The sequence below is a fragment of the Osmia lignaria genome, chromosome 16, assembly GCF_051020975.1.
Source record: "Osmia lignaria lignaria isolate PbOS001 chromosome 16, iyOsmLign1, whole genome shotgun sequence".
NCBI classification, from domain to species: Eukaryota; Metazoa; Arthropoda; class Insecta; order Hymenoptera; family Megachilidae; genus Osmia; species Osmia lignaria.
Window position 1 is genome coordinate 2,193,436 of NC_135047.1, and position 1,122,251 is coordinate 3,315,686.

General features: G+C 38.9%; 53 protein-coding genes across 135 annotated transcripts; 21 read left to right on the top strand and 32 right to left on the bottom strand.

The window, feature by feature from the left end:
- Window positions 1–1,079: 1,079 nt before the first annotated feature.
- LOC117600636 (uncharacterized) lies at window positions 1,080–46,662 on the top strand. 2 transcript variants are annotated; one of them, XM_034316309.2, is made up of 11 exons: window positions 1,080–1,723; window positions 36,588–36,633; window positions 36,698–36,865; window positions 38,761–38,980; window positions 41,335–41,418; window positions 42,858–42,991; window positions 43,552–43,688; window positions 43,870–44,024; window positions 44,286–44,527; window positions 44,600–44,786; window positions 45,020–46,662. In XM_034316309.2, exons 1-11 carry the CDS (start codon window positions 1,689–1,691, stop codon window positions 45,214–45,216), a joined length of 1,605 nt encoding a protein of 534 aa, XP_034172200.1. In that variant the 5' UTR covers window positions 1,080–1,688; the 3' UTR covers window positions 45,217–46,662. The 2 variants fall into 2 exon arrangements, with proteins under 2 accessions (XP_034172200.1, XP_034172201.1); XM_034316310.2 differs by lacking the exon at window positions 1,080–1,723 and adding an exon at window positions 33,732–33,893.
- A 5,872-nt stretch (window positions 46,663–52,534) lies between these two features.
- Window positions 52,535–108,233, top strand: LOC117600635 (uncharacterized). Of its 2 annotated transcripts, XR_013063563.1 has the most exons (3): window positions 52,535–55,056; window positions 100,382–100,469; window positions 106,415–106,545. XR_013063563.1 is itself a non-coding variant. In XM_076692801.1 (2 exons), the coding sequence occupies exons 1-2, from the start codon at window positions 53,670–53,672 to the stop codon at window positions 106,765–106,767; spliced, it is 1,740 nt and encodes a 579-aa protein (XP_076548916.1). In that variant the 5' UTR covers window positions 52,537–53,669; the 3' UTR covers window positions 106,768–108,233. The 2 variants fall into 2 exon arrangements, 1 of the variants encoding a protein (XP_076548916.1); XM_076692801.1 differs by lacking the exon at window positions 100,382–100,469 and having other exon boundaries at window positions 52,537–55,056; window positions 106,415–108,233.
- A 23,233-nt stretch (window positions 108,234–131,466) lies between these two features.
- LOC117600638 (segmentation polarity homeobox protein engrailed) lies at window positions 131,467–135,067 on the bottom strand. Its single transcript, XM_034316315.2, has 2 exons — window positions 133,858–135,067; window positions 131,467–132,592 (listed from the first exon to the last, which is right to left on the bottom strand). The coding sequence occupies exons 1-2, from the start codon at window positions 134,546–134,548 to the stop codon at window positions 132,240–132,242; spliced, it is 1,044 nt and encodes a 347-aa protein (XP_034172206.1). The 5' UTR covers window positions 134,549–135,067; the 3' UTR covers window positions 131,467–132,239.
- Window positions 135,068–170,251: 35,184 nt separating this feature from the next.
- On the bottom strand, window positions 170,252–173,452 carry LOC117600637 (uncharacterized). Of its 3 annotated transcripts, none has more exons than XM_034316311.2 (9): window positions 173,290–173,452; window positions 172,450–172,641; window positions 172,111–172,362; window positions 171,762–172,016; window positions 171,534–171,700; window positions 171,307–171,464; window positions 171,102–171,247; window positions 170,541–170,935; window positions 170,252–170,468 (listed from the first exon to the last, which is right to left on the bottom strand). In XM_034316311.2, exons 2-8 carry the CDS (start codon window positions 172,450–172,452, stop codon window positions 170,792–170,794), a joined length of 1,125 nt encoding a protein of 374 aa, XP_034172202.1. In that variant the 5' UTR covers window positions 172,453–172,641; window positions 173,290–173,452; the 3' UTR covers window positions 170,252–170,468; window positions 170,541–170,791. The 3 variants fall into 3 exon arrangements, with proteins under 3 accessions (XP_034172202.1, XP_034172204.1, XP_034172205.1); XM_034316313.2 differs by having other exon boundaries at window positions 170,252–170,484; XM_034316314.2 differs by having other exon boundaries at window positions 171,307–171,422; window positions 173,290–173,448.
- Window positions 173,453–203,115: 29,663 nt separating this feature from the next.
- Nacalpha (nascent polypeptide associated complex protein alpha subunit) lies at window positions 203,116–205,466 on the bottom strand. 3 transcript variants are annotated; one of them, XM_034316447.1, is made up of 6 exons: window positions 205,316–205,466; window positions 204,293–204,557; window positions 204,097–204,216; window positions 203,799–203,894; window positions 203,565–203,723; window positions 203,116–203,368 (listed from the first exon to the last, which is right to left on the bottom strand). In XM_034316447.1, the coding sequence occupies exons 2-6, from the start codon at window positions 204,545–204,547 to the stop codon at window positions 203,354–203,356; spliced, it is 645 nt and encodes a 214-aa protein (XP_034172338.1). In that variant the 5' UTR covers window positions 204,548–204,557; window positions 205,316–205,466; the 3' UTR covers window positions 203,116–203,353. The 3 variants fall into 3 exon arrangements, with proteins under 3 accessions (XP_034172338.1, XP_034172339.1, XP_034172337.1); XM_034316448.2 differs by lacking the exon at window positions 205,316–205,466 and adding an exon at window positions 205,009–205,214; XM_034316446.1 differs by lacking the exon at window positions 205,316–205,466 and adding an exon at window positions 205,001–205,026.
- Window positions 205,467–205,602: 136 nt separating this feature from the next.
- On the bottom strand, window positions 205,603–209,779 carry Lnpk (zinc-ribbon metal-binding protein lunapark). Its single transcript, XM_034316444.2, has 10 exons — window positions 209,374–209,779; window positions 209,246–209,307; window positions 208,671–208,712; window positions 208,406–208,593; window positions 208,136–208,322; window positions 207,610–207,865; window positions 207,324–207,485; window positions 207,059–207,238; window positions 206,909–206,992; window positions 205,603–206,836 (listed from the first exon to the last, which is right to left on the bottom strand). The coding sequence occupies exons 2-10, from the start codon at window positions 209,270–209,272 to the stop codon at window positions 206,745–206,747; spliced, it is 1,218 nt and encodes a 405-aa protein (XP_034172335.1). The 5' UTR covers window positions 209,273–209,307; window positions 209,374–209,779; the 3' UTR covers window positions 205,603–206,744.
- On the bottom strand, window positions 209,487–211,545 carry LOC117600700 (malate dehydrogenase, mitochondrial). Its single transcript, XM_034316445.2, has 3 exons — window positions 211,126–211,545; window positions 210,639–211,025; window positions 209,487–210,556 (listed from the first exon to the last, which is right to left on the bottom strand). Exons 1-3 carry the CDS (start codon window positions 211,543–211,545, stop codon window positions 210,182–210,184), a joined length of 1,182 nt encoding a protein of 393 aa, XP_034172336.2. The 3' UTR covers window positions 209,487–210,181.
- A 577-nt stretch (window positions 211,546–212,122) lies between these two features.
- LOC117600698 (condensin complex subunit 2) lies at window positions 212,123–214,141 on the bottom strand. Its single transcript, XM_034316441.2, has one exon. The coding sequence runs from the start codon at window positions 214,139–214,141 to the stop codon at window positions 212,123–212,125; it is 2,019 nt and encodes a 672-aa protein (XP_034172332.1).
- A 4,229-nt stretch (window positions 214,142–218,370) lies between these two features.
- Window positions 218,371–220,141, top strand: LOC117600829 (exosome complex component RRP43). The gene is made up of 7 exons (XM_034316754.2): window positions 218,371–218,632; window positions 218,900–218,936; window positions 219,001–219,138; window positions 219,250–219,544; window positions 219,631–219,751; window positions 219,830–219,933; window positions 220,012–220,141. The coding sequence occupies exons 1-7, from the start codon at window positions 218,616–218,618 to the stop codon at window positions 220,134–220,136; spliced, it is 837 nt and encodes a 278-aa protein (XP_034172645.2). The 5' UTR covers window positions 218,371–218,615; the 3' UTR covers window positions 220,137–220,141.
- A 91-nt stretch (window positions 220,142–220,232) lies between these two features.
- LOC117600830 (uncharacterized) lies at window positions 220,233–221,297 on the bottom strand. Its single transcript, XM_034316755.2, has 2 exons — window positions 221,001–221,297; window positions 220,233–220,925 (listed from the first exon to the last, which is right to left on the bottom strand). Exons 1-2 carry the CDS (start codon window positions 221,001–221,003, stop codon window positions 220,425–220,427), a joined length of 504 nt encoding a protein of 167 aa, XP_034172646.1. The 5' UTR covers window positions 221,004–221,297; the 3' UTR covers window positions 220,233–220,424.
- A 435-nt stretch (window positions 221,298–221,732) lies between these two features.
- Window positions 221,733–224,808, top strand: Pgm2a (phosphoglucomutase 2). Its single transcript, XM_034317655.2, has 10 exons — window positions 221,733–222,070; window positions 222,140–222,255; window positions 222,322–222,572; window positions 222,670–223,132; window positions 223,235–223,422; window positions 223,487–223,664; window positions 223,737–223,960; window positions 224,067–224,172; window positions 224,247–224,473; window positions 224,552–224,808. Exons 2-10 carry the CDS (start codon window positions 222,169–222,171, stop codon window positions 224,652–224,654), a joined length of 1,827 nt encoding a protein of 608 aa, XP_034173546.2. The 5' UTR covers window positions 221,733–222,070; window positions 222,140–222,168; the 3' UTR covers window positions 224,655–224,808.
- A 162-nt stretch (window positions 224,809–224,970) lies between these two features.
- Window positions 224,971–231,249, bottom strand: LOC117601195 (uncharacterized). Its single transcript, XM_034317650.2, has 11 exons — window positions 230,834–231,249; window positions 230,482–230,695; window positions 229,865–230,118; window positions 229,107–229,654; window positions 228,820–229,033; window positions 228,547–228,737; window positions 228,376–228,480; window positions 225,866–228,301; window positions 225,558–225,793; window positions 225,229–225,481; window positions 224,971–225,156 (listed from the first exon to the last, which is right to left on the bottom strand). The coding sequence occupies exons 4-11, from the start codon at window positions 229,641–229,643 to the stop codon at window positions 225,109–225,111; spliced, it is 4,020 nt and encodes a 1,339-aa protein (XP_034173541.2). The 5' UTR covers window positions 229,644–229,654; window positions 229,865–230,118; window positions 230,482–230,695; window positions 230,834–231,249; the 3' UTR covers window positions 224,971–225,108.
- Window positions 231,250–231,280: 31 nt separating this feature from the next.
- On the bottom strand, window positions 231,281–235,130 carry LOC117601199 (uncharacterized). Of its 3 annotated transcripts, none has more exons than XM_034317666.2 (11): window positions 234,685–235,130; window positions 234,413–234,557; window positions 234,170–234,331; window positions 233,925–234,106; window positions 233,690–233,837; window positions 233,562–233,606; window positions 233,324–233,477; window positions 232,889–233,220; window positions 232,494–232,774; window positions 232,275–232,382; window positions 231,281–231,567 (listed from the first exon to the last, which is right to left on the bottom strand). In XM_034317666.2, exons 2-11 carry the CDS (start codon window positions 234,431–234,433, stop codon window positions 231,468–231,470), a joined length of 1,533 nt encoding a protein of 510 aa, XP_034173557.2. In that variant the 5' UTR covers window positions 234,434–234,557; window positions 234,685–235,130; the 3' UTR covers window positions 231,281–231,467. The 3 variants fall into 3 exon arrangements, with proteins under 3 accessions (XP_034173557.2, XP_034173558.2, XP_076549126.1); XM_034317667.2 differs by having other exon boundaries at window positions 234,170–234,342; window positions 234,685–235,123; XM_076693011.1 differs by lacking the exons at window positions 233,690–233,837; window positions 233,925–234,106 and having other exon boundaries at window positions 234,170–234,342; window positions 234,685–235,127.
- A 1,296-nt stretch (window positions 235,131–236,426) lies between these two features.
- MsrA (methionine sulfoxide reductase A) lies at window positions 236,427–237,075 on the bottom strand. Its single transcript, XM_076692944.1, has 2 exons — window positions 236,942–237,075; window positions 236,427–236,664 (listed from the first exon to the last, which is right to left on the bottom strand). The coding sequence occupies exons 1-2, from the start codon at window positions 237,073–237,075 to the stop codon at window positions 236,427–236,429; spliced, it is 372 nt and encodes a 123-aa protein (XP_076549059.1).
- Window positions 237,076–237,197: 122 nt separating this feature from the next.
- MYPT-75D (Myosin phosphatase targeting subunit 75D) lies at window positions 237,198–249,601 on the bottom strand. Of its 9 annotated transcripts, none has more exons than XR_013063630.1 (10): window positions 247,200–247,441; window positions 246,788–247,051; window positions 246,411–246,728; window positions 246,197–246,339; window positions 245,975–246,100; window positions 245,817–245,892; window positions 245,518–245,735; window positions 245,251–245,422; window positions 237,524–237,690; window positions 237,198–237,318 (listed from the first exon to the last, which is right to left on the bottom strand). XR_013063630.1 is itself a non-coding variant. In XM_034317662.2 (10 exons), exons 2-10 carry the CDS (start codon window positions 249,155–249,157, stop codon window positions 241,876–241,878), a joined length of 1,635 nt encoding a protein of 544 aa, XP_034173553.1. In that variant the 5' UTR covers window positions 249,158–249,325; window positions 249,478–249,601; the 3' UTR covers window positions 241,140–241,875. The 9 variants fall into 9 exon arrangements, 8 of the variants coding, with proteins under 8 accessions (XP_034173550.1, XP_034173549.1, XP_034173551.1 ...); XM_034317662.2 differs by lacking the exons at window positions 237,198–237,318; window positions 237,524–237,690; window positions 247,200–247,441 and adding exons at window positions 241,140–242,183; window positions 249,148–249,325; window positions 249,478–249,601; XM_034317659.2 differs by lacking the exons at window positions 237,198–237,318; window positions 237,524–237,690 and adding an exon at window positions 240,688–242,177 and having other exon boundaries at window positions 247,200–247,450.
- Window positions 248,278–250,003, top strand: LOC117601203 (uncharacterized). 2 transcript variants are annotated; one of them, XM_076693014.1, is made up of 5 exons: window positions 248,280–248,380; window positions 248,955–249,132; window positions 249,261–249,453; window positions 249,560–249,706; window positions 249,784–250,003. In XM_076693014.1, the coding sequence occupies exons 3-5, from the start codon at window positions 249,271–249,273 to the stop codon at window positions 249,922–249,924; spliced, it is 471 nt and encodes a 156-aa protein (XP_076549129.1). In that variant the 5' UTR covers window positions 248,280–248,380; window positions 248,955–249,132; window positions 249,261–249,270; the 3' UTR covers window positions 249,925–250,003. The 2 variants fall into 2 exon arrangements, with proteins under 2 accessions (XP_034173568.1, XP_076549129.1); XM_034317677.2 differs by lacking the exon at window positions 248,955–249,132 and having other exon boundaries at window positions 248,278–248,380.
- Window positions 250,004–250,720: 717 nt separating this feature from the next.
- Window positions 250,721–260,582, top strand: LOC117601200 (uncharacterized). 5 transcript variants are annotated; one of them, XM_076693013.1, is made up of 9 exons: window positions 250,721–251,140; window positions 251,388–251,435; window positions 253,475–253,851; window positions 255,462–255,578; window positions 255,647–255,771; window positions 255,858–256,029; window positions 256,114–256,292; window positions 256,389–256,589; window positions 256,680–260,582. In XM_076693013.1, exons 3-9 carry the CDS (start codon window positions 253,831–253,833, stop codon window positions 256,915–256,917), a joined length of 1,053 nt encoding a protein of 350 aa, XP_076549128.1. In that variant the 5' UTR covers window positions 250,721–251,140; window positions 251,388–251,435; window positions 253,475–253,830; the 3' UTR covers window positions 256,918–260,582. The 5 variants fall into 5 exon arrangements, with proteins under 5 accessions (XP_076549128.1, XP_034173560.1, XP_034173561.1 ...); XM_034317669.2 differs by lacking the exons at window positions 250,721–251,140; window positions 251,388–251,435 and adding an exon at window positions 251,482–252,223; XM_034317670.2 differs by lacking the exons at window positions 250,721–251,140; window positions 251,388–251,435 and adding an exon at window positions 251,482–251,806.
- Window positions 260,583–271,185: 10,603 nt separating this feature from the next.
- On the bottom strand, window positions 271,186–284,789 carry rno (PHD finger protein rhinoceros). Of its 4 annotated transcripts, none has more exons than XR_004580482.2 (11): window positions 284,012–284,562; window positions 282,871–282,920; window positions 282,278–282,792; window positions 281,931–282,087; window positions 281,648–281,800; window positions 281,172–281,459; window positions 280,862–281,035; window positions 280,613–280,785; window positions 280,393–280,516; window positions 272,990–280,308; window positions 271,186–272,460 (listed from the first exon to the last, which is right to left on the bottom strand). XR_004580482.2 is itself a non-coding variant. In XM_034316204.2 (11 exons), exons 4-11 carry the CDS (start codon window positions 282,733–282,735, stop codon window positions 273,172–273,174), a joined length of 8,664 nt encoding a protein of 2,887 aa, XP_034172095.1. In that variant the 5' UTR covers window positions 282,736–282,792; window positions 282,871–282,920; window positions 284,012–284,506; window positions 284,569–284,789; the 3' UTR covers window positions 271,186–273,171. The 4 variants fall into 4 exon arrangements, 3 of the variants coding, with proteins under 3 accessions (XP_034172095.1, XP_034172096.1, XP_034172097.1); XM_034316204.2 differs by adding an exon at window positions 284,569–284,789 and having other exon boundaries at window positions 271,186–280,308; window positions 284,012–284,506; XM_034316205.2 differs by lacking the exon at window positions 284,012–284,562 and adding an exon at window positions 284,569–284,789 and having other exon boundaries at window positions 271,186–280,308.
- A 990-nt stretch (window positions 284,790–285,779) lies between these two features.
- Window positions 285,780–288,282, top strand: hook (hook microtubule tethering protein). The gene has a single exon (XM_034316424.2). It carries the CDS (start codon window positions 286,088–286,090, stop codon window positions 288,203–288,205), a length of 2,118 nt encoding a protein of 705 aa, XP_034172315.1. The 5' UTR covers window positions 285,780–286,087; the 3' UTR covers window positions 288,206–288,282.
- Window positions 288,283–288,499: 217 nt separating this feature from the next.
- On the bottom strand, window positions 288,500–290,309 carry Dhdds (Dehydrodolichyl diphosphate synthase subunit). 2 transcript variants are annotated; one of them, XM_034316422.2, is made up of 6 exons: window positions 290,129–290,309; window positions 289,691–289,789; window positions 289,440–289,601; window positions 289,222–289,370; window positions 288,915–289,099; window positions 288,500–288,854 (listed from the first exon to the last, which is right to left on the bottom strand). In XM_034316422.2, the coding sequence occupies exons 2-6, from the start codon at window positions 289,753–289,755 to the stop codon at window positions 288,624–288,626; spliced, it is 792 nt and encodes a 263-aa protein (XP_034172313.2). In that variant the 5' UTR covers window positions 289,756–289,789; window positions 290,129–290,309; the 3' UTR covers window positions 288,500–288,623. The 2 variants fall into 2 exon arrangements, with proteins under 2 accessions (XP_034172313.2, XP_034172312.2); XM_034316421.2 differs by lacking the exon at window positions 290,129–290,309 and having other exon boundaries at window positions 288,501–288,854; window positions 289,691–290,028.
- Window positions 290,310–290,413: 104 nt separating this feature from the next.
- BRWD3 (bromodomain and WD repeat-containing protein) lies at window positions 290,414–301,346 on the top strand. 2 transcript variants are annotated; one of them, XM_034316419.2, is made up of 23 exons: window positions 290,414–290,499; window positions 291,182–291,515; window positions 291,602–291,660; window positions 291,730–291,759; window positions 291,969–292,028; window positions 292,614–292,764; window positions 292,841–292,939; window positions 293,034–293,371; window positions 293,545–293,699; window positions 293,772–294,089; window positions 294,182–294,599; window positions 294,682–294,907; window positions 294,984–295,308; window positions 295,424–295,619; window positions 295,701–295,949; window positions 296,017–296,238; window positions 296,313–296,691; window positions 296,770–297,169; window positions 297,257–297,487; window positions 297,584–297,764; window positions 297,839–298,004; window positions 298,083–298,190; window positions 298,300–301,346. In XM_034316419.2, the coding sequence occupies exons 2-23, from the start codon at window positions 291,452–291,454 to the stop codon at window positions 299,265–299,267; spliced, it is 5,343 nt and encodes a 1,780-aa protein (XP_034172310.2). In that variant the 5' UTR covers window positions 290,414–290,499; window positions 291,182–291,451; the 3' UTR covers window positions 299,268–301,346. The 2 variants fall into 2 exon arrangements, with proteins under 2 accessions (XP_034172310.2, XP_034172311.2); XM_034316420.2 differs by having other exon boundaries at window positions 290,415–290,499; window positions 291,730–291,869.
- Window positions 301,347–301,613: 267 nt separating this feature from the next.
- On the top strand, window positions 301,614–303,339 carry RpL13A (ribosomal protein L13A). Its single transcript, XM_034316465.2, has 6 exons — window positions 301,614–301,751; window positions 302,152–302,282; window positions 302,383–302,492; window positions 302,664–302,809; window positions 303,008–303,130; window positions 303,202–303,339. The coding sequence occupies exons 1-6, from the start codon at window positions 301,731–301,733 to the stop codon at window positions 303,283–303,285; spliced, it is 615 nt and encodes a 204-aa protein (XP_034172356.2). The 5' UTR covers window positions 301,614–301,730; the 3' UTR covers window positions 303,286–303,339.
- Window positions 303,340–303,687: 348 nt separating this feature from the next.
- Polr2M (RNA polymerase II subunit M) lies at window positions 303,688–305,547 on the bottom strand. 2 transcript variants are annotated; one of them, XM_034316464.2, is made up of 5 exons: window positions 305,409–305,547; window positions 304,914–305,119; window positions 304,594–304,849; window positions 304,149–304,517; window positions 303,688–303,994 (listed from the first exon to the last, which is right to left on the bottom strand). In XM_034316464.2, exons 2-5 carry the CDS (start codon window positions 305,063–305,065, stop codon window positions 303,788–303,790), a joined length of 984 nt encoding a protein of 327 aa, XP_034172355.2. In that variant the 5' UTR covers window positions 305,066–305,119; window positions 305,409–305,547; the 3' UTR covers window positions 303,688–303,787. The 2 variants fall into 2 exon arrangements, with proteins under 2 accessions (XP_034172355.2, XP_076548934.1); XM_076692819.1 differs by having other exon boundaries at window positions 303,689–303,994; window positions 305,257–305,447.
- A 171-nt stretch (window positions 305,548–305,718) lies between these two features.
- On the top strand, window positions 305,719–311,063 carry SIDL (SIDL trafficking protein particle complex subunit 10). Of its 4 annotated transcripts, none has more exons than XM_034316458.2 (12): window positions 305,719–305,861; window positions 306,437–306,671; window positions 306,855–307,055; window positions 307,140–307,335; window positions 307,425–307,536; window positions 307,610–307,797; window positions 307,882–308,100; window positions 308,203–308,966; window positions 309,066–309,732; window positions 309,800–310,258; window positions 310,459–310,780; window positions 310,924–311,063. In XM_034316458.2, the coding sequence occupies exons 1-12, from the start codon at window positions 305,783–305,785 to the stop codon at window positions 311,049–311,051; spliced, it is 3,570 nt and encodes a 1,189-aa protein (XP_034172349.1). In that variant the 5' UTR covers window positions 305,719–305,782; the 3' UTR covers window positions 311,052–311,063. The 4 variants fall into 4 exon arrangements, with proteins under 4 accessions (XP_034172349.1, XP_034172350.1, XP_034172351.1 ...); XM_034316459.2 differs by having other exon boundaries at window positions 306,437–306,654; window positions 306,862–307,055; XM_034316460.2 differs by lacking the exon at window positions 305,719–305,861 and having other exon boundaries at window positions 306,511–306,671; window positions 306,862–307,055.
- Window positions 311,064–312,984: 1,921 nt separating this feature from the next.
- Nop10 (Nop10 ribonucleoprotein) lies at window positions 312,985–313,593 on the bottom strand. Its single transcript, XM_034316207.2, has 3 exons — window positions 313,430–313,593; window positions 313,229–313,271; window positions 312,985–313,161 (listed from the first exon to the last, which is right to left on the bottom strand). Exons 1-3 carry the CDS (start codon window positions 313,481–313,483, stop codon window positions 313,064–313,066), a joined length of 195 nt encoding a protein of 64 aa, XP_034172098.1. The 5' UTR covers window positions 313,484–313,593; the 3' UTR covers window positions 312,985–313,063.
- Window positions 313,594–323,308: 9,715 nt separating this feature from the next.
- LOC117600812 (dystrophin, isoforms A/C/F/G/H) lies at window positions 323,309–670,258 on the top strand. 3 transcript variants are annotated; one of them, XM_034316725.2, is made up of 51 exons: window positions 323,309–323,427; window positions 323,505–323,530; window positions 324,644–324,734; window positions 334,721–334,782; window positions 334,881–334,973; window positions 335,691–335,768; window positions 335,843–335,935; window positions 336,043–336,132; window positions 336,207–336,405; window positions 336,680–336,828; window positions 336,895–337,290; window positions 337,518–340,076; window positions 340,149–340,301; window positions 340,678–340,839; window positions 341,136–341,438; window positions 341,513–341,656; window positions 341,739–341,909; window positions 341,986–342,168; window positions 342,229–342,345; window positions 342,417–342,536; window positions 343,426–344,871; window positions 345,065–345,292; window positions 345,368–345,883; window positions 345,956–346,593; window positions 346,950–347,097; window positions 347,464–347,577; window positions 347,667–347,843; window positions 347,915–348,022; window positions 348,377–348,488; window positions 394,266–394,471; window positions 402,239–402,337; window positions 415,849–415,954; window positions 446,734–446,945; window positions 448,177–448,331; window positions 448,928–449,117; window positions 513,223–513,267; window positions 595,129–595,301; window positions 612,173–612,317; window positions 616,864–616,987; window positions 622,649–622,815; window positions 662,523–662,782; window positions 663,924–664,082; window positions 664,808–664,944; window positions 665,884–666,088; window positions 666,286–666,371; window positions 666,448–666,775; window positions 666,873–666,984; window positions 667,062–667,700; window positions 667,778–667,892; window positions 668,283–668,390; window positions 668,979–670,258. In XM_034316725.2, coding segments are annotated over exons 1-51 (12,549 nt in total). In that variant the 5' UTR covers window positions 323,309–323,426; the 3' UTR covers window positions 669,080–670,258. The 3 variants fall into 3 exon arrangements, with proteins under 3 accessions (XP_034172616.2, XP_034172620.2, XP_076548994.1); XM_034316729.2 differs by lacking the exon at window positions 340,678–340,839; XM_076692879.1 differs by lacking the exon at window positions 513,223–513,267 and having other exon boundaries at window positions 323,310–323,427; window positions 668,979–670,257.
- Window positions 352,538–354,414, bottom strand: LOC117600816 (PRELI domain-containing protein 1, mitochondrial-like). 2 transcript variants are annotated; one of them, XM_076692880.1, is made up of 5 exons: window positions 354,274–354,414; window positions 353,919–354,111; window positions 353,406–353,636; window positions 353,088–353,339; window positions 352,538–352,675 (listed from the first exon to the last, which is right to left on the bottom strand). In XM_076692880.1, exons 2-5 carry the CDS (start codon window positions 353,928–353,930, stop codon window positions 352,607–352,609), a joined length of 564 nt encoding a protein of 187 aa, XP_076548995.1. In that variant the 5' UTR covers window positions 353,931–354,111; window positions 354,274–354,414; the 3' UTR covers window positions 352,538–352,606. The 2 variants fall into 2 exon arrangements, with proteins under 2 accessions (XP_076548995.1, XP_034172627.1); XM_034316736.2 differs by lacking the exon at window positions 353,919–354,111.
- A 3,510-nt stretch (window positions 670,259–673,768) lies between the features above and the next one.
- Window positions 673,769–686,907, top strand: Chd64 (transgelin calponin-3). The gene is made up of 5 exons (XM_034316734.2): window positions 673,769–673,989; window positions 674,058–674,145; window positions 685,286–685,422; window positions 685,507–685,711; window positions 686,033–686,907. Exons 2-5 carry the CDS (start codon window positions 674,092–674,094, stop codon window positions 686,201–686,203), a joined length of 567 nt encoding a protein of 188 aa, XP_034172625.1. The 5' UTR covers window positions 673,769–673,989; window positions 674,058–674,091; the 3' UTR covers window positions 686,204–686,907.
- Window positions 686,908–688,420: 1,513 nt separating this feature from the next.
- On the bottom strand, window positions 688,421–689,512 carry mRpS6 (mitochondrial ribosomal protein S6). Of its 2 annotated transcripts, none has more exons than XM_034316832.2 (4): window positions 689,353–689,507; window positions 688,955–689,269; window positions 688,711–688,872; window positions 688,421–688,633 (listed from the first exon to the last, which is right to left on the bottom strand). In XM_034316832.2, exons 2-4 carry the CDS (start codon window positions 689,116–689,118, stop codon window positions 688,531–688,533), a joined length of 429 nt encoding a protein of 142 aa, XP_034172723.1. In that variant the 5' UTR covers window positions 689,119–689,269; window positions 689,353–689,507; the 3' UTR covers window positions 688,421–688,530. The 2 variants fall into 2 exon arrangements, with proteins under 2 accessions (XP_034172723.1, XP_034172721.1); XM_034316830.2 differs by having other exon boundaries at window positions 688,428–688,633; window positions 688,955–689,094; window positions 689,353–689,512.
- An 8,231-nt stretch (window positions 689,513–697,743) lies between these two features.
- Window positions 697,744–807,843, bottom strand: sm (heterogeneous nuclear ribonucleoprotein L). 3 transcript variants are annotated; one of them, XM_034316785.2, is made up of 11 exons: window positions 807,597–807,839; window positions 793,520–793,563; window positions 791,204–791,273; window positions 765,961–766,046; window positions 765,069–765,165; window positions 735,786–735,849; window positions 710,543–710,635; window positions 709,276–709,574; window positions 708,693–708,916; window positions 706,972–707,231; window positions 697,744–705,547 (listed from the first exon to the last, which is right to left on the bottom strand). In XM_034316785.2, the coding sequence occupies exons 1-11, from the start codon at window positions 807,657–807,659 to the stop codon at window positions 705,408–705,410; spliced, it is 1,440 nt and encodes a 479-aa protein (XP_034172676.1). In that variant the 5' UTR covers window positions 807,660–807,839; the 3' UTR covers window positions 697,744–705,407. The 3 variants fall into 3 exon arrangements, with proteins under 3 accessions (XP_034172676.1, XP_034172677.1, XP_034172679.1); XM_034316786.2 differs by lacking the exon at window positions 807,597–807,839 and adding an exon at window positions 806,742–807,323; XM_034316788.2 differs by lacking the exon at window positions 710,543–710,635 and having other exon boundaries at window positions 807,597–807,843.
- A 289-nt stretch (window positions 807,844–808,132) lies between these two features.
- On the top strand, window positions 808,133–825,810 carry LOC117600845 (uncharacterized). Of its 2 annotated transcripts, none has more exons than XM_076692883.1 (3): window positions 808,133–808,281; window positions 821,973–824,923; window positions 825,160–825,810. In XM_076692883.1, exons 2-3 carry the CDS (start codon window positions 822,105–822,107, stop codon window positions 825,323–825,325), a joined length of 2,985 nt encoding a protein of 994 aa, XP_076548998.1. In that variant the 5' UTR covers window positions 808,133–808,281; window positions 821,973–822,104; the 3' UTR covers window positions 825,326–825,810. The 2 variants fall into 2 exon arrangements, with proteins under 2 accessions (XP_076548998.1, XP_034172674.2); XM_034316783.2 differs by lacking the exon at window positions 808,133–808,281 and adding an exon at window positions 819,712–821,145.
- Window positions 808,275–810,396, bottom strand: LOC117600847 (methyltransferase-like protein 25B). The gene is made up of 8 exons (XM_034316784.2): window positions 810,276–810,396; window positions 809,990–810,099; window positions 809,658–809,916; window positions 809,446–809,594; window positions 809,083–809,385; window positions 808,861–809,014; window positions 808,687–808,796; window positions 808,275–808,606 (listed from the first exon to the last, which is right to left on the bottom strand). Exons 1-8 carry the CDS (start codon window positions 810,393–810,395, stop codon window positions 808,333–808,335), a joined length of 1,479 nt encoding a protein of 492 aa, XP_034172675.2. The 5' UTR covers window position 810,396; the 3' UTR covers window positions 808,275–808,332.
- Window positions 825,811–825,892: 82 nt separating the features above from the next.
- On the top strand, window positions 825,893–827,656 carry LOC117600849 (uncharacterized). Of its 2 annotated transcripts, XM_034316789.2 has the most exons (3): window positions 825,893–826,041; window positions 826,143–827,314; window positions 827,394–827,656. In XM_034316789.2, the coding sequence occupies exon 2, from the start codon at window positions 826,235–826,237 to the stop codon at window positions 827,312–827,314; it is 1,080 nt and encodes a 359-aa protein (XP_034172680.1). In that variant the 5' UTR covers window positions 825,893–826,041; window positions 826,143–826,234; the 3' UTR covers window positions 827,394–827,656. The 2 variants fall into 2 exon arrangements, with proteins under 2 accessions (XP_034172680.1, XP_034172681.1); XM_034316790.2 differs by having other exon boundaries at window positions 825,926–826,041; window positions 826,138–827,656.
- Window positions 827,657–828,550: 894 nt separating this feature from the next.
- On the bottom strand, window positions 828,551–853,668 carry sev (receptor protein-tyrosine kinase sevenless). Of its 7 annotated transcripts, none has more exons than XM_034316776.2 (21): window positions 852,880–853,668; window positions 846,073–846,132; window positions 840,798–840,857; window positions 840,593–840,683; window positions 838,926–839,158; window positions 838,661–838,771; window positions 837,405–837,570; window positions 836,771–837,264; window positions 836,406–836,695; window positions 835,753–836,109; window positions 835,382–835,685; window positions 834,976–835,299; window positions 834,291–834,892; window positions 833,589–834,227; window positions 831,903–833,305; window positions 831,408–831,830; window positions 831,079–831,302; window positions 830,547–831,017; window positions 830,119–830,482; window positions 829,737–829,790; window positions 828,551–829,624 (listed from the first exon to the last, which is right to left on the bottom strand). In XM_034316776.2, the coding sequence occupies exons 1-21, from the start codon at window positions 853,030–853,032 to the stop codon at window positions 828,762–828,764; spliced, it is 7,686 nt and encodes a 2,561-aa protein (XP_034172667.2). In that variant the 5' UTR covers window positions 853,033–853,668; the 3' UTR covers window positions 828,551–828,761. The 7 variants fall into 7 exon arrangements, with proteins under 7 accessions (XP_034172667.2, XP_034172666.2, XP_034172663.2 ...); XM_034316775.2 differs by having other exon boundaries at window positions 838,655–838,771; XM_034316772.2 differs by having other exon boundaries at window positions 831,079–831,299; window positions 838,532–838,771.
- On the top strand, window positions 839,230–840,599 carry LOC117600850 (cAMP-dependent protein kinase catalytic subunit 1). The gene has a single exon (XM_034316791.2). The coding sequence runs from the start codon at window positions 839,351–839,353 to the stop codon at window positions 840,392–840,394; it is 1,044 nt and encodes a 347-aa protein (XP_034172682.1). The 5' UTR covers window positions 839,230–839,350; the 3' UTR covers window positions 840,395–840,599.
- Window positions 853,669–857,165: 3,497 nt separating the features above from the next.
- On the bottom strand, window positions 857,166–877,192 carry stum (mechanosensory transduction mediator stumble). Of its 5 annotated transcripts, none has more exons than XM_034316780.2 (9): window positions 873,175–873,699; window positions 871,357–871,418; window positions 870,719–871,082; window positions 868,879–870,583; window positions 859,965–860,225; window positions 859,303–859,519; window positions 859,054–859,180; window positions 858,726–858,920; window positions 857,166–858,594 (listed from the first exon to the last, which is right to left on the bottom strand). In XM_034316780.2, the coding sequence occupies exons 1-9, from the start codon at window positions 873,281–873,283 to the stop codon at window positions 858,467–858,469; spliced, it is 3,168 nt and encodes a 1,055-aa protein (XP_034172671.1). In that variant the 5' UTR covers window positions 873,284–873,699; the 3' UTR covers window positions 857,166–858,466. The 5 variants fall into 5 exon arrangements, 4 of the variants coding, with proteins under 4 accessions (XP_034172671.1, XP_034172670.1, XP_034172672.1 ...); XM_034316779.2 differs by having other exon boundaries at window positions 857,200–858,594; window positions 870,701–871,082; window positions 873,175–873,697; XM_034316781.2 differs by having other exon boundaries at window positions 857,201–858,594; window positions 870,701–871,082; window positions 873,225–873,696.
- Window positions 877,193–878,471: 1,279 nt separating this feature from the next.
- LOC117600763 (uncharacterized) lies at window positions 878,472–884,250 on the bottom strand. 2 transcript variants are annotated; one of them, XM_034316625.2, is made up of 5 exons: window positions 884,197–884,243; window positions 883,941–884,130; window positions 883,290–883,685; window positions 883,135–883,218; window positions 878,472–883,050 (listed from the first exon to the last, which is right to left on the bottom strand). In XM_034316625.2, exons 2-5 carry the CDS (start codon window positions 883,959–883,961, stop codon window positions 880,969–880,971), a joined length of 2,583 nt encoding a protein of 860 aa, XP_034172516.2. In that variant the 5' UTR covers window positions 883,962–884,130; window positions 884,197–884,243; the 3' UTR covers window positions 878,472–880,968. The 2 variants fall into 2 exon arrangements, with proteins under 2 accessions (XP_034172516.2, XP_034172515.2); XM_034316624.2 differs by having other exon boundaries at window positions 883,941–884,250.
- Window positions 884,251–898,110: 13,860 nt separating this feature from the next.
- Window positions 898,111–905,912, bottom strand: LOC117600711 (uncharacterized). Of its 7 annotated transcripts, XR_013063567.1 has the most exons (4): window positions 905,499–905,912; window positions 905,178–905,434; window positions 903,122–905,096; window positions 902,414–902,627 (listed from the first exon to the last, which is right to left on the bottom strand). XR_013063567.1 is itself a non-coding variant. In XM_076692808.1 (3 exons), exon 3 carries the CDS (start codon window positions 902,357–902,359, stop codon window positions 901,472–901,474), a length of 888 nt encoding a protein of 295 aa, XP_076548923.1. In that variant the 5' UTR covers window positions 902,360–902,366; window positions 902,447–902,627; window positions 903,122–903,365; the 3' UTR covers window positions 898,111–901,471. The 7 variants fall into 7 exon arrangements, 6 of the variants coding, with proteins under 6 accessions (XP_076548923.1, XP_076548924.1, XP_076548919.1 ...); XM_076692808.1 differs by lacking the exons at window positions 905,178–905,434; window positions 905,499–905,912 and adding an exon at window positions 898,111–902,366 and having other exon boundaries at window positions 902,447–902,627; window positions 903,122–903,365; XM_076692809.1 differs by lacking the exons at window positions 905,178–905,434; window positions 905,499–905,912 and adding an exon at window positions 898,111–901,825 and having other exon boundaries at window positions 901,919–902,627; window positions 903,122–903,353.
- Window positions 903,897–904,708, top strand: Ak6 (adenylate kinase isoenzyme 6). Its single transcript, XM_034316472.2, has 3 exons — window positions 903,897–904,036; window positions 904,146–904,297; window positions 904,367–904,708. Exons 1-3 carry the CDS (start codon window positions 903,994–903,996, stop codon window positions 904,706–904,708), a joined length of 537 nt encoding a protein of 178 aa, XP_034172363.1. The 5' UTR covers window positions 903,897–903,993.
- Window positions 905,913–906,867: 955 nt separating the features above from the next.
- Window positions 906,868–910,193, top strand: LOC117600757 (START domain-containing protein 10). The gene is made up of 8 exons (XM_034316589.2): window positions 906,868–907,096; window positions 907,288–907,586; window positions 907,675–907,886; window positions 907,986–908,133; window positions 908,264–908,416; window positions 908,514–908,638; window positions 908,711–908,833; window positions 908,950–910,193. Exons 3-8 carry the CDS (start codon window positions 907,731–907,733, stop codon window positions 909,037–909,039), a joined length of 795 nt encoding a protein of 264 aa, XP_034172480.1. The 5' UTR covers window positions 906,868–907,096; window positions 907,288–907,586; window positions 907,675–907,730; the 3' UTR covers window positions 909,040–910,193.
- Window positions 910,194–910,392: 199 nt separating this feature from the next.
- Window positions 910,393–915,217, bottom strand: Hira (histone cell cycle regulator-like protein). 2 transcript variants are annotated; one of them, XM_034316588.2, is made up of 12 exons: window positions 914,948–915,217; window positions 914,217–914,379; window positions 914,086–914,148; window positions 913,866–913,976; window positions 913,188–913,786; window positions 912,826–913,107; window positions 912,498–912,763; window positions 911,880–912,423; window positions 911,621–911,810; window positions 911,252–911,539; window positions 911,081–911,175; window positions 910,393–910,970 (listed from the first exon to the last, which is right to left on the bottom strand). In XM_034316588.2, the coding sequence occupies exons 2-12, from the start codon at window positions 914,251–914,253 to the stop codon at window positions 910,848–910,850; spliced, it is 2,598 nt and encodes an 865-aa protein (XP_034172479.1). In that variant the 5' UTR covers window positions 914,254–914,379; window positions 914,948–915,217; the 3' UTR covers window positions 910,393–910,847. The 2 variants fall into 2 exon arrangements, with proteins under 2 accessions (XP_034172479.1, XP_034172478.1); XM_034316587.2 differs by having other exon boundaries at window positions 914,217–914,695.
- A 438-nt stretch (window positions 915,218–915,655) lies between these two features.
- LOC117600840 (uncharacterized) lies at window positions 915,656–918,556 on the bottom strand. Of its 3 annotated transcripts, none has more exons than XM_034316767.2 (8): window positions 918,179–918,556; window positions 917,701–918,076; window positions 917,464–917,617; window positions 917,240–917,382; window positions 916,975–917,171; window positions 916,519–916,906; window positions 916,217–916,462; window positions 915,656–916,144 (listed from the first exon to the last, which is right to left on the bottom strand). In XM_034316767.2, exons 1-8 carry the CDS (start codon window positions 918,266–918,268, stop codon window positions 915,717–915,719), a joined length of 2,022 nt encoding a protein of 673 aa, XP_034172658.1. In that variant the 5' UTR covers window positions 918,269–918,556; the 3' UTR covers window positions 915,656–915,716. The 3 variants fall into 3 exon arrangements, with proteins under 3 accessions (XP_034172658.1, XP_034172657.1, XP_034172659.1); XM_034316766.2 differs by having other exon boundaries at window positions 915,656–916,147; XM_034316768.2 differs by having other exon boundaries at window positions 915,656–916,147; window positions 917,779–918,076; window positions 918,179–918,552.
- Window positions 918,557–919,087: 531 nt separating this feature from the next.
- Window positions 919,088–927,444, bottom strand: emb (exportin-1 emb). Of its 4 annotated transcripts, none has more exons than XM_076692957.1 (14): window positions 927,277–927,444; window positions 926,007–926,237; window positions 925,739–925,933; window positions 925,325–925,675; window positions 924,535–925,248; window positions 924,225–924,459; window positions 923,976–924,139; window positions 923,759–923,893; window positions 923,541–923,684; window positions 923,319–923,465; window positions 922,991–923,239; window positions 922,666–922,915; window positions 922,353–922,603; window positions 919,088–922,283 (listed from the first exon to the last, which is right to left on the bottom strand). In XM_076692957.1, exons 2-14 carry the CDS (start codon window positions 926,202–926,204, stop codon window positions 922,137–922,139), a joined length of 3,180 nt encoding a protein of 1,059 aa, XP_076549072.1. In that variant the 5' UTR covers window positions 926,205–926,237; window positions 927,277–927,444; the 3' UTR covers window positions 919,088–922,136. The 4 variants fall into 4 exon arrangements, with proteins under 4 accessions (XP_076549072.1, XP_076549073.1, XP_034172935.1 ...); XM_076692958.1 differs by having other exon boundaries at window positions 927,163–927,444; XM_034317044.2 differs by lacking the exon at window positions 927,277–927,444 and adding an exon at window positions 926,990–927,156 and having other exon boundaries at window positions 926,007–926,233.
- Window positions 927,445–927,589: 145 nt separating this feature from the next.
- Rab3-GAP (Rab3 GTPase activating protein) lies at window positions 927,590–933,505 on the top strand. Of its 2 annotated transcripts, XM_034317042.2 has the most exons (18): window positions 927,590–928,043; window positions 928,111–928,218; window positions 928,334–928,415; window positions 928,514–928,640; window positions 928,717–928,918; window positions 928,997–929,324; window positions 929,400–930,223; window positions 930,295–930,678; window positions 930,754–930,954; window positions 931,028–931,415; window positions 931,481–931,575; window positions 931,640–931,885; window positions 931,957–932,130; window positions 932,211–932,392; window positions 932,471–932,692; window positions 932,770–933,057; window positions 933,130–933,282; window positions 933,353–933,505. In XM_034317042.2, exons 1-18 carry the CDS (start codon window positions 927,959–927,961, stop codon window positions 933,503–933,505), a joined length of 4,242 nt encoding a protein of 1,413 aa, XP_034172933.2. In that variant the 5' UTR covers window positions 927,590–927,958. The 2 variants fall into 2 exon arrangements, with proteins under 2 accessions (XP_034172933.2, XP_034172934.2); XM_034317043.2 differs by lacking the exon at window positions 927,590–928,043 and having other exon boundaries at window positions 928,168–928,218; window positions 928,504–928,640.
- A 164-nt stretch (window positions 933,506–933,669) lies between these two features.
- LOC117600939 (acylphosphatase-2) lies at window positions 933,670–936,929 on the bottom strand. Its single transcript, XM_034317048.2, has 3 exons — window positions 936,658–936,929; window positions 936,195–936,321; window positions 933,670–933,999 (listed from the first exon to the last, which is right to left on the bottom strand). Exons 1-3 carry the CDS (start codon window positions 936,728–936,730, stop codon window positions 933,885–933,887), a joined length of 315 nt encoding a protein of 104 aa, XP_034172939.1. The 5' UTR covers window positions 936,731–936,929; the 3' UTR covers window positions 933,670–933,884.
- Window positions 936,930–937,276: 347 nt separating this feature from the next.
- LOC117600938 (uncharacterized) lies at window positions 937,277–949,509 on the bottom strand. 4 transcript variants are annotated; one of them, XR_004580559.2, is made up of 8 exons: window positions 949,089–949,509; window positions 948,796–949,013; window positions 948,335–948,565; window positions 947,582–947,720; window positions 942,400–942,552; window positions 939,231–939,581; window positions 938,768–939,112; window positions 937,277–937,807 (listed from the first exon to the last, which is right to left on the bottom strand). XR_004580559.2 is itself a non-coding variant. In XM_034317046.2 (8 exons), exons 1-8 carry the CDS (start codon window positions 949,389–949,391, stop codon window positions 938,948–938,950), a joined length of 1,476 nt encoding a protein of 491 aa, XP_034172937.2. In that variant the 5' UTR covers window positions 949,392–949,509; the 3' UTR covers window positions 937,277–938,947. The 4 variants fall into 4 exon arrangements, 3 of the variants coding, with proteins under 3 accessions (XP_034172937.2, XP_034172936.2, XP_034172938.2); XM_034317046.2 differs by having other exon boundaries at window positions 937,277–939,112; window positions 949,089–949,276; window positions 949,361–949,509; XM_034317045.2 differs by having other exon boundaries at window positions 937,277–939,112.
- A 2,064-nt stretch (window positions 949,510–951,573) lies between these two features.
- Window positions 951,574–977,115, bottom strand: LOC143306162 (muscle-specific protein 300 kDa-like). 2 transcript variants are annotated; one of them, XM_076692954.1, is made up of 14 exons: window positions 976,436–977,115; window positions 970,056–975,790; window positions 969,060–969,756; window positions 968,482–968,784; window positions 967,373–968,329; window positions 962,345–962,647; window positions 959,363–959,620; window positions 955,208–957,931; window positions 954,945–955,129; window positions 954,826–954,864; window positions 954,077–954,583; window positions 953,685–953,928; window positions 953,214–953,269; window positions 951,574–952,924 (listed from the first exon to the last, which is right to left on the bottom strand). In XM_076692954.1, the coding sequence occupies exons 1-14, from the start codon at window positions 976,439–976,441 to the stop codon at window positions 952,690–952,692; spliced, it is 12,249 nt and encodes a 4,082-aa protein (XP_076549069.1). In that variant the 5' UTR covers window positions 976,442–977,115; the 3' UTR covers window positions 951,574–952,689. The 2 variants fall into 2 exon arrangements, with proteins under 2 accessions (XP_076549069.1, XP_076549070.1); XM_076692955.1 differs by having other exon boundaries at window positions 976,393–977,115.
- A 149-nt stretch (window positions 977,116–977,264) lies between these two features.
- Msp300 (Muscle-specific protein 300 kDa) lies at window positions 977,265–1,040,179 on the bottom strand. 4 transcript variants are annotated; one of them, XM_076692952.1, is made up of 41 exons: window positions 1,039,105–1,040,172; window positions 1,028,498–1,028,559; window positions 1,028,050–1,028,145; window positions 1,027,886–1,027,969; window positions 1,027,708–1,027,800; window positions 1,027,166–1,027,189; window positions 1,026,758–1,026,936; window positions 1,026,251–1,026,647; window positions 1,026,027–1,026,173; window positions 1,025,394–1,025,934; window positions 1,023,628–1,025,311; window positions 1,023,446–1,023,554; window positions 1,023,287–1,023,301; window positions 1,022,149–1,023,193; window positions 1,016,547–1,022,087; window positions 1,016,183–1,016,471; window positions 1,015,592–1,016,111; window positions 1,015,004–1,015,452; window positions 1,014,734–1,014,929; window positions 1,014,283–1,014,357; window positions 1,013,551–1,013,703; window positions 1,011,210–1,013,457; window positions 1,009,854–1,011,147; window positions 1,009,417–1,009,780; window positions 1,008,709–1,009,317; window positions 1,007,859–1,008,644; window positions 1,005,804–1,007,744; window positions 1,005,024–1,005,674; window positions 1,004,335–1,004,936; window positions 1,003,617–1,004,259; window positions 1,003,121–1,003,459; window positions 1,002,736–1,003,041; window positions 1,002,408–1,002,559; window positions 995,951–996,761; window positions 995,338–995,496; window positions 994,897–995,259; window positions 994,382–994,492; window positions 980,094–991,538; window positions 978,907–979,011; window positions 978,472–978,777; window positions 977,265–978,141 (listed from the first exon to the last, which is right to left on the bottom strand). In XM_076692952.1, the coding sequence occupies exons 1-41, from the start codon at window positions 1,039,778–1,039,780 to the stop codon at window positions 977,947–977,949; spliced, it is 35,805 nt and encodes an 11,934-aa protein (XP_076549067.1). In that variant the 5' UTR covers window positions 1,039,781–1,040,172; the 3' UTR covers window positions 977,265–977,946. The 4 variants fall into 4 exon arrangements, 3 of the variants coding, with proteins under 3 accessions (XP_076549067.1, XP_076549066.1, XP_076549068.1); XM_076692951.1 differs by having other exon boundaries at window positions 977,265–978,150; XM_076692953.1 differs by lacking the exons at window positions 977,265–978,141; window positions 978,472–978,777; window positions 978,907–979,011; window positions 980,094–991,538 and adding an exon at window positions 991,702–992,259.
- An 18,691-nt stretch (window positions 1,040,180–1,058,870) lies between these two features.
- Hmgcr (HMG coenzyme A reductase) lies at window positions 1,058,871–1,069,319 on the top strand. 10 transcript variants are annotated; one of them, XM_076693002.1, is made up of 15 exons: window positions 1,058,871–1,059,060; window positions 1,059,155–1,059,229; window positions 1,060,891–1,061,109; window positions 1,061,210–1,061,499; window positions 1,061,609–1,061,839; window positions 1,061,969–1,062,101; window positions 1,062,188–1,062,727; window positions 1,065,107–1,065,318; window positions 1,065,395–1,065,506; window positions 1,065,907–1,065,994; window positions 1,066,062–1,066,359; window positions 1,066,439–1,066,590; window positions 1,067,171–1,067,735; window positions 1,067,800–1,069,040; window positions 1,069,121–1,069,319. In XM_076693002.1, the coding sequence occupies exons 8-15, from the start codon at window positions 1,065,139–1,065,141 to the stop codon at window positions 1,069,242–1,069,244; spliced, it is 2,760 nt and encodes a 919-aa protein (XP_076549117.1). In that variant the 5' UTR covers window positions 1,058,871–1,059,060; window positions 1,059,155–1,059,229; window positions 1,060,891–1,061,109; window positions 1,061,210–1,061,499; window positions 1,061,609–1,061,839; window positions 1,061,969–1,062,101; window positions 1,062,188–1,062,727; window positions 1,065,107–1,065,138; the 3' UTR covers window positions 1,069,245–1,069,319. The 10 variants fall into 10 exon arrangements, with proteins under 10 accessions (XP_076549117.1, XP_076549118.1, XP_034172377.1 ...); XM_034316486.2 differs by lacking the exons at window positions 1,058,871–1,059,060; window positions 1,059,155–1,059,229 and adding exons at window positions 1,059,762–1,060,246; window positions 1,060,649–1,060,755; XM_034316488.2 differs by lacking the exons at window positions 1,058,871–1,059,060; window positions 1,059,155–1,059,229 and adding an exon at window positions 1,059,762–1,060,246 and having other exon boundaries at window positions 1,062,188–1,062,358; window positions 1,062,644–1,062,727.
- Window positions 1,059,175–1,059,766, top strand: LOC117600719 (BLOC-1-related complex subunit 8 homolog). Its single transcript, XM_076692945.1, has 3 exons — window positions 1,059,175–1,059,229; window positions 1,059,309–1,059,481; window positions 1,059,569–1,059,766. The coding sequence occupies exons 1-3, from the start codon at window positions 1,059,175–1,059,177 to the stop codon at window positions 1,059,764–1,059,766; spliced, it is 426 nt and encodes a 141-aa protein (XP_076549060.1).
- Window positions 1,069,320–1,069,462: 143 nt separating the features above from the next.
- Xpac (DNA repair protein complementing XP-A cells homolog Xpac) lies at window positions 1,069,463–1,071,708 on the bottom strand. Of its 2 annotated transcripts, XM_034316294.2 has the most exons (6): window positions 1,071,577–1,071,708; window positions 1,071,158–1,071,334; window positions 1,070,970–1,071,081; window positions 1,070,777–1,070,901; window positions 1,070,431–1,070,707; window positions 1,069,463–1,070,325 (listed from the first exon to the last, which is right to left on the bottom strand). In XM_034316294.2, the coding sequence occupies exons 2-6, from the start codon at window positions 1,071,304–1,071,306 to the stop codon at window positions 1,070,164–1,070,166; spliced, it is 825 nt and encodes a 274-aa protein (XP_034172185.1). In that variant the 5' UTR covers window positions 1,071,307–1,071,334; window positions 1,071,577–1,071,708; the 3' UTR covers window positions 1,069,463–1,070,163. The 2 variants fall into 2 exon arrangements, with proteins under 2 accessions (XP_034172185.1, XP_034172186.1); XM_034316295.2 differs by lacking the exon at window positions 1,071,577–1,071,708 and having other exon boundaries at window positions 1,071,158–1,071,395.
- Window positions 1,071,709–1,072,505: 797 nt separating this feature from the next.
- On the bottom strand, window positions 1,072,506–1,079,754 carry LOC117600630 (NBAS subunit of NRZ tethering complex). 2 transcript variants are annotated; one of them, XM_034316289.2, is made up of 18 exons: window positions 1,079,621–1,079,754; window positions 1,079,302–1,079,536; window positions 1,078,792–1,079,210; window positions 1,078,335–1,078,718; window positions 1,078,046–1,078,256; window positions 1,077,741–1,077,961; window positions 1,077,350–1,077,682; window positions 1,077,061–1,077,266; window positions 1,076,684–1,076,980; window positions 1,076,271–1,076,607; window positions 1,075,790–1,076,202; window positions 1,075,411–1,075,710; window positions 1,075,055–1,075,343; window positions 1,074,674–1,074,982; window positions 1,074,184–1,074,595; window positions 1,073,218–1,074,098; window positions 1,073,010–1,073,132; window positions 1,072,506–1,072,929 (listed from the first exon to the last, which is right to left on the bottom strand). In XM_034316289.2, exons 1-18 carry the CDS (start codon window positions 1,079,705–1,079,707, stop codon window positions 1,072,654–1,072,656), a joined length of 5,733 nt encoding a protein of 1,910 aa, XP_034172180.2. In that variant the 5' UTR covers window positions 1,079,708–1,079,754; the 3' UTR covers window positions 1,072,506–1,072,653. The 2 variants fall into 2 exon arrangements, with proteins under 2 accessions (XP_034172180.2, XP_034172179.2); XM_034316288.2 differs by having other exon boundaries at window positions 1,077,741–1,077,964.
- A 263-nt stretch (window positions 1,079,755–1,080,017) lies between these two features.
- Window positions 1,080,018–1,099,214, top strand: alien (COP9 signalosome complex subunit 2 alien). 3 transcript variants are annotated; one of them, XM_034316291.2, is made up of 9 exons: window positions 1,080,018–1,080,158; window positions 1,080,479–1,080,673; window positions 1,080,734–1,080,859; window positions 1,080,904–1,081,098; window positions 1,081,178–1,081,352; window positions 1,081,445–1,081,583; window positions 1,081,678–1,081,894; window positions 1,081,964–1,082,104; window positions 1,082,186–1,099,214. In XM_034316291.2, exons 1-9 carry the CDS (start codon window positions 1,080,105–1,080,107, stop codon window positions 1,082,303–1,082,305), a joined length of 1,362 nt encoding a protein of 453 aa, XP_034172182.1. In that variant the 5' UTR covers window positions 1,080,018–1,080,104; the 3' UTR covers window positions 1,082,306–1,099,214. The 3 variants fall into 3 exon arrangements, with proteins under 3 accessions (XP_034172182.1, XP_034172184.1, XP_034172183.1); XM_034316293.2 differs by having other exon boundaries at window positions 1,081,825–1,081,894; XM_034316292.2 differs by having other exon boundaries at window positions 1,080,931–1,081,098.
- The last annotated feature ends 23,037 nt before the right edge of the window (window positions 1,099,215–1,122,251 follow it).

Genomic DNA, 1,122,251 nt, shown 5'->3' on the forward strand with positions numbered 1-1,122,251 from the left:
TATTCTAATTAACACGAGCAAGATCGTAAACGTGTATTTCCTCTGGCGTTGCTGTCCAAATAAATTATCCACCCAATCATAGCCCACTTAGGTGATTCTATCTCCTAATGAGATTATTACATGCACAAGCAACAGATTGAGAAATAAAAGTTGCCTCGTAATCGTGCAACACGTCGGTATCAATTATATCCTTTCGTTTCCTCGTGCTGCGCGAAACTAATGACGCGTAGGTCCTCGGTAACGTAACCAGTGCAATTAACAGGATCCTTTGGCAAGGGGAAAATCATCATCGCCGAAAGAACCTATCTCGAAATTATCCTTCTTTTATATCGCGCTTATTCTTTTTCTTTCTTACGCTTGTTCAACGCCAGTTCGACGATTTCCCTGCAGAGGATGCATTGGGTGCCGTTAGACGAGTGCGAAACGGAATCTTCGCGGAAACGCTCCTCGAAGCGACATTAGTTCCTCACGAACAATGACCCTTTTCGCTATTCCTGGAAACGCGCACCAAGTTTCCATGATTTGCCTCGAGTGTCAGAGTAGGAAATCCAAAATTCTAATTATCCAAATAAAATTCTCTGCAATATAATTCGAGTCCTATCTTCAACTCAGATATCTCGGGGAGGATGGAAAAGTGAATCGAAATAATTCCGAAATCTAATAAAAATCGGCGCTCTGGAATGTTGCGCTCCGATTGGCCGTCGAAGCAGAGGGCTCTCGGATTGGCCCTGGACACGTTTCCCCACCTTCGCCTGGAAATTCACTTTTTACAGGCGTTATTACAAAACTGACTGGCATCTCCTAGACCATGTCATTACGGCTTAGTACTCCACACGGCGAGGATCCTCTCACGAGTACCCACCTCCACCACCATCACCACCTCCACCTCCACCACCACCATCACCATCATCATCTCCACCACCGTCGTCACCGCTTCTACCAAGCACCAACTCTTCCTCCACAAGCACCACCACCACCTTGGTAACCTCTTCTATTTCTACTACTCTTCGTCGTCGTCCTCCTCCTCCTCAACTTCCCACCTTTCGCAGCCGTGGAAGACGAGCAGCCACGCGCGGATATCCTGGCAGAGTGTTACGGAGAACGGAGAACAGTGGCACAGAAGGCAGGTTGCTCCATTTTCGTGTATCGCGTGCAAAGGAAAGCCGTCTCGTTCTCTCTTCTCTTCCATTCTCGATCGGCCCTACAGTCAGTCAACTTCGATCTGACTTTCGATTAAGCCGATCGGGACGTAGATCAATCGGAAGTTGAATAAGAAGGATAAAGGGAAGATAATAACGATAGAAGAAGGAAGAAACGTTCGTCGCGGTCGAGGTGTCTGTCGTTTCTTCTTCCTAAGTGGAAGTGGATCCCGGTCGTGTGACGAGATCAGACAGTGGAAACGGACCGTTCTTAACACGGACCAACAGAAAACCGGTGGTGAACGGGTTTCACGCGGACGACGCGGCTATTTTGTATCGGGATAACGACCGACGAGACGTCCTATTACGTAGAAACGCTTTCGTTTTCGATAAAGAGAAACAAAGAGAGATATATATATATATAAAGAACAGTGAACACTGGTGTAATTCGTGAGAGACACTGTCCCAGTGAGTTTCCAGGCACTGGTTGCGGAAGGGTTCGAGGGCGAACGAGGGTCGTGCAGGGTCCGTGGAACCGAGCTGCGCGTCATGGCTGCCACGAGGATTGACTGGAAGATTAGATTGTAAGTGATTACTTTTTATTACTTCGCTCTAGTTGCTTTAGGGGACGGTCGCGGAGCGTCATCAACGGTGCACCCGCTAACTTTCTGCAGAAACTTCGAATAATAATAATTTGAAAACAACTTGCATCAAATTATATTATTTTCAACACTGAGAGCCAACGATATAAATTAATCACAATCGGGTAATTAAAAAAGAAAAGAAGCAGTTTGAAAAAAAAACCTGAGTAATTACAGCGAGCATTTTATTGAAGATCGTTTCTTCCGCTAGCAAGGGGATTTCAATGAAAGTAACGCGCGACTGCACGATGAGATCGCAGAAAGACATCGTTCAAGCAAGGTTGAAAGCGCCTTAAAAGCCCAGAACCGGTGACTTGAATTGAATCTCATAACGGGAAGATACTATCTTCAGCGTTATTGTATTCGAAAGAAAGCACCAATTATTATTTACACCGACACGAAAACTACTCGGTCTCTTGGAAGATCCGAGTCCTATGGAAACAGATAGAGACAAGATACACGATGTTTCGCAGTGCTTCACGGTCGATGATTCCGTCTCTAATCGATTATGTATTTTTCATCCTTTCCGCGTGATCGAACTGTTTCGTACCGGTTGAGCAGATCGTGAAGATCGAACGAAAGCATTCGAATAGACGATATATATATTTTTTTCTGATAAATAAATAGCAATCAACTGCAAACACTTTCCTAGTCAATGTATAATAGTATGCAACTATTACGACATCGTTCATTTTTCAAATTTAACACCAAGCCTAAGCATCAATTTTCAACTGATTTACTTCATCCAAGATAAATGATGACATTATTCACGGAATGATTCAGTATTTCATGAAACATCAAACTCTATTAGATGCACTGTGTGCCCTCCGTAGAATGACACGTACACACGTCATTTTCCCTCATTATACAAAAAAAGGGGTCTTCATCCACCGGTACATAATGAATGCATAAATAATCGGGGAAGGGAACACGCTAGAAAAACACGCATAAATCTTTGATTATATTCGCGAGCAACCGCTTCGATTGGATAATAATTAGGTAATTATTATCGGTGAACGCTAGATGGTGTAATAAGTGGATCACGGAAACGATCGTTATCGAAAGGCAAGGGAAAAACGATCGATCGTAGCGCTGGCCTTGATCCGTTGATCGATCGTCGCCGATCGAAGCGTCGACCAATCAAACGGGACATTAACCACAACGCTGTGGAAGATCGAACCCTGGTTTGCATGGTATCGCGATCGGAAACGATCACTGATAGATCCAGCCGATCTAGCGGTGCGTGTGTCTACCTATAAATTATATCTACTTGGAGGGAAGCTGCGTGCTGCCCTGTAAGCCGGGTAATTAAAACGAACCTACGTGCATGTACGAAAGTGTGATACGCCTTGGGAAATTGAATCGTTAGTGTCTTGTAATCGCGCCTGATACTCTATGAGACTTGATTGAAATCCTTGTTTCTACGTTGGTTAACCGTGCGATTAGATGTTGATTGATTTGTTAATTGAAAATTAACACGTCGACTGCCACGGTACTTTTCAGGATTTCGGTGTAAAAAGTTAATTTAATTTAATCATATTATATTATTAAAAACTCCTATACAGAATGTGTTTTATTAAAAAAAAAAACAGATTTTCTGTTCATTTATTAACCCTTTCGCTGCCACGCGAATTTTTAAAGTTGCACCAGTGGTCCATAATACAAATTTTATATTAAAAATTTTATAATGGCAAATAACTGCGAAATATATTAAAATATATTCATGGCCCAAATGAAAACACAAGCACCGGTCCCATGGGACCACCGTGGCAGCGAAAGGGTTAATAAATTTTCTGTTCATGTAAGCCAATAATGATTTTTTCTTCTCTTTCCTGAAGCTATCTATTCATATTTACACTGATAGACTACGAATTTCCTCGTAGCTGCACAAATATGGCAAGTAAACAAATTACGAGATAACTGGTAGTTGGCAGTCAACGTGTTAACAGGTTTCATAATTTGGCAATTTCAACGACTGCATCGCAAATGATACAATTTTCTAATCGTAGTACCTTCGATCAACACATCGTCCATTAGAAATTACAAATCATACTTCAGTGTAATTGAGCGTGCATGCAAATCTCTCGGCTACCTGTTACCGCAACATTGCATACGTTAAAAAGGGAAATCTCTTCCACGAACGCGTAGATGCATAGATGTGCATGATGCATGCACAGGTTATCTGAAATCATAATGCACCCTAGCACGATCGACACGCGAGCACTATCGAAGGGACAGAGATCCTTCCAGCGGCGATTCCAGTACCCGCCTAAACTTTCAAATGGTCAAGTACTCGAATATAACCCAGGAAGTTTCCACCTTGGGAATCATCGTTCGTCACGCGAATATTAAACTGCAAAAAGAGGAATCTTAAAGATCATCAGAAACTTTAATATATTTTTCACGATTAAACAAGTTTTCATCGTTCATCGGATGAGTACGAAGTGGAAAAAAAGAAAACGTCTATCTGATCCTTCAAATCAACCAACAGCTCGATATAACCCAGGAAATTTGCCGATTACGCGTTACTGGAACGTTGTATACGTCGTGTTGAGAATCTTCGTCATTCATCTTGCTTGTATGGAAGTTATCTCGAATCGTGATGCACCGTAGTACGGTCGTGTACTTACGCAGCCCGATACGCGAGCTCTATCGTACGTATAACGTAACATGCGCAGAGATAGGAAGACGAAGCGACGAATACACTAGGTCCGTGGTGTGTGGTTAATTTACAGCTAGTTCTTCAGCTTGTATCCTCCTAGTATCTCGATCCCAGTATCTCTGTCTATGACGTGCCTGTCAACCGGCGCGGGATCGTAATCCCGGAAGCGTAGCCGAGGATCGGTTCACGATCACAAGTTACAATCGATCCGCTCTTCCGCTCGTTAATTGATCTCGCTAAAATTCCTTCGTCTCGTCAGGATTCTCTTTATTTCAATTTCAATCAAACGGATTTACAATTGAAGGAAAAAAAAAGAATCTTCCATTCCACGTTGATGTAATTTCCTCGAGTTTTATGAGATTCGAAATGAGAACACGTATTGAATTCGTTAGAAATAAGAAAATTTTTCGAATCCTTCGACTAGTCGGACACGGAAGCATCGAGTGTGCATCGTGGAATGCTGCCGTGGCTTTTACGAGCTACCTGTTCGATAAATATCGACGGCCGATAGTCATCTGGTGTAAACTCTAATTTCTACGGCGTTGCATCGTGTCCTCCGGACGAAGACATTCGAGTTTCGCTCGTGCACTGATGAAATAATCAGCACCTGTCGTAAATTGATGAGAAACCAGTTGACGTTTTATTCATTCTCTTGTTATAATTTACGTCTGTTTATTTATTTTCTTATCGAGAAACGCGTCTCGGGTATCGAATTAAACTTGATTTATATCTTGAAACATCGAGGGTCTATATTTATCCTGTTCATTTTTTCATTTCCTCGTCTATTCAATGATTTCTATAGTTTCCAAGGTGATATTCTTACCGGAGTTTCAGTGAAAATATTTTTTGGAACTATTCATTATTTCCGGCACGACGATTTTCACCCTCCTTTCTGTGGCTTTTGTTCCCATCGACACGATTTCTGTGTTCCGGACGATTAGTTTGTCGTTCGATAGCGCTCCTTGTTCAGATATTTACGAGGGAGGGAAAAAAAAGCAGAGCAAAAAGATGGGAGAACGAAAGGATGAGATTTCGATCGGCTTCCATCTCGATTGGCACCCACCGCAACGATAACTTGCTTGTATTTCTTTCGTCTGGTCGTGACACGCCGTTTGTGCGTTTTGTCATGCCACGATAAAATCGTTCCTTAAAATAGCCGATCAGTAATTGAAATTGACTTTCTCACGGTTACAGGTGATAGGCGTGAAAAGTGACATTAATTCACTGGGTAAATAAGAGATACGTTTAATTACAAGGATTATTATTAATCCGAGGATGTTAATTTAATTTCCTCGTCCAGGAGAAATTTTACATCGTCTAGCATTGCCATTGTTTCTGGAAGAACAGTTTCTTCAGGGTTTCCGGCTCCTCTCTCTCTCGATGCTAAATGGACAAGGCCAAGAATCAGAGAGAAAGAGGAAAACTAGCTAGGAATCTTAAGTGGCAGTTGAAACGTGTATTTATAGGTCGGTTTTGCCTTGCAATTCCGCCGGCAAAATGTGCAAATCTTGACCGATCACCGTTTTACGTTATTCCCATCGGCTGCATCCGTACAAACACCGCTACCATCTTCCTCGTCTGTTGCCTGCCAGCTTAAGAAACAGCTCGGTCGCTTCTCTTCCAAAGAATTAAGATATCTTCTGGAAAACAATAGTAATCAGCTGGCTTGTCGTGCAATCAGTGCATTCCACGGTCAGACTCTTCGGGTTTTATGCAATCGCCGAGTTGAAGAATCTTTTCGCAAGGAGATTTTGCGGATGAATAGCGTAAAATTGAAATCAATTAACAAATGGCAAGAATTCTTCGATCTGAATATAAAGAGGATAATTTCTAAGTGCCGTGCGTCGCCGACTTTCCGGACGGATCCTTGATTATCTACACGAGTTAGGCGAAATAATTTCCAATTCCTATAATCTAATTGCAAGTCAATTTTCAGTATGACAGTAAACGCGTTAAATTTCCGCGTGGCGAATAACGCATCCACTTTGGATCGTGTTCGTGTTGGCAATTTAAAGATATTGCCACTTGGCTCGATGTCTCGAATGCAGCAGGTCTATCTGGCCATGAAGAATGGCTGGACGATGCACTTCCCGTAATATCGAATATCGGGATAAGCAGCGTATCGGTGCCCGGGACAAATGTGTATCCCGGCCCACGCTGGAATCACCGGCGACCACTCCTTCGCCGTTGGATCGTTTCGAGAGGCGAAGATCGTAATAAATCGACAGCAATGGATCTTGGCGCACAGGTGGACGTAAATTGATATGCATAACGGGGTAACGATCGCCGAACGTGACCGGACATCGGCGTATTACGAGTTCCACCTTATGACCCTCGGGAGGCGGGTGCAGTGGTCCAGTGAAATTGACGTCGGAGATCGTGACTCCTCGTCGGCGTGATTGTCAACTAATTTATTGGGTTCAAGATGATTCATTGCGCTTGTTACCAGCCTCTCCGCCCTTACAATTGATCGGTGACCTTTGATTTTTCAATGTGCATAAAAATAAAAAATGAATTCCTAATATCTTTCACTGTACTAGATACGGTTTATTTCACCGGCGCGTTACCGGAGGATTAAGCAGTTGTTTTCCATGAAACTAGCGGTACAATCGTTGCAACTATTACAGAATGATCAAGTGAATCATTAATCCTTCGAACGCCCGGCAATTGCTCGGTAAATAAGCTTGGGGATCAGAAGGAATTGCTCGGCTCCGAGTCCTCCGGGGAATAAAACGCGTTATTGTCACGCATGATCGTCGGATAGGTACGCGTGGTACATTAGGAAAAAATGGCGCGAATCGCTCGAGGTTTATCCTAAGGGCATCCACGTACCGTATCGCCTGGATACTAGATCGTTTCCGGTAATGATTCCGCCGTAGGAGGATTCCAGCACGACGCGACGCGCAGCATCGGTTGAGCGTGGAAAACGCGGTTAATTTGCTTCGTTGCATCCCGGCCGAGGATCGATCGCGTTCCCGACGTGCTTGTCGATTTCGTCGAGCCGATCGTCCGTTTATTGGGATCCTTTCGGCTGCTATTCGTAGCCGAGATAGATTGCCACTGTGGAAGAGAAATTCTGGAACGACGTAAACCGACGTACCGAGCGTTGAACCGGGAAAATCGCGGCTAATTTCCTTCGCTTCATCGATCGAATTCTTTCGATTGATCTTTGAATTTCATCGAGCACCGTTTGATTAGCGGAACGGTTTAGACGCAGAGAAAGGTGCATTCTTTGATGGATATTTCAGTGAGATAAGGAACAGACGTTCAGCGAAGTGTGTAATTTATTTTAAGAAGCTTGGATTACCGTAACGCGTTCTTTTGTTAATTATTCCGGATCATCGAGAGCACAGAATGAGAGAAGAATCTCTGATTGAGAGCAGGGTGACACGTTTCGTCGTCTGTCATCCGTGAATGAGAGTGAAAAGTACCGTAAGACTGGCTTTCGACTAGACACGAAATTTCACGTGCTTCTATTATGGTACTCAACTAGCCGAGACCCTGGCTGTGCCGTTAAATTCTACCAGGGCGACAAAATTCACTATGGCCACTGCGATCACGATTAGATAAGACCCATTGGCTTGTTAAACCGGCCAGACAATGTTCTCCAACGAGATCGCGTGTAATTAGTGAACTCTCTCTTATTGTTGGGGAAATTGAACACAGGCGAAATATCGGTTAAACGCTATAATTTAACGTTGTTAACATGTTTATAAAAATTACCTCAGAATGTGAAAATTAATTTCAAAAAATGGCACTGTTCTCCAACGAGATCGCGTGTAATTAATGAACTCTCTTTTATTGTGGGGGAAATTGAACAGAGGCGAAATATCGGTTAAACGTTATTATAAAAATTACTTTAGAATGTGAAAATTAATTTCAAAAAATGGCACTAGGTTGAAAATTCTTGCGCCTTGATTTTGTAGAAAATGAAAGGAAAGAAAGAGTTAACAGTAAAACTAAAGTTTCTGTTTCCCTCATAGCCGAAACTGTCGCTTGAACCATTTGCGAGCTGTTACGATAAAATGCATCCGATTATGTCACGCCTACGTAACGCACGAGTTCGGTGTAAACGAACGAAACTTCTTAATTAACACATAACCGCTCGTAACCACGATGCTCGCCACGTGCACCTTGTAAATGAAGATAATGACGAGCGTTCCCGCCAATCTGATAAGCGTTTAATTACGCAAACAAGTCATCATCTCATCCCTGTTTCCTTTTTTTATTATTATTCTCTCTCCTCAATTCATTTGTCATTCTCTTCCCTCTGTTTTCCTTTCAATGCTTCGCACTTTGAAATTGCCACGTGAATGACACTTCGCGTAATTGCTTAGAACGGTGAATTTATCTTGATGCGAATATAGGGTAGAAAAACCGACAGAGGAATGTAATCTACTTTGCATAGAATAAAACGTACTTTTCATTTCTTTTATTACTGCTTATTCACTGTCTTGCTAATAAAATCGAACGAAGTGAGAGAGCATTTTCATGTTCGCCATTTAATGATTCTTCTTTCAAGATTATCTCAGTTGATGATTCAAAAATGCTTTGCAATTAATACCTTTATGAAAGAATAATAATAACCAAACTAATGGAAAATACCAAAGATATTCATTCGTAATCCCTGTTATGAAATGTTAATTACTTTGAAATTAATCTTTAGGGGCTAATAAAATTTTACGATCGGAAATAAATTTTTCCAATACCTTTAATCTACTCTGTTTCTAAGCTCAATTTCGAAAGTAACCCATAACAATAACACTTCACTAGCCCTATTAGAAACCCAGCAGGCTTCTTCGAGTAACGAACGATTACGTTCCTTTAACCCTTTCTTGCAATCAGGAAGATGTTACCTCGCAGTCGAACTTGTGGCTCATCCTCGTCGTTCGGTATGGAAAAATCGTTCAAAGACTCCGCTACGATAATCATCGGCGATTCTAGTCGGTGTGGTAATTTCGAAATGGCCGAGAGAAAGAGTATGCAACCGAACAAAAGGGGAAAAATAGGAGAAGAACGCGCGTGCAGGGAAAAATTGTAAGAGAAGAAGAAAGATAACACGGAAGCAGAGATAGAGAGTAAAGGAGCAACCGAGGGCTGCTTCCTGGACTGATTCCAGGTAGCCTGGAATACCTGGAAACCGGTGGTTGGATAATAGGAAAACAGCCTTCGTCTTTTTCTCTCTTTCGTTTTGCCTTACGAAAGCAAGACACTTTCGTACGCATAAAACCAGCCTGCTTCTTCCTACAGGATTATAAGCGATCCTTTGCAGCCTCCAGTTTCCGCTTCCTGCGATGATCCGACTCTATTTACCATTTCGTGATTTTCCTTATTTCTTGCACCCCTCGACCTGATCTCCGCGCCGACATCGACCAGATGATCTTGCACGAGCTCTCCGTGTCGAAGATCGGCCGATCAGATTAAGGGAATCGATCTCGAATTCCATGGAAACACGAAGCACGTGAAGGCTCAGGTATTTCTACAGGACACAGAGGATCTCGATACATTTGAACGCGATTACAGGCAATTTAGAGTTGCAGGGATAATTAAAATTACTCTGACGCTTTCGCTGAGCTTCTTCAGTTACGAATGCCATTTTGCTTTCCTTCCAAGCGTCGATAACACGTGTAATCGTTACACAGCAACTTTGAGGACGATGACTATCGAGTCAGTTAGGGTTACACGGTACTTGTTAGAAGCGATCACTGAAGGAAAATGAGGTATTAAAAATTAGGGATTGTTGAGTAGTCGAGTTTACATTGGAAAATGGAACAATTAAATTATTAGAGCCACTCGCATAAATTGATGATTTTATATAAAACCGATTAATTCTTAAATGAAAATCTAGTTAAATGGAGTTTCTATTATTTTTTAATGATGTATTGATGCTTGTTAAGTTGAAAAAAGTGAAAATTCTTGACTGGCCTTTCAGAAATTTTAATTACTTATAACTTCTAATTTTCTAATTCTAATTTCTAATTTTCAGCATACACATAACTTATTTGAATCTACGAAAGACATATTTTAAATTTTCATTATAGGCTCATATAAAAAAGTTGAAAAATTACCCTTCACTAATAGTTCTAATAATTTAATCACCCACTGTACTTTGGAAATTCCTATCTTTCTAAAGGAATGATTACTTCTGCTCATTAGATGGAATAACAGAGTTTTATGAGAAGCTTTTCTAAAATACCGGAAGACTTCTTCCTGGGTTCATCCCTTCGAGCCGTCTTCGATCGTCCTTTTCGTTCATCCGAAGAACTTACGATACCAACGCCGCGAAGGAACATCTTTTACGAGGGTCGACCTCCTCGATTCGTTCGCTTTCGCTTCTTGGCAGGAGGTTAGACATTTCCCCCTGGAAAACCGCTCGTTAAAAGGCAAACGATCGGCCATCGTTCTCACTGTTATTTTCCACCGAGTAATCCGCGTCCCGCCGCCTCGATCATCACGAATAAACCGTTCACCACCCCCGGTCGCTTCTATTCCTTCAAATTTTACGACCACTCTTTCGCTCATTCCTATATTGTTTTTCCCCCGTTGTAAACGAGCCCCTTCGACTTCCTGATTGCACGTGTGCGAGTTACGACCAGGTTGGTGGAATAATTGAAAGAAGAAAGGACGAGGAAGCGGTCTGGTATTTTACTTGAAACGATCGAGGGGTTAGTTATGGAACTTTCGAATATTGCTTATAAACATTGGCTGTTGAAAGGCGCCATGCTGGGTGAATTAAGACCCATATCCATGAAATACACCTAAGAATTCATATCCCAGCGATTAAGGGTTGATGGATTCTATCGATGGAAAATAGAACGAGGGGAAAGAATCGAGAGAAACGCGATGGGAATCTAGTTTCACGGTTTCCACTCTTACTCGATAAGAATCGACGAATTTTCCGCCGGATATGAAACACAACACGTTCCCGTTACGGATTTACTACAAGCTCGCACGCCCCCGCGTACCCTAACGAACCATCGATCCTTTGTTCGACGGGAAAAATGTTTAATTTATGAAATTTCACGGTCGCACGAGCGCATCCCAACCCTGTTAACATCCGTGCATCAGTCTCTATTGAATTTTCCCTTACGGAACGCGAGTACCGCTTTGACACGCGGCATAAAAGAGAACGGTGAAACGTAACGGGACGATATATGAATCTATAATAGATTCCAGTGATTGTAAATTTTTTAGGCCACGCATGAAAAGGCAGCAACCACATGGGATATATTTTAAAACAAATCCCATTCTGTTTCAATGGAAATTCCATGGATGAGAAAAGTGGCTGATTGATAAAGATATCGCAGGGAGGAAAATACTCTCTTTTTCTTTTCACTGCGTTCGTGTACCGATTTTCTTTTTCATGATAAATTTCTGTAAATAGAACATTAAGAGTCGAGATAAAAGTAAATGGGACTCTATCGAGTGTATCGCAACTGATAAGCATAATACTAGGAAGAGGGATAGTTTATGAATAGCAATTTACTATACATTGTAAGTATTACCTAGTATTACTGCTATTACGGTAAAGAAGCGAAATAACATAGAACGAGTTTATTCTGTGATTCACGCACCGTAGGATCGGGGTCTGCTTGCTCGTAAAGAACAATGCTGGAATCTTAATAGAGACATTCTCCGGTTCGAAAAGCTTGCTGGTGCCATCGTAGCTCGTTAAGAGACGACGATCAACACGAGATTCAGAATTATTTCAGGAGATTTCTATGGTCGAGAAAAGTTAACCGATCGAACATGAAAATTTATTCGAGCATGGAATAACGTATAAGGATGTATCGTAATGTTAATCCCGAACGAGCCACAATTTCTTCTTCAATGAGATTAGAGAGACGCTTCGAAGGGTTTCTTTCGACGAAATGGAAATTTCTTGTAATACCAGTAGTCGGGGCTTAAATTTAACGCGTTCCGAAAGATTAAACTCGCGTGGATCGATTCGTCGCGACCGGCATTCGTTTCGGTTATTACGGAAACTCTGCGTGAATCTCGCCTCGGGTTATTCTCGCCTTCTTCCGGATATTTTCATCTTCTTAACCATACGTCTCGACACGAGATGGGAAACTCGAGAGGCGAGATTCTTCGAAAATTTCCATCGCGATCGCTATGAAACCAAAGATGCTGAAAATTTTGTCAAAACGTGGTCTTTGTTTTAATTTTTGTCTTATCACTTAATGACTTATCAACGCGTTATCGTTTCTATCTGCCTTCCGCATCGACGTTCGAGACAAGCGATAATGCACTTCCTCGGCGCACCTTTCGCAAATAATTAAGATTTTTGTGCGGCGAAACGGCGATAAATCGCGCTCGATACTCACAACGCGTCTCGCTCCTATCAATTATCGGACTCACGGCGCGAGATACGGGCAATCGCGTTTATCTTCCGGAGGAAATCATTCGAGCGTAATTAAGACCTTTGTTCCCGGCGAGGAAGTGCATCAAGAAAAATAGAGATCCGTGGAAGGATAAATATTTCAAGTTCAAAAATTCTATCTTATATGCACCAGGGTTCTTAATAATTATTTTTGTCAAACTTTGTATCAAAGGGTTAATCCCGTTTAGTAAATAAATAAATAAATAAATTTCAAATATCCAAGAAGTGTCAGCTTTAGAAAGCTTCCCATGGATCGATGTTTCTCGCGTGTTTAGCCTCGCTTGAGAACCGAAATTCCGTTAAACTCTGGTGCATTATTCAAATTTCCTTGAAACCCTTCGAACAACAACTGGGAAGGTACAAGCATGGATAACGTCGATTCGTCTTGGGGCAACGTGACACGGAAATCGTCGAGCGCGTCTTAAAGAAGAGGAATAATAAGGATCACGAGGATCCTGGTGGCAGGGAAGGATGGATCGTGGGTAGAACGGGACGAAGGTGGAAAAACCGTCGCTCGGCATGCAAATACGAAAGTGAGAGGGCCCGAACTGCATAAAACGAGCCGGGCGAGAGTGTTTCCTGTTCGCGGCCACCGAGAGAAACGGTGGGTGGCGAGGCCTGTCCTGAACCGTTAAGGTCAACGTACAAACACAAATTCCATCATCTTTATAAATAATATCGAATTTTTAACATTTCTTCAAGACCTTTTAGTGTTAACCTTAGTGTTTCTCGTATCCGCGTTCATTTTTAAGAAAAAGTCAGCCTTATCGTTGAGTTGTATCACTGAAAAAAGCACGAGATTCTTACAGAAGTTTTGCTATTCGAGTTCCCTCGTGACGCATTCGCAATGTCAAGGTTGGCCGGTTCACTTCCAAGGGGAAAAGACGTGGACCGTTCACTTCGATCCGCGGCCGTCATCGGCCAGCAGCTGGTGTTTCACGTCGAGGCGCAAGGTCGTTCCGTTACCTCGCGAGATTTCGAGGTCGTCCACGTCCTCGTCCCAGAAAGCAGCAGGGATGAGGATACAGCCGCGCGCGACCGTTTATCTCGACGAGGATGAACCTGCTCCTCTGGTAACATCATTCGCCTGATACCACCTGACAAGTTTACCGCGGTTCGTTTCGCGGTAAATCATGCAGCCAGCTGAACTTAGATACCGGTCTTTCTTCGTGAAACCTACATTTCAACTCTTCCTAGTTCAATACACTCCCCACTGAGAGTTCAACAGATTATTTTCGTGCCTTTCGACGATGTCTAACGACTAATAGGACCGTGTCTTTGATCCTCCAAGAGATCTTTTCTAACGACAGTCCGTCTCTCTAGCCAATTTCTCGAGTCCCAGAAGTGCAAGCTCGTTATTTGCCAGCCACACCTGGCGAAACCAACCAGTCAGCCATCAGCGTTGATCGAGAAAGTCGGCTATCTTGGAAAAGAATTCGTTAACAATGGCGGTGGGCAAGGTCGATCCGTTAGTGGCTGGATGCAAGGTCAGTCGTGACTCGATGCTGGGAGGAACGCGTCGTTAACGCGGAGGTTCGCTGTTAACGGGCAAAACCGAGAGGCTAACAGTATCCCTGCTATCGGGATCGCGGTTAATTTCACCTGGCGATTCGATTGATAGGGTGGCCCTCCGGCTAGCTAGGCCAATCTATCCCGTACAAATAACACCTACAGCACCGGTCAAAAGCAGGTGTGTACACCTTGCAATCCCGACATTCGTCCCGTGTTCGATATGCACGGAAGGAAATAAATAGAGTGCAGAGGAGAGAAACGTGTTCTCAAGGTTGTACACTTCAACTAAATGAATATCCTGTCGATCAATCGTCGAATTATCAATAAATGGTACATGCTGGACTCTGTCTATTTATCCTCCGACCTTCGTCATTGCTTCCAACCATTTTACTTAGCATCGTATCATCTAAGATTTCCAGTCCCATGGATTCCATAAGATTCCATGGGATTTTTAAAGGTGGACTTAACTGATAAGGATTATAATTTGCAATTTAGGATTCCAGAGCCTCCAAAGGTATTTCATACGATTTCTACTGATGGTGATGATCGATAATGAAATTCAGAAGATGCTCAGCCACTTTTTAGCCCGACTGTAGATAGAGAGTGGAATTGTTTGAGCGAGTGGTGGCAGGCCGTGGGCGATGCATTCATTAGCTCGGTTTACGGGCCAATAACAGAGAGCGAGCTGAGACGGCACGGTAACAACGTGTCAGTCGTTCTAACGGGTTTCCTTCTTTTACTTCTTCTTTGGCTTCCACTTCTTCTTCCTTCCCAGCGTCCTCCGCTTCTTCTTCATCTTTTTCCCTGCTACTCCTCCCCTTAAACTGTTACAGCTAACCGACATTTTCGCTATTTCGTTCGCGATACGCGTCCGGGAAGCGGCACACTGACTCGGTTCCCGGTACCGATTTTTCGGTGAACCCATTAGAAGACGCTACAGCGTCGTTCAACGACGTCTTCATTAAGCTTCGTCGACTTTAATTGATAACGGAGTTGAACGATGATATTAATAAATAAGATACACCGCGATGGATAGTGGCTATTCGATCTACGGGCGAATAGAAAATATCAACCGCGACGAATCGTCAAGTGTATCGAACAATGGAGTCACGGTTCGTGACGCGATTACGAAGCGTGATTAACGACGAGCTAGCACGTTAAACAGAATCTTATCCCCTCGCTACGATGATGCAGCGAATCTCTTTCACCATTGTCCAGGGTCAGTGATCTTGACCTCACGGTTGACAAGTGATCCGACGCAACTGGTCGATACGTTAGACAAACGTTCCTTTACAAATGCGTTTCGTTGCAAGAGAGATCTATCGCTCGATGACTCGAACTTTGCAAATAGGAATCGTACGTCTCGAACTCGAACGTTCCAAGATCCTTTTAAAGAAAAAAGTAGACGATGACTTTGTGGAAGTTTCCCGAACCGAATTAAAAGGTGCTTAACAAATGAACATTTGGAACATCGTTCTAATAACGTCCTCAATTTTTTTCCTGCAACGTTCAACAAAGTACTCGGTTTCTGCTAGCTCGTTGCCTTTGCAACCGGCAATTTCCAGGCAGAACCGGCGCTGACCACCGCGTTAATTGTCTCTTGGAACTAAATACACTCTCTTCTCTTAATAAATTGAATTACCCTGTTTTGACATCAAATTCCAGGGAAGAATTGAATTGTACATCATCGTATTATATCTTGCTCTCTTGGTTGAAATTTTTGGAACAGCCGTATAGTACATTGGGTTCCGGGTAAAAAAAAAAAGAGGATGGTGGAGTTGAATTGATCAACGTTACTCGTCCCACAATTCCGAATAACGAACAATCGCGTAAGCCGGTGCGTGAGAATGAAACTCGCATTGTTTTATCGCGCCTTTTCCGTTGCCCGCCGCCGCTGAATGTCATCGACCATGAGAAACGACGACGCGTTTCTGTTTTCCGCTCTGAATCGCGCGCCTCGCTCGCTGTCGCGACAACGAGGAAACGTTCGATGAAATATTAGTTTGACGAGCCCCGAACGCATTATTGAATCAATGCCGTGGGCGTCATCGCAGTCACGCTACAACTGATTATTTATATAAAACATGAAATCATTAAAGTGTTAATAACTCTTATCAATGTGTGTCATAGCATACATTGAGATATCTCCTGTGACACTTAACGCATTCCTGAGATTTTCAAAGAAATTAAGGCTTTTTGGTTTTGGAATTTCAAGAGATACCGATGGACTAAATAGAAGGTGTTCCTGGCCAATAGAGTGGAAAGATTTCTAAGATAAACAAGCTGTTGCACGTTTTGTTCGTTTAAACGATTTCCCAGGTAAAACGGGATCCATGCGAAATGATAGAGATGCACCACTAATTGGTGATTATTTCATTCATTAGTTCCTTGCTAATTACCACCGCGGTATAATTAATCTTTCAGACAGACTGTGACCAAAAAAATATCCATATTGTAAGATGATCCAGATCTACGTTACCTGATTTACTGTCCCGGTATAGATAAAATAATTTCAGTCGCATTTACTATAATTTATAATTGTAACGATTTCAATGAACCGTACCGGTATCGAATAACCCCTGATAACTCGAGTAAAGAGGTAAGAATCGTGCAATTACGACAGGTGTAACGTGTTATTGTACCGTTTTGAACACCTGTGATTTCCAGGAGGTAATCATCTATCCAGTTCATCACCGAGGATTACGATTAAGATTAAGATATTAGAAGTTTTAATGATCTGTAATAAAAGTTGATCATTTTACTCGTCCAATTGAAATGAAATCAGTGTCGAAGGGTTAAACCACGGTGCATACAAAATCTCGTAATTATCACGTGTCACTAAAAAGAATACTAACGAGCATCCTCCGATACCCCGTTACTTTTACCAACCAGTCCCCATCAATCCTATTGAATTCCCCGTTTAATTGCACGTTCCCTCGATGAGAATGTTTTGCATACTGCACGAAAGAACAGCGACATCACGTTAACATGCCGGGCGCCGTGGCAGTCGCGTGTTTTGTTCGTCGCAAAAGCGATTCGCGTTCTCCGGTTGATCTCCGGGTGAACAGTATCCCGGGCTTTTTCTCGGCGAACACAGCCCGCGGCCGTGTAGTACAAATTATTCGATATCGAAGCTGTCAAGAGACGAGTAGTGTGTGGACAAGAAAGAAAAAGGATCCCGAGAGCGGTTCGACCGGCCCGGAGACGGCTAAGAAACACGCTCATGAGACGTTCATGAGAGTGCGAACGATTTTTTTCCAGCGAATCACCGGTGTTCGCATACGTGAGCTGATTTCTCGCGCGTGCTTCTCGTCCAGGACCATTACGGAATATAAGTTTAAGTTATGATTACGATTTCAACGTAATCGCAAAAGTAATTGAACCTTCTTATACAAACGCGTTTGAGAAACAAGACGGATCGAAGGCAATTTAGAAAATATCCCCGGTAAATCCGATTTCTGGGTGGTACCGCGTTCCAACAGAGTCACGATTCTCGATCCAACGAAACACGAACAATGAGAAGACAGCTGGAGAAGCCGGCGAATATTATCGACTGGTAATTGCACGCTCCTTGGAATAATGCTTGCAAGGCGAGCCTCTGATAGCCTGCTTATCGTGATTTACTATCTCTCCTTCGATGCCATATTTCGTCTTAAAAGGGGGTTCATGTTCCTTATTCGAACACACGGATAATGAAATTTTATCGAAATTAAGGTGAATAATTTGGACTTGGTGAAAATTCATATTTTAATCAATTTAAGAGAGATGAATAGATCAAAATTTTAATTTTTGTATTGATTTGCAACGCGTGCCACTTGCGCGATACATTATTCAAATATGCGGTGCCATTTTCAATATTTCCTCGATATATCATTGGGACACGTACTAAGATCGCAGCCTGTCATCGGACACGGTCAATTAAATTTGCCGAAGGTCGTGGCGATCGAACCAGTCGTTCCACCGGGAAATAATAAACGTTGGTAACGCCTAACAGCTGGTGTCCTCCTAACGGTCAATGACAATTAGAAGAATTTCAAAGAATTAAACGATCATTGCAAAAAACGCGATTCGTACAAAGTTGTTTCTTATAAAATGACAGAAAATTCGAATTTCCTTTTACCTAGCATCGTACGAGGAGCCAAAGGCAAAAAGGAAGAAACAGGAGAAGAAGGAGAGTGACGGCGTGCCGCGGAGCAAGGATAACGGTCCGTTCCATGTGGCGCCCCGAGTAAATGTCCTCGGTTATTCTCTCATTATACCTGGTGGCTGTACATTGCGTCGATCTGACAGTGATTATTCGCCAGCTAAGAACCGTGGCGATCGTAAAAATGAAGATCTCTCTTCGAAACCCATCGATCTTCCATACAATCTCTGAATAAACAGTCGGCGATGCTTCAATGCCGATTTTGAATCACAAAGATAACGGAACGAAGCGACTGTCCTCGTTGACAAAGATTTATGAATATTATCCTATGAAAATTCGAGCGACATAGAGTAATATAGAGTGAAAAATATTGAAGAAATTGAAAATTGATAAATCCCGTCGCGTTGGATAGCGCCATTTTCACGGTGCCAACGAACGCGTTAACATTTTCAATCGACTTTACCGTTACTCTCAAATGTCAGCGAGCCCCGGCTTCGAAACCAGAATTTATCAAATCATTTTCAAAGTATGCATATCGACAAGCTGTTTCATTTCACGCTCGCGTAGATCTAACAACACCGAGGAAGGTAACAAGTCTGCGACGAATGAAACTCATCGCGTAACCATGATAACATCCTTTAATTAACCATCATCAATTCTGTTTGCGCCTCGTAGCGCCTTCTAATACGAACGTTTACAAGCGATTCGACCATTTTCACCCCGTCTAACAGGGTGTACAGGCCGGTTTTACGAGCTCGTTGCTCGTCACTGTAACCAGGGGGATGATTTACGAACACCCGGTGTGCAAAGCAACGAGAAACGCTCGGGAGTGAAAGAAGACGTAGCGAAATACCCTTCGCTATTACCTTTCATTAAAGTAAATAAATAAATAATAATAACGAAGCGATAAATAACGAGCTCGCATGAAAGCGCGAGCATACGTGATAAAACTCTACGTTATGGACGATTATAGTTGTTAATAGAAATTTTATAATAGTAATTAAACAACTTGAAGAGTGATTATCTCTACTGTGGCTTATTTACAGATTCATACTTGAGGGAAAAAATCCTGAATAAATCATCTCTGCTTATCTACAGATTTATCTAAGGATCTTGAGAAAAATCCTGAATGTCGAAGTTAAAATTGGTTCGGTGTCGAATGTGATTGACGGCGAATGTGAAACGAGCGAAGGTGCTCGCACGTGTCCGTTACGTCACGCGTGTAACATCGATTGCTTTCTTCGTCGATGCTTTTCCAGTCGATGCCGAGGAAGCCATCGACGTTTCCTCGATGGAATTCCAGAGCGTGTGCAAGCACGACAGCGTGGAGGACGAGGTGGAGGACTAGTCGAAGACGAGGCCATTGTTCTTCCGCGTCGCCTCGTTTCCTCGTCGTTGCGGTCGATCGCTCGGGATTAAATTTCTTGGCCGGTCATGCGACCAAGTAAATATGCATTTCTTCTTATGTCCTCTTCTTCCTCTTCTTTTTACCCTTTCTCCACACACTTCTCCTTCTTCGTTAACTTCATCATAAGCTGTATCTTTAATCGACGCATGAATCTGACGAACGAGAAATGGTCTCAATTTCAGATCGGTTAAATGAGCCTGATAAACTATGCATCCCAGAGACTTTTTCTTCGTCTTCCCTGCATATCACGAGTTTCTGCTTTTTCATCCCGTCGTCGAGCGGTATTCTGGCAGCGGAACGGAATTCCGTACGAAGATCGGTGATCAAAGAAGAAGGACAAGGTTGATACACAGCCTTGAGGATTTTTATCGTCGAGATGTTTAAACCGGTAGAAGGAGTACAATCCGTAACTTAGCAATTTTATGGATTTGCATTTCCCTGATCAAGCGTCAGCTCTTCAAGCTATTCAAATAAGGATAATAAAGTCGTTCTTCCGGCAACAGTTCCGTGATATTCTCCATAAAATAACAGTTTCTTTATCGTAGTAGAACATGAATAAATTCGATACGGGGCGTTCAATATAATGCGGAAATATCTTGCGAATACAGCGATTCCTTAATTTATCTCGTAAAGTAACATTTCCATGAAGTCTCGTAGAAGAAGCAGATTGCTACTATTCCTCGGAAACTGGTCGTCAAGCTCGACAAGGCACATCCAGCTATTACCGTAACACCGTGTCTTCCCGTTGATAACTCGCCAAGGCGGAGGTTCGATCTATCGATCGTCGCGATAAGGGATCCGGTCCTTTTCCTATCGATTCACAGCCGATTTGCGGAACCCCGATCGACGGTCATTTGCCGGCATACACATTGGGCAAGAATGTTGCTTGCCGACACATCTTGCCGCGAGGTCCTTGCTAACTTGCGATAACGGTTCGTTAACCCTTTCGCTCTATACGAAGTATACATACAAGAAAATGGTGAAAAGAGAAGAGAAGCCACAGGCACGATAAGGTTGTGAAGAGACCACCTAGGAAGCTCGCTGGGTGCCGAGTCTTATCAGACTGGAAAATATGACAGAAATGAACTCGTCTCTGTAACGAGGGAAAACAGCTCTAACGATGGAAGAAAATTCGTCCCGACGTGGCGCGGAGATTAATTTTCCTCGTGCTCGTCACGGGGAAAAAGTGGACTGTGTCGTGGAAAGCGAGATATCAGATGAGAAAGTTACCGATGAACATCAGTCAAAAACTGTTTCAAGAAACACTACCCTCCGACTACTGCGATTTCTAGGCCTCTGATTTCGAAGTCACGTTTGACTGACACCGATATTTCACTAATACATATTAGTGTACCGATCTGTACCAAACAAACAATCGCCCGAGGTCGAGAATTTCATCGATATAATATTACAAAATGATTAATTTTAGATTACGTTAGGATTTTCGTTGTGGATCACGGGAAAATGAAAATCTATCTCGTTACGGAACTGAGAAGTTTGCGTCATTTGCTTCTGCATTGTATGTTTCAGTTTTGTGGAGATATTCGTCGCCGATCATCAGTTCACGATGGGTTAAATCGATCACCGCCAAGTATCGAATCCCATGAAAAGATGATAATGATCCTACTAACCAGATCGATATTGTTTCATTGAAATCTATTACAGGATGCTCGATTATTTACGTTCCCTTCGAATCGCATTTAAATAGAATCGTCTGGCCTGGCAAAGGCCGTTCCAGAAGCCGTCGTACTTGACGAAAGACTCCGACGAGGATTAAAACGAACAGGACGAGTCGGTCGAGTGACTAAGCCGACGACTCGCTGCTAATTACTATAGGATACTGTTTATCGAGTTAATTAACGAAAATAGGTGGCGATATCCGAGTGGTTTTCCCGTGAATGGCGAGCCGAGGAATTCGCAGGACGCGCCCTGACTTTGTCCCGCTATAACAGCCGGTAGTTAGGTGACGCGTGTATCCTGAATACTCGGTGAAGGTTTCAGGATGCATATAGAAGGCAATAGGAGAGGACGAAACGCGTTTAGCGGCTGCTGTTGCTGCTACCCGTTACCTAGTTATCCTAGCCCGCGGTTACGAGGATCGCGTTACGACCAGTCCCGTGTCTCATCAGACATCCTGCTGGTTGCTCTCGATCCGAGGATCCACCGATCAAAAATACGACCACATCGGATGGATGGAAAAATTCACCGACTCAACGGCTACACCTGACGGTTTCTACATGAAATTACGGCATTACGCAACGCGTCGGAACGTTTGTTCCTGCCTTACGGAATTTAGCCAGGGATCAATGGAGCTTTGAAATTTGCGTTATTTCAGAAATTTATAACTGGAATACGCGGTTTTTCTCTCGGACCTCTCCGTTGTTTACGATCCTTTGGTTTATCAGTTAATTTAGATTCCCGAGATTCTACTTTTTACTTTGGAAACTTCTGCTATTTCAGAAATTTAATCAACTGGAATATGGAATTTTTCTTTACAATCCGATATACGATGACACATGATTTTTTGTTTCATCAATTTACACATCCTTGGACTTGAAAATTTACTGTCTTTAGCTTACTGTTTAGATGCTTGAGATTCTTTTCCTTGTTTCTAATTTTGCAAACATTCTGGAATTGAAGTTGCAGGACTATGAATATCATGAAAAGTTTCACTTTGAGTACTCGACCACTTTTCTCGGCTGCGATAATTTATCATCGTTTGCCCGCGGGCCGATAATCTTAAGGGTATCGACGTTTGCTCTTAGAAGCATATAATTTTCAGGCGAACTCTTACGGAAGCAAATTCCCCGGCGTAGCGGTATAATTTTGCCACCGGATGAATAATCGACAATTAGATCGCTTAATCCACGCAATCCATAAAAAGTTTTCACCTTCTTTCGATACCGATATCAATATAAATCAATGTTTATTTATACATCTTCCTGAATTTAATTCGATAAAAGGAAAAGGATGTTCGACGCAGCAAATCAAACAAGGTTTAACGAGACCCGACTGGTGTACACCAATTTAATCCGAATCGATAATCCCCGGGGAATCTTCAGATTATTCACGAGAATCTCATAAATCTCCTTTGCTTATCGATTAATCGTACCAGCCTGATTGCCGGTAATTAGAATTTAGTTACGATCCTTATCCAAGCCGCCGACTTAATTGATCTGTCTTTGCATTTTAGATTCGCCGCGAGTTATTCGTTCGCTAATTAATTTCGATCGATGTGTGGGTAAGGGTACGGTGATTGTTCGCCGAAGGAATTTCACAAAGCTCACCGACTTCGATATTCAACGCGAGAGGACACGATGGGTATCGAGAGATCCGTGGTATTTTATAGACCATCGCGAATAAATGTTTCGTTACGTTCAACAGAGCAAACAAGTAGCCGGAGGAATTCTATCTGGCGGGAAACAATGCGACTTTCAACGATTCGGCGAACGAAAATCGTGCCAATTCCAAATTATTCTGTTAGATAACTGTTCGTTGCATTCCGAGGACATTATTTAACCTTCCTCCAATTGTAATGGATATTAGGCATAAATTAAATTAAATTTTATGTGGAATTTTTCAATAAATCAAAGTCCTAATTTCTTAGTGCTCGATTTATTCTACAAAACCCAGCTATCGTTCAATTCTCAGTCGATCTAGATCGCCAGCAGCGCGATAGCCTGACTGCTGAAAAACGACTGGTTCGAGGGGAATCGAGTGTCGTCCACGTTTCGATTAATCGCACGGATCTCGCTCGAGGGAGCAGTCAGAGTTGGCAAAGAACGAAAGCACACGGTCATCGAGGGAATCGATTTCAAGAGGATCGCGCTTCGAGTAACGGCCAACAATTTGCCAATTGATTAACCGCGTTTCTTCCCAACTTCTTTCAATCGGAATTTCGAGCCCCGAGGTGATTCTGTTCGCTCTACATTTTCTGGCAAGTCTCACGACACGCTCCGGCAATTTGCCGAAGAATCGAGCCGATTATCGTGTACCTTTGTTCCAAAGGTAAATCCCCTAGTCTTATATACAAGCGTGAGAAACAATTTTATCTGTGACTTTTCTTTCCATACTTTTCATTGATCAGGAATGAAAGATGATATCGCGTTCGAACACGGCTCGAATATCGCAGAAGACGTTCCAGTTGATGGACGTTTATTAATCAACGCGATAAATGATTAAGCGCGATTCAATTTCTACGCGATTTCCTTATTTCGTCGAGCTACCCTCTTGAAACTTTTTCCTCTTTTCATTACCCTTTAGCCACCTCGTCTATTAATCAATTTTCTGATTAATTAACAACCGGTGCCTGTCTCTGTTGAGACTCCTTGTTCCATCCATGCCGTTCTATCAATTATTTTTCGTCCTTGACCAACGCCGTGAGAAAACCTGCACCCTCTTTGCACCCATCCCGAGTTCAATGCACCTTGTTTATGATTGATTCAAGAAGATCGAATGGTGTTCGACGCAAAATGAATCGTCTATCCGATGATTTCATTTACGTCTCGTCATAGTTAACCATCGTACAACGATGAAATATACAGAAAATTTATTTATCTCTTCTCTGTATTCTACGATGACTCACACTGTATTTGATCATTTAGGCCTGCGTTCTCGACATCGTTACACCAATTTCACGTAATATTCCAGCAAGTAGTATTTTCTAAGAGCAGCTGATTTGGTGTTACGCTAAAGATCGCAAAGCGTACCGATCCGGTCGGTCAGATCGTAAAGCGGCCCGTAAGTCTGTGCCTTCACGGATCCGAGAAGATGGTTTTACACGAATCGACGGCAATCGAGAGACGGGGAAAATACTCGCCGAGAATTGCTACAATTCCCTTCTTGCAACTATCAATTTCCCTGCAAACGGGCATCGGTGCGTTTCGTTTTGTTCGCGGACCGGAGGGAAGCGCATCCAAGCCGTGCGAATCGATCAGGCGTCTTCGTACCGTTAGAAGCGTGCCTTTTCCTCCTCGCCGATGCACCTGCGTCGATCGTTAAACGCAAAATCGCATCTATAACGTTTGAATCCCGATCTGAGATCGCGTTGCGAACGTCTTCTTAATCGACCGTTTACCGTTGCCAGAGGAAAACCTTGTGGCTTCAACTTTTCCACATCACTTTCTGCGCAATCTCATCTCGCCAATAGACTGATACGATTAAAATTACTAATGGATTTTCCAAATTGGGAATTTAAAAAGAAAATTATAAATCTTCCTTTGAGCGACTTGAAACGTGGTCAGAAATATGGTGCTCTGGGAAAACGGTTGAATAGCATTGTTCGTAATTTATTGCCTCGTGATAAATTATTCCCCATGGCACGTGGATCGCTCGTTACCGTTTCAACCACGTATGGTAAACGCTCATTAGTCTGAAAGTAACGCGTGCGCGCCTGCATCGAGCCGCGTTTTCCGTTAACGACCACCTCGGCTCGGTTCTTTGTAATCCTCTCGACCGACCGGAAACGCGGCAACGCGAAAATGAAGGTTCTAAGGTGCGGCGATAGCCGGTTGTTTCGTTAAACGAGTAACTCCTTTTGTTCCATCGAAAATCCTGTAATTAGTTTTATCTGGGATGCTCGCTGCGGTCTCTAGGTCAAATTGAATCTTCAATTATACTCCCTGCGATCGTTGGATAATTTAAATTTCATTTTAGATCATCTCTCGTTTCGGTGTTAACTGATTTTACCCTGGATGTTGCAAACCAATTGATTTCCCGATTAGAACAAACGAATTTCGAAATGATCGACAATGAAATTCGGTATCTGGTTTACGAAATACAGTCGCGGGAGAAGATAAACGGCTACCGTGCAAGCCCCGAAATCATCCAACTGAGATTCGTTATTAATGGTCATTTCGCTCGGTAGATCATTGGCTGATCTCGCGATCGCACAGTAGATAGAGCCGTGCATTGTTCAGACGGTCGGTTTCCTGCGTAACAAGGCACGAACGAAAGTACGGCAAATTACGTTCACCACACGGCAACAAAGAGAAGAAGAAGAAGTAGAGGTGGTGGATGAGAAAGGAGATCGAGAAGAACGAACGATGCTACGAAACGTCCAGGCTAGATTTATCGTTGCGTAGATGCCGATGATGTAGATTAAAATAAACAGTTATAATATCCCGATCCCTGGCGTAACTCGTGGAAAACCGAGAGGCAGTGCGAGGAGGAAGGGTTAAAAAAAATGCGAGCAGATAGATACAACGCGAAATGAGATAACCGAGCGATCTAACGTGGCTCTGACCTATTTCCCAGCTGATCTTAACCCAGGCCAAGATCGTTCCTTTATCACGCTGAATTCAATGGAGAACGAATTTTCTCCTGGCACTTAATCGCGAGATCCTCGCGGCTACGCGCCGTCACAAGACGATCAACGATCATCATGATACTTTCCTTCGTGATTCTAATTACCTTACATTACCTCCCATGGGGGTTAGCTGTACTAACTTGAAATTTCTAATCAAAGTGCTTCTATGGAAACGTGGGGAGGGTACTTACGTGGATTAAAAAGTGAAATTATATAGTTGCACTCAATTTCCATACTTGATAAAACAGCGTCAATGTTAAACTTGTTATATAGTGACTTACGAAATTGATCAAATACTCTTTATTTAATCAAAATGTAGTGACTAATTATAGATAAATAATTTAAATTGTTATCTTAATAAAAAAAATTTTTAAGAAAACTAGGAACATTGTTACTATGTGATAAATTTCGTGAGTCACTGTATATTATAGATACTTTGACAAGTTTAACCCTTTGACTGCTGAGTGTACGAAATAAGAATCAAGACAATAACACTTATTACTTCTCTTTTTATTCCATTTCATTTCTTTTTCAGTGTTTTGTCATATAATGTGACGACATATGGTGTGTCGAATTAGTAATACGCGTTGATAACTTTTATTTAACACGTTGAATGCCATGGGTGTCACCGGTGACCGTCATCGCCAATTACATGAACTGTAATAATTAAGAAAACGATAGAATAATAATGTAAGGTACCAAATTAATAACTTGACATTTGAAATTTGAAAATTAATAATTTCTATTCATAATAATTTAAGAAATGCCCATTTTCACTGCGGCAGTCAACGTGGTAATTATGATTAGTATATACAAGAAATAATCTATGAACGCATGTGTGCGTCCACAGCAGTCAAAGGATTAATATATCAGATATCACTGAACTAATCGAACGTAACACAATAATTATCATGAATTACCATAAAGTGGCAATGGCTCAATCTAACAACGAGGCAAATTAAAATGTCCACCGAGTGACACCTGTGCCTATTACTCCACCTTTCTACAACACTATGAAAAGCATCATTCACCATCGTTCCAATCATGCTACTTTTGATACGCATGCTCGAGCGTACAAAATTGACTAGCCTCGCACCGCTACATCAAGCCGGAATATATTTCCCTGCGATTTTTCGCGATTCGTTAGATAAACAACGTTGAAAAGCGGTCGTATCAATTAGCCTGCAGGCTGTGAGATCCTCAGAGGTGACGGAGCGTTTTATCTAATAAAAGGTAGCTCGGTTAAATTTATGACTGGTGCAACGTATACGGCCGAACATCCAAGCAATCGCTGGTTTAATTAGTAAAAATTTGACGCGTCGAAGCAACACCTGCTTAAGTGGCGCCATTTATCTCCAGCTGGCTATCGGAGCGGTTTTACGCGCATACCAGCCTCCGGACTAAATTAGAGGAATCTCCCGTTAAGTATCAACACCAGGTACATTGGTTTAATGCGTACAGAAAAGAGGAAGAAACTTTATAGTAACAGAGATAAAATTTCGAGAATTTTATTCTAATGTTTACAAATGAAATTTACGCGAAGCTGATCATCCGAAGGCTGACGTTCGCGTAATAGAGTCTGATAATTGAATTCGTGGACGCGAAGGAATTTATTTAAAAAAAGGGAGAGAAGAACCGGAAAGGAAGAACGATCGAGGCACTTTGTGAGAAACCGAGAAACGTCATTTACGATTTCAGAAGAAGCTATTATATCGCCCGAGTTGACAAGAAATCCACGATCGAAAGAAACTCACGGCTCGCGAGCTGTGCAACAAAAAACTTTAGATTTCATCGCACGTGACTGTATAATAATCACGACGTCTGTGCGAGAAGAAATTAATGAACCGATAATCATCGCGATACGTGTGCGTCTGATCGTTTCCCCTCAGCTGATTGATCAAATAAATTTCCACGAACGCGTACTAGATAATTTCTTGCGCTATTTTTCTTTCTATTCCGCCTCGAAACGCTCATTTACCGGGAATGCACGCCGATTCTTGGAACGATGAACTTGTCTATCAGAGATTTTAGACTGATTTCAAGCGTGCAAATTTTATGAAATTGTTTGGAAAGATTGATAATTGAATGGTCAGGTCAAAATTGTCCAAATTGCTCCTGAGTCAATTGCAAAAATGTCTCAATTACTGTTTTCAAATATTCTTATGATTCATGAGGATAGATTGATTGTATAATACCTACAGAACGAAGATATTCTGTTAACAGTTATCTCGAGAGCAAGTAATTATTCAAGATCATCCTTGGTTAGGTATACAAATTGCTTAGCGATAAAGCGTTAAGCATTAACACGTTCGCTATTACAGGGAAAATATCTACGTTTAGTACGGCGCATTATGTTAATGATTACAAATGTTATCGTCGTTTGATTTTCCAATTTAATCCTTCAGTTCCTCATTGTAATTTATAGGGGCGATATTAACGTCCCACTGTCATAAAGTACTTTTTTTTTAAATAAGGAAATATAAATGGGACGTTGGTTTCGAATGTATCGATAATGAAAACTTTCATTTCCTTTTTAATGACTCGGTTATACTAAATTGGCAGTGCTGGTCGCTAATCACCTCATTGACTGAAATATTCCTGTCGTTTATCGCGCCTCTTGTAAATTATCGTCTACCTCGACTTAGATCAAGTGCAGTACCACTGAGAAAATGAATGAATTTTTCCAGTTAATGTTTCAATTTGCTATCTAGAATTGCCACTCCAACTCGAATGGCTCCCATATCTCTTTTCCTGTTTTCCTTTCTTTTAATTGCTTGATTAAACCGAGTGTAACCCAGATCTAAACCAGTCTATAAACACAAGATGTAATGTCTCAACCGATGCACTGAATCAACCGACCAATTCACCACGTTATTGTAAGATAACGAGTATCACCGCGGACTCGAGAGGATAACAGTTCCTCCCGCGGTGCACGCTCTAATCCCGCGTAATTTATGTAACATGTAAATCGAAGGTTTAATGCCGATTCAAGGCAAGGCAACCGTTTCCACGCGAGTCTAAGCAACTTTAAAGGTCCGCAACCACGCGTGACCAAACATTCTCTTCCGCGCTCGTCTCCGGCTCCGCATGAATTTATCGAAGCCCGGAATTCATTCTAGAAGCCGTTGTTAGCCAATAAAATCGCTCGGTTATCGAAGAATTCATCGAACGATCGATAACCGCGATCGCGGTGCTAATCGTCCGTGATCCACTTTTCAACGCTTTCGATGTCTGCTCGAATTTATCTTTCTCTACTCAGTCGGATATCGATTAGAATTCTAAAAAGAACGTAAAATTCCGAAAGTCATGGATTTTTCCTGCGACTCAGAACAAGTAGTCGTTTCTTTTTGAAATAACAGTAATAGAAAGTCTACCGAGTGGCAACGAGATTTACATTCTTACAAATTCCACTAAGGAATCGTAATGGCTACTTAGAAGAAGGAATTGCAAAAACTTTCTGCCCGCCTTTGAAGATCCACAAAAAAGTAGCTATATTCAATGAAAAAAAGGAAAGGAACCTGGCAATTACTAGACACGGCATTCCATCAGAACTTCCAACAGATTTCCGCGAATCGTTCCGACCAATTGCCCGAAGATCCATCGTTGAACATGTAGAGCAACGTTTACGTGGCCAAGGAAACCCGGGTAACACGACGATTCTTACAATAGAAGGCGAAGAAGGCGCACGCCTTGTGTGCCGCACGAGCAGGAAGACGTTGATTTGCCTTTTCTTTGCAAAACGAGTAGAAATCGAGTGACACGGGAAGTCCATGCATCCGGCAGCTATATAAATGTAATATGGTAGTCGTTATCGGCAACCCTATGAATCTTCTGCTTCTAGTTTCTTACTCATCCTTATTTTATTAATCGCGGAAGAGCTTTTAAGAAACGGTTGATAATTAACGAGGTAAGCTTCGGATGATCTTCCGGTGCAAAACGTTCAGGAAGAGTCAAGAAAGGATATTTAATAAAGACCCACCTCAGCATCATATGATTACCGTTGGTTAATAATACGCTCTTATTTTAATTTATCACAAAAACCAGAAAATACAGGAAGAGGATTCAACATCAGTTTGTATTTCAACAAACATGCTGCTCTGAAATCTCGAATGAAAGTTGATTCGTGTAAGAAATTAAGCAGAACACGGGTTACTTAATCGATTAAGTTGCTAGTTAAGCTAGTTTAATCAAAGACAGACGTATCAAGCACATAAATCTTAACGATACCTCGTACCACGAGAATTGCGATCGAGTTGCGAACAAGTTTTTGCTACCTCCTCATTAATATCTCATCCTTACCGATTTCGATACCTCTTTGCCATGTTATATTGACTCTTGTCATCGGTCATTGATAACGATTACGTCACGCGTCTCAATTTTGCCTAATGAATTACTTATCAATTTTCTACTAATTTTAGAACGATAGCTTCGAACACCTCGTATATTACCCCTTATTTCTTTTTCCTGGATCGTCGATGTTGCAGCGTAATAATTATCGCGAACGGTGCATTAGGTTAATCTCGTTTCGCATCGAACCGAGTTAAAAGCAACGGTAACGGGTCTCGTGTATCATTCGTCCCTCTTCACCCCATGTTCAACATTTTCCCTCGTTACTATCTGAATCACGCTCAGATATTTTTTCGTCTGTCGATCCTCGTTCGCGTTTTATTTCATTCTTTCGTCGTAAGAACACCAGTGATAAAGGAGCAACAAGTAGTTTCTCGTTTTAATAAACAAGACACACCGGGTAAGAGGAAAATTGAATTCCACCGGGTTTCGATCATCATCATCCCCTTCATCCTGTCTTGATCGATAAAATCGCCGGGAAAATTACCGCGTGAAATCACGTTCGCAAGAAATATGAACTTTGTGCGCTCGTATAACTTGTTCACGGTCCGTTGACCAGCCGAACTCGTCTTCCGTAAACGAGGTCAGCGTCGTTTCGCGACCATCTTTAAACGCGAATGCAGATGATAAGTTCGCGTAATCGTTACTCCGTACCTCCTTGTAAATCCTTCGAATTTATGCGAGTAATCGTCGAATTCTACTTAGGCGTAGCCAGCGTTTAATCTCGAAAGAAGAATGCAACAGAAATGATCTCAGATCTTAAGATCTTCTGAACAGTTACAGTGGTCCCTCGGTATATGGAAACGGCATAAATTTTTTCTGTGAATTTTGAGTCATTTCTAATTAATTATCACAGAGGAAAAATTAAATTAATAATCAATTAGATGTAAAGATATCATATAACAAAATATAACCGCAAAACAGGAGGCAATAAAGTTTATTCCATTTGGTTTGTTAATTTAGAATCTATAATTAGGTTTCATTTATGTTAAATAAACTAGTGAATATTTTTTATAAACTTCTAGGAAATCGTTTAAATGCTGTTCATGACATAAACAGTGTTTAAATTATTTTACAACCTCATTAATGTAGGTATAATAACTTTGCTATTTTATTAACCCTTCGAGGATGATAAGTTAGATTATATCTGATCTTAAAATTGAAAAATACCAGTTTGTCCCCCGGTTAACCCGAGGAGTATAATCGCTAATTCAATTTGATGACGAATAAGATTAAGGTCATCGTGATCGGCGAACGGTAGCCTCAAAGGTCGCAAGTTAATCCTAGATCGCTATTAACTTGTAATGATGCAACTACCTGTGTTGTACCGTCAACGACCCCGGTAAACGCTTCGAAATAGCGGCACCGCGTCGATCTACGTACAGATGAATACGTGTTGCCGATCGACGGATCGATGACCTTGAGCGATCGCACCTTGGATCGATCCTCGAAGAAAGTGCCGTTGCTCGACGCTTTCGTCCTCGATATTCATGTTGTATGCAAGAATTCGCGATACACGCCATCGTTTATTTATTCGATTGATTCTGGAAGGTAAAACTTGCACCAACTGCATTCCTGTTTTCGAAAAAGGAAATATTCCGAAGCGAAGGCAAGTGCATTTCGCGAAACGCAATGATGAACTATAAAAGTGAACGGTATCAAAGGTTCCTGGAAGAACACCTCTTATCGTCATTATGGTACTTGCTGCAATATCATCGATATCGCAATCGATATCGTAAAACTTTGTACTTCCAGGTAATAATTACCGATATTACAGCCTTGTTTCTCCCACAGTAAACTCTCGAATATGGTGAATGATCGGTGATGTATCGGACAGGTACAAGTGCAAGTATAATTTCTCTCTAACATCCTGATCGAGTACAATGCAGAAAAAGAAGGTCGATCCATTAAGTAATATCAATAACACGTCAGGAAAGAATCATCATCGTGTACGCTCCATTTATCCCAGCGCACATAGTGTCGATCAGATGCATCCTCGGTGCATCCTCGGTGCATTAGCTGCAATCCAGCTAACGACTCGCTAAATCGTCAATAACGCCTGGAACATCCTGTCGACGCGTTCGATATATCGTACGATGTCTATCTCCTCGTAGATGGATCGAACTTGATCCACGCCGCGTATACCCGTCCGGAGTTAACATTCGAGGCAACGATGAATCAATCACCCGTTCATCGCCATCCGTTCACCCGGTTTCCGACTCGGGACGAGGCTCGGAAAACGCGAAAAATCCCATTACACGAGCCGCTCTTCCATTTAATTAATACGCCGCGCCGAGTACGGTGCCTGTTGCGTTGCGGGATGTTACCTAGTCGAGTGCATCTTCATTAAGCGATCCCCATCGCGTATGAATCACGATAATCGCGGGATAGACTGCACCCTGCACCATATTCGTCGGTTCTCTTCTATCTTTATTCCTTTCCCGGATCCTACGAATTTGCATCTAACTGCAATTAAGTACCGCGCGCTCGCCCCCCGTGGACTCGAGAGATAAACGTTCTATCTCGTGAGAGAAATCCTGGATGCTGTTTTCTCTAGGATTTTAAAGTTATTTTATTTGCATTTAGGTTCTTTAGATTTGCGTTGCAAGGATAAAGCAGGAATTTTTGAAGAAAATTAACAGGTTCGATAATAGAGACGAGCGAGAAAGCAAATTGAACTGAACGATCATCGCGTTTCTGGTTAGTGGTATTTCTAACAGTACTTAAGACCTCGATTCCACCGACCGTAATTAAATCAGAGTACGAAAAATGTTGAATCCATAGTAATCTATCGAGACAGGAAGGCCAAATGGAACAGCATCGCGTTGAACGCGAAATAGCGATGCACGCGAAAAGATTGAAAAGCGGAAGGGGTGATCTATCGATCCAACCGGTGTATTAAACGACCCGAACGCGAATCGTTTAAATATTCTACCGTGCGAAATCCGGTAACCCATAAAAAGTTCATGTATCGTGATTAATCATTCATTTAATTAGCAAGATGAACGAGACGTTAGATTTGCCTGGTACGCTATGAATAATTCTATAAATCGCGTGCGATATGAAACATTAAAGTCACACCAGGGCCAAACACGGCCTTATTTAATCACAATATCGTGATTTAATGCCTCGAACAGCATTTATTAACGAGTTCCTTTTTATATTCTTCAAACTTTGAAAACCGACTGTGTACGATTTGTATCTTACACGATTTCTTAGACGAACCATTACATTTTCGAATAAACGAACACCAATATTTTATAAAGTACACGGATTTTACTGGTGTGGAAGATAGTGGTATGCAAATAAATGGGACGAGTAAACAGATAAATAAAAAGAGACCTTGCAAGGTACGTGCTTTGCTTAATCAAATGTCACGGAGTTGGACGAAAACGTGGATCGTCACTTTGGTGCATGATCCAAGTTTTCTAACGACTCGGTGATTGGCTGGTAGCCGGTGTCGCAGCAAGAGCAGACGATTCTCAGCGGACGGTGGTTAACCGCAAATCACGGATTGTTGGCCAGAGAGCACGTACCTTATAGCTACGTATTACCGTGCATAAACGCTGGGAAATATGAATTTATGTCGTCGGTTCGAGCTCGACTAGTTTTTTCCGTTCTACAGCTGACCGGCAAGAAATTTATGTAATCGCTCGTTTCCCCTCGGGATCGCGCGGGTGGATTTATCGCGATAGTTACCTAGATTCAAAGGTTGAATTCCATTTTCTTTCTACCTCATCAAAGATCGTTCTTGTTTGTTAAATTCTTCATTCTCCCAGAGAAGTTGGAACGCTGAGAATCGAGGTGGGAATTGATTAAGAACGGTAAAAGAGCCTCGCTTCCCGTTCGCAGCCGAGTAATTAACATCCGCAAGAAAGTGTGCAATTTTTCGGTCGACCGACTCGCGATAAAAATTTCGAATGTCATTCGGGAATGGGTTTTCAAACGGTTTATGGACTAACTTTTCCGAGTTTCCTGAGAATCTATAGAAATGATTTGAACCGACAGCTCGTTTCATACGTCAATCAATATCCAGCGTGAGAGATTAATAGGTCGAGCAATGTTTTAAACAAATTGACGTCAGTTGTCAATAGGAAAAAAGCTGTCAGATGAGTTTGTAAAAAGTAAATAATCTTATCCAACAGGAAAAACAAAATCGCTCATTAGTATATAAGAAGCAGCAAGTAATTTGCACAAAAACTTGATAAGCAAGCGTCGTCGCAATCTGACTTTCAAATTGCTAACTGTACGATATCTGAACTTTAGTTTCCTTGAAACGAAGCGGATCGCTCGCGGTTAGGTTCGGCCGTGCAATTACGAACGTTTGTCCCGCGACGCGGATTCACGGATGTTCCTAGATTTTCCGGCGTGCCTGAGGCGACTGAAAACCTTCCAAGTCACCCGCTACCTGACGCCAACTAACGGAATTGAAAGACGATCGTCCCTCGATCTACCTTCCCAGCCACCTTCCTCCTCCACCTCGTCCTAGCCACTCTTTTGCTTCATTTCGCTCCGCAACGACGTAATTTCCGAGGGAAGAAGAAATTACCGGTCGAGGTGAACTCGGTCGAGACTCGAAGAGGAACGCGGTTTCTCCGGGAGCGAGATTTTCAGACTATCAGATGCAAAGTGGAGAAAATTACGTTCAGACTCCAATGTACATTTTTGAGGATTAAAACACACGTTGCTGGAATGATTATAGTGCTCTAACAGCCTTGTTTTATTACCAGCTAATGCTTCGTATATTTTATAGTAAATATACACATTTGCTGGGCAATGTATGCAGATGCTAATTTGATAAGTAAATGTATTCACCAGCAATGAAATTACAGATTTATCAGTAAAAGTAGACGTTTATATTGTTCCGTAATATATACGAGTTGGATAAACGATTAACGCGATTCAATCTGCCTACGCATCGACGAAGAGCTAGAAGTCCGTACGAGTTTGACTCGCATGTTGCCCGCTCGACCCGGTGCGATGATTAACGGCCATCCTGATCCGCGAGCTCGTCCCACGCCTAACACCTTCCGTTCCATTTAGCCAGACCGGCAACCGACGAACAATAATTAACCGGAGCGAACGGGACGATTTGTTGGCGTAACGCAAACAAGATAACCGTACGAAATCATTTTAACGAGATCTGAACGCGTCTTTTATCCACCTTCGTTCCTGCGATTGAAAGGATTAAAGAAAATTTCGAGTCAACCCGGAGTGGACTTTCCTTCCTCCGGCAGAAAAATCAGCTAACTTTTCTTCGGTGAAAATCGTGCAACTAACCCGGTCTCGCGGACGATCTATCGCGTGAGACGGAGGAACCGCAAAGGGTTAAAGCGGACGAGATCGATGTCAAAGAAACAGGACCCGTTACAGCGTAGAAAGGAAGTCGATGAAGTGCGACCGATGGAAGAAGGGCGGGGAGACAGCGGCTGTTAAAAGAAGAAGGAGGAGGAAGTCGAGAAAGGTGGAAGAACGAATTCATCGGTTCTATGAGAACAGAACTGACACGGATCGCAACGCGTTAAGTCTACTAGCTTGATGCCTCGAGATCGAGCCTGATCTTCTAGATCCTGCAGCATCTCGCAGGAGCGTGACTCATCTCGAATCTTCTTCTTGGTTTATACGCGTGGAAAGATCCCACGGGAACTTGTAAACACGGCGAACATTGTTCCTTTTCGGTCTAAAGAGTCTCCGCTTACGAGCGGTTTCGTATGCGGGCCGCGCGGTCCGCGCTGACGCATCGACGAGCATTCCCTCGATGCAACGCCGCGATTAGGCCAAGTCACGCGTGGCAATGATCCGATTATGGTTTCCCGCGATTCTATCCGGCCCGTTGTCCTTCGTTATTATCACGAATCCGAGGCCTGTTACCGCGCGAACGGACGTGGACGCCGCGAGTCTGCACGTTTCTTCTCGGGACACTCGAGGAATCACGTAGGGACCGGGTCCTTTGGGAAACGCGCGCGATGCATGGAATAACTTACAACGTCTCTCTCACGCTCTTGCGACATCTTTGTAATAATAATTTCCCTCCTATGTTGCAGATACGCGATCGTCTGGTTGCTGACGATGACCACTCTTCGATGTCAGGTAAACGCAATTAGGAAACATTAATTATCCATCGAACTGGATATTCACCGTAGAAATTTTCAAGGCGACGAATCACGAGAATGCGGATGGCGATGGAAACGCGGATGACTCGGTGTTGGACGAGACGACCGAGGATTACTGGGCCGGAAGCGGATCCGGACCAGAAGAAGACGATGGTCTTCATAACGAGACCAGAGAAGCGTTAACCCACGAAGCTAGCGATCACGATGCCGTGAGTATAATTTTAACGAAAATTAATCGATGAATGATAGAATTATTCGGTTGTAATAATTGAAGACAATCAGGTCCAGTTTCGATGGTTGGACAGGTGTAGGCGAGGGATGAGAGGAACGGAGGCGGGATAGGTACATTCACCTAGGCCATCTGACCGATCATAGCTAGTCTAATGACTTTCGACACTCTAACCACGCGACCGTTAATCATCGCATGAGTGCTCGTATCACGAGGAGACTGGAGACGGGAATCGTCGGCTTGAAAGGAACGCGCCGCGCCGTCCGCGGACGTCGAGTCGCGTTTACGATGACACGCACTGCATTTAGAAACGGATTTAACTGGTACGCTGATTACCAACATTACGAGTCAAATTGGAGGAAAAGAAGAGGAATCTAGAGCGATTATGCTGTTGCGTTTGTGGAAGGAAATGAGATGTTGCAACAGCTTCTAAGAGCAGAGTAGGTCTGGGGTTCTATATATTGCAATATCTTGATAATTTATAGAGTATAACAGTTTATCCGGGCTTGTAGAGCATGCGACGGGGAAATCCTGTAGTTAAAACGTCAAAGTATCAAAAAGGAGGAATCAAAAATCTCATCTGCGAGCAACGCTACATTTTACAAACGTTTCTCCAAAGGATATCTTTCGAAGAACCTCTAAGAGCATCCTTCGTTTCTCTATAAAGCCAAGGAAACGATCCTCTAACTACTCTAGTAGCCCGTAAACGCTCGCTGCAGCCCTTTAACCGAGTTCCAGCTGCTAGAAATGGCTGAAAGGTGGAATCCGTGAAAAGCAATAATTCCCGAACACGTTCGGTGCAAATAAAACGCGAGAGTCGGCGAACGTTACGTGTCAGAGACGAGGAGGACAAGCTGGGAAGAGGATCCGTTCGAAGGCTGGCAAGAAGAAGCTATGTAAGAGCCGAGTTACAGGAAGAAAGGAAGCAAAAAGAGGCGAGAAACGAACGGACGAACGAAGAGGAGCATGTAACGACACGATTGTTTCCACTTGTACCGCGGCATATGGAGGCTGTTTGCTAGCTTTTTTGCTCTGACTAGCGTTTACCACCAACCACGTGCCTTCTCTATTGCCTGACCCACCGGAGTGGCTGACCACCTATCAGGGTACAGTGGCAGAAAATCGCGAGAGCAACCAACTTGTTTTTCTCTCTTACACTTGTTCGTCTCTATTATCCTTGCGGTAATTGCGGATGATGAATGAACATTGTTGATCTTCGTTTTCGTTTGATGAGATCGGACGGGGATGAGATAGAGACGTCTTTAAGAGCGGGATCGAAGAATTTCTTGTCGTGGTATCATTGCTTCGAGGGACGCGTAGTTATTGGTCATTCGATGAAATAAAAGTATCGGAGAAATTACACTCATGGCATGTCAATTTGAAGCTGAAAGTTTGATGAAAATATATAAACACAAGATGATTGGTTATTCGATGCAGAATATAATTATTCATCTCAATGCAAACAAGCTTGCTTTTAAAAACTTGATCGGCTGCGATCGAAGATGGAACGCGTTCTAAAGTAAGTGCTCGTGCATCGAGAGAAATCGAAGCAAGAAGATTCCTCCGGCGAGTTGCATCGGTACGACATGCGAAACCGTGTATTATCCCGACACGAGTGCACCGGCTGCACTTTCGAGCAGAAACGAGCTCGTAAAGCGTTAGTCACGCGCCCGATCGTGGCGTCCTTTTTTCACCTTTCTTTCGCCGCTTCGTCCTTTTCCCTTTGAAATCACCCATTTCCGCGAGCTGTCTCGCAAACAATTCCTCTCCTTCCGAGTTATATTGCCAATAATTTCTTCCTTTGAAAAAGTACAGCTTATTAACGAAGCTTAAATTTGTAATTTTAATTAATAATTCTGTTTGCTTTCTGCAAAGGTGGTGTACGTAGGGGACGGTGCTGCCTACGTTCCAGTTCCTTCGTTGAAAGGACGACCCTTGAGCCCGAATTTGCAAGCTCTTCAGACTCTTCAGGGTCTGCAAGGACTGGCCGGAGGCGGTGGTACGGGGGTGGTCGGCGATGACGATTGGAAGAGACATCCGGAAACTTGGGATCGCGAGCATAGGAGGTACAGGCCAAACACCACTCGAGTTCAACGTAAGTAAATAGCTTTTTTAATGATGTTCGGGCCGAGTCGAGCGCTTGAACATTGCCGAATTAATCGAAATCGACGAACTGTTTGAAACAAAAGCGAGCTACTCGAATATTTTCAGCTCGAATATTCGAGTAGCTCGCTTTTGTTTCAAACAGTTCGTCGACTTCGAGTAATTCGGCAATATTCAAACGCTCCAATCCTTCATCTAATCTTCTCAGCTGTCTTCGTTTGAACGAACAGAAACAAAAGCGTTCGGATAAATATTGTTTCGCCAGCAGTCACAATAAAAGATTATCGATATCCAAGTTCCCCGGTTCAGTTATCGTTGCAACAAGAAAGCGAACGCTTTCACCCTCGAACACCGTTACCAGCGTTATTATCTCCGCGGCCCGCAACGGGCAGGAAACGTTCGAGTCTCGTTGATCGATTGATCCAAAGGCTGGACCAACAAGTCCCGACACTCTGCCATTGAGGACGCGATGGATGGCGAATGGCTACCGTTAGAGTGGACGCAATTAAAACGGTGTTGGAAAGTCGTGTGGCGTACTCAACAGTATACCTTCAACGCCTCTCGATCACCACTATCCGTGTCAGAATCTCTCTGTTCGACTCTCTTCTGGAACGTAGTTCCTCCCTCGAGCAATCGATGACCCGTGTCGACCGTAATTTTCCAAATTGCACAGCTGCGAAATGTTTTCCCGAATAAATCGAACCTCCGAGCTCTGCGATCGAACAACTGAGCTGCGTTGATTGTAAATGTATAATAAGAAATCAAGGGCAGGGGGCAGCAGGAACGAGTTAACTCAAAGACTAGACAATTTATACGAAAGTGTACGAGGAGCATTCGTGTTTGTCGATGATGAATTCAACGCGTTCTCGAGAGACGAGGTTCTGTACGTTCAATGAAGTCGTAAAGTCCTTCTCTGCGGGGTATAGAAGGCCACCCGCGGTATCGTCAATTACGCGAAAGAAGGCCCATTAGGTTTAATGTACCCTCCTCTGCACGCTCGATTCTACGACCTCGGGCCTCCGCTTCGTTTCATTTCTTTTTCGCCTTCTTCTTCTCTTCGTCATCATTTCCCTCCTCTTCCGTCAGCTTTCTTCTTTATTCCCGTTTATTTATTCGTTCGGATAAGTAAAATTATTTAAAAAATAACGCGTACGAATTTCATGTACCTGATATTCAATTAGTAAACTATACATATAAGACGAAGAGGAAATTACGAACGAATTAAAGGGTTCGCGGATCGACCGATCGTGATCGTGATTTCACGTCAAAAGAAACAAGATCACGCGGGTAATTAGAGAAATGATTCTTGACGGTGAGCAATCGTCTTCATGGAATAATCGCAAGAAGAAGAAGAAGCTTGATACTCGAACGGCTATTCCTATAATCGACTCTTAACCATCGGCCATCAGTTATCGTTTCTTTGTTCCGTTCTGTTCGCTATAATCCACCATCCTGCGCGTTTCCATGTAATGAGATTTAAATGGAAGTTGTTTGAGCTTTGACTAATCTTCCCTGTTTCGCTGATATACTTAAGCCTCGGCACGCTTTGTTTGCCACGAAGTTGTTATTACAATTGTACGAAATGATTTGGGATTAACTGTGAGAAAATCGCTTTTCGAATCTTGCAAATTATTTAGCGCAGGCGTTAATGGGAAGAAAAATCGCGGACGAAAAGGCGAGTGAAAAATTCAGCTGGAGTACTCGAGCGAGTATCGGTCGTTGCGCAACCGGCTCCATTGTCTACGCTCGGACGTTTTACCGGCCGATGAACACAAAGCACGTATCCGCAATTGTAATAAGAGTGCGTGCATACCTCTAAAATACGCGTGCAACGCGTGTGTGCATCAGCACGCGCTAAACAGAAAGAGTAACGAAGAGAGAGAAGAGAGGAGCGTAGTGCAACGAAATGTTGTATCATCGAGACTTACCCGAAGTGTGACTATCGCCAGTCTCCATCAAACGCCGTACATCTTCCACACTCCCGCTGGATTACGTCGTTTACGATAGAAACGGCTCCTTACCACGAAGAGCGCCTATAAGGGGACTCGGCTCGCTGCTTTACTTTCACTCGTCATCGGCGACCGGTTTTCCGCTGCTTTCCACCCGCCGGATGCCCGATTTTCCGACAATTTCGACACCGAAACGTCGCGGTTCGATCCTGAAATCAGCAAAATATCAAGTTGATTAGCAACGTTTTACTTTCAAAAGATCCCTGCTTAATTAACTCTCGCACGACGGACCATGAAGAGAGGCTGAATTTCAGTCTAATTTCGCAATTAATTTAAAAATCATACAGACTCCATTGAAGTATTCGGTAAAAATGAAACAATTGTAATCATGTTACAGATATCGAAGCGGAGTGCCAGGACGATTATATGAAGATCAGGATCGGTTTCAACGGCTCCTTCGCGGGGCTACTTTACTCGGCAGGTAAGAACCGCGAATCCTTCAGAAATTAACATCACGGACGAGCAAGGTGTACGTGATCCAGCATTCGTATTAAAAAGTACGTGCTATCACGTCTGCGACCTCGCGATTCTAGAGCTCGCAATCATCTCGTCGTACACGACGGTCGAACTGTTACACGCTGACGAGCTAATAGTAGAAATTATCGCGAGATGATCTTTCCAAGCCCACCGACAAAGAATTTTCCTTTTTCCATGACGAGATCTCTTGCCGGTCTCCAGCATGGTCAAACTGTGTGCTTCCGTTATTTTGAAACAGGCACAACGCGTTGCTTCTCTCTGCACGCGATGCACCTGGAAATAGCTCGTTCTTCTTCACCATCGTTGTGATTTCAAACTATTCTCCTCTACGGATGCATCTCCGAGGAACAAACGATCGTTGTTCTTGATGCTCCTCTTCGAGTTCCTTCAAGAGCAACCATATATACACTGCCGTCCATAAGTCACCGGACACAATTTAAAATCAGAATACTCTTTTTAAAATTGAACCAAATGACTTGAGGTTTCTCGAGAAGCTATACAAATTAATTTACTAATACGGAGAACTACCCAAGTGTTACACTCACTTATTAATTAAACTTTGCCAGCTTGTAGAGCTCGTCGAGCTGAACACTATTCAAAATAGAATATAGAATTTTAGTATAGAATTATATAGAATTTTAATTATTCAAAAAGAGACAAATTATCATTAAAAAAAAAAAAAAAAAAAATATATGGAAACCGAGGATTTGAACCGAGGACCTTTAGATTGCAAGTCATGTGTTTAACCACGGAGGGGATCCATGACTCGCAATCCGAAGGTCCTCGGTTCAAATCCTTGGTACCCAATAATTTTTTTTTTTTTTTTTATGATAATTTTTATGTAATAGTTATTCAAAAAGAGACAAATTATCATTAAAAAAAAAAAAAAATGTTGGGAACCAAGGATTTGAACCGTGGATCTGTAGATTGCGAGTTGTATGTGTGAGTTTGTCATACTTCAGAATGTAAGGAGTAACTAACTGTAATTGTTAATATCTTTTAAACAATTAATATGTAAGTGTAACACTTGGGTAGTTCTCCGTATTAGTAAATTAATTTGTACAGCTTCTCGAAAAACCTCAAGTCACTTAGTCCAATTATAAAAAGAATATTCTGTTTTAAAGAGTGATTTATAGACGGCAGTGTATATAGACACATTGTTCAGATAGAACATAGCAGAGCTCAATTTGCTACCATGATATAGACTATTCTTGACAAGTATCCTTTTGTCACTTTTATCAGAGCTCTACAAGAATGAAAGATCATTGTTTCAATGAACCTCTTCGACTAGATAATTACCGAGCATTTTCCTCAAATGATAATCATAAGTAAGCTTTCATAGCTGAATGATCGTTGATAAAGCACGATCAATTTTAATTGCAGGCTACTCTTACGATCCCGACTGCATGTACGTTAACGGAACCGGCCGCGATTACTACGAGTTCTACATTCAGTTGAATCGGTGCGGCACCCTTGGCGAGAACACTCATCATCAGGACAGCAGAAAGAATCCTACGGTAGGTAAAACGACCAGCTTCCGACCGAATAATCCGGCCTTGTTCGTTACCAACTCAGCGTGAGTACCGGCTTCGTTTGACAAGGAATAATAATGATTAACATCCATGATAAAAAATCTGTCTATCCCACGTATGGCCTTTAGAGATCGTCCACCTTCCCACTGGACGTTTAACGATAGACCGTGTCTCGCGACTCGACGTATTAATACGCGCCGGATCGTCAAGGCACCGCCGATGCTAATAATTCTGTTACCTGAACCTTATGATTTATTAAACGCTAGTGAACGTTCCGTGATTTATATCGGTATTCAGAAACCCACCCCAGTACGTCTCAACTGCAATCAGTCGAGATTGAGGGAAGATGAAGCCCTTCGTTGATACATTTCAGATGAAATATTTTTTAACCCTTTGAAGATCTCTCATCCGACATCCTATCATTCTAATAATACGTTAAATTGAGTCGACGCGTTATGAAGAGGTCAAAGATATTTCAAAAGCTTCGTGGGAAGAGCTAGCATAGAATAGATATTTATAAATTTCATCTTTTTTTCTCATTCCAGAAAAACCTAATGTGGAACACCGTCACGGTGCAATACAACCCGTTGATCGAAGAAGAATTCGATGAACATTTCAAGGTGACTTGCGAGTATGGTTACGATTTCTGGAAGACCGTCACCTTTCCGTTCCTGGACGTCGAGTAAGTGAAACGAAAGCAAAGTGAAAATAGAGAATCTACTTTGAGCTTTGTTCAGCATCGCTCGAGATCTCGATGTAGATGAGAACGGTATCATAATGTTGATCATGAATATCGTCGTTCCGCTACCAGATAACGGGTAGCTGGTTCTTCCAGAAGCCTTAACGCGGATATCTTCTTCCAGAGTGGCGACGGGAAATCCCGTAGTGTTCACCCTGCAGCCACCGGAGTGCTACATGGAAATCAGATACGGTTACGGGACCACTGGAACTAGAGTGGCTGGACCAGTTCGCGTCGGCGATCCTCTGACTCTCATTATCTACATGCGCAGCAAATACGGTACGCGGACGTAGCTGCACGCATTTTCGCTTCACGCTCGTACACTTCTCGTCTCCCAAGAGTCCCGAGGCCTAATCGCATGGCGCTTAACGTAACATCTGCCCGGCGTTATTCGAAGGAATAACGGGACGAATAGAGTTACTCTTCTACGTACGAGTTCTCTTTTAGAGAAACCAAAATTAATCCACCAGAGAGTTTCTTCTGGTGCTTTTAACCCAAGCTTTACCTTTAGAAAAGTTAGATTCATTTCTTGCCCATCAGATGGTTTCGACATCGTCGTCAACGACTGCTACGCGCACAACGGCGGAAACAAACGGATCCAGCTGATCGATCAATACGGATGTCCAGTGGACGACAAACTGATCAGCAGATTCCGTGGATCCTGGTCGGAAAGCGGACTCTTCGAGACCCAAGTGTTCGCTTATATGAAGACGTTCAGGTTCACCGGTTCGCCGGCTCTCTACATCGAGTGTGACGTTAGAATGTGTCACGGTAGATGTCCGGTGAGTAAAATAATTGTAACGATCACTCTTTCAAAGACGGTTAACCGACATGATTATTATATGTAATTGCAGAGTCAACCATGCCACTGGAGGAACGCCAAAAACGTGGCGAAACGTTCGTTGCCAGAAATCGGTGGTCCCTCCACACCTGCTACCAGTTTATCAGAGAACGTGAATCTCTTCCAATCGCTGCGCGTGCTTCAGGAAGGCGAAGCGGATACTGAGTTCTTCCAAAATTCCACCACTGCTTATCGAAGCGGTAAATTTATATCTTTTTCACCTGCTGAGCTCGATAAACCCTTCATTTATTAGCCAATCCGATTCTAAGATTGAAAATCTTAATAAGAGTGCTATAGCATTTAGTGGATCAAAAGCTCAACGAATTGCCGAACAATTTTTTTTTTTTGCCACTGACTCGCTCTGACTCGCTCTAGTTCACTTTAGCTTCTTTTTTTTTCTATATTTTTCATTTCGATCGCTATTATTTTATAGGTCCCAGCGAACCTTCGGGCGACAGAGTATGCCTAAGATCAACGGTCCTCAGCACGATCATAGGAATCGGATGCGGCTTCCTTTGCATCATGGCAGGCACGATATTGGCCATGTGTTCGCGGATGCGACGACAGGCCAGGGAGAAGCTCTTATCCGACAGTATAAGTTACATGACCCACAAGGGTAGAATCAATTAAACGCAGCCTCCCCGAACGTACAAGCGAGTTTCTCTGTTTTCTTCTTCTGCCCGATGCTTCCGCCGGTACCAGAGTATCCGGGGAATCACCCGAAGACATTTTCTCTGTCGATAAATGCGATACGACGCGGACTCCATCGATACTTTTTAAAATCGATTGATCGGATGATCTTCAAAATTAACGCGTTCGAAGTTTAATTTTAAAAACAGACTATGGAGACAGGATTGTACCGATCGTACGATCGATGAATAATTATGGTTTTCGCGTGAATGATTCACCGTCGAGGAAGTAGGAATCTTTGAAGATCGAACTCTCGACAACGCTACTCGCTATCCTCTTTCCTTTTCCTCTCGGCGCGGATAAACCTCGTTTATCGTACGCACAGAGTTGCTGCCCGTCGATAATAATGATTCAAACGCGAATTTAGAAGTCGAGGATTTTGCCACGGTCTCGGTGTCGGGTGCACGATCGAGGAAAAAGCGTAATTCGAAAAATACGATAGCAGGTAAAGTTCGAATTCTTTGATTTTTCGTTCGTGCAAACGCTGCTACGCCGGATCGAAACGAATAGATACATAGGCCACTGATGAGATTCAGAGTACATTTAAGTATGGCTAATAACGTTACTCGCCATATTCAGGAACGAAAAAATTAACATTGCCTCGAGTTGCAGCTGAGCAAACAATCAACCGTATTTAATTTGCAAACTGATAAAACTTTCGAGCAACGTTTACAAATCTTCACCTTCTTACATCTCTAATGTCGAATCATAAACGACAACATTTATTTTCGGTATTTCGAAAGGTTTGCAGCTGCATTCTCGAGAAACAATTGAACCTCGATCGACTGACACGTTTTTTTTACCTTAAGTTTCTGAATGTTTGCGAATAATGCATTATCGTATGATATAGATATCGCTATTATAATAAACAGCTCTACAGTATCTAGGTTTATACTCATATGCATATGGTATATAACGCAGCGTCCAAATGTGTCTTCTAACGTTTAATTCTTTTTTTTTTTTAATTTGTTTCGAGAAGCAGGAGTATCGCAGGAATTGCCACGAGCGCGAACGGCCAGTGAGGATTAAATAATATTTTGCGAGATCACCCCGTGCGTATCGGGGGAGCCAAAGAAACGTAGCTCAGCTCTCGTCTTAATATTTAACGACGGAATTTCGCGGTTCCCGCGCGAACGTCCTTTCGCCAACCAGTGAAATATTAATTTCCCCTCCTGGTCGTTCCGAAATTATTTCTACGTTCTCGTCAAGATCGAACGCCGTAGACATTTTCGTTATTCTATTTGTTTTTTTTTTTCCAAATACTTCGCTCTCAAACGACAGATAGCAACAACATCCACCTGCTCGATCGAATTACTTGTAAATATAGTACGATACATGATATTTATAATTAAGCTCGAGTGTATCAAGGTTTCCAATAAACATTAGAAAGAGAATTAGAAATCTGTTATTTCCCTTTTTGTACGTGTAACAATAAATGAACGAAGAGAAATCGATTTTATTTTATTCGACCTCCACCTTTCCCATTGATCGTTCACGGGAAGTGAAAAACTAGCGTGACGAAAGGGGAGCCTACCTGGTCGATTTTGAAAAATTCGACGGGTCCTGGGACCACAATGGTCGAGGCACGGAACGAATCGTGTTTTCCAAACAACGCATCCTTCACCGATGTTTCGACGTCGTTCTCAAAGATCGCCGCAAATGGCTAGGCTACGGTGAAAAGTGAAAATCTACGCAATATCTCATCCGCAAAATGGACCCGGAGACCGACATTTATTCATCGATCCTTTCTGGATAACGAAAGAAAAATGCGATAGATCGTCCACCTCTTCGAAGACCTCCAAAAGATTTTTAAAAAAATAAATTGAACGTAACGTTTTTAACGAATTATGAAACGGGGCAATTAAATTCTACGTTGGTGATAAAAATAATTAAAGGTATCTTTGGTGGACTTTTATCAGAAAAGGGTCAAAGCGGAACTGGAGTTTCCAGCCAGATAAAAGGCAGCTCGAGCACAGTAACGAACTGTCTTTCGACGGCGAGCACGCGGCAATTAATCAAGCCGCAATAAATTAATTGCCGGCTGGGCAGGAATTAATTGCCACCCGGGCAATAATTATGGCTAACGCAGAAATAATTATCGTCCGCTATGGCAACGCGTCGATCTTCAGCCTCAACATTTATGTTAGGAACCTGCATTTATATAAAACTACAAAATTAATCGGTTATTTGTCAATATGACTTAAGTACTTCTCGATATTCAATTATTTCGCGGAGTCCATAGCAGTGATTCAACAATTATCAATCATTCTCTCAGCAGGAATCGTTAAGTTACGAATCGAATTATTAAAATATATTTTATTTTCATATGAAACCCCTGGAAATTCTATATTTTTCATTTTATATTAGTGCGCGCTTCGGAAACAGTACTCCTTTCGCTATCTGGTGATAAGCGACGAAAGTAGTTCAAATTCCCTTTCATTAATTCCCGCCATCCACTGCTAGATGGCTGTACCATTTCAATTCCCGCAAAAAGCATATTTTTTTATTTTTCATTTTAACGCATTAGTAGATCTATTTATTTATAAAATATATCGTAAGCCTCAGTAGAATAACAGAATTGCAGATTCTATCAAAAACCACAATTTTCTATTTCATTGTTTTCGTTACACATTGCCAGATAGCGCTAGTAGTGTGATTTTGAAACGCTCATTAATATAAAATTAAAAAAACATAAAAATAAGATTCAAACAGAAATTATATTGAAACACACAAGAACTAAAAGTACATTATTCAAAAATAATTCTCCACAGTTTCACTGCCTGTCGTTGCACGAAATTAATTTAAGAATATTTGTTCAATCTTATTCTCCACGGTATTAAAATTAATTCGAACGAAATCAAGGAAGGTTTACGCTGAATTCTTTTGCATCTCGAACCGTTTACGTCAAATATTAAATATGAATTTTATAAAAGAAGAAACTTGCCTGGAAGAATTTTTATATCTCCTCGGTTCGAGCAAAATTCAACCAAAAATGCACCTTTTGCCAGATAAATGGCGACTTTGAATACCCTGGAGCAACGCCTCAATATTTCAATCCTTCATGGTATCTCGCCGCGTATTCAAGCGTGTACTCCTCGACGTGGAACTTCCGGTCGGAGAAACGCATCGTCGAGGGCGTAGCAAGGGAAAGCCGAAGAGATATCAAAATGAAATCTGCCGAGCTAATAAATATTCGGTTATCATGGTTAATCGAGTTATCGTGCGATGCGAAGCGGCCAGGCGGTTTTGCCAGCTACCGAACGACTGAACCAAGAAAATCCAAGTAAAAGAATCGAATATTCTCTATAAATTAAAATTTTTTAAACGCAAATCGACGCGAAAGTGTCCAAAGAATTGGCACTTTTGTTTATTTATTTATTTCCTTTTTTATACGGGAAAAAACTTATAATAATGCGTCACTAGATTTCCAGATTTGATAATATGCTAATTGTGTTCAAGTAGATTAACAAGCTGAATTTTAAATAAAATGATCCGGAGAAGAAATCAATACATTGACAATAATGATTCGCTAGATGACATATGCAGTTAACAGGATCAGAGAAAATTAAATTGGTGTTATAATAACACGGGTAAAACAGAGGAATCGTTGAGTTACGAATCGAATTATTAAAATATATTTTCTTTTAATTTGAAACCCCTGGAAATTCTATATTTTTCATTTTACATTACTGCGCGCTTTGTGATACGAGACGTCCTGTTTGGACCGTTAGTGCCGTTAATTAACTTATAAATATAGAGATATTTCTATATTTATATTGAATCTTCGTAGCATCTTCACCAACATGAACAAATAACTTCGCGAATATCCGAACGGGTAATCGAGCTTCTAAAATTTCTAGCTTCCTCGAGTGCGCTTCCTAATCCTATTACAAAACGAGACACAGGATTACGATGCATTATTTCACGAACATCTCTGTACTGGTTCTGAAACGCAGTTGGATATCATCGTATATCGAATATCTGCATTGGTGCAGCAAAGTGTGCGTGCACGCGTGTGCACTTAATAAAGTAGAGGTGTGGAGTTCCGCGATAGCGGCTCGCGGAAGTTATGTCCGACCGGAATCGCTGTTAGGTTTCTGTGCGGCAACGTTTGCTGAATTATCGTTGGCTAAAGGCAGCAAATAACCTCGCGACGCGGCCCGTGTGCTTCCCTAACCGTTCGCGATTTCAACCCACGATTATCTACGATTTTTATCAATTCTTTCCATCGAATTAGAAAAATTCAGCATCGTTTTTTCGATTAAATCGTTTCATTAAGCCGACAAGTTTCCAGTTTCTGATCTATGATCTAAAGGAGGAAGGTGGTTAGATAAAGTCTGATAGATGCTCCGGGCCAATTTCTTCCGTGACTTATCTGCGAATATAACTCAAGGACTCTCGCGTGATTTCGCATGATTACCGGTGCACGATAATGAGAACGTCTTGGAGAAAAATACGCCCGAGGATTCGAGTGATTCTCCTTTAATATTTCACCTAGAAGAACTAATCGCGATAGTTAACGATATTTCGCTGAGAAACATCGATTTCCAAAACTAGATCATCCGGTGTTAACTCCAATTTTCCATTACACCACGAATTAATCCAGCCGTTGGTTCCGCACGAAAATCATTATCGCAAATCAACTGGAAATGCAAATATTTGATCCTCTAAACGAGCACACGGTACGACACGAAATCGTACTCCGTTCTCGTTCAAACACGGGATATAATTAAAATTCAGCCAGATCAACCTAACCGATTCGACATAGGATCGAGGGTATCGGGTCGATGAATGAGAATGGCCGCTTACGAATTGCAGAGGTGCATCGGAGGTTCAAGTTGTCGGGTGCAACTAAGCGGAACCATCCTCTTCGAGGATACTAACGAGCGTGTGGACGCTCGTTAAGGCGAGAATGCGAGGTAGCGCTAACGAAATTTACGAAGCCGACTGGCGGGTAACGAGTTCGGGCTTCTTGGCCGCGTTTCGCCAACCTGCGACCAACGAGACTCTTAATCCCGCCATCTCAGGATTCGCGGGGAGGAAAGAGGACGAGGAATGCAGCATTTGCCCCCGATGAAAGATTTACTTCCACCAGAGGCTCTAAAATCAACACCACCGAAAGCTTTCAAAGATTCATTTCAGAGAATTTATAATAATTTCCACTTGGAATTAGAATTCTTTGAAAAAGTGCTTTCAGTAAGAATGAAAAAGAGGATTTATCGTTTCAACGAACGGTGCGAATGGATTCTCCGAGCGTGATCGCCATCGGTCGAAGTCACCCCCACCGTTTAATTCCCATAAACGACAATTGCCATCGAAGGAAGCCGTAAAAGCTTTTGCGCTCGCGTTCGCCGGCAAGCTGGACAGATACTATCCCGCTAGGATTCGATCGGATTAGCATAGGTTTCCGCGTTCTCTCGTGGAAAAGTCCCTTCGCGAAGCCGGAATTACTCGACGATAAATTCTGTACCGGCGATTGAACGGCGAGAATCAACGATTAATTTCCTAAACAACTAAGCCAGAAGATGTCCTCGATAACGATGCAGAAGTTCGTTAGATAATCATTTCGTTGCTGATGAAAGGCATTTAATTATCGTCGACGTCGAAAATTAGCCGCGTCACGAATCTTTCACAATTATTCCAGTTATTGAAGGAACGATAGGCAGTCGAGTGAAAGCCGGCCATCAAATTGGATCTGTATCGATCAAGATCTTTCGATGCGAACGAGACAAGGAAGTTAATGTTTACGTGTCACGGATCGATGTTGACGCACTTTTAACTTGAGCCAACGTACGATTTACGAGCTGACATATCCTTTTTCCTTTTTTCCTCTCCCGACCGGCCGTCCTATCCGTTGAAAGATCGGCCCATAATGAGGCTTAACGATCGCCTGAGAGCACGTTGACGCGCTCCCGAGGCTTCTCTCACGAACCCGACGAAAAATGAATACGTGATTCACGGCGCGCATGCACGCCACGCTTTTCGAGGGAGAAAAACCGGTGTGCAAGAGAATCGATATTCTCGCAGCCAAAGTACACCTCTCCTTGTACACGTCGAACGTCTGCATCCCGCCTTTTCTTTGCTTTTCCTATTTCTCTTCGGCTTCCTTCGGCTAAAAATACCACGACGCGATTCGAAACTTCACCAACGAGCAAATATCGCATCGTCCGGATAAATATGCGTGAGAATAACCATCAGAGAAATTGCCAAGAAAAAATTGGCCCCCGATCGCGGCACGATTAACGAATACCGAGGGAAATTATTCAAAGTATTACCCCTTCCCTCTTCCTGCCCGGTAATTCCGCGGCAACGATGAAATTAGATAGATAAGCCTGCGCTATGTCCCGAATGGCTATTGTTACAACGGCGTATTACCGTAATAGCTGCGATCATAGCATCGTTGGCTCGCGCAATTGATTTATCCACCGACCGCGAAACGATCGCAAAGCGGCCACGGAACGCACCGTTCCAAGGGAGGAACGACAAGAAGTAAACGCGTCGCGCGGCGATGAGCATGGAACGAGGGATGAACGCGAAAGAGAAAGAGGGTAGATCGAATTGGCCGAGACAAACCGCTCGCTCGCGGGAGAACGCGGGAGGAAAGCGGCGGAGTTTCGGGGCGAAGAAAAATAGACGAAACGAAGAAGGTACCTGGATGGAAGAGAAGCTAAAGGTGGTAGGAGCTAACACAGCCGGATCGCCTAAGAGCAGATAGAGGAATCAGAAAGAACAGGCGGAACGTGCTGGGGACGAGAAACCGAGTGGTCTTGGTTAGAGAGACAAGGAGAATCTCGAAAGGCAACGCGATAAAAGACTGGGTGGGGATAAATCGAGTAGCGAGCAGGAAGAAGACGAACAGCGTCTGACTAAAAAGGACAAGCGTACAAGGGGGCAGCGTACTGGATCACCGGCGAGCAGATAGAGGAGCCCAGAGGTAAAACGGAGAACGTTTCGTCCAGGTGGAAGGAAGAGGAGGTGGTAAGCCAAAGAGAGAGGGTTACCCCGTAGGTATAAACACGAAGAGACTGGAGGTTCCGTGGTTCCGACAAAGTGGGGATGAACGATGAAACGGCGTACGTTGAAGAGAGACGAGAGGACAGGGTGTTGGAGGCAAAAAGAGGAAGGAGAAGGTGGGTAACGAAGGGGGAAAAGCAGGTTCTGGGTTACCTATCAGCAGTTCACGTTCCACCAAGTGGTGGAAGGTTGGGCGTTACGGGTTCCCTTGGTTCTGGCAACAGCCGGCAGATGTCGAGTAGTCTCGTCCCTAGACAGGGTCTTCACCCCTGAAAAGGTCAACTCAGGGGCGTAGCGGTGGTAGAATCGACGCCCAGTAACGCCCATCGTCGACCCTCCCGCCGCTTCCTCGCCGCAGACGGTTCGCGGCAACCAACTGGACAACCAGCCCCGGACTGGATCCACAGCGTCGCACAACGGTTCCGTTGAAACCCGCGTCTAGCAGCGCCGTGCAGCACTCCACCGTTCCACCGATCGTCGTCTGGGACATCGTGTCTTCGTCTATCCCTTCGGTATCTCCGCCATTCCGACTCCTTGGCCTCGGTTTTCGCCTCGGTTTTCCTGGCCGTTGGCCGAGTTTCGTGCGCGTTCCCCGTTTGCCCATCGGATCGACAACCGTGGCGCACCACCCGGTTTCTCCCTTGCCTCCCGTTTCTATCGACTTAACCAGGGCAACAGCAACGCGACAAAGTGAGAGTGCGATGGATTATGGACGTCTCCGGAAGATTTCCAGCAAGTACGACGGATCGGTGATGCCCAGAATCCTTCATTCGAAGGACACGGTTCGTTATCGGTTCCACTGTCTGTTGGAGCAATGAACCGGTGGATCGGGGTGCATTGATTCTTAGTGTATTTTCATGTAAAAGACTGTTCAACGGGAGAAATGGAAGATAAACTGGAGAATTATCGTGGTACACCGTTATGAACAGGACTGAACAGTGTCCGTCGGAAAGAGACTGGGGAAAGAGTACCTAGTGCTCGAGGAGTAGAAGAATACCGAAGACGTGTGTAATCATTTCGGAGTTTTCTATCGAGAGAAGTGCGTTCCATCGGCTAATTTATGACACTATGCAACTAAAATGTCAGAGGTATCTCGTGAACGTTTCAACGTTGGTTAACGATCGGGCAGGTATCCTGCTCGAAGATGATGTTCCCTCCAGGCAACTTTAAACGGACGGAATCCGTCAGGTAGGTGGCTCCGAGCGATCTCAAAGTCGTCGAATCAACGAGTAGATTAAAAAAGGAACAACAAATTCGAGAGTCCTTTGCTGTCGCCATGGGAAGGTTAAAGTCGGACAAGGCCTAACCTCTTCGCGGGAGATACTCGACAGACCCGAGGTGTACTTCCACCAGGAAAAGAAAGAGAAGTTAAAAGAAAGATGTCAAACACTCCACCGACGTCGTCCATCGGTTTAGACTCGTCCGATCTCCACGAGATCAGACAGAATCACCTGGCGAGCCGGTTAGAGATCGACGAGTCCGAGAAACAGGACCAGGTGCGAGGGAATGACGGCAACGAGCCCGACAGCGATTGCGAAAGCGACACCAGCGAGGTGTTGAGCGTCGGTAGCGAACCGACGCCCACCAGCGTCGTTGGTATACGTGGTTGCGGTTCGGTCAGGTACGACCAGGAATCGGCGAGCAGTCGGTGCGACTTTCGCGACGAAGAGAACACCAGGATATCGGCGACACCATCGCCTTCTAGCTCAACGAGCTGCAACGATGCGTTTTATCAACGTACGAGTAATCATATATCAGCACCCAGTCCACCGGCGTACAGTCAACCACCATCCTCGCCCACGGCATCCTCGGTCAGATCGCCGGCTTCCTCTTCGGCCACCGCCTCGTCCCCGGGTCGTCCAGAGGCTATCCCGGACGTCATAGTGCCCAGGTATCAGTCCAGTCATCCTCAGCACTTGTTACCACGATACTCGTCCAGGGAATCCGACATTTCCGACTACCCGACGCGAGTTCAACACGCTCTCGGTCACGAAATCGTGTACCCGACCGTCGAGAGGTTGCACCGTACCCCGATCAGCGTTCCCCTGGTCACGAGACTGTCCTTGTCACCACCGTCGGCCATGACGGTGACCGGTCTGCAAGCGACCACCCCTGTCCTTCACCCAACGGCCTGCAGAGATCCTCGAGAAACAGCCTCGTTGATGCCTCACCCTGGTCAACACCTGCACCACGTAAACAGCCACGTTCATCTGCACCAAACCTCCCAGGTGCAACACATACCCGCGAATTCGGTGCACCAGCATCGTCTCTCGGTTAACAAAATCCTTCAAAGGGAACCCGGTAGCCCCGCTTCACCCGGGGCGAGGGAGGAAAACGGAAGAACCATACCAGCGGCCAATGGCGTGCAAAACAACGGCATCAACAATACCAATCATCACAACAACCATAATAATAACAATAACAATAATCTGCAACATCAGGCTAGTCTGAAGTTCAGTATAGATAATATTCTGAAGGCAGACTTCGGCAGAAGGATCACGGATCCTATTTCTTTGAAGAAATCCAGACCGAAGAAGGTTGCCTCGAGACCGATCGACCTGACGAAAGACTTTTTAGAATCGTCCTCGGAAACGTCGGAGAAGAGCAGCTCGGAGACGACATCGACGACTAACGCGTCGCCTGGAGCCGTGTCCAGCGGGAATCCTACATCGAACGCAACCGGACCACCTGTGACCGATCCTGGCAAGCAGTTACCCTGGCCTGCCTGGGTCTACTGCACCAGGTACTCGGACCGGCCCTCCTCTGGTGAGTTTTCTCCAGTCTGAACTTTCGTTTTGAATATTTCCGAATTTCTATTTACCGGACGAAAATATAAAGAATTCATTTTTCACAAATGAAAGTTGAAATAATTCTACGATTTTTATAAAACGATATCGGCTGGCAAGTATCACAGATAAATTTCCACCGAATGGGAAATAATTGTTGCTCAAATCAAAAGGTCAGTTAATATAATCAACGGTATATGTTTCCTCTGCTCGCTCGTGATTCTCGTTCAATTTATATTCCCATGAAAGTTTACGAAGTACACCCAATGTTCGATCGATTTTTTTCCCCGACAATATAAACTGTTAGATACGTTAATAGGCGATTGTCTAATAAGCTGGTTCCCTATTAGAACAGCTTAACGGACGTTCATCGACTTATAAATATCTGTACCCCGAAAGAATGATATTTCACGCCTCGAAAGAAATAGCTTCACCGGTTATTATGTAAGTAAAAGGCTCTCGCTCTGTCACGATTCCGACAATTTTATTCGGATTATCGGCTGCTTATAATTTTTTACGAGGAACGGTTCGCTAATTATCCCACGGTTCCTAGCAAAAATCCTCTCGTGATCATATTGTTCCCATAAATAAAACCAGTTGGAACGTTGCACGATTTCGATTCCCCTTTCAGACGAACTGTCGATTTTAATCAGGATATTAATAATTCATCGAACGTATAAAAAGCGTGGAAAATGAAATCGACACGAGTGGGATAATTCGTGGCTCTTTTATGAAGACGTTATTGTGTCGCTTCTTTTTACAAAATAAGTATACTATATTACTTATTAGATGACGTCGAGTAAAAACTGATGTTTCACTAACTCAATCAAATTCTTACGTAATCAAGAAAAGTTACAAGTGTCCCTCCGCTCGTGGACGATTCTTGCATGAATATTCATCGAGCTTTTAGCGGCATTTCTATCAACCGTGAAATCGATAACCCCGTTCGAACTTCCTTCCTCGACACGGTTGATTAAAGATTTATTTTGTCTCCCGGGAACGTCTTATTGGTATTGTTTCCTCGGTTTCGTGCGGACGGACGATCCTTTGAAACGACATAGGAAAACGTGTAATTACTTTACCTAGCCGACCGAGTGCCAGCTTGATGAATGGTAGAAAACGTTCCTTCGTGTTACTCATATCTGATATACGCTCATTGTCAGGAAACAATTGTTAAGCACTCGGAGGAATAAGCTGCACTCTGCCCCATAAATCAACCGCGATACGCAACCAACTATATATTTTCGCGGCTTTTGTATGCGAACGACAATTTCCTATAGGTCATTCAGTTGTCGTATTCTTATGCAAACCGTCGGTAAATAATCGTACCCTATTAGATCTCGCTTTTCTCTGTTTTCGAGCATGTCCCACCGTCTACGTACGCAGGTAACCGGTAGGTGTGCAACTTTTACGATTAGGCCTCCACGTGTTCGTTGAAAAATTATTACCGGCTGCATATACGATCGCGTTAGAAAAAAATTCTGTATAACACGAGCGTTGCTTTAAGCGTCCTCTTACAAGCCTATTGTATTTTAATGGTTTCATGTAGCAGAGGAAAAGCCGTAATGGGAATGCCACGAATTTCTCACGGATCATTTTTTCTCCTTCTCCCGGACAAACGCGCTTTCGCTCGATCGTCGTTGGAAAACGATTTACGCCTCCGTATCGATGGATCTTCCGGGTGATGGTACTTTAATTTCTAGACAAACGGGACCCTCGTCAAAGTATTTCGTCGTCCCGGTCTTGTTTCGATCTCTCCGGGCGAAATGAAGTCGTACGCTCGGCGGTGGAACACATAAAAGTGCTAAATTCCCGATTAATAACCGGTAGTCTTTTTCTTTTTAAACGGGGCCGGTTCCAGCCACCGAGTCCAGCCGCGAACAAACGACAATATTGGATCGCGTTCCTATTATGTCTTTACAGCGCGTAATTTCGCGGTCGACAGATAAATAGTCCGTTGAAACGGCCACGATAAAGCTTAATCACTGTTATTGCACCGGTCGTGCGGCTCGTGATATCGCATGGCCGAGACCGGACCCGGTCGCGTACTCTTTTTGCGGGGAACTCGCGTGCGCTAATATCCGGCCAGCGGGCATCATTGTCAGCCGTTCATTTCCGAGGAAACGGGAAACACCTGCGACATGGCCCAACGAATTTCCCTCGCTTTTGCGAAGGAAAATCGTTGTAAAACTTTCGACGATTTGTGGTCTTGTTGAATTAATGAATGGAAATAATCGACGCGGTGTTAATGACACTTTATCGGCGTTCGCGCAACAGAAACCGCCTCTTATCACCGGGATAATTCGTTATTAATCTCCGAAGGAAATTTCAGAGCAACGCCAAGGGGTTGCAACGAGCGAGCTCGAATTTTAGCCGGACCGTTCATTTCGAGCGCAATTACGAGGGCCGTTTCTCGTGACCACCGCGAGAATTATGCAACTCTTGCGTGGTCATACAAATTGTTTCGCGTACGCGTGCCTAGGAAGAACTGGCACGATCGCTCGAGACTCGATTATCGTTAATGCTTACTGGCTGGATCGCGTGCCGGGGCGTTTCAGCCTTCGAATACCTCTGCGACGAATCGCGGCGACAGAAATTCAGTCGTTAACCCCTTCGTTGTGATTTTCATAAAATTGAAATATTTTAAACGAGGACGCGTATTTTTCTTTTCTAACTGGAACACTTAATATTTCTGATTATTTTTCTGACCGTTTTGAAACTGACACGGTGTTCAAAGGGTTATTAAAAGCCTCGCTAATGGTCTTGTCCCGTAGGAATATATTCGTTACCACCTTGGACGCAGCCGGCAATAAAACGAGGGTATCGCGCGTTACATCCATTTACGGAAAGTTATGGTTAATTAGCTTTCCGGGCTGAGTATGTGTAACGCGTACGGATATTTCCATTGGCAAAAAAAAAGTCGAGCGCGAAACTGTTGCTCGAAATGCATTCGCCAGCGAGAAAAACACGGCAAATTCGTTCGTGGCAGCCATGACTCGCGATAAATGGCCGATATTAGTAACGAACGCGACAACCGGGAAACCGTTGCGCCGTTCGACGGTTTCTTAACGAGGAGAAAGGACTTCCACAGGCTGCCTTTGATTAGAACGGAAACTGTAACGCGTGAAGATCTTAATTGGACGCAAATATCTGAGATATGAGAAAGGAATCACGACTGCTCTTCATCGAGAAAGCGAAGCTCTTTAAAAAGAATATCGTTAATTCCGAGTCTGATTCGTCATTTACGTTTATCGATCTCCAAGGAATTTCCATCGATTTATAGGCGTATTATTTTTCTAATCACTAGGCTATAATTATTTATCTGATGTTTTAATGACATTACCATTTATACGACTCAATAAAATCAATATATTATTTTCTATGATAGGAGGTTTAATTTCTCGACTGTTTTGAACAATTTTAGATACAGTATTCAACTGTTCGGTTGACAGTTGAAAGAAGAAGGTTTCCGAAGAAAGGAAACGAGATCACGTTATTATTAGCTTGGTGCTCGCGAATAGGATCCATACGGTATTGCATAATTAAAGGAGCGATCGAAGCCGCGGGCGATCGTCCGATAAAAAGGCAGCACGAGCTATATGGTGATAAATCAAGCTTTAACGAAATGTTCGCAACGAAATAAAGAGACATTAATTTGCAGCCTTGTTTCTCAGTCGTCGCTCTCCCCTACTAGCTTCTCTTTCCCTTGTTCCGCTGATTGAACAAGACAAGCGTACGCGCACCGTCACTCGAAGATCGACTGTAGTTTTCGAATTCATCTTTTAACCCGTTAAATGAAAACGACAGGTCGTATGAATTTTCTGGGTCAAACTTGACATTGACGAACTAGAACCACCATTTATTCTTAACTACGCGTCTAAAACCTTAGCCATTTGCAAAGATATCTAATCTAATCTGGGATCACGAATTTAATTTATCAGATATAATTAATCTATAATGTTAGATCTTTAATTTATGAATAGAATAGAAGATAAAGAAAATAAAATGCAGTCCTTGAAAACGTATTCCTAATTGAATCTCTGCGTTTCTGAATCACCCTGTATCCGATGGGTAATTTATTTAATTTATCAGATATAATTAATCTATAATTTTAGATCTCTAATTTATGAATAGAAGAGAAGATAAAGAAAATAAAATTCGATCTTTGAAAACGTATTCCCAATTGCATCTCTGCGTTTCTGAATCTCCCAGTATCCGATGGATACTTTATTTAATTTATCAAATATAATTAATCTATAATTTTAGATCTCTAATTTATGAATAGAAGAGAAGACAAAGAAAATAAAATTCGGTCCTTGAAAACTTATTCCTAAATGAATCTCTGCGTTTCTGAATCACCCAGTGTCCGATGGGTACGTGTGTGTATAAGCGAGCACCATATCGGGTAGCCTCGTGGGATCCATCGATCTTATTAAGGTTAAATCGAAGGTGCCTCCCGTTCTCCGCGGCTGAACACGATAACAAACCCTGCTAGAGGCACGCACCATCCGTGTATAATAGCGGTTGCTCGTATCCCTGTGTGGCCTAGAGGCGGCTACAGAAACCTATGAATGGCTTCCGTTCGTTCCAGATATCGTAAAGTGTATTTTCAGATCCAAGAATCGCCTGGAACGATCGTTTTCGTCTCGCGTCCTGCTACAAATGGCGGCATTGTATCGCCGGCACGTTCGCGGCACGCAGATTTGTTAAGACCGGTGAAACTCGTGGCTGACACGCGACAAGAAATCTCCGAGTGATAAATACCAGCAAGATTTATCGAGCCCGTTCGACAGTGTTTCGAGAAGTAACTGGTAGACCGCTAATGGTGGGCTTGTTTCTTTCAACGATCGTTCGTGATCGTAAAATTGCGTTATTACATATTTCCCCTGGATCGATTTCCAGTACAGGATCGATCAGGTTCATTCGATATCTATCCCTTATTTTCATTTTCTTTTACCACTGCTTCGAGACGGTGTACAAAAACATACTTCATTTCCGACTTTTATCACTGTTATTAGACTTTGTTTTTATCAAATTATTGAATTTTCTTTTTTCTTTTTTCAAATAATATTTGCGTTTAATCGTAGCAGTTAAGGGTTAATAAGCTTCCTTGAAAATCAATTCTTACGTCTTTATCGCGACCACGTTAAAACGATCTTTTAATAGACTGTCTATTGCGACAGGCGTCATTCGATGACGTTAACGACGCTAATTATCCAACTGTCAGAAATTCCTATCGATGTTGAACAACGAAGGAAACGGCTTTTCCGACAACTTGGATTCTCCATCCTCTCCGTGTAGTCGTTAAAATAAAATCACTTCTAACGACGTATTAACGACTCCTGTAATTATCGTTCTTGTCTGATCGCCAGCGTATCATCACGCGTGCCTCGAGCTCCATCTCTTTCCCTCTTTCCACCGATAGTTAAGCGTGGAAAATCGTTTCTACGATTCGACGCGAGACACGAAACAATCGAAACGAGCGGTTCCGGTTGTAGATTAACACCGTCCACCGCCCATCAACCAGAGAAACATCGTCGACGACAAACGGAAGCGTAACGACGCGACAAGTGTCTACACGAGCGAATAATTAAGCAGCTGCGACTCTATGACCGCGCCACGGACAACTCTATTGTCAACGGCAATTAGGTACGCGGACAATAGTTCACGAAACATCAACGGGTGTTTGTCAAAGTGGCAAAATAGGGACTTTGAAATTTTTCGCCTCAGATACCGAGAATCCATCCGGAAGGTTTCATTTGTCTCGACCCCCATTTTAATTCAGGTTGACCTCGTTAAATCGAGTCGTCAAACTCATTACGTAGCTGTCATAATAGCCACTAAAATGTCGTTACGTTAATCCGAAGATACGAGCGATTATCGCGAAAGAAATCGGGTACAGAACGATCTCGAGGTGGCTTTTCTTCGAGGAACGTTTTCGAGGCTGAACCAAGGTGAAACGGTCGCGTTCATTGGGCGATTAACAAGCCGGTGGATCGCACTGCGGGGGATCCACTTGCTGGTCCCAGAACGTTGCTTCACCTTTCAAATATCCCCTGACTTATGGGCGTAACGCGCCACGGAGGAAACTTTTACACGGTCGGTACACCGATAACCACCGGCGCATTCCCTTCTCTCATTCTCTCGCGTTCGACGCGAATAATACGCCCGCAGATTATCTGCCATTCCGCTTGATTGCAAAATAAGGATTTAACCCTTTCGTTACGGGGCAGCTGATATCTGAAGTATTATTTTCTAATGGACGAAGATATGGAAAGCTTTCGCGCTTCGTCGGGAGGAAGGATGGGACTTTGATGAATCAGGTTGCTGCTTTCTTTGACGATAATTTGAACGTAACAGCGTGAAAGATGCGAGCGTAATATTGCGTAATTAATAACGCCACGTTTCGAGCGTCGAGTTCCGAAGCGATTAACTTTTAAATTAATTGCTAGCGCGTACAGTGTTCCAGGAGTATAGGTATATACGGTGCTTGTTACTCGCGCGCTTTTCCACAGTTAATAAACGACGGTATAAACTTGGCGATGCCGCTAATGAGAATCAACCATGACGGACAGACAGTTTGTAGGCAGAACGCAACGTCCTCCTGTACACCTGTGTTCGATCGACCGTTTAGAAATTGAATTCGTTGCCGATCGTCCGTCCTGCGAAGGTAACGGAGGAACCCCATTAGTGAAAGGAAGTCGTGGCTCGAGTCGATTCTCGGTCTGCGAAGAAAACAGCATCAGAATGTCTACGACACACGGAGGGATTACTTCACGTTGAAATAATATGGCGGTGGACGATTATCCCGGCTCGATTTTCTGCCATTAAATCAATTAAGTTCCTTTAACGAGCTACCGTTTTCTTTCGCCACGCTTTTCTTTGCCTCTTCGCGCAACCTCGAACCTTCTCGCGCCAGGTATTAGCAATCTCGACGATATTTACTTCGACGTACCATTCTCTCTCGAAGAATTTCAGATTGATCGTTTGTAAACGAAATCATTTGAAACAATCAAATTGCGAGGGATAAACAGACTGGAAAGGTATCATAATCTGTCTCTGTAGGACATTCATCATAGGGTCGATTGAGTTCGCAGAAACGGATCATGCGATAGATAATTATTTCCCGAGAAATTTCACCGATCGTTTCACGGTTAATAACGTTTCAACGCTGGACAACGAATCGAGAGAAGCGTAGGTGGCCCCCGGAAGGAAGTTGATCGTCATTCGTCTTTACGAGCATACGATTAAGCGTTAGCCGGGTACATCAATCTCTTCAGGGTCGAATGACCCAAAGCTCGGGCAGTTTGATTACCTCTGTGGTCTGAACCAGACGTTAACAAACACGCTGAGAAAATTATTTTTTAATGAAAACTCGTTCCATAAACGTTAAAGATGAAACAAGCTTTTCTGTACCGATCGAAAATCGATGAAAATTATTAGGAAAAGTACAATGTTCTCGAGTATAATATTCGTAGTATAGAGTGGCCCCTCGTGGTCACTGAAACGAATAAATCACAGCACGAGGAAGCGTTTAAGCGACGAATGCAGGCCGGAAGTGGACCTGTCGTCGACGGGAACGACACGATGAACGCCTCTTCTCGTCTGCTTCGAGCGTTTACTTGGGTGACGGGTGTAGGTGTATTATATGATCCCCGTTGAAAAGAGGGAAGAAGGGGAGGGCATGGGGAGCTTACAAGCATGTACGTGGGTGGGCCGCCTCGTGTCTCGGATTCTTCTGGCACGAGGGTACTCCCTTAAAGCGGCCGAGACACGTGGCACCGTTCAGAGATTCGGTAAATTGTTAACGAGATTTTCTGTCCGGCCGACCCCATTTTTCGGCTGACGTCTGTATTATCGAGAATCCTCTAGAAACACGCTTTCACGTTTCAGGAAACTAACGGACATTTGTTAACAAACCTACAGTGGGTGATCAGATTATTAGAGCCACTGATGATTTTACATAAATATCATTAATTCTTAAATGAAACCCGAGTTAAACCGAGTTTCAGTTATTTTTTTTAAAAAAAGTGAAAGTTTTTAATTGGTCTAGAAATTCTTCAGACCTCAACCCAATCGAAAATTTATGGAAATATTTATTATTAGTCAAGTATGGGCTAAAAATAAAGCAATCAAAATGAATTGCTTAAAATGCAGTAATTGCAGCAAAAGGTGGGGTTACAAAATATTAACATACATGTGTAAATATAATCTTTTAATAAGTATTTTTTTGTATTTTAATAGTGGAGAATTATTGATTAAAAGTTACAGAATATAAAAACCTTAAAATTGTGGCTCTATTTCTACAGAAACACGAAAAAGCCATTTTTCATACCACGGCTCTAATAATTTAATCACCCACTGTAAACCACCTAAGATATACTAATCCAACTCGTTATTTTTATTTCGTTTAATTCTTCACGGCCATCGAGCCGCTAATTGTACCCTCGTTGGCGACGTCTATATTATTATTGACAATATAATAAAGAAGTCAGTCATCGATAACGAACGACACCATTACGAGGAAGATCAGAATATTTATCGAAGGAAGAGAACAACCGGTCTGACGACTTTCACGGAGTAGACGAGCAAAATCAAAAATGTAAGGTATAGCCGAAGGTCCTGTAGTTTCGTTACGTGAACGCTACAACCACGAAGACGAGGTGCACGTGTTGCGTGCGTATTGTTAACGAGATTGAGGAAATTGTTACATGGAAAAAGCAGCCGAAGATGATACAGAGACTCGATGCTGAGCGTTGTTCGCTGCACGCGACCGTGTATAACAATAAAATGTAATAACGAAGAGGAACATGTAATTCGATTCTATAGAAGCTATCAAAAGGAAACAAGTATGTCTTTGAAACATTTCAATGCAAAATTTAACCTCGGAATACGAAATGAAGATAAAAAATTTTGAAAAAGAAGAGTCTTTGAAAAGATTCGCAATACGAAATCTTTAAACGAGCGCTGAAATCGATTTAGACGATGTTTTCCCTGGTGAAAATTAATTTCGAACGAGGATGATCCGATCGCGAGGAAATCGTCGAGCAAATGACGGATGATACGTGTCGCGGCGAACGAAAGGAACACTTTAATCGAAAGGAAAGCTGCAACCGGTCAGGTGAGTTCGCGGAAGGTGAGACAAAAAGTCACTACGATCAAAAATATCCGTTCACGGTGATCGTTAGCCGGTAGTCGGGTGGAAATTTGTTACGAGAAAATATAGTGAGCGATTCGCGCAACCGCAAGTACCCCGGCCAATATCGGTGCATCTCGTGCACGCGCATTATGCACCGACCTCGACGCGCATCTTTCTGCTACTCGATGATACCTGATTAGTTATGGTGTTTGTAGAATCAATCATTCCTATATCTTTTATTTGATAATTAGAAATTGTGCAGACTACGCTGAATCACTATATAATAATTTCTGTATTAATACAGTGGAATTAATTCTGGACACTTTTAAATGTTTACTTAAATTTCGCATTTATTCAAATGATATTTTATATTCTAATCATTGTTTTCTAATTTTAGACCGTCGCTTATATAAAAAAATTACAATTTCAACATATCAAAGGAGGTAGATAAAAATTAATATTTCATTGGATACCCTTTCATCCTGTGATTAGCTATTTCACATCCTGGCGCAAAAACAAAAGTAACAACACAGTTCAGATTATTTTAAATTAAAATTTTAAAACATTTACAAACCATGTGAAAATATTACGGTATCAATTTAACATAACAGAATATTCATTTTCTGCGGAAATATGAAATAAAGAATATTTTTATTATTCAAAGCGTCCTGAATTAATTCCACCAGTGTATATTCAACCTCGGCAAAGAGGTCAGGTGTTATTGCTCGTTTAGCTTGTTTTACAAAGTCTTAATGCAATAACGCATACGTTATCGCTGAATTAAGAAACATCTTTAGAAGTCGGTTAATTTAGCGTGAACTGTTGCGCACGTATCAGAAAATTAGGATCAGATGATTATGCATGTAACTTCATGAAAGTAGGTATACCGTCTACCTCGTTGACTTGTATGAAAAAAACATGAATGAAAGTGTACATAAACACGCGAATATTAATATTAACATTGGATTTCCTCCAAAATGACTGTTCAAGAAGGATACCGATGATGAGCGATCGACCTCATCCGCTATTTCCAGCGATTAGCACCGGATCGCCTTTGCTTTCTTTATTCATTCGACACGTATCCTGGTTGTTACCTCGTTCACATACTTTATTATTTCCTTCTCTTTCCTAAACCCTTTTTCTACTTCCCCACCAGGGTAAAAGGCTACAAGCTCGTTCAATTTCTCAACTTCATTCGTTCCGGGAACGAATATTTGCCATTACGAGAGCGCAAATTAAGCCGAAGGATTCTTGTCGAACGAACCGTATGCCCCATTGTTCTCACCGGTGCAACGAGTTGTCTATTGTACACGGACAATTCGCTAAAAGAAAAAAGAAAAAAGAACGGAGCCCGAAAGAAAGCAAGGGAACGTGGATCGCGATAAAGAAGACACGGATGCGTTTTAATGCGCTCGTTTAACGTACACCTGTCCCCGTGTGTCCCGACAATCGGATAAAAGAACCGCACACCGTTTGCGAACGTGATAATTAATTTTGACGATCGTCTTTCTTATACTATAATTTAACCACACGATCATCGTCGTGGAAGGTTAATTGTTAAACCCATTAACCGAGTAACATTTAAAAACTCCTGGCAATTAACCCTAGAAAGGCTGAGTCGAATACAACGGTCATAAAATATTGAAAATATGTTATTCTTCTAATTCAGAGAATTTTCAAAAATTTCTTTTTTATCAAATTGCTACGTACAAGATTCTTAATACTTATGATCTTTGCTCGGCGTAGATAATCGTTCGTATATACGCAGCTATTATCTGATTAAAGGTACTACGTAAAGTTAATTACTTTATCAAACTGTTAAGTAGAATCACGTTGTTCGAAGTCATTGCTGGCGTATCCATCTCTCTCTCTCTTTCGTTCGCGGATCGACAAAGCCGTGTTTCAATTACCGTCTTTTGCCTACCGTGCATTGAGATATTAAATGAAATCCATAAATTCATAGACACGTCTCGATTAATCACGCTGGCCACACGAGACCGTGGAAAGTTAATTACACCGGCGGCCAAACGAGCGAACCAGCCAACGAGCGAGCACGAAGCGACGCATAAGTGCACGATTATTTCGCGATTATCTAATACGAATTATCTGTTGTACGATGATAATTATTATGTTCGTCTCGGTGAGCCGATCAACGTCCATGAAGCTCGTTAGCCTTTAAGGAACTACGAGCAGGCGATAAGAGAAATTTGTGAAAAATTCTTAAACGCTAAACAACCTCTGCTCATTCGCCGTTTTATAAGAAGCTCGTCGAATTGGTCGTTGAATTTTTACGGTAATCCGCAAACGCGTGGACATATTTCGCGAAGGGATAATAAAATAATACGCGCGGTTCGCGGCCGCGTTAACTTAGTCGGGGAAAATTTATTCGCTGTACCAAGGCGGAATCCTTCCTGCGATCGCGTAATTTATTTTATGACGCTTAATCACATGGCTAGCGCCGTTAATAAAACACTCGAACGGATAACTATGTTGAGCATCGAACTTACAGTTTCCTTGCGCGCAAAGAGTCATTAAATTACCAATGCTGATCGCTTCGAATCACAAAGGGTCAAGAACATTTTCACGCTATTCCTGGAATCTGTCTTTCAACCGCGAACGAAAGGAAATGCAATAAAGAGAAACGTTTGAGTGGAAAATAGAAGCACCCTAGAGAAAACACCCTATTAACGTCATCGAAAGGGGCGCATCCGGATGGATCCACCCTGACGGTTTATTCGCCAAAGCCCTTCGACCCACCCTCGATATTAATTACCAATTCATCCCAGTTAACCCTCGAAATAACGTCAGTGCTTAGGGCGACTACTAATCGCTCGAAGGAGAGAGTGGACGCTAAAGTTCGAGCTGGGAACGTTTAACGGATATCTGACGAGTTCATTAATAATCGCCGGTAGATAGGTGGATAGATATAGCTCTTCAGGTATTCATGTGCTTAATTGATTCTCTTATGTAATTACAAGGATCCCTTTCCTCGTCTTGCTGTGCTATACACTGTATTCCAAGACTTTTTCCAAGATTTAATATTGCAAATGGCCAAAATTCTTATTCTTCGATAAAATATTATCATTATCTCCATTTTTATAAACAAGGTTGGAATCATATTTTGAATAGAAATAAATTCGATGAGTGAAACGATAATTTTGGAGTTTGACACTTCAAGTTGACACGAATTTCGTTTATTATTTCTAAATTGTATCGGCAAATACAGCCATCATTCACGTTTAACAGGATACGACTGTTTCGCGCGACGATACATATGTTTTCTCGTTGAAAATGTAATATTTTAGTTGGCAGAGAATATGATAAACGTGTGTCGGTAAACAGATAATATTGATGAAGGTTAACTTGTTAACTGCCGCAGTGGAAACAGCCGTGTGTATTAAGACACGCTATAATTACAGTTATTCAGAATACGATTGTTTCATTTTCCAATTTAACACGTTGAATGCCAGTGTGAAAATGGACGTGTGTAATAAGACACATCATAATAACTGTTATTAACAATTCAATTTGTTTGTTTACGTTATTAGCGTAATTGTAATGACAGTTCTCTATTTTTCTTAATTACTTACCGCGTTAACTATTATAATATTTAGCTGGAAATTTTAATTCAATTCTTTTTCTACCAATTGCTATCGCGATTGTAAAACAATCCGTAGTTGTTGTCGGGGGTCACGCGTTTCTACCTCGACGACAGCTAAGACGACTGAAAGATGAGACAGCCGAATGCAAATATCGTGGCTGGTGGCATGCAACCCCTATGTAAACCCGAGCGATTCGACTGGCGAGGAAAAAAACGGGCAACACCCTCCGCCTGGCTCGGGTATGTTTGGAATTCGATTGACATTGTGCAGCGCGACACCGGCGAAGGGTTGTTTTAATGAATTTATACGATCGAAGGGGAAACTCACCCTGGGGCAGTCGAAAAACCGACCAGCCAACCCGGTTGACAGGTCAGAAGATCAGAGAACTTGAAATTCTATCGGCACACGTTGCTTCAAGTGTCGAAAGAATTCTCGACCGAGACTTATCAACCCCCTTGTTTCATAATATCAAATCGCGCTCCAAGTCCTCCATTATTTAACTTCTTTATTATAAGTCAGTCGAGGATGACACGATAAAAAGCAGTCGGTCGTAGAGAGGTATAAAGAAGTTATTGGAACAATAAAGTAAAAGTGACGAAATATACGAACGGTGGGGAAAATAAAAAATTGATCAGCACTATAACCGGGTTAGGCGGCCTGGAATAAGGTGCAGGTCGATGATCGACCTTTCGACGAACCAGTGGAATACTCGTATCGTGATACCCGCTTACGGGCATAAATATCCGGTTGTCTTTACGTAACCCTGAGACGTTCGCGTGATTATTTGGAGAGGATAAAATTGACGAGCGTTCGCTAAGAGTCTGCTACTCGAACGTAAATTAATCCCGTTTATATCCGAGACGAATGTTAAGAAAATTTGTTGGGTTGATTTCGAAGAATCCGAGTGTCGGGCATTGAACGAGCTAGGAATAATTTCTCGCATCGACACCTCGAGGATCCTCGATCACGTCAGCCTGCTAATAAAGCAAACTCTTGCCGCCAATTAAATTTTTCCAACGAAGAAACGAAATTTCATTATTCATAATCAGTTGCTTACAGCTCTCTTAAATACAGCTAGAAGGTAGTTAATTACGCCCGGAGTGAAAACCCTACTATTATCGCCACTCATGCACCGGTCTATTACATTTTTCCCCGTAAGAATAAGTGGAGCGAAACCGAGCTAATTTGTCCCGAGTGAAGAACAACGATTTTCTCACGTTTTACGACAATCTCGCGATGATTAACGGTCGACCAAACGAATGGACCAGCCGTGTTTTTGCCAGACAACACGCTACGATTGTTTCTACTTTGTTAACTCAATTGTCTATGTTCGCAATGATAAAGTGTTCGAAGAGTAAAGGGTTCGTTCCGCTTGCTCGGAAGCTACCGAAAATTAATATCCTCGAATCATCCGAGTTACGATGATCGGCATCAGTCAGTTGCACGGATTATCGAGTTTAAACGGAGAGGAAGAGAATGGTGGGGATGCATATATCCGGTTGGCGGAGTAGAGAGATTAGTAAATCCACATTATTAGCTTTAATGAGCCGAGACGCCGACCGCCTTCTTGCCTACGGCGAGATGCCGGCAAGGTGTGTGGCGAAAGTCGGCTGCAGGGTGGCCTCTTCCAACTCCCAATCCGTCCCCCAATGCTATTCATCGATTTGACCATCGATTGATCGCCAATTTTCCTCTCCCCGTTACACAAGTTAACACTGTTCTAGACTACCGAGTGTAAACCATCCGCGGTATCTCCTTGCCTTCCTCTTTCACATTCAGAAAATTTGATACTTTTGCAACTTTGTTAACCTCCCCCATAAATATACGGTTCGCGGAAGGAGTTAATTTTTCAAATATTCCCAGACCGTCCAGACTTTATCCCGACGTTCTCCTGTTACAAACGAAACGATGGGAGATCTAAAGTTGTTTGCAAGGCAAGCATGACCGAGTCTCGTTAATTACGTCTACCCGATGATGGACAGCGTATCTCGTTCGTTGGATTTGAAAAGAAAACGAGACGATTCGTTCGGATAGCTGCGAGCACCGAAAAACTGTTCGACTACTGCGTGGGTGGAATATGCAATTCAGAGTCGGGTTGCAATAAAGTAATGAGCCTCTATAAATAGCGGCACGAAGCCGCACGAAGGGAACCAACCATACAGGGAACCGTGGAAGCATGGATGAAGCAGCTTGACCGCGAAAGTCAAGAACATAATCATAGACCACGATCAGCCGAGTTCCCTCCACGTTTCCTCGGCCTTCCTTCGCCTTCTTCCACCACTTGCTTTTCTGTCATTCCTTTTACGGTACTGTTGATTGTTCGTTGAATTAATTTGATGCATCGCGCGCACGTTGAATCGAACGTGTCGACAGTTTGCTTCGTGTTCCACCATCGATGATCGTGTGCATACGCGAATCGAGGGACTTAAACACTTGAAATACCACGGTAGAAAAAGACGTATGCGATCAGACGCGAATGCAATTATTCAGATTTTCTAATTTAAATATTCCACTCCCTTAGAATCTTCGATAATTTTCTTTTTTCTCTTTTCTAATGCTGGACATCAATGACCTCACAGTCTTCGACGGTTTAAAACGAACGTTTATCGAAGACAAGCTATAAAGTTCGAGCGAATGCTAATGAGTCAAGCATTAAGGCTCTAGGCGAACAATAAAACGTCGTTCAAGTTTCACAATTAGCGACGTCGGAAGACAGGTGAAACGAGAAGCAACGCCTCTTCGATGTACGCGTGAACCAGGCTTAATGTTTCTCCTCCTCGCTCGCAACCATTATCGGTCGATCATCCTGTATACGGATCTCGAGTCTTCATCGGCAAGAAACGTTCCGCGCATCCACTCGTTTGTATCACTTACACGGACTGTCGCCTCTTCGAAATGAACTTCAGCCCGCGACAAATTCTCGCGTATGATTTATATATCCTCAAAGATTTATTTCAGAAGAGAGCAGCGAACCATTCTGCTCCTTTATTTTTCTTTGTTCGAAATCAATTTGGTTCCCTAATAAAGACCGAGCTCGGAGACGTTTTTCTTCCATTCTTGTTGCTTCAACAACTATGTAATTTTATGTAATTTAACCTTCTTAAACAGCTACCATTTCAACGATATTTTCAACATTCTGTACGAGCCAGTTGCGGTCTGTTTTCACTGACGAGCCGTTTAGAGGGAACATCGTAATCCTGGACTCGCGGCGAAACGATAAAAAGCTGTCGGTTCCAGGAGGACCCAGGTTCGATAGGCCGGTCGTAGCGATAATTGTCGGAGCCAAAACTGACAAGTAAACCGCTTCTCGAAACAACCGAGCACTGGTTTGGGTCGTTTTAAAAAAGCATTCGATACCCGAAGGGATGCCCGTAAGCAGGTTCAAGGAAGTCTCCAATGACAAAGGCCACTTTACGGCCGGCTCTTTTCCACTCTCTGTAACGTAACGAGTCTTTTCTCTTCAAGTACGCTCTTCGTGTTCCTCTTCGTGGTCGGGGGCTGCTCTCTCTAACGACCAGGTACACCAAGATATCGTGCTCGATAATGGTTACTTTGGACCCCGACCTTATATAACCTGTTGTCCCAGCTGAGACTCCGCCACGACGCACGCGTATCCAACCTACAACGGCGCTTTTTATCCACCGCCTATCCCTCTGTCACTCCCGCTTTCGATCCCTCTACCTTCGATCCACGATGAAACGGGTTTCCTGTCTGCATCAGGAAAATCCAGACGCGATCACCGATCGGTCCCAGGGTTCTAATCCTCCCCCGTGGCACGCGCAAGTCATCCTCAAAGTTTTGACAATCCCAAAGTCGCGGCACATTTTCAACCCTGACTTATTTATACTCAGAATTTTTCCCAGACGATTTACGATCCGATACCTTATATTATCCATGATTAACAGGTAAATTACACGTTCGGAAAAGTCGAGAGTTTCACCGTAAATACAAGATTCCCTTCGTGTCGGGGATTTAAAAGGCTGTGCGTTGATGGGATGGAGCAGAGGAAGCGTTTAATTGAAATAAAATGAAAGGAAGGTTAATTCCAAGGTACTTTTAGATTCCTTTTGGGACGTCGTTGAATCCACATTCCGCGTGTCTTAGCGGCGAGCTGATAGAGCGATTTTGTCCGGTGCTCGGTTCAAGTATAGGCTGTCCGTCGAGACTTAACCGAATGAAACCAGTCCACCGGCTGACAGTGCAAACAGACCCACAATTTTCTCAATGACCCTGGTACTTAACCAAAGTAACCGTTGGCAATAAAGGACCGCGAGCTGGCGATTAAGTCAAGTATCACCCCCGGGGGTCTCCTACGTAGTCACCCGTAGTACGGAAAGTGTAGTGAACCGGGTGCGTTCGATCGTCGACAGGGAAACGACGAAACGAGAATTCTTGTTCGATAAACAATCTTGATCCCCTATTAAACGAACCTTATCGTGCTTTTTACGTCGGATTAATGCCGTCGTTTGTGTACCACCTTCTCCTCTGGTGCCTTAACAAATTTTCGTGTTATTTTCTACTTGGATCTTTTCGATATCGGAAAGTTTCTTGAATAAATTCTTACAGGATTTTGTTATAATAGAGGCTCGTTAATTTCCCACGTAAAACTATCGAAAACACTTTGACCCGTCTTTGATCGGGCGGGTAATTTAAACGAACCGGTTCTATCGGAGAAAGAGAAAGCGACCGTTAGGCGAAGGAAACAATCTTTATGAAAAAGAATCCCGCCCCGTACGATATCGATAACGTCCGATATCGATTTATGAATGATCCAACCGGTTTATCGGGATCGATGCGCGGGATACAGAGAGAGGTGATAAATTTTCTACGATCCTACACGACTTTTCCACGGATCCTCGGCTGTGTCATTATCGTAACGCCCGCGCTATTAATAAAACGCGCATAAATAGCCCGGATTTATACACAAAATAACTGGTTTAATGTCATTGTATCTGGCATAAATTATTAGCGGCGTGGAAACAGGTTCCGAGCCCCGACGACTCCGTTCGTTCGAGATGAAACATCGACGTTGAAGCAAATCGTTTCCTGCTAATATGACAGACGAGTCAATCGCGGCCAATGAGAGCGAAAATACGACCGGCGAGCGAGCGATTCGCCAGCTGAACGCGCGTGGGTTCCGTAAAACGCGGCGAGCTAAACTAAACGCAAGCCTGGCTTATCGATACATTTAATACGTTTACACTCGACGACATTCCGTCGTTATTTCTGGCCGATTTGCACCCGTACTCTTAACGCGATGTAGAAAGGAAAATGATTCGGGAAAATTTTCCAGGGAAAAATTATAGAAAAGAGCTTAAAAAATTATAATTCTGCCAAATTATGGAGTTCCCGATGATTGCACAATTGCTCCCTTTGCAAAATTTGATTACAGATCTCAGCTTTGCCTATTCGTGGCATTAATCGCGCGATAAACATAGTCTCGAATGAAAGAAACGCTAAAAAGGCTGGCCAACATTAGTAATGAAAACATTAGCTTAATTAAACGTGATTACTATTGTTGGCAGTCACGGAAACACGGATTAGCTTAGCTAATCCGTTGATCTCGTTTCTGCGGCCAGTTCCTTTCATTACGCGCGCGGTTTTGATCTTGTCATTGATATACAGGGTGTTCTTTAGTAGATGAGATCTGCTTTCTGCTCTGGCTTAGTGTATAAAGTGTTTGCATACACGAGAGACACGAAAATAACGATAATAAAGTCTGTAAACATATGTTCAATATAAACTATGATATATCTGCTTGCTTAATTCGTAACATATAATTTGAAAATTGATTACTTTTCCTCTTCGTTAATGAAAATCAAACTCTCTATAGGTAAGTTTCTTTGAAACTTTGTCCTTTCAAAGGCTTAATGTGTAAAATATTTGCATTAATGGGAGACACGAAAATAACGATACTAAAGTCTGTAAATATATGTTCAATATGAACTATGATATATTTACGTATAATTTGAAAATCAATTACTTTCTTTCTTCGTTAATGAAAATCAAACTCTCTATAGGTAAATTTCTTTGAAACTTTGTCCTTTCAAAGGCTTAATGTATAAAATATTTGCATACACAAGAGACACGAAAATAACGATCCTAAAGTTAATTAAACATATGTTCAATATGAACTATGATATACCTACTTGCTTAATTGGTAACATTTAATTTGAAAATCGATTACTTTTCTTCATCAATGAAAATCAAACTCTCTATAGGTAAGTTTCTTTAAAACTCCTTTGAAAAGAACCCTACTGGCAAACGAATCGCGATACAACGAAACAAGCCGTCCCGTTTAATTACTCCGAAACACGCGACGTATTTAAAGTGAACGTACCGATCGGTCAATCAATTCCTTCGTGGACAAAGAGAGGGAGAAGTAGAAGGAAAATTCAAGCGTGTACACGTGGGTGTGCTCACGCACGTGTACACTGTCAACTCGATTAGGCAGATTCGCCAAACTCTCGGCTGACTAATAGCGAGAGTCATTAGATCGCGACGAAGCTTGGCATTCCTGACTCCGCGGCGCGTAATAAAGCGGCATGTCTACCACACGCACACGGCACTGTATCAGTGCATCCAAGCTCTGTGTGTATGCAAGCACACGCGCGCGGGCGATGTGACGAAGCGTTTAATCAGTGAGTTCCTTCGAAATTCTCGCGAACAGCTGCGAAATCTTGCGCGAACCACGCCTCGAATCTCGTAATCTTTCAATTTTACACGATACAGGTGTTTTCCTTTATTTATCAACACCTTACGATTGTAATTATTCAAGGAATTTTAAATGAAATTAACAATCTCGGATTGAGGTACGTATATCCTTGCGAAGGATACGTTGCCAGTCTCGTTAGTTTATGATGGATAATAGAGGAAAGCTAATGATGTTACATCAGTGGCTAAGAAAGCTGGCAACACCTGCGCAAGATCGTCGATCGCGTTTCAAACGAAAGCGTTTCTAATCAATTAAACGGAGGACAACTGGAGCGAGGGAGAAAAAGCTATAGCCCCGTCACGAGAAATTACGCGATACCCTGTGATTAATGAGGCCAAAGAATCGATGATATCCGATGCGGGCTTAGAGGGTGGTCCCTGATCAGACATGGTCGGTCGAGTCGAGTCGATCGTCAAAAAATAATCGCAACTCTTTGAAAATTTATTTATTCGAGTGGTATTTAAAACGAAATGGTAGCTAGACACGGTGATCGACCTCCAGCGAAGCGGACCGTCCGAAAATTTATTCGAACGCGGACACGAATAACGTTAAAACGCTACTCGGCTCGTGTTTAGAGAGTAGTCCTCGACGTCGGTAAGTACCGGCCGGAATTCAGCCGGCTAGATTGAGAGATATTCCGGCCATCCACACAGAGGTGATGGTCAGTGCGTACGTATATAAGGGACCGGTTGTATGGTGTGCGACGGCTGCCGAGCGCGAGAGAACGAGAGGGAACGAGAGAATACGCGAGGGAAATAAGATAGAGGGAGACAGGAAGAGAGAAGTTTTTCTGGTGGGGATAGGCCTCTGCGTGCGGTCCCTTCTTCGACGGACCACCCAAGTAGACCGGCTTACGCCGACCATACACACACCTCCGTCCCTCTCTGTTCACCTACACCTCTTCATCTACGTGGCCAGCCTACACCTACACACCTGCCAACAACACACGACCGCCAGCTCACGTGCACACGCGTCTACGACTCGATACAACGGACCGACACTAGCACGGAAACGATCCGCTGCCATTTATGAATGAACCGATACATCCGATCGTCTGGCTTCGTGATCCTTCCGCCGGATAATCGCGGTGAAAAAGGGGTCTTTCTAAGAGAAATTTTGAACGAACTCTTGAAAAGCAACGAGAGAAAGAATTTTAGATCCACGATTGATCCGCTCACGGTCCACTCGCGTTTAAATTAAACGGAATATTTGATCGTATCTAAAGCGTAACGCGAATGGATTTTTTAAATAATGTTTGTAAACTCCGAGTCATTAAAATCGGTGATATGGAAGTAGATAAATACGAAACGAATGGATCTCTTCGTACCACTAGCGAACCACGTGACGAACATCATTCGCGTTACAACGTACAGATTTCTACGGTGGAAAGTCATTTTCGGAGTACAACGACCGCTTTCTTGGAAGTAAACCGAGCAGCAGACGGTAAATCATTAGCGGTCAAATGAAAATTTCGTGCCGTCTCACGTGGGACTGGTCTTAACAGGTGTTACGCGACTTTATAACGTTCGAGAAACTGCATACCCTGCCGGTAGTAACGTACGGGTTTTACACAAGTGACCCCATGGACCTCAACGCCGGAGGTCGTTGATGGGCGAACGTCGTCTACGAACGTCTCTTCGAGAAAACCAATCGTCTTTTACAGGACGCAAAGTCATGTTGGATGTCTTTCTTACATTCAAGAACTTCATCTAATCCGAAATCTATTATCCTACCTAATCGTTTTATTCGTATTTCGCTTGCTTTCTTACGTCATAATCTCACCAAAACTACGTAGTAAGAATAATATCACAAATCAATTTGACTCACCAAAAATTTGTCCTCTCCACCTCGCCCGGCGTCGTAGCTTCATCGTGTCACCTTTTATTTCACTCACTGACTCAAAATAAAGTTAAAAATTTTATAATAATACCGGTGCTCCGACACGCGACAATGACCGCGTATAGACAAAAAACAACATGGCGGAAATGGCGGGAAAGGAGGGAAACTGCGTCTTTTTTCCGTAAATTGCAGCGCTACCTAAGCGCTACCTGGTGGCCTAATCTGTAAAAAAACCACATCTTCGCGCCAAAAAGTTGGCAATTGTCGTGACGTCACGTGGTAGTCGCGAAAAATTGAGTACGCGAAAAGTTTCGTGTCGTACTGTGATTTATAACGGGAATAATATCGCGAGAGTGTTATCGGAACGACGCGAAGTGTTATACTGACCTATCCTTGTTATTCGAATCTCCGAGAGCTGAAGCCATCGCGAGAATCAAAACAAGTTCTTATAATATCGTGCGCGGAACCACGTTGCTCGTCCCATATAAACTATAATGACGAATAAATCGTTCTCGCGAAGTGTCGTAGTGAAAATTTTTGCTGTACCGACTGCAGACGCATAATTATGAGACTGAGGGTCATCAATCGAAAGGTAAGGAAACGTATTAATTAATCTGTGATTAACCCTCTGATTACGGAACATGTATATGTATATATACGCCTCGTGTTACTATTGCAACAAAATGGCGGCGTACGAGAAGAAGACGATATTGCGTATTATATTATTGGAGTTACTATACATTATGCTTACTGTCAGTTTGTTAATACTTATTTTGATATCGTTTATTTTAAAAATTTATGTCGAAATAGAGGTTTCCCTTCCCGTACATCACATTTTCCATAGAATCTAAGGAAAATCTAGCATGCTATGTATCGAACGATTCGTTAGAATCCATTATTGTCTTACAACATTCGATAACCTATAATGGCGGCTTCTGCCGACAAAGAGTATCGGGTTAACGCAATCTCACGAGGGTTTCTCTGCAACTGTTTAACGAATTCTCGTGCTCGAGTTAATTACACCGGTGAATTTGGTTGGTCCCGCGAAACGGCTGTCTCGCAAACCGAGGGGCGGGGACGAGGCGAGAACGTCGTCACGATAATGAGCCATTAAATGATTGTCGTAGCGAGGGAACGGTTTTATTATCTCGCGGTCGGCAAGATAAGCGGCTACCGACAAAGAGGCCGCGAATATCCTGCGACGAACACTTCATTACGAACGTTCGATTGCCCGAAAACGCCTCGAAGGCAATTAAAACCGGTCTTAATTTTAACCCGAGAAACGTTACTCCGCTTAATGACCGTCGTATTCAGGAACCGATGTTATCCAAACCGATTCAATTTTCATTCGACGCTGCGATCGCGAAACTGCCGTCAAAACTATGAAACTTTTAAATTTTCTTAATTGTATCATTAATTAGTTAATTTTCATTAGATACTTAAATTATTGATTACAATTTTGATTGATAGCAAACGAGTTTCTGTTATACGTATTTATGAAGACAGATTATCATATACTATCAATTAGTGGAGGGATAGCAGTCACTTTTATGATCATTATCATCTATCATTAATGATTACTGTCGTCATTAATTTCTGAAGGATTACGTTCAATTACGTTTCAATATTAATAAATTTTTATTGTATTTAATGATATATCACAAATCAGCCTTGAATAATACGTAATATGTAGAAAAGCACAGATCTCAGGGAAAGTTTCTCTCATTACGACGCCGTCAGTCAGAAAGTTGCAAACTAAACCGGAAAATGAAAGGGTTGTAACGCGTGTCGTCAGCGAAACTCGCCCTTTCGTCGTCGTGGGAGTTCGTTGTTCGACAACAGCATCGTCTCTATGCCCTTTAAACCGGCTTTCAACGGTGTTTAGAGGCACTCCGAATTTCTCTCGTCTCTTCCACGGATCCGTCCGCATGAATAATTAAGAGCCGGGAGGTTGCTTGACACGCACGTTCCCCGGTAACTGTATAAATCCGGTTCGCCGGTTAAAAAGCAACAGTCTGCCACGAATGAGAAACGCGTTTACCGCGATATGACAAAGTATCCCGGTGTTTTCGCGTTTCGAGCTCCTCGAAATCCCGCGTTTCCCGATCAAACTTTTGATATACAGAGAATTTCACGAAACGTCGAACGCATCCGTCGACCTGTCCCTTGCGTAACGCGTCGGACGATTTATCGTTCAGCTGAAATCAAGTTGTTTCGATCCCCAGGGAGACAAGGTTCGCAATAATTAACGCTCGGATATATTGATGAAGAATCGTACAATTTGTTATAAAGTGCCGGTAGACACAGGTAGCAGCAAGGTGTTTGGTACACCTTGAGAAGTAGGATAGAGACGAGGTACGGTATGTTTTCTCAAGACGTTTTGTAATTTACCAATGATTTCTCGAGGATGGAATTCCAGGTACGAGGCTTTGAATAAATTTGTCAAGTTTGCCGGTGAGTTACGGTTCTGACCGAAGGTGTCGTTCTGTTCCGTCATCGTTTAAACATTGCCGGATATCGAGGAGGAATCTTAACGGGGTACTTGCAGCTCAAGGCGAGCCTCCTTCACCGGTAGCCTCTTTAAATAATTATCGTTAATCTACCAATATTTGCATTCCGTAATTCTTACGCAAATTCTTTGCGTGGAATAAATTATACTTCTCCGTGGCGGTTAACGAAATTGAAAAGTGGAATAATTGCAATTATATCGTGTCTGACCGCACACGATCCTTTTCCGCTGCACCGTTCAACGTGCATTAATTTCTATCGCATCGAATTCATGCTCGAACAAGTAGATGATTTACAAAAGGGAGTCGGAGCGAATTCGAGGGAAAAACGCGAGGACTTCAAAAGAGTCGCGCGATGGTCCAAGATACGCGCCCGCCTTTGCCATTCGTCCGATCGTCCCGTTAATATCGCGAAATTAAAAGCCCATAATTTATGGGCCGTTTGAGGACCTGGTGCTATCCCCTGAATTATGGCTCCCTTAACTAGACTTGAGTTACGACGAGCCACACCGAGACCCGTCCTCCTTCGACTCTTCTGCTCTTTGACTCGTCCTTCTCTTCTTCTTTCACCCTTCTCCTCACAGCCTCTTCTTGCTTCGTTGGCCCTCTCTTTCGAGTTCGAAGTGCGCTCATCTCTCGTGGTTCTCGATTTTCACCCACCTATTTCCGTCGTGCAGCACCTTCGAAACCGGCGCGCCGCGGTTGCCTTTAAATCTCCGCTCGGTTTCTTCCTTTCTTTCACCCCTTTTTTCCTCGCTCCCGTCGCTCCTTTTATCGTTCGAAGAAGTAAGCCAGCCTGATTTCTAAAGGTGGATTTACGAGCTTTGCGAGCTGCATCGAATCCACCTCGAGCCCTTCAAAACGCGACACCCTGACGGATATTTTCGTTAATGAACGATCCTTAAACCATTTCGTTACGGCTGTCCCGGAGAGAAAATCCTTCCAAGTCCTAATTTTTGATTCGTTAATCAATCACGATACTCGGGATTAATTACACTCAGACTTCTTTCCTTTCCGGCTACCGGAAGATCGTAAATTTCCAACCTTCCACGTGCGACCACTCCCACGGTCCGTGCACCATGATGCACCTGATTCGTGAAGAAGGCACCGGACAGACTGCCTCCCTTTTCCACTTGCCTCTGCGTGAAAGCTTAGGTAGATTTATGGATTCACCGTACGAATGACGTCTAATTATCGTACACGGTTAATCATACACCCTAGTAATTCGAAGGGAAAATTGATTCCCGGTGCATACTTCTTCAGAGTTGAACTTTCCTCTAAATGATCCTCGTACATTCTTCTCTATCGTTCTTCAAATTTATAAACGCGCGACTTGTTTGAAAGAAAGGACAGCACCTGTTTCGAGGAAACGTTCCATTCTCTCTACTTAAATGGTTATCGATATTAGCCGGCCTGTAGATCGATTTTTAACTACTATACTTAAACAAATGATTAGCCGATCAGTGGTTAGATGAAAAAGGAACACGTTTCCATATGTCAACAGTTTTACGAGAACCAGTTTATTTACCAGATGACCGGAAATAATACTGTACCGTTTTTATATTTTCTTATTAAAAGAAAGCATGGTACCGCGAAAAATACCATTGCTTTTCTTAGAAAAATTTCTTTTTTTCCAACGATTCTGCCTCGGGACGATACTTTTCGTTTGATAGTCGCAGGAGAAAGTTCTGAAGCAGACGGTTTCACTTCGATAATATTCCTAAGACTTCGCGAGGAGTTACGGCAATCGATCGATGATTACCGATATGGCCGGCTCTCGTGAATCAAGCACCTGTAGGTCAGACCCATTTATGACCGATTTACACAACGCGGAATACGCGGTTCGTTCGTTACAGTCCGTCTGCTAAACTGTGCCACGCTTTACTATTATATGAACCCGCCACCGGTTGAAACCCATATTCGAACGGAGAACTTTTCCAATTATTTTGTTGCAACTTTTTTTAACGACAAAGTTAAATCATCGAGACGATAAAGCCGTCAACTAGGAGCATTGGTCTTTCAACTCCACTGTACTTTCACTGTGCTAGTCAAAATTCATTATAAGAACACGCTAATCAGCTCGGAGCATTCGAGTGGATAAGAAATAGAATCGTAAAGTGTGGTAATACAGGGGTACAATTTTTCCTCCTCTCCTCGTGTAATAACGATCGAAACGGTATCGAATGGCTATCGATGATCGAAGCCTATTTGACCGGTTCTCACGAACCCGGCACGTGTACTAGCTAACCATTTATGCTCCTTTCTACACGATGTACAGCTGTAGACACGCGTGTCTTACGTGCAGCCACGAAGAGGAACGAGAAAGAGGGAGAAAGATGGAGGAGAGTGTACGTGCTCGGTCTGTCATACATTAGAGTTAATTAAGTGTGTTTAATTAAACTCGTTGCTCCCCTTTCGTAACCCACCTCTTGTCACCGACGAGAGGTACCCCGCGCTTCCTCAACAACCACCTTCCTACTTACGGTTCCTTCCACGTATCTCCCATTTTCTCTCCTTGCACTCCGATCAGTTTAGAAGTGTTAATGATTCCAGATACTACTGGAATTTCTCCCGATCGTTTCACCATTACCGGTAGGGCATGCTCGTTTTCGGAACGAGACATCTAGGAAGCAAAGAAACGCGATATCTCATTCCCGTAGAGAGAACTATCGTCGAAGGGGTTATTCTAGGTGTAGGAAGTAAAAAGAAATTTATCGATGGCAAAATTGAATTTTTACTCAAATTAGTAAATCCTCCTCGTAATTAACGATTATACGATTTTCTCGAGTTTGCGAGACGTTTATTAAGCGTTGCTGAGTTTCGAGCAGTAGCTTATTTCATAATTATCCCCGTGAAATGGTCGTTTGCCGGAGAAGAGCTGAAAGGTGGTGGACGCGTGGAAGGCGTACGAGAAGCGTGCACCGGGCGAAGTTATGCGAGTCCCCGGCTATGTCGGACCATAAGCGAAGAGAGGCAATTGCCTTTTACACATCCTCGTTCCCATTTTTCCTTTCCCTCCCCGCGATAGTGGAACGGGTGCCATTACGTCTCCTAAGAATCGCTTTTCGCTCTTCTGTCCGCTCCTCTGTTCCACTCGGCCGATTGTTAACGTACTGTACGTGCCAGCGTTTCAGCTTCGCGGCTATCGATCGACAGTGCAATACCGCTTCTTCAGGAATGCCGTGCACAACCGAACGAGAAAAACGGCTAACTGTTAATCGCGATGCGCTACCGAGTGACAATATAATTCAATTCCAAGAAGCGCAGTCGACTCGATTTAACAGGAATCCTTACTTCCAATCGTTCGTTTCCTTTTACATTCGTCTACCACCGCGGTGGTAACTATCTGTAATTTCGTTCCCCTTCGATCGTTTGTTTACTTTTCACAACGCATACATTTGGGATAATGTAATATAATTTTTCTACGTTGACTAATTGCTTTGGTAATTAGATACGAAGGATGTTGTATAATTTATAGGAACAATGTTGCAAGATCGAGTTTCCAGACAGTTGATTACTATATAGGGAGTGAAACGATATCGCTTCGAGGAAAATTCATTTAAGGCGGCAGACATTTCTATTTAATATTCTAGTCGTTAGCATAGACTCGTGTTAGGCTATTTCTCGCCGACATGTTACACGGTAATTTCTTGTATATTATGCATAGTAAAAGTATATCTACCGTGTTAAATTCTGTGTTAGAACTTTTTATGCGGTGAAAGTATCATAATTTTCTGAGCTTCATTCTTTCACTTTAATATCCTTTTGAATTAGTAGGAATTAGTAACGCTGATAATTTCGTTAATACGGTATAATAATTTAAATCAGTGTCTATGTAACTAATCGTATATGTTCAAAACAAGTTAACTTCCGGTTGCTGCTCTTAATCATTTTAATCGGTTACCATGAAATCTGCTTTGCTACTACAGCAATTACCGTTTCGTTTCGCAAAAAGTTGGGTAAAAACTTGTTGAAAGGTTTCGATATTTATTCCATAAGAAATGTGGTTGTAAAGATGAAAACTGTGGCAAAAAATTATGTATTTATTAAAATAATTCCAACTTCCAATTACGACAATGTTACACATCGTTAAGCCAGTTGCATTCGGTTTTGCGCGCGATCGTGTCTCCTCTTTCTTAATTACGCTTGTTTAATTATACCAGCGTCTTTATAAAGTTGCAACACAGGTAGTCGTTAATAAGAAATAAAATAATCCTCCGGTGTTCCGTTTACTATCCGCGAAGCATCGCCAAGTAAATGGCATTTAACAAGAAACAAATTGTTTCGCGTTTCTTATTCCAAGGCGATTATTGCTCGTAATTATTGTTTGTTCGAGTCGATTTCGCAAGCGAAGGCACGCAAACGTTTAAGGGATCGAATGTACTATATATCTGATTAAAAGAAGAAGGGAGAGGGCTCGTTAAAAGGTCTCTGAAAATATTTATCAGCGGGAGGAAACGTTAGCGAGATTTAGTGTGTCCTTGCGAAAGGCTGAAAGGGCGAACCGCGACCGATGGCCAGGTTAATCATCATTAAGGCGGAAACCTGGTGCTGGTACCGGCCACCCTCGGGATCCTGAGTAACGATCGCACCACTACGCGTCGCATTAGGCCTCCTGTAAATACGCGAACTCCTCCAACACCATACTTAATTCCCTTTCTGATTGCGAAATATCGTTTCTTCTGCTTTATCTACGAAATCAAGTATCCTTTTCCATTCAGAATACATTACGGTTCGTTTAAAAAATATCTTGAATTTTATTGAATAATTTTGAAGAAAAAGAATACGAATATAAAAGCCGACAGGCAAGAAATCAAGACGTTAAAAACCGAGACAGAAAGAGAGTCGAAATTTATTCATCCCTACGTCGCGTCGATCATCTGTTGAAAAAAGGAACAGGTCGAAAGATCTATCCAAGAAAAATATATATAATCTTGCCCGATACTCGATTCGTACGGGTCCCGTCAGTGTCGGGCCACCTCGTAGAAGTATCCCGGCACCCTCGTGATTTCATCGACGCCAGTTAAAAAAGTGGCATCGACTCTGACGAGTCAATTCATCTCGTTCTACTGACCTGAAACGTGGATGACGTCAGTTTGTATCCGTGCGAGGGCCAGCCTGTTTCCGATCTATTCGAGGCAACGATCATGGATCGTGAGTCACGTAGCTGGACCTAAACACTTCCAGCAACGAGACCCATCATTTTCATACCAGCTGGATAATTCATTGCCCCGATAATATTTTGACGGGCCACGAACAAGAAGAATCGTATCAACGTTAACGCTACTCGATCCTTAGAACTATGCCAGAGGCTGTTGACGAAACGCTTTCTAAAGAAATTTACTTTCTACTTTTAAAGAATACGAAAAATTTCCATAACTCCGAAATCCTTGAGTTAAAGCAAAGTTTAACGAAGCCGTTTGACCCGTTTGATGGCGGAGTTCAGACGCCGGTGGACAAGCAGGAAGAGGAAAATCAGGCACAGAGCGTGTCAGGAGAAAGAAGAAAAGGAGAAGAATAGCGGTGGTGCCCGGCAGTTGCTCTCGCGGCGTCCGTATCGAATGCTAATTAAACGGGTGTCGACTGTATCAAAATACCTAACGGCTGGGCGAGCGTTGGAGGGCTAGAGAGGAAGGATCGGTAGAGAAGGGCCACGGTATAGTTTTCGGGGAGCCGTGGAGCCTAATGTATGCCAGTGGGCTAGCACGGTGGTCTCGCGGCACCGTGTGGGTGGTCCACGTTCTCTTGCCAAGGCACTCCCCTATGCTACGGGCACTGCTATGTGCACTATATACCCTTTCTCTCTTCCTCTTTCAATTTCTATCGTCTTTCCCCTCTATTCGTCTTTCGAATTTCTTCAAATTTTCCGTTCGCCTCATCTGCGATGGAATAACCCATTCAACGTGTATCTAATGCAAGAAGCACTGTGTAGCATAAAAATGATATACCAGTTTTCTGTTAACTTATGTATACACCTGAATTAAGTAAGCGAGCGAGCGAGCGTTAAACGTGATCCTTTACTTACCGCCGGTGTAGGACACGCTTACTCGCCTACCGTGTACCCATCGAGCGAAGCGTACAGGAAGAGAAAGAAGCACTGGAAGAAGGGTTGCCGAAGACGAAGGTGGAGGCGCACGTGTGGTCGGCGACGTATCGCTCAATTGAGCGAACGGTCGGAAACCGGTCGCCGGGTTTCGGTCCGGCAAGACGACAGCCGAGTGTCACGCTGTTGCCGCGGCTGCTGCTTTGACTAATTTGCTCGGCCCTTTCGAATCCTCGATATTTCGTCCGATTCTACCTTCACCCTTTTTCCATTCGATCATTTATGAAAGGATTTACACCGCGAAAGAAAACGTTCGATGAATTACATCCCTGTTCGGGGTGTTAATGGAAAATCCAAGAATAACCGTCGCTCGCGAGTGGCGTGGAAAGAAAAATTAGCAACGAAAGGGAGAAAGACGAAGCGCGAAACGGCAAGAATAGTTTCGCGTGCGTAGGTCGTGGCAGGAAAGAAAGAAGCGACGCGAGGGAGGTGGAGAACGACGGAGATAACTGGGCTGGGTTTTATTAATACGCTTGAGGACAAATTAGCCAGTTGATTGCACGATTTAATTATAACCGTCTCCCTCGGTCTCTCGGGCCGCCTCGAAACCGACTCTGAACGATGAACAGAGCGAGCCGGTGGGAATGAGCGAGATGGAAGAGCGAGCGTTCGCCGTGGCCCTGTCGAGCTACGGTATTAAAACGTCCACTTCTTTATTAACGGAACGAAGGAACGCGTTCCTTCTTCGTTCTTTTCCACCGTGCACGCGTGAACGAAAGTACCGATGCCGCGTTATCGGGTTATCTCCTCGAGTCGACCGAGGACCTCCAACGACGACGATCTAATTTTCAGATCGAGATAACCGTGAACCGCGACTCTTTTACGGACGTTCGAATCTTCCTTTCCTTTTCTGCTCGCCGACCAAAATGGCAAACGCGATTTTCTGCCGCTGATAAAACCCAGGGTACCGCTAGATCCAAGATAACCCGTACGTTTGAATTTTCCAAATAAAAATATGGACAGGGTCTTGTTTCATGGGAAACGAAAATTGTTGGACAAAGTCTGTTCAGCTACCGGGATGTTTAAATAATAATTGCGATGTAGTCAGCAGTTTTATTCCCCCGAGGGTAGAAATAGACACGAAAACAGGCGATCCGCGTGCAGTCTGTTTGCCGAGCGAAGAAAACACGGTGGAGGGCACTCGATGCTAAAGGTCCCACTAGAAACCTTTCGTGGAGAACAAGTTCGTCCGTCCGTGTCTCGTGTTATTCCTTTTTCACGACTATACATAGTCGCTATTCATCGTTCGTATAACCCAGGGACCTACACGATGGGAGCCGTGCCTCGTAATGAAGACGTTTCTCTAGGTTAGGGGAAGTTTGACGTTTTTATGGGTCAGCCTTGGCTCTTCTTTTTTCCGGTCCCCCCCGTCCTCTCCGTATCTTTCTTTCTACGCCACTCCCGCTTCAGCCTATTCCTCATCATCGTTCCCTGGATCCTTTCCTCTTCTCTGGATCTCTCGCGTTCCTCGAAAGACCGGCCCCGAGAGACTCGGACCAGCTCCGTTATTCACGGCTCTATCATCTCACTAATTCCGTAATAGGAGGATTTTCGGCTTCGGACTCGGACCCGGAGCCTGGCAAGTTAACGACCCGGGCAGAGGGGCCACGGTGCAACGACCTTGCACCGCTGATGCATCCTCCGGATACGCGACAGGGACAAATCGCGTCTTCTTCGCTGTCTCACGAAGTAAGCGAGCGTGATTTGCACGACTGCTGTGGGCCCCGTCTTGTTCTTTCTTACTGCCGAACAACTTTTATGGAATCGTTACTCGACGATTTTACGAGGCACCGCTGTCGAATATGCGCAACAATGAAAGTATACGACTTTGCATTTTGAATGATGCGTTTCGATACGCTTCGTCTAGCGATACCACCGAATACGGAGAATTCGTTTCGAGAACACGTTCGTCTAAAATGTTGCAGTTCCTCGTTTAAACTCTCTAGCTGTCCAACCGAAGGTGGATAATGTCGCCTCGTTTCAGAGAATGCCTCGTTTCAGCCGCAAATCGCGATTTCGCGCGCATCAACGGCTCGCTTCTTGCGCCGATGAAAAACCAACATGGGCGTGGATCGGTTTAATCGATGCTAGCAGGCCATCTCCGCGAATCTCCCTTTCTCTAACGAGATCGTTCCAAGATCCTCGAGGAAACTGTTCATCGTCGGATCGTCGACCGATCCTTTAACGAGCAGACGCTAATGGGCCGTTAATGTACGCTGAAATAAACTCTGTTCGTATTTTTGTTTCACCCTCACCGATCCGGTTGGATTTACTTCGTACGGAATTCCCTCGGTTCCGCCTCGGAATCCTCGGTAATTGATACGTTAAACGCATTAATACGATAGTATTGCGGATGATGCAGGTAATTGCTGGTAGCGTAGGTACCTAGGAAGAAGCGTTCCCCGTGTAAAACGCGTTCGCAACGTCGGAACGTAGCGCAATTAAACGGCGATGCTCGTAGATCATAAAGGTTGCATCAGTGGGTGAACTTGCGCGATGATTAATGCGATCTATTATGAATCGAGCGTTTTATTCACGGTTCGGTCGCGTCCCGTTACCGGGAATAATGATAGGAGCCACGCAGGCACGCTAATAGAACGATGATTATTGACAATCATGGGAACGAGGATAATTAACGCTCTGATCTCTGCCGAGCGATAATGAAACGGCGCGTAATAAAGTAGACGTGTAAGGTGACTGATACCGGAATTGCTCGGAGATAAACAGATTCAAATTGATTCATGGAATTAGCGATAACTAGATTTCATCACCGATCCAAGCGAATCGCTATGATTTACGCTGAAGCGATTACACGCTTTTGATTTTGATCTTTATTCAAGAGAATCGTTATAATTTGCGAAAGATTCCAAGCTGGATCGTTCTTTTGCAAACTGATTCACTATCGTCTCAGTATACTTGGACCACAACAAAAGGGTTAATTTCACCCTAACCAGCCATCGAGAAACAAAGAACCGTTGCGAAGGTGTTGAAACCGCGAAAATCGAGAACGTCCTTGATCCTGAAATAAAACGATCCACTTGGAGCGATGATGGTGGTCCTTGAGGTATAAAGGCAGCTCGTTTGAAAGGACGCTCATTTTATTGGTGTCGCTCGATCGAACGGGCCCTTAAAGTACTTGGTTGCTTTGTTCGTTAGCGCGACGCCCACAGAGGAACGGAAGAGGATCGAAGAGGTTTCGAAAGCGTGCTGCTTATGGGAAGAAGAAGCTCGCGATTTCATTCGCGTGTCCCGGTGATCGCGTGTCAATCGAATTTCCTTGTTCCTCTCGTTATTTCCAAGGGGAAATAATGTGACGCAACGGGTCGTTTATGTACCCAGATTGCGTAGCGGAGGTCGGCTACCGGCGATACACGCAAATCGTGAGATCGCTGTCGCGAAACAGCAGCTCCTCGTATCCACGGTTACATCGTATATCCCGTGGAGATGGGATTTTTCCGAGCGTAAAGCCGCGCGTACCAGCCCCATAAACCGAAAGATAAAGAGGAAGATAAATAGAGGGGGCGAAGTTAGGTGGACCTAACTCAAAATTTTGCGCGCAGCCTCGCAGCGGAAGCAGTTTTATGGAGATTGCATTCCTCCTCTGCTGAAAGATATTATTAAGAGGTCGAGAGTTGCCTCTAAGAGCACGCTCCTCTTCGTTGTTCACCGACATTTAAGTCAAGCTCGGAGGGAATGAGTAAGAGAGAGATAGAGGAAGGCGAAGGCAGTTCCAAGAGTTCGAACAGGCCGAGAAGAAAGTTATTCGTCTGGTGAACCGACGTTCCCTTTCCCTTCGACGACAGCTCTTTTTTCCCTCGTTTCAGCCTGCGTTACGAGGTACTTTGCGTATCAAGAGAACCTACTTGCCGGGACCTGGAGAGCCGGGATCTACGAGCCGCGCCACGACCCTGGGTCAGCTGTTCGTGAATCCGGCGGACGTCTGGTCAGCCTGGAAAAGAATTTATTTCGTCGAGGTCGCAGCGGCCTGTCAAACGACGACCCCGAGGACGTCTTAACTTCGACGCCCGTCGTTCGACCGCGTCCACCTCTGTTTGTTCTCGTCGATGAGTTAAGAGGCGAAGGCTACCGTTCGCGGCTACTGTCGCCATGAATTTACGTTGCACTCGACGAGCACCGGGTTTGTAAGATGAGAAACGTGTTCCACCGGGCAGACCAAACACACGCACACCCACCCACGCGACCTCGATTTGTCCGCGTTATTTCGAAGATTCTCCTCTGTTTTCGCGCAAACGAGCGATCCCTGCAACGAGATCCCGCGTGATTCTTGGAAGATACGAAATCTTTAATGGATTCGGTGCACCCTAACGCGGCCGTAAAAGTCCCTTTAACGCGTTCACTGTAGGAAATTCTTCGAGGCGTCCCCGAAATTCCACGGGAATTCCTGCGACGACCGGTCACCTAATACTCGGCTAATCCTCCTGCTTTCGTACCGCGATCGACGAAAGAAGATTATCCTGCACAGCTTCGAATTTGTAGCTACCGAGCATTCAATATTGTTGCTACGTGCGATCTCGAATTATCCTGCTATGGCTCGACGAAAGCTCAGAGGCAGAAAGTGTAACCAGTCGGATCAGAGCTTCTCTGGTTACAGGAGTTCATCCTAACCGAACCCTTTTTATCTCTTCTTAATACTCGAAGGAATTAGGGAATGCTTTCGAAGAAGACGGGGAGAAGTTGGTACGTTCCTCTGTGCATTATGCGTGGAAATCGCGCCGTTGAAAACGCATCTGCCTGGCGGCAGCATGCGTGTGGTACCAAGCGGCGTGTGGCGCCGTGCGTTTGTGCGTTCATGCGTGTCTCTGCTCGTAACCGAGGCTGCTCCAATTTGAGAGCCGTACACACTGCGCTTCCGTCGACACGCGACACAATGTTAACCGGCATGCAAAGTCAACGTAACGCGCGATATTCCCTGGCCTGCTGTGCCTCTATCAGCATGCGATACTTTCGTTTCGACCATTTAACCGTCATATACAACGATGATTATCTCCGTTTTCTTCAACTCTTGCGTCGATAATTACGTGATAATTATTGCGAAGCAATCGTCCTTGTTTGGAACTCCTCAGAAGGTTACTTTATATCCAATATTCGCTATTTCGCCAGGGAAATGTCGTCAGGCTCGGTGGTGCTCGAGAATAATTCTGCAAATGTTCCCGATAAATCTTGGAAGGTGGCGTCTGTCTTTCTGCTCCATATCGTTTCTCTCTTTCCCCGTTCCATCCTCCACGGCGAGGATCCGCGTATATTAAATTCACCGTGGCCTCATATGAGCCACGAAATGAAGCGATTTCGCGGGACCACGTGGAGCGGTAACGCGCTTCAATTAAGCGAGCACCGTCAGCGTTATTAATCCCGAATTAATTCGCCGCGACATCGTATAACATTTTCGCTCTGCTCCTCGTGCGTTCCATTCGGAGAAAGGAAGACGCAATGTCTTTCTATTTAAACGCGGTCTGATGCTGGAAATTGCTACAACTTGTAACTATTCGCGTAAGACTCTTTTTAGAGATTTGTCTTTAATTAATGGCTCGTGAAAGTTAATACGAGTGGTAGAATATATAAGAACGAATTTCGTAGGAATTTATAAAATGGAACTTTTTGGTTCTCGTGTAAATGTTCGTCTTCCCCGAACCGAATATCGCGATCGTCGCAATTAATTCTCGCGCCACTGCGCGAGAGATCGAACATTACGATCACAATATATTTCGTTGTTCGAGGCAAAGGGTAGCGAGGGATAGGTCGGTTCGTTGCAAAGTTAGTAGGAAATGAAGATGCTCGAGCTGGGACCAACTCTCCCGCAAAAAAGGTCTCGGCCGATGCAAGTGTGCCGTGTAACAGGAATAAAGATGATATAGAGGCAAGCGTTATTGCTTTTCTTTTTATTCGAGGGACCGACAGTAGCCTGACTGTCAGATGCTGTGGCCCTCGTTGCAGGGGACATTATTTGATAGCGGATCCATGGGACGGCGGTGTTGGTGGTCCACCATGGCGACTCGAAACAATGAATTTACTTCATAAATCTCAATTCAGCCGGCTCCACCGGCCAATTAAACTTAATCTCACCGACCACCGTCGTGGGGCCATTTGCCTAAGACGTATCGACGTCGGAGCTCGGCGGAGAGCATGTCTCGATACGACTTTATAATTGCTCTTTCCTACAAATGGCTGACAACGACGAATGTTTCGTCATTCCGTGTCTCTCGGAATAACAGCCTCTGAACGAAATTGCGCTGAATTTTGAAAGAAACCTTCGGTGGATAGGGTGCGTTGACCTAAGTTACCCGAGCGTACAAGACTCTTTCAGCGATCCGTAAGACAATTGACGATCCTCTGACGGTCCCTCGGACACGTAACTCTCTCTTTCGATATTGTGCAACGTTTCTCCATCGAGTAGAGCAAAAAAGACGCATAATGGACGCAGGTACAGGGACATACGTCGACCCAGTTTACGAGTACATCGACGTTACGTGGCTAATTAACTCGCCTGAATTTGCTCGGAAGGACGCGCTCTCGGTGGACGTTGATCACCGTGTTGGGGCAAGCTTTACAGATGTAAACCGACTCGTTGGCGAAACGTTTCGAAATTGGTGGCTCGGTTTCGGAAGATTCGGAGACCCGGTGGCGAAAAGTCGTTTCTAGGAAACCGTGTTCCGTGATTCGCTCTCATGGAAGCCGCCCTCGCGAATCGTGGGATAATTCGTCAGCAACTTCTTCGACACGGAAATAAGAAACATGCTGATGACACGTGTTGCTCGAACCCGCCTTCTGCTGGAATTTCAACGAAAACACGCAACAAAGTTTACCGAATCGTGCGACTTTTATTCAGAGTATTGAGAATAAGAACTGCATATATTTTTAATGATAGGAAAATTTGCGTCTCGATTCTTTGTCTGAATTTCTAGTAGTTCGCAGCAAACTTTCAAGCTAAGAACAGCATTTCTGTTCGTTTTGTAAAAATATATACTTAGGTCAAACTCTGTTCTAAATATTCAACACAAGGACTATACGAAAATTATGCAAAAATTATGCAGGATGGTATGCATTTCCGGAATGCACTGGAAATACACGGGGATACGTAGGCGAGGTTTGAAACGTAATGAAAGAAGAATCGTTTGAATGGTGTATGTAATTCGTGTGACGAGGATTCATGAGGGAAAAGCGCGACAGTAGCCCGCGGCGGGTGACGATAATTAATAGCTTAATTTCAACCTATCAGGAAGTCATTTCTCACGCGACCGCCGGCGACGCGCGTTTCAACCTCGCGGGAGCTGTCTTCTTCGCGATGCTTCGCTCGACCCTGAGGATACTCCTTTCCAAAAGCAGTCATTACTTTTCTCTCGAAATTCAGGAACGCTTTGAAATTCCTAACAAACTCTTATCTATAATGATAACATTTTCGTAATTTATTTAATATTTTACACGATTCGTTGAATTCCAGTTTCTGTATTCGAAGGGACCAGGCACGGGACGCTTAATATAGACATCGTTCCCTGGAGGTTGGAGGTAAAAAATCGATCGTGACGCGAATTGGCTGGCAGGTAGGCGATTATCAAGGTGGAAGAGGTTTCCTCGGGTTATCTAATCGCGTAATACGTTAAACGAAATTCTTCCGCGAAACTGAACGGCACCGGTCGCGGTGCTTTTGGCAGGCTACGAAATTAAGATGTATCGTCGGAATCTGGTGCGGGTTAATTTGCATCCGTCGCGACGCCCACGCTACCTTCCGCCTCCGCGTTCGGAGCCCACCCGTCTGCGACCCAAGCACACCCATTCCTAGTCTATTCGATTGTTCAGGAAACTCTTTAAAACTTCGACGAGCCTCGAACGATCGTGCACGATCGTGTCGTTGTTTTTCGCCTACTAAATTATTTCCTGTCAGCTTTTCTTCCGTCGGTTACAGCCTCGTGCCCAAAGTACACGTTGTCCTCGGAGTCATTAAACAACCATCCATTGAAGAATGATTTAAAGCTCGGCAAAGATGTTTGCAGCAACGGAAAGCTGCGAGTGAGTCGCGTTAAAAGCGGACGGACTGTTCTCGCTTAAAAATAAACGCGCAGGACAGCGCGAATCCGTTCGGTAACAACCGGAAACTTCAACACGAGAAGTGTACGTGTCAACGTTCAATTCGTGGCCGTGATTTTTGTCCGCGTAGAAGAGTGTCCGCGACACGGACGATCACGATTAATAGGACTATCAATGTGATGATTCGTGACGGATTTAAGAGAGGACGAATTTAAAGCGTGTACGCTGTCCAACGACACACGGCAGCCCGCGACAGAATTTTATTTCTCGTTTTTCATCTCCCGTGACCAATCGTCGCGTGACGATGTCCACGTGGTTCGCTGTATTACAAAGAAACCATAAATAACGCGATGAATTTCAAAGGATTAGAGTTTCATCTTAATTATTTAATTACACACAGGTTGGATCAATTTAACGCGTTAACTGCCACGGAAATGTATCCAGGAAAATATTAGATTTTGATGGGTACAATTATTCTCGTGGATCAACGATTGATTGATTATCGTTAAGGCAATCGGATTAGCCACGTTGCGTTTCAATCGCGCATTAGTTTGATGCGAGACGGAGGAAAGGCAAACATCGAACGAGATGTGCAATTAGAATTCAATCTGTTCGAGTGGCTACGACTGCCGTGGAATTTTCTTATTAGCGACGCAACGATTTGTTTATCCGTCTCATTAACGCGATTTTTAGATTAACGATGATGAGCCGGTTGTACGCCCGAAGCGATATTCCAAACGTGCGGACAGCAAGCTTAATTGAAACCTGACGCTTCTTTCATTCGAACTTCGTTTAATAACGACGATTACACGTCCGCGTACGTGTTCAGAATCCGAACGAATAAAATTCCATGAAACCGAACTGTCCGCTCGTTCGAATGACTCTCCGTTGCATCAGCAGAATAATTTCGCGGAATGATGATTGATGCGCCGGGTTAATCTGTTCCACGACGGTGCGAAAGATCAATCTTGATAGTGATTTCGTGTAAATGCGATTCGTGCAAATTGCTCGGAACAACTCGTCGACTGTCTCGAAGGAGAACTCATGGATTTTTGTCAAACCATGTTAAATGATTCCCACCTATGTGGGTGAATGATTTTATAAATATCATTATCATCCTCCTGTCAAACCATGTATTATAGCCATTGTAATTGAAAATTTCAAGAAATTCACCGTGACACCGAACCCCTCTAATTGTGTCTTTGCTGTCCAAGGGACGATTAACCCCCATGAATGCAATGTTCGCGATGGCAATTCGCGATCGAATGGTGGCAAGGATCGGGTGGGTTGATTTTATGGCGACCAATACACACGGGTGCGTGTACATGGACTACGTAGGCGAGGATACGCGGCCGGCAATCCCCCCATACGTTATATTAACACATTAGGTCCGCTCGCGTGCCGAAACCCCGTAAGCCGTAAGTAACAATAAGTAAGAGCCATGACTCCCCTCTCGATGCTCGCGAGATGAGAATCAGAGAAGGGATTTTCATGGAGGGTTGTTTCGTTGTTTCATGTACACGTGTCGTACCGCGTAATCAGCTACTCATTGTCAGTACGATTCGAAGTATTTCCAAAGAAATAAAATGATTGAAAATTTATTTTCAAGCCGGGATACGTGGCTACAATTGTTTCGTTTCGCGCGAGTAAACGTGTCTCGGAGCAAAAGGCTGGAGAATTATTGTGTCGTGTTTTGAAATATACACTCGTCGTTGCATTTACTCGATGCAGCCGGCTAGCGCACCTGCCAACGATCTTGAGAGTCATTCAACTCCTTTTGCAACTCCTTTTAAACCGTACATCCTTTACGTGTAACTTTTATTAACGAAATCTTAAAACATCGTAAAGTTCCTCTCGAATTATTCATTAAAATGTTCCAGTACTTTATGATTGGATCGAATTGATTTATATTGGTCGCACGGAGACTTTCTATCGATGAAAGAGAAAACGAAAGAAAGGTTGAGAACCACTTTGACCACACGCACACTGCTCGGTGGCTCCAATTAAGCGGGCAACATTAATTTCAACCACCCGGTCCGACCCCGCGGTTATCTCCTTCTCTCATGCACCCGTCGTTTAGTCGACCCTCTCTTCGTCTCCTCTCTTTCTCTGTTCGTCTTTGCTATGCTTTCTCGTTCGCTCCGTTGCCCTCTGTGCTGGCCGTTTCAACTCTCGTTTTTCCGCACGCAAACACACGCGATCGACACCGGCGTGCCTGCATTTTTATCTTCGGCTAATAAGTGGACGCTAATAGTTGGCTGCAATTATCGTTAGGTAATCTCTTTTACATTGTAACTTGGTTCAGTGACGATCAGCAGCCTTGTTTCTTTATAAGATCAACAGATTTTTTACGGGTTACAGGGATTTTGAAATTTCTATTAAAAAGTTCATATTCGCAAGTGGATGGTTAACGGTAATTAATAGGTTAACTGTAATTTTGTTACGTAAATTATTCTTTAAATTACTATCCGTACCTGGTACACTCTGTCTACCTACTCAACACCATTAATCCTTAGGTGAAATCTGAAAGATAAAAAAATGTGTAGCTCCGCTGGTCGCGGTTTACCATCGCGTTTCATTTTATTTCATTGTAAGTCATTTGTAACGAGAGAGTTCAAGCATCAAACCGTGTTCAGTTCTACTTCTACCGTAGTCGAGCTCGACCAGTTACCTTTTTCTCGCCCCGTTTCCTGACGACTCTTTTCCCAGCCCTCGTAAGTAAGCGGAATCGTTTGAATGGTGCTCTTAATAAGCGCAAAAAAGGCAAACGCGGTCTTTTATGTCAATTTGTTCGTACGTTTTCTCACTTGCCGTAGCAGGACCGTTCGCGGGAAACGGATCGTAAGAACGGCAAATTGTTCCAGCTAGGAAAAACGCTTTTCGCGATACGCCTTTTGCAGGTGTCCGTTCTTTTTCCCTCGGCTCGTACGACTCGCGAGAATCGTTTGTTGTTCCAACGAAACTTCTATATTTATCCATCGGTAAAACGAAAGCCTCGTATTTGTTTCCATTCCCGTATTCTACTCGTCCTCTCGTCTCGTTTCACCTTCTTTTTCTCGTCTCCTCCTCGTTCCCGGTACCCCTCTTCTTCGCTCTTATCGTTGATTTTCACTCGCGAACCTAACAGCCCAAGCTCGCTCGCTAATTCGTCTCGGTCTCGCGGGAGCTTCTGTACACAAGCATCAGAAGTGGTTTACTTTGCCACGGGATCGACTTCCTTGCCACACGCTTCGGTGTCTGCTGGCTGGAAAGAAGGGAAAACGAGGGGGTACGAGAGTGTACCAGAAGGGCGGTGGTATTTTTGAGATCGTCGCACGGGAGGTAAAAAGGAAGATCGCGACATCGTTTGTCGCGGGAGTTCTAATTCAAAATAGCAAACTGAAATGTCTAATTCCTCTAAAATTATTCCGATGATTTGAAATAGCAAACTGAGGCGTATCAGACATGTCTGTATCTACTGTTACACTATGCGTCGTCCTATTAATAATCGCGTTTCAAATAATAATTATCCATGGATTTAGACTGGCTAACGTTAATCCGTCAAGGATGCTCGATCGATAGGTCTCCCAGTCTTTTCTATATTTCAGTATATGCATTTTCGTCTGATATATCGTAACCGTTTCACTTTCCCTTTAGTCAGATGCTGGCTTATCTGATCCTGCGTCAGGTCGATAGTATGGGAATGCGGTGCAATTAGTATCTCATTAGACAGTGCGACTGTTCTAATTCCTCAGTTTCGCATTAGAAACGTCATCCTGTCGTGGAACGTAACGTGACATTCCCCCTTTGACTTCTCGTCCCCTCTTTATCTCCTTCGCCCTTCCGAATTTCGCAAGCATTCGCCGAGGAACTCGGTGACTACCAAATTACTGCTTCTGACGTTCTACGAGCGGAATGACGGTCCGATCGAATGCCAACAATTAACGCGATACATTGTTAGAGAAATTTTGATAATGAAATTTTGATCGTTCGATTGAGTTACGTTCTAATCATCGACAGATTTCTCAGATGTGACGTCTAAATGGCCGCTGTCCAAAGTGTTCATTGAAGTCCCTCTCGTAGGTGGCAGTCATTTTCTAATATTACGATTGAAAAGACTACTCGAACGTCTCAATTGATGGAGCAGTTCTCTGTGTTACGTTTCTATTTCTGCGGCTTAGCAAACCATTATGATGTTACACTTTCCTTGCTCTCTCTACGGTAGCTAAGAAACACGGATTCATAGATAGCGAACGGACGATAGTCGGCTCCGACGCCTACCAGCTAGTAATTTGTAATTGCAAGCTTAAATGGCCGAACGACACGTGTAAACGTCACGTACGAACGTTATGTTCGAGGGAATGACGAGGGAAATCTTTAATTGATTTGTCCGATTAACGTCGAGCCGTGGAATTTGATCGTTCTTGCATTTAATTTCGATTTATCCCGTGATTCCACGCGTGTCGATTACCATAATAATCGCTTCTGCAGGCTACCGTGTCCGGCGACTATTTTAAATCTCCTTCGCAAATGAATTAATCATTAGCGATGATTATCGAGGTTCGTTCGAATGAAATTAAAGTTTCAGCATTGTCTGCCACATTCTTGACCCTGTCAAATTTCCATCGAACCGAATCGTTACGAAAGTCTAATTGGAAACAGCGAACACGTGTCGGAGTTACGAAACTTTCTAATTCTTTCTAGCCATTGTCTCGTTATTGGAGGTTGAATCGGCTTTTTCATAAGCGAATACCAGGCTTAAAGTTCGAGATTGTTGGAAACGACGTTTATACCGTCGTGGGAACAACTATCGGTCGACATTGAATGAACAGTTATTCATCGTTCCTGGAGAACAGTAATCGCTATCGATGATGGTTATTAATATCTGGCTAGATAAATCCATGATCGACGATACAGACGCGGTACGCATTATGAGTTATTGTTGGAAAGCCATGGCCATGAATTACACTTACCATTAAGTTGAAGGGATTGGTCGTGTTAAACAATAACAGTTTATCAAGTCGAAAACAGTCATTTACTGGAACGTGTCTTGATGGTTGGTGCAATTTTTCCATTGAGAAAATTTTCATCGATAAAAGTCAAAAGCGCGTTAATAATTTCCGTAACTTAAAATCATTCCGTTCCATCGTTTCTACACAGATCCTACAACCAGGAAAGCATTAGAACTTCGTAATACCGTCTCGATACAAGAAACAAGCCACGAATGGCAATATTTTAGTGGTTTACCGAGACGTAACGACTAGCTCGCGTTAGAAACACGAGTTCCTTTATCCACCATCTTCCAGCTGAGAGATCAGACGATTGGATAAGGTTGAACGAGATCGATATTGGTACGATCGATGATCTGACCGATAAGCGTCGCAATTTAATGTAATAATTAATAAGAACGGTGAACGGAACGTAGGAACAAGTCGGCGACGGGATCGAAACAATATGTAACATCGAGTATGCAACCCGGTGAATTACGTTTCGCCATAGGTGCAGATACGACCCCGGTCGTCTCGCTTATCGCGTATCTTTGTTATCTCGCCGCGGGAACGATGAATATCGTTGCATGGCGACGAAAGATCAACGATCTGAATGCACGACCGCGGGCCCAATCAATTGCAATGATAGCATCTATTTTTAACGCTCCGTATGCACGAGCAATGCACGATCCGTGTTTCAAAGACGACGAACAGTGATAAGGGTGATCGTTCGCGCTCGTTTATTAACCTTACGATTCATGCGGTGTGCCCCCACGTAATGAGCGGTGTTGAAACAACCATTCAGATTTGCTGGAGGATACTGATTTACCTCCGCTGGGTTACAGAACCGTGTTCTCTCTGTTCAGTTTCACATGAAACCACCGTGGAACTTCGTTTATTTGCACACTCTTTAAATTAATAAATCAATCGATCGCTCGATTACTCCTTGAAATCGTTTCTTTAGTTGGGGAATTTGAAGTTGGATTAAAATTCGGTTCGGAGAGAATTAGTCGCGCGCTTTTTTCTCCTGATTGGTTCGTGCCAGAATCGGAGCAGAACGCGACTTTCCCACGATTGACGAACGACTTCGAACGGAATCGTTTAAAAATTCCTTTGTACTTTCAATTCTCCAGCGACACCGTTCAAAATTGATATCAATTGATATCCGTTCAATCGTCATCGCACGAGCTGAGATAATGAGAGAGGGTTGTCTGAAGAAAGCGTAAAAACCGGCTTCAGAATGAAGTCATTAATCGTCCTCTCGAGCAATATATTATTTGCGAATTTCCATTTCTCATTATCCGCGAACGAGCGCCACCTCGCCGGACATCTGGCCGCGTTAAAGAGCGAAATCGTTTGCACGATTCGAATCGTCATTTCCGCTGTTCGCGCCAACGAATCGTTCGTCCCGCGACCAAATTGGCAGGCTGCGATTGCAGGGATGTAATTACGCTACCTCTCGATCGTTCCGCGACCACGCTTCCGAAGGAATTTTATTACATCGCGTGCGGAATGACGATTCAAGCCGGTGAATTACAGCAGCAGTTACAAATTGGAAGATTCGAGCATGAACGTATGTTTCATCGAATCTGTTCCGAGTGACTTTGTCTACCGATAGACAGTAACGAAGAGAAGGATGAATAGAGAAAGAGAAGGAAAACCGCGCCTTAATGGAAACGAGCTAACGACCCGTGGAAACGTAAACGCAGTCACGTACTCGCGGGTAACGATCGACGAGCGGGGCCAATCAATGGTCATTATTTATGGTTATGGGTACGGCTACGGACCATGGCTACTTTTCGTACGCTTCCATGGGTCCGGCGGACACCTTAACGAGTGCTCGTGGAAAAATGCGAGCGGCCGCTTGTAATCAGGAGAACGCTTTAAGATCGAATGAAATCGCAGGATCGATTCTCTGGATCAATAAAGTCCAGTCTCTCCTCGTCCCACGGTTCGCTCGATCCGCTCGAACGCTTCATTATTGTCGTTCACCCGCCCGGATTCGGCACGCACCGCCTTTTTCCTCGAGAATTTCGATGGAGTACTCGCATGCCACGAATACCTTGTTTCCGCTAAGAAACTTCGCTCACTTCGAGAATTATAGCCACTTACGATTCGAGAAGGTGATATTTTATTTTCCAATTCGAATGGAAGTAAAGCAAAGCGTTCGTACCATGGGAAGTGTGAACGAAGGCGGACGAAGCGAGCAAAATCGTAAATCATAATCGTCGCTGCGCGTTAATTGACGTTGGGGATGATAGGGTGGTCGCGATAAGAGTAACCTTTTTTCTTCTCCTTACCACGCGAGAACGGATAATTGATTATTATTAATGAAATGCTTGTCAACGATCATGCTTTTTTAACCGGTGTGTTTTTTCTTTTTTTGTTCTCAGGACGAAGTAAGTAACGAGCCACGACAGTTAGAAGGCCTTACGCTCGACAGCTAGGGCGACACTAATGACGAAAACGGCATCGGAGAACGTGAGCTTTTTCGAAGCCATTACATATCATACATGTATTTTACACCCTTCGAGTGTGCAAATAATCGCATACCTCCAACTGCTATCGATCCTTTGATCGATCGCGTTTCAACGTCCTTTCGTCTCGTTTTCAGCTAATTCTAAAATTCATATACAAGGTGTTTCTGGTAATAATTTTCCAACGATCTTATAAAACATCAGCACTCGATTGGCGATAAATTGTAATATTAAAATTCGGAAAAATTGAATTTTCTCGAGATCGGCTTCTCGTTAGCTATCGGCGCGAATGAAGCAGTCGAGTCTTGTCGAAGCCTTCGCGGAAACGAACGGGAAACACGACCATCTAAAGAGTGAAATGTCATTCGAGGAATAAAGACTTCTTCGTTCCCATTCACGGCTTTCCGTTCTGTTTTTACCGAGCGTTCAGAATGTCGTCGGAAAACAGGCGCAGAACCGTTGATTGCGTCCCCTGGATCCACCCTTGTTACATTACATTTTATTATATTTATAAATAAACGAAAGATGGACCGAAATGAGCGGGGACTCTGTTGTCGCCGATAACGAGAATCGATTCGACGCGACTCGAAATTGTCGATCGAACGATCGAACCGCGATAACTCGATGAGAAAGAGAGCTCGTAATTCTGGGGAATCGAGGATCGAGAACGACCGCGAAGAGAAGTCGGGAAGGCCGGTTGGTCGGCCGTGTCGACGCGTTTAGCCTCGTTTGTCCCCGAGTAATGGCCGTAGTCATAACTCAAACGACTCGGAGACGACTCAGTGTCGTTTCTACTCGCTTACAGAAGAGCGAGAGAACGAGCCTAGCTAGCCGGATAGATCGAATTCACGGAAACGACAGGTCGATCGAGTCTTCACTCGAACGATCGCGCAACCATCCGAGAAGAGACGATATCCGTTCCGATCGTTCGGAGCAGCTTCGATGAGAACGCGTCTTTCGAGTGCATCGTTCAGACACGCGTTATAACGAGTACCTGGATCTTACGCGACCCCTTTGTTACGCGATACATACGTGAGTTTGTAATTTTACTTATTCACAACCAAACGGATAGGTGCATTCAGCTTTTGTAACGGATGACAGTTCAATCGTCAAGTTTTTCCACGGTATTTATCGATTCTTTTGTTTGTAATTGGTAAGGCGACGTGTAAATCACATAGACACCCGGGATAATTTTTTTTTTTTAAATTTTATTTAGGGATTTTTGTCACATCAACTACAAGGAGTAGGTAAAACTTACATTATCTGTTCTATCAGTTTGGTATCTTTAATAAATTTAAGTAAGTCCTGGATTTTACTGTTTTTTATGTTATCCTTGAGTGAAGATTCTAGTTTATGTTTGTTGCGGAGGAAATCATATTTAGTACAGTGGAGGATTAAATGGTCTATGGTTATTGCGGTGTCACATACTTCACATTGGGGAGCTGGAGTTTTTGATAATCTGTAGGAGTGAATAATTCTAGAATGGCAACTTGTTCTCTTCTGAGCAGAGTGGGGGTCGTTTTCAGGTCCTCGAAAAAGTTGTCGGTTGTATTTTTAATATGGTTAGGTGCCTTTTATTCCCATTTCTCTTCCCACTGGGAGTTCAGTTTATTTTTTATTTCCCTTGTCAGATCTTCTAAGTGTAATTTGTCTTGATTTGCTGATTTTTTGGATAATTGTCTAATCGTAACAGTCACCTATTTTTAATAACAAATTTCGAGAAGGGAAAATCTTGCGCACAACCCAATACGTCGTTCCAAGGCAACTATGTTTATAGAATCCATCGACTTCCATCTTGGATAAAATCGAGCCATTCTCCGTTCGCTAGGGGCATTAGCCTTCGTTTCTAATGCCGTACCGACAGAACAAACATCGGACCTCTTAAACACCTGCGTGCCGTTGCAAAAATACGCGTCTGTCTGCCTTTTAGATCGACTCCGCGACTCGAAGCTGTTCAGCTCGCGGGTTTTCTCGAGTATGATCCACCACCTGTCCCAGTTCGCTTGGACAGCTCCAGTTGCTTGTTCCCGGGTATCGTTAATGAATTCTTAAGCTCGCGCCCCCCTCACGTCGCGGCTCCTCTGCTCGTTTCACGTTCGTCGATGTTTGCTGGCAGACGTAATTAAAAGGAACGTGACGGGCAAGTTTAGTGGCGCTTTAAGAACAGGCCGGATCGTTGCACGTACGTGGCACGACGCAATTCATAGTCGTACGACTTACTTCGCGCGACACGAAACGATCTTTCCTCGATCGTCAGGGATTATCGACGATCTAACTATCGGTTATCGCGAAATCGCGTTCGCGCGATTGTAATTATCGTGAAACGCGAACGCATCGGTGGAATATTAAAATATGCATTTCTTCCATGGAAATTGCTCTCTAGATAAAACAACAGGAAGTATTTAAACGTAATCGTGTAACTTACTTTGAGCCATGCAAGTGAATCTCAAGGGACCGTCGACGATCCTATAATTGGTCGCAAAATCGTGTTCACGCGACTGCAATTATCGAGCAGGCGATAAATTTCTTCCTATGGGAATTGGGAAAAATAGAAGCATCGAAGAATAATGTTTAATATGCAAAACGACTCATTTCACGCGATACCCGTCTATCTTTCATCGCTAATTCATCGCGTAATCGTCGTAATTAATATTTGTTTAACGTATTCAGTATGAACAGGTGATAATCTTGAGAAACACTTTTCATTTACCTTGAGAAGGGGAAAAAAAAATTCTGAAACGTCCGAATGATTCGTGCCACTCGCTACGGCTGAGTTTTGCAAGAACGATCGGTAAATTTATGAGGACTTGATACCGGCGTGCCTCTTACTCTCGCTTCGAGGAATCTATTGAAAACGCTCTCCTTCCTTGGCAAACCTTTCGTGGACTGTCAAACGTGTCCAACAATTTTCTCAGTGTGTCCGATTGTGTCACGCGAACTGAACCGCACGAAAAAGGAGAGAAAGAAAAATCGATCGGAGTGGATGAAAAGAATTATTCAGAAATCTACATGCACTAGTGGAATTCATTCTGGACACTTAAATTTCGTATTTATTCAAATCAAAAATATTACAGCCATACTTTCAATATGGAATAAAAATGACAATTTCAACATATCAAAGGAGGTAGAAAAAAAAATTAATATTTCCTTGAATACCCTTTCATCCTGTGATTACCTATTTCGTGATGATAAAAGAATCACTCCGTGCATAAATTTTCTCGTAATTTTCTGGAAGAAAAATTTCTCTTCTGATCGGCTCAGAAGAAGTGTCAAACATTTGTTTCGCATTCTTAACATATTATGCAACATCCGTCAAGTTGATCGTTCTGCTGTTGGTGCAAGACAGACTCAAGTGTTTTTTTTTTTTCATAGGAATTCCCTGCCAATCCAGTGATTGTAACCATTTCTAACCGTATAGTCTCTCTCGTCGTTGGCTGGCATGCGAACGGTATCGGTGCAATTAAAAGCAACGTGACGCGCGAGTCAAGCAGAGAAATTGAAAGACATCGATCGTTCGATTTCCACGATTCATTGCGCAAATTCTACGCGTTTGAAAAAGTACGGCAAGAAGAAGATCGGTCGGTGGAGGCTATTGTTGCTAATCTCGAAGACGGAAAGGGAGGAAGCGATGGTTCGTACGAAACAACGCGTCCTTCGGGGATAAAATGCTTTCCGGCGTATCGCCGGGATGACAGGACAATGATGAAGCGGTTCGATTGTCCTCGATCCGACGAGTTTTTCCGTCCGTCCAGTTACAACTGTTAAATTCTCGGCAAGAAACAAATAGCAATCGCTCCAAGTGTGTTTCTGCAAAACCGGAACAGACGTTCTTTCGCGAGGGTGAAAGAAACCGTGTTGAGGCGCGAATATCTCGTAGGGTATTTTTAAAGAAAGCTTCGAATTTTTATTAATATTTCTAAATTTAGATTCTTCATTTTTGTGCGCGCAAATGAATTGGTAGGAATAGCGAAGACAGGTGACGAAGGCATTAAGCTGAACATTAATCAAGTGCCGTAAGCCGATGAGGAAAGGACAGAGGAAACGTAACCAGCCACTGTCTGACGTCTAACTCAAGGATAGGTTGAGAGGAAATTAGTGTTCGTTCGTGGCCGCGCGTCCTCGGTATGCCTGGTACTTTCGGCGATGTACTTGGCGGAGGTGAGAGAGGGCTGGGCGTCTTAGCGTTATTGGTTTTACCCTCGAGACGCGCAGAGAGGGGTTGCTCCTTAAATGGAAGCCGTGGAACGACAAGAGAGAAACTGGAAGGGTCGAGAAGTGGGTTTCTGAATGCCTCTTTCCTGCCACCGACAACCAGACTACTTCGCTTAAGTAATTAGACTGCCGACCGTTCGTTACCTCAGTCATTTCAGAACGTTAGAACGAGAAACTTCCCCCGCGCCATGGCGGGTCCACGGGTTTCTTAGTCTTCCAGATATTTTTCTGGAGGCTATAAATTTCAATATCAACGCTCAAATCCTACGTGTAAAGGGTTCTTCGATCGCGTTAGTCGTACATCGTACAGTCACCAGGAATATCAAGCAACGCTAATACCAAGCATATTTCGCGAGGTTTGCGGCTCGAGTTCGCGCGAGTGTTAAGTCGGCGAATAAAGGTTTTAACCGCGTATGATGAAGGACGGTGTTAACTGGCCGGACTCGAGGTTTTCGCGTAATATCCAGCCGGTCAGATCAGTGTGCCCGATAACACCGTTGTTGATCGTTACGATTTGATTTATTTGCAATTACGTCCGCGTTGCGAGCGACCCTCGCGGCATCGCGTTTATCCGGTGAATTATTAGCGTGCTCGAGCGACCGGCAGAGGAAAATCCGGGATCGTTCAGTTTCGTTTCGTTTCCGACTGAAACTATTGGAATTTATAAACAACCATTCGATTTTATAGCTTATAGATACCAATAATCCGTCCGGAATGTCGGCGACGCACGGTACTTTTCTATTTTATATTCCATCTTGTTTCAAACTCTTGCACAATTTCGCCAACAAAGAAAACTGTTGAATTATAAAAATTCTCATCAGACAAGTTAATTCAGTAACCGTTAGTAGTCTCACAAAAATGACTAATAATCTCTTTGCCGGTTTCACCCACGTTCTGCAAAGCTTGTACAGCTGAAGTAGCGAACAATAACGCGTTTGATTTACGATAAAGACGTGTACGTTAAGACCGCGTATCGGTGTCTGAAGGACTCCTATCAGCTTCGAGGATAAATGAAAGAAGGATCCATGAACTATCTTTCGTTCTGGTCAGACGTTTATATCGTTTGAAGCGAGAGAACTCCTCCCAGCTCGAGAGCTCCCTTGTTATTGAGAAGCGTATTCCTGCGTAGAACGCGTCTACGCGTAGTGACCGGTGAAGAGAGAAAAAGAAACACTTAAAAGACCGGCTAGACAATAAAATTTGTCGTAAAGTTTGTCACTGCGCACACGATGCCGGTGGTTCGTTAATTTCTCAGATTTATCGGCGCGTAAACTTGCTGAATCAATGTCTCCCCCGCGGGCCACCGTTGAACATTATGAATCGTTACGTAAGGCTAATCTTCGTTGCTTCACGTATCTCCTTCGGGAAGTACGAGGGAACAATTTAGAAAGATGTCGGCTGGAATGGAAGTGCGTCCGTTCTGTATTTTATTGTTCCCTCGAGAAAAATCTTTGATCGGCATGCAATTCTCGCTGTATCCTTCCGTTTCTCAACCATTCGCGTATACTTTGTGTTCTATCGTCTTAGAATTTATACACCGTATTATATTTTAAAGATAAATTATTATTCTCCAATTTGAGCTGATTTTCATTGAATAAACCGAGACGAAATGGCGTACACCACCCTTGCACCTCTTTATGGCTTGTAGATCGACGAATCCTTTCGCACGCAAATGACGAAATTTTAATGAAAACTTTGGCAGATAGCAGCTAATGTTAGGATCCCACCGTGTTGCAGGTCCACGTACGAGAAGGGTGAAGAGATCGGACAATCGGGGCAGCAGCGGCACCCCCGAAGAGAAACGTCCGAGAACAGCGTTCAGTGGCGAACAACTGGCCAGGTTGAAGAGGGAATTCGCGGAGAATCGGTATTTAACCGAACGAAGAAGACAACAGCTCTCGAGGGATCTGGGACTGAACGAGGCCCAGATCAAGATCTGGTTTCAGAACAAGAGAGCGAAAATCAAGAAGGCAAGCGGCCAAAAGAATCCGCTCGCTCTTCAACTGATGGCACAGGGACTTTACAATCATTCGACGGTACCATTGACGAAGGAGGAGGAGGAACAGGCGGCGGAACTTCAAGCGAAATGATGACAGTCAAATGGTTAAGCTTTAATTCAGTTAACGAAATCATTTATACTTTAAGCTCTTGAAAATTTGAAGGAGAAATTTTCATTTTTAATCTGATAATTTCATTTTCGACGGGATTAATTGATCGATGTTTCTCCTTCAAAGTAATCAAGATCATTATTGCATTTTCAAAGTCTTCGTCGTTTCATTTTCGTCGGGATACTATAAAATCTTACGGAAATTCCTAGTCACTCGTTTGTATTTCAATCGAAAGACTGGGACGTATATTTGAATAAGTATCTAGTGCCACCGATTGGACGTTTAACGACGGTTTAGTCGTCACAGAGCTTCCCCGTTCTATCCGGACGAAATAGACTCGCGGTTTGGAAGAAAGTTGTTTAAAAAGTGGAAAATTCTCGCGGGTTAGCCGAGTCAAGAAAGGCGAATGATAGCGATCGTGCACGCGGTGATCGCACCACGATAACTATCATTCCTCGGTCGTCGTTTATGAGAAAAGACTTGTTTGTTAGCACGCGCGTTCCTAGCGATGAATAATCTCGTATTTAACCGAGGATAAGAAGGAAAGAACCGTTTCGATCGTACGTCACGATAACACCGTGATAATTCGTGTGAGTCAGGACGGAATGGGTTTGTACAGTGCCATTTTGTACAGTTTTCTTGCGATCATTTGAATCGAAAAACACACAGTCGTTCTCTAAAGGAACCAGTATTCAGAACAGAGAGAAAGAGAGAGAAATTTCACCAAGAAAGTGTGAGATGAGAGAGAGAGAAAATGTGAGATGAGAGAAAGAAAGGGAAAGAATGAAAATCTAGTTCTGTTTCTTTAATTTATTGTAAAAATGTAAGATATCGTACAATTGCGATGTGCAATAGAACCTATACATATATGTATGAAGAGAATAGAAAAGCTATGTATAGGTATACAGATATATATATATATATATATAAATATAAAAGAAGAAGATCATCGTGTAAATAAAGCGCAACTTTAGCGAGAACGTCGTCTCGATAGACTGTTTAAAAGTAACTTAGTTATTTATTTACCTATGCTAATAAGGAAGGCTCGATACAGTATCGAGCGGTCCGTACGTTGTAAGAATTATTTAAAAATCGAAATTAAATATTCCCACTATCACGAGCCACGTATCGACACGCTTTATTTTTCTCATCGACATCCATCCTCCTCAGCCAATGCTCCACACTGAATATATTGGAAACTCTCCTTGCCTTTCTTGTTCCGACCCTGGTACATAAAGACACCGACGACACGGTCCTTCAGATAAACAGCCGATTAAATAATTACCGGCGGACCGAATTATCCAGGTAATTAACGGGGCAGTCCTGTTCAGTGCAAACCAGATATACAATTTTTCTGCTTGCATCGTAGACTTTGCAATTGAAGATAACGAATCAACTTAGCAATAAATTTTCATGATTTATAATTTCTTTGCTTATCAAGAGGCACAATGAAAATTCGAACCCTTTGAAAATTCTAATCTTCCTAATTGGAATTTACACTGTTTGGAAAGTGAAGGGTCGAAGAGTGGAAATTCGAGATAATCTTAACGGCAAGTTAAACAGTACGAAATTAGAATAAAATTGAAGAGAGATTCGATGAGAAAAGAGAAGAAAGAGGAGAAGGTGATCGGGATCTCGGGAGACGTTAACGCGGTCGACCAATGGGTGCTGTGAAAGCGGTACTAGACGCGTGCTAATTAACACCGGGGGAAGGAAATCAATCGAGCCAGATGTTTATCGAAATACATCGTCGACAAGAGAGAAGGATCGAACGGAGTTGAGCGGAATGAGGAGAGAGAAAGATGGTGGAGGCGATCGTTGTCCGGATAAAAGGTTCGGGGCGGGTCGATTGCCATTCAGCATTTGGCGCATGCTTCCACCCCCGAGCCGTATTTCAGGCTCGTGCAAACCCCATGAAAAGCCCCTCCTGCTGGCGCGATATCGATTGATTTACAGTCGAAAGGTGGCCATCGTTGATATCAAACCAGCCACGCCTACGTTATACCGTAAACGCGATGCGTGTGTTGCACGGTGAGCGGTGTCGGTTAACGCACTTTATACATCATTTAACCTTCGCCAGTGCCGTTTCACCGACCCTCCCGTCTCTCCCACGAACCTTTGCTAAATTCCTCCTGTAAAATCCTGTCTCTCGCTGATACAAGATAGCCCGACGCCCAGAGAAGCTTCTCATTCAGAAAAATAGAATCGAAAGGACAAAATTTGCGTAAATATTTCATCTGAAGCCTAAAGGTGGCGAGGGCGATCAGCTACAAAAATTCAGAATTGAAACTTTCCTGATATACATTCCTGAAAAGCTAAAATCCTGTCGAGTTTAAAGATCGACGGCAGATGTGATTGACAGAGATAAATAATTTCCTCCCGTACCCCGATTTTTCTTTTTCGAGAACGAAACGGTCGGACGCTGTCGTTGACCAGAGATCGTCCAGGGATGTCGAAGGTTCACCGTACCTCTGGTAAGTGATAGGCCGCATTAACGTACAAGACACACCGGCCAAAGAAACGAACACCGTGAATAATCAGCGACAATTATTTTTTACAAGAACTTCCGTCGAGGGACGGACAGAAGTTGGTTACCTGAACGATCCTACGATATTTCATCGGCTCTGTAGAAATAAAATGCAACGTTCGTCAACGAAGAATTCAGACAGGAAATAAATGAGAACCTCGTTCGGACATGAGCTTCCTTTTTACCTTAATCGATGGATGAGGTAGTTCAGTTAGGAAAAATCATTAAGGATCTTAACCTCTGATTCTCTGCTCCTATTTTTTCGCTCTGCCCGTTACCTATTCGCTTTTCAAATCCCGAAGTGTCGCTGTCCGGGTCCTTGAATGTTAAAACGTTTCGTATCAGATCCCACGGGGCCAGGTTGGATCAGATTCCACGACCCCAGTGAATCGTGGCATCGATCGATGCCGAGCTAAGTGTAAACACACTACCGATCAGAGATGCAATGAAATTTATCTCGGAGTTCAGCGAAACAGCAGCTTGACGTACGATCGGGATAACAGAAAGGAAGAATAAAATGATCGTGTTAATGTTATTCGTCGAGTCTCCGATCCGCATGGAAATCCTCGATCCTCGTTGCCTGGGTAATGCCCAGTACAACTCGTATTCCCGATTACTTACGGGTCCGAGAGTAACCCAACGGCCGATACGTCCCTGTCCAGATTAGAATCGCGCCGACTTGACAGACTCGCGCTTCTGTCTGTCCGTCGAGGCTCGTGGAGGCTCGGCTCGGGTCAAGCACAGCAGATCCATAAAGACGATTCTCCCGCCTCCTTTGTCCCGGAATCTTAACAAATGAGATACAAGCGGAGAGAAAAGTCGGAAGGGGGCACGCGAAGAGTCAGCCCAGGCCAGACATTAACCCTGTGACCGACCCGTTCGACATTCCTGAGCAACCGTGCGTCTACTGTGACGCGAGACGGGGACCCGGGGCCAACCTGGAATTATGCATCCGTTCGTTCGACGGACGTTCCGGCAACCTGGAAACCCTCGGATAAAACGGATTCGGGACAGATGTTGGACTCAGATACGATTCCGTGTCATCGATTGAAACGTCGATGACACGCGGTAAATAAATGCGGGTCAGATCGCTGCCACTTCGTTTCCGTTTCATTCCAAACGTAATCTGATGATACCAGAATCTGGATGTACGCTTTCAGAAAACTCTGAGGGTTCTTATTAACATAGTAGATCAGTTGAATGAAACGGACAGTCTAGGTCCAGTGAACCGGTATCGCTCTATCTCGCGCCATAAATCGCGGCGCTCAATAAAGTAACGCGGAAGGGAATTATTGAGAGTCTGGTAATCAGTCGTAAATAACGTCGTAGAATTCGAGCGAGATAAGCGTGATGGAAAAAGGCGAAAATGGTTTATAGATAAGGAGACGCGTTATCAATCGACGTTGCACTTACTAATGGTTGCATTCCTCTCGTCGCGTTCCTGGCGTACCATCGGTACACGCGTGTATCCGGTATCCGTACTTACCCTTTAACTTTCTCCTTACTCTTAGCTGAACGTTCATTTCCTATTTCCAATTCCGGTTTCTCCCTTTCGTTTCGGTGTTCCCCTTTTGTCCCTGGATTTCGTCCACGGCAGACGGGATTAAGAGAAGGATAATAACTGGTGGCGGCCGTGAGAGATCGGTAGACTGAGATCTTCAAGGATGATGGTGGTTAGTGAACGGGGCATTAGTCGTACGGTAGCCGATGCGGATGGATACGCTGGACGTCAGTGGGGAGCCAACGTGGAAAGCAGAGTCGGGAGATCTGATGGTGACGGGTATTAAAATTAATGGTCAGCCGTGTACGCTGACGTGTCACCTTATACCTCCATGCGTCATTTTGATTGACCAATAAATTATCCGGTGGAAGGTCTCGCGCGTGGTCGGGGCATCGGTGTTTCTCGCGGTTCTTTGCGAGTTCGGGGTAAAAGTCTGGTTGGTCGTGCAATTTGTTGGTCGCATCTCGCCGCGAAACGAAGGCATATTTCTACGAGACGGGGAACACGATAACAATCTCGCCGGTGATTTTCAGGCAACGCGCTCGTAGATGGCCGTTGCAATGGACGGCGTTTATTCCGCAGTTAATAAAACGAAAGAAAGTTAAAGGAACCGAGACCAACGTGGATCCCGGAATCTGAAAATCGAGCAAGGACGACGATCCGCTGGCTGAACAGCCCGGTGGACCTGGTACGCGTAAATTGTACCCTATAACGTAACCGAAACGCGAACGCTTTGAATACCAAATCGGAACATAAGAGCGCGAGGGCCGTGTAGATTCAGGCGATAAAACAGGGCCATCCGCTTATTCCCCGTGGATTAAAGTTTGCTCCAAGCTTCTGGCTAAGTTGGAAGGAACAATAACGAACTGGCTGTCTCGCGGATTTCCACGAAACGGCTCGAAGCTGGCTTTAATGGCTCAATCCGTATGTTCCGGCAACTCGATGTGTGGGCCAGCGGGTCGATGGTCCCCTCCTGAAATTTTCTTCTGCTCCCGATCCCCATGGAAGGCGCGTTACCGGCCACCGATGGAACAAAACTCGGCCTCTGCCTTGTTTTTAGTCGTAACAGAGGCCAAATGACCGGGACACGGCACTCTCATGCATGAATGCAACGTCAGCTGCCATCCCAGGATATGGCGAACTCTTCATTAACCGTGCAAAGGGTTACTGCTTGGCCCCGTCGAATCCTTTCTGACTGTCGATGGTCACCCCGGTCGGTAATAAAATTAAACCCGTAGTAAAGTTAAAATAGGTACGTAGAGAATCGTTTAGAAAATTAGATTCTGAATCAAATACCAGCGCATGCAGGCTGCTCGTTAAATCGAACGTAAAATTTGATGGGACGCGAAAATACGTGAAAATTTATGTTTCCTTGAGCTAGTTTCTGCGAGCTTAAAATCATGACCTAGATGATTGCAAATATTTCAACCAATCATTACACTCGATTATAAAATCAGAAATAACTAAATGGAAGATAAATCATCCGAAATTTCATGGGGGATTCATCGGAAACTTGAATGGTAACCTTAGTGATCTCCAGTGTGAATAGAGATCGATATGGGTAAGACGATCCTCGAACGTCGATGATCCGATCCCCGATTCGGTGACTTTAACGAAAATTAAGTGAGATAGGTCCGGACGAGCCGATGCTTTTTGACAGCGTCTTCGGCTCGACGAGAATCGTAGGATCGGTATTTAGTTTCCTAGTGTCATGTCTACCTTTACGCGTCCTCGCCTTCGGACAAGTCCGAACTCCAAACATGTCTGCCCGTGGACACATCTCGCGCCTCACAGCTCTATTCGATGATCGGAACCAGTTTTCAAACCTTAGGCCAAGTCGAGTCACTCTTTACCATTTTCGGAGAAGAATTGACTGAAAAGATTCGATTTCTGAAACCCTTGGAAATTTGATAAAACCTTGAGTGAACCGTAATCCTTCAAGGTCTCGGTAAATCTTAAGATTCAAATAAAATTGATCAGGAATCTACGAATTGCTACCGTTGGAACCGTTCTTCTTCGAAATCACCAAAGAGGATTCCTTCTATTAACCATAAACCGGTACACTGGTGAACGTTTCAATGGCAATTACCGTAGGATCGGCATATGGTATTCGTGATCTCGATACAAATCTGGATGCCCTGGAAAAAATTCGCGTCTGATGGAGAAACGAGGAGGATCGAGGAGGAATTCCCGAATCCGTGGTAGCCGATAGGTGGATGAGTCACCCAGCTTCTTGGATCGAGCGAAGAAGGTAAAGAGCCGCGCAACGCGCAACCGAGGGGCAAACGAGAGAAAAACGATGACGAGAGAAGCTGAAGAGAACCTCCAAGTGGTGGGGACATGATGGTAGAGTGGTGGTACCGGGTGGACAGAGTAGTAAGGGAGAGGTGGGATTCGAACCCCGGGACCACACACGACGCTCCACGCGTCTGCGACTCGGTTACATTGCTTAATTGTAAACGGCCCAGTGGTTCTCATGCTCCAGCTCATTTCCACGGTTAAACCGAGCATATTTTCCAATTGACTAGGAAGATTGAAATTTTTAAGTAATTAATGTGAGTATAAAAAGTGGAGCTTGTTTAAAACAGAATACCTTATTTAAAATTGGACCAAATGACTTGAGGTTTTTTGTGAAGTTATACAAATTAATTTACTAAGATATATGCCTTTGTCGTTTTGAAAAATTAAAATTTGCTGAAATCAAGAAAGAAATAGTAAAAGGCAATTTTTTAACTTTTTTATGTGAGCCTATAACGAAAATTTAAAATATGTCTTTCGTAAATTTCATCAAGATCGGTCGATGCACTTAGAAGTTACAAGTAATTAAAATTTCCGAAAATCGCGACTTTTCATCTAAGAATGTGAATAGTTATGTTTGGACCAATTTTAAATGAGGTATTCTGTTTTACACGATGTCCAAACACTTTTTACACTCACTGTGTGAATATTGCAAATATTCTCTAACAGCATTCAATTTGGAAATCTATCATAGACCCTTTTTTTATAAAATAATACAAAATAAATTGAAGACATCATGTATGTCTAGCGTCGGTAGCAAATGTGTCAAGGTGATAGATAAGTAAGAGGAGAAATTAAATGAAAAACACTGAACGAAAGGATTTTGATTTATTCAGAAAGTAATCAACGTGTTAAATTACTTAAACGAACATCGAGCAGATGTTTAACGAAGATTTTAATCATAACCGATGACGATGACGGTGAAAGAATTCGGGGGATTGATAGGGGTCGAACGGAAGCACTCGGGATGATTACGAACAAGAGTTTAGAAGGCTGATTTCTTATCTGCGACATCATTAATGCCATCGATTGTTCCCCACGACGCGGCGGTTCCAACTAATTAAAACCAGAATCTCATCGAGCTACTTCGTTCCTCTCTTTTACATCCTCGCTTCCGCCGCTCGTGTTGACCTCACCCTTTCTTCTGCTTTTCGGCATTCCTCAAACGCTGTAACCGTCCCTCATTCCCCTATGTCTACTGTCCAACTTAATAGGCTTACATAACGCTACCGAAAAACAAGCCAACAACACAGATTTTACTTTAATACGTTACCAAAGACAATTGTTGGAACCTTCCTTTAAACTACTTTATCGAAATTTACGTGCCTTTTGTCATTCTATAGTGATAGGCAAAAATAAGTGACTACTGTTTAAAATAGAATACCTCGGTTAAAATTGGACTAAATAACTTGAGATTTTTTGAAGAGGTATAAAAATTAATTCACTAAAATATGTATTTTTATCGGCTTAAAAAATTACAATTTGTTGAAATTGTGAAAAAAAATAGTGAATGGTAATTTTTCAACTTCTTTATGTGAGTCTATAATGAAAATTTAAAATATGAGATCGGTCAACGCATTTAAAAGTTATAAGTAATTAAAATTTCCGAAAATTGCGATTTTTCATCTAAGAACGTGAATTAATTTTTATAGCTTTCCCAAAAACCTAAAGTTATTTAGTCCAATTTTAACCGAGGTATTTATTTTGAATAGTAGTCACTTGTTTCTGCCTATCATTGTATAATTAAAATAATTCAAGTATTTCATACTTTGCCCAAAAACATCAGGCATTCTATACAATGCTTGATTTCCATACGTAACCATCAACATTTATATTCCCGATCTCAGTTCTGTTTATATTTCGCGCCCGCAGGTTTCCAATAATCCGCGGATGTACATAAGAACCCCCCGCGTCCATGCGTATCCTCAACAGTCGTCGCTGATACCGTGTTGTCGTGACAAGTGCTCTTCGTAAACGCATATTAATTTTAATCGTTCGTTCAACAAGTTTCTGCCATCTTGAACAATTAATTAGTAACTATCGGTATTAACGTGCTCGTTAAGCACTCGCGTAATTAAGAAGTTTCGCAAATCGGATCTCGACGCTTATTCTAATAACCCAACCCTAACCTAACTTTCCGCGTAATGTACCGCGTAATTAGTGTTTCATAGTGCAAAATCGGAAATACATTCTAGTGATATAATATTAGAAACATTGTCTGATTCGATGAATATTTATTGAACTTTGGCGACATCAAACAGGGGACGATAAAACGTGAAAGTGCAAGGATGGAGCAGCCTGGCTTTGAATCGAGGAAAACTACGATGCTGTCTGTGTCTGATGCAACCCATAGATTACGGATTCGACACGCGAGCTTCGGTGAGTACTCTTTACAACCTTCTGTTTACTGTTTACTGTATGCGCTCCGCCAAAGGGCATTACCAAGATGGTAAACATGGCCGCTCGTACATTTTCACGTGCTTATCGCACCATCTCGCTTTCCTTCTTAACTATTTTAAGGCATTTAAAAAGAAAGGGGTGAAATTCGTGTTGCTTTTAACACGTTGAACGCCATGGGCGCCACCGGTGACCGGCTCCGCAATTTACACACGCCTGAGTAATTAAAAGAAAACAATAGATAAATATTATTTTAAGTAATATTGCAGTAATATTAAGATAGAAAGCTTGAAATTTGAAAATTATTTATTTATTTATTTATTCGTTATTAAACGGGATTAACCCTTTAATACAAAGTAACAAATATAATATTGAGAACCTTCGTGCATATAAGATACAACTGGTGTAAATACAACATGGTACTAGCAGCATTCAGCATATTACATCAGTAGATGTTAAAATCATCTGGGTATCTGACAAAAATAAAATTTTATTTTTATATTTAATTATAGGATTTTTAGTTAAATTACCTATATTTATAATTCATGGATGATTATTAAAAGCTCGTGTAGAAGCTCCTGTTTTTGGATCAACAATTTTAGCTGCAGTTTTATTATAGTTAGGATCATATGAATTTTTTAGAAATAAGAAAATATTTTATTGAAATTGGATTATTAGGAAGTATTATTTTAAGCATAAGTTGTTTGCGACAAATTGATATACAAATTTTAGTAGCAATATCTTCTGTTTTATTACTATTCTTATGAATTATTACCATTCTTAATAATTAGCTTTAAACGTCCCACAAAAAATGCCCAATCTCACTGTGGCATTCATCGTGTTAAAAATAATCTTTCATCTGCGTTTGAAAAATATTATATTATACTACACCTTAATGTTACAACCATTGCGAATATAATAAGTCCCTTAATTCGTGCACTGTGGCGTTGATTATTCCTAACGAAATTAATGGTTGATGAAGAGAAAACGGGAAGGCGCCGGCGCCGGCGCCTAATCGTCGGGTTCCGTCGACGCAGATTCGTCGGCGGCATAAACGGGCGTATCAAGAGGCTCGCGTTTTGATATCAGCCAGGGCGAATGCGTTCGGGGTGGTTAGTAGACCGCGTGTGACCGGAGGGCCACCCATGTAGCCGTTGTTCGCTCGCATCTATCATGGAGCCACCTTCTTTTCTCGGCAGCTTAAGCCCCAATAAAAGCCCCCGGTTCGGGCTGTGTCTCCGGATCGAGCAAAAAATCGGCCATTACCTCGCGAGTCTCTCGAGCGGAGCCCGATGGATCCCAGTTACTCGGACACCTATCCGTTGCGTTCGTTCCTTCTCCAAATACATGCCATCATTTTTATCCGACGTCGGTGTTTAGAAAATTGATGCCGCTTTTGCGTGTCTCGTTTCGAAAATTGAATTATAATACGGTTTGAAAGTATTCGCTCGTAAAAAGATGATGATGTGTCAATAAGACACCGTCCAGGTAAAGGTCATTGACGTAGTAAAACTAGAATAGCCGAATGAAAGATACATAATAAAAAGAAAGGATATCTTTGAAATATTTCCATAGCGATTAATAATCAATGAGGGGATAAGAATTCAAGGCTCCCAACAACGTTAAATTTCACGGTGAACGGCACCGTATAAATCTACCTTATCATTTCACGCCTTATCTTAATGTCATCCAACGTTCGAGTCACACGAGACTCTCGTTCGCAGCGCGAATCGTTTAAACCTAGAAGATTCATAATTACTCGCGTTGAGTACAGACAAGGTTGGCCGCGTTTCGATTCAATCTAAAAGTAGCAACTCGAGAACGCGACTCTTTCGATGGAAATTAACGATGCACGCTAATCGTTAGCAGGTGTTTCTAGCATCGAGGTTTACTAGCTCGTTGCATACCGCTTCGAAAAAGGAATCGTCGCGCTTTTTGCCACCACCCTCCCGCGGTGATCGTTACACTCGCGATATCGTTTCCGTTGGTGTCGAGATCGAATGGTAGCATCGGGGTTAATTAGCGCTCTGCTCGACACACAGACACACGTGCCACGAAGAGAACGCTCGTTAACCCAGATTTTCTCGATACACTATATATAGAGTGTCCCCGTGAAACGATCATTTCGATCGCGATTTCGCACCGAACGCGACGAGCCGATTTCTTCTTTCCGAACATCGACGGTCCGCGAATCGATACGATTTCTTCGCTCACATCGCGACGGTTTGTTGCTCTTAAATCGCACCGCGTCGTTTGCTTACTTAGAATCGTGATTCTTCGGGGCGATTCAGCGCGAGTTGCTTAATTCGGAGTGAAATTAAACGCCGCTCTGACGTCCGATGCAATTATCTGCTGGCCTTCTTCTGCTCAATTCGTCCCAGGCCAAATGCGACTCTTCACATGCGATACCGGTGTTTATCGTTTGTTCGGATTGAGTCATAAATGATGAAAAATTGTGGGTAACCGATGGTCCTTCTAATTGCATCAATCGCAGATCGTCTGAAAAATTTTATAGATTGACTCTTACGAAATTCTCCCGTCGTTCAATCCAATTGCGAATTCTAATTTCAGTCTGTTTCACAACAGCATCTTGTGATGGTCGGTTTCTCAATATCGCGATCTATCGATAATCGTAATCGATCCCACGGTATCTTTAGCTAGTGGCGCGTTGGCTCGTCCTATCGTCTGCTCGTCCGTTCATCGCTTAATTATTACGGGCGTGCACATAGTACGCGTTGCGATATCGCATAACCAGCGATTTGCGCCGACGGAATTTATCACCTCCGTAATTGGCAATCGTTTATCCGCGCAGAACCAGTACCACCGGCGTTGGTATCCGCGGATTATCATCCGACGCCGTGTCCGTCGATCCGATCGCCCGCCCTCTCCGGATACCTTCAATTCGGATCGTTAATTTGCCCGGCATTTACATTTTCAATTACCCGTCTCGGGCGGCGTGTTCGCGTGCGGGATCCGCTCCGTCGAAAACCATCACCGTCCCTCTCCACGACCTTTTCAACATGAAACTATGGAAAAACGAGGGAAAAGAGCCTCTATAATCGTCCGTATCGATCCATCGATTCTTATTTTTCAATACTTATAACTTTTCATTATCTTGTCGACGTTTCGTAAACACTGCGGGTTCGCTTCCTCGGTGCTCGTCAGATTTTCGAAAAGAAATCCGCACGTCCGATCGGTATTGAATCGTTTAGCAAGATAGGTTACGACCACCCGAATACGCGTTTAGAAGAGCATCCTTCTTCCCACGGTGCATTTTATGATGCTCGATCTGACCGGCCGACATTCATGAGAATTTATTAACGTCCATTTTCTGTTTAATTACCGGCGTGCGGCATGCACTGGCGAGGCGTTCCTCGGAGGCCAAACGCGTTCCCCTCTTCGGCATCGTCCAAGTTATCGAGTCTGAAACCGCCCGCAGACAGGATCCGTGTTTGACACGGAAACGTCTTATTCCCATGTCCTCGTCGATTATCGATCCCCAATTGCGAAGGAAATCACGAAGATCTTGTTAGATCTATCGTGAAATCACTTTGTAACTTCATCAAACTTTTGTCAAAGGACTGAAGTTACGTCGTGAACAATTACTTCCCATTTATTTATGCATTCGGTTAGTTGTTACACAACGATTATGCCATCCGAATCTAATCGTAATGTATTCAGATCGACTAGGCGCATCTGTAAGTCAAATAAAAGGGTCTAGGCTGCGTTTCCAGACGCATTCGCGTTCAAGATCGCCGGTAGATCTTCGTGAATTTCCCAACGACTAGAATCCTGCATGAATTTCTAAAGAAATCTCCGCGAGATTAAGCCGTTAAGATGATAGTACACGTGTAGCATGGCGTGTTTCAATAAAAACGCAAGATCCTTTGCGCTCGCTAAGGGCGAGGTTCGTTTCAAGGATCGTTCCTGTGGATAACGCGCGAGTTTAAGGAGTCGCGGAATTTTCTCGTTGCGAGTCGCGTCGGTGGCCAGGGACGACGAAAGAAGACGCAAAAGAACAAGGAAGATGAACATCCCGATAAGTTTCTTTTCGGGGTCCGAGCCGTCCGGCATTCCAGAGACCGTGGCCGGACACTTTCTTAATCGTGGCCCGTCCGTTTGCATGGAAACAATTCGGCTACCGACTTAGCTGACTCCAGTGACATTCCCAGCAGCTAGGAAGGAAGAAAAGAGAAGCGGCAGTGATCCATGGGACCCCATGGGTTCCACAGGGTTACGAACGGCCCCGTTCAACGTACACATACGAGCGTATGCGGGCCTTGGCACGGGGCCCAGTTGGGTGGTCCCATTCCGCTGACGCGTTCACAACACCCATCTCTCGCTATTATACCCCTTGGTGGCTCCCTTACTAAGGACCTTATTAAATATTGCTACACGCGAAATCTCATTCCATTACCTTCCCAAACCCAACCCCCTCTGTTCCCTCTTCTTCAACGACGGTATTCGCGGTCAGATTTAAAAGCCGGAATGCGTCGCCCTTTCGTGCAACTCGTTAGATACGCGTGAGAATTTTTCGCCTCCTTCGATCTCCTTCTTTCACCTCGTCTTATAAGCTTTCTTATTCGTCTCTTGGATATCGTCGATCATTTCATAAGAAACCGTGATGTGAAAAGGTGATTCACCAGGGCTAAGAAGTAGAATATCGATATTAATTTTTTATCGAGTAGAATTGTATAGCTCTAACGATTAAAATTCTCTTTCAACGATCGCGAAAAAATGATTGCAACCTTGTCCGGTGGAGACGTCGCTGAATGATCGCCATGTTAGCCGGCGACCGTCACGAATTAGGGGGTTGGCATTTCTTTCAAGGCGCCGCACGTTATCGCGCACGTGAACGAGCCTTAAGTACTACCGATTACAGGTAATAAAAGCGTTCGAGTGTCATCCGGAGAACGTACGGGCTGTTCCCGGACGCGGAACGATCGCAAGAAAACTCGGTGCGCTCGTCTCTTCTGCTCGTTTGATTGTCGCGGCGCTGCGCGGCGTGGCGTCGCGTACACGCACCCTGCATCACACGGCCACTGCTTCTTTTAGCTGTTCAAAGGGTCAGACATGGAACGATGCGGTTCGTTTCACGGTGGCCCCGATCCGCCTTCCGCGAAGCCATTTTCATGCTCGAATGACGCGCACGTGTTTTCGTATTTTACAACGGGCTCACCGGGATGGCATCTCCGGATCTCTTGCCAACATGCTTTTTCGGATTTTCGCGTTTCTTTCTCACACGGCCTCCGGTTCGATCCGTTTCGCTACCGATTCTCTCATTCATCGGTTCTTCTCCTGGAATTCGGGCCACTTCTTTCTTCTCCTTGGAAATGATTCAAAGAACAGGCTGAATTAGAAAATTTTATCTGTTTAGTTGTAGAATGAAATATTCTCAAAGAGAAGCATCTAAATTTGAACACCCTATCGATGCAGATAACAACGTGGAGCTTTTAAAGTTGAAACTCATTCACCGTCAGAAAGTACAATATTCTTACTGATTAATGACAAAGTTCAGAGCGTATACGACTGTTCCTTCCCTGATAAGAAGCACCCCCGAGACTATGTATTTGAGGTCGTGTCCCGGCATCGGTGACTCTGTAATGGGGTTAGATACGGTGGCCGCGTTGGCTAGGTTTCGCGCTCCACGCTATCGTGACCCAGCAACCATCGTGATAGATCATCCCGTCGGTTCCATAAACAATAACTTACACTTCACCGACCTGTAAAACGTGGACAGACCCCGTTCTCCCTATTCCGAGCCACCCCCCGTCGTAATACGTAACGCAATATCTGTAGAAATTGATATCGAACGAAGGAAAACTATTTTATTTTTATTACTGTAGAAAGAGAATTAATTTGCAATATTGTTTTCTCTTAGAGAGGAGAGAAAACAGTGATAAGTGACTGACTTTCTGCATCTCGAAGGATCACTATGTATTACGTCTTCTATGATCATTTGTTCGGGAAGCTCCGTAGGCACTCTCCCTGGTCCGCGTATGATTTATCTATCAAAGAAATTGATTTTCTCTGCTCGCTGCGCTTTTTTCTTCGCGATTTATCGCGCCGCCGCGAGAAGAATGGACCGGTCCGTATGATTTCTCGATGAAAATTCGAAGTACTCGCGGCCGCGGGTATCTATCATCGAGCGGGCTTGATAAATGATCGGCCAAACTGCGTATGCGCGATTATCGCATCGCCTTCCACGAAACGATGATTCCAGTTCCTTCGAGTACTCGCGGAAAATCTCGCGAGTCGAACGGAAAAATCTTTCAGATAAAATTAATGAAATTATTTGTGCGTCTTAAGTGGAGGGTCGCTTCGGAACGATGCGACGTGTTACGAGAGTCCCTTATTTCACAGACGTCCGTCCGTGTACACGGCGGCTACTTTGCACCAGCGAATCCTCGCGATCCGTTACTAATTATAAGCACGACAGTGCAATCAGGAACAAAGAGTTTCTTGCCCGTGCCTCCCCGTGGAAGTCTCGTTTCTTCCCCTGTTGCTCCGCGTCGCCCGCCTGTATCCGTACGAGCAGCTTGTACACACGTACACGCGGAATGACTTACGAGCCTTAGACTCGGTTCCTATACCGCCTTATAACTCAGAAACCGGCGATAAATCTGATTCACCGGGGTCCTTTTTACTTCCCCTTTCGTTTTCTCCATCTCTGTCTTTCGCTGTGGAGCGCGCGAAAATAATAATCGCCATAAATTATCGACGGAAATCGCGCTGGTTTTGCACGATCTCTACTCGATGCATCGCTAACGTTACCAGACGATGCTTTTCGACGTATTAAAACCCATACCCCGTGCACCGTCAACCGAACGAGCTTTAATGCTTTCGCTACAACGTTCCCTTTGAGGACGCGTTGATTGTTGCACGCTCCGCGATCGCCACGACACGCATCGCCGGCAACGATTTATTGTCTCGCAACGTTCGGTAAATATAAACGTTTTGCACCGTTGATACGTTTTAGTTGGCTTCGGTGAAAATAACGTCGCGACAAATAATTTTCGCCTGATAGAATATAAAGGGATAATTTTGGAACATGATTGGAACGAGGAACGTTTCATGTATACTGCACTTTAAATCATTCCTTTCTTCGATTTTGTTCTATCCAAACAATGATTAATCGAGATGAAAAAGAATCGTGTTAAATTGAAATTATCCTCGTCTCAACTGTTCACCATACGAGGGTTAAGTCGTGACGATTATGGATAGGTATCAAGATTTTTACGAGGTATAAATCGGAGGTCACGACGAATAAATGTTTGACAGTTATTAGGGGACAGTGAAAATTTGTAATTCCTACCGGATTATCATAAATTACGCTCGATTTAATTGGCTCATCGCGTCGCATCCTTTCACGGTGCTCCGTGAGATTATTGCACCGTGGACGCGGGTCTTGTTATTAATTAATATTTATGAGCCCGCTTAATGATGGTCAACGAACGATTCAACGAGCCGGCAAGACTCTTCCTGGTATCCTCGAGACTCAGCCCTGTTCAAGTTCAACATCAAATTGTTAATTGTGCTGAGGGAGCTGTGGATACTTTTAAGAATCATCGGCTATATAAAACTCTTATTCACGATTGACTCTATCATTGTCGTTAATCAAATCACCGAATGCAGAATCGTTCGGATAAACGAATAAATCCACTTTGCGGTTCGCGATCGTTTTCACGATGCGTAAGCAGTAGGCAGGGAGAGAGAATAACCCTCGAGGGGTGGCATATTGTTCGGTAACCTCAAGATGAATCCACGGTGAACCCCACGGGCCGAACAAATCCCGACAAATGGCCGGAAAAGTAAGCGTTGTATCGTGATCCAACGTTATCGGACCGGCCCCGTTACGCTGGCAACAGTCGGCTTGCGGGGGTGCGAATTACCGATGGAAAGGTCGGATTCTGCGGACGAAAATGGTTTCTATCCCTTCCGATTCTTCGCGGGGGATGAAAAGGGTCGCACCCTCCGCTGTTAACAGCCACGCGGGAGAAATGTTTGATTAAATAACCGCGTCGATGAATTGAAACGAGCGATGAAGTGCATGACTTCGCCCTTTCGAGGGGGTGCATCGCAATGAGAAATGTTCGAGGGACATTTTCTTACCGACTTGTCGATTCTTTTATTTTAATTCATCCCGTTTTACGAGCTCTTCGAATAAGAGCAGCAGAATCAACGAAGTATCATTTTCATCGAACTTCGAACAGGGGTTCGGGACAGTTCGGGTAACGGGAAAATTTTCCTATCATGACGTTGATTACTTTTCGAGGCTCCTCTTTGGCATCTTCCCTCGGTTAAGAAGATGATTCGACTTTGCCGCTTTTTAATTAACTGCCTCGAAGAACCCCTTGACGCGAGACGAGGGTAACGTTTCGGGACTTGAAGACGGAAGCTTGTTTCCTCGCTCTTTCGAGGGAACATTCGAAACAATTTTCATTATACCCAACCGTGAGAAATGCGCGAAACAGCGCTGTATGAAAATTATTCTTTACAATGACGTTTATACCCTGTGACACGGTTAACAGGTGCTGTCAGAGAGATGAAAGAAAAAAAAACAAAATGATCGGATGAAAGCGTGAAAATCACGCGTAACGAGTCGCATAAGACGTAGAGAAACTTTAATTATCAAGGATTCGTTTAGAGTAACCACGTTAATTCGCATTCATGAAGAAGCATGGGACACGGAGTTAGCGAGAAAGTACCGCAAAATAAAATTGCACGCCACCCTTCGGACAGCGGGTCGTCGCATTTAACTTTAGCAACTCGCGGGAAACACTTTTTACGAGCGGTACGTGTCTATTAGTCTCATTACCAACCGAGCGGCGAGGGTGGCTGGTACGAGGAACGGTGTTGGGGTGGAAAACGACGCCACCCGTTATATTACCGGGTGTTACGCTCCACCCTCGACACCGAGCACGAATAAGTGAGTCGAAGGAGCAGCTTCTTTCTACCCCCATCCTCTTCTCCCCCTTCTTCGCCTTCTTCTTATTTTTCCTTTCTCCTGTAGCTTCCCCTTTTTTCTTCTCGTTCGCGATACCCGAGCAGCGAGAGGCTTTATTCTCGCAAGCCATTAGTTTCATGATTAATTAACGGATCAGGTAAATCAATTTTCCTGTACAGACGTACGTCTTAGTCTTGCCGTTCTCGACCGGGCTCTTATTATCTTTCTTGGACTTTTAATTTTACTCGATGCGTTGTTTCGTTCGATTTTTCCTCCGATGGATGGCGTAAAAAGCTTCTTAGATTACAGCAGCGTTTTTCACCTGCTTAGAGTGAAAAAGTAATTGCATTGTCATCGGTTATTGTAAAAAATTTCTTAGATTACAAGCATCTCGGTAGGAGGAAAGATTTGTCAGCCGTTTTAAATCGTGTCGACGGGGCCGCGTGAACGAACGCGCGGAATTTCGAACGGGAGGGGTTGTCAACCCCCGTTTTTCGGCCTCCAACGGCGGGGTGAGAACGCGTCGGAACGCTCGCTGGATGTTTATTTAACTCGAAGTAATTTGATCAAAAATTTAATCAAGTCGGATTTTTGAGCGGCACCTGAAAGCGTGACGAATCGGTCACGCCGTGGCAATAAAACTCGAAAGAATCCTCTCTTCGTCTTTCTCTTTTCGCGTTCGATCGTATCCTTCCCTCCGCTATCCTCCTCCTTCGTGAAATACTTTCGTCGTTTCTCCCCGGTAGAAACTTGCGCCGTTCGAGGTCAGAAAAAATTGTTTGACTTTCCAACGAGGGGGAACGGGAATCGGGCGAATTTATACGCGTTTAATTGTTGCGGCGCGTTGCGTGCAAAGCACCGTTCCATCATAATGGCCCTCGATTATCCGCGCGTATGCGTTTCATTTCGCATATCGAACCCGCGGAAATTTCTCTTCGAACGTCGCATGACCGAGCATCGAGGAAAAATTGAACGAATTAAAAAGCGTCGCGTAAGGGAGGCGAGCGGTGAATCGAAAGAAACCATAAAAACTTTTTATCGTAAATCGAGCATTCGTACGAGCAGAAGGAAGGCTCTGCTTTTCGCGCGTTAAGGCGAAAAGATAATGATTTTTTTCTCTCGCGCCATTGGTCAGACTGATAGCTAGGGGTTCGTTTGATAAGGGTGCGAAACACCGGTCCTGCTGTGATAATTGCCCCGAACTATTTCAATCGACCTTCGCCCTCGCCCCGTAAAAACGTCACTGTTTTAAGAGGAAAGTCGAATCGGCCGGTGGCTAGGGGATGAAAAAGAATATTAGCATGCTGCTCGGAAACAGGGCTTTCCACGAAGCCGTTCCTCGTGCCGGACAGTTTTTCGCGAGAAGCTAGCGAACGGGGATGGTAACGAGGAAGGAAGAAATTAAGCGAGGGGGAGCGTAAAAGTTGAAAGGACGCGGGTGAGAAAAGGGAGAGAAAGAAAGAAAAAGTCGGCGAAGGATTCGGCTCGATTACGGGCCGTATTCTTTTAATTACCAGAGTCCTTTGGGGCAACGAAACGAAACGAAACATTTCCCTTTTAATTGCACGCTCTCCGGCCTGTACATTCCACGATCGTTCTCTCAAAGAATTTAATTACCAGCGCGTATGGCAGCCAGGTATCCGCGCCCCGTCGCACACTCGGCCAGAATCCCAAGAAACGAGGGAAACATTCAGTGTGCCATCTTTTTTTACTCAAAATCACAAATAATATATTTCATATTCGTGGAATAATTCTATACAGTTACACGTGAAACGAATGCAAGACGGAAGTTTGTTTAGGAACCGACCTAGTATCATTACCGTTGTTTTTCATTTTCCTCTCTTTGCCGCGGTTTTTTCTCACCCCCTCCTCGCGAGTGCACGCGTCCTCCAGCAGATCCACCTGTTTACCTGTTCGCCGAGCGTGTCTCGTTCCAGCCCCGGTTACACAGTAACAATGCGTGCCGTTACGATCCCGAACAGCACCTGTTCCGCGTAAGAATTCCGCGCCCCATTCGAGCCGTGCGAACCCGCATAAGATTTTCTATCCCGCTCGAACAGCACGATCAGGCTGGCGGGTGAAACCAGCTCGAGAAAAAGTTAATTGTTCCGGTAAAAGGTAAATTATCGCGGATCTACGACGAAATCCACTTACGGCTTTCAATTGAATCCGCGCGGGATACAAGTTTTTTCATCGAGTCGCGTCGACGCGCGAAACTCAAGAAAGTTGTCAGGAAGCGTGCAACAGAGCACGTTCGAACCGCTTGGTGTCTATGTAGAAAGAAGGAGAAAGATTCTTCATCACTCTAAGATACTTTAGTAAACCGATAATTAAGAATTATCAGAATTAAGCGCTCATCTTGAAAAAATTCTTATTTATTTCTTCAGCTACAGAAACTTTAGGTAAACAAGTATCTGGAAAGGATGTATACGTTTAGATCATCATAATCTTCCTCTCATTAGTTATCAACAATCGCAGATATCGCGAACAGGCTCTTGTGTTACAGACTGTACCAGTTGGAGCGGTCCACTTTGCGGCCGCGTAGCTGCAGAGGGGCGAGCAGGGATGGCAATCGGTCACTGATTTGGTCAGATCCATAAGGAGCGTGCATAGCGAGGAGCATTAATGACCCGACAAGCATTCCTTGCCCAGATGCCCGATCCCCTCTCGTTTCGTCCCTTAGCAATCTTCGTCTCTCTCCGACCAGCTGATCACCTTCTCTTTTTCTCGTCTCGTTTCTTCTTCGTTTATCTCCCCTTGTAACGCGTTCCATCTCTTTCTTCCACGTCGATTCCTCCAGCTCTCTTCATCTTTCTCTCCTTCCGTCCCGCTTCACAAGTCTCGCGCGATCGCGTTGGGTGGTCTCTCTACTCTTACCGACTCTCGGTCCCATATAGCCGAGAGACGTGCGCACGTTCTACCATGTTCGGGACCTTCACGACAGACGAACCGAAAGCGAACCTTTATGCCCTTATACCTTAAACGCGAGACACTCACGCACCGTAGCTAGCGACGAAATCGCGAGAGGAGACACGCGTGGGAGGGCGAAGCGACCAGACGATTCTTTTCCGTTTTTCATCGAAATTCCATGATGACTCGAATTAGATATTTTGTAACCAGGAAGTAGAGACTTTTGGCGTTTGACCATCTTTTGACTTCATACACCCGTGCTGAAATCAATTTTCTCACTTAAAGTACAGCCTCGTTAGAGCCTCTTGTTTGCATCGCGACGAAGCAGCTTTTGTTCGGAAGAAAAATCGCTTTATTGACGTACGCGGAGATCGCGGAGCCAACAGGAATGTCTTTGTCCGTAAAATGTCACTTGCATCAGTTTAACGCTGCACCCTTCGGCTCGTACCCCCTTCGGTTATCCGTACACCGGAACCAATCGCTTCGTCAAGGTGATCTTCGACAATGCATTACGCACTTTTCTCGCCTGTGACATTTATCGATACGAGGCCTCGCGTAAACCATCCCCGAGACCTTTGCGCCTTGGTACTTAAGAACGACCATTTTTACTTGGGGTATGCGAAAGTTACCATCTTCCATGTTTAAGTATTAACGCGAAGCATTTTATCGTTTTAAAATAGAAATTGATTATGGAGTATTAATAAAGAAAATTGCGGTTATAAACGATGAAATCGCTTCGCTTAAAAATATTCTACAAAGTAGAGCGACGTTAAATTGCAGAAAACGAAGTAAAATGGAAAGGAACATTCATCGCTTACGAGATCGGTTAGATTAATCGCGTGGTATCTTCTTTTTGACTGCTCTAAATCTTTCTCTGCCGGGGGAAAAATAGAGCAAACATGCCGGATTGCTCGGTTGCTTCACTACTGTGTGCAGGCGAATTTTCATCGAGCCACTCTTCTCGAGAGTCGGCCGCTATTTCAGCTCGTTAGGATAACGAGGATCTAATGTCGCGTTCACAGCCCGGCCAATTACGCGTTACGGGCCGAGGAGCACATCTTTCGGCGGATCCTCATTGCGACCAGCTTGTCCGGAAACCAAGATAACCACCGACGGTCTAACTTTGTAATTAATTGAGAATTTTACTCGGTTTTTTCTGTTGTTCGAGGATTTCAATTCTCCAATTATTTTTATTCTAGCACGTGCGTTTCAATTAAAATAAAAAATTCTTAACTCTTCAACAAAATAAATAAATGTCAACGACGAATGGAAATGCAAAACCGAAAAGAAACTCGAGCTAGCTATTTACATTTTATCTAACTGCAATGCAAATGAACGCGTTATCGTATCGCTTAGTAAAGATATGATAGTTTAATTTTACAATTTGACACCTCGCGTTATTAGCGCAATATTAACATTTATTCGAGACTGTTCCTTCTGTTTCTAATTATTCGGATGCAATGAATCTTGACCGTTCTCATACGGATCGAAGAATCTGAATGTTAGCGAGAGAAAAAGGTGGTGCCTTTACGATATAACTCATACGCGAGCTCTTTCACGTCGGTCGGTAGGTGCCGCGATGAGAGACACGCGTTCACAAAGCCTCTTTCTCTGCTCGTACGAGGTGATCTATTGGCGGGACATCTGCCGTCGTGTCGTCATAGAGACGACGCATTTACGGGCAGCTAAGTGGCCTTTACCCGCGGGTTCCCGAAAGCGACGCGATAAATTTCGCTTCGCCTTCTCGGCTTTCGCGGACCGCCTTTAATTTGACGGGCTGGCATGGCGCTCGTTACACTCGTTAGCACCGAGAACCAGAGTAAACGCCGCGATCCCAAAGCTGTACACCCTAGAGTTCTCCCCGAGAGCAACCAGGAATCCGTTTTCGACGATCCATCAAATGGCCAGGTAGTGACAAATATTTCTTTGTCCTATGCGTTCGAACGGAGGAACAAAGACAACGGGGTATAAAGATAGCATCTCTCAATTTCATTCGTTAATCGGCACAGAATAAGTCGTCAATAACGTGTCGTTTATTCAATTCGTCGGCTCGTTAGCCTCAATCAATTAATATCACTCGCACTGTCGACGCCCATAAACGCTGGTTCACGTGGCTCCGGCATCGGTACCAGTTTCACCGGAAGTTGCTCGAACTTTTCCATAGTGATATTGTAATAAACAAGCGGCAAAGGCGGCCATTAATCGCGGAGGATCGCAAGGTGGTCCCGAAGCGGGCAAGAAGGTGAAATTTAGTGAGCCACTGGCGGAAACGTAGAGACCCCTAATGGCCATTCCGATGACTATGCTCCTCGACCACACTGTTAACTCCCTTCTACCATCCCTCTTGTCTTCTCTCCTGCTTGTTGCACCCTCTCCTCCCTCCCGCCCCCCTTTTTACCCTCCGCCCCGCTTCTAACTCGTTTTCTCCACCCTGCCCGTGCTCTTGCCGTATATGCAACGGCGTTCCAGCAATTACGCATCGCCGCAGTTAAATACAATGGCCAGGACAACGACTCTGTAATTTATCCCCGGTTTTCGCCCACCATCCGTGCGTTTGTTTCCAACGTTGCAAGAGAACAACGCTTTTCCCTTCCTCCCTTTCTCTCGCTCACTTCGCCCGTAACCGCCACGTTTTCCCGCGCGAACAACCCCCCTGGCCAGCTTCGTCCACCGTTTAAATTAATGATAATTAATAATGGAGAATTGTATGGACCCTGTTCGTCAACGGTGAGTTACGAAGTTTCTGCGGGAAAGCTCTGAAGATTTATTAGGAATATTAGAATTAAGGGTGGTTTTAAAGGGGACAGGTAGATTGGTATTTTCTGTGGCGAATGTCATTTGATAAAATTACTAATTAGGAGTGGGTGAGGGAGGATGGTTAATTAGATACTAATTGAGAAGTTAAATGGAATTGAAAATAGAGGAATAATAAAACGGACGTTTCAAGCAGGAAATATTGAATTCGCAGTACGAGGGTGCATCGTCCTTTCCGTTCAATAAAGAGTGCACGTTCGTGAAATCGAATTTACCTTCGCCCGGCGAAAATACCGTTGCGCGCAATTACGAGGGACAATGCAACGGACCCCCCGATAGAATTACCAATTAGGGATCGCCACGTTTAAATACAATGACCAGCAACAACGACTCTGTAATTTATCTGCCGGTTTCGGCTACCGTTTGCCTGTAGCGCATCCTCGCAACCCCTGGATGCTGAAAGCTCGTTGCGGTCTTCGCGTTCAAATTAACGGCAATTAATAACGTTTCACGCGTCCTGTTTATTCGACAACAACCGTCGAATGTATAAATTCCAGAGTGTTGAATTTCGGAGGCAAAGAAACAGCGAGTCTATCGAGTGACCGTAGAAATATTTCTTTCAATGATTGCAAAGTTATTTATCGCGCGAGGCGTTAATCACGGGCTCGCAATTACCATTTCCTGGCAGAACAAATGATTTTCATTTGAAACGCGGCGTGACTAAAAGGGTAAACGGAACAAATTTCAACGCGCCGAGGGAAAAGGCCAGTTTCGTAAATCTGTTGGCGAACAGACACGTATGGCGACGTCTAACAGGTGCAGATATCTTTTATCTAATGCCGATCGCTACCGCCATGTGAGCGAACGCGTTTAACCTAGTCGAGCACTGTCATTCTCGCCACGTTCCATTTGTCGGTCGCGCTCGAGATACCCGGTGTCTCGTTAATTTCGGATCAATTAGCGCGTCACGGTGTGTCACCGCGAACGAGGCGTGCCGTACATCTGTGCCGTCCCTCTCCTCTGTTCTTCAGCCATTGAAATTTTATTAATCACCTTGCTCGGCTTTCGAAACCATTCGGCTCGTTCCCTCTTACAACTCCACCGAACGTTGTTAAGATGAAATTTGTTGAAACAAAGTGACTCGCCGCAATACGGCGTTGAATTACCAAGAGAAATCTTGCCTGTTTATATTCGAATCGAAATTTATGATCTCGGTAATTGTGGATTTCTATTAGCCCGAGTAAGCGATTTCTTCTTTCTTTATATTCTCTATTATCGATACTCGTACTCGTAGAAGAAACTGTGCAAGGAATCCGAGGACAGGAACAGAAGACATAAAGAGGGAACGTTTATTTTTCATTCGATTTAATCGGTGGCAACATGTAAGCAGGTTACATAGATTATATCGACCACATATTGTGAGACACTGGTATATACGGCATGCTGTCCAAGTCTGTCTACGTAATATACATGTATGTATAATACTCGTACAATAATTAGGAATATACAGTGTGAGATCGTTTCGTATTCACACGCGACGGTGCGCACTCCTACCTACACAAATAATAGAATCTTCGCGCGGCGATTAAACATTATCTCGTATCATACATATACACATTTACGACCAGTCGTATTTACAATTATGTACAGAGGAAATAAATTAATTTAAGCATCTAAATCGATAAGAATCGTACCCAGTTCGGCTACCACAGTTGGATCTACGTAGATATACATAAAGGATCAGTCTGCGATTCGCGTACGATCGTACAGCTTTTTTATCTAGCCAGTTACGATTTAGGATCTAAACTAGGTAGAAAATTATTTGGTAATCGCTGAACGCAATTAGAGCGTTCGCGAACGATGAATATTGTCGTACAGCGTTTCAAATTGCTTCAAGAGCAAGTAGTTTCTGTTAATCACTTCTGATCGCTGAGATCGCGACATCAGACAACGGAAAGACAAAGGAAATTTCAAGTTACCTTGACGATATTTTAATTATTTCCAATAACAGCTTTGCTATCTAGCAATTACGGGTTTCTTCGAGCGCTAATTAAAGTCGATGAAAGGATGTTGATTTCAAGGTAACCTGAAATGTCTCAATACTCGTTTGTCTTTCATGGTTAATGCGAAGGATTTCCGGTATCAACTTCCTCTCCGTCCTCGTCCACCGGTACCGTCGAGTGATTGTACAGGCCCTCTGCCATTAGCTGAAGAGCGAGCGGATTTTTCTGTCCGCTGGCCTTCTTGATTTTCGCTCGTTTGTTCTGGAACCAGATCTTGATCTGTGCCTCGTTCAGACCCAAGTCTCTGGACAGCTGTTGTCTTCTTCTCTCGGTGAGGTATCGATTTTCCGCGAATTCCCTCTTGAGTCGCGCCAGTTGCTCGGCGCTGAACGCGGTTCGAGGTCTCTTCTCTTCCGGTGTGCCACTCTTGCTTCCGCTCTGCGAGCGTTTCACTCTCCTCGTTCGCGGACCTGTAACAGGAACATCAGTTTCTTGTTAATTTAACTTTTTCACTCGGATTCTCCATTAAGCGAAAGAGAGTTAAGTTTCTTTGAAGCAGAATTCCGCTATCTTTGTATCGGCTTATCCGCAATTGGTGCATTAAACACCGTGCCGCGTTTATCTGTCGCGACAATCGCGTTCCAATCGAGGCTCGCATTATTACACCGCCAAATTTGGCGCTCGCCATGAGCGGAAAACTCTCGCCCGGTGCGCGTTCTCCGCGATGAATATTCATAAAGCAACGAAACATCGAATCGTGGTATCGCGGAGCGACAAGGGATCGATTCGGTTCCCCTAACCGGTCGCGAGACGAATGGTGAAAACGATCGGCCGCGGGAACGAGATACGCACGAAAACACGGGTACATTTTTGAAACGGTCTCGTTCGGTGTCTAATGAATTGCCACCGAAATTCCTCGATCGAAATCACCGGTCTCCTCAAAGTGGATGGAACTAGAGATCAATCGAGCCGAGAAATTCCATCCGCAGGATACTTGACCTAAAATTCCTTGATTAAGATCCTATCATCCGCCATCGATTCTCGAATACTGTTTAATTAACGGGAAGTCTACTGGTGAGAAGCGAAGGTTCGAATCAGGATTCGTCGTAATTAGTAACACGATCATCCACGGCTACCTTAGGCCACGGGTATCTGGGTTACGATGATTGCAGAGGGTAGATGGTGGACGTAGGTTTAACGGAACGAAGTTCTGCGAACGGGTGCAGGTGGTATCCAACCGTTCGTACGTACGATTATACATAAACGCTCGGCGGATCGGTTGTTGTAATAGTTAAGATCGCAGAACAGAGGACGTTAAATCGGGAACTGGAACGACGCTACGGGAAACTGGTTGTTTCTTTATGGAATCTGATGCCGGAACGCAGGTACTCGGTGGCTGTAATTGGGTGAGCTTTATGCGGCCGGACGATTTTTCGATACCGTCTCGCGGTTGATTTACATAGAAACTGGTTTCCAGATGTAACGGTCGCCAAAGTTAATTGATTAAGCGGATACAGAGAAATAGTGGTACGAGAATCGCGAGCTATGGCTACCTGCTCGCGCAGCTCGACTTCCTTGATAACGCGATTAACTAAGATATATCTGTCCGCGTGATTCAGTTCCAGCGTACACGGTTGCGAATTAATTCTTACGTCCGCGAGCCTGTTCCCGTAAATTGGCGTTATTATTTCTTTCTCCTATGGTAATTGAATGACAGACGGATTGAAATACCTACCGGAAGACGGTCTGTCCGAGTATCTGGTGCAATAAACCCAAGCTGGCCAAGGGCTCTGTCCGTTGATCGCTGATTGGTTCGTAGTGGAATTGCTTGCACTTCCGGAGTTGCTGTCCCCGCTCAAGGAGTCAGTGCCGATGGTGGAGGACGCGGAACCCAAAGAAGGCGCTCCAGTAACGGAGCTTCCGGTTACGGAGCTCCTATTGCTGGCTAGACTCTCGAGGCTTCCGCTTCTGCTCAGGCCACTGTTCCTCTGAAGCGGCGATGTCAGTCCGCAATGAGTGGAAAACAGTTCTCTTTCTCTGTGCACCGAGAAACTGCTCGGTTGAGGTCTCGTTGGGGATAATCTATTCGAGGATAGACTTAAATCCCGCGGAAGTGAGAGAGGACTGTGCCGTGGAATCGGAACTGGGATCGTCGTTGAGTGTCCTGTCACCAAGCTCGTCTGTTTCGGGGCTTTCGTACTGAGAATCGCCTCCCTGCCAAAATCTGGCCTCAGAATGTTCACGACACTGAATCTCAACGGTGTCTCGATGTCCTCCTTACGATCTTGGGGTTGTTCTTGACGGGGCACCACGTGACTCTCTGGAGAACGCACTCGGTGATGATGATGGTGGTGGTGGTGATGGTGGCTGCCAATCCCCAATCGAAGACCGTATGCAGAATCCATCGTCACAAGTGCTACGCTCATTTTCCGATATTCTAAATACTGTTTCGTGCAATTCAATTGTCTGTCTCGATTGTTGAATAATGTAGTCTGATCTAGGAGGTCCTTAACCTTCTGTCATCATATTTCCACGATAACACGAGGTCACACCTGTCACTTGAGTCATTAATCAGACAAAGATCACTGGCCAAAACACTGTTCAATAATGATCGCACGTGTGGCACTATACTTTCTTCACTGTATCGTCCATAAACACGAACGGTTTCTTAGCTTCGTGTGTCATCGAATTTTGATGGTTCCTTTCCCGCGCGATACTGTTTGGTACCGTTCACGTGGTAGCTGGGTGAAATGGTGAAACGGCCCCTGTTGCCAAAACGGTTCGGCTCTGGATCAGCTCCAAGAGCGGGAAGTCTCCTTAGTATTGGCTTTTCTCGAGGTTTCCGAGGACTCGTGCGAGTGCTGTGACGGGTCTGACTGGCTGTCCATCCGTCGCTCAGTGATGTCTAAACTAGGGGACCTGTGGTCCCTACTTACCGCTTTCCCCTCCGCTCCCCTCGCCCCTTCACTCCTCCTACGCCCCAGCCTGGAGTGCAGTGCACTAGACACCCTCGATTGTATCTCTATTAACTCTTCAGTCACAGGCTCCGCCCACTGGCGTAAGGTTCACCCTACTCCCTTCTTCTGGATCGTCCCCACCATCGGCGCCACCGATAGTAGGGGGCTGGGGCTCGAGTTTACTACGATCGATGCCGTTGCATCGTTCCAGTCTCGTTTCGACAGTGCTCAGATTTTTGTCTTATTCGTATTCTCTCCTTCTTTGAAAATTTCTCCTTCGTAGAGGTACTTTTGCGAAATAAAATTAGGGAGGTTTCAAGAAGTCTATCTATATTATTTGGTTACTTTGGATAATACTTCATTTTCAAATAGCTTTAATATTTTTGAAGAATATAATGTCAAATTTGAATAAACTAAAAAACTTAAGTGATATTTTTACGTAACTTGAAGGTTTCAATCGAAAAAACATAAGTATCTGCCCCACTGCGAACGTCAGTGGAAGCATTAGCTTCTCCCCGCCCTGTTTCGCTCCCCCACCATAAGTTCGCCCGACGATCGCGCCCACATTCTTGCCCCTCCCCGCCAGACACCGCCCACTTTACCATCCCTCCCACTTTCCGATGCCCACTACTCCATACTTCTGTTCCTCCCCACTCTGATTACCATCCAGAGGCAGCTAATTCATTTCTTCGAGTCGACGAGCGGTGTCTCGTCGATGCGGCGCGGATTTTATCGTTCGACGTCGAAATCGCTTTATAGAAGAATTTACTCCGGCCATCCGGATCTACCGTCTCACCTTCCATCACCTCCCCCTTTTTGGGTGGGGCTACGCGACAGTTAACGAACAAATGTATTATCCGTACTGCAGCAGATGCTAGTTCACAGCCTCCCTTCGGCATCCGTTCTCTCCCTTCTACCCCTGTTTCTCTACTTCCTTCCTCGTTCATCACGTGACACGATTTACGATCGTTCAATCGTTGCCTCCTTCTGTGTTTGTTCGAAGCTGAACGCGCGTTGGTCGTTGTTTCGCTGAAGGGTTGAACCCTTGTTGCTCGTCGTGGAATATAGTTACTTTACAACTTACTTCCACGAACGCGATCATGTAAAAGTTAACGAAGGTTGTTATACTTTTAATTCCCTCGGAGTCTAACTGGGTAGTTACCTACTCTTGATGCTGGTAAGTGAACCGTGTCATTGAGGAAAGCTTGAATTGCTATGATTTTGTTTTGTGTTCATGGGCAGTCCGACGGTGCAATTAACGTCATTAGAAGCGACGACGACACACTCGGTCATTAACCACTGAAGAGAGAAAATTACAGCTATTAACCCTTTTAACGTCTAATCGCCAGAGATTCTCTTCTTTGGTGGAAACGTTATTTGCTCACGACATGAAAGGAACAAACCTATGCATTAGGAGCACGCGAGATTTACAAGGAGCCGTCGTTAAAATCGTGGCAATTAAAGCTGGTAATAGAAGCGATCAACCGGCAAAGAGGTCACACGCAATGCGCTACGTGTCGAATTGCAATTAAAGAGGATCTCGCGTTTAAGCGCGAATCGAACCGCGAACGTTTGCCGATTAATTAGCGTTCGTTGAACTTAAAAATAAATGCTCGCTTTATATTTCTCGCGTGTACGTTCGATATTCGTACTTCTTCAAATTAGAGTATTCGTTTCGTGCAATGAACAAGTTAGTAAAAGCTATTTTCACTTTATCATATTCGCAACAATGTACAGGATAATGATAGGTAATCACCGTTGAGATAATCATCGTAATCGTCGAAGCAAAGAAGTGTATCGTGAAAAGTTGATCGTTACAATGTTTCTGCAACATTTTCTTCTATTCGCGAACCACCTGCTTCTTGGCGAACGCGTTCGAGCACGACACATTCGCAGCGACAGGTTTCAAAATTTCATTGCTAACCACGCACGACCAGATTGGCCGAGCATCGAACAGAAGGCGATTCTTTTGTTCCGCCAACGTAAGGACGGCAAAAGAAACGCGTGAGATCGTTGTTACGGTCTACGGTTTTATTAATGACCACACCTATGGGATACCAGCTGCCAGGGTGAACCACAAAGCGAGTCGTTAGTCGCTGGCTGGATTCGTGCAAGAACAATAATAGAGATAGCCACTATAAATAACCATAACGTGTCTATCCATCAATAGAGGCCCCGTCTGAAAGCGTAGCCGCATTCTATGCCACTTTCCAGCTACACCGGCATCGACAGGAGGGGATAGAGATCCTCTGGACTAGTTTTCAACACGGTCTTCCTTGCCTTCTAAAAACACGTATGGTAATGCACTGTTATTTGTCAGATAGAGATTGATCGTGATAAATCGATATAATAATCGGTCTAGGGTTTTCGCCGTGGGGGAAATTAAATTACACGCTGGAAATTGGTGTTCGTTTAAGGCAGCCAATTGGATTTACGCAATCAGTTACTGAAAGTCTGTGAAAATACGTTGATAAATTATGTTTTGTTTATGCGAAAGATATCGATATTGCAATAATTTTTATTCGGATACATTTCGAGCTGGCTTTTCATTTCCATTCGAAGAAACGTAATAACAAATATGGAAACACTTGAAAAAAGTTGATAGTTGTTTCTTGCTACCTTGCAACGTTACCTCCAACAGATTTCCAGATTAATTACCAGAAAAACAAATCCGCTCGTTAATTCATTCGAACCGTGGCCATAATCTTATGCAAGAACGATACGTTGACACTGTCATTCATCTCTCTACCGATGGTCCTTCGAATGTATTCCAACAAGAATGACTCATCGTAGAGCGAACGCAGGTAATTCGTTCGTTAGGATAAGTAACCCCGAAGGAATCGCAGTCGAAAAGGGAGAACGCCTAGAGCGAGACCAATCGCGAGTCTTGTACGTCGGGGATTGATTGGGTTTTTCGTTGGGCATGAAAAAGGAAGAGCAGGACGCTGGATCTTGCCGCGACGATCATTATTCTCCGAACGCGATTTGTAAACGGGTTCTATTTATGGCACTGCAAACTCTATAATCAGCCGCCGCAGGGGCGACGACTTATTTAGAATAATTAATGCAGGTACGACCTCGCGAACCGGTTGTCAGCCAATCGGACGCCGCGCCAACTCCCACCACCAGCTTGACAGAGGGGAAGCGACGGGCGTGGCCGGGACTTACCACGCCCCTAGGGCTCGATCCACATGCAACCTCGCGTGCAAACTCTTCACTTTCCCCTCTGTTTCCTCCCCCCTCTCTACCCACACTTTTTCAAGAGCCCCGCGATATTTTCTGGAGCAGAAGCCTGCGCGTAGCCATGCGCAACCGGGCGAGATATCGTGTTATCTTTTTCGTGATCTCCCTGGAACCCCGTGGTAGTTGTCGGGTTAAATTTTCAAATCACAGGGAGGATGATGTCGTGCTTTTCGTTGATACAGTGCGATGAAACTGATTATGATTAGCTTTAAATCGCAGTGACACGTCATCGTGGTGTGGTGTTGGAATTTTAAGTACACATCATTCGTTTCACCAGATATCATTTATGCTTCCTGTTCAAAGAATTTGAAATTTCTATTCGTATCCACGCTTCTTTTTATTTCTGCTACAGTCTTCGAGATACTCGATACTCGTTCTCTCTTTACGACACCTATCATTTGAAAAAAGAGAGACGTAGATCAATTCGAGCCGAAAGTCGTATGCATAATCCAATTGGCGAACGTGTCTGCCAGTCTGGCAAACAATGTAGCGGGAATACAAAGGGAGAAGGGCGTCGATAATAAATGCGGCCGACGGGACGCGTGAATCCAGATAACTACACGATCAATCGGTTTGATTGCAAAGTATCCGACGGCCAGGGTTATACATCGACGAAAGTGCACCTCCCTCTCTTTCCCTAGTCTCCGGACACACCCCTGTGCTACGCGAGACACCATCGATGATTCCCCTAATCCCGTTTATAAACACTCGACGACCACTCCCACTACCCCTGCCGCGGAGGGATGATGCGGCTGGCAGCCCTCGGCAACAACAACATTGCCGCTCGTTTTCACGGCCTGTTACGCGTCCCGTGATCACCGGACTATATTTATACGCCGGCTGAGATAATGTACACCCGGTACATGCGAAGATAACCGCACCCTGGGGGATGCGGTATGCTGCTTATGAACCGTTCTAACACGATGGGGAACCGCAAAGTGTGCTGATTTATCGGCGGGCATGTGATAAACGAGAGGAGCATGTTCCTCGTCCTTCGGGATCCTCTAACCCTCTAGAAGGGATGTTGCCCCCCGTAGAAATTGGCTCTTTCAGAACAGGAATTTATTTAGAAAATTTATATTTCAATTTCGATTCGATGTAACAATTAGGTAACAGAGTTTTCCAGAGTATAAGTACAACAGTACAGCCGATATAAGAAACATAAACGCTCATCCTCATTGGTACCACTTTGTTTCACAATTTTCTTTGCAAGAACTGTCCAATAATAAGACCATTCGAATGCGTACTCGGTCGGATTTTTTTTACCCCCCTTCATATACGTACGTTGAATTTTTCTCGTTCCAAAGAAGAGGAAAGCAAGTAGAATCGCCTCGTCAGAGACGGTTTTTACCCATCCACCCCTATCCAACATTCTACCGTCTTGTCCCGAAAGCAAAAAGGGAAGAATAAGAGCGTGGCGCGAGCGAGCGAGCAGAGCGGAGGCTAACCCAACAGGAGAACCAATTACCGGGCAAACTTTTTACTCGGTGCCCGTTAATCACATTAATCCATTTAAGAGCGAGCGAACGGCCCGTGTATACATCGGAGCAGCGAGCTAAAAACGCACGAATACGCTCGGCACCGGGTGGCTCGCGGTGCCCGGACGGGGCCGATGTAAAATTGCTACGTGTTCTGCGTAATCCAGCACCTCGGACCGTCCGAATATGGCGTTAGCAGGGCCGGCTGGCATAAGAGAAACCACGATGCCTTCTATTCTAATGGTCTTGCTTTGTAACGAGCTCCGCTACGTTCGACCAGAAACGCTCGCCACAAGTTAAGTAGACGAGAGAAGCGTGCTGTGCTCGTTCGCTTCTGATTCCGATTGCGACCGATCGGTTCCTCGCGAACACCACACCTGGCCGATCGCCTCGATATTCGCAATTGCACGGTCGTACATTTTAGAAAAAGATGTGACAGAAAAGAAAATTAGCCGATGAGGTTCGCCGAGTGTTGGCGCGGACCATGGCAACCCGGAGAACAGGTTTCCCGTGTAACTCTGGAAGCATTAAGCCCGGAAAGAAGTTCACGGTTATGGTAAGCCGAGACAAGGGAAGTTTCTCTCATACTCTCTTGAGAGAGATTCGAAGACTCGATTAATTCGCGATGGAAAAATCGGCCTCTTCGTTTTATATTAATTATCAAGCAGCCCTATTTTCACGTTCGATTATCGCACCGATGTTAGAGGATTTTTTTAATTGATCCTCGTTTGATGGACGAACCATCTGGCGACTGTAGGTATGTACTGTTAACGTTCATCAAACGTGCATTTCAAGCTAACATAAAAAGCACGTTAGGACGTAGGACGTCCGAGGCGAATAATGTTCAGGGGGGAAAGAAAGGAGACGAGTCAGAGTCTGGAGACTCGCAATCCCTCGGATTAGTTTCGGTTGAAAACGAGGCGCAGGTGTCGTCGCGGTTCGAACAATCGCGAAAAGGCGTCCATGTTTCGAAAACACAATTCGTTCCATCCGGATTGTTATCACCGGAAAAGGCAAGGTTCATACCTGGAAAGCCCATCGATTTCGTCACGGTGACCCGGTGTCGTTGAGCCTAGTCATTTTTCCAGAAGACACGATTTTCTTCGCGTCTGCCCTTCGCCCTTAATTTCCACCGTGGAAAATACACTTTCACCCTTAACGAGATATTTCTCTGATCCAAATGATAATCGATCACATTCCATTGAATAACGTTGCATATTTATGTTTTCTTCTAAGGGGACGTTTGACTTTTCTCCCTTTTCCTTTGGTTTTTGGTCCAAAGATGACCGACGTCTTTACAAAGGGAATCTATGTCGTATTGTGCATTGCGGTGAGAATTCCTACGGTTCAACGATCGAGAAAAGGTAGTCGAAAGAAGGGTTTGTTTATACTGGGACCTTACAGGGGGTCTCATTGTTCCCTGTGACCAATTGCGCACCAGGAGGTCCTCGACTTAGGGAGCGCTCTTCTTTTTCATTCTGAATTGAAAATATTTCGAAGGTGGCACAGAGAAATAGTGGGATATCCGTCACTTTGTCTTTTGAATAAATTTTCTATCAGGCACATTCCAGACTTATATGATTGAGTATCATTTCATTCACCTTTCAAGGCTGATCTCCGCTTCGTCTAAATTCGTATCTTTCCGGTTATTGACGAAGGCGAAACACGTTCGACCAACTGACTTTTCTTGCATCGAAAGTGCCATTTAGGATTTCTCTGGTCCAACAGGAAGGACGTGGCGCGCACTTAGAGTGGAAAATACTTTCAGGTAGCCGTTACAGGTAGGCTAGCTGTGGCTATCCTGGACGAGGGGGGTCCGTTATCCTGCCGAGATAATCTGATTTCCCGTGACTGAGATGTCAAAACTGTGTCGTCCTTGACAACTTGGTCCAACTATCCCTCGTCTCAAATTTCGGGGAAACATGATTTGCTTCGCTACCAAAGAAGTCGAGAATATTGCCTTACCAACGATCCTTTGTTCAATGACGAAGAATTCTTTATTTCTTTGAATTTTTCTTACGTTATATTTACCATTGCCCCTATAAGGGTTAATTAAATTGTTCATCAAAGGCTTTAAAATGAAAAATCCGAAAGTACAAGGAAAACAGACAGTTGTATCTTAAAATCTACCTGTGATTCACGTTAATCCTCGGTTCCTGCTTTCCACCATCTCCGTGTTTATCCATCTTCGGATAATCCGGCTTAAAAAGTCACAAGTCGTGTTTACGTTTACCCGGTACCGATGGAAAAGCCGATGTTAGAAACTGACTTTCCGACAGATCTTAAAAATAACACTCGATTTACCTGCCATTTGCATCAACAAAGTCTTCTTCGAAGAGAACCGTTATTATATTCCATAGAAACTCTGCTTTTTCCAAAAGATCGCAAATCTTTCCATGAAATTTTCCCGCAAGAATCGTGGAGGATCTGTAAATGGATCTGTTTTGACGTTGGGGTCGTAAAGGGTGACGAGGCGTGTTCGGAAAAACAGCGATCGCGCGTTTAGAAGGCGAGCAGGGACGAGCGTGTCGAAAGCGGGCGAACCCCGAGCAAACAGGATTTGCCGATTAACTTTCGAGGTAAGGATGAACCTCCGGTGATCCCGAACAACGCGGCACAGTAGGTCAGGGTCGACATTTTGACTCCTGGACGCGGAGGAAATGTCGACCTCGTCTGGAACGAATCTCGCGGACAAACGTACACCTTGCAGAACGTTTCTGAAATCCGTGAAAAAGGATCGTTCACGGTGGTTTCCTACGCAAGGATGTTTTACAACGCTCGTTTACAACGGTCGGCCTTGTTCCGCGGCGTCGAAACATCCGCTTTGCGGTTCTGAACTTTTTAACCGGTCTCCTTTTCCGCGGCTCGGTAGGTTCAGTAATCTGAAAAGTGAAAATTACAAGCTGGCGATTAATGATCGATGCTGATGGCGAACTCGAGCAAACGAGCAAAGGAATATTTCATCGTAGCAGGCTGATGTTAAATGTAAAGCTCGGCCGAACGAGCGAAGGAGGCGCGATCAAGAGGAGCAAAAGTCTCGGCTCGCGTGTCGAGCAATATTCATCGTCGGTCACGATACAGCGGGCGGCCTGGCGATGCCATAATGCTGCATATACGAATAAACGGGGCCGCTTAATTGAAATAGCGAGCACCATTCGCGAGGAAGAGCGCTCGAAGAAATCGTAATTTCTGCCGTGTACGGCGTAAAACGAAGCAGCCCGGAATACCGAGGCCGTGATTCAGGCATTGAAACGAGAAAAGAGAGAAAGAAGGAAGACGTATTACGCTGCGAGACGCTCGACAAGAAGAAATTGCCAAGTCTCGACAAACAGAAAAAAGAAAAACCAGAGCAAAAGGTACGGGAGAAGAGAGAAGAAGACACGTAAGAAACGGGATGATAAATCGAATCTTTCCATGTGAACAGCCGTCTACATGGTAGTTCTGGTTTCAAAGTTTTCCAAGAATTAAAGTTTCATCAAATTTTGAAATATTTAGTTGCGCTTGGTAATTCGGTGAAATGGCACCAGGTTACCATTTATGGAACTGAATTTGGAAATCTAAAGAAGAAATCCAATGATGAATTTAGAGTAGCTACACAGTTTTGGAAGTTCGTTAACGGAAGAATGTGAGAAAGAAACTGGTTGCGTGGATCCTGGGAATAACGAGTCGAAGAGAGGATTGCATCGGTAACAATGGCTCGCGGCCATCGGCACAGGTGACGACGCGTTAATGTCACTTCGCGATCCTGCTTCGTGTTCTGCAAACACACTGATGCTTGTTGAATACATTATTCCTCGCGAACGTAGGCGTTCTGTCGGAACGTTCAACGAATGGCACCTATTGATTGTAGTACGTTTATGGTACGGTGCTTTGGAGTAGAACCGAGGAAACTTTTCAGCGCAAGTTTTCAATTTGAAAAGAAAATTACATTCAGACAAATTTTACTTAACGAATGTCCCTTGTAGTTTCAATGGTCATTGATCAATTTAATAGCCGGTACATAAATTTCTGTGACAAAATGAAAAATAAGGCTGTAATCATGTAAATAACTGTTCTTGTATTTCCTGTTAGTCCATCTATGACACCAATGAAAAATAAGACAATTGTAATGGAATTTTTAACAGTGTAATAAATCCTCTGCAATCTCCTTACCAATCGTAATGGAATAGGAAGAGAAATAGAGGAATTATTCTGGATTTCTATCTTCTGGATTAAAATTCTAAATTTCGAGTCATGAAATATGGCATCAACAATTTTTCATTGACCAGCGAAACCGGTGTCTCAAATTATCGTGGTACATATTAATTTAATTCGTAACCGTGCCGCGAAAAATGGTACCCTTAACAAACAAGGTGAAATTCGTGACACTTTAATGTCGCCTTGTTTGGCCATAATTCAAAAGGAAATCTCGAATGATCGCAAACGTGTTATTAAATTGACGTCGATTTCATACTTTCGCCAAAATTCTCAATAATTGGCCATTAATAATTGTTGCCTTTCGAAAAGTGTCTCCGAGACGCACCTGCAGTTACCTCGTTACGCAGTTTGAAATATTGTCAAGCAGTTTCTGTTCACCGTCGTTTTCGCTATCAAAATATTCGTCCAGCGTGCACGTAGCTCGTTGTAACGAAGGTTGATGTAATCAATCGTAATCGCGTGTTACACGGTTCGAAAATAGCCTGGGGAACGTGTTGGATCAGGGCTATTGTGCGTGTCGTCTAGTTCCGGCCGCGGGACCACCGATGAAACCCGTCATTACGCGTGCACTTTGAGATTTCATCCGGCAAACGAAAGGGATTGGCGAAATTGCCGGTGGCGGGCTCGAGACGGCCAAGATCGTCCGGGAAACGATGCGGGACGAAGGCTGCTCGTTGAGGTTTCAACTGTCACGACATCGAAATATTGCTTTCTGTCCGCGACCAGCAGCGCAATCGTGTGCCCGCTGGTGCACGCATAAATTGTAATCCGATCAGTCGAATACCTCCGTGCTATTTATCCTTTCTCAGATTTTCGATATACTTTCAATATTTGCATACCGTTGCAATTTCGCAAGAACATTTCACGTATGTCAGGAAAATTTGGTTCATTCTCACATTTTCAAATGGACTATGTGAACTTCTGAACGTATATCCGTCACGATCCTCTCCTTGTACAGCAAGACACTAGCTGTGTAGCTGTAACAAGGTGCAAAAAACAGGAACAACTCGTTTAGATTACTTTGAGGGGACTTGGATGTAAAAGATCCTCTGGCAAATTCTGGAAAGAAATTGAAGAAGACTCTGTTATTAAGTTCTGACGACCGAAAAGCTCCCTGGTACCTTAACGAGACTTTAGAATCAATTTCGGCAAACCTTCTCCTCTAATGTCCAAAGGGTTGGATAAGTTTGGATCCTTCAGTTGAGAGCCACTCGTCGACGTGTGTGGTCCGTTCTGGCGGCGAGGTGCCGACACTCGAAGCTTCTCCCTCTCGTTGCTGGTCTTCTTCTTCTTCTTCTTCTTTCTTCCTCGTCGCGTTTTTTCTTCTTTTCTCTCCTCTGCCCTTCATTGTTAGCCTCTCGCTGCGGCAGGGTCTCTCGGTTGCTCGCGAAGAAGGTTCGCCGGGTCGGTGGAGGAGAAACGATCCTCTTCGTTCGCTCCTCTTCGAGCCTCGTCCAGCTTCCTTTCCCTCCGTTCCTCGTCCTTCCTGTTCATCGGCTTTGTTCCTCCTCGTCTGGCTCGCGCGAGCGCGTCATTATACACCGGCACGACGCTCGGCACGAATCTACTTTAGGATGCCTCCTCGTGTCCTCCTTCGACTTGTCCCGTAGGACATGCTACCCTCCTCGGACCTCCTCGCTGACTCGGCTTATTACCGGCTATTCCCTTAATCCTGTCCTTGTTCCACTCGTCAGGATCTCGCTGAGACGTCGGTACGCTCAGGTGCGCTCTCGTATCTCGACGAGTTCGAAGCAACGGCTCCTGGATCCAGCTAATCCAGCTACGAAAATCGCTGGCAAAACAAGACGGAAAGGATCATTTCGCTTAACGACGAAACCGTGCGCCGTTATTCGGCTCCGAAATCAAATCTCCTCGGCTCGAATCGGATGATACGAGTCTCCCAGAGGTCTAGTTCCGAATCAGTCCCGCGGATCTTGGAACGAAAGACAGCGGATTCTAGCCACTCCCGAGGGGGACGAGCTCGCGCAGAGGGATTGGAAAAAGCGGGAGACAGGGACCGGGATCCATATCTTCTTCGGCTTTGGTCTCTTCCCTTTTGTCGCGGTTCTTTGTGAGCTTGTCCAGCCGTCGTTACGTCACGCCGCTACGACGTCCCTCTAACAAGGCGCAGTTTTTACGGGCTCGCAACATAATTGGCCGTTCATTTGCATAGATTCGCGAAGGCGCACGAGGGTACGCGCTCTATGAGGAATCTGCATTGTCAGCTTCGTTAACGCGTTGACAGTGGACACGCTATGTCAGGCGAATTTAGTATTTCGAATCGCCGGTTTGAAAATTAATAATTTCAATTTCTAAACTTTCACGGCAGTGAATGGTGTTGGATAAACGCGTACCTTAGATGCAAAGAAGGCAATGGAATTCGATAGGAGGATCAAAGGGATCGACGTCGATAACCAAGGGGCTGTCTTTCTCGGTGCGAAAGGCGACGTCGAACGTTCGCCAGTTTTCTCTCAACGAGCTACGAATCGAGTTAATATTTTCCGGGGATGCTGGATAAGGGTCGGCGGGGGGGAAGGGAAAACAAATCACGGCGCGTGTCTGGCATACCGGACCCTTCCTACGTCGCACCCTTATGTAAAATGCCTAAGTGGCTCTCCCGTCGACACGCAGCCGACGAAAATATTTGTCGTCGAATCATCCCGAGGTCAAATTGAATTCGTGTCTCCCCCTCCGATCGAGAAACATCCTGTCACTTTACGATCATAATTACATAATCGCACGTGGAAATCCGTTGAACAAAAGAAGATCCATCCCGCCATTTGCAATGGAAAAATTCTAACTGATCTCGCTACTTCGCAAATGGATTCACAGAAAATTTTTCAAGCCAAATCGACGTTGCTATCCTTTTTCCACTCTTTCCTCTCTAAACATATTCCTCCTGTCTGGAGGTTCTCTCTGCCACTTGTTCGAAACGGACGCGTCCATAGATCCACTTCAAAATGAAAAATTCGTGTCTGCGTATCGATCGATGGTCAACCGCTGACCAGCGGCTTCGTTTAGAAAAAATGTTGCCTGTCAGAGAGACTTTTCGAAACTTCGGGCGGTCCTGTTCGGTTGGAAAAGAAGGAAGGGGTTCCGTTGGCGCTCAGGTGTTCGGAGGCTCATTATATTCGTAATAAACGCACGGCAGGCGTCGTGGCCCGCAGCAACGGCAATTATCCAGATCGACGTAATGCCAGTGATTAAAAGAACCTAATGAGCTACCATTAGAATAGGCAGCCGGCTCGCGTTTTCTTGCTCGACAGCCTCGAAACTCCGGTAGCAGTAACACGCTGTTCAAGACGAGATATGCGGACGAACGAGTCCGCATAATTAACTTGAATCGTTCAGGTAGACTGATGTGGAACCATGTTGGTTTGTGTTCGGAGTTTCGGCGAGGAAAGGGTTCTCGAAAAATTAGAGAATAGGAATTAATATTGTATCGTTAATTTGAGGAATTTTTGCAAGTAACAATTCCGTCGGAGGACGAAATCGTCTTGCTCGGTTGCTTCGTACTCGAGAACCAAGGGGGTTGAATATTCGTTATGGGTCGCGTGACGGGTCAGGACACGGCTTACAGAGATAAGCCGTGTCGTCGGGGAGATTATGGTTTTCACACGACCCACCCTCTTTTCGGGGTTTGGACAGGATTCGCAAAATATACTCTGTCCCAAACGATCCTTCTTCGAATATTAGAAATAATAGAGTCGACGGAAATACTAATTAAATTATTTTGAATGAACTAGAAATTTTTTTAAATTTCTTTTAACGCAATTGCCAGGGGCGTGGAAGGTTGAACATAGTAATTTGAGAGTGGTAGAATTTCTTCTCTCTAAGAGTGGCCCGATGCTTTCCCTCGTCCCGTGTAGTCGTAAAAAGCGAAACGAAAGAATCTACTCGGCGAGAGGTGGTGCTGCCGGGTGGTGCAGGTCGAGCTGCGCGAAATGGGCTCCACGAGTTCCTCCTGGCAGTGACGGCCTGACAAATCAAGCTGAAAATTGAATTCTGGGGGCGGCCGTGGCCTTGTGCTTGCCCTTATCCACCGTGTGGGTGTCTCCTCGTGTACGTGCAGACTACATTTACACAGCTCCTCGTCGGGTGCGAGTGGGCGCCCCTTTACGATTGTTTCTACCACCGCGGTATTCTTGCTCTCCTTTCGTTTCGCCGCTCCCTTCTTTCGACCATTAAATAATAAAATTCCCGTTGCTCGTCCCTCGTTCGCTTCTCTTTCTTCTTCTTGCTCCGTGTCTTCGCGGTTGAACTCGACTTTATTCTGTTGGAAGAAACAATGTTGGAAAGTTTTCAAATTAAAGCTGTAAAATTTCGGGATATTAAAATCAAGCTCCAACACTTTGCAAATACCAAATTCTCCAATTAGAAATAAATCCACACACTTTACAGATCGCTAAGGTTTCGCTAACTGGAAGAGGGTGGAGGGTTAATCGCGCGTCAAGCCGTGCATTTTCGCGGCGCTATTTTCACAGAGGCGGTAGGCAAGCGGACACGTTACTGCACTCTTGACCACGAGGTTACGACCGAGCGGGTCGTTTGCTCGTTATTTCGTTCCGTGTGCAAGCGAATAAGGAACGTGATTTCGTAGCGGAGTAAAGAGCGGAGTGGCGTGAAACAGCGGGATAGACGAAGAAAGAACGATAGACGGAATCTCGTGTGTAAGAAGGAGGAGAAGAGAGTCGGGGGAGTCACGCGAACGATCACACGTGAGGCGTGCAGAAAAGCGTTTGCAGAAAACGTAGTCCGTGGGAGGAAATCGTAAAAGGGCCTCACAGACGGCACGAGTTAACTCGACAGTAGCGGATTAATGGCTAGAAAGATCCGAGACTCCCATTAGACGGTGAACACAATGCGGTTAACATTTTTGGACGGACCTCAAAGAGGTACCCTTATGGATATTCGATATAAACAGGAAACTGGAGGTATTCGGACTATCTAAGATGTTTTTCGATTAGCAGAATAATATGACCACTTAAGCATGATTAAAAAATAGTATTTTTCAATAACAAAGACACATTTTTACCCTGCGCGCAGAGAAGAATACATAGAAAGCAACAAATCTGAAAATATTCAGTAGTACAAGTCAATAGATACTGGGACGAATAATCATTTCGCATTCCATTCGGCGCGAAACATTTCCTCCGTCATTTTATTTATAATTCTAATTGTACCAATTAAGCAAACACGATTCGTGCTTCATCTGCTTCCTCGATTTGAACTGCACAGAGGCAGGCAAATAATCACGGTTCGTTACGTTGTTTTTTCCTCGAGTTTCGCTAGCTACCTCTAGCTAGTTTAATTAACTTATTCATTCCGGCGCGTTACCCCTAATTAAACGTGAACTGTAACACCTCGGTGTGGCCTGGCAAAAGCCTTCATTGCGGTAAGTGAGATCCGATAAGACCGTGGAAGCGGGCTTTTAATGAATGGAGAACGCGTCTCACCTTTCGGCCCGGATCGAACCGAAGGAAAGCATATTCTCTCCTCGTATCGGACCAGCCCATCTCACGGGGATCGTTGCAACGGTCATGGATTTTTTTGCACGAATGGATTTCAGTCTGCCCCCCGACCAGATGGAACGGTTTTCACGTTGCTCCTGTTTTCTGTCTCATTATCCGTTTACCCCTGTTTGCCAACTGGGAACAATGAATTCTTGGGAATCAGTTGATTTCCAGACGTAGAAATATTTTTATATTTATTCCAAGTTGAAAAATCTCTAAATTGTCTTAATTAATTTACCCATGTGAAGGGGGTGATTATTAATACATAGGTGATTAATATTTTCACTCGTAGCCTCTGACTAATTTGCAAACGTTTCAATTTGTTTCAGAAGATTCACGGGTTGAAAAGAGATTGCAACCCCCTTGAAGACAGTTGGCTGGTCTTGGAGAAGCGGCGGAGAGTCGGCCATGAAGGTGTCGAACTTCTCCACCTCGTTGTCGAGAAAGGGGGAAAGCTCGTTTGGCTCGTTCGACTTGGGCATGGAAGAAAGGTAAGAGGAAACAGTGTGGTTTGAAAAGGCGTGGAGAGAGGTGGTGGAAGGTAGAAGGGGCTTGCGAGGGAGCAAAAGAGGGGCTAAGAGAGGGTCAAAGGAAGAAAGACGGGTGTAAAAGGTACGACGAAGAGGCGGACAGGGTATAGGCTTATTGATTCGGCAGGGTTCGACTACCTTCTCTCTTTCACTTATTCTCATCACCCTCTTTGTTCTCTCTTCTTCGCTTTCACTGTCTTCCTTCAGCCTCTGTTCGGCCTGAGCGTATGTTTATGCACGTTCGAGGAACACGTGTCAGAGGTTACGCAAACAGAATGATTGATACATTACCCGGCCGCTTGCCCTCTCGCCTTATCTTTTATTCCGTCCGGTGAATTGATTTCTTTCGAGGGGTAAGAGGACAACGAGGGTGGCTGCCGCGTGTAATGAATCTTTTCTTCCCCTTTCGCGACGATGAGCCTACGCGAATTGATTGCATTGATAATCAGCCACCGGTATTCCAGTCTGACAGAAAGCACGAGTAATTTGTTTAAAATAAATCAGAGAGATTCTAGATTTTTAGCTGATCGATCTTGTTTTTCGGAAAATTCGTATGGATACGCGTTTCACCTTCGATCGCCATTTGATCGGTCGCCGATAGAACGGATTGAATTACTCTTGATATTGCTATTCGACAGAGAATCGCAAAAAGAGAAAATCCAAAAAATCTGGATCCTCTGGCGACATTTGTTGGAACCGTTTGACCCTCTCGACAATCGATATCGGTTCCCATGGTGATACCCCGCTCGCGTACTTGTTACTCACATTGACCTTATATCACACCCTGCTTTGCACTATCATTCGATAAACGACCGTCTAGTGGTCAAACTTTGCAAAAATTCATGCGTATTTTATAAAATTCTGAGCGAAGAAGATAAAAGTATACCTTCTCCTGTACTTAACGCATGAAAGCATGTGCGTGGAGTTGAAGAGAATCTCCATTCCTATGGAATCTCCGCAAGAATGCTTTAGTTCCTTCACGTACTCCCCTATCTAGACAACGTTTCGAGGGTTTCGAAACAAGAGGAACTCGCCTCTCCTCGTGTAAGCGTTAGCTCGCGATGTGACAGTCGGACGGACGGACGTGCAGCGTTTTGTTATTCAAATCGAGGCAAAGGGAAGCACGCGCGATATCTTTTCTCGATATCGGCTCGTCCCATCTAGTCCACGGTTTATTTTTGCCAAGCCGACCGATCGAAAGCCAAAGTAGCTACCGGTAGATCCTATTAAGAAGACAAGAAAAACGACGAACCAGAAACCCTTGGTTAAGTAGATTTCTCAAATTTCTCGCGTAACCGCAGGGCTCATTAACTCGCTGCCGCTTTTCGAACATCGATGGACAGTAGCTGGACAGTCGGATCCAGGCGAGCACGTGCGCTCCCACTTAGCCCTGTAAACATCGTCCGAAACAAGATCGCGGAATGTTCAAGTAACGTAGAACGAGCAGGTTCCCCGTTCGTCTATGCTACTTTCGCCTGTCCTGTTCCCGGTGCTGTTCTCTTGCCGTGAATTTTTCTCCTCGGCACAGGTTAGAAGAGGTGCACACAGAGGAACCGTGTGTCGAGCTGGTCGTAGCCGACGACAGTGATGGACGCCCGTGCGGTTTGCTTCTCTATCACCGTGCTCTCGACGATGGCCGCTGAACACAAAGAAGAAGACGAGCACGACAACGGACGAGCAAGACGATCAGCAGCTCGACGGAAGGAGGAGGAGTTGGACTCGCGGTACGACGAACCAGATTGTGTGCACGAGGTACACGTCAGTCGTACTAACGACTACTTGCTCGCGAAAGAAAAAGAGGGAAACGGAGAGAGAGAGAGTAGAGGCGAGTGATGTTTTATTTAGTACTCGAATTCTTAAAAATACCGAACGCACCTTCGCCTCGCCATCTCCCGCTTAGGTAGACGATCTTTTCGATCAGCGCTCTTCGAGGAAATTCAACATGTACTTTCCCTCCCTCCACGTTTTATTCCATTTCTTTCCCCGTGTTGTTGTTCGTCACCACGGTTAATTGAATCGCGTGGAGAGAGAATAAAACGGAATCCTTCGAGAAACTTGACACCTACATTTATTTATTTAATATCAGCTATTTTCTTCTCGTAAAATATTTCATAATAAAACTGCATCGACGGTGCGATGTCTGTTAGTTTTCGCGAAGGCTGAGGACGATCGGAAGTCTGCCGATTCCTGTCGCGGTTTACCGATACAAGGTTCCCTGTTTCTGTTTCACACGATTCGATAGCAGCTGCGTCTGGTAACGACAGGTACGCCCACGGGTCGTTTCTTCCGCGGCGAATAAACACGTCCCGGTACAAAGTGGCCGGCGCGGCACGGCGTCTCTCACCAGGTTGGAAACGGTATCGCTTACGAGTCCGCCGAGGCGTGTATCGCGCCCGCGCCCGTTGAAAATGCAAATTTCGATGGAAAAGGAGAGGACGTTTGCCGATGGAGAGTGGCCGTCGGCGAGCGGCAAGAGGCATCACCGTCGGTTGATCGAACGTGCCACGGCATTTGTTGTCCCCGCTTAAACGGACGGATAAAATCTTTCCGCTACCCCTGTGCGCGCCACGGTGTCCCATAATCTCCCATAAACGAGCCTGGTTCGCCGTGACAGGCACCCTTTACCGGGCTGCTTCGGAGCCGGCATAAAATCCTAATCAACGACACCGAGAAAAAGACACACCGTTCCTCTTCGTCGCTCTTTCTCTTCGTCTTCTCTCATCTCGTCTCGTCTCCGCCCGAGACTCATCTCTCCTCTTTCCGTCGTGCATTGTGCGTCTCCCCCGTTCTTTCACGGTGTGTCTCTCACCCTGGCGAAGGACGAGTCCCGCGGAGACGAACGAATAATGCCCGGGACCACCCATGCCTCGTTGACCGGGTACACGGCAAAAAATACCGCGATGGAAATGCGGGGGAATTTGTCAGACGCGTGGAAAGCCGCGTGAAGCCGGGCTCGCATCTTGAATAATAACCCTTTCGATGAAACACGAGAGAATTGGTGTGAGTATTTAATCGTTTTATTGAAATTCCACGATTCAATGGAAGGTGGCGATGTTCACGCATTTCCCTCTACGAAACGATCCTGCCACTGCTCTTTGATTTTCTTCGCGTGATCTCGAACGATTTACCGGATCGTCTACCGAGAAACCTGTACGCTTCCCTCTACGTCCCCTGTACAACAAAGTTCAAGTAGCAGCAAGTGTAATTTAGCTGTAGTTAGCATATCGAGCAACGTCCCCCGGAGGGAATAGCACGGAATTAAGATAAACGTCGGGAACAGAGGGACAGGAGAAATGATTAACGAGTGGAGCTGACCGTTTTTACCTTGCTTTCGTTTACCTCCTTCTTGTCTCTTCTTTCAACACCTGCGGGCAAGAAAAGCGGCCAGCTCGGGAGAACGGTTCGTTTAACATCGCCGCGAAATCCGACTGAAACCGCCACCACCTCGCCTCGTCGGTCCCGTAGCCGCCGCTTTTTACCGCTATTAATTCAGATTGCGGTTCGTAAATTGCCGCGGACGATGGCGCAATACGGTTTCGCGGCGAGTCGAAGGGGTTTCTTCCACGAGGAGGAACGTGGAGTTTCTCGCGCTCCGAACCCGCCGCATTCCGTGTCACGTTGGCGACATAAACGCGCCGCTCGAGCGACAGAAAATTAGTGTCGCGGTCTGGAAAGCGCGATCTAATGAAATTAAACGAGTGGCGATTCCGCGAACGAGAAATATTTCAATCGGTCCACGGTAAGGGAGAGAAGGGTAGGACCGGTCTCATCGTAATTCCCACGTGTTTCCGATTCCACGGAGTCATCGTCAGGACCCGCCACTAATTCCAGAAGCCTCGAAAAAGCTGACTCGGATACGGTCACGGATCCACCATTGCGAACGTACAACAGCTGCCACCTTTCTAGATTGAGATCATTTGCCGCAATTATGCGTCGGACGCGAGCTACCGCAAAAACCGTCCGCCCTGTTAATTACGTTTTCGAGGTGAAACGGTTCGTTCTGCTCGTCAAGTACAAACACCGAGAATATTGAATCGACGGTGTCAATTTTTCCTGGGAACGAAGAAGGATCATCCGGGTTCCTCGTTTTTAGAATCAATTTTCAAACTAATTAATTCGACTTATTCGAAAGATAAATGATCACGACTACGGTAATAAAGGTTGCCATTCTCACGTGTACGAGAAAAATCATTGCAATCACCTGGAATATGGACCATCCCGTGTCAGTGCTACCGACGACGGTACACTCAGCGTGGACTAATTAGCACGCCGGTGCATTAACGTCCGAATGAGTAATCATCGCGAGGCGAACCAGGCACAAACATCGGTCCGATCCTGTCGTAGATTGGACGAATACCAACCGTGGCTTGCATCTTTATTAATAACCCGCAACGACATTGACCGATCTGAAGAGCTCGCGTAATTACCATACGAGTTCTATCGTTCTTCATCGACGAACAGAAACCTCCGCGAATTCGATTCTATCATTTATTCGTGAATTTTTCAAATTTTCCATCATGAGAAAATTGCTCCCAACGTGTAAAGATAATGGTATTAATATTTTGTATTCACCTAGACTTCCTGCGAAACACCTGGTACCAGTACAATGTATAATTAGTTAATGGCTTCGTATTCTTTACAATACGTTCCGTAATGCACAAGGTAAATTAAATTACCCAGGTGTAATTAGAGCAATACATTGAACGTTATCCTACACGATCATAATGAAAAATTGAAACATCACGTTTAAGGTATACCTACGAAGTCTCTCAATCGACGCAACAACGACGCGATGCAATTACCTGCAATTAATCGGTGCACGGAATTCCGTAGCCACTTATTAACATCTCTGTTGCGAGATTTATACAGGTATCAAGGATTATTATTATTATAATCAAGGTTGGATCGCGATGGGAACTGTGGACGCGTCTTTAATCGAGGGATAATTAAAACAGCAATTAAATTGCTTGTTACGTTCCATTGTTCTATTTGTATGCAATGTGTCGTGCAGTAATTATAATTTGAAAATTGCTACTCTTACGAATAGGCTCATTTTAAATATTAAATTGGAAAGGTTATAGGTGTCTTGATACAGATACCCTATCAAAGTATTAAAATCTTTTTTCTATATGGTTTACCAGGGAGGAGGGAGAATTTATTAATTATCCCGCAGACCATACACCTGTCACAATGCTCACGATTGAATGTTCCTCGAATGTTAAGTGGAATGTATCGAGTTGTTCAATACCTTGGAAGAGAAGCATTGCTCAACCATTCATCTTGTAGGTTTCTGTTATTTTAGCCGACAGCCAGTGACGGGCATTTAATTCATTTCACTTCTCGACTTGTCTGTAGCGTTGTGTCAGTGAAACTCGAGAAACGTTTGAAGATGAATCTTTTTCGATACATTCAAAAGAGGTTAAAGTCCGGGTTACTCTGAAAGTTTTGAGAATCGCAGCCGATACGAATTTATACTCATGATTCAAAGGTTAAAGTTTTACGAAACTGACTATCTACCTGTAAACGAATCCAAAACAGCGGAGAACCGAACAGACTATCGTCGTTCCTCATTTAATCTCTCTTTTTCTCTTTGTACTCGTGTTTCATGCATCGAGCAAGAGTCAAAGGTGAACTGTTTACAGATCCACTAGCGATAGGCCGAGTCACGCGAGCTATGCAAACTGTACGCTAATGTCAATTAATATAATTGCATTCTTCGTAATAATCGAATTAACTGGAACCGTTTCTTTCGCCTCCTTCTCGTCGGTCACCATTGTTCCCGAATCTCGTTAACGTCGCTGAGATAACAATGATACAACGTACTCTAAATATGGTGACTCGTTAGCCAAACTATCGTTGATGAGGATTTCCCACGGTCCAAAGAAACACCCAAATCGAACAGTTTGAACGATGAAACGAAAAGGTATTCTGGTGGATTCAAAATTCACAGCCACGAGCGTGACGATCGTACCGGTAATAATTATTCACCCGATGGGGGAGATATGTACGATTTGGGATGAGCTGTGCAAATACTGCGTGGGAGATAACAGGCGCGTCGAGAGCTACTCGCCTAAATTAACCCTCTATTAATCCGACAAATGGGGATGGGGATCACTCGGTACATCGTAAATTATCAGCCACGACGAGCCACGGTTTTACTTCTGATACTCGGTACACGTGACTCGTCGACTTCCATTTTTATGCCGTTTAATTGAATCCATTGTTTGTACAATGACCTTCGATCTAGCCTTCGTCTTTTATACTATTCTTCTCCAAGAGAAACTTTTACTGGTTGTAAATTAGATAATTCTGAAAATGTCTTTCAAACATCTGCCTTTAACTTCTAGAACACCATTTGTGTATCTTGTTTGTAACACAAATGATCGTGTATGAAAAATGAAAGAAAAAATACACTCTTCTTATCTTTGACTATGGGACCTGGAGACTGTAACACGTGCAAGGAACCAGTATTAGGGGGTGGTTCTCTAATTACGGGAATACAAATGAGCACGGCAGGCAGTCTGGTCGAATCGGAGGTAACGACCAGGGTATACACTAACGTCCAGAAGTATTCGCCCAGTCACGAAACTATCCTCTCCTTTCAAAATCTTCCAAGAAAAGAAAGGAACTGTTATAAAAGTGGGCTGGAGTTGAAGAAAGTTTGCAAAGTAACATTGAAATTCGCGCGAAGCAGCATCATTGTGTCTATGCAGCATGGATCTGGGAATTAATTGCCCGGTTTAAAGGTCCGTGGATGAAAACGGGAACGCGTGGAAACGGCAAAGGTGGGCAAATACTTATGGTCGATAGTGTAGCTTCAGGAGTGGCTCGCGGCCTGGCGCGGCTTCCGTCGTGGTGGGGATTACAAGACCCAAAGAGGAGGGGGCGCTGTTGGGTGCCCGGAGTAGGGTGCCGAGCGAAGTGGGGCGAGAGAAGAGGGCCCAACCGAGAGAGAGAGAGGAAAGGTCCGAAAGAGAGACGATCGGACGAGGTGGCGGGGAACCGACAGGGCCTGCTGCTGCCGATCCTGGACCACCCAAGTCGAAATTCACTATAGTTTGTTCGTCGCGGTTACGATGCTCGTTTTCAGTCTACCCTTGAGCTACCCTTCCTCTTCCTTCCATCCGAGCCGGCTCGATGATGTCTCTCCCTCCTCGTCTGTGGCCCGTTTCTCGCTGTTTCTTCTCTCGTCTCCAATCTCTCTCTGGCTGGTCGCAACCTTTTTCTTTTTCATCGTTTTCTCTTTCGCGCGTTCGTTCGCCAAACGAATCGACCCCGCCGCGCCAGCCGTGACATCCGACCGGCACCCGACGCCACGGCGCTCCGGAGAACGGGAAAAAGTCCGAGGGATTCGACACGCTCGTTTCGGATAGCGGCCCTTTGCCTCGCTGTGATAACGATTCCACCGAGGATACCGATCGACGATCGAACCTCGCCTCTGCAACTTGCCTCGGCACGACTTTTTATGGCACCCGACGATACTCCAGGCATCTGAGATATTGGGAAGAAGAATTCGACGGGGAACCGGGCGCGACTCGCGGTTCATATCCTTGCCAGAGTTGAATCGAAGCGATTCACTCTTACTACCTTGATTACAACGGAGTTAATTCGATAATTATGAAACGAGAGTGGAGAATCCTGATCTCGTGCCAAGTATTCTGAATAACGAGTCGAGGCGTTAGGAATATTAAGTGACCGTACGAATTTTGTTTAATTAAATAATTAGAGAACGAAGGGGGAAAGTTCTGAAGGCTGCTAACGTTACAGCAAGTATTCAATGTATTTATTAATTAGAATCACGATTGATATTGCTAAGATCGAGATCTCCGGCTTACACGAAAGAAAGACAGAAACTGGCTTTCGGATTGGCTCGATGGACAGCAATGATAATCCGTAGCTGGTCCAGGACCCCCGCAGCCATACGAAGCGTAACGCGGCAAGCAAAGTCACGGGATAAATCGGAGAAGTCACGGTGCAAGGGACTGTTTAACAAAAATCCTCGGCCGAAGCAACGAGTAATTACCCGTGGAAGGAGCAGAGATTCTGTGGCGTCGTTCGAAGCTCACGTACTTCTTTCTCTCTCTTGCGTGCGCTGAAATACGGTTATGGACGAATCGCGTGATTAATACGTACGGGTCGACACAGGTACGTACACACGTAAACGTGAAGGGTGCGTGCATGCACAGGGTGTCCCTTTCTATTTGACTTTTGCAAGTTCTCTGATTACCATTCTAGGAAATGTTTGAATCTTCTTCCATTGTATTACACGAATTTTACATCCTGTTTTGCTAAGCAAATTTGAAACTATAGATGGAGAATTGAAGTGTAATTTGAATACGATGGTACCATACTTTTGATGCCTACGGTTTTTGAATATCGAAGGGTGTCCCTTTCTATTTGACTTTTGCAAGTTTTGTGATTATCATTTTAGGAAATGTTTAACATTTTTTTCCATTATATTACACATGGATTTTACATCCTGTTTTGCTAAGCAAATTTGAAACTATAGATGGAGAATTATATCTATTTTAATTATCTTGTGTGACTTTTAATTTGAATGGTATCATTCTTTCAATGCCTCCGGTTCTTGAATATCGAATCAATTCTTGAAATAGATCTCATTTATTATGGGACACCGTGTATAGGAGCGACGAAACGAGAATCCTCCTACCGGTGGGCAGCATTCGCGAGAGAGATATTTCATTCCTTGGCCTGGCGGTGTCTCTGTTTCGCCTGCCGTTCGCCAGGCCGCTTATCTTCGCGTCGTCGTCAGGCTGGTTGTCAGCCTTCGAGCTGGGCCCCGAATAGAGTGTCACCGGTAATCAACGGGCCCCGGGATCCGTGTAACCGAATACGGCCATTTCAGCCGGTATTCGCGAGTGCATGCAAATTGAACGGGACGGACGAGTCCCGGGAGGCGTTCGTTGCATCTCTCCGGAGACTATCAATTCAATTTCATTCCAACTTTTTTCTTCGGTCAAGTGGATTTCAATTGATAAATGGTACCTTGAAACGGAACGATTTAAAGAATGGGGCCCTGTTTGTGATAAAATTGGACTGATATCTAGATGAATAATAAGTGTAGATAATGACAGGATTAGATAATTTTAGAAAATAAAATTCAACATCACCAATGACCCTATTAAACAATCGCTTAGATCTTCTTACAAATCACATCTTTCGCATCACTCTCGTTTCGTCTGAAACTAAATCACGAGGAGATTACATCAATCAAATTCGCCGAGTATATAGCTGGATTACCTTGAACAAGTTACTCGAATAGCATGCAGGTAGCAAAGGCCGAGAGTGCCCATCGCTAGATCTCTTGATATTCCCGTGGGTCGCCGCGCAGGCTGCCGATGGTTGGCCGATCTCTTTCTCGTCCTCCTCGTCCCTCCTCTTTCTTTCTGGCATGTCTCGGCCGGACTCGAGGAGAGGAGAAAGGAACAGACCGAAATGGTAGGGGAAAAGGCCCAAGGGATCTAGAAGGCCCAGCCTCGCTCGCCAGTTCTCGGGCCTAGATCCTGGCCCCGTCACATCCAAAGCGCCGCCCATTTTTTTATTCCACCCCGTAGAAGAAGCTCAGCCCGTTGCGAACAGCGCGGAATTCGCGGACCCTACGATCCTGTCCCAACCCGAGATTCTACCGGTGGACATCTTTGGAATGCACGGACAGGGTACACCTTGTGGCCGGATTTTTCAACCGGACACGATAACCAACGGTTAAAAAGTAACAAAAGCGATTAGCAGGCGAATTGAAATCGTTCGATTCACCGGGACAGGCCTGACGTGGCCGGGTTCGAGCTTTCCTGCTTTTTGCGGCTGCCAGCTTGATTGAATTCGTGAAAGGGTTGCAGGGATAGGCTGGGATGATTTCGATTTGGACCTTGCATCGTAATGATTCTAGAGAAGGTCGAAGAAGGAAAATTAAGGGAATGCCGTTGGATCTTTCAAGAATAATGCATGGAAGGTAATTCCTATGGAGACCATGAATTTTTCTTTCCTCATTGAGATACAGAAGTGTATCGTTGTAACAAAGAATGGTAAAATAGAATCGTCAATGGCGATAAAGTAAACGTCAAAAGGACAATGCAAACAATACTCTAAAGGAGCGGAGAAACTTGATTCCATATACGGGATTGATTTAACGAGTAATTAATTTCCGACCGTTCGAACACAGACAGCAAACCGGGACACCCTGCTGACCGTTAATAATCGTTGCCTACCAAAATTGTCTGAATACGTGCGTTTATCTATCTATCGGCAGGAAAGCTAATTATTTTCTTTTGTGTCTGGCTGGAATATACATGGGACTGCATGCGGAGAAGGGACGAGCCCCGGTATCATTTCCTCCTTCCTAAATTGGAAGGAACAAAATGGTCCCCGCTCTTCGATGCTGAGTTTTAACCTGCGCCCAAACGTGTTCCCCTCTTCTTCTTCTTTTTTAATTAACTGTATCTTTTTAAGGATACACCAGTGTCACACTGTACGTATGTTAATGATAAAGGTTCGTTTAAAAGAGTATCGTTAAAGTCGTTAAGAAAAGAAGTCGAAGGACCGAGGCAGGCGAATAATCTTTCTTATGGTTACCATTAAACGTGAATTATCTTTAATTTATTGCCAAGCTGAAAATCCTTATCCGTATGCTTTTCGAGGGGGCTGAAATTTTATTACTTTAGGCGATTAGAGGAATCAGAGGTGATTCGGATCTGCTACGTCATTCGATAACCATCGTGATCTATTACTTAGCAAGGTTGAACAGTTTTAGGGTTAATTACCTTTAACCAGGGGCGACGTGTCTCGTCATTGACTCATTAAGCCTCGCGTCATTTCTAATCTTCCACATTTTAAAACTAGAATGAGTAATCGATAGGAGAAGGTTCTCAAAGAACGTTTACACGAGATCGGCCATTCACCATAGAAAATAAGAAAGGGCGGCTCTGTTGAAACATCCCTCGTAAATCGGTTCCTCGTATACATCCGGCGGAATGCTTGCGCGTATAGAAAAGAAAAAAAAGAAATCAACTGACATATCTATGAGTGTCATTTGAGCGTTCGACAATGCTTGCCTTATGGTAAACACACCGATGCGAAGAAGAGGGTCCTCTTTGCTTCGCGATGAGTCCATAAAACAGAGAAAGCTGGCGAACGAAGCAAAAGGGCATGGTAAAAGATAGAGAAGGGAGAGGCAAAGGGAGACCACGGGTGTACAGCACATCTGCTGTTTGCCATACGGCGATACCAGAAAACCCTCTTGGCTCTCTCTCTCTCTCTCCCTCTTCTCAATGGCGGACTATAGATCGATCCTGCCCCATAGGAAACAAGAACGCCTTCCGCTGCGTTTGCCGCAGTGCAATTCGTGCTGAGAAACAGCCACTGCCCGGCGCAGAATTTATATTCGAATAGGGGATAGCAATTTTGTCCTTTACAGCGATGAACGACCCCGAGAACGTCGAACGAGGAACACAATATCACCTGGAGGAACCTGGATTTTAAGTAAATTCAATTTAATCAATTCAAATTCAATCCTCGAGTATCCGAGAACACCATCGTTCAATTTTCTCAAGAAGGAATGTTACACTTCCTGGTTGCGACCATAGTAAAGAAATTATTTCGCTGTAGAGCTCGGAAATTCTTCGTAAAACTTTCATCCCCATATTTGTAAAAATAAACAGTCTGGTTGACTGGCAAGAAGGAGTAAGAAAATTGTTCATGGACGATTACGAACGACTCTATTGTCGTGGATGTAACGGTGAATCGGAAAGAATCACGGACCACGATGGAATACAAATCGCTGACAATAACAATATAATTGTTGCCCGACCACGTGCTGAAAATGCCCGGATCCGAGTGTCCCACATGCTTGCACGTTCGTGAGAAATTATTGTGTCGCGCGTGACTGGAGATTCTATCCGTGTCTGTTGAAAAGCCAGCAAGAAAGCTCGAACACCATAAACCTCCCATCGTACGTCATCCGAGAGGAATCAATCGTTGAATACAGATTTTTGAATGGTACGTTTCTTGCTACCTGTACGTGTGAATATCAATTTTGATTGGAAAAATCGAAGCTGCTTTTAGAATTCGCAAAATTTCTCAGCTTTTGAAAAAGCATCGACAGGATGGAAAATGAAGTCGAACAATTAAAGTTCAATAACTCGAGGACGTAATAAACAACCAGTGTTTGTATTCTCGCATTTCAATGACTTTCAACGATCAAACGAACCATAGAGCCGGTCGTTAAAAGGAGAGTAAGAAGGTTGGCGAACATTAACGGAACGAATCGACGCCGACGCTTCGAGGCGTTCTAGACGCCTCGTCCAGGTGCTGGATAGTCCGACAAACAAACCGTTAAACGGTTAAGCAGCCACTTAGATAAGCGACGTGGCGCGGAAATATTCGTCTCCTCCTCTCGCTGTCTCTCGTTCGGATAAATTACCTGTCAACTTTTCTCCACTCTGTCCGCGAATTCCCCCGGTTGTGTTCGTCCATTGGCACGTGTGTCAGCGGTAAAGCGTGCGGATTTAACCTGGCCACGATTACGCAACCAACCGAGTGTCAGCCGGGTTCGTCGAGGTTCGTTAACTCTCAATTTTGCGGCAGCCCGCACGAGTCGAATAATCGCTTCACGCGCGCTTTCCGCGCCTTATTGCCCACGGCACCCCATAGCCCCTGCCTGCTAATGTTTGCTCTCTCGAGGGAAGAAAAAAAGGGACTAGTTTATTTTCGGTCCGATTCGAAGACTACTATTGATCATTGTTTCGCAAATAATCAGGTGGTTTCGGTTCTTATTAATTTTTCATCGCGAACGAGGAAATTCGCCTCGTTAAATTTGCCTTACCGACAGCAAATTTATCTTCGTTTCTCGCTGTTCGCGATGAATCCAGGCGCTGACAATGACGACGCCCGAAGATCGATTCGAATCTCGATTTCCCTGCTGCACCTGCAAGGTTCGAGCAAAGAACCTTGCCGTGGACAAACATGTGCGATCTCGCGATGGAAATCACGCGGATCCATCGTGGATCGTTAATGTCCGTCTGTCAAGCTGTCGCGCGAGTACGTCTTCCTTTGAAAAACGAAACGTCCGGTATCCGGACGATTGTTCTGTCGAAATTTGAATCTCTGGATTGCGTGAAGGTAAAAGAAGGATATAAAAACGAATCACTCCAAATAATTTATTTTATTATTTTAAAAAAATTGAAACAGGTTTATCTCATCTGGTTCGAACACCTCGGAACGAGGAGGAGGGAGTAATTAATGCGCTGCACCGATGTGAGATGATATCGGAGGTGTTTAATTAGTCCCAAAGCGCCTGTTTCGAGTAATTTAAGAAATTTGAATGACAGGTGACGATTGACGGTCATTTGTAGTCCCGGGGCTCGTTATACGTGTCCAGAAACGACGAAAGAGCCGAAGAGAAATCGTTCTTATGCAGAGGTCCGAAGGTATGGAGCTGGTACCGCGGCCATTTTCGGTCGTTTCGTTAATTAATCCCGAGTGCCTAGCGTGAAAGCCATTACTTTTTGTCTTGGACCGAACGGACACGGCTAATTTCATCGCAAACTGGACTCCCTGAAAGCATGCCGGTCATCTACACGCGAACCCTTTTATCTCTCTTCCTCTCCTCTCCTCCCTTATCTACGCGCCTCTCCTCCTCCGCCATAGCGCACAACACAGTTTTTGTACCCTGAATTCCTCGTCCAGGTGAAAAAGGGAATCCTAACCGAATTTTTCAGAACGCCCATCCCGATCCCGAGCCCTCATCCGATTGGCCGTTAAACAAATGGCCAACCTTTGCTCTCGCGGTCTCGAAATATTAATTTTTTTGTCGTATTCTCGTTAGTCGTTCAAATTGTCGACGGTCGAACGAGTTCGGGCAAGAAACGGAAACCTTTTTTGCCGATTGCCTTGCTGGTATATATCGCCGGATGGCAAGGTGCGCATCGTTTTCCTGGCAACAAGGTTGAAAAATGGTTTGTTTAACCCTTTAGCTACTTCAGTCGTCCAACGTGAAACAGTTGGCATGTAATGGAAATTTTCATATGACTATTGGAAACAGAAGTGTACTTACAGTTTCCGGCCGAAGCGACCGCAGTAAAAGGGTTAAAGGAAGTGCACGGCAATGATACCGGTGTGTTTATTTCCTGTCTTAGTTATTGCATACTATTTACCGAGGAATGATTGATCGTTAGTGTAATCAGTGTACAAATGTTGAATACAAATGGAACTTCACTTTTCGAAGATCTTCGAGATAACAATGAAGTATCTCCACTAGGAGCCTCTTAATCTGATTTTAACGCTTCCTTAAGTAAATTGCCTTACATATTCATCGCTGGAAAACCATTAATACGTATCTTAACGCAGCCCGTTTCTCATGATAGATCTGCATTGTTCATCGTTAGGTACAGACATCAGTCATAAGAATTTCCATAATTACCGCTAGGATCTAGGGTAAAATGTTACCAAATAGGTGAACAATCAGCATGAGGCTGAAGTACAGGCGTTAGAATATTAATCATTCGCTGCGTTTCCTAATTAAGGATTTAATTAATCCTCGTTATTATCCAGAGATATCTCTGAATTTTTATACTTCATTCCTCTAGATCGATCCCTATTTCTTTTTAATTTCAATTATGCGATGATCGACAGCGCAAAGTACGTGCAAAAAACGACGCGTTCGCAGAGGAGAGCTCTGGCCCGCATCCGGATGATGAAACGGTGCGCGCCGGGGCAATTTGACTTACGACATTTTGAAAGCGAGCCGACCGATCGTGGGCGTGTGTTGAAACGTTGCGATGTCGGACGGGTTTTGCGTGGGCCCGCGGCGCATTACATCTGGCCAGGTACGCTGCTTATGATGGACGAGACAGGTGATTATGCGTGTGGAAACCACCATGCGAACTGGCTCTCGCCTCGCGCCTCGGTGTGGGTGCCGCTCACCAGCACGTGTGGGTGCCAGTTACACGTGTGTGGGTTAGAGTCGCTCCGCGCATCGTATAACCTCGTAATTTTCGATTCTTTGTTTTTTTTTTTACGTCCTCGTGACACACGTGGAATGTCCCAGGAAACCGATTCCTGCCAGCCGTTTCCGTCTCTCCGATCAAACGATTAGACTAAGGATGTTTATACCAACACGTTAGACATTTCCGCTAACAGGATGGCACAATGTATCATTTCATCTTTGCAGAATTTTATTTATTACTTTACGAAGTTAGTACATATTTCGAGCATTTCAGTACGTCGTCGAGAAGTGTACAAATAATTTTTGGAGACTTTAATGGTAATCCTTTTAGAGTTATAGCGTACTTCAGGAAGCTTCGCGATTTTTGGCAGTCAGTTATTTAATTATTTATCGAGCAAACAGTCGAAGTATCCTTTTCCGGGTGATTATACAACAGGAAACCGTGTTCTGTCTTTCACAGAAAATTTATAGTGATTGCAGTGTTTACGTTTCTAGGTTGCGCGATTAAATCACGCGGTAAGACCATTTTCGCTGGTCATTCCCTTTCATTCTCATGTTAGCCGTGTCCCGTTACTCGTTTGCCAAGGAATTTCGATGAATTTGTTGCGATTCGACTTGGTCGAACGTAGCCGCGACTTTGATGGCGTTTCCAGACGCTTAAAACACAGGTTTATGGGATGTTAGTTGGACACGCTGGGTGTCCGAACGATTGTGTCGATTACTGTACACCGTACGTCTCGTTAACGGAAACGTAAGACTTGCCACGATAATTAAAGTTAATTAAAATTTCAAACCCGCGACGTTTCTCACTCGTTTTTACGTCGATTGAAATTTCCTGATGCGCAATCGACGGTCGAGTTATGCGGATTTAATCAATCGCCTTACGGAAAATAGGAAATCGAACAGGATTTCCACGCGTTTCCCATAAGGAAGGAATTCAATTAGAAAGTGTACTTTTTTTCTTTTTTTTTTTAAATGCACCAGACACGATTTCGACATTCTACCGTACGATGAGAAAAGTGAATCGAAAAACATATTTCGTAAGGAATTATCGAGCAGGTATCGATAAGAAGCTTACGCAACGTTAAACACACCGCTTCCGAAAGTCGAGTCGTTGGTGGTCAACGATGAGTAACGATCCATGACCAATTCGATGGTCAGAGCCTCGGTTTAGCTTCCATTAACCGGAACGTCGCGACGCTTCATTTGCATAAGACGTACAGACGAAAGGGGGGGCGAAACAACAAGGGAAAAGCGTGAAAATTGCGGAACTTCGGTGTTAAAAGGCGGCGGGTGGTCGTTCCCCTTTCTCAGCGGGTTTCTTTCATTCGATACGTTTCACCTTCCATTGTTTCGCGACTTATCGCGCCACGCTTTCAGTGGCAGAGGGTTGTAAACCGCGCGGATGAAAACACCACGACCGTAATTTGTCGATGTCCGGTAACAATGCTGTAACCTCTTGCACCCTTAACGTTCGAATGACCAATGGGGTGTTAATAAGCATTCGTAAAACTTGGGTGACAAATTGATTTTTATTCGTGGACGACAGTTTTAAGATACAATGATTATACTAATAAAAATTAATTAATATTTTTCAGAGTGTCGGTGAATAATCAGCATCATCGATGTCCAATATCTTCGTCACAAAATCAGGACCGTGCAAGAGGGAAGTTGGAGAGACAGCTCGGTCGTTACGGTGAGTACAATTGCCATAAACGAAAAGGTATAATTCGGGGTCGCGGGTCGTTTTTAACCCCGCGCCACGCGTCACGCCCATATCCGGCCGCGCATTTCCGGCCCGCGAAAATCACCGGATTCGACGTGGTCGTGGTACCAGCTGGAGAGAAAAAGAGAGGAGACACACGGACGTGTGTTGTACCGAAACGCCACTCCGTTGGATCTGCACGGGCAAACAGGCGTGGACACGCCCGTCGCAATTACACGAGTGCCTGCAAGTATAATGAGCCATGCGTTTCATTGTGATTTATGCCGCGACCGGCTTGCCCCGTGTCAAGAAACCGCCTCTCTTGTCCTCCTCGTTGTAGATTCCCCCCCGAGTACAAGAATTGTTCCGAGGAACTAACAAAATTTGATAGATTTAAATCGCGTCTAGACTTCCCTGCTGATACGAAAGTTCCGTCCGGATGGTCGGCGACGCACGGTAATTGATCTCTCGAACTTTAGAAATTCTTTCGTTCAATCGCGTTTGCCGTCCGAGAGTTAATCATCGTTGCCGGAGAGAGGTTTACACGCTTGATCCCGGTTCGATAAATCAGCCTTGCCTAAAGAACTCGTCAAAATCGTGACGTGTGACCCGCGCGACATGACAGGCGTCATGGACATCGCGTGCCATGTCGTTCTAATACTATTCGGCTCCATGTATTATTCAATCGGCCAATAAAGAAAACACGCAATTCGTGCGGCATGTGCGCGCACGGTTCGTGTATCGGCGGAGGGTGCTCGTAAATGAACTTGCAATCGTGGAAAATTGTCCTCGACGGGGACCTGTCGAAGGTTAATCACGAGGATTGAGCGGTTACGCTTGACAGCCTTGCCTTGGCGAAAGAAACACGCGAGACGACGGGACGAACCGGCGAGAGGATCTTGTTGTAGATGCGTACCTCTTTTTCGTTTCCCTTTTTTTACCGGCTCAGTCAGCTGCTGACATTTCATCGATGTCCTTTATTCATTTTAATAAGCATCGAACATAAGCGGAGAGAGGCTACCGAGGTTTCACTGGTAAATCTTATCGCGAATGTTAAATAGTCGAATTTAACTAATGTTTTAGAACACTTGTAGATGCAAATGAACCGTTAAGTATACAAGGTACAAGAAAGTCTTAATAAGCAGACATCAGAAAATGAACAGTTCCATAATCATTCACTTACCAATGCAAATTAGTTATTGGCGTTAATCAAAAGCAATTTGCATTATCTCTGAAAGCGATATCGATATGTATTTAATACCGTGAAGCAATCTTGAATGTTTTAAACTTCCTGGACATTCTGACCTCTCTATTACCAGCTTCCATTTTAGCATAAATAATCGATTCAAGAGAATATTCGTCCGGGTTCCATTTGTCCAAAGTTCTCGGAAAAAAGTTGAGAGGAGGTGAGTAATGGCGGCGAGGAGGTAAAAGAAAAAAGGAACGATAAGGTCGTTAGCGGGACAGCTAATCCGGCTGGGTGACTGGGATCGGCCATTACGAGCTGGTTCCATCGTTAAAAGGAAGTTGGATCGTGAATGGGTCAACCGTAATAACGAGCTCCTTACATCCAGATTACACGCGCGCCGCAGAACGGAGTTGCTCGTCACGGCCAGCTTACAAGCGGCTATAAAGCAATAAAAGTCGATTTGCCTGGTGAATACCGACCGGTGATATATCGCTGCTTAGCGCCCACGTAACTAAAGGAGCCCGTCCACCGCCAAACGATCTCCATCGGGGTTATTCCCTTTATTTATCCCGCGAATACCCGCAGAATTATCGAATCATCGGCTCTCGATCGACGCCTAAGGTACAACATTATCTTTACGCGTCGATCTAACCGAGTTTCAAGGGTGCCATCGATCCTCTGCGCTCCAGCTTCCATAACCCTTTCAAATTAAAATTTTGTAATTCCAATTTTTCACACCCTCAAGCTTTAATTATCAATTTTCCAATTATTAGCTATCAAAACTACTCCTCAATCTAACCGACTTTCAAAGGTGCCATCGACCCTCTGCCCTCCCAACTTCCATAACCCTTTCTATTAAAATTTTGTAACTCCAATTTTTCACACCCTCAAGCTTTAATTATCAATTTTCCAATTATTAGCTATCAAAATTACTCCTCAATCTAACCGACTTTCAAAGGTGCCATCGACCCTCTGCCCTCCCAACTTCCATAACCCTTTCTATTAAAATTTTGTAACTCCAATTTTTCACACCCTCAAGCTTTAATTATCAATTTTCCAATTATTAGCTATCAAAACTACTCCTCAATCTAACCGACTTTCAAAGGTGCCATCGACCCTCTGCCCTCCCAACTTCCATAACCCTTTCTATTAAAATTTTGTAACTCCAATTTTTCACACCCTCAAGCTTTAATTATCAATTTTCCAATTATTAGCTATCAAAACTACTCCTCAATCTAACCGACTTTCAAAGGTGCCATCAACCCTCTGCCCTCTCAACTTCCATAACCCTTTTTTTATTGAAATTTTACAATTCCAATTTTTCACACCCGGCTTTAATTATCAATTTTCCGATTATTAGCTATCAGAATCAACCTCTTTTTTCACAGGGTGGTTAGATTTATAAACTCGTGTTTGATCACCTTCCATTTTATTATCACAAGAGATTACAGATTGAATTGAAATGAAATGGACAAAATTGAATTGTAAATTATGAATATTGAAAACGTGGTACTTCGTCAGCTAATGTTAGGTACTTCTTTACATGCTCGTTTCTTCATCCACGCTGGTCTCTGTCGATTTTTCTTTCACCACCATGAGATCGTTGTTCTTTGTACCAACACGAGACGATTTCGAATGGCAGATCGTGTAAGATGTATCCTCCTTGTCCCTTGTGATCTTGTCTCTCAGCTTGTAAAACGTGCTGAACAACATGTTGGGTTTTGCACATTCACTCGCGCCGCAGTCCAATACTGTGCTCTTGCATTTTCGGGTGTCGCACTTGAATCCTGCCGCTCTTTTCACGCTGAAGTTATCGTACATCTTTTTGATCCTCTTTACAGACATCTTGGTCCTTTTCTGTAAAGGTATTAAATATCAAATCAACTAATCAAGAATCGTTATCTCGTCTTACCTTCACTTGATTAGAAATTTGCTGAAGCTTCTTCTTGCTTCTTTTTATCCTGTATCCTAATTTATCATTTTTCTTTGGCGAACACATCGTCTTCTTACAACTAAAACATTAATTAACATAATCAATGATTAATCGAATTGATTTATCAATCGAAAAACGAATGTATCAAACAACCTTTGGTTGTTTACATCCTTTTTATACCCAGTGCAGTGCCTCGAGCAACCACTTCTAGTAGGTTTTATCCTTTTTTCCTTCAAATTCTTCACGCATGATTTTGTACAGTATTTCGTCGCATCTTTAGATTCATAAATAGAAGTTGGTTCATCAGGGGACATCGATTGACGGTTATGTTGATCGAAATTTGCAGCTTCCGTTTGCGACGACTGCCATCTCTTTGATACTCCCATGTCGCCATTTCTTCCTTCGTTGTACCTTGCCTCTCCGCTCATCCCCTAATTCTAATGTCTTCTACAGTTTCTTCAGTATATAAATGCTGGTGCGAGTCGAACTTGTGCTTTGAAGCGAAGTAGAACTTGAAAGCGGCGATCGAAGTATCCCGTGCTGTCGACATATCAGTATCGTTTTGGTGCCCATTTTAAAATTCTCGTCGTTTGAAGTCGCTGGACACCTTGCCACGATGATGGTTCGGTCCATAAAAGATTCCTTGAAACATAGAAACCTAAATTTATCTATAAAATCTAAGGATCCAAAGTTCTCAAGCAATCTTAATCTAACCTGTTCCCTTTTACACGTTCTTATTCTTCTCCATATCTTCTTCAAAGCTCGAAAGCCTTTCGTAAGTGTCCAACGTAAATTATCCAATTATTCTCTCGAATAGAAACGATAGCATGTTGCAAGGAAAGGAATATAAAATTAATGATCGACTAAAATTTCTCCTGTCAAGACAAAACGAACGTGTCACTTCCGATTAAAAGGATGGCGCCATTGAAACACGCGTTTCCCTTTTGTTTCTCGACTTTTTACTTTTATTCCTTCCCGCTGTTTCTGCTCCTGCTCTTGGATCTCGATCCTCCATGGGAGATTTTATTCTGATTCTGATCCAAGAAACTTCCATCCGCCAACGATTTAAAGCTCTGCGCCGAAACGGCGATGTTTTTATACGGTGTCTCCTGAATATAGATCACACGTTTCAAGCTTGTTAATTGAAATTCAATATGATCTAATTATTCGAAATTTTATAAACACTATAATTATGATATAGAATAGATCATTTATAGACGCTAGCTTGCTAAAAGCCTGCCTGAATGCCGTTCAATAATCCATTTATGATAATACCGTAATTAGATCCGTGGAGGTGCTGATATCAGCAGCAATAATCTTTCTTCTCGCTGTGTTTTCACTACCGAACGTGTAACTGGGCCTTGGTCTCTGTCCAAAACCTATCGCGCTTTTCGTTTGCCACATCTGTTTTGGTAATTGATCTGAAACAAAATTTTCAATCATAACATTTTTAATTATTCAAGTTTCTATTAGTATTTACTGATTCTGCGCTCTGCTCGTTCCAGCGTTTCATTCCTTGGCGATTCTTTAGAGGTTCCAGGATGAGTTTGAGAATAATTTCGAGGATAAGTTTGAGGAGAATTTGGAGTTTGTTGCCTGCAAGATACAGGACAGTCTTTTAAACAAGAATCGATGGTCCTGAAGGAAAATAAACTCGTAGAAAATTATATAATTTTAATCCTGTTGATTGAATTCTCTCTCACTCACTTCTGATCAACTTGAAAACTTGTGCGAGGACTCATTTTGCTTAAGTTTCTCGCAGTATCTGTATCCTGTTCTTTGTATTCTTTTCCCTCGTCAAATTGCATTTCAGGGCCCTGATTTTCCAAGGATCTTGATTTTATTGGGGTTGACGTTACAAATTCTTTATCCACCTGAAATCGATACGTACATCTTTAATATTCTATATTTTCTTTATTAATTATTTATTCATACGTCGAGTGTTTCTTCGAGCATTTTCAAGGTGACCATCGTCCCATCCAGAAAACCATGAAGATGAGGTAGTTTCTGTTCACAGCAGTTGAACTCCCGTTTCCTGAATATCTTCCACCAACAATTTTCATCTTCCAAAAATCTTTTTAACTTCATCATTTCTGCTATACAATTGTTCACTATCTGTCGAGCGTTGTTCAACTCTGATGTGGCTGGATCTTCGGTTTGACTGGGGACATCTTTATATCCAGAATTTCTCTGTTGAATTTGTATTTGAAAATTAGATACAATTAACAGTGTATCCCTTTACGATTCTTTTAAATTTCTTTTTAATTAATATCGAATGCTTTACATAAACTTTGATGTTTTGCTGAGCAGATTCCAGATCTTGAATACTTTTCTTCAGATGCTGGATCTTGTTGAGCAGTCTCTGAGTGGTACAAATATCATTCTCCACCTGGGATTTAGCGTACTTGCATTTTGTTAGATCACAAAACTCGACCGGCTTTCTGTTCGACGATTGATAACGATTGTCCTGCGGTTGATTACCGGTGCTAGCAGAAATCGGGGAGAAACCACAGGGGCAGCGTAGTCGTTGCGGTTCCTGACAGGGAACAGTCGCAAATACTGATGATCGTGTTACCTCTTTCGAGGAAAAGGGAAATCGTGTAGTGTTAATTAGGTTACGTGCCATTCACGTTGATGTTTTCCTTCTTCCTGTCCAGCAAACTCTACTAACTAATTGCTTGGATGGAGCGGGTTTTCATGGTTTCCAACGAAGTACCTATGGTTTTGTTCGTGTTGTAACATTTTGATTGATATTTGTAAAAATTTTCATGGTTCTGGTGTCGGAGATTCCATCGTCGATGAACGACAGCGTCATCTGTTTTTTATTTTATTTGCAAATTAAATATTAACAGGTTGGATATTATAATCACTTATAATACTTCTACAATAGAAATGGATGTCTTCTATTAAAATCTAATGAAAAACTGATAGGTAACGTTTTGAAATTATCGCTCAACCGAGATGTTTTACAGAAAGGCACCCTTTCACGTGTGATTTCCGAAACACAAAAACCCAGCGTGTTTTCTTACGCCAGGATGAATCGATCGAATCGCAAGGAGAAACGACTTTTAAACGGCCCGTTTAGCATAACGAGCCCTAGCTCTTACGAAACGTCTCGTAGACCCGCATAATTGTATTGTGAACGGGAGCTTAAGGGTCCCCGAGTCACGAGCGTCTTACAAAAAGTCAACGAGATTGTCGCCGCGGAAAATCCGTGTTCCCAAGTCACAGCGTTCCTTTATCCATTCATTTGCAAAGGAGATGAGAATATTGTTCGCCACAATAGCAGGTTTCGGATCGCTTTCTTGCGAACACGCCGTAATATCAGACCTCGGAATTGGGTCATTCAAGTGCAAAGCAGAACCATTCTTCCATAATTTGAACGCTTTTTACAGATTTTTACGAATCGTCGCGCTTTGATTATACAGGAGTGTTGCAAGAAATTCGGATAGAAATCAACTACTTCGTGGCTAGTTTTCAGTCGTAAATCTTCATCGAATCGATTGTCCCGAAATTGGATCATTCAATTGCAAAGCAGGCAGTCGAGGCGGGTACCAGGTCGATTTTTCAGCGTCGTCGTCGGTACGCCTCGTTTTTCCAACCCAGCTACGGGATTTCGGTCGCGTGAAAACCGTGAAAATCGACTCGGTATCAGCTTCACGAATTTCCATTTGAAACGACCCTTTGGCTCGCCAGTTTCACGTTAAACGCTGACACAAATTCGACGCGGAAATTTCGACCGGTTCATTCGTTCCATTCAAACGCGACGTGCCACTCAAAGAATCGAGTCAAATTACAAACACGTACCTTTCATACAGATAAAAAAAAAAATTCCATTTTTATCCTTTCATCCTCATCGTATTAATAACCATCGCGATATTCGATTGCTCTGGAAAATGCAACAAACCCGTTGCATCGTAAATCTCGAAACGGATTGTTCGCAAAGGTTGCGCGATCCGAAGCGGAGGAAGCGGAGATTCCAAGGGGTTTTCGAATATAACTCTAGATGACTGGAGTTCTAGCTGGCTAGGTAGAATTCGAGCATAGAATTCGGCACGACTGTAAAGAGGCAGGCGTCTAAGACCATTTGTCGCGATACGGGAGATCCTGGTCTTCCGGCGCGCGGTTGACAGGTAGGAAACAGGTAAACGCGCCGCAGGATCCCCTTTTTTTTCACGTCCGACATGGTTCACCGAGGGACAAAGGGGTACGGGACGACTGAAAGATCCAAAAGCCAGCCGCAAAGTCAAAATAAAGTAATTGTTGCCCCTTTGTCCCTGTCCTCTTACATCCACCCACTACTATGTATTTCCTTACTTCTTTTCTTTTTTTTTTTTTACTGGAGGATATTCTAGTGAAACAGGGAAAGTCTTTCTTTCGCTAAAACAGTCGTTTTTTTATTTTAATTTCAAATCGATCACAAGAAGATTCCTTCGCAATTTAAAAATGCTCCTTCCGCGGGACAAATAAAGGCGGCGAATTTTTTCTCCCTCTTTTCGTGCAAGATACATGCTACGTGGCATGGCCGATTCCTCTGGATCAGCACGACTTGATCACCATTTATGGCTTTCCCAGGACAAGATCCTGAGGACCGCTGTGAATCGAAATGGAGGACCTCCTACGGTTACATCCGACAGTCTCACCACCGACTGTCTCTCCCTGTCTTTCTCGATCGTTCCTTCTCCTCGCCGCTCGTATATCGATCGCTCGAAGATTGTCAACGCGATTCGTGACACGTGAAAACCTTGAGAAACGTCGAACCTCGAGGTGTACCTCACTCCCGACACCGTGGCGAACGCGTTGGGTGGTCGCGACGAAGAACACCGCGTTAAAGTGAATAGATAAAAGTGTAATTCTACGCGAACGTTTCTGTTACACGTGAATGTATTCGAAAGGTATCTCAAGAAGGAACAGTCACTTTGTAGAGTAACTGGTATAAACGTGTCGTTTCAGAGAAATTTACTGTTCGTTAAGTTGGCTCTTTCATATTCCTCCTATCACTGTTACCTTGTATCTTCACTCCAACAGAGCCATTCTTCTTTATACGATGGCAGTAAAAATGTTGAGGCAAGGAATGTGCTGGACCTTCTGTATAAGGATGGGAGATACCTTCTGGTTGAGAGGTTAAAAAGTTACTCCAATTTCTTTTCTTCCCAAAGCGAACTCTTTATTCTGCACCGCGCCGGTGGTATTAATTCGATTAATTAGCTTCCATGGATAATTTATGACACGGTCATGCTTGACGATCATATAGAATCATCAATAGAAGTGATTCGTTACTAGTAATCAAACCGGACGTGTTATACCGCTGACAGAAAGGGATTCGAGAAACGCATGCTGGGTGGTCGTGTGCCATAAAACGTGTTACGTTCTTAATATTATGCAGTCCACGCAAGTGTGCGGATGTATATATAAAGCGGTCCGAATTGTCCGGCAGCTTAGCGAAAGAAAAAAGGGCCGCGTCGAGGAAAAATCGTGGCCGGTGCACCGAAACCGAAAAAGGAAGAACGGAATGCAACGCGAACGAGCATCTCCTTTTCTGAGCTGCGCGTCCTCCTTACATACGCTCGTTCTTACCGATTTCACCGTGGATCGAATAATCTCGTCTACATGAACGCCGGCCACGCTTGCCTAATTGGCGATCACATTCATCCGCGGCGGCTTATTTGAACGAATTTAATAGCTTACTTTACCAACGGGCTTGGGACACGATCTCAAGACCGTTCCCTTGAGAAATCGAAGAATTGAGCGGTTGGAATTGTAAACGATCCGAATGATACAAGTAAAATTTCGTTCCTTTATTTTCCCATTTACATCGTTTCTTACTTGAACGTTATTCGAACTTGCAACATTTATCGCTTTTACAAATTTATCGAATTTATCAAAGTTCAAAAATCAATATTGTAGAAGAGATCTGATACAATTGCAACATTGGTTCCCCTGGTAGGATTTAATCCGGTGTGTCGCATGTAAGAGGAGATTAACTGCACCCATCGATTCCAGGGAAGCTGAAAAGTGGCTACTTTTCCACGTCCTTGGTTGTCGCGCGACATCCTACCGTTATTGTGGAGTCCAGGGCCACCCTGAATGCCGAAAGCTCGTCGACTTTCGCGTTTCGGCTCGTTTCATCCCGGTAAGGCGAGTGCATAGATCACCAGGTGTCGCTCTGTTTATACCACAAACGTCCAAACAAGTCGCCGAGTCCCTGGGGTCTATTAAGTGCGGACCTTTCAAAAGATCTATTCGACTAGGAAGGGAAAAAAAGAGAGGTATAGGGATCATTGTATACCTGGATCCAAAGATCTGTCCATTGATCTGACCGCTATACCAGCGTGTAAATATCGTGAATAAACCTTAACTTTTCGATCTATCCAATTTTCTAACCGATTAAGAATTAAACGAGTCGAATGGAAATCTTTTTGGTGTCGATGCGGGCTTTGTTTCGAGTCAGCCATCACCGTTTGACAGTTATCGGTGGTACACGGTTATGTCGTTTCCCTTCTACTTTCCTCGTTCAGCTAGGTCCTATCGATTCTTATCTGGCGATACCCTGACATCCTTTCCTTGATCCGCCGACACCGACCGTCGACGATATCCCGGATGCTTCGACGACGTCCATTCTTCAACAGAATTCTTCTTACCCACCATTAAAATATCGCTTTTTCTCCAGCGAATAGATCTTGTTACTCCTTTCCTTTCCATTTCATTTTTTATTCATTCGCATTATAATCCAAATTCATATCGCGTTGCAGGTTTCTACAAAAATTGACAATTTCTTGGAGCTAAATAAAAAAGAAAGATGAACTTCGATCTCAGCAAATAGATCACGCGTAAAATCTTTCAGTTGGTTCTTCCTAGTCGTCGAAGATCCTATTGGAACCTATGTATTCATTATCTCTCGCGTGTAAGAGTATACGCTTCTAATGATCGAAAGGATCGTTCGGTTACGCCCTGGTAAGCAGCGCGAGTGTTTCAAGAGGGATTAGCATCGAGCACAGGAGGCTTTGCAAGTGTGATTAGGAAAGTCGACACACCGTGGACCCGGTGGTCGACGAGGCGACGAGGCCAGCGCACGAACCTCTTGGAAAGACCGGTAGCTCGATGGTTCTTTTACTTTTCTTTTCCTGCATACGGGATCGAGCCTCAATATGGAGGTGATTAAACCGCGAGGCGTTTGATAGCGAGCCTTTACGTTTCCGTGACTTCGTAATTACGCGGTACTGACCGTTGTAATGGTCGAGCTGGGCCGGTCGTTAAGGGAAATTAAGGAGCTGCTTTCGTTCGTTCGAATGTTTACTGCCAACCGCTTGCCAATCGTAAATATTCGGCTACGTTTCTCTGTGCTCGTAATTAGCCTGAGAACAGAGGATTTCTAAAGAGCACCGTACCCAGCTTCGTTATCTAGACGCTTCTGTCGGAATATCAAGTTCGAAGCTGCGCAACGCCTTCATCAATTTTAGGATACATTCTAATGCGATTTGATGACTGAAAAGTATTATAAAATAACACTCACGATATGTCAATTTGAAGCTTGGAGTTTTATTAAATTATTACATAAACATTTCATTTGGTAAATCGAAGACGATTGTTAGATTCTGGAAGAACTCTCGAGGTTCTTCATGCAGGCGCCTCCGAGTAGAGGGCAGCATCAACAAGAGTGAAGAAATTGCAGGGCACAAAGGAAGCAGTGAGAAATAGTCAGCTGTGTCCCTTCTCCCTTTTCTCTATCATTCAGGGAGGTAACAGGAAAAATACCCTTCAATTTATTTTTATTCCTAGCATACCTTCGTTTAGTCTCTCTGTATATAAATAAGGACAGATATTTTTCTAAATAACTCTTTATTTCACTCTCTCGATTGAATGTCAATTTATTTCATATAGGATTCTAACGAAAATCCATTAGGCAAAGATCGTTTATTCCATGGTAATAGGAGGACGAGGCTAAGAACCCGCTAGGCGACCCTAAAATTACCAAATAGATAAAAAAGGAAGAAAGCTAATCCCCTCGTCGGTGTTGTGCGGCGGATATTAAGAGATGGCCATCGTAGCGGTTCACCCCGTATAATTTTCATGGGGTTCCCCGGCCGAACCGCCTGCCAAACGCGATGTTTGTCGGTAGTTTACAGATTCGTAAGATCATCTGTTGTTCAGTTCTCGTGGAATCAGAGGGTGGAGCGTTTCGACGGAGGGGGCGTTTCGAAAGAGCGTTTTCACCTGGAACTCTATGGAGGTTCCATGCTTGAAAATACTGTGCGAAAGGAATTTTCCCATGACAAGAGGATTTTCCAACAGGAAACATTAAATTATTGCAATCTCCGAACAAAAAATCATTAAATTTCTTTTTATAACACTGTCATCGTGGCCGATTCATTTCGAAGAAAAGAATTTCATCGAAGTGGCAATTAAAATATGCAAATTCTATGTCATATAACCGAAACAGGATCGAAAGGCTGTTAACGATACGATACGTTGACTGACGTCGATTCACTTTTCTGCTTAATTTCTTCGCGTATAATTTTATTACCAACGCGTCTCGCCTGCTCTCAGACTTTATTTCACTGCTCGCGATTGGAAGATCGCAATCTTTTGTGTAATTAATTGGAAATACCGAGATGGCGATAAGCGGCTGATTTATCTCATCGCGCCTGCGGAATTGAATTCTCTTGGCGACCGTGCTGCATTAATATTAATTAGCGACTAGCACGGTGCCATCTGAAACTGTAACGCCAACGGTAACGCTTTAATTTGCGGCTTAACTTAATCGCTCGATTTACATCCCTCGGGACTCTTTACTCGCATTCTTTATCCCGCGTAACCCCGTAAGCAATTCGTAAATTCGAGTACCTAATTCCCTCGCAAATCAAATAATCCGAGCTCTTGATCTCTCGATTTGCATTCTTAAAAGATTTTATTCATTTGCAAGGACAGAAACGAAAGAAAGAGCTGCATCCGGAGGATCTATAGCTGGTAACAGTTGGGAAAAATGATTGTTCGGTATTGTACAAAGTAGAGGCTTCCGGAGGTGTAATTGTTTCGTAGGATGGTTCAGAGTGCAGGATGGTTTGCTGGAACACGGCCACCTAGGTCGCTCGGGTTGGTCGGGTAGCACTCAAAGCGCCTTTGGGCTCGGTGCCGGTATAATGGCGCCCGTTTGTCAAAACACGTCAAAACACAATCCTGGCCACGAAATCCTCTTTGGCCGGCCAGTCACGCCCCACGATGCATCACCTTCCCCTCTTGGCTCGTTTAGAAGCTTCAGGTAGAGAGAGCAGCTCGTGCTCTCGTTCTTGCCGAGTCACCCATCCGACATTACTCTCTTTCGAATTTGGAAAGCAGACATCGATTCTTTACCTTCTTCTCTTTTTTTTTTATTCACGCCAGACGAGTACGCTTTCAACCGGGGGGGGAAAAAAGGAAGAGGAAAAATTCACTTTGTGATACGGTGTTGCCGGAAATCCGGTAGCCCTTTTTTCATTGCTGTTTGTCAGTTATGATGGAGTAGAATCATGGTGGTTGAAGAAAATTTAACGTAGAAATAGAATGGGAGAATCTATCGAACGATTCGTAACGATAGCTATTCTTTATCTTGTATCTACTGTCGTTTAAATGCTTATTATGTACCTTGAACGATACTCAACTGAGCGAGCGTGCACTGATTATCTCTCAATTGTCCAATTTTCATAAAAGCCCCATAAAAAAGCTGGCTGCGTAGAACGTGTTTATCGTCGCGACTGATTTACGAGTACAATTTACATATCAGCTTTTCAACGAACCGAGCAGGAAGGCAGGGCACTCGTCGAGGCTATCACTTAAAAAATATTTATATTTCCTATATAAAGAATTTTCGAAAAATTATCATTCTCATTTATATTTGCAAAATTTGAAAGAAAACTTTTCAGAACGAATGGTTACGTACGAGAATCCGTCTCGGGGGTTAATTACGAGCCGTTTATCGGTTGTTCTGCGCGTAAGTTTAGGTGGAAGACAAGGTGTCTGCGTGTTTGAACTGCTTCGCAGATCTTGGCTTTATTTATGCAACGACACTCGCGTGTCCTCTTATCAGCCGATTAGGAGGAGCGTTATTAGGTGACAGAGGGATCGCGTGGTTGAACGACGCGACGCGGCGGGAAGCCGAGAACAGGGTAATGGGGTACGGTCACGTAATCCGAGGAAACTCGAAGAAAGCCAAACCACTCTGCGGAAGAAGACTTGCAAGGGGAATCGTTATGTGGAAAGGGGCGTTCAGAAGAAAAAAGGGTAAAAGGAACAAGGTGGTTTCTGAATTATTAGGTAGAGAAGATGTTTCTTTGTACGATAGGTTGCAAATTGATCGTTAATACTTTATACATAATTTATTGCCTGTTATCTTGTTACTTTGAAGAAAAATTCCGACTCCACGTTTACTTGAATACGTAATTCGCAACGAGGGGGTTTACATATTTTAGTATCCTTTTTATTTCATAGTTCCGATCCTACAATGTTTAATCTATCCATTCTACCATGTATAATAATTCATTGCAACCCTAGAATTTTAATCTCAACTTTAAAATAGAATTTGAAAATCTTTCCAATATCTCATCGACACCGAGAGTCTATAAATCCAATGGAAACATTATCATCTACCTAATCTCTCCGTCCCACTTTCGAGTTCTCTGTTCAATAACCATCGACGTTCTCGATTTCCCGTGCTCGTGCAAATCACGATCGAGCATGTAGAACTCGGAGCATTTCATCGGGAACCGCTTGTCGTTGCGAAGCGTGTCCGATAAAATCCACGGTGGATCGTAATCAGCGAAGAAAGAGGCGTAAGAAAGGTTGGCCGAAGGTGCCAGCAGCGTAATCGATAAGCCTGCTCGCTGCTGCTCGTTGCACCGATGCACCCGGCCTTGCATCTAATCGTGCACGTGCGTACAATCGTTTAGCATGTGTGCGCACCGTGCACGCTAATGCACCACTCGCAATCTCGACTGCGTTTTTATCGCCGGATCGTTCTGCAGGCTGGCTATTTCGCGTAATAACACGGCTCACAATCAACAACCGCCGCTTGATTAGAGGTGGCGGAAGTGCGTGAAGGAGCTCCTTAAATCGTCGATGGAACGAACCGGTCGGTTCATTTTATTTTATGCGATAAAATTCGAACGACATCGTGCGATCATTCTCGCGAAACGGTGACTAATAATAAAAAGAAAGAAGCGTTTAATTATTCGGGGCCTTTCCTGATTACCAAAACTGAACGTTAACATCGTTCTGAACATAAGAAGGCGAAAGTTGTCGACGGTTAATCGTGAACTGTGAACCGGTTCGTGAACAAGAAGTTCGGGGAAGCCGTAAGGATCTGTTGCTTCCTGTTTTCCCACAGCTAGGTTTTCTCGTAACGAGGATCACGCCACGACGATGCAACGATCCGGCGTGATTGCGATCCTAAAAACGGTATCCTGTTCTACTCCAACGATTTTACGATTGCCAGCGCCGGCTAGCTTCAATTAAGAACCACCTGGCGGCTCGAAGGATTCCATGGAAACGATTTTAGAAACGGCCAGATACGCTCGCTTCTTCGTGACGTTGCTTGGCCAGATTTTAGATCAACTAAAAGCAAACTTACTAACGATATCCTTTCAGATATTCGTGAATTGTTTAAGCGAAACTGGCGATAAACCGCGATTAATAAACCGCGAATCGAATAAAATGATCACGTACGTAGACGGCAGAAAAGGAATGGATCGCGAGGCGTGTAGAGGCGAGAAAAAAGGATTCACGCGTGTCCGTCAGAAGGAATAAGTCCGTTTAAGGGTTAATCTCCGAACCGATCGGAGGAATTACGTCGCTGGCTGTCCAACCAACGGCTGGCCACACGGTATTGAAGAAAAAGCTCTAAGTGAATCGTAGGACCGTGATTTACGATCGGCCCGATCGGTTCATCTGCTCCATCCTGTCCTCCATTAGTTGATTTACATTTTACCGCCCGACGACGAAGCTGTCGACGTTCCTCCGCTCGCGAACCATCAGAATTCGCCCAACGATCGAGGGACATCTGCCAATGGAGGCCGATTCGTGACGCTGGATCGTTTGCCACCCATCTGCCGAAAGACTAGATGACGAATGTCCCTCCACCGACACCGTGCAAATTGTACAGAATCCTACAAAAGAATTCGCGTAAACAGGACGTCATTATCGTTATAAAGAAAAATGGCATCCATCGTATGGAATTCGTAATTAAAAGAAAAATAATTCAATTTCGAACATCCTCATTTTTTTCATGAATACTAACATCAAAATATCATGGATTCAATGTCACAATTTTGATTGTACAGCTCTGTAAACGTCATAAATTACATGATTATTGTGACCATTCGGAGGGATAATTTATAGTTCGCCTTCAGAGACGGCAAGAAAGATTTGTTCGAAGGATTGGAAAATCTGTTGGGGTAGCCATGAAAAGGGAGTAGATGCTGCTAACGCGTGTGTACACAGACCGAAATTTGATTTTGTTGTCGCCTTACAATACTCAATTATCCCCTTGGTGGCAGGGTTGGAACATCTGTCGTGACACACCCCTCGGCTACACCATGGCTAACTTGTTTCCCCATTAGACGAACGTACGCGAATTCATGAACGTTAGACGCGGTGGGACGAACCAAAGTTAGGGTGGAGGCTGATAATATCGCTTATCGACTGCCAGTTCTTCATATTAGCTTCAGGGGAGACTTCGATGCTCCCGTAATGGAGACAGATGATAAAAATTGGAACTTTTTGCAAGGGGAATTCTGAGCTTAAATTAACTTCGACGAGTTTGGTCCACCGTGACGCAAAGAGGGTCTAAAGTCTCGAAACAAAAGGATCCTTCGAGAAGAGAAACTTGAAGGTTAACCGCCATAGAAAGGAATAGGACGAACAAAGATGCCACTCTCGGTGTTGGAAATGGCACGTCCATGGTACGATTATATGCGAACGATGGTTAGCCTTCGAACGTATGCCTAACGCGGCGTGCCGCGATGAAAGTGTTGATCCCATAACAAACCCGATCCAACGGGCTCCGTAAAAGCTTCATTTACTCGTGGCATTGCCAAGTCAGTGGATAACGTTATGGTATCCTCGGTGTTGGTTACCCATACACTTACCTCGCCTCGAGGATCTTCACCGTCCATGTGATCAGATTTGATGGACCGATCGTTATGGGTTATAATTAACTGGCGAGCCGAACCAGTTCTTCCCATACACACGCTCGTTGGCAACGTGTGCTTTAGACTTTGTGTGCACGAGTACGTGTCAATTTATAGGAATATATCCGCGAGCGTATTTATGCACACGCGAGTACGCGTGATTACGGCCGCGCCGGTATTTGCTCGAGGAAAAATTAAATACGTTAATTTACGCGCGATGATGATTTCGAGCGTGGGATGTTTAATTGCTCGAGTTGTTCTTGTTTTTCCCTCTGCAACTTAGTGTTCGTGAAATAAACCCGGATTCTTATGGTGTTTGGAAATGGAACATCCGACAAAATTGCAACGAATGCACTTGTTAAAAATACTGCAGAAAATTGCATGATTCATCGATGCGGTAATACGATTCGAATTAAGCACGCACAAAATGTTTCTCTCCTTCGGTATCGCCATGCTCATCTCCGCATACCATTATTTACGGTGTTTACATTCGCAGCCTCGGTGGATCTACCGTGTCTGGTGGCTGATAATTAATATAAAAATCAATACAGGCATAAGCGTAAATTTACGCGCGTGCTGGATCGTCCGCGGGGAGAACGCGTGCACGCCGAGCGTGCCTATCGATGCTCAATAATTAATGCTAAGACAGTCACACATATATTTCTTACACGGGCACGAATTTAAGTACGCGTACGAGTGCATCGATGGCTGACCGTGTTATGCACTAAAGTGCAGAACTTTGAACACGGATGTGTATGCTAATGAGGAAATTTGCATCTGTAATTTCGCAATCGCGATTCGTGTGTTTTGCTTAGCTTATGGAATTCCAGAGTCGTCTTTTTTTTTAGCAATTCATTTTATTTCTTTCACCTTAGCATTAACATTGAATATATTTATTTATTAAAAAAATGAAATTTAATTTAATTAAATTCAATGATAATAGACGAAAGGGAAAATGTCCTAATAGAAGCTTCAAAAAAACTTGATGTTCAGTGTATGTAGACACAGCTAGCAACGATAGGTTGCCTGGAGGGACCCAAGGGACCTAACAGGCCCTACTCGCCTCCACCCTTTCTTAGCCCCCACTTTCCTGCTGGTCGACCTCACGTACACCTTCTGCTCCCCTTCCGCCGTCCTCTTTTTATCCGGTCGCCCGGTATACGTGGGGAAACATGGCCGCATGCCTCCTCACATGGGCCAAACAATGGCGGATACACGCGGGGCCCAGCCTGTTGTTTGCCCGCTCGTGTTTCGATGAAGCAGGGGCCCCGACCACATAATACCAGGGATCTTTTTCTGGTCCCCTTTTTTTTTTTTTGCTTCCTCTGGTCTCTATATTTTTGGCGTCTCTCTTACTCGTGACACTGCCCACGGTTTCTTCGTCCCTTTTTCGAAGCAACTGGCCCTGAAGAGGTGTTCCTGGTATACTTTGAGCCATTTGTGTTACTACTTTGATCGTATCGTTAATTTTGAAATTTTCTTTCAGAATTTCGATAATAAAAGTTCACCGGTTGAGTGAAAATTTCATTCAAATAAATGGAGTTTTAGTATAATTTGTATTCAGCTTCCGACACGTTTTATTCCTTCGCATTCTATCCGTTACATTGTTTCCTCCAGCTCTCTGTTCCGTCTTTTTCACCGTTTCTCTTCTTTCTTCTCCATTTTTTCTTCCAACTTTCGCACCACCCATTCGAGCCGTCTTTTTACGCTCCATTCTACTCTCGCTCATTCGTACGCTGAACGTATTCTTTCTTCTCGAACGCTTCTGTTTTGCCGTAGCACCCTTTCCTCCCGGCCACTCCGCACAGGTGCCCGCCGCTCACCTTTGTTCCTTTCGTTTCTCCTGCGGTATGGTTATTTCGCGAGCAACGAGGGGGAAGGCAAAGACGAACGAACGATTTTTAGCGAAGCTGAACGAACAGCTCCGTGATCTGGTTATCTTTGCGCGATCTTCATCGACGTGCCACGCATTTCGCCTCGCGCGTTCCTCTCGTATTATATTTTTTCTTGCAACAATTAGGCTACTATAATTGCAACCCTTAGAAATAGATAAATATTCATGCGCGATAGAAAAGTTCGCAAGATATTTGAAATTACCGAGTTCCAACGATTGAAGGCGGCATTTCGCTGCAAATTCGCGCATGGTCACCATGCCTCCTCACGTATGGATCAGATAATGGCGGACACGCAGGCCTGGTCAGTGTCTACCAGTTCGTGTTCAGATGAAGTAGAACTCGGGTCGCATACGGGGAACCTACCTTCCGATTCTCTTTTTCTTTTATTCCCCTCCTCATTTCTGGTTTCGCTCGACCAGGTTCGATTAAGTGAGACGTGGTCTAACGAGAGACAAGCCTCGACCAACAAGCTTGTAGAAATTGCACGCTTTAAAGGAGTTCATGGGTAAAAGCGTGTTTTATACCGATCGCGTAGGATCGTTCATGATTTCAAAGCACGAAACCCTCGACTCGACTCTGTAATGTTCCATTCCACGTCCCTACTGATGATTTGCGTAATTACAACGCTCGTTTGATGTTCGTTGGTATCTGATCAATGATTGAACACCTTAAACTGATAAATGCATGGAAGAAGATAAGGTTTGATGTAAGGCTTCTTGAAACCCTCTTCGAATTTGTTTCGCCGAGGAAATAAAAGATCCACGAGTCTTCTTTTGACATTAAATTGATTAATATATTTTTATGAATTCGATGGTCGATGGTGGAATCCCAGAATCTTGGTACATTCTTTCGTGATCTTTCACGAAAATCGGCAACAATTCAGCTCGCTAACTCGAACCTATTGGCGACCGATATAGAGAGCGATACGCAGTGATCCGAGAGCAATCGGAATTTCGTGGCTGACGAAGGTAACGAGGCGACGTAGCACCGCCTGGTAACGAGATAATGACAGGTGCAACATTTATACTTCATTCGTGGCGGATAAGATCGAGCCGCAACACTTGTCTGTGTCACGCGACAATGCACAAGTGTGTTAGTTACACGATCACGGTGTAATTTAGATGAGGATCTGGCGACAAAATGAGCTTCATTTAACCCCGCCATTTTTCGTTCGCGCACCACCATCGCGTTTCTTGCTCAACGACCATACTTTGACGCTTTCAATTAACTCCTTGCTTTATAACGGGAAGTTACACTCACGGCGCGATCTTACTCTTATCGTGGAAATATATGAAGCTAATTTTCGAAACTGGAAGCGTTAAAAATATTCTCAAATTACTAATTGCAGAAAATTGAGAAGAATTATAAAATCGTCTTGTTCGTACTTGAAATTATAATAGAATCATGATTGATGAAAAACAAAAAATAGCTGTCTCTGCATGATTCAAGAAAAAGAAAATTGATTCTCTATATTTCGATTGAAATTGAAATGGAGACACCCAAGTCAAGGTATCCCGTGGCGAATAAATATTTTCGCCGTTTATCATCCGTTCAGGACAAAAGGGTGTTTCTTACGATTCCAATAGGCTTACTAGCTAGACGAAATATTTTATCAAAAGCGAGTGGAACCGTTGAAGATTATAAATCCTCCGCGATGGTGGTTCTCGATATGAATATTGTCTCGTTCCAAGGCACAAACCGTTGATGATATTTATAGAAGCTCGTCGCACCTCCGAGTTTCTTTCTCGATATTAAGCGTAAATCGTGACACCTAGAGTTTTATAATATATACAACGAACACCATGGAGCGGCCATTTTATTGGACGACTTCAAGAAGGGGAACATGAATTTTTCTGGCCGTGGAACGGCCCCCTCGTGAGAGCCCTCATCAAGCTTTAGTTCCTACTTAACTCCGGTTATATATGTAAACGCGACCAAATCCTTAACCATCTTACCTGCATTTCCTACGGCCCACGGACCCGAAGAAACTCAAGTCCATGGAATGTGGCCGTATCGTAGTTAATAGTCTGTGAAGATCATAACTCTCGACGGCCGTCTCACTTGTACCGCTGCGCCTGTTCCTTGAAACTGTGTCGACGGAATTAGCCAACGGATCTATTGACGGACTATCGCCCTTTCAGGTAGCCAGCTTATCCAGATTGCCGGTGTTTCAAACAAAATACCTTAAGTGAAAGCGGCCGGAGAAAGGAGTGTGAAAATTTACCTTCTACCTTTTCGGGTAAGGGTTGAAACTTTTCCCCTTCGATGATGTAACATCGAAAAATTAATTTCAGAATTTTTATATTCGTATCCATGATTCTGTCTGACCAATCATTTTCATCGCGCAAGTCTTAACGTCTCTATCAAAATGGCTGCCACAACCATGAAGGAAACGAAAGTAAAACAGCGATGACGTAAGAGGTATCGGTCAATTTAAAATTCGACGAGGGTTGCGAAAGACTTGGCAAAGTCTTCCTGAGGTCAGGAGTTTACCCTCGTCGAAGCGAGAGGGGATTAAAAAGAAAAAAGAAAAAAGGAAAGAACAGCCGGTGCGCGTTGCGCCAGGGAATTGGACCAATCAGGAGCACCGGTTCCAGCCGTGGCACACTATTAATCCCATGGGGATTTGCCATGGGGTTTTTGCGTTCGTGATCGAAGCTCGGGGTGGCGGTTGCGGTCGGTGCTGCGGTTTGATTTATCTCGAACCACTTCTCACGCAACCGCGATAACTCACCGGCCCTTAATTTCTATTTTTCACCCCCTCTGGCCCAGCCCATTTCACCTACTCAGCCGTGGGACACGCTCTCTCTCGCCCACGTGAACGCGATCGAGAGTTATCGGCGACGATACGATCGAGACGATCTGCTTTTTCATTACTTCCGCGTCCCTAAGGAACGATCGACGAATTAATCGCCGGTTCGATAGCGGTTTTGCGGTTCTTCCTCCATCCTTCCTCCCCGTTCGATTGAGACAATCACGTTTATGCGATCTACCAAGCGGATCTCTCGAATCCTCTCCCGGATATTTATTAGAGTACAGATGTAAAAGAAAATTCTCCAGCAAATCAAGGAAAGGCATTCCCTAAAATTCGTTAAATCGAATGCCATAATGATGAATAGATCGATGACACGCGATACATATCACCTTTCTTTGATTCGAAAATGAAGTTGGTCACAGGAGAATTTTATATTCACCATAATGTCTAGTGTAACATCGATTTAGACAGCACATTAAATGCGGGTATTGAACGCTTGATTGCCGCACGATACATCATGCAGTCGCTGTTCCATGGACCTGTTACGGTTGCAGTGAACGCGATCGTTTGTCAGAACGACATGGTAATATGATCGATCGAACATCGCTCTATTAGAAACGGTAGAAGAGATCTTGCTCTTCTCGAAGCTGCAACTATTAACGACCTCGAATACATCATTCCCGGCGAGGATGATTTTGCTACGGGAATTACCTTGTTTACACTGTTAACAGTCATTCGTGAATTGTAAAAATCTTATTTGTTATTCAATTTCAATCCTTTCATTGGGAGTTTGAAAAGGAACTTCGTCTACCGAACAATGGTAGAATCTTTTCCATTTTGATCCGAGGAACCATTTTTCCTGGAAAATGAGAAAGTAATGGAAGAACGGGGGTGGAGACGAATGGGAGCGAAAAGCTGGCGAGTTAACGCGAGGAAAAAGCGAACGAGATCTGGCAAATGACGATACGATGACGATGCGCGGGCTGTCGGTCTGTAAGGGAAATGAATAACGATCAGCATCGTGGCCATTCGAGGTCGTTTCTACAGCCAGCAGGGTATTATCGATTATGATAGCCTCTCGTCATGATCGATCAAGGAATCTGGAACTCGCGTCGATCATTTGTCTTTCGCTTTGTCGATATTGCTTGTAACATACGATTCTCTTGTTTAATTGTGTTTTCAAGAATTCTTCAAATTTTCATTCGATCAACTCGTGAAAGTAGTTCGTTACTATCGTGGTTGCAGAGTGTCGTTCGAACGATCAATCAATCAATCCTCAGGAAAAGAAGGAACAGAACGAACGAGCCGTTCCATAGAACAATGGGTCGTCAATTTTTATTTCCTGATGAAAATAAAGAATTCGCGGAGTGTACGAGGAGAAAGACGATTTCGAACAGCTGTTCCCGTGATCGATGGGACGACCTGAAAACGAAGGAATGATTAATGAAAAGGAGCGATACCGAGGAACGTTCTTACGGCAGCTCGATTAATGGTTAGCCGAGATCAATTAAGGTGGGCCACGTAATAGGTGTGGCGTTGTGTCAATATTGTTTATACGAAATGAAGTCTGAATTACCGTGACCGAGTCTCGTTCGACTCGTTTTTTCCATATTTGTACAGTTGCCAGACAATGAGAAATTGTTTCACCTTTTTGTCGAAGAAAAATTTTCAAAGCCTCCACGCTCGTTTCGTACGATCATAATTTCTGTAACATCGTTCGTGAAAGAATATCGCGCTATCAATCTTCGCTCATCCTGACAACGAGAGGAGAAGAAACACTTGAATCCACAGTTCCCTATCGTCGTTACCTGAGCTTCTTCCTTTGTTCGTGGCTAACGATTTCACCCTTTCGTCCGCGATAGTCGTCCGTCAACTTTCCGACCCGTTGATATCGTTGCCCCGCAGGTGATTATTATCTAATTAGAAGATCCTCCATGCTGTTCCATAACAGTTCAAAGCTAATAATCATCAGCTTACGGAGACACTAAATAATCGTTTCGAAATCGTACCAGCTGCGCCATGCTGATTTCCTCTTCGCTCGACTTTAATTACTGTTTGCACGTGATTAAAAATCCTTTCCGGCCTCGTGTCTAATCGATTATCGCGTCAAATGCAATCCCGCCATGAAAATCCTCTGTCGAGCGTGACAATCGTTTCTTCCTCTTTTCACCAAGTCGATCCATTAATCAAGCCATTAGTCCAAGCAACGCGACCAGTTGAATTTTCGATGCTTCTGTCCGCTTTCTCGCGAGATGCATAATTAAGTCTGATACAGATTTTTCTTGAAGTTTTTAAGATGGAAATATAAAATACCCGAAATTTCTCCCCTCCAAAGTATAAAATACTCTTAAACACAATTTTACAATAAGAAGCAACAAATTTTTTTATCGAAGCCTTGAATAGAATGAATGAGATTAAATGGCGAAGGAGGACTTTATAACGATAGACCTTTCGGTAGGTGGAGCCTGACCAGCCAGGGTGTGGCCCCTGAGGAAACCAGGGGTAGTTAGTGCACGCAGGCAGCACCGGTAGAGGGGCTGAAAATGATTTAGGTTCTTTATAGAAGGATGGAGGGGAGGACAGTGGTCGACGACGATAGGGGGTTGGTTTCAATATGAACCAGCTGGCGCCTCGCACGGGGATCATCGCTGATACCTATGTTCCATTTCGATGGAAGCCGGCTTTACGTTCCTCGTTTCCCGTACGTATACGTTGAAAAAAAAAAACAATGGCCCCGCGAATGGCACCAGATTTCTCGCGACAAAGAAGCAATCTAGAGATCCATAACGCATCCGGGGGTGACTTTATGGCATAGTTGGAAGATTTCTGGTTTATTTCTGGTAAAGGAAAAATGTTTGAAAAGTGTGATTAACAATCGAAATCGTTTCAAGGTATCGTTTCAAACGCACGCGACCACGAAACCAGCGACTACTTAAACATGAAAGGGAAGCAACGAAGATTCACCGGGTGATTTTGTCTGTGAAGAAAAAAAGAAATCCTTCGACTGGTTGGACGCGAAGATGAATGGCGGGACGCACGTGTCCTGCCAGCAGGACGCGGACCTCGGTGAAGGAATCGAGAGGATGTTGCGCCCTTGGAGCGAGAATGAAAGGAAGGGACAACCGAAAACACGGCTACCGCCCACTCGATCGTTTGTAACGTGGCATTGTCGTTGCTGTTGTTGTTTCTACCGCTGTTGGTGCATCCACTGTCGACGTTACCGCAACGCACAATGCGTGCCAAGCGGTCACCGACAAAAGGGACAGATTTGTCCTGCCGACCACCCTTAGATCGTCACAATGGCAGAGGCGTCCCAAAAGTCCACGTGTGTCGTACGCTATTCAATTCACAGCCTGCCTCTCGTTCTTTTGAATCTTCCTTCGTTTTTTTATTATTTATCACTTGAATCTTTATCCTTTTCATTTTTTGCACCAGACAAATTTCGTGATATTTTTTAATTTGAAAAATACCCTATTATACTTCTGGGTACAAAATATTCAAATGTCTAAAAGTTCGAAGAGAACATCCCATCCCTCAGCGTTGATCTCTTTTGTTCCCTGTCTACGGTGATCCACGGAAGGAGTCGAAGACATCCTTATCGTTTTCGTTTCGAAACTTTCGGACCCTCGTTAGGTGTTTCTTTCACCTAACCCACGTCGTACAGCTCGTGGCTTTCGTAACACGCGAGAAGTCGACACGAGGCGTCTCAAAAGTTGCCGACACAATGAGCCATCGTACGAGCCACCTTTCCAGCACCTGGTCGCCCCGGAGCGTTCCGTCTTAGAAATCGGAAATACAAATTGTCGGTGGAACGTCGCGTGGTCGCCGGGGAAAAGCCACAAATCACCTGCTTCTCCCTTCTCGTTTCTATTCTTCGATCTATCCTCCAACCACGATGCGATCTAAAATGACGCTAACGAGCCTCTTCCTCGACCGCGAAGAGCTGAACTGGCTTTGCATACGCGTTGCACGCGTCTCGGTTACGCCTCGTTGAATCGACAAGTAGATACCTCTTCTATCGGACACTCCGGTAAATGAGACTGGTGCGAATTGACGTTTGAAAATCAATCTAGAGAACTTAATTAATATATCAGCGATGTAACGTGGAAGGAGAGGAATATTCAAAACGATATTAAATCCTCTCATTTCTTTATTTCCAAGCCGCCAGCGACGGTCGGCGAAAAAGTCTCTCTCGAACAGTAGTTTCACCTGGAAAAAGGAACACCATCGACGAGGAATATCCTCTTACACGGCCGCCTTTCCCGATATCAGGAACTCGGGGAAGTATAAAAAAAAAAATGAAAATGGCAGACTATCGGGAAGTCTTCTCGCGGCTGTGGTAGCGGTTGTCGGGTCGAGCACGTACGAGAGAGCCGATTAGCCCGGAGATCGTGTTATATTCCCGTGGGCGAGGGCGGTCGCGGGCGAAACGGACGATCCTGGTCTCGAGGACATAATTTACGCTGGGAAAGGGCGAGTAGCGACAGCATTAGTAGCTAAGTGGGGTCCTACGTTATCCTATATCCCGGCGTGGATTGCACCTCTACGTATACAGAGAACCTGGCACACGGGGACCACGATACGCTCCCCAGGCGATTCCTATCTGCCGCTGGCACCCGCCACGCCGCGCCGCGCCGGCTAAGAACACCGAGAGGCCCATTCAGATTACCATCTTCCTTCCTAAGCGACGCGGCCGTGCCGAGGCAACCGTTTAAGGCCGACCTGAAACAACGAACCGACTATACTGTAACCCGTGCTTATTGTTGTATATACTTACATCGAGCATTCGCGATCGTCTAGCGACACCTCTGCCGGGTTATTACCATTTTGCGACCGAATATCCCTTTGTTCGGCGAACGACGATGCGGATTCTGGATAATGGTAGACGGAGGATAATACCTAACGCGAACACCTTCGAATCGCTGATCTTATTAAAACTTAGAAATTTGAAAATGTTGATGTTTCTCGGAGATCGAAAGCGCGAGAAGAAGAGTGAAAGAGGCACGAAAGCATCACCTGGACGACAAGCGTCTGGCTGGGAACAAGGGTCGGTGACACGGACCGGCACAGAACGTGGCGTCTTTCTTCGACGCGAATTTACATTTACGGTCGGTTGATCGGACGCGACGCTGCATTGAATCGTCAGTCAATGCGAAATTTAAACGCGAACCCGTTCCCTCGGGACCGAGAGGCATCCGAGAGAAAGAGATACATAGGTATCCGAATACATTAAGCCGGGAAACAGGCATCGGTTCGGTCCAACGGGTTTTTGGTGGCCGACTCCGAGTGCCGTCAATTAATTAGAGGCAAAATGGCCACCAGAGACGGTGGACCACCATTTTATCTGTTCCGCGCACAGCACCGGCCGGATTCGACGTTAAGCGTCGAAGCTGGTCAAGTCGTAAAGTAGAGATAAGTCGCCGCCTACCAGAAAGGATAGCCGAAACGGCAGCAGCTGCGCCCGCAGATATTATGGCGCCGAAAGGAGGCCGAGGAGGATAAATCCCGGGTAGATTAGATCGTGGGCCCTGCTCTCCAGTTTCCCAGCCTCGTGAAACTTTCGGCCTTAAACTACCACCATCCTCGCCACCCTCGTCCTCCCCGATGACGATGACCATATGGACATTCTTCCTTTCCATTTTGTAATTTTACAAAAGTCTATTATCGCGCATTATTTGCTAACCGTAGACCAAACGAATCGTCGTTGTGTTTATTCAGAGCTGCTTCTCGAACCGCTCGGTTCGACTTCGTTGAGCGCAAACGCTATGTTAATGCCGGCCAGCGTGAACGCAGTTTCGTCCATTAAAGGCATGCATCGCTCGATGCAAAAGGAATTGTGACGTATTTTCTATGACGAGAAAATAGGGCTCGCCATATTCGAAGCAGCGCTGTTTACCAAAACGAAACGTGCCGAGAAGAAGTCGAAGTCAATTAAACGCAAGCGAACTGAGAAGCACAATTTTTCATACATACTTCCTGAAGACTAATTGCTACGTGTCTAATTAAAAATGTAACAGGCGTGACGAACTTCTCTGAAAAATTTCAACAGCGTGCAGCTAATGTCTTCAGGATGAAGAACCTTTATTTACAAGCATCGTTTACGTGTAATGTATTATGGAATATCGTATGGTTGTTAGAACAATTTTTCCGTCAACGCCATCCTGAGAGACGCACGATTACGATAATTCGAGTGCTCGTTGAAGGATCGTGTCGCCGGTCGATCGTTAGCGTGATCGAGTTCGGTAAATATGCGAGGGGGGAAAAAGGAAAGCGTCGTCGATGAAAATGACGCGAGTTACGAAAGGGAACCATGAGAATCCAGGGAGAAAAGGAAGACGAAGATGGATGAAAATAAGAAGTGAAAACGACACGCATACTGGCTCGACTAAAAAGCGACAAAATAATTACCGACTTAAAGTGGCGCGATGGCTTGCATAATTTCTCACGAAACCGTCGATACCACTCGCTTTAAGATCGTGAGGGCGAAGAGGGTGAGCGGGGAAATGGAAGAAAGTGCTCGCATGTAAGTTTAATTGCTCTACGTAATATACAGAATCGAATGATAATGATAATGATAACCGATTCAGAATTATCATCGTATCCATCTAAACGAGAATATAATTGGTCAGGGTGCTTCTTGAAATTCTCATTCCTCGGCTATCCTTTTGCTAGCTTTCCAGGCACTTTAAATTTTATTTAAATTAATTTGAAACTTACGTTCAAAGCGAATCAAAGCGATTTAAAAGCAATTCGTAGTCCATTACTACCTTGCATACCCTGGATAAAAATACATTTTTAATGTTTCTCATCCTTCCATCGTCGTCTGTTTCGTAATTACTCACGAATATGAGGATGCTCGAAATCGACTATTAAACGAAGGAAAAAAGAATCTGAAGAGTAGAAGAAGGAAGAAAGATGGTACACGGTCGGTTTTGCGTTAAAGACACCACGAGGCAATTTGTCCGCTAAAAGGGAGATCATAATAATGCAATTATGCGAGAGGTGCATGTTCGGTCGGCGCGATTCTTATTAGCAGGCAATATTTTAATCCCAAATTGGATCTAATGATCCCGTAATTCGGGCCGCGTTATTGCTACCCCGACCATCGACCATCGAGATCCCGTTCGCTTTTTCTTCCGTCGATCCGAAACGATCTCGGTAAATAAAAAGTAGCAAACGTTATTGCAATTATTGCGCCACGTAGGTTCACGATTATTTTAATATCAAACCGAGATGAATTTGAAAAATCGTCCATGAAAATGACCTTCCGTCAAACGATTCGGAGAGCCGGAAAATAAGAACTATCCAGGGAGGAAAAATTCAGAAAATCTTGGAATATTTTCTATGCATGAGGAATCCGTCCGGTTGGAAACGGAGCCGAGCTACGGATTCGGTTCCCTTTGGTACGCGTTCATTTCGGTGAGATCTCGAGGGCGTGACGAGAGATGCGAAGAGCCGAGGTAAGTGGGAAGGGGGGGAAAAACTGATTGCAGGTACCCACGAGCAGCACTCAATTCAGATAATGGAATGACTTGATCGTAGCCACCACCTTCGTCTTCGCGCTTCGTCCGCAGGCGAGCGAGAGGAACCTTTTACCGCGCCGGAATAAATTGGCCGCGCGGGCTGCGTCACTTCGAACGCCTACCAAACATGCTCCGCGAATAAATTTGTATCCTCGGCTTCCTCTCTCATCGTTTTATCGAACACGCTTACGTTCATCCCGCAACGCCCGAACGATATTAACATCGATTTCAACCGCCCCGCTTCCGTTGGCACCGATCCTTTTCACAAATATCAATGGATTTTTCATCAACGGTGAAAACTCGGACTAATTAACTTCCGCTCGATGAATGCCGTACGATTTCGACGATCAATTTCTCGAGATCGAGAACAACGAGCTGCTTCGGTAATAATAAATCCAGCTCCATCCTTTATCAAAGTATTCGATGTATCGGTTTTCGCGAGAGCCTTAGCAGTCGATGATGATTAATCGTCCGAACGTTTAATCTCGCGTCGAGTTTTAAGAGATATTACGTTTAACCAGCCGGCCTTGAATTATTGCCTTGCAAATGATCACCCTCTATTATTCTACTGGCAGAGAATCGGAGTTTCGTGTCGAACCGTATGCTTTTCGCGTGACTTATCTGCCTTAGCGAAACGATTCCCTTCCAGTTCCTTTTTTCCTCGTTTCAACATGAAAATTATTGTTCGAAGAGAATTCTTTACGTGAATCTCGACTATTCTTTATCATCCCGATTGTAGTATGAATAAAACATTATTTTATTCCTTTCTGAAATACTAGAATCAGTTGTTACTTCAGCAAAGCGTCCATCGGTAAGTGGCTTTATCGTGATCTCCATCTAAATTGCCTAAAAATGTTTAATAGAGTCATTGAAAGAGCAAAAAGGTATAAATATCATCCTCTTCTCCTCTTTGAGCGAGTAAAAACAGGGTAATACAGGGTAAAGGAGGTCATTGTAATGAATAGAAGAAAGGATATTTTATATCTAACATGATTGATTCGGATAGATTCATTGAATGTATAGGAAGGCGGTGGAGAGAATGGAGGCAAGTGAAATGGCAGCAAATTGCTCGGCAATTCGATTCGTCAGCCTCGTTTTCTTCGCGTTGCTGCCAGAGTAAACACGAGACCGCAGTTGGCATTCGATTATCCATGCCGCGAGAGGCAGTTGATAGCTCGTTATCGTTTCTAACCGAGGGTTCGATTGAAACAGCTCGTTTATGAAACTTTGTTAATTCGATTTTGGTGATATAGATAGAGACGCGATAAATTGGTAATTAATCAAATCAATTTATAATTAGTATTTAATTTTTTTAAATATTTTTGAAATGATTTCGAGGAATTATATTTATCCTGCGATTGAGATCGAATAGCAGGCGCAAGAAAGGGCAAATAAATGGCAATAAAAGGGAAATACAAGCAACGAAAGAGAAGCCGGGTAGATAGAAGAAGGCATAATCGGATAGGTCAAAGAAAAGGGTAGGGCTACGGGATGGTGAAGGAGGAGAGAAACGAGAGGCCGCGGGCTCTGCTCACGAGGAACGTAAAAGAAAGATGTACTTATGTAGTTAAGCCGGGGTTACATCGTTTCGTCCGCCATCGCCGTGCCGCGCTTTTTAAGCTCTACGATTACTTATCTTCCCTCGTTCCCTTCCATTCTGTTCCGCCGTGATGAATCGGGACTATCCTTCATGCCCCGTACCCGCCTTGCGATTTAACTCTCTAAGAATAGTTAAAAATATTGCCTAGAAAAATTCTTGCTACATTGTGGATCCCTTCTGGCGCACCAATCTTCCTTTCCAATTGTTCTCCAATGTTGCTCCTTGATACACGATTTATAGAGGATGTACCGATACGCTATTAAAAGTATCAATATTTTTAATTATGTTCACTATAATCTTCAATTTTTCATATTTATTAATGATCTCGAATTGATATTTATATTAGATAAGATAAAGATGCACCTCCTTTGTTTTCCAATTGTTACCCCATATTTCCTCGCGTATCTTCCAGGAAAATATATATATTTTCATCGACCATGTTCTCTCTGTTATCGGCATCTCGCTTTTCCAAGGTGGCGCCTCGCCACCCTCTTCAATTCTTCTCTTCCACTCTATTACCCTCGGAACAGGCGTTTCTTCTTTCACCACGGGTTTTCTTCAATTTCTAAATCCCTCGTTCCGTAGCTACTCGGAGTACTCTCGTTTCTCTCCTTCCTCCGGGGGAACCTTCGAAAGTTCTCTCCAACCTTCGGTTTCGCTTCATCACCTCCTTCACCCCCTTCTTCGGCATCCTCTTTCCTCTTCCATCCGATTCTCTCCACCTCGATCCGATCTCGTTCTCTCCTGTTTCCAACAGCCTCTTCGTCCTCCGTCTCTTTCTCATCGTTGCTCCTCTTCAGCTTCTCTCTATTCTCCGTTCGCGCCGCCTTTCTGCGTTACGGTACGATCCGGCAGAGCCGCGCCGCTGGCGGCACGGAAAAAAGGCGGCCCTAAAAGAACTTCATATTTTTTATGCTCTGACAGCGACTTGGGTGGTCCAAAATGGCCGCCAATGATGTAATATAGTGCTCTCGCGCCGGCTATCCCACCACGGACACGTCACGGCAGCCTATATAGAGGTAAAGCACTGCTCACCTCCGCCTCACCCTCCCCTTCGAGAACCTCCGTCCGGCACACCTAAAACCTTTAAACCACCTACTTCCAACCGCGGTCGCGGTAATCCGCTCGTTCCTTCGGGATCCCCCATTGCCGACCCCTCGAGTAATTACTCGACAGAAGATGTCTTTCGGTCCCTTTTATTCCTCCGAGGTATTATATACTGAAAAATAAAAATGTTAATATTCGAATGTTTTTTGAATTCAAAAAGATGCACAATGACTTATGAAAACCTTATGTTCATCAAAGGATACAACTGCGGTTCCCTGGTCCCAAAGAAAATCTTGCGAACCGCCCTCAAAATAAACAGGTACCTGCGATCCAAACATCCCTACGCGGAAAATGTCAGATATTTAACAGAGAAAACGTGAAATCGTGAATGCTATGCTTCAGCGATTGGTCACGCGAACGCTGAAAGGCGCCGCGCGTTTCTCAGGTAACATCCTGAAAAGTTGTTGGGGAAAATGATCCTCGTTTCGCGATCGGTTCGCAGCCTTAAATATTGTGACTTTTACGTTGGTCACGGTTTCGACGCAAAATTGAACCGACCCTGGTAGTTTAGTTTCCAAAGGAGCCGAAATTTTGAAGGGAAACCGACTGGGCGTGACGAATTCTTTTCTGTTGGCATTGAATAGATTTTTAATACGAAGTGTATAATGCAATTAAAATTTTATCAGGAGCAATTAATTTGCAGAAGAAAACTTAAATGCAAATCATTTTGTGGCAAGTTGAGCGGAAAGAAAATAATGACGATCGTTTTCTTCGTTTCTAGATCATCGATCATCCGGTTCGTATCCGACGCTGAAAAAGAAGAAATCCTCGATCGTCGGGAAGAGCGTTAATATCTGGAAGAGCGACGGAAGCGGAGGTAACCCTGTTGGCTAAGAGTTTCAGCTTCTTGCTCGTCGCTTCGTCTAGGTTTCTAAGACGATCTAAAGAAGTGAATCCACCGATCGTGAGACTTAAAGTACTAATTTCACGTTTACTCAGAATTCAAGGAACAATGTAACTAATTATAGTTTATATACTTGCATATCGTTTCATGCAAAATGGAACAAATCGCTACCTTGAAACGCAACTTATACTTCCGTCGAAATAAACAACCAAGTAGCAGCCATTTGTGAGAAACCTTAGCGATGCTCTTACCTCTCTGTCCTCGATTCCGCAGAGAACTTTATCCAATAACGCGATTAATTGAATTAAGCATGATCGAAACTGCAATTTTATTTCGAAGAACCATTAGAAGAGACATACCTTGTAAAAAAGCAACACATTAATCCTCTCTTTTGTTCCTCTTTCTCCTCCAGCAGGATCATATTAATATTTATCAAGCATGTTTCCAAGGCGCAGTAAATATTCACGGTGGAGAGCGTACGATAATTTCATTGCTTAATTCGCCGGTACGAGAATCATGGCCCAGAGGGTGAGAAAAGGCAGCGCGGCCTCGCGCGTGTCCTCCGCAAAATCACGCTGCGAGCTCCGATCATCGAGGGTTAAACGTTCCATCGGTTTCGGCCGGCAGAAAAATATTACGTCTTCATGGACAACACCGTGGCCGAGTTGCCGGTATAATTTCGTCGTTAAACCTCGCCAATCTCACTGTCCCTCGTTCCCTGTAATCGTTTCATCCCTGCGCGCATACTGGGCCACTTATCGAGCATCACAACGACGAGGAGGAAAAAGGAAGAAGAGGATGAAGGCCGTCGATCGATCGATGATAATGATCCCGTTGATGATAGCTCGCTCGTTATTATACGCATCGCACGGTGGAAAGGAGAGGAGAAGAGGATTGATAGCGAGAGGGAAAGAGGTGAGATATACGTAAGGGAGAGGGATAAGAGGTGCGTTCGTGTTTTAAGACCTGGAAGCGATTGGTCGACGCCATTACTCACACCGTTTGCGCCTGCCACATGGCTCGATGGATCCTTTATTCTCTTCTTCTTTCTTCTCTTCCCCTTCATCTTTCTTCTGTATTTTCGACACGGTTTCAAGAAACAATTTTTAAATAACATTAGGTACGTTTAACGCGAAAATCAAGCCATCTTACGATCGTTAATTAACGTTTTATTATCTCTGACTAAGTACTTCCGCGTTCACCGCGGCAGACAACGTGTTAATTGCCTCCTGATCGGTCAAGTGGTTACAAGCGGAAGTTCGAAACGGATGCTCGTGAATCAAGAGACCGATCACGAACGGAAGAATGAACAAAAAAAAAAAGAATGGAAAAAAATAGTAAAGAATGAAGAGGCTGACAGGAGGAGAAAGAGGAGGGAGAGAGGTCCATGGCAGCCGATCCGTCTCTGGCGTGTCTGATTGTTCCTTTAACGATCGGCTGACAGCGAAGACGTATGTCGGTGCCATCAGATAATGTGGGTCGGCGTCGATGTGTACGCGGACCGTGATACGCGTAAGCGTTTTGTAAACGCTTCGCACGTCCTCGTGGTCGGCGTTCGTTCGATGCGACATCTTCATAAACTCGTGCACAAAGAGACTGTCATCTCGCATCATGGCTCGGACCAGGGCCAAATAGGAACCTCTCCGCTACCCCTAGACTTTTATCAACGCAAGTTGATGAGAGACTGTTTTTTACATAAGGGATGAATAAAATTGCAAGTAAGTATATTTTATTTATTTAATCTTCTATTACAGTAGAATGGTACACTTGAACTAAATAATGGCCCCCGGAAACTACCATAGCTTCTATAAAATATCCTCCAGAATTCTAAGAATGAATGGACAATTACGTTACCAACAGAAGTTGCCGAGTTTACACAAATTACTTGTTCCTTAAGTGACTTAATTAATCTAGGTGCTTAATTTTCCAACGCTTGAGTGCGTCAAAATGAAAACGGAAGTGAGCCTCGTAAACTGGAGGTTCATTAACGTTAATGGAACACTTGTTAGTCTTCTAAACACTTATTGCGATTCTTTTTTTTTTTTTTTTTTTTTCTTAACACGTTTTATTGTTAAGTGTCGTTTTCACTGTGACGTAGCGAATGGAAATTCGATTACTAGAGTTCAGCAGGTGTTTCCTTCCCGGTGCTCCTTTTATTACGTGACAATATTGCGAACACGCTTCTTTGTTGGCAATAAAGCGCCTTAAGATCCTTGCCAGATGTCACACGTAGGTAGCGTCATATACGAGACCGAAATCTCAAATATTAGCGGATTCTCGGTTGGATAGAGAGGATGGCACGTCCACGCTCTAATATCACGCTTTTTTCCACCCCCGCCTTTTGCTACTGTACGCCGTGACACGTGCGCGAAACGGCTTATAAAAGTTTCTGTAATACTTCCGCACTGACGGAAGTTGAATTGAAATAATAGATGAAAAGCTAGATCTTTAAAACAGTGAAAGAGTATAGACGACTTTAAAGTAATTAAAATTACCACTATTTCGGGAACATAACTTTTGCTTCCAAAGCTATCATTTGTAATTAAAATATAACACCAGTTTAATTTGTATAGCAGTAAAAGAAAATGTAAAATTACATTAAAGTAATTAATTTAATAAGCTGAAAATATTGTACAAATCTTCTTTTTATGTTTTTTTTTTTTATTTTATATCTTCGCACAATTTAAAAACAGTCCCACTTATGCTATATAGCAATGAGTGGCGAAGATAGGAAAATCAAAAATTTCTTTTTATCGAATGATAAACGATTTTAACAAGTTAATATCGCTTGTAAAAGATTCGATGAGTGCAATAGAATCCTAATAATGATACCGCATTCAATTTGAAAGGTTTCAATTTTCCTATAAAAAGTATAAGTCGCACATCTTAGCTTCGGGGTCCCTAACACCCCAAGATGATATTAGGTCGGTGCGCAGGAGTCGCCGGGGTCCCTGACACCCCACAATGATATCACGTCGGTATCAACCCCCTGTGGCTCGGGGGGAGTAGAATACGGCCACGGTATCCCCTGCCTGTCGTAAGAGGCGACTAAAAGGGGGATGTAAAGGAGATTCTACGAAAACTGTATTGCGAATAAGAGCGAGACACAAAAGTATAGCATAGTGGACAGGATAAGAGACTCAAAAGTATAGGAAGGCAAAACAGGTTAAAGTTAAGATTAAAATTGCGCGTATAAAGTGTATAAAGTCCCTAAAGTACGGCACTCTCGCGAGAAATCAAATCATGTCATGTTAGGTCGGTATTTAGAGGGCGTCATTGGTGCAGCGGGGTCCCTGATACCCCTGGATGCAATTAGGTCCGTATGAAAAAGGCACAACTAGAATAATAATCGTCCTCTAATTTCTTTTCGGAGTTTATTTAATTTGCTTTACTTATTTTCTTTGCTTATTAAATAAGCTCATCGAAGGGAAATAACATTTATGATTGTATCCCTGTTCTGGGCCTCAGCCGAGAACCCCTTTTATTTCACTTGTTCCAGTTATTTATATAATTTTATCTCTCTTTATAGGCCAAGGCCACCCCTTTCAGTTATTAATTATTTTATCCTTCTTTATGGGCCAAGACCCACGCTCCCTAACTATTTATTATCCTACTCCTCTTTATAGAGCAAGGCCTCCCTTAGCAGATATTTATTTCTTCATTCTTTTTATAGTCCCCTCGCGGGGACTACCACTAAAATCGCTGTATCTCCGTATCCCTTGTTCATTTATAATGTTGAAATCAAAATTTTTAAATATGTCATTTGATGGCATTAAAAATGATCTGCCATCTAACAACTGAAAAGAGAATTTCGACTCCGTTTGATTCTATTTGTAAAAATCATTCAAAATCAACAAAAGACCGCAAAAGTATTAAACTAATTGTTTAACAAATTTAGATTTTAATAAAGTCCGCCGTAAATTAAATATTTTTAAAATTCGACCCCAGCGCCATCTCTTCAAAAGCGGCTCAAACTACTCGATAAGTTACCACCGATTTTCCGATACAGGATAACACAGCGGAAACTACTTATCGACTTACCGACAGCAGTCGGTAAATTATCAAATAGTTTCCGCCACTCTTTAATAGATGGCGCTAGTGCTCCCTTAGTTGTTACGAGACGTTCTCCCGCTCCTGTGAGGTGAAGGAGTGGGGAGATCGACGCAGCACGGCTGCGCTTACGCCGCAGTTCGTTCCCCGACGTCCGTGAGAGAAGGTCGGCGCTCGGCGCGTAGTCCGCAGCGAAGACACGTTCGTTCCTAATAAAGTAAAAGGTTAAATTGTTTTGACTAGGACTTATGGTTGTGTTTAATCTCACCCCCTTGGCTCCCACATAGTTGAATTATGTAATGTTAACGAATCTGATTTTTAATTGGTACGCTTATTAAATAACAAACAACAAACATAGTGTGACCTTAGTGTATTTATTTTGTTTCATGTGAATTATGTATATACATGTGGATTTGTTTGAGACAAGCATCACGGTCTCCGTGCGAACTCTGATCTCCTGGTATTCGAGCTTAACAATTCAATGTAATGAGACAAAAAGAAGGATGATGTTTTCCCTGATGATGCAGATGATAAAATAAATGACCTCACAACGCGAGCTACGACGTAGCGCACCCTATTTCTAAGCAGGTTCATCACATTGTCAATTCCTGAAACATACAGAACAGAGGCGTAAATTCTTGAATTTTACATGAAGCAATAATTTTAGCTATAAAGATAGCTTATCAGTCTGCCAAGGTGTTTTCAACAACATTTTCATTCTGATGATAAATGCGAAACCATTGCATCAATCATCATATCATACTTTCAGAAAGACTTGTTTAAACATTTCGTTTAAAAACTTACCATAATAGCATTGACAATATCATTTTGATTATTTTTGAGAGCTTTAATAGCCTTCCCTCGAGATACATTGGCTTGAGTCATTACTAAGTCAATATCCTTTTCTTCAACACCCGTTTCATCGACCTCTTCCTCCGATTCTTCCTGTATCGGCGCGACGACCTTGAAGATACCAATTTCAGATATTAAAAATTAGAATAAAATTGCCAATTAAAATAATAAAATAAAATATTTTACCGTAGTACTACCGCCAGCTTCAGTTGCTGGAATAACTGGTGGTTCTTTGAATTTCTCAGCTGCTGCTACCTGAGCTTGCTGACTAAGATCTTCAATCTACAAGAAAGAGTTTTATTAGTAATTGAAGATCATAAAATAATACTCTAAAAAATATTACTACTACTAAAAGTATCAGTCTGCCAAGGAATTTTTCTACAAAGTTTCTCAGCTTATATTATGCAAAACTATAAGGATCATCATTTATACAAAATACTAATTTTATTATATACAAATTTAACGTATAATTTAAAAATTTTACCTTTGCCTCACCAAATACTATGTAAGTATCTGATGCTGGATTCTTCAGTACATCTGGTTTGTTAATTACAAAGAGAATATTCTTTGATTTTCGAATAGTTACTCTGTTAACACCTTGAACCTACAAACAACAGAAAATAAATTATATTATACAATTATGTTTTAAACTCCTAATATATTGAATATGTAAAACATACAGGTTTTAATCCTAATTTGCTCATAAGCTTTCTTGCTTTTTTCTCCCCTCGACTTTGTTTTGCCTTAGAAACCATATCAATGGGAAGACCAGTGACAGTTGTCGCTGAGAAACCCACAGTGCCACCGGCACCTCCATCATCCAAATCTGGAAGGGTGTCATCCGAGTCTGAGTCAGTACCAGATCCTGCTGCTGTTGCTTCAACCTTGCTAGGTTCAGAGCTCGCAGCTTTGTCAAGTTCAGTTAATTCAGGCATGTTGATTGATCTACAACAGATGATTAAATCAGGTACTTCTTATATTTTAATATTCTTTATTACATACCACATACAGGTATATCTGATACATACAGAAATTTCCAAAATACAATTAATGCAAATTATTAACATTTAATATTTCCGTTTACATTTAATATATTTTACATTTTTAATTTAACTAAATCAGAACCATTCTACGGCAATTGATCGCACGTGTTTAATACCGGGTTAACAAAGTACGCCCCGCCTTAGAGTTTTGACCACAGTATAATCTAAAATACGCAGTTTAAGAAATATAAATAAAACACTGATAAAATGTATTGATAGGGTGAAAGTTTACTAATGAATATAAAATAATTGGACAGACAGAATAAACACTTATTCCACAATGATTATCACAAGACAAATGGACGTTGTTATGGCGCCCACTAAAGGTAGTCAAAAAATACTTGCGAAAATACCATCAGTAATATTCTTCATTACTTATGCTTAGCGATCACAGCACATTTATGGACTTTCTATTAGATACGAGCAACATGTTCTCTATTTCTCTGTATGCTTTATACGATGTTTTATATTGATATTATGCACAGTGAATTGTGCGAGTAAAAATCGTCGAGGCACAAACATTTCGTATGTTCACCGTTGACAATAGAACATATCACGCAATATGATTTGCACGGGAAATTACATTAGATTCTTCTTTCCCGATATTCGCGCTCTTTTACTATCGTTGCAAAACGATGTCGAAAAAATCGTTAGATTTACCTCAAACGATAATCCGTCGTCGAACGAGCACTATTTTTACCATGTAAACTGAGACCAATTCACACATGTGCCCGAACGAGCATAGGTTCATTACTTTTCCGAACGCAAGGCGCCAGTAAGCGCTTTGTTAAATCAGCACCCGCAATTGGCTACGTAAAGGGAGAAGGAAAGTATCATTGTTTTATGAAACTCATTCTCCTAATAAAAAATTATTTCATTTATTAAAAGTTCTACAATTCTCGCTATAAATTTATTCAATCATGAGACAAAAAAAGTACTAACATGTATCGTCATTAAAAATGTATATTTTCCGTAGTAATCATTAAAATGATTTTTTTTGCATCTCATAAATACAAAATATCAATTTATTTATATTTCGCACGCCATATTAAGTTTTTAAACATAAATAATTTAAAAGAAAATAGAATGTTTTAATTTTAATAGATAGTGAAAAGTAAAAACTAGCCAAAGCTATTGTATTTTTTAATAAACGCCGATTTTTTTTTTTTCTAATACATATATACATTGCTTTCGCTTGTAATAAATATTACTGAAACAGATAATACGTGTTACTATCACAACAATACTTATGTTAGAAAAGATTGCAATAAGAAACAGTTCAACGTACTACTTTCTTCTTTCTTTTTTTTTTCTTTTATACAAATTATGAATATAAAAAGTATTCATACCTTCTATAACGTAACATTAAACCAGTAATCGATCTAATGATATAGTGGAGCACTAAATCTGTGAGTTTACAAGACAACACAAATCTATTAAAAAGGAAAAACGAGAACATAAATTATTCGAGATTTAAATTGGTATAAGAAAAAAAATCAAATATCACGAAAAACAAAAAAAAGAGTAATTTTTTCTAATATAAATATACTAATGTCCACTATTGACGAGATAAGCAGTCTTGATTGAAACGCATTATTGACTACAATTTTCAACGTGGGCATTTTTATAATGCTTCAGATAATTTAAAATTTTTAGAAGAATAAACGATTTCTAAAAATTTGTCAATATATTATGAAATTTCACGATTTTGTAAGTAACGCGTAGATGAAGCAAAAATCTTATGGGAATTAATAAGATATCGTATTGATAATATCTTTTCTAAGTACTTTCGATCATTTTGCTTCATTCTGCAGTTACCCAAAATCCTAACAAGAGTTAGACAAGAACAATTTGGAATGATTTTTCATTCAAATATGAGAATATAGTATTCATATGGTTTCTGCAAATACTATATTACTATCTATTGTCGAGTATCATGTTATTTCCTTTCGCTTCCAAATTCTTGTTTGAGTAATATAGTATTTACGTTTTTGTTAAACATCTATACCTCTACATCTATGTACTACAATTGTAGTACGATTCATAACAAAAGGTTTTCTGTCACAAATTCCTTTGAAATGTGTTTGTGTTAGGAAAACGATTCGTCAACATCCATTTTCTCAACATTTTCTTCGGACTTATCCTCCTCTTTTGCATCAGACTTTGCAGCATCCGGTTCATCTGAGATTATAGTTACATATTACATTAAAACCATGTTATATTATAAACGTGTTTAATGACATCTCTTCTTACCACATTCATTTTCAACTGGTTTTTCAGTATGTTCAGGATCTTCCGGGATTTCGGTAGGTTTCTCAACTACTTCGATATCGGAATCTAAAATTATTTTTGTTAATGTTGATACCTGTTATGCCGTTTTTAATAAGTTAGGTATATCCAAACCTGTATCTGATGGGGTTGATTCAACTTGTGGAAGTTTCGAGTCTTCTGCGTTTGCGGTAGCAGAAATTTGATCAGGAGATGATAAATTATGAGTAAAAGTTACATCATATTCCAATTTTGGTGCAGAAGGTTTCTGTTTTCTTGCTGGATTCCAGAAGTTGCAATAACAACATCTGAATCCTATAACATAAAAGCATATATCTTACGCATTTAATACCTTAATTGAGTTTTATATTTATTTTGATAGATTATGATAAATGTTTACCAAAGTATTCAAACTCTTCTTTTAATGCCATTCCATTGTGCGATTCACAATGTCGGCAGATTAACGCATACCGATTTGATGGACCATCTCCCACTAAATAATCAATGAATCGATCTAAGTAATTCCTTTCACGTGGTAATACTGGACGAGGTAATGGTGATCCTGTTACATAATCAACTTTATAATTTATGTAATTTATCGGCACGCGTATATATCAAATAAAAAAAAGAATAACAAGATGGAATAATAATATTTAAAAAATAATTTTAATCCTAAAAATACTAACGATAACCCATGACCGGGGTATTAACTGGTCTAACACCACTCTGGAAAGGAGTACTTGATGGATTCTGAATGGGAGCCACGCCAATTGGGACAGGGCCAGTGTTAGTGGGCATACCACCTTGCACATTTAGAGGTTGATTTTGATTCGTTACTACTCTTCTTCGTAGTTCCCCAGAAGCAGGTATTGGGGATATTACATTTTGTGACATGCTAAATCGCTGAGGTGTTTCTTGTGATGGTGACACCTTGTAAGTTGGCTAAAATAAAAGTTTCCTTTCATCAAATTTTGCACCAATCTTTTGAAAATTATTTTTAATAACTTATTACACAAAAAGAAATGTTTACACCTGTATACAAATCGTGTTATAAGGGAATTATTTAATGTATATGAAATACAAACCTGTGGAGATAACTGTAAAATAAAGAAAAAAAAAAATTAATAAAAATAGAAAAACATATTGCAATATGAACAAACTTATTAAAGTATATATAATTACTTTTTAAGTCACATTTACTTTTGTACTTACAGGAGTCATTCTTAATTGATCTGGAGCAAACTTCATTAAAATTTCTTTAGCTTTTTTATATGTTTCAGTTTCTGTAACCTCATCTAAGATTTTCCTTTTCTCTGATTGCATGGTACTTAATTTTTCTTGATTTTCAGAAATTTTACGTTTGTAATACCATGTTACCATCTTTTTTGTTAGCAAAATTCTGTGGGAATTATATATTTATTTCATATATAAATAACAAATAATTTTGTTTGAAGCAACAAACAAAATTTATATCGTACTTACAGAATTGGAAAAATTAACAATGGAATGATATAAAATATTTGATCATATAAAGATGCTGGGAAGAAATAAAAGTAAAAAATGAATGCTGTTACAATATAAAGTATAACACTATATAGAATCAATGTTCCAACAATTTTTTTATGTCTCTGTTCTGTAGTTTGCCCATATCTCTCTATTTCTTTAATTTTCTGTTAAAACAAAATTTGCAATGAATTTTGTAAATATTTCTCATAAATATATATTTTTTTAAATATCAATTTCTTACCATATCAAGATTTTCTAATATTTCAATAGTTGTTTTCTTTTTCTGAAATGTAAACAAAATTTTATCTTCATATAATAATAGTAGATATTATATTTTTTTTACATATTTCCAATCTAGACATGAAAGTTTTAAATAGCACTAATGCATAGTCATTGAATGGTAATTATGGAATGTATAATTATACTGTATAAATTATTAGTCAATTTTGATTAATCATTCAATATCAGAAATTTTAATCAGATTAATATAAATTTTGAACTATAAATCAAAGAGCACTGAACTTTACATACGATATGGTGTTCATAAAAAAATTACATACATAGTTTTCACTACCTATACTTTATTTAAAATCTTATTTTCGCGCCTAACCTCGAAAACCTGTCAATTGTGAATATATATGTTTATTTATATTTTATTTTAACATTAAAGAAACATAAGGTACAAGGTATAAATGGATTCTTAAAATAGTATGACATTATTCCTAACTGTATTATAAAAAAAAGTGCAATGTGGTAGAATGCTAACCTCTAAAAGATAAAATATTAATATTCATATAAGTAGCGATGTAAACTTACTCGAAATCTTGACAATATCATTCCCATGTTGCCGTTAAAATTTTAGTATTGGTCTCTGTAAACTGTAAAAATGAATTAAAGAAAATAAAACGGCTCGGACGTAAGGTGTCAAAACAAGAGTTTCGTACAATTTTAAAATAGCTTAGCCGGACGGTGTGTAGACGTAGTCGACCCAAATTTAAATTCTTCTCCGTTTTGTTGCGTTATTTATAGATCAAATCTTCTATAAACACTTTCCGAATTGTAATAACCAGAGATTTGACATCATGTTTGAAAAAAAATTGGTATTTTCTTTCGGCGCGCGGTGGACTTATACATCAGAATACGTCGATGAATCAACAGATGTTGAGGATTCTTTATTTCATTTGTCACTTTTATGTAGACAAACTAATAAAGTGTGTACAGAAATAATCTTGATTTTCACTAAAATCGTGTATTATCGAATTGCAACGATTAACACTTCATACTCGTTCTTACAAAGAATTAACCGGAATTGAAATACCGTTCCGTTTGAACCTGCAAACCGAACTGAGGCACAAGTCACCATTACTCATTATCAGTGACTACAAGTTCTGTAGTCACTGTCACTATGCATACAGCTCACTTTCTGTACATACATACCGATAAGGAAGAAATGCAATTAGCGAAATAAATATTAATTATAAATTTTCTTCAAACTGTTATTACAGCGACGAACATAATATTTATGCAGCTAGGTGTATAACGTTTTAGAAGATACATAAATAGAGCTGACGTGTTCTACTCAATTACCTATAGATCGATATTTTAATATTACTATTTTTATTCCATAGGAAAATATACGGCCTCCAAAACTATATATACATTAAAAAGTTAATTTTTATATTAAAATAATATTGAAATGTATAATTTTATTTGAATAGGTCTTCATGTTAGTCCTACACAAAAGAAATTAATTTATGTATTTTTCATTGTAATATGTCTATTACTTTTAACTGCTTTTATTGCCATTTCGATGCATTCGTTAATCAAAGGAATCGCTTGTTCAACAAGTGATATTTCCGAAGATGATATTTTAGGCAAACCAAAATTTTTCATCACCCCGCTTGTCCCAAACTGCAATTCAGTTGTAAAAAACCGACATACCGGTAATACGTTTGATCGTACATAAGCAGAAGAAATGATATTTTCAAATCCACTAAGTCCACCAGCAAGCATAAGAATTAATTTAGCAGCAGCCACGCCGTTAGACAATGATGGCCCTTTGGATCCATTATTTGCTATTTTTTTGTCAGCATTACGCAAAGACTGCAACAATATCTTTTGCTGTGCCTATAACGCAATGTTTGTCTATTACTATAAGCAGTGTTTGCTTCAGTAGGAAAATTTAATATAGATAATTGTATTTTCATACGATAGGGAATCCATTGATGGGACTAGCTCGTGATAAAAGCGGAACAATGCTATTCGAATCGGCTCCACCGACCATTGGAACCGATAAGAAAGCAGGATTCAAATCTAATAAATTCGCGGTAATCGCTTCCATTCGCATGCGATCGAGAGCAGTCGAACCAATGATCCTGTCTGGATCCCACCATCCAGAATATTTGTAGACCTCTGATACCATGGGAAGTGTAGCTGTAACCGGTTTAGCGAAAACGGCGACCAAAGAATTTGAATTGAATCGTACCATTTTCTCAGCCATTTCATGCACATACAGTGATGCAGCTTCAAACTGAGATATGATATTTAAATCTTTTGTATCTAGATTCGTTTCGTCCATTAATGCGATAATATTTGTCTAGATATTAATCATTTACAATAAAATGATATTAATAAATTTTGTATTTTAATTTCTATAGATGTATGAAATTTCGAAGAAAATCATAGTAATAACATACTTCTTTCAGAGCCTCTTTTAGATTCCTTCTTTTAAAATACTTTATACGAGTTGACGTATCGATATGATTCGCATCTAATACTGCACTCATTAATGAACCTTTTGTATCTACCAGATGTATTTGCTTTATCAAACGAGATTGTTTCAAAAGTACTGCTGCATAAATTGATGCATCACTGCCTCCAATTATAGCAACTTGTACATCACCTTTACGATCTGGCAGAAAATAATCCCAACCATCAAAATCTGGTTTCTTGGTGCTGCAAGCATCAGTTTTCTTTTCTAATTTTTTATCATTATTCTTGTCTTCTGTATTCTCAACTTTTTTATCACCAGTTGATATATTTGAAATGTTCCGGTAAAGGCAGCGCGATATGGATTTCTCGATAGGTTTCAAAAGGCATCGTTGTATTACAATCATACCCGATCATTTGTTGTAACATTCCTGATATTGATAATATAGAAAGAAGATAAATTTTCATAAAAGTTATGAGTTTAAGTTAAAGATATACATATATATATATACATAATCATTAAATATAAAAAACAATTGAATGACTGTATTTTTTTATTCTTCCATCAAAGGATGTAAATAGTCTAAATCTTAACCTTAATCTTAAACATACACCAGTAGGTGCATGTTGTGTTTTAATATCTGTAACAGGAATATAGTTATTTTCAAATAATTACAAAATTAAGTATTTTGTTTATTTTTATGTTGTATTACATACGATAATATTAAAAGTATTAACATAAGCAACAAAGAAATAGGAAATTGAAACATTTTGTGTAATATACATTTTATGTATTTTTAGTATTAATAATATTAATATACAAATGTGAAAAGTAGATTTGCTTATATGTAATTAATAACTCTAATTATTAATTGAACCACCTATTATGAAAATGGGGCAAATTTAATTAAAATAAAAATAATATCAAATTAAATAAATTGCTTCACTTTCATGATAAAAGGTTCGATTATAGTATAGATACATTTAATCCGCTTCTACAATAAGCTCAGACATATCAGGAAGAGATCGTATTTTCAATGTTTTTTCATTTGCTAAATGCAACAAAGAGACAAAGGAAATAGGAAAACTCAGTGCTTCTATATTAGTTTTTGTTAACATATTCGGTAATGTTTTATAAATTTTGATAAAATCTTTGCTCCCGTTCATTTTATCTTCTTCTTCTTCTACTGCATTTTGTGTATTCTTTTCTTGTACTGTTGAATTATCTGTTTTCATTGTTAGACTCTTCCAGATGGACTTTTTCAGTTGTCTCATATCAATTCTTTTTGCTTGGACACTAAATGCAATAGGTATTTTATTTGTTAATTTAGGAACAGCAACTAGATTATTTTCAGTTAGAGCTTGAATTTCTGGTTGCAACCCAGTTTCAATATTGCATTCATTTTCATTAACATTGTCTCCACATGTCTCATAATCGTTATTAGGTACAGAAGGACAATAATTCGATGTATCATTCTCATTATTGTAATCATAATCCTCTATATCAGATATATGAGTAGCATTTAATTCATCGCTTTTTTTTAGACTTAAATCTATCAATTTATGAAGATACAGTTTGTTAGTACATGTAATATCATAATGTGTATCCACTGGCAAAGTAATTCTTTCTTCTAGCCACTCTGTTCTGGCACCTTCTGATTTCATATTAGAACGAGACAGTACAAACATTGTTTCTATAAATTCTTTTGTTTTATCATCATACTTGAGTTCAATTTCTCTTTTCCTTCTAGCTGGTTGTTCATGACATTTCTCAATGATTTTACTACGTTCAACGAGATTTCTAAAATTATTTATTTTCCAATGAGATGGGCCAGCCCAGTGTATATTCATATTTCTATGAAGAAAAGAGTATTCAGACATTTTAGTTACACCACAATTAGACACAACTTTACATAGATCTATAATCTTTGTTTCTGCTCTCTGAGCATCAACACATTGGTCCACAGTTTCTTCTTCATCTTGCATATCTAAATAATTCATATCAGTATGGATTACTTCATCTTCAGATGGTAAACTAGCATCTAAGTTAAACTGAAATTCATTTTCATTATTTTCTTCTGATTGTACACCCTCGTTTTCTTCTACTTCATCGTTACCGGACCAATTAAGAAATTCAAAACTAACCAAAGGTGGACATGTTTGCAATTCAGAAAAGTCTTCCATCTTTGGAATAGATTCTTTTATGCATTCACTGTTCACTTTGTGTTCTATGATATCAACAATAACATCGTTGTATGGATGTAAATAGAATTGAGAATTTGCATGGTTGGGCAACATTACTTGATACAATGCATTTGTAGTTTGCACATCATGATCTTCTCTCATCCATAATGAAGGTTTTATAGTTTCAATTGTTCCTCTTAAATTATTCACTGTTTCAAAGATTTTTTGTTTATTTCTTTTCTTCTTCTTTTTACTTAGTTTATGTAGATTATCTGCTTCGTTTTCTTGTTCACTATTAATCTGCGCTTGTGTATCGTTAACTGGGCCCCCATCTTCATGTCTATCTAATCCGCCAGACATTTTCATTATTTCTGTATGAACACTATCTACACGAAAACCATAAATTTTGGTGCTTACATCTAAAGATGTGCTAGCTACTTGCAGATTAGTCATATTGGCATCTTTCTTGCTTATCATATAGGTCATGAAATCAATCATTTCAAGACTAAATGCATTTTTAGTATTAATCTTATTTTCAGTATTTAATTTTATGCAGTCACTTATATGTTTTGTTATTTCAGGTGCTGACATCTGAGCTAAGAAGCCAAGACCCAAAGATCTACGTTTATTATTTACACTTACATTGCTTATAGGGGAAGAAGTAGCATTCATTTCATGACGTAGAGCTAATCGTTCTGCTTCATCATTGTTCTCTATCAAAATAGGAGTTAATGTATTTTGCAGAAGAACAGATTTTCTTCGTGAAGGTGATGCCAAAGCTCCTAATGGCATGTTTTCTTTACTTTTAAGGTCATTCATTTTTCAAATTTATGTAAGTACTTATATTATTGAACTCTATATCTTTAATGCATGGATTTTTTATCTAAAACAAAGATTCTTAACTTAGGAGTTGAATTACTTTAACAAACTATAATACACAGTTTTATGTTAACTTCCATTAGTTAATAAATTAAATATTTTACCACTTAGCGAACTAAAGTTATTTATTATCTTCTCTAGATCAGTCCTTACAAATCTTAATAACGAATAATATTGTTGTAATTCGTATTGTACTTGACGGAGCACCTTCAATTTTTTTATAAGATCCTAAAAACAACATAACAAAAGTTGGGCGATGCATGAAATCTCAAGAGTACTTTTATTAAAATATATGTAAATTTTATTATATCACACCTGATTTTCCATCTGGTACAAAATTCATAAGAACAAACACATAAAATACGTATGGGTCTTTTAACTTTTGTTTGCTTCAATAGATTTCGTCGAATGCAACAGAAAATGACACAAATTCAAATCATTTTGAACGTGAAAGTGTTCATAAAAGCATTTTATTTGAACAATAATAATTCAACTTCATTTTTAATTAATATATACTTATTATTATGTATACATTTTTATAAATGCTAAGCGCTGTAAAATGCTAACAGCTTAGTGTAAATAAACGAAAGTTTACTTGTATTAATTTTTATAAAAACGAAAATGCATATGATTTTCCATACTATTGGCAGCATTGCTAAATAAGGTGCAGTAACTACAGAAACAAAAAGACTGAACACACCTTTGTACCCGAGGGATTATAACTTTTGGGGTCACAGACACCCCGAAGTGAAATAAAATTCGAATCTGCAGAACACAATTGGTATGATAATCGTGTCTGCTCTACCAGTCTCTGTTTTACTACACCTCCAAATCATTTCTATACTTTTAGAAATTAGTAAAAATCAGTACAAGACCGAAAAATTTATTAGACGCCCGTAATCGCGGTCCGAGGAGAATCGGCACAGGGTGCGACCCCCGGTGTCGGCCACATGCTAGGCACTCGAGATGGGCACCAGTGTGCCAGGCGTGGAGGGCCCCGCAGTACCATACATAAGGTCTCGGTGCCTTCCTCTAGTGCCAGTATCGGTCGCCGTGGGGTTTTAGTCAGTAGGAATCTGACACTCCCCCGCCGACCGCCCCCAGGGGTCGGTGGGCGGTCTTATGCAAGATTTCCCCACGTAATAAAAAAAAATTATTTACAGTCACTGATTCGAGTAAAGCTAAGTACATTGTTGCAAAACGCATAATCCAGGTTTCTCGCTTTGCAACATTACTGCGAAGCCTGCTGGCTGCGGCACCGTTATTAAACGTTCGACTTCGACCGAACTGAAATCCCTTCAGTCCTCTAGCGACCGCCGAGGAGTGCGGATCTACATGCCAAACATACATCAAACATCTTATATTCCTGCATTCCCTATATTTCTATATCTCGTATATTCCAGCATTTCTTATACCAGGGCGTCATTTACATTTTTTCATCCCTTATATCTCTGCATCTCTTACATCTCTACATCCCTTACATTTCTGTATCCCTTACACATCTGCATCCATTACATCACTGCATCCCTTACATCCCTACATTCTTTTCATCTCTACATTCTTTTCATCCCTACATTCTTTTCATCCCTACATTCTCTTCATCCCTACATTCTTTTCATCCCTACATTTCTTTCATCTCTTCATTCTTTTCATCCCAACTTTCCTTTCATCCCTACATTCTTTTCATCTCAACATTCCTTTCATCCCAACATTCCTTTCATCCCTACATTCTTTTCATCTCAACATTCCTTTCATCCCTACATTCTTTTCATCTCTTCATCCCTTACATCTCAACATCCCTTACACCTATGTAGCCCTTACATCGTTGCATCCCTTACATATTTACGTATAAATTTAGTTCCCTTTTTCGCCGCTAGGGGGCGCTGTACCGACCTGAAAAATTTAGTTCACATTTTTACCGCCAGAGGGCCAGAATTCGGGCAAGCTTTAGTTCCTTTTTCCAAAACCAGATGGCGCTGATTCGACATCGAAAATTTAGTTCAAATTTTTGCCGCTAGGGGGCGCTGTTTTTCGAGATTTTCACGAAAAGCTCGGAAAAATAGCGCCCCCTAGCGGCAAAAATTCGAACTAAACTTACGATGTCGAATCAGCGCCATCTGGTTTTGGAAAAAGGAACTAAAGCTTGCCCGAATTTTGGCCCTCTGGCGGCAAAAATGTGAACTAAAATTTCGATGTCGAATCAGCGCCATCTGGTTTTGGAAAAAGGAACTAAAGCTGGCTCGAATTTTGGCCCTCTGGCGGCAAAAATGTGAACTAAAATTTCGATGTCGAATCAGCGCCATCTGGTTTTGGAAAAAGGAACTAAAGCTTGCTCGAATTTTGGACCTCTGGCGGCAAAAATGTGAACTAAAATTTTCAGGTCGGTACAGCGCCCTCTGGCGGCGAAAAATGGAACTAAATTTTGCAAAATTTTTGGCGAAAAACTAACTTACCTTTACTTACCTTTACTCGAAGCAGCGTTTATAATATATTTATTATAATGTTTACAGGGATATAAGGGATGGAGGGATGAAAGGAATGTTGGGATAAAAAGAATGAATGGATGAAAAGAATGAAGGGATGAAAGAAATGTAGGGATGAGAAGACTGTAGAGATGAAAGGAATGTAGGGATGAAAGGAATGTTGGGATAAAAAGAATGAATGGATGAAAAGAATGAAGGGATGAAAGAAATGTAGGGATGAGAAGACTGTAGAGATGAAAGGAATGTAGGGATGAAAGGAATGTTGGAATGAAAGGAATGAATGGATGAAATGAATGAAGGGATTAAACGAATGTAGGGATGAAAGGAATGTAGGGATGAAAGGAATGTAGGGATGAAAGGAATGTAGGGATGAAAAGAATGTAGGGATGAAAAGAATGTAGGGATGAAATGAATGTTGGGATGAAATGAATGTTGGGATGAATAGAATTTTGTTATGCTGGGATATAAGGGCTGCAACAATGGAAGGGTTGTAGGGATGTAAAGTAGGAAGGAATTTTGGTAATGCGGGGATGTAAGGGTTGCAGGAATATGCAGAAGGCAGGGATATAAGAAATCTGAAGTGGCGCCGCATGGAGCCAGGCTGGGGACCTGGTCTCCACTGCACGCGGCCCGAGGAATGCCGGCATCGGGTGTGGCCCCCGATGTCGGCGGAGCTTGGTACATGGGGGAGGGTTAAAGGCCAGACCCTCTCTCGAAATAGGGTCGGGGGGGTCCCGTTGTGTTCGTCAGGGGACCCGGGGCCCTTTCTATAGACCTAGTGCAGGCCACCGTGGTGGTTTTAGTGGGTAAAAATCCCACACTACCTCCGGCCCCTCCCCAGAAGGGGCTGGAGGTGTCTTTCTGAAGATTTCCACCACGTTAAAAAAAAAAAAAAAAAAAAATCATGTAAGAGATGCAGAGATGTGAAGGATGCTGGAATGTGAAAGAATTCGTGATGCAAGGGATGCTGTGATGTATGAAATAGGGAAAGGTAAGGTAGTAATAAAATCAACACTTTAAGATGATAAATACAATAAAATTAACGGAGTATGTTTGAGAGGTAGATCCGCACCCCTCGGCGGTTGCTACAAGACTGAGGTTTCACCTCTCTCTAGGTCGAACGGTTAATAACGTACCGCACTTGGCTACGCAACAATGCTGCCAAGCGAGGAATCTGGATTACATGTTTTACAACAATGTTTACTTACCTGTACTCGAATCGGTTGCTGAAAAAAATTTTTTTTTTTTATTTTTTAACGTGGGGAAATCTTGCATAAGACGCCTCACCGTCCCTTGGGGGAGGGCAGTGATGGAGTGTCAGATTCCTACTGACTAAAACCCCACGGCGACCGTTTGGCATTCGAGGAGAGCAGCGAGACCTTATGTATAGTACTGCGGTGCACTCCACGCCTGGCACACTGGTGCCTATCTCGGGTGCCTAGCATGTGGCCAACACCGGGGGTCGCACCCGGTACCGGCTTCTTTTCGGACCGCGTGCAAAGGCGTCTGGAGTCCCCATTCCCGACACCATTTGCTTTTGATATTGAAAACAACTAAGCATAATTAATTATTTTGACAACCGACTTTGGAATTGAACTTTTTATTCATTTTACTGGTAATTAACGGACCGACTCGCTTTAGCGAGAAAACTTTGTCCAGAATTCTGGTTCCCTTTGATTCTATTGTTTTTAGAAATCTGTCAAAATCAGCACGAAACCGAGAAATTAATAAAATAATTGTTTAACAAGCTTTTATTTTTAAAAAGCCGCCATGAAATGTCGTATCTCCGCTACACCACCGCGCGGTGAGCTAAGGTTACTTGAATAAGATATATTTTTATGGCAGGCTTTTTCCGTAGTGGATGCCGAGCGTGGTCGCGGGTGTACATACATACATAATTTGTATTTGTAGATATAGGAGACATTTAAATTATGGATTCTCAATATAAGTCAGTATTTTTTACTGTAACGTATAAACTACATGATAAATCCTTTTATTAATATAGTAATGCGTGTATTTCATATTACTATAAAATATAAAGTTGAAAGTTAATACCATACCTGCTTTCTGTACTTCAACATAACCTTTTCAGTAATCATTTTAATATGATATTTAACATTAGATGATATTTTATATTTATAAATATAATTGTAAAGCATTTCAATGACCAAGTCTTTAATTTATTATTTATATTTAACTACAAATATAATTATAGGACTATTCATCCTGTAAAGTATTTGCAGGACCACTTGGTAAGTATATATATATTTGTAAATATTACATATTACAATTTGTAAAGTTACTAAAAGTTTCTAGGCACAAAATGTTCGACCAGATGGTAGACAGTTTTTAAGTTTTCGTTCAATTAGTGTTAACATTTCATCAATAACGCATGCTGATAGTTCAGCTATATTCAAAATTGGTAGTACAACAGTTGTATGTGGTATTAAAGCTGTAAGTATTTATTATTTAAAATTTTTGTTTATATTTCACATACTTAGTTAATAATAGGCACAAAAATAAATATGAATGAAAATAATATAATAATAGTTCTTTTTACTTCAGGAATTAGCTACTCCTAGAACAGAATCTCCTGAGTATGGATATATTGTACCAAATGTGGAACTTCATCCATTATGTTCTCCAAAATTTCGACCAGGACCACCAAGTGATCAAGCCCAAATTATTTCAAATTTGATAAATAATATATTAATAAATTCAGCAGCTATTGACTTGAAAGATCTTTGTATTTGTAAAGGTAAACTAGCATGGGTTTTATATTGTGATCTTCTATGTATTAATTATGATGGTTCAGCAATTGATGCTTGTGTAGGAGCTTTGACTGCTGCACTTAATACATGTAAGTTTCATATAATTATATTTTAAACAATATTTAAAAATATTAATATACTATTCAGCTAATGTATGTAATATTTTTATGTATAGTAACTTTACCAGAAGTGAATTACAATATTGAAACTGGAAATATTTCTATAAGTTCTGTGAAAAAAATAAAACTTCCAATAAAAGCATTACCAGTTTCTGTTACTTTTGCAATATTTGATAAGTAAGCCATATTATTTCATTTATGATTAAATATTAAGATAACAAATAGAACAGTATTATAAATAAATTACAACTTTAGTCAGTTACTAATTGCTGATCCTACTGATGAAGAAGAAAGTTTATCTTTGGGAAGATTAACAGTTGTATTGAATAAGGAAAAAATCTGTTGTATACATAAACCTGGTATGTAAAATGTTAGTTAAACTAACATGTTTATAAATTTTAACGAAATTTTAATTAATGCATCATATTTTCATTTAGGAGGAATTCCAATCTCCCAAGATATGTTTCTGAAAAGTTTAACAAAATCTAAAAAAAGAGCAGAGTCGGTAAGATCGTTAATTAATATTGCTATAGTATCAACCGAAGAAGAAATGAAAAAATGAAAAATTGTACCAAATTATAAAATAAGCAATAATAAAATAATGTACAAATATTTTATAATATTTAACGTTATATTTTATTTAATAAATTAAGTATAAAAATAGCTTCTTTTTTATTGCATTAAGTTGTATGGTATAAACCTTTCAAGATTAATTACAGTGAAACAAAATTATAATATAATTATCAGAACAGGAAAGCTTCTGATTGCAAATAATTGAGATTTTTAAGATCTCTGGACGAATTACATGAAGATTAAAAGTAATCATTGCTGAGATAAAAGTCATGGAAAATTAATACAAACTAGTTTTTTTCATAATACGCAAAAACTCTTCTTGAGAAATTTCTCCATCACCATCTTTATCTGCTTCATCAATCATTTCTTGTAATTCTTCATCTGTAAGATTTTCACCTAATTCTCTAGCCACTCTTTTTAAATTTTTAAAAGATATTTTTCCTGTGTTATCATCATCAAATAGACGAAATGCTTTTAAAACTTCTTCCTTTGTATCCTTTTCTAGCATTTTTGTGGACATTAAGTTCAAAAATTCTTCAAATGACAAAGTACCAAGTCCATCTGGATCAACATCTGCTATTAATTTTTTTACTTCTTCTTTCTTTGGTTCAAATCCAAGGGCACGAATGGCCACTTTAAGTTCTTTGGTAGCAATTCTTCCAGTACCATCTGGATCAAATAAATCAAATGCTTCTTTTATATCATTTTTTTGTTCAGCAGTCAATTCCATTTTTGGTACACCCTTCTTTTTAATCAATTGTTTTTTAGAAGTAGAGGCCTAAAACAAGATTATTAATTTAAGTATATATATAATCTAATCAAAGTATTAATAAATACTAAATATAATACATACCATATTTAAAAAGTTTAATTAAATAATATCTACTATATTTTTGAAACTTTATATCTTTTGTTTAATTATAAATTTAAAAAAATATCAATGGTAATATAGCAAGTATGATATTTCATTTATAATCAAATTAATTCGCAATGATTAAGTATTACTGAAGTGGTTGTGACACACTTTATTTCATGCTAAAAAACAATTTAATAAGATGTCAATTGTTATAAGGCATTGTCTGATAGTTTGTTGTTTATGTTTATTTAACATAATCATTAAACTTGAAGTTCAAGCCAGTGTATATGACCACGAGGGCAGAAGCAGATTGTAGAGGGGCATCAGAATCATAGTAGAAATTTCCTAACATATACATCTATGGGTCGTATATATGTACATACATACATCTTAGTTTCGGGGTTCCTAATACCCCAAGATGATATTAGCTCGGTGCGCAGATTCTGCACCATCGATGCATCGGGGTCTTTGATACCCCGATGCCATAATGTCGGTATATAGAGCATCACCGGTGTTTCGGGGTCCCTAACACCCCAAGTCATCATCCATTGCGCCATCTATACAAAAGCGGCGCAAACTATTCGTTAACTTACCGACTGCCGAAGAGCCGATTACCGACTGTCGGAAGTTCAGTCGATAAGTCGGTAATTTGTTGAATAGTTTCCGCCGCTTTTGTATAGATGGCGCAGTGGCCAACTTTAAAGTTTGTTAAATAATTATTCTAATAATTTTTCGGTCTTGTTACAATAATAATTGTTCAGTTTTGTGCTGCTTTTGACTGATTTAAAATAAAAATAGAATCAAAGAGAATGAAAATTGTGTCATTTCAGATGTTAGTTTGAGGTGCGGTAAAAGAGTCACTGGTAAAATAGGCACTATTATTATACTGACTGAGCTCTCTGCATGCATCTATAGTCAGTGACATACTTAGTTTGATTCAATTTGATTATTATGTCGTGTTTATATTAGAAAAATTATATTATTATATATGTTTATTTATCTGAAACTACATTTGGTACATTACACATTAAATTAACATCAATACTGAACTCAATATATGCTGTTAGGTATGTAATATATAATTAATCTCACTAATGTATTAAATATTTTATTTATAATTATTTGTTTTTTATTAGGTTAATTAATTGAAAAAGACATTTTCATCATGAATAGAAAAGTGTCTATTAATACTGGTAATACTGGTAATACTGACTTGGATGATAAAATCAATGAGTGGTTACAGTGGAATAAGGTATTAATTTTTTAATTATATATGAAACGTATCTATAAATTAATGCTAATATTTGATGTATTATAGGGTCAAAATGCTGAACAGGAAATTAAAGAACTTATTCAAAATAGCAATAATGAAGTTTTGTCTAAATTATTTCTAAAAAGACTTGAATTTGGTACTGCTGGACTGAGAGGCCGTATGGGTCCAGGATATAGTCAAATGAATGATTTAGTTATAGTTCAAACTGGTCAAGGTTTATCAAAGTATATACTTGATACTAATGCAACTAAAACGAGTGTCATAATAGGATATGATGGACGTTATTATAGTAAAAGGTTAATAAGAATTTTTAATAACTGTAATGTAGTAATTATAGAATTTGTTCAGGAAATGTATTTATATACTATTAAAATTCCCACAACATCATTGCAGGTTTGCAGAACTAACTGCTGCAATTTTTGTGGCAAAGAATGTGAAAGTATACCTATTTTCAAAAGTTGTGCCAACTCCATTTATACCTTATGGTGTATTAAAATATAAGTGTGCAGCTGGAATAATGATCACAGCTTCTCACAATCCTAAGGATGATAATGGTTACAAAGTTTATTGGGAAAATGGTGCACAAATAATATCACCACACGATAAGAAGATTCAAAAATACATACTTGAAAATCTTGAACCAGCTGAATCCTCTTGGGATGTTATGAAAGTTTACACCAGTGATTTATATATAGATCCATGGAATGATATTATGCAGTCTTACTTTAGTGATCTGAAACAAAGTGTTTTGTATCCTGAAGTAAATAGAAATACAATACTAAAATTTGTTTATACTCCCATGCATGGTGTTGGATATGAATATATGACTGCAGCTTTTAATGCTGCAAATTTAAAGGTATTAGTATAATTTCGTAGTATTTTTATAGTATAGTTAATTATAACTTAAAATTGAACAATGTTCTATGTTAAAATTACAAATTATCTTAATTTATTACAGCCATTTATAGTAGTTGAAGAACAAAAATTACCAGATCCAGAATTTCCAACTGTCAAATTTCCAAATCCTGAAGAGGGGAAAAGTGCTTTAGATCTAAGTATACAAATAGCTAATAAAAATTCCTCCTCTATTATTCTCGCAAATGACCCTGATGCAGATAGATTAGCTTGTGCTATAAAAATGAAAAAGTGTGTATCTAAAATTTGTATTTCCATATATTAAATGTAACATGTTTTCATATTTTCTTTACAGTGGTGAATGGTACATTTTCTCTGGAAACGAATTGGGAGCACTGTTAGGTTGGTGGATGTTGCATAAATATCAAGTGCAACATGTTGATACAGATTTTTCAAATGTTTATATGTTGTCATCAACAGTCTCAAGTAAAATTTTGGTATCAATGGCTAAACAAGAAGGATTTAATTTTGAGGTATGTATGTTTAAAACAAAGTTTAGTTACTTTCATCATTTCTACTATTATATACTTTCTTTGGTTTAAAAGGAAACTTTAACAGGTTTTAAGTGGATGGGTAATAGGACTGTGGAATTGAAAAATGCAGGTAAAGAGGTTTTATTTGCATATGAGGAAGCCATTGGTTTCATGTGTAGTACAAATGTCCTTGATAAAGATGGTATAAGTGCTGGCATGCATTTAGCCGAATTAGCGACTTATCTTGAGACTATGGGATTTACTCTCCATGATAAGTTGAATGAAATATACATTCAGTATGTCTTACAATTTATCTATATTAAATAGAAATAAACTGATAATCCATATTTTTGTTCCTTTTAAGTGTATACTCAAATAAAAAAATGTATACATTTATTTTAGATATGGATACCATATTTCTAAGAATTCATATTGGATCTGTTATGAACCAGATGTAATCAAAAAGATATTTGAAAGATTACGAACATACTCTGGGAAATCAAATACAGTAAGAACTTTGCATATAACAATATGTATTTATAAAGAATTTTCATTACTATTTAAACTTCAACTTTTCTTAAGTATCCAGTAGATATTCTCAAGGGGAAATATACCATAACGGGTGTTCGTGATCTAACAACTGGATATGATAATACACAACCAGAAAAGAAGGCAGTTTTACCAGTTTCAAAATCTAGTCAAATGATAACATTTACATTTAACAATGGTTTAGTAGTAACATTGAGAACTAGTGGTACTGAACCTAAAATTAAGTACTACAGTGAATTATGTACGCGTTCAACAGAAAAGTAAGTATTTTATATTTTTAGTAAAAATAACGTAAATTTGGCTATAAAACATTAGTTATTTTATGTAATTAATTTTAGAGATATCGAAGTACTAAGGAATACACTTGATGAAATGGTATCAGCTATTGTAACAGAATTTCTTCAACCTGAAATAAATTGTCTTTTACCACGTACAAGTTAAATAATATTATTAAATAAATATTCTTGGCTATCTGGAATTATAATAGCAGTCAATAAACAAAAAGTTACTGTTTTAAATTTATTACAATGGAACTGTTAGAATATGTGAACATAGATATTCACCTTTACACTTTTTTATTTTTCCATGTAACATGAGTATAATGAAATAAATATTTAAGAAATAAACTTGTTATCAATAATATGTTGTTTCATCAAACACAGTCAGACAGTTTTCTATAAGATGTCCATTAGTTATGAATAAGGTCTGAGTCCAGAAGTATTTTTTTATTCATTTCATCATAAAAAATCATACACAATATATTAATAGTGTTTATAACATTTGTAATAGTTAAAAGTTATATTTAACTTGATCAATTTCACAATTGTATTTCTTTTTTCCTAAATTTATTAATTTTAACAATATATTAACGTCACTTTTCACATGCATATGGAAATCAGCTTTTTTTAATGTGTTTTGTTTCTTTAAAATAAAACGTGATACACTGAAAGAATTATAATTAAATTACATTAAAATATTTAAGAAATTATATTTTATTTTAAAAAAGAAATATTACCTGCTCATCCAAGAAATCCATGACAGTATTTACTTTACATTTGAAACCTTCTGCTTTCAATAAAGAATGTAAAGATTCTATACACAATGGTTCGTAAGCCAAAATTTTATTATGTAGTTCTTTATCAGTATTAATTAATTGTAAAAGTATGTTTTTAATATTTTTTGTATTATCGACTGAAGTCATAGATTCAAGTTCATCAAATTGTTTTTCTTCATCAATAATAGTAATCGGTGAATGGTTATTTGTAATACTACAAAATTGCGAGATTTATAACTTAAATTTGCAAGGATATAATTTACAGACACAAACGTGGAAAAAGAACATACCTGTCCTGTGATAGTGGTGCTTCGCATTCATTATCGTTAATGCAATTAATATAATTTTTATCATAACTCATTCTTTTCGCTGGTGGTTCTTCATCTTCACTACTTATAGTTGTAAATTCAGATTCTATATTCGAGACTGAATTAATTATAGGATGTAACTCATTATAAATATATGTTAATAATTTCACCGCTCTTTCCCGTTTTTGGATTTTTAATCCATACTTGTCTAATTGCGCCTAGAATGAAATTCTTCCAATATAAATTTAACTAGGTATTATGTTATACAATAATATAAATTAATAACATACATGCAATTCTGGTGTCTTCATGTTGCCATAATCTGGAGGAGGAGTAACATTATCTCTAATAATTACAGGTGACTTAACTGTTCTTAAAATTTGGCTTTGACATTTACATTGAGATTTCTTCGAACTATTATTATTTACAACCCTTTTTTTATTAATATTTATATTTGTTTCAGAAACAGACTTTCTCTGAAATTTTCTATTATTTTGTTTTTTGATTGAAGATTTTTCATTAGATGTAGTCAGTTCAATATTGTCATTACTTGTAACAGATGAAATTTCTTTATTTATATTGCAACTTTGAAGAGAATCGCGTTTATTTAACTGATTTATTTCTTTAATATTAGGTAAAGAAATGCTTATGCTATTATCATCATCATCATTAACATGAACACTTACCAAATGAATATCATTTTCAAAATTATCATTATTAGTAGATTTCTCGGAATTTGAAATGTCTTTATTTTCTTGACATTTATACAAATTTGAAACATCAAAATCTAATCCTGGGCTAGAAGATATTGATATAGGAGACATCAAAGGATTGTTGTTAGTATTTGGCTGTTTTGACGATATCAGCAAATTTTTTCTTATTACTTCCATATCTATATTATTTTCTGATTCACTATTTCTTAGTTTACTTAAGTTACTAGTTCTTTGACTTTTTCTACTACTTATTGGTGATGTAACATTGACAGAACAGTCATTTCTATCTTCATCATCAAAACTAGAATTCAGTTGTGTTTTTTCAGTTTGACTTTCATATTCTTTTACTGGATTTATTTTAATTTCAGAATTCCTATTTATGTTTGAAAGTAAAGCAGTATCATTATCCCTATTATTTGTTTTTTCTAATACGTACTTTTTTATATAATCACGATATTTTAGTATGCTATTATTTCCATGTTCTTCTTTATATTTTGAATACATAGACATTTCATCTTCATTCGTATCAACATCCAAAAGAATGCTATCTCGGCTTTCATTAAATTTTGATATGGAGGATGCTTCTATACTTGTGTTATGTACTTCACTTTGAGTGTCTATTTCTTCACTATTAATATTTTTAATCACTAAGTTATTCTTTGCATTTTTCTCTGTACAATTTTCTACATTGCATTCTACGGATTGTGTGGATTCAAAATCAGAACATATACTAGCATTACTTTTGTTATGCATCATGATTGTATTTAATTTCGGGCTTATATAATTGTCAAATATGTTCAAAACATTTCGTCTTTTTTTTCCTGTTTCTTCAAAAACAGTGTTTCCACAAAATACTGTACACTGAATAGTACTGTCATTATTTCTTACATTAAACGGATTTCTATCTGGTTTAGGATTAATTAATAAATTTGAAGTTTCAGAATCAGAATCAACATCTGAGTTTGCATTTTCTTTTCGAAATTGTTCAATAAATAAACTAAGATTACTTTTAAGAGTTTTTCTTTTTAACTGACTCCAATGTGGTGAATTGGAAACTGAATTTATGGTTTCTTCAATGTTCTTAGAACAGATGGTAGAATCAGCCTTACTGACACTTATTTCATCAACGGAATTAAACGTATTAAATTCTTGACTGTTTTTTGGGTCATCAATGTCCATAATATCATCACTACGCTTTATTTTATTCCGTGATATTGTATCATTAATATCGTCAAACATATCAGGAGACATACTACAATACCTGCTAGTATTTACATTATTTAAATAAACATTTTGAGATAATTTTTCTGGATGTATATTCTCCTTTAATTCGTGTGATGTAAATTCCTGATTTGTATCGGAGATTAAATTTTCTAGACTACTATTACTTAAGTTTAAATTATTTTCTTCACCAGTAGTTTGTTTTTCACATTCAATGTTATTTTCATTGTGTATTTGATTTTTTACTTGTTTACTTTCAGTTTCTTTTATTTCTAAATAATCAAACAATTGTTTTACTTTATACTTTCTTGCTAAATTTCTCAAAGATGAGAAACTTATCAACTCTTCAAAAACATTAAAATACTTTTGAATAATTCCACAGTAAATAAATTCCAAAAATGCTAAAGCAATGTTATAAGGTACATCTACCCAGCTAATTTGTTCTTTAATTTCAGGAAACAATGAAGAATTATTAGGTGTAATATCAAGTAGGATATTTGAACAGTGTACGTAGAAAACTAATTTATGTGCCCAAATATGTTTGTTGCTATTAACAAATATTATTAAATCACTCGCAGAACTATCGTTTAATGCATTCCCCCAATTCATTACTAAAGTATTAACGAATTGTTTATTTTGACATTTTTCACATTTTTCATTTATAAGACATAATTCTCTATGAGATGATTCATCAAACATTTCTTTATTGTTAGAAACATTTATTTTAGATTGATTTAAGTTTGTATCCTCTAAGTTGCATGTATTTACAAATTGTAAAGTAGTTTTATTTTCCTGCAGATACAGTTTAAATAAAATTTACAAACTTTCTAAGAGATTATGTTTATTGTATTTGACATCTTACTTACCATTTCTACTTGGCTTTCTTCTGGAATGATATATTCAGAAAGATTTGACACATAAAAACACTCCTGATTTGATGATAAACTTGCTTTATTCCACAGTTGCTTCTCCTTAAAATAAATAAATTAAAATAATGTCAATGTTTTATAGTAAATAATAATAAACAGTATTCATACCTTGTATAAAAGCTTTTTAAGCAATTGGCTTTTTAAAGTAACTTCTTTCCCAATTTCTGGATTATATATGATTTTTTTATTTTGAGTAACTAGTTCATCTTCCATTAAAATTTCTGAAATTTTTTCTGTTAAGATACGATTTCGCTCTTCTTGAGATCTTGTTTGCAAAAGAGTTGTTTGACTGATTCTCCCTAATGAAAAACGTATTATATTAAAAATACTAATTCAATTTTGATCTAAAATAAGAACATGAACGTTTTTACATGATCATACTTTTTTTACTTTTTACCAGCAATGGAGGTTTACTACTTGCAAATCCAAATCTTTCTAAGGGCTCCTCATAAATTGGTTCAACTGTTCCTGATATAAATTGCTCTGAGGTCTTAGAGAATCCCTCAATTTCCTCAATTTCATTTAATTCCTCTACTTCTTGAAGAGATTTTGACAATGCTAATGCAAGTTGAAGGTCAGAATCTTCATGTGCATTCTGTATAAAAGTATCATTCTTAATTTTAAATTTATAAGATATTAAAATAAAATATTTAATTGGAGAAACATACTACTTTACGTGATACTACTTTCTTTTTTTCTTGTACTGTAGGTGCAGCAAGTAAACCTAATGATTTCCTTTCATTTTCCTGACGTTTTTGGAGTTCTATAGCATCTAATAATTTTTTTGTAGAAATATTATTTTTGTAGGCACAGATTTTCATATGTAATGCTTGAGAGTTAAGATCTTTAAATATTTTAAAACATAATGGACATACAAGCGCTGCTTTCACATTAGTAGTATCACTTTTATTGTCGGAACTATTTTCAGATTTAAAAAATGACGATTCTATCGAAGGCTGGGACTGTTTTAAATTTCCCTTTTTCTCTTTCTCTGAATGTTGTTTAAATTTTGTGTCTTTATGATTTTTCGCAGAGCCCTTAAACTTTACAATGGTAATCTTTTTTCTTACATTATGATCATACAATTCATTTAATCTTGATTTATGACCTTTTGATTCTGGACTTTTAAAATCTAATATACTATCATCTTCAGTTTCAACAAATTTATTACATGAATTTTTATTATTTAAAGGTTCTTTATCCATTTTATCTTTACCTGAAGCATATGTATTAAATTTTTATCTTTTTAAATAAAGATATATAATGTTGCATATAATGTTCTTCAATGAATAACTTTGTTCAATGCATTTAGCATCTCAACAAATTTATTTTATTTAATATTACAATAAATGCTACAAAATAAGAAAATTTATTACATTTTTTTAACTAAAAGTTTTATTATTTATATTATTTTTAATAATCATACCTTTATGTATACAATTACTTTAAATGATAAATGAAATATTTGTTTCAGATATTGTTGGAGATGATACTTAAGAGTTTTCTTTTTCTGCTTCCTTTTGACGTTGTCTATGAAGAACTTCTGAAGCAATAGGCTGAAGGTTTGAACTTAGCCAAGATTGTTTTGCCATCCGTTCTTCAGCAATAAGTTTTTGTGTTTTAACGAAATCAATTTCATTAAGCTCATCAATAAATTTCTTTTTCTTGGAAAGACAGTAGCTGCAATGTAATACATGTTTAGATCAACAAGATTTTTGTATACTTACAGTCAACTTTTTAGACAATTCTTTTAAAAAAACATTAAAAAACCATAAAATTGGTTATTTCATTACATACTATTGATCTTACAACTTTCAACACCTTTTATATGATAACATTAATTTACTAATAACCAATAATTATATACACTACTACATCATATATTTTATTGGGTGTTGTCTGATATGAGTCCCATGCATATTAGGCATGGAACCCATATCAGACAATACCCATTTTATTTATTAAATAGAATATTTCAAATATGTAATGAAACTCTGATATATAAATAATAAACTATTCTGAATATTCCATAGACGTATTTACCCTGCATAAAGTAAAATTCCAAAAGGGATCAGAATTTTTGAAAAGTTTACTATTATGGTAACTGTACCAGCAGGTGTTCCACGAAGACTACGGACTGTTCTTTCTTTAAAAACCAATGGCTCGTACATTATATATATGTAATGTTAATATTATAAAATTTGTATAATAATATACGATATTTTTATTATGCACGCTATTCTTATAACAAACAGTGCTGCCACAATAAAACATAAATGTTACATAATTTAGAATCAAGAATATTTATAATTATTGGTAATTCTTTTTTGGCTTTATTTTTGAGGAATTATTTCATTCCATGATATTGTAATTTAAAAACCAGCGAGAGAATAACCTTGTTTTGCGTAATTCGACAGCCGAGAGAAATTCCTAACCACGGTGATTCCCATCTATAGTCATCTTCTGCCGCCATAGTCACATATACGGTGGGGAAACATGATTGATTGATAAATTTCCCTCTCTTGAGTGCGACATTATCTAGGAGCGAACGGCTCCTTTCTGCCTGCTGAAAAATTATCGTCGCCGCGCGCCTTTTTTAAATCTCATCTCATACATTCGCCATACTTTTGCTTCTGTATCTCATCATCGACGTTACAATCATTTCATTCGCTTACAGGTACTTTTACATCATATTGCCTTGCTCGCTCTATTACGTCCCCCTTTTAGTCGCCTCTTACGACAGGCAGGGGATACCGAGGCTGTATTCTAAGCCCCCCAGCCACAGGGGGTAGTTGGGGGGGGGGGGGGGGGGGGGGGGGGGATGAACGAACAGCGAAAATCGTACAGAAAACCCATTATGATCAAACTTTTTGTTGTATAAAAACGCATACCCGTTTCCATAGATTACATAATATATACACATATAGAACTAAATCAAATAACATGTACAGGAAGATCGAAAACTCGTCATCGAATTACATCAAGGTCTCGTGGAACAGACCATACACATCAATGAATGATGAAAGCTATCATTTGTTCAAATCAGATTTAATCTTACGTAAATACTGTTCTAGATGCTCATACTCTTGGTTCATAGATAATGTAACTTTATCTGACCTCAATATTGGCCTAAAAAAGAAAAAATATATAAATATCAGTATATTATTGTAAAAACTGAATAAATTATATTAACATTATCACATATAAAGTGTCTCATATTTTAATCTCACCATGAAATTATCTCTTGAATCTGAACTATTTATTTTTCACACTAATATTTTACACAGACATTACTCTGTTTCAAAGAGGATATAAATTTTATGTAAGTAAAGGTGCCTCTAAAATTTCATGGTGGCTGTTATGTTTATAGATGTATTCATGGATGTATGTACTTAGTGTATGTATTCTAACGATACTGCCTTTCGTAACGTTTACATACATTCAGAGATTGTAACGCTTACAATAGTAACTGTGAATTCCCGTATCAGTATACGAGTGATAGAAAAACATTGCATTGTACCACAATTTACTGCATCCAGAATATTGAAGTAAACAGTTACATTAAACAAAAGTTCACCCTGAAATCTTGGAGGCACTTTCACATAAAGAAGACTTGTGTCCATAAGGAGATGTCTCCCTTGAAAAAGAGTAAGTTCTGTTTAAAACGTTATTGTGAAAAATGAGTAATTTAGGAAATAATTGGGTCGAAATATTAAAATAAAATATTTTACAAAAAATGTGTATAACATTATTTTTATAACACTATTTTTGTTCCAAAAAAATTTGAATTAAATAAAACTGAAAAAAATATCCTATTAGTAAAAGTAAAAACTTACAAATCGGAGCATAAAGAATTTAAGTCCTCAGGTATAAAATAACGTGTGCGCGAAAACAAACCGACGAATGGATCAGTTTCGTCTTCAAAATTATCAAATCCCTTTAGTCTGTAAGAATAAAATGTAATATAAATAATGATAAATGATTTAGCTTAAATAAATATCGTAATATTTAAAGTTCATTCAAAAATTAAAATTTCCTGTAAAGTTTATACTAACCGTACAATAAAATGCCTGGCCTCTTCTATCACAGATTCTTCGACATTGCGTTTCGCTAAATTAAATATCGTAGGAAAAACTACATCGCGAAAATCACAAATTTCTATAAAATTATATTGTTCCGAATCATTTCTTTTAAATCTTGATGTAATTAGCGATCGCATTCTTGGTGTATCGATCCAAATAATGCAATATTGTTTATGAAGCATTTCAGCAAACCATTCAGAACCACCAATTTCAGCTACGTAATTACATTCTATACCATCATACCAATCATGTACCTGTTCAGTATACAAAAAATACATATATTTGAATTTCATGTATGAAGAAAATAATATTTTCCATGAAATGCTTTCAAACATTTTGTGAAGCTATGTAAAATTTTAGTAACTTACAACACATCCACAAACTTTACGTAGCATTTCACGAAAATCTGTCATTAATGACATAAAAGATTCACAGCCTTTCGAATACAATAAAACAATGCCTGTATTTTCATATTGCATTTCATTCTTGTCGTCATGTACACCCGATTTATGAAAAATATATGTAGAGTATCTGCTTCCACGTTTCTTATAGGTATGTATAATATAAATGATATATACAATTCCACATATTGCAACTAATATAATAGTAACAATATGTAAGAGCAAAGAAGAATGTGTATCAGAATCAATTGAACCGAATTGAAATTCAAACTGGCTGTAATTAGTTATATTTCGGCATTCTGCAAAAAAATTTAAATTACTATTTATGTATTACTAATAAACACGAAAATCACTCTAGTAAAAAATATATATATATCTATTTTCATTTTTTTTTTTACATACGTTGATGCCAATAAGTTTTTTCTACTGGAGGTTTCCAAAGAGTTCCCCCCTTACTTCTTATATCACTATAAATTATATTAAAACAGTAATTTGTATTTTGTATAATTTTTCTACTTTGAAATTTTCCGCTTGCTTCATACATTCCATTTACAGTCTAAAACGTAAGTAGAATTTTTAAAATTATGTGTAATTTGTTATGGTAAAACTCTAATATAAAAGTATTAAATACAGGACTTACTAAAGTTGTAGTGAAGTTAGGGTACTTATTTTTTGTATTATGCTCCTAAAATAATTGGAGAAAGAAAGAATTGGAAATTTCTTATAAGCTTTTATAAAAATAGAAAATTATTGCTAATAAAATAATACCAGAACATGAAACACCTGATTTATATTTGGCTCCTCCCTACCAGAACTACAGCTTTCCTTATCTTCATAACTATCAAGCAACCCCAATTCTACTAGTACATCTTTTACTATTGGTGTAGAAAAATTGACTTCAAAGTTTAATAGTTTACTACAAAATTTAGATAAAATTTTTCAAACATTCCATTGTAAAAAGTGTTAATTATTAAAATTATTTTTTTAATAAATATAAACTCACTTCATTGTATTATCAGATATAATACTGTATGAACATTCAAACATTACAGGGTTACTGATTTCTGTACGACTATAATTAGTTTTTAGAAATGCATTGTGTGCTATAATGTTTCTATTACCAAAGCAAAAATTGATAGAATAACATGCTGTAAATATATATGGAAGAGTTATGTTAACACTACCCTAGAAACAAAATTCATAATGTTATATTAGTTCAAAATATATTGAAAAGAATGAATTGATTACCTGATAATCATCAATTAAGTCAATAAGTATACTGGTTCTAGTATGTATTTCAGCATCATTAAATTTCTCAAAAGTATAATTCATACATTGTTCTTTGTTAACTGACTCATTTGCTAACAAGACTAATCCATACATGCAATTTTTTTGTGGTGTAAAATTGATCTGTAATTTAGCTGCAATACATTTGTATTATTATCTTAGATTAATAATACTTTAGAAAAATTAAGTATATACACTACCTACTTGGATATTTAGAAATGTCATTTCTTTCTTCTACTAATGCAAAACTAATATTAGTGGGAATATCTTCATCTTTACAAAAATTCATAGGTTTAAAAGGATATGACCTTATTGTAGGTGCATTACAACCATCGATATCACAGACAAACTGTAAATGATGAAAGGATATACATATTAATATAGCTTGAAATAAATAAAATTTGTAATATAAAATAAAACATTAAACTGTGGAATCGAAAAATTTACTGTTCCTTTGAGATTTAGTAAATACTTACACCAAAATCATCATGTATCATACATGCATGTATAAACATGGAGTAGTAAAATAGTTGTAATGTAGTAGTAAAATAACCTTTATACATAATGAAATTAGACTTTCACTGGAATTACATTATACTATGAAATGGGTAAAACAAATTTCACATTTTATTCAAATTTCCCATAATTTCATTATGTTTACTAAGAAAAGGAACTACAATTTCTTTTTTTGTAAACATTCAACAGTTTAAAAATGTTTGAATCATTCTATTCGATGTCCACTTTTCGGTGACACATGTGTAACATATTCGATGTGACGTAAAAATGTAGCAGAATAGTCACAACAACTTTAAAAATAATGTAAAACGGATGAATGCCTACGCATCTGAATGTATACCGCAGTTCACCAGAGTCCATATGAGTCCATAACTGCGACGCGCAGGTTGGAAGATGGTGGGGGAACACAGCGAGCTCTCTGCTAATCGCTTTCCACTTCGATTGGGAGTATCGCCAATCAGGGCGAAGATGCGCACTGGAGAAGCGCGAAGAACGAAAACTGGTCTTTTCGCAGTTATGGACTCTGGTGAACTGCGGTATATATATATATATTTATGTGCGTGTCACTGATAAAACGTGTTTTTAAATTTTATCTTTATATAAAGAAGTACTGTATTTTGTATAAAATAAAACTAAAAGCTAAAACTAAAATAAAACGGTTAATATTTTGACAAATGAATAAACCAGTAAGCAACAAAGTATTGCTTCATAACCTATTTGTTTTTGTTAAACTATCTGAAACCTTACCCGAGGCTGCTTTACATTTTCTAATGACAACGCAATTGAAGAACACAAAAAAGGATTTTTAAAATGATTGTATAGGCCCTATCATTTATTTTTATTTTGCTATAATTTATTATATGCATATTGATTTTTTCTTTAATATACACTAATTACGTGCAAGTATTAAAAACAAAAAAACAAAGCATGTAAACAAATTACAAGTATATTTAACGCAAATACTATAAGTGGCCAAATAGTGTATACGCGTGCGCAGTTGTCCCAAATTATATTGTATGTACCTCTTTTTTTATTGTTTATGGCCAATAAAATTGTTAATAATAAATATTCGATGATAATATTTTTTCATAGATAGTAAAAAAAATATATTCTTTGTACTATTAATTTTAGTAGAAGAAGTACGACTTAGAGTGTTTAACAAAAAATCGTGTTTGTCTAATTTGCATGCTTCATATTTTTTAATAATAAACGACATCATGATAACGTTATGAAATCTATAGAATGTACGGAGCGATCAAAGAAATCATTGCAAAAAGAGTTAAGTATATACACATGTATATCTTTCACAGCCTATCTTAATGCAAAACTTCATTTTAATTGTTTTTTCTTTTAAATAAAATATTCGATATTACAGAGGCACAAATAAACGATTGTGTCATGAATTCGTCACCTACCGAAAAACAGCATAATGAATATCCTGTTGGTAAAACTTAAACAGCTACGATAAAAGTAATGCAAAAAGAAGAAATGTAATACTAACGAGATATCTGTCGCACGTAAATTATTATCTAAAATCATGCTGAAGACTTGTTCACGTTGTTCAAATCGTTTAGCCAGTAATTGAATCGTATTAACAAGTCTTTCGTCAGACTTTGACGTTTCTTCTTCACGAAGAAATAGAGCGCATTTCATATTCACTACATACGAACAATTCTCAATTATTCATACGTGATAATATTAGCTAGCAGTATAAACCGCTTCCTTGATTATCAATCACATATTTCTGTAAATACTGTACAGCTTTCTCGCTTAATCCAAGATTCGGTAAATCATTATTAAATTGGTCCAATGTTCCAGCACCAGCTATGTAACCATTTAACTTGGCGGCTAATGGTGAATTTCGAAGAATTTCGTCGCTAGTGAGGCCGGTAGTTTCGAGTAGCCATGGATGATTTCGTAGCCGATATTTTTGATGATAACTGAAAAAAGCAATAATTTGTTAAATAGGAAATGTATCTTATAATTTCTTATTCGTAACTTTAATTTAGCAGAATCAGAAGAAATGTTCCTATCTTTTAGCAATGGCGTTTGGTCTAATAAAAATCAATTTACGATAAGTGATATTAAATCACTAAACTGTCGACGTTTATATAACGAAACGTGAATTAGATATATCACACTAACATTTTTTTTATCAATGTTCAAGCATTTTCTTTTTGTTACTTTAAGTTTGGTTGTTTTATGCGCCATACTTACTCTTCGGCCGGATAAAACTTTTCAAATTTTCGAACTTCCGTGAGAATCATATCTGTACGTTTTCGTTGCTCTTGTTCCCGTGATTTCTCAGCTAATAATCTTTGCTCCTCGTCGTGGTATAAAATCAAAGACATGTACTGAAAATTTATTACACGTAAAAATAAACCAACTGAAGACTGAATATTATCATTCGCAAATCATTAATATATATCTTAACTATTATTGTATAATATACAACTACCTTAACGAGATTTACCTGTCTCTTGATCTTTGTAGTTAGACCATATTCATGGTTCTGCCAAAACAGAGCGAGTAATTGTCCAAAGGATATAACGTTTGGGTCGTACTCGACATCAACGACTTCTGTATGATCTCCGCTGCAATAAAAATAATTAAAATAAATTAATAATAAAACTTAATTTATTTTAACAAAATTTGAAAATTTAATTTCTGAACCCTTTAAAATTTATTATTTGAAAAAATCATTGTTAGAACAAGTTAATTCTTCCTATTCTAACAGTTTAAAAAAAAATGTATATAGAAATTATTAAAATTGAACTGGGAATACAAATAAATAGTTACATGTTCCTATAAGTTGGAGAGTCCTTTTGACCTCCAGCGTAACCTACGCAGGTCCTGATCACGCCAGGTAAAACACCAAATAGAGAATCACCGGCCCAGAAGCATCCCATTCCAAATGTAGCGCGTTTCGCTTGAATTTCTTCCAATTGTCCAGGCATTTTGTTCGACTGTTGTCCATTGTACGAAGATGTGGCATATATAAAATAGAGAAAATATTTGATCGAGTTATTGAGAGAAATCATAGCTGATACTCCGTGGACCAGATAATGAACGTGAGAAACGGATACAAGATCGTACGATCCACGTGCTTATAGAGATAGTATCGATCTTATCCGATAAAGAAGCGCAAAACCTGTTAAGTAACGGTCACATTGAAAATTAGTGGGACACCTGCAGTAGTATAAACTTGTTTTTCTATTATTACTGACAAATTTCTACTGTTTCAAAAATATTTATTTTAAAATATCTATAATAAATGAATTAAACGAGAAGATAATGAATATATTCAACTTTAACATTTGAAGTAAATAAAGCTTGAAAGAATAGAAGATTAATTTAAGCACAAGTGTGTAACGATTTTAAACATTTAATTTTAGGTTTATTATTAATTTTTGGCAGATGTTAGTTTTGGTATTGCACGATATTGCTTAGCGTTTAGAAATTCCAGTTCTTTTATATCACCCGTTGTGCACCCGGTACAGGTGTGATCTGTCTACATAAAAAAGACCGCGACGAAATGTACAGGGTGGACCTGTACAACTTGATCACCTTGATCACTTCCGTTTTTAATGCGCTAATCATATATTTTGTTATTTTAAACAACACTTTATTTCATAACATCAATTTCTTCCCTCTTTTTAATATAAATTTTATCAATTTTATTCTCTTCCTCTATTTTAATATCTTTTATTTATAAATAAAGATTGAATTCATGTTTGTAAGATTTCGTCATTGAAACTAAAGGTGCGAAACCCATGGAAGGTATAATCCTTGAAAAGTTATTGATCAATCTCACGTGGTACTTAAAATGCTGTTCATCGACTCCGATGTACTTGAATAAGGAATGTCTACTTAATTCCTTCGATCACATTACTATCGTCACACGTAATCCAATACAGATTTACTATTTGTTGTTGTAAATAGTTTTCAGTGTTGTTTGAAAATTTTTACCAACTTAGCTTTAAAATCTTATAATTTATAATAATAGAAGCGGGATAGTTATTTAAATAGGTATCCCCAAAAGTATTTCTTTATAATTTGTTTCAATTAAAAAAAAAATAAATGTATAAATCTAACGATTTAATATGATAAGTGATTCGTCTTTTTTGAAGCAAAGGATCAAGTACAAAAAGATTCAGATTATTTTAATATTGACGGAAGTACTGTTAGTTACTAGTTTAGCGCGTTTGAAGAGACGACGGTGCAGTGTATTTCTAACAGATTACTTAATTTTCATTAATAAAAATTGAAATATGTGTAAACTAAAATTAACAGTTACCTAAACTATATAATTAAATTGTTCTTCGAGTCTTCTAATATCAAATTCTTTGCTCAATCAATTTGCTACCATACTATTTATTGATACTAGAGAAATACATAATAATATTAATATAATAAGTTTTTGTAATAGACACCATTTCAATAAATGATTTTAGTTAACTTTGTTGCATTTTCGTTAATTTTGAAAAAATATTTTCTTTTCCTATAATGATAAGAAAATAAATAAATTTGTTCTATTTTGGAAGTTTCTTTAACGAAAAGTTATTAAATCTATAATTATTAAAAATAATGCAGCAAAAAGTTAAATATTACGCTACATAAATCTAAATTACCTGAGTATACAATGATGTAGCAAGAAGATTAGAAAAATAAAAACTGCAATGTGACAAAATGAAATTCACTTTAAAGCCAATCAACGTCCTCTCCGGCCGAAGGAGCACGAGAAACTACCGCGTGTTACCGACAACTCCGGCTATTTATCTCTACAGTGCCCCCTCTCCTTCATTTTCCCCCACCCCAACGGTATTCCCGCTGTGGCGCTAGCACTTCGTCACACATCGTTTACTTCTTTTATTGCCGATACATTTGGATCTTTGCTTTAATTTATCGGTCCTTCTGCTTTAGTATTTCTACTTATACCTTTTATAATCAATCGTCGCTTGTCACTTTGATAGCGTGCTTGCGAAATCATGAGGTATCTTCTATCGGTAAACGTCGTTTGTACTTATCGTGTCGTACGATTCCTTTTGCTAATCAAAATAACTAAATAACTATCTTAAGTAAATGATTTTTATACTTTTAAGTGTGACATGTTTATAAATGTGACTGAATTACCTCTAATGTGAATAACAATATAGTATTTTAATCGATATCAAATCTCATCGCATATATGGGCTATGTTAATTGTCAATTTAAACGGGGTTCGATAAATTCTCCGTGTAAGTTGCATCAGAAAATTGAAGCCACATGTGTTTGTTAAATTAGATAACAATTGCTGGACTGACTGACTGACTGATGTAATCATTCTACCCTGGACGCTAAACTGAATGGCTCATCATTCTTGATTTAAAAAGAGCGGTATACTATCGCGACATCAATCGTACACAGAGGTTACTATCGCATCTTTCGCCGTTAATATCATTAACTTTACATTGCATCATTAATTAAGCTGCAAAATCTCATTAAAATACGACGGTAGCAACAAATTAGAGATTGTGGTTCAAAATGAAATCGATCATGAATGGGATTGCTCAATATTACACAGGAATGAAAATATTAGGTTTAATGACATAATGAGATTAAGCAGCAACAATCATATTCGATATCAATTGTAGAAAAGTGTGAAGTAACGATGACATACCAAACAACGATAATTGATTGTGATTAAACTTCTGCGTAGCAAGAGGGTTAAATTTAGTGTCACCATCTTTGCTTGGAACACTTCCTAATGACAAGTGTTCTGAAAAAAGAACCATTTATTCATCGGCCCCGTAAACTAACAGTAATGAAATTTAAACCATACCTTCATTGTTGTTTCGGAAATGTTTTCAATTTAATATTGCGAATAGACTAATTCAAACATTTAAACAAATTAATTGAAAGAAATGTTTATTTTAATTAGGAATTAAAGAAATTTTTCTGCTTACGTTCCACTGTATTAGTACTTCTTCGAAAATGAACCAATCTTTGACTAGTACGATAACGTGATTACTACGTCATAATAACAGGAAGTGTCTGGGAAATTTTCAAATATTCCCGGGCTTTGAAATGAAGAGCGCCTATAACATTTTTTAAAATATTATAAATTGAAAAATATTTTAATAACGATTTAATGGGAAAATATAACGTATTCCCAAGTAATATACAGAGATATTAACCAAACAATTCTCGCAACGCGTTTAAGTTTGCTTATAGAGAATAAAAATTGTATACAGGATTGAAAAATTATGCACAAAAAATACCGTTGTAAATAGAAGTAAAATAAATAAATTATACAATTTTCTAAATGTACAGAAATATAAGTAATCTCATAGTTATTAATACAATACATTATAATATATATTCCAGAAAGTATGAAATTGAATCTCATTAAAGCATATAAATATGCCAAAATATGTAAAGCATCTCTATAGGATACGAAATTAAATTTGATTAATTACCATATATGTAATTCACGATGTGTTTTAAAGAAAAGAACCTAGAATATATACTATCATAGAACAACGACGTGGATAAAAATTTACAAATAAAAATATTCGTAAAAATAAAGATATCTAAATGAATATAAAAAGACTTCATTTATAACTAATATTCTTATAAAAAAAGTCGAGTACGCTATCATACATAGCTATCCTAATGGCGTATTTCTGTGCAATATACAATTCAATAATTATTGTTCGAAATATACATTATTTTACGCCGTAATAAATAAAATTCTGTACATATTCAAAAGTAAATTCGAATTCGATTAAAATTATCTCTTATATATCGTAGTTCTTACTTAAATATTTGTTTAAGTACAATACACATAATCTCATAGAGAAGTTGCTTGCCTACCATCCAAACAAAATTCACTTGATTTCCTTGGAATTAAACATACACTAGTAGATCGCATAATTAATCAAAAGTTAATATAATATCTCATTAAGATATTATAATATTTTAAAATCAAAATTTGATGATACAGAGAATCTTGCTCATCCTATACAATTATTTATAATCCTTTAGCGAAAGGATACATATAATTATTTTAAGTACATATTGACAAAAGTTCTATGCATAGAACAGAAATGAAAGAAACTGAATGTAATGAAATAAAGAAAGTAGAATGTAATGAGGACTCAGGAATAGAGTCACATAAGGATGCAGCAACTTTTTTCAGAATGATTATCACCGACAATCTCGCTGGTATTTCCAGTGAATCGTTGAAAATCTCCGCCACTGTTGAATTCGGCATTAGAGATAGGTGATACAGGAATGCCATTTCCATTGGCATCTATCGAACCGGTGGATATATGTCGATTCTGTGCCCTTTGTTTCTTCAAATCCGACAATGATTTGACAAATACTACCGAGACGTGTATGTTGATCTTCCCATTGGTGTCACCATCCGGCGTGTAGATTGGCTGCTGATTACCGACTGGTGGGTCGGACCCTGTTACTATCGAGGCAAACATGTAAATCCAACGCTACTTTTCTTCCTGGAAGTTCAAGCGAAATTTGCTCTCCTTCCCTCTCATTCCATTCCATCTCATTCGTCATTTCACCTTGAGTAACCCTCCACCTAATCCCCCTTCTTATACACTGAAATTGTACTTCAAAAGAAACACGACTAGTATGAAACTAGCGGCCATGCGCTAAGCGTAACATGCTTTAGCAATATAAGCATTAAGAAAGTTGCATGATGGAGCACCAGAAACGTGTTTATATGTTCTACGTGTGTCTACACAAACATCTTTACCTCCTACCTTATATTAGCAAATCATCACATTTATTAATATGTTCCCTGGTTTTTGTTTTTTAAAATAAAGAAAATTGTAACAGTTCATTTGTTTTCTTTTTCAATTCATTTTCCTATTTGTTAATCTATTAGACTGTGAACTAAATCTCTATGCTTTTAATTAATCACGCAACAAGTAGTATTTATGAAAACTTGTAGGAGATTCAGTTTACAATCTAATATTTGTAACTGTTATATAAAAATACACCAAGGAAGCTGTAGATTTTCTACGCCAAGATAAATCGACAAGTTCTTTACCATTATGCTATTTAAGACTTCACTTTTGAGATATAAAAGATTAAAAACTGGGTGCTTGACTTTTGAGACACCTCCTTAAATAGATGAGTGAACAGGTGTCAGCACACATTACCAACAGTAAGAGGTCATTCACTATTGGTCCTTGTCGTAGTATAATAAACGATACTGTAAATAATCTTTTACTATTAAATAGTATTTGCTGTGCGTTTGTGTGTGTGCGTATATCTACACGCGTTCATTTCTGAGTATGGATATCTGCTGTTCCCTCAGCTGCCTACGGTTTAACTAGGGCACCCCGGAAATCCAATAGTTGATTTTTAACCACTTTTATTTCGAAACCAAAGTTGCACATTGCATAATGGTAAAGGCCCTTCAATTTGTTTCGGTATAGACAATCTGTAGTTTTCACGGTATACAATCTTTTTGAAACACTCTGTACATACATGTAAAGCATATGTAATAGTTGAATTCTCTGGAACATCGAAATAACTTATGTATTTTATAATTTTTTAACAATATAAATTAATTATATTTATAAACTGTGTCAATGTCCAAACATACTCTCTATTATAATCTCAAGCTGATCATTATTTGAAGTATTTAACTTTAATTTCAACAAATATTAAATACAAGTTTCTTATCAATGATATTAACATTTTTATAGAAAACATAAACCAAATTTCTACACAAAACGCTTATAAATTTCATTCTTTATAACACCAAATTCAAAGACCTTCTGCTATACTAATATATGTATAAAACAAAAGTACTTTAAGATATATATTGTATATATTAATTTTCGATTTTTAAACGATAACGACAATAATTCTCAATACCATTGAATTTCCCTAATACTAGTTTTATCAATATGATCGATTTAATGTGGAATCTGTAATAGAAACCTATTAATGACTGTAAGGTACTAATAACGTGAAACGATTCAATGTCGTGCCACAACTGACCTTGTAACGACTTTATCGTTTAACGATAAAACTAAGAGACAGGAAGACACATTGCGCGAGTACATAATTAACACTGAGTGAATACAGTTCATCATCAGCACAATCAATATGTTAGGTTTGTGAAAAAGTTTTTATTCTTCTTCGTTTAATATTTGTTCACTAATAATTAATAGTTGGTGTATTACCTTTTTTCATTTATTGTGTAGAAAGCAAACATTATTAAAAAATGCAATTGTAATGTTACATCTTATAAGCGTCAAAGGAAAAATTGTGAATAATTTATTAAGAAAAGGAAACTGAACTTTTTTACAGACCTAATATACGTATCAAAGCAAATCGATATGTTCTATGCGCGAAATATATTTTATTTCAACAACATTCTTCTTTATGATATGTAGTAAATATACATAAAAATGCTGAATATTAATTGATGCGAACTAATGCATCACGATACAGATCAATATTTAATCAATTTATTAGTAGAATACCGAATATTGATAATGTTATTATCAAACGTTACTACACCTGCATAGTACATTTACCGTATAAAGGAATGTTGAAAAAGACGTTTAAGGTAGATAGAAGAGTTATTCTGATCCTACTTGTATATATGGAAGATATTGAGTTATTTGTGTAATGGAAATGTGCGTTTAAGCTTAGAGCACTCTAAACTGTATTAAATATAAAATCAATATCAGAACTTCAGTTAAATCAATTGTAGATTAATCCTAATACCGTTCCGCATATAACAGTCAATAAGCTCCGTAAAACACTAACATATGATTTGCAACAAAATCACTAAAAAGAAAGCTAATGCAGTTTAGTCCTTGCCGTAAAACAATTGTTTCGAATAAATGTTTCTATACCAGAAAAATATTTTGAATGAGAAAGATACATGTATGCATAGCACGTATAAAAATTACTCGACGTTACGAGTCAGAATTTTGAAAGATATGGTAATATAAAAAGTTGAAAAATAATAATGCACAGCATCAATAATACGTTTAAAGGAACAGGAAAGTGACATAGAAAACTGACCTCGCAATTATTCAGGAGCACGGCGCAGTAATAACAGAAAAAAGAAAGGGCTGATAAATGATCAATGTTAAACATTTTGTTAACATTTTATATGTAAAAATTATGATAATGATTTTTTCTATACTACCATAGTAACAATCATTGAGTACTTAAATTTTTACATCTTTAGTTGTACAGCTGAAAATGGTTCTCATTAAAATGAGGATAAATCCTTTTTCAGTTAATAGTATTTCTCTGTTATTTTCAAACATAAATGAATATTCTATTTCGGCACAGTAAGCGCATGTTAAATATAAAATTGTAATTGCTATGAAACGTTACCAAGGTCGAGTTATGCGGTACAAACGCACGACTTAAATGGACATGACACGTGAAACGTTCTTCCCACGATTTTATGCACAAAACTACCATTTACCAGAGGATTCTACTTAACCACAACCAGTGTGAGTGTAACATGTTTTGGAATATACCTGAGTCTTTATCGACGTCTTCGTGAAGAAACGATTCATTATCCTTCCCCTCCGGAGCTTTACGTACTGCCGTTGGTGGGGCACCAGAATCTGACTCGTTGTTTGCATTATCTCGAGCACTGATTTCATTTTCAGAAGATGGAACATTTACAGTTGGACCTCCAATATACGTCTAAAATATATCAATTATTATTTTCTATTTTTAATCAGTGAAAAATCAGCCATTTGTAGTATTATATAATCTAGAATGCATTAAAATTTCATTACTTGTTGCGCTTGTAATCTTAGGCGAGCTTCTTCCTGAGCATCCTTTTTCGTAGTTAAAACTTTATCTCTTATTGAAGTTCGTCGTACACTTTGAGTACGCGTATTTATACTTTGAGATCTGCGTACTCGTCTTCCTTGTGCTTCTCGCAATCGCTTACTTTCTTGTTCGGTTTTAAGTTCAACTATCCTTTCTCGAATTTCAGGATCTTCGCAAATATCTATGAAATTAAATTCAACATTTCATCAATACTGATACTGAATAAAAATTTGTATAATTAGTACAATAAAAGTATTTCTACCCGCTGGAGTTTCATCGTGTTTATTCTTTGCATTTAAATCAGCCCCATTTTGTACCAGCAACTCCAGAACTTCTAGCTGAAACGAAACAATAATCATGTCAAGCACAATAAACTTGATTCAAATAACTCAAGAAATATCATGTATATAATGCTCTTACATGTCCCCAACATGCAGCTGCATGAACTGGTTGCCATTTGTCATTATCTTCAACATCAGTTGAAACATGTTGATCTAAAAGAAACTCAACTACCCTTAAGTAACCATTTGCAGCTGCAATGTGAAGCTAAAATTCGAAACGGAAAATCATCACATCTTTCTTGCTATGTGATAAACTAGTAACTGTCATGTAAAAGCAATGAATTTAAGCTAATATACGTACAGGTGTAGCACCTTGATGATCTTTGTACTCAAGATCACCACCTATAGAAGTTATATGTTGTAAGTCTCTTAACATTTGAACTTCTATTGAAGCTCTAGTTTCATCTATTAATTCTTGAGTAACGCCTCTTCTTGCCATTTCTCCTATATTATACAATAAAGTAAAAAGTTATTTACATATAATTTTAAATTATAAATATTAAAATGATTCTTACCCTCAATGCAATCCAACGTTTTTTCATCTTCACAAATATCATAAGGCATATTACCATCAGCATTAACAGCTAATAAATTTGCACCTCTTGCAATGAGGTTCTTAACTAAATGCAAGTGTCCACAGGTAGCAGCAGCATGTAATGGTGTCCATTTTTCACTATCTTCCGCATTAACATTTGCTCCAAATTCAATCAATAATTTCATCATTTCCTCATTATCATCTATGCAACATTGATGTAAAGCAGTCAATCCATCTTCATTCGTTGAATCTGGATTTACCCCTTTCTTTAGAAGACGTCTCACTGAAACATATGTCACTTCTCTATATGTAGTAAACAGTAATGGAATAAATATTTCTATATTTCTGTCATATTACCTTCGTCAATATCATTTCTTGCTGCAGCTTCCAAAAGCATAACACTGTCGCTAAAGTATATATGACGTTTGTTGCTTGTATGTCTGGTTTGATGTCTCATCCATTCTTTCTCACGCTGACGCCATACTTTTAACTGTTGAAGTCTTCTGTGACGAGCCAAATGCAAACGCTCTTGAGTTGTTAGCCTTTCTATATGCACCATCTCTGCCACTAAATCGGAATGTTCCATGGCTATTTGCTTGTAATTTTTACAACTGTATTTACCTGCTCAAAAAAAAATTTTAGTTTATATCTGTGGCTTAGAATCAATGTTTATTAATACTTCTAATATAGTATAAAAATGGTAAGGCAGAAAATATTAGTAGGAGTATATTGGTATTTTAAAGAGGAATTTGGATGTTAACCAGTTTACCTTCACACTTACAAAGCCATGAATGCATTCCAAGGTATTTTAAAATTTTGTGATAAACATTAGACATCATTCTGACATAATATCAAGTTTTGCTCTTTCACATTCAAAAACCTGCATGAAATTAGCCACTTTTTCAATGTATATTTAATGTGAATGATATCATACTTTTATCCAAAACTCTGTCACATTTATCAAGTACTTAGGTAAGTAAACATACATTATTTACACAAATGTTCAAAAATATTCATTTGAATCATCATATAATCACCAACAATAAACTGTTTACAATTTGCTGTAGGAATAAAACATGTTTTAAGCTTTTGGAAAGTTGTTTTCAAAATACACTTGTACTTGATAAAATTGAAAGAGTTGTTCCATGGAAATTTTTACAAATAAGTTCTCTATTTTTTAGAAATTCATGTGTAATAATTAATACATAAATAAAATCGAAAATCAATGTAAAATAACAATATTCTTACACATGGAATTTTTGTGCGATAACAATTAATTTTAAACAAATGTAACTTATATTTAATAAGAAATAATATAACAATACAAAAACATAATGTAATAATACTTATTACAGAATACAAATCTATATTTTAAGTCCCATCCTAGTCTATACATAATGTGATATAACTTTTCCATAACGAGCCATACCATTAAGAGGTTTCAACAGGTAAAAGAAATAACATATGTAAACATACTGTATTGAACGACATTGTTTTCTTATTCTTTATTGTTCGTTTCTTATCTCGGCGTATGGACAAAATAATATACTTCTCGCATAAAGCATGAAAATTAATAGAACAGATAAGGAAATAAAGAGAAATAGAGGAGAAAAAAACGAGGGCTAACAGCGTGTGAAATATCAGTAAAAGCGCCATAGAAACGGAAGTATGAATAACTTTGCCATTTTGCGATCGTAACTCAAGTTAACGCAGGTGAAAGAAATCTGTTCTAGGACTGGGGGGTGTCAAATCGCGGTATCTATATACTCACATTGGCAAGCGATTGCTTGTTCGTTCACTTATTCGTTCGCGATCCAATGGAATGCGGAAGTTTGCTTGTTCGTTCGTACATTCGTTCGCTTTTTTTCTTTTTCGTGGGCTCGGAAAACAGCCGTGTAGCAGGTAGAAAATTTTAATTGTGACGTGCTGAACTAAGCAGAGCTAAAACTCGTGAGTACGACGTAGCGGAGAGAAAGTCACCGTGTTGATCGATGAAAACGTATCATAATTCGCAAGGTTTCTCCGATGCAACTATCTCACTGAATAATATTGAATCAGAGCTAGCTAAACGAACCCCTTGCCTTTAATTTCACAAAAATCACGTCGCTTCTGGTCTCGTCGCGGCGCCGTGCACGCGAGGAAACGCGTACCTGTCAGTCGCCATTTTTAAACTACCTGTAGAAAATCATTCGCGCGTTGCCCTTCACTGCCGCGGTAACTTTGTCTTTTTTCAAATTACTTGACCTGTCTCCACGCGCATACCTCGTGCACAAATTTATCTCGTATCGGGAAGTATTTAATCGGGGATTTACAATGTGTATACAATTTAGGAAACGTAAAATCTGAAGTTTAACACATATATGGAACTTCAAATATCTCCACTAATTTATAACACTAGTATGTTTACTCTTTCAGCTATACCTACTGTAACTATCCATAATTCACTACAATTCAAAAAAATTTCTCTATAAAAAATGAAATACATCTATTTGAATTAAAATTTACTTAATTTTTTACTTTAAAGTGTTCATTGAAAACAAATACAATCATGAAAAACGTAAAATAAATTTAAAGAGAAATGAAATACAGAAGACATAAATAGACAATTTTCATTATATTTACTGCAAACTACTTAAATTAAAATAATTTAAATTATAATGATTATGTTAAAATTCCCGCCATAAAAAGAAACGAAGAACAAGGTATAGAATACTTACTATACTTCATTCATAATATTATTACAGAATTCACTTCTACATCGATAAAGTTGATAGTTGTAGGAAGTTGACAATAAAATTCTTTGTTGTTTCTTTGATGGTTGCAACGATAGGGTCTAAACGATGAAACGTAGATCATCAACAGACTCTTCCTCGTTGTTGGAAGATTCAAAATCCTCTTCAACAACATGTATCATAGAAAAGAAGCAAGAAGGAAAAATTCATTTGGCAATTGTCAGTGGAGTTTTTGCAACTACTGGAAGTTTATTCGGTAAATTTACAAGTAGCGTTGAAATGGATTCTATAGTAAGTTATGTATGATCTTCCTACCTCTAATTGTATAATAACAACATCATGATCGTGTTCTTTATGCAAATTTTTGTACAGTATTAATTGTTTTTCTCCTCATAAGCTTGGATTTCTGCTTAAAGCAGTACTTTTAGTGCTAATGATAACAAGCAATACTGTAGGCTGTACATTTTTCGTGAAAGCACTGAATGCCAGCGGATCTTCTTTACCGTGTACAATTGCCAACGCCGCCACAAGCTACGTTTGCTCGGTAATTTTCTCTTTTATCGATATATCAAAACAAACATGTAATGATAGCTAATTTATGTAATTTATTTTTAATTAAAGGCACTGGTCGGCTCTTTGATCTTTAACGAATCGACATCCCTTCTTTGGTGGTGCGGTATATCTTTCGTTATTCTGGGTTTATTACTCGTTTGTCACGACCCATCCGAAAGCGATTCTGTGAAGAAATCAAAGCAACAATAATTTAAAAATCTTGTCATCTTCCATCACTTATCCATTGTATAGCAGTATTTATATTAATATGTACTTAATTAAATAAATGAATAAACTTTGAGAGTTAACTTTTTATTCATTAAACTATGATATTTCGGTAATCATTAAAATATTGTTTTGAATATAAATTCCCAAATGGAGTGATATGTTAATTAATTGTTATTTTATTCTAGAACCTCAATAATCTTATCTTTTTAAATTCTTATTATTTCTCTCTGTCCCATTCAAGATAAGCAATGAAAGATACGAAAGGAATGACAGAGAAACCAGCAGTAAAAAAAATCTGAAGTAGTACTTGTTTTTAGAGAGTAAAGTGGATCTCCGCGCTTGTAATAGCGCCGGATAAGAAACGCGAAGAAAAAAGAATAAAAGATTCTTCCGCCCTATTTCCTTCTACACATGGACTATACAAATACTTCTTTTTTGACTGGATCGCGTCCAATATCCTCTCAAAGTTTTTCAATAACATTTTCTTTGTGTTTGAACGATTATAATAATTGTTACCCTTCAATAATTAATGAATTCAGGTATTCCTACAAGACAGGTAAACGCGAGCTATAATTTTAATTAATAATGTAAATTTAAGCGCATAAGTACAAGCCTAAACTATAGCCGTAAGTACTTACGCAGAATGAACATACATCCGTTTCTGAAATATTTATTTCATTGTTACCTGAATCTTTATCTAAATCGATAAAAAGCAAACATTCATTTGTTCAAAACTGTACATGCGCTACGTCCGTATGTTAACGTAGGTTAGTAATGAAGGATCTTACTAGTCCAGGGTTGCTAGCACTGTGTTACGTAGATATCGTATCCCAGGTAAAAAGAGTATATGTGTACAAAGAGCTGGCGACGAAGTTTCAGTCAACCAAGTTTTCAGTTTGTGGGGCAGGGTCGTGGTTCATAGGTGTAACATGGAACAGAAAAGGAGGGTGTTAGCGAAGAAGTGAAACAGGAAAGAAGAGCAAGAGGATGGCTTTATCGAGCGGCGACTGCGCCAAAGTGTTATTCTCAACACTGCCGTCTACCGGCTAACACCAGTCATCCTCAAGAGACGATAACATGATACTCTTTCTTACCTATTTTCTCATGTTTCCTTTTCTAATTACTGTTCATCACATTTCTTCCATCGTAATAAACCATTACCCTTAATCTAAATTACACAAACCTACAACTTTCAACGGTAAATCTTGAAAACATTTTGTGATTCAATCATGAGTGTTTAAAAACATTTACAAAGACATTTGATTCATGCAATTATACTTTTCAAGCTATTTACTCACCACTTAAATCATTAACCTGGCACGTTCTAGTTCATTCTTATTGAAACATTGAACTTAGAGTAGTCATTTCAAACGACTAACACTGTACGCTGCGATCATTGATGTTTCCAGTGAGATTATTGAAAAATCGATGGATAATTGTTTCAGGTCAATGAGACGATCTGTTTCGAGCATTTTCATAGACGATTTAACATGGTAATCCTTTTTTGTGATAGATCTTCCGCTATGCAACGAGTTGTACTGTCCGGTGCACGCGCCTTACGCTTTTCCCACCCTGTTATTTTACCCCCTCTTTTTTCGACCACCCCCTCCAGAAACGAGTGCCCCTAGATTCTGGCAATACTTCTCGCAACCGAGACAACGGGACAGTTTTCATACGGCGCACCCTCTTGCCGATTCGGTTCCACATCAAATGATACGGATAGCGAGCCTGTGCTTTTACGCGGTTCGTGTATCCGTTTTACTTTGATCGCTGTCTACTTATTAATCGTTCGCGCGTGCACAAGCGTGTTAATTAGAAAAGGTGCCTTTAACGTGTTAAGTGTTGACAGGTAGAGTGGGATCTTGTACGATCAATCAGTTGTTTTGTTCAACAATCTCCGATTCCATTTACATTTTATTCGATCCGAACAAACAGCCTTTAAAGTAACACGAATACATAACCGTGCGAGTCCGTACAATCAATTCACAGCGAAGCCATAAGTCATAAAATTTGTACGGAGATGTTCGACTAAAGTAAATACCGGTAGTCAATTTTAATTGATCCCGCACCCACGGGACTTATGCGGTATTCTCGTGTTGTTCGAACGAATTCAACTGTGAAATTTATTAACGCACCGACAGGGGAGGAAAAAAGGAAACTCTCGCGCCTCTTTTCGTTACGCACGAAATGTTAAAGTATAATAATCAGAGCGATCGGTATGTTTGCGAATTAAGGGAGTTTTTAAATCGATTGGTATAACAAAGCAATTTATACAAAAAAGGTAGCGACAAAATTGCATATTTACTTCTAGTACACGAATAAATTATTTAATATGTTTCAATTAATTATTATAATATGTAATAAATAATAACTTGAATGACTCGTGAAATTAATTTTCATACCATTCAATTTTCTCTACGAATACGTTATTGTTATTTAATATTATATTTATAAAAAATTGAGGGTAATAGCAATAATGGCTCTTGTTGCAAGACATTTAAATCTAAACGGTAGTCATTTGGGTCAGCAACATGAAAAACTCGCTCGATTCGGTTTCTTCCCGTTTATTTTGTCAAAACTTGTATCCTGATCGTTACTTGAATTATTATCTCGTTGATTTTTGCCAAGATTAATGCACGCAAGAGACGAGCTTCGATTTTCTATTTGGCATCACTCCAACTAATGCTTGCTAGAAAATCAAAGACGTGAAAACTTTTTTAATTTATCGCCGTGGGCAAAGTAACGATTGTACCCTTTAGCCGCATTTCATTCTTTCTATAGAAGCTACCCTTTCTCTGTGTATATATATGCACGGTGCATTTAAATCGTCGGGAGAAAATCAGGCAGAAAATATAGGTTTGTTCCTCTCCAGCTGAAACGAAACAAAAGCTTTCCCTCAAATTGCTCGGCTTTCATTCAGAGTGATAACTTGATCGTTGCGCTGATGAGTTTGCCTGTATTTCCCTATTCTGTTCCACTTGTTCTGTCGTCGCGTTATCAGCACGAATGATCGGAAAAAAGTTTCGTCAATAATTTATTTTTATATCTTTTTTAATTTCTCGTGAATTCACCGTTGATCGCGATGAAAAGAAAAAAGGATTTCCACGAAACCGCGATTGTATAATGTGATCCGTTTCTAACGCATCGTAGTGGAATAAATGTGATGTTGAAGTAAAATGCTTGCATAGATAGGTCCCGGTGGAAAAAAAAGTGTATAGAAACGCACATGCCATGACACACTTGAAAAGAGTTTCGTGACAATCTGTTTAATCTTCGCCAGTAAATGAGATTTATGGCGCAAACAGTCCTCTTTTTTATTTTTCATTATCTTTTCTCTACATAAATCATAAGCGAATGCGGGTAGAGAATAAAAATGATGGAATAACAGATTTCTCGTTACGCGATAGTGTACCCTCAGATATATTTTATTAGTATTTTGTAATTATCTGAAGTTCAACGTGAAATCGAGGAAAGAATAAAGGTAATGTGTCAGTGTTGATGGGAAATATTGCACGTTTTTCTTTCTTCTAAGAGGAATATCGAAGAAACATGTTGGCACGAAGATACTCTATTACGAGACCCACGCACCGCGACTTCGAAGGTTTCAATTAGACGACGTAATCAAGTGAATCAGAACTAGTAATAGCTTTTCGAGAATCTATCTTCAACGATGATGCTGAAGGAGGAACGCGACGGTGGCTACAAAAGAAACTGTTGTCCAACAATAAGATCATCGGGGAGCGAGCTCGAGAGACGAAAGATAAGAAAAGATCGACGAATCGTCTCGAGTGTGACAACCGATTGAACTGATAGTTTCTTCTTTTTTTTATCGTGGATCTACAACGTAGCCTAAAGGGATTCTGGGCTCTGGAATCATAAGCTGGCATCATGGGGAATGGTATGAATAAGGTAAAAAATGAATAATTAAAAATTTCTTTTAGATGAATAAATAGTGAAGGAATAGTAGCATGGAATGTTTATCCTAGTTTAACCCTTTCGTGACAAGTTCATATACACTCCACTTGATATTTTTTGTCCCTGTGGAAATGAAATTCAATTCTTGTGAAATTGTAAATGCGTCACGTGAAAAAGACCTCAAAAACAAAAAACGAAAAAAAAAAATAAATATGAGACAGGATCTCGCTTTAAAAAAATTCATTATGGATAATATTAATATTGATTATTACAGTTTAGAAAAATTAATAAAAATACCTCAATGTCTCACGAACTATCTCACTGTAAAATAAATCATTTATCACATATTTTATAATTATAAAAGAAATTTCAGTCTACTCTTCCTTAAAGAAGCTAATGATGCACGTGCTTGTACATCTTGTTTTGTTAGTTACTATATGTTAAGCTTGTAAGATTACGTCGTGGTTGCTAATTTTATCTGTCCCAGATATTAAAATTCAAAAGATATTTTTAACATTTTCTACTTCTCAGTATATCCTTTTTATATTTGAAAAGCTTGATCATTTAATTTTGAACCACCCTGTACGTCCATTAATTTTCCATTAGATGAACTTGATTTCGAATTGTCACGGAGTAACATGAAATTAGTCGTTCCATTTGTCGGAAACTTTTGTAATTCTCCAATAAATCAATGCTCTAATATACAGTTTTAAGAGGCATCGTACGATGCATAATATCGCAACGATGCACGTTGAGATTTCAATCGATGGTCCCGATGGAAAGTTAAGAGCTGTACCTTTGTTCTATCGTTCCACCAAAGACACCTCATTTAAGAATGCCGCATCGATTAAGCGATTACCACGAGTCTCACCTGGTTGTACAGGTTCGAGTGATCATCCAGAAAGATGAATGATTAACGGTGAAGCACATGCATCAAAAAGCTGCTCCATCGATTTTTTTTTTCTTTTTATTTTTTTTTTTCAATGCTACCTCGACATCCACGTAGCTCAAGTACCGCTCGACTTTTCTCCTCACGCTAATTGCGATAGGAAGCATCAACTCATCTTCACATGAATTTAAGTGTCGCTCTTGTTACGAGTCTGAGCAGCGTTTAGAAAATAAATCCTCCGAGTAATTCGAATAATTAGCGATACATCCGCGATGGAATTAACGAGGGGAGTGAAATCACCCTTCAGAACACTGATTTAACGTCAGAAAGATTAAGGAGATGCTTGAAATCTCTTATTTCTTTTATATAAAAAATATTAAAATATTAGAGATGAATATTTCTAAAATAGAAACGAATAGTTGTCTAGGAGGATAATTTTCTAGGGGTAATAATTCCTAAGCTCCATCTTTCTCTGTAATAACTTCACGGAGCTAATTAGACTTTGTATGCAAATTTCTCCCTCGATTCGGAGAGTTGCGCGCTATGCCTTTACATAATTATTACTTTTGGTATGCTCTATAATTACCCAAAGTTCAAAGGTAAAGTTTCAACCTAATATGACGCGCTCCCATCGTAAGTTGTCCCAATGAAAAAATTAAATTTGCAAATCTTATTAAACTTCACTATTCATCTCTTTCATATTTCACATCTGTAGGTACTTCCTGGCCTCTACGTCGGGAATTATCATGATAGTAAAGATGCTGATCAATTAGAACGATTCGAGATCACCCATATTTTGGCAATTCACGACACTGCTCGTCGATTGCATTCTGTAAGTAGAACTTAAAAGTAGAACGTTAAATAATAGATTGTATAAAATATTCAACGTATTGTTTGTAGGATAAGCATTATTTATGTATACTGGCGTCGGACAGTCCAGATCAGAACTTATCTCAGTATTTCTCCCTGTGTAATGACTTCATTCACGCAGCTCGTCTGCGCGGTGGAAACGTTCTGATACATTGGTACCTGCCATGTTATGATATTAATTTTCCTTTAATCAATACATTTTTATCTGGATCTCAAAGAGATTGATGATATTCGATTTCAGCTTAGCCGGTATGTCAAGGAGCGTGACAGTAGCAGTGGCCTATATTATGAGTACCACCAATCTTTCATGGAAAGAGGCACTCAAAGTGGTCAGAGTAGGTCGTTCCATTGCCAATCCAAACGTCGGTTTTCAGCAACAGCTAAAAGATTTCGAATCTAGCCGATTGCACGAGGTACTGAAATGAATACTTCAACTAAATAAGTGGCTATTTCATCTCAGCCCGCATCGGGGTTAACATTCATCTTGTCTGACACAGGAACGACGTAGGCTGAAGGAGCGATTTCCAAGCTTGGCACTGGCAGAGTCCGATGCAGAAGTGTGTCGTACTACTTTGAGAAATTACGAAACCATGGCATTGGCACGGGAGGTGTGCGAGGGAAAATGTGCCATGGGCCGTCCTTGTCCGACTGGACTATGCAGGCAACCATCCAAAAGGTATGTTAACGTTTTGTACAGCGTTGATTAACACGGCTTCGTTTGGAAGAAGAAATGAAATCGATAAAGTTATTCGATTCGTTCGTGTATTTATAGAAGTCCAAGAAGAAAGCCATCCACGGGTAGTACTAGCAGCTTAACCAGTGGAAGAACTCCGCCACAAACACCACGAATGTTACCGTCTGCACCACCATCACCTGCTATGCAGAGATCAAGTAGCGTACTTTCGGCTGCGAGACCAAGAAGCGGTCCTGCAGGTTTACATTATTACACAGGGGGATCTGCACCTCCATCTAGGTACCATAGACTATCGTATCGTAAAGGAAGTCATGAATAAATTATCAATTCTCTCCTTGAACCTTTAGTACTATCATGTGAAACTTACAGAGCTGTGTCAAGGGTGGATTTGTCCGCGGCTGTGGCGTGCAGCAGTAGCAGTACGAGTTTGTCATCAGTGGGTAGATCCGGTCTATCTAGTAGTAATTGGCGTTTAACAGCTGGATCAGCCCCAAATACACCGAGGCCAACACCACCGGTATCTCCTCAACGTTGGCCAAGGAGAGCTTCCAATCGCCAAACACCTCAGTTGCCAGTCTCATCAGAAACTCCATCTACGACGACGTAGCACTTGAGGAACTTCCGTTCGTTCACGATTTTACCTGAATAATTTCAACGTCGTATCACGTCGACGTAATGTCAGTATTTCGTTGCGATTCTGTTGCTTGATGAGTGAAAGAAAGAATCGTCGAGAAGTATCGAACGACGGAGAACTTTGATAACATGCACTTAAGCTTCCCAGTTTGAAACGATGTTCAATTATGTGCAAAAACTTTTTCAGGAGTCTCTCAGTGAACTGCTTCGATCTGCTTGTGCTAATTCGCGAGATTGTTTGGCAAGACTATAGCACTCAGCACAACGGTGGTTTCTGCTTTTACGGGTCGATAGTTATATTTGTTAATCGCGTAAGAAAAACGACAGACTGTCGTTTGTATTGCTAATAATAATTGCAGACGTCACAGGTGGAACCGCACAAGGCACACATATTTTCTTTTCGCTTCAAGCGAATGCGTAAGGCGGAAATTCAATTGTTCAAAAGGGTCCGCGTTTCAGAAACTCACAAATTGTTCATTGACGCGGTATAATTTTAAACGTGCGTTACAATCATCGACAATCTTACGTATGATTCTAGGATTCTCGTTAATTGACATTCTTTTTTTATAAAAAAAAGAGGTGTACCATGAATATTGTTATTTACGACGAAGCTATGAAAAACTGTCCAAAAAGATCTCTTCGTTTACTCGTGTAAAAGTCCACTCGTAGAGGATTCATTACTATGTATGGAACGTAGAGTTAGAAGTACAGAAAATCATTGCATTCAAGGGAAAGCGCTTATTCTCGTGTTTGTTTATCAATCATCGATTCGCTGTAGTTGTAAACTCGATCATATAATAGCACACGCTTGATCACTTTTCTAAAATCAAAGCTTGATGCCAATATTTGTATTCAAAGAGAAACCAAATTTTAATGGCTATCCTGAGAGATTGAAAAGGAGTATGCCATTGATATCGTTAATAATTGTGAATAGATTATTTGAGTATTAAAAAAAAAAAATCGATGAAACACGAGAAATATGAAAAGATCAAGAGCTGTTGTTCCCTCGAATCGTTCCATTAAGTTTGTTCGCAACCGTCCATTGCAGTTGTTGGATTTTGTAGCGAAACCACGCTGTTTAGCGCAAGTTGTTAATCTAAAAGGAAGCATATTAAAACATATTTGAAGTGTGTGTGATGGAAGCATTTTATGCACACGAAAAATAGATATATATTAATACATTAAGCCTAGGACGATTTTGGTAAAAAATTTGTATGACTATCTTGTTAGCGCTAAAGGTTCACGGCTCACTTCATAGGCGGCCCCTTCCCTACGCTTCCACCCGTGCCGTAGGCGGCCGCGGGAAGAATGACGAGACAGTGAAGGGGCCCCCTATATATAGGTCTGTGGCCGCCCGCCTCACACGCACTTACGCGCGAAAATTTGAATTAATATTTACTTTGTTATTCGTACTGTTCAGTGCTATACTAAATTCTATAATATTTAATAATTAAAAATGATGCTATTTTTGTTCTAAGTCATTTTTAATAATAATATTATTAAAATTAAAATTTTGCGTGTGCAAAAAATACCGCTGGACATCGCACACACTTGTATGCATTTGTAAGCATACGTTGTTGCAAATGGATTTCAGAAGATTTTATAAACTGTTGGCAATGGTGATTATTATGCGACTATGTCGTAGATTAGATAGACACGTTGTTATTTTTTCGTGCACCACAGGTATGTACGATTCACGCACGATGAGTGAGAAAAGAAAGAATCCGAGCGAATCTTGTACCTCATTCCTCTAATCATCGAGGCATATTTCTTAGATTCACACGATAGAAATATTTATTTTTCTAGAATCACTCGACCGTATCATAGATTAAAACGGAATAGTTAGAAAGTAGAGAATAAAGTGCGCAGATAAGAGTATATTAAAAAAATAAGAAAACAAAAAAAAGCATTTCAGTCAACTTTTTAGCGTTATTCAATCCAGAAGGATGATTTTAACAATAACACTGACTAGGTAATTGTAATTGTATTGTTAAAATCACTTTCTTTGTATATGCTGTACTCGTTTGAAGAACTTGATCATTAAGAGTCCAATCGATATGATCGATTACTGGTTTACTTGTTTGTTATTATTTTTAAATATTCAATTAAAGTATAGTGATAATGGAGCAATAATGTGATGTGAAAAACGTTCACGATTCAAAGTTTGATCCAGTGATCAAGATCATTTCCATTGGTCTTTTCAAGATCATTAATGTTCTCAATTAATTCAAAGGGGTACAACTATGATGATGTTAAAAATCCACAAAGTATTTTTTATAAACTTATTGTTTTCAAACGTTTGCTGGATATTGACATATCGCTGTTATAATAATTAAATATATATATATATATACACCGATACACACAACGCTTGACCATTTAAATACGAAAATATATATACGTATATATATTTGTAGAGAAAGAGAGTGTGTGTGAGAGAAAGAGAGAAAACAGTTCTAAATTATACATATATATACGTTCTTTCATCCTATTGTTAGAATTTTCATTTAAATATATTTATATTTATTTAATCATTATATTTTATTTCAATATATTTATAGAATGATCCATATTTTTTATTTGATGCTTATGCTACGTGAATTTAGGTTGTGACTGTGAAAATAAAATAAAATTATGAAAGAAAAGGAATGATAAACGAAATGTCTTTTAAAAATTAAATAATGATTCGTTTTAAGCTTGACAGAATAACTTTCGAAAACACTTTAAGTCGCTGTTTATTTTTTAGAATTCTATTGTTAATGAAATATTAAATTAAGGGGACAAATTGAAAATATACATGCGATTTTCTTCAAAGAAAGTTAGTTTCTCAATGATTTTAAAATATTGTAAAGCGACTTGTATTTTTTAATTAGAATATAGAATTTCCTGATGCGAGCGTCGAGGCCGAACTTCGAATTCCGCGTCGGTAAAACAGTCAACGTTTCATCGAAAATTAGGCCGAACAGAAACTGATTTAAGCGCCACTTCAATTATCGCATGCTATCAACCCTATCAACTAACGGCATGCTATACTACGTCACCTTTCGCGTACACCTAAATGAGTTCCGTAAAATTGTAGTTGCAATGTGATACACTTCAGAATCTGAAAGGCATAGTTCCTGAAAAATATATAACAGAGATTAAATAGAAAAAAAAGGATAAATTTCGCAGCCATTTCTCTCGTATTATTTGCTGCATTATTAATAAATGTACCATAGAAATAATGATACAGTTATTAATTAGTCATCAAATAATAACGATTGCCCAGGTCTTACCACGAGGAGGTTGCTATGGTTTGGAGACCCGTCCTACCTCATCCCATCCACCCTCCATTTATGCAAATTTTTACTTTCATTCAGTAATGACTTCCTCTCGAAAATTGTTATAAGAAAAATATTTGTTAGTCAACGTGGCGAATTTCTAACAAATGAAAAGCAAAAATTATGTGTTCTGTAGACAAGAGCGAGATCTGGCGCCTGACCAAAGTCATGGATAAAGTCATGGCCTCTCCAATGTACAACGTCTCTGCTTGAAATATCTTCGCCAGGGTTGATTTCTTTCTACCATTGCGTATCAAACAACTTCGTTCTTTCTAAATTCCATATTTTGTGATTTTCTTTTGATTTTATTTTTAACCGACTTGGAAAAGAAGGAGGTAATTAGTCATTTGTAATTAATCAGAAATCATACAAGTTCCTTTTTCAGGAACTATAAAATTACTATAGTTATACGTTCTATATGGTAATATTGCAATCCCGAAAATACTTTTCTGAATTTAAACTATTGTTTCCCAATTCAAAAATATATAAATCTTTTTATTGTAGCTCTTAGCTTGATATCGCTTTCTAAAAGTTATCTTTAGAAAACGATATCAATTACCAGGTCACACCACATGGAGGTGGCTACGTTAGTGACCCACCCTAAAATCATAAGAACGTGAAACCATTCAAAACATACAACATAAAATAAAAATTTTAACAATACAATCTTGAAATAGAAAATAAAATTAACATCCTAAAATCAGAAACAATTGAGAAAATAATAATAATTTAACAATAAAATGCTGTAACGGAAAACATAATTATTAGGATTAGATATACAATAACGTGAAACCATTCAAAACAGACAACATAAAATAAAAATTTAAACAATACAATCTTGAATAGAAAATAGAATTAACATCCTAATATCATAAACAATTGAGAAAATAACAATTCAACAATAAAATGCTGAAATAGAAAATATAATTAACATCATAATTTCTGTAACAATTAACAAAATAACAATTCAACAATAAAATGCTGAAATAGAAAATATAATTAACATCATAATTTCAGTAACAATTAAAAAATAATTCAACAATAAAATGCTGAAATAGAAAATATAATTAACATCATAATTTCTGTAACAATTAACAAAATAACAATTCAACAATAAAATGCTGAAATAGAAAATATAATTAACATCATAATTTCAGTAACAATTAAAAAATAATTCAACAATAAAATGCTGAAATAGAAAATATAATTAACATCATAATTTCGATTACAATTGAAATGAAAAATGCCGACAACAGAAAATATAATTACCATTACAATCTCGGAGTATGTTTTAAATAAATAGAACATAATTAAAATAAGAACATGAAATATAATTGATGTGCAAATCAATAAGAAAAGAATAATTTATTTCAATAAAGCAATAAATGAAAAAAAAATAGGGGAAATAAAATCGCGAGTTGACCATTCAACGAGCTGGGTATTGAACTCGTAAAATGTCGAGTTCAATACGTCCTGGACGGTATTATTCATACCGTTCAAGGAAAAACACAAAAAATGAAAAAACAAATTAGCGAGCATAGTGACAGAATGACTGTCCATCCGAAGATGGAGAGACATTAGTAGTTCCCCTCTTCTGGGCAAATTTTGCCGGGGCTCTTCAGCATATAGCCTCTTCTTTCTTCGGCAATAGCCTCACAAAAATCACTCGCGAAAATTTTACGTTTGCTCAGACATTTGTAAAAACGTAACACGTAAACGAGCAACGATCCCTTGAATCGCTACCCGCATACCTGCACAATTTTTGCAAATGTCCAAGCACAAAACACTTTTTAATTTCACTTCACTTCACTTCACTGCACTTTCACTTTAATACTTCATTTTTGTAATCGGGTCTAGTACCACGACTACGACTTACAAACTAATAAGGCTTGGCCTTGAAAAAATCAAGAGAGAATGCTAAATTAATTAATTGATCAACTAATTAATTTGCATTTTCATTTTTCCTCTCGATTTTTTAATTTCCAACCCCAGATACAAGCTTCTCACGTATTAGAGGAGAATACGAAGAGAAACATGAAAGCTTGCTCTGGCCCTGCCTACTTATAAACTAAACTCAAACACACCAGAAGTAAACTACCTGCCTGCCTATCGCTATATTTAAAAAAGGGCAAAAATCATTCTCACAAAAATTCACTCCACGGTTCTCATACAACCACCCGGGTGCAAAAATGCCTACACCTAGAGAGAACGTCCCGGGACGCCTCCGACACCCGAGTTCAATTCAACTTTCACACTCTAATAAAATCATACCTTTTTGCTGAAATCGACTGACAAATAATAGTGAACATTATGCTAAAGTAACACATTTCATTTTCGTATTCTATTGAATTATCTAATGTAAAAATTTGTCAATTTATTCTTGATAAGTATTTTGTAATGTTATAGTAAGTTAAGATTATTAATAAACGATACAAATCCCACATCCTAACCACACACACACATGTGGAACTTCTATCGTGGTTCACTATTGGTTCACTACTTTTGTCAGTCGCCAAAATGTATTACACTTAAAACTAAACCTTGTCCACCGCCCTCCACCCACGCGAGTACATCTAAGTACCCGAATGAGCTTTGGGCATAAAAATGAACAAGGCCAAAGGTATTTTCACCTACCAGTTTTCTTCATGTGTGCTGAAATGCCTAAGCTAAAACGTATCATTAGCAAAAACTAAAGATGATATTCTCACTTTATTAAAAGTAAGAATATCGGCGAAATTTCACGGCTCCGATTTAGTATATGGGCTGGCCCCCCCAGGGGGTTTTATTTTTAACAAAGGTGACTCGACTTTGAAAATATAAAGCTCGAAGAGCAAATACAGAAAAGCAAAATTGAGCAACTATGACATAAAACATGGTGCACTGCTAATATCAGTTGGCAACGGAGGTTCTTAGGCCCCCTGGACTTGCGCCCGACGCTACATACCACCCACCCCGCCTGGACGTCGTAACGCCAGGACAGGATGCACCCCTTCGCTAAGAGCGCTACCCGCCCGTCCAACACGTTGCATCCAACGGTGTCAGATTGACGGACGCCCATAGTATAGACAAAAGGACTACAGTTTAGAATATGGTAACATATTTTCATATGTTCCGTATTCTAAAGCTGCGCCTGCAAAGGCCTAGTAATGCATGGGTTTATCTCCCATGAGATGGTGTTTCACGGTCTTATGCCGCGGAATCCTTGTAACTAATTTGATTGAAGAAATAAAATATTGGATTGAGTTTAAAAACCAAAAGGATTCCCACCAAATACTAGTCAGTGCATTGTCATATTTACTCTCGCGTTGGAAATTTTTCGCAACACTAATTAAAATAGAAAATCCTGATCTAAAAACATGACTAGTACATAAACATCTAACGGGGTAATATTTCACTATGCTGGGGTATGCGGGTGGATAAATGATTATGTGATAGAGTTCGTGATGCTGAAGTGTAAATGATGAGTGTTTAGGGTCGAGAACTGTGAACGTGACAGAATGAATTTGAAGTACGAACGAGAAGCTTTCTACAATGCTTGAAGAGCAAATACTGAAAAGCAAAATAGAGCAACTATGACGCAAAAACGGTGCACTTCTAATATCAGCTGGCAACGGAGGTTCTTAGGCCCCCTGGACGTACGCCCGACGCTACACACCACCCACCCCGCCTAGGAAAGGATGCACCCCTTCGCTAAGAACGCTACCCACCCGTCCAACACGTTGCATCCAACGTGTCAGATTGACGGACGCCCCTAGTATAGGCAAAAGGACTGCAGTTTATTAAATGGAACATATGGATGTGCGCCACATTCTAAACTGCGCCTTGAAAGGCCTAGTAATGCATGGTTTTATCTCCCATGAGATGGTGTTCACGGTCTTATGCCGCGGAATCCTTGTAACTAATTTGATTAATTAAATAAAACATTGAGTTTAAAAACCAAAAGGATTCCCACCGAATACTAGTAAGTGCATCGTCATAATTACTCTCGCGTTATTTTTCGCAACACTAATTAAAATAGAAAATTCTGATCTAGCAACATGACTAAAGGGGAGCTTTAAATTATGCTTGAAGAGCAAATATTGAAAAGCAAAATAGAGCTAATATGACTCAAACATTCGTCCACTGCTAATATCAGCTGGCAACGGAGGTTCTTAGGCCCCCTGGACTTACGCCCGACGCTACATACCACCCACCCCGCCTGTTAAGGCTCTAGGCCCAGGCAGGGTGCACCCCTTCGCTAAGAGCGCTACCCACCCATCGAACACGTTGCATCCAACGTGTCCGAGTGGTGGACGCCCATAGTATAGGCAAAAGGACTTTAAGACAGCTTAGCGTATGGGATGCAACATACTTAAATGTTCCGTACTCTATGGCTGTGCCTGCAAAGGCCTAGTAATGCATGGTTTTATCTCCCATGAGGTGGTGTTCACGGTCTTATGCCGCGGAATCCTTGTAACTAATTTTATCAAATAAAAACCAAAAGGATTCCCACCGAATACTAGTCAGTGTATAGTCATATTTACTCTCACGCCGGAAATTTCTCGCAACACTACTTAAACTTGAAAATTCTAACTGGTTAATATTTACTCTCGCGTTGAAAATTTTTCGCAACACTACTAAAACTTGAAACTCCTTATGGGGTAATATTTACTCTCGCATTGAAAATTTTTCGCAACACTACATAAACTTGAAAATCTTTACGTGGTAATATTTACTCTCGCGTTGAAAATTTTTCGCAACACTACTTTAACTTGAAAATCCTAACGGGGTAATATTTCACTACACAAGGGTATGCGGGTGGATAAATGATTATGTGATAGAGTTCATGAGGCTGAAGTGCGAATGATGAGTGTTTAGGGTCGAGAACCGTGAACGTGACAGAATGAATTTGAAGTATGATCGAAGAGCTTTCTATAATGCTTGAAGAGCAAATACTGAAAAGCAAAATAGAGCAACTATGACGCAAAAATGGTGCACTTCTAATATCAGCTGGCAACGGAGGTTTTCGGGCCTCCTGGACTTTCGCCCGACGCTACATACCACCCACCCCGCCTAGAACAGGGTGCACCCCTTCGCTAAGAGCGCTATCCGCCCGTCCAACACGTTGCATCCAACGTGTCAGATTGGCGGACGCCCATAGTATAGACAAAAGGACTGCAGTTTATTAAATGGAACATATGGATGTGCGCCACATTCTAAACTGCGCCTTGAAAGGCCTAGTAATGCATGGGTATATCTCCCAGAGATGGTGTTCACGGTCTTATGCCGCGGAATCCTTGTAACTAATTTGATTAATTAAATAAAACACTGAGTTTAAAAACCAAAAGGATTCCCACTGAATACTAGTAAGTGCATCGTCATAGTTACTCTCGCGCTGGAAATTTTTCGCCACACTAATTAAAATAGAAAATCCTGATCTAGCAACATGACTAAAGGGGAGCTTTAAATTATGCTTGAAGAGCAAATACTGAAAAACAAAATTGAGAAAATATGACTCAAACATTCGTCCACTGCTAATATCAGCTGGCAACGGAGGTTCTTAGGCCCCCTGGACTTACGCCCGACGCTACATACCACCCACCCCGCCTGTTTAAGGCTCTAGGCCCAGGCAGGGTGCACCCCTTCGCTAAGAGCGCTACCCACCCATCGAACACGTTGCATCCAACGAGTTCGAGTGGTGGACGCCCATAGTATAGGCAAAAGGACTTTAAGACAGCTTAGCGTATGGGTTGCAACATACTTAAATGTTCCGTACTCTATGGCTGTGCCTGCAAAGGCCTAGTAATGCATGGTTTTATCTCCCATGAGCTGGTGTTCACGGTCTTATGCCGCGGAATCCTTGTAACTAATTTTATCAAATAAAAACCAAAAGGATTCCCACCGAATACTAGTCAGTGTATAGTCATATTTACTCTCGCGCCGGAAATTTTTCGCAACACTACTTAAACTTGAAAATGCTAACGGGGTAATATTTACTCTCGCGTTGAAAATTTTTCGCAACACTATTTAAACTTGAAAATCGTAACGGGGTAATATTTACCCTCGCGTTGAAAATTTTTCGCAACACTACTTAAACTTGAAAATCCTAACGGGGTAATATTTCCCTACACAAGAGTATGCGGGCGGATAAATGATTATGTGAGGCTGAAGTGCGAATGATGAGTGTTTAGGGTCGAGAACCGTGAACGTGACAGAATGAATTGCAAGTTCAAAAGGGGAACTTATACAATGTTTGAAGAGCAAATACCGACCCCCTCTGGGGGCCAGCCCATATACTAAACTGATGCCAATTTCACGAGTAAAATCGGAAAAACGTTTCAATTTCAAGAGCGATTTCGTTATCAAAGTAAGTAGTTATAATAATTAATAGTATTCATGCTTATTACTTTGATATTGAAATCCGCTCATCGCGAAATAAATTCTTGTACATATAAAAAAGAAAATGTATTGTGAAGTCGGAGGGTCATCCGACTTCTCTACATTTTTAAACTCGAAATCTATATATGTAAATATGTACAAGAAAACCCTATCCTGAGCTAAGGCATAAAATACACAAAAAAGCAATTTGCACGATTATCATTGTATAAAATGATACAGTGATATTCGTGAGTCACTATGCTCGCTCAAAAAATAAAAATTACAACCAATTCCCGTGTCGCTACGGACCATTCGTCCTACGACATGATGGGAACCGGAGGAACTTTAAAGCATGCGACTCACCGATCGTTGACTTGCACCACTGCACTCGCCACGCATCTTATTAGCTCGTCTGTTGGCTCGTTAAAGAAACGGTATCCCCACTGGCCAAAGCACTCATCTGAAAACATAAAAATCACGATTCTTGAAGGATATATGTTTTCTCTCAATTTGTTGTAGTTAATATGCTAATACATAGGATAATTCAAAAATATGCATGCAAAACTATATGGGAATAACTACACCATAAAACACGGTAAAACACATGCAAATACATCCCAAAACACTTGAAGATCAATACCATAGAACACTATAAAATATTTGCAAAATTATAGTAAAACACATAGGGTACCAATCCATAAAATCTACTAATAAATCCGTATAAATATGCCAAAACACAAAGGGTATTACTCCATAAAACCCACTAATAAATCCGTATAAATATGCCAAAACACATAGGGTACCACTCCATAAAATCTACTAATAAATCCGTAAATATATGCCAAAGCACAAAGGAAACCACACCATAAAACACAATAAAGCACATGCAGGTACATGGGGTACCACACCACAGGGCACACTAATGCACTTGTATAAAAATGTCAGAACACATGGGTGACTACACCATAAATCGCACTAATATATCCGTATAAATATTCCAAAACATGGGAAACACTATAGGAAACACCATAGGCACACACAGTAACACTTGTGGTAACACACTGATAAATCCATGCACGAATATCCATAGTGTCAACCCGTACCGGTATATGTTTGACAGCTCGATCCGTATCCTTCGGCGGTCGCGATAAGACTGATTAGATTTGACCTTTCTCCAGGTCGCGCTTGTACCGGCGCGCGGCGCGCGCAATCAAGCATGACGTTCCGCTTTACCGGTTCCGCAAATTTAACTATTTCTATCTGATATTTGTTAATATTTGTTTAATTATTATTTTATATTTTACAATTGTTTATGAATCAAATTATTGTTATATCTATTTAAATTGTTTATTTCTTTACATTTCCGCGTGGGTATATTGCAAAATTTTGTTTAATTATTATATTAAAAATTATTTAATTATTATTTTTAATTTTACAATTGTTTATTAATCAAACGAACGAACTGCGCCCTACAGAATAAACGAGTAACTAAATTTCTGGTCTGTTTTACCTTGTTGACGTCTTTCGCGAATGAACAGTCAACGAAATCGTAGTTTTCAAATTACTTCTTCCTAGAGACTTGTACATCATCCCTTGGGTGCTCGTTTTGTTCTATCCGACCCAAAGAATGGTAGTCTGGTACCCATTTGGAGAAACTATTGGCAGAAATGTTTATATTACGAATAAACTGATGCAGGTGAGTCCAATCCGCCATTTTCTTGACGGTTGACATACATAAATTCTTTAGGTCCTCCTGGACATGTCCCTCAAATTTTTTTGCATTCTGTTTAGAAATGAGGACGTAATTTGAAAACTCGCGTCTAGGGATTTTTCTAGGGTCTGTCGGTAAAGTTTTCGACGCTTGTTTCATACTGGTGATTATTTTCCTGACTCCGTCTGTCCATAGGCTTCCCCGGAAGCGTTCTTGAAAACAATGACAGTGTGAGAAAGAGGACCTTAGATATAAGGTGCTCAGCTATAAGTAGGCATCCTTTAGGAGGATGTCATTTATAACTTTTATAATATTTAACAATTGAAAATTATATTCCATTTTTCCCTGAGAAAGCCTACTTTGCTGGGTACTATATGTTACAGGTGACTACAGATTTATGTATGCAGTTGGTAAATTATCAAGTAGTTTCCGCTGTTTCCCGAAAGGTAGCGCTGGTATTTCCGTTTTGGATTGGTAAGTTGTTGAGTAGTTTCCGCCGTTTTCGTATAGATGGCGCCAGAGTCGAATTCGAAGTCATGGCGGTTTTTTAAAATACAAATTTGTCAAATAATTATTTCTATAAAGAGAGTCAAAATCTTATCGTTTATAGTTTTAACTTACGTCGGTATTTTAGAATGTGGGAGACGAACTTTCGTAAGATGATATATCTATTCTCAGTTTCTTTCCATTTACTCCTATATTTTTATTCACTATATGATCACAAAGTGAGAGACCTCTTGAATCAGCTGACGATGAGAGGCGCGAAACAAGTAATCGAATAACCGCGTAATCTGAAACTCACAATTTTATGTACTGTTTGATGTTAACACTTATATGCAGTATGAAAAGAATCATATGAAATATAAAAAATAAACCAACTCATCTGTATTATTGCAATGTAGGTGTGGAGGATCGAACACGATGGAATTCAACAATCTTCATCCTTCTTTTTTTTAAAAAACTGTAATTATTATTAATCGTAATAATATGATTATTGACAATGACGCGGCTATGTGCACATTAAAACACCTTAATCCGTATCTTACAAGACCAGCTTTTCTTTTACATTATATACAGTAGCTAAATATTGTATTATTTCACTTTGCAATATAATAAAACTATTTATATATTTATATATTTATATATGCACGTATGTGTCCTGAATCGTTGTAAGCATCCACATCAATTAATTTTTTTTTTTTTATTCTGCAATATGGATACGTACAACGAATTATGAGAAATTCATTGTTATCGGGTTTTCTATGCTTAGCGTAAGTAAGAAACGAGTCGAAATTATAACGATTCCGCTTGGCTCTCCTTCCTCTGTACAACGCAATAGGCTCCGCTTATCGCCGACAAGTATTCTCTCCGGCTTCCAGGGCGTACAATGTTATTCCTCTTCTCAGAAATATACGATTAATAATCAATTAACATTTTCATTTGATCCTAGAACCAGTCGATCTTCATTTATCAAACAATTAAAATTACAATCTGATTTTTGTCTTTTCTTATCCATAGATGATTCTATTATTTACAAGCTCAATAACTGAATATTTTTTTGTAACTTTCATGTAAAATCAATGGTACAAACAACAAAAATATACATGATCAAAAAGAAAAACTTTGAAGCAAACGCGAACGACTTCGAGCGAGACAATCATGTACTTTTACTAGGTCAATCTACATACACATATAATTCCTGTATCTTCAACGCTTTTATACAAAATATAGAATAAAAATGTGTGTTACATTGCAGAGATCCTTGAGCTAAGTGTAAGGTAACTGAAGTGTTTGCACATTCTAAATTATTTAGTGAACAAGATCAGACACTCAAATATTAGTCTATGTATTTTCTAGCGTATTGCACCGTCATCTATAATAATTTATTACAATCCATTAAAAACGCTTTAGATCAAATAAACAGTTTCTCTATATACATTCATTTGCCAGGAGAATCTGCCACTGTTCGAGTCAATTTTGCAACAAATACAGTTTGGAAGAGATGTACAAAACACTCTTAGCGTTTTCATGATCAATTGTGTCGCTATGAAGATTTCATCAAATGAAATCCTATACATAGTAGGTAACAAGATATAAAAGTGACGATTTGATCACTGTTTCAAACGTTAGAACGTTTCTCTCAGATGATTCGCTTGTACAGAATATCGTATCATAAATTCCTCACCGTTGTTCATCAATAATTTAAAACAAAAGAAAAGGCAATCATACTGTTTAGCTCAGGAATCTCTCGCTTGTCGGATACGGTACTTCTAAATAAGGAAACTCTGTAAAAACGTGATACATATATGAAAAAAGAAAATACAGGAAAACTATCTCTAAATCTACAGATGTGTTGCGTACCTCTGAAAGTAGCATACGATACACGACTTAAATACAAGTTAACGTTCAACGCGAACAAATGGCAATTCCTGTCGTATGCGAACAAAATGAAGAATTGACTGGATCTAGGGTCAAAGTTGTATACCGGTCCGCGCAGAGAAATTCCGTACCCCGGATTCCGAGCATAGAAATGTTTCCCTTGGTCGCAACAGCGAAGGAGGAAGCAGAAACAATTATGTTTTCTCCACCAAAAAAAGGAGGAAGATCCTTCCTCTGTCGCTGGCGCCACGACGGAGGGTCCAAACGAGGACAAACATTATTTTTCCAACACACCGCACACTCTAAAATCGAGCATGAACGATATTTACGCTTACTATGTTTCTCAATATAGTCCTTTAACGAACATCCAAAAGGACATTCACCATGTCCATGTTATGCAGTCGTCTTGAATGATACATGTGAATAAGATTACTTTACAAATATCAAAGTAAAAACGTAAAAACTTAAAAAAAAAAAAAAAAAAAAGAGCGAACGAACTACATCTTGTTACAATAAACTATATACTATCGTATAAAAACGTATCTCAATTCTGTATAGAACTTATTTACACTATAGAAAGAATAAATTATTAACATTGTACTTTGTGTAAAATATACTTCATACATATATATATATATAATATATAATATCAAAATGAATGGATAAAAACGATGACAAATGCGTATTGACAGTTTTTACGAATTTCCTTTGATAAAAATAATAATTACACGATCTAAGTAATTCTGTAATTTTGAATACACAAGACGACTGCATAATTATGGACAATTCGAATTATTGCGACAAAGAGACTATAAGATTAATTCGTCTAATTCGTCGAAGAAGCTGTTGCTGAGCAACAGGATTGTCCTCGTATACGATAAATTACATTTTCTTCGGATTTCTCCGCCCGAACGTCTACTACTTTAATTGTTTTCTTTATATACTATTTTCTATTGTAATATTCAACCGACGGCCTCGTTTTAAAGGGGGGAACAGGAAGGGAAAGACTCGAGCAATCCAACGGTTGGGGGATACTGAACGTTTCTGCGCGGCCCAGGATTAATTTGCCTGGAAGATCGGACCGCGTGGTAAAACACAGCCATCACGTAAGCTTCGCACTGATTATAAAATCTTTCACGCTCATTTTCTCCCTTTCTCACCCTTAACATACACGTACATACACACACATACACAACACTCTCGCGTGCGTTCTTTCTCCTCGACTTAAACTAAATACAATCGTAAATTACAAGTATGTACAATTAACTAGTCCTTACTGCGAAATTAATGACGAGGCCGTTTACGAAGTTTATCTCAAGAATTCTTTTCTATCTCGTTCTTTCAGTACGTACATGTTACACGCATGGTGTTGCTGAAAAGAAAAAATAAAGAAGAAGAAGAGGAAACTTTGTAAACGAAAATTAAATTGAAATATTTCATACGATATCAGTTCGATTCTTCGATCTTCGTCAACGGCCTCGACAGTACTCTTCAATCAGATTTTTCTCAAGGAAAAAACAGACATCTCGTCGTCGCCGCCGCGAAATGGCACGCCCGTTCTCGTCTCTCGAGTATTGTTTAGTGTTCTTTTTGTAAGAATAAAACCGAATGTTCTCTCGAGGAGCATAGGTTCTTTCTTCGTTTAACCGTCGGAGAATGTCCTTTGAAGCGAGTCCGAAACGAGTATATCTTAGAAGTTGCTACCACCTTGTTCCCTCTCTTGCCGAAATCATCGTTTCTTATTGTGTTTCTGTTGCCGTAAGAAGGTGAAGTTTATTAAAAGAAATTCATTAATTAATGTGAATAAAGAATAACGAACTTGCTTGTGTATATATATGCATAACATAACGTAATAATAAAAAATAAAAACATAATTTATAAATACTATCAACAGCGCAAGTACTCTTTTCATATATATATATATATATATACAATCTGATAAAATCTTGCTAGGAAATGGTAAAAAAAAAAAAATGCTGTATCAAATGGATTTAGCATATCGTAGGTCTAGTGGGATCAACATATTCTTATCTATCTTATAACTTTAGCAAATCTACCAATTATTGATTTATTTACAAAATAAAATTTCTCATGATCAATGATTTTCATTAATAAAATAAGGAAAAGAATTATTTCAATAAGCCACTCGTTTGATTTAAAACCATGGTGTTTAAAAAAAAAAAAAAAAAGAAATATGATGGTTTAGATTTTGGTCCCAGTAAGCCAACGATACGATTCAACGGATGATATAAAATTGTCTTGTAAGAATAAGGTAGTACCTCGATTATTTTGGGGCCTGTACAAATTGCGGAACGCTTTATCACCTTATCACGGCAACGTGCTTTCACAGCTAGCAACCGGAAACAAGCGTGTATCGAGTCCTTTTCTTTATAGACTGTAAACATCGTACAAGCACCGTGTGTGTCCTCTGCTTCCGTTACTCCACGAGTATCATTAATTATCACCTAACTTGGCATCCTTGTGGTATACTTGTCGCGGCAGGACACGCGGAGGAGTCTCTTTGCACGGAACTATTGTTCTCCTCCTCTTCCTCCTCTTCCTCCTCCCTAGAGGATTCTTCCTCTTGGCTTTTCACCGGTGGATCTCTCGTCTCCTCGTTCGAAACATCGGAACATCGCGGTTTCTCCGTAATTAAAGCGGACTCCTCGCCATGGATCGGCGAGCCCTTCAGCTCGTAGCCCTCCTGACAACGCGTCAATTTTAACCTGATCGGCGTGACCTTGGCCGAACGAACGTTCCTAGGCGCACTGCCGCCAGTGTCCGGATCGGTAGGCTGTTTCTCTTCTATGTTGGCAGCGACTGCCGGGTAGACAGGCTCGTCCTTTGCCGGTTCCGGAGGTGGAGGACCTACTCTACTGTCAGTCGGATGTCGTTCCTCTTCCTCCTCCTCCTCTTCGTCCGAGAGCATGATCGGTAATTCGTCCGGAGAGTCATTGCCTTTGCCCAGCGTTATGATCAATTTCGGTGGGGCAGCACCACCTTCGAGGATACGTACCCTGGCCTCCTTTCTACTCGACTGCCGTTTCTTTCGCTTTCCATTTTTATCCTTCTTACTTTTAGCTCGCAGTTTCTCGTCGTTGTCGAAACCGGCCATGATCATACGTCTGAACTTCATGCTCTCTCTGCGCAGCTCCTCGATGCTAGGCGTGCTGCTAGGAATGCTGCTCAGCCGTTTCTTAGGCGGTCTAATCCTAGTCCTGTCGTCCTGGCCACTCTCCTGACCACCGATTATGCTATTGCCGATTTTGATTTTCAGTTTTGGAGGACCACTGTTGGTGGTAGTGGTCGTGGTGGTCGTTGTCGTTGACCTGCCACCACTGCTCTGCCTTCCTCTCCTACGGTCCGCGTTTCCAACGGCAGCGTTACCGCTGGAACCAGCACCGTTCGCGGCACTGCCCCGTCTCCTTTCGACACCTCCCTCTTCTTCGTTGGCGTCCAAGAAGCCGGCGGGTCTTTCTTTTCTCCTCTTCTTCTCCATGTTCGCATCGACGACCGCTTTGTAGTCCTCCCTGGTAGGTATAGTGGTCATGGAGGCGACGGCTTTAGGTATGGTTATGACTGTGCGATTGATCTGTGGCACGATGATCGGCGCGGACGTCGCGAGATTCCCGCAGCCTGGCTCGTCCATGTTCATATCCTGAGAACAATACTGTCTGAGTAGCTCCTTCTTCCGCATCCGCCTGAGGTTCGAGGTGCCGGAAGCGACGGAAGCACTGGTGGCAGCCGGAGCGATTATCACGGGTGCTTGTTGAGCGAGCGGTGGTACCGACGAGGCAGGAACATAGTTTGCATCGAGGAACGGACCTTTGATCTTCACCTTCAATTGATTTCTAGAATCCGTCAAGGAGACCTTGTTGGCCTCTACGAAACCGGACGACGACGCGTCGATGCTCGCGTCGAAGTTCGGCTTCGAACAGTCTTCTTGACTCTGTTTGCCTATCAGCGCGGATCTTAACTCCTTCTCGAGGTCCTCCTCGATATCCGGAAGAGCAGGGTCGTTCACCGAGACACCCACGAAGGATCCCAGGAAGTGATTCTCGTACGTCGGACCGTGTAGTGTGGAAGAACTTGAAGCGTCGAGGGTAGAGTTGTACGTTCTCATGTCGACGGGACCAGGAATGACCGGTAGGACGGTATCGAAGCTCTGTCCAACGTTTGACTGGCTCTCGACGACGGTGGAGTCATCGTGACCCGGTGAACAAGAGAGTCTCCTGTCATCCAGGTACTTCCTAGTGCCTCCAGGACTGGATAGTCTGGATTGAATACTTTCTCCGGAAGCCATGACAGCGGAATCTCTCCTCTCGATACCTGCTGCCGCGGCGTCCGTCGACTTCTTCCGCTCTCTCATAGTACGTAAGTCGGCGATGTTCGCCTCACTGGTGGAATCTTCGTCGGAGTCAAAGTCATACACTGTACCGACTAGTTTGTTTTGAATGGAGTCATCGTGTTGACTAACGCCCACACCGGAGACCAGTGTTAGTCCCGCGTTCTGACCGCTTCTACCTCGTCCCCTGCCTCGGCCTCGTCCTCGTCCCCTGTAACCCGAGTGTTGGGATGAATTCTTAGCCCCTCTGCCTCGTCCTCGTGCCCCAGGAACGCTCTTCTGGGCCTCCTGCCTCGGAGACTTCCCTGGAGACTTTCCTTGCAGGGACGTAACCCGGGCTGATGTCCTGGTAGGCTTTGAAGGTGACTTCTTTCCGGAATGGTTCTTCCCGTCGGGCAGAACTTCCTGCAGACTCTCGACGACGGTGTCGGCGACGTGGCTCTCTGGCGCTACGGTGTTCAAGAAATTCATAGGCAAGGTAGGTGATTCGGTGACCTGAGTTTCCAATTGTTGCTGTGTCCTCTCGATGGTTTCTGCGGGTGGAGCGGTAACTTGTGGTGGTGGTGGAGGTGGTGGCGGTGGTGGTGTGGCTATTTTGGTAGGCGAGACCATGGCTGCGGTGAGCGCCATGTTGTGCGAGCAAGACGTGAACGCTGCGGTACATGGTGAAGCCTGTAGATTCAACGAGTCCCCCAGTGGTTTCACGTGCGACAACAACGACTGTGCTGCTGGAAAAGCTGCCCCGAATGCCGGTGGAAAAAGGGCTGGCCCGGGTGAGGGATACGGTAACGGCGCCGCGCACGACTGCGGCGGAAACAGACTTACCGGCCCGGTACCGTAGCTCGAGTCCGCTATATACGATGCTTCCATCGAGCACGGTGGAAAAGGAATGCCCGCTACGCTTTTGTACGGTGGAATGGAATGATCCTCTGCGGATGATGCGGAAGTGATCGAAGAAGATGTAGACCTTCGAGACGGTAAAACTTGACTCTCTGCCCATCGGGTATCCGGACGGCCATTCAAATCATTGTAAGGTGAATTATGATCGTATTCCTGCTGCCTGACGACATCTTCCTCTTTCTCGAGTACTCTGTCCATCATTTCAGCAGCCTGGTCGTCCTCCGATGCTGGCAATCCAATCAAATGCCTGTTCACCATCTCCATAGGGTTCTCTTCGGATATCTGTTGATTAAGCATCGTTCTTTCATGAGCTTCCTGTTGACTATGGAGAATCGAGTGCGATTGCTGTAGAAGATATTGTTCCTGTATACTTGGCGCGTTCAAATGAGTACGCGCAAGCGCTTCGGTTTCTTGAATGGATTCATTGGGGAACTGGTGGTTGCCGTATCGATGATTCTGCGTCTCCATTAAAGCATTTAGGTGTTGCACGTCGCTGGGTTCGAAACTGTTTATGCTCGGTGGTACCCATCTCTCGTCGGTCTCCGCTCTATCGAGCTTCGCTCGTTCCACCAGGCTCACTTTATTCGCACCGCGATCCTCTTCGTAGGCCGCGTATCTATCGTTACCACTAGAGTAACACGTCTTTCGTTTCTCTTCCATCGTGTTCTTACAGCTACTGGGATGTGCTTCGTTAGGGATTATCTCTTCTTCAGGAATCTCAACACTGTTCTTCACGTTCATAACTGGTTCTATGGACTCCAGAATCTTCACCTCCTTTTCCTGTTGCTGTTCATGCTGCGGTTGATGCTGTACTTGTAACTGTTGTTGTGGCTGTTGTGGTTGTTGTTCGAAAATCTTCTCAATCGGTGGTTCCTCTTTTTTGATTTCGCCGTCTACAGGTACTGCCTCTAATTCAAACTGACTAGAATTTGATTTCTTCGAAAGTTCCATACGCAATTTCTCCACTAGATGGAGGGTTTCACGAGCGCTGTCTTCCTTCGAATCTTCCTTGAACCACAGCTCGTTGTTGAAGGAGAAACTTAATGGTACACCACGTTCTTCAACGTCCCTGGATATACCGAAACCGTCCTCGTTCACCATCTCTTCTGTTAACATATCCTGATCAAAATCAAACAATTCTGAAACACTCGCATCTTTACCATGCTGCGGGGAGAAGATGGATCGGTTGCCGGATTTCCGTCTCTTTTGATGTTCCTTCTCCAGATTTTCAACCCTCTCTGAAACAGATCTAACATTCTCCTCCTCGTTATTCTCTTTTGGAACATTCTCTTCAACAGGTACATTCTGCAATTCAACATTCTGTGGTTCAACCGCATTCTCCAGATTCCTCTCGCATTTCTTCTTTCCAATGATAGATTTCTCTATCTGTGGTACATCAACTACATCCTTCTTTATTAGCTCCTCCGTATGTTCTTCCGATTTCGTTTTCTCCACAGCAACATCACTTTCGTTAACATGATTTTTATGATCCTCGTTTTTCACAGCGTCTTTCATGTGTTTACTTTCATTCAATGGCTGTTTTTCTTCCTTCTCCTCCTCGCAAACGGTCTTCTCAAGCTTCACCTCAGAATTTTTACTTCTAGACATCTTATCGTGGTGTTCGCGTTTCTCCAAAAGCTTGTCCAAACCTCTCAATGATTTTTTAGGGCTATCCCTTTCTGCTCTACGTTGTTTCATCTCTTCTTCCAAGATATTGATCGCATTCTTGTCACTGAACTTTTTGACTTTCTTCTCTTCCATTTTCGAACAACTTTCTACAGATTCAATAACCTTCGCTTGATCCACGACCGTCTGTTCGTCCTTAGTCTCCCCCTCGTCTCTCTTCTCGCTCTCCTTCACAGACAGCTTGTCGTTCAGCCGCTTTTCCGGTTTTTTAATCGCCTCCTTCCCGCTCTTCTCATCCTTCGCAACGGATTCGTTCGGTTTTCGCTTTCTGCCTTCGGACTTATTTTTCTTCTCTTCCTTTCTCGGCACGGGTTGCTGTTTACCAGCTTGACCCGACTTTTTGGCAGGTCTGGACCCAGAAACACTTCTTGACCCATCATGATCTCCAGGCCCAACGAGCAGATCCTCATCAGCCTCCGTTCCTGTTGCTGGTTGCTTTTTGTTATCTCTTTGATCTTGCTTTTTGACGCTTGCTTCTTGTTGCTGAGATTGTTGTTGTTGCTGCGACTGTTCCTTGGAGATTCGACGAGATTCCTCTCTCTCAGTAGGCGGCTGAAACTCTGGTCCCCGCCGCCCGTCGGAAGTTTTAAGCTTCTTCTCGGGCAGCTTCTTGAGTTTCCGCCCTGTAACCGTCTTCCTCTCAGCCTCTTGTCGTTCCGGCGACGTTTTACTGGCTTGCTGTCTTTTGTTCGCTGCGGTCGGCGTACTCGTGACCGTTTTACTCTTCGCCCTGTTACCTGTGTCGCTCTCGGAAGAAGAACTAGAAGAGGAACCGTCCATGAACTCGTCCGAAAGTTTTCTACGACCTGGATTCTCGGAGTCGCTACTACTCTCTGTGGAACTACTGCAACTATTGCTACTGCTGCTACTATCACTGTTACTCGAAAGTACCGAGGATTTTCGTTCGCTAGGTTTCCTGGGCCTTCTTGAACGATTGTCCTTGGAAAGGATCTCTTCCTTCCTCGAAGAAGAATCGTCCTTTTTCGAGGATAATTCTTCTTTCCTAGAAGCTTCCTCCTTTCTAGAGGACAACGAGGAAGAAGACGACGACGAGGAAGAGGATGAAGAAGACGAAGAAGAAGAGGATGACGACGACGACGATGAGGATGTTTCTTCTTTCCTCGAAGAAAGTTCTTCCTTTCTAGATGGATCATCCTTTCGAAGTTCTTTCTTTTTACCACTCTCCGGGGATTCTTTCTTTGATCTACCATCCAGGGTTTCTGGTTCGACTTGCTGGGTAGGCTTACTGCCCATACCACTTTTTATATGCTCGGCAGCTTTTTTCGCAGCTTGTCTTTGCGGCACATATGCTAAAATTTCTGATCCGTCTCCGAATTCTTTATCAAAATCGTAGACGTCGTTATTCTTAATCTCTTTAGACGGTTTGTTTTCCCTCTGCTTCTTAGGAGGACTTTTGTCTTTTGATTGCTTCGAGGAGGAGCACTTTGAAATCTCCTCAACTGGAGATTTAACTATTTCCGGATTAGAATCAGGCACTGGATTTTCTTTTTTATTTTGTTGTGTGCGCTGCATGATTTCCGAAGCCTTCTTCGCTGCTTGCCTTTGTGGTACGATTAACGCGGATGGTATGTATTCTTTCTTTTTAGTACTAACTTTACTTTGATTCTCTTTATTCTTCATTCCAGTATTGTGATAAGTGGATTCCGAATGCCTGGAGTCTTTGCCGAAAGCTTTCTGAGAATTTTTCGATAGATTCGCCGCGGAGAATTCTTTAACAGCCGCTTTTGTTATTAACACTGCTGAATGAGACGTATGTTCTTGAGAATCCGAGTCTGTGTCCGAGTAAATAGCCGAAGCGACGAGATGCTTCGTCGCTCCAGCGTTTAACGTTAACAATTCGTCGCTTTCACTACCAGAAGCACTTCCTAATTCTTTTTCCATATGTTCGAGCGTGTGTGATCTACTATTCACAAGTTTTTCGTTCTCACTGTTTTCTTTAAGCGTCGAATGTAACTTATCCGTTGAACGAACAGTCTTTTTCGCTTTTCTACGCGATAATTTTTTCGACGGAACACTGGTGGTCTCTTCCTCGGTACTCGAATCACTTTCAAGTTTCAGATTCTTCGACTTGTCGGGTGTTTTCGCTTTAACCGCATCCGTTTCACTACTACTGACAGACGATAAATCACTGCCGTATAGGTTCTTTCTCCGGACGGAGCCGTTGAAATATAATTTTTTACTAGAGGCACCATTGAAGTCCTGTTGTTGTTGCTGTTGTTGCTGCTGTTGTTGTTGCTGCGATTTCCTCTCGTCACTAGTCGGAGAGTCTATGCCAGCGATCCTGGCGACTATCGTGTCGAAGTCGTGAGTGTGATCCTCTGAATCGGGATGCGAGTAGAGCCGGTCGTAAATCGAAGGCCCATGGTTTGCTTCCATTACGGCTGCGGCTGCTGCAGGTGGTAGAGGTGGCCCGGACATTACTAAAGCTTGCTTGTGAAAAGTCTGCTCTCGCAGTCTGAGGAAGGATCGACAGAGTTTTTCTCTTCTGCCAACCATATAGCACAGGTTTCTGACTCTTTCCAAGTCTTGGCGGAGTTGAACGAACGTTCTCATCTTCTCCAGATCGGCTGCTTGGCCCTGATTGCGTGATCCACTACCAGAAAGTTCTCCACAACGAGGTGCCAATAAAGGTTTGTTATGGCCAGCCTGTAACATGACATAATAAATTAAACGTATTTTATTTTTATCGATGCTTTTAATTAATACGTTATTTTTCTTAACGATACTTACCCTTCTTTTGAGCTTCCAATAGTTGTATATGTAAACAATGCTTTCAGGGTCTACATCCAATTGCTGTGAAGCAATATCCTTCAAACTCACGTGTTTGTCGAATTCTGCTTCAATTTCTTGTAATCTAATGATGAGAAAGAAATTTCGTTTAATACAACAAAAATCCTAAATCAAAGAAAAATGACAAAGGAGAATTGTAAGTGATGTAGATTAAACGTACTTTGCAGCACGTGCTTGATTTTTCTCTTCAGAAGTCATATCCTTTCTCTTACGTCTCCTAGATTCTGCATCCTCAGAGTCTGATCCTGCTTTATCAGCTCCACTTCCTATACTGCCTCCAGTGCCCTGAACTTTATCTTTTGTATTTGTTCTACTATGTTTCTGGCAGTAAGACTGTAAACAAAATTTTAATATTAAAAAATGTATAATTTTTTTTATATTTTAATGTAATTCTTGAATCGATTAATACCCTTAATTTTACTCCATCGTCAGCCATTTCATCCTCAATGATTGCCTTCATTTCCAAGCCATATTTGAAGGCACACGTTACGTGATAAGCTGTTTTACACGTCTTTATGCTACACTGGATGCAAGCACCAACCCTTTCTCGACATAATACACATATTAGAGCCCATCGACTTTGCTGTAATTCAAAATTTGCTATATGAATTTGAATTTACAAATCAATTTTCATTTAATAAGCTTATAAGTTTCCTTATTTAACATCAACTCTTATTAGCACCCAATATTTATAAATTACATAAATATATTGCATGTACCGGAATACTGGATATCTTAGTAATAGGTTCCATTCTTTCAACACAGCCAATGCTGACTTCTGGGATCCATAAAGCACAAGAAACATGAGCCCATTTTTGGCCACTACGAGTACACTTCATAGCACCACCTTTATTAGGACAAAGAACACAATCTGGTCGTTGACTTAGAGAACAAGTTCTGCATAACCATGAACCATCTGGTATTGAAGTAATTCCATAACATGCTTGATGCACACATATGTTGCAGCAGTCACAAAATACCATTTCATTTCCTTCCTCAGAGTCAGGCTAACAACAAAATTTTGTTATATGTTAAAACGAAAGAATTTACCTTAACGACTTTTTATAATAACATGATTAATCTATAAAACCAAATTACTAAGGAATATTATAACAGTATGCAATAAATATTTGCTGTAATACTATATTTGAAAGTAAATAATTCTATTTATAAGGTGACTGAAAAAAGCACTTACAGATCTACAAACATCACAGATTACGTTCTCGTCATATTCAATACCAAGACCTTCCTCATTCTTTACGATGGTTTGTATTCTTTCCCAACAACGAACTTCTAATTCCTCTATCACGCGTTCTAATTGTGATTCTGTGATAGGTAACTGACCAGCCTAAAATTACAAAGTATTTTAAAAAATTGCGAAGAAACATTTGTTACAACCCTTCTTCAATTAAAAGCTCCGATTAAATCAACCACAAATTGGTCTTTAACGGTGTTTTTATGATATTTAGTAAATATACCTGCGCACGTTCACCATTTAACACATCCAACCAAGCAATATCAGTATCATCAAGATCATAGGCACAAGCTTTTTCTGCTCGTGCAGGTGTTGTGCTTAAATGATGATCTTCCGGGTTGAAATAATCATCACGAGATATCCTTACGAATTTTTTAGGTCTATAAAAACATTGTTACCAAAGGAAATTACTAAAACAATTTAATGAATTAATCAAATGATACGAGCAACAATTTTAATTTTAAGTCTGTTAATGCAGAATATTTAAGTGTGTTTTCATACAAAGAATTACTTGAAACTTGTTAAGCTTTCTTTAAGCTTTCATTTAATTTACTTGAGAGAAAAACTTACAGTTTGAATTCACTGTGCTGCTTTACAGGTGTTGCTTGAGTGATAGTGACTGTTGGTTCAGGAAGGGAGTCTGGGTTAACAGGTACTTGAACACCTCTCTCCCATTCTTGCTTCCATTGATCAGTAATAACCCAATATTCGTTAGGACTTAATGGTTCACTGTCAGGTAATTTCATTGCGCTGATCAAATCCTTACGAAATAACTCTGCAGGAGCCTCGGCAGAGGAGCGATTGTATATACTAGAGATTTTGATGTCACTAAGAGGTCTGGGGGTCCAGGATGCCCCTCCTTGACTGGACGACGCCATCGTCTCCTCCTCTTCTGAGGGGCCCATGGTAGCTGCCAGCGACGACGAACCCGTCGCTGGACCCAGCCTACATTTGCGCCTTTTGATTGCGCCTGGGCAAGACGCCAAATCATTGTCGTTTCTATTTATTCGTTTGCCTCGCTGTGCCATTCTACTATACCAAGTGAGCTAGCGGTACGTGGCACGTGCAGGTGAGCCGCGCGCACCCTGGAAGATTTTGTTCTTGCAAATTATCCAAATAATTTTGATGAAAATAAAAACAAAAACATTCATTCGATTACTCACTACATAGTCGTCCATGTATTTATTATCTAGAAAGCGGATTCCTCTCGGAGCTGCAACAAGAAAGATACAGTTACTGTACTGTCCAATTTATAAATGAAAAAAGAAGAAAAACTTCAATTAGAAAATTTGTTTGAATAAGTATTAACTTTGTCTTGACACTATAAATGATCCCTTGTGCAAAACTGACAATTCTTTATAAATAAAGAAATATTTGTACAGCATTGTATTGTTTTAATAAAAATGTTACACAAAGTAAAGCTATCATGCTACGGTACAGTATTAGCATATATGAAGTCAAAATGAAAAGAAAACAATGTATAAATTCGATAAATTATGCATTATATCAAATAAGATAAAAATAATGATTGTTTACAAAAAAAAACATGAATAGAAAACAAGTCTAATCAATGAAAGTAGTATGTAAACATAACAGTAATGTATAGTACTAAATGCGTAAAAAAAAACAGGTGGATACAACTATTTAGTCATATATCATGTGATACACGCTATAACAATACTTATAGAACTAACAGGAAATACGATTACAAAAAAGAAAATATGAAATAAACATAAGCAACTAGTGTTCCACAGAGATCACAAGCGTAAGACACAAAGCATCCTTTCGCAAACTGAATTTCTAAAAGTAGCACTTGAGAATGAGAAGTATTCGATAACACAAATTCACAATTCTAACATCTAGCTCACAATAACAACTTCATATAAGAATTGTAACGACGCAAACACGTTTGAGAGCACAAAAATTGGACAAAAGGACTGATGGTATAGACCGATTGTATTGCAGGGGGTCTGCGGCCGTTGATCCTCGATGGCCGCCGCGGAGAGGTTATAAATGGGGCAGTCCAGCAGGAATAGTTATAATTGAAACGAAATCGTTTTCCCGTAACGGTATAGAGCCGTGAGTAGTTGGAAAAGCACAAGGATCTTCGAGAAACTGGTCGCCGTGGCGGGTGGCATGTAAACATTGCGACGGAGTTACTCCGCGGCGACGCTCGAGCGGCGCCGAGGCTCGACCGTGAAGAACCGCCGTACGACTTTCGATGACTCGACACGAGGAAGTCGAGACTCGCGGTCGAGAATAGACGTCTAGAAGAAGATCGGGCGGAGAGTCGAAAATGCTCACGGGTCCATTGGGCTGGTGGTGCTCCTGCTGGCCGACAACATTGACAATACAGATGGCGACAGGCTCGACTCGCACACGAATCTCGACACACACGTATAAACATCGGAACGCACACGCAGCCGTATTCAAATACACATGCAACCGGGTGTAAGTAAATACGCACACGCGACGTGAATGCACAGGTATGCACGAACGTGAATGTAAACGCACACGATATGGATACGAACACGCGAGCACAAGTTCGACACGCACACGCAAACATGAACACGCACGCGCGCACAAGATAGAACAAGAACGAAAGAGAGAGAAAAAGATAGAGATGGTTGGAAGGCAGTAAATGCCTTATTATTGATCTATCGACGGAGAGGGTGATTTCGCGCGCGATGATGCACGTGACGAATAATAGCCGGTACGTCTGATCGTGAAGGATCGAATTATTCTTCGATCGGTAGCTCCGAGATGGCAGTAGTCCGAGTACGCCTCTGTCACGGCAGCCTAACCAAGATGTCCTCATTAGCAATTCGAGTCGCAACCGCGACCAGCTCGATTTTACTCACTTCGTAGGCCGAGGGCTCCTGTCGAGCTTGCTCGACGCCCTCAAATAGCCTCCGTAAGGACACCCGATGGCTTTCTTCCTCGCGCGGTGCACCAAATCGATATTATATTTACATTAATGTGGATACTGCTGTTTGGCGCCATCATGCCTAAAAAAATAACTGTCTGAGCGCGGAGTCACGTGACCCCGCGACACGGTGAGATCTCAAGATTGCTTTTATCCATAGGCCACGAGAGGCTCTGGGAACGGAGCTGAATAAGAACCTGTGGCATCTTCACCACGTGTGTCTTTATAATTAAGTTTCTCTTTTAGCTATCGAAGATACATGAAAGATCAATCCAAGAAATATTATTCTTTTTTAAATATATCAATTCTTTGGTATTTCTTACATATGCCATTCACCCATAGCGTTTACTCTATTCAATCTCCTTGTTCCTTTCACTTCTTTTTTCTCCATAAAGAGATAGATACAGGAAAGACTGTAAAGATAAAAAAAAATTGACATTGATAATTATATAATTTCAGAAAATACATACTGTGCAGTTCACTTAATTCGAACACCTCACTAAGTCTAGGGAGATTCCTAATCATGAGTGTGATGCCCCTTAACAGCTTGCATCTTACTTCATGGTCATATACAGGGTGGACAAAAATATACGAACAAAATAATGATAATGTAAATGTATAGCATCGAGCATAGTAGTCTTCCCAGGGTTCCCGGTTCCTTACGAAAGCTTACTTTTCATCGGGCTTCGGGATTTCCGGTCAATCCGGAGACTTTTTAAGCTCCGCGGTCCTCCCCCTCGAAGTTTTCCCTTCCCAACAAGCACCGAGGTCCTAACATACCCAATCCTCTTCGGTTCCCATCCCTTCGCGAAAGTGGTCCCGAGGGAATGACGAGATAGGAGTGGAGGCGCGATATATATAGATCTGTAGGCCCCCCCACCATTTGCCAATAGGCATTTACGCGGCAAAATTAAATTGAAATTTATGCTATTATTCTTATTTCTTAATTATATACTAAATTTTATAATATTTAGCAATTAAAAATTATGTTGTGTTCTTCTAAATCTCTTTTATTATTAATTTCGTCAAAATTGAGGTTTTAAGAATTTGTTTCCTTTATAACGCCATTTTTCCCAGAGAAGTCTACTCTTCTCGATGCTGTACAACAAGTTACTATACATTTACAGCAAAACTAAATAGCTATATAAAAGAGAAAGTACTTCAAGTTATATAGTCTAAATTCGATCTACTTCTGTTCTTGAAGTAAGTAATGTCAAAGTGGTACCATCGCGTAATTTGTAATACATTTTTGTTAAAGTTAAGTTAACAGAGGATATTAATAAACTGTAAGATCAATGAATTCTGCAGTCCTGAGTTAATTATTTGAAAAGTAAATGATAAATTTTCAAATAAGATTTTTAAAAAAATTGACGTTTGCTGTAAGATTGTTTTACATGGCAGAACACATATAGTATTTTATACGATTTCATTAAGATTTTTAATCAAAACTTACAATGGATGATCAGCAATTAAATAATCTAATTAAATGGCTAGACACATTTGATTTACTAACTCCTCATTTAACAGCAGAAGACATAAGTGATGGTGTAGCCTTAGCAGATGCCTTGGCTCAAATTGCCCCAGAATGGTTTACTGCTGCTTGGAGGGCAAAAATTAAAACTGATGTCAGTTCAAACTGGCGGCTCAAAGTTAGTAACCTTAAAAAAATAGTTGAAGCTGTAATGGAATATTATGTAGAATGTTTAAATCAACCATTATCGGGTTATATTAAACCTGATGCAACTAAAATTGGTGAACACTGTGATAACCATGAACTACGTCGTCTGTTGCAATTAATACTTGGGTGTGCAGTTAATTGCAATCAAAAACAGCAATATATTACAAGAATTATGGGTATGGAAGAGACTGTTCAACAAGCAATTATGCAAAGTATTCAAGAATTGGAGAGTAATATGCATGGACCAAGATTAAGTTTAGGCACTAGTCTTAATTTTGAATCTTTAGATGTTGCTGATGGTACTCAACAAAGACTATTAGCAGAACTTCAATTGAATGTTGATATGAAAGAACAATTGGCACAAAAGTGTCATGAGCTTGATCAACAGCTTTCACTATTACAGGAAGAGAAAGCAGCATTAGTAGCAGAAAATAAGAAACTTCAAGAACGGTTAGATGAATTTGAAAATCCAGAGGAAACTGGTTCCATTTTGAAGTATTCTGGTCTTAGGAAACAAGTAGAAGCATTGAAAGATGAATTATTCAAGGTAGAAACTTCTAGAGATGACTATAGATTAAAGGTGGAATTATTAGAAAAAGAGGTATTAGAATTACAGTCTAGACAAGAAGATTTGCAAAAAGCAGCAGAGGAAGCCAATCATCTAAAAGATGAAATAGATGCATTAAGAGAGACTGCAGATAAGGTAGCCAAGTATGAACTTACAATAGAATCATACAAAAAGAAAATGGAAGACTTGAGCGATTTAAGAAGACAAGTTAAAATATTGGAAGATAAAAATTTAGAATATCTACAATCCAAGATAGATTATGAAGAAGAGTCTAAACGGACTACAATGCTAAGAAATCATTTAGAAGTTTGTAAACAGCAACTTGCTGAAGCACATCATAAGTTAGATGAACAAACTAATAAGTGTGATAAACTTGAATTTGAAGGGAAAAAAATGGAAACTAAATTAAACACTTTACAAAGGGAGAGGGATAGATTGATTGTGGAAAGAGATGCTTTAAAAGAAACAAATGAGGAATTGAAATGTACACAATTACAGGCTGCAGAAAATATGACAAAACCTAGTACTGAGAGTACTGTTACAAATACAGAAATGATACCACTTGAAATTAAAGAAAAGTTATTATTTCTGCAACATGAGAATAAAATGTTGAAGCTTAAGCAGAAGGGTAACGAAGGCGAAGACAAGTTACCAACGGTTCAAGCATTATTAGAAGATTCAGAAGAAAGATTAAATGCACTCAGAGTTCAAAATCGTAAAGCAAATCAAAAAATAATTGAATTAGAAAATCGCTTGGAAGAAGTGTCGGGAAATCATGCAAATGGTGATACTAAAACTGATAACAGTAATTTAGGGCAAAAGATAACAAACTTGCAAGATGAATTAAGAAGGGTACAAGCTGAAAAGGAACGTTTGATTTTACAAGTTGAAGAACGAGAAAACGCGCTACAGGCTCAGAAACAAAAGGCCTTTACTCTTCAAGAAAAATTAACGCGTCGAGAATATGATAATGCGGCGCTTGAAGAACGTTATAAAAAATATGTAGAAAAAGCAAAAAGCGTCATAAAAAGTTTAGATCCTAAACAAAACAATTCATCTCCAAATGAAGTAGCTGTTTTAAGAAATCAAATTTTAGAACAACGTAAAATTATGGAGGATATGGAACGATCTTTTAAGGAATCTAAATTAATTACAGAGATGGAAGAAAAATTAATATTATCTGCTTTTTATCGTTTAGGTTTAACTTGTCATAGAGAAGCAATAGATCAGCGTCTTGCTGCTCTAAGTTCTGGTCAGGGACAGTCTTTTTTAGCAAGACAAAGACAACCGTCCGCTAGACGTCATCCGCCTTATAATTCTAAGTAAGAACTAATAAAAAGATTATATTCGCTGATTTTATTTAAAAATATGATAATTATACTAATAACAATAATTAAAAATATGTTAACATAACAACCTAATTAATTTTTATTTATTTTAAAATGTAATGTATAATTCACGATTCTTTTAATTATTGACGGAATATTTTAATATACAATTTCACAAATGTACATGCAATATTATAAATATAATAATTTAATGTATATACTGTACATGTACATTACTTATTATTATGCTTTTAGCAGATATTAAATATTTGTACATATGTATTGTGTGAACATTAATATGTACTTTTATGTCTCTACTTACTTTAAAGAAATATATTTAAAAAAACATGCTTGTAGTATTTATTTAATATGTACCGTGTATTATTTATTTAAACTGTTTTTAATATATACATTACTTAAATATTTGGTGAATGCATTCTTTCAAGTGCAATTTCTCTTTTATGATGTAACTTATCTATATAATTTGATTGTCTACTATTTTGTATCGTAGACTTCATATTTTGCATTTTCCTTACTTTTTGTATGTCAGAATAACATCTTTGATAATAAAATATTGCATTAAGAAAATCCCATACGTTAAATTCTGGCCATAATATATTGGTAAAATAAATGCATGTACTTGATATCTGAAATGTATTATATCACATCAATTTATAAAAAAAAAGTAGATTAATTTTTAAACTTACTTGCCACATAAGAAAATCACTGAATCTGACTTCTCCCGAAGTACGAATTAATAAATCTGGATTTGGTGAATTATTAGTGTACAAACAATTGGAAATAAGATCTTCATCGATATCTTCTGAAAGAATATCACCAGTTTGGACACCTTCAATTACATCTTTAATAGCACGTGTAATTTCATCTCTTGCTAAAACATTATATGATAAAATTAACTTTATCTTCTGTTATGATAATGCTATAAAACTGAATGTGATATAAGTATGGCTTAAATTTTTAACATACACAAGAGTACCTTATACATATACTTACATGTATAAGCAAATGCAATATTGAGAAATGCTTTATTATGTTCTTTGGTAAAAATCATAGTTTCTGCTATTAATTCTTGTAGTTTTAGAGGTAGTAATGATAAGTTACCAATTATACGAACCCGCAATCCATATTTTCTTATTTTATCCCTAAATTAAAATATTTATTATATCCTACAACTGTAATTTCTTCATAACTCCATATGATTTTCAACATACTTTTCACCTAATAAGCTGTGAAATTTCTCTTCTGCAAGATTTAAAAGCCCTTTTACTTCTTCTTCTTGTCTTTTAAAATTCTCAATGCTAAACGCATAAAATGTTACTTCCTGTACACCAAGATCTTTACACCATTGTAAAGTTTCAGCAAATTTATCAAATCTTGTAATATATAATATTATGTAGTGCAAAACAAAATAATATAAGAATAAAATGTAAAAATTATAATTATTTGTTTTAGTAATACACACCCTTTTGAATGCCCATCTAATTTTTCCATTCCATTCTTACTTGCATAACGTCTATTACCATCCATTATAAATGCTACATGTTTAGGAATATGGCCAGTGCTTAAAATTTTCATAAGCAACAGTTGAAACCAATTTAAAGTACTATCTTTTATCCATGACATTGTTTACAAATAATTAAATACAATGGTTACATATATCAAAATCTTATTTTTTTTCGTAAGGTTTAACAAATAATGTTTAAATTTATTGGCATAATTCTCGTATTCAATTTACATAATGATTTTTATATTAGTTTAAAATTTTTAATATTTATAAATACTTTCGTGTCATTTTATATAATATAATACAATATAAAGTCGGATTTATTATATAATAATATGTATATAAATCCACAGAAGATTATGGTAAAATTGTAATAACACGAATGTTAAATATTACCTTGTTACATATTACAGTTTATGTGAAAAAACGTAAAATCATTATCCTATTGACACGTCGACATTTAACCCTATTACAAATTCCAAACATTTACATATTATCTCTAAAAATTGTAGGAATGTAATAATACATATCGTTCGTTTATATAATGTATATGTTATTATATTTGTTTACAAAAATTGACAATTATTACAGAAATACAAATTCTTGAAAAAAATTATATACGTAGTACTTCATACATACATATATGTATGTATACACATATCGTTACACATCGATATTTCGAGTTTATTCGAGTTACCTAGCGTCCATCTTGAAGTTTAGCTTTTGTGAAAAAATGCATTTTATGTTTTTATTCATCCTAAATATATGTAAGTATTTAAATAGTTGTAATAATAAATAATGGGAATTTAATAATTTGCAGTATTTATTTAAAACGATTATGGATGTAGCTTAATCTTATTATTGATAAAAATTTCTGTATTATATCACGTTACAAAATGGATACAAAATTATCACAATACTGAAACACTTGCACCATTGAAATTGAAACATTAGTATATTTAATTTATGGAATAAAGTGATTTATATAAAAGTTTAATGTAAAATAGATGATTATATAAGAATAATAATGCTTTTTCATTAATTACAATTTTCTTGGTTGTTGACCGTACTTTAATTTAATCGTTTTAGAATCACAAACATTTCTTTTGGGTACAAGTTCCTTTAAATTCAATTAGATGGACTATAATTTAATTATTCATTAATGTTTATCGATGTATAACAATAACAATTATGACAAATTTCATTTTGCTACTCACTTTGCTTCATGCTATTTTTAAAATCAAAATTATATACTTTTTTCATGTTTCTTGTAACAGCGGTTTTCGGTCACTCTATTTTTAATTTCAAATGTACCGCGTGAAATGGTGCAGATACTGTTCACAAATATGTTTTATAGTGATTTAAATTTGTTAACCCATAGTAACCGTAGAATACAACAGTACCATTAAAACTAGTCATCTTATTTTGTTTTCTATTAAATTATTAAAGAAAGGAATAGGGTAGCTCATTGCTTCGAAGACATACATACAAGTTGAAATAAAGTTCCTCAAGGTTCTAAGGAAGCAAGTTACGCTCCTGAATAATACGGTACGTTGTGTCGACAATCGGGTATGGGGGGGACTACTTTCCGTTGAGGAGGTGAGCGTGCGTGTGCGTCTCGCGGTCGAGACCTCGCAAGAGAGAAAATGAAATCTGAAATGGTTACTGCCGCGCTATGACCCTAAAAAGTAAATGTTTCTCTTTGTCTGTGAGTGAATAATGAACGATTGGTCAGGCAAAATGGAGGGCAGCGGGTCCAAAAACGAGACTGCAATTGCACCAGGTAAAGAATGAGAGCGATAAGCGCCTTTACCATCCGCAACGAAGCGAGGCGTGCGGTTCGTTCCTAAGCAACATTATTTCTTACAGAGCTGTACTTCCTAATTGCCAAATTCTTAGCGGCGGGACCTTGTTGTGAAGCCGCTGACGTAAGTATTATCGAATAAAAAGTTGTAAAATTTTGTTGAAATGTATCGTAACGATAAGGTACATTCTAGGTGCTGAAGCGTGAATTGGAGCGAGCTAAGGTAAGACGATTGGTCTGAGTTGACGTTTTGCCGGGGTGACACTATACATACCCATCGGCTCCACATGGTTTGCACGTGGTTTCTGCTTGTCAAAACATTAGAATTTCAAGGTCGGCGACCTTGATATTCGACAAATTCTGCCAATTTTATCTCGAACGTAATTGATCGATCAATCGACTTATTTTTATGATTTTTGATTTTTTTCGTAGGTTTTGCCGCAAAGAATAGATTGGGAAGGGCATGTACATAATCAAACGTTTGAAGAGTTGGTAAGTAAATTAATTGTTTAAAAGAATTTCATTTAGCATATATTGCACATGATATAATAAATAGGCTATTTTTTTGAATAATATCATGGCAAATTTTATCTTGCTGCGTTGTAAAATATTTGACAAATATCAGTCTCTAAGATGTACCCCGAATAGGGTGCTACCCCCTATTCTGTCCCACTCCTCAACCCTTCCCCTCCACTGTGCTTTTATACTGCTGTTGCACAAGTTTCCCCCACTACTTTACTTTCAACCAATCAGCGATAACTTCCGGCCATCTTGGATGAACTGATCAATGAATATATCTTATACTCAGACCTTATTTATAGAAACTAGTGTTGTGCGTGACGGGTGGGCTGTTCAGATTGGTCGTATTTGCTTATTTGCTCTCTGATTGGTTACAAATAGGAACTACTTTAGATCACTTAAATTTGAATGATTGGCGCGAATCGATATTGGAATTTTATATCTTTTTATCAATATTTGTAACAGATACAAGTAACCAAAAATGTTTTTAAATACACACTGATATTATTTATGTACCGAATGAGATGAGGAATAAAAAGTATAATTACAAATTTGCAGGAGAAAAAGTATTCACATATTGGACCAAATCATTTGTTACAAATATGTGCCAGAATTGGTCCAGTATTAGAAAAAGAAGTACCACCATGTATACCAGGGGCAATATCTCTTCTTGGTGTAGGAAGACAATCTTTGTTACGTACATACGAAGGTGAGATTAAATACATAAACTATCCTGAAATATATGCACAAGTGACTTTAAATATTTAATGAAATTATTGTTATAGATGTCCAGCGCCAGGTACATCGAATCATTTCTTATTCTGGCAGGATAGGTGGAAAACCTTTTATGAAATCACCTTATAGTTTATCAGTGCCTAATATAGGTGAATTAAATGTTATATTTTTAAAATTCAATGAACTACGATTTTGAGTACTTTTATTAATGTTACACTATCTTACCTTTGCTTTTTTTTATAGTATATGTGCTTCAAGGACGGGAAAATTCAGGATCTTTGAGTCGGCGGGAAGCAATACCAACAAAATTCTACAACAAAATGCAGTTGTATCGACATACGTTAGGACATTTATCTGCAGTATATTGTGTTCTTTTCGATCGTACTGGAAAATATATAATAACTGGTGCAGATGACTTACTTGTTAAAGTATGGAGTTCCATTGATGGACGATTATTAGCTACTTTCCGAGGAGCATCAGCTGAAATTATGGATATCGCTGTAAATTTTGACAATACTTTACTTGCTGCTGGAAGTTTAGATCGAATATTAAGAGTTTGGTGTTTTCAAACAATGTCTCCTGTAAGAAATTAATGGTTTTCTTTTCATACTTTACACTGGTCGCTTGGTTTACGTGAAATCTACGCGTGGTTTAGAGAATAAAGAATACCCCGTAAAGCGAGAAATCAGCGTAAAGCTAGGAATATAACTTTATATTAACATACATTTTACCTTAAACCTTAATTTCTTCTTAGATTGCAGTACTATCTGGACATTCTGGTATGATTACGTCTGTAAATTTTTGTCCTATATCTTGCAATGGTGTATATTATCTAGTTTCTACAAGTACAGATGGGTCTGTTGCTTTTTGGTCCCATACAAAAAAAGGGAATGAAAGAGCACTCTTTCAGTAAGTTAAAAGTATACAGTTCTAAAACAATCGTAATAATTAAAATACTCAAGATATTTCATTGTTTTATAGACCAAAACCAATTCAGTACCATGAAAAAATGCGACCCGGTCAGGCACAAATGATATGTGCTTCATTTAGCCCCGGTGGTGCATTTATGGCAGCTGGTTCAGCAGACCATCATGTTAGAGTATATGCGATGTTAGGAGATGAAGGTCCACGTAGAGTTTTGGAGGTTGAAGCAAACACTGATACAGTTGATAGTATTCAATGGGCACATAGTGGTTTAAAGTTTATTTCTGGTTCTAAAGATGGTACTGCAAATGTATGGCATTTTGAACAACAGCAGTGGATGTACAAACGTTTATTGATGACCACTAAACTACCTGGGTAATTAAAATATTAAATATATTTATAAAACGATTATTCAATGTTTATTAATATAAATTAATTAATTACCTTTTATTTCTTATTGTGTTTAGAGAAACAGAATCAGAAGATGATTCTAATAAAAAAGCAAAGGTGACTATGGTTAGTTGGGATGTAAGTGATGAATGGGTTATCACAGCTGTAAACGATAGTTCACTCAAAGTATGGAACGCAAAATCAGGTGAACTTGTGAAAGTTTTGCGTGGACATAAAGATGAAGTTTTTGTATTAGAATCTCATCCGATAGATCCCCGTGTTATATTAAGTGCCGGGCATGACGGGCAACTTATAATTTGGGATGTTTTAAACACAGAACCAATAGCTTGTTTTCAAAATTTTATTGAAGGACAAGGTAATGGTGCTGTTTTTGATGCAAAGTGGTCCCCAGATGGAACAATGTTAGCCGCAACAGATTCTCATGGGCACCTTTTAATATATGGATTTGGATCTGGCGTTTCAAAACTTAAGATAGTGAGTTTTCATTGTTAAACGCAGTGTGTACATTTTTTTATCCAATATTTATGAATATATTTTGATATATTTTTTTATTCAGGTACCTAAAGAATTATTTTTCCATACGGATTATAGACCATTAATTCGAGATGCAAATAATTATGTGTTGGATGAACAAACTCAGACTGCACCTCATTTAATGCCTCCGCCATTTTTAGTGGATGTCGATGGAAATCCTTATCCACCGGCATTGCAAAGATTAGTTCCTGGAAGAGAGAACTGTAGAGGAGAACAATTAGTACCTAATATTGCAGTAGGTGCAGGAGGTATGTAAATTACTTTATTATTGTTCATTTTATATGTACAATAGTATATGTATATAAAAATTGATATGTTTAATAGGAATGCAAGAAGTTATAGAAGGTCTTCCATCTCAAGAACCGCGATCTAATATCGACCAATTAATTGAAGCTCTTGCACAGAGGCAAAATATTAATGCTGAAGGAGAAGAAATAGGTAATGATAGGGAAGAAAATTTAGCGGAACAACCAGTTCGTCATATGGCTAGCCCTCGGGGTAGTAGATCTGGCTTGAGAAGAGTTGGAGATGTCGAAGGTGTACGACAAAGTAGCGGTAATTGGCAAAGAGATAATACTACACCTTGGAATAAGCCTATTCTTGCTCGACCAATGAATCCAGCTGTTAGGGAAACACAATTTGAAGCTCTGTACGTTTCAAATAATTTACTATGTTACAAATCACTTCTTCGAATCTGAACCTTATCAGTAGAATTTTGATAAATAGTTTAAGTTATGAAATATATTAATATACAATATTTACAGGGATGCAATGGCAGAGATGGAACTTGATAATTGGAGACGCGAAATGCGAAAGAGACCACAACCAGTATCAGATACTGCCAATACTGAAGGAAATATAAGTAGTCGATTAGCAAATCGAAAACGTAATAGAACTGCTAGACATGGTTATAGAACACGAGCTACGCGTGGCGAAGAACACGAAGACGAAGAATTTGAGGTATTTTAATTATTAAAAGTAACAATACCTAAAGTGTTTACTTAGTGCAGCAAACATGATTACATCTAAGTATATTTACAGAATCCTGACAATGTAGGCACAAGCGGAAGTTCGAGCAGTAGCAATAGTAATGATTCCACTGCTCATGAAGAAGATCTGTGTTCTGACAGTTCAACTTCAGAATCTAGTACTGAATATTCAGATTGGATCGCCGATCATGGTTTAAATCTAGAACCACCAAAACGAAGTAAACGTAAACCTGTCAAAAAGCGATCCCTTACTCCTCCTAGTGAAACAGATAAAAGACGTAGTAGACGTCCTAAAAAAAAGGTAACTAAATGTTCTTTATACTTACATTTTATTTCTTTCTGGTCTGAAACTTTTTTCTTATTCCAAGGATATTCCCGTACCTAATGGTATCGACGATGTCCCAGAAGTTTTTAGACCTTCGGAATGGCTCACTGAAATAATACCAAGGAAAGCTCCGTATTATCCGCAAATGGGCGATGAAATAGTATACTTTCGCCAAGGGCATCAGTTCTATTTAGATGCCGTCAGAAATAAAAAAGTGTACGAGCTTGGTCCACGATGCGAGCCCTGGAATAAAGTTAATATAAGAGTAAGATCCTTATTTCTGAACTGGTTATGATCTTACAATCAGTTCCTTAAATAACAAATTTATTACTTTTATAGGCCCAGGAATTTGTAAAAGTAGTAGGTATTAAGTATGAAATTCGTCCACCTAGACTATGTTGTTTAAAATTGGCATTGATGGATGAAGGTGGCAGATTAAGTGGAGAAAATTTCACTATTAAATATCACGACATGGCTGATGTATTGGACTTTCTGGTTTTACGACAAACTTTCGACACAGCTTTGGCGCGTAGTTGGTCCGAAGGAGATCGATTTCGTTGTATGATCGACGATGGCTGGTGGATGGGTCAAATACAATCGATGGAACCTTTGGATGAAGATTTTCCAGAATCTTTTTTCATGTGTTTCCGTGTGAGATGGGATAACGGCGAATACGAGAGAATGAGTCCCTGGGATCTAGAACCAATTGATGAAAACAGTATGTTTCGAATTTCTAGTAATTGATGGGTTTAAGAGTTTTTTGTAGATATCGTATATTTACATACATTAATTACAGGACTTCCTGCACAACTTGGAGGTGCAGTTCCTGTGCTTCCAGAAGAAATACAAGCGATATTATATCAACCTCACGCGGAAGAATGGCCAATGGGAGACAGGGAAGCCACGTGTCGTAGGATCATACGTGGATTAGACCAAGTGATGACCCTTGCAATTGCGGAACCATTTGTGGCACCTGTTGATCTGAATATATATCCTACATATGCATTTGTCGTGGAGTATCCCATTGATATATCAACCATAAAAGCTCGTTTTGAGAATCACTTTTATCGAAGAATAACATCCGCACAGTTTGATGTGCGATACTTAGCAACGAATGCAGAGCAATTTAACGAGCCACATAGTCAAATAGTAAGGCGTGCAAGAATAGTAACTGACCTATGCCTACGTATTATAAAGTAAGATTTAGTTTACCTGTTTATTTATTTCGCTTTAATTCTATCGGAATGGAATAAATTAAGACAGATTATATATGATTTATACAGAGAAACTACAGAATTGGATGTACCAGCTCTTTATCATCAGTTAGTTGATACATATCATTCTTCAGAATCAGAGGTTGACATGGAAGATGTAAAAGATAAGCCTTCCACTAGTACTCAAAGAGCAACTTCAAGCAGAAATTCGCGTCCACAAGAAGTGTTAGATGATTGGAAAGTAGCATGTCGACAATTATTAGAAACTTTATGGCAGTGTGAAGATTCTATTCCTTTCAGGTAAAACAAGTCACTGTTATTATATTATAAAAGATTACCTTCTGAATATACAAGATGTCTCATTTTAATCTTTTTATCTTTATTATCGTTCTTTAGAGAGCCGGTTGACAGATTGGAACATCCAGATTATCATCAGATTATAGATACACCGATGGATTTACGTACTGTAAAAGAGGATTTATTAGGGGGCAATTACGAAACTCCTGCAGAATTTGCCAAAGATATGAGATTAATATTTTCCAACAGTCGGAATTACAACACTAACAAACGATCGAGGGTAAGTTATATTACATATAAAAAGAATTATATTTCGAAGATCATTTACTTTAATATAATGTAATATTTTTGTAGATATATTCAATGACAATAAGATTATCGGCGATGTTTGAGGAACATATGCGAAAAATTATTTCAAATTGGAAATCTGCCAGAAGACGCAATAACAACAAACCAAATGCCAAAGGGAAAGGGAAAGGGAAAGGTAAAAAGGGCGCAGTTCGATTAACAAATGGCACCGGTACGTTTTAATATCACGCATTTGAATTAGTCAATTACAGATTTATAAGTATTTTAAAATATTGAAACTGTTATATAGGACCTTCGAAATCAAAACCTCGATCGGATGATGAGGAAATGAATAGTGAGGATGACGATGAAGATTTAGATGAAGTAGGAAAGAATAATTCTATTGTGTGCGCACCAGGTATATATCTTAATCTTCTATCAATTAGATATATATATACATAATTACAGAAAACTATCTGTATTATTAATAAACAATGAAATTGATGATAATTTTATTTGTTCAACAGGACCATCACGTTTGACAAATGGTCATACTAAACGTTCTGGCAACACAACACGGCCGACCCTAAAACTTCGAATTCCTAGGGCTGCTGTATCGAAAAAACCAAAAGAAAGTGAGAGTGAAGCTAGTGACTCGGAAGCTTCCGCAGAAAATGAAAGTAGTGGTAGTGTACCTATAAGAAGGACACGCGCAAGGAAAGCAGTACCTAGTGTCAGTGCTGATAGTAGTGATTCCGGAGAAGTATATACACCTAGTGGTCGCGGTAAGCAAACTCGAAAAAATCGTGCGAAAAATAGCAAAAATAGTAAACAAGTAAAAGCAAAACCGAAATTAAAATCCTACGAAGACAACATCAGTGATGTGGTAACTGATGACGATGATGAAGTGTTCACTACAAATGAGTTTTCAGATGAAGAAAGTGAAGAAGTAGTTGTTAATAGAAGTAGAACAAGATCACGGAAATTAGCATCTACGTCTGAGCACGAGGATAACGTTAAAAGCGTAACGAAAAGTGGAAGAAACAACATCGAAAGTCAAAGTGAAGAAGATGAAGAAGAGGAAGAGGAAGAGGAAGAAGAAGAAGAAGAAGATGAAGAAGAGGATGATGAAGAAGAAGAACAGCGTCAAGATAGGACGAATAATCAAGATTCAGATAGCGAAGAATCGGATAAAGTTTTTCGATCAACGAAACCTCAACGAAGAGTTCGTGGATCAAGGGAAACGCAAAGTCAGGAACCTGTACAAAATTCAAGAAGAAGCGGAAAACGTCCTCGTTACAATGAAGAAAGTGATGAAAGCAATACAATGCCAGTTAGGAATCGACGTAAAATTAAACGTCGGTATTATGCGGAAGAAAGTGACGAAAGTCCAGAGCCTGAAAATGTACCAGGCATTAGTATAAGTAGTAGGGGACGTGTGCGTAGAATGACAGAACGTGCACGGGCTTTTCGTGCTCTTTTAGAATCACCCTAACAACATCTTTTACGCTAGAAATAAAATGTAAATTATTAATTAATCTATGAAATAATTCTTACAAACGATTATTTAAGAATATTGTAAAAATTGAAAATGTTATTTGATCATGTTTGTTCTTTGAAACATGCGACTGTATCCATATTGTAGCATTACACTAAATTTGTGTATGCCAGGATATTATTGCCTGAAGATCTTAGACTAAGATTATAGATAGACATACGTATAAACACTTGAGATTGTCATAGCAATTCATGGTAATTACAGCTATAAAGTACTTCCATTATTATAAAGCACATCGATAATATTATTTTTTTATGTTTAAATACAGGATCAGTTAACAATGCATAAGGCAAATTTAATAGCAAGCGGAAACAGTGTAATTTTATAATGTTCTTTGGTTCTATGGGCATACCTTTTGTATAGTTTTGTAAATTTTATCACATCATTACTTATTTTCATATGAAGTATTTATAACATATATACCATTCCCGATATTCAAAATGTAATTACAATTAAATTGTTACATGATTATTTTTACAAGATATTCTGAACTGTTAATAATGTATGATGTTTACAAATACAGATGGAAAAATATTTACAAATTCTGAATTTCTATACAATAACGGTAGCAAAAACGGAATAGTATATAATAGTGTTTGTATTACATTGTTAGAAATATGTTATTGTACCTGGAATGACATGAAAAAATGCCCATCTTATTCAGGGAATATAACGTTAAGCTTAGCTAAAATTTCAAACTTCTGCTTGTTTAAACAATGTTAATTGACAAGTGAAAAGCTACTTTCATGTAAAGATCTTAAAAAGTAGAAAAATGGCATTATCTATTCGAATATGTGATTAATAAAAATGATCAGTATCAGTGCTTCTGTTTGCATCTGATGAAATGATGTAGTTAAAAATACAATGTAAGTCTTTTTAACAACAATGACATTTATTTAATGAATTTAATATTTGTATATTCATCTAAGATAATATTTCATTTATTTTAATAAAAATTGATTTCAAATTCAATGAATTGCATAAGAAAGTAAAATATTAAGATTTTTATTATGATGTATTTTTAATATTCATTAATTATATCAAGTGTTTGTACATTAAAAAAAAAAAAGAAAATTGTACTTATTTTTCATAATTTGGAAATTATGTTAAATGAGGCAGTGCCTTTATAAACCTGATGATTTATTTAAGGAATATGAGTGACATTTATTTTCTATCCATTTCTTGAAAGAGTACTTGAAAATTATAAAGGGATATTCATATTCTTTCAATTTAATTAATTTCGTAATGGCACTGTTTTCGCTTTTTTTACGATTATACTTAAAATATAATGTTATTTGTAAATACAAATGCAATTTAAAGTGATTATAATTTTTTTTTTAAATAACATGTAAAAAAAACGTGCGCTTTATATGATCTGTAGTATGAAGTAGCAACTTTTTACATGTAATTTATATGTCCATTAGAGGATTAAGAACCAATGCTCGTGCGACTAGGAATTTTTCATACATAGAAAATAGACATTTTTCAGATTTATATAGCTTAACAATTAATTCACTTACTGTACAATAGATTACAAGTTTTTCAAGACAGTTATGCAACCAACAAACTAACATAGCATAAGGATATGTGCACAAATATTGGAAGTTTTGACTGTCTCGAGTCATTGTGATACTAGCGTAAGAATATTAAATATATAATGATATAAATATTAATAATTAGGAGTATAATGAATATTTTTTTAATAACGCCTCAAAAAAATAGAATCATATCATGTGGATTCAAGAAGTCAAATATCTCTGATTACACTAATTTAATACAAATATTAATATTGATCATTTAATTAATTACATTATGATTAACATATTTCATATTTTAATCTTCAGAATTAATATAATTTTCTGTATATAAACATTGTTAAGTAACAAAACTTAATTAACGTAATAGTTTCGATTTATGTAAAATTTTAAATTTTAGTTGTGAAACCAATGTGCTCTGTTGCATACTTAGTTTATTAAAACCCACCGTCACCAATAAAAAAAATATTAAATTGTTTCATATTTGTTTTTCATTCAATTGAGGAACCTATAATATACTTTTAAACATTCATTTCTTCCATTAATTTATTATCTTGCATAATTAATTGATTGATTTTATAAAATTTTAAATATAAAGTCTTACCTTACCACCAGATAGCGCTGTTTACATTTTATACTACTTTTTAATATAAGAAAATTAACTTCAATGATTGATACTATAACAATAAATTGTTCCAAATTACTCTTTCTTTACAATATTTATAAAACTATCAACTGAAAGAATTATACGACTTTAGTTAGAAAAAGGAATATTGTTGGATACACTGGTAACTATACCGTACCTTCCGGTAAGAGGTCGCCCACTTCTCTACGTTGATGGATCCTTTTCCGGTAGGGTGACAAAATGACTGGCTTCAGTAATAAGGTTCGTATCATAAGTTTTATTATTGTAAGCTACAAGAAACAATATATGTTATGAAATATATTCGTTTGAATCAATGTAATATAACTAAAAAGTTGATAAGTTCTACTTACATGTATTTAATACGAATTTGAAAAAATTATATGTTGTACCTGCTGTACGATTTTGTATGTCGGACACACGTGTTTGCATGGAACCGCATTCTTTATTTTTATTGTTATTTTATTGTTTTTCAATATTACAGTAGTTTTTATTGACGGTATTTATAAACAAGTGACAATTTTGATGTAATAAATCCATAGAATTGATGGATATTATTTGTTATTGATAATGTTGTGTAAAACTTAATGTCATTATTCTTCTTCATGTAACACTTCTATATAATATAATTATGTTTTTTTAGCCAATACTGATCGATGGCCGTGGCCATCTACTCGGTCGTTTAGCAGCAATTATTGCTAAGACCATCTTACAGGGCAACAAAGTAATTGTTGTTCGGAGTGAACAACTTAATATCTCTGGTAACTTCTTCAGGTCTGTGGAAAGGGGTATATTAGTTTTAATGACCTACTTAAACAAAGCACTATTTGGTTTGCGTTTACTGTATGTTTTTTTACCTATGATTTTCTTTTAGGAACAAGTTGAAATTCATGTCATTCTTGCGTAAAAGATGTAATGTGAATCCAGCTCGTGGACCTTTCCATTTCCGTGCTCCTAGCAAAATATTATGGAAAACAGTTCGTGGTATATTTGAATGTTAATTAATTCTTTATATTATTTCAACTTATGTCAATGATTATTTACCTACATTATTTGATAATTCAGTGATGAAAACTTCTAGTATGAGATGATTTGTTATAAAATTAATAATTTGTGGTATAATTTCCAAAAAATTAAAGACAGTTTAAATTACAGGAATGATTCCACACAAAACTCAAAGAGGAAAAGATGCTCTCAGAAGGTTGAAGATTTATGAAGGCTGTCCTCCACCATATGATCGCAGAAAACGTGTTGTTGTACCAGGGGCTATGAGGGTTATGTGTCTTAAGCCTGGTAGGAAGGTAAGATGCAAAATTCATTTAAAGTATATATACATACATCTCATTTTTATACAATGATGTTATGGTAATTTGCGCCTGAATATAATATGCTTCATATTCTGTGATGTCACACTTGACTGAGTAAATCTAAAAGAAAAAAAATTTACATTAATTAAAGAAATTATGGGAGATTAATATTGTTTTTTTTTTATGTTATAGTACTGTCATGTAGGTAGATTGTCTCATGAAGTTGGGTGGAAATATAAGGCTGTGGTACGCACATTGGAAAATAAGAGGCGCGTCAGATCTATTCTTGAGGTTCAAAAGAGAGATAAACTCAAGGTATATATAAAAAATAATAATCATATAATTATATGTAAGTAATATTACATACTCCGTTTCGTGTGTTTCAGAAACTTACCAAACAAGCTGGGCAAACAGTTGCTAAAGCTACAGCACCATACACATCAATTATTAATAATTTTGGATACAATTAATATAAAAATTGTAAAACTAATAAAATTCCATAAACATTTTATTCTGAGTTATTACGATTTGTATAAAATTATTGCGTATCCATTTTATTCCTATATTTAATCCTTCAAATAATCTCGTATGATCACAAAATTCGTTGCTTTCGAAAGGTTTTACTGGCCGGCTGTAACATATACCGCAGTTCACCAGAGTCCATAACTGCGACGCGCAGGATGGAGGGGGAACGCGGTGAGCTCTCTGCTAATCGCTTTCCACTTCGTTTGGAAGTATCGCCAATCAGGGCGAAGATGCGCACTGGAGAAGCGCGAAGACCGAAAATTGGTCTTCTCGCAGTTATGGACTCTGGTGAACTGCTACAGTTTAGACATCGATGACTTATTTGATTGAACACCAAATTTATTTAAAATATCTTGAGATATCGTCAATTTATTTATAAACTCTTACAAAACATTTGAACACTTATATCTATATCAAAACATATAAACTTATATATTAATAAGGTACTTAAGGCTCAATACTTTCCACTGTGAAAACTACAGTTCCCCTTTTATCATTATCTTCATCATCGTGTACTTCGTGTTCTTCGCTTTCAGAACCAGAATCTTTTTCACTCGGTTCACGATAAGTACCTACATTTTGAGGTAAAGGTCCAATACTGTGTAAACCAAATTGTTCAGCTAATCTCTCTGCTGCATGCTTTGCTTGAATTTCCTAAAAAATAACATAATTATTACTAAATATACTTTATAAAAGTACCTAATACTTTCGTCGTCACATGTATCGTTAGTAATACACCGTATATACCCTGTGGACCACAAAAATATCGCGACGGCGAAAATGTTAAAGTGCAAGAATATTTAATTACTTGAAGTTTTTCACTTTGCTCCTTCTGTAGTCTCAAAGATTCACTTAAATCTATAATTTTTGCTGCATCATGAACTATGAGCGGGGGTGTAGCTGCTGTAACTTCCCAGTACTTATTTTGTTTTCTTTGCTTCTCTTTTTCTGGCTCATGTACACCAGATTTAGTTGTTTTATATGGTTTAAATGGTACCTTTTTATTTTTATCTTCCAAATGGTTTTCCACTTTACTGACAATAAATGAAACATGATCAGCAGGTTCTGTAGATTCTTTTTTAAATGATTCTATTTCTGCCAAATCTTCTGGCTTAATCAAACTTTCTTCTGGTGGTAAATGTATGACTTTCTTCTTATGAACACCAGAGCCTGTAGGCTAATATAGACAAATTGATAAATATTAAAACAATATACATGGAATATAAACTAATTTCTGAGAATATAAAACTAACTTGCGCCAAGATTTTCAAAGGATCATCTTCATCATCGCTATCAAGTTGAACAATTTTCTCTGTATTTTTTGTTTCATTGTATTTGCCTGTCCATTCTAGTTCATTCATGGCCATTTTTCCTTCAGATGCTATATTCAATCCTGACAGAAGATTAGCAGCATTTTCAATATCATTTTTATTTTTTAATTCCTCCACTAATCTATCACGAAATCTCTTAATCTTTTCTCCTTTGTCTGGCAGCTTTGATATAAAGGCTCTAGAACAATAATATTATAAACAATTTACCTAATAGTTCAATACATGCCATAAATCTTACCTACTTATTATTAAGAATTTTATTCTGCCTTTCTAAGATTTCTTCCAACTGAAATTTCTGTAACTTCCCCATATCATCAATATATCCTTGATGTTCTTGTTTTGGGAGAGGTGGTAAATCACCTGGTATTTTATGAAGTACCGTGCTTTTATACATCTTTTTTTATTTGTGGTATATGAACTTTACATTTGAAATGCTTGCAGAAACAACCTGTAAAATCAAGAGTTCAAATATAAATGTATTTCAGAGAAATATTTAATGTTATAGCATTAGAAAATTGTACGTTATACAATAAAAATCATTTAATTATACAAAATATTAAAAACGTAATTAAAGCGATTATTAACCTTTGTGATAATATTACCCTGACAGTCACCAAAATATAATTTATATAAATATACTCTTTACATGCTTCATAAAAATTAATCTCCTGTGCTTCAATACAAATAATAACTATTATTTTTCATCTATGAGATTTGGGCAAACCATGCAAACTTACAACGGTTTCCACTAAACGGAAGTTTGCGAAAACAAATCGTATATATTTTAAAAATACGAGATATCGATACGTTTTGATAGTATCGATGTCGTACGACATGTTAAATAAAGATTCCAATTCCAACCTCAATCAACCTCAATGGAAGTTATCTAAAGGATTGAAATACAATGTTGGATTTATTATATTATGTTGAAGTTTTGTCTGTTTGCGATCAATTAAATCATTGAAGCCAATTTAATTCATAGAGAATGCTTTAGTGTTCAGAATTTTGTTTTCAGATAAATGATAAAGTAATTTTTGTTGAAAGTAACAAAAGTGACGTAAAGTTGTAATGATTGAAAGCAGGTTCGCGAAGCAACTGCCGATCTTTAGAAATGACTTGCAATGGGGGGTCGTCTTTGGATGGTGAACGTAAAACAAATATCTTTATGGATATTAAACCAATTATCACATGTACGTTCATTAATCAAGATTTTAATTCTTTTAACCTCCTTTTAGTGATGACATTATTCTTCACCACTGTTATTTACTGCTTCAATAAACTGTCAATTTCTATGATATTCCTTTCATCTTTATAATTCAGTTACATTTATTTGTAATATGCAGTTATTTATTAAATACTATATAACACATAATAGCAATTGTTGTTAACATTAGAATTTCTTTAATCATTACCATTCATTTTTAATAAACATATGTTATTTTAAATAGGTTAACGTTTTCTTTCTATATAACATTTTTCTTTACTTAAAATAAAATTGTATATATTTACCTTCATTTATTGTAAATGTTTCTAATGTAATTTTATGCATGTATTTCCCTGTAGAAGATTATGAATGTTTCATAATTATAAATTAATATGTTATGTTAATAATAATATGTAAAATTAATGTCAAAAATATAATATAATATTAATTATAAACATCTGATTGTGCCAATTCTTAGTCAATCATCCGTGTATATACAAAATGATATAGTATATACAATTTATAATGTTTCAAACTAATATATTAATTCCTTTAATGTAGATGCTGGAGATGATAAATTATTTTCTACTTTGGAAGGTAGTTTGCTTCAAGCTATACCTGCAGATATGGTGGAATGGCGTAGGTCATTTAGTAGACCAGTCAAACAAGTCAAATTGGGGGCAACTTTTGTGCCATTTTCCAAAGACATTCTTCCAACTGAGAAGAGTGTACACCTAATAAAACAACCAATATTTCATATATATTGGACTGAATGTTCTGTGAGTACATTAATAATGTAGGTATTAGAATGTTAGGTATTATATTATAGGTATTAGTGTAAGTTTCATATTATGAACATCTAATGAATTTGTTTAAATATATAATTTAGTAATATATAAGACAATATTTGGAAGAAATTATGTTATCATTTAATTATATGGTAAATAAATTCTATGTTTTTCTGATCATACATATTGAGATTACAGGATGTAGATACTTACAAGACAAGTATCAGAGAAGACATTGATAATTGGTTGAAAACATTATCACAGTATCATATCCAGGACTGGATGATTGTTTTAGTAGAAACCTATGATATTAAGAAAACTAATAAATTATTACCTAGAACAACAGTTCTGGATAAAATTCGGAGTGATTTTGCTTCTAAGAATGGCGATAGGTGAAGTAATAATTAATTAACGATTGTTTTGTACATATTTATAAATACCTGTTTGTTATATGTTATGTATTGTATATTAAACAGATGTGTTTCTGTAATAAATCCAATCAAATCCGAAATGCGTTCAGCTGAATCGTGGAGGGGTTTAATCAGTCGTATACGCCACTTAATGCTAGTAGCATATGATAAAACATTGTCACGTTTTGAAGATATTATTAGAGAACAAAGAGAAAGTAGAAATCATCCAAATTGGAATTTCTGCCACTATTTTTTGCTACAGGTAAATTAAAACGTTGATTTTTTAACTGTATTCTACAACCTTGTTATGTTGAAAGAACAAAATGTATGTCTTAATTTCAACCTTTTTAGGAAGAACTTGCATTTGTTTTACAAATGTTAGGATTGTATGATGAAGCATTAGTTCAGTATGACGAGTTAGATGCTCTCTTTACACAGTTTGTGCTTAATTCCAATGTAGGAGGTATATCAACCATATTTCATAAAACACTCGTATTCTTTTTAATTTGAAAATTAATCGATTTTAATTTTTGTAGATATTCCAGGATGGTTAAATTTGTTTCAAGCACCATTAAATAATTGGAAAGGCGTCAATTTAAGTAGTGGTACAAATCATCAACTAAGATTTCTTTTGGCCGAGTGTAAGGCATCATTATTAGATCTTAGAAGTTATTTATTTAGTAGACAATGTGCCATGTTACTAGCTCTTAATAAACCATGGGAGGTTTGTATATTACACACAACTGTTTCTCGTTTATAAATCATAGTTGTATCATTAATATGAATGTATACATAAATTTTAATTTAGGTCGCACAAAGGTGCTTATCATTTGTTCATAACACATTAAGCGAATTACGTATCTTAGAAATTCAACGACCCGAAGGATCCATTGAATGTTGGTCTTTCCTTTGTGCACTAGAGGTATTACAAGCTTGTCAATTATCGTCTTACAATAATGATAATAATCAACAGCTAGATCTTTGCTCCTTGCATACAGCTAGTCTGTGGGCACTTGCTAGAGATAAAGTAAGTTATTTAAACTATCTCTCGTTTTTTTTTTTAAGAATATAAGTGAATAAATATTAGAAGAAACAGTTAGCAATTAAATATTATTATAACTTATTCTAGCTAGGAAATTTAGGAAGATTATGTGGTTTAATGCCTGGAAGTGAACCAACTAGCGAACAATTACATACAGTTGTTTACCTTATAGCTGGTATGGGAGATTCTGAATCACAGGTAGAAGGAAAATTAACTCCTACTGATAAGTTGAAGGAAGCGCTTTCATCGAAAGAAGCGTTCAAAAAACAATATCTTGAACATGCAGAATTAGCTATGGGTACTTACAAACACGTAGGCCGTATTCGATCAGCCAGATTGATAGGGAAAGAATTAGCACAATTTTATAGCGAACTCGCAGAGAATCAGAAAGCTGTTGCATTTTTATCTGATGCTTTGAAAACTTATACCGATGAAGGTTGGAATCATTTAGCAGCACAAACTCAATTGGAATTAGCTCAGTGTTACAAAAGAATGGACGATGTAGAAAAATATACGAAAGTTTGTGCAGCTATTTCTAGTTTGGATGTATTACATATTACTGTCCGTAACACATATTTTGAAGAAATGTTTGGATACATGAAATTGATCTCATTACCCCAACCATTACTTGTAGAACTTAGATGTGCTTTTGTAATACTGAGTATGGAAGTTAAAGTGATGGATAAAGTAGTACAAGATTGTGTGGTTCATATTGAGGTCAGTGTACAAAGTTTATTTCCTAGAGAAGTAAAATGCACTAAAGCGTCTGTATCCGTCGAAGAGATTCAAAAACCTCAATTATCTAACAAAAAGAAAGGTTCAAAATTACCAGTTGAACCATCAATACCACTGTACGTAATATATGTGAAATTTAATATTATTAAAATCATAGAAGAAAGAAGTTAAAATTCTTTTGTACTCTTTGGCAATTAAAAAATCATTATTTTCAGATTATCGAAATGTACTCTAGAAGATATGAAACCATTTGATCCGAGTTTACTTCAGTTACAAGTATATTCTTATTTCGATTACAAAGAAGATAAAAGTCTTGGATCTGCTAGTGTTGTACACAAAAATACTAAACCCGTTGTCAGACGTTCTGATAGCACAAAACATAGGAAACCGTCTGTAAACGCAAAAGGTGATTTTAGTAAAGCCCTGTCGTGTAATGAATTTGTAATGAAACCAGGCGTGAACACCTTTACATTAGTAAGGCACGTTGATCAGCCCGGATTTTACAAAATTGGTCAGCTGTCACTAGTTATCGAGGAAAAATTAGAATTCCTATCACCTATTTTAAATCCCCGATTATGTTACGAAGTAGCTAAAACTCAACCAGTAGTATCTTTGAAATGTGGTAGAGATTTACTGGCTGGCCTTATTCAAGATATAGAGTTAACTATTATGAGTGGAAGTATAAAAATAACAAAAGACATGAAACTTAAATTACGTACGTCCAGAGGATTAACGATACAAGTTGATAATTCAAAGGATGCAATGTCTAAAGAATTAGAAGTATCACTGCCAGTTTGTGAACCATTTCAAACAATACGGCTGAAGTTTAAAGCTCTAGCTGAACTACCACCAAAGAAAGATACTTTATCAATGGAGCATAAGGTACTTCTTTTTTTATATATTGCATAATACTTTAATAAATATATTTCTAATTATTATTTTTTGTTAGCTAAATATACAGTGCCCCTGGGATTCAGAAGAAAGTATACCTTTGCATTTTGGCCCTCCACTTATGTCAAATATGAAACTTCACACAGCAAAACAAAGGAAATTCCTTCAAATAATTGTAACAGGGTTAACGAATCAGCTTCTACAACTGATCGAGCCAGAATTGACAACAATAACATCCATAGATGTTAACTTCAAAAGTTTAAATCCGATTGCGGGCCAGAGATTAGTAATAGGAAATGGAATAAACGTATCATTTATGTGGGAACTTGAAATTGGTAAAGATGAAAAGTCTTTGATACCAATAAAGACTGATTTTCGTGTGAAATATGTACCAATCAATGATACGGAAGAATTGAATGATCTACTTACTGATGATCCTCTACAAACACATCATTTGCAAAGAATGGAAAAATCATGCAGTGTTTATAGATGCAACTTCGATATTACAGATTATGTGGTAAGAGTGTAAATTATTTTTTTTTGTTTGATAGTTATGAACTAGTGAAATAAATTTGATTACTCATGTTATAGCCCATTTGATTAATAATTCATTTCTAATTAAATGTAAAACAAACGTGACCTTATATACGTACCTATAAAATATATTTTAATGACATTTCAGAAAGATAAATTTCTAGTTATAATATCATTTTCCAGACCTTGTTTACAGTATCATCAAAAGTTGAGGCAGCTGGAAATGGGGGTGAATTTTGTCGTGCTGGTAGCATGTGCCATCTTTATCTCACAGTAACACGTATGTTACCCACTCCTAATCCAAATCCTACACCTCAGTTAATGTATGAGGTTCTTGCTGATCAAGCTATGTGGGCTGTATGTGGTCGTACTGCTGGTATTGTGTCTTTAGAAGTTCTAGAAAAACAAAGTGTCACATTGGACGTGATGCCATTAACCAGTGGTTATTTACCTTTGCCTGTTGTTAGATTGTCTCGATATATTCCAGCTCCTGAATCAAAAAGTGGTAAGTCCTTTAATATTAATATTAATTATCGAAGCTACATGTGTAGTTTGTTTTTCACTTAACAGTTATATATGTTTTTAATACCAAAACAATTTTTTACCTTTTATGTGTTCGTGCTTGTAACATTTGTTAATTTTTTAAAGATATGATTCGTAAAAACGAAATAAGTTCTAGTTCAAGACTAGAACCATTCAGTCCTGGCCAAGTTTATAATGCTAGTAAAGCACAGCAAGTTCATGTTCTACCAGCAGCACCTTCAGAAGCAAATTGAACATAAAATTATTGATACTGAAACCGCATAGTATATCTGTGGCATTATCAAATGGAAATTGCATATACCGTAATCAAGATCATTTTTATATTGTTTGATATATTTCTGACATGAAATAATATTATCACTTATTATTTAGTCAGTCATTGCTATATTGATTTACTTTTTTATATTATTAATTGAAGTTTGAATTTTGGACAAGTAGAAATTACACATACATTGTTTCATGTTATACCTTTATATATTAGTTCAAAAATCAAATTTCAATTTCTGTTATTGTTTACTTCTAAAAATAGCAGAATAATTACTAATTTAAGTTTTGCCATTAGAGGTGAAGTAAAAATCTGACAATATGAGCTGTAAGTAAAACTATAAGGTTTCATACCTGAAAAACATGAATATAGTTAAAACAAAATTACGATAACATGTTTTCACTCGCGCAGTAATGTAATTTGTATTTTCATGTAATTATTGAACAATATTCATGTTGTACAGTCTACATATAAAATTTGACCAAAACACATGTTTGATTTAATTTGAAAAGAAGTTATAAAAATTCATCGTTTTATTTTGAACTATGTACTTATAATTCTTCCGTTATGTACATACATATAATGATATAGATGATTTCAGTTGTTTCCTATTTTTCAAATATTTAATTTTCATATAATACATTATGTGTTAAGTTTATGATATAGTGTTCGTGATAATTTCAACTAATTTTAACAGATTGTGTCATTTTACTATTACAGTAATTGAATGTTCAATTCCGCTTGTTAGATACAATGCTGTAAAATTTGTACAAATATTTATTAAGAATATACTCATAACATCGAATAAGAATTAAAAATTGTATAGTTTGTATGTAAACATTACAAAAAAATGATAATTAACATCTATCTGAAGGATAAAAATATTGTATTCTGTATTGAATATTTATAAGAAGATGTAAGTATGTTTAGAAAGATCAAGATAAACGTTATTTAAGTTACTTTTATTTCTTATTTTTGATTAGTCAAGTTATAAATATTGCGAAAAGTATGTTTATATTGCCATGTTAATTAGTAAACCATTTTTCAAGGCAAATACTATAATACTCAATGCTTGATATTTTTGTACTAAGAAAATAACATTCGTAATATAAAATACTTTCAACAGAGGGACAGTTTTCTCATATAATTTATTGATTAACCATTAGTTAAATATTTTTCAAATTATTTCTAATTAGAACAATATTTAAATAACATCAAATAAAATCTACAAATACATGTAAATGTTTGCATATATATATATGTAAATATAATTAACTATATCAAATACTGTATATTGTTACTGTCTATATTAAGTTTGATACAGTATAATGTATTTAATAGAAAAGACATTAAAAATGTCATATATCAAACTGATGTACATGTATATTAAACAGAAGTGTTGTCAAATGTTGGTAAATCTTTTCTTTTCAATAATAATTTCGTCATGTATACTCATTCAGAAAATTTTAATTTTATCAGTAATATAAGAAATTTATAAAACTTTAAGATATGTCTAACATAATGTTAAAGTTAAAAAAATTGAAGTTTGTTTTATGTAATTCTATTATTATAATCTTCAGATAAAATTGTATAATATTTAAACTGGTTAGATAATGTATAATACATTGAAATATGTTTTATTTTTTATATATACATGTTAAAATAAAGTGAATTCTGAATAAAAGAACTTTATCTATATAAATATTCAGTCCATTTTAAATGTAATTGAATTTGAAGTACAATATTAAAGTATGTAGGTGGTTGAATCAAAGTGTGAATGTATTAAGCTAATTAAGAATTCTGTTAGATTATCAGAAGAGGAAGCTGTGGGTGTAAAAGATCTGTGTATCTCAACTGATGAGAAACAAAAAAATACACAGATCTACATATACATTTATACGTTTTATAAGTTTTATAACAGTCTATTTAATTACATTTTTGTACAAAATAATTATATCCAATTAAAAATACAAATGAATATCAATAAGTAGGCAATGGTTGTTGAGTAAGCAGTAAGCCATATCTTCTTTTTAGTGTTATTCTTTCTCTTGAATATTTATCTTCCGGCGAAAATCGAGCTGAAATAAAAATTGTAATTGATTTCATCCTTTAAAAATAAATTATAATATTTTAAAAAATATTTACCTGGATGTGCTGATAGTGTGGGTTTTCCATTGGGATCTATTTTCTGTAAAATAACATTACAACAATAAAGATAAGAAAGAAGAGTTACAAACATTAATTTATATGTGCAAATATAAATAAGGAAATCATAAAATGAAACATTAGTATGATACATAAAAATATATTATATAGGACATAATAAAATGATCCATTGTGTGCTACCTTTAACGTATACACACGATCTCCATTTTCATTGAAATAATACATCAAATACATGTTTGCGTTTTAATTTTTGTCAGTGTTTTTTACAAATATAACATAGGTTATGTGATATTTTCACCACGTGATTAGCTACAGTATCCACAGATAGTAGTATACTATCTATAGTTACTTTTAACTATGAATGAGAGGAATAGAGAATGCTCACGCTCAGGGGTTTACTTGCCCTGATGTACTGGTGCTGCACCACGCGACCAACTGTGGCAAAAGAGCAGAAATCTGTAAAACGACATCCAAATTAGCATATACAGGAACCTCAAATCCTGGTATCGCAGATGTCGGTATAACATAATTGAAATTTACGTTAGTTAATAAACTTATGCACTACTAATAATAATACGAAAGTGAGATGAAAGTACATTAAAAGTAATGCAAAAATTAACTAAAAAAAATAGCATAAATAAAATTGAAAAAACAAACCACAAATCTCACAGCCAATTTGCTCGTATTACTTGATACATAATTAATAAATGTACCATAGAAATAATGATACAGTTATTAATTACCCATCAAATAATAACGATTGCCCAGGTCTCACCACGGGGAGGTTGCTGCGGGCGGAGACCCGCCCTACCTCATCCCATCCACCCTCCATTTATGCAAATTTTTATTTTTATTCAATAACATCATCCTCTTGATGCACATTTGCAAAACGTTTTTGACTGTTGTGCAAACGAACAACAAAAGGAGCATTATTTTTATTCACTACCTACCTATCTACTTATCTATACATATATCTGCGTACATTTTTGCTCTTTATTCCTATCGCAACATTTTCTAATTTTGATTTTGATTACAGATCTGTAATTAATAAATATGCAATTGCATATTTGTCCTACATACTTACATTACTAAGAATACCGATCTATACGAGCGCTCGTAATTATATTAAAAATTCGCTTAAATCTAACGCTTCCTAATTAAACACTGCAGTGTTTGACGATTATACTTAATGACCATAAAGTCATTAAGATATAATTATTCTACAAAACCATAAACTTACAACGTGTTTATATAAAAATTTAGAGGGATGTACATAAATAAATGCAATGAATTTCTTGATTTTGTCGTCTTCACCAGAATACTTCCTGAAAGAAACTACAAAAGATTAGATACAATTTTCAAAAATAATAAGGCGCATATTACCTTAATACGCGAATAGTTCCTGAAATATATGGAAAAGGATCAGATACAATTTTCAAAAATAATAAGACTCGTATTACCTTAATACCAGAATACTTCTTGAAATAAACTAAAAAGGATTAATTACCAAAATACGTCCTGAGATATTTCTCTGCAACAGAAACTTATTAATTGAATCCATATCAGGACAAAAAGTTTAATAGCTAAAAAGAAGATGCATTAGTACACACAAAATATCACAAAAATCAGAGTCATTGTTAATGACTCATTTCCAATGAAAAGAAGGAACATCAATTCAATTCTTTATTTCAGTACCAAAATAAAGAAAAAAAAAGATTTAGAAAAATATATCGTCACTCAATAAGTGATTTGATTTAAAAGGATTAATCGTTCATTTGTTAACAAACAAACAGTACACGATATTTTAATTGAAACAATTATCTTTTACTGCAATATACGTACAACTCTACTTGACTTTATTGTATTATATTATTCAATACACCTTTCAATGCAAATTTATTGTAAATGGAAGAACTGAAAAGAAAATCGCGAGTAGACTTTGCTTTTCAGGAAAAGAATTTGAAAATTTATAATAGTAATTTAATTAGCTTCTCCGTAAGCTTGAAAAGAAATATCGCGATCAAAAATTAAAACTGAACAACTCGAACAACAATTATCTACTACTTTTGTTTAAGTAAAGTAAAATAAAAATTTAATAAGCTATCTCGAATGAACAAATATTCCTTGAAATAAATTATCACCAATCATCAAAAAATAAAATGAATTTCCATTTTAAATAAAATTTTGAATAAAGTTCTCTTTAAAACTTTATCGTATCTAATAATATCCTGAAAACATTAAATTCATATATTATTTAACAGTATTTCCAATAACCGAATGCTCAAAATTTTCAAAATTAAAAATGGGAAGAAAAAAGAATGGGGGCCTGGCAGTGGGAGGGAAGGTACAGGGGAACCTGAAAAGAAAAGTTTGACTGCCCATAAGAGCAATCCCTAAGCAAATCCTATAAAACAAACCGAAATCACACGCAACACTAATTTCAAAATTGCAAACATTTCTGAACTATGACAAAACATCGGCTGGCAACGAGGGGTCTCACGCCCCCTAGACTTACGCCAGACGCTACATACCACCCACCCCGCCTGGACGTCGTAACGCCAGGACAGAGTGCACCCCTTCGCTAAGAGCGCTACCCGCCCGTCCAACACGTTGCATCCAACGGTGTCAGATTGACGGACGCCCATAGTATAGACAAAAGGACTACAGTTTAGAATATGGTAACATATTTTCATATGTTCCGTATTCTAAAGCTGCGCCTGCAAAGGCCTAGTAATGCATGGGTATATCTCCCAGAGATGGTGTTCACGGTCTTAGGCCGCGGAATCCTTGACTAGCAATGGATTCCCACCGAATGTGAGTCATAGTTACTTCCACTAATTTAATAACAATCGCGAATTCAGTCGCAACACTAATTTCATTAATTATATAATATGTACAAAAGCGTACGCGTGAAGGCTGCTCCATTATACGCAACACTAAGCTGAAAAAAAGAAAAAAAGAGAAAACGCGAACTGTAACGCAACACTAGTAAAATCTACCGAATTTTGTAAGACGCAACACTAATCTAAAAAAGGGGTACAGCCAATCCAAGGCTGTACCACGGCAGCTGGTCCATAGCTGCCTTATGGACCATGGCAACTCCACTGGATCGTTTTTGGGCATTTCTAATGCAAAACGCGAATATTCATTACCGCAACACTAATTAGCAGGGAACTCTATAAACTAATGCAAAGCAATCGCGTATTTATAAGTCGCAACACTGGGAAACAATCGCGCTAATGTCTATCGCAACACTATCTTTAACAGACATGCAATTAAAATGCAGAAAAGGGGGATTCTCAAACCGTGAATTATTTTACTCGCAACACTAATTTTATTAATTATATAATATATACAAAAGCGTACGCGTGAAGGCTGCTCCATTATACGCAACACTAAGCTGAAAAAAAGAAAAAAAGAGAAAACGCGAACTGTAACGCAACACTATTCAAATCTACCGAATTGTGTAAGACGCAACACTAATCTAAAAAAGGGGTACAGCCAATCCAAGGCTGTATCATGGCAGCTGGTCCATAGCTGCCTTATGGACCATGGCAACTCCACTGGATCGTTTTTGGGCATTTCATCATATATCGCAACTCTAATGCAAAACGCGAATATTCATTACCGCAACACTAATTAGCAGGGAACTCTATAAACTAATGCAAAGCAATCGCGTATTTATAAGTCGCAACACTGGGAAACAATCGCGCTAATATCATTCGCAACGCTATCTTTAACAGACATGCAATTAAAATGCAAAAAAGGGGGATTCTCAAACCGTGAATTTTTTACTCGCAACACTAAAGCAATCAACATTAAAAAGCAAAACTCTCAAAAATCTTAAAGCAATCAACATTGAAAAGTTAAATTCCATTTTAAAGCAATGCAAGAAAGAAACGCGATATTTAAAGTTCGCAACACTAAATGAAAATCGCGATAATCATGCATACGCAACATTAAATTGAACCGTGATCGATATTCATTCGCAACACTAAATTGAACCGTGGTCAATATTCGCAACACTAAATTAAAAACGCGATTTGCCCAAAATCATGGGGGTCACGGGCCCCCTCTTGTCCTGAAATTACAAAACTACAACTACAGGCAAGCACAGTGACAAAGTAGTAACGATAATGATTTCCCATCCTTTTTTGCAAAAGGATGCAAAATCATTAGTAGTTCCCCTCTTGAAAGACAGTTTGTCGGGGCGCTTCGGCATATAGCCTTTTCTTTCTTCGGGCGGTCCACCCACCTGAAACTTATATCTAAAGCTCGAGACTTGCAAATTCGCAAAACCAAAAAAAAAACAATCAACAAAAAAGAAGAATCGCGAAACTCTAATTGACACGTGGACGAAAAAGGACTTTATATAAGTCGTTGTTCGTGCACACGTGCCGTGCTCGAGCAGAACTTGTGCGTTTCGTACCATCGCGATCGCGTATGACGACTTATGAAGTCGCCAAAAATTTGAAAAATTGTACAGACAGAATCGAAAGCGAACGGCATACTCCGTTCGTCGATTGTATCGTCAATTCTTCAAATATATTCCAGGTACAGGTTGATCACGCGAAATCGCGCCTACCCGACCAAGAGACTGTGACAACCTGTCCCGGCCCTACCTACTTACAATCTATCACACACACCAGAAGGTATACTACCTACCTACCTAACGCTATATTTAAAAAAGGCAAAATCACATTCTCACAAAAATTCATTCCACGACCCCCATACACTCCACCCGGGCGCAAGAGCCTAAACTAGGGAGAACGTCCCGGGACGCCTCCGTCACCCGAGTTTCATCTCACATCACACTCTACGGTACGTACCATTTTTCACTGAAATCGTCTGGCAAGGCTAGCAATCATTGCGTATAATGATAATTACAAAATTTAATTAACTACTTTGATATAGAATATTTCATAGTAATGGTAATAATCATGGTAATAATAATGATAACAATAGTATTTGGTTTATACATTCATCGTACATCTTGTTGAATAAAATATTATTTCAAATTAAAAGTAAATGAAAAAGTTATTAAACCGACGCAATCCCACAGCCTAAAAACACACATACCATATGTGGAGATTACGTCGTGCACGATATACTAACACAATGCCAGCCGCTTATTAATTATTATTCTTATGAACTAGGTCATCGTGCCCATTGCCTCTACCCATCCAAGTAGCACCTGGGCACGTGAATGGGCTTTGGCAATAAACACGGAAGGGGTTAAATCTGAAAATCCTGATCTACAAACATGATTAGTACATAAACATCTAACGGGCTAATATTTCACTATTTTAATAAAAGTGACTCGACTTTGTAAATATAAAGCTTTAAGAACAAATACAGAAAAGTAACATTGAGTAACTATGACGCAAACATGGTGCACTGCTAATATCAGCTGGCAACGAGGGGTCTCACGCCCCCTAGACTTACGCCAGACGCTACATACCACCCACCCCGCCTGGACGTCGTAACGCCAGGACAGAGTGCACCCCTTCGCTAAGAGCGCTACCCGCCCGTCCAACACGTTGCATCCAACGGTGTCAGATTGACGGACGCCCATAGTATAGACAAAAGGACTACAGTTTAGAATATGGTAACATATTTTCATATGTTCCGTATTCTAAAGCTGCGCCTGCAAAGGCCTAGTAATGCATGGGTATATCTCCCAGAGATGGTGTTCACGGTCTTATGCCGCGGAATCCTTGTAACTAATTTGATTAATTAAATAATAAAAAGGATTGAGTTTAAAAACCAAAAGGATTCCCACCGAATACTAGTCAGTGCATCGTCATATTTACTCTCGCGCTGGAAATTTTTCGCAACACTAATTTAAGAAATGCAAAATTTTAATAAAAAAGAATTTAATGTCTTTAATTAAGAATTCTTTGCAATGAAACAAGAATTTGTTGTGAAAATTAATAAAACATCCTCGGGCGACTCCTTCCTCAGAGTAAATTTTCAAGAATACGCAAAATGTGTTGAAATAGATCACTCTGAGTTGGAAATCTACCCGTCACGAATTGTCTTCTTGCACATAAATTGTTCATTTTTTCATGAACGTGTAAATAAGTTAAACTTCGTTATTGAATGAAATAAATTTTAAAAAATTCTGAATTTATAGTGTACAAAATATAATTAAATCAATGTAATAGCATCAATTAAGTCAGATAGTATTGGACTTCTCTATTACAGACAAACTAAATAAAATTGTTTCAGTATTAAAATATTCTAATTCCACAGTTAAGAATATTTAAGAGCATTCATATATTTCAAAAATATCTATTAGAATATGTGGAATTGAAATGATATTAAAACGCGGAGTACAAGAAGACCTAGCCTAACTAAATGAAATGAAACAATAAAAATGTTACTACTCATGGGTATGTATAATCATACCCATGGTCACTATGCTTGCCAAGCACGTATACAACTAGTAGCCCGTGTCGATTCGGACCATTCGTCCTACGACATGATTGGGCTACCAGAGGAACCATAAAACATGCGACTCACCGTTCGCAGATATACTCTTCTTCAGGTAGGAGGCTGCCTTGTAGGAGAATACTGAAGTCGTGAAGACATTCATCTGTAACAAAAAAAGAAGAATTACGGTTAATTTTGAAAATTATAAATTTTTATTCTAATAAAATTATATATGAAATTGAATTTTATAAAATATTAGCAATTAAAAAGAAATCTCAATTATCAAGGGTTGAAATTGTAAATTATTCTATTTTAATAAAAAGCAATTAAGTGACGTACCAAGACGGAAGTCGTGAAGAAAGCCATCATCAGGATATCCAGGAACTCGGCAATCAAAAAATTCATCTGTAACAAAACAAAAAAGAATTACGGTTAATTTTGCAAATTATCAATTTTTATTCTAATAAAATTATATATGAAATTGAATTTTATAAAATATTAGCAATAGCAATTAAGAAGAACTCTCAATTATCAAATATTGAAATTGTAAATTATTCTATTTCAAATAAAATTAATTAAATCAAGTAATAAGATACTTACACTCTTTCCTTATGGAGCAACGCCCAAAACTCCTCTTCAGTGGTGCTTTGACTCTAATACCGTTATCGAGCAATTAAAAAAAAAATAAAAAATAAAAATAGTAACGCGACCGTGAATAATTTCCGGCGAACAATTGTAAAGACTCTACTTTCACGATGGAAAAAGAAAAATCAGAGCCGCGATGCTCTAGAAAATATTTTATAACACGCAGCAAACACTGACTCTACTTTCGCGTGATTCCTAACTATACAAACGCAACTCTATTCAGGGCCAGTTCACCCTTGAAAAAATCAAAACATTGGAAATATCTTCGTACAAACACTGACTCTACCGACCGCATTGCGCGCGGCCACAACAATTCCTGAAAGAAAAACTTAGTGAGCAGGGATGGGCTGGGTGGAAATATACAAAACAACACTCTTCTTATTGAGCATTCGTAACGAAAATACTGTTATTAATGGCTTGTAAATGAAAATATCTATGTTCGTGAAATATCTTCAATGAACACAAATATTATTAAAGTTCAATACTGATCCTAGTTAATACCGTAATAATGAAATGTTTTTAATGATCGTTGATAATTATTTCAATGAATATTATATGGATAGGAAATCATTGTTTAATAAATATAATAGTCTCTTTTATTAAAGTAGAGGATTCTTGTTGTTAAGATTGCAATCATACTAAAACTTGTTGGAAATTCTATTACGACGTGATTTATAAATTATCTAAATTCTTTTCGATAAACAACGTCCAATAATTAATCATACATAAACAGTATGTAATTTAATAATGATTCTATTTTAATTAAAATCTGCACCAAAAGCTGTATAATATAATATAATTACTATGATTTAACAAGAATAAATTGTTTAAAATAATTAAAACAAATAAATAATTGCAGAAGAGAAGCAATCATCTGCATTAAAATACAGACTGTTTCAATTATGTTCTAATTTAAAACGCATATATTAAATTATCAGTCAAAATTATTTAATAAAATGAAAAATTAATTATCCTTTTTCTATTAATTAATCAAAGAAACATAATTTCTCTAAGCTTTTCTTCCTTGACCTCAGTACTAATTATTCAAAATGCTTGCAATTAACAACGACTCAGTAAAAAAAAGTGGCAATAAATATTATTAATTGATTACAATAAATCAAAATGTTACCAATTCTTTACCAAATTGTATTGCAAATTAGCATGAAGTGTCGTGGCGTCGTATCTCGTGGCGTCTTTACAATGTCAACAAAATATCTGTAACAAATAAGAAATACAAGATTATGTTAATAAAATTTAACCAACATCAATAAAATTATGACCAAAAAAAGATCAAACTCTATAATTTATGCAAAATATTTCAACAAATACGTGTACCTATGTGCTACATATACGGAGCGACGTCTCAACATGTCTTATCACCTCGACATTCGCGAAACAAATGACGCATCCTTTCTACGACCATTCGGGGTTGTTCGGCTTGATACCGAAGCAGGTAGCCGAACCGATCTTGTGGTATTATGATTCTGAAGGGAGAAGGTTATCGAACTCTCTTACGAAAATCAGTATGTACATCAAAATCAATTTTTTCGCGTTAGCACAATAAATTATGGAAAGAAATACCAAAAAAATGTGAAAATTTAATAACGTTTAGAAAATTATCGATATAAAAGAGAAATAATTAAGATGTTGCTGTTCCAATATCAATTTTAATTCGCAACAAGAGTAAGAAATTTCACCTTACGCATTTCTGATGACAATGTGGAATTGATGTCACAAATCCTGCACGTCGTGGCCTTCTATTCTTCGTACTTCTGACACCTAATACACAATTTAATACAATATTTTAATATGATTTAATATAACTTTGTTATAAACGCGTGCCCTCAGGACGAAGCTCCGAAAGGAAATGACGTAGTAAGTCAGCATGCGCATATCGCCGGTAACGACGATTCTAATTGGTCGACAATCTGATTGCTCGAACTGAGACAGCCAATCACTGTCGTTGATAGAAATTAAGAATTGCGTTCTTCCAGAAAACGATCACATAATAAATTCCAAAGAAAAAATCGAGCATTGTGAATATATATAAAGAGATTTTTATAATAAGAGTAAAAAAAACATGAATACATCAAGGCAAATGCTGATTAAAATAAAAAAATAATATACCCATAATTGCGGGTGGGGATTCACCTCACGAATAGATAACCTCAATTAAGTTGGAAAAAAAAATCATTTTTCAGAGTTTAAAACAATAAATTATGAAAACAAGTAACATGTTGTCGATAAAGAGAAGAAATATCTAAGATAATACTATGTTAATTTAAATCTGAATTCGGGACAGGAGTAAAAAATTTTACCTCACGTATTTCTGAACAATGTAGAATTAGTGTTAGAAATCTTGCACCTGATCTTCTCTTCAACTTTTCTTTTCGTTCTTCGTACTTCTGATACTAAATACTCAATTTAATATAATATTTAAACACAATTTAATATCATTTGTTAAAAACGCGTACACTCAGAACGACGCGACCGTTAGAAGGGTAGTGACGTAGAGAATCGGATTGTTCTGATTGGTCGACATTGGATAGCAACTGCCATTGGTGGAAATGAAAAATTGTATAGTTCAAAATTTTGATAGTCAAATAAACGTACAAATAATAAATAGAAAGGAAAAGCTCAATAATGCTCTTTTTTACAATGCTCATTTTGTTTTAAATTTTAGTTATTTGTAATTACCTGATGAATAAAGAGAAATATTAATTTTTCTGAAATATTAATGAAAGTCCATGGGTTCTTGTATATGCTATTATGGATATCGGATTGTCCTCGTTTATACTAATTTAAATTTCGAATAATTCTTGAATATGTTAATTTGGATGTAATTTACAGGATTCTACTCTGTTTTAAAATTTGGCCACGTGGTGCAGCACTGTACGGAGTGCAAGCAAAACCTCGTGAGTGAGCACTCTTTGTTCCCCTAAAATTTTAATTTCGGCGCATGCGTAACTCCCTACTACATAACGGTCAACTACACAAATCCATTTTGCACAGCTTCAAATTTTAAAAACTATAATCGAAAAGAACAGTTATCGAAGTAAAGAATACATTATGTTACACGAAGAATGCGAATCCGAACAGTAAGAAGTATATTTTTGATAAATAAGGAAGTTAATATCAAACTAAAGCATTCATTTTATATATTAAACACTTACAGTGTATATCGACTACATTTTACTAAAGGTAACAAAAACGTCATGTCTATTTCGTACTATTAACGTAATCATTAATTCGCTTTTTCCGTTATGTTCGAACAGAATATGATACTTTTATAATCATTCAAAATTACAAGTACGATGATTATAATATACACGTCGAAATTATTGGTAAAGCAGTGAATTGTGTTGTTTAGTTAATAACACAGGAGAATTTAAGATTGAATGGTGGTTGTGTTGGAATGTTTCGTTAACGAAAGCTCTGATTGTTCACGCATATGAGTGATAGATTCGTGGGTGTAGAAGTTCTGGCAATTCTTCTTAGCAAAGTCGACATTCAAACACGCATGGTCAATGTAATGAACCATCACATTGTCACAATACAGAGTGTTACTTCCGTCGACGGACAAATTATTGTCAGTGTGGAACGAGTGTTATCCGCGCAGTGAATTCAGTCGTCGATCTATGATCGTCACGTTTACAAACATTCGTATAATGTTTCAGAGAAATAGTTAAGGTAATTGTTTTTTTTTCTTTATTTATATTTATCTAAACGTAATGATAATTAACATTTTACTTTAATACACGATTACTACATATCTAATCACGTTCAACTCCTGATACTAAACACTTGATATCGTAATAATTATATACTGACAGTGACATTACTGGATCATTCAAGAAAATAAGATTAACCAATAAACTAAGATTTTTAAAATAAATAAGCTCTTCGTTAATACTTTTCCTAGATAGGAAATGAATAGTTTACGACTATTAAAATGAGATAACAACATATTTTTATCCCTTTTTTTTTATTTATTTATTTTTTTAAATAAATACGATACAGATTACAAAAACCATAAATTAAAGAAAAAAAATGAATTGATAAAGCGAGCGCAGAGGTTAAAATTATCATGGTGGAAATCCATTTCAACGCATTATCTGTAAACGTTTTATGCGTAAAAAATAATCATGCACCGATACCGATACATCCACTTTAAATCTAGCGTGAACTACTACTAGTATTAGACTGCTGCAGTTTGATGTTTTAGAGAAAATGGTGTGGAACAAATAAAATTGTATTTGTATCTGTCCTTCCTCTTAATCACCCGAAATAACGTTACGATCGTCGATTTTTCAGATGCAAGCAAGGAAAATTCGTTGGATTGTTCAAGTCGAAGGAGATCCATGGAACGGAGAAAGCGTCGAGGAACAAATTTCTTCTATCAAATGTAAGCTTCAGTCATTTATAAATAACACAAAATATTGTCCGTCATTCTCATTGAACTTACGCGTCTGTTAAATTAGATACACATCTACTATACCAGCTTCATTCATTTATAGGAAAACTTGATTAATATTCATAGTATATGTGATTTACGTAATTATAAATAGAAGTGATCCACACGATCACGTTTCATACCACGTTTCACCTTGTCTTGAAGCCTGAAAATATGTTAAATTAACAAAAAGAAAATAGTTTATGCATATAATCGCATATACTACAGTTGCACTTAGATTATTCAAGGTGAAACGAAACTGCTGAATGTCGTTGATGATGTGCTTTATCACATCGAGAAACTTTAAAGTATTGACCTCAAGAATCTCTTTAAAAGTGCTTATAGACTCTATTTCTGAATGTGTAATTCAAGGATTCGTTCATCGAACCTTTCTCACGAACCTAGATTAATTACACCGGAAACCATTCTTTTGGCTCGTGAATATTAAATAGATTAGTATTATATATACGATGTTCCGTTATACCTCGTTAATAGGTGTTCTCTAATAATTATTTAATCCGTCTCTATCGTCATTTAGGAATCAATTTCTTTCAATAAGGAACCTTCCCTTATAAACTGAACATCAGATTGAAACTGAATTCACGTATGCAAATCAAATCATAGAAGTCATTTTTATGTTTTAATTTCAGATTCCCCGCGCTTTAAAAATATTCATTTGGCGCCATCTAGACACGAACGGTAAAACTATTGAACAAGAAAGATGCCCTATAAAATAATTGTTTTTTATATTTCATTGGGATAAGTAGAACGTTCTATAATTACATATATAATAATTCTATAATTACGTGTCTAAAACTGCAATTTTGTATTTTTAACCGACTTCGAAAAAGAAGGAGGTTACCCAATTCGATCATGTTAGTTTCACCAATTGATGCTAGATGACACAAACGGTACTATTTTCAAAGCGCGCAATAATATAAAATTAAGACATAAAAATAATGCTGGCACAATATTCTGAATTTATTAAATTAATTATTTCACAAAAGCATCATTTCCTCTATTTAAATGTGTTTCCAAAAGAAATATTTACTGTTGGTTATAAAATTAACATAAAATGAAATTCCATTATTTATTTTAAAACTAAATGAACTTAATGTGAATTTGAGTGAATCTAGTCCTATTTTAATGATGAAAATTATAAAGGTATGTTTCTTATTTAGAAATTAATTTATAGATGATGATACGCAAATATAAGTTTTGAAGAAAGATTATGCATTGCAAATTAGCTCGATCAATATTGAAACTGAATAAGAATATAGATTATTAACACAAATCTTCAAATACTTAAAAGCATACTTAAACTGTAGGAACATCAAGAGCTTCGACATCTCAATATCTAGCAGTGTGCAAAAGTTCATCGATTAACTCACGCAGCACCGGTGGTCTCCTCCTTATCAGTTACAAATTTTAAGCCTTTGAATACTTTATTATTTTATTTCAATAACTCATATATATATTAAACAGTTATTACATAAAACTAGCTATTTTTATTTCAGAAATAAGAACGTACTGAGTGTGAAAAACATGAGTTAATTAATATATGAATTGCAAGATATGTGATGTGTTCAGGAATTCACATGATAGGCTGTGCATTGAATAAAAAAGTATATATGCATACACGTGCAAAATATTCAGTGATTTTAAATGTGAATATCTAAATAAAAACCAATTATGGATGATGATATTTGTAAGTATACCAAACAATGCAATTGGGCAATTATTTTTTCTAATAGTAAAATCAATCATTTTGAGTATACTTGATAATAATCTTAGATTAGTTGAATGATAGTGTATCTATGCCTGAAATTAATGCAATTAGTTGAAGAATCGGAGTCGTGACGCTGTGGGAGGTCCCTGATAGAACGATGCAGACGCATTTCCAAGAATTGCACTAATCTTACGTTTCGAATGAATTCTGGAAGCGATATACATATAAATGTTACTAGAGTAAGCAACTAAACGTTATGAATAATAGTTGAATTGCTAACATTGGTATATAATCGTAATTTTATTCATATTTAACGTATCACATTTTAGAAATAATCTTCTGATACGTTGTACATTATTACATAATCTCATTTTACATTCTTTTTTAGTTGACGAGTAGGAAAAAGAATTGATCTTTGACCGAGAGTAGAAACTGAAATTTGTATTGTAGAGCCCCACGACCTACCTCTTTCTACCTGCCCAGTTCGAGAGGCTACTTCTTTCGATTTCTGAGATCCTGTTTACCTGTGATGCATTGGGCCTTACGGTCCACAAAGAGGAGCCCGAGGGCCTGTGCTTCGACGCTCGTAGATTGTAATCCTGCTACATATACTTTGAATCTCCAAATTATAATTAAAATTCAATAATACCAGAAAGGAATAGCAAATATGATTCTCATATAAACAATCTATTATTCACTGAATTAAAAAGAAAATAATAACTATAAAATAGCTTACATTTAACAAACATAAAATTCAAATTAATCTTTTACAGGTATAATTACACTTTAATTTACTGTCGAGTGATGTTAACATACATCCAACGGTGCCCCAAAAATTGTAGTACCATTTTTCATTGTTTTCTTACGTGGCTATCGGTAAAGTACCTATAGTAGGGAAAGGGAGAGCCCATTTGAAAAAGGAGAAAGAATGCAAAAGAGTAAATGAGACAGAGATGCAGCGTGTATAGCTAGAAGGCAGATATAGGAGTGAGGGAAGTTGGGCCTTATTCGTTGTAACTCCGAGGTTGCCAGTTCGCTCGAGACTCGGCCGGTGTGTAGTTCGTTCTTTCGTCGATTGACGTTTGCATAAAATTAAGAAGAACGTCTGTCAATTTTTCTTATTCACTTTTTTCTTCAATCTCCGTGTTGTTTCAATCTCAGCGTCATAGAATATTTCTTTTGCAGTGCTCTGATGTGTGTACGCGCGACGAAGAAACGATACCGTAGTTTCACGTCGCCTGAGTTTCGATCGCGACAAAGATCGTAAAGGCTCGAAAGAAACGCCATCGTCGGTGGGAACGAGGCAAACAAGGGAGAGAGAGAGAGTGTACGTGTGGAAAAGAGAGAGAAAGTTTAAAGTGCATATGTGTGAAAGCGACGACGGGTTTGCTCGCATACGGGTGCAGTAGTCTTCTTGACAGTGTGGAATCAACAAGTGTGTACGAAGCGTCATTGTCGCGCCTTGTGCGCGCGCGATTCTAACCTCATCATCGAGATCGGTTCGCCTCGGCTCGGTTGATCGTCCACGATCGTTGCTGTTCTCAGTGTCGAAGTTACGCTCATGCAAGCCGCGACGGCTTGCACGTCGTGGCAATTTTAATTGATGTGATATCGTGATTTTTCTTTAACGCGCCCTTGGATACTCTTACGTCGGCGATCTCTCTGGTGACTGAGGCTCCAACGTCTCAAGATGGAAGTCGTTTACATCGGTACGTCAACCCTGTAATTACAATTTTATTGGGCGGGAAATCTGTCGATTATCGTTACGTTTACTCTGTAATCATTATTTATTTTAGACGAGTTGACATCTCGGTTTTACTTGTTCCTCGTACTCATCTCGTATGTCTTATCACTTGACGTATCTTTATATCACTAGAAGTCGCTCTACGTTAAGAATTTTAATTTATATTTCTTTCTGATTTTACAGATATTTTTTAAGTTAACAAATATTCTATAAACTGATCGTTAAACGATGTAAGCTGATACAGATGTAAGCTTAAACAGACGATGCTACACGTTAAGTGTACATAACTTTCAAAGTACATTTACGTATTAGATCACGGCAGGATTTTTATATACCGTATGCATACGAGCTGAAAGCGTATCGGTACCAAACCAGAACCATGTGATTTTATTACCTACCTGTATATTTTTCTACTCTCACCGTCAGTAGGCAATGAGGTTATCTGTATCCTAAGGCACGTGTTATCTAATCTTCAAAATATTTATTCATCATATACGCGAAACGCGTGTATACGTCAAGAAAATAGGTATGGTACACGTGCACGTCAAGAATGATAACTGGGCTGTGTAAGTGGCGTCATTTAGATTAGAACGCTCGTTTCGCGTACGAAGGTTCACTGAACGTACTATTAGCAAAACGATTTAAAGGAATTTCAATCCAGTCTTGTGTAAATTACTAGTATCTACTAATTATACATCAGATATTTCGTAATTGAAAAAGTTACCATCACGTTTTCATCTACATAGTTCCTTGCTCTCTTTGCAAGCACTAAAAACAGTTCAATTAATATTATGTACATCTATCTCAATTAGTTATCGAAGGAGATAACAGTGAATTATCCTGAAAAAAAAGTTGGAATCTCGTTCATGAAATAATACTTTTATCAATTATATAATGTTTTCCTATAAGCAGTTTCAAAGTATAGATATTTATTCGTCAGATGAGCATAAACAAAAGAAATATTGTTCAGGAATTCTTCAGCAGTATTTTATTATTCACGTGACGCACTTGGTGTGTCATCGTTTAAATACGTTTTAATCCTAAGTAAAACCTTCTCCTTTCAGAGGTTCGTCGTTGTACTCCGAGTAATGATGTATCGATGGCTGAGATTAAGATAGATGCATTTGGTTGCATACTATGACCAGATAGGACGATCCATCCCTATAGATAGAACTGTAAGAAGATAAGGAATGGAGTTTTGCTAGGTTGGCTTTTCTTCCAGCTATTTACTTTATAAATTAAACACCAGAACGGTCGCGTGAACATTATACGGTCCCATCAGTTCGTTTGACCTATGAACTTGGGACGGTGGTACGTTTAGGGCCAACGACACGCGTTCCACTGAACTCGTCAGAGGAGACGCACTCCTCACAGCCGGTAGTCCGCATTGTCATCTCGTTTAAACGATTGTTTGGCACGTTGGCGACCATACGCGGAGGGTCGTCTAGTAAAGTGCACACGGTGCTCCACTTGCATTCATCCTGGCGCCAATGAATGAAAAGGCGACGCATTGAACGACCTGTGCATAATCGTTCTTTTTCCTTGTCGACCTTATTTCGACTGTAGACGGAAAGGTGTATAAGTCTTTTAGGGAAATAGTCGTACACGTGAATCGCCTTGTCGCGTTTTGCACAGTAAATGATAAGACTGCTTTATGGCAAGAATAAGTGGACAAGAATAACTATAAGAAGTGTTATTTTATGTCATCAAATTATGTCAGAGTTTCTATGGTTTAAATCCACATTAACTGTGCCTGCTATAGACAGCATTCGCTTTGGAATATTTATAGACTAATTTCGTCCTCGTGGAAGGATTGAGAATTACCCAGAAATTAATACAGTGTTTACTACGAAATTGAGGTAATTTGTCGTAAAACGACAGCGAACCGCACTTCCACTGTACGACTCGTCTTTATAGCATCTTTCGCGATCTACCTCACCTCATTTTCTCGACATCTGCATCTTTTTAATGAAGAGCCGACGACGAGAGTGGCTCGGAGCCTCTCGATCGGCGGCCTTCTCGATGACGCTTAACGATTGTGGTAAAAACGATGGAGTATGACGAGAAAAAGAGAACCTAATATCAAGATCGTTAATTCGACTTTACGCCTTTCCAGGGAATGGGAACGATAACCACTCCTGTGGCTTAGAATTAATGGCTCGAATCGCATAATTCTCTCGGTAATTCGAATGGGAGGGTAAAGATATTAGATGTGTGTATGTAAAAATAATGGCTCTTTCACAAGTTGGTATTGGTATAAAAGAATCAGTACATTTCTAGTTGATATGCTCTAGATTGTAAAAAATGTACTCTGTTGCATCATTGTATTAAGTTATTGTGTAACATTTTAATTAAGGCATAAGCTTCAAATTAATGTACCACAAATGCTATTCTACGAAACTTTTCTGTCATGAAATCGTGTCAGACTCCACGTGCTCCAAAATCAATCATAGTTTGCAATAGCAGACAATTATTCATTCTGCATTGAAATCTTTAATGAAAGATTTATGTAGTCATTTTTATAAAACCTTAATCTTCAAATTGATGTACTATAAGTGTAATTTTACGGTACTTTTCTGTCATCAAATCAACTAAGACTTTCTGTATTTCGAAATCCACCATTTGATATGTATCAGTCTAATATATTGTGGTCATTCCTGCAATGCATTTTTTCAATTGCAAATCAAAGAGGAAAAATTCATCGTGATACTATTTTAAATCACTGTAGAAACTGTTTTATATTAACCGCAAACGAATGCTTACGTACGTCTAGATGCAAATTAGATTATACTGATAGTAGAATAAGAATGACAGCAGAACAATTGCCTCAAGATATAGTAATACGAGAGCCATTACTTTTGCATATACCAATACATAGATAGAGAGCATTTCTCTGGCGTATGGAAGTTGATTCGTGAAAAATGTTGCGTCCTTGAAGTAACTGATACTCGAGATCATGCTGCGACAGCGATACAGCAAACCTAGTGTGCTATCGATGGCGTAATGCTCTCACTGATCTAGTCAGAGGATTAAGATGATCGTAAACACGAGACACGAGATCGTATTCATTCTAGACACGTGGAATTCGAAAGGAATCCCCGAACAGATCAATAGGGTGACTCTTGTTGAACTCATGGTAGGGTGTAATCAATGTCGATATCAATAAAAGAAAAATAGGAATAGAGGATAGTCTAAAAGAACTTTATTAGGATCAAGTGTCGTTCTAATCTGAAATGTCGATGCATCCATCAAGAAGTAATGTACATTTTTTCTTCGCAACATCATTACTTCAAAATAGAATTATTTTTATCAAATGACTAATTGCTGATGAACTCATTCGTCTCTGAATGATCGTACAGTAGTATTATTTAGCACAAGGATTCTTTGTATTAGTTAAGGCAAGTTTGCACCTGAAATTCTAAATCTGTTAATCTAGACATCAAATGGCAACTGTGTAGCTTAGATTTTTCATTTTCTAATTCTCTTCTCGTTTCATGGAAAATGACTCATAATCGCTTTGGAGGCAACGAGGAACGCAAAGTTTCTTTTTAGAAAGCCACGGTTCGCGAAGTGTCAGTAGAACGGCGGGAAACATTTGTTTCGTTGATTTGCTCTAATGAACGTGCGTATAGTTGTGAAGAAGAGAGCCGCGTGTTAGCGTGCTTTTAGCTAAGTTTAGCGATGGTTTCAGATGGCTGCCACTGTTTTCGCGACGATGTATTATCGGAACGTTAACAGCATTACGCGTTTCGAAGTTGCGGTTCGTTCAACCCTGCCCATTTCGTAGTAGAGGGTGGATGGAATTGGTAGAAAAGCAATCGACCGAGAGTATCGGGACACGAATGCTGCCGTAGCCGGATATCGGTTTGCCGGAAATGAAAAGTGATCGCAGAAACTGGAGATAGCTGTGCTGCGAAATTTTATTTCGTTTTGCCAGGATTTTATATCAGGGTTGTACAGATATATATAATAGCGCCTCCACCCCTGCATTATCATTCTCCTCGGGACCGCGAGAAACCTGGGGAAACCTGGGGGCAGGCTTACATCGAAGGCCAAGAACCCCGGAACCCGGGAAAAGCTAGCCATACTCGGTACTGTACATAGTTATGAAAGCAATCATAAGACAAGGTGTTAATTAGTCTCCTCCGCTGTATATTTCTTACTTAGCCATCACTATTCACGTTGCTCGTCTAGAAAGTGAACTAACGACATATGTTTATACACGTATCAACACTTGTATCCACGTCCAAGTTTGGATTTTAGAAGAAGGTTGAGGGAAATTAGTCACGGATGCTGTGTAGCATATGTGCACAGCTGTTTCGGTTTCCTTTAGGTATAATTTGGTGTATGTCTTTAAAGAGATATTCTCATTTATATACGAGGAAACGTCTTTCCTTAGCTAAGGTTTAAGTATGTAATTTTTATTCATTCAACTTGAAATCGTAACACTGTTCGAATATGTACCTTCATGAAATCTGTGCATTTACAGTAACTCCATGGCCAAATGGTTAAGTTTCTGGGCCAAAGTAATGGACACTTTGCTGGAGAAGTGATGCGAGGCGGTCAACGAGCAAAGAAAACTGGTGATCGTATAGCAGTGTAAAAAAAAACTTGATGCACCATATTCGGAAGCGGCACGGTTTCGTAAGGAAAGCTCCACGTTGGCCGATGCCTGTCCAGGAAAGACTCACGATCTTGCACGCCTATCTTACGGCATACTTTACTTTTGCTACGTGATCCTCATTCGCGATTTCTCTCCCCCTTGGCTCCTCTTCCGGCTGCTATCTTGTACCCCTTCGAACGTAAGATAACGTTCATTCATTCATTGCTGGTCAGTGACGTCTCCGCTTAGGATCGTGTTTCGATTCAGTTCTTCCTTATTGAACCTACTTTCCATCCTTAATAATGCGATTACAATTCATTTCTCCAAGTTTTGGCTGATACAATTAAATCTAGGTAGCTTGGATCTCGAGGGAAAAAATTAATTATTATAGGTACAGAATAGGAAACGCAATTGTTTAGGATTAAAAGAAACATTTGAAAGGCTACAAAACACTGTACCGTTACCACATAAGTCGAGGAAATGCTTCGTAACGCGAAGTAATTCAATTTAAAAAAACAACATTGAAGTAACAGCAACATCGACATCCTCGATGTTTAAATTGCTTGTTGAAATTTCGAACGAAGAACGAAGGGGTTCTCGGATCGTGTACTTCTGATGGCTCGTGATTAATGTTCTGACGATGTTGATGAAGGTAATGAAGTCGATTAGAGTTTAGAGCATTCAATGGATGAGTGGCTAGAACCAAGAAGCGTGATGAATGGTGGTAGTTCAGAGAGAGGATAAATTCATTGGCAGTAGTGGTTATTTCGAGAATTTATAGATATCAGAGTATTCCAATTTCAAAGCGATTTGAATTTCTATTTCTGTTTCGATTTTTCTTTTACCCTGAGTTCCTATGCTTAAAGGGGTAGATCCACGGTCTTCGGTCAGAAAAGACCAAGTGATGGTTTGAACTATTTCTATGATTTTTTTTTAAGCATTAGAAATGAATTGTTACGTCTTTGTAAGGTCGATTTATGGAGTTGTTTTGTATTCCAAGAGACTTTGCTAAGAAGGAGGCCACAATTGGTAGAAGATTGTTCCGGTCAAAGTGCAGTAGGACCTCGGTTATCCGAATGTTTGATTAACTGAACAAATATTCCAAACGTTCATGTACATCTTAAGTTAGAAAGCAGTGACACCTTCTGTAATAACAAATTAATAATTTTTCTTTCTGAAGAAAGCTAACTTCAAAATTTATGTAATTAATTTTTTTTTTTTCTGACAATTGCGGTTTCATGGTACAACTGAATCATTGAGTAGGTAATGCAAAAGGGAAGCAAAGACCTACGATACAAAATATTTGTTATGAGTCTTCAGGTTTTAAATAGACGATTACTCATGTAGGGTCAGTAGACGAGTTTCGTAGCAGGGTCGTCGCTAAAAGGCGAATAGTCTTTTGAAAATCAACTCGTTGACGGGTCGAAAGCGGCCAGGTATTTAAGCACACTGTGCTTTATGACTTTCTGTTGGCCGACCTAAATTTCAAGAGTTTACTGCTGCATCTACCGAGGTCAATGAGTGTCAACGCGATAGATGACGAGCCGTCGTTTGCCACGTCGACAATAATTTCGCGTTCGTGTTGAAATGACAATGAAACCGTTGCTGTTACTGCAAAAATAAGATATATGTACTCTAGATGCCTTTCTTTTCTTCTTATCCGAATGATAATGCCTTGGATGCTTGAGTTTCTTTATTTTCAGATAAACTTCTTTAAGTAACGTGATATTTATTATATAACTTGCAGTGTGATTTCATTAAATAATACGAGACATGTCTGAAGATTGATTATTTTTATATTTAAAAGACGGGTACACAGACAGTTCTTCTTTAATGAATATGATTTTACTTGTATGTTGTAGATGAACGAGAGGATGTACAGAAGAAGACGTTTGCAAAATGGATAAATTCGCAATTACTCAAGGTAAATTAATCGTGAATTTTCCATATGGGAATTTATTAAGGGTGTAAATTAATTTAGTGCCTAGTAAATTAATTAAGTTAATTACCATTTTCATATAGAATCATCACGAACCGATTACCGATTTGTTCGTCGACCTGAGAGATGGCAATCGACTGTTGTCCCTTTTGGAAGTACTCACATCAAAAGTTTACGTAAGTACACAGCTCTTTAGCGAAGGTGTACGATCATAGGCGTAAGTAGGTAGAGGCCCGGATGGGCCTGGTTCCCAAAAAATGCGGCCTGACTATCCCACCTGAAGTTATTGGAATTTATATAATACACCTGAGAAAAACTTTTAATTACGCCAATGTGTACGATTACATAAGCAAACCGATGGGTCACGATAACTTATTATTGACGGACGCAGTCCTTTTTTTTATTCCACATCTGATGTAATCTTACAAGCATTTCGCTGACAGTTGTTCTTTTTTTAAATACACTTTGGTGTAGTGCGTTCCGTGTTTACGATATGAGACTTTGCCAGTAGAATACCAAGCAGGTGTGCGTATCGAGTACTACGAATATTTGCATAAGATTGCCGATTATCTGTGCACAGTAGGCGTAAGAGCATTCCAAGAGAAAAGCGCGCCTTGTTCACAAGTGCCTTTATTTGCTTTTAGGATTTCTGCTTCTTTTATCCTTTCTAGATAAAAAGTAGTTGTACAATTTCATTTTATGAGTAGCATTACTGGCTCTGTCTAGCTCCTTTTGTCTCTCCCTACATGTATATTGCATTTTGTCTATTTTTTTGTTATAAAAATATAAAATAAACAAATAAATCAAATCACTGTCAGCGAAATACTGAAAATAGATTTGCAAAGTTTGTTTGTTAAAGATCAAAATCATCTGATTCGGTTTATATTTTTCAGAAAAGAGAACGTGGTCGAATGAGAGTTCATCATCTAAATAATGTTAATAAAGCTCTGCAAATTCTAGAACAGAATAATGTGAGTTGTTGGTACTAAATCCCCACCAGAATAAATGAAGAGGTGTAAATTAATGTTGGTTTATATAATTTTAGGTGAAACTCGTAAATATTAGCAGTAACGATATCGTTGATGGTAATCCTAAGCTAACACTTGGATTAGTATGGAGTATCATTCTACACTGGCAGGTCAGTTTTACGACTGGCTTAGTTATCTGAAGATGAATGTTTAATTACTCGTTTAATTACTCCTTTCTGTGAAACTCTAATTCATTGTCATTAATATTTTGATTCAGGTACATTACCATCTCAAGGATTTAATGACGGAATTACAGCAGACGAATTTGGAAAAAACTCTTTTAGCATGGTGTCGTCAGAATTCACAGGTAAATACATACTTTACCACTAAAGAACTTTAGTACTTGTTTTCGTGCAATAACATTTCTTCTTTGTCTTCTAGAATTACCCTGGAGTTGATATTAAAAATTTCACCACATCCTGGTCGGATGGTTTGGCATTTAACGCGATTCTCCACAAATGGAAACCACATTTGTTTGATTTTAATAATATAGCGCGTAAACATCCTAATGCTCGACTGGATCACGCATTTCGTATCGCTCAGGAACAGTTGAGTATCGAGCGATTGTTGGATCCAGAAGGTATATCAAAGAAAAAGATTGGGTACATCCTTTGTGGTCCAGTTATTTTGACCTAAGTAATTTAGGCTCTCCTTAGGATCTTATGCTCCTCTTACATTCTTCCTAGATTTTCCCAGGATTTTCACAACATTGAAAGCAAAATTTCTTCCCCTATCTTTTTTTTAACCAAAAGGAGTCTACTTTACACCCCATTGTATGCTTGGACCATAAAGGGATGACGTTATGTCTCTATTTACTATTATCAATTTGACACTTATAAATCAATTTATCATAGACGTGAACACATCGGTGCCAGACAAGAAGTCAATAATGATGTATGTTATGTGTCTCTTCCAATCGTTACCCCATTCCGGAGATGATATAGGCGAGATAGATCTTTCAGTAGCGAGTGACAGTAGTCCGGTTACAACACCCGGAGCTGAGGTATTCAATTTGATCTCATATCCTTTATGCAATTCACGGTGAATATTAAATGTATATTATTTATAGAATCCATTATCATTTACAAATTTTGGAACGCCAACCTCGAGGCCGATGAGTCTAGCAACGAATGTGTCCGTGGAACTCGGTGGCTATCAGGTTGCTCTTGAAGAAGTTCTCACCTGGCTTCTTGAGGCAGAAGATAAATTAAATCACGCTCCAGAACCTGGATCTAGTTTGGAAGTATTAAAGCAACAGTTCCACGAGCATGAAACATTTCTAATGGAGTTATCCGGACACCAGGACGGTGTCGGTGCTGTACTGCAGGAAGGTGCGAGATTATTAGCGGAGGGTGGTTTACACAAGGACGAAGAGCACGAAGTCCGCGTTCAAATGTCACTATTAAATTCTCGATGGGAAGGACTTCGAATGAGCGCGATGGAAAGACAAACTAAAATTCATGAGGTGTGTTTAATGTATACATCTAATTAATCTTATCTAGCTGTTACAGATCAGATAGATAAGCATTACTTATCGCGACCAAATTGTATTACTGCTCTTGAGTTATTATTTAATTATCAATGATCGAAAGCTTATTAATTGATTTCCACTCAATAATTGCTACCATTAAGAAGTCTATTAATAAATTATCTGTTAATGAGGTGTTAGTAATTATGTTTGAATTATTATAGGTACTTATGCAAATGCAACAAGGCCAATTAGATGCATTACGGCAATGGTTAACGAGTACCGAAGATAGAATTTCGCGAATGGCAGCTATTGAATTAAATCAATCTGCTTTAGACGATCAACTGAAACAATTAAATGAACTAGAACAAGATATTGAAGCGCAACAGGGAGTCGTCGATGGTATGAGGAATATGGTAGTTGTTGTAGATGAGGAAAATTCCGAAGCGGTTTATGCTCAAATGGAAGATCAATTATCTGCTCTTGGAGAACGATGGACTCACATTTGCCAGTGGAAAGAAGAGAGAAGGCAACGTTTACAGTCTCTTTCTTCGCTTTGGCAAAACATTAATGACGATTACAAGAGATTAGTATCCTGGTTAAATGAAACTGAAATTACATTAAAACAAATGGAGGCAAACCCGGCATCTGAGATTGGCGAGGTATTGGAAAGGATTAAAAGGTTGCAGATTTTGAAAATGGAAATGGATTCAAATCAAAGAAAATTAACATCTTTGCAAGAATCGGTTCAAGAATTGGAAGGGCAAAGTACTTCGCCAGAATGTGTTACTATATTGGAAAAGTTAGAAAATTTGCAAGATCAATGGGAAGCTATAGGGCAAATAATGGAAGTGCAGACTCAAAGGATTACTAGTTCAGGATTCGAGTTTGACCTAAAATCAGAAAGAGAGACAACCATGATTACAGGTAACGAATGGATGTCTGAGACAGTAACAAGTATTGCTTATAAAGAAGAAATCAGTGCAACGTCAACACCGCATAGTGATTCAAAGAAACGCCGTGTAGATAGCACCGCTAGACATGAATTTGAATCTGCTCTGCATAATCTCTATAAGTGGATCGATTATGTTGATTTAGAAATTGGACGATCCGAGGGAATGTTTGATGAATTAAGTGTTGAAGAAAAGAAAGTAGTATATAATGACACGATAGCTGATATAGAATCCCACAAAGATGAATACAATAGAGTTTTAGAATTGGGGAAACAACTTCTTGATGAATTAAATAATGCAAACGAATCAACCGAAGCGGAGGAATCAAAACTTAAAGACATCCAAAATTGTTGGATGGCAACTAGTAATCGACTCGACGAAATAAAAAGTCGTATAGAACATCTGGAAGAGGTGAAAAAATTTAAAACGGAATTGGCTAGTTTAAATCTAATGTTAGATAGTTATACCAAATGGTTTGATTCAAACAAAAGTAACAATCAGATCGAGCCATTTAGGGTAAAGATGAAATCAATGAAGTCTCACGAGGAACGCATAAAAAAGTTGTTAGAAAAAGCCAAAGAACTGTCAGAAAATCAAACCGGTACCAATGAAAATGTTAATATAAACACAGACGTGCAAACGTTTGTTTCCAGCTGGGAAAAGTTATATAAAATGCTGTCTGAAAGATTGGCTGAATTAAATGATGCTGTTGATAAAACACCACCAAAGAAATATACCGACGCAGTTGCGAATCTTACTTCTTTTATTAATAACGTGGAAAGTACATTACTGTCAGAACATATAGTGATGTCAGATGATAAAACAATGGCAGAACAATTAAGAAAGTTCAGTGATCTACAGGAATCTTTAAAAGAACACCAGGAAGTTTTTAATTATGTAAACAGTGTTGGACATGAATTAATCATGAAAACTAATGGAGACTCTCAGGGACAAAGACTTAAAGAGGCATTACAAGATCTTAATACCAAGTGGAGTGATATACCTATAATACTTGAAGAACGTCAACAGAATTTATTGAAAGATATACAATCATTAAAAACATTCAATGATGAACTTTCTGATCTTGAAAGTTGGCTTGAAAAATCACATCACTACCTAGAAGAATTGTCAAAAGATAACGTGACAAATGATGTTGAATCTATGGAGCTTAGATTAAAGCAAGTTCAATCTTTCTGTGAAGATATAAATCGAACAAAACCAAGGATAGAACAACTTCAAACTTGTACGAACAAATTACTTGAAAATTCTGAGCCAAAATTCGCGAACGTATTAAATAATAAATTGGAAGTTGTATCGCATAAATGGAATGCCGTTGTTGATGGTGCTAAAAGTTTAAATGATAAGTATGAGGACGCTTTGAAGAAAAATGACGAGATTATCAATGGAATAGAAGATTTTACAAAATGGTTATCATCGCTAGAAAAAGAAATACCAACTGAAACAAAAATAACATCATCGGTTGAATTGTTCCAAGTTCGCGGACGATATCAATCTTTAAAGGAAAAGATTGATAAACGAGTAGAAGAGTTCAGAAATCTCAATGAAATGGGCAATGACAAACTGTTAAGTTCAGAAGGATCCTCAGTGCAGGAACTTGGTAGACGTTTTACATTTTTAAATGCTCGATGGACTGATGTTACAGATCGTATTTACGAAAGATATAGACATTTACAAAACGCTAGTCACGAATATGGCGAATTTCGTGCTTTAGTTGCACAAGAAAGCGATTGGTTGGATAAACTAGATAAGAGATTGAAGAAATCAACGGAAAGTGCTGCTGATGCTGAAGAAATATCAGAAGAACTAGATGTAAGTAAAAGTTTTATAACATTAAAAAAGTTTTTTGATATACTTATGCAACTATATCTATGTTTCAAAAAGGATCTAGAAAATTACATACGAAATCATCCAGAATTAAGGCTTGAAAAAATACAAGAAATTGGCAAACAGTTGATTGAAAGCAATATTATGACACAATCTATCCAAGCAGATGTAGAGAACTTAACAAGTCGCTGGGAAACTTTAAATAATCAGGTGCGTAAATGTTGTGTATTTGTTAATATTAACCGATACGTGTATTTATACTCATTATTAAATTTTGTTTATAACATTAAAAATATGTTTATTTTTAACTGCATGCACCGTTGCCAAAGAAATCTTAGATATTTATGTCGAGAAAACTGTTCTTGCTTGTATGATGAATTATTAAATTACTGCATATGTGTTATACTGAAAACGAATATGTTACTTTTCTTTTGAAGCTTTCATAGATTTTCGATACAATAATGTTTGTTCAATTCTTTAAGTATCATAAGTTGTAATACCTAAGAAATATAAAAGAATAATAGTATACATAACAACTGCTATTATAATAAAGTTACATAGAAAATTAGAATTATATTTTGAGTAGGCAGGGCAGCGAGCAAAGCTGCTGGAAGGATCAGTGAAGCAAGCACAACAATTAGAAGGATGCATTCTTGCTCTTCAGCACTCCTTAACCCAAATAGATTCTGTACTAACAGCACGTCTTGACTGCGATCTTACTGCTGACGATTTGCCTCATGATTATCAGGTCTGTTAGTCATATATATATATATTATTTTACTAAATATTTATATAAATAAATAATAAAACTGATGTGTCAATCAAAGCGCAAATTCTTTGCTTTTGTATTAATACAAGTTATGAAGGAGCATGGCAGAGAATGTTTTTATAATTGAAGTTTGTTATATGTATATTTTGTGAATATATTAATTAAAGTGTATAATATATAACACCTATGATTTTTGTAATTATAATTGATATGATATAACAGAAAATAGGCAATAGTAATATTGTGATAATATTAATGAAAGATTTCCAATTCAGAAATTAATGGAAGAAATGGAACATCAACGTTCTACTCTTGAAGAAATGGTGTTGCAAATTGAATCTTACAAAGCTTCTGGAAAACAGGAAGCTGCACTTAGGCTGCAAGAGCAGCTAACTCTTATTGATCAAAAGTTTGCTGAAGTTCAAAAGAAGTTTCAACGTTTCCGGTGCCCGACAAATTTAGAACCGAGATTATCCAGAGCTTTAAGAGAACTTAGAGGAATAGAGGAAGCAACTTGTTTATTGGAATTGTCGTCTGAAGATCCAGAAGCCATTGAAGGACAACTTAAACATTGTCTGGTAACTTATTTAATATACTTCATATTTTATAAAATTATTAATTACGTGACAAATGTATTTGTTAAACTTTATAGCGTTTCTATCAAACGCTGAGCGAGATTAAAGGCGAGATAGAAAATATAATACTGACTGGTAGAAAATTAGTTGAAGAGAAAAGCGTTGTTGAACCAGATAAATTTTCAAGACGAATTGATATGTTAAAGGAATTGTACAATAAGGTAATATGTGTATAATGTATCTGCAATCTCTACTATCATGTATTATTACATGGATGTATATATAATTATTTATGTATTGCAGCTGGGATTACATATAACTGAATCAAAATCATGTTTGGAATCTGCTTTAGATTTATCACGTGACATGTACAAAAATATGTCTTATATTAACATGTCTTTAGATAGCATTAACAAGGAACTAGATACGCAAAAAAATATGCCTGATTTACCAGTTAATGCGATATATGTACGAGTAAGTACATAAGTACTCGTTAAATCGATGTATAATAGGATATTTTTTAATACTAATGCTATTATTTTTTAAATAGGAAACTTTGACAGAAGTGATACCAAGACTAAATGTCGTAAAAGATAAGTTGTTAAACTCTCAGGAAGAATTTTCCAAACTTTGTGATCCTATGTACTTAGAGCAACTTAAAGAAAAGTTGTCGGATGTCGTTACCAGATTAGCAAATACCGAAAAAAGATTAAGACTTTGTAATTCTTCAGAGGTAAATATATGTAATATTTGATAAATCGTAATGATACTTAAAAAATATTAATATTTTCAGGAAGAACCTAATGTTGATGAGATAAATGCATGGCTTCTACAAATGGAAGAAAAACTCAATAAATTAGATGGTGTTCCAGTTGATCAACTGACAGAGAATCACTTTGAACAATGCAAGGTAATTAGTTATTTATGGTTTTAATGTTTTAGTTGTATTTAATACAAAAAAATATTTGTGCTGGGTTTAAGGCTGTTCAAACTGAAATGATTGAAGCAAAACCAAAGGTCAACCAATTGCAACGTTATACATACTATCCAAAGGTTGCAGCAGTCTGCAACAAGTGGGAAGCTGTATCTAGTAGAATACAAGTACGTAATTATATTTGTGTAATTAATTTAAACATCATTCATTGCTTATCTTTTCATGGCTTGTATTGCTTGTTCTTTAACTTAACATCTGGTATATGTAATGCTTGTGCTTTATAGTACCATTACGTATATCTCATTAAAAGAATTGTTCGTAATATAATTTCACATAATTTTTTATATTTTGAAATAATACAACTATTTATCCTTAAAAACTAATGTTTCAATTCTACTAAAATTTACGATTGTTGAAAAATATATTTTTGCATTAGTCTTCTTAAATTCTTTAAGAGCCAAAGGATAATTATGCTAAAGTAACTATGTTTTATACTAATTATTTTATATTGTATAAGTTATGTATGTACATCTATAGAAAAGTTTTGATTATATTTAATTGTATAAGTATAATCACTATTATGTATATAGTTAACACTTCACTATTTAAACAATTAAAATTAAGTATTAGTTACATTACATTATGTAACACTATACACCAGTGCATCTTATAAAACACTTTGACTCTGTCCAAGAGGTGTCTCTAGCTATGTAAATAATACTGTCACTATTAATAAAACACAGATATCAACTTTGGTGGATGGAAAAAAAAAATATTATAGATCAATCGTTTATGACATTGTCTCTCCCCTTGTATAAATTTTCAGAAGTGTGAATCTGATATGCAGAAACAAACAGAATGAGGAATGAATAAAAATGTGCTCCAAGTTTTTGTACTGGTGATGGATACACGCAATGAAAAAGCTTTGTTTGCACAATGAAATGCATTGTCACTTTCATTTTGGCCATGCTTGATATTGTCACACTTATTAACAATGCTCTTTCAATTAACTGTTGCCTGTCCATGAATTTTCTGTTACCTATCATATTTTCACAGGAATGGATCCACAAGATCACAGACAGTTTATTAATAAAGAGTAAGGTGGGAGAAACTAAGGGGAGAGACAATTATGGACGCACTAAATTGTCTAAACAGCCGGAACAAACTTCGGTGCAACTAGTTAAAAAAGAAAATAAATTGATAGACGAGAATGAGGAAATATATGGCATAGGATATCTTAATCCTGCGTTTGACGAAAGTCAATGTAATGTTAGAAACACACCTGAAAGTTCTCCAATCGAAATTGTTCATCGAAGCAGGAAATCTATAAAATCTGAAAAAGTAAAAGCTAAAATCGTAGATGTTAGTAAAACTGTTAGACGGAAATTAGACATGAGTTCTGTCCCTGATGTTGTTCAAACTTCTCAACCACAAGTTGTACACATAGATGACGATCCATCTTCTTCGTCTCCTGATTCAGATGCATACGTGGCTGATGAAGAATTCTTTCTATCAAAAAATAGCTCTTTATTTTCTCAAGTTTCTTCAAACACGTTGGTCACATCAGACTCGAAACCATTCAATATGTACCATACACAAATGAACCCTTTCCATATTGTTGAAGTGAAAGAAATGGAAATAGTAAAGTCAGTTGCATCTCCTGAAGATCATGTAATATTGCCAAGTGCTAATGTCAGTGTAGGATTAATGCCACAAGTTGTTGAAAGAGTAGAAATCGTTGAAGATACAGAGACAGAACCAGAATCGGTAGATACTGATACAGAAGATAAAGAGACTAGGGGTAAGATTTGTAGTACAAGTAGTACTGGAAATCAAATTGTTAACAAAAAAAGGGAGCTTATTCCTATTTTAAAGAAAAAACGTGCAGTAGATCCATATGCTGCAAAAAATGTTAAGAAGTTAACTCTTAAATTAGATGTTGAGAATGTACAATCAGAGCATCAAACTTCGTACAATAAATCAACGAGAGTAGAGGAGAATGTTACACGAATTCACGAGTCTATTTCAATGAATTCACAACAATTATGTAAAATAAGTAGAACTGACACAATTGAGAAAGCTTGTGCATTGAAAGACAAAGATAGCATTGCCGAGTATCTTATACTAGACGATAACGAAACACGTTTAAAATTAAGTTCAAAAACTCATATTTCTCTTTCGCCATCAGTAAGTGATGCGAAAAGAAGAAAAACACATAATGAAAAAGAATCAACTCCGTTAAGGGATACTGATTTCTCTAAATTACGTAATGAAAATCAAAATCTCGATTCGGAGAGGAGCACAAAATCCTTGATGTTTAGACGTGCCAGAAGTATCTCAAAAGATGATACATTAGAAGATTGTGAAAGCTTCTATGGAAGCGATAAAGAAACCGACGATATTTTAATTTTTTCTGATGATACAGAAATTGATGTTGGAAGTTCCAGTTCAGAAGGGGAAGATCCAAATTTAGGAGAACATGTTGAGCACCTCTTGGGCAAGGTAATTTTAATAGCACTTATCTTGCCATGCTAAGTTGCATTGTCCATATAATGTGCTATTAATAATGTAATCATTGTAACAGTAACAGTTATGACTTAAAAGTTTTGTGGATATTTAATAATAGGTGAAGGTTAACATATACATAAATCAGTTTAATACTTTGAAAATTTTTTTATGATTTTGTTCTGTATAGCTACAGGCAGAAAAATTATCGCAGGAACTGCAACAGCATAAAGCAGATGCAAAGGTTTCTGGTGATAAGAGGGTCTTTAAAGCTTCAACAAATTTATCCAGAACGGGTTTAGAGAAAAGTATTTTGGAATTTGAACAAGCTGCTCAACTGATGTTACACAGAATGGATGTTATGTTAATGAGCATCAGTAGCATTAGTAATGAGAAAGATCCTACTAAGCGTTTGGAGGTTCGTATAATTATTGTAACTTCTGGAGAGCAATAAAGTTTATGTATAGTATTTATTGATGTAATTATATTCCAGGTACTAAAGGGCGAAGTTAGTACTCTTGCACCAGATGCAGCAGCTTTAATCAGCAAAGGCGATGGTCTAGTCATGACAGTGCACACATCTGATCCCATTAGAGCTGAGAAGATAAAGAACGAACATCAGGATAAATTGAGAAGTAAATGGCACCAAGTTATGTCTGAGATAGAAACGAGACGTATACAAGCACAGCGAGCAGAAGAAATGTTGCGACAGTACAATAACATAATTGCGGAATTTGAGGATTGGTTTAGGGACGTGCCATTAAAACTTGAACAAGTGAACAATTATGAAGGGCAATTAGAATCATTCACTGAAGAATTTGATGCCAAACAAGAACAAATTCACAAACTAAACGACTTAGCAGTTGAATTGAAACGATTAAACGTTGGATATTCTGAAACTGTACGTTATAGCATTAACAGCAGGTGGCAGGAAGTTAGTTCACAATTTAAAAGATTTAGCGGCAGTAAGGATAAAGATAAGCATGTAACTGATAAGAAAGTTGAAGTGGTATGTAAGCTTATTGAAATTATTTATATCTTCTTGTTATAATTATTTTTATTAAATCTTTTTATATCTTAGGATGTGGGAGGTGTTGATATGCAAGAATTTACCATGAAAGTTAATAAGATTAGAGAAGCTGTTGTGACTGTGACGAGATCTCTAAACTCAGTACCTTTGAATGGCGACGATTATGAAATGTTCTCCAGCCAAGAGGAGTGTCTTAAAAAAATTAGCAACGCTTTGAACATCCTCAAACCGAGTATCGAAGAGATCAATTCTGTTTTCGAAAATGTTGCTTCTCAGTTAAGAAGGGAACAAGCCGAACAGATCAGACGTTTGAGCGACAAATTACGAGACGAATGGATAAATGTCAATCAGAGTTATGTAGAAAGATATAATCGTTGGAATAAATGTTATGAAAAGTGGAAAGAAATTAGCAACACCTGTAGAACATTTTCGGACTGGCTAGATAAAACGGAAGATTCATTGAGAAGATTACACTCCCTTGGTCATTCGAAAGTATCAAAAACAAAAATATTTGAGCTGGAACAGGAGATTTCTAGGATGCAGAGAACTATGAATAATATCAACGTTTCAAGTGCAAGTATTTTCAGCCGTGCTAAGTCAGAAGATATGGTGGAACTGAAAGAAATGGTAGAAACGATAAAGCGTCGCTGGCAAAATATTATAACCGATTTAAATTCAAGGAAAGAGAAGTACGTAGTTATTTAGATTGACTATATTTTATTCAACAAATGTTCATATTTTATTCTTTGAGACCGATAGTTTTTGATACACACGTAATATTGTTAAGCCTCCTTCTCCTATAGAGCTATTTCAGTTGTGATTTGCCTTTGCTGCTGTAGTGATCAACGTAGAATAACCTACAATAAGAAAACATTCCTTGTAATTTAAACTACATTACATTTAACTTTTAACATTTAATAAATATAGAATTTGTGAATAAATTGATACACGGAAATAAATTTTTCAATATTAGTAACGCGTCTATATTAGTCTTTCTTTAGGTGTTTTTTGTTATAGTATATTTAATAACTATGTATTGTTTAAGGTGTTTTGCTATGGAGAAGAAAGTGAACAATGAAAGTAGAATTTTGGAAAGTGCTTATAATATCTTGGAACAAATAAATTCCTTATTGGTATCTGCAGCAAATCCCTCAGACGAGACTTCATTATCAATAAGACTGTCACTCATTAAGGTAAGTTGATAGAATTAGAAAATAGTAATTTTGCAATTTAATTTTGAAGTATAATCACTATTCATGTTTAAATAATGCAGACACTAATTTATTTCATAGTGTAATATATTGTAAATTAAATTTGATATCTTGTTTTTTTGCTATAAATATGATTTAAACATTAATTTCTTGGAAGTAACGTTATCAAACTGAAAGTGAACCTAATAATACTTTCCATCTCATGACTACATAGACTAAAGTGTGCCAAGACATAAATAGCATTGAACTCTTACTTTCTGCTTAGTTTATCATTAAATTTAAATTTTCTTCATATAAAATAAATTGTGTATACATTTTATATACAAAATGATAATTATTATTTTTTAGGCAAGACAGGAAGAACTCTCTTCTCGTAAAAGGGCATTGCAGAACTTAATCAATCAAAATGGTATTCCCTCGGCAGAAGACGAATGTAACAAACTACTTGCTGACATGGATAAGGTAATTAAATTTGAAATTTATTAAGCGAAAATGATGGATAGCGTGTTTGTAGGTCCAGTTTAATTAAATCATTAATATTAATTTTCTAGGCTAATACAAGTCTTTCTAATCATCGTGAATATGTTGAAAATAAACTTGCTTCTCTTAAAAAATATATTTGTACATTGGATGCTGTTATGGCATGGGTTATGGAAACTCGAACAAGAATTAATATATCTCGTGATTTACCTCAGCAAGAGAGAGCTGAAGTTATGAACAATGTTATGGTAAGCATGGAAATATTTATTTATTTAAACAATTAATAAAGAAAAATAATTAACAATATTTTATGCAACAGACTAAAGTTGAAGATCGTGAAATGGAAGTAAAGGATGTACTGGAAAATTACACCAACTTAGAGAAAGAGTGCGAATCTGCGAAGCAACCTATTTCTGTAGAATTACAAGTAAGTATACAAAGAACATCGTTTTCCACTTGATATAAATTATTTTTGTTTTCATACAATCGCGTATTTATTACAAAACATGTTCTGTACAAAAAATGCTATACTAAAATTTTTAAACGTTTGAATTTCGTGGTAAAAAATTCACCAACCAATCAGAAGCTTCCTCCTATTAGCGTCGCGATCCTATTGGTTGGGAATAGGTTAGTATAAAAGGGGGCGCTTCGCGGCGTCATTACTCTTCGAACGATCGAGTGTGCGGGAGGACGTTTGTTCCGAGTTTTGTCAAAATTTGTATTTGTGATTTAGTATTGAATTTTTTCTTAAAATTGGTCGTGTATTGTCTGAATCTAATAGGAGAAGCTAAAGAAATTGAGAGAAGACTGGCAATTCGTGAAAAGCAGTGGAGAATCGCCGAATTATGATGTTAAATCTGCAACAGCGTCGGGGCCGGCGTCGCGGGGTATTGGTAAGTACTTTTCTCTCATATAATTGCATATAATCAGAATATAACTACACAAATACAAGTTTTTCGATGCTTTTAATGATAAGCATCGATTTTTGACGAAATAAGTATACTCAACAAACTAATTTCCACATTTTGTAATACTTCCGGGTTTCGATTGCTATTTCTTGCGCGGGAAATCATTTCCATTCGAAATTTAGTTCCGGCCTTTGCCGCAAGATGGCGACTGTCGCTATTGCGGGAATTTCAAATATTTCCTTACGTATTATAAGTGTTACTATCTAATGCTAACAAAATATTAATATTCAAGAAATTTTATAATTAAATTATTTAAAGTCTCCTTATACACGGCTATATTGCTATTTTATAATTTTAAACAGGTAATTGATAGAAAAATATAGTTGTTGAGTATACTTATTTAAAAATTCATTGAAAGTAGCTCGAATTTTCTTTATACGTATATCTTTGTAATTGCGAGAGAGATTTTCAAAGGAAATTGGTAATGGAACAATAAATAGTACGTTTAGCCGGGTCGGTAAGCGTGGCCACATATCACTTCCACTCCATCTTACGAAACGATATATATCCGCCACGTTAAGTGCACTCTTTTCAGCAAGTGACGGCCCTTTCTTCTACTTTCTCGTCCTCTGATCGATCTGTGTATTCAGAATTGCCGATGGCGATCAATTTCGCTGAGTCGTCGTACTTTTAATCGGAAGTCTTTTTAGTGCCATTCAGAACCGATGGCTTTGATAAAAACCGATTCAAAACTGAGCCGCAAAGACTAGGGAACGTTCAGTTTACTTTGCTTCTTACTTGCAGATTGTTCATAACTTAGAATCAAATTACAATAGGGAAAAGGAATTATTATAGTAATTGTACAGGGTTGAAAATATATAATAATATAGAAAATCTTTTATAAATTTAGTCTAATTAGTTTTGGAAAAGGGCGCGTATAGTGGGCGTTGAACGTGTTAATCGTCAGGTACCGGAAGGAAGGACGCGAGGTTGTTGATCCAAAAGCGGAGAGCTTAACGGAAAGGTCGAGGGTTTGTAGTATAAGCGAGACCGTCGGGCCGCATAATGAGCGGATAAGCCGTCTAATGTAGTCGTGGTGGAACATGGGAGGACCTAAGATAGCCGAGGCTTCGTTGTTCCCCGGTCTTCTGTTTCCAATGCTTCCTTCCTCCATTGTCTTCCATCTCCGGCGGATAGTGCTCCATCAAGATGAAATCAGACTCGTTTGACAAAAGTTCGGTTACCTACAAACGGGATTAATCTCGCGTTCTCAACCATTCTCCTATTTATAACATTATCTTTCCATCGTTTCCACTCTTTTTATTGCCAGAAATTATTAGTCCAAATCCTAAATATTTTTCAAATCATTTTAGAACTCTGCTCGTAGAAATCAGATTCATTTTCAATCAGCGAACGTTCAAGGGTTCATTAGTCCATGCATTAACCGATGTATCATCTACACGCGTACACTGTCGGGCAAACTGTACCCGGGGAAATAAAGCTGATTAGCCGAATGAACTCTCGTAGCTTTCGCGTAACACAATATTTCATCGTTTCGATGGGAAAGCGGATTGGCGGCTGATTCGAGCTGACGCGATTAACGAACGTATATGCATTGTGAGTCACGATCGTGTTAACGGTGAATTACCTTAATCCCAGAAAAGCTGTTTCCAACGAGTCTAACGTACACACGCGGAGGACGAGGAGAACGTATGTTCAACTGAACAAACACGTTGCTCGTTAGCCAGAGAGCTCATTAAGACTTTCGTATTCCTGTGGTCACGTTTTTCTTTTTTCACTGACGTAGTCAGCAGAATGTTTTCTAACATTTATAATAAATGTGAAGAATTAAATTACAGTTAGGGGTTGAAAGGTCATTTAACCTTCTATTAAAAAATCAAAATTTTCTTCTTCGATAAATATCAGAAACAACAAAAATGAAAGAAAAAATGATTGCACCCCTTTAGAGATTTAGTTAATTTTTCTGCTTTATAATATTTGTGGAAAATAAGCTTATTTGATAGGCGCGATAAAAGGGGAGAAAATTTTCGAGCGGTCGATGGACAGGTAGCTGGTGAAATATATCGGATGTTGTGCCGTTGTGCTGACACAGGGATCGCGTTGTATGACGCTGTGCTAATTGCAGCTCGGTGTTGTACGAGAGACAGCTTTTTATGCCGCGACTGGTAATGACATCCGCCCTGCACAGCTGACCCTCTATTATTTCTCGGCGAGCCTCTCTTATCGAACAAAATCCCGTTGCGAATGGGACGCGTATATTTATTCCGGGCCGAATTTCGAATTTTCGCGTATCAAAGCTTTATTTCAAGCTTCTTCCATCGTAAACCCGTCGACTGAATAACGAGTCTCGAGACGAAAACCGTATCTCTCTGTTCCACGAATTATGATGTCCTTTGTGTTTCACCAGCTCTCGGTGTAAATTCACCAGCCGAGAGTACTTTGGCCACGGGTAAAAGGGTAAGATGATTGTTAATCACATTCCGGCCTCGACAATGGAATTGTATTGCTGGGAAATCAAAAGGAAATTAAGGGAAACCGCGATGCTCTTCTGGCAGAATAGAAATTTAGTCCTTTAGGATATTTTAAGGACCAGAGAATGCTTAGGGGCTTTATTCGTGATTTTCTATTCAGAAGTAAAAGGGTTAAATCTTAGATATCTTTTAGAAGTGATCCTTTGAATAGAAATATAGAAGGCATTGGGAATTATTAGTTAAATCATTGTTTTCAATCTCAATTTAATGCACGTGGTACGAGTATTGATGTTCCCTGAGGAAGTGAAAAACGAAGAGGGTTGTCAGGGATTTACGTCGAAAATAAGACGAAGGGACACTTCTTCGGGATCTAATAAGAGCCAGCTTAGCCATGAAATTTTATTGTACCACGAGAAAGCTTCCCAGTGCTGATGGGGTGGTTTCGTTCTGCCATACGTTACTGCTACGCATGAATGCTCGTTGGACACACGTGTGGGTGTAATACACAACACTGGGGATACATACACTAAAGCTCAAAAGTATTTGCCCATTTATTCTTTTTCTTATTTATGGGATATGTGTCTGATCTTCCCCTATCGAGTCTAAATCTTTTAGACAAATACAAATCACAAAACAACCCCATAAAAATTACTGAAATCTTTTCATGTAATTTGCTTAATTAGTAAGAACCTTGAAATTAAATGATTTTCAATAGCATTCAAATTATGTTGATATCTTTTTCAATTTTAATTATGAAAATACATTACTTTATCTATGGATATTCCACCATGAGGTGTTATTTTTTTAAAAACTTTAATTCCTTTTTTTTAAATCATAACAAATGGGCTATTTCCACAATATTTTATCCGCTTAACGATGGACAAATACTTTTGAGCGATATTGTATGTAGCAGAGAACGAATAACGAGGGGTGGACGGATGAGTAAAATAATGGTTTTTTGGGAGGGGTGCATCGGACGCTGAAATATGTAACTTGGTTGTGGCCACGCATTACCTACAATGAGATTCCACATTAACGGGTAATTGGAAATTATTATTTAAATTCTCGTCTCGAATATCAATTTTATACATTAACATGTTTTCCTGGAAATTGTCTCTTTATAAACGAAGTTTATCCAACACGTAGAATTTATTTTCCAGTTGGATTTATTTTTGAATACAGTGTTTTATCCCGTTTCTCAGAGGAGAGATGATTTGAAACGACGTAGAAATAGAATTTCTCGGCTAGAACGAAATGAAATCCATAGATTCTTCCGCCAACCGATTGGTCTTTACTTTCTGTCTTATATCCGCTTTCGTTTCATTCGTTGAAATTTTATTCTGTTCCCTTTTTGAACAGAAAACTCGTATATTTATAAGTTGTTTCAAGATTTCCTTTATTTTTTGTCGTATACACGAAGAAAAATCATATCAAGTTTTTTATACATATAAAAATACAACGTGTACAAGAAAATTGTAGAATTAAGAATCCAAGGTTTTCAGAGTGTACAAAAGTGAATCGGTTTGAAATTTAATCCACCATAAAAAATAATCAAATAAAAACACAAGCAAATGTAATACACCATATATTACATAGAGCCATATGATGAAATTAACTGAACGCGATATCCTGTCCTCTTGGAGTTCTTCCATTGTCTCGAGCTAAAACGTACAAGAATCCCTGAAATTGCAAAGTTACAAATTATAAACATTTCCTTCAGAGAACTTTAGAATTGTTCGTAGCGTTAGCAACTGCAGTTAGAACTTGGGAACCAAGTAAGGCAGGTGTGCAGAATTTTGCCATGCTAATGTTTCGAGGGTTGTATACTTTTATTAAATACATATTTACTAAAACTGCTGCTTGGAAGAAATACTCGAGAAAATAATTTTTAATTTAATTCAGGAGAAAAATAGGAAAAGACCAGCTGTGACTTTTTCCTATTTTTCTTCCAGACTAATTAAAAATTACTTTTTGAAATATCAATTTATTCAGGGTGCTATTTTTAATATTTTTAAAAATATTGTTGTTTCCTAATTTTCTAATTGGATTTTCTCAGGATACAACCGTAAGAATAATCATTTTTCTCTCTCACCTGCACCGCTTGCTTAGCGTTTCTAATCGCGCCAACGTGACAAATTTTTTCGATCATTCGACCCGTGAGACCTTTCAAAGGAGATCGAACAATTGTCCGTCGTGTCATTACAGTTTTATTCGGATCGAAGTAGCTGGGTATATACTCGGTCGTCTCCGATGCGATCACCAGCTTCTTGTGCTCGAGGTTCTTCGTTAACGAGATCAAACGTTTCGCGTAGAGGTCGACGATAGCCTCCTCTAGTATCAGTGCCTGTGTTAATTGAATTTCAATCGAAAAACTTCATTCTCTATCGCGAGTAATTCGTCGATAGAATACCTGAGGTTTCTTCACTAGTTTCTCCAGCCAATTGGGTAACGAAGTAGCGGTAGTCTTGCAGAAGATTCTTCGATTTAAAAATTTCCCATCCTTTATCTCTCGATGCACCGTGTCTTCTGATAGAACGTGAGAAGCGTACGGATTTGGATAGCGTTTGAAAAATGATTTGCAAACGGTTAACCAGCAGTATGGAAGGATAGTTATCTCTGCGCTTTCCTTCATTGACTGGAACTTGAAATTTTTCAAATATTAAAGATTTCTTTTGTATGTTAAATTTTTCAAAATTCTCATTCCTCGAATATTTTTGTATTTATGGGAAAATTAAGCAAAATAGAAATATTTTTATGATCAACGCAAGGGTTAATTACGTGTAAATGTAACGGGGTTAAATAAACTGCGTGAACTTTCCCCATTTCGCAGTTATATTTTCAAAGGCTAGATTCTTCTTGTTGGTCGTTGAAACCTCGAGGAGAGGGAACGTTCACGCGAATCTATTCAATTACTGATGCTTACTCGTTCATTCATACCAGCTAACCCCACACCAGAACTTCTCTCTTTCACCCTCTCTTATTCTAGCAATTCATTAGTGAATCGTCAGGTACTTGGTAAATAATGGAGAGCTTCCCTCATTAACGTAACATCAATGATAATAACGCCTCCACGATTTTAAATACCTTATCGTTCTGTTTGCCATGGACAATGATCGCTGGGATTATGAACGAGCAGAGGATTTCAAGTGTAGAAACTTATTATTTTACAGTGTTGGTTAATCGAATGCGATTTGAAACAATTTTTCTGAAAAATGGTTATCCGAGGAATAACCTAATCCATTTTTATTTTATTTCTAATTATATCAAAATACATATACCTTTCACTTTTCTCCCTCGATCATATGCCGTCTTTAATTGTACGTTAATTTCATCTGGAGGTTTTATTTTTGATACGACATTATTCGTATGGTTGTAAAGATTTATTTACGAGATCCACATTTTGACGTGACATCGTTCTTCCGTTGTCAGAAACAGAAACATCCGTTTCTTTTCCAATATTTTGTTATTCGCGAGTACACTAGCGGAATTAATTCTGGACACTTTAAAATTTTTACTTAAATTTCGCATTTATTCAAATTATTTAATATATAGTCATTTATATTTTATATTGTAATTAGTACTGATACAGCCATACTTTTAATATACAATAAAAATTACAATTTCAACACATTAAAGGAGGTAGAAGAAAATTAATATTTCGTTGGTTACCCTTTCATCCTGTGATTGGCTATTTCACATTATGCAACGTTTCATGTTGCCAGGTGCAAAAACAAAAATAACAACATAGTTTAGATTTTTTTTAATTAAAATTTTAAAACATTTACAAACCAAATCACGTGGAAATATTAAGTATAAACATTATAGATTACAATAAAAATATTACGGTATCAATTTAGCATAGCAGAATATACATTTTCTGAACAAATATGAAATAAAGAATATTTTTATTCAAAGTGTCCGCAATTAATTCGTTAATCCTCAAACGACGGACCACGTAGAGGGTCTCAATTTTAATTCCATTCTGTATTTCGCGTTATTTTAAGTTTGATCTTCGATTGACCCAGTTCTTCGATTATCAAGTACCATTTTACCAAACACCGAATTAATTAAACATAACACTCGATGTCGCGTATCGTGAAAATTACACTTGACATAGATTCTCAACAACCGCGTTGAAAGTTCCCGAAGTAGACACATGGTTCCCTCGAACCTAAGGATGTGCGAATGATGCTCCAACGGAGATTGTCTTCTGTTAATTCGAGCACCATGGCATGGTCTCGGTGCAGCCAGATAACAGAAGCCGATTGCATGGCCGTGGATTCGTGAGAAAGCCGTAACAATTACCGGTGCCGGAGAGAAGAACACAGTTTGGCCTCGAGGTTCGTCTAAGCTGCGTTCTAAGCCGCGTTCATTACCGTACCGGTGATCAAGCTCTGGTCCATGGTCAAGAGGACGGGAAAGGGTGGCTGATGGGCAGACCTTAGGACGGGTAGAGGAAAAGGGTGGTTAAGGGGGTGGTTTAAGCGAGTGTAGCCGCGGTGGTCAGGCTTGTAATCTGACGGTGGTGGGTCGTTCGGTTGGTCAGGGTAAAACGGTCCATTAAGAGCGGGTAGCAGTTAGTGGGCATGCTATAGGAAGCAACCAGCTTACTAATGCCAGCCCATCGGCATCCCCGTAAGGGCCGTTACCGAGGTCAGCATCGAGGGTGGCTGGCTTCGCCTTCGCGAAACTTGGATTTTGTTACGTCCACTCTGTTCACCCTTCGTTTCTGTAAACAGACGAATGTTTCGTGCCAGCCTTCAGCTGTTTGTGATCGATTGTAACGGATCCTCTATTTGTTTCCTACCCAGGGTATGATGTAACTGGAGTTTGCACGGTTTGTTTCCCTTGGGCGATGTGGTTGGAATTATCGTTGTAATTGGAGCAACATAAGAGAAATGAATAATTTCAAGTATTAACAAAGTTTAATCATCCTAGAAACGCATTCTCTAACGACAGATTAATGTCGCGTCCCTTTTACGGGAACCCCATCGCCGCTACTCGAGCCATCATGTAATTTGAACACGCTGGACATCAGAAGTTGACGATGTTATCGGTATGTAGATACTCGAGCAAATTACCGTACGCGCACCTACTGCTCTCGTGTACGGATATCCGAGCTGCTCGGCGAACGCGGCTGGTAGGGTAAGCAGAAGTTACTGATGCGAAGGGAAGAACCCCGTTAAACGCGCGGTCCCACCCCCTTCGTTGGGGTAGCTTTGCCTTCACCAACCAAAGTTTGATTACTGTTTTCACTGCGGAGCCACGATAGAAGTGCAATACCTACCGTTCTAACAAACCCGATACATCCTCGCGTCGTTACTTCGCCGACGTCAGGATTCGGCTGGCTCTTTGCGAACTTGCCTTAGCTTCGGATTGCTAGTGAAATAATTCCAGGTATGCAAGCTTTCGTTCGTTTCTATCTCGGCGGATTCGCGTTTTGTCGATTGTCGTCGCAGATACAGTGGATGATCAAATTGTTAGAGTCATGGTATGAAAAATGGGTTGTTCGTGTTTGCGTAGAAATAGAGCCACGATTTTAAGGTTTTTACATTGTGTAACTTTTAATCAATAATTCTCAACTATTCAATCGATTGATATTTATTACTAATAATAAATCCACAAATTTTTTATGGGTTTGAGATCCGAAGAATTTCTAGTCCAGTCAAGAACTTTCACTTTTTTCAACTGTGTATCATAATTTTACAAGTATCAATACACCATAAAAAAATAAAAATTCCGTTTAACTCGGTTTTCATTTAAGAATTAATGATATTTATATAAAATCATCAGGAAGTCAGTCAAAAAGGAAATGTTATGTTCATTTTGATAGTCTTCTTCTTTTTCAATTTCTTAATACATTATTCACAATTTTAATTCTTCGATTAGAAGTTCCATTTTTCATCTGTATTATTCAAGACTAAAGTAATCATTGGATCTTGTTCGAAATTGATCAATGCCATCAAGAACATTCATTCCTTATCGAAACCGACGAAGTAATTAATTCGTGACACTCATGTCCGTCGAGGGAACTTGGCTCGGGCAAGTTGCGGGGATGGAAAAGGATATTTCCCGAAGAGCAACATCAGGGTTGGAGGGAAACTTTGATTTGACTTGCACGCGACCGCTTTTGCACGAGACCTGCGGTCGCACCGTTTCTACCAAGGGACTCTGTTTCGTCATCGAACGGATTGTATTCGATCGATGGAATTAGAATTCTTGTCTGTGGTTGAGATCAACCTTTGCTTCGCCTTAGAACCACGTAATTGTCGTCCACTCTTGTCGCAAACTGCATCCCTGTAATTTCGGGTTCGTTGGATCTCACGAATTGCGATGCAGTTCGTTCATGTTTCCCAGGGAGTTTTTATTTTTGTCTGCATCAGATTGCACCCTCCTGGTCACGGTAGAAATTAGAATTCTTGTCTTGATCGAGATCAATGTGGATTCCTCGAAACTTTGCATTTTATCATTTTAATTAAACTAATTTGGAATTCTTTAAAGAAATTTTTATTTCCTAGTGGATGTAATCAATTTTCATAGACCGTTCCTCGGAATTTTATTTTTCCCAGTTCTTATTTTCTTTCGAATTTCCATACCGTTAATTTACAGCAGTAAATCCTTTGCAAATCCTCGTATTTGTCGTTCGCACAGTTCGAAACTTGAAATTTTTCGATGACGATTTCGCGTGGGATTTCGCGAGCTTCCCCTGCAGAAGTTGGCGCGATTGTGCTCGAGGTGAGGGCAAGAGAGGACGGCACCAGGGAATAATACGCGAACGTTCAGAATCCGGAGTTTCGCAGGAAGGGAACAATGGACAAGATTAATGGCAAATGGCGTGAGCGTGGAGCCCAGTACCGTGGATCCCTAACACAAGCATAACGAGAGGTCGGTCTTGCATAATCTGTCTTGTGGTGTTGCTGTAAGCATCCCAAGGCCGGATTATTGGAACATTTATGGAGAGAATTTAATATCATTTCAGAATGAAATCACTATGAAAATCCTCTTGTTTTTCTTTATTAGTGTATTTTAATCATTTGCTAATTATTAAGGATACGATTGGTTAATTTCTAAATTTACATTTTTGGATTATTTAATTTGCTTTTCTTTTTTTTTGATTAATTATTCGGCTATACAAAATTCAAAGTGTTAGTCACTCTGAAGGTGTCCATTGTTTCCTTAAAAATATCCTAACTCCAAACTTTTGATCGCCAGTGTATGTTAGGAATTTTTGTATTACGGTGATATTCAATATCGGGGATGCAGAAGATGATTTATGAACACTCGTGATTTAATCGCGCTTTCAAAGCGTCGTTGAAATAAAAGGGCGATTTAATTAAGCGTACAATAGCGCAGATTGTTCGGGCTAGATCGTGCCGTTAATTAATTTAGGAATGCTTTTCACGCAGGACACAAACAAATTTACCGTGTTATAGAATTCATCTGGAACTCAAAGGAAATCGTGTTAATTAGATTATTCTTGTTATTAATTATTATTTCGAAAGACGTGGGAGAGACACTGGGTTACTCTGTGTTTCTTGTACGTATAATAATCCCTGGGGCAATTTAGTCTGGAGCTGCTCAACAATTATGCCTTCCTTGGTTCAAATCATTATTCATATTTCGTGATTCTTTGGCATTTCTCTTTCATTATGAACAGACCGTGGGTTTTATCACACATTTAGAAAATGGATAGTAGGTCATTTTAATTAACTTAATTTATTAGAAGTTGTGTTTTTACTATTTAAAAAAAATTACAATTTATCAGAATTGCAAAGAAAATAATGAAACTTCCATTTTAAATTCTTGTTGAAAATTAAAAAAATACCTTTTGTACATACTTGCAAAAAATCCTAATAGGTCTCTAGAATTGCTAGGTACATTTTTTCCATAAAAATTGTATCCTATGCACAGATTAAAAAGAAACAGGAAAAAGATTGGGAGGAAAATCGAAAAGAATAGAAAAGACGCCTGCTCGTGATTCGCTATGGATATGGTTTATTTCAAAAGGTATTTCGAGGACGACATGGTTTCTGCACTTACGACGAACCAGAGAATAGGATATTGAAAAATCCCCGCCTTACATTGACACGCTATCCCTGCTTTCCTTCGGCTGTTCGCTTTTTCCTCTTGGTTTCGCGCCCGTTGCTAGCCGAGGATGAATGCGTGCGAGGGTGCCACCAATGGTAGCAGGTGCGCCGCGTGAATTTATCGCGACGAAGGAGCTCGACTTATGAGCGCTGCTTGTGATTTGAATCGAGCCGAAAAACTTCACCTCTAGATGATCAATATTCTTTGAAAGAAATGGTGTAGAAATGTTTTTTTGTCCACGGGTAGATCTATTTCTTCAATTGCAAGTTGCACAAATCCAATATTTTAATTCATTGGTTCTTCTACAAAACTGTTCTTTCAATCGCAGAATCATTTCTTTAAAAAAAGGTTGATTAGTTTTCTGGGAAAAAATTCCCAAAGATACCTGTCTATCTTTTTTTACCTCCTAAGTAAGAATCATCCTTTAAAGGGATAATTGTGCCAAGCACCATTGTATCTTTGTAAAGAAATTAAGTGATTTGCCACTAATAAAGTTTGTCGAATTGTATTACACACGATGCATCGAACGTTTTGCTTTTAACAAGATATATTCTTGGCGCAAGAGAGCTTCTCGATATTGGCACGGTCAGAGGAAGAGGAAGGGAGTAAAGGTGAGACGTTGGAAACATTTGAAATCAGTGCGTTCCCTAGGGACACCTCGTAAATCGTGCGCCCTGTTGTTGGCGCCTTTCCACGTGCTCACCCCTTATACCTTTCACCCCTCTGCGTCTTTTCGTTTCCTCCGCGTCTCGCGTCTACCTTTCTTTTTCTCTCGAACGCGCGAAATCCGGGGAAATCCGAGAAAAATCGCGTTATCGCTAACCCGTGAAACAGAAGCCGTAACGGAAAGGACAGAGACTTTGGAACGCTCGGGGGCGAAGCATTTCTCGCGCCGACTATTGCCACTTTTATTCCTTTTCCTTTTTTTTATCTATCGGTCGGTAGATTTTTGCACTGGAGTTTGAAATATAGGATGACGATGGAAGAGTCTCTTTAGAGCTTTTTTAAAAATAAAAATGTCCTCTGTTCTTAAACATCTTGCTTAATCTTCGGACGGCGGACCATGGAGAGAGCCCAAATTTTACCCCGTTATCATTTTTTTAAAAATGATAGAAAACTCTTCAAATATCATGGCACTACAATATAAATTATTTTATTTTAATATTCACTTCTAATAATTCCTTAATTTTATCTTCAAAGATTAAAAACGTTTCTGTAAATTCCTCTTCGCAAATTGCTCGCGTTTCTACATTCCGTTGATTGTTCTCCAGGTTTCTATCAAGAGAGAAAGTTGGTGTCGCGGATTATAATACTCGTTTCACCTTTTCTCCCCTAGTGTTTTAGCTTTTTTCATCAGCTTGTGCAGTTGATTTTTCGAAGGAAAGCAGTCGCAATATTTAGAAAAGCGCGTCGAATAAAAAAGTGCATCGGTCTGCTTGTGTGCGTCTTTTCTCCCAACACGTTTAACGAAACACCGAATATACACGCATGTGGATGTGTGTGCGCGCAGTAATTTCGGTGGCTGTGGTGCGTCTGCTCTCTTTTACAAATATTGATCGTGAAAAAATAGTCCGTGTCTCCAATATGAAGACAGCTTGAACAGAACCACGGAATCGAGTTTCCCATCGAGAATCGAGTAATCTAGGTCGTTCGTGTATCGTTGCTTATAGAGCATTGTTCAATACAAATTCAGGCTATTTCCCGATGTTGTTAAAAAAAGAACGCAAACAATTGTGGAGCTATTGAAAAGAAACTCGATATCTGGCTCTTTTGAAAAGAAAATTGCATATTACTACTGGGCTGATTGGAACAGCTTTTATAAAGGATTATATTAAATTCAAATTTGACTATCAAATTCTAGATTTGATTATTTTCTTAATTAGTTTGAGATTTTTTATTTTCATCATGTGATGTTTTACTTAATTGCACAACATGTTTACCTTTTGTTTATGTTTTCTTCCTACATTATTAGTTAGGTATTGGAACTGTAAATTGAAGAATTTTGTTTCTAATTACTCGAATTGATTAGTTTTAAATATTCTCCTATATATTTAACTATCAAAAAATAAAAGTTTCTAATTTTAAAGATATTTCAATGGTGCATTCCTTATTTGAAAATGTCTATTTGAATTGCAAGTGCAAGAAATTCTATTTCAGTCTACCAGAGTTTCTTGGCCAGCGTTAGAAATTTGAATTGCATTGAATCTGACATGTCCATGATACGTGGATTATATAATCCACATGTATGTTGCATGCATAAACGATGTTGTCGGCGAAGTTAAAACGAATGAGAAATGGTAGGCGATGTCGATTCCGTTAATCGACTGCAAGCATTTCGCTGGGACTGGCATCATTTCCGCTAGAAACGTTTCGCAAATTGAGTTCTCCATGGTCCGACGAATTAATGTCTAATAGTCTGTCCCGAGGACGGAATTAATTACTTCGACTTGGGGCTGCTGATATTAAATGCGCGAATTAACGTTCTGAAATAACGACTGACCGTAGTTACGTTAGTTTCACCTGTTCCACGTTCAAATGGACGGCCACTCGATCATCTGTTCGTGTTACTTGTAATTTACGAGGGATCGTATTTTCAATGCTACGTTCCACTGTAGTTATGTTAATCGAGTAATTGAATAATTAGACGCAGAAATTTTCCGAATAATTTTAAGGTTAAAATATCACGAGGTCAGGTTCATTCATACTTCAATTTTCCAACACTTTGAACACTTTCAATTTTTAGACTCTGTTTTATTAGAAAAACTGTAACAAGAATATTAGATAACACGAAATTAGAGTAGTAAAAGAAGAAACAGTGGTATTCCACAGGGAGTTTGAATTTATATCAGCGAAGAAAGTTGTTACGATTCTGGAAAGGAAAAAAGAACTTGGAGGAATATTATTGATTCGCGGTGGTGCTCGAAGACTCTTATTGTACTTGTTGAAGGGTAGAAGAATACTTTAGAACACTTGTGGAACACTGATTCCAGTTTCACATTTTGTAAGGGGGTACGTTTCATACGAATACAATGGTAATGCTGAATCTTTTCTACTATTTGGACATTATGAGACACTGTTGGGAATTGACCCAGGAATGCACATCTGGGTGCAACATTCCTCTTGCAATTATTTAAGAGGTAGGCCAAGGAGTATTTAGTTTAAGCTCTTCTCAAGCTCTCCCTGAGTTCTCTCAAAACCTTTTGTCAAATATGATTTTGATATTATTAATTTTGATTTTGGAAAATCTAAAGATTACACAATGTTTTAATTCAATCTCTTCTAATTAATCAAACATTGTTTTCTTCAATTTGGTGTAATGGTCATACTTCTATAGTAGAATATTGGAAGGATTATGGATATTGAATGAATTTCCGGTAATGGTTCTCGAAAATGGGCCGGTTCGGCCCGTTTAGCTCTAAAGTGGCTATATCTCCGTGTCAGGAGCCGGAGTCAGGGATGTCGGGTGACATTGACCGCGGGAGCAACCCCCGTAGAGGGTCGACGAGGTTTTCGCTGGCGCGTGGAAACGGCGCTTGCGCATCTCGCGCTCTCGTGCAGCCGGGTTCGCGAAGAAAGGGGCGACGGGGTAAAACAGTACAACCCCGGACGTCCAAGGGGTAACGACATATCAACGGCAAAGCCCGTCTTCCCTTTTATTTGAACGTGTTCCCGCGGATAAGTCGATCACGTTCGTTGCCGGTGAGATCAACGAAATCGTCTCACCCACGATACATATCATTAGCGCAATCATCGCGTTCGTTTTCGCGCGTGGAATATTTCCAAGAGGCATCATCCGTATCGTGATACTTAAGGTCGTACACAGCTACAGAGCTGTTTCCGGTATCATCGGTTTTATTTTTTGGTGAAAGTGATATCACAAGTGTGTGAACTACGTGGAACGTGAGCCGTGTATCTCGTGGGCTCGCATGGCATTGTTATGAAATATTTCATGTAAGTACCAGCCACGTTTAACACGTCCTTTTGTCGAAGCGAAACATGGTCGTAATTAGAAATCCTGTTTACTGAATGGCGAACCGGCACCTCGTGGTAGCCCGGTATTCGATACACTCGCTGTCCATAGATTCAATTAACAATAGAATTCGCTATTTCTGTCTAGATGGATTATTGATATTTAAAGAGAAATGCTTTGTATTAGCTTTTATTGTGTACAGAGCAGACGAATCCTTCTTCATTTTCTTTTTATTACATATGAAAGGGGAAAATAATTTTCTTGTTGAATGATTAGTGTATTAAGGTTTATTTAAAAATTCTGGATAGGAATGATTTTTTACATAAGTATCAGGGTATTAGAAATGAAAAGAAAATTTTGTAGATAAAGGTAGGAATTATTGAGTCCGTACGTTTTATCGAGTAATCCGATCGCATTGCACAGGTGCATGTTAATATCGCATTTGGAGATATAGTTGATTCGCGACGGGTGAATCGGCACGATGCATAGAAGAAAAAAGCAAAACGGATACGTGGCTTCAATGGAGGCAATCTTATCGGTTTAATTCGGTCCGCTAGGCGAGCTTGAATAAGACGTAGACTACTCGTTCTCTTTTTCCTCCGTTTTCACGAACCTTTCACCGACTCTCTGCATATCGAGGCGACTGAATAGAACCCGCGGCTCATATTCGACAATTCGTATGCACGGTTCACCATTCGACCATTCAACCGGTCTCTGGCTCGAAGACAATGGTTAAGCTTCAGTTGCGATTTCGATATGTTTTGTCCGACTTCGATTTTTTCGATTTTTCTTTCAATCATTCGATGCGAAGTCGTTCAAAGATAATTCTGACTGATATTTGACGGGATACAAGTTGTAATTATAAGGGGATGAAATTCTTTAAAATATTGATGTACGAATTATACTTTGAAAATTGATGATTTCATTAGACAAAGTGTTAATTAGAAACCTGTTCTTTCTCAAATTCCCAGTTAGATGACTTACCCAATCATCGCTTTTACCCTGTAATTTTATTTCACGAACGCAAAGAGATTGGTACGCGTCGTCCAACATTTGCATAGGGTAATTGTTCGCGATTAATTGATTCAAATGAAGCTTCTAATTACCGAATAGCAGGCCGGTGGAACGGTGTCACGGGTTTTCACTGAAATTTCAATGCTCGTCGCGTCGTTGTGAACAGGACAAATAAAATGTTTGCGTTCGATCGATTACATTTGAAAATTTTGAGCGGGAACGTGTCGAGTTGCGAATAAAACTCGTTTGATCATCGTTAAACACGATTATATTATTAAAAGACTACATATCTAAATTCTTTCCAAATTAATTTTCCCCAAAATTAATTTCTTTACCAAAATAATTTTTTTTAGCTACATTTACTTACATACACCTCTGACAATTTTTAAAAATAATCTACAATGTATCTTCTTCCTAATGAAAAAAAATCAGACGAATTAGTCGAGTAGTTTTTCTGGAATAAATTCTGAAGAAAATCCATTTTCAATCCAGAAGGTATGTACCCTTTTAACAGGGATTCTAAACTGATATATTATTCAGCCAGACCGTTCGTAATAACTTGAAATTAATTTATTCGACGAGTGACTAGAGATCGATTGTCGAGTAAGCCTGGCGTCGATTAAATTACCATCGAGGAAATTAGGACGTCGTTATTGACGTTTCGTGCGGGCCCCGTTGATCGACTCCTTTTCTACGTTTGCTCCATTTTCGAATGATTTCGATCGGCACACTCTCTCTCTGATATTCCAGCAAACAAAATTCCACCGTTCATCGTGCAGACAGCCGCGTGTTCCACGCAATTAGTTTAACACTTAACGCGCTAAAGCGAATCATGTGCCACGTTAATTCGGATTCGCTGATGTTATCGCAATGCATCAGCTAAGTAAGCGAGTTTCCGTCCTGGATGCATTGTCCTCGATGCAGAAATTTCCAACCCGCTCTCTCTCTCTCGGGTGAAATTTGCGGGCTCGTTTTCTAGTTAACCGCGTTTCCACGATGGAATCCGAGAGATTCGGTATCCTTATAGAGTCATTTTGGTAATCAAACTTCAATTTCTCTTATATTTTTTCAAAATATAAATTTTACAGAAAGTGCTGTTCAATGTTGGCTAGAAATTTTAAGTATTTTTGGCTTTTACAACCTTGTATAACGAGCGCCACCGTATTATAACACAGATGGGTGAACTTGAAACTCTTTTTTTAGTGGCGGGTGTAAAATAAAAAAAAAAAAAAAAGCTCCTCTATGTATCATTCTATCATAGGTATCAGAATTATATTTCTGCGTTGAAAATTTTTCTGTTTACAGTAGCAAAACTTTTTGATGGGATATAAATTTCGGTATTTAAATGTTGAATGCGTACGATTGTGATAAATTTTAATTTATTAGTGGTTTAAAATTTCTTTTATTTGCCCTTTTGTAGCACGTATCAATGAACAATTAACCATATAATCGATGGTTTTAATTAGACGAGAGCTCGTTCAGATTTAATCAGCGGCTCGATAACAGACAGCGTTCATCTTTATTTATACAGACCTTCCGCCGATTCCGTTTCGATCATTCTCTCGTTTTAAAGAAGTCGAACGATATCGCTTTAAAGGCATTCACCTCTGATATTAATTTCGCGACAGGTCTTCCCCTTCATTTCTTTCTTCTTAAATGGCCGACATCCCTTTTCCTTTCCACCTCATTTGTGCAACGTGGTCGCGTTTGTTTCTAGCTCGTCGCTCGAAAATACCAGAGAGGCTTAAATTATTTTCTACAAAAACATGGTCTTAGAGTTTGCCACACGATTCTCGCTAATTAGAATACGTGGCTCTTAAAGGGAAGTGTTCCATCTTTGGGACACTAATTTAAGCATCTAAATTTCTAACTACTTGAATTATTAAATATTTAAAATGTTAAATGTATCAATTTTGGAATATCTAAGTATCAAGGATCTAATTACTCAATTACCTAAATACCGAATTACTTAAATATCCAAATACAAAAATATCCAAGGGGCACCTAGACAATTATTCGAAGCAATTAAAAAATATCTCTAATAAATCAAAACATCATCCTGAATAGCACAAAATCGCAACAGAAGCCGACTATACAAAATCGCGACCAGCTTATCTTGACATGTCCCCTGGCTGTAATTTTCCTAAACACAAACCGTGCACGATGTAAACCCGCCACAAGACGCTCGCTCGCGGCTTTGTTTACGTATTCGCTTTGAAAGGCCGAAAAACCTGGGCTTACCAAAGCAAAATGTTCCATGGGACGGTCGCACATGTCAGGATTCAAAGAAGAGCGTTACTCACAGGGGAGAAATTGTTCGCACGTGGCGAACACGCGACCTCTTCCCTTGGAAACGAACGTGTAAGTTGTTCGATCTTTAACGATACTTTCAATTATCATCACAGAAATTCTTTCACTGCAAATCTCTTCACCTTCCTTCCTGGAATATTTTCAATTTTTCTTAAAATATAAACTCTCTTTATTCAAAAGCTTTTTATACCCATTCAGAAATTTATATTCCACCACTTTACGCGCAGAGATTCAAGTTGTGCTTTAAACCACGTAATATTCAAGGCAGTTCGCAGGATTCTATCGGGTTTTTTTTTTTCAGCAGCCAATCAATACGGTTTATTTCAGATATATGGTAATCTTTATAATACGACCGCCGTCTGGTACTGTTAATTCAGATTGCTCGATCGCGACCATGTAGAAGGGATTACCCGATTTTTTTTAGGGCGCGTCATTAAAGTTTCGCGAAATAAAAAAAAGAAAAAAAGAGGAGGGATCAGCTCGTAAAAGCCGCGGGCGTTCGTTTTAGTAAGCGCGCACGTGAATCAGGCCATCGTACAGTTGGTACGCGAGATGCGGTGGTGGTTGAATTTTATGACGGGTTTTCCATTAATCATCTCATCATTTCGTAGGTCTTATTCAAAGACCGTCCGATTCGAAACGCGGCATCGATTCGTCCTTGCTGAATGCAACAGCCACCGGTCGACCCAGCCATTGTGTTGAATTAAACGTTCGCCCATTCCGCGATGAAGCCTTTATATATCCTAGCACCCTGGATCGGGTTACATTTCGAGAGTTAGCTTGATTGCTCGCCAGAGATTTCAATGCTGGCTTTAATTATTCATATCGTTTTCACAGTTCAAGTTGAATTGGAACCGTTTGAAAAAAAGAGGCATTAAAAGGACAGTGCTAGAAATTGGTCAAAATTGTTGGTTTAGAATTAATTCGGTTGAAAAAAGGAAATCTGAAATATACGAGGGATTAGAAATTTAGTTTGTGAAAAAATAGGAGGTTCTCGTTTATTAATTAGATTGATACATAATGAGATACAAATGACAGGGTGAAGTTTTGTCCGCAAATTAGGGAGGCTAATGGAAGTAAGCAGTTCAGGTTGAAAACAGGCGCAGCGGGTAGACTAGTTTCGCGCTAGTTTGAGGACAATACCCGACAAATCCCCTTTTGCGACCTATCCGCCTTTGGCTAAAACAATGCACGATTCTTCCCTGAAATCACCCAGCCGAGATACGGTATAAACAATGGCCTCACTATTGCAGGGGCGTGCTCCTAGAAAATCAATGAGGTATAGTTGGGATATTCTTTTTACCTAGCTGGATCATTGTCGCGTGACGACGAGGAAGATTGAAAGTTTCATTCGATTTATCACTTAATTTAACTTTTGATCACCGGAGATATTGCTTTCTAGATGACGGATCGATTCGATTAATTAAACTGAAGTTGCATTAAATTGCAATTCGATCAGGTGATTATTTTATAACGGTATTATTATACTAGGTGCAGATTAAATTGTAATGGATTAACAGTATTGACTTGGAACGATTTCAAAATTGATAAGAGTAACGAAATGATTAATGAATTTAAATAGATATACTGAAATAATAATTGCAATTCATGTAATCCTTCTATCGTATTCTCAATTGATAATTAAGAGTAATAAATTGAAGCAAGTGATGATTTTTGTCAACTGAAAAATTAATATCATTTATATTTATTTGATAAATTCACGAACGAATCCTCACTGTATAATATCGCAAAAAGAAATTCGAGAAGCTTAAAGCGTTAATTATTAACCGCAACGAACGATGTCCTATAAACGAGATTACATAGCTCACCGTAGCGAAAACGCAAACGCATCGAACGTATTTTTTCGCCGGAGGGTGCGGGAAATTCGATGCGAACGAGTAACTCGCTGTCAAGACGATTAAAATACCAGCAAATGGGTATCGTTGGAAAATCGCTGCTCGGATCCCAGACGACAGGGATTCGGACTCGTTTAATTACCAAATGCAGTCGTCGTCTGTGATCCGCATACGAACGGCTTTGTGCTCTGTGTGTATCCGTTTTTAGGGGGTTGGATTTGCTCGGCAGAGCACGGATTAATCGAGCGGAGGGGAACGGTGCAGGCGTTATCAGTACGTCCTGCAGATAATGCGTGTCGGGATGCGGCCGCAGATAGATACAAAGATAGACAGATAGAGAGGCGGGGGCGGTTGGAAGGATAGACGAAGAGAGAATTGCGCGTGTCTGTCCATTCGACCCTATCGTGCGAAATAGCCGAGCGTGTTTGCTCCTCGTAAACCACCCCGACACGCGTGCCTTCCGACCACCCTTCCTCTGTCTTACGAACATCAACCCTCCTGGTGCATAGCTATGACGTTGCTTCGCATTGCCGCGACACATTGCCTAACCCTTCTATCGTCTAGATCCTAGAGCAAATAAAACAATCCAGTTCGTTAAATTTCATTCGCAATGAAAAATATCTTACCTACCGCCTTTCTGATTGTCATATGAAAATTTTTATCGCGTGTTTGGTATTTCTGCTAATTTTTGTAATTTTGATAACTGTGCTCGTTTATTCTAAGTTCACCGTGTAACGAAAGGATTAAGAACATAGACTTGTTAGCAATTAAATCGTCGACGATCGAATTCCAATGGAACAACCTGGCCATTCGACGCATACCATCGGGGGTTGTTTGTTCCGCGGGTTTTAGACGATCCTAGAACAATCGGGACGCGGCATTGTCGCGCTTCGATCATTTGTTTACACTGGATATTGCACGAGGATTGAGTTTTAAGCTACGTACAGTTCAAGCTTGACAAAGTTTCGCGATATATGTACCCGTGCGTGCGTGATCGGTTTTTGAACAGCGCCCTGTTGATCCATGGTAGAGGGATGTTCTTTTAGGGTCTAGCTTAGTCGGCACCCAGTTGTTTTTGATTGTAACCTTTAACTGATCCCATGGAAAGGGATCAAAGGAGAGTTTGCGGTTTGGTAGCAAGGTAATCCGGTATTAATATGTGTACAGATGTATATCTGGTTAGGTGAAGGTTAGTATACTTGTCAATTGACGAATTGACCTCACCCTGTCAGTCGTGTGCCAAGTATTTGATTTCACTCGAGGGTTTCATCTATCTGTTTGTCTACCATAATCGTCATTGATAAACACCGAGATAGGTACTTTGATTTTGATCGAATTTGTGCTATAATGTTGCGGTAATAGATTTTACTTAATCATTTTTGATACGCGTTTAATGTAAAATGTTTATTGTGAGAGTAAAATTGAATAGAGTTAGAATTAGATCAGAGTAGAAATACTCATGATTATTCAGACACACAATAACAGAAATTTTCGAAACTTTTAAGAGTAGTAATAAAATGAACAATTATGTCTGTATTTCCCAATACGCATTCCATAACGCACCGTTCATTTATTTAATCAAAATTTCATTATTTCCTTTCACTCTGTTGTTTTCATCCGATCGTCGCCTGTCCTAAGTAATTAAAACAATAATCAATATCTGTTTTATCGTTTTATCTTTTAATGCTTCAATTTGCAGGTATAAAATGAAAAGTACTTTGAAACGTTTCGAAGAAGCTTTCATCATTTTATATATGAAATTTTTGTCGAAAATAAAGCGCGATCGCTGTTCATTAACTCGTTGAAATTCTTGCGAAATCCAATGTCTCAGTGTCGTCACTGTTCGGAGGTATTTCATGCAGACGCTCGGAGAAATTCTGTTAGCCAGAAGTTTAATTTCGAGACACGTCTAATCGATGGTAGACGAGTGTTAACGCGATTAAGCAACGCGTTCCATTCCGATTTCACCGACAGCGTGCAGCGTACGTATAATCTCGGAGCAACCATCGATATTCTCTGTATTCCCTAGCGGATGTCGAGCGGAAATGGTAACTTCACGCTGTTTTGACGCGTATAATAATTTCTCTAGAGACCGTATTCCGCCTAATCCGTGCGTGCGTGTTAACGTGAATACAAGCCGATGAAAAGTATGCTTTCATCGATCTCGGTTACTGGAGTATTAATATCATTGGGTTGTCGATGAATTTCATGACAGAAAAGTATCGTAAAATGACACATACGACACGTCAGTTTAAAGCTTGAACTTTAATCAAAATATCTGTATAAAGGTTTCATTAATATTGTTATTATAAATTGAATTACAAGCAACTGAAACCAGTATATGCCTTCATGGACAGTAGTGAGAATCATTTCTTACTCCACGAGGAGCCAGCCATTTTGTGGTAAGAATATTTTTTAAGCATTTATGTAATTATTTTGCCCAAACTTCAAGCTTTAAATTGACGTGTCACAAGTGCTATTTGATGATACTTTTCTGTTATGAAATTGAATCAGACTGTAAAGAAATCTTGGAAATAAATTTCGCGCTGTTGGGACGACTAGTTTCTGAAATCCATTTCGAAAGTTTTGATATCAGGATTCTTCGAGGAGTTTGATTCTCCCGAGCATTTTATTCCCACAAATCCCTTATGTTTTTTAAGCATCTCGTTTCGTAGCTGTTGTTTCATTTTATTCTGCATGCAAGATGAAGAGTCTCGTGAAAACGTATCTTAGCTACAGGAAACGTCTAGACGTTCTGACAAGCGTCGAATCTTTTTGAAACGCTTAACGATAAATTCGCTTTAAACCTACTTTTATAGGTCGCTATAAAATTTACTGCACATAAATTTATCGTGTCTGGGATACACGGTGATGCATCACCTGCGAAATTTCCGTCTACCGGAACCGCTACTGCTAATCGATAGAGGTATTTCTGTCCTATAAAACGTACCGCCTGTGGAATCAGTCTTTGATGACAAGTCAAACATTTTTTTCGGTTGCATTTCGAATACGTGAAATTCCAGGATTTCTTATTATTAGATTAGAAATTCAAGAACATCAAATGGAGATTTTTAAAAATTTTATCGCCAAAGTTTAACCTTTTATGTTTCTTCAATTTAATTTAATTTCATTAGTAAAACACAGTCGATATAGGAATTTATAGCATAGCGTCCAATTGAAATCACCAAGTTTCATTTCACCCTCTATTCCGGGCAACCCTCCGTTTAACGTATAAATGTCTTTCCAAGCCAGAATTACGTTGTATAAGTAGAAAAAGCTAGATTACTTCTTTTTTTGTCACTGTAAATCTTCGGTGAAACAATGTTGTGCGTCTTAGGTTGTGTACCATCTTCAGCTGGTAGCTCTATTCACCAGTCGTAAATCTCTCGGTTAAAAGAGACGCGTTGCTTAGAGGCGATGGGTAGAGGAATGGAGGTAGGCTGGAGGTTATCTTGATTGGGATATGGTAATGCGACTCGGTGGGTAGTTAAGGGGCAATTTCTATGGACGCTCGAACGCGTAGCGGGTTCCACGTGCGTTGAAGTAAGCGATAGAGGCGGCGAGCCGAATGGAAAAGGGAATAAGAGAGTCGGAGAAAAAAGGTGGATGGCGGTAAACGAGAGGAAGAAAGAGCCGGGGGTGAATCGAAGAGGGAAGAAACACGAACTAGGCGGGTAGCCCGGCATGCTAATATCGGATTTTCCCGTACGTTCGGTCCATCTGCTCGGGAAACGTTTATTCGGCGTTTTATTTCCGTTATGCGGATGAATGCCGACATACGGCCGCTCGATAGCTATACGTCGACAAAATAAAAAAAATAAAAAAACCGTCCAATGCAACGCGAATTATTTCTTTGGAAACTTTTCACGAGGACCGAGAGGAAAACGACGAGAAAACTTGCCCGAACTTGTCGATAATCTGTCGAGATATTGGCAGTGATTTCTTGCATCCTTCTAAGCGCATTTATTTGGCTGTTACTTATCGAACGGTTGACGTTCAAAGTCTATCGCGATTCGATGTTGTGAAATTATTGCAAAACACGGCTGTTCGTATGAAATATTCAGCGCTGATGGTTCTATTCTAGTCGCGAATAAACGAACAGGTAATCCTGTTGAAGTCTTATTTCTCCGGAACTAATGTGTCAGGAATGAACTTCTGGAACTAATTAAAATAACCCTCCTAAATCGGCCGTTGCGCGAGTTCAGCTGGAAGCAATTTTACGACGAAAGTAATCGGTACGATAGTAAGAACTCTTACTAATTTAACTTTTAATGACATTATTATTTCTATAATGAGGTAGACGCGTCCAATATGGTTCACCTGAATTTTGACTTGTAAAATATTTTCCTAAGAAATGACTTTGCACAATCAAATTGAGACTTATTAAAATTATTTTAAAATCCGTAGAAATTTTAACAGTTAATATTCGGACGTCGTTCTATCGAGAAGTTTAATAAATAAAGCAATTGAATTATCCAATCCACACCGCAGTAGCTAACTAATTATGTTATTCATTAGCACTGTTGGTTGATCCAGTTCGATATAACAAACGTGTATCGGTATCTTCAATTACGTGTGATTGCATTCACCGCGGTGATATTCGAAATGTAACCATGCGAATGGTAATAAAGGTACTTTGCGGGCTCAGTTGCTGGATTATTCGTCAAAGGAACGGAACCGTTCGTATAAATCCGGGAGCAGCGTTGGTACTTTCATTAATATTCCAGTTTTTTTTCAGCAAAGGCGGCGTAGAATGATTACAGAGGGACGATGGCCTCCTCGGTTCGTATCGTATGTGGGCCAGTGGAATACACCGCCCTGTTGCTTTTAGTTGATGAACCGTCCCTATTTCCACCAGTTGGCTTCCGCTTGAGCCGCTTCTATCGCGCTGAATTCCGCTTCGCGAAAGCTCGCGATTTCACTAGCCTGTTTGTGCAGAGGATCCTTTTCGATGTTCGTGGTACAGCAAGTTTTGTACGCTTGAAAATCTACCAGCTATGCTTCTCTCTTCAATTGTCCGCGCTAAGTATTTCCGGTTTTGTAACCCTCGTTACGACTTGATCCTTTTGTCAATTGTTAGGATGAAAACATTCTTCTCTGAGGGAAAGTTATTCATAAAAATTGTTCATTATTTATCGTCTAATGTCTTCAAATGTTTTCTTAATAGATTTTTTAGAAACTTTATTAAAGAAAAAATGATCATCTGAGATTTCTAAGGTTAATACTGTGCTGATAAAGTGTTGAATTGAAAAATTAAACAATCATATTTAATGATAATGTACCGTATTATCTACGACCATTTTCACTAATATCTTAAAAGGGTTTTCCTTGGAGAAGTTTCTTGGAGAACTTTAGACCTCTAATGTTAAGACGGATTTTATACAGGTACTAATCTTCATTGTACTCCTGCATTTGCGAAAGAAAGTCGACCGCTAACAATGAGTAACGTTAAAAGTTTAGAGAATTTAACCGTAGAATAAAGCCAGAGTTGGAAAGCCTTGTTGTTATAGTAAAAAGAAAAATTTGAAAATTTATTTTTTAAATGTAACAATGTTTATTTATCCATAGAACAAGCCCTAATAAAATAGTATTTGAAAAGCGTGTATTGGAGTTTCTAAAGGACCCCATCTTGAATCTTTAAGGGCTGATAACCACGAACAAAGGCATCAGAGTAATTTTCCAGGAGAAAAGTTAGCAAACAGCGTAAGAAAGTAAAATGAGACGCAAATAATCCTCGGGCACGTAGGGTTAACTGGATGCAATCTCGTAAGTCGTAGGTCGGGTTAAACAGAGAGGAGGTAGGGAAATAAATGAAGCCTCACTTAGCATGCCATAAATCGCAAGCTCAAAATAAACAAATAGGATCGTACGCCATTTAAGTAAGTCGTTAAGGTGTTCAACCGTGCGCGAGCATTATTCAAGCGCGAACAACGTTCCGTATTCACAGTTCTGTCCGTTTCCTCTGTTTCGAGTAAGTTTTCGACGATGTTGCGTTCAAAGTTGGCTACGTTATCGTAAGTAATGTACTCCATTATCAGTTACGAGGCTCGCTTGAACGAAACTCATCGAAAGCATCCTGCAAGAACTGACGAGTTCGTGGTTGTTGAGAAACTTTCCATTCGTGAGGTATGTTCTGTGTGTTTATGGCTCGTTTTACTTTTAACACTGATACCGTGGAAAATTAGCTGCTACTTATTTGTATCCGAGAGATTAAATTAATTAGAGTTCGAAACAAAAATAGTATTCAAGAAAGAAATGATTTGGATTGAGTGAATAGAAAAGAAAAGAAATTTTTAATATTAAAAATGAGGAATAAGGTTCAAGAAAAATTTTAAGGAAATCTTACTTGACCCATGGTAGTTCTGGTGTTAACAAGATTCGAGCATAGACGTGTTAGCATATTAAACGCGCCACGGTTAGCTATATAATCGTACCGGAAGCACTTTGAATTAAAATCTCAGATTGCATTCCTGTCGACGACATTTTAATTACCGAGCGTGGTCGTCAGGTGAAACCGGCGAGATTTTCGTTAATGAAATCTTAGGCAAACCAGCCGTCGCCAAGAAACGTTCGAATCGACCCTTTTGATAATTCTCCTTCCCACTTGTTCGAACGTTTCTTTCGGTGACGAGCCAACGACCAAAGCGTTACGAATTTCCTAGATTCTCGCGAGCTTCGGCAAACGCGTTAATTGGGTATCAAGGGGTCTTTGATGTTACCCGCGCTGTTTGATTTTCCGTTTCTTCTTATAGCTTCAGGAGGTGTTTAACGTCGTTAACAACCGAACTCAAATACCTTTACTTTTTATCAATCTCCTGCTTTTTCTGGCTCCTATCCTTCGTGCTTCTTCATTTTCCTCGAAATTTTTTCATTTTGTACATCCAGTCAGGCATAATCGTCTGCTAATGCTTTACAAACTATTCTCCATAGAACGTAAAGTATTTTAAGAAAAATAATTTCTAGGCAATTAAAAGAAATAACTCATTAGAATAATATTCCAAATATTTTATTTTCTCATCATTTTTGTACCAATGTTATTTTAATTTTTTATAAAAAAAGTTAACTAAATTTGTGTTTATTCGAGTGATATATAATTTTGGAAGTTCATTGACTGACACAGTGGTCTGACACAAAAGCGCCAGGAGCGTATATATTTGTCGATTGTTCCGTTTCTTGCTCGTTCAACGATGTAACAAACGTAACTCGATCGGTCGTTGTCGTTCCGTAAACCGGACAAAAGCGATTCTAATTGTGTTTGCTACACCAGGGACTTGGTTGTTGCATAAAGGATGCTTGTTGCACGGTTCGAAGCGTCATTTGATCACCTGATTCGTTTAATGATCAATAAGTAAGTTTGGATCGTATCAAGGGAAACAGAGCACCGTAATTACGAGTACGTTTCACAGATTTTTTTATTTGCTTCTAAATTGAAACATTTTTCTAATTTGAGGACTTGAATAGAAGTTTCTTTTCTCTTTAAAGAACTTTAAATATATGTATGCATCATTTTTATTTTGCATACACTGTATAATTCATTCGTTTTGCATACACGTCTATCATATTTATTTCGCAAAATTTGGTAACGTTTATGACATATTCGAACATCCTCGCACGAATAAATTTATTACGAAGGATAATATGTATCTCATAGCAAATATGTTAATTTGGTAAATGCATACATTTACTACATAGACGATGTATGCTCATATTAAGTTAACCCTTTAACGAATAAATATTCATGCAGTCAGTTTCAGTTAAACCTTACATGGAAAAATATTCATTCTGTCAGTTTAAGTTGATGAGTAAATGCATTCACAAGCAATGAAATTAAAAATTTTAGTGATAGAAGCATGTATTAGATATTTTTATATATAAAATAGATTTCAATTTTACACTGTTTTACACCAAATATATTTGTTACGTAGATTAAATCTGCGGAATATTCTACACGAAACAGTATCAGGCAGCAACGTTAAAAAATCACAAGAAAAATTTGAAATTCAAACGTGGGATATTCCATACAAAAATTTGGAATATATATCTCACGAATTGTTGATGTTTCCGCATTGTACCCTAATCGTTTTTCACGTATAGTTCTATTAAAAAAAAAAAAAAAAAAAAAAAAGTAATTGAAAAACCTTGGAATTACCTCCACCTGGAATTATTTATTTATATAATACAAAATGATTAGTTCTCAAATTTCAATTAATATAGAATGCAGTAAAAATCATAGAATCAAACTAGAAAATAAAAACGTGAAAAGTTACAAATATGTAACAGTAACCAAAGGGTTAATCTGTTGTCCCAGTTTGGATTTTATTCGGTTTTGAACGGAGGTGGCTTTACTCGTTCGATTTTTCGTGACTATATCTATTCGATAGGTCGTCGAAAATAGTGAAATCGATTCTTGGCGGGTTGATAGCGATTTGAAGGATTTAGGGGAGATTCAGGGCAACAACTTGCCGGCTGCGTTATGCGTGCAACGATAATGGCTGATGTGGCTTGATCGAACTGGCCACTGATTTACCCTTAATGGTCGCGCGCCGTGTATTGGGATCTGAAGTTTATGTCCTGATGGATGATGTCTCGTTCAATTTCCCTATTGTTTCACGCGTTTAATATGTTTATCGACGTTTGGAAATTGTATCGAATTTCGTGGTTGTTGATAGACGAAACGAAATCCTTTATCGTTACAACGATGACGAGTTTCGTTGAGAACGTTCACGAAAATGCTGGCGCATTCGTCTTTTGTAGAACAATCGGAACATTTTCTCGCGAAATATCGTGGCGGAGGCTTTTATCGTCGCGGTGTCGTAAATGACGGACGAAATGAACGCTTGAGTCCTTTCACAGTGATGCATCAAGAAGCATTTCTTTTCGGTAGTTACAAGAAAAGACGTTCGCTAATGTGGAATGCTTTTCAAAGAATTTCTATGTTACAATTTTGGGTTCTATTTCTAAAATTGATGATTTTTATTTATCGTCATTGCGGATTATCCTTTATCCTGTTCGAACATAAATAATTTTATTCTCCAAATTTTGTGCCTTTTTATTTTGTCATCCGAGTATAGAAAGAAATAGAAGAATATTGGTCAGCACGAAATGGTTGTGTTTAACCAGTTCTGACCAATAAATCTTAACCCCTTTTTGCCGCTAACTGTAATCCTACAGTTAGCTTCGCATATGTTACCCGCTTACGCAAACATCCCGGGAGAGTTAAAGTTTAAAGCCTGTTTGCGCTTCACCGAAACAACCGGGAAGTCCTTTCGTTCCTACACGATATTCATCAGCATTTGATGCATAAAGAACCCGTTTCGTTATAGGATCACTTCTTTGTCACTAAAATTTTCAGTATAGCCACTGTTTCGATAAATAATGTTTTTATATTTTTATGATAATTTTGTAGGGTGGTTTCGAAGTAAAAAAACAAAAAGGTAGGGAATTTAATTACCACCGTAATACATTCGCGAATAAAATTACCCGTATTTCGTTCATTGGCGAGGAAATCATTCGGATACTATTGTCCTCTGTCTTTCGTTGTCAACCGGAATTTCTTGCACGACGAAACAATGGTCAGGCGAGGGGTAGCGAAAGAAGGGGTAGGTTAATTAACTGGAGGAGGGCTATTAACAGTAATTTATCGGAGTGGTATGCGAGAACATGGACGTAGAAAGGAGAACAGGCTACTTGGTGTGCGCAGTCTGAAACGAAGCAATCCGCAATAGCCATGGTAGTCGGGATAAATCCGCGAACAATGGCTGAACTCGAGGAAAAAGGGGCGATGGCCAGAGAAAAAGAGGTAGGGAGGTGTTGAAGGCGGTTACTCAGCCGGATATCCGGGTTACATATATAAAAATCAATGTTAGATCTCGCCTCGGGAACTCGTTATTGCACCGGGCTGTCTTACCTGAAGTATCATCATCGGATTCAAAGCTGGGGAACACTTGGTAGGCGAGTTTCTTGTATTTCGTTGAATTGGGGTAGAATGAAAGAGGGTTTCTCGCTGGGTACAAAAGGGGCGGCAACTGGAAGATGGAAAGTTACGGTTTGATGAACATTGTTCTGATTGTTGGGTCATGGTACGAAGATAACTGAGAGAGGAATGAATATCAGACACAGTGTATTTTTATTTTTAATACACGCTCTTTTGTTGTTTCCTTTTGTTTATTTATTTTTCATATTCATATTTCGTTTGTATATTCCAGGGATAATTAAAAATTGTTCTTTCGGGGTTAATCTAAAGGACTAAGGTTCAATTAACACGGTGCTAATTAATTCCTTTTGAAATAATTTTTAAATTGATGTCCTTAATCTTTTTATAAAATTATACTTTAGTATTTCAAAATAATAGAGAATAATGTTCATTAAATATCTTCTAAAATAATTTTTTGTACTATTTTCAAAGGAAATAATTCACGTATTCCTATCCTTCTGAAAGTGAATATTCGAAATATGTACCTAGATACATATTTATATTTTTCTGTTGGCTCTCCATACGCGTAAATCGATCCTCCTCGCAACGTGACGTTCCCTCTACCGTTTCAGAATTTCATTGAACATTTTGTTACACGTCAGGTATCCGTAAGATTCCAACTCTGAACGTTTCCTGTCCCTTTTTTCCGGCGGGTTGACACGTTCGAGTTTTTACCCTTGGAACTGGCAGTCGAGAACGATGTCACTCGACATTCTCTGTCATCAGGAGATAAAACGGCTTCTAGTCGTGTGCCAGTAGGTAACTGGAGAGAAGTAGCTTAGACTAGAGCACCGGAACAAGACTTTTCCTCTTGGAACGATGTCAGAGACAAATAGTACCAGATGCACTGGCCTCGTTCTTTATCGTCTCCTCTTTGCCATGTCGGCTTCGTCCATGCTGCCACATTAAACTGTCGTTCCCGCGAATCTCTGCAGTTTGATCTACTCTTTCTACACCGCTGGAATTCAGTTTATTGCTTTCTACACTCGTCTCATCATTAGTTCCACTGTTTGCTGGAAAAATAAAATAGAAAACAGAGAGACCAGTTGTAATTTCTCGGGTTTCATCGAGTCGAATTAGAATTCTTTTTTCTTCCATTGATACAACGAATTCAATATCGTAGAAAATCAGAGAAAGTAGAAAGAAATTGCTCGAAATGATAAAATGAAAGCGATCAGAGGGGCGTGTGCACGTGTCAGGCGAGATGGTTGTATCCCGGTTTTCGTATGCCACGGAAGCCAAGTAACTTTACGAGTTCAGGATTCGATTTTTCGATCTCTTCGGGGGTTGTTACGCATGTGATACGAGCCGCATGGGATTATTTTACCGTAGCCCGCAAGGGGATCGTACGAATCGTGCTGTAAAGTCCCTCTCATTCTTGTCTTTCATGGTCGACACCTACACGTGGTTCGTGGCTCGACACTGAGGCTTCTTGACGCCCGTGTACACGTACAACAACCTTGCCGGTATTCGTTCCCCCTCAACGTTAAGGCGACCACCCTTTCCACCCTTTCGCGTAATCCGCAACTTGTGCATCGCTTTGGAATATTTCGAAAGTTTCGAGTTACTGCCGGCAACCCATTCTTGACGTTTGCTAATCGTCACGAAGTAGGTACTTTGAAAGGAAGCAACAGATGATTCTAGGTTTTTTTCTAGGGTAGAGGTTTATAAAAATAATTTGCGATGCAAAACTGATTCCATGAAAAAAATTGCGTTAAGTAGAGCAAATGATGGTAATACGAATTTAATATTATCCTAAATTTCATGTCTTCTTTATATAAGATTATTTTAATTATTAATCCTTGAAGGGTCGAGCTTAATTAATTTATACTCAGATCAACGAAACATATTTAGTAGTATTTTAATTAAAATTATCTATCAATATTTGAGTGTAGAAAAATTCTTAGTTACCATGGAAATTCTGAACTTAAAGTCAGAGCATTCGAGCGACGTGGAAAGGATAGAAGTCTCATAAATAAGGCAAGACCGGTGATACCCGCGTCTTGTCCTGTCTCGTCTTGCGGATTTCCTGAAATATGCATTTTAGGCTTTTGTACGTCTACGCGGCAGCTGCTTTTACCTTGTGTAGATACTTCTCTTTATTCACGTGCCCAGTCTAATGGCGGTAGGTTCCCGGTGTGCATCGGCCCTTAGCAAAGAGCAAATGAAGGGGAAGAGAAAAAACACGGCAAGCCTCGTAAAAAAACTCGCATAAATTTGTTCATCCGGCACATACTTTTACTGGCATTTCAAGACCCGGCTTGTTTCTTCCAACGCTGTTTCTCCAGATTTTATCCTCGTCCAACGGCAATGTTTTTCCCTTCTTTTTTATCCGAAATCCTCTTTGAACGCGAATATACGCTTCTTCCTCGAATGCTTTTACTTCAAGTTAAATCACCTTTATACACGGTGCATTTTTGGTAGTTTATAAAAAAGAATGGTAAAAAAATTTATTGCTATAAAAGGAACCTTTGAAAGTAATTTTTTGCATACAAAAAAGTCAACTTCTGTTTTTTAATCTCCGAGTTCTTAATTATGCATCGCCAGAATTTATGTCACAGACGGTAATTAAATCAGACGAATTCATTACGCTTCGTTCTGACTTCTTTAAAGTTTCCTAAAGCGAAAATTTATTATCCGAATAACTTTGTTATTCGTATTATCTTTTACATATTTTTATTTACGTTTGAGACATTTTTTTTATCAAACCCTGAAAATTCTCTAAAAATTCCTGGCAATCAATTCCCAACGAACCCTGTACGTACTCTTCTTTTCCCTTTTAAACGAGCCATATTCGGTTTTACGAATCCTCCGTAGAGATCCACGATTTGAATGGTTGATGGGCGGATTTCTGGGAACCGATGAATCGATTTGACGACAACTAAGCGCTGTTAATAGGTTCTAGTCGTTGATGAATAAGTCAACTGTCGGAGCTCGATGTTTCAAGTGTTGCCAGTGACAGGTAATCGATTTGATCCGCGCAAAAGCTGGACGATCGGTCTTCGTGGTCCGTTTGATGTTGGTGGTTAAACGAGTTAATGGCTTTGGGAGTCACCGATCCATTTTTTCGTACGTTCGACGCCCATTCGAACTGCATGTATCTCCCGTACTCGAGCAACGGCTGTTGTTCGTGCAACTGACAGGGATTCGTAAGGGGGATGCTCTTCAGCATCGACGAACAAAGACGAATCGAAAAGTTGAAGAATTTCGTACTCGCAGCTTGATTTTGTAGAAATTATTCTAAAATAAATTCGAGATAAATTCAGGAATCTAATAAACCCATGTAAATTTTAAGGGTTAATTGTTATATTTTTGAAGCTCGAATTCTGAAGCCTTCTTCATGATTGTTTTCCAAACTCGTTCGTTTGAAGAGGTTCGTATGCCGTCAGGTTCTGAATGAAAGTAGCAATTCCTCGTATTTACATTGATAATATTGTGCGCGTACGTTCCTCGTCGGATAGACAGGCGTCGCGATGCGAGGCGGAGATCTGAAATCGTCGAAGAGAAGAGAGAAATGCACGGGAATACGACGGAGCGGCCGTCAAGCAAACAGGTATGCTTCAGAATCAATATTTGCTCGATACACGACGGCACTCTGCTCTGAATGCATCCCTCGTCACACAGCCATACACATGAACACACGCGTTACCTCTTACTCTCTGTTCGTTCCTCTCGCTTCCCTTATGTGACACAGCAGCCAGTGGTTACCACGTTTCGTCACGATTCACAGTGGGACAAAATCTCGAGAAATAAGAAAAAAGAAATTCAACGTCCAACTTTTGCACTAAAAATTGGAAATTTTATCAAGGAATCTTCCCGCGTACAACCCTTAAAAGTAGTTTCATCCCTTTTTAAATTACCATGGTGCTAACTGGAATAGTGTTATCTATCCATAGGATATTTTAATTTCCATATTATGATCAGTTTCTTCTCCGCGTATTAAGAATTCAGAATATTGTTAAAAAGGTGTTGGAATAAATTGCGTTCACACCCTGGATTCGCAGATTCCCACTTTCTTCGCAGTTTCGAAGTCTGCTACGGATGGAAGTCGTTAAAAGTTTTTTCGGACTTAAATTGGGCTCGAATCGACAATGTTTCCTTCGGATGTTTTCTACCCTAAACGGTGTTAGTTTTCGTCGCCTCGAGGGTACAAGGGGTTCGATCGATTTTCTCAGCTGAACGAATCGTTTTCTTTTCACGATCATCTGATTATTGTCATTTGGATCGTTTATATTAAAAGTAATTGAGTGCGAAGGATCTCGTTTTTTCTCAAGACAAAGACACCCATATGGGTGATATTAGTCGCTCGTCTAAGCGAATTAACGCGCTGCAGATCGGTTTAATTGCACACCTGGAGTTTCCAGGGCATGTGCCGGTACACGCGTGGTCGGAAATTGCTGTTGGCGGCTGGGAATGCCTAAATGTCGATAATCACTTGAACGACAATATTCCAGACTAGACGGCACATTGCGTATTATTTGCTCGCCTGTACTAAACGCGGCCACCCTTTTCCATGGCTTGCGCTACAAAACATTAATATTCGAACACGTGCACACGTCCCCGTTTATGAGTATTATTAGATTGAGAGCCTACCAGTATTGCGAGGTTTCCTTATCTGCCACTCTTCCGGCCTGATTTTGCGAGCTTTATATACAGGGTGTCATAAGAACCCGACTCTTTATGGTTAATTAAATTTTAATCATTTTTTCCATTTGCTCCTGGTTTCACATTTAAATTTCACTACGTTATTCCAAGTATAGAAGAATATTTTATCAGAATTTCTTCGAAATTTTTCACCTTCAGTATCTTCAGAATTTTCCGAGGCACATACCTTCTCATGTCAGAGAATGTCGATCTTCTTCGAGGTTCATCGATCCGTGGGATATCGAGGGTTCAATGAGTCGCCTTTTTAACTCAGACTTTCACGAGGTGGAAAATCAGTGAAAAAGCAGAGGAAGGGTTAAAGGAACGCAGGAATTTTTTCCCTCGACTTGGAAAGTCTTCGAGTTTTGCATCGAACGCATTTTTCTACGGTGGATAGTTATTCGAGGCGCTGAAACACAAGAGTTTCTGTTCTCTTGGCTCGTGTTTTTCTTTTCTCTCTTTTTTTTTTTCGGGCTCGATTAAATTTATGCAAAACGGGAACGACGTCGACGGAAACCCGAGTGTGATAAGTCATTTTGCGGCGCGAGAAAATGAAATACGGTGGAAAACAAAGACGAAACGAGGGAGGATGGTAGAACACTAAAGAAGAGGTCGTACATAGGTTGGGATTTATCGGAGCTACTGCGCGGATCACCGAGGGAAAATATATCGTTATACCCAGGGCGTTATCGATCTCGACACACACGATAAAGTAGTAACGAGACCCCGTAAACTAAAAGCACCAGCTGCTCGCCTTGGCGTTTCACGAGCAAACGCCAAGTTCTTTGCCGTTCAATATAGGAACGACCTGTATTTGTGCGCTTTTCCTTACGAGCCGATCCAGTAATGTCTGCTTGTCTACGGTTTCATCTCCTTAAAGTGATACTTCTTGATATTAACCCTGATGGGGTCGTGTGGGGCACAGCTGTACCCCACGATATTTTCTTTTAGCATAATTTCATAAATAAATTTATCATCATCGTCTCCTTATTTATAACTATCATTTACACATTTTTAATGAGTCGTTACTTTGTTTCTCTAAAAAAATAGAAATAATTCTGCTCAGAGGTTGAATCCTCTTCATCCACTTCTTCCATTGGCAAGTGTAAATTTTACTTGAATATCATTTTCAATTTGAATAACATATTTTTGTGTCTATTATAAGTAAGAGAACAGCAGAAGAAAGAATTATTTCTATAAATTCAAGAAATTTTTTATATTTCTCTGGTACCTCTTATTTCCTCCAGAGGAATCGAGCATTTCAAATGATACAATATTTTATGTAGCGCCTATTTGTATCGAACTAGAGCATTGCAATACTCGGATACGGATAAAAATCCGTGTTCCTTCGAATCTCGGCGAGCATTATTTCAATCGGAGAAAGAGTCGTATTTCAGATCGAAGAAAGAAGCATTTTCTCTTTGTCCCCGTGCTTATTCCCGGGTAGCGTTGTTCCGTTTCTCCGTAGAAAATCACGCGGCCCGTAGTCCGTGGTGCGTGCGACGAGAGGAGAATTCAGAGACGGTATTTTTAATGAGAACCGACGAGAATCCGCGCGTGTATCTTCGGTCAGGTAACGTCTGCTGACGAAAGACGAAGCTAGGGGGGGAATCCTTCAGTCGAGGAGTGAACACTCGAGCTCCAGCTATACGGTTAATTATTTACTGGAGTGCCGAGGGTGAGTTTCCCTTTCACGCTGTGTTTCAACTCGCGTGTCGTATCTGCGTGTGCGTGATTCGACTTGACGAGGACCGGCGAACGTCTCGCGGTCCCCGAACTTCCCAAATAAATTTCACCATCGTAAACTTCCTCGCTTTCGAGTGACTCGTTAAACGTCCCGTGATAGCAATATCCTCGGAACTCTTCAAAAATTCTTCCTCCCGTAACTTCGTTTCACGGTTTAACAAGATAACATCTTCGATTCAAACTTGCCCGAGGCGAGCAAACAAGTAGAACGAGCATGCAACTGGTCAGACGTATGAAAACACTGATCGTACGCGGCAAGTGGAACGAGTCCGCGTATGGTCAGACGCGTAGAATTATGAAATTTCCCACGATACTCCGGGGTATTTCTTGAGCTTCTAAACTTGCCACGTTGTTTTAAAGTAAGTTTCCAGAGTTTACAATAATTTCGCGAGAGAAATTCAACCTGTTTTCACAGTGCTCGCAAATTCTTTTCAAGATATTTCAGAACACATCCAACGTTACAAATTATTTTTCCTATTCATAAAGGGAATAATATTTAACTCCGTCGTTTTCTCATGTTTCATTTATCTAAAGTACTTATCAGCGAAAGGGTTAAAAACAGCTTCTCATCCAGCCAAGTGGCACTGATCGTTCTAATTTATACACACAACGTTTCGAAACACAATCTAACCCGTTGAAGCATCCTCGTGGCGAATAAACTTTTCTCCCCAACGAGAGGTCGAGATCCTCTGAAGCAGCCTCCGGTCCCCCGGTGCAACACAACAGATTCTTCTGCGGTGTCGGCGTTGGCGAACGGCCAAAAAATCAGCCGAGCGCATTCGAACGAGATGTTGGAAAGCAGAAGGAGCCGGCGTGGTATACGGCACAGCATCCGCGCGGAACATATGCATAACTATCGTGCACCGTTTCCCGCCGTATCGACGACACACGCATTCCTGAATTATGCATACGTCGTCAACCGAGCCTGGTGTTTGCACACCGTACCAACGGAACGTAGCTGCTCGCCCGTGCAAACGTGTGTTGTACCTGGAAGAGGGCGAGTTACACGCGATCGTCGCGTCAAATCCACGCTTCTGTTACGACGGCTGCTTAAGATCACCGCGTTATTCGAGGTTTCAGGTCACCGACAACACCGTAGCATTATGTATACCTACCCCTTTCGTGCGCTTGTAAAAGCACCGCTGATATTATCCTGTTTAAACCCTTGCGCCTTGGCTTCGCGAACGAACTCGTCGAGATCCTTTTTTCGCGTGAATTTTTCTATTTTCTTTCTTTTTCGGGTTTTTCTTTCGGCTTCAGGTCACTTATATTGCCCCCAATTACAGTATTTCTCTTTGCTAGCAAGTCTACGATCCCTTTTGTTTCCGTAAACTAAGAACCGGCGATCCCTCCTCGTGTGTAATTTATTCGTTTCATAAGCGGTACGTTCAGAAACTAAGTGTCAAAGGGATACCTTGATAAATATCTTATGAATATGTTAATTCGCGCGGTCGCTACGGAGAAAAATGAGGAAACTCCTTTGCACCCCGTAATCTTCCTTACAAAAGGAGCACCACCACGGCCTTACTACTTGCTTAAGCATATGATTTATATTCTTCTTCCACGAACGAGATGAAGCAGCTCCAGTTTGCACCTTTTACTCGTATACGTGGCCCGAACAGTTTTCATCTTCTTTTATCGTTTATGGAATATGCTGAAAGATCCATCGTTTCCGCTAACATGTTTCCTAGCGATTTTTGAACTAGCTTTTTCGAAGTTAGATAGATCACGGTGAGATACGTGCATGATTTCTTAATAGTAGAAACAATCGATATTAAATATGACATAGGATTTTCATTTTCAACTTATTGGTGTAATCTTAAAAATATTTCAACTTTTAAAGGATTTTCTTTTCAATATCTTTCGTTAAGTAGATTTTGATCCCTGGAGTTCTTATCCTTAAGAATTAATTAGTTATTAATTAAAAGTTCGTAAGACCTCGAAAACTTCATCATGCACTTTTTGGAATTTTATATTTTTCTCCAAGTTCTGAGGATAAGCCGAGGATTGAGCTGAGGGTTTAGTTGAAGGATTAAACTTTGAATTGATGTGGCATAAGTGCTATTTTAATATACTTACTTTTATTTTATTCTACTTTCGATATCCAAATATTTCAATCTGACAATTTCTTGCTTTTCATTCTTCATTTTGTCGTAATCGTTTCGGTTTCTTCTTCGTCAAACTTTCCACGTCTTTTCGCAGATAGTCGGATTTATTAAGTTCCGATAATTTTGACGTACAGCTGCCATCTTTCAAACTTGCGACGCGATTCGAGACGAGCCACACTTCTGTCGTCGATAAACTATCGTCGTCGCTGCCCGTTGATATTTAGATTCGCCCCGTAATTTTGCAATCTTTGCCCGGGCATTTCCGTCACGTCCTGCCCTAAAAGTAATTTTTCTCCGACCCTTCGTTCCTTCGGCTTTCGTCTTTCGTCTACGTCGTCTTCTCGCGAACAAAGTACCCAGAAGAATGAGATGGGAGTGTCTTGCGCTGATAAACAGAAATCCTTGTTCGGGGACATTGTAATAGAAGCAATCCTATTATCCTAATATGATAAGGTTTAATAGAGTTCGGTCGGCTGGCTTCGCTCATCCTTTCGTCTGTGTTCCAAAAAAGAAATCATCACTTGTGATGGCTTTAGTCGAGGAAGATTTCAGCACCCTGGAAACTTGATCCTCAAATTCCTCGTTAGCATATTAGATCATTTTGTTATGCAAATTAAGTACGAAGATTGTTGTACAATCGCTATGATACCTTTTATCATGAAATCAGAATTGTGCTTTTGTCTTTGGTAACAGTTGTTGGAATATAGATAAATTTTCATGCTACTTTTGTAGGATTTACTTTTGGTAGGAAACCAGGACAACTGGCACAATAGGGTATTGTCTCGTACAAACATCCCTGAAGAGACTGTTCTTCTGTGTTATTATTTTTTTTCAACAAGGATTCATCATGGCAGAAGAGAATTTTTAAATAATAAATTTGAAATTCTATTTAATTGAAAAGATATTACAATTCCACTGGCTTAGCATTCCAATTGATTTTCTTTCTATAAAAGCAGTGATCCTAGCGTCTAGGATGATAGGAGAGGGATGGTGGGAGGCTCACGAAGGGAATTTATTTTCAATCGAGCCTGGGAAGAGTACCAATGGCGTGTGCCGCGATCGAAAACCGAACGGGGTTCTATTACTTTTATTTCTCTCCCTCTCTGTTCACTGGTGGAATCGCTTCCGCGAAAGAGAAGATTAATTTCTCGCGGTAAGAGAGCAGCCCTGAATTCTCGGCCGGAGGGTGAGAAGGGCGGAACAATTGCCTTGGCAAAGACGAGAGATTCAATTACATCGAAAACGTGGGGCAAAAGGGCCGCTAGCTCTGCGTGAAGCCAGATTAATTCGTCCTTTGGCGTGATGCTTCCACCGGGAGAGAAAGCATTCAAACTTTTCCTTTTTCTTTACCCGTGCGTTTTGCTTTCGATGAAACAGTTAACGGGTTTCGTTCGAACGAAAAATATGTAAGCGTCGATTCCCTTCATTTAATTAGCCATTGTCCTTTGCAACATTAATCGCACGTTCTTTGGGATTTATATAACAAAAGCTGCTCGAGCTTTTAATTGGCTGAACGAGATCGATTTAATCTGGATTAAAAATGTGAGTGTGGACGTTTTAAATGAAATGCTGATGTTTGACTTCATCCGTTTGAAATTAGAGCTTTGTTATGGGATAATCCTCTGGAATCGAGAACTTTTTATCCAGTTGTAATTACATTTTTAATTTGCAACATACAGAAAAAGAAATCACAAACATGGGTACGTTTTATTCGTTTTGGAACTACCATGATGAAAATTTGCTGTTACATTTCATTTTATGAAATTCTTTCGTTAGAAAACTACAGTTCTTGATTTTAGTCGAATGATATTGTGTTAGGAATAACAGAAAGTTTGTTCAGAATAAAAAGTCTGTCTAATGAAATTTTCAACGAACGTGCATCCATCATTTGTATTTCGTACGAAACCGGAAGAAAAACGAATTATTCTTCTCAGGGGCAGAAACCACTGCAAGATTTATCCAACGTTCGTAGATAATTTCGCTGAAAATCAAGGAAAGGTAGGTCGAGTATTAACAGCAAGCCAGAGTTTAAAGCTACCGCGAAGTTAGTATTCTTCATAGAAAGCGGACGCTTTATTTTAATTCACCGTCACAAGTTTCAGCACGGTTTGGGTTGCTGAAACGCAGGCAGGAAAGCTTCTGCTCGGATTTATCCGCGGAAATCTTTTAATCCTTTGACCTGTGTCTCATTCGTCAAGATTTTGTCGTTTCATTTACAGTCGTATCGGCGTCGAATATTTATTTGTTTTATCAATACCGATCTGTCTAAGGATACGCATATTTTTCATACCTACATCGATTCTCCTGTTAATTCTACGCCAATTCTCGGGATGTGTATTTGCGGAAACCGTTGTTATTGAAGGGGGTTTTGGAAACTTTAAACCCCTTTTTCTCCCTTACTTTCTTTCTCCTAGCTTTCTCTCTGGGCTCTTTCTTCTTCTCTTTCGACACCCTTTCTTTCTACTTTTTTTTTTTTTTTTTTTTTTTTTTTTTTTTAGCCAGCGGGTGCCCCATGGAGCACCCTCCGTGAGGCCGTATTGAAATGTTGCGCGTGTATGACGGTTTTGCATTATATTTTATTACCGGAATCAAGTGTCTCTAATTACTTGGATTCGTTATTGATTGTCGATTAGTAACGCGAGTATTTTTCATTTTATCCTCGTTTATCGCACATCACGTGTCATTCAATATTGGACGTTCGAAAATTCGAGTAAATATTTCAGCCGTTTTAATTGAACGATCCGTACCAGGTAGAATTACTTTTTGCTCCTGCTCGACAAATGTTTCTTGCTTGTCCGTTTTACCAGGCCATGACGTTCCGTTTGAAATACAGACTTTTGTGACAGGTGTTCCTTGACATACGAAGCGAATTCATACCGATCTGTCGCTGTAAAATATTTTTTTAATCTCACGATTTTCGATCCTTTTCTCTGTGAAATGTACACGACGAACTGATTGTTATCGTTTGGAATGAAACGTGTTAGTCTTGTCACTGAAGCTTCGGTTGACTTCTTCCTTCGGTTATGTTTAGTTTTTGGCAAAAATTTGGCTTGAAGTACAGAAGCTTGGAATATTAAACCTTAGAATACTAAAGCTTGGAGTAATAAAGTTTGGAATAGTAAAGCTTGAAGTACTAGAGCTTAGGACGGACTGTACCGTCCAGTACCATCGGACCACGAAACATAACGACATTATTCCCACGACGAAGGGGTTACCGCTTCATTTCGGTCGCAAGTTCTATCATAGAGAGCCCTTGTAAGGAAACAAACAACACAGGGGAATCAAGGGTGGCCGCGTTTAGCAGAACGGAAGTGTAGATTGTCCAACCATTGGGTTCCGGCTGGCAGAGCACAATGGTCGAGCTGGCCTTTGGTGGAAGAGTGTCAGAGGATGGCGTCGCGCAATCTATCACTCTCATTCACTGTACTATCCCGAGGAGAAGCTCTTTCGTGGCAGGGTGTTGGTTCTACTTCTCGGCGAGCTGCTTCGTTCCCCTAGTTCGTATTGTCGCATCACTTATCCCCCTGGTAGACAGGCGAACAGACGAACGGACGGTCGAGCTAAGCCCGCAGCTCGCAGCTTTCCTATTTTTCACCAGCAAGTGGGCTTCAAGCACCTCGGCCGCTTTCTCTACCACGGCTTCTTTCTCGCGGGGTCCGCCTTGCCGGAATAAAACTGCTGCCAACGAGAATTGATGTTTCTCACTGCAAATTCGTCCTATTTTTCACCGCGAACCAGCCCGCACCACTTGTCTCGACGGACCTACCTACCTGCCGCTAACAAGGGATTTCTCCCTCTTTCTCTAACTTTTCCTAACGCTGTTCCGTCTTTCCGGCTGCGTTGTACCCCGGAATAAATCGCGTCGAGTTCGTTGCACGGAGTTGCTGTTTAATTTTTCTAAACGGCGCGGTGCGCGAAGCTCGCTGTTCCTCGTCGCTGGGTTATTCAATGCTAAGAGTCAGTTTAGTCGAGTTACATGAATTGAAGTAATTTGTAAAATTAAGTTGAAATGCTGGATGATGTTTGATGGAACAAAGTCGAGGAAATGTAAGAAATTGAACAGATTGAAGAGCTTAAGAATCCCATAGGAAAGAATACGGTATCTTTCTCCTTTAATTTGGAATCTGTAACGTAAAGGCTGGAACGCCACCGAAAGTAAGGGTGCTTTCTGAAGAGGACATTCGTAACACTTGTCGCGGCGGCAGCTGCCAAGAGGAAGGGAGTTATTGCTCTCTTGTAACAACGGGAACAGGGGTGGAAGTTTTCCAACGTCAACGGGAATCAGACGGCTGGCCAACGTTGCTCTTTGAAAACGCGTCAACTCTTTATCAAAGCTAACAAGAACCGTCGACTGTCGTCCTCGCTGGTAACCGTGAGTGGCTGTCGCACGAGAAATCCATCCTCCCTGTTCGTAAATAAAAGCGTAAATCTTTCAACTCTGGACAAACCATCGAGGACCAGATGGGAAGTATCAAATTTCTTTGAAGATCCCTGGGAAGCAATTTCAAATTTTAATGAAACTCGGCATACAGATTTGTCTGCTGCTCGACGAGAATTTTCAAGTTTCAATACTTAACTTGGGTAAAATAAATCTAATTAAACTCGTGAAATAAATTTGAAATTTAATCACGAATGTTAATGATAATATTGGGGTAAGGATTCCGTCAGTTGTATTATCAGGAATCTTTATTCTTATCATTCGTCTCAGATCAGTTTCAATTTCTCTAACAGAAAAATATCGAAACATGCGAAACATTCGACTTATTTGAACGAGCCACGATATTTTATCGTACGTGTGAATTTGTACTTTTTATTCATTGCATGTAAAAACTCATTTCTCTATACGGGTCACGTATGAGTGTACGCGTCAGTCGCTAAAGCCCCTCAAAGAACAAAAGGCGAGGAGAATTTTAAACGGTTGTTCGCGGGTTAGCTACGTTTCTTCCCGTTGGCGGGATTTCCTTCTCGATTAGCATAATCTAACGGGATACGGGAGGATGAACGGTTGCACGGCAGGCCTTATGCGAGACCATTGTTATTATGTATTTAGTGTGTACCTCGAGTTACCTGACTAGTTCCGAGACTATCCAACTCCAGAATGGTAGAAGGACTTAGTAGTTCAGCGAACTTATGATAGAACTTTGCCAATGCTTCGAGGTTTGCGCGGGGAGTTCCGCTATGTCTTACCTGCTGCAAACTTTCCTCCCCTATTCGGTACGGTATACAGGTGCGCGAGCCAGAATGCTTCGCGTGGTGTATCATGGAGTTTCCTGTTAGCACATAAATCATTTGACATTGATCCAACGTTAATTTCATTGTTTGACCCTTGAATCAGGAATAAATTTATCTGGAATTGGAACGTGAAATTAGGACTTTTATTCTATGAGTATTATTAGTGGTCAGTGTAGATTGTAGATCCGTTTGTATCTTTTCTTTTCAAATTTAATAGGGTAAAGTATACAATGATTAACACTTTAAATTAAGAAATAAAATTTAATTCAATTTCAATTGATCAATAAATGATTAGGGTTTACTCAATTTATAAGTCTGTTGGTAAAATATTCTTGTATTTTATTAGCAACATTATCGCTGTCTCTGCTTCTTTCTATTCCGCACATTTAACTATTACTCCATGCGCTTTCATTGCCGTCCGTAAGTTTTCCTCGGGTTTAACAGTTCCCGGAAGTATCCTCGAAAGATGTGGCCCGAAGTTTCTCGTAAATTTAAATAAATTACGCGCACGGTACTCGCGGCAAATATTTGACTTTCACGGAGAAATTTCACGGCGTAAGATAAATTCCGTCTTCATTTCTTCGGGAAGTTCGAGGCTGGTTAGTGGGACTATTTTCTTTCTCGATTAACCGGAAGGATTTCTCTCGTTTCAAGGCGAATCCATTAAGAGATATATCGTCGAGAAACATTTCTTGGTCCGGCAAAGTTGCCGCGTTCATGAGTAATTGTACGGGAAAACGAGCTTCTGTCATTCGTCTCGTTTCCTTTTTCTTCGCTCGCCGGCTCGTAGGGTGAGCGTAACGAAATTCAGCAATAAAACGAGCCGGCCCCCGGTTGTTAAGATAATGTCGCGGCCTGGTACCGTCGAGAATAGCGAAAGTCCGGAAATAAAATTATAATGGCTTCCGTAAAACTTGAATTCTCGTCGACTTGGTGCATAAATTACGAGCCCGTCACGCGCACGATTTCTTTATGAAGTGTTTAAACCTTTCGATGCTCGCGATGCTTGAAATATCATGGAGAAATTGTGTAAGGTGTTGATGAACATTCAAGCTTACAGGAATCAAAGAAAATCAAAGAAAATTATTTAAATTATACGATAAAAGGATAAGGGACTGAATTGTAACGAAGGGGTGGACACTTGTGTATGAGATAATTAATGGGCAATCAGGATAATTTTGGTTAATTTAATTTTTTATGAAATTTTAAAGCTTTCTAGCAAATATTTACCCATCCCCTTTGCAAGAAGTGCATTTCTCGAAATGATTCTTTTAATTTTGACCACCTTGCACCTGCAACTTGCACTTGAAGGAGAAAATATTAATCAGATTAATTGACCCGTAAACACGAAATACCGACTTGAGAATTTCTCCAACCGTGAAACAGCAGTAATAAAACGTCACCAAGGGACTGTTTTCCCTTCTGACTTTATTCTTACCCCCCTTTCGGGTTTAATACCATTTTCATCTCGGCCGCAAGAGTTGGTACGTTAGTGAAATTGTTAAGAGGGAAAATTCCATGGAAGACAATAAATCTAGGAAGGGGCGATTCGAAGATCCTTTTAATTGGACGGTCAAATAGGACCCCCGGAGAGTGCAAGGCAAACAGGGAAATATTTTCATCGTTTCAATCATCGGGACAGTAATTTATGGGAGTTTCACGGGCTTTCAAGGTTTCGAGAGGCATTGCAAATCGACCGCCAAGGAAAGGCAGCCTTCTTGCTAAAGTTTTCAATTACATTAGAGACGGCCATATTAAACGCATCTTCGAAGATTCTTCCCAGCCCCTTAGCTCTTCACTCTCTATCTTTATCTCCTCGGCTAACTCGATCCGAACAGAGTTCGGAGGGTAAACTTATAAACTATGAAAGTTACTTTTCTATTCAATGAATTGACCGTGCCTTCGCAGGTACGTGCCTCGAAACCGTTTCGTCTTCGACTTCTTTTCGGCTCCGCTTCCCTTTTTCCCTTCTTATTATCCATTGCCGCGCGTGAGAAAGAATACAATGTTGCCGACCGACCGGAAAATTACAAGTTTACCCGCCATGCTCGCCCCAGTCTCGTTCGTGACTTTTGAAATGGGTTTTGACGTTTTTTAACCCGTCCGACGTATGTAATTTACACATAGGTTTCATATTTTTGGGGTGGTTTGGATGTAGGGTGATATATTAGAGTTGTGAGACAAGATTTGGGTAATATTGGGGTTGCGAGACACGAATCAAGGGTTGCAAACTTTAATTTTCAATCAAAGGATGAAATAAAAAGCACAATTGAAACTATTAATTATTAAATTTGAATTAATTTAATTATTTTGTTTCTTTTTGTTACAGAGGTCGAAAAGAGTGCAGGAGCTGCACCGGGGGCATCGGGTGCAACTGCAGGGGGCCCTCGGGGGTTGACACCGTCCCCTGCCCCCTCAACACCCTCAACCCCCGCAACTACCACTAGCCATTCAGTCTGTACATCTTCATCTTCACCTTCACCTTCTTCCTCCCCTTCAGCTCTCGTAGCGGGTTTCGACAAATCAGTGCTACAGGTAAGATATTCGATTATTCTTTCAAATAATTTTACAATACTACAGTAATTAACGGAGCAGCGTTTATTAAAAAAATCTCTGTATTCGTATCCTGAAAAGTACCCAAGTTATTTAACCGAGGTTCTTTTCGTTTAACCTTCTGTTACGCCCAAGGGGTCCTCTTTCTCAAAATTATCAACATAAAACGATAACCCACCCCTAAATCGCGTCGCGCAACAGGCTGTATCGCGAGAACAAAGGACCGCCGACCACGTCCCGTAGCGATAACGTTGAAAAGAATTATGGTCAGCCATTAATCGACCAATAACCGCGACACCGGTGCCCGATACCATTTGAACCCGCCGAAAGAAACGGATAATCACCGGTCGTTATGGCGTTGCAACGTGGAAAATCCACGTTTAAATCCAATACTCGGCGGTGGGAAGTACGAGATAGAAGTCGCCTTCTGATAACAACGACGATAACGAGCAGCTGGTGGAAGGCTGAGGGTAACGAGGATCGCGTCGCGAGGGTGGGGTTAGTTACGATAATGCAGAAGCGAGTCTGGCCTCGGGCATCTTGGCTAATTAAAGCTCATAAATTACCGGCACGTGGAAAGAGAGTGACGAGAATATGGGCTAACACGTAACGGGTCGGACGTGCCCGAGGCTAACGTTGGTACGCGTGTACGAAAGTTGAACGTGGACGAGAAAAAAAAAAAATGCGTTAAACGGCGTACCGCGTGTGTAAGGGGTTGCTTTTAAATTTCCACTTCTCCCTTCGAGTTCTTTCTACGCTCGTAACGCTATTCCCGGAATTTAATCTTTTTTTCTCTGGCCTTCATTCCCAGGCACCGTGTTGTGACCCACGGGGCTCTGGGATGTTGGGTCTGCTCGCGAGTGATGAGCTCGGGGACAAACGTTAGTTAGAATTGGGAACCGTACTTCTTATCGTGGACGGTTTAAAGGGAAAATTCGGGAGAGGGAGGGGAACGTCGACTCGTTCGAGGACATTTAAATTCACACGCCGTGGCATCGAGCAATCTGCCCCTTCGAAATAAGGGGTAACGCATGAGCGGTTCGTGCTTCTCGAAGTTGAAGGGACCGTCTATAACTGGATTAGCGGCGTCGTGTCGCTGAAATTAATTCCCCTTCGATATTCGGCGCTTTCGGACCTCGATTGATTTCCACTCGGCTGGAAAACGCGTTTCGAGTAAACAAAAATCCTGTTGAAAAGCGTTTTCCGAATGGTTTCCCAGTCGCTTCGAACAGATTCCCCTCTTGAATCGATGCCCAGGGTCGAGTATTTAAACTCCTGTTTAAGTTAAGTATTTCACCCTTCGGGGGTAGATGTTGGTATACTTCCTGCTAGAGTTTTAGTATTCAGAATGATATCAAAGTATTTCCATTAACTTTCAGTACCTTTGAATTTAAATCATTTCAATTTAAACATTTTTTTACCATTCACACTTTCATCAAATGGTTAATCAAACTTTCAATAAAAAAGTCAAGCTTAACAATTTCTGAAGACAGAATTGAATTCGTTCGCATAGGAAGTTCCTTTCTATGAAAATAAAATTTCCCGATTGAGCTAGTAGAAGTAAGAAGCGAACGTAACCGTCTTGAAGAGCAGTCGAAGGTTCATGGAAATTTCTCCGCATGGTAGATCTCGTCTCGAGCAAATCCTGTTCGTTTTCGCAGCATCAGCTGCACCTATTTGTTGCGTCAAGGGTTTTCACCTACGAGCTTTCCCTTCGTCTTATCTGGTGAACCGTGTGCACGTTCTGAAACATGTAGACGCCGGAAAATTCGAAGGAAGAGCACAAGTCTGCCGGAATATTCTGCCATGGTCGGCACCAGTTCGGTTATCAGGAACAGAAATTAGATTTGTGTGACGCTGGACAGCGTAACTCGTGCAGCCGTGTAACTCGGTCAATTTTATCGAGTTAGTTACCGGTTTCTTCGCTTACGCGGTCTGCTGATCTTCATTCGTTCCAAATCTTCTTATCGAAACGGAGAAGTATCGAAACGGAGAAGTATCGAAAATTAATTGGAAATAATTTTTGCAATTTTTATGGGTCACAAAATAAAAATCCAGTAATTTATAGAAATTATACAGCGATCTAATAACCTTAATTCATTTTTCTTTATCCTTTCTGTTCGTCCTTCGACAAAATATCTGCTCGTTCTGCTTTTATGAAATTTTTCCTCGTGTTGATGCTTGTTGCGCGACAGCACACTTCTGCCGGCTTTATTACGCGTTTGTACTACTTGCGCAGTGTCTCCGCTGTATTTACTCGAAGCGTATTCTTCCTCGAGTTGCTTCTGGCTGGTAAACAATCGAGACACTTTGTTAAAATACTGTTTCCTTGTGCCAGGACTGTTTTTAGGAATTATTTTCAAGCGAATGCAGGTTTGAGACTCTTTTATTAATGTCTTGACGATTGGAGTGTTCAATAAACATCTGAACGATTGCTTTTGCCTTTCTGTTTTCTTCGTCTGTCGTTCTTTATGGACTGTCTAGTAACTCAGCAGAAATTATTAACATCTTTCTTGATCTTTTAAAGATTTTTTATTAGATATTTCAAAAGGTACAATTTATATATTTTTCATAATTTCTTTAATTGTTTGATATTTCATTTCAACCATGATGGTAGTTATTAAAATTTTTTATTTGACGAAATAATAAAAAAGCTAAAGATTCCTGAAATGTTAGGTACAGTAGGCGATGATAATTTCAGGTGCAAAGGGTTAACACTGATAACAAGAAGGAACGATTGTCGAGGAAGGAGGTGTTTTAACCCACAAATATACAAACATCCTTTTCGTTTATCTTATTTTCGACGTAATCCCTTCTGTATTATATCCTCCTCGAATGTTCCTTTACAATGTACCTTTGTGCAACCGACCGTGTATCGTTTTATCAAGCCCTTTTAACCCCTTGCACGAGCTATATTGTTCCTGCCTGTTAAGGGTACTTTAAGCACGAAATGTTGCTCTCTGTGTTTGCTTGTTTCAAACCGGTTGTCCCTATGCTTTTACTCTTGTTCGATGTTAATTTCTACTGCTTTGATGCTTCTTTGTCGCGCGGTTTGACTGTGTAATTAAGAAGAAATGATTAAAAATAATATTAGCAGTGACAGTGAAAAATTGCCTAAGCTGTGACGATCTAGAAACCGAGTCGCTGTTTCAGAGTCTAATAAGTCAATGTTAATTCTCGGACAAAATTTACATACCTATCATCAGCTATTCGAATTCAGGTCGGACAAAAATTCATGATTATCTCCTTTGGATAGCCCTTATTGTCATCCTGTCGTCTCTATTGTGTCGATTCTACGCTTTTCCTATTTGCCGAGTCAACAGTCAGACTTCCAGCCCTGTCCGACGTCATAACAGCTATCTCCCTTCTTCCATTTCCGGCTACGCTGTCTCGCTGACAAGTATTGTGCTGTTTGCTTAAAGCAACGAGAGGATTCGAGGTAACGAGACTCGAGCAGAAATACAGTTGCCAATGAAATTCTATTTTGCCTCATGTTAGGCCACGTTCCACGTGTTACTATTACGTGGGGCTGAAAAAGTAATGTTCATAGTCCGCAGAGAGATATCGTTGCGACATTGTGAACATACATTGAGGATCAATCGATACTGATTAATCCTTGGACAATGAATGGCGCGATAGAGAGGTTGCTACCGATAATATTGATACGTTATTAGTAATTTGATATATTGATTACATTGTTAACGCTTTGATAATTGATTTCATGGAATCCTCGATTCTGGCAATTTAATTCATTTCTATATCTAACAATGTTTAAATTGTAGTTATTTAATTTTTTATATTTTCAATGATTAGAGTATACAACAAATTTAGAGCCAGATGATATTTTATGGATTCATTAAATTTCACATAAATAGTATGCTTCATTAAAAATCTATTAAATATCGAACTTCCATTACAAGTTGATTTAACCTGAATAGTGCACGAGGCTTAAGATAAGCCTGTCCGGCTGTTAGATAAAATTCTAAGAAAAGACGAAGAGGAAAGTTTAGAAAAGTGAACCTTGAATGTTTAATCTGGTCCACTTTAAAGCTGCCAATTTATTCGCGTTACGTATCTGCAGCGACGTTTTTAAACCTCCTCTCTCATTTATAATAAAGACGCGCGTATCTTCTTTATTTTTGCTGGAAAAACTCGGCCATTCCTTTCTTCTGTCCATCCGAGGTAATATTTCGAGGCCGAGGCTTGTTCGTGTAACCTGCAGAGCCTCGTTCCATGGCGCACGAAACTATTTTGTACTCCATTTTCCTTTGAGGCAGGCGTGGTATCCGGCTTATTAGATTCCCGTTCCTCGCTAGGACATGTTTTCCTCTTGATACACGCCTGCTATGTTTTGGTGCTAGCAAAATGTCCAACTATCCCAACGTGTCGTCCATATTAAACTCGGTCTGAACGCGTTTCAAAAGTTGACGTTCCAAGGATTCTTCTTTGCGAGCGAAGGATTTAAGGGGAAAGAAAAAACAACAAAGTACATTCCTATTTTTTATTTTTCAAATAGGTTAATATCTTCTATCTCCATATTTCGATGGGAGTTTTATATCGTCTGCCAGATCGATGTTTTTACTGTTATCGCCAGGATTCGACGTCGATTTAAGCTTTCCAGAGGGTGTTTCCTCGCATTTACCCTCAAACGTGCAGATTCTTCAAAACTATTCTTGAATTCTTTCCTTCTACCGCTCAGAAGGCACCGTCGAAACGAATTCTATCTATTTTTCATCATCCTTCGATATTGATTCGACATGGCCGTGTTTGCAGTATGAATTAAGTAACTCGTTCATTTCCAAGCGTCGCGATGAAGTAGAAGAGCCACGATATAGGTCAGACCGAACCTCCTCGATTGTTTGCCTCGCGATATTTTTAATTAAATTGGTAAGATTCGATTGCGACGGCGATACTTGTAATCGACTTCGCGTGAACATTTTCTGGAAATGAATTTTCATCGTCTTACTTACTACAAGAGGGTCGAAGACGTCTCCTTGTGTCGTAATTGCCGGCGAACACGCCGAGTGCTGGCAAGATTATCGGTAATTGGTACTACCAGTTTAATTTATGAAAATAATTAAAGAAAATTCTTTGTGTTATTTGAATTATATTAGTAGGTTGAAATGAGGGAAGTGTTCTCATTATGACTCGGTTCCCAATATGACCCAGTTGGACTACTTTAGAAGTTTTCTGTGGAAATCGGAATGCTTCATTTTATATGCCTGACTATGCGTTGATATTTCTACTGTGACTCTCAATATTACACTCGGCGACCATGGTAGTTTAAATATTTTTATAAAACCCAACTTAATTTTATATTCTTGATTACTGGAAATCTGATTACCTTATTTAACATTTAATTGGAAGTTAATAAAATTAATTTTAATTCAAATTTTCAATCAATCCAAAACATGAACATTTCTTAAGAAGCAAGTTTAAGCTGAAGTTTCATTTATCTTAAACAGTACGCAACTCTATATCTGTTTAGCTTTATGAAAACGTGAAAATGTTTGTCAAACGAGAAAGTCAGCCTGCAGCGAGTCAAATGATAAAGGACTGGGGAAAATGAGCTGTGTGGTAAGGACAAAGGGGTTTTCACTGAAATACTTGCCGACGTGTTTAAATATTTGCCATCATTTCGGTGTCTGGTACGCGTCTACTTTATCTGGCAGCGTCGTAAAATTTTGCGTCACCCTAAAATTTCGTAGCGATAATCATCGTGTCTGCCATTTTTCAGCAGGTCAGATATCAAAGTTACCGTGGCGTAAAGAGTCTCGTGGCATATATACGAGGACTCTCAGGAATATTTTCTTGCTTCGATACCTATATGTATATTAGGTTGCTGCGTAAGTTTTGTCCCATAGAGTATACCTTCTACAAATTTTATTTTTTTTCAAAACAATTATAATTATTTCAAATTATGAATATCGTAATATTTAACATATCCTCTAGTATTGAATATTCGAGGAAATCTATAATTATGTCTACACTAATTACTCGTTATTGAAACCCTCATTAGTCAGTTGATCTAATCGCCATCTAAATTACACCAGTGTCAAATAAAAAATGATGAAAGTTCACCGGACGAAAATAGCAGTGAAACAACATTCTAACGATACATAAATGACAGGGTGTACGAAGTGGCGGACAGAACTTACGCAGCAACCTAATATATATATTTTTCTACCCTCCTTCGCGATATACTCCCTTGGGAATGAGAGGGAGGGAGGGCACGTCTAGGCCTTTCATTTTCATCGGGCTTCTCTCGTCGAGCCTTTTCAACGAAGAAGAAGAAGAAGAAGAAAAAAGCGTCCACCGCGAAGAAAACCACATGAGAGATATGATCGTTCTTCGACAACATGCACTTAATCAGGCCGGCTTTATGTGGAACGGAGGGCTAAAGTGAAAGCCAGAGAGGAAGGACAGTGGCTCAGACACGAAGCTCGAGAGACTTAGGGGATGTCGAGTCGAGCGAGACCTTAATTTCCTGTAGCATTCCGGCTTATCTCTTTCGCGATTTATCGACCTAACCCGAAACTTACACGCTCACCACTCCGAGAAACATTGGTCCTGCTCGTGGAACATCCGTTTCCTACCGTTTCTTCGTATCCGAGTCCGATTATAATTGTTCCGACCACTTTTTATTGAGCTTGTAAATGTTCTTCTAGTTTGTATCCAGAGATACATAGCCTCTTCATCTTACTAAACTATATTTGCTAATTACATTGAATTTTTCCAGGAGAAATGAACATCAATTAAAAAAGAACATTCTGTTTACTTTTGTTATAGGCTCTGTAATTAAAGGGAAATGAAATTCGGGGAATAATAGATGAACCGAAATATCAGACGCGAGAGATAACAAATATACCGTTAATTAATGTCTGTTAATTAATGCAATATTAAAAACGATAGATTCGTTTCGGTATTCAGTTTTTCCAGCGTATCGTAATGCAGTCTAAATATTGAAATGTACCAACCTTTTTATCGGTCGCGTGCAAAGGTAATTAGCTGCTTGTAAACGTGCAGTTTACGAATACAATTTCAGCATCCCTGACAGTCGGAATTGTATGCTGCCGGTGTTGTTGAAGCGCGTTTATTGGCTTCCGATTGTTTGTTCCAATGGGACAGTAATTAAACGGTGTACTCTTGATATTTAATTATATGCGACGATCGTAGCTAAAAACTGTTGTCCCGGAAATACGTGGTTTGCAATTGAATTTAATGTGCGTAGGATAATTTCATTACAGACGATAATAATTTGTAACGAATGGAATAATACACACTGTGATAATCATGCGTCTGTAATGAGTTCTTTCTCCTGTCTCTTGTTTGATATTAGGATACGGAGTTGGCCACTTACGGTCAGACACTCCCAGCTAATTTCCGGCTGTAAATACTCGATTCGTTTCCATCCTGTCCGCGTCCCTTTCCTTCTGATCGATGGCTCTGTTCCGTTTCCATTCCATCATGATGGCTATTTTTATAGAGACTAGAGATTCCTTGATTTGACGTCAAATACAGAGTGAACTTGATTTCATATGCCGATCGAATCGGCGTAAGAATAGAAACGTATTGATCTTAGAAAGGTGGGAAAAGGTGCTTTGGTATTTTTCCTTGATAGACTTTTTCTTGGGAATATTTCTAATAATTAGAAATTGTACTTTGGAATATTCTTCTAATTTCTAATTGGTAGGGATGTGATTACTGATAAGATTTTTTAAAAAGAATTTCATGTCATTTTTGTTACAGATACGTGATTGGCTTACAGGCGAGGAAGAGATGCTGCGAAAACAAGCGGTGGTCGTCGGCGATGTCGGCGAAATTATGGAGGCGCTTGATAAACAAATGGTAAGTAGATTATCGGCTTTAGCACGACAAAGTTATCCATTTTAAAAGCGGTAAGCGTCTTTCCTAGGATACCGCTTTTGAATTTTGCATGATTTCGATTAACTTCAGAATAATTCCGGCCAGTAATTCAATTTCCATCTCTATATAATATTTATTAATAATTAGTTAAAACTAACTTCTCTATCTATAGTGATTTCTTTAAAATAACGAAGAAAATCAATGCAATAATTAAATACATTATTTCTATATAATTAAAAAACGCTTGCAAGCATATAAAATATAATTTTCTTTTAATTGCATATTTTTAAAAATGTTTCATCGAACGAATCAGTTGCCACAAACGTAGGGAACGAAAAATTCTATCGTTGAAAATATCGCGTTCTGTTTTACCCACGAGGGTAGAATTCTCTCTGAATCTTCATCCCTTATCTACATTGGAGGGTGAAGTTTATACGGTAGGTGAAGAGAAACTTTCTGTGTTATCAACGTACAGTTCCCTGTAATTTGTCGACAGAGGGTTACTCGGGGGATGATTCGACGCATCCCTGAAAGTAATCGCGCGATGGCGTTTTTGTTTGGCTCGAGGGTGGGGATTTCTGGGTTACTGACCGGCAAAACCCTGACATTGGCATTGGCATTAAGGGTCCAATGAACGCTGCCACGCCTTCCTCTCTGTGCGTCGACGATACGTTGTTGCTTCACGCGCAATAGTTATACTCGGACTATTGATTGCTCGGGTTCCGATTTTCGGCTTCCATGCAGCGTTCTCCTATCTGACAATTACTTTCTTTATTTTTCTTTTTATTCGATAAAGTTTTTCTTTGATAAGTAGGTATAGTCCTTGTTTGAAATTGAAATATTTTCACATCACTTGACACCACATGATCTTTCAGCTTCGAAACGGTGCATTGTTCGATAAAGCTCGAACGAACGAATTAATTAAGACTTATTGGCAGCCCTTTCGAGACCTCTTCAATAGAGGCTGCTACCTGAACGACCACTTCCCCTGTCCCCTTTTCTTTTCTCTTTTTGTTCTGTTCGAGTCTCGATTCTCAGCCAAGAGACGATCGTCACCGATGATATTTCAAATTTTTCTTTTTCTTTTCTTCCCTCGAAACTAGCCAGAAAGTTGTGCATAGACTGATGGCGGAAATTCAGCTACTTCCCCTGATGGTTTTTACTCGGGAAAAGAACGAATGGCGTGTTCGGTTGATGAATGGAGGTCGATTTCGCAAGATCGCACGACGTTCTTTCTCCTTAAAGCGTCAGTTGGAATCAAGAAAGTTTCTGAAATGCGATTTCACAAAGATATTTGAGAATCAGTTTATCGTAGCAGTGTTTCCAAGTGGTAAGTCAAAAGATACGAAGGGAATTTACAAAATAAAATTAGCTGTTAATGATAATTACAAGTTTTGTAGTTATAATTTTGTAATAATTCACTTGAATTATCTACAAGATTCTCAAGTCTTTTCATAACTGCATTTACCAATCTCCAGACTCAAATGGTGTAATAATACCATAACATTGCCCTATCTTCTCTGCATATTTCTTCCAATAATCCTCGTTTTACCTTCTTACTTGTGTTCGAGTTGAGCGAAACTCCGTTAAAGTGGTAGCACGGATCCAATATCTAATTACGGCAAGTTTTGACGAACTTTCTTCGACCAACTTCCGATTTTCGTAATTAGTGTCTCGCCAGTCAGCACCGTTAAATTGAAATTACTTTCAAATTATTTCGATTCCAGTCAGAAACAAATGCTGTTCCTTCCTGAAATATAAAGAAGAATATCGTGCAATTGACACGTATTTAAAATTAAAATGAAAAATCCTAAATTAGACATATTTCTCGTGCTAGTTCCCATTTCATATTGCTTCATATTTTACCTGAAAATAATGTCTTTTTCATACGAAAATTTTCAAAATATATAAATTTTTGAGGATATGGATATGCAAAAGGAATTTTCCTAATTTTATTATTCATTTATCGATTCTTTAGAAATTTTAGAATACACACTAGTCAGGTTTTATTTGTCTTACGTATCGTATCGATGGATTATGTTTTATTTCCATAAATAAATCTACGGTTTATCTTGGCCTGGTGCAATAAAATTTGCATCCTAGTTGAACGATAAAATCATTCCGAGCGAAACGTCGTTGCAACCATTTTGAGGATAAATCAGCTAGGTTCTCGTTGTAAATCGTGTCACGTTTCTGCTGTTGTTTAATGTTAAAAATTGCGAGCTGTTTTAAAATTGATGCTCAATCCCCTGCATTATTCAACGCATTTAGACTGCTTGTATCTGGCATTCTTTTATTTTCCTGTTTATCCCCGACCCCATGGATCATGGTGAATTAAATTCGGCGATGCTTTGCTGCATAATTTATTTGTTGTTCATAAATTGATACAAGATAAACGTTGATATAAGATTAAACTTTGATACGTTTAGTGTCTTCACGTATCATTCACTGTGCAAGGGTTAATAAATAATTTCATAGAAAGGGAAACGTCGAGGAAACAAAATTAATTATGAAAATTTACGATATTAATTCTTTCCACCGAATATGCAGAGAATTAAGGTAAGGCAATTAATGTAATTACTCGCGAATATATTAGTGAGACAGCTTTGTACGTTTGTAATTGTCAGAGCGATTTTCTTAGGGTGAAAGTGCTCGTCGATCTTAGCATTTGGTAATTAGAGCAGAGGGCTGAATCGCGTGTGCGCAGTGCTCATCTCCTTTGTCGGTCTCTTTGGCCTCCGATTAGATATCGTATCAGTGACAGATTCAAACTTACATCCAACAATTGAACCAAAATTTATAATCAGTATTTTGCAAATTAAAACTTGGTATCAGTGTTTCCATAATTTCAACTTATAATATTTTAAGCAAATTTGTTAACGCATTGTTTAACACGCAACTTAAACTAAATCTAAATTCTATGTTTCGTCGAATTCATGGCTATTGTTTCAAAATAGGAAATCGTGTTAAAAGTTTGAAATTGTTTTCACGTGTGTCGAGGCTGTTTGAAGATGGTTCAAAGCGTTTACTAAACGGCACCCTCTGCTGCGCGAATTCCGTACCCCGTAGGCTTTATACCCCATAGGATAGAGGAGAGATATATATCATACCGTTCCCTAGCTACCGCGATGCCCATGAAGCTGTGAATTTCAGTCAGTTTCTCGACGAGCTTCCGTCGAAATACGCGTGCTTGAAAATCACTCGACGATGTTTTATTAATCAGTCAAATTTTAATTATTCGTTGACCAACCGTACGTTACGATTACCTTTTGCTTCATCCACTTTATCGATGCTTTTATGGTGTGAATTATTTCCCGTGATCCCGGACATCGTTCACGTTTACAACCCACTTATTCTTCAGACAGTGTTGATTCGTTACCAAAAGTAAAAACATTTATTTCTCGACAACAGTGGTTGAACTTTTCCTTATCCGAAAATAATTTTCCTGAAGAATAGTCAGCCACAGGGATTACCTCTGCCGTAAAATTCAACTCTTTATTAGCATCCTATTAAACATTCAGTTCTTTTAAAAAAATAGTCAGCCACTGGGATAGTTTTTGCATAAAGTAGCATTAAATTTGCATTCTATTTAACATTCAGACCCTTTTGAAAAATAGTCAACTACAAAGGGCAGTTTTTGCTTAAAATAAGCACAATGTGAACTACTAAATTAGCATTTTGTTTTAACGATAAGTCATTTTTCAGGATCATTAATCCATTCATTTTCAGAAGTTAAAATTGTATTACTTTCAAGGTAATTTATTTTTATAAAAGGCATAGTAAGTTGTATCGAATGACCAAGTTTCGATGTTAATGGGTTAAAGTAGCACGTCGATTGATTTTTCTTCCACGCACGTTCTCTCTGCAAAATGAACAGTATCCACATGAAAGAAGGAAGCGAAAACAAGAACACCTGTATTCGTGGGGTTCGTTAGGTCCGATTAATGAGAAGTTCGCGTGGCGTGTATGGGAAAGCGAAGTTCGCGTGCTAATTTGGAAATCGCTAACGAATCTGTGCACCTTGGTATATAGCCGCGGCTCACGGGTAAGGGAACAACGGTGAATGGTGTAACTTAGCTATCAAGCCGTAAATTCGATAATGTGATTTTGACGAGAGGGCGCCAATGAAATTTCGCCGGTGAAATAGCAAACGAAACGAAAATCGATACTACCCTGGCTGCTCGCCTTCTATCCTCTTCAGCCTCTTCTGTTCTTCGTTTTCTTCTTTCCTCTTCGGCCCGTTGAAAAGATGGAGTAAAACGAGTCACGCGTCTGGCTATTTGGACGGAATAAAAGGATCGCGGGTTGCCGGTTTGATCGTGTTTGTCCGTGTGTGTAATTGCGAGCTGGGTTGTATAATACCTACTGTTTCTTTTTTAATTGGACGCCTGAATTTGAAGATTAATCGACTCGTATTTAAATGACAAAGTACAGGTTGTTTTTTCGGGGTATTAAAATAAATAAATGATTGTTCGTTGGTTTATTCTGAATAAAACGCTCGAGTAAATATTGGTTTAACGATTGTTTGAATTATTCGTTGCTGCTCCTCGTTTGTATATATTCCTCTCTTTATTATAAAAGATACGTCGGATAAACATGATATTAACATTTTTATTGAAATTATTTAACAGCTCGAAATAAATGCTTCTGATTCCGATACCTTTTAACAAGCATTCGAGCATGAAATAATGATGGAACGATTATGCGAACAATTTCGCTGATATAATTAATCGCGAATAACGTTTAAATATCATTGAATTACATTATTTGATTAATAGGATGTTATTCGCCTGATTAATCCTTGTTCCTTGTTACGATAAAAATGAGTAGATAAATTCTTTATTAATGATCTTAATATAAAGTACCTGCTTATCAGTTACAAACTACATAACTCAATTAAAATAAAAAATACTTTTCCCTGTGTAATATTCAGCTAATGAGTAGGTTCTCTTGAAAGGGTTAATACTTTGCGTTCATTAGAAGTTTATTCTCAGTTATATTGTTACTGGGAGCAGATATCCCTCCAATATCCGGTATTTTGCATCCCTCTACGCTTGTCTTGTCACTGCTCATTTACGAGTTTTGACATTGCGGCGGTTCGCATTATCCGTCACCTCGACCCGTTCTGCGGAGGCCTACACAGTTTGACAGGTTGACAGTCACCGGTTTGACATCTCGTCATTTCCAATTCCCCTCTCGTTAGGGAATTTTTTCTTTGCGTATATTCAGCATTCATCTCTATTTTCCCATAATTTCATTATAATTCCTTAACATTTCTCATTTCTATTATTATTTACTTTATTATACTAGGATAGGAAAACACGTCCATCAATGTACTAAAATTTAATCTGACGTTCCAACATTTCTTCTTGTTTCCTCCGTCTGAGCCTGGTTTACAAGGATAACATTGTGTGTACATTTTACTTTCCACCTGCATCCGCGAATATACGTGAAAGTACGAAACCCACGTCTTCTTGTTAGAAAAGCGAGCGCAAGTTTTGAGTTACGAAGGATGTTACATAAATATCCTTCTTCGGCCATGGACCCGATGTGTAGTGTGCATAGGAAGGAATAGTCGTGCCTTCTATGGTGAACGAGAAACAGGAACGCGTTTAAGTCGCAACAGGGGACTGGAGATTCCGTGTACGATGGATCGAAAGGAACCACAAGCGAGCACCTCCTCGGGGTACACTAGTACATTGCAGCTTCGATTCAACGTAAGTACTCGCGTACGGAAGAAGAGCATCGAAACGGAGCCGCTTTGTAAAAGACCGAGTCGCTACGAAACGAAACCGCGTCGCCTCGTACAGTAATATTTGCTTGCGTTTAACGGGCTTAATGACCCTGCCGGAAACAGGAATTTATTGCTTGCACAGGACTGCTTGCAGCGACAAGCGGGCAAAAAGAAAGGAGAAAATTACGGGGCTTAATATTAACCGGCGACTCGCAAAGCTGCTGTTTTCTACGATTTTCTCTCGCCGCGATACTCCTGCGCGTTTAGCCGAATGAATGTAATTAAATAATCGTAGAAATTGCAACATATTTTGGGACGTTGCTTTCTGAGAGTTGCGATGTTCAATGAGTATGGTTTCATATTGGGTTAAGCAGGGAATGAAGGGGTGTTTTTGGTTACAGAGGATTCTATTTACTGAGGATCTTAATTAATTGAAAGTAATTTTGTTGAATACTTCAATATTTGTCTAATTAATAGTAGACACTAGGTATTGATTTAATAATTTTTATACATCAATTCAAATTTAATTTTCTCACAAAGTAAGCTTCTTATGGGAAAATTTTATTCTATATTTTTGTGTTTAGTAGACTCGAATGAAATTGGCAATAAAAAAACTTCAATTAACAATGTAACTCTATCAGCAGAAAGAAGAATCCCCTGTTCCTGCCAAGATATTAAAGTGAAACTCGAAGATGATACAAGCTGATACGCAATATTGCTGAAGATACCTCCCTCGTACACGTGAAACGTCGAGAAGTCTTTCTCATCATCCCCATAAAACGTTTCCCATGTAAGGTTGTCTCTCCCTTATAGCTTCCCTCATCGTTTCTTGATAACTCGTTCAACCCGGTTGTTCCTAATTTCCCGAAGATCGACTAGACTCTGGTAATCTTTCGTGCTCGAGCGAAGATGGTGTCATTTTAAGACGAATCGAGTCAAAGACCATCAGCAACTTCCCCTTTGATGGTCGCAAAACTAATTTCGTGGGAACGTTGTTGAAGAAGGAACACGTTGCTGGTGTTGGTACTCGTCTTCTTGCGGGATAAATCCCTCGGTTACGATCACGTTGTCCGATAATTTCGTTTTTTTTTTCCTTGGGTTTGTTCGTTTCTTTACCTCAATGTAATAACACCGTTTTCCCGACCGCCCTTCGAACGTTTCTTAGCGACCGTCCATCCCGGCAAATAGAAAAGGAAATTAACGACGTCAGTGGAAATCTTCTTACCAAAAAACCAGCCTGGTTATACCGTTCCACCTTTTTTCTCCACGTGCTAGAACACGTTAGTTCTGGGTTAGGAGAATATCCTTTGTTACGCTGTAATTTCTCTTTCTTCCTACCCTTCCGCGTTCCTTTCTCGTCTTTCCTTTTCTTTGCCTCGCCAGCTCGTTCTTGTCGCTCAGCGTGAAAGCAACACGCTTTGCTTTTTCGCAAGCGCGAATCGCGTGATGCAACTTTCTTATGCCAAGTCTCGAGCCAGTCTCGTTACCCTCGCAACCTTACGATCGTTAGTTCCGCTAGGGAGAAACGGCGATAGAAATGGGCTTAGGAATCGTGCTACCTTTTCTTCAGACCACGTTAATTTTTTCGGCTGGCATTCAATTCGTTTTTAAATATTTTTCATTATAGATCTGTGTTCATTGTTGATGCAATGAGAATATCATTTGAAAAGTTTCTTTATTACTAAAAATTTATATGTTAATTCAAAGATAGATTAATCTAAATCTTCGATGGCAAACAGTATTCGAAATGATAAAGAAATATGAGAGAAAAAATGTAGGAAATATGTTCGATTTGCGTTTTTAACGATCATCTGGATTTCCACGGTACGACCACGTTGGAGTCATAAATAACTTGGAACGCAATGATCATTTATAGCTGGCCAAGACAGTCTTGTGAATTATATTCCTATCCACGAAAATTTGTGATGCGTCATTTTATTTTGTCGACTTTCCATGAGTTATGGCATAGCGACCTCCGTGCTGTGTGTATCGAGTGCTTTTCGTGATCGTTTCGTATGATTTTATTCGAAGAACAGCATAAAATCACTGTAAAGGGATTGTGCGATTTCTTCTTTTATACCTTACAAAATTTTTAATGTCTTTACAGAAGACATAATAGAATTAATTTTATTTTATAAAAAATGTGATATTACGTCCATGGCTGATTGTATCTCGTTCAGATTATTCGATATTAAAAATGATAGTCATACATGATAAATGACTGACGTTACTTGAGAATGATGCTCGTGGAACTCGCATAATTCGTAACAGGAAATGTCCTGTAGACGTCTCTATTTCAATTTTCAGCGACATGGTTACACGCAGCCAGCAGTAATGTCATTTATCAGACTCTGATTCTGGAAACTCTGTTTTGAGCTATGAAGATTCATGAAGTCCTTTGAAAATGACTAACTTGGGGAGTTCAGTCTGTTACAGTCAAAGGCTAATTTATATTCAATAAATTTACATGTGGTATTGATCTACAATCAGTAATTAATTATTCTTCCTCGTATCATGCACCCTTATATGTACCAAGAATCGACGAATGGCATTTAGACTCTCTTCCCTGGATACTTCGTTTGTTGATTACAAGTTTAATTAAAAAATGAATAATTCATAAGATATACATCATTTTAATTGTCCAGTGCGACGTATATTACTGCATATGTTCATTACCACAGTATTCAACATGTTAACAAATTTCTCGTAACGAGACAAGTTTCCATTTTACATTTGTCAGTGGAATTGGCTTTCGTCCAGCGTTATCCTTCATTCAGTGGGACAGCCGTACAATTAAATCGACGCGTCTGCCGTTCATTCAACGCCTCGGTTCATTCTCGGTTTCTCCTTCGATAAGATTCAAGAGTTTCTCTTCCTCGTTATCACTAGTCACGGACAAATGTTGTTCCGTCAAACACTGTCTACCAACATTTTTCACCGTGTAGGAAGAACGTCATCGCGCTCTCAGCACACGGAGCCGGTATAAGAAATCAGGGAACACTGTATGTACGTTTCCAAGAGGGACGTATTGAATAATGCATGAGCTGATCGAGTAAGTTTCCATACTTTGCAACGATTACCCTTTGCCACCCCTCGGTAATGAACGGTATTACGGGGGGGTTAGGGAGGGTAAGACGCGTCGTGTCGCTTATGAGGGAATATTTCATAGTTGGAAAAGTTATTCGTGCCGCGCAACGAGGCTGACTTTAACCGGCAATTTATCTTCCGGTTCGTTCGGAGCGCATTCTTTTGCGAGAAGAAGCAACGTGTACAGTGCTTTCGTGATAACACGGTATACCCTTCTTTCCAATTACCTTTTAATTGAATTCGAGGAGAAGACGCGATTTACCCAACGTGCTTTGGCCAACGCGATTATTCGGGCGGAACTTCAGTTTCCGAGGATCGTTAGTTGATCGTTCCTTCTTCTTAAAGCTCCTTTTATTTATTCTCCTTAATCGGCAAATAACGTCGATCCACTTTGTTTTTAAAGTTGTTCGTTCGAGAGATTTTGTTATCAACGTACTAAAATGATAATAGGTATCATCTCGTACAGGATGTCCCGGATTTTCTCGACAAACTGCCCTGATTTATTCTCTAAATCTAAATAATAATATACCATGGAATTTAATTAAGTCCACGTAAGGTAAAGCGAGCTTACGTTAGCTTGTTCTAACAGAGATTTCGTAATTAGATATTAAGTAGCTACACAGTGTGATAAGCTGAAAACATGCTTCCCGGTGGTTCGTCAAGCGTAATCTTGCGATTGTTTGTGCTTTATCCAGGCATTGAGTCGCATTATCGTTTGAAAACGGAATTTCCTATGATTTACTCGCGGCGCTACCGCGCGTTAATTACTCTCGACTTATCTGAAACAGCATGCACACACATTGCATCCGGGAGGAGTGCAATTACGCGTGCGTCTGAATCTCTGCTGACTTTTCAGAAGGCTAATGGCGCGATAATGCTACAGGGAAGGAGCAAATCGTGTCAAGGATAAACGACGGTTCTTTCATGAAGTCTGAACCGTTGTTGCTTTCAGAGAGAGATTATAAAACAGTCCTTTTTATTTTTACGAATGTCAGTTAAGATTATACTTGTTTTATATTGCTCTCTGTATCAGCTGGAAAACGGAAGTGGACAGAAAAAAAAAAAAAAAATGAGACTGAACAGTGAATATAACGTACGTTGACTGAGCGGATTAAAATGGACGCGACACGAAACGTTCTGGATATCGCTTTTCCAGCGTGAACATTCAGAATGTTCCGGGTATCTATTGAAATTCCCGTGGCTCCTGTTTCACTGGATCTGATCCTACGGGTTTTCCATTGGTTACCGTCGGGAATGCGACAGCCTATTGGCTTCTCCCTTCTGAACGAATTGGAGCGCGGTGTTCGGTTAACGTTTCCTATTCTATGGTTACCCTTTCGATTCAACGGCATCGGGATCTCTTTTGTCCGGAGAAGTATCCAAGGATATGGGGTGTGTGTAAAGAGGATAGAATTGTAACAGGTGTAACAGTTGGTTGACATCTTGATATCTGCTCCTCCTAATTCAGTGTTTGATATTTCTCGATAGCTTTGTTATATTTTTCTTCTTATCATTGAATAATATTAATCATTTTTCTAAATTTCTACCAAATTTTAACGGGCGTGGATGTACTTACGATACGAATAATGAACTTATTAGTAATTAATCATTCATTATGCAATTTTTGCAAATTACTCATTTTGATAAAATATGCAATTACATGGTACAATGAACGTGGAATAATCGGATATTCGAAATCATTATCGAACGTCGCTTGGCAACGAAAACGAGATGGTTTCGCATAAAATCCTGCTCTTTATGTCTCCGGTTGCATAAATCGCGTGCCATTTTCATGGCATTAGCGAGGTTCGTTTCACGCGTGACGAAGCCTTCATTATCTCGTGTCCACGCGGAATGCTCGTCTTCAACTTCGCGTTTGCACAACGACACGATGCATTACCGTACGTTACATTGAACGTCCTGGTCTCCTTGTATTTTCGTGCCTCACCACGTCGAGTTTTCCTGAGCTGGCGTGCATATACTGTCAGTTTTCCAGGCCGTCGGTGACACGGAAGTAACACACGATCGATTATGAGAGAAGCTTATAAATAACTTCGTTTTTATGTATCAGTACGACGCGAGATTGAAAGTGGAAGATCACCGTTAGAATTTCCTTAAAAATATTCGAATTTTCATCGAAACATGGAAAACAGAGGATAAGAGATTACTAGTGATATAAATTTGAATAATGTCAAATCGTAAAAATCACGTCCATGTGTTAAGTATTTAATTACTTTTGAAATTCCTACCATCGGTCACTGATAATTATCGCAGTGATCCATGTAATTTACACTGCGACAATCAACGTGTTAAAGGTGACCAAATTACACCGGATAGGATCTCGCAAGAAAAAGAAGAAAAGTGGATTAACTAGATTAGCGAGAAGTAATCTGGCCAGACTGGATCCCGATCTGGCTAATTCTACGATACTCAAGTACCAAAGGAACGAGTTCTCAGCATCGAACGAAATTGAATGAAGCTGTTCGCTAATAAAAAGCCAGGCCATTATGATGTTCCATGTATCGATCTTGTCGTTTAAACAGTTTCTTCGTTGCTGAAGGAATTAATTGAATTATAAGGTGTATTTTGACGATCGATTCGATAAGAATTTTTTTCCCTCTCAATAGGGTGGTTCACAGTTATTCGGAAGGTAATGGTATTAAAGGAAATCAGTTGGAGGAGAAGGTTTCACGGTTAGTCGACCATAGGGAAATGAATTTGATCGTTAGTTGAGAATGGGATTAGGATTCAGTGGAGAAGAAGCCCACTCGTTCGATGTCCTTTTATCTCGGACCCCTTGCAGATTAGAGAGACTTAACACGGTTATTGTTTTCGTAATCCTCTTGGAATCTCCGGATCGACAAACATTTTCTCAGCTCTGCGATACGAGGAGAATGGGATATGATTTTTATAGGGCACTGAATGTGATCGTTGTGTTTATACGTGGGAGATGAGATCTTTGTTGACGGGATAAAAGAATAGGAAAATGAGTTATTCGAAATTATAGAGACATATTTTGTGAATTAAATTAAATTAACACAATGGATTTGAGAAATTTACTTTGTAATGCTGAAAATGATAATTGCTTCATAGAAACGAATTTCATTTTTATTTTAGACATTTTCATTTTGCTTGAAAATAAATTTGAGAGTTTGGATTTTCATTTAAAAATATCAGTGTCCTCTTACAAAATTCTCTGATGTTTATTGCGACAACTGTGTTAGCGAGTCAGTTTACATTTGTACTTTCTACAAATTATAAAGCGGGAACTTTTAATTAGTCGTCGTTTCGCGCGATTTTATTACGTTTCATAATTATATGCGGGTGACAGTGACGTATAATAATACAGTTTCCGTTCGTAATATGCTAATGAGGTTTTCAAAAAGCAAGCCCAGTATTTGTAACAATGGGCTGCAAAAATGGTAGCTCGGTTTCTGGAATACCTAGCACCGATCGATAGGCCTGTGTACCAGAAAGCAGCTACAACTAGAAGGCCAGAAACAGGTGATCGACCCGAGGCTTTCGTAGAACATTTGATGGAAGCGTTTACGCTACGCAGAGCCTCTTAAATATCTCCCTTTTGTCCTCGAATAAAAGCAAATTGCTTCATTCAAATGAAACTGACAACGATACTGTTCCCTAACTTCATATTTAATTCGCAGAAAATTTTAGTTATTCAAATTCCACTCGAAAATAACGCAATCATTTTTAATAAATAATCTAAATTTTATAAACTAGAATTAGGTACCTTATTATTCACAAGGATTTCATATATAGAAAATTAATAGAATTTAGAATAATTTTATTTAGTGTTTCTAAATTTTGCTTTTATTAAAAACGTTTAAATACTGCTGAATTTCGCGCTTTAGTATTTATTAGTACTCGTTATCCGTCGAGATGTGGCGCTTCAAACACTTCCTTTCCCTTTTGTTGTTTAGTGAGGCGCGACGGTTAGTTAAGTTTGCAAATGGCAGCCGTTGATCATAAACGCGCGAATAAAGCTCTTCCTGTTTTTCTTTAAAGTAAACTGTGTTCAATATTATTTTCCAAATAAGTTATGGGCCCAGTGTTTCTGTTGTTTGAAAAAAGGGTCTTTCGTATACGTGAAGTAACGAAGAGACAGTTTTCAGTTGATGAATTTTCGCCACGTGTTTACCATAACCTTTGTGCGAACGCGTCAAGTTTTTTTGCGTCGTACGCAGTGTGCTGTTGGAGTTTAGAAATGTCAGAAGGTAAAATTAACGCGACATCATCATTAAATTTGATGGTAAAAATTATTATCAATGGAAATTTCAATTGTGCTTCAAGTGCAAAAGACTTGTTTGAAATAACAAAGGGAATAGATTGACATTTAGAAAGCGCTGAATTAGTGGGAGTGTTAAAGTACTGCTGAATTTCGTACTTTAGAATTTATTAGTACTCGTTATGCGTCGAGATCTGACGCTTCAAACTCTTCTTTTCCCTTTTGTTTTTTAGTGAACTGCGATGGTTAGTTAAGCTCGCAAATGGCAGCCGTTGATCATAAACGCGCCAATGAAGCTCTTGTTTTTTTTTCTGTGTTCAATATTATTTTCTAAATAAAAAATATCGCTTCTTCATTAATTTATTTTTCTCTTCGACGTGTATTGATTTTTACCATTACTTTAATCCTTTCAATGTCTGAATTGTACAGGATGTCCTACGAGAGCTGGGACAGAAAAAGCCGCAGTTGGACGAGTTGGTCCACACAGCGGAAGCGCTTCGAGCGGATACGAACAGACAGCAGGTGCACGGTAAAGGTAAGTCTGGTTCATTTTTTCTTGTATAAATATATTTTATGTTCTGTTGCGTTTTATTGCGCAATACGTTCAATTTGAGCAGTATGAAAGAAATAGTACAATATCAAAATAGCATTATATTGTTGTATATCAAATTGCAAATATTGGAACATATAAAGTCTGATATAATTTCATGACAGAAAAGTATTACAAAATAGCACTTACGATATATTAAATTAAAGCTTAAGGCTTAATAAAAAAGACTGCATAAACGTTTCTTTCAAATTTTTAATGTACAGTCGTAGATTCTGAATTGCAACAAACAATAGATCAACTACTCTAATTGAACGATAAATCTGTTCTGATATTTATATTTCACAAAATTTATTGGTATGGTCGAGGAATCTTAGAATCTAATCGAATATTAATTTCGTCATTTAATCAGTTACTAAATTAATGAACGAGTTGTTAGTCATTTTTAAGTAGAAGACACATAGCTATGATATTGAACCGTGAAACGATGGAATTTATAATGAGAAAATAGTCACTGTACTCGATCGATGTTCGTATCGATATTCGACGACCTTAATAACTTTTTGTCGTCGTAATTGATAGCGGTGCACCGCTTCCGCTTGCGAAGCACTTTTCAGGGCTTTGGCAAATTTCAGAAGTTTAATTATCGGCCTTGATTGCTCGACCAAAGCCTGTAATAAATTGAACCATCTGTTCCGTGAGACAGCAACTTATTATACAAAGTATCTTCCTTTAGACTATTCTTTCGAATCGTTTCTTACATTCAAATGAATCGCGTGCAAAAGGATTCACAATGTCACTGGAAGTCTTACTTCTTTGAATCAAAGTGCATGAAACATTAAAAATCCTTTATTTTCAAAAAAATATTTTTTTGTGAAACTCTTTCGAATATTATAAAAAACACATTTATACAATTTAAAAAAACGCGCCAATACAGTTTATATTTTGGTGTCTAAGAGGCAGGTAAAATCAATACTCAACGGCAAGAGAAGAAAGAGTGAAGTTCATTCTTTGATCTTCCGAATATTTCCCAATACTCTTCACTAATTGGCATGCCGGTGGACTAACCCGTTCGAAATTAGTTGAGCTAACGATCGTGGTAATACGATCGATCTGAAAAGTTTTTAAATTCCCGCGAATCTGGTGGAGTTTGACGCAATGGAAGAGGGTCGAGGGAGAGATTAACGGCGGTGCCGTTAATTGTTTCAAGGGCCCTGGAAAGCTCTCTCTCCCTCCGATGTCGCATTGTTCCTTCTATATTAACGTGCCGGTACTTGTCAGTCCCGTCTGCTACTAGGCTCGTGCATTATAGCCAGACGATTCTTTCGGCCATTGTTTTCCACGGCCACCCATGCTGCGTGAAACAGGGGTGAAAGGGTTTCGCGTACAGAGCCTATCAACCAGTTCTGTCCATCTTAATACGCGAAAATTTGCGTTCCATTAATCGAAAAATTCTCATCGACGCTTCGTTCATCAAATTTTCATTGCTATCAAATCCGAAATTTCATCTTCTTTTTTAATTTCCAATCCCATGAAAATATTTTCAAGCTACAGTTCAACGTTCAAAGTTGTCCAGCTTAAATGAAAAAGGAAAACACTTCCCTATCGATTTCGAAATCTCTGCTTGTCACTTTGCACCGAATGGAAAGTCTGTGTTTATTTTTTGGTGTTGGCTAGCGTGCACGTGCCTCTTGAAGATTGAACATAGCTGAAGTGGCTCGGCACGGCAGCTACCCTTCTGTTACCCCCGAAGCCAGCGTTTCGGCCCTTCTATGGAAATTTTTCATAACAGTCGCGTTATCAGACCGTGATAAACGCGCACCTGTCTCAGGTGAAGTGTTACTGCTTTCTCGGAGGCTTTAATTACCTGCACGAAAGGTGTGCAACATGCAGTTGCATCGTTCGAATGCATCCCTTATTTGGTTGGTTCAAATATGTCTGTCGAATATTTGAGTGAATTTCAAAAAGTAACCATCAACAGAAAATAACGAGAAGTAAACATCGAGTTGTTTGTATCCAAGGTACTCAACACGGAGACACTAATGACACTTTAAAGGTCTGCTTGAAATATTCAAGCTTTCCGTCTTTTAGATAAGGATTTTTCTTCTTTTAAACCATTAAATTACCCATCCAGTCGGTATTGAAAAGCACGTACAGGGAGAGTTAATGCTCGAGGGTTGGCTGGCGTCCTTTTACTCCCCACGTAGTCGTTCAGCTTCTCGCATCGGTATCAGTTTATTTCCTAAAGATGTATGTAGATAGATGCAACTAGCTGGCATACACGTTCGCATTGATTCCTTTCCGGCGGATTTCGTATTCGTCGCCGGTACTTCCGTGACTTCTGACGAATAGCTCGGGGGAGGCACGGTGGAAAAGGTGGAAAACTGTCTGGATACGTTACGTGGCTGTCGGGGTGGAACTTTCTTTGAAGGAAATTCCACGCATTGTCTTTGAGCGTGCCACGGGACTGACGTAGCTTAATCGAATACTTTATCTCTTTCGGCATTGTTCCCAAAACTTGTCAAATGAAATTCTTCCCGTGTCGTTAATTAAATTTCTTATTAACTGCTCGATAAGGTGTCGGAATAGGGGATCTTGATATTGGATTAACTCGAGGGGGGTGATTCTTTTCAAAGGGCTGACAAATATACGATTAACCCTTTGAATAGACGATTTACTGAAGCCATTGTTTTATTTAAGTACCATTTCACAGAATTGGCTAGTACTAAGTAATTAATTACAATTCGAAAATTACCAATTTTGTAATCTATGTTGACTAAAATTCTTGAGTATAAGTCAGTTAATAATCTCTTGTTAAGGAACTTAAATTAGTAAATTAAGCAGTGATCATTGATCTGATTAACGAAACGAATAGGATCAATAACGCAGGACATGAATGCTTAATGCAAGTAAGTTTGCTATACTAGATTCGCTCCCGGAATTTAGGCATTCACGTACCAGATTTTACGTGACTGTGGTTCGAACACAAAACACGTACATCCACGAAGCAGATATATTAATAACAATTACGTGCACGTAACAGCTCGTCGTTCCCGGTTTACGATAATACGTAGCGAACGACGAGGCTGGTTCGGAAGCCTCCACCGCATTCCTGTGTGCGGCTTTTGGAACACGTCCGTTGCTTCTGCTGATAGGATGGTTTAGAAAGTACAAGTTCGAAGCTCAGAAGTTTGTTTCGGAGATCTGTAATGAGGCACGGGACAATGTCTCTCGGTTCTGCTTCTGACAGATGTGATTTAGATTGATACGTATTATTAATTAGATAAACCGAGCATTTGTTGTCCATTAAATTCTGGAATTAAAAAGAGATTATATTGCAAAATGATCATACGAAAGGATAGTCTAAAATTTAGAAGAGATGAAAATTAAAAAAATTTCTTATTAAAAAAGATTGTATTACATTTGCAAAAATAATATCCTAGAAATGGTATCCACAGTTCTAGGATCAATGTTATGTCTAATCAATTGTCACTGACATCTGTATTCATTTGAAAAGCAATCTTCTCAATTCTGAACTGTAGCAGCCGAAATTCTATCCGAGGAATTATACCAAAAGCCGCTTTAAAGCTGATAGATGTGTTTATGCGTGTTCGTCACGGTTGTACCATGACAGAGTGCGGATACACGTGTACGCAGCCTCTAGGGATAAACCGTGCCAATAATGCAGCCTATTCTTGTCGCGTTATGCAGTGAATGCATGCTTGCTTGCAGTAGTTTCGAATTTTTAACTTCGCCACGTGAATGAGAATTCCAGATAAAGTTTCCCTAACGTAACCGTCAGAGGAAACGATCAAAGAGAGCTTTGAAATACGATTTTTCGAAATTCTCTTTCAACAGTCGCAGTAGATATCGTTTCTCCACCCTTAAAGCTTTGCTGAATCTTTTCGTTAGTTCCTGACGTTGATGTCACATTTATTTAAATATATAATTTTCTAGAATATTGCAACATTTAAATTTGTAATATATTTTAAGGCTTGCTTATTTTAGGGTCGCTTTCATAATTCAAAGAAGGGTTAATTGAATTTTCGTAGTTGGAAAATTGTATTAAGGGTCATTAAGCTTGGTAAACGTGACCTGTTGCGATAAACTTGGAATTTGGCATTTTCTCATTGTGGATGATGTATTTCATAATGGATTCGATGAACCGGGATGCCTTTTGGATGGAATCCACTCGCTCCGTGTGCCAAGAGTTATTCAATTTGGGCGAGTTGCGGAGTGGAACGCTTCGATCATCTTGAAGTCCTTGGTACTTTCTGTATTGTATCGGAGAACGTCATAAAAGAAATATGTAATACGTCTGTTGATATTAGCATGAGATATTGCTGATGGTTACAATATTTAATTCTTTGAATTTTTCGCTGAAAGTATAAATTAAAATTGATATTAACATCGTGTCTTATATCGACGAGTCACACTCACAATATTAATTACATTCATAGAACAGTAAAATTTTAATTAAAATTCCGAATCCCATTTTTATAATGAAAGATTTTTTGAAATTTATTTTCGAAACTGGAACAATTTTTAAATTATTCATTTTGCTTTTTATATAATTACTTCCGAATTCATAAAGATAATAATACATTGTACACAAGCTACCTTTAGCTAATCAAACCCAACCGCGAAAGCGTATTGATTAAGTAAATACATAATGTGTATAGAATCACTGATTTCGAGCAAATACGTGTATTTACCATGGATGGTCACTCGCGATTATTATTTCACTTGTTCTCTTAATTGAACCAGCCATCTTTATTTCTTCAAACAACGAACAAAAGGCATTTCATAAAAATATTCATCCAACTTGTATGAAACATCAAAGTGTTTCCAGGATTCCAGTTTGGTTCATCTGGAATTTTCCACTTGCCGCTTGCGGTTTATCTTTTCTCGGCGCGAATTCTGTTTTACTTTGCTCATTTCTCGCAGCTTACTTTTCCCGGACAAAACTTATACGGTTTCTCGACCACGGCGATCCTCGTCTCGCCACTTCGCAATTACCTCGAATCTACGGCGACTTAGGAGCGTTACATATCGTCCAAATTGTACGTACTTCGGGTAACTTATTGCGACTTGAGCATCAGGCCGCGCTTTCCGCTCAAGTTCCCTCGTAATTGCTTAATTACGTCAATTAATGGGAGAGTTTGCAGCTGTGTTTCCCTCGCACGAAGAAGAAGCTTGCACCTTGGCTTCTGATATCCTCTCGTTTCAGATTTTCATTTATTTCTATAATTGGTGAAATTACCTTGTTAGTGAAACGTAATGAACTTGATTAATTATCCAACGTCGATTTGTTCTGCTTGCAAATTATCTGAACGTTTAGCGAAAAGTTTGAAGCAGAAAACGGTGAAAGGGAAACGTGTTGAAACGGTAACCATGGGAAGCAGTATGTTTAAATCCAATTAGCTTGTTAATGCCGTGATACAACTTCGACCATGCAGGAAACGACACGACGTCCCAGAGGAAGCGAGTGTTTTCAGACAGAAAAAAAAAGCAATCTCCCCAAACACCAACGTCCCTTAAGCAGCTTCGCTCTCGTCGTGTGTAATGGAGGAAGCATAATGTCTCCATCAACGATTTCCCATTATGCTTGTCGCGGCAGCTTCCTTCCTACCCTCTTTCTTTTCCGCTCGTCTGTCTACCTGATCTCGTAGAACAAAAGCTGGAGGATGCAGTTCTTTGAAGGGCGGATAAGTGTTTTTCTTCCATGTCGAGTATCCTGTCTCGGGGAATGTATGGCCATCCATCGATTCGATGGCGAAAGGAATCAAAGCTGGAAAATTTGAAATTTCTACTTTTTCAATTTTCCAAATTTTCAATTTCCATATTTCCAGTTTTCCAAATTTGTGAGTTCGGAAATTTGATATTTCCCCGCACCTCACTTGTTAGCTCTTCAGGGTTTTTTTTCGCGATATCTGAAAGGAGCCTATACTCTTGCTTTATTCTCGTCACGAGGTGGTTGCATCTGAAGCAATTTTACGGACGCGTCATCCGGCCATTTTCATTTTCGGAGGCCGGTATTCCGGCATAACCGTTTCGTTGGTTGCCCGTGTCATAAATCATGGCTGACGTTTACACATACCCTGTTCCACGGCTCACACACGGCCACTTCTATGGAGCTGGGTATCATCCTCGTGGTCTTGCCTTCTCGGCTACATTGTTCGCGGAATCTCCTTTTCGACGACCAAAGATAAAAGTCGCGTTTCAAGTCTTGGGACCGGAAGAAGAAATCCCTGTCGGTTTAACGAGATAAATACAGCTGGTGGAGGTCGCGGTATTAATTACACGAAACGATGGTGGTAGGCAGTTAGCAGTGGCTTGTGTTGTTCACGAGCAATGAAAGGTGAGAAAAATCATGGTCGAGTGAAAAGACAATTTAGTTTAAAGACTCGGAGTCATTTTTGACTAATGAAACACTTGAAAATATTCCGAAATTAGATTTATTTTTAGGGTTCTATTAAAATGCAAAGTGTACCTGTGTTTTTATTTTAGAATATTTGCAAAATTTCTTTTGCTATGGTACATTTCAAATGAAAATTATTCATTGTGTATTGGATAGAAATAATCAAACTTTGATTTACAAAATTTATATCTACTAAAATTTTTATTACCTTCAAGAAGAAGGGTTAAAATATTTTTTTGTGTGTGTACTTGCATACATGACTTAAGTATTGAAAGGTTTAAAGATTCAGGACTGTCGTTTGCCAGGCCACCATATGAAATTCACCCCCTCTTGGTAGTTCTCTGTGTTTATCGAAGACATAGTCAAATATTTTCATCTAGAATCAACAAAGTTTATTGTTCACGTTTATCGCGGTGGATTCGGGGGTGAGATTTTGTACGTTCACCCATAGATTCGTGTTTAATAATTCAAAACACGCAATCTTCGATACGCCAGTCGAGCAAACACTCCTGGGGAATTTGCTTTCGGTACGCGGGAACGACCGCGTGTCGATATATTTTATTTACTGGCTTCTTTTTCCATCTTTTCCTACTCACAGATGGATCCACGGATTTCCTTCTCGTATTCTTCGACATCTGTTCAACTCTACTCTTGCATGTTTACCTCAGAGGACTAAATCATGTCAACTTAGACATTATTTTATGCTGTTCAATGCGACATTTACCATTCTTTTATTGCTTTCTGTTCCACATTTTGGGATCACTTATTTAAGTCATTTTTATTTCGATTATTTTGTCAAGTTAAAAAAAGGCATCTAATATTTTTTACTGTTATTTAAAACTTATTTTCTTCATTCTCAAACTAGGTATCCAAAAGTATGTAAAATGAGCATAACAGAAAGTTGCTGTTTCTCTAATAAATTGTCGGAATTTTCCTGATGCATAAACAATTCTTCCCACGAATAGCTGTGGTTGTTTGATTTTCGTCTGAAGGATTGTTCGAAAACAAACAGAAATTTCCACCTCGAACGCAATGTTTCCCGCATAGTTGTCTCCCGAGGAAAAATAGGAAACAGGGCGTAAAAATAGTCGACCACGATGTTTGCTTGCTCACCTTGATCCCTTCTTCGACTATCGTGAATCTTTCTTCGTGGCAAGTTTCTCGCTTTCGCAAACTTTTTTAACTTTCCTTCGGGAAGCAATATTTGAGTGGAATACGGAATGTGATACGGCGATACGATGCTTCTTAGCTATAAACCTGATGAAAAGTTGTTATAGGTTTGATGGGCGTGGAGCACGAATGGTAGGAGAGTTTTAATCGTTTTCGTAAACGAGATAACAGGTTCTATAAGATTTTTATGAAAGTTGGGAAGGAAATTAAAAGGTGGTAAAGGAATGAAAGTAAACAAAACCAAATTGAAATGAAAATGGTAATATTGCATTATTTAAATAAGCAAGGTACAGCTTTCATAACACTTTTATGGAAATTAACAAGAAAAATAACAGAAGAGAGAAGTGAAGCAGTGTAGGCAAATTGAGGCGATAATTACGATCCTAAAGTAAAAAGTAACACTGAGTCGTAGGGTGCTTTGAATTATGTAAGTAATTAAGGTAACAGGTTTCATAACACTTTTGTGAAACTGAAGAAGAAAAATAATAGAAGGTAGAAGTAGAGCAACAGTGAAATAAAAATTGTAATGTTAAACCAGAAATCAACATGTGAAATGTTTTGAGTTAATCATATAATCAAGTTAACAAGTTTCATAATAATTATGTAGTAATAACAAGAAAAATAATAAAAAGGTGAAGTGAAATAATGCAGGCAAACTTTAGAACTTTGAGATGTTCAATTTCTAATTTTCCGACTGCCCAATTTTAAAATTTCTATTTTTCTCGTTTCAACTTCGGTCTTCAATTTTCTGGAATGGTATTTATTGAACTGCCAACATCTTGACTTTATTCATTCTCTATTGACTCGATCATTAAAGTCCCTGGGACGCATATTGTCCCTTAGGGTACTACCTTTCATCAAAATTTCTCTTTGTGGCAATTAGTTAATTGCTTCGATAAGAATCTGGTCTCGATAAACAGTGGCGGTGGTGGTTCAAAGACATTGAAGTATCTGATCGCAAAGAACCGTAGGAAAAGAAAGTCATTTTTAAAAAGTTGCTTCTTTTCGTCCACTAGGACTAACGACTAAAGTAGACAAATTCAAAGGAAGATAATTTCTTTTGTCGGGACGACCTCAAAGTTTCTTCGTGACGTTGCCCAGGGGATTCGGAAATGCCTCTGAAATAAACGCGTGTTGATTGGAAAAGACTGGACACGTTTGAATTGACCGTAATGAGTTCCTCCGTGAAATGGACGCAATAAACATAATAGATAGCTGTTCATACGAAATGACACATTTTGGGAAGCGCTGTTAAACTAATTAAATTGATTACTTTGTGCTAAGCTTCGTTTATGCAGCAATTCATTAAAATTTCATTTATTTGACAGCCAAAGGTATGTCATTTTCTAAAGTAATTTGTATGAAACAATTTACAATGTATTTATTAATATTTATAACATTTAAATAACGAATAAGAAATAATGCAGTAACGAATAAAATATTTTGCTGTACGAACTTTATTGCTAAAAAGTTAGTGGATTTGTTGCTTTGTGGAAAAGTTATTGAATTAGCTGCTTGTTTTAAATGCCTTTTCTTTTCTTCTTTTTTTTCCATTATTTTAATCGTTAGATGATCACAGTAATCCGCGTTATTACACTGTAATAGGATTCTATTGATCTGAACATGCCGAAGGATAAGCGGGTTAGAATAATTACCAATTATTTTTTGTTTGAATGATAGAGGATTGGATTTGGATAAGTGGATTCGAGAATAAAATTTCAGAATTCTTATTCAGGTCAGCGAGCCCAGTTAATTGGATGTCAAGCAAACTGTTTCTCGTATAAACGAAGGTTCGCTTTAATTTACCCTGTAATTGCTTATCAAGTATGGAATTTCTCGTTCACCATAGCACTGTATTTATTTATATAATATTTGGTATTCGATACAGTAGTCGAAATTAATATTTTTCAATTCATCAATAACCAAACTTTGATTTCTCAAAATTCTACATTAAAATTTTTTATATATTTAATTTTATCTAAATTAAAAAGTACTTCAAAAAGAGCCAAAACACCAGGTCAAAGACAAATAAGTTTACTTTTCACTTTATCTTCCATTACGTTGTCCGAAAGGACAGTTTCCTTTAATTTTTCAAACCAAAATCTTTAGAAAAGCTGGCAACTTTTTTCACAGCACCGAGTTCCATCAAAAGTCTATAAATACAATAATCCTTTACAAACTATAGTGAAAAGTTTCTTCTTCCTGCATCAAAAGAAGTGGTCCACAAACACTCTAGCTGCAGTGCAACAAGAGTAACAAGAATTACCTTATATCTGCAAGGGAACGTTGTAAGAACAAGGACCTCGGTGCTCACCGAAGCGTGCTTCATTTTCTTTCTCGTGTCTAAAAGCTAAATGCGATTTTGCTCGCTTTGAGTCTCTTCGTTCGCTCGTCGCGCTATTTTCTCAAACTGTTTTTCGCCGCGGAATTGAAACGCAAACGCGTTTACACCGTTTGTTGGCTGACAATCGTGTGAAAAAAAAAAATATATTTCTCCTCGAATCATTCGTTCGACTCGGATTTGTCGTCTCGAAAACGATCTATCGCGGAGACGGTCGCGTTTTGTAATTGCAATTCGCGACCGTCGCGCAGCCGGACGCGAACAATACCATCATCACCGGGACATATCGCGATTCGCACTTCCGGTGAGCGAGAACGTGGCTGAAAACCATGGAAAATCCGATTATTCGTATCACTGCTACGCACGAGAGGAATGGCGAGGGTAGGAGAGGATTTTCAAAGCCGACACCACATTTGCGGTGAAATTACAATATAACGCGAGCGTCACGCGCAAAGCGGAATTTATTACCGCGCGTTTACACGCGTAAAACACCGGTAAACAATCGGTCCTGGAGTCAGCGACGCGTAAAAAGTTTGCCGCTTCTCTTTCGACCGCTGTCTTGTTCCAAGATATATCAATAGATTTTATTTTTATATAATTTCATATTTTTAAATTTCCGAGGAAAATCCGCGGAAAACAAATCTAACAAGTTTACTTATTTCTTTACAACAAATTCGAATTTAATTTATAAAACAAGCAGTTTCATTACTTGTTGAACAAACGACGTACACTTTTGACTCAGCGACTGAGAATTTCAGGATCCACGAAGCGGAGAAATAATTGGATGTTTGGTCTGGTAGGCTTGTTCTCTGGAACTCCATTTATTAGCTTGGCGCATAGGAAACGTCGAATTCATTAGACTGCAATATTATTTGAAAAATAACGAACGTCAGCCTCGAATCCTTCGTTTTCTTAGCAAGACCGTTTGACTAACGTTCGATAAGAAATCGGATTCGAAGAAGTGCTCCTTCGCAGGGACATTACACCGACCAGATGGGGCATTCATTAAAAGGGGAAAAAGAATTTTAAGGAAGGAAGTTATTAAACTTTCCTTGCACGTAGAGGCAGAAATGACTCCACGGGGGAGTGTTAAAGAATGAGAATGTTCTGGTTATGAGTTTTACGAGCGAACGGAAGATCGAACCAGAGGGCACTCTCCCAAAACTCGTTGAAAATTCAAATAATGCTAACGATTTTCTCCTGGACAAATGAGCCACCGGTATGCGCGGTCGGCGTCCCTGTCAGGATACCTTGATCCGGAATCCTCTCTTATCAAATTCCTCTTGGATTCGTGAAAATATATTCTGTGTTAGTGATTATCCATGACACGAGGAACCTCGTTCCTTATCCTGATTACAGAGGTGTTAAAATTGCATTATATCTTATCACTATTCTAGTTATAATCTCCATTTAATATTCTAGATTCGAATATTATAAGAATTATGAGAAATAAACGTGATTTTATATTGGGTTCATATTATTCTGGGGATTCGCTTTAATTTAGACGAAAGGGTGGTTTTTTTTGAAACTCTGATTCATAATTTAAACTACTTGAAATTCTTGCTTAGAATGTAGGTAAACTGATAGGGTGAAAGTAGTGTGAAAATTCACCGAGGAGGTCAAATTACCAAAGGGGTAATACTACCCTTACGCCTATATAAATCACAATGACGCATAGGAAAAATTCGATACGTTCTATTAAAATTCGAATAGGTATTCACGAGTCGAGGAGTATAGTTGCAGTGGACGGTTAGGATTATCCGCGTGCAACGAAACGATTCTCTCAACGATTTACAGGAAAGCCATTTTGCTTGGAATAAGGGTGTTCTCGAATCTGCTGGCGAAGATAAGGGTAGATTACGTATAGGCACGGCGCGCTTAACTTCGTCCGTATAACGTTCCACAGCGGCATGGAACGATCCTCGTTCGTTGAATTTTTATGGTTGTTCGCCGTACCAGCTGTAACGTCCTAGAAAGTACGATAGTATTATTACGGACGGAGATCTTAAAATATTGCCTGGCCGTATATTTCATGTAAGTGGGCGATTTCGTAGCTACGGACAAACGTGGAGAAAAGGAAATAATAGTGAGAGAGAACGACACGATCGAATTTTGCATTTATTAGACCATTTAACTTGTCTTTTAATTCTTTCAGTAGTATAGCCATACGTATGGTCAGACACAGTATTTAACATACATTATTTTCTCAATCACGTCTTAACCTTTGAACTGATTCACTTGAAAATTAACATAAATATAGTATAAATATTGGCTTACAACATAGGCTATTTGTTATTCACAAATAATTTGTTAAAAATTAAGAAAATTATTTTTTGGTATACATGCACCATTTGGCTATACTGTCTAAATATCCATACTGTTATAATTAAAAATTCTTTCTTAGAATAATTAACAAAGTGTTATCACTGCCCATTGTTATAAAATATAAATCTTGTAACAACGATATAAAAAGAATTGCACTTGAATCGTCGAAAAATAAAGTTCGAGCGATCCATACTAGAAAATAACGCGTGTGTCGAGTCTTAGATTCTCTTGGTACGTGATACCACAAATCAAGACAGACAGAACAAGTTGAAAATCTAGAAGTTCTCTATCACTTTGCTAAACTTCACCTTTACTTCGGATCAGCGAAAGGCGAACTAAACTTTACATCAATCTATTTCGCCGAGCTTCGTTTCAATTTCACCGTAGTTCACGTTCCTGTTAGTACCGGCTCGTTTCCGTCTCGGCCTTACAATATCCAATTTTCAGTTTCCGACTTTTATCTTTCGATTTGTAATCAACTTTCGTCGTCAACGAAAATCTGTAGTTCAACAGTTTTTATTAAGTTGATCATCAGATACTTTTGTTTAGGAAAAAATTTAATTAAAATTGAATATCATTGGACTGTGTAAATTTCTTTCAACAATTATTTTTTTTAATTCTTGGCTTTTGGAATTATTAATTTTTCAGTGGCTGTTTTTACTTCTTTCTTTCGAAGATTTTTTAATTCTAAATTAGTACTCGTAATTTTGTTCCAGTTAATAAAACATTGAAAGAATTCTTTTGTTATCTTACTCTTTGATTCGCACTCGAACGAAGTATTTTCTTGCAACTTTGTGAAAAGACATCGAAGGGAAGGCCAGTGTCGTTTTTCCTCTCATCTTCCCTTTACGACTGTCTATCCAGCTCGATGGAAAACACGAAATCGTCGATTGGATCGCGATGTTCCTTCTTCTGTCGGAAATCAGCTTCGACAGCTACAAAATGGCGCTTTTTCACTCTACTATGTGCGTGTTTGAGTCAATCAATAGCCTGCGCGTGCCACTTTATCTTTCTCGTTTTTCTCCATCCTGGTAATCACTACTTCCACTGTGCAACAGTTATTTTTCTGACTTCGATCCACGCGAATTTAATATCCGTCCTGGTTACGACCATTAATCGCGCGTTATTAGTCGCCGATGGAATTAAACTTTGTACTTTACATCAGTGTTATTAAGTTTATAGAAACCCTTATTAGTTCTTAGATCTGCTCTGCTCAAAATTGTTTTCTACCTAATTACTTTCTTAATAGTTTCCAATTTGGAACTAATAATTCATGCTATTATTAGTATTTCTGTTGAATCATCTTCAATTTTTTGCAATTATTAATAAATCTTCAACAACCTCCCTAACTGTGTGATACCTATTCAAACAATGGACAACTGAAATGAAAAATAACAAGAATTATGAAAAATCTTTTATATTTATGTACAAATAAATTCAAAATTCAAGTCTCATAAATTCTACTTCACGATTTACGTCTCGAATATTGAATCTACCGTAGTATTAAAAGGGGTTGTAAAGACGAAGTGACGCATATTTTTCCATGTTATTCGAAATAACGAAAATATTCCAAATGGATAAAATGATTGCCCTACCAATCTTGCCATTTTCCTCGATATTACTTCATCTGCAATTCTTCAGCAGAGGAGTACAATACCGCTTTTCAAAATGCCTGGCCGGTATAAATGGCTGAATCGTTTACGCGTTAGTTGACAATTTTCCCCGGAAGAGTCTGGGAACCGAATCGAGGCAGGGTTTCGATAATTAACGTTCGTCGCAACACGAAATAAAACGTTAGCTCGGAAATATCTCTTGCTCTCCAACGAGCCGTGGAAGCGTGTAATCCTGTCGCGGCGTTTCGTCAATCAACGGGAGGGGTCGGTTTCCGGCGTCGATCCACGGCCGTGTGCTCGGGAAAGCGGAGACATCGTAACTCCCTACGCCGGGGTACTACTTTATAAAGTCCATCGACCCGTGGCAGAGCGAGAAACTAGCGTAGCCAGCCGTTCATTAACATACAACCCCGTCGCGGCTGCAACGAAGCCGACGAGTAATTACGCACGCCTAACGCGCTTGTGTATCGCGCGACGCGAGTACGCTGGCCTAGAGACACGTACACGTATAGGCAGGTAGCTAAGCGAGCGGGTACACGCGAGTTTCGACGCGCCACGAAGAAACGGTGAAGGGAAGTAGAATGAAACGAGGGAGGAGTAGGGGCAGGCTGGAAGGACGAGAAAGAGGGTGGAAAGGTGAAAGAGGGTAGACGCGATATCGGAGTGGTATGACAGAGTTCGAAGGTGGAGGGTGTAGTAGAAGAGGAAGAAGAAGAAGAAGAAGAAGAAGAAGAAGATGAGGAGGAGGGTTGATAGTAGTAGCGTCGTCAGTATCTACCTGCTGCACCGGTAGTCGAGGGGATAGACGAGGGGTTATTCGAGGTACAGAAGAGAAACGGGGTGCCACTGGCTGGCAATGGATAGTGGTTGAAGGGTAGAGAGAGAATCCGCTCTGGGTTGCCGATGGAGGCTGCTGATGGTTGGTTGTAAGGATGGTGGTCGAGGATAGTGGTAGTAACTAGAGGTGGATGGTGGTGGTAGGTAGTGGCGGGTGTAGCGGTGGTGGTGCGGCGGCAACGGTGATGGTAGTGTGCCGGTGGTGAGGGTGGTGGCGATGGTGGCGGTGGTGGTGGAGGAGGAGAGGGTGCGGCATCGTCGATGGTGGTTGTGTTGCCGGTGGTGGAGGAGGCATGGGTTGGTTCCAGTGTTCGCGCGGCCGCTCCCTGTCGCACACGGACGACTCACCCCGACGCTACCGGCGTCGCGACGCTCTCGCAACCGCCGCCAAAAACGTGCACGCGGAAAATACCGATCCCAACTACTCGTATCCGTTCAATCTGGACGTTCGTCTGCTCGGCGTTTGCGATTTTTTTTATCGAATCGGCCTTTCTCGCGCACCGGAATCGGATCGCGACTCGTAAACGCGAAGCTCGACACAACGCAGCCCCAGGTGTAACGTGGAAAACGCGTACCGAGTTTCGCCGGCTGTGTCGCGTTCCGTTGCTTTTTGCCGCTCGACACACGTGGACCTTCTCTGTCGCGAATCGGGTAAAAGTGCGCTCTATTAAAACCGACCCGTCAGTGTTTTCCACCTGTGGATAAGCTTGGATCGTCTGGTCCATTTTAATCGGGATTAGTTCGAAACGTTGTTATTCTACGGCGACATTTCAATTTTCATGGAAGATAGTGAATATTTCGAAGTAGTATCCCTTTAATCTTCTTCAAGTACTACTCCTTATTCTCCTATCCCTCGATCTTGGTGAATAATATCGTGCAAGGTGATCAATTAAAAAACATAAGTTTCTCTTCGAGTACCTCGTTAAAACACATATCAAGGGTGACCGTGATAACGGTGCAAACCAACAAGTGTCTTAAATCAACAAGTCGAAAGTAGCAAGATCTTGGTGAACACAAAAGCTCGCCTGTGCTGAAATTCTTCGTTCTTTAATTAATTGAGATTAATTAAGCGTTAATTCGTTGATAACGACTCGTGCTAATTGTGTAAGACAGAATTTTCAGAGTCCAATCAAATTCATTCGCAGACGTATCGTGCATGGAATAATAAAGAACCATCGTTTGTATCTGCTTTAATTCGAGCTGAAACAATCAAGCTTTGCGAAGCACGCAGACAGAAACCGACACGTGCCGATTCGTTTCTAAAACGCGTGCGCTGTTTTCGTTAATAATTGATGCTTAAAGCGAGCTGCGATCACCGTGAAAAGCGAGAGGAATTTGTTTCACCGTTGCTACGGGATTAAAGGACGATCCCAGCTAACTGATAGAGGGTGCGAAGCCTTTCTTCTTCGCGTCACGTGTTGCCGGTTGTAGTTTTCGGAACCTGAAGACTCAGCCACGTTAAACGTTCTTTTTCTCGGCGTTTTAAAGAACACTCGTCGCGTCGAAGAACTGTGTCGAAAGAAATTTTAACGCGATTTCATGAAGCAAGTGCACGGCTAGCTGATAGCGGAGCAACTTTTTCTCAAGTTTGCTGCCAGGAATATTGATAAGCTTGGTGGCTGGCGAATCATGCCAGTTCACTGAAAAAGAAAGAGCAACAATCGTGATTTACAGTGAACCATTTTGCTCGTACAACGAAGGCAATCGCAGGAGATGCAACGATCGAATACATATCAGAAATATCAATTTTTATCCAACTTTTCTATCACGTCAATGTGAACATCGTAACTCGACTCTTCCATAGAATAAACGCTTCCTGATCAATTTTTCAAGTCCACGAAATTTGTGTCACACAAGGGACCATCGTCCTGAAGACGAACCAAATTTGATCTGAGACGTTTTATTAATCAGAATCTCGACCAATTCCTTCCGATACCTTGAAGAGGGGGACCATTTTATACTATCTCTTCTCCGCATAATTATTCAGCCGTATCGAGCTTCCAAGGACCAATTTATCGCTCGAATGCTAAAATATCACGACCTACCTATTCTGGGACGCGTTGTTGATATCGGACATCGAGAAGAGGAAGAACCGCGAACTCGATCGGCCAATTCGATTGTACAGATGTTGTCCAGGGTGCATTAAGGCTCTCCGAACCGTACAACATCGTCGTTCTCGTTCTGAAGCAAGTCGTCGTCGTCGTCGTCGTCGTCACCGAATTCCAATTATGTCGCAGCACAGGAGAGGATCCATACATGCTGGCAGTCCCGTTCCTGGTCATCCAGCCACGAACGTTGCTGTCCCCTCCTCTCACGAGGTACAAACAAGGGGGATACCTTTGCCCGGAATGGTACCATCGCGCTCTATTCACGGCAATCCTATGCACGGCAATCCGATCCATGGGTTCGTCAACCCCCTCGGACCTGCTGGTATCGTTCATTCCCCGCCTACACACCAGTCGGTCCTCTCTGGAATCCCTCATCATTCGTCGGTCGTTCACCAAGGTACTAGTCGGTCTCTTGGTTCTGAACCAAAGAGGAAGTGGAAGATCATCGGTGAATGGACGCGTTCGTATTCGCGGGTTAAATTCAGTCGATTTAGAGCTGGCTTTTAAAAAATGATCTTCTTTTGGTTTCACTATTTTTCTTCATATTTCAAGTGCTTCTTTTGAAGGAAGTATTATAGTCTGTGTTGACTTTGGTGATTTTAGAGGATTTGATTTAACCGTAGTGTTTGTAAGAAGGATATGGGGAATAAGAAGGGTCGAGGATGGTATTTGGAGGAATGGAAACAATTGGGTTTAGGAAAAGGATCGATTGAGATTTGAGGAAGAACACTGTTCATATGAAATTTAATATTTAAAATCTTGGGTTTTAGAATAAATATGTGTTACAGACAGCTTTCTATCAAATTTTATTCTGAAAAGAATGTTTTGAATGAAATGACTTTATTATTTTCTCGAGAAAGCTCCCAGATAAAAAAATTGTATTCTGTATTTGTTTATTCACTTTATGACGTGAAATCACCCTTTTTTGATTACAGAATATTCTGTGAAAAATGAGAAATCCTGACACCTGTCACGTTGATAGATTTGATCGTTCTAACGTTAATAAATAATTCTATAGAAAAATATGCAGGTAAACGTCGTAAATTTCTTACGAATTTACTATTTATTAAAAGGGGTAGTTTTCCGAATTTTTCTATATAATTGATGCATGAAATTTTTGAAATTCATAAAAAAGAATTTTATCACGTCATTTCTATTCAATTTCACAGTTGCGTTGTTCCTGTTGATATCATGATTTTTACCCTATGTTCGCGTCGGACGCTGTAGAAAAGCAATTCGATTTATTCCATTTTTCCCGTCCATCGTCGAACGTTCGATCGTGCGAGAGTAATTTTCGAAACTAGAGGAAAAAGCTGTTCGATCATTTTTACCATCATCGGATAGATCAAACTTCCCATTGCGCGAGATACCGATGGAATTCGTCATTGGACGTTCATTGATCCCGCGGTTTGATCAACGGGTTTGAATAATTGAACCATGTCGACAGATGAAACAAGATACGTTCGTCGTGTTTCCCGTTAAAATATAATTAAGCAGATCATATAAACCGTATATTTTATTCCTGCAATTACAATTCATCTTTCAATGAATTTTTCAAGAATTAAAGGAGAAATTGTTATCTGGTTACAAAATTCTAAGAAATATTATGGATCATTGTTGCTCCAGGAAAAGTTATATATATTTTTAGTAAAATAATATTTACAACTAGAAAATACAATAAAAAAAGAGAAAGAGAAACACGGTCAGCCAATCTCGAACGAAAGAGATCACCTCAAAAGCTTACTCAGCGTTACATGCGTTTCGGGTCGTTTTCAATTATTCTAAAAGTCAGTGTGCAATACGGTCGACGGGCAAATGAAATTGCAGCTGCTTTTGTTGATATGAAAGCCAGCTTTACAGGCTTGTACATCTACAATAGTATTTGTAGTCACACACGAAATCAAACAAGAGAACTGACGTTTGCAGGCTACACGTTTCTGTTTTAAATCAGTTCAGGAAAGGTACAATTATCAAGTTGATTGTCAGTTTATTACCTGTAGTAAAAATAGATGGTTTATAATAAGGCAGGTTCTTTATTAATACTTTGATGACTTTTATATTTTATCAAATCTAAAATCTAATCATTAAAGTATTAAGGATATTTCATTTTTTAAATTCAAATCTTTATTGATTTTTTTTTACTCTTAATGCTAGAATAATCAGAAAATTAATCAACACGTGTAATAATTTTTCAATCTCCACAAAAATCAATTTACATTCTATCAAAAACACTTTAATAGTTATAAAATCATTTTATTAGGTTTGCCTTTATTACCTTCTCTTGAAGTACCATTTTTTAAAATTATATACATTAAAACCCGGACAAGTTTTCAATATTATCAATGCACTTAAATAAAATCTATCATAGAAAGTGTAATTCCGAATCGTTCCATCCTCGATACGTGTGTTTTCATTAATATAAAAGCCAGCTCGGCACGCAAACTCTCGCTGAAGGTTTTCATATCGTCTGGTTCCGCTTTGAAATCGATCGATTCCTCGAAACACGAACGTTATCGATTCCCCAGCTGGTCTTCCCACTCTGTTCGCGAGCTAAGTCGTCAGCCGTACGGGCAATCCGTCACGCGGATGTTCGCTTGAAGGCACCGAGAAGATACAGCCGCCAGGCTCGCCGTATTCCTCTCACGGTTCTCCGTTGAGAACACCAATGAGTTCCGGTCACGGAACCCCCCAGGATTCACCCCACGTGGCCAGACATCGCAGGGACTCGGAACACTCGTCTGGCGTTGGATCGAGACGAGGCTCGTCGGACGTGGTCTCTCCTCTACCGGAAGGTCCCTCAGGATCACCGGATGCCCGAGTTCGTCGACGTTCCGACTACAGTCCTCATCAGGGTAGGTGGTGTCTGCAACAATCGTGTAACGTACGATGATATTACACGGTAATATCGTTCGTTATTTATTTGGCTATTTAACGAGCCCGATAATCCTAGCTGGCACGGACCGAAAGGATAATTGCAATACGGTTAATTGCATCCGATTGAGTCGTTTTATTCGTTCGGATGATATGCGCGACTGGACTGACCGCAAACAACCGGTTGTCACGTGTATGAATTGTCTGCCTCGATTTGCTGCCCGTTTTGGTCAGGCTTTGATCCCACGATACGTGGGCGGGTAGAAGTGATGGGTGCTTTTGGGAGATGAGGATAGATCGTTGGATCTTTTTTGCTTCTTTCGTAATGTTTCATGGTTGTGATTTAGTATAGGTAGTAAAAGATTGGGAGAACGTTCCAGGGACACTGCTTTAAAAATATTATTTTGAACGTTGAAGAATCTTTTTTCATTTATTATAAAATTGATTTTTGCATAATTTGAAAATACGTGGTTCGAAAATTTTGGGTGGAAAGGAATTAATAACTGAGTTTTTTTTGTAGTTTGATTAAAATTCAAAGGGTTAAAAAGCTGTTTGATGAAATTAACTTGATGTAGTCAGCTCTTTAATAATTTTTATTTTCTGAAGGGTAAAAGAGGTATTTGCAAATAATTCTCGGTTGAAAACTGAAAAAGTAATTTAACCATACGGTATTGTAACGCGGACCGGAAACATGTCGGTAAAGGCTCAGCGAAGGCGGCTGTCAAAGGAAATATTCGCGAGACTTTGAGCGAATCGCGTGTACAATTTAATAGCCCGGCATCTCGGTTGGAATATTCATCGCGTTTCGTGTTTCGAGGCTCCCTTTGAATCCTTAAATAAGACCATGGAAACGATTCTCTATCCTGTTGGAAATCTTTTTTGCGGAAAACCTTCTTTTCCCCATCGACCTCCCGAAAATTGCAGCATAAACGAATAGGAAAAATAGCAGCAAATTTTTTTGCAATTATCTGTGAAATTTGAATTACCAATTTTTGAATTGTTAATGAACGGTAATTTTCAATGGACCACGATGTTTGCAAATAAAAAATGGGATTAAATGAAACGTTAAAAAATTCGTGCTCGTCTAACAACAGACTGTGCGAGTACCTCAAACATAAACGTTGAAAGTTTCGATTGGTTAGTGAATAATTAATAGCACTCTCCGCTCGGAAACTGTTTCAGAGCTTTTTCACTATTTACATCGCCAGAATACGTTAAGATGAAGAAGAACTTTATACCAGGATATAAGGATAAGTTTTCTTCGGTGTTCGAGAGCCAGAGATTTTCATTGATCTGTTTTTAAATAATTAATTATGTTTGGAGTTGTTTAGCAGTTTGATAATTTGTTTGTTGAAGTTGGAAAGTGATATGTACACTACTGATTCTATACTTTCGTATTTCCTACATTTCTGTGCTTTATATTCTGAATTATTTTAAATTATAGTGAGATTATTAACTATAGAAATATTAATAAATTTCACTCATTTCAACTACAAAGATCTACAATCACTTTATACAAAATTGTCTTCACATAATGATTCAAAAACTCTAAAAACAGTGGACTCCTTTTTAGAATCTAAAAAGGGGTAGTCTACGTTGTCTTGGGAAGAATACGGAAAGACAAGCGATTCAAAGGTTTTCACATCGTGGCAGTCACGTATGAGAACAGCGTTTATTCCCGTGTCATTCATACTATTGTTCGTTCCGCAAAAAGTATCTGCGCGAACGCTTCAGAGGGTTGAATGAGGGCCAGAATGGCAGAGGGTAGTGGGTGTCCGTGCGTAGAATCGCGCACAACGGGGTGGCAACTCCCTTGCTACGATTGCGTGCAAAACCATCCCCTCTCTCGTGGCCTTGCTTTCATGGTGGAGTGAGTTTATCACTGTCAGGCATGGTAACGAGATAGTAAACAGTGTCGCTGAGAGTATATCGAACCGTCTACATGTTTTTCTTCCTTATCATGCTAATCTAACTACATAACTGTTATTTGCATCTAGATTAAATCCTTTTTGCATTTCATACCAAACTTGTTGATTAAATTTCAATTTTCCTGCTCATGACATGCTGGAAGTTTGCGGAGCCTGATCAGTCACTGATACGTACTACTGAATTCTTGATAAAGCACGCCCTGGCTGACCAATTATTGACCTGTACTACTGAATTTCTATAATTCGCACAAAATGATGCATTTCCCATATTCGTTGAAATTATTATTTTGATCTACCATACAATTTTTTTAATTTAAAAATGGAAATTTAAAATGAAGTATTAAATTTCGTTTATTCGGAAAGTTAATTAACGTTATTTTTATTCGTCTCGTTGCCAAAAATTCGAGCACGCAGGTGAAACTTGAGCATCGTTGAATAATTAATTATTTTGTCGATTATGAAAATTATTTATTTATTTATTTATTATGAAATACGTATTTCAAATAATTTTCTACCATTTTTGAAGTAGAATTTTCAATTTTACGAACATATTAAATTGAAATGTATGAACAGAAATTTTTTCATTAAATTTCACACGAATAAATTCCTCTTCTGCTGCAATTGCAAAGATTCTCCTAAGTCTGTCGAAATTGGTCAGCAAAACGTGAGGCTTCTTATCTCCTTAATTTTGGGATTCCGTCATAAAGGATCGAGGTAAGGGAAAAGAAAATCGTACGACCTTCGTCGAGAAGGGACGAGAGGTTGTTCACCGAGCAGAGGTTTTCTTTCGACGGACACACGTCGACACATGCCGTTTTCCTGTCACGTTCGGGACGTCTGTCTAAGGGAATGAGATAGGGTGAAAAGTTCGGATAAATTACAACGAAACGAATGAGAGAGTTCTGTGTAGACAGAAGTCATCCGCAATGTTAGGATCATTTACCCTCTTGAAGAAAAAGAATCATCTTCTGGATTCTCTACCTATTCTCTACGATATTATGGCGAAAAAGAGAAGAGAGGAGAGTGGTGAAATGTTAATAAGACAGGTGTCATAAATAATACAGCTAAATTGTATTAACTTTCTGAGCGACACGTTCTTATTAAATCCTTACGTTAGCTAGAGAAGTTCGTGGCATTCAATTTTATAAAACTGCTACAATTTTATTTTACTATCAGGGACAGGTGAATTTTTGTAATATTAAATTTCATTTAATTTACTTTTTATCCAATTATGGGAACGTTCTGGATAAATTGGATAAATTAATTAAATTACCCTCGTTCTTAATTTCGATCTTCCTTTGGATTTTTTCAACTGATATATAGGAAGATTTTACAGTGGATAACAAGGTTGATCATATCATGTGTAGACAAGTGACCTAGAAAATCTGCTTCTTACACTAACACCCCGGAGTACTGCAGTTAAAGCCTCAGTTTATTGTGTAACCTGGTGATAGATCTCGAGAAGTAGGGGACAAACTGTAGCCTGAAGACTAAATAGATTTAAGGTTCTTAGTTTGTAAGCTTCAGACAGTATGTCTTTGGCCAACCTAGGACACGTCTAGCACTGCGTCCTTAGTACCTCTAAACAACTAAGTACAATATCTCTTAAAAGTCATAGGACATTTTTTGAAGCTCCAATTATTAACAGTAGAAATTCGAGTAGAAATTAATTTTCAAGCTTTTTATTTGCTACCTTATCAAAATGATATTTTTCTAGCATTTTCTTTCAATTATTTAAGTGATAATCGATGACGATGAACGTGTTAAGACTGGTAGAGACGGGTTTAAACGTCGTGCGAGTAAAATTAGTTTCGAAAGAAAATGAAACGAGGAAAGAAGGAGCATATATTTTACGATCGCGTGTCGAGCGGCGGTTCCGCTGCGGCCACTTCGATACCCGCTTGCCACCGACGCACCGATTGCACGGTTTGTCTTCTTTATTGTCCGCGTCACCGCGAATTTTCCCGGAAAAATTTCATGGTAACGAGGTCCCCAAGCTTTCCCACCGATTCTCTTCTCTTTCTCCATTCGTTTCCGAGTTCGAATCCAATCGAAGTAGGGGAAGTCGTGCTCTTTTGAGAGGGTGGCTCGTTAACCGCTTTTGAGAAACTTGAAATATTTGGTCGAGTACACTCACCGGTATAATTGAAATAATTGTGAAAAAGAAGATTGCATTTTAAAAGCTATATTAGTTTACCTGATATTACCTTCACAGTGAAGAAAATCTCCAGTAGTTAGAAAATATTACAGATATATTTTCTTCATTTGAATAATTTCCAAAAGATTATTCATTTCCCAGGGTTAATTATTATTCAGGCCAAGTGGTATCTGATAAAATACAAGAATCTCAATTATGCGTATCATATTACAAAATAATCATTCTCCAATTTGTCAGTACAATTACTTTAGCGCTCTTCATTAGCGTCGTATCGTATCGTCTATTGAAATAGCTTCTCGAAGCGCGGCTTATTAGCGAGAAATTGAACGTTTGCCGTCGCGAAATTCAATCGAACCGTTCTGTTTCACGGACCGAGAAAATAAATAGCATAAATTATATCGAAACAACAGACAGATTCAATAATTCAGTTTCACGGTATTTGTGTTTCTCTCTCGTTTTCACCGTGGGCTTACGACGGGGACGGGGGTTATACCTGTCACCGAGACAAGAGAAAAACGGCCCAAAGAGAAGACTAGACGGAATTGGATCGCCATTTTAATTGGCTCTGGCTCGTCCCATGGCACGGTCACGTTCCTTCTGTAGACCGCGTTTCCACCGGGAACGGACACTTTCTATGCAAATCGATGCGAAAGCTAAGGAGCTTCTCGGCTACACGCTTTTCTTGTATGCTCAGCCTGTTGTTCGACACGGGCATCTTAATGCGCCCCGCTGTTGGCGCAAATATTTCGCTGTTGTGCTTACGTTAACGAGGTGTCGGCACGGTTTAACCTTTCAGACGTAGCGTCATGCAAATCGTGTGTAAATAAGGATCGCTCTGAGCTGCTCGGTTGCCTTCATTTTGTCGCGAAAATTGAACGCATTCGTGCCCTTTGTTTCGTCCGCGTTAGATTTCACCTAACTCTCGCATATCGGATGGCTGATCTCGAAACATCAAGCCTGACGTGACTTAGTGACGTAATTGTACTGTTTTTTGTATCTCGAACATTATAAATAATTAGTACCTTAATATACGAGATTAAAAGCTCCAAGAATTCTGGAACGGCGGATGGAGAGGTCCCCAATTCCGCCTCTGTTGTTATTTTCAATGAAATGGAAAAACACTGATTAAATTACTTCTCAAACTCCAACTTCTGTTATTTTGATAATACAATGTGCAGTATTTCTGTCGCTTTTTCTCTATAAATGCAGAGAGTTATTTAATTTTCGAAAATTCTAAAATGGTCAAGGTTCATAAAGAATAAATTCATCCATGCTTCGAAAGGATTATTTATTTCGGTCTTTTGTCTGAACACCGATGGAAGGCGGGGGAGGAGTTGATTCATCTCGTTGCCATTTTACGATCTAATCGTATTAAAACCAACTGAAAGTTCCCAGGGTCTCTTCTCTTTGTCGTTGCTCTGTGAATCGTCTCTGATTCTTGGGAAATCCGTCGGCACACACTGTTTCTACGAATTTACGCGTTCATAGGCTAAATTCATACTCTGTGCAGACTGTGTGCCGAGTTTAACCTCGTTTGAGTTTGTCTTAAGTTCCTTCACACTCGCGTTTGTACACCATCAGGATGGATATTTTCAACACTCTTGGGACATGAATCATCGCTGCTTTAATTCATGCTTTTCGAAGAAGAGAAAACAGCTTTTCTGTGCTGGGACAGCTTTATTCCGATCAGGTTTCATTTCTGGATCTTAATTTTCATTTAGAAGTTAAATAATTCTTGATAGAGTAATTCTGTAATTAAAGAAAGAGCTGACAGAAATAAAAAGAATTCATTCATAAATTATTTAGGAAGCTGTCGGAGGTTATGCAAATTGGATATTTCATTTAAATAAATTCTTGTTAATTGCTCTTCTCAATCGTGGATGGTTAAAATATGCACAAAGCTGGCAATCGAATTCGAGTCGTCGAAAGGGACATCAAATTTGCCTTCGTTTTTTTTCTCTCTCTTTCTCGATTTCCATTCATTTGAATCGAGGTCCCCAAAATCGATCGTAATTTGCAAACAATTTGCACGAATCGCTGGGTAATTTCAGCGAGTTTTACGACGAAGTGGTTTGATCGATCAATCATACTGTGTGAGAGGAAAAAAAGGATCAGCTGCCAATTTTAAACACGAAAGAGATGACATTATTTCCCGAATGCTCGAATTGCAACTATTAGTATCAATTAAAGCAATTGTACGTTTTCAAAAAATTTTTCTCTCCAAATGTTCCTGGGATTTCACACGAATAATTAAGTTAATTTCCACGTCCCATGTGGGATATTGGAAAAATGATTTATATACTGGAAATACGAAACAAAAGATAAAATTGATAAATAGGCTTGAACGAAATTAAATTCGCTTGTAACTCTTAATTGCTTCCAACTATAATCGATGTTAATTAACTTTGCTATTCAAATTTATATTTTGTCAAATTAAGATTTGCCTCTAATTAAAAGTATTGTTCAAAGTACTGTTTAAATTCATTTTCATTTATTGCAAGGAATGAGCAGTCTGAAAATTTAGACCGTGATTTGCAGTTCAGATTATAAAACTCTTTAACTTAATTACGAATGGTATGATAAACGGTGATGTTTAAAAGCGACTGCTTCGACACGCGTAGTAAAACTTGGTCGACGAGCGATTTCCAGCAACAGGGAAACTTTTAATTTCTCTGCAAGCATTGTTGCGCCTCGTTCGAGGTGCATCGTTTCCCTCCGCTTTCCCGTTTTATTCGACGATCCTTTGCGAACCTCTCGGCCTTGTAACGTGCCGCGATAATAAGGTTCGCGTAACGAGTTTCCGAGCGTGTGAGCGTGTTTGCTTAATGAAATTCCGTGTGGAACGTGTGCGGGAGTAGTTCGACGCGTTTGAAACCGCAGGGACCCGCGCGAAACTCGCGACCCACGATCGAACTTGCTCGTTTAACACTCTGTTTACACGATCGTTCGACCTATCGATTGTTGTTCGAAAATCCGCCTCTCTTCCTGTTGCTTCACGCCGTCGATCTTTGTACTCAGGATACGAAACAATTTTCCAATATCAAAAAGAAATATAAATTTTGAAAGATGAAAAGTCTGATTTAAAAGTATAAAAATGAGCATACAGTGATTAAATAATAATTGTTATTATACCGTGGATTAATTAACTTTTCTAATATTCTTCTTCATACGTTCCCCAGTCTATCATACACTTTTTCTTTTAATTTCCATACGATGGTTCCTCGAAAAACTATTTTAAATCTGCTCCGAATGTAAGCTCGTGTTCGCACGTATCTCGCGTGAAGTTTTCACGAGGAGAGGAGCGCAAACGGTCTTGCGAACGAGCAACCCATACTCCGAAGCGCTTTGCGGCCAGGCACACACGTGGGAGTCGTTAATCTCTTTATTATCCGCCTTCCAGGGGCAGATACGAAAGAAAAGTTGGCGTGGAAAGAGAAAGAGAGTGGACGGCTGACGTATGTACCTTTTTGAAACGGTTATGAAGAGGATTCGCGCGCGAGTCGGGTCGAAAATGTCTACCTTTAGCACTCGTATCACGTATCGCGGCTTCACTTCAATGTTTCCTTGTATATTTCTTTGTTCGCTGGTATTTCGTCGAAAGAAAGCTGTGGTCCGGTAATGGAAAGGAGAATCTAGCGGAAGAGCCGTTGTCTTCGAGTCGTCTGGCTGCAAAGTTTATCGGGGATTCCATTTCGTCAGGTGTAAAGTTTCGTTCCTCGAGTTCTCTGCGCTCGTCTCTCTCTCTATTTCGTTTCAACTCTTCTAATGGTCAGAGTTTTGTTTCACAGTCGGACCGGAGTTATTTTTATCGCTTTGGTTGTAAAACAAAAATTCGAGAAGCTAATGAGTTTCGAGTCGAAGTTTCTTCAACACCTGCGGCAATAAACACTTTTTAGTACCTTCAGGTGTCCGAAGAGAGTAACCTTTGTTTAGTGGGATTAAAAGTTTTTTATTACACAAATTTATTCGATTAGATGGTTCAGATTTTATATTAGTCCACGAAGGAATGTACGGAATTCCTAGTATTATTTTTCTTCGTTAACCAGGCTCGCATTTTCCTTCAAGTTTAATTGAAGTTTCTCCCAGGAGGTGGTCGTTCTAAGTTCGCCCAGCGAACGTTAGAATTTTAACCAGTGAACTTCTTCAATTTCTCGATTCCCAGTGGCTCGAAAAACCACTCGAACACTCCGACTGACTCTGTTTACACTCCAGCCAGAGATATCGAACGGACATAGTGGAAAAGAGAAATGACGTCGTCGGGAAAGTCGGAACGCGATTCTGCTATCCTTGATTCGTGGGATGACTTTCTTTATTTGCACGGGTGTTCGGATAGCGGTATCTTTAAATTCGGGAACAACGGCTCGTGTAACTTTCTTCTCTAACTTAGTTCACGTTCGAAGGTAATCCACTTGGCCAAGGGTCTGTGGAAAGCTTTCGACGAGGCTATTTAACGAGATTGAGACCAACTCGAAACATGACTGCCATTTCAAATATACTTGTAACTTGTTTCTCTTTTATAATTGCAATTAGTTAGTTAGTCAATGCATCGATAAAAATTTATCAGGATTTTCATATTAAAAAGCTATTATTTCTTCCATTTGATCATCTTACTCCAAAATGTAACAGTTGCACTTCGAGACACTGTTAAAGAGCATCCATTTGCCTGAGGCTACTGAATACCCTTTCTTTGATTTTTGATTCAGTGAAATGTAATATTGTTCAACATGAAACGCTACGTTCTACGCCCGAAGCAACTATTTCATAGTCTGAATATCGTTCTACCTTGATCCGGAGAGATTTCTACAGAATTTTCGCTCGGGTAGATATACTTCGTACGTACATGGTAGCTCGTTAAATGCTCCGTTGTCCTGGAGGAATATCTTGATCGTTAACTGTGGTTACGCACCACTCCAGAGAATATCTGGTGGTCAATAGTTCGATTGGCACGTGGTGTTAGTTGTATATCTTGATTAAACATCGTTAATGATTTGGTGTCTGTAATTGGGCCATAATTAAACTATGATGATTTCTGTTATAATTACTTAAAAATATAATGAATCTCAAATCCCATGAATCAAGGTGCTCGACTACTCCAACTGATATAATCATCTTACAAATTAAAAAGAAAAATTAATTAATCTTTCTCTTTTGCTGGATGCATCAGCAAAAGTAATTTTCTCGCAGACAGGTGGTAAAGAATAATGATCGCAGTGCATTCGCACGTAATCGGAAGCATATGCTACATCGTCGGACTGATATAATCCGACTAGCCACGCATGGCAGACTAATGTCACGAAGTTAAGAGGGCCACCAGTCGTACGGGACGTAATACTACGTGAGCTCGAATCCCGGGACCGGAAGTAAAGTGGCTTGATCTATCACCCCGAGTCTGTAAAGGGGCACCGAGCGAAAGGCGAGGAGGTTGTCTCCCGCTGGCTGCACTCAATGACTTATTACAAGAGCAATTCGCTCTCATCGACCCCTGCACGAGGGTGTGCCCCTTCTAAGCTCGCGTCAGAAGCGTGACAAGTGTTCGACGGGACATTAAAGATGGCACGTACACTCTTCAAACTCAGTGAAAAATCTTAAGATCGTTGATTAATTCTAATGTGTCCACTTTATATTTCTCTATATCTCAGAAATTGATTTATATTAAAATTTTCAAAACATCGGGGTTGTAAAATTAATATTCATTTTATTATTTTCCCTAAAACAAGCGATTGAATTTATCAAGGGACACGTGTCTATTGAAAATATAGCGAGATAAAGCTTATTCCATGTTGTTTTCGTTCAAACTTCGCTGCTGTTTGCCGACACCCTGTTGCGAAACGGGGATGCACACGCGTGGTATTATCAAAGGTACACGTAACCGAGTTGTACACGCGTGGAAATTTGGTTGTTACACGGATGTTGAAACGTTGCCAGTGCTTTACGCCTGCTTTCCCAGCTGTGCCCTAAGCTGCTCCAGCTTGGACACTTTCCAGCTGATTCCTCGCGCCTGCCGCGAATTTCAACATGGGCTTCCGCTTCTAGAGAAGTGCTTCTTGAAACGGTGAACACGTGCCAGTGGCCCGTTTCTTCCTGTTCGATTAACGAGCTTTCGCAAACGCTTAGTGAACATGTCTCTGCTGCTTGTATCGATGGATTTTATCTGCAGTTATTTCAACAGAAAGAAAGACATCGATCGTGCGATTCATGGTTTTATTTAAAACCTCTTTCATTCTATTTATTCATCGAAAGAGAACAAGGTGATTCTTGTGACTGAAACGATCTATTAATTGGAATGCATTTTAAACAGCTTTACGATACGTTTATTTATTCATACGGATCCTGTTTCAAGTATTGGAAAGATGAAAGAACGAGCTTGGATAGATTTTCAAATAATTTTTTTTTTAATTTGAGAGACAGAATCTTAGGCGATCATCAGCTGTGATTTTACAAGAAATTAGGTTAAACTAATTTTGAGAAAACAAAATTGTAAAAACACGGTTGGATTATCTAGCAAAAATAACAAACATATTAGAACTGAGATTCTTGATAGTGAAAAGAGGAAAATGAAATTATTATCCATAAACATTTATTTCCCCATCAGTTTCACAGTTTATGATTTTTTAACAAGTCAATTTATCGTTACCCATCGATCCTCCCCTGATGCACTCTACTACCCTATAGGGAAACAATAAACAACTGGCTCCTCCGCGTAAGCGCATAAATCATCGGCCGTCATGAAAAACGTCCGCTATCTCTATCACCGATCTTCATCGAAGACAGTACGTTTCAATTCGATTCAGAGACATTAATCAATCTCCAGTTTATCATCGAACACTACTTCACTGTTTTGTATCAGTTCTGACAGCTGATAGGGTGAATAATTACGATCCTGAAATTTTCTGAAAAAATAATCATTGTTTCTGAACCCATAAACTTGCTTTGTCGTTGACTGAAGTGTCATTTTGCGACCCATAATTATGTTGTAAAATGATTTGCTGTTGCAGTTACGAAGCTGAGGGAGCACTGGGACGAGATGAACTCAAAAATGATGCAAAGGAAGACGGAGTTGGACGCGATGCTCGGTGACAGCCAGAGATACGAAGCGAAGAGGAACGAGGTGGAGGTATGGTTGGCGCGAATGGAAACTCGGCTGGAGAAAATGCGGGCCGTGGGCCACACAGCCGACGTTCTCGAAGCTCAGCTACGGGAACAAAAGGTATGCTGGCATTTTTCTCCCTTTCTTCTTCCTGGAACTTTTGCATTAACCCCGCGAACCAAGCTCGGGGCTCGTTCTCTTTATTCGTTTCTCACCCGTCAATGCTTGTATTAAGCGGAAAGTAGGCGATTCTGGTCGAGAGTTAAACCACGTTTCATGAGATTGGAAGTTTGATAAATGATCGGCTGACCCCAGAAATTCCTGTAACCTTTTGCGCTATGAGCATATTTTATTAGATTGTCAGATTTATCTTAAAAAGTTTCAAAGTGGTAGTTTGAAAATTTCTAAATAAAGACATTCCCTTTAAAGAATTTGTAAAAAGCAACATATTTCCGTAATTATTTAATTACAGAAACATTTCCAGCATTCAGATGGTATCTCCGTTTGTTTGCTATTTCCGTGTACTCGAAAACTTCTACCCTTAAAAACACCCCCATAATATAGGCACACACGTGCCGAGGTGTTAAACACTCTAGCGCACGCACTCATTTCCTCGAGTGCTGACTTCCTGCCGCTGAAAAATGCCCCCTCTGTGGTATTAAATATTACCCGCCAATTTTTCCAATAATCTTGTAATCTAATTACACCGTCGGAAAATTACAAATAAAAGCAAATAAAATTTCTCGTAGAATCCAGTCTCCCGTGTAACTGCGAAAATAATAGATATAAAAGAAATATCCACGAGATATAATGTCCGTGGGGAGACTCGAAGTTCGTTATGGCTTCACTCACGATTAAAGAGAAGCAACGGATCGGTATTCATCCAGTAGCTACTAACCTCTTTTTCACCGACTTTTCATCGTCCCTTTGTGTAGTAGAATAACGTGGATCTTTGAGAGAAAAATATTGCCGACCAGGGAGGTAAAAGAAACGAGCAAAGTTCCAATCAACGCTAGATCGTAGTATAGTGTACATTACAGGGTAGGTACTTTGTTTACATTCAAAAGAGACGAACGAGATATTCATGGAATAATTTATTTCGACGAGGTCGGTGTATCTTCAGGATTCAGGCTTTTCTTGCTAGAGTTTCGCATCGATCCTCGTGGTTACTTCGTCAAATGTTGTCTTTTCTCTGTATCGAATTGTAAGGAATTATAGTGAGATTGTTAAGAAAGAAGTTGATTTATTGATCGAAAACGTTTTTCTAGTGATCAGAAAGCTTTTAACTCTTTGAAAATGGTCGAGTTATTTTGACCCATCATTAATGACTTAATTTTAATTATGCTTGCAGTCATTCCATGCTGAACTGCACCAATACAAGCATCAGATCGAACTGTTCAATCAACTGACACAGAAATTAATTGCCATTTACCAAGAGGATGATACAACTCGTGTAAAGAAAATGACTGAAACTATTAATCAGAGATACAACAATTTGAACACCAGGTAAGTCAAACATTAAAAACTTTAATTTTGATTTTCTTTTACTTGTATCAATTCTAAGAAAGTTTAACACGTTGATTATCACATCATTTATATATGAATGGAACCTAAATTTCCATAGGAATCCATCACTCATCTTATTAAAAACATTTTTATTTATCTAATTAGAAATGTTCATATTAGATGCTTGAAATTATGCATAGAAGATATAATTAAACATTGTAACAATAATAGATAACGTTCGTGAAGAATAAAAATAATGCTTTATAAAAACTTTTAAAACAAAAGGATGAATTGATTGCTATATCGTTCATTTAATAGAAAATTAGATGAATTAACACAGTTAATTACATTGTACATTAATTTACTAATAATATTTAATAATAATTGATATCTTTTAAATATTTAAGTCTATCAATTCTTATATTTTTTTATTAAAATTGTACTTCTTTTCAAAATTAGAAACATAAAATAATATAGAAAAGGTTTAACGTAGCAGTCGCAGTCGTGTTAATCGCTTTTTTAGAATTAATTGCAACAATTTAAATGTGTGTGGGTTTCGCGGTTGCGTGACATTATGCCTGTTCGATCGGTCTCAGCATCATCAATCGTGGAAAACTGTTGCATTCCGAGATGAACTCCCTCCACAACTTCGACCGGTCCCTGGACAAGTTCTTGGCTTGGTTGAGCGAAGCTGAGTCCTCGATGGAAGGATTGGAAGCGGAAGCTGATCGACTAGGTGGACGACGGGACCAGGGTGCTCTCAGACGACCGCAACATCAGCTTAAGGTAAGTCTTATTTTTCTTCAAGCAAATCGATCAATCATTTTTATCATTTGTCTCCTTGTGCTTCATTAAGTTCCAATTAATAACAGATCAGGCGAGCACATTTTCAATATCTTATCGAAATTTTGTCTTAACGTAGCTTTCAATTTTTGTTAATATATTTCAAGCGAAATCGTGGGAATTTATATAAATTTAAGAAGCGTAGTTTAAATTCAAAGATTTATCTCTCGTCGCGCGTCTCGTTCCATATTTCTCGAGATATCTCGAGTTTTGCAAAATTTATCATTCGTGTTACGAGTGAAAACGATTCCCCGCGAATCAACACGTCTCGATCGTAAACAAGATGGACACGATTCAAGAGCGACGAGCTCGTAACATTCTTCGAGATGTTATAACGGTTGTGGTCTGGACAGAAAACCAGATCTGTATAGGTCACGTGTTGAGTACGTACGGAAGGTTTTACGGTTTCGATTGATCGCCATAAAAGTGTGTCGATGCTGTTCTTCTATCGGTACATCCATTAAAAGGAAGATGCATTGATACCGTCCATCAGCTTCTATTTCTGTATTATTTCCCATAGGAACCTAAAATCTCATCTATGAAAACCAATAATAATCGAATCGTTTGGTTTTCTTTTTCATCGAACAAAAATATTTTGCAAAGATATTTGCAAGTTTCTCATTAGTTTTTATTCAAATCATTTCATTACATTAATCACGTCTTTATATTTTTTTTCGTATCGTTCTCTATAAAAGATAATTGTAGAGAATAATGATAAAATTTCCATTTGGTGATAATTACGCGACGAGGTTCCGCGAATGATTTTCAACGAATCAGGTTATTTAAATAATCCTCTCGATGATGAGCAGATTAAACGGCTCGCAGTAACGAATTCATGACGATGATCAGGAACGGAATCCGTACGGCCGCGTTTTGTTTACAGTTCCGTGTAACTGATGAACCGGTCGCGGGGTCAAATTGATATTGCAGCAGGACCGTCTATTGCGCCATTTCGATGAAATTAATCCACGACCTGTGTGTCCTTCGTGACCATCCACGATTCTGGGAAATTAGCTTATAATATTGTTTGCCGGTCTGTATATTAGCATAATTAGCTGCTTTTATTCTTTTTCGCGCAGTTTCGCTCAGTGGTGTTGATTCGTTTTCAATTTTCCAAAGGCCATTTATTGGTTATTACAAATTCTTTTGCAAATTTATTGAGAGATCATAAATTTCATAAATAGATGAACCTTCAACACCAAAAACGAGCATTTCTGCGTTACGATAGTAATTAATGAGTGCGCTAGTGTCATTGATTATTCCATAAACAGTAGGATAACTGATTGGAATCAACCGCTCGATAAATCCCAGAATCGAATACGAAAGGTAAAATCGCGACCACCGATTCCACGGTGTCCAACCAATTGTCCAATAATAGCAACCGTTGAGAATCAATGTTATTTGTCCTGTAGCCTGATTATATTTTCATGCTGCAACATGTAATAGTTGACCCAATCACATTTTTCATTTGATTTCTTGATTTCTTCATTTTGAAAATTGCTTTCTCGATTCTAAACATCTCAACATTCAACTCCGTAATATTGTATTCCTTTATCATGAAATGTCCGAGTTACGTTTGTAATTAAGAGTATCGAAAACTTAGTATCGGCAATTTATCGATGATGGTATTAGTATATTTTCAAAGCAATCAGTCGGAATTGAGCATGCTTTGAAGCAGCAAAGTTCGTTAACTCGGTGTACGGTTCAAAATGTTGCGGTTGCAACTGCAGTCGTCGTTATAGTGCAGCACTCATTGCAACAGGAATTAATTCCGAACAATGTTTCGAAGCTTCTTGCAGTTCAGGTTCAAATGCGGTCTCTGTCTCTCCAATCACGAATGAATTGTATATTTAGCGTTAATCGAGCTGTTAATTAAAATAATTAATTATTTTCTCCACTTGGTGGAACGTCAAGCCAGTCAAAGGTTACTTTATATGTAATCCTTTTTCAAAAATCGCTTTTATCAAAACTTTATAAGGGTGTTCAGAAAATTATTTTGGTAGATAGCGTGTGACGTACGCAGCGCATCAGGGTTCTCTCATTTTCACGGCTGCACACAGGTGAAACAGGGCGTGCACCGCAAATTACGGTGACTAATGCCACCTGGACAGCTGCTTCCACTCATTAAACTTCGAGGTGGGAGCCACGTTATCGATTGGCATTCGTAAAAACAACTTGCTTCAGCTTCATCGTTTACCTTAAGTGGAAATGACGAGTTAACACGTTCGATAAAATATAAATTCGCGTACAAAAACAAATATATCTTTTTTTATTTAAAAAATTATTTAGTAATCTAACTGTTCCTAATGTGAAATACCATGTTTCTGATGATTTCCTTTTAATTAATGGAATAAAATTCATTTTAGTGGCAATCAAAGTGTTAACAAGTTAAATCCATTGTTCTTCTCTGGGAGCAGTGAACGGTATCCTTGCATTGATTAAAAATTCCGAATAATTTCACTGGAATCCCATTGGTCAGAAATTGAATTTCCAACGCCGGAGTGTAGAATGGCGATGTTCTGGCACGCCACAAACACGTTCACGCTCGAATTATCGAACTATCGGTATTCTTGAATGCAACGAGCTGGTAATGCTAGCAGCAACGCGATTCTACTAATGACTCATGAACCTAGCTCGTTTGGAACGTAACTTCCGCTTATATTGGCTGTTCCATGGTGAAAGGTCAATATCTTGATGGCTGATATTATCGACACGTTACAAGAAGCAAAGTTCATAGGGTTCCCAATTTTTGGCTGTTAAAAATACAGAGAATTATTGGAGAATAATGGGCTCTTATATTATTAGATTAAATTTTAATTAATAATCGTCCTCTTTTAATATCTTTTCCATTTCCAAATTCTGAATAATATTCATATCGTCTTTAGAAAAATGACACGCTGATTGTCACAATTACCTTGCAGTGTTCTATCTTATCGTTTCTCAAACTGTTGACCTATTTTCCTGAAACACCCAGTGTAGCATCTCCATCTTTCGTGAGGCACATCCGGCGGAATTCGTAATACCTCCATCCGTGACGGTGTACGGTAGTCAGTGTGCATGAATTGCGATTTGTCGGGCTCGAGTTATGGCTCACCGATATTGGATCGTGGCTAGAATTACTTGAAATCGAAATAGGACGAACTGGGCTCGTTTGATGCGTTCCCCACGGGGCTGAGAATAAATACGCCCGCGGAGATTGCGACGCGATTCTTTTACGATATTAATATTTACGTATAGATGTTCTCGACCATATGAGACCGAACTTTGAGTTATTTTATCCTTTCTCATTTAATTCTAATTTTTTTTTCCTAGAGAAATATTTTAATTATTATTTAGAAGGAAATATTTGGATCTGCTTTTTATTAATCGAATTTTGCAAAAATTAGAATTAGAATCAAATATAAATAGTATTAGAATTCATTCTTTTATATCAGATAGTTTGAATCATCAAAGGTTAAATTGAATATTTCCTCAAGCAGTAGAGCGACAAATTTGTTAGGATAGAATATTCCTTGTTAATTATAAATCGCATTTCTCCTCTATAATCCACACCTGTTCCTCTTCGATCCAGCCGGAAGTGGGTCAGAAATTTCCGTGATGAGCAAAGTGTTGTCCAGCTTCTTCATCGTGGCCAAAGTTCGATGCCTTTACAAACCGTTTACACGGAAAGTAGAGTTCATCGATCGGCAAAGCAACGGGAGTTGCTTAGGTGACCTGAACTTTTGTTTCGCCTCTGGTTGAACAAAGAGAAGAGGCGATAGGAGCTGCTGTCCCTAGTCTCATATTCATGGTAAACATAGCGTAGGCCGCTTCGTTAAATCAAGCCTACCGTGGCTAATCCGCTTTAACGCAATTTCACTTGGTTTTTTCAACGAACCCACCGGGAACCTCTGTTCTCGGGGATGCGCCGGCTAGAACGGCACCCTTCCTCACCAAATGGGATGTACAAAATTGCAGCCGACCAGGACAACGAGTTTCGCTTGGCGACACCGTATAACAACGTAACCGGTCTTTTCACACGGTCAATTTCTACCCTTCGTTGCGTTCGATGAAAATTTTTCCTATAGAACAGAGTGGAGATTGAAATTGAAACTGACGGAGAAAAATTGTTTTGTGAAACTGTGAATAGTGGATCAAATACTTTGTTGATATAATATATCATCTAGAATTTCAATTTAATTTACAATTTCTTTGCATTCTCTTAGATATTATTCTGTTCAAAATTTGAATTTTGACGATTATCTGTCTTTTTATTGAAAAATCGCGACCAAGAAAAGTAATTCAGTCGGTTGGAAATAAATTCTGGAAAACGTAGTATTCTCTTGAAGCGATTATGGTGGTCTAATCTCCTAATGGATGCACTTCGCGTGTACTAGCAATCCAATATTTGTTCGCATAATTTATTCGGTTGAAAACCTGGCAAAGTATCTGCGTTATTTTTAAATTAAATGTTTCATGTGATAAAAGTGTTTATCTGAGTTTAGTATTCTTTCGCGTGCAGAAGAGGTTCTCGTTAAGTTGATTGAATCAATATTGTGTGCACCGTGACCTAAACCAGCTCTTATTTTATTCTTACCCAGTGACGTAATTCTTTGAAGCAAACTGATATGATAACAGAAGATTATAATTTGAAATTATAAATAATATTAGCATTGATATTGCGCATTTTATTATGTTATATTTACAGTATAATTTTTGCTTCAAATAAAAATATTGATTCAATCAACGACCAATGTGTAATCAATAATGGGTATCATTCAATTCGTAAAAACAAATAAACGTTTCTATGGATAAACGAGTAGCGAGCAGTAAATAATAGAGGAATTTGAATAACAAATTAATACACAGCAAACAAGGGTAGTTATTTGTTATTTATATTTCAATGAAATCTCAAATAACAGCTAATATTGATCATTCTTCAAAACGAAAAAAAAGAATGTTTTCAAAAATAAAATTAACCTATATTTACACAAAATTTTATTATTTTCATCTTTTTTATTTTTTTTTTTTTTTAATTGAATTAATTGAACCCGTTAGCTGCAGAGCGTTCTGAAAAGAACCCCTATAAAATTAAATGAGCTAATTAAAGATAAAGAGTCAGTTTTAGCCTCGCAATGGTACGTACCCTTTAATTTATAATCTACTCTCGACGCTATCGAAATTTTCCACATCCGTCCGAAAACTTCCATCCGGCCGTCATCGTTCAACGTCAGCCGTGATGAATATGTCCATGTATATTCATCTTGGAAAGTTTCGTCTAAAAAGTTCTGTTTAACCGTGTTGTACAGATGGTGCAAAAGGGAACGGGAAAAGTTGAACTTTTTCGAGGGCCACGGTCACGAAAAGGCGAAAGAATCGGCGAACCGAGTTAGCCACTTTCCCTTTTTCTTCTTCGCCTCCCTTTCTCCCTTTAAATGCCGTCGAACGATCGATAGAGCGCGTTTTCCGCGCGCGGTCGACCGCGCCGACGATAATATTCCTCCGCTCCTAATAGCCGTTATTCCATTATGGCAACGGGTACTTCGCGTACCCGTTGGGAGAGCCTTTCCTACGCTCGTTGAAATTCCGCTTCCCGTGGCCTGAAAAGACAACGCGTAACGGGAATTTATCAGAGAGGATGCAACGCCTACGAAACGTGCTCTTAAATCACCGCCCGGAATTCTTTTCTTTTTTCTCTACTTAGAAATTACTCGTTCCTGGATTTTTTTCAGGAGATATTTGTTTCTTGGAAATCTCTGTTTAATATTTTACAAGTTAGGTTCCTGAGAAAATAAAATTAATCACTTACGAAAGAGATGTTTGCGTCACCGCGAGGAATCCCCGCGCTCAACAGAAAAGCTGCTTAAAAGAAGGAGGGAAAAAATGTCGTGCGTGTCGTTGAACAAGTCCCCTAAGCGGTCATTATCCGCTTGGCGATTACACGACGAGCTGGATTCGAAACATTAATTCAGCCGGTGAACGCGAGCGTCAGCCGATAAACGCACTGGAAACGCCTATCCGCTCGGACACGCCTGGCACCGTCGGGGGTGGCTGGCGACTCGTTAGACGCACTTTGTCGAGCCACGGGCGTTTTTTTTTTTTTAATTGCCAACCGGGCGCTGTTCTTAATGCATTTTCGTTGAGTGGCTAACAAAGTTTGTCGAACGAGCGAAGCGAGACTGAACGTCTGCGAAGCTAAAGGGAAAAAGTGCAGCGACGAAGAGAACTGTATACACATTGCGCGATTATGCAAAACAACTGTAAAGAAATAGCTTGGAATTTTTTTTTCTGCAGAGAGAAATAAGCTTTCTGATATATACCATTTATCTTTGTAAACTTTTGTTTTTATTATTTTATTTTATTTTTGTAATTTTAAATTCATATGATGTAAATTTTATTTTACATCGATTTCATGGGATCGAATGAAATTATTTTAATATGCAATGATTAGATAGTTTCGAACTGGATTCAGAAAAATATCGTCCGAGCTTGTGCGTGGTGAAAATACAATACGGAAGTCGTAAACGTGATGGCGTGCAGGGAAAGGGCGGAAAGAAAGAATGTCGTAAAAAGCGGATATAAAGGCGAGGCTCGCAACGGGGTGGCGGCTGCAGGCAAGTTTCTCCATTAAGGGGTGAAATTCGAGAGGCGGGTGTTCGACACGGGCACATCTTCTGCCCAACCCTTGAAACACCGACGATAAATGGGACGCGGGGAATCGATTCGAGTATCAAGGTGATTTTCTCTACCTTTTTCTTTATTTTTCCCTGTTCGTTCTGCATATGGCACGCTCGTGCCTCTAATATTTCTTGAGTCTTAGGGTGGTTCGGTTTGAAATGGGTTCCGTATCGATGGAGGTTCTTGATTATTTGTGAAGGCTTTTGATATGCATTGTTGTTCAAGGGAATAAATTGTTTGGAACCTCCCTCGTGTATAACGTTGTATAGGGTGATGGGAAATTGGGGTTGGAGTTGCTGGAGGTGATTGGATAGGTAGATGGGGTATAAAAAGGTTTCTGTAAATAAATATAGTTTTCCGGGATCTGTTGTTAAGAAATTGCAGTCAATATTTATTTTTATTTTTTCAAGAATGCACGAACAAATAATAAACAAATTTATATAAATTTTCAGCAATTGCTACTACGAAATTTTTCAATTGAAATGTGGAAATTTAACAGGAGTTTTACTTTATTTCTTATTTAAAAAGAGAATAACATTTTTAAAAATGTTTCTTGGATACATCCCCTTTATTTTCTTCAATAGGCAGTGCACCTCCGTCTACGTACCAACCACTATTTCATACAGTTTTTCCAGCCCCCTTAGGAACTTAGATGGTTCGTATAATGTAACGAGGAAGGGGTTGTTTGCGATCGAAACAGTACGCGCATGCGCTCTCCGCTTCTTCAGAGGGCGGTAGTCTACGATATTCCTAAAATTTCGAGGTCGGTAATGTAGGAGGGATGATTCCCTTCGTAGAGGGTAGTTTTCGAGATCAGGAATTCTTTCTTACCAACAGTGATCCTGTGCAGATATTTACCCTCTGGTTCCTAGATACAAAAGGGTAGCTCTGTATGAAATTTTCATCACCAGTCGATACCGGAAGTGACTGAGGGTATTCTAGTTTCCTGTTACATTCTGATATTTACTCGTTGACCCTATGTTAGTATTGTTAAGAACTTCGTTACCTTTCTGAAGCTAACCAACTGTATTATTATCAGTTGCTTGGTACACAATTTTGATAATTATTTTTGTTACTAAAAAACATTTTAAGACAAAAATTAAAGCTATTACATTCATAGAAAAACTGAATTCTTTTTGTGTTGTAATATTTCCAATTATTATATTTTAATTATCTTTTGTAACATTTGCAATTACTGTGTTTTATCTTCATACTTTATTTTATCATTTCTACCATTTATCTCTATATTTTTCTATGATCCATCATTTTAGAATTTTATTTTACAAAAATTAGCTATATTGTCACAGTTTATCGGTGACTTTTTAAAGACCGCTGGGTAAAAGAATATGTAACGATTTATGGATAATCGAAATTGCATCGTTTCACTGCCACTCTCAATATTGTCGCTGCAGCCACACCCTACCACCTTCATTGTTTCGGAAAACCAATCTCGTAATAATTCCGGAATTCGAAGCGCGCAATAACTTTCCTTGTCAACGATAAATCCTCGATCGTGCGAATCGTTGTCTCGTTCGTTAGTATAGATAGCTGTTCGATAAGTGACGCTTTCTTGTGGAATTTAATTTGTTCGAGATCATAGAAAAATGGACCTCGTTAGAACTTGCTTGCTACTTATTAAACTACATATTGAACCTTATAGTAATCACCATTTATTAAAATTTTATCAGATAATTAAATTTAAGTTTTTACTCTTTTATTGCAATGTCTGTTGTACTATAATCACATTCACCCTTTTTCCTTAGTCCCTATAAAAAAATTATCAAAACCCCTGGAACATTTATTCTCGGATTAGCGATATCATATTTGTAGATCCTTTTTCACGAGTCTCGAATACAAAAGCATTGTTTTCATTAGTGACACTTGTTTCTTTTTGCGGTTCTATTCTTGGATCGCGCAGCTTTAAAATCCCTTTATCTCGGACCCGTAATTTCGCGATTTTATTTCAAACTTAATTCGAAACTCGTTACGCTTGTAATCGAGCTTATTTCACGGTAACTTTGAAAGCGGATACATCGGCGAGATCAGGGCAGGGGTAAATTGATATGAATATTAAACCGTTCCTTGATGAAATAATGAAGTAATAATTCACCGAGAGAGAAGGGAGGGAAAAAATGCATTTTTTAAAGGGTTGGTCGGCAACCTTTTTTCTCCCTGCTGTATAATGAGAGGAGCGTTCGTGAACTCCGAGGTTGGTGTAGGTGTGTGTTTACTGAAATTATACATGAGAAAATTAGTTTCGTCGAATTTACTAAGTGAGCGGTCACGGTTCGTACGGATAATGTTTATTTTCTCTAATTACTTATGTAATCACGTCGTGGAGGAAACGCTTTTAATCAGCACACTTTGTGGTCATGGCGAATTACACCGGTAATTAAACGATCATTTGCAAATTGTTTTCTCATTTTGTGAATTTGATCGATTCATTTTTATTGGTTTAGAATATTCTTGTTAAATAACGTAGAATATCTTTGAAATCAAAATATAAATTAAGAAAATAATTTTAATTTATTTTTAGACGGGGTGTTACAAAATTGTGATTTGATAGTATAACTATGTAAAACATGAGAATAATGAATTAAGAGGAACCTTTGAATTATTCCCTGTAGATCTACATTTAGATTCCTTACCTACGTTAAAATAGCAAACAATGGGTCTTCTGTTTTTACAGCGTTTACATACAATTACACTTCGAAAGCCATAGATGTTAGAACATTTTCATTTCCATATTAAGAGAGCAAAATTTAGCTTCTCGTTTTCATAATATTTATTTAACAGATTATCTATCGCTCGTTAATTATTGCAACCTCGTAGTATGCATTTAATTTTCAAATAAAATGATTTTTCAACAATGTATACAAGACTATCGTGGTGTCTATAAGTGGTCAGGTATAACTGTTTATGCCTATTATAAAATGATAGCTACGTTCTCAATATTTTGTGAAATTCAACATTGTATGCTTTCTATAGAGGTTTCAAGAGGCGGATACGTTTTGGCATTTCCTAGTCGCTTTTATATTTTCTTTCGATACGAAGTAATGCTTTCGGCATTCTCAATATTACATTTCTCCTCTCTGCTGATCCTTAACGGAAGATTTTTCGAATATTGCACTGTCTGCTGTTCGAGAATAATTCAAGGGGTTAAAGGTATACGAATGCTCTTGTATACTTCTTCCTATGCGTTTTCGTCTGTGGAGAGTTGTTTTCCATTCTCCATATTATTCTTTAAACGCTGTTTTAGAATATTACATGATTTTTCAGATTCTTGAAACAGTCTTAAAAGATGAACGTGTCTTTTTTTCTAATCCCCCAATTATTATCATTTCTTAAGAAATATGCATTCAAGAATTAAAAAATAGTTTGCAACGAATTATTAAAAAAAGAAAATAAATTCTTTTCTGTCTAAACAAGCAACGCGAGGTACTTTCACCTCTGTTGGTGCATCGTATTTTTGGTAGCTCTCCAAAAATGTTACCCGAGTAAGAGCATCATCAGCGAGTCAGCTCAAAAAGAATTTTTTTTTTCACCTGCTTGGTGCGAAAGGGGTAAATGAAATTGGACGACAAAGGTGCAGGATCGCATGGGACGCAGTTCTCTAACACGAGAAACAGGTTGTACGCGTTCTTTGAAACGTCAACATTTTCAATTCCTCTGGCGATTCTGGTGGCTCAGAAGATAAGGAATTGCAGAAAAATCGTGGCGAAAAAAAAAACCTCGTCTGAATGTGGACGCTGACGTGTCCCGAAGGATCATCCTTCTTCCCGGTTGTACTTTTCTTTTTCACGTATTTTCAAACGTTGCATATAGATTGGTCTATGTAATTTCCTTGGACGAATAAATATTGCTGGATTTCCTTCTTTATTCTCATCCGTTATTCACCGGGAAAAACGGATTACAGAGGGGCGAAAACGGTTTATAGGGTGGAAAATATTATCATCCGGAATGGTGATTTCAGAATGCCGAGGGAATTACGTGCGAAACGGGGTAAACTTTGTAACGCACTTTCGAAACTTGAACAATTTAAGTAGAGCCAGCTGGCGACGTGTTATTGCTTACAGTCCCTTCATTAAATCACGGCCGACTTGGTTGTTTCGAAATTATTAAGTTTACATTGGATTCACACTTGCACGATGCTACTCTACTGTGTAAGTCGAAAGTTTCAAGTAATTTAGGCAGCTCTTCGACACTTTCAGTTTTGTTTTCCTAAAGGAAATATCGATTCGTGCGGCGTCTTTTTTAATTGGAAATTCCTGTTTCTTGAATTTCAATGCATAATTTTGTGAAAAAAGAACCCGTGGGGCCGGAAATTTAGTTGGCAACCTAATAGGAAGCGATTGGCCCACGAGTTTTCAAACTGTTTTGAATTTAAATGCAAATACCATTTTGCAAATACCATTTCGCTTGCAGATCAATTCGAGCTGACTCGCAATCATTCTTCCTGATCATTCCCATTTCCGTCAATCGTCATTTCGAAATGTCACTCGTTCCTGCACATCACATTTGCACCAACATTTCTTTATAAATTAAAATTGACAAGTGATTGAAATAAAATTAATTCTTTTTTAAAAATATTTTCTTTTCTCAAAATCTTGCAAAAGAAACAACTGAGGAGAATGCAAGTTTAATTAATTCATGTCGAGCCTGAATCTGCTTTTTTTCTTTATTTAAATTCTCTGTTGGAAAATCCCTGTAAGGACAACTACCGCAAGAGAAAGAGTGCAATGTTAGCTATCTATGGCAAGAAAAAGTGTCGCCGTCGTTGGCCAGTTACTGGATCCTGGGAAATAAGGAAGCGTGTAAAGAATAAGTAAAAGGAAGCAGTCTCGTTGAGAATGTGTATTAGCATACTTGCTTTTCCTGCAGAGTTCGCTCGGAAACTTCTTTCCGTTGAATACGTTCTCGGATACCGGAAACTGAATCACCCTGTTTCACGTTACCCTCGATTTCGCATTGATTGAACGTCACTCGGTCTGGATATATTTTCAGTGTTAAAAAAAAAGCAAGATAAAGAACAGGTTGGTTCTTTCTGTTCGCTATTTTGCTTCTCTTACGAGTGCCTCGTAATGGGAGATCGTAAAACTCGACGGAAGTGCACGGGTTCTCTTAGTGGCTCTGCGATTGCAATTTTTTGTTTCAAACACTTTGGGGAGCTAAAAGAATCTCTTCTGTTTTAGTGATTTTGATGAATTTATTAACAAAAATTGGAAATTCATTTGTAGATTTACACTGTTATTGGGGATCGAATCTTTTTTAATAGATTAAATTTGGATATGGAATTCACCATCTAAATCAGTCATTTGAGATAATTTGGAGAGAAATTGGTACCTGGAATTCTATTCAGCAGCGGTCAGTGTCATTATTGTCATAATTCAGAGAAAATCAGGGTCGTAACTTTTGCTATCTCCAAAATCGAGAGTCCGGGCTATGATTCAGGAGACGGCGACACGATAGTATCAAGTCGACATTGCTCCGAGCTCGTAAACATTCACTGGAATGTCTTCATTCTCGGGCTAGTCGCGTCCCGTGATTCCTAGTCTCGACACTATTAGTCATGGGATTCCATCATCGTTGGTATTCCACTGCGTGACTTTGAAATCATTCATTTCGTACACTGGAAAATAATATTCCAAGAAATGGTGAGAAAATGTATAATAGAAAATGAATCATTTGAATTCTTAACTCAGATTTTCTATTTCCTGTTTCGAGTTACTATTCTATTATTAATAATTATTATTCTGAATTTGCAACATTGTCTTTTCTTAAATAATTTTATTCATAATGAAGCATATTTGCAAGTCGATGTAACAAGTTAATTAGAATTGACGAATAGAATTTTATTGTGTTTTCCATAAAAATCAATTATATTTCGTATCTGGGACGGAGATTCATAGAAGAAAAATCGCGTGTATCGATCCGTAATACTCGTAGAAGTTGCTGTTGCTGGCAGCGGAAACGGTGTTCCATTTTATCGGGGAGAAAAAGTTTAGCAAAGCTGGCACTGGTCTTTCTAGCCACACAGGCAAAAAGAACAAGGAAGTAGGGGGTTGTCCCACAGGAGAAACAGTCCCGTACACGTTCGTTCCATATTCTTGTATCAAACGAGCGTCCCGCTTCCTTTTTACGAATAAATTTCAGTCCACTTCTCTGTGACATAGCGTAAGCAATTATATGGCCCGTCCTTTGAAAGGGACAGTTTAGTAACATTTAGTATATCTTTCAATTGGAACAGCATCGAACACGTAACTGGATGTAATAAACCGATAAGATGAATCAAAGAGTAAGGGAAATTGTTTTAAATTGAAAATCTATGGAATTCTAATAATTAAAAGGAGCATGTATAGAGTTGCAGTAATTGAAACGAGAATTTAGAGTCCTAGTAATTAAAATGAGAATTTATGCTGTTCTGATAATTAAAATCAGAGTCTATAGAATTCTGATAATTAAAATGAGAAATATTTTGTATCCTATCGAAGCTTTTACTGTCACGTGAAAATTTATTTTGCACCCCTTCATCGATAGCCTAATTATTTGTAAAATTCAAACAACCTTTCCACGATTCAATTCGCGACACTGTTTCTCACAAATCACCGACGCACGTTTCGCTTGTATATCTAAAGATTCGACGAATTCATGAAGTTCCAGCTGTTAGTTTCAAAGAGAGAATCGAATCGCTGACGGCCCTCTCGAACGAGCGTTTCAATTTCCGTTCTCTTTTATGCGCGTCGAACTGGAATCTTTGTCATCCATCATCCCTTCAACATTGTCGAGGCCTTAAGCAAACGCCTTAAGGATTCTGCGGGTGTACTATGGGACTCTTCCACCTGCCAACTTACCATCAGAATATTAATGTTACTTTTAATATCCGTTTCAAAATATCACGAGATCCTCTTCTTAACTCCCTCTAACGAAACACGTAAATTATTGACTTATAAAATAACTTGGAAAGTTCACTTAAGACATAGCCCGTGATTGTTTTCAGTTATTTTCAATTCTTCTTTCAAATATAAATTATTACACTCGCAGTCTAACTAGTTTCGTGAAACACAGAGTAAAACGAAATGTCTATCATAAAAAGATTGACAGGTTACGAGTTTCAGTTGGTCGATCATTTCTTGATACATAAAAAGAAACATTCTCCAGCTATAACAATAGAGAATGGTTATGGGAGACCATTGAAATGTTTGCCAGGAATGAAGAATGCGAGAAACGCGTGTCTTATTTCGACGAGTCGAGAATAGCAGGTGAATTATTTCGTTGTGGAAATTGTAATTTTAAAGCATTTACTCAGCGCACGCTTTTTACATGCTTTTGAAGCTTGAAGGATACTTCAGAATGTTTTGGGACTGTTTGCGACATTGTTGGAGGTCTGAAATCTCTTGGAACGCTACGTAACATCGTGTAAACACTCGGAAAGCTTGGACACTCTGTGATATTGTACAATATTGTTTGCTCTTCGTGCGACATGATTTTAGCTTTGTTGTAATGTTACCGTAGTAGGTACTCTTAGATATTGGAAAACGATCCGTGAAATTGTTCATGCAAATACCTGTTAGTTTATCAATAATTATAATATCTGAAGTAATGTTGAAAATGTTTTAGAACATTCTAACAATTTTTCAAAATTGCCTCTAGATATTATTGATATTTTAGAAGGATTCTTAATATTTTTATAAATTCAAAATTTACTGTCACACGCACTAATACATTTGATAAATTTGAAATAAAAATAAAATTACAAAGTAATTCGAAGTTCGGTTTATCAAAAAGAATGTACGATAGAAGATCGAAATTACTGAGAACCTATAGAGAAAGGTGTTCGCGTTAAGCACGACGTAGATGAGAGAAAAAAGGGGAACGTCGAAGTTTCAAAGAAAATATTGAAAGCAGTCCCCAGTCGGCGGCTCCAAAGGCTTCGAGGCAGCGAGACGAATAACGAATCTCTGGGCACCATTAGTTTCGTATCGCAGACGATTGTCGATATCGAAGAGCCCGTTCGTTTTACGACGAGAACGAGGTTTGGGACGGGGGTGGGGAAAAAAAAGAGCGAGCGAGAAAGCATTCTGAAGAGGTTCCTACCTGGAAGTGAAGGAAAGAAGAAAAGCGGAGGAGGTATAGTGACGAAGGACACGGCTCAATGATGAACGGTCCAGAAATGGCAGCTTTGATGTCGAAATAATTGAGTTTATTCTTCTCGGTCTGTACAGATAAGACGGACACCCTTTTCTTCTTCTGTGACGAAGTTTTTAATGGTAGCCGTTGTTCGGACTTGTTTTCTGAAACTTTAAAACTTTCCTTGTGGTTTGATTATATTCTTGTAAAATGATGGACGATGGTTTTCATAGAATGAATAAAATAAATTGTAAATGTAAAATGAAATTTTTTAAGAAAATTTATTTTAAAAATAAGAGAACTACTTCTCTTTGAATATTTTGATGACTTTTATTATTTTTCTATGTTCGGGTGTGTTTATTATTATTGCAAGGGTATCCTTCGATGGGTTAATCGTTAGTCTTTCCATGTAGAAGGGATGTTTCGATCAAGTATGATTTGAAAGCGAAACGAGAGAGAAACGTTTTTCACGTACGATATTGCCTCCTTTCCCATCCAGAAACGATCAATGGTATACTGGCAGTCTTGATTCGTGAGCAGGAGTTTCCATCCGCAATTCCTGCCAGTGGGCAGCTTCTAAAAACCGAGGCCACCTGCCGGACAGACTAATTTATCTCTCGCACGAGGTTTAAAGCCTTTCCGTCGTTTATCTTGCCGACGACGACTGCCGTGGATCCACCACTCGCTTTTTCCCTCGTTTACCCGTTATCTCTATCCTCCTCGATCCCCCTGTTCCGTGCTTTTTCTCTCTCGCTTTCCGTCTTGTTCCATTCTGTCGAGCTTTAAATTGAAAAACACTTCCTCTTCGTTGGGATACCTCCCTCGCGAGGTTGCCTCCACCCCGACGAAATATATTCGTCTAGAAACTCTTGTGTTTCATGGATGTTTTGAAAGTTTCCTTTACGCCTGGGACGGCATCGTTATGGTTTACCATGGTCTCAAGTCTTGACATGGATGAAGCAAATCTTTAAACGATGATTGACGGCTTACAATTCTTTGTATGGGAACAGATTTAACTGGCTTTCTTGTTCATGGTGAAAATTTATCGTTTTGTAATAATAAACCGGACTGTGAGTGATAAAAGTAATTATAAATTAAAATTATGTATTTTAGATGGGAGCATTTTACTCTGTAATTTATTGAGATATTCTAAATTGGCGGAAACGTTTAATTTTGTAGAATTATTCTGGGAAAGTTTATTCAGTTTCACGTGGAAACTCTGATTATTCTGACTATTCTAGTATTCAGCTTGATAAACACTCTTCCTGTATAAATTTGTAGGGTGAATCAAATTACTTTCTGTTAACTAATGGCAATTAAATTGGGCTTCAATTGATAGTAATTAAAATTGAATAACACCTTGTCATAATTTTCTTGCTACTTCCTTATTTTGGATAAACTCTGTCAATACTTTATTAATATTTCAGTTTCTATTTCTAATTTCATATGGAATAATTTAATTATTAAAAGAAAAATAGTTACTTAAATTACTCTTCGTCGTCCATACTTGTAAAAAGTCGAGTTATCGTGGAATTGTACGAAACCATCGGGGTCGTTTTTGATTTAATTCACAGGCGACAAAATCAGGTCAGCGGTGATTTAATTGGCCGTTCACGACGGCTTCATTAAAATTCAGAAATACCGTGAATTCGAGTCGCGAACCGATGAATTCCATACCCGTTCAAGAATTGATTACCTCCTGGCTACTAGCGCACCGGTTACATTTTCATTTTCGAACTATCGACATTTCCCCTTGGAACATTGAATCGCGAAAGATATTTCACGTTTTTGCGGGCATTTTTAATTTGTCAGAGAAAATTTATGACATCTCTGTCGTGGACAGAGGTGTCAGCCAATTTCTGTAGCTTCTACAATGCTTCAAATCAAACCTAGAAATTTTTTCAATGACATCTGGGAAATTAATTTGTATCTTCTTCAACCTTTCTTGTCCAAGACAAGAAAGAAAGGAAAAAACCTTAGTCTTTTTTGCGATAATACTACTAAAGCGAGGTTAATTGAATGAACGATGAAGATAAGAATTTTTCATCGCTGGAAAATTGGTTTTCTAGAAGATGGGACTTAGAGATCCCATGGGGCACTTAGCAATTAATTGTGCGACAGTGCTTTGGAGGATTTCGTTTATAAAGAATAAAAGTGCAGTAATTAAAGAAAAATCCTAACAATATAGTTGCCAGACAATGGTAAAAGTTCTGACAAAGGTCTGTTGCCCTGAAAAAAGGAATCGGAACAACGAATCAAGAGGTCAGATGAGCTGTCAAATCAGCGATCCAACGAAACTGTCAGCTGTGAGCGGAACAATCACGCGAATATCGATGAAACGGGCTTAGCTTTGTAACTGCGCTCGCGCAGATAACGCCACGTTCCTTTTTACCTGCCTGGTCTCTTGTTATTTCGGTTTTAGCCGGTGTCCGGTGCGTACCGTTCGCGTACCACACGAAATCCCCGGATTTTTCGCTTGGTTCACCGACGAAACGAAATTCCCTCTCTTTTTGCTCGGTTTTGTTTCCGTTCGACGAAGCTGGTTCGACATGTGTCTTCCTCGTTCCACGGTATTCAATTAAACGACTTCGAAGTATTCGATACCACACGAAATTGGCGTTATTTTCGTCTAGCTGATGTTCGTTAGGTTTTCCAATATTTTGTTAACACTTTCGTTATGCTCACTGTACACGAAAAATTAATTATAAATAATATTTATGAACGTTACTATAACCCTGTAGTTTACTAAAGTTTGGAATATTTGAGCAAAGAATCAATCTATATAAGAAAAATATATAATTGCAGTTAAAAATGCATCCTTGTTGCACTTATGAAAAGTGCATTTTTGTTGCACTTACAAAAAAAGTGAAATCGTAGGAAAATACATCTAATAATTTAGAAATGATAAATTGAATCATTACATGAAAAGATTAATTAGATACTTCAGCATTTAAACGAGTAAAGAATGCTTATTTTAGATTCTAAGTAGTATACTCCGCGCTTGGTCAGACGGCGTAGCGTATATTTCATTCATTTCTACTTGAAACTTCCATTTCTCCCCTTAGTAATGAAACAGATGATTCATTCTCTGTATGGTGCTAATAACCACAGTATAATTAATTAAAATTTTCTTTTGAAAGCAATTTTCCTTTCCACCTCGAACTTGTACATTCACTAAAGCATCATAAAACATATCGGCTGACGTAATTTCGCTAGTTCCCATTTGCGCTTCAAATTAAACGATAGAAGATCCACGAGGGAATTGCAGTCTTCTCCAGTTGTGCGGTAGAAAATCTTATATCTGGAGTTTATGTCGGATACGGATGACATGTTTGTGTGAAACCGATCGCCACGAAGGAAATGAAAAATTCCAAACGAGATTTGTGCCTCGACCAGCGTCCTCCTTATCCGACGTGAATCTACGCCCGGAATTTATGCAGGACCCGAATCCCGACGTAGAAAACTGATAGAAAAATTCGTTTACCGTGCTTCCATGCCGGACCGTCCGACTTGGATAACACTGTGTTTCGACGTGTCTGACCACGAGGCTCGTTCTACTTAAAACGTTTAACCCGCTTCGGACGAACAGACACGTCGGTAACTTCATTGCGGGAATCGAATGGAAGCAGAGATTCAATTGTTCCATGGGGTAAGATAGACGAGTTAACGCGAATAGAATTCTCTACGACTCATTATGCGATCTGGGGTTAAATTGGTATTCATAGGAAAATTACCTCGGTACTGGCTGTATAGTGAAGCTTCTACTCGTAACAGGGTATGTCGATATGGAGAATTATTTCCCTCTGTAAATTGAATCATTGTTTCCTGTATTAGAGATAATTTTTAATTTTAATATTTTTGTGCAGAAAATTTTGTGCAGTCTATTTCGTTTTATATTGTTATTCTTTTATTTGTTCCTCAATGAGATATAACATTAGAAATATCCTATAGGAGAGGAATGTACCCAACGATTCCATAATCTTTTTCTCAAACCATCCACCCTCTCTGTACTTCTTTTTCTCGCGATTTTTGAGGCTGTTACACGCGTTCCGGCTTGGGGTTTCAATGGTCCTCTCCGGGAAAAGGACGGTTGATGAGCGATGGAGAAACTTTACGTAACCTGGAAGTACTTTTCGTTGCGGAGCGAGAGGACGGAAACGCGTAAAACGGAAGAAAGGGTAACGGTGGTGGGTTGTTTTTTTGCCGTCGTTAAAACTCCTGATCCCCGGAACTCTCGAAGATGGAACTCAAACCATTTTCTTTTCACCCTTGCCACGAAACTACAATGTTCGACTAGCGAAACGTTTCCTCAAACGACGTACTGGGTGGTTATAATTAACCCTTCCAATATTGATTAATTATTACAAGCAATCAAGAGTGAAATTTCAGCCCACATGAATTTCTCAATAATGATTGCACTGTTAATTGCAGTAACTGTAATATATGGTTTAGTAGTAAAATAATAATGCAAGATTAAATTGTTTTTTATCATTTTTATTAATTTATAAATAAGGAAAAATTGTTTCAGTAAAATTTCATTTTAATGTAATTTTTGTTATAACCATCTTTTATTTTATTGAAGAATCTTTAACCCCCATGAAACTATAGCGAAAGAATTGTTATACTGATGAAATTCCTCGACCTTAGTCATTTCGGTCTACGAAATAGAACTCGGTAGAGAAAGGAATCGTCGCTAAAGGAATTCACTCGGTGAGTGGACAATTTTTCTTCCCCTTTTCATCCCTCTCTCAACTGTTCGCCAGTGTTTCGTGTTGTAATTGGTTCCAAAGAAATTCGTCCAGCCTCAATGGATCCAAACGCTTTTCGTCGACCGACCAGTCAGGATCGCGCGTTTTACTGGCAGTTTCATTACTGTCCAGTTACGTTCCGTTGGAAAAAATGCGTTAATCGCTCGCTGTCGAAACAGCAACAGCTCGTTTTTGGTTCTTTTCCACGCAGTTCGCCCATTGTCGTCGGGCTTCATGAACTTGGTAGGCTGGATGTGTAGTTTTTGGAAGGGAAAAACGAAACAAGAAAATTGCGACCAGGAGAGAGAAATAGCTTGGCGAAAAAAGTGTTCTCCATGGGCGTGGTACAGGAGAATATATCGGTCTCTTTAATCACGCTCGCATCAGGGACGTCATTAGATTATTGCGTCGCCTAGAGGTATTCAGCTTCGGTTAATCCTGCGACGCGTGACGTGTATTACTAGCAGCGATAACGTTGATATTACATTGTTATTTGCATACGTTGCTAATAGATTCCTGCCACGTTGCTTTCAATGGCTGCCACGAAACGGACAGGTATTTGTTGCTCAGCTGCTGAACAGAAAACCGTGTAGGCTCTTTTCATCACAGGGCTTTTTATTCGTTGGATAATTGGTAACCGTTGGTGGCTAGATTAACAGATTACTGCAAAATGTAATCTGCTGTAATACAAAATAGAGATTACATGCTTTTCGCATATTTAGTTCGTTAAAACGTTTAATCATAGTAGAATCTATAATAATTGTTTAATAACACTAATAAATGCGCAAAGTTTTCGTGCTGTTACAAAAAGGACTTACAAAGGAAGTACACGAACTTCGGAACTTCGTTTCCTTCAAACTTTTCCACAACTATAACGGACTAAAAGTATTAAGTTTGTACATAGTCGAGATAAGGGAAGAATTCATATTTAAAGTTCTTTTAATGTCTACTTAACTAATATACTGAAAGTATACCTAAACTAAGTTGCAATATACAGTTTCCTTTGTCCAAACAAGAATATTAATACTAATCATATAATTCTTATTTTTGTTGCAGGTAGGTGACCAACGATTTGTCACACATTTTTATGGAGATCATCCTCGAGATAAGTAAGTGAAGTTTAATTAATAACTGCTTCATTTCCAATTCGCTTTGAGTAACAAGACTATTCGAATAACGATCGGTGTTAATTCATTCGGAAACGTTGCTTTTGTCGGATGGACGTGCTCTTCAGGCTACTCGAATCGTGGTCCTTCAGGATTTCGAACTTTAGACAGGAAGCGAGGCTTTCTTTTTTCTCGTTTTAAACGACTTCGTTTATCGATCTTTCGCGATTTAAACTGAAACGGGATCGAGTCGCGAAATCTGGCCTCGGAATCGTTAACTTTTACGAGGTAGCCGTGAATTTTAATCGGTTTTATCGGTAATTGAAAGGCAACGGGGTACGTTGGTTTTTGTCTAAAATACGATCATCAGGCCGCGAAAGTCGACTCGGGACACGCGTGTTCGATCGCGGAAACGAGAGGGGTCGGATTCATCCGATCGAAAGAGAATTTCAATTAGCCGTTAATGGACGATATGAGATTTCCGGTGGATTAAACTGGAACGCCCTATCGCTGCCCATACAAATCACTCGGAACGAACAGGCTCCGCTATCGCTTCGTTCTTTTCAAAAAATGCTCTCGAATATGTATCTTCCGGTGGCTTCCCTTTCCGGTCGTATCGCGATATCAAAGGAGCTTCGTGCTTGGATATTTTTGCGTCAAAAGGATGGTCCTATTTGGAAGAACTTGCCAGTCGGCTTTCCTTTTTTTCTTTTTAGAAAAAAAAAAAAAGAAAAAGCGATGAACGAGTAAAATTAATTCGAGTTGAGCTGGTTTCAATGGTTTCGTTCATTTCGCTACTGGATGCATAGACAGAATTTATAATGGTATTATACTTTGTCATAGTTGCCCGTGAGGTGATATTTTATTCTATTTTTCGAAATGGTGGATTTTACGTTGAAAGGTTTAATGAATCTTTGAAATTATTATTGTGGGATCCAATTTATTGCAAGTACTGGGACGCTACTGTTGGATCAGAAAGTAATTGCAGTTCTAATTAAAATTGATTCTAATTACAGTTTTCTTAAGCTCTTTTTTCTGGAAATTCTTAGCAAATTAATCTTTGTTTAAAAATATTATCATTTAAGCTTGACCATAATATTCATCTCCTTAAAATATCAAATTTTAATTTCAATACTTGTACTCATTCTAAAAGAAAAAGAGTTTAAAGTTTGAGAATAGACTTGTTCTCTCAAAAGATTAACGAAGGAAGTTGGAAACAAGTAACGGAACAGCATCGACGAGTAGAATCAAGTCAAAGTGAAACAACACTTTCAACGTCCGGAAACGATTGACCGTTCTATTCGAGTGATCGATCACGGTATTCAACGGTACTCCGGCGGGTCAGGAGGTCGTCCGGTAGCCGAAGGCGTCATATTCTCGAAGTGTTTCGATCGAAAGCCTGAGGGCTCGGTCGCTCGGTTGGCATTCAATGGGAATCGGTACATAGAAGGCGTGATGAAGCTTTCAGGATTCCCATCGAATTGATACTTCGCCTGGTTCGCGTTTTATCGGTTCCGCGGAAACGCCAGAAAGCAAGTGACGAGGCGTGAAAAAGGAAGGAAGGGGGGAAGATCTTTTTTTTTTCTTCTGGAGGGGTGAAATTTAATTGAGGGGGATTTCGCGAAAGAAGCGAGCCCGGATGTATCATTAAAGCGAGCGTCTACGACCCCTGTCCCCTTCGCCCTTAACTCGCTAACCCATATTTCACGGGAGCACTTACTCTCCCGGCCATTCTTCCTTCACAAAGCCACTCGTTCCGCACAAAACTACTCGGCCGAGGTCGCCAGAGCCCAGGGCACTTCTAGCCTCGCGAAGAATCGCAGCAACGTAACCTCGTGCCTAGACTCTTCTTCTTTCTTACTCCTTCCTTCCTCCTTTAGGCTCCGTGGTTTCGGAGATATCGTTAAATATGTATACACGCGAGCCTTTTTCTTACACGTTTATAATTTTGGCAATTTAGTTTATGATCATCGGTCATTAGGAAATTTTATTTTAGTGGATACAAATGGTCTTTACATTGAATTTCAGTAGTAAGTAGTAGAATTAGGCAGACGGTGAAACTCTTCAGAGAAAGTTCAAATGTCTTCAGTACTGTGCCTTTTCTTCATTGGTTTTTTGCTAGCTACTAAACCAGATTCGAAAACGTACATTAGAACTGGATAAAGCGTAATTCCGTGTTGGAGTAGATTAGGAGGTGCGGAAGTGTGACACGGGCGTTCAGTAGTGTGGATCAACGGATTGTCGGCCGTCTAATTTGTTACCGACCTATCTGGCGAATGGTACACATTTCTGTTGATATAAGAAATTATATGAGAATAGGTGACAATATTTATAAATAATATCCATCATATTTGCTTGGTGATTAATTACAAATTCTGAATAATTATTTCATTTTTTAAAGAATACCAAATTAATCTTGGTACACTTAAAATACAATTAAGTGATTTCCAATTATACCTGAAAATTTACATATCAGAAACAAGAGGCAGCTTATATATATGTAATTGAATCCAAAGCTTTACCGTTCTAATAGACAGAGTCTCGTCTAGTATGACGAAAGCACTTTCCTAGGAAGCTTAGATGATGACAATTGCTTGTATAATTCAAAGTCGAGGGAGAAGAGCGAATATAAGGGGCTTCGATGGTTGCTTGTTGTTCGTTCTCCTCGTTCGGTGCTTCCTGTCTGCCATGGTTAGCGTGTACCTGCTAACGAACCCATTGTGGCAACTCGGCCAACGTTTGCTCGACTAATCCCGCGTGTTAGTTGCAGCTTTAATACTCGGCCACACAATGGGGCACATGCAAAATTTCGAGAGTGCGTTCTGTCTTCGGGCTGTCCGCCGGGAGCCCGCCAATTTGTCCCTTTTTGTCGTCGTGGTTTCAATTAGCGTTCGCCGCGTCACAGGACAAAGGAGGATCTCGCTTTTTACTTATAAATTACTGTCCATGAAATCGATCTTACGCCTTGGGCGAATACACAGTTTGGATAGTGTTGCAATGCCCTTTACAGACAATAAGGAAACCGTAATTATACTCTGTTGATCTTCAAAAGCTTGGGATACATTCGAGATAATATCAGGAGAATTAGGTGCTATTTTCTTCAAGTAATTAGTTTGATAAGAATTCTTATTTTAGCAAAATTGCCATCCTTGTTCATTGGGTAATATAGAAATTAAAACAATTGAAAATTGAAGCGTTTCATAATTTTGAGCAGTATGTAACTAAAGAGATTTTCATTTTGTAAAGAATAATTACTTTGGAAATAATTTTCTTTAAAATCAAAAACAAATGTGTTCCTTGCTTTTTCATGCTTTTATTATACCGTTTATGAAGATATTTCTGAAGTACAATATCATTATATATTAATTTCACCTTTCAACGCGTGTAACGCGAGAGAAATGTACAATGGTGGCTCATAGAACACGCGATAATGAATTCGTTGCTACGACGATGCCTTTGGATTTGAATGTACCGCACCGTTGCTGATTCTGCAGTGTAATAAAGTGGTAGTACATCATATTAGTCGACTACAGTCTCCGGTAACCGCAAACCGCAGGTTGGAGGACTTGCTGCTACTTCGAATTGTCTCAATGCAGTACGCCATTATCGTAACTTGTGTCGTAGTTCTTGTTCACCCTTTCGTTTCTTTCCTCTTATTCTCATATGTACTTTCTTATTGTGGAAAGCTGGGATGTGAATCTTAATTTACTGTGATTTAAAATGAATTTACATGAAAGTTGTATTTTTAAAACCAGATTAATTAATAGAATTTTTGAAATAATTGCCCTAGCTAGAATAATGATTATTTTTTCTCTCTCTTTTTTTTTCTTAAATTAGAAATTTCTTAACAAATTCGTCGACTGTCGCATTGAATTTAATTTAAATTCCAGATAGAAATTTTGAAAAATCAGTAAAGTACAGAAATTGAGAAATTTAAAAGCAGCATTTCTCTCGTCGCTCACAATGCGCGTGGATTTCTTTTCGGTAGCTTCTATTTCGAGCATCGTACCCGATGAAATTCTTCATTCCCAAAATAACAGCAAGACAAAGTGTCGCGGAGCGTGTTTGTACGCGGTAGGAGGTGTATCATCGCGCGTGTCTCCGGCGACGGAGATTTCTTTATTCCTCTCGAAATTTGTCGTTTTCACCTTTGCCGTCAGCCAATTCGCTAGAAACACGCTTTTGTTGCTTCTCTTTTGTGTCGCGTGTTACGGTGAAATGATTTATCCGGCGGCAACAAGCGCGCGTCACCGCTGTCTCGTCGGAACTTCCGGTAATTTCGTTCGACTCTAGCTGTCGGATCGAATGAGTTTCCCCGGCTCTATCGTTTCTGTCTATTGCCGAAGTTGCGTCTAACGTCGAACCAGTTTCTCACTCGTTGGAAATTGCTGAGGGAACGCGAAACTCGCGTCTTGCCACGCGATTCGCGGACCGCCGTGTAATGGACTTTGACGCGGAATAGAGCAGCTCTATGAATTTGAAAACGCATTAGGAGACACGATAGAAATAGACTAAATTTATTATAGCGCTTATAAAAGGTTCGCGTTAATAACTCGCGCGGTAGATAAAAATTATTTATCAAAAGAGAAACGAGAATTAAAAGCAGACCAGATGATGGTACGAGCGTCTCTTTTTCGCGGTTGCTGGATGAAGTTCGAGATCAGACCTGGTGTTGACGATCCCTTTACGCGAAAAGTTCGCCAGCGAGTCTGCGAAACTTTTTCTGGATATCGTCCGCAACAGGAATGCATTTCCTGTTCGCCGGATACATTTTACATGGCGGTAGCGACAGAGGTCGGGCGGAGCGACGCGGTTATATTGAAAACGGAGAATGTTACAAGAGTTATGAAATATCGAGAGTTCCTCCGGGCGTCGCGACGACTTCGTTTCGTTCAACTCCTGTTCGCAAAAATCGTCGCGATTTATTTCACCGTATTCCACTGCGTTTCTCAGCGCAGAAAACGGGCCGAAAATCCATTCGAGTTATTTGGTATAATCTCTCGAGCGATTTAACGACGATGTATTTCGTTTCGCGAAGACAAATTATGGCCGAGCAATTAAACGGACTGCCGTTAAAAAAGTCGTAAGGCAACTGGACGGTTAACTTGTTTTCTCGTACTGCGATTTACCGTAGCACGATAAACTGTGAATGTAAATTAAAATTATTAATGGATCTCTTGAATGGAGCGGTGGTTTTATTAAGCAGGGATTTGCGAAATTACGGATCAGTAATATTCGGACGAATTTAAATCCGTTCGAAATCCATATTTATCGCAAAATTAAAAAGACGTGCCATTAAAATTTTGTATACGAAGATGTCCAGGCTTTAAAAAAAAAATAAATTAATCTCCGCTCGTTTTTTCAATTCGTTAAAAGTTTCTCGGTTTCGTCGGAAACGAGCATCCACGTTATCAGCTGTAATCGTGTCGGTATCGTTCCCACGCTCGTTATCATTGATCCGCGAGCTTCTCTAGGCAACATGGTCAGAGCCCCACATACCCAAATCACGAAAAGGGGGTTGACGGTCGACGCATGCTGCTCCTATTACGGCGAACGTTGTGACGAGCGCGAGAGAGAGGAAGAGGGGGGGGATGGATAGATAAATAGAGGGAGAGTATGACGAGACGACGAAAGGGTGAGCAACGAGAGCAGAGACGGGAGGGGGGGTCGAGAATGGATGGCAGAAGGGCAATGTGCCCTGCGTACGGCCTCCGACGAGAGATAGTATCGTTCTCCTCTTTTTTTCGTCCGTTTCTCTCGTCTTTATACCCGCTTTTGCGTTGAAACGCGCTTGTCAGCGCCACGGGGACTCTTTCACCCTGACGTTCCGCTTTCCACTGTTTTCTCGTTTTCTTTTTTCTCCTTTCTTTTTCCCTTTTTACCTTGTCCCGGGGCCCAGAAATAATTATGTGGCGGTGGCAGTGGAAAGCGGGTCAAAAGAAAGCAGCCAAAAACCGAGGACACCAGCGAAAGATCAATGAAAGAAAATTAATGACCAGCTTCTAAATTACGTCTTATCAGAAAAGAAGGGTTCGACCCATGAAAAGGGTATCAGAGTGGAGAACAGAGAAACGAGAAACAGACGTTCCCCGAGTCTGTATGTCCTCGAAGAGAGTCGCGGTTGGACTCGGACTTCTTCTTCGTTTCGTTTTTGCACCCCTTTTCAACAACGCTGATCCGTCAGCCCGGTTTCTCCGCAGCAGAGGAAGCCAAGCGGACTCGGGCTTAGCGGTGAGAAGAAACAAGCGCGCGAGGATCGTGGTGCGTTCTCGTTGACGGTGTGGCAGAGGCTCGCGTAGAACGAGGAACAGGGATGAATTGAGAAGAAAGCTGGAGAGAGGAAGAGAAGAGAGGGAGCGCGAGCTGGACTGGACGAGCCAGGGACGGGGACGTAACGGCAGTGCTGTACCCAATGTTCCTGAGGGAACAGCCAAGCGAGAGGAGAGAAGTGGGAGGGTATGAGGTGGGCCAGACAGAGAGGAACGGAAGTGGAGAAGAGGAGAGAAGGGTGGAGTGAGCGGCGAGGCGCAGGCGTGCGACTAGTCGCGGCTCGAATCCCGCCGTATTCCAAAGAGGAACACGCCACTCCGCCCCCGGCACGGCAGCCACGCGTCAGTCTCACCCGACTGACCTCCTGTCCCTAACTTCCCTCTTCGATTCCTGACCCGCGCACATTGAACTCACGCGGTTCCTACCGGCGAAAGACATCGCGCGGACCGTTCAGTCGCTCTCCGACCGGAAGTGCTGCTGCCTCGTAGCCGAGAAACATGCCGTTGGCGAGGCTCGACCGTCCAGAGCTTCCTCGTTGCATCCACGGTTTCGAGATGAAACAGGATCAACGTTACGCGATCGGTGCTCGGGGACGTTGCTAGATCTACTGTCGAACTGACAGGGACCGGAAGTGCGATACCAAGTTTCCTCGACATGGAAACGAATATCGAGATGGTCGAACGGTGCGACAGGTTGAAGATACGTTCTTTCTTCGGGTAATAACGAGACGGGAAGCGTCCACGTCTACAGGAAAACACTCTTCCGGAACTTGTTTATTGTTCGTGCGTATTCGTCTCCGTGTCCGGGTGGTGGCTGGTGTTTAGTGCGCGCGAAATATTTTCTCCGACGATTCGCGTTCTCCAGTGAAACGAGAGCAGAGTAGCTTCCATTTTGTGTTGTTTTGTAAAACGTGCGTCGATTGATCGTCGATCGATATACTACGGTGCTGTGTACTCGCACGATCGACCCACGTGTTCGGGTAAAATCGAACGAGAACGTTTAGCAAGTTGTTAAAGCATAAATATCATTACTAGTCGAAATATCAGCAATCATTGTAGATCGAAGTTCTATTAAAGCCATTATTAGAGGATTTAGTGATCGTTGTCGTTATAGTGAAAATTTATTAGACGAGAATCTTCGATATTACATAGTTATATATATATATATATATTTGAGAGATTTATGCCGTTGTTCCACGGTCAACGTAAAATCAGTTGACAGAGAAATATATTGAGAAGGAAAGAAGGGGATAGAGGAGCATTGGTAACGGAGAGAAGATTGAATTTCGGACGAAATATCGTTCGGCTAACGAGCCAGCACTCTAAATATAATAATGATCATGAGTTCGCACTTTAATTCGTGCAACAATCGACGAGTAATTAATAACGATCGATTCACGGGAGAATTTCGAGCGTTAAATTAACGTTCGTCGACATACAATTAATCAAGTGTTATTTCGAAATATCGTACGATCGGTTGCGCGACACGAAACAAAAACCCTGACCCGGCCTATCAACTTGTGCAACGAACAAATAAATAACCAGGCTAAATCGCCGATGCAGAAGAATATTTACACAGGGAAAAGTTTGCCTTGGAAACTCGTCGTCGAAGAGAAACAAAGTGAACCATGAAAATGGAGATCCGTCTACTTTGCTACGTCAACGAAGAAGAAGCGAACACTTAAATTACCGCAAGACGAACAGCAGTTTATCGATTTACTCACGCAGGATAACATGTCGCGCGCGAAACGTGCACGAGCTGTTTCGCGTTCTCCTTGGAAATATCATCAGGAGTGGTTTGTTTAAAGTTGAATATCCTTCAGTCGGTTTAGTAGGATTAAAACAATGCGTTATATTGTTGTTGGATTTTTGAGACAATAATAAAAGGAAGGAAAGAAAAAGGATCGTGGTGCTAGTGGATAGCTCGAAGATTGATCGGCTAAGTGATAGAACAATGATCGTGGGGCTGGGCACCTAGTCGGTCGTGTCCTGACGCCGCTAATACCCAAATGGGCGAACCGAAACCAGCTTCGTCTCCGCAGCCCAACGGCGGGGTGAAACAGAAGCCGACCAGCCTGAACCTCGCACCGGGTCCCGGTTTCTATCGCAATGTCAACGGACGCGCGAGCCTGAATGATCGTCATCTACAGCACGTCACCGCTGTCATCGGCGGTGAACGCGCCGCACGCGTCAACAAGTCAGCCGCATCGTCAAATAGTGCCGGCTCAGTCAACAATTCCGAGTCCGCTGGCAATTCAGCAACCGCCGTCCAGCTACCAGCTCTATCAACAGTATCATCACTATCAGCACTATCTTCAGCGTGGTCGTTGTCTGCAGAACTTGAAAATTTGCTGGAACCCCCGCCCCCACCGGCCCCAACACACCCCGCGACCACGCCTCGAACAACCTCCCTCGTCAACGACCAACAGCAACACCAGCACCAACAGCAGCAGCAGCAGCAGCAACAACAACATAACAACGTACAGTCGTCCCCGATCAACCAGCTGTCCTCCCGTAGCCCGAGTCACAATGGTCACGGATTCCCATTGTACACCCCACCAGCCCCGATTCCAGCATCCGGGGCAAATAAAGTTCGCTCTACTCCCAACGGCCTACCCCAACCAACAGCACCGCGGCGTCCTCATAGTATTACCGCTCCACCATACCACCATGTCGCAAATGTCCACCACTCCCTTGGTCAACTCGGTGTTAGAACAAACCCAGCGTCATCAATACCATCATCATCATCATCATCATCAGCAACAACAACCGTATCAACCAGCAGCACACCAGGAGCAACAACACCGTCATCGTGGAGCAGCAGCAACGTTGGCACACCAAACTCAAGCACAGCCAACGTTGTACCAGGGTTGGTACAACGGCGCGCCCATTCGGTCGCCGGTACTCCAGTATCTTTACCCGCCGTCAGCGGTAACAACAATGTCAGCGTCAATGGTATCAACGGGCAACAGGAGCCACGGAGCAACGGTACACCCGTCAACGGTTCAATGGGACCCACGACTCGCAGCGTTATACCACCCCAGTCTCTATGGAACGGGCAGCTTCAACAACCCGTACCTAGGCGGCCTCACAGCATCGCCTCGACACCCGTTACAGCTTCAGCATGCATGCCTGCAACAGCTCCAGCAACATCAGCAACCAGCCTACCATCGTCCGCTCGTACAACAACCGAGCCTATACAATGGGGTTCCTCTGGAATGGTGTTGCACCAACCCATACCTCGCAGGGCGTACGCTTCGACCTTGCCACATCCCCAACCACCCACGCCCACGTCACAAGGGCCCGCTCTGAGCATCCTAACGAATCCTGGTAATTCCAACACCTGGACACCTGGTGCTGCTCTTCGCTCAAGACCGCACAGCATCGCTACGACACCGCAGACGGCACCCATGCCACCTGCATCTCCGTCGGATTCTGGTTATCGATCTCTCCCATCGGCAGCGAGCGACTATCAGATTCTGAAATCGCCATCCAGGTCTCAACAGCAGACCCAACAACAGCAACAACAGAATAGCGCGACTCGTCGATTGTCCTTACCGTCTGCCCAGAGTCTTCTAAGGGCTAACGCACCCAGGCCTAGTCCCACCTTTCACGGTCTACCGTTTCGTCCGTTTAATTGTGGCGTCTCGCCGAATGGCAATCCTATCTTCCTGGGCTGCACCCATCTGCACAATAGCAGCTCGGGAACCGGAAGTTCCGGAACAAGAAGCTCCACACCGGCCACCAGCCCCGCCACGCCACTTACCACGTCTCAGGCCATACAGCAACTGTTGGCCCAACCACGAAACGGATTCAAGATAGTGGACGATAAGGTGTCGCTCTTCATTGAGATCCTCGACACGCAGGAGAGGTTCGCCAAGGTCAGTGGTAATACCGTGGAACGACCCTCTTGCATGCTGGTATTTTTAGGTTCGGTTCAGCTGTTTCTTACGAGCTGTTTTCAATTAAGACTCCGGAGGTTATCGTTTTATTTCGGAACAGAGATGAATGGAGGCGTTTCAGGGATTTAATGGAATGCTATCGAGTAGGAGATTTCATGTTTAATTTGAATATTTTTGTTGAGTCGCTTTTATTTAAGCGATGGATCAAGTTTTCGTCGAAAAATTTATTGGAATTGAATGTTGAAATACTGTGGAGTTTAAATTAGGTTGTACTTCGAAGCGTTTCAGTAATTCTTTTATTAATTCTTTGTACCAGTTCTTCTCAAGTCCCTTCGATATCGTGAACCTTTTGTTTCACAGTTCTCTGTAGATAAAAATCAAGAAGTGTAAAGTCTGGTAATCTCAGGGGAGGATACAACGTTTGCTTATAACGAAACATTTTTACCTCGTCGTGTCGGGAAAAATCTAGGGCACGCTGTAAAATTGGAGACAAAAGGCTTCAAATTAGATTTGGCCGTGCAAGGTTATCTTTTGATATCATTTTCACTCTGCGTCGCTCGTCGTTTATTTTCCTTTGTAATTAATCATCTTATACACCAAACACCGGGTCTGTTTGCACTTTCAAGAGAGGTGTAATAAATCATCCCATCGAAGATGATGTCATAATTAAAGTACCTCGACCCATGTTTATTGGCTTTTGATTATTTAAGAAACAATACTTCCTTCCTCTGTTGGCGATCAATTAATTATAGCTTCTAATTTGGTTGATTAATTCATATGAATTTAAAAAAAAATTAATCATCAAAGATCTTGATTGTTTTAATTGCTTAATGAAATTAGTCGTGAATCGTTAATTATAGTCTAATGGAAATTTTGTGCAACCAGTAATTAAAATTTAATTTTTCCCTGCATTTCTAAAAATGTATCGTGAGTCTCACAAATCTCTTCCGACATTCACCGTGTGAAATATTTCACCGATAATTATCAATAGTTAATTGCATTAAAAATTAACCAACAGTGGATCGTTCCATCGAATTTCGAGCAGGTCTGTTTTCTCGCGTGGTTGACGGAATCAGTCCGATTTCGAAATCGTCTTTCCTCGAATTTCGAAGGGGATTTCGCTTAAATCGATAACGTTCAACGATGAACAGGGATCCCATCTCGGTGCGGTATCCATCGTGGCGATGTCATACATAAATTTCGCCCTTGAAAAATAAATGCGCTCGCCGAGCGTTTTACTGTACGGTGCTTCTTCTTGCATCGATCGGGCCCAGGTGAGGCTGAGAAAACGAACAGGTGTAGCTGAGAGACCGCGATTTCTAGATGAGAGTTGCTCGTTGCCATCTTGCGATATTATTTCAGTGCAACGGCTTACCGCGATACTTGGAACGTATCGCTGCTTTCGGGATCCGATTTACCGCCGCTTCCGAAGCTGCATAATGCAGAAGGAAATTGCGATGTTAACGTGGAAAGTCCATTCGAAGCGAAGGTGAGCGTAAAACTCTCGTTCGATGTTGTTGCGCTGCTGGTTTCCGTTTCAACACCACCGGTGTACATTGTTATAGAATATTAGAAACTCTGCGATTCATGGATTCTGTTGAGAGTTATTTTTATAGGTCATGACAACTTTTCAATGACGAACATCGAGGATTTCTGTGGAAATTCGAGAATGCACCTTGTATGCACTTCCGTTCGAAACCTGCTAAAATTGCATAAGGGGATAAGAAAAGAATTGGAATTATTTAACGTATAAATTTTAGAAGGTAAATCATTTTTGTAAAAGTCGTAAATTGAATTTTTCATGGAAAGGAAGCAGATGAAAATAATATAGAAGAGATATAAATTGAATTTTTCAAGGAAAGTGAAAACTTCCCTTGAAACAAGAAATATTAAATCAAGAAAGCATATTTTACATTCTTCTAAGATTTTCGTTCATCTATTATTATATTCGCGTAGCAAATTGCAATTTTATCTCTCGAATGTCGTTGAATCGTAAAATCACCTCTTTCTTGATCGATCTTTTCAAACTTAATAGTTGTCCATCTTTCTTTTCAATTCGTTCTGTTAGGAAAGAAATGAAATACATAGGCGAAAGTAGGAGACGGGGAGTATCATTAAAACTTCATCGCCCTCGTGATTCTCTTTCAATTGCTTTGCCATCTTACTAGCCGGGAATGTTATATTAAACGGACCGCTCTAACAATAGACGCGGAATAGAAAATGATGCCCCAATTCTGTACATTCCTTTTATCCGTTTAAACGTTCTTAAAAAGTTGCTTTATAAAATAATTGTTTCAGAAGATCACTCTACTTGCTCTTTTCTTATTTTGATTAAACTTAAGGATTTTTACAAAAATTTTATAATGTATTCTCATTTGCAGAATTTTGAGCTCGTTAACTTTTTAGTCTGCAGGATTTCTGGAAAATTTTTAGATTTTTCATTGTGGTGTTATGACTGCAATTATTTCCCTTTCAAAATTTCTTTCGCTATCCAAAGGAACGTCGAATTCAAATGGCGTGTCGCGTTGGATGTCGTCGAATTTCACGAAATCCCTTCAATTTTTCGGCGAATAGTTGGTTGCCGGTGTTTACGAGCGGCGTTCTCTCAAAGGACACATCACGTGGCGCGGCCACAAAGCCGCACGATGCCTGCTTTCCTCTTATATATCAATCTGATGAGACGCTGTTGATCGTGCAGGAAAGAGGAACTCGGCGTGTTCCATCCTCGCCGTTTCTCTCGCGTTTGCAGCCGGTGCGCAAGGCTCTTTGAATCCTTCAAAGTTACCCAATGGCATATTAGTTTCCAAGTCGGGCACGGTCGCGTTTAATTGAAGTCTTAATATCGCGACTCAAAGCATAAATAGTCGAGCAAGTAGATTGAGCACGCAAGAAGCTTGAGTAGAGAGATCCGCGACTGGTTTACGTGCACGCGTTCCATTGCTGTCTTCCTTTATGTGTGGAACCGAGTATGCGTGACCCATTCAACCATTCATAGTGATAAATGTAAACGAGATTTCGGTTGGAGTAGCAATCCGATGAGAAGGTTTTTGCCGGAGAAGCTCTTGTACTGAATTAACGAGGGTGTAATGGATCGTGAGAAGCTTCGATCAAGCGATTTCATTTCATTTGAATCGTGGAGAAAGAAGATTGGTGTCGAGTGAATCTAAGGGTATTTCATTTGTTTCCTTTCCGTAATTGTTGGTTGAAAAGGTACAGGTATTTTCTACCTCGGTAGATATACTTGATATACCACGGGGTTAAATTAAAATTTCTTTTTATAAAATCATATTCGTAACACCGATTTTTACTTTCTCCACGATTAAACGCGAATCGTTGTTCCTACATGGATCAATACTAGTCAGATTCCGTATTCGTAGATTTCTGATTTTTGCATTGCGATAAAGTCTGTTCGCGATCGCTCTTTCACAGGGAAACGGTTGAAACTCGCGCATAGCACGGTTTATGTAAATTTATTGAAAGTGCGGCATACCGTGTCACGCGACACTTTTACACCGAAATGGTTACATTATTGTCCCGTCAGCAGTGCGACAGAAAAGTGCAGTGTCGAGATGTTTAAAATCTTCGAAAACCGTGTCGAGGTGTACACGAGGAATTTTCATAAAACGAGTCCTAAAATGATCGGATATAAATTTAAAAAATTCGAATTGCTAAAATTAGACCACAAAATATCGTGGATGATTTCTGTCTAAAACGCGTTGCGATCGAAAGGGTTAAATATTCACATTGGTGACGAAGTTAATTAATTTATTACTCGAAGGAAATCCATCGTTTGTTAGCTTCGTAAATCTGTTGGTTTGTTCCATGGCATACTTTCGAATTCTGTTTCCAGTTGTTGGCCAGAAGAAAGTTTTCTATAGTAATGGCGAGTCCACGCGAAACAACGCACCTCGAGAATGTTATGCCAAGCACGGAATCAGGTCCACCCGATAATGGAAATTCCTGGCAAATTTCTGTCTAGTCTCTATCGTTAAAATGCTCCGAAAAGACTAAAATGAACTAAGAACGCTCCATAAAATTGCCATCCCCGTTTTGGTTCCTTTAATATTCATTATATTACTTGTTCGGTACAAACTTCGTACTCTTTATAGATTAGTTTAAATTGCCAAGAAATATGTATAAAGTGCGATGATGACAAATTTTCCATCAGCCCAAATTGTATTCTCTACGTATCATGATCTTGTTGCAAGAAATAAGTAGAAGGAGCAAGGACAAATGGATGGAGATAAGAATGAAATAAACGTTGAATAATGGTGCTAATTTCAGATACAGATATATATTTTTGCAAAGAAAAGGAGAAACGTAATGGTAACCTGACGTTTCATAATTTAATTCATTTATTAATATCATTGATTAAATAAAATTTCGAACTCGTTATTTAATCAATCATTAAAAGTAAGTGGATAGTGTGTAATTTTTGGAAATAACAATTAAGCACGTTTGGACCAATTATAGTTAATATTTGATTGAGTCAAATAACCAAAAGAAAAAAACTTCAGTATTATTGGTATTTAGTAAATGAAAAACTTTTAAAAACGAAACGATAAGATCCTCGTTTTTACTATGGCAATTAACGTATTAACAATTAGAGGAAAAATGTGTTCAGGCATTTGAAAACTATTTTGATTAGGTAGAAATTATTTATTAGAATTTTCCTGATAGTTTCATAAGCATCAACTTAAGATCACTGTAATCCCCGATGTTCAAGTTTCCATTATAGTCTCCTAAACTGATCAGAATGAACCAAGGGACCAAAGATATTTAACGAAGGGGTTCTTCCTTTGTCTTAGCACCCATCGAGGGATGTTAATCGCTCGTTTGAAATTCACTCCTTACTTCCCATCGATTAGAGAACACACAGAATCGTTGATCATAGGATTGAAATCCCTTCAACTTGCAAGTTAATGAAGCAGTGTAAGGGGTAGTTTATCAGCTTTTTCTTACAGAAAGTTGGCAAAGTGTTCAATTTCGAAATTACAGACTAACGTTAAAGGGTTGATTGCTAAATAGAAACAATAGTACCTATCGTAAATTATAATATCGAATATGCTAAATACGATACAGAAAATCGATCAAATATTAAGATAAGAGAAATAATTTACTCGAAGAGGATCAAAACGCAGAAAAACGAGCTAAGCATAACTATCTAGAAGAATGAAGAAACGGTGTCTAGCATCGTGCTCATTGTTATGCATTTCCGTTATTAAATATGTATATCCCGGACTATGTTGCCGTGCAGCCGGATGCGTCTGAGTCGCGGTTGGATTAAAGGGGTGTATAAGAGGAGCACGGTTTGCTGGCGGTGTAACGGTAAAAGTTTACAAATAACGTCTGCCTTACCCCATAATTTTCGAGAAATTATATTTCCGTGTCAATGATATTCCAAGTTTTCTTCCTCGCAGATGATCCTCTTTTCAAATGTAAATTATTCGGACACTTTCTCCTCAATTCAATAAACTTTCATCAATCAAATTGATTAATTTGAGGACGATTAGTTATTATAGAAAGCATATTAAATGCTATTTAATGCCCCTCAATTTTTTTAATTACACTTAACTAAAATTTCGACATAGAATAATCATTTTCAAAATGATTTCATTGAGATCAATAGAAGCACGTTACCGCAGTCAGTAGACAGGAAGAAAATTAGCAGTATCGAGCAGTCGATGCAAAGCTGTGCCAGAAATAGGGTCCAACCTTTTGCATGCAAAATTAACGTGATGAAATTTTTAACACTTCTCATGGTTAAAGAATTCTTGTCCCTGTTTCCTGTTTCCATCACGCCAATTTCACTAGGGAATATTTATGGATTCCTTATCTTACGATATTCATTTTTTAAATTTGACAATCTTGAAACGAGGTAGACATAGACAGGTAGTAGCAAGTTTGACGATGATAACAAGGTAACCGGGGATGTTGTTATCGAAACGAAGATGTCCAGGAATATATTTAACCCGTGTATCCAAGCACGTCGCTCGAAAACTAAGCCAATATACTCGGCGAACTCCGACCGGAAGGAACATGCCGACAAAAGCCTATACTCCTTACCCCGTACCGACATCCGCTTCGACTTCATCCGACGGAGCTGGGTAGGTGGCTGGCCGAGGTTCGTCGTACAATGGATCCTATCCTGCCTGAGCGTCGGCCGAGACGACTTCTTAAAGCCGCCCCACTGACGTCCAAACTTCGGACATATTTTACCCACACCCGTCCCATTAACGTGAACTTCTCCGCCGCGACACTATATCATTATGGTGTTAACGGGATCCACGACGGATAGTTTCGGCTTGAACCTCCTCTTTCTCATAAATCTCGATGACGATGACGTGCTTGCCCATCAAATTCCATGACCCATCAGCTGATACCTGGCTTTTTCCCTCGCGGGAGCGATCCAACTGGGGGATCAATTTCACCCCTTGGATAATATTCGAAAATTTACAATTTGCAGAAAGAAATTTTTTCAAATAGCTGTCTTTGAAATTTATATTATAATTCATGCCACGTATAATTCACAGTATATCTCGTTCATCGCTAATGTCAAATACTGTCGATGGAAAGATAACGATCATCGAAGTTTAGTTGAAACTTTGATCTGAAAGGAAAATACACGCGCGTACAGTGATAGCACGTTCGTGCTCATGAATTTTATGCGCTCGTAAAACAATTACACGAGCCTGGTGCTTCGCTTTAATTCCAGTCCATTGTCGTCGCGAGTCGAGCAAAAAAGAAATAGAAGCTTTCCTGTTCGTTGCATTTTATCTTTGTTAACTCGTTACCTGTTCGTTCTCTACTATGCTCGTTCTACGCTCAGGCATCACGGTTTAAAGGCCACGTCGGAAGTCTAAATAGGAATTCTTCCTCTTCGCTCGTTTGACTGGAAATATTTAAACACTGGCACGGTTTCGCGCGTTAGCTTAGCGAGCGAATTACTCGCCGCGTAATCGCGTGTAACTAAGTGTCGCGAGAGAGCTTTTAATTAAAATTATCAGAAACAACTGTGATTAAAATCCACCCCTACAGGATAATTCATGTCTTGAAAGGTTAAAAATAGATGATGATTTAAATAATTTTGGGTTTGTTTATTGCTGTCACTTGGGAGTAAAATAAATTGCAAAATTTAAGAAATATCTGAAATTATATATTTTGTAATCTTTAGTATTTTAATAATTTGAATTATCGTTTGCTCTTTGAATCACATTAATTAACATATTAATATTCTTCCACCTATAATCAAAAATATCCCGAAGAAAATGAACGTATCGGAATCTCCTCGATTCGAAACCCCGAAGCATTACAATTTCCTGTCGAACAAAAACGATCAGCCGATAAATCATAAGGACCGTCCAGGATAATGGTAGAATTTATCGGCGTTGAATCAGGCAGATCGAGCGTGAAATCGGGCAAATCGCGCGCGTAAATTCGCTCGGCTCTCTCGAATAGAGTTTCTAGATACGCGAGTTTAGGGGCGGCGAAAAATCAGCCGGCATTCCCGCGGATTTCGTCGGCTCGTAAAATGATTATGCAAAGCGGACGTCGTCGCCGGCTGTAAGCTCGCCTTCGCGAGGAGGCTGCTTTAATTTGGAGGCATTGTCGGGCCCTAGGAAAATTAAAAGCTTATCTCGCCCGGTCGTTCGTTGCACGCGCAGCCGACTCCGCTTGCAGTCGACGCGACGCCTGAGCTTGGCATTGTCTTGCCGCGGAATTATTATCAACACACCGGCGACGATGTTGCTGGATAGTAATTGTTTGAGCGTTGATTCCGCGCCATTGTTTCCTCGTCAGCCGGCTTCTTCAGCGCTCGCGTTACGCGTCTTTCCTTCGCGTTTCTGTTGCCGGCGAGAAAACGCGTTCTTCAGCGAGATGGTGCTCCTTAATCTTGCAATTGATACGCAAAGAAAGAGGAGAAATAGCAGGCTAAAGCTTCTTTATGGATCGGAGATCTTCGTTGAAATCACTCGTTGAGAGGTCAAGTGGGTTTTATGATGAATGCCGAAGAATTGAAACAGATAGGGTGAATTAAGTGAGCTGCCTCAATAGTTGCTTTCTCGGAGAAATTAGTGAAATTTATTGTTGAAACTTCGCAATATTCTTTAAAAAAATTGTTTTATACCTTCAAAAATATGTTAACAAACTTTAGAAATTAACCCTTGAAACGTGAAACCTGTAGATATAACAGAAATAGTTGTATAGGTATACCCTGGTACTCGCTGTAGTACATGTCTGACCAATAACGAGTTGTACTACTTGCCGCGGTTATTTATGAAGCCACGTCGTATTGAGTAGTGAAAATCTGTAGATAACCAGTGCTTATAGATCCTTATAGTACTCTTGAAACAGAGCATTTAAAATATTTTGGAGTTTGAAAGATTATGTCTGACTAATAACGTGTTTTACTACTTGCTGCGGTTACTTATGAAGCTGCGCATTGAATAGCGAAAATCTGTGGGTAACCACTGGTCTTTCATTGCTTTTAGTCACTAACAGAGTTCTTTAGAAAGAATATTTCAAATATTTTTTTAATACTTTGCCATTTAGAGCCGTCCGTCTGACTAATAACGTTTTATACTACTGAGAAATTTCCTATTAACTTAACGAAGAAACAAGTTCGCGCCCCGACTGACCTCGACCGGTAATGACTAGGGTCATATCACGGTCCCAAGACGGTGGTGCGACTCGATTCATCAACCACCGATTAATTACAAGACCTTAACTACAAGATCATGATCGTGGCAAGCTGGCAACGACAGACGAGGATGCATCGTCAGAAAGCCAGGGACGTTTCCGACGCACGCGTCGTTACGTTCTCGCAAAGGGTCTCGTTTAATATGAATTGCGTATTAATAACGAACTAACTAGGCGCGAGAACGCCGCCACTTATTATTATTTATCAGTGTGATTAATTAAAGCCGGTGTTGCGGTTCGCCGCAGCTGCGCTATCCGCGTCGGCTGGAAAATTGGTTTGCCCGCTTTCCAGTGCACCGGGACTCGAATTCCAATGGACCTTAGCGAGCGAGCGCAGGTGTTCCTTTGTCTAGCTTTTAAAAACTGTTGCACCCGGTTATTCGTCGGTGGACGCAATTGCGAGGTGCGGGATCGGAAAGTGAAATGGAAATGAAAGCTTGTCGTGTCCTTTTATTTTCTCCTCGCACTGATGACACGGTAAATGATGCGGAAAGATGGGGCAAAATAGTCATGGTTGATTAATGTTGAATTTTGCTCGATTCTCACGATTTTCAGTGGATTTTAGAGAAACGAGAAATCAGTATTCTAGAAATTATAATTATATGGTCATTTATTAAATTAGATTTAGACTTAGCTTGCAATTAGATTCAACGTGCCTTTCATTTATTATTAGAACGTGGATTTTCATGCATTCATAACAAATGAAAATATGCAAAATATATGCAAATCTGCTACGTGTAAGGAAACAGTGGAAAATGTTTAGAATATGTAAAATGGGCAAAATATGCGAAATAAACTGGTACTTTTAAGCAGCCTTAAAGAGAAAATATTGTAGAAAAATGTGTATTAGCATAAGCATCTGCAGTCTGTTTATTACTACAGCATCTTGAGAAATTTGTTAAGTCCTTTTTACTGTGTATTCTTTAAATTCTTCATTATTCAGTCTTTGAATACCTTTTTGTAATTATCTGGAGAACAATGTTCTTGTACAACATTAGATGCTCAAATTCCTATAACGTTAGTTGCTCCACGTAAGTTCGATGTTATCTAACAATACGCTTCTGTTCTTGCAAGATGAATTAGAAGCCAAGTTGTTCAACTTCTTGTCAACGACTCTGCATAGAAAGTACCAGTTTTCGTTTAATCATCCAAGTTTCGTCACGATGGTCAGTTTAGTGGTTACCGGGTTAAACTGTTCAGGAATTCTGTGCTGTTGGTACCAGTACTTAAAACTGTAGGTATGGAACCAACAAGTACTATCGTTCAATCGAGAAAATAAAAAGAAATGTACAAAATAATTGAAGGAAATCAATCATTTGCGAATTCAGCTGCATTTTTCTTAAAACGACATTCGTGTCAGAAAATCCTCTGTTCATGATTTATCACCGTTCATATTCCTAGTTACATTACACGACACATTATTGAATATACTTTTCAATCATGCACAGCTGCTGCAAAAGTGCATAAATACTCGAGATTCCTTTGAAATGAAATGTATTGACAAATGTGTTTGAGTGACAGTGACACGCGTTTCTGCGCACAAGAGTAATATTTCTTTATTTGAAATAAATATATACATGGAGTGATAGGATTGATGGATAAATATATTAAAAATTTCAAATTATTTTACCATTTTTATTGTAAAATTTCAAATTTGTAAAATGTACATAGACTTCTGGAACTGATTGTACAGAAGCCACTATATAACACGTATTGAAATCGCATTTACCAGTTGAAAACTACCAAAACCATCGTATCAAAAAGATAGAAAAAAATGTATTTTCATTCGTTCCACTGCAATATAAGCCCCCGGCGTATCGGTGTAAAACATCGAGAGCAGTATTTCATTCGTTAGTCGGAGTCAGCTGGCGCGCACTGGTCGCCCCCTAGTGTTTTCAATTGATTTTTATTACAAACTTTTTCTTCCGTTAAATAAAAACCGCCCTTCGGCGGGAAACTCTCTTAAATAACCGTTATCAGTGGCGTTAATGGTACGGTGCTATCGTTTTTCCGGTGGTCCGATAATGGTGGAGGAAAGCTGTACGCGCCGTTCGAGACCGCAGCGTACCGAAATTATCGATACATCCAGTCGACCGATATAGTTGGACACTTATGAGTTACTGGGGATAAAGCTTGCCTATACCCCTCTTCCCAACCCTCGTTGGGTTTCGGTAGAAAGGAATTTGTGTCGCGGTATCGATGCGTTGTTTGACGGCAACCTGGACGCTCGATAATCCGATTTTCCAACGATATTAAAAGGAAATTCTTGAAATCTCTCGGAAATCCATCGCGAATTTCATTTTTCAAACTGATATCGCACGTGATTTGCAAAACATGGACTGGATTTTCGAATATCAGATTTTCATCGAAGGATTGAAATTTTTTAGTCATGAAACTTTTTCAAGGGTTGAAATTCATCGCAAGATTGGAATAAAAAGGCTTATATTTTATGCAATATTAAAATTTAAGTGTGCAACGAAAGCAAAAAGAAATACAGAATAACGTGAGAAATGGGAAGAGGCAAGTTCATTAAAATAATTTCATAAATTATAAATTAACATAATATATCGTCCACTCCATTCATAAGAGGCAGGTAACATGCTAACTGTATAAAATCAAGCTGATTAAAATGAAATTCAGTTCTGAATAGTCGTTTCGTGTATTTTGTCAGTGTAGTAATTATCGTAGTAAAAATACACGCGGACGATGAGATAATTATCATATATCGGTTCGAGATAATCTCACCGAAAATAACGTACTAATTGGTCGACCGCATGTACGGGGGCCACGTGAAGTCTTCCGGTTCGCAGCCACAAATATCCGTTGCCAACGAGCACACGTAACCACCGCATTCCTCGCTGTTTAATTAATCGCCAATTCGCTGGAATTTCGTTTTTCCTCGCTGAGAAAAGAATTCGCGCCAGCTATTTCTCATCAGCTATTTTTAACATTCAATGTTAACCTTCTTCCTTCTACGTGTTGTTTTTATTTATTTATTATTTTTTAAAGAAAAGAAGAAAATTTTCAAACGTGACAATAATTTAATCATTAGAACAATTATTTGAGATTCCAGATTCCAATTCAATAATTCGGGTGACTTTTCTCTCTGTCCGTTTGTTCGTTTTCCACCCCTCTTTTTCACCCCATCAAAATTCATGGTCTTGTTTCAACGTCGGTGAACCGTTTCGAATTGATTTCGTTTCATCGCGTCGTGAACGTAGGGAAACTTGGCGAATTGAATTTCGCGTGTGCGAAAATTTTCGCCGGTTCGTTGGTCTTCTCGAGGGAGACGCGAGACCGATTTAATTAAACAATTTCCCTGGAATTCGCGGCCCACCTGAACCCCCCCCTTTTCTCGGCCCGCTCCAGTCTCTCGATTAAGACTAAATTATGCCATCCCCTTCAGAAGTAATTCGGAGTTTAGGATGCAACTGTAAAATCGGCTGACGAATCACACCCTAGGGAAATTAGAGGCAATTGCACTGCCGAGACTGCAACGCGTGTTTTAAACGCGTTGACAAATACCAGCTCGTTCGAGCGTCAGATGCCTTTCTCTTTCCCTTTCCTTTTTCACTTATACACGCCTGGGAACATTTTCCTCATGAGAAACACTATTTTTCTCCTGCTCGTTGCTTCATGATTTCTTCTTTGTAATCTTAGCTGGTTTCTGCAAGGAAATTAGTAGATCGTTTCAAGTTTAACACGGTAGTTATTTGAATTGTTGAAGAAGTACATTTGTTTAGTTAATTTTATTTTTTAAAGAGATCCACTTGAAATCATCTCTTTACAATCAATAATTTTCATGATATTCGAGAAAATTTGCAACTTCCATTTCGAGGGCTCTTTTCACCCCTTCAGAGTGGATGATTGCCGGTACAAAAATACTTGTCAAATATTTTTTCGAGTACTGTCGGGTTATTGCATATTAAATGGCCGATTTTAAAACATCAGGAGTGTGATACGATTTGATGACTGCAAAATAACTCTTCTAAAATTCGCTACATCATTAAATCGTAAATTTCTATCGTAATGATAGATATAATAGCCTATGGCTTTATCAGAAACATTGCTACAATTAATTAAAAAATGAATTTCTACAATTTGACATTAAAGTAAAATACAGTAGAATAATTAAGAATTATTTTCTAAAATCATGATCGACGACTTAATTTTTATGTCTGAAAGTATTCAAACTTTCGTTCTTCTAATATCTAACATCTAAGAGAAATTTCTTCCGCTATCACGGGTGGTTGGAATCGCAACCATAATTTAGTCATCCATCAGTCCGGCTTTCAAACTTTTCCCACGAGCTGTATCGCATGTTTTTACCGTGTGTTTTTCAACGAACGTGTAGCGTGGCACGTTATACGCGTCGCGTCGATATATCCTCGATATATCGGAGACGTTTCGCTGACACGTACGCGAAAATGTTGCTTCCCGCGAATGTGTCACGAGCAACTGGGACGAAGAGCAGTCGCGTTTCGTTTCCGTCGTGTTTGCACGAGTTCTCGATGTCTCCTCGACGTGTTATCCCATGACAGTCACCAGTGAAGACGGCAGGGACGAGCGTTGAAACGCTTCCACCAGCAGGAGGCGATATTGTTTCCTAGTTAAATTGCAAATAACGTTAAGTAGTTGACCGTGGTCATGGACGTTGCGGTGGCGTTCCTCGCGACGGAAACGAGCTTTTCCACGCGTTACCGTGAAACTTTCCCTCGCTTCCGGTTCGCTCTGCCTAAAACTTCAGAGCAACCCCTCTGTAACCGCGCGATATTTCACTTTTAACGCGCTGTTAAGGGAACGGTTCCTTGCCTTTCAGCTCGTTTAACGATTTCGCATTGTCACCGGCTAATTCTTAATGAGTTTCTGGCGAGATTTAAAGCGACTGAATTTTGAATTTAATAGCAATGTAATTTGATAAGTAATGGGTGCATTAGAAAATTCGCGTAATTCGCGAAATTATAACGAGTTAATTTGAATTAAACATTCAACAAAAATTCTTTAATCTTGGAAAGGTAATCCATAAAAGGTTTTATGGCACTTCTTAAGCCACGTTCCTGGAACTCGTAACTCGTATTAATTCCTGTTAAAAGCTAAGTAACACCGTTTTCTCGTTCTTCTTTCTCCGTTGAAAACACATGTATTAACGCCATAAACGAACACACGTAGAGCTGACCATTCGCAGTGTGGCCATAAGATGGTCACTAGAGGACCATATAGCTGTACGTTTCTTTCATCTTTTTTCCTAGCCAGTTTCCCCGTTAGAATAACGAACACTTTATTTTCTTATTTCGTTTGCTGGTAGAATGAAAGTGTTGCTTGTTTTTTGGTCTCGTTCGCCGTTAACCGCAACCGGTGTGGTGAAAGAGCCCCGACAATGAAGATAGTTACCATTACACGTACACGTTAAGCTCTTTCCTCCTTTTTCATTTTCTCCGGGCAAATATAACAGGGTAAAGGGAGCGGAGATTTGGTTAATTGCGGGATTCATATATTGCTTGTTGTTTCGTATTACGCCTTTTGTAACGTTGAATTAATTTTATCTTCAAAGAAGAAATATCCGAATATCTAATAATTGAAATAATTTTCCATACGTGAAATCCGTCTTAGATTTCTTTTGAATCGCACCTGTTTCGGTGTAAGGTACCCCAGGATTGGCATATAGCAAGGGGGCCAAGTTAATTCCCGGTCATAGCCCAATCAAGCCTGATAAAGGAGATAAAGGACGAGCCGAGGGAGTTAACTAGGGTGGAACCGCTGCCAGTTACGAACGACGAGCCACGGAGCAAGAGAGTGGCAATGCCGAACTCTAAGTACTTCTGATAGGATTTACCTCTCTCGAAGCGCGTTCGTGGCATCTGCGCCGGGTCCTGGCTGCCTTCTCCAGCCAGGATCGGCTTCTCTCAGGACCTGGAACCTCGTAAATCAGTAATCAGAATTCCCGTGGCACCGTGGGCCGCGACCACAGTACCGCTACCTTTTGGAATACCCTTGTTAAATCGCGATCCCTCCTGTCGCGGTTCTTCTGAAAGTACGTCGAGCCTTTTGCGAGGCTGTCAGGGTGCTCAGAATTTTTAGAAATTTTCTCATTTTTCCAGTCGAATCGCATTAAATATTTTTTTAAGTAACGCAATACCACTTTCCATGGAATACATTCTTTTTAATTTGTCAAATATTGAACATAGAAACGGGGGATGATGGGGAAGCAGCCGTTTCTTGGTTGATTCGCAGCTTCGTAACTTCGACGGTGCTTAATCGCAATCGATCGACTAACGTTGGCCAACTTGGAAGCCATTTCCATAGATTAAAGCCGAGTCACCGCGAGTGAGAGGGTGAGCTCGGTTACAGGTGCATCGTTTCACGGTAAATCTTCCGCGAGAGAGTGTTACAAATATTGCCAGTACTTAACGAGTTCGCCGCCCACTTCCTACGAGGGTGGATTCGAAATTCCCAAAGGGCTGGAACTTGAAGAGCGTGTCGCGAGACTCGCGATCGAACTTCCTACTCTTCGAAACGTTCCTTGAACTACGACTTCCCGCCTCTGGCCAGAGAAATTCGCGAATTAATTTGTCTCCTCTGTTCGAATCGTTTCTTTTTTCACGTTCTGCCAATCGACTTTCTTCTCTCTGCCTTTTCTCATTCGAACGATCTTTCATATTAATTTACGGCAATCAGTGTTTCGCGCCTTTTCTCCCTGCAACTTACAAAGACTCTTTCTTCCATCAAGGAAGATGTCTTTTTCAGGTGAAATTGAGTTTGTTCGTTAAACGCTCTGAAGGAAAGAGCTTTCATCCTTCTTTGCTGCTTTTTCAACCCTCATAAAAGCGTATGGCCGGTGTTTCTGGAGTGAAAATTATTTTAAAAAATATAGATTGTTTATTACATTAGAAAGTTAATATTTCCTTATATTTTTATGAATATTCTACCACTAATTTCTCGAAACATAAACTCTCTAAAAAATAGAATATCTCAAGGATTAACCAGTCAATTTTCATAGCGGGTGTTTGAACGTTACGTTTCATTTCACTCTTCCAACCCAACGACTTCTTAATCGACGATGTACTTTATGTTCCCCTCGATAAAAATTGCTTTTCTTTAACGACCTCCAATGAACGTACACCATATTTTCGCATCGCGACGCTGCGTTAATGGCGCGTTATTAGCGGCGAAGATGGTCGAACGAGGAAACGAATGGTTATGAAGTGAGCTCGTGTTTAAAGGGGAGGCCGATGCATTTCGGTGGAAATAATAGCTGCATAAATCTTGAGCGATTTTCCATGAGTTACCTTGCTCGAAGAGCAACTGGATGTCTGCCAGAACGACATAGACAAGAAGGAATATTTGGCTGGTAACGTTTTCTTGAATGAAGAATGCCACCTAACGGTGCATGTAGATAAAACTTGTGACATTAACACTTCTAATAACTCCACCTTTTCGATTTTGATAAATTCTAGCATTACAGCACTCGACTGATGTTTCACTTCTTACATTTGATCAATTTCTCTATTTCTTAATGGCTCAAATAACCAAATTCCACCTCCTCGATGATTATAAAAATGGCAATTTAATCCATAAACTTCAAAATGAAATTTCTGCTTCAAAATCATGATTCCTTCTTAATCCCTAATCAACACTCTGCTATAGAATCCAGAAGGAACAGCGTTTAGCGGTTTTCCATCTCTCTGTTCTCCCAGCGATAATCCCACTCGTGGAGACCTTCTATCGGGATTGCGTAACCCTAAAGATCCTCGAGTGGAATAGAAAGGGATAGTCAGTCTGTTAGGTAGAGTGCATTAAGAGGGTCCTTAAAGTGTCCTTCGCAGTTAGGCAAGGGTAGCGCGAGGCCACTAAATCGTCGAGTTCTCTTCTAATTACGAACGTCAGAGCTGCGAATGTATTGTCAGGATCGTTGCTTTTCTTGCTCGACGTCTGACGAGACGAGTTCACGTTGAGCAGATACTTTCGGTCCATCCTTGATTTCCTCGGCTCATTGGCCCTCGCAATGTCGGGCGAGCGGACAAAGCGGAAGGAACATTTCTAGGCGCAGTTGGGAAACCGCGTGGTTCATTTAATTAACGGGAGATTAGCTTGGACCCTGTGCAGACGTTCTATGTACCTTCCACGGTAACTTGGACATAGCCGGTTAAATCTGCATTTCCGTCTTCGAAGTTTCGAAGGGAAACCAGACACGGCTGCAACCGGAAAGGGTTGGACAGGGTGAACGCGACAGAAGGGGATCAGGAACGTTAATGCAATCGGGAGACGGTGTTTGCGTAATTCTTGTCGAACAATTGCCATTAATTACGACGTATTCCTCTGTTATTTGATTTATGATAGATACCAGGATATTATCCATTTGTAATAGTAAAACGTAATAATGTTAAAATTAATTTTCATTGAAATTAGAGATAATTAATCCTCGAAATAGATGGCAATATCCTTGGCTATTTTTGTTACATTTTCTAATGTTTTTTATAATTGAATTAAATGAGTAGATTATATTTACACATTCGAACAATTACATAAGTGTTAACCATGTTATCACGAAACAAAGTATTAAGAGCAGCTGGTGCGATTAATTTAATCGTTACTTTATAACTAGCAACTTCCGCCAGACGCGATAATTGTGCTGGAAATTGAGTAAGTACAGGGAAGACTCTTAATAGAATACAAAGGACGGATGATATTAATTGTGTGCGGAATTCAATTTAAATAGGAGGATGTGAGGTGTAGTTGGGACGTGATTGATGATTGTGGGTGACTTTCTGTTTGTATTGCAAGGGAGACTAATGGTCCACGTTAGTTGGTTCGCTTTATAGAGTGTTAAGAAGAGCTTAGGAATTCATTGGAAACGAATCTTTGGTCAATTAATCAGTTCGTAGAAAATCATTTATTGAATTGATTTCAATTTCATTTTCGAACCCCTATTTATATACTTTTAATTTATTTGTCCCTCAATTAAAATACTCGAATTCAGGGATTTTATTTTCGATAAAAATAATACAACTCAGAGGTGTTTCAATTAAGAGAACCCGAATTCTAAATGGCACTTTTATCAGTTGTTTTTAAACCTAGGAAGTCTTATACAACGGAAGTGATATAATAATTAATTCATGGATCAATATCCAATAAGCTGTCAGTTAGCATTCGTGTTACCGTTCCGGGCGATCGATGCTCCCGATCAGGAGTATTTACATGAAAATTAGGGTCAATATTGTGCCACGAGGTTGAAACAAAAAATAGAAGAAAAAAACAGGAAACTGGTGAAACGGTGCTCGATCGTGGCTCGTTCGAAACTTTTCATCGCGCGCGTGTTTGAAGCGATCGCGAGAGGCAAAAGCCACGGAATTCTAATTAACGCGACACTCGTAACGATTTACATTCGTGACATAAATAATCGAATCGATACTGTGTGCTCGTGTCTCGTTTAAATTCACGCGAATTTTCCAAAAGGCTACACCATCGTCATCCTGGCTAATTGGCGCATGCAATCAAACCCGCTTACCGGCTGTAATTTATCCGCATAATAATTACGTCGTGTCGAAGGAGAAAGAGACAGCCGGGCTGGAACGTTAAAGGAATGGAACACGCGTGTTTCAGTTTCGACGTGGCACAAATCGACGTGGCCAGGAGTGGACGTAACCGCAATTGATAAACCGCCAAGCCACGTGCATTATTATGACGATAATGATGACGTTAGTGCGTTCGTTACAAGCTAACCGTCGACGAGTGCATCGTAATAAGCTGTCGATGAATATTCAGTAGCCTAGTCAAACTCTTGAACGAATGTGGTGATAACGTATTAGGCTATACCAGAAATAATATTGTTTTTTCACGGTAATTTCTAGTGCAATAAATGTCACTATCGTGCTTAATTATCAAGCAGGCTTAAATCATAATTATTCGCTTCGTGTTCACCTCGGTAATTTTAAATTTATTAATCCTTGTTCATGAATAATTCAGTACACTCACGGAATATTATTGGTATTTATGGAATTATAAATTTATAATTAGTAGTTCAAGTTGATACTATCACCGTTACATTTAATATACACTTTTTAGTGTTTATACAATTAATTGGAATTTAATTGTGTTTATATCGTGACGTATGTATATAAAATTACGAGTACTGGAACTTCGAAGAGATCGATGAAGCACCCAAAGCGTTTCCATTCGTTTCAAACACGTTTCCAAGCGACTCATAAATATTAATTTATGTATTTGTTATTCTGTTCCCTTTGGGAAACGAGTACTCTAAATCTGTTGCCGAATAATTGCTTATCGTTCGATAGAATCTGCATTCTGCAGGTTCTAAACTCTCGCTTTTACATTCTCGAAATGTTTTCATGAAAATTAATTTCTAAACCCGGAAGAAAATATGTCACGTATAAAATGCAGGAAATCTAGCCGGTGGTTTACGCCAGCTGAGAATTTCGTTTTGAAACTAGTTCCGTTCCGCGGTTGCGAGCATATTCAGCGTTAGTTGTAAAATCCGACGGACAGCAAGCTAGAAAGGAGAGCGGTCTCGTGAAAGCCTTTGCTCCTCTGGCTAAAACATCGTCTCCGCGTTGTACGTCGCGAGATTGCAGCGATCCGTCGCAAACTCAATTTTCGAAACATATCCAGGTGCTCGAAAGGTGATAATTCAGTATTTGGTGTCCACTCACCTGTATGTGAATCCAAGAACACTTCAGAAAATATTAGCTCCAACAAAATGGCAAATTGAATGTTTCAACTTCAAAATTAACCCTTTCCTAATATTTCACTGTGTCCTGTTAATAAACTACAATTTGGATTTTAAACTTTTGAAATCTTTCTAGCTTTTTTTTTTTCTCTCAACAAATAATTATTGTAGATGTATAAAGTAAAGGGAGATACATAGATATAAAGGCAGGTTGGCATTTGTATGTTTGCGCGTGGAGTCAGATAGAAGAGAATGCGGGCGCTAGATGTCAACATAATTGGACACGGAGGGTTGAGCGACGGTGCGAGAGAAAGGGAGATTGCCATTAGTAACGTGTGCACACGTCAGGTAAGGGTAGGAGGGGTGGATTGTCACGTGGTATTACATCCCTCGCGACTAGGCGGCTCTATTTTCAGCAAGGTGGCATCGATCGCCACTAAATTATTTCGAGCAGCCTACCTATACGGCCTGCCCCAAGAAAACTGACCTACATATCTCTTTTCCTTGTCGAAGAGTAGCGTGCTGCCTTTTTTTCACGCTCCTTCCACGACTCCAGTAGAATAGGTCCGGATATGGTCGGACGCGCTGGTAAAAGCTACTTGCCCCGACGCATCGCGTTGGACCCCCCTGTTTCTTTTCAATTCTCATCCTCCCCGAGGAAGCGTATTCCAAAGAACTTCTTCTTTGGATCTTTTCTGTTTCGCCAACTGTGCTATCGATCGACCAGAATTGCTCAATTTTAGCCACTTTCTTTTATGACCTTTCTACTAGGATGTTGCGACGGGAAACTGGTTCAGATTATTATTTTATTAGGAATGTCTTGTCTTCGGTGCGATTCAACAGTGATCTTGATATATTTTTTATTTGAAGGAAGATGATATATTCCTTATTAAAACTGATTTTGCAATGGAAAATGTACTTACAATTGAAAAATTAGTAACATTACAGAGAATTCAAAGTGTAACTTTTTCCAAGCAATCTTTGATATAAAATTACAAAAGCAATTGATTCTATAAAATAAGCAGCCATCAAAAGTTTTAATACTTAGTAATTGAATTCAATTTTTCTACCAGTAGTGTTACGATTCGAAGGATATAGATTGGGAATGCGACGAAGGGGAGGAGCAGGAATTTGTCGGTCACGTTTCAAGTAGGAATCGATCGTGACCGATCAGATGGAATCACGATGGATTTCAGCTGTCTCACGACGATTGACACTATGTATTCGGCCATTGATAGGTTTACAGTAATCGATAATCGCCTAAGGTCAGATCCCTTCGTGTTATCCACGCTTGTTTTATCAACGCGGAGACACACAGTTGCGTGTGACGGGGTTAAAATGCAATCTACATTACGATGCTACATCAACGTTATTTGACGCTTATTTACTTGCGTTCCCTCGCTGTTTGCCGAGTTGCCAGCAAACGTTTTGATATCTGGGTAATATCCGTGAACTCGAATTTAACGGTGTTTGCTGAAAGTAATTCGATGTTGTTGCATTACCTCTAATGTCGACTCTCTATTTATCTTTACATTGCTTGTATGTTGTAATGTTGTTTAAAAAGTATACAGGGAAAGGTTTGATTACTTCTTAAATTAGAAGAAAGTTAGAATTAAATTTTACTTCATTCATTCGACAATATTTAGCGAATAATTAATATTGACTTTGAGAACCTTCTCAGGAAGCAGCATAGTAATAATAAGTCTCACTGTTCACGGTTTAACGACATTCAGAGTGACATGATGAAATTATGCGAGTTGTTGCACCATATGTTCCTGTTGTTTCAGGTAACCTATGCGCTTCGCAAGTTAATCTTGTATGACTAGGGGGTTATAAGATATATATATATATATATATATGGTGAGACCTCAGCTGACGACGTTTGGGTGTTTGAATGGCACAATTGCTGTCTCTGTTGATTATGGTAGGGGCTATTTAGACACAGCTGAATTATTGCTTTAAACTGGGAATGAGTACTTCTAACGTTTCTATTAGACTATTGCATAGTAACTGGCGAATTTTCAGAGTTATGCTAACATTATACTTAGGAAATCTGGTATGATTTAATGAGAGGAAAATGAAATTTATATCGTGTCGATTTGGAATTTAAAATTTCATGAAAATTAGTAAGATGTTGATAAGGAAATTAATTTATTAAGCTGATATCGTGTTAGAAACTGGTAATTAGTTGACATTTTCTGAAAATAATAATTAATGTAATAGCTACCTATTCCATTTCAAATTTGAGGTTTTAGTAGGTAAATAACCTGGTTGAGTAAATTAGTTATCCGGATTCAAGTGTCTGTCAAGTAATCCGTTCAGACGACCGTCTTCTCCCCGTGGACATTAAATTCGCAAGCCTATTCTCCCGAAAATCGTAAATGATAGATTACCTGTCCTAACGGAGCCCAGTTTCTTGATCAGTCCTATTTGAACACGAAGACATGAAAACGTTGAATTATTTGTGTTTCAAAGATGTCATCTAACAATCAAATTCATTAACCAATCGTTATAATTGGAGGGTGAAAATTGATTGTTATTTCCAAGAAAACTACTGTGCAAATACATTTTGCAAAAGTTAGTTTTTAGTATTAACATCTTTTGCAGAATTGAAAAAGAAATTGTTGCAGACAGTTTTACAATTTTGCGTTTAGATACAAGTGGGAGTTTAACGTTGCTAAGAGGATAAAAAAGGAACCGAACACTTGACTTCGACTGGTCCAGTTCCGGCGATGGAATTAAGTGGCGCGATTTTTCAATTCTGAGAGTCTTTCCGTGTATTATTAAAATGCAACGTTGCGGAAGAGTTATGGATGCAATGAATATTCCCCTTATATAATGACTCTGAAAAATACTTCTCCCTGGACGCGTACACATTTTTTATGACCGCAATCTTTCGCCGCGGGTAACTAAATAATGCACCCTCGTAGAGCGCCACCCTCTACCCCTTCGCCCTGCTACATGCTACTCTCTCATCCCTTATCGTATTATCGTTGTCTAGATAATTTTCAGAAACTTTCAATTTCGTCCTCCTCGCTGTATATTTCTGGCGTTTTAATTAACCAGTTCATCATAAAAATGATTAAAATTATATCTTTCGTGGGTTTAATACTAGAACAACGAACAGAGAATGAAATATAGAATCATTTGTTATTTTAATTAAAGTTATCTTAATTAAATTATTTCATTTAAGCATTCAATTTTACGTTTCATATTGGTAATCAAATATTGTCACCATAAAATACTACTCAAAATACAATTACACCAAATGTGTGATTCACCAATGACCCATGTCACCGAAGGTATTAATCCAGCAGAGTTCAGGAATTCCCCGAAACCAATTTACCTTCTTCAATGATCGTGTTGTATCGTCGTTACTTCCTGCTCCCCTCGAGATCCCGTGGCTCCACAATGTCGAGTAACGAACGGCAACGTATCGGGACCGGAAGTACCACGTGTCTGCACGAAAGCTCGTATTCGAGGAGGTACGTTGAAAGGAGCCAGCCCTTTGACCGGACGTCAAAAGATTCGAGGAGATTCGAAAGTTTCCGTGTCGCTCGAATAGATCGATCTCCTTCGTCCTCCCTTGTGTACGTGATTTAATATCGAAAAATTATCCCGTGCCGCGTTGACCTACGTCGAGAACAGCTATCGGAGAAGTCCCGGTTCCAGCAATGGACGGGCTCCCTCGTTGAAGGGGTGGGTTTGCTGAACTTTCGTACCAGGTCGCAGTTTCATCCGATATTAAGAAACTTTCCATCGGTTCTCGTACTTTCGTAACCGTTCGAAATGAAGTCCAGATACGCGCAACAAAGATGGATTCGAGCCGTGAAGGGTGAAACGGGGGTGGGGCGAGAGGGTTTTGGCCTTGTCGAACGGGACGAGAACGAATGAGGATCGTGAGTGGAGCATCATTAGCGTCTAGATTCTAGATAGATGAGAACAAAACAGGGAACTCTTCATATCCAGCTGGGTAGACCCGTATCCCTAAGGGTTGATACGGTTCTTAACCATTTGCTGGTTTGAAATTACAAATGAAATGTTAGGTAGACTGGTTGTTTTGTTAGATATATATTCAAATTGAATTTATTGAGGAACGCAAAATCATAGAATATTCTGAGAATGATTGCTATTGATTCAACGAACTGACGCAGGATTAGCCAATAAGCCTAATGGAAGATGCTCGTTTCCTTCACGAACAACCTTCCCGATATATTCATGATCATGGAATATCAGCTGACGCGAGCACCTTAGAACCATGGGCGAGCAATCGTTTCGAATAGAATTTCTGCCAAGTGAGTCTTGTTTATCTTGTCTGGACCCAGTTGCGTCATTGTTTCATAGCTTTGACTTTCATGTGCAACTCTGTGCTTGTGTTTTTGACGTTGACGAAAACTGAGAAGCGGTAAACTGATGCTGTTGCTAATTGGAAAATTTGCCTAACAATTTCCTCTTGAATTCTATCATAGCAACTGTGCATGAAGTTTGTCTTCGAAATAGAATAGTTCCACTTTGTGGTCCTGAAAATCATCTGTTTATTGACATCAATAGCTAAGAGTTAATGAATTTTATTTATAAATTATCCCCAATTTGTAATTAGAAATTTTCGGAATTTCTTCTTCCTTCTTTTCTAATGACTTAGGTATTCGAAATTCAATGTTAATTTTCGGAATTTTTGAGTTTACAATTATTTTATCGAAAATCATTTGCAACGCGCAGAAAGTCTTGGGAATCGAAGCTTGAGATTAAGTGGCAAGAAAGATGAACGGCGAATAATCGCGAGGAATGAAGAAGGAGGAAAATTAAAAGCATAATTATGCGAGATTCTTATTCATGACCGGAGGTATCCGCCGTCTGATATCTTATTATCCGTAATTCGAGGGGCTTAAGGTAATCCTCTTTCCTTTCAATAAGTTTCGCGAAATTTTCCGATTTCTTTCGTAGTACGGCTGGCAACCTAACGAGGCCGGAGAATTTCGCGTAACTGGAATTATAGCTTGCACAGAGCCCCGAGGAAAGTTATCCGTTGTTCGTGGGGCCGATTTAAAATGTATCCACCAAGCGTAAGTTACGAAGTTAACTGGGACGAGCTCGCGTATAAATTACACCAGCGAATCGAATACTTCGGTTTTCAAAACGCGAACTGAATACAACTAATTCCGCGTCGAACGCTTCTCTAAAACTTTTTCTTCCTCCTGAATGCGATATTGTTCCAGGCTGGCGATTGTTTCGAATTTCTGCTTGTAACTCTTTGATTCTTTTTCTTCTTGCTCGTTTATTTGTTTCTTTCCATCACCTTTCTTGTTTCTTTTTTGTGATAGATTTTTAACACATGATAAAGAGCATAACTTGTGTCAGAAAGTTGAAATTGAAATGGCTCGAAGCATTTGAATTCGCGAAGGATTCGTCATCGTCGAAGAGACGATTTTCTCCATCGCTTAAAACCGGAAGTACAACTTAAGAGGCGACTATTCGCGCCGCAGGAAGTCTGGAAGCAGAAAGTGGCACAGAATTGCTACACCCTTAGGCAACGAAGCGCGAGCAACTTCTTCGGGGTGCAAGTTCCGATTCACGGGCCACGTGTTGCGGATATACGACATCGATCCGACTAGCAGTCCCGAGACAAGTCAAACGTAACTCGAATTCCGTTTTCTCTCTGATCAGAAGTATGATTCGAACTTCCATTCGACACCAACAACGCGATGGAATCCGCTTTTTCACACACGTATCTTCCCGTTGAAGTCGAAATTCGTTGTTGGATCTAACTTTGATAGAAGAAGGAAAGTTTCTTACCACTTGAAATTTGGAAGTTTCTCTGGGATATCAAATATTTAATGATTTTATCCTCATAATGACGTTTAATAAAAGATTGACTTTTCTGTGGCTATTAGAGAGAACCATCAGAAATTTAATTTAATTGAATAATTAATTGTGCCCTTGTGCCCTTTATTCTAAAGTATCCTAAAGGGCTAATTTGTGCCCTTTTTGAATACATTATTTCAGAATTGGAGTAAATCTGGTTGCAACGAAATAAAAATTTCATTCAATTTTTAAATTCACTTGAATTGTATTTCTGGAAAAGAACGAGAATACACAAGTGATGCAGTTTTTCAAAAATCAGTGCATTCTTAATGAAAAATTTATGTGTCCTCCTGGGGAGAAGAAATTCAATAGAATGAAAATCGTAACAATCCTCAATTTGGCGGTCATAAATTATGCATAAGAGGGTAATTCAAAAGTTTCGCGGTACTTTACATAATACAAGGATGATTTTATATCGCGGATCCCTCGAATTCATTGTTCCACGGCAACTAGATGATCTCGCTTCTCGCGAATGCTAATTCAATCCGCAAGCGAGCAACGTTATTCCGTAATATATTCGCGGTGATTCTTGGGCATAAATCCCACGACGCGGAACGAGCTTCCTTCCCCTCGCAGACAAATGTTTTTTTCATTCTTCTGTCGGCTGGTTATCGGCGAACGTGCCGGAAATTTGGCGAATATACGACACGGAACGTTTTCCAGTAACGAGACGAAGCGCGAGGGAAAAGGGTAAAAAGAAAGAAAAAAAACAACAACAAAATTCTGTTCCCCTCATATTGTGCCTTCAGGCTGTCGTGAATATAATAGAGTTTTCTAGGACAGACGGGATGCTGATAGTTCGCGGCATTGTGCACTTTTGCGCGTTACCGAGGACGTTTCACTGCTCGATGTTCAGGAATCGTAACGCTGGAACGGCGCGAGTCGAAGTAGATTTCAACGAGAATTCTCAACGATACAAATTAACGAGCTCGATGATAGTTAAAACGTAGGAAATTGATTGATCAGAGAATGCAAAAACTTCTTTGGAATTGTTTTACAAAAATGTATTGGCAATATCTGATAAAAATTTCAATAACCACCCTGTCGAAAGACACAGAGAGTATCTTGAATAGAATCGGTTAAAAGAAAACACTAAAACTTGAATACAGACAAATATATTTGTTCGCGCTAGTAATAACCGATTCAAATTACGCGCGCTCCGCTTTTAATTGTGGAAGACGCCGCAAGTGGCGCTGGTGTCGCCGATACGACGCGACGAACGCGTGCCGGTTAAATCGGCCATTACGTCTTTGTCTATAAGTGTTGAAGGTTCGTTTTTTGACAACGCCTGTGGTAAGTTGCCTTTTGCTCTTTTCGGGTACATATGTGCCAATTTTCGTTGCTGTACACTACCATTTATATCTTTATGTATCTTTATACTATTTCGTTCGGTAGTGCACAGCGTCTTTCGATTGTCGTTTTTGTCGCGCTTTACCAGATAACCTTATATCATTTCGGTTATATTATTTCGTTTATACTACTTCGTTTATGTCATTTCGTTTATACTATTTCGTTTATGTCATTTCGTTTATATTCTCTCGTTTATATTATTACGGTTAATATTCTTTCGTTATATTCTTTCATATTTCATGATATACGTTGTTCGCGATCTTTACGTATTTTATTATTGTTCTCTATATACGGGGACTAGCCTCCTCTGCCGTCGACGATTAAACAAACATACAAACAAACAAACAAACAAAACAAACAAACAAGCAAACAAACAAATAGACAAATTATTTGCTCTCGGCGCATGCGTAAGCACGGCTCGTCGGCGGTAAAGGAGGTTAGTCTCTTACTTCGCGGGTCTTGTTACTCAAGCTGCGCACTGATTGGTCAATTTTCAACAACGAAATGTGGCTATACTACTGATCCCATCGAAAAATGCTATAGAACTTTTCACTTCGATTTTTCGTGATCTATCCAGCGCTGTAGAGGTCTTCAGGGTATTTTATATGCTATTGCGTTTGATTTCACCATCTTTTTTGCGTTTTAATAAACAGACGATCTCTCTCTTTGACAAATCCAGGTGTATAATTTCGTTTCGCCAACAGCACGAGCTGGCCTTCTTTTTCGCGAAGTGCTCCGGTACAATTCTCCTAATCTTCCCGAAGAATTAGGATCGTACCGTCACAACATTGTTGAATTTTGGTTATTTCAAGGAATTATAATATTTCATCTCATTCCTCGTAATAGAGTACACGAATGAAATTAGTATAAAGGAAATCAATATGAAATTCCAAAATCTATGAATCTTAGGTTTCTATTAACTTAAGTCTTTCTATATTAAATATAACAGAATTCTTCGTTCTTCAACACTATCGTATTCAATCCCTTACACTCGATGTCCTTCGAAAAAAGGAACAGGAAATTCACCAAACGATCAATTGTCGCGCAACGTATCTCAGTCTCTTCTCTCTCCGATTTTCCTCCATAAATCACGTCGGTCCGTCGTCGTGAGAGGGTTCTCCAGAAATCGACGAAATTCCCAAGGAAAAAGTGCATCGAGCCGAGGCGAGGGTCGGAAGAATTCTCTCACGGAGAGAAGCAAGTGCATACGATTCTCTTCGGCCGTTGCTTTTCACACCTTCATTTTTCACCGGTACCCGGTCTGGAATGGTTGATCAATAATACAGAAGGCGCGGCACCTCTAAGAACACGTTCACCAGCTGAAATCCTTGGCTGGATCCTCGTGTCTCCGCTGCTTTCTGTTTCAAGAAAGAGACAAAAGCACTGTTGGCCATGTGCAAATTGATTCCTTGTGTTTGCACTTAAGTGTCTCCTTATCGGTCGGATTTGGAGCACAGCCAATTTCTGTGACGAATGACTCGCAGGCGGAATCGCAAGGACACCAATCGACTATTTTCGATTCTCATCCATCAATTTTTCGACTCAGGAAACTTTCTATATTTAATTTTAATATCGTTATTTTTCACAAAGAATCTCAAGGGACGATTATTGTTTTTCAATATTCCTTCTTTATTCTTCCCTTTTTCAATTATTCATCTATGAACACAAAAGATTCTATTAAACTTCTTAAGCAGGAAATTTGAAAGATCTAGATTGCTAAATAAACTGATCGGTCTTGTCACGATATTCGAAACATGGTGGTGGCTCGTAGATAATAGAATTGTCCCGATCCGACGAGGTAGAAGTTAGTCAGACTAGGCGAAGGAGCCAATATCAATTCCCTCGATCGTGGCATTCCCGATGCCTCGCCGCTGCAGAATGCATGAGACAATCGAACCCACTCTTTGGAGTGGCTCGTCTCTCCAAAACAATATAAGGTGAATTTCGCCTCTAACTTTCCTCCTTCGCGAGGCAAAGCAACCCCAGACAACTCGGTCGAGTGCTATCCTGTTATGGGGTGCTTGTTACCGTTAATATACCGCAAATTCATGGAGGAGTTTTCGAGCCTTTTCCTGCGCGTGTTTCGAGCAAATTTCTCTGCATACACAAAATGTTTTATAGTTAAAAACTCTCTTTTTTTTTTTTACAAACTTTGCGCATAATATCCTTTAACGTTGTTCGCACACACGAGTTACATTATGAAACTTAAAAAAGAATTAATATCTAGAATAGAATCCGCGCTATAGATATTTCGAACAAATTCATAAATTTCAGTTTTTTAAGTCTGAATTTTATTCAATATCAAAATTATGCCAACATTTCAGTTAGCTTTATCAAAGGGTGGTTTGAAAACTCAGCTCGAACAACGAACAGCGCGTTCAAACACTGCTCCTTTTTCCCATGAATCCAGCATTCCTGGTAGCGAGACCTCGATTTCAGCAAACATACCGATCCTACGTATTCTCGTGGCCACTTGGTGCGAGCCACGCGTGAAGTCTCGAGGATCTCTTCGGTTGGAAGGACGTGGATGCGAAGAGTTAGCGCGTTGGTAGTAGAAGTGGGAAAACCGAGGCATAAAATTGCATTTGCTCGCGGTTGAAGGCAGCCGTTTGCATCGTGGCGAACCACTGCACCCCATCAACCCCTTCGTACAGTAGCCACCGCGAGACCTGTCCACCCTTCTGTTTGCTCGTTTAAAGGACTGTCTCCACGGTCGCCGGTTTAATCAAGTTCAACCGTGGAAAAATATTACCCAGGGCTGAGTTTCAATCCGAAGGACGATGAATAGGTCGATGGTGGAGGACCGATTCATTGTGCATTCAGGATGCGTATATCACCGGCCAGAGGGTGCAAACGCGTATACTGCAGTCAGAGGGGAAAAAAGAAGGCAACCTGTAACAATTGAAATCCCAGGGAATTCGTCGCGTTCGTATTCACGGTACGACACGTGTTAGGTTTCCGTAAATATTTGGAGGGTTGTTCGAGGGATGATACAGACGCGATTGAATTGTCTCGGTTATACCGTAATTGTGATGGATTGTTGCTTTATTGCGAGGGTTGCGTGATAGCAATCCACTTGTAAAGGAAATAGATGTGGCTTTATTTTGATTTTCCTTATTTGCTTCGTGTTATAAATCTTTGGAGTAAGATATATTTAACAAAATTTTAAGTAGCATTAATATTATATTCTTATTACAATATTAATTTTGTAAAGCAGCAAATTAGCAAGCTATATTGCGTTGCTTGCAGCGCGCAGTAGTATGCCAGTAGTATTCTCCCTAACAAGTCAGACGCTGCAGTAGAAATATCAATATCTAGTGCACTCTGCTATAACATGAATTATTCAAGGGAGTAAAAATTAATTTTTTAACAGCAGAAGTGCACTACTTGGAAGCATTATACACGCAATTTTTCTAAATATCCTCCAGCATAAAAAGCGACAAAACTTATGAAAGCCACCACGCGATCATCTCGAACACTTTAATCCGTAATCGCGTGGTCCTGTTTCCAGCTCGTTGGTCGGAATTTCGTCGCCGCGTCGTTTCCTGAGCCGTGTACGTTCTATCAGCGGAGTACATCCGGGATTTTTAGCATCTCGAGAGGGCAAGGAAAAGCGGCGGAGCCTTTGAAATGACGGTTTTCTCATCTTAAGTGGCGGGGTGCACCTATCTGCTGCCGCCTGACGTTCAGGGTAGCTTACGTTTAAAGCGTTTCCACCGTCTTCTCTTCTTCTCCTATTCGTTAGCTTCGTTTTCCCGGTTCTCGGTCGTTATTAGACGATTCCACCTCTGCCCGGGAATGTTCGCAATAATGTTACAAGCGTCAGTGCGGGCTGGAACAAAAGGTAGTACCGGCCTTGCAAATGTGCTCGATCTTATTAGCCGGATAGTTCTTTCGAGGCGATGGCAAGGATTTTTATCGCATTACTGGGCCATCGTTGGCGCGACAGACTCGAAGCGAACGCGAGCGTATCAAAGCGAGTCGACTAATCGAATTAAAGAGGACCTCGATATAATTTTAACGGTGATAGGGAAGGAGGAAGGCGCGTTAACGAAATGGAGTTCCTTTTTTCCATTACGCTTTCTTTCTCTACACGAACGTTTCTTTCTACCCGTACATTTTGCACTTGTATCCCGCTGTGTTTCCTCCTTTACTTCTTACCCTCTCCTACTCGTTCCTTTTCGCGAGAGACGCGTCACGTTCCCTGGAATGCCGCAATTAAGATCTTGTGTATTCGAACGTGAGTGTTAGCAGCGAAATCCTCGCTGAAACGAGAGATTCTTGGAGTTTTCTTTCCTCCTAGGATCGCGTTTCAACCGGCAACTTAGAATTCTTTCAACCGTGCTCAAAGGCAACCGTCCTGCGCGTAATAGGAGCATGTTTCATAGGTAATAATCTTCATCATTTCATTTTATTTCAATGTAAATTTTTCAAAAGATTCATTGGTAATTTCATCAGGGATTCGTGTATCAATGTCTACTTTGTTGTCTGATTAATCAATTTAAAGATATCTATCTCTGCTAACGGTTCGATTACGCATGAGCTACGAGTCTCTGTCAACGATTTATCAATCATTAACGGTAATTTGTCGACAGTATGGGGAAATTCGGTGGGCAAAACGGGCGTACGGGGCTAGTTGTCGATGACCGTGAGATTAACTTCCGTCCCTCTAAACATTACGCTCGCAGCCGCACGACGAGGAATCGATGTTGAAATTAATGCTATCGGGAAGCTTTGATAGGGATATTGCTGTGTACCAGTGCACGTGAACAGCAGGGAACAGACACGCTGAACGTTGGACGAATTCCAAGCATCCAGAGAGTCGATGATACCTACCCGTGTTTCCCACTCGTTTCCCATGTAATTGCGGATTAATCTGTACGGTTTGAAACAAAGTTTCGCACAAAGGAAAGAAAAATCTAACGAACGAACGATTGTACAGAATATTTTCACGATTTTTATCAGTATTCAATGGTTAGATCCTTTCATCTTCGTTTATAAAAGGTAGCTAAGTTAAGAACCCTGAAGCAAAACTAAACAATTCATATGTAAATTACTTTTCAAATGTTACGCCAAAATTTTGCAAATTGGGCTATTAAGAGTTACCCCGCCCTCTGGAGAATATAGCAAGAGAACGAATCTATTTTATCATACTCTCTTGAGACCTACCATCTTGAAACCTGAATTCACATTCAGATTTTTAACATTTTACCTCGAAAAAAATATGATTTTCCAGTCTAGAATCTTCTTAAACAATGAAACATCGCAGAGATTGAGAAATCCATAAAAATGGTAGAATTTCACGAAAGCAATCTGCAGCGAAATTCGGTATTCTAGCCACTTTAACCTGACATCATCTTCTGTCCAAGGATCTGGTTCACTATTTTTTTCTCTCGTCCATTGTACGGTGCATCCTAAGCGCAACTGCACTACCCCGAGAGATATAGTAGAGAGTAGAGAGGTTTGATATAGTTGAGAGTAGAGAGAAAGAGGATGATAGCAGAAGGTACGAAGGATAAAAGGAGAGTCACGGGATTTGAGCTTGGAAGTGGTATATGAGTATGATAGTCCGTTGCATATTTCAGGATCCACTTGGCGAACTGGCGTGCTCGTGAGCGGGGCCACGACAGTTTCTCGCACACACACACACATAAGCGATCGGCCACCAACGTGATTGTACTCTCGGTTACTGTAAAAGCTCTCGAAACCACCGTCCGTGACTTAACTCGTCTCTAAACGGTGCTATTGTCAACGTAACCGAAGTGTCACCGTGGCTAACTGATAACGCTACTTTGACCAACCATTTTGGTTGATTTCTGGGTCTTGTGGTGGGCAGACCTGACTTAGAGTTCCTAACTTATTTCTTCATCATTATTTTCACACTTCAAAATATTAAATTGAATTTCCAATCAAATTACAGAATCAAAAATTGATGATTTAATTAATTTTTCGTATGTGATTCATTTAGTTTGCAATAACTGCAAATTTGATATATTTTTTTGAATATACTATTTGGATGCAGAGATTTTTTGGCAAACGTTATACAGCATCGTCTGCAACTCGTGTTAGCTCGCCTTTAATCCGTCTACCTGGCCGAGTTAGGAGACGAATCGTTAGGTTAGTGAACCCGTAGGCATTATTATTGCAACCGGATCCGACGACCATTAAACAACGAGGCAATGACGTGTTGTGTGCGCCGGAACTGTTCACCGTGGATCACGTCCGCTTAGCGAAACAACGATCAACGGTTCTCATTTGCAGCTCGGATTAAGAGCTTTGATTAATTCGCTAGACGACTCACTTGGCAAAAATTACATGTCCCAAATTTTACCTCAAATTCAATTTTATGATATTGGAAAAATTTTCTTCTTTTATTTCAATATGAGTGTTCGCATTTTTTGTATCGTAAATTAAATTTGATTGCATTGAAATACACGGAATTCCTTTCCTTAAAATTGTGAATAAATATTTTTATCGTTATATGAAAGTATTCGAGAAATTTTTATTACATTTTGTAAATATTCGTCTGGTTTCCAAAAATAATTGATATTTTTATCTGATAGAATTCTCCTTGTATTAAATGCTGTTTACGAAACTAATTACTCGAAGCTTCTTAAACTAATCTACTTTTCTTTTGCTGCAGGTACGTAGACCAGGATTCATCCCCCTTTTACCAGCTAAGATACCGGTAAGTCCATTTTTACAATGATGCAGCGTAGTTAATCTAACGAGCCTGCCCATTCTGACCCTTTCAAGCGAAGAGAGGTGCTTAAGGCGTGAGAAACACTCGAGTCGAATCAAATTGAATGGAACTTGAGCGTTTCTATCGTTGATCCGACATTTTATTTCACTCTGTTTTTCATTACACCACTCGTACCTCTTTTAAAAAATAATTAATTAACTCTGATAGCCTCCACAGTATTCAGGGTGTAAAACGAAGAACTTTTCAGTCAAAGCAAGTGGTATAAGTCAAAATCGATCAGACATTCATCTTCCGCGATCCGTGATCGATGGTTTAGGGGGCAGAGTATAAAATAATGTTGCATCGAGTTACGTCGCGACGAGGGTTGATTGTTAAATGCAGCCCAGCCGGCGTGTCGTATCACCTTTTGGCGAAGGGTCGATGATACTCGAACCGACGAGATATCGCACCTTTCGAGCGCCTTCTACCTTCCCTTCGTTCCTTTTTGCCATGCGGCCCTTGCGATTCACCTATCCCCTTGCTTTCCACCCACACCGTCTACCCTGCCACTTCATGACGACAATGCACGTCTCATCCCACTCGGTGTTTTCTACGCTGGAATCCGGAATGTCGTCGATAAAATATTAAGGGCGAACGATATGTAGGCCAGTCGCGTGAGAAGCGTCTTATAAATCGCGAGAAATCGTTCGAACGATTTGGTGTTCAATTTGAATTTTTAGTTGGGTTCAGTGATCATTATACTTTTTTAACATGATTTTTAATTCCTTGATTGAATATTGATTACTTGATTATTTGATTACTTTTTTTTTTTAAACCGTGAGAAGGCTTAATCATTAATTATTGATTAATCCAATCAATATCAATTCATTGAGAGATATTTTTAAATTCATCCACTTTTTTAGAATGAAAATGCAGAAATTCGTAAGAGAACTAAAATGTTGAGTATTGTCAGAAATTCTGACGATGGAAGTATTATATCCAAGAGAAGGTATTCATTTTCAAGAAATTCCTACGAAATGAGCATTCCTTTGAAATGCTTTGCGATTTAATGGACAAATTTTCATTTACCATGGAAGAAATTCCATTCTCTGGTTTCTCCTTTTTATTCTTTAGATTAGCCTCATCGAGACTATCACAGAGAACAAGTACGCAACAAAATAATCGCGCGTTTGGTAACTATGTTATAAAATTTTTGTTGAAGCTGCCGCGTGTTTCGTTATGCGCGTTCTGGACTTTGATTCAGGTATTTAAGCTGCTCGTTCGTGGAATTATTTCAAGTATCTCGCTGATTCGTTCATGAAACAGCTTATTCGTTCTCTGGAAAACTATTTTCAACCGATGAACATTTCTCGTTTGTAAGCAGGCCAAAGGCAGTTGAATATTCTCGCGTTATTTTTTCTACACGCTTCGACGCTTTTTATTCAAAGCATTCCTCTTAAATATAATCAAATATTTTTTACAAATGCATAGAATTAAATTCTTCTATACAAAATTTTAATCTTGAGAATATCAACTTTCAATAGTTTGTATTCATATTTAATAGATTGGTCTTCTAACTCTAATTCTAATTTGATAATTGGAATTCTAATGTTAATTAGAATTGGATGGGTTGAATAAAATTGTAGTAAAAATGTATTATTGTTGCACTGGAAAGATTTGTAGCTGTTGATACACGTGTCTGTACTGGATTAGTTTGTAAATGGGTGGAAACGATTAAATCTAGGAGAGCGTTTTAATTGCAAACGCTCATTCGACCGCGGGAATTGCTCGGTTTACGTCTATCCGAAATTATTTCTCCTCGTAACGGCGACAATAACTTTCATCCATTGCGGCCGTGGAACAGATAAAACTCCTAATAAAGTATTTTGACGATCGTCTCGAGTACCTGCAGTGGAATTCATTTGTCCGATGGTCGTTTTCTTAGCTTCTATCACTACTAATATCACTTGGAAATAAATGAAAATATTGCAATATTTTACAGAAATGTAAGAGGCTCTTATAAGAATGTCATATTTTGATATTTCCTTCTGTAATTGAAATAATTCTATCAGCTTTAATGAATTGATCACTGCTGATAAATGCTATTCTTGGTATTTTGTATCGTGCCAAGATAATGGGTCAAATCAATATTAGGCAGTCCTGGTTTCCTTTGCGATTGGATCAAGGGGTTGGAACTTGGTAACCTGGAAACTGGACAACAGTATTTTCGTTCTCATTTCTTCCAGGGCCATTGCTCTATTTTCTAATTTAAATTTTCCACTTGACGCCTTATAAAATTAATGCAATATTAATACTCCTTAGAATGTTCTTCATTTGTCTAATTAATTACTGAGGTTCGCAAATTCGCACGAAAAAAAAACTTAGATCATAATTAGCTGAGGCAGAGATTTCAATCACGATGAGAATCGAAATTTGAGATGAAAAGGATCTATCGCGTAGGACCACTCATTAATTCGCAAAATTAGACGGATAAATCGAAGATGAAACGAGAGAGATCTTGCGGCTAGGTAATGATGGAATCTAGCAAACAGGGTGAACTATTATTGGTTTGCTTCCGATGAAATGCTGGATCATCGAGCTTTTTGCGGATCCGCTTGAAACACGAGGATCTTATTTTTCTCTCATCTTCTTCGTCATCAGTCGGAGGAGCTTAATGTAATTGAGCAATTAAGGGAACATGTTCTTGAAGATATTAAAGAACGATGATACGATCTTTCTTCTTAGATAAATACTCTGATAAGTATTCTCATTAAGGACTCAATCAAATATTGTAAATATTACAAAATTAAGTAGAGTAATTTAATTAATTACAAATTACTCAAAATGTTCAAATGATTGAATATTAAGTATATAGAAAATTTCAAATTTTACTTTCATTGAATAATTACAAATACTTAAAATTTTGTTGAAATTCTATGACGGGAAGTTACAATAATCCTCGATTAACAAAATTTCAAACAAATTCCTTCTTGCAACCAATCACACTCACAGTAGAATGAAACAACGTGTATTTCCAGGCAGAAAAGTTTTCACGAGAGAAAAACTCGTAGTAGAACAACTCGGCAGCATTCTCGTGAGTGATGCTTTATTGAAATTACAGAATTTTAATTGGCCACTTCAGGGCCAGCTTTGGAGAGCCGCAATCTTTCTCATAATCGACGTATAGTTAACAAACCACTCGTGTTCCGAGTGCTGGAAGCACGTTAGCTCGGACAATAATCGTGATGACTTTTCATAGGAAATTCTTTTTTTCCTGTATAGTCGACGATGAAAACTGGCCATGCGAGCCTCGAATTAACGTTGTTACAAGCTACTCGCTCGTACGAATTACGAGATTCTAATTCGCCTAGCTCTTGCGAACTTTCACAGCCTCGTAACGTTTGCTAGCCAAAGCGAAACCGCTCGTAATTTCGGCTTTACGCGGCTACCAACTGAGTTACACCGGATATCATCCTTTAATACGCTCCGCGTGAAAGCGACTATCGCTATAACCCCGCGCGATCATTCATTTATCTCGCTTCTTTGCTCTGCTGCTTTTACTGCTTCTTCTCGTTATGTGGATACCTTCAGCCGGGAAACGAGAGAATTATGGTCAATCTTCTGATCACTGTTATTTGTAATATAATAAAAAACAAAAAATTAGAAATATGAATCAGGACGATGTGTATGTGGTGCTAATACTAGTAAATTAGAAAGGTCTAAAAATTGTGCTATAATTAAAAAATTTTTTATTAGAGCTTGATTAAATTAATTTTCTAATTGCAGTAAATGAGTAATGATGGTGATTTTAATGTACACCAAAATCCTTAAAATCGCGGAATGAAATTTGTGAATTTTTCACAGAAACCCGAAATATTATTAGTTAACATCCAGTGAGTAATATCGAGCTACCTTCGTGCGTTATTTCGTTACAAAATTGAAAAACAACCGCGAGGAGTTCCGTGCTTTCGCATGAAATTTAATGAAAGCTGCCCTCTGCGTCAGAGTTTTCTGCAATTGTACCCATTAAATATCGTTCGCAACGGACAAGTGTCCGGCTCGGCTTAGCTATAAATTTCTATTTCGGTGACCGGTGTACGAGGAACGCGATGCATGTGTGCGCAGATCAATCGTCGCCGATGTTCAACTCCATTCCTCGGTTCTCCTCTATCGAAATTAATTTACCTGCATTTTATAATGCAATCGCGGCACGGTCGAACGGCCAGTGATTTACAGTGACGATATTTCAGAACGCGAAACTCGTTTCACCGTCACGCCTGTGAGAATCGTTCGACCGAACTCCTCGTTGTTCGCTGGAAACGCGGGAAAAAGTTGGAAAAATTGGTGAGAGTGACGCTTCTTTCTTTTTACAGTACGGTTTCATTGAATTCTTTCGGAGTTTGAATCAGTTTTTATCCAAGGGACCGTTAACGCTATTCGTTTTATGCTTTTTTTAATATTTAGTTCGGTGAAGTGGATTTGAGAGTGATTTTTAGCTGAGAGTATTTAGAAATTTTGTTAATTTTTCATAAATTATTATTGTATATTTTAATTATTCATGAAGTTAGTTATACCATTAATAGAAATATCAAAATTACTTTGAAGAGACATTAATATTTGTAATGGAACTTTCTTTCATACTCTCATGTTTTTAATTACATAATTATAAATTAGATAATGAGATAATTTAACTCCTTCTATTTATCTGAAAATCAAAACCTCAGGCGTTGAAATAACGAAGGATTTTCCAATTTATTATATTTTCCTAATGCATAACCCTTTTTTATACATCCAGGACATTTGATTTAGCGTAGAATGCACATAATTCAGTGGACGCATTTTCTGTCTGACATTTCCAGGACGTATTCTTTCTGATTAGCGTCGACAGCGCGTCGGTTCTCGTTCTGCCCACCTTTCACGTCCGCTGCATCTCTGACCGCCCCAAAAATATAATATTACCAATTTTCGGACATTCAGAGTGGCCATTGTTCGGCGTGAAAATATTGAATCGAGAGTAACGATCCACTTTTCCCTCGACGGTCCTCGCATTTTCACGAATGCGAGTCGTTCAGATAGTTTCGTGTCCTCGTGTCAAAATTGCCATTCATCGAAGTCTTTTTTTTTAATTATCTCTTCGACGAATGGCACCTGAAAATATAATGTTTGAAGTAGAATATTGGAATGATCGATGATGATGGAGGGAGAGTGGTCACTCATAATGTCGGCAAATTAGTGGCACTCGTTGCTGGTTAAATTTACAGAAGCCCTTTGACGACTCCTCTTGCACTGTTACAACAAACCGTGACATGTATCTTGTCCGCAAACAAGCGTTTTGCTCTTTCATTCGCGACAGTGAGTCGGGTCTTTTGGGAATTCATAATGGTAGGGTTGCAGCTTGGTTGCTAGCTTTTTCGAGAAACCTCCAAAGTTTTCAATTTATTTTTAATTCATTATCAAATTTTTCTTTTGGGACATTAAATTTTAATATACTCATTTGTCGTCACCTTGCATTATTGACTCTCTCGTAAATGGCTTTTAGTTAATTAAAACGTATAAAGTGTTTACCTCGATATTATTTCGAGGAACAAGGTAAAGCAATTCGATCGTCGAAGATGCATGTAATAAGATCGACTTTGGTGCACATCACCGGTATTACGTTACCCCTTCTCGATTACAGAGTTACGTAATTGATTGATTAAATCACGGCTACGGTAGCCGTAATTAATGCACCCCTGATCGAGCAGTAATAAGTCCTATTAACGCGCACGATAAAGCTGGAACCGCAATTTTTCTCGATCCTCTCGAGGCGCCTCGTGCCGCGACTGACAAATTATCCGAGCTATTAATTAGAAAAATTACTTTGTCGCGAGAAATAATAATCTTGTCGGTGAAGTTCAGTGTTCCGTTTAGTATTCCATGTACTTAGCTGAATTGAAAAGCGTCTTGAACGATGAAAAGTTGAAAAACCATTAGCAATTAATATTTAAGTGTGCTCCATCATCTGGTATACTTACAACAAATTAGTAATGCAATAATAGAAGTATAATTATTCTATAAACATAGAACGAAAATACACGTGTTTCAGTATGTTTGGAATTTTTTTTTTATTCACAATTGGAAAGTAGAAAGAAGTGTTGGCGATCTCGGTTACCGTTTCCGACAAGTTCGTCGGCTGCTGCAGACGGCCACTTCTGCCTCGGTGAAACAGTTAACTGTAATAAGCATCCTCACCAACGGGCTCGTTTTTAATTGAATTACAACGTCGTTAAAACATTACGCATTATTGATTATTCAAGGACCGTGCTCTCACAATTAAAAATCGGATACCCGTCATTATGAAACTCATCGGGTACCAGGGAAAACTGGGTGATACACCAGACAAGGGGAGAAAACTCGAATTCGTAAGGGAAACTATTGACTATCGCTACTTTTCCTCGTATATGTTCCATTCGAATTGAAACTTTCTTATCTTTGACGGTATGATCATATTTGGAGAGTCTGAAGAGACTCTTCAGCTTCGCGACTGGGAATTCGAGATCTCCGAAGCTCAGATGTTTGAAATTTAAAAATTCCCAAATTTTTAGAACTCTAAATTTCTGCCATCTGGGGATTCTAAAGCTCAAGGGTCGGGAATTTAAAAATTCCCAAATTCAAGACCTATAAAGCTCAGAGGTTAAAAATTTAACAGTGCTTCCCGACTTGTGATTTCTTGTTAACCATTTGAAAAGTTTAGAAATTGACCCAGAATGAAATTTAAAATGAAGCCTTTTATGTTACAAAAGAAAACTTCTACAAATTATTAAAAATTTGTGGAAATAGATTATTTTCAAACCCTCTTAATCAACTATTTCCCGATAGATTATCGAGCAAAACAGAAAAATGTACCTTTATTGTATCCTCTTTATTTCCTTGTTTCTTGCATTGCCTATTGGGAGCTGTTTCTTGCACACGTTCAGTTTTCTTTTAACTCGTTCTCGGTTAGAACACCATCGGGTACGCTAAACGGAACAGAAGTTTTCCGTCGTAAAAACGGAAGTTCGATCCTTCTGTCGTCTCGTTCTTCTATCCAGCTTTTCGTTGACCATCGAGCATGTACCGGTCGGTTTGCGGACCTCTTTTTGCCAACCGTGCACGTTTTACGTGCTGCTCAAAGCGTTTTTTCCTTGCCGTTTTACGCCCGGTTCGAATCTCTTTTTATTCCTTTACCATCCTTCCCTCTTCCGGTACGATTCCGTGTTTGTCCGCGAGTCGAAAGTGAATCGTAAAAACGATTCTTTGCCCGTTGATTTTCTTGTTCCCGCAATTAGCCACAGGTCTTCGAGAGGTGGGATCACTCTCTTCAGGATTTTCCGAGTGTATCGTTTCCCGCAGAAGACCATCGAGAAAGGAAAGAGCCTCTGTTTACCGTCTACCACACTTCTAGCTCTTCCATAAGAGTTTTATTCCCTTCGAAGGCTCTCTTTTTCTGGATATTGTCCGTATCCCTTCGTGCATGATTCAACGCGCCCTTTGGCACCGACGGCAAGGAAGTTTGGAGTGACGAAAAAGGCGGTTTTATAGCTTAGGATATTCAGGGACTGGGCTGAAAGATTGCTTCGGGACGATGCAAAGTTAAAAGCAAATAGGAATTCTTTTAAATAAGAAATTTCTATATTCATTTCATATTATTCATATTAATTTCGACGCTGCAATAATTATTAGCACTCCCAATTTTATTTTAAGGATTCTTCAAAATTATATAGTAAATATTAACTTTCGGGTGTTGGTACTCTGTCAAGTTGCAATATCGATGACAGTCTTTGAATGTCAGATGTTAGTACCGATAAGTTCTCGGATGTAAGTGAAGTTTCAAAGTTCAGGTTCAATATTGGCAATTCTAGGATCAGAGAGACACAATACCGTCGTTCCTGGAATCGTGACACGCAATGCTAACTACCCTCGAGTCATTGAGCCCAATATTTGCGATACTAGAGTCGTAGAATGCAGTAGCAGCAAATAGAGAATCGCAGAGGTATAGCAGCGATGTTTCCCAAGTTGTGGTTCCCAAACTCGCGAACTTCATAATTGCAGATTCTTTTTTGATCATCTGAAATTTCCATCTTCCTTCAGAAGAAATAATGAAGATTATATCGAATATTCTAAATATAAGAATATTTCTAAAAAAATTCGACACAAAAACGTCAATTCGCATTGATCTCCAATAACAAACTGTTAAATATCCAGGACACGGGTGTCGGGATTAATTATCGCCTGGCAATTTATCGTGGATCGTTGTGACGCGTACTCGATAAACAGAAGCGTCGTGGCAAATGGAAAAAATCGACAGCTGGGAAAATCTACATTGGAAACAGTGTGGAAAATTTTTTTTTTTTTTAACTGCAAAATGACGCAACGAAAACATAGCCCCATTAAATTACCTCTGCGAAAATGCATCCCGTGTTTGCTTTTCAATTCGTCGTTGATTCTCGCATTCGCCAATGAAAATGATATTTGAACAGAATAAATTTTCCATGCGAACAATCGTGTGTATTTATTAATAACTTATCGGTGTGGTATAACGTTTGTCAGAAAATCTGGATGGTCGATGCGTCGCCGAGAGAAAAATGTTTTGTCAATTTCTATGGTTGTTATTTTGAATGGAATTGAAAATAAGTATATCGATTATTTCATATTTAAAAAAAGTTTCTTTTACATTTAGGATAGTAATAGATATTAATTTTTTGCCTTGCAATCACCAGGAGTATATAGAATTTTAATTAAATTACAATTAAAAATCAGCAGTTCGTGATTAATAATTTCATCAATAATTCTTTCAGTCATAAGTATTAATCAATAAATATTAATCATTCGTTGAATAGCGAAGAGAAGTTATCAAAATAGAACGAAATCCATTCTGGATCGAAAAGCTGATGAACAATGACTTCTGATCGGTGAAAGCCAAAAAGCTTGATGTTTTCGCGCCCATTATTTTCCAGATCCGTGGTACAACAGATTAAAGCGACCGATTGTTTCAAACCGATGCAGGTGAGGGAGGGTCGAGAGGGGGGAGAGGGAGGGTTGGATAGTGCAATAAAACAGCCGTAGAGGCGGGCAGCTCTGCACCGACAGACGGACAGTGATTTCCAATAACGAACTCTGAAATATCCAGGCTCCGGGCCGATCCTGGAATGCAATCAATCGTTCCAACACCGGATCCTCGGCCTTTGATTACCTTTATATCCGCCGCGTTCCGTGTAACCTGGCCGCCGCTGCGTTTCCGATAAACGCTTCGGGAATGTTAAATCCGCGCGCGCAATAACCTATTCCGAGGGAAGCGTGCAAGCCGGAGCAGAGCGAAGCTGAGTCCGAGCTAGCCGGGCAAGCTAATGCGCATCGACGCGAGCGGAAGTCTGTCTCTAGGTTGGAAAACGAGCGAAACCATGGCCGACCTATGCAAATGAGCACACACGGCTGACGGGGTTGAAGCCAAGGCAATCAAAGGGTCGCGGGAATCCCGTTGGACGAAGCTACACACCACTGACACAGGTCTCGAAAGGGGTGGCTGGTGGAAGTAAAGCCGTGGATAGTTCTGCGGACCTCGAGTCGGCTAGTCCGGTCACGAACTTCGAATTATGATTTCGTTCGTCGAGCTTTTAACCCAGTTGGTACGGGCCTGGTCTCGCTTTTCAGATGGAAACGCCGGCCACGGGGCTGAATGGGGAAACTGGCAGGGATGTAAGGAGTTGAGAGATTCATGAGCTGGGATGTGCTTTTCGTCGTTCGAACGTGGCCCACATCAGAGTTGTTATAATTATTCGAACTATGTGATAATACGGGGTGAAAGAAGGGGCGAGGGTGGTAGTGTTGGGTGAAAGGAAAATTTATATGGAGACTTTTTTTATTTTCAGTTTTTCTTATCGAAGAGATAGCGATATTGTCTGAACAATTTCATCTTAATAAACAGAAATACTTTATTATCCGATCGCTACAATAGAGATCACACGTGTCAATACAAAACTTGATCGTTCGTTTCACGATAAAAGCGACGTAACAAAGGATGTATCACCGTATCAAAAGGATTCGTGAAATGGTGTTGTATCGCGTAAACAGTATTCAAATTTCGAAAAGGAAAAGGTACGCGATACTGCGTCCTCGATCTCATAAATCTCTCTTAACCGTTGCGGCGCCGCGAGAAACCGGGTGAAAATAAACGAACTGACGAGATTTATTCGCGTCAGTGGAAAATGATAACCGTGTTGATCGTCCAGTTTTTATCGGCATCATATTTTCGCGGGGTATCGTCAACACGCATTATCAACCAGGGGTACAAAGTGATCCCGTACAAATTTAACAAGTGCAATTCAATGAATTGTCACGCGAATAACGGGAACAGACGATTACACCGACGAGAGTGGTGTACTTTTAACGCGCGTCGGAACGAGCTTAATTACATTGCGACAATTAACGTGCCAGATCTAAAAGTGAATTATCGAAAATCGGACCCGGGGCGTCGGTCGCTTTTAAAAATTCCCGCCGCTTGCTCTCGCCCTCTCTAATCGATTTGATTTCCGTTAAATTGATTTCACGGGATGAGAGAGAATATCCGCCTCGATGATGCTCCATTCGCGTTGATACATATTGAAAATCGTCGGGGGTTTAATCGATCGTTGAATTGATTCTTAAATAAATGATTCAGGAATTAAAAAAGAGAAGAAATATGTTAGGTATTATAAACTAAAATTATTGAATCACAATTCAGTGTCACTTTGGAATGGATAATTTACAATTTTTCGATTAAATAAAAAGAGGATTAGAATTTTATTTGATTTAAAGCATAAATAATTTAGTTTTCATTTCTTCTATTTTAATTCCATTAGTGAGAATTTCTATCTGCGATATGAATCGAAATAACAATCCACAAGAATATCTCGAAATTCATCGAGCCAAGAAAGCTCTAAAGGCAGTCAGTCTTCCATTACCCTGCCACGATGGATCAATCTCGACCCAGAAACAGCTTCTTAGTTTCTTCTAGATGCAATCTTTCCTCAGTAGTTCATCATCTACGCCATTAACAAGCGCAACATTCAACGAATCCCGCCTCCTTCTCGATTCAAAAAGCTTACCAGGTCAGCTTTGACAGGCGATAACAAAATACTCGAGCGATGGAAAACTAAATTGCTGGCATCATTGGCTTAACGAGAAGTTTCCCGGTGAGATCTCTTCAACATCGAACTTCCTTGAAGTGGCGGAGACGCAGTTAGATGATCTCAATCAGCGTCGTTTCTTCCCGAATTCGTTTACCACTTTTTCTCCTCTCTTGTCCAGGAAACAGAGTTACCATCTGCAACCTGTATCCAGCACCGACTCCCATGAATTTACTATTCGGGAATCGTTTACGAGGTTGCGTGCATCCAGCACCGGTTACGTAAACCGGCCGGTCAAAGGTTCGCCAAACGTGGCCACCGTCAAAGGTTGATTGAATTCCGAACTTCCGTTTGTTGGCCGGCATACTTCCGTGTTTGCCGTGTGTTTGCATCACCGTATCGCCACGGACACGCAACTATCTATTGGCGTAAAGTAGGAAACGTTTGATTTGTGTGATCGAGAAATTATTCCGACAATTTCCTGGTAAAAGATATATTAACATTGTGCTATACAATATAGATCCCTCTAGGCACGAGTTCAATTGACACTTCGCTAATTAGCAAACATATTTCTAATTTCTAATTAATTTGAGCCTTCAAACACGTTGAACGCTATGGGGGTCACCGGTACAGACGCTTGAATAATTAAAAGAAAACAATATAAAAACATTATTTTAATTAATATTGCTATGGTAGAAATAATATGAAATGGCAAATAGAAAGCTTGAAATTTGAAAATTAATTATTATTATTCTTAGTAATTAGAGCTTTAATACGTCCCACAATAAATGCCCAATTTTACTGTGGCATTCAGCGTGTTAATGAACCAAGTGCTTCAATACTGTTTCTCCTTTTATTAAATGTATTTGAAAATAGAGCATAGAATAGAGAAATTATCTGTCTTCGACATTCGTCCCATTCAAAGCAACAAATCGTCCAATGAACCCGACGAGTGACCATTTCGCGTCTATTGTTAGCTTCCTGGGCCACGTAACCAACGGATGTAGCTAAACCGAGTACACAGGTCGATACGATTATTATCAGTTCAATAGCGTACAAAGAACGTCTGGTTCGTTCAAGGAGAAACTAAACTCGGCTCCTAATTGCCTTTGCTCGAGATAAAAATAATCGCCAGCAGCTTGCCAGCTGTTGATGCTGTTCCTTGATTCATTCTAATCAGCAGAAGGCGGCTTTAACGAAGATTTTACGTTCACGAGAATTAATTAAGCCGGTTTCTTAAGTTCACTGGCCGATGGGCGGCTACGTAGTTAGGCCAGGCTTGCAGATTTTGTCGCCAGACACTCGACGGTGGAAAAAAAAAAAGAAAAATACACGAGGAAACGAGAAACACCGAGGGTGGACTTGCCACTGAATATTCATATATTGTAATCAACCCCTTTAGTCTAGGGGTTGGACGCATATAGGCGAGCGAGCTACCTGTTTGGATAGCTGGCCACACTGGACCCGGAAACTTATTAGCAACGAATATCGATGGGAACTTGTTTGTACAGGAGTACGAACGAGTGTTTTCATGTATCTTCGTGGTCTTTCCCTGATTTTTAACCCTTTCGCTATGATAGAATTCGCTTTTGGTATATTTCTACTGTAGGGAACAGTTGGATCGCTGTTAAATTCTTCAGACAACAAGTTTCACTTTTCTTCTTTTAAATTCTTGACTTCTGGATTCAATGAATTCTTCGTTGATTGTTTTCGCTTCTCCCTCTTCTGGACGATTTCTTACTGTTTTAATTTTCTACGGGCGCATGTCTACCGCTTTAACATACAAGTAATCTGTTTTGTGTACCGAGAATTGGTATGCAAAGTGCTTTCTGCGGCTTAAATTGCTTCAAACCAGCTGTTACATATTAATGCAACTCTGTGTATATCCTCAAAGAAGTGCTATTCTCGGATCAATTTCCTTCGTTCCGGCAACTTTAGATCCTCGATTTATTGATTCTCCATTAAACACTCGACGCATCGTTCTGTTTCGCAACACGAAAATGAATATTTTCACGCTGTTCCGTTCGAGTTTCCTTTTAATAATGAAACAGTGTTATCCCCTTTAACGGTAACAAAATATGCTTCCATGAATATTCATCTGTGAAATTAATTAATGGGTAAAAGATAATCCACGAAAATGAACGTTGACGTAATTAGTGTCTGAAACGGCGGTGTTTCAGAAATAATGAAACGCATTTCCCCCGAAACGGTATCTTTTAATTTAACGCCATCTATAATTTCACGTTTGGATCATTATAATTTTTCTTTTATTTATTTTTAATTATACGAAAAACATTTATTTTTTCCACGAGTTTTGCCAACGAAAACGTCCAACGTTTTGCGCATTTCACTTCTGTACCTAAGTTGAAATGACCAGCGCGTCGCGCAAAGGTTAAAGCGTTTTTATGAAAGCTTAAAAAAAGAAAAGTAAACGTAAAGCTGCTGGATTCTGTGAATGAAATCGTTTGAAGAGAGTAACGATCGTTTCTCTAACGATACAATTTGTTCGACACCGAAGTTTGCAGGGATTCGCGTGCCATCGAAAAGGACGGATGGCACTCGTGTATCTCGACGCCGCATCTCGACCCAATTGGAAACTCGATCAGTCATTCACCTTCCCACCGACTGGATCATTATTTCATTTCTAATTAATTACCATCGCACAGTAGGCGATACGCTGGCCCGGCAATTTGTTAAGACTATAGCGGGAAGATGTAGAGTGAGACAAGGTTTCAGGTGGGGGTCCGTCTGTCGCTCCTCGACACTCTTGCGGATTAATTAATGCCTCGAGGTCTCCGGAGATACTCGCCGAATCTACGAGATGGAAAATTGCATAAAACAGAAGCAGAAACGGACTACGAATGGGATAGATGTAAAGAGAAAACGGCGGGTAGGAGGGGAGGGACTACTCTTCTCGTCTCTCTGTGTGGCTGGGAAAGAATAATGAGAGGAAAGGAGAATCGATATTTGTACCGGTGCTTACCTGCGGACAAATTACGCTCGATTCGGAGTAACTACGACCTGGCTCCCCTTTTGTTGGCTGCCTTTTGTGCACCAGCTCCGTCCCCGGTATTCATGAAAAATTTCATCGTCAAATTTGCTGTATCCCTGGCGTTTGTCGTTTTCAGAGCAACTCTATCGGAACCTTTCCTATCCGTCCTTTCTTTCTTTAACCTTTCTGTTTTAAACATTGTTTTGTCGAGGCTTCGTTATTCTTTGGTAGATCGTTAGTCGTTTGCTTTATGAGAAAATTGGACGTTTTTATCGTTCAAGTCTGAACCAACTTTGACACATTAATTAGAATAGAAAAAGACATGTTGGTGCTCGAATAATTAATTAAAAATTTTTTTTTATTCTCTTCTAATTATAACACTACAGAATAAATGCATAAAATTCCAATAATTAATAGAGTGCCAAAATTATTGTAATTTTCTATAGATTTTCAATATGTTCATTCGAAAAATTTATTTTTTTTGCAATTTAGATGAAGATATATCGTTTGAAACTGAGCAATTTTAAGATGATTCTATGGTTACGATACATAGTACGTTCTGCTACTTTGAAAATCGTATGTGATGACTTGGGAATGAAACGAAATATTGAATAAACGCAAAGAAAAGCGTGGTTGGGCTCGTGGGCAAGGAATCGAGGATCGTTACCTTTCGTTACTGGGTCAAGTGGAATCCCGAGTAACGAAGGAGTTCTTTGCAATTCAAGTCAAGTGGTAATGGCTGAGGCTTTTCCTTTTTCCTCGTCGGTTCTCTTTATGTTTTTTTCCGTCTCCTCTTCCTTCTTCTTCTTCTTCCTCCTTTTCACTTCTTCTTTTTTTTCTTCTTTTCATATGGTTTCCCGAGGAAAAAGAGGGAAGTTCGTTGTACAGAGCGGCACGAATTCGCGAAACGCGACGTAACGAGGCGACGTTGCCTTGAAAAATCGTCATCAAGAACAAAGTTGCGCTTGCGATTCTTCAACAGAATGATCCTTAAGCTCGTTGTAAATCGTGCGGTAAATTGTTTGTAAAAATTCTTGGAAAATATGTAGGAAAATTCGGGTAGGTATTTTATTAAATCGACGATGTTCTTTTAAAATAGATATATTTTTTTAAAATAATTTTAATATAATTCTTTACATTTTTTACAATGAAAAACATTTTGAAATTTCATCAAATTCAATCTTTAATTGAATCAATCAAAATGAAATACATGCAATAGTAATTATGAATATTTTTTTATCGTAAAATATTTCAGCAGTAAATTAGTTAATCAGTCCCAGTTTTATCTATGAAAGAATCTTTAAGATCCGGCCTATTTTCCTATCCACGAGCATCTTACCCAGCCACGCTTTTAATCAGAAGCTTTACCTGACCCAGTCCCGTTTCACAGCTTTCTTCGCGGCGCTCGTTCCTGTTCACCGTCGGTGGCATCGCGATTCTTTGTTATATTCGTGAAAATAGCGCGCAAGATGCGAGGAAAGAAAGCTCGGAACGAGAAAAAGCGACGAGCATTGTCCTGCGTCCTGGTCGTCGACTCCGGTGTCCTTAATAAAGTCGAAGTGAATACCTCTTCGAAGAATTCATAGTTTCGGCACGAATCCTCAGTTAAGTCTGTGACTTTTCAAATTTAAGCCACTCTGGGATTCTCTAATCAACATATCTGAATGAAATGAAAAATCAGTGGTGTATTCGTAATATTTGCACTATAATAAATGTAGACATTCAGGAAAGAAATGATTACACATGAAAGTTCATAGTTCTTACTCCTCTAATTTAATAAGGTTTATAATTAGCTTCAGATTACTAAATTAATTTATATTTTGGTTTTATTTATGGACTGATGAATTAGGTAATTTTTACATTCGTTTTTAGTTTCGTAATTATTTAAATATAGGTTTTTTTATATTCAAGCCTTTGCTTCTATATTTCTTCAAATTAATTTCGTGAGAGTCCATCAGTTTCTTTAATTTTGCTTCATTCATTTTGACATGGTCAACGACACTCTCTTTTCAAAGGCAATCTTTCTAGCTGAAGTGTAAAAACGCTTCAATCATAAGTCGAGAATTTAATCGCGCCTGGAGAGAGTGGTCGCGAGTCGGACAATTACGCTCCAGGCGGAGAAACAGTTCCCAAAGATGAAGAAGAAGAAGAAGAAGTAGTAGTAGTGGAAAAGGCAAGGGGTAGAGTAATCGGGCGAAAGAGCCACGAGTAAAACAACAATCGAGCTGGAGTTGACGTTGTAACGTGGATCGATCCACGTTTCAACCGGACCACCGAGGCTTTTCCTCTTGAAAGAAAGTTATCGTAACCTGTTAAGTGGATTACGTCTCGGTCGAAAGCAGTCCTTGTGTAATTGAAAGGCTGTGTCAGTGATCGGTCCTACGTGGGTGCAAAACGAACGATGCCTCTGCCAACCTAATATAATTGCTAGACTTTGTGGCAACGATAGTTGAAAATGTCTAATATTTAACTGAAATTATTTCTCAGCTAGAAATATCACGATTTATTATTCTAAGGCAAAACTCGTTAGTAGTTTGGTTTCTCTGCGACAAAATAATAACAGAGGTTTTTATGAAATTGAAGATGCAAGGAGATTCAGTTAAACGTTTCACGATATTCAAGAAAGTAAAGACTTTGTGGCAACGATAGTTGAAAATGTCTAATATTTAACTGAAATTATTTCTCAGCTAGAAATATCACGATTTATTATTCTAAGGCAAAACTCGTTAGTAGTTTGGTTTCTCTACGACAAAATAATAACAGAGGTTTTTATGAGATTGAAGATGCAAGGAGATTCAGTTAAACGTTTCACGATATTCAAGAAAGTAAAGATAAGGGAAGTTTCTAAAGACGTCTCCCTTCATTATTCCTTTTACACCCCTAGCTTCTCAATTTTTTGCACTCTCCAGGGAAACGTTTCTTTCCTCTTTTTCTTTTTCTCGGTTTCTTGGTTTCGATTCACCAGGGAAGAGGAAAATGAATTTTTCTCTCTCTAAAATTTATTGTTTGCCGAGGTTCAAATAGCTGTGTCCTTTTTTTTAGAATTTGTGAATTGTGGGACAAAGATGCAAATAATTAATTGATAATTATTCAGTGAAACTGATTAGAATAAAAATTCCATGTTCCCTTTATTCTTTACTCGTGATAACGAAGAGTTCATTATGGTACAACTTTTCAACTTACGGATGATAATGATGATCGTTGGTGAAATTAAAGGAGGATGGAAGAAGGGATCAAGTGAAAACGTTGAAGTATGAAAAAGTGACTGAGATACTTGCCAACGGCTGTGAAAGCTCGCGAACTTGCTACGAAACCCGGTAATTTGCAAACAGTGAAAGGGAGTTCGCAGTTTTAAACTCCAATTTGAACCGTGGCTGCTCATCTTGGCCATCTGAAATTCACATCAGCCGGATAACTGACTTTTTCCCTCCTTTGATCCACTTTTCCTGTTGCATTTATTAAATTATGCTCAGCGTTATTTTACGTGTAATCCGTTTATTTCATATTACAAAATTAAAAAGCATGCCATCTTTATTAGTTGAATATTCAAAGATTGTACGAGTGGAGTAATGAATAACAATTATTGGATCTTGATATAAATATTTAATTAGTGCGTTAAAAAAACGATGGAAACTTAAAGGGTATTCGTCTGGGATGGGCACCCTTTGAGAGGACGGTAGCTCGGATGATACTGAACAACTTTCTCATTTACCAAAATGCTCATTAAAGCTTAGTTTTTGAATTATTAATGAAAAGCATCCAGCAATCAGAACGCGACTAGTGCGCAGACTCGGCTGCGAGAGTGTCGGCTACGAGCCGACGCGCTGCCGAGTTAGTTCATTCGCGACCATGATCGAGAGCGTTTCTCATATCTGTAATTCTTGCAGCTGATCCTGCGCTCTTTGATTGGTCGGTGCTTTAATTAATAATTGAATAATTAAGCTATTGTTCAGCATCACCCCAGCTACAACCCTTTCATACGATGCCTACCCTTAGCCGAACAACACCCTGTATGTTATTTACTTTATTAGTCATAATTAATAATTTCGCTTGAAAGTCTTAAAAAGGGAAAAGGTTCCGAATTTTACCACAATTTATTTCAGCACTTTGAAATATTAGATTTAAAAAATTAATTCCTACATTTTTGACAGTCTATATATATGACCTTTCTATTTACGACTATTTTTATTACGATATTAATAAACAAGAAATTATGATACAAGCAAGTGTAGAACGATTCCCTTTTTATATCTAATCAACATAAGGTTTAAGATAAATGGTTATACTCGTCCATAACCATCTTTCAAAGGAAATTCTTCAAATTCTTAAAAGACTTGAAACTCGTTCTACAATTCGTACAATAAATTCTTCAACTTCTATGCGTCTATAAATTGTGGTTAACGTTCGTAGTACACGCATGAATTATAATTAACGATGCTTCGAGGATCAGAAGGTTCACATCTGACGTGTACAATATTTTTACTGTTTCAGGTACGTAAAACTGTGAAACATTTTCTCGAGCACGGCATTAAGTAAGTAATTTATGTGATCATTTTTATTGGCGCTATGCGAATCGCAGAACGAAATAACATTATCATATTTGCCGGACGAGGGGTGCCGTTTTGTTTTTGCCCTCAGGCAATCGTAAATCGGATTACTTAATGCGTACCGTTCGCTGGTGTCTGGTTGTATACAAACATCCTGATTCTAGCCCTACGGTCTAATTGTTTTTGCGAATCAAGGATAATCGCTAGCTTCCTGAACCGTCCAGAGAACGTTCCCAGACCCAAACACAGTTGTGGCTCTTTGTAACGACCTCGATTGTAATCACTTAACACCAGCTAAACCAGCGAAGCTTTTTCGTTTAACTTGCAATTATTTATCGTTCGCTTTCGTGAGATACTTTAACTCGTGATAGATTGCTTTTTTAAATTTATTACATGGTCCTAGTAATTTTTTCAAACCACCACAAAATGTTAGCAATCTTCAACTTTTCTTTATTAACAATAATTTGCTATCATATTCGGGTATAAAATTTCGTTTGATTCGCGATTGAACGTGGTTGTAAAGCGAACGGGTTACGATATTTCGCGTGATGATTTAAGTGGGCAGGAAAATCCAATATTTGTTCGAGCGCAGTTTTGAAGCACCCTCGTCGTATTCGCGCGGCGTTTTGACACTGGCTGTAATTTTATTTTCATTACCGACAGTTCCGCACCCGGTTTCGGAAGTTCCACGTTGCCGTGCAGTTTCATCGTCACGAGGCGAACCGTTCCAAGTTACGGCTGTCCTCCACCGTGTACACAGAAATCCCTGGCCCCCATAAATGTCGTTCGTCCTTTACGACGCTGTTCCGCGAGATATCCGAGTGAACTTTCGGGCCTTAAACTGGTTACGATGTTTCGAGTTGCCTGTACGAAGCAGCTACTCGAAATCGCGACATTCTGCTCGCGTTACTTCTCTATCGTTACCTTCCTTTTGTCCTTTTCCCGCATTGCTTTAGGTGCTTGTGAATTTGAACTATTCCGCTGCGAATAGCTTCGAACGACTTTGCAGCGTGGAACAGTGGCTTCATTGTCATAGAGAGATTCAGAATCGAGTCCTGTTCGTTGCTTTTATTTTTATTTTATTTATTCATGCACTCTGTACAACTCTATGTATCTTAATTAGTGCAGGTCATTTTTTTTTTGGAAAATATTGAAATAAATACTGGGTCATTTCATTTGTAATGTTCCCTCATTTTTTATTTTCTTGTTTATATAGACTTGATATTCAATATTCCAAGCACTCAGATCCATACTCGCTGTGTTAATAAATTTTTAAAAGAGAGTGTAAGAGAAATGCATTTGCAGCATTGTATGCACTTTGAAATTGGAAAAAGTAATACAGCTGCAAATGTCGCTAAAATTATTTGAAGAGAAATTGTTTGTATTGTAAAAATGTCATAAACATCGGGAATTTAATTGAAATTTACGTTTTCTAATTTAGAGAGAAATACATTTCTTCAAAATGAAGGGAACATTCTTATGGAGTGACTCAAATTATTTATCAAATTTTAACGATCAATTTGTGGTTTCTTCACAATAGATACTGTAACGAAAGGATTCAAGTCGACTGTAATCTCATGTTTCAAAGAAAATAATGAACGATGATAGAAGACAGTAGAATAGGGTGAAATAAAGTAGATTGGGATCTTTATTCCAATGAAAAGGTTGATTGTAGATTTAGGTTTGTAATGAGATAAAAGGAATTAGACAAAAATTCTTATTGTTAATATACATCAGTTGTGACAGTCCTGAGAATTTTCATTGGAAAAATTAATATTCAATTCTAAACTTATAATGTCAGGACTGAATTTTTAATTTTTAATTTTATCGGTTAACTCTCAAACATCGAGAGCATGTTTAATTCCTTTTCTACTAGTTATCTTCTATTCTCGAATCGCTGGCACGATTTTTCTGTACCGCAGAAAAATCGTTTGGCTTGAAACGGTTGTTTCAACGATACTCGTTTCGACTCGAGATCAGCAGGAAATCTAAACTGTAACGACAACGTTCGGTGTTAGGATCACGAACGGCGATAAGATTCTGAACGTTCCCTGGCATTTTCATGAAGCCCTTTAACCAAAGACTCGAAAGGAAAACAACAGTCGAGATAATAAAGCAATTACCTGAAATTGCTTATCCTGCAGGAATTAATTTGAACTTGGAGAATTTTTCAGGAATCTTATTTTATCTTATATCATGTAACCTGATCGTTAGTGTTTGATTTATTTCTTATTCGATCACACGGTTGCAGGGATGCGTTTTTTATTTTAGGACGTGTAGGTATAATTTGTGAGATGATGAAAATGTATACCTTTGAGTAATGATACGGTATAGAAGATGATCTATGTACTATTTGCATAATTCACAGCTAACAGGTTCTCTTTAAATTATTCCCTTGTGTATTTTATTGTATTTTATTTTTCAAGCTTATATGATTTTTAGAAGACTATACCTATTTTCTGTTTTATTAGATTAGAAATCAGACAATGTTTATTCACGTTCTTTTTTCCATTTCACAAGAATTTTTGAAGTTCTCAGAAATTTTCAAAATTCCACTTTACTACTTCACTTTATTTTCTAAAAATCCAAATTTTCTGTGTTCAGGAAATTGACAATATGAAAATATTAAAAATGATACCACAATAATTTTCAGTTTCTTACATTTCTGTTTATTAGTAGTTTATTAATTAGTACAAAATTTAACAATTAAATGTAATTCTAAATACAAGTACGCGATACAGAAAATCTGAGAAGTGGAAAGAACAGATATACGAGGGGTTGGGGTTAACAAAGAGGCAGAAGGGAGGGGGTGTCCTTTTCTCCCAATGTTAGGCGGCATGGAAAGAATACATTTTCACGCAGAGGGTAGTTTATTATTTCGGTGGGATCCTGTTCAAGCCCCAAGCGGTGAATCCTTCTTTTGTCTCTGTTCCTTTTGCAAACCGACTTGCTTCCACTTTTGGACAAAGTCCCTTCTTCTCCCTTGACGAACGAGAGAACCTGCAAAAGCGAAACTGTCGCTCCTTTGCGTCGATCTTCGCTCGTCTCGTTATTATCGCGCTTGCATTTGCATCTTTGTAAGACATGGTAAAATCGCTCGCTAACGCTTCGCTTTTACATTAAAATCGTCGAGGATTTTTTGTTCTCCCCTTTGTCTCCGTTTTTTGACCTCGTTTTGTGAACTTTCAGCAGATTTTCACAGGAACACTGGGCTATTGTATGTCAAAGCTTTCCGTGTCATTTGATCATACACAAAAGTGTTATAAAATAACGTTTATGTTATATAAATTTAAAGGTTAAAGTGTGATGAAAATGTGTAATCGTTTGATTATTATTGTTCATGCAAAATGGCTAATTACCAGTTAGGGCAAACAATAGATCCCAGTGAAATTCCTGTATTGTTCCATTAGGGGTTTCAATCAGGATATCCTGTAGCAAAGTCTATTGATAATTTGCTGCTAATCAGCGAACAATACGGCGTTAGTTTGACAGATTTTGATCAGAACGTATAAATCTCCAAAGTGATTGATATGTTCAATTCACATCATCAATTACAATCGATTAATGTTTATAATTTTTAACTATTCGTAGATTTAATTATTAAATATTATGAATTATTTGTTTATATTGCAAAATGTTAGAAAATCAATACTCACAGGAATTTGTCTTCTGAATTTGATGTGATTCGAACAATTCGATTGTATACCAAAACCGAAGCGCCTAACAGATCCGTTTGAACCTGAATGGGCGGTGGTCCCAGATTTAATGGGCTTTAATTCAACGTTACATAATACCTCGATGATCTTCTAATTCCCTGTGTCAGTTAATGCGGCCACGTAATTCGATCAGCGAGTCATTGATCTCGTAAACCGCTTATTGCGTCCACGTTAATTGCAGAAGAACCGTATCGCCGCAGTTCGCGTATAATTGAAAACTGTTCGTCAGAATTACAATCTGAAATTGCAATTCTCTGCCTTGTGTTATCATCCGTTCAATTCGTCGTCCTTACTCCAATCATTTCTCTGTCATACTCAACACTTTCCTATAAATATTTCATTAATATCTTTAACACAAAATGGCTGAATGTTCGAATCAACCAGCTTGCAATTAAGTATTGTCCAATGTTCAATTTTCAATCGCTTATACCACAAAATGGTAATGAAACCTTTCATTTGTTATTCTATAGAGTATTCATAGTTTTTCAAAAAAATTATGGCTAAGCTTTCGAGTTCACTATTCAATATTCAATAATTTAAAGTATATGAACTCCTAACACAGCGCCGAGCATAAATAGAGTTATAAATTCAAGTATCGCGTGCAACATCCCTACAAATCTATCAGGAATAAATTGTCCTTCTTTCTTGGTGCATTTCGAATGCCATAAAGGAACTTTCGAATTAAAATCAGCCATTTGAAAGGTTAGTATTCGAAGAGGAGAATTCAGTCTTGATTTGCAAGATCGCTCGGAGCACGCGAGCCGAGCGTTACTTGCTGCATATCCTGCCACACTCTTACCTTCGTATCTCTTTCTCCTCTCGCATTCCTCTTTTCTCTCTACCGATCCTTCTGTATTCTACCCGCTATTATTATTCTCTTCTCCTTCTCTTCTCTGTTTTCCAACAGATTCTCGCTCGCCTCTTTCACTTTGCCCCCTCGAACCGGCACGACGTACATACGTTCGGCTTATCGCGAATTATCTTAAATATCGCCGACAGAACAATAGCATTTCAATCGCGCGAAACGCGAACTGACGTTTCCCTCGGTTTATTTATCGCGTCACGCCGTTTGACGTAACACAATCGGAAATTCCTTCGTTGAAATAATCCTCCCATTTCATGATTCTTCTTCGATTGCTTTGATCGTCAATTTATTACCCGTAAGCTAAAAGAATTGTAATAGTGACGTGACATGCCTCTTTAACCCTTTTCATTTTCTCATCAATCGCGTTTGTCAGGCTCAAATATTCGATGCCGTAGTATTAAGGTAATTGAAGAAAATTGGAATATTATAAATACACCGCTCACGAAGGTATTTGAATGGGAGGGTTCTAATTTTTGTATTCCTAATTTTCCCAGATAATTTGTCATACATAATTTTACGCCAAATCGAAGCTGGCAATTTTGTGATAATTATTCGAACATTTATTGCTCGTACAATTTTTCTTCTCATCATCACAGATTATAGTATTTGTCTATTTTCCAAACTATAATTTTCCAATGTGTGTGTCGAAAATGAATCGCACAGGCGGTAATTAAAATCCCGGTTAGAAATAAGTGAAATTTAAAACCGTTCAGGTATCATTCACTTCTTTCGATTCAACGGAGCACCATTCAACCGTGATCTGAAATCGTTTATGTTCACCGTACCCCTTTGCTCGCTCTTTCCTCATCATTTATTCACCTCCAGGTAACTCTGTCTCGGTCCCTCCAATTTTCTTCCGCCAATCCCTCGTCGGGTTTCTCTTTCTCGCATAATCTCAGCGGTATTTTCTTTCACTCTCGTTTACCTGTCTTCTCCGGATCTCTCTGTCTCTCATCCTCCAGTTCCTATGTCCTTCCAACTCCCCTGTCTCTCTCTCTTTCTCTCTCTTTCTCTCTCGTCACGAACACAGGAACACGCCTACGTGGCACGTGGGTGTTCAGTCGGTACACGTACGGCCACGTGTGCACGCACACATCGTCGACGGAACAACCGACACGGTGGCTCGAGTGTGGAACCCACGGAGCCGAGGGTACGGACGACAGTGCCGTGTACACACCACAACGTTCCGCACTCATGCCTTGCGTTCTCCCGCGATAGATCGGCCGCCGGCATCTCCGTTCCTCGATAGAGAGCCTGCACGCCGCCTCCGGTTTCTCGTCGCCGAGGAACGAACCTCGATACCGTTCCTTCTTCACCGTCAATTCACCCAAAGAGTACCTCGCAAATTTCCAACGAATCCTTTCCTTTGATCTTTCCGAATCACGCTCGATTTGTTACCCGATCAATCGCGCTTCTTGAATTTTCAACCCGATCAGCTGATCGAAGTGAAATCTCGCGTCGCGTCCCTGGCACGTGTTACGTGTTCGCGAGGGTGCCGAGATCCGAGTGCGTGCTCGCGACGAGGGTGCATCACCAGACGCGGATACCTTTAGGGAGGATTACGAGTGGCTGCGGGGGAGTAGCTTTCTGCTCCGCGGAGAGCTGATTAGGAGACCGACTCTGTTGAAGAGTAAATTGTTTGTTTGATGCTGTCTTCTTGGGAACTTTCAGTGAACAGAGTGTAACGGTGGGAAACGAGATGTACGCGGTAGATATTGTGTTGACGAGGAAAATGGTGTTTCACGTTTACACTCGGTGTGTGTTTCATCGTTTATACTGCATCTCCCGTGCGATATGTGTTTTAACCCTTTGAATGCCATGCTAAATTCTTTGAAAATTCTATTAGCTATAGCAGACTGATACTTATTTTAACGTCTTAGTCATACTTTTAATTGTAGTGTGTAACTTGCTAATTTTGTATTCAGGTCTTGATGTTCCTAAGTTATCTATCTCCTAATTAGGCTAGGTAATCAAGATTCTATTATATCATACTTTCTATGGTACCTAGTTCCTTTCTGTCACCATTAATTATTTGACAATATGACAAGATAAATAAAATTTTTCTTCATCAAATGGATAACAAATGAATAACATGGCAATCAAAGTGTTAATCAGTGCCCGAAACAAATTATCTTCTTACAAAGAAGCTGATATTCCGACCTCGGACAAATTAGTGTTTCTCTCGACAAACTGTCTGAAAATTTAGTGTTCAATTGAAGAAGAAGAATATTCGTATTCTCTTCCATTCGTCGTGACAAAAACGCGGGACGAGTATGCGGAGGGTACAAGGGCGCGCACACTTCCTACAATGTCGAGTACCGGAAGACGCGGACAAAGAGGAAGGGGGGGTCAGGGACGCTAGGTAGACGAGTTCCTCTTGGCTGAACTGTTAGTCGAAATATTCGAGTCGAGGCGAAAAAGCTTGGCGCGAGTTCCGGCTGGATTCGAGCGTCGTTAAAGGGCGAGGCGCACGCGCGACCGCTCGCTAATTACCGCCTAACGAACGTGAACAGTGCGCTCAGTGTCTTCGTGTATCCTTGGTTAATCACCGTTCTTGCTTCTCGCGAAAATGAAATCCATCGGGAGTCGCACAACGACCGGCTTGTCTCGTGCGGTTTCGCGCGAAAACGCTCGCTACCGCCAACTTTCGAACGTCGTTCCACGCGCGTGCGTTCTCGATCCTGTTCATTCATCGATGCCCCGAAGAGTTTCGGTGACCCGGTAATTTTTGGCGGAACCTCGATACGGTGCGAGTGGATTTTATGGTGATTTTAAGTGAATTGTTAAATGGTGCATTCGAGTATTATACGATTTTGATTCTTCTTTGAGTGGTAAAGTATAGGTACGATCAAGATGTGGGTTAATAGTGCTTGATTCATTTGAAAAATTCTTGTTTTTATTTTATTTTTATTGTGATTTTTTTTATACTTTAATTAGAAAAGAATATTAGCTTCGATGTTGTACGGCTTATCTGCTCTAAAATCTTTTTAGTACCGTAAGCGTTCTTGCTTAAACAGGTTGGATTGTTTTAGCTCGTAAATCAGTTTTCTGTTATGGATATGTTTCATTAATCATATCTTATGATTAAGTTAGAGTGACATAGTACGGCAATTCTGATGTCTAATGTCTCGTTTCGGAGTAACATCCAGAAGTAAGTTTAGATTAAGGAGTTTCGAAACGAAGTTCTTAGGCTTTGAGAATGTTCGGTTCACGAGTATTGAATTAATCTTGAAGCTCAACTTTGTTATAACACCGGAAACTATAATCTCGAGCGTATCCATTATCATAGTAGGGGTTGTTTAACTACATAATCTTTGTTTGTTAATTATTCTCACCTAATTTTCCATTCGTTAGAAAAATTTTCAGAAATAAATTCAGATATCATTTTTCCAGTATTCAAAGATTTCTCGTTTAAAACTTTGAGAATCTGGGTTACAGTTGACCCAACTCCATTCAAGAGTTGCCAGTGGTAGATTACATACACTCACACCATACATCATCACCATATAGACACAATGGACCTTCCTTGGTACGATTGAATTCACTCAGTTTCTCATTGTCTTTCAACCTAATCAATCTAACACACCCCGTGTCTCTTGATTAAATTTCTCAATCAAACTAATGAATCTTCTCGAGAATAAATAGAAAGAATCAGAAGGAAGTCGTATCAGTTGGTAGAATGTAAATTTATTGCTTCGATCGGCAAGCTGTTTAACCGATTCAAAGTAATCAAGCCGAGTCGTGGACACCTCATTCTCGATTAATCGAGGAAAATGGAGAACAGAGGCGGAATTAGCGATGGCTCGCGAGCTATTTAATCGGCAGGCAGGTACCTGCATTCAAGAATCTTCCAGATACCGGGAAAGCCATTCGTCTTGGCAGACATCGTGGTCATTAAGTTAACACGGCGTATCGGTCGATCTAAGGTCTGCCATGATTCTCATGAGCGGATTTATATCATTCCAAGCGTCCCTTCTACTTAACTGATCCACCAGATCCGCAATCATTGCACGATTTCCTCTCGAAATTCTCGCGTAATTCCAGTTTGTACCTTCTGCCTTGGTATGCGGTTACCTTCGTTCATGTTTGCAATCAGTTTCTCTGAAATATGATCACTTTAATGGAAGATACTTGCTCTTTTGCACGTTGTAATCTAACGTGTTGATCATTACAGTAGTTGTAATTGTGCATTCACTTTCGCTATCATGCAATAATTATTTTTTAATTTTTATATAATCATCATAAAAATTACTGTAGTTTAATTCATGCTTTATTATACTCATTCATAAATTCGTACTATGTCACGTTTATTCATGAAATCACTCATCTGTGTTCAATGATGAGTATTAATAATTTTTTACTATTTTTGAGTATCGTGGATTCCATCAATTATGGTCATCAGATAATTTATAGAGCATTAATTAATCTTCTGAAGAATGTTTGTATCGTTTAAAATAATAGTTGAAATACTAGTGGATGATAGATTCATGGAATATCGGTGGTTTTGTTCGCGTATATTTCTATTCATGCACACATATGTGCATTCAGGATCAGCACGATGACCGTATGGGGGTTTATTAACCCCGTATCTCGACTATTGGAATCCGTTTCGATCGATACCCTTCGACGGCTCATATCGTTTCCCCCTTTTGTTCGTCGACGTCTAATTTCTCTTAAACCATACTCTTCTTTATATTCCGTACTTCTTCGGTAAAAATGAACGTTCGTTCTCCATTCTTTCGTATGGATGCTTTAAGAGATCACGAGAAGTTGACATAATTCAGGCATACGTAATGAAAATATGTATTAATTGCTTTTTTGCTTTCTTTGCTTCGGTTAATTAATTCAAAAATGTGTCACTTAATTTAAAAAAAATTCATTTTCTTTGAATTAGAAAACTGAACACTGGTATTTTCTTCCTTTTTTCATAGTTTTATTAAATGTAATATTAGTATCATTAGAAGCACCATGGAAATCAGAATATTAATCATTTTAATAATTAATCTTGAAGTGTGTTACTAAGCGTGAAATGCACTTACATCTATCAGAAACAGGAAAGAAAGCAGAAAAGACAAAAAAGAATTATCCATGATCGACAGCCGACAAAATCGTGAACGACGTTCTGGAAACTCGTCGTATTTAATCGAAACCGTAAATCGCGAATCATTTTTCGAACGCATTAGTATCGATGATAGTGATTCGGATTTTTCGCAAGGTTGATCGTACCGCAGGTGCTCGTCTATTCGATTACAAGCCTGAAGTTCGAGCTCGTAATCTTACTGGAGGCGATTAAAGGCAGCCATGCTATCGTCTCTTAAATTACGTAAGAAGTTGACACCGCCGCTACCTGTTTTTGCAACAGAAAAATACCTTGAACGCATTCGCTGCCATCGCTGATTTTATCGTTCCCAGCGCACAAAAATACGTTTAACATGCGGTTCTGTGGCTTCGAACGGTGGTTAATGTTCCGTACTCCTCTCTCCGTGTTTTCTTCGTTGTTCGCCACAGTGTACTTGCATTTTATGTATCAAAAATTCCCTGTCGAACGAGAATTTCATATTTTACTAAAAATGATCCTTGGAACAGGTTTCCAGTTGTCAATACTTTATTCTGTTGATTTTGGTTACATTAGAAGAACGATCATCTAAAATCAGATTTTAAAATGGATTCAGAATTGATTGAATTTTCAGTTCATTACGCGGTGGTTTTAAATTGAATTTATTTACAAAATGGGCTGGCGGAATGAAAAGTTGAAGATTGAAAAATAGTTAAAAGCTTTGAGGGGTTTGTGGAAGCTGATATTGACCAGTTTTACATTGAAACCTTGAGAATATATGTAGTAGCAAGAGAGCAGATGCTTAAAAAAATTGCAAAGAGAAATTCAATTTCAAAGGTGAAACTTGCTGAATAAGAAACTTTTTGAATTTGATTTTCTTTAGGAAAATGATTTATTCAAGAATTTTATTCCTCCCACTTCCTCAAATTCTTATAAAATATTATGGTTCACTTTAATTCTATAATTTTTTAAATTAAGTCGATACTTGATACTTAGCATAAATCTTCGAATTAATCAGCAAGAAATTCAGGTCCCATAAGAATCAGAGGAAGTGTACTCTCGTTCTCATCAAAGGTGTTAATTAAGTGTGAATAAACAATAAGCCTTTCGTCTAATTTTTATTAAAAATTTCACGCGTCTCTAAATTTCCCTTCGCTGACATAAAAGTTGCCGTAACCACTTAGTTTCACCGTGGATTCGTCTTCATTATTACTAATCACCTATTAAAGTTTACGTCCGATGGGCTAGTTAATAGTAAAGAGGATGAGAATGGGGGATAGGTAAGAAGCCGATGAAACTTTCAGGTGGAAAGTTTTCGGCGCACCTAGCTATCTTCTCGTCTCGACTAAACCAACATAGAGAAAGAAAGAGAGCGAACGGTGTGCATTCCGGTTTGCTTCTCGTGCAAATGGAATTTTGCGGCTAAAACGAAATCTCGATGATTAATTCGTGAGATCTCACGCTCGTTACTCGCACCACTTCCTTCTATTTTTTACCTTTTCGTCGTATTTTAATGCGACCAGCAATTTATTACACGCCCTTCTCTATTGTTCGTTTTCTTCCGTCCCACAATCGCGGGGATACGTGGCGCTTCGTTTAAACGTAATAATTTGTGGCGAGCTTTCAGTAACTCAACCTGGTGCTCTGTATTACGAGGATCGTTTAAAGAAGATAGAATAACACGGTGTTTCTGAGATAAATTCTTTGGTAATCCCAGTCACGTACCTGAACATTATTTGTTAGTAAAGAAACAGTAAATTTTGAAAATTCTACAATGCGTTTGCAAATTTGAAGATACAATTGCACGTTAACCAATTCACACTTATTCGATTGTTTGAAAAGTGAACAGATTAACTTCGTTAGCAAGCTGAAAAAAATTGATTGTGAAACAGGAACGCCTTTTATCTACATGGTAATTTGAAAATGGAAATTTCGTTGAAACGTTAGTTAGCTTCTGCGCGACACAATTTGCATTCAATTTAAAATCATTCCGAGCCTTCTACTACAATAAACAGCTCGTTTTACAATTTCGCGTGAAAAGCCGTAATTACGTGACCTACGTTTACAACACCATTTTTTGACACACACTAGCCACGAAACAGAATCATGCCCTATAAACGATGAAAAATCGTGGGGATCTATGTAACAGGGGTTACGTGACTTTGTTCCTAGCTTCAATAAGAAGTTAATTAAAAAAAAAAAAAGACGAATAGAGTAGGTTTATTGAATTGAACGTTGAATGGAAGTACCGGGAAGTTGTTAACAATATGTATTCAGGCACATTACGGTTGATATAATTTACATTCAACTGAAATTACTCCGAATTTCTATGGCGATAAAGAGCCTTCGTTTCACATTCCACCGTGAAAATTATAATTAATGCCACCGCGTTTACAATGTTTCTACCGCGTGCGTGGGTACGTGAAACGAAGCTGGAATACTTCAACGTGATTGTCGCAGTAACTAAATTCCAGTGCTATTTTTATTCGAGTGATATTAGGGGTGAGAAAAAACGCGTTAAAATCCACCAGTCAATTTTAATTACTTCTAACTTGATTGCATTTGGGTTTTACGAAAAGTATTCCAAATTGGAAGAATCATTATTAAAGGAAATAGAAAATTAAGAAGTTAAAATTGGGGCTCTCTTCACGGATGATTGGTCTGTGGGAAAGAATTAATATAATTTGATTAGAATAATATTAGGATAAAATCAATATAGAAAATAAAAATATCTTAATTTAATAATTCATATATTGAAGAAAGATTTCTTTCTGCCTTCGGTTTATCAATGAAGTAAGTCCCACATGTTATGAAATCTGTTCGCATGTACATAAGGAAGGAGCCGCGTTATCGTCGGGCTTTCGTCGTTTCGGTCACGGTGCAGGCTTTAATTAAAGTTTTGCAATCGATTGCGCGGGGAGAGCGCGACGAGAGTAATCAACAGTCGCCCACGCAATCAGTGATCGTCGAAGCCAAACTTCGTCTCCTGGTGGTTACGGCTCGGTACACCGTAATCGAACGGTCTTCGTATCGCCGATATACCAGCTGGACCAACTTTCCTTCGGGGAACGGATTCCTTCACGTTCGTATTTTCCAAATCTTCCGGCAACTGAATCGACGTTTATCTTCGCTACGATTTCGTAGCTCGTTTCTTTCTATCGTAGAATCCTTCTACAGAAAAGCTGTTGAGTTTTCAATGAAAGTTATTACACTGTTACATATCCAATGATGGTTTTTGAATTTGATTTTTAATAAATTTTAGGTGAAGTAGATTTGAAAAATTATAATTATAAAAGGAATAATTATGAAAATTAGAGTTAGTACTTGGAAAATGAATGATTCAAAGTCTAATGGGGTAGAAGATATAATTTTGAAATTACCTTTTCAAACTGAGAGTTGTCGAATAACCGGAATTAGATGTAGTTATTACTAATTACCTGCATTTGAGGAAGAAGAAATAATTTTCAAAATTGAAGTTGTTACTCTGAAAGCAAAAGAGGTGAAGTCTGATGGGGGATGAAAGACAATTTCGAAGGAAACTTTTCGAAATTAAATCTTCAAATAATTGCACTTTGGATATAGTTATGTATTAATTAAATAGAATTTCCAAATTCAGTAAGAAATAGAATTTTTATTATTCTTTCCACAAAATAAAAATACTCAACTTTATTGATTTCTTCTCGGTTCTTAATCGAAAACGCTGGAGCAAGATATTATTTCAAGGGAAGCACTTGACGATATTGTTCTTCTTTCGAAGTCGAAGCGTTGCTGCGATGCACTCAATGAAAGTAACTTGTGTTCGTCGGCTGAATTCTTTGTCGATAAACTCTTTCTTCCGTTTTTGTTTTACGAGCAACCTTACCAGGGATTTTTTCGTAACTCGCTGAAAGACGCCCCAACCCTTCGTCGAACTTCTCGTCGTCCTTCTCTACTCCCCCGGCTTCTTCTATTCACCTCCTTTTCTTTTTTTGTTATGCTCCAAGCAGCCTTGTTAGAAACGGCTTAAAAACTCTTCAGAATGGTGGATCGATAATCCGGAATGCGCTTGAAATCTGGTTTTCAGAGACGTCGGGACCAGCCAGGGGAAACTTTATGACCGAGTCTGCCCGCTTCCTTTAATCGATAATCAGTTTCGACAGGGAAGATTGAACAGGCTAATTCGTTTTTTGGTTAACAATAGAAATGCTATTCGTGGTATGTTACGTAGAGAAAACTTTTCACCCTTTAAATTGTCAAACTGAATTTTACATTCGTTGGATATTTCTTGCGACAATTAATTTCAACATTCTGACATCTATAATTTCTAAAAAATTTTATTCCTCTTTATATTTAATAAAAGAACATTGATCGTATGGAGATATTATTGATTAGTACTACTGATTATTGATTTTCTTCTTACATTTTCATCCCCTATTTAGATCGTGAAATTTACATTTATATTTATGAAAATGTTCAATTTTCCTTTTATTAGTTTCTTTTAATTGGCGCACCATGTGTGCGATTGTTTAATAGAACGTTTTCCGACTGATTCAATTCGATCAGCTTTTTCGTGGAACGAATGAAATTAAACGGTCGAAATCGAACGGCAATTACCTGTATTATGTTCCGTTCGGGGAACGAATGTTAAAGCCGATTGAGCAAATTAACTCGATCGAAATATGGTTGGTCGATCGAAAATTCGCCTCTTCCTGTCCATTCGGCTTTTGAAAACTCCCCCCTGTTCAACCGAGTCGCGATGTTCTCTTCGCGAGCAACGTATATTTCCGCAACATTTTTGCCCGTCGACATGGAGAATTAAACAGCAATCCAGCTTCGTGTAAAATTTAAATAAACCCCGGCTGTGTACATACTGAACCTACGGAATTACACGAAAAATAGTGAACAATCTCTGCTACTCGTACTTCAACTCTCCGACTGTTTAAAATTGGATAACTTTGCTTTTTATAATATGTATTTATCATTCTGTAATTAAAATTTGCATAGTAATATCTGTGCCTCTAGTTAAGGTGCATGGTAATGTGTGGAAATAATGGGATGTGAATCCTTTTCTCTTTTCCATTAAGTAGGAAAGTTATTAGCAGCAGCAGTGTTCAGTTGTATTACCGTAGTACGCAGTTTCGTTTCATTAAGGAATTAGAGGGATAAAAATATTTTTTTAGGATTAAAACTTCTTAAGTAGTTAATTCTAAAAGTGACGAAAGCACTTTGGATTATTTAATGTTTATAAAGTTATCACTTTTGAATTGTTTAATTCCTATCTCGTATACCAAGCATACTTCAATACTTTGATACAAAACAGATGTCTTTTTTCTGAAGTGAAAGTTTCAGATAAGTTGAAAGCTCAAGGGGCAACGTTCTTAGTAGCATTAAAAATAAAGATCTTCGAAGGCAACGTTTCCCTGAAGTATTTTCGTAACAACAAGAAGCCAAGTTCACTGATCCCATAAAGATTCTCCGATTTTTCCAGACGCGATTCGCATTCGACTCGCGTCCGACATCCACCAGGCCTTTTCTACTGACTCTTTAATCTTCTATAAGCTTGAGCATCCTTAGAATAGTGATACGTTTATCCTTGCTTTTTATTGAATAACATTCGTAGACATACAAGTCTGTAACATATGGTACGAGTGGAAAAATATTTTATACTTTTAATCAAATTTCTTGGTACTGAAAAGGTAGACGAAAATGAAGATGGAATTTCCTTTTCAGGAAATAATTTGTTTTTCTAATAGAATTTTTTGATACTGAAAAGGTGGTAGGTAAAGTTACATTTTCAATAGATGGTATTTTGTACAGTATTTTATTTTTTCATATAAAATTGTTTAATACTTTTCACGTAAAATATTTTTCTGGTTGAATCACCATAAAGAAACACCTCGTACTTATCATTATTCATAATTCTGACATAGAAATGTTAACGAATGCAAGCTCCATATTTTGTAAAGTATAAATATCAAGTGATACATTTGTTGTATGACGATGAATTTCTGTTTGAGAGAAAAACTCCTCTGAAACTATGAATATCTAAAACTTGACACTCTTTGGGATGCGAATTCTTTGATTTAAAAATCTGTTCGAATACTTCTTCAAAGAATGGATATTTTCAAAGAAAATCATCCCCCAGACGCGAAGATATTCTCGGTTCTGTCTCTGTGTCATTCGAGATTAATGATACTCCGTCGAAGGACCCTCTTTAACGAAATTAACTCATCCTCGATAATTAATTAGCGACTCAACCGTGGAGATCTGAGTTGCTCTCGCGCGACCGCTTCACGTGGCGTAAATTAGTTTCTTCGAGTGTTGGATCCGTGAAATGATTGCTCTTTAAATGGAAATTATTCTTCCACCAGTGAATGTACCGTGGATGAGATGCCGCATTTAGAACATCATTCGAGTGTCATTAAATCAATTCAAATATAAAAAAGAGGAAAGTGTTCATTTCTTTCAATATTATTTCTGTTTTATCAATCGTTAAAGAAGTTTCCTCTTCGAGTGAAATGTTTGAACACATCTGTTAGCTGCATGTTTGTTTCTTTGTACATTGAAAAATCTCTGTTCGTGTCATATCTGCTGGCTATCTGGTTTCCGTCCAAGTATTTCCAAGGAGAATAATAGCGAAGAATCGAGGAAAGGGTGGAGGGGAGAAGGTAGCCAAGGAATCTTGATTCTCACCAGGAGATACCGGACCCTGGCGACAAGTTTTGCTGCTCTACTTCGTTTCTTCGGTATCAAACGCGATACCATTCCTCAGACCACGGTAACCACGATGTATTCTGACAATAACACACCGAGTGTACCGTAAAATCGTGTCACAATCGAAGAAATTTCCATCGGTTAAGTCGTTCTTTACATGGTCATAGATTGATAAAATCATTTTAACCAGTTATTCAATGATTCATGGTTTGAATTGAAAAACTATTCTCGTATATCCATTATGATATATTTAGCTGATATTCGTAGCTATAGAATGTGATTAAAGTGTGTTCGTGTGTAATTGTTGGAAGCATTGAATGGCGTTTAAACTGGTTCTGATCGGACTACAAGTGGATTATAACTATTATCGTGTTGTATCAATGTCCATGATCGAACTGAGCACTAAAATGCACTCTATCGAGAAGAATTGGTTTATTTTCAGTTGTGTGTGGGAATGAAAGAATTTCCAGTGATCCATTTTATTTAACAAGTTGAATGGTACAGTAGAAATAGCTATGCTTGGTGAAATATCAAAAATTAATTTCTTCATTTAATATTTTAGTTCGCTATTTTCAATTGTAATTTCAGTCTATTTAGGTTTCTAATTATTTGACATAATTAAATTTAAGTTATGTTTATTGAATGACTGATTTTGACATAACAAAAGTCTGTTGTAATTAAATGACATAAAAGTATTGCAAATTAATGAAAGATTTATGCAGATATTTCCATTAAACTATAATTAGTCATTTTTTTAATTAGCCATTTGGTATGCAATGATCTAACATAGCAATGCAGCTGAAGAATTTTCCATTTCATTCAATTATATTAAATTTGCGTTAAAAAAACTCAAGATCACCAACGATTAAAATTCACTCTGTCCAAGTAATTCGCGGTTATTTTTATTAGCCCGTCGAATCGATGGACAGCGAGGGTTGCGTGAATACCAGTTGAAATCCATCGTTTAGGATTTAACCGGTAATCTTCCGTTGGTCGGTCGGTTTTAAAGCTTTTCCTTGATGCACGCCGATCGGAACGTAATTCCACGATAATAGCAACTTCATAAGCCAATTACGCGTCCGCGTTAGCCTGCGTTATTTCGATATTTTCGCGACGATCGGGGGAACTTCATGATCGGACGGCTGGTTATTACCGGTAATCCGACGTGTCAATTAAAGTCGTTGATATAATGTACAAATCCGTCGGATCGAATAGGCCCGTGTTGCGCTCGCAATAACAACACGTGACTGACACTGTTATTGATTGCGTTACATAAAAGGGTTGCACATCGGGCAGGAAGGTGGACGATTAAAAGCGATTTAACAGCGATCGGTAGGTTCGTTTGAGGCGACGATAAAATCACGTCGCGTTATTTCACCGTATATCGATCGTGTTGTCATAAACGTTAATATCTTAATCTTTCGATCGAGCCTGGTCATCCTTCTACCGTCGGTTTATTTATCGGCCTGGTTCACCGTTGATAAAACGCATATTGCAGGAGGTGGCTGGCGCGCAATCAGAGAGCAGCGAGGCATAGTATTCACGGCAATGATGTATTAATACTATTATCGCCTGATGATCACCTGCGGCCCAAACCAACATGACATTCTCGTTATTATATAACGCCACACGATTCCCTTCCATCTGATAACTCGACCCTGACATGCTCGCATTCTATTTTCCTCCATTTCGATCGATTCATCGATGCCTTGAATAGGAAACAAAATGAAATAGAAATTTATCCATTTATTCCTCTGCGTTACAAAATTATTAATTTTGATCATTTTGTAATTACAACACGTATCTCGTATAACTGAATTGATTTTACATGAACAATTATGAGGATTTAGTTACAAGGGTTGGTATAAAAATAATTGCCTTAATTTGATATTCCAATTCATTTATTTTCCATTTAAAAAGAGGACAGAACTTCGCGGTGAATAAAGTCTAAACTCTCCAACTTCTTTCGAAGTAAATTCCAAACGGAATGTCTTCAGAGTATCCTTAATTTGACGGTTTAAAAGCCACCCTTTGCAAACATCCAGCCGCGAGTGTTGAAAAGAAGACAGTTTTCACTTTTCTCGGTAGAAGCGTTCCTCTCAGCCCTCGTCTGCGTGAACTTTCCTTTCCACGGCCGGTTACAATACCAGCCGGATTCAAGTTCATCCGCGTAGTTAGCTTGAAAAGCGAGGACGAGACGACGGTGGTGATCGTTAAGAAATCGTCTGGCTGTCTCTGTAACCGCGTTTCCACCCCGTCCGAATCTCTCGCCCCTTGTCGGCCAGTGTTTTCGTACGGTGGCACCCCTCGACTGGGGTGTCTGTCATTGTGAACGGTGGATAATTACGGCTCATTAACAAATAGCTTTCTTTGATGTGGAAAGCAACCACGTGCTCGTTACACGGGGTGGGTTCACTGGTCGGGGAGGGTGAGAGAAATCCATTCCGGCGGAGGGGTGAACAGGAAGTTGGGGATATAAACGAGAGAGATAGATGCAGAGGGTTGAAGGAAGACAAAGGAAGAGGGAAAGGTAGAGTGTCGACGTTGCGGTCTAAAAAAGAACTCGATCGATATTTCGTGCACCGTGGCAGAATGCAGGCGCAACCCTCCGCGAACGAACGGGGCAGGCTCGCATTCGCGACAAAGCTTTTTGTTGTTTTTTTTTCCTTCTTTTTTTAAAGAGAACGCGCGAGAAAAGAACGAATCCGACGACGAGACACGCGGTGTGCAGCCAGACAAGCCGATGAACGACAAACTACATCCGGGGAGAGAACGTAGTCTTGGTTGGCGATAAAGATTGGAAAGAAAATAGATATTAGATACATATTTATAGAATCGATATAAATGTATCTCGATTTCAACTTCAGAAAACTTCAAACCAGTCACCGGTAACGCTACTTGTTTTTACATAATCACACGTTGCAGACGCGTTTCATAACAGAAAAATACCGACAGTGATATTCATGCAGATAATACCATTATTCTCACGGTCGTTTGACAGGAAAGAATTTCTGCATGCTCATAAATTGCATCGTCATTCTGTATCTCGAGGGATAATTTGCAATCCTGATTATTGCTTCTCGAAGGCTACAATGTTCTGGTAGTAATTAGATTCGTTTCTGAAGTTTACTTTTTCTCAGATCTTTCTCGTAGGAAGAGTTGACACTAATGATTCGAAGTTTTGTTCGTGAATTGTTCGTTTGTACGTGTGTATATCCGTGCACGTTGTAACACCCTTTATAACGTATGGTGGCCATAAATTATTCATCGGTTGTTACGGTCGGCTGTCAATTGCGATGCGTCTAGACGCGGTGCATTTAAGAGTAATAGCTTGTATGCCCTTCGGACCGGATGTTAACGCGTTTGTTTCGACATATGAAACATCAAGCATGGTCTAAAGGATTCAAGAAGGTCGAATTTAATGGCGAACGGGATTTTATTGAAAATTAATTAATTTATTAATTCTTATCTCTTTCAAATAATTTTCTACACTTAGAGGGTGAAAGAAATCGGAAAAGAAATTTTGGATTTCTTTAAATATTTTTTAGAGCCATCTTCGAAGAATCCCTTGAAAATATTCGAGCAGTAGAAATATTCAGATATCCCATAAATCAATCAATCGATGTATTTCCTCCCCTATCAGTTACAAATCCCTGAGATGCCTCGAAAGAAGCTAGCAAAGCAATCGGAAACAGGTAGTGAGAGTTGAAAGGTCGTTGAAACGGGGATGGAAGTAAATCGATTCTTTATTCGAGGTAGAAACGGAGACGATTTCAGTGTCGTTTACGCGCAACGCTTCCTTTTGTACCGACCCTCGTCTTATCGTAGCGCGTTGTTCACCGTCGCAGCAGGAGGGCTCCGCAAGGGCGAAGGGCAAAACGAGTCGCGCTCCGGCGATCCGTGTATCCCTTTTATGCGGAACGAGTAAAGTTGTCCGGTGTCTTTGTCCGCCTACGTCAGCTGTCTGCCGTGTCGTCCGTTTGTTCCGAGATAAATAAAAAGGAGTCTACTTCGCGAAACGTTGAAGCGACGCGCGATGGAAGATGATCGTTTGTCCCCGGCCGACAATGGCGCAGGACCCGTTTCCCGGAAAGGTGAAAAACGACACGGCTAGGTTATTCGCGACCAACACAACGGGTGCACTCTCTGTCTCTTCGTGGCGAAGGCGTGGAGGTCGTTTTGTATGCACTTGATTGGCCGTTATGAGTTTCGTCGTTTTTGGAAATGTGATAGAGAGGCAGGGATGTTTTAACTTGGACTGCTGAAATATTGGGGGATGTTTGCGGGAAATGGGCTTTTCAGATTCATTGGCTGAATTGGGAAATGTAATTCTGCTGATGTATGGAGGTTTTATTTACAGGGGATTTGAAATGAAAAATAAAATTTATATTCGATATAAATATTTGAGATAATAAATTGATGTAATTAACTTGGGATAAAATGTATGAAAAATTCTTATATTAAATTACTCAAAATTCAATTAAATCCTATCGATTTGAAAAATTTATTTTCTCTACAATCTGGCTTATTACACAATTTTACACCATCCCTTGTAAATAAATATATCATCGATAGGGGGAAGAAAATTCAATTAGAAAATCACTTCCAAGGAATCTCACCCCCAGTTTCATATCATAATCCCTTAACACGCGATTCGAAGCTTAACCCCCTGGGTCATAATAACACCCTGATTCTCTAGCATTGTGCTCAAACCATATTCTCAAAATAACATTGCTGTAACAATTACTTCGCTTCTGCTCAAATTTCCTTTCTAACTCGGACATTTTTATAAACCAAAGAATTCTGGAAAACTGGCGGACGGTTTCCACGTAACTTGCAAATAGCACCCATGAAATCGAGACACCCAACACCATCGCAGCGCACACAGACACTCGATACTGCGATACCCTCAGACACTCGAGACTGGTTGAAACACGGCGTAGGGAAAAAAAGAAAAGGTTGTTCGCGAGCCCTTCTTTCCATTTTACGGTATTTCACGTTCGCACGGATATTAATCGCGACCACGAGGCGAATGGAAAGGCGTCTCTTTAACCCCCGAGGATTTTTCTCAATCATGGGGTGGCAAGCGTTTCGCGATAATCGTCTAAGCTTTCGGTTGCTCTTTCAGTTCCCCTATTAATTCGACAAGCAAACCAGTGAAATTCCCTCGTGAACCACACCGTGCTGGCTTGAACTTGATTCGTATCCGGCTACGTCTCCGTTGTGTTAGGTTTCCATAGAGAATCTCGTTGGACGGACAGAGACGAAGAGACGTTGGATACTTGCTCGTCGAGCTTGGCCTCCCATGAGAAATCATTGCTAGCTGCTTGTACGCGGAGCTCGTCAACTCATTGCTCTGCGATCCCTCGATGAATGGCCGTGACAAAACCGTAAACGACCGTAATTGCGTCACGGTGTCCCTTCCTGTCCTGATTCGGGATGATTGGAAAGGAGAGCGCCAAGATCCCGGTGGACTCGCTGATACCTCGTAATCGTCGCCTGATCATCCCTTTGGAATATCGATATTAAAATTAAGGAACTTTCAGCTAAAAATTTTCCCTGATTTCAAACCCTGATAGGAGTTCAAAATTTCATTTAATTACCGTGGATTTTTATTTTGAAATCAAGGAATGTGTCGATAAGTTTCTGATTTAACTCGGATCTTCGTGTATGATGTAAACTGAAACACTTGACGCGAGATCCAACACCGCAAGTTCAAGATCTTGCTTCTTTTGTGATAGTTTTGCGACCGCAAACGCGACAGGTTCTTGTAGCCTGAATCCGGCTAGGGAAACAGCTTGTTGCGAGCCTCTTGGAGAGTTTCCAACCGGAGATCCATTTCTCTGTTGATAAAGACCAGTGGGAATGTGCAAGTATTTTGATCTGTTTGAAACCTGAAATTGTCTGAGTTGGTGCTCGAAGTACCGTGAGAAATTATTTGAAATATTGCACTGTATCAAACACTGTAATAAACTAATTGTGCCTCTCTCCATGGTCCGTCGTCTCCGGCGATTAAAGTACTCGTGCATTCTCGTTTCTTTTTCAATATATTTTCCAAATCTTCCCACTATTTTTATTAAAAAGATAAAGAATAGCGTTCTATCACCACAGTACACTAATTATTTATATATAAAGTCGTCCTGGTATTCATTAGAAAGCAGTCGAACGCAGTTATAAATTAAACGGCTACCGCCGGTGGAGTTCGAGGCGGTGTACAACGAAAAAGGGATCCGCAACAAATTGTAACGCTCGGAAACGTTGGTTCGCTCGCCGCTCGTAGATCTCTCTTTTAAAAGAATCCCGCGTGGGCCGCGATGAATTATGGCAAGCGAAAAATCCAAGTTCCTCCGTCCGCGTGGCGCTCGAATGCGCGAAACAAACGTTCCATTATAACAAAAGCCATTGTACCGGGGCCACCGTACGAGCTATAGTAATCGTTTTACGATAGAGAGACGGTCAGTGTACCGAGGTTGCTTGTCCGGCCGCGAAACTGGCAATATATTCTCCATCCAATAAGCGACCACGTCGGGAAACATAGACAGTCGGGTTGCCAAGTTCCAAGAAAAACCGCGTTACGATGCCTGTTAACCTCTTGCCCCTTCGGTTTCTCCAAACAATCTCTTGAAGCATGCTAATGATACAAATTTATGACACCTTTATGGATATCCACTTTAAAGGTAAAGGGTTAACTGTATAGCGATTGACATTTTGAATTAATGTTCTATTTTAATACGAGTCACCACTTTAAAGGTCACTCTTGAATTTTTATAAGAATTTTCTACAATATTTTTGTCTATCAGAAATAATAGATGAGATTTGTAATTTATTAGAATAATTTATCGCTTAATCGTGACACACGTAATCCGCAAGGTTTTATCAGAGGAACAAGCATGATACGATTATTGGCTCTTCTTTTTCCTCTCGTCTGTCCAGCGATGCATTATGCCGTTCCAAATCACTGCTCGATGGGCGTGTTTCACACTTTTTATCGATCGTAGTCCTGTGGGAATCGACCGATGGTTCGTCACCGTGTCCCTCGATGCGCCCGCAGAGATATTATTGCCAATCGATGAATGGAAGTATGATTGGGGCGAATATAGTTACACGATTGCGATGTACTTACTGGATTTCGTTTGCGACGATTTTCGAGCAAATTGTTTAGTGTTGAATTGATCAATTTCAAATTTCATTATTCGTTTCAAATACAAAATTTCAAGGAAATTAAATCCCAATTTGTTTGTCGATCAGCCTAAGTTATGGAAAAACCTTTGACTGCCCGTGGCTGTTCAAATATGAAATAGCAAATTTTCCCGTTACCTTAAAACTCGAGATTAATTTCCTGGGAAATGAAAGCTTTCGCGGAACACCTGTTACAAAGGATCGCACACATTCGTAATTCACAATTTACAATCATAATGAGCAGCCGAAAAGAGGAACGCGGCAAAGAGCAGGCGGGTATGTGGTCCAACGTCGGTGAAAGGAAAGCCATGGTATTTGTCGAAATTAAATCAATATCCTCCCGCAAGTTTAACGATACGTATGCGGGTAACGAGCGGATTCCCGCGTGAATATCGCGGTGAAAAATCAACGGGCGTTGCTTTAAGCGTGTGTAAACGGGTATAAATCAATGGATGAAAAATCCTCGAGCGTTCCATGTCTGAACGGCCCTTATTTGCATGAAAAATTGATTTAGGCTCGGTCTACATAGAATCCACAAAAAAAAACACACACACGCACGCATAGAGGGAGAAACGAAATATAGCCCCCATGGTGTATTTCAGAATTCGTTACTCGAATTCCTCTTCCCAGATCGATATTCACTTTCGTTTAACAATAGTGTTGTGTGTGCAAACAAATCGTGTGAAAATCCATAATATACGAGTACATAATGCATAGGGAAATATTCCATTGTGATTATTCTCTTTGTATGTGCATTTTTCATTTACCATTTATTTGTTCGTTTGTCTTCTGAAACCCGATCAAACGAGGTCATTGCCACCAAATTAAATATTTGTAATAATTACGATGGGCTAATTAAACACACTTTGTGATGTCCCTATGTATACTCGACGACATGCACGTTGAAATACCCTGCAGTGCATAATTTTGACCGACTGCTACCAATAATAATTATCGTTTGTAAGTTTCCTCCAAAGACAATTTAAAAAAATTTCACAAAAGAAGAAGAAATAACGTAGTTGTTTTTCGGTTGAGAAAATAATGGAAGCGATGGTTCTCCGTATCCGGCGGTAATTACATTTTATTGTCCCGGAAATAGGAAAGAAATGAACAGAATCGTAGAATAACAGGTTGGAAGGTTGGTAAATTATTTGAGGAACAAAGTCTGAATCATTGGTGGGTCGGTTCAGCATTTTCCAACGTTTCTGAATCTCCCGGGATAGAAATTTCTTTCAGCCTTGAAGATGACTAAACACATTCTTCTCTGGTATCTCGCCGACAGAACTCGTTCGTTTTCCCGGGATCTTTTCTCTGCTCTTTCACCGGGCACGTTCCTCAGTGATTCCAGGGACAGCGGGGCCGTAGTAATGCCATCACGGAGGATAGCTCGTGGGAGCGTGTAACAATTTTTCAAAAGGATCGACTTCGCGCTTTAGTTCTGTAATCTTCAAATACATCCTCTGTTTCTCCCATCGGGCCTGAAGAATTCAGCGAAGATGATTTGAACCAGATATACTTGTACATCCACTGCCACGAATATTTAATAATGGAAAATTTAAGATGATTGCAATTGAAAAAAATAATTACACATGATTATTTTATGAATATATATTATTTTTCATAAGTATACAAGTACATCTCAAATAACTAACGTTTACATGAAAATAACTCCTTAAAATGAACGTTTCGCGGAAGAATATTATCGCTCAGAAAGCAACCACGAATAGCGTAAAACGTAGCAGAAAGAAGGGGTTGCACGTCTCTGAAGTGCCGTTAGCAGCGGCGGGAACAACGTTACACATCGACGGGGGATCGTAGGTGGTAGACGTTGAACAGCATCGCCACGCTCCATTTGCTCGGTTAGATAAACTGGTACACGTAACAGAGGATCGGGCCGAGGCTCGTAGCCGGCAGCTGGCGCGGCGAAAACTCGGCTGGTTCCCTTCAAAATACATAAATTCGAGGCACAAAGGAAGATACACGAGCGACGCGTAACTTGTTACCCGTGTTAAGAGAAGGATGGCGAAGGTAGAGGAAGCTTGATGGAAATGCAAAGAGGACGAGCCCGGCTCGCCGAAGAGTGTTTTGAGACCAAATAAAACCGAGAAAATCGTAGCTTCTGCTCGAAAGGGAGAGGTCCGAGTCTCGAGACGACTCCTCGAGACGACCCGTTCCGAACCTTTCCCCGGGACTCGACCGCTTCGAGGATCACCGACTCAGAATTCGATCATCGACGAAGGCAGCGTAATTTGAATGGACGATGTTGTCTGCAACAACTGTTTCGCATATTGGAACAAGGCAAAAGTACGTGAAATGACCCTTCACGCACCAGCTCTCGGAACTTTCCTTTTCCACGTATTCCAACTTGCCAGCCTTGTATGGAGTTTATGGTTGCTCTCCGAGGAGAAAGTTAACGGTGTCTGAAGACCCTGAAGAAAGCCATGAGTTGAAAAGCAAAAATGGTAAAAATGGCAGATAGCCTTCCAACCTTTAAAGGGTTAAATTCTCCGTTAACCGAATAACTAAAAAAGCCACCAGAATACCTCCGTTCCCCAGGAAAATCTCATTTGTCCCTCGTCGAACGCGGTATCGATTCGCTCTCATCCCTTCGCCATCCGCGGCACGCAATTTTACTTACAATTTTCCATGCTGCGCCCAGATTAAACTTGGACAAAAAAAAAAAAAACACATACACACACAGGGAAAAAGGAAAACAAAAAGCGTGCAACGCTAACGTATCACTGCATCCTGCCATCTAGCCGCAGGGCGAGTTCCGATCCGCCCTTGCCTCGTGCATTTTAACGTCATCCCCCCATGGGGGGTGGCGGTGGCGGCGCGCGTCCTGCGGCATAACAAATACGTCGCGTCGTCCCCGCGTCCCGACGCTGTCCATTAGCCGCTGGTAACACGAGCGTGCCGCCTCCAAGTTCCTCGAATGCAGAGCTACGTGACGTAATGAGGTAATACTTAAATTGCGTCCACGTGTTGTGGCAGTATCGACAGACACGCAGAGCCAGGGCCTTTGGCATGGAAAGCCGTCGTCGGATAGGCAGAACTAGGCCGCAAACAATGGACCTACCTCTTGTTAACGACGCCACTGTGGCGTCCGCTGCACCATCATCGAGCACAGTCCGGTCCGAAGCTGCAACGAGCTTCTAGGTGTGCGTGCCACGACTATCGAGTGTCTCCAGTTAGCGATATCGGGAACGAGGCTCGAGCTGGTGCAGTGAAACCATCGGTTGTCCATCCTTCGATGCGTTCGCGCGACCCCCCGGGGCTCGGTTTTCGATGGGTCTAATTGGGTAACGCGAGAACGATTGGGTGATTCGAGCGGAATAATTGTGGGCTGCTGAAGTTTACCGTGGTCGGGTAGTTTGCTGGTGGTTTGGGATGAGATAGAGGGAATTGAAAGGTTACATGGAATTTTTTATTTTTATTTTATAGAACTGTAGGAGATATAGTGTTCGATGAGTGACAGTAGAAATTAGATTGATTTTGGGTGATAGTGGAAGTGATACCGTGAATTGTGAACGAACGTTATCCTCGACAGCTGTTAAAATTGAGAAATGTAATGCGTTATTCAATCCTCGGACGGCGGACCATGGAGAGAGTCGATTTCACTTCGGTATCGGAACTGTCCATTCCAATGACAAAATTATCAGCTCTGACAGTGCTAATAAAACACTTAGGTACCAATCGAAGAAACTTATCAATGAATAATTTATCAGTGACACTTTTTCCGGTTATAATTTCATCAACACTATCCCACCAGTGTTAATTACGGTTCCCGTTGACGTTTCGATGATAACCAAAACGGTGAATAAAAAATGGAGCGATCGAAATAGGAAAGAAAGAAGTTAAGCCGGAGGCTTGAAAAAATTCCGGGCATTAAAGTATCTCGTATCGGACGGCGCACGTTAATCCCCAGGATTTGCGGAGATGAACTCGATGACGGTTTCCCGTGAAAAAAAAAAGGAAAAAATTGTCCCACAGCCAGCTAAGCGTTTTCAACGTTCCACGTAATACTCGAAACGCTTCTACACACTGCGTTCCAACGAACGAAGCGTGCATTTCGACGCGCGACGTCGTCATTTTCCCGTTTAATATGCGATGACGAGCCAGCCTGTAGCTCGTGCCAAGTAGACGCAGCTTCATAACGCGTCAGACCCACGAAACGTTATTATTCCGTGACGTTCGTCTTCCATCGACGTACATGTTCAATTGTTTCCCCCCGAAACGGGTATATTTCTATGTTTAAAACAATACCTTCTCTTCTGATTGTTGAATTCGACAATTACTATTATTTTGAAAATGGAATTCGGACGACAATGTGAAATACCATTCTAAAGTCAAAGCGCTTAATGCACCTTTGTGATTCGAATCGGGGGAATGGAGATGATTAGGAGAGTCATTACGATTCAAGAATTCGTTAGCGATTGTCATTGCTGGTGTTAAGCAGATTTCAGCTTACAATTACTGTATTCTATTTTAAGTACGCCTCTGGTGAAGCTTATCTTTACACTCACACATTCGAAGTCGGAATATTTCGGACAAAGAGGGTTCATCCGTGAAAGGGTGGCTGGTCCATTTTCTCTTATTTTGGCACTGTACTTGGGCTTTAGTAATGAATTACCAAATTCTTTTCTTCTTTGCTAAAAATGGAATATGATTTACTAAAAAATTATTATATTTTTCTATGTCCAAATTTAATCTTCATCCCAACTAGATCATCCAAGAAATGACTAATTCATTGTTTTCGACAATATTATTAATTATCAAATTAGTATAAAAAAAATAGATTCTATTTCTTTCGCAAACAATTAGGAAAAATTCAACCCTCATAGTTAAGGGTACCATTCAAGAGAATCCAACCACCCCCGTCGCCCTTTAATCTCTGCGTTGATAGGGGGTGGACGTCGAGTAGAAAGAAACGGAAAACTGGAGGTAGCGGTTGGCGAGTTCGCCTGGTAGAACTCGAAGCTGCATAATAGAGCTGGCGAGTAATACATCTTGCCGGAGGACTGTCCGTATAATGCGGCGAACTATTAAGGTATTCCAGGCAAGTGCACCGCGTGTTTTAATTAACGACGGTCCATACACGGCCGACGTCTACGTATAATTTCGCTCGCTTTTAGAGAGCTAGCGGGGGCCTCTGTGCCCTGCGGATTACAGGCAACATCGATAGTCGATTAAGTTTAAGTTGTCCCCTCGGTTCACCCCACCCACGCCCTTTCATTCGCCTCGCGGCCGTGTAATTACGCGCCGCGATCCTTAGACGACGCGTGCAACGGCGCAGAATGCCAAGAGAGAGAATAATCGGCGATCCTAGATAAGAAGCCTGTATCGAGCGTTACCGCGACGACGAAGAGGACGCGTGTGACACGAAGGAGAGAGCCGGTCCAGCAAGCTCTACTCGCGACTAATTAGCGGGAATAATTAGAGGCTGATCCGCCGTGGAAAATTTTCCCGTCAGCCTCTGTAATCGCTTTCGTATCGACTCTCGCCACCGCGATATCCGTCTCGAAGCGGGTTTAATTACCGCCGGTCTAATCGCTTTTCACCGAGTTTAAATGTCTGCCGTTTCGTTTTCCTTATCCGAGACATCCGCGTCGGATGTATTTTTTCTCTATCGCGTTTCTTCGTCTCCTACGATTCCATTTCGTTCTTGGGATCGATAGAAGCAATCGGGAATATCCCGGGGACTTCATCAAAATTCCATATTCGTGGGAATCAACCGTACGGCCACCCTGAACAAACGCATACGATCGGGACGAACAGGGAACACCACTTGTGTAGACGGTTTATTTGCACGCCGCACACGGCTACGTTTCTTCGGATTATTTTCTAGCGTGTTGCGGGATTTGCGAGGAGGATAGGGAGATGGAAAAAATGATTCTGGAGGTGAGATTTGATTGCAATACGTTTGGTCTTAGGTGTGGAACTTTTATCCCGTTGAAACTGATTATTTTATTTTTTATGCATTCATTACGGAAGCTCTGATTTATCTTGAAAATAACACAAAACCGAAAGAATAATATTGATAAAAGTGTCTCTTTTTTCATTCTCGTACTTCGAGGTTTATTTAAATTACTCCAAGTTTCTTTCCCTTCGAATTTATACAAATCAAGGGAACTGCAACAGTTTGCAAAGTAGCAAATGCAGACGAACTTAAGAAACAAAGAAGCTGTTCTACGGTAAAATCAGTTTATAAAGAAATTATTTGTTTCTTCAAACTCAGCCAAAGTGAATAATGTCTTGATCTACTTCCCCTGCAAGAGAACCGATACGAAATCAAGAAAGATGTGGTCGTTCGCCAAAAGACGTCGCCAAATATTCACGTAATCGCTTCTTTGTTTCCGCACGAAGGAGAGAGCTCGACGTTTCTGTTTAATGTCCCTAAAACGCTAACCTTAATTCCTTCTGCTGGTGTATTAAGGCTCGAACCAGCCGGCGACATTTCTTCTGGCCCGTTCCTTTTTTTGCGGTCATTGTGCACCGATTTAGAAGGGGTTGAATGGTCGGCGAGCTGACTTTTGTTTTTCCGCTTCCTTTCTCGTTCGTTTCAACGACGTGGACGAAGGTCGGTTTCAACTTAATTAACCGAATATTTCGTCGTTGCTTCCTCTCCAGCTACCCTACCGTTCAAGTCGTTGCACTTTTCCATTAACAACCAACCGATTGCACTTTGTTCCACTTTTATCGTCCACTGTTTGATCACTGAAATTAACTTTCCTTCGACTTTCTTCACGTTTCAGTGGGTGATCAGGTATTAATGATCCTTCTGATAGGAAATAAGAAAGTTCTTACAGATTGCTAACTTTTTATAAAGTCACAAAGAAATTAAATCTAAAAATTTTTCATTTCCAATATTATTTCACGATATTTTCTTCTTTTTATTTTCAGTTACATGGTTGATATTAAATTTTCAATAATAAGATTGCCATGAATTATAACGTTTGAATATATTTTATCTACAAGTTTCCATCTACCTCGAAACTATCGATGAAGGGACAAACAGATCGGTATAATGGCGGGTATAACCATGTTCTCTGGAAACGTTCAGGAAGCCGGTGGCACGAGGTAAGGTACGCCCCGTGCTCGCGAGCAGAATATCAAATAGTCCTCCGATAGCGGAGACAGTCGAGCATGTAAGATAAACGAGCCAATATGGGCCGTGACACTCGCTAACTGCTGGATTTAGTGAGCTCGATAACCGATAACTTTCTTATTAAGTCTCGTCTCGGGCCAAGTTATCGCGGCTCCGTTTCGGGAAGGACCATTGCTCTTCTTGGATTTATGCGGTGTACACCTATCACGTGTGAACCGAACAGATTCTAAGAATATTCTTGCTTGTTCAGTCGTTAAATCAGACAACTTTTCTGTTTATTATTTTTACATTATATAAGGAAATTTCTTTAATTCAGATTCTAGAAACAGTTTAGATTTTCCTCAACCTTATATTAGCCCAGAATTTTGGTAATTTGGCATTTTTAATTTTCGCATCTTATTAATAAAATTCGATCCACGAAGGGAGGGCTCCTCGGTGCAATTATCACCCAACCTCTCACTGGAAAGCGATTTTCCGTACATCCACCTAATGCTTCGCTAAATGAAGCGGTACTCTTCAACCATCTCCCATGGACGATGAAAATTGTGCGAAAAAGCAGGCGGGTTCGCCTTTTAAATCGGCTTCGTATCGACGTCATTTCACATGCATGGAATTTTATTCCACGCCGCGATATAAAATATACCCGTCGAACGAGGCGCGGTAATCGGTGGCTGTAATTTCGATCCTTCCGCATCAATGGCAGGGTACGGAACAATTTTTTTTTTCTTCTCTCGGCTGAAAATTACTAACGCAGACGGGGGATCGGTTGAAAATGGTAGCCGGTAAACAGCGTCTTGGTAACTTTTCTTTCCGTTGGAAAAAGCTCGAGTGGATCGAAAATAAGTTTTCGCAGGGGCGGGAGAGGAGTGGATGGAGCGCCAGGCACCCTCGTAAATGTTTCACGACGAACTTTCTTTTCCCTGGTATTTAGTCACGGCCCTCTAACTTTGCCCGAGGAAGGAAGTTATTAATCTGCGAGCAGTCAATCCTTCTCTCGCCTCTCGTGGCTCACAGTCGGGTCCATTGTGCTCGTGCAATTACGACGGCCCGTTGAATTCGTCCGTGACTTTCGTCCTCTCCAGTCCGGCCCGTGGAAATAGCCATCTGCTGGCCACTTGATTGCGTAATTTGACCCTTCGCGGCTTTTCCCAGCCGATGTCTCGCGAACGACCCCGTTTTTCCACCATCCAACTTCGCCCCATGCTTCTTCAGCCTTTTTCTATTTGAAATACTTGAACTTTCTTCGACAGAAAATTAATGGTACCCTCAGAAATTATATCAGTGATCAACCTTCCATTAATTAAGGGTTGATCACAATTAGGCATTCAAATTTTTAACAATAGATTTTTGCATATTAGGGAGTAATATCTAAGGAGATAGATATATCAAATTTAATTTAATTTTTAATATCTTCGTTAATTATATTGCAAATAGAATTTTTGTAAACATCTAAGTCTTAGAAAAGTAATCTCACCTTCGTTCTAAAATTAAATTATTCACAAAAATACCTTTACCTTCGTTCAACGATTAGATCAGCGATTACCTTACCATTAGCACGATCTCGTATCTCTCGACAGTTTATTTAGGTAGTATCAGATAGGATCGCGAAGATTTGTCGGCGACAATCTTATCACTGGCCATCTCTTCAAAAATAACACTTCCTCGGCAGAGGTTAAAGAGTGCTTCCGAAATATGCTGACACTAAAGTGTTTGTTCGCTAACATCGGGGATCAAGGTATAGAATGGTCGTGGAAGTAGAGGGTGAGAAAAAGAAAAAGGAAATATCGGGCTGACCCCGACCGAACGACGAGGGTGGCTGTTTCTATTTTCGATCGAGATCAAGCTGTCACGTAATCTCAAAGAGTTTCCAACCAGCCGGCGGAAACTCTTCTCCCTTCGATGGAATGATCGATTGCTCGAAGGAAACGACTGTGTTGTTTCCACGTTGTGATTGGCGTTTTCAGTGCAAATAGAATGCCCAGTTGCAGTTCTCGCGCCCCGTTTTCGCGCTGGATATCTATCGAGACCCTTGCCCCATTTTTCCATTTACCCGGCCAGACGTAACATTTGTTTCGATACAACCGTGGAAAGTACTCGTAGAAATCGTTCCGTGGCAAACGAATACCGATAGCTACTCGTTGGATGCTGATTAAACTTATCGCTGCCGCGTTTCAGGCGACGTTCATTGTTCCAATAGTTTCATCTGTTCGATTCGTTGAATTGTAACCGAGCTGTAGTACAGTAAAATGTTCTTTATCTTATTTTTATTCATTTTGTCAGATGGTAATTGCAATTCGCAAATTCTTAAATGTGATTTTAATTAGCACTGATCGCCACTTTAAGATATTTTTGAATTTTCATATTTTGTCTTATTTTTATTTTTAATCCCTCAGAAACTTATGTACTAAATTAATTTCTCAAATATAATTCTATCGATAATCTTCATTAGATATAAAAAGAAATGCACATGCAGGTGTAGTACCATCGGTTTATTAATATTTTCCACTCGATTTCCGTCTACAGTCTCGTAGCTACGATTCGCCGTCTCTTAAGTACTATTCTTGCGTACGATGTCCCTCTAACGACGAACTTAAACCAATTACTACCAATTTCCACCGTGCTAGAGCTCGTATTTCGAGCCTCCATTAACCGGCCGCTAAGTAGCCTTTCCTGGCAACGTAAAATAAATATACCGGTAAGCCCCGTCCTCTCGAGAAGCAATAATTCGAGGATCCAATAACCGGAAACGCCACGATTTATTCGTTGGCCGTTGGTTTTCTAATAAATTGAAAAATGTCGTTCATATTACTCTTCCGAGACGTGTTCTGTTCATCCAGGATAACAGATGTTCCTTGAAATAAAAGCTCAGACAAAATGGTTTGAAATTTCATGATACATCAATATTGATTTTTCTAAAATTCTAATTCTTCAAAATAGGAATTGATGATCACAACCCTTATACAGGGATCCATCACTGAAACGATAAAAATTCTTTGCCATCTTCTGCTATAAATAAATTTTCAAATTTAATATTCCTTTTTTATTAAATCGTCCATGGGCCGCATTTCCCACGGTTCTCCGCTATAAATTCAAGTAGATTCATCCTCAGGTTTCTTCCAAACGGTGTATCATTGTTAACACACGCGAGCTTTAGCAAGAAGAGGGTATCGTCTTGAATGGCGTTGGTTTTTCGCAAGCAATTGGACGAGCAACAGCCGACGGTGATCGAGCAACGTTATCCGTCTTAATCGAACGTCTCGAGCAGCACAAAGGGAATTCTTGGAGCTTCGCGTGGACGATCAGTGGGTTGCAGCAGGAGGCTGCCTTGCTACAACCCCGCGAAAGGCTATCCTTTATCTAGACAAGCTAGGAAGTCGTTCGAATAGCAGAGCAACGAGGAAACTTTATCGCAAGACGCCTCTGGCTCGTATCGATGATTTCAGGTTTGCCAATGGCCCGTGTCTTCCGTACTCGTTCATTGCGTACCCTTCCGTTCGAAGGAACGATCGATCCCGAAGAATCCTTCGCTCGAGTTCTTGCTCGCTGCATCCTCCTCTCTGCTTCGTTTATCTTCCTGCTCCTCGGCTAAACGCTATTCCAGCCGGGAAAATATTAAATAATATTTTTCTTTGGAATGAGAGCAGACGAATCGACGACAAATATTTGCCCAGCGTTTCCTTCGTTAACCGAAAGGTGGATCGATGGATTTCTTCGACTATGACTGTTTGATTTTAATAATAAATTGCGGTTGGTAAAAGGTTTCGATCGTGGTCTTCAAATTTTCACGCGTTCTTCTTTATTTTTTTTTAAATTAATTTTGGTTCAAAAGGGTCGTATCGATTCGCTCGTCGATAAATGTATATCAAGGGAAATATTATCAGAGATTCTTTTATAGGGGAATTTGTTTTAATCCGCCGCGAAATGAAGCGGAACGAAGCGGCGAACCGCGAGGGGTGAATTTTTCAAGCGAACCGATGCACTTTTTCGCTGTCGTCGCGCGCGATTTGCTCCGCGGCGTTGAACCGCAAACACGCTCGGCTTCCACGTTTTTCGCCAAATATATGCGCCAGCGTCAAGTGCGAAACTGTACGGCAAATATTTCCCGCGTTTCCGCGCGTCGCTGTTGAAAAATCTGTTTGCCGTACCATTTGCACTCGGGTTCTGACAAATTCGAAACGAATACGCGATACAGGGATCTTCGATTCTGTTTGCTCGATGAAATTTAATCGATTTGCACCGTGATTGATCCATTTTGATATCTCGTTACCTCGTTAGCGATTATATGAATCAAGATTAAATTTTTCACAACGAAAGGGTTACCAATTTTCAATACCAAAAAGCATTGAACAACATGGTATCGAATTTATCGCGTGGTTTCTTCGAGACTCCAAATAATCAGGATGTTTGCTCGAAACAAACTAGGAATCTCTCGAAGCATCAAGAATCGTTTTTCCATGGCGGACGAGCGATTCTATACGCGTGTAACGCGTTCCGATCAAACAATTTAATCCCGTCCGCGCTGTTTGCGTTCGCGAGAGTAAACGAGTCAACGTTCGCGATAGGAAAAGAGAACATATTAGGCAGAGGGTGGAGGGAGAAAAAGATCGGAATGTTGGAGGGCCAGTGCAACGGAATTGAAAGGTTCAGTGGAATTGTATAGAAGGGAGCTTTGCAATCTTTTGTCGGGGCCAGAATAAAAAAAAAAAAAAAAAGTTTCTGGACAGGAGGAGCTCCTTGTTGCACCGCGCTATTGAAAGGAAATCGAACCGGTTGTTTAGTCATGCAAACGCGATGCTACCGACTGATTTCGTTTGTGTTACGTACGAAATGAAAGTTCACTGACCGGTAACAGTTTCCTGGAATCTACCCGATCGTTTCGATTTACGAGCCGAGTTTAACCCTTTTGCGATTTAAATAGACGACTGAACGCGGTGGATGAAATCGAGAGACGAATTTGGAGCGAAGTTTGATAGGTGTTCGAGAGGAATTTTCTAAAGCTGTTCCTTGTTTCGCTTCGAGTACTTGCTTTCAAATAAAATTAACAACTTCCGTCGATTCGACGTAAAGTTATTATTTATAACGTTTCTCTATTTTTGCCAATCTCTCTGTAATTGACAGCCTTATTTTGTAATAAGGACAGTAATTAATGTGGCGTTTATATAGTCTTTTTTATTAAGCATCAAGCTTTATTGTTATTTTGTTGGACTTTTATGTCATCAATTCTGTCATTTTTCATTTCATATATACAGTAATTCAATATTTAGAGTTGACATCTTTTTTAATCAGTTGTTTATTAAAAATTCATTGTCCTTTAATATAAAAATGAAAAATATTTAATCAAGTAATTATTTCAATAGTTTCATTACTCCAAGCTGTACATTGAATGAAAAATATTTTCATCGTCTGCTAAAAATTTGTTAAAACTGCTAAGCGTTGCGAAAGTATTTGAAGACTGTCTGCGTTCATTTAATTAATTCACGCCCGAAAGTTTCTCCTCTGACTGCTCTTTTTCCTGTTACGTTGATGTTGCCACAGATTTTTCTAGCTTGCTACTTTCTTTTTAAAATAAAACCACCAAAAAGAATGTTGGAAATTAACGTTTAATTATGCAAACCTGCTGCTATCGCGCGTTATATTACCAGATGAAAGTAACAGCGGCCGTTTGCGAAATCCAAACTCGATAACACCAATACCAGCCTCTCTGATTTATGGTTCCACAAATTAAAATCGTATCAGGATTATCAACGCAACGCACTGCCGCCGGTTTGGCCTGGGAATAAAATTTTTCGAAATACGAGCTACACTTTCCTGACCCCCGTTTAATCGATACAGGAATTGGTAATCGATTCGAACACTTTTTTATGAAAGTTACACCGTTATTCATGTTTTTTATTAAAGTAGAAATACTGAAATATGTATTACAAATTTTTTCTACAATTTGCAGTTTTACTTTATTTTCATTTGCTGTTCTCATAATATCTTAATTACAATTCAAAAATTAATCATCTCTAGCTGAGCATAAAAAGAAACTTAAATTCTTTTTCAAATTGCAATATTTATTTTCATAAAATCTTTGCGAGCCAAAAATTGTATTCGTATTTATGTTAATTTAAATATAAATTATCAAAGAAATTTAATTATTACAAAGTACAGTGTGAAGAAGATGAGAAAGAGAACAGTGGATTCAAGAGAAACTGTTAGCTGAAAGTTACAATTGTTCATATATGTAAAATTATGCATTTTACATATGCATAAGAGGTGTAAGAGTGATCATTCGTAAAGTAAAATTAACAAACATTCAAAAGAAGGAAGTAGCATCCAATAGTGTTACAAATGAGAACAAAGCAAATTCAATTACTCGAAGATACCACTCGGAGTCTCTCGTATTCCCAAGAATTTCGCTATCTCGAAAATGTTATTACCTCGCAAGTCAATTCTCGCACTGTTCTCGACTGACTTCTCCTGAAATTTCTTCCAGCCAAGCGAATGTGCGTTTCCTCTGTGTGTTTGACTGAACAGACGTAACTTAAAGCTAACTTGCGAACATCTCAAACGTTTCCACCGAAAGACGAGACTCCGTAAGGAACCGTTCGTTGAAAGTGTTCCTAGTAAGTTTCATCTATTATTTCATACCCCTTTGGATCCATGTAAATTTCCAGTTAAACCAAATATCAATTAATCTTTATATTACAAACGTGGGTAAATTTTCTATAATTAATTTCCAAGGTTTTTATCTATAGAAGAACAAGCACACATGACCCACGTGTAAGAAATAAGGGTTGATATGCAATTTAGATGAGCCTCACCCTGGCATTTTAAAAACTCTTCTATGCGATATGGAAAATTTTGTATTCCATCGATGCTTCCCTTGTTGTAATATCTTTGCGATCGATTAATTCAGCAAATTAGCTCCAGCTGTATAGAATACGACCGATTAAAAGCCATATTGCGCCTACGAACCGTTATTTGTTCACGGGTTTAGTCGGGAAATTTCTCTCTCGGAAAATGTACGCGGTTATTTTCCCCGAAAATTTATGACGGATACAGTGAAGCCATTAACACGACCGGCCGGATCATGGGATCGCGTTAATCCGGATCGAGGCATGGATAGCCGGACCACCCTCTGGTAATCCTTACCCCTCGATACGGTTGACGACTTCGAAGGAGAAAACGTGGGTTTCTTAGCGAAAGTGGAACGTATGAGTGGTTGATTTTCTTTCCAGACGACAGAGAAAACGTATTTTGTTGCCGAGTTTCTGGCTGATATACGAGGCAATAGTTTGGGGGAAAAAGTGGGTCGAACAGAACCCAACCGAGACTTTAGGCTACCTATATTTTTACTCTAACGCGTAAACGTCACGAAATTGCCCAGCTATCTTTTATTTATTCTCCCTTCATCGAGTATCGTAGGCTGGCTTTACTTACCTCTTTTGGATTATATTTTTATTTGCCAAGGACAATTGATATGTGGACTGAATTTCTTTTGGATATTTCTCAGGTATTAACCTAATTAATACATTGAACGCCACAGTGAAGTTAATTACTAAGAATAGTAATAATTAATTTTCAAATTTCAAGCTTTCTATTTGCCATTTCACATTATTACTTAAAATAATGTTTTTCTATTGTTTTCTTTTTTAATTATTCAGGCGTGTATAAGTTGCGAGGCCGGTCACCGGTGACCCCCCTGGGATTCAACGTGTTAATTTCCAAATATTAAATTTTCCACAATCAAAAAGAAATCGGACCTATCGTCATAGGAATAATTACGTTTACATTTTCGTTTCGAGTTAGTTGCCATCAGGGGGACGTTTAACGCCCGCGCCTATAAACTCAGAACTATTCCCGTTGTCGGAACTTTAAACCGTGCACGATTAATCGTTTCGCGCGTAAACGTGCCAACATTAACGCGATCGTAAAAACGTCGATGCGATGAGCCAGGTGGCAGCGTTCAAAAAGAACATCTGGCCCGTTCCAGCCGAGCTCGTATCAATAATTTATCTCGGCCCGTTAACGAGTTCAAGAGCTAATAAAATTAACACGAGAGTCCGCGGCACTGCTTTTCGTTATTTGTATTTGAATATCGCAGGAATAATTGTCTAAAATTTCTTTACATATTTTGGAAGTTAATCTTAGCAGAATTGAAAGTTCCAATACCTACGCTAAAAATTGTTCAGCAACCATGAAGTGTTTAGTTTAGAATTACGATACGCACGATCTTCGAACCCGTTTTGATCGATTAGCAACGGCAGCACGGCCTTAATGCGTTCGCCGGAACGCATCGATTATGACGGTATAGAAAGTTATGGTGGCATTAGCATAGATCCACCGTTTTCCCGCACGTACACACGTGTACAGGTGCGGCAGAGAGCCGGCTCGTGCCTTCGTTATCTATGCTGACCACATGCCGCGTAATCTTCTTCATTATATCTGCTTGCCTGTTTTACATTTGCATTAAACGAAAATGTTTGCGTACGCGCGTCCTGCCGCGCGATAACGTCGAGAACTTGTGCTGACTGTTGCCCCTTTCGCTACCAAGTATCCGGTTAAATCGAGACCGCGAACGAACCAGATCGAGGATCTTCCAGTTTTCTCTCCGTTGTCGCTCGTTTACCCTTCGCTTTGAGGATTTTACTGCGAAACGAATCATTTATTTTCACCCGAGTTACTTGTTGCGGATAGATATCTCTTTACGACCACACAGGGATATAATTTTCCGTTTAGAGGCATTCAATTTTCATGTGATCCGAGTTCAATAGCATTTTATTCGGTTTCGAACCTTTTTTTATTTCGAAATTGTTGAAATAATTATGCACCTTTGTCGAGATGTACATTGGTTGTTATTGGGAGGTAAAAATAGTCGCGTGTACCAATTTATTTATTGATTTTTTTCAATTTATTTCCAATCTGAAACTAGATACCTGGTTCAGAGGTAGTTGTACCCGTACTGGAGAGTTTTAATAATTTTATTTTCAGGGTGCTGGATCGAATTATAACGTATCGAGTTGATTTTAACAGAAATAGTTCTCCTTCAAAAGTTCGAACCCTTTAAACACCCTAACAATTAATCATAAAATCAAGCGTAAACGTTCCTTTCGTTTCTATGTCTTCTCGTCCAATGAAGCTCGCCGGAAATCTCTTTGAACCCGTAGAAACGCGGAAGCTGAGCCACTTTTATCACCTTCTTTGTCTCGAATCGAGAAGAAGCCGGCGCGGCGGTCGGAAGCCGGAAAGGGTTGTGCAATCGAGGAATTTTCGTCGGGTTTGCCGCGAACCGGGAAATTCCAGCAACGGCAATTAACGGGAGCACTTTGGTGTGTACCTCGTGGTCGGAGCCAGACAAAGGGAAGGATTCGTTGATGGAGGCACGCGAGAGCAAGCCTCCGCCTCGATCCTCTCGCCTGGCAAACATTGTTGCTTCCGGATACGGTGCTTCCAAAGGTCCGCGGTCTTGTTCGATGAAAATCTCTGCGAATGATAAGCCGCGCCGTTTTCTTTTCGATCCCTTTACCTTATCCGCCGGAAGCTCTCGATCCAGGGTATTTTTACATCATCAATCTCCGTCTTACGTCCTATCTTTACGTAGACCTAGCCAACAACGATTGATGGACGTTTCAATTTTCCACTAGAGTTTATTCAAGCGATCCAGGGAAAAACTGCTCCGAGGATTTGTTCGGATACATCAACGGTGATCCTTTATCCCGTTCGCGTCTAACCAACGATGATTTCGAGACGCATAGCGGAAAGCATTCTCCCGGACAGAAAGAGAAATATCGAATCGTATCAGCTAAAAGCCGGGATCTCTTTCCGTATTTTAATTTTCCCGCTATATTTTACCAACGAACCGCGTCAGCGTGTCGCCCTTCCAGACATTTTTCCATCTCCCTAAGTACGAAACGATCCCTGAAAGAGAAACGCGACGGTGCTCACCGCTGTTTCCCTTTTTTTACGCGGTCTTTGAGACGTGTTTTTTAACACATTCGCGGTTGGTGATGTATAGGGTGAGGTATACAGTTTCACCCTTTTCTTTGAAAATTAGAAAATATAATATAACTCGTAATTCGGGAGCAAATTAAATTAAAATTGTGGCTCTCTTCGTGGTCCGCCATACGAGGATTAAAAAACGTATTTGAAATCGGAATTTCGTATGGAAATTCTTTAACTTCCTCTCTCCAGCTCTTTCGTTCGAAATTCCGGTGACATTTCCAAAGGCAAGTTGGCTGATTAGCCAACGGCAAACGAAGGGCAACGTTTCCGTTGATCGATGCAACGCACCTGCGTACCCCTGATTTATATCCAGACCACGCGGCTCGTTTTAATCTCCCTTCGTCGACGTAACCACCGTGACATTTGTAATCCGAGACAATCGTCCGCGACGGATCTGCTTGCGGGCTGGACGTTTAACGACGGGAACCGTTCGGTTGATTTGTCAAAGTACCAGCAGCCGGTTGCTTTTCTCCAGCCGTCCTCTTCTACCGGCGGATAATAACGATGAAAAATAACTTGGAAACGGTAATGGTCGTGGTTACGTAACAATTCTTGTTCATAGATCAACGGTGGAAACAACGGCAAGCAATTTCTCTTCGTTCTTGCTTCTTTTCTTTTTTTCGGTCTCGTGTCGGTTTCCAACTGTACGATTGCTGAAAACGTTCGCAATACACGGTGCATCCTGTGCAACTTACGACTGTCTTTCAAAGCACGCTGTCGTGCTTGCGTAACACCATGAATCACCAATGCCGTTCGTGTTTCTTCGAGATGCATACAACGGTTACGTGCTTCCTGACTTCACTCGTTGCGACAGCAAATGTACTTAACGATTAAAGAAAAGTTCTGCTTCCAAGCACGAACTTAATCCGCCATTCGCGTGCACCGTGTGCTCCCTTAGAGTTCAGCCATTATGGAAAATGTTTAGGAAGCTTTGGAATGTGTTTGCGTGAAACAGGGCTACATGTATAATTTCAATTATTTTATTATTCATGGGTAACTTTGAAAATCTTGCAAATGAAAATGATGAATCTTGAGCTTCTTATTAGAATTGAAAGAAACTATCGTAAATATATAATACATCATTTCTTTAATGGATTCTGAAAACTTCTCAAGAGTTCTATTTACTTATCGGAATAGACACCACTCGTAACTCAAACTCCGTAACACCGTAATCATACAATCTACTACGTTCCTCGAGACCAGTCGTTTCACTTGAATTACCCACTATTCTGACTATTTTTCTCTTTAGCTTCCTAGACGATCGTTCCATGAACCGGTGGTAAAACTTCACTCACAGAACAAACCCGTAATAAGTGACTGCTTATGAATTAGAGTCGGTCGCGTTGGTAATCCATCATAGGATTTCCAAGTAACGTTTCCAGGTAATGTTGCTCGACGATCCATCAGTCGACAACGGCAGTTCTTCTATCGGTCTTTCCGAACACCGATTTGCTTTCAAAGGTGCACGCTGTTTATGTTCGGTATGGTTATTAATAATTTACGCGTCGATTCGAGTGCACCTTGCGTGACGACTTGGATATAGCAACTCGTGGGTGTAGATTTATTTGGCAAAATTCAAAGTTGAGTATATCCAAGTAATAGGGCATAACCGTAATAAAATTAATATTAATTATATATCAATGCTGTACATGCATGGTGTTTTTTTAACGAGAAACAATTGTACGAATATTGGGGGTGGATTTATCATTTATTTCTCGGTATTATAATTATCCCATTCTCGAGTTCCTTAATTATCTCACGATCAATTTCTACGTGCTACGCGAATGGTTATAGTATTCGATACGTGTTAAACTGTGCGAATATGTTATACACTGGAGTTATATTACGTTGAGTTATAATTAAACGTAGATTATTTTAATTTCAAAAGAGAAACACGGTATCGTGTGGAAAAGAACAGAATATCGTTCTGTGTGGAACGATATGTCTTTGTAAAATAATAGCTGTATAACAGGAGTTTGTATAGTTGAAGCTCCATTGTAATGCTTATCGAGGTACGGAAGTTTGATTTACATTTCGAAAGTTGGAGAAACGTGGAGAGAAATGGATAAAAATTGATTTATTTTTTATTTATTTTGTAAAGGAGATGAGATTTACAAAATGTAATTAAATATCACGGATAGATTAATGTTTTTTAAAATTCAAAGACTTATTTTACCTCGGTCGAAGTTAGCGTTGTGTCAGTAATCGTACCGTGTTTATTAAAAATTATGTACAAGATACGAGAAGTTTGATGGAAAAATGAAGTACCGTCAAGTTTCGCGGAAACTTTATAGCAGACGGCGGGAATCGGGAAGTTTTAAATAAGGTTCGGCAAGTTTCCGCGATGGTTAAATTGGTGAACGATGGCGTGGGTCGTTTCATCCAGCGACACGCGTCCCTGATTTAGAATTTTAACACGGCCAACCGCGTCACAATTAACGCGATTTACAACGAGTAAATGTTGCGCGTCACACGGTGGATTGTTAGCGACCATAATCCGTACCCGCGTGACACGGTGCGATCGGGTTTTACCGCTCCATAATTCCGTATTAAATCGTGGCGAACGACTGCCTCCATTGGTGACGATGACATAATTCAATTTTCTCGAACGCCAAACTCGTTCTCCACCGAGAGCTTCCAGCTTTCCGGAAGGGTAACATTTTCGAATGGAATCAAAATTGAAAACATCCCTCTTTGTTACCACTTCTATAATTCTATATTCAAAAATTCATTGATTAAATTCTGACAATTAGATTCGAAAAATTTTTGAAAAATCGAAAAGGGAACCCTTTTAGACGTCCCTTGAATTTAACGATGATTTGCGGTATAAAAGTCAAAAGATCAGAATTGCGGTGAACGTAGGTGTGACAGGGTTGACTAACTCGAACCGCGGGTATCAACACCTCTCGGTATCCCCCTGTTGATCGACAGATACGTGGAGCGCGGAGGGTCGCTGGCCAGTTAGTGGATGGCCGCAATGTAATCATTTGCGGTGTCGGAATGGACGCACCCTCTGCTTCTCTCTCACCCTTTCGATGGAGAGTAGCCACCGCCTCTTGGCGTTGCCAAATCCTCCCTCCGGCTCGACTATCCGAAACCGGCTGTTAATAGGGGTTGAGGATCCTCACCGAGCAGCCGCCCGAAGCGCGTGCGGTCGCCTACACTTCGGACCGATACACTTCGATACGGTGCAGTGTCTAGGTTGCAATTGCAATTATGCATCGAGAAATTGTAGGGGGGCGATGAATCTTCGACGATTGACGGATTGCGGAGGTCGGTTTAACCTGTTACCTCGGCATAAGATCGTTTTATTGGCCCATTTGTGAATATTGATTAAATATAATTAACATTTAATTGGATGAATATTGATAATTAACCCACGGACAGTGGAGCATAGAGAGAGCTACAATATTAATTTAATTTTGCATCTCATATTATTTTCTTTTGTGTAAAAATTATATATAACTTTAAGTTAATATCTTTGTATGCACTTTATAAAATTGGTCCAGGCTCCTCTGTTCAAGAGTTAAACAATTTTTTTTCTTCACAATTGATCAAGTTTTTTTTCACAACAAAATTCTCCATATATCGCAGTATAAATCTTTCTGAAACTTTCTTCCTTCACCGAAATAATGGGAGCTCCTGAAGAGACCTTATTCTCGGATTTCCTTGGAAAGATAGATTTCTTAGGAATCTGCAACAAATTACATTCCCCGTAGCCACGGTCACAGATATCAAGGATGATTGATGCTTGGCGAACGAGCGATGCAGAGGCGGTCTGTGTTTGCCTGAAGCCCGTGCGATCGTTTGCACCGCGAGCCGATAGGGCCGTTCGGATCCACCGGTGCAGTCGCAATTATGCGCCGAGGAATTGCACTTGGCCCGAGGCGATGCATCATCGAGATCGGTCCGACGGAAACTACAGCCGGAGAAATGTTGAGATAATAGTATTGATAAATCGAGGATCGATCGAAGGGGTGCTTTATATCGGCTGTAGGACGACGGTGTTCATTATCCGGAACGGAGCCTTGTCGCAATTGATCGCGAGCCACGATTAACGGCCGGCAAAGAACGATATCGTAGCCCTGCATGAATTTTCGTGTCCACTTAACGCGGCTATGAATTTCCCGCGACGTTGACGATCGTTCTCGCCTCTTTTTTCTATGTCTACGTACACGCGTATGAAATTTATTGAAACGCGTACGCTCGTCAAGTACGCCGCTCGCAATTTCGTTTGCGATTTTAACTGCACCGTTTAACAGACACCGTTCATGCCATTATCGTCCACGTGTTGTTGCCGAACGATATCGCGAACGATTAATCAACCGTTTTCCGTTGTGACCATTTGTCCAGAATATTATTCGCATGGAGAGAGTGTTACTGTCTTACAATTTTATGCACGTATAATATTTTTCTCCCCCAAATGAGTGTGGAACTTTGGATAATTACGAAGTTTGCAAAAGTGCTTGAAATCTGGAATTATTAACGCAAGCAGAGTCAGGAAATTGTATAAAATTCGGCAAATTTCGGCTAACGATCCTAGTGATTCCGAAGATCCAAACGGGACGTAGTTTGTCTCGCGGAGTATTAAACTGCGAGCATTAAAAACATGAATATATCGCAAAAAATTTGTTCGAATGGCAGCTATCTATCCTCTAAAAAATAGACAAGAAAGAAACGAGGTATTAGACGTGGAATTTATTGATTGGGGAATTGGAAAGCCACAGTCTGCCGAGTTTATTCGAAGCTTTTAAAGCGGACATGATTTCCTACCGTGTTCGCACGAACAAATAATTTTTCTTTAGAGATTGCACACGCTGTAATGCAGCTCGGTAAATAACGATTTAATTACTAATATTATGTGACAAACAATTACCGCTTTTTACCATTTTATCGATCGACGCTGTGTTGCTACGTTTTATTCGACTCGTGATGCAATCTGGGCAATTAAGGTTTAGTTACATATTGTTTGGAATATTCGTTGCTATTGATTCAAGAGCTTTTGTTTGGTTATTTTGAAAATTTTATCGACAGTTCTGTAGAAACACAGATTGCAGTAATAGCGGTACTGTTCAATAACGTGTTTGATTTTTAAAAGATTCTAAATCTGAATTTTTACTATAAATGTTTAGACCTTTTAGTTTATATTTGTTGCTTTGGAATTTTTTAATTTCAACCAAGTGATTTGATTTCTGATTTTTGTATATCCATCTTGATTCACTTAGTTCGTTCAGATTTGAGATCTTTTACTTTTGAACCTCTAAAGATATGACTGTAATCTTGATTCTTTGAACTTTCACGAACCTAGTTCAAACTCCCTCGAAGTTTTCGTCAAAGATTTTTGATGACGAGGTTCCACCTTTGATCCTTTATAAGGTTGTCCTTAAATTTCTAATCTCAAGATTTTTCAACTGTAAAATGTTTCTATCTTCGCAACCTTTAATCTCTACATCTTTGAATTGCAATACTTTGATATCTGCTCTCGAATTTGTCCTCGTATTTCTAGTCTTTTTATATATTTTACTTCAACACAGAAACCACCTAACGTTCACGAAGAGTACGGTTTTCATTTTGGCGGGAAGCCAGAGATGATCTCTAGCGTTGGCCATCTTCGCTAATAGCCAAAGCTCTTTTCGACCATTCGAACAACTAAACTTTTCCAGGAAATTTTAATTCCATTTCTGTGGTATTCGCTCGGCCACAGATTTATTGCGCTTTTTATGCTCGGTTGGAAGCTTACTCCATCGATATAATCATGATACCACGTTATATTCTGTTCCTTTTATAAGCTGCTACCGCAGTTTATGCCATTCGATTTCCTCCATAAATGCACTCTGTTAATGACAGTATCATAGAAACCTTCCCACAGATATTTATAATATTAATTAAACCTTGCTTTAGGAATAATTTAATTGTATCAAAATAATGTGACCTCTTTTAAACTTTAACCAAACCATCCATAAGAACGATGTGAAAAAATGTCGAAATTACCCAAAATATAAATTACCTTTAAATTGTAGCACGTCAAATATAATAATGCTGATTTATTTGTTTATTTCGCGCCATCCTGTAACCCATGTTTCTGCAGAAATTATACAAATCCCATTTTGATTTATACATCTGCACAAAATGTAACGTCCGGTATTTTCCAGAAACGATAACAAGCTTTCATAATTATTCAGAATCGGAATGAAAATTTGGAAAGCTTGTTGTATTTTCCAAACGCAGCTGCAGACGGTAATGAGCTTCGCCGATAGATATTCAATAAACCGCAGCATCGTCGTCGAATGCTGTATCGTTTTTTAATCCCCGCTCGACGGAAGCCCCTTAACATTTTCCAGTATCAAGATAATTCCTGTCGAGTCGCGTCCCAAATTCCCGTTGCCGAGTATCGGTCCACACAGTGATCAATTTTTTTTTCACTCGCGTGGAAATTTCGCCAACGACCGGTAAGCGGCTCCCGGTGCTTTATCTGGAGCCTGCTGCGTCCAACCCCGGCGATTGTTTCATCGAATTTCCGGCGAAAGTTGGCGCGTGAAATTCGACCCACGGCAGGCGACCAACTGCGAAATTCTCCATATTTTCCAGGCGCAAAATGGACGCTAATTGAAACGTCTGGGCGTCCCTGAACGAGGAGGGAAAATATCCTCGAAGAAGGGACCGGTTGAATCGTGACGGGGGGGGGTTGAAACGAAAAGAGTACGTCGCAAAGGGTGCACGGTAAAGGAATTACAGCGGCTGGCTGGCAATTATAGCGTAATAATGTAACGCAGTTAAACGCGACGAGCTGACAGGAGGAAATTAGAAAATTATAATCTAATACAAGCGCGTCGTCGGGTCAACTTTCGTCTGGCCACTGAAATTGAACATAAATATTTCTATAATTTTCTATCGAATTCCTGGGAATATCTAACCATCTAACGGAAATACGTTTCCTGTGCTATCTAACTGGAGGGGGTGAAAGAGGTGCTCGAAAAAGAAAAAGGAAAGTACTTGTCGCGTAGAGTATACAGTAGAAAAGTTGAACACGCGAGTTTCGTGCTTTTAACCTTTCAGCCTTTTGTGCATTCAAGGTATCGATCTTGTACCTTGAACTCTGCAGCTTTCAACCGGCCAGGATTGTCCCCGATCTTTGTACCCGACACCTTTTCACCCTTAATCTTGAAACTTCTCTTCGCCATCGGCGAGAGATATTTTTTAATTATTCTTCTCGAACAATGAAACGCTCAATCTTCGTAGACATCGATAGTAAACTATATATATATCCGACGACAAGAACAATTCCTCGAGCAGGAAAGTTTGAAAAATCTTCCGGCGAGATATTAAGCAACGTGTAGAAGACACGATACCCTTTTCTTTAAACTTCCCGGACGATGGACGCGGTTTTTCTTTCGCAAGAAACTTTAATGAATTTCCAAGCCGCTCGGGCGTTAATTAAAAGCCCTTTTTTCAGAAATGGATCGCCCCCGTTATCGCGATGAATGATTGTGTACGTTCATTCTTCAACGGGGTGGATCGTGAGAAGGACCGTCTTCGTCACACGGCTAGACGGTAAAAGAGGGCTTCGAGCGGTAATTAATTAAGTGTACGAGACTCCTGTGCTCGAAAATGTTACATCGAGCTCAAAGCTTCACGTTATTGCGCCACAAAATGGATCGGTGGAAAGGTAGCGACGATATGATGGATGGCGATCGGTATCGAAGAGATTCTTCAAACCATCTTTACCTTTTTATCGTTATTTATACTGCTCTTTAATTCTTCTTATTTTCCGCTGGTGCAAAATATAGAAAATACCACTTAATTTATCGAAAGTAACATTGTTCGAAAGTAGTGTAAAATAGAATTCTTTGATGCATAATTGCAACTATGATTTGGTACGCGATATTTTTTTTTTTTTATCAATGGTATAACTTTATCGGGTGATAAATTTACGGAAGAAATTATTTACACGAAAGGACGAGATTAATAACACCAGTTTTTCGTAGGATCAAAATGATTAACGGGATAAAACGTTGCCGTCTGTTGATGGTCGACGGTAGTTGAACGAATAAAAAGCTCGCACGAAGGGATTACGTAAACTCGGTCGCGTTTCTCTAACGCGGGGATCAGAGATTCAATCTTGTCTGCAACTCTGCCACGAGTTCTCCTAGTTATTCTATTTTACTCTCCAAGGATCGGAAGGCGAAACGCCGCTGTAGCTAATTACGAGCGTAATGAAGAGTATGAATACAAATTAAAATTTGCACCAGTGCTTTCCCCTTTATTTTATAAACCGCCGCCTCCGGCACAAGTACGTGCAGGATTATACAAATGTTTCAGAGGTGGCCGGATCGATAGCAGCCACTAAAAAAAGCTTCAGAGTAAATAAATGCGATTAAATATTGCATTGTTGTTGTAGAAGAAGTAATCAGTGAGGCGGCTGACGGCGCGCCTGATCAATGGTTGACTCGTACTACTTGCGCGCCGCGTTGATTGACAGTAGAAACGAACCGTGTTTAGTGTACCTTCTCGTAAATATTATTTCTAGGTTGCGAATGTTTATACAATAGTACGGGGTTGTAAAATATTTTTCACCTTCAGGAGATTTTATTTTTATCACAGAAATATTATTAATTCCAGTGATACTTATTTAAATTGAAAATTGTAATTTATGGGATTTTGACGAATAATTCCATAGAAATTTTGAAATAATTTATTATTAAATCTATTCTGACACAATATAACAAATTTCAAGTGTTATAAAATCAAAGCTTAAATGGGAAGAGCAATAGAATTAATGAAATATTTGGACACAGGGGCTCGGAGAGAAATATCATTGAAAATTTCCTAATAAACCGATCGGAAAACGCTTCACGTCCATTTCACCTCGCCATATGGATGAAATCACGGCCGCAAAGCAACGTAACGATTCAATTAACCGTGGCCAAAGCTATCACGGCTAATTATAATTCCCCGTAATTCGCGTTTGATCGCTCGATTCCGGACGATTTTGCAGCGTTCGCGTATCAGCCCCGCGTTCGTTCACCTCTCCTCGTGTAGGGTGAACGATACCTTTCGAGCACCCTGTACATCTCGTAGGCGGTGTGCCTAGCTGACGAGAAGTGTGCCGTGGCACTGAGTGGCGGCGATAAATATTCATGGCCACCAGTCATGCCTCACCGCTATCTTTCTCCATGCCGCTGAGCTACATCCGAGTTTACTTACTCGGCTCGGTTAGGAACAGGGACAAGGTGGCTGAATACGTGACGAGGAGCCGACACATTTGCAGTTATGGTGGCCATGATGCACCGACTTGCACTCTGCTGATTCGGCAACCATCCTGACAGATGCTAGTCGAGTTTCCGCACGTGATTGCGTGTGGTAGGTCAGGAATTGCAAACGGATCGATGAATCTGTCAGAGTAATTATGAGAAAAATAGTAGTGAAAAATTTTATGAAAATTATTATTCGAAGAAATTATAGAGAAAGATAGAGAAAATTAGATCAATGGAATATTTTCACCGTGCGATTTCACAGTAGAAAAAACTGTGATTCTGGCGAGCCTCTCATCCATCTTTCCAGTAGAAAAAAAGAATGGTGGCAGGAAAATAAACCGCGATGTTCCAGTAGAATCTATAGCTCCGGGGCCGATGCCAAGGGGACAGTCGACTAACGCGTTGGCAGTGTCGTTACGGCTGGAAAGTTCCACTTACGTGCAGCATGGTCGGGCGAAATGAAATTCGCACGAACTTTCTCCCTTCCCCTGTTCCTCTGTATCTCGGTAGAAAATGAAAACGTTCCGGAAAAGTGATAAATCGTGGCGCGAAGTAAGTGGCGTTAAATCTAGCTTGACCAAAAATCTAGGCGAACTTCCACCGCTTCTTTTTCCGTTCCACGAGAACATCGCCGTGATATTGGACCGGCGAGAGGCAAAAATTACCCCCGTGAAACTGCGAGGATTTCGCGAGATCAGCTCGGCGAAATCTTTCGCACTTTGTCGAGAAAAAGATTGCCTAACGAATGCAGATTGTTATTTCTCTATCAAGCGATTTTATAAATATGCAAATTTCAGAAATAGTTGATTTATATTTAGGGTGTTAGAATTTAGAGTATGATAGAAAAAATCTCCATGGATCAAACTGAATTAGGTCTGCAATCTAATCATTGCTTCGATAACGATTGATTGATCATCGAACCATTTAAAGAGGACTCGTCTGGCATCCGGAAAAAAAATGGGGGAGGTGGTAGAACGGAAGAGGCATATTTGATGCGCATTTACAGAGAGCTAGCCTACGCGGAATACGCACAAACACTCGCATAGGCTGGCCAACCATCCCGGGCTTTTAACCCGTTGGTACGTTCAATTGAATTCCCCGCTGCCCTGGTGGCCGGCCATTTTAGCCACTATTTATTCTGTTCGAGTACACGGTAATGCGATCGAGGCCTATTACCGGCGCGGATTTTCATTTATTTGCAAACTGTCCGAGGGAAAAACGGATCGAGGAGCATCTCTCCATGGTCCGTGCGTTTCAGCTGCTCTGAACGACCACCTGAGTTTGAGGGGTTGGGCCACCCCATAGCTCTCAAAATGATAAAAAGATGTTTTTATCATTTATATCTTGTGCCTCATATCCCTTTTTAATTTTCTAGAAAATATAAATCTCAATATTTATTAAAATTATAAATTCATTAGCACAATTAGAAGAAGGGAATGATAAAGCCATCGGGTATAATGTGTATACTTGTTCACTATAGGGTAAATAACAATCTCTTTTAGCTGACCAATACTCTAAAACGCAGGTGTGTTTCACTGCACGGGACTCGTCGAACAAACAGCGTCAGATCGTTGATTCGAGTTAGGTCGTTTCTCTGGAACATCAATGGGGCGTTAATTCGTCGACTGCTCCGTCGTGTACCGGCGTGACGTCGTTAACGTCGACGTACCGTGACGATTGTGCAACGGAACAAGAACACCGTTGGATCACCGACCCGTTAATCGCTGTCAAATTTCAAAATTCCAACGGCGGAAATTCCGTCGCGAGCCTTGACGAGCACAGCTTGCAACTATTGTGACCGAATTCCCTTTTCCAAACGATCGTATCACCAGAACTCCCAGCTTTCGGTAAATCTAATTTACAGAAACAATAGTGGATTAGAGGTACGCCGGATAATTCCAGTTTTCTTTCGGGGAAAAAAGAAGGAAAATGAGATTATCCGTGTTTACGTAAAGAGCGGAATTTAACACCGGCGCTGTTATTAAATCCCACCGAGTTTACGCGCAATATTGAGTTTACTATTTCAACTTAAATATTCTAGAATTTAATGCAAATTTAGAGAGAATATTCACAATAGAAATACACTGTTCTATCGTTTCTAATGGATTATCAAAAGATGAAGAAAATAAAAGGAGCTTCTAATGAGAGAATAGAATGTTTTACAGTTAAGTAATGCAATTACCGTAGAAAATATAAAAAACAAAATAGCAAATGAAATACAGCAGTGGGATTCATAAAAATGCAGAAGGGACAATATGCAGTTGGTTATGAAGAACCGTGTCCCTAAGTTAAAATATTGAACTACCTGCTGGTCCGTCATATTTTACAATTCTTTCCTCGAATGTTTTCATTAAAACGCTTCGCGTATCCTCGCTTTCTGCATATTCAACAGCTCGAATTCCTCTCCACGTAGGAACTGAAAACTGTGCAGGTATCGCGCAACCCGTTAACACCCTGCTCGCAATAAATCCTCGAATTAACGTTTACGACGGGTCGAAAGCTCGAGCAATGATATGCCCGTCGCTACCTGCTAAAATCGCACGCGTTTCGAAACGATCCTAATCGGAAATAGGAAATCGTGACACCTCGGTGGAGGTTCGATTTTCGAGTAAAAGAACATTTTCAGTTTCGTTCTCTTTGACTTATCAACCCTCGGTCCTTTTAATTTCTTCCGAAGATTCAAGTTTCATCGAGCTTTTAATCTGTTATTTTTCCTTAAGAGCTTCTAATTCCCTTCTCGTCGCTTGTACAGCGCTCGACTGCCACAAGCCTTCCAATTTCTTTGCCTCTTCTAATTTCGCTAATGATCTTGGAGCGCCTTTTAATTGTCCCCTTTTTCATTCCCTGACAAAGTATATTCTTTGAAAAATTATTTGTCTTCGTCGTTGGATATGACGTAGTGAAGATTCTGAATTAATAATTAGCCGGATGCTCGTCTAACGCGGCAATTAGTCAGAAAGGTGACTCGATCTTGGATTTCGGTGATAACGAGGGAAACCGTGTGGTCGAATATGTTTTCCCGAGTAGTCGGAAGGAAATTGAGCCGGATTTTCGTCGACTCGCCAGTTTCCTCGAGATTCTCCAATAACATTTGCATACTTTCCGCAGGACCACCTACGTGGCAAGAGTTTGTTAAGCTCGAAGGGGGCTCGTATTTTCGAGACGCGACATTATTAGAGCCAGCCGATGCGAGGGAGAAACGGCTAGGAGGCTCGGCTATCGAGCGGAATCCCTTTCTCGAGGGCTTGTCGTACGCAGCCGCGATTTTTACGAGTGGCTGGATGAGATGGACGTGAGACGTTCCGGAAATTGACGAAATCGTAAAACGAGCTCCCCCGTGGATCGTAAAACTGAAATCCCGACGGAGATCGTTCGCTTGTCGACGAAGAAAGTGTTGAGCGTCGATCACGTTCATGAACCGATCTAATGGCTCTCTAAAATCGTATCGAACAGAAAAAACACTTTCGAACTTTAATGGAAAGTATCTTGAATCCTACTGGTCAATGATACGTAATCCTAGTGCTTCGAACACCACCCCTTTCTCGTTTATTGACCATCAAAATCATGTTACTTTTGTGTCTGTTCTATTGTAACTAATACTGTGCACTTTTCTAATGATTTTGTTCATTGGAATGTTTCACAGATAAATGAATACTAAAACCCTTTAAATTTTCAAGAAGTAGATTCTTTTCTAAATTAATGACTGATTAATAATAAGAATAGGTAACTTTCAAATTAAAACCTTACACAAATTAATTACTTCCAATTAATTATTAATTTTTAATTTCAAGCTTTCAATTTGATATCTTATATGAGTTTCATATTTTTCTATTGTTTTACAAGACTCGAGAGATTTATAAATATTCTGGAAATGTTTCTCTGAACTGTTGTTTGTTTTTTAGTATTTTCTTTTTGTCAAAGCTTCACGTTTCATTGTCGAAGCAAACACGTTCGGTGTACTTTTTCGGTTGGAAACAGGAAATTTGATTTTGAAGGTATGGCCTCGAGTTTCCCGAGTCACTTGATCGGGCTTTAGTCGACATTTCCTCGAGCTTTGTCGACTTTCCTTGGTGAAACTTTTCCAAGGACCTTGGCTACGATTCCGGAGATATCCTGTGCATGCGGTCGGTAGTAGACGGTATCCTGAGTTTCATCTCCTAGAGGAAGTTTCATATCCGATATAGACATGTTTCGTGCTAACGCCTTTCGCAGATTCACCCTTGCACCCCTACGAAAATCGATGTTCTTATAGGGTAGCTGATATATATCATATCAAAGGATGAGCAGAATTTCTCTGAAAATTCGTTTTAAATTTTATACTACTTCTTCAGATATTATTTTTCTCATGCAAGAATTTAACAGCATAATTTCAATTGAAGTATAATTATACTTTCATAGGTTTGTGTCACAATTGACCCCGAAATAAGACCAATAATAAAGAAAATTAGAGTAGAATATCAGTATTTTCATTAAGATTATTATTTTTATCACAGAATTTATTTTAAAAGAAAGTTACTTTGTTCAAAATTATTTCTTCCTAAAACTAAACTTGATTTCCAGGATTTTGTATTTAACCGAACCATGAGATAGTTAGATTTTGATCGCCAATGGGGATGAAGCCTGAACGTAGCGATGACTGCTGCGGTGCTCTCTAATCGTCCGCAAGCCGCTTAACCAAACTCCCCTCTCGTATCACCCTCTTTCAGTAACATTACGACGGTGGTTGGTACACCAATTTCTCCATCAGAGCTTCAACCACTGGCATTAACGACCCCCTTGATTTTCTTAGCAATTAGCAATTAAATTTTCTAAGGAGGAGAAAATTTCATTTTTCTCATCGTGACAGGTGCTTAGGTAACCATGAAATCATTCTCGTTGATAATAAACCTTTTGCAGGAGAAATCTTTCTCCATGAAGAAAGTGATAGCTAGACTCACGATACTTTCGCAATCGTTTCTGGCACTTGTCGCGAAAGTTCAGCCACGTGTTTTCGACAGAAGACAAACGACAGCGCTTCTTCCGGCCGGTGCCGCGTCGACGTACATTTCAAGCGTCGCCCTGACATTTAGATGATATTAAAATGAAATTTTCTCCGCTGCTGTCCCTGCTTACCGTGAGACTCGTTTCAGTTTTTGACGCGCGGCCCGGCTGGCTGCTGGCTGGTTTGCTCGCTGGCCCGAAAGCGCTCGAGACGAGAGGAAATAGTGCCGAACCGGTGGACGCCGTTAATGGGTTCCGTCGACGAGCCGTAGCTTTTCGTTCACGTCGACGGGAAAAAACACAGAACGAACGACGCGCGTCTGACAGTTCTAGGGAAACAACGCGGCCAGAGAATTCGAAGCTGAAATATGTATCAGTGATTTCTAATCTTGATCCATATTTTATTAGCATTTTGAATGACTACAAAAAATGTTAAATGATTATGTAGAATTCGATGAATATTCAATTTTGAAAAAATAATGATGAGAATCTTCATAAATGAGATTTTTTAGGGAAATATATAGAGTGTTCCATGTGATTGTTAGAGCGCAAACAGGGGAGGAATCTGCATCGTTGAGGATTGAACTTAAGTCCCTTCACAAGTTTTCGTTCTCGCCTCGAGAGAAAACTTTCTCCTCGTTGAATCCGTATGGAGAGAAAAAAAAGGAAAAGAGACCCTTCAAACTCGTTTGAAAGTACGACATTCACTTTGCATTTCATTCCGGAAATTGTTATCAATCTAAAGAGGACGCTGTGCCTTATGCTTCTGAAAATTTTCACAAATTTGCTGGAACTTCTTTCGCGGAAATATTCGATTTGCTGGAGAAACGACCTTCTAATTTTGAATCGAGCGATTGTCACAAGTTTTCTCATAAAAAGGTACAATTTAAAAAAATGTGATTATATTTTAGGGGTAAAAGAAATTTTTTAAAAACAGCTGGCACAGGGATGCTATTAAAATTTTACAGTGTAATTCGTTCAGTTTCTTTAAAGATCGTTAAATTAGTTTATTTTTTCATGCATTTCTCTGGTATTTCTACTTTATATCTTTCCCTGATCTCGTAGCACCGCATGGTACTTGGCTTAGCAACACGATAAGCAGGTAGGATTTTAAATTCACGAGAAATGCAAGATACCGTTCATTCTTCGAGCCTCCAATGTTTTATTCAAATTTCATCTCGCTTTTTACTGCCACTAAAACAGTTCCTTTTAACAGTTAACCAAATCCTCTTGCTCCTGATTCATAACTAAGATTTACAACAATACTTGTGCATTCTGTAATAAAAGTGCATATCATAAAAAGAAAATATCAAACTTTGCAAAGCTTCGTATTAAACGAAGATAAATATCAAAATTTAATCAACGAGTACATTATTAATAGCAAAAATAATTTCACAAAATTCTCAAAGTTATTTAGATAATAAAAATTACTTTTCACTTGGAATTACAAAGAAATTTGTAAAATGATAATTACTAGGTTCATGTATCCGTCGTTAACTGATAACAAACAAATAAATCCGTCTACAGTGTGAATTTTCAAGCGAGCAAATATATCCGTCGAGGGTGGTCGAAGGAAATCGAATAATAGAAAACGAGAGGTCCTTTCTCACCTCGGCAGGGGTGAAATTATTTGCGGTTCATCGGGACACGGTGACGTAGTCAGGGTGGTGTTTTACAAATCCGGCTCGTTACTTACCACAAGCTGTTCGTCGTCATGCATTATTCATCCCCGTGGCCCGTTTCCGCGCCTCGTATATTTTATTTCGATCGTCCCACCGAGCTCACTCGCCCCTCCTCCTTTCAATCAGCCCCAAGTCGATGGCTCGGTTTCTAATCCGACAGAATGCGCCTCGATTCCTATCCCGGAGTCACATTTTACCCGGCTCAGAAGAACCAGAGGGTAGACACGCGTCATTGATTTCGTAACAAGATAGAGGACGACCACCCTTCTGACTGCCGTTTGTCCAACCCCTTTGAGGATAAAGGGGATAAATTTTCTTGAAGGTAGCCGGAGCACACGGTAACAATAGGATCCCCGACGTGGTTCTGACATGATGTATTCGATGGAATTTGTACGAAACTAATCGTTTTTCGTTACTGCTTTTTATTAAGAATTCAACCTAATGGACATTATTTGTTAGCTGGTTTTTTTTTTTTTAAGGAGAATTGGTTCGGATAGTATTTGTTGATGCCTCCAGAGGTAAACCTTTCTCTGACAGAACAAATGGAATTTCAAGTTGCTGGCTCGTTCAATCCTTTCGAGGATAAGGGGGTAATTTTTCTTGGAAGAATTGGATCTTCTCTAACAATGAAATCGACGTGCATTTGACGTCGCGGTGCTATCGATAAAACTTGTACAAACCGATCGTTTATCGTCCGATGGAATCGAACGTCACTATTATCGAAATATTTTTTTTAACCTTTCCATTCATAATAGTATTAATTTTCAAACAGAAATTTTACAACTTTTTCCATTCTCCACTCTAAAGTTTCATTCGTACAATTCATTTTCCTAAATTAATTATTCGTTTTATTTAATTTTACCGGAGAACGTGAAATAAAAGACTGTAATCACGAACACAAATCTCCATAAAATTACAAGCTTCATTACCGCGAAATTTCACCAGAGAAGTGACAATCGCGTGGAAATTCGTTGAATGCGAACCCAGCTTTCATTAAACGTGTAAATTTACAGAGTCGGGACGTTTCGTATTATCTCGACTTCACTTTCGTGTAACCTCCTGTAACATCGTTGGGATTAGAATGAAACGGACGCGTAGCTGAGATGGTCGAACTGATTTTTCGTCTGTATATTTCGTCAGGAAATCTGGTTGCACGTGTCGGTTACAGAGAAGAATTACCTCGGGGTCATTCAGACATTCCGTTTCGGTAGTGGCCTCATTAGCGGCAGTGTTTAAAATGCTGTTTGCCGGTTAATCGCGACACGTGTCCCAGCATTTTTCCGCTCGCATCCGTGTCGGTACGAAATCCCAGCACGTGTCAACCGTACAAACAACCGTTTCGTGTACAAGCTCGTTAATGGTGATCGATAATTCGCGGAAGTTTGCATGCAGCTGGTGCGGTGATCGCGTTAAAAACACGGTTAATCGAAGGCCGGTTGCGGCTGAGACCGTAAACGACTATCACGAAGGACAGAAATGTGTGCTGTGGTGATGCGAGAAAACGTGGAAAGAAAAATGAGCGAAGACAGTGGAGGATATTTATACGCGTGTTTGTCGAGCGTCGAAGCGTCGAGGGTGAAAAGGTAAAATTTAAGAAAGCTGGACGAAAGATTGAATCGAGGCTCGAACGGTGGGGTGATGAGGGAACTTCCGTGTACGTAATTACGGTGGATTATCGTGAAAGTGTACGCAAAGGGGGCACTTGGCCCGGGGGGCGTGCCACCCTTCAGGGGAACCCCCCTCGGGGTGCTAGAAACAGACCGGACGATGCAAGATACATCTATATTTCGTACATGCTGCTGGCGGAGCTTCATCTCTTCGAACAGGTAAACCTGTAGCTGATACTTCGTTTCATTTATCAGGGTAATTATGGGGAATAAAGATAATTAGACAATCAAGTAACGTTTAAGATCAATTAGAATCTAATCTAATTTCTATAATTTCTCTTTTTTCCATAAACTGTGTAACCAAGCTCTTAAAAATTTCAAATTTCCTTCTTTCTGATCTGGAAAAATTATTTATACAGTCGTTTCGGTGTTAAGAATAGCTTGAGAAATCTTTAATGCAAATGCGGGTAGAATAGAAAATTACAGAAGGAAGAAGTGCTCCTTGACGCCAATGTAAATGCAACAGCAATTTTTCAGAAGCTTCAAGACTGTTCTTGACAAAGTGTTAAGAACCTCTCCGTTCCAAGTGAATCCCTTTTGGCACGTATTTTCCATAGATCACGTAAATTCGCTGGCTTTGTTCCCGCAGGAGGGAATCCAGCGGATGTCGGCAACGAGTAGAATCGTCGCGAAATCTTCGTATACCAAAGGGTAATCGGTAATTAGAAATTCTCGATGGTATGCGCGTCGTCTACGATCGCGTAAGTGTCAGACATTGATTAAGCTTGACATCGTCGATTAAACGCGTCACGCGGAACAAGCGAGCTCTTCTGAAAGACGGAACCCTTTGAATTATGTTGATCCTTTCTAAAGAGAAGAGATCCTTTCTTAAAATTGTTATTATTTCAAATGAAATTCATCTCAGGAATGGACGACCGAATTGAATTAAAGAAGATACAATAATTCTTGACACTCGTGCCATTTCTTTATATTTATAGGAAGATTTTTCATTAATTTTTAACTTGATTTCCATAGCTCTTCGTATATTAACTTAAAGTTTGAAATATTTGTAAAATTTTCACTCGGGTATCTGGAAAATTATGCGTACGTGACTTGGAATTCATTTAGCAGTGTGGTTTTCGAGTTAAAGAATAATTAAAAACTTTGTTCTGATGAAAATTATTTTAATTGAATAAATATTATAAATTCAAGAGAATTACAGATAACGTTATGCATATTTACATATTATTGTTATTTTCTTGCTTACAAACACGTTTTAATGCCACTTTTGTATATGTTTTCTTACCATCAACCCTTAAACATTCGAAACCAATACAAAGTTGAATTTGTAATTAAGAATGCTATTGTTGTATCTGCAAAAGTTTCCCAAGTGCGATATTAATCCATCAATAATTTAATTAACTAACGAAGTTATGTATCCGTTTCATTTGGGAATAACGAAACTCGTTACGTGTACGCGATGATAAATGAGGGAATATAATTCGCGAGACGCTGGTAACTGGATTTTCCTTTGGCAATTGCGTATACCATGTGTACGGAATATTATTAGGAGCTGGAACGCTGGGTAATAAAGCGGTCTACGCCTAGAAGACGTAATATTACGTCCTTAGCGAGCAGAGCGGCACGAAAACGCGCATTATGCCTCCGGGCAAAGCTGAACTTCGATTTGAATCGGAACACTGCACGAACGCCCGCGGAATTGATTTAATTGACCCTGTTTGCGAGAAACCGTCGGGAATAATCGAATGTGTTATGAATCGACGATACCGAACCGATAATTTGGAATAAAAATAACAGTAAAATTGAAGCGATCAAATCGTCTGATTGAATCGATACGGGCTCTAATATTTTAATTTAAAACCATTTGCTTTATCAATTAATCACACGCAAGCAATTATTTCATTTGAATTCTAAAGGAGACACGCGAATTCTGCGTTACTATGGGAACAAAAGTCTCACGTGATGGGGACCACCCCATCTAGGGGGTGACAGTTCTAACTCCGCAGTTTGTGAAGGACCATCGCGTGCGTAATTTCGTTAAATATCAATCGTAGCAGAATTGCGTATATTAAAGTTTGTTCTTTTTCTTTAAGAAATACAGTGAAGCAATAATGAGAAACAGAAGTGTAAGTTGATTATAATTTTATTTAAAATTTTCCAGTAAAAAGTCATTATTAATTTTGTAACGAAACGAAGCTAATAAGACTAAACAATTTGAAAATATCTTTATTTTTCGCGAAAGCTTATTTTTGTTTCATACACCCTGTACGTGCACCGCGAATAAAATCGTCCGTCGAGATTTAGCAATTCCCAGCAACGATGCTTCCCAATTTTTCTCTAAAATGAAATGAAAAAAGAAAGTGGTATAAAAGGAGGGAAAAAGGCAACGAGTAGCCGATTCGGGACGCAGCATCGATAACGTGCAATTTGCCTAATTGCGCCACGGTCACCGCGATAAGAAGCACGAGCATCGGGGACTAGATAAAAACGCTTCACTTTTTGCTCTTTTTACATCGAATTTCCTCTGAACGCTTCTTTCCCCGTTACTTTGGCTCACCTGCATCACTTCACGGTTACCCATTATCCGGAAAATTTAATCTGCATTGAAAGCAGGCCGTTAAGACCGTGCATCGATCAGTATTCAATAATTTATTGCTTAGATCTGAAAATTTGTTGAAAAGTATTTTTTGATATCTCAATGTTTTTTTAACTTGTCGGGATATCTACGTTGAAAAAGAGACTGTACAACCTTTCTAGAACCGCAGAGATTTGCTTTTTAAATTGTCGCGCTATACTGTTCCAATTAAACGCCACCGATTCGGCTTTTCAACGAGAATTCCGACGGAAAGCGTTTTGATGGATGTACTGAAGCTTTTGAGGCAGGTGTTTTGCATCGTTGCACAACACGCGTCACAATATTTGCCCTCTGTATTTACTACGCTTATACAGGTTAATCCACGAAAAGCGAGGATATTTTTAATAAGTTACACTGTCACTTTTATCTTAAAAAATCTTTATTTACCTTCATATTTTACAAATTATTTAATCTTCATAAAAGAATAATCATACGATACATATCATTGTCTTAGTAATTTTTAAAACTATTATTACAATTCAGATTTCTTTAAATTAAAAAAGAAAAATCTCTTCTTCCAAGTAACAAATCTTCATCTCCATTGAAATATTATTTCCTTTCAAAATTTCATCGAAGTTGTAGTCGACATTTCGTGATTCATCAATCAAGTCTCTATAATCCATCCACAACAACAAGGCGAGCGAACTGTTTACATCCTCGCTCTAATCCTCTAATCTCTTAGGTCGCGTGTTGCAACGATCATTGTCTATACAGGCCTCGAACTGTGAGGATCGTCGACACAGTACAACAAAAATATTTCGTGGTCTCTCAAAATCGTTCTATCGTGTGTGTCAAAAATCGAGCAAGTATAAAACAGTCGTAACCGATGAGAAAGTGGCAGTCGCCATCGGATTAAGGGTGGTGGCCGGTGCAACGAGAAATATGAAGTACACAGGTGAATCTGGTGTATTCAATTCTGGAACGACTTTCAATCCGTGCTTCCGTGAATTATAGAAGTTAACATCCGCGTCGGGGCAAGAAAAGCTGTTGAATTACTATCTGTTTCCGCGGCAGAGAAACTCTATAGCCGAATTGCACGTGCAGTGGTTGTTTTGGGGATAAAAACACAAGCTTCTAGCTTCGGATTGAGATAATGCAAGTACTATTTTACAATTGTTTTATGTTATCAAATCTTGTCAACCTTTATACGTTTGGAAATCGGTTATTGTTTCCTGTAATTAATCAATCATTTTGTATTCATAATTTTAATGAAGTGATTATATGGTCATTTTTAATAGACCTTGTGCTTTAAATTGATATGATATAGTTATTATTTAATAGAACTTTTATATCATCAATTTACACCAAATTTTCTGTCCTTTCAAAATCAGTCGTTGTTTGTTATAATTAGCAATTAACAAATTTATATGAATTATAATAATAGAATGCGTATGTGGTTATTTTCAGTAAACTTTGAACTTTAAATTAATATAACTGAAACCCTATTTCATGATACTTTTATGTCATGAAATCTTGTCAGACTTGTGATGTCTCGAAATGGATAGTGTAAAGCTATCTACCTGTCAGATATGCATTTCCCTGCCACCATAAATGGCTGGGGATTTAAATTCATCATATCCTATGAAACCGGCGTGTATAAACGATTTATTGAGGAGATGTAATACCAGTTTATGTTGATCCGTGGGAATTGAATTTTCGGTAGTTGAACTAGAGGAAAACCGTGGTGAAATGGGAAACGAGCAAGGTAACAGCATGATACACGAAGGCGGCTACGAATATTTCTTAATTCACTTGCATCCTGGTCAATTTATTTTCATTGGACGTCCGACGGCGCACGTCAACACCGGACTCGGCAGGCGCCGATGTACACCGGAAGCGTGCATAAATCACTTCTGCCCAAACGTTCGCCGCAATTCACGTCATCGCGATGACAGAATATTGCGAATGTCTTCTCCGCGTTGAGCGAATATTTTCGTTGAGAAAATTCGCTGAAAATATTGCCGGAATTCTTGAAATTCCACCCCTGCCGTATGGCGCCGTGGGACAACAATGTTTCTCCGCGCAATAACGTCGTCCACTGGTAGCGAAATATTTTTAATGTGTTTTATCCAAGCATCGCGTAGAAATTTCAAATGATTTACCATAACATAACATTGACGGTATATTAATTTGAATATTAAGGTTTGATGAAAATGATCAGTTAAATGCAGATTTTGTAATACCGGAACAATATTTACTTATTAATGCTTGAAATTTCGTATTATCCATACACATTAATTTTCATGCCTGACCGAAAGTTTTAACTTTATGAACGACCGCGATGCAATTAGTGTTTTGCTTTTATCGATAATTCAGATACCATTAATTTAATACATCAAACTTTGTAACGTAATTTTAATAATGTTGTAATAATTTTTTTTTTCGAATCTCAAATTAACATATGTTATTATTTTTGTTGCAGGATCTTCAGTCGGAGATCGAAACACACCGGGACGTTTATGCATCCCTGAATGGTACAGGGCGGAAGTTGTTAAGCTCCCTTGCCAGCCAGGATGATGCTGTTATGCTACAACGACGACTGGATGAAATGAACCAGAGATGGCATCACTTGAAAGCGAAGAGTATGGCAATAAGGTAAGTGAAACTTCTACCCTCATCTCTAAGGGTGTGTATAAAGCCTAAGTTTCTAATATCTAATGATCTAAGTAGGTCAAATACGTTCGGTCTTCCGAGATTATCTCACAGCATAAAAATTTAGAAATTCATGAAATTTTAAGTATTCTGCAAACTATTTCGAAATCACAGAAATCCCAACATTTCTTTGTCGTAAGATACTTTCAAGAATCCAATTTATTTCCAAGAAGAATCCTTAAACCGTCCAGACCCGACATTCTCGGGTTCTCGCCCATCTCTACCCTTTTCCCTCCGTTTTTCTTCGGTAACGGTGCATTTCTCTATCCTCTCTGTTTTTCTATTTTCTTTTTTTTTTTTTTTTTTCGAAAACCCAATTAGTGATCGCGGTGAGAACGACGACAGGTGGAGCGTTGAAGTTTTTCAGCTCCTGTAAGCGGTAACAGGTGCGCCGTTTCGAGGCAGACATTTCATTTTGCGTGCGCGCCAGCGAAAAGTGGCTGCCGAGAATTCAGAAGAATGAATTACGCGAGATAAGTTGAAACGGCGGGGGCAGGGGTGAGAATAGAGGGATGAAAACGGGATAAAAATTGGAAACGGGATTTCGGAGAAATATAATCTTGGGGAAACGAGGAAAAAATGAGGGAGAGAGCGTTAAAGGGAAAAGAAAGTAGGTGGCTAGAAAATAAGGTGTGGAGATGAAAAGAAAAGAAAAGGGGAAGGAAGGGTGGTACGGGTAGAATCTGATGTTGGAAATGAGAGGAGGAGAGGGATGAAATGTGGTAGGAAAGGAAACAGAAGGAAATAACCGCGAACGACTTTGATTTTGAAATATTACCGAGCTTTAGCGATCGCCTGCAGCTATGGAGATTCATGTGTTGTATCGGCTGTGTGAATTCTCTATTTTCAGTCTTTTTTTTTTTATGAATTTTTCTTCATACAGAATAAAATTCTGTAAAATATAAGAACATCATTTATCGTTAGATTTCAGATTTTTTATTTTCTTATTAGTAGAATGCAGAAGGCAGAGAAATTAGTGATTAAAATCTTGTCATGAAAGGTTTTAATGCACCTCTGTTATAAAAATGCTATGAATCGAAAAGTGAGCAAAAGCGAACTTCACTTCACAAAGAATACAACCGCGCTTTATTTTCTCATTTTTTTTTTTCCATTGGAAGCTCGTGAATTTCCGAAAACTTCATTTCGAATTCTATTCCACGCGTTCGGATCGATTTATGAAGCCCTAGCATATTTGAAAAATGCATTAAACTGGTGTCAACTGGAGTGGCGCAAGGATGGTCGGTCGATTTACAAAAATCAGGGGAAAAATGGGAAAACGTGTCGCTATGTTACAGTGACTTTTAACGCGGATGGAATTCGAAATGAAACACGTGGCCGATTTTATTCCCGCGGTGTAAAACAGAGAATTAAAATGATTTAAGTTAATGTAAAAACAAAACTTTAACATCGATGAAACTTTTCCATTCTTTTATTTGTAAGTTTAAATTGGGATCGACTTGGTGTTAAATGCCAATAAAAAAATTCAATTGCAAAAATAATTAACACTCAACTCTAATAAGGAATTACATATATTACAAAATTAAAAATTTACATAGCATATTTGAATCTTTTTATTTTTCTAACATTCAGTCACTAAGTAACTAATTCTGAAAAAATCGAATATAATTTCTAAAAAGGATACTAAATCAAGGGGTTGAAATTCCATTATTGAAACCCAACCAGTAAATACTTCAGCTAAGAAAAAATTAGAAAATGGATATTCGTAAATCCATAAAACAACAAAACCTAAAATTATCCTGGGGGACAACATTGTCGTAACAATGGCTTTTGACGCGCGAACAATTCCAAAGATTTCCAAGCTGGGTGGAGGGTCAGGGGGTGTGCACACGCAGTAGGTTAACTATGAAGCTGGAAATTCTCAACGTGCCATTCTCCTTTGATAACATAGCAGTTATGCGTCGTGGTAATACCCTTCCTAAGCAGAAATTGTCGCCACGAAAGAGGGCGAGACGAAATCTTTGAGTACATTATGGTGGTTTACACGATCTTCCTGTAGACATTTCGCGATCAACCCACCTGGGATTTCCCATGAAACTTTGACTGACAAACTAGGGGGTTGCTTTGATATTAGTGCATCGAAAATCTACCCTTAGATCGCGTGGATTCGGTCGTTGAACCATTAATTCCTCTTGCTACCAACGACGTATATATACGTTCCCCGAAGACGAATAATTATTTACAAAAGACGTATATATACGTTCTCTTGAAATTTATCCACAATTCTTTTTTACTAATTACGAGAATATATTTCATACAAAGTTGCATTGTCCGATGGTTTAAATGCACTTTTCAAAAATATCAACATTACCCATCTTTTTTAAATTAACCCGACATGTTTTTATTACCATAGTATTCCAGTTCGTGAAAAAATAACATATTCTTCTGTTTCTTTGTGTATTACCCGTTCTTCTCTCGCTATATCCAGAAAAAGAGAACGTTCGGTAGTTTGTGAAATACTCTGGTGAAAAATTACCGCGCTGCTTTTTTCCAGCGTTCTGCGTTGAAGAACTCCATTCATCTTTCAATTCCCGAAAGATGGAAAAAGAAGGCTCAGAGTTCCTTGAAATCCGTCGATGAAAAATTACTACGGTGAACTGAAACGCGACGGGGAAACGTTCAGGAAATTCAGAATTCTATGTTCATATATTGTTCTCGCTTAATGCAATCAATTTTCCCTTTCTCCCATTTGTATGTGTCGACTGGTAACGAAATATTTATTAGCCGAAAGTCGAAGAAAAATTGTATTTTGTAACTGGCACGAATATAAATTCAATTTAATGAAAAGAAATTTTCAAAATTTGTTAAGATGACAATGATGATAGATGTATTCACGAACTTTCGTCGTTAATTTCACGTACCGTAACACGCGAATGTATTATGAAACACTATGTATACACTTTATATCGCGTGACTTATGTTTTCGAAAGGGAATCCTTTCTCGAGCAAGTTTCGCCGGCGTTTCCACAGGGCGTGCATAATCGGATTCATCCGGTGCAACTTGAAAGGAAACTTCTCTGTCTGAACAACCGCGCGAATTCTATGTGAAACTACGGTGGAAATTTTCGACGGAAGTTTAAGCGGTTCGACGGTGACCGGTCGAAAGTAAATCCCGATGTACCACCAGAGAGATCATACGTTTTCATCGCGAGTTATTTCCATCCCGGTTTCGCGTTTCAATCTCATCCGCGAGCTTTAATGAAGATCCCGCCTCTGTTTGGACAGAGATAACAGGAACGTCTATTTCGGAGAACTGTTGCTTCATCATAATGTTTTCCGAGTTTACAGACATTTGTATTTTATTAGAAAGCTCTTTGAAATTTCCTATTGAGATCCTCCGGACCGTGTACTCTGGAGAAATAGACGACACAAGGAGAGCACGGGGTTTTAATAATGTTTCGCAAACCGAAGTAAAAGATACCATCTTCCAAGAATTTGTCTCGTAAATAAAACTAGACTGTTCTCTTTAATCCGGCAACTTGAAAGGATTACACAAAGTTCACTCGGAGAAAAGGAAGTTTGCTTCAATTGCAGAATACGATTTTGTTCGGTGAAATAATGATCAGTGTAGTTTCGTTGTTTTATTTTCAAATTATAATTGAAGGACGCCAAGAATTTTCCATTTTTGTGGAAATTGAGAAAATTTGTTTAATTTACAAAATCACAGAGTATCTGATGCTGACTGTTACAGTGTTCGTAAATCCAACGTTTCGTAGCTACAAAAATTTTAGGACAAAAATTACAGTTTTCCACGAACGCGTACTTTTTATTTCCTAAACGAGCACGCTGGTATAAAAGTCTCAGCGTGATCCCGATAACGGGACATCTCTCTCCCGGGGCATTAATTTCAATCCCCGGATTTCAAAGTGTTCGTTGAAAGGGTTGGAATCGTTCTGTGGTTCGTGGAAGGACTCGAAAATTTAAGTAGCACCGATAAAGCGGAGTCAGCAACGGGTTAACCCGGATAGAGCCGAGCAATCAGTCTCCATTAATTAGTCCAAGCGCTGTCTCAAGCTCGTGGAGCTTGATTACCGGAAGAGAGTAGGGGGACACGGAGTAACCGAACGGAAGCGTTCCCTTTTCCTTTTATTCTCGTCATTTCAACTCTTTTTTTGCCCACCACGAGTGCTTCCATCTCTTCAAATGACGGCCATATTTATCAGAGACCATCTTCTTTACTTTTTCGTTGGCCAATTCTGACGATCTTCCGGGCTAGATTGGGCCACAAATACTATCGGAAACGCTGATCCCGATAATTCGAGCAGTGATCGTTTTTGGCACCGATTTTCAGGTCGATTCCGTTATTTCATTGGACAGAAGCTCGGTTGGCATGTATTTTAACCGGATGCTACCCTTTTCACTTTTGTTTAACTCCGAGGATTACCTTTTTAATGGGATGTCACGATGGGTTTGATCACCTAATAGAAAATACGTATCGGTTTTGCCCCTCTCGTTATCTCTTATTAACAGTTTTCTAATTAAGCGAGGATCGTATTGATTTCTGGGGGATGAATTGAGCTGCTCTTCAAAGGGAAGTTAAATGTATAATTTTCAAACGAAAGAGTGTAAAATTTAGGAAAAGAAATAATATAAAATACAAGATTAGAATAAATTAAGTTAATGGTCTAGGAACCGTATTCTTCTTATTTTTTTAACTCTTCGACTTTTTATAGTATGCAAAGGATATAAAAACTTCAGAAATATTTATATGTAAAATGTTGTCTGTCTATTCTGAAGTTGCAGAAGTTGTTAACAGTTCGAATTCTTTCTGTAAAAACTTTTAACTAGATTGCTCTCTGAAACTATCGGAGAATTCTCGAAAATATATTAACTTTCACGTCGAAGTAAAGATTTATCGGTAAACAACGATAGCCTGATTTCCATTTAAAGAATAATTCGGTTTAATTTCCTGGGCATTCAGGCAACAGCTTTCGTTCGCAGATGTCGTAACCTTTTTGCCGGTGCAACAGCTGTCTGCCGCTGTTGTTTGCCGTACGAATTACACAATCCTTTTCCTCTCTTATAGCGAAACTCGCTTGTTTCTAGAGTTTCGAACAAAGTACATTGTTACGAACAAACAAAGAATTGGTTGCTTGCTTTGGTACTTCCTCTCTTTCTCGAGTCGTAAACACCAACTCGTCAGCTAACTATGTTATTTTGTTTCGATCAGTGTCGGCCAGATAATGAATAAATATCAAAGGTAATAAAAGATACAACTTAATCCCATAATAATTTATAAATTCACAACCTTTACATCATTTTTCTATAAATTTTCTATGAAACAATCATTTTCGATCATTCAAATAATTAATCTTTTGTTACATTTAAATTAGCTTCTTCATCCCTTTGACTGGCAAGTTTCGAAAAATGAAATTCAAATTTATCAAACATTAAATAACATTTTTCACAGCACTGCATTTTTCTTTAATATGATCTAGGGGTGAAAACATAGAGGTTCTCTATCATCGTTAAAATATATCGTAGCCGGCTATCAACGGTTCGCTGTCGAATGTATAAAGTTCAACGTCGCGCGAACGGTACAATAAAAATCACAGAAACTTTATTCTTCGCTAGCGTGGACAGAGATTTATAACGAGAGCAGAGGGAACCATGACCGAGATAAAAATCGGCACAACGACTTTCATTGCGACGGATTTTCGCTGCAAACAGGATACCGGTAGCAGGTAAAATCAATAGCTGGAGCAATTAGTTACCGTGGCACGCACGCGAAAAGGGCAGTAGCTGCATCCGGTAGTCGGATACGCCGACCTTTCGGACTTGTTCAACATCCGGCCGCCGCTTTTTTTTTTTCTCTCTCCCAAACCTACTGCACAAGCTATTCGAAACGGAGTGAAAAAAAAAAAAATAAACGTCGGTGAACTCTACGAGAATTTGTACGAGCGAATTGGAAAATGGGGTCGGGGATGATTCAAGGGAGAAAATTTTGTATCGTGCTACTCCGCTGAATTCGGTTCATTAGTTGTTACACCTGTGCTTCTCATTGTTATCTACTTGCAGAAGTAGATAGTAGTGATTTTGGGAGAATATAAAAAAAAAAATAAGAAGAAAGTGTTGAATATAGATCTTTTTTTTAGGGGTAGTTGACACGTTATAATTATGATCGTTTTATCTTCTTAATTAAATTTTCCTCTTGCTATCTTCTGAAATTAGTATATGAATTTTAATGCCACCAGCTTGTCACATTGTTGAAGCTGCTGAAAATTTCATTACGTACCATTTTCTATTTTTCACAAATTTCATTTATTATTTTCATGAAAATTCAATGCTTTCATATTTTTATACGTATCTCATTATCGTAAGCGGTTCCATAACGTATGGCAGACGTATCAGAAAATAAAAAGAGATGATCACGAGAAACAAGAGGAGGCTGAAAGTCGAAGTGTTCGTCGGGCGAAGAGGATGATTTCTTCCGTGAAGACGGCGACGCACGGGTTGCAAAGGCGGTAAGCACGGTTGTTGGTCGGGAGCATGAATCGGGAGGAATAATTAAAGATGCCGCGGCACTCGTCAGCGAGTAGACGGTGCCATTACTCGCGACACGATTAGCGCACTCGCGCGTTCACGTGTCGCAAAGTTGGGCGCGAAGCGTTGCACGTCGAAGCGTAGGAATCATCGAAACTATAAAACACACGCGTTGTAGGTTGGTAGAGGGTCGCGTTTACGACGTACTTCTCTAGCAAAAGACTTCAAAGCTCGTTCCGCCCCGGCTGCGTTTCCTTTAACGTCATCTCCTCCCCGGCTCGTCGTGGAAATTGTTTTCGCGTGAAAGCGTCGCGACTTTTCCGGAAGCGATCGTTCGAAGATTCGTTTCCGCCCTGCTGTTTATAAATGTTTGAATATTTGCAAAGCGTAGGCGTCATCGACTCGAAAAATGCCAATTTCTTTCCCTTTCAATTTCACGATTTTAAGCTATCCACTTTTCGGAAGATTCAGTTTCATCCTGTTACACGGTTCTAACCCTGAAATCTATTCACCGGCAAAGCAGAGCTTCAACCAGAGAAGCTATATTTCTTCATGCAAGTACGTTCTTCACGATGCAATTTTTCATTCGCGTCTCTGCATCTGTCGGCTGCAGAATTCCATTTCTTACGTCGTTTCATTGTTGCATCGTCTTCGATGCAAGCAGTTATAACGCTAGTTGTTGCGATTTCATTGTATCCCAACTATTCCACCATTTATTATCTTTCTTTGAATTTCCTCGGCTTGAATCGCAGCCATTGTTCGCGAACATGAAATGGTGATATTAAAATATTTCAATGCAATTCTCTATTATCTTATTAAATATTTAAACGTCACCCCAGGAAACCATTTGATTTTCTAATTTTTTGAACTCCCTGTAACGTAAATTTTATTAAAGTAAAATAACAGAAAAATGAAACAGTGAATGAATGTCGGAAAAAAGAAAAAAAAATTGTACCGACGATGGCAGAGGGTGGAGATAGTTGATTCGTTGCACACCAGCCGAACCGGAAGTGACAGGTAGATAATCGCGGATCGTGATGAATCACCGTGGGCCCTTATCAGTCGGTTCTGTACATAGTCGTTCTTTTCCCGTCGTTTCGCGAACACACGGAAATCTGTCACGTACACCGCTTTTCCGCCACCGAAACGGTGTATATGTTTCTCTCTTTTCAACGGGCCGAGGAAATCGAAGTTATTTTTACGTGACACGGTGCTGGAAGACACAGAAACGTGGTTGGATACAGGGCACGAGGATGACCATCGTTCTAGCAGAAAATTCGTTGCGACCGTTCGATGGTTTCTCCTTCTAGAATTTCCACTCCGGAGATAATTGACTAAAATTTTTCGATACTCTAAACACGCGACATATTATATTATTTTCTATATTATTAAAATTTTCCTGAAGGGTATCCCCTGATTATAAAAATTCTAATTTTAAAATTAATTCTTGCGACGTCCATCCTTTTAGCGAAATGAAACGTTTCGTTTGTGATTAAGGAATTGTCCTCTCTCAGTCGCGGTAGAATTTTCTCCTTGTTTTGTATTATATCGCAAGCCGGACTGTAACCAGCAATACCAATGCAGTGAAATCAAGCTGTCGCTCAAACCGAAGCTTCCTTCCTTCCTTCCTTCCGGTCTCCGAGCAGTCGTAACTCATTACGTGGCTCCGGCGGTACGTGTTTCCAACGGTGTATCGGATGCACGATACCGGCACGAGCTTAAAGTATGATAAGGTGTGGCTTAACGTTAATCTCCGGAAGAGCTGTCGGTTTTCCAACGTTGGATGGTTGCTTCGTGGCCGCCTAAATGCACCTTGCGCCTTCCCTAACCGTATCCGCGTGTTCGCGACGTCTATATTTTGGGGCTTTACGTCTCGTTCAAGCCAGATGCGACCCGACCGGTTTACTTAGCTATTCTGTATCCTCGAGAATCGCTGGAACCTGGAATACACTCTCTTGTACAACGTCTATCTGGCCTGGAATCAATACACATTTATACGAGCTCGTAAAACGGTGCGGTCGTTTCAACCTGTTAACCCTTAACTGTTTTTGGGGTAGAAAGGTATATTGACAGAGATAATATTGACCCTCTGTAATTTTAATATATGTGTAACATTTTGGATTTATTATCTTTTTTAATTTTTTGTATGAATAGAAAAAGTATAAATTTAATTTTATATAAAATTGAATATGACTCAGCTATGGTAATTAAGGGTTAATTGAAAATGGCGAATTAATTATATTGACAGAGTTAACATTGACCCTCTGTAATTTTAATATATATGTAACATTTTGGAATTATTATTTTTTTATTTTTTGTATGAATAGGAAAAGTATAAATTTCATTTTAATAGAGTTGAATATGATCCTGATATGGTAATTAAGGGTTAACTGAAGATGGTGAATTAATTATATATTATCTAAATAGATACTTCAAACGTAAATGGATTTTCACAGCCTATCTTGTTACATGCACGTATTTCCAGGGATTACACTCGGCGACATTACATTCTCTTAGAATTATGTAGGAGCCACAGTTTACTTAGCCAGTCTAAATCCTGGTGCGCGTGTACACGGCGAGTAAACGAGGGATTTTGTGGACCTGCTGTCGCGTCGATTTATCGTGCACGTTCGACTAGGTGTTCCCTTTAATAAATCTCGTATATTAATTCCGATTTAAAGCACTCGTTATTGCAAACAGAAACGTAACTCATCGCGGTAAGCGTTTAATCGAACTGCCGGCTCGAGTCATTCCGGGGAAAAGCGTTCCGTAGTTCCACCGATGGGTAAGCGTTTAATCTGCATAGATTAATTCGATCTGTAATCAAATCTGACCGCCGATGAATTGGTCGGCCTCTTCTCGAATGACGTTCATTTCAAATTATAGTTAAATCGGCGATGGGTATACAAAATTATATTTGTCAATTTGATTATAATTTCGACCACGTGGGACCTTCTTCAGTTAAGTATTAATTTTCTTTCTGATGATTTCTGATGGTGGAAATTTTCGGCAATTTTAATAAACTGTAGTTTCATCACTGTCCACTGATTTCTTCGAGTATCAAAGAATTTCCAAAGTATTTCTCTCCAAGGATGAGAGAACAATTCAGGATTTCTATATCCTGGCGATCTTTCATCATACTTTCGGGTGGCGAACGGTGCTGATACACCCCAAAAGACGCCATCTCTCGAATCACCGTTTCCTCCCCTATGAATAGTCCTCTCCCAGATGGCTTCTTTTGTTCTCACGGAAACTTCATTCGTCGGATTTTACTTTGAACATCAGAGATTTCAGCCCGAAGGAAAACAGACGACGATGCCCTCTGGTTTTCCTCGCGGGGGTGCGAAGGAACGCCTCGTCTCGTTTCTGACGAGTTCGTTCGTTGACTTTCATCCCCTGGCGAGGCGACGTTCCGGGCATCGGAATTTTCAGACGGTGTCGCCGTTTCTATCCAACCGGAAATTAGAAATTTCGAGCCGTGTCACCGGGTCATCTGGGCCGGCTTCACGCTCCACCTACTATCTTTTGTTCCATCTTCAGGGATCGTTCGTGTGTCGAGGAGATCGATGTCTATCATTCGTTATAAAATTCATTTCAAACGATTACATTTCCTTTGAAAATATTATTTTGAGTACCTCCAATTCGCCTAATTAATTAATCAAAATTTATCGTAAGTTGTTCTTGAATAGCAAGAAACATAGAAGTATAGAAGTTTTACAAATTGTATATATTATTCTATAATATTTCTCGCACTTCAGTCGAGAAATGGAACGAAAGAATCTGGTATCGACATAGAAAATGTCCAAGGAAATGGTATGTCCGTCGTATGCTTCAACCCTTAAGGAAGCACGGCTTCAAAAGGGGAGCACGAGGCGTTGATAAAAAATGAAAGAATGGTTTCATGCCTGGAGGTGAGGTCTCGATGCTTCAAAGGGAGATCTGAAAATGAGTTTCTCTTGGAACAAAAGATCCGTTCACGCCACCAGGGGCAGAGCAACGGTCGGTCACTGGGTCGTCACGATCTTGCGATTTTAATTCAATATTCAAAACGCTCGGTGAAAAGAGGCTTAAGAAAGATTTTTTTTCTCTTTGTTGGTCATCCTCTTATCGTATCTTGAATCGTCTTCGTGAAAGCTGAAATTTTGTCTCATGGTGTTAAACTTTAATTTCCTTCTCTCTATTGTTAATTAAATACGAGGTGATTAAATTTCGTAGCCAATTCTTTAATTTAATTTCGTAGCTGAATTCGTGCAGGATTTACACGTTATTTCGACAGAATTGCTGCTGTTAGCAGGAAGATTTAGATTTTCATTGCTGGTGCAGAGTTTCTGGATACGATCGGAATGAACTGAAAGCTTATTGAATTACACCGAACCTAGAACAAAGTCTGACCAAACGTAGACTGTGCTAATTCCATTGGCTTGTCCGGTGGTGTATGCACAACCGGAGAAACTAGCGGGCGCTGTTTGATGTGAGGTAACAATGGTATTGTTTTTCGTGGTTGAAATAACTTAACCCTTCGTTGGTAGTAGAACCTTCTCTGCAACCTATGCTTCAACATAGTAATCCACAATTTTTTAAACAAAAACACTTCCAGGAACTTGAATAATAAGTGTAGAATCTAGTCTCATTTCAAATAGAAAAAAAAGCATACAAATATTAATTAAAATGCCTAATTATGAGTTGACAAATATTTCAACATTGCTCAGTGGGAAATCCGTGTCATAACTACACCATTAGAATTTTGTACTAACATAATCGATGCTACCCACGTTCGCGTTCCTCGGCTCGCAAAGGGGTGGCGTTAAGCACTTTCGAAATGCCATTTATCGGCACTGCTTAATCCATTTAATTTGCTGCCCGGCTGTAATCGTAAAGGAGGCCAGTTATTAAATTAGAGGCTCGTATAAAGCGAGACTGGATTTCGGAATTTACGAAAGTTTATCGCTCGTATATAACGTCGTACACCATAAAACTTCCCGATTCCGTGCCCGGCTATTATTACAACCAGAGTAACCGACTAAGTAGCGAATGGTTAATTTCGTTTAAACTTCACTCTCTCGACCCGTTAAAGCGGCGCTTTGTTTGCTCTCGAACCCGTTGCCAAAAGAAAGTACTTTGACCGATATACGAATTTATAAAATTAGAAAAATTCGAGAAGAAATTGGTATTACCATTTGTAATATTTAATTTGCTAATCAGAAGGAGAGTTAAATTAGTTCTTTGTAAGAAACGAGGTGAAAACCGACAGACCAGAGTAACTTCAAATAAAAAGGAAAAGAAATAGAAAATAATTTTCCAGAGAAGAGGTTCATTAGATGTTAAGCGTGTCGGACCACGGGCTAAGAATGAGAAGAGCGAGCCCTTTGAAGAAGGGTTGCTCTTAAGGGTACGTGACGGTGTCCAGAGTAACCGATTCTCCACGTTCCACCTAGACTCGCAAGGTGTTAAAGAGAAGGTATCCTTAACAAATTTTTATTAATCCTTACCAAAATTGCAAATGTCAATAATTAATGTCAATAATCAATTCTTCCATTTCTTCTTACACGACTTAACATCATCTTCCATGTCCTGAGATAACGTTTCTTGCATCGTGCGTTTAAACCGTTTCATAGAAGATCCCAAGAGGAAACGGAAGTAGGATCGCTCGGTCACAAATGTTAACGGTGTGCCGGGTTATTGTTGTTTATCGGTCGAGTTTGAATCGGTTTTGTCGTGCGATCCGACCCCTTGTTCGGATTGGAATCGCGTCGGTAAATTGTTCCCCGGAGTTGAATTATAACGGTCCGCCCGTTCGCGGCAATTCCATTTGCCGACTTTATTGCGTTAACCGGTAGAACGAGTACGAAACCACGAGGACGAGTAGTCTCGATGGAAAACGGCGGGCAAGAAGCGGCGACGAGGTGATAGATCAAAAGGCTTTGTCAAGCGGATCTCTCTCCCTGCTTCTTCCGCTTTTCCGCGAGAAGAGTCGATTACTGGCGCGTCTGAACCGCGCTTCTGTCAATGGATTCGGAGGGATCGAGCTGGCAAAACTCGGCACGGGACGCGCGAGTCGATTCGCACGATGAAAATCGAATCGGATCTCTGCGATTTCGATGTAGAAGAGTTTGGTTAAACGTTCGCCGAGAGCCTGATTCTTCGGGGCTGGAAAAATCGGGATTACGAGAGGTGGAAATTTGAAAATCGCGAGGAAAATACGGTTCCTAGTTGAAGATGAAGTTTGAGAGCACTTTTGGGAGTATTCGAGAAATAGAATGGTGAAATATAAAAAATGAAGTTATGGGAGGGGGTTGAGAATAATGGAAAAGAAAGACTGATTGGAAATTGAATGAAAAATCTAAGAATATATCGAGAAATGAAATTATCCTTCGATCGAAAATTGAGATTCTGAAATAGGTTAATTGAGAATTAATCTACAGAAATGCTAAGTGGAATATCTCTCATAATTTTGAAGATTATCGACAAGGAGATAATAATTATATTAGAATTTGAAAAAAGAACTTGACAGATAGTCATTGCGAAGATTTATAATTGCATTAACAAGGGAAGTGAAATGTTGTTTCCATTTTAAATAAATAACACGAGCATTTGCTCAAAGGAAAACGGAAACACGATGGTCTCTTTTAAATGTTTCGTCGCGATCCAAAGCCCTCTTTAAAGCTCGCTGCTGTCAGTCTATCCTGTTTACGAGCTGCTTCAGTCTTTTTGCGAGATTCAATTCTTTTTTTTTTTTTTGTTATTTTTTAAATTCATTACCGCTGTTATCTGAGTGCTCAACTCGCGTTGAAAGCGTGGTTTAAACTGGAAGCGATATAGCGGATAGGAGGCAGTGAAAGAGACCCTTTGTGCGATTATTCCTGGTAAAATCCACGCTAATTCTTAAGCCGCCTTGTAAATTATACTGAAATGTCATTAACGTCCATAGGTGTTTAGAATCATCACAAATTAGTCTACTGTTTTCGTGAAACACCTTTTCATTTCTCTTGCAAAAGGAAAATAAATCTTGGTGGTCATCTCTGACAATAAACCTTCAGATAATAATAAAACATTCATTTACTTTGAAACAAAGATTATAAATTTTCATTGAACGCAATAAGAATCGTCCGCTGTGACAATTCATCGGTAGATTGTTACATTTATAAGAAAAATAACCCATATTGAACCATGCAATATTTTTCTTTATCGGTATTTTCTGCGTTAGAGAGAAAAAAAAATGCCCGTAGCTCATCGCAGTTTCTAAAATGTCGCTGTTCGATCAAAGCCGTGCTGAAAAAATAGACTGCGTATGAAAAATTGCAAAGCTTCTTTGACGTTGCGTCAATTGTCGTTCCATTTTTCATGAATTATCTTTCCATGAAATGATAACGCGGGCGAACGTTGTTTGATTTGAAAAAATATGACAGAAGGATATTTTTTTAAACAGAAATTCGTCAGCGTAGAAGCTTAAACGTGACATTTTCGGACGGTTGGAAAAACGAAAAGGAACGATACGAAAATAAAAATTCGACGAGCCAGATGGAAAGTCGGCTTATTCGATACCGCCACGGTCCGTTACGTTGCCACGCATTCGTTTCGCTGTTTTAATTATTTCGAATCCGGTCTCGTTTCCGGCATCACTCTAATCAAAAGTTTCGTTTCGTGATTCAATCTGCTTCTTCATTCTCTCGCCTCCTCCCGTTTCGAACTTTTGACGTGCGTAATTAGATTTCATTTGACGACATAAAATTGCACTTATGGTGTTTCAATTTGAAACTGAATATCAATATCGTTAAATAATTTATTTATTTATTTTTACACAAATATCAACGTGTACAATAATAAAACAAAAATTTCGTTAAAATTAGTGGACGTCAATTTGAAATCTAACATTAGAAATCTTCGTTCCTATTTAAAACGCTTTAAGATTTATTAGAAAAGATTGTGAAAAGGGTACGAACAACTTGTTGAAAACTGCAAAGCGATTCATTTATCCTACCCGAACGTCATAGAAACTATTTTTCAACAGACCCCTTAAAGGTCTATACTATTGTATTGTCGATACCTTTCCCAGGGATCAATTGGAAACTGAATTATCGCTCACGTACAATAGTTTCTAAAAGAATTTCAGCTAAGTTCCCTAGCCGGTTTCGCAGAGAATTTCTTAGTGATTTATGTTACATTAGGTCGGTAGGTCGGTGGTAAGAGGAGTGTATTCAACGTTTCCGGGGACACGGTTGTTCGGTGGAGAACATCCAATTGAAATGCGATCGCACGAACGTGAAATACCGTTCGTGTTAAAAGTTCCTTCTGTTCGTGGCATTCGCAAAACGAACGGAAACTGTTCTTTCTTTTTTGTGGCTGTAACGTACGAACGCAAACACGGATTACGTTGATGTTCCATTAACCCGAAGGTACGTCCGTTGCTCGGCCCTCTGGTAATCAGGCTGCACCGAACTTGGTGCAATTAATCGTTCGACGACCGCATCGATTAAACAGCCGACATCGTCGCTATCGATCCAGGTCGAGGCTATTTGTTTCCGCCGGAAGGATCTTTCCGCTAGAAAATCAACACCCTCGTTTTTGCGGATCCCCTGATTTCCCGCACCCTTCGCTAACTTTGTTCGATCGATTAAAGCGGTGGAAAAAGAATCTTGAAATTAAGGAACTCAGCGTGATATATAATAATGAAACGAAACTTGTTATTGTAAATTAGATAGAATTGAATTTTGGTGCTGGTTTAACGTTTCGGTATTCATCGGAACGCAAGTTCTGGCTAACAGGTTGATATTTGATTTATCCATGTTAGCAATGTCTAGTTTCATGGATCAAGCAGACACGTTAGTTACGTTTATTAGCCAGGAACCTACAGGTTTAGATACCATCGGCATACAGTGCTTCTAAGCGGTCAGCTTTCGAAGTTTCAGCTCCGCTCAAAGCAGCTTAAATCCTTTGTATCCTGGATATCTGAAATGATTTTGTTCGTTTATCAGTTTCAAGTTGATATCTTGTGTTCTCTACCTCCTCTTCTCCATTAGTTTTTTAATTTTCCAGAGATAAATCTATTTTCTTATTGCAATTTAATGTACTGCTCTATTATAATACTCTACAAATTTGATTCGTTTTTTTTCAAACCCTCGGGGTGCAAGTTCCAATTTATTTACCTACCAGAGAAAAAAAAAGAAATGTCGAAGCATCCATTTCGACGATTTTTAGTACTCGCACAATGATATATCCTGGTCTCCTTATCTCCTGGGAGAAGAAGGCAACTATTCGACTTGTACATATATACGCGCGGATCGCCGGAAGTATACAGCTGGCTCGCGGAATTCCGCAGGACTTTCATCGACGTTACAATAACTGCAATATATCCGGCCGCGGGGCTGTTCCTTCGCGATACCGTAGGACGGGAGCGTGGCTTTCGACGATGAAAAGGAGGGTTGCACGCGAACGGGGATGAGAAGACAGGAGTTTGATGTTAAGGGTGTGAGGTACTGCTCCGTCGACGACGGTACAACAATGGCGGAATATAAATCTAAATCCCGTCCGCCATCCTTCCTGCCCTCCTTACCAACCATCTCTCACGCCTCGATCTTCACTCCTTTCAATCCTTTCTATTTCTTTCTCTTCTTATTCATTCCAGTTGCCTATTTTCCTGCGCCACCCTCGCCCACCGCAACAGTCGCGTCTCTTGTATTCGTATTTACGTCGACGTTCATTTTCTTGTCCTCTTCTTCCTCTCTTTCACAACTTTTCCAATTTGATAAGTTCCTTCGGTCGCTTCTCCCTTGTTAAATCCACCGCTGGAATGTTCCTTATTTTCTATGATTTATTTTACACCCCCGTTCTCTGCCGACCGAAACATCTTCAATTGTGTTTCTCCTTTAATTTACAGGTTCCTTTTTAATGAGATTTCGAGAGATTTTCTATTGTTTCATTTATTATTGTCTACCCTCCTTTTTTTTTTTTCTTTTCACCTTTCTGAAGGTTCTTCCTCCATCAACCTTCAACCCTGTATCTTCTCCCCTTTTCGTACGTACGAATGTTTCTCTTTACTCCATTCATCACCGACCTCTTTCATTTCCTCGCTCTCTTTCAATTTCTCGGGAAAATAAATATTTCTTTGCTCCGACACACGCTCACCCATTCCCTTATCAGTATTTACGGCCTGAGATACAAGTTTCCTGCTATTTTCACGGCTGATATAAGTCCTCTGTGGTTTACATTTCTAATTAATCATTGTCTAATGGACGACGGGTGATATTCTCGAGATTCTTCAAAATTTTATTATTTCTAATTTAGCACTAATAGATTATTTTTTTTTTTGTTTACAGAAATCGGTTGGAGAGCAACACGGAACACTGGAACGCCCTGTTGCTGTCTTTGCGAGAGCTAATTGAATGGGTGATTAGAAAAGATACCGAGCTCACTGGTCTGGGTCCTGTTCGCGGGGATGTGGCTGCGTTGCAAAAACAACAGGTTAGTTTAAAAAAATTGTAGAAAACGTGTAATATTTCTTCAACCCTTTCGCTATTACGAACGAAACTCAATTTAAAACGATCCAAAATATTTCCACTTTAAGATAGCAAAGTTTAATTATTAAAAATATAATCTAGCGAAAGGGTTATTATCGAAAGAAAATTGCCATGGGGTGAAATTTCACCCTGGATAGCCTTTAAGGGGTTCGTACGATTAGAAGATAATCCGACGTCATCTTGAAATCCATCCGTATCTGTGCAATCTTGTCTCCGTCGAATGGCCTCGTGTACCTTGAAGCATCCGCCCGTAACCTACTGGAATGGACTGGATTACGCGAAAATGAGGCAATTAGGGTAGGCGTGTGTGCGTGGGCACATAGATGGTAGAGGGATGAAGCGAGAGCAACCCTCGGCCCAGTTTCCACGCACAAAGACGGACTAGCTCGAACTAATCCAGATTAGAACGTGCATGTTACTCGCCGCACCACGCGATTCTATGCGCCCGCCCCTGTGAGTGGACAGGGATGATAAGGCGCATGTATCGCGAACCTGATCACAAATGTCATCGACAGCCGACACCTGTGCTGCTACTTATCGGAAACTGTCACCCCCCCCAATCGATGCGTATTCATCGAAGGGTAAAAGTTTCGAGGATTTCATGGTGGTTTCAACGTTTCCAATCGGTGACGGGGGAGCTTAACGAGGCCAAACGATTACGAATAAATAAGCGAGACAGTATCGATCTCCCACGAATGTGAAACTGCTAATTACTCGGTACTGGAAAGACGCGATGGATTATTTCAATGGCCAGAGAGGAATTTGAAGTGGTTCGCGAGGATGTTGATGGATGAATGTGATATTTTGAGATTGATAGAGGTGAAGATGAAGTAGGATCGCGTACTGTGGATGGTTACAGATTGGAAATGGTTCTATTCCCTTGATGAATTAGGGTTGGTCATTAGAGTAGTCTTCTGTAGCAGTGTGCTATTTGAAAACTGAAAACCTAAGAGAGCAGTTTAGTTATTTAGGACACTTGATTCCTTTATGATTGAATTCATTTTTATTGAGAATTTATGTAATTGCTGAATTAGTGTCTTAGAAAAAATTCGATGGAGCTTGTGTGTCATAAAGAGACAGGGTTAATCGAGGGACAGGCATCAAAGACATATTATACATTGTGATCCAAAAGAACAAAGGTGGTGTGTTATTTAAGATGCCTTTGTAATATTGTATCATCTACTAGTCTCAAACAACGCATCACCCTTATGTTACAATATATCACTTCTCTGAAAGTATACCCTGATCCTCATCCTCCAATTAAGCGAACATTTTGATCTAGAAGAAGCTTATTTTAACCCTCTAGTTACAAAGTATCTAATCTAAAATTTAGAATTTTCTTCACTGCAAATGATAAAAATCACACTTGAATAAAATAATTCCATGCATAGTAAACCAAAGGTATTCATTGCTCTCCATACAAACAATCTGGTAACACATTGCACCAGTTCATTCAGGTGTACACACGTAGAGCAAATAAAACGAAGTAGAAAAAAAGAAACGATGGTATACAGGTGGTACGAACAACGAGCTATTTTCGGGTGTACACGATGTGCCGATGTCCCATCTGCGATGCATGAAATTCAAATATCCACATTTAAAGCTTACCGTCCTTTTCTTCCGGTTCTTTCGCCCCTTTCAAGTCAGACTTGGCCAACGACGTTTGCGACGTGACAACACGTACTTGGAACACGTGTACTCGGTGAAAACGATGTCGAAGCAGTTGTTGGACAAGAAAAAGAGGAAATCTTGTTCACCCAACACTTCGGATATAATTGTTTACGAGTAGTCGTCTTCCGATCGAATTAATCGTTTAGTTTCGAAGTGGGACGCATCGATTGTGTCGGAAAATTTGCGAATTTTCTAGCTGTAGGAGTATTTCACGGGAACAGACGCATAATTTTAAGTTCCATACTAATGGCACCGCGAGAAAACCCATGGGGGGGTCGCGAATGCAGCCGACTAATGACCGTGCCAGAAGTAAATCCAACAGAACTCCGCAACGGTATAGTAGTTTAACAATATACTGGCCGACGTAATGCCGGAATTTCCGGGAATGGCCCGGCGCGCGTCGTTCTAATTCGCACGCAAATAATTGTGCATAAGCGAGCGATGCGGCGTAATAATTTATGCAAATTATGAGGCGCGACTTGCCGCCAACCACCGTGTCGCTTAAGACTCGACGGAAATGGACGGGTTTTTGCTCGGTTAAATTGCAAAATTACATTCTTCGCGCTTCTAATGGGTTTAATTTGATTTTGAAAATTTTTATCGTTCAGTAGCTTCGAGTTATACAGAATTAAATAAAATAACAAAATAATTCAGAATTCCGGGGTAAGATTATATCTTTTTGCAAGAAGGTACCATGAAGGATGCATTTCACCGTGCACCTTGCACCCTACGCGCTGCATCATGCACCATACACGCATTCTGTATGATGCACCTTGCACCTAGCACTCTGCAACTTGTACTCTGCAACTTGCATCATGCTTTATGAATTATGCATTACGCGTTACGCTTTATCTACTATACATTGTGTACGGTGCACTATTCTCTGTGCACCATAGAGGATACGATAAATAATACGGTACTCTGCCCAGTATACTCTACACGTGTCATAGCACGCTGTTTAACACTTAACAAACCATCAAGCAGTTGATCGTAATTAAACCAAAATTTATAAATTTTGCATTGCAAGAGAACTCATTATTTTTAATTATTTTTTAATGTATCATAAAATTGCATATACATTTCATATACAGAGTGTCGTATAATTAAAAAGAAAGAAAAGTATATGTAATGCTGAAAGGGTTAATTAAGGAGATTCTCCTTCAGGAATGTTCAATAGTATTACTTTGCCATTGAAATTAATTTCATGATCGGGGAAGAACGAATCGATATCTTGGCACAGGGCAGATAGACGGTTCGTTTTATGGCGCCATATTGGTGCGTGAAATCGAAACGGCTTGCACCGGAGTTGCATACGTGAAATGCGCTCTCATCGTAAACGGGCGGGACGATGTGCAACATAACGATGCGACGGGGCTGTAGCCGAACGGCGGCTTAACGCGAAATCGATCGCGCGTACGAACGGCCGGCAAAAAGGAATTGCCAGGACGAGAAATTGCCAACGATCGACAACGATTATCGCGTACAGCAATTGATTTCAACGAGCGTCTCGTTCGTGCGCAACTACGATTCCGTGCTCCACGAGCGTCCCAGGAAATTGGAGTTCCTTTAATTGCCGATATTTCCCGAATCATTGGAAATGCACGGGAAGTATATTGAAAAGATCCTCTTTGTGTTTATAATATCAAGGAGAATAGATTGGAAATAGATTCTTTTTTATTAATTGTAAAGATGGCACTAAGGTCTTGAAGGTTCGTTCGATAGAGGCACACAAGTTTAATATTTATTAAGATTGATCTATTTTCTTTTACTGGTTCTGTGCATGGGAATATTAGGTTACTTAACTATTCTGTAAGTAGATGCTATAAGGGGGATAGAGTTTGACTAGCAGCAACATCCTGAATACGTTATTATGAAGCACGCTCCTTAGTTAACCGACCCGTCATTCCGATAACCAATTTGATAAGGCGATTATCTCGACGTGATCAATTAGAGCGTGTCTGGAACTTCAATTGAATGAATGACACTTTAGTTGCTCTAATTTCCGTTATTAACGGATCATCTTTAATGCACACCGTCAAATTTAGAAAGGGAGACTGTAGAGCGATTAGAAAATATTAGAAATGTGTTATTTCTACCAGCCAGAAAATTTTCCAAAAATCATTTATCGTAGTTTGTGTCTTCAAAATTAGTACTATAGACGTTATTTTATTTAGGAGAAAATTTTATTTACATTACATTTACATACTTTTATAATTTGTTAACTTTGCGAAAAACGTCGAAAAGCTTTCGCGCAGGTAAAAATAATTCCCAACGAAACGAAGCGAGAAAGCTACCGCTAGTAAGACGAGATTTCATTTCCTACACTCAAAATAAAACAGAAGGACCTTCCGGTTGTGGCGACAAGGAAACTGGGTAAATTATTCCGTCCCGTTTCGAAGGATTTCTCGCGACTCGAAAGGTGCCTTCTGCTTAGCCAGGCCTGTCGAAAGGCGCAAGGATACGTAAAAACAAGTAGACGGAAGTGGAAACGCGCCTCAGCTTCCGGTGTCTAAATTCTCGGCGAGCAGAGGAATAATCTCGTTAAGCTGTGTTTTTCAACCACTCTCCGGTTGCACGTTTCGCGACACTCGCCGGCGATGGCTCGTCAAACGAAATTACGGATGCACGCGTTGAGATGAAGACGCGACGTCGATGGCTCTGCACGTCGGTACGTCGTCGACGTTGTCGTTTAAAAGCTCGTAGAATTAGCCTACTTACCCTGTTGGGCGTGTACAAGCCTCGAAAGTCGTTCGCGAACCACGAGTGGCTGCAGGGAATTGGTGTTCCTCTTCTAAGTAAACGCTTTCCTCTGGTTACAGGATGATCATCGCGGCTTCAGAAGGCAGCTCGAGGATAAGCGACCGATCGTGGAGAACAATCTTCTGAGTGGTCGTCAGTACATCGCCAATGAGCCGCCACTGTCTGATACTTCGGATTCTGAAGGTGAGTTTTTGATACTTTTTAATATTTTTCTATTTAATCTTGGATTTTCTGGGTGAGAGTTTCTCAAGTGTAAAATAATTAGCAGTTAGTTTTAGAACTCTGGATAATTCAGTACTCGTTGTTTTTCCTTTTCTATCTGAAAGAATTAAAATGTGTTCCTTCGAATTATAATTGAAAGTAAAAAATGATTGTTGAATCTCCCAAATAAAATTGAATCTCAAAGAAAATACATTTGCCCAACTCACGAGTACTTTGAGAATTAACCATGTTCGAAATTTTCAAAGCTATTTAAAAGCCTGGTAAAGCTTCATAAAGTCGAGCAAAGCTTCGTAAAACTGGATTTAACGAGCTCGGGTGCCGATTTAAGTGGAGCAAATGAAGTTTTAATCATTAAATTAAAACAGTCCTTTCCTTTTACTGTCGGGAATACTTTGAACGTAACGAAACAACATACCACTACAATTGTGGGAAATAATCTGTTCAGATCACGAGTATTTAAAGTGAAACACTAATTAAATTAAAAATTTGAATACAATATCGAACATAGTAGATTTCCCGGGAAAAAAATCGTGATGTCCCCTGAAGATTTCCTCGGATTTCCCAGAATAACAGAGAAAATTGATCGTTCTGTGCCGCGCGACGAAAGTTTCCGTGAAATGGTAAAGAAAGTCGGCCAAGTACATTCGTTAGTTTCCGCGGTGCTGGTTCGCAACGCGCGACTGAATTCGCCAATAGCGCAGGCCTAGTAATTAAGAGGCGCGGTAGAGCTTTCAATTCCAGTAATTCGCGCCATTCTTCTTTCTGCGAATTTTCATACCAATTAGATGCGAGCGAGTGAGAGAGAGAGAGAGAGAAACAGGAAGTGAGATAGAAAAGGGACGAAAATGGGGACCGATCGTCTTGAAGAATCCAAACTTTTCACCCGTAAATTCGTGCAATTCGAATAACAAGGGAAGCAATCATAGGAACAAAGTACCTTTGGAATGTTGAGGAATATTCGTTTCCGGGTACTTTAATTCAAAGTTTTCTTACTCTGATAATTTATAATATAAATTACATTTTTTATTTCGTATTAAATGAAATAAAATGTGTTGCTATAAAACTTTCACAGTGATAGATGTATTTTACGGGATCAATGGATTCTGTAATTTTAGATTTTCTTTTACGGCCCCTTTCGTTCTGATTTTGAGGTCAACATTCAGAATTGAAAGCGGGGTTAAAATTGATTAAAGTTGTAGTTTCAAAGGGTGGCTCCTCGGCCAGAGTTTGTCACGTGGAATGAAGGGGATTGTTAAGTGGACTGATAAAATACGAGAAGTTTTCTCTCTTCGTTTCTTCGGTTTTCTTTTTTTTTTTCTTCCTTCCTTTTACTTAAGCAACGGAACAAGAGAACGGCCCTTGGAAACGAGCTTCATTCGTTCTTGTCACCGCCTTTCACGTACAATAACCGCGGCGAACATGTAACCGTGGACCTCTTGAATATTTCATTTAGATAATTCCACCCTCTCGAAAGCGGGATTATTAAGAAACGTGGGACGCGGAATTTATGATTATTTGACCAAGAAGGATTCAGAAAGTTCTCTTCCACGGAAAATGGGCTCGTCTATTAAGCCACGAAACAAATACCCTTCTAGACGTTTCATCAGACAAAGAACAATGTTGTTTTCATTCGTTTTATAATGATAGAAAAATTATAATTTTCTACTTTTATTATCATACAATCTGTCGTTTCATTATAGATACTTTCAGATTGAAAAAATATTATTCTATGATAATATACTCAAGTATTCTGTTGTGTTCTAATAAATAATTAGACTCCAAATCATTTTGCATATTTTACAAAATTCGAATACCACGTATAGTTTGCATACTTTCAGTTTGAGTGAGAACAGAGAACCAATGTTATTCCTGACTGAATTTCAAGTTGGTTTATCAAAATTTCAAACTATTACCTAGTTAAATACAGCTCGCATCGATCGAGTTATCGCGAAACCTACAGATGAAACGTTGATACAAAGTTATCGAAACGAAGGAAAACGCATCGAACGTTCAAGTGAATAGTATTCAGGGGGTTAAAAGTTCGTCGAAGTTTTTGAGTTTCCGTCGTCCTACGGGACGTCTCTTCTGAAGCTTGCAAGTTTCACCAGTTTCGGTGTACTTCCATACTTGTAACTCGATTGATAACGTCTCTTTGCTCCCAGGAGAGGGTTTCGTTAACATTGACCGCAGAAGTTTTTGTTTGAAACTGCATTATTCATCGTTAAACGATTTGGTTACAAATGATCGTCTCTAAAGAAATTTATGAGGAACTTTTCAACCTCTTGCAGCAAAGACAGATTTCGTGCAAAATTGCAATCTGCAGCAATTATTTATGTTAAAGAAAATTCTTCGCACTGCTATGAATGCACACGATTTTTTTCATTCGAAATTGTTCATTAATTTTTTCTTTCGCGCTATCTGTTAGGAAGCATCCTGCATATTGATACAATTTCATCGGTTAAATCAAAGTAGCCGGTCATAGAACTGGATAGCCAGGACCCGTTGCATGATCTGGACCCCAGGATGTTATATAGGTTGAAATTTATTGACGTTACGACAACGCCCGGGAACTGCTCGATGCCGCGCACGTTTCATCGAACGTGACTCCCTGTCGAGTGACTGAAATCGTGCACCGCACGAACGCCTGGTTGTCTTCGCGCAGGAGGTCCCTGATGTTCAGATTCTGGATCTCTGTCTCATGGTTGTCTCCTCCTCTTGTTAATTGTCTGAAATTGAACACTGTCAAACGTGTTCAGTCATGACTAAATCGAATTTTACACATTTCATTTTAAGATGAAATATTCTTATCAATCACAATAGGATAATTAATATGATTAGAGACAAATTTTTGAGAAACTTGAGCTAAGATTACTTTGAAAATTTTTAAATAATTTCTAAAAATTAAAGATAGATAAATAAAATCCTCCTTCTATTATTAACTTTGGTACTAAAATGTCTTGTATATTATTCTGTTAATTACGATACAAGTGCTCGGAAAGGATAATTGAAATTACATCAATTCTGTTGTAAATCTTCGAAGCGGAAACCGCGCGAACGAGAGGCGGCAAAAAAAAGAAATTGGGGGATGAAAGGCGAAGAAGGGAAACGAGTTTGTAAGAGATAAAAAAAAGAAAAAAAATGAGCGGGAAGGGTGTACGTGACTGGAAATCGAACACGGGCAACTGTTGAATGGATGGCTTACCGATGAAGAACACGACCGCCTAATTCGATTCGGTGAAAATAGTTTTTCGATGTTTCCCTCGTGCAACTGTGATGTCTCTTTAGCGAGCCACGATCGGTCTGATTTATACGAACCCACTACCTGTTTCGACTTCTCGATCGAGTTTCTCCTACTCGATTTCCTATCGAACCATTCACCAAACTCGTGGACTGTCTTTAACATGCTCGAAGAGAATTTCTGAGTAAAGTGTTTGGAGTAATTCCAAGTAACCGTAGCAGACTAATGCGGTGAGCACAGTAGTGAATGCAAACTGAGAAATTAAGAAAATTAGTGTTTCTAATGTTACAGCAATGTTTCACTAATTGTCAAAGTGGATAAGTGCTTTCCATTATTTCGTTTAAGCGACAATTTAGAAAATTGGTGAATTTCTATTGAAACATTGAAACCTTAACAATACAATGGGGGATTATATAAATTTTCAAATAATTGTATAAATATTTATAGAACCCAGAATTTGAAGAAAAATCAAAGGTCCATTTGTAATTATTATTTTTTGAATCTTTATATTCTAAACCGTGATAATTATATTAACAATGTATGGATAAAAATAGAAAACTGTATGGTATGGATCGATGAATTCAGAATCGAGTAGTCGCAGAACCAAGTGATGGAATAATGGGCAACTGGTACCATAAACATAAATCATCATAACACGAGGTAGATAGGAAGGCAGGTGGAGTTTGTAGGTGTTATCAATGCTAAACATGCGCATAAAAAGTATCCGGTATGATACGATTCGTGATTCATAGGACAATTAATTCCTAGCGATAGAGCACTGTATGTATTACAACCCCATAACGTCATTTCTACAATTTGTTACATTTTCTCTCTAAGATAGGAAAGAAATGATTGTATAAAAAACCTTGATACATATAAGGTGTCATATAATTTCTTTATATTTTCAAGTTAGAATTTTCATACATTTTACGGGGGTGGTAACTAGGGGAGGAACATCCTTTGAGGGGATGATAGCTGAGACGATGCTGAACAACTTTTTCCTTTACCAAGATGCTCATTAATGCTTAATTTTTGAATTATTAATGAAAATCACCGACCAATCAGAGCGCGCCTACTGCGCAGACTCGGCTGCTGGAGTGTCGGCTATGAGTCGGCGCGTTGCCGAGTCAGTTTGTTCGCGACCATGGTTGAGTGCGCTTCTCGTATCTGTCATTCGCGCAGCTGAGCCTGCGCTCTACGCGTGTTTTGATTCGTCAGTGTTTTTCATTAATAATTCGATAACTAAGCCTTAACGAGTATTTTAGAAAAGGAGAAAGTTGTTCAGCATCATCCCAGCTATCATAACCTCAGAGGATACTGACCCTTAGCTGAACAACACCCTGTATGTTAATTGTTTTATTTGTTGCAATTAATAATTTTTGCTTGAAAGTCTTAAAAAGGGAGAATTCGCAAAAGGGAAAACCACAATTTATATTAGCACTTTGAAGTATTAGATTTAAGAGGTCTATGTGTCTATAAATTGTGGTTAACATTCATATGTGTATCCGCTTAAATGTTATCTCTTTTACAACATTTATAGAATAAGCTTTCCATCCCCTAAAATTTAAATAAAGTTTCAATACCCAAGTATCCTATATAATAATTATACAAATGTAATTTGAAAATGAGAATATGAGAACCTTATAGAATACAAAGTAAACATCATCCCTCTTGTGACACATCATCACAAAGTCTCGAGAACTGCATACATACATAGCTTTGAATTCATATGGCATCCAGTGACTTTGAGGAATCATTAGTAATGGTATCCTATAACTTCAAAGCTACTGGTATTGAACCTAGTATCTCTGACGCTATTGAAATTAGATTTCAGCGTTCAGAAGTTGTCCAGTTTGAATGTTGTGATAGCCAAAGAGGTTTAGGAAGGGTTTGTCCAGATTTTGAGGTAGTTAGTAGTATTAACAGGATATTTTATCAGAAACCATTTCTCTAGTCTAAGGGTTTAACCAACCCTTTATGGAGAAGGCATTTTAGAGCATGAAAGTTTGAATAGACTAATATCAGTTAAATAGACAATAATAGGATATTATAGATTCTAAGAATTAAAAGATATTAGAGGATCAAATGGTTTTACAATTTAACCCTTAAGTACCATGGAGGGTGAAATATGATTTCTCCTTAAAATTTAAACTTTTAATAAAACAGTTAATGTTTTCTTTAAGAGAATTGATTGACAGTGAGCATATATGTACACCTTTCACAGTCAAAAGATTCATTTAAACTTCCTTGCCTCCCATGGTTAGTTCTGAAGGATGTTCGTACTTGATGTAAATATTCCATGAACCAACTGATCCTCTACCCATTTTTGACTAGTATATTTAGAATGGAAGGATAGTATGTTCACGTTTAACATTCATCTTTAGCCGGAAGAGAATTGGACGGTGATTCGAGAGGGTACAGAAGCGCAGAGGAGCAAGCACGCGAGTTAACGCGCAGCATTCGCCGGGAAGTGAACAAACTTTCAGAGCAGTGGAACGCCCTAATCGAACGTAGCGATGCGTGGAAGCGGAAACTCGACGACACCGCTAACGTGAGTACTTTACCCTCCTTTTACTTACATAGAAAGCCACTTACCTTGCAACCCTGCTACCCGATATGAATACAAATATTTTGATTGCGTCAAAAAGCGATAAGCGAACTCAACCATCGATATCACGATTCGTTTCGCTTTCCTCTTCATAAAATTGTCTCGCGATCTGTGAATCGATCATTTTTTTTTTTTAATTTCTTTTGTAATTGTTACATAACAGAGATATGAAATAGTTACGCTGTATTCACAGTCTCGTCGAATGACCGAAAACGCAAAGTTCTGCTTCTGATTCTCCCTTCGTGCTAATTGGCCTGTCTCCACTTACAGACAATGTGAGAGATATCAGCTGTTACGAGAATTTCCGCTAGAATAATTCACGGTTTTGTCGTTGTACTTAACACGCTACAAAGTTGAACTACTCCTGCGTCTTGAATTTTCATTTAATAGTACTCGCGAGTGGAAAGTTTGAATTGCTCATTTACCAGGCCGTGAATTTATCAGCAGCATAGAATAGAATGTACGATTCTGTATGTTCTAAAATTTCAAACGTAAAATTGATATCAATTCGCGGGGTCGATGAACTAAGTTTTAATGGCGACATATTTAAACTAAAATTGAAATTAAAATATTTAATTAGAGGTTCCGTTAAAAACATATCACAAAACCTATTTGCATCATACTTTAGAAATTTTATTCAATAATGCGATTAAAAGAAAGAAAAATATTTTCCATCAGCAAACCATCGATTCAAAGAAAACAATGGTCGACAGTAATTCTGTAGCATCGTTTGTTCTCGTGAAAATACAATCAGATTAAACGTTACATCTCGGAGGATAAACAAGTGGATGTAACATTCTAAGTTATCGGTGGTATCAAAAGAAGAAAGCCGCAAGTACCTTGTCGCGTGGTTCATTCATCCCCCAAACCCCTGAACCAAGCCCTGTGTCGTATCGTTTTTATTATTGCCGGTACAATTTTCTCTATCGCGCGGACCTTCCATTTGTCGAAACGACTTTGTACCCTGCGGGGCAAACTAGCCAAAGCTCTGGTTGAACGTTCGGTAAAAGACGTCCGAGAAAAAGTGTGTACCAGGGTAGAGGCGATTTTTCGTTTACCAACGAAGCAAGTTTCTGCTTCTATATACCTAACGACGTTGAAATACCACGGTCCGACCCCGTTCTCCTTTCGTGGCGCACCGAATTACCTTCGTTCCCGCGATACGCCTGTAATAACGGCTTGGAAATACGTTATTAGCTTCGTCAGCGATAGTCGGGTGATTATCGACACGTCCAGGATTATTTCAGTAGGATTTTCATGGCTATTCTGAGTGCACCAGGAAAATGGCACCTGGTCTAACCATGTTCCCATGAAACTTTGATCAATTATTTAGTGAGACCAAGGAACTCGTAATAAAGGGATTCGTGTTCAGAGATTTATTAGATTATTTCATAAATAATTGTTTTTAAATGTCAAAGTTTCAATGGGTACCTGGTTATCCATCTGCCTCATCAAAGTGTCCCTTAATAACTAAAAATGTCGTGTGATTCATTTATCAAATTGATAAATATTGTTAGGAAATTTGTACCATTATTACCATGGTAATAAAGCGTGAAACGGAATAAAATCGCGTTTTAAAGGTCGCACGAACGCTTAACCCGGAATTTAACGAATTCGACGAAGAAGGTAATAACTTCTTTTCAACGGTACTTAAAATAACATCGAGCCTGTCGGTCCGCGGAGTCCATCTTAATATAATTCGAGTGGGCCGGCAAGTCTCTGTGCTCCATTGGTCATCTTTTCCTTGCTAACGAAATCCACGAAACTCGTTCTTTGTTGAATAGGTTTCACGTCGAAAGTAGGCTCGCTCGAAATCGTGATCCTTTCTTAATTTGACCCGACCACTCATTTTTTCCTCCGTGAAAGTTCATGCAAATCTTGCATAGTCGATGAACGTGTCTCGGAGTTTTCATCTTAATTGAAACGAAACCGATGTTCCCGGATAATTGAATGCGAAAAGTCTCTTTCCATCGTTCACGATACGTGTGTTCGACGATGGACGATGGTTTTGAGAATCAATTTAATTAAACTTTAGGATAGCAATTAATTCGATGGTTAAAATTTGGAAAAAATACTCGTTTTTATATTTTTAGAATATATTCTTGTTTGGAAGAATACCACAGATTTGCTGTAGCAATTAGATTTCACGATAACAATTAGTTAGACGATTCTTTTAGATAGTCTCTATAATGAAGGTTTCCTGAAGAAGTGTCGAGACGAATGAATCTGGTTCGTTGCTTGCGATTAATTCAAGCGGGTTAAAGCGTCGTTCGAGAAGCAAAGGAAGGAAAGATTGAAAGTTAAATTCGTGGAACGGGGAAACGAGGGAGAAAGTCGCGTCGAAGGAAGCAAGACGGGCGTGCAATTAAAAGTGCATCGAATTAACGATCTTTTTACGATCATTTGACCGATACGATACACCCTGGAGATCAAAGTTTCTTCGCAATCAGCAGACTCGGACCGCGAATGCATGATTCATGAGTGAAACAGAATTTCACTTTTAAATTCCACCTTCTTCGCTGCTCTGTTCCTTAATTATCGGCTACTCGGTAATTACACGCAACACCTATACTGTCCTCTTTAGTTAAAATATCGCATTTATCATTTTTCCATTTTTTAAGAAATTTTTATATATACCTATATATTTTTTTTTTGAGCAAAAATAAAATATCCTGCGTGCTTTATAGAGATTCAGAAGTAATTTTATTTATTTATTCTATAATAATTGCTTCTGGGTCGATTTTATCATTTTTCTTGAACTAAGGAGGAAATGTAATTCGTGAAATTTCCTTAAACTCATTTTATCACAAAATTAATGTAATCTGATAAGAGTGCAGAGAAGGTAATAAATGTTGACACAAGCTGGAACAAGTCAGACAATGTGTAAATAGATATTAGAGATTGAAAAAGGGGCTTGAACTCCAGGGTATGTTACTTGTGTAACTTTTACTATGGAATTTATAGTTATACGAGCTCTGTGTAATTTACCTAAGAAAAGTAAATGAAATGAATAGCAAATATTAGCAGATTTCAAAGAGTAACTGCAATAACACCGTCAAATAATTATGAGATTAAATGATAGAATTCAACAGCACCATTATACTTACTATCTGCAAGCTTAGTTATCAACAGAGTTGTTTGAGATAAAAGTCACTTCCAACACGAGAAAATAGAAGTTTTCTACTTACTCTCTTTTGTAATTGAGCGTTTCATATTGAACACCCGAACAAAGAACGATTTTTCGCAAAATATAGAATTAAAGCCGCAGAAGGGTGCGTCTAATGGTGTTGCTATTTGCCCAACGCTCAACCAGTCAGAGTTTGCTTTAAAAACAAACTTGTATTTTTACAAAGAATCAAGCCCGCGGATTCTCTTTGCCGAGGTCAGTGCCTCCACATTCAGTGAGGTTAAAATATCATCGAAAGAGCTCTCTTTGCCTCTGTGAAACAACGAAACATTCCAGCTGTGGACAACGATTCCAGCATCAACAATCGAAAGGCGCGTAGCTTTTGAATCAAAGCGTTTCTTGCAACGAAAGGGTAAGGAATGTCTTGAGAAAACTAAGGGAAATTCATATTCTGCCAAATATACAAAGTAGTCTAGAAATAAATGAAAAGGTACAAATTCTATATGCAAATATGGTAGAAATTTAATTTGGATATATTTCGAATTTATTCCGGGGAATAATAAAATTAGAAAAATGAAAATGCAAAGGGGCTCAAAATGAAATTTAAATTCTCCAAGGGCCAATATAATTATTAGTAAAATCAGCCTCCATTAGGTGGTATTATCTACTTAGAATGACCCTGTATCGAAGATATAGAAAAATCTGGGTCTCTGTTCGCTGTTTGAAGGTTGAAAAAGTCCAGAGGTAGAATTGCCAGATAACCCGGTTTAAACTGGAAATTAAGCTGAACCAAGCGATCACGGTTGTCTCGTCTGTGGAATTCGCCTCGGTAGTTAGCTATGTAAAGCAGTAGAGGAAGCTTGGCCGGCCCCAATCAGAGGATATAGCCGACAGCAGTTCTATCCAAATACGTGCATAGAGGTAACACACGCGTGTTCCTCGTCGACGTGTGTGTTCCGCGTATTCACATTTGAGATGGAACGAATGAATTCATAGGCGTAACCGGGCCAGCTGGGAAACTCAAACACCATCTTTCAAATTATAACCACCAGCTATCGGATTATCTTTTGAATTATTCCGGATTGCGCGCGCCTTGGCGAAATCGGCGACAGCCGAACAACGTTCCACGTTCGCAATCAGACTAGGAATTTGCTCGAGGAAAATCGATCTTTCCTTCATGGATCACCGCTGTCGATCCGAGCCGAACGAAATGGGACCGGTCGTGAAAATGATAGGAAAATAGCTGGACCCTGATCGATTTACCATTTTTATTCGACCACCTTTTATATTGGAAATAGCATTCTGTCCCGTGTAACGATTCGGCTCGAGATTAGGATGAAATGTTACGTTCCGGTTCGATTGAGCGTATGTTCCATGATTTTTATTTTTTTCACGTTTGAAGGGAACGCAGGGAAATTTTAAAGAAATTTAAACTTTTCATGTGACATGGAATGTATTAGTTATTTCAAAATTGTCGAAGATTTAAATTAATATAATTATTGCGAGTGTTTGTTTTTTTCGTTGACGCGATTCTTGAATCGTCCTGTATGGAATTTCAAGCACGAAAGCATGGAGTAACGACAAGTTTCCGGCGATGTTAATGTACGCGGGCAGCGACCGCATCAGTATCAATCTAGTTCCCGACGAGTGGGTACTTAATCAGTCAATTAGCAATGTTCCGCTAATTGGTTAATTACCAAGCAAATTTGTAGCCAGCATAGTATTGCGCTATTGGGAACGCACGGTTATGCGTGTACATCATGTGTACGGGGGAGGTGAAAGGTACGCGACGACCTCGCTTGTCCAGGCATTAAGACACAAATGTATTTATCTGTGTGATCTATGGCTAACCATGGCATAATGAACCAGTACCTGTATAACTAGATACAACGCTCTAACGAATCGTGCCACCGCGAAGTCTAATTATACGATCTTGATTCAAAGAAAAATCCAATTTTTCATCATTGTTTTTCATTTTATATTGAATTAACACGTTCCTTGCCAACAGCGGTTCTCAATGTTTGTCATAAAGTGTCTGAATTATTTTTAATTCATTTATCCTAACGCTGATTATCAGAATTTTAAAAATTGAATCTAGTAGGATAATGTATCATCTTCTTCGAAAACAAACAAAGCTTTACAATCTTCCGTAGAAATCCATGAAATATTGTTTCCCCGATTTATCCAGAAATACGTAACAGATGATACATGCTTATGAATAATGTACACAGACTGTGCTCAAGTAAATTCATCCGAACCGTCTCCAGTCGTATTACAACAAAGTACTAAAGAAGCTCAGAGAATACTTTAACATAAAACGGAATTCTGATAAACAAATCTTCGAAGCAGTCTTATTTAATAAATAAGACGACACAGAAAAGAAGATGCAGTTGATATGTGTTAGCACAGGGTGGAAAATTTTGAAGCCAGGATTATACAAAAATTTATTCCACATTTTATCCTTCAATTTCCACGCTTCAAGTCACTATAATTTTCTTTGCTTAAACACTCTTATTTTATTTCCAAACGAGACTATCAAATATCTGCTTATCTAAGCACCAAGCATTCGACGTTTCCCAAATTTACGACAGGAAGACAGCTCCACCCGGTTCCTCCCGGTAAGTGAGTTAAAACTACGACCGGAAGTGAACACTTACAGCCTATTATCCTCCCCCAAGTTCAACGACGCGTTAAATTCTCATCGTGGCAGCGTCCAAATATACCTGGCGGCTTGGTCTTTCAAGTTCAACGCACCCTCGCGTCGCGACGTCAATGCCTTCTCACGTTCCCGAGCAAATACTTCCAAGGTGTAATAAACTCTATCCCCGATCTGCGTCGTTGATAACCAGATAAGTGGCATTCCAACACGACCACGTCGTCTAGGAAGCAGCTTCGAGGTACGATTTGAATAAGCGAAAGGCGTGAATGACTGGCTTTTAAACGTTGCAATTAGGGGTTGATTAGTGGCAGGGTGTAGGATTATCTCAATCGTGCTAACTATTCTTCGTGACATCTATCATCGATTGATTTCATCATTTTGATGAAAGATAAAGTATCTTCGTTAACGTAAATTATTTTTTTTCATTTCTGTCATAAGCAAAATGACATCATTTATAATTTATTGATTAGCTTCGATCAGGTTATATTCAGGTCCCAAAGGACCCATCCACTATGAAAGGGTTAATCGATCTTCCTAATTGATCTTGAAAGCTCTCCTGACAGCCACTCATCGAAAATCAGTTTCATTCCGAACCCTTCGATGAAAGATGGAACTTCAACTGAGAATCGATACGTTAAGATTGATCATCTTCGAAAGAATCGTTCATTGTTTTTTTCCTACGTTTCTCATCGAAACTGAGCTTGATAGGAAAGAAGATTAACCGTTCGTCCGGTAACATTGGATCCTGATGAAATCGTTATCAACGAATTCGGGCTTGTCCGACGATGTTTCAGCACTCGGCGAGATTCGATTTAGAGACAGGATGTGACGGTGTCGAACGATCGTTCCAAAACAACGTCGGAAATCACGGAATCGGCCTCGACCGGTATTGTAATATCGCACGCTGACGCCTCCGACTCTTGCATTAAACATGAGTTATATGTCGGCATTGTGCTCTATACAGAGCTATGGCGCTGTTAAATTTACATTATGTTCATGTGACCAATTATTGGACAGGGTACGCGTCGGTGTTGAGGGACAAAGCTTTGACAAAGTTTTCCTTGTTACGATGTTCAACCCTTTGCACTCTTAACGATTCGAACATCCTTTATAGGAGTCGAAATTCGACGTCGTTTCTGTACTCTCAATTTTCAACATCTTCGTCGCGTTTCAAGTATAATTTCTGACACAGATGCGACGTTACATGCGAAACGGGTTAACAGAAGGATCCAATCGTGTATGAATTTCACGTAAAATTACGTGTACGTGAGTTACCGTGGACTCGATACGATGACTCGAGCTGATTCGTTGGCTTGGTTGAAACCTGTTTCTCAAGCAACCGGGAAAAATCCTGAAAAGCATTCGAACACGGTACCCGTGTTCGAGATGGAGCGGAAAAGAAGGTGGAACAGGGTGTATCGTCTTTTATCGAGGACAACGTGGCGCTTATCTCGGTCCACGATTACCTTCAGCCTGGTTGAATAAATAGATCAGCGAGTGCTCTTCGCGCGAATAGACCGAATACTCGTATCCGGTCGCCGGTTACTGGCTTCGGATCGCAATAACTCTGGACGATGTCACGATGCGGGACTCCATAATTCTGCGAACTGAATCCATCTCGCGTTTCGGTTTCTCTGTTACCTTTGGAAATGTGCGGATCCGACTGTTTCCACTGGAACTGACACCGGATGTAACGTTGATAATGATTCACTTTAGTCGGACATTTCGGTGAACGAAAGATTACGTTTTAAAAAAGATAAGGTAGTTTCGTCGGTGATTTTTTGATAAGGTAATCTGATCAAGAATACTAAAGATATTATTGATTATCCTAGGTGTAGTTTACGTCACTTTTAGAAAGCAACGAAGGCGTTTCCATCGAACCGTCTCTTCCCATGCACGCAACTCAGACAATCCTTTCCCTAATTTATTCAAAGTTCGCGTGACACGCAATAAGAAAACCGTGCCTCGCCATAAAGGAGTTAATAATAGCGCTTGCAAGTAAAACCGACGGGAAACGGTGAAAGGCGCGAGCATCTCTGTGTAATCGAATTCAATTAGAATAGCAATCAATGGCGGAACTAGGTTTTTCTCAGCTGGGTCAGAGTATTAGAATCTTAGAATCTCAGTATCTCAGAATCCTAGAATTTTAGAATTTTTGTGATCTTAGAATCTTAGAATCTCAGTATCTCAGAATCTTAGAATTTAAAAATTTTGTGATTTTAGAATCTTAGAATCTCAGTATCTCAGAGTCCTAGAATTTTAGAATTTTGTGATCTTAGAATCTTAGAATATTAAAATCTTAGAATCTTAGAATTTTGTGATCTTAAAACTTTGGAAATTTGGAATTCTGGAGTTGTAAAATTTAAAAGGCTTAAAATCTTAGGAATCTCCAGCCCCTAACTAATTACGCCAACGTGTATGATAGTGCAGGAGCTGCGATAAGTAGTCGCAAATAATAAACGACGAATTAATTTCAGCAATAGATTAACCGTGTCGATGAATCACGCGGTCTTGTGTATAAAATAAACCCGTCCAAGATAAATGTGTACAGTACTGTTAATACTAAACTTTGCTACGCAGCAAGCTGGGAATCGTATTTATAATTGACGAATGAACCATTACTCATCGCCAGGCTCCTGTCGAGCTGCCTCGTATATATCCACGTCCTGCTGTTGTTCGCTACAGACTGCAGATTAATAATACTCTGTTCACTCTCGAAAGAAAAGACAAAGAAGGAACTTTAAAAAAGAATCAGTGTCAGGATATCGGTGAATTTATGTTCGGTGATAGAGCCTCCAGCTATCCCGTAGCTCGATAAAACACAGCTAATTGATTCACCCATGGCCGGTCAATTAATAGTTAATTAAATCCTTATTACTTTGGCTAACCAGTTTACCGTTCGATCGGCTTTTAATTAATTATCGATTGGTCGCGGAACACTCACTTTCTCTCGGGTATGATATCGATGATACGTGATCTCGAGAGGATAAGGCAGACGAAAAATAAGAACCACTTAATGTTCATTCGAAATCAAATGATTCTATTTTATAATGAAGCCATGTAGGTCTAGTTTCGATATCTGATTTTCTTGATAATATAGAACATAGATACACCATAATTTTATAAAATTATTACTTCCGGAGTTCTCTATAATTATGCAATATACCCGGTGTTCCAAAAATCATCCGCTCTCCACAAATGAATCACAATTTTCTTAAAATCTCTTCGAATACCAATAAAACAGCTCTCATCTTCTGCAAATATTAACTTCTTAGTAATATCTAATATACTTCAAAAGCAAAAGAAGATCTATCGAAAATTTAAAAAATCGTAGCACATTTTGGATCCAAATTAGACTTCTGAACCAACGTAAGATCAAAACGATTCCTGTGTTATCCACCACACAGTGGGAAGGAACCGAACAAAGCCGAGAATAACCGAGATCGGTCGAAAGGCCGATGACGGTACACGAGGGGACTCCAGCGAGCTCCATAAGCCGGCTTCCGCTTCGTCCGGCGCGAACGGCGGAGCGTGTTCTTGTCTGTTTTTCTCTTTATATTCGTCCTTCACGCCCATTGCTTTCGTGAAAAAGTTTCTGGCCATCGTCCGTTACGCGGTATCGTTGGAAAAGTGGAAAAAGTGGGTGTAGAGGTGTGCGTACGAAAGAATCGAGCTCGAAAAATGTGACAGCCACGGCCTAAGGGGGAGAAACGCGGCGATTTTAGTCGCAAGCAATCGCGCCTGCGCGTTTTCTTTCTCTTTCCTTCCGTTGTATCATCAATTCCTCTGTGTATGTGTGCGTGTGGGAGGTCATGCGTAAAAAAAGGTTCCCATAGAAGTGCGGGGATTAGTGTCTCACGATACCGTGAGTGTACTTACTGATCGAGTGTCGTTTGTTCGGATTTTGCTGAAGAAAACTGGTAAATCATTTTAAGCAGCTGCTTCTATTTCCTTCTTTTTATTACTTCGACGACGATCGGTTATAAAACTATGACTCGTCGGATGATTATAATAATTGAGCCGAAGGGACGATGAAAGAGCACGATTCAATTAATCATGGATCGTTACAACATGACGGTTCGTTTCTACGGGTAATTATTCTGCACTGCGATTAATGTTCGTCGAGAGGATTCACGTTTCAACAGTTTGTCACGGGTCAAACTCGTCTCACTTTCGATGCGGGAGATCGGATTTAGTGCAGGGGGCCATGTGCATAAATCGATGATTTTATAGTCCTGTGAACGTGGCATTAAAACAAGAGGCAGTTGCGAACAGATATTAGATGAGCCTGTTCGTAAATCTATAACTCGTAGCGTTGTAAGTTAATAAAATCCGCGTGTCACAGCAGGGACTTAATGTTGATCGCGATGGCAGATAACGTACATGGTAATAAATCATGTGGCTTTTGGTTATTCGGTATGCCATCTAACTTTGCTTTTATTTTTATAGTGTATGTGGTTAAAAGAATAGAACAAGACAAAGATAGAGAAGAAAATAGTCGTATTAAAGAAGAATTTAACAAAATAATAGATTATTAGATATCAATGGTTGATTTCGAAGGGTACAAAGTCTGACATTATTTCATCACAAAATAATACTTATGATACATCAATTTAACACTTAATGTTTGATAAAAATCGCTGTGTAAATGCTTCATTAATATTCTTTATACGAACAATGATTAAACAGTGATCTCATTGATTTATTATTTGTTTCAATAAAGCAACATCTATTTTTTATTAAGAACAGTAATCAATCTTAAGCTTCAAATCGATGCGTCATAAGTGTTATTTGGTGATACTTTTATGTTATGAACTCGTGTTGGACTTGACATGTTTCGAAATCGGTCATTGTTTGCTATAACTCACAAGCAACCATTTTATATCAAAGACCTTAGTGTAGGGTTTGTATAGCTATTTTCTTCAAACATTAAACTTCAAATTGATATGCCATAAGTACTATTCTGAGGTACTTTTATGTCATGAAATCGTGTCGGACTTTCTATGTTGCGAAATGGGTCATTTGATATCGCGTTTCAACTATAACACATATATCTACCCAGAAAAAAAGGGAATTCTTCAATTTAAAAACTGTCTAGCCACGATAAAATTTCGTCAAATTAGCAGTATGTAGTTTGTGTTGAAGCATAATTTGGCTCGCGAACGATGGATTAAATAAACCCTCCGAAACGTATCGTGAAAACGACGCGGTATTGCACTCGACGCGTCGCATAGCCGCTAATTAGAGTGACGACCAGAGAACTCCACACTAGCGCATGGACATACGAGAGATACGTGAAATTGCATGACGAAAACGACCGGTTCCGAAACGAAACTGGACTTCCCTTGGTTATACTTGCTCCCCCTTCCTCCTCTGTCCCTTTCCATTCATTGGCCCTTTTCCGTTCAGCACGATTTACATACTATGCGGACGATCAAAAGCCGCCTCTGTTTGGGCTTCGTTTTTAGTAGCCAAAGATAATAATTCAATTACGAATAATCATGCGATCCTGTTCTTCAATTTTATTCCATCATTCCTAAACAACCTTATTAATTTTACATTGTTATTAAAAATATTGGTCCCATTATTTTTCTGAATCAATTAATTCTCGAGTGTAATTAGAATTTTTGTCAGAAAATTATTGAAAATTTCTACTTTTTATGATTTGAAATTTTAACAATTAGGTATTGAAATAGTCTTCAGAAAATATAATTAGATTTATGATGGATAATTTATTATGCCACGTCCGGTACAAACTTTCAAAGAACATTTTTCTTTCCTCTTTCAAGCATCGATGGCGCTTTAAATTTCCATCAAAGGATATCCCCATAGTCTCGAGCGGTTATTCATCAAAGTTGTTCACGATACAAGATTATCCGCAGATGACAGTAATTTAGTTAGACATGTTGCCTAGTCAAAGTCAGCTCGTCGAGCATCAGGGGAGGAGAAAAAAAAAAAAAAGAGAAAAGTAGAAGTTTTCAAGGCTTCCAGCCATCCAGGCTTCGAGTGCTTAAGAGTTTACTCCTCCTTGAGGTTCCTTCTCCTGCTTCAAGGTATTTGTCGACGTTCGAATGCACTCCACGAAATGGATCTCTTTACAGCTCGTAAACGTCCCGGTTGATCCTCGTTTTTTTCCCTCAAGTTTGCCCGTAATACTTGAATTCCGTCTTAATGGCCGACACTTCGGCAATGTGGAGAGCCGATCAATGTAGGATGTCCTGGAACAAAGGTGTTGAATTGCACTTGTTCTTCGATTACCGATCAATCAGAGTTATATGGACAAATTACGCTTCGATAGAAGAGATAAAAGCAGCTGTTAAAATTTTTATCGAAGATGATCTTATTTGAAAAAATGAATTTGTGTTCGGAAAAATTGTGTATCATTATTATTGGGAAAGCTTGTTATAGTTGGACTATGTTGATCCAGACTCGTCTTTAGTTCTGACAATCTCTCGCTTCCAATTAGTCCAGATTAACGAAGTTTCGTCCTCTAAGGTAACGAAGGGTCTTGTTATACAGTAAATATCCTTAGCGGTATTTCCATGGAATTTATAACCGAAGGGAAACAACGATGAACCTGGATTACCGACATCCTGGCTGTCGAACATTAATTGCTTAATTATATTGTGGTACAAAATGTCGTGGCTCATATATAACATTTTCAATGAGAAATTCTTGGAATGAAGTTTTATATAAAATGAAAATTTGAAGAAAATTGAAAGACGTGGATTTATTCCTTTCACCGGTTAAAATATTTTTAGAAAAGATATTATCAGACAGGTAACGTAGAGATGGCTATCAGTTTGCGATGTCACGGTGTCGTTTTACAAGCTTCGAGTAAAAGCTGTCGAAACTTGTTATTCTTTGTTAAAAGCTTGCTAACATCGTGCAACCATGTTCGTAATTGATCCTATACTCGAAAATACACATTTTCCTAATCGACGTTGACGTCTTTCAAAATTAGTGTCATCAGACGATGAACTAAAACCAATTAATAAAATACCTATATACATATAAATTATTTTTCCTTAATATTAGATCGGTTTTCAAAATGATAATCCCAAAAGTGGAATCGTCTAAAGATTCCCCCATCGTTTTTTCCCCTCCAACAGGAGGGAAGCTGAACATTCTTCGACAGAATTGAAAGTAAACGCATTGTACAGAACCTTACACCTTGGCTGACTCGGTTTCGGCTCGGTCAGGTATCTAGTACGTTGAAAACGAGGAAGCGGACGCATTGAATACGTCCCTTCGTTATCCTCTCACTCTCTCTCTCTCTCTCTCTCGTTTCATACAGTAGCAAGCGGACTGACAGTTGAATCGTTTGACCCATTTCTTCGTTACGTCGTTTCGCAATGATCCGCCAGCATAACGGTCTTTTGTACCACGTTGTTACTCCATCGTGTTCCACTTGCCGTGAAGCTGAAATCGTTTGGACACGCTCACGGTTCCTTCCGCTTTCAGCTACAGATTTTCCCTTTCTCTTTTTTTTAAAAACTTCGAAGCCTACTGCTTTCCACAATCGCTAGATTTTGTGCAGTTAGGATTGATTGAATAGAACGCATGCAGTGCATTGCTTATTGCATTCAGTTGCAGTTAGCGTAGGACGCACCGGGTGTGTCACCTGTAACATCCGTCAAATATTCTAATATTATATTTATTGCTGCAGCGATAATTTCATATTTAATAAATACTCTGTGAGACGCATGTGGTGCGTCATCACTTCCATGCAGTAAATTCTATATGACACACATGCTGCGTCGCCGATAATTTTCCATACAGAATGCACAATGTAGGTTATTATTTTGAGTCATTTAATGAGTTGTCCATTCCGAATGAACGTTTCAAACGACCGTCCACCCAAAAGATCTTCCGGCATCGCGTTTAGTTCCTGTTTGATCTCGGAAACGACGCGTGTCCGTCTCGCGGTTGCATCTCGGTTCAAACGCGTCCCGCGAGTTGTTTCGACCCGTGCCATTACGAGCACATCATCTCGTACACTTTTGCCGGCGCTTCGTGCGCATTCTGACCGCTTGAAAGGATTAGAGGAAAGGGGACAGGGGATAGACCGCGTGCTCAGACGAGAAACTCGCTGGCGGGAAAGAAGAGAAAAGAGGAGAACGCGAAAGTGGTAGCGGTGGCCGAAGAAGGGAGAAGTCGACGAGATTTCGTCGATTTTTATTTTTTTTTTATTTTCGAGTTGTAAGTCTTGGTTATTTCTGGCTTTCCGAACTCTCGAGCCTGGTACGCGCTCGCGTTTATGCGAACGGAATTATTCTCATATAAAATGGAGGAGATTTCCTGTTGGACTACTGGAATTATTAACTCGTATGCTCCGTTTATTGATAACAATTGAATTTTTAGAAACATCTTTGGAATTTTTGGTACGGTGCCTCTAGATACCATTAACCCTTCTAACTCGACGCTTTGTATTTTAATAGATTAATTTATGTCCCACCCAATATTTAAATAAGTAGAAATCTATTGGTAGCATAGAGTATGAGGAAGCAGTACCCATTGTGATTGAACTTGTTTTATTTTTATATACTTGTCACCGCACCTTCATAATGATTCAGGATACACTTTCGAGTCATAAGTGATTGTCGTTGACTACGTAATTTCTATTTTACTATTGCCAACAATAGAATCCAGTTAGCATATTTTTATTAGAGAAACGAACGATCACTCGTTCGGCATTCGAATATTTTGAAAGAGCAAGATCTTTTAATTAAATCAGTCTTCATCGCAGTACTATGTTACAAGCTGGTAGTTCAGAAGTGCATAATTATCACTCGAATGGAATGTCGAATGGTCGGGAATAGTTTATGTTACTGCAGAAATGAAGCGCATGAGAATCACGGTAGGAGTCTTGGGAGTATCCGAGCTTCTTGCAGACCTGTTTGTCACATGTGCTCGGATCTCACCAAGGGTTCTTAATATCTCACTCGTCTCGTGCTGACTTGCAGGAATTCCATAGGAGACGAATAAAACTTTCTCCTTCTCACTTATCCTACGTTAGGGCCACGATAAACCATCGAGTTTTCAATCTGATACAAATTTTCAGATAAAAATTTAATTTATTTCATATGACTTTCATTATATTCTTGTAAGCAGTATGGAAAATTCAGCTTGTAAAGGGTTAATTTGTACACATAATGTATTTAGGAAAGAAAGAAGACGACTGCTTCCAATTTTTTCGTTCTTTCACTCTGTCAATAACAAATCAAAGCCACAATAAAACGCAACGTTCCAATCGCGATTCGCTACGGAAAAGAATCAAAGACACCCGGATCGTTGAATCGGTCCATTGTTCGTCGATCAACCACGCGAGGATCCTGCACAATGAATACATTAAACATGGCCCAATTCTTGCGGTTTAATCGACGGCTCGTAATCCATGGCAGCGGTAGCTGTTCTCGTTGAATCGAGAAACAAAGGATACGACTGTGCGCTTTGACGATACCTAACCCTTGTCCCTCGCTTTCCGAGTCGTCGTTGGAATCTTAATTACTTCACAATCCATTCATGGCCGTTCGTTGTCATCGCGGTTGCATCTGATTAAAGAACGCCGGTTTCAAACGTTCTGTATGGAAACTGATAGGCGGCAAGTTTGCCTAGTTTCCCGGTTGGAAAGCACGTGTTTACCTAACCCGGCTAGAAAACGCATAACACGCGAGCAAAAAGAGCGCGCTTTTCATTAGAAAACTCACCTCGGGGCGGATGAAAGAGGCGCGGCGCGTTTGTTCGCGAAAAACCTGGAGAATTTTGTGATCAAAATTTTCCCCTACCAGCTGACATGAATTCTTATATCGATTCTTTTAGAAATTCATCAAATATAACACCGGTTATTTAATGAAACTAGCGGTTAATTTAGCACGACGGTGAAAATTTTAATCCCTCCCTGCAGATATAATCAGGATAGAACTAAAATGAAGTTTTAGTTGTTAAGAAACTTTCATTTAGCATTAAGTGACAAGAGGAAATCTCCCACGGTGGTGTCGTAATAACTGGATATCTTAGAGGAAAGGAACGAAGTTTTGCCTATGTTTCATAATTTCCGTTGATACTTTATCTCCGACCCGGCTCGAAATTGACCCTTAAGTCGCGGAACACGGCTAAGCCTCGCCAGTGTCGCGTTTCTCTCTCGCTGATCTTTTTACGCTGGTGTATTCGTTCTTCCAGATACGTGCACGCTTTCTACTTCGGCTCCGGCTCCCTCGAAACGACTTCCTGTTGAGTTTTGCATATTTATCACTCATGCGGGCCCCGTTGAAGATAAGCGACGCGTGGAAACCCGATCGAAACTTTGTTTCTATTCCATTAGAACGCATTATGCGTCGCCTCCTTTATTCCGAATATTTTTCTCGTTAGACTTTACGGCTGGCGGTTTAGCTTTCCATTAAATTCCGCCCGAGAAAATTCAAATAGCGAATTACGGAAACTCTCGGTTTGCGGATAAAAATGAAAATCGACTCCGCTATTTGTTTCTTCGAGAGAAAGATCGCGTTCTTCGAGGTTCCCGATATCCGATTAAACGTCAGTACTTGTTAAAAGGCAGCAGATATTGCTATCGTTCGGGCCGCTCCGCGTATCTAGGATCGCTACGCGTGCACATAAAAGCAAGGGTGCAGAGAAGGGAAACACGTGTAGAGGAGATTTTCATGAAATCCCGGATAACGGCTCGCGAAATGTCGGGGATTCGAATGGAATTGGTGGAGGAGTCAAATGGTTTTCTACGTGACTGTTACCACGGCCATAATCGGTCCGTGTGCATCCGCGTGTGCGGCTGCTAAGGTCGGGAACACCGTGTAACTCGCTGAATTGCCTTTTTATTGTTTCCGTTTCGCTCGGCATTGAACCGCGTTAGGTGTTACATGCAGATTTTATACTTTGCTTTTATGTTTCTTGCTAAATGGAAGTTACAAATTAACCTGATGGAACTGGCTGGACAGTGATAAAGGGTTGATTAATGATTTCCAGAGAGAATTTTGTATAACTCGACTGATTCACTCACTGACTAAATTAATGATATGTTTCAGAAGTTAATTGAATAACTCTCCCAGTATGTATGAAAATCTTAAAGAAAAATTAATTTTTCATCCCCTATTATTCGTTTGATTTATTTACTCGAAGTGATTTTCCAGCTGGCATGTAATATCTCGGCTGGAACGACACGTGCTTCGTTCCAGGCTAATTAAAAGCAGCCGGACAATCGTGGCCCATTCATCTTATTAGCACGATTCATAACCTAATTGCAGAAGTTGGCGTACTCGGCTGCCAGCCACGTAGCTGGAACCGTAACAAAGCTAACAGCACGAGCCTAGTTTCCCTGGTTTGCTCGTCGGCACGATAGCGTTTCATTTTCGAAATTAGTTACACTCTACTAATCGGCCGACGAGTCAACATGGATCATTGAATCGTGTTCGTTCCGTGATGATATCGACGCATCGCTTCTTCTCTGATTCCCGTCGCGTCCTCCTATTGACCGGTGACCCTAATTCAGGCTCGGTCACTCTTCAATTCCGTGGATCGTCCAGACTCGTTTCGAATTGATCGAATTAAGCTCAACACGGTTAAAGATCATATCGTTTCTGGCTCGTTAGTGGCCGTAAATGGCTCCTTCGTTGGCAGCTTAACGAGAGACTATCCAACTATTCGGAACTAATTCTTTTCTTCTTTTTTATTTCATTTGAGATTGGTCGTTGACCTCTTGCATCCAATGCACTTGCACCCAATGCACTTACACACATTTTTGTTCTTAATTTTTAAATAAAAGAACATTAGGTGCTGTATTAGATTTTTATTACATTCTCCCAAAATCAAAAGGAAACTTTCTATTCTATGTTTTTTTTTTACATTGCACCCATGTGTATATACGGTAGCCCAGGTTAATAAATATTCAAATAATTATGTATAATTAATTTCGAAGCATTCAATTCAACTTTCTCTTACACGTGTATCACTTGTTTCACTCTGACGAGCCGGTGCATCCTCGAAAACACTTTATCGCGATGTAAGGTGCAACGAGCGGTTGTTTTATCGGTTCCTTTTCTCCTTTCCTCTCCTACATTTCTCTCGTTCTTCCAACCTCCTGGTGGATTTTCTGCGAAACGGGGCCCACTCAACGATACGGTTTTACGACGCCGACGAGATATGCTTCCCGCGGCCACGTCGATTTTTATTTTTCCATTTTCCTCCTTCTTCCAGACCATAAATGAAAAGCGCAATTTCCAGCGTTTCAGTTTCACCGTTTCTTCGTGACAACTCAGGGCTTTTACCGTGGATCGTTATTTTCTTGAGGAAAAAATTATAGATCTTTGGGTGCTCGAGTGACGTTAACGTTATACCTAGATATGATTAGTATTGGAAATTTTCTCTATTATTGCTTGATGGTTTCCTGTATCAAGTCGTTAATTTTTAAAGTAAATGAAATAATGAAGGGAACAGGAATAATTAACATTCTTTTATTGAAAGAAAAATTTACAAATTATACATTTAATTAGATGCTACTATAATTGCAATTATTCAAATGCCTCTTTAATTACGTATTCAAAATTTTCTTCGATTATTCTGACAGCAGTCTACGTGTTTATTTACTGAAGATTCCCAGTGTTCTTGCTCGCATAGACTATCAGTCTCGCCGTGTTTATCAAAGCCCGTAATACTGCGTCCTACGATCCGAGACTTTTACGAAGCAAGTCGAGATAAAAGCCATATTGCCGCGTTATCGGCGGGGAAAGTGTTAACGAGAGTTCTGAATCGGTCGTTTCATTAACCAAACGCCAACTTTCTATCGGTATAATACGATTTTTCAAAGCCGTCAGCGTTGTATCTTTAACGGCGCCTTCTAGCGATCCCCCTTCGTTTTATCGCCCGGCCAATTAACATCGAGGCGGAGAGGCGAGGACGTTTTTAAACGAAAACGACCGCGATATCGTGGAAGGAAATTAGTAGGCGTACAGACGAATGTAAAAAGACGAGGAAACGGTGGAGACAACGCGTAGGACAGCTCGTCGAGGGGTCGTCTAACAAGCAAAGAGGCTTCCTATGTAGGGTCTTCTAAGCCCTTTAACGGGAATACTCTCCGGTACTGTAAAAAAAAAAGAAATTTGTCCGAAGAATTTGATATCTGAAACGTTGGAAAAATTTTCAAGCAGAAATTACGATTTCTGAATAATTCTCAAAATTAATCAAAGGGTTAATGAATTATTCTTTTGATCACTTTTGGTCATTTCTACGCGAGATGCAAGTCGGCCTGTTTAAATATGTCAAAGGTGCATCGTGTCAGAGTAGTTGCACGAAGCACAGTGCATTTTCACTTTTCTTGTTAAAAACCAGTTCCTGGCGCGGTTGCAATCAATGGCGAACCCGCTGTGCTCATTCGCTCATTACTCACATCCTTCGTATACTTCTCGTCTGTTCTTGGCTCATTTTTCCTTTCTTTCGCAGCCCGCACACGATTCGCACTCTGTCCGCTCGTTTCAGCACGTTTTTAGCCGCGCTTTGTGTCTGGATCTTTTCAAACTCGTTTCCTGTTATCGTTCACAAAATTCTTCTATCTAACTTTAAACTCGTAGGATCCTGAGTGATTATCGTCAATTCATTTATCAGAGATATTAATTATAATGATATTATACGGCTTGATTTTCGTTTATTTTAATGGTAGTGAATTTGTCAAGAGGAAATGTGTTTATCTGCGGTTTATACCTCTGAAATTTTGAGAATCCTATTTGAAATGATTCATTTTTGTGAGGTCAGCTTCCCACGAACGATTCCAAGAAATTTCGATTGATCGGAAGAACAGCAATCTTTTCGTTGGCAAATTTCGGAGGGAATAACTGCGTGTATATTTAGAGGAAGAATCAATTGCGTAGGAGCTGAATTCCTCGTTTTAACACCTTGAGCTGGAAACAACAATAAACTTTAAAATTCTTGAAATAATTCAGAAATCTTTCCATGTTTTACCCAGATCAAAAATTTTCAATAATAAATCTTCAATTTTATCGAAAATTAATTTATCACGTTCCAAAAGAAAAAAAATTATTTTATTCGCTTTTATATATTAAATTAGACAGTTTATGATCGTTGATCGTAAACGAAAGGGTTAAATTTCGTTAGGAATTTGTCGAGCGGGGCAATATGTCCAAAATAATCGGACCATTCGAACACGAGAAATTCCACAAATAATCCCAGGTCTATTCTGAACGTAACTCGGAGCTTTCACGAGGGGGTCTCGGCTATGCGGAGCTGATCTCTTTTTCGCCGAGGAAACGTCGCGGCTGGTAGGGCTTATCTAGCGTCGGTGTTGGTTGACACTACGAAACCGACACGAGCTGCATTATACGTGCTCTTTCGTCGCTTCGGCTCAGTTCACTCGCGAGCGTGCGGGCTTCACGCGTAGCTCGCCACCGCGCTTTGCTCACGTTTTCATCTTCTTCGTAACATTATCAAGTTAACAGAAATATATCTTTCCTCTAAGAGGATAAATCGAAATCGTTCAGTGCTACGTATGAAAAAGGAAAAAAATTATTCAAAATTGAACGATGACTTTATGCTGCTTATTCGTAACGGATCGAAATATCCATCGGTGCAATTGTGAGATCTATGGATCGAAGATCGATGATTATAATTCAATGAAAGAAACCTTTAATCATCACATGGATATAATAATGTAATACACTGCTCAAGTGAGTAGATTTCAAGCTACGATAGTGAAAGTCAACCAAAAGTGAATCAGCTGTGATAAATTATTATGTAAGCGTGTTAATTAAATCAAGTGCTTCCTTATTTAAAATGCTGTGAATCTGAAGGAGGTAGACGAGTACTGTGTCAAAATGGAGCTGGTAAAGAACAACGCGATTGAGATCCTATCTCGAAGAAGTGTAGTGATAAAGGACTATGACATCGAGAATGGCGAGGAAGAGGAAGAGGAGGAGGATCAAAGGGACGAGAGCGATCGAGCCTCGCTGAAGATCGATCTCTCGATGGCTGAGCAATTCTACTACGAGGTGATCTCCTCGTTCGAGCAGGAGGAGGTATATATATATCTGCAATATATGTTGACACGCCTTTTAATAAACCATTCCATTGCGATTGCTAATCTGACGAGCACATCCGCGGGTGTCATTGTGTCACGAGCGCAGAGAGCGTGTTCCAGACACGTTTTCTCCTCGAGGATTGCCATTGAGGCTGCTTTGACTATCTCCTTCAATTTAATCTTTTTCTTTGTGGGGGATTCTAAGAATTCCATGAACATTTATGTTCTTCTACCAGTTACTGATATTACAAATGTAATTTCTTTAAATAATTAAAAATGTAGAATACACATTTTAATTTTCTGTCGATATTTCGTATTTCGAATCATCGCCGAAGTGTTAATGAACTCCCTCGTTACATTTCGGATCGATTGTTCCAGTTTAGAGACAAGTTCGTTGTTTCGAGTGCTTTTACCAACGATTAGCAATTCGTATCTGGTAGTTTGCGAATCGTCGATGTGTATTCGCGAACGAGGCACGTTCGAAATGAGCGGCTAGATTTCAAGGCGAACCAGTTGGCTGATAAAAGGACGTAATAAATAATGTTAGCAGGAACCCGACTGCTGTAAGGATTATCGCTTTAAATACAAGTACACGAACGCCCACGAGAATCAGTCCAACCGCGAAATGTTAGCTACGCTCGTCTCTACTGCTAACTGTAAAGCATCATTCTAATTTGACTCGTTGAATTATTTATCGTCGTTTCGGTGTGCCACACGACAAAGGGAGCCCCTTGTTCCCTCGTTTTCTGTAACAGACAGTGATTTAATGACGCCAGCTAAGTTTTTGCCTTGCTGAACAGAGCCATGAAAAGCTGAAGATTCACGTTTGAATCGCTCTAATGAGTTTCAAACGTTAAGATGTAAGTCTTAGTACAGCTAAGATGCTTAATTAGGGAATTATTCATTTCTGTCATATTATCAAAATATTTTTTACAATTTTTTCTTGTCGTATAGAGAATGATTTCAAATAATGCACATTGAAACGTTAAGAATTGAAGAGTTATTTTGAAATCATATCTCGAGGGAGAATCGTGATCTGAAATAGCGTTAATTAACCAGAACGGATGAGGAGCTTAAAATGTGTCTTGGCATTTGACAGCGAGGCGGGTTTGGTATGCGTGGAATGTGCAAGGCGACACAAATGGACAGGCTATTCCCTCGTTCGATGCATTATCATGCACTCCCTTCCATCGTACGAGTGGACAGGTTGTGTGTCAATGATTTCTGTGTTACGACGCGCCCATCGAAATCGGCTGTGAGCACGCATCCACGTGTCGACACAACCAGCTTCTATGAAACAATATCCTCCAAGTGTATTTCAATCGCGTTTCATATTCTCGGAAATATTAACAGTTTATCGTCCAGTGGTTTGTGTATTCAGTTATGAAAAGTGGATAACGTTTTTGTTTCGCTTTTCCTCGTTTTGTTAAGCTTCATTTTAATATTATTCGTAGAATTATGCTGGAAATGATGTAGCTTTTAAAAACAGCCAGGAGAGAGATGGTACCTTTATGGTATTATATTGTATTATATTTTCTCCAGGTTGAACTTACCAAATTCTATCATTTCATTCGTTGAATATAAATAGTGTTAACCCTCGGACGGCGGACCACGGAGAGAGCCACAATTTTAGTCTAATTTTCCATTTCATATTATTTTCATTTCCTACATTTTACACTGTTCCTTTAAAAATCTAAAGCTAGAAATTGCAACATTTTCTACGTCCTCGGAAAATAAATTTCCCCTTATTACAAGGCCAGGTTTTTAGTCATCAGACGAAGGGGTAGAAAAGCAGGGTAAACATCCGCGAACTAATGCAAGACATTAGGTCGGACGTTTCGCGTTTTGTATGTATAACCTTAGCCTCTGTCTATGCTGGCAGAGGTTGCAACCATCAACGGTGCAATCGCAGCCTTTCCAGGGGATGCAGCTGCACGGACAACAGATTCTGCTCGAGGCATTCCCTAGGGCGAGCGTTGCCACCGGGAATGCAATTTAACGTCGTAATTGTCCGCGGATAATTGTAATAATTAGTACCCTTGTCGTTCTCGTCGACTCGGCTCCGCAAGTGTAATGCGGTTGTTAATCACGTTGCTGATCCTTTTATCGCTCGTTCCCTTTTGTTTGCCGCCTTTTAACGGTGGCTAAGATGAACCACATTGCATCGTGTTTTCTTTTTTAGAATTTATAGATTATTTGTTTAATTTTTTTTTTAATGTTTGAATCGATTATTTGGAACTGCTGCAAAACTCGTCAGATCCTATATATAACACGAGTATTTTAAAAAAGAAAAATATATTCTTTGAGAACTTTATTAGCACAGTAATCATCCGAAGGCGGCTTCAAAAATAAACGCTTTTTCGTGCAGTCTCGTCACTTATCTTCATGCAAGAAATTGCATAAACGTTCTTGGTGCATCTCCTCTGCCCCGATAATGCACGCATCGCATTATCGTCTTGGGCGAAATTACGCCGATATTTCACGGGACAGGATAAACATCCTGGTAGGTGGTGCGCAAAACTTGGCCGCTTTACATAATGCAACGTTAATATTTCACGCGGCGTGTTAACGCACGAATTTCGTACCCCGGGACGTCGAGGGTCCTCGAAAAAAAACACCACTTCTCTGACGAGTCCCGATAAATTATCCGTAGATAATTATCGAGTGGACGTCGAGAACAGACGATCATATTCCTGCGGGCTCGATTAGTCTTCCACGGACGAAATCCTCCTGATACGTGAAATCGTTTCTGCGCGATCATGTTTCAAAGTGAAGAAAGTTCGGTAGGTTGGTAGGGAACATGTTAGGAACAGGGTAGAATTTTCGACGATACAGGTTGTACTTTGATAGAATTAATAGTTGGTTTCAGTTACAAGGCTGCCGTGATCTGGCTCCTGTTAACCTCTTTGAAATTTCCAGGTGAGGGGGCGTAGAATGAATGACTGGATGGACGGTGACTCGTATGTTGATCATTTAGGAGCTGATATTTTTAATATTTAATAGAATCATCAGAATTGTAATTGAGATTTTTGGATATCCTTCTTTGAACCCTTTCGCTATCGACACTCTTTTGGAAATTCATCTTTCATTTCTCTATCATAAAATGATATAAGATGAAAATTTATCCTTCTTGGTTCCCTTCGTTGAATAACTCGTGTCCTTTCAACGTTACATTGACAAGACGTTGCAAGCAGCTTGCAAAAAGGTGCAACGACCACGTGCGATAATTTACGCCTCCCTTCCGATACGAATGAATTATGGCTTTCGACGATCGAACATCGGCTCCCTCTTATGTCGTACGATGATTTAGGGCGGCCACTCTCAATAGGGAGCTTGTATATTCTTGTTATTTCAGAAAGAAAATTCGTTGACCGTCGGTGATCTGTGAATACGTGATACACGATTTAATGAATATAAAAATCATGAAATTTTTATCGAAATTATTCCAATGGTAAAAATTAAACTTAAATTGAGAAACGGAGACAAGTGATCACCTTATATTAAATAACATTTATTTTTGAACAAATTTATATTTTGGATAAGCGTGTTCGATAATTTATTTTTTATCTAGAGTTAGATTCTAATTGAAATTCCTAGCTTCTTTGGCTGAATAGATTAAGAACGATTGACGTATCTTAACCCTTGGGTTCAGACTACTTATTCTAGAGATTATACTAGTAGCTCCTTCTACTACTGATTGACGTATCGTAACCCTTGGGTCGTACTAATGGAAGGTATTCCTTATTTCTAATTAACTATTCCTTAGCTTTCATTCCACTTCTAAAAGTACCATGAAATTCAGTTTCGTGTCAGCCTTGAAGAAGTAAAGGTGCAGTATTTGTTATCTTGACTGCAGAAATTATCATGGCAGCCTGATAAATAATGACTAATTTCTGATAAGTTGATATCTCTCGTAGTATGAAAAGAATTATTAGAAATTTCAAATAAACTAGAAGTATATGTATTATTCGATTTTATTTAGTAAATATTTCAATTGAAATTTACATCTAGATAAGTTACACAGTATGTATTTTACAGGGAATGTACGGTTACATAAAATATGTAGATGTGAAGAAAGTTAGATAATATTTCAGAGCGAACATTGTAGCACAATTTATGCATTCTATGGAAAATTATGTTGAACTGCAGTTACAGTTGAAGTCAGTCACTTTAATATTAATTTTCCTTTTGGCAGCTTAAAAAAGATTAATTTCTCATTTAAAATAAAAGCATCTTAATGGAAAGAACACCCATCAAGCTTCCATTAAAAATTTTTAATTACTCCATAATTTCATTGCTTTAATTAATCTAACATGAAAAAAGAAATACTTGAAATTTGTTACGTTTCACAAATTTACCCTTATGGAAAAATGTATATCTACTAAAAGAAGACTAAAATGTCTTGGTCTTAAGATCCCTGTCACCAGGGTGCTCACCCTTGTTTAACATCAGAATTAATTACGATGCGGTAATAAGGGCGATGCACACTTTTGCGTGATGCGACGACGATCTTACCAGCCTCTTAAAAGTTTATAAGGTCATCGGCTTCTCCGTTCTTCATGGTGCTTTTTATCCCCAATACGATGTTACACGATGTTACGCGGCGAACAGACGATCTCGTCTTGTAATCAGAATAATGAGCAAAGCTGAGTCTTGCTTCGTCCCGTGTCTCGTGGTAATTAGACGATGGATTTTCTTGCTTCTCTTGTTCGTACCCTCTAGCTCTTCAACAAATCGATTCGACAAAGAGCTTTAATATCAGGGTGTCGTGAAATTTCTCGCTGGAAGATGGACGAAGTTAAATGTGTTACACACTAGAAATATAAGTTTCCATTTGAGGATCGTTGAAGTACGAAGTATCCATAAAGTTTACACTCCTAAGATCTTTTCCCTTCAGAAAAGATCGTAAGTGCATGTGCGTTTATTTTTCATTAAATAAATTTTAACCCTTAAAATAGCGAGAAGTAAAATTTTTTTAATTTATCACTGATATTCGTGCAGATTTTCTAAATCGTTTGCAAATTAATTGTCATTCCCTCGGTATAATTCGGTACGACCCTGCTGTAAAATCCCCGGATCAGAGTTTCGGTAACAAATTCAAACGACCCTCGACGTTATTCATAGTTTCGACGATGAACAGCTGGGAGACAGGTCGAGCGAACGCGAGGAGAGGCTCGCTTCGAAACTGGCCCGATGTAATTGTTCTCTTCGCGATTTTAATGATCCGAGGCGAGAGCAGTCGCGATTACCGTCGATGCATTTACCTTTCGAGCGTTCGCTCGTAAACAATGAATAATTTATTCCGTTCGCAATGGACCAGCCTGCCCCTTTCCCGTTTCGACCCTCGCTTTTTGCCGGCCCGGCCTCGTCTCGCTCCAGCAATTTCGCGTTTCAAACACACGGAAGCGAGAACGAGCCCTCGAAGTCTCGCAATTGACGGGATTAAATACTCCTCTCGGCCATTGTCACCAGAACGAACGTCGTCGATGTTAATATACTTCCTGGCGAACGGGTAAATGGGGTTCGTCGAAGGGGAAAAAATCGAGTGTTTGACGGCTTTAAAAGCTCGAAAATTTGTTCAAGATCGGTTCGATTTGCCTTGAAATTATGGCGCTTCGAGGGTGCTATTTCTTCATGAAGGATGCTCTTTTAAAAATCAATTAATCACCCCTTACATCGCAACCCTTAATTACATACTAATCTAAAAATAGAAATACTGCGATATTTTTTCAAATATTCTAACATTCTATATGACATTTTTCTGTATTCTTATTCAAAGTATCTCTTTCGAAGGGAATCTCTCTATGGAACATAAACGCAGGATCGCGATGCATTTTCAGTCCGAGATTTTCTCAAGAATCTCGGGGACATCGATTCGCGAGCTGGTAAGGTCGGTGTTTAGCATAAACCGTGCGGGAGGAGTATCGGCATCGTTTCGCGGACGTTTTCATGCGGATCCAACGTTTGTTATTATTCCCTTAGAAAGTACTCGGGCGGAAGTAAAACGGAGAACGTTTCAATATCTCGGTGGAATGTTACGCGTTTTATTGCCGTCGTGGAATCTCCGTGGCTCCGGTTAAGTGCTAAAATATTGCGAGTACTTTCTCCCAGCGACGTTTCACAGCGAAATATCAGCATTGTCGTGGCTCGTACATGCAAGTGCAACGACCTGCCATTGCGTATCGCAGCTTTGAAACTTGCCATGACACTTTGGTCCGCTTAAAACTCGAATATCGATGCAGCGAGTTGATGCTCGTAAACAGACGCGTTATTTCGTTCGATTCGCGCCATCTTTATCGATGATCGAAAGGAAGAGAAACGTGTAGGCAAACGGTTTCATCGTGGCAAAATCGACGAGACGAAAAACATCGTTTTTTTATCATTTCTATAGAACTGCGATCAATTGTCACGGTATTAAATTCATTTTACACTGCAACTTTTAGAACTTCAAAAGGTAAAGTTTAATGAAAATGACTATCCGAACTTCTCCTTAATTTTCTTAGTTCTGTGACTGAGATTGGCTGGTTGGTGGATTAAATTGCGGATCGGGCTGAAATTTGTGCATTGTTCCCTTACGGACTTCAATCAGGGCATTTCATAGCGAGGAGCTACTTGTAATTTAATACAACACTTAATTAAACTACGGTTAATGAACATATAACGTGACGTTAGTTTGACAAATTTGACAAAGGTATGAACTTTCAAAATGAACCACATATTCACTTGATACAAACTACTATGATTTAAAATGTAGAACTTGAATAATTTATTTAACAAATATGTATAAATTTTGGGGAAAAATTTTTGCAATTTTCCAGAATGAATTTCAATGAATTATGAAACCTTTCGTATCCAATTTCATATCACAAGTTTATTTGATACGCGATCGTACAGTGTCCATTCGGAGAGCTAGAATCAAATGATCATTAGAGCAATTAATTACTACATTCACAGTTAGCGACTAGCTAAGCGGTCAGTAGTTACACACAGAATCGCGTTAAGAGTGTCCGATTTCAAAAGTCCTTCCAACTTGTATTACAACGAGAGAGGCGAGCGGTTCGTTCCAGATTTACACTGCAAAAATGCTCACGAGCAGATTTTTACCAACGAAGTAGAGCACAAGTGTTGTTGCGCCGCGTTCTAAATATTTATTCTTGGTACTCTTCCAATTTCTCTTTCGTCACTTTAAAAACGTACATTTTATTTTGAAACCCAATAAAAATTTATCAATTGAAAATCAATGGAAACAAATAAAAAAATTCTTAAAAATTAAGGTCACTAATTACAAATTAACAAAGGTGTTATTTTTTAAATCACCAAATCAATTCACGAATTCACTTTAAGTTCACAATTTGAATCATGCAAAGCTCTAATAGCGCGAATCGTTTTGTCGAAGTTTCTGTTAGAAAAACAGTATCAAAACGAGAATTCAAAGTCAATTTCGAGTCTTGTGAGGCATTCACGTGGCTCATCCGAGAGGAAACCGTGGCGTAACGAGAAAACAAGAGGCATAGTCAGAACTGGCGACGAGTCAGAAGGCAGCTGGTCTGTACGGTTCTACGGCGGGGAAGGGAGAGAATTTTAATGGGGCAGCAGGGCTGCTCTTTTCAATGGGAAAATTGTACCGGAAGTCTCCGCGGCGGTGGAGCGAACGCAGGGGTTAAAGACCCATTAAGTACGCCGCAATCTCGTCCTGCGTCGCCCTCTGTTATCTACGCGACGGAAAAGGACGGTGGAAACGGGCGACGGGGTGAAAGGGCACAGGGTTCAAGTGTAAAATGCGCTCGGGTCAGCAAAAATTGCCCGCTGAACTTGCGCACACCTCGCGAAAGTAGGTTCGACCGGTGTAGGTGTCCATTCTTTTTCCATTAACCGTTGCTTTGCGCGCTTTGTTTCTCATTGGCCCTCCTTTCTTTCACCATGTTTGGTTAGACCGTGCTTTCTTTAAATTCTTTGTAATGCGTTGTTTTGCTTTTAAATGATCCCCGAGTTTGGTACTTTTCATGGTAAAATAAGAAAAACTTGACGTGTGTAATCAGACATATTAAAACGTACACCAATTAAGGAAACGATCATTAATTTTCATAATTAAGCATTTCTTCTTCTTTTTTCTATTATGATAATCAAAGTGTTCGATATTTCAATGTTCCATTTAAATATTTTTCACGCGAGATATCGTATCTGGTACAAACGATGTTCCAAAAATATACGATACGGATGGTTTAAAATTTTCATTTGAAAAATAAAAATAAAGTGCTGGGTAAAACTGAACCGCGAAAGTTCGACGTAACCGTGCCGCTTTGTCGAAATCACATGCATGATGCGCTTTTCACGAAGCTGGCCAAAGTTCGACTCTCAGGAAGTCGTCCCAACGCTGTCGTGTAAAACACACATTTCTGGAAACTGAATTTCTCGACGAGAGGTAAACAGTCGAGATCCCATGCGACCCTCTACCGCTCTGTTCGGTAAAAAGTTTCAAACACCAACATGCATTTGCTACGCAATTTAATATAATAACGATGTTGTATACGAGGGAAGAAATTGAAGTGCAGGTTCAGGGTACAAGTGTTTATTCTGGTTACTTTGCTCAATTTCTTAAACGAATTATTGGAAAAATATTGTAGAATATAGGAAACGTGTATGATAAAGAATCTGAAATTAAATTTAAACTTAGTCATATGTTGGGTCGGTGAAAAGCGAATTTGGCTATTGGAAAATTAATCTGGAGGATGCTAATTTTTACCTTGGAAAATATTACCAAGTATATTTAAATTTAAAATAATTCAGAGCTTAGAAAATAATTTGCTATTTTAAGGGTTCACTGTTCAATGATTATTCATTGTCAATTTTGATTTGATTCAGTTTCCCGAAATTATCACTCAAAAAATCGATTAAACAACCTTCCGTAATATTACAAGGGTCGTGTGAAACTAATTTGTATCGTATCTTTAATTAGCGTCATCAATTGCCATGCAACATATATAGATATATGCCCAGAGTAAAATAATTTCTTCCTCTCCAACCCTTTGTTTCCAGTATACATATACCAATTGTACGCTGTTAATTTGTTCGTAAAATTTGACGAGTTTATTTATTTTTTTTTTTTTTTTTTTTTTTCAGTTATTGTGAAACGTGTAGCTCGTTACGGTTTGCTCAATTATTTGTAACGATGTGTGACTCAGCTTGTTGGGGGGAAAATGAAAGAGACAAATTGGATACTTGGTGTGTGTACATTGCTGTTATAGCATAGTGAATTGTAATTATAGCATGTAGAGTTATTTTGTTCAGTCGCTACTTCCTTTAGATAAGGATCTTTCTAACATACATTAATGACTGTGTTTTTTATGAGCGGTAATGGTGCACTAGGCAATCATTTAATGATAATTAAATAGAGCTGCACTTAAGCGTTCTAAATAAAATAGTATTAATGGAAATTCATTACCAGTTTCAATATATTCAATGAATTAAATTTATTGAACTAATTGATAATTAAAAATATTTTTGATTTAATATTCCATTTATCCAATCTTTGAGAATAAATTGTGAATAAATTGAATAAATATTATAAATACAATCTGTGGTTATTTCACCCACAATTTGTTTCCAATTATTAATTAAATAGAATATTAAATCAAGCATACTTTTAATTACCATCCATCAACGTCTCGCCCATTAATTATAAAGTCCGTTCAATCATGAATTATAACTTTCATCAATAAGAAACAATAATCGAAAATTGCAATTCTTATCTTTATTTAAAACGATTCGACGGTTCTTAGATCGTTTTATCGAAGGAAATAATCGCGAAGAACAAATTCTCCTGAAGGTTACTTTATTCCATTCGAACGAAGCGGCGAGGAGGGAAGCTTTAATTATCGCGTGTTGATCAATCAGCTCCCTCGTAGACGCTGAAGCTCGTTACCGATTTTCCGCGTTATTTCACAATTCTGCAAAAATATATTAACGATTAATCGATGTCGCGCAGCTGCGGAACTTTCCGGCCGAGCGGAGGCCGTTCGACGCGGAACCCGTTAACCGTGAAATTAATTTGCCGGACGACGCGAGATTTTAATTACGTTTGGTAATGATCACGCGCGCTCCTCGCCCCGTAACCGCAGAAACGTCGAAGTAATTAAGTTCCGCCCACGCTCCGCTCGTGAAAGACGCGTCTCCGCTCACGAGATTTCTTTATATCCCGACCGTTCTACAACCGCGACGAGCGTCTTTCCCTTTTCTTTTCTTCGTGGCCTGTTCCACATCCATCTTGACCCTTTTCCCGTATCCACAGATCCCGTTTTCTTGAAAAGGAACGAAAGCTCGCGCGTGTAACCGTCTGCTCGAAAATTCATACCCGTACGACAGCTCTTCTATCCTCGTTTATTATCCAATTTTGCTAATAATTAACACAGTGCCAGAACAATAAATTTGGAAGTTCGAGGCTTTAACCCTTCTAAACATCTCTGATGAGCATCCAAACTTCTCTAATTAATTCTATAGACTCGCGTAAGATCTTGGTAGCAATCACGTATCACGGTTAACCACGGTCATCGCGATTGTAAACCAGCCTGAAGGGTGAGCAACAGCGATCCGGCTTGTCCCGTAATCACGGCGTTGCGTTAACAGAGGCGTGATAATTATTGTTACTGTATGCCGGCAGCCTTGTTATAAGCTTCGCCGAGCGTCGGATGCAAGGAACAAGAAGGGGTTTCAGCAGAGCTGCTGATCTCGTAGACAATTGCGCGTAATTAACAGTACGGGCCAAAGCTCGTCGTCGTTGCGGGACGAACGTGGCATATCGGTGGCTGACTGTGTACCGCCGCCTCTCATCCCTAGATACTATCGCGGAAATTGCACTTACCGTTTCTCCGTCTGCTAATCCGATTTCCACAGGCTGAATCCGCGAGCGGAGACGACTCCGCGCCGAGGATCCTAACCGCGTTATACCCTTGCTTGTTATGACGAGCAACCGAGGGAGGTGCAATCGGATAATTTTACTGAAACGTTACTTCGACATCCAATTGCACTTTATAGGTCGCCTGCGAGGTGTGCACGGTACTTTAGGTTCTGGGTGAAAGAAGGAATTGTAATGGATTCTGTCGGGTATTGTGGGAAAGCACATAGTTTTGCTTCGAGGAGATTGTTTGCCGAGTTAAGACTCGCTTCGGTGCAATGTAGGCTTCCTTTAGAGAGGATCTCCCCATCATTTGCCTTTGATTTGGGAATTAACCTAGGTTAGTGCTAGATCTAGGTCCTGTACACTAATTTCTGCACTTCCTCTTTATTAATTAATAATTTAATACTTTCAAATGCAATGTAATATTTGTAAGAATATCTAGTTCACTATTTGTACATAGGAACTAGGAGAAATATGTGAGTTAGGTTCACATAGAGCAGCTGACACCTAGGGACAGATGGTAGGACAATGAAAAAGGGTTGAGTGAGTTTGTATCGCCTAAGCCTTTGAGTTGCCCTCTTGCTGGTGGCTTTGAAGAATGCTTATCCGTGTACAATTTAGTAGGGCGAAGTCTGAAACTGCGAACCTTGCAGGGTTGATTATGAGAGGGGATTGTTGAGAACACCTGTTCAGTGTTTTATGATATCGCTTTATTTTCAAAACAAATAAGTTTCTTCGCAAAGGTTACTTATAAAAATTTACAATAAATTAAAAAAATTTGTAACTAATTCAAAACGTCGACAAATTTTCCCCTTCTCGAACACCATAACGATGATAAAGGTTCTCGCATAAAAAATTGTCTCGTCCGTCCATCAGATATCCTTCAAGATAATTGCATGATACTCCATTCTGTAGACTGACTTCGTCCAAGCTCGGTCATCATTCAAAATGATAGGGGAGTGTACAAAGCGGATAGCACGTGGTAAATTAATTAACTGAAAGCCGCGGAACGTTAAGTTTCGCGCACTTAATCGGACGCGGACGAGTCAGTTTAACAGACAATCGGGCGTAATTAACACCGCGACGTCGTTGGGAAACAAGCCACTACGCGAAGCGTATCAGTATACCCGTGCCCTCCCTCATGTTGGAGAGATACAATCACGGAAATTGCTCTTACCGTCTCGCCGACTGTTAATCCGATTCCCGTGTAGCATTCTCTACCCGTGGCCGCGACTAAGTCCAGATGACTGATTCCAGATAAGAAGTAGATGACCGCTTACAGATAAGGGAACACGATACAACGTTGCTATAGCACGTGAACGTTTGCGGACAATTCTGTCCTCCAAGTTAGCTTGCCTATGATGCTTCATTTTTCATAGTTACCGACAATGGTAACATCTAAATATCCATTTGCAAAATTAACAATTTCCCTTGAAATTTATGGAAAAGAAAATAATTTGAAATTTATCCCGAGGACTTTTTCCATGTCAGGGTGTTAAGATATTAAACCAAAGCATATATAATTTCCATGGCTAGGATATATCAACGTTAATACGCATTTATTGCGTCCAAGGGGTGATATTAAGATCGTCAGCTTGGCGTCGTCAGTGCGGCGTCACCTTTGGACATTAAACGAGAAAACGATCCTCGTAACGTCGATATTGCGGCGGGTCTTCCCATGATATCACCAGGGAATCGTGTTTATCACCAGGGTGTTGGCTGTTTGAGCATCCTCGCCTTTGAGCCTGACCGTATCCTGCCGATTAATTTCATTATCATCCGTTATTCTCGATAATACTTTAGGGTTTCATTTCTAGAGCCATTGTGCTACGAATTTTATGTTCCTCAGGTGTAGATACCTTTGAGGATGAATAATTATTGATAATTTTAGAAATTTTAATCGTGTATTGAAATGTCTTCATCTTTATTATTTGGAGAGATAATTTTCAGGTTCATTGATCGATTTATTCTCCCTGGAGATTCTTATACCGAGGTTGCAGCGCGTCGAACGATAAATCCAATTAAACATTTATTCGCGAATGCTTCTATCAGTTTTGCATTCGGTCTGAAACAGCGAAATATCAGGGTTCCCGATTGCCCCTCGGGCAACGAATAAAAATAGAAGCACGTGGAATAAACGCGTATACGCATTCGTGAGTATCTCATTTTATCGTGTTCATAGCGTAATATAAAGTGTATCAGGTTAAATGTATGCAATATTCAGAAATTTGTATCGCGTTCGGAAAAAAGAACACGCGCGTGATACTCTAATTTCAGTCATTATCGTTCATAATTATATGAACAAGTAAACCCGTGCGCAAATTGAGCTTCCTATTCAATAAATATTTTTAGTATAAAATTAACAGGGGAATTGATCTATGCAGCAAAAAATAAGCGTTCCCATTTCAAAAAACGATGCAATTGTTAATTGCACAGGCAATGTTTGCACTTTAAAAAATTTGAGGGCCTAAATTCCTCCTGTGGCATTTTTTCATGAATGGCACTAATAAGAGAGTTATGACCCTCTGTATCTCCTTTTCTTTTTTATATAAAATTTTTTGTATTCGTGTCCTCTCTATTATTACCTTATTACCTTTTTAATTGTCCGACTAATTTAAATCCACTAATTTCGATTTGTTAACCATCCTTTGGTAACCAAATAATTAATGAAGAAGTTGCCATAGAAACTAGGAATGCTTTTCAATCATAAGGAATTGTGATTTGCAATACTGTTGAATCAGTAGACAGTCTTCAGATTGATAAAAATATTTCGCGGCTCGCAAATGCATTTCCACCGGATATGTATTTTACGCGGGCAGACGAAGCGGAAAGTATTCTTGTCCGTTCTCGCGCGAAATTCCATTGTACCGACAGATGCTCTTAAAGCATGGGATCCGTTTGGAATATGTTTCCCTGAATAGAGTTCGATCGAAGTATCGCCACTTGATATTTCTTCGAGAAATATCCTGGTGAAAAATGCGATACTGTCCGGGAACTTAAAATGATGATGCACTTGCGAACAGACAGCTTTCAAACAACCATATGAAATTTTCAGTATATTGAAACGTGTTTGTTTTATTATAATTTTCGTCGACCTTTCGGACGGACTCTTGATGTCTATAGGAAAGCATTTATTTAGCAACGATCACTGGCCGTCAGTAACCTATGCATTTTTCAATCTTTTTAATCTTCTTTTCATAATAATTTTATATAACGGTGTTCTTCACCAAAGGTTCCTTAAATCCCTGTACCTTCGTGGCACTGTTTATTTATATCGGCTCACCGTTTTCACGGGCAGTGACTTTCTTCGAGACAAGAATCAAATCCTCTTGGCAGCGGATTTTAAGATTCCTCTCACACGCTTTGTACGCTTCGACCAGTCACGCCCGTGCTCGTGAGCTTCGGACTTTGTTCATTCAAGTTCCGCGAACCGGTCGACTTCGAGGTATTTGTTAATGGTGGAAATGAAGAATGGTTCTCGATCAACGATTCGTTTTAAACTGGCGACCCGTTACCGTAATACATGCAAATAATCGTGATAATTCGTGGAACGATTACGCTTACAAATTATCCGTTCGTTTGTTGCTGCGTCGCACCGGTTAATTATACCCTGCAAATTTATCTACGCGAGCAGGTTTAATGAATTTATCCTCTTGTACCGCGACTAAAATATCCCCTTCGTTAATTCTGTTCGGGGAGGATGTTTTCAGGAACCTCTGCATAAAGCACTGCTGAACTGGCTTGATTAATTAGAATGGTAGACACCGTAACAAGCACAATAACTAACTCTTTTTCTAGTCTCTCGATGGTGTATACTGATTCTTTTTGTTCTATCTTTCAACCGGTTAATAGCGTGTTAAAGACCATTGATTATTATGCATTGCCTGTACCGATGCATTATACTCAGGCTTTGCAGACGGCTATATTGCTTAGCATGAGATTCTTCGACACTGATGATTTAAATTTATTCTCTCACAGCATTACACTCTTCTTTTACAAAATTCTAATTCTTCTAATTTTTCAAGTGCATTAGAAAATAATTTGCTACCCGAAATTCAAGGCTCTTGAAAATTTTTCTTCATTTTAAATATCAAGCACTCATTAACATTAATTACTTCAGTTTATTTTCATTTTGTTGTACTTTGTCATCTCGTATTATTCAATCGTTGCATAGTTTCCGGTCATAGGTCACGAGGAATGTCTCTCGGGCTTCTCTCAGCTGAGAAATAAAAGATGAAAGAAAGATTCTTCTTCTTGTTTTATCCAAGCAATCGATGGCACGCGGATCGAAATCACAGGGAAAACGTTAAGGTGAAGGTCTAGGGTAGTTCGGTGAGGCTACGAGGCCAGATTTATAATAGATGCACATGGCGTGCTGCCAACGACGAGGCGCCACAATATTGCCGCTTAGTCACCTCGGTCAGGACTCCGCTTTGTCCCTCTGTTTGGCGACGTAATAAATAACAGAAACGACCAAGAGAAAACTGAATATTTATGAAGGAATTCGGTGGCCGTCTCGGTTATACCTTTCTTCTTTTATCATTTCTTTGATACAAAACCGTCGTATCAACTCAATCATTGTCATTGTATCTATTTCGCAGTTGGAGAACCATCAAAACACCACAGTTATTATTTTTTATTTTCATATAAAAATAAAGTCCGACTGGTGAAAAATTTCTAAATTTATAATTGAATTTTACCAAATCATTTTTAAATTGAAATGTGACCCCTTTTAATTTCGTACTTGATAGTTTCGAATGGAAGACACGATTTTTCAGCGGAATCCCAGCAAGAGAAAATTGCGCTAATTATCGAACGAGTGATGCAACGACAAAGCGAGTATCGGACGGCGCCAGACAATTAGCTTGGTAAATTCCTCGAAGAAGTTCGCCAGGAGGTGGCTTGGGACTTAGGACGGAGAGAGGAGAGAGAAAGCATGGCCGAGTTAACTTTAATTGCCCGGTTGGCTACATAATAAATGACATTGCAGACGGCCAAGCTGGAGGAAAAATTGTTTCGTCGTCCGCCTCCTGGAACTCCTTCTTTTTTCATCCGTCTGTTTGCTGGAACGATATCGTAGCGCTGCTTCGGGAAAAGCAAGACTTATCGATGGCTTTGTAATCTTATTTTCACTTGTACATTCATCTTGAACGCAACATTCGACGTTCCTAACGGAATTTATTGCCGGAATTAGATCTTTCTCTGGTGTCTCTCCCGAGGCGACGATTCTATGTCACACATTCTGTTGCCATAATTTATCCTCGTCGTTTATTTTCTCAGATATACAAAGTTTGAGTTATAGAGGGTTAAATTTCTTAATGTACAAATTTGAGAAAAGGTGCATCTCTGCGGATTATTGTTTAAACCCCTTTAATTAGTTAATTTCTTGATCCTAATTGCATAGCTTAGAAACTTCCTGGAGAGTACCAAGTTTTTACGAAGTAAGATCTTTATCCCTCGAAACAAGCGTTCTCGAGAAGGTGCAGAAAACGTGGACAACAAATAAATTCTATCCGAAAGAAAAGTTAGTATTTCTGGAGTTGGTTTTGTGTTGAAATTGTTTATCCCCATTCTCTCGGTCCCGTTACGACAGTCTTTTGCTTTTCCCTGACACTGTTCCAACCGCAGGTGTCAATAAACTTAATTAGTAGTGCACTTAGCGTCCCCGTAAAGTCGACCACTCACCGCGGTGGTGTGTGCAAATAAAGTCTTGGACAGAATTCGCGTTTCATTTTATAAACTTGATTCATTCTAGGGCAGAATTGTACAATTAAACGAGCAGATAATTTCTTTTTAATTAATTTATTTCATTTTAACTGGTGACATTAGAAATTAAATAATTAAAAAATTTAAATAAAATAGGACTATAATGATAATTTGAAGTAGCAAGGTAATTAATTTTCAAACGTAGTAATAGTGCCTTTTCTTATTTTTCTAATTACTTGTTCACCTATTATTAATTATCTACAGGACAATCAATGTGTTAATGATCAAATGTTCATCAATCGTTTTCCAAGAAAAACTGTTTCAAGCATTGAATTTCCTTCGTCGACCCTCTGACGAGTTCACTTTATGCGTCGTTGATGATTCGAGCGAACTTCCGGGATCGACTTTTCTTCCGCGGCTTTTTCTTCGCTTTTCCGCTTTAAGAACGCGCGCCGGATGCCGAACAAGCACCGCTTAAAGTACTTTCATAGCGGGACGACTAATTAGAGCGATTTAACGTCCATCGTCGACGTTTATTTGGAATGCAAATGCAGACTTCCACCAACCCCTTTACCCTGCTGTTCACCTTTTTCCTTCCTTCTTTTCTCCTTCCACACCAGCCTCTATTTTTTTCTCTCGCTATCCTTCCTCTCTCTATTTTTTCCCTCTACGTTCGCCTCTTTGCTTTCGCCCTCTCCTGCCATTCGTCCTGCCCTATTGTTTCGCGATTCTCTGTTCTACACTCTTCATTTTACTATTCTTCCCTTCTATCGTGCCTTTCTTGCACCCCTCCACCATTCCAACGAGACGGATTATTCGGGAATTTTTCAAGCCACCCCCTCGACGAAGGGTGTTCTTAACCCTAAAACGCGGATTTACGAGTTCTCGTTGATACCTGAAATTTTTCCCTCGTCGAGGAATTTTTGATAAGAGAATAGATGTGCCGAGCTTGCCAGACCCGAGAAAAAGAGCTTTTGATATTTGATAATCGTCAGAAAAGAATGTAACACCTCTAATATTTTAAGACTTAACTTCCCCTTCTTTTATACGATAGTTAAAAATAGAATTTCCATTTTAAGATAAGTACTACACAAATAGATAATCCCGACAAAAATAGGGTGCAAATCCTTGACGATCGTTCTTCCCAATCCATTCCATTCCGTTTCCAACTTACAACCCCTGTTTTCAGTGCCGAGGTTCGACCACGAAGAGGCAGCGACTTAACCAGAAAAGCGAAGAACGCTCGACGAAGAGGGGTTGCGATGGTTGAATGGGGGGTAATCGAATGAATGAAAAGCGCGGCTGAATGCTTTTGGGTCGTCGGAACAGTCTGAAAGGGATGTTAGGTGTTGTTTAAGGGTTATTGTTGCACCCCTTTTGTCCTGCCAGTTCATGATGCAGTCTGTGCCTCACGGTTCCCCTGTTAAATATAATTTATCCGAGTGGAAAAAAAGGGCATCCCGTTATCTTGTCAACCGTTTCTCCTTCTTTTATCATAACTCGTCGAATAAAATCTTTCAACATTGACTTCTTTCTTCTTTTTTTTTTATAAAATATGGAAATGTTATTCGTAAAAATAGCAGAGAGGTAAATCTTCATTTGAAAATAGTTTGAATCCGAAGAGCGAAAGTAACACACGCGTCGAGGGAAATCTGCTTGAGTAACGCGAATGTTTATTTTTTGGATATTTCGGTGGTCATCGTTTTAAAATTTTATGGCTATGGGGAATTCGTCGCGTACCATGAAACTTTTTTTTATGAGCGACACATCCGATAATGGGTGGTAACATTATATCATATATTCACAGGAAATTATGTTTTTTTCAACAAGAAGAAAAATTTCAACAAGATGCAACATTATTTTTCCCTTTACGATTGCATTCTCTTTCTTGCAATCTTCTTCCTTCAATAAATTAATTCCCCTGGAAGGTGGTGCTCGCAGAGATTAAAAGAAAATTTTCTCCGAGCGTGCATCAAGAAAAATGAAAGTAAAAGAAATACAAAAGAAGAAGTTATCGCGCGTATTGTGCGCTTAAGGCATTTAACGTCCTCGTAAAATCGCGTTGCGACGCTTAATGGACAGAACTTTCGCGCGAAGAAACCGCGTAAAGTTTCGACTTTAAGTTTGCTTTAGCAGTACCTTTCTCTCTTCTCTTCTTACGGTTTTATTATGAGAGATAAAACAAGACTAAAGGAGGAATTCAATGGTGTTTTCGTTCGCCTTGCAGAAAATATGTGTCTTCCAAAAGTCGCTGGAGGATCTGTCGTCGCGAATGGCCGCCGCCGAGGCTATCCAAAGCGGCTGGCAAAATCCGAACGACGCGAACGAAGCGACGGAATTGCTGGAACAGTTGCAGAAATTTGGCGAACGATTGGTGCCTATACAGAGGAACATCGAGGACGCGAACGATCAAGCGAGCGTCTTCGCCTCGAGCAGTGTCATCGTTTCTCATGCTTTGCTGGCGAAACTCGAAGATCTCAACACCAGGTACCATTTAATCAATATTTCATTTTAAAATGTCCATATTAGGCTAAAAAATAATATAACAATTGCGGCACACTGTAAGTAGAACAGTCGTTAATTGTAAGATATTCTGCATGGATGCAACTGCACTTGTGCAGAATGCACTTTTGCCAGAATGAAGATATTACTATTGGTCGAACGTCATGGAAAGTTAAATATTAAAAGCGATATCTTCTGCTTGGAAACGATAATAAAACACGATACGATCGACAGTTCGTGGGACTTATAAAGAACATTTTAGTACTCGGTAGAGTGAAGTTGGTTTGTGATAAAATATCTCGCATAATTCTTAACAGAGTGATGCAAATAATGAAGAAAATTTATCTGACATTTTGTACATTCATAGTTTCGTTGAAACGGAAGGTGTGAGTATACTTGAAAAAAAAGAGGAAGTTTATAATTTTTAAGATCATCAAAGTGTTAAATATTAACACTGACATATTCGTGATTTTTATGTAAAAATCTCTATCTTGTTACAGTTTCAATATAAATACAATGTATTTTCTATTTCCAAACTGATTTCGCACACCATAATTTGCACATTCTCTCCGTATAACGCAATCTCTTCTTATGCAACTACTGCACAGCTTATCGCTTTGCTTACCTAAACACCATAACGTTGCTCGACCCGTTTCGTTCCACTTACGGATAAACGCGTTTCGTTCAACAGTTTAGTAAAAAGATGAAAGTTGAAAGCTTGTTCTGGTAGAATTTAATCACTTACCATTAGTTAAAAAAATAGTAATAACAGGAATAAGTACAAGACCTTTGGGTCAAGTAGGTGGATAGATTTCATATCCTGTTATAGCAGTAAATAGTCAGTAAATATTTTATTTCATTTTTAAAAATATTGAGGTATAATATTTAAAAATGGATCTTTGTAAAATTTCACAAACTGTCGATTTTTAATATTTTTGTATGGTAAAAATTTTTCAAAAAATCCTTCGTATTCCCACGGGAGGTCTATAAAATCATCTTGAACAGAATTTACGGTTCAGCAAACAGGGATGTCCTCCCAGAGATACTTTATTTAAGCAGACGTGGGAAGTCGATTATTTGTCGGTTTCCCATCGAGGATACTAAGTTTTTCATGTGTTTCTCGCAGGTGGAAGGTGCTGCAAGTGGCGGTTGACGAGCGTTACAAGTTGCTAAGCGGATTTGGAAAGGATGGCAGCACTCCGGGTAGTCAGGCTTTCCTCGCGAGCAGCGTGGAACCACCATGGGAGAGAGCCCTCACACCCGCCAAAGTGCCTTACTATATCAAGTAATCGATCTTCCTTTACTCTCTAACCCCTGGGTCCTCTTAAATTTACGCTCGAATCACGCCAGCCTGGATACCGTTCCACCCCCGATACGCAAACAAACGAATAATTGATGAGACAATTGCGATCGGTGGCAACAAGAAGCTGGCGGGAATCCGATGCCGCTTCTGGTGTCTGGGATTTCACGTCGCGAACATTTAATCGGACCTTGCTTGCAAATCAATGAAACGATAGAAATTCCGATTTAGATTGAAAGGGGACCGTGGTGTCGTACAAACGGGGTGGAAACGGATTTCATTCTCAACGGGCTGAAATATTGATCGCTTAACCGAGATTGGAAAAAATATACCAATCTGACTGAGACTTTAATTGAATTTAATTAGTAGATCTAAAGTGTTATACAGATTATTAAAAAATTCTCACTGTCTTCTATAATTTTGAAATGCTTTATTATATCGAGTGACAAATAATTTTGTCACTAATTCTTATCTGTTTTAAATGAAAATTAAACTCAGTTTTGACCCAACCTCAAACACGCTAAATCTACGCACTCGTCGACCCGTAATAAAGTTCTTAAAACGCGACCGGAGCCAAGAATCCGGATTTAAGAAAGATTAAACGAACTTCTTGTCTCCGCCAACTTTCTTATCCGGTGCCTCAAATTATCATTTATTTCTTAATCCGTTGGTGGCCGCGGTTTAATCTTCCGAACCTGGAATATTTTCAGCCATCAATCGGAGACCACCCATTGGGATCATCCGAAGATGATAGAGCTGATGTCTTCTCTGGCGGACCTGAACGAGGTACGATTTTCGGCGTACAGAACTGCGATGAAGCTGCGCACCGTTCAGAAACGTTTATGCCGTAAGTACCTCGTTTCAATATGATATTTAATTATGCAAACGAGCGCGCGATCTCATTATAATATTGTAATTTACAAAACGATATCGCGATGATATTACACATCTGTCGCGCGATGATACGGAATTGCAATGAATCAGACCTTGCTGTATTTGTTGATATATTCACGGATCATAATGGATATTAATTATTGCCGATGGATGGTGAATTGTTAATCGAACAAATTCAGAAGTACCCTGAAATGTAGATAGAGAAAAATTGCATCACTCGTCTGCATTGACGATTAGCGTAATAATTCTATTCGTATCATTGATTAGCCAGCCTCGTACTAGTTTATTAATCGTCATAATTTTCTCGATTAATCATGCGCTCGATAGCGATGACGCATTGATTATTACTGATCTATTTGATCGGTTGCACGCTTCTGTTTCGCCTTCAGGGATTTTCATCTTCTAATACTATTAATTAGAGAATGATTTCGATTAAGTTATCACTGATGATATATCAATTTATTCGCAGAAGTATTAAAAATGATGTAATAGGTGTCAATCAAAATGTGTTTTAAAAATCTGTTTCCTTTTCTTGTTATTTGAAGTAAAGATCCATTGTTTATTGTAACTACTAGTCAGATATTTTTGTAACGGCCTGAAAAATAGAGGTGTTTTGTAAAATATTCTTCAAACAAACAATGCGAGTGAATCTATTGTTTATTATAATTAATATGTACATATTGAAGAGTGTTACAAAAAATGTTCAGTCAAATTCATGGATCTGTGTTCAATATATCTCTTGTCAAAATCTGTACCATGTCAAAATCGTTTCTGTGATGTTGATATTTATTATACCATACAATGTACCTTAAATAGAAAAAAAAAAGATCAATGCCACGAAGGATAATAAAATAAAATTTGTAAATTTCCATTTGCAATTCTCTGTTTGCAGTGGATATGTTGAGCCTTTCTACCGCATTAGAGCAGTTCGATTCTCACGGGCTACGAGCACAAAACGACAAGCTGATCGACATTCCCGACATGGTGACAGTGCTGACGTCTCTGTACGAAGTGATAACGGCTGACAATCCAAGCCAGGTGTCTGTGCCGTTGTGCATCGATTTGGCCATCAATTGGCTCCTCAATGTATATGATAGGTGAGTGGCGATCAACGATCCTCGATGATGAAAATAATTCACGCTCTCCCGGTGCTTTGTATCCTCGCGGAATTACTTTGCAGAGATGATTTGTTACCTAATAGAGAAGAAATATAGATCTACCTGATACCAAACTTGTCATCTCTGCGCATCATTGAAAGAACTGAAACTAATCAAAATTGATCTCTCGTTCACAGTCAACGAACCGGTCAGATTCGCGTGCTTTCCTTCAAAGTTGGCCTGGTCCTGTTGTGCAAGGGTCACTTGGAAGAGAAATACCGATGTGAGTTCGAACGATGTTATTTCCATTCCAAAAATAGAGAACCAAGCCTGTCTAACCAGAACACGATTACTTGCAGATCTCTTCCGACTGATCGCTGATCCAAACAGACTGGTCGATCAACGGAAACTGGGTTTGTTATTGCACGACTGCATCCAAGTACCGCGACAGTTGGGCGAAGTGGCGGCGTTCGGTGGATCGAACATCGAGCCAAGTGTTCGCAGTTGCTTCGAGAAGGCTGGAAAGGACAAAAATGAAATCGAAGCGGTGCACTTTTTGAGTTGGTTACAGCAAGAACCGCAGAGCATGGTCTGGCTGCCTGTGCTTCATAGACTCTCCGCTGCGGAGAGCGCTAAGCATCAAGCGAAGTGTAACATATGCAAGGAATATCCCATCACTGGATTCAGGTACCTATTTATTTTCAAATCTCATCTGATTTCGGAAAAATTACCAGCAGCCTTCTTCGAGATCGGCTCTATTTTAATTTCTTTTTTTAAATTCCAGGTACCGTTGCTTGAAATGCTTCAACTTCGACATGTGTCAGAACTGTTTCTTCTCGGGTCGTAAAGCGAAGAATCACAAATTGACGCATCCGATGCAAGAATACTGCACAGCGGTAAGATATACCCTTTATATCCATCCTCAGCCTGATATACCTGATACCAGCAACAGCGATACTCGTTTATTTCTCAGACCACATCTGGCGAGGACGTGCGCGACTTCACGAGAGCTCTTCGAAACAAATTCAAGTCGAAGAGATATTTCAAGAAGCACCCGAGAGTCGGTTATCTGCCGGTGCAGACCGTTTTGGAAGGGGACGCGCTGGAGAGTCCGGCACCCTCGCCGCAGCACAGTTCTCTCAGCCAGGACATGCACTCGCGATTGGAGATGTACGCTTCACGTTTGGCGGAGGTCGAACTGTCGCGTACGAGAAGCAACTCGACGCCGGACAGCGACGACGAGCATCAGCTGATCGCGCATTACTGTCAGAGTTTAAACGGAGGCGACAACGTGAACGTTCCCAGGAGTCCTGTACAGGTGATGGCCGCGATCGACGCTGAACAGAGAGAGGAACTCGAGGCGATGATACGCGAACTGGAGGAAGAGAACGCGACGCTCCAAGCGGAGTACGAACGATTGCGATCGAAACAGACGCCTGGATCGACGCCGGAGGATGGCCACGGTAATAGACAGCCCGACTGCGACATGATAGCCGAAGCGAAATTGTTGAGACAACACAAGGGGAGATTGGAGGCGCGCATGCAGATACTGGAGGACCATAATCGCCAGCTGGAGGCACAGCTGCAGAGACTCAGACAACTTTTGGACGAGGTACTTCTAGATTATTTCATCATTATCTTCGTCGAGTGCAAGAGAGCTTATGGAATTGTTTAATTATTTTTTTACAGCCAAACGCTTCGTCGCCGTCGAAAACAGGCACGCTGCAAACTCGAAGCGTAACAGCATCCCAACTAGCGACCGATTCTCCAGCAAAGATGAACGGACATTATCACGATTCTCCAGGTATGTTAGATCTTCAAACACTATCTTCATAATTAACTCTCAAATAGGACTAACTTTGGGACGATGAGCTACTGAGATAGCGACAGTTTAAATTTCATTTTAGTCCAAATATCCTTGTTTACTTTTCACGTCATCATTTTACTTTTCTTTACGATGTAACCCGTTGTTTAAACGTCCATTTAAAATAGTTGGAACATCCCTCCCACGCTTAGCATACAAGGGATTTGAATAATATTCAATGCGGGTATTCTTGAAATCAAACACATTATTCAAGATAAGTGGGTATTAGGCATTTCTGTTGGCGCTGTACTAACTGCATATTAATGAACGTTTCACAAAAGTATCGAATACATTAGGATAAAGCTTATTGGTATGGGTGTATGGGCGTAGGTGGTGGAGGCTCGAACGAGGGGCGAGTGAGCAGTTTAGAGAGGCCACCACCGCCACCACATTCTCACAGCGTTGCCCACAACGTGGGCAATCTCTTGCACATGGCAGGTTCGTTTCCATTATTCGTGTAATCGATTCGTACGATCATCTTGTGTAGCGTAATTAATTGCTGTGTCGAACGTTCTTATGCACGACTCGTTTCTGCTTAACAATAACAAATGCTTTCCTGTTTTTTTCACGCCACAGGATGGATGTAAGGTGAGACTATCAACGCTTCTTTTCCTGCTGGAGTTTTATTTCTGTTCTGATCGTTCTTTAAACTTTTACGTTTGATCTCGTTTAACAGGCTATCTCTGTTCATAAGAAGGACTTTGTTAATAATCAATTGGATTTTTCTAATAACTCTATTTGAAATTGAAATTATCAAAATTATGAAATTTTCAAATGGAATTCTATTCTAATTATATGTTCTAACACTCGTCTGCTAATCGCTTCTTGCCTCTGCGTGTCTAACAACCATGAATTCTCAACTGAAATATGCCAGGCACTCTTTTTGTCGTTCACGTATGCGTGCATGTGATCGATTGGAAAACCATAAGTCTGAATGTGATTTAAAGAAACATCCTCACCAATCGTGTACAAAGATTACTCTAGGATGAGCAAGAAGGGAGATTGCAATTTGAACTTCTCTTTTAGGAGACTTAGGAAAGGCTGTCGGTGAATTGGTGACGGTAATGACCAGCGAGGACTCGTCGAAGAGCAACGGGCAAAGGGCACCACCACCGGCTTTCAAATAAACCATCCCCCGAATTATTAATTATCACGACTCTGTTCGGGGTGACGATATCCAACGATACGACGAAGAGTAAATCGACTCGGTTCGATCGCGAATTTTAATCTACGAACATTAATCTTTATAATCAATGACCAATAAGAAGTCTGGCTCTAACGCATATCAGAGAGATTGGTATTATATCGCGCAAATGCAGGGTCAGGGGAGCCGTCACAGTGGTTTTGGGTATTTTATAAGTTTTGATATACAACGTTGTATAGCTAAATTATTATTGAATAAGACGATTTATTGGTTTGGCTTTGACGGCCCTCTGAGTGTAACTTTACTACATATTGACACGTCATATCATTTCAAGAAAATAAAGAGAGAAAAGAAAAATGATAAAGCTAATCGTACAGCGATGAAAAACATGATGGAAAATTCATGGAAATGAATCAGTTGTTATAATGCTTTCTAGTTAAAATGAAAATATACGAAGGAGGTGAACGACGAAAAGGAATATAATGATTATAAGAGAATTACGCGAAAGGAAATATCATTAACAATGCATGCAAAAGCAATGTATCAAATCACGTACTCTATTATAGATCGTAGGATATATTTACATACCCATTCTGTTCACTGCCACGGGCTCTTCCTCAACATTATAACATACACGAATGGTACATGTTATGTGATTCTAGAGGACAGGTGAAAGAGTAACAAAGATGATTGATAAATAGAGAGAATATACGGAATGTACGAAAGGAAAATATTCGTAAGAGATAGATGATATCCTTTCCGATATATCTCCGATATAATTCGCATCGAACACCACCCGTACACACGTACATTACATGCATATCATTATACGTTATTATACATACACACGGTTACGTAAAAGGATACACAACGTACACGTACGTACACACATTACTCTCGACTACACACACGCTGACGACATTTTTGTAATCGATAATAAAAGCAAAGCAAAGCAATGTGCATTATTGACTTCTCAAATTTATTTTTTAATCCGGTTAATCGATCGTTTTTTCATATTTTTTAATGGATTTTAGATGGCAATGTCTATTATTTAAGCCTGCCGGATGTTACTTATATTTAAGAGTATATCGATAAGTATCTAATTTACAAGCTGTAGGCTGTATTCTGATATGTAATAAAGTTGTCTAGAAAATAATCATGTACCTTGGAAGGTGTGCTCCTCTATCCTTCTCTCTCAGACGATGGTAATAATACGTTTTATTGTGAGACGATTACGATCGTGATAAGACATAATTAGGAGGATACTTATTTTCTAACGGTGAATTATTGTTCTTAGGTGCTGTTAGGAGATACGTACGAGTATTGAAACCTTTAATTGTTAAATGGTTGAAAGTCCAACATTTCCAAACACCTATTAAAATAAAGTGATCAATTATTGATCATTTGATCGATGAACTCTCAGATCGATCAGAAGAGCATCTGGATCGCAAGGACGCTACCTTGATTGGTTCCCTTCGATCTGGTTTTAATCATCCTTCGATCTGGTTTTAATCATCCTTCGATGGAAACCGTAAGTGAACGAGAAAAGAAAAGGATCTTATGGTCAGGTACAATTTAAAAATAATACAAAAGCACCAGTATCTTGTTATTAAAAGAAATAAAGAAGAGATACGTGCAGTCTAATAAATAAGCCAAGACATTCGAATACTGGTCGAATACCGCAAATGGCATTCCCTTGGCTCGAATTCCACTGACATCGACATTTTTTTAACGACTACACGATATTATTCCAAAGCGACTGCTTATTCGACAAAAATTAAAACCGAGATAAAAATACAAACCGCAATGAAAATGGAGTAGTTGAAACGATGCAGAAAAAATGAAGAATTTATTTAAAATAAAATTAGAAAAACGATGGTCTGAATATCTGCTAATGAAAAACACCTCACTCGCATAACTTCTATAATTACCGACACGTGTACAGACTTTTCCTTCTAAATATACGAGAAGACAAATATGCAAGTATAAAACGGTGCATCGCTGTGAAAATTGCATAGCAAAGGTGGTCTCGTCGAATTATCAGGTATTTCTGAAACACGCGAAGGAAGGTCCTTGCACTTAACACTGGTTTGCGTGCAGCCATCGGGGCTAACGCGTGCTGCACACGTATGCACCGGAGATGCACTCTCAGGTAGTTGCATAGGTGGCCTCGACCTTGGTGCATCGGCCCACGCAGTGGCGTAACGCTCAGCTAAGATTCTAATTTCTTGTTAAACTAACAAGGAAACGTACGTCAATGTTAATCTCTTCAGTTTCAAATTATTATTACTGACCATTTATTTGCATTAAAAATTTCTTTAACATTCTATTTCGATCTTGTTCGTTCTATTAGTAAAAATTCAAGCAGGCAAATCAAATAAAAGCAAAGTATTATCGTTATAGTTCGGTCTCAATGTTATCGTGCTGTTTGAATAGTATCAATACCGAACGCTTTCGGCATGTACGTTTGCCATTCGCGTTTCACGATTTCTAAATATTGAATAATATTTGCTATTTCAGAGGGAACGGTTTAGCGAATCGCTCGATATAGATGCGAATTCCGTTTGTCAGCCACGATTTTGCAAATCATATACACGTTCGTAGAACTTGAGGTACTGTCGATTGAGTCATCGATACGTGACACGTATACGAAAATACGTAAGCAGAAATTTTAGTGTACGGTTGAGATCAGCGAAGGCCGATCGTAATCGTTCCCTGTTACGGCACGTTTCTTCATTGAACGAAAAAGACAGGGTTCTTCGTTTTAACGCTGATAAAACAACCATCACTGGTTGTGTATCCATCTCCAGAGAAATTAATAAAATATAAAATTTTTTGTATTTGGAGCAACATTTTAGAACTTGGACGAGTTCAATTATCATAGTATCGAGCTGCAACTATGAGTTTGTTTCTTTCTATGTTATAGAATATCAGAAAAAGAGGAAACGTTTCATACAGACTCTCTGAAAGCTGTGCACTGCAAGGGGAACTCGTTATTAAAGTGAGTTCCATGCATTCCTCCTGTTACGGCGATGCTTTTCTCACGGGGCATTGAACGTCCTTAGAAATACAGTGCATACTTTTCGATGCACCAACGTGTGCAGAAATTTCAGAGCAAATGTTCTATCGGTTTCGTATACTTCCGCAAGATTGCAATATTATTTTCTGTGTTTCATTTGTTAACACCTTGAAATGACGAACCTTCTAATAATTTCATGAACGACTGTACTATTGCTTCTTTCTCTATGAATCAGTTTTTTTAGAGAAGTGTAAATTGTTGGCAAGTGAATTGAAAATTTTGTGCGGTTTGTTCAGGGGAGATACTATGGATGAAAATGTATACACAGGTAAAAATTTCTTGTCGTTCCATTGGTAGTTCCGTTTCCAGAACGAGTTCTCGTCCTAAAGTAACGGAGGGGCTCGAGAGAGTGGTCAGGATAAAGGTAGAGGAGAGATTCTATAGTTTGTATTCATCGTAGGATTCAAGACTCAACTGATATTCTTTTTCAATCAAAACAGGTGTTCATTTTCAATTGATTTATTATTTTCTTTTATTGTACAATCATCGCTTAAAAATTACTAAATTACATTTAGTTAATTAAATGTAAAATTTATTGCATACATTTAATGATTTCAAGTTTCGAGTAAGAATTGGAATTCTGTAAAGTAGAAATCATTATTTTTATGATGAATTTGTTGATACCGCGATAAGACTATCGTGTCGCGAATCTTTAAGCCTTTCGAAACGTAGCGAGTGCCATTCACAAAGCTCATCAGTCTACATCTGGTGTTGACGTCATCGGTATACACAAATCAAGTTGGTCATATGGTACAAAATTAACAAAGCAGCGATTATAAAAAAACGTAGCTTATTCAGAAGACCGCTTATCGTTACCCGTATATGGCTCGCCCGTATACTCGAATAGAAATTCTTCGCTACTTTCGTTATTTCATTCTTTCTGTCGAACTGTTGTACCCAATACATTTCCTTTATTAACGTCGTTATTAATAATCATGGTCATTTCGAATTCATAGAAACATAGGAAAGCATTGAAATTAAAACAGTAATCGAGGGCCCCCTTGCAGACAAAATCCTCCACTTCAAAAATCCATAGAAATCGTCTAAGTTCTAATACTGATTTTTTCAAATGATTTGCAAAATCTTGTGCCATTTATCGTGGGAATTTAAAATTCATAGAAGCACAGGAAAGTATTGAAATTAAAATAATAATCGAGGGCTCCCTTGGAGACAAAATCCTCCACTTCAAAAATCCATAGAAATCCTCTAAGTTCTAATACTGATTTTTTCAAATGATTTGCAAAATCTTGTGCCATTTATCGTGGGAATTTAAAATTCATAAAAACACAGGAAAGTATTGAAATTAAAATAGTAATTGAGGTCCCTTTGTAGACAAAATCCTCCACTTCAAAAATCCATAGAAATCCTCTAAGTTCTAATACTGATTTTTTCAAATGATTTGCAAAATCTTGTCCCATTTATCGTGGGCATTTAAAGTGGGAAATTAAAATAAAATAGTAATTAAGGGCCCCCTTGGAGACAAAATCCCCCACTTCAAAAATCCATAAATATTGTCTAAGTTCTAATACTGATCGTTTCAAATGATTTGCAAAATCTCTAGCAGATGCGTACCTGGGTCTCACCAGGTAGATAGATGAAGAAACGTTTCGGCAGGAAAGCGGCTCCAGGAATTCGTCAGAGACGACGCCTGACGTCACCCTCGTGCCAGACTGGAGAACGGAGGTCACGTGTCGTGGCGTCGGTCGAAAACTCAATACTCAACCAGTCTCGAGGCGACCAATAAGCGTCGGAAGGATTGTCGCCGATCGGCTCACGGTTCCCGAGCGCGTCAGTCGAGCCGCGACCGTTGAACAGTGAGTATCGTTCGCGTGTTTATCACCTTCGTTCAAGTGATTCCCATCGCAGTAAATTTGTTCGGAAGGTTTTTGCCGGCGAAGACAGTCAAGGATCACACCATGGCTAGTAACAGGGCGACCAAGTCAGGATTCGCAGCGGAGGCACAAAGAAAGGTAAGAAATTCCTTTTATTAATATTTTCTTTTTTTCATTTTAATCGGTTAACACCGTGACCTAGTACGCATCCCTCGAGGAATTCGACCTAGTGAGGGTGGAGACGCATGCGCGCTACATGGGGTTGATTACTTCTGATGCGTTTCATTTTATTTTATTTTTATTATAATTGGAGTATGACTTTGGATTATTGATTAGGAAGGTACAATTAATTTTATTTCTAACTCCTTGCTACGGTCATCTTTGCCAGAAGGTGTACATATACGTTTCTATATAAATAAAATTATTTTATTTTGTTTCTAATTTTTCTTAGGATATAAATATTAATCACTTTCTATCATCGATTATTTAATTTTTTTCTTGTTATTTGGAAACTTCTTGAAATTTAGTTGTTATCTATAATTCGTGATACGTACAATTCACAGAAGGAATCCTTTTTTCTGTTCTGTTTTTATGCAGGGATTTAGAAAGAGGAATGTACACTTTGTAAATGTTGTGACGCTTTATTGTAGCTCGAACACCGAGACAATTCATATGTTTATCTTGGTACCGTGTCTACGTGCCAGTTAAACGCGTCTGTAGATTACGATACCCGCGTCAGAGATATTCCATGACGCTTATCGTCGAGTAATCCCATAAGTAATTAGAATGCAGAGTGTACAGGAACAGGGCTGGACACAGGAAGATCGTGACGTTATATCAGTACCGCGAAAATATTGCGCAATGCTAAAAATGGAGTGTAATTAAATTTGATTTATCAGCCTCGAAGGTGACATCGAAAGTCATTAAAGTTTGTCGATATAAAATATTGCCAAAGATCATAGTGTACGCGACTGTAGATACAATTTGTCATTCCAATGGACTACACTGTATGTTTTCATTTACTTATTGGATTCCTCTGCGATAAGCAAGTCACGGAAATCAGTCAACCGAGAGAGCAAACTCGCAAAATTGTCGGAAGGAATTCCATAGCAGTAATAACTTCTACAATGTTGAAAATATTTTGTAGAAGCTTCCATTTTATTAATTAACGTTCTTCAATTTCACTTTGTAATTTTTGAAGGATTGTATCATTTTTATTTAATTCAGAATTCCTGCCCCAATATTTTCAAAAACTACATCGAAACTTAGTCTTATAATTTTCAAATTTGTCCAAATCGTGCTTGAATTGAATAAAATAAATAAATGACTCTTTCTAAGAAACTCGTAGCCACGTAGATTCGTTCGGGAAACGGTATCAAAGCTAGATAAGGCTTGTGCAAGCAGAGGATTCACGTGAAGATTATCAAAGTTTTCATATGCCAGAGGAGTGTCCCCCTTGGAAACACCTGAGATAGAATCGCGTTTCCGTCGAATTCGCTCGGAAGTCGAGCTGCGTTTTGCTCGCAACAGCTGCCAGGCGATCCTTTCTTTTCGTCAGGGGAATTAAAATGAGACCCAGTTGCCAAAGAAGGGAGCGTCCCTCACGAAACCCGCTGGCCATGGTACACTTCTTCCTTAGGTTACCTCACCTTTATACCTTCCCAATATTTCCACGTTGCCACGCGATGGAATCAAATTTTATTTTTCAAACGATTTTTCTAAAAGTCTAAGCAACAGTACATTATGCAGTACTGTTGATGGTTCATTTGTGATTTCTTGAAGGGATATTCTTGTTATTTGTTGTTGATTATTAAAAATGTTTATATAGCTATTTTAATTGAACCTTAAGCTTTAAATTCATTTGCTACATGTGTTATTTCGAGATACTTTTCTGTCATCAAATTGTGTCAAATTGGCCATTTTGTACTAAGAAATTTAATGAATCATTTATACAATCTTTTTTGTGAAACTTTAAGCTTTAAATTGATATATCATAAGTGCTATTTCGCGATACTTTTATGTCATGAAATCGTCATTTTAGAATTTGAAGTACAATTAGTACAACTAGCCTTTTTGAATTTTTACCAGTGTTTAGATCCACTTAAATTTTCAATCAATTTCATAATAAACTATTTGCAATACATTTTATAAAAGATCCCCTGGAGAAATCACCATGGTCCATTAACAAAAATCAGGTCAATATTTATCAAAATTATGATGTAAAGTATTCGGGTCAGATAATGATGAATAATGCTGTTGGTGATTGAACAGAGTTACAAAAGAAAGAAGGCAGAAGTAATATCAAACAAGGGGGAGAAAAATGGGGCAAAACACAAGAGGCTCGTTGTACAGAGAGACTCGTTTTCTTTTTCTTGCTCGTAAAACAATCGACGAGTACCAAGACCCGAAGGACGCTCGTTATGGCACCGGTCGAGAAACGTATGCTCATTATAAAGATACGCTTATCGTCAGTGGAATGCAACGGTCGCCTTCTGTTGTTGGTATCCAACGATTGGAAATGATTCGTCAGAAAAGAAAATCACTGAGGGAGAAAGAAAATTTTCTTTAAGATCAGCCAAGTCCCTTAACCCTTTACAACCCTTCTGATAAATCAGACCTCTATCTCCTTATACCAATGATTGAATTATCATGAACGAAAGTTTTCTGACCTACTTTTCGTACAGTTAATTAATTATCAATTTTGCATATAATTATCCCGCGCTACGCTGACAATTGCAACGCGACGAAAGGTCAATGATAACATTATCAATCAGTTGTTTTCTGTATCTGTTGGGTCAACGGGTGCAATGATCCTCTTTAGAAAGGAATTTCTCCATTATCGAACGAAAACCAGCTTAATTGCTTGAAAAATAGTTGGATGAATAATCAGTTCTTCTCTTTCCTATGAATCATAGGGTTGTGTTGATAAGTTTGTTCTAGTCATTGTTTGTGGAAGTGCTTTGAATTCATCGTTATCACTTTCTGTTTCAAAATCTCACCGTGAGTTTCGAAGAATTTTAATTATTGACTAATTAATATATCAAGGACTTCTATTTTAATTGACAATTTTAAGATTTATCGTAACGAATTTTATTTCTATTTATATTGAATATTGAATTTTAGACTAGAATTTAATTTTCTGCTAAAATAAGGTTTGAGGAGGGGGAGCAGGATTTATTTTTGGGAGGACCAGACCCACCCTGGCCCCTTCCAAAATTCGGGGCACCCTTCCTCTTGGTACACATATGGCGCTGTTTTCGAAAATTGTTATTCCAATTCGATTCTGTGTATCTTCTCGCACGGTACATCATATGGGAACGATGCTTCGTTGCAAACTAGAAATAACAATTATAGCCACGTGTTTCCGTGAAGATCGCGCGATGAATACATGGTATTATGCTCCGCGTCTAAAAATAGGCGTGCTTCATCCCCATGGAGAGGATATCTGTATTAGCCACCGGAAATACTATAAAGTGGTTTCCGTTTTAGGAACGAATTGCTGAAGAAACTACTCCAGGAACGCAGGCTTCTTACTATTTTCGTTCGTCTACTTAATCACAGATTGACGATTCCTTCGGTTTCTTCCGCTTATTTCCAAGTAATTCCCTTTCCTCCTCGCTTCTTCGAATCTCCGCTAATTCACATAGGAAGATTATAAATTAATCAATTTCAATGATAAGCAAAGAAATTTATAAATTATTAAAATTTGCAAGAATTAATTTTATTCGCCAGTTTGCAAGAATTAATTTTATTCAATTTGAAATAAAAATTTTTCTTATATTTAAAAATTGAAACACTTGAAAAATCCTGAGATTCTTCCTCTTGATTCTTATATTCTTGTAGTCTAGAGTCGCGAAATTCCACGTACGGGTTAGCAACATATAAATTTGTACACAAATCATTAGCTGACGCGCGAGGCCAAGCATGGCAATAGAGGCGAAGGACACCGCGTATGCAATACAAATTCAGTTAAGCAAATCAAGATACAAGTACAGCGTAGTGGAATTCTACATCTACGTTTTACTCGTATTTCTTTGCGCGAAAATGTGCAGAAACATGATTCTCTCAGTAACTCTGATTTCATTATGATAAATTGAAGGAGCCTGACGATGAATTTTTAATAACATGTACTGACAGGAAATCTTGATGTAATCATTGATACATAAATAATCATGAACTTCCTTGTGAAACAGTTCTTCCTTTTATTGGAATTCTTTAATCATACAAGAGGATGCATTTATTTGGTTTAATGGATCGTTGGAAAAATTTATAATTGATCAAATGCAATGCATATAAAGGAATTTATTTTCTCTTTTCGAGCACGTAAATGTAGAATACACCGAGGGTGTTAAATTCTAATTAGTAAATTTTAGTTCTTGACGATTGTCTATCTATTTAGCACAAATTACCTTGGAACCCTTAATTATGAGATCTTAAGATCCTTGGAGTAAAGTAAGGCGAAAAAGTTAAGTACAAGACTGAGGTAACTTTCTCTTAACAGTGAGTCACTGAAGCATAGCTTCTTCCTTATGTCATATCCTCGTCAGCTACGGACATAAGTCGACTTTAATTACCTATCGTTCGTGTCAATGATTTATTACTTAATCAAACGACAAGACTCGCTATGAATTTGTCAGTAATTAAGTAAGAATATAATTTTTTGAGTAAATTGGAAATTATTCCTCTCGTTCGTGAAAGATGACCGAATTGCAAAGTCCTCAAGAAGATCCTCGACATGGTCCTCCCCTTCATGGTCTCGCATTCTTTCAAATTAACAGTCTTGAATTCCCACGAGAACGAATTTCACGGTCGAGAGAAGCAACCATGAACTTCTCTGCCCGTGATCTGAAATATACGTTTATATCGAACGAAATCTTATGTGCTCGTTAAAAGTCGCATGAATATTAATGAACAGATAATCACCTCTTCCCACCGACAATAAAGAAGAAATATCTGTACAGATTTTTTAATTATCCACTTGCATTATAATACAAACGTCTCTCGATCAGTCTTCGAATTGTTTGTAAAGAAAAAAGGAGAACGGAGAAACTTTCCTTGGGAAGGAAATAAAATTTCATAATTAGAAGATCCTGGAAGATATTAATTATCCAAAAATGAACATTTTTATGTTGACCTTGTAAGTGAAATTTGAAGAAATCGAGTAGCTTTCGAGTTATTTATGAAAAATTAATTTTGTAGAATTCATAATCAATTTTTAAATTATTCAAATAGTAAAAAGAAAAAGGATTAAAGAGGCTTTCCTCGGAAATGAAACTCCATGATTCTATGTCCACGCCTCTTTAATTTTATAAATGATACAATTTTGCAATTATAAATTTTCAAATAGAGTTAGTTAATCGAGAAGGTAGTATATTTAAGCATTGATGTTAGAATCGAAAGAAACAAGCACTTGAAGTAACACGGTTCGATAAGCAGAAGTAATACGAGCTAATGGTCGGTTCAACTGGTTTATAAGATCAAACAAAGTGGCAAAGTGAATAAAACCAATGTTTCGCGGCGATTGTATAACCGTGTGACGTGGATGCGAATGACTATGTTCAATTTACGAAGTTCCACGGTGGCTTTTACCTGTTCTGGCTTCATCTCGTTTAGAGATCCTTATATAGTCGACGACGAGCGAGCTACCTTCGAGATATCTCACATTTGAAAACGTTGCTTATTCGTGTGGATAAACCATGCGCGAATCATGCAATTGCGAGGTCTTGCTAAGTGGGTCAACGATTTTTCTTAAATGGTACGTGTTCGCCATTCGTGAAAAATAGATTACGCTTTTCATTGATCAATTCATTAGCCAATTCAATGTCTAACTCGAGATCTTAACACTTGACCGCCACAGTGTAAATGGATATTCGTTGTGAGACGTATTGATCTAATTATTAAGAATAGACATAATTAATTTTCAAATTTCAATCTTTCCATTTATTATTTTACATTATTTTTACAATAGTAGGTTTATGTATTTCTTCTGGATTTCACTAAAAATTATAATTAAACCATATTAAAATAAACAAAAATGGTAATTTTGGAAAATATGATAATGGAATGCTTATAAACTTAAATACAAATTGTCTACTGTACAAGACATCTAAAAGGGTCAAAATGTCTTCTTATCTCGATCTCGTGACATATTGGATCTCCTTCGTAATTGGATTAACAATCGAAGACAAAAAGAATACTAGAGCGAATATTACACAATGCTGGAATGTAGGTCGATCCATTCAACTTAATCCACGATAAGTTTCATTTTTTTGTTAAGATACTTACGTACCTTTTTATGGTGGATCGTTAACGCAAAGCCTTATCCCGAGATCGTTTCAGGAGCAAATCTGTCATCATGTTTCGCACCGATATGGAAACTGGTCAAACGAGGGACGATTTTAAATGCAGTTATCCTTGCACTCGTGATCAAGGTGAATCGATGTAATCGATTTCTCTTTCCTTATTTTCCTTTTGCCATTCCACCATTGGATACGCATTGCATATATCAATTTAAGACGTTTCAATTCATTTTACTAAAACCTTATTCTTCCAAAAAATTACTTATTTTCACTTAAGCACCGAGGAATACTCGATACCAGTTGAACTTTCTAGAAATTGCTATTTAATAAAATTCTAATACTCCTTGTCGTTTAATCGCGATCTTTATAAGTATTAGTTGTTGACAACAATCGCTACTGAACTGTTTTATCTCTGATAAGGAATTATCATTCTAGGGTAAAAGATCACTTGTTTTAATTAACAGGTTCTTGATGATCGAGATCAGACTACTTTTCTATCTCAGCTGTAAATTGAAAAACTTTCCTTATTTTTATAATAGAAATTTTCAATTAAATTTATTTCCACAATGATAAGTTCAGAAGATTCATTTTCGACTTATTGATCTAATTGATCAAATTTTTCAATCCAATTTTACGATCAATAAATTCATGAAACTTCTCTCGGTTTTCATTCTTTTCCGCTAAATAAATTCAAAGATGATCTTCAGCAGCTATTCCGTTCAATCAGATCAGTATCTCCAATCGTAACTTGATTAACAGCGTTAATTCAACGGCCAATAAATTAATTAAACTCGACTCGGTGTAATAAGGAAAACGATTTCACCGGTGGCAGACAGTAACAGCAATTCCTTCAATTTATCCACTGGTTCATTGATGGCCAGCCCTCTGACCCAGTTTTCATGACCGTGAACGAGCGAGCACGCCATTAAAAGCGTCGCTGTCGCAAGTGTTAGTGAAACACGAGGCGATCCTTTAATTGCAAACACTTGCTTCGATAGCTGACACGATCTTCTCCTCTTGGAAAGATCCGCGACTGCTTTAGACAGGATGATTCATAAAATGAGGACAGAGTTTCTTTTTTCGTATGATGCATCGATGTAACTAGGGCCTGGGTGAACTCGCTCTCCCTAAAATATTTAAGACGAAATGCAATGCACCCCCTGTGGCTCGGGGGGATCAGAATACGGCCACGGTAACCCCTGCCTGTCGTAAGAGGCGACTAAAAGGGGGATGCTTTACTTACCTATACTCACCTTTACTTACCGTCTATTAAACCTTGTGAATCGATATTGGTAAAAGTCAGTTGAATTTTTATATAAGAAACTTTATTTCTCTGGAACTGCACTTTTGTCAATAGTGCATCGGTGCAACGATGCAATTTACTTACAGAAAATCTATTAATTCTTTTGAACCGATATCAGTAACAGACAGTTGAATTACTGTGTAAGGAACTTAATTTCTCTGTAACTGCACTTTTGTAATGGTGCAACGATGCACCGATGCACCGATGCACTTTACTTACCGAAAGTCTATTAATCCTTTTAAGCCGATATTGGTAACAGACAGTTGAATTTCTGTATAAGAGACTTTATTTCTTCTTGACTGCACTTTTATAAATAGTGCAACCGATGCAACGATGCACCGATGCACTTTAATTATCGAAAGTCTTTTAACCCAGAATTTTGAAAAATAAAATGAAATATTGTTAATATAATTGATTGTCAATAAAATACAGTTTGAAAAGCTTAATCTTGATATCAAAGTTAGGGAAGATAGTTGAATTTAAACAAGAGGTAAGCATAATTTTTAAAACCATTCACGCTGGCGCAAGAAAAATGATACGGGATAGGGCTCAGCTGTAAACCTGCATAATTTTCAACACAATAGGGTCCACCACACCCTTCGAACTTTAGAAGCCTGCTCGAGAAGAGCTGGATTCAAGTTCGCGTGGTATGCTGTGGAATTTATATAGGTATATAGACGACACACCCTAACGTCCCTAAACTTCTCATTTTACCTTCAACTATATCATAAAACGTAGACTATGGCATTCTTTAAATTTCACTTAACAATAAATCTTAATTTTATGCATTGGATTTATAGAAAATTATCATTTGTTTATGCAAATGTTCTTATGGTTCTACAAACTAAAAGTAATTACCAGTATAATGTTAAGTCAAATTAAGTGATTTGAAGGCTGCTTTCATAAGTGTTTCCTACTACGCTTCGTTCCACATGGTCAGCCAAACCATCGAATATTTTTCGCGAACTGCGTACACCTCGTTAGCACGCGTCACTCTTTTTGCCGTTAATGAAATTATCGTGCGCTTACTTAATACCTAAATATAGAATTCGCATCGTGCTCTACATTGGAAGTTTATATCACAGAGATAGTGAACGCTGTTATCGTTGTACATAAAAAAAAAAAATGAGGAACACTTGCGACAACTTTAATACTCCCGTCTTCGATTTATTATTTAAAGTCTTTCGAGTTAGTATTCTAGGATTAACAATCAAAATTATTTATCCTAGGAGCACGTTGCAATTGCATATGCACATACTTGCTTGGCGAAGGAGGTGCAATTTCAACAGACGCGTTCGGTGAAAGTGAATACCTTTAGCGTGAAACTTCTTTGCCTGCTGTTAGCCATTGTTTCTACGCTTCCTGATTTATATATTAAAAAAGAAACGAAATAAAACTTTTGTACTACAATTTTATTCAGACCTTAAGCTTTTAATTAAAATGCCATAAATGCATTTTCTAATATTTTTGTGTTATCAAATTTTGTTATCCATTTGATGTAATTAAATCTGAGATTGATATTGAGAAGGTTAATTGGTATCAGATGTACACCGATTGGTATAGGAAAAATTCAGAATTCCTGGTCTCTAAATTACCAGACTGACGCCAGATCGCCAGTATATTATTCTAATTGCATCCACACGATCAAGACGCAGCACGTTTTACGAGGGGACACGTGAAGTACATCACGATCAAGGCACCGTATGCCTAACGGAATATGCATATTGCACCGGGATGAACGCGACGGTCCACACTTACGAACCTCTCCTTTTTAGGTAGCCTTTACGTGAATAACTGTGCGCCCATTACGCGTTCTCCACGGCTCTCCATGGACTTTCCAGTACACGAACGTGGAGTTGCTCTTACTGTTACTATAATCGTCCTTTATAACACATTTTGTAACAGGAATAAAAGTCACTTTAACTTAAATATTTAATCCTTACACTTTTAAAAATTTTGCAAATTGGTTAAAGAAATATTTGAAATAATAAAAGTATCTCCTTTATCATCGAAAGCAAAGAGAAACTGCTATATCTTTGGAGACTTTCTCAGCGATAAAACAGTAGGTGGAATGGCGTTGTGGCCTTTTCAGGTTGCCGTGAAACTTTCTCCGAAACGATGCCCACGTTGACGGGGAAGATTTCCGAGGCACCTCGAAGAAACAACGAACGATGTGTGTTCAAACAAGTTGGGTCAGTGACTCCGGCGATGCTCGTGTCACAGACCCTACAGGATGTGTTACTTGGATCACTGGTACATCGTATAATTAATAACAAGCGGTCACTGGTGGCTCGTGCCCCTTCGTGCTTAAAAGATTGACGAGGATCTCGTGAAACCCTTCATCAAAATGCATGCAACATAAAAAAGACATTTCTCGAAGAAGTAGGTTTAACTTTTCTGTATGAGAAACTTTATTCCTCTGGAACTGCACTTTTGTAATGGTGCAACGATGCACCGATGCTTTTTACTTACCGAAAGTCTATTAACCCTTTTAAACCAATGTTGGTATACTTTATATTATTGAGAAACTTTATATACAGTTGAATTTGTATATAAGAAACTTTATTATTCTGTGACTTTTGTAATGGTGCAACGATGCACCGATGCACTTACCGAAAGTCTATTAACTCTTTTAAACCAATGTTGGTATACTGTATATTATTGAGAAACTTTATATACAGTTGAATTTCTATATAAGAAACTTTATTATTCTGTGATTGCACTTCTGTAATAGTGCAACGATGCACCGATGCACTTTACTTACCGACAGTCTATTAACCCTTTTAAACCAATGTTGGTATACTGTATATTATTGAAAATTTTTAGAATTATTGAGAAACTGTATATACAGTTGAATTTCTTTATTATTCTGTGTCTGCACTTTTGTAATGGTGCAACGATGCACCGATGCACTTACCGAAAGTCTATTAACTCTTTTAAACCAATGTTGGTATACTGTATATTATTGAGAAACTTTATATACAGTTGAATTTCTATATAAGAAACTTTATTATTCTGTGACTGCACTTCTGCAATAGTGCAACGATGCACCAATGCACTTTACTTACCGACAGTCTATTAACCCTTTTAAACCAATGTTGGTATACTGTATATTATTGAGAAACTTTATATACAGTTGAATTTCTATATAAGAAACTTTATTATTCTGTGACTGCACTTTTGTAATGGTGCAACGATGCACCGATGCACTTTACTTACCGACAGTCTATTAACCCTTTTAAACCAATGTTGGTATACTGTATATTATTCAGAAACTTTATATACAGTTGAATTTCTATATAAGAAACTTTATTATTCTGTGACTGCACTTTTGTAATGGTGCAACGATGCACCGATGCACTTTACTTACCGACAGTCTATTAACCCTTTTAAACCAATGTTGGTATACTGTATATTATTCAGAATTTTTAGAATTATTGAGAAACTTTATATACAGTTGAATTTCTTTATTATTCTGTGTCTGCACTTTTGTAATGGTGCAACGATGCACCGATGCATCGATGCACTTTACGTAGGTTTAACAGATTTCTCTTAAATCTGAAGATTGAAATAATTTTAGGGGTGTAATACTTGTTTAATAATTTCACGAAGCAGTAATATTATTTCCAAAAAATTTTATGGAACATCTACTAACCGATTGAAAATTCTGTTTCAGATCAACAGTAAATACAGCGAGGAGCTGGCGCAGGAATGTTTGGAATGGATCAAGACGATCACTGGCGAAAATATAAACACCACCGGGGACATGGACAACTTCTATGAAACGTTGAAGGACGGAGTCCTTCTTTGCAAGTAATTAGACACTTCTTAAAAGAACATTCGAGTCGATGAGACATCTCTGTTGTTCGGTTATTAATCGTTGGGTTACTTTTTCAGGCTGGTGAACGATATCAAGGATGGATCAGTGAAGAAAATTAATAAAACCACTCTAGCTTTCAAGTGCATGGAAAATATTAACGCCTTCCTTGAAGCTGCGAGAGCGTTGGGTGTACCTGCCCAGGAAACTTTTCAGACTGTTGATCTATGGGAGAGACAGAATCTTAATTCAGTTGTAATTTGCTTACAGTCTCTTGGTAGAAAGGTATTTATATCTATATAAATTATTTTTTAAAAATATTAGAATCATACTTTTAGGAGATACTCTACTTTGAAGCGTTTAATAATAAACGAAGTTTATTTTTTGTATAGTTAATTATTGAATATAAAGTTTTGATCTTCTCTGAAGATATAGTTGTAACTTTTATCTTTATATTCCAATTTTGATCAAGTAAAAATTTTCTAAGCTGACTAAGTTATTCGCTAATTTCAAAAATAAGAACTCTACAAGAATTCATCTTTATTTATAGAATTTGTATCATAGAAAATCTTACAGTGAAAAATCATAAATTAAATTACTTTTCAGGCGGGTAATTTTGGTAAACCAAGTATCGGACCAAAGGAAGCTGACAAAAATGTCCGCAACTTCACCGACGAACAATTAAGGGCTGGACAGGGTGTGATTAGCCTACAGTATGGTAGCAATAAGGGTGCCAATCAGAGTGGCATTAATTTTGGGAACACTAGACATATGTAAATCCGTTCATCGAATAATTCAGTTTCACTCATTGCTCTTATTTACTTTAATCTTTACGATGAGCTAAACTTATGAAGAAAATTTTGTTGTACAACAATCCTTCTCGTTGTGGTCCAACTTAATTCTAAATGGTGCACAAAACGCATTCTCCGAATTGTTAGAGGATAAACCAGATGACTTTATATTGCATTTAAGATAGAATTAGCACGGTACGTTGTCAAATTTTTATACCTTCTCGGATAAATGAGTAGTTTCACAATTATATTTATGCTCAATAATAAAATTCGAAAGTACACCTTAGACAACAATACGCACGCGGTTGATGTATTGTAAATTGTTAAAAATACCGATCGATACTTTAACAAGAGAACAATTTATTTACAAATATAAAAAAACAAAGGTATATTGTTATGCCAGGTGGCTACGTATTTGTTAAATATTACAAATAGATTATAAAACAGAGTTACTCGTTCGACTTGCTACTCTGTTACTGTTACTATGAAATCCCTTACGAGTTACAGTGTAACCAAATTATACTTTAAAATGAAATTCATGTTGCACGTGAGACGATAATTATTATAATTATTGTATAATGATAAATGATATATAATTACATTAAGTATTTTGTACAAATATTTTTTGATGATTATAAAAAATAATTTTTCATAATGTATTGATAACATGAGTTAATAAACAACCAACAAGTCAAAAATTAAAGGTTTCAATTTTTCTATAGAAAGTCTATAGGTCGTACATTTTAGCGACGGGGTCCCAGACACCCCAGATAATATTTTATCGGCGCGCAGAGAGTCGCCGGGGTTCCTGACACCCCAAGATAATATTGGGTCGTTGCACAGAGAGTCACCGGGGTTCCTGACACCCCAAGATGATATTAGGTCGTTGCGCAGAGAGTCACCGGGGTTTCTGACACCCCAAGATGATATTTTGTAGGTGCGTAGAGAGAGTCATCGGGGTCCCTAACACCCCAGATAATACTTTATCGGCGCGCCGAGTCGCCGGGGTCCGTGATACCCCAAAATGATATCAGGTCGATATTCAAAGAGCGTCACCCATTCATCGGGGTCCCTAATACCCCGGATGCCATAATGTTTTACCATATCGGTCACCCCGATGAATGGGTGACCTAACAAGGTATGCAAACTCAGGTAAGTATCCTACTATATTTTCTTCTAGGTTATCCATTATAGGACTATTATAGGTTATATCCATTACTATCTTGCACTTACTATTTCGCGTTTTGTTCGTTTTTAGGTTTTATATTTCGCTAGATCTGCTCAAACCCATCACTATCCGAACAAGTGAGTTTCACGATTTGTTCGTTTTCCGTTCTTATATTTCGCTAGATCCGCTTAAACCCATCACTATCCGAACAAGTGAGTTTCAAGATTTGTTCGTTTTCCGTTCTTATATTTCGCTAGATCCGCTCAAACCCATCACTATTCCGAACAAGCAAGTTTCTCAATTTGTTTGTTTTCCGTTCTTATATTTCGCTAGATCCGCTTAAATCCATCACTATCCGAACAAGTGAGTTTCAAGATTTGTTCGTTTTCCGTTCTTATATTTCGCTATTTGCTTCGGGGTCCCTGACACCCCGGATGCCATAATGTCGGTATGCAAACAGTATCAACGGTGCTCCGGGGTCCCAGGAACCCCGAATGCCGTAATATCGGTATGCAAAAGCGTCAATAGTGCTTCGGGGTCCTAGAAACCCCGACTGGCGTAATATCCGTATGCAAAAGCGTCAATAGTGCTTCGGGGTCCTAGAAACCCCGACTGTCATGTCGTGGGTATGCAATCAGTGTCTATGGTACTTCGGGGTCCCAGATAGCCCAGGATGGAATCAAGTCGGTACACAGAGATCGCCACCAGTGCTTCGGGGTCCCTGACACCCCAGAATGATATGTTGATATGCAGACAGAATCTACCGCGCAATTTACATCCCCGAATTCTTTGTATCCCTGCATTCTTTTCATCCCTACATTCTTTTAATCTCTTCATCCCTTTCATCCCTTACATCCCTTACATACCGACAAGTGAAATATAAGACCTAAAAATGAACAAATCGGAAACATTTGTTCAAGATAGTGATGGATACGACCGGATTTAGCGAAATATAAGATTGTGGATTCCGCATCGTAAAACTTGGATTTTTAGATTCTATTCGTAAATAAATAAACAATCCTTTCCTGTGACTAATTATTTTTATTTATATTATAAATCAATTAATAACATGTTTACACAGATTTTATTATTTCGAACTGTACATACATTCTGCATTATTTAATAAATAATAATAAACAAATTGCTCATCTCATGAAAGGATAATAGTCCAATCCCGAATTATGTTTAAATTTGTATTTATCATTTTTCTGTTGCTTAGCTATTTCCAACATTTTTTGAACACTAGGTCTGGAACAAGAAGAAACACATGAAATTTTTGTAAGATGAAATTGAATATTCTTTTATAAGAAAAGGTAGGTGATTACCTGTAAGGTGGGGGCAATAATTCTTCAGCAAATGTACATTCTACTTGTTGTGGTTCATTCTGTAAATATACTCTTACTCTTACAATACTCAAATTCCTTTTACATTCATCAACAATTTTATCTATTGCGGCTGGCGGAGCATCAAAGGCAAGGAAGAAATGACTGCAAAATAAAAAATCATAAACATTATAATAATAGTATTACCTTTAATGACAAATTTAAAACAAATTCATGATAAGCTTACCCAGCTTTTTTATGAACTGCACCATGACTTGATGTTTTACATGGTAGTTCCTTATCGCCCCAATTCTCAAGTTTTCTAATGAATCCTCCTGTTTCAAATATCGAATTTGCCACATTCTTTAAAATATTTGCATATTCAGCCTGCAAATAGAATTTGTTGTCCATTTATATACTTTATGGTACAGCAAAACTCTTCTTGTTTTTGAAGAAAGTTACTGAATTAAACAATAAATTAGGGAACATGCCAATTCATCATTAAATAAAATAAAAGGCAGGACTGAATTTTTATTAGACTTTATTATTACTGATGAAATATCTACATTTGGGATAAGAAATAGCAGGTTAAATAGTTTCTAAATAAAACGTATGAAGCACAGTACACTATAATAACAGAATTACCTTCTTTCCGAGCCGTAATAATAATGGCATTTCATAGGTCGGCATATTTATAAATTTTTATTTTAAATAATGAAATAAAATACACTTCAAACGTACTCCTTCCTACCTTCCTACTAAACACAACTTAGTACTATAACCTAAATTACAATCATGGATGGAGTACAATACAGACTAGAAACCCTTTACTTTTAGTTTCTTTAACTATCGGCAGGGGGCAGTGATAAAAGATCGGGGTGATCTCAAAATATCTTCAAGGGATGATAAATTTGTGTCTCGAGAACGACTGTCATCTCCTTTTTCGTAGTATGTAAATAGGAAACACTTCTCAGCAGTGCAATAGACTGGCGTACGTTGACAGTAACAGCAAATTGCTTCAATACCAACAACACATTACTGATTGTCAGAGTATCGAGCACAACGTTATCCTATATCAGCCATATCTCGTTTGATCTAGCCTCCATCGTCCGTGAACAGGTTCGCCCCAGCACCCAATTCATACCCAACGCAAACTGGGTGGAGAAGAGCAGCGAAGACAGGCTGATTTCTCTCTTTTCTTATCATTAGATATAACAGCTTCACCGCCAAATCTGGTGGGGCCGTTAGGGCCGCAGGCGTCTGGAGATGGGGCTCCGGGCGCCCCTTTGCACGCGGTCCGAGGGGCCGGCACCAGGTGCGACCCCTGGTTTCGGCTAGAGGGCAAGCGTCACGGGGAGGTCACAGTTTGGATCTCTCCCATGATGAATATCTTTTTTAGCGCCAGTGCCGGTCGTCGTGGGGTTTTAGTCAGTAGGAATCTGACACTCCCCCGCCGACCACCCCCAGGGGTCGGTGGGGGGTCTTATGTAAGATTTCCCCACGTTAAATACTAAAAAAAAAAAACTTTACAGACACTGATTCGAGTAAACGTAAGTTAACATTAGCCAGCTGGCTGCAGCACAGTTATCAATCAGTCGACCTAGAGCGAAGTGAAATCCTCTCAGTCTAATAGCGGCCGCCGAGAAATGCGGATCTACTTGCGAAAAATAACATCTCTACATTCTTTTCATCCCTACATTCTTTTCATCCCTACATTCTCTTCATCCCTCCATTCTTTTCATCCCTCCATTCGTTTCATCCCTACATCCTTTTCATCCCTACATTCGTTTCATCCCTACATTCTCTTCATCCCTACATTCGTTTCATCCCTACATTCTCTTCATCCCTACATTCGTTTCATCCCTACATTCGTTTCATCCCTACATCCTTTTCATCACTGCATTCCCTTCATCCCTACATCCTTTTCATCCCTACATTCGTTTCATCCCTACATTCGTTCCATCCCTACATTCGTTTCATCACTACATCCTTTTCATCCCTACATTCTCTTCATCCCTACATTCTTCTCATCCCTACATTCGTTTCATCCCTACATCCTTTTCATCCCTACATTCGTTTCATCCCTACATTCGTTCCATCCCTACATTCGTTTCATCACTACATTCCCTGCATTGTTCACATATTTGCGAACATTTTTATGCAAAATCGTGCAAAATTTAGTTCCCCTTTTCGCCACCAGAGGGCGCTGATTCGACATCGAAATTTTAGTTCAAATTTTTGCCGCTAGAGGGCCAAAAATTGAGCATGATTTAGTTCCTTTTTCCAAAACCAGATGGCGCTGATTCGACATCGAAATTTTAGTTCAAATTTTTGCCGCTAGAGGGCCAAAAATTGAGCATGATTTAGTTCCTTTTTCCAAAACCAGATGGCGCTGATTCGACATCGAAATTTTAGTTCAAATTTTTGCCGCTAGGGGGCGCTATTTTTCGAGATTTTCTCGAAAACCTCGAAAAAATAGCGCCCCCTAGCGGCCAAAATTAGAACTAAATTATTCGCGAAAGTGCAGCGCCCCCTAGCGGCCAAATTTGGAACTAAAATTTTCGAAAACTCTCGCAAAAATAGCGCCCCCTAGCGGTAAAAATTTGAACTAAAACTTCGATGTCGAATCAGCGCCATCTGGTTTTGGAAAAAGGAACTAAATCATGCTCAATTTTTGGCCCTCTAGCGGCAAAAATTTGAACTAAAATTTCGAGGTCCGATCAGCGCCCTCTGGCGGCGAAAAAAGGAAGTAAATTTTGCAAAATTTTGCATAAAAATGTTCGCAAATATGTAAACAATGCAGGGAATGTAGTAATGAAACGTATGTAGGGATGAAAAGAATGTAGGGATGAAACGAATGTCGGGATGAAAAGGATGTAGGGATGAAACGAATGTAGGGATAAAGAGGATGTTGGGATGAAACGAATGAAGGGATGAAAAGAATATAGGGATGAAACGAATATAGGGATGAAACGAATGTAGGGATGAAAAGAATGTAGGGATGAAGAGAATGTAGGGATGAAACGAATGTAGGGATGAAAAGAATATAGGGATGCAACGAATGTAGGGATGAAACGAATGTGGGGATGAAACGAATGTGGGGATGAAAAGAATATAGGGATGCAACGAATGTAGGGATGAAAAGAATGTAGGGATGAAACGAATGTGGGGGTGAAACGAATGTAGGGATGAAGCGAATGTAGGGATGAAAAGGATGTAGGGATGAAACGAATGTAGGGATGAAAAGGATGTCGGGATGAAACGAATGTAGGGATGAAACGAATGTAGGGTTGAAACGAATGTACAGATGAAAAGGATGTAGGAATGGAACGAATGTAGGGATGAAAAGAATATAGGGATGAAATGAATGTAGGGATGAAACGAATGTAGGGATGAAAAAAATGTAGGGATTAAGAGAATGTTGGACTGAAGAGAATGTAGGGATGAAAAGAATTTAGGGATGGAAAGAATGTAGGGCTGAAGAGAATGAAGGGATGAAGAGAATTTAGGGATGGAAAGAATGTAGGGCTGAAGAGAATGAAGGGATGAAGAGAATTTAGGGATGAAAAGAATGTAGAGATGTAATTAATGCAGGCATGTAAGGGATGAAGTGATGTAAGGAATGTAGGGATGAAAAGAATGTTGGAATAAAACGAATGTAGAGATGAAAAGAATGCAGGGATATTAGGCATGCAGTGATGTAAGGGATACAGGATGTGGGGATGTAGGGGTTGCAGCGATATAAGGGATGCAGTGATGTAAAGGATGCAGAGATGTAAGGCATGCACGAATGTTAGGGTTGTGCGAATAAAGTGATTTAAGGGTATTCCTCGCTTTGCTCATAAAGGGGAATAAATTAATATATAATGAGGAAGCGTGCGTCTTGACCCATGAAGAAGTATAAAATAATGAATAACTAAAAAATGCATGGTTTGGCTCATAAGTAGAAATAAAATAATAAATAATTGGAACAAGTGAGTCGGGACCTATAAGGAGGGATAAAAGAATAAATAAAAGATATGGCTCTTTGATGAGCTTATTTAATAAACGAAAAAAATGAATAAGTTAACTCAAATAACCTCCGAAAGAAGATTAGAAGAGGATGTGTTTAACAGGTTGATCTGCATCCCCCGGCGGTCGCTGGAAGACTGAGAAGATCGCACCTCATTCAGGGTTATATTTCTCATATTAAGATGTAATTACTGTATTTTAAGTTTGATTTTCATGTACACTATGTTTATAATTTGTTAAAGATAAAAAGTTATTGAATGTTGTATATATATAAATAATTTAGAAACGACGTTAGGTACATTGAATAAATAAAATGAGAGAAGAATTTAATCATCGTCATTAAATAAATTACTCAGAAGGGAAATTGAGGAAATTAAATGAATAACTTGCAAAGAAATTTAGGATATTACATAATAACATTGCTCTTTTAAAATAATTTATTTATCAAGGCGCATGAAGTGAATACAAGTTTGTCAAACAATTATTTTAATAATTTGTCGAGTTTGTGCTGATTTTGACTGGTCTGAAGAAATCGAACCAAAGGGAATCAAAATTGTGGTCTCGGTTGTAGTGCAAGGTATGATAAAAGATGGACTAGTAAAACAGGCACGGCTGTCATGTCGACTATGCACTCCACATGCAGCTTTAATCTCACCTGGGGGTGTTTGTTACCCCCAAAATGATGACCCCTCGGGAACAATGGCATGTCCAGTCTTGTTGGATGTGTAGTCACTGTCAACAGGCAAGAGAAATTCTTATAGTAGATGCTGAAACACATGCGCATACTTACGGTTTGGATCTAGCGAAAATTACTAATAAAAGCTCGTGTGAATCGATTGCATGCTCAAGCAGCTCTATTTTAGGCAGCCATTATCAAGATCCTGATATTACGTTCTATAGAAGGACTCGGCCTCCCATTTGTTTGTGGCGAGCTTGTTATGAAAATGTTTAAAAATTATAAAATTTCTATTATATTAAAAATATGTTAATCCCTGGAAGACGAATGTTTTTTATAAAATCAATATTAATACTTCATAACAAAAAAAAAAGAATGCTTTAAATTCAATTACAGAATTCAACAATCGTGAGGCAACAAATTCTAAAATAGCATTTACTAAAAATGAACAGAACTAAATTTTGTCTTACAATTAGAAAGGAGTCAACCGAATCTCAAAACTAATAAAGATACAAGTAAATTTATCGTGACATTTCCCGCAATGAACATCTAGACTCGTTGTGTATTTGCAGAGAGAAGAATTGCACAAGTTATCTTATCACAGAATTCGAGGTACATAACTGTGTGTTCCATGAAAGTTGAAGTACACTGTTGTTTAAGTAAATTGTTGTCCTTTACCCTAAAATCGTTATGTGAACCAGGTACGATGTATTCCTTTGTCTGCAAACTGGTGGTGATTTTGTGAATAGAAAATCCATTTGGGTGTCGTTTTCTTGAGGTGATGAATAAGTAGTCTCCGAGTATTCCCTTTTGTCTCGTTTCATGTTTTGGAGGTAATATTCGAACCAAAAATCGTGTTAGTATAATACAGAAGGAATAAAATACAAAATAAACGAATAATTCGTAACGATTTACAATTTATATTTAAATTAATTAAAATTAAATGTTCGTGATAAACGATAAAACACTTGAACTTGTTGAAAATTTTATCACGTTCGAATATAACTTATAAATCAATTTTAAAAACAGAAAAATATTTGGAACTTCTTTTTCAATAATATTCTTGAAATTAAATATTCATGGTTCAACAGTACAATAAATTATACAATAATAAAATATGTAGTTAAAGGAGTCAACGTTTATATAGGAGGGAAAAACTAAATAAATATAAAATCGGTGGTGATCGTCGTGAGAAGGGGTGGTAGTTTTTTACTTAGTCATCTTCGATCTTCCAAAGGGAAGAATGTGTCACTGAGAATAGAGGTATACAGGATGTACGTAGTGATACAAACAGATAATTAATGATACGTAAGAAAATAAGTCGGAAATATAATATAAAATTTTGTTGCATAAGTTTTTCTTTTCAAGAATATTGATTTTGAAAATCTACATCTATATAACAAATACATAAAGATAGAGAACAGTAATAAAAATTTGCTTCTCAGCAATATCAAGATTACTATAAACATTGGTACAGCTTATACACACCAGTATGATAATCTGAAGTGGATGTTCTTGAAAAGAGAGTCCAACAAAATTTTATTCTACATTTTCGATCTACATTTTCATGCAAGATCACCAGATATTATGTTTGTACCATCGATTACATATATCCTGTACAGGGTGTCCATATTGCGATAGTTCCATTTTTTCAATAAATATTTAAAATATAAAAGGACTGTTTATATAAAAAAGTTACGTAGTACGAAAGAGAAAATATATTTGTATGAAATAATTTCTATAAAATTTATTATTTTTACAAGTTTAGGTGCTCCACTATTAAAGAACAAATCATGCAGGTTTTCTACTGTGAAGAAAAATTTAATTAATGAACTACTGAAAAAAGAACTTCATAACTCTCTATGAAAAAAAGAAAGAAAACTTGACCTTATACCTACTAACGCAACAATGTAAAAGAAAAATTAATTTCCTTAAATATATCTACCCCTTCATCCCCTATGACTTTTATATAAATAATCTTTTTATATCCAATATTTATAAAAATAACGAGACTATCATAGGTCATGGTGAACACTCTGTATATGCATATGGTATATGGTGTGGGTGTCAATGAATCGAGTCGTTGACGCTGAATATATTGAGTAAGTATATGTTTTAATGATGTGACTCCATTAATATGTCAATATGCACAGGTAAATATTTTCTTGTTATTATATAATAGAAGTGTTACAGTGTGTAATGTGATACGATAATAAATTTAATAGTAACCATATTATAATTAAGAACTTAAAATAACTCTAAAGGGTAAACTACATCACTATCGGCTAGCGACTAATTTAGCGATAATAATAGCCTACCATGTCTTTTACTAGCGGCGCTCAGTGAGTGTGCTCTCTTCAATATTCCTTTCATTATTATTTTTATTTGAAATTTTATTTTCTTTCACTCTCAAGTTTCCACCTAATCTCCTTTCTCTCCCTCTCTCTCATTCTACCTCTCATTCTATCAAACACTTTCACTCCTCTCCTTTCTCTCTCTCTCTCTCTTTTTTCTCTGTGTAATTATTCTTCTGTGCTCGATGTTCTCCTTTAGTAACCCATTGTTCTCCCTATTATTTGTTTCAAATGCTTTCTATCGTGTCCCTTGCAACCTGTCGCTTCTACAAACGTTAACCGATTCATTCGGAACGCTTTTCGCCTCTCTGTTCAACCCTCCGCGAGTTCTACCCCTTCTGAGATCGATCGCCCACTATTTCACCAGGTGAATCATAATCACGAGTACGGATCGTTAGAGTACACGATATTTTATTTCCATTTTTCGTGTTTCCAGAATGTTAATCACTGACGACGTTTCAAAGGAAAGAAACAGAATGGGGTTGATTGCGAAAAAGGGTGGTTTTAGTCGCGTTTGTGCAGCAAGGTTTAACAGTTTCTTTCGTAAAAGAAAAATTAGGGCAAACTTTTCAATCTAACTCCTATTAATTCTACTAATTTATGCTGACTGTTTATATGTCTTTAATTTAGATTGTCAAATTGAGGGTAGTTAAGACAATAAATTCAAAGTAATTTTATTTTATAATAAACAATAATACCAGTCAAATATTTACCCTGGAAAATAAACTTGAATGATTAATAATTTAATTAACAAATTTAATTCTAAAATATATTATTTTAAATTTGATTAATTTTCACCCCATATTCCTACTTCCTCTCGTAGCAAATAAAGATTTATTATTAAACCTTGCTGGCAGCGTGAACAGAGAGCACGAAGCGTGGATCGATTTCTCAAGTGTTCTGAATTATATTTGTTCAATTTAATTCGTTCAACACACGTGTGTACAAGCGTCCCGCATACTTCTGCAACGTTTAATCATGTATGGTGGTACGATGGTCGCACAACAACGAAACAGGTGAGTGTTGTCGGTGATTGATACACATACACACGTATACATAATAATCGTATATAAATATGGATATGCGTGGATCGTGGTGGTTGTGCTGTTGTGTTCAGTGTGTGACGGTCTACGTATATTTTTCATTTAATTGTCTGCCTCTTTGTTGTTTCTGTTAATTAATTTTTCAATCGAGCGAGAAAAAATCGCGAGATCTATCTCGAACTTTCACTATTATTACTTTTGTTTGTTTATTTATTTATTTATTTTTTTTTTTTGGTTCAAAAAATCACGTTGCGCTATGTAACGTTCAACGAACGTTCTTTACAAAGTGGTACCCTGAAAGAGTTGCTCGGTATCGAGCGGAAAAAACGCGTACAAAGTCGTCGAAAAAGTCGCCACTAGAAACGAGCTGTAACACCCTCTCTCACGTGCCTTCTGTTCTCTATTTCCTTTTCCCAGTGATCTCTTTAATCATGACAACCGTTCTAGTGGACCTTCGATCGCAATGATCGTCGTCATAGTCGCGAACGGATGTCGCGCGACTACTAAGAGGGTTGCACGAAACGAAGCGGACGTATCGCGTACGATTAGGCTCAGCTAATTAGCTCGAATAAGCGAATGACGAACGAGTGAATTTTTATCAATCCTCGTATGCGATTCTATCTCTCGCTCTGTCGATCGTTTCGGATCACAGACGACGGGAGAGACGCGATTGGCAACAACACACGATTGCGGAAGGGTAACAATTCCAGAACTGATGGATTTCAATACTTATATTTCATAATCACTTTTTTTTTTTTCTATATATATTTCGTATCTTTTTTTTTTCATATAGAATCTGTAGATATACATTCCTTGGCAAATTCGAAAAAAACTGATTCCAAAATAGGAACAGATCATTGTGCGAACTATGTATACAGGGTGCAAGTTGCTTGTTTTTGTCTTTTTTTTTTAATTCATCTTTCATTTTCATGTGTTTGTTGGTTTGAATTCGTTCTTATTTTTTTTTTGTCGTTCACTTTTCTTTCGCTCTTTTTTATTTTTGTAATATGTTGTTACTGTTGTTTTGTTGTCGGTGAAAAGCACACGAGTGTACCTCGTAACACTGTGTCTGCTCGAAACTACACATCTATATGCTCGTTTCTTCGGCGTATGTATGTATGTGTGTTCGTTCGTATTTATTTTTTGTTTGATGCTGTTGTATATATATATATACATATATATATTTTTTTTTTTTTTTTTGGTTCAATCAGTATCTTTCACTCTGTTATTTTTTTCCCATTATTATTTTTTTAATTTTTCATCTGAACGGTGGTACATTTGATAGGGTGCACAGGGCTGCTAGGCACAGATAATTGACTCGCAAATAACTCTTCAAACAACATTAGAGCGTACGACATACAAGTATTAATATACACATTACATCATTAATTATTATTACTTTTTTTTGTTTTTATCCTTTTGTTATTCGTTTAAAGAGTAATCATATGCTGGATGTGTGTCTGTGTCTCCTGTGTTTATTTTTATCTTTCTTTCTTTTTTTTTTTATCTTTTAAATTTAATCTTGGATGGTTGTGTGTCATCTTCGTCTGTCACCGGTGGTGTGGCCACGATGTGTAAAATGTCTACGATCGCTTCTAACGTGTCGTATCTGAAGCTAGTGTACCGAATGAACGGCCCCTGCGACATCACAGGCTAATTATGGACGGCTAATGCTCGATCGATCATAGAAATTTGCGACTAAAACTTCTTCAAGAAGCACAGAATCTCCCTGGAGTATCCAGGATAAATATTTTAAACTTCGTGGAAATTTATTCTAAGCGATTTCAGACCCCATACAGCATAATTAAATTTTCTTTTTAAATGCATAAAACGATAGTTTTATTATAAATTATTAAAACGAGAAACATCACAGAAATGTTCAAGGCAACAGTGCTAAAATTTCAATTTCAAAAACTTTCAAACTTAAAAAATTATTAATATATTAAAAATCAAAACACCCACTGTGATGCTGAAGGTTTTCTACTCAAAATTTAAAGCACTTAATTAGACAATTTAAAAAATTCCTAATATCTAATATGGATTCCTAAGGAAATCCCACATATGGCAGTCAATATACTAAAATCACCCTTATAACAATCTAAATTTCAAATTCATCTAATGACAAAATCTCGAGGGTTAAAATTCCATCATTCCCAAATGAAAATTTCCATTCTAAAAATCACGAATCTTTGTACCAAAGCGACTCAACCTCCTCACCCTCTGTATCGACCCTAAAATCGCAAGGATCCACGTATCCTCCCTAAATTATTTCAATAATAAAATAATATCTCTTAGGACGATCAGCATTACCGATCCATTTTGGTCTATCTTGACGCAGTGGCTGGAAGATAGTGTCCCTTGTTGTGTGTAAGTGTGTGTCCGTGTGACATCGAGTATTCGTGGGTGTGTGATGTTGCTGATTCGTGTACAATCAATGTATAATAATGTATACAGTCAACAAATCTTATTACATCTAGTTTGTCTTTTGACGCAGCGATGGGAAGACAGAGCATAGAGACCCTTCTGGCTCAGATGTACAATAACGAGGTGGATCATTTTTTTTTTATCGGGACAAGGGATGAACAAGGATCGGGGACAAGGTTGGTACAGCGTAAATTTTCTTGGGATAGAAATCTCACCCCCGATAAGGGGACAAAGGGATTCGGGGAGAAATGATTAAAAGGATACATTAGGGCTAACGCTTAGAAACATTGATATGACGCGTGGGATACGTAAGATTCTGATATGTGGGACAGGTATATGTTGCTCGGTAATACTTAGAGGGGAAGAAGGGTTTCGCTAAAAAGGTTACCGCGCTTTGATTTATTTTGTCATCGCCCTACGTTATCCCGCTTCGCGATGCCTCGCGACACCCGAAGATGTTCCATGAAAAATAAAAATTATTAGGCAGCGATATTCGAAAGCTATACGTACGATAGTATCAACGTAGAACACATAATACTTGAAAAGATATTTCTCTTAGCTTCGGGTTCGCTCGGCACCGGATGCGATTCGGTGCACAAAAATATAATATTCTTTTTTCTTCGTTTAAAGTAATCATTTAACGCGAGATCGCGACGATACTTGTTCGAGACGTCGTTCAGATACTTGTTTAATCTCATACTTTTGGAAAATGTTCAGTATCGCAACGATCTCGCGAATGTTGTAAATTCGAGCCACTTTAGGTACAAAAGAAATCAAAGCGCTCCCGGCAGTAATACCTTTTTTCGTATCATTATTTTTTTTTTTTTCCTCTTCGCAATACTATTAATCGATAACAATATTAACGATATGTACCTACTCTCCGATCTACCTAACATTACCTAACTACAAACATTAAACCTAACGCTTTTAAACGCAATGTCGATCGTCGGTTGTAACATTACTTAATTCGTTGCGATTTTCACAAAATCGGCCAACCATAAATAATAATTAAGAATCAATAATTAATAATAATAGTTAAATCGTCAACATCGTCGTTAAGTCGCGATAATACTAATCAATCATAATTACAGAATCGATCGTCGAGATTTAATTGAAAATGTTTCACATGGGGAAAAAACTGCAAATATATACATACAAGATGGGATATGTATCATCGTGTTTCAAGATTCGAAAAAACGAACTGGTTTCACCTCGTTTCAATTTCTTCATATTTTTTCCTCGATTCGTTTAATTATCAAACTCGCGCTCTCTTTACAACCTCGAGTTTCGTATGCTGACGTAATTATCTCTGTAGTTTTATTATTTTTTTTCATTTTCTTCTTTTTAATAATATGTTTTGCTTATTCGTCGGTGTGTTAACACAGTGCTATTTAGACGCTACCTGGAATACTGTACCGTTACAGACTCTCTACACTCTACAATTACAATTTGATTTTTGTACATATAAGAAGAATCTCTCTCTGTTCCATGCCCATTGTCGGAGGACGATCGCTCGCTCACTCATACACACATTCATACACGTAGGACCCGTGTTCTGGACAACATCGACGTTTTCCTTTGTACACTTTAGTCGTCCATGGAAAAAAAGAAAAAAAAAACAAGGAGAAAAGTAAATGAAACAACGATCATTAGCGTTCCTACGTGTTCGCGTAACGAGTTCATACACCCACACATGCACACATACACGCACAGAGGAGCGAACAAGAAAGCTATGTACATTGGAGGAGGGCCGAAAGAATATATGCGACGCGAACATCTTTGCAAACGATATCAGGGTCGTCCAGAACACTAGGCGACCAAAAAGTCGAGCTTTTTAAAGAAGCTCGTCGTCCTCCGATGGAACAGGCGGTCAGGGATCGTTTATAAATTGTCTGTCTTTAAATTTAACCCTTCCGCCGTCGATCTAGGCGAGAGACAAGCAGCTTAGAAACCGTTATCTACCCCGCGAAGGTGGATCCTCGATCCCCTTCGCGTTGCACGAGGAAATCTCGTCTACTCCCATACGCGCACACGATACGCACGGTTCCTTCTTTTTTTTAAACACGGAGGATCTAGGATCTAGACTCTAGATGAATTTAGGAATCATTCTAATCGATCACGGAACAACTCGCGACGGTGGGGAAGAGCTAAATGTAAAGAATGTAAAACCGTGACACCTCTGTTCGTCGCGAAACATACGAGAGGAGGATCGAGAAGTAACACACATGTGGGTGGTTTTGTCTTTTTGGTGTGACACATAGAAATACACAGAGCACGTGGAAACGTGTGTCCGCGAACGTGTTCGTTGTTAATGTATATATATACACACATATATATATATATATATATACTAGCGTAAGATTTGCCACACGGTCATCATGTTACAGGTAAAGTGTCAGAAAATAAGCGACAGTCTGGCATGCGTGCTTGACCTCTCAATTACAATATTATTTTTTTGTTCTTTTTCATTTTTAATTAAAGTTTCTCCATTCTTTCTTGTATCTATAGTTTGTTCTCCGGTTGGAGGTGTACCTAGGTGATTCTGATCGGGTTGGGAGTCGGATGGAATTCCTCGAGAACGTATCGTCTACCTTCGTCCACCGACTTTTGCCCGCCTTGTCGCTCGTTTCTCATCGTCACCGTGGAATATATCAATTAGGAATGGGCAACGTAACGACTACGAATGCATTATCACAAGGTACGCAGAAGCGTATGAACGTGTGTATGTGTGGAGAGAAAAAAAAAAAGAATAGGGAGAAGAAGATTCGTTCTCGAGGAATCGGATCCTTTGATCGAGACCTAAAATCATCGAAACTCTGCGTTTGATCTTATCATCTAAAAATCGAGCATAAATTCCTTTTTTTCTTTTTCTTCTACCACGCGAATTCGCGAGACGATACACTCTTGGATTTAAATAACGCCGTACTCTCGCGGATCACATGTAATATGTTAATATCTACAAAATTTTATGATATGATTACAAGACTCCTATCTGCTTATTATCTACTTCACGCGTTTCTTTTTTATTTTCATCTCAATTCTTTAGGTCCTGCTCGCTAAATTTAAAACGAAATCCTTCGAGGATAAAAACAGTGACGTATCCTAGTGTGAACTTATTCCCCTCGCACATACATATATATATATATATGTATATGGTTACACATTAGAAACGACGAATAATAGCAATAATAATAATAATAATAATATTAATAAGAATCATTTTAATACAAGAAAAAAAGTACGAGAATGTGATGTAACGATAATTATTCAGTTCTCCCGAACGCGAATATCGAAAGAAAGAAAAATTGAAAGAAATAGAAGAAAGAAAAAGAGTGTAAACGAATTATTATTGATCCGCGGTTTTTCTTAATTCCTTAGCTTAGTACCTTTGTGTTATTCTTGCGTTGATATACACACATATAGATATATATATATATATATATATCACTCTACGATTGATAAGTTTCTGCAAGAAGAAACTTTTTGCTAATTAATCAACGTACAACGTGTATCCTTTCGTTACACGTTGCATGTTGTTCATTTTTTATATTCTCATGTGTGCTATGTCTGTAATCAGCAAGGATCATCGCTTTTTATATACTGAGCCCCTTAAAATGATATACAACTTATGCTCTAGCTGTATTGTAACAAATATTGCCTCAAATATAAACACTTCTTATTTTTTTTCTTTAAATTCCCCTTATTTAAGTTATAATTCTCATTCTTCTTTAGGTCTCTCTCTCTCTCTCTCTCGCTCTCTCTCGCACACAGGCATTTAAGAAAGGGTAACCAACGCGTGTTTTAGACCCTTTTTTTGTTTTGTTTAAATCTTGTTCCTTATTATCTTACGTTACGTATGGCCGAGTAAAGTCTCTCTATTTAATATTATTTATTTTTTAGTAGTTCATTTGGTTCGCTTCGAGAAAAAACAAACACACACAACTCGTTACTTCCTTTATCCTTTTATCGTTATTAATATTATTATTATTATTTTTAGCATATTTTGTCGCTTGTTTCATTTTTTTTTTTTTTCAAATCGGAGATCTAAAACCTTTCGTTATAAAAACGTCCCGCGGCCCGACAAAATATTGCCGAGGGACCACTAATATATTGTGTGTCGTCGATTTTTCATTGTCTTCAATATAAAATTCAATTCACAGTCCGCGATCTGATCAATAGTGTACGGGCGTTTTATTTCGTGGGAATATTAAGCTTTTCCGGTTGCTCGTCCGTTCATCTCTCTTAAAAAAAAAAAAGAAACAAAACAAATAAATAAATAAATTGTACCGAGTCCATCGTCGCAACCTGAACACTACAGCTCTGAGGGAACGTTACCCCCCTCGATCGTTCGTTTCTGTTCCCCTCTCGATGGAGCAGGGGACAATAAACGAATCTCGAATCCACAAACACGCAGCAGGGACCGATTTTCACCCCTCTCTCTTTCTCACTTTCTTTCTTATACGAAAAGAAAACCTAGACTCGCGAGAAGCTTCCTCGTGCGACGCGAAAAGAAGAAGCGACCTTTCGAGACGAATCGCGAGCAGATAATTCGCAAGCGGATAAATCGAAGGATCAGAGATTCGACGCCCGAAAAAAAAACTAACACCCCCATGAACACACACGCGCGCGCGCACACACGATCTCTCACACTTTCTCGGAGCACAATTCCAAGCGTTGTAAAATAAAATCTGAACAACGTGAAAACATAAATAGATATTTGTTCGAAGTGCATGTATAGATATCGATATTATAATATATACACGTACAGAGTATATAAAACAACGGACAGACGATAGAGCTTTCGTCCTCTTTGCCGTAGAGCAAAAGAAAAGATTCTCGCGAGTCGGATTCTCTATTTTCTTTCTTAAACATCACACGATTTTGTTTTTTTGTTTTCGCGTGCACGATTGATTCAGATCCTCTGAACACTCTCGAGATAATTGTATCCGGTGTGTAGCATCTAATGGTCAATGAGGAACCTCCGATTTATTGGATCCCATGATAAAATGGTCAACGAGGAATGCGGGTGCGCATCGGCATCGAGATCGCGTAAGGTGTCTTCTGGCCTCGCCACGAAACGAACCCGAAAATGGCGTGCCACGAAGAACGAACAAACGAGGAGAACGGTTCGTCGCAAACACCGGGACCGTCTTTTGTTTCGCGGTGAAACCATCGGGGGGATGGGACGGTGAAGAGATACGGCCAAGGTAATAATAAGCGAACGCGACGATGGTTACCCGTGAAGCGTACTAGGTATCGTTTTGCCCGGCCCTTGATATGTAAATCCTTGCCAATTAACGGCAGATTCCCATTCAGACGGCGGGCCTCCACCCTCGAACATTATGTACAATCCTCGTGTGTCCGACAGAAGGACAGAACGATGAAGCGAATCCTCTCCGTCTCGCGAGCACAGTCTCTCTCTCTCTGCCGTCTTGGTGTCTGTCGACGAGAAGATCCGCCTCGGCATAATACTGACACTTGTGGCGTACGGCTTCGAACGGGGTAAGCACGTATACCCGGACCTCGCCAAAGTAACACAAGAATAAAAGAAACAACAGACAGAAGAAGATGAAGAATGGGAGGAGGAGGTGGAGGAGGAAGAGGAGAAAAAATGAATAGAACAAAGTGTTGATCGTAAACATCGCTGCTTCTCGGCTGTTCCGTCTGACGATCCTCGATGACCTTCGAACAGTACCTTGATCCGTACCGTGTGCCAACTACGTCATCTTCCGTGATTTCTTGAAACACTGATAATCTCGTTGGTCCTCGACTCTCGAGGCCGTGCTGTCCGGCATTGATCCTCGAGCCAACCGATACACTTCCAGCGACCAGCGTCTGTGATCCTTCGGCCAGTCCACCAGGAGGCGAGGAGTAGATGAATAAAATTGACGACGAGACCATCCCTCTGGGTATTGGCTCGTCCTCCATGTAGGCCTGCTCCTCTCATCAATACGGCCAGAATGTAGGCAACGGAGGCGGTGGCGGCGGTGGCACGGTTGGATATAGTGTCGGCGTGGCGATCAGGACGCAGGTAGGCGGCAATGGAGGCGGCACAGGTGGCGGTAATACCGGGGATAGTGTTATCGCTGCGGCTGGGTGCAGGGCCGTGCCCGTCGGGGCACACAACGGGTGCAGGGCGAGAGAGGGACGCTGGCGCTGACGCTGACGCTGCTGGCCCTGGACCTCGCCGTTCTATTCCGAGTCCTGCTGCATTTTGACGTGCCCATTACCGGCGGAATTGCTCGACGTGCTGCCGCTGCTGGGCGGGAAACTCGTGGGTATGGTGCGCGATGAGGAGAAACACAGCTTCATTATGTACGGGAATTTGCCGTCTGAAACAGAATAAAATGATAATGTTAGAATGGAAAAATTCATTCTTTCTGCCTTTTAAATTGAACATTTTATTTTTACCACTCTTTCCTTCTTATCCAACAAAAAACACCTGGATTCCTGGCCCACCTTGGGTGCAATGTAGGCTTCTTTGACTAAAGGTAAGGGTACAGTGTCTCGCATCATTTACTATCTGGTTTTGGAGAACATAGACTCCAAGACTCCAGAATAACCATAATAACATACTGGGTCAGAATAATACTTGGAGACACAGATCACATTCCAAAGTTTAAGTATCAATAAGATATTTAAGAAGAGATCCTTGAGAAAATAAACTGACACAAGTTGGCACACTATTGTTCAATAATTCTACGCCGACAGGAAATCGTAGAATTCGGAGCAAGTGCTCATACCTATTTACTGATGCAATATATATTTGTGGTTAATGAGACAAATTATGATAAAAATTTAATTTAAGTACATATTTACAGTCCTGAGTTTTGATAAATTCGAAGGAATTTAATTTATTTTAAATAAATATTTTAAAATACTTGAACTTTTCTGAGTTCGTACGAGGTAAAGAGAAACTGAAGTAATTCAATAATTTACACTCTATAATGACATTTATCTTGAGAAGCTTGCCTTTGGTAATAGAAAAACCTTTGAAGTGCTGAAGTTTTACCTCAGAATAAACTTCCTAGTCTGTTGGTGCAAAGTCGACCAGGAATTAAACTAGGGTAGAACGTAGAAGACTGATCGAGAGCTTCTTTCTATTTGTGAACAAGATTTGGCAAAGTTAAGTTTAAAGTAGAAGCGTGGATTGAGTGGCACAGATATCGACGGAAGTTTAGATGAACACGAAGAACTTAGTTACCGTCTTGTAACGATTTGATGGATTGAAATTTTGGTAGAGATCTAGTGTCTTCATCAACTCTGTTAATTCTGCTAACCAGTTCTATGTTTATCATACAGCTAACAGTTTGTATACTCCTATTAACAGCTAACTTATTGAAACTTTGAAGATTAATTTAACCCTTTCATAATATTCAAGCAAAAGGATATAGATTTTTTCTAAAGTTCATCCCACTAATTATTAAAGCATTTAATAAATGAAGTCACGAATCATCTTAACATTTAATTAAAAAAAATTTCAAGAAAATTCCAATTAACATTAATATTATGTATATTAATTTCGAAAGGTAGTCAATGGAAAATGTAAATTAGAAAATTAAACGATAAGCAATTATAACGTGGTTATTAAACCGGTAATTATCTAGGTCAATTACAATAATTATAACGTGTTGCACTACATGCAACAATTAACGTGTTAAAGAATACTGCTATGAAAAGTTGCAGATTATAGCTCTAGTAACGAGAGGATTAAATATAATGTATAGTGTAATGAAAATTTATTAAAGATACTCACTGCTGTTTTCCAGTGCTGTGTGATTGCACTCCATGATGGCAGCTACCGCGATACCGACACTGCTGAATTCGATAAGGCCGGACGACGATCGTTCCGATTTTAAGGGGAACAATTTCACTGTCGTGGGTGCTTCAATTCCACGTTCAACGAACACACGGTGTACGGTTTCTTCGGTTAAATCTGGAGGTGTGTTGAAAAAGTGAACGATCTTCGAGGGTGGTTGTATTCTATTTTTATTGGCCATTGCGGGGTTAAGGAACCTGTAATTAATAATGGTAAACATATTCATCAATTTGGGATTCATATGTTTATAATTTAACAGAGAGAAAATGAAAATATAATCTGTCATTCATTTAAAAAAATTTTCACTAAATTTGCAATACTACCTGTCGATGGTTTTCAACGTTTATTTTATTTTGTAATAAAGATAATCATGAAATGTTTATACAGACATTTTTATGAAACTTCAAGCTTTAATTTGGTGTATCATAAGTATTATTTTATGATACTTTTCTGTCATGAAATTGTGTCAGAATTTATTGTTTGGTACAACTAGCAACCAATCATTTTATATTGAAAATTGATATGCCACAAGGATCATTTTACAATGCTTTTATGTGATCAAATGATCTCAGAATTTCTACGTTTCGAAATTCGTCATACAACAATGCAATACATCAAGTGTAAAGATACGAAGAAAGAAAATTACTGCAGTGGGCCATGAAAATGTATCTTCTCTATCTCCGTAGACGTTTGAAAATTATATTTCCTCAACTTCCTCCAGGCGATAAATTTTTAGCCTTGAAAGGAACTGTACCGCGGAGTACTATGTATCATCGGAAACAGATGAATCAAGCTCTGATTCCCATTGGATTTCAAACGCGTTTCCGACTTTTACCCTCCTCCCACTGCAAGCTTGTAATTAATTTCTCGCGAACGTATATAACGGCGAACGTCAAAAACGGAGACATTTGAAAGGGCCAGCTTGCAATTAACTTTTCATCGAACAAATATTAAATCCGTAGGAAGCTTGCTCCGGAAGGAAAGACGTCATTAATCGCTGCACGTTTCTCTTCCTTTCCATGCTAAACGTTCATCCACCAGTAGCTTCGCTCATTAACGTTCATTCAACGTCCAGGCAGGATTCGAGCCCGATTACGCATTGATCACCTTTCAAATACTTCTAGTACTAATTTCAATATTCTTAAAAACGACCAGACCTTAGAAATTGTTTCGAAGTTTGTAAAATACAATGATAATATAGCGCACTGCAAATAGCTAATTATTGAACAATACGTGCTAATTTGTATATTAACAATGGAAGAATATTTAGAAAAAGAAATTGTCAAGATAATAATTTATCAAAAGAGATCTAGTACTGTAGAGAACTTGATAAGAAAATAGATAACCTTTGATTTCTAACAATTCTCCAGAAAAATTTCTAAAATTCTTCAAGTTTATAGATCAAAAAGAATGAAGACTATCAAAGTTTAGCCACCTATTTTTATACATCTTCTCAAACTTCCAACCCTTTTATATCACAAAGTGAACGACAGAAATTGTATATCACACGCGGGGTTGTTCGAGAAATAGGAATAAAGTCGAGAAGAGTTTGCAACGGGGCAAACATGTAACTAGAACAGAAGGTGATCCGAAAATAGGATCGGGTGTAAGAGGGATGGAAAGTAGAATATTCAACACCTGGGGTTATTTAACTTTACCTGTTATTCTTGCTTCCCGTGAAATCCTTGAAGCTCGCTGTCTTGTCGGGCAAAATGTAGGGGTTGGTGACGTCCGAGAGGAAAGCTTGTTTCGAGAAACCGAGCTGCAACCTGCCGTCCGTCCCGATCGTCACGTTGTTCAGATTCTGTAAACACCGTTCCACGGCTATGCTGTCGCCCATCTGTATCATCGCGCATCCCTCTTTCGTCTTCAAGAACTTCACCTGTCACAGAACCAACGGCAATCCATTAGCAGTTACTTATAATAACATACAACAACGAACGGTGTTTTTATTACCAGTATTAGTACCAGGATGGGCTACCTAATTATCTTTATTATTTTTAGGGATATGAAATAATACTTATTCACAAAAATTATGTAGTATCTAAAAGGCTCCATATTATAGGAGCAGGGGCAAAATTTAACAATTTAAAAAATATTCAAGGTGATAATTTTTACCATACCATCTCCTATAGTAGTGATAATTATTTTTATAGAAAGAGGATCTCAGTTTTGAACACCTTCAGTACGTATGTCGTCATAAGACGCCATGATAGAAGGACGGTGAAAATATCGACGTACCTTCGTTACATTTCCATAGAGGCAGAACAAGTTGAACAGCTTGTCGGTGTTGACTTTATCCGGTTGCAAACCATAAACCATCATCACAGAGCCCTGTGTGCTCGAGGGTGGTGTTTGTCCCAAGGTGGGTACGTAACCAGGCCGAGGTGGTGTGGGATGCAAAGGCTCTCGACCGCTAAAATCACTCTTAATACCGTAACGCTCAACGTACGGCTCCGCATACGTTGCTGGACCATTGAAATTCTCCTCGTAACGATCGTGGCCGGCACCCGGGGGAAAAGTTACCTGTGGCGTGGAACCTGGAAACAAAGAGAAACCAAAGGATATATGGGATGTCCTCTCGCGTCCGGTGGATTTTATTCAGTACCGCTAATTATGGAAATCGAGCGACTGTTGCGCGTACCTATTAATCACCAAGAGAGGAAATATTAATCGGTTAGATCGAATGCTCGTTTACAGTATCGACGATCAAATGAAAGAGAAATTAGGCCATGTATGAAATTTTATGATTTTAATTGCTTTCGAGGAGTAATGTATTTTGTATTCATATTGCAGGGATGATTTCTTGAAAATTTTCCAAATGCAACTCAAATGCAACTGCAATGCAACTGTTCGATATCGATCATCGGTATTGCGACAGACAAGTACAGCGTTCTGGAACTGATATTTTGATTTAGCACAGAATTGATATAATTGTCGTTAGCAACGGGTTAGCCATCGATCAAGAATACTTCGTTATCGAGCTTCTCCTATTGGCTGCTATTCTTTAACAGAACGTCGCGAACTCGGATTGGGTTTCGTCCTATAGTTTTACTTCCGACAGTTCGATCACGACATAACTCCGCTACAATTACGATATCGATTTCCCGTCAAAATTTCTACAGTCTCGTTAGTCTCGTTGCAACTTACGGTAATAACTTCCGAAACGGAAACGTGCCCTTCTGTCACCCCTTAACGAGTTACGTTACCTAACTTACGTTGAATATAATGATTTTTACAACGTGTCGCATCACAGGGACGTTATTCTAGGAGGAAGATAAAAATCAGGGTAATAATCGTCTCATGAATAATTCAGGAAGATAAAAAAGGAAAATCGTTCGAAAACTGCATCGTCCGCTATGCAATTAGACGGACCGAGTTTTTCGCACGGCTCTCAGGAAAAATCTGTAGCCATCTCCATTCGATGGGTCATCCGCTCTCCCAATTCGCTTCGCTTAATTTGACTATCAAAGGGAGAGTCGAGGAGAGAAAATAGGGAGAGACTTACCGTATGGCTGGGGTGCGGCGCCGTATCTGGGCTCTGCCAACAGGGGTGCCGGTCTTCCATTTCCGGTTGCGTCGTTTTTGTGTGCACTCGATCCTGTAACAGCGCGAAGGTACCTCCATCATCACTCGATCCCATTCTGGATGATTTCATATCGAATTGCTACGAATTTTCCTAACAACTCCCTGTTTTTCAAATTTCAATTTCCCAAACCACCCAATTTTTCAATGACATCCTGTTTCAATAAAGAAAAAAAGAAATCAAGAAAATTGTCTTGGCCGTCGGTTCACCGAGTCTCGCGAACAGGACACCCATCGACAACACAGCTTCCGGGTACGCTTGCTTTCAAGATAGAGTTTGCCGTGTGTCAGATGTTTTCCTTCGGCCTGCTGTTGCCTGTCGCCTGGAGATACAATCTCTGCTGCTTCGCCACCGAAACCAACCGTATACAATTGGTCTATATTAAACCGCATTACGTACACGGTTCGCTACGTGGGTGTACGTAACCTTCGAGGTGTGTTAGTGAAGCAACGTCGTTGATACAGCTAGCTGTAACCTATATTGATTTCGAATATTCGATATCGCGTGCCGACACTCGATGCAACGATGCAATCCGTCGGGAACGATGCATCTTCATTCCACGACTGTCGGTGCATCGCTTCTTTGCATTACGCTTGGAGGGAAAAATCGTGAAAGATACGGAGATCCATCCAACCTCGTTAAAAGGATAAGATCCCTGATTTCTGAATGAAATACCTATTTATAATTTCTAGAAATATTCAATTATTTATATTGGCCAAAACTTCATTATTTATGAAAATACGAGAAGGTTGTTTTGAATTAAATGAGAAAAAGTTAAATTTATCGGTAGGGAAGTAATAATCTCAAGTCACCGGAGGTTTCGGTGTATAAACATCGACCGGATGTGGCAGCTTCAACTTTTATAGAGTCCTCGAAAGTTTCTCTTCGGTTTTTTTTTTTCATGGAGGCAGGACGAAAATTCGATGGAAAGGGGAATCAATACTCTGTCGCGCAATTTTGACCGAGCATACTTCTGGTAATAGCGTCCTTAAATCGACAGGGATCTTTATTTAAATTTCCTCGCGGTGCAATATTTCGATCGAGACGGTGCAGGAGGATCGTAAATCACGAACTATCCGCCGGAGAGATTCGTCGGTATTGACGTTGATTTTCCTGCAATCGGGACTCGGTTAAAACTGATTTTCTAGCTCGTTTCCCTCTTCCGGTGTGAATGGATAGTATTTAGGATAATTTATGACTGACGTCATCGCACGATTATTTGCACTGCTGTAATAGTTTGTTTTTTCGGATCGATAATTGCACGATCGTTCGTTTCGAAATTTCTTGGAGATCCGAATTTATTACCAGGGAATTTATGGTCTCTTTGGATTAAGCGATTGAATTCTCTTGGAAATTTTACGTAGAGCAGTTGATAAAAATTTTTCTAATTATTGAATTTTAGGAGAGTCTAGAATAATAATTGAAATAAAATTTCTAATTTTGCAATGGTTAACCGTGTCTATTATAGAAGGAACAAGGAATATTTCACCATTAGACGAAATATTCTAAAAGTGTTGATGTTCAGGAGCAATGGGAACATTTTAATAACAGAGCTACAGAAACATCGAAACAAATTTAAACGTACTCTGGGAAACTGTACACCCGAGTCATATAGAGACCCTTACAAGTCCATGAAACTCGATATTGGCAGTTGTAGGTCTCGCCAAGCACCTTGGAGATTGCGATTTTGGATAACCTGTCCGCCGGACAAACGTTTCGTTATTACCTCTTTTTCTATCTCCAATTCAAAAGCACATCATGCTCGTGCTGACTTTGAACTACATTTTCGAAACAAGCCTTCTTTTATTATCCCTTGAATTTTCTAAAGTTCAGAGAGAAAATATTCAGCACAGTATGCTTTAAAAATTTTTGGATAAATTCTTTTTGTTTGTTAGAAAATGTAATATCTGTTAATTGGTCATAGTGATACGACAATTTAATTTTGATTAATTGCTTCATTACGAAATTTCGAAGCCAAAATGTCAACAGAATGATCTGATGTCAAACCCCACAAACATCAAGGTTTCAGGTGACTTTGCCATCCACCATGAGACTAATGATCCATTACCCTCCATAACGTGGGCTGTAACGTTATAAATTGCCCTACGCAAACCCTTCGGGGACCATTAAAATCGGATATTGGAACCGATGGCTTCTCAGGTAGGCTAACGAAATTCTGACATACGCTGCCAACGACTATATTGGCTGGGCTTAATGAGAAATGGTGGGTCAGAAATGACGAAAAATTGATTGCTTCCTAGGGCGAGGGAAAAACTTACCCCCTTCTATATTAAGTAACTTCATTTACGCGATGCATAAGCTTTCAAGATAATGAAGGAATACTTAGAGAACCTGCCCTTATTCTCAAAATGTAATAATCCATGAAAATAATGAAATTTTTGATAAATTAATAAGATATTATCAATTACCACGAAACGATTTATCAAAGGAAAAATAAAATTACACATGGGAATCGTGTTGGACAATAGCTAGGGTCATGAAAAACTATAATTACACGATCACCAGAACAAAGTGGATCGTATTTTCCAGTAACCTACAGTCGAGGGTCTCGGAGGTCTACCTCGATACGTGGCCGAAAACACCCTTCTAATTGCAGCATCGTTTGACTGGAAAAAGTTGCAAAAACTGGGGCATGTTTTTTTACGCAGCGAGCAACAACCAGAGGGTTTGTCCTCTTTTGTCAAGCACCTCAGAGAAAGACCTCGATGTTGAATTTTTAATCCACGATAAAAAAAGAGAAAAGGGTAGAACAACTGGTTAACTAGTACAACTCAATTAAAATTCCCTTCACTTTTTAAAAACAATTGTTAAATTATTCAATAATATTAAGTTTGTGATTTTGATCAATAATCATCCCTCACAGTAATCAATATGCTAATTTATATTATTACGTGTATTTATTTATACTATTGAAGTTAACATGTTTAGTTTATTTTCGCTAGTGGTTCGCAGCGTGAAATAAAAGATATATTGTTCAATAAAAAGGATAAGCTACGATAAGAGAACAAAATCATGTGATGGCCCTATTTCTGGACTATCGTGGATGTACAGGGGTCGATGGAGGAATAAAAACGCTCGTAAACGTGATAAAAGCAAAATCTAATCAAAAGAAAAACTTCCAAACCCAAATGGTAGAACGCGATCAGAAAAGGATCAGGAGGCAAAGTAAAATTCTCGGTGCTTAAAAAAACAAGCTTAAGCAACGTTCAAACAGAATTCGATTCAATCTATTGTCTAACGATTTGGACATGTAATCACAAATGCATACGTCAGGTTGTTTCGAATCGAAGTGTACACAACGGGACCAATCGCAATCACTATCCTCTCTGTGGTTAATTAATAACGTCACGCGTGCGTATGTACTAACTCATGGCTCGTGATCCTCTGTGAGCTGTGTCCTCTCTGTTTCTGTTTCTGAACAGCCTCGGGTACTTCCGCTTACGGCCTTGCCGCTTTGACAAATTGCCATTGGCTGACCTATTGTATTAATATTCAATGCAACAATTTTCACTAAATAAACGCTGTTAACGAGAAACTGAGTTCTTAATCAAGTACCTTCTATTTTTTATTTTCCACGTTATTGATATTAATTAAAATTTGAAAATTAATAATTTTAAACGAAGCTCTCAAAATTCCATTAATAATCTTAATGAAAAAAGTAAAATTCCAAGAACAGAATGTCTAAATAAATTGATTTACTAAGAATTAATTATCGAGAGTGAGAGAATTAATTATCTCAGTGACTTTCAACAGTTTTCTTCGAGACAATAGAAATCAAATGACCGTAAATCGGGCCGAAGGAAAATCAAGGCAAAAAATTTCATCGAACGTTTTACTTAGACCGTTCCGTCTACTTTTCTTCGACTAGTTACGTTTACCGAGAGCCATCGAACGTTTGAAACAGCAGGGAAAAAGCCATCGTTCGATCGGGTATCTTTAAAAACTTCCGACGTCGGGTTACGAATCGAGTCACGAATCCGTATCAGAACTTTCTTAATCCCGGGAGTTTTTAATCTCCACGCGAACAGCCGTCCATCGTTCTTCCGTAACAAATTGACGTATCATCGATCACCGTTTCCTGATAATACAACCGATAGTAAAAACCGTCCGATCGCTTTCTATCCACGATGCTTATCGAACAGTTGCGCACAAAACCGAACGGACTCTTCTGTCTGTGCCCGTTCGATCGTGCAGTTTATTATTGATTCCCAAACATCCGTGCATAGATTCGGACCACCCCCGCGTCGCCTACCGTGACAACCAGGATACAAGCGTTATACATCGCCATTCCAAAATAAAACACTTTATTTCCCGTCGAGACCCATTGTCCGCCTGGTTAATCCTTTCGAATCGGTGTACGTAAAACGTTAATGCTCTTTCATTCGCGTGAAATATCGTTCGTTCGGTTAATCTCCCTCCACTGACCAACGAAACGAGAAATTTACACTTTCACAAAAAACTTTTACCGCACAAAACAAATCTTGATGTTTCGTAATTAAAAATCGTTTCATAAAATCGTACATTAACCCTTTCGCTGTGGATGCTTGGAATAAAATAATTTTGCAATTCTATTTTCAAATACAAAAGCTCTGTGGCAGCGAAAGGGTTAAGCAGAGGTAAGGGTGGTATTAGCAAAAAAAAAAAAAAAAAAAAACCAAGAGACAAAGTTAAAATTAAAATATCACCTTTTGCGCAAATAGAAAATCCTTTCAGAAAATTTCCTAGATGATATCAATGTTTGATCAAAAAATTATGAAACATATCAGAGAGATAGAGAAAGGAGTAAGAAACAGATTGTCCTGGTAAACTTCGTTAGACACTGTTTCATTTAACGTGTACTGACTTACCGTGATCGACCCCCATGTGTCTCGAGCTGTCGAGATACAGGGACGATTTGGTCCGCGTGTTCACAGACTCGTCGTAATCACTCTCACTCGTCGAAGACAGTAGTAGTAGTAGTAGTAGTAGTAGGGGAGAAGGTGTAAGAGCCGTAGACCTGCCTAAGCCCCAACATTCTCACCGGGCCCTGACTCGGTTCCACCGTGAATCCATCATCACCGTCAAGTGAACAACGAGTAGGCTGCATCTGCACACAGACAAACATTCCAACATAACAACCCCCATGTTCTTGTTTCCACGTTCCATTTTGGACGTTCTCCTCTATTATCGTTATTTGTATTGCCGCTATATTCCTGCGACCCAACATCGTGTCCGGGCCTCTCCGGTCCGTCCCGTATTTTTTTTTTTTTTTTTTTTCCTCTATATATACACCTTTTCGTCGTACATATACGTATATACATACACACATATACATATGTTACTTTTGGTTGATGTTGTGCTTGTTGTTGTTGTTGTTGTTACTGTTTGTTTTTTTGCTGGTGGGAAAGGGGGTACGTAGTACGTACGTCGTATATGTATATATATACATACATGTGTGTCTTTTCCTCTCTTTTATTTTTTATATAGGTTAGTTTTATATAAGTCGATCCCGTTTCTTATATATATATATATTTCTTTTTATTTTTGTAGTGTGCGTACGATAACAAGCGACAATAAGAGGATAGAATATGTACGGGTATATATATATGTGTACAGATAGATAAGAAGTATATATACACAGATGCAAGAAGAGATAGACAGAAAAAAATATATATATATATTTCTTTTTTTATATTTTCAACGGGTAAACGACAAAGGGATGTTGTATTCTGATTTCTCTCGGTGGTGACCGGAGTAGGTGGATCTTTCTTAAATATTCTATACCATTTTTTTTTTATATTTTTTTATATATATTGTTTCTCTTTTTATATATTGATCTTTTTTATTTATAATTTCTGGACGGTAACAGTGGTCGATCGAGAATGTTTGTCTGTGAGTGCACTGGTAGCCTTTGCGAAAACGTTGTGGTGGTGAGCATTTAATATATAAATATATATATATATACTGGAGGGTAGACTCGTATTTTGACAATAATATTTGCTTTGCCGAGGGTTGTGCCACCCCCGACTTCGCTCTATCTATTTATATTGTCTGTTAAACAGTTATCGGGCACATTATACTCGGTGGTGGTTGTGGTGGTAGTGGTGGTGGTATGTAGAAAATTATCTCCCGATGATTGGTGAAGGTACCCTGGCAGATCTACGGCGTATTTTTGTGTGATAGAAAAAATATTCTCATACCGATTACTTTTTTTTTTTTGTGCATGTTGTTCGTCTTGCCTGTTACTGTTTCTGTTATATATTGTTCATGTTGTTGTTGTTGTTGTTGTTGTTGTGATTGTTCATGGATGTTTGTCGTTTTTCTGTGCTCCCATAAGGTTCATCCTAGAACGACTCTCATTTTTGTTCTCTTTCTCTCTCGGTTCTTGGACTCTGTGGATTCTAGCTTATGCTTTTTATTTTTTATCCAAACGGTTTCCTCTCGTGTCGTGTGTACGAAGAATGCGTGAATCTTCCGGTCGTTGATAGCGAAACGATCGTTCTCGATTAACGAGCTGAACGACGGAATATTATAGAGGAGGGGTTACTTTTTCTCGATCCGGAGATAGAAAACGTATCGTGTCCCCCGGTAAGCAGGGTGGCACTCTATCGCGATCGCAGAATCCCGACGTCGATGTTTAGACGATGGAGAACAGAAGGTACGATGGAAAAAAGGATGGCGAAGATAGATAAGGAGAAGAGATATCGGGGGCTGCGAGTTTCAAAGCGTTCACCGCCGATAACGGAATTCATTTCCCGTGTTCGAGAGCTCCGATGGCCTCGAGCGACCCTGGATTTTTCAGGGATCCTTCGTCTTGATTAACTTCGACACTCGACGAACCGCACTCTCTGCGCTCGTATCCTGTCGCGGAGAAAAGATCTCGCCCTGGGTGCGAACGACTACGATACCGGTGTCGACGTCGACCTCTTTGAATTAGTTTGCCTTCCTGGTGGAACTCAACGACACGAGTCTATTCGTCAAATTAATTGGAATCCCGTTCGAATGGAGAAAATACTTTGAATTTTTAATTAAAAATCACTGAATTCATTGGCACAACTATTGAAAAATATCAGGAATATGGATAAAGGATCATTGCAAATAGTTATTGATTTCATTGAAAATTGTTATGATATTTGGCGAAAAGAAATGTGGAGGTTGTGAATTTTTTAAATTGCAAATAAAATTATAAAATTTCCTATCATCCAAAGATAAGATAACTCAAACCCTGATTTCCTAATATTGAAAAGTAATTATTGCACAAAAAATAAAAAAGTTATTGTTCGAATAGAATCGAAGCCCTTCCCAGGGAGTCCGTCAAGGAGTATAGGTAAACGGAAAACGAGACGCCCTATGAATGCTTAGGCTCTACTACTGCTTGCACACTACGCTGCAGGCCGCGTCTTTTCTTTATGTTGCATTCTCGCAGATGCACGCAACTGGCATGATCGAAAGGGATGGAAGAACGCGTGTAAAGCTTTTGCTGTCACAGCCGTGTGTCACCGTCGAGACGAGATTTGTCTAAACGTTTGTACGGTTTCCGTTTGCTTGTTAAAACGCATTGAAACGCGACGGTCAAATCTCATCGGGGAACGAACGAGTTTAGTTCTGATTCGATTTCTCCTCGGCAACTTTCGATATTGCTAAACTAAATTCGATTAGTTTCTGATTTCCTAAACGTACGCGGTAATTTTAAGTTTCGAAGCAATGTGTTTAGTTTATTTTGAACTGAATGGTATATGTTTTGATATAGTGAATGTTTTGTAGAAATTAGTTTGAAAGAAAGGAATTCAGAAAGGTTTAATCAACTTTAACGTAGAAAATTGTTTACTACAAAGGAGCACGATACGATAATTAAATTCTATTCTATTCTACAATTTTGTTTCGGTTTTGCAAGACAGATATTTCAATTTTACAACTAATCAACTAATTTTTAATTGAGATTAATTTCAGAGATTCTATTCGAGCATTCAAAGGATAAACCGCTAATTGTAAAATATTCGCATTCCATTGAAAAATTTTTACAAACAAATGCAAGGGTTAAGGTACCAAAGAACATTCAAAGAAAACAATGAAATCGAATCGAAATAGATGTCTCGCGGGATTAAAACGATCAACGACGTTAAACGCAAACTTCCGGTCTGCTGAAGAAGCCAGCTTTAGTTACGTTCCGGAGATCGCTTCATTCCAGAAGGGAATTCCAACTGGTTCGAATGCAATTCCGGTCGACTCTTTGCAATTAAGGCTGGCGACACCGAGAAAATCTGTTCCTGAGATTTTTAATTATCCCCTACTCTATTCTCTACTTTTCTATAATACAATACAAGGATGAGTCAAGTAATTAAAATGGTTTGTAATTTAAATCTGATTCGAGATAGAAAAGAAAGTTAAAACAAATAATTTTCAAGCAGGATATCAAAGATTACAAGTTCTTTTCGTGTTATCTTTTGAAAATTTTCTCGATACCCTGATACATTATCGATACGTCGATCGACTTCTGATGAAAGTGGTTTTTCAGTGTTGGTGAAAGGTTGAGAAAACTTTCAAATGGTCGAAGAATCCCTGAGAATCTTATACGATCTCACATTTCTTATGAATATGACCGATGATATCTGGAGGATATATCAGGGATTTTCTAGTATCAAAGCAGGCGCTTTCACCGTGATGTTTACTTCTTGTCGTTTTTCAAATTCATAAAAATAGCAAATCTTGCTTTACCGAGAAAAAATTTATCAAGAATTAGTATAATAATATCTAATCATTTCTGTATAGAATATTAATATTTGGAGTGCAAAATTAAATTTGCCTGGTTATTTTCACATTGGAAGTGAATACGTGTTAATGAAGATAATTATTAAACAAAAATTAAATAAAAAATAAAAGTTTAGTCGTCATATTTCTATCCTACACAAAACAATATATTTTCTAGTCTAAGAGAAAACCCAAGTGTTCTAACCGGACACGTTTCACGAGAAGTGGATCAATTAAATCAACTAAAAATATCATTTACAACGAAAAATAAAAAATTTTGCTTTCGCCACGTGAAAACTCGCCGATCGACGTCCGAGCCAGCGGGAAAGTTCCATCATCGTCTTCCAGAAAAAAAGAAAAATCGTAGCCAGCGACAAGCACGTCTCAATGTTTCTAAGAACTGTACACTGCAGAAAGCAATTAAGAAATGTGTCTACATCGTTCTCACAGTTATTGGCGAAAAAAGCTGAAGCTGAACACCACGTGCGCAAGTAGCCACGAATAAAACGAGCGTTATGGTGAAAGGGATGATAAAAAAGAAGAAAGGCTACGGGGTGAAGGACGAAGTATGAATCTTGATGTTGCAAACACGTGGTATCTTAACCGATATGCATAATTAAGCCGGCAGTACATTGATTAACACCAGTGATTGGCATTGATGAGTAGTCAAGTTTCCAATTTGAAAATTTGGATATCTATGTTTCTTAGTTTGGGAATTTGGAGTTTGGAAAATTTGGAATTTCTACATTTCTAAATTTCCTAATTTCCAAATTACCAAATTTCTAAATTTCTAAATTTGAGAATTTTTAAATTTAATATTCTAATTTTCAGAAATTCACGTGTGCACTGCCAGATTAAAGGATTCAGTAACCCATAAAGGTTAACGTATCAAAAACACCATCATACAACACCTTAACGAAGAACCATGAATTTTATTTTGCATCTGCGCGGAAATAAAGTCAACTAAAAAACACGAATAATCTGGATAACACAGACAGTTTTAATCCTCGAAACGGATCGTAAAAAGAACCATAACGGATCGCCCATAAATGGAAATCTTTAGTGTACGTCAAATGCGAATGAAATGTGGACATAAATAAAAAAGGAGACGAGAATCTATTCGATATTTCGTTTAATCGGAAAAGTAGGATAAACTGCTTTCCTCGACGAACTTCTCCATGCACGAACGATACACAGAAAGGGGTTGCCTATTGTATACCCGATCGTATTAAAACGCGATGAATAAATTACGAGAACGAACGATCGTCTCGATGGCTCTTGTCGATCTCGATGAGAACAAATTTTTCTGCTGAGCTTTCGTCGTTTTTTTCCCCTGAAACTATATTAGCAGTCGTGGCGGAAATCGGAACGAGTTTTAACTTCTGAAATGTCTGCTCTTTTTAATACGAAGGCAGGAATGGAATCGAAGAATTTCTGACCCTTTTGTATTTCGTTGACAGTAAAATTTAATTGAAAAGCTCATTTTTCTAACTGGAATATTTGTATTAACGAGTTGAAGAATTTTCAATTTTATCTGTGTAAAATTGTCACGTTTCAAAGTGTTTTTGCACAAAATCGATCGAATATTCATCGGATGCATAAGATGAAAGCAAATAAAAATAAAATACTGGCGGTTTGTGTACAGTCCCACGATTTGATTGCACAAGAAAATTGATTAAACGAAAACAAAGAGGATCCGAAGGAGATGCATCGACAGGAATAAAGATGGGATCTTAAGGAAGCGGAAATGTAGGTCGGCGTTTGCGTTTGTGGCTACCGCGTTCATACCATAAATGTATTATTCGACCGCGAGGAGTTCACTGTTCCGTGAACAATGCACGCGATATTCGCAATATTGGCCTTATTAACGATCACGCGCCACCGCACGCGGCTGACACGTTGAATTTAATCCACGATTCGATCACAGCCGGTGATTTATACGATTATATCGGCATTACTAAAGCGACTTTAATCCTGGATGAGTAACGCATCGAACCATCTCTATCATGATCGAACTCTATCGGCTACTCGATCGCGACTGACGTGGAATGATGAATGAACGTATCATCCCTATTATTGGCTAGAATTTTCAACGAACGAAACGAGGTAACTGATTTCCCCTGTAATCTTATCATCCCCGCCCTAAGTAATGTAATTTATTGTTAAATAATAAAAATATTAATACTGTGAATAGAAAATTGGAAATGTATTTCCAACCCTCGAACAGCGCGGACCATGGAGAGAGCCATAGTTTAATTTTAATTTAATTCTGCATTTTATATTATTTTTATTTTCTAAATTTTACACTGTTCAACCCTGAGCAACCCTTTCGTTTAAAAAATAAGTATCTAACTTTAATCGTTAATACTTTTGTGTAGATTTTGTAAGTTTGAATTATGATTGACCCAAGTTACCCTGTTCAAGGGTTAAATAAAAAACGCTATTAATATTCCACCTAAAATCATAACTATTTGTCTGCTTATACTATCAATTGTATGATATTCTATGTACTCAAAGTGATTTGATTTTCGTTGACTAGCAGAATTAAGGATAATTTCATTTTAAGTAGTATAAACCTTCTATGGTCAGACACAAAGTTTTCTCCTTCCTTGAAACATTTTAATAATTTTCTTGTGTACAACACGGCTGTGCATGAGTTTAAAAAAAATGAAAGGGTGTAAACTAAATAAAGTGGTCCAGTTTGTTTCATAATAATTTCGTTTTTGCTCACAATTTAACGAGTACGGACAAAATGAACGTCGTGTGAGTTCGTGCGGCTGTTACCTGCTGTTATTTTGTGCAGTTCCCGTGTAACGAACGTAATTGTATTTTGTAATTCGTTTAAAGCGTTCCAGTTCTAAATGGGACTGGTGTATAACGAAAAAGTGTAGTGAAAAATTGGGCGATGTTGAAAAGAAAAGAGGGAAGAGGGTATCTGTCATTTGTGCACTTGCTTTGTTACATCAGATTTGAACGTTGTTTTCATTTTATCGAACTTTGATTCGATTTGGAAATAATTGATTAGATTTCATTCGAAAAATCTTTACTTCAGATTATTTCGTTGAGATAAAGTTTAACTTAATTTAGTTCAATTCGAAAGCAGTTCGATTAACTTTGGTGCCGAAAGTTTGGGATTAGTTCGATTTAAAAGCATTCCATTCGGTTAATTTTAATTTCCAAGCTCTTACCTAGGATTAGATAATATTTAACTCGATGTAACGTTTAATTAGAAAGTACTTAACTCGTTTGCTATAACTTCGGACATTTAATGAAGATTCTTGTAATTAGGTTAATACTCGAGTCAATTTAATTCTGTTCTAAAATATTTATTTTGGTTACTTTCAATTCCAAAGTTAATATTATTCATTCATTCAACACTCAATTTGCTAATTTTAATTACCAAATCTACACTTACTATTTTTTCAATTATTAATTTAATTTAGTTTAATCTCAAAATGATCAATTTAAATTCTGGAATTTTTACTTCAAATTTTCTCTATTAAATTACAATTGACTTAATTTACTTCGATTTCACTGAAAGGTCCAATAACTTCACTAAATGCAATGGAAATTACGTTCACTTCGATGCAGTTTAATCCAAAGGTAATTAACATCTACCATGCTAATTTTCGATTCAAAAAACCGTGCTGTCGTTAATAACCATTTAATCCTTTCGTATCAACCGATTTCGACTTTAAAGTCGCTTAGTTCGGCCCGCTTGAGTTTCAAAAGCAGCCGTATCGATTCCCTCTAACACGGAAACGCTCGTTCCAACTTGTTTCCGTTCAAAAACCTCTGACTCGAGCAAGTGCACAAAGGGCGTTCCTAATGTAACCCGTGGAAAACGAAATCCACGATGGAATGTGTGTCCGTAAAAGAGAACGTCGATAGGTTACGTGTCGCTTATGGGGTTTCTTAGTGAACGAGTGTCTCGAAAAGATTACAGGGTGGGTGAAAAGTCACTTTCCCATTTCATAAAGTTCGCTTTCTATCCACCCTGTACACACATATATCTTCTTATACCAGTGCTTTTAATTAAAATTCTCAAATAATTTATTTTCTACTAAAATTTGCCTAGTAATAATAACGTTATTTAATATTAATAAAATTTTGAATTCTTGAAATTGTTCCAATTACGTATTCCGAGTCGTGGTATAAGAAGCACAATATTTGTATGTAATGAAACTCTTTCACGTGTTTGTTGCATTTTGAGAGGAGCACGAATGCAACACGGAACAAAGCAAAAGGGCACCAACTATACAGGAATATGCATGCAAGAGAAACGAAATGAAATTTCATGACCCAGCTACGTTGGGTGTCCCGTTCGATTGTCAATTATTCCATTTCCCGTAATAACGGATGGTTTATTTTCGACGATCGCGCCTCTTTTTTCTTCTAAACGAAACGCGAATCAAATGGCTTTTTCGATAATAACGAAACCTTTTGTGAATTGATCAGGCTGAAATTTAAATTCACTGAAAATTTATTTCGAATCCTTTATCGAGAAACAAACCAATTATCGTATCAATATTTGCGATCCATTCGGTGGGCACTTCGATGAATTTATTAATGAGATAACATTAAATGTCATCGAATGACTACTCGTTTCATATATCAAGGCATCTTTAGCAAGCTTCAACGAACTCTTTGATCAAACATCGTTTCTAACGATCTCAACGGGAAAATTATTCTCTCCGGTGGAATCGTGAACAATTTACTACCTCCTAAAATCCCTTCGCAACTTTTATATCTGCTAGAGAGCCTCAGAATGTCGCGAACCGACGACAAACGTCTGCTAAAACCAGCAATCGACTTCTCTCGTAAATTCTTCAACGTCCAAATAAATATACCGTAAGTGCATCAGAAATGTAACTAAGAATGCATCGTCTGTATTTGGCTCCTTGAGATAACTATTAACACAGACAGTGTTTGTGCCAGAGAATATTCTTGGTTTCCATTGATTATTTTACAAAAAACATGATAGATTTTACAAAATCTTCCAAAGGGTACAAATTGGAATTCGCTATCGTTATTTTCCAAGGAAATTAACCAACAATAGCAACGTTTCGTAACAAATCATTCCAGAATAAGAAAGGATCAATGATGCATCCGCAGCAGAACAATTCACCCCCGATGCATCTCACGATACATTATCTCCGGCTAGATGAAACGTCTTCGAAGCGGAAAGGAACGATCAGTTCCGGGCCAAGTGAAAACTTCCCGAATCGGCAATAACTTTGAAGCCCGGCTCGCTACGATACGAAGAGAAAATCCAAGGTAGGAAAAATAAAAAGTTGCCCGGGCATCGATAAGCGATTTCCTCGGACCAGAGTGATCCCAAGGTTTTCGTTTCGAGGAACACCTTTATCGTCGCTGAAACGCGGCAGAGGGAGGGAGGGGATCAGTCGTGTACATAGTTCACGAACGTGGGAAACACATCAGGGATAGGTGTATCGGGAAATGGGTCGGGAATAATCGTCGTTCGAAAAGATCGATAGGTTCTATAGACGGAAACCACGGCTGGCGACGTGATTGGCGCTTTTCCGCGTTACTAAAAATACCAACGAACTGCTTTCTTCCGCCTTTCACGGAACCATCCCGATGGCTCTTCCGCGAAAAAAATAGTGGACAATTGTATCGGTACGTGTTTCACAAGGAAAATACCGAGACTTTGAAAACCTACTCTTGACACCTCTTTCACTTCGTTGACCCCATTCCTCCTTTTTTTTCCTTCTCGAGCTCTCGTAACTTTCAAACGCAACGTGTGCAAATTATCCGTGACGTACATGTAAAATGCATCGAGAATGACGTGAAAATCAATTTCGTTATATAATTTTAAAGTATCGTTGAAATTCATATGAATGTTTCTAATTAAAAAGGTCATCATTGCTAAAGGAAACTAGTAGACCCATGTATTCCATCATAAGGTTTTCCGTAATCTCGTTCGCAAAAACCTTCTTAATGGCCTTCTTGAATGAAGAAAATAAAATACAGGGAGAAAGTAGGGTACGTATCTGACGAGCAAGCTAGTCGGTAAACAACACCATTAAAATATTACGATAGCAATTTGTCTAGGAGGAAAATTAGGAAAATACTAACGAGAGAAGATGCTCCGAGACGTCGAGTAATTTGGTAAGGACGAAGAATGTTCCTCGTTCGAGGGAAAGAGGAAACGGTTTGTTAAACGAGGATCTCCTAAAATCGCGTAAAAAATGATTTTCCTTCGTTGCTTTAGGGAAGCTACGTCAGAAAGAAGAGAAGGTTGTTCCGGAGAGTACAATGAGGCTTTCAATTACCAGCCTCCGTTCGGTTGCATCAAACGCACGTTTTCGTGGCTGGTTCGAAGACGAGCTCGAGGAAAACGCTTGGCAGATGCCTGTTCCATTTCCCGGCAGCAATTTCCTCGACATCCGTCTGTACTCCCACACGCACGCACCCGGTCTTCCTCTTTCATAGTTCATTTCCAGTGAAATCATCGACCTCGTCGATGCGAGAAACACGTCTGACGATTTGATTTCTCGCCAATTGGACTTCGATTCGCGTTTATCGCGGGATAACCGAGATATAATGCCGGACGAAATCGTCGGGAACGATTCGACGATTATTTCTTTGGCATTTAGAAATCCGGATGTTTGAAATTGAAACAGAATGTTAGAGGAAACTTAAGGCATAGATGCAATTAGAGAATTTTCATGAGAAATTCACACAGATGTCTAAGTAATTATTAGGTGCCTTTTCTATATTTTAATTAAAGATTTATTTTTAAAGAACTATAGTAATTCCAATTATTGAAATAATCTTTATTGTTGTCTTGTCATTTTTCAAATGTTCAAAACCGCGAGAAAATATTCAAATTAAAAATATTAATTAAGAATGCGTAATACTAAAGGCACCGAATTAGTTTGTACATCTAATATTTTGAACTTTGACACTTGCCATCGCTCTAATCAAAATGACAGAAACATCATAGATCCTATGGTCATTTATAATTAAGAAAACGAGTACCAAATTCCCGCGAAACTTCGGATGTCAGCGAAATCTGGTCGGCAGTTCGGCCAAAGAGTTAATAGTCTTCGACATCGGAAAGGAGAGCAGGCAACCGTCGACCGATCAATCACTCAGTGAAAAGTTCAGAACACACAGGAACCATCATCCGCGTTCCGAAACGACAGTTCTTCGTCCGCGGTAAAACGGGCAATGTGTCAACATTATTTACGAGAGTATTCCTCGAGACTGTCCGAAACGTCTTGGGTCGTCTCTGACCGGTGCACCGTCGCTCGAAAATCGCTCACGTCTGTTTTCGGTTGACGATGACTCAGCCGCTGGAACGAAACCGACTAGTGATAAAAATGGTAATCGGGTCAATGCAAACCTTTCATCGACTACAAAGGTCGTTCATTGTAGTCGAAGAAGAAGAGACATCGAATCATCCTCATCCATGAATGATGGAAGTCGAAGTGAGAATATTATTTTTCAAAATCATCGCCTTGAAGAATTTGGCAAGAATAACAATGGAATAAAAAATTAAGCATGAAATCGTTAATCATTTCCTGGCAACTCTCAGTCTACTCAATGAATTTATTACCTGTTCTACTTGGAACACGTGCAGCCAACCACGTGTTAAACCATGAAACTGTACATTCAAACTTCTGAATCTTGATTATAAAATGTTTGAAGGCTACATTTTTTTCCACGATTCAAGTTAAATAGTGGGCGGTTATTTTAACTCGCGGTATATTCGTCCAAAATAAGACTCGTCGATTTTCAGACAAGCCTGTTCGAGGAAGCCTACCATCGGAGCGTAAAGTCTAACGCAGCTGATGCGTCGCACCGGGGCATTAGTAAATAGAATAGAACGAAAACGGAGCGAGACTAAAGCGTTAAGCGAGTAAAAGCGTGGCGTATCTTGGCTTCGCGGAGGACCATCTCGGATCGGTCGGTTTTAATAAATTCGTAACTCACACACGGATCGGCTGCGTCAGCCTTGAATCCCGAAGGAAAGCGCCGTCTCCTGTTAATGACGCTGCTTTACAACTGTCGAGAGTAACGAGCTACACGACCGGGATTCTACGGTTCTAGCCCGAGGAGCACGGCGGATTGTCTTCATGGGATATTTGCGACAGCCTGTTCAGTCACTCATCCCCGCGAACTTCGTTCCACATGGTACGACACGGATAAATAGATTTCATGGACAGAGGAACGGAGGGACGGTGAATTACATCGTGAAAACGATACAACCCGTGTTAATTTCCCTGTTTAACCCTTTACAGACGCGTGTATGTTCTAGGAAAGTGATGGGGTAAGTTATGGGGGGATATACGCCCACCTAACGTCCATAAGTCACCGGACACTTGGACATAGTTGACGACGACTTAACATCGCTATATTTTATAAGAATATTAATTTTTTATATTTCAATCAATTTGTTCATTAATTGTAGTAAGAAATAGAAGGATATTTTTATTTTTATTAAAGAATTTTGCAAATTTTAAAAAGATTACCAATAGAACTTTTAATTATTTAATCTTATGATCTATGGTAACATTTATGGAACAATAAAATTACTTTTCATAATAAAACGAGATTACGTCTAAACAAGCATCCCTAACAAGCCTAAATGCTTGGAAAACATCGTCCAAAGGGTCGAGCTCTTCAAAGTTCCACTTGTCCCCGGTTTTCCACGAGATTTACAATGCACGTCAATGCCACGAGTTTCCAGCTTCCTTAATAAGGGAAAATCTAATGAAGGCCAGCAGAATCGTGGAAAGTTCCGAAACTTTGGTTATTGGACCATCGTGATCTCAGCTGTGCGCTAAGTACTAACAATACTAGGAAAACTTCGGCTCGACGAGGATAAGTTTGAAGATGATAGTGAAAGTGATGCGAACAGAGAACTTGGACAATTGATCGCGAGCTTTATATACTGGATGGCAACGATTCCTTTTGAATCGCTGCCAAATTTAAACTTTCCATCGTTTTCCTGCGACCAACGACATTGTTGAAAGTTTTTCGTTTGACGGAACTTTTCATTTAATCATATAAGAGTATCTTAATTAGAAATCTTGATATATCAAGGAGGGGGTTTTAGACTTGCTTGGAAAAATGTCAAACTATGATGGAAAGTTGAAAATTCCAAGGCATTTTAACTTGACGAAAAGGAAAAGATCGAGCCCTATCTTCCCCTGTTTCCCTTCGACAATCACGAAACTTACCCTTACGCTCCTCCGTCTGCCGTCACCCGTTGCAGCCACCCACGAACTTTCAGACAAATTAGCAATTTGCTAGCATCAGGCTAGCACCCAGAGGCCTCGGATTGGCCGAGAGGTAATGGCTCGACAGCCGAAAATTACGAACCGCCTATTTCGTGTCGTGCACATCAGGATAAACGCATAGTTACACATGTGTTAATTTTAATACGTTTTAAACCCATCAGTGGAAATTTGTATTAATTCTAGAAAAATTATTTAAATATTGTCAGGGGGTCACTGGTAAATATCGCAGATTAATATCCTGCTAATTACATTACACGATATGTTAACATTTCAATTAAGAAATTAAGTAATCACATTTTTGATAATTTAGTGCACTGTTCTACATTTCTCTGGGACAGTTAATATGTTAATTGTGTATACTCTGAGCAAATATCTACTAGTAAGTTTAAACGAGCCATATTTCACGGATTTGAGATACAGAGGAATATATAGTAACTACCCTGCTCCGAATCTTAATTAGAATCCATAACCTTCTACCATCAATTAATATATCATGAAAACCAGACGTATAAAATTCCATCTGAAACCTAATACCAAATAATGGATAATAATCCAGGTAATAAAATGAAGAATTATACTAAACATAAAATTGATCAGTTTGACTCTTGATTTTTACCCTAAATTTCTAACTAAAAGCTCGAACCGTATCATAAACCTTGTTCATCAGGAAACGTCTTATCGTCCAAGATTTACGACACCGTGATCCGCGAAACACAAGATCGCGGTAATAATCCGGAATTTAATTAAACCAACCGCTGGCTGATTGCGCGGAGTAAGCGGTTCGAAACGATACCAGAAGGTAACGATGGAAGTTATGTTTTCCTCTGCTTATCTGGTGTTGCAGGTATCTAGCCGGAAAACGTACGTGAGTGACTGGCTGTGCGAAAGTACTTCCAGCAAACCCCGATATCAACCTCACCAAGACGTCCAGCAGCCAGTAATTGAGCATTAGGGTCGAAGCGGAGGGCGCCTAGGGCGAACTGAACGCGAGACCAGCTGGTAAACGATCCAATTACTGAAAAATGTGTCTGAGATTACTTAACAGGGGTCCAGTTATTACAGATACCTCTCGTCGTAGTTAGGACACCATAATCGCAGAAAGTATCATTGTAAAATATAAAATTATTTGTCCAGCAAGAAACGAAAAATCTCTTTTGTGATATTTGCACAATTTTCAGCTCGTTCGCTCCCGCATTCAGCTTGGCTGGAAAATGCAATATCAAGGGCAGGGTAAAACGAGAAACATTTTGGAGGCGGTTGGGAAGATTTAAAAATTCATTTCGCAGTCTCGTTTCGGGTTCAATCTACGTATGAAGGTATTTCGTTTAGAAAGCTGCCGCACATTTGCGAATTCACGCAGCCTCTGACGTAGACGATCCCGACTGACTGGACAGGCTGCCGCAAATCTTCCGTAAAGTCCACGCTCTACAGTCGAGGAATTCTAATTCGACGCGATGCCACCTCTGGCGAAGTCGCGTAGAGCTTATTGGAACCCTGGCCACAAAGCCGGAAATACCGTTCTCATTGTGCTTCACGCCTACTTTCAATATACGAACCGACTTTATTGTTATCGGACAAGATTCAGAGGATTTTTATAATAAATCGATGATTCCGCATATGAAAATTCTTGTTTCTTTAAATTATTCTAATTATAGAAAATTCTATTAGACACAGTGTAACTAACAAAGCAAACTTGCCAAGCTCGAATGTAAAGACGTCTTGTGAAAGGAGTTACACACTTGAAATTGTTAAGCATCGGCTAAACAATAGCGACAGAAGTGCATTGTGGGTACAAGAATCGGTATTGATAAGAAAACATTCGGTTTCACTTAAGAGAAGAGTCTTCTTTTATCAAGATAACATGGTAAAATGTTTGCTTCGAGTTGGTAACGAAATTTATTTCAAAAGGCGACTAGTCTTTCGACCTGGCCAATATTTCTGTGTACAGTTACTGTAGAATGAGTAATATTTGTAGCGGTTAGTGTGCCAACCGTTAATAGGAAAACGAATGTGTCCTATTATGAATCCTGTGTGAGATTCACCAACCGGTTTTCGAGACGTCGGTCTGAATAGTAAAATGAAATAATTTATTATTGAAAATCAAGTAATTAGATATTTTGTCACAGCGACTTCAAACGATGTGAAAATTACGAAAGGGTTACAAGTTCTCGTGGAGCTTTCGTTTACCCTTGTTCGCGAATCTCCGCAAAGCAATTAAGGGAAACTACCCGATTCACAAGTGACGGAGCTTGAATGCGACGCATCAGAACGCAATAAGACACGGAACACGTGTTGTCACGACTAACTGTCCGTCTGAATATATTTACATGCCAGGTATTCCGAAGTGGGCTCCCCTTAAATTACAAAGCCACGGTATGCGTGTCATCGTACCGGTGACGATTTCTACTTTAGATTAATGAGTTCCCTGATCCCCGAGTGCGTGCTGGATCGAGACGTCCGTGAAACGAGAAGAGAAAAAGCCAGGAATTCACCGCGTAAGCGTTTTCCGAGCGGAAAACGAGCATGTCGCGTGACTATGATAACGAACTCGGCATTCAATTATTCCAAGGTGATATTATTATTAACACCTTACATTGGAATACAAAAAACCTGTGAAACGTGTGTCATGGGTTTGATCCTTTGATTATATATCTATACTTTTTTTTTATCTTATAATTATAATGAAAAATTATAGATAGAACTTGGGTAATTTCATGACTCGTCTAAATGACGATACAAGAAGGTCTGGATTTTGATTTAGTTACAGAAATAAAATATTAAAAATATAGAAGAGTGTTATTTATAAATTTCCATAAGAATTTATTAGGAATTCCTGTATTTATCTCATTAGAAAAATTAATAATTAGGTATTTGAAATTGTGAGAAATATCTACCAAATAGATATTGTAAAAATGATAAATAAAATTAGTGAAAAACGAAAATATGCGTTAAATAATGACATACCTTTCCTATTACTCTAGTTTAAATGATACACGAGGCATCATATCATCATCCATTACAGTTCTTATAATTTCATCAAAATCCCAAACGCACGACACTGTCTGTCAAAATGTTAACCGGCTGCTTATCCCTGACAGAGTTTCCACGAACGTTTCTTGGCGAATATTGAATCCAACAAAGAGAAGAGAAGTTCCGACACCTCAAGGGCAGAATTTCATTTCCCGAATCCCCGATGTCTCCTCGCCGAATCTCAATATTTTATTACACGAAGGATCAACACGGGCAGGGATTCGATCGAATAGAATCTAAAAGATTTCTCGGTGTACCTAGAATCGTCGGTTAAATCCACGATCATCGGGACAAGCTCTGGGAACCTAATCCGAGTAATCGATAATTTATTAACCCTATTCGATTTAACCGGCCGCGGAACCAAGCGAAATAACCCTGCAAGACCTTCCGCGGTGTCTCGTTTCGATTTTTCGCGCCATTTATCCGGAGACTACCAGCCATCAGGATATCCTATAAAGTTTTATGCAAAAGCATTGATCTTTATCGTCGCATTCGTGCCTCGTCTCATAGACCAAGTTTATTCTCGTTTGATCTGGGTCGAGCGAGCTTACGAAACTTAAATCTCTTCTGCCACCGATAGAAGAATTTATACATTTCGAATCGAACCTTCGGCCTCCTTTGTTTCTTACAGAGGATGTTACCAGAAGATTTATACAATTTCGAGTCACTGCATATCGAGAGGCTGATTTTGAAACGCTAACATAAAAGTCCTACGAAATGGCAGCTCTCGAATTTTCAAGGATTCGTCAAAATTGTTTTATACATCAAGCAGCAATAAAAGTGGTAGTAAATAGTTTTATTTGCCTAGCTTTTTGATCCGTAAGTTGGCATTGTCTGTGGTCTGCCATCGCGCGAGGGTAGCCAATGACGCCTCGAATTTTGGTCACCCGTTGCCAAAGCGAAACAACAGATCGGCTACGTGACGACGGAAAATTAGAGCTAACGTGATCGGAAGATTAACTAGTCTCGTTAAAAGCCGCTATTCTTGGAGGGATCGAGCGGGTTACCCGCGTATCGTCGCGGCTATCGTCTCGCAACGACTTTTCGTTAAGTCGTCCCCGGGACACTCTAATGGGACCAATGACGCGAACGGTATGCGGACGAAACGAGAATTCATTTATTCGATTTGAACAGCTGCCATCCCTATTGTCTAGATAATGTTTAACGCATGAAATTTAAGGTTTATGGTGTACCCGAGCGTGCCAGATTCGATTAACTCGGTTCTTAAAAGGTTATTTAAAAAATATAACCAGTGATTGATTAATTATCGAATTTAAATTCTACAAAACTGATACAAAATTAATTCTTCGCTAGTTCGTCCATTTTCGCCAAACACGGTGCGACAAACTTAAATATATTCGAGCACGTGACAAATGGCTCTAAAGTATTCCCTCTATTTATATTCCATGTTTGTCCGCTACACATTCGCACGCGGGTAATCAAATTGTCTGACACGTGTTACGCATCTAAATTCTGCCTCTCTGTCTTCCTGTTTCATTAGGAAATGCTTTAAACTTCTAGGGAGATTTATACCTTATTGGTATCTTAATACCTTTCATATTTTATCAAACACCCTTGCATAGAAATTAAAAAGGAATCACGAGATCAAACTAAAAAGAGAAGTGTATGATTTACAAATTTTTAATTAAAAATACCATAGTCGAAACAGTACTCTACCTCTGAATTCTCATTTCGTTATTCAAACAAGGAGCCGAAAAATCATGAAACTGATAGGAGGGAGCAAACAGAAGGATCGGTATCGTGACCAGTAATTACCGTGAAAAGTAGTCGGAGCACTCGGACGCGTTTCTTTAGCGGAAATGAAGGTGGCTGGAAAGCAAGCGTCTGCATCTAATGAAACTTTCATCACCTCGGCGTGGATACAGGCTGGAAAAGGTTAGAAGTGCAGCAGCCAACCTGACCTATCTTCGGCTTAATTGATGTAGCGATCCACTCGAAAAGGTTACTCGTGAATCGCGACCAGTTACGAGAAATTAGCACCTTTAGGTGTTCTCCAGCCTTGAATTACGAACTGAATCTTTTTACCGTTCGAATTTCATTCGACGATTTCATGGAACGAAGGCCAAGGGTCAACTTTCGAGCACCCATTCAAAACGCGATGGAGTTTTTATCATGAGCTCTCTAGGTGATTTATTTCTGGAAAAAATACTGCTAATTGCAGTGTTCTTTTTCGAAGAAGCGATTGATAAATTGGGAAAAGTTTCTGAAAATTTGTCTTCTTCTCGAAACAAACTTGTCGCCAAGTCGCGACACTAATTACCAGGGAAATTCGTCTTTGAGGCTGCTTCGAGATTTTGCAAATTCGAAGACATCCGTGACGGCTATGAGTGACACGCGGTTCAAGCCGCGTGTAATTGGACCGAATTCCTCGAGTTCTGTGGCCGCTTGTCGTTTACGCGGATTCGCGTCTCGGTTTTGTACCTGGCACGCGATTCGCGAGACCGATACCGGTTCTCTCAACTTCTTGCGGTTATCGCGCGTTCAATTGCTTCGGGTTATTCGAAAAATAAACGAGACATCGTCGATCAATTTGATCGAAACTATCATTACGGGAAAAGCAAACGTACGGCAGAGAGAAATTCTATTTCAACGACTTAGCAAACGTGGAGAGTTGCAACTAAAATCCAGTTGCAAAAGCGGATCTGGTCCCGGCGTGGAACCGAAAGGCAAATTGGGTCAAAGAAGAAAATTCTAGTTCGAAACGTCGAATCGAACAGACCGCTCGTCGCTGGCTTGTAAGCGAGACATCAATTTGTCGCCCGTAGTGGAATAAATTGCCATCGAATAATTGCGATTCAAAATGGAAAAAAATATCGTATCGGTGTCGCTCTAACGAGTGCCTTTATCCTTCTGGATCGCATCGACTGATACGACAGTCGTGTTTTCACAACGAACGTCCCTCGAGTTTTCAAGCTTCGACCGTATACGCTTCGTAACTTTCGCGTCGATCTTTTGTCAAAAACGTGGCACACACGTACACGTGACAAGTATGTGTGACTCTCGTTTGCCATGTACGTCGAATACGCGAGCAATCGATACGAATGAAGAACCGTTCCCATTGGTGACCTCTGCAAATGAATTAAATGGAAGATTCCTGATACAAGACAATCCCTGATAGAATTCTTCTCTGATCATGTATTTCTATTTCAAATTTCAATCAAAATTAAATGAATAATAATTATATTTTCAAAAGAACAATAGAATTTTAAGGAAAGAAGAGTTAGGATGCATAAGTATACGTGTTTGAATTCTTGAATATATAAAACTAAGGGAGAAAAATATATTGACACTGATGATGATGTTTGTAATATTAAAAATATGAACTTTAATATAAGTGATTTTATCAGAGACAATCCAATTATAAAATCACAAACCCTCACGTTCAGAGGTAAAATTCAAGAGTTCATTAAAAAAAAGTGTATCTTTTGTGTGGTGGTTTCACTTGAGACGAAATTTTTGTAAATTAGAATTCCACAATAACACCTACAATTTAATTACACGAAGACTAATTATAGTTAGAAAAACAACTCTATCGTTCAGAAATACAATCGAATGGAATTCTCTCGAGATAAGTGGACGAAAAAAGAGAGAAATATTTGTACGTAGGGAATTCCGTTGGAACGAGCTCGTGTTTTGTACGATTCGCGTGTAGAACTTAAATTGAACCGTGTTCCACTGTTCGAGGCTAATTTCCTCGCGTCCAGCGTTCTTGAATGAACGTTCGATCGACGTTTCCGTGTCCAAGTAGTTCTAGCAAACATATACGCGAACCTAACGAGGAATGCATTTTACGGAAACCCTTCAAGCTCGTACCGGGACTAGGTTTTATCCAATTAGCGTCTCCTACTCGCTGAGCTAAGAACACGAAACAAGAGGAAGCCGTGAGATTCGCGTACGCGAAACAGAGGCGCCCAAAGGGAATGATTCTTCTATTGCGTACGTGAAAAATTTTTCCGGTACACGGGTTCTTACGCGCGACGTCGAAAATGAATTGTGAATAATAAACGAACGCAACGTCGATGAGAAGAATCAAGAATGATAAAATAAATAAGAAACGGAGAGATAGAGAAAGGGTTAGAAATAGTGGAACTCACCCAACGTTGGTGTCGTGTAGTCCCAGCTCTCGGCGTCATTTTTGTAAACGTTCAACTTTGTAGGCTGAAACAAAAAAAATAGACAAAAGTTAGTTTTAAGACTGGAACCAATATTCTATATTTTTGCAAATTCTATACAATCAATCATCCTTATGAAAAAATATTTACTCCAATAAATTCCTAAAATTGCCCATATTTCCTAAGATTTTTAGTACAAAATTGACAATATTTTCTGCAATCAATTCATGTTATTCAGAATAACAATAGAAAAGGATTTATAGAACCTGTGATGCTTTCATAAAAATGATCTATGATCTCAGATTTCTAAACATTCGATGAACAATTTATGGGGTTGTGAAAGGTGGGGAAATCTGATATAGCAGTGAAATGTACAACAATTGATGCTCCACTGTTTCGAGATCATCCCCTGCACGTTAGGCGTCCAGGTAACGTTCATCTAAAGCTAAGCCCTCGTAATTTCAAGCCGGGCAACCGTGGAAATTTAACACATTCCGTGCAGTAGCACTCGACGATCGTGCCCGGAATTATTAATATGGGAATTTAACGTGTAGAGCCTGCACTCGTCGCCCCATAAATCCCCGATTAGTTATGCATGTAACGTTGCAAAATGAATTATACAAATACGCAGGCGGAGCTGGAATAGCGAGAATTATACAAATTCTCAGGAAACGTAGGCATAATAGGGTTATAACGAGGGCCCCTGGAAAATAGGGCCCAGAGCTGTAACTCCCTTTCTGTAGTTTGACGAATAAATTGCCTATAATTAAAAAAATTAAAAACAAGAAAAATTTCAGTGATTCGATTAAACTTTCGCCCACGAGGCATACTACCCTTACATAGATTAAATATAAAAGCGGTGTTAAACTTGTTTATTTAGTCCGCCCGGTGAAACTTGTCTGAAAATCTGTATCGCTTTGCAGCTCAATATTTTGTTAAATTTCAATCAAGCTAACGTTATTACACGTCACTTTTGTACGAAGCTACCTTTGACGCGGGTGTACACTCTGTTCTCCGAGTTTTCAAAGTTTTTTTATTTATATTCCCTCTTTCGATACTCCCACGAGGAAACGTGGAGCAGAGTTTCTCTTTGTTCCCGAAAAAAATTTAATTCTTTGTCGACGTGTCGCGCGGAGCTTCGTCGAATAATCTCCCCGTTTCCCGTGGGAAGAGAGTTCTCTATTTTTTTTTTATTTCTCCTTTCTGCATTCATAACTGTTCCAGTCGACGAGGAAAAATCGAAAATTTACAACCAAGATGAGATTTGATCGATGGCGTTGAATTATTGCTGGAAGAGTAACGTCGATGAAGAAGGATTAGCGACAGATGCTTTATTTTCAAAGGGATTGTTTATGGTTCACTTCCGTAAACTGTGTCGACGTTGTTAACAGAGAGTTTTTGAGATACTTTTTTTTTCTCTGATTCGATGGATGATTTATGTATGTGTAACTTGTGCTCTTTTATGGAATTTGGATGAAGCAGTGTGAAATGCCAATCAAAGGAATTATTTAAAATTAGATTTCATCGAAAAAAATTGGATACAAAAATATTGTATTGGAAAATAAATGAATGAATAAATATACATTCGAACTGGGACTCTATTCACACTGGGCTGTTTTTTAATCTATCCATATTGCTTGAGAAACAAATCGATTGCGGACTGATTGCTTTTTTATACCTCAACACGGTCTTAAAGTACGTCGAGCAATCAATAGGTGAAGGGAAGCTTGTGAAAACAATGGAAAAGCTAGTCCCTGATACGGAAAACTAGAAGTGTTCTCGTAAAGAAAATTAACTTCTAGATCCTCGAGTTCTTAATTACTTAGTCACTTAAAATTTTCCATTACAGTTCTTCCACTATAATGTATTGAAATGTAAACGCCTAGTTAATTAAAGTTTAATGTATTTCTTCAACCTCTTAGACAGTAACTTCCATTATTAATCTCTTCGAATCTGAATTTATAGAGGAAATTATTTGGATCTGCCAAAATTGCGTCCAAAAGCTCATTAATAGCTTGACTTTTTCAACGTATTAATTACATAATACTATTAATCATATATGAGTGACGTGACGGAAAATTTAATGAACACTAATGATGTGTTAAATATTAACTCTTGACGAGGGTTCTCATTAAGGATTAAAATGTTAGAAAAAACATGAAATGATTTTCTGTTGAACTTTGAGTGGAAAGAACCTTTCCCAATTCGCCATAATCCTGTAATTAATTACAACGATCTCATAATAAATTCACTGTTCGGAAAATTCTAAACGAATGAAACAAGTTTCATGCGGTTGCTCCGGTCGCACAAGCGAGTTCGAATTATCCGTTCGTTGTAATTAACTCTGTTCGCTGGTCGATCTATGCATAAAATTTATCGGATTACGTAGCGAGCTTACGCCTGTAGAGCGTGCCGTAAATTTCAGTCTTCTCCGGCGTGCTTTCAGCGATCGTAAAAACGTCCGGCTATGCTCTTCGGTTAACAAATGCTCCAACGTCCCCCTTTCTCATAAGAATAATTCTGGCGATAGGATAGAAAGTAAAGCGCATCCTTCAGAGCGAGAAAGATAAACCGTGTGAGCCGCAGGGATGATCGATACAGATCAATATAAAATATTTTCATCCTTAACCCTTTCACCGTGAATTGTATAAATTTTACAAAAAGGAAAAAGATGAAAATAAAATGGACTGTGACTTTACTATCATTTCACTTTAAGTGCAACGATGCACTTAAATGCAAATGTAGTTTTTTCTAATGGGCTCATTTTTTGAACATTTTACTATAACACTTTTTTAATAGAAAATGTACAAGGGAATTTATATGGGCAAAAAGAAATTTGCAATTCGATTTTTTAGAAAAGTGCATTTCAAAGTGCATCGTTGCACTTTTAATACGGTCGCAGAAAAGTAGACCTCCTGGTTTAAACTGACCGAATGTAACGTATGTTCAGCAACTGGTAGCAGCTGAACGAATGAGAAGCAGGCAAAGGAATGGCGAAGAAAAGAGAAAATGGACGGATTTTCCACGATAAAACATTTCTAAAGGGGAGCAATGAACAGCATTCGCCAGTAGGGAACAAATCTTCTCCAAACCGAACGTTTACTACCAGTCCCGTTCGCGGACTAAACCGGCCCAATAAAGCGTTTGAAAATGCAAGATTAATCGAACGATAAATTCACAGGGAAATAAGCGCCCTTTGACTTGCCAAACCGATGGTATTGTGTGCAAAGTGGCAAAATAAACCGAGGTCAATGAACCTCTTCCTTCTTTAAATCCTACATACATTTCGCTAAAAGTACTTTCAAATAGAGTAATATTTTTCTTTTTCAAATATATTCTTCTTGCTCTGATTAGAATTTTCTTTCAAGCATATTACTTGGCAGTGTTATTTATAATTTGGTATATAAACTTCCAAATTATTGAAATTATAATTGAATTCTAGTCCACTCTGCTCCTAAATACTTGACTGCCTTTTCTATGGTTTAATTAAATATGACTACATATATTAACATTTGAAATTGAAGATTTATGACATTTATGGGTACTAACAATGACACCTTGGCAAACACGATTAGTGGTAATAAAATCCAACAGATGAAAATACATTTCTGTCACTTACAATCAGAAATAAATTTCCTAAATTACACATGATGGTTTTACTCCTTAATGGATCTGGAAGAGTCAAAAGAGCAAACGGAGCAGAAATAATAGAAAATATTTTAAATTTAATGAGGCATCAATTTTAAATCTCTTTCTCGTGCCAAGATTGAATAAAGGAATATGGTCGAATGAGGAAGCGTTGCACTTCGACCGAAGTTACAGTAGGAAATAATGAAAGAACTTTAGCACCTAACGTTTCCACCGTTCTATACGTAACTTTCAATTCGTATGTACGTTGCTCTGAAACAGAACCTATCAGTACTATCCCGGTGATAACGCGGCAATACGTATCGATTCGGCGTCAAATATTTATCCTGATACCGTGGATACCCGTAGATAGCAACGACAATTTGGTCGATAGTAAAATTCCACCAAAAGAGATACAGAGAGAAAATTTCGGCGAGAATTACAGGCTCGTTCCACGCCATCCTTCTTTGTGCAGAAAAATATTTCCAAAACAATATCGCGTGTTGTACGAATGAAAGAACACCTACATATTTATTACAGGTGGACCACAGCGGCCAAATGGTATTCCAATATTCCTTGGATATAAATTATAAGCTGTTTGATTTTCCATGGAAGCAATGCTAGAGAAATAGCTACCAAACGTCGGAGGTTTAATATCTTTTGCAATTTCATTTGCAATTTAACTCGATTCATGTGTGCTATAATTTAGAGTAGCTTGATTACAATTTTTAATTACTATGAGTCATTAAAAATTAAAAGGCTCCGGATGATAATAATATTGCTATATCATATTTAGTACAAAAATAGAATTATAAATAATTATGAAAGAAAAGATTGTCATTTGTTAGGGGTTGAAACCAGAAAAAAGAAAATGAACAAAACTCCCGAAAATTTATGTGGGAAGTCACAGAACCCAGGGCGATATTTCTAAACTGTATTTTTCATGGATCTAAATAGTCAGCATTCATGAACGTCTCAAGAATAAGTAACGTAAGAAAATACATATCTGTTCTCCCCACAGCTGCGACCTACGGGTCGACAATAACCTTAATTGCTCCCCTATCTTTCTCTTTCCGTCGACTTGATACGTCCTGGCTGTGCCATACATTCTCACCGCGATATTTCGTCTGATTTATCGCCGTGCCGGCTGGCGGAGAGAGAAAAAAAGAATGCACTTGCTCTTTTGTCGGGATGCACTTTTTTAGCGGATAAAAATTTCGGGCTGTTGCCGCGGAATGAAGAAAAAAAAAAAGCGAAAATGGTGTAAAACAGAGAAAATATCAAGCGAAAATAGCCGACACGATGCGACGGCGGGGAAACTTTTGGAAAAGATTGCCGGCCACGATCCGCGTTTGAAAGCTTCTATTTTTGTTGAAACTTTCATGCCGGTCGCTCGAAACCGGTGATTTGTGAAGGATCGAGCCAGCCGAGCGTGCTTTCGTATGAATTAAACTGTCTCTTTGCGCGCGAAGGTTCAAAGACCTCGAACAGCGACGCTGAAACACCTTTATCAAATGAAATAATGACTACAATCGCACTTTTCGAAGCCTCTGTTACATTACAAGAAATACTTGGTTGCATTTCTAAATTTAAAACGAGGCACGTGGTAAATTTTATTTCCTGTTAAATAAATGTAGCTACAATAGCAGATAATCCTTTCATCTCCTAAACAAGTTTCACGATTTCCAAAATAAAATTTAATACTTAAATCTCCTTAATTTTTTCAATTTCTAAAAAAAGAAGCTACAGAAACATGACGTTTCAGTAATCTCAGAATAGGAAACGGTAGCGAAGAATTTCCAGAGTAGCAATTGCAAATCGTATCTTCGCGTTGCACTTAAGCAAAGTAGATAATCCTGATCGAGCCGTGTTCATCCTTTCTGCACGGAAAGAAGCTGCAGCTAATCCGTCTCTATAGAATGATCCTGCGCCAAAACGTTTCCCTCTCGTCTTTTCCATCGAGCACAAAAGCGTCTCCTCTCCCTCTCGCGTTAACCGCGAATATACGAAACGTCGTTCCGAAGGAAAAATCGTTATTCTTCCGGTCGTTTCGCGGCCAAAGTGAGTCGCGGAAACGTTTATAAATATCCAAGCGAACCGCCGTAAAATGCGACGATAAACGGTAGCAAGGAACGCAGCGCATCCGAGGTGATTGAAGCACAGGGTGCACGAAATTGCGTTTCGCAATCGAGCCCTCGCAGGAGAAATTATTGAAGCTGCGAGATAAGGCTCGGCCATGATAACGACATGCCACGGGAATTATTCAAGCGGTGGAAAACGCTAATTTCGCGGCAAGAAGGAATGTGCCTTGGAACTGCTCGAGGCGTACCGCCTTGTTTCCTCGCCTACGGGCTACCACCTTATTGGATTTCCCGATGAAAGTTGAATCAAGCAGCCGGGATTCTCTGAACATCGCGATGAAACGTCGCCGACGAAAATGAACAGAAAAATGAAAAATGAAATATGCTGATTTCTAAGTAGAAAAGTTTTGACTCGAAGTCGTCAGAAAAGTTTTTGTCACTTTGGATAATCACAAGGATGCATTACAATTTCTGTGAATTCTCTAAAGAATTATTTTTTAGTGAAAATTTTGCAAATTTTGATTATTTTCACGAAACCCTGTAATTTTTATCTGAGAAACCATTTGACCAACTGTGTCCACTTCTTCCTTATTTTAAACTGAGAATGTTTCTTGTAAAGGAATTAAAGTACTGTACGTATACAATGGTAAAAGAGTAAAGTAAGAGAAATGAAAAGTACAAAGAGTAAATACACTCGGATCTACGTTGCTAAACGATAACAGTTTCCTGTGAAAACTGAGAGAACCTGACACCGACAACGACTCTCGCTTGCTCTCGTTTCGAGATCATTTCACGATATGTTTTCTAACGAAAACCTTTGAAGATGGAACAAGAGAAGGGTAGCCAGGGATGGGAAACAGAGACACGTAGTAACAGAGATGCAAAGAGAAAATGCTAACCCTGCTTTTAGGTCAGCTCGCGTTGCTTCAATTCGAGAAAGCTTTTCCGAGTTCAAGTGAGCGTTATCGAAGGAACGTGAGGGAGAAAAGTTCGGAGTGACGATTCTGAGATTATTGTGACGTTTTAAGATGCAAGAAGAATGTTCGAATCATTGCAAGTGCTTCGACAATTCAATCATATGATCGATCCATTCGGAAAATAAGAAGTAATTTAAAATATTTCCACTTCGATGCTTCTGAAAATATTATAAAATAATTTCTTGAAAAGAGAAATAAATATTTTAATATTAGGTATGTGTGAAAGTAATGACTGTTATTATTTTCTAAAAATTACAGCTCTTGATAATTAAATAGCAATTATTTGGCTTCAAATGTCAAGTTGATTAATTTTGAAGGATTTGGTTTTCTGCATTTACCAATGTCAATGAGATCGAGTTAAATATATTTTTTAAAATGCAAAAAAATAATTATACTAATAAAGAAACTCCTATATAAGAGAGCTGTCCACAAATAATTATAAATAACAGTAATAACTTTCATGGTAAATTTCTTTAGCAGATTGATCGAAAGATACAAAGGCTCGTGTATCAGGTCACCGATCACAATAATCCCTGATTTTTTATTCGACCCGATCGAACTGGAACCATCAGCAGTATCGGTTCGCAATTAATGGAGAAAGAACACCGGGGAAATTAATATGACGACCGAGACCTCGTAATTTCGATGACAGTACCATTGTCCTCCCGCTCGAGCTTCGTTTCATTAATTTTAATTAAACGTCGAACATATTTAATTAATTAAATCTCGTTTCTCGCGTTATCTCCTATGCGCGACAGTTGTCGTCGATCAATAGCGAAATTTCGTATGACAGGAAAAGTTTCACGATAATGATTGTTCAAGTGTTTTTGTGTAATAATGTTATATGGCAGAATCTCGAGTTAGATTAAGATAGAAACAGAAATTTTTGAAAACAAAATTTAAATAAAATTCATCTGAATTCCTTTAATATTTAACAGCTAAAAATATGTTTCTGACCTATTAATTAATTTCTATTTCTAATCTATCTTCTTACAATTAGTGCAACGATGCACCAAAAATGCAACTGCACCTATTATCGCAGTTATCTGAAGCATTGATCACTGAAAGACCATCATATATTTTTAAACTCCACTACTTTCAATATTATGATTAGCTCGTATTAATTACAAATAAAATTTGCTCGGTCTTGCACACAGGTAACAGACGAAGCTGAGTCAACAGTTGTTGATACGATTCGCACGTACCGTGTGATGGTAACTAATATTTGCAAAGCATACAGAAGCGTAGCAGCTAATAGGCAATCGTTGAAACGTAAGATATATATCTCTACGAATCATTTGAAGTTACGAGTTGAATATGTACTACTATTTCGTGTTACCGATATACTCGCGATCTACTCTCCGAATTCTCTATTAAGATTTACTGTAAACTCTGCAACTATGTAGCTTCGAAATTTATGTTCGTTGACACTTTCGACTTCTGGGAAATTCCAGGATTAGTATTCATGATATAAACACACTTTGAGCGCATAGTTGATGTACTTTATGAAATTTTTGGATAAAAAAAAACAGCACGTTGCAATTTTTAATTAAATCGTTGTAAATTCAAATATTTCGTCCTTATAAGTTCTAAATTATTATTGCTTTAGTATTTAAAAGGTATTTTGTGAATTATAGACGGTGGCATGGTGTATGTCTATCTTATATTTACGCGCAAAGTTGCATCGCGTGGATGACGCGAGCTGTTGCATCCAAGATGCACCTGTGCAGCGTATGATACTTTTGCACCGACGAGCCAAAGGCCTTCAGCGATGAATCAGCTGTGAATCAACCGTGGTTGTCGTTACTTCGCGAAAATTAAATTGCCCACGCTTCTATGTCTGCCGATCTGTCGTAATCTTGGGCAGATTTACACTCTGACGTGCAGTTTCGCGCGTTTATTCGATGAATGAAACTGTGCCTCTACTGATTCGTATTAATTGTATCTATGAAAGGCGAAACGCCAATGAATAGAATGAATTTCTGCTCCTTTTTGGGAGCCGTGATATTGATATTTATAGGAAACTGGAATATTCTCACTATTTTAGAGCTGATATTAAATAAATAATGATATTTGTAAATTTGTGAAAGAGATAGAGAGACACTTTTAACACCACAGTAGACATTTTCAAAAATTTCAACACTTCGTTGCAAAAGGGTTGAAATTTTCAATTATTAATTTTGTAGAAATTTACAGCTATACAATAGTCCTTCAGAAATATTTGAGATAACTGATTTGTTGTTTTTTGCAAACAAATTCTGATCTATGGACTGGAATTCTCTTCTTAATTTACCGATATCAGTTCTTACGTAACAAAACAGCCTCTACTCGTCCATGCTGTTAATCTTCATCCATTGAATTACTTTCGTCCGAACAGAAATTCATTAGAGTCTGAAAGCCGGTCTGATTCTCTCAAGCCCGGTGATTTATAACGCGATTCAACGCGTTTCAAAGCGTCGACCACCGTTCGCACAGTTACACACCCGGTTAACCGCTCGAACATTAGCGACCGATGCATTCATTTCTACGATTTCCGGCTGTTTTCCTCTAGCCACGGATACATCCGACGTAACCAGTTACGTCAATATTACGTCAACTCTCTGACGTATTTAAACAAAATCATATCAACTTTGTCATTTCGATTAGTCACTCGATAGAACGATGACGACAGATTTCATTTATCATTTGACCTTTCAATATTTTTTTTTAATTCAGATGACATGCAATAAAAATAAAAAATTAGAAATAAATTATAATTAATTATTAATAACTCATTAATTTTTAATTATTCATTATTTATAATTAATAACAACTTATTAATTATTGAAAATACTAAAAAAATTGTTCTTTAAATCAATTGTACACTCACAATTAAATTAAGCTTCCACAGGAAAGACGGTGATGCCCCGAATTCCCGTCCGTCCATCCCCCTCGGCGTTCCCAAGGAGAATGCCGATGGAGGGGTGAAGGCCCCGCATATATATATCTGTGACCCCCACTACTTGCGTAGAAACGTTTACGTGGGAAATTTGAATATTTACTTTGTTATATACTAAATTTAATAATTAAATATATAACAATTAAAAATTATATTATTGTTCTTCAAAATTACTTTTAATATTAATATTGTTAACATTAAAATTCTGAAATTTCCTGCTTTCTTTATATCGTCATGTTCCCTATGGAGTTCTGATTTGATCGCGACTGTACGTACGATAAAAAGTTTGTCTCCACTTTGTAGGAGAAAAGAAAGGAGTCAGGACAGATTTATCTCCGTTTCCTTCTCTTTTTGCAACCGCTACGTTAAACTTTCTCGCCTTCACAGTCGTTTAAGAAATTCAAACCAGATGTGATGGTTAAGTTTTAAGACTTGCCTCAAACATATGCTTCCAGTGTATCAACACGATACGCTGACAATGTGCCAAATTCGCTGGAGGAGGAGGGCTAACAGTGTCCTCCCTCGTGGAAACGATACAATTTTCTGTACGAACGAATTACCTTTTGGCAAAAAATTCCCAGGGGTGTAGAACTTTAAAATCGTATCATGGCACCGAATTTCCTGGTTTTACGCGAACGTCAGACCTCGCTGTTATAAAATCATTGAGGCCATTTTAAAACCATCAGAGACGCTCCTCTCTATCGTTATAATACGGATTTATGGTCGCACTAACTGCACTGTATCTCTCGTGGGTGCACACCGGCGACAAGAATTTATGTGGCGAAGTGTTTCAACGACATTTACGAGATATAAATGGATTTAAAGTTGTATCGGACCGGCCAGCGGTGTACTTGCTGCGAAATTGCGAATAATCCAATTCATTTTATACCGGATGTCACGCATGCGATGCTACAACCGTTAAGTTAATGATTTTAGGCTCAACGTGTCGAAAACGCGCAGGAAAATGTTGGTAATCAAAATTGAAAACTTTTATCACGAATAATATGGGTTATTAGAATTTAATTAGAATTTTCAACGAGTACTGAAAATGTGTAGCAAACTGTTGTTGCTAGAAATAAAACATTTGCAAAATGAATAATGCGAGTAATGTAATTAAAAAATTCATAAATGTAATGACTCTAACTAAAACCAAGTTTTCAATTATGGAAAACATACCACACATAATACACCATACGTTCAAAATGAAAAATTTCCTTCATAAGTACTGCGGGTAATGTAGTCAAAAAATTCACTTAATCCAAGCCCTTCAACGAGGGAGGGCTAAAATGGGTTAATTAGGAACCAAGGTTCCTATTATAATTCTACTAGCAAAAAAGTGGATAATTCATGTTCTACCATTACGCTTTGAATGAATTCTGAAAATCTTGATAACCCAGCCTTCGAATGAAGAACTAAAATTAAAAATTTCCAACATTTTTCCATTTCCTGATTTAATATTAAATCGTGAATTTTTCCTGGCTTAAAAATCTCCAATATGAGAGTAAAACTTCCAATCAAATTTCCGAAATTTTAAAAGTTACTGAAAAACGTGGGAACAAGGATTCTCAGTGAAAATTGCCACCCACGTTGAAGACGGTCCATTAGAATCTCGTCGCTGTCTCGTTTTTCCTCATTTCGGCGTTCGCAGTTCATAAAGCTGGCGTGTAAACACGTGCCACTAAATGGAAGGACGAAAATAAGGAGGGCGGGAGCAACAAAAGGGCGAGCTCGTTGAATTGCCATGTCGTTAGGTGAAGTTCCTAGTAAAGTGGAAGCATATTTAACTGGCCGCTCTCTCGGTACCACGGTTGCTTCCTGTTTCGTTCAACGTCTAATTTTCGTGGCTCTAGTGGAATAATAAATTAAAGAAGTTTGCGAACATCTACAAACGAACTGACTCTCTGTGAATTAGGTGAAACAACTGAAGCTTTCGGTTTCGAGCCTCAATGATGGTCCTCGTTATAATTTTCAGCGTCGATAAAGGAGTATATTAAATAGTAGGTCAGTGGAAAATAGAAGAATATTCTGATATTCTTGGATCATTTGACAAAATAAATTTCTGACGATCACTGACAAGCGAAATTCTAACCACAGTATCAAGTAAAGTTTCATCAAGATAAATGGATCCTACTTCGCGATCATTTTATATTCTGTTCGTTACCAAGCTGATAAGCCGATGCTTTCGATCAATCAACTTCTATAATCTAATCTTTCATCTTCTATTAAAATCTGTCGAGGATTAAAAATTTCCAACGAAAACAATTGTTCACTGATCTGATCTCAAAGATTTCTATTGTTTTAAAATTTATTGTGAGAAAATTAAATTTATAATCCTTTATTTTTTAAAAAAATGAAATCAGACCTTCAAATAATATTTTCCCTATATCATATATAAATTAATCGAAATTTTATGAGAGTAATTTGAATTATTCCTGTTTCGATACAATTAACCTTCTCCTAAGTTTACCAATTCCCATTTACATATCATTATTATTTGCATCCAGTTAAATTTTATAGCTATCTCATAATAAAGTGTGTACTTCTCATACAACCCACTTTAATATTCATGAACGGTGACCGTCCGACGTCCCATTGTTTTATTAACATCGTATAAAATTACAGTGGGCGAAACGTTTTCACGTGTTTTCGCGCTTCGAAAAACAGGGAACATTTGGTACCATCGAATTTCATTGAATGCAAGTGGCATGGCCGCCGAAAAAACGGACACTCGGGCCACGAGAACGATAAAAACGCGTCGGTAAACATTTTAATGAACTGCACGTTAATCGATTCGGGACCGTCACGCCGCGGGGCCAATTATAAACTCAATCTCTGACTGACGTTGCGAAAATTGGATTCCTGGGCTCGTTTGCAAAATTACGTTTCGCTTCTTATTCAAATTTTTCCCATTTCAAAAAACGACACGAAACACTTTCACCCTATCTACCCATCCTCATCGGAAATCCGTTCCGTTGTGTGTTCAGAGTTAATGGTCTTGTAATGATTGTAAAATTATTCTGGTAGTCTTTTAAAGTCTCGCGAGGCATAAAAATAATGATAAATTAAAAAATTAATTTTCTGCAAAATTAAATCAATAAGGATTATAAATTTCTCCCCTTATTTGATATTTTGGTAAAAGGATTGCACTTCGAATGGCAAGAAATCGCCTGAATTATAATGGGATGGAAAATATGCAAATCGGCTTAAGATACACGAGTCGGGTGGAGTCGAATTACGTAAGAATCGGTGGAAAACAATCTCTTTCCTGAGTTCGATCGATTCTCAGGCATTAGGCGCGCCCATGAATCGAAGTCACCTATCATGATAAGAAATTTCTCAGGATAGAAAGCGACCTCGCCACCAAAGGATACTTTCGCGTGTTTAATCGACCCGATCGGCACACCATGAATTTCCTGCTTTAATCTCCATCTCGTGGTTAAATTTTCATTCCACGCGTTCGACAAAAAAAAATTCGTCAGAAGATAATAATTAGTTTAACAACGCTGCGTGTATGCAAACGAGATCGTTTAACAATTCAAATCGACGGACCATTCGTTTCGTGTTCAGCGTAAAAACTCCATTATCGAAGCCGGTTGACGCATTCGATTAACATTTTCCAGCGAATACGGCTGTGCGACAATTGAAAAGTGAAGCTACTACCTCTTCGCTGCTTTGCTAATGAGATTCTTCCAAGGAAATCGCCAAAGTTTCCCGTTAATCTCAATTTCAAAGTTTTCAGTTTATACAATTAAGTGGCAGATTTCAGATTCGTGTCAGGGATAATTATCACCGCGGTTAAATTAAAAAATTAAACAACAATATACTTGATGCTGATTGCTTTAATTAGATATTAATTATATCAAGTTTTTAATTTGTCATTTGATCACTGGATCATTATTACCAATTCTATTTCCTAAAGTTCAATTATCAAATACCTTTATTAAAAATTGTCAGTATTTAATTTTAATTAAACCATTAAGTACCATCGGTTGAAGGTTAATCCTCGCACGACGGACCATGGAGAGAGTCCCGCTGTTCTAGGGTTAATCAATCATAATAAATGGATAGTGGCTACGTTTATCAGAAATAAAATTTGAAAAATTAAGTTCAGAAATCCTTCGATAATTTTTCTTACATGAAATCTTCGTTATGGCGTAGAAAATCCTTAGATTTACCAAATTAACATAAAAGTCAATGATAAATGATTCAACCAAAGAAACAAAGATTCTCCTGGAATACTTTGAGTACCTAAGACCTTTTAACGGCACACTTATCTTTCTTTCTCCGAAAAGGTAAGACCGTGTTCAGAGAACTAAAGCATCTCACAATTACAACACGAAATACCCCATTTTTCTACATCCTTTAATACCACGCGCTTCGAAGGTAGAACAGTAAATCAATTATCGTCGACTATGAACGAGGTCAGGAACGATTTCTGCAAATCTTCGTTAGTCTCCATTGTTCGTCTGTATGTGGGTTAATCACCGAACTTGGTGGCCATTTGTAAGTGGAAGTGGCCAGTGGAAGTTAGCCCGCCACCAGTTGCTGTTCGAATCGAATTCGAGTCGGACGTCGACTCTCCCGTTCGAGTTGACAGCGATCGAGATCTCGCTTCCTCGTTTCGCCTGTTGTTCCGCCAGATTTCCTTTTTTTTTTTTTCAATCGTGACGAATTCCACGCCCGTCACGAGTCACGTTTTCCCGACTAAGCTCGCTTGCTACCCGGCTCCCAATTGGGACAAGCAATAAAATCGCTTTAATCCACCGAGGGACACGTTTCTGCTCGATTTCCGTGTCGTGTCAGTTCCGTTCCGTTAAATTGACTTTGCGATGCCTCTGGACGCCTTGCATTCGACGCTATCACTTCCTGGGACGTCTGTTTCCAAGAGAATCGGTCATTTACAGAGACCGACGGATGCTCGATACTGTCTTGTATATTTGCAAACGATTGAATCGAATCGCTTGAGGATGGTTGTTTCAGAAACGCTTAGAAATTCGTAAACCCTTTCGTGGTCTGTTCGTTCTATAATTCGAAATAGTTTCGAAATCAAAGTCTCCTATAAATAGACCCTGCACCGCTCGCTTAAGTAAGAAATAATATCGGCACGACCAATTAGAAGGGACAAGATGGTTGTTAAACCAACGACAAAGCATAGGAAGCGTTACTCTGAAGCGATCCTATTATCTATCTCCTTTGATGTCTACCCTTAGAAAACCGAGGCCAGCGTGTTCCGTATCGAGGAAGTGCTCGAATTCGTCTGGCTTTAGGCCAGTCCGAGTGTAGCTGGTACGAACCCACGATGGATCGTGAGGTGTTGGCCGGAGAAAATCGTTCGACCGATATAGGTCATCCTGGAAATAGCGAAATCCCCCTCGATCACCTCCATTGTGTTGCTCGATTAACATGCCGCTGGTCAGCGTTTCCGGACCGTTTCAACCTAACCACCGTATCCAGGACGTTCGTCTTTTCTTCCAGGTTCTTACCTCGAGAAATCACCGCCCGCTTCTTTCAAGATGAAAAAAAGGAACAAAGCGGGGAGGAAAATGAAGAAAACACGGCGCGAGTTTTATCGCTTTCTTTCCGAGAAGAGAGGAAAGTTTTCCAGGATCGAGTCTTGACGAGGAACGACGCGGTTAATTAAAGAGCGAAATCCAGAAACACGGACGAAGATCGCAAAGTCCTCGATGCCATCGGGGATCCCTCTTAACGATTCGCGGTCCCCTGGGTTTACAAAACGATCATCATGATCCGCAGACACTCGGAGATCTTGTTTCTAAAGCTAAACAGAAGTTACCACGCCCGAAGGTAAGAAGAATTCTCGACGGATTGAACGCGGACTGATCCCCGGGTTCGTCTGAAGCTTACACCCGGAACGTCCCGCATAAATATCCCAAATTAATTGGTGGCCAATGCACTGTATAAACAGCAACCAACATGCCCGGCCCCGGCCCTGTCACATCAACGTCACGTTTCTGAAATACTCCGGCTATATCCGTCACCTACCAACACCAGCCTGCCCCGAATCAAGTATGCACAGGCCGGCCTCGCTTTAGCAGCTTATACGTCTTCGCGAGCACGCCCCTGTATTCATCTTAGCTAGCCAGTCGCTGCGCCCTCCTGTACGCCTGACTCCTGCCCCCGACCTAACCAACCACCCCGCTAAAGTTCAAAAGTTTCCGGCCTTTAAATAACACCTCGCGAATCTTTATTAACTGGTTAGAAAGGAAATAAACAGGGCAACCCTGTTGCGATACAAAGAATATAGGCTTTGCATTGCGCCCCGGGGGCAGTTTTTAATTAAATATTAATTAACGTGCCGAGACGATATTTCATTATTTTAGGCATTCCAGGGGTTATAGCTGCTAAGGTTTGTTTCCTTAGAATGATGGAAATGCTGTTCAAGATGAACTTATTGTAGTCAAAGGGTCAAGTGCTTCAATTTCTCAGACTCCAGTCTGCCATTCAATTCTATGACCCAAGAAAGTAGTACAATAGACAGGGAAACTTGGCTATCAGGTGAAGAAAATCGAACTCCCCCCTGCCAGGTGCTATAAATAACGGAATTTCATCTTTGATCATGGCTGCCGGTAGAAAACGGCCCTCTTTTACCTCGAACATGGGTATCTTCGACAAAAAGGACGACACAAAGGAGTGTGGTTTTACGCGAGCTTATAAGAACGCTGTTGGCGAAAAGTGGCAGACGCTGCGAAAAGAATTTACGACCCGCTCGACGGAGGAGCCGTCATGCTAAAGGTAACGATGAAGAACGTCCGATCGATCCCCGAGGGAAAATGTGAGATCGAGTCAAACTTCGTTCCACTGATTGAATTGAGAGACGAATTATGTAACGATAGATTTTGGGGAAAATCTAAGGAAAATTTTGATCCACCTTTAATATTATCGAGAACTAAAATAGTAGAAAAGTACTGGAGTTTGAAAATTTAGTCTCGCGAGGCATAAAAATATTGATAAATTAAAAAATTAATTTTTTGCAAAATTAAATCAATAAGGATTATGAATTTCTCCCCTTATTTTGGTAAAAGGATTGCACTTCGAATGGCAAGAAATCGCCTGAATTATAAATCCAAGAAAAATGGAATGAATTAAATATCTAAAAAATTTTCAAAATGATTCACTATTAATGTCGAAACGATTCATAACTAATCGGAGCGACTGACAATGAGTTATCGGAAAATTTGCAATAATCTAGAATGTCAATCGCTAACCCTGCGTCCAACCGAATCGATATCTCACATATCGATACTACCCGCGGCTATTCGTAAACGTTCGACTGTTTGCAAAGGAATAAACGAGGGAGCCCGAGCCCGGCCACAATAAATAATGGAATTTCATCTAGCGGCTGATCCGATAAATCTGCTTGTTGGTACACTGTTTACAACGAGATACCACGACTGTGGTAGGAAGATAGAACGCCCCGAGATACGATGCGGTGTTTAAGGTGAATGAGGAAGGTTAAAGGGTAAGGTTCAGTCGAAGGTTCCCCTAGAAGAACAGGGTAGAAAGGTTTTGTATCGGAGGCAATTCGTCACTTTGCAGCCGGTATTTTATCAAACCATCCTGTGACATCGTTGATCAAGTAAAAGATTATCGCTGAGCTTCTTTCGTGTCTTAAATCCGCTTTCAGCTACTCGTTGAGGCGAAAAAAACCGAGAGAAGGATTTCTCAAATTTATCCGATTATGCGACACGGAGTTAAGATCTCTTTTCCTTAGAATGATCATCAAAATCTTTCGTTTCTTATGAAATATCATCTGATATTAACCCTTTCGCTACTAACGATGATTAAGTTAGCTATAAAAAGACTGCTGTTACTTGGGATCTGAATACCACGTAACAATTAAAGTGTTAATCAACTCGTTCGATGATCTGCTGACCAGCCTGAAATTCTATCCAATGAATAGAACAGGTCAACAGAGGTAATGGCGAGAATAGCGGAAGGAAGGAAGACGGGAAGGTGGAATGGAGGATTGAGAAAAACGGAGCAAGCAAAACAGGCCGAGTAATACTGACAGAACGAGCACTACGAGTACCCGTTCGTTATTTCAATTGGTTGACGTCACTGCTGTCAAAAGCACGTGCACTTCCGCGGCGGATGCAGCGGTTTCGCCCAGCGATCGGATATAAAACGATCGTGTCCACGTGTTTCTGTGAAAATCTAGCTGACATAGGTATCGACTCATATCCGTGAAACCTCATCGAGGTACGCCGTTCACCGATTAACCCTTTAATCGTTATGATGGTGTTTGCACGTCTAACGAATCAAGTAGTGCAAACATAGCAGATACGATGACACAATTGCTGAATTTAGTTACTGCGAACGTTATTCGTGTCAGTCAATTGTCTAACGCTTGATTCGCGGACAGAAATTAATTTTTGAATTAAGAAGGATTAAATGTGCGAAATAATTATTAGCTACCGAATAATTTAGGAATATTGATAACAAAAAGCATTTCAAGAATTTCAAATCTATAAAATAATTTGTGGGTTAATTAATGTAATAGTAAATAAATGAATATTAGATGATTAAGAAAATGTTGCACGAAGTTAAAGACGATTAATTTTACCTCTTCGCGATACAATTTTTTTTCCTCTCCGCAGACACGCGTGACCCATCAAGTGCATTGCTGTGCATTCCGCCGTTGCACACGCTGAATATAACCGATGCAATGGTGCGTTTATGCGCGTTGGGAAATGTCGGATCGAGATAACGCCGTGAAAGGACGTGATACGTGACACACAGTAGTAGCAGTGTGTATAATCGCGACGTTCCGCGTCCTGGCTGACCACCCTAGGGATTTTTGGTTTATCGCTGGTGCGGTATATACACGCTAGTCTCGATAATGCGGTAATTTATTGCGGGGAAAAGAAAGCAACGTTGAGTCTCTGATTTATTCGTCCAATTCGATCGACTCTGTATCATTTTTATTTCGCACGACCGATCCCATTATCGAATAACGTGAAAATATTATCATGAGACGTTAATTATCGATAATTGAGTTCTCGAGTACTCGCAGACACCGATAGTAACGAAAGGATTAATCGCGGAGCGGAAAGTATGATTCGCCCGCTAGTTCCCAGAAAAACGGGACTCCTCCGCACGTGTGGAAAAACGAAGGCAAGAAAACAAAATGAGCCCGGTAAGATGTTGCAATTAGCATAGAAACGTTCCACGTCGGCACGAGAACAGCGACAACTTGAGCAACGGTAATTGCGTGTAATTTACTGGCATAAATGTCCTCGAGATGTCACGGCACGCGATTTTGAATGAGACCTGAGAAATGAGACACGTGAAACCACTCGCTACGAGCTTCGTTTTCTTTCTACTTCCTGAAATTACAGGGTGTTTTTAGAAAAAAAGAAAATTATTTAAAATTTTATCGATCAGTAGAGGAAGGAGTGGTATTTTATCATGGATAATTTTATTAATTCACCCAAGTATTCGAAATAAAAATTTAATTTATATTATGAATTAGAATTTAAGAAGGAATATAATCTGGAGGTGCATATTACCACCCCCGTCTCTAATTAAGAAGCTGTTCAAATTTCGATGTAGTTACAGTGAAAGGAAAGTTCTATTTCCTAAGAAACGTTTCACGATGAGAAATACCTTTGAAAGGGGTTAATAGCCGTTTGAACGTTCGCACGGTCACCAAACATTTTCGCGTGGAAACACGATTTCCCAATCGCGGTTCTGCCCTCTCTTCTTCCCTTAGTTCGAGCAACGAGAACAAAGGTACACGCGAACGAGCTTTCTCTTTGCATCTTTGCATGCACAAGCGGGATAGAGAAGAAAAAGGACCCAAGCTGCACCGGTTTTCTCCCTCGAGTTCTACCCACCGCTTCAGAATGCTTGACCTCGGTTACACTTCAGACACGACCTATTTACACAACGATCGAACGAGAAGCCAGTAAACCGGAAGCTCGTTAAATTCGATCCTTACTTATTCTTCGTTAAATCCGCGGGATACCGCCTTCCTCTTCCGTCGACATCTTTGAAGTAATCAACAAACGCGTCGACACTCGTTGTCGCATCAGAGAATCAATGCAATTTTTTATTTCCACGATGAGATTATGTCAATTGCTTCAGAAACAATCTTGAAGAATCCTCAGTTTCTGGATTGTACGAATAGAAATAATAGCACTAACATTCAAGATACTGAAATATTTCTATATCAAATCTTTGAGATTTTAATAGAACATGTTTCGTTAGAATTGTAGGTTGCCTTATCAAAAGCCTAATTTGATAACAACTCTCAGCTTTATCAGAAATCTGAAGAACTACTGATCAAACAAGCAAATTCAGCAGTGCAATTGATAATTTCTCGTTTAAAAATCCTTATCTGGAATTTGAAATGCAGGGAATTATCGAAGGATCAAATGAAACGATAGAACGACTCGGATGTTCCTGTTCGCAACTTCCTGCGAACGGGTTGAACACGTTGCCGGGCAACAGGTATTCAAATTAACTGGCTCTTTTCTCGAATTCTACCGGGACAAACGAGGTCAGACCTCGGCTACGAAGGACGTTTCAGGATAGAGAAGCGCACATGTACTTAGATGCTGCTTCTACCGGTCGATAGACCTACGTGATTGGCTTGGTAAAATGTGCAGCAAACGAGAAACTCCGTTCCTCGTCTTGTATTCCACGTGTCCCATCAACGGGATTTAAGTGTGAACCCGTTGGAAAGCTACCTTGAGGAATCGACGAACCATTTACGGAGCGTCTGCTCCACGGGCTTCACTTGAAATCGTGAATTTTATTAGAGAGTTGGCTAAAGGAAGAATTGAATTTAGTACCATTCGAAACTTCGTAGCTTGGTTCTATGCGATGACTAGTTGATTTATAGTCGAGCTTAACGCATCTTGTTAAAGACAGAATCATTGGTATCGATCGCGAAACATAGGTCGAGCGTAGGTAACTTCACAGGTCGCAAGATCAACACAACGTGGAAGAGGGTTGCAATGCTTGTTCAAAGGGGGAAAGTCATTAAAAGAGGGATCGTTCTAAAAATAATGGTCGTCTCAAAGGACCCTACTGTGGACTGAGATGGTGATCAAGGTGTTTGTATATTTGTCTCGGAAATACTGTTAAACCGAGTAAGTACAGTGGCATACTGTTGCTCTTCAACCTACGTCTACTTAATAACTATCTGTAATTAAGTGTCCTCCTGTAAGTCATTATGCGAAACGATCCAACAGATATATAAGACAAGCTTCAAATGCTTATCAAACGAAAGCACTCTAAAATAAATTGAATTAATAAAAGAAATTCTCGATACCTCTGAGGAAAAAGTTTCCAAGTATAAATTCTATCCATCTAATGAAAGTGATTTCACTTTAATCGCTGTAACCAGCTATTATGTATAAAAAGAGGCGTAAATAAAGTTGCAACAAGGAAACAATAAAGTTCGATCGCGAGCCCCGAGGCTATCGTCGTTGACAGATCGTTCTTGATCCCCGATACAAAGATTCTTTGAGCGGAAAAAGTAAATCGGTCGAAAGTAACCGACCCAATGAACAATCCTCGCAAGACCGTTCGATTAAACGACAACCTGGAAGTCAACGGCAGACAAGCCTGAACTCGTTTCCGTTACCTCTTTCACGGTCTTCAACCTTTCCTTCCAGCAGAATCTCATTACTCATTAAAACAACGGATCGACATGACCGCACACGGACCCGTTTATCCGCTGTTGAATCCACCATTACCGGATCTAAACATGGTACACGTTCGCCAAATGTTTGATCAACTTCCTTCTTGGATTGTTAACCCTTTCGCTGCTAAATGAGATTACACTACTAGGTAAATGTTAATTTAGGAAAATTTTATTATTATTTCGATAACAATTAGTACGCCATATTGAGACACTGTAATAGTTACGGAAGGAGTTTGAAATAATAGAAATCTGTGATGGTTGAGAATTTTCATCTCGAATGGTTACGACTCTGGTACAAGTCGTACAGAGTTCCGCGTAGAGCGGTATTAAACGAGTCCCGGTGAACTTTTTACGCGTGAAAGGCGCGCCCTGGACAAATCGGGTGGCTGGCGGGGATTCGAGGAAGGGAACTTGTGGAAAACGAGCTCGTAAAATGTTGCGTGACAGCTGAACGTAAACGTCGTAAATTATTGCACAATCTTGCCGGGGAATGGCTCGAGAGCGATTCCCCTGCAACTTTGTTAACCGATACGGTGGTTTAAAAACGCATTCGCGCATCCAGTTTCCTTGTAACAAGAAACGTTACATGATAATGTCGATAAGATAGTAAAATATAGAATCTTTCCTTTTACAACTATGATATCTTGCTGCAATGTTAAAACAAATAAGGAAAACTGGTTTTCCTGGGTTTAAAAAAATTTGGAAAAATTCTGAGATATTTATTGATGTCTCTAATGTTCAAACCCAATAAAATCTCGCAATAAAAATAAAAATTCGAAGGTAACTTCTGAAAAATAATTAATTCACCTAAAACCCAGTACGTCATGCAAGTAATTAAAATATAATTAAAATTGAATTGAAATTTTATAAAATAAATGGTTAAATATTTCCATAGTTTCTATACGTTTATTTTTTCGATAAATCTTGTAAATGCAATAAAATGGTCTGTGTCAACACACCTTTCGTCCACTGTAAATATTCCATTCGTAATAGGGATCGTTTGCAGCGAGCTTCTCGAGTGAAAACTCGTTAGAAAATCTAAGAAACCACCGACCCACACGATTCTGATCGTCGGTAAAAATGATGGAACCCGAACTTACGTAACGTATTCTGGTTTAATGAAACCTCAACTCGCGTGGCTAATCGTGGCCTGGAATTGACCGTTCACATTTATTATACACAACCGTTCGACACGGCTGAACGAACCCCGATGTACGGACACGAGTTCACGCGTTAATTTCCTGCTTGTGAATCGCGGCATTATTCGGGAAACCACTTGATACCAAAACCGTGTTCGCGTGCATGCAGGTGTATACACTTTCGAGTGGATCGTGTTTACCTGAACAATATCGTAAAATTTGCCGAATTTTCGGTGCAACCGGCGGCATAAAGGCGATTTCCCGTAACGAAGCTCTAAATGGAGCGCTAATTAAACAAGGTGGTTCGATAAACGTTAAATGAATAAGTATAATCTTTCTAATTGTTATGAAAAATTTTCAATCTTTCTTCAGAGAAAAAAAAAAGAAATACAGAAATAGAGTCGGTTGCAATTCTATTTAAAATCAATGCCGGCTATGTAATCTTGCGTGTCAAGACGATTAAAATGGTACAAAGGGACACAGTTTATCCCGCAGATCCGAAACAAGTCGACTTATTCAACGCACCGAACGTCTCCCAAAAATAGATGAAACCCGGCATCCTCTGGAGACCACGTCCGAAAGATACGCGACACAAGAAAAGCATTGGGATCAAGAAAAATTCAAGAGAGAGACCATGTGCAATGGAATATGCGAATAAACTCGGTCGAGCTGTCAATATTATGACACCTTACAGATTATCTATAACCCTTTTACTCAAATAGCGAGAAGAAAAATGGTTCAAGAACTCAAAAAATAGAAAAAGAAAATATGCATCCTCTTTGAAGCAGAAAAGACTGCAGAAATAAAAAAGCAATTCATCTATAATGGGTTAATCCAGGCATGTTAATTTGCATAGCCATCGTGGCGGCTTGAAAATACACCAAAGCCTCCTATTCGAATTGTAAATTAGCCTTTACATAAACTATTTAACCGGAAGCGATACAATGGAGAAACGAACACGGTGAAATGCGAGCGACGTTGAAACATATGAGCGTGAATTGTTAATTAGAGCGAACCGGTTCCTTTAACCCTTTTAGGGCGAGCATCGCCGCAGGGTGTAAAAAATCAAAGAGAAAAGGGAAAGTATTTATGAGAATGAAATCTTAATTAGAATTGTGCATTTTTAAAGAGAATCATCCTCTATGTAATGCAGCTTCGAAATTAAACGGTGTTAATGGAAATGGCAGTAATATTATGTTTCTTGCTTGATTGCAAAGTTCATTTGCATTCTACACAATAGCCTCGTAAATTCCAACGAACATGCAAGTATGCGGTCGTTTAATGTTCTATAAGCGCGAACACTGAATTACAAATTCTAGTAAATGGAAAAATGAGCTAATTCGTAATTTGAATAAATGATGTAGAACCTGGTTTCTTTAGATTATTCATTAAACTTGCTACAAAAATGCAATAATTATCACGAATAACACGTAGTTTCATAATCAGATTCTAAAAACTTTCAACGTGAAGTGTAAAACAAGATTACAAAATATTACAGCTGTTCCTAGGTCTATCAAAAATACATTTCATCGCGTAATGGTCAGGATAACCAGTCGTTCCATGAAAATAATTAGAAAATCGTCGACGAATACGACAATTACACGATATAATTGGCACGAAAATCTGCTGATAAAAGAATCCACGTTTCCTCGGAAAGAAAGTACAAAACGCGGTTGCACAGAAGTCAGCTCGCGAATCTTTTAACACGAATGTCTAATTACAAGACGAAACCATCCAGCTGCCAGTTTGCAACACGTAAGCTTAGAGAAAAGCTTCATCCAGTTGGACGGCGAATCGCTCTTCCATTTGCAATTCAAATCGGTTAAACAGAGGTGAATTCACCGCGAGGGAACAGCACCGGGGTTGACTGGCAGGTGGCAGGAATTTCGGGAATTTCGCGAATTTCGCGAGAACGACTTCAAAGCAACCTATGAAATTCGAAGCATGGTTTTAGCGGAATTTGTAGTCTTTTTCGTTGAAGATTAATTAGCTAGATACGGATTGCGCGACCAGAGGAACTGTTCTACTCGAGAGACTTAGAAGAACTTATGTATTATGGAGCGAGAGAAAAAGTTGCCTCATTTTCTGATGCACGTTCGAGTACTTAGGTTGATTAATGAGTCATTAAGGAAAAACAAGAGTTGATGAATTTTGAGGAAATTCAATTATAAGAGTGTTTAACAGGTTACTTAGCACATTGGAAATATGTTATGTCTAATAAAGTACACGATAATGTAGAATAATGGGAATTATTAAAGATGTTAAAGAATAATTTTCTATAATTTAATGCATCAATTTGATATTTTCAATTATTAGTGTTTCCTGAGATAACACACGATGTTTATGTGTATCATTTAAAAAAGAAATAAAGAATTAATGATTAATTACTTCCAGAAATAATCTTTCAAAAACAATGTAATAAAGGATATCCTGTGCTTGTGAAATAAAAATTAGAGCTAAAATTAGATTTGTTGGAAAGTTCAAGGCTGTCCTCGATTTACCATTTTCTCGATTAATTACCAAAAGAATCGACGCGACTTTACGAGGATATCGTAGATCGGTTTACCAGTTAGTACGCCGACATCGACATAATTAACGGCATTAACGAACTGTGTCGCATAAATTGCATCGTGCGGTATCCAATTAGCGTGCGCGTGCTGCCATGTGCATTTCATGAACAATATTTTCGCTGTTTACGCGATAACGAGTTCAATTAACGTTCGCGTAAAGAAACGTTCGTATTCGCTAAAGGTAAGTAAGAGAAATGGTAAAATGATGTATACCTGGATTGAATCGTTTTATTAGATCCAAATCGGCCATGATTCACTCTGATAATCCGATTAACCGAGCAATGGAGGATCTTGATAGTGTCGTTTCGCGCAATTACGATGCCGCTTAATCGAACGAAACGATGATTCCATTGAGCCAACAGCGTTTCAACAAAGCTACGGTAAATCCGCGATAAAATTAAGAAATAAATAACTGGTGAATTATAAATTTTGCTAATTTTTGAGAATATTAATTTTTTAAATCATTGAAAGAGTGCTGATTAATTTTAATTGACATTTCTTTGTAAAATTACTAATAGTACCAAAAATCTACTTGCACCTTCACCCTCGTTTCACCTCCTACTAAAAGAATAAAAGGACACAGGGTGGAGTGGAACCATGAAAGACAGCGTGTCACCTGGCTGGTTACGGGAAAATCGAGAAAGAAAGAAGGCAGAACTAATGAAACATCGTTACAAGACCGACTACCAAACTAATTTCCTGTTTACTTCGCGCCGTGTCCCTTTTAATCTCCCGACACTCCATCGTACAACGGGAGCCCGGCTCGTATTCAGAATTTTTTTCGCCTGTGAATCCGTGTCCCGTCGCTCCGAAAACGTCACAGATAACAGCGTTCTAATTAACCGGTAATCAAGCTGCGGCACTCTTAATTTTCGTTCGTCGAGCAGCGGGACGCTATCGGACCAGAGTATTCTTCGCTAATGGGTATTCGATGTTCTCTTCATTGCAAATTTCCAGGTTATTTTATATCAACGAAATTTCGTGAAATTCTCATGAAAATTTTCTTCGTCTAAATTTTTCAAATGATTTATCATTCAATCATTGAATCCTAGTGCTACTAAATCGAATAAAAATATGAAAATCGAACCAGCTGGATGGTGAAGATAGGTAAAACGTCGCGATAAAACGATCAACGGGACATAAACGGCCGGTAGAATACGAACGAGACGCTATAAAAGAAGATGAGAGGAAATAATTGCCAGATAGTTCTTCATTGTCACCGGTCGGTTAATGCGAATATTTGGTACAAACTGAAGTATAATTATAGAGGTGGCCGGAGAGCTAGGTAACTCGATCATTAGCTACGTGCTGCCAAAATGGCTTCACCCCTTGGTTAGACGCACAACCGACGGACCAAGAACCAGCTGCGAACCGTTAATGTTCGTAATCAGTTTGTACAACTAGTTGGTAGATTCGTTTGCGATCGATAGACCGAGACCTGCGTGGTTCTTGTACAGATTTTCTGACGGACCTCAAAGAAACACCGCTCCAAGTGCCACCACCGTATAGAAAGAGGTAATAATTATGAAAAACTACAAGTTTAACATTGTCAAATGACTGCCATCGACAATTGAATTTCGTTAGAAAGTTCTGATACCAGTCACTCGAACCGCTAACAAGCAACCCCGTAGTTGCTCGACGTCGTCGAATTCTACGAGCAATCGAGTGGTTCGCTCTACGAAAAATTTCCAGTAATTGCCTTCAGCAAGTTCCAGGTTGTTTCGAGTGCAGTCGTTTTTCACGTTGACGATAACACGGTAATCGAGTCGATCAACGCGATAATTTTTCGGTAAACATTCGTCATTTTTACTGGCCAACTTGGGCAATTACAAATACTATTCTCGAATGCCTGAAAGTGCAAGTAATAAATGGAACTGGGTATCGCGAAAATGATGAATTGTGTTTTTTTTTTTTTCAAATATAAGAATGATAAATCATCTCTGCTAAAAATAAGATCGTGCACCGATGGAACTCGTCTGTTTCGCACGTTTTTCGAACTATTCAAATTGACGTGAATAAAAATGCATTTACACGCGATATGCAGAGTGCACGTGGACACTGTTGCGTTCAGCACGGCAACTCCGTTCGGGAAATATTGCAAGGAACTCTGACAGCTTGACAAAGCATCGAAACGTGGCCGCTTATCGCTTAGCCTCCTCTCCAGCGGAGACGAGCGTGTAAATTTATTGAATGCAAACGATTTCCATCGAGCCTCGTGTATATTTACCCGTTACACGCACGTCATTACCAACGATCGACGTTTCCAGTTCAAAAGAGGAACTGCATTTCGAAGGACACTTGTGTTCGATAAAACTTCTGCAATTTGCATTTCAAGGATCGATATAGAATTTAAAATTCTGCAATTAATTTATTAATAATTTCACGATTTTCTCTTCTAGAATTTTGATAAAATTCCATAAGTATCCTAAATTATATGGAAGAATGCATCGATGTCGAACGGTCTTGTTTTAAATGGAGCCCTGGCCAGTAGCTGAAAGTATTTGCCAAAACGACGCTTCGACTATAATGAAAATAGAGACTAAGCCACTGCCCAAAGTACGAAATTGGATTTCGAGGCGGAGCTTGCGTGGCCAAATAATCCCACCCGTTTTACAACTATTGCCAATGGAAAGATCTGCCAAAACAACGTTTACCGTGCGTTGGCCGAATCGTACCACGCAAACATTTACACGAGAGAAAATAATCGAAATGGAAGTTTTTCGAACCTGAAATTAGTAATAACGAGTTACACTTTCCAATTGACGCTTGAAATCAAAAGCACGCGAAAACGTTGTCGTTCATTGGAAACGTGATGTTCGATCAGTCCACGATTCAACCAACTGAAACAAGATCTCAACTCGTTAGGTGAGAACGACCGGCTTTCACGCGTCTACCTATTCGAATCACCCCTTTTTTTTTTCTCTCTCTTCTTTTTCAAACGACACGAAAGACCTCATTGCCTCAGGCCTAACGTTAACGCGCGTGATTTTCTTTTCACTCCACTTCGAGCGCACGGTTGCTGTTTGCACTGCGATCCTTTTCACGATGCAACAGACGACAGAGGAAAATGAAACGCGGGGGAAAAACGTTCCACGAGGAAAACTGGTAATTATTCTGATAGGAGATAAGTAAAACCCTCGAGGTGTTAAAATGAAATACTTTGATCTTTGATTTTAAACACGTTCAATATCGACTTAATTTTATTTATTTTTCTTTTTAAATTAGCTTTGATTAAACCTAAGGTTGATTCATTAACGAAGGATGAAATGTACAGAGAAGAAAATAAGCCTCTTCAGTTTTCGTTGTTAATATTCATGAGAAAGAATTCAACGGAGAAACGGTTTCTCAAATAATGGAAACGTTCTAAATTCACGTTTCTCTTACGTAATAAGGACCCTGTATCCACGGTATCATAAAACTCGAGGAAATTCGCTGGTTTCATTCATTTTACGTGCTCGTTACATATTCCAATTACCCGCGCACAAGCGGCCGGCTCCACTGACGACATTCTTTTCAATATTTCAACCGGTGTCTAATTAGCAAATTTAACAAATACGACACGAAAGAATGTTCCTTTTTCCCCCGGTTTCAAATGTATTTCTCACGGATGAAACTTCAGAAACCCGTGTGGTTCACTTTAGAATTCCTTTTCTACCCCTTTTATCATGATGTTCTTTTGCGCCCGATATTGCGCGAGGTGTGTAGGTGTAACGGAGGTAAAAGTCCCTCTAAATGAACCGCTCTTTATTTTTAGTATAATTGTTAACTGTTTTCTCGCAGACTAATTAAAAGCATTCAATCAAGATATTCAATTAAAAAAGTAACCTTATCTTTGATACTCTCTATTAATATTTTTCATTCGCACTGGAGAGAAATATTGTAATTTTTATACTGTATAATCAGACAGAAAGAAGGCTACTGCTGTGAAATTGAAACAGTTCACAAAGTGTGTTTGCTCTGAATGTTTCAAAGGATTAATCTTCTGTGGTCGAAATGTGCCTTTCAGCTACAAATTTAATTAAGTACTCTTAACTAGAATGTTTATGAAATTTTTAAAGCTCCATAAAAAAGAGAAACTTAACATGCAACGAATTAGTGCAATGAAAATTAAAAAAGTATGATTAATAAAAGATAGAAATAATTTTTACTGAGTCAAATCTGTCCTTATCATGGAGTTAACAATTATTCTAAATCTAAGATACTGAAGACCGATTGGGCTTCAAAATATTAATAAAAGAAAATTGATTTCAAGTACTCACCTTGGCGAAGTCGATCTTGAGTGTGCAACAACCAGAGTATATGTCTGCTCCGTGAAGTGTCTCCTTCGCCCTGGTTGCCGATTCCACCGAGTCGAACGTGGTTACCGAAGAATTCAGTTAAGAACATATAGAAGTATCTTGCAAGCTATCGATCAACGGAAATCATCTACGAAACGGATACTCGAAGCAAAGAGGATCTCTGTCGTTCGAACGGAAATGGAAATGCTGCTAGATTCTTGGGTGAAGAAATTTTAAATAACACACTTTCGAAGCAACAGGCTGTACAATTCAAGATATTCAAAAATACATAATTTTTTTAAGGGCAATGACCAATATCCTATCCAAAAAAAAATGTATAAAATTTTGTATGTTATTAATAAATCTGAAATTTTGTTAATTAATCAACTGAAATATCCTATCATTATTTTTAAAACATTCTCAACGATTTAAAAAACTAAACTAACTTTAAACATTTCAGGACAACGAACCTATTTAAAGTGCAATATGTAAAACTTTCGCGAGTATCCCGGTAGTTAACCGAAAGAAAAAGGGGGTCATTCATTCGTATGCCAGGAGTTGCTTGGCGATGTTCAACCGGAAGCATCAGGAGGCTTAGGGATAAGGTCGCTGGACCGGAAGATCCTGTAACCGAGTCGTGGCGATCGCAACTTTTGCTTATAAATCTTCATCACATTGTAACGCTGTCACGTGACCGACAAACTTTAGCGATTCCGACAAAAGAAAGAAGGGGAGGAAACGGAAGGGTGTTACGACGGAGATCCTCTTTCGAGCTTAAAAACCCATTTATCGCGGTTCGAGAAGCCCGAAAAAAGCTTGACGGCTCGTAAAACGCGATCCACTTTGAGTGGACAGATTGCATTGCAAAGGATATTCCACCATCGCTTGAACGCCATTCTTCTTGAAGATGACGATACGCTGAACTTGCCCGCTGGGTGCACTGATCGTGTGTAACACTTCCTGCAAACAGAAATATATTTTTAAAAAATTATCGCAAAATTTATTTACATTCTATGCATGCCTGAGTCGAACAATAAATTCGATCTCCACACGAGAGGTATGTAAATCTATCAATAATTATGCATCCGCCCTGCCCTCCAAATATTTATGAATTTTAATAGCCATGGCTGTTCGATGATGGAAAAACTAACAAACAACCGCTTAACCGCCCGATGTACATTGAATAAAAACAATCAATTGCCCAGAATATTACGCGTGTAGCAAATTCTTTTTCATTTTTTCCTCGAGATATTGATCTTCAATAATCTTCCCACTGGTACTTTGTTTGAAAAAGAAAAATTCAGTGTTCAAAGGGGAAAAAAGTGGAAGATAATTTACGACACGGTTGGAAACGTTTCTTTCTGATAAAAACAAAGTCGAAAAATCGAGTCTGAGGAATCGTCGAGTTAACTCGATTAAATTTCGACTGAAGGTACATTTGTTTTTCCTCTCCGTTGTAAACATTCACGATATCACCGGTGAAAATAAGAAACGGAGAATCTAATCCTGTTTCCAAGGAAAGTGGGTCGTTTCTTTCTGTACTTCATCCACTTTTTTACATTCGCTATGAACTGCCAACGAAATATTTTCTACTGTTACCAGTCGGTCCTCGTGTATGGCCGTCGTGTGCGAAAGTAGGGAATAATAGAACGGTTAAATTGGATACGGAAAACTTTACAAAATAGGTAGCGAGGGGTCTCGGGTGAAATTTCACTGGATAGTTTAGTTTGTAAATACTTAAAAAAGAGAAACTAAATAATTTTTAAATAATTACATAGATAACATTATCCAGGGGCTTGACACAAATTAGAAAAGGAATAGATGAATAATTCATTAAATCCTTGAATTTTCATTATTCCCATATGTAGTCGTGTGCAAGGTAGGCTTCCTTTGGTTAAAAATAAATATGGGAAGTCTCTTACTACTTACATTAGACCTGAGTTTGTAAATACTTAAAAAAGAGAAACTAAATAATTTTTAAATAATTACATAGACAACGTTATCCAGGGGCTTGACACAAATTAGAAAAGGAATAGATGAAAAATTCATTAAATCCTTGAATTTTCATTATTCCCATACATAGTCGTGTGCAAGGTAGGCTTCCTTTGGTTAAAAGTAAATATGGGAAGCCTCTTACCACATACATTAGACCTGAGGAAGGAGAAGAGCCTTGGGAGATCCTCAGAAGAACCTAATTTACACACTCCTACATTTCCTCTTAACCAACAGAAGCCTCAGCTGCATATCACTATACATAATTTTCCTTAATAAATGCTATTATATCTTAACAGGTGCAAAAGAAATATAGCACATCCCAGTGTATCTAAGGAATATCCCCTGCAGCTGATCATTAAAACCCACCAAGAGAAAAGAAATAGGGGAGACAGAGGACAAAAGTAACATTTTTCATATTTGGCTTTATTACCAGTGAGTGTTAACAGTGAATTTGAAAAAAGTTATACATGTAGCCCATATATTCCTCTATAAATGCACAATGGTTCAAGTTCCATGTAAGCAATATATTAAGTAGCCATGAACATTGTCCGTAGACATGACAAGTATTACTTTCGTCCTGGTGTCCAGGACAAAAGTAACACTACGAATGACACATGTTATACAAAGTTTTATCTTTATTGCAACAATCAATATAGCCTCTGAATAAATTATACACATAATATTATAGGAATCTTGTTAATTTGTTATCAAAACTTATCCCAAAGACAAGTTTTAACTTTTAACAGCTTACACAAAACACGGTTATAAAGTCTACAAACAACTTATGAAATACCATTATGGCACAGATAAGTCTGCTCACCTTCAATACAGTCTTCATGAGACCAACCCTTACATTTCATGCACTAAAACGTGTTACTTTCGTCCCCAAACACGTTTTTTAAGTTTGAAAATTAATAATTTGGAAAGTATATTGACGGTCTAAATCAAAGATCTGGTTAGGTTAATGTACTATTTAAGAATACATAGACACCTGTTTGCCTCAGAATCTCGGCATTGCCTATCGTTTATTACAAAAAACTTGAAAGAAGAAAAACTTACTTGGTGGTTATCAAATCACAAAGTTAGGTTAACAACAGCAGTTTAGGCGGGAACTCGGCGTCGACTGACTATAAAGGGAGGGGGTATGACGTGCCTCCCACTATAGTGATAAATCTTCCTAGGGACATTACATGTGAACTGGGGGGGGGGGGGGGGGGGGGGGGGCATTGTTACTAGGGGTAGGTCTCCCCTACATAATTATCCTTAATAAATGCTATTATATCTTAACAGGTGCAAAAGAAATATCGCACATCCCAGTGTATCTAAGGAATATTCCCTACAACTGATCATTAAAACCCACCAAGAGAAAAGAAATAATGAAATCATTCCAAAAGTGATCTTCTTTGTGCTCGAACAAAGAAGAACCACGCCAAATGCGTTTCAATCGTAAAATGGAACTGTTAGAATGTATTTTTAAATGTGTTCCAATATAAACGTCCGCGTAAAATGGCTGGTGAACAGCAAACAGTACAATGTTTTGCTCGACGAAAATGCACGCGTCTACGGAATCAGACTTAATTATCCGGCGTTTCCATCTGGAACGAAGAATGCAAGGCTCCTTTGTGCAGCCCGAAACTCGGATAGGGAGATCTTTTGTTGTATCTACGGCGTATATAGCGCGGTGTAAATTCAATACCTTCGTCTTTACCTCCCTTTTTCTCGCCTGTCCCTGTCTCTCGTCGATCTTTAACAAAGGGAGCCCTTTCTCGCTTAAACGACACCGCGAAGAAGCGGCCAGGAATCGTGATAAGAATATAGGTAATCCCTCGACACGTTTCTTTGTTCCGTTAGAAAAGTATTCCCTCACGGAACCCCGTCCGGGGGGTAGAGTGTTAGAAAAGTAATAGATGGAAAATTAATTAAATATCTAAATTTCCATTATTTGTATTTTAGAAAAGATGCACCTTTAGAACTATTTCTACATAATCTTTTCTCATCCCTGGTAGGGGAAAAATTGGAATATTATACTAATAATATAAAGTGAAAAATTTGGAAATTTTTCTATCTTCTAGAATTGAATTGTTCACAATGGTTTACGTGTTAATCATGCAAAATTAATTTGACTTTGAATAAATAACCAACGCTCGTAACAACAATCCTTTCATAAATACTGTACAATTATAATAAATCTCATTATACCGAGTGATTCTCCAATAAGCGTAAAATTAGTTTAATTAGTCAGCACCAAGTATAATGAGAACGAAATGCTGCGTCGAATGCCCGTCGTTTAATATATATGAATGTAAATAAAGTTAGAAAAGTATGTAATAAAATTGTACGAGGAAGAAGAAAGGCTGTAGGAAGGGGTGCATTCAAGGCGACCTAATCAAAAAGATGGCCGATTAGAGTGAAAGACACTGACGAGCAGCAGCAGCCGTCAAAGAAGCGACGGAGGAGACTAATGAAACCTCGAGCTTGTTTGAATAGCGGACGAAATTGAGGAATACATGTTTCGCTTTATTACCATGAAGACAGGGGACTTTGAAGCTACTTTGAAAGGTAAAAATATCCCCTGCAGCCTCGTGACTTAGTCAACGTTCAACACTGATGCACTTAAGTGCCGATGTGCACTTAAGATCAACAATAACCACTTCATAAATTCAAAATTAAATTAAATATTTCCTAACACTATTATTAACAAATTGACTACTATAACGTATACTATAAATTCATGAATAATAAAAATTTTACTCCAAGTGGATAACAATAAAAAATAAAATTTCGAAATTATTCTGAAGGATCCCTTTTCTCAATGACTGATTCAATTCGAGAGATAAATCTCATCCCATGGTACACAGATAGCTGTACTTAACCACCTACTGTGAACAACTGGAATCAAGTTCTCGATGGTAGAAAGTCTCTGTAACCCATCCTCACCATTTCGATGACCTAACAATGGTAAGGTCAGGAGGCAAGAAAATGTCGATTAATAGTTAACAAAGGAACTAATACGTAAAATGGTTACATTGTGTGTTTAGAGAATATTTTACGAGGAATTTTATATCACAGTTAGACCCTGACAGGATACAATGGGTCTCCTAGTCACGAGCTAAAATCCGGGTTCACGATGTACGTGAAAAGATTCGCGAAGAAATAGGGAGCAACGTATACTAGCTGCTTGTGAATTATATATGAACAGATTGTATAGGATGTGGAATTCAGTGGTTGATGCAGCAAAGTTTTCAAAATACATTTCACATCAAAGCTATACAAAAAATGGTTGAATTTTTCTTCTCTAAAAAAGATAGAATCATTTTTATATCCTGCATTTATAATTCAGCAGCATCTTGTATACCAGTTTATTTCGATTCTATCGATCGAACTTTATAAATGCCCGAAGATTAATCACATTAAGCCGTCAATAGCCAGTCTGATGAATTAAATAAGAGACGGGGCTTCTTTTGTAACGATCCACCCTCGACTGATACCCCCTGGCCAGGGCTTTTTTATTATTACGGATCTCGGCTCCTCGAATCTCGTCCCAATCTCATTCACCCGGTTGCAAACGTGTGAAAAAGTGATGAAGCGACACAATTACTGCGTCAATTTACACCGACACTGTTCGAGAAACGTTCTGCCCGTGTCTGAAGACGATGGCAGCAAGAAAGGCAAGTATTTCCCTGGAGAACAATCTCTAAGGTATTCTCGTGTAGGTGTATTCATTGCGAGAAGCCTTCTGCAGTCTAATAAGCATGACACCTGTGTCTATGAAGCATCAAATTGAAGTTTTCTTAATTATTTTTAATATCAATATTTTATTTCGAGAATTTCTGCTTTCCCTATATCGTCATTTTTCTTGTGGAAGTCTATGTTTGGGTGCAAACAAAGAAATTGAAAGGCAAGGTAACCAGGGAGCTTATAAATTCTCTCTTCCTTAATTATGCACGCACGCATGCGGAAACAGAGCAACGAAAGCTATTTAGTTTCGAGAAAAGGATGCAAGAGACGGATTTTTATTCGTCCAGGGAAATTTCATGCAAGGAGATATAAATTGCAAATACACCGAAGACAGTGAATATATTTGAAATTTTCATAATTGATAAACTTGCATATGTAGCTCATATGACATTTGTAAGGAAAGACACAAACTCGGAAGGAAGAACAGAAGAATCAAAGTTCATTTGCTTTCGTTTCATTGGAAATCGTATTTCTGTGGCTGACCTACCTCATCCATGGTGGATTCTCATATTTTTCTTCCACCATTTTTCCCGACCCGGTATAAATATCGACGACAAATTATACTAGTGCCGTATCCTCGACGGACTGGCTACAAAACGAACATCCGGAAGAAAAGCAAACACTCGAACAAGATTCTGCTTTTAACACATGTCAAATTTCCTGGTGATATTTCCTGAAAATCGGGGAGATCGAAAGGAAACTTGAAAATTGATTTTTGAAAAGGAATGGCAATTCTTTAACACTCGAATGTCAATACCTGGGACCGTTTGGAATTAAATACAAAATTTTTATTTACAGAATAATATATGCAAATAGAAATTACAGATAACAATTTTCTTACCATGAAATCAAATTTCTTCGTCTTATAGTAAGTATACGTCTGATCAGCTTCGAAGTCGGACTGAATACTGATGAAAGACACAGTAGCATAGATATCTCTCTAATGTAATCAAAACAAACTACACCGAGCATCGACTCTGGAATGATGAAGACAAACAAACCAGCAGAGTATTAAATGAAAATTTTCCTTCTTTCGAGCTCTTAAAATTGTATTAAGTTGGTTGATTAGACACCAATTTTTTACCATATTTGCAGTGATTTCTAAATTTTCCTATCGTATAATAGTTTCGAAAAATTCTAAAAGGCTTCAGTAAATATTTCTTGATTAACAACAGACAAATCTCTCTATTTTTCAACAGATACGTACGAAAGGTGGAGCTTTTAAAAAAGCTTTTATAATGACCGGTTCGAAGCACACCGGAGACAAGTAATCGTCGTACGAGGGGATCTCTTCGGCATCTCCTATCCTCATTTTTATTCTACACCAGCCGGATCCACGAGTTTGACCTACCTCACGTACCAGTCACCTTCGCCTTCCCTTCATCTTCTTTCCAACCGTGACTGATATAAACGCAACTGGTAGGTTAACTTTAGAGAAGAGCATCAAAGGATACATGTATACACACGTGCACAGCTGTGAAAACCACGACAACTGGATCTCTCGTAATTCCTATGAGCTCTTTAATCATGAAGCATGCCATTCTGAAACTAGGCACGCCGTACATCTTCCCAGTCACATCAATGAAGAAGCTTGGAAAGATTAAAAAGAACACGGACGAGATGCGTTAAGAAACTCCCTGCTAGATTCGAGACTCGAGTTTTCTTATAAAATATTTGTTTTTTTTATGTATTCCTTTCATTTTAGCTTCAAATTAATTCCTCTGCTAACCAAACTTGCGATTTAAAATTAAAATGTAATTTTAAATTCTGATTTTCTAATTTTCATATTAATTCTTTGGGGTGTTATCTACCCACTCCAGATGAGCTCAGTGCTTTATTTTAATGTTAAATAAAGTTTAGTCATATTTGTATACTTCTACAGTGATAAATAAAAAGAAAAAGAAAATGTCCAAGTTTTCTTAATACCTTTAATGGCTTTTAACGTAATTTTCCTCAAGTTCTGCTCAGAATCATATTTAACTACTAATGAAACTGGTCGTGTAAGATAAGCAAAGGCCGTGGACAAAAGAAGGAACATTGAATTCCACCATTGCTTTGTGGTATTGTTTTCAATGCAAATATTGAGCTTTCTGTGGTCGGGTCGAGCTATGCCTTGAGAAAAGTCGAAAATTCTGGGCAAAGACAATGAGGGAAATCGAGGGAAATCCTTGCGGTTTGATATTTTTAACTCGATATTTTCTTATGGAAGCCGGTCGCTTTTAAACTTCTTCCCCATTACCCGGCTACCATGTAAATGCGACCACCGGAGCTAACTTTTGAAAGACCAAGTGTGTTCGCCAAAAGCTGCGGTGACTCCCCCGGTGTTCCTCTAATTCCCACGGGAAACTTCCACCACCGTAGGATTATTCTGCATACGCTCGTGTGTGCACAACGAAATTCCCAAGGGAACACCGGCTTTATTTCGTGGAAAAACGTTGGCTTTCGTAGCTGAACGAAAAGCAAACGGCGAGATAGCAGAATGGTAGAATAATCGGGCCAGAGGTGATTTCTTTTTTTTCCAACAAAAATACTCAGAAAATGAAGAAGCTTTTTCTCGTTTGAAACTAATATGTAACACCCGCCTATGTATAATACCCGGCAGAATTATTTTGACCCAGCTACAAAAATAAAACTGTCCCCTGAAATAATTAAAATGTCTAATGAAATCAAATTTTTGATCTTTCCAAAATGAATATTTTGTGCTGGAAAAATTTTCATAAATAAATTGACGACACTGAAAATTATTGAATTTTTACAAATTAAACAATTTCCATCAAAGGATTATGCCTAATTTAACCTAACTTGAGCGAGGATCATTTGTTCCAAAAATTTCTACGGCTGTTTCTCGTGCAAAGAGAAGAGAATAAAAAGAAAAGCCATGTTCTTTTCCCGGCTCCTCATTACCATTCAAAACGTAGGCTGGCCTCGTTTGACCCGTTCCCGCCAGGAGCATAGAATTTTCCACATTGTCCCAACCGGCTGCGGAATCATGCAAACGTAGCCACCGGGGGCTAAGTTTCCGAGGAACAAGACCTGGCTGCTCGACCACCGTCGAAACCACAATTTTCTACCCCAACTTCTTTCCCCTAATTCCATCGAGACTCCTGCAGGGTGAAGATCGTCCCGCTTACGAGCAAAGACTCGAGTGCGCTCTGACCTTAATCGTCGCCCAGTGTGTACGTATCCAGGGGTTGCTTGTGAAGAAGTCGATTGCCAAGGTGTTAAAGGGAAGAAATACGATTGAGGATCCTCGAGAAAGGATTATACTGGGTGTTGAGAAAAAAAATCTTTCAGTAAAGGATTCCTCGCTGAACTTAAATGAGAAATTAACCCTTCTATGGTAGATTCATTAGATGGCATTAAAATAAAAATTATGTTACTTTTGCAAGGTAGTAAACATTGGATTTTTTTTCCTTGCTGAACTTAAATGAGAAATTAACCCTTCTATGGTGGATTCATTTAGATGATGGCATTAAAATTATGTTACTTTTGCAAGGTAGTGAACATTGGATTTTTTTCTCGGATGAAATATAAGATTTTACAGGAAGAGTTTAGAGTCTTGGAATTTTGGAATCCTGACATTTTTCGCTCCATTTACCAAGAAACGTCTACCTTCTGTGTCGAGAAAGCTTTTCCTAGAACACCTTATAGAAACGTAGAACACGTAACAGCCTCTACAGAGACAGCTGCTTGAGTACAGGTCTCCGGGAAAGCAGATACACGAAATCGAAAGGAAATGTAATCGTAGCGGAGGAAACTCTTAAATCTGTGATGCGAGCACGTGACTCGAATTGACTACGAAGCTGAACGCAAGCATCTTGCTTTGATCACAACGCTCTTGTGTCTGTGGCGACCATTCGTGATCACGTTTCCATTTTATATTGTGTTTCCAGCCCGGAATTCCCGTTATGCTCGAAAGAGCTCGCTGGATTGAATTCTCTAAGAGCGACCAGCAAGTTATACCAGATCATGCTTTTCGATTACCGGTATTTTGATGTTTAACCATTTTCCTATTATAGTCACTGGGTAATCCAACATATTAAGTTAAAAAAAAAAAAATTTTCTGAATTCCTCCCTTCAATCCACACGACCAAAAATTCATATCAAATCCACGAATTATTTTCTAATCTTTCCTAATCCTTTTCTAAATAATCGTCATATTTCTGAGTACATACCTAAATCTCTAAATAGAACACATGACAAAAAAATGATTTAATATTGAGTTCGCTAAGCTTCAGTAAACAAAAGCGCTACTCCACCCACGCACGACCCGTTGTCATTAAATTATCTTACACACACAGACACGACTGTACCCACGTGCATTTGGTATGTACACAGCTGGTGTTTCCAGATGACGTGTTTTAATCGCACCAACTCACTGTTCGTCGCAACAACGAGGAGGAGGACTTAGTTTGCGCCAGTTTTCGCACGAATAAATATTGATTTTTGCTACTTGTTGGACGAGCAACAACACTTTCGACGAATTTTCATTCGCCACCCACGCAACCTCTCTCGAATCGATCAACCGGACGGTTTCGTTATCAGTTATTATCGAATCGATTAAAATTCAAAGGTTAACGTTGCGAGACACGGGTTTTAACGCCACCGAACCAGACGCTATTTGATACTTGAGCTCCGTTCCCGATAAGGTAATGTCTGTTCTGAAATACCTAACTACTTTCAGATAAGCCTGGCTGCTGTATCAAGCTCACAGTATGGTGTATTATCGTTAGATACGGAAACGAAGCCGTTTCAGCAGGCGGCATTGTTAACCGTACCAAGCAGATAGGGTGGAGACGCTTTTCCGTCAAGTATCTGTTACCCTACTTAACTTCCAGATCCTTGAACGTCTTGCCAACTTTCCGTCATCTAGCTGGCAATTCAATAGATTTATTCATTTTCGGGTTACTTCGACAACTTCGCTTTGAATAACAATTCGAGACGGTGCCACTGTGATTTCGGGTAATTAGGGGATTTCTGAAGAACTCTGCACATATTGCAACCACCGCATTATTCGAGGCATTCGGTTCGAGACTGCCCTAAATGGAAAATAACTTTCAATTTGCTTTCATTTTTTTTTTCTAATTAAGCCACTATTGCGCTGAATGCCTCCTTTATTAATGACACCTAAAAGCACCCACTTGTACTCGGAAATTTTTACTAGAACGAAATATCCCCCGAAGAGCGTACTCCGTTTCAGTTTTCGCTTGTTCGAAAGACTTTACGACGCGAACGACAATTAACTGGGACGTTTGAAAAGTTGCCCCGACGGATAAGCAAACAATTCAACCCGACCGACATTGTTCCTCAACAAGTTGCAACCAGCAGTCGTTACGGTGTATAAACTCATCAACGGGTAGTAACGCGGAGAGCCATAAAATGGTGGACGTTGGCAAAATGGAAACTACACAGGTGTAGGTGGATTTAATGTACGTTGATCCGCGACGCGTGGAAAGGCCTATACTAAATCCGGATTTCGAACTCATCCGACCTAATCCTACGACTCGAGTGCTCGATGCAAAGCGCTTAGATGGTTTTCCGACAAATATCGATTGTCACTGAACGCTATCGTCGCCATTACCAGGCATTATTCCGAGTGGGATATACAGGCTAATTCAAAACGATGAAACGAAGTAACAGGAACAAAAATTTCTTTACAATCAACCTGTAAATTTTAATAATCGTTCGCGAGTTCGTCAACCAGCTGCGCATAAAATGTTCCCGTCATTTAAATTAAGGATAAAACTTTCCTTCGTCGTTCATCGACATCAACGCGAAAAACAAAACGTAATTATTCGTCCAGATGGTCGACGTTGTAATCAGCACCGACTCCAGCTGCATTTTCTCGTGGAAATTTCCGCTGAACACTTTACAAATAATTGCCCATTGATAAGGAACGACGTTGTCTCGAAAAGTTTATGAGAAAACTTAAGGGGAGATAAAAAGGAAATTGCAAGAATTGTTCGAGGAAGTGGTATCTGCATCGACTTTGTTAATTTCTTGTGAGAGGAACTTGTTCTTTCATATTTACAACGAAGTAACAATGGAAGTGACGATGATATTTATGACTGTAATTCTTTTTCCAATTTCCTTGAATGACAAGGAAAAAAAAAAATGTATTTAATAAATTAGCAGATTTGTATAAGAATTTGTGCGAAGTTTTTACAAACTTAATTTCTCTCCAAATTTTTCAAAATGATAAATGCTGGAAATTTACAGAGTTCAAGTAACAAATGATGTAAGCACGGAAATGAACGGATCATTTATCACTCCGATTTCTAAATTACAACCGAATTTCTTAGACGCTGCTTGAAACACGCGAAAGCTGTTCTTTATTGCTAAATGTTTCGCGAAAGCATCGAACGTCTTCCGTGAAGTGTAGCTCATAAAATTCCATTAAGAGACCGTAACTTCTCCGGGCTGTTACTTAGAAGAACGTGTCTCGTTCATCGGACGCATATTAACCCGTGAATTAATTTCACGCGAGTTACGAGGCTGCTAGAGCAACAAATATTCGGGACAAATTAAAATTGTGCCAGCCTGGTAAAAGCGACTCCTCGAAGGCATTCTCGATATTAGCTCCGAGGGGTCGGCCGTGTCCGGAATTAATTACACGCTGTTCATAAATCCCAACGGAGAGTGTAATGTATTCATGCTTTTCGTCAACACGAGCCAGAAGTACGAGGCAGAAAAAGTGACTGCAAAAGAGACAAAGAACGGGCTTCCCTTTTCCCTCGAATTACTCGCAAGACTCGCGAAAACTTCTCGACCAACTTTTCCGGCGCCGCGAACCTGTTCGAAAGGGGGTCTTTTTCCGAGTTTGTTTAACGAAAAAAAAAAGGAAGTCTCGCCGGATTGTTTGCCAGGCAAACAAGCTATCCAACTTTCCACGTGTCTTATCCAATGTCTTCGGAAACGAGGAAAGCATGCTTCCGAATAACTACCTGATACTTTTCGAGTCCCTTTCGTGGAACGATTACTAAACATTGAATCGAACTTCAACAGAAGGTAACTTTTCTAAATTGTCAATTCTAAAGACTGGTGTTTGCTGTGGAATAATAGAATGATTATCTGAAGTGGAAGAAGTAGGTATTTTTATACTATGATGGGTGGACATCAATCCATCATTATCTAATTTACCAAAGATTCATCGACTCGAATAGATCTAACGATGACTCGTGTACAAATTATAAGTAATTGAATTTCAAAGGCATGCTACGAGCTCTGCTTATTTTACAATCCGAGCCATCAGCCAATTGCATTCCATGTTATTTTCTTTCATCTTGGATTTAGACGAAGAGATATTTCTCAAGAACAATGGGAATATCTAAGGAACAATAAAGAATCATGCCTGACACTTGGTGCTTATATGTAGTTCTAACGCTGTACATAATCTGCTCGAGGAACTTATTTTGAGTAAAAGAGGAGTAACGTATGGAGCAAATGTATGGTATAAAATCGTACAGAAGATCCATCGTGAATCCATGAATCCACCTGGCGTCAAATATATCCGTGACATCATCGACATCCAACGAGATCAAAAAATAGTTGTGCAGTCAGAATAGAATGATCCCTCGTCGGATCGCGAGATGCACGGGATTGGTGAAAATGTGCAGCATACCAGTTCAAGGATAATCTGAGAAAGCAATCGTCCAATGATATACAGCGTGAATCAATTGGGTCGAGTTATATCTGAAGCTTAGTTGTAGATAGGAAAAAATTGAATTCATGTAGGAATACCTGTTTCCTTATGACTTCACCTTTTTATAAGTGCAACGATGCAACTGCATTTATTAACACCTTGACTGCAACAAGGCATACTACATTCTAATTATTATTGGAATACTTAAGTAAATTTTCAAATTCCAAATTTCAAGCTTCCAATTATCATCTCACTAATTAATATAGATAAATGACACTATTCAAAATAATATTTTTCTACTGCTTTCTTTTAATTATTCGAGTACTGGTGAGCTGAATGAATTTTGTCTGCAATCCTATTTCTAAAAAGAATTATCCGATGTATTAAATATTCAACAAAAGTGGTACTTATCGTGAGTCACTTCGGCCAAATCAATGTTAGAGAGTCTTTGTGTACTCTTCAACGATATTGAACTTTGTTTGAACCCGAAATTTCCTAACGCATATACACGACGGTGTGTCCTCTGGCCGAATTAAAATATTCAAATTGCAGCTGGTTGCTGTATATTCAAAGCATGCTTGAAATGAATTTATCAGGTGTCTCGCGTTGAACGATTAAAGTTTCGTTGCATAGAGGGGGTGCAATAATTAAAGCACAGCTGATAAGCTGCAGCGACAGTAATCGCTTCTTTGCTTAACCCTTTCGCTGCTGACGCTTATTCGAATCTTTTACAAGTACCATTTATGATCATCCGTGGTTAAGTCCCAGCGAGGTTCGAGGATTGCATCATCCTGATGGATACTTTTTCTCGAATCGAAGCCAGATTAACTCGCGCGAAAGAATTCAAGCACGCGAACAGCGCGATGTTCGACGCGCGCTGAATTTATCGCGCGTCTATTTAAGAAGCCGGGCAACGTAATCTCGCGAGAAGAACACGGAGAAGCGAGTAGATGACGCACGAGGAAGGCGCGATCGCGAGGTCGATGCCATCCAAGCGAACCGTATCGCTTGCTAAATGATTCAGCAACGTCGATGATCAGAAGGCTCTCGCCGGTAATGATCTCCGGTAACGCTTCGACAAATAACAGGTCGCGAATAAATCAGTGAAACCCCGAGCCTAGGGGCATTCCCTATTATTAGAAATTCAATTTACCAAAATAAAAAATTTTTCCAATTTCTTATTTTATTGAGAACCTTTCATTTCACCATAGTAGTTATGGATTAACATCGTCACAAGCGGATACAATATCCGTGAAATTTTATACACTGTAAACAATAGAATCTAGTTTCCTCTGGAGAAGCAAACTTTCAAAAAGCTTGTCGAGTAAGGCGATCACTGATACGAGATAAAACAAGAAGCTAATAGAATCTGATACACAAGATCGTTCAATTTCCACAGTGTCAAGCATGAAACACATAGTAGGTTGAAACTTCCTTTGATCGTAAATATAATGGTTGGAAAAGCATCTTGGTATGGACGTTTCATTCGCCACGGGTCGATACAGCGTGCACGTTAATATCAGATAATGGATACGCGATGGGTGAGAATGGGCAGAACGATAAAATTGTGGAAACGACGGGAAGAGTTATAGCGGGTGGAAAATGGAAAGAAAATTATATTTTTCCTTGGAACACTGTCGTATCTTGTGCATCGAAAACGAACAAATGAAATGAAAAAATGAAATTTATGGAAGAGATAAATATAAAAATGATATTTATGATGCATAACGAACCGAAGTCGACATGCAGTTGTAATATTATTTAAAAAAGTACAAATTTATTGTTTGCAACTGAAGAATAATTATGCATTTTTGTAACAGTAAAATGTTTAAAAAATATGCAATGATTAATATATGGTAAAATATTACACTCTGCAGTTGATATCCGAGTGTAGAATATAAATGCAGCAAACTTTCTGACAGTAGTATAGGTCAATCAAATGTGCCAGTGGTATAGGTCAATCGTATATGAACCGTGACTGTTTTATAGCAACGTGACATGCAAACGTGCGTTGTTGCAGCAGTTAAAGAAAATTAATAAGCATTTCTGTCCTATTAATACTTAGCATTACCCAACGTTATCATACAATATATCATAATTAAGTTTTTAATGAAAGAACAGATTAAAATCAAATGAAATAAGACGTTATTATATTTTTACATTAATGTAACAATATAGAATAACAAATTGATAGTTTCAACTGAAACATGTTAATTCGAATGGAATGATACGATCTAAGAGGGAAGTATTTCGCTAAAAGGATTATCAAGTTCCACGTGTCTTTCACTCAAGCGTCATAGTTAACTCGTTTTCCCTGGTTAACACGTTCAGAGACGAATTGCAGGAAGGTAACGAATTAAGGAAAATTAGAAGCACTTTCGCGAGATACGTGCACCCCCATCAATCACGCTTAAACAAACCTCGTAGTTGAGGAAACAGTCATCGACTCTAGAAGCACAGCAAACAAGACGAGTTTCAGTGCCCGCTTCGCACACGGAAACGGACAAGCCTTTATTTAGAAACACTTTTCGTGGCTTGACCAAACGAAGTAAAAACGTTACTTTCGATAACCATGACAATGATGTGTACCGCTACCCTTTTATATTAATAAAATCTTGTTGGAGTACTGTTTCAATTATTCGTATATTGCAATTTTAATTTTAATTTTCGTATCAGGGCCCTAATTAACCCTTTCACTACAGCGAAATTTAATCCAGAATTATTAAATTATAGTTTAGAATTGTTGTTCTATTGAATATTATAATTTAGAATTTAGAATTATAATTTAAAATTGGTATTCCATAGAATAACAATTCTATTGAATAACAATTCTGGGATAATTTAATAATTTTGATAAGTAATTAAGTGAAATTTAACCCAAAATTATTAAATTATAATTTAGAATTTAGAATTATGATTTAATAATTTTGATAGTAATATGATAATTACTATCCCAAATGCAATTTATTATCACTTGAAAATATCCAAATAAGACAGTTTTTCAAAATATAACTAATACTACAAGAAACAGTTCTCGAATCCATTATCACGCTTAAAAGGTCATTAATTGAGACGGGTACGAATACTTTTGCGCCTCACTGTACGTATCTGTTTATATTTAGCGCAATTGCACAGCTCGGACAGCGTTCGTTCGTTTTGCTTATTTGAACGGTCGCGCGAAAACATCTGTTCTATCGAATGCCTGGCCAATCGAGATTTTTCCACGCGCGCGAGTAATTCAAACGGTTATTCGTAATCGGCTGTTTGTACGTACAGGGTAAACGCGTCGGCTGTCACAGAGGTAGAAAAGTGAAAAAAAAAAAAACACCCCGTATCAGGCATGTGTTACGAGGCTGGTGTATCAATTGAATCTGTCCGCGAGGGAATTAATCGAAGGTAAACGGGCGGGCTAGATTCGCCTGATACGGATTTATTGCGGCGGGAAACGCGGTTGTTGCTCTGTCACGCGCGAGGATACAGCCAGCCACACGGTTTCGCGCGCTTGCGAATTCAACGCGAGCAAGAGGCATGTGTTATGCAGTCACGCGATCCGCGTGCATAAGCTTCGACGCGCTCGGGACGCGATCCAGACGCGAATCAGACGTGCGAGCGTGCTTGACGATAAAATTAGAAGCGAAAGGTGCGACGTGATTAACAACCTCGTTTTTTCCATGCTAAGTCGAGCCGTAATGCGTGTAACGAGGAACGCGAGAAAATAATGCCGTGTTTTCTTTTTAAACTGACAACGAAATGGAGTTTTCGAAAAGAAATAAGGGTAGATGAACTTTACACCAGTAAATCAGGTTTAATGGATCGATTTCAGTCTGGAAAAATGTGACGTAAAAGACCTCGCACCTGTGGGACCTGATTTAGTGACCCTCTACCCCTGCAGTCCTATGGGGATGACATCGAACTTGGAGGAGCAAGTTTATAGTTACTTTGGGTTCATCGATCTTGAATAATTTAAAACTTACACGAACCCTTAGGATACAAATATATTCCGGATTCTTATAAGGTGCGAACAATTCTGATCAGAGTAAAGCTGAAAATATAGTGCAACGAAGAATCCTGAGGATTTGAAACATCCTAGGATCCTACATGCTTTACAAGCACGTGAAATCCCATAATACTCGGAACCACTAAGACCCTGAAACCTGGTAGCTCTTCTGATGGGTTCTGGGGATTGCTTGATCCCTTGTATAGTGTACCAGAAATCTAGGATTACGTGTATCTGTCCCAAGAATTTCGACCGTATCATTAACACCGGTAATCTCTGTTTTCCTCTCTGATTCAAAATTTATCCAATAAGATTTAAAGAAAATATATATAACTACTTTAAGTAATCGTTCAAAATTTTAGATGAAACTTTTGAAACAATTTATTACATATTATATCGAAAGCTTTCATCTATATTCATTGAAAGATGCAAAGTGTCTAGAACAGGAATGAATTTACTTCTAGGATAGAAATTACAGTCCACGCGAACCGTAGTTACAATGGTAGTTGTAGGCGGTAATAGGAACTCAAACGGAAGTTCCTAACGAAGAGCAATTTCGTTACAACTGCTGGGAATAGAAACGCGGACTTAACTGCATGTACGAACGCTCGATATAATTCGTGAATTACCGACGCTGAAGGCACTCAGTTTGGTTTGTGTCTTTTATAGACGTCTTTTAAAAGGCTCGAGGAAAAGAAAGCAACCACTTTATCCGAGGACACTTTTCTATAATAACGTTCAAAAACCTATGAGCATCATGAACCCAACGACTCTAATATATAAACCGAGTCTGACAAAGCCGTAATTAATAATACAAAAAATTGTTGATATGAAAATTGTAAAATGGAAACTATATTTTGGCCGAAGTGAAAAATCTTTTGCATTATTAATTTAAGAGATACGATGGTCAAGTTTTGTTTTTTAAATGGAACCATGTATTTTTTTTCAGATCATGTGATTTTAATTAGTTTTCAAGATATAACGTTTACAAATTTCCCGATTTTCAGTAGATACGTCTTGGTTTGAGTCACAAAAGCGGCCCTATTGTCGCGGTTTCTTATTCTTTTGATCCGCCGTTTCTAGAGTAGACTCCCGGTGTAGCACTTATCGCAACAATAGGGCCGCTTTTACTACTTGCTACTCAAACCAAGACGTATCCACTGAAAATCGGGAAATTCGTAAACGTTATATTTTGAAAACTCATTAAAATCGAGTGTATACATTAAAGCTTAATGAATTCGTCTTGAGAAGCACTATGACACGTTTACAATGTAACCAGCTGAACTCAAAGTGATACATGGTGTCGGTCAGCGCTGTCACAACACTGTCTCTTAAATTTCTAATGATTATATAGGGTCGTTCTCAGGCACGTTCAAGAATTTCCCTGCTATATGTCACGAACTTTCCGGTCGGCTATGCGGAAAAATCAATATTTATGGCACGCTGTCAACTGGCTCTACCATCGGGACTCTATTTTGGTGATAGGCCTGATTCTACCTTTACCGCAACCGTGCCTCGACCTCTCGGGAGTTCGAATTTTGACGAGTACAAATACGCTCGACTAGGAAAAAAGACACGGGACTAATCGATCCGAACAGAGGCTGAAAAGCTTCTCGAACGTGAAAGCAAGTTCATCGACATAAATCAAACGACGTCGGTGATAGCATGAGAAAAAGCTGATCCCAGCCAGAAGGAATAAAACGCAGTAGCCGAGAGATCGTGAATCTCTTCGAAACGATTCGTCCACCCACGTATGGGTGACACTGGAAGACAGAAAGACGTCAGCTTGAGAGGGTCGTTTCGATTCGTGAGGAGAAAACCTAGATTTCTCAAGGACATTGATACGTCTACCATTGGTAAAAACACAGTTTCTATTGATTATTTGATATAGATTATTAATTAATCGAGGCTTTGAAAGTTCAACACATTCTATAACCTTAGAATAATAATTTCATTTATGTGTAATATTTCTAATTAAGTTGGGATTCTTAATATAAGCCTGATGAAATCTCAGAGATGACGATAAGTATTTGATTGCTAAGGAAACACTACGGTTCTCAGGGGTGTCGCTTAGGAAACAGATACAAATCGTTGATATTTTGGTGAAAAATATATGTTTGAAAAATAATGGAACGATGGCCCATAGGTGGGCAGCTCGTTCCACACCCATTCGCCTAAAGGTGTAACGAAAGACAGTAGAAGAGAAAAGAGCGTGGGCGAGAGGAAAGGGTGGGTTTTATCGATTATCGACTAGAGCCGGAAAAAGAGCACAGCTTGATGGATTCAAACACGGCCTACCACTTTTCCCGACTACTTCAACCACACCCTACCTCGGTCACTGTTGGAGAGTCGTTAAAATGGAACACTATCGAGTGCGAGCAGAAGAAGCAGGGAAAAATTTCACTGATTCCTGATACGTACGTGTGCCAGAACAAATCGTAACGCAATACCCGTGGACCGAGTGTTCTTATGTTTCACGCCTTTTTTTCAAAATATTTGTAACACTTAACACCATCTGTTATCCATGAAATTTATAATAAACTGTACTTTAATTAAATCCAAGAATTTTTTTATTGGGTTGATAAAATGGCATTTCATTTTTGTCTAAGAATAATTAAATATTCAAAAAATTAAAAAATCAATCATTTGATTAAACATCATCGAATACTATCAATTGTCAATAAACATTGACGTAATTGACAATATTGTATTAACAATGTATATACATATATTATTTAATTTTCACCGAGTAAATTGCAAAATGAATGTAATGAATCAATAGAGTACAAAGTTAATCAGAATAAGTGATTCTACCGCGATGCTCAAACAAGACATCCTCAACAGCAACCCTTAGAAAACTGAAACCGGAGAATGAAACATTGATCGTTTCAAGAAATTGCTGTCTCGCCTGTTCAACGAATTAATCCTCCCTCGACTAATGACGAGAATCTGTTCTAGTTGAATATTATGATACCACTCGAGTAAAATTAATCAAAATACCCGGCGGCTGAAGCGGAGGTAACAATGCAAGGCATCGGAACAGCGAACCGTTTAATAAAATCCTCGATTACCTCGCACGGTTTATTTTTAATCGATTTCACGGACAGCGCCGTAACAATTATTACAGTTCGCAAAAGCCGACGAACGCGTCCTCATTGAGAGCCAATCGGTCCGCGTATCAATTGCATTCGATCAGGAATAATTTATCGTTTCATTTGAATCTGGCACGAGTGGCTCGAAACTGATTCGCGTGACCGATCGCAATTCAGTTTTATCGGCTCCAAGATGAAACCGATTGGTCGTTTAGACGACACGTGTAATTAGGGAACGGCAATGTCCTGTCGATACCGGGGAATCGAACGAGTGCATAAAAATGCATTCGCGTTGCAGCGAACGAATCTCGGGCGATTGAAGACAGACGCGAAAATTCATTAGGATGGGTTATAAATTCGTGCTTCTGACAGGAAGTTAGATGCTTTCCCTTTTGCTTTTCATTATTTCCACGGGTTCTCGTTTATCTCATCCTACCGACGATTTATCGCCATGTTTCGAGTTACGATTGGACGCGTCTAAAATAATGTCAGTTTCTCTAATTATCTTCCTTCCTACGCAAACGTGGCTTGGATTTTCAACGTATATCAAAATGATTTTACAAAGCTTCCGGGAACCTTTGATAACCCACGAAGAAGACGTACTTTGTGCATGGCTGACCTAATCGTCGAAAGTATTTATTATAATACCGAAAGGATTAAATATCATTGTAGTTCACAATAAATTTTATAAAATACCTCGATTACAATTATACTAAATAACTGGAGGTTTTTTGAGAAGCTATAAAAATTAATTCACTAAAATATTTTCATGGTTTTAAAAAATTACAATTTGTTGGTATCGTGAAAAAAAATAGTGAATGGTAATTTTTCAACTTTTTTATGTGAGCCTTTAAAGTTATAAAAAAGTTATAAGTAATTAAAATTCACACGTTCACTGTATATTCTAACAATGTTATAACTCGCCCTGATAGAAAATATTATAAATATACAAATATTTATCACCTAAACGTGAACAATTGAATAGTTGAATCGAATCGATCGTCTTGCCGATTCAAGTGTAACATCGTTCATTTACAGATCCGTCGTACAGCAGCTTTGAACCGTTCGAAATCCTTGAATGAGGAACGGTTGCACGGTCGATTGCAATTTAAAAGGGCGCCACGGTATTGTGGAAAATCGAGAGCATTCTCGTGGACTTTCATAGAATCGAACTTTTGAGGACAGACTCTCGGAGCACTTTAAGAATGTTCGTAGGGGGCAAATAAAAAAGAAAAGAACGGCTTTCCCGATGTTAGGCTCTCTTCTGCTTCCTTTACCTTCCACTTGTTTTCTACTTATAAGCTACTTCCTGAAAGGCGATTCTTTTATCCGTCAAACTTCTAACGCGAACAGTCGGGAAACGGGTTCTACCCGGGAAGAAAGGAAACGGGGGCCGCGTTTTGCTTCGATTTATTCACGGTTACGGCCTCGTTCGCTCGAACGGAACGAATATTTCAAAACTTTCCTACGAGATAATTGGATAAAGGAAACGATATTAATATTTAGAAAGACGGTGCTAAATTCGATTCTAAATTCTTTCTATAAATTTCAAACTCGATCCATCCGTACAACAAATAAACTCGTACGTAAAATTCAATTCATGATCACCGCAAAACATTGAAAAGTAAACCACCCCGGGGCGCATAACGAAACATAGAAATTTATTTTGAAACGCAATATCCAACGGGAAAGCATTTGTTCCCGAGGAACCGAAAATTAATTCGCATTATTCCAGTCCGAATGGTTCATATCCCGCTGAAATTGATCGCGCAGCATCCCGTCCGGGAGCGATAAACCCGACGAAATAAAATTCAAACGAGCGTCGTTAGTCCGGCCTGCCAGGATACGCTTCGACGAGGGACTATTTTTTTTCTAGCCGCTAATAAAACGCGAATTTTTATTCCCTTGTGATAAAAATCGATCCGGAATCGTCGGTCTGATAAAGGCTAGCCAGCTTTTCGAAATTATTTTCATTTGCAACGGCGTTAAAATCCTAGACACCTGCGTATCAATATTAAAATTTCGCGAACGCAAGGATCGAATGATAAACGATCGTGATAAATAGAAAGTAGAGCAATCTTTCCAGTGTGATCCCAGATTTTGCGATAGAAAGTTGCGCAAACTCGGAGCAGAAAAACCGAAGCCGGTGTAGGCGGTTAAACGCAAGTCCAGCTCCCTAACGGTATACAGAGTTAGATTCTCTAAGTTCTAAGTACTCGAGCAACTCTAGAAGAAGCATTGAAACGGGCCGATAAGGTTACACCCGCTGCAGTAACCGGACCTCGATCGTAGATTTCTATTTAAATCGTAGAAAATACCGGTCGGGACAAACTGTCTTCGGCTCTGTTAACTGCTGGATAACGAGAGGGAAAAGGAGGAAAAGCGACGAAATCGCATTCTGCACGAACGAACTTGGTAAACGGAAGAGGTAATCCACTTTGGAAGCAAAGTTCCTATTTCTTCCTCTTATCTACACTTCCGCCCTTATCTTCGAAGCTTACCATATGTCTGATTTTAACGGAGGGGGTGAATTATTTATCGCGGACCTAGGAATCCGTTCTCGTGCAAGGATTTTAAATTAAAAGAAACACGCTAAAAATGTATCCCGAGAAGTTTCTAAGAAACATTCAGTCTTTTGAAAAGATATAGAAAATTAAATTAAAAACTTTTTTATTTAAAAGGTGCGGTTTAATTCTACCCCATCTTTCGGGAAATTCTTTGACCGTGACTTAAAAATTTGTCTCTCCTTTCAACGCCGAATGAAACTCAAAGCTTTTCTCCAAATACAAAGAGGTTTTCACGGATTTGTCGTAGGAAGTTCCGCGTTCGCGTTAGTTGCAAATGGGAAGTGAATGCATAAGAAATGCGAGAGACAACCTTTCTCCCGGTAGACGAGAGAAGTAGGTCGTAGACATTAAACGCATGGAGCTGCTTTATACACCGTGTAACGAAAACCGCGGAAAACATCTTCTTACCGCGTATGGGAATATAATTCTAGCCTAGTGTCCTCCAGACACCAACGAAAGCTTGCAGGCTTTGGTTGCAGCCCGGTTCTAACATGGAACTTCATTTCGTGTCACGAGTTACGAGCGAGTAAATTGAACGTAGAGGAAAATGGATTTAATGACTCGGCTGATGAACCTATAAAACACACTGCCATTTGCTAATTTGAAGCATATTACAATTTTCAAAGGTACATAAATATTTGACTGGAAAAAATATTGAAAATTATACTAATTATAATTCAAAATATTTAGGGTAGAGAAAAGGATATTCAAAAAGATAAAATTCCAAATTTTCGGCTAAAAATGGAAGACCGTGCAAAGTTGTTCGGTGAAATGTGGAGCATGGCCAATTAAAATATTTTCATTGGAAGGGGTGCTATCGGTGACGTGCGGACAGCAAGTAGCGCCATATAAATTCGACGAAACGCCGTCACTTTAAAATAACATCTATCCGGAGCCGAAGTAATATAGCATGGTATTTCAAATAAAAGCACTCCATCGTACCAGAGACACCGCAGAGCCGCTTCCTAAGGTGTTAATCTTAATCCGCTGACTCAAACGGGCGCCCCGTTGATGATTTATTACCGGGATTAAAGCGCGTGAAAATTCATTGCTACCTACAGTTTCCGACTTAACTTAATACACAAGATTGTGTATACACAGAGTACTTTGCAATAGTTGACAATTTTATTTGAAACTTCGTGTAAAACTTTTGATAAATGAAAATTGATTTTAGGCCGATTACCTTGAATTAATGAAAAGTCAAATTACTATGCATGTTTCATATTTCAGAAAGAAATATTGCTCTACACAGAGGGAGAATTATTTCAGGGTATTCCGTTGGAAGGAAGAATTCCAATTCCGAATAACGAAAGGTGAACTTGAAATTTTCCATTTTCTTTTGTACCACCGTGTATGATATATCGAGCCGTTGCACGTTTACATGCGGGGAAAATTCGTATTCGGTTCGCGTAAACCCGCGTGACTGATGGTGGCGTTCTTTTGAGCGATGTCGAAAAGCTGGCACCGGCTTATTCCATACGTGCCTTCAAAATTTGTCACCGGTACTCGAGAACAACCTCTAAAGAGTTACGAACCGTTCGTGCTAAAACACGTACGTGCTTCGGGTTCACTAGTTGCACATCGCGGGAAGTGTGAAACGCTTTTTTTATTTTCAATCGAACCCGAGCCCGTGATTCGAAACTTTACAGAAATACCGTGTAACGCGATGATTTATCAGGTGACTCGTTCTAATTGAGCCGAAAATATCTGAGTAGACAGGGTAAGCCGCGAATATCGCGTCCAAAGAACACACGAGACACGTGTGTGGGTGTGTATTAACCTTAAGGCGAATGCCAGACGTGGGTTACATACGGTATCCGAGAAATTCCTCTGCAACGATGATAAATAGTCCTTTTTACATAGCTTGATCGTTTTTCTATGCACGGTCTGCTGTAAACAAGGCTGGTGATGTACGAGATTGATAGCAATCGCGAGACCGTGTGACAAATGATAGGTACACTCGCGATCAAATGAGACCTACCGTATGAAAAGCTATTTTTCTGAAATTTTCTCGTGATGAAATAACAGAATTACCAGGGAAATGGAAGAAAATTGGTTAAATCTGACAATTTATGGGGATCGCTACAGCGAGCGTTGACGTTTATCGGTTCGTAACACGCGGCTCCGTGAAAGTCCTCGAAATTATTGGAATAATTTGCATATCGTAACGAACGGAAGGGAAGAAATCGGACTGCAACGGGTTACGCGGAACGTTTGTAAAAATATCGATAGGTTATCGCGAGGCAACAGAGTTCCGACGTTAAAAGATCCATCGAAGGAATAGAAGGAACTGTGCTAATAGTGTTTCTTTTCCATATTGCTGACGCGTTACGAACGAAACTTCGAGGAAAGTTTTAATAAACGAACGTGCACGTTTTACCGAGAATACTTCGAACGTCCATCATCGAACGTCTCTCCAATTTTTCCTCGTTCGAATTCAGCCATTGTACGAAGAATGAGCGGCGTGCAAAGAATAACGAACGAGGCTGAACAGCGAAGCACCGTTTCGAATAACACCTATCTATGATTTCTTCGAAAGCAGCTTTCAATCAACGCATCGAACGAGTAATTAAATTCTGCAGAGTAATAACGATATTTTCTAAGCCCAGGTGCATACGAAAAACGAAATGGCAAAGGATAAGTTACGCCTTGCACGATCCGCGTTTAAGTCCTTAAAGAGGCTCTTTAATTAGTTCGTCTGTCCGTCGCAGAGATAACGGCAAGAAGGAAAAAGGAAAAAGGGGGGGGAGAAAAGAACACCAAGCATTGTGACCGGAAAACTATGCGAGAACTCGCGAATGGGAGTGCGAACAATGCCAGATCGCACAAGCATCGACTATTCGAGGGACAGAAACAGCGACAGGGCTCATCTATTATTGGCGCAAAACAGAAATAAAATGCAGTACGACGGCCTGTGAAACATACGATGCTTGCGTTCTGTTGCTAACTTTTCCACCCTTTCCCCTTTTTCCAACATTTTTCTTCTCTGATTTTCTGCATGCGCGCGAATGTACTCGACGATAGTGAATTCAGTCAAATTTCACTGACTGAAACCTGGAACACATTAAGTAGCAGAGAACACTTACCACAGTGATGGGGTAGACCGGGTTGATAATTGTGAAGAGGAGAACGTGATTGGGTTTGTTATTGTCTTCTCTGAAACAGATAAAAGAAATATAATCCAGATTTTCAAAAGTAACTTTATGCAATGTCAGGATTAGATATATTTTTTAATGTTTTATTTAACGATACCTAAGCATCTTACGAACTTATTACTAATTTTAATGCCTCGTAAAATAAAATACCTTCTCCCTTCTTTTCGAAAGCTTTCAGCACCAAGTTTTCATATATACGATTATTTAAAGCAGACTGTAAGTTACACTGGCCGCACAGCGAGAAGTTTCAAATTTACGAGAGAAATTTTCCGCGTCGCATGAAAACTTTCACGAACGCATAAAGGGTCAACGATGTTTGCAATTTTTTCACGGCTGAATTGCCGCCACGTCACCGAACAATTGTAACAATTTAGTCGTTTCAAACGGTAACTCGATGTATCTCCATTATACAACATCGAGCAATTCTTACCGAGATGGAACAGTGAAAAATTCTGCATTTCACCGGTGGATAGGGTAGGAACGAAGAGGGGGGAGAGTGGATGGAGCAGCGTTGAATCGCAGTGAAATTACATCAGCCAGCGCACAGTTGGCGAAATTTTTTATTAAATCAGAGCTGGCGCGAGCGGGTTGAGAAAAGGGTTCGGAGCGAATATTCGATTACTCGAGAGAAACGAAACGAAGAAAAAATTGTCCCGGTAATTTCCTTCCAAGATTCGACGAGGCCGAGACACAACGAATTGGAAGTACCTATCGATACATAGCTGCCTATACATTTTTCATCAACGTATTCTTTCGCTTCCGCTTTGAGGCCAATTGGAAATTCAGCCGCCTACCATTTTTTTCCCCGTGGGAAAAAAAGGGAGACACCCGGGTGCTCTGGTTCTGCAATTCAAAATAGCCAATTCGCCGCGAATCTGTTGCTCCTACTCTGAATGATTAAACATTCTACGATTCGTCGCTGAACAGTAACGAAAAAGAAAATTTGCGCCGTGGTTCATTTATTCTTTATCTCCAAGATTAAAATAATTCAATTAAAACGGTGATAAATGATTGCAATTAATATGACCCAATAAAATTTGCAAGATTAACAAAATATCAGTGGAATTCTGACTACTTTCTCTCTTTTTATTTTGTAATTATCTGAAAATAATTATCGTTCGCTGATGAGTAAACGAGGATCTCAAATTGGATGAACTAAAGTTGAAGAGACGACACCAGCCTCCAAAGTTTGGCCCGCAGAATGATAATTAACATTCACCAATTTAGTAAAATGGCCACAGGAAACCATCTGTCCGAATAAGGGTTGGTAATTGTCCAATTTGATGTATATGTAAAGCCGAATACACTTGTGGTCATTGAACAAGGTTTGCGGATGACAGTGGATTCGCGATCGGTCAATAATGCGTTAAAGGGGGGGAATTGGCCGTTGATAATGTCGCGAGACAGACGCGTACACGTCGAAATTAATTAAAACGTCGCAGCCGGTCCGCAAACTTTCCGACCGATCCCAATGAGTCGGCTCCGGCCAAGTCTAATAATAAGAAGTTAACTCGAGCGTTAAGCGTGATTCAGAGAGACGGGAATTTGATATCGAATGATATCCACCTCCATGGAACTTGACTTCCCTAAGTTTCTGTCGCGAAAACGCGAATCTCGCGACGGAATGAACCGGGGATATGAATTTCTTTGAAGATGCGCTGCGATTCGATGAAAAGTGAAATTATGATCTATGATACTTCGATCCCTTGAGGCATTACAATATTTAAGCCTTACTTAAACAAGGGTGGAATCAGAGGAGATGAAGATGACCACCCTTCCCTAAAGAGATACGCAATCTTGAAAAAATAGTATTTTAATATTTTTTAAATATACTATCAAATATAATTTAACAAGTTTCCTTTAGATACAAAAGGGATCATCAAATTATAAGGGTCATAAAAGCAACGTAAAGCATGGTCATCCCTCGCACAAACTCTATTAACACTTCGCACTCTAATAAAATTTAATTTAGGTATAATTAAGTTATGGTTAACTTGCACGCATTGATTATCGTATTAACAAGTTGACTGCCACGCTGAAGCTGTTAAAGGTTTCATTATGTAGACGAATTTTATCTATTATTTTCATAATATTTTAATTCTATTATCAGAAATTTATAATGTCTAATATGAATATTTTTAATTAAAGAAAAAAAAAGAATTCCTAATAATTCTTATAGAAATTCAACGAATCGTACCTTGTTAATGTAACTATTATAAATAAATGATATTCAAAAATAAAACATACCTTTTACGTCGTGGCTCGTCTCCGTACCCGCCATACTCGTGATTCTGAAACAAAGAAAATTATAATTAGCAAAAAGATTTTAAAAATTACAACATCTATTAATTTCATAAAGTATGTACTCAATTATAGGTATCTGAACAATGGCAAATGTTTGCAATAATAAATATAAAGTTTTAGAAAATGGAAAGGTTGCAAAATGGTACGACGAGGGTGTGTTTTGAAACGGATGAACCGATTTGGTGACTCGAACACGGGATATTGTTTTTCGTGTTGGCTGAAGGTTGCATAAGAGAAATTCGCGTTGCAATTTTGGCTGAACTTCGATGGTACGCGATGTCACCGAGGATGCGTACTCGAGCAATCTATTAATACACGTCCACGCGTCTTTTTACGACAGCACCGAAAGCAGACGGAAATAGTGCAGCGAGACACTTTAGGGGCGGTAAGTGACGAGCCCTAAGTGAATCAATTGTTCTTTATTCTATAAAGAGGAAGATTGTTACCCTTTGTACATGGGATAGATGCAGATTTATGCTATGCAACTGAAGTATCCATTATCTAAAATTAACAAAACTAAATCTGATTTTTATTTTTAATAACCTCGATCACCCAAAAATAACAACAATTAAAAGAATGACTAAACAGAAAAATTTGCACTCTCTTGCCAGGAAGAATTGTTTATTTTTAAGATAGAAAAGAAATCTGAGTCATTCATCATAGCCACGCTTCTAAGGATAGGAATAAACTATGTTTTTTTAAAATTTAAAATGACAAGGACGTTACAAGTATGTCTGACAAAAAAGAATTTGTTCAAGGAGACTTACATCATCAGTTAGAAGTGAAAAAATCCTTACACAAATTCTGGTTATTATCTTAACCATACCTGTATGTTAAGTTTATAATTCTTGACAAATAAATTTTCAGAAATCTGACATTTTTCTTATTTTTACATTTTGGAATCGTGTTTTATGTTTCTGTTTACATGTTACTCTCTGCAGATATTTTTTTCTCTCTTTCTTATAGACGTATGTTTAGAACATTTGTTAAATGAATCGAATGTTTAGATAACCGATGTTTGGATAATCGAGATCCTGCTGTATTTGAACTTTGTACTTTAAACTCGACGAGCCAAAGTATAAGAGAAACAGGGCGATACGTTTAGATAAATCGATTATCACAGCAAATGGCAATCTTCTTCTTTATATGATATACATTTCCATCGAATCATGTTTTCGTATCTCGTCGGAACATGAAATGTCATTGTTATTTTACACGCGAGATAAGATAATAAAAAATGAATTTCACTGAAGCTTTCATTAGGTCACGATAATAAAGAAATGTATAAGATTAATTATTCAATCGCCTCGTGGTTATTCATTTCTGATTCATTATTCCTAGCAGAGCAGTTCTTTAAAATAATGATATCGATGAATCAAACGTTAATCGTGGGTGGCGTATAAGCTCGATAAAGAAAATTGAAGGAACATTATGTTCCGAATGCATGCAAATTTTTTGTAACGAATGATATCGCCTCGGCGACGTTCCGATAACCTTACGAAAGCAATTTAATTTCGTAATTTACGATCCCGCTGATTGCCGCATACTTGAGAGAAATGCTGTTTAATCGTGAAACGTGGCAAGAGTTCGCGTGCAAATTTACGTAATCACGTTCGATCGAAATAATTGAATCGTTCTGCTTAAAAAAAGCAGGGGGGGGGGGGGGGGGGAGAGAATTCCAGCTGGAAACCAATCGACGCGATAAGACCGCGAACAAAGTGAAACGGAGAAGGAGCTTTAATTGAATGACGAGTCTCTGTCAGAAATTAACATTCATTATTCGCTGACAAGCCACGCCAATTAGTCGTTCTTTTGCATTGAAAGGCGGCTCGTAAAAGTCGTTTAAATTTCAATTTCAACTTCTCAACGCATCCCGGCTCCCCTGTGGCCGTGTATTTTCCAAGCGGAACCGTGTCGATTCAATTCCATCGCGATACGCTTTCGGCTCAATTTTTCAACCGAAAACCGATGACACGCTTTAACTGAAAACGATTCGAATTTCCATTAAAACCGAATTGAAGCCGAGAATTTCGAGAGTCAAAATATCAAGAGACTTTCCGATAAGATTAACCCGAAACATATTTTCTCACTCTCTGCAGGTAAACTGGGTCGCCTCGCTGCTTCAGATTTTCAGAAAATCTCAGAAAAAGTCTATATCGTTACACCAAATGTTCGAAACTTTTAAAATTTCGAAGAGGTGTGAAATTTTATTTGTGCCATCAAATAGTCAGATTACCCGTGGAGAATTAAAGAGCCAATTGCTGCAGGAAATGGTTGAATTTTTATGCAAAAGGAATAAGAATTTCTATCGCTTCGCTTCATTTGCTCGTAAACCACCGTCAGAGTGTGTACGCATTCAAAGCGAAACGTTTCCAACCTATGTGTTCGAAAAATAAAGGAAACATGGTGTAGAAGAAGCATCAATCAGGCGGTTGGCCAAACAAATTCTTGCGAAGTAGGAAAAAAGAACGCAGCAGGAAGCTAAGAGGAATTCTTACGGAATGGTTTTGGTACACGATCCAAGATTTCTGACGGTATGCGTTGTACTGGTCGCATAGTATCACCGTTACGAGGCACGGTGAATCCCACGTAGAATCTGTAATACGTTGTTATAAACATAACTCAGCATTGGCTTCCCGCCAACCACGTGGTTTCACGCTCAATGGATCACGCCCGAACGGCCGGCTAAAAAATATCACCGTCAACGACACCCCCGATAAATTCCGTCCATCACGATGGAACGCGTAAAATGTTGAAAGCCTTTTCATTTCCGGCAACGAGAAACCTCCGATCTTACCCTTTTACGATCGAATAACAATGCGTGCCCTGCTTTCTTGTTGATCGTCGTATTCAAGTCGTTTTGAAACTGATTAGAAAATGAATTAGTTGGCAACGATTAAGAATAATATAACTCGAAAGGAAAACTATGCAAGAAATCAGGCTAATTGGACGCCAGGTGATGAAAACACACGGTGAAATCTTGTTTACAAGCATTAGATAGTGTTTATCTAAATAAAACCTTGCATTAGAAGAAATTTACCGGCGTTGCAGAGAAATGCATCTCGTGTCTTGTTGCATTGTAATTGCAGTTACACTCTGGATAGCAGAAAACACGTGAATAGGATACTCCGAGTAAAAGCTCGCAGACAGCTCGTATATCAGAGCGACACGAAAAACTACGCTCGACATTTTACGGTTTGATTCTCCGAGTGGGCGGAATCTGTAAGTGGAAACGGATAAAATGAAAACAAGGCGAGGGCGTCGTACAACCGTCTCAGAGTCGAGGAGAAAGTCGACTGGCCGGTTGCCAACCACGTGCTGATAAAGAGATTAACCGCAGAAACAATGCTTATGCTTCGTAATGACTTAGTTTGTCAACGAAGACTACTTTCAGAACTTTCCTATGATCAGAAGAATGAATTTCCATTGATACATCTTGACTTAAAATTTGAAATTCTACAAAATCGATGAATTCCTATGGAAATTCAACCACTCGTCCAGAAATATTGTTCCTTCATCTTCTAAAAATACGATTATTGCGTCCAGCACAAGGAAACAGGGTGAAACACAGGTTCTTGAGAGACGACGATGCGTTCGCTAACAACGAGTTAGATGCAGGTGAAATTTAAGGAGGAACACGCGTGAAAAGTTTCGTCTTACCAGCTTTTACCAAGGATGCCGGTAGAAGGCTGTATGTAATTCATAGCCGACAAGATAATTGGGCCACTGTGATTCCAGCACTCAGAGGCAGCGAAACGGTCTGTCTGCATGTGAACACACAAGAAGGATGCACCACTCTACCGGGTATCGCTTCAACGTTTAACCCCTTTCCCTATGAATTTTCCAAGCAACCGCATGCACCTAGTTAGATCGCGTTTACATGATCCATTTAGTTTGATCATGGTTTCTCTAGGCAGCGTACTCGCGTGCTACGTTTCAACGTGAATCGAACCTCTTTCCTGTATTATAGACTTAGACAGAGTAAACTGTGCAATAATTAGCACCTTAAATTAATAGCCCATTTAATGACTGAAACTGTGTCTGAAAACCTCAAAAAAAACTCTGCAATTGATCAAACTCTGAAATACTTAAAAAAATAATAATAAAGTTGAAAATATTAATAATTAGCGTAAGTACAAGTGTTCACAGGAAAGCAGAAATAATTTTTGAATAAATTATAAAGTTGACCTATATAAATAATAGAAACAAATCCGAGAATATTAATGGAAAAGCAGAATCATTCAAGTAGAAGGGTTAATGGGCCAACAGCTGGTCCACAGTTCAAAGGAATACCATAACGTTTCAATTGCTACACGTTGAAAGATACGCTCAAGTCTTGGCTCGCTAAAGAACAACAACGATAATAACAGATAGATTAACCAGGGAAGCAGCTGTTCGAAATACAATGTAGCCACTTGGAACACGTCGCGTGCTCGATGTCCGCTTATCGATTTCGCTTCGCTGAATATTATGTCCGTCGTGACGAGACAGCTGATAGGGTGAAACTAGGGTGAAGAAGTCGGCGGTAGAAAAATCGGAGAATACGAAATGTATGCCGCTGCAAATGGCATTGGAATATGAATGGATATTAAAGTGACCCAGGAGGACAAAGAAGGGTGGCGAATTTTTTCGACCGACCAAATTATACCGTCGACCAATGATATTCGAGGATCTTGCAGAATTATTCACAGTACATTCTTATACATTGTCCCTCAGTAAAATTTTAATATTCATAAATTGTTAGAATAACGATGGACTCTGTTCAGAAGATTTTTGAATCACAGAAACTCTTGAAACTTTGAAAGTTGAAGATTTACTGCAAATTGATTTTATATATCTTTTTTCAACAAAAATTTAAGAATCCTAATTGGACGCGTCTTGGCTCCGGTTTAATAAGAGTCTGATGGTATTTCAGAATAATGATTCTAGCACTGAATACAAAGGAACAATTTTGGGCAATTCGATATCGCAACGGCGTGAACCTGTCACCTCATTACGTTTGATCGATCTATATTGAAACCAAGGTTTGTCGTAGTCAGCTACACAGTCGTTCCTAAATCATCGTCGGCGTAGCAGAACCTTTTCGTCACGTCCAATTGATTCTAAACGCAATTATTGGAGCAGAACAATGCCCGACGCCAACGAGCGACAAAGTCCGCTTAATTCCCTCGAAACGCGAAACAACGAGTCGTTTAAATGTTAATGGAAAGTAGTTCTTTGGCAAACGCGCGAGGAATGCGGCGAGAATTCGCGTCAAATTTTTCATCTTCCGTAACGTGATTTCCAGTTAAACATTTCGAATTGGAAAGAAAATAACTCGAATACTTTCTCACGCAAAGGTATAAATTCCGCAATTATTGCTTATGCAAGTGGACACTGAAATATGCGAATTTCTGAGAGAATAATAACTTTATGGAATCTTATGGTTGCGTCAAGAATATACGCAACTGCAATTTTGAGAAAAATGAAGATAATTATGATTAATCTTAAATTCAACCATTACGAGTGTGACACAATATTATAAACTAAAGGGTTAAGACAGTAGTAATAATTTCTTCTTAATAGCTGAATTTAATGATCCAGAACTGACAGTTTCTATCACCTCTTACTACAATTTACGAACCACTAAATTAAGCAAGTCATTAAGGAAAATTGCACTAATATTCACTCGAAGTATCGTTTAAAAGTTTGTAGAATCTTGAGGACATCGATCATTTAAAAAAAAGTTAAGGATTTATTTCTTTGAAAAGTGTATCAATCAAAGTCACTGAAAATTCTACGACAACTGAATCGTTGGAACATTTACAAAATGTATCGAATTCCGATCGCTTGTCTCAGCCAATGGGCAGGGTCGTTGCGCTGGTTACAGATAGGTCGTTACCAAATAAGAAGCAGTCTGCCAGGAATTCTTCAACTGCAGTTAATTGAATCTGCACGCGATTGCTAGACCAGAACACCGCTCGTGACGGAACGCTGCAACTTAATTTCCCATTTCGCTTAATCCGTGGCACGCGGGTCGCGTTTGCGTCTCGACGGAATTCAACGCATCAGTCGTCAAACCGTCATCCCCGTCGGCCCTGCCAGACCGGCCTAAAACTAGATTTATATCACCAACGAGCGAGAATGAACGCGAAATCATTAATCAGACCGATGCGCTGATACATGGCGGCGACGTTTCCTAAATGTTTTCTAAACTATCGAATAAGTATCGGCTCGTTCCGTCTACTTTAACGCTTGAAATACCAAGTGTTCTTTCATGAAATATAAATAAAAATATGTATCGTCTAATAAATGAATACGTTTAGAAACGTCAGACATACATCGGCTAGTACATACGTGTATAAGTTCAATAAATTTTACGCTTTTACCCTGCCATATACACACGTATGCGCCATTCGAAAATGACTCTACTTTTAACCCATTTGCATGAGAAGAGAATATATCCGTTCATGTCGCCAGGCCATTATCACTTTTAACCCATTTGCATCAGAAACTGATATATTCGCATATAGTCAAAACTAACTAGACACCAGAATTTATGCCAACTTGTATGCGATGCTACAATTTCATGAATATTTCTCAAACCGTTACCGTAGTATAGGTAAAAAAAAATCTGGTACCATTCACTTAGAGTTTCTTTTAATTCCTTTCCTCTTAGATCCGCGATAACGGCAACTGTTGCGATAACGCTCGTTAATGACCGTCGCAGTGTTGAACGCATTAATAACCCATATCAACGCGTGCTGTACTAGATACGATTTCTATTGTGACAGTCGACTAAAGACCATTGTACACACCGTTGGTAACAAGAGTATCATTACAGCCAAACCACCGGTGTCTGGTACACGTACAGTCGAACCGCATAAATCTTGGAGCAAAGGACAAAGCGAATATTACGATTTCTGCACTGTACGTCTAGTACAGTTTCCACTTGTTCATCGGTTATTGCATTTCGCGCTTGCACTATCGCATTTGCATAGTCGAGTTAACGAGGAAAATTTCCTTGAAAATCAGTGAACCGGCATTACGCAGAAAATAATGGCCCGTTCGTTATTCCCGTTTCTATCCGACCGGGTCATTTTCAACGAATACTACCACCCCTCTTTCCTGACAACGAGTCTCATTACAAACGAGGAAAACTGCTGAAAATGGGAAAACAGCCACGGGGAGAACCGAACAAGGATAGAGAGAACCGCGAGCGACCACCGCCCTTTATCGTCGAAGCTTCGCGTTCTAATTTCATTTAACCTCGCCTTACTAACTCCACGGCCGACCTTAATCTCGCTAAACTCCTCGCGGTGAAATTTTCACACGGAGTTTATAGAGAACACGCGCCGACTGTTCGGAAAGGAAACGGTGCAAACCGGCGATAATGAGATACCGCGGGGACAAAGTTCGCGACATTCGCGAATAACCCAGCCCGGCTAAGGGAAATAGGATAGAGTAAATTGTTCGTTATAGATTTTGATGAGAGCTAACCAGCATGGATAATTGCGATATGTTTAATCCTTTTGATCGCTGCGTTGCTCGATAAAAGCGGTACCGGAGTATCGGTTTCAGAAATTGCAGCTTTAAATTGAAACTAGTTTAACGAATAAGACAATCCTTCGAACATTCGAATCGATTTAGATGTTTTTACATTATGTAAAAGAAAACGGCGCATCTCGAACAAACATCTGGTAAGGAGAATTCGATACCAGAGAAAATCCGATTTCCTTCAAACGGAAAACTCGTTTTCCTTGTGGATTGTATTTCAAGTTCAGCCGCATGTACAGCATAAACTCTAACGGAGAGCATTGCAACTTTAATACAAAGGTACTGGAACGAAACTTTCATAGGAAACTTCGATAATTGAAAAGAGCAATGTGGATGAACTGGCGACGTCCATTTACAAAACAAAGAAAGATAAAAACAGCGGACAGCTGATTTCTATAAAACGATCGTTCTCATTGAAAAATAGAAATAAAAATGGGAGCATACGTGTGCTTTCTGCGCGATTAAAAATCTTGAAAATCATTACTCTTTATCCATATGTATGAACGAGGCACCTAGATAAAATTTGCAATTAAAATCGAAGCATTTATCAACTTTTTTGTTGTAAAGTGTTTGCATTTCAAAATAACTAGCTTGCAATCGAATGTCTCAATTTGGTAAACTGAATTTAAGACAGCGGTTCGCCTTCTTAGGGTCAAGGGTAAGTGTAAAGGGAGGAGCCTAGGGGAACCCATGGAGAGCCTAGGGAGAGACTAATCTACAACCTTCTGTTTTCGCATATAAAGAACGTGGACAAACAAGGCAACTGGTGGGACACTTCTTCCCCTACACTTCCTTTCAACCCTCGTTCACTTTCCTAGGGTCATTATTTCAAATACCATTCCACCAAATTGCTACGTGCAAACAAATTTCCTTAGCAAACTTAATAAAATAATGGAATATTACATAAATTTTCAACGTGCATTAAAAGATTATTATTAATTAAAAAAATTCTCAGAGCACCTGGTGCTCCTGTAATCCAAAGAAGGGTTAACGAAGGGAGGTTTAAATAGCACACAACTGTACACAAATAAGAAGAGAAAATTGTGAGAGATGGAAATGGAAAATAGATTAATCACTTTGAGATTGGATTCATAACGCAAACGTCTTCGAAATGAGGATAAACCCCTGCGAAGATGAGATTCATATTCGAACGCTCAAGGCTAGATGGTAACTCTAATTGCAACAGGGTGGCACGTACCCTTCGCGTAATTAGAATTCTCTCTACCGTATACGGTACTTAGTAGTTGTCTATTAATTAAGCCAAATCGATGGGCCATCGAATGGATGGCATTGGCAGTCAGAAAATTGCATAGTCATCGTTGGACCGTTCTAATTATCCTCCGGCAACTCTTCCGGATTTAATTAATCATAATATAATCGACGAGAAGCCGGGTTATCGCGAGTTTCTAGCTTCCGAAACTTCCGGAAGAATCTTGATCGGAACGAGTAAGTTTTCGCACAGAGATCTGAAGGTTCCTCAGGGCGATTGATATTCTTCCTCTGTGTCGTGGAGAGACCGACAAATTCTCCGCCTCGAGCGAATAATCACACGTCCCGGGACCGTGGATGGTCCAATAAATTTCCCTGGCTGCCTTACTTTAACTCCAACATCCCACTCAACGTATACGTTGCCGGAAATCGCGAATGAATGATGCACCGGCCGCACTTTCATTCGTATCCTTCGCGAGATCTATAATTTTCTCGATAGAATGGAACGTGTTGCGCTTTAGCCGGTCTCGTATTCGTGGCTAACGTACAATCCGACGTGATATTTCGAGCTACGTGAAAGATTTCGTGTCATCGAGCCAACGATTCTTCGATGAAACGTGCTTTCTAACGGGAAAATCGAGAAGGATATTCGTCTATGATGCTACGTGAATTTTAAGAAGGTACTCTCGTAAATCGGTTTGCGAAAATCTGAATTTTTCTTATACATTTTTTATAGCTCGAAACGTGAAGAATATATTCCTAGAAGGAAATTTTAAGATCCGGAAAGTAACTCAAATTGCAACCCTCCGAATGGAACTGTGTAAAAGTAGAAGGAGCAGGTAAACCAACAAGTAATTGTGTTACCTGTTTGCCTTTCGTTAATGATCAAACAAATGGAGAAGGAAATGTAAATAAAGTTCCACAAAAACTCTGGAACAGCTAATTAACTGTAACTTACAAGAGAAGAAAAGTAGAATTAAATTTCTTTTCAATTTTGGAGCATCCAAAGTTCACTCGATAGAAAAGTATACATTTTAGAAAAATTAGAATTCGAAGAATTAGGCAACTTTCACGTGAAGGTAAACACAACGCATCGAGGATTCAACGAGGGAAATTGCAATGCTCGAGAACAATGGCCTTTCAAAGCCATCGCGACGTATCGAATGGCGGTTTATTTTCGTGTCAGCGTAATAATCATGATCGATGGAACAATGATATTATGATCGATGACAATTTACCGTATATTCAATACTCTTATCCATCCGGCTAAGCATTATTCCATTATGTGCAATATCGAAAGCAATTTACGCCGATGCACCCAGACACAATCTGCATTCCGTGCAAAACGTGCGAGCAATTTAATTGACTGTTTTATCGACGATTGGCGATAAAAATTTCCCTCTTTGACCCAAATATTTTATTACTGGAAAAAGGTCAAACTCCTAAGAAACGAAGATATTTATCGAACACCCAAGCGTCGCTCCAGTTTCGTACCGTCAATTTCGTATCTGTTAATCTTCATTTTAAACCGTTCCGTGAAAATCCCAAAAGCGAGAAAACGTCGAGGGGAACTATCCCCGTTTCGGCGTGAAACTTTCATGCAATATCGGCCCGATGCGGCCAGTCATAGGGCATAAAACGGCAAGGCAAAGTGTCGCTCGAGCGACGTTCATGAATTTCATTCTCGATACAGCTCCGAAGTATCCGCTCGATCGACGTCGTATCGATCTTTTTATAACGGATACACATCGTCACAGGTGACGGTGTTCGGAGTTACGTCGCAGGAATACCGAGGTAAGGATATTTTAGTCGACGTGACACACCGAGATCCAAACGGGCGGACACTGTCGCTAACTTTGAGAGACAGCCTGTCTTTGCGTTGGCAAAGTTCAAACGAACGGGTTTCCGTTCCCGGCGAACAAATGGAAAGCAGGGCGAAAACGAGTTCGATTCGTTGCAAAGACGACTGTAATTAACGGGTGGATTGACAAAATTTGATTATCATTCTCGCGATGCCTGCTATCGAAATAGAAATCCTAAGATTTGTTATTCCTATTACCTCGTCATTTCAAATATCTAACACTAATATTTCTAAATCAATTACTCATTTTACTCATTTTACTCCGAAAATTATGACTGGAACACCCATGAAAAACCTCCAATTAACACGATAGTAGAATAGATCATTTTGAGTGATTGATGAATGTACAGATGATGAGCATTCATACTTTTGTCCTTTTGAAAACGGGAGCATTCGAGCTTCCATCATTAACGATTACAATTACATTGAATGGTGTGAATGAATTTAACGAGATTAATGTCGGCTTCTGTTACAACCAGTGACGAGATTAATGACGATTCGCATTCTCAAGCCAGACTAAGATCAAGATAACGGTCCTTTAAACCGTTCTGTCTAGGTCTCAGCGACGATTACCTGAGCTGTTCGAGGGCGTTTGAATTTCAATAACAGATGCACGAGCCAAGATAAACCGGCGGAACGATCGGTACGATGGGATTTAATCGCGTGCAAACGTCGCGACCGTCTATAGTATTCTTTTTCCAGGATCGTTGAATATTTCATCGAGAAGAAGCATCGAAACGCTTTGATCCTCAACCTCGCCATCGAGCATGCAAAAAAACAGCGATATATCATCGCAGTTTTTCGAAAACAAGTCAATATATGTACACTGTTGAATAAAATTATAAAACAAAGATACTTAAATTCATTTTTTTTAATTTACTTATAAAAAAGATTCATAAATCTTTCTGTAAGGGATTAATTTCAATAACTTATGATTCTTTTTTCCTATTCCAAAATTACGAAGGTGTAAAAATGTTTTAACACATTTGTTTTATAATTTTCTTCGCCAGTGTACTCAGACATTATACAACACGTTGCGGAGAACCGGTCAAATCGATTTATTTCTGGTTTTACACTCGATTAACATTAACATCGTACCGCTGAGCCGCTGTTTTTCCATGAATCCTAGCCAAGAGAAACGCAGAGTAAGAAACCTTTACCGTAAATGGAAACATTTTCTCATTATCCATCGACTTTCTGACTCGAATCACTCATGGAACACGGTATAAGGATACATATTTTAACGGTGACCTATAGAAACGACTACTGCTTCTGGTTTTATAGAGTACCTATGAATCGCTAGGAATCGTTGACCTATCATAGATCGATTTCTAATATAAGCAAGGAAATGAATTTTCTCGAGATGACTGTGTCAGAAACACGGCTCCCGATGGAATTAATTTAAAATTGAATTAGAAGTAAATTAGAAAAAATTGCATTTGAAATCATTTCTAATTTTCTCAAGAAACCGAAGAATTATAGAAAAGCTTAGTTAACACGTTGAACGCTATGGGGGTCACCGGTGACCGACATTGCAAATTACACATGCCTAAATTAAAAGAACATTATTTTAAGTAAAATAGTAAATAGAGGGCTTAAAATTTGAAAATTAAGTATTTCTATTCTTAATAATTAGAGCTGCAATACATATTATAATAAATGATCATTTTCACAGTGGCGTTCAACGTGTTAATGAATTACTGATAAAATTTCTTCTGAAAAAGTACCATACGAATGCGACTCGTTATCGAGCAGCGAATCTATTAATAGGAAAAAAGAATAACAGAATAAACATATGGAGTTCAGTGTACCGATCAAGGTATTCCACAATCGTCTCACAATCGTGTGAAAATATGATGGACGTACACGCATATGTAACACGTTGCGTCTACCGTTACATCATTCGCGGTATGTGTTCTCAACAGCATGCAGTGCTACCAACCGTGGAGCGAAGGTTACGAAGCTGTTAGCGTGACAATGACCTTTCCACGGCTTTCCACGTTCAATATTTACCGTTCACATATGTTTACGTTTTCACGGAAGATTTGTAGGAACGACAAGGCAAACATTCACACGTAGATAACGCGTGTAAGATACAACATCGTGGAAAACATTGAAACAACAACTTCTAAATGATAACAGTACATCTAACCCGTTCGATCATTAATTAAAAACATTTATACGCATAAATTGTGATAAGAGAATTAAATAGATGTTCTTATTTTTATTTATAAATACTGATACCACTTGGGTATAATTTAACTGGGGGGTGATCCGCTTATGCAATTAAATTGCAAATGTGACCGCTGTGTTATTTCAGCGGAGCGAATTAATCTTTGTAATTACGATATCGCTGTACATATGTATAACTTAAAAAATAATCAATCTGAAAACATTTCTCTAATTAAACAGGGATATAAATATTTCTTGGAAATGAAAAATATCTCTATCGAGATAGTAAATCAGTGTTTTGTGGGTAAGAGAAATGTTCTCGAAGTAAGAAAAATAATAGAAATAAATAATTGATACGTAAAGTACGTATCAATGGTATTCTCGTACCTTCGAAACCCTCGCCGGATACATTCGGTTAATATAACGTTAACGGAATATGCCCAGGGAACGATTTCAGCACGAAAACGTCGCTCCAAAGAAAGGAATTGATGAGTATCATAGAAACCGTCGGTCGAAGACTCCTAAGTCCAAGAACGCGTAGGAGCAACAGTGCTGCTATTATCTTTGCCCTCGGTGTTTCTCCCAATAATCTCATGGGTCACGGGTATTGAAACGGAACTGCCCTTCGTGATAATCGTAGACGGTGAGCATCGCGACAACGCCTCGTCTCGCGTTGATAACGCGATGGAAATTATCGACCCCGGTTCACCGACGGGGGTTTGTTTTGAACGTGCATCCTCGCGCACAGCCGTCGCCAATAACGACGATAGAACGAAACGGGCTGGCTGGCAGGCCTTCTGCTGCTCCACGACGGTGGCGACGGCGTCGTCAACGACACCGAATCGTATAATACAAACCGGAGCACACGTACGAGATAACAGGTTGCTGCCGAAACACGAGACACGTATCAGGCTAACGTGCGTTTCGCATTATAACACGACACGATCACGACACGAGACAATCTCCTTCGAGAGCGCGCGCATCGCCCATTGTTTCGACGCGGCGGTGGCGGTGATATGGGTAAAAGCGACCGGATAAATGGCGACTTTCCCCCCTCCGCTGCTCGCGACCGCCTCACGAGTTGTAAATCTCACGCGACACGCCGAAACGCACGCGTTCACTGTCTACTTGTATCACGAATCGTTCGTCTGATAAAAAAAATATCATCCGACAAACACCGAACGACAACCTTATCCGGGAGAAAATTTACATCGACCGTACGAAATGTATAAAAGTACTCACCCTGTGACCGGATTCCTCGAGTCGCTGCCTCTTGGAGTGTGGTCCGTCTCCGTTGAATGCCATCCTGGGCCTCGGCACCGGGCAATTACTTTTCAAGCAGAAGACACTCGGTGCAACAACGACACGTCCGTGTGTATACCGCGCGGCTCTCTACCGTGTCGACGATCTCGTGCGCGGACGGGGGAGGGGGGAGGAAGGAGAAAATAATCGGTAGGACACGACGCGAACGCGACGAGAACAGACAAACGCGCGAGAGCGGCTTAAGGGAAACTGGATCTCGACGTTGCTGGAGAGGAACGTCTCTGCCCCAAACGAACTAGCCGGCTACTGCAGCGCTATCTACCGACGCTGTTCTTCAAGTAGAAACTGATCCTTAAGGCGGAACTGCGCGCATGCGCGTCAGCGCTGTGACGTATACTCGTATTGGCCGACGCGTTGCTCGTCTAACGCGAGTATTTTCTTAAATAACGCGTCGAATTAAACGGTGCGAGACGCGTTCAAATATATCACTGCCGTGTTTGAAAGTGCAAAGACAATTAAGGTAGATTGTTCGAATCAACGACTGTAATTAAACGGTATTGTCCAATCAAGGAGGCACATTGTAATCTGGAGAGATTTTGATTCATGGACGCGGGAAGTCCAACTGCGAGGATACATTGTACAGAGTTCAAGAGTGAAGATTAAGGTAAGTGGGATTATTTATCGATAAGTGATCGAGGAACAATAAACCGCTCGGTTATTTTTTCCTTGACATTAACACTAAATTTCGTGGTGACAGCCGGCTGTCGAACACTGGTTTTAGTGTTGGCGTCAAACTTTTCTCGGATAAGAATAAAAATCTGTCGTACAATACAATGGTTTCGACCAATGGCGCCAACATTATTCTAAGCGATCCAAATATTATAACTTGTTGCCACTGATTCAGATAGCCATTGATTTCTGCATTATTTATGTCAGAATCTTGTATCTGTAAATTATTGTCAAAATGTGCTGTTGCTGCAGTACAATATCTAGAATAAATAGGAAAATATTTTTACAGTTATTGTCATTAAATATTTATATCTCAATTATGAAGTATCGACTACTTAACTGTTTAAATGACATCCCTTTTGTTACTTTAACATTTCTCAATTGACTATGCCTTAATTTTTCACATTTTTTTATTAAAATAGTCTCTAAAGCTGCTCTATAAGTATGCACCTGAAACAAGTTATTTGTTCGGTCATGTACATTCAAATACACATATATTATTATTGCACTCAACTATTAAATCTTCATAGCATCCAGTCTTTAATTTGTCACAATATTTTTCAATAGCATGGCATGCTACTTCTAATGATGTATAAGTTAGCAAATGATTTTTACGCAACATCAGGTACTTGCTAAGTGGATACCCCTTTAATCCACTTATTTCTGAACTAAAAATAAGTCATGTTACACGATCTAGAAAACTAACAGGGATAAATTTTATGAAAAATATACAAACTGTATTGTTAATTTCATGTAACAACATCCTACAATACAAATAAATTTTGCTTCGTCTGTGGATGAGTAAAGTTTTAACAATATTGGAGCTAAATCTCCACAAGGATGAAGTCCTACAAGACCAAATTTAATTTCTGCTTCGTTTAAAATGAATTTATTTTGAAATAATTCTTGTAATTGACTAACTAATTTTGATTCAACTAAATTTGCTGGTTCCAACTTTGCTATAAATTGCTGTGGACATTTTTCACTAAAATTAGGTAAATGCTTTCTTATAGACACCAGTAATTCTTCATCCCATTTCCTGTAACAAATATAAATCTTCAAGATTAACAGTACATTTCATGCGTCATTAGAACTTTACCTAGCTTGTTGCAACAATATACAATCTTGTTCAATACAAGTAACATATAACCCATATCGAAAAGCTAAGATACGAGCCAAATGACCCATTCCAGCTCCAATATCAACGATACATTTACAATTAGCTTCATAGGCACAATCTGCACACACCTAAAATATTTATAATACATAAGAATAATAAATATGTACTGAACTAGAAATTAGTACAATTACTTCAGCTATCTCTTGTATCTCATATCTCTTTTTCTTTTTTATGTGTTTTGAGAACAAGTTTCTAAATTTATGATCCTGGGAATGTAACTCCTCAAATGCTTCATTCTTATCCTTTCTAAATGTTTCATTATTGTTATTATTATTTGGTATATTGGGTTCACAAGATATAATACTTTCTGGGTCCTCATGGTTTCTGTTCACCTGTAGAATATTAGTCACTTGACGAAGTGCAAGTAATGACAAAGGCCACACTCGTTTGCTGTAACATAATTGAACAAATATTGTACACCAAAGTGCAAACCATAAGTTCAAACTTTAGTATCTATACCCACCACAAGATGTCTCCTGCCAGCCATTTACCAAACTCTTGAGGAGGTGTATCTTGCAAAGTAAACCTCCAACTTCCTGGCAATTTCTCCCATAAGTTTTCTTGAAAAAAGTCCTGTAAAACAAATATAAAACCTGTACAATCGCTGGAAGTCACTATTCGTGAGAAATAACAAAGGACCCAAGCTATGGTGATCAGAGTTCATGCATCAGTAGGTGTAGGGTAAAAATCCGACCAAAATATGTCTGATACAAAATATGTTTTCGAGATCTGATTTCTGTAGTACGTACCACGATGTAAGAGTTCAATAGCCAACCGTGTACGTCTAAAACGGAAAATATTTGGTCGATCGTGACACGAATTTTTATACAGACTCTACATGTGCACCAAATGTCGCTAGCTGCGGCCATGGTTGCTGTAAAATGGCCGCGAGAATTCGATTGAATCAGTCCACGTGCTTTTAATTACATATCAAAGTTATATACTTTTAGGTAGACACCTTACACGAAAGATATTAAAAATGAAAAATATCTAGCTATAAATATTTCATCTTCAGTCACCAATTTTTCTTAGATACTTAGATAGAAATTAGAACTTAAGAACCACACGAGTTAGAACTTAAAAAGCATCATCATCGTCCGGTTTTTTAATTACGATACATTTTAACGTTTGAAAATCTACTCTCTGTGATAGAAATAGAAAGTGCAGCGGGCATTACGTCGGATAAGGATACTTTTTGTTTAACGCCTGGTATACTATTTAATTATATAAGATCGTTATAAGCATATGCATAGAGGCGAATGATACTGTAAGTATAATGCAGTTTTCCGTAAGGAAAGTGACCACTCAGAACAAAATGCTAACCTGCCGGACGACAAAAACTAAACTACCTAATCGATTCGAACTTTTCATATTGTAAAGGTTTGCGTGTACCGTTCGAGGAAGCTAAGGAAAGTGATCGTTCAATAATCTATTTTCCCACGTAACAGATGAAAATTCAATGGGATCTTAATCAAGGTCTTATGGAATTATGATCATCTTCCAATGGTTTCGACACAGAATACAGAGGAAATTGGGATTGTTTGTTTTGCTTTATTTATTAATTAGAAGATCCCTGAGTATTCTCGCTGTGTCCCACTTTACGCCACTTTCACTCTTCAGCAGTTACGTTATTGCTCATGAGCGCACCGCTCTTCGAGGACTATGTACCTACAATGAACGTATACGAGCGAAAAAGGAGAATCGTATCATCTGCCACTCTATATCTCGGACTTTCATGAGAACATGACGGCTGAGATTCCTGCAATAACGTTTCACAAGGCTGCTGTTGCAATTATTTCCAAAGCCTGTAATAACCTGTCTTATTTATCCATCCACAGTCATTTTTAAAACACACGTCGTCTTTGAACTGATTACAGTTCGTCAAGTTTATTAAGTGAATCTTGATATCATTTCACTGTCCTCGGGACTGAAAAGTCATGAAATTCCCGCTCGTTTTATTCATTCAATTCACTCGCATCTTTTAACGAAGATGACTGAAACTAATTGACCAGTCGATTCTTTGTTCATCCTGTTCGAATCTCTCGATGGTTACTTGGACCTCTTACGCCAACGTAAGTGAAAGTTTCCAAGTAGGACGAGCGAGACGTCGAATCTCGACTCCACTTGGATATTTGTTAAATGCTCATCTCTGTTGGTCACTATGGACCACTGTTCGTCCATCGAAATTGCTAAATGTCAATGCGCGGTTTCAAAATCGATCGGCGAACTTTCAAGAGCGAAGTGAAAACGACTTCTGAAGTTGAAAAGTGAATCCGAGGGGGATCACTGGGAATCACTTAGAACCGACTTGTCTCCGATCCGCGATAGATCAATGTAGAATACATGTTACGCAAGTATGAGAACTTTGCATCATCCGAACTTTTGCAACGAAGGGTTTTACCAGGTCATCCTCGCTAAACTGGTAGTCTAGGCTTCCTTTCACAGTAGCTGTAGCGTCGAAACCTCTCCAACATGGAGAAGTCCCGTATTTCAGATTATGATAAGGAGTGAGGTAGGTTCATAAATAAATTTAATAATAATTGAGCCAAAAACGTTTGATTTTATTGGCTCTCAAAAAACGAAGGGGAAAAGCCATACGGCATAAAAACCCCTGATTCTTAAAATATATTAAGAGAAAAAGCGAATCGAAGCAAGGTGCGAGCGATCGCACGTAACGTTATCTTATATCGTATTTAAATTAGAATAATCACATATGAAGCGTGTCTTTATACTGTGTAATGAGGGTGGTTATGTGTAATAACCAACCCTATCGTGTCGTTTTGTATTGAACAATAGTATCGAATCAGAGTGATTACAGGAAGTAACCACTCTACCGGGTCGTCGTCACGACCACGGATGTCTTGTATGTAATTGTAATATGCGTATTCAGGGTGGTTACGTGATGTAACCAACCCTACGGGTCGTCGGTGTGACTGCAATAGTCACATCCGAACGACATCCGAGTAACCAGGGTGGTTACGTGATGTAACCAACCCTACGGGTCGTCGGTGTGACTGCAATAGTCACATCCGAACGACATCCGATTAATCGAAAGAGATTCGGCTCTTGCACTCGCGAACTAACCATATTACGATCGCGACCCGAACTCCCGAAATCTTCAAGCCGACTGACTAAAAAAACAAGCAAGAATACCCGGAAATTGCCTGAAAATTCTAGCATAAGAGGGGTGGCATTTGAAAATGTCCTTTCTTTCTTTCTTCCGATCGATGACGCACGAGGGGCAACGAAACCGTTAGGTCGTTTATTACTTGCACATGGGTCCGAACCGAGCGAAAACCGATAGACAAAGGCCCTGCCTTGACTCGTCCTTCGAATCAAAGGGCTATTCCCGGCGACGAACGCGCTGGGCCTCTTAAGATCGTAAACCTCCCTCGATCGACAAAGGTTCTCAACCGCGTTCGAACATGCTCCCCCCGTTGCGAGTATACCGAGCAAAATTATTCTAGCTTCAAATTAACGCGAATACATAATAAACTAACATGCACTATTTTTAAATATACATAGGTTGCGTCACTATCACTAGCTTGATTAGTTCGCGTTTTATTAAACGTCTTCAAGCAATGGACACAACACGGAAATGTTTCTTTTGAAAACGCCGTTAGCGCCTTTGATGGTAGCCACCCGCACTTCTCCATCACCACCAGGATGAATCTCCAGAACCCTGCCCAGCCGCCACTGCATACATGGTAGATTCTTGTCCATGAGAAGGACAATGGTGTCCACCTTAATTTCGCCACGGGCCTCCAGCCACTTTTGGCGCTTCTGCAGTTCGTTGAGGTACTCTGTGTACCACCGTTTCCAGAAGTCCTGGCGAGCCTTTATAATTAATCTCCATGATGACAGTCGATTCTCTGGAACCGAAAGCAAATTATCCTCCGGCAGTATCGTGAGAGGTCGACCCACCAAAACATGCGCAGGTGTCAGCGCAAGCGGATCATTCGGATCCGAAGAAATAGGGCACAGCGGTCTTGAATTCAAAATAGCTTCGATCTCAATAGCAAAAGTGTTAATCTCTTCAAAGGTAAAGAGACGTTCACCTACAACCCGCTTGAAGTGGTGTTTGAAAGACTTGACCGCCGCTTCCCATATTCCCCCGAAGTGCGGTGACAAGGGCGGATTAAAATGCCACGTGATATTTTTACTTACCGCGAACTCATTTACTTGACCCTTAAATTGGTCCGACCCGAACAAGGCATATAATTCGCGTAATTGATTATTGGCACCTACGAAATTCGTGCCATTATCTGAATAAACGTGCGTAGGTATCGCGCGACGGCCTATAAAGCGTCTAAAGGCTCCGAGAAACCCTTCTGTCGTTAGATCGCTGACGATCTCGATATGTACTGCTTTAACCGACATACATACGAAGACGCAGCCGTACGCCTTCACTCGATTTCGGTTTCGATGTTTCTTTTCCTTAACGAATAGCGGCCCGAAAAAATCTACACCCGTATGAGTAAACGCCGCGGCTTCTTCAACGCGCGATTTTGGCAAATTACCCATTACCCGTTGCACAGGTGTCGCCCTAAAACGGATGCACCGAACGCATCGTCGCACTATTTTCCGTACCTGATTTTTCCCGTCGAGTAGCCAAAAACGGTGTCGAATCGTATATAACGTACTTTGGATGCCCGCGTGGTACGTGCGTTCATGAGTATCGCGAATGATCAAATCAGTCACATGGTGATATGACGGTAAGAGAATTGGGTGTTTTTGCGAATATGAGATCTCAGCGTTCTGTAATCGCCCACCAACGCGGAGTAAACCATCTCTATCAATAAAAGGGTTCAAAGATGCTAATCGATTACCCTTAGCTCCTCCCGACGACGATATATGCTGGATCTCGCTAGAAAACTGTTCCCTCTGAATCGCTCGTATAATCGAGCGTTCCGCCGCAATTTTCTCCTCCGCGCATAACTCTCCTCTATGACTGTTTGATCGAAGCATTCGTAAACAATAAGCTACTACACGGACGAGTTTCGGATACGAGGAAAAATTGATAAAAAAGTCGCATTTATTAATTGTGAGTGCTAGACACGTCATCTTTTTTAACCCGGGAAGATCTGTAACGGTAAGAACTGAATTTATCGGCCAAGAATCCTCGCGACCGCGCAACCAATTAGGACCTTCGAACCACGAGTTATTTTGACAAAACGCTGCGGGATATTGACCGCGGGACAATGCGTCAGCTGGGTTGTCCTTTGTCCTGACATGCCGCCATTCGGCCTCTACGGTCTTTTGAATCTCTGCGACGCGATTAGATTCGAAAAGTCTCAACACCGACGGGGACTTCCTCAGCCATTGTAGAACTATCGTGGAATCGGTCCAAAATGTAACACGATTAATTGGAATATCGATAGCCGAACGTGTTTCGCGATATAGCCGAGCCAGCGTCAACGCACCGCATAATTCGAGACGCGGCATGGTCATTTCCTTGAGCGGCGCGACCCGAGATTTCGCACAAGAAAGACGCACGAGGGTATGACCATCTTGATCGCAAGAACGTAGGTATATGCATGCTCCGTACCCTACCTTACTCGCGTCGCAAAACCCGTGAATTTGAATATTACTAGCATTTTTTAGGATAAGCCTTCGGTCTACGGTTAAGTTGTTCACGAAATGAAGTTGACTTGAGAATGCGGTCCAACTGGAGCACAAAGCTTGTGGAACCGATTCGTCCCATTCAAGCTTCGCTTTCCAGCATTCCTGCATAAAAACTTTCGCGGCTAAAATTACTGGTCCTAATAATCCGAGTGGATCAAAAATTTTCGCTATTTCCGACAAAATGACGCGTTTGGTAAATTTCGCGGGAAGTTCGAATGATTTTACCGAGTATACGAGTTTGTCTTCGCGCGCGTTCCATCCGAGGCCTAACGTTTTTTTCACGGTACTATCATCAGTTACGCAATCTGTCCCGAGGATTTTTTCATTAATGTTGTCGAGAGCGTGGTTATGGTTAGATGCCCACTGACGTATATTAAACCCGCCCCGTTTTAAAATTTCAGACGCGTACGGAAAGTCTGTGCGCTCGTCATCCGCGAGCTGCTGGATCGTGCGAATCGCGAGGTACGGAGCCGACGAAACACCGAATGTAACCGTGTTCATCTCATAGGTTTTAACGCGATCCTCGTGATACCAAAATATCCGTTGGTACTTCCTATCCTGAGGGTGAACAAGGATTTGCCGGTACATCTTCTCGATGTCGGCAGTAAGCACGTACGCGTGTGTCCGGAATCTAACTAAATGCTCAAAGAGCTTATCTTGAATAGTGGGACCGATCATAAGCCTGTCATTTAAAGAAATATTCGTCTCCGATTTAGCTGACGCGTCGAAAACTACGCGAACCTTGGTAGTTGCACTGGTGGTTTTTATCACGGCGTGATGAGGCATGTAATAGCCTGCCACAGTCTCGTCGTCAGCCCGAGACATATGACCAAGAGTAATATACTCCTGCATCACCTTCGTGTATTCTGCCTTAAGTACTGCGTTCGCGTTTAATTTTCTTTGTAGCGCGTTAAACCGACGGAAAGCGGATCGTCGCGAGTCGCCAAAATCTCTATCGCCGGTGCGAAAAGGCAAACGCACAATATACCGTCCCGACGCGTCGCGCGTTGTATTTTCGCGGTAATGCGTCTCGCATAACGCTTCTTCTGATAATCCCGTAGTTTCGGTGTCTATGTTTTCTATTAACCAAAATTTGGCGATTTGTTCCTTTAATTCTAATAAAGCACACGAGACTGCTTGTTTTTCCGCGTTATCTCCCGCGCCGCCAACTATTACCCATCCGAGTCGGGTTTTTTGTAGAAACAAATCGCTATCGTCGCGAGATAATTTAATTTGCCCTATTGATAGTAACGATAACGTGGCACCGGATCCTATTAAAATATCAACCGGCCGTGGTATATGGAATTCGGGGTCCGCGAGACGTAAATTAGCGGGGATTTTAATTAGTTCACGCGGGAACACTTCCTCCGGAACGGAATCTGCAATTCGCGGAACAGCTAAACAGGTCAAATCTTTTTTAAAATCACTATGAATCGAACTAAAAGTTATATTAATCGAACTGCTCGCTATCGTATTCATTCCGTTAATCGCACCGATCGGAATGGAGCAGGATTGCATCGGGAGCCCTAATTGCCGCGCGAGTTTGTCCGTAATAAAATGTGCCGTCGCACAAGTGTCTAATAACGCGCGAGCTCTTATAAATATTCCCTCGGCGCTTCGAACGCGAACTACTGCACTCATCATTAATTGCGAGCGGGGAACGCAACCAATGAGGGTTAATACGGAGCCTAATCGTCATGAAGACTTTGTCTGATTGGTCGTCTCGATTCCCGGTTTCGCTTGAGACGTTGATGGTCCGGCGGATGACTGTTGATTCGCGAAGCTGTGCAATAATGTGTTATGAAAACGCCCGCAAAATCTACAACGCGACCCCTTGCACTCTCCGGCGTGCGGACGAAGGCAATTTCGACATAATTGTTTCCGTTTCACTGTATCCCACCGTTGGGACGTAGTCATTTTTTGAAACGTCGGGCATTTATAAATGTTATGATTTTGCTTGCAGCAAAAACAAGAAATCGAAGTCGCGGTGACGAATGAGCGCGCACTCGCCTCGGTCTTGCGAGTTTTCGCCGCGCGTGGTTCCCGGTCGGATCGACGTTTGTTTCCGGATTGATTCGCGCTTTTTTCACAACTGTCGACCTCTTCGAGATGGTGCAATCGGTTCGCAGTCGCGCTCACGAATTTATAGAACTTCTCCAGGCTGGGAAAAACGTCCTCGTCCAGCAACTCTTCCCATTTCTGACGAAGGTCGCTGGGAAGCGCCTTCTCCAGCACACAGATAACCATGGTGTGATCGGGCTCTATATCTAATGTTTTTAACATGCTTAGATGCTGGCGAACATCGTCGATTAACTTCGTAAGCCCGGACGGAGTGGCCGTAGTTAAACGTTTCATATCAAGAATGGCATTCAGATGTCTTGAAATGAGTATCCGTCGCTTTTCATACGAATCAGCGAGTAGCTGCCACGCGCTCTTATAATTCTCCACGCTCGCGCTGAAAATTATGACCTTTTTTAATGCTTCGCCTCTCAAAGAATTCTTTAAATATATAAATCTTTCCAAATCTGTGATATCCGTACGCGCGTCGATCATAGTCAGGAACGTATTTTTGTACGATAACCACTCGTCAAAATTCCCGTCGAATGTCGGTAATTCCGCGACCGGTAATTTCATGGTACGACGCGTTTCTATCAAGGTATTATTTAAACCTGTATTCCCTAGCGTTTCGTTCGTTCGCGCCCCCGACGTACCGGCGTCTTCCATCCCTTCGATCGCACCCGCGCATTCATAATATTGGTCTTGAATTTCTAGAATGTCGTCTAACCGATCGTTTGTTGGATCAATAATCGCGAGCTCATCATTTAATTCTTCGTACGCGGTTAGCATATCGGTCACTCGCGCCAATCGTGATTTTAGTACTAATTTATTAAATCTACCAGACGCGACGTTGTTCACGAGCTGCGTCACTTGCGTCTTGAGGGTGGTTCGTCTTCGATTAATTACTCGAATTCTATCCATGGTTAAGGTTGTCTAAATCTGACGTTCGCAATAAACTACACGAAAAACCGACTGAATTTAATTGAACACGGTGTCAAGCACCTCAAAACGACCCGTATGATACACTTATGATTATGTTATAAAGTACTTAACTTATGGTGATGGACAACTGTCAGCAGTAAGCAGCAGCCGGGCAAGATGTTCTCCAGGAGATGATGGTGGTGGCTACCTTTGAACTCCTCGATATCGTTCACAACCGCACTAGATGCGCAGAATATAGCACTGTTGTGTCTTTATACTATTGCACATGTACGAATTGATCACTTGTAAAATAAGTCCGATAAAAGTCGATAAATACCAATCCAGCTCTGTAACGTGTTTCCACGTCAAAAGTCAAGACAAGAATTGGCCTGTTGGCCGTTCGCAGCCCTTTATATTTCAAAAGGGTTTACCCCCACAAAGGGGGTAGCATCTTGCCTTCGAAGACTTTCGCACGGCAACGAGAATGACCTGACGGCCTGCACACGATCCGTTTTGAACGTTGCATTTACGTTGAATTTTCTAATTTCTGATTATACTTTCACTGATTTATCGCTCACACCTCACAGGAGGCACCAAAAAATGTAGCGTCGAAACCTCTCCAACATGGAGAAGTCCCGTATTTCAGATTATGATAAGGAGTGAGGTAGGTTCATAAATAAATTTAATAATAATTGAGCCAAAAACGTTTGATTTTATTGGCTCTCAAAAAACGAAGGGGAAAAGCCATACGGCATAAAAACCCCTGATTCTTAAAATATATTAAGAGAAAAAGCGAATCGAAGCAAGGTGCGAGCGATCGCACGTAACGTTATCTTATATCGTATTTAAATTAGAATAATCACATATGAAGCGTGTCTTTATACTGTGTAATGAGGGTGGTTATGTGTAATAACCAACCCTATCGTGTCGTTTTGTATTGAACAATAGTATCGAATCAGAGTGATTACAGGAAGTAACCACTCTACCGGGTCGTCGTCACGACCACGGATGTCTTGTATGTAATTGTAATATGCGTATTCAGGGTGGTTACGTGATGTAACCAACCCTACGGGTCGTCGGTGTGACTGCAATAGTCACATCCGAACGACATCCGAGTAACCAGGGTGGTTACGTGATGTAACCAACCCTACGGGTCGTCGGTGTGACTGCAATAGTCACATCCGAACGACATCCGATTAATCGAAAGAGATTCGGCTCTTGCACTCGCGAACTAACCATATTACGATCGCGACCCGAACTCCCGAAATCTTCAAGCCGACTGACTAAAAAAACAAGCAAGAATACCCGGAAATTGCCTGAAAATTCTAGCATAAGAGGGGTGGCATTTGAAAATGTCCTTTCTTTCTTTCTTCCGATCGATGACGCACGAGGGGCAACGAAACCGTTAGGTCGTTTATTACTTGCACATGGGTCCGAACCGAGCGAAAACCGATAGACAAAGGCCCTGCCTTGACTCGTCCTTCGAATCAAAGGGCTATTCCCGGCGACGAACGCGCTGGGCCTCTTAAGATCGTAAACCTCCCTCGATCGACAAAGGTTCTCAACCGCGTTCGAACAGTAGCCTGAACGCGATTTACGGAAAATAGTGCACGCGATCTTTTCACGCGGGACGAACTTGCTTGGAGAACCTCGGGATATTTTTATTGCGGAATAATGCCCGTTCGTAATGTAATTATGTAAATCCCTATCGATGTTCGATGTAGTTAACTATTCATACCCATTCTGATAAATTGAAAGATACGGCAAGGTGCAATCGGCTAAATTAAAATATAGTTAGAATGATAGCGAAGTACAATTAGCTGAACGGAAAGTTGAAACTGATAACAATTCTCGGTGTATAATTGTGCCGAGTCGATAAATGGAAAAAGTTCCTTTTTATTATCACAGTTGTACAATTTTTCTAGAGATTAAAACCTGATGGAAACTTGAAAAAATAGGTAGAAACAATTAATTATTTACTCCATTAAATTAAAAAATTGTTAAAGGGAACAATTCCTTGTCCATATATTTTAATTATTATTACTTATTACCTAATCAATCATCAAACCACGTCGTACATGAGATTAATACTTGTCAAGATAAAGAATTTTTATCACTACTTTCTTGACCAATATAAATTCAAGAAAATTAATCGACAAAACTTGCTCATCGTCCTGAAAGAGAGGTCGTTATACACACGCAGGAAATGATTCGTTCGTAAGAAATCGTTCGCTTGGAACCGCTTTAAGGCTTTAGCGAAAGTAATGATAACTGCTTGATCACGCGACCGCGTACGCTCACGGATACAAAAAGTCACACAGGTACGGAGAAACGTGTTGTTAGGGTTCGAGGCGGTAGTCTTTCACCGAATAATTCGGTGTGTACCATGCCGGACGCGGACACGGCCTTCTCCTAGAGGAAAGGCAGGTTTCGGTTTCGATAGGCCTTGGGGGTCAACGGAGAACCGATCCTCCTCTGATACAATCGTCTTCCTTTCTTTTCGATAGGTGGACGGACGGATTTAAAGAAAGTCGACAACCACTCTGCCCGTTTCCCCTTCTCACGGCTATCTCTTAGTTGCTTGAATCTTTTCTTTTTTTTCTTTTCCGTATTTTTTATTCTCATCTCGGATCACGTCTGTATGTCCTGCACGCTATTGCTTTAACGCTGTCTTACGCTAGCCGCGAAGTGTACGTACGTAGCCAGCAGTCAGAGAAAGGTGCCCCACCGTATTCGATATTAGAGAGGAGCTTCTTGAAGAGTCCAGTGGTGGTGGCATCAGGTAGGGAGAAACGGGCCTCTGGGCCCAATCTGTCCTCAGTTCCCATACGAAGCTCCATTCAATATCGTTCAGTACATGCCCGGTCCTTAGGATAACATGTTGCCTATCGCGAGTTAGCCGCTCTTTCATTAAGTTGACACGTGAAATCGGTGAAGTGTGACTTGACGTACGTTCGAGGGCTCCGTCGACTGATCAATTTCGGGCACGCGCCTACCATGCGGTTCTTCGAGCTGGTAATTAATTAAAAATCGTTCGTTGTCTTTCGAGAGTATTCGCAGAAATTCACGGAGAAACTCTCGGTAGCGGCGCGTTAATAGGATAAACGGTTCGTTTGTAGGAATGTGTCCGCTTGTACTTTCATCGTAATAAGCATGTCTCGTAGTCGCGGGAAACGTTCGACGCGGTTCTATCATTTGTAATCAGTCGGCGTATCGCCTTTGGCTACTTTGCTAGGGAAAGTATATCAGATTAACGAAGCGTTTATATGTATTTAGCTAATCATTCGCGATTTACTGTTGTTTGTATTATCAGAGGAATTGTGATGATTCGTTTGTTCTTAATTAGTATGAGAATCGTGTAAATACCTGGATTCGAATCGGCTTTTCTTTTCTTTTTTTGTACGAGGAATATTAAGAAGTCTCCGCTTTAGGAGAGTCACCGAATTCTCGAGGTGAAACGCGCACGTTGTGAATCTAAAACCTAAATTTTCTCTCCTTCTTTCTCCGTAACCATGTGAAGCAAGCGACAAGAATTTCTGTTCTATTCGCTCAATTTAAACTCGAGAAACATCCTATATCCGATACGTGCTGTAACTCGGCCTCGCCATATCGGGAACACGATCGCGGCTGGGAATCGCTTATCAGGGTAGCAGTAACTGTCCATTCGGCGACGCTAGAATACCAATCGATCGGCCTCTTAAGGTCTTACAGGATGTTTCTTCTCGTTTATTAATCGGGTCACTCGGTTAGCCACGCGCAACCGATGTTTCCACAAACGCGTTTCGCGTTCGAATCGCAGAGATACGATTCCCGTACGTTCCGACGTAAATTAATCATTGCAGATTCTCGTAGCGGCGGCGATTCTCGTCGTTGCGACATTTGCCAAAGATGAGTCCTCGAAAAGCCGCGACAAGAGACAACAGGTGGCGTTTTATCCGAGGAGAGGAGGTAGACCGCCACCCTACGCGGTCCAAATGGAGCCGATCGTTCAGTACTCCCAGAGAGACCCTCTTTACAATCCTCTGGCCAGCTCCAAGAGCGACGATCTCTACGAGGAGGCTCCATTGAATTACTACCCGACTGAACCAGAGCCGATAATCGAAATCATCATCAAGGAATCCAACGAGTCTTTGCCAACACCTGTGCCACCGTCTCCTCCTCCACCTCCTAAACCCACGAAAGAACCCATACAGGTGTTCTATGTCAAGTATGAGAAAAAGAAAGGCTACGGAGATAAGCCTCGAGTCGTTTACGACCCACCGGTGCCCGCGCTAACACCTGTCGAGGAACACGAGGAGATCAAACCGGATAACCCGGCGCCTTACCCGGAAGAACCTGTTCATACACCAACACCGGCTCCATCAGAACCTTCCACGACTTTAAGAGCCATCATTCGACCAGACAGTGAGGTTTATCACTCTGGTTCTAGCGGTATCCGCGTTACATTCGGCACGGAACAGGTGCCACCGAACAATCACAACAAACGCAGCGACCTGGAGGCACCGCCTGTCCAACAACAATCCAAGCCACCCACCAGCGCTCCAGGATCTCCGAAAAGGCAACACGGTCCCTATCAACCGATTCAACCCGTGCATCAAAGGTTACCACCCGCGTTTCCGCAGCAGAGGATCGCAAATTCATTTCCACAACCGCAAACGCTTCATCAACCGCCACAGCAACAGTCGCCGTTGAATTTCTTGCAACAGCAACAGCCGCCATTCCAGTCTCCAGCTCAGCAGAGAAACCCATTGCATAGACCTCAACGACTGCCTATAACGATCCAAGGCTTGCCGGAAGTGCAGCAACGAGCGCCGTTCAACAACTTCCCTAACTCAGCCCCCTCTCACCGCGTAAATATCAATCATCCGCAGCAACCAGGTTTCCCTCCTGCGTTGTCGGTCTCCCATCAGAACGTGCAGATACAGAATCAGCCTTTAAATCAGGGAAATCACTTCAACGTGGAACAACAACCGCAGCAACAGCAACCTATACCTCCTTATAAGCAACACGAGTTGGAGAAACAAAGGTACCACGAGCAACGTCGTCAACAAGAGCTGCTGAAGCAACGCGAACATCAAAGACAGCACGAACAGCAGAGGCTTCAGGAGCATCAGAGGTTCTTGGAACAGCAGAGACAGACGGATCAGCAGAGGCACGTAGAGCAACAGAGGCTGTTGGAGCAGCAGAGACAACAAGATCATCAGAGAATTCAGGAACAACAGAGGATACAGGAACAGCAGAGATTGCAGGAGCAGCAGAGACTGCAAGAGCAACAGCGATTGCAGGAACAGCAGAGGTTGCTGGAGCAACGTAGGAGAAAGCAAGAGCAAGAGCATAAACTGTTGCAAGAGCAACAGTATCGTTCACAGTTGAAGTATAATCAAGCGCAGTCGGTGCAAGGTATACCGCAGATCCCTGTGCAGCCTCAGCTTCCAAAGCCTGAAGGAGAAATTTTCAAAGCTGTTCCAAAACTGGAACAGCACTATGCGATTCGAGAGAATCCACTTCACCCTGGTCCTTTCCCGCCTAATCATTCTCATCAGTCGTCAGGATTCTCGGAACCAACACGGAATCAGTACGATTCCATTCAACAATTAACTACATCCGCAGAGAATCATCAGTTTCTAAGAACTCCGCCGAGTGAATTTATAAACGATCATCAGCAGCATCTAAACACGAAACAACAAATCGTTCAAAATCAACAGCAAGGATTTTATTCTCAAAACACCCAAACGCCTCAACATCAACAAGTACAACAACGATTCCCACCATCTTCCCAGCGATCATCCATCTGGGGACGTCCATCATTCTCCGGGAATAATCCATCCCAAAAGATTTACGCTACCCCAGTCACCCCTACGGAAGACTATAACGCAATCTCCACGATCAGACCGTTCATTTCGAGTACTTCGACTACTACCACCACTACAACAACTACAACCACGACTACGGAAGCGCCGACAACTGCCCCCCCAAAGAACGAAGCAAAGATCAAGGAGAACATCGCTAATTTGCCGGATGAAGTGCCAGATGATATCAGGGAGCAGCTGCTGAGTTCCGGTATTTTGGGTAACGCCGACATACAGATACTGGATTACGACAAGGTCGGCGACATACCGATAGAGAAACTACCGCCTGAGGCCCTGGCTAATTTCTACGGCGCTGGAGGCGGTTCCGCGGTCGCAGCCAGCGAACCGGTCCCCTCGATCCTCAAGAAGCCCAAAACGGCTGAGAGTTCGTCTTCATCCGCTTCCTTGTCCACCTCCTCTTCGTCTTCCACCTCTTCGACAGTTTCGGGGAACAAGCCGGCTGCCGGTAGCACGACTCAGATCGAGCAGGCCACCTTGCGGCCCGGCGGCGTGGAGATGAAAGTAGTACGCTTCGATCCGAATACGGAGCAAGGCCAGGCGCTCGCTGATCAGCACATACGCGACGATGCTACCAGGTTGAATCCCGTAACCGTGGGAGCCAGAGACGAGTCCCAGTACAATCGTTATCTACCGCTCAAAGTGAGCGGCGCTTCCTTCCCTATCCCGGACGTACCTCAGTTGAACGGTCGAAAAATTTCCAGCGTGGTCGTGCTGGCGCCGGTGGATTATAACTTTCAAGAAGAGAAAGAGATCGAGTCGAGGCAGGGCAGGAGGGTAAGCGATGTACAGGCGGTCAAGTTTCTCGCCGGTGACACGTTGAAGCAGCTGGTGAAAAAACCATCCGCGGAGAACTACAAGAAGTGGCTGGAACAGGAAAGCCGTACCGAGCCGCAGAAACAGTCGGTGGTGTTGTTGGTAACCATGTAAGTGGTGGAACGCGAGTACGATGCCATAACTAATCACCCTTACCTACCTGTTTGCCATCGTTAATTGGTCCGTTCGCTTTAAATGGCGCGGCCGATTATTCTTTAATGAGCCATTGCTTCTTCCATCCATCGAAGTTCCTGAATCGTCTTTGATCCGCTTCCGTCAACTAACGATCGTCGAGCATCACTTTCCTTTGGCTTTCGGGTAATGCTTTTTTCTTACGGTGTTGCAGGCCAAAGGACGCGAAGCAAGGTGAAAAAGAGATCTTCATGTACGACGTGGTCTCACAAACTGTGAGCAAACTGGCTGGAGATCTGTCCACCGCCTTTGTGGACGCAGCCGAAAGCAATTCTGATAATACCGATTCCTTCAATGATTCTAGTTTCTCAGCGCAGTAAGCTGTCTTAGTATGGGGTCACTGCTATGATCTATCATAGCACATACGGTTTGAATTTAATAAGGAACGAAAGATGAAACAGGCTTAGTGTGCCAAGTCCATGAAAAACATATAAAACTTGATGTTACTTGTACATGTTATCTTAATGTTACAACGAAACCGGAAGAAGGTTTCAGAGAGGTAGAGGACATAAAAGTATACGTGTAGATACGTGCATTATGTATTATTATGTATATATTGATTTTCTACTCTTTTTTTATACAAAATAAATGCAATCCTTTTTTATAGGTATGAATAGTTTCTTTGTATACCATGATCGATTTTAAAGAATTCGAATACGTACGGAAACGATCGATTTTGAAACCATCCAAGAACCTTATACGATTTACATTATACTAATTAATTTAGTATTTATATGTACTAAAATTTTTAATGGCAATTGCCATCAATCCCCCTTCCCCCTTTCTTTGATTCGCGGATCTTCCTGGGGTGCATAGAGATGCATCCCCCTACCACTTGCATACGCACGCTGACGCGGGAAAATTTGGATTTACATTTATGCTATACGCCATCTTCCCTAGTGAAGCCGTTGTGCTCGATACTGTAAATACAAATGGCGGCGAGCCGTGTTGCGTTTATTACGATTGAACGGAGTATCTAGCGTTATAACGAAAGTTTTAAATATAAAGAAATACGCTCTAATAATAATCGAATAACGTAAGCATAAAGAATACATTTTCTTCTACTTTTATATTAATATATTTTTATAGGCTCGTGTTTTGGTGTGTCTATAACACACTATTTTGTTGTCAGAATAGGTTATCTTATTTTCACGTCCTTCGCATCAACATGCCAAAAGTCTGATCGACAAAGTATTATTCGAAGAAACTGATCGATGAAAGGGTAAATAATGTCTAGCAGCAGTTCTGAAAGCAGTGACGACAGTCGTCACGAGAAATCACGGAAGAGACGTAAACACAGACGCGACGAGAGTCCTAACCAAGACAGGCGTTCGAACAGAAAGGAATCGAGCAACAAGAATCGAAGTTACAGAGATAGTAGAGAAGGTAGGGACGTTCACAAATTTAGCAGAGACGTAAGAAGAGAAAATAATGATGTACATCGTGATAGATCACAACGCGAACGGGATAGGGAATATAGGAATAGTCGGCATGATCATCCGAGGAGAGACGATGAGAAACAAAATGACAGGAGAAGGTTTGAAAGGTCTCCTTTGAGAAGAGAAGAACCTCGTTCAAGGCATAGAGAGTACGAGGAAAAAGGCAGAAGATACAGAGATGTAGGTGATCATAGAAGATACGATGATACGAATAAAGAAAGGAGGAATACTTTTGAAGAAATGAAAATGAAAAAGGATCACCCTTCACCAGAATGGGGTAAACCCTCTGTAAAATCAGAATCTAAACCAAAGCCCCAGGATAAAGAGAAGCCAAATTTTGAGTTGTCTGGGAAATTAACGGAGGATACAAATACTATAAATGGAATAGTTATTAAATATTCTGAACCATCAGATTCAAGAAAACCTAAACGCAGATGGAGATTGTATCCCTTCAAAGGAGAAAAAGCATTACCTACCTTGTATGTTCATAGACAATCAGCGTATTTAATGGGCAGAGATAGAAAAATCGCTGATATTCCTTTGGATCATCCTTCGTGTTCTAAACAGCACGCTGTCTTACAATATCGTTTAGTATCTTTTCAAAGAGAAGGGGGTGGTGAAGGGAAAAGAATACGCCCTTACCTTATAGACTTGGAGTCTGCAAATGGTACATTTGTAAATAATGTAAAGTTAGAACCAAGAAGATATCATGAATTATTGGAGAGAGATGTATTACGTTTTGGATTCAGCTCGAGAGAATATGTTCTGTTACATGAACACAGCAAGGATGATTCCTTGGACGATGATGTCCCCTTAACTACTACAACAACAGCAACAACTACTGTTACTACTACTACAAGTACTGCATAGGTAATTTTTCAATCTATGATACTTCATGAATATGTTACTTTTTCTCAATATAAGTAACTTTTCATGTACTTTATTCCAGGAATTTGTAAAATATTTGAACAAACAAATCTTTAAATAATTTTAAATTCATTAGCAGTATATTAATATCATCTATTAGATACGATTATAAAACTAGTGTGATTTTTCTTAAGTTATACAGTAAAAAGAAATCTTATTGCTATTCTTAAATAGAGCATTTATGACGGTACAATATTCACTGTAATAAAAATCTTTAATTCTTGGTAAAACAATTTGTCATTAATGACAAAAATTCATTATAATAAATAATATTTGAACAATGTTTATTCATTTACATCGAAACTTTTATTTAGCCCGAACTTAGACGGTAAATTTCATAAATTGCGTGATTCGATAACAAGTAATATGTGTGAGTTAACATAAACGTGTATGTATAACATACAATATTCATACGATTACTACTTCCTTTGCCATATACATTTTTTAATGTGATATTAAAAGGTATTTACAAGAGTTGATTTACTCTCGGTAAAAAATTATTTCGAGGAACTAACAGTATTCAGACAATATTTAAATAGGAAGACTCTAAAAAATATTTCAGAAAACTTGTCGGATTATTTTATTTTGTAAATGCATTTATTTTATTTTCATAACTAAACAATTTTGTCTTACAAAATTATCAAAATATTTTCGGAGAATATCCAAATTTTATTGCTACAATTACCACAGTATATTCTTTCAATTTGTATACCTATAACTCTTCTAATACTTTTACGAAATTTAAAAAAATATTAAATTTGTTTGAGAGTAAAGTATTTACAGTCCCCTTGAAAATGTATGAATGTATTATTAAAATTGTAAAATACGAGTTTAGAACGCTATCAGTTCAGTCATATAAAATTTAATATAATTGAAGACGTATTACTCTTAATTGTACTATTCTCAATAAGAATCACTAAATTTATACATAAAACTTAACAAATCCTTATGTAACATGAAATATCAATTTTTTATATTTTACCCTACGATATCACCGAATATGAAATTTGTACAATGAACAGTGAAAATTTGATCATACTTTTACGTAATTAAATAAATACATTAGTCGCGATAACAAGTATAAAACTATTACTTTCGATCACTTTATAATAATACTCTATATCTATTCTCGTTTCTTACGTGTTACGACAACAAGTCACCGATTACAACTAAAACTGCTACAGTAAAAAAAAAAAGAAATTTCTGCCACAAATTTACCTACAAATTAATGATACGTATTAAACTTTTAAATATTTACATATTAATATGGCAGTTTAGAACTATGGAACTTGACGCGCGTTTCCAGTTTCATCGTGCAGTTATAACTGAAACTTACGATTGTGCTTTAACGACTTTAATTAATCCATCCTCACCTTTAACAACAATAACTTCAGGATCCGTTCACTCTAACGGCATCCGTATTAATATTCGTGTACGTGACTATATTGTTGCTGTCTTCGACGACAGGAGTTTGTCTTAATAAATTTAACAATGCACTATTTATCACCAAAGGAATGTTGGCTTTACCATTTTGTAAATTAGAATGAGTCCTTTGAATTTTTGGCAATGTGCTTTTAACGTTACCATCGTTCGCCATTGTGTCTCCACCGATAACACTGTTCTTCAGAGGAAGAACATTTTGCGAACTAATTAAAGATGAGCTAGGTCGTGTTGGTGGAGCTAAACTGATACTGGAGCTTAACGAACTAGAACTTCTACCTTCTAAACTTATCTCCGAACCTCGTCGTTCGACTATGTTCCTTTTATTCTTTCGTTGATCAGTTAGAGACGTGAAGGAGTCTCTTTTTAAGATCGTTTTAACAGTCGGTCCTGATTGCGAGCAATCAGAACCGTTAGACTTTTCAGTCATACTTGCAAGCGATGCTCTTTTACGCTCGGGTAAACTTAAACTGGATACCGAAGATCTCTTATCACATTTCTTCCCCAGTTGTTCTTTGGTGTCACTCAAAGTATCTTTCTGTTCTTGGTCAGAGTGTAAATTCTTCTTTAGATCTCCATTTGTACTAGGTTTGGTTGTATTAGTCAGGTTCGGATGAGAGATATGGATCGATCGAGGCACTTCGTATCCGTTCGTCGAATTTTCCCTTAAAATAATATCCTCGTTATCCGCTAATAACTCTAAATATTTCGGTGTATCACTGGATTGCGATGTCAGGGCTGCGTTATGAGAATTCTGAAGGAATGGTTGCATATCGCGACTGCCTTCGGAACTGCTCGATTTCCAGGAGTTCCCTGAGAAAATCATTCGATTATAATATATTCCCTTATCAAGAAAGTTTTTGTGAATTATGATGAAAGATCGACGGAGAAAGCAGAGCATAGATGATATTTAGAATAAACCTACCTGAATTATTATGATTTTGATTCTCGTCGGCAAAGTAAGCCATGTTAGACACGCCTGTAAGCATGAGCCATGCGATGATAAATATGTGTCCAAGCAAATTTTTATATTTATACATTAAACATTTTTATGAATTAACGAACAATGATCATCGAAAGAATTATGTAACTCGAGTGAAGCATGCTTATTTTTACACCGAAGATAAATTGAGCGATAACATTGTTATGACAAAATTGAAGACATTTATAGATGTATGATTATATATGTCAGTAAAAGCTAACATGTAAAATAAGCGCTCTTCAGATTCGACAAGCCAAGATGTATCAGATTGACAATTTCGTGCCAACAGATTTGCATAATGCAAATATTTGAGCCTAGGCCTTACCTCTTCTAGCCAGGTAATGACCAGCGTGTACCGGACTTAACGGCGCGTCCTCTATAGTGCTACGAAGACTAACTATGTTTTCAAGGCAAACTTTGAAACTCGGCCTGGCATCAGCGGCACTCCAACAACGCAGCATCAGTTGATGTAGAACAGGTGGACAGTTGAGAGGTTTGGGTAACCTTCCACCCGCACGAACGTGGTGTAATACTTCTAGATTAGTCCTGGCAGGATACGGTTGCTGCCCTAACGACGTGATTTCCCACATCAGTACTCCAAATGCCCAAACGTCACTCTGAGAAGTGAATACTCCATCCACCAATGATTCAGGAGCCATCCAACGAACGGGGAGCAACCCTTCCCCTTCCTGTATGGAAAAGAAATTTGAATATCATTGTAACCCTAAATGATGAAGTTACAGGAGTACTGACCTTTCTATAGTAATCGTTCTTGTATATATCCCTGGCAAGGCCAAAGTCACCGATCTTAACGACACGGTTCTCTCGATCCCTAGCAGATACCAGGCAATTTCGGCAGGCTAGATCTCTATGTACAAAATGCAGGTCCTCCAAATAACGACATCCCCTAGCGACATCTTCGCACATGGCAAGTAAATCTTGCAAGCGCAGAGCATGTGGATCGGAAGGCTGCAACGATCGGCTGGCTCTCAAATAACTTAACAAATCGCCAGCCTCCATCAGTTCCAGCACCAACAGTGGTGGATCTGTGTCTAAACAAACTCCCAGAAGTCTGAGCACGTGTTTATGCCGAAAATGACTCATAAGTCTGGCTTCCTGAAGGAACTCGGTCTTCTCCTGAGCCGATGCTCCCTTTCGTAGGGTTTTTATAGCAACCGGGGTGATTCCTGGTCTCTCCAAATCTTTCGCGTTACCTTGAAACACCTGTGAAATTTTCAAATAGAGATTTATCACTTTTCCGATGACAATCACCTCTCACACTCACCTCTCCAAATGCCCCGCTGCCCAGAAACTTGGCCAGCGTGATTTGTTCCCTTCTGATTTTCGGCAACGTCGAGTCATCAGGATCAGTTTGCAAAGTGGACGCATAAAGAGCGTTGGATTGAACGAAATTTCCTCTCGGTATCTCCCGTAGAGTCGCCAGTTCTACGTCGCTTACTAACGGAGGTAGAACTGCCTTTTTGTCCTCCTTGCGTTGCCGATACACTGCTGAATTACAAAATTGATCCTTTATATTTCTCTTACGATCTCTGATCTACGATTACACCAGCTGGTGTTGGGGTTCAAGACCTCCTGATATAATCCTACACTTACGGCAAAGAAAATAACAAAAGCAGATGAGCATGATGGTGATAACAGGGACGCTGAGTCCCAGCACCAAACCAAGATGCTGTTGTGTCGCTAATATTCCTCCTGTAGTTTCAGTTAAATCAATGACGAGACTGGATCTGCTCCATGGGCCAAATCCGTACGCGTTTTTAGCCTGAACCCGGAACCGATACTTGTCGTCCATGTCGCCCGTGATTATCCAGTAATTATCCGTTCCATTGTAATACAGTTTCCAGCTGGTATTATCGCTCGAGTCTATTTGTTCGTTGATCTCGTTTATTTTCATCCCTTCTAGACGGTAGAGCGTGATCTGTGAACCATGAGCCTGGGCAGGTTCCCAGTTTAATTGATACACGGAATTGCGAAGCTTAGTAACTGTAGGCATTCCTGGCGCACTTGGTACATCACCTATAAATTAAAATAAACAATTTAGAAAATCAGGAAACTATAATTAGAATGTTAATTTTAAAATTCGTTTACCCATTGTCAGAAACGTGAACCCCCCATCGGGTGGCCAAACAAAGTCTTTCTTATAATTAGGATATCTAATGAGCAGACGAAATTTGTACGAAGTACGCGGTTGTAGGTTCTTGATAAAGTAAGTCACTTTGTTTTTGTACATTTTAGAATCATTCGCCACTTGCCAGTCCTCCATGGCAACATCTTTATACTCTAAAGTGTATTTGACTTGATTCACGGTTGGCGTCCAAGTTACATTCAGACTGTCCAAACTGACCCCAGTTAAGAATATTTTATTAGGCTCCGGGTACATTGTCACCGGTTTGCCAAGACTCTCGCTATAATTGTCGTTAGATTCAGCAGGATAGGCACGGACGAACACTTTATACTTCTGACCAGGCAACCATGGTTCGAGCATGCTAAAGAATCGACCATCCGCGGTGCGCTCGTTGCCCTTTATCAACTGTTCTCCCTTTTGTCGTGCCCCGTTTATCAGGCTATCTAGCTTCCAATGTATTTCGTATCGGACAGCAGCAGCGTTTAGTATCTTTGGAGGCATCCAATAAACGATGGCCAACGTTGGGGTCAGAGCCTCGACAGTTACGTTTTCTGGAGCAGTCGGAGCACCAGCTCCGGTTCTCAGTACCACGCCAGAGCCAAACTCTAAGCTCATCGATTCTAAATCAGCATAGTAATTGCTCAATGCCAGTTTCAATCTGTACTTCGTGAAAGGCTTCAGATTCTTTATTTGATACTCAGTTTCGTATGTCTGCAACTTTGTTCTGTCAGTGTCCTTGCACATGTTAGGATCATTTTCCAAGCACGGAGACACGTATATCGTGTACAGTGTCGTAGGTAAATTGTATTCCTTGCAATCGAACTGAGGTACAGGTCGAGGAAGCTTCACAGTGATAGTATTCGCTGTTTTATTGGATTCTTCGACGTTGTAGGACACCTGATGGGGTATCAAGCAATTCGTTATGGGATAGGATTGCAATGATTTCCCAAGAGCTTTTATGCTGCGCACGGTTGGCAGATAGAAATGCTTGATATCTTCATCGTCAGGGTACTTTTTATTTACGAAGTAAATCTGATCCTCCGCGATATTGGACCAATAGATGTTCATCTTGTCGACTGTTAACGAGGTCGGTGGCAGGCCTTTGTTGAAGCTCACGCTCACTATCAAGCTGCAAGTGCAACCATTGATGTCAGCGATGTTTAGGTGCCCTTCCAGGGAGATCCAGTACATGACTGGTTTCTGATAGTTCGTGCTGTCGATCGTCATCACGGGAATCACCGATGGTCTGTACGGACAAGAGCAGTCGTCTGTGTGATTGAAGAACAATTGATTCGATTTTCCATTCAAATCTGATTGCATTATCACTCCGATGTCCTTCTTCGTTAATTCTATCCAGTACAGTGATCTGTAACAAATCATTATCATAAAGTGTAATAGGGTCTGATGAATTCAATTGGCCGATTTCTATTAACACTTTGACTGCCACGCTAAAGCCGTTGAACATTTCATAAAGTATTACTTTTGTCTTCACAAATCTTAAAGTAGTTCATTATATTTTTATTTCCAATTAGGTAAGTCAATGAATGATTAATAATGAGTGATGGATTCCTATTGAAATTCAAGTGTATATGGGTCACCATATATGGATGACCTGGCAGTCAGAGTGTTAAGCAGAATGCACTAATTACCCTGTAGATGGTAACACGTCAAGGTTCACTATGCGCCTATTCGTCGTAACGATATTCTCGTACTTAAGAATACCAACTTGCCAGGTGGTCAAATCTAACTTCATGATACGACCTTCGTTTTCTATGTAGCTCGATTCGGACCAATACAAGTTCCTCGCCACCCAATCGACGGTTATACTAAGAGCACTGTTGTTCAATGCCAACATTTTCGTGGCATTCGCACCGTTCAACTCCGAAGTGACCAACTCTTGCATCTCGTTTATCCAATAGATTTTACTCTCCGCAGCTAGATAGGCCACCTCGATGGCAATGTGTCGAGTGATCGTGTAATTTACTTCTTGATCTAGATCCGATACCCTAACCGCATCCAGCGTAGCTACTAACAGTTGGGGTACCGGATTCTCGTATATCGTTGAAATGTTTATCACATCCGTGTACGGCCCTGCGCCGATCTCGGTATGCGCTCGAACTTGGAAGTAGTAAGTTGTATTTGGCAAGAGATCTTGCACAGTGTGCTCCAGTAATGACGCAGGAATCAAAGAGTTATCGCAGATTTGGATCTCTGTGTGGTTCTCTATGAACCAACATTGAACTGTGTACCCAGTGATCAAACCATTAGTGAACTCTGGTTGGTCCCATCTGTAATCAGATTATCGTTTTCATTTATTTTCTTCTGTAAAATTTCTTTCTGTAAATTCTTACCTGAATATCGCGAATATATCTACGTTCTCGCTCAGTGGTTCTTTGTGGAACTCTATGAAGGCTCTGGGATTGGTTGGCTGGGTCGGCACACTTTGCGGTGATCTTAATATCTTCCTGGTATGGTGTGCAGTTTCCCAGTATGTGAACGCTTTCACTGTCACCTCCAGGACCGAATAAGGTAGAATCTGTTCCGAGTTGTTGTAAGGCATCGAAGTCTCGGTCGTGATCTCTGGATTCGAATTCGTGTTAATGTAGTCGGCGAATTTCACTTCGTAGAATACAGTGCCGTAGTTGATGTTCTCCACAGGGTCCCAGGATATGTTGAAGTTCCTCCAGATCCCTTCAACTCTGATGCTACTGTAATTAACCGCGTTTGGTAGAACGACCACCGTCTCTGATGTTAGATTCTTTGGGTATTGATGAAGAGCTGGATCCATCACGGCTACCATACGAAGGCCCGATAGAGCGATGCCATTTATCACAGCTGTGTTCTGACCTGACAGATCGCCTATCACTGCGTTTCGATCGTCTTGCAGCCAGAAAAGGTGCTCTGAAAAGTAACACAAAGAGCCTTGCATGTTTGGATGCTGCAGGGCTGACACCTGGAAACAAAATGAACAGATCAATACAAAATTTAAAACATCAGTCAATCGAGGCAAAAAAAATCTTTGATAATAATAAGAACCTTCTCAGGCACAATTTTGTGACTCATAGGGATCCTTTCTGACGTTGGTGCACGATAGACAATCGATCCACTCTCATAACTACGAACAATCCAATAAACGTATCTGTTTTCTGTGTCCAACGTTAAACCCATCACTTGTTTGCCATTGAATATCTCGTCAGAATGATAGTATCTTCTATCCTGTCCATTTAAGCGCGCTACTTCAACCGCATGACCTGTGGACCAATATAAATACGCCTCCAAAGAATCGATCATTAATTCCTTAACGATGGCTAAAATTGACATAGGTTCCTGATGAGATCCATTTAAATTTGCTCTTGTAATCTGGAATGAGTAGATATGAAAATAAATCATACTCGTCTTTGAGGTATTAAAAGTTGATTGAAAGGATCTTTGTTATATTTACAATTTGTTGCTTCGGATTAGCCCAGTATAATTTTCTCGATAGCCAGTCAACAGCCACGCTACCGACGGAATGAATGTTCATCTTGCTCTTCTGATGGCTAGTGACATTGTATCGGTACAACGCGGAATTATTTCCCACGATATATAGAACATCCTTGTGCCAAGTGACGTCGACGATATGATAGTCGGTCTCTGCTTCTTTTAAACTCGCTTTGTATATCAGAGTTTCGATATTCTCACCAGTTACGTCGCTTCTTAGGAGACCTTCGTTCGCGGACCAAAGAATGGACGCGTGTGATCCGTCTCTAAAATTCGAACGATTTTTATGCAAAATATTTCACATCTTTCGAACAACGTTAGAAAGAAATTTACCTTAACGTTCGTCCCCTGAATTCGGTGGACCACGGTCCTCTGCCAGCGCTGGTATAAGCGGCAGCTTTGATCGAATACTCTGATTTCTCTCGAAGATTATGCACAGTGTGAGACGATCCGGCGATATCTTTCTGATGGATCGTCTCCCCAGTGGACTCGTCCTTGATCTCGAGCTCGTAGGACCAATTCTGCCAAGCGCCCTTACCCTGACCGCCCAACAAATGAGGCGCTTGCCAAGAAACTTTGGCCCTCTCTACCCCGAGAACAGCTTGGACACCCGTGGGAGGATTCACCGGAACAGGAATGGGCTGGCTCGCGTCCATAAGTACATTGACACTGATAAATGAACCGTTCGACCTGGAAGGGACATCTCTATTCAGCATTCCGTACCGAGGTCGTAGGATCAGAGATCGAAGTTCAATATGTATTCAAAAATTCGAGTTGAAAATAAGGGTTTCCTTTTATGGCACTTGAATGCAACTCGAGAATATTTCATACACCATTGAAGATACGAGAAAAGTGTTGTAGAAAAGATTCTAAGGTCAAGTTAATTTTTCAAATGGAATACAATGGATTACAAGATCTGAATTTTTAAGATTTCATAAATGTACAACCTTTTATTATAACTGAATTGATCATTAATGGATTCTCACCTATCAGGATAGGCATTATGAAAATATCTGTTCTGTCCTGAATGATATCCTTCTATCAATACCTCCTCCCCGTTGGTAAAGTAAAACAAACCGTTCGCCATTGCTAAAGAGATTACATTCTTGAATTTCGGTTGCTGAGTGTTGTTACGGATATTGAACAGCTCCCGACCATCCAGGGAAAGTGACCTCACCGTGTTATTAATGTGACTAGGGACTAACAACTGAAAGTTCGTGTGGTCTACAGTGAATGCGTTCAAATAAGCTTCTTCCAGGATTAAATAAGGCTGAACCTGAAGAGAATAGCTAGTGCTTTTATTTATTTCATGGAAATTATTGTTCGAATCTGTTAAAAAGATTGGAAGTACCTCGTGTTTCACTCCGTTGCTAATGTCAGCCAGATCCAATCTGTACAAACCACACTTGTTCACCCAGAATAAGTATCCATTGTACGGGTCTACTTCGATGTGAGTGGGTTGCATTAAGGAACCAGCCACGGCAACAGTCAAACCTCTTCCATCTAAATTGCATCTTGCTATCTGCCAAATCGTCGCGTGTTTCACCTCGCCCAGAATGTATAAATGCAGGTTCAGCCAATCGACGGACAGGCTTAACGGTTTGAAGTTAGTTTGACTGGGGCTCAGTATCACTGTCGGTTTCGTTCGTTTCGCGAGGGACGTTCTGTACACGTATCCCATGGAATCAGAGACGAAAAGCTGGGCGGAAGCAACGTGGATCGCGACACCACAAATCGTACTCGGGTTCTCGTAAATCACGCTGGGATCGTCAAGCATGTCCGCGTCCTGCTTCATGACTACGTGTTGCCCTCCGAGAATTAGAATTGGTTGTTGCGTGTCTTTCACTGGAATATTATCGAATTAATTAACTGATCCTGTTTCTTTATCGAATATCCGGAGCTGAGAACTAGTCATTCGAAATACATTTTTATCGTTTCTCTGAATCTATTTCAAAATTTTCCAAGCTCTTTCTATTTGTACGTACCAGCCGGTTCCGGGGTTGTTGTAATGCAAGTGACCGCAGAAGGACCCTCGCCGACACCGTTTCTCATAGTTACGCTTATGGAATAATTTTGATTCGGCTCGAGATTTTGAAACATGTAGTGACCCATGATTTTGAGACATGTAGTATTCTCTGACGCTGGTATATCCTGTTAATTGATTGTAAATAGTGTTGGAGAATTTATTATTTTAGCTTATCCCTTTCGATCCCTTCGGGAAATCAGTATGCGAGTAGGGAAAGAAACGCCATGCCAGAAACGTGTATCGCGGAAGATCTGGTTCGTACAAGTTAACAAGCTGATATTAACGGGATTAAATTGTATAAATTAATCCTTTACAGTCCGATATTCTTAATTAATCCGTATTTTAGATTCTATATTAAAATGTTTCAGTTTTATAAATATGGTAGCGTTTAATTAGGCTTATGCCGGTGAAGCACACTTGGACCGTAAAGAATTAATAGATTTGCGATAGCAGAGTTATTCGAAGCAATGAGGAAGCAGTTGAAGCGTATGCTATTCAAAAATATTAGCAAGCCTAAAGTAGGCTATAGTTTAATAAATAATTTAACACGTTGACTACCGTAATGAAAATAGCAGTTAATTTGTGAATTTCAATTTTCAAACTTTCAGTTTGCTATCCAATTTGCTATGGCATTCAACGTGTTAATAAACATCTCGAATTATACAAAATATCGACAATTTTCTGAGCTGCTTAGAAAAATTTGCATTCTCCATAAACCATGCTTGTTCCTTTAGCATTTTTATCTATCAAAGTGCATTCTTACTCGGGAAAGGTGAGGAATCTTGTAGAACCAGTTGATATATCGCACAGTGCTGTCTGCTATAACAGTTAGAAAGAATAGGAAAGTGCTATTGGCTTTTTGCGTCGATAGAACGCTGCTTTTAGTGACGATAGCTTAGAAAGATCAGTACGTGTAGCTAAAGTAATAGATTGTTGCATATCAAATGATAAATTACAAAATATATAAATAATCCACCTTTCGATCTGCAACAATTTTGACAGAAAAAAGGTGATCGAGAAAAGTGATCAAGAGACATTGATAATTGGTATCCGTTCGAATGATTGAAGTTCTGGCGTGGCGTGTACCTTAAGCTGGGAGTAGTCAGCCCCTTGCAGTCGCAGGACATAAGACAAAAGTGGCCCGTTTGGAAATGGACCTGGTTCCCAAGACACAGAGACACGGCAGCTGTCAACCACCGCCGCTCTTACAATTACCGGTGCTGAGGTCGGTAAACCCTCTGCCAGCGTTCGTATCACGACGCTCGGAGCGGAGACGATCGGCTCGGGATTGTGTTGCGATGATTTTAAGAGTAACGCTACGCGAAACTGCAATTAAACACCGCAGTCGTCCGGAATTAATCTATTATTGAGAAAATTCAGTTTGGAACTTCTCTTGATTAACACCTTCGAGCCCGTTTGGGTAGATGAGATGACCAAGAGAACATTAAACCCTGAATATTTTATACAAAGATCAACTTACTCTGTACTTCGTGTACGGCTGCAAGTTCTCCACCAAGATCTGATCATCTTCCCCCCAAGATTGATTTCTGCAGTACTGCCAAGTTTCAGCCAGTTCTTCGTACCTCCATTGCACCAGATACGAGATTCCTCCTCCGCGTCTTTCGATGTCTATTCCTTTCCATTCGAGCCTCAGAGATGTTGCGGTCAACGAGTCCGCCACCAGAGCCGGCGCGGGTGGGATGCCGATTTCCGCTGATAATCGACAACAAAAATCATTTCGTTACGTTCACAGACATGAAGATCGACAAAAGTCGATCGAGTGGCCAATTTCACGAAACCTAACCGCGTTGTTGTCTAATCTGTGTATACTGTATACGAAGAATCTCATCTGACGATGAATAATTTGTAAATTTTACAAATATCTTCCGATAAGAAAGTGACAGAATGAACGCAGAACGACAGCGTGCGTTCGCCGAGTACCAGAAGATACTGGACGAGCTAAAGACTGCGTTCTACGAGCGATGGAAGGTTAAGAAAACTGACAACGTCTCCATGAAGGACTTCGAGCGATTTCGAACGGTCGGCAGCGGTGCTTTCGGACGGGTTATACTCGTCAGATACAGGCCAACTTCCGTCTTCTACGCTATGAAAATCCTGGACAAAGCGAAGATCGTGAAGATGAAACAGGTGGATCACACCCACAACGAGAAGAAGATACTCCAGTGTGTTAGGTTCCCTTTCGTCGTTTTCATGGAGTTCTTCTTCAAGGATAACTCTTACATTTACATGGTATTGCCGTTTATAAATGGTGGGGAAATGTTTACTCATCTAAGGCGAATGGGGAAGTTCGATGAATCCCTGTCGAGATTCTATGCAGCCCAGGTGGCTTTGGCGTTGGAATACCTTCATCATTGCAGCCTGGTTTACAGAGATTTAAAACCGGAGAATATTTTGATTCAGCACACTGGTTATATACGAGTGACGGATTTCGGTTTCTGCAAAATGATCGACGGAAGAACATGGACCCTGTGCGGCACACCCGAGTACCTGGCACCGGAAGTGATCCTGTCGAAGGGTTACGGGAAATCCGTGGACTGGTGGAGTTTCGGTGTGCTGATCTACGAGATGAACGCTGGTTATCCGCCGTTTTATTCACGGGATCCCATGAAGATATACGAGAAAATCGTTGCTGGGAAATATAAATTCGCTCATCATTTTGGCGAAGAGTTGAAGGATATCTTGAAGAATATACTTCAGGTGGATCTGACAAGACGGTACGGGAACTTGAAGGGTGGTAGCATGGACATCAAAGGTCACAAATGGTTCCAGTCCACCGACTGGAACCAGATTTACCATCAGAAGATTACGCCCACTTTTATACCGCAATGCGAAACACCGGACGACACGAGAAATTTTGATCATTACGAGGAGGAGTCGTTGAGGGTGGATCAGGTTGATCGTTTCGCCAAAGAGTTTGCAAATTTTTAATTTTAACATACGATATAAAATAATTAACGGTAGACGGTTTCAGTTTTTTTCAAAAGTGCATCGTTGCATTTATCGGAAAATTGAAGTTGCAAGAAGGTTTTCCTCTGCAACTTTCTTTCTATTTTCAACGATCTTAAAGATATAGTTTAATATTGCTTGAAAGACTATTTAACACTGCTATGAATCAGGTTTCGTTACCTTTCAATTGTTGGAAGTAACGATTTAGCGCGTCGTGACAACCCAGAACACAATAGAGTTCCTTGGGCGGCAGCAGTTCTTGCGTTCCATTCTGTAAAGAATACCATTTGATTTTGTAGAAAACAAAACTAGACGTAGGAAAATAATACGCGCAACGTTCAATTTCATGATAAGCAGTAATATTGTTTCAGAATATTATACTAACGCAGACGGCTTGACAGCTCGTGTCGAGTGCTCGTTGCCACGCTCCACAGCCTTTTGTGCACTGAAACAGATAGAAAGCAACGTTCGTGTAAAATTGCGTTACATGATTGTATAAAATGTATTACAGTTAATCGAATTATTATTCAACGATTTATAAGAAGTTTATCATTGCAATTGCACTTCATCTATGAATTAGCGAATTAGATTTTTATTATAATTACAATTTTCCCTTAATATTATTTTCTTTTGGACACTAATTAGTTTTGGTTAAAATTCATCGAATTTTTTACATTTCCTAGCTCGGAATTTTGATAGTAGACATTGGTTTGCTTTTAAGTGGTATCTAGGAGGATAAGAAGTACTTTTAGCTCTTCCAATTTATCTTGTCTTCGGTAGAATAGAAAATACCAGCAGTTAGAAGCCAACTCGAACTCGAAGAGCTTGGTGTAATTTATCTACCCTAAAATAGAGTTTCCATTTCTTGGCCACTGTCTAAATAAATCGCTGCGAAAATTATTAACCCTCCGTGGCATTAATTTTGTCACTGCACGGTTAGCATGTTGAAGAGTTAAAAGACAGTTGGTCCAATTTCTGAGTGGCGTACGACCGATGCCAGACACGACATTATTTTGGCATTGAACCGACTGCAACGTCCACGAGACAAGTTGAACTCGTGTTTGAAAAGACGAAGAAGAAGGTACGGCACGTGCCTCAAGTAACGCCCACGTTCATAAGACGGGTCGGTCGGTGTTCGTGCCGAGCATGGATTTGCGAACCGAAGTTTAACGCATTAACTTTCTGCACGAGAGGATGTGGGCATTTGTCGGCGACAACAAGCCGGCCGTACAGAACGAAGGAAACGAACGTGCCACGAGCGTGGAACGTGTCATTTTTGTTCGCCATTGAAATCGTGATCGTGCATGCAACGTACTGAATTTTTTCACTTAATCCTTCAACGCTGATACGTTCCTCTTAAGCCTCGCCTTTTTTTCCTTTCCATGTGAACGATAAACGCGTCGCGAGATCAGCAAATGTTATCGTACAGAAAATTGCGTTACATCTTTGACGTGGTTTATTAACCCGTTTCGTAGCAATCTTGCTTAATAATTAATAGAAGAATTCATTATTCTTTCTGTTCGATCGTTAATTAACCTGGTGATGATCAGCTGGAAATTTTTACCAAGGTGTATTGATAGGGAAAGTTCTCAAAAGTGATCAATTTCTAAGATATTTTCATTCGGAGATGCACTGAGATGCATGTGCATCGTTGCATTTGGAAAACAATGCAGTCTTCTATGAAACATTGAAATTAAAGAAGAGGTATAACTCTCAGTTGCATGGACGGAGGTCGTCTATCTTGAGATAAATAAAGAATCCGGTAGGGAGCATCTTGAAATGGAACATAACGCGAAATGTAAATACACAGAAGTGATTTGCCCTGCTCGGCCACTTCAACAACTCCAGGAAGACACAGAGATAGTTTGTGGTAGGAGTTCCTCTTCATCGAGTAGCTTTCCGTTAACTGCAACTCGTTCTCCTCTTCAAGTACATATCATCTTTCAGCATAGGACTGGATGAATCTGTTCTAGTCGCGTTTCCTGTTTCAATTTCAAACTTTGCCTGGTAGCAAGTCGGTAATTGGTATTTAATCGTCCTTGAGAGCCATTTACCAATTGTCAAGCTGATCGACACTCGGCCGAGTTCGAGAGGCGCCGCACATGAATGATACCACTCTCGACATTTTAGAATAATAAGCGACCCGAGGAAAGCTTAATAGTTCACCTGTGTCAATTATTTAAATTTTCAAACGAACCGTTCTTTGCAATTCTGCGACTCAAAACTACTGCGTTCAGATATCGTAATTATATTCATTTTTAATTGGATGATAAGAGTTCAGTTTATTCGAGTGGACATACTTGTCACCCAGGTGATAATTACTAAATTAATTAAAATAATTAATCCGCAATTTTTTTAAGAGGAATTACTCAGAGTGACGAGTAGTACCTCTATTTTTAATTGAATTTTTCAGCTATAAAGTGTACAATTTTGATTGAGAAAAATTTTACTGAGTCAGATAGGAAAAATATGGAGTACGATGATTGTTGACTAATTAACGCCATCACGCAGTAATTCCAATATTTATATGCACATATGTACTGCGGTATTGGAGGGTATCACATAGGTCAGATCGTCTGAAAAATCGAGAAGGAACCTTCGGTGCTAGATAAATAAGTTATTAATAAACATTTGGTGGCAGTCTAGTTTTACGACCGCAGCTTGAAGCATTGTAACAACACGCGACATCGACGCCGATCGAGTGAAATAATTGTTATCGAAGTAAGTTCGCGTGTACGAGGAATCTATCAAACAAATCACCGGCAATCTCGTTTCGTAGAAAGTGTAATTTATTTGAGTGAAAAGCTCGGGTTTAAAAATACGACGTTGGCTGATCATTGTTATCGTTAGAAAAAAAAAAAAAGAAAAGAGTAGATACAAAGGGAAGGAATCGAAGGAGCGTGTAACAAGCGTCGGACAAGCATATTTATCTACGCAATGCACGATAGTCGAAACGGCCGTTCTAACAACCGAGGCGACGATTATTTTTAACGTCTCAATTAATCATATTTTCTCCGTGACATTTCATTGCTTCGCCCATTATCAAGCTCGATCCCCTTTTTCAATTAGTTCGCACGAAACACTGCGTTTCTTGAACGCTTCGCTCTTCCATCCCTACCATTCGATTCCATTGGTTGATTAGACGATTTTTACACTAGGATCAAAATCTTCTGTATAATCAGAATAGATCAAGTGATTGTAATTCAGGGCAAAAATAATTTTTTTGCTAGTTCAATGCAATTGGTAATTCGTGGTTAATCAATCAAAGATGATCCAATTTAAATACTTTATTAAGATTTGCCCGAGCTCGTTAAATGTTTGCGTTTTTTTTTCTGATAGAGCAGCAAATAACAATAATAGGGGTTGACAAAACTATCAGACGATGGAAAATGGTTGAAGCATAGTGGCTCGACGCTGCTGCCCGCTAATTTCTCACTTCCTCATTAAAACCTCAACACGCATTACGCCCCAGGCCTGGCCCTCGCTCTACTTGGCTCCCCGTAGATCGTAGATCTTCATGCTACCACGGACGAAGATCTATCCGTTCTCTCCTCGTTTCGCTTGAACCCTAACTGATTCCATTCGAACGACACAAGATGTTGACGCGTCAGCAAATAACACTGCTGGAAAATGAATAATTCATTTGTTTCGAAGATTTCCCCTTCCATTTCTCGCGTCGTAATTAATTAGAACTTATGAAAAATGCGGAAGCAAGATATACACACTTTGGTTGTTTACTGATAGATACAAGAGGGATGAGGGTGGTCTTGAGAGTTTCGTTTGCACGAAATAAACGAAGGAGTCGAACAGTTTCTGGTAGCCAATGTCGAGTAGATACGTTTGTCATGGATATCCTCAATCACGGTGGTCCTCCACTTCAGGAACATGCTTTAAATGTCTAGACTCGTTTTTGCCAGACAGAAATTTTTCTTTCTCTTTACTTAGGGTTGTTTGTATCCTCTATTACTGCTACGTAAACTAACTACCGGATATTTTCATTTCTTCGTTCAATTTAATTTAAATTAATTTCGAAGTTGACTAAATGAATTAAGCTTCATTTTTTCGTAAAAATTTCAATGGATTTTTGTATGAAAAATTTGTTTCTTCCTGGTTGTATCATTCGTCACGGGACACGTGATGGTACAAAAGAAATTCCGGGGGTTCGTCGCTATCGAGGCATGAAATTACCGGAAATAGCGTCGTGGCCGAACCAGTCTCGTATAAATTTCAGCTCTCGAAAACGCAGCGCAAAAGTTCCTTCCTCTCCACACGAGTCTACGCATCTAACGCTTAGATTTCTTTCTGTAAACGTTTCGAAGTAGGTACATCGTGAACACGAGCGAGAATTTAGCGATAAAATCGCCGGGATTAACGGAGGAGGGTAATTAGGGTTGCGTTTAGCAAAAAGTAGAGCGTCTTCCTCTCGAATCGTGTCGACCACAAGCTAACCGTTACTCGTGCGCGTTACTGAAACGTACGAACCGTGAAACGAGGCGAGGGAGGAAATCGTTTCTAGCGCAATTCACCTATCCGCAACTCCTGGTATTCGTGGCTTATTCAACTCTGCACGCAACTTTATACCACGCGATTCTTTCGTACAATCTGTAGTCTGAAATATGAAAAATAATGTTCTCTTAAGGAATAAAATAAAGGGTTGCTCCACCCTATCAATTAAAAAAATCATTATAACAATGGTTCATCCTAAAAAATCATTCAGGAAGCTACTGCAGTAAAGGGTTAACGATCACATTCCTATTTTTCGGTTGGGCCCGATAATTAACCGTATCGCAGGGCCTTTTGTCCTTTTCGTCGCGTTAATTACAGCTCTCGCTCCTACCCTGGAGACACGCGTAGCTGGATATCCTTCCGGCCACGCTAGGGGTCCTTTCTTTTTCCCCTTTGTAAAATGGAACGTGCTAATGGATCGTCTACGAATCCAGGAACGCTTCTAAATTTCAAATACCTCAACACCGACGACTAAACTTGTTGTATCGATGCATCCTACCAAATCTCTTCTGGTAAGGGTTAAATAGCCATGCTTTTCCTGCGCTTTTTCGGCCAGACTTCCGGAACGGGGCCAAAGAAGAGGATGGCGAACAGTGTGGAAAGAGAGGAGAGAACGGAGAGAGCGAATCCGGAGTCACACGGTAATTTGGCGACATCCGCCATAGGACGCACTTGTACGCGATCCAATTTAAAGTCACGAAGCCGTACGAACCCAACCATTCTTTCATTCGTACCCGTAATACGTATACACGTTCGTCGATTCGTCGGCCACCTATCTACGTACACTGGAATCGAATGGTACAAGGGGGTGAAAGGGAGACGGTGGAGCTGACTTTGTTTTTATTTGCCGTTTACCGTCTCTTTAGCAGCGAGCCAGTGAACGGGCACCCCGGGGTCCATCAGCGGAAGTACTTTCATTGTGCCTGGGGACCGGCGTCCCTTTATTTTTGTCTCCGACGTTTGCCTATGTTAATAAACGTTCCACGATACTCGCCGACGGAGATGCTTTAAATTTGCTGGTAACAAGAGAATTATACGCGAGTCCAAGGCCCAGACTGAACGAGAATTAATCCTTTTAGACACAGGGTACGGAGGTCAATTTTTGACTAATATTAATATTAACCCTTTAATAGAACAGGTGTATTTCAACTTACCTGGTCGATCTTGCATCGTACTCCACACCCCACCTCTGAACTTAAGTCGTCCGTTCGATTCTGGAAAAGAAATAATACAAATTTAATACAAATGTTTCAATCTTTGGAAGTGATAAATTTCTAATTCCTGATGTTGTAAATTGCAGAACCTTCTAAGGGTGGATTTGGATCTGACTCCCACGCCTATACAAGGGTGCTTTATTTTAAGAAATAATTTTTTAATACACTGTGAATTCCCACACGTCCCAACGAAATATGCAAACCATTTCCTTGTTGGAAGTCGATTGCAGTGTAACGACAGGCTATGCACGCGATGATTGAAATTCATGAACGAGCAGGTGACAATAGCATTCTTGAATAAATATACAATCGTTACGGTAATTAAGAATTCATAGGTACTAGCTGACTCCCGAAATTCCCATGGTGAAACGCATGGTTTCACACCCTCGCTATCGCCATTGGAATTATCCACCCTTATTCTAAACGATTCCTCGTGTTCTTTTTTTAACGATTTACTTTCGTTTCTATTAAAAGCCGGACGCGCACCTGTGTACCGGAAGCGTGTAACGTACAGGTGCAGAGGGTGTAACGGGTGCGTTAGCCAAAACTTATGCTCAGACGACTCGTCACGATTATTCGGCGATTCATTCGCGACAGGCTAGGTACACCGGGGGTGTCAATTGAACCGGATGAAACAGTTTACTATCTTTTAAAGCTGGCAAGCGATTCAATTTATTTTCTGCGGCCCCTGCACCTAACTACTCTGCCGTTACCAGCATTCGAATCACAATTTTTTTTTTTACTTCAACTTAGATTTATTTTATATCGAGAAACATGAGATTTCATTTTTTTTATCTTATGATTAACCCTTTCATTGCTAATGGTACCTGTAGGTGGTCGAGAAATTAATTTTTCTATTCACGAAGCATTTTAATTTTTTGATGTCATCAATAATTGTTTAAATTTTCTAACAAGGAGACCTCACAGCTGTTGGGTCATCAATTTTAATATAGCTTTTTCTGGTGAATTTTGATGAAAAATAAGTTCACTCATATTCGGCAGTTTTTGTCAATATTTAAGGTCATAGATATAGATATTTAAAGAAAAGGATATAAGAATGTATAAACATATCCATAGAAAAAAAAATCTAGAGAAAAAATGAACTCACCCTCGACGGGATTTGAACTCGCGATAGCGTAGTTCAACGAAAGTGTTGAAGGTTGGTTTACTAATTGAATATTTCAGGAAATTAGAGAATTAAAATATAAAATATCTTCTTAAATATAGAGTATTGACAAAAACCGCCGAATATGGGTCAACTTATTTTTCATCAGGATTCACCAAAATAAGCTAAATATCATAATCGATGAGCCAATAGCTGTGAGGTCTCCTTGTAAGTGCAATTATTATCTTTCGTTGTATTATTTGCCACAGAAAGGGGTGAGGTATTTGAAAGTATACTTTTGAAAAATCGTACATGAGCAACGATTATTATTCTGTTTTCCCAGCGAACAAGAGAATTTGCGACGAGTGACGAGTCCCCTGATAAAGTCTCAAAGCCGGTTGCAGTGTTTTCGCGGCTATCGCCTCGCGGCATGGATGTATCAATTTTACGATGAATTCCTTTTTTTTTCCTTTCTCTGTTCTTTCCATTGCCAGAGGAGCGTCTCGTTGTTCGTTCCTTGCCGGCTGATGCTCGTTTAACTTTGCACCCGATTAATCAAACAGACCTAGACTACCGCGCCGTATGAAACGCGTACCCTTACGACACGTTACAAACTCTTCATACCAGAACGTTCGTGTAACAATTCACTTTTGAAAATTTATATTCAGCTGTCTGTTTACATCGTTCGTATTCCTGCTTTTTGATTACGGATTGTTTTCTTGACCCTCGATTAATAATTTTAACACTTCGGTGATTTCATCGTTGGATTATTTGAAGTAGCTTCAGAGGATTACGTATGATTCTATTATAAAAATTAATTACTGAATTACTGAGGATTGGTTTGCAGCTGCGAATAGTTAAACGGTATCTTCATTTTATTGCTTAACGCTAAAAGCTGCCATTCTCAAGACGGAAATCAGTCGGTAAAGAGCCGTTTTATCTGATCTAAGGTAATCGTCTAACCTGCTCGTCCTTCCGCACGTCCTTCCGCCGTGTTCAACGTCTTTGTTACGCTTCACGGAGTTCGCCAACTGTTGCACCTCGCTTCCGAAAGACTTCAACGTTGATGATTGAGCCTAACGACCAGTCTTTGTCTCTACCCTCCAACTCGATGCACGCGAGACAATTTTTTGTCGAAGCCTGCCTTCAAGGCTTTAGCAGGATCGTGATTGTTTCACCTTGGTCGTGAATTTTATTTTTCCAATTGATCAATTCGGCCTCTAATCAATCTTCGAGCTATTAACCCTTCATAGATTTATTTTCTTCTATAGCTTCTTAGGTTTTCCTAAGATAGTTTCTTCACCGAATAAAACTTAAATTGCACCCTTCATTATCCAAAAGATTCGTAAGATTCATAAGAATCTTCATTAAATGAAAATTTATCCAACAACGATGCTTCGATAAAATTACAAAAAGGACTGGAATTCTATTGCGAATCGTTCAGGTAATGAAGACACGTTACATAAACCTTGATGCAACGTTCAACCATTCAGTAATTACAGTCTCTCCTGAAAAGGCTAGGGACATTCGACTTGAAATAACAAAAGGTGTTTGACAGGTTGAAAGCATCCAAAGGTGTTTCAAGTTGAAGGCAAAAGGGTATCAGGTTTTTTCATGCGGTTTTGAACAAACCACGGTCGCACGGTGTTGAATGTATACCGGACGGTGTCCACTCGGATAGAGCATCCACCTTCGAAGTCTGAGGCTTGTCTTTGGCAAACACCTTAACGGTGCGCCTATCTTTCTCTCCTGGATCGTTTCAAAGCACCGTGCAGCTTTTCCAACGTTTGACCGAGGTGCAAACGTGTTCCGTTCGTCTACGAAACCGCGTCAATTATTCTCGCGTTAATTGAAAAGATACGCATCGCCTCGCGTGCTTCAGTTTCCACTCGTTAGAGCACTCGTTTTTTCGTTTTGCGTCTTTTCCTCGAACGTTGCATAATCCGTGTAGTCATCTTACAATCAGGTGGTTTTGCAGCTTTGAAATTAATTAGTCACGACTAGTTGCAATACTGTTACATTATTTGAAGCGTGCACAGAAATAATTGTAGCGTAACAGGATAATTTTACTTGGAATTAATTGCACCATTACGGTGGACAAATTAGCATTTATATTTGTATTTAGTAATTGTTAGAATGGAAGTTTCAAAAATGATATAAAATTTAGAATGGTTCATAAACCACAAGTTAATCTCCCGAATGTTTTATTGTCGCTGCGACGAGAATTCGTCGAATACACGGTCGCCATTTAATTTCGTTAATTACTTTCAAGATCACGGGACGAATTAAAAACAACCACCATCAGCTGCCACTCATTACGATCTTCAAACTGCCGTTGCTTACAACGTGCATGTGTTTTAATTAATATGACGTCATGTAGAGACGCCGAAAATTCTGTTTTCCAGGATTTCTTAATTGTTTAAACCCTTGCAATTTTTCATAATATTCTGTAATTGATTTTTAATGGTTCATGAGGTTTCAAGTTCTTCTTTTCGATTCGAAATATCTATCAATTAACGTTGTCCCATCATGATGGATCGTGAGAGAAAATCATGTGTGTCCCTTGCCTTTTGAACTAGAAATTCCCTCGAATTCACGAAATCTAATGGATGTGGGCATCGCCCCTATACGAGAATTCAATTCACACGAGTTCGAATATCAAAAAATTGAAAAATTCTTTTTGTACAACTTTGCATACAAGAAATTATGTAATGGAAACCTTGATAAAGATTTCTTGTTATGCAACACGAGTATCGTTCGTTTTTTATTGAATACTACACGTGTATCGCACGAGAATATTTCTAATTAATCAAAGAAATTTTATAAAAAATTCAATTCCATGTCACTGAAGTCACTTAAGTTACTTAATTTATCTATCTCGTACAAAACTTGCACTTTTCTAATAAAAATCACGTCGCCGTCTCACTTACCAAGCACCTCGGTCTTCATAACAGCGCATGTTTGCTTACATGTGAATTTTATTTTTTCAACCTCGAATGCGTTCGTTTAAGCTTGCAAAGAACGCAAAATCAAGATGCAACCGATTCGCACGGTCATCGAAGCGATTTCAAATTTCACACGATTATCGGTGCACCTCGAGGTGAACCCGTAGCAAGTCACGAGGCTGTTGTAGGTGAGAGGATGTGGCCGGCAGGAAGTTCATTGTGTACGGGTACACATATAATATTGCACGTACTACGATCCTGCGGATTCAACTACATAGTTTCCAGCTCGAAATTCTGCAGGTTTTATTCGAATCCTTAGAGGTATCAAACGTCGGTCGTCGACGAATTATGGTCAGAGCTTGTTCGCGTCCACGCAGAACGAAATCGTATGTAGGTTAACGCGTGGGCGGGGATCCATTACACGAGACGTTTATGTAATTATTTTTCAATTAAAGGGAAAAATTCAACGTAGACGAAATCGCGGAATTCCAAGGATCTGTCGAGTCGTCTGCGACGTTTAAGTGGGCATAGGAGAGAATTGCTATTTTTCGTCAAGCGTACCATTAATTCCATAATTTCATTTTTCTCTGGGAAATTTCAAATTTCCTTAATAAAGGCGCGAATCATCAATGGCCCCAAATTTCGCGCCTAAACGATCCACGTCGAAACGGACCAGCAATAAAGTTTCGAGAGCTGATCATGGTGATTATGTAAACGATGGGGTCATCCTAAGCATCACCTCGAGATACGATAACACGACTTTACTATTCGTGTTTACCAAATAACTCGGGCGCCAATGATCGTAAACAATCCACAGATTTTTATAAACTCTTCCGATACTTTTTTATTCTTCATCGGGAACCTTACTTTTTATCTCCGAACCGATTCCCTTGTTGCCCTCCGAACTTCAGAAGACGTAAAGAAAAAAAAACGGGGCTCGAAGGGAAGATAAGAGACGGAGAAATTGATTTCTGAACCGTGATTTCTTTTATCTGGAATCGTATAATTAAAACGTAACGCTTCAAGGAAAATTTTCTTTTATCCACTGATAAACGCGTGGCACTACATAAAAATTAAAATAAATGGATTATTTTTCTTATTTAGTGAGCTATTTTGGGTGGAACGAGGAAGTCTATGGATAAGATGGTTCCCGTAGTCTCGTGTGAACAGACTAGCGGTAAGATGCTCGTAATCTGTGTCTTCGGCAATTGGCGTGAACGAAAATTGCCAGCAATTATCAATTTAACTCTTCACGAAAGGATCGGTTTAATCATTTCACCAGACCGCCTTTTGTTCCGTTCATCTCTCCTGATGCATCCTTTCAATCTTCTCATTCAATCTTTGTACCGGTCGGTGAGTACAGAGAAAAAGGATACAGACGAAAAAATAAAGAGTGCAAGTACTAGATCCTCTGAAAAGATTTGATACACGAAGGTATTCGAATTTTTTAAAGCCTCGAAATTACCAAATTTTCTAATTAAATCGACAGTGATAAATTTCTTTCATATTTTCTACACGATACTTAACAAACGTACTTATTACAGTAGACTCTTGTTATATTGCCGCCGATGGAATTTGTTAAGTTTCCAAGCTCTCATTTGAAGGAAAAAAGGGAGATAGAAATTTTGGAAGGATGGCATATACTTAAAAATTTATGTGAGTGTCAAATTGCTCGCATGGCAATATAACGAGAGTTTACTATATTCCATTTTATCAAATACCGTTCGAATACTTTCCTACGTCATTTGTCTATCAAAATGACATAGTTCGATCGATTTTTTAAATGAAAAACATGAAAAATATCCTTCTGTATCCGTTACAACTCGTCTTTCATCCTCGAGACCGTGCTTATGGACTGCGATGATGCTCCGTCGTGTAGTTAAGTTAATTAATGAATGGTATAGTCGGGATGGAGAGTGGACTTAAATTGATACGTCCTTCGTGCGGAGCCATTTTTGTGCCACGCTCGCTTCGCTTCGACAACGCTTCTCGCTACTTTCAATAAATCGGTGATCGTTTTTTTTTTGCACACTCGTGAAAAATTATATCAATTTTCGAATAAAAAATTGTATACGCCTCGCTGTTCGATGACAAATGATGTACGATACGCAGACACAAATTGAAATAACAAAATCAGTGCTAATCAACACCTCTCATTTAAAAAAAAAAAGAAAAAAATGATTGCCACATTTCGTTTCCACGGACCAATCGTGAACTTCATGGTTGCATTGACCTCTTTGCAAGGAACCGCCGCGATAAAGAAATTTCTCAGCGATTGCGATTATTTATTGCTGTAAACAATCGAGTTCGTCGTTGCAACGCGTGTCATGAAAATACAGGATGGAGAAAACATTGACTATTTCACGGGCGATTTAGTGTTCGGTCCACTTTTATCATAATCACTTTTATCTGTCGCTACTTTCATAATAATATTACAAGCAATCGCGTGAAACGATAATCGGTACCGTGGTTCTTCGTGATTTACCGTAATCTAGTCGCAATTTTGCCCAGATGGAAAAATATCGAATTTATATAAATAATCTGTCACCTTTGTATCGAATTTGGCAAAAGTTATCGGACGAGTTCCTTTTTTAGAACAATGTAAAGGTTGTGAATATTCGTGATAAGCTGTGATTGGAAATGATGGGACTAAAAATGAATTAACTTCAATACTGTAATTTTAATAAAATTGCTAACCTGGTTCAAATCGAGGTCCGGACATTTCGAGGCGCATTCTTCTTGGAGATTAGCAGGAGTTGCCCGATCCTCGAGATCTTCTGGCAGAAACGCCGAGACGCTTCCCGCCAACGCCAACACCTTCAGAAACACGCATAATCCCTTTGCTAACATAATATCCACAACCCCCCCGGAGACGAGCCCTCGATCACCCTCCGCAGAATTTTCGTAAATGGTATCTTCAACTGTCCATCGTCATTGTTCTCTCGATCCTGACAACATCCGCGATCCTACCAATAAATTCGTCAATTTTAGACTTTCATTTTCCACATTCTTCCACATCGATTGTCGTACTCGAAGAACTCGAACAATCCTTTAATTAATTACTGTTCCCTTCGAATAAGGAAGTACGATACTTGGATCACTGTCACTCGGGGAATCACTCACTGAACGAGTAGATTATTTTATTTCTGTCAAATATCACTGATGACACTTCTCGAATGATATGGAAAATTATTTTCCAAAATTTTTCTTCTATTATTCATCCAGTCATTTGGAAAACACGATCGTCACAATCCACAAACGCAACTGTCAGTAAATGTTCGCATCACTTTTCTCTTCCTCGATTATAGTCAATCAAGAAACGATTGCTGAAGGGTTGTTAGCCAGGTGCGCACAGGTAGAATTGCCATGAAAAAAATATCGAATTATTTCGAATCACCTGTGACGTTCGAGTCACGAGGCTCGCACTGCAACAGCCCGGCGTGGTTGTTGTTAATGTCTGGCAAGCATAAGAGCAACTGACTCCGAATAGCCACTAGAGAGTCAACTATCCCCCACCATTGCCACCCTTATCTGTTGCACTCTGCTTGACCAATTCCCTCCGGTGCTGGTGGCTATACAAACCAGCCTGAGTGTGTAATTTAGTATGCCTGTGGATGTCTGAAGACGAACAGAAGGGAGGGACGTTTTGAACCTTCGTGCAGGTCCAACCGACCATTGGTCAATTGGCAGATTGACCTGTTCTTACTATCCTCGTAAACTTTCATTCATACATTCGCACGTGCCGTTTCAGCTGGGTGTCCACGTTGCCGGTGTCTTTGAGATCGGCTAATATGAACGGTATGAAAGGAAATGTCATTTGGAGATGGGGATCTTTTGTTGGAGGATTGAATTTGATTTTTAGAATGATCACCTCGAGAATTATTGTACGTAGGAATTAAAAATGAATTTTTTGGAGCAAAATATTGGCATTGGCAATATGAATGATATAGGAAAATAGGCATTTATTGTTGATGGGTCATTTGGAGATGAGGATCTTTTGTTGGAGGATTGAATTTGATTTTTAGAATGATCACCTCGAGAATTATTGTACGTAGGAATTAAAAATGAATTTTTTGGAGCAAAATATTGGCAATATGAATGATAAATGGAAATAGGCATTTATTGCTGAAGGGTTGAAATTGATTTTATTTTTACCTTACTTAAACAAAGTAAATTTCTTTCTTTATTTTGCGCATACAACTGAGCATTATGTACGACAATACCGAGCTGAATTGAAATTATACATTGGCTGAAGATCACTTCGTTAAGTCAACCACCCTCTTCTCTCGCATTAGGTCGGATGGAACAAAGCAAATTCGAAGCGGAGCTTCAAACAAATACAACCCATATTGACGTTTCTGACCGGAAAAAGAATGCGTTCTTTCGAAAAATTTCTGTACACACGCTTCGTTCTGACACCCTTAACTTCTATTTACAGTGCGCCCTAAAAAGCGCAGCGATGTTAACTGAAAACTCGTTTCAATTTTCTCCAGCGACGAATAAACGTGTAATTGTTTGTTTAATGCTATTCCTTGGGTAACCGTGTTCAAGTGAAAACGATGATTCATTTCGACAGATTAAATCTGCGTACGACAAGAGTTGGACTTGTATTATCCGTGTTACCATTGTCAGTCGTTGAGGCTCTTTCTTTTCGATGACCCGAGAGAAATCCATTCTTCGACGCCAACGCATATCTATTCGATCGAATGGCTCGCGTTAACATCTTATTTTATTTACTGCATCCATTTTAGCAGTTTCAGTACCACTGTTGCGTACACGATTCTTCTTCCACGTTCCTTAGTTTCAGCAATTCCAGAAGTTGCTGGAATTCTTCGTTTGGGTACGTCACCTATCTAACAGAAAGAAATAGGATAAGTGACAATGTATCATGTTTCAAAAGAATATTTCAAATAGCAGTATCTTTAAATCTCATTACTGTAATACCAAATGTTAAAAATTTTCATTTTATTACAATGCAAATAGAGGGAGACCATCACTCATGAATGTTTATTTGGAAAAATTTTATTTAAATTTTCGATGCTCCTCTCTAAGGACTTCTAGTCTTTCAGTTAAACTAAAGAGTCCTAAAATAAGCGAAAGCTTCGAGACTTGAAGGAGATTCTTCCTGAAAAGCGAAGAGCAATCGATTAACACGAAAAGATGATGATCAGACGAATTCAGACCAGCTCGTTATGAAACGACAGCGATCTGTGGCACGTTAGTACCAACCTCAATGGCGGTTACAGGTTACCTAGGGCTTCCTGCGGAAATGGCCAATATACTCCTCCGACCTCCGACTCACTCAGTCACTCGCTCACTCGGATCACTCCTGTTTGGTGTACCCTGTACCCATATGATCGCCCTGTCGCTCGACACGTACTCGTTACGGGTCATCATCGTGATCTATGCGCCTACAACAAACGTTACATCCTTAATCTGGCCTAACCTGCTAATCCTACGCTCGTGCTGAGCGAGAAAGTTGACATTATTCCTCGGCCGGACCGTGTTGCTCCGTGATCACTTCAGAGTGCCTTCGGTTTGATTTGATGCTAATGTGTGACTAGATTTGATTAGAGACCTTTCATTTTGAAATTATTTCTGAACACATTAGTAAAGATACGAGAATGGAATAAAATTCTATAATAATTTATAATAAATATAATTTGCAATCTTTGGAAAGAAAACTGAAAAATTAAATTTAACGAAGTTATTAATCTTTCAAGACACTACCACCCTCTACAACTGTCTGGACATTCTTATGATAGAGCACACACATGATTCTCTAATAAAGCAATAAATTAGAAGGGACGATAATTGCTTTAATCTACCGAAAGTAACACATTTATCATCAGCCCGATTGTAAGAGTAATGTTTTCAAATGTGCATCAGGTACGACCCAATTCACACGTACTCGAGGTATGCCGTTTGTTTTGCATGCAACACGATTGTCGCACAAAGGGAGGAGCATTTCGTGTAAGACGCCCAGACGGATAGTACAGAGCTTACCCTGCTTTACACGATACACCAACAATTCGGCTCTATTAGGCCAATAAAGTGTATCAAAGAAGAGGAATGCGCCCCGCGTCAATCGTAAATGTAACGTCGGTTAGTCTGTCCGTGGATCGTGCTCAACTTATGCGGGGTGCGGGTGGATAACTCATTTATATTGAATAGAACTGTGCTTACGTTAGAGAAGAAGGAAAATTTTCAATTTTAAAATTGGAATAGCGATAATTATTTACAAATAAATTAATTGGGAATCTTCATCAGAAAGAAAGGTGTAGTTAGAAAATTTAAATACAATTTATTTCTTTATATAAAAATATCTTAGTGACCCCTATTATTATTGCCAATTAATGCATCGCTTATATATTGGTGGAAAGAATCTTCAAGATTGAAATAATAATTCGTAATTAATAAAACGTGCAAGTGTCCGCGGAACAAAGTTCAGCTTAACCAATCTCGTATGGTTTTCAATGCTTTACGATGATAAATTGTTATCTTTATCGGAAATTAATTGCGATCCAATAGCTCTTGTAACACTTGAACAAAAGTAACACCTATACTCCTGTTACTCATTAGCCTTGTTTACCGCTTTTCTTTTCAATTACAATCTCCACATATTTGTTTTGACATATGAATTGATGGTAGTAATGAGAAATGCGTCATAGTTCGATGACACCGTTTTTTTTTCATTAATACAAAGTCACCAAAGCTTTGGCATTTAATTATGTGTCATGATTTTATAGATCGTGTAGATAGGGTGTTCGACAACAGGTGGGACAAATTTTAGGAAATGATTCTGGGGGTAAAATAAGACATAAATCAAGAATTGCGAAATAGCGTTCGCGGTTTTGGTTTTTAATTATTAATATTAAAATATTCGAATGAAAAGTGTCTAAGATCGGTGATCTCCAGAGCACCGACGATTGGACATCCTGTCAGTAGGGGTATGTACAGCCATTGAATATTAAAAACTAAAACCGAAAGATTATTAAAATAATTTTGTTTGACTAATTTGTATTTTAAAAATACCGCCAGCTTATCGACCGCCGTAAGGTCGATCGATAAATCGTTTTAATAGTTTTCGCTGCTCTCCGACAGAGAGCGCTGGTATCTTCTGTTCCAGAAAATCGATCGATAACTTGTCGAGTAATTTGAACCGTTTTTGTATAGATGGAATTGGCATTGAATTTAAAAAATTTTAAATTTATGGCGATCTTTTTAAAATCCAAGTTTGTCAAACCATTATTTTAATAATTTTTCGATCTTCTGCTGATTTTGACTGATTTCTAAAAAAATAGAATCAAAGGGAGTCAACATTGTGTCTTTTCAAATTATTTCCAATTATTCCTGGGAAGTTTGACACAAAATATTTCAAATAGGAATGAAAACAGTTTTGGGACATATAAACCCTCGCGTTTCTTTTTATTTTTTAGCGAAATGATTAATATAAAATAAAACAATTTCCAAATAAAAATTCATAATCACTCCAACTACCACCATCGATGATTAATTAATTAACGTGTGATCTATGAAATTTTACCAAATAATGTATTTAAAAAAATGAAGAGCCTTTATTTTAATTAGGGAATGGAAAAAGGGGGAACAATTCATATTTACAGATATTAGTTGTAAGTTGAATAAGTCGAATAGTTGAGTATATGGATGTATGTATACGTATATTATATGTTGCACTTGTAAAAATATAAAGTACGTTTTTTCAAAACGTATTTATTCCATCGACGACGAGAATGATAAATAGAACGAGAAAGCAAAATATAAAATACCCTTTTATATTTCTTTGAAACTCCATCGTGAAACGTTTAATGAACGTTTCTTTTATTCCAAATAAAAGAATCTTACCGTTGCGGATAAAACTAAAAAGTAATTTCCGTTCGACGCAACGAGTACATTTTGAAAGAACGCCACGAATAAGTTGCTTTCATTGAAAGCGATTAATTTTCAAGAACTTCGTTTCGATCGCGAGTTGATTTTCAAACGTTTATTTCCCCTTCGTTCTTCTTAAATCATTTTTGTCGCGAAACGAAACGACGCGTTTCACAATAATTTCGTAGGAAAAATTTGATGATATAGGAAAAAAATTCCCGAGGGTTGTGTTCGAATTTTGCAATAAGGATTTCTTTAGCGGATCTTCAAGCGGAAAAAGATTCCTTTATTCGCAGCTTTTTGTTATCGAGAAGGCACGTAGTGAAAAATCGTAGATGTAGGACAATATAAAAACGTTCTCGCTTAGTCCGATAAGGGTGAAAAATCGCGTTAATTATCGCGTACGTTCCGTCCCTCTTAGCGCGTGACTCGGTACACCTGGGGGCATAGCTGCTGGTTCCCCGCCTCTCGCTTCGGGGTCGTTAAGGGCTGCTTCGGACGCCTTGAATCTCTTGTATTTTCCTAAAAGAAAATAGAAACAAATATTACTACACCTCTCCGTCGAATATCTAAAAAAAAGTATTTATTTTTCCCTCAAAATTTTCATGTTTCTTCATAATCTCATTGATCTAAAATCGATAATTATTACTTACTGGCTAAACGGACCAGTGTAACGCCCCACCAAATGCTCCAGCCCCAGCCAACCAGGCAGAATAATACAGTGAATAATTGACCAACCCCAACCATCAGATTTACCACGAATGCCCCGAGTCTCGATTTCACTCCAGCCACTGATGAGAATCTCGGTTGACCTGTGCATAAGTTGAAAATTCCGCTCCAAACGGTACCTAGAAACCAGAACACGTTGATTTAATACACTTTTATACAGATATCTATGTCACTAAATTTAGCAGTAAAATTTATGGTACGAGAATCTTTTAGAAAATAAAGCAGAGGTTTAGTTTGATGTACTGATTTTACCGGAACCAGGCAGTAGAACGTTCCAAACGAGACAAAACCAGGCTAGAGGAACTGGTAGACATGGAATAGCGCCACGCATTAGGGAATTGTGCTCTACCAGAACATCCGGTATCTTAGCTTTTGGTTCCTATTGTTTGATAGAAAATTTCAATTATGGAAACTTGAAAAATTAGAAATTGAAATTGAAGTTTTTATTCGTTCTTTTAATAATGTTCACTTGTGTTAATCTTTGTCTATTTCAATTATTACCTCTGATAATGGGGGTGGTGCTACGCTGGTAAGACTGTGCTTGGCACGTATGTTTCTTGTGCGTTCTACTTCAGCGTTTCTCTTGCATTTACAGCTGTCGAATAACCGGCGACAAATAGCGCCGAATTTCCTTTCCGGTGGACAACAGACACTCGCCTCTGCAGGCGCGATCCTCGATTTTCTTGAGCAACATTTCATATCCCTGAGCCGTTTGCATCTAACGAAACAAAATTTAATTACTTGAAAGTTTATAAAAATAATATTTGCCTGAGGAATTTTATAAATACCGATTTCAATTTACGATTTACACGTTAATGAGTTAGATCAAATTCGTCTCTCCTTGCAATCAATCTAGAAAGCATAACTATGAATATTGATGTATCAGTAAAACATCGAATCACGATGAAACTCGTTAGCAGCTCGTCTAAATTTTCAGGTGAAAGTTGGTTCTTCATGTTTCATTAATTTTAATCTTATGAAAAATGAATACTCGAGTTGAGTTTCTAATTTTCTTGACAAACTTGCATTCTATTAAACTCTGAACATTATTCAGTAATTAATTTTCAATTCCTCTTAAATAAAATTTGGATAATTTTATATTACTTGCCATCTTAATGATATTAAGAGTCTGAAAGTAAAATAAAATTTCCAAAAGAAATTACCTGCATCTGTTCTTGAATTTTGGCCAACAACCAACGGGTGCATTGTCGCTCGCATTGTTCGCCGGAAGCTGTTCGTTTCTGTTCGTCAAAGTAGTGATCCTGGCATGTTTTCCGGGCCAGGCTAATCCCTTTGGATTAGTACGGCAAGCTAGACACCTCATACTGCGACAACACTCGCCACAACGATCCCAAGATCTCTTCCAACGAGTGAAAAGCTTTTCAGGAGGTCGTTCGCCAACGCCGTTCGCTGCTGCCAGCACCCTGTAATCAAAGAACCAGCCGCACCCCGTTAAAGTATTATTAAAAACTACTTTACTCTGTTGATCGATCGATCACGCGATAAAAGAGCTTTCAGAGTCGATTAAGAATAGAAACAGAAAAAGATGAATCGTGACACGGTTTATGAAACTTACGACGAATGGTGGCAAGGTACAGGGTGTTTCAAGGATTTCGTGAGATCAAATGTAGGTCACTATACGATTCATTCATTTAGAATAATTAACTCGTTTTCGTTAAAATGAAAAAGGATTAAATTTTTGCTTCGTTGAATCGAAACTCGTTATTTCAACTCAGAGTTTGTAATTTAGGATCGTTCGTTCAATTATAGAGTCCCAGCACAATAGAATATATTTGAATCATTTATAATTCCTATATCGTTATTCAATTGTAGGGTTAATTGCACACTCTAAAACACACTCTAAAATTTGAAGTCGATAGCTACAGTAGATTCTCGATAAATAGAACACAAAGTTGACTAATTTTCTATGTACCTCAGAAAATGCCCACCTTACAAGCAATAAATTTGCCCGAGAAAATGTTACACACTGAAATGTCGCGTAGGATTGTTATCGATCGCGAGAGGAGCAACGTGCACCAAATTCCACGTGTTCAGCCCTGTTGCCGCCGCGGATCTACCCTTCCTTCCGGTTGTCTCAGCACCTTCGTTCTTCTACGAACGCTCGCACTAACAATCTTACCTTCTGCTTTTACTTTATCGAAGAACTCTTCGGATCGCGGTTCGAACACCGACACGATTCTCACAATGAACGAAAGTTTAGAGGGATGATACGACGAAGATATTTTTAGAGGCAAAGAAAAGGTATTGCTCGGTGTGGATGATGAAGAGCGAGGATCGCGGCTCTGCCTCGTGTCGCACGAAGATTGCAGGTGCCGCAGTACTCGGGGGTTGGACGTACCTCGGAGGACGAAGGGCGGAGAAGCGTAGAGAGGGTGGCCGGCCTTAACTGGCCGGTCACGCAAAGATTTTCTCCTTCGGTCACCTGCATTACACGTAAGACCACGACTTCCTTCGGTTGACCGCGAAATCGATAACCAAGAATGGCGAAGTTCTTTAACTCAACACCCGACGCTTTTTCAAGGCGCCCCTGCGCGACTACCCCTTTTACATTTTATTAAAAATTTTTCTATACGTTCTTTTAATTGCCTTCCTAATTTTAATTCTTATTCATTTTAAGGAGTCTATGAGGGGTCTATGAAAAATCATTAATTCCTTTCGTTATTGTTCTTCTCATTAATTTATTATATTTTCAAATGTATTTTTTGGTATATTGGTGCTTAATGACATGGGATATATTGTTTCTTATTTTTTGATTTCTAATTTGAAATTGTATGTAGGGATTTTCCTTTCGATGAATCAGCTAATGATCGCTGAATATAGAAACTGAATGCGCAAATCCGTGACGAACGTTTCAATGACACGAACTTTTTAATCGCCTTCGCTTTGACCAGTTGAATAGATTACCCTTGCGAAATGTGCGTGCGAATGTCGTTTCACTCGTGAGACCCTGAGGAACGAAGATGTACGAACGAAATCGAACTTTCTCCTTCAACACGCTTGCTTAGAACGATTATAAAAATAACACTTTCTATGGAATCTCCTTGCCCTTTCGGAGAAATACACGAAATGAAACGTCAGCGTTTGTTCCCAAAAAGATGAAAAATTATTTTAATGGGTGACTTCAGTCTATGACGATTTAATCAGAGAAAAGTACCATTAAATGGCACTTATGGTATATCAATTTAAAGCTCAAGATTCAATAAAAACGACTGCATACACATTTCATGAATACTTTTATAATGAAGAATTTTATGAACTAAAGGAGTAAAGTATATTGCTTTTTATGAAATCTTTAAGGGTACACAATATTTTTTACGATCAATAACCTGATTTACGATTCATGGAAAAAAAATGAATTTCTACGTGATCGTAAAAAATTGAACGAGTGATAAGAGACTCCTGCGAACATTGTATAGCCGTGACGTAAGAAAACATATCATTATGCGAGCAAAGAATTATGCGATACGTAGTGTAACGGTGTCCAACGCGTGTTAATATGTATATTACGCTCCATCACGTGGCGCCATGGAAATTGCGGTACTAACGCGTTTACGACATCGATTTTTCACATATTTGGATGCTATAAAGATATTGTTCAACCTGAATAAATAAAAAAATATCGTGAACACCAGTCGCAGAATTAAGTTAACAAAATGAAATATCTCTACATCTGTTTGCAAGCTGAGCAAACATTTTTATGTTATTTATTAAACATTTTTTTTATCCTTTTAATGAAAGCAACATGACAGATTAATTTTATATGATTGAAAAAAGAATATATGTTACATGGGATTTAATTAATTAATTAGCAATCAATATAAAAAATTAGTAATCAAATATTATGGGTTCTAATATTCTTATTATTGAAAGCAATAGATACAAAAATTAAATTACAAAATTACATATCTCTAGTGTGATAATTATTATTATATGTAATGTGTCTGACCATGCACGTCTACTTTCACTGTGACAGTCAATATATTGAGATGTACTACTTAGAGATTCTCACACCAGCCTGGAGATATGATAATTCTATCAGCCTTTGCTAATTTGTGCCCGTCATCATTAATAATTAATTATAGGCCTTAATTATTGAATTATATAAAGCGTCTGCTTTTTATCATTACTAAAACAAACTATTCTGTCTCTAAATTTAAATGGTTCGCCACTAATCGTGCCAAATCGAAAGCTATTTTACCAATTCCTCTGCTACTTTCACAGAAAATTGTTTCGCAAACGACGCGTGTTTGCGGCCGTTGGGTCACGTTAAACAAAACCATTAAAAGTTGCCGTTGAACCGTCATGAAAGTTCGTACCGTAGCCGCGTTACAATTTTCCACGGCGATCGTGCCATGGAGCCGCCAAAATCGTGCAGCTCAAATGAAGAAAGAAGAAACTTTCAACAACACGATTACCTTGTTACACTACGTTCACCTGCTCGCGATCAGTTAACGCCTTTCAACAAAACAAATGGCCAACAATGATTTTATTATAGATATCGTCTGCAATAATATAATTTGATTAATGTTTCAGTGACTTTTACGTTTCTCGATTACCTTTTGTAACTGACAAGAATCATTATTTCCATCAAGAAACTTCGTTTGTGAAAATTTCTTCTATAGAATTTGAATGATACACTTTCTCTCCGCTAATTATCTGCTCAACTAGACCATTCGCAGTAGCAATTACATGAGAAATCAAAAGGAAACAAGGGAAAAGCTCGAGTTATGATGGAAAACGAATCACTGTGATTGCATCCTCCAAAAAATTCCTTTTTTAATAAAATTGAGATATGTATGTGTGCCTAAATTTTTGTACTATTCAATAATAATTATACAGACGAACTTGAACTGTAATAATTAAAAAGAATAAACGAAAAGGAGGCAACGAAATCGCACACGTGCCGTGTTTAAGTTACGTGACCGGCGCTTAACACGCTGCCGAGGTTAATTAACATAAACAACAGCTAAAACCTAATCGCATTGCAAATTCGAGGGAAATAATCGATGACCCTGCGGTTTCGCGTACGGATACCCAGTTTTGATTCGTTTTTCAAAATTCACAACAAAATGATACCGAGTTTGATTCTCTGAAACTATTCATAGCGAAGGGTGTTAAAGGGGTGCCTTGTGTCGCAGCGCAATTCATTTCACTCGATCTCTGTTAATTATAAATATATTCTCGGAACGTAATTCCTCTACGTCACGTTGCGGATACCGTGACGCTCTTATCAACGTGTTATCGCCACGCTGTCGCTTTTGTCTCGAAAATATGCCAGGCAAATATCGTTTTAATTCTTCATCGTGCTATTTTCAGTCGTTTTATAAGACTGTCCTTGAATATTTATGGTAAGATTTATTTGAAACGTTTATTAGATACTAAAAAGGGTTGAATCCTAATTTCTAGTTCAGAAGAAAAACATTGAATACCAATATAAATAATAGAAAAAATTGCTCCTGGACGTAATTTTAAATTCTACGATCTTCCACCCAAACTTCCACGTATAATCAACAACAGTTTCCCATGAATAATAGAAGAATCTACAAATGGGGAATACCATCGACAAATAAGAAGTCCAGGTAATAAGCGTTTGACGTCAATGTCGCGCGAAACTGGGCCAAACACGAAGGGCTAGTTCACGCCTCCACCCCTCGTCACGCGATCCTTCACCTTCCGAAACCCAGCTGTGATTAAACGTCTCCAAAAATCTCGGCAAGGACCAACCTCGCTGAATATTTCCCGGATAACACCTGGATCGTATGGACGAAGAGACGAGAAGAAGAAGGGTGCCAGCCGAGTGAAATACACAGGGGTGGACGTGGTTCGACCTTGGCCGCACGCGATGCTGACCACTCGCAGGACACTCCACGTAGCTTTTCTACGTCGATTTTCGGTTCGACCAAACCTAACTATCCACCACGATCTGACATTATGCAGATGACCAGCTACCAGTCCACTGATCGTTCGTCAAACGCTGACGGCTCGTGGTTCGAGGCAGCGAAATGGACAGATCATATTTTCACCTTGTTCTTCAGGATCTTTCTTGGTCTCGTATTTTAAACTCAGTGTTGTGATATAGGATTTGGAGTAATCTTTGTGCAACGATCACGTTTGATTTTGGTGCCTGAATTATTGTCAAATTAGACTACTGTTAGGAAGGGAAATTTTATTTTAAGGGATGCTTAAGGTGATCTGGTTGCATTTTTAGAAAATTCTTAAGTGAAATTGAGTAATTCTAGTACTTATTTATCCGAGTACCATGGAATTTAAACAATTTTCAAGAGTACTGAGAAACTTTGGTGCGAGGTACAATCAACTTTTATGTTAAATCGTCGATAACGGAAAAAGTGGGAAAACATGTTGATGGAATATGCAAGAAGATAAAAGGAAACTGAAAGGTCTGCGTTTACGTTCAACAGGCCGGAAATGGCGTGCACGTGTAACCGTGTTTTTAGAGGAATCCCGTTCGCCAACGTGAACGATACACTAATAATAGACGTGATAATATTTGCTTGACCCGTGTATGGGGTGTTCCAGACGATTGTGTGTGAGTTGCACATTTGGCGAAGATTATTTTCAGAAGCCAGGGATAGACACTGTTTGGTTCATATTATTTGGGGAAAGAGTAATCCTGATAATTGACTTTCTTGCATTTCTTCATCTATTTTTATTCTATTAAGAGTATATAAAAAATTTCATCATTTTCTAATACTCTATTTTACAAATACTAATTTTTATTATCATAGATTGATCATTCAAAGTTCTTTTTATAAAAATTTCAATTAATGCTAAAATAAATTATTTTCTAATACAGTATTTGATTTAGAAGAATCTTACTTTTTCTTCAGAGTTTCTAATTATAAATATTGAGTACTAGAGAACGTAATGTTTATTTTCATTCTGGTAGATTAGAAATCCCAGTTGCAGTGGTAGCTAGGCACATTAATACAACATTAATAACATTGTGACAAGGGTGAATTATTGAACGTACCGCTGAAATAACTTTCAGATCTTGCAAGTATTATTCAGTTTTTTTTTATTGCTCACTCGACCCGTTTTCTAGAAGCCGAATTAGCAAACAAATTTCGTGAACGTTCCCAGCTATGTCTCAATCTTGATCTTGAGCAACGTTAACGAGCGAAAAATAAAATTTTTAATTAGAACTTTTTACGTCGTACGGTTAACTATAGCCAAAACTCGTTATTTTCCTTTTTTCCTAAACAAAGCTATGGAGGAAACTAATTTTATACTGTACACAATCCATCTTCACAACTTCCGTGACTTATCTAGGATCAAAGTGAGCAAACACTTGAATACTTTCTACAATTACAAAGAATCGTGTCACGGAATTTACCTAAAACCTCGGATACCCTGAATAATTTTAAGAAATTTCTTCACAAAGTTAAAAGCACAAGTGGATGAAGGTATTCGATTGCACTGATAACTTGAAATTTTCAGAAAATAAAATTAGGGAAGAAAAGAAAATGGAAAAGATGGAATGCGTGTAAAAATTCTAATGGCAAATTTTTCGATCTACTTTGCTTCAAATAATTAATTTCCTATATGACACCCTAATGAATAAAGAAAATTCTTGTTTGTTAAGACGTTTCAGTATTCGTTTCGCGATTATACAGCATCGTCACGCTATTGCAGTTCTTAAAGTTACTGTTTAACGTGGCAGTACGTAATAAAATCTCGCGGAACTGTTATGACCCTACCGCGTAAAAAAGTCATTTAATCTCATTATAATTACGTTAATAACGGAGCGCGTATCGATACGCGCCAAAGTCACGTGAATGATTAATTGCTCTAACAATAGCGTTTGATGAACGTCACTGCCGAATGGAAAAACGTAGAAAAGCTTGCAGTGTAACATTGTAGAACGAATTGTATATTTGTTACCTGGAAACTCGTCGTACAGATTATACCTCTGTTATTAGTATTATGCATGCAAATGTTATTAAATACGATACAACGGGACGAAATATTCCTATAACTAACTGCTGTTGTGAACGATAATACAGCATGATTTAATTAAAATGTTCAGAAATTGCTTGAGGTAATTGTAAATTATTAGATGTATCATTTTTCTTAGGGTTATTGGAAATTAGAAATATTTCTATGCAATGAAATTTTAATTTTTGTTTATTATTTTTGTAATTGAAACCCTCTGTGTCTTTATATTTTTGTGAATTTTCTAATTGGATCCCCAATTTTATAGTCCAAATATTAAAATTGAACCACTCTTCCTATTTCCAATATCACAATTAATAATTGCGACATTGCATTTGATTCGCCCTGTACCAATCTTCCACAAACGGTAATCGACAGTTCGCGTCACTTCCACATTCATTGTCGATAGCACGATCGCTAATTAAACTCGATCTTGACACCTTTATCTAGCCGTCGATTCTATTACAGGATCGTCGAGCAAAAAACCGTCTGTCGAACGAGGGAAAATAAAAGAGGAATCATGGTTCAGAGGCGTGGACGTAGTACGGTCCTATCCGCTTCACGGTTGCAACCTTCCCTTCTTTTTATTTTCTTTCTGTCTCATTTTACGGAACGCTTGAAAGAATCAGCGACGTCCGTGTAATAAGGCGATTCGAAATTCTGATTTATAATCCCTCTTGGGCCAAGCCTCGCCGATGTAAATCTCCATGGGATCGATAAACCCAACCCGGTTCCATCGACCACCGGGCAAGGGTGGTGCTTTATATGTGACCGGGGTGAAGGAACTCCGTGGATCTTACGCGATGGGCCAAGTTTTCCGCGCAACCCTTTGTGTCTCTGATATTCCCGACAAGTGGCTACTAACATCACGAACTTGTAAAACAATTTAATTGCACGCGTCCAACGACAAACTTCCTTCCGTTCTCCGATACACTTTCTTCGTTTTTTTAATCTTAAGACATTCTAATGGTTTCCTAATAAAAGTCTTAAGCAGTGTTTTTGAATCTGAATTTTTATAATTCCTATTTATTTTATTTTCTACTTTTGATAATAATAATCAAAATGGTTTTGTAGAGAAATTCAATTTTGTTCTGTAATTAATGTTAAAGCTACTCTTAGGTAATATTTCTAATTAAACCAGAGACTCTGTAATTAAAACCAGAGTAACGTGACACGAATTAAATAGGAACGAAAGACTAATTATAAAGTATATAATTCCTTCCACGATTTTTCAGATATTCTGTTTTCTAAATAATTTTACTATAAACAGAAATTATATATTACTCGTGTATTACCTTCCAAACTGTTTCAACTCGCCTCAAAATTTGCATGGAACTATTAATTCTCCGTTAAGTGCACTTAAACAGAGGTGTATAAGGGTAACCACGTACTAAAACGCTCAACAGTGAATAACTGGGGGGTTGATGTAGTTCGTGATCTCTGTCGTGATACACTGACTTCAAGGAGAAAACCACCCCGATGAAAAATAACTTCAAAAATAATTTTCTCGAAAAATATGAAAAATTCTAGATAAATGGACTAATGTAATCTGAGAATAAATCTTCGTTCTTGATCGAGGAAATCATACGAAAATTGATAACCGAGTAAAAAAATAGATGCCCGGCGAGGTAACGATTTCAGGAATAAACGTTTTAGGGAATCATAACTTTCCCGCCGGAAGCCAGGGGCAATTCTTTTATCCAGAGGACGCGACTCATCACGAAAGCGATTCGTTTAATTGAGAATGATGCCTCGTTTTCGTGTCGTGAGCCTCCGCTTATAATTCGATTTTCCAATCCGTCGCGTTCGCTTTGTCCGTACACGGTTGCCTCCTATGTACTCTGTGTCCTTTAATACCCGAATCGGATCCACGGCAATTTATTCTCGTTTCCGACGGCATAAATAGTTCTCCTATGCTGTGAATCTTTCTAGATTAACATCAGCACGATTTAGATACAAATATGATTTCGTGCGATCAAAGTATCACAACCCTTGAAATCAATTATTACAAAAATTCTTCCAGAATTTCCATAGAGAAATAAATACAAAATTTAAATTAATTAATTCGGGATAATTTAAGATAAAATAATTAAATATACTCACGCTGGTTCTCCGTTCTGTTCCAAGTGCACCACGTTCCCACTGAGGGTCTCGATCTCCTGGGCCCGTTTCACTACGTGCATCCCGGTTTTCTCCCTCGGCGAGGACACCCCTTTAACAGTGTCCACGCTGACCCCGGTGTCGGTGGACCTAACGCTTTCGATCGAATCGACCGACACCCCCGCGGAGGACTTGACGGACATACCACTTCCATGATTCCCCGCTCGCGGTTTCACCCCGGAGCTGTTCACATTTTTCCTATCATCGTTCACTGCACCAACCGTGACGGACACATTATTCTGCTCCGAGTTATTCCTCATTGCCGAACTAGAATTCGTCGCACTCTTCGTCTCCGAATCGTTGGCTGACCTAGGAGCTGCTTTAACATCCTCCCCAGCACTCCCGATGCTGACCACTGTCCTGTGAGTACCATTAATCGAATGATTCTTAATAGAATCATTCGTCGACTCGATCTCGTTACTTTTAACCGAATTAGAAGCTGGCAGAGACTTCATCGAATTCGATTCCTCGATCTTCTGATCGTTAGACCTGGAGGTCTTAACAGTCTGATCGTTCTGACTCCTGTTCTTAGCTGAACCAGTGGTTCCACTGTTCACTTTACCGACGTTCTTCAGGGACTGACTGATACTGCTGTTCTTCGAATGACCGATGGACTCGCTGGGAACTGGGGAATCCATCCGGTTTTCTGTTCCACCTTTCGTTCGGCTGTGATTGCTGGTAGGTTTGCTAGCTTTCTGAGGATTCGTCGGACGCTGATCATCGCTCGCGTTCTGCTTACCGACATCTTCGTTCGATGAATTGGAAGATTTACCGCTGGAAGGATCACTCTGGTTCTTCTTCTCGGGATTCAAGCTCTTCTTCTCCGAAGAATCCTTCTCCAGAAGCACTGTATTCGCGTCGATGTGAAGTGGTTGAACAGCAGTTGTCGCTGTGGTGTTCACCATGCTGGAAGTTCCAGTGGCAGTCGAAGTTTGCCTTAATAGATCTATCAGATTTAATTCGCCAGTCTGTTCGGTGCTCGAATTTTTCTCACTCGCCTGAGACTCTTTCTGCCCTGCTTCCGATTGTTTGCTACTCTGACTGGTGTCGTTCGTCTGTTCGTTGCTCGTTCGACCATCTTTCGAACCCTTATCCACCGGCTTCTTGTTTCTCTCGTTAGGCTGATTAATCGTGATGAACCTGGCTGGGTTCAAGTTATTAGTGCTCACCCTGTTGGTCTTCAAGGGAATCTTCGAGGGAGACGTTACGCGTTCTTTGCTCGTCGTTCTCCCAGCCGTTGAATTCTTCTCCTGGTTTACCCTCCTCGAGTTCCTGAGATTCTTCGCCGGAGAGACGAACACCTTCTGCGCTTTCGTCGGCGATGTCTTCGAGGTTTCCTTGAAACGATCTCTGCGCACGGTTTGGGGTGTTTTTTCTGGTTTCGTTGGAGTTCCTTGGATCGGTGACAATTTGCTGGGTGTCTTCGAGACCTGGCGACGCGTGGCGAGGTTCGTCTTGCTGTTGCTGTTACCGTAGGCATTTAGGCGATTTCTGGAGTCCGCGGCGTTCAGACGGCCTCTGGAATCTACGCGACGACCGAGTTTCGGGGAGGAGAGACGCTCGGTTGATTTGCTGAGGGACGTAGAACGCTGCCGCGTTGGTTGCGGTATTAGGCTTCTTCTCGGGCTACTCTGTTGCGATACTGAAACTAAAAATTTAAGAAAATAAAAAAAATTAAAAAAGATTCTAGAAATTACAAGCATTAACAAATTTTGACAAATTTACAGAAATCCTACAGAGATATGGTATCGAATCGAGAAGTTACCTCGACGATCGATTCTACCTCTTCTTCGACCGTCCGCAGCCTCAGGGGATTGTGGTCTGGACCTCGATCGCGGCGGAGGCCCTTTGAATCCCCGTCCTCGAAAGGGTGAGACTCTCCCAGCGGCCAAGGTCGGTGACGGGGTCCTAGCTTCCGGGGATACAGGCCTCGAGTCCGCGATAATAACGAAACTTGATCGCCTGTGCGCCCTCGAGGACGACGTGGAGGAAGGTGCGACCTTGTAGGGCTCGGGTGCACGCGGCGGTGGCGGCGGTATCGTTGGGGGTGACAGGTAATTCCCGTCGGGTGCCGCGAGCACCCTGAACGGAGGTGGTCTTGCAACATGGCCGTCGTCTATCCGCCTCATCCTTTCGAGGCCCCAAAGCTGTAATAAGAATGCATTTGGTTGAAAAAGAGCACTTTATCTTCGTACTACAGAGACATCATTTGCTTATGAATCATTGCTTTTCTAAATAGGTAATCAGTGTACACTGCATTTCTCTCTGATACTATCTTATCTCCGATTTATCAGTAGAAATTGTAATTTGAATGGTACTTGACGAGATACTGTTACAAAGACTTCGAAATGGATATTTAAAGTATTATCCAAGAATTTGCTGTTGAAATTCTTGGGGAAATCTTTCAGGAAATTATAATACCTCGAGTCCTTCATGCAGACCACCAGAATGTGAAGCACGCCGAGATCCGTTGTCGCTCTCACCTAAAAAAGACAAATTAAGAAATACAGAAAATGTTAGGTAGTTAGAAGAGAGAGTAGTAATAATTTAGAAGTAATGGGTGAAACTTAGATTCTTTTGAAATTGTTTTGAAACCCCCTGACATTCAACTCCCTGGCTATGATAGATAAATAGAGACAAGAATATTAAGTATTATTAATAAATTATATACAGTCATATTTATTTCCAAGTGTCGATAATCATAAATCTCACTTCTACCTTTCTCTTTTCTTTTTTTAAATCAGATTCATGACTGTCCCATTGTCACAATGTAATTATTCGAACATTGTTGCAATTGTTCACTCTACTTTTTAGGTGCTCCGTGTACATATATTTTGTTCACGCTCTCATACGCGGGAATGTTCGACTTGATGCTTATTATCACAATACCGTGACGTTGTACTACATTTTCTATGTTCTCTCCCTGTAACTTGAAATCTATTTTCTTTTTTTCATTGAAAAAAAAAGACGAGACAGTCGATTCTTTTGAGAATTTTGTGTTCATGAATAAATTTGCATCGTTCTTAAACGAAAAAGGTCGTTTCCCTCTTGTTTTAGAAACTTTCTATCTTGCTTTGGAAATCTTTCCTTTCTATTTGGAAATGTTGCGTTGCTTGGGTGAATGCTCTCGGGCAATCTGCCTTTTCAAAAGCCTTTTACATTTATTGGGAAACTGAGGATTGAAATTCAATTTTGATTGTGGAACTTTTTAAATTTTCCCAAATTTTTCTGTGTTTTTTCAATTGTATTGAAATATCAAACGTATTTGATATTCAAATACAAAGTTTGGAACTCGCGAAATTACACAGTCTGTGAAAGAGCAACGCCGCGCGGGCTTCTTCATTCAAGAAACCGTGGAACGGAAATCCCGTGTCTCATTTGAATCTCGTTACGTAGACATGCACGTTACGAAACGTCGGTTTTATCGTTTTGAACGCGTTATGTTTTCGATGCACATCATTATGGATCAAGTGTATGAAAAAATAGGTCAATGAAATTCGACGAAGCAACCGTACCGTGTGTTTATTATACCGATGAATCTGTTTACTGTACCTGCACTTCCTATTTCTTTATTCACTAACGAACACGTCCTACGATTACGGTTATTATTACACGCTACCTTGAAAAATTCAGTGCCACGTTTTTAAATGCTTTATTACGACACCGTATCATTTTCCAATTTACCAATTTACCATAAATGAAAATGGTACCGAATTGTCGAAACGAAATTACACAAGATATAATTTAAAGCACTGAAATCAGATCCAGGAATATTTCTAATAATAGGAGAAAAGAAAGAATTTCATTTAGGATTTTATTGTCACTGTCACTTCAAACTCACCAACTGTCCAAATACTTATGCAGTGTACATGGATTATGAATCATCAGAGGCAGATTACAAAAGGCCCTAAATAAAGAAGATACTCTGATGTTTTTAATGATTCACAGGACATTGAATCAATTTCCAATCAATTCAAATATCAGGATTTATCAACAGAAGAATAATCAAAGATTGTTTCTAATGATTCATAGGACGTTGAATCAATTTCCAATCAAGGATAATCACAGATCTATAGAATTTTCCTCGCTCTTCTATTCAAACCAAGTCAAATTCTCATTTTTTTATATGTATCACTTGAAATATATATTAAAGCTTGCAACAACCCATGGGACACTCAATAAACTTCGAATTTAATAAATGAAAAATCCATTAGCACAAGAATAATCCAAGATAATCACAGAAGTAACGACGATCCAAGCGCCATCCGGAGCGGACGATGCGAACGCACCTAGACGACGTTCTCCAGGTCGGCGGTCCTCGAAACAGTTGCATAGCATCCACTGACATTCCTCGAATCGTCAACAGTGCAATTTCGTAGTTCGTTCGAAAAAGCCAACACGATCCAACGCGACCACGGCCTCGTGCTCGAAACGCGATTTACGGCATTCGCGACGGCGACGCGTTGATTTACGATTGCCGTTTGTCTGAAATTAATGGACAAGCCAATAGAGGCACGATTTGCGAGCTACAAAGCTGTGGCTACGTTTCTGGAGACCTATTGCACGCTTTCTAGAAATCTGTCTCCCGTGAATCGCAACGGAACGGATCTGTGACGAGCTGAACTTCTCTTCCTCTTCGTGTCCATCGGCGCGAGTAAATGGAGGGAGTTGAATTCTAATCTGATTTTCCCCGGATGAAAGCTATTCATTTGCGATTTCCATTTTTCACGAATAGAAAAATAGACGAAGGTATTTTTATCCGATATCCCCCGAGCAAGATGTAGCTGCGACGGACAGCATAGTTCTACTGAGCGAACATCGACGAACGTACGAGATGCTTTCCGGTAATTAGGCTCCTGAAATTCTTAACGAGTTATCCTCGTCTGGTGCCTCTAACTGGGACGAAAAATAAATGATCGAAGAAACCGGTGTTAATTAATTTGAAGGTTTTGAAAATTTACACTTTTGATAGTTTAATGAACTTAATGACTTTCTGAAATTTTCTCCTAATATTCATACTCGGAGGATTCATTAGTAACCTTGACACCGCAAAAAGTGTTTGTGAAATATGAATGCAGAGGCATGGTATGATCGACGATTTTCCAGCTGCTTCTACATGCACCCTGCACTCTATTTAATTGCAATCGAGAATTGAAAATACGATGCGGGCGTAAGGGGTTGAAAATTAGTCGAGTCCGTTCAAGAACGCTCGAATGGCAGGGATGATAAATTAACACTTCGAAATGGTTTTTAATCGTAGAATATTTTGTACAGGTAACAATTTAATATACACCACAGAGGAAACTTGATGGAACATCTGATTCCATCAATTCTCCACAGAATAAAAAAAGCAATTTCTCGATTAATTCATTCTATTAGCGATATTATCAACCTTAGAGCAACGATGTCTCTTGGTGACAGATTCCGCTCAATTTCATTTGAACGTTTAATTAACGAGACTGGTTTAACGAGAACCCAGAGGCCAGAAGCACCAGCTGTAACAGCATCTCCCCCATGATCGACGTTATAAATAACGATTTGCCGTTGATGAGGCGCGGCAAAGGTTGCTCGTTCGTTTAATTAGCATCGGTTGCGCAACATTTAATTAAACAGCGACTTTTCCTCTTTACTTCGACGCGTTAAAATGAATCGTTCGAGCCAGTTTGCGAGTATGGAAAATACGAAACGGAGCCACTTCCATCAGGTGAACGACCCCACGCGTCCGTGTGTACTCATCCCACCTGTATTCATCGGACAAGGAAGTTCCTCGCCGCGTAACGATCATGTAACAACCGATTATTTTACCAGGCACTCGAGCAAGAATCGAATTAATTATTTCTCCAATCCAGATTTCGAAACTCGGTAGAAAATGTGGTACAATTAGGCGCTAATAACCCGGTAATTAACGCTTGCAAAAAAAAGAGAATAAGGTTCCCTTTCGATTCAATTGAACAACAGTGAAGAAATATTAATTCAATGACATTTGAACGAAGTACAAAAGAAAAGAAAAGCTAGAATTTCGAGTACAATCATTCGGCGGTAATTGATAGTTGTTGAGAATTACAAAGAATTTTTGCCTCGACGAAATTACACACGAATGTGTTACTTCGCGACGAGGTACAAGTTGCCTTTAGTAGCAATCTGAAACAGCTCGCAATCCGATTACGGCTAATTCGATGCAATAAATTTCGACACAGCCCAGATTACATGTTACCTCTTTTTTTTTTTCTTCTTCTTTCCAACGAAAACGATCAAACGACACATATTGTGTACAGAAACATCTCGCGTGCAACTTGCTGTACTTGCTTTCATTCAAAACGTACATCGTGTTCCTTGACAATTGTCATCGATCAACAGCGGAACATAAGCGTGTGCGTGCAGATTAATTATATGCGACCGTGGGCATATTAAAGATCAATGTATCAAATCAAATGAGTAGCGCAACTAAGGGGTTAATAGAGTCAGCTAAGAAATTATGCTCCTTTTTCATAGCATATATTGAAATATTTTTTTAAATTTCGGGTGTTGGAATTTTATATTGTCAATTATAATTACTTTAATTTTTTAAATTAAGCTTTTCAGAAATATTCTAGAGTAATTTTATTACCATATGAAATCCTTTTTCATTAATTATTTGACCCAGCTAAGGAATCAAAAATTAAGTTTTTCAGAAATATTCCAGAGTAATTTTAATCCCATATGAAATCCTTTTTCATTAATTATTTAACCCAGCTAAGAAATCAAAAATTAAGCTTTTCAGAAATATTCCAGAGTAATTTTAATCTCATATGAAATCCTTTTTCATTAATTATTTGACCCAGCTAAGAAATCAGAATTATTTTATCCTCAAATGTAATAATTTTAATCATGAATCTACGTAATACTGTTAAAATTTATCGCGGAATAATTAAAGTCGAGACTTGATGGCGGCAAGGATGAAAGAAATTCCGTAGGATTTTTCCTGCTTAAGTGGAACAGTCGGACTTTTATCGATCTGTTTCAAATTCAAGCATGGAGACCACCACGAGGTAAACGAGCGACTTTTCCTAGTCTCAAATAACAATGAAAATTCACAGATTCGTAATATCCTATCTATCCACTCTATTTCTTTACAAATTTTCTTGATGTATCGTCTACGATCGATCGTTTCAAATAGAAATTCATTGTAATGATCGAAGAATCGCAACAAGTAAGAGGACGAATATATTCAAGGCGGCCGTTGTTATAATCGCGGCAGATGTTATCCAGCTAGACCAAAAAAAGGCATGACCCATGAAATTTCAAGTACGACCTCGTGCGCCAGTCACGAGAGCACCGTCGTGCCGTGCGAATTCCATCAATGCGCAAGAAATTCAAAACATCGCGCTCCTAGCGTGAATGCGACTTCCAATACGCACCTGATCTTCAATTTTAAACCACTAGTATATTTTGGGGCTCACCTTTTCAAATTATTTCATTTAATTGCAAACAAACATTCCTGAAGATCTTCTGGTATTTTTCAAATTAAAAAATTAATTACACTTGCTAATGATTCACAACACTTCACTCGGTGCTCAAAAAACACTTTTAGAGTGTTTCATTTTGAAAATTCTTATCTGGAAGCCCGAAAATTTACTCGAAATTCGGAATAAACCTAGGTGATGAGGAGAAGAATTCCTTTCGCGAAACTTACAAATAAAAATAATTTTGAAATTTTCCCCAGGTCTAGACAGACAATAAAAATCAGAAACTTAATTAAAAACTTGGGTTCAATTGTAATGAAGATTAGAATTGCAGGAAGCAAGGTCCTCGCTAAGATCTCTCTAAAAATAAAAATAAAGTTTCTAAAATTAATTCTCAACTTTGCCTAGATCTAACCAGACAATAGAAAGTAGGAACTTATAGCATAATCCTAATCAAAATCAAAAAATCCTAAGGCGAAACAAAAATTCCACCAAGATTCCTTATACACGCGAACAATATATATTGTAAAATTAATTTGCACCTACTCCCAAATAAACGGAACAAATAAAAATCATTAAAGTTCGCCTAGATCGAGATAAGAGAATAAGAATGGTCAACATTAAGTGGAAACTTTCTAAGGTTCGATAAAGGGTACGAATCATTAGGGAAAGCGCGTCTTACCTGGCTACCAGGTGGACAGCGAAGTTTCGTCGCCGGGCAGGGTGCATTTACGAGGGTGCAAGCCTCAAGGAAGCGTCGATAGTCGGCATCGACGTGCCGCGGCGTCGGTCCGCGTCTTCGCGTAAGCACGAACGCGTTCTTACTGCCACGGGGTTGGCCTGCTAGCCTGTTCGTCGAGAAAGCGAGGGTACGAGCTGGTCACTTGGGAGGCGCTGGCGCGATGACCAGAGGAAATGTGGACGATTGTCGTGGATCTTGGGTTCGATTGATCATTGATTCGGATAACGATTCATTCCGAAACAATTTGAAAGGAAATTAAGGCTAGGGTTGAAGAAGAATAGAGGATAATGAAATTGCAAAATTGAAGATTTTATTTTAAACTTTATGCAACTTTGTGCATAAGAGCTGTAACACTCCAACTTCTCAATTTTATTGAGGCATTAAAAATTATCGCAATTGTAGCTACTTTGTGTTTTAAAACAGTTCGCCACATTTCTCGAAAGGAAGCATGATCCCTGGTTAATTAACATAGTGTTGTAGAACAGAGGTTCTTCAGATCTTCTCGTCCTCCTTGACGGTAATTGTATTCGCTCTTTCATTACCGTAGATGTTAATGGAACAGGTGGTGTCTACGTCTGCACGAACAGTTTTAGAACCAAAGATAGCTGCGTTGAAAATGGTCAAAGTGCTACATTCAACGATTTCAATTCTAGATCATTGCATCTAATTGCTGATGATAAAAAGAGCTTAATTGATGGTGGTTCTTTATAGAAGACACCAAATATGGATCAATCTTTTTTTTTTCTTTCATGTTGTCATTAACTTTACAAGGTCTCAATTAAAATTCTACACGATGTCCAAAGAAAATACAGTAAAAAAGTAAATGCAATAAAGTTCCTAAGAATAGCATAGGAATAAAATTATTCCCAATTTCCTTGCATAATATCGATCGTCGTGGAACGTGTAACGCTCGTCCACCCACACGTTCGATCATACACGCGGCGAAAATTGTTGCAACACTTGCGAATAAACGAGCGTGTATCGTTCGGGGTTTTGCACAAGCGTTTCATAACAAGGCTCTCGCAGGCGAGGCCGTTCATTCATTCATTTGGTCGAATAAGGTGTACTGGATCCAAATTATTGGAACATTAGCTTGATTGAAGCGAGCTGGGCTCGGCCTGATCGCGCGATCGATTTTCTCCGTGTAAGTACAGCGAGTTGCATAAGTGTTCGTACCATTCTCAATTAGACATACGGGATACTTTTTTCACCACGTGTTAAATACAATCGAATAATTAAGAAAAAAAAATATGAAAAAAAGGATAAAAATGAAACATACTGATAAAAAGAAAAATGATAAGTCTATTTTTAAACACATTTTATTCATTTGTACAATTTATATTATAATTATCGTCGATATTTTATACACAGTATATTCGACTTGGAATTAAATAGATAATTGTTTCCTACGGGAATCGTTTTTTGTGCCAAAATCAAAGCTCGTGAATCTCGACTCTGCTGAAGCTAAAAGTTCTGAGAACTTGGTCCTTTAACAAAGATCCTCTATTATTTTTTCTTTATTAAATTCTAGGGAATGGAAGGAGGTAGTTAAAGAACCTGTCCAATTCTTTCTTTTTGCAAATTCTGAATGGAAAATGCAGAACACTAACTCTTGAAACAAAGTCGAATCGATAAAGCACGTTGAACCTTTGTTTTTGGCAAACACGATTTATTTTTACTTTGCAGCGGAATTCTCGTTTCACTTCGAGCCAGTTCAAAAGTAAATCGAATCGCTTTCCTTTTCTATTCATTTCAAACTAAAATTTATTTAACTTACTATATTGCGTTGATGAATATTCGATAAATCACAGGGTTTGATGAACCGAGTGAAAAAATTTAAATTGAACCCCATAACAGAGATAAGTAATTACATAATTATTTTCTATTACTTACCAGAATTGATACTACCCACTTCGGATCGGAAAACTTAAATGGGTATTAAATAATATTTTAAAAATAAAAATTCAAAGGTATATCCAACATATTTAACTAATCATTGATAAGAATAAAACGACAGAATTTTTTGGTATGATCTTATATTGATCAATTATACTTCAATGTATCGCTTACATTTCTCAAAGTAATTATAAGGAGCTCAAACCTATCTCGTTTAGGTTCGAGTCTACTTAAAAGTATTGCTTCTGTTTCTCGAAATACTTGGATCCCAACTCTAGTGAACAGCCTAAAAATACACGTACGCCACAAAATGCTATTCTTCATCGCATAGGTACGTGCTAACACGTACTCGAACTTTACAATGGTTACTTTCGATTTTAATTACAATACCCATGATCTCCACAGAAACTTTCTATTACACAAGTTGAAAATCAGAGGGAAGAACGGCACGATTCACAATATCCAAGAGAAATATTTCACGTGAAACGCAATGTATTTTTTTTTCAGAAGAATCGCGATGGATTCTGATAAAAATTATTATTACAGTGATTATTATGCATTTCATTAGTAAACCATCTTTGTATTTTGATTGGTGTAACTAGATTAGGGGCCAGGTTGGGTCCGACCCCCTAAAAATGTGGAATGGCCACCTCTTCATTCTAAAATTTTAGATTTAAAAATTTTCCAAGTTCCAGAATTTCAAAATTCCAAAATTTCCAAGAGATCCAATTCATCCCATAAGAAATCCTAGTTACACCAATGTGTAACTCTATTATAATCATTACTTTTTTTTTTTTATTTGGAAGTAGCATTTGTGATACTGATCAATTTATTAGCCGTGAAAGTACGGTAGACAGTAATTTTTTAATTGCATAGAAGCTCGTTAAGATATCGAAGAAGTAAATAAGCTTAGCTTTCGTTTTCATTGGACCGTTTTACAACGAAAGGATCGGTTATTACAGCGAGCTTGTATTCACATCGAAATCGGTTATCTAACCATTCCAATAGACTTATCTTAATTACACTTGTGTATTTCTCTTTTTTTTCCCAAATAGAAGTACGTAAGACATGCAAAGAAAGAAAAGAAATTACGATTACGCTATAACACATTGATTCAAGCCATACATTATAAATAAGTACTAAATCTTGCAAGGAGAGCTTTCCCAACTTTGGTACCACGATTCTTGTCTCGTAACAGAAATCTTATTCCTCGCAAATATATATCTTAATGAGTATAAGTTCGACCGTAATATTGTCAGCTATATTATGCCATATCTATACCAGCACACGCAAGGAAAATGTATTACTCCCTTTCTACTACTCCGTATCAAATGAATTTAAAAGACACATCACAACGCAAAATATTTGCGAGGTGAGCCCTAAATGTAATTGGAAGTAGCACGCGTTATTATACTGCACTATGGAAACCATAGCATCCGACAACGAATCTTTAAATATTGTCTCATTTCAATACGCACGAACGCAATTTCGTTCTATAATATTTAATCGCAGTAACAAGAATAAAAGTTCGTTATCTAATTTAGTTGGGCTATTTTCCGATCTAGAATGATCTATACAAAACTGTAGAGAAAAGAAAAGGAGAAGTCCATTTACACATGACAGAAAGTTGTAAGAAGGAATTAATTTCATGTTTGATTGATTTTAATCAAATTACACGCGCGTTACTTGTAACACATAATTGACTAATGTAAATAGCTAAAGGTGATTGGCACGAAACTAAATCTCATTCGGCAAGCAATAAATTTACAACTGTACAAATAAAATAAATAAAACTCTATGTCTGCAGTGGTGTATAGAATGTTCTTCCCTAAACTACTGATCTTGGTACAGCCTTAAGTTTCACATAGTTACAAAAAATAATGCTCTGTTATCTTTAAAGGAACTCCCTGCTAAAGTATTTAATAATCTTCTGAAATATCAGCTGAAATACTCTTACACCTTTGATCCCACCTTATCCTGGCTCCTCTGAAGCCTTTTATGATCTTTCCTATATTTCTCAATCGTTAGATCAGCATTATCGGTGTTCGATAAGCTTAACGCGACAGGATCTAAACTTGCGGCAAGCTTTAGATAAGTCTCCTCCATTTCTTTAGTGATCTTTACCTCGTAATCAAAATCTGTAGCGTCCCCTTTCTTCAATGTTTTAGGTAAAACTTTCTCCTCTTCAATCGGAACGTCGAAGGTTATTAAATCCTTATCTTTGTCTAGGACCGTGTTATTTACATTCAGTGAAAAATTATTTACATCCTTATTTAAATCTCTCTCTTTGAAACCTTCGACTTTTACCTCCGCGTTTGCGCATTTATTCTTTGAAGAATTCTCGTATAATTGTTGATTATCACCCAGCGGTATAGATTTTGTTTTAGGTTCATTTAAATACAATAGGGAAGGACTTTTGTCCATTATGTTTTCATTAGGCTTTAATTTCGTGTAGCTTGGTACATTGTCCATGTGAACGGACGACTGAACCCATTCGGCTACTCTTTGTAACTGATTATTGTCGTGCAGCAATATCGGTGTACTTTCCTCGCTACTAGTCGAGACCGATCTTTCAGATCCAGAACGAGATAATTTCTTCGAATGAACTAAAGCAGTATTTGGTTTGTTACTTCCGCTAGTGTATAATACAGTTTTATAGTGGCCAGCGTTGTCTAAAAGAATGTTTTTCGATCCTGGTGTCACTCTCACCAGACAGTTTCTAGGACCAGTTGTTCTGTTCTGACTATTAGGTTTTGCGTTACCAATATTATGCAAACGGGTTGATCGAACAACGTCGCTAGAACTGCTAGATGGATCGGAAGTTGAAATTACCATACTATCGCTACTAAAACTTGGACTAGTGGCCACTTCAATTTGTCCAGAATCATTCTGGGTTGTAACGCTGTCAACATTTTTCACTTCAATTAATGTTAACTGCGGTGGCCGATTAGTTTCTTCTTTCGGTCTGTCATTCTTCCAAACCCTATCATTAATTACATCAATCTCTATATCACTGTTGAACTTTTCCCCATTTTTACCGTCCTTATTCGTTTGTGATTTCAGCTTCGTCCATTCGTTCTTCCATAATCTATCATTAATAATATCAATGTGGCTTTGTTCTTTTCCATCAAAGTAAGTTTTAGGATTCTCAGGAACTGTATGGCTGTGATTCGAAGGTTTCTTTTCCAATTTGCTCCAAGAATTTAAATTGAATTTAGCGTCAGCTTGTAAGTCGCATTTTTTATTCCCTCTGATTTGTTTTCCTTTATCAAAGTTTAGTTTACTATTGCTACAAGTATCATTAATCTTTTGGGATATTGCCTGTTTAATCGTGTTTTCATTTTGATTTTGGAACACAATTTGCGCATCGTTCCGACGCATCGAATTCTTTTTATTTAAATTAACTTTTGTATTCAGATTTAAACGAGTGGCGTCCTTTAAATTGTCTACAACTTTACCGTTCTTACTTACAAATTTATCTTTTGTGCATAAATGTTGACAGTTGCTATTCTTTGTACAATTGTTCTGATATTGTACTTTGCTATTGACATTTTCATTCACTTCATGGTACACCGCGTGTACCATAGAATTTTGGCATTCCTTATTTTGACCATTTTTGTCAATATTCTTTAAATTATCCCCATGTTTCTCCACGTTTTGTGCATATTTCATTGCACATTCGTTGCAAGGAAATACACCTTGTACGCTAGTTTGAGTTTCAGCATCAACCATTAAAATACTTCTATGGCATGTACAAGTATCACAATGTTTGCCAAATATTCGTTCCTTTTCCCGATCTTCTAAAACCTTGGCCATTATTGCAGCTGAGACAATATCCACCGGTGGTTTGGATTCATCTGCGTCATCGTCGCTATGTTTATCACCAGCAGACTTAGTTACATTGTATACCATTGCTGTTGGAGGAAATGTTGAGATAGGTACTGTAATACTTTTCACGTCAGGCGGTGTAGCATCATTCGAACGTTTCTTTTGTGCAATATATGTCTTCACTTTTGCTTGTACTTCAGATGGTAACTGAAGATAAAAGACCAACCATATGTTAATGTAATTTTTACACAGTACAATCATTATATATTTAAATTAATTCAAATGGCTTACAGAGTCATATTTTTGACCAACAAAATTGGAAGGTTTACACTGGAGAAGCTGTATTGCTAAATTCACATCATGTCTGTACTTTTCCTGAAACGAAAACATACATTTCATTCATAATTCAATCGAAAATTTATCAGATTTTGATACTGGAAACATACATTATCTTGGGTTAAACGATGTATTGTATAATTTGCATCAGCTAATCTATGAGACAAGGTTGCAATATCCTTGGTAAATGCACTTTTTTCTGTTTCACATTTATCTACAATCCTTAATAATTTATCCTCAAGACTTTGATTTACTTTTTGAACACGTTTATGAGCCTCGTGTAATCTTGAATATTTCTCTTGCCATATCACAAGTTCTTCCTTCAAGGAAGCTAATTCTCCATTTGGAAATTTATCAGCCTCGTTCAGAAACTGTGTCTCCATTGTTACAATATGATTATCCCTTTCCAATAAACGTTGTCTTAAGTTTTCTATCTCTACATGCAAATGCATGTCTCCGTGTTGCTGATCATTTTGATTGCAGTTTACACATTTGCAACCACATTCCTGAAACATATAGTCATAGTTACTAATTTCCTTGCATGGTAACATATATTAGCTACGTACTCCAAGGAGTAAAAGATAATTGACTCTTGTGAAGCAGATTCAGTTTTATTTGCAATATGTTTATTTTTCTCCAATAATTTTTAATTCACAAAAGAACTTATAGCTGCTACTTTCCACCTTTTATTTTTTATATGTATTATATCTCCATTAATTTTTATCACAGTATCATATGTATTTACTGTTATTGTTACATACCTTACATTTTTCAGCCATCATGTAGTACGCAAATTATATTAAAAATGTTGAAAAAATATTTATGAATAGCGAGACTTCGAAATTGGAGCCTCATAACCCTAATGTTCAGTTCGTACAGAAATATGGACAGCCTTTACACGTTCGAACGCAATTTATTTCTTCATAACATTATCAGCCACCGGGTCAATCTCTGTAATAAAATTTGTTTTTACGAAGTTATTAGTGTTTAAAGAAATATTATTTCAATAAACTTTACAATGACAGATTGCAAGTTCCTTGTCGTCTGCCACACATCAATTTAAGTCAATGACTACAGATACAAGAAAACTGGACATGCCTTTGTTCTGGACGGGTCCTAGATGACCCCAGATGAAATTAGGTCTGCGGGTAGAGAGCACAATCGGTATGGCAGTTATGCCTGTTTTAGCACCTCCTTTGAATAAGCTTTGAACAAAAATAATGATAGTACTAACATCTCGTAACATATGGGTTGAAAATCGCTATCTAAAAAAGAAATTCACGCATCAAAGTCCATCATTATTATTAAAGAATAAAGAATAGCACCGTAGCTTTCTTCTAGTGTAGGTTTTATCTGCCTCCTGAAAGTAATTATTAATCATTAGCAATTTTTAGAGTGATCATTCTTGTAGGTTCGAGCCGCCGCCCCTATAAGGGTTCATAATTAATTAATTAGTGACTGGATTCTTACAAAACCTATATTAGAAAGTCGTTACAAGTATGTATAAAAGTTCATAAATTATTTCTAGATAGGCCCATTTTTGCCGGTAATGTCACCTCGCTGCATGCCGAAAAATCATTAAAATAATTATTTAACAAATTTAACTTCAATTACCTTGGAAAATAAGAGTCGAAAAAGAGTCGAAGAATATTTGTAACTGTTATTATTGTATAACGTTCAATAACTAATTGATAAAAATCAAATTTATATTAAAACACAATAATCACTTCTTAATATTGTATAAAAATTAAATAATTCAAACAAATTTACTGGATATCCGTGTATAAAAGTTATAAAAATAATAAATTTCAATAGATATAACAATAATTTAATTAACAAACAATTGTAAAATTAAAAATAGTAATTAAATAAATTTGAATAGAATAATCAAACAAAATTTTGCAATATACCCACGCAAATACTAAAGAAATAAACAATTTAAATATATATAACAATAATTTGATTAATAAACAATTGTAAAATATAAAATAATAATTAAACAAATATCAACAAATATCAGATAGAAACAGTTAAATGTAACTGGCCGCGGAACCGGTGAAGCGGATCATCAAGCTTGATTGGGCGCGCCGCGACCTGGAGGAAGGTCAAATCTAGTCAGTCTTATCGCGGCCGCCGAAGGATACGGATCGAGCTGTCAAACATATACCGGTACGGGTTGACACTATGGATATTCGTGCATGGATTTATCAGTGTGTTACCACAAGTGTTTCTGTGTGTACCTATGGTGTTTCCTATAGTGTTTCCCATGTGTTTTGGCATATTTATACGGATTTATTAGTGGGTTTTATGGAGTAGTACCCTTTGTGTTTTGGCATATTTATACGGATTTATTAGTAGGTTTTATGGATTGGTACCCTATGTGTTTTACTATATTTTTGCAAATATTTTATAGTGTTCTATGGTTTTGATCTTCGAGTGTTTTGGGATGTATTTGCATGTGTTTTACCGTGTTTTATGGTGTAGTTATTCCCATATAGTTTTGCATGCATATTTTTGAATTATCCTATGTATTAGCATATTAAGTACAACAAATTGAGAGAAAACATATATCGTTCATGAATCGTGATTTTTATGCTTTCAGATGAGTGCTTTAGCCAGTGGGGATACCGTTTCCTTGACGAGCCAACAGACGAGCTAATAAGATGCGTGGCGAGTGCAGTAGTGCAAGTCAACGATCGGTGAGTCGCATGCTTTAAAGTTCCTCCGGTTCCCATCATGTCGTAGGACGAATGGTCCGTAGCGACACGGGAATTGGTTGTAATTTTTATTTTTTGAGCGAGCATAGTGACCCACGAATATCACTGTATCATTTTATACAATGATAATCGTGCAAATTGCTTTTTTGTGCATTTTATGCCTTAGCTCAGGATAGGGTTTTCTTGTACATATTTACATATATAGATTTCGAGTTTAAAAATGTAGAGAAGTCGGATGACCCTCCGACTTCACAATACATTTTCCTTTTTATATGTACAAGAATTTATTTCGCGATGAGCGGATTTCAATATCAAAGTAATAAGCATGAATACTATTAATTATTATAACTACTTACTTTGATAACGAAATCGCTCTTGAAATTGAAACGTTTTTCCGATTTTACTCGTGAAATTGGCATCAGTTTAGTATATGGGCTGGCCCCCAGGGGGGTCAGTATTTGCTCTTCAAGCATTGTATAAAGTTCCCCTTTTGAACTTGAAATTCATTCTGTCACGTTCACGGTTCTCGATCCTAAACACTCATCATTCGCACTTCAGCCTCACATAATCATTTATCCACCCGCATACTCTTGTGTAGGGAAATATTACCCCGTTAGGATTTTCAAGTTTAAGTAGTGTTGCGAAAAATTTTCAACGCGAGGGTAAATATTACCCCGTTACGATTTTCAAGTTTAAATAGTGTTGCGAAAAATTTTCAACGCGAGAGTAAATATTACCCTGTTAGAATTTTCAAGTTTAAGTAGTGTTGCGAAAAATTTCCGGCGCGAGAGTAAATATGACTATACACTGACTAGTATTCGGTGGGAATCCTTTTGGTTTTTATTTGAAAAAATTAGTTACAAGGATTCCGCGGCATAAGACCGTGAACACCACCTCATGGGAGATAAAACCATGCATTACTAGGCCTTTGCAGGCACAGCCATAGAGTACGGAACATTTAAGTATGTTGCAACCCATACGCTAAGCTGTCTTAAAGTCCTTTTGCCTATACTATGGGCGTCCACCACTCGAACTCGTTGGATGCAACGTGTTCGATGGGTGGGTAGCGCTCTTAGCGAAGGGGTGCACCCTGCCTGGGCCTAGAGCCTTAAACAGGCGGGGTGGGTGGTATGTAGCGTCGGGCGTAAGTCCAGGGGGCCTAAGAACCTCCGTTGCCAACTGATATTAGCAGTGGACGAATGTTTGAGTCATATTTTCTTAATTTTGCTTTTCAGTATTTGCTCTTCAAGCATAATTTAAAGCTCCCCTTTAGTCATGTTGCTAGATCAGGATTTTCTATTTTAATTAGTGTTGCGAAAAATTTCCAGCGCGAGAGTAACTATGACGATGCACTTACTAGTATTCAGTGGGAATCCTTTTGGTTTTTAAACTCAATGTTTTATTTAATTAATCAAATTAGTTACAAGGATTCCGCGGCATAAGACCGTGAACACCATCTCTGGGAGATATACCCATGCATTACTAGGCCTTTCAAGGCGCAGTTTAGAATGTGGCGCACATCCATATGTTCCATTTAATAAACTGCAGTCCTTTTGTCTATACTATGGGCGTCCGTCAATCTGACACGTTGGATGCAACGTGTTGGACGGGCGGGTAGCGCTCTTAGCGAAGGGGTGCACCCTGTTCTAGGCGGGGTGGGTGGTATGTAGCGTCGGACGTAAGTCCAGGGGGCCCGAAAACCTCCGTTGCCAGCTGATATTAGAAGTGCACCATTTTTGCGTCATAGTTGCTCTATTTTGCTTTTCAGTATTTGCTTTTCAAGCATTATAGAAAGCTCTTCGATCATACTTCAAATTCATTCTGTCACGTTCACGGTTCTTGACCCTAAACACTCATCATTCGCACTTCAGCCTCACGAACTCTATCACATAATCAATTATCCACCCACATACCCTTGTGTAGTGAAATATTACCCCGTTAGGATTTTCAAGTTAAAGTAGTGTTGCGAAAAATTTTCAACGCGAGAGTAAATATTACCCCGTAAGGATTTTCAAGTTTAAGTAGTGTTGCGGAAAATTTTCAATGCGAGAGTAAATATTACCCCGTAAGGATTTTCAAGTTTAAGTAGTGTTGCGAAAAATTTTCAACGCGAGAGTAAATATTACCCCGTTAGAATTTTCAAGTTTAAGTAGTGTTGCGAAAAATTTCCGGCGCGAAAGTAAATATGACTATACACTGACTAGTATTCGGTGGGAATCCTTTTGGTTTTTATATGATAAAATTAGTTACAAGGATTCCGCGGCATAAGACCGTGAACACCACCTCATGGGAGATAAAACCATGCATTACTAGGCCTTTGCAGGCACAGCCATAGAGTACGGAACATTTAAGTATGTTGCAACCCATACGCTAAGCTGTCTTAAAGTCCTTTTGCCTATACTATGGGCGTCCACCACTCGAACTCGTTGGATGCAACGTGTTCGATGGGTGGGTAGCGCTCTTAGCGAAGGGGTGCACCCTGCCTGGGCCTAGAGCCTTAAACAGGCGGGGTGGGTGGTATGTAGCGTCGGGCGTAAGTCCAGGGGGCCTAAAAACCTCCGTTGCCAGCTGATATTAGCAGTGGACGAATGTTTGAGTCATATTTTCTCAATTTTGCTTTTCAGTATTTGCTCTTCAAGCATAATTTAAAGCTCCCCTTTAGTCATGTTGCTAGATCAGGATTTTCTATTTTAATTAGTGTTGCGATAAATAACGCGAGAGTAAATATGACGATGCACTTACTAGTATTCGGTGGGAATCCTTTTGGTTTTTAAACTCAATGTTTTATTTAATTAATTAAATTAGTTACAAGGATTCCGCGGCATAAGACCGTGAACACCATCTCATGGGAGATAAAACCATGCATTACTAGGCCTTTCAAGGCGCAGTTTAGAATGTGGCGCACATCCATATGTTCCATTTAATAAACTGCAGTCCTTTTGCCTATACTAGGGGCGTCCGTCAATCTGACACGTTGGATGCAACGTGTTGGACGGGCGGGTAGCGCTCTTAGCGAAGGGGTGCATCCTTTCCTAGGCGGGGTGGGTGGTGTGTAGCGTCGGGCGTAAGTCCAGGGGGCCTAAGAACCTCCGTTGCCAGCTGATATTAGAAGTGCACCGTTTTTGCGTCATAGTTGCTCTATTTTGCTTTTCAGTATTTGCTCTTCAAGCATTGTAGAAAGCTTCTCGTACTTCAAATTCATTCTGTCACGTTCACGGTTCTCGACCCTAAACACTCATCATTCACACTTCAGCATCACGAACTCTATCACATAATCATTTATCCACCCGCATACCCCAGTATAGTGAAATATTACCCCGTTAGATGTTTATGTACTAGTCATGTTTTTAGATCAGGATTTTCTATTTTAATTAGTGTTGCGAAAAATTTCCAACGCGAGAGTAAATATGACAATGCACTGACTAGTATTTGGTGGGAATCCTTTTGGTTTTTAAACTCAATCCAATATTTTATTTCTTTAATCAAATTAGTTACAAGGATTCCGCGGCATAAGACCGTGAAACACCATCTCATGGGAGATAAACCCATGCATTACTAGGCCTTTGCAGGCGCAGCTTTAGAATACGGAACATATGAAAATATGTTATCATATTCTAAACTGTAGTCCTTTTGTCTATACTATGGGCGTCCGTCAATCTGACACCGTTGGATGCAACGTGTTGGACGGGCGGGTAGCGCTCTTAGCGAAGGGGTGCATCCTGTCCTGGCGTTACGACGTCCAGGCGGGGTGGGTGGTATGTAGCGTCGGGCGCAAGTCCAGGGGGCCTAAGAACCTCCGTTGCCAACTAATATTAGCAGTGCACCATGTTTTATGTCATAGTTGCTCAATTTTGCTTTTCTGTATTTGCTCTTCAAGCTTTATATTTGCAAAGTCGAGTCACTTTTATTAAAAATAAAACCCCCTGGGGGGGCCAGCCCATATACTAAATCGGAGCCGTGAAATTTCGCCGATATTCTTACTTTTAATAAAGTGAGAATATCATCTTTAGTTTTTGCTAATCATACGTTTTAGCTTAGGCATTTCAGCACACATGAAGAAAACTGGTAGGTGAAAATACCTTTGGCCTTGTTCATTTTTATGCCCAAAGCTCATTCGGGTACTTAGATGTACTCGCGTGGGTGGAGGGCGGTGGACAAGGTTTAGTTTTAAGTGTAATACATTTTGGCGACTGACAAAAGTAGTGAACCAATAGTGAACCTCGATAGAAATTCCACATGTGTGTGTGTGGTTAGGATGTGGGATTTGTATCGTTTATTAACAATTTTAACTTACTATAACATTATAAAATACTTATCAAGAATAAATTGAAAAATTTTTACATTAGATAATTCAATAGAATACGAAAATAAAATGTATTACTTTAGCATAATGTTCACTATTATTTGTCAGTCGATTTCAGCAAAAAGGTATGGTTTTATTAGAGTGTGAAAGTTGAATTGAACTCGGGTGTCGGAGGCGTCCCGGGACGTTCTCTCTAGGTGTAGGCATTTTTGCACCCGGGTGGTTGTATGAGAACCGTGGAGTGAATTTTTGTGAGAATGAGTTTTGCCCTTTTTTAAATATAGCGATAGGCAGGCAGGTAGTTTACTTCTGGTGTGATTGAGTTTAGTTTATAAGTAGGCAGGGCCAGAGCAAGCTTTCATGTTTCTCTTCGTATTCTCCTCTAATACGTGAGAAGCTTGTATCTGGGGTTGGAAATTAAAAAATCAAGAGGAAAAATGAAAATGCAAATTAATTAGTTGATTAATTAATTAATTTAGCATTCTCTCTTGATTTTTTCAAGGCCAAGCCTTATTAGTTTGTAAGTCGTAGTCGTGGTACTAGACCCGATTACAAAAATGAAGTATTAAAGTGAAAGTGCAGTGAAGTGAAGTGAAGTGAAGTGAAATTAAAAGTGTTTTTTGCTTGGACATTTGCAAAAATTGTGCAGGTATGCTAGTAGCGATTCAAAGGATCGCTGCTCGTTTACGTGTTACGTTTTTACAAATGTCTGAGCAAGCGTAAAATTTTCGCGAGTGATTTTTGTGAGGCTATTGCCGAAGAAAGAAGAGGCTATATGCTGAAGAGCCCCGGCAAAATTTGCCCAGAAGAGGGGAACTACTAATGGCTCTCCATCTTGGGATGGACAGTCATTCTGTCACTATGCTCGCTAATTTGTTCTTGTCTTTTTTTTTCCTTGACCGGTATGAAAAGTACCGTCGAGAACATATTGAATTTGAAATTTTATTGCAATTTTGTTTCTGTTCTCGGCATTTTACATTTCAATTGTTATCGAAATTGTGGTGTTAATTATATTTTCTCTTTCAGAATTTTATTGTTGAAATTTTTATTTTATGTTTTCTGTTTTGGGGGGTTTTATAGTTTTAAGGGGTTTACTATTTTATTTCAGGAAATTATTCTTTTCTTATCGATTTCATATGTAAGTATTATCTTATCTGCTCATATCATACATTCGTATTCTCGTTTCTTTTATTAAATAGCTCCGAGGATGCAATGGTAATTATGTTTTCTGTTTCCATATTCTACCGTTTCAATTGTTACTGAGATTATGATGTTAATAATCATATTTTCTGTTACAGCATTTTATTGTTGAAGTGTTCTTACGTAGGCGAGTACCTGCACCGGTGGATACTTTCGAATACAAGGGAATTTTCTTTTGCTTTGCTCGCCTTTTGTGTTTTCTTTCTTCTTCGATTTTCCTTTCCTTTTCACCTTTGATTATGACGAGTATACCATTGGAATAGTAAGTGCCGTAGGGTCCTTGTAATTATTTTTAAGGTAATTTAAGACATCATCGAGGGATCATTGAAGAATTCATTTGTTTTAAGTTACTTATAAGTTGATTTTAAAATACTGTAAGCGAGTTAAGAACGAAAGTATGCGAGGAGTATGTGAGTATGTGCATGCAGTATGTTTATGAACGAGTTATGTGTATGGAGGTATGGTGCAAATTCTTTATCAGTATTGTGATAAAGAATTTGCTGCTCAAATTATGATGCGGCTGTCTATCCGAGGAAACAATTACATATCTCGGCATAGGGTCCTTGCAATTATTTTTAAGTTAATTTAAAATATCATCAAGGGATCATTGAAGAATTCATTTGTTTTAAGTTACTTTTAAGTTGATTTTAAAATACTGTAAGCGAGTTAAGAATGAAAGTATGTGAGGAGATGAGTATGTGCATGCAGTATGTTTATGAACGGGTTATGTGTATGGACTAGTATGGAGGTATGATGCAAATTTTTTATCGGTATTGTGGTAAAGAATTTGCTGCCCAAATTGTGATGCGGCTGTCTATCCGAGGAAACAATTACATACCTCAGCATGTTAAGAGAAGTGTAATTGTCGCTTTACGATACTAAGCTGTCAACTTTAAAAACGAATGAAATTGTAATTGATCGATGTGAAGATCGATGTGGGGGATCGGCGTGACCGTAAGTCTATCCTCCATTACGCGAGCCTACGGGCTAATTAGAGTCTATACTCGGTTATCTCGTTGGCAACAGCTTGATAGGCGAGGTCCTTGTTATGGTGGGAGGTTGGGACTAGGTGTTAGGGTGGGTCACAGTCGTAGCAACCTCCACGTGGTGTGACCTGGTAATCGGTATCGTCGTCTAAACATTTATCAAATGATCATTTTTAGAAAACGATACCGAGCTGAACGCTACGATTTGCGAAGATAAAGTAGTAACATAAATATTTTCGAGTCAACTTTTTGATTGATCATTATTGCTGATGAATATAACTTTGAAATTAATTACTTTTTTTATTATGTGACTAATCGAGGGATCATTGAAGAATTCATTTGTTTTAAGTTACTTTTAAGTTAATTTTAAAATACTGTAAGCGAGTTAAGAACGAAAGTATGTGAGGAGATGAGTATGTGTATGCAGTATGTTTATGAACGGGTTATGTGTATGGACTAGTATGGAGGTATGGTGCAAATTTTTTATCGGTATTGTGGTAAAGAATTTGCTGCCCACGTGGTGTGACCTAGTAATTGATATCGTTTTCTAAAGATAACTTTTAGAAACCTACATCAAGCTAAAAGCTACGATAAAAAGATTTATATATTCTTTAATTGAGAAACAATAGTTTAAATTCAGAAAAGTATTTTCGGAATTGCAATATTACCATATAGAAAGTACAACTATAGTAATTTACAATTTTAAATCTGCAAATCGTGCAAAATTTACATCCCTTACATCACAGCATCTCTCACATCCCTGCATCCTTTACATCTCTGCATCCCTTACATCCATGCATTCCTCTCATCTCTACATCCCTTACATCATGGATTCTCTTACATTCATGCATCCTTTACACCCCTGCATGTCTTACATCTCTGCATCCCTTACATTTCTGCATGCTCTACATCCCTGCATCCTTTACATCTCTGCATCCTTTACATCTCTGCATCCCTTATATCCCTGCATTTGTATCATCTCTACATCCCTTACATCACGGCTTCTTTTACATTCATGCTTCCTTTACACCCCTGCATGTCTTACATCTCTGCATCCCTTATATCCCTGCATCCTTTACATCTCTGCATCCCTTATATCCCTGCATTTATCTCATCTCTACATCCCTTACATCACGGCTTCTTTTACATTCATGAATCCTTTACACCCCTGCATGTCTTACATCTCTGCATCCCTTATATCCCTGCATTCCTTACTTCTCTACATCCCTTCCATCACAGCATCTCTCACATTCCTGGCATTCCTCTCATCTCTACATCCCTTACATCACGGCTTCTCTTACATTCATGCATCCTTTACACCCCTGCATAAATATTGGATATAAAAAGATTATTTATATAAAAGTCATAGGCGATGAAGGGGTAAATATATTTAAGGAAATGAAATTTTTTTTACATTGTTGCGTTACTAGGTATAAGATCAAGTTTTCTTTCTTTTTATATAGAGAGATATGAAGTTTTTTTTTCAGTAGTTCATTAATTAAATTTTTCTTTACATTAGGAAACCTGCATGATTTGTTCTTTAATAGTGAAGCACCTAAACTTGTAAAAATAATTAATTTTATAGAAATTATTTCATACAAATATATTTTCTCTTTCGTACTACGTAACTTTTTTATATAAACAGTCCTTTTATATCTTAAATATTTAAAGAAAAAATGGAACTATCACAATATGGACACCCTGTTAAAGGATACATGTAATCGATAGTACAGACATAATATCTGATGATCTTGCATAAAAATGTAGATTGAAAATGTTGAATAAAATTTTTGTTGGACTCTCTTTTCAAGAACATCCACTTCAGATTATCATACTGGTGTGCATAGGCTGTACCAATATTTATAGTAATCTTGATATTGCTGAGAAGCAAATTTTTATTACTGTTCTTTATCTTTATGTATTTGTCATATAGATGTAGATTTTCAAAATCAATATTCTTGAAAAGGGAATCTTGTGCAACAAAATTTTATATTATATTTCCGACTTATTTTCTCACGTATCACCAATTATCTGTTTGTATCACTGCGTACATCCTGTATACTTCTATTCTCAGTGACACATTCTTCCCTTTGGAAGATTAAGTAAAAAACTACCACCCCTTCTCAGGACGATCACCGATTTTATATTTATATAGTTTTTCCCTCCTATATAAACGTTGTCTCCTCTAACTACATATTTTATTATTGTATAATTTATTGTACTGTTGAACTATGAATATTTAATTTCAATACCATTAAGCTACCCAATTTCGCGTTAAATTAAACGTGATGAATTAACAACCACAATTTTGATTCCCTTTGGTTCGATTTCTTCAGAAACCAGTCAAAATCAGCACAAACTCGACAAATTATTAAAATAATTGTTTGACAAACTTGTATTCACTACATGTGTCTTGATAAATAAATCAATTTTATAAGGGGAAGAATGTTATTATGTAATGTCCTAAATTTCTTTCCAAATTATTCATTTAATTTACTCAATTTCCTTTCTAAGTAATTTATTTAAAGACTATGATTAAATTCTTCTCTCATTTTATTTAATCAATGTAGTTTTTATCTTTAACAAATTATAAACATAGTGTACATGAAAATCAAACTTAAAATACAGTAATTATTTCTTAATATGAGGAATGTAACTAAGAATGAGGTATGATCTCCAGTCTTCTAGCAACCGCCGAGGGATGCATTTTTTTCGCTTATTAAATAAACTCATCATAGAGCTATATCTTTTATTTATTTTTTTATCCCTCCTTATGGGTCTCGACCCACTTTTTCCAATTATTTATTATTTGATCTCTACTTATGAGCCAAACCATGCACTTTTTAGTTATTCATTATTTTATCCTTCTTCATGGGTCAAGACGCACGCTTCCTCATATATTAATTTAATTCCCTTTATGGGCGAAGCGAGGAATACCCTTAAATCACTATATCCGCACAACCCTAACCTAACATTCATGCATGCCTTACATCACTGCATCCTTTATATCGCTGCAACCCCTACATCCCCACATCCCTTACATCTCAACATCCTTTACATTTCTGTATCCCTTACACCACTGCATGCCTAATATCCCTGCATTCTTTTCATCCCTACATTCTTTTTATTCCAACATTCTTTTCATCCCTACATGCCTGCATTAATTACATCTCTACATTCTTTTCATCCCTAAATTCTCTTCATCCCTTCATTCTCTTCAGCCCTACATTCTTTCCATCTCTAAATTCATTTCATCTTTACATTCTCTTCAGCCCTACATTCGTTTCATCCCTACATTCATTTCATCCCTACATTCCTTACATCTCTTCATCCCTACATTCTTTTCATCCCTACATTCCTTACATCTCTTCTTCCCTACATTATTTTCATCCCTACATTCTCTTCAACCCTCCATTCTCTTCATCCCTACATTCTTTTCACCCGTACATTCTTTTCACCCCTACATTCTTTTTATCCCTACATTCTCTTCATCCCTACATTCTCTTCATCCCTACATTCTCTTCATCCCTACATTCTTTTCATCCCTACATTCTTTTCATCCCTACATCCTTTTCATCCCTACATTTCCTACATCTCTACATCCCTTATATCTCTCTATCCCTTACATTCCTGCATTCTTCACACATTCGCAACATTTTTATGCAAAATCGTGCAAAGTTTAGTTCCTTTTTTCGCCGCCAGAGGGCGCTGATTCGACGTCGAAATTTTAGTTCAAATTTTTGCCGCTAGAGGGCCAAAAATTGAGCATGATTTAGTTCCTTTTTCCAAAACCAGATGGCGCTGATCCGACATCGAAATTTTAGTTCAAATTTTTCCCGATAGGGGGCGCTATTTTTTCGAGATTTTCCCGAAAACCCCGCAAAAATAGCGCCCCCTAGCGGGAAAAATTTGAACTAAAATTTCGATGTCGAATCAGCGCCATCTGGTTTTGGAAAAAGGAACTAAATCATGCTCAATTTTGGCCCTCTAGCGGCAAAAATTTGAACTAAAATTTCGATGTCGAATCAGCGCCATCTGGTTTTGGAAAAAGGAACTAAATCATGCTCAATTTTTGGCCCTCTAGCGGCAAAAATTTGAACTAAAATTTCGATGTCGAATCAGCGCCATCTGGTTTTGGAAAAAGGAACTAAATCATGCTCAATTTTTGGCCCTCTAGCGGCAAAAATTTGAACTAAAATTTCGAGGTCGAGTCAGCGCCCTCTAGTGGCGAAAAGGGGAACTAAATTTTGCGCGATTTTGCATAAAAATGTTGTAAATGTATGAAAAATGCAGGGATGTAGAGATATAGGGAATGTAGAGATGTAAGGAATGTAAGGATGAAGAGATGTAAGGTATGTAGGGATGATATGAATGTAGGGATGAAAAGAATGTAGGGATGAAGAGATGTAAGGAATGTAGGGATGAAAAGAATGTAGGGATGAAGTGATGTAAGGAATGCAGGGATGAAATGAATGTAGGAATGAAAAGAATGTAGCAATGAAAAGAATGTAGGGATGAAAAGAATCTAGGGACGAAAAGAATGTAGGGATGTAAGGGATGTAGAGATGTAAAGGATGCAGCGATGAAAGGTAAGGAAATAGTAAGTAACTGAAAAGGATGAGCCGATGCCCATGTAGAGGGATAAAATAATAAATGACTTGGGAGGGTAGTCTTCGCGACGCCCGAAAATAGGGGTAAAATAATAAATAAGAGGATAAAATAATAGGCAAGACACACAGATGTAATGGAATCAACTCGTTCATGCTCCTACTGAGTTTATTCAACAAGCTAAGAAGATAGATACAGCAAACTAAATTCTCAATGACGAGGTGAGTACGAGGAGGGGGTTTTTAGTGGGTATAAGGAGTCCCACACTACCGGGCTTGCACCCCCCGCCCGGTGTGCATAAAGCATTTTCCCCCTCCTCGTCAAAAAAAAAAAAAAAAAAAAAAAAAAAATAATTGGAACAATTGATAACTATGCCTCAGCCAGCTGCGGTAGAGACCAGTGGAGACACCTTTCTTTCGTAGATACATCGTTACATACATGTATGAAAGTATATGTGTGTACCATGTATGTATGCACATACATACGTAAGAGAGCTTGAGTCCGTTGAATTAAGATCGCATTTCTTATTGGATGTCAATCCTTGGCGATGTTTTGAATCAAATACAGGCGGAAAAGATAATGGACTTTAATTGCATATCTATTCTTGTCTATTATGACAATTTAAATATATATGAACAAATCGCTGAAGAAAAATAGGTGAAAGAAACTGAATGACATTAATTTGCAGAAATATTTATTAAGTGTTTATTATACCCCATACATAATGTTTGTAATCATAAAATTGTTAATGACGTTAATACAACAATAATAATAACAGTTTACAATGTATTTAATACTTGAAAATGAAAAACAATAAATTTTACAAAATCTTATTTTGTTTACAAAGAAATGCACTGAATGGTTTAAAACTAAATTGAATACAATATTACCAATTAACAGTGATAAATTACAAGAGATTTGCCACCCAGTTAAATTTTGTTTCTCTGAAAGCAATACTTCTTGTAAAGATAAAAATTATATTAATTCACTCAACATACTATAAATTTTTTTCATATTCACGTTTGAGTTACATCGTTTATCTACACACTGATAACAATTATACTTGTTAAATGTGACGAATTAAAAATAAAAATGATAAATATTAATTTGCTATCAATAATATAATTTTATTGTAATTTCTATTTTTTTTTTTTAGTAGAGATATAAATCATCCTATGCTGCCTTAAAATTTGATTCGTAATTAGTTTATTAGTAACTTCATAAATTTTGATTATAGTGCTAAAAGTAAAGAGGTCGTACAATTAATAATATGTAAGTATTTTGCACGAATGTGTAATATAGTTTTTATTGGATAACACGAAATAAAGTATTGAACAAATATATATTTAAAGTTATGAAAAAATGCGAAGATCAATATAGTTATAGAACAGGATTACAGTTATCATTGCATAGTTATACAAGAAGTATTCTTATAACATATGACACAGCAGTGGTAGAATATATGTATGTTTATATAGTGCCTTACCCTACAATCGAAATGATCCAAACATTAATGTTAATATCAAATCTGTTTGCTTTCAATACATCGTTTTTACTCGATTGTAAAGTACAGTCTTACTCGATAAGAGAATGTACAATAATGAAGTATTAAAAATTCTTGTATGCATTGGCTGTACAAAAGAAATGGATTTTTTAAATTTTAAATCAAAATCCTTATTTGTTCCTTTAAATGCTGATTAAAGCCTCTATTATATTTAAAAGCGACTGAAAGAATCTCAATTTGTCTTTTTTTTTTTCAATGCCAAAGCACTATATTCACTTGTAAATTTTAACATCTATCTACTAAGTATTTAAGAAGTTATCAATATAAAAAAATTTTGTTTATATAAAAGAGATTATATTTTTTTTGCCCAAAATGTTTGATATATTCTTTCCGTCACGAATGCGAATATACATTAATACTACGTATTTTATCACATGTTTATTTGAATATAGATTTCTTATAAAAAAATTGTTTCTGAATATTTTCATTATTGTATGGAGCATAAGGTTCTTTTATACATAAGGTTTTTATACTTTTCTTTTTATACATGAACACAATTAAAAAGTTTGGAACATTTCAAATGTTGAGCATCATATATATTAATAAAAGAATATGTCCGAATGCAACATTGCTTAATTTCTACATATACATTATAATAATATCTATATTCATATAGAATTTCCACATCTCTCATAACAACAAAATGACTCTTTCTGAATAAGTATTAACAAATTGAACACAAAAATCACCTACAGTAGAGCAAATTTCATGCATATATTAAACAATGATACGTGTAAAACATGAAAGTTGCAAATTGTTATACTACATGTTTGATTAAAAATTTGTCTAATACAGTCGGTTCGTAATATTTACGTTAAATCTGATTATATATTTAGAAATTCATCTAAGAACACTAAGAATAGCGATAACAATATTCCAATTATTTATCAGAATTAACTAGATTCATACAATATGTAACAGATGGTAACACCTATACTATTCAATTTAAATTTTTCATGTTACTATCAATTTAAGTGCTCTAAAATATTAACGAAAAGTTCTTAAAATAGATCAATTATATAAATTAATTATGTACCAATAAAATATGCTGTATATTATTATCAATATTTTCTGTTAAATGATTTTTCTGCACCAATGAATTAACAATATACTTGTACAAACATAATTCTTAAAAGTAATTTTCACATTAAAGCTGCAAATTCGTACAACGTGAAAATTACTTTTATGAATAACACTATGTTACAATATAAATGGAAAAAAAATTGCACATTTTATGCATTAATGATATTAAAATGCTCCTTGTATGTGTGATAGGTTCAAAAACCAAACAATGTAAAATAATTAAATATAAACAAAACTTGTTAAATGTTATCACATATATTTGTACAAATCAGTTTGAACATAATAAAAAGTTGAGAAATAAGATATGAAATTACTTAAAGAATTAACTATTGTAACACTCAGAATACTGTATATAAAGTAAATTCATATTATGTACTTGGTTTTTGACTCCTTCAGACATAGAAAATTTTCAAATAAAAACAAGACATTTATTTATCATGTTAACAAAGCAAAAAGTAGTTGATTAAGTAGATATAAGTTACTATGGTTTGATAAATTGTCTACAATATACAAGATTCAATGTACATGACATTAGCTTTAGCATGATAGAATTAAAGTTTCAACTGTAATAAGCTATAGATCTACTAACATCGATGATGTATATTCTTAAATGCTAAGATTTATTAGTTTTACTTAAAACCATAAGCTCAATTTATCTTCTCTTTGAGCATAGTTAAAATAAAAATTTGTAACTACACGTTAATCTTGAAATTCATGCATTTGTTAATAATCTTCTAGTATAACCGATTATTAATAGAATCTCGGAGGCAGTATGTTTACATAAAAAGTGTGGTATGCTTTCTGAAGCAAACAGCGTAAATTTTCTTTTTACACCACAAGCATGCGAAATTGAGATATCATTTCTCTATTCATTAACGTAATATAATATACATACAAATAAGTTGTCAAACATTGTCCTCAAATCAGTGTTACTAAAATTTCAAAGTTCACATGGTTTATCAATATTGTTCTAGGGCATGTACCTCGACAAGTTGATAGATTATATACCTAAATTATTAATTTTTATTCTTTGCGCTAAAACAATATTGAAGGATAAAGCAAACCTTGAAGCTCAAGTCAGCATAAATGTCCTATATATATATACAAATCAAAGAAAAAGTTCTTTAAAACCTTTTCTCTCTGTTACTTGACAGAATTTGATATATGCAATATTTAGTAATCAACTGAGATCGCCTATATTAGGCATTAAAATTCGTTACATACAATTTAATGAGGAATTGTATCCAATTTTTCAAACCCGCTTAAAAATCAATACTGCTCCCTCTTGAAATATCTATGATCTATCTTTTACTAAATCCGTTTTTGAGGATTAATTAAAGAAAGTGTCACCACAAGTGATATGACATTCATTTTGTATGCCTTACACATCAATGACTTAATTCATTCTAATTAAATTCTCACTAATCTAATATTTTTACAAGCAACCTTGCATCCGGAATTAAACATCTATCATCCAATTAATTATTTATATATAACATGTAATAATGCAACAGTTCTTCGTCATAAAAAATCGTAAGCCTTAGTCGTAATTCGAACAAGGTCATTTGTAATTACAGAATGAATAATTTTCGTCACTGAAACGTTAATAAACCTGTTCCTGTTATAAAGATCATCTTCAACTTTGTTAAAAATGTAACGTAAATAATAATAAGAAGAAGAATGATAATAATAATAGCATTTTTCAGCATTAGTATAAATGTCATGTACATTTAGATTGAAATATAAAACCTCTTATTAGCAAAACAATTATATAATTTTCGTTTCATAGAAAGGAACAGGTTTTTTAACTACTTTCATAAGAAGGGACTGTTTACACTTTAAGAGCAGCTTTGGGAGACCAGTGATGGAAACGGGCAGGTCCTGTAGGGTAAGAGGGAGGGTGAATCCACTTATTTCCTCTGTGGCCCATAAATGGAGGTGGAGATGGACCACCCAAAAAATGAGGGGGCATAATGTTATACCATGGCTGACTTATTGGATGTGGACCATAACCCATACTGAAGGAGTGACCGAACCAGGAACGATTTCTATTTAGATGTAGCCTTGGACTGTTCAAATTGCGTTTCCTACCTGTACCGGTATTACTATGCTGTTGATTTTGATTAGCAGAGCTTAGTGGTTTTGATTTTTGGTGCTGTTCTGCATTAGCAGTCAAAGGGGATTTCTGTAATAAAATTGAAAAATTTAATATATTTGTCTTGTTATACTGTCTATTGATACCAAAAAGCAAGGAATTAGATATAAATGAATATTTTACCTGTATCTTAGTCGGCCCCTCAGATTGTTTATTTTCTTTTTCTTCATTGCTTCCTTGAAAAATTGGTACAGTATTTTCTTTATCATCAAATGATGCCAATGTGCAATAAGATCCCTTGCTTTCTCCAAAACGGCAACATACTTCATTAGGATCAACCCAAAGTGTTAATTCTACAGGTAACGATAGGTCTTCATATTTGACTCCAGCAGCATTGGCAGCACTCTCCAAAGTTGCATCCCTCCGATTATGACCATTTACACGAATACAACGATAACCTTGACCTTTGAATGGCTTGTCAGGAAACCAATGATTTTTAAAACGTTCAGTTAATAATTCTACTAAACGTCGTTTGAAGCACTCCAATTGATCAGGACTAAATTTTTCGTTTTTTTCTATCAGCTGTACTAAGAATAGTACTGCTGCAGTGATCTCGTTGCGCATGTTGTCTCTGTCGTATACCAAGTTTATAATTTGCAAATGAAATCCTTCTGTGACGCCGTGTTACAATATTCTTGGAAACTAAAATACCATTCGCTAAAGCCGATGTGGAGCACATAGAGCCCTTCTGCACCGCAGCAATACTTGAATTTTTTATGATCTATGATGTTTGTTTTCTTTTTGTTTGTGTTTTTAAAAAATAACTTCCTTTATACTATCTTGCTTTTTCTTTGGTATACACAATTTCTTCTAATTATCTCTGTTAATTTACCTGAAATCATATGAAAAACTTTGTTATTCATAAATCATTGAATTTTATATATTTTAGAAGTTTATAATTATTAAAACATCTTTACAAAATTATCAACTACACAACACAATCCTAAATGAACTAGTTGTACTTAGAACGCATAACTATTTGCCTCCTTGTATCTATAAGAACCATGTTTATTTGTTTCTTTAATGCTTAAATTTGAGAAGATATCCAAATAAACATATTCTGAATATATCATATATACATGACTTGTTGCATACCATTATTAATATATATACACATACACAAAATGATTGATTTCATTTCACAGTGGAACTACATAACAATATGTTATGGATATTAATTAGGTTATAAACCATAATAAACGCAGGTTAGGAGAATCGTTTAAAGAAACAACATAGAAGATTTAAATCACAATTACGGTGAATCATAGTCAGAAACAAAACAAATGGCATTATTATAAAATACATGAAATTTCAAGAAACTATTACTTTCAAATAATGAGCACAACGAATTATGCCAGCTCATTCTTGTCGTACCAGGTCGTGCCGTGAGCGATTGTTCCTGAAATACCACAACTCGCGATCTTGCTGATTATTTATTTATCGTGATGTTCCACTGCCATTGCAACTATACTTTTGTTCGATATACTTAAAAATTTAATACTAATATTAAATTGACCTTACGGATCAGTGACGAAAATTCCGTGTTTCTGGTGAAACTACTACGTCTTCTCTCTCTTTAAATAAACGTACTCGACCCAACACGTGTTACGTTGCATCAATGTCCATGAAGTATGTAGAAAAATATAGATCCTCAACAGTAGTTACTTTTATTTGTGTCTTCATAGATAAAAAAAACAACAATAATTTATTATAAAGGAGCTTTAAGACATCGATAAACCAAAAATTTCTGTAACATTAAGCAACATTAAATACTTTGAACTGGCCCAGATATTTACCCGGTGTGTATTTTAAAACTTGATCAACTTCTTTATAAATTCAGAATTGATAAATTCCAAGATCACGTAGTTTTAATTCTTAGAAACAATTTTCTTCAAAGAAACTTTAACTTCTAATTGTTAGTATTAAACATAATTGAGATGTTATGAAACATTAAGAAATGTTGATCACAAGTTTGTAAATCTTTCTCAATATTTTGAAATTTATCAAAAGTTAACTTATTGCTTACTTCTCGTTCCAATATTGTATTGAAAATGATTCACAACGCCCTCACTCATAAACTGTAAAAACGCGTGTACATAGTCGGTTTCTAAAAAATTGTTATTTTATAGTAATGTTTGTGACATGTAATTAATTGTAATAATACTGAACGCAAAAGGAACGGATTAAATTAGTCGAAGATGATCAACATGAATAGAAGTTCCCCAAACATTTTAATAACAGGTAGTTGTGAATAAAAAGTAATACATTTCAATAAATTGACAATAATAATTTCCAGTTTAAGTATTTACGAATAATATCAATAAGAAAATAATAAAATCTTCGATTTCAGGTACACCTGGAGTAGGGAAAAGTTTAATGTCACGTATTTTAGCCGAAAAAACGAAATTAACCTGGATTGATGTTAGTAAATTTGCTATTGAAAAAGAATGTTTAGAAGAATATGATGAAATATATCAGTGTCCTATTTTAGATGAAGATAAGGTAATTATGTTCGATATCATGTTATTTAAATTTTCATTAAAGAATGAATAATATAATTTCTAATTGCAGTTACTGGATCAAATGGAAACTCTAATGAGTGAAGGTGGAAAAATTGTTGATTATCATGGAGCTGATTTCTTTCCAGAAAGATGGTTTGATATTGTATTTGTATTGAGAACTGATAATACAATTTTATATGATCGTTTAAGAGACAGAGGTTACACAGGGAAGAAACTAGAAGATAACATAGACTGTGAAATATTTCAAACTATTCTTGAAGAGGCTAAATCAGCTTATAGAGAAGAGATAGTCCATGAATTGAGAAGTAACAATTTAAGTCAAATTACAGAAAATGTAAATAGAATATGTCAATGGATTGAACAGTGGAAAATAGATAATCAGCAAGAATAATTTAACTACTTAAATTTTGTTTTTTATAACTGCCTGTTATTTAAACGAAAAACTTATTGGATTAGCAATGCAGTGATATTATTCATAAAATATATAATTAAGATGTTAATCGATAAGAGATTTAAAATTAGTAAGTAATTTAATCGAATAAGTTTATAGATAATAAATATTATAATATACTTTTTACATTAAAATGTACATTTATACATAATTATTTACACATACTAATATTACAAATATTTTATATATTATTAGAAGTTATTCTATTATACCTAAATCATGTTTTAGCTTTTTCAATCTATTGTTTATGGTATCATAATATTTCATTTGTATAAGAAGAGTTTCTGCTTTTTTAATATCTTCTTTGCGAAATGCATCTCCCACATTCCTACATAACAAGGAAAATATCTATAATAATTGATGAACAACTAAAGACCACTGCAAATTCATATAATAAAAAGAACATTACTTTGTTAAATTACTTAGTATCCTTTCGTTTTCTTCCACTAACTTCTTTATTTTTTCCTCATTATTTTCTGCCTCATCTATTTCCTCATTTTTCTCCATAATTTCCATTAAAAATACTGCATTCACATTATCTGTTTCTTCTGATATCATTATATTGTTTAACTTTAACATATATAATCCTCTTTTTAATGGATGAGACAATGTGCTATAAGCTTTATTTACCAATGATGAAAAATGATCAGAAAGTTCTTTCTCTTTCTGTGAAAATCAAAATAAATACATTTATAAACTGACTGGTGATCTTATAATTTATAATGCCTACCTCAGATTTTCTACTAAATTTATCAGGATGTAATAATTTTTGAAGTTCCTTGTATTTTTTCTGAACTTCTGAAACTGTTACATCATAACTTTTTGGAATGCCCATTATATCAAAATAAGTCAAATTTTCGGGTGGTTCTTGTAAAACTTTGCATTTGGAACAAAACAATTCAGACTTTGATATAAAATTGCAGTTCCAACACTTTGATGGACTTTCACTTGAATATTGCAAAGCATTCGTTAAAATTATCAAAGGAAAATTACTTTTGTCTACATAATAATAATACAATTTTTGGTTTTTAAACCTTAAAGAAAAAACGCTATTTGTTTTTGTAAGATTAAAAAGCACTCTTCTCAAAGACATGCTTTTGTTATGACTGTCATAACCTATTCATTTAACCATTAAACTGATGACAGACTGATTATCACAGCAGTGACTAGACATGGAGAGAATTACTGGTGCTTCGGGGTCCCTGATACCCCAAGATAGTATCAAGTCGGTATGCAGAGAGCGCTACTGATGCATCGGGGTCCCTGACACCCCGGATGCCATAATCTCGGCATTTCATTTCATCCCTAGAGACATTAATTTCCTACATTGTTTTCGTACTTTTAATTCCATTCATCCTTATCCATAATTTTTAGTCTCACACTCTTTCACTCACTCCTCTATGTCCCCCTTTTAGTCGCCTCTTACGACAGGCAGGGGTTACCGTGGCCGTATTCTAAACCCCCCGGCCACAGGGGGAGGCATATAATGTCGGTATGCAAAGAGCATTACCGATGCTTCGGGGTCCCTAATACCCCAAGATGATATCAGGGTGTCATCAATGCCTCGGGGTTCCTAACACCCCTAAATGATATCAGGTCTAACCTGATCTAATAAATTAATCTTCTAATAAAGTAATCTAATAAATTAAATATTTTTAAAATTCGATCCTCTCGCCATCTATACAGAAATGGTTCAAACTACTCGACAAGTTACCGATCGATTTTCCAGGGGAACATTAGCGCCACGTATCGGCAAGCAGCGGAAGCTATTTACCGACTTATCATAGGAGGTAAACTGTCGAATAGTTTGCGCCGTTTTTGTATAGATGGCGCTGGGATCGAATGTTAAAAATATTTAAATTACTTCGATCTTTTTAAAACATAAATTTGTTAAACAAATATTTCAATAAATCTTCGGTCTTGTGCATATTCTAATTTCTAAACTATAGAACCAAAAGGAGTGAAAATTATATCTCCTGATATTTATGCATGCCCCTGTAAAATATGGACCTAGTCTCGTCTTGGGGTCTCCGAGACCCTACAAGTCGTAACCCTCTCGGTAACAAGAGCATGTCCACTTTTGTTGGATCTGTAATCACTGGCAATTATGAAGCCTTTATCTAGCAACGGTGATGCCGACTAACCTGTTTGGATCGTACTGATAACGAGATCAGTAGATTCTGTAGATGAGAACTCTAGTAAAATTTGATTCTACTTGATGTTCTGTGATCACTTTCATTCATATTGATAAGTTGGATGTATGACATAATTGTCTTTAACGTGTAAAAACGTTTGTAGAGAAAATGTAATCATTTTAGTATACGTAGGGTATGTATACATGTAGACAATTTTTTCGGGTTATTATGCTTTAAGAGAACATATGTGACTATTTTAATGCGGGTAATTTAAACTTTTATTTATTAATTTTTTCTTTACCGTATATGTATTAATAGCATGACTAAGATTTTTATAGTTAATTAATACTATTCATTTTCTAAGTGTGTATTTAACAATTACAGATGAGCAAGAATTGTATACATTTTAATTGAATATGTTAATTTATGCAGTTATATTTAAATAGCAAAGTACACTGCATGTTGTTCACATCATAGCAAAGACTCTTTTTATATCATTTTTCTTTTTCTTTATGATATGAATGAAGTTTGAAGCTAACATATGTTTCATTGCTTTTTAAAAAGCAGAATGATGACTAAGACTGCTCAAAGATTACTTTGGTACAAATACAAGACCTATTACACAGTAGCATTAAACATGTATAAACATTATGTCAGAACATTATAAATTCCATGAATAACAGGTAAGTTTATTATAAGAAATATATAATGATTGTTATGTATTTATTATGTTCATTATTCATCATATTATGTTATTTTATTTTGTTTCAGAAACATTGTGTGTGAAAATTAATTATGCTACCTGTTTGATAAATCATATTTTTAAAATGGATATTGGGATTGTTAAAATTGCTGAAGATAAAGACTTTGAGAAACTTAAGAAGTTATATGATGATAATAATGAATGGAAATTAGATTACAACAAGCCAGATTTGTCTGTGTGGACAAAATCTGTACCAGGGATTAGTTTTAAAATGGTGAAAGTACATATTTTTAAAGATTTTAACTTATATTCAATTTTTCATCATTTGGATGTTATATGTATAAACTATATAATGTTTATTATTTATTTATTATTACAGATTAGAACCCGTTTTGCTGATGTTTTACCAGAAACATTATATGATGTACTACATGATCCTGAATATAGAAAAGTTTGGGATACTCATATGATTGAATCAAAAGATATAGGGTTTTTTAATCCAAATAATGATATTGGTTACTATTCTAGTAAGTGTTATTGTTAGATATTCATATTAAATACAAATTATTGTTGTTTAAGTAAAGTAATATGTATATACACATATATGCGTGTGTGCGCGCGTGTGTGGGTATGTATATATATGTACATATGAATTAGTGGCCTGTCCATCTCCATTGAAAAATAGAGATTTCGTTCTCCAAAGATCATGGCTTGATACTGGTATAGAGCAACTGATTCTAAATCATTCCGTTTTTCATAAAGATTATCCACCAAGAAAGCAATTTGTGCGAGCAACATCTTATCTCACAGGTATAGTTTGAAATTTAAAATAAAAGTTGCTATATATTTCTGTATTTACGTATATAATTAAGGATTATTATTCTATTATTGAAATTTCTAATTTAAGGATATATCGTAAGACCATCACGAAATGGTGATGGTTCTGAATTGGGATATGTATCTCACACTGATCCACATGGAAAATTACCAGTTTGGCTTGTTAATAAAGTTACACAAATATTTGCTCCAAGAGTATGTAAAAATTCATAGGTATACATACATTATAAGAATTTAATTTTACTTATAAAGATTTTCCTGTTTCAGATGGTTAAAAAGTTGCACAAAGCTTCTGTAGCTTATCCTAATTGGAAAGTAATAAATAATCCAAATTATAAGCCATGGCATTTTCCTGAACAAATATCGTCACCACGAATAAGAATTGAAGATGTAAGTGTTCCTTAAGAATTTCTGCATTAAAGTTTGCAAAATAAAAATGATTAAGAAATTACATATGTAGTAGTTGTAATTTAACATTACAAAAATGTGTTTGTAAATTGTTATAGTGTGTAAAATCTGCGGAAGAACGGAATTCAAAGAACCATTATGTTGATGAATCCGAATTGAAAGAGTCTATTACAATGGACAGTGATTAGCTTCTTTTAATAAGGCACACTATAATACTGTTAAAATTATAAAATAATATAATAATTTAAGCTATCAAATACAGTACTTTAACATTCCATACTAATAAAAGAATTGTTTATAAAATTTAAATTATATAGGTATATGTGTATAAACATTATAATGTATGTATACATATGGGTATAATTGAACTTTTATTATATTAGCAATAATGGTATTAGGTTTGTTACTGTTTGAACAAATCTGCTTATTGCAATTGATTATAGAATGAATAACAAAATATACAGTGGCCTGCATTACATAAGATTCTAATCATAGTTTGTTATATTTGAAGTTTGAAGTCTGTGTGTTATCGAAAGTGTAGTGTGTTCTCAAATGTGTAACACGCACAATAGGTCGTAATTTCAAATTTATATTCGGATGAACATTCAAACATTGCATAAATATCAGGTGAATAGATTTGAAATCAGAGTAATTGGTAAAAATGTAAAACTAATATATATTCTCTATGAAATATTTATAAATGTTATTCTATTATATCTTGCTACGTAGATAAAAGTTAGAATGTTATAGGCTTAAAATTGCAGTTTTGAATCTTTGAATTTGAGAATGATAGTCGAATACGGATAGCATTTTTATTAAATGTATTAATGTACTTAATTAGAAATTTTATTCTCGGTCAATAATTCCTGTAGAAAATAATAGTCTTCATATACGAATAGAATTTATTTATACATACTAACAGTTTCTAAATTACTATGTCAATTGAAAGACAAATAAGTAGCTTAACTTTACGTGGTGGTTTTAAATTGGTGATTAGAATCTAAAATACAGTAAATATCGTTTAAAATTTTACAGCATGAAACATTATATTCTATAACAAAGTTAAATCATAATAAAAAACTATTTAATTTAAAATAAAAATTATTGTCGTGTGTTAGGTATTCTGTTACAGCAATTAGTAATTTATTGTATTTTTATTGTAGATATTTATGCAAGTTTTAATACGGAAATGAACTGTTATTTATTCATTTATACAAGTAGGAATTGATTACAAAGTTTATAAAGACTTTTTATAAGATTTTTATAGACTGGTTTAGTATACAATATTGTCTATATCATGTGTTATTAAATAATTTATTTGTTCATAACTTGTTGTAAAAGGAACATTGTGAAAACTTGTAACTAATTTTTCTTTTTATAAACTAAACAATTTTTTCTCGTTTGTATGACTTATCTTATTTGTGTAGTATTTAGAAAACTTTACAATACGAACCGAAAATTATTACGAATAAAAATACAATATTTATTTTTTATATAAAATGTTATTTTTATGTATTTATTTTAATCGTCGTGTCGTATAAGATATAAAAAATCTGTACATGTTTTTTTTATCAATGTTTGTTTTTAAAAATATACAAGAGATACAGATTGATTCTAAATTGGTGTCAAAAAATTAGTCAGCACATTCTAGAACTTAAAATCCATACATTTTTTATTTTTAAACTATACTTAACTTTCAGCTTTTGATATGTTTTATTAAATAATTAATATAGTATACGAACTAAATATACTTGCGTAAAGTATTAAAAACAAATTAACTTCTATTACTTACTTTTATGTATGTGTATTCAATCGATTTAGTACGAAACTTAATGTGCATATTTTAGAACTGAAAGTGTCTATATTTCACAAATAAAAAATTTATGAACTTGTATTTGTTAGTAATCTACAACGTACCTTAAAATTTTTTGATACCATTTTAATTGCAGTATAAAATTCTATGTGTTATATCAGATCTAGTTGTGATCAAATATTTCTAATTAGTTTGATTCTTTAATGCAGTTAACTGTTCTGTATATTCAAGATACAATCTCTGCCAACGAAGATGTCCACCAACAACAGATAATACATCTTCTAAAAGTTTGTGTTTTTTAATTCCCTGTAGAAAGAAAGCACAGAAATGTGTTGTTTTATTAGTATCTGATATAATAAACGTAAACTACGTCTTTAAAGTCTAAAACATGAAATAATAAGTGCTGAAAGTAATACCAAAATTAAAGGATCCCATATACTTTTAGAAGCTGATGTGTGACTTGGACCCAAAAGTTCATCTAAGATTAGCCTCAGACGTTTTTCCAATCCGTCTGAAAATATGCTACATTGTAAAATGCATTATTAAATAAAAGTTCACAAATAAAATGAAGCTGTAAAAATATGAACCTTGAGTTAATAAAAACGATACCAAAGCCATAAGCCAATGTACATATTCCTGAGCACTCCCCAGAGCTTTGGATGCAAGTAACTGTTGTTCCAAATAAGATACTACACTTGGAGCACTATGGGGTAATCTAGGATTGGGTAAAGTATTCCCAGCAGTTCTAAGTAATCCTTCCTGTAAAGAAAAAAGTGGACCTCTGGGAGCTCTATTTCCCTGGGAGGTAGTTGATGCATTAAATGATGCCCATCGCCATATTGGGTCTTGACTATCACCGATTAATAACCATGTACCTGAAAGTATTATATATCTCAAATATATTACATGCTAAATATAATACAGTTTTCTTTTATTGCGTAATGTAGCTTATATACCCATTTCTTTATGATACATGTATGCTCTAGCATTAGTGAAAGCTAAATGTGGCATTCCATTATATAAAGTACAAGACAATAAAGAGGTGCCAGGTACTGCTAAATGTGCTGCAGAAGTAGAAACTATCATTCTGCATGAATATCCTATTTCCCAAACACGTACCGCACCGCAGCTTGAAATGACCATTACCTAAAAGTATTAATAGTTAGTATAATATTATTTTCTTTTATAAAAAAAAAAAAAAAAAAAAACAATTACCGCATTTCCAACTGCATGAACTTTTGCAAGTGGTGCGGGTGGGGCTAAAGGAGGTGCTGGTCGACATCCTTTAGCAGGATGAAACGTATGAAGACTACCATCCTCTAAACCAAGTGCTATAACTGCTGGTGATGCTGCTAAAGCAACAGCACTGTATCCTAAGTATAAATCCCAGGTCGGTTCCGAATCCGTACCTTTGAACACTTGTAAATGAGCTAAACCTTGATTGTTAGTTACAGTCACTGCATAGTGACCAGCTTGCTGAGACAATGAACTAGATGGTTTTAATGGAGGAAGTATAACTTGATTTATATTTCTCTCAGATGCAACTTTTGGTTTTTTATTGAGCGAACTGGAGTGTGATTTTGGAGTAGTCTGTTCGCGTCGTTTCAGAGTAAGAGTAGAAGTTGGAGTATTTGTATTAGTTGGATTTATACAAGTAGTAACGTTCGGCGCTACAACATCGTTTCGTTTTTCTATAACAATAGAACTTTTGGCTTGGCTCGTAAATGTCGGTACTCCCAGTATACCACTCGATGAATCCCTAAAAAAAAATTATTTATTTAATATAGGGAATATTTAAAGACTATAGGTCCGTAAAAATATAATTTGATTAACATTGTATCGGACGGCGGTGGTATAAACATTGGAGTTATCCGTCTTTTGCCATCTGATGTCCTTGTTTCAATCTGTTTGTTTATAGGACCTTTAGCAGGAGTGGTTGAAGTAGTAGTTGGTGGATGTACAGAAGTTGTATTTGTAGGAGTTTGAGTCGGTTGTGTGGGAGGTGCTGATGTTTTTAAATTAAGAAGTTCGGGTGCTTCCATTACGGTACAACCACCTTGGACCAATGGTTTACCATATAAACGTTCATGAAGACTACTCTATAGTAAAACAAAAATTATTAATGTTTGATTGCTTTAAATAATTTATGCAGAATACTTACTTGTTCAGCAGGATCTAATGGCTGACCTAATTCCTGTTGTGTAAATTCAATAAGTACAACAGATCCATCCCAAGAACAAGCGGCTAATCGTAGACCGCACGGTGACCAACTGGCATCTAAGACTGAATGTGTAAACAATTCATGTATTACTACTAAAGGTCGTTTCAATGACGTTAACCATACAGAAAGAGAACGATCACGAGATCCTATAGCAACACAGCAATACTGTTGAGGTTTAGAAGAACCTGGTTGCTTCTTTTGTAAAATATTTCCGTTAAATCTCTGTAATTAATGAACGAATTAGAGACTTAATAAATACCGTACATATACAATAATATTTTTTTTTCATTTTTAATACATACCACACATGTAACAGCTTTACGATGTCCGACAAAATCTTTATCTTGTGTCCATCCATCCCTTTCAATTATTTGTGCTGTGGGACCTCCACCATTCATTGCATGAGCTGATACTAAATACTGACCATCTGGACTCCAAGAGAGTCTTAACACATGAGTTGTTCCACCACATTCGTCGAATGGTTCTGATATTAATGCTGCTTCAGTCCAATCAGTGGTACGCCATACTCTTAATGTTTTATCGTCAGATTGAGAGGCTAAGTATTTTCCTACTGGATCCCAAGTAATTCCTTTTACAAATCCTGTATGACCTTTTAGTACAGCTACAATAGCTGGAAATTTGGAGGCATCCCATACAATTACACTGTTATCCACTGATGCAGATGCTAACCATGGACTATGCGGTGCCCATGCAAGGTCAAGTACATCAGCTTCATGTGAACGTAATGTAGCTATACAACGCCATGTTTCAACACTAGATTTTCCACCAAATATAGAACTTCCACCTGATCCACCAGACAATCTCCAAATCATAATTAATTTATCTACACCACCTGATGCTAATAATCCATTATTACTCCATCTAACACAATTGACGCATGCTATACAAATAATAAATATATTAATATATAATATACATTATAGCATTATAATGTAATTAATTTTATCATGTGATTATACCAAGATGGTTATCTAACTGACATAACATCTTTGGAATATTCTCATCTAATTCCGCAATTTCATTAACCACTGGTTCCATATTCCAAATAACAACCCTTCCAGAATCTCCACCTATAATTAGACAAGTAAAATCCATACATTTTTGCTAATAACATTAATGATAGTTTTAATTTACTTTTACTTGTACAAAAAAATAACATTAAATAAAAAGTTTTATTACCTTGACCACCAGTGGCAAACCTCTTTCCATCTGGATGTATATCCACGGAAAATATTGAGTATCCTAGATAATAATTATTTTTTTATAATTCAGCATTCTACTCAAATAATAATATATTGTTTTATACAGACCATCATGTGTAACCCAATTTGGCTTCACCAATTTCATATTTTTTTATTTACTACAACTTAATTAATTTAATACTTATTTTGCAATTCTTTATCCATAATTCATTTCAAGTTCCCAACATTAAGTAGTAGCTCTTGTTTCTTTAACTTGGTTAAATCACATAACCTTAAGATATAAACATTCTTCTATTACCGAATGATTACCGGCAACGCATTGAGGTGCATTTTCACGAACACATCAAATGCATCGATGTGAATTCATCATATACACACACGCCAATGCAAAAATTGCATTTAAATAATTTAATTACATGTGATTACTCCTATATTTGTATACACAAGGGATACGGAGATACAGTGATTTAGCGGTAGTCTTCGCGAGGCTCATAAAAAGAATGATGAAATAAATATCTGCCAAAGGAGGCGTTGGTCCATAAAGAGGAGTAGGATAATAAATAGTTAGGGAGCGTGGGTCTTGGCTCCTAAAGAAGGATAAAATAATTAATAACTGAAAGGGGTGGCCTTGGCCTATAAAGAGGGATAAAATTATATAAATAACTGGAAAAAGTGAAATAAAAGGGGTCCTCGGCCGAGGCCCAGAAGAGGGATACAATCATAAATGTTATTCCCCTTCGATGAGCTTATTTAATAAGCAAAGAAAATAAATAAAGTAAATTAAATAAATTCCGGAAAGAAATTAGACGATTATATGGTTGTGCCCATTTTATACGGACCTGATTTCATCCAGGGGTGTCAGGGACCCCGAAGGTTGATTGTATTTACAAGGTTGACATTGCTGCCATTCCTTTCCCGCGCCATTTTCAATTTACCTTATTCTGCTTTTCGTGTTACATTTTTCCTTTGCTCGTTACATTTTCTTTTCTTACATTATTTCCATACTTTTTATTCTTCTTTTCTGTCTTTTTCTTGTGCCCCCTTTTAGTCGCCTCCTACGACAGGCAGGGGATACCGTGGCTGTATTCTAAACCCCCCAGCCACAGGGGGTCAGGTGACACTCTTTGCATACCAACATTATGGCATCCGGGGTGTCAGGGACCCCGCTGGACCGGTGGCGCTCTCTACAAAGCGGTGCAAACTATTCGTTAACTTACCGACTGCCGAAGGGTCGATTACCGACTGTCGGAAATTTAGTCGGTAATTCGTTGAGTAGTTTCCACCGCTTTTTTATAGATGGCGCAGTGGATGTATTTTAAGCGGTCTTCTCAAAATATAAGTTTGTCAAATAATTATTTTAATAAATTTTCTGTCTTGTTATAAATAATCTTTGAAATTTTTTTACATAAAATATTATTTTATGACTAAAATAAGAAATAAACATTAACTAGAACAAAATAATTTCTTAAATAATAATTAAAAGTATTTAAATTATTTTATTCATATTAGAAATCTCATAAATATGTACATAAATTAATAATAAAATATTAAGTAAGATATAAAATGTATTTCTTTTCATGTTACATTGCCAATTGTCATTTCTTATAATTATTCATTGTTATATTTTACACAATTGATTTTAGAACTTGGCGAACGATTATTGAGTTCGAGCAGTTTTTTATAACGGTCAACTAAATCACTGATTGAATGTCTCCTTCCTTTTTTTTCCTCAGTCTTTATAGGATTATTGTCATAATCATTATTAATTTCTACCTCCATTGTTTCACATATATCAAGTATATTGATTTTATTTTGGAAATCTTGTAGTACGTTTCCCGTTTCCGGTGTGTTTTCAAGCTTATTTTCTTTGACAGTTAATTTGTCAGGGGTAGCAAATTCTACATTGATATTACAAGGACTTTTTGCTGACGTGTCTAAACTGAGCTGTGATACATCATGCATTTCCTCAATTGCATTTACAATTGCAGTTGAATTTGCTTCTGAAGAACAGGGCATAGACATTATACTTAAATTTGCTGCTGAAAAACAAAATTTTTTAATTAGAAACAAGACATTCATGCTTAAAATATCTTACATCATTTACAAACCTCTTCTGTTACTTCTTTTTGTACGATTTGAAAATAATCGGGAATACTTTTTCGCTGGTTTTAAAGACGATAAATTTCTTCTAAATATTGTTTGCATATGTAAAGATGGGTTTTCATTATTTATAGTTGAAATCGTATCATCAAAATTAATTCGTGATACAAATAAATTTTCTCTTAACTTTGAAATATGTATTTCATGATTTTTTTTTAGACGTTCATATCGTGAAAATAGTGATTTGTGTACACCTGAAAGAAGTTTTTACATATATTTTTGATACTTTCATGAATAATAACAATCTTACCTTCTACTGGTGTAAGTTGCAATCGTTTCTGTAGGTCACATTCTTCATTAGTATAGTTGGTATCAAATTTTATAAGAGGAGATACCATTAAAAGTACATTGCTCATCATAGGTAATGCAGAATCGTCATAAACTTGTGATAAATCATTCTGATATAACATATCTTGTGATTCGGATAAGAGTTTTGCAATATCTGATACATATGTTTGAATAATATTAAATGCTGCTTTCATGTCTTCACAACTTGCCTCTACTTGTAATAAGTACTTTGATATATCCTCTGTATTTATTTTCAGTAGTTGATGTAATTGAGTTAAGAGAGAATTGAATAATACAATAAAGTTGTTTAATATTAACTTATCATTTTTATATGATTGAAATAGAAGACACTGGAATTGAAAATATTGTTGATTTGAATTCTTTATATGTTATGAATGAGCTATATAGTATTACTTACTTGTGTATCTATAGAAAATAATTCTGAAATTTCTGAGCAATTTATCTTTTGTATCTGTTTTGCATCTAACACTTTAACATTATTACTATTACTCAATACTATATTATTTACTTTAAAACCAAGCTGTTCTATACTTTTCAAAAGTGCATTTTTTTTCTGTATGCGGTTTATTCCATCAGTTATGTTCATTTGCCACACTGAAATTAACACATGATTATTATTATTAGATAGAAATAAAAATAAATATTAAAAATATGATACTAACTTTTTATCACTTCTTCATCATTTATATTGCTTAAGCATTTTTTAATTGTAGAATGAACAGGTGCTTCATTTAAAAGAGTTTCAATGAACTGTTCTCTTTCAAAAATTTCTGTTACAATATTAGATAATGTTTTCTTCTGTTCCCTGAAAAATAAAATGATAAAATTAGTTTATTAATTCAATTTTGTAAATACATGTATAAAACAAAACAAAAAAAACTGTTACTCTAAAATAGTTTTAGTTGCATTTTCCATTTCTGATAAATTTTTGTGATGATTAGAAATATTAAGCTTGGTTTTTAGATTAGTTTCTTGAATAAATTTTTTTGCTAAACATGGTTTGTTTCTTGCTTGTGGTGCAAACATAACACTGTAACTAGCTACAAAAAATAAAAAATCATACAATATTTTATATGTTATTATTTATTTAAGCATAGGAATTTATTGCAGTAAATGGGATTACTTTTAATAGTGGATTTAAAGTTTATTATAGCAACAAATAAGAAATAACATATAGAAGTTTTTACGGAAGATATCATACTTTCTCGTGCAATATATTTTCTTAGTACTACTTGAGATAATTTCCACATGATAATTGTAAATTTATTTCCACCAGCATGAATTAAGTGAGACATAAGTATGTTTGGGAAACCAATATCTGAGTTTTCCACTGATATACTTATTAAATAATTTTTAACACTGTTACGATATTTCACTTCAGTCTTTTTACAAATTATTGGCCATTCAATCAATTTCTTAAAACGCTCTGAATCGTATATTGTTAATAAATAATGGGAAACATGTATGAAGCCAGCTGTGTTAGGTTTATCAAACATTCCCTGTAAATAAAAAAAGTTTATAGCAAATAGATAGAATAATTTCAAAGAAACAAACAGATTTAAATGTATCTTGAGCATACTTAATTTTTATAAAAAATATACCTTTCGGAAATGTTTCTTGAATTCATCATTAGGTTGAATTACTTGAGACAATAATAATACATTACGATGAAAAGATGCGCTTACGGCCATTACCTTAATATCAAGTTAATAACAATTATATATGAAATTAGCTTATATTAATTAATGTATAAAAAAAACACTTTAACCAGTGGGTATCTCAATCATTTTATAACATCAATGTGAAAGAAATACAACTCTACGGTTATGTGAAAGTTTGAATTTTAAAGCCATTTGCTTACTATGCTATAGAGAGGACCAGTATCACATCAGATAGTGCCCTCTTTCTGCAAACGCTCAATTAATGATTAAACAATGTATTTTAAATTTTCATTTTATTTATTTATAATAATACACATTATTATGAATAAATGAATATAAAATACATAGCTTAACATTTTACTAGTAATTACATATGTATAATGTGCAATCAACTTCATCGATAATGAAGTTGTTTAAGAAAATTGTTTGTTCTCCATAAATAGATGTCACTTTATGTAATTTTCAAACGCATACATATAAAAATTACATTATTTGGAATGTAATTTATTTGAATTTATATTAAATAAACATTTTTTAATTTTATTCATTTCATATGTTTATTTTTATTTATTCCCTATGACTTAAGCTTATTTTAAGTTTATGTTTTGATATGTATTGTTCTTTAATATACATTAATTGATATTTTTATTATTTAAAAAAATAATATATGTAGAGATTACTTATTTTTAATTTATGGAAATTTTGAATTTTAATTATATGAAAAATTAAATTTCAAAAAACAGGAAACTATGTACTTATAGATAATGTATTTATAGAAAAAAGAAAAAATATGTTTTTACTGAAAATTTTGTAAATTATATATATATATAGATATATATATATATATTTTATCAAAGATACTGAGAATCATTATAGTGGCATTTTTTATTTTATTAGTAAGTGTTATTAAACTCTTTACATATTTCTGTCATTATAATGAATAACTGGTAGAACTCTTAACTTATACATCCACTCATTCAAACACCCATGACGGACCATTCTGTAACTATGTACTCAGTACTCACAACTATGTCACATGATCCTTGGCAACTTATAAGATTAATGTCATAATTCAACAGCTTACAGAATCTGTTTATTAATTTCTCTCCAGGTCAAATAAGATTAGAGGGAGAGCAAGAGATCTTTCCTTATAATCAATCATTCTATAAAAATTAACACAACTTGTATTGCAGCAATAAATATAAGTATTAAATTACTTCTATTTATTGTGCATCAATTAGAAGAAGTATATTGTGTTACTCATTCAAGTATTTTGACTACAATTTCAATACAGAACCTTGTTGCTTTGAAATTTAAGTAATAAATCTTTATAGTAATAAAATGTAGAATACTTTTTACATTTATGCAGCTCGATTTTTAACATTATTAATTTTTATTTTATATTATTATTAATTTGAAAAGAAAGGAATCTCTATCTTCTTTTTTCTCATTTGTTAGAAAACATGTTTTAAGTCACAGATCAATATACAACAACAAAAATATATCATTCTTGTGTCTTAGCTGTACTTGTTAACATCCAAAATCACTTACACTGTAGAAACTTGCTAAATTTAGGACTCTCGTATAACAAACGAATAGCTTATAAAACATTTAGTTGCAGCTTTATTTTAGATACGATTATTACTTCGATATCTTACGAATTTTAAGCACTTTCCTCATTACATGTAATTTTATCACATACAACTATGTATGACTAAATACATTCTGTAACTTATTACACCTATTCATACAAATAACTTCTTTTTGTGATAAAAATTTTATAAAGTTATTATGGATCGTTTGAAAATGATGTCGAATTTTTGTTTGTAACTGCTTGCAAATAAATACAGCTTACAAATAAAAAAAAAAAAAAGAAATCAAATTTCATTGATTTTCTTTTTAATTTTCTTTCATTGGAATTTTAGCGGCCTAGCTTGAGACCCGAGTCGCATAGTATCAAATGTAATGGCTTCAGGATTTCAAGCAGAGCTGCTGTTCAATTTACTCGTATGATACAAATAGTTGACATTTTATTAAAATGCAGTAATGGTATATGTACCTATTCAATCTTGTTGCGACACCTACTACTTTTCTTTTCCCATCCGCTTTAACAAAAGATCAATATCAGAAGTAAATATTTTCATAATAACAGTGCATATTATGTTAGAAATAGAAGCTTCAATAAATAATAAAAGTATCAAATTACATACTATAAGAAATCATTTTTCATTACCAAGCAGAACCAAGCAATTTACATTTCTTATGTTATATTTTCACACAAAATTTTCTTTTACGAATTTTATTTGGTAATGTTTTATCTATCTTTACAGTTTTTCTGTAGGTCATATACCACTGTTAGACATGTATTAAATTGTGTTACCATGTATCAAGATTATTTTGTGATTAATAGAATAAAGCACCTGCAGTATTCAGTATGATGGAGGCAAGCTCGAACGATAAGAAAATTTGCCCTTCAAATTTTTGTTAAATTTAAGAGCTATTTTGCAATATTTAATTGCTATAAAAGTAATAGAAATGCAATAGTACAAAATATAATTAGCCAAATTCTGTTAATTGTATCCCCAAAACTTTAAAATTCTTTTATATGCAAAGAATATGTTTTTTTTTATTATTCAATCTTAAATTCAAACAAATATGAAAATCACCTGACATTTTTAAATTGTATAAAAAATTAACAGTAGTTACATGTGTATTTTCAGGAAGTTGCTTTTTGTTGCATCATAAATCAAGTAAAGTAACGGTTTACAAAATGTAATAAATAAACACAAGAAATAAGATAAATATTTCTTGATCATTTAAGTATTAGAAATTCCCTGTCTCCCACAGAATACAATGTTCAAAATACGGATGATCTATTTTGATTATTAAGACATTTAGAAAAAAATAATAACGGGTTTCAATGTATTGAAAAATTTGTAATTTCGTTTCTTTAATTCATCTATATTTGTTAAATATGACAAAAATATAGACTGGTTTATCTATAAATATATAGAATTAGAGAAGTGAAATCTAAGTAAATGCTATGTGTGACATGTAGTTTTAATTTACAAAATTTTTCAGTGTCTTGCAGACAATATATATTTATATATCTATGTATCTATATATTTATATATAGCAATATTAATAATAGTATTATACAACTTTATGCAGATAAAAACACACATATACGTGTAACATCCTCTAAATTTGCTGAAGCAACACTATTTTATGCATAATGTGTTACACACCTGTTTTAAATTTATTTTGAAAAATAAGTTTAGTTATATTTTTAAATTTAGTACAAACGTGGATATTATGCATAATATTTTTTTAATAATTCAGTTATTCAATGATAATCGTATTATAATTTATACAATATTTTTAAATAACCAATATTGTAAACAGGACACAACTTGTATGAAAGATACAATATAAGAAAAAAAAAATCTAACAACTAAAAATATTAAAATACGAAATATATCCTTATTATATGTACTGCTATATATAACTTTTTTTGGGGTATCATAGACCTTTGTATTATATTCGCTTAGTAAAAAATATTAATTACCTGCATTAAATAGCAATGTACAAAGGTTCCCTTTATTACATAAAATAGTATTGTCCAGCACGTTTTTACCTGTTACTTATAACAGAAGTTTCAATTCTTTTAAAACTGTATAACAGACAAACAATCACCACGTTTCGGGCTTACCTCCTTAACAAGAATGTTATACTGTGAACTTGGTTTTAAAAAGTATGTAATGCATATCCATTTTGATGATTGTTGTGGTACATGTTGTGGGGAAAGTTGCAGATCAAAGGATACAATAGTCTCAGTAACAGAATGTTTCTTATTTAGATTTACAGGAAGCAGCAGGTAACAATGATGACTGGTAATTCAGTCCTGCATTTCATCTGGTATTTCATGAGGATTAAGTATTCCTGGAACTGATATTTTCTTTCGCCATTTCTCTTCTTGAGCGAATCGTAATGCGGTTTCTCGCTCTTCTAAATACAAATCTGAATCATCTTCACCAGTATATTCCTTTACAAAAACATTTAATATCAATAAAATAATGTATAATGTATAACGTATAATGTTACAAAAACTTACTCTAATTTGAACCAGGAAATCTCTAAGATGTTCCTTGAATGCTGGTATATTCTGATTAAGATTAAATAATCCTTGCACGGTTATTTTAATCTGATTATCTGTTAAATGTGGAAATGCTGCTTTAAGCAATCTTGCGACAAATTCTTGAACGTACAACGTGTTATCTGGTACAGGTCCTAAAGGTACTTGAATTCGCCCAAGTTCGACCAATGAAAACATGTATGCCAGAATTGTAGCATGCATATTAAGACCTATATAGATATTATAAAAAATTAATTACATAAAAGCAATAAAAGAAATGTTATACATTTACCTGCTATATGTGATGTGTCTGTAACTACACTGAATATGTGTTGAAGAATATCTGTGAAATATGTTTGATAAAAACTTTGCGCTGCTTCCTCATTTTCAATATTCTGTAGAAGCTGATACAGTATTAGTAACCCTGTATCTGCAACGTTTCTCATTGTATGTTTGAAAGCCCAAATTATTGAATCAAGAACAAGTTTAAATTGTGCTGGTGGAATTGAAAGAAATGCAGGGAAACAGTAAACATTCACTGCCTGCAGCAAAGAAGCGTTCAAAATATTACAATGTGTATTATAATAAACATACAACTAATGTTATATATAAATTACCTGTAAAAGTAGAAAGAAATTCGTTCTGTGCTCTGGGAATTCTTCAAAATCTTTATTTATCATTTCTAGAGTACACTCAAACACAGCATCGAATATTTTCGGTACTTCACTGGTGATGTTACCCTCTAATCTGTTTACAATAGTGGCCATAGCACTTAGCACCTCTGGTTCTCGAGCACAATGAACGTTTGTTTTTTGATAGTCCAATAATACAGCGTCCAATAATGGTGGTATGAAGTTTTCCAAGACCTGCAAAATGTATGAAACAAACAAAAATTATTCTAAAAGTATCGCATATCATTCTATACATAAAACGAGAATTTCATACCATTTGATGATCGGGTGTTCTGCTAACCCAATCGGAGATCAGTTTTAGTGTTTCTTTTTTGACTACTCGCATACTTTTAATTAAAGATTGTTCCATCACTATTTCACCATTTAAAGCTATTGCAGCACTTATATTTTCACTCATAACCTAAAAATGAAACTTATAAACTAGTAAATTTCGTCTTTTTGTAATATTAAATAAATTACCTAATGAATAATGTACCTTATAAACGTTCAACATATCTAAATATATTCTTCCTAATTGTATCACGTACGGATGCCCGAGAGCTTTGCAAGCTCTTACATTTGTTTTTAAAATACTAGCAAGTTGTTTTACAGCTTCTTGATCTTTTAATACATCTACATTCTAAAAACAAAATACATTATTTGAAGTACATTAAAACATGCATTTCAAAGTACTTTAGATCACATATTACTTACTTTAGATGCTTGACTTATTATATCATCCCAAACTTGATTTGGTAAAAGCATATATTTTTCTATTAATTGCTCTTGAACTACTGTATCTGTCTGTGCACTTATCATGTATCCAACCGCTTCATAAAAAGTATGTACCTATATTATTAATAAAAGTAAATGTTAAGCCATTGAAATTATTTATACATATACATAATGCACAGCACATCATTTATCTTACCTGCTGTGTTTGAAGGTCGCAAATGATACTACTAATAGTGGAAAGAATTTCTTCAATGAATGGTACTGCTTCACCTATTTGTACTGTAACAAAATGTCGCCTACATTTCAATGCAATTTTTATGAATGTGTCACAGGCCATATCTTGTACACCATCATGGGTTTCTGTAATAAATTTTTATCAATTATTTAAAACATATTCCTAAAACATAACTCCTAGTATACATAATCTGTCATATAATATTCTTACCGTGCATAAATTCAAAGAGTTTATTTACAACAGTCTTTAAAAATTTCCAGTGTGCTCTAAGAAATCTTGGATATTGTCCAACTACATACATAATATTGCTAGCAATAATAGCTTTGTTATCTTTGCCTTTTTTCTGCTCACAAAGACCTAACAGGTCTTTGATTACCGTTACTAAAAATCGTTTCTCATCTTCTTCATGCATTGCACCAGAAATACTACCTATTGCCCAGCATAACTAATGAAAGAATTATAACTGTTAGTAAAAGGATATTCTTTATTAAGAATTTTATAACGTCTCCAAAGTATTTACCGCATTGAGATTCTTCCATGACCATTCTGATCCATTAACTTGATTTTGCAGTTTCTCTGTCATTATTCTTTCTGTATCCATATAGTCAAGATGAGTAAGATACACGAGAGTTTCTCTCATATTTTTATACAAATTAATAGAATCAGTGTCCTTCATAAATTCTCTGACAACTTCTCCATTCTCATTTTCTACAATAAGGACTTCTTCCGGCTTAGCCATTCTGCTAATCATAATGTACCGCACTTTCGTTAAAACTGAACAATAGAATAATCTTCTGGGTGGAATTGTCATGCTTTTAAACAACGGCGACGGAGCCACCAAAGGACTTCCACTATATAAATCCATTGCCAATGCATTCCAATACTCCAAACAAATTTTGAATATTTCAACCTCTTCAACTTCAGAGATTAAAACAAGGTAGTGCAATGCTTTGAGTAGCATATCATTCAATTGCTTTGTCTCTATAAACTGACCGTGTTCTTTCAAATATGTGCAAAGAAATATAGCTAGGTTTTGAATAAAATTTTGCTCTTGATCTTGACCAGTTGCATATGCCTCACGTATATTGGTATCAAGTGGTAGAATTTGTTCTAATTGTCTCATTACATGAACAAATAACATTACAAACATATCATTATAAGTTGATACTGTGACACCAGCAATTTCAGTCAAACATTTTAGTGTGATATTTCTAAATATTGGTACATTCAAGAACTGCAACAAATAAAGAAAGTTAAACGCAATTAGAAGTTTGATGTTAGAAGTATTACTTAAAATTTTTTTTAATTACCTTGAATACTAGTGTACTTATCAATTCTGTTTCAAAAATATATCCAAGGGGAATCCAATTTAAAAACCTTAAAAGAGTTTCTAGTGTTACTGCTACTAAGGGAACATTTTGTGAATTATCCAATACAAACTGACAGAGTTGAAATATTTGTGAGAATTCACTACACATTGTATCTTTTAAATGTTTTGCTTTTGTTTGTGTCATTTGTCCACTAGAAAAATCAAATACTTCTTCTGACAATAATTTCAAAATAGCCATGTTATTCTGACAAAGACTTTCGTTTGTTTTACTTGCTCCAACAATGTCACCAATAAAGGATTCCCAGTTTTTTGGCCATTCTCGTTTTAACACCTAAAATATAGAAAATATGTTTAGTGAAAGTACTAAATGATGTAACTTCTTTAATTAACTTACCTGAACTAAAATCATATTAAGTTTATTGAGATAAACTTTAGAAGCCTCCATTGTTTCAGGATCACTGCTTGTTTTTATAATAAGGCCTACAATGTACTTTTTTATACCCTCACACTGATTTCGTGGTAATACTTTCCACCGTGTCTTTATTACTTGTTCCAATATTTGTAAAGCATAATACTTTGTTTGTTGGTTCTATAAATGTTGATATGTAAATAAAATAGTTCTATTAAATTCATAAAAAATAATTATAAATAAAATTGTTAACCTGTGAATATTCTAGAATAGTATCTACACGTGTCCATGCATTTGGATGTTCCTTAAGTGTGGTTAATACTTCTTGTGCAACTCTTTGTTGCTCACCTATCCCAGTATACATACAACCTACTATGTTATCAAGAAGTGTTATATCAAGCTTTTGATTAAAATCCAAAAGCTTTGATGCTTGTTCTGCTAATGTTGCCATTATTATAAGTTATCCAGTTTTCATACACTCTATCTGAAAACAATTAAATTTTATAAAATTGATTAAGCCATTAGAATTAAGTAAATAACGTACAATATCATAGGCACAAATATTACAACGGTCTACATTTGAAAAGGAGACTAATTTATTCCTCAAATATATAAACAGTTAAAAAGTAATATAATGTAATATAAAGATGTGATCATATATATATAAATACACTTAATTGTTTGTGTACCGATAAACAATGTATACTATAAACATTGTCTTTTTAAAATTATTTCATTATTTTTAATAAAACATGTGTCTTACATTGTTACAGTTTAACTAGAAGAATGTAAAAAATTCAGAGTAGACAATAGTCTGCTTAATACTGTTTTGCTTTTAATAAAAATCATTCGTTTTTGCTTGTAACCAAGTAAAAAATATTTAAAAAATAAAGCGCGATATATGTAATGGAACTAACTAAACAGAAGCAATAATAAACTACGAAATCACTGTTAACATGTAGCGAGGGAGGTCACCGCACTGCGACCGCTCGACCTAACCTACATTTGACAATCGCAAATAAGGTTATGTGGAAGTTTATTGTGCGCAATGTTTATAAATCAAGTATAAAAAGTACTTCACTTGATGCATATAATCAAGCACAATTGGAAAGTGATAGATGTTCATAATATTAATAATAGAACACTGAAATTTGTAGATTTTTGTTGTCCGGGCGCACTTTATTCATTGCGTCGTTGTTCAACGAATAAAGTAACATAAGCGACGTATGAACATACCGCATTAACTCCAACAAGTAGATTCTCACTTCGTAGGTAAAAAACACACGTTTCACACTAGCAATCACAATCTCTCGTAATAAATCACAATCAGAAAAAGGCCAAACACACAACCGCTGATTCCCGCGCGCGACCAATTTCGTTCCTCGTTTCACACACTCACTGTTCCTCACCGTCTCTTTCTCTCTCTATCTTTCTCACGTTCTCTCGCTCGTTTCTCCTGTCTCTGCTTCGTTTACGACGATCGTCAGTGAAGAGAGCTCCACTTGTAAATGCGTGATACCCACCGAGGCCGTTCTTCGTCGTAACTTTGTTTTTTAAATCTCATAAGAATTTAGTATTTTTCTCTTCACTTTTCACAAGAAATGAGAAAAAATAGGAGCGTTACGTCGCCCTTAAATCCAACCTACAGATTTTCGAAAATAATAACAAAATGGCTGAACACATTACGCGGACCATTGCGGAGAGACGGATGTTTCTATTGGTTCCAACCGTCTATTTCATCCAATCAGGAAATTTCTAGCGACTGTTTCCAAACGTCACAAATTACGTCACGTGATGTCATGCAACACGTGTTCTCCATTTTGACTTGGAATTTACTTAACGTTTCATAGAAATAAATATTGCATATTTATATTTTTATCTTTGTTTAGCGTTGTCAATTCATACAATCATTTACACATTTCCCCTTTACTACTAATTTATATTACATTATTACTGTAATGAGAGTAATGACGTGTTTACTAATGTTTATTTGTCATTAAGTACGAATACTGAAACGAAGAATCTCTGTGATTACTACCCTACTTACAAGCATATGACAGTTTGTGAAACTATTATCTTTTTGTTATATGTGTATGTATACGTTAGAATGTCGATAGTTCAACCAGCTGAGCAGCACTTGCATATGATGTCAAAGTAAAAATTACATGCCGTTGAAAATTAGTATATTTATATAATTGATCAGATATGTCTTGTCAAATAAAAGGAATTGCAAATTTAACTAATACAAATAATATCAAGGAGTTACTTTTTGGAGATTCTACCACAAAGTGTAAGACATTGTCTCTTTAGTTTATTATGTTAAGGAACAATAAACATTAATATTGGTGTTTTTTTAGTTGACATTCCACAAAATGAGTTGCCACTTCAGGATTGTTTCATATCATTATCATCGACTGGAGATGTTCTTACTATGGCATATAATACAAAGATGATTATATTAATTTGTATGTATTATTTTACATGTCTTTATACATTTATGATGTAATGGGATTTTTTATTTTTATGAGAAATGGTAAGAATTAAGCTTGCATTAATATTACTGCTATAATTTTATAACAGCAAGGTGGGATTCTTTAGAAGTGGAGGAGACAAAGAACAAATTTCATATGATATGGTATGGTGAAATAACAAAAGAACCAAAGTGAGTATTTATTGCAGTAATATTATGTTAAATTTGATGTTATTTTAATGCTATGAATTTCTTTGAAAATATGTCCATATATTGAAAGTGTTTTTTAGTGAATGGATAACATCTGTAATATGTTTGCCTTTATTATCATTGGGGAAAGTTAGCAGTGGCACTAATCCAGATTGGACATGTATTATAGTTGGCTTTAATACCGGTTATGTTAGATTTTATACTGAAGTAGGTATATTTTGCAATTGTGATACACTTGTGTTAAGACAAACCAATAATTATCAAATGTATTTATATTATTTAGACAGGTGCATTATTATTAGGAGAGCAACTACATAGTGAGCCAGTAGTAGGATTAAAATGTCAATCATTTCGTTCACCTAAACATGCAGGTGATGCTGGTTTAGCTGAAGAAGTACATATAACTTACAATACTGTTGTATGTGTCTTACAAGGTTTCTCTTTGTTTTCAACATTAAGAGCTTGTAGAAATCATTTAGCTAGAGGTATAATAATAAATGAGTATCATACAAATTTACGACTATATTATGCGCAGTTACTGAATAATGTTCTTTTTGTTACAGTACAAGCAAATTGTGATGATTTACCACCAGTTACGAATTTATCATATAAGAAGTGGGGCTATAAAAGTCAGGATATTGTCAATGATTCAGAAGTGATTGGCACTACTTCTGTGAATAGTTTTGATCATTTAATGATAGCTTCTATTTGTGGTGGATATAACGCATCTTACAGATCTAGTGCTCCTCAACATAATTTGGTTATTGCAACGGGTAAACGACCGTTCGTTGGTTTTCACTATGCATTAGAAGGTGGTTCAGCACCGGTGCTATCGGATGTTGCAATCGCAATGGCCAACAAGTTAGCGAATGCTATAGGAACCGCTGTTCCGTGAGTACTGCGTAATCATTCTCACAATTAATGCAACAGGCACTGAAATATAGAGCATTCTTTTTATTTGTTTAGTTGGCTTCCTCTTAATTGGGGCAACTCGAAACATCAACCATCCCTTGAAATGGCGAAGACTAATGTTCATGAACCAGTTGAGCCAATGACTTGTAGGTTTGGTTTGAGCGATATAACTCGAGAGGGTTACTCGATAGTATCTAGCCCGAATAAAATGTTATCCGTGATATTAGATGCAATGGGTAGAGTGATATTAGTAGATAATAGATGTGGTATAGCGATTAGAATGTGGAAGGGTTACCGGGATGCTCAATGTGGATGGATTGAAGTAGAGGAAGAAAAACACCCCGGAATGCGCAAGGAGTTCAATAAATTTAAACAAACATCACAGTTACGTTCAGCACTATTCTTAGTTATTTATGCTCCGAAAAAGGGGGTAATAGATATTTGGAGCACTCAACAAGGCCCTAAGATTACTACATTTACAGCAAGTAAACACGGGCGACTACTATATATCAATTATGGACTTTTTGGAATAAACGATAATGTATATCTATCAAAAAATAAACCACAATATTCTTGCGTTTTTATGGATCCGCTTGGGGGATTAAAAGAAATAACAGTTCCATTTCATTTTGCTCTTAATAATAAAAGTGGGAAAAAGGCTCGTGATATACATTTGCTTAAGAAATTAAAAACGTTCTTACGAGAAGAAGAATTCGATGACGAGAAATTAGTGTCAGAAATTGAGAATATGTGTTCCGATTTAAAAACTAATGAAATTAGAATACAAACAATAGAAATGTTAATGTCGAATAAAAATATTATACCTGATGCTTTGCTTGTAGCAGCAAATTGTTTCATTAAAAAATTAAACGAATACGGTATGTATGCGCAACATTTTTGTGTAAATATAAGTTTAAGTAATAATAAATATATCAGTTGTACATTGCAGACAAAGAAGAGATGGAACCTACAGCTAAAACAGTTTACTTATTATCATCACAGTTGCAACAAGTCATTCAATTTTATAAACATATTAAACTTCAGTTTGATGCTTCGATATATGACAGTAGTACCGTTAGTGATAATGATAATGATTTGAACAATAGAGACTTAGCCGCTATTTTACTAACGTCTGAAAAAGAAGTGAATAGAATTTTCGAATTGTTTAACTCGGTGAATAGTTTTAAATGTTCTAATGTTAAAACAGAAAATAAAGTAAAATTCAAAGAAGATAATAAACTTTTCTTGGACTTTTTGTCATGTTTTGAATTTGGAGCTTCGGGATTGATAGATATGAAAAAAGGCATAGAAACAGAAAGGAAATATCAAATTTGTGAGTGATTTGATTTTTGTGATATAAATCACATTCATTAAGATTACAAGTAAAATTTTTGTTTTTAATTTCTAGCTCAGTTAATGTATCACGGATGTATGCATTTGAATGACAACATTGCAACATGGAAAGAAGCTGCTACAAGCAGTAATATACAGCCATTTGTTTTAATGGAATTAGCTTTAATTTACTGGCTTAATCAGGAAAAGCATACATATTTAAGGGATGAATTAAAACAGTTTACACAACTCGTAATTGCAATTTGTTCAATAACCAGTACGTTTCCAATTTGTTTCTGTATAATTAACATGATTCTTTGATTTCGTAATATGATTTTTATTGTTCACAGATATCGAAAAAATATGTGCAGAAAATAATGAAACATCTCTATGGTGGAAAAATGTTCGTAATATTCTTTCGGAATCAATGAATCCATTTAATTCACTTTGTGCTGCTGTAATGTGCAGGGCTGTTGCTATGTGTTTAGAGAAGTATAAAGAAAAATGTATCAGTAAAACTCAAGATGATAATGGTAATGAGGAGAAAGAAGATATCAAAGATGAAACTGATTTAGACGAAGTAAATCGATTAAAAGATTCTATTATGAGTAATTTGAAGGTGGATGACGATATATATAATTTAACAAACGAGTGGGAAAATGTTACTAATGATAGTTGTCAATTCACGTTGCTTATTGGTAATCTTGAGGATATTACAATTTTAGATGCTATTGTAAGGTAACTAGCAATAAAATTTACTACTAATCAACATCTTTACAATTACTATAATATTGTAATTTTAGCCAGCAGCCTCTATCAGATACAACAACACAGTTTCTTGCATTGCCATTTACAAAATTTAATATTTCTTTAAGCTCAGTTCTCTCAAAGGGAAAAGGTATGTATAATTTGATTTTAACTAATATTATATTTTCATGTAATATAATTATTATTGTATTTAGGTTCTGTGTCAGAAATTGTTGCAAAATGGATTGTTTCTACTGGTATTGACCCAGCTCTACTAGTAGATACAACGGACACCGAGTTTGATCAGATGAAATTAACAAATAATTCTTTTGATAGATTAAATATGTCAGATGAAACTAGTAGTGCTGATTTGAAACAAGATTCAGAAACGTCAATCTCAGTACCTATTGAAACCGAAAAGGAAGTGAAAACTGACACAACTGCTTGTACATGCATTTTAGGTAAATGCTTATACATATTTTTAATCTTTTTTAATTGAAATATTACATTACCTTGTTTTCCAAATTTTCAGAAAGGATTAAATTATTGAAACGTCATTTTCCATATAGTTTGACAAGTAGTGTTCTATTAGCGAATGTGTGTTGGGAATTTGCAATGTCATGGAATAAGGACATTTCGCAACTAAACTCTCTCGAAGCTGCGTTATCCGTTTTACAACAAATACCACTGAAACACATGAAACATGGTAAATGATTTAGTAATTGTTATTATTAAATATGTCTTTTCCTTTTACCTCGTGTATATGAAATATTAATTTTTGTAAAGGTGTATGTTGTCTCTTATGGTCAGTTCATGTAAAAAAGCGAATGGAATCAGTTGCAAAATTAATTAACAAGCTTGGGAAATTACCAAAGGAGAGGTTGTGTTTACAGGAGATTGGTTTATCCGATGTACAAACAATTACATTTTTACAAAACTGTGTTGCATTTTTAGAAATATTTGTTGATGTGAGTTTATCATAAATAAATATTTTGTGTAACGTAAAATTAGTTAAAATTATATGAACATGTTTTATATTGGTTTAGTCTGAAGTACTTGAAGCAGGTGAAAATACTATAATTAAGACAGAGGAATTATGGGAGGGATGTAATTCTGGTCCACAACCATTTGCAGCATTAGCTATTTTTCAAACACCTGCTTGGTATGATTTAATAATGTTACATGTACAGTTAGCTAACGTCTTGTACATGATGGCACATTTTAATTTAAAAGTAACAAAACCATTGAATAATCTGTTTGAATCTGTGGTAAGTAAACTATTATATTAGGTACATGTTTGTCCTATTTATTGTTTGTACAAACGTGTTTAATTTCGACTGTATAGGTGCAACCATATTTTTTTCAAACAATGACAGATAAAGTAATGCTTACATGGTATAGAGATGACAAAAGAGATAATTTAAGAACAGAATTTTTATGTCGAGTTATTTCTGCGTCAATGGATTTTATTCACCAAGAAATAGTAGATGGTAACATAAGTTCCACTCAAGCTATTCAATGGATGAGTAAATGTCAAACATTAGCATCTATTTGGAAAATTAACAATGATCAATTAAGGATACATCAAGTTTGTCAATTATACGTGAACGGTTTTGACCGATTAGCGGATGAGGTGCGCTAATGAAATTTAATTATGTATCATTATATAGCGGATAATTATTTTATATTTAACATTCCCAAATAGGTTGTTGCAGCTGTAAATGATACCGAGAGATTAGCAGCTGATCTTTTGCCAATAGCTGGAAGACGAATGATGGCATATCTTTCAAAAACTCCTGATCTATTAGAGGAAGTTTCCCGTATAAGTCCTACGCTAACTAAATATCTAGAAAGTTTAGTAAGTATTGTGCTATATCAAATTCATTTTCTGAATAATCTTCAGGCTTATTAATACATAATCTTTGTAGAATGTAACCGAGGTGATTTGTACAAATTGTTCAAACGATGATACTGTTGAATTAATACGAAGAGTTTCTAGACATTTGCCCGAAGACCATTCTGAATATCGTCTTGCGCAGTTGATGTTAGATGCGACGTTTATTTATGAGGGTACAACATGATATTCGAACATGTACCATTAATATGTAGTAGAGAATAAGTTCAATAAATTTGTTTGTGCTTCGATCGTGTTTTTAATTTTCTACACCTTACCCGGACATCAAATGAAAATATACAAGGGAAGAATTTAATGTCTCTATATGTCATTTCATTAAAAAGTATTTCACTCAAAATTGATACACGTTAAATAGATTTTTCAGTTTGAGGTTTCCAAATAGCTTTCAATCTTCCTACTTATATGTACACGTAATAAAATAATTGAAGCAGTTAAATATATGTATATCAATAATTTTCCTATAAAGTATTATTTAATTCCGGTAATTCGCAAAAGCAGTCGATGTTTTTTAACTTATATTTTCAAAACGAATAGATATTTCTTTGCTAAAAACGTATAACAAATCCTTTATACTGTAGCCTAGAAATGCCTTCCCAATTTGTGAATTCGCAGTGGTGGATCTCACTTCCTGGACTGCCCACTTTCGTTAGCCATTGTGCCCTGAAACAAAACAATCTGGTTATTATAAATTAATACATAGTATTTAAACTTTTTAGAACTTGTCTTTCCTTTACAAGCATTGAAATCACTTTCTCGTATCCTATGGAACTTCATAAAGACCAACGAGATGACAAAATTAAATTTATTTTGTAACTTGTTATTCGTTCAGGGATTAATAATTTCTGCAAAAAATGCTTAATCATCGAAATGATACTCGATGCGATTGATATACGCACCTATCTGCCACGATCACGACTGTGATCTCGCGCGCTTCGCAATTATATATAATTAGCGTCTAATCAGACCGAGTTGGAGTATTTTAAGCAGCTGTATCGAAGTAGGATCTTTAAATTCGATCAGCTGTCTCGCGACAACAATACAAATGGATTATCAACGTGAACGCGATCCAATTTATCATCAATATTTTTGGCGTCGCGATATAACTATTAGGTTGTAACATAAGCGTCTTTTTTTTTCAAAATAAGATTCTTTGTAATACAATATTAGATACGATTCAGGTATTATCGTATTATTAAATTCTATACATTTATTTTGATAAGAAGACGTTACAAATACCCCCACAGCGAAGGAACCTAATCACATTTTCAACCCCTGTTCAAAAAACGAAGATGATCTTAAAATTTTTGAAAGATGTCTCATTAGATACAATTTAATTTTCCCTAATATAATTTTTCTGTTTATTTTTTACCAGTCTAGAGTTATAAATGGTCCAGTTGCGTACGACCCCCTATTATAATGATTGTGATGATGATGGATCAACACATATCATGTACTTTTAATTAAAAATTCTGAATCTTTAATCGATTATTAAACAACATAGCTGTTTGACAATTAAATATAGGAGTAGAAACAATGATTTTGAAACGAAGTTCAATCTAGACGATTTCCTTTTGGGGGGAAGCCAAAACCCGATGTTTTGTCCTCGACCGAGCTATTTTCTTTAACTTCAGGTTCACGAACAGAGTAAATTCGACCTCCTGGGACGTTTTTTGGTCACCGATCGTTATGAACGTATTTAAGTTTATATTTGTTCGTGTAGCAACAATCTCGTTCGATGTGAAATAATTCTTGTTTCTATTGTCTGTACGCAACTGGCAAAATGTATATATGGATCAGTAGGTCTGGCTTACTTCTCTAAATAACGATTACATCCTTCTCGTTTCTTATTCTTCTACTGGCGTCCCATAGGAAGAATTTCTTGCCCTTGTTTCGTTTATCATTTAAGATACTTGTTTTTCATTATCAGTTTGAATAAAATAATTTTTTAATTATTTTATTTTATTAAATTTGAGACGTTGAAATCTGATGGCTATTATTACGAGTAAAATAAAATAAAATAGTTTCAAATTTAAGTAACTATGTCTGTCTTTTATTTTTCATTTAAATCAAATTGTTCACGTTTCCTTCTGGCAAGCTTATAGTGTCATCGTCGTAAACTTCCATCCCATTGTCAATATTAGTCGTTTACATTGTTTGGTTGTTAACGCGATTATTTTTTTAAATGTAACAAGAATACGGTTGCTCGAAGGATCAACCGCTCTGCGTATAGCTGTTGGAAAACATTCAGTATGATTCGGTGATAACTGGCGAAGGAAAGAGACGACGATGTTCGCGCTATTATTTCATTAGATCATTATTAAAGTCAGGCCGAACTACCTAATGGCTGTTACTCGTCAATTTGCGGCTAAGGTCACGCGATTTTAAGGGAGCACTAAATTTGTGGGCTTACGTTAGCATGGACGCGTGTCAATCACGAATTCGTGGAACAAAGGAAATCAGAATAAAAATGGTAATTGACAAATGAAAAGTAATTACGAATTATGTGCCGTTTTGAGCCCTTTCCAAAGTGTTAATAATCACTGTCTCTAATTTTGGCAATGTGCGACGATGCAATAATATTAATTAAGAGTCTAATTATATAAAGAGCCCAAAGTGATAAAAGTGATTATTCGTTAATTCATACTTCGAAGAAGCGAACGCGCTTCCTTTGTTTCTTCTATTTTGTAAAGTGGAGCGTAATAAAGATGTTCGTCTGTAAATTTGCCTTATTTTATCTGCTTCTTAGTAATCACGAGAGGTACAGATAAATTTCAATAAAAATGAACTTTCACATTGTTTACCGATCGGCGCCCGACGCTTTGAAAAGGCTTCAGTGACAAGGAATCGCAACTCACATCTGATCGATGAGCGCACGTGGTCCCTGCATTTTTCCTAGTATCGTGCCGGTTTTGCTGTTCTTCACCCAACCGCAAATTCCCAATTCTAGGGATATATCTTTCACGTATTTTGGAAAGTATACACCTGGAAAATTTGTACGAAAATTCAATTATAAATTATCCCGTTGAATACTGCAGTGAAATTATCGAGGTGTTGTTAAAATTCATGGTATGTGTTAATATCAAGGTTCCTAATTAAGGTGAAGTCGATTGATTAACACGTTGATTGCTGTGGGAGTCATCCATGCTTGAAATTCTATATAATTAAATAATTGAAAAATTATTATAAACGGAAGTGGAACTTATGAATAACTCTATTGTTATAGTAATCGCATAGAATAGCAAATTGAAAATCTTAATTTGAAAATTAATAGATTGTTAATTGAATATTTGACGGCCTTCTGACCGACAAAAGGCTTACCCTGCACCTTGCCAAAGACCTCGAATTCAACGGAAATTAATGGCTCGTTTCGAAGGGGGTCGTCCGCTGCCATTCTCCTAGACAAAGGGGTTGATTGGTCACCTAACGAATTTCACTTTTTCGACTCGTGAAAGTTCGAAAAGTACCCGGAACTTGATCAGCATACAGTATGCAGTCGCGCGCGCTACTTGGCTACAATTCCTTCTTCTCAGACGTCCACGATTCACCTTTCGCCGTGATGCGACCTACCGACTGATTCTGATCATTGCACCACGGCGTCGCGACGCCTCAAATAGACTCCCCCCACCCCTGTCGAGGAGAATCCAATCGAGATCGATCGATCGATCGATCGGTATCGCTGTTGGATCGTCCTCCATCAAACATTCCCTTGGCCACGTTCGACCCTTTTCTATATTTTTAATTACCCTTCGAATCGTAGCCGTTCGATCGTCCTCGACGAGAAATTATCTTCTGTTAACGTCGTGCTAGTTTTCAAGCTATTCCAGCTTCGAAGTTCTTCAATTTCATTCGAATTCTAAATATTTAGAAAGTTTTGTAAATTTCAATTATTAGTCGCAAAACTTCCAAGAGTTTCAATAGTCAAAGTTAGAAGCGGATCAAAAAGATAAAACCTTTTTATTATACAACATGTAAATACTTGTTTCAACATTCGTCAGCTTATTTCTTTTATTTCAATGTTCCGTGATAAGAGTTGCCTATAAATATTACATAGGTATTATTCTTTCTTTCACACGAAACACCCTGCTCGTTTATCGTCTTAATACGAAAGAGGCAGCACAACGCGATTGATTTCACTCGATCGAACCCGATCGATTCCGCTTTTCTACGGAACATCGTAGGAAAACTTCCGGCTCGAAGGCCCATCGTATTGTTCATTGTGAAAATATTAAATGTAGGCCAGGAGGGCAGTCCGCTTATCGTCGAACTAGCCACTTCCCATCGATGTGCCAGCCGCCCATTGTCCCGTCATTATTCCAGTTAATTAATTATTAGTACGCCATGACGTCGTAATTGATGTACAAGAGCAAAATCTGCGGGGTGTACAGGATGCGGGGGAGAAGGTTGTAACCCATTTATAATGATCGTGTCCAGTCTATTACCATTGTCATCATCAAGGTCTCATCTAACTCTAGGATCGCAAAATATAATCATAAGTGTGTGACAAAGAAGAAGAAAAAAAAAAGGAGAAATATCAAATAAATTCGATACGATCGATCGACAGATATCGACGCATTTGAAAGCGGTGGTTAACGTATGATTAGATGACTAGAAATCCTGCAGGATTCAACGCTGTCGAGTTTCCTTATCTTCGGATCAAAAGGGTACAATCTATCTAGAAACATAAAATTTTGAATGAATCGAGAAAATAATTTTTCCAAAGATTCCACTTGATAAAACAAAAGCACCCCTGGAAAAATTAATATCTCCTCCATTTTTTATTATTTCTGTTTAAAAAAATTCTGAAAAATTCCTAAAGATACCTTTAACAAAATAAAAATAATTATATTCCAATAGGTATAGAAATTTTTCTAAAAAAAATTTTCAAAAGTTCCTCGATGATCCTAGGCAGATATACCCCTTTAAGAATTTAATTACCAAAATCCTTTAATCTTGTCAAAACGGATCGTTTAGGAGTATTTTCGTCGATTTCTAAGCCGGTCAGCATCTTACGATTCTTGAACCGTTACTCGAGTGTCAAGGCACCATTCGTTCAGTGGAATCATTATGAATGAACAGTCGCGTAATCGTACCACGCCACGTGTATACACATGTGCCCTAGTATTACGTATATTCTGTACAACTTACATTAAACACGGTAAACAGCTCCTATGCATTTTCTTTTTTATCCACTCATTTGATACACTAATTACGAAGCCCACTCGACCGTAAAAAGAAACATCAATTACGTGCAATTGGTACACGTTACTCGTTCACAGCCATTCACTTGGTCCATCGTTGAATTTGAAATCCTGTTTGTGCCCACTCTAATTGTCCATCTAACTTAATCAATTCCCTAAGTGTCTATTTTGCGTGTCTACCTACATCATCTATCTGTCGATCGTATGCTCATATTCCCTCGGTTTTTTACCTGCCTATTCGCTCGTTACAGCCTTATTATTCGACAGATTCGTTAAGAGAAGTTCGTGGAAAGTGTTCGAACGTTTGGAATGTCACTGCACGATCACCGGTTTGGCACAAACTCGAAGAGATACGTTCCCTTCTGACGATGATCGGGATCAACAGATTCCTCGTTGCGGAATTTTCGTAATTAAACGAGAGATTCCGGGTTTGTTGGTAAAATGGTGGTGGCATTGCTGTTCGGTAAAAGCACTCCGTTCTCGGTTTCTTTGGCATTTCCGTCGGCACGGGGCCGGAAGTCCTTCGAGGCTACCAGCAGGTTTCGTCGTCTCGCTTCTTTCTTTTCGCGTTCGACCTGAAATCAAATATTTTCCACGATTAGTACAGATTTTAGTCGAATCGAATTCGTAGAGGAAGATGAATCTCGAGGTGGTTGATTTTAAATAAATTTCGATCAGCTCGAATGCACCGACCTTAAAGAATAATCGAAGATAATGGCATGGAAACGCGACGCATTTGCCGTCGTCCTCTTCGGCGTCGATGTAAACGCCTCTGACGAGGATGGAGTTGCTGCAGTTTAGAAGTACGAGGAAAACGAAGCATCCAACGTGGGTGATCCAGCAGGATAATTCTGGATTATCTGGTAACAACCAAAGGTCTAGGATGTTCCAAATACCACGCCACACGTTCACGGTGCCCAGGAAGCTGAGCAACAGAAAGCTGTCCGCTGCTATCAAACGGGGCAAACCTTGAAGACGAGCACACACGTGTCTCATCAGTGGTTGTAGAGAAAACGTCACCGTCACTATCCCGTATCCAATGGCCTGGAATCAAACGTACCAATTGCTGAAATATCATTCACACGGATGATTAAAGTGTCCGGGAAACGGATCGAAAGTGGACTGCGAGCGGATCGACAGTGGATCAAACGTACTCGATGTCTGTTTCATTTTCGCCAGTGATGTCGTGGTAATAGAATCATCGACACTTTCAACTGACACGTTTGGCGTGTACCGATTTAGAACCGATTTAGTAACATTATTTTAAACTGAACAATTGTCGAATGCTTGTTTCGTTCGGAGTACGTATTTCCCATGGGGACCTTTATTTCATGCGAAGAAGAAAAATATGTTTGATAGATTCCATAGGATATTCAGTGAATTTCTGTATAGGAGAAATTTTTATGATAATTAAAATGAATTTTAAAAGAAAAAGAAACGATTCTATAGGATATACAGTGAATTCTATACAGAACTAGAATAAATTTAAAAAAAAGGAAAAATGAGGAGATTTGATTTTGGAGCTGATTGATCTAAGGAGAGTAGAATAGTCCGTTGATTCGATAGTGAATGAACAATAGTGATTGTCGATGCTGATGACAAATGCGAGCGAATTATTTGACGACAAATCGTCCGTGACTGTTTCACGGTTTCGAAGTGGCATTGCGAGCGAGTAAATGCATGAATTGGATGACCCTCGCGCAATCATCGACCCTCTTGAGAATTTATGTTACCGCGATCGTCGCGCAAACTGTATCAGTTAAATTTCTCGGATTTTCATCGAAGATAATGTTTGTAGATCATTTCTTCGCAACGGAGATATAACATTTTATTTGAATCTCTCGATCATTAGAAAATGAAGAGTAAAATGATATCATGCTTTTATCGTGTTAAGACGTTCTTAAATAACAATGAGCTATTCTTATCATCTCGTTTTAAATCGATTTAATCTTCGATAAGCATAATACGATTTCTATTCTGATTTACCTGACGAATGTTTTATTTAAAGAAACAGAATATTGATTGATTAGAGAAATGAATTTCATTCGCGTTAAAGCTGCTGATAAGCGAAGTTCTGTACGATGGAAAGAGCATAGACTGGCGCCATGAAATTTGTTTACCTCGCATTGGGTTTTCCACGAGTTAACTTTATCAAATTCGGAAAGTTACGATCGATCTGATCGTGATTAATCATCGGGGAGACGTTTAATTCAACGTCTGAACCTCTTCCCTCCGTGTTTCCTTCGTCTTCGATAACGAATTTATACTAAAAATTATTTACAATGATCGAGTGTTTTCATTTTTGACCCAGTTATAAGGTTGATGATTTAAAAATAAAATCTGAAGTTACTTTACTTAGGGTGACACATTCTCAATTACAGTTATTTAATTATTGTAATAACGAGACTAGATTATTGAACCGTATTCTAATTAAAAAACATTCAATATTTAGCAGCATGATTGATAAGACTGAGATTTCTAAATGCAGATTTAATTATTGTCCGTTAATAAATATAAAATGATAAGAAATCAAAAAACACCTAAGTCACATTTGATCAATAGTGGAAGGTATTGTTAAGAATATAAATGATATGTTTTATTTATTTATGAATGAAGCTATGCAATGTCAATTCCATCAAAAGAAAATGAAAGAAATTTTCGTTTTGAAAATCAAGTTTCCCCAGGAAAAATGATGATGCCCGGTGTTCCTACCCTTTCTCCTAGGCATCTTCGGAGAAACTGACAATGCAACAAAGGCGAGAAAATTTGAATAAATGTTTACTCTGAAACCTGATTTGATCGTGAGTGTCATGATTTATGGATCAAAATAGTCTTGCAAAACGAGGACGTTTTCCTCGAGGTTTAATCATTGCGAGAAAATCGCAAGTTAACAGAAACATCGTCGCTATTGTTGTCGCGTCGGATGCATGGCGCCAGGTGTGTATTATTTTGCAACAGAACAATTCTACGGGCTTGGGTTAAGCTGGCAATGTTGAAATATTTGCGCTGGATCATCTGTGTTTGCGAATGATTCGTTTGCATCTCGCGATCGCGTGGAAAAATCACAAAAGACTTAGGCAATTAATCTATCAGTAATTATACGAAGTGTAACGAACGGTTGCGGTTTCAAAGGGGGTGAATCACCCCCGTCACCAGATTTTCTTTTACTGACATTTAAATAAAGATATTAGATACATTATTCTAAGATTTTTGCCACGTTTTCATGATTTTGTCTCGCTATGGTATCGTCGCGCAGCCGACTGAAGATCAACGATCGTCATTATTGAAAAATTAAACAAATCCTCTCGTTGACCGCGTTCTCTCCGCATCGTATTCAGAGAAGTAAACGCAGCTCGTTATAAAGTGTCTTACACACACACGAGCGCATCAACAGTTTTGTCATGTGCCCCCGCAATCATGCAATTGGCGAATATTCAATTATACAATCGGACCAACAGCGTGCCGCTCGAGCAGTGAGCGTAGGTGGCACGTTTCAAAATGTCGTTCAACACGTGATTGTTAATGACACCCGATAACACGTGTTCATCGATTCAGCAGAATTTTTATTTCCATAAATTTCATTACAAATCATTGTTCCTTTCATTTATTTCTCACGTATAGAGGGGTGTTAAGCTTCGAATAGTGAAACTAATATTTTGAAGAGTTCAGATTAAAAATTTTATTAAATTTTGGAACTGTTTTGAGAATTAAAATATTACGATACGTAAGCATCGATCCTAATCAGTAATCGATAAATAAAAATAGCTCGCTTTCCCAGAATCGCGAATTCAAATATTTTGAACAAAAGTGTTTAAGATAAGAAAAATTCGGAATGATGAATTAAAATGGATTAAAAACTTACTAGAGATCCAATGGCGGAGTACTCTCGATCCTCTGGGAATAGGTAGAGATCGAGAAGCATCCAAACACCTCTCCAAACGAATACGACCAAAGTACCAACGACACCCACGCTGAAGGCACAATCCAATAAGTACAACGACCAGTCCCTCGTGTTCTGCAATCAAGCAACATAAACAGTAGATAAGTATCATTTACAGGTGGGAAATATTTGAAGAGACTTGGAAACTATGATAAACAACGTATCACGAGCATCGTTTACGTCAACGATTGTTTATTTTCATAGAAATATAAATGAAATAATCTGTCGTTGTTTCAAATAGATTTATACGTAATTAAAGTTTGCTTAGAGATATTTTGGTAATTGAAAGTTCGAAGAATCTTCCCCGGTCGATGTACCACGTATGAGGTAAACTTTCATCGGAGTGTACCATCCGCTTACTTTGCATGACACCCTTCTGTCCTCGATTTTTAAGTGATAAAGAGGACTCAACTGACGATAATTAATTTAAGATCGTCTCCGTTGTTTTTTCAACGAATCGCTTCATTAATTATTTCTCTATACATTAATTATCCTCAATTATAAAATATTGATCAGATAAAAGTAGTATTACAATTCTATCTTTTTCTACTTTCAAGATGAAACTATCGATATCTCAAGATTTATAAATTAACAAAAGAACATGCATAATATTTTCAAATACAATGCAAAATGTATTCATAATTTAAAAGATGTACTCTAATTTTTGTGTAGATTTCAATGTTTCAAATGGAGTATCATATAAAGGAGATTTGAAAAGAAAAAGTTGCAAAAATTGACTACATTTTTGTTCGAGAAAATAATGAATATTGAAATTGTTGCACTGGTTGGAGCTCGTGCGTGCATGGATGCAATACTGTTGGGAGAGACAGCCGGAAACTGTGCTTATACCTTACACATCGATACCGTGCATCGCACGGCTCTAGTTCCAGTGATGCGTCAAAACACGCCGTCTAAGCTTTTACGTTCCCTATTTAACCCATTAATACCATTGTTCCTGACAACTACAGAGCGAGTCAATGAGTTTTAAATGAAACTGAATTATTCAAATTGATTTGAACTTTCGCTATTCAAAACTACAGTTACAATCACGTTGGTAAGTACTTGGGACCACGTAAGGTCCTCGTTATCTCCAGACTTTGATTTTTGAAGGATGGAAGGTGAAAGCGATTATGACCTTTCTTTAGATATATAGTCTTCTGGAAGCATAATTCAAAGAAGGGTTAAAATTCATCCCCTACCGGTACTAATATCCAAATCACCAAGCCAAATTCTATCATCGACTCGTCTAATTACTTACGTTCACCCGGAACATGGTCTGCACTTCGAAGTATCCAGGACAGGAGTCGAGGCAAAGTGAAAAGGGCGGCGCGGAAATGTTCCTCACGGCCCGCATGATGGCCAATGCCAGTAGACTAACAGCGGTGGTGGCGAAAACGGTGCCGGCTGTGAGTTCCGTGTACAGATCGAGGGCTTGCCACGCGCCACGCCATGCATTTACGCAGCAAAAGCCGAAAACGGCTGTGTACAACCTGGATCCAACATAGTACGACAATCTGTGTTTGTCCGGGTGCAACAGATCGTTGAGAACATGTTGGACCACGTTGAACGCGTACAAGCCGACGAAACCGATCAGTATCGAGGTCAGGCTACTCAGTACCGGATCCTCGGGATGAACGTAGACGTCGCTCAAACCCCATGTTCCTCTCCAGTAACCGACCACAGCTGGTGCCGCGACGGTAGCTGAGAAAACTGTGTCCAAAATCGTGAGTATCGTGTAATGGAGACGACTCGATGATCGACCACTGAGACCGCTCGTCATTCCGGTGCCACCTCGTAACTCGACCATTATCATCCAATCCTGATCGAGCCTAGTCGCACCGTTCATCATGCATGATTCGTGGCTGTTGTGATACGTTCGCTTTGGTGGTGAACGCCTTCGGCTATCGAAGAATTCCACCGGCAGCCAGTCATTCTTCCATCAAAGGATCTATCCTTTAGCTCATTCAATTGGACCTGATGAATGACGATCGTTGAACTTCAATTCACCAACTGGTCACCGAGTACGTCTTCGGTCTAGACGATGATCAAAACGAGAGAAGGAATCCTTGTTCTTTTCAATGATCATCAAACCATGTCGAGTATTTTATCCATCGCACCTATCATCAATCTCACTGATCGGTTCTATCCTAAGAATCTTTTTCGTTGACTGTTCTCACGCGTCAATTTCGTCAACTGTTTGAAACTTAGTGGAGAACGATTTTCCGGAAGGTCTCGGTGATTTCCTCTCGACATCTTCAAACGTTCCTCGACTTTGTCATCGCACGATAATTTCACCTTCTACGCTCGCGAATGACTTTCTTTGATTCGATGTTTTACTTCACTTCTATTTTATCTTTTTCTCTTTTCTTTTTTTTTTTTTATTCGCGACCGTCGATTGACGTATCCGACGCACACCGGGGGCGAGTACGCGAGACTGTCAGCCGACAGGTCGGGTGAACACTGGCATCTGTTCAGTCACCGCTATCTTTTATCAAGTGCTAAGCACAGACCAACACCATCGCATTATCATGAACAGCTTCGTAACACGGGCCATGGCATAGAGAATAGTACCGGTGTGCACTCTTCCCTTCCTTCCTCGAGCTCGCCGACAACCCTCCCCACCAAATCTGCACCGTAAAGCACGCTTGATGAACGAACACGGGGGACGAGCTTTTTAGACGCTTGTCATCGATGTTCTAAGAAAGTTCAAACCCGTCTCGAGGATGATACCACTTCCCGCCAACGCTTCCAGGTAGATTTGACGAATCAAATTGGACAATTTAACTGATTGTCAAGAAACTTGTTCATCGTTTAAGAAGAAGCTTTCTTGGATCTCTGCTGATGCTTGCGTGATCACCCTTCTCCCTCATTGTTCATCGATTTCTACCTTTTCTAATTTAATTATCGAGTGTACTTGGTACTTAATAATTAATTTTATATAGACACGTGTAGGTACACTCTTTCATGTGTTAGATTGGAGTAATGGTACCTTTCTTTTTTTTACATTTTTGGGGTGTTTCATGATGTTTCAATTTGTAATTAATCATTTTCAATATTATGGAATAAGAGAGATTGTAAAAATCTAAAAGATGTTAGAACTGAAATTTGATACCATAAAATCGTAATTAATAAAATTATAGCGGACCATCGTAGGGGGTGTAAATTCTATTTTCTCTGAACTTGATTAATTCCATTCGCATGTTACCTCTCCATTAGCATGTTTTCCATATTTTCATATATATTATATTATCGAACGAACAAAGAGCCTTACAATCCTTGAACACGCAATGCATCGAAACAACGAATGCACTTTGCATTTTAAATTTTACTTTCCATATTACATTTATCAAGAAACTTTCTTTCATTTTTGCGTAATTATATATTTTTTTCATACATATTCGATCAATCCCTGTACGATTAGACGGCGTTCCATCTGAAACTCGTGATCGAATTTATCTTAGACGTTGTATTAATACCTTTTTTTAAACAGAAATTTGTATGTAATGGCATCGATATCAATTGTTATCGTACATAATTTTCAATAAAATCCCGAGCAAATCCCGTAGGCCGAACGGGTAAATCGTGATCAACACACGCGACAAGCAGGCGCTAATTAACAAATCCGGAAATCATCGTTGATTGATAAGAAACAAGATAGGAGTTGGAGCCACCCGGTCGAGCCACCTTGAAGCCTCATTTTTCTGAGTGGCGTTTCCTGTCCGCCAGATTCATCGGCCTTTTGTACCGGCGAACGCATCGCTAATCGCCACCTTTTTGTACACCAATCAAGCTTGGATTACCACGATCCTCTCACCTTGACCCGTCATTTTTCTACTTTTTCGCGACAGCCTTTGTTAATCGCGAAAAACTTCCCTTCGAATCTCGGACACTTTTGTGTAATCGCATTTAACCCGGTATCACGTTCACACCTCGTCGTTTCGACGGTCGTAAGCGTGAGAAAATTAATATATGGTGTAATTTGATATCTTTGATTAGGAGATTTGACTGGTTAACACGGGTAATATGTTTCAGATACGTCGCCGGTGTTTGATGATAAAGTTAAGACACTTTTAAGTACTGATACTTGGGATTAACGACGGGCGATGGGTTTATTTGTGGAGAAAGTTTCGAAAAATATTTTCAATCTTAATGAAAATTACTTTACGCCTATTTAGTGATATTATTTTATATCACTATATAAGTTTGCAAATTTATACCTAGAATACTTTTAATTTAGATAAGAAAGTTTCCCTTCTGCTTGCTATTTTGAAGTTAGTTTTTGTTTTATTGTGAAAAGGTACATCCCCACATGGTTTACTTTCCTTCTGAAAATGCATACACGATTTTTGTGATTCTCAAGCTTCAATGAACCGCACGCAAATAACTCGGCAGGTACGATAAAGATAAACGATAACTGTTATTGCTCGGTAATAGGTACCTTCTGTCGTATCAAACAGATCGTACTATAAAGTTTACTCCACCGTTGATGAAGTTAATCATTTTTTTGTTTTCAGTGATAAATGGTCGTAAGTTTTGTTTGTACGATAACGTCGCAACATCCTTTACTATCACGATCGAGTGGTAGATAATTAAAAGAAAGTAATTGAATTAAAAATTTGTCTTTGACCTGGAAATTTTCTCCTTATTTTTAAATTTTTAATACCTTGTAAAATGAAATGCTGCCCCTAAATATACCTACTGACCCTTTTTTAATAATTGCAAAAATATGCAACTCGCATAAAATATTTAATTAATCCGTGAATTAATATCTGAGTGGTTAACTAATTTGTGAGTAACAGCAAATATAAGTTTATGAAATATTTCCTTGAAGAATATTTATATGAAAGTGATTGTTTCCATGTTACGAAATGGTACGCTTAAGTGCACTGATACGATATTTGATTTTAATCGATCGTCTTAATCGATAAAATTATTCACGGGGAAATTCGTAACATTATAAACATTTCCGAAGGAACATCGCTACACTATGATGAAATTCATGATCTTTTGCAAGAAGAACCTACTTTCCTTCGGTTTTTCCTTTTCTTTTTAAATTGAAACATGATTTTCTTTTTAAAATAACATGAATTTGATATGAACTTACCAATTGATATCTGGTTGGAAAACGAAAGACAAAGATGAGTTTATCCACGGCAATCACCGATGGAATTGCGAGCAGATTACGAACGGCTCGAATAATGACCAATATTGTTAATTCCAGTAGCAAGGTGGTTATTATTGCCCTGCAAAAAATTATTAAAAATAAGTTAAATAAAATTCCTTGAAAGATCAATCAAATCATTTTAATTCAAACATAAAACCACTATGGTTAATTCTCAACACACAGTTAAGACAATTGATCCTGGATTTTTGTATTATTACTGATATTTTTATTTTTAGGTGTTTGTTCATTGTCAGGGTCGAAACGCGGGTCGATTACGCGATATCGAGTGAGCGGTAGTAAAAAAGTTAATTTATATTAACGCCGAAAAAAGTACTCACTATCTTAAATATATTCATACTTAATTAACGCAAAATTAGCATTGAAAAAGACAACTTTCGAAATGATTATCTCCGAACATTGTTTCCTACTTTTCAAACAGTTTTACTTAGTTATTCTTATCATTAATAGTAAAATTTGTTCTTTCCTCGTCTTTTTTCCTGCAAATTACAATGATGGGAAGGTTTCAAAATATAAATTACTATCCTATGACCATATCGCGGTTCAGTGGTAAGAAATGTAAACGAAGTCAGAAGTTTCCTAAAACAGGGAACACAGAAGTGAATGGAAAATAAGAGAAATATTTGTAAAAATGAAATTGAAATTGAAACAATGGTAAATGGTTAGGGATCTTACCAAAGATCAGTGACAAAATGATCATAAATAATCCATCCTCCTCTCCATTGCATATTGCAAGCAACCCCAAAAATGTACGTGTACAAAATCTGCGAGCTTTTGCAAAAGAATTTATTCAATGCCGTTTTCTTCTTCCATGCGTTCACCACACGAGTGTGTAATAAATTCTTCAAGGCTGCAAAACTCGTGTGAATCACTATACCCAAAACGAACGTAACCACACCAGGAAAGCTTAAAATAATAAAATAAAAAATTCGATAAAATATATCTTATATTTGTCCTCCTTACGACTTTGTAAAACCATTAAACTTGAAGACCCGATAAAGAATTTGCATAAATATAAGTGAAACGATGCATTTTAACTTTAACGGAACAAAACAGCTAATTTAACAAATTATCAGCTTTCTTTTATGACTGTTTTGTTTATCGGTGTAATTGGTAAATTATTTTGCATAACGTACATGTCCACGTGAATGTCCATTAACGTCCACACTCCTCTCCAATAACCGACCGTCAATGGGGCAATTAAAACCAACGATAGAAAGATGTCTATGATCGATAGGACACGTTTCTTCTTTCCAAATTTTATCTCTAAAATGTCTTTGAATTTATGTCTGTTCGCCAGATTCTCGTCTTCGAGCAGTGTATTCACGAAATCTGACGTATCGAATGCACCGATCTAATCGGGAAGAAACTTTTCCAACAACAGTAAAGAAAAAACACGAAAATATGACATAAACTTATAACGAATTACCTTTGAATTACTATCTAATCGTTCCTCGATACTAATAGTTGACACTTGAAATTTTTTCGTATATCCTTCCTCCTTTTTAGTCTCTTCTTTACTAAACTCCCTTGCTTCGAGTAACTTACTTTCATTAGAAATTGTTTTTTCTGAATGAAAAGTGTCATTTTCTTCTGATCGTTCATCCGGCACATTTCCTAAAGAAACTTTGAAATTTGAATTTTTCGATTCGGTGTTATTAGTGTCGCGTTTTTTGAAAATCATAGGAATATCGTTCAAACTTTTCGCTTTTCTCTCGTTCGAATTCGACATGCTGCGTTCGGAGTTAGGTAACTAATGTGAGACGTTCAAAGTGGTGATGGGATCTGTGTCCAATTCTCATTATCAAATGAAAAATCCTCTTACCCGATCTAATGTCTTTACAACACTAAGTATTACCTTTCGTTATCACTGGACGCGGTGTGAACGAGGCGCTTGCGCAAAAACTTGTTTCGTTTTTACAATAATTTTTCTCTCTCCCAGGCTGCACCTTGCATGCAGCTGTTAAATAGAATTCATTTGATTTGATCCTGGATGCACATATGGGAGGTTCTATTTCGTTCAGACGTAAACACGTGGATCAATGTTATTTTCCTGGTGAGTCAATTAAGGAAACATGAAATTATAGTAGAAATTAATTAAAACGTTCGAAGCTGTTATTACTGATGAAAGCTTTCTGCAAAAAGTCAGAAGTTTTCTAAATTCTAATTTTAACCCTCAGATAGGGAAATCGGTTCTTTGCTGACTTTCTTTTAATTTTAAATTCATCTGCACTTGCATTTTTAAAATTTTATATTATTTTTTTGAAAATTTGGAAGTCTATTTTTCGTCGATGCACTTTTGATGCATTTTTGATGCACTCTTCAATGCTTACCTCCTCATCCCTTTGCATCCCTAAAATTAATTTTATTTAACATCGTTTTGAAAGATATTCTGGCAAATGATAAATATATAGACACCTCTGAAATCAAAGGCTTAACCGGAGAGCGATACGTGTAGAGATAATAATAGTATTTAATTAAGCATTTAATTAGCCAGCCACATATGTGTGTCTAGCAGCTTTTTAATAGAATACGATTAAACGAAATCTTTAGCTTGCAATTGTATTATTCTACAAACATAACATTGGGAAGTCTGATCGTCGTTCTGTTGCGAATTCTTGGAATCATCGATGACTTTACCTTGGAAAATTTTCCATCACTGTTTGAAAGAAAAATATATCTTAGACAGGATTCAAATGGTGCTTTAGGCATTGTTTCAAAATAGAAATATGAAATATTAAGATTGCGAAACGTTGTTTTTAGTATTTGTATAAACGAGTCTTTGGTGCAAAGTATAATTAACCTCGTGGGAAATTAACGAGAAGTGTTAATTGGAATAATGAAAATTGTCGAGTTTAAAATAACATATTAAAGACATTGTCATGCAATTCCAAAGAGTCAGCTTTTAATTTACTAATTTACATTATCAGTGCATTCTGGTTGCCTCACTATTTTTAGTCAACACTTTGTTAGGTTTTCATATTTGTTGCCATAAGTGTTAATTATAATCACAATAACTGCATTCTGCAAAATATCTCCATTATTTTGTGCTCGATGCTATGACTAAAGTTCATTCAAATTAGTACACGTAAATACACGAGTGTTTAATTTTCTACTTAGATATGAATCTTAATGACAACACCAGGTAATTCCAGGTGATAATCAAAGTATTAACAATTGTTTATTATAAATATTGGTAATATTCAAAGGAAGTAAATGCGATGATTAAAACTGTTGTTAATGTTTTCAATTCTCGTATCTATTTCTGGAGTCTCTTACTAATTAACGTAATGTTAGTTTCACTTCTGAAATGTTCATTTTGTGTTTATGATCCTGACAAATGAGAGAGTTAATAATTGCTGATTTTCTTCGAAATCTGAGGTGTTTTCGACCCGTCTGAATCCTAATTGATGTTAATTGATGTTTGCAATGATTCTTCAAGTGTTCTCTCAATTCTCTAAACTGCATAAAATTTCTTTTAATATCATTTCTGGAATATGAAATCCTTTCGTTTGAAAATTTTCAGTTTTTAATTTGAGGCGATAATCCTTAAACCTGCGTCATGATTGACTTCTCCACCGTTTCGTGATTCTTCCACTCCGCTCTATAAAAACAGACAAATAATTATATAGGTCTCAATTTATTGTAATTATATTACATCGACAGATGTACACCGTCTTCGGAAAGCTCTGTCTTTATAAAAATACATAACAAAGCTCGATCGCGTAGCAAGCAAGATACCATTTAAATTAGGAAGCGAAATTCTAGCGGGGCCACTTTTAAATACAATCGGTTCTCTTATTTTGTACCTCGAATAGAATTCGTGATCCATTTGTGCGTATCCTGTATAATGATCGTTCTCTTAAAACATCATCTTCCAGCAACGGGTAACTTCGTTTATTATTATGCGATACTTGTCTTTTTCTTTTTTTTTTTTTTTTTAACTTTTTCATTCATCCATCCTTAAGTAACCGTACAGAGTTCGAAATTCAATTCTATAATATATTAGATACCAATATAATGTATTATTGTGTTTCTTTCTATCCCATCGAATTAGCACCAATGACCAGCGCGATTTAGCGAACACGCTGAAGAAATCGGTCAGTGGACGTTTACGTTCTTAATTATTCTCTTTTTAAGTAACCGCTTCTCTCTATTCCTTCATTCTCAATTTATAAACGCAACGTATAAAAAATAAAGTCGGAACAAGATTATATTAATCTTTCGTCACGTACTAACCGTAAAAACGCGAAACTCGTTGAAAGTATATAATATATGTATGTATGTATATATATATATCGTTTAATCTCTTTTTTTTTCATACAAGTTTCGTAGTTAATCTGTGTGTGCACGTAAGCGATTCGTTAATTAATAATTTAATCGTTAACACTTTTTCGCCCATTCCATGTGACATTAAACCTTTCTCGTTTTTTCTCTTTCTCTCGATCACTCGTTCTCTGTACAGATAATAATCAAAGGGAAAAAAGAAAAGAAAAACGAAAAAGGTGGAAAATTAATGAAAGGAACGATATCAACAGTGTGTTTGTATAAATAGAAACGCGATAATGTTACATGGAATGTCGGATGTGGTTAACTGATCGAAACCGGAACAAATTCGTCGATAACCGTGTTAAATCGTTCGTAGAGGTCGTACATACTCTTACATTATCTTCGGAAATCTTGTCGAAGATATTGCACAATGACAAATTCGCAAATATCGAACGAAGATCACAATTGTAAATAAGCGAAACGGAACCGTTTGTTTCTTGGTCCTTAACGTGTTTTATTCTACACGACTACAAACGTTATATCACACGTGTAATTGTCTCGATGACTTTCGTGAGCCACGGAGATCCATGAGTGTCCTCTTCATCTATAGCACGGTGGAAATGGTACGTCATTGTACGAGAGACTAGCTAAATAGCTACGTAAATTTCGTTTCCGTTTGCCGCGATTTTTCTGAATATTTCGATTGAACGTTCTTCGAGGACTAGCTAAGTCGATGCGTTTCGTATTGTGCCGTTTTAATGTTAAATCGGCGGAGGTCCGTTCGTATAGAGTAGCATCGGTGTGAAACTTCTGGCGAGATTGTTCGACAGCATGCAACTGTAGTCTTCTTCGGTGGATGGTACCAAGGAGGTGATCCCAAGTACCAACAACATCAGGGCTTGGATCGGCAACGAGACCCTCAAAACACGGCCCAGGAAACGGTATCCTCGAGACAATACCGTTCGTTGGCCATCGTCACCACTGAAACACACGATACTATACGATTATCATAAATAAACTTTTATTTGGAGATTGTTCAACTTATTTCAGATAAATGCAGATACCAAAATTCTCAGTTGAAACTCGAGATTCCTGGAATTTTTTCTCTTAAAACTGAAAGAGGATCTTATAAGCAAGATAGAAAATATCAAATGTAAATTGGGTCTGGTTTATCAATTAGGTCTACTATTTTAAATATAATAAATAAGAATCGATTTTGATTGTTGTTTAATATTATATATAAAAATTCTATTCAAGTGAAAAACAAAACAGATAATGAACATACTCTGTGCTAGATGCGTCGTGGGGTTGAGCGGATCCAGAGGCAGCTTCGTCGAGCAGCTACAATACAGTAAAAGAGAAAACACAAACAATAAGGTACTGTGCGTGTGAATGCTACTGATAATAAAAAGCATGGAACAATAAAATTCCAATGAGAAAGAAAATTTTTCTCTAAATCATAGAAATTGGGAAAATCAACTAATATAGATCATAATTTATCTCCAACATTTCATGTATGATTTTCGTTGAATTTTTATTATAATCCATGCCTGGTGTATGTTAAATACCGGTTAACGTGATCCTACGACGTAAGTGCGTAAATCTACTATGAAACATTTACCAAGGGAGAACCATCCGCAGAGCACTGACGTTCCTTGCAAATATTTTCTTTAAAACTATTCTTCAGCACCATAGGGAATGTTTATTTTCACGTCTTTTCAAATCTATGGAAGAGATAGGATAGAATGTAGCTTACGTCTTGAGAAAGGGAAGCAAGAGAAGAAGTGGTGGCAGCAAGTCCAACCTCTCTAGGGTCCATCCCTAATGCTGCCCCTAATTTTAAAGCGTATATCCCTGTGAGTCGTCGAAGCGACTGCAACCTGAGTCGAAGTTCCTGCAGACGTGCTCTGGTTTCGCCTTTCTCGTCCAGTAATTGATTTGCCGCCTCTTGAAGCGACAAAACACGAGGTTCGCATCGCTCTAAGTCACTTCTCAATTCCCTGAACAAGAAAAATCTTCATTATTCTTCATTATTCTCATACAATTCTGGGCTAGAATTAGAGAGGTTTCAAAGGAAAATTATCTGGAAATTTGAAAAAATTTTGAAAATACGTAGAAAGTTAAAAATTCTTAAGTCACCGAACATACCTGAATTTATTATATTTGGCGGTCATGATTTCAGGCGATTTGGTCAAATCAACCGGTTCGCTGACTCTTATACTCATTTCCGTCTTCTCCAACCAAGAAAGCAACTCTTCTATGATACGATGGAATTGTTGGTTCGACATAAGAGAAACTTGAAGCTGTTCCTGCCAACGTGCAGCCAACGAGCACACTTTGTCCCATCTCGTGTTCGCGATGGTCAGTCTGTCTCTGAGCTGGCTGGCTCGACACAATTCTTCGGTATGGTCGGCTAAATGAGCACCCACTGTATTCAAACCGACGAGGATGCTCTTATGGCAGTCGAGATCGAGTAGAAATTCACGGTGGTCTTGAATCACATCCTCCAGCTGTTCTATACTGCTCGGTGGTGAATGTTGCTCGCTTTGAGTACCTTCAGCGAATTCTAACCATTTTTCTAATCTCCAAAGATCGTTTTCCAGTTGGGCCCAATTGCGATGGGAACACAGGGGACAGGTCAATCTTCCATTATCACTGCAATGAAGAAAGTAAAATTTTAGTTTGAATATTCACTTATATAGGATGGGCCAAGACGAGTGATGCAACGATAAGTTGAAAATCAATTGCTGAAACGAAACAATAGCTACACAAAAGAAATGTTATCTAACAAATATTATCTAAGTGGGTTGGCGAGAGGAGAAAAGCAGACACCAAATGAACGGAGTACGTTAATGACTGTTAATGAGAAATTGTTAGTGCGAAAGGGGAACACTCACTGATCACAGGGAGAGGTGTAAACGTCACTCATAGGCGATCTGTACATGAAAAAGTTGTTTAACGTTGACTGGGTAGGAAATATTATTCAAACGTCTTAAATAATCAATTATAATTTTACCTAAGTTCCCTAATTTGTTGTTCACGCGTTCTTGCCAGTATTAAAAGATTCTCGTATCTGTTGGTCAATGCGGTCACTTCGTCAACTTTGGCAACCTGAGGGCTCAATTTCCCGTCTTCGACGAGCAAGCTGTGCAGATGACGAGCCAGTTCGATCGATGACTGGCAGCTTCCGATCAATTTACTCTGAAAGATAGAACAATAGATTTTAGCGATGCTGTGATGACATTAACGCCAAATGTCGTCAAATTATGTCAAACTTACTATATGCTTAGCACTAGCATTTAACCCGGGTCCGGCAACCGGATCCGGGGTAACTGCTACTTCCAACGTATCCAAAGCATCGTTGCATTCAACCAAGGCAGCTTCCAGTTCCATCAGATAAGCGTCACTGGAAGTCATTCTCAGTAACCTAGGCAAAGTGTCCACCTGTACAGCAGAATCTTGCTCGAATTTCAAAGTTTCCACCTGTACAGCTTCGTCAACTTCCTTCTTCTCCTGCCCTTCGATTTCTGCCCTCAGAGATGCCACTCTCTCCTTGATATCAGTCCATAGTAACTGGTACTCGTCCACCAGCTCCTGAATGTTCGCCACCTCGTCCGGATGACATTCTTGCATAACTTTCAACGCTAATTCGTCGGCCCTTTGAAGCGTAACGTTCAGAGTCCTCAACTCTTCCTCGATCTCGTTCAACTGTTGCAATCTTAATTGAGCAGACGCTTTTTGCTCAGGGGTGGCGAGGTGTTGAGTCCTCGTCAATCTAACGTCAACTTGCGTCAAACCGACGACCGCGGCACCGTGTACCGTAATAAAGTCGCGATAATTCTTTTGACCTCGCTGAAGCACCGATAGAACGTTATTCACTCTAGGTTTCAACGTGTCCCACTTATCGATAAGCTGGTAAGTTCCGCTGATAACGGATTTCAGATTATCTATCTCTAAATACGTTACCAACTTATGAACATTCCATTTAATTAATTCAATCACCGACTCGTGTCCTTCGACATCCTCGAGTATCCTCTTAGCCTTCTCGATGGCCTTATCGGTTTCCTCTTTGGAAAGTTCATCGAGATTGTTCTCCAACTCGGACAGAACGCTATCCGTCTCTCTGAGCCAGTCTTCGTGTTCTATTGTAATCTTCTCTAGTTTCTCAAGAGCCTTGCGAACCCATGACTTAAAGTAACCTTCGGATCCTGTCACCTCTATACAGATCTTATCCCATCTTTTCTCTAAATCACACATGTCCCTTGAAATGTCGCTGGTGTCTGACTCGAACACGTAATTCGAGCTGTCCTTTAAGAATATCTCCGCGAGATTTAACACTTCACTAACGTTGGCACTCTCAGCATCGATGATGCTGCTGTAATGTTGCAGGTCCTGAAACTTTCTATCGATACGACTCTGATCGGTCACCGGGGTTTTCGATCGCTGAGCCATTTCGATGCCTGCCACCATACTCAACATCTCGTTCAACCTCCTCTCCAACGTTTCCATGGTTCTGATGAAATTTTCTAATTTAATCGCTCTTGCTTTGCTCATGGCTGTCAAACGATCCCACTTCTCGTTCACGCGATCGAGGAATCGTTGAATCCTTTCTTTCTCCTTCTCGTCAGCAACTTCGAGCAGATCTTGCCCGGTACTCTGCACCCATAATAAGTCTCTCTGTTGCAAAGCGATCTCTGCTTGCAACTCGCACACCAGTCTCTTCTGAGCGTCTTTAGATTTCCACGTGGAATCGTGTTTCTGAATATTCGACATAATATTAACGATCGATACGTACAATTTTCTCGATTTATCCACCCAACGATCGTAGAGGCTGCAACGTTCGTCTAATCTGCACGCTAATAACGCAGCCTGGTGTTCAAGGTCTCCGTGCTGTTGGCATAGAAGTGCTCGTTGATGGTTCAAGGACTTTACGTCCGAAGGACTCAGACACTCTCTCAACTGTTCCGTGATAACACCGAGAGTTTCTAAATCGGTGCTCATGTTGGACAGCCTGTTCTGGAGTTGCCGAACGGACTCCAGCTGTTCGCTGGTCCTCGAAACATTGGCAGCCTTCGCGTGGAAAGCTGTGCTTAACGTTTGACTAATCTCCTCGAACGTAGCGCTGATATTTCTCGTCTGTTCTTCGTATTCAGCGTGGAGTTTCTGTATCTTCTGAATGAAATCTCTCCAAGTCTCCAAACCTGCGCTGAGATTCGCTATCCTTTGGGAATCAGCTGCGTGTTCCATGCGGATGGACGCAGCCAATGCCCCGTCGCAATTGATCAACAGGATATCCTGTTGCTCTTGAAGGGATTTCAACTGAGCCTCGCCTTCCGGTATCTTATCCAATAACGCTTGTATCCTTTGGAGGATCTTGTCGAGCCTCCTTAGATGAATGAACCGAAGATGAAGTTGGCTTCGTTCTCTCTCGATCTCCTTCAACCAACCGAGCAGTTTACTTTGATCAATTTTGTACCTGTCCCATGCTGTCAGCCTATCGCGAACAGCCGCGTGTCTCTCCATGATTTTCGACAACGTTTCGTTGTGCAGATTCGTCAGGATGTTGAATTGTTCGGTGGTGGACAGGTTACCGCCCTCCTCCGAACGAACGGTGAGGATGAGATTCTGTTGATCAGTCAGTAGGTTCTGATGAACCTCGCAGAGATTTCTGTGCTCCGACAAACCGTTGTAGTCGGCGGGAACGTCGTTGGACAGGAAGTCTTGCACGTGGGATAGGTACTCTTGCCAGAGTTTAAGGGCGGTCACGCTGTCCTGAGTTTTGACTAGACGAGTGGACAGACGATGATACTGTTGAAAGGTTTCCCTGAAGACCTTCTGCCATAGTTGAAGAACCTCTACCACCGATGGTTCCTGCGAGGACACCTCCAAGCTGCGCTCCTTGATTGATTGCAGCTGGGGTTCTGTACAGGTGAGGGCGAGGAGGTGATTCCTCAGGAGCTTCAGCTGCTCCTTCGACTCGTCTTCGTTCGCTGCGGCGAGGCTCTGAAGAGAAAATATTAGAAAAATTATATTGTAAGACACGATCTAGGTTTCCTAAATAAATAATATTTTAATATTAAAATTGTTGCATTTCCCAGTTCAAGCTTTCCACTTGCAACCTTGCCTAATTAATATTAATATTCTTTAGAATTGAGAAATCTGAGAATATTTCAATTTCAAATACGAAAAGATGCAAAATTACCGGGGAAAGTCTTTATCTCGAGTGTACTCGATTGCATCCCTTTCGCCGAGTATCGACTTTTCGTACATTCGCGATAACCGCGTCCTTGAGGGGGATTTTCAATCGACACCTCGACGAATCATCGTGGATTTCGATCGGAAACAAGGTGCTTGCAATCGAAGGTGTTCCAGGGTAGTCGAAAGTTTTGGCAAGAGTGGCGCGGGTGCACGGCCGGATATTCAGCTGTTGCGGATTTCGTGACTGATGCAATTGCCAGCCCCGGTTTTCAAGCCCTTCGGCCTTGACACAACAAATTGTTTCGGAACTAACGCGATTAAAATATAAACGCGCGTGCGAGGTAATGATTGAGCTTGTGCCAAGCACCAATAGCCACGCCGGAAACTGATGGACACGTATAATTATACCTATGTACCCGAAGAGCTAAGAAAATCGGGAGACAACTGCGTTAACCCTTAATCCAATTAAGAGTCAAATGGACTCGCACATCTAATTATAATAATTCATTTAAATCCGTACAAATAAATCATCAAATTTTACCAGTTTTCGTTTCTAAGCGTTGAATAGTCTGAGTAGTCTAAAGAAAGATGGAATGCAGGAGGTGGTACGAGCGATCAAAGGCATCCCATGACTCCAGACGAATTCGCGAAGGCCAGAATAAGAGAACACGAAGACAGCATATGCTGTTCTTCAACGCGTATGAAACTGCCTACTTTAGAACCCTCGTTTCTTGGTACATAACACGTCTTGCGGTATTCCCGACGTCGCGACGATTCCCATTTTACGCGATTCGTTGACTTTAAATTAATCGCTCGTAATTATAGATGGAAGTTGATTCGCTTACCCTGACACATTCGATCGCAGAGAGAAACGAATCGATTTCGATGGAGCTTCGATTCTCTGTTGTATCGAACAACGACCTCGGTTGAGGAAGAGTAGTTATGTTTCGAGTAGCGACTGGGGCTAATTGAAATAAACACGGCGCGGTGCTAACTGTACCGGCGTTAAGCACACGTGTCAACACGTTTTTCATCGACATTTCTATCACGCGGTTGAAATATTTATGAAACCTAGCTACCGGGAAAACTCGAAGTTTCATCGAATGAATTTTGAAGAATATGCAACGACCTTGTTTAATTATAACGGAAGAATGCAAAAGGTGAAATTAGAAATTATCTCTAATATAGAGAAGAATGAAAGCCGCGGAAATAAAAATTACATAATTATACACTTGCCTGTTGGATGGAGTCCAAGAAATTTTTAGTCTGACATAAATCGCCACGTGCTAGCTCCTGGTTAAGGGCACGAGCGTCCGCGGCATCTGCGAGAGACGATAATGTCTCTCGGATGTCTTCGAGACGTTGTCCAAGGGCCTCTACTTCGCAGTGCAATGGCCCACTTGCATCCAAACCGACGTCCGATGCAATTTGCGCCACCAGGCCACGAAGCTCCGCCAACCTTTCCTTGTGTTCCGCCATCGTCTCTTCGCAAATCTGTAGAAAATTTCGAGATAAACCGTAATTTATAAATCACTGCCTTCGTCTTTTTTTTACAATTATTAATCATCCGTCATACATATGGTAATTTTTCTACCCTTCTTAGGTAGAATTAGGGCGGTTTTAACCCTCGAATGGTGGAATAGAATAAAATTAGGAAAGATTTCTAATATTTTTAAAAAACAAATTAAAATTGTAAATGATAAATTTTAGTGATCCACCGCCAAAGGGTTGAAGCAGAATATTCAGAAAGGTGAAAAATTTAGTTGGGAAAAAAATCTTGTACAGTTTGTACATTACAAAGAATAAATTAATTTTCATTGCATTCACGAGAAACGAAAGTGTTAAGGAACGATATTATGCGTACTTTTTATCTTGTCACTTCGAGTCACTTGTTTGCGAAACAACCATGATTAAGAGTTAGTCTCGTTCCACTCTATTATCACGGTTCTCGTGGACACTTTAAGATTTCAGAAACCTGTTAACTACGCGCTAAAGATAGCGGGATCGAGCGTGTGCTAAATATAAATTTCTGTTATATCTTGAAAAAAGAAAAGGGGATAGGATCTCGGGAGCCATCGGTTGGGTCGCCCCAACGTTTTCTGAATTCGAGCTTCATCCGTCATAGAAAGCGACCGCGTACGTGTGCGAATGAATGACAAGTGCATAAATGAATGGTACGGATGAATGAATGAAAAAGAGAAGGAGAATCGTGGAAAAAAAGCGGGACGAGTATGAATGACACACGCGTCAAGTGGATGCAATTCGTTCGGAGCTCCAGTCATTTTTGAACCAAACGCGTGTTCAAATATCAATTTGGAGCAATTTTATTTCAAATAATTATTGAATTTTTTTCTGTTAGATAAGCTTCCAATTATTCAACCAAATTATTTGTAAAAAATAAAAAAATGACAGGTTCTTTCGAACTATTCCAATATAAATGAGAGAATGTCACTTCAATATAAATAGGAAATTACTGAAACGATCAAATCACAATTTGCTAGATTAACGTAGAATAGCATGCACAAAGAATTCCATTTCAACTGGCTGCACCACGCATGCATGTATTCTAACGCAGAATCTGCGTTTCGACCACGATATCGATAGAAAGGAAAAAAAAGGGGAGCGGACAATGTATCCCCAGGGAGACTTTCCGACCCCGCATCCCACTCGTGGTCGAAAGCACAACACATCCAAAAAGATTAGAAAGAACAAAAAAAAAAAAAAAGAAACTTCATCAGAATGAAAAAATAAAGATTAGAACCGAGATATCTTCAGTGAATTCCACGAAGAAAAGAACGCCCTTTCACTGTCCACTCGTTGACATCCTTCTTCGATCGTACCTTTATCTCCTCGGGTGTGCACATGTTATCTGAATTTAGGTCACCGTTCCTATTTTTTTCACAGCAAGTCAACGCGTGTTCGTTCCATGGAACGAAGAAAATGATCGGGCACGTGTCGTCGCGACGCGTACGAGCGCATGCTTTGAATTTTCGATGAACCGGAAGCCGACGGGACGAGCACGCGTTAATTCGTCAGCCGGCCAAATTCGTATATGATTCAGAACGTGTTTACGATGCAAGCTTGTCGAGAGAAAAAACGTGGACGATAACGAAGAAGACCGGCCCCCGTCGGAGTAACAAGCGTCCCGACGCTCTGGACCAGACTGCCGTCTCCGGGGATCGATGCGCATACCCTAACAAAGTGGGGAGAGAGACTCTGTTGCCCTGTATTTCAACGACCTACCCTCGCAGACACGTTTTCTCGCACTTGCGTAGGGTGAATCGTTTCTATATCGCTGCACCCAGTACTCGTGGTGGGGACGATGACACTACTTCCATTCAAGGGACGCCTTTTCAACCTCTATACCTCCCTGACTGAATGTTTTCGTGGGTGGGGTAGACGGAGTTACGGATTTACGTTTTCTCTAATTATTATTTTAAATCGAGAAATTGAATGACAGGCTTGGCAAAAATTATTGCGGTATGATCAGATTCAGAAAAATCTGAAAGCCTCGAAGAAGAGATTTTTTTAATATCAACAGTGAACTGATAACTCCAAAAGCACAAAATTCGTGGCTTATCGGAGATCGATAGACAGCTTGTCTTGTTTGGTAAAGTGCACAGAAGTGACTGTATAGTTTGATAATGAATATTATGTCACGTTTCACGCCTGATAACGATGATCGATACCCGGCCTTTCAAACTCACAGAAAATTATTTTTCATTAACCAGAGGAACGATAATATGTACTTAGACCTCGTCCTCTTGGAAATGATTTAGCAAATATTTAAATGAAGAATACCGTAAGATTTCTTTATATTCAATCGCTTAACTGGACATTCAGGTAATTTACTAAGTTTGTTTAGTGAGTTTACATCGTGCGACTACCATAAATATGACTCACCGTCAGAATAATCTGAACCGTTGAGTTTCAAAAGAAAACTAATGTTACCTCATTTCTACAGCGATAAAGATGCTCCCGAAAACAAAGTATCCATTATGTTATATCCAATGATTCAAAGGTTAAATATAAACTTGTAAAAACATTCCGCTTTCATCGCGCCTACGCTCTTTTTATTCCTTTCTTTCTTTTTTCTCGATAAACAAATTTAGTAACTCCTCGAGTTAAGTATTCGAGCGTTGACAAATTGACCGCTACTGCGATGATTTTTCATTCGACAAAATAAAAATGGAGATATATTAAATTGAAAGGACATACCTTGATCTGTTTGACGGCTTCTTCGGGCGGTAGGTTGGCGACGGTGTCCATCTGGGTGTCCACCCAGGCCTTCACCGCGGCGCTCGAGTCTTTGTACTGTTCCCACAATCTGCACGCGTGCTGATACTTGGTGCAACGTGCATCTAATTCGGCCCTGGTGTCCTCCCAGGCTTGCACGGCCTCATTTACCGCCGCTTCGACCTTCTCGCGGACCTCTGCAGCGCAACCCTCCCGCAGAGGTTCGGCAGCTTCGCGCAATTCGCCAATGAGAACTTCTCGGGCTCCCAAATCACCGCTGAGACCCTAAAACGAATGAAACCATTTCTGGTATTACGTACCCCTTCGTAAAACGGGTCTTTCTTATCTCCTACGTTTCCTGACTCCAATCCAACACGATTCGTATCGTACGAAAGACAAACAGGGTAACGTACCGAAGTGTCAATCGACGATTTTGATGAAACTTATGTAGTTCTCGTAAAAATATTTGATACATGTTCTTTTACATCGGTCATCGTCCATGTTAAAGGGGTGAAAATTACCCTCAAAGTTGGGGATGCAAAACATATTTTGTTTGATGAATATCTTGGAAATTACTGCAGATAGAGTAATTGTGTAAATTGATGAAATTAGTTTTTTTAAATAAGTTGATTTGCACAAAATTCATTTGTTTTAATAATATATTAAAAAATAGTATATTTTTAATATGCTATTTTTGTTCCCTTGTAAGTGCAAACACCTTAATTGTCTTGAAAATAATTTTCTTAGGGCAAAGGGTTAATAGAGCCCTACCGTAGAATGCGTTAAGTAATCTCGTTAACAGCTGATTCTCCTCAGAAAATTGGTCACCGCGACTAAACTAGGGATTATCACTTTCTCTCGTTGTTTGTTCGTTAAGTCTGATACGCGTATCAATTAAACGGGTTCGATCAAGTTCGCTTAATCAGCTTATTTATCCGCGTTTCGCTGTACGTACACCGAACGAAACGAACTCACGTAGAGAGCGTTCTTTTATTGAACCGATGAGTTCAATGAAACTTTAATTGATTCTGTACGGTCGGTCTCCTCGTTGACTCTTCGTTAGTTTCTTTCTATGATTACGACGTTTTCTACCTGGATATTACAAGCGAATGTTAATCCACGATCGGTGATTTCATTGTATAAAAGATTGCGACACCGGATAAACATTCCGAGCAAGGAAAATACACTGTGAACGCGTTTCGCGCTTATTACCAACGATTAAAATTATCTGTGACGTACCCGTCCATGATATTTAGTTTCACGTATATTCCGTGATCATATGGAATCGAACGTTATGCAACGGCAAGTGCAACAGGGATTGGCGAAGAGAAAAAAGCTCGGACATTGTTCTATTGTTATGTTGAAACGAGTGATTGAACGATTGGCTCGTTATTTGCTCGATAGTCTTCTAGTTAATTGCGATCGTCGTTAATAGCGGACCTTTGGAAAACGTTTCCTAATTCTCTCCATCGTAGACACTCGCATTAGCATTTTATCTATTCTCATATCTTTAAGTGAACATTTACAACGCGGATAATTAGAAGCGATGGCACAAGCAATTATCTGATTTTTATTTAAAAAAAAGAAAAGGTTTGAAGTATAGTAAGAGATTCATAATCGTAGGAATGATTATTTCGTTATTTTAAGGAAACGTGACTATTCATAATTAAGCAAAAATTAGAGCAACTGTGAATAGTTGAAATATCAGTTAAAGCGAGTCGAGTAGGGAAGTTTCCCAGAGTAACACGAATTTCGCTGACGAGGAACGTTGTCGGCGGTGATTTGATTTCCGCTTAGCAGTTTCGCCGGAAAATTCTCAGGCAGGTTAACGAACCCGAGTACACGACATAAAATTAGTTCAACCACGCTCTGACCGAATTCAAGGCGCGAGCTTCGAAACGTGCTGGTCTCGTGACTCAAAATTATTTATAGTTCGTATTTAAGGGAAACTGGCATTTGCATACTTTGAGTAACGCGGCTGTCCGCTCGGAGGGATTTGATTCGAACGACATCCTATGATCGCGCTTCAATTTGTACAAATTTTGAGGAAAAAAATTGAAGTTCCAGAAAGAAATGCATGAAATTTTTCTTTCGCTTCATTTTACAATATTTCATTTCGATTGAGGAATAAAATGAGATCGTTTCTAAAAGTGCAATGATACTCGCGGTTAATTTTAGATGCAGTTGACAATTTTAACGAAGCCGATCGTTGGATTTTTCACGAGCCGGAAGTCGAATGCAACGGGATTCAGATCGGAATTGTGGACGAGGAATCGCGATAAGCAACGAAACAGGAAGTTGCGGCCAGCCTGTAGCTTCCGCTTCGTTCGTGCAATCACTCTGCCTAAAATTCTTCAACTGTCTCCGACATTACTATAATTTCTCCGTCACAAAAATTTATAATTACCTTACGAATCTCAGAAATTTTCAATGGTATATAATTTCACGATCGCGCGTTGAGATAAAAAATGTTTTTAACAAAATTTCACAAAGTCGCTTCGAATATGAGGATAACAAACGATCGTGGCGTGGAATAACAAAAGGGAGCATAAAAATGCGCAATTAGACGCGGGCGAGTTTATCGTCGAATTCCGATGTCTAAATTCGTGACTAGAAATTCGGTGCGCAAAATCGTAATCGGAAACGAACGTCTGGCAAGTCGATCGTAAACATTGTCAAAAGTCCCTTCGAGCCTTAGGTAAACCCGTGCTTATCCACGTGGGCATAGTTTACATACCGTATCACTGCGTCATAAGTCCAGTCGCCGTGCTCGTTTGTGTCATCCCGTGTAATTACATCAAAGTGGATTAGCGAAACGAACGCCCGTCTGCGGTATAACTTGTATTGTTTCGCTTTATTTCGATACCCCACGACGAAAGTATCAGGCTGTTACGTAAATCAAGTTCCTTTTTATCCGCGTGCAAATAAATTGAAAATATTTTAAACCCTTTCAAGATAAAAGACTCTGTTTCGGTAAAATCAGAATTATATTACAGAAACTCAAAATTTAGATAATATTCTGCGATAATATTCATTATTACTGTTATAAAAAAAGAATCATCGACGGTTATAGGTTGATTCATTAATACGTATTAAGTTACATATGCAAAGTCGTTAATTATAAATTTTGATTGATTACATATAGATCGTTCCTGAATTATAAAATCTGAATAAATGAAAGATTTCCACATTTTTCAGTCAAAACATATTTGTAATAATATTTTTGACGAATGACACTGGGTACGTTACAGTTTTACGGCAAATTTTATTCGACGTTAAAATTCGCAGTTTCACGAAACCGTATCATTCGTTCAAGTAAAATGTAAATGAAGAATTATACTCGATGACTTGATATCTGTCTTTCTTCAAGGACAATTCAATTGTTCGACTTTTTGCTGATTACGATTAAATTTAGAGAATTTTAGTATTCTAATGTTAATGACAAAAAGAACGCACACTCTTTAGACACTAGTAATTCCGTCATATTTTTGGGATGAGCTTATCTACACCAGATACTGCATTCTCTAAACCGAAACTAAAAATGACTATTCATAGCACAGCTGTTACCTACGAACTTCCTAAAACGAGTCATCTGTTTTGCACGTTTGTATATATGTTCTTCGTCCCCGTTTCGGTTTTGTGTACATACGTACAGTGGCTCTCTAAAATTTTCGACTCCCAGTCAAATGATATTTAAATTAAAAAATAATAATATAGAGAATTAAATTTGGAAATCTGAAAAAGGATTAAATAAAAAAAAAAAATTCATAATAAAACAAAATAAAATATCCTATGCACGTGTTTAAATTTAACTTTTCTCAACCCCAGCATGAAAATTAATGTACTACACATTCGAACGCAATAATTAAACGTTTCGTTCCAAAGTGCAAACGATTAAAATTGTTCTTGAGCTTTGGTTCACTACTAAATCGAGAGCATGAATATTTAACGTTTACTTCCGATCAGCCGATTCGATGCGTCGATGAGCAGACATGCTTGCCTATTAGCGAACTGACGTTTCGTCGATCGTTCACATGTCTCGTGTCACCGCAATCCTTCATTCTTCATTTCACAAGCACTCGAACGTTAATAAAATTACGAAATTGATTTATACGAGTGTCACTGTGTCACGGAACGAAAGGAAACGTTTAAAAGCACGCGGGACCGACGTGTACTCGACGACGGAACTCGCGCCACTGATAGCTGACCCGCGATAACACCGATCCCAGATCCCATCGCGCATGCGCACTCGGAGGCGCGCTTTTCTCGCACGTGGCGAAGGTTATCGAAGAGGAAAGTGCGTCTTCCGGTGAGAGCATCGATCAATCGATCAATCGTTACTTCGTAATTTCTGATGCTTTTTTTTTCAAAGTTTGGTCGTTTAAACGTTTCTATTATTAATTCGCAGTACTTGACGATCGAACTTTTGCAAATGGTATTTTTAATCTGTAACGATATTTAACGCGCGAAACGTGGAGTTTTTTCAAATTAATATTTTTATCATTAATTCGCGATATGTTTCGTGCTGAATATTGATATTATTTTAGATCACGCAAAAGTAAATTTCCTCTTCGAAATAACACGAAACACGTTTAAACTTTATTGCTCCTGTGTTGGTTGCTTTTCAACCAAGTTTTTCATAGTTTCTTTACTAGAACGAGTAAAAGCGTGGGGACGTGAAAGCAGGGCGCTCGATACCTCTAGATTACAGTCATTGAAACTTCTGCAAGTTTTAACGCATTCCAGGTTCCGAAGAGTTTCAAGGAATGTTCGAGTACAAAACCGTTTGAATAATAAATCTTGGATGCTTCTAGTTTGATTAAGAATTCTTGCTTGATTAACACGTTAGCTGTTACAGTCAAATATAATTGCACTTGTTCAGGATACGAAAGTTTCATTTTTCAATTATTACTTTCCATTCCATTAAATTAATTATTTTTCTTAATAACTATCTTTTCTCCGACACATGAAAGTGAAAATATATAAAACATGAAAATCATTCAAACTTACCTCCAACCGTTCGGTAGCTTTTAGTAGTCTGTCGTAATCAACCGATTCTTGAACCGTCAGCAACTCCATCATATAATCAGCCTCCTGAACAGATTGCTGCACCATTTCAAGTTGCCTTTCGAACCTCCTCCACAGAGCAAGCCTGTTCCTCAACAACGGTAACAAGCGAGAACATCTAGCCTCGAGATCGGTATGCGCATCCTGCAGGTTCGAAATGTCTCTTTCGACGCTGATAGGCGACATAGAGACTTTCGTGATAGTTGGCAAAGTGTGTAATAATTGTCTGAGTTCCATGATATCCTGCCACAAGAGAGCCAGCTCATCAGCGACCGTTTGACAACGATCGACAGCAGTTGCGACCACGTCGCTCCCCTGTCGTTCGCTTCCCTCGCATTGGTCCAATATAGATGATTGCTCTTGATGAGCTTTTCTGACACGATTCAGACCACGATGAATAGCCTGAAGCCTTTCCCTCAGCAACTTTGCAACGTTCAATTCCTGCCTGATCTGATCTTCGATCCTGCATGCCGATGACAACAAAACACCAGCTTTCTCGATCGCCGGTAGTGAAAGCAGTTTTAGAGAACTTATTCCGCAATGAATCGACGATATTTCATTTAACAGAACAGCGAGTCGTTCGATGTAGAGATCCAATTCTTCTTCGGTCTTCAGGACACCATGGAAACCATCCATGGTCATTCTTAGCTCGTTCAATCGTCTCTCGAGGAGTTTTAGTTCTTCGCTGGGCGATATGTCTTTAGGGTAGATGTTTTGTTTCAACTGTTCTTCGATGTACTTGATATGGGCAGTTACATCGAACCAAACATCTTCAAATTGCCTGTATAAATCTCTCTGCAATATATCGTCCCGGCAATCGATTATTCTGAGGGCGTCTACGAAACTTTCGTGTGCCTTTAGTTTCATATTTTGGTGGACTTCGTATTGCGCCTTCAATTCCTGATGAAATTATAAACGATACGTGTCAGGAAGTTTAGATTATTTGAGGGAGATTTTAAAATTGCAAATTGTACATTTGTTTCAGATTATAATTATATTAGAATAAAGGATGCTGGTATCGAAGTGTTAATAACCCTTTTAGAAATTCTTACCCAAAATTCATGCAAATGATCCACGGATAGATAATATTCAGGTTCGCGCATCTCCTTCTCCACCTTCGTCATCCAGTTTTTCAATCGATTCTTCAATGATTCATGAAGGATCCATTTCTCCTTAAACTTCAATAATATTCCCAATGATCGTTGCACGTCGATCTGAAGCTTCACGATCACATCCAAAGCTTCTCTGTAACGATCCTCAGGATCTTCGATGTTCACCAGTTCCTTAAGACTGCGAGCCACGTTCAGAAGCTGAACGATCCTGGCGTGATGCTTCGCCACATCCGTTTCCAGAGACTAAAAAAAGAATTTACGTTACCGATAAATCGCGTTTGTTGACGAAAACCGATACCCGTTAAACTGACGTTCAACATTATCATGTAAATGTTAGCTGCAATGTTGCTCGAGTTAAAAATAATTTTAATGTATTATTTACGTTCCCGTCCATAAGTCATGGAATGTTTTATCATTCCAGAATGAGCTTTAAATACAATCTACATTTTGAGAGATGACTGATAATTTTATCTACTGAAATTTTTAAAAATTACTTGCTGAAAAAAAATAATACTCACTTGGTACAGAGAGATGTACTGATCGTAATCAGACGACTTCACATTTTGGAGGCCAGGTACCCGTTGATGAGCAACCTGGAGCCACCCTCTTTCTTCTTTGATCCCTTGTTCCAGTAGCATCCACCTGGACGCAGCTAGAGCCATTTGTTGCGCTCTGGAGGCAGCTTGATCCAACAGAGACGTAGCTCTGCTATGCAGTTCTTCGTGAAGGTCTGAATACTTGGTCCTCGTTTCAGGGTCCAAATTGCCCTCCAATGACTCCAGAATCGTTCGACAGTGATTGAGATTGACAAAGAACTTCCTATGTTTCTGCATCTCTTCCTGAAGATGTTCCAAACTCATCACCGATATAGGACTGTTCAACAAGTTCTCCGCGATCTCGGTGATCTCAGCAAATTCTCTGAGAGTCTGCTCGTATTCCTCGGCAAGAGCCAACAGCTGCAGGAGACGTTCGCGTTCGATGGAAATGTCGTGTTCGATCATTTTCGTCATTTCGTGAGCAGCGTAGGTTTCTTTCGGAATATGTTTGCCTGGGTAGTCGCGGAGTAATTCGTGTGAAGTGGTGAGAAGAGACGCGGTTTTCCACATGTGACAACGGTTTATGTTTTCGAGCTTATCCAGCTCCTGGAGCTTCCATTGGGTTGATGCTTCTTGCTCGACGACGTTGTTCAGCTGTTCGCGTTGCTCCTCGATCCATCTGTGGATAATGAGAAATCGAGACATGGATTAATTAAAAAATAAAAAGTGTAGGAGAGGGGAAAAAAGGCGTTTCGTCTCGGGATCCCTGCCCCAGACACCTATCGTACCGCAATTCGGAAATTCTATATATTTGAACTGCATGCCGGGCGACCGCTAGCGAGAACGCTGATCATCTCGCCGCCACCTAGCGGTCCCCGGCCCGAACTAAAAGGGTCCGGGGAGACGAAACCCTCTCCCCCTTCCACTAACGCCTACAAAAGGAAACACTTTCTATATTTTATTCCATTCGAATCTTACCTGTACATGTTGTGCACTCCGTTCACAAATTCATCCCACCTTGCAAGCTCGCTGGTGACATGCTTCTCGCTGTCAGCAGTTACGTCTTCGATCATCTTCACTTGATGCATAAGAGCGTCTAAACACTCCTGCAAATTGACACGATCGCTCTCTGGATAATTAGTCTCCACCAATTTCCAAATATCGTTCAATTCGTGTATATTCTCCTCTACGTTCTCCACTTCGTCCTTCAGTTCGACGTAAGTCTTGTCCTCGTGGGATGGTCCACTGGGACACTCCTTGCTCAGGAAGATCCTGTATTCGATCGTCTCTAACCACGTAGATATAGTATCCACGATGACAACCAGGGTTTCTTCCGCAGCTATCGAATCTTTCTCTTGAGCAGCGTCTTTCAGACGAGACAATTCTTTCCTCACATCAGCAGCACGTTCTTCGGCTAACTTCTCGTTCGCTACTTGGTCTAAGTGAGCGATATGGAGAATGTTTCCCAGATGACTAGGCTGTTTGGCGTTTCGAAGACATTGCATTCGATCAGAAATCGCCTTGGTAGTTTGATTACTTTGGGTGACCTGAAGCTGAGGGTCGTATTCCATCGTTTCAGCTAGCAGGAAGGCCTTCGAACTGGCACTCTTCGGTGGGACTGGGTGATGAGACATCTCCCACGAAGCTTGATCCACTTCTTCGTATTTCGGATCAAGCTTTTTGGAAGATTCAGTGATAATGTCCGCGTAAGTTTTAATCCTAGGTCGATCTTCCACCTGCAAGACGGACTCAGCAGGTGAGAATGGTTCTTCAGTTGTGTCCATCGGTTCAGGTGAAGGCATGTGCATTGGTACTTGTTGAACTTCCGAATCTGGTTTCTCCGTGCCCAGAGTCCATACATCTTGAGCATCCTTAACAACCATCGGTTCGTTTTCTTCTTTTTGTGGAACGTCCTCTGATTCAGAAATTTTTTCCAAGTGGGTATCTCCAGGAGGAGACTTCTCTTTGCCTACATTCTTCTTAGCAACGTCTGAATAGGATAACTTTAACGACAGATCTTTCGACTCTACGGGGTGGCCAAAGATGGACTCAAGGTCCTTTTCACTCGGTGAGCTGATTTCCATGGTCTTATGTCTTCTCTTTCGCTTGTGTCTTCTTCCAAGGCTGCCATCGTCCACTTTGGCTGCGTTCAAATCCTCGCTGATACTGGTGTCCTGCGAGGTGTCAGTAGGTTTCGTGGTGTCATCGCTGACTGATAATTCCTTATCTTCGGACTTTGGCTCATCTTGCTCCAATAGTCCTTGCAATCGTTCGGTTTCTATAAACTCGTCTGTGGAAGACGGCTGCTCTTTCGTGCTCCTTATCATCATTAACTCTTCTTTTGTTTCTTGTACTTGTACATCAGGTGCTACTGGAATTTCTATATATTTTACAGGCGTCATTGCATCCGTCGACGCGTCCACCACGTCCACCGTGGCTTGTACTCCTTGCGCATCATTCTTAAATAACGTATCTTGCAACGTTCCATTCGTTTGCTGAGATATCGTCGCGAACGACGGCTTCTCTTCTTCGACACTCGTTTGAACGTCTCGTGTTTCAGGGACGATCTGGATACTCTCCTCTACTCCGGGGACTAACTCGCTCGTCTTTATTTGTACCGAGCTATCTAACGTTTCTATCTTCTCGGGAGGAATAGTCTGCGAGTGTTCATCCATCAGTTGTTTCGTTTCTTCGAGGCTGGTTTGGGCAGAAAGTTCACAAATGTCAACTCCAATCGGGGAGACACTGATCGGGCTGGTTTGCATCATGTTTTCCTGAGTTGGCTGGGGTAAAATCGTCTGCGACTCCGTTTCTTGAGTAACAGCCTGTCGAGGACTCTCCATGGGAGTAGTCTGGGTTTCTATCACCTCGAACGGTGTCTCTTTAGCTAGATCTGCTTGAACGTTGAAGTCCAACGTAGTTATTTCTGGAGTGACAGGTTTACTGGTTTGCGACTCCGTTTCGATGATCTCAGGCTGTTCAGGAGTCACTGTCTGAACAGCAATGCAAGTGGAAACCTTCTCTTCAATTGGCGAAGGAGTCGTTTGCTGTTCAACAGCGACCACTGTCTTCTCCAAAGTCTGAGTCTCCATTTCTATGGATGGTGCTGTTGGCGACGTCTGCGCCTCCATGGAAACTACATCCATAGGTACAGTTTGCACCTGGGTCTCTTCAGTTTCCGCCGAAACAACTGTCACATGAATATCTTCAATCGGACTGGTCTGAACAGCGTACTCTTCAACCTCTTTCCTAGGTATTTCTAACGTTTGTGTACTCGTTTCTTCGATTGTAGGTTTTTCTGTGAAGGTTTGAACAGCAAAGTCTGAGCCAGGCAGTGGAGAAGTCTGCATCTCCGAATGATGCGTTTCAGGCGATTCTTGAACAGTCTGGGTGCTGAAGTCTAAGCCCAGCAACGGAGATGTCTGCATTTCTGTATGAACTTCTTCAACTTCGGGTATTTGGATATCTTCAGGAATTTGAGGCGAGGTCTGTACTTGTTTGTGGATTTCTTCTTGAACCGTTTGGCTGCTGAAATCTAGACCAGGCAACGGAGATGTTTGCATCTCTGCGTGAACTTCGACTTTGGGTACTTCAACATCTTCAGGAGCTTGAGGCGAAGTTTGTACTTGTTTGTGAATGTCTGGGATCTCTGATACTTTTCTTCCTTCTAATTGAGGCGATGTTTGTACGTAAATCTCTGATACTTCTTCGTGTTTCGGAGACGTAGCTACAGAGACAGTGAATTCTTGAGTTCGCGAAGGTTTATCCTTGTTAGGATCAACCTCCTCCCTCTTCCTTTTCTTCTTTTTCTTCTTCGTCGCCTTGGCGTCTTCGCTGTCCACCGGTGTCACATCGTCCGTGAATTCTCCTTCGTCGGTAGTGGTCTTAGGAAATTCTGTTGGTTCTTCTTCCCTGGAACTTCTCACTCTCTGCTTCCTTTTCTTCTTCTTCTTCGTCCTCGTAATATTTTCATCATCCGGCGTGGTGGTCGACACCATCGTCCTGTCTGCCTCGTATCCATCTTCACCTTCCGAAGTTTCATCCTTCAATGACAAATCCATCTCACCCGATGCGAACATCTTCGTCACGTCCGGTTGAGGAGCTTCGCTGACCTGTTTCGAGGAATCTGACAGAGGGATATCAATCTCCATAGAATCGGCAAGGTTTGAAATCAAGGAAGTGCTTGATTTCATAGGTGAACCGATTTCTTCTTCGATTTTTGTAGTAATTGTATCTTCTTCGGATTCTGTGGGCTTCGCTTGACATTCTTCTTCTTTTTCTGAGGCAACGATTGACTTGTCCGAAGTTTCATCCTTCTCCGAAGTGATGATCGATTTATCTGTTTCTTCTTTCTCTGAAGTGATCACCGACTTGTCCGATGTAGCAACTTCTTTCTCTGAAGTGTTCACCGGTTTGTCCGATGTAGCAACCTCTTTTTCCAAGGTAATGGGTCGTTCTGGCATAGGTGGAGACGTCTGAACGATCTTATCGTGAATTACAGACGTACTTTCTTTGTCTGCTGGGAGACTGATGTCTACATCCTCCTTCACCATACCATAGGGTGCGAGTCGTGGCTCAGTTTGACTCTTCACAGACACCATAGGCTCCGCTTCTTCTCCCTCTTTCTTCACAGCCAGAGATATTTCCACCTTGTGGAAGATGGGTTTGTATTCCGGCTTCAGAGCTTCGTCAACGTAATCGTAATCAATTTCAGGAACGAACGAGTCCTTCACTATTTGCTGTTTCACGTTAATCGGTAGGAGACGTGTTTCTTCTTTCTTCGTTTCGACTGGCTCTTCAGGTTCTCCTGAAATTTCAACTGTCTTTGGTATTTCTTCGGATAGCACTTGTGCTTTCTTCGGCTGTTCCTCAAGCACGGAAGCATCTACGGTGCCAGGGTGCTTTTCTACGTCTACCGTGCGACCTTCTACCTCCATAACAGGTGTTTCGATGATTACTGGTGCACCGTCTGACTTACAGGTCGCTTTCTCGATGCTCGGTACATCCTCGGACACCGTGGAATCAATCAGAGACCTGACTGATTCTTCTGCTACCTGAGAAACCTCTTGGATCTTGATCTCTTGACTGGGACTCTGCAAAGCAGCGGATACTTCAGCATCGATGAACGCTTGACTGTTCACTGGAAGAGATTTTTTACCAGTTACCTCGGCCAGGAATTGCTCGTGCTCGTACTTGTCCACTGTTTCAGGTTTCTTCTCAAGTAATTCTGGCTTCAGATTCTCATCAACAACTTTGCTATCAATTGGAGCTTGCTGTGGTATTTCTTCAACTTGTTCTGTTTCAGAAATTTCTATAACATCTGTAACCTTCCTTTCGGCTTCGACATCTTTTCCAGTGTCAGGGGAAATTTCTTCTTCTTCTACTTCTTGATTCGCGCATGGATGCATGTCCTTAGCGAAGGCGCCGAAGAAAGGTCCTTGCATAGGAGTGTCAGCCCTAGTGACGTCCTTCAATCCTCCATCTTTGTCTATTTTATCTTCTTCATCTTTGATCTTCTCAATCTTAGGACGACCTTCCTTCTCTTCTTCGATCTGTGCTTCAGCGCCAAGGTGTCGTTGATCCTCCTGTTTGATCACATTGATGCTGATATGAGGAATACTCTTCTCGTCTATCTCAACTTCTTCGGGTTCCTCTATTATCTCCTCCGTAGCAGTCTCCTTACCATCGACGATGGTCACTTTTCGAATGATCCTTCTAGTCTTCCTGACCACTCTTCTAGTCACTTGCTGCACCACTGCGTGCACACTCGACGTCTTCGCCTGGCATTCACCGCCCTCCATCAGGATACCTTCTTCGAGAGGCTGCGGACTGATGTCTCTTATTTGTCCTTGAGTTACTACATGAGTGTACTGCGGAGCTGATTCGTATTCTTCTACGTTCACGTCTTTGAACGGTGTTCCAGTGGCCACTCTTCCTCCGTAAATCTGTTTGGTGCTCGTTTCTATGGTGCCGTTTGGTTTGGCGGTGGTGACAGTGACCTGCTGGTTCCTCATGGTGGCTTCAGAGAAGGCGTGCACCATGGATGGAGCGTCTCCGATCGCTGTCGACATGGATGACAAGTGTTGTTGAGTGGTTTGTCTACTAGTCATCGTGGTTCGTCTCAGTTTCCTCACGATGATTCTCTTCGAGCCGTCTTCGTCTACTACCACCTCGGTCGTCACGTCGTCCGGTTCGACCAGGACCGTTTCGAAAGACTGCGGAACAGCATGGAAGATGTTCAATTCGCTAGTAGTGTTGTCCTTGTTCGTTGGATCCTGATACTTCATGTCGACGACGATGTCTTCAGCAATGGTGTCAGGACGATCTTGAACGATTTCTTGGACCGATGCAGAGGGTAGATTCTTCGTGGCTATTTCGATCACGTCGTGATCACCCTCTGTGGTCTTCAGGATCTTTATAGTCTCCTGGGTTTGGGGATTCTCAATGTCAGGGTGCATCGTGTCCACCGTCTGCGTTGTCAACGAGTGACACACCGTTGATGGCGGCATTTGATTCGTGGATGTCTGTTTAGACACTTGCTGCGGTTTCTCAACGACGTCGTTTTCTAGAAGACTTTGACCAGTTTGCAGGGAAACGTCGGCCAAAGATGGCATGCTACTCTCGAGGGACGAATGAATGGAGGGTGCCTGATCGAGGGTAGCGTCATCTCGGTCCGACGCTTCGTCGGCTCGAGCTTCCTCGTCACCTTGCTCCTGGAAAATTGAAAACAACCCCCTTGAAGCTACCTGGGTCGCTTACAAATATTCTTCTTCGGTTCCTGGTGTTCTAGACATTTTGTCGAGTGTACCGTGTGTCTTTTTTTTTTTGACAAAGGGTGAGCTTCGGAATCTTGATTAAGTCCAAGTTTTGTGTAATTATTAGGAATTCAATAAATAATAAAATTCATTATTGCCTAGTGATAATTAGCAATTTTCTAATTAATCCAATCCTAATACTTAAGAAAATATTACAAAAGTTTTAATGAAAATTTCGTAAAGTGCTATAATTTTGCACTCCCAAAATCAATTTCCACCCCCTTAGTGAATGCACTTGTGAATGATTTTGTGATTAGCACGAATAAAGCTGTAACAATTAATGTACTAAATTTTGCTACTTGAAAGACAAATAATAATTCAGGTCAATGAAAGACCTTGCATTACATTCTGGTAACTAACAAGTATTTCATTATGTAATCGCGACATGAATAATAGCGGATGTCTGTTTCTGAAGCAGCAAAATTTATTACGATCCTTGTTAATGGTAGCACTACGTTGAATCACTCGTTTGTTACGTGAAAGTTGACGTTGATTGTTACATGATTTGGTGAGCCTTGTCTATTTCTATCGGCACAGCTGCACCTGCATGGTGTCGATGATGGCGGAGACGGAAGAATTTATTTGAAAAACATAATCGCCACGGAGCGGGAACGAGAATATATCCGTAGACAAGAACACTTCGCGTAACACTGTCGTATTTTTAGATCAAAACGAATGCTACGTTTAACTTTATTTTAAGCTCTACTTATACCACGAGATACGTATATTAGTATACATATATTTAAAAAATGGAACCAGCAATTTATTCATCGCTAACGAACGTTATGAGACCGAAAATTTATTAACGAACAGATGCTTTCTATTAAAGATAAAACAAACATGATACCGAATTAAAAAATGACGTATCTTAAGTATTTTTACAACGTTTCTCGAATAAAATTCTATTATTATTTTACAAATACACATACAGAGAATTCAAAGTACGAGTACCAAATTCTCGTAAAATTTCACTTCAATTTTCTTTTACACCCTGTATAATATGGATACATATAGGTAAATACATATGTTTATTTTCTTAAATGATATTATTATCGTTACCATAACCAGACACGAAATGAGACGTTGGGATAAATAAAACGGAGGGAGATGGGGATTAATGAGAATACTTTAATTACAGCATGAAAAAAATTACAGAGTACTGTATTAACATTCCTTAAACAAAATGCTGCGTCTATACAATTACATCCATTACCTTAAGCTAGATGAACATAAAGTGCGTTTTAAATAAATACACGTATGAAACATGAGAACGGAATTGTGATTGTGCGATGAATGTAACGAATAGTGTTGCGTGTGATCGTTAAAGCCTGATGGAAAATTAACAAGATGAACCATGGTGCAAAATAAAGAGAAAAAAAAAATATATATATGAAGTGTACATAATTCTATTCTATTCACCGTTGAACCTTAATTGACCCATTAACGTGCAAAATGAAGTATGGCGTTACAAACATAAATTACTACGTCGAAGCAGCGAATGAAATTAAGAACGATTACATGCTCTACTAACAGTGTTGGGCAATATTATAATTCAATTAACAATTAAATATTTAATTCGTTTGTAAAATTAATATCTGAATACACTGTACAAGAAATAATAAAATTAATAAAAAATCTACATCAAATAATCAAATTTTAATTAAATCAATTATTAATAATTGCAATTAGCGACTAACGACTAATTTCATCAAACTATAAATTTTAATCAATCGATGCCCAACACTGTTATCTAATGATCACCCTGCTCCCTTTTCCCTATAATACAAAATACAGGCAGTATATATATTATTCCTTTTTTTATATACATACTGTGTACATCAGCATTATTCTTCAACGTCTCTTACTTCAGCAAGAGATTGAATAATTTTCCCTTTTATCCCCCCTTCCCGTAGAATGATTAGAAATCGACTAGAAATGTAATTAATGTCTTAAAAAAAAGAATCTCTATAGGTATATGGTCGTTTTCTTTACTGACTCTGAGCTTTTCTTTTCTGTTTCTTTTTTCACGTATTTTGTTTCGAAGATCGTGCAGTTCACGAGACTGTTGCGCGAACACCAGCGAAGTTTGCGAAAGCCCCTGAGCATTGGAAAACGTTGGATACCTGCTGCCTTTGCTGCAGACGAGACATCACCTCCAACAGAGCATTCTTCAGGACCTTTGCCAGCGTGCTGATTTCTGGCAATGATTCAAGCTCCGATACCCGTTGCGCGTGACTGCTTAACTCGTCCTGCAAAGCCTGTTCGTACAGACACATATACGTGGATCTTTCTCTCTTTCTCTTTCTCTCTCACTATTTCGGTGACTTTATTTAAAAATAAACCAGAAACACAGGCATTCTAAATCGAGGGATTACGACACTGGCGCCAGCTCTAGGCTCATTTTTGTTAAATTAATGGCATGTTAATGTTTCTTTAGATATTAGATTCATAAGAATTTGAAAATTGCTAAGTTGGAAATTTTGGACGGTCAAGTTTTAGAAATTTCAAATACTAAAATCAATTATGGAGTAGAAAGTTTGAAAAATCAAATTTCTGAAAATTTTCCAATCTAAACGCACCTTGTTCGTAGTAAGGGGTTGCTCTTCCTTCATGCTCGCAACAATGTTCTTCAGCCAGGCATCGGTTTCGTCCAAAAATTGTTTATAAGCATGAATGTCATGACCACGTTGCACCTGTTGTCCACGTGCACCTTCTAAAGTCGCTTTTCCTTGTTCAGCTTGGGTCAAAAGCGTGGTAATTTTTGTTTGAACCTCCTCTAAATTGGACAGAAGCCTTTGTGCTTCAGAATCAGCTGGAATTTTATGTAGTTCCTCCTCTAATTGTCTTGTTTCTTCCTCGTAACCACGAAGCTCGATCAGCAAATTCTGAAATGAATTTCGATAACCTCTCAACAAATGAACAATTTATTTTCAGCCTCTGAATCATGAAAATGTACAAACATATTCTATTGAAAAATATAAGGAATTCTTAGTTTGTCACGTGTCAAATCTCACCGTGAGTGCAGACAGCATGGAATCTATGCTATCTCGTGGCAAATGAGTTCCTTTCAGGTTCGATAGACTCAGCTGTAAAACCATCAGACGCTCCTGTATGATGTCCTGTAACATAGCAACCGGTTAAATGAACGTCGACACTTGATTGAACGAACAGTGTCTTGAAAAATATGTCGTGCGGATCAGGAGCTTCAAATCAATCATGTTAATAGATTAGCTTCAGGCGGGGCCTTCAGGGGACTAATTGAATCTTTAACGAATGAAGAACTATACAAAAAGACACAGATAACACAAAGGAGCTGCACGTTTCATGGTTTTGAATATCTGCACGTATCGTCATGCAGGTAGAATAAAGAACACAGTGTTTGATAAGAATGTTCAGCAGCTATAGGGTGGTTCAAAAGTTGTGTGAATTTTTCAAGTATCTCTGGGATGCTGTCACAAAATAGGACTTAATAGAAACAAAAATATATAGAGTGAATTTTGTACAGGAATTTTGTCGACCGAACACTTCAACGTAACTTCATTCGATACTAATAAAATACTTTCGAAAATTGAAAATTTCAGGCCGCAACGCAAGCCGAAAATCAAGTAACGTTATGCTCGAGCATTTCTTACATTCTACCATGCGGATGAGAAAGGATAGGAAAGCAACAGCGATTAGCGATAATTTAAGCTGTAAACAGCGAGTGGCAGCAAAATAATCAGCGAGAGAGATAGAAAAGATACGCTCCAAGTACAGAGGACGAGAAAAATGGTGATATTGTTAAAGAAAATCGACAGAAAAAAACAAGAAGAAACAAATAAAAAAAGAGAAAACGGTTACAGATAAGAAAAACATTGTACAGTCTCGTGCAACGAAGGCTTCTTTTGGTTGAGGGGAAGTGTAGGGGGAAAAATGTCTCACTAATTATCTTTTTTACGTTATACAGTATAGACATAGCTCTAGATCCTCCACAGGATCTAAGCTCTCCCTCAAAATTAAAGATCCATGGTGGATGGCTCCTCCCTCTACCTTTCCCCTTAATCAAAAGAAATCGTTGCAGCCGAGTATACCAAGCACACGCGCGCACACACACACATCCGCCCGCGAGCGTGTGGTACACATACACGCAAATCTGTACAAAACAACAGCTGGATAAATTGAACTCGTTCAAGCTCGAGCCCTGCTTGAGACGTGATCGCACCTTGATCCCTTGTATCCTCTTTTCAGCCTCATCTTCAGCTACCACCGTCTCTTTCTCCGCCTCCGCATTCGGAGTGTGCCGCTGCATCGATGCTCTTTCTCTACCTAAATGTTCTATGGGTTCTGGAGTGAGGATAGGGTTGCTTGACGGAACGATTGAATCGTACGGTTCGGAATCAATGGGTTCTAGTTGTCGATGGAACGAGGTGGACTCGATGGTTGGAGGTTGTTCGTCTGAAATGGACGTTTCGCGATGGGGTACCAGTTGAAATCTCAGCTCCTTGGAATTTTCTAACGTTATTTCAGATGGAGGATACTCCAAAGAAAATTCGTCCCGTTTGGAAGCGGACTGTTGATCTTCGAAATGTATAGAGGATAATTCAGAAAGAGATTCGTGAAGAGTAAGATCTGACGTTGGATTCTCGACATTTTCCTGAAGAAAATCTGTTCTCTGCTCGTTTTCGCTCGACAAGTAAGTACTATAATCGCTCCAGCTACCTATACCTCCAGGGAGATCAGCGATCAAACGTTCGGTATGGGGTCCACCCATGAAGTACGGGTTCGTGGGACCGCCGTTTCCTCCACGATCGTTTAAACTACCATCGTGATCCCCATCGAAGTTGTCGGGGTCATTTGAATCGCGATTCACCTCGCTGGAAGGTTTTTGCTTCGTGTAATTAGCTAAGTTCTCGAAGAGATAACGTTCAGCTTCGTGATAAGGGTGTTTGTCTGGCCAGAAACCGCTGTCAAGGGAAAGGAACTTCGATTTGTTGATAGAGCCATTGATTTCTGATAGAGTTTGCAAGATCAATGGGGTCTGGACTGGTTTCTTTTTCTCGGGACTTAAAACCAAAATCTCGTCTGCTATATAGAATTGTACCTTGGGTTTCGCTGGTTCGATCACGATATCAGCTGTCTTTATTTCTGGCTCACTCGATATGCACTTCTCGAATTCTTCTTCAGTTTCTAACTGGGAATCAAAGGAATCAATCACGATCGGTGCTTCAAGTTCGTCTAATAACGATTCTATGGCTATATTTGCTTGAGGGATTTGATCAGTGTCTTGGATCATGTCTTCTAATTCTTTTACAATCGATGGTTCGATTTCTTCTATTTCTTCTGCAGGTACAGATTTAGGAGTTTCTTCAATTTTCTGTGATATTTCCTCTTTTGCAGGTGAAGGTTTAGGGGGTTCTTCAGGTTGCTGTAGTATCTTTTCTTTTACAGGCTGAATTTCATGAGTTTCTTCAATTTTATGAGAAACCTTCGCTTCTTCAGGAAGAATTTCAGGAGTGCTTTTAATTTTATGAGAAACCTCTTCTTCAGGAAGAATTTCAGGAGTGCTTCCAACTTGCTGAGAAACCTTCTCTTCTTCAGGAAGAACTTTAGGAGTGCTTTCAACTGGTTGAGAAACCTTCTCTTCTTCAGAAAGAACTTTAAGAGTGCCTTCAACTGGCTGAGAAACCTTCTTTTCTTCAGGAAGAATTTCAGGAGTGCTTTCAATTTGCTGGGAAACCTTCTCTTCTTTAGGAAGAATTTCAGGAGTTTCTTCAACTTTATGAGAAACCTTCTCTTCTTCAGGAAGAATTTTAGGAATTGCTTCAACTTGCTGAGAAACCTTTTCTTCTTCAGGAAGAACTTCAGGAGTTTCTTCAATTTTCTTTGAGACTTTAACTAGGTCTTCCTTGTTTTCTGTGGTGGTCTGAATATCAAGATCAACTTCTTGTGTAATTGTAGTTGCTGAAGTATCCAGAACTTTAGTATCTTCCTTCATTACTTCATCGCTTCTTTCAACCACAACTTCCTGTTTTTCAGGAACCTCTATCTTCTGTGATTCAGATACAACTTTTTCTTGAGCAGTATCTTTTGAAATCTCGTCAGCCATTACAACAGGAATATTTTTATCCTGCGATAAATTAACTTCTTCATCTGTAACCTTTGCTGATTCCTGTTCTTCGCGTTTACCCTTCTTTGTCTGCTTATTTTTACGTTTCGACTTCTCTTTAGGATCAGGAGCAGGTTCTTCCTCACTTACATATTTCTTCACTGTATCTGTCAACGTTTTTAATATTTCTTCAGTTAATTTCGATGGGTCTTGGGTTTCTTCAATCAATTTTGGCACTTCTCCTGTTTTTTCTTTAGGTATTACTTTAGGCATCGTTTCAGGTGCAAGTTTTATCTCGTCGACAATTACTTCAGCAACTTTTATAACTGGTTTCTTAGTTTCTTTGCTATTTTCCTTTATTTCTTTCTCTTGGTTTGATTCAGGGGCCAGTGTTAATTTTTCTTCTTCCAATTTTACAGGTTTTACATCTGTTTCATCTTTTTTAGTAGTTTCTGAAGCATCTGTTTCTATTTCTTCATTCTTTTGTTTGTCTGCGCGTGATTTTTCCTTCTTCTTTCGTTTCCTTCTTTCTCGATATGAAAGTTTGGATTTCACTTCCTCTTCTTCTTCTTCCTTATCTTCTTTCATTTGTACTTTATTATCTGCAACCTTTTCTTCAACAGGTATCTTGGAAGGCACAGTGGACTCTTCTTCAGGTTTTTCTGTTACTTTATCTTTTTCTTCAATCACTGGCACCTGAAACTTTTCTTTTGTAACATCTACTCCAGAATCAGCAACGTCAGGTTTTTCCTTACTTACGTGTTCCTGTTGCATATCAGTTTTTACTTCTTCTTCGACTTCAGATTCAAACACTTTCTTCTCTTCAACTGGGGTTTCTATTGCTTTTGTTAAATTTTCCATTTTTCTATCTTTGGATTTTTCTTTACGTTTTGCTGATTTTGATGTTGATTCAGGTTTTGCAATTGGTGTTGGTTCTTCTTTAATTTCTTCAATCTTTAGCTGTTCTGGGTCTTCTTTTTGTGTCTTCGTTGTATCCATTTGCTTCACTTGTTCTTTGCTTTCATGTTCTTCCTTATTTTGTGCCTTATCGTGCTTCCCTTTCTTGGATTTTTTATTTCTCTTGGAAGTACTGGTAGGTTGTTCTTTCACTTCTGTTTTTGGTTCTTCGATATTTTTCTTCTCATCTACATCAACTGGTTTATCTTCTAGAATCTCAGGTTTTTCAGGTTGTGCTTCTTGCTTCTCCTCCTTCAACTGATCCTTTTCTTCAACTTTTTTGGTTTCTTGAGTCGTATCTCTTTTTGGTTTACCTTTATTCTTTGAATGATCTTTCTTCTCTGGCTGTTTCTGAACCTTCTGATCACTCAACTGTTCCATTTTCTCTTCTTTTTCATCGACCTCACTTACCATTGCATTGTCATTCTCTTTTTCTTTACCTTGATCAGCATTTACATCACCTGTTTTACCCTTATTCTTCTCTTTTTTAGATTTATCCTTCTGTTCTTTACTTTTCTTTTGCTCTTCAACTTTCTGTGTCTTCTTTTGTTCTTCATCAGAACTTGTCTTATCAGTAACGTGTTTCGAAGTTGTATCTTCTCTTCTAATACTCCTAGATCTAGATCTGGATCTTCTGGATCGTAGTTCTCGTCGATTCACGAACTCTATGAACCCTTGTTCGTCAACTTGAACAACTTTTTCGATTGGGACCGGTTCTGGAGCTTCTTCGACGTGAATCTGTACGTGCGGAGGCGAATCTTGCTCTTCCTTCACCACAATCTTTTCGGGAGAGGGTGCTGGAACAGGTTCCATGAATTCTACGTGCTTGCCCACTATGGAAGCCCATGAATCTTTCATCGTTTCAGGAGTAACAATTTCTATTAGGTTCGAAGTTGAAGAATCTATGTTGTCTTCGACTTCTAGAGCTTCTTTCTCGATTTCTTCTACCCAGGAGGTTGATTCCACTTTGAACATGTCTTTTTCATCAATTTTAAAATCTGTTACTGAACTTTCTTCAGATTTAGAAGGTTCTTCTATTTCTTGTGCACTTATTAACTTTGTAGTAGGTGTTACTTCTTCTATTTCAGTAATTTTCTTGTCTTCAGGTACTTCGTCTATAATCTGGTCATATTTCAGAGGAATTGGTTGCATTAGAATGATATCTTCTTGAGGAGGGGTTCTTCGAGCAGCAGCTGCAACCTGAGCATATGATTTGTTGCATTCTTTTGTTGTCAGTTCTGTTGATTCTTCAAATTTGTCAATTTTCGATTCTTTTTTATCAATTTCAGTTTCAGAAGCTTTCAATTCTATGTTGCTTTTCTCTTGCTTTTTATCTTTTTTCTTTTGTTTCGTTGGTTTCTGTTGTGCTTGTGGACTCTGAGGTTCTTCAGAAGTAATTTTATTGATTTCTTCTAAAGATTCCTCAGGTTTCTCGGTTTTCGACTTTTCTTTATCAATTTCTGCTACAGGAACAGAAGGTTTTAATTCAATGTCCCCCTTTTCTTGTTTTGCATCTTTCTTCTTTTGTTGTCTCGTTGGTTTCTGTGGTGTTGATGCACTTTGAGATTCCTCAGCTGCAATTTCAACCACCTGCTCCACTTTTCCAACTGTTAGAGCCTGCATCAATGACTCCTGCTTCGTATCTTTCTTCTTTTGTTTCGCTGGTTTCTGTTGTGTTTGTGGACTCTGAGGTTCTTCAGAAGTAATTTTATTGATTTCTTCTGAAGATTCCTCGGGTTTCTCGATTTTGGACTTTTCTTTATCAATTTCTGCTACAGGAACAGAAGGTTTTAATTCAATGTCCCCCTTTTCTTGTTTCGCATCTTTCTTCTTTTGTTGTCTCGTTGGTTTCTGCTGTGTTGGTAGACTTTGAGGTTCTTCAGCTGCAACTTCAACTATCTGTTCCACCTTTTCAACTTTCAGAGCTTCCATCAATGATTCCTGGGATGTTATAACTTGTTGACTTTCTTCAGGGACAGTAATATCAGTGGCACTTTTCATACCAACCACAGATGCCCAAGATTTGGTACAAACTGGTGACTGACTTTCTTCTTTAGGGACGTCTTTCATTTCAGGTTGACTTTCTTCTTTTTTGTCTTCTCCTGCAGAAATTTCAACTACAGTTTCTTTAGGTATTGATTCTGGAACTTCGTTTTCTTTCTTTGATTTTTCTTCTCGTTTCTTCATTGCTTCTGGTGAACTAGTTTCTTGTTTATCTTGCTTCTTTGCTTCCTTTTCTGGTATTGATTTTATTTTGCCATCAGCTTTTTCTTTCGGCTGCTTCTGCTTTCCTGATTTTGCTGACACTTTTGCATCTTCCTTCTTAGACTTGTCCATAGGTTTATCCTTCTCTTCTTTCAACACAATTTCTGGTGGTTTATTTTCACTTACTTTACCAGTCATTAATTTCTCTGTTGTTGTTGTTTCGATTAAGGTAATATTCTCTTGTAGTGAAGGCTTTTCTTCTTTCGTTGGTGTTTTAACGTCATCCTTTTTCTTCGACTCGATGGAAGATTTTGTTTTTTCAGAAGCAGACTTCTTTTCTAACTCCTGTTCAATTATACTTGTACTTTCAATCATTTCTTCTTTCTTTGTTTCAGGTTGTTTTTCTTCTTTAACTTTTTCTGCTTCAGGTAATTCAGTTATAGATTTTGTTTCTTCTTCAACTTTTCGTGATGGTTGCTCTACTTTAATAGCTTCTTCAATAGGGACTTCAGGTTGTTTATGTTTTTCTGCTTCCACTTTTAACTTTTCTTCAACCATCTTTTTCTGTTTCTTCTGAGCGTCTGGTTTCTTCTTTTCAATTTCTTTCTCTGCTTTTGCTGTCTCAGGTCTTTTATTCACATCATCAGATTTAATGGTAGTAGATAACACGTTAGGTTCTTTATATTCAGTTACTGCTTTATCATCAATAATAGCCTCCTTGACTTCTTCGACATATTTAACTTCTTTGACTTCTTTGACTTCTGTGACTTCGAGTTTCTCTATTGATTGATCTTTCAAAGCTGCGTCTGTAGGTTCCTCAGTAATTTTAACTGTATATCTATCGACACTTTTTTCTATTTTCGGAATTGCTTCAGCATCAGAGGTTACTGACTTCAAAGGTTCCCTTTCTTCTGGTTGCACCTCTAAAGCCTCTTTCTTGATTTCAATAACACTATTGGTATTAGATTCTTCAGAAGAAGTAGATACAACCTCTTTATCTTTCCTCTGCTTAGACATTACCCATTCACTTTCCAATTCATAGAACGTACAAACAGGATATTTAACAGATTCAGTAATCAAAGCACGTTTCCTAAATTCAGCATCTGATTCTTCTATATCTTCTTCCTGCTCCTCCTCAGGCTTCTTCATAACCGATTCCTGAACAATTTTCTCAATCCTTGTGGATTCTGGAGGTGGAGAAGGAGGTACATTTTCTTCCTCCACCTTCATTACTTTGAAACTTTTATAGAAACCATTTTCAGCTTCCATGTAATTGTGATAATTAATCCAATACGGTTTAATTAGGTCTGTGTAATAATAGGAAATAACATCCTTGATTTTTGGTTTAGAATCATGTGTTTTAACTTCTGGAAGTTCTATTTGATCGCTAACAATGGATACTTCATTTTCAGCTTCAATTACCTTTATTTTCTTCACTTCTTCCTTAACTAATTCCTTAGTAATGGGCACAATTTCTTCCTTTTTATGTTTAGAATCGTCCATTGTAATTTCTGAAAGTTTTGTTTGATCATCAATAATAGATACTTTATCGTCAACTTTAGATACTTCTGTTTTCTTTACTTCTTCCCTAATTGACTCCTCAACAATAGAACTCGATTTATCTTCCCTAACGTTCTCTTCCACTTTTTCACTTTTGTCCCCCTTTTCTCCTCCTATTCCACCCTCCCACTTCAACATCAATATCTCCGGATGTCCAGATTTAAATTCCCTACACTCTTCGGCATTAACATTTTGTGTAACTTCTAAATCATATCCCTGCTCCTTCTCTAAAGCATCAGAATCCTGTTCGTCCTTTACGCTTCCTACAGATCTAGGCGACAAAGGAGTCCCAGAACGACCTCTCCTCCTATCCTGAACGCTACCAAACAGAATTGGCTCGTCATTACCAGTCAAACTGTCGATATAGATCGCGTAATTCGACTTCTCTCCTAAAGTGTCTAACGATTCTTTCGAAGGAATACCAATGGCTGAATCATCGGCAACCCTAGCATATCTGGTTGTTAGGCTAGCCTCTACTGTTTCGGGACGCAGGGTGATTAGTTCGGTGGGTTTGGAGCCTACGATCTTGGGTAAGGGGATGCTTTCTAAGATCTCTACGGATTTCACGGATTTCACATCGGGTGGTTTCACTTCCACAGAGCCGGGGATGCTGGTCGTCGTCGTCACTGTTGTGATCGTCTTTTCGATGATCAATGCTTTGCCTGTTGTTGAATCGACTGGTGAAATTGGATCTGAAGTCTGGACTTCATTCGTTTCTTCTTTATTTGATTTTTCGTCATGAACTTTTAAGTCATTAGAAGTTTCATCGGCATCCGTTTTAGCCTCAGCTGCTGGAGCTTCAATTTTCAACGATGATGGTATTTCATCTTTTTTAATAGTTTCTTTGATTATTAATTCCTGGGGTTCATTTTTAATTAGTTCGGTTTGGATGTCAGCTTTCTGATCTACACTTGTGGTAACTGTCTTTTCTTCAGTTATGTTTTTGTGTTCTTGTTTCTTTTTCTTCTTCTTCTCCATCTTTGGTGTACCTGGTTGACTGGCTTTAGGTTCCTCTTTGGGTTCAGTGATGCTGGTTGGAGGAATATTTTCGGTAATTTTCTCTTTTGATTTACCTGGTTTCTTCAATTTTGGTGGTGTAGGAGTTGGTTCATCTGTTTCTGGTTTTGGGGATGTTTCTGGCAATGGAACTTCAGGGACAGTAACAGAATCATTGTCAATGACTTTAATAGAAGATACTTTATCTTCACTGTATTCTTTTAATTCTTTTGAACTTTCGTCTTGATCAATCTTATCAGTTTTAACGATATTTTCTGTGGATTTGCTTTCGATTTTTTCTTCACTTATAGATATTTGTTTAACTTCACACTTTTCTTGCAATTCAAGCATTAATGCTTCTATTTCATCTCTTTCCTTTAATTCTTCTTTTTCTTCTAGTGATAAGGAAGGTTTCAAACTTTCTTCTTTCTTTCCTTTCATCGGTGATTTGGATTTCTTATGTTTCTTCTTCTTTTTCTCTGGCTGTTCCTTCTCTTGTACCAAACTTTCCTTCTTTATTTCTTCTACAACAACTTGTTCGCTAACACTCTTTTCTTCAATTATTGATTTCTCCTCAATCTTATCTACATTTTCTTTAAGAACTCTTTCTGTTTCAGAAGTTGTTTTCAGACCAGCATCAGCTTCTTTCTTCACCTTCTTTTTATCTTTTGCTTTAGTGTGTTTCTCCGACTCAATGAGTTTCTTAGTGTCTTCCTTTACTGATTTCTTGATTGCAAGTTCTTCTTTTTTTACCTTCTCCGGGGTTGGTACCTCTGATTTTATCGATACACTTGATTCTCTGGATCTAATGTCTACCCCGGATTCTATTGCACGATCTAATGCACTCATTGCAGCCTTTTGTTCTTCTTCAATGTCTGTTTTCGATTCAACTTCAGATTTCACTTCATCTTTCTTCTGACCTTTTTTCATTTCATCGCTCTTTCTTCTCTCTACTTTCCCTGTTGCTTTCTTGCCTTTATTGTCTCTTTGTATTTTTACATCAGAGTCTGATTTTATTTCTTCTGCTTTGTTATCTTTCATTACATCTGATTTCTCTTCAGAATCCTTCTCTTGTGTGGGTTTCTTAGGTATCTGCTCTTTCTTTTTACCCTTACCTTTCGCATTTTCTTTAGGTTTATTTTGTTCCTTCGGTATTATTGGTTCACTAGATTTATCCTTCGATTCAAGTTTAGTTTCAATTATTTCATCCACTTTCCTCGACTCATCTTGTTTCTTTTCTTGTAGATTTCTAGCATTTTTAGAAGCTTCCATTTTAGTTACTTGTTCTTTCTCAACAGCTACAGATTTTTTAATTTGTTCCGCATCATTTTCAACCTTCGCATCTTTAGCTTTACCTTTCTGTTTCTTCTTCGACGAAGGCTCTTTCTTTTCTTCTTTCACCTCAACCTTCTTCCCTGAAATTTCACTCGTTGGTTCTATTTTTACTTCAGGCTTAGTTGTGTCAATATTTTCAGGCTCAACCTTTCGAACTTCCCCTTTTGTTTCTTTTCCTTTCACCTTGACGTCGTCTTTAACATTCCTCTTCTCAGAATCTTTGTCTTTGCTTTCTTTAGCATCGTCCTTCGATTTAATCTGTTCCTTAATGGTAGACTGAGTCATCGAAGTTTCAGCAATCACTGACTTATCCTTACCCTTCGCCTCAACCTTCTGTTTACTCTGCTTCTTCTTCTCGCTGCTCTTCGCATTCTTCTTTTCACTTTCTTCTTTAGCTTTTTCCTGACTGGTATCTTTAGCCTTAATCTGTTCTTTCGATTTGTCTCTCTGATTCTTCTTCTGCTTATCCATGTCTTCAATTTCCTTCAAAGCTTTCTCAATCTCATCATCCACCGTTTTCTCCATCTTCTTCTTCTTCGTCTTTCGTTTCTTCTCCTGAGATTTGCCTATTTGTTTCTCTTCTGATTTCTCCCTTTCTTTCTCCTTTTCAACAAATGCCTGCTTTTCCTGACCAACATCGCCTCGTTTCTCCTTTTTATTAATTTCAGCTTCACTCTTTTCAGAACTAACTGAAATATCTATAGAAGTTTCTCTGCTCTTCACTTCGGGTGCTTCCTTCCTCTGCTCCACTGTACCTTTCTTCTCTTTCTGAGACTTTTCTTGAGATTTCTCAGGTGTCCTTCGAGCTCTCTTCTCAGGAATCCTCGATTTAGGCGCATCCTGATGAGTCTTCCTTCCTTCCCGTTTCTTCGTGGTGTCCCACTCTTCCTGTCTCGTTTCCTGTTTAGTTACCGAAGACTCTCTCGTCTGTCTCACATCCTGAGGAGGACTGTGCTCGTGCACCGAGGATGTCGAGGTTGCTGGGGAACCAGATCGTTCTTTCACCTGTCTCAGCACCGAACTCGTTGGTGAAGAAACGGAACTAGTAACAGGTGGTCGAGTACTAAGTCCCTGAGACAAGATCTGAGCATAGGAAAAGGTTTTACTCTCACTGGAACCTGCATTCTTCTGCTTAATCGCGTCTGAAGACGACACAGGTTGTTCCTGCTCCACTGGCTTTTCAGGTTCGACAGCTTCCGGTTGGACAACCGGTTGCACTTCCAAACCAGGTGGTGCCTGACACTTCTCTTCAACATTCTGCACCGTTATCGGAGATTTCGTTGGATTCTTAAACTTGGATGAATGATGTTGCCTCGGTTGTTGTTTCTGGAACTGATTCTGCTGATAGATCTCCGTTTCCGGTACGTAACTAGGCTGCGCCACGTAGTGTTCCGGCGGAAAGGCTATCTGACTTTCAGGATAATGAGGCATAGCGATTTGCTGAGGCGCAGCCGGCATGTAGACGTAGGAACTAACCGGATACGCGATCTGAGAGCCTATGTAACCCACCAGTTCCGGTATAGGTGGATGAATATAATTATACATCTCTGGTACTGGCTGAGGTCTTGCCACGTTTTCATAACCAGCTTCATTCAACATGACATAGTCTTCCATAGCTTCATCAGCCCAGCTGGTTTTCGTTTCAGAAACTTTCTCAGCAGTTTGCACTTCAGCAACTTCAGCCTCTTGATAAATCTCTACTATCTGACTCGGTTGCTCTTCAACAATCTCCTCGGTACGTTCTTCAACTTCAACCGTAGGAACTTTCAGGTCAACCTTCTCCTGTTCACCTTCCGAGCTAGACACATCAGGTGGATTGTCCTTGGAGATGGATCTAGCACCCCGGCCGATCTCGACCGAAGGACTTCTGGAAGTCTGTCTGCTTCCACGAAGAATATCCGCGTAGGAAGTCGAACCAGGCATCCATATGGGACTTGCCGATCTACCCCTCCTCTCTTCCTTGGGTGCCAAGGTGTTCTTCAGTGACATCGGTTCTCTCTTCGTCAACCTAGGAGATTCAACGTTCTCCACGGTTGTTGATTCTTTAACCGCTTCGGCTTCTCTTCTAACGAAGGTCGCTTTTCTAGATTGGGCTCTGTATTTAGGCGTAGTCTCGACGGAGTCTATCTTGGACACGTGCTGCGTTGCTTTCGCTTCAGGTTCTCTCGGCTCCTCCGGTTCTTCGACCACCTTCGCCTCTTCTTCTTTGCCGCTAACGACACGAGACGGTGAACTATCGGGTGGAACGACCGGTTTCTGGATGGATAATTGGGCGGTCGGTCTCAACACCTGAATGGACAGAGGGGTCGTTTCGTCCCGGGGGTTTCTGAATGGGCTCGAACCCCTGGAACTCGGACTGGTACGACCAGCTGCGATGTCCGCGTACGATACTTGATTGATCGGCCGATTCTCGTTGCTCTGTACATAGTACGGGTCCACGGTGTATATTTGATCCAGGAGTATCTTGCTCCGTTGCCTCCATTCGTCCATCCTTAGCTGCAGGCTCTGCTTTATCCGTCCACGGAGGATCAGCCAAGGCACAACAATGGAATACACATACGTCAATTTTCTGGGTGTCTCTGTGTTTATTTATTTTGATTTGTTTGTTTTTGTTTTTTGTAGTAGGGAAAAAGAAGATTATGTTAAATGGATCGAGGTGGTTGGAGTAACCTTTCATTTTTTTGTTTGTTGGAGAGTTTTAGTATGCGTGTATTAAACATTATGATCAGCGATGGGCATGTGACGCGCGAAGGAAGTTAAAGAAAAATTATAATTGATGTTCGCAACAAAGAGGGCATTTTATTCTCTCTTTAAAATAAAGATACAGCCGTACATTTGCTCTCTATGATCGGACACCACGTTTAGGAAATTTGCTCGATATATATATAAAGTTCGCTAAAAAAGATCCTGAGGTATTAAAAATCGTACGATCCCCCTCCGCGAATGAAGGCATACGTCGAATTTTTCATTTAATAAAAGAGAAGAAGTTCCCTTGGACGTTGCCTTCGTTCCGGATGGAAAGCGTGGAACTCTTTACGGGTGAGAAAAAGACATTACGCTAAGGAACAATACTATATCGCGCAATTTTTTTTTTTTCTTAATTAATCGACTAGACTGGTCATGAATCCAATGGTTCCGGGTCGGGTGTTCCTCTCTGAGCGAGGATCTTCGACCTCTCTGTACGCGCTTGGATTTTACTGTGCAATGATTTGATCTTCTCTCGATAAATCTATCCAACGAACGAACCAACGAACAAACAACACGCCGAGCGAGCGAGATTGACCCAAGCAGAGATCATCGAAATGGAGAGAGAGAGAGACAGAGATCCAAGGAACCAAGAGAAATAATAAGGAAGGAACAAAAAAAAAAAGAAACCGAGAAGAGAACCAGAAGACGACGATGGCGAAGCAGAGACGATGATCGAGATAGAACGTGAACGGTGTGGAATGGATAGTTTTTCAAGGGACGAAGAAGGGGCAAGGGTGTAGCAAATAAAATTTCGTGAATCAAATAGCCGATGCGAATGGATTAAAGACAAAAATTAAAATGAACAAACACAACGGACGGAAGAATAAAAGAAAAAGAATCGCGAATGAAATAATCAGGGTATAATTGACTTGTGTTCCTCGCATTGATTTTCTTTTAACACAAGTCTTTGGAGGTCACTTGATTTTCTTGCGTATCTTCCCGTTTCCGTGTTCGTCGTCGATCGCACGGTATTTCATACGGAAATGAAGCTCGCGGTTTCAGCATTGCTTGGCTACGCTGATAAAAAAGCCTACGGTGATCTTGTGGGTGAAATAGAATTCTGTGTGTGGCGGACATTGCAAGACATTTATTGTATTCGTTACGCGTGTACTTTGTGCGATTGCTACTTTTCTTTTCTTTTTACTCGATGTCTTCTTACGACACAGAGTGCGATACATTTGAATTTTCTTGATCGTTTTATCTCTCGTGTCGTATAGTACAATAGACAAGTAATACGGCGAGAGAAAATAACGAGAACACGTGTATTACACAAAGAAAAAGAAAAAAAAACAAGCAAAATCAAGTAATCCCCATCACGGAACAGCAACACGTATGGGTGTCGTTAAACTGGTGACGTACACGGAGAGGAAAGATGAGAAACTATAAACTAAAAACCTTTGGTACATGGTAGAAACTTTTCAAATTTATAAAGGACTTTGAAATTAATAATTTTGCAAAAATATAGGGAGTACCTTTCTGAAATAAGGGAAAAATTCTCACGAATTTCACCCTTATTTTTGAGAAGTCCTAATTATTCAAAATTTTAATTTCTAAAGTTTCTTCACAATTATGCAAAGTTCGAGCCGAGAAATCGTTCCAAAGGTCGTGGAAGAACGAAAGTGCGTGAGAGTGACACGATCGATTGATCTCTCGTAAGAGAACGTCAAGAAAGAGAGATAGTGGTGACAAAATTTTAGTTAGAGCATGATACCAACCAATACCGCGTAACATGATGTACCACCACGATGATAGCATGCTGAATAAATCATTCGATCGCTATTTGCGAAAGAATGATCCACATTTTCGTCGAGACTTTTGGAATTTTTTAAGCAGCGTGATTAGCAGATTCATTTCGTCTAGAGAGGAATATAGAGAGATAGAGAGACAGAGATAGAGAAGAAAGGAAATAGTGTTTAATGATTTTATGAGTTAAAAGAAAGCGTTAAATGAATATAATTACAATATTAACATCTCTGGTGAGTTGAAAAGCTTTGACAGGGAAAATTGCATAAAATGAATGGCTAAACTAGGAACAGGGTAAATAGGTTTCAACGGAAACACCTTGATCTAAATTATAATTAAAAACCATCGACCTCTGTCTCCCAATAGAAACTACCCTTGAAAAGGGTAATCAAAATGTTTCCAATTTTAATTAGTACGTTGCAAAATTTTCATCGATCCCTTTACGTAATTATTATGCAAGGGTCGATTAAAATTTTAACCCTGACGCAGTTAACTCTGACAGTACCAAAAATAGGGTTTTTTTTTTTTTGAAAATTTGGTACATGTATAAAAAGAGTTGGTATTGCGAGGGTTAAGGATTAATGTGCTCGATCGACGGTTAATTGTTAGTCACTTGGAGATTACGAAGATACAAGCACTGTCTCGAGAGCAGATAGAGAGAAATTCCACGTGAATAGAAGGGTTAAAACTATCCCATGATCCCTTAACTCGTTCGAGCCCCATTTTCAAAGGGATGACAACAGAACGCGACGTATCTTGGTGGTGGTTTTCAGTTGGTATCGAGCAAATGCAAAAAACTCAACTTGCTGCTTTAGCGCACTTGTGCAGGTGATGAAAAGGTGGGATCAAGGCAAACCTACCTGTTGCTCCTGTAAAGCTTTCTCCTTGTCGTTGGACAGGTAAGTAGGGCTCAATACCGTCCTCAGTTGCTGCTCCACCTGCATTATCTGTTGCCTCAATTGTTGAATCTCCTAAAATTATAAACAGGGGTCAGCCGTATTCTTTTCGATACCATATCGATCACTGATCCCTTTCAATTCTATTCAAATATAAAATTTCAACAAAGAATTACCACGTTGACAGCCACTGAGATCACCTATGGTGCTTAAAATTGTCACTTTATAAATATAATATTAATAATTTAAAATAGCACCCTGTAATTAATATTTTAATAATCCATACTACGGTACGTCTGACCACATAAGGTTGTACTACTGTGGCGGTAAACGCGCTGTCTGACTATCGCTACCTCTTTTCCCTTAATTCACTTCAGAAATAAGAATTGGATCAGCGATCGCGTTTCGAAAGAATACATCTACAGTCGAGAGCAAGAAAGAAGAGACATTTCTTCATCGACAGGCTGTTAAGTCCTAACCTGTTGATATTGATCGATCTGCGCTAAACAAGCCTCTAACGATGTCGTCTGTTCTTTCACAGTGGTGTTAAGATCGTCTAATTCAGCCAGTAACTCGTCTACGGTATCCCCAATTTTTCTATCACCGCCGATTCCCGAACGGAAGTGAACCTGAAGCTTCTCCATCGAAAGAGTGATTTTCGTTTTCTGTATCGTCACGTCGCTCAACATTTTCTCCCGCATACTATGCTGATCCCTTAACGGTTTCTTTTTATTTTGCTGCGATTCGAGACTTTGTTTCGCTTTCTCGATCCACGTTCTCGATTCTTTTAATTTTCGTTCGCATTGCTCCCATTCCTCGCTTGTTTCTTGCAGCAGCGCGTTCTGAAACGTTAAACGATATTCACACACACGCGCATCTTACGCACGACTCGTTAATCCCTAAATTATACAAACACCAACCCTTTCCAACAGTTGACCTTCCACCTGAACCTTCGCCTCTTCAGCTTCCAACAATTTCTCGGGCAAATCGCCCACGCTGCACACCTGACCGATACTTTCGAGCTCTTTTCCCATGTCGCTGAGATTCTTGTTGATTTGTTTGCAGCTCTTTACGGCTGTCTGCAGACGAACAAGAATTAGACGAATTAATTTAGATTCTCCCATAAGAGAAATCGAGCCACTGAAGGATGATCCATGCTCTTGTTTCGGATAACGATGAACGTGAAATTTTTGGAAATTTTCTAAATATCAACTATTTTTTACCCGAATACCATTGTGAATATTACACCGAATATAATATTAATGATTTAAAATAGCGCCCTTTTATTTTAATAATCCATACTACCGTATGTCTGACCACATAAGGTTGTACTACTGTGACGGTAAACGCGCTGTCTGACTCTCTCTGTCTCTTTTCCCTGAATTCACTTCAGAAATATGAATTGGATCAGTATTACTACGAGTTTCCTTAACTCTGAAGAAATTGATAATAATTTCCAAAATCACGTTCCCTCGTCATCCTCCAAGGAACAAGATCGCTCCTCAGATCAGTGCATCAGTTTCACCCACGTACCGAGTACTCGTGCAGCCTCTGCCTGGCCTGCACAAGGGTGCTGAGCTTCAATGGCTCAACTAGGAACTGTCTCTTCTCCTCTGTCCACGTTTTCACGGCTTCGTACAACGTCAAGAATCTCTGCCAAGCGTCGATGGTATCAGCCACCACTTGTTTCCTACTGTCTAACCACGTTCGTACTTGGTTCAACTGTTCGGTAACGTTGTGAACGGTGCTGTCGATTAATTGTTTCTCGGTCTCGTCTCTCGTGTTCTCGCCGATGGTACGGCCGTTTCTCGTTAATCGTTCGAGCTTGTCGGTGATCGTGCCCAATTCGTCTTGCACCTGTTTCAATTGCTCCTTCAGAGGGATCGGTTCGATGGATCTGTCCTGTACCTTCAGTTCCGCCTGTCTTATCCACGCTTGAACCTCGTCCAGATCGGTAAGATAATCCGACCTGACGGTCCGGGCACGTTTCTGTTCCCTCTGTTTCTCCTCCATCGCTTGAGCGGTCGCTTCGGCGCAAAGTTCCAATGCCGTCAAATGTTGAGCAAGATCGCTGGGTACAAGCTGCTGGCTAGCTTGGTACCGCGCCTTAGTGCTTCCTGAGAATTTTTTCGCTACCTCCAGCACCTCGCCGACCGCCGAGGATAACGCTTCTAATTCCTCCTCGGTAGAGTCCTGATTCGGTCCGTATATGTAAAAGCCCGAAGCGCGTTCGCGCGCCTCGTTCAGACGTTTCCTCAGGTGCTCGATCTCACGCTCGGTGCTCTCGAACGCCTCCAAGTCCTCGTCCGCCTTCTTCGATTTCTTCTGCAGAGAGTCGACGAGCCTGTAACGAGCACCGATTTCTCATTCCCCCGTCATTACACGTCGCTCCGTAGCTTTCTCGTGAATTATCTTTCACCCGATGAATGTCGACGAAACGAAATGCTATGAATTTCAGAGCCCTTTCAAAAGACTAGGAAGTTTGGTTGCGAGAAATTATCTTAGATTCGCGACGAATCTCGACGATGCTAACGAAAGAGAATTCGAAGAATTCGAACACCTCGGGATGAAATATCGAATCGAAAAGCTAAAGGAAATTTGGTTTCCTTTAATCAACAGGCGCGCAACGAGCTTGTCGAGCCGAGTCGCAATCACCGGCGGATGTTTACAGATCCAACGAAATACCAACGTCACCGACGGCAACTCTTCGGTCACTAGTTCGGTAACGGAAAACGATTTGCCCTCTTAGCCGCGTGCTCGTCGGCCAGGCGTAAAAATAGATTTTAACATATTTCATGTGCGAGCAAGTGTGCAATAACGCGTGCCAACTCGTGGCCATCCCGTCGTCCTGGCGTACAGGGCAGGGGTTCGACCGAAGGGAAGGCAGAAAAGAAGAAAGGATTACGTTGAATCGATCGTGCGGCCTCAAGGAATTGTTCGAGACGGAGATGCGACGAAATTAGAATCGGAAATGCGTGTCGCTGGTTCGGTTGTGGCTGGAACGAAGCCAGATACAGCCGGAGGACGATTTGGCTAAAAGTAGACGCGGGATCTGTGTACGTGTGAGTCGACCAGAAGTTTGGTAGAATTAAAATTATTCTTTAAACACTGCCGGTTAGTCTTTTAATTTCCCTCAAATTTCCTTATCTTTTTATTTTGTTAATAATAGATCAGACGTAATATTACGTTACTAGATTTGAATATGTTCAATTACGTATGCTGGTAAGAATATGGATTTGCTTGTTGTTTCTACTTGTTTCATCGTGGCCAAGGGAATCGTACAAGGTTTCGTATCCTGCCAAGTGTTTTCGTAAAGATGACTGCACCACAGGAATGTCGCAAACAATCAACAAGGACGTCAATTTTAAAGTGAAACGAGCAATGAGGATTAGGGAACAAGTTGAATTATTTTTAATCCTTCTTTGCTAATTAAAATGATTCGAATAATTGATAGAATTTTTCTATAAATCTAGATTGTTTGTTACCGATTCTAGATTCTTTCTTTTTGGGTGTCATTTAGCGAAAGTTGTCCGGAGCGACGTCCACGTGGAATTTCCGAGTACAGGAAAGGTTCGTGATGTCAATGTCAAGTGTCGTGCATGGTGCTCGCTTCTTTTCATACAATGACATCATCGTTGTTAATAGCGAACCACGTTCAACTCGAGCAATTACCACGGTATATTTGAAACCAGACAGACATTTATAAGACAGGTTGCACGACGCGTCTGACTAATGCGAAATCAGATACAAGTTTTCAGTATTAGTCATAATTAAAATTCCTCGATATTCCTCAATAATCATACAAATTCTCTATCTTCGCGCATAATAAATGAATTTTTCAAAGCTTCCCTATTCCGGAACGTCACCCTCGAACATTTTCAACCGAAACTCTACGTTCATCAAAATCGATGAAAGACCGCCATGGGCGGTAAGAACCGGAAGTAACTGGGTCCACGTGATGCAATCCATATGAGGACATGTGACTCGGCTCAATGTAACCCAGCATCGCCGTAGTAAAACAGTTCGTGGAGATATTTTTACAACACCAACCGTAGGATCCACTTTTTGAAAAATTCCTCACAGAGAACACCAAATCAACGAACGACGGTGTATATTTTTTTAACACCCCCGAAGACACCTTTAAAAATTCCAAGAAACGTTAGCAAGAATTTTCTAACTCTTCTGTTGAATTGAAAATGATCTTTGAAAGGATGCTTCGACGAAGATTGATCCATCAATCGTTAGGAGCGTACCTATCCGAGGAAAATCGAAGATCGCTGTGATTGAATCGATTTTCTCGAGGAAATTCTCTCTTGATTCTTGATAGTTGATCGTCGTTTCTCTGATTTGTCGCGGATGAAAGATCGGACAACAGTATGGCGCGGCACGATCAAGCTAAACAGCAGCGTTCGCCGTTCGAAACGTTATTAGAAGGTACGGATTAGCTTTGAATTTTCGTGTTGGCGAGGCGCCGCGACGCATGCGGCTTAGAACGTTGGCCAGGGAACGAAAATCGAGGAACGACAGCCTGAAAAGCGGCGCACGACGTTCCTAAGAATAAAATACACATCGGCTGTTCATCGCGCCGGCGAGTTGCAACTTCCGCGCGAGTTCATTGGCTCCAAGATCTTTGCCGTCGAATTTTTCTTTTTCTTTTTCTTTCAGCTTCCTCGGCAGGGTGAAACGAAGAGAGGTTACAGTCGATGTTGCAACATTGCGAAAGAAGATCCGCTCGCCCTCTTTCCAGATCACCCTTTCAATTTCTTTCTCCGCGTCAGATTTGAATTATAAATTTCTCAAACGTCTGATTTAGGCAGAAATATTCGAAGAAATCCTAAGAATTCAAAACTTTCGTTAGCATTGCTATTTGATAAAATGTATAAATGAATGAAAATTTTATTCCCAGAAATCAATGGAATAAATAATTTTTTTAAGAATCGATGAAAAGGGGTTGTTACTTGTAGCAACGACGCAGAAGAATGAAACTGCGGACACGTTGCCGGTGCTGTTACAAACAGACGCATTACGATCGATACCATCTGTCTGAATACAAATTGTGCCACTACGACTCGGGTGAAAATGTTGAAAAATTGATCAACCCTTAGGAAATTAGGGCTGGTTAGATATCACCGCGCACACGTGCTGCTACGAAACACGTTACACCGTACTACTTCGGTATCGATTGATGATAGAGACCACCCCCGTCTCCTTACGGTCATAATATTTAAGCCAATAACCGCGTGCAATCCCGTTAACCCAATAAACTGTGAAACATCGATGAAAATTTCATTGTTACGTACTATCAATCGACATTCCGCGTTCGTTGATGACAGGAACCGCCGTCTACGTCGTAGACTTCTCAACTCTTGCACAATCCGACCCGAAAGATTCGTCAGACACTTAATTAACTTCGTTTCAACACCAAACAAATTAATATTCAAAGATATCCTTGAAAAAGAAAAGAAAACACGATTGTTCTTTTTCAAATCACTATTGAAACTGCACTTGGATATTTGAATTCAACACAAAGCAGGTTCTGTTTGATGTTCCTTCGAAAGCACGATTTGATTCTATCCTATTTCATCAAGTTCACGCGCAGAAGTCTTATTTAGAAATTGCGATTGATCCAACTACGCGAGTAGGTTTCACAGAGAAACGAATTTTCTCTTCCTTTGACACCGCGATTCAATTTAACCAGGGGAATCGTCGAATCTAGACGAAGTCTTATTTCAAAATCATAGGTACGTAGTTTAATTGTACCACAATTACACCAAATACGCGGAATGGAATTCACATGGATTTGGATTTCCACGAGAACCGTGATTATATTCAACCGCGCACGAATTATCAGCACTCGAAGTGATTAAGTTTTACTTTGAATTCACGATTACTTCAATTACGCGAATAGGTTTCACGTGGATTTCAATCGTCAACTTTACGCGATAGCCTTAATTGATAATTGAAATTACTGTAATTATGAATTTTTCCTCGAATTCTTTCGAAAATCACTACTGCACTCGATCGTACACTTGGAAAGCTTTCGCCTAGAAACGTGTTCTACGATATCCTTATCGCGTCTGACGATTGTTTAACAAACGAATCGTGGCAACAACGTGACGGTGACGTCTTCGGTTGAACCGCACTCGTCATACTTTATTTCCAGTGCACCGTGCCGCGTACAAATGGTGACTGGCGTGTAACCGGCCGCGGATATTACGCCATGAAATTCAGAAGCGGGCCAACGTGCCGCCACTTTTCTTCGTCAAATCTATATTTAGTTGCGAATTCGATCGACAAACGGACTGTGGTACCCCCTGGCGATACGTCGGGGGATGAAATTCGCGAATGCACCCCGAACAGGAACGGAATCTCCTCGCGTGTTCGCGATGACGTTAGCAATCCTCGTTTTTCACGTGCGATCGTTCGATCGATCGGGAATGCGGAGAACCTTGGATTATCTAATGATGCCCGATTAATGACCCGTAGAACAGACGAATAATTCGAGCAACGGGTTGCGCAATCATTCAACGCTGTTTACAAACAGTAATCTTCTGTGTGTATATATGAACGATGCAGATGCAAAATCTTCTTTATCGAATCTAATTTTCATTTGATTTTTATTTTTATTTCATTATTTCATTCTTGAATAAATATTTAAAGAATCATGTTGTGTAATGTTAATTTATCTTTTTGAATAAATTATATCATTTATGCAAAGTAGCGAGGGAAAATTTTAATTTGAAATTAATTAAAAATTGTAATTCTAATTATAACATGTCTGGTTATGCATGGCCTTTACTACTGTGACAGGCAGAATTTGTCAAATTTTGAAAAGATATTATAATAGTAAAATTCAAAGTGAAGAAAATGTAGTGTTTAAGAAATTGTGATTTTGATTGATAGCATCTGTTTCGAGCGATTATCGCATAGGCTAACCGGTTTATTTCAATTCGTTTATGATTATTAATTTCGTGACGCGGTATAGTAGGATAGACGGTGCAATAATGATTTGCAAGGCCTAATTACGTCATGGGATTAATTTGGCTATGATGGAACGAGGTAAGACACGTAATGCATGCTAAATCGATATATGTCGTAACACGTAAGGAATCTACTCTCGTCGAGAAACCACACTGCTTATTTATCATTTCTCCCAAATTCTTTTTTTTTCTTCCTCGCAACATAAACTTCCTATAAAAAGATTTTGACATTCTGAAACGAGGACTACGTGAAACCTTGATAACGAAAAGAGAACGGCGTGCGTAAGATGATCTAATAAATTTTTAACAGAGAAGAAATATGAAATTATAATTGACAATGTGTCGTGCCTGTAAAAATATTTGCTGAAAAAATTATATAAAAAGAGAATAGTATATTGTAATTAAATTATCGATGCGAAGAGAGCCTGAAACAAAATTTATAAAGGGGTGGTGGGAAAAGCGGATATTACCATCTTTGAAGAAGATGGTAATGTGCAATAAGCAGCATACACCCATGCACATGCGTTGAAAATGCACAAAATTGCACCGCATGATTTCTTGATGATTCCACTGATCATTGTGGTAGAATCTTGAATATTCGTTTCCCTTTAACAATATTCTTAGGTAACGATGAAAAGATTATATATATATAAAAGATGATCGACTGGAATGCAAACTTATTATTTATAATCTACTAGCAATTTTTTAAATATATTTGTAAAATCTATTAAGTCTTTTTAAGAAGAATTATTGCAATATTATCTAAGGTCTATAAAATGAAATTGTGCTCAAAACGAAAATTATTTTAAATTAAAAAATAAATGCAAAATATGAATTATTGCTTATATAAAAATAAACTTATATGGAATTGATTTTAATTTAAAAAGAAACGCGTTCGCGAATAAAGTGCATAAATCATTTCTAAGTAACTGTGACACCAGTGTAGTGTCTTCAGCGGTGCTTTCATAATACCACAAAAAAACCAACAACAAAAATGCATTTTCACTCACGATTCGACGGAATTCTGCAATTTCTTCAGTTTCTCTTCGAGTGCGAGTGCTGCGGCTTCTGTGAAAGCAGCCAGATATGCTAGAACAGGTCCTGTCAGGGCTTTCACCTCCTCTGTCAATGGTTTCAGCTTCTCAGCTTCTGTCACTAACTCCTATGTAATACAAAAAATGAAATTTTTAATTAGAAATAAGTTTATGTCATAAATCATCCAAAATAGTTTTGATTCTGTCATAGAATGACAAAAAATGATAAATTTTTTTATTAATCCAAACTGTGATCGTTTCAATTGAAAATTATGTCAATAAATAATTCTACAAAAATACTTACACGTAGAGCTTTGATGGTATCGAGCAAGCTCTGCTTCGACCGAATCACAGTGTCCAAAAGTCTACTCTTTTCCTCAATCGCGTTTACACGAGTTTCAATGAGGGACCATTGCGTTTCCAAGTCTTCCCAATGTTTCGACAATGCTTCCAAAGCATCTCTACGACCTTCTAATCCAGACACCAATTTTTTCCATTCAGAACTGATCTCAGATATTTGCTCTTCTATAGTCTTTTTATTGTTATCATCAGCCAAACGAAGCACCTCGCGACTGCGTTCGTTTAGGAGATCCAATTCGAATTGTTGATTCTAATAAAATAAAACATAAAGAAACCATTAAATTTCCATACTCGTCGTGGTAAAAACGAAACGATGATTGTATACACACTTGTATGTCGTTTAGAGCGTGCGTGATTTTCTGAATATTGAATTGCAATCCAGCTAGTGTGGTGACAGGTTCATCAGTGAATCTTGTTCTTGCGATGACAGCACGAACACGTTCCAAAGTTTGCGTGTAATCCTTCCACGTTTCAGCACCTTGTTCCAGTCTCGCACGATGTGATTTAGCAGTGTTCAAAGTGTTCTTCAACAACTGAGTGTGCTGCTGTTGTTCCGCGCTCAGCTCTTCTTGCTCGGAGGTGTTCAGAGATGGCCAGATTTTGTCGGCTGCTTGTTGGATCTGTTGAGACACTAATTCGCGAATGGAGGGCTCGCTGCTGAAGTAAATCTGCAAATTAAATTAAATGATGTTGGAATGTTATGATGTTTCATTTATTTAGAGATATAGGAAGCAGAGATTGGATTATAGAAAATTGAACTTGGATCATTTTTATTAATTATGGGGATTAGGAGTAATTCGAATATTAAATACTGATTATACAAACCTTGTGTTCCTCAAGATCACTGAGAATATTCTCAAAATCGAGCCCATCCTTGTCGCTTTCCAACCGGATCTCCGCTTCACGAACCCAGTTTCGAAGCTTATCAGTCAACGCAGCATATTCCTGTCGCATTTTCATGTTACTTTCCAAATAATTGCCACGTTCCTCCATTTCCCTTGGCAAAGACGACAACAGAGAAACAGCTTCGCTAAGCATCTCTTTCAACGACCCAGGCATACCTTCTTCGTAAGGCATAGAATTCTTTAGATTTCTGATTCTATCTAGATGTTCATTAACAGCCTCGCAAAGCTCGTTATGCTTCTTCAGTTCAGCTTCGACACTGGTTGGATCTCTTTCTAGAAGTGGTCTGGATTTTACTTCCTTCTCTTTATCCTCCAACCAATCAAGAATCTCAGCTAATTCATTCGCTAGTCTCTTGTGCTCTGCTGCAGCCAACTCGTGTTGCTCTCTCTGAGTCTCCACAGCTCTTCTTAGACCCTGAAGCTGTTGTTTCAATGATTGCAATTGTTCTGTTATGTTGTTTCTATCCGCAGTGGAACCTTCCGCCGCGATTTGCTGGCCTTTGTCTGTTGCACTGGCGAGGGTGGCTTCGCATTCTTGAATCTTCAAAATCGCATCGTCGTACCTGAACAAAGAAATGAAATGAAAGTGTTGAATTTTTTTTGGAAATTATTGTAATTAAAATAAAATGAAATAGTACCTTTTAATCTTTTCTTCTATGGTTTGTCCAGAGTTCTCAATGTCCCTGACAATCTCTGTATACTTAGCGATGAAGGTGGTAATTTCGGTAATCAAAGCGATAAATTGCTGCCTCAATAAAAGTAATTGACGAAGTTTAGCGATCTGAGACTCGATGGCTTTTATAAGATCATCCTGTTGCGTCAACACACCATGAAGATCAGCAACATTGACCGATTGTAAATCAGACAGTTTCGCCTTATTCCCTTTCAGATCGTTCAAGATCCTTTCATAAGCATCTAACATGGCTTCGACGTCTTCGACGCGAGAACCAATCGGTTTATTAAGTTCGTGAAGTTCTTTCTGTACGTCGGTCATGTACTGTACTGCCTCGGCTACTCGTGCCAATGATTCTTCAGCTTCGTCGATGCTCTTTTGAAGAGCGACAGCTCTTTCGTTTATGATTCCAGCTACTCTGCCGTGTGCTTCCTTCATGTTCTGAAGCTGTTCGTTTAATTCTAACTTGTCAGCGTCGCTTACTGTTGGCAGGATGGATTTTCCTTGTTGAAGGATCTTCTCGATGTCGTCTGCGTAGTCCTTGGCTTCCTTCTTCAGACGGTCGTACTAGAATCATAAGGAGAAATTAGTTAATTATCGATGGACATTAAAATCTAATTAGCACTCGAATGAAAAATTCTTTTAACAAATTACCTTAGCAAGTTGTTCTCGCAGAATATCAATACTGGACGTTCGTAGATCCGAAGAAATAGCTACTTCAGCCTCGTTAACCCATCTCTTACATTTATCCATTTCACTCTCGAATGCTTTGCGACCCTGAAGAAGGTCCGCCAATGCTGCCTGTTTCTCACGAGCTTCGCTCTTCAGCTCATCGTAGTCCTTATTCAATTCGTTCAAGACACCTTCTAATTTAGCTCGATCATCGTCGTTGCATTCCTTCAGCAAATTATGTCCATGCTTCAAAATATCATTTAGATCTTTCTCGCTGAAGGAATCGATATCCGATTCCAATTCATTGTGCTGCACGATATCTTGCTCCACTTTCGCAGCCTTCAGAGGTAAGTAACCGCTGAGTTTCTTCAGGTTGTTGCTCTTAGACTTGATCCAAGCTCGGGCACGTTCCAAATCAGCTTCGAATTTGCGACGAGCATCAGCAGCAGCGGTAGCTGTAGAAATTCCTTCGGTTAACAGGGTGCAGAGTTGTGCCTGTTCTCCGCGCAGAGCTTTCGTCTCGTTCTCCAATTGCTGCTGCTCGTTGGTTTCCAGTTCGTTTTGCATGTTTCCAACTCGTTTCTCCAAGGTGTCGATCACCAGCTGCTTTCCTTCAGCTTCCTTCAGCATCGCCTGAAACATATAAGCTCGCTTGAATTTCCAAACAAATGTGCTGGATAAAATAATATCTAGAAAAATAGAAGAGAAATTTAAATTTTCAGTTAGCAAAGATTTGATAAATTAAATTTTTTATCAAAATACCTTCAGAGCCAGGAGTCTCTCTTCAGCCTGTTTGCTATCATATCCCACTGGTTCCGACAATTGAACCTGTTCTTTCTTCTGTTGTATCCAATCTCTGTTCTCTTCAATTTCTTGTCTTGTCGCTTCTATACCCTGAGCCGTCATGTCCAGCACCTGTCCCTTTCTCTGCAGCTTCTTAGCGATATCAGCGTATCTTCTCTCCACCGATTTAATCTGTTCCTCGATTTGCTGAGAATCCAGGTTGCTCACGGAATCCATCACTTGATCACCGAGGCTCTTCACCTCGTTCAACTTCCCAGGTCCTTGAGATTCAAACTCAGCTGTGATCTCTTTCACACTCGATATCTTCTGTCCGATCGTCTGTCCGTTGCCTTTCTCGATCACGTCCACCTTCTTCGACAACGCGTCCAACCAGGATTGAACAGTTTGCACTTGCGAGCGATACTTTTGAATTAAATCCTGAGCAGCTTGTTTTCCAGCTATGGCATCGGTCAATTCCGATTCAAGTTTGTTCAGACCTTCCTCGATGTCGTGATCGCCTTCGTGGAGGGACAGCTCGGTCAACGCGTGCGTTCTGCGTTCGCCAACGTTCCCCAGAAGATCGTTCATCGCCTGCAATTCAGCGTGCGCGGCTTCGGAACGCAATTTCGCTGGCCGAGACTTCCATTCGGCGCACAAGGCTCGTTGCTGATTTATCCAGGCTCGAAGGACGTTTTTCTGTCGGGTCTGCTCTTCGAGATCGTGCAGAGACTTGGTGACATTCATCAGATGTCCTTGCGCTTGGTCGATCAATTCCTCAAGTTTATTTCGAACCTCCACCTCCCTCGCTGGGATTTGCACAGCTGGAGCATCCAGAGGACTTCCTGGTCTGGACACGCACGCAACCGCGGCTTCGCAAGCTTCCACCGCCAAAGCTAATCGCGTCTTCTCGCCTTGAAGCTTATTGTGCAAGGTCCGCGCTGTTTCGAATCGCTGTTTCGCCATTTCAAGAGTATCCAACGGCGCTTCCATTTCCTGGGCGATTTCAGGCTCGTACGCGTCCAGGTTCTTCATGATGCTCTCCAAAGTGTTCTCGTACTCTTGGAATTTCACCAGAGACTCGGCTAATCGTTTCTTGATCTGCAACGCGGTGTTCAGTAGAGAATTGTAACTCTCTTGCATATTTTGCAGCTGGGTTTCGATGATGGTTTTGATTTCCGGGTTCGCAGCCACGTAACGAGTGATCTGCCCGTTTCCTTTCAGCTTCAGGTCGTCGAGTACACTCGCGTAGTTCTCGATTTCAACAAGTAAATTCTCGTGTTGTTGAATTTGCGAGACCGTTTGCTCTTTGTTAGTAATGTACAGTGAATTGTGGCCCATCAGTCGGAAGGATATCAGCAACAACCAACTTCCGGTCTCTTGCAAGGCTGCCTGGTAAGCGTTGTACTCTTGTATCTCATTCTCGATCAGTTTCTCTCTTTCGTCGACGGTGCTGCTTAAACTTTGCCAACGATTCAGCAATTCTTTCGTTTGTTCCAGAGGTGTGTTCTTCTTTGCCAATTTTGATAATTCTTCGGCTTCTTCCATCAGATGATCCAACTCGGACTTCTTCTTTCGGACCTCTTCTTTGATATGCCCATAACGTTCCAATAACGTCTTCATGTCGCCAAATTCTCCCTTCGTGTCTGGCAGCTCTTGGATACTCTTCTCTGTTACTTCCAACCAACGTTTCAATTTTCCATGGGCCTCGCTGTGATCTTCCCAGCGATTCAGTAAGGATTTCAGCTGCGCTTGAACTGTGTTCAGGTCGATGCTTAATTGTTCCCAGCTTGAGAGGAGGCCGGCCATGTCTGATCTTAATTGCTCCTGTTGCTCTGGGACTGCGGTGTCGATTGCTTTTGTGAATGCATCTTGGAGGGTTGAGAGTAAGTGTTGGCCCTCTGTGATCCTCGTTGCAACGATCTATGAAAGAAATGGATAATAATAATTTTTAAAAAATCGCTGAGGTAGAATTTGGATGACTGCGAAGAATTGTTTAATTAAAAATTCTCATAAAAATATCAAGAAAGAACTCACTTTAATGGTCTCCAATTTGTCTTTCGCCCATTCAACGTCTCCAACACCCATGCAGTCCTGCACCGACCCTCGTGCAATACGTAACCACTCTTCCATTTCCTTCTTCGCTTTTAGGAACTCTGTATGATCAGAAAGATTCTTCTCCACCCGGGAAACCAGACCTTGCATATCCGTCAGCAAAGATGTATACGCAGACTGCAGTTGGACAGTCTTGTCACGAGCCCAACTGCAGGCACTCATTTCCAACAGAGCTTCGCATTTATCATTCAAATCCTCCAGAACAGGCTTCTGTTGGATAGCTTCTTCTACAAGACTCTTACAACGAACCAGGTCTTCTGGAGTCTTGTTCTCCTTCGCCTGTTCGTCGTTCACCTTCTTCTGGAAGTGATCTATCCATCTCTTCATGCTGTCCAACGCAGCTGTGAATTGAGACCAACTGGAGATGCAATTGGACAAGGTCTTCTGCGACTCGTGACACTGTGCTTGCAAGGATTTCCAGTTTGCTTGCAACTGTTTCACATCCTGTTTTATGGTCTCCTGGCCTTCCGGACCGGTGCTAGCAATTACAGCGTCGCTTAGTTGGATCACTTTAGAGATCAGATTTTCTCCTTTGGGAAGAGAAGCAATGATTTGGTTCACTTTGTTCTCCCTTTCGATGATTCGATCCTTTTCACCATGGGTGTCGCAGTTTTGTTGCAATTCCAGCTTTGTGTGTCGAACCCAGTCGGCTGCCTCGTTGTGGGCTTGTTGGAACTTTTCATGGTCGTTCACTTGCTCCTCCAGGTTCTAAAGAATTTAATAATCGCAAATGAAGTTTAAAAATGAACAGAAACAAGCACAGAATACCTACCTTTATTTTCTCAGCGATCAGTTTATTCAATTCATCGTATTTCGCGATGGTAGATTGGTAAGGACCAACTGGTATGCTGGAGTCTTCAGCAAGACGAGCCTTCAAACGATCCACTGTTTCACCGTGTCCTTGAATATCTCTCTGCACTGTCTTATATTTCTCCAAAACCGCTTTTTTCTCGCTCAGATCATTCTTATACATTTCACCCGGTTGGATCTTGCCCTCGATCTCCTCGATCCAATCGGTAGTGAGTCGATGGATCTTATTCAGCTCCTCCAACGCGGTTGCCCTTGCTGCGAGTTTCTGTCTGATGTCCTCTACATTCACCAGCAATTTCTCGAACTCTGTCTTCAGGTTCTCTGTGTCTTCCTGAATCTTCGCTGCTCCATTTTGCTCTGTATTCATGATTACTTTTTCCTTTAGCTCAAGAGCGTAACGCAGTTTGTTTTGACCTTGCTCCAGGGACTGTCTGATGGCTTTGCAGGTGTGTAATTTATTGTTCACTTCGGTTAAGGTACTTGGAATCTCTTTGCATTCGCTTAGTTTGTCTCGAGTTCGCTCGATCCAGTCCTGGCACTCTTGGTACAGGGTATTGTGCTGTTGGTGTTCCTGAAAATGAAGGGATGCGGGTGGTTTTATTTCAACGAAGGAAGAATTGTAGAAGCAGGAGTGTCAGAGACAGAATCTTTATTAGTTCGAATCCAATACCTGGTAATGTAGCTCCAATCGTCTCATTATCTCCTTGGCCAGAGACAAAAGTGCATTGTACTTGGTGGTAAATTGGGTGATAGCATTGGAGACCCTGGTATCAGCACAGGTGTCCAACAGTATCTGAGCTTTCATGTTCAAAGCATCGAGCTCCTTCTGCCAGTCGAACAACGTCTGCAGGTGAATCTGGAATTGTTCAAGGACATTCTTCTTCTCCTCCAAGCTATCCTGTAACTTGTTGAAGGATTGCACCAGCTGTTCAGTCTGAGTGAGCCATTCGGTTGCCTCGGAGAATTGATCTTCGTATACAGTCCATAGCACGATGCCTTCTTCTAATAAGCTCTTCGTATGGTTCAACGAATCCCTATAATAAAAAACGTATCTTAGCAATGTGATTTTCATTAGACACCAAAGATTTACCAATATCTTCTACTTACACGTAGCTATCGTACTCTTCCTGCAACAACGCTACTTTCTCTTCAATTATTTCTTTGTCTTCTTCGTCAGCGATCTGGCAAGCAGCGTTTCCTTGTTCCAATGCATGCTGCAGCTTCTTCTGACCCTCTGGTAACTCGCTTTGGAGAACCTTTAACTGAGTGATCTTATTCGCCAGACACTCCTTGTCACCTGTGGGTTCTGAATACTTCCCAAGTCTCTCTTTAGCTGCTCGTATCCATTGAATGAACTCGTTGCCACTGTCGATGAAGGATTGATGTTGCTCAACAGTCTCCTTCTGTTTCGCGTATAATTCTTGCGCCTGTTTGCTCAGGGTCTTGTATTTGATCGAGATCTCGGTGGCTGGTGTAGCCTGCCGAAGATCCTCCGCTTTAGTAGTGACAGATTGTATCATGGGTTCAAAGGCTACGATGTCCTGGACGATACTGTTGGTCTGCCTCAGGTTCGCCTTCCTTTCGCCAATGGCCAAGGAACTCAGTCCAGCTAGACCTTTCCTGGTCGCAACCTGCTGCAACTTTGCCTCTCTGTCATTGATCCATTGCTGAAGTTGCAAATAAGACGAGCTGTAGTCTGCCCATTGGAGCAAACTGGTCTCCAAATGGACCTTGGTGGTCGAAATCTTCTTCACTAGTCTCTCCCAGTCGTTCTGGATCTCCTTCAACTGCGCGTTGATCTCTTCGCGACCGTCCGACCTGGTGTTCCTCATCACCTTCTCGCCACAATTCACAGTTAGGTGTACCAGGTTCTGACCCTCCTCTCGCTTCCTCAGCAACTCTTGAATATTATCCAGTCTGTTTTGTAATTCTTCGCGACTACTGGTAGAGGCAGCTTCCGTTCCTTTCCGAATGATCTGCTTCGCGTTCTCTATCCACGCGCGTGTCTTCGCCAAGTTAGCCTCGTACTCTTTGTGCTGGGCCAAATTTGTCTCCACTTTGTTTAACACGTCTTTGGCAAGATTCACTTGAACCTGGTATCGTGAGTTCAAAAGACGCAGCTGGTTGTTTATGTAAGTGTCCAGGTGAGAGGAGAGCAGACCCGAGGCTGTCTTATTGAACCTATCGATCTGCTCTTGGCCTTTGAGCAGGTTCTCCAGTATCTCCTTCACTTCCTGCACCTGCTTCTCTTTCTCCTTCACGTTTGGTAACAGGGAGTTCTTCTGTGCCTTAATGAGAATGTCGAACTGTTGCAACCAATCGCTTAGTCTTTCGTATTCGTCCTTGTAATCGCGCCATTGACTGACGGTTTGTTCCAGCTTGTCCTTCTGCTGCTTGATTTCTGGAATACCAGTGTGAACGTGAGTTAATTAAATTCAAATAATATTAAAATAATCCCCTTACCTCTGAACAATTCCTCGAAACTCTGGGTCAAAGCTCGGACCTCCTTCTTCAGGATTTCTTGACCCTGAGGACTGGTACTGGCGCTGGCGACCTTCTCAGTATGCTGAAGTTGTTCCACCAGCAACTCTCCCTGGGCCTTCTTATTCAACAAGCTTTCTAAAGGAGCGACTGCGTTCTCGATAGCCAATTTATCGCTTAAAGGTCTCTGTTTCATAGATGCGATCTTTTCTCTAGCACGACTCAACCAGTTAATTATGTCATCGTGAGCTTCCTTGTATAGTCGATGATCCTTGTACTGTTCTTCTCTTTCCACCAGCAATGATTTAATTTTCTCAAACAATGTATCGAATCTATTTAAGATACTCTGGGCCTGTGATGCTGCTAAGCCTTGAGGTCCACTGGCGATCATCTCAGCGACCTTGATCTTCAGACTGTCCACTTCTATGTTCTCGCATCGGACCTTCTCTTCAAGAGCTTTTATACGTTCCAACTGGCACCTCTTCTCGGACATGGTTGTTTGGAAGGGTATGAATTCGTTCAAGGCCGTCTCCATGTAGTCCACTGTCTTATTCATGGATTGTATTTGCTCCAAAAGACCAGCCCACTTGTTGATGGAGTCGTCCAGGTTGGTCTTGGTCTCCAACATCTTCGATGCCAAAGCGCTCCACTGTTCCTGAAGCTTTCCAACAGCATCGTTGATGGCTTTGTGCCCAGTCGGTGCAGTGTTCGCTAAGACAGCCTGTGCTAGTTCTACGATTCCTTGAACCTTCGCGAAACCATCCTCTTTGTAAAGTAACAGATCCTGAACAATTTCCATTTTGTTCTCCAGGTCCTTCTGCGAGGATGCACCCAAGTCTGAGCAGTAAGCCAGTTTCTTTCTGATGTCGTCCAACCATCTGGTACACTCTGCCATCTGGTTGTCGAATTCCTGATGGGTAGTGACATACTGATGCCAGCGACTGTTCAAGTCCTTGACCTTGTTCGAGATCTGCTGGTACTTGATGCTCAGTTCTGACATGTGGGTAGTACGAGAAGTTATGTTCTTGTGAAGTTGTTGAGCCTTCTCTGTGACTGCGTCGATCTCCAATTCTTTCGCGCGAACTTGACCCTGAAGAGTACGGAGGAACTCAAGTTGTTCCTTCTTCTCCTGCAAAGTGGGCTTCAAGTCGACAGCGTGAAGCTTCGTGTCGGTTTCCCTCATCCAGGCAAGACACCTCTCCTTGGACGTCTCAAACTCGTTCCATTGCTGAAGTTTGTTCTCCAGAGTCTCGATAGTGGACTTCACAGCTGTGACCAAGCTCTCCCATTCTTGTTGAGAGGAATCTATCTGTGAACGAATGTTAATCTGACCCGACTCCAAAGTACCTGGGATCACCTTCTCTCCCAGTGTCCTTATTTGCTGAACCCTTGGTTTGTCCTCGGGTAGACTCTGAAGAAGGTTCTTCAGACGATCAAGATTCGTGTGAAGAGACACTCGCTCAAGTTCTGTGTCACCCCAAAGGATAACCGCATTGTGGGTCGCGTCTAACCATTCGTGGGTGTCTAAAACAGCCTTGCTGTATTGTTGATGATCACTGACGATGCCTTCGTACCTTTCAACGAACGCAGCGGCTCGTTTCAACACTGTAGCGTGTCTGTCGTTCAGTTTCTTCAAAGTTTGATGCACCTTGTCGGTGGAATCGGGAAGATTGTCAACCTTGTCGCGAAGATCGAGTAGGTCTTGTTGATGAGACTGTACGTCGTGCAAGAACGTGCGATAAATTTGCAACTGGGCTCGTTTCTCGTCCAGTGTGGTCTTCAATTCTATTTCTGGTTTCAGTTGAGCCTCGATGGTCTTCAACCACTTCTCGAATGCCTCGTTGGAATCGTCGAAACCTGACCATCGTGAAATCTTGGATTGTAATTCACGTTCGGTCGAGGCTACGCCGTCGTACAGTTCCTCGAAGGCTTGCTGAAGATCTAAGAGTTGCTGACGAACGATTTCTCTGCCTTCCATGCCTGTCGTAGGGTACAATCGCTCTCCAGCTTCCACTGTGTTGTTTATGAGGAGAGTTGCAGAGGATTGGCGGGCTAGAAGATCCTTCAGGGTTGCCACGTTCGAGGAGAGTTCTAGACGAGTGCCACTGATGTCTTCTTTGATGGACTGATAGGTGACTCGTGTGTTTGCTAGCCATTCTGAGCATTGTTTGTAGCGTTCTAGGTAGGCTGCGTGGTCTGCCACTGCTTGTTCGCATTTCTTCACCAGTTCCTATAATTCAAAGGATGCAAATTCACAGGCTCTTTATTTGAACTGATCAATGCTAGAGTGGATGATGAAAGAGGTAAGTTTTTGTTAGTTTACCTTAGCAGTTGCTTGGATGGACTGGAAACGAGAGGTGATTTGCTGGACACTGGCAGAGAACCTGGTTTCACCACTGATTTGCATCAGTTCTGATGATTCATCACTCATTTTGTCGAATTCAGCCTCGTTTTGCCGGAGATTCACGATCAATATCTATGAATAAAAGATATCTTTAGGTGTAAAGTACATTTGTTTAGGATGCACCACTTGTTTCATATAATGCACTGAGCAAATTAGGTCATTTTCTGTCCCTATGAAAACACCTTGACATTGAACTTGTTTTATGTACATGTTGTGTTCTTGTATGTATAATGGTAAAAAACAATGTTCCCTAGTCAGTATGAATTCAATCAATCGACAGGTTGAAACACGATTCTTCGATCAAGCATGCTTGAAACAACAGGTCTGCGTGCATCGAAGTAGAAACGATTGAAATCCTTGAGTACGTGTTAAGACGCTTGTGAAATTTCAGAAAATGTAAGTATAACAGTGTGAGAGGTGTGTAACAAGTCTTCCGAAATCTGTCAACAACTTTCCAATTAAGTACATTGAATATCTTCATGTACAAATCACACTGAAATAAGAAAAGAATAGAAGAAAGAAGATAACAGAGAGATACAGTGCAAAGAAAGATGAAAGGAGAACGCGAGAAGGGGACAATAATGAGAGATTCGTAGAAAAGAAAGCATCCACGCCTTGCTGAAGAGTTTTCAGGATTGATTTTATTCTTACTTGATCCAGGTGGTCGCCGAGGGCCACCAGTTCCGTCACTTCCGTGTCCCACGACAAGGCAGTTTTTTGTAGTGCCTAAGAAAGTTTTCCAAATACAATGCCTGAATTTAACGACAACCTCATCTCTCTCTCGTATCTTTTCCTCTTCTTAATAAATTCAAATACGCTACCTCACATTATATTATGTATTTGGGGGTGGAATTTTATATTTAACCCTTTTTCAGATTATGAGAATTGCAGCAGCTCTCCACAATTTAAACTAAGTATGCCTTAACTCTTTGAAAATTTATGTAATCCTTTATTATTTCGTAAAATATTGGTAAAACAGTATTAAATAATCCCCATAGGAAACAAAAAAAGGGTTCAACAAAATATTCTTAAAAAGAAGCGAAAAAAAGAACGGAACGTAAGGTGTGCACTAATAATTTCTTCTTTTTAATTAAAATATTACCTGATATTTTTCAAGCTGTTCCTGTTTCTCATCCAAAGTATTCTTCAACGAATAATTCTTCAAAGAAGACTCTGCATCAGTCAACCATGCTAACAATCTCTCTAAAGAATTCTCATACTCGCTCCATTGTTGGATTCTCTCTTCGATGCACCGAATAATATCGTTCACCGCAGTAGCAAACTTCTTCTGCTCGAATCTGTTCCAAAAATGAATTTAGAATTCATAGAAAAATGATTTACAATTTTCTTTACAGAATTTCATTTTTCTTACCTTAACGTAGCCAGGTCTCTTTCCATGGATTCTAATGATCTAGGGGATAAATTATGAGCACTCTGTGCTACGTGTTCACTGAGGATGTTTAATTTCAATTCTCCTTCTCTTTGACCATCTTGAAGTTCCATGATCTTAGCCAACTGAGCTTGAAGAGCAGCCTTGTTTCCTGTGTAATCACTGTAATTGGCCAACTGTTCCCATTGCTGTTTCTGATAATCCTGATAGGATTTCTGAAGGTCGTAGAATTGTTGGAACGTGTCTAGAAGAGTTTCCAAATTGGATATATTTTTCTGGGACATCTCAACCAGGTCATCGTATCGACCGGAAACGGAGGCAGCTTTCTGTTGAGCGTCAGATGGTGCTTGAGCTGTGTAAGACAGAGCATTGGCTTTCTCTGAGACTCCTTCGATGATACGTTTATATGCCAAGATTTCTTGATGCATTCCCTAGAAGAAGAAAATGTTTCTTCATCTATTAATCAGATCAAATCGTGAAACCTTCAAAACTCTCAATATTATTTTCTTCAGAAAATAAACACTGCCCATCTAAAAAATTTTCTGATCATTTTATGAAAAATAGAATTACCTTGCTCTTCAACAACTTCGATTTAATTTCCTGAAGAGACGACCAGATGATCGAGGAGTCCTGTTTCACAGACCTCTCCATAGTGTCCAACCAGGCCAGAATTTGTTGCAGAGTCTCTTGATAATTGGACCATTGCAAAGACTGAGCATCCTGTTTCTTCTGTTGCTCAGCTATTCCTTCCACCAGCTTGTCCCATCGTTCTCGAGCTTGTCTCAATTCATGACGAATCAGTTCTCGTCCCTGAGCCGATGTATCAGCTAGGATTCTTTCTCCAAAAGATATCAGACCTCCCAGTCGATGTTCACCTTGCTCCTTTTCAGCGAGCAGGATCTGCAGACGGGAAACCTTCTCTTCCAGGTTCCCACCAGCTTCCTCCTTCTTCAGGCTGGCTAAACTTTGCTCCAACTGAGTGAGCCAGGCATCGATGACCTTCAATTTTTCTTCGTAGGCACGGTGGTCATCCACGATGGTTTGACATCGAGTGACTACCTCTTTACTGAGGACGTGTAACAATTGGTATCTGAAATTGAAGATTTAAATTTTACCTTTCTACCCCTGATCAATAATGAAGTTAGAGAGTTTGTAATTAACCTCTTGCTAATTTGGGAGATCAGAGGTTTTATACGATCAACACCACTGGCATGGAGCAAACTATGAGACTTGTCGACAAACTCATCAATCTTGGATTCTTCTTTCAGTATGGCGTCGCGTTTCTCTTTCAAAGTCTGCAAACGAGCTTCCTTGTCCTGTAAAGTGGGTTGCAATTGCTGGTCTCTGAACGCAGCTTCCATGGCACAGAACCACTTTGTGTGTGCCTCCAATTTATCTTCAAAGTCCTGCCATTTTTGCAAGGCTGCTTTTTGCTTCTCCTCCACTGATTCTGTATAATATAGGAACAAATGATTTCTTTTGGTATTCGTACTAGAAGAATCATTCAAAGTTGAAGGATACTTACCTATTTCGCTCAAGTATTGACGAAGATTGCTCTCCAAAACGCTAATCTCCTTATTAATAGTGTCCCAACCCTTAGGCGCGGTTCTTTTGATCACAATGTCGCTGAGTTCTTTTAATTTCTCCAGGTATTCTGCTCCCTGCATCTGATCGTCCTTCAAACCCGCCAAAGTAGCAAGCCTTCGAGTGATATCCGTACGTTCTCCAGTGATGTCATTGCACTCTGCAAGCTTCTCTCGTTCTCCATTTAACCAATCCGAGAAACTCTTCACCTGGAGATTGAAACGATGATGTTTCTCCACGCAGTCCTCTAAATTCTCCAATAAATCCTTCGACTTAGCCACGATATTATGGAACAGCTGTTTGATGGAAGGTAGGAAGACGTTCAGAGACGTGTCCTTGGTCTGATCGACCAATTGCTGAGCCTTGTCGCAAACATTCTCAACGAGGGACTGATGGGACATGATCTCCTGATGCATGATCTTGTGATTCTGAAGCTGTGCTCGTTTCTCTTCCAAAGTGCACTTCAATTCAGTGTGCTGATGCATGGCTCGTTCGACATCCCGAAGCCAGGCAGTTAGTTGCTCGTGAGACAAGGAGAATTCTGCGAATTGCATTAAGCACTGGTCCAACTTCTGTGTGGTGTTCTGGAGCTCTTCGGAGAATCCGTCCCACAAGGTTCTTAAATTTCTTAACTGTTGTCTGATGATCTCTCGACCATCAGGAGACGTGTGGACGTATAATTTCTCTCCTAGATCGATCACAGACTCGAAACGAGCGTTCTCCTTCGTCCTAGTGTCACCGAGATCGCGAACAAGCTTCTGTCTGCTCTGTAAGACCGATAGATCACCCACGATTTCACTGTGCTTCTTCAGCTCTGACTGGATATCAGTGATCCATTGCAATAATTGATCGTACTTCGTGTTGAATGTATGGTGTTCCTTCACGAATTGCTCGTATCTCATCACGGCTTCCTTAATTTGATTTTTGATAGCCTGGTACTTGGTGGTTTGCCTGGAGACTCTGGTAGCAAGATCAGCTTCAGCTTCGATGCTCTGACTCTTCTCGATCGCGGCGTTGAATTCACTGCCTTTGGCGATGATGCTCTCTTCAAGAGATTTTAGTCTCTGGAGATTAGACCTCTTTGCTTCTTCGGTGCTCTTCAGACTCTGGTCCTTCAGCTGAGTCTCCATCTGCTTGATCCAAGCCTCCAGACCTTCCACTATCTTCTCGAACTCGGACCACTGACTGAACATCTGTTTCAATTTATCCCTGGCAATGACGCATCTCTTCAGGAAGTCCTTCCAGATCTTACTCTGCTGCTCGAAGTTCGTTATCAGCGCCGAATGACCCGGCATAGATGTCTGCTCGAGAACTATGTTCATCTGCTGATTGCAGTCAGCTAAGATTCGATCCCCTTCATCTTTTTGCTGCAATAGACTCTCGATCGCCGAGATCTTGCTCTGAGCAGTGTCCCTTTCCACCGAGAAGTCCTCGATGATGGGTGTACCTTCGTTGATGACTGTGTTGATCCAGTCGCGGGTCTTCTCGAATGTCTGGAAATAAGCTTCGTGGTTGGAAACGTGTTTCTCTGCAATATTGATCCTTCCTTCGACTTCGTTAGACAGTTTCTCGTAGGCTTCTATCACGTTCCCCAGCATTTCACTGGCATCGTCGTCGGGTGCTGTGCTCAGTCTCTCTTGAAGCTGCTGGAGAATGTTTTTATGAACAGTGACGTCCTGTGCCACGGCTCTGTACAGATGAAGAGCTAACTTCTTCTCCTGCAAAGTTGGTAGCAGCTCCTGTTTCTCGCCCAGTTTATTCTGAGCGTCCACCAGCCATTGCTTCACCTGCGAGAATTTATCTTCGAACGACGATCTGTGCATCATGTCACTCTCTATCTTCTTATAGATCACGTTAGCGCGATCCGCCATGGCGTCCACTCGGTTGCGGAAGTTCCTCACCTCGGCTCTAATTGTTTCTCTCTGATCAGGAGTGATCCTGGCGAAGAGAGCTTCGCCAGCTTCAGCGGTTTTATTAAGTATAGCTTGGCCAACTTCTCGTTCCTCAGCAAATGCTTTCAACTCCTTCAAACGAGATTGGTAGAAAGTGATAGGCTTTGGTCCAGTGATTTCATCGAATGCTTTCAGAGTCTTCTCTGCACTCTGGATCCATTTTTCGAGTTTCTTCTTGTTCGCGATATACTGATCCCTGTTGTCCTTCAATTCTTTAAGCCTGTCCAAGTATTGGGAGAGGAACTTCAGGACATAGTCGTAACGAGTGTTCAGGTGTACTATGTACTGGTTCACTCTGGATTCGGAGCTGACTTTGGTGATGTCTTCAGCTAGAGCAGTGAGTGCTTTCAATTCAGCGTTATACTCCATCACTGTTTTCTGGGCTTGGCTCATCTCTGAGATCTTCTGCTCGATGTCCTCCAGGTTCAGCAATGCCGAAGCCTCGGCTCTGATTTTATTCTCATTCTCCTTCAACCATGATAAAACGCTCTCCGAGGTGTGCTCGTATCGCTGCCACAGCGCAATGTTTCGCTCCAGATCGTTTTTAATCTTGCCGAAGCTAGACTTCAGGGACTCCAGGTCCCCCTCGACCTTGTCCCTATCGGTTTTCAAGTCTTCCATCGTTTCCGCGCTCTCCACAGACGCTAGAAGCTTCAAGGAATTGTCGGTGTCCTCTTTTCTAGCGATACAATCAGCGATACCAGCCTCCACGTCCATCAGTGAGGCCATTTTCACTTCGAGATTGTAACGATCGCTGCTCTGCTCGGGTTCGCACCAAGCAACCTTCTCTTTCAGAGTCACCACCATACGCTGAAGAGCTCCAAACTTCTCGTGATAGAGTTTAGTTAAGAATGCTACCAAGGTTGCGATCACTTTGTTCGCGTGGCTGGCCACACCGTCTCTTCGAAGCTGAAGAGCTTGAAGCTCTTTAGGCAGACTCGATCTGAAGATACCCTGGTATTCTGTGGCGATGGTCGTCAGGGTCTCTTCGACCTTCGACAAGGCATAATCACACTGTTCTAATTCTGTTTTCAATTCTTGACACTTGTTGATTCTGCCTAAAATCTTAGTATTCTCGCCAGTTAAATCATCACACTTGATGATGTCCTCTCTGATCTTCGAAATTAAATCACCGCATCTCTTCATCTCCTGTCTGATATTTCTCTCTCTTTCGTTCAAGGTCGACGTCAGAGATTCGAGCTTCTCTGCATAATTGGTGACCATAAGGAATTGATCGTCTAATAATTTGTGCAAAGAGTTTAATGTAGGGATGTCTTTGTTATCGTTCAGTTTGACCAACTGCTCGATCTTCGAGACGATATTTCGGTACAGTTGCTGATAACCTGGCAGTTCTTCGCGGTATCTTGCCAAGGTCGCGTGACAAGTCTCAGCATCTACCAATCGTGAGCTGGCAGAAGCCAAAACGTCACTGGTATTGGTCAGCCATGTGATTAGTTCTGATTTGGATTCTTCTATCTGTTTCCAGATGATCACTTGAGTCTCGTATGCTTGCAATTTTTCACTGATATCATTGTAAATGTCCTGATAATTCTGTCGAGACTCGGTCAAGTCTGTTTCTATCAAATCGGAGTCGAATCTAGGCATCAGAGACGTTTCCTTGATGAGCTGTTGCGCTTTGGTGTCCATTTTCTCTAAGAATTGTTTGCCCTTCTTCAAGGTTTCCAATGCCTTTTTGTGCTTCTCTAAAGCTATGTTCGCTTGGGTAACGTCGTAAGGTATACCTTTAACTGATCGGCACAGAGTCTTTGCTTCTTCGATCGACTTCTTCAGCTTCTGTTTTGCTTCTTCGTACGCCTTCCAGTCTGTGTTCATGTCGGCGTATTTCTTCCTTTGTTCTCGTAGAAGTTCATTGACCTTCTCCCAATTAGCATCGACCGAAGATAGAACTACCTGAATGTTAGTCGTCGACCTTTGGTCCTCCTTCATCAAGGAACTACCCTCGAAATGAAGAATCTCTTTCTGCTGCTCTCTCTTCTGATGATCCTCGATCAATCGATCAATCTTGTCCACCGCAGGTGCTAATTGTTTACAAGAATTAACATTGTAAACTGTTTCCTGAAGAGCTGTTTGAGTGTTCAATATCTTCTCAGTGATTTCTTGCTGCAAACTTCTGAAGTTGTTCCACCTGGCATCGAGGTTCTCCAGCTTGTCACGTTTCGCGGATATCTCATTCTTCAAGGCTATAGCTTTGTTCTCCAGATCGTTTAATAAATCCGCCGCTGAAAGAGGCTTTCCTTGTTTGTCCCTAATCTGAATACTCACTGCTGAGTCAGGTAGAACGTGCTGTTTCCAGCTGTCTATTTTATCGTAGATGGTTTGCAACTCTGAAGAGAATCTTTCGAGGTCAGCTAGAGTTGGTTTCCTAGCCTCTGCTTCGTATTTGCAGTGACTCAACTGAGCATTCGCATCGTTTAACCAGCTGAGCAATTCTATCCACTTCTCCAGACCCTTCTTCTTCTGCTGCAAGTCATCCTCCAGTGCTTTGTACTTCTTCGCCAAGGTGGTATATGTTTCATCCAAAGCAGCCGCTTCCATAACTGATCCTTTCGAGGACAGTTGTTTGACCTCGTCGTAGATGGCTGCAAAACTCGGCTGCTTCTCAAAGTGCTCCTGAATGTAAGCGTGGACAGCCTGGAGATTCGTGTCTACAGTGTCAACGCTGGCATCACTGATTTCAGCGATGTTTGACCTCAATCGTGACATCCAGTTCTCGAAGTCGGTGATCTTCATCTGGAACTCTTGACGAGCTAACAGGGAATCAGAGACTTTGTTGATCTGCAATCTGACAGTGTCTGCCAGTCTACTGACCCTGGATTTTATATCAGACACTCGACTCTTCAAGTTCGACGCTCCTTCCAGAGACAAACCATGGCTGATGTGATCAGACACCTGAGTTAGGGAGATTAATTGAGCCTGGTGATCGGATATGCTCTTGTTGAAGTCCTTCAAGCGTGCTAACTCCTTCTCCAACACTGATACCTCAGGTGTTTGAGTGTTAGGCTCCACGAGTACTGTTCTTTCAGATCTTTCTAGCCACTCGTTGAATTCTTTGATCTCAGACTCGAAGCTGTTCCATGAGGTGACCAACTTGTCCAACTTCGTGGTCGTCTGCACAGCTGTGTCATGGACAGCGTTCCACCGAGTGTGAACCGCGTCCACTTCGTCGGATGCTGATGTCCTACCTGATATTCGTTGACTGATCAGTGATAAATCTTGAATTCTAGGGAAGTGTTGCTGGCATCGTATTTCGAAAGCCTTGGCTGCCTCCAGCATCTGAGTTGCTTGAGCTAGGGTGGTAGGTTTGCTGCCTATGGTAGCAGCCTTTGATTCAGACTCTTCGATCCACGGTTTCAACTCTTTAATTCCCTTCTCGTACTCCTTCCAGGTTTCTAGATTTTCAGTAGCGCTCTGTCGTTGAACCACGATGCTCTTCTTCAAGACTTCAAGGGTCTTCTCGAGCTTGCAAAACTCACTGCATAGAGGTCTGTTCTCGGGTCTGTAACCTCCGCCTGTGAATGAAAATGTAACTCGTTATTCTTCGAAGAATACCTATTAAACGAGTCGACTTACCTTTCACGAGACGATCAGCTTCCAGTTCGAGGAACTCCAGTGTGCTGTACTTCTCTCGAATCTCCTTTTGCAAACTTTCTGTCCTGTATACCATCTCTTCGGGGGTCGTTGCCAGATTTGCTGCGTCAGAAATTGATTGCGGTGTCCTCTGTTGAGCCCACGATTGTAATTCATTCAATTTCGCCTGGAACTTGTTCCATCTGGTGCTGTGCTTTTGCAAATGAACAACCTTCTCTTCGACGGTCTTTATAGTAGTCTCCATTCGTTTCTCTGTAATCGTGATCTCTTTCTTCAGAACCTCCCTCTTCTCTGGGGGTGTCACGTCGGTCAGCTGACTGTACGTTTCTTGTAGCTTCTTCATCCACTCTTCGGCTGATTTCCTCAACGTAGAACTGAAGTCTTGCTTATTCTGAAGATCGGAGGATGCTTCGGAAGCATTGAAATAGATCTTCGAATCGATCTTTCTTAGTTCTTCATCGGCTTGCTCGATCAACTTCAAGATCTCTTCTTTTTGTTCTGTATAGGTGTTCCATAGTTTCTGAGTGCTCTTCAGAGTCTTCAAGGTCTCTACACTTTGACCGTACGTGTCGTTCCAGTTGGATTCCAGTTGCTGAACTTCGAGGGATACGAATGGAGGAGCATGTTGATCCTTTAGAAGATCTTTTCCACGCTGCAACATGCTGACGATGTTTGGTCTCTGCTGTTCCAGATTACTCAGACGACTCTCCTGATGGGACACTGCGGTCTGCAGGGTCTCCGGACCTTCGGCAACCACGTCGACCTTGGACTGATCACGAACCTTGCGCAGAAGAGTGCACACCTCGCGTACCTCCTTTCTGTACGTGTAACTCTTTGAGTAGATATCGGTTTTCGTCATGGTAATTTCAATAGTGGGTATCAGATTCTTGTAACGAGTGATCAATTGCTCGAGACGATTCTGTTCTGAAAGGGCTTCGTGATCTGAACGATTCGAGGTCAGACTGTCCAAGGTTTGAACCAACCATTTCATCTCCTCGCGTTTGCTGTCTGCTTCTCGGCATATTTTCTGATAAAACACATTGTTAAAAATAATTTTCATTTTTTGAGAATACCCAGCGTACTTTGAAACGAAATATTTTTTCCTTTATATCATATTTACCGTTAAAACTTGAACCTATCCAGAACGAAGAATGCAAGGACAAAATGGACGAAAGTATTTAAATAGATTCAAATTACCTCCTCAATGAATTTTTATGACTCAATGCATATTCGTTGTTGGAATACAGAATTTTTAAGTCTACAGAATAACTTTCCTTACCTGGAATATTGTTTTCTCTGTCTCGAATTCTTCCAGTGTGTTCACTTCGTGTAGTATGCTTCTCAGATTGCTGTCCACGTGGTCCATCCATCGAACCATCTCGTCGAATCTAGAATGAAAATATGAACCAGTCGAAGTTAGCAGTGATTATTAATTTTAATAACAAATTTCTAACTACTCACTTCTTCTTGTAAGCAGCCCATTGCTGAGGCACTTGTTTCAATTGATCCCTCAAACGTTCCACTCTCTGAGCAGATTCCTCCCACAAACGTTCAGCATTCTGAGTAGCCTCGGCTAAACTGGTGTCACTGGGTTGCAATTGGCTGTACGCCTGGCTGATCTTCTTCAGGGTCTGCAAACACTTCTCCACTTCCAGCACTGTGCCACGATTCACGAAGAACTCCTTGTTCCTCTGCAGTATACTTTCCACGTTATCATTCTTCATCAGAGCCTGTTGCTCGGAATTGATCTCAACTTCAATTCCCTTCAGATACTGCAGGAAGGTGGTCTCGTCAAGACGGAACTCGAGTCTCATTAGATGAAGAGGTGCGAACGTCAGTACTTCCTTCCAACGTTTTTGCAAAGCTTCCACAGCTTCCACGATTGGAGCTTGCTGTTCAACAGGCAGGATATTCTTCAAGTCCTGTCCAGCGTTCGCGAAATCTTGGATCCATTTCTCGCTCACGTTGCTGAAGAAATTCTTGTGATACTCTATGGATCGTCTATTGTCGGTATGTTTGTCGTTGATCATGGTCTCTGCTACTGACAACCATTCGGACACTTGTCTCTCGCATTCTTTGAACTTGGTCCAGCATCTGACAGCTTCTTGCAGACGTAGTTCCCAAACCTGAGCAGCTTGGGACACTTTATTGAACCGTTCGTTGAGTTCCCTCAGGGTCTTGCCACCTTCTGCTGTACTCACATCAGCATGGCTGTCCACAGACTTTACAATGTTAGTGAAAACCTTGTTCTTGGATTCTAACATAGATTTGTAGTACAGAGTCCTTGAAAAGAAGGATTTGTGACGGTCCAACTGAGCCAGGATGTATTCTCTGCCTCCAGATAAGTCGATACTCATCAACATCCTCTCTGCTTCATCCAACCAAGTAGCAATTTCTTTTTGTCCAGCTTCCAGGGACTCCTGTTGAACCAACAACTGATGGTATAAATGTAGTTGCATGGGAATTAAAGCTCGTACTTTCACCAGAGCTTCTTTCTCTTTCTTCAAGGTGTTCATCATCTTGTCCACTTCATCACGGGATAGATCTTGAATGAGCGTTTGAAACTTCTTGCTGATGCTCTTGAAGAGATCCTCGATACCTTCCACCTCGTTATGGAAAACTTGCAGTTTCTCGCCATAGGCTTTGATCTTTTCAGTGGTGGTCAGGTCAGTTGCTGACAAAGCTGATTCGACGTTTCTTAGCCACTTCTGCAGGGTCTCCACGCCAGCTCTGTAGTCCTTCCTGTTTCGTATCACGTCCCCAGCACGCATGTACTGTTTCGCTTCCTGGAACAGGGACTCCCATCTTGAAGCGAGGTTCGAGTAACGTTGTTTCAATTGCAGAGCGACTGGTTCATCGGATGTGGCGATGAGGAAGGTAACTGTGTCGGATAGCTGTTGGTGTTTGTCCTTCCACACGCTTATATCTTGGAAGAACTCCATTCTTTCTTCTTCTGGGAGGTTCAGAGCTGGTTCTGCTCGCATCAACCAGGCTTCGAACTCGTCGGAGACGACGTTCCAGCGACGCCAGTAGGCTACGACCTCCTCCAGCATACTTTGCACGCAACGAAGATCCATGGAAACACTCTTCCACTTCTCGCTGGTTTCTCTCATAAAACGATCGATGCTTGCGCTTTCTTCTTTGTCTGTAATAAGCGGGAATATGGTTTCTGTAGGCAAATTAAAAAACAGAATTTCATTTCTTTATTATGCACAAGTTTTACTCACCAACATTTCCTTCGCGTTTATAATCCTCGACGACTTGCTGCATGTCCAAGTACGCCTTCTGGAACTCCTGAAAAATTCTGTTTCGAGACACGAAGTTTCTGTACTGTTCCAACATCTGGTGCACCTTCTCCTCGGTGCCATATTTCACGCTCCATCCTTTCAACTTCGTCTCGACTAGGAACAAGAAAGCAATAAGGCAGCACTTGTGCTCCAGGAACTTTAGTCGGATTCTACGTTTCGCAGCGCGATCTGGCAAGCTTTCGAATCGAGTTGCCATATTGATCAATTGTTGGGCTGGAACTTTCAAGGCGAGCTGAGAGTTTCTAGCTGCTTGAAAACGTTCTGTCATGGACGGTAGATCGACGAAGAACTTCTTGTGATCTTCCAACTTGTTTGATATTATGTTGGCTGTTTCTTCGGTCATTTCTTCGGGTATGTCGTTGTCGGATATTAAAAGAGCCTCTGCACGACCCAGCCATTTACCAACCTCCCCTAATTCACCTGGTAAAGAGGAGTCTAGGATCCAGAGCCAGTGTAGCATCTATGAGTTTAAAATTAAAAACATTGAATGAACGTTATAAAATTATTATTGAACCTGCATTTAATCTGGAAATCTAAATTCTGCGAGCTTACAAGGATTTCAAAAGTTTTCCACAAATTTTGTATATGCCCCCAAGAATCTCTAGTGATGCTTATCATGCTAGGTGTTTCAACAAGGCGTTGTAATTTATTATACACCCCCAGCTGCTGATCAGCTTCCCCTTTCAAAGCACCATAATCCTACAAATAGAAAATCAAATAAAACATATTTCAAAAAAAATACATAATCATCAATATTCAAAAAACACCATACGTACTCCATAATTCAAAGGGAAAGAATTAGCCCTATCCATCTGTTCCAGGTACCTAACTTTCTCATTAAGCCAATTAAACAATCCATCGTATTCTTGCTGTACAGCAGCGAACGAGTCGGAAGCTGTGGATCCTGGTTCCGGATATTTATGCAGAAACTGAGCTACGTAAGTCATGATCGATTTCTCGTCGGGTTGGGGAACGTCGACGTCTTCTGGATCGAGGAGCCTGGCGATGCCTAGCTCTGATTCAGCCACGTGAAAAGCTGTCGCTAGACGAGCTCTATTCGTCGCCTCTCTCATAGCTGCGATGTTCACCAGATTTGCTTTGATCGCGTCGATGATGGCCAGGAAGGCGTTGCCATCGCGCCAGCTTTCGCCGAAGTCGCGGACTTTTATGTCCCTGTGCGATGGAAAATGGAAAAATATTGTTAACGCTCGCAACTCGAAGCTCCGGTTTCGATACTGACACCTTCGAAGCGAAATAATTAATATCAGCGCTGTTGTACTAACTTTGGCAGGGCATTGGTGACCCATTGCAACAAAGTCTTCCTCGCCCCCTGTTTCCATTTTTCGCTGCTGATGCGTTTCCTCTCGCTGGTAGCTGATCCTTGGGTGCTGAGGCTCTCCAGGCTGCTCTGACTACCCCACGTGTGGCCAAGATACTCCAAAGCTCTGGTATTCTCCTCGATCTATAAAATCATGCTATCAGTTGATCCACGGCGAATGGAATTCCATCGTGTGGGGTAGAGAATTCACGAAAGGAGGAGAACTAGCGTGCGTACTAGTGTGATGCGTAAGTTGCATGCAGGTGCGTGCTATCACTGTACACAGACTTTCTCTACAGCTTTACTCGTCCCATCGTACCAGTTAAACGACAATCTTTTCTTTTTTCTTTCTTTCTTTTCCATAGCTACTCACCTTCTTTCGATCCTTCGATCGTAGCTTGTATTTGTGGAATAAATGTGGTTAGCAGAATGGACTGTAATTTACTTCGTTCATAACGAGGACTAATTTAATGAAAAAAGGTCGGACAGGCAAATCTTTTTTAAAATTCTTTATAAAATGATTCTTTATCATTACGTAAGGAAATTGATGAATTATTCCATTAAAAAATTTCGATAGAAGAGAATGATCAATCGCGTCCTTGTGACTAGCAAATTAATCCCCGTAAATGTAAACGATTGATAGTGCTGTTGCGTACATCGCAGCACCTTTATGTAATCCGATGTTGTATTAGGTCATTCTGTACACAATGTCGTTTTCACGCATACTTGCTGATATATTATTTTCTCTTACAAACGTGTAATGTAAAATTGATAAGATCAGAACGACATAGACTATAGAATGACCTGATATGTGGCACGAGCTTCGTACTTAAGCGACTACCGCATTCTAGTTGTAAGTGTGCTTTTCTTTGCGTAACTTCGATCGTACGGAGTTCGAAATAGAAGATCGTTTACCTGGAAGTATAGAATTATGGTCCAAATCAGGCCCAACACAACGGGCGGTCGTCCGTCGACCAAATCGGACGAATTAATATTCACCAATTTAATCTGTGAACAGATATCGAATGGTCGTTTGTAATTTTCTTTAAGAAATTCAATGAAACTTTTCATTTTCTTCGGAGAAAATATTTACTTTCTTGCTCTGCAGGAATTGAAGAGCTGTATTGGCATTGCTGAGAAAATGCGGTCTCTTCAAGTTACGGCCCCTTTCAACCGGCTGCGAACAGAAACACGTTTCGTACCGAGAGCACTCTCTATCGATCAGAATTACGGCATACATTCGCTATACGAACTTACCAGCTTCTCGCCGGACAGAACTTCCAGCAAGGCGAGCAGACGGGTGCCGTCTTTAAGGTCATCGATCAGATCATCCACTCGGAGGGGTGGAATCCTCTGGAAATGAATTTTATCGTTTTATGGAGAAATTTTAATCAAGGATTAAGGGACCAAAGGATTAAAAGCAACGCCGTCCCGTTTCTGTAGCATGCATGTCGCGAGGAAGGGATTCTAATTCAAGTTTCAAAGTATCCGGAAGTGCAAAAGTTGGGGCGTAGAATCGAGACTCACGAGCCAGGCACAAGTTATTCCGCCAAACTTTTGATATTCGTGATGAGGAGTAATTTCGAACGATCCCTTATTATGTAGAAGGGACAGTGAAAAAGGGACGAAGAATTTGCGTAACTTTCCGTGTACGTGAAATGTTTCCAGAGAAGTGGATGAATCAAGAAAAGATTGTTTTACTTACTTTGGATAAGTAAGAATTTATCCAGTTGACAAAAGTTTTCTTCTGTACGCGTTCTTGTTCATCTGGAAAGAAAGAAAATCCAAGTTTCATGAGTGTATTTTAATACAGCAAAATATTATATACATCAAAATAAAAATAGTAGTCGTTCAATAAAACTGTCTGTTTCCAAGAGTAAAAAACAGTGCGTGAAGTTCCTACATTTCAAATACACAAAATCTCCCTTCAAAGCTTGTCAAATTTAAATATTATGTGAACTTTCCGGGTAAACATGAATTTTTATACGTGGTTACGTAACTTCGTTGAAATATAAAAAGAAATTGCGTTTGCCTTGTTGAAGGACTATGAAATTATCGAGGAAAGTAGAGAAATTCGATGGATATGAAGTTATTAAGAAATCGATAACAGCCTTTCGTGTCTAAGAATAATTATGAGGCAATGTTCGACGACATTGATAACAAAGATCGAAAGAAAACTATCCATAATAATGTGTACGTATCGTTCGAGTAAGTGGCTGACAGTCTTGACTAACATTACGTCATGTTCAATTGCGTGGCTGATGATCATCGCAGTGTACGACGAAAATCATTCTTCTGAAAGGTCGACAGTTTTTTACCTATCCGTCGAATGTAATAATTAAACGAATATCAGTGAAAAGAATTTCAAGATTGGTGATTGTAATGAATGCATCAGGGTGTAGCAATCGAAACCAGTTCCTCGACGAATGTAAATTTAGCGTGCGCATATGCCGCGTTGAATAAACTGCTTTTATTGGCGGTAAACGTTCACGTTCCCGGGTGAACCTTTAAAATACCCCTTGGGACGTGTCGAATCGTTTTCATCACGAAATTTCATAAAACAATAAAGAAAAAATGTGGAGAAATATTCAAAAAAGGTTTATAGTCCAGCGCATAAATTATGCAAATTAAAAATCCCTTTCGTTATCGTCTTGAAAGAAAAGTAATAAAAACTCTGTCAGCTGAATTTTCATCAAAAACTGTTTGAATTAAGTTGGTTTCTCCTTGACCGCTTTTTTATACGATGACAGAATGTTTGTGAATCTGCCTTCCCAGGCTGCTTAATTTATGCACCCCTTTCTTGCACTCGAAAAAACACCGCGTCGAGTGCAATTATAAGGTTCCTGTGAAAAGACGCACAATTTCGACCTCGTCAACGTTGTATCTCGATCGTGAATTCCATTATAAATTACGATCGCTGCACGATGGATGGTAATGCGGATAAAGTACGAAGGAAAGAGAAATTTCTCTGTGCGAGGCAGAAGAGTTAATTAAAAGGTGCGCATCGTGAAGGTGCATATGAAATGGAGAAGCTCGTGTATGTTCAGCGATGCATACGTGAACTGCATTGGACGTCTTGAATTGATTTTTAAATTAAAAAAAGAAGAGAGTTTTTTAAAATAAAATTGGAATTATTCCAATTCGTTGCTCCATTAACTTAATCTTCGGGTATCATTATCCAAATAACTGCGTCGTTCGTTTCAAAGACAAACAAGATCCTCGACCAGACTTTCTTGGAAACGAAGACAAAGGAAGGGAGAAGCTTTCTGCTTAATAAGCTCCAGAAGTCTGCTACGGACAGCTCTGTTACGCGTCTAAGAATCGAACTCAAGCTTTATTAGCTCCTGTCACTTTATTAATTCACGCTGCGTTTAAAGATTACGCGGTGAGCGTGATCAATGCGTGCCTAATCCCCCGTAAAATTACACGTTTCCACGTGAAAGATGTAATTTACCCCGTTGATCATTAGAGGAGCAGGTAAAAAACTCGAGCAGGACAGCTAATTGGGTGTGAACAAAGAAACACGATGTGACATGTGAATTATGTAAGGTTGACGTTTTATTGCTGTTTTAATGGAACACTAATGGCAGCGATGAGAGTTGAAACAGCAACGATAAACTCAGAAGAAATATGTTTCGTGCATTGATACTGTTAGGTGTAAAGTTTTGAAAGAGAAAACATACGGTTCGCGAGGGTCGTAAAATGGTCACGTTCAAAGACGACGAAGCAGAATCGTTTCTTGTTTCTGTGACATTTTTATATTGTTTTCTTTCATAAAGCATTAGGAATTCATGGCTTCCATTTTTCTGAGTTAAATATGGGAAGATAATGTCCCCTATGCAGTCTCATATCTTATAACTCGTTTAATTCTGAAAATACATAAATTTATCTTTTGTGGAAATAAAATTTGAGTATAGAATTAGATGAAAAATTGACCATTTCTATGAAAAGTTATTTACTAAGGTCCCTGAATAATTGAAGAAATATCGATCAAATGGATCCAATTTTGTCTGCAATAAATCAGTTCCCCTAATTACTGTATTTTTCTCAAGAAAAGGTGCTCGTTAAACGCTATTCTAAGAGCGGACGTGTCTTCGCGTTAGATAACTCCTATCGAGAAGACGCACGGCGCCAACTGCACTTGAAGTGCAAGAAGAAACGCAATTAAAGAAACAATTGCGTACGGGAAGCCATTTAACACCTACGAAATCACTGGTGCATAATGGGTGGGCTCGGAATGGTTTCGTCTCGTTTTTTCCTCTCCAATCATCACTGACATTTAAAATTATCCCGCCTTTCTCCTACTCCTACATCTTCCACTCTCTTTTTTTTCTCGAAACGAGGTACACGCATCAAACGGACGCGCATATAAATTCGTATTTTTAGCGCTTTCGTGCGGTCTGCACGATGTCGAAAGCAAAATGCGAGAAGAGGAACCAGACGATCGGTGAAGTGGGACAAATACTCGTGGATGAGTTCAGATGCTCGATACCATCTCCGTCAGGATCGATCGAATTTCGATATTCTTCTCTCTCCTGTTTCCTATCTATTTCCAGAAAACCAGAGGGATTCATCGTAAATGGGACCAATAATGGCACAATTTGTGTGCTACCCTTCGCGCAGACCAGATTTCGATCTCGTGAAATTGCCGAGATTTTTTGTAACTCGATGAAGCGATAATCTTATTTATAGTATTGATACTTTATTTCAAGACTATCGTTTTCGTGGCTCCGTCTTATTAACACATCGATGGCCTCTGTTAGCTTAATTACAATTCTCAGCCTTCTTATTCGATTTCAATTTAATGAGACTAATTAGTAGCCTCGTAATTCAATAGTAATCCCACTAATTCCGTTCGATGATATATTTCATTTTTAAATGGAAAATCGAGGTTCTTTCCTCGCGTCATTTCACCTTGTTCTCTTTTCCATTTACTTGATTTCCATTCCCAAGGTTATCGGAACTACTTGTGATTCGATCGGTCCACAATCCCATCTATTCTCTTGATAGGATCCTTGCAGAAGAACCATCTCTCTATTTGATCACGTTAAACGATTTCTGTATCAATAATCTTTCAATTTTTTCCTAGACTTTCCTATATAGATCCGAGGTATCGTGTAAGCATGTTCTATTCGCGATGGATATTAAATTCATGGAGCAGAGTAAACGATATCCATGACGAATCTACGATTTCCTTTGGTTCATCAACCGTGTATTTCTGCGTTTTTATTAGACCGAGTTACGTTATATTTACGCTTCCTCTCTGTTTGACTTTAATAACAAGCGTAACGCTGGCATCTGCGTTGACGTCTCGTTTCAGACAACGAAGATCAAGAGAGACCCCAGTGATCACAGCGTCTCGTCGAGTTCTTTTTTACGACTCGACGTCAATCGTTACCTCTCTGTTCGTTCTGAATGGCTAAAGAAACTCTGACTGATCAAACAGTAAATCTTTTCAATATTCATCCCGGCAATTAAATTCTTAAATTAAGACGCGTTTTACTTCGGTACAACGTTAATAAAGGAAATTCACGAGCCACCAATCGTAATCGAATGTAGCCTTGACATTCGTCACGCGATAAGAGAATTGATTTATTGTACACGTCGAATCGGTACTGTATGCTAAATTAAATTACACCTCGTGTTTCATTCAATGCGTTTCGGGGCACTAGTTGATGTAACATTTTAGCAGGTGAAAGAAAAAAAATCATTATTTCTTTTTCAAACATATTTCAGAATTTTTCGAATTTTCTGGCGATGTTTGCATAATTAATACGGATGCGCGAAGAAATATAGTCTCACGATTAAAAAAGGAACTTAACGAAAAGGAACTCGTTTGACAACGGTCGGGGAGACATTTATTTAGCGAGTCTTAACTTCTGTTTTTAGCGATGATTGCTGCTGAAAATAGCCTGGCTCGATTCAGCAACAAGTTTACACAACGCGATAATAATGTTCACTGCAACGACTTTCCTAAAGGGCTGCATTCGTAAGAACGCGAGGCCAACTTTCAATTATCGAATGTAACTGCACGCCATTTACCATGCATGCCGTTGCACATACACCGTCTAATCGGTTGTTCCAAGTTTTAAGGGTTAGTCCGATCGTTCTCTGAACACATCAGATCGAATTAGCAATGTCGTTAGGAATGATTTTTCAAACATGACTATAATCACTTAGTGACAAATGTTTCTTATATTCTAGGAGTAATTATAGTCGCTCATCAAAATTTTGCATTAATCATTATATTCCAATACGATTATAGAAATAGAACAATGACATAATTTATAGTACCGATCGATGCGTAGAACTACTCGTTGGGAAACAATAAGTGCTCCCGTTTCAAAGAGTGCACTTTATTGCATATTCTATGAATGCATTGTGCTTGTCATTGATAACCTGTGTTCATTTGTCCGCGTGATTATCGTAATAACGAGTTGCGTTAAAGTGTTGTTGAAATTTCTTCTTCTTACATTATGTCAGTATTTACTAATTTGATATCACGATCAGAACACAATGCTCGAATTGCGTGATGGTACGCGTGTAATACGAGAGATGCAGCATTTTTGCGTATACGTGGCGTGCAGGTGCGTTCCCATTCAGAAACGGCTGGCAATTATCGTCGATGAGCACTCGCAACGTCTTGGAAATTGAATAGTTTACTCGTTACTGGATCGGACGTATTCCAAGTACCTCTATCTAGGAGTTACCTATGGTTCTAGACACGTGATGGACAGAATTAATCCGCTATGACATGCGTAGTCTTCTGGGTTAAACTAGACGTATTCCAATTTCCGGTTTCCAAGTTCTCCAAAAGGCGTTCGATTAAAAATTATTTAGTAATTTTCTTTACGCCCAGGGGATCACTTCCTTCATTAATTAATTAATTAATTGCAATTATAGCTTATTTAGAAAAATCTATTTTGTAAAAATTCTAAATGAAATAGCAACAGACCATTTACTCGAAATAGTAACAAATAAACACCATTTCGTCTATTTTTATCTAACCTTACAACTTCTATTTATAGCGGCGATATATTTAGTTCGTTCGCTTACCGTTCGAAGAACGTGTAACAGTTATTAGCGAATCGCTTGATTCGCTACTTTTTTCAGCTCAACCTTGCGATAAAGAAGGTAGAAAAAGACGGCTGTTTAATCTCGACCCCAATCGGCTCACGTACTCTGTAAATTTACGAGCGATTCGAGGACAAACGATCTCGTGGCGTGGAGTGATCGAGGAAAGCAGCATGAGGACGATCCAGAAGGATTTCTTGCTTGCATGGTTCACTTTGCACGCCATGATTTCTCCAATTTGCTTGACAAGCACGCCGCCGCACCGCTCGTAACATGCAATCTTACCTCATCCCCTCTGAACGCTCATTAGGAAGTAATTAACAAACAATCACGCGTACAAACACACGGTCGGTCGTTTTTAATGGAGAATGATCGTGACGTCCGTGCATCATTTGATTTGTCAATGTTTCAACCTAATTTGGCGATAGAAGTTAGCTCGTTAACGATCTATAATTCAATCAGAATAATATTCAACCATCTTCTAATTAGAAATACTATGCACCCGTTTCAATTTCTAATTACTGTTAATTTATAAATGGATATTCATCCACGAAAGGAAGATAAAATTTTAATATCATTCAGAGTACAATTACGTACACCTGCGTGTCCTTCGATAAAAAAAGAAAAAGAAAAATGAAATCCGATTACCCGGAAGCAAAGCTCAGAGCATGATACACATAATCCGGATCAAATTTGTCTTCCATGCTGATATGAATGGCGGTCCGTGAGAAGATTATCAATTGACCCAATTTAATTGGCAGACAGAGTCGATTCTTCATCAAGGATGGGTCCCCTCCCTTGTTAATTCCGCAATTTCGAGCTCTTCTTCTCGTTTGACCGGTTATCGGAAACAATCGACCCAGGTAGACGTGGAACGAGATAGAAATGGTCGATGAAGAAGAAAAAGGAGGACAGATGGTACCAGCATTGGTCAGGTTAACCGAGAAGAGATCGGTATCGAGAGAGAAACCAGACAGAGGCAGATGGAAACGTCATATACGTTGAAACGTAAAATAACGTGCTATTATCCGAAGGTTTCTTTCACTTCTGCGAGATCAGGGCAATCTTGAACGCTGTCATTTTGTTAAAACATTCAGGGTGGTCCATGGTATATTGACCAGGGTGACCACCAACACCTCATGTACTAATTAATTAAATTAATTAATACTTGGATGATCTACGTCATCCATTAGTACGTGCAATTATTTATAAGCAAAATATTTTGAGATATCTCAAATGAAGGCATTTGAAACGCTACAACTGGAAGAAAGAATAAAGATGACCTTGACTTCGCCTTGAAGCGTCCACCTAAAAATTCCAAGCTATAAACATATCGTGAAGCACAGTAGGGAAAGATATCGTATCTCGTCTAATTTTAGATACATTTGATTTCATCGATTAAAATTGAACCCAGCTGTCTCTACTGATGTGGTTACGTAACCTTTGATCTTGTTTCTCTTTTTAAGCACTAATGCATTTTATTATTCCGCCATGATACAAGAGACAATCGTAAACTGTCTCCCAGAAACGGACCGCTGAAATATGAAGGTATTAAAGTAAGATGGACGGAGAATGGAGACGGAGAGGCTGGAAAATGGAGGTCGCGGGCAAAAAGGCAGTATTAGGGGGGCGGACAAATATAGAAAGGAACGAAATAGATGAGGATGCTCGAGAGGATAACGAAGAGAAAAAATAGGGAATATTAAGAGATGGAAGGAAGATAGAAGTAGCAAAAGGTACCAGAGAAGGCGAGTACGGTTGGAGTCTAGCCTTGAACTGACGCCGAATAACGTCATCGTTTACTATTAGTACGAGTTACCACATTACGCTTTTATAAAACGCGACACACATACCCACAGCTTTGGTCGTGTCACATTCTGCAATGTTTTTCTGTCACATAGGGTGAACGTGTGACTTGTTAACGAAATTAAACGTAGCTTTCGAGTGTATGGTGGCTACCGGTCTGACGTAACCATTTAATAACTGCAGACCATCGTAGACCTTGACCTCACTGTCGTTTCCACACTTTCTTAAGCTGGACGTTGTTTCTCTTATCTGACAGACGATTCTGTTCCGTTCTCGCTCAATTAAAGTGAACAGTGTTCCGCTGTTCGCACATTTCCCCGACATTTAGAATAAATTTTTCTTTTCTAACTAAATACCGGAAAATGTTAGAAAAATTATTGAAATTTCCAATTTCAGCTTGCAAAATGATGAAGTTTGTTTAGGTTTCAGAGAAATTAAAAATTTTCTCGACGAGCATTTATTTTAAGACCTCCTGTAGATTTTCTTTCGCAGAAAGTAGCGTGAAATAAAATTTAACGAACACGGATCTCGTGCAGAGACCAGACGTCGAGAAGTACAAGACGTTTGCGGTAGTTGGATCGAGTAACCATTGATCCCAGTGTGCGTGTACCCCGTTTGCCCGACGCTCCTCGTTATCTCGACCTAACATTTTATTTATTCGTGGGGAATAGATGAACGGTTCGTTGCCCTGCTTCTCGATCATCGATCGACGATATCCCCGTTGGTACCACGACGTACGAGAGGTTGTGCCAAAAACTGCTGAAATTTTCGTAGCGACTTCAAATTCCCCGGCTAACTTTTTCATTCATCCGTACTTCTATGACAACTTCGTTCCACTTTTATTCCCTTCTTTAACGGGAAGTTTTTAATCGAGCAAATTGCTTTCCTCTGACTCGGTTAGCTGTCAGTTCCGGTTAATTCGTGTTCAGTGAAATTTATAACGCAACTTTTATTTCGCTCCGTTGCGTGGGATACGGTTGCGTCCAATTCGTAGACGTCAAGAAGATTCATCCGTGAAAATTTCTTTTATCATGGTTTCGTTCAATTTTACCACCTTATCAGTGGCTCGATGTAATTCCTATTAATTTCATTCAGAGGATGACCCTCGGTATTTTAAATAAATTTATAAAATATTATTCATCTTAAAAAGAACAATTTCAGTTAACCACATCGACCGTGGCCGTGAAAAGATTCTTTCGAACTAATCTTTCCAGTTTGTCCCACGTAATGAACAGCAACGAGCGTGGGCAACGGGATTATTGAAGGAGAACCGCAAATTAACGTTATCCATCAAAACCCGTAAGACGCATTGTTATCGAGATTAAATCATCGAACGGGTGCATTTTCTCGAGAAGCGTTTTATTTGATTATTTTATTCTCTATTGCTCGACTGTCGCGAAACATATAACGCGAAGAACGAGACTCGCTTCGTTTCGTCTTATCTAATCCTCGCGGATTATTTCACGATCGCGTTACGAAAGAACACGTCTTCGCTCCGGCAGTGTCGTTTCTCAAGGCTCCGTTGTTCTGATACTAGACGACCCAAGAAAATGTTCCACGGTCCCCACGAGGGAATTGCTAATACGCTACTTAACAGCGGCGAATAACTATTGATCGCGTGTAAGCTAGGTTATTCGTCTGCGGTGCTTCGTCGCCGACAGGCAAAAAAGTTTAATCCAACTCGAAATTGCATAGAAAAATTTCAAAATTCATTCGACGGAAGAAACATCTTCGCTATGGATGCATCTCGGAGAACGCGTTAATGTGTGTCGCGTCTGATGATAGAATTAAGACAGTTGAGTTTTGAGAAAAATGATAAGTCAAAATGACCCAATTCTAAATGAATAAAAAATAGAATAAAAAATCATGAATGCATCGCACCAAGTGTCAAGATATTGAGATTAACTACTCTATAAAGTACTGACCAGCGTGGAACTATTAAAACGACGGTCGTCCAGAAGTGGAACAACTTAATCGTACTAATAGCTGTCGCACAGTTTAAAATACCACTCACCTGTACAACATGCTGTGCATAGTTCCATATTTTTAAGAACAACATGTTTAACTAGTCTAACGACTCATATTAAAATCAATACAGGAATTTGACAATTTTAAACCGGCATAAATCACTGTTATCATTGCCAATGCATGAAACGCGGACCATAATGACATCTTCGCGTTTTTCAGAGAAACTGAAGCAGAAAGGGTGTAACAGTATTGGGATCATTGATTTTAATGGCGCACGCTTCGTGGTTGGTCACTGTCATCGATGAAAAGAGCAACAAGGATTGCCAGACCGGATTCGTCCTTTCAGACGGATGAGTAATGAATTGTCAGCATGTGTCGCCGGTACGAATCTAGGTCACCGCGTAATTTTATTTTAATTTCTACGCTAGACGATCGATCACCGTCACAATAACCCGTTAACGCTATAAAATCTATTGTTGAAAGTCATTCGAGTCAGCGATGAAAAGCAACCACTTAAAAAGCAAGAAAATCAATAATTGCATCCTTTTTAATCTTAGATTTATTTTGTTTATTCGAATTATTGTCGCGAGAATTTTTCAACGTGTTTCACTATTGTCTGATATCTGATGGAGCTCCAAGTATCGAGCGACGTTGCACAAGGCAAAGTCAGGCATCTTTCCAGTCGCGACAAAAGTCTGCGTGAAAGGAAGTACAAGTAGTTTTTCCATGAAACCCATTCGTTGGGTGAAACGGGGAAAAAAAGAAACGAGGCATGAGCGTAATTAAATGACAAATCAACCACGATGAGAGGACACATTTAACGAAACAAAGAAATTACAGTTACGTAAAATTTGATAACAACAAGCGTTTTATTTAGCTTGGCTCGGATGAATCACAGTGACGTACGCAAACATTTCATTGGCCTTTAATTAACATTGACCTGGTATCGATTTATCTCTGCAAGAACGATCTTCGTGCAGCATTGTAGCCTACTCTCGTCGACCTATTAATTCGAATACTCTATCGAACCATAAGAGTACCACTTTTATAGTCAAAAAATAGGGATGTAAGGTGGGATTTTGAAAAATCCTATGAAAAACCTCCAACGTCAGTAGATACTGCATTCTACTAGTGTAAGTAGATCCAGACATCTAGTAGTTATGGTCAAAGATGCGGACGTTCATATTAAGAATGTGCGACTAATTTCATAATAATGTCATTTTTCACCAAATTAAGTTTTTATATAACCACCCTTCTAGAAGGGTGACATTCATATTCGTGTTAAATGGTGTTCAATACTCTCTATCAGTTTTCTTCAGCTTTAGAAACTCTAATCGATGAATCAATCGTGTTGAAAATCACGTACACCCTCAGGCATGCCCTCTGTCCGCAACTCCCCCGCCCTCCCCCAATCGAACCACCTCCCAACGAGGAATTCCTTTAAAAAAAAAAACGGCAAAGTACCTTTAATCTCAGCGATGTGCGCGTCGTATTCGCTTTTACTGCGTACGTATTCGATCCTGGCAGCTACGTTCTGGAAGCTCTGAGTATGATACTCGGCGTACCACTCGGAGGGTGTTCGATCGTCCGGCCCCAGATGCTGTTGAGGGCTGCTGCCCCTCCTCTGCGACAAACTCTCCTCGGACGGAAATCTGGTGAAGGAGGTTACCGAGCTGGACTTACTTCCGTGACTCGGCGCCCCGTGACTGTGACTCTGATAAGCCGAATCCTCGAGGGCGTGTTCCTCGCTCGGTGTCCTGCTGGTCTCCGCTAGGACCCTCTGATGAGATTCACCGGTGGCGATCTCTCTTACGCTTTTTCTCACCGTGATTTTCTCGAACTTCACTACCTTCGAACCGTTCAATTCACCCTCCTCTACGAGTCGTTCGAAGCTTTCCTCGAACGACGAATCGCTAGCCCTCGACGATGGTCTAGGGTTCGTAGGCGATCGGAAATGAGCGACGTTACGTCTGCCGTCCAATTCGTGGTACAGTTCTTCGGAGCTGGCAGTTCGTCCTCCGGACCAGACCTGCTCGAAGAAGCTGACTCTGTCCCGTAGTCGGCCACCACGTGGGGTGGCCGGACTAGCAGGGCTGGTCCGGCTACCGGCAGGACTTCCGCCCTTCGGTGGCGTCGACATTACTCGCTCGGAGCCGATTTTTTACCTTTGTTCCTCGCAGCTAGCCACCACGAAAATTCATACCGCCTACGGTACGCGCAGCTATACGCGTCCGTTTCCGGCTTCTGCTCGTTTCACGGTCGAGCTAACCGCTCGTGGACACCTGTTCTTCGCACACCACACCCTACCCGCACCACCATGCGTATATCGGCAGCCGCGCCTCCCGTACCTCGCCGGTCGACGCGAAAAACACCGCCAACGTTCCTTTTTTCCTTCTTTTTTTTTTTCTTTTTCTTTTCTCTCGCGCGTGTAACTCCAGTCCGCTTGATCTCGCGTACAAACGAGGAGGTTACCTTGTACCCGCGACGTACTCACGCATATTGGCCGCTCGCGACTATGTGCGATACGCGTCTACCGCTCACACGGAATGCACTCTGGCCGCGCACCACGGCCGCCGGTTCGATATTGCTGCCTCTCTTCCCGACCTCTCGCTGGGTCCCCACCTCGTTCCGCCATGCCGTGCCCTCCGTGCCCTCCTATACCCCCAGACCACAAGTTCTCGTTGTCCGCGATCCGCATTGCACGATGACGAGGACGACGACGACGACAACGACGACGACGACGAGGAGATGGTCGAGTACGATGACGATGTCTGTGACGATGCGAACCATGCGCCACCGTACGCCGTCTAGACCTGACGACTGGTCTCTCTATGTCTGGACAATCCAACCTTCCTGATGGGAAGCACGCCGACCGATCGATGCTTTATCCTGCGTCCTTCTCCTCCGCTAGACTAAATGTCACTTTGCGCCGCGCCGTTTGAACGTGCGCGCCTTCTGTCCACTCTGACTCGCTGCTTATTTCGATTGGTCGGGTTTTTTTCGGGTTGCGGATGGACGATGGGTGGTGGTTTTATGGAGAACGTGTTTTGTTGATTTAGATGTATCCGAAGGGTGAAGGAAGATGCTGCGATTTTGGTTGACAGGAAACTTGAAAGTCTTGAAATGTGACGAAGATCTTATCGAGAAGTCATTTCTATCAATGAGGTATCTCTTTTTAATATCCTGATTACTGCGGAGGTCATTGGTGATCGATGATTTGAACTTTGTATCATTTTATAATTAATAACAAAGGGAAGTCAATGTGTTAAAACCACACTGTTACTAGATGTCCAAAAGATGGTAAAATGTTCCAAATTACAAGTGGTATGCTTTAACGAGTGAACAGTCTAGCAGTCGATAATGAGCGGATATTTGTACATCTCGTCACTTGCCAAGAAGATTCTGGCAGTTTTGCAAACAACCGATAAATATCGTCCAAGAAACAGGATTTTAATGATTGAAACAACACTCGAGTTGGAACAGTTGTTGTTAACAAATTGTCCAACTAACGCGGTTCTATTCCGCGCGATGACGAATCGTAATGATTAAACAGACTTTTTATTTTCAGACTGACTCGAATGAAGGTGAATTGCTGTTGGTAATGGCAGCCGAAGAGCAAACAGATTATTTTCTGCGAGAAAATTAAAGGGACACCCACGCAGATGTTAATCCTCCGAAGGATATTTATTAAACCAGGAGATAAAATCTCGGAGTAACACGAACGAAGAACGTGGTTAATCGAGGTTCAAATTTTTTAATTACCATTACGCGACATATTAACGCTGTCTTCGACCGTCTAAAACCGTCTCGATAAACATGTTACAATATCTATAAATAGACGTGATTTGTTAAAGGTTCGCTTAAGCCGATTCGTAGAACAAAATACAGGAAAAAAGCGAAATAAGCCGATATCGTATGTGGGACGTGGTAAGAAACGGTACGAGTATTATCGGTGGTACCATTCTGCGAAACAGTGACGCGTTATCGATAAATCATCGTTGCGTAATACGATGATAACAGTAACTAGTAAACAAAACAGCCGGAATCGTGTCATTGTATTCGACAATTTACTTTTTCAGATTATCTTCCTCAATTATCTTCAGGGAGTGCATACATCAGCGAGATTCATTCAAATTTTAAGTGACACAGTGTAGACAGTACGGCATTTAAATGATGAATTTTTCAATATTTTTCTCATTGCAGGAAAGTCCATGATACTTGTTTCAATATTTCTTTCATATAAATTAGAAATTATTGCCTTGATTGGTTTAAATCGCGTATAAAAATAATATTTACGACGAGAATTCTCGACTGTTCGTCACTCGGGATTAATTTAATTCCCGGTTAAGCTGGGAAATAAACGCGTATCGAAATTGTATTACTTTATCTGCGAAAGACAAACTCGAGGCTGATACCAGCGGAGGAAGAAGAATGTTCTCCAATCTATAGGTCGCTTCAAAAGTCGTCTCATTGATTAGGAATTCAGAGATTTAAAAGAAGAAGAATATGAAGAACTAATTGATCAGGAAAATTATCAGTGTGTACTTTTAACACAATCTATTCTATGTAAATACTAAATAATTTAATTTAGTATCAATGAGTCGTTGGATTTCCGACAAAGTTAATCAGAATGCCGATGAAATGTTAATGAAAATTTCAGCATCCTCTCGAAATTGATTGATTTTTTTAATTTTCGTACGTCCAAAGAGAAAAGTCAATGGTGGCAATTGTGAACGGCCACAGCAGGTGCTTCGTCACATCTATTTATAAATAGTCGAGCCATCGTCTTCTATTTCTTCTGCACGGTTCAACGAATAAGTATGCGAATCACACACGGTACATACAACCGATACCGATTGATTCGCGCTAGTAGCATGCGAAATTTCGCAAATCGGTCTCCTTTCAACCCGTGGACATATGCAAATTATTTTGCAGCCAGTTATTGCGGTAGGTCGGACACGGACTGTTCGAAATAATTCTGGTGGGCGAAGAAAATGATTATGAAATTTTCTAGCGTTCTAATAATTTGGTGTTCTAGTATTTCAACGTTCCATTATCCCAGGGTTCCAGTGTTCCATCATTATAGTATTCCAACATTCCACTTTACTATCTATTGTTCTAATTTTACAAACCCGGCAATTTAGGATCCTAATATTTTATGAGATTCTGGATATAAGTAATCAAGAATTACATAAACATTTCTGAGAAATCTGTTTGTAATGGGTTCAACGCGTGCGTAAATCTTTTAAGCCGGTTGAAAACGTTGGCAAAATATTTGCCCTCCTTCGAAATCGTGCTTCGAAGACAGACGAGAAACGACCTCACGCGTGTGATCGAATGTCTTGCAATTTTTTAAGAAAAAAACATTATCCTGTAACCTATATCGTATAACAAATGTTTTCTTTTCCAGAAGATTAAACATTCCGATCGTTTACGTTAATTAGCGGTTCTATTCTAATTACCGGCGTTCGATTGCTAATGCCCACGCATAATTTGTAAGAACGAGTTAGAACGTAAATGTAAAAAGCAGTACAACTCGTACAAAAAATTGATGTAAGCCATTACTGCCGGTGTTAATCAAGGTTAAAAGGAATCAATATCGCGAAATGGAGTTTGTGAATTGGCAGACTAACTTTCATTGATTCCTCGCTTGCCAAAATGTATCTCCCACAACTGCATCGGAAACATCGGTTTTTGGTCGGTTAGATCATTGTCAATGTCCATCTTGAAGACGACGTTGCACAGAAATAACATTCACCAGTGATGGATGCCAATAAAAACTGTTCCCCCCAGACTGCTATACACTCGCTACTAATTTGCATTCAAATTATCGAGGACTATTAAAAGATGCTGTTTTCATCCTAAAGGATTCCCAATATTTTCCACTAGTAAAATGATCACAGACAAAATTAAATACAAATTTTACGTGATTAATAATCAATCGATCTAGTTTTAATTATCAGAATATTCAATGCGATAAACCAATGATATCATCACGTATTATTAACTAGTTCAAAGGAGAGGATAGATGCATATAAAAAAATAATACTCACTCTGAAGTTGCTGAATAGTAGCCTGGTACTCGGCTAATTTTTCATCCACATAATCTTGACTTTGGTTGGCTATTATTTCCGCAGTGCTGGGTCCACTGGATTCTTCTTCTGTTTGCGAATGGTCCAGTGGTACACCAACGTACTCGTAATCCCCGGGTCTATATGGTCCAATCATGTATTCTGCTGGTCCGCAAGCTAAGGGCGACGATGTACCACTTTCCATCGAGCTCTATTTAAACAAAGCAAAGAAAATAACAACGACAACGTGAATATTAAATAAACAGTCAATAAAATTCATTCAATTATTTAATATGAATACGTTTTTGTACGTCAACATAAATGTTATTTATATTTATATCGTTATTAAATAAAAACCTTTCAATAGGGTTTTACTCTTTCAACTTCCTGTAATCGCTATGCTTTACCTTTCTACGCTGCAACCTTTCAATTATTCTCTGAAAGCAATTTATTTTCATGAACCATTTACTTTTATAACTTCCTTATTGATCCGTCGGTTTCTTGCCCCCTTAACATCGTTTCCTTTACAACCTTAACATCTTCGTACTTAACTCAGTTCTCTTAATCAAATTTTTAAGCCAACAAATATTTATATACCATAAAATTTATGGTTGCTTTAAATTTGTGTCGTTGGTCATTAAGAACCACCGTGGTACTTAACGTATTAATTCCTGTTTCCCTCATTTTTGAACCTAGATATCCTCGCACGATCCTTAAACACTTTTATCCTTTCTCCCGGTTCGTGATCTTGATGGACAGCGAGAACATTCATCAGTTTCTAAGCTGTTGATGAGTCAGCACGCGAATCCTCGACCAGGTCAGCGAATTTATCACGAGCGTAATCTATCGACTCAGCAGATGCAATCTACTGAGAGTGTCTACGAGCGTATAAAGTGGACGGTTCGAGAATCCAATATGACATAATCGTTCCTAACTACTCAAAAACAAATGAAAATAGGACGAAAGACAATTTGGGATATTAACAGAATAGATTCTGTAAATTGAAAATTCCACTAATATCAACCCTAAATATCAAATTGCAGCAGAATGTCTATTAATTTTGCTCTAAAAATTCAAGAAAAATTCAAGAAAATTCTCTGATAAAGAGAATACGAAACCTGAGTATAAACAGATTTTGCATCCTCCGATCGGAGTGCATTCACATTAAACGGCGCAGCTGAGAAACCGTTCGTCGAAACATACCGCGGCCTACATTTTATTCAGGTCCCTATTTCGAAGAAGCCTCGACCGAGGGAACGCGTGGCATCGCGTGGGCGTGAAGAAGACGTTGCAAACGAAAGGAGAAACGCTCCACGTGGCGAATTCGTCATCGCGAATCTTCAACCTTCTCGGTCGCAGGAATGGATCGTTAAATTTCACGCGAACACCGAGCCGAGTCTTTTGTACACGGTGAAATGGCGAGGCTTTCACCTTCCATCTTTCGTGACTCGAAAGAATTTCCATTCTCGAGAACCCTTGAACCCACCGGTCTTTCACTGCCACGTTAACTTCCTCTTTCGACAGTCGATTCGTGCATGCAACGTTTCCTTTACGATTTCGTACACGACGATCCCACAGAAACTTAATCTAATTCTGAAATATTAATTATTTCAATTCACCTGTGTCGGTATGAAAGGTCTGGGTGCTTGACTCCCAACCGGAAGGGGGGAGGGCCATCTAGGCCTGGGACATTGTATGTAGCTGGTCGGCGATCCGAAAACTGGTGACATCCCCGGTGAAATCGGCATTCCTATGGGCACCGGGCTCATCGGGTGCATCATTCCGGAATACGTCAACGGGGACGCAGGATGAGCATGATGGACCGGCGTGGGTGGTCCTCGAGGACGCGGTGAACTCGAGGGACTGTAAGGCGACGGGGGTCTGTAATGGGCTGACACGTTCGGTCTGGCCGACCAGCCACCCCCTGGCCCGCCTTTTCCATGGGGTTTCGACGGCGGCTGCGACATCTCTGACTATTTCGAAGATTCACGGGGCACTCTTCGATCACCTAGCATCGCTGTAACGAACGTTAACACTTCATTCATTAGTTTGTTTCTTGGAAAATATTGTCTTCCCTCCTTCTGACACTTTGCTGGCGGAAGACCCGACAGTGATATCATTGGCGTGCCGACAGTTAAGTCATTGACGCCATTTATCGGGGGAAAACCGGCGATATATTAGTGAAATATAAACCGGAAGTGTAGCAAGCAAACATGCAATCGTGCGTTGACTGATTTCTGATTTTCGATAATTATCGAAAGTGAGCGTGTAATTTTAATTAAAAAATGGGAGAGCTAGCAATTGTATCGGTAATTGAGCACGATCAAAGAGATATTCTATGGAAGCTGAAGCGTCTTCGACGTCTAACGAGCTCTGGGTCGCGTAGTGGCAGTGAGTAGGCAGATTAGGATGGGCAATCGTCCAAAAGTATCTCGAAATAGGCGCTTAGATTGTCTGCCTTCCCGCTGACTTGTGCACGTTAACGCGTGAAAAATGTGTAACGTACAAATCGCGGCGCCGTGCGTGACGTTACACAATACGTGGACGTGCATATCGGTGAAGTTAAATGAAACTATGCTTTTCGCGTTTCTTATCAGGGAATTCGTGAGCTCTTTCGACAACAGGTATCGTGGTACGTGGAGAATTCGACTGGAAACTCTGCTCAATCTTTCGGATAAAAAATAACATCAAACAGTGTATTTTTACTGTTTCTATAAAAATAAATTACGATACCTTTCTGTTTATTGATAATACTCGATTTAAAAAATAAAAAATTGTTACGTTTAATTTTTAAACATGCATGAACCTTATGATGTATAAGGAAGTTGGGTGCGACACAGGTCGAAGGTCTAAAGGTTTTTTGGCTAGATGGCGAGTGTAGGCCGACTAAATATAGCGACATTTCTATTTTAGAGAGATTCGAACGGTGGCCACAGACACGTCCGACATCGCAGGTATATTTGCAACGACTGCGTCAGATATTTCAGAAAGTGACGCGAATATTAACACCTACAATTGGCCTTGCTACGACACTCGTGTGCACGGTGCATGGCGCCTTCATTGTACGCCTCGAGATGCCACGCACGCCTTTCATTCAAATTCAAATTATTCTAGGAAGTATTCTTTTCATTTTTCCAAGTATTCACGAGAGATGTCGAACGTGTGACGTTTAAACTTCCAAGGGTAGCTATTAAAAAATTGAGAAATTCATTGTTAAATTTTACTGTTCCTTTTTTCTTGGTCGATGAAAACAAATACAAGGATCCTGTACAGCCGTGTTACCCTTCAAAGCGTCCATTTTGTTCTTGTTAAGTTCACGAGCGCCATTACGAACGAGAGGTTCGACGGCTGGCAGTCGTTCGAGTTCGTTCCACTGATTTCGATAAAGCATCCAGAGGAATCGACTGCCGGTCTATTTATAAACGACACCACTCGGCAACGATAACCCATGTGCATACGAAACCCAGGTGGGTTCCTCGTCTGATGTGGATAAAAATACAAATCGAAGGCCCTCCTTGTGTTAACGAAGAAAGCACGCGCTTTCGGGGAAAGACACGAATATACGTCAAACGACGAAATTACATGAAATAAAAGTGAATCGATGGTTTCGTAGGGTGAAAAAGAGACGCGTTATCTACGCTCACACGGCTGTTAGCTCGCTGGATCCTGGACCTCGGATGCTGCGTCCAAAAATAAGATTACTGCCGAATTAACGAACAGAAATAGTCTTCGTTCAGAACGGTTGCTCCTGACACAGGTTGCTCGTACCAGAGATTAAAGCCTGAGCGATCACTATTGAAATCCGGGCTCGAAATGCTAATATTGGGATTAAGATGAAGATCGAACGTCGGAATGAGCGACGATTAATTGTGGGAACTCGTTGAGACTCTTGGAGACTCAAACTACTCGATAGTTGTATGTCATTCGTCTTTCTATCTATTAGTAATTTCAATCGTTAAAGAATTCAATATCATAAATACATCTTTGAAATATATTCTATTACAATGCTTTTACTATCAAACATCTAAATTCTTAATTGATAATCGTAGATCACCGTTGACCAACGTTAGAAATCAAATATCATCAAATACTCTGAATTAGAATTTCATCACAGGGTTAAATCGTTGAACTTTGTTAGAAACATCCGGTAAAACCATCAAAGAAGATTTCTCGGCAAAGAGTTCGGCACCGTGAAGAAAGAAGCAAACGAGAATAAGAGAATAAACAAATGAATGTATGACCAATAAACAGCGAGATCTCGAACGGTTCCAAGAGTCCAACGAACCCCATCACCAGAGGCGCAATACTCAACCCCTTCGCTGAGCAGAACGTATACAAAGGTTATTGAAAATCAAGAATGTTAAACGATAGACACGATAGAGGATATGTTAAATTTTCAGACAATTTCACAAATCATAGAATTATAGCTAATCTATATTAGATCTGATGGGTTAAGACTCACGCAATACCAAAAAGGGTTAACATAAGCAGATTGAAAATTAACAAGATTAAAGGAAGAAGGTGAAGAATAAAAGATAATACCGAAGAGACGTCGGGCCGTCGACAAGAAGGGATGAACGAAATCCAAGAATCTTTAGAAAATCCAAAGTGTAAACGGGTACACAAATGGGTCGTATTGGTTCCGGTTGATCAAGAAGGTTCGATCGGTTCGGTTCAGGTCGCGATTTCGCGTAACACCGTCGGCTAAGGCCGCGATGATCGAAAGGAAAATCGTGTCGAAAAAAAAAAAAAAGGGATCGCGGGCAAACGACGTATCGTAGTCGATTTTCGTAGTCGGTCCACGACGAAGACCACGAAGAGACTGATCGGTCCGCTGGTTCATCGGTCCTGGACCGCTTGCCGCGACATTTATATTTAACTTTGGCGTCGCTCGACTTTCGGCTTGGGTTTACGCTCGTACCGCGATTCCGCTTAGCGTTCCCGTTCTACATTTCCTCTTCCCTTTGCCTCCCTTTCGCCCTCGATGCGATCATCCCTCTTTTCGCCGCGACGCCTCTCGCCGACACTCGCTTCCCAACCACGATCACGCGTTTCCGTTTTATTATCGGCGGTGAGGTAAGATCGTGCTTTCCTTCGGATCGACGTCGAATCTTCGGGACTTTCGATGATCAATGCTGATCGTCATCCTTCCTGCTATTATAGTATCATTACGTTATACACAAGGTGGTAGATGCAAATGTTGTTGCCCATTTTTCGGTACAATTAAATAAACATTAATAGGTATTATACTAATGACGGAATTTTCCCTAATTTTTTATTTAAAATTCTGTGGTGTTTAAAAACTATATCTTCTATTTAAGTTATAAATATTTATGATTATAGATAAATAATATTTTTTGGTATATACTTCATAGAATAATTGTAGTTTACCGAAGTAACAAAGGGACGAGACCTAGAACTGGAAGTTCACAGCTGGTGTCCACGAGGTTGTCGATTGCCTTGACCCCTTTAGTCTTCGCTACAGAGCCTAATTTTATCCATTATTCACGATAAACATGTAAGTTTCCTTTGCTTTTTTAAAGAATATATTGGAATCTGCAGCAGAAATAAAGTATTAAAACAAGCTATAAATCTCGCAGCCAATTCGCTCGTATTATTTGATATATAATTAATAAATGTACCATAGAAATAATGATAGAGTTATTAATTACATATCAAATAATACGATTGCCCAGGTCTCACCACGAGGAGGTTGCTGCGGGTGGAGACCCGCCCTACCTCATCCCATCCACCCTCCATTTATACAAAAAATTAATTTTTTTCTTTATAATAATAACATCATCCTCTTGATGCACATTTGCAAAACATTTTTGATTGCTGTGCAAACGAACAACAAAAGGAGCATTATTTCTATTCACTACCTGCCTATCTATTTATCTACTAATATCTTTATTTTTCAATTCAATCTCAACATTCTTTTACTTTAATTACAGATTTGCAATTGATAATATGCAATTGCATATTTGTCTTACATACTTATTACTAAGAATACTTATCTATACGAGCGCTCGTAATTATATTAAAAATTTGCTTAAATCTAACGCTTCCTAATTAAACACTGCAGTGTTTAATGATTATATCTTAATGACCATAAAGTCATTCTACAAAACGATAAACTTACAACGTGTTTATATAAAAATTTAAAGGGATATACATAAATAAATACAATGAATTTGTTGATTCTGTTGTCCTCACCAGAATGCTTCCTGAAATAAACTATGAAAGATTAGATACAATTTGCAAAAATAATAATATTCGTATTACCTTAATACTGAAATACTTTCTGAAATAGACTAAAAAGGATTAGATACAATTTTCAAAAATAATAAGATGCATATTACCTTAATACGAGAATAGTTCCTGAAACATTTGGAATAGGATGAGATACAATTTGCAAAAATAATAATATTCGTATTACCTTAATACTGAAATACTTTCTGAAATAGACTAAAAAGGATTAGATACAATTTTCAAAAATAATAAGATGCATATTACCTTAATACGAGAATAGTTCCTGAAACATTTGGAATAGGATGAGATACAATTTCTAAAAATAATAATATTCGTATTACCTTAATACCAGAATACTTCTTGAAACAAACTAAAAAGGATTAATTACCAAAATACGTCCTGAGATATTTCTCTGCAACAGAAACTTATTAATTGAATCCATATTAAGACAAAAAGTTTAATAGCTGGAAAGAAGATGCGTTAGTACAAACAAAATTTTACAAAAAACAGAGTCACTGTTAATGACTCATTTCCAATGAAAAGAAGGAACATCAATACAATTTCAGTACCAAAATAAAGAAAAAAAAATATTTAAAAAAATATATCGTTACACAATAAGTGGTTTGATTTAAAAGGATTAATTATTTTTCATTTTATAGTATCTAATATTCGTTCATTTGTTGACAAACAGTACACGATACTTTAATTGAAACAACTATCTTTTACTGCAATATACGTACAATCATGACTCTACTTGACTTTATTGCATTATATTATTCAATACACCTTTCAATGCAAATTTATTGTAAATGGAAAAACTGAAAAGAAAATCGCGAGTGGACTTTGCTTTTCAGGAAAAGAATTTGAAAATTTATAAAAGTAATTTAATTAGCATTTCCGTAGCTTGAAACGAAACACCGCGATTAAAACTTAAAACTGAACAACTTGAACAACAATTATCCACTACTTCTGTTTAAATAAAGTAAAATTAAAATTTAATAAGCTATCTCAAATGAACAAATATTCCTTGAAATAATTTATCACCAATCATCACAAAATAAAATGAACATCCATTTTAAATAAAACTTTGAATAAAGTTCTATTTAACTTTAAAACTATAAAACTTTATCGTATTTAATAATATTCTGAAAACATTAAATTCATAAATTATTTAACAGTATTTCCAATAATCGAATGCTCAAAATTTTCAAAATTAAAAAAGGGAAGAAAAAAAAAGAATAGGGGCGGGGCAGTGGGAGGGAGGGTACAGGGGAACCTGAAAAGAAAAGTTTGACTGCCCATAAGAGCAATCCCTAAGCAAACCCTATAAAACAAACCGAAATCACACGCAACACTAATTTCAAATTGCAAACATTTCTGAACTATGACAAAACATCGGCTGGCAACGAGGGGTCTCACGCCCCCTAGACTTACGCCAGACGCTACATACCACCCACCCCGCCTGGACGTCGTAACGCCAGGACAGAGTGCACCCCTTCGCTAAGAGCGCTACCCGCCCGTCCAACACGTTGCATCCAACGGTGTCAGATTGACGGACGCCCATAGTATAGACAAAAGGACTACAGTTTAGAATATGGTAACATATTTTCATATGTTCCGTATTCTAAAGCTGCGCCTGCAAAGGCCTAGTAATGCATGGGTATATCTCCCAGAGATGGTGTTCACGGTCTTAGGCCGCGGAATCCTTGACTAGCAATGGATTCCCACCGAATGTGAGTCATAGTTACTTCCACTAATTTAATAACAATCGCGAATTTAGTCGCAACACTAATTTCATTAATTATATAATATGTACAAAAGCGCACGCGTGTAGGCTGCTCCATTATACGCAACACTAAGCTGAAAAAAAGAAGAAAAGAGAAAACGCGAACTGTAACGCAACACTAGTAAAATCTACCGAATTTTCTAAGACGCAACACTAATCTAAAAAAGGGGTACAGCCAATCCAAGGCTGTACCACGGCAGCTGATCCATAGCTGCCTTATGGACCATGGCAAGTCCACTGGATCGTTTTTGGGCATTTCTAATGCAAAACGCGAATATTCATTACCGCAACACTAATTAGCAGGGAACTCTATAAACTAATGCAAAGCAATCGCGTATTTATAAGTCGCAACACTGGGAAACAATCGCGCTAATGTCTATCGCAACACTATCTTTAACAGACATGCAATTAAAATGCAAAAAAGGGGGATTCTCAAACCGTGAATTTTTTACTCGCAACACTAATTTTATTAATTATATAATATGTACAAAAGCGTACGCGTGAAGGCTGCTCCATTATACGCAACACTAAGCTGAAAAAAAGAAAAAAAGAAAAAACGCGAACTGTAACGCAACACTACTCATTGTCAAATCTACCGAATTTTGTAAGACGCAACACTAATCTAAAAAAGGGGTACAGCCAATCCAAGGCTGTATCATGGCAGCTGGTCCATAGCTGCCTTATGGACCATGGCAACTCCACTGGATCGTTTTTGGGCATTTCATCATATATCGCAACTCTAATGCAAAACGCGAATATTCATTATCGCAACACTAATTAGCAGGGAACTCTATAAACTAATGCAAAGCAATCGCGTATTTATAAGTCGCAACACTGGGAAACAATCGCGCTAATATCATTCGCAACACTATCTTTAACAGACATGCAATTAAAATGCAAAAAAGGGGGATTCTCAAACCGTGAATTTTTTATTCGCAACACTAAAGCAATCAACATTAAACAGCAAAACTCTCAAAAATCTTAAAGCAATCAACATTGAAAGTTAATTCCATTTTAAAGCAATGCAAGAAAGAAACGCGATATTTAAAGTTCGCAACACTAAATGAAAATCGCGATAATCATGTATACGCAACATTAAATTGAATCGTGATCGATATTCATTCGCAACACTAAATTGAACCGTGGTCAATATTCGCAACACTAAATTGAAAACGCGATTTGCCCAAAATCATGGGGGTCACGGGCCCCCTCTTGTCCTGAAATTACAAAACTACAACTACAGGCAAGCACAGTGACAAAGTAGTAACGATAATGATTTCCCATCCTTTTTTGCAAAAGGATGCAAAATCATTAGTAGTTCCCCTCTTGAAAGACAGTTTGTCGGGGCGCTTCAGCATATAGCCTTTTCTTTCTTCGGGCGGTCCACCCACCTGAAACTTATATCTAAAGCTCGAGACTTGCAAATTCGCAAAACAAAGAAAAAACAATCAACAAAAAAGAAAAATCGCGAAACTCTAATTGACACGTGGACGAAAAAGGATTTTATATAAATCGTTGTTCGTGCACACGTGCCGTGCTCGAGCAGAACTTGTGCGTTTCGTACCATCGCGATCGCGTATGACGACTTATGAAGTCGCCAAAAATTTGAAAAATTGTACAGATAGTATCGAAGGCGAACGACATACTCCGTTCGTATCGATTGTATCGTCAATTCTTCAAATATATTCCAGGTACAGGTTGATCACGCGAAATCGCGCCTACCCGACCAAGAGACTGTGACAACCTGTCCCGGCCCTACCTACTTACAATCTATCACACACACCAGAAGGTATACTACCTACCTACCTAACGCTATATTTAAAAAAGGCAAAATCACATTCTCACAAAAATTCATTCCACGACCCCCATACACTCCACCCGGGCGCAAGAGCCTAAACTAGGGAGAACGTCCCGGGACGCCTCCGTCACCCGAGTTTCATCTCACATCACACTCTACGGTACGTACCATTTTTCACTGAAATCGTCTGGCAAGGCTAGCAATCATTGCGTATAATGATAATTACAAAATTTAATTAACTACTTTGATATAGACTATTTCATAGTAATCGTAATAATCATGATAATAGTAATGATAACAATAGTATTTGGTTTATACGTTCATCGTACATCTTGTTGAATAAAATATTATTTCAAATTAAAAATAAATGAAAAAGTTATTAAACCGACGCAATCCCACAGCCTAAAAACACACACACCATATGTGGAGATTACGTCGTGCACGATATACTAACACAATGCCAGCCGCTTATTAATTATTATTCTTATGAACTAGGTCATCATGCCCATTGCCTCTACTCATCCAAGTAGCACCTGGGCACGTGAATGGGCTTTGGCAATAAACACGGAAAGGGTTAAATCTGAAAATCCTGATCTACAAACACGATTAGTACATAAATATCTAACGGGCTAATATTTCACTATTTTAATAAAAGTGACTCGACTTTGTAAATATAAAGTTTTAATAGCAAATACTGAAAGCAATATTGAGCAACTATGACGCAAACATGGTGCACTGCTAATATCAGCTGGCAACGAGGGGTCTCACGCCCCCTAGACTTACGCCAGACGCTACATACCACCCACCCCGCCTGGACGTCGTAACGCCAGGACAGAGTGCACCCCTTCGCTAAGAGCGCTACCCGCCCGTCCAACACGTTGCATCCAACGGTGTCAGATTGACGGACGCCCATAGTATAGACAAAAGGACTACAGTTTAGAATATGGTAACATATTTTCATATGTTCCGTATTCTAAAGCTGCGCCTGCAAAGGCCTAGTAATGCATGGGTATATCTCCCAGAGATGGTGTTCACGGTCTTATGCCGCGGAATCCTTGTAACTAATTTGATTAATTAAATAATAAAAAGGATTGAGTTTAAAAACCAAAAGGATTCCCACCGAATACTAGTCAGTGCATCGTCATATTTACTCTCGCGCTGGAAATTTTTCGCAACACTAATTTAAGAAATGCAAAATTTTAATAAAAAAGAATTTAATGTCTCTAATTAAGAATTCTTTGCAATGAAACCACAATTTATTGTGAAAATTAATAAAACATCCTCGGGCGACTCCCTCCTCAGAGTAAATTTTCAAGATTACGCAAAATGTGTTGAAATGGATCACTCTGACTTGGAAATCTACCCGTCACGAATTGTCTTCTTGCACATAATTTGTTCATTTTTTCATGAACGTGTAAATAAGTTAAACTTCGCTATTGAATGAATGAAATTTTAAAAAATTCTCAAATTATATTTGAATTTATAATTTACAAAATGTAATTAAATCAATGTATTAGCACTATTAATATGTATATCCAGTATACATATTACATAATACTATCAATATTATATTGCTTTGAACCATCGCAATAATTAAGTCAGATAGTATTTGACTTCTCTATTACAGACAAACTAAATAAAATTTTTTCGGTATTAAAATATTCTAATTCCACAGTTCAGAATATTTAAGAGCATTCATATATTTCAAAAATGTCTATTGGAATATGTGGAATTGAAATGATATTAAAACGCGGAGTACAAGAAGACCTAGCCTAACTAAATGAAATGAAACAATAAAAATGTTACTACTCATGGGTATGTATAATCATACCCATGGTCACTATGCTTGCCAAGCACGTATACAACTAGTAGCCCGTGTCGATTCGGACCATTCGTCCTACGACATGATTGGGCTACCAGAGGAACCATAAAACATGCGACTCACCGTTCGCAGATATACTCTTCTTCAGGTAGGAGGCTGCCTTGTAGGAGAATACTGAAGTCGTGAAGACATTCATCTGTAACAAAAAAAGAAGAATTACGGTTAATTTTGAAAATTATAAATTTTTATTCTAATAAAATTATATATGAAATTGAATTTTATAAAATATTAGCAATTAAAAAGAAATCTCAATTATCAAGTGTTGAAATTGTAAATTATTCTATTTTAATAAAAAGCAATTAAGTGACGTACCAAGACGGAAGTCGTGAAGAAAGCCAGAAAGCCACCATCAGGATATCCAGGAACTCGGCAATCAAAAAATTCATCTGTAACAAAACAAAAAAGAATTACGGTTAATTTTGCAAATTATCAATTTTTGTTCTAATAAAATTATATATGAAACTGAATTTTATAAAATATTAGCAATAACAATTAAGAACTCTAAATTATCAAGTATTGAAATTGTAAATTATTCTATTTCAATTAAAATTAATTAAATAAAGTAATAAGATACTTACACTCTTTCCTTATGGAGCAACGCCCAAAACTCCTCTTCAGTGGTGCTTTGACTCTAATACCGTTATCGAGCAATTAAAAAAAAAATTAAAAATAAAAATAGTAACGCGACCGTGAATAATTTCCGGCGAACAATTGTAAAGACTCTACTTTCACGATGGAAAAAGAAAAATCAGAGCCGCGATGCTCTAGAAAATACTTTATTATACGCAGCAAACACTGACTCTACTTTCGCGTGATTCCTAACTGTACAAACGCAACACTATTCAGGGCCAGTTCACCCATGAAAAAATCAAAACATTGGAAATATGTACGTACAAACACTGACTCTACCGACCGCCTTGCGCGCGGCCACAACAATTCCTGGAAGAAAAGATTAGTGGGGTGATTTGGGATGGGTGGAAATATAAAAACAACAAACATTTTTCGTATTGAACATTCCTTAAGGAAATACTGTTATTAATGACTTGTAAATGGAAATATCACTGTTCCTGAAATATCTTCAATGAACACAAATATTATTAAAGTTCAATACTGATCCTAGTTAATACCGTAATAATGAAATGTTTTTAATGATCGTTGATAATTATTTCAATGAATATTATATGGATAGAAAATCATTGTTTAAAAAATATAATAGTCTCTTTCATTAAAGTAGAGGATTCTTGTTGTTAAGATTGCAAGCATATTAAAACTTGTTGGAAATTATATTATGACGTGATTTATAAATTATCTAAACTCTTTTCGATAAACAACGTCCAATAATTAATGATGCATAAACAGTATGTAATTTAATAATGATTCTATTTTAATTAAAATCTGCACCAAAAGCTGTATATTCTAATATAATTACTATGATTTAACAAGAATAAATTGTTTAAAATAATTAAAACAAATAAATAATAGCAAAAGAGAAGCAATCATCTGCAGTAAAATACAAACTGTTTCAATTATGTTTTAATTTAAAACGCATATATTAAATTACTAGTCAAAATTATTTAATAAAATGAAAAATTAATTATCCTTTTTCTATTAATTAATCAAAGAAACATAATTTCTCTAATCTTTTTTTCATTGACCTCAGTACTAATTAATTATTCAAAATGCTTGCAATTAACAACGACTCAGTAAAAAAAAGTGGCAATAAATATTATTAATTGATTACAATAAATCAAAATGTTACCAATTGTTTACCAAATTGTATTGCATATTAGCACGAAGTGTCCTGGCGTTGTATCTCGTGGCGTCTTTTCAATGTCAACAAAATATCTGTAACAAATAAGAAATACAAGATTATGTTAATAAAATTTACCAACCCTAACCAACAGCAATAAAATTATGACTAACAAATGATCAAACTCTATAATTTATGTAAAATATTTCAACAAATATGTGTACCTATGTACTACATATACGGAACGACGTCTCAACATGTCTTATCACCTCGACATTCGCGAAACAAATGACGCATCCTTCCTACGACCATTCGGGGTTGTTCGGCTTGATACCGAAGCAGGTAGCCGAACCGATCTCGTGATATTATGATTCTGAAGGGAGAAGGTTATCGAACTCTCTTATGAAAATCAGTATGTACATCAAAATCAATTTTTTCGCGTTAGCACGATAAATTATGGAAAGAAATACCGAAAAAATGAGAAAATTTAATAACGTTTAGAAAACTATTGATATAAAAGAGAAATAATTAAGATGTTGCTGTTCCAATATCAATTTCAATTCGCAACAAGAGTAAGAAATTTCACCTTACGCATTTCTGATAACAATGTGGAATTGATGTCAGAAATCCTGCACGTGGCCTTCTATTCTTCGTACTTCTGACACCTAATACACAATTTAATACAATATTTTAATATGATTTAATATAACTTCGTTATAAACACGTGCACTCAGGAAGAAGCGCCAAAAGGAAATGACGTAGTGAGTTAGCATGCGCATATCGCCGGTAACGACGATTCTAATTGGTCGACAATGGAACCGATGATTCTGATTGCTCGAACTGGGACAGCCAATCACCGTCGTTGATAGAAATTAAGAATTGCGTTCTTCGAGAAAACGATCACATAATAAATTCCAAAGAAAAAATCGAGCATTGTGGATATATATAAAGAGATTTATATAATAAGAGTAAAAAAAAAACATGAATACATCAAGGGAAATGCTGATTAAAATAAAAAAATAATATACCCATAATTGCGGGTGGGGATTCACCTCACCAATAGATAACCTCAATTAAGTTGCAAAAACTAAATCATTTTTCAGAGTTTAAAACAATAAATTATGAAAACAAGTAACGTGTTGTTGATAAAAGAGAAGAAATATCTAAGATAATACTATGTTAATTTAAATCTGAATTCGGGACACGAGTAAAAAATTTTACCTCACGTATTTCTGAACACAATGTAGAATTAGTGTCAGAAATCTTGCACCTGATCTTCTCTTCAACTTTTCCTTTCGTTCTTCGTACTTCTGATACTTAGTATACAATTTAATATAATATTTTAATATAATTTAATATCACTTGTTAAGAACGCGTCCACTCCGAATGAAGCTTCGAAGGAAAGTGACGTACTAGGTCTGACATGCGCACATAGTCATTGGAGGGAAATTTAAAGTTGTATAGTTAAAAACTTTAATATTAAAATAAACGTTTAAATAATAATTACAAGAGAAAAAACAGATGGATGTTAGAGGATTCTTCGAAATGCTTATTTAAATGTCGGACAGTTGCTGTATACCTATTCTAATTTGAATGTTGTTTATTTTCTCCTCTTTTGCAAGAGTTGGTCGCGTGGTGCAGCACCATACCAGCCACAAGTAAAATTCGGGTATGAGAATTCTCCATCTTACTTTTACTTCTTAACAATAGGTTGCGCTAAGATTATCAACAATAACCATTTGTGTATGGTGTTAAATATGTATTATTTTTGTATTTAGTTCATTAAGTAGTTCATTAATTAATATTCTGCGGCAGTACCTTGTAAAAGCCTTATAAAATAATAGTATCATATTAAAAATATTACATAGGTATACGTTAATGGTAATATAAAATATTTCTTTTTCAATTAGAAATTGTTTCAAACTACTTCTAACAATAAGATTTTTATGTAATTTGTATTTACATATCTCGGCAGTTACCATAATACTTTGAACCATGGCTGCGAAAGTGTATCAATCAGATCAGGAATTGGAAACGAAGGTTAAGAAAGGTTAGGACTGTATGTATGTTACAAACGAATGCATTTCGACTTTTGATGATTATTGATATATTATTTTCTATCGTTGTAGCAACTGAGCGTATATCTGAAAATATGCACATAGTTGCAAACGAACCATCTCTTGCCTTTTATAGGTTACAGGAACATGTAAGAAAAGCATTGCCTCCGATGGTGGAGAAACGTGTTGAAGTGCTTGCTCTTCAGCAGCAACTGTTAGGCAGATGTTATGATGTAGAATATGCTGTGAGCGCAATTAAAACAATGCATGGTGCTGGAAAAAGTTTTGAGAATACATTAGAATTTATAAAAAATGCAATATTTTTCAAACAGCAATTGAAATACGAAGAGCAACGTAGACATAAAAAAGACAGCAATAGAGATTCTGTATACAAAAGACTATCTGCCCACATTCCCACATTAGATCATTTACCGGATGAAATATCTGATGTTGTAAGAGAAACTGCAAATAGAGTAGAATCCATGATGAATCATGCTAGACATTCTACGGAGATTCAAAAAACAAGCTAAATAACTATTTTTTATCATTTCTGATATTGTGGATTTAATGTGTAAACAAATTACGATTATTATTATTACTGCAAAAAGTATCACCAAGTTGTAAACAGGTAATTTGCAGTCAGAAAATAATCTAAAGGAACATGTAATGAATATTATTGAAAATTATTATGATGCTCTTAATATCGTAAAATATTTAAATACTTTCTATATATTTCTGGTATTTCGTATTACATTTGGAAGTTAATTATCATCACTTCAGAAAAGAATAATTAAAATCACACTTTGTTGTTCATATAATCCCATGTATAGAATTAGATCGCATAGATGTCGCTAAATTCGCATGAGTGGTGTGTATTGTCGGACGAATTGGTGTATAGAATGTTGGTTGATATATGAAATTGTGATAAAAAAAGACAAAGTATGAATTGGAACGATTGTTGAACGATAATGTTCATTTGAAACATATTTTATTATTAAAGAAGTTTTACGGTATGTTGGTTATTTGATATTCTTGTTTGTTATAGGTTAATTTTGTTTAGTATTTGCATAATGTTGCCGAAATTTTAACTCATTTTATGTTCTATCGATTACTTTATGTAATCGTATGTAATCGTAATTTTATTCAATAAATTAATTTTTGTATTGTGCTATCACGGAATGTCATGTGAAGCAATAATTAATACATGTATAATTGACATACATTCAAATACTTCACTAATTTCACATGATGTAGGACACTGTACGTTCTCCACATATAATCAGATTATTTAAAAATTTCTATTTTAAATTGATTGTAACGGCAATTTAAAAATTCCACGTAATTAACAACAAAATTAACTAAGAAATAAAATATTCTTATGTAATTATTTGACAAATATAATGTTTAATCAGGGCTGGCCCTGGGCCTGGGCAAACTAGGCGGCAACCTCGGGCCCCCATAATACGATTTTGCGTCTAAGAATGCAAAAAGAGTAACGTTTACTTGAATATTAATCGATGTAAATGCAAATTTAAATTATTTATACAAGCTTTAATGTTAATTTTATAAATTTTATTCGACATACCGATAACTGCAACAGATTTACTATACGCAATCGTAAATATTAATATTAAGATTGTTTAATTTTGCATAGAAATTTTCGTTCATCGATAAGTACGGAATTTCCAAGCAGATTCTACAGACAAGACAAATGAATATGCTACACGCGTTTCTTAAGAGAAACCACGCAAATACTTTGCGATTATAAAGTCATGGGTGCCGTGTCTTGTATGGACTTCAAATTACTGTTACTAAAAAGACAATAATTTCTCTTGTCGATAATAAGCAATTTCAACTGTGCTTTAATAATTAGGTAAAAATCTACAAATATTTCCTATACTTTTATTTGTTTTTTGTAAAGAAATTTGTTTAAGTCTATTTTATATTTTTATATTAACTCATTTGCCTTTCAGGATTCATTGAATGTAATATGTTATTTCTAATAATTACAATTGTAATCACGTAATAGAGCCAAAATTTGCGTGAGATGTCTCAGTCCATCGTGACGAGGACAACGATTTCCGTGAATCAGAACTGGTCTCTTCTGTTGTATTCAAAATAGTTCCGGGAACGGTGAACGTTATTTGAAGCTGTCCGTAATAAGATTTCCAACTAAACTGTTATTTGTTGTTTATACGTATGCATAACACCCATTTGGTAACCGCGTATATGCGTGAACGATGAAAATCATTCGAAACGCTCCGTAAGTGTACTTTTTCGAGGAACCGAAGCGTTTCCGTTGTTTTTAATTTAGTACATTGGCATTCAAATCTCCGTATAGACTTATACAAATTATATTTCTCGACCAACAGAAATCAACATTGGCGGTTTCCGGATATTCCACATACATTTACATAAATTCCATGAAGCTATACACCAGCTGAAAAGCATTGTGAAATGCATTTTTTCTCAAGGATAATTTAAAAACGCATCTTCCTTGAATGCTTAATCAATGTTTGCATTCTTGTCTTCCTAATGCTCGTAAAACTACTTTGTTATCAGCTATTATAACGGTTTGCCGCTGTGCTACTTGCGAGCCGTATGTATGTATTACATTTTACCGTTTCCCTGCCATTCAGTATAATACTTTCAATGGGTAATGAACTTTAGTGAAACGTTAAAAACGTGCAAAACTTGGTCCGCCTTTCATAAAAAGTGTTATTATATTTCAGTGCATAACACTATTCCCAATAAATTTCGTCAGCCAACTCGTATGTTGGTTTAACAGTGATTTGGAGACGGCTGGTTCGCGCGCATTTTATCTTGTGAACACGAAGGAGTAAAGAAGTGCATTGGTTTAAGGATGTAAATACGAAATTTAAATATTTTATCTATTCGAAGAAATAAATATTCAAAAAAAGTATTATTTTTATTAATATTAAACTTCACAGTCACGAGTGATACGGGTACCAAAGGTAACAGGTATAGCTGCGTGAAAGGAGAGAGAAAGAGAAAAAGAGACGAATACAGCCGAATCTAGCCGGAACAAGACGATCGTTTTCTGAAGGGTCGATCAGGTTGCTGGAGCGTGAGCGCAGCTGTTGGTCGGCGAGCGCCGCACTGTCAGTATCGTTTATGTTGTTTTCTTTTCTCTCTTTTTCAAATTTCTGGTACCAAATTATATTGCTTTTTCGTGATTTTCAATCGTCAGAGCTAGGTGAAAGATCTATTTCTATTTCAGAGAGAAAGATTTTAAGACAAAAGTTATTCAGTAGTTCGATTGATAAGTTGTATCTAATGTATTGGTTATGATTTAAATATTTACTTAACACAGTCATGTAAATAAGAAGTTATATCACTTTTTTTATACTGTCTCGTACAAGCCTTTTTTGAATGTTCGAAAAAAGAGGGGAAAAAGCGAACACGGGATACGTGACCACGTGTACAATACGTCAAGAGGTTCATCGAATTGCTGTGTGAGCCTTACCGAGGTATGCTCGACCGCATTTATTTATTATTATTATATAGATCACTAATATACGGGTTAATCTCATGGAATCACACTATTAATAAGAATACAATTTTTTCAATTTACGAGTCACACCATTCATAATCTGTAAATTGTGAACTTTATAACAGAGGATTTTATGATAATTGATGAATGTACCCGATTATTTGATACACGATAAAATTAAACCGATATGCGAATACTTGTTTAACCATATAATAGGAAACGAAACAATGAGTATTACACAAAATAATTGAAATTAGCGGAAATGATCATTTAAAAAATTAATTAATATTGTCATGCACATTATATGTATTTACATGCGTTATTAGTGTCCATTTTAGTTGCACAATTTTCATACTGTATTAAAGATGCAGTACATGTAACGAAAGTAGCCGCAACGCGGTAAAGAATTTATTTACACAAAGCACGAGTTACATTTAACTTAACGCATCCACGTGATGTATCCCATAATAAAATACCATTGAGACGCGTTGGACTAATACAAGAGTTCTATTTTTAAGATATAGAAGACAACTTGAAATTGTGTCTAATCAAAAGCTCTTAGGGGAAAAAAACGATAATGTATCTTTATATTCGGTGCATAGTTTCTTGGTCATACTTTCTACTTATTTCATGAAAGAATAATACTCTTCATGGCTTTCACGTTCTTTCTTATTTTCACTTCTTTATACAGAACAGCAAGGAAGAGCAAACGATTACAGACAAACAAAAATTACATCCGCGAAACTGGACTTTTCATTATTTTATGTTTAAAATTTTGCAAGTCGATTATTTTTGGCTCACCACGATCCGGGAAAACGAAAGAGAAATATACAACGAGTCGATACTTTATTTTTGATCAGAGTATGGGATTGTTTATCAAATAAGAAAATGTCTAAACGTTGTTCTATGAGTTCGAAATGTACGATGTGCAATTTGAATCGTGTGCCAAATTCTTGAAGCCTCGTTTTTTATTCATACGAATTTTGATTTCTAAAATTGTGAAATTAAACATTAATGTATGCATAAATGTCCCAATACATCGTAAAACACTTGGCACGTGAACGATGACCCTAATATTCAAACTGCTGTTTGGGTTCAGTTTAATTATGCTAATTTATATATCATTAAAGATAAGTGACGCAAACTAAAGTAATTAATACTCGATCAGTTTAGCATAAATGTTCATTTGATTTAATTATTGGTCAATTTTATCTCTGAAACATATATCTCTTCGCTGCTACTCGAGATTTATCATTTTCAGGAAATCGGAGCATTTCCTGAATCGTTTGACACCGCTTTATTTGAATGACAATACCCTGTCAAAATAATGGTGTAAGTGCTTTCAACGGTAGTTTCATTGAAAGTGAGAAGAGGTCAGTGGTCAGTCGAGTATAGAAATGTTCTCATACGCTCTTGGAAAGTTACCGACCTTGACAGACATTTCATTCTTCCAACTTATGCCTCTCGTTGAACTAGTTCTTTTTTTAAATATGAAATCGCAAAAATATGATCACGTACGCTTATGTTAATAAATAGTCAGAGAAGGACGTTCGTTTCTTGCTAACAGATAACTCCGTCATCCTTGGGGAACCTAAGGGTGTCTCTGTTTGATTTTAAACGACCCCGTTGAAAATCATGGTGTAATACCAAAGGGCACATCTATTTATAGAGATACTGTTTAAGTTACGTTACTCATCAGTGGTTTCGTTACCTTCACCTTTGCTTCGCGTTGCCTGAGTTTCTCTCAGCATCACCGAACGTCCTAGGACAAACCGGTAAAAAATGGTACTTCACTCGAAGAAAATCAAATGCCGACAAACACGTGTCGGACTTTGTTCAATCATTAAAATTATTATGACTATATGAATCAAGATTGACATAAAAAGGAAATGTACCGTCGCAATAACCACAGTCTTTTGTTCGCTTTCTTCGAAACGTATTCCTGATCCCCGGCTTCGATCAACATCCTCTTCTCCTCGAAAAAGTAAGAGGTGCCACACTTTACGTTTACCCTGTCGATTTCACCAACATACACCCTGCCGTAAAAGTATTCGTTCACCGTTTAAAACAGAATACCTCGTTTAAAATTGGACCAAGTTTGGTTTCTCGAGAAGCTATAAAAATTAGTTTACTAAGATATGTGCGTTTGTCGTTTGAAAAAATTAAAATTTACCGAAATCGGGAAAGAATTGGTAAAAGACCATTTTTTAACTTTTTTGTCTGAACTTGTAACGAAAATTTAAAATATGACATTTGTAAATTTAAGTATGTTACAGTGTATGCTGAAAATATCATCGAGATCGGTCAATTGATCGGTATTGAATAATTAAAATTAACCGATGATTCTGTGTTTCAGGTTGTAAATAGTTGTTGCGGAAAACAAGAAACATGCTGACGCGGTTGTTCGAAATTCACGGCCGGTTCTGTGCTGGTCATCCCTTGGAAGTGATTGTGACGACCTTCACGCTCACAGCATGCATCCTGAACATGGAGACCGGAAGTGTGCAGTCGCGGGATAGAGCTCTTCCTGTGTCACCGTATTGTCGAGCTAGCCGATGTAATTCGGACGTAAGCAGATTTCCAGAAAATCCGCCCATTTCGGGCAACAATTATATTACACGATTTACGTTTTATCATTTATTAGGACCTAAATGCAGCCGATATTATAGTCATGACTATGATAAGATGTATAGCAATACTGTTCACCTACCACCAGTTTCGCAATCTTCAAAAATTGGGTTCAAAATATATTTTAGGTAAGCAACCGTGTACCTGCTCTATGATCATTGTGCATAATGATCATTGTAAATGAATCTTTGAAAAATTGGATGTACGAAACACGTATGAAGTTCACCATGATTATGTACTGCTCGATTATTCATATAGCAGGACCTTTCCATGGTACGCGTGAAAGCTTTCAGTGTCAGTGAAAGTTCCATGGAAAGCGATAACGTTTCATTCTCACGATACGCAATCGACATTTAATTATCGAATTTACATAAATTTGTGTTTGTGAAATATTCAACGTATTTCTGGTGCTATGTTGATTTCCTCTGAAGCCAAATAGATTTATTTATCGTCTAATGATTGGATAATAAACTGAACTATAGAAATATTTCAGAATAATAATAATATTTTAACGGTATGTTTTATCAGGTATCGCAGGCCTATTTACAGTATTTTCCAGTGTTGTGTTCACATCCAGCGTAGTGAATTTCGGCCGTAGCGAAATTTCGGATTTGAAGTAAGTTCTCGTTGAACAAGAAAATATAATAAAATTGTAAATATGTATAAAAATGATTATTTTTCAGGGATGCATTGTTCTTCTTTCTGCTTATCATTGACCTTTCAAAGGCCGCTATATTAGCACAGCTGGCTCTAAGCGCAAGGAACCAAGAGGAAGTGAGAGCAAATATTGCTCGCGGGATGTCGTTGTTAGGACCAACTATTACATTAGACACATTAGTGGCGACTCTACTTATTAGTATAGGATCTTTATCCGGTGTTAGGAGATTAGAGATCCTATGCAGTTTTGCTTGTCTCGGTGTCGTTGTTAATTATGTTGTTTTCATGACTTTCTATCCTGCGTGTTTATCGCTCATCCTTGAGGTAACTTTTTTTCTATGTCATCTTCGAGTAATTACAGATAAGTTCATATTATAAATACTACGTTAACATTGTTTTCCAGCTGTCTCGTAGCACTAACAGTATAAAACCGTTAAGCGCGGATAAGATTTTCATGATGCATCCATTGAACGAAGAGGATCAAAAGCCAAATCCGGTAGTAGAACGGGTTAAATTAATCATGATGGCTGGCCTATTTGTGGTACACGCTAACAGGTATATTTCCGTATTATTTCCTGCATTTCATAATCTACACAAATACGTTTTCTTTTTTCTTTCTTCTTTTTTTTTTCGTTTGAAATGAACTTTATATATTATACATCAGATAGCGGGTAACAATACAAAGAAATAGCGACAGAAAGTTATCAAGAATCTGCCCCACACCGTGTGTAGATTTCTTTTTTTAACCGAGCGTACTTCTTGTTTGACAGTTTTCTTATTCTTAACTTCTACGGGGTCAGGTTCAACTTATTACACAGTAATATAAGTATACGTTTAATTCATATTCAATGAATTTCAAAAAAAGGAGATAGTATCTCAACGGACGTTCGGGTTCCTTTAACCCTTTGTATACTAAGTTAGGAAGCAGTGTACTATACGCTCGTGCCGAGTTAAGAATGACAACAATTATTCATTCTTTTATTGCCGAATTCGGGAAGATTCTGTTAAAATAGCACGCAGGGAAGGTTAAACTTTAAATTTACCGCAGTTGTAGTAATCTTTTTTAAAAATTTTTCTTTCTTTACTATCATCGATAATAGAAAAAGTGTACGAAAAAATTGTTTATTTATTTCAGTCGTTGGCCTTTTAAAAATGAAGAAAGAGAACATACGGTAGAAGGCAAAGCGTCGCCAACAAATTCGCATATCATAGCAAGTTCGTACAACAAAACAGAAAGTTCTTCGGAGGTGAAGGAATACTTAATGAATTGGCTGTCAGTTAGTGCAGATAATATTGTGATACTGATCCTTCTTCTCGCGCTTGCGATCAAATTCATTTTCTTCGAGGATAAAGGAGATATCGCTAAGCAATTACGATTCAAAGAAGAGGACGATACGGATGAAAAAGTTGAAAGTGAATATGCTACTAGTGAAAGTATGAATACAGCTACTATGAATATGTCACTGCGACAACGCTTTGGTGGTTCAATGCCCCCGATGCGGTCAGCCGTTTTTCCCTTGTCAGGCGTAGGTGGTGGTTGGATCGACGTTGACAATGAATATCAGATGGAGTTCATCGACAAAGAAGTGCAAACTGATGTAAAACAATTTAGTGCGGATATATTGAGCACTGAAAGTCTACCTTTACAATCGAAAGTTCCTAGATCCATAGAAGAATGTCTTGAAATATACAAGTCTGAAGTAAGCGAATTCGTTATTATTATTATATATGTTGTTTTAACATCATTTTTTTTAATATTCACAGCTTGGCGCAAGTGGATTAACAGACGAAGAAGTGATTCAATTAGTAAAATCCAATCATATAACTGCTTATCAGTTGGAAAAAGCAGTTGGGGATATGGAGAGAGGTGTTGGAATCAGACGTCTCATAATTGGGGAAGCTGGAAAATTCACTGAAAATCTATCGGACTTACCGTATAAAGATTACGATTATAGTAAAGTGTTAGGAGCATGTTGCGAGAATGTTATAGGATATGTACCAGTGCCGCTTGGAATTGCTGGCCCATTGTTAGTTGATGGCGAATTGTACCATGTACCAATGGCAACGACTGAAGGATGTTTAGTAGCATCGACGAATCGTGGAAGTAGAGCGTTATTAAAATGTGGCGTAACGAGCCGTGTAGTGGCTGATGGAATGACTAGAGGACCAGTTGTAAGATTTCCAAATATCGTTAGAGCCAGTGAAGCTATGGCATGGATGCAGGATCCTGAGAATTTTGAAGAAATGAAGGACAGTTTTAATTTAACCAGTCGATTTGCTAGATTGACGAAAATTCAAGTACGCATCGCTGGTAGACATTTGTTTATTCGCTTTGTGGCAACAACTGGCGATGCAATGGGGATGAACATGTTGTCCAAGGGGACAGAAAAGTCACTAAATACGGTGAAGGTACACTTTCCTGATATGGAAATATTATCACTGAGCGGTAACTTTTGCACTGATAAAAAGCCAGCAGCTGTAAATTGGATTCAGGGTAGAGGTAAAAGTGTCGTTTGTGAAGCAGTAGTACCTGCAGACATTGTTACTAATCTGCTGAAGACATCAGTCCATGCCTTAGTTGATGTGAATATAAGTAAAAATATGATTGGTTCTGCTGTAGCTGGTAGCGTAGGTGGTTTTAATGCTCATGCTGCCAATATTGTAACTGCAATTTTTATAGCTACGGGTCAGGATCCTGCACAGAACGTCGGTAGTAGTAATTGCATGACTTTGATGGAACCATGGGGAGCAGATGGTTCGGATTTGTATGTGTCTTGTACAATGCCTAGCATAGAAATAGGTACAGTCGGAGGTGGAACCGGTCTTCCTGCACAGGGTGCTTGTTTAGCTATATTGGGTGTTAAGGGCCCGCACGTCAACCAACCTGGTGAAAATGCGAGCAGATTAGCTAGAATCGTATGCGCTACAGTGCTTGCTGGCGAACTTTCATTAATGGCAGCCCTTACAGCTGGTCATTTGGTTAAAAGTCACCTCAGGCATAACAGGTACGTTGACCAAAAGTAATTTATTTAACTTTTTAATTTAATAGAACAAGAAAGTTACATAGTACATTATTTTATTTTAGATCGTCTACCATGGTAACAAATGCAATGACTGTTTCTCAAAATAATATGGGAGATAAACTAACTGTGCCAAATGTTTTACAACCTGTACAAAACGTTTGTAAAGAATTTCCAGAGAAGTCTTAGCAATAATTATGCATAAACGGCTTGGGTTAGGTCTTCTTGATTTTTAAATAGAATACCGTGTACATGCTATTATACGACTGCTTTATCAGAATATTCCAAAGAACTATAATTTTTTTGTGGACATGGGAGAATATCTACCAAAAACCAAAACAGAAATAGAAATAAAAGTAGTGAAGTGGTTTTAATACTTTCAGTGGAAACATAGTAACAAATTTTAAATAACGATCTTTAAGGCATAGTATTTAACGTGCAACGAAATGTGTATACTTAATTTACAAAGAATTATGCAGTTGCTCTTGGTTGTATAAAATTAACATGACGCAAAGATTATTTTTTTGCAAACAGAGTCATATTTTTAGGTAGTGCAATATTAATTTTTTAGTTATAATGATTTAGTCAATCAGGTTCTCATAATGTAGCAGTACAAAATTAATGTATTCAAAGACTGTACATTATGTAGTATACCAAGTACAATCTACTTAATGAATGCTTTCGGCAATTAAAGTATACATATACATATATTGATAATATATATGTATATATACATATTGATAATACATTTGTAATATAATAACATGTATATTTATTAATATATGTGTATATATTAAGGTGTTATAACATAAACATTGTAAAATATACTTTTTGTTTATATATGTTTAACTAATAAAAAACGATTAGGATAAATGATTAAAAATATAAAATGCATCGAAGTTTAATTGAAAACATTTTATTAAAAAAAAATACATAAAAATAAATAATTAATTAATGAGAATATTGAAAGTTTCCGATTTTCATTCAGTGTTTGTATAAATTCGGTAGATAATATTTTTGAAAAAAAGATTCTATCAATATATGAAAAAGACATACAATGTTGAAACACAGCCTAATTAATACCTAAGTTATTCATTACAGTTATAAACTACATTTTTTCATAAGTTTCTTCATAACCACAAGTAACACAAGTGTGTGTATATGTATCATTATCTTCATTATATGTATCTTTCCCAAATTCGTGCGTATGGGAAGCTTTCGTTGTTTTATCATATATCGAACTTCTGACTTGCATTCGTAACTGTTTAATCTAGATAGTAAAAACAGTGATAAGATTTTGAGAATAATACTTGTACTAGTAGATTTTATCTATTCCAATATGAACATGAAATTAAGTTTTATACATGCTTGTTACCTTTTTATTGAATTTTTTAATTTTGGTCCCTTCTCTCTTAATATCGCGTAATTCTTTTTCTTCTAATAATTTTTCTTCAGTACCCCATACTTCCAAAGCCCTCTGCTCGATCTGTAGTTGTAAATACAATTTCATATCACCCCAGTTTGAGTTATGAGGATTTCTTCTGGTAATGAATTTTAATGGAGGTTCTCTTTTATCAAAATCACAATCCTTTAATAAATATTCTTGTTTTGCTTCTGTTTTTGTGATTAAAGAATGTTTTTCATCTGGATCTCTGAAATAACATGTCTAATCATGATAACAGTACTACTTTCAAATAAGTATTTTCAAATGATGGTTGTACCTGCATTTATCACATACAGCAAGATCAAATGTTTTTAAGAGATAAGAATCTTTAAATTCCTGTTGACACTCGTCACAATGAGGTGAATCAATAATGATAGGAGCAGGCTCTGTTGTTATTCGTAACTAAAACAAAACAAGGTATTAGATTGAATATTAGGAAACCGTAAACTACAATATCTTTTAGGACAAACCAATTGTTCTTCTAAATCGTTATCTTCCTCTATGAGGAAACCACCACCACTGTCTATAACACGCTGTCCTTGAACTTTTAATTGTCTCCCCTTTATTGAACCTGCATTTTCACTGTAAAATAAATGAAATTGGCTTCTACATATCTTTCAATCTGCCATAACAATAACAAAGATCTATCATATCATACCTTTTTGCATAGGGATGAGATACAATTTTAGATTTCTTTAAAAGTAATGCTTTTTGACGATTTCGTTCTGCACGTTCTTTAAAATGTTGGCTACTTTCTACTGAATCTTTATCCTCAGAAGAATCACACAATTCTACCGTAGTAGACATTTTTTTTGCATATAAATAAATGCAGAATCTAAAACAGAATAATCACTGTTGATACTTTAACAATGAGATGTTTGTATGATTTGTACAGGTTAAATTTACAAATTTTATACATATTACAAAATTTATTGCAATTTTATTAATAAAACAATTTATATTTATTGCGTAAATTTTTATTCGATGCATAATATAATTAATACAGCATACACTTAACGATTTACAGAAAAGATTATACAAAAATATAAAAAGCATATTATAATTGATTTCCATTACCTAAAAGTACTTATTCTATAACTTATATAATCTATAATTTTTAATTTGATTTGTTAGCTTTCGCAGTGACTACAGATCCAACAAGATCGGACATTGGACATGCCTTTCTTTTCAAGGGATCTTGAATTAGTGTTTCCCTGTTTCGGAAAATCAAAGGGTAAGTTGTCGAGTAGTTTCCACTACTTTTGTATAGATGACGCTACGATCGAAAATTTAAACATACCGCCCTTTCTTTTCGGCATCCGAAGATCACCGAAGACTGCCGAAGACAGACAGACTGACTGACGCGCTTTAGCGCCTAAGCGTTATTTTCCGTTTCAGTCTTCAATAATTTTTCGGTCTTGTGTTGATTTTAGGAGATTTATCAAAAAAATCGGAGTAAAAATTGTCTTCTCAGTTCAGAGTGAGAATTGAAGTAAAAACGGGAAATCTAATTCAGTGGGGGTGTCTAGGACCCCTCAAATCATAACCCCTCGAGAACAAGGCGTCGCTATTCTTTTTGCGTCTGTAGTCATTGGTGTAGTGTTGCGCGAAATCCAACAGTTTTGTGATTCAGTGTAAAATTAAAAAAAAAGACTACAAATTAATGTATGGTTAGTAAAAATTTCCTAGTTATAGGGTGTAATTTTATCTTTGTCGTGTATTATATAGTTTCATTGTAATTATTGATATTTTCATACTATTTTAATTTTAAAATTACAGCAACCAGACATCCCCCCACGCTTACCGACAAAGTAGCGGCTACTTAAGATTTGAATCTTCGCAATGAAGACATCGAAAGATAAGTGAAAAATTAGAGATATTTATTTTTGGTTAATAATATATTCTAATATATATCACATTCATATTTAGAAATAACATATCGTAACAAATACTCGTAATATATACATATCAGTTTTAAAGTATTTAATACCTACATACCTGAAGTAAAAGCTTTATATTACTTACACGCGAGTTAAAGACAATTCATTAAAAAAATCTCTTATTTAATAATTGAAAGCAGGCTAAATTACAATTTTTCCTATTTAACACGCATCACAGTTTTTATATAAAAAAAAAAAAACGAGGAATGAGTAATTATTTTTTTGTAAAACATTGGTAACAAGTATCAAACGTACATAAAGATGGAGGTATATCCTGCACCAATCTAATTATGCATAAAGCATGAGCTATGTGCCCTTGTTTCTTTAATTCTTGTATAAGAATGTCCGCATTTTCCTTTACATTTATTAGAGATCGATTCACAAGTACATGTTCAATGATTCGACCATACACTTCATGATTTGGATTAAAAGATGCCGTTAAATTCTTTAAAAATAACATTTCTAATATTGATGTTGATAACGTTAATTCCTGCAACATATAATAATAAAGATAATGTAAAATGTATTGAGCAATTAGAGAATATATTATTGATCAAAATATAAGCATACCTTATGCTTTTCTTGAAGGATTATTACTGCTTCTTTATGTAATTCTGGGTCATCTGTGTCTAATTTGATATGAACTGCATGTTCAAGAGGAATATTCTCCTTATTTAAAAATTCTTTAAGCATCTGTTACATATAAATCAAAACAATTAATAATATGTAATAGATTAAACTCTTTATCTAATATGGTTACTTATGTTTTGATACTTACATTTTCTGAGGACAATCTTTCAATTAATTCTTTATATTCTTGAAAAATTCGTTTATCCTTGCCTTTGCCTCCTTCTGTTACATGTAGACTAAGTATCTTCATCATTTGTAAGACTGGATGTTTATCAAGTTGCGTATATTCAGGATCTTCAAATTTCGGCCATTGTATTAACATTCTTTTTACTTCATAAAAATCATCAGCATTTCGAATTTTATTGAACACTCTTTTAAAGGCATCAAACCGATCTTTCTCTGTTAGACATTTACCAATATCCTTCAATAATATAACACTATTATCTGTACACAATTCATGTTCTAAGACATTTGTTTTATCATCAATATTCTCTACTATTTCTTCATCAGAAAAATTGCCCCAGTCATCAGTCCATTCTACATCATGATTAACACCAGATTCAGATAAATTCGAATTTTCAATTGATTTTTTTTTATCATTTGATTCTATAATAGTTGAATTTGATTTCTGTATACATTCATTGTCTTTTTTATCTGTATAATCTTCAATGATTTGATTTGATTCAGAAAACTGGGTGTCTTGTATTCCATGATTATTAAACATACGTTTTTGCCAATATTTAAAATATTCATAAGTGTCAGATTCTTTGCTCTTATGTGCTACATTTATCACTTTCCATATTAAACTTAATGGATTAAATGAATATAAATTTTTAAAATCTTTATATAAACTTTTATGCAACTCCAAACAGTAATAGTATATAGCAGTCTGAGTGTATAATTCTGTTTCAGGTAATTCCACTAAAACATTTTGCACCTCTTTTATATAATTCTTTTGTACGCTAAATAAATAACATATACCTAACAACCAATCTTCTTGCATGGTATACTTTGCACATTCTAAAAACACTGAAATATAAAATAATTTATTATTTATATTCAATTACATATTATCTTACCTGTATTTGTATTTTAATTCTCATGGAACACTTACAATGATTAATATCACTGACTTCCAATCCATAACAAGATGATTCGCTTAACATGGCTACTCTTAGAAAAGCGCGACAGCATTTTAACTTTGTGTTTTCTAAATCTGGCATCGAATAACTTGTATATTTACTATCAAGATTACTAACTTTACATTTTTCATGCAAACGTTCATAAAAGCATGGAAAACTTTGGACGTCGTCATCGTTTTCGTGGCGCTCTGTATTATCGTGTTCTGTATCATTGCCTTGGTTATTTGTGAAATTAAATTTCAGTCTAGATTTCCAAAAATTTGGATCGCTTATATTTTTAATTAAACCAAACGTTGAATCTTTCATAATGTTTGCAGAAGTTTTTACTATTTCAGTAGAAGCTTCTAACACTTTTGGAACGAATTCTTTAGTTTCTACCTGTGGCTGTAAATCAAAAATAGTTTAATACATTCCTATTGTTTAATTTGTTCATACATTTTTGTATACACAAATATTACTCACAGTTGTAAGTGCATCTATAAATTCATCTTCACTATCAGCATCGTTAAAATCGTCAGATTCGCTAGGTGGTATCCACAGTTCCAAATTTTTATGTAACATTTGTATTTCTATTAAATGTATTTGATCTAACGCTTTACTCAACATTTCACTAGGTCCATTGTTTATCGCAAACCATAAACATTTTTGTCTAGTTTTCAAATCATCATAATCTTCACAAAATCCTAAATCTAAAGCAACTGTCCAGGCAGGAACGTAATTATTCTGCATTAATTGCTGACAAGTAGCAGCACACACAGTAAAATCCTTTATCTAAAAGATTATGTTATTTAAATTTATTGTCTCTTGTTTACTTTAAAATATCATACTGAAACAAAGCTTTACCTCAAGTGCTTTCTTTGCTATTAACTCCAAAACTTTTCCTTCTCGTGTTCTACCGTTGTTCCTTTCGATTCGTAAATAATTTGCTAAAGTCAACAATCTTTGACGACATTTATGAGCATCCTTTCGAGTATTCAAACAGTCCTGTATCAATCTTAGTCTGTCTTGCATTAACCGAACTTGAAGCGGTAGTATATCAATGTTGAATTCAGTTAGAATTTGAAGTGAATTAATAAGGTCGTATTCTTCTTTGATTCGTGGATTGTCGTCTGCGATCAGGTGAAGACAGGCTCTGGAACAACATTATTAATAACAACTGATATAAAAAATAATCTGAACATATCAAGGAATAAACTTACCTAGCTAATTCCATACTATTATCAGTAAGGGACTTTGAGCTGTTGAAATATTCTTTACTAGCATCCAAAATTAAGTTCACTGCTCTTTCATAAGATACTTTCAACAAAGATTGTTCATTTTTCTTAGTTTCTATTAAAATAGTACAATTTTGTATGTTTGATTTAACTCCTGATACTAAACGTGCCGATACACAAATTTCAAAGCATGTTTCTATATCAACACATGAGAAAATCAAACCATGAATTTCAAGCATCCCATTTAATAACTGAGCCCATTGTTTTTCATCCGGAGGCGGAGTTCTTGAAATAAAACATAAAGAATATTAAATATAAAAGTGTTTAAAGTTTGTTAATCTTTTGGAATGGTCTATTTGCTTACATTTTATTCAAGCTTCTTGCCATTTCAACTAACAATTGTTTAGCAGCTTCAGGATTGCTTTTGTTTTTTCGCAATGCGTTCAGCGTGGTTTTAACTCCATACTGATTTAAGATTTTTGTACATACAAGTTCTCTATCAAGTTCCTCTTGCAATGTGCATATCGCGCTGGTTCTTTTACTATCGCGATCTTTAGAAATAGAATCCACAATGCACGTTGCTTTTTCGTACATATTAGGATCATTGCAAGCATAAATACAGTCTAACGCCAATGTAGCAATGTCTTCTATCATTTGAAGAATTTCTTCGTCACGAGACATTTTCAAATACTCAAAAAGTTTGACTGGTAATTTTAAGTCTTCTTTACTAATGCATACTAAGTAATCGCTAAACAAATGTCTTTGTAATTCTCCACCCTATAAAATTTGATACATTAAAAGCTCTAGCACTTATAATAAATGTTTTGTGAAATTTGTACGCTTACCAAATACTGATGCCTTCTTTTTATAAATGGCAGTAAAAAATTTTTGATATCATCAACGAAACTTTTTTCAGTAGTTTTGCTCATTAACAATTTAATTTTCTCCAAATTAGATAATTTTTGCAATTGGTCTAAAGATAAATCTTCTAGATAAACTTTGTAAATGAGATCATCCAAAGTTTCCAAATTTAGCAAGAGATTTTCTAAACCAGGAATGTTGTGTGACTTGGCAATTTTTATTAATTGCAAAGCATTATCTACTATGCAACTGTTTCTTTCAATTTGATAAGCTCGCGATTCGTACCATTTTTGCAATAACTCTGGTGTAAGTAATGTATTTCTGAAAACAAAAATGAAACGTGTATACACAAATTTTAATATTAAAACAAAAACACCGCGAGGAAGATAGAATTTACCTATATATAGATAGTGATGGGTCGTCTTCATAAAGTACTTTTGATTCATCATCATTTTCTAAATTAATTATTTCATTGAATTCAATTTTCTCAGACCAGTCTTTTTGTCGTAATTCACATTGATCAAGTAAAAATAATTGGCCGTCGGTATCACATTCTGGTAGAAGCTTCTTATATTTCAATGGATTTAATGTTTCTGGGAAATAACTGATGATTGCTAGCCAATGAGGTAACAAATTTTCACCGTGATATGTGAACATAATTTCAACCCCTTGCCAGTCACCATCTTTCGCAAATCTGCTCTTAACGAAATAATAATACTAGTATAGAAGTATAAATCACTTTACGCTATAACAAATTTTTATTATTTTTTATACCTAACCGCATTTTCAATTGTTGAAAGTTGCCGAAATTCTTCATAGAATGTTTTATCATATTTTAATGATGATCCCAGAATGATTTCATATGTAAGTAGTTTATCTAAATGATCCAGAAGTTTCCTTCTATATTTAATTAAATCCTTTTGAGCTTCTGATAAATGTTTCATGTCAATTTTTTCGAGCAACTGATTTATCTTTTGTACCTATTTTGGTATATTATGTAATATATCTGTACAAATGTACTGAAATGTTTTTGTACAGGTCACATAATAACAACATAGCTTACCTGTCTTAAACTTATACTTGCTTCATCCATTTCATTCCAGTCTTCATCATTATCGTCCATCATCATAAATTTTCCATCATCATGAGTTTCAATTGCTACTAAAGTTTCCAAATTAGCACCCTTTAATCCAAAATTTAATAATTCTCGCGCTGCTTCAATGGTATCTGGAACCCGCGTAATGCATTCATGTAACACCCAAGATCTTTTTGTTACTTTGCTCAGATGTTCATGAATAGCATTCAAAGATAATTCAGACTTTCGCCATTGTGTCTGATATACCAAATCTGTGTCTAAATTATACATATTTGCTAATGCCAATGCTTCTTCATATTCCTACAATACAATTTTTTATTCAATACAATTTACATTGGTTTGGACTTTGTCTTCATACCTCTATATCAATTTTGCGTGAATACAATTCTTCAGGTGTTGTACTTTTAAGGCCAAGAATTCTATAAGTTCTGAATAACACTCTTGATTTCCTTCTTTTAGGTTGAAATCTTTCAATATCTGTTATAGAGTATAAAGTACTCTGCATTAAATTTGTGGTATAATTTAATATGCTAACTGGTTCTAGTTCATCGTCATTTTCTTCTTCACTATCTGACGAGGCTTCTTAGAAATTAAATAAATTATATCATTTATTATACATAGAGGAAATCAAACTGTTTATTGAATAGATAGTTTAATCCAAACCTGATATTTGACCCTCTGTATTAGTTTCCCTAGTTCTTTTTTTACTTGTTATAAATGTTTCACAATCCAGGCACAAAAATCCTCGATCTGGACCGAGTTCACATATTTGTGGTTGCCCGGCTAAAAATTCAGGACTTGGGCCCAATAGATTTTTTAAGTTCAGTGTACAGCAAACGGAAGTAGATCCAGAATATCTTGCAATTATAATTGCCTTTGAGAACATTGATAAATCAGTACCAATAAGATTGCATATTTTATTATATATCATTTTCAAAGAAAATAGTATTACCTCCTCAGACCACCAGCCAATATCTAATGGATGAAATTCAGTAACACCAGATGGAAATTTTTTCGATTTTATATGTCCCAATGGATTAGGTATATTGAAGTCTGGTTGTTCTGACAGTTTCCATTTCCTCTGTATCAATAAATTTGGTAACCTCCATAATGATATTGAACCATCTGTGTGTAAACATGTTAGTAACTTGCTATTGGGAGATATTTTTATTTTGAATATGACTGATTCTGGTTGCAAGTTCAATGTTGGAATAATGTTCCATATAGAAAATTTGGATGTTGTTTTTGACTGATCATCAAAGGTAAATGACAATTTGCAGTATGGATAATCATACAAAGGCCTCCATGATGTTAATCCACTTTCTGAAGCTGTTGACTATAATATTTTATGATTAGAAGTGTCATATTAGTGTTTTTATTAGAGGTATATGTAGTTAAAAATTAGTTACCATTAATTTTTGGGTAATGGTATTTCCAGCAACATAAAATAGATGATGTTTTTCATCATAGGTAACAGTAGTTATTCCATTTTTATAAAAATTGCCAAAAGAAAATTCATAATTGTCTTCAAATCCATTGGTTGGTGAAATATGGTATGATCTCAGTAAACCACTGTACGTGATTAACATAAATTCATAAGACCATTTTTCTGAATTTTTTCTGGGTTTGAGAAATATCATAGAAGTTATTGCATCACCAGCTTCTAAAATATGAGGGTTCTGAGAAACAGCTCTGGGATTAATATTAAAAACATTGTTTCCCAGAGCATTATAAAAAGAAGTATGACCATTGCTAGATGCTAATGCTAAAAGTGTTCCATCTGGACTCCATGCAAGTTTTCTCCATTGTGGAAAAGCATCTTTTGGTACTAAAATAATGAAAGATTTTATGAAGAACATTGGTTTATGTTTGTAATCTTTACATGTTCAGATCATAGATCATATAACTTCATAACTTACCAGAAGCTTTTCCAACAACTGATGAGTATTCATCTTTTGCTTTTCGTATTTCTATTACAGTCTCTTGTAAAACTGCAAGTAATCTTCCACAGTCGCTAATTGCAAATTTCCATGGTAAAGTAAGACTGATCTGTTGGGATATACTTTCTGGCAAAGAGTATCTGTTGTTTAAATATCTCAGAGCATTTTTAATTGTGCCTGTTGTTGGTAATATTACACTGTCCTTTTTACATTTCTGGAAGGAACATCATTTTATGCATTGTATGCTGGAATACTGTAAAATGTAAATCATGTCCTGAATACATAGACATAAACTTACTATCAGTTCTGGTTCTTGCTTGCGTACAAAATATTCTAGCAATTCATAAAGTATTGGTTTATTTGATACCTCGTTTGAATTAACCATTTTGTATGCAGAAACATAACCTATTTGGCCAATAAAAACAGACCAGAGAGAGCAATCAGTCAGAATTTGACATGTCACTAGTGTAACGTCATGAATACTTTTTCACCGTTTATTAAACATATTTATATTGGTTCAAGTAAAAATTATTTAAGTATTCTAGACATATAAATCTGAGTAATTATTAAATAAATCGTATGTATTCTTTGCTGAAAATAATTAAAAATGATAGAACCATATTGGTATAGTGAATCTCCAACAATATAAGTTGGTTAGAAGCACATGTATAACCTTATGCATACATGTGAATTTCAAAATACAAACGTTTTAGCCAGCGATTGTCAACAGGATAGCGTGAACGTTTTATTTTTAATATTCACTCTCTTTGAGTATTTTCAAAATGTCAGACGGTGAAGATGATTTTATGTGTGAGGAGGAGGAAGATTATGGTCTTGTGAGTATTTGTCTGTTTGTGGTAGGAAATATTGCTGTGTTAAGAATCTTTCCATTTAAGGAATAGGTTAGGATTTTTATTTTTGACATATATGAAGCTTAAAAATAATTCTTTTATACGTTTTGAAATGTTTAGATAATAAAAAAATAGCGTAACTGAGATTTCTTTTGATTTTGAGAAGGTTATTGAAGTTGTAGAGTATCTTAACCTTGTTTAGGTTATATGGATGTTCTTTTAGTTTTTCTTTCCTTTAGTACTATGATCAATTATTTTTTACCAGAAACAATGTTGGAGTGATGTTACTTTAACCATAATTTTAGGAATATTCAGAGGACTCAAATTCTGAGCCTGACGTTGATCTAGAAAATCAATATTATAATAGCAAAGCATTAAAAGAAGATGATCCAAAAGCAGCTTTACAGAGTTTTCAGAAAGTTTTGGATTTAGAGGGAGGTGAAAAGGGTGAATGGGGCTTCAAAGCTTTGAAGCAGATGATAAAGATTAATTTTAAATTGGTATGTTCTTACGTTATTATTATGTGGATGTTATATATTTATATTACCATATCTTTGTAGGCAAATTATAAGGAAATGATGGTCAGGTATAAGCAATTATTAACTTATATTAAAAGTGCTGTTACCAGAAACCATTCGGAAAAGTCTATAAACTCCATATTAGATTACATTAGTACATCAAAGAATGTGAGTAATTACGGCTGCTAATTAAATTACCCTAGGAAATAAAGGTTTCTTCCTTACTGAATATTTTGCAGATGGAATTGTTACAAGATTTTTATGAAACTACTTTAGATGCATTGAAAGATGCTAAAAATGATAGGTTATGGTTTAAAACTAACACAAAGTTGGGAAAGTTGTACTTTGATCGATCAGACTTTAATAAATTAGCAAAAATATTAAAACAACTTCACCAAAGTTGCCAGGTAGATTCTGTACACTATTTATATATTAAGTTAAAGCAGTTGGTTTTATTCATTCTAAATGTACATAATGTTTATTCAGACTGATGATGGGGAGGATGATTTGAAAAAAGGAACACAACTTTTAGAGATATATGCATTAGAAATACAAATGTACACTGCCCAAAAGAACAATAAGAAATTGAAAACTCTGTATGAACAGAGCTTACACATTAAAAGTGCTATACCACATCCACTAATAATGGGAGTGATTAGAGGTACAGTAGAATAGATTAAGTTATTAGAATTAGAAATTAGAGGTATCTTGATATCTTAAAGTAAAATAGTATTATCTGTGTATAAATAAAAGAATGTGGAGGAAAGATGCACTTAAGAGAGGGTGAATTTGAAAAAGCACACACTGATTTCTTTGAGGCTTTTAAAAATTATGATGAGTCTGGATCACCAAGGAGAACCACATGTTTGAAATATTTAGTTTTAGCAAATATGTAAGTAAAAACTAGATAAGCATAGTAACGTGTAATATAATAGCAACATAAAATACGTTATAATTTAAAAAAAAAAAAAAAAAAAAAAAAACAGGTTGATGAAATCTGGTATCAATCCATTTGATTCTCAAGAAGCAAAACCATATAAAAATGACCCGGAAATTTTAGCAATGACCAATCTAGTGGTCAGTTATCAGAATAATGATATTAATCAATTTGAATTAATTTTAAAACAAAATAGGAATAATATAATGGATGATCCTTTTATAAGAGAGCATATCGAAGATTTATTACGCAATATACGTACTCAGGTATGTGCGGTACGCGTAAAATGTTTACAAATTTTCTAAAAGTTTAATACAACGTTCGTATAATTATAGGTCTTGATTAAACTAATAAAACCCTACACTAGAATTTATATTCCATTCATAAGCAAAGAATTAAATATCGATGTATCGGAGGTCGAAAGTCTATTAGTGTCTTGCATCTTGGATAATACGATTCGTGGTCGCATAGATCAGGTAATATAAAGAATTTCGTATCATTATTTAAAGATATTGTACTTTCTCAGGCTTATATACTAGATTACATATCATTAACAGGTGAACCAAGTTCTAGAATTGGATAAAAAATCGGTATGTGCAGCGCGTTACTATGCTCTCGACAAATGGACAAGTCAATTGCATTCATTGCATTTAGCAATAGTTAATAAAATGTCGTAAGGAGTATGGTATGCGTGACTGCAAAATAAAAACAATTTCTAAACATCATATTGTATAGTATATCATAAATGCCTGTCTTCTACTATCTGAAAAAAAAAAATAAAATAAAATCTGTTGTGATATAATAATAAAGTTAGAATTTTAATACGATACGTATATTATACCATTTCATTCCTCTTTAACAAGTTAATTCTAACTTTATAAGGAAATCATTTCTGTGCATTAGTCGAATTCACGGACCGGCAACTCTAAATACATTTAATTGTTAAATTGTATTCGCTTAGTGGAACAATCGACAATTATATCAGTCAAAGGTGTCGATCAGTTCTTGGAACGTTGAACTTCGTTACGTCCAATTAACGAAGTTCTATTCATCTCTCCTAATTTCCATGCAAGTTCGATACATAGAGCAATTGAACACCCTGCAGAAGGATGTGCTTCAACAGAAGGATGACGAAACGTGCCGTCTCAGTGGAATGGCACGGCTGGTTTTAGCTCCGTTTCAAGCATTGTTATTCAGTCTACGTTCGCGCCTATGTAAATGTTGGTTAACCCCAGGCAGGATGGGCGGTAGGGTCCCTAGGCTCGCCCTACATCCTCCCCGTTACGGGATAGTATAATCCTCTCGTTCTCGAACATGTTCATCCTCATCCTCGCCACGTTTAAGGTGGCAGCTTGCAAAGCTACGGGAACTCACTTTGCTAGAAAATCAATTTCCAAAGTAAAATCACTGGCAAATTCGATAAATCCCCCCTTCCTATTTTTCATTTAATATCCATCCATCCTGAATCGTATCTTTTGTTCAAAATTTGAATGATACATTTGGAGTTCCACGACGGTCTTGTACGATAAAAAATAATCGTAATTGGGAATAATTAACACGATCAGTTATTGAATGATGCAGCATCGATTTTAACAGTACACCCTGTTATTATTTAATTAAAGATCTCGCCCTCCGGGAATGCAGCGGTATTTTAAACGAAATGAAATTTTGAAACCTTTCCGGTACAAAGGAGATATCAATTTTGATATCGTAAAATACAGATATTTTTCTATCATTTTTATTCGTCAACGGAGTGATACTATTAGGACCCCTGTGGCTCGGGGGGATTAGAATACGGCCACGGTATCCCCTGCCTGTCGTATGAGGCGACTAAAAGGGGACACACACACACACACACAGACTCAAGCAAAAAATTGTAAAAGTATGGCAAATGTATGAAACAATGTAAAATGCAAAAGAGAATGAGATTTGAAAAAAGTTGCGCTAAGCGCGTGTGGCCGAAAATGTTCGTTGGGCAAAAGGGGACAGTAAAAGTTCCCAAAGTATGCATATTTGGGATATAGAGGAAATGGGATGTAAAAATGCATCCCTTTTTTCCGAACCGGAGAAAATGAAAGTAAAGTAATACTATTAGGTAGCGAAAGTATATCAGGATGTAAGGAAAACGATAACGAGATTTTCTGGTAGCGGATAGCTTATCAAATTTTCGAACATAGCCAGTTGAAAATCGCGAAATCGTTGATAGAAGTACTGTACCCTAGCTTTCTGTGTATTTTGGCATTAAGCTTCCACGAGTCGTGGTTTCAACTGCAGTCGGCGTGATTAGCGGGCACGCGAGTACACGCGTGAAACGACGTCGACGATAACGACTATGACGACGGTGCAACCCCAACGTTAATTGGCACTTGCAATCAAAGCAGAGCTCGAAATACCCGCTGGTATTCACGCAGCTCCTCTGCAGACTTTGAAATGAAATTTTCCTCAAAATTTCCCCTCGCACGAACAGATAGAAGTATACGAGACGGTACGGTGGATTGAAATTGACCATCGTGTATCCTGCCATAAATTTAGTCATTTTACAAGATGTTCACTTTTGAAAAATTAGAATATAAAGCTACGTTTATATTTTCCAACAAAAAAAATTCAACCTTTAGGTGTCTCGAGTGGATGTATCCTTTTAAGTAAATGGGAAATCATAGATCCGTTTAAGTCGCGATGAAACCCGCTATCTTCTCTGTACCCTCTTTTTCTTCCTCTTTAATTCGAGCATCACGTCCGTTGCAGGTTCATGTTGCAACGTACACGAGGGACATAGTTCTCGTGCAGTTGCAAGTAGATTTTAGCCTTTGAGGAGAGTTAATTTAAGTGAAAACTCCATTTTCAGTGTCTCCTCCGTTAGAGGATGCCCCACGGGGTCTACGTTGCATGTTGCAAAAAGAGAAAAAAAAGAGAAGAGAATTCTTCTACTTTTTTATACCTCTTTGCCATCCGTATAACTACCTGTCGACAAGATAGTTGCCAGAATCTTTTGATATTCCTTTCGTACGGATTTCAAGGATCTTGAAGCAGCTTTTGTGGTCGGATCGATCGTCGAACCGGCAGGATTAATTACGTTAATGAATCGTACGAAGGAACCCGGAAGAGGGATGAGAACTATTATCGAGTAGGTTCGTCGTTGGTCGAATGGGAAACGATTCTTCTGTTTCAACGTCTGTTAAGGAGGAGATAGAAACCTTCATCGAGACTTCATTTGTCTCGTGAAGTAGTTCAAGTTTTAATTGAAAGCCAAACACAAGGGGTGTGAACCGAGGGGAAGAAGGTCCGAGCTATCGTTTACTCTGTTCCTAGGTGGTTATTTTTCAGCCGGTGGTTAAGACCACGCATTAAGGGACGATTCGAGTTAATTTTCACCTCCTCACTTTTTCCCTACCCTTTCGTGACTCGAATGTCACGTTGCGGCGAACAACTTAATGATAGGACATTTTCTCTACAAAGTAATCATCCCTTACAAAGCGATCGTTAAGCAACGATCGCATCACAGTTTGTAAAACAGTTAATTACACGGTGTGTCCAGTATTCGAAGAAAAATTCTTCCTCATCATTTATCCTATCACGAAGATTCTTCCACCCCAGAAGATAAACGAAAGACAAGACACAGGGTAGTTGGCGTTGGATGAACGGGCTAGGAGCTTGTCCCGCGAGTAATTTTTTTTCCACCGGTCCCCCAAGAAACAAACCACGGCAAAGAACGATCGCGAACGAGAATCCGCATGGGGCCATATATCATAGGAACAAGGAATACAACGGTGTTTTTCAGCCAGGCGTCACGACGCTACGCGTCGGCCAAGCGTATAATCTCTCAAGTATTGTTCGCGCCTCGCGTCGATTTATCCGGTTTCGCTAAGGGTGACCCACCAGAACTCGGTATCTGGGAATGGAAAGAGACGAGGAACGAGGAAACACATCTGCCAGTTTTTAGCGGGCTCGCCATATATCATAAGTGTTCAGGGTGAGAGAGGGCTACCGGTTCGACCATCTATCTTCTACAACTTAACTCCCTTTGTACACACCTATCGCGGATACTTTTCTATCCGTTTTTAAGTGTCTCAACTCGTTCGATAAGTTTCTTTCTAATTATTTGTCTCCCTGATTATGAAGTTTCTCATCCGTGATTAGAATTAAACTCGTGAAAAAATCAGGAACCGAGGAGTTTCGGTAACGCGATAGAGAAAGGGTGTCTCGAGAACAGTATTTCACGGTTTCAACGACAAAGTCGTTTTCCTGGAGGCGCGTAACTTCTCCCGGCTGGCTTTCAGCTAACACTGGCTCGAATTGGACAAGACGAATTGGAAAATTGAATTGATCACCTGGAAAACTTTCTTCGGGAGATCGGGCTCAACCGTGGATAGTCCTTTTAAGAGGATAGTTTCCGTAGTTCCTCTTACCTAGACCTGTTTACGAGTTACCTTGAGTAAAAAGGGTGAAGAATGATAGCTTTCAAATGTTTAGACTCCGTTGTAGAACTAATTCGAAGAATAATTTTATTTCGAATATTAAATTTCTCAGATGGGAACGAAATCTTGATTTACATAGCCTTTTAGGAGAAGTTAGAAATTAATAGACTAATATTTAGTGAAAACAGAAGATAGAGAGAATAGGGAATTGGAATGCATTCGTTTGCTGGATAGACGACCTTTTCCAGGATAGTTTTGACGAGGTTCGTGGACTGGTTCGATCGGGATAGAAGAAGTTTGTTTGCCAACAGGGGACGAGGTGGCACGGAGTTAAACGTATTCCGTATTCGGGATTCCATGAAAATGTACGAGCATCCGGATCAGAAATTTTAATCTGAGCAGAAGGGGTCAGAGGAAAGGTGGGCAGATCGAACGAGCGTGGAATTAATCGGGCCGTGAACGTGTGTAAGCTGGATAAAAGGGCTTCGGCATATTGGTAAATTGAGAAGTTCTCCCTTCGGATCTATGGCGTATCCGCAACATTTACATTTTATGATATTTGTCGAGACCTTCGACCCTTGTTGCCGGCCGTGGTAGACGTTTCTTAAGCCAAACCATCCCTTCGTTCTCACACAAATATTCAGCCTGGAGACGTTTCTCCTTTTCTACCTCCTCGTTTTTTTTCTTTTACCCATCCCCGTTTTGTGTATTATTCGTATGATATATGCGACAGAAAGAAATGGAAAGAGAAAACAAACGCTCATTACTGGGATAAAGGGAGGAACTTTGGTATAGCTTCAAAATCCGCTTTGGAGACGTTTCGCTTCATTTTTCTCGCTTCTTCGGTCAACACCTGCTTAAGACAAATTTTATTTATCGCCTCTACTTGGTAAAGTATTTGTAACGTGTTCTTTTTTGTAGAAATAATCAGAAGTAATGTTTATTCATCATTTTTCTATACGACGATGCGAAATATTTCTTTCCTCTTCAGTTTTTAATTATACATCGTGGTATTAATGAACATACTCTTTTCAGTGATTGAAATTCATAAGCAAAAATAATTTCTACCTATTTCTATCGTGTTTTGATAATTAACGATGAAGAAAAGAGAGGAAATAACGTATCGTTTGCATCGGCGCAATCCTTTTTGTTACTCTTAATTCGCACGACAATTAACAGCGTTACCGATTGAAAAAAGGATGGAGAAAACAAATCTTCTCGGGTGTTTGTATCTCGTTCCTCCTTTTTTTCCCGTTGATTTCAGTAACGGTATTTCAACAACGAGCTCGCGTCCCCATTAATTCCAAAATAATTACGCGCACGCGTTTGCGTACGATACCGTGGCGGTCGTTATTGTTCAACTGATATCTGGATCGCATAAATACCGGTATCCGTTGCATTCATTCGACCCGTTATCGTTGTAACGGCGAACATTTATTACACAGCTGACCGAAAGGGCCGACCGACCCGTTCACGTTGTTAATTCCATAATTGAACGGCAACGATACAGCCGCGATACAACAACTGCTTCCCCGTGAAAAATCGCGTTACAAGACCCTTTTTAAGATCATTTTACGCGGTGGAAAATCGAGGGGAAGGGTAACGAGATTTTCACCCAACAATATCCAATTATGTCCTACGATAAAATGCGAATAAACGCTTTAGTTAGCCCTATATTTCACGAGATCTATGATTCTTGTTATTTCTTAACACGTTCAATGAAAAGTCACCCATATTTGGGTGACGCTTCAATTGCCAAAGAAAGCCATTATTTATATTATTAGAAATTTCGTTGCTTTTCTGATTAGAAATATTTTTATTAGGTATTTGAAATAAATAATGGAACTAACAAAATTAAAAAAAAATATAAATATTATCTGTTAACGTCAACTTGCATGAAAGAAAATTTTACCTCATATTTTCATCCTTCTAACTCCCCGTGCAAATTTCATCTAACGTTATTGACACTGTAATCATTTCCTTTCTCGTGGAGCAACGTTTATCAGTATCGCTGACAAACGCGGCCGTCTCTAACGAGAACTAATGGTCGAAGTTTTATCGAGGCAAGGGATCGCGAGAGTGTAACAAAATTTCGCAAATTTTCAGTTACAAAGCGATATTACCTTGCACGCGTACAGACACGTGGTAACGCGATATCGCGTCGCGAAAGCTGCAGGGTAAAGATTAAAGCTTTCCCCGTTGAATGCGAAATTTTCAATAGACTCGGAAGTTTAACAAGGGGAGCCACGGAGGAGAAACGTAATTATCTCTTCGTTTTAACAAGCCACGAATTATTTCCTGTCGTCGGGAATCGTTATTTCTTGCGGCTAACAATTTTCTTTCTTTAATCACCATCGAAATTGCTCGCATTCATCAATCTAATAAACAATCATCTCTTTTCGTGGCAGACTCGTACGAGTGTTACGTATTAATTAGCTTAAGCTATTTAACGATATTCGAGATTATCGTTTGTAGAACATTAGCATTTGTGGAAATGTGAAAATCAAATGGTAATGCTCTGAAATGATTATTAGACTATTGCTAAAACTAATATGGTGTATGGATTACAAATTGGATATTCGCTAATGAATAATAGCGAGCTGCCGATTGGTTGATCCATTGTTTGTTTTAATAAAGAATCACTCATCCTGTATTAGAATCAGTTTAATAGGATTCTATGTAGAAATAAAATGTAAATTTCATCGTGACATTGATCAGTCGATTCGATTCTGATTATGGAATTAGGCACTCTACAGAGGGTGAAAGTGAAGCGTTAATGAGTAAACGAAGCATTTGTACACGCTTGTTCGCGCCTATGCTCTCGTGTGAAACGAATCGTTGAAAATCGCGTCGGATCGAAGGGGTTAATAAACCAATAAAACCCAATTATTCTATACAAATAAACGTTAATCTTATGCAAACAAACGTGAGAGTCAGTGTATCTCGTTTTCCAGCGAACGAACTAATGTCGAACGAACGAGTGTTCCATTTGCTGGTGGACACTAACTATCCGTTGGACTCATTTAAGATAAACTTAGCCAGGGATCAGCGGATACGTGATTTCCATAGGGTTTCCTCGCCACCGGCTTGAAATGTACACGAGGGGATTATTAGGAAATTATATGGGATCAATGGAACCCCTACGTGACGTTCAACACGCGCGACGAGTTCGAAAAGCGTTTTCGTTATTTCGCGCTGGATAATCAAAATCTTCCCTCGATCTGAACGACCCCACGATCTCTCGTCCGTGATAATTAACTCGATTATTGACGATCGACCCTTTCGAGAAGGTATCCCGGTGATATCTCTTTGGTTTATCCCCCTCGTCGCTGATTCACCTCTGACAGTGAGTTATGCTGGTTTTGCTTTTAAATACGATTTCAGAAAGATTCCATTACGTAACACGGTTCTTTACACCGGTAGGAATTAGGAGTATCATTATCTCTAACAGAGTGAAAAGAGAGCGGAGCTGAAATTTTCCTTTTAACGCGGAATGTTAATCAAGTGGCCCACTTTGATGAAACTTTGATACGATGTGGTAGAGGAGAAAAATATTCCTCACATATTTCCTTTATAGGTCGAGTTTCATATTAAGAGGGTGAAAGTAATCCTTGAAACTAGGGGCGGGGAAACTTGTTTGACGAAATATCTCGGAAACTATTCGTTGTCGAGGAAAACTTTAAATTAAGGGATTCCAGGTTTTCAAATGTTGAATTTTAGAAACTTTTAGAACACCGTCGTACAATTTAAGAATTAATGTATTTGATAAATATTCGTGTACAAGTTTCAATTTACGCGTAGCGGTTTAATACTTGTTCGAAATTAGGACGGAAACGTTCTCCATACTTCTCCGCAATTTCAATATTATCCTCTTCCTGTTTCTCTCGGAACATCGTTTTCACGACTTCCGGAAATTTACGTCGCCTCTATGTCCTCGAGCATCAATACGTATGCATTATCCTTCCCGACGAAAACAAGCACCTTAACGTACACTGCCGTCAGATTAGCTGGAGTCTCGTGCGCGGTAGGTGTTAATTAGGCTATGCAAAGATTCTCTCTCCCTTCGATGTTGATGCAACGACGTTCCTAGCGGGAGAATACCGACTGCTAATCAATTATGTTGATTAGCTACGAAGGAATCTGAAAAATTAAAAGAAAAAACAATCTGATAGTTTCTTTCAATTTTCAAAGATTCATCGTTGAAATTTTGTTTGCTTTCCGCTTAGAGACGAATTATAATCATTTATTCGACACGCGTTACAACTTTTGATAATTATGCTCCAGCAACGCTTATGTTAATTGCGTTTCTCGTAACACCAGCTATTGTGTCCCCTTTCGTTTGCGGTTTCGAATACGCGGCCATCTTACGTTGCTGGCACATAATTAGCCGCGTTAATTAGACTACGCTAACTGCCCTCCTCGCTAATGTTTCGTGCAGCCAGTGAATCTCTGTTCTCCGTTGCTTCGACCATCCTACGACTTAACCTTGATTCCAGGATGAATTTAATCTGCGGGAAAGTTAATTGGATCGCGGTTAAATTCGCGTTAGAAAGGTGCAGTTGCATTTTCTCGATGCACCAAAAATGCATAATTATGCGTCACTCGACGCTACTTAATTTTCTTCCAGTTTTGACACCCTGCATTTCAGTGATATAAACTAGCGTTTCTCAACCCTTTTTGGCCTGAGGTTGAGAATAGCTGCATTACAGGAATTTGTTTTCAGTGCCTTGATAATCATAAATTACGTAAATTTAAAATTAATTAAAAATATTTTTATTTCTTAATTTTTCAAATTAAAATTTTACTATTATTATTTTCGTTTTTTTTTAACGCGGACCGGCGGTTGAGGATAGCTGAATGTAAAATTAGTTAAAAATATTTTTATTTCGTAATTTTATAAATTAAAATTTTATTATTATTATTCTTCGTTTTTTTTTGAATAAGCAAATTTTTTAACGCGAACAGGTAAAAATTCTCCACGGATCGGCAGTTGAGGATAGCTGAATGTAAACATAACATATCATTCAAGGTATAATAATTAGGAATCAGTCATTTCGTTCGCGTGCTTCTATAGACGACCAGGTAAACACAAAGATACCGGGTAGAGAGAGGGTGAGAATTGTGGAGAGGGCAACATGTATGCCAGACATGTACGACCCGCACGACTTATATCCCTTATACGTGCACATACCGTCTACAGTGTAGATTCTACACAGGAACTACTGTTCATCTGGTTATATTCGATTGTGCAGAGAACGTAGCAGGTAACAAATACGAGTTTATCCTGTGTTTGGCAAATTTCAATGAACCTTTCTTTACGAACGGAAGAGAACGATTAAATATTTGTTCGAAATCATTTTATTACAATAACGAGAATATAATTTGTAATACAACTGTGTAAAGATTTATGGAACAGAAATTGTTGTAAATCTCTTGATTCAGCATACAGAGTTTTGAGAAATCCTCATTTTATCTGTACATGTTGATCTCCATGTAAAATCAGGAAAATCCTCTTCTTTGATCCGAAGAATACTTCCTCTTTCGTATTGAAATTATTCCCAATGGAAATTGAATTATCCTGGTTTCTTTGGTTACACAAATAATACAACGTAACACGAGAATGATATATTTTCGAACGAGTTTACAGGAGGAAATAGTAGCCGGTTCCCTGCGTTTCAATGCGGTTAAAGTGAATTCAATCTGCCAGCTGCAGACAAATTAGCAGATCGTTGAACGTGTGTGGGTATCTAAAACGCGAGTAGTATGAAATTACAACGTTCCCGTTCGTTACGTAACACTTATCAATGAGACACGGTAATGCCGGCAAGTAGCGTCGGAATAATTATTGCTTCACGATCAAGACGATTAAAATTAGCATCGAGACATTACTAGATCGATTAAGGGAAGCGTAACGAGACATCGAGTGCCATTGAACGAACTCTAGAATCGATGAAATACGGGGAATTACGAGAAACAGAGACGTCTACGAGCTGTGCATCGATCGTTGGAATTTACGTGCATTATGGACCTTCCTCTTCAACCGATACCGATTTTCTCGATATAACAAATAAAATGGTAGACTCTGCTACAAAATATTTTTAATAAATTCTACGATGTTCCATAGATTAAGATAGTTGGCTCTCATTTCGTTGTATCGTAGCAGCATACCAACTCTTTCACTTGAAAAAACTACAAAGACTATAGGGTATGGGGTTGCAGTTCAATATCGTCCCCTCGTATTCGGTTCCTTGTCTGTGCCGCGATACGGTTCGCCAAAAAATGCACTGTCAGTTATAAATTTATAACTTTACGTTCTTGGAAAGTGTTACGTCTGCGATCCACGCTGGCAGATACTCTCGCCCGTAACAGATATAAGTCGTGCGGGTCGCACATGTCTGGCATACACGTTGCCGTCCTATCCCTCTCTTCTATCGCCCCTTTCTCCCTCGTTTTCCGAGTCCCTTTTCCGACCGTAGTACCAAGGGAAACTCTACTTAATATTGCAGTGTATTACTCGTCGCTCTGGCTGAAATCGTACACCGGGTGTCGGGTTTTCCATGTTAATCTACATCATCCCGATGAGAACAGGGTGATCGTTGATTAGAGGACAGGGCGTCCAACCGGTGTTAAATTTAAGGGATTCGCGTTCGCGACTATGCGGCTGTATCGAAAAGGAATTAAAAAAGAAAGAGATACAATATACATCTTAGAGATAAATGGGGTCGATCGTGCAATAGATTAATTTTCTACGTTGGTTCTATACGTGCTTTAGTTAAGAAGGGAAACACGTATAAGTTTCTTTGACCCTTTTGTCAAATTTTATATTAGAAGTAATAATACTTAACCAGGTTTGTACTTGGGAGAGGAAAATTCTGAAAAATTTCATTATTTTTTTTAATATTTTCTACGAAACGTGGTGTTACGCGGGTGGTTGTAAGCCCCGAAAATAAGGCACGGTTCGAACCCAATATCCAGTCTCCCTTTCGCCGTTTTCCAGCGGGAACATTCCACGTGAAAGTGGCTCCGATTAGGCTACTCCATTTTCTGGGTATGGCCCTCGTCAAGAGTAACGACTAAATCCTCCGGAGACTTTCATCGATCGGTCGAATAGTTGCGGAAACGGACATACTCGATCCGTTGGTATTTGCTCGGATAAAAATGATTACGAACGACTACTCATGTTATATCGCGGGCTAAACGTTCACGGTACACAATATTGCTACGTGCACAACGGGGGCTATCGATGAAATATCGTCCACCGTGCAATATCTGGTCGCGTGAGACGCCCTTCGATTATCGGTAACCGAATTTCATCGCGATTCAGCGAATTTCCTCCTTGCAATTCGACATCTTCCTTGTTGATTCTGCTACATTGTCAAATCCATCTTATATACCGCAGAATATGCGGATCTTTTAATTACCTTAAGATTATTTAGCTAAAAGCTCTAATAAACGTTGTTATTTCAATAAAATTAAAAAGTGTCAGATTCCAATTTCGAAAACCTCTGTATTTTTAACAATTGAGAAAAATACAGGGTATCCACGGTGTACTTTTTCCCTTTACAATAACCGACACTATCGTTCTCCAAAATATTGATCTAACCTCCATAAAAAAACAAGAGAAATATTTGCTACGTTTACCTTGCGAAACAGCTGTCCGCGAAATTTAGCGGATATAACAAAGCAGCTAAAACAGGATGTCTCGCATCGAATAGAGTCTCGTATTTTGAATATTCCTCGATGGGATACGCGATAGGTGGTTCGCAGATGGTTGCAGGAAGCATGGACTTACGTCATATCCGCAAAAGGGAACCGTAAGATCTTGCCAAATACGAGTTCTCTTTCCCTCTCTACCTTTCGATCGTTGAAACGGAGAAATGTCCAATATCGCGTTCCAAGGAACTCCCTATCTACCGCTGCTGGGAGAAAATATGTCAATCCAGATACACGTTGCATCCGAGAGCTTTGATAATGATCGTGCGCGATACGACGGAAATTTGAATTTTAAACGCGTGTCCACGTTTCAGCCGATATCGTTGGAAACTTTTCCTATCCACAAATTTTTAAACTTTCCTTCGGTAAACATCCTCGAAAACTATATCTAGAAAAATTTTCAATTATCACCCCTTCCAATAGTTACTCATTAACGGTAATACCGCGGTACAGGTACATATTCATCGCTGCACGAAAGAGATATCGTTTCAGGTGAGATTGAAATTGCAAATCAATGAAGCGATCGGTATTTGCTGGGATCATATTACACGCATGTTGTTACTTATACTACCCCTGTATCATCTAACTCGGGGAGTCTGTAAAAGCAACGGGTTATGGAGTAATAACTCGACGTTGTGTGTCGTGTCACGACACCCAGGCCAAGGCAAACACGTGGTTCACGGGATGCCTGCACTTCCGTAAACTACCAACCATCCTCTCCTCTAGCTCTGTCTTTCTCATCGTTGCATCGTCTAAATTGTGTCTGCAACGTTTAATGCTCGACGACGGATGCATTTGAAACGTGTTTGCTGGACCTCCGAGGATCGTTTGTTATCTACGAAACGATGTCCCCGAGTAATTTCTGAATTGTAGTCTCTAATGACGGACGCGTACTGAGTGTTCCACAAGAAGAGGTTTTTACAATAATTTAGAGGATGAAACGGAAACACGAATCTCGCGTTTGATTAAAATCACCCCTTTAAATTTTATCCCTCTATACGGTATCGTGGAAAAAGTTATCGACGACGAGTTTTCAACGGAGTATCTCATCCGTCCATGCTGAAAAATTGTATTTCTAACAAAGCAAACGGATATTCTCCGAAGGATCGTCGGTACGTTCTTCGTACATAATATCAGGCTGCTTTTGTTCCAGCGTGCCCGGTTTTTCGATGAGAATCGAATCCGTAGGAGAGAAAGAGAGAATCGGGTCGTATATAAGCGACACAATAAAAAGGGGGCGACGATGATGTTCGTTCACGAATCGAAATATCTTCGACCGTCATATCCTCCGCGTATATTTCGGTTTCTCCTTTCGCTCTCTCCGCACGAGCACCCTCGTTAAGCGCCTACGTGTTCGCGATTCTCAATCGACCGATCCTGGCATACCGATGGTTACTTCTGATCGCTTGATCGACCGTCTTCCTTCGGGCGATGCCTTTAATCTCTTTGCTACACCATCCGATCCGGAATTAACGGTTACCTCTCGCTAACCGAAGATTTGTACCGGATTTGCCGCAGAAATTGAAAATAACTTGTGACGTTTTATCTATGAAAGACTAGACGAAGATACGAAATATTCGTGGTATGAATTAATACGAACGAATAGTTCGCTTCGGTGCCATTTACAAATACCGACACTTTACGGGGCAAACGAACCGCAACTCAGACACGTATACATATTAGTTGTACGAAAGTACCACGAGCTGCGGTCGTAGCAACGTGTTTAGTGGTAGGAAATTCAAACCGTTGCATTTGACACTCTAGTTCCAAATTCGAGATTTTCCATGGCTCGCACAGAGGAAGCTGGTCGTTACTTCTTCTGTCCTGTAACGATGAATTTGTTCCATTCCGCGGTTTCGATTCATAGTGAATTATTGTTCCGTCCTGTTCTGTCATCTGCGGACAGAAGGGCGCAGAATTTTTAATTCATCCGCATTATAAAAAGCAAATAGTACGCGAGCACACGGTTGAGAGAAATACAGACTGGTAAACGGGACGCACGCAACCCTTCTCTCTCTTCGTTGATTTCAATAAACCGTTCCGCATTTTATCTTTCTATTTCAATATGCTTGTAATTTCATGCTCTTTCGAATACGCTTGCGATTAAATTCAATTCAATTACCCGCGCACACAGGATGCAATTATAAAAAGAGATCGTTCCTCGATGTGTTCCAAGAGAAAAAGCTTATTCGTTTCCGTTGGCGCACGTCCAAACGCATTTTCTTTCTCGTGGAATCGCTTTATTGAAAAGAAATTCGTTCCGTCAAATGTAAAGGGATCTGAAAACGCTTTGGGTATCCGTAGAAAATGAGAAAAGAAAAGTGAAGGAACAAAATGAAAACATACTTATCTCTTTGGTAGAGAAAAGTCAGGGCTGAATATTAATTTGCTTTCGAACGAGCGAAAATTAACAACCAGGCGTGCGTTTTATCGCCAATTATCGGGCATTATCGATTCGAATCCCGAGGATAATCGGCACTAATTCTCGCCAGAATCGAGTCTAGCTTTACGACAATCCACCCAGTGAATATTTTACGAAATTGATAATCATCCGTCTATAATGATTCCGTCGATTATCACAGCTAGAGATACCGACTTATCGAACCTATATCGGTATAGAAGGTAAAGGGTTTCTCATTAATCGGATAGAGGTATTGAAATTCCAATTTTGATACCGGAACGTGTGACTTTACCGCTGGCTACGTGACACGTGTGCTTACCGACACATCCGATCCGTATGCTAACTAAGTAATACACAACGATACAAGGGAACCGTAATATAAACCGGGCTTAATGTTTCGCGGTTGTCGCGAAGTTTCCACCCTGGTTAAGTTATTCGCATTCTGCAAAACCCTCGGGATCTAAGGGCTGCTACTCGCGAGGATTACCAGAACATGAAGAACTTACTATTTCACACGGTGGGATAAAAAAGAGGAAGTAATTTAAATTATCGCGACGCGTAAAATGGGATGAAAACGGAAGCGAATGTTCCGAGAATGTAAGAATAGGTTCCTGTTTGTATCGCGCGGATAGCACGATTTCGTGCATGTCGCAATTAAATTTCCATCGATACGATTCTCCACGGGGATGTGGGATATCAAAAGGCTCGCCTCCTACAACGATACGAGTTTATGCAGCAGAGCGTTTAGTGGCGTGGGTTCTTTCATCGGTAGATTAGTTAATTTCGGGCCAGCTATACCCAGTCCCTGGATCCCCGATGTAATTAGCTGCACAATAGGAAACAGCTGGCTCCCTATCGCATGGCCGATGTAACGTCTAAACCAATCTCCGCCAACGGACAATTATTACACCTGTATTTCATACGTCCACCGCTTTATTCGCGAGATTCTAAAGAATAAAAGTCTTCTAGGTTTTATCAATTTTATCGAGCTCGTTCGATCATTAACGCGTCGGCGATGTTATTCAAACGTCCGCGCGTTTCAATCTCCAATATCTAACGATAAAATTTTAATAATAAATATTGTTTAAGGTGAATTGAAATTATCGAAGGTTTAATCCTCGGAGAGAGTCGTTGATCCCCAGAAAAGTTTCAAGCGCATTGAAAGCCGTCTATCAGAAACGTTTCCTGTTCCTTGAAAGCCTATTCGAGTTTATCGCAGCCCGTTGAACAGATAATCGCTAATTGATTCACGTGAAGCTCGCGCGATTCTCACCAATACGTCGACGACGGTGCACATGAAATTAAGCGTGCCACTCGCGTTGCGATACGATACTAATTAATCGACTGGCTCACGGTTATCCGCGTTGCACTTCTGCGGGCCTCACATTCTCCATGATTCCGCCTACTTTAACGAGAACGATCGATTCATCGAATTTCATTTCACCTACCAAGTTAGTCGTGATTAACCCTTTCGCTGCCACGGTGGTCCCATGGGACCGGCGCTTGTCTTTCCATTTGGTCTTTTCACCGGTGACCATCGCTAAGAAAAGTGTGCTATTGACAAGATTGTACCATTATTTTAATATATTTCGCAGTTCTTTGCCATTATAAAATTTTTAATATGAAATTCGTGGCCCAATGGTGCAAATTCAAAAATTCCCATGGCAGCGAAAGGGTTAATAGATCAACCAAAGTTTCAGCAAACGTGCTAATATTCGTTAAATAAATTTTTAACTTAACCGACGTCACTAATCGCTCCAAACAGCATAGATTCTAACGGGTCTGATTAAAGGGTCCATTCAAACACGATCATTCAACGGAGCAACCCTTTCGTCCCGAAACTTCTGTTTCATTCCACGTGCTGGAAACTCGTTCCCTCCAATTAGCAGCAGTTAGTACACGCCTGTATCAGTTTCCACGACGTTACTTCACGGTCGAGCATTACTTAAGTGGACACCGGTAAGCATTGTACCCAGAGCAATTCAAACTACTCGCGTAGTAGTTAGTGGTCAGTTTATGGGGAGTTCATGAGCTTCGGGAGGAAGGTTAGAAACCTGGACGCGTCCCTTCGACACGTGTACACGTAGAGAAATTCGAGCTGTGTTCGATGTGTACAAGGACTCTGCACGACAATTTAGTCTGGTGTATCGAGTAACGCAATCGGTTAACAGGATGCCGCCTAATACGTATATACGGGCCATCAAAGAGAATTCCAAGCCTGTGACATATTTGATGGTGGCCACAGACTACTCGACTGTTGGCATAGTTAAAATGTCATTGCGTTCGATCCCGCCTCTTGTACGTTCGGCCCCTTTTGATCGTGTCCCTTTAGGGGAAGACCCTTACTCTAACTTTCATCGTTTTCTCTATCAATCTCTGCCTCGTATCGGATTCACAATGTATTCTCTGTAATTAGATATATCAGGTAGAGAAACTAGTCGATCGATTATTTTTCTCGAGCGGACAACAAAAGTGGGTGTCCCTTTGTTTCTCTTCTCTCGAAACTCTGTTGTATCGAAGTTGTGTTTTTTTTTTTCTCTCTAGTCGACGGAGAAAAGAATTTCCGGCTTGAGTGTGCTACTTTGGTGGATCTCGACGGGCGGCATCTTGTTCGAATGGAACATTCATGAGGGGTTCCGCCCGGGAATGCAACTTTTATGGGAGGCAAGACTCGGGCCCCGGGTCATTGCATTTATACTGACATTCTCTCTTTCAAACTCACGTATCCCGTAATCGCGTGTTCCGTTCGAAATAATTGATGACGAGGAAGGGTGGCGGTTTCGTGGGGGTTGAGTGTGACGTATCGTACGATCGAAGATTGAGCACACCGAAGAATTACGATCTTCCCTTGCAAAATCGAATTCCATCTGATTTATCTCGACCTGGATGGAATCGAAATTATTTCAAATATTAAGAACCCGCGTACGGAAAGGTTTCTCGTTAAACCAGTGGCACCGTTCGAAGGACAATAAAAGCGAACCAACCCGCCAAATTTTTACCGCATAACCTCTGCTATTGTACTCCCTCGTTCCTCGAACGTTTTTCTTTTTTTTTTTTCTTCTTTCCTACGTTAAATTATGCGTCCTCTCCGCTACGATTACCAGGGGAAAAAACACACACGTACACAGACACACGGCGTGGAGAGGAAAAAAGGTCTGGAGGAGACAGAGAGCGAGAGAGGTGAAAAAAAGGGTAGAGAAAAAAAGAGGAAAGGAAAGAAAGAAAGAAAGAAAGAAAGACTAAATTGCGCGCATTAATGTCGCCCCCGCGATTCTTCAGTCAAGAGTCCCTCTAATGAAATTCAAGAGCGTTTTGAAACGGGAAGCTTTATTAAACCAGGATTAAATAGCTGGAATTATTCAAAAGCTCAATTATCAGCTTATTGTCGGTCTAGCTGGCACTACTGGCTAAAAGCGTGAGAAGAGAGCAGATGGTGCGCAACCACCCTCTCTTACCCCACCTTTCGCCATCCCATCGTTAGCTGGCTAGAAATAAAGGATTTTTAGTAGCCGAACTACAAACTGGAGATATATCAGCCCTCGGGATACGCTTTACAGGACTCTGCTTTACCGAACGTTTCGCTTTAATCCGCTTCAGCTGGAACGGCCTTAGTTTCGCTAAACGTTTTTCCAAAGCACTGGGCCAAGACACGGTATCATCTTTCAAAAAAGATACCTAAATCTTTCCTTTAAATACAAAAATATCCATTTGTTATTTGAAGCGATATCGTGTGGCCCTTATATCAATTCATTTACTTTAATTACTAAAATTCTAATGAGGGGCTGGTTTTCCATTTCATTATTGTACAGTAACTTACATTTAAGTGACGTGTTTTTAATAAGATTCTCGAGTTCGCGACAGATCTGTGAAAGGGGGCCGTGAATGCGAGAGAGGAAGTAGTAAAAGTCGGTTTATGGTCAGACCGGAGACGCAATAATGACGCTTAACCACTAAACTCGTCGAGGTAAAGGAGCAATAAATGCTTGATTACAGTCAGATTTCAGTGATTTCGCCAATAATAACCTTCTGAAACCTCTTGTGTACATGCCGGCTAATGAGTAATTGGATTATAAACTCCTTTGGACGACAGGGAAACAACTATTCCTCAACGATAGATTCCAATCAGGTCCGTGTTTCTTGGTCGATGTTAAATCTACGTTATGTCTACCTAATTTATTTTCCACCCTTCGTACATTTTTCGTCCTCGATAAACCTTCGCCAACTAATGTGCCATAAATCCACGGTCATTAACTCGGTATCGTAAAACCAGTGACCAAATTACGTCGAATCATAATCCTTAGACTCTCGATTTCGAGCCATCATGAAAAATATATAATTTGCAAATTGCGAACGAGTTTCATCCACGATGATGTTCTTTTTTTCCACTGTCGCGGTGGTGAAAGCAAAAATCGAAGTTAGAAAACGATTTTTCACCGGATCGTGATGCGGTTTGTAAAATTGTTGTAAAATCGGAACGCGAGATGGTTTCATGGGTTTACTCGGCCGCAATGGTAGATTGCGAGCACTTCGATTATTACGGTTATCGCACACGTCACAATGCCTTCGCGGCTGCGGCTCGGACCATGCGACACGTGCATTATAAACACGGCTTGGCCGCGTTATGCGATCGTCGCAGGTGCGAAGTTAAATGCGCGTGGATCCGTTCGCTCTTGGTCCACGGAATTTGCACTTCATTATCGGCCTTCCGGTACCATTCGCGAATCAAATCTACGGGTTGCCTTGAAATCGACGATTCCAGCCAAACCGTGGATAACCCATTATTCGTTTTAATTAGAAATTGAATTTTCTATACTTTGAAATATTCTGCTTAGAAAGTCAACGATGTATTACAAATACAGATCAAGGATCACGAAATTTCGGCGTACGGTTTTAAATATAGGATCTTGAGTGTTCCACGTCAATAATCGTTCCAGTTGGCGAAGGACGTGTGGATAAATCATGAGACGAAATAGAAATAATCCAGAAAGGGGTATAAAAGGTATCGATGGCAGGATTGTGCTGGTGATCCGTTATTTTTGTTTCCACGGTTCTCAATTGCGAAACGACAGGTTCACAGTGCGATATACCGAATCTACACTTTCTGAATCTTATCTGGCGGATACGATAGACAGTTTCGTATTTCATGAATAAAACACGCAACTACACGTACGAGCTGACAAGCCACGGCAAGCTAGCTTGAACATCTCGGTGAATGCAAACCGAGGATACGTGCATGAAATAAGATAAAACTCTTGACAGTTGTCTGAGATTTCAAAAATTTTTACGCAAATCCTTGTTGAAACGATGAGAAAACTATTCGAGGAAATTCGAGCGTAATTGGTGAAATTAACGTAGAGTTATTTGAAAATTTATGATAGTAAACAAGGAAAATCTCAATAAACCAGAAACTGTATTAATAAATTCGAATGAATTTGGATCCGTAGGTTCCACGTATCCCCACGCGAGTATCGGTGCGTTACGCGGTTAATTTTACTAATTAATAAAGCCATTGTCACTCGGTCATTAAATTTAATTAGTTGTGGTTAGGTCGCGTTGTCCGGATCGGCAACAGGGCAAACGGAAAATTGTTTGATAAACGCACTCTTCTACCAAGGTAACGTTGCGCCGTGCGATCGCTTTTAATTAATTAATTTATGTCCCAGCTTGGTTGATACGTTTAAAACGCTCGTTTTACACCGTTCGTTCCGCACTGTAACGCCTGATTTCCTTTTAAGCCGTGATTTTAATCGGCTGATTTAGTCGAATCGATCCGTTACGTCGATACTTCTTTCCGTCATTCATTATAAAAAAATTATGGTGGAAAATTATCAATCAGGAATCGACCGAATAAAAAAAGATCTTGCAGAATGTGATTGACAAATGTGAAATTAATAATTAATCGTGGTTTCTAGTGACCTCAAATTAAGAAAAAAGAAATATAATTTTCAACAATGTTACTATTGTATCATAAAGTAATCCTATCTTTAATAACTATCATTATAAATTCCTTTCCTATGCATGTTTCACTATGGCACTCAACGTGTTAATTATCGATTGACCTATACTACTGCCTGGCAAGCTACGGACCCTATACTACTGTCAGGCTACATATGGACTCCATATTACTACTCAATTACTGTCTGACCACTCGTCGGCCCTATTCTATTGCCTGAACATTCACGGTCTTGTACTACTTGCCTGACAATCTACCGCCACATACTACTTGCTCGGTTACATACCACTACTATATCGACGTCTGATCATCTACCGTCCTAATCTACTGCCACGCCACAAAGTGACCTAGTTCCTTTGTGCATTTTCTATCCACACTGTTGTCTGACTATTCCCATGCCTATACTACTGATTTTGACTCTACGTAGCTTATCAAACGTTTAATCATTCACCACCACAGTTTTTACACTTTTCATAACAACAAATTGCGCTCTCGCTCCACTTAATTAATCGTTAATTAATCAACAGCGGGTAGGAGCAAAATCCACGCTACTTACTGCACAGTTATCCGACCATAAACAGGAGCAAGGTGCGCATTACACTCTCGTAACCAACAAGCATCGTTCTCCAGGAGAAAGTTTTCGTGGTACAACCTCTATCTTTCTCTGTCTCCCTTCTATTACTGCCTGTTCAACTATCGAAGGATGAAGCAACGAGAGAGGAGAGAAGGGTGCACCACGGTGCACCCCGAAACTAGAAAGCGGCTTTAGAATTTAATGCGTGAGAGGTTTCGGGTGCAAAGGTATTCGAACGTATCCCACTGGGTTTTGTCGTTGCTCTCACAGTGTTCCTCTGGCAGACGTAAAGGGAGCAAGAGAGGCCGATAAAGAGGAAAGAGGAAAAGCCGTAAGAGACGGACATAGAGTCTCGGATAAGTATGCGAAGGACCGAAAGCCCCGGGGTTTCCGCGGCTGCGACGGCAACGCCTGTATGAATATTTAAACGGATGTAAATTGCGAATTAACTATTGATAAAAACAAACCAGAGGGTCCGCGTTTAAGCCTTCCTCGTAAATCAGAACCCCTATGGGCGGGTGCGGGGGGGTGTGAGTGGTTGCTCGAAAATTTACAGCCAAACTTTCTCCTTCCTTTCTTTTTTTATTTTGAGGGCGACAACGACGCTCGAAATTGAGACTCCTTTCTTCCCGTTGTTTTATTTTTCACCGTCAACCGGGAGATGAACGACCACCATTCCGCTAACAATATTATTATCCTCCCTTGTTATCATTCCTCTTCTTACGCAAGTTTTTCATATCTTCCACTTTATTGTCTTCTATGCGAGTCGATGGAAGGCACTTGATCCACTGTTTGTTTCAATAAAACATGAAGCCTTTGAAAAATTTGTCTTCTCTATTTTAAACAACAGAGATAAAGGGGTATCTCCAGAATTTTATAGCTATTTCCTAGCGTCGGTTATGTGGCGAGGAATCGTCCGATAAAGACTTTCGAGTCATGACCAGGACATCGTTCAGAAATAAAACCTCCCGCAGGGGTAATAGCGAGCTGAAAGATCTACGACGGTGCACGCGGAGCAGGGTGATCGTCGCCGAGAGTTACTCAACGATTGCTTCCGCTACGCGTGTTAAACTCGCGGCAAGAAAAATAGCGCGTGACCCAACGAAATTGAAAAACGAGGCTGCAGTGAAAACCGGAAGGGAAACAAAACACGTCGAGGATGAGGGAAAAGCTCGCGGGTCGGAAAGAAGAGTTTCAAGCCCGGGATGAAGAAGAAACGAAAAAAGAAGGTAAGTTGGAGCGAAGATGAAAGAAACAGCGGACAAAAACGCGGTGTATAAGATGGAAAAAATGAAGGGTGGTAAGAGAGAGAGACGAGCATTGATGTAGGAAATGTAAGCGTGTACACGGGCGTCGAAACACGCTCGAAAATGAGCAGCAAAGCGTGCAAAGACAGCCGTAGTCCGCAGAAGAGGAGTCCGCGATCGACGAAGAGGATCAGTGAAAGGTCGAGCGAGGGAAAGAGGACAAGATAGAAGATTATAGGCACGTATTGGCGCATCGGCCCCCTGGGCTCACCCTCTATAGCCGGCATGGGATATAAATGTAATCCAGAAGCCAGACGTGACGTACACCGTCGAGCACCCTCGGCCTCCCTTCTAGGGAAAATAACGGTCTAAGCCAGCGGAGGGGAAGGTATCCCCACCATTGGATATGATACCTCGAGCCAGCAGGTATTATGCCTAATTCATAGGAGGCACTTTGGTATTAATTCTGTTTAGTTGCTACCGTTATCGAAAGCGAATAGCGTCGGGAGTGGGGGCTTTAGACGCCTTTGTTGCAGTTCCTAGTGTAGACCCCCGCTGTGGCACTTACCGCAACAATAGGGCCATTTTTACGACTTGCTACTCAAACCGAAACGTATCTACTGAAAATTGGGATATTTGTAAACGTTATATCTTGAAAACTAATTAAAATCGGGTGTATACATTAAAGCTTAATGAATTCGTCTTGAAAAGCACTAACATGTGATCTGAAAAAAAATATATAGTTCCATTTAAAAAACGAAACTTGACCATCATATCTTTTCAACTAATAATATAAATAAATTTTCGTTCACGCCAAAACATAGGCCCCATTCTACCGTGTAATTTCCATATACACAATTTTTCGTATCATCAATAGTTACGAAATAAAACTCCTGTCACACCATAGCGCGGACACGGTCCTAGAGCCCTTCTTTAGCGCCATTGTTGGTCGCCGTAGGGTTTTAGTCAGTAAGAATCTGACACTTCTCCGCTGCCCACCCCCAGAGGACGGTGGAGGGTCCTATGCAAGATTTTTCCACGTTGAAGAAAAAAAAATATTCAGCGGCCACTGATTCGAGTAAAGGTAAGTAAACATTGTTGCAAAACCCGTGATCTAGATTTCTCGCTTTGCAGTATTATTGCGTAGCAGCTGCGGTACGTTGGACCTAGAGAGAAGTGAAACCTAGTAGTCAGTCTTATAGAAACCATCGAGGGGTGCGGATCTATCGGTCAAACATACTGCGTTCGTTTAATTTGCTGTATTTATCATCTTAACTTATTGAATAAACGCATTAGGAGACTGAACGTGTTAATTTTATTACTCCCTTACATTTCCGTATCCCAGCATCCCTTACATCACGGCTTCTCTTACATTCATGGATCTTTTACATCTCTGCACTCCATACACTGTTGCAAAACATGTAATCCACATTTCTCGCTTTGTAGCATTATTGTGTAGCCAGCTGCGGTACGTTATCAACCGTACGACCTGGAGAGAAGTGAAACCTCAGTCTTATAGCAACCGCCCAGGAGTGCGAATCTACTTGTGAAACATATATATACCCTTATTTTATTTTCTGCGTTCATTTAATTTGCTGTATATTTATCTTCTTAGCTTGTTGCATAAACTCAGTAGGAGCATGAACGCGTTGATTCTATTATATCTGTGTGCCTCGTTTATTATTTTACCTGCTTATTTATTATTATACCCCTATTTACTCCTATTTTACCCGCATTAATTATTTGATCCCTCTACATGGGCCTCGGCTAAACCTTCTCAGTTACTTATTATTTCCTTATCTTTGATCGCTGCATCGCTAACTTTTCTGCATCCCTTCCATCACAGCATCTCCTACATTCCTGCATAAATTACATCTCTGCATCCCTAACATCCATGCATTTCTCTCATCTCTACATTTCTTACCTCACAGCATCTCTCACATTCCAGCAATCCTTTCATCTCTACATCCCTTTCATCACGTCTCCTCTTACACCCCTGCATGTCTCACTTCTCTGCGTCCCTTACATCTCTGCATTCCTTACATCCCGGCATTCCTTACATCACAGCATCACTCACATTCCTGCACTCATCTCATCTCTACATCCCTTACATCAGGGCTTCTCTTACATTTATGCATCCTTTATATCGCTTCATCACTTAGATCCATGTATTCCTTACATCTCTACATTCCCTACATGTCTACATCTCTACATACCTTACATCGCTTCACCCCTTACATTCCGGCATTCCTTACATCTCTACATTCCCTACATCTCTACATTTCCTACATCGCTACATCCCTTACATCTCTGTATCCCTTACATCACTGCATCTCTCACATTCCTGCATTCTTCTAATCTCTACATCCCTTACATCTCGGCTTCTCTTACATTCATGCATCCTTTACACTGCTGCATGTTTTACTTCTCTGCATCCCTTACATCTCTGCATGCTCTACATCCCTGCATTCCTTACATCTCTACATCCCTTCCATCACAACATCTCTCACATTCCTGCATAAGTTACATATCTGCATCCCTAACATAACGGTTTCTCTTACATTCTAGCATCCTTTATATCTCTTCATCACTTGGATCCATGTATTCCTTACATCTCTACATTCCCTACATCTCTACATCCCTTACATCTCTTCACCCCTTATATTCCGGCATTCCTTACATCTCTACATTTCCTACATCGCTACATCCGTTACATCTCTGTATCCCTTACATCACTGCATGCCTAAGATCCCTGCATTATTTCCATCCCTACATTCCTTTCATTCCCACATTCTTTTCGTTACTACATTCGTTTCATCCTTACAGTCTTTTCATCCCTACAATTTCCTCATCGCTATATTCTCTTCATTCCTACAAGAACGTCAGTGTCTTCTCCAGAATACCAAGGAGTGTACATCTAGCTGTCAAACATACATTTACATTTGGTTTATTTTCTGTGCGTATATAATTTACTTTACTAAATTTATAATTTCATCCCTTTTACACCTGCGCTGACCATCTAATTTGTTTACTATTTCATTCTGTTCTATCGGCTTCGTAGAAACCAAACCTGTCTTTATAATCCTGTATTCCTTACATTTTTGTGTTCTTTACATTCCTGTGTCCCTTACATCTCTCACATCACTTCATGCCTTACATCGATGAATTTCTTCAACCCTTCATTCTTTACAACCTTGTTACTCTCATATACATAAATCGCATAGATATCTGCTTCCCTTACACGCCTGCATGTCTTACATGAGTAAGCATGCTTTACACCACTGCATCCCTTACTTCCCTGCATGTCTCACATTTCGGTAACCCTTGTACCCCTGCATGTCCTACCTAGCTGCATCCCTTTCATCACTGAAATATTTTCATCCCTACATTGTTTCATTCCTACATTCTATTCACCCCTACATTCGTTTCATCCCTAAATTCGATTCATCCTACATTCCTTTCATCCCTACATTCGATTCATCCGTACACTCCTTTCATTCCTACATTCGTTTCATAGCTACATTCGATTCATCCTACATTCCTTTCATCCCTACATTCGTTTCATCCCAACATTCGATGCGTCCATACATTCCTTTCATCCCTACATTCGTTTCATCCCTTCATTCGTTTCATCCCTACATTCGTTTCATCCCTACATTCTATTCATCCCTACATTCGTTTCATTCCATCATTCCTTTCATCCCTACATTCGATTCGTCCCTACATTCTTTACATCTCTACATTCATTTCATAGCTACATTCGATTCATCCTACATTCCTTTCATCCCTACATTCCTTTCATCCCATCATTCCTTTCATCCCTACATTCGATTCGTCCCTACATTCCTTTCATCCCTACATTCGTTTCATCCATTCATTCCATTCATCCCTACATTCGTTTCATCCGTACATTCTATCCATCCCTACATTCGTCTCATCCCTACATATGTTTCATCCCTACATTGGTTTCATCCCTACATTCCTTTCATCCCTTCATTCCTTTCATCCCTACATTCGTTTCATCCCTTCATACCTTTCATCCCTACATCCTTTTCATCCCTACATTCGTTTCATCCCTTCATTCGTCTCATCCCCACATTCGTTTGATCCCTACATTCCTTTCATCCCTACATTCTTTTCATCCCTTCATTCGTTTCATCCCTTCTTTCGTTTCATCCCTTCATTCGTTTCATCCCTACATTCGTTTCATCTCTACATTCTATTCATCCCTACATTCTATTCATCCCTACATTCCTTTCATCCCTACATTCGTTTCATCCTACATTCCTTTCATCCCTACATTCGTTTCATCCCATCATTCCTTTCATCCCTACATTCGATTCGCCCCTACATTCCTTTCATCCCTACATTCGTTTCATCCCTTCATTCCTTCCATCCCTACATTCCTTTTGATCCCTACATTCTTTACATCTCTACATTCTTTTCATCCCTACATTCTTTTCACCCCTATATCTCCACATCCCTATTATCTCTGTATCCCTTACATCCCTGCATTTTTCACGCATTATCAACATTTTTATGCAAAATCCTGAAGAATTTAGTTCCCTTTTTCGCCACCAGGGGGCGCTGATTCGACTTCGAAATTTTAGTTCAAATTTTTGCCGCTAGAGGGCCAAAAACGGAGTCTGGTTTAGTTCCTTTTTCCAAAACCAGATGGCGCTGATTCGACATCGAAATTTTAGTTCAAATTTTTCCCGCTAGGGGGCGCTATTTTTTCGAGATTTTCTCGAAAACCCTGCGAAAAAACAGCGCCCCCTAGCGGGAAAAATTTGAACTAAAATATCGATGTCGAATCAGCGCCATCTGGTTTTGGAAAAAGGAACTAAACCAAGCCCAATTTTTGGCCCTCTAGCGGCAAAAATTTGAACTAAAATATCGATGTCGAATCAGCGCCATCTGGTTTTGGAAAAAGGAACTATACCAAGCTCAATTTTTGGCCCTCTAGCGGGAAAAATTTGAACTAAAATATCGATGTCGAATCAGCGCCCTCTGGTGGTGAAAAAGGGAACTAAGTTTTTCAGGATTTTGCATAAAAATGTTGATAATGCGTAAAAAATGCAGGGATGTAAGGGATACAGAGATATAAGGGTTGTAGAGATATAGGGGTGAAAAGAATGAAGGGATGAAAGGAATGAAGGGATGAAAGGAATGAAGGGATGAAACGAATGTAGGGATGAAACGAATGTAGGGATGAAACGAATGTAGGGATGAAAGGATTGAAGGGATGAAACGAATGTAGGGGTGAAAGCAATGTAGGGATGAAAGGAATGTAGGTATGAAACGAATGTAGGGATGAAAGGAATGTAGGGATGAATCGAATGTATAAATGAAAGGAATGATGGGATGAAACGAATGTAGGGATGTAACGAATGCAGGGATGAAACGAATGTAGGGATGAAAGGAATGTAGGGATGAATCGAATGTAGGGATGAAAGGAATGTAGAGTAGAAAAGATTGTAGGGATGAAAAAAATGTAGGGATGAAAAGAATGTAGGGATGAAAAGAATGTAAGGATGAATAGAATTTTGTTATGCTGGGATGTAAGGGCTGCAACAATTGACGGGTTGTTGGGATGTAAAGTAAGACGGAATTTTGGTAATACAGGGATGTAAGGGTTGCTGGAATATGCAGAAAGCAGGGATATAAGAAATCTGAAGTGGCGCCGCAGGGAGCCAGGCTGGGGACCTGGTCTCCACTGCACGCGGCCGAAGGAATGCCGGCATCGGGTGTGGCCCCCGATGTCGGCGGAGCTTGGTACATAGGGGAAGGTTAAAGATCAGACCCTCTCTCGAGATAGGGTCGGGGGGGGTCCCGTTGTGTTCGTCAGGGGACCCGTGGCCCTTCCTATAGATCTAGTGCAGGCCACCGTGGTGGTTTTAGTGGGTAAAAATCCCACACTACCTCCGGCCCCTCCCCAGAAGGGGCTGGAGGTGTCTTTCTGAAGATTTCCACCACGTTAAAATAAAAAAAAAAAAAAAAAAATCATGTAAGAGATGCAGAGATGTAAAGGATGCTGGAGTGTAAGAGAAGCTGTGACGTAAACGACGCAGTGATGTAAGAAATGCAGACATGTATGGGATGCAGGAATGTGAAAAAATCCGTGATGCAAGGGATGCTGTGATGTATGAAATAGGGAAAGGTAAGGTAGTAATAAAATCAACACGTTAAGATAATAAATACAATAAAATTAAAGGAGTATGTTTGAGAGGTAGATCCGCACCCCTCGGCGGTTGCTACAAGACTGAGGTTTCACCTCTCTCTACTGGAACTGTTGATAACGTACCGCACTTGGCTACGCAACAATGCTGCCAGGCGAGGAATCTGGATTACATGTTTTACAACAATGTTTACTTACCTGTACTCGAATCGGTAGCTGTAAAAATGTTTTTTTTTTTTATTATTTAACGTGGGGAAATCTTGCATAAGACGCCTCACCGTCCCTTGGGGGAGGGCAGCGAGGGAGTGTCAGATTCTTACTGACTAAAACCCCACGGCGACCAACACTGGCGCTAATGAAGGGCTATGGGACCTTATGTATATTACTCCGAAGCCCTTCACGCCTGGCACACAGGTGCCCATCTCGAGTGTCCAGCATGTGGCCGACACCGAGGGTCGCACGGACCGCGTGCAAGGGCGTCTAGAGCCCCCACTCTCAACGCCAATTGCTTCGAATAACAGTAGCAACTAAATATAATTAATTATTTTGACATCCGACTAACTATTTATTTGGAAAAATTTTGTTCTTTCTCGAATACAAAAGTGTCTCCTGTGAATTAGGCATAATACCTGCTGGCTTAAGGTGTCATATCCCATGACAGGGACCCCTCCGTTGGCTTAGACCGTCATTTTCCCTAAAGGGATGCCGAATGTGCATAGTTACAATAATGTAACTATAGAATTTCGGTATGAATATTTTGGAAGAAACCTGAGGGAACCCATAAAGATTCTAATTTGGATAACATATAAATCCTCTGATGGACCAGCTGCGAGAAGCTACTAACAGTAATTAATCTCGCTAATGAATCGACTGGTAATTCGACTGAAACGCGCGTTCCTCTTTTCTGTCACAGTTCTATCAGAATCTGAAAGCTCGGTGGCGAATGGTCGCATAAAACACGGGTGAAATCGATCGATGGAAATTCGTCGGGGTTCGACGTGTCAGCTGGAAAATAGTGTCGCGTTACAGAGCCGCGAGTCAAACGCACATACATGCGCGGAAACGCGAACGAAATGCGGTTCGAGCGATGTGTGTTTAGCAGGCGGTAAAACTAGAATCGTGCAGTTGACACGCATTTCGAGATTTTCTTTTGCGAGCTTTGATTTCGTGAGAGACAGAGATGGTGAACGTGGCGAAAATCTAGAGAGAGAAAGGTAGGAAAGGTACCTCGGGAAAATTACCTACGGCCAGGTAGCGGTGAGGTTTTGCGGTATGGCGATACCCGCGCGGACACGGACACAAGTCGCGAGCCGGCTTGTGCTGGTTCGGCCCAATTTTACATGCAATTTCGCGGTGGAAGGAGCTCCCCGCAGGTTGGCGGGGTTTTTAATTATATCTAGCTGCTGCCCGCCCGGTAGAATATTAACCGGAAATAATTCCGACCATGGAAACTCTGCTATCGACATTGTTCGTTGCTGGAAGGCGGTCGATGTGTCGATCTGGACGAAACAAAAATGGAACTTCCTGCTCGCAGACTCATCCCCGTGGCTACGTATCCCTTGTCGATGCATCGAATGTACGATGACGGAAATACCGAGAAAATAATGGCCTTTTTTACGAAACTGACGATAGGACAAGTGAACTCAACGTCATACGAATCGACCAAACATTATCGTTTTATCTTTCAAAAATATTCCAGGAAATTTTTAATGGAGTGTCTTGACACTTTATTGACACTTAATACATCGGGTCTTTTATTTCTATTACCGTTTTACCTTTTAATTTAGAAATTTTGTAAAATCTGTACCAAACCTTTTTGTAGTTTTATGATAAATAAATTGAAATGAGTTTCAAAAGAGATATGATTAATTTCAACCTGAAATGCGAACGACTGTAGGCTTCCTTTTTGTCACATGTCAATTTTTATTTCACAAATATGTTCCCTAAATTGAATATTCCTCGCGTTTACGAATTTGATATCGCGCCTGTTTGATGTTTTGTTCCGTTTGCAACGAGTAGCCGTGAACGTGAAATTTTACAGCGACTTTTACAACTTTCGTTTGCGTTTTAATCAAAGAAGCAAGAAAAACGTGGCAGCTGCGAATGCGTTAATTGGACCGTGTATTTTCACCGACTAATTTAAGTTGCGGTTGAAGTTGTATCTGGAATAATTTCTAAAATTATTCCCCTCCGGAGGGCGAGACAAAAGAATTTATCTGTCGTTTCGTTACATTGTAACGATACACCTTTTCCCTTGGTACAAACAGAGCACGCTAAGACACGGAAAAGTTTCCGGCTTGATGCAATATTTTCCTACTCGTGAATTTTTCCACGCGAGTACTTCAAGTTACAAAACTTTCTACTGTTCTCCGGCAAGTTCTACTTGCTCGTGGGGTCACGTACATTGCTACTTTCCTCGTAGAATATCGAAGGTTTGTTCACTACCTTGGCTAATATCGTCGAGGATATTTTATGAAGTCCCTTTCAACGAAACTTTCCATTTAACTTCAGCCTGGTCGCGTGGACAGGACGCAAATTAAACTTATAACAGGACGGTAAATTCAACTAACAAACTGGTAAATCCTGTATTACCCAAATAGTCGGGATTCGACTGGATTTACAGCAGCTTATCCTGTGTAATAAAATTAATTAATCCCTGGGTTAATTTGCGATAAACCTTTGAATAAAATAAAAATTGAAATTGAGACAAATGTCGAAGCTTGGATACCCGAAGTGCAGATCTGCGAAGATTCGCTCGACGTCAAGGAGATACGTGGATAAAATTCGAAAAATTCAAAGTGCTTCGATCCTCGACGAGAGATAGAGTGAAGGTATAGCGATAGTCGCATCAGATACAGATGACCCCTTTACAGGCGTACGCTTCTAGCTGTGTTGATTTATCGTTGTATCCGTCGAGTGCATCTACTCCCACGAAGGTCATTACGCGAACGATATCGAGGGTTGCTCGTCGTTTTCCCCGGTGTAACGTTGTTACATCGTACGGTGAAATAAATTTCAACTATTAGATGTTTCTACGCGATCCACGACTTTATTACCCGTACGCGACTTCTCGATGAATAACTGAACCGGTGAGAATATATTATACTTTAATATCGATGGATTTCACCCCTTGGAATCCTACGGTTGTCTTTAAATACAGGTGAAAAAAAAAAATCGTTAACGAAAAATCGATAGCGAGCCGGGCACTCGATTAAATTTGCAAAACGCATTCTCATAGGGGGAATCCATTTTCACGAGACGGGGAATTGATCGTGGCCGCGAAACTGAAAGATTAATCTTTCGTAAATTGACGAAATTACTTTTTCCTCTGCGTTCCGGTCGACGATATATACAAAATTTTAAGGGGTGATTCTAGGGATTAAAATAAGACGAAAATCAAGAATAACGAAATAGCGTTTGCGGCTTTGTTTTCTAGTAATTAACGTTTAAAAATTCGAGTAAAAAGCGCCTGAAACCTGCAACCTGCCCAGCACCGGCGACTGAACGTCAGGTCAGCAGGGGAAGGTACAGTCATAATCCTGTATATACAGGGTGTTCGACAACAGGTGGGCAAAATTTTAGGGGGTGATTCTAGGGAATAAAATAAGACGAAAATCAAGAATAACGAAATAGCGTTTGCGGCTTTGTTTTCTAGAAATTAACGTTTAAAGATTCGAGTAAAAAGCGCCTAAAACCCGCAACCTGTCCAGCACCGACGACTGAACGTCAGGTCAGCAGGGAAAGGTACAGTCATAACCCTGTATATACAGGGTGTTCGACAACAGGTGGGCAAAATTTTAGGGGGTGATTCTAGGGATCAAAATAAGACGAAAATCAAGAATAACGAAATAGCGTTTGCGGCTTTGTTTTCTAGTAATCAACGTTTAAAAATTCGAGTAAAAAGCGCCTGAAACCTGCAACCTGCCCAACACCGACGACTGAACGTCAGGTCAGCAGGGGAATGTACAGTCATAACCAAAAATCGAAGCCGAATGCTGCAGTACTGAGAAACAGAATAGCACAAGGTAAGTTTCTACTATTCAACGATTCTTAAACTGTATACAGTAAAACCTCGATAAGTCGTCGCTAAAGGGACCGTGAAATTTTGATGACTTAAACGGAGTGACGACTGAAGCGGAGTAAAAACCATGTAAATTTTAAAATGACGAGGAAAGAAAAATGATGACTTATAGATACATATATTTGCTCAACAGTGCTTCCGTTTTCTACCTACAGGAATTTGTTATAAATAAATTCACCTGATCGTTTCTGTAACAGAGCGCGTAAGTCACTTACAACGCGTCTGCTCGAGTTACCGGTATAATGGCGTTAAGCTCCCCATTATCCCCGTCACTTCCCTCGTTATTCCCTGCAAAGTATGTAAATACACGCAACAGAGTGAAACCGTGCACTCAACTTGTCACCGGCTCGATTTAGCCGAGCATCATAGATCTTGACAGCGCGGGGGTGCGGCTCGCTTCTTGAAAGCCTCTTCGGATACGACTGTTATCGACAGACTGTGCCGGGAAGAAAAAATATTTCCTCGGTTTCGCGTTGCGGTGTTCGCCAGTCAGCCCCTTCACGAATCTCCTCGAGATTCGTTTCTCCGCACCCCGGAAACGTGTACGTATATACACATCAAACGCAGACGCCGGGAGTCTGGTCCGGGGACGAGTGTACTTCTGAATGTGATTTGTTGCGTTTCCCGAGCGACCGAAGGAAACCGTCGGTCGTTAAAGTCGAGTGTATCGTACCGTGACGAAAAAGCCGTACCCGTTAATGCGTAATTTATGTGGATTCTTTTACGTCCGCGACTCGTTGGACGGTGGAAAACGCGTCCGCGAAGATGGTGCTCCACGAATGGGAAACGAGAGATTTTATGCGAGAGCGGTTGGGGAACGGTGCTGTTTGAAATTGAATGGTAGAGATTGAGATAAGATACGTGAATCGAGAGTGGGAATCGTGGTATGATAGGGAAATAAGTGAAAAGTCGAAGATGTGATGTACCAGTTTCTGCGGAGAGCGAGAGGAGTCTAACAAGGGGAACTACCCAAGTGTTACACTTATTTATTAATGAAACTTTGCCAGTTTGTAGAGCTCGTCGAGCTGAACACGCCTATACCCCCTTTGGGGGGCAAACGGCTAATTGTTTAAAAGATATTTACAGTTAGTTACTCTTTACATTCTAAAGTATGACAAATTCACACATACAACTCGCAATCTAGAGATCCGTGGTTCAAATCCTTGGTTCCCAACATTTTTCTCTTTTTTTTAATGATAATTTGTCCTTTTTTGAATAACTATTACATAAAAATTATAATAATAAAAAAAAAAAAATTGTTGGGAACTAAGGATTTGAACTGAGGACCTTTAGATTGCGAGTCATGTGTTTAACCACGGAGCGGATCCATGACTCGCAATCTGAAGGTCCTCGGTTCAAATCCTTGGTACCCATTTTTTTTTTTTTTTTTTTTTTTTAATGATAATTTGCTTCTTTTTGAATAATTAAAATTCTATATAATTCTAAACTAAAATTCGATAATAATTGCAATGTATGTAATTAATTATTAATAAATGCAATGATTATAGCACAGCTGTAATAGTTATACAAAAAGAGACAAATTATAATTAAAAAAACAAACTTGGGAACCATGGATTTGAACCGTGGACCTTTAGATTGCGAGTCAAGCGTTTTACCACAGAATTAACCGTTTGTATGTGTGAGTCTGTCATACTTCTCAATGTAAGTAATAACTAAATTTAATTATTAATATCTTTTAAACAATTAGCCGTCTGCCCACAAAACGGGGTATAGACGTGTTCAGCTCGACGAACTCTACAAGCTGGCAAAGTTTCATTAATAAATGAGTGTAACACTTGGGTAGTTCTCTGTATAAGTACCGTCCGGATAAATTTTACCAAGTCCCTATGTTACCAAGAAGACGAAAGAAAAAGTTATCGGTTCCTGAACTCCTTGATAGTTCTTCGAAATGTAGCATAGTTGGAAAGCTTCCGGTGTATCGTGCGGGAAGTCTCGAGGGTGGAGAAAAATATTGTTGATTTCAATTACAATGAAACAACATAATTGTTTCGTGCCACGAATTCGCGTTCACCTGTGCAGAGTTGTTCTCGATACCGACAACGAATGGCCTACATTTTGAATCATTACGTTTCTCATGGACGGAGAGAAACCTCGAGGAAAGTACTATTCGTTTCCATTAAATTTGCAGCAAGTGTGATCGTCCCACGAGAATCGTACGTCCTGTTTCCTCTGGATACGTAGCGAATTAAGTTCGTTACATTGCCAAGTGGCTGAAACAGCCAGTGTCGTACAGTCACCACGTCCGCCAAAATTCAAGTAAATTACGAACTTTCGTTACATATACACACGTGAAACTGGTGAAAAGCAGACGTGGAAACCGGTGAGACCGAGTGTGGGTTGAAAAGAGAAAGAAGACATTGGGTGCTCGATAACTCGTCTGCATATTCAGACATTAATCAAATTTAACGCTAAGGTTCTTTGTAAAATATTTATAATTGACACTGATAAAATTCATTGGGAAGATTTATGGAAATTCACAAAGATATTGGTTCCTTCGATTTCTTTTTAGCGAAGGACGAAAGAAAGGGAACTCGGGGTTTTATCTACAATAGGGGTCGTGGATTTTGTACGAATATATTTTTAAATGTATTTTTCATGCGACCAATTTTGACCCCCTCTTTTCCACCCGGTCGAAATTTGTAATTCCTTTGAGGGGATCGCACACTGGCAACCGGAGACGGAAGAAGCTACCGGGAACATTATCATTTATATGAAATCCTTTGCGCGTCCTTATGCATAGTCATTATTCGCTCGCTTTTTCCTGGCAGCGAGAGAAGGTAACAAGGCCAGTTCAATACAAGCTTCTGTGCGGGCGAAGGTGACAATCTTAATTAACCTAATCTCTCTTTCTCTCATTTCTACTCACTCCCTTCTATTACTCTGGCCCCCTTTTGAACTTCATTCAGCAACCACTCTGCTGGATTTCATTTACGTTCCACTTCGCGAAGTAGTCGTTCAAGTATGGCTGTTACCGAGTGCAAGAATTTAATGAAAACTCTACAGCAATCTTGTCGATCGACGGACCCCGTAAGTATTTAGATTAATTTTAACTCGAATTTTGCGTTCTGATTTTCTCCCTCGACAGTCAAAATACTTTACCTGATAGTCTATGCAATAAAAGGTATAATACAGTAAAAAATTTTTACAATTTTTGAATAGATTTTGATCTATTTCAAATTTGGAAATCACGTTTTTCAGCGAATTCAACCTCGGTGCGGATAATCAAGCTCGGGTAAAATCAATTGACAGTCTGGCGGAGGAGAAATCTTTGAGACAGAACGCAAGAAACCGAAGCACAGCCAGCTACGACGCGAAAAGTAAGAAGAGGCAAAGGTACAGACAGAGAGAGAATAAGAAAATTATTCAAATCCTCGATAGAAGGGTCCTTCGGGGATACCGCGTGCCACTTTGAGATCGGGGCGACGCTTCCTTTAAGGCTTTCACCTCTTGTCTTACCCAGGATTCTTTGCCAGTCAAAGGAGCTCGCGTAGAAAATAAAGGAATGAAGAAAATAGAGAGCTGGTATCGGATTGACGAGAGGAGAACGTCGCGGTTGACATCCTTGCGGCCAATATCGACGTTCGGATAAATATCAGCTGTTTATTTATAAAATTGAGAAATCGAGTTCAGTTTAAACAATAACTCTTTCATACAGGGTGTTCGACAATAGGTGGGCAAAATTTTAAGGGGTGATTCTAGGGATCAAAATAAGACGAAAATCAAGAATAACGAAATCGTGTTTGCGACTTTGTTTTTCAGTAATTAACGTTTAAAAATTCGAGTAAAAAGCGCCTGAAACCTGCAACCCGCCCAGCACTAACGGCTGAACGTAAGGTCAGCAGGGGAAGAAAGCGCCTAAAACCTGCAACCTGCCCAGCACCGACGGCTGAACGTAAGGTCAGCAGGGGAAGGAAGCGCCTAAAACCTGCAACCTGTCCAGCACCGACGACTGAACGTCAGATCAGCAGGGGAAGGTTTTTCTAGAATCACCCCTTAAAATTTTGTCCACCTGTTGTCGAACACCCTGTATATCTTTTATGATATTTCCCATAAAATAAACGCGATTTACTTTTTCCAGGAACATGATATTGAAGTTGCTGTTTGAAAGCGAACTGATCCACGTCACGTCGATTTAAATCATTCCAAGATAAACCAGACTCGCGGACGAACGTAGACAGGGAGAGTCTTGATGAATGAACTAGTCGCGGGTAAAGGGACGAGCTTTTAACGTAGGGCATCGTGGCTTCTTTCGAGGATATTCGAGCGAAATCCGTAAGGACGGAACTGACAGAGCTGGGAGTCGTGATGTTTTACATCAGCCAGGCTCGGGACGCAAGGCTTGATATGCTTACTCACGCGAAAGGAGCTTAAGGATAAAGTCGATAATACTTTTGAAAAGGACGATGCATCCTAGCTGGTTGTCACAAACACTTTGCATCCCCCGAGGATATTTCATATCCACTTTTCTTTCATTCCTCGCTATCCCGCTCGCGATCTTTCCGGGGATTTATAATCGAATTTAAGAATTGTAACTCTTTTATTTTACATTAATTTAATTTATCTTTTCTTATCAATTTTGCGCGCTAGTCGAATGAATTCATTGTATTTTGGGGGAAATTATTGATTCAACTGTGGAATTCTATTTGGAGAACACTGTTCTCTGCCACGTCGTAACTAGTCCGCGTTTAATATTTCAGATTTTTAGGCAAACTACTAAATTCCCAACGAATTTGCATCGAACGTTCGTGGTAGTAATCGCACGAAACGCTGTGCGATGTAAATCTCTAGAATTCAATGAGCTTCAGTTTGTACACTATTCCATGGTATAGTATCTATCATAATGCACACGCGACCAATAATTTTCCCTAGCTTTTAAACACACAGATCCGATTTCTCCATCAAATTTACATTAAACACGAAATGTAACACTTTGTATCATAACGACCAATCATTTATGGAATAATAATACGTTTCGAAACAGATAAGAGTATAATTTATTTTCAGCCTCTAATTAATCCCTACTTCCTATCATTAAATCAAACAATAGCCACTTACCTTGGTTTTTCAAGTCTTCTTTGTTGAAACTAAAAACCAAGGATTAATGAAAACACTCTGCTTTGGTTTCTGACTTTATTCGTACAGACCTAGATAATTTATCACAATAAGGGAATTATGAAAAATGTACAATAACGCGGACAAAAAACACATTCCCATGGAAACCAAAGGAAAGGACTTTACTCTTTTTTTTTATATTTTTTAATTGACACAATTGTCCACCCCCAACCCTTAACCCCTGATGTGACGAAATAAACAAATCGCCGATTTCCTTTTCTTTACACGTTAAAACACAATCTATACTTACATATTAAATGTTAGCAACATTTAGAGTAACACTACGCAGCGAGTTAATGATGCACATTAAAAGCGATTTTCGGTTTCTTTTCTTTCTCTCTCTCTCTCTCTCTCATTCTCTCTGTGTCGTGATAGAATGTACCTTTTGGCAGTATGTAGCAGTATGTTTGGGAATTCTTTTTCCATCGATAGGTCTATGGTTGGCGGATCTCTTTTTCGGGTATTTCTCTTTAACTTGTTGATTGCCGATAATCGAGTCTAATTAAATAATTAAAAATAATATCGCCGGAATACGTTAATTATCTTCGAACTTTTATTAATTGGTATTTGGTCAAATGATTAAAAAATAAGGGAAGAAGAAAATTTGTTAATGGAAAATTAGTGACTGCAATGATTAAAGCAATAGATGTAGGCAATCAACGTGTTAATTGCTTTCCTAATTGCACAACGATCATCTGGTATAGAATCATTCAACTCGTTGAAATTGTGTAAAGTGTAAAAAAAGAACACCTTTAACACTTTCGTCGAAATTCCCGAATCTTAAATTATTAAATAATTATTAATTATTAATTTCGTTAATGACTCCTATCGTTTCGAACGAAAGTGTTAAATATTTCCCAGCATCGTACCGATAAATCGACGTTAATAAAATACTTTCTCGCTTGGACACTCGAGTGTGTGCCGTACAGAAGGCTAGTACGGAAAATATTTCGGAAAACAATCACCTGAATAACCATGTTTTCACACGAGGAGAAGGAAGATTGAAAGATGAAGGAAGCGGAGAAGAAAAGGGAACAAGCTGCTTGTCGATCTTTCGTTTCGTTTCTCCGTTCGACGATCGCTTTTTTAAATTAATTACGTACGCCGTTTGTTAATCTAAGCAGGTTACACCTTCGTTTATGTATATTTATTTACAGGAACACAGTGAACAGTGTTGGCCACAAAATCAATCTTCACATTTCCTTCTATTCTTTACTCTCATTTCTTTCATTTTCATTCTTCAACATTAACTAACAATAACAATAATTGTATTCTTGCGAGATGATCGAGTTTGTGGTAAACAACCGATGGGACTGTCTATGAGATACGAGACTTACGATGACATAATTAATTATTGTTAATCCTCCTTAAGACTAGAGTTTTCGTGTCTTTCCTTCTTGTACGATGCTCTATCTGTTTCTTGTCGTTTCTCATTTCCATTGACTAGATGCAAGAAAACGGTGCACGAGTTAACTTGACAAATAAAATTATCCAAGCACGATAAAAACAATAATTCATCACGGATGTCGCGAGATATACCAATTAATTTAACCCTTCTTCGTATCAACCCCTCTAATACCAAAAATCTACACACCGTCTAGTGCCTCGTAAAATTCTTAAATTAGGTGAAGTTGTACTTAGATAACGACTGTAGGAGATCACCTATGAAATGAAATTTCGAAATCCGAAGAAGAGTTAACGTATAATAAAATTTCACGATAAAACAAAGGTCTTTCTGAAAAGACGTAACGAGTTTCTTAAAGTTTTCTATGTTTGACTACGGTCTCGTGGCAACCACTACCACTTCATTTATTATTCAAACACTCGTTTAACACCGAGATAATTCACTATTTTATCACGTTCATCCCTCTGATCCAGAGTTTTCATCCCTGGAACGAGGGATTCTCTTCGCTTTACTTGTTATCGCAGAGAACGAGCTCGATTGCACGTATTTACCTGTACGAGTATGTATAATAATGTACGTACGTATATGTGGGTGTGTATGTTACCTTTCTTTTTTACTTTTGTCTGTATGAGTCACGTATTTGGCACTTCTTATGCGATCGATATTATTTACAGAGATTCGCGTCGATCTCGTATCGAAACGATGTCGAATAAACCAAAGAGATCCACGACGTTTCAGTATTGGTCTTCGATGACGTTACGATACGAACGAATCCACGCGGATTCACGCTTCTCTCTCTCGTGTATTTATAATGTTTATACAATGAACCTGGAACTGAAGTTTATACACTGAGCTATTTACAATTCCCTCCGTAGTTTGTTTCTCGTTTCCCTGTCGCGGACGAAGAAAACGAGGAACCTATCGTGGCAGAATAATTCTCGGCTACGATCGATTTGCATGCTTCGTTTCGTTTCGTTTCGTTCCCTCGAGGTGCAATTATCTAGGGCAGCCACGAAGTCGTAAGACGGTCGATCATCAACAAATTCCCGATTAATTAACGCTATCATTTTTATCGATCATTCGTAAGCATACCGTTTGAGCACCGAAATTAATTGCGTACCCCGAGTCACGTAAACCTAACGCAAAACATTCGATATAATATAATGATACATTAAAGTATAAGCAATAATACTTTCAACTTGTTCTTACGATTTTCTTGTCGGTGGATCGGTACAATTGCCAACGCAATTGGTTCGCATTTGGTACCTTTGCTATAGGAGCCGCAATGGAAATGTCGAATTCTAAATCAATTATTTTGTTCATTCGAAACAACTTTACCGATAAAGAAAAAGAAATTCTAGAGAAATCAACAAAGACAGCCAGGAATTTTCACGCGATTTCAAGTGGCAGGAGAATGGATGTCTCTTTGGAAAGAATCGATTTAGACCGCGTATCCTCGGAATTCTCTTAACTTTACTGCGAGAGACGAACGACGTTAAGGGATTTCGACGCCTTAACGACCC

Bases quoted from the DNA above. Each gene is read 5' to 3' on its own strand.
- LOC117600636 (XM_034316309.2), top strand. From the start codon at position 1,689: ATGGCTGCCACGAGGATTGACTGGAAGATTAGATT. The intron at 36,634-36,697 runs GTAAACGCAATT...GAAATTTTCAAG, and splicing joins TGACCACTCTTCGATGTCAG to GCGACGAATCACGAGAATGC. The intron at 42,992-43,551 runs GTAGGTAAAACG...TTCTCATTCCAG, and splicing joins ACAGCAGAAAGAATCCTACG to AAAAACCTAATGTGGAACAC.
- LOC117600635 (XM_076692801.1), top strand. From the start codon at position 53,670: ATGTCAAACACTCCACCGACGTCGTCCATCGGTTTAGACTCGTCCGAT. The intron at 55,057-106,414 runs GTGAGTTTTCTC...ACCGTGTTGCAG, and splicing joins CTCGGACCGGCCCTCCTCTG to GTCCACGTACGAGAAGGGTG.
- LOC117600638 (XM_034316315.2), bottom strand. From the start codon at position 134,548: ATGAGCGTAGCACTTGTGACGATGGATTCTGCATACGGTCTTCGATTG. The intron at 132,593-133,857 runs GTAGGTATTTCA...TTCCTGTTACAG, and splicing joins CTCGGACAGACCGTCTTCCG to GTCCGCGAACGAGGAGAGTG.
- LOC117600637 (XM_034316311.2), bottom strand. The intron at 171,701-171,761 runs GTATGAATAAAT...TATCGATTTCAG, and splicing joins TGCTCGAAGAAACACTCGAC to GTGGATAAAGAATTTGTAAC. The intron at 171,248-171,306 runs GTAAATACTAAT...ATTTTGTTTCAG, and splicing joins ACGAGCAGAGCGCAGAATCA to ATCAATTACCAAAACAGATG.
- Nacalpha (XM_034316446.1), bottom strand. The intron at 204,217-204,292 runs GTATGTTTTACA...TGTTGTTTGTAG, and splicing joins GCAAATTAGGATTAAAACCT to GTTCAAGGTGTTAACAGAGT. The intron at 203,724-203,798 runs GTAAAATATTTT...GGTATCTTCAAG, and splicing joins AAGCTGGCGGTAGTACTACG to GTCGTCGCGCCGATACAGGA.
- Lnpk (XM_034316444.2), bottom strand. From the start codon at position 209,272: ATGGGAATGATATTGTCAAGATTTCGA. The intron at 208,713-209,245 runs GTAAGTTTACAT...TTTACATTTCAG, and splicing joins TGATATTGTCAAGATTTCGA to AAAAAGAAAACAACTATTGA. The intron at 207,486-207,609 runs GTTAGTATTTTT...ATTATGTAACAG, and splicing joins TACCCCGGTCATGGGTTATC to GATCACCATTACCTCGTCCA.
- LOC117600700 (XM_034316445.2), bottom strand. From the start codon at position 211,545: ATGATTGTAATACAACGATGCCTTTTGAAACCTATCGAGAAATCCATA. The intron at 211,026-211,125 runs GTATGTTATTAC...ATTAATATCTAG, and splicing joins TAAAAGAGGCTCTGAAAGAA to ACAAATATTATCGCATTAAT. The intron at 210,557-210,638 runs GTATGAAAATAC...ATTGCGTTATAG, and splicing joins CCATCAATGGATTCCCTATC to GCACAGCAAAAGATATTGTT.
- LOC117600698 (XM_034316441.2), bottom strand. From the start codon at position 214,141: ATGAATGACCTTAAAAGTAAAGAAAACATGCCATTAGGAGCTTTGGCA.
- LOC117600829 (XM_034316754.2), top strand. The intron at 219,545-219,630 runs GTAAGTTTCATA...TTTTATGTATAG, and splicing joins GACTGCTGCACTTAATACAT to TAACTTTACCAGAAGTGAAT. The intron at 219,752-219,829 runs GTAAGCCATATT...TTACAACTTTAG, and splicing joins ACTTTTGCAATATTTGATAA to TCAGTTACTAATTGCTGATC.
- Pgm2a (XM_034317655.2), top strand. From the start codon at position 222,169: ATGAATAGAAAAGTGTCTATTAATACTGGTAATACTGGTAATACTGAC. The intron at 222,256-222,321 runs GTATTAATTTTT...GATGTATTATAG, and splicing joins AGTGGTTACAGTGGAATAAG to GGTCAAAATGCTGAACAGGA. The intron at 223,423-223,486 runs GTGTGTATCTAA...TTTTCTTTACAG, and splicing joins TGTGCTATAAAAATGAAAAA to TGGTGAATGGTACATTTTCT.
- LOC117601195 (XM_034317650.2), bottom strand. From the start codon at position 229,643: ATGGATAAAGAACCTTTAAATAATAAAAATTCATGTAATAAATTTGTT. The intron at 229,034-229,106 runs GTATGTTTCTCC...ACTTTTATACAG, and splicing joins AAGTAGTATCACGTAAAGTA to AATGCACATGAAGATTCTGA. The intron at 225,157-225,228 runs GTAATATTTCTT...TAATTCTTTCAG, and splicing joins TGGATTTCTTGGATGAGCAG to TGTATCACGTTTTATTTTAA.
- LOC117601199 (XM_034317667.2), bottom strand. From the start codon at position 234,771: ATGTATAAAGGTTATTTTACTACTACATTACAACTATTTTACTACTCC. The intron at 234,558-234,684 runs GTAAGTATTTAC...CATCATTTACAG, and splicing joins TGATACATGATGATTTTGGT to TTTGTCTGTGATATCGATGG. The intron at 233,607-233,689 runs GTATTATTTTAT...CAATTATTTTAG, and splicing joins ATCAGGTGTTTCATGTTCTG to GAGCATAATACAAAAAATAA.
- MsrA (XM_076692944.1), bottom strand. From the start codon at position 237,075: ATGTCTTTGATTTTATACCACGACGAGGAGCAAAGATTATTAGCTGAG. The intron at 236,665-236,941 runs GTAAGTATGGCG...TGCTTTTTTCAG, and splicing joins AAGTTTTATCCGGCCGAAGA to TTATCATCAAAAATATCGGC.
- MYPT-75D (XM_034317658.2), bottom strand. From the start codon at position 247,269: ATGATGTCTAATGTTTATCACAAAATTTTAAAATACCTTGGAATGCAT. The intron at 247,052-247,199 runs GTAAACTGGTTA...TTTTTTGAGCAG, and splicing joins ATGGCTTTGTAAGTGTGAAG to GTAAATACAGTTGTAAAAAT. The intron at 245,736-245,816 runs GTAGAAATACTT...TTAATTTCATAG, and splicing joins ACACGATGAAACTCCAGCGG to ATATTTGCGAAGATCCTGAA.
- LOC117601203 (XM_034317677.2), top strand. From the start codon at position 249,271: ATGAAACGTAGATCATCAACAGACTCTTCCTCGTTGTTGGAAGATTCA. The intron at 249,454-249,559 runs GTAAGTTATGTA...TCTCCTCATAAG, and splicing joins GCGTTGAAATGGATTCTATA to CTTGGATTTCTGCTTAAAGC. The intron at 249,707-249,783 runs GTAATTTTCTCT...TTTTAATTAAAG, and splicing joins CCACAAGCTACGTTTGCTCG to GCACTGGTCGGCTCTTTGAT.
- LOC117601200 (XM_076693013.1), top strand. From the start codon at position 253,831: ATGGGGAATGGTATGAATAAG. The intron at 253,852-255,461 runs GTAAAAAATGAA...TCACATCTGTAG, and splicing joins TGGGGAATGGTATGAATAAG to GTACTTCCTGGCCTCTACGT. The intron at 255,772-255,857 runs GTACCTGCCATG...ATTCGATTTCAG, and splicing joins GGAAACGTTCTGATACATTG to CTTAGCCGGTATGTCAAGGA.
- rno (XM_034316205.2), bottom strand. From the start codon at position 282,735: ATGGCACAGCGAGGCAAACGAATAAATAGAAACGACAATGATTTGGCG. The intron at 282,088-282,277 runs GTAAGTTTTTCT...ATGTTTTTATAG, and splicing joins CAGCACAGTGAATTCAAACT to ACCTAAAAAATTCGTAAGGA. The intron at 281,460-281,647 runs GTAAGTGCTTTT...TTTTGTTGTTAG, and splicing joins TCTGTGATGTTTGTAGATCT to CCTGACTCTGAGGAAGGAAA.
- hook (XM_034316424.2), top strand. From the start codon at position 286,088: ATGGATGATCAGCAATTAAATAATCTAATTAAATGGCTAGACACATTT.
- Dhdds (XM_034316421.2), bottom strand. From the start codon at position 289,851: ATGTCATGGATAAAAGATAGTACTTTAAATTGGTTTCAACTGTTGCTT. The intron at 289,602-289,690 runs GTGTGTATTACT...ATATATTACAAG, and splicing joins TTAGATGGGCATTCAAAAGG to ATTTGATAAATTTGCTGAAA. The intron at 289,371-289,439 runs GTATGTTGAAAA...ATTTTAATTTAG, and splicing joins CACAGCTTATTAGGTGAAAA to GGATAAAATAAGAAAATATG.
- BRWD3 (XM_034316419.2), top strand. From the start codon at position 291,452: ATGAACGATTGGTCAGGCAAAATGGAGGGCAGCGGGTCCAAAAACGAG. The intron at 295,620-295,700 runs GTATTTTAATTA...GTATATTTACAG, and splicing joins ACGAAGACGAAGAATTTGAG to AATCCTGACAATGTAGGCAC. The intron at 297,488-297,583 runs GTAAAACAAGTC...ATCGTTCTTTAG, and splicing joins GAAGATTCTATTCCTTTCAG to AGAGCCGGTTGACAGATTGG.
- RpL13A (XM_034316465.2), top strand. From the start codon at position 301,731: ATGACTGGCTTCAGTAATAAG. The intron at 302,810-303,007 runs GTAAGATGCAAA...TTTATGTTATAG, and splicing joins GTCTTAAGCCTGGTAGGAAG to TACTGTCATGTAGGTAGATT. The intron at 303,131-303,201 runs GTATATATAAAA...CGTGTGTTTCAG, and splicing joins AAAAGAGAGATAAACTCAAG to AAACTTACCAAACAAGCTGG.
- Polr2M (XM_034316464.2), bottom strand. From the start codon at position 305,065: ATGTATAAAAGCACGGTACTTCATAAAATACCAGGTGATTTACCACCT. The intron at 304,850-304,913 runs GTAGGTAAGATT...TTATTGTTCTAG, and splicing joins AATAAAATTCTTAATAATAA to AGCCTTTATATCAAAGCTGC. The intron at 304,518-304,593 runs GTTAGTTTTATA...TGTCTATATTAG, and splicing joins CTTTGAAAATCTTGGCGCAA to CCTACAGGCTCTGGTGTTCA.
- SIDL (XM_034316458.2), top strand. From the start codon at position 305,783: ATGACTTGCAATGGGGGGTCGTCTTTGGATGGTGAACGTAAAACAAAT. The intron at 310,259-310,458 runs GTAAGAGTGTAA...ATCATTTTCCAG, and splicing joins TCGATATTACAGATTATGTG to ACCTTGTTTACAGTATCATC. The intron at 310,781-310,923 runs GTAAGTCCTTTA...AATTTTTTAAAG, and splicing joins AGCTCCTGAATCAAAAAGTG to ATATGATTCGTAAAAACGAA.
- Nop10 (XM_034316207.2), bottom strand. From the start codon at position 313,483: ATGTATTTGATGTATTATTTCAATGAAAATGGAGATCGTGTGTATACG. The intron at 313,272-313,429 runs GTAGCACACAAT...GTTATTTTACAG, and splicing joins ATCGTGTGTATACGTTAAAG to AAAATAGATCCCAATGGAAA. The intron at 313,162-313,228 runs GTAAATATTTTT...TTTTTATTTCAG, and splicing joins CACACTATCAGCACATCCAG to CTCGATTTTCGCCGGAAGAT.
- LOC117600812 (XM_034316725.2), top strand. The intron at 334,783-334,880 runs GTAAATTAATCG...ATTTTCATATAG, and splicing joins TAAATTCGCAATTACTCAAG to AATCATCACGAACCGATTAC. The intron at 668,391-668,978 runs GTTCGTTTCCAT...CTTCTCTTTTAG, and splicing joins CAATCTCTTGCACATGGCAG to GAGACTTAGGAAAGGCTGTC.
- LOC117600816 (XM_076692880.1), bottom strand. The intron at 353,340-353,405 runs GTATTCTATCGA...CAATTAACACAG, and splicing joins AACTAGTGAAGAAACCTCAG to GCACTGATACTAGAGGAGGC. The intron at 352,676-353,087 runs GTGAGAGAGAAA...TTGCAATTTCAG, and splicing joins ACGCTAAGCAAGCGGTGCAG to GGATTCTTGTACGTTTTAGC.
- Chd64 (XM_034316734.2), top strand. From the start codon at position 674,092: ATGGCTAGTAACAGGGCGACCAAGTCAGGATTCGCAGCGGAGGCACAA. The intron at 674,146-685,285 runs GTAAGAAATTCC...ATTCTGTTTCAG, and splicing joins CAGCGGAGGCACAAAGAAAG to ATCAACAGTAAATACAGCGA. The intron at 685,712-686,032 runs GTATTTATATCT...ATTACTTTTCAG, and splicing joins TACAGTCTCTTGGTAGAAAG to GCGGGTAATTTTGGTAAACC.
- mRpS6 (XM_034316830.2), bottom strand. From the start codon at position 689,397: ATGCCGACCTATGAAATGCCATTATTATTACGGCTCGGAAAGAAG. The intron at 689,095-689,352 runs GTAATTCTGTTA...TTCTATTTGCAG, and splicing joins TATTACGGCTCGGAAAGAAG to GCTGAATATGCAAATATTTT. The intron at 688,873-688,954 runs GTAAGCTTATCA...TTTATTTTGCAG, and splicing joins GCAGTTCATAAAAAAGCTGG to TCATTTCTTCCTTGCCTTTG.
- sm (XM_034316785.2), bottom strand. From the start codon at position 807,659: ATGGCATTCAACGGAGACGGACCACACTCCAAGAGGCAGCGACTCGAG. The intron at 709,575-710,542 runs GTAAGTCTCTCC...CTTTGTTTCCAG, and splicing joins CGCCGCACCCCAGCCATACG to GTTCCACGCCACAGGTAACT. The intron at 707,232-708,692 runs GTAAAGTTAAAT...TATTAATTACAG, and splicing joins ACGGGAAGCAAGAATAACAG to GTTCCTTAACCCCGCAATGG.
- LOC117600847 (XM_034316784.2), bottom strand. From the start codon at position 810,395: ATGGCCGCAGCTAGCGACATTTGGTGCACATGTAGAGTCTGTATAAAA. The intron at 810,100-810,275 runs GTACGTACTACA...TTTGTTTTACAG, and splicing joins TATTGAACTCTTACATCGTG to GACTTTTTTCAAGAAAACTT. The intron at 809,015-809,082 runs GTTTGTATATTT...ACTTATTTTTAG, and splicing joins TACATGAAATTAACAATACA to TTCAGAAATAAGTGGATTAA.
- LOC117600845 (XM_034316783.2), top strand. The intron at 824,924-825,159 runs GTAAGTGGTGGA...ACGGTGTTGCAG, and splicing joins GTGGTGTTGTTGGTAACCAT to GCCAAAGGACGCGAAGCAAG.
- LOC117600849 (XM_034316789.2), top strand. From the start codon at position 826,235: ATGTCTAGCAGCAGTTCTGAAAGCAGTGACGACAGTCGTCACGAGAAA.
- LOC117600850 (XM_034316791.2), top strand. From the start codon at position 839,351: ATGAACGCAGAACGACAGCGTGCGTTCGCCGAGTACCAGAAGATACTG.
- sev (XM_034316771.2), bottom strand. From the start codon at position 853,032: ATGTTAGCAAAGGGATTATGCGTGTTTCTGAAGGTGTTGGCGTTGGCG. The intron at 837,571-838,531 runs GTACACGCCACG...ATCAATTAACAG, and splicing joins CTGACTACTCCCAGCTTAAG to GATATACCAGCGTCAGAGAA. The intron at 830,483-830,546 runs GTCAGTACTCCT...TTTTCCATACAG, and splicing joins AGAACGATTACTATAGAAAG to GAAGGGGAAGGGTTGCTCCC.
- stum (XM_034316779.2), bottom strand. From the start codon at position 873,283: ATGTCAGTGGATGCTATGCAACTGTTTCGAGGACCGCCGACCTGGAGA. The intron at 871,419-873,174 runs GTGATTATCTTG...TGTCTTTTTTAG, and splicing joins CTTGGATCGTCGTTACTTCT to GTGAGAGCGACAACGGATCT. The intron at 859,181-859,302 runs GTAATAATTGAA...ATCAAACAATAG, and splicing joins CACCACCCCCATTATCAGAG to GAACCAAAAGCTAAGATACC.
- LOC117600763 (XM_034316624.2), bottom strand. From the start codon at position 883,961: ATGATGGCTGAAAAATGTAAG. The intron at 883,219-883,289 runs GTATGTTTCCAG...TTTTCGTTTCAG, and splicing joins ATCGTTTAACCCAAGATAAT to GAAAAGTACAGACATGATGT. The intron at 883,051-883,134 runs GTAAGCCATTTG...TTTTATCTTCAG, and splicing joins TTGGTCAAAAATATGACTCT to TTACCATCTGAAGTACAAGC.
- LOC117600711 (XM_076692804.1), bottom strand. From the start codon at position 902,359: ATGCGCAACGAGATCACTGCAGCAGTACTATTCTTAGTACAGCTGATA.
- Ak6 (XM_034316472.2), top strand. From the start codon at position 903,994: ATGATCAACATGAATAGAAGTTCCCCAAACATTTTAATAACAG. The intron at 904,037-904,145 runs GTAGTTGTGAAT...CTTCGATTTCAG, and splicing joins CCCAAACATTTTAATAACAG to GTACACCTGGAGTAGGGAAA. The intron at 904,298-904,366 runs GTAATTATGTTC...TTCTAATTGCAG, and splicing joins CTATTTTAGATGAAGATAAG to TTACTGGATCAAATGGAAAC.
- LOC117600757 (XM_034316589.2), top strand. From the start codon at position 907,731: ATGGATATTGGGATTGTTAAAATTGCTGAAGATAAAGACTTTGAGAAA. The intron at 908,417-908,513 runs GTATAGTTTGAA...TTCTAATTTAAG, and splicing joins AGCAACATCTTATCTCACAG to GATATATCGTAAGACCATCA. The intron at 908,834-908,949 runs GTAAGTGTTCCT...AAATTGTTATAG, and splicing joins CACGAATAAGAATTGAAGAT to TGTGTAAAATCTGCGGAAGA.
- Hira (XM_034316588.2), bottom strand. From the start codon at position 914,253: ATGAAATTGGTGAAGCCAAATTGGGTTACACATGATG. The intron at 914,149-914,216 runs GTCTGTATAAAA...ATTATTATCTAG, and splicing joins AAATTGGGTTACACATGATG to GATACTCAATATTTTCCGTG. The intron at 913,108-913,187 runs GTATGTATTAAA...CATTAATTACAG, and splicing joins GTAAAGCTGTTACATGTGTG to AGATTTAACGGAAATATTTT.
- LOC117600840 (XM_034316766.2), bottom strand. From the start codon at position 918,268: ATGGCCGTAAGCGCATCTTTTCATCGTAATGTATTATTATTGTCTCAA. The intron at 918,077-918,178 runs GTATATTTTTTA...TTTTATTTACAG, and splicing joins TCAAGAAACATTTCCGAAAG to GGAATGTTTGATAAACCTAA. The intron at 916,907-916,974 runs GTAAGTAATACT...TTTCAATTCCAG, and splicing joins TATTTTCTATAGATACACAA to TGTCTTCTATTTCAATCATA.
- emb (XM_076692957.1), bottom strand. From the start codon at position 926,204: ATGGCAACATTAGCAGAACAAGCATCAAAGCTTTTGGATTTTAATCAA. The intron at 925,676-925,738 runs GTAAGTTAATTA...TCTATATTTTAG, and splicing joins TTAATATGATTTTAGTTCAG to GTGTTAAAACGAGAATGGCC. The intron at 922,916-922,990 runs GTAATTTATATA...TCTTTGCTGCAG, and splicing joins ATTTCTTTCTACTTTTACAG to GCAGTGAATGTTTACTGTTT.
- Rab3-GAP (XM_034317042.2), top strand. From the start codon at position 927,959: ATGTCTTGTCAAATAAAAGGAATTGCAAATTTAACTAATACAAATAAT. The intron at 932,393-932,470 runs GTGAGTTTATCA...ATATTGGTTTAG, and splicing joins TTTTAGAAATATTTGTTGAT to TCTGAAGTACTTGAAGCAGG. The intron at 933,283-933,352 runs GTAAGTATTGTG...TAATCTTTGTAG, and splicing joins CTAAATATCTAGAAAGTTTA to AATGTAACCGAGGTGATTTG.
- LOC117600939 (XM_034317048.2), bottom strand. From the start codon at position 936,730: ATGGCAGCGGACGACCCCCTTCGAAACGAGCCATTAATTTCCGTTGAA. The intron at 936,322-936,657 runs GTAAGCCTTTTG...CAAATTTTCCAG, and splicing joins GGTCTTTGGCAAGGTGCAGG to GTGTATACTTTCCAAAATAC. The intron at 934,000-936,194 runs GTGAGTTGCGAT...GTTTTGTTTCAG, and splicing joins CGTGCGCTCATCGATCAGAT to GGCACAATGGCTAACGAAAG.
- LOC117600938 (XM_034317045.2), bottom strand. From the start codon at position 949,391: ATGTCGAATTCGAACGAGAGAAAAGCGAAAAGTTTGAACGATATTCCT. The intron at 939,582-942,399 runs GTAAGTTTTTAA...GTTTGATTCCAG, and splicing joins ACTCCGCCATTGGATCTCTA to GCCATTGGATACGGGATAGT. The intron at 939,113-939,230 runs GTCGGTGCATTC...ATTTGATTTCAG, and splicing joins ATCTTCGATTATTCTTTAAG to GTCGAACGCGAAAAGAAAGA.
- LOC143306162 (XM_076692954.1), bottom strand. The intron at 969,757-970,055 runs GTAAGATTCGAA...CATTATCCACAG, and splicing joins GGAGTGCACAACATGTACAG to ATGGATCGAGGAGCAACGCG. The intron at 959,621-962,344 runs GTATGTCCTTTC...AATTTTCTACAG, and splicing joins AAGCCGTCAAACAGATCAAG to ATTTGCGAAGAGACGATGGC.
- Msp300 (XM_076692951.1), bottom strand. From the start codon at position 1,039,780: ATGTCGACGCCACCGAAGGGCGGAAGTCCTGCCGGTAGCCGGACCAGC. The intron at 1,003,042-1,003,120 runs GTGTGTATACAA...TTATTTTATTAG, and splicing joins ACGCTCTAAACGACATACAA to AATCAACAATTCGAATTGGA. The intron at 991,539-994,381 runs GTAGGTTTGCCT...GGACGGATAAAG, and splicing joins AAGCTTTACAGGAGCAACAG to CAGAGCCTGCAGCTAAGGAT.
- LOC117600719 (XM_076692945.1), top strand. From the start codon at position 1,059,175: ATGGCTGCGAAAGTGTATCAATCAGATCAGGAATTGGAAACGAAGGTT. The intron at 1,059,230-1,059,308 runs GTTAGGACTGTA...CTATCGTTGTAG, and splicing joins GGAAACGAAGGTTAAGAAAG to CAACTGAGCGTATATCTGAA. The intron at 1,059,482-1,059,568 runs GTGAGCGCAATT...TTTTTCAAACAG, and splicing joins GTTATGATGTAGAATATGCT to CAATTGAAATACGAAGAGCA.
- Hmgcr (XM_076693002.1), top strand. From the start codon at position 1,065,139: ATGCTGACGCGGTTGTTCGAAATTCACGGCCGGTTCTGTGCTGGTCAT. The intron at 1,065,507-1,065,906 runs GTAAGCAACCGT...ATGTTTTATCAG, and splicing joins GGGTTCAAAATATATTTTAG to GTATCGCAGGCCTATTTACA. The intron at 1,065,995-1,066,061 runs GTAAGTTCTCGT...ATTATTTTTCAG, and splicing joins AGCGAAATTTCGGATTTGAA to GGATGCATTGTTCTTCTTTC.
- Xpac (XM_034316294.2), bottom strand. From the start codon at position 1,071,306: ATGTCTACTACGGTAGAATTGTGTGATTCTTCTGAGGATAAAGATTCA. The intron at 1,071,082-1,071,157 runs GTATGATATGAT...TTTATTTTACAG, and splicing joins TCTCATCCCTATGCAAAAAG to TGAAAATGCAGGTTCAATAA. The intron at 1,070,902-1,070,969 runs GTTTGTCCTAAA...GTTTTGTTTTAG, and splicing joins ACGATTTAGAAGAACAATTG to TTACGAATAACAACAGAGCC.
- LOC117600630 (XM_034316288.2), bottom strand. From the start codon at position 1,079,707: ATGGTTAATTCAAACGAGGTATCAAATAAACCAATACTTTATGAATTG. The intron at 1,078,257-1,078,334 runs GTAATACTATTT...ATGTTCTCAAAG, and splicing joins TTGGCTGGTGGTCTGAGGAG to GCAATTATAATTGCAAGATA. The intron at 1,075,344-1,075,410 runs GTAAGTTTATTC...ATGTTGTTCCAG, and splicing joins AATAGTATGGAATTAGCTAG to AGCCTGTCTTCACCTGATCG.
- alien (XM_034316291.2), top strand. From the start codon at position 1,080,105: ATGTCAGACGGTGAAGATGATTTTATGTGTGAGGAGGAGGAAGATTAT. The intron at 1,080,674-1,080,733 runs GTATGTTCTTAC...ATATCTTTGTAG, and splicing joins TAAAGATTAATTTTAAATTG to GCAAATTATAAGGAAATGAT. The intron at 1,081,895-1,081,963 runs GTATGTGCGGTA...GTATAATTATAG, and splicing joins TACGCAATATACGTACTCAG to GTCTTGATTAAACTAATAAA.